The sequence below is a fragment of the Schistocerca piceifrons genome, chromosome 3 (genome assembly GCF_021461385.2).
Source record: "Schistocerca piceifrons isolate TAMUIC-IGC-003096 chromosome 3, iqSchPice1.1, whole genome shotgun sequence".
In the NCBI taxonomy this organism is placed as follows: Eukaryota; Metazoa; Arthropoda; class Insecta; order Orthoptera; family Acrididae; genus Schistocerca; species Schistocerca piceifrons.
This window is the reverse complement of record NC_060140.1, coordinates 187,373,118-188,526,550: the sequence shown is the minus strand read 5'-3', so window position 1 is coordinate 188,526,550 and position 1,153,433 is coordinate 187,373,118. Positions and strand designations below refer to the sequence as shown.

Sequence of the window (1,153,433 nt, the reverse complement as noted above, 5' to 3'; positions counted from 1 at the left end):
TCTCTAGACCTGCCGTGCGGCGGCGCTCGGTCTGCAATCACTGATAGTGGCGACACGCGGGTCCGACGTATACTACCGGACCGCGGCCGATTTAAAGGCTACCACCTAGCAAGTGTGGTGTCTGGCGGTGACACCACACACTCCAACATCGTTACATGAAGTTGCTATTATTTGCAGGGAAATTGCTGTAAGGTAGTATTCAGAATCGTGCAAGATATGTATTTATCCATTCCGAGTCGAATGGAAGTCTTCCTGTACCGAACTATGCAAGGTAATGTGTTGTGTCCGTGGAGTTTGCATACTTTCATCCGCCCCCCGTACTTTCATGAAGAACGAAGTTACAAGAAGACAGTCACGCTGGTTAATGTGCCTGAAACGCCTGCGCTAGCAGGACAGAGCGGATTAGGTTGTGGAAGGGAGCCAAAATATGTTGCTGTCAGTTTCACCCAAAATACAAACTTTGTTTATCAACACACAATATTACAACAAGAATGCAAAACACTTAAAACCTTAATCGACCTCCCTTGATTAACTGTAGATCGGCTGTAGGCCACTCTCAAATCCAAGACACAAGGCCTAACCAAGAACTTGAAATACAAGGTTCTTCTGGAGTTTTCACCCAAAAATATTTTGTAAATCTTGAATCTAAACAGGCTGAAGGCCTCAGCAATTTAATTTTAATCGAACTTGGCTGGAGGCCGATTATTAAGCAATAAGAAGAGTTACAATCAAAAGGCAGAAGGCCTTATCTTAAAACAAAAGAGCAAGACAAGAACATTAATTTAAGAAATATTAAAACACGGCTGAAGGCCACATATCAACCAAATATGTTTAACCAAGGGCACTGAGCCGTGCACGGCTCGTGTTCGTGCCATTTATTGTTCGTCATCTTCTATTACGGTACTGCCGCCTCGTTTTCTTATTCCATCTATTGGCGTCACTAACTTCCTGCCTTACTTGCCCGTGAGCGGCAGCAGCAGCGCGTATCGAATGCACTGTCCTGTCATCTCTGGAGCGACCGATAGTATTTCCGGATCGTCGTGTGTCTGACAGTCAGTTGGAGATGGACCAGCAGTGCAGTCGCGACGCAGCAGCAGTGGAGTCGGGGACGGAGCGCCAGTAAGGCGCGGACACATAGTGCTCGTCGACCGCTGGCGACACACATCAGCTGTCCGACGGAGGGAGGTTGGAGGGGGACGACCGTTGCTTGGTCGTTAGGTTGGTCGTCTCATCGGCCGTCGGATATTTGTTCCTTTCACCGTTTCCGGGCTTGGGAGTCGGTCGGTTGGTGTGGAGCAGCGAGGAAGTCCACGTCGCGCAGTGTCGGGCCGGACCCGCTGGCGGTGTGCATACGCATTTGGAGTGTAAGGTGCTACTTGCGAGTGCTACGAAGTTCGTCGCCCACCGATCTTGGACATGAAAGTTGAGTGCTGACTTAACCTGCTATCGAGCCTCAACTGTTTTCATTTCTTCGTTTGATCCTGCTTGTTGCTTTGGGACATTCCCGCGAGCAACAACGTGTCTGTATTTAAGTCGGTTAAGGGGATGGATAACATTCCATCAGAATTTCTAAAATCATTGGGGGAAGTGGCAACAAAACGACTATTCACGTTGGTGTGTAGAATATATGAGTCTGGCGACATACCATCTGACTTTCGGAAAAGCATCATCCACACAATTCCGAAGACGGCAAGAGCTGACAAGTGCGAGAATTATCGCACAATCAGCTTAACAGCCCATGCATCGAAGCTGCTTACAAGAATAATATACAGAAGAATGGAAAAGAAAATTGAGAATGCGCTAGGTGACGATCAGTTTGGCTTTAGGAAAAGTAAAGGGACGAGAGAGGCAATTCTGACGTTACGGCTAATAATGGAAGCAAGCCTAAAGAAAAATCAAGACACTTTCATAGGATTTGTCGACCTGCAAAAAGCGTTCGACAATATAAAATGGTGCAAGCTGTTCGAGATTCTGAAAAAAGTAGGGGTAAGCTATAGACAGACGGGTCATATACAATATGTACAACAACCAAGAAGGAATAATAAGAGTGGACGATCAAGAACGAAGTGCTCGTATTAAGAAGGGTGTAAGACAAGGCTGTAGCCTTTCGCCCCTACTCTTCAATCTGTACATCGAGGAAGCAATGATGGAAATAAACGAAAGGTTCAGGAGTGGAATTAAAATACAAGGTGAAAGGATATCAATGATACGATTCGCTGATGACATTGCTATCCTGAGTGAAAGTGAAGAAGAATTAAATGATCTGCTGAACGGAATGAACAGTCTAATGAGTACACAGTATGGTTTGAGAGTAAATCGGAGAAAGACGAAGGTAATGAGAAGTAGTAGAAATGAGAACAGCGAGAAACTTAACATCATGATTGATGGTCACGAAGTCAGTGAAGTTAAGGAATTCTGCTACCTAGGCAGTAAAATAACCAATGACGGACGGAGCAAGGAGGACATCAAAAGCAGACTCGTTATGGCAAAGAAGGCATTTCTGGCCAAGAGAAGTCTACTAATATCAAATACCGGCCTTAATTTGAGGAAGAAATTTCTGAGGATGTACGTCTGGAGTACAGCATTGTATGGTAGTGAAACACGGACTGTGGGAAAACCGGAATAGAAGAGAATCGAAGCATTTGAGATGTGGTGCTATAGACGGATGTTGAAAATTAGGTGGACTGATAAGGTAAGGAATGAGGAGGTTCTACGCAGAATCGGAGAGGAAAGGAATATGTGGAAAACACTGATAAGGAGAAGGGACAGGATGATAGGACATCTGCTAAGACATGAGGGAATGACTTCCATGGTACTAGAGGGAGCTGTAGAGGGCAAAAACTGTAGAGGAAGACAGAGATTGGAATACGTCAATCAAATAATTGAGGACGTAGGTTGCAAGTGCTACTCTGAGATGAAGAGGTTAGCACAGGAAAGGAATTCGTGGCGGGCCACATCAAACCAGTCAGTAGACTGATGACCAAAAAAAAAATTCCAGCCATCTTCCTGTGGAATTTAACGTAATTTCATTTATTCCCTGTTATTGTAGATGACCAGCAGTATCTTCTGCCTTGTGGCCGTCGACGTTCCAGTTACCAGCCCTGGTCGTTGACTTAATTTTCGGCGGTGTATTTCGCTTGTCGTGTTGTTGCTGTCCAGCGTGGTGTGTAGTTCGACAGCTGAGGTGTTGTCGGTCTTAGTGGGCGCCAATATTCTGTGTGTCGTTGTTTTGAAATCTTGTGGTCGTTTTGCTGGTTGCGTCGAGTGGAACTGATTTGGTTGATTGGTCGGCCAGCTGTCTGTCGTTTGGGTTGCCTTCAGATTAAGAAGTCATTGGACAGGCTGCCTGTCACCTAAACGGACGTTAGTGTTACGATCTCAGGCCGACCCTTGTAAATTTCTTAGCGCCGTTCGGTGTCTCTTAGATAGTAATTTACCTGTTTGGCTTTTTAGTTATTTTGTTGACGTGCGGCGCCGGCCGGGGTGGCGAAGCGGTTCTAGGCGCTTCAGTCTGGAACCGCGCGACCCCTACGGTCGCAGGTTCGAATCCTGCCTCTGGCATGGATGTGTGTGATGTCCTTAGATTAGTTAGGTTTAAGTAGTTCTGAGTTCTAAGGGACTGATGACCTCAGATGTTAAGTCCCATAGTGCCCAGAGCCATTTGAACCATTTGATGTGCGGCCTTCAGCGGAGTTTTAATATTTCTTAAATTAATGTTCTTGTCTTGCCCTTTGAAATGAATTGTTTTAAGGTAAGGCCTTCTGCCTTTTAAACTGAAATTCTTTCTCTAGGCCTCAAACCATTAAACATATTTGGTTGATATGTGGCCTTCAGCCGAGTTTTAATATTTCTTAAATTAATGTTCTTGTCTTGCCCTTTTGCTTTATGATAAGGCCTTCTGCCTTTTTGATTGTAACTCTTCTTATTGCTTAATATGCGGCCTCCAGCCAAGTTCGATTAAAATTAAATTGCTGAGGCCTTCAGCCTGTTTAGGTTCAAGATTTAGAAAATATTTTTGGGTGAAACTTCCAGAAGAACCTTGTTTTCAATTTCTTGCTTAGGCATTGTGTCTTGGATTTGAGAGTGGCCTACAGCCGATCTAAAGTTAATCAAGCAAGGTCGATTAAGGTTGTAAGTGTTTTGCATTTCCTTGACACATTTTTTTTTCCTTTTTGTGTTCCAGTTGTTCAAGATAAATGGGACACTCCGTACAGTAGACAGTTTGACTTGCTTGCAGCGCTTTAGGCTGCCCAAACTCAAGCATGATGCTTGTCAATTTATAATTAGCATGCCTTTTTTTAAATTTCCATGTCTCTGAATTTTGCGTATTTTTTTCAGAGAATATAAATGAACTAAAGAATTAAAAAGGATCCGCCGGTGTAAGAACTGACGGCAATACAATCGCTTTCCTAATTTGACAACAAGGTAGGGTGAAGGACGGCTTTCTCGTCAGCCAGACGTCGATACGCGGAACAATAGAACGTCTGCATTAAGCGGCAGACGGAGATGTTCCGAGTTAATGGGCTTCCCTCAGGGCGTGACGTGCCCTTCCAGAATGTAAAGGAGAGGTGGGGCAGTACAGCCGCGCCGCAGAATACAGACACTGCGGCTCTCAGTATAAGCCTCCCGTTACTACTCTGTTCACCCTTTGATCATCGCTGCATTTGTGACAGGATACAAATATTTACATTTTCTCTGTATATAATAGTTCCAAGTGGAAGAATGCTGCCTCTTGTGGTGCATATTTGAAAACTCTTATGTGATCTTGGTACCTCACTGTCTTTGCAATAGTCTGCTCTCACAAACTCAATAACACGATTTCGTTCTGTAAATTACCGATAATTGTGACATTTATTGTGAACGGCCGATTATCAATCAATTATTAGCAGCTGATAATGGCTCTGAGCACAATGGGACTTAACTTCTGAGGTCATCAGTCCCCTAGAAAAATGGTTCAAATGGCTCTGAGCACTATGGGACTCAACTGCTGTGGTCATAAGTACCCTAGAACTTAGAACTACTTAAACCTAACTAACCTAAGGACAGCACACAACACCCAGCCATCACGAGGCAGAGAAAATCCCTGACCCCGCCGGGAATCGAACCCGGGAACCCGGGCGTGGGAAGCGAGAACGCTACCGCACGGCCACGAGATGCGGGCAGTCCCCTAGAACTTAGAACTACTTAAACCTAACTAACCTAAGGACATCACACACATCCATGCCCGAGGCAGGATTCGAACCTGCGACCGTAGCGGTCGCGCTGTTCCAGACTGCAGCGCCTAGACCCGCTCGGCCACTCCGGCCGGCAACAGCTGATATATCTCAGGCATTGGGTTCGTTGAAAGGAAATGTTAGGCCTAAAAACTGATAACTTTTTGTAACACAATGCACAGGATTTTAATAAGATTTATGTGATATCACAAGACTATATTTCCTACACGAATGAAGCTATAAGTTTGGGATGTATTTTAACTTTTGCACAGGACTATAAGATTTTTATTATCAAATGAATCACCCACTTTTACAATTACATTAAGAATCAACGTTTTCATTTGCTTTTCACAAATGTGCCTTCCAAGGTACGAACGACGAACATCCATACTATTGAGTTCATGCATTAGCGAGCATGTCTGGAGTTACTGCATTCTCTCATGTTGCAATCCGGTGTTCAAGTCTGCCCATATCTGTTGGAAGGGGAGACACATAAACACCGTCTTTCACAAACCCCTACGAGAAAAAATTGTCAACGTTGAAAGCCGATGGTGGAGCGCGAGATCGCTGTGTCCCTTAGGGCCGATCCATCGCTCAAGCCTTACTCTCGACGAAAAACGCACTGCCACCGTGGAAACGGAGAACGAACAGCGCTTATTTCGTTGCTGAGTTGTAGTCACGTCGACGCACGTTGGATAAAGAGTGTGTGAACAATCCATGTGTCTGTGTGTGTGTGTGTGTGTGTGTGTGTGTGTGAGTGAGTGTGTCAGTGTGTGTGTGGTGTGTGTGTGTGTGTGTATGCGTGTCCCTCTGATGAGGAGCTTTGTCCAACAGCTCACTTTAATAACCTCGTATTAAATGTGCCTTTATATTGTTCAGCTGCCCTTCCGTGTGCATTGTAGCAATCGAAATTACTATCAGTCTTTTAGAATTAAGGCTATGATTTCATATGCTCTCCACTTAGGAATCATTAGGGCATACTGACTTTTACGTATTAAGAATAACCTAAGTTTACTTTTAAACATATTTCCACCACTAACTTTTAAGGACTTTGTCGCTTTGTTGTACCAGATTTCATCGCCTATATCTCTTCTAGATAACCGTTCTGATGAGAATAACGTGTCCTCATATTCATTGAAAGTTATTGTAACTATGCCAGAAAATGTTCAGCAGTTCTGGGACGCAATGACAGAAAGTACTAACTATTAAAAATTTGTAATTGTTTTTGTCTTCTGTTTTAAAATTTGAGTTCCCCTATCACTAGAATAAAACTTTTAGACATCATTTGATTTCAGGCCCCAAAAATGGATTTCATTGAGACACTCAGACCGAAAAAGTGTAGATAAGGAAATAAAGAGCAGCCAAGCTGCTGCGCCCAAAAAGTCATAGAAGTATGAAGACGTAATGGATTTTAGTGCACGACCATAAAAATTATACTATTAAAAATTTGGATACACAGTATTGATGTTCCACAATAATATTTATTTAAAAGTTAGTTATGAACTGGCTTTCGACTTTCTAGGCCTTCGTCCGATAACTTAATACGAAACAGACGGTCGACACAACATCGGTGTGAGTCCATAGTTGTATAAAAATTGTTTTGAAAAGCTATGTGACATTTCACAACTCTATATCAACACTAAAAATTTATTTATCTTATATTACTTTATCTTATATTACATACTCCCATGAAACATGGACCTTGCCGTCGGTGGGGAGGCTTGCGTGCCTCAGCGATACAGTTGGCCGTACCACAATGGAGGGGTATCTGTTGAGAGGCCAAACGTGTGGTTCCTGAAGAGGGGCAGCAGCCTTTTCAGTAGTTGCAAGGGCAACAGTCTGGGTGATTGACTGATCTGGCCTTGTAACACTAACCAAAACAGCCTTGCTGTACTGGTACTGCGAACGGCTGAAAGCAAGGGGAAACTACAGCCGTAATTTTTCCCGAGGGCATGCAGCTTTACTGTATGGTTAAACGATGATGGCGTTCTCTTGGGTAAAATATTCCGGAGGTAAAATAGTCTCCCATTCGGATCTCCGGGCGGGGACTACTCAAGAGGACGTCGTTATCAGGAGAAATAAAACTGGCGTTCTACGTATCAAAGCGTGGAATGTCAGATCCCTTAATAGGGCAGGTAGGTTAGAAAATTTAAAAAGGGAAATGGATAGGTTAAAGTTAGATATAGTGGGAATTAGTGAAGTTCGGTGGCAGGTGGAACAAGACTTTTGGTCAGGTGAATACAGGGTTATAAATACAAAATCAAATAGGGGTTGCTAGTCTCCCATCGGGCGCCTCCCCAGGTGGCGGATAGGGGAATGCCCACCAGATATGGAGGGTACCGGGGAAATAAAATACCCGGGGTGGACCAAAACTAGCAACTAGCAACTACTGCCTTGTAGTCTAGGTATTGGATTACCAAAGGCTAAAGGAAGAAAACCTTGAGCAAAAATTACCTGGTCTTCCACGTTGGGGGTTAATGCGATGGGCCATCTCCCCATTCATTGGAAAAATCTCACTGGTTAAAAAGCCTATAAGATTACAGCAGGACGGATATAATAGGAGACAAAAAAGGCTAAGAAAACGGACTGTCTTAATTGGTGTATGGAATATACAAGGATTACAAAATAAAGTAGGAGAAGTGATTAAAGAAATGGAGGCTAGAAATCAAGATATTATTATACTCCCAGAAACTAAGAAAAAAGGACGAGGTATTGAACGAATAGGATCATATACACATTTCTATAGTGGTGTCCCAAAAAATCAAAGAGCAAAATAGGGGATATCAATATTGATGAAAAACAAATTCAAAAGAATGGTCACAAACTGGGAACCTATTGATGAAAATGTGATTAAAATTAATATTGATATTCATGGATACAAAATTACTATTATAGGAGTATATGGAATAAGCGAAGATGAACCAATTTGTAAAAAGGATGATTTCTATAATAATTTAAATGGAATCATAGAGGATATCGGGAAAACCAGGGAGATTATTATTGCAGGGGATTTTAACAGTAGAACTGGAAGTAAAATTGGAAATAAAATTATAGGACCATTTGGAGAAAATGTTATAAATGATAATGGTAATAGACTAATTGATATCTGTGAACAAAATTCATTGAAAATATTAAATGGCTTTTATCAACATAAAGAAATATATAAATACACATGGCATAAAGATACATTGAATCGAAAATCAATAATAGACTATATTATAATTAAACAGCAAACGAGGATAAAAATACATGACATAAGAGTATATAGAGGGGTAACTCTTAGCGATCATTATTTGGTAAATTCCAAATTTTTATTCCCCTTCAGAGGAAAAAGCACTGAAGAAAATCGAAATTGTCCTATAGAAAATATACAAACAGAAATCTAAATTCCTAAATATAATTTGAATAGTTTTGAGAATGAAAGCACAATATTTTTATATCAAAAGAGATTAGATGAAAAACTGGTAGAAACAGAGTTTGATAATACAGAAGATCAATATCATTATATTGTAAATAAACTACATGAAGCCACCAAGGAAGCTTTAAAAGAAACAGAAGAAACATGTACAAACCATCCATTATACTACTGGAATGAAGAAATTAAAAAGGAAGTGAAATTAAAGAAAGAAAAATATTTAAAATGGTTAAATACCAGAAATCTTCAAGATAAAATAGAGCTTAATGCACAACAAGTGAAAATCCGGAAAAAGGTTGCAGAAGCAAAAAACAAAGTTTGGGAACAGTCATGTCAAAAAATTGAATCCTATATTGGTGGTAAAAGAAACACAGAAGCACGGAAAACTATAAAAAATTTAAGAAGGAATTCTAAAGAAACAATACATATTAAATATATTACTCATGACTCTTGGGAAAAATATTTTAAAAGTTTATTAGCAGAAAATAGGGAAGAATACTTGGGAAACCCTGAATATGATGAAATGATAGATCTACAAGCAGAGAATTACATCCGTTTGGAAACAGAGACAGTAAAAACTGCAATAAAATCTTTAAAGAATGGAAGGGCTACAGGCATTGGAGGTATTCCTGCAGAATTATTAAAATTAGGAACAAAGAAATTAATGGAATTGTTAAGAAACCTTTTCGAAAGATTTTTAAATGGGGAAGATGTCCCAAATGATTTGAAAGTAGGATATATTTCAGTGATACATAAAAAAGGAGCGAAAGATGAGTGTAAAATTTATAGGGGAATAACAGTGACCAATACCTTCAGTAGATTATATGGAAGAATTATTAAATATTTGTTAGAACAAGAATACAAAGAAAAGGAGGCTGAAGAACAAGCAGATTTTAGAGCTGGAAGATCAACAATTGATCATATCTTTTGCCTACAACAAATTATTGAAAGAAAATGGTTCGGGCACAACCTATACATTTAGTATTCATAGATATAGAAAAAGCCTATGATAGTGTGCCTTTATCCAGTTTATGGAAAGCTTTAATATCAATAGGAGTAAATCCAAGAATAATTAAAGCAATTCAAAATTTATATAAAAATTCTATTTCAAAAATAAAAATTGGTAAATATCTATCACATGGATTCCAAGTCACAAAAGGATTACGTCAAGGATGTAGCATCCTACCTACATTGTATAAAATATATACAGAAGTAACTTTACAGAATTGGAAGAAAAAATGTCACACTATGGGAATACCAATAAATGATAGAACAATATACTCGTTACAATTTGCAGATGACCAACTGATTATAGCCCAAGGCTGTGAGGACATAGAGTATATGACCAGAAAATTAATTCAAGAATATAAAAAATCAGGTCTAAATGTAAACATGAATAAAACAAAGTACATGGTAATTGGTGGAGTGAATGGAGACTTAATATTAGAAGAAGGGATGGGAACAATACCAGCTACTGAGGAATATAAATATTTAGGTGTGAAAATTACAAATGATGGGAAACAGGACAAAGAAATTAGATCAAGAATAAATTCTGGAAAGACGACAATCTCTTTATTGAATGGAATTCTCTGGGACAAACACATAACAACTGATAACAAAATAAGGATTTTTAAAACAATAGTTAGGAGCATTATTACATATGGTTCAGAAGTGTGGACAACAAAATGGCAACTGAAATCAAAATTATTAGCCACAGAAATGGATTTCTGGAGACGTTCAGCAAGAATATCAAGACGAGAAAGAATAAGAAATAAAGTAATCAGAGACAAGATGAAATGTAAAAATTCAATTATTGATTTCATCGAGCACAAACAACTTAAATGGTATGGACACATCAGACGAATGGAACAGGAAAGGCTACCAAAATGCATAATCGACTGGGTACCAATTGGAAGAAGAAAAAGAGGACGACCACCTGATACATGGATGCAGGGAGCTCAGTCAGCAATGAGGAAGAACAACATTCCTGAAGATTTATGGACAAATAGACAAGAGTGGAGAACAATAATTAGTGACTTACTGTAATCTAGAATAGGTGCTGGAAAAATGTACTCACATTGTAAATCCAGAATAATAATAATAATAAAAATAGGGGTAATGCAGGAGTAGGTTTAATAATGAATAATAAAAAAATAGGAGTGCGGGTAAGCTACTACAAACAGCATAGTGAACGATTTATTGTGGCCAAGATAGACACGAAGCCCATACCTACTACAGTAGTACAAGTTTATATGCCAACTAGCTCTCCAGATGATGAAGAAATTGATGAAATGTATGATGAGGTAAAGAAATTATTCAGGTAGTGAAGGGAAACGAAAATTTAATAGTCATTGGTGACAGGAATTCGAGGGTATGAAAAGGGAGAGAAGGAAACATAGTGGGTGAGTATGGATTGGGGGAGAGAAATGAAAGAGGACGCCGTCTGGTAGAATTTTACACAGAGCATAACTTAATCATAGCTAACACTTGGTTCAAGAATCATAAAAGAAGATTGTATACATGGTAGAATCCTGGAGATACTAGAAGGTATCAGACAGATTATATAATGGTAAGACAGAGATTTAGGGACCAGGTTTTAAATTGTAAGACATTTCCAGGGGCAGATGTGGACTCTGACCACAATCTATTGGTTATGAACTGTACATTAAAACTGAAGAAACTGCAAAAAGTTGGGAATTTAAGGAGATGGGACCTGGATAAACTGAAAGAACCAGAGGTTGTACAGACATTCAGGGAGAGGATAAGGGAACAATTGACAGGAATGGGGGAAATCAATACAGTAGAAGAAGAATGGGTAGCTCTGAGGGATGAAGTAGTGAAGGCGGCAGAGGATCAAGTAGGTAAAAAGACAAGGACTAGTAGAAATCCTTGGGTAACAGAAGAAATATTGAATTTAATTGATTAAAGGGGAAAATAAAAAAACGCAGTAAATGAAGCAGGCAAAAAGGAATACTAACGTCTCAAAAACGAGATTGACAGAAGTGCAAAATGGCTAAGCAGGGATGGCTAGAGGACAAATGTAAGGATGTAGAGGCTTATCTCACTAGGGATAAGATAGATACTGCCTACAGGAAAATTAAAGAGACCTTTGGAGAAAAGAGAGCCACTTGTATGAATATCAAGAGCTCAGAAGGAAACCCAGTTCTAAGCAAAGAAGGGAAAGCAGAAAGGTGGAAGGAGTATATAGAGGGTCTATACAAGGGTGATGTACTTGAGGACAATATTATGGAAAATGAAGAGGATGTAGATGAAGATGAAATGGGAGACACGATACTGCGTGAACAGTTTGACAGAGCACTGAAAGACCTGAGTCGCAAAAAAACTCCGGGATTAGACAACATTCCATTAGAACTACTGAAGGCCTTGGGAGAGCTAGTCCTGACAAAACTCTACCATCTGGTGAGCAAGATGTATGAGACAGGCGAAATACACTCAGACTTCAAGAAGAATAGTAATTCCAATCCCAAAGAAAGCAGGTGTTGACAGATGTGAAAATTACCGAACTATCATTTTAATAAGTCACAGCTGCAAAATACTAACGCGAATTCTTTACAGACGAATGGAAAAATTGGTAGAAGCCGACTTCGGGGAAGATCAGTTTGGATTCCGCAGAAATGTTGGAACACGTGAGGCAATACTGACCCTACGACTTATCTTAGAAAATAGATTAAAGAAAGGCAAACCTACGTTTCTAACATTTGTAGACTTAGAGAAAGCTTTCCACAATGTTGACTGGAATACTCTCTTTCACATTCTAAAGATGGCAGGGGTAAAATACAGGAGGCGAGAGGCTATTTACAATTTGTGCAGAATCAGATGGCAGTTATAAGAGTCGAGGGGCATGAAAGGTTGGGAAGGGAGTGAGACAGGGTTGTAGCCTGTCCCCGATGTTATTCAATCTGTATATTGAGCAAGCAGTAAAGGAAACGAAAGAAAAATTCTGAGTAGGTATTAAAATCCAAGGAGAAGAAATAAAAATGTTGAGGTTCGCCGATGACATTGTAATTCTGTCAGAGACAGCAAAGGACTTGGAAGAGCAGTTGAACGGAATGGACAGCGTCTTGAAAGGAGGATATAAGATGAACATCAACAAAAGCAAAACGAGGATAATGGAATGTAGTCGAATTAAGTCAGGTGATGCTGAGGGAATTAGATTAGGAAATGAGACACTTAAAGTAGTAAAGGAGTTTTGCTATTTGGGGAGCAAAATAACTGATGATGGTCGAAGTAGAGAGGATATAAAATGTAGACTGTCAATGGCAAGGAAAGCGTTTCTGAAGAAGAGAAGTTTGTTAACATCCAGCATTGACTTAAGTGTTAGGAAGTCATTTCTGAAAGCATTTGTATGGAGTGTAACCATGTATGGAAGTGAAACATGGACGATAAATAGTTTGGACAAGAAGAGAATAGAAGCTTTTGAAATGTGGTGCTACAGAAGAATGCTGAAGATTAGATGGGAAGATCACATAACTAATGAGGAGGTATTGAATAGAATTGGGGAGAAGAGGAGTTTGTGGCACAATTTCACAAGAAGAAGGGATCGGTTGGTAGGACATGTTCTGAGGCATTAAGGGATCACAAATTTAGCATTGGAGGGCAGCGTGGAGGGTAAAAATCGTAGAGGGAGACCAAGAGATGAATACACTAAGCAGATTCAGAAGGATGTAGGTTGCAGTAAGTACTGGGAGATGAAGAAGCTTGCACAGGATAGAGTAGCATGGTGAGCTGTGTCAAACCAGTCTTAGGACTGAAGACAACAACAACAACATATTACTTTATACTCAAGAATTAAAAGTATAGGAATGCGTAAGCCAAAAATGTTGTATAAGTGAGTAATGGCAGTACAATGCAACATGAACAAACTAGTGTATGTGATGAACCGGACGGAGAGGGGGGAGGGGCAGAAAATGGTGAAAAACGAGTCCATGGTATGTGGGTGTAGAGCAGTTATAACAAGCATATTGTCTAATGTCTAATGGTGAGAAAAATATTAACTGTTTGTATCTGCTTTATAAGGGTGAAAATGAACCTGTGTTTGGTCAGTAAGAACCAAATCAGAATTATTTGATTGGTGTTTAGTAGTAGACGGGATTTCGAGTAATACCAGTTTTCTGCCTTTAGTTCCTCTAAAGATAACTTCTCATTTAATACTATAAGAATGATATTCAGAGCATGTTCAGCAAAGACGGAATCTTTCTTTTTCGGTCTCCAACTCTTTCCATGTTCAGTCATTCCAGTGTTATGCTGCTGCTTAAGTTCGTGACGTTTTGGTTTTGTGTGTTTGTATTCCGGTCGCTGTGGGTTTATTTATCGAGAGTCATTTTTACTTGTAGTTCTCTGTTGCTATCTGAGGTTACATATCGTCATCTTGTCATCTGGAGACAACGGTTGCAGCTACGGACGCTACAAAATGAAGTGCCAAGTGGAGAAATCGGAACATTTCCGGCATATTCTTCCGTTTGAGTTGAATAAAATGGTAATGGCACAAGAGGCAGCCAGGAACATTAGTGCTGTGTGTGCCACTGGACAGAGCACGGCAAGGAAATGGTTTTCTCGTTTCAAGGAGGATCGTTTCACGTTAGTGACCCTCCGTGTTTAGGACGACCTTTGGGGTTTGATAAAGATCGTTTAAATGCCTTAATCCACAATGGTCCACGTCAGTATACTCGAGAACTGGCTAATTTGATAAACTGTGATCACTCTACCATCGTGCGACATTTCCATGCACTGGAGAAGGTGCGAAAATCCTGTATACGTGTACCGCATGCTCTAAGCCAAAAACTCAAATATCAGCGATTGGCTATACGTGAGTGTGTGTTTGTGTGTATGTGTGTGTGTGTGTGTGTGTGTGTGTGTGTGTTTGGATCTTGTGGGCGCTCAACATAGAGGTCATTAGCGCCCTTAGACTTATCAAACCAAACGAACATGGTGAAGAACTCTAAAATGTTTGCACACTCATGCACTCTAAGCGACCACACAGTGACTCCATCTAACATGCGCTAAGACAAATTAGAAAGAGGGAAAGTAGCTATACATGAAATTAAAACCCAGAGACAAGAAAAAACGGAAGAGCTAAAAGAAAGGTACAAAGAAATGTGACTGGCTGACCACTTACAAAATGCTTGGGTGAGTCAGTCACTGTTAACAAATTAAAAATATCTCCCTAAAGTCTTGTTATAAATGTTGGACAATTCACAAAACTTTAAAACTTGAACCACATTCGTTAGAACGTTACCTAAAATGGATTTCATATCCGTCGGCAAATCCGCCGTGGTCCGCTGGTCGGAAAATAAAACGCAGTCCAATAAAATGTGGCGCACCGTGATCTGCACACCACAAGAACCACACTTGAAGGGTGACTACATGTGGTCTCCGCTTGCTATAATACGTTCATCATAAGAATAATCCTGATGTAAGCCGGCCGGAGTGGGCGAGCGGTTCTAGGCGCTACAGTCTGGAACCGCGTGACCGCTGCGGTCGCAGGTTCGAATCCTGCCTCGGGCATGGATGTGTGTGATGTCCTTAGGTTAGTTAGGTTTAAGTAGTTCTAACTTCTACGGGCCTGATGACCTCAGAAGTTAAGTGCCATAGTGCTCAGAGCCAATCCTGATGTAATTCGGGCGCTGTTGCCGAGCGGCTCTAGGCGCTTCACTCCGGAACCACGCGGCTGCTAAGGTCGCACGTTCGAATCCTGCCTCGGGCATGGATGTGTATGATGTCCTTAGGTTAGTTAGGTTTACGTAGTTCTAAGTCTACGGGGCTGATGATCTCAGATGTTAAGTCCCATAGTGCTTAGAACCAATCCTGATGTAAACATTGCAGTATGTATTCTTCCGCGTTTGGTGGAAGCTCATTGGATTTCCGTTTCACGTGGGACATCAGCGAAGATGTCTCGAGTACTGTCAAGTACGATAATAAGTGTACGTTTTGTGCTGTGCGTTACGCGCACATCGACTTAGCGACGATACGGGTCAACAGCTTTACACGCGTATTGAACTTGGACATTATTGGCAGGTCAGCTGGTACAGCTAGCCTGCAGTGACGTGGCCAGCTGCAGTTCAGACGTTAAAAGAGACGAGCAGAGGAGCAATACAGCTGTGAATGTAATTTAATTTTTAAGCTGAATGAAAAACACACTGCAAATCTCTCACAATACCCTCCTTAGACGACTAGCCGAAAACAACATCTGTTTTAGCTAACGTACTATTGTAATTAAAAACAAGAGTGATGAAAATTCCTGACTTAACCACAAAGTAATTTTTTCTGCTATAGGCTTTGTGTAATGTAACAAAGTACTGAAGAATTTCACCGTATAGTTAAATATTGAAGCCACTGAAGGTATTAACTACAATCACTCGTCTGGCAATCTCTTACCTCCTTCCTTATCCGAATCCGAGAAATACATTTCAGTTCTGGAAGAGTCACCTGCTACGTTGATAAGGAGCCTATCAACAACAGAATCCACGAAGCCAACCAGGCGCAGCATTTTCTCTTCTTATTCTATGACGAGTCGTTGTATATCCCGCCGGCATTCGACAGTGACGTGTGAAAAAGCTGCGTGCTTTAGTTCCAGTACGTCCAGGGGCCATATCCCGCAGCTTGTCCCCAGATCAGTTCTGTTGGGTTCATATTGTAATGGATGCTGTGAAAATGATTATTTTTTCTACGATACTTATCTACCTCTGTGGTATATAACGATGGACATAGTCCAATTAAAGAGGATTTGGTTTTTCATTTTTGCCCTAAAAATTAAATTGTCATATTTTCTTAATTTAAACAACTTTTATGAACAGTTTTTCATAAAACATCGATAATTAAGAATTAGTATTTGAAATGGAAAAAGGAATTCCGCGTCCAGTATGTAATTTGAAACAAGAAGATGTGCATTATTCATAAAAAAATGATGAGAAGTTTTATAATTACGAAATGTGGGTATTTCAAACTGAACGAGAAAAAAAAAATCGAACTGGGGTGATTTAAACCACCGCACGATTAACACTATTCGATTTACAATCCGTTTCGCTATCGTCATGGGGTGACTGGAATTCGATAGTAGGAAAAGGAAGAGAAGGAAACGTAGTAGGTGAATATGGAATGGGGGTAAGGAGTGACGGAGGAAGCCGCCTGGTAGAATTTTGCATAGAGCATAACTTAATCATAGCTAACACTTGGTTCAAGAATCATGAAAGGAGGTCGTATACATGGAAGAGGCCTGGAGCTACTGGAAGGATTCAGATAGATTATACAGGGTGGTCCAAAAGTCCGGAAAAACCCTCATAAAATTCAAATGGAGTAGCAAACTAGGAAACAGAGTCCCTACACGCGAGGAACGGAAAGGGGGAAACATTATAGGCTATGCCACCAACATGGCGGCCACCTTGAAAGCCGCCATCTTGGATTCAACTCCAAAATTTCAAATAAGAATGTGGTCATGTGACATATCAAACAGACAGAGAATTTCATCAGAAAAACAATGCCGTTGTTATTTTAAACATAGCTTTATTCATTCTCGGGTTATAGCCAGTTACATGTGGCAGCAGTTGGACGCTCGGCAGCATGTGTGTTATGTGCCGAAGACACATTACGCCGATGTTACACAGTCCCGAGAAACCACCAACAGTCATAGGAATGGCTCGATGTGTTGTCCAGTATGTTGGATTGTTAATACTATCCACCGAACCCAGTCCTGATGAACTTTGACCAACACATCTGGCTCAATTTGACCACACGCCACATCAATTCACTGGTTTAGATGATGCACGGAATAAACCAATGCTTTGACATGATCCCAAAGATAAAAATCCAAAGGAGTCAAATCTGGTAAACGTGGTGGCCACTCCATATCACCCCTACGACCAATCCACCTTTGATGGAACTGCACATCCAGGTATGCTCGCACATTGTGCCCATAATGTGGTGGGGCTCCGTCATGCTGGAAAAATTCCGGAAATGTCCCGTCCTCCGTTAACAATGAGGGAAACACCTCTTCATCCAATAACCTCAGATAAATGTTTGTTGTTAACGTACCATCAATAAAAAAAGGTCCAAAGACTTTGGTACCCCACACACCACACTAGATCATCACTTTTTGCAAGTCGACCGTTTTGGAAGCATCAGTGCAGTGTTTCCGAACTTAATAATTGTAAGACAGAGATTTAGGAACCAGGTTTTAAACTGTAAGACATTTCCAGGGGCAGATGTGGACTCTGACCGCAATCTATTGATTATGAACTGTAGATTTAATCTGAAGAAACTGCAAAAAGGTGGGAATCTAAGGAGATGGGACCAGGAGAAACTGACTAAACCAGAGGTTGTAGAGGGTTTCAGGGAGAGCATTAGGGAACGATTGACAAGAATGGGGGGACAGAAATACAGTAGATGAAGAATGGGTAGCTTTGGGAGATGAAATAGCAAAGGCAGCAGAGGATCTAGTAGGTAAAAAGACGAGGATTAGTAGAAATCCTAGGGTAACAGAAGAAACATTCAATTTAATTGATGAAAGGAGAAAATATAAAATTGCATTAAATAAAGCAGGCAAAAAGGGATACAAACGTCTCAAAAATGAGATAGACAGGAAGAGCAAAATGGCTAAGCAGGGATAGGTAGAAGACAAATGTAAGGATGTAGAGGCATATATCACTAGGGGTAAGGTAGATACTGCCTACAGGAAAATTAAAGAGACCATTGCAGAAAAGAGAACCACTTGCATGAATATCAAGACCTCAGATGGAAACCCAGTTCTAAGCAAAGAAGGGAAAGCAGAAAGGTGGAAGGAGTATATAGAGGGTCTATACTAGGGGGATGTACTTCAGGACAATGATATGAAAATCTAAGAGCTTGTAGATGAAGATGAAATGGGAGATATGACACTGCGTGAAGATTTTGACAGAGCACTGAAATACCTAAGTCGAAACAAGCCCCCAGGAGTAGACAACATTCCATTAGAACTACTGATGGCCTTGGGGTGAGCCAGCCCTGACAAACCTCTACCATCTGGTGAGCAAGATGTATGAGACAGGCGAAATACCCTCAGACTTCAAGAAGAATATTATCATTCCTATCCCAAAGAAAACAGGTGTTGACACGTGTGAAAATGACCGAGCTATAAGTTTAATAAGTCATGGGTGCAAAATACTAACAACAATTCTTTACAGATGAACGGAAAAACTGGTAGAAGCCGACCTCGGGGAAGATCAGTTTGGATTCCGTAGAAATGTTAGAGCACGTGAGGCAATACTGACCCTACGACTTATCTTAGAAAAAAGATTAAGGAAAGGCAAACCTACGTTTCTAGCATTTGTAGACTTCGAGAAAGCTTGTGACAATGTTGACTTGAATACTCTCTTTCAAATTCTGAAGGTGGCAGGGATAAAATACAGGGAGCGAAAGGCTATTTACAATTTTTACAGAAACTAGATGGCAGTTATAAGAGTTGAGGGGTATGAAAGGGAAGCAGTGGCTGGGAAGGGAGCCTGTCCCCGATATTGTTCAATACATATATTGAGCAAGCAGTAAAGGAAACAAAAGAAAAAGCCGGAGTGGGAATTAAAATCCATGTAGAAGTAATAAAAACTTGCGGTTCGCTGATGACATTGTAATTCTGTCAGAGACAGCAAAGGACCTTTAAGAGCAGTTGAACGGAATGGACAGTGTCGTGAAAGGAGGGTATAAGATGAACATCAACAAAAGCAAAATGAGGATAACGGAATGTAGTCAAATTAAATCGGGTGATGCTGAGGGAATTAGATTATGAAATGATACATTTAAAGTAGTAAATGAGTATTGCTATTTTGGGAGCAAAATAACTGATGATGGTCGAAGTAGAGAGGATATAAAATGTAGACTGGCAATGGCAAGGAAAGCGTTTCTGAAGAAGAGAAATTTGTTAACATCGAGTATAGATTTAAATGTCAGGAAGTCGTTTCTGAAAGTATTTGTATGGAGTGTAACCATGTATGTAAGTGAAACATGGACGATAAATAGTTTAGACAAGGAGAGAATAGAAGCTTTCGAAATGTGGTGCTACAAAAGAATTCTGAAGATTAGAGGAGATATTGAATAGAATTGGGGAGAAGAGATATTTGTGGCACAACTTGACTAGAAGAAGGGATCGGTTGGTAGGACATGTTATGAGGCATCAAGGGATCACCAATTTAGTATTGGAGGGCAGCGTGGAGGGTAAAAATCGTAGAGGGAAACCAAGAGATGAATACACTAAGCAGATTCAGAACGATGTAGGTTGCAGTAGGTACTGGGAGATGAAGAAGCTTGCACAGGATAGAGTAGCATGGAGAGTTGCATCAAACCAGTCTCTGGACTGAAGACCACAACAACAATACCAAAAAATGGTTCAAATGGCTCTGAGCACTATGCGACTTAACTTCTGAGGTCATCAGTCGCCTAGAACTTAGAACTAATTAAACCTAACTACCCTAAGAACATCACACACATCCATGCCCGAGGCAGGATTCGAACCTGCGACCGTAGCGGTCGCTCTGTTCCAGACTGTAGCGCCTAGAACCGCACGGCCACTCCGGCCGGCCAACAACAATAACAACGCTGCCGTCTAAGCTACACGTTCATGGATGCTTGGGTATCAACTACAATATATACAACGCTTGTAAAACTTCAGAGCTGATTATCTCCGCAAATTTGTGAAAAACATTAAGAACAGTTTATTTCTCGGATCTTTTCAACCGTGTTCCACGCGCGTGTTTCACTACGGAACAGAAAGCAGCCTCAGCCATTTTCATACTGCACATTAACAGCGTGACATTCAGACCCCAATGCTGCGTTAGCTGTGACTGTACATGATTTTTGAAATAAAAACTACGTAGGTAAAGCGTGATTAAGAAAAACTTTGATGGCCGTTAATACATTTGAGCATCTTAAAGTTTCAGTTAACATAACTTAGTAATAAAATATCTAATACATAGGTAGGACCTACTTCCAAGAGCGTAACAACACCAGTGTATGTGTGCTACAGCTTCTGACCAATCGTCGCGTTTGTGTTTGTTTACGTTTATTCTTATGATGAACGTATTATAGTCATCAATTGGCTCGGGAAGAATGCCGAATGTTTCTATCCTGTATCGCTCCTGGTGACGAGAAATGGTGGCTAACAAAACGAAAGGAAAGGAGTAACTAAGTCCAAACAAAGCAGCAAATCCCCATACAAAGACATGCGCGCATCCCGAAAGATAATGTTAAACATCTGGTGAACAGTGGTGCACTACGAATTGCTCCGCTTATTTGTAACTATCATTGCTGATATTTGTTGTCAACAACCAAGACATCTTGCAGACTCGTTCCAAGAACAACGGCCAGGAAGACTGCATGAAATAAAGCTACTGTGCGATAACTCTTGTCCCATTTTGCTTGACTGCCAAAAACCGCTGTGCAGCGATTCCGCACTCACCTGGTTCCCCTGACCTTCTGCCCTCAGATTTTCACCTTCTCCGCTCTCTCTCAACCTCCAGGGAATTTCCTTTCCTGGTGCAAATGCGCTCCGAACGTGACTAGACGAATTCTTCGCCTCAAACCAAACGATTTCTACAGCTGTGGAATCGAAAAGTTACCCCTGCTTTGACAGACTGTTGTAAATACTGAAGGAGAATATATTATTGATAACTAAAGTCTCTGTTATGTGTATCTTTAGTTATATTCCTACCTGACTGGCCTCCATATAATACGCCACACAGATTGCAGGAAACCCTATAATCTATATTACAAAGGTGAATCTTGTCTTTACAGTTGAACAGAATGTTGGCAACAGTATTCCTAGCATAAAACGCTGGAGTATATTTCCTGGATTTTAGTTTGCTAGCATGTACAAGGCCTACCTTGTTATCAATGTGGTTTAGTGCTTTCTGAGGAGGATACAGAAATGCTGATATTCTCTGTCTCTGCTGAGTATGTTGTCAATCGGAATAGGACTTTAACCAAGCTCTTTACCTTAATTATATTCAATTCATTTTCAAGATCTGGTTTGGTTTGTGGTACATGTGGTAGGTGGTGCTCCTGCATGCGTGTATGTTGTGGGCTGCATGTTTGTGTGTTATGGGATGCTGGGAAGATGGGAGTATTGCTATGTCGGTAGAAGCTATTTTCCTGTTCATCTAAAATAATAGCTGCTTGTTACTGATACCAATGTTAAGGTCTAAAAAAATCATAGTGTATCCTCCCAACTTCATTGTAAACTTCATTTTACTGTGACGTGAATTTAAACGTTGAAATTTTTTTTTAATTATGGTACCTTTCCACAAGCACAATACATCCTTCACATACCTATTCCTGTATATTTTTGAACTTAAGGACTCTTTATCTAAAAATGTTTGTTTACTATTATTCCAGCCATTGAGGACTCATTGGGGACCCCGTCGGCAACCAATCTGAGCGACTGTACAGAATCTGTTGAAACTGGAAATAGTGTTGCTTTAAGTACATCTCAGTTGATAATCTTCTATCTTCTATCTCCACTGGATTCGTTCTGGTTTTATATAACAGTTCGATTAAAATTTCCATAGTCTCTCCAACAGAAATATTGGAAAATAGGTTGCTCACAAAAATGGGTACATTCTTGAGTTTTTTAACTAATGCAAGCTAGTTAGATATTCCAAATTTTGGTTGAAGTGTGGTTTTTGTTTTAACTGGTGAATCTTTCTCTTTGGTTAATTTACGGTGATGTGCTGAAAACGAAGACACTGCAGATCTTATTGGAATGCCTTCGTTGTGAAGCTTGGGTGGCCCATACAACCTGAGTGCTTTTGGATTCATGTTTGTGAAGTCTGTGGAATCATTTCAGCAAAATGGGCTGGAAGGTTGTAATAACGTTCTTCACTTTCACAGAATATCCAGTAAATATGATCAACTGTGCTAACGTACCGCAGTTGTCCATCATGCACAGCAGCTTAGTAGAATGTAAATCTAAATCTTCGCAAAATATCTGGTTTAATCGCTAGTACTTAAAACTAAACAAACGCCAAAATACGCGATTCTGAAGTCAAGAAATACCACAGAAGCAGCCAAGAAAGCTGTCACTGTTGCCGAGAGAATGTGGGTGAATGAACAAGTGAAGAAGTGGTATGTGTTGCGTGACAAAGTGTATCTCATTTTTAAGTTGTTGGCATGGCTATTATGTCACCCTGCACGCTTGTGAATTCGAACTATTTCAATATACAGTCCGTGAAGATCCGTTAGTCATAACGAAACTCATGCAACTTCGCCAGAAAGCTAAAATCGAACAGTTATCTAAACTGAAACAAGTATCAACATCCACTTAAAGCCGTTTGAATAATGTGTCACTAACCTATCAAATCTAAATTTGCCTCTTGAAGAATCTCATATTTTAAATAAGGGAATTAAAAACGCTCTGATATCCAGACACACTAAAAGTGGATCTTTGTGCATCTTTGTCAGATGATGTCAACAAATTAAGTGGTAGCATATGAACAAAAAACTGTAAATACAGATACGTTCAACGCTAGTTGTAGACGGCAAAAAGCATTGACCACATTAAAGAAAACACTGTCTTTTGAAGATGTGATTGCCACAAAGATTGACAAGGAGAACAGTTTAGTGTTAGTTAAAAAGTCAGAATATGTTGAAAAAATGTTAACTTTTCTTAGTCCTGTAGAATTCCCTCAATTACCTAACGAACCCACTATGTAATATGCTATGGAAGTGAAGAACGTCAGTAAAACCTGAGAATTCATATTTTCTGACAGTGATCCCATATAGCTCACAGAAGCCAGGCTGTATGGGTTACCTAAGCTTCACAAAGAAAGTATTCCAGTGTAGTGTCTTCAGTGTCATCACTTTGGCATAAATGAGCCAAAGACTGAGATTCAACAATTGAAACAGATACTAAATTTCAACCAAAATTTGGAATACCTAATTCGCTTGCATTAGTGAAGAAACTGAAAGATGTAACCATTCCACCTACTGATAAGCTAGTCTCATTTGATATGGACAATCTGTTTTCCAATATTCCTGTTGGTGTGCCTACGCAAATTTTAAAAACATTGTAACATCTCATGTAATTTATATCGTTTCAAGATATACAGAGCTCCACATTCGTCTGATGCAACTGTATATCTACAGCTAAAAGGCCTTTTTGACGATGCCATGTATACATGTCAGAGGATTTTAAAGTCTGACATTTGATGTAGCAAAATGTAAGCGATGTATTATTTTCACCATTTTTGTAATGTACAACTGTCTACATGACACGTTTGTGTAGTTGTGTATATATGAGTGCACTTTGTGCTCTATTTTTGTATTATTTTAGCTTTTTCAGTATCACATGAAAATGCCCAAAGTCCGAAATTGGAATAGTGAAATAAATAATTTCTACAGTTAACGCCGAATACGATGTAATTTGATGATTGTGAGCTCCGACCATGAAAAGTTAATCACAAAAGGAACCAATCAATTAATAATAGTATGAAGTACCTCCACCACGCCGCATACGGTGGCTTGCGAGGGTATGTATATAAACGTTGATGCAGAGGTTATACGTAGGTAGAACTTCACACGTACTTGCAAGCAAACTAAAATCCAGGAAATACACTCCAGCTTTTTATCCTAGGAATGCTACTGCCGACATTCTGTTCAACAGAAAAGACAGGATTGAGCTTTAGAACAGAACAGAATTCATAGAAAGTCCTGCAATCTGTGTGGCAAATTATATCTAGATCAGTCAAGTAGTGCTATGGCTACTAGACTGGACATGAAACCAATTGGAGACTGATAAAGAAAGATTCCATCTACGCCGAACACGCTCTGAATGAATGTCATTCTTATGATATTAAATGTGAAGTTCTCCATAGAGGAACTAAAGGCAGAAAACTGACTTTACTCGAAGTTCTGGAAAGTAATAAACACCAACCAAAGAATCCTGATCTGGTCCTTAACGGCCAAACACAGTTTCAGTATTCATCCTTGCTAAGGTAGAAGCAAACATTTAATATGTTTCTCACCATTAGGTAGTATGCTTATTGTAACTATTCCACAACCACAGTTTTCGGCCTGTTCATCACATTCACAAATTTGTCCACACTGCGTAGTAGTCTGTGCCATTAAGATCGTACACAATGTTCCTGGCTTACACATTCCTATATTTTTGATCTTTGAGTACGAAGTAGTATAAGATTTATTTGTTCAGAGCTTATTTTTTAATTACATGATGCATGTGTTTTTGTGTCGATATATAGTCATAAAAAGCCACACATTTTTGGAAAAACAGTATCTGTACAGCTATGAACTCTCGCCAAATTTATGTGCATTATCTGTTTGGTATTACGTTATATGACGATGGCACAGAAAACCGAAAGCCAGTTCATAACTAACTGTAAAATAAATATTATTTGGAACATCACTACTTTGTATTCCAGTTTTTAATATTTCTGTTTTCCTCTAAGAACCAACGGAAAATTCCATAAAAATGTTAGTGTTGAAAATATAGTTCTACAGCCTATTTCCAACAAAATATTTAAAAAAATGTTTCCTACATAAAATATTTCCTACAATAGATGTAACCCCTAAAAGCATAAGGAGAGTTCCTTCTCGAGGGATTAACGTAATTTTTTTAAATTGTAAACTTTTAGAAACGTCACAACAAATTATAATTTATTTTTCAGAAATTGTACTTCCAGGCGAGATCATTTTTGTAAATGCTGTTTCCATGTAGAAACAAGGTGAAAATGCGTGCACAAATTTAAATTTTTAAGAAATATGACTGAAGCCCACGCCATCTTAAATTAAAATTCTTGTCTTCTTTGTGTATCCTATTTGTTGAGATAAAACCTGCTGTACACTCATTTTAAATAAATTTAACGTTCCTAACAACAACACTGGAAGAATAAAATGAAATTCAGTTTGTGTTATTCGTACTTTTCCTCTGCTGGAATATTTAAACACTATAGTATCACTGAATATGTAAATGTCGTACTACGATATAACAACTTAGATAGGTAACGTATCAGCCTGAGGAACGTAATTTGACCATTTTGCACTGGACAACTAGGAGGTTTAATGACACACATTTTGCACATATCATATTGCCTCACATTAATGAAACAATACGTCAAAGGGAATTTGTTTGGCCATGGAATAATTTGATAAAATCCACACAAAGACTGAGAGGGAACAATCGATTTGCCTCGAACATGTTGCACGAACACAGTCAGAGACGCAAGGGCATTTTTTGGTGGTTGCAGAAACCAAGTATGCAGGAGATGTATGAGACATGTTCAATCAACCAGTCACAACACTTAAAATTGTAACTTAGCATGTTTGGAGTTTGTGATCATCTTATGGTGGAAATGCGGTTTTCAATAGATGCTTAAACCTCTTCCTTTATGTGCTACAAGTATTTGTTTCGGTTTCGTCATATATGAGTCAAAGCAATCGTCTCTCTTTTGTCCATCTGTCCAGGAGTCAACGATCAAGCCAGCCTTGCGCGACTGGAAAATACTGGAGTCCGCCAAAGAAAACGGAGCCAGAGAATCACAGCCCTGTATTCAAACTCCTTACGTCATATTGATCATAAAAACTAATTACTAAATTCAAGACATGTAGGCGAAGAGGATTTAACATTCTGCGTGGTGTCTGTTTGTTCTATATCGTGTCTCCCTACCACTTTCGCCCAACGACGCTCTGAGCGTGTTTTTTTAGGGAATTTACTAGTTTGAACCTGGGACCTGTTGCTGGTAAGGAGACGCCAGACCACACATGACATGTAAGGGTCAGAAGAGTTCAGTGAGACTAGCGATGATATAATCAAATACTTAATGATTTCAGCGTCAGCGCCACTGCACTCCCTGTAAAAGAATCTTAATACTAGCTAAATTTAGTGGAAGGGGTTCAAGGCTTTCCTATTTTTAGTTAGCTGGTAAAATAACGTCGAAAAAGCAGTTAAGTTTACCATTGGAAATTTTATTCTACTCACAACACATTGTTTATAAATTGCACTATTGATAAAAGGAAATGTTTTAATACAGGATGGTAAAAACCAACTGCATTCAACAAAAATGTGAACGAATATTCCCTGAGTGGGTTTCCAAGTTCTACAATGGATCGAAGGATGACCTATGCCATATCACATCTATAATCTAGGTTTAAATTAAGTTTGACAAGAGAGAAAACTATCAAAATGGTCTACAGTGACCCTCAATTATCTTTAATTACTTATTTAACTTGGCGTAAATTACAGTGGCGGATGTGGCTTCTCAATAACTATATAACAGAAAAATCATCGCGTTTCAGATTTTTACTTCAAGTGGCAAATGTGAACACCATGAGCTTTAATTGACGATCGACATTAGTATTACGCAACAAGGGGGTGTAACAGATGAGACTTCTGCAGTTCTGAGTGAAGCTTTATGCTCTGTTATGCGGCATCGCATGTGTTCATTACCTTGTCGGTGTTCGTCAGGGGGCGGCGGACAGCACAGCTCCGCTCACCTCACCGTCTCGGAAGCAGCTCTCTCCTAACTTCTCCTTACTACAATTTACCGAAGTTGGTTTAAAAAAACTATCTGGCTGTGTTTTCATCTGACCAATCAGGCTCTCAATGTTAACCTTAAGCACTGCCTACAAAAATTCTGTCTATCCAATGAGAAACGTTATACTTTTCGTGGTGGGGCAATGTTTTTAAAGTTTGCAACCTAACAGAGACGCAAAAAAGTCTCACGCTATAACTTGCAGCTGGTGTGGTCCTTTTAATGTTATCGTAAGATCTATACTGTTCTTCTGGAGGGCTCTATCTTTTAACATGGGCTAGGGGGTGATCGTGACGTAACAGAGACGCGAAAAAGTCTCACGCTAAAACTTGCGGCTGGGGTGGTCCTAGCGGTTAGCTGGCGACGTGGGTGTCCGTCCCTTATCGTAGGGCCTTCCAGCTTAACACGGTTCTGCTCCCGGCTTCTGTTCTCGTTTCTCCCCTCGGAGCTGCGTCTGTCTCACGGTGGGAAGGTATGACATGCATTTAGGCATTCTTCTGTTAGTCTGTGGTATTCCATTTGCTCACTCGTTACTCGTATTACTTTGGTTAATTTAATGTCACGATTTATTCGGAGCTATGTGACATACTACTGGATTTGCTTATCATGTCAGGGTTTTCATGGAAGGTGTTGGATTTGCCTGACACCTTACAAGGATAGGTCTCCCACTAAGTCATCTAGAAACACTAAAGACTTTTTAATAGCCGCAGTTATTCTAAAATGGCATTAATAGATAAAGTAGCATGGATGGAGAAACCGGCCTCAGGTTGTCTGGCACAAACGCTTCTTGTGCGAACCATTCTGCAGACGATACTGCTCGGACAGACACGCAACACTTCATAATTGACTCTCGACATCTTACGCATAGGTCTGAGTATAGTGGTGCACAACGTTGAAGACATATTTACAGCTTGATTCCGTCATGGTGTTACTAATTTTCAGGGGTGATGCAGAATAGTAAATATATCGATTGAAGTAATGGACCATATTCCGGAAACGAACGAGTATACGTTATAAGGGAAAATTGTAAATCGTTCAGGTACATCTGACAGTGGTCCTCTTCTACTACAAGCTCTTTGCTTTATATATTTTTTGGATAAGGTGGTGTGGAACAAAACAAGAAAAAATTGTCTAGTTAAGTAGAAGAAGTCTTGTTTAGTAGAAGAGAAGTGTTTCACAGTAGCAGAGATTAACAAGTGGTCACAACTTTTAAGGTACGCGCTTTATTTGGGTCACACTGTCTCCTCTTAAAATACTGAAAGCAAAGAGTTTGCGGCAGAAGATGGCCTGAGACATCAGAACGATTTTCACATATAACTTTCGACTCGGTTGTCTCTGGACTATGGTTGCGTATTTCAAAATGATACATTTACTCTTCTGTATCACCAATGAAAGTTTATAGTATAATCACGAAATCGCGCTGAATATCCGTTATCTTGCTCCACCGGCGATGGTTTTCCCTATTCAGGAACAATTCGAAGCCTAGTCGTTTTAGTGCAAATAATTAGCATAAAATATGAAGAGCGCTTCCGTAAAGTAAATCTTTAGTGTATTGTTGTTGAGGTGTGAACATCACAATAAAAATAGTCTCATCTTGACTTAGCTTTGCTTACAAACTGCGTATTGGCGTCTGTCTCGAGTTCTTCGACCGACGATCGTCTGATGATTTTACTGATATCTCGCCAACACGAGTGCCTGGCATTGTCAAAGCTTCATTCTCCATTGCTGGTGCTGAGCATGGAGGGTGAAGCTTTGACAATGCCAGCAGCTCGTGTTGGCGAAACGGCAGTAAAATCATCAGACAGAAGACAATAGGCAGTTTGTCAACAAATGGCCACGAAAGCCTTAACAATTCTGTACTATCTTTGCTTATTCCGGATTAGATACTGCCTCACGTGTGGTTCTCCAACTAATAAAAGGCGCCAGCGATGTCCATTTTCCACTTTCACTTCATTTATTACACTATCACAACTCTAAAAACTGCCACTTTATTCGAAGTTACTTTGTCGTATGATGCGTACCGAAGAGGGAGTGCTGGCTAGTCTGTGAGTTAGCCTATATGATGGAGCAGATGGGGCGCCTCATATGATTCGGCGGAGTGCGTAGTTGCGTGTGGAGAGGGAGAGGTGCAACATGATTGCTTTATTACGAGACCCAATTAAGCAACGTAAATTTGATGGAATCTGCTATTTGGGAAGAGGATTAGTTGTCAAAGTGTTGGGTCAATTTTCGAAATGACTGTAAAATTATCTGTACCATACTGAAAGACAAAATCCGATTATTCTGCGTTTCATACCTTAGCCCATCAAAATCCGTAATTCTGTATATAATTTATTAGGTCTGCTTCCACCTTAGTAGTGTATCAAGTGATGTTCGAAATCGTGCGAAAAATAGGTGTAAGCTATAGAGAAAGACGGGTATTATATAATACACACAAGATCCAAGAGAGAGTAATAAGAGTGGAAGACCAAGAATGAAGACCACGGATTAAGAGGGTCTAAGACAGGAATGTAGTCTTTCGCCACTGCTGTTTAATCTGTATGTCGAAGAAGCAATGATAGAAATAAAAGAGAGGTTCAAGAGTGGGATTAAAATTCAAGATGAAAGTATACGAATGTTAAGATTCGCTCGTGGCACTGCTATCCTGAGTAAAAGTGAAGAAGAATTACAGGATCTGTTGAATGGAATAAACAGTCTAATTAGTACAGAATAGGGACAGAGAGTAAATTGAAAGACGAAAGAAATGGGAAGTAGTAGAAATGAGAACGACGAGAAACTTAAAATCATAATTGGTTATCACGAAGCAGATGAAGTTAAGGAATTCTGCTACCTAAGCAGCAAAATAAACCATGACTGACTGAGCGAGAAGGACATCAAAAGCAAACTAGCACTGGTAAAAAGGGTATTCCTAGCCAAGAGAACTCTGCTAGTATCAATTATATCTTAAACTGAGGAATAAATTTCTGAGAATGTACTCTTGGAGGACGGCATTATGTGACAGAGAGACAGCAATGTGGGAAAACCTGAATAGACTTATTTGTGATGGGGTGGTATAGAAGAATTTTGAAAATTAGGTGGACTCATAAGGTAAGGGATGAGGAGGTTCTCCGCAGGATCGGCGAGAAAGGCAGTATATGGAAAACACTGTCAAGAAGGAGGAATAGAATGATAGGACATCTGTGTAGACACCAGAGAATAACATCCATGATACTAGAGGGAGCCGTAGAGTGTAAAATCTGCAGAGGAAGACAGAGTGTAAAATCTGCAGAGGGATACATCTAGCAAATAACTGAGGACGCAAGTTGCAAGCGATGCTCTGAGATAAAATGATTGGCACAGGAGAGGAATTCGTGACGGTCGCATCAAACAGACGAAGCCTGATAGCTAAAAAAAAAAAGTTTATCAGTGCACCGCTACAGTGACAGGCATACACAATTATACCGGGGTTGTTCCTCTATAGCCTAAATCTTTTATGCTAGTTTTTATGTGGTGTCCTGGTGATGATGAGATCCCATACTTCGAGGAGCATAGGGGACGATGCGGGAGACCTGCACGGCTGTGCTAGGCAAGGTCCTAGTGGAGGTGGTTTACCATTGCCTTCTTCCGACCGTAATTAGGATGAATGATGATGTTGAAGACGACACAACAACACCCAGTCATCTCGAGGCGGGAAAAATCCCTGAGCCCGCCGAGAATCGAACCCGTGATCCCTTGCGCAGGAAGCGAGAACGCTACCGCAAGGCCACGAGCTACGGACTCTTGGTGATGAAGTCCTGTAATTTGTAGTAATGGTTTGCATTATTGTTACTAAACGCTAAGACAGAGATTCAAAATCAGGTATTGGATTCTAAGGCGTATCCAGGACAGATATAGATATTGACCAAAAAATTAATAATAACAAGATACTGATGTTTTGAGGAATGATTATGTGCGTTTTAAGTTCTCTGAAGCTGTAGATACCGCGAGAACGAATACCACAGAAAGCAGTTCAGCCGAGGAAGAATGAACATCACTAAAAATACCGAGAGCAGAATCTGAGCAGTCAAATACAAGTACAAAGAAGGTAACTGCGAAGAAACCTTGAGCAACAGAAAAAATTTGTAAAGGTTTTTTAAATTACCGCTACCAGTCACAAACTTTGTCAACTATTGTATCGCTTATTTATTTAGCGACATGTTTCGAGAGAATACCTCCTCTTCAGGCCAAATGCCATTTAGCCTGAAGATGAGGTATTCCCTCGAAACATGCCCCTAAGTAAGTAAGTAATGCAATAGGTGACAAAGTTTGTGACTGGTAGCGGTAATTTAAAAAAACCCTTACATATTTTCTTGAGACAGCCACGGTCGAAAAACAGTCAAAATAGTCAAATAGAAAAAATACTTCAATTAATCAACGAAAGCAGGAAATATAAAAATCGTAAGGAAAAGTTACAATAAAACAATGAAAGTCACTTTGGAATTAAATTAATAATAATTACAATGAAGCTAAACGGAAGTGCCTGCAGGAAAAATATGAAGTAACCGAAGAAGATTTGATGGTCGGAAAGACAGATTCAGCATATAGAAAAGTCTAAATAACTTTCGGAGACACAGAACAAAGGCGTCAACATTAAGACTGCATAAGAAACTGCACTGTTAAACGTTGAAAACGGAACACATAGATCGGAAGACAAAAATATTGTACCTTTTATTATGACTGCGAGCTGTTATCTGTGTTTGAGTATGCTCTCGACTTGACGTGAAACACTTCACGACATGTAAGGGCATCATGATGTAAAATAATCCATTGTTTCGGTCACTGCTACAACTTCCTCCAGTAAGGCAACATTGTTCACAACTGATATTTCATTAAAGCTTAGCATACCCTCCAACACAGAAAAAACGACGCATCACGAAGGAGTTACGCAAACAGGTCGCAAATTGATATTCATACAGATATCGCCGGAAAATACAGAATTGTAAATTTTGGCAGCTAACGGATGAATGTGTGATGATGCAGCGCAGTTCTACGACGCAGCTGGCAAGGATAGCAAACAGGAGAAATGACGCCATCAGGGCACAAAGTCTTTGCGAATTTCATTCCGTGTACTCAGCTGGACAGTAGCTATGCCTCGCAGACAAAGGCCTGAATAATATACGCAGATGTCAGCAATTCAGAGAGGAAGTATAATTGCTCTCTAAGAAGCTGGTTGCAGTAATCGGCGAATCGCTCTACATCTGAATAGGAACGATACTCATATTCGACGAGACGGGCAGGAATTGGTGAACCATGGTCAACACAGCGTCAGGAAGGAAACGGTTGACCTAGAGAGACGATAGGACTAGAGGATCGATGAATCATCAGACAGGCACTCAAAGCTCAGATTCATCATTATCATCGATCGGACGCCCAATGGTGCTTCAATGACCCCCGTTTGCAGTGGTGTCGCCGTACAATCGGCCTGGAATCTCATTGCCTTGAGCAGAGTTGTCTTCAGTGATGAGTCCAGCTTCGGACTGAGTCCCGATGACCAATCAAGATGTGTCTGGAGACGCCGCGTATGGTGATTGGATACCATCTGACTGTCGCCCGCCATACGGTTCGATAACCAGGAGTGATGGTCTGGCGTTCCATTTCATTTCATAGCAGCACGCCCCTTGGCTGTCATCTGCTGCATCGTAACACAACTTTGGGACCGATGACTTCGCTGTTTGGTCTCCTCCCCGAATCAACCAACCAACCTTACACCACAGCAGTACGTCGACGATATTCTACGCCCTGTTTTGATGCCCTTCGTGGCAACTCATCCTAGGCTTACATTTCAGCAAGATAATGCCCGCCACACACGGTGACAGTTTCTACTGCTTGTCTCATGCTTGCAAAACCCTACTTTGGCCAGCAAGGTCGTCGAATCTCTTCCCAACTGAGAATGTTTGGAGCCTTACGGGCAGGGACCTCTCACCATCTCGTGATTTTGACGATCTAACGCGTCCGTTGGGCAAACTGTGGCACTATATCTCTTAGGAGGACATTCAACAACTCTGTTAATCAATGCCAAGCCGAAAAACTGCTTGCATAATGGCCAGAGGCGAACCATAGCGTTATTCACTTCCTCGATTTGTGAAACTCTTTCTCTTAAATACATCATCCAGTTTTTCTGAAACAATAATCATTTGTTTTTTGGTACATCTGCATTACATCTACCGAACTGCGTCGCATTCGGATAATTCCTTCGTGGTGCGTCGTTGATTTTTTCCGTTAGAGTTTACATAGGAGTCAACTGGAATTAGTCAAGTAATATAAGAGTATATCGTCGCTATGATGAACTCCAGCTTCACTGCCTGGTAAAATGTTACAGCATTTTACACCACGACTAAGTCATAAATCAATTCTAGTGAAAGGTACAATCAATCGTGACATCCGAGGACCGGGTGTCATGGGATCAAAGTGTGTAAGGCATTGGGCTATTGCTGAGATCTTTCCTCTTTATTGCCAGCTCTAATGATAAATTTCCGCAAATAACCAGCTGTTCACATTTCACATAATTCTGTAGATAACAAGAGAAAGCGCTCACAGGAACACATCAATAAATCTTCGGGTGATTTTGAGCTGTACACAGAGTTGTAAAACCACCGTAGACTATCGTACGTAAACAGTAATTTGCCAAGGAGCTTTAGTCAGTGATGGTCATACGTTATCTGTACATAAGTGTGTTGCATAACTAGCGGAAGGTCACCTCATAACGATCACTTCCCTTACGTATGTGATCTAGGTTCCCCTTGAAAGAGGAAGCGGTGAACCATCTAGAAACTAAATGAGAGTACATAAAGATCCGGGTAAGCTACAGAGCATTTTTGTTCTATATAGTTGTCTCTCTGTCAGTTACTTGAAAGTAAACAGTGCTTACAGCAAAATTGAATCTGACATGTTTAATTAAGGTTTTATTCGAAAATCGTTGATTTGACACGTGAAACAGAGGGATGTTGCACCAGAAATAAAGAAAATAATACAGAGTTATCACATAGCGCTAGAAAGCGCAATTTTCTCAACAGAAGATGAAAGAAGCCAACATAAAAGAAAAATATATCAAACATCGATGCAATATGTAGTCGAACTTATAAAAAAAAATGTTTCTGTTATTCATAAATAACTTACGCATTTATCAACAACAATAGGAAACTCCCGCCTTTGATCATGATGAAGAAAGTTTTGTTGTGTACAAAATAAATATATAAGAGAAGAGCGAGTAAACTGCCTTCACCAGTGGTGGCACGTTCTTCCTTTTAAACAGAGTTTTTCAACTAGCTGGGAAAATTTCATGCAGCATTGTAACTTTAAGGCAGATATATATATATATATATATATATATATATATATATATATATATATATCACTGGGTCCGTGATAAAAAAAATTGTTGCTGCTTTGTGCGTCTCTTTTATGCTAAAGACATCTCTGCTGTGGAACAATGAATGTCATTTTTCCTTCTGATATTGTAGATGTGTACATTATTGTCCCTTTTAAACTGCAGTGGATTATCAACAACAAACTTTATGAGGGAATAGATATACTATGAAGCAGTCGTCTGAATGTCCAACTCCTTAAACATACACTCCTGGAAATGGAAAAAAGAACACATTGACACCGGTGTGTCAGACCCACCATACTTGCTCCGGACACTGCGAGAGGGCTGTACAAGCAATGATCACACTCACGGCACAGCGGATACACCAGGAACCGCGGTGTTGGCCGTCGAATGGCGCTAGCTGCGCAGCATTTGTGCACCGCCGCCGTCAGTGTCAGCCAGTTTGCCGTGGCATACGGAGCTCCATCGCAGTCTTTAACACTGGTAGCATGCCGCGACAGCGTGGACGTGAACCGTATGTGCAGTTGACGGACTTTGAGCGAGGGCGTATAGTGGGCATGCGGGAGGCCGGGTGGACGTACCGCCGAATTGCTCAACACGTGGGGCGTGAGGGCTCCACAGTACATCGATGTTGTCGCCAGTGGTCGGCGGAAGGTGCACGTGCCCGTCGACCTGGGACCGGACCGCAGCGACGCACGGATGCACGCCAAGACCGTAGGATCCTACGCAGTGCCGTAGGGGACCGCACCGTCACTTCCCAGCAAATTAGGGACACTGTTGCTCCTGGGGTATAGGCGAGGACCATTCGCAACCGTCTCCATGAAGCTGGGCTACGGTCCCGCACACCGTTAGGCCGTTTTCCGCTCACGCCCCAACATCGTGCAGCCCGCCTCCAGTGGTGTCGCGACAGGCGTGAATGGAGGGACGAATGGAGACGTGTCGTCTTCAGCGATGAGAGTCGCTTCTGCCTTGGTGCCAATGATGGTTGTATGCGTGTTTGGCGCCGTGCAGGTGAGCGCCACAATCAGGACTGCATACGACCGAGGCACACAAGGCCAACACCCGGCATCATGGTGTGGGGAGCGATCTCCTACACTGCCCGTACACCGCTGGTGATCGTCGAGGGGACACTGAATAGTGCACGGTACATCCAAACCGTCATCGAACCCATCGTTCTACCATTCCTAGACCGGCAAGGGAACTTGCTGTTCCAACAGGACAATGCACGTCCGCATGTATCCCGTGCCACCCAACGTGCTCTACAAGGTGTAAGTCAACTACCCTGGCCAGCAAGATCTCCGGATCTGTCCCCCATTGAGCATGTTTGGGACTGGATGAAGCGTCGTCTCACGCGGTCTGCACGTCCAGCACGAACGCTGGTCCAACTGAGGCGCCAGGTGGTAATGGCATGGCAAGCCGTTCCACAGGACTACATCCAGCATCTCTACGATCGTCTCCATGGGAGAATAGCAGCCTGCATTGCTGCGAAAGGTGGATATACACTGTACTAGTGCCGACATTGTGCATGCTCTGTTGCCTGTGTCTATGTGCCTGTGGTTCTGTCAGTGTGATCATGTGATGTATCTGACCCCAGGAATGTGTCAATAAAGTTTCCCCTTCCTGGGACAATGAATTCACGGTGTTCTTATTTCAATTTCCAGGAGTGTATAAGGTGGTCATGGGTGAACTCCATATCTCATTCTCGTGTGCAATGAAGACTTACTTTCTTAAAGACAAACTACCCCATAACATTTTTGCATATCACTTTAATGAATGAAAATATGGAAAATATGTCAGCTTATTGATTTGTCTCTCCCCAAAATTTGCAAAGATTCCAGTGCAAATGTGGCTGAACGAAGTTGCTTTAGAAGTCCAAAAGTGTGATTTTTCCCGTTTGAATTTGCATCAATGTGGAAACCTAAAAACTGTGAAGTTTTCATCCTACTTATTACTTCCTCACTATGTATCATTGATATAATAACCCTTAGATGTGCAGAACTGAATATGTGACGTCTTTTTAGAACTGAGGGTGACACTATTTGGAGAAAGGGTGTCACAGTGTACATTTTGCTGAGAAGTAATTGTTAACAAAAAACTTAGGTACAATGCACCGTTTCAGAGCTGAATAGCACGAAATTAGCCAGTCAGGTTGTTGAGCGCACAGTTTCCAGCGGCGCTCCAGAGATGGTGTCGCCAAACGTTTTCTTCCTTTGGTTGACTAAAACCGAACAAGACAGCGATACAAACAGGGCGCCTGGGACAGCAGTCAGAATCGAACCCGAGCCAAAGGCTCTGTCTCGTGCACTGTCATTTACGCTATGAGAACAACCGACACTAATTATATCTGGTGTGATGACTGAATTTGCACGCGCGACGGCCTGGTTATCGAATTTCATTGCTAATTAACTCGGAAACGGTGCAACGTATCCAATATTTTTTCTTACAATTATTCCTTGGCACAACCTACCCTGCAACACCCTTAGGTTTTCAGACTGGCTCTGACCACCCTGTATATTCAGTATTCATAAAATTTTAGATTCTTACAAACTTACTTTTCACTCTTGTGATCTCTATCCTATCTTCACAAGTGTTAAGAACGTGCTCGAACGAATTACGTTACGCTTTCACCACATTTCAAGAGGAGAGCCAATAAACTGCCTCCACCAGTGGTGGCACGTTCTTCCTTTTAAACAGAGTTTTTCAACTAGCTGGGAAAATTTCATGCAGTATTGGAACTTCAAGGCACGTGGTTGCAACGAAGAAGACTTCAATATTTTGTTGTCACACTAGTTCAGATATTCTCAGTTTATTAGGTGATGTAGGATATAGAGTGCAAACGCATTCCCATCACATGAATTGCATCTGTAGGGCAGGTACAGCTAGCGAGTAGCTATATGAGATCTGTTATAAGGAGCATGGTTTCAGTTTCTCCTGAGTTTACCTTACGTTAAACCCCATTTAATTATTCCGTTTCGCTATGATGAATCTATGAGAAAGTTCCTTGTCCCTACACAATCTGATTGCGTTTATTCATTTATGGGTCGGATTTCATATAAAGGTGAATGTTTTCGAGCACTGAAAACTCGGCTCATGGTCCCATATGAACACACAAGTAGAAATATCGTGACAGTTTTTTTCACTTCAGGATAATTGGAAATTTGATGCGAGCCATATTCATGGTGTTTGCAATACCAGTGCCGATCAGTGTTCCTTCATCTTCGTCTTTTTATGTGACCAGGAGACTGTTCATACCACTCAACATGTCCCGCAATTCTTCCTCACTTTTACAGAGGGCACCGACCGTTCCAGTACTTGATTAAAAATACTCAGTGTTTGCAGCCCGTCTGGCTTGCCTCCATCCATTATTAAGCTGACGCTACCTGCTCCATTTCATGACTGGAGACATGTGGGACACGCGATTCTTATCACTTTATTTTACTCTACCGTACTAGATTCGGCCTATTGTACATACATCAAAAAAAGTTGTGCCTCATCTCGGTTCCGAGAGTTCCGGAACCTGTACAGACAATTGGAATAGAGATCAACATCAGCATCATTTCCGCCCTTTTTGTTGCTCATGAAAACTACACATTGCATGTTGCACCACCATACAGCGAGACCTTCAGAGCTGGCGGTCCAGGTTGCTGTACCCATAGGTACCTCTAATACCCAGTAGCACGTCCTCTTGCATTGGTGCATGCCTATATTCGTCGTCGCGTTCACTAAAGCACTGCTGGTCCAGATTACCCCACTTCTCAACGGCGATCCGGCGTAGACCCCAGAGTGGTTGGTGGATGACGTTGTCCGTAAACAGCACTTTTTAGTCTATCCCAGGCGTTGTCGATAGGGTTCATGTCTGGAGAACATGTTATCCACTCTAGTCAAGCGATATCGTTATCCTGAAAGATGTGCACGATGTCGGCGCGAATTGTCGTCCATGAAGACCAATGCCTCGCCAATATGCTGCCGATATGGTTGCAGTATCGGTCGGAGGATGGCATTCACATATCGTATAGCCGTTACGGCACCTTCCATGACCAACAGCGGTGTACGTCGGCCCCACATGATGCCACCCCTAAACAGCAGGAAACCTCCTTGCTGCACTCGCTGGACAGTGTGTCTAAGGCGTTCAGCCTGACCGGGTTGCCTCCAAACACGTCTTCGACGATTGTCTGGTTGAAGGCATATGCGACACTCATCGGTGAAGAGAACGTGATGGCCGGCCGGTGTGGCCGTGCGGTTAAAGGCGCTTCAGTCTGGAACCGCGTGACCGCTACGGTCGCAGGTTCGAATCCTGCCTCGGGCATGGATGTGTGTGACGTCCTTAGGTTAGTTAGGTTTAATTAGTTCTAAGGTCTAGGCGACTGATGACCTCAGAAGTTAAGTCGCATAGTGCTCAGAGACATTTGAGCCATTTTTTGAGAACGTGATGCCAATCCTGAGCGGTCAATTAGGCATGTTGTTTTGCCTATCTGTACCACGCTGCATGATGTCGTGGTTGCAAAAGTGGACCTCGACATGGACGTCGGGAAAGAAGTTGCGCACAATGCAGCCTCTCGCGCACAGTTTGAGTCGTAAGAGGACGTCCTGTGGCTGTACGAAAATCATTATTCAACATGGTGGCGTTGCTGTCACGGTTACTCCGAGCCAAAATCCGTAGGCAGCGGTCATCCACTGCAGTAGTAGCCCTTGGGCGCCCTGAACGAGGCATGTCATCGACAGTTCCTGTCCCTCAGTATCTCTTCCATGTCCGAACAACATTGCTTTGGTCACTCCAGGACGCCTGGACACTTCCCTTGTTGAGAGCCCTTCCTGGCACAAAGTAACAATGCGGACGCAATCGAACCGCGGCAGTGGCCGTCAGGGCATGGTTCAACTAACACAGACAACACGGGCCGTAAACCTCCTTCCTGGTGGAATGACTGGAACTGATCGGCTGGCGGACTGTTCATGCATGGTTGTTTACATCTCTGGGCGGTTTTAGTGACATCTCTGATTAATCAAAGGGACTGTGTCCTTGATACAATATCCACAGTCAACGTTTATCGTCAGGAGTTCTGGGAACCGGGGTGATGCAAAACTTTTTTTGATGTGTGTATATGATAAAACTGCAGAGGTTGGCTGTCTGAACTTAGGTCACTTCGGCCTAGAGAGTTCCTGGAAACTTTGCAGTTCCTGGGGAAACGAGTTGGGGAACGGCCGAGGCTCACAACACTGCGAATAACGGGACAGTCCACTCGCCATTCGGAAGATTAAGTCTGGCTTGCGAGGGCGGTAGAGTCACTCGAGTAAGGCTTGCTGGACTTTTATGTCAGTCAAAGAAGGACGGGATTTTCGGTGTAGTGGCGCATGGTATTGTCCAGTGCCAGGTTAGTGAGTTTGAGTCTTAAGGGCTGGCCCCCTACCTGGTAACAACTGGAGAGAACTCACTATTCTTAACGAGGCCAGGCATGCTGTTGTGTGAACGGGACCTGGTAGAAATTCTGAGTCACATAAACAACGCTCTGATTCGGCCATCGCATCTTGACTTTAGCCGGAAATTCCCACAAAAAACATTGAGAAGAGAGTGTGCCCTGACTGGCCCTCTACTTAATAAATCCCGTGGTTGGACATTATGTAACATTTCAGCTTCACGCCATTAGACCAAGGGCGGATACAGAAAAATCTCAACGAGGGGGCACTAAAGACATCCTGAGCTACCTTTTCTTTTACCGCAGTAAAAAATAATCAAATCACATGCAAAGTTTAAGAAAGTTTTATTTAAATGGATTGTGCACATATACAAGACAATGCCATCTTACGATATAAAAATGTTACAATTGTCGTTCTCTTCCTTAAATGATGAATTCTATGCGCTTATTCTTCCTGGCAAATTGGTTAATTACATCGTCCATACGGTCAGGGTGAACGTGCAACAGAACTAAGCGATTAAGTCGATCCTCCTTCAGTGTCGCTCTTGACTAATCTTCATACTTGCTACAAGTAGCACTTTTTACTTATTCATTTTTCAGTTTCATATTTCTGCTTCTGAATGTAAACTAGCTTCCTATTCGATGAGGGTTCTCTGTACAAGAAAACAGTAGAATATTCACGACTTTTCTCGAACAAAAGTCAGACAGAATAACGTATCGAGATCACTAGAATGGCCGTGACTTTTCTCGTAGGTATGTGTTAGCTATCTATGTGCCATTGTAAGATGGCAAGAACTATGCCCCTTACATGAAGTCATTAAAGATCGCCTAACTCACATTGAGCGAACAGTAGGGCTGAACAAAAAATGACTGACAAGTCACAATGCATCTTGTAGAGGGTATAGTATGGACGTATTGGAATAATTAATGTCGGGTGATGGTTTTAATGTAATTCACACGACATGAAAACTTTGTGGAAATGAGTCGATTTACTGGACGCTAGTTTACCTCAGGGAAACATTTAGAGTTGACCGTGGCCAGCTGGGGAACGGCGAAGGGAAGCGAAAATAGGCAGCTTAGGGCGGCTCAAGCTCTGAGAAAGCGGTAACGCGGAGTGGCCTCCAGCCACCTTAAGATGAGTGGCAGTGAGTGGGTTGTTGAACCCGACTTCATGCTGGTGTACCGGGAAACAGATGGAGAACTTGTACGCCTGTTGATAAATGCCCATTGTCCCGTTTTCTGTGAAACATGCGACAAAGCCACGCAAGCTACGGTGGAGCGGTCAACAGAGGTCAAAATATGCGTGTTCGTGACTATAGCAACTTCACGCTGAATTCACGGTCCGCAGAGCCTGAAGTAAATCAGGTGAAGAGTGGCAACATGAAATACGCCGGCCTCCGATGGGAACATAGGACCAAGGAATTTGAAGTACTCTCCTGGGAGTCAGAATTCCGGAAAACTTGGCATTTGTGCAGATGCTAACCTTGATGGGTGGCCTGGGGGAGGTAATTAGAAGAAATTGAGAGGAAGGGAAATTTTGTGGGAATTTGTTCACTTCCCAGAGCAGGCATTGGTCGGCACTGGGAAGCGACGCATAATTAACGCGACTTGCGCTGCAATTGGCGTAAGTGATTTTGCTGGAAGGGAAACCGAGGTGAAGAGCGGACTGACAGAAGTCTCAGTAGAGGTCTTCCGTTCCTAGCTTGCCTAGAGTGTGGACGTGGCGTTCTTTACTCAGCTTGCCTGAGAACTAGTGAGCATCTCTGCAGTTTAGGACTTAGCAAATGGAACGATTGAGCTTGGAGATAGAAAGTCTTGGTTCAGCTATGTACTGAGCAAGATAGCTAGGAGTGAATAGATGAGCACACCCTTGCAGCACCACGAGGTCGGCCGACGTCCACACAACGACGCCACTCCACCATGCTGTATTCTGTGATATTGTGCCCGCTCCAGCCACTGATTAATTTGCTGGATCACATCGGCAAAGTTTCCACAGGGGTTTCATGGGCCGTGTACTGTAGAATTCTTCTCGCACTTCGCATTATGCCTGGGTCAGTCGATAGGAATTACTTTTGAGTTATTGAGCTTTACTCCACGCAAACGCAATTTATTACCACTGCCTGGTAGGAGAGTCATGTAATGTGATGATTGAAGGTCGTGAGTTAAAATGAATTTGTGATAATCGACTGCATCTGTTATCAATCAAGTAGTTGAAATCCCAAGTCACTTTCTTAATTAATTTTATGTTCAATATTTGCATCTGGTGTTCAATAGCTGCATATAACATCAATGTGCACCCCTTTTTAATTAAAAGTGATCAATTCTGAATCAATTAATGTCAACACTGCCATCACAGTTCAATCAGGAGTCACAGGGCCTTATTACTTTCTTTGCGTTATCCGATATTGCGGCAGTTTTGCACTCTCTGTTGATCTGTTAGTCAATTAGCTGGGGTAAACACACGCCAAAACCAGATAAGTGACAGGTGGGGTATTAAACCATAAAATACGATGATGCGGACGCACGTGCTATGTGTGAAAGTACAACTAAAAAAGAAAAAGAAAGTTCAAATGTGTGTGAAATCTTATGCGACTTAACTGCTAAGGTCATCAGTCCCTAAGCTTACACACTACTTAACCTAAATTATCCTAAGGACAAACACACACACACACTTGCCCAAGGGAGGACTCGAACCTCCGCCGGGACCAGCCTCAGAATCCATGACTGCAGCGCCCAAAGACCGCTCGGCTAATCAAGCGCGGCGAAAGCACATCTACTCGATAAGTTGAGTCGACTGACGAAATAACGTGCGGGCTGACTGGCGGGAGCGGCGTGGGGGGCAATGCGGGTGGCCCCGCAAGGAGGGAGGGAGCGGGGTCGTCCCGCGCTCCCCACATATGTATCCGCCACTGCTTTGGACAGAAGTAAACAACATTTTGCCTGACTAGTGTTTGCTGCCATGCCGGCGCAGATGGGGATGTCAAATGTAGGGATTCATTATTGTGGACACTGGGATCGGTTCTCTAGGAGGCGACTTCACATTCCCGGTTCCTGAGGAGGTGATCATTCTGGTGGTGGTCTGAGCTGGGATGTCGTTCCAACGACTTAGCGCGATCTGCAGATGCCTGGCTGGTGCAGATCTCGTGCTGACCCATATCTTCACAACCATCGAGCTGATAACAGATTGGTCAATATGTTGTGCAGCACTGGTTCGTTAGGTGGTTGTTTACCACATTATAAGGGTACACCCACCCCACAGTGCCATTTGATTCCAGTTACGAAGGTACGTTCTTTTTATTGTAGTTCAGATAACCAACCAGCACACAGTCAAATTCAGATTCGTGAGATCTATTCACATCATTGAGGGAATGTGCAGCTTAAATCCATTGTCCTTCCGTGCACATCATACTTGTGCTGAGTAATTGTTTGTAATGTTAGATTCTAATAGTCAATCTATCGGATTTCTTGTGTACGAAGTTGAAATTCTGTAATAAATCACCAGTTTATTTTAATTTTAATTTCAGTTACGGTAGAAAGTGTTCTCTTGATCTCATTCTCATTGCCGGCAGCTGTGGCCGAGCGGTTCTAGGCGCTTCAGTTCGGAACCACGCGGCTGCTTCGGTGGATAGTTCGAATCCTGCCCTTAGGTTAGTCAGGTTTAAGTAGTTCTAAGTCTAGGGGACTGATGACCTCAGTTGTTATGTCCCATAGTGCTTAGAGCCATTTGAACCTTTTTTCATTCTCATTAACAATTATCTTTTTATAATACAGTTATTAGTTGATTCTGTAGCAATTCGTCACTTTAGTATATCATGTTAGGGCCAAATTTCAGGTAGGATACTTACATTGTGTAAGTGTATCAACGTTGGGTCTAAATGGAAGTGTCAGAGCCTACATAGTCTCTGACTCTACGAACGAGTTCTAAGTTCACACACAAGGTGTTTCACAGAGTACCCTGAGGTGATAAAAGTCATGAGATAGCGATTTCCAATATACAGATGGCTGTAGCACCGCGTACACGAGGTATAAAAGGGCAGTTGATTCGCGGAACCGTAACTTGTACTCAGGAGATTCATATGAAAAGGTTTCCGATGAGATTATGGCCGCACGACGGGAGTTAACAGACTTTGAATGCGGATTGGTAGTTGGAGCTAGACGCATGGCACATTCCATTCCGGAAATCATTAGGGAATTCAGTATTCCAAGATCCGTAGTGTCAAGAGCTTGCCGAGAAGGCAAAAGTATAGGCGTTACAGCTCACCACGAACAACGCAGTGCTGGACAGTCTTCAATTAGCGGCCGAGAGCTGCGGCGTTTGCGTAGAGTTTTCGGTGCTAGCAGACAAGCAATATTGCGTGAAATAACAGCAGAAATAAACGTGAGGCGTACAATGAACGTTTCCGTTAAGACGCTGCGGCGATATTTGTCGTTATTGGGCTGTGGCAGCGGATGATCGACGTCTGTGCCTTTGATAACATGACACCGCCTGAAGCGCATGTCATGGGTTCGTGACCATATTGGTTGGACGCTAGAAGAAACAGGCCACGAGTGGTCCATCGGGACCATCCGACCGCCGTGTCGTCCTCAGAGGAGGATGCGGATAGGAGGGGCGTGGGGTCAGCACACCGCTCTCCAGGTCGTTATGATGGTATCCTTGGCCGAAGCCGCTACTATTCGGTCGAGTAGCTCCTCAATTGGCATCACGTGGCTGAGTGCACCCCGAAAAATGGCAACAGCGCATGGCGGCCTGGATGGTCACCCATCTTAACTTCGGTGATCTCACGGGAACTGGTGTATCCACTGCGGCAATGCCGTTGTGGTTGGACGCTAGACGACTGGTCTGGTGAGGTGAGTCCCGATTTCAGTTGATAAGAGCTGATGGTAGTGTTCCAGGGTGGCGCAGGCACCACGAAACCCTGGACTGAACTTGTCAACGATGTACTGTGCAAGTTGGTGGTGCCACCATAATGGTGTGGGCTGCGTTTACATGGAATGGATTGCGTCCTCTGGTCCGACCAAATTGATCATTGATCGTGAACCGTGAATTTACTTTCAAAATCTTGTCGTAAAGAATTTACCTTATTTACTAGCGATTCATCAAGAACATTAACACATTTAGTCACACTAGGTGAGCGTGGAAGTAGTTGCCAGGAAGCAACTGATGGAAAATGAAATTACTTTTAACAAATGTGAATTTTATTCCTAAAACCTTTTCCAAATGGTTCAAATGGCCCTGAGCACTATGGGACTTAACATCTGAGGTCATCAGTCCCCTAGCCTTAGAACTACTTAAACCTAACTAACCTAAGGACATCACACACATCCATGCCTGAGGCAGGATTCGAACCTGCGACCGTAGCAGTCGTGCGGTTCCGTACTGAGCGCCTAGAACCGCTTGGCGACCGCGGCCGGCTAAAGCTTTTCCAAAAACAGATTTAAAATTATAAGCAGAAAAGCATCCTCGGAGTATCAAATTACAATTTTATTTAGAGGTAGAGAGAACAATATTAACAGTATGAGCCTTCGGGCTGAGATTCTTACCTGCTCCCTTTCAACACGGCCGTAGTCATGAGCGCTCACAACAACCTCTGAAAGAGTACACTGGTGCAAATCTGCAACACACCAGATTACTTTAAACTAAAAAATTTTAACAAATCACACAAACGCGTAAACTATGCATCCTGTAAGAGGGATGGAAATGGAACAACACTCAAATTATTTGCCACCGAAAGTGTAATTTTTTTTAAAGGACTCTTACGGTGGAAGGGTGGCAACCTTATAACCTAAAATGACTATTTAAATAAAACCCATAAAATGCAGACTTACATAAAATGTACAACATGCTCTACATTACACATATACCACCTCGCAAGATGATAGGCAAGATAAAAACATATTTGAAGAATTCGGTCTTTAAGCAATAAATTCGTTAACACCGAATCCGGCAAACATGACAGAGGCAGCTATTAACGTACGGCAGACCGACAGACAGACACTAACCGCCTAACAAATGCGGACGAGAGACAGACAAGCAAGCTGGGGACGAGAGACTGACCAACACAAGTAGAATATAAAAAGTAACTGAAACAACATATCAGTAATCACTTAACTTGTAATAACTGCGATTTCTGGCAAAGACCTGGCGCAGCACCCCCAAAACGCTCTCCCGAACCGTCCACTGCCAGCCGTTTCAACGGACGCGGGAAGGCGTACCGATCTCGCGTCTCACGGCGTCACAGCTCGCCCCGGCCAGACCGATGTCGTGGGTTGACTCCTGTTGTTCGTTGACTCGTGTTGCTCTCGTGTCGGCCGCGAAGCCACTGCGCCTCGTTATACGGCGCGGCCACTGGACTCACGTGGCGACCACACATGCGCCGACGCTCCAGGCGGACAAGTCAACCTGTGACCCAGTGCGAGACCGACCAACCGATCGATCCAACTGCCAATGCCCATTGCCTGAGCAAACTCGAGGAGACTGGCGGCCCAGCAGATACTAGTACTCCGGACGACAGACAGACACTAACCGCCTCACCAATGCGGACGAGAGACAGACCCAGACTAACTTGGCTGACCAACTGACCAGACTCGCCCAGCCTGACAGACTGCCCTGGCTGACCAACTGCCTCCGACTGACAGACTGCCCACTTTCTGGCTTTTTTTTTTCCTTTATTGAATTTCAATTCCCCCCGAAGGGGGCGGGCTGGCAGCAGCTTAGTACGCTGCTCTACAGCCTACAGACTTTTATTTTAAAAACGGAAGAAGAAAAGAAACAAGAAAAACAGGCGATAAAACGGTGACGTGAAGTGTAAAATGGCGGAAAAATGCGGAAAGTTAAAACAGAAAGCAAAAGGGTTTGGCAATGTTAATAAAAGACACAGGAATCAGACAAGTAACATAGTACACACACAATTACAAAAACACGGCGACAGTCTGGTTCCTGTTCACAAGAGATAAAAAGCACACCCAGCGACAGTATGATGGCCGTTCGCAACACTTCCCAAAAAACACAACATGGAACACTCACTGTAAAACACTCACTGTAAAACACTGCACGAAAAGGGCGTCACCAAGATGACACTCCCGAGCCAAAGGCAGATTGGGGGGGGGGGGGAGACCTGGAGGAAGGGGAAGAACAAGGAGGGAGGAAGGAAAAAAAGCGAAAAGGGGGGAGGAACCAAGGAGGGAGAGGACTAATAAAGGGGGAGAGGGGCAGGGCAGACGTGAGAGGGAATGAGAGGAGGCAGAGGAGGGAAATGCAAAAGGACTCGGGGGAGAGAAGGGGGCAGAGAGAGGGGAGGTGGGGAAAAAAGAGGATGGAAGGGGGGCAGAGGGAGCCCAGGAAAAGGACAGAGGAAAGGAGGGGGAGTGAGGATCAGAGTTGATAGGAGGGATAAATGGAGGGAGAGAGGGCATCATCCAGGAGGGGGAGTTGATGAAAGCCACCTTGGGAAAGGAGATGAAGGGTGTAGAGATGGAGGGTAGGGTGGACACAACAGTGAAGACGTGGCAGGGGGCAGGGATGGGACAGGAGAGGAGCAACCAGGGGGTGAGGGGGATCAAGGCGGCGGGAGGTGTAGAGGATGCGGATATGTTCGAGGAATAGGAGCAGATGGGGGAAAGGAATGAGATCATAGAGGATCCGCGTGGGGGACGGGAGGCGTATACGGAAGGCGAGGCAGAGTGCATGATGCTCAAGGACCCGGAGGGACTTATAGAATTTGGGGGGGGGGGGGGGCAGATATCCAGGCAGGACTGGCATAACAGAGGATGGGACGGATTAAGGATTTGTAGGTGTGGAGGATGGTACAGGGGTGCAACCCCCATGTCCGGCCAGAGAGGAGTTTGAGGAGTCGGAGGTGGTTGTGGGCTTTGGATTGGATGGAGCGGAGATGAAGGATCCAGGTGAGGTGACGGTCAATGGTGAGGCCAAGGTAGGTGAGGGTGGGGGAGAGGCGGACAGGACAGGCACAGACAGTAAGGGAGAAACCCAGGAGCTGGAAGGAGCGAGTGGTACGACCTACGATGATTGCCTGGGTCTTGGAAGGATTGATTTTCAGGAGCCACTGGTTACACCATGCAGCAAAAAGGTCAAGGTGATTCTGGAGAAGGCGTTGGGACCGTTGGAGGGTAGGAGCGAGGGCAAGGAATGCGGTGTCATCAGCATATTGCAAGGGGTGTACTGGAGGGGGGGGGGGGGGGTTGGGGCATATCTGCCGTGTACAGAAGGTAGAGGAGAGGGGAGAGGACAGAGCCCTGGGGCACTTTCCGAGCTCATAGCGCTCTTTAAATGCACGTGAACAGGCAACCTTTCCCCTTTCCCACCAGAGGGAGACACTAAAGCTGCGATTGCCACAGCGGCGCCACCGCCAGCAACGGGGGGCGACTGCTTTACGCTACGCGCTGCGGCACGCTTTTCAAAACCGGAATTTTTACTACGTTTCAGATCGGAAATGTTTATTTTCGGCTAGTGGGAGACCATTTGTAGGCAAACAAATATGGTATTTTTATGGATGACAATGCGTCATGTCATCAGGCCTCAACTATTCGCAATCGGTTTGAAGAACTTTCAGGACAGTTTCCGTTCGAGTTGGCCACCCAGATCGACCGACATGGTGCTAATCTAGAGGTCTGTTCGTACTCCAAATCCTGCACCAGCAATACTTTCATATTTATGGAAGGCTAAAGAGGCAGCATGGCTCAATATTACTGCAGAGGTCTTCCAACGACTTGTTGCATCCATGCCAAGCGGAGCTTCTGCAGGACGCCGGGCAAAGGGAGGTGCGAAACGATATCAGGACGTACCCCATGACTTTTTGACACCTCAGCGTATTGTTTTTCAACCGACTCTTAACAAGTTGTGTACTGCAAAGAAGAAACTGGGAGATATATAGATTTTTGTGTCGTGTTTCTCTTGTTGTGTACGAGCCTCCGCAATATGGAGTGCTAAAAACAAGCGGCGCCTCCCATTCCGCGGACTACGTGACGGCAACCGACGCCGAGCCTGGTGACGGCTGGAGGCGTCATTCCGCGTGGCGACGCCGCCCGGTACGAGCCTCCAGCGTGCGCCTGAATCGCCGCATAAAAGCGACGCCGTAAACGCGCCGGCCGCCATGTTTACGACGGCCGTTCCACATTCTCCGGGCCGTGATGAACGCCGCGCCGCCCCGCAGCAGCCTCGCTGCTCTGATTACACGCTTACCGCCGCCAATTGCGTTCCTCTGCCGCAGACTGCACTGAACATCTGCGAGCTGTGTCAAGCAGTTCGGATCGGAAAAGAAAGTGAAACCAGAAATGAAGTTGTGCTGAGAAGCAAAGAAAGCTGAAACGTATCGTAATCAGAGATTCGTCTGCTCCTTGAAAATACGAGGGTGAGTCAAATGAAAACCTTAAATTTTTTTTTAAATACTATTTATTGTGCAGAAGTGGTACAAAGCTGTATCAGTTTTCAGCATAATCTCCCCCACGTTCAATGCAAGTCCTCAAGCGCTTACAAAGTGCATAAATTCCTTTAGAAAAAAATCATTTTGGTAGTCCGCGCATCCACTCATGCAACGCGTGGCATACCTCTTCAACAGAACGGAACTTCTTTCCTCCCATTGCGTCTTTCAGTGGTCCAAACATATGGAAATCACTTGGGGCTAGGTCTGATGAGTATGGTGGATGAGGAAGACACTCAAAATGCAGGTCTGTGATTGTTGCAACTGTTTACGGGCAGTGTGTGACCTTGAATTATCATGTTGCAAAAGGACACCTGCTGACAGCAATCCACGTCGCTCTTATTTGATTGCAGGCCGCAGATGATTTTTTTGAGGAGATCTGTGTATGGTGCACTGGTGACAGTGGTCCCTCTAGGCATGTAATGCTCCAAAATGATGCCTTTTTCGTCTCGAAAGAGAGTCAGCATAACCTTCCCTGCTGATGGTTCTGTTCGAAACTTCTTTGGTTTTGGTGATGAGGAATGGCGTCATTCCTTGCTCCCTCTCTTCGTTTCCGGTTGGTGAAAGTGAACCCAGGTTTCGTCCCCAGTAACGATTCTTGCAAGGAAGCTATCACCCTCCCGTTCAAAGCGCCGAAGAAGTTCTTCACAAGCATCAACACGTCGTTCTCTCATTTCAGGAGTCAGCTGCCGTGACACCCATCTTGCAGACACTTTGTGAAACTGGAGCACATCATGCATAATGTGGTGTGCTGACCCATGTCTAATCTGTAAACATGCTGCAATGTCATTCAGCGTCACTCGGCGGTTTTCCTTCACTATGGCTTCAACTGCTGCAATTTTCTGTGGAGACACAACTCGTTGTGCCTGACCTGGACGAGGAGCATCTTCCTCTGAAGTCACACCATTTGCGAACTTGCTACTCCATTCGTAGACTTGATGCTGTGACAAACATGCATCGCCGTACTGAACCTTCATTCATCGATGAATTTCAATAGGTTTAACACTTTCGCTACGCAAAAACCGAATAACAGAACGTTGTGCTTCCATGGTGCAAGTCGCAAGTGGGGCGGCCATCTTTATACTGATACTGCGACAGTATGTGTGCATCTGCACTATTCTGCCACCTACAGGCTATTCTGCACGCTGTTTATAGCACGGTTACCAACTTATAGGATAACGGCGCGAAATTTCGAGTTTTTCATTTGACTCACCCTCGTACTTCCACAACAGCCGAAAAGCTATTTTCTCTTTCAAAATATAAAAAAGAAAAAAGTGATATTTCGCAAATCTAGTTGGTCTCCCAACCACGACAGATTGTTCAACCTCGAAGATTTTTAGGGGTTCGTACCTCCATCACTAGAAAAGGAAGGGTCCTAAAAGGATCACTTTATTGTCCGTTTGTCTGTCTGGTCAACTGTTCAAAACCTATTTTCTTAGGAACCAGTGAACGTGCTAAGTGAAAATTTATGTCACAAATTAAGTTTTGCGGTGCCTTGGCGACATGACAAACTGAAGCTTCTAAGTCAATGTAGTCAAAAGATACGGCCATATTCGATACTTGCAAACTCACTCATCAAAACCAACAGGATACTTTCTGTTGACCTTGAGTCATGAAATTTGGAAAGAAGTAGGGGTTCACGGTACATGTAAAGGAAAAAATCTGAAAATTGAGAATTTCTAATTACATCACACGAAAAATAATTTGTCATTTGCTATCAGACTGTCTGGCCATCCGTGTGTTAAGACCTCTTTTTCTCAGGAACGTGTTGATGTGTCAAGTTGAAATCAACGTTACGTATGAGGCCTATACATGGTGGTCGGAAATTCCCGTTATAAACGTCTAGGACTTGTAGTGGGGAGTAAGTACATAATATTTTGGATAGGAACCCATGTTCAGAAACGTACCATTTCCGTGCTACAACCATTTGAAAACGTGTTGCTAATACTTTACAAGTAGTTGACTGGGCGTGATCCACTTGTTTTACAGCTCCACTCATTAATAGACAATGAGACTACTCGTGTACTTGTTGCCGGGTTCTCATCAACGTGATGCCCTAACGCCTCTTCCAGTTTGGGCGTGTGGGGCCTCTCTGGAGCGCCACAGTCACACCTGCTGCTGGTGAAGATATCCTTTCTCGAAACCGCTGCGTGATTGTGGCGAAAATGGTACGCGATGAAGTCTGAAGTTGTGGAGAACTATCTTGATAAAGGCGACGAGGAGCCATTGCCATGAGCTTCGCCATTCAAGAAGATCATCTCGGTGTTTTCTGCAAACTTGTACTCAACCATCTTACTCCAACACTGACAGACGCGTGAATGAGGCTCCGCCAGGTCAGTGAGGTAGGATAGGATGTCAAATGACGTCAGCCGATATGACGTAAGCACCCATCACTATGACTATCCTGTTGCAAACCTACCTAGCAAAAACATGTTTTAAAACGGCTGTAGCATTAAAACGGTACGTTTCCGGACATGTGTTTCTATTCAAAATATTACGTACTCACTCCCCTCTAGAAGTCCTAGAAGTTTGTAACGGGAGTTTCCAACCACCCTGAATATCGTTGGTGCTGTTAAAGTTTAGCTTCTAAGTCAATACAGCCAAAAAATACCGCCGATTATGTCACAAATTTTGATATTCGAAAACTCACTCATTAAGGGGCTCCGGAAAGGCTCAAAGTCATGAAAAGTACGATTTTTACTTTTTTGCGTTTTCTGAATCTGCAGACTATTACCTTTTAATAGATATATAATTTATTCAATTCCGAAGACTACAACTATTTTTAAATTTTTTTTGAAATGTGTTCTACATGGGCATGACCCACTGTGGCGCTGTTAAACTGCTGTCAAATGGTGTTATTATTAACGTCCGTGATCATCAGGTACATTTTAGTGATGTGAGATAAAGTATGTGTTGTGGCTAACCTGTGATGGTTCAATATACACTCCTGGAAATGGAAAAAAGAACACATTGACACCGGTGTGTCAGACCCACCATACTTGCTCCGGACACTGCGAGAGGGCTGTACAAGCAATGATCACACGCACGGCACAGCGGACACACCAGGAACCGCGGTGTTGGCCGTCGAATGGCGCTAGCTGCGCAGCATTTGTGCACCGCCGCCGTCAGTGTCAGCCAGTTTGCCGTGGCATACGGAGCTCCATCGCAGTCTTTAACACTGGTAGCATGCCGCGACAGCGTGGACGTGAACCGTATGTGCAGTTGACGGACTTTGAGCGAGGGCGTATAGTGGGCATGCGGGAGGCCGGGTGGACGTACCGCTGAATTGCTCAACACGTGGGGCGTGAGGTCTCCACAGTACATCGATGTTGTCGCCAGTGGTCGGCGGAAGGTGCACGTGCCCGTCGACCTGGGACCGGACCGCGGCGACGCACGGATGCACGCCAAGACCGTAGGATCCTACGCAGTGCCGTAGGGGACCGCACCGCCACTTCCCAGCAAATTAGGGACACTGTTGCTCCTGGGGTATCGGCGAGGACCATTCGCAACCGTCTCCATGAAGCTGGGCTACGGTCCCGCAAACCGTTAGGCCGTCTTCCGCTCACGCCCCAACATCGTGCAGCCCGCCTCCAGTGGTGTCGCGACAGGCGTGAATGGAGGGACGAATGGAGACGTGTCGTCTTCAGCGATGAGAGTCGCTTCTGCCTTGGTGCCAATGATGGTCGTATGCGTGTTTGGCGCCGTGCAGGTGAGCGCCACAATCAGGACTGCATACGACCGAGGCACACAGGGCCAACACCCGGCATCATGGTGTGGGGAGCGATCTCCTACACTGGCCGTACACCACTGGTGATCGTCGAGGGGACACTGAATAGTGCACGGTACATCCAAACCGCCATCGAACCCATCGTTCTACCATTCCTAGACCGGCAAGGGAACTTGCTGTTCCAACAGGACAATGCACGTCCGCATGTATCCCGTGCCACCAAACGTGCTCTAGAAGGTGTAAGTCAACTACCCTGGCCAGCAAGATCTCCGGATCTGTCCCCCATTGAGCATGTTTGGGACTGGATGAAGCGTCGTCTCGCGCGGTCTGCACGTCCAGCACGAACGCTGGTCCAACTGAGGCGCCAGGTGGAAATGGCATGGCAAGCCGTTCCACAGGACTACATCCAGCATCTCTACGATCGTCTCCATGGGAGAATAGCAGCCTGCATTGCTGCGAAAGGTGGATATACACTGTACTAGTGCCGACATTGTGCATGCTCTGTTGCCTGTGTCTATGTGCCTGTGGTTCTGTCAGTGTGATCATGTGATGTATCTGACCCCAGGAATGTGTCAATAAAGTTTCCCCTTCCTGGGACAATGAATTCACGGTGTTCTTATTTCAATTTCCAGGAGTGTATATCGCTGGTGTGATTGTCGATTGTTTCATGTTTATTTACTCTGTCGTTATCTCGAAAATATTCGTAATTAATTCTGTTTTTTGAGTCTCTGTTTTGTTGAAGTATAATAATGAGTAAAAGTAATGTTATTAGAAATCCTCTGAAGGCTTTTAAGAAAAGGAGAAATGTTGGAAAGCCAAAGGTATGTGTTATTACTGTAAACAATAAAGACGATAACCAAGTGAGTGAACCTAACCTCTCAAGTACACCTGCCCATAGCAGTCAAAGTGGGAAAGAAAATACTTCACAGAAGAAGCTTGGTTCAATGAGTGAAAACTATGAATGTTTTATGGGCGAATCGGATGTGAATGAAATATTTGATATGTCGGTTCTCAAAGGAATTTTTTCAAACTGTGTAAGATGTATTCATTGTAGTGAAGTTGGTCTGGAACTCTCCATAATAAAGCACGTAGGACTTGCTAGTGAAATACAACTGAAATGTGATAAGTGTTCATACATGACCACCTTTTGGAACAGTGTTGCAGTAACTGCAACTGAAGAAAATTGTAGCAAAATCTACGAACACAACAACGAGCGATGCTTGCTTTAGACAAGGAACGCCTTCGGGCTGCAGACAGGGCTGTAAAGAGTCTAGAAATACAAGCGAGAGTAAACAGGAGGAGGAACAAGAGGAAGCTGGAGGAGGAGTTTGCAGAGGATGAAGATAATCCATCCTATGGACCTGGAATGCACTAAAAAGTTAATCCAATCTTTGTCGCTCGATTCCCAAAACTTTTATTTTCTCATACTAATTACATGTTTTCTAAGGATCTTCCAAACATATTTGTTTCAAACTTTCAGTAAATGTTACACAATAATTTAAGACAGCCTTTTTCCAAAAAACTGTATATTTTTGAATATATAAATAAAAAATTGCAAAAAAATGTTGTGAATTTTCATTACAATTGAAAAAAAATCATCTTTATTAACTGAACTAAAATTTTGTAAAATCCCTGTGTTTAGTTGTAGCCCATATTCCAATAAATAATCTGTAAAAAGTTCAACTTCCTACGTCAAATACTTTGTGAGGAAAGATGTAATTTATAAGCATTATTTTAACATTGCAAGTATAGGGCGTTCCGGAGCCCCTTAAAACCCATAGGTTACTTGCACTTGACGTAGAATCATGAAAATTACTAGTAATGGAAAACAATCAAAATGGTTCAAATGGCTCTGAGCACTATGGGACTTAACATCTATGGTCATCAGTCCCCTAGAACTTAGAACTACTTAAACCTAACTAACCTGAGGACATCACACAACATCCAGTCATCACGAGGCAGAGAAAATCCTTGACCCCGCCGGAAATCGAACCCGGGAACCCGGGCGTGGGAAGCAGGAACGCTACCGCACGACCACGAGCTGCAGACGAAAACAATCAGAAAGTGTTAATTTGTAATTATACATTATGTGATCAAAAGTATCCAGACATCTAGCTGAAAATGAATTATAAGATCATGGTGCCCTCCATCGGTAATGCTGAAATTCAGTATGGCGTTGGCCTACCCTTAGCCTTGATGACAGCTTCCACTCTCGCATGCATACGCCCAATCAGGTGCTGGAAGGTTTCTTGGGGAATGGCAACCCGTTCTTCAAGGAGTGCTGCACTGAGGAGAGCTATCGATGTCGGTCGATGAAGCCTGGCACGATATCGGCGTTCGAAAATATACCAAGGTTGTTCTGTAGAATTCAGGTCAGTATTCTGTTCAGGCCAGTCCATTACAAGGATGTTATTGTCCTGTAACCACTCCGCCACAGGCCGTGCATTATGAACGGGTGCTCGATCGTGTTGCAAGATGCAATCACCATCTCCGAATTGGTCATCAACAGTGGGAAGCAAGAAGGTGCTTAAAACATCAATGTAGGCCTGTGCTGTGATAGTGCCACGCAAAACAAAAAGGAGTGCAAACCCCATCCATGAAAAACACGACCACACCATAACACCACCGCCTCCGAATTTTACTGTTGGCACTACACATGCTGGCAGGTGACGTTCACCGCGCATTCACCATACCCACATCCTGCAGTCGGATCGCCACATTGTGTACCGTGATTCGCCACTCCACACAACGTTTTTTCACTGTTTAATCGTCCAATGTTTACGCTTCTTACACCAAGTGAGGCGCCATTTGGAATTTACCGGCGTGATGTGTGGCTTATGAGCAGCCGCTCGACCATGAAATCCACGTTTTCTCACCTCCCGCCTAACTGTCATAGTACTTTCAGTGGATCCTGGTGCAATTTGGAATTCCCGTGTGATGGTCTGGGTAGATGTCTGCCTATTACACGTTACGACCCTCTTCAACTGTCGGCGGTCTCTGTCAGTCAACAGACGAGGTCGGCCTGTACGCTCTTGTGCCATACCTGTCCCTTCACGTCTCCGCTTCACTATCACACCAGGAACAGTGGACCTAGGGGTGTTTCGGAGTGTGGAAATCTCGCGAACAGACGTATGACACAAGTGACACCGAATCACATGACCACGTCCGAAGTCCGTGAAATCCGCGGAACGCCCCATTCTGCTCTCTCACGATTTCTAATGACTACTGAGGTCGCTGATAGGGAGTACCTGGCAGTAGGTGGCAGCACAAAGCACCTAATATGAAAAATGTATGTTTTTGGGGCTGTCCGGATACTTTTGATCACATAGTGTACCACACGTAAAATTTTTCTTTTGTTATTTGTTATTCGACTTCGAACTTGAAATTAAAACATTCTCGAGAGTCTTCGTATTCGTCGGACCGGTATCTTGCCAGTATCAATACCGATGGCACATTTTTCGTAACTGTCGTCTGAAACAGTCTCTTACAGCCAGCACTATGATATTGGTAACGAGTAACAGAATGTAGTCGAAATATTTGCAAATCCTAACATGCATGTCTGAAAAACAAACACTGTTAACGATCCAAGCTGTATGAAATACTTTGAAATTATTTTACTGACTGCGAATGCCTTAACATCAGCTGTATTAGGTATACTGTAGATCTACTACCCAATAGCGACATACGAAAATTTGTGTTGGGTTCGAGTCCCTGTCTGGCACAAATTTTCATGTCAGTGCTGGGTAGTAGATATACAGTAAACCTAATACAGCTGATGTCAAGAAATCTGCAGTCAGTGAAATAATTTCAAAAAATGTTTGCAAATTGTTGCCAATTGAGTTCTACCCATCGTTTATTATAACTGTAATTTACACTAGTAACGTAAAATCTCAAATCTACAACTTTCATGGGTATACTGTTAGCTTTTACTCGTTTATTGAGTGCAGTTCCATGGTTTCATATGAGTGTATGAGTTGAGCTTTACGTTTTATAAAAGAAAAACAAACACTTCGATTAATGTTGTTTCCGGATATGTTCAGTGTGAAGTAAATGTTAAACTTCCAAGATTGTTTATATAAAATTCTTTACTAGTCAAGGTCGCAGTACTCAACAATCACTGATTACTAGTTTCGTCTGAGCAATCAATCACCTTCATCTACATCTACATCTACATGATTACTCTGCAATTCACATTTAAGTGCTTGGCAGAGGGTTCATCGAACCACAATCATACTATCTCTCTACCATTCCACTCCCGAACAGCGCGCGGGAAAAACGAACACTTAAACCTTTCTGGTCGAGCTCTGATTTCTATTATTTTATTTTGATGATCATTCCTACCTATGTAGGTTGGGCTCAACAAAATATTTTCGCATTCGGAATAGAAAGTTGGTGACTGAAATCTCGTAAATAGATCTCGCCGCAACGAAAAACGTCTTTGCTTTAATGACTTCCATCCCAACTCGCGTATCATATCTGCCACACTCTCTCCTCTATTACGTGATAATACGAGTACAAAACGAGCTGCTCTTTTTTGCACCCTTAAGATGTCCTCCGTCAATCCCACCAGGTAAGGATCCCACACCGCGCAGCAATATTCTAACAGAGGACGAACGAGTGTAGTGTAAGCTGTCTCTTTAGTGAACTTGTTGCATCTTCTAAGTGTCCTGCCAATGAAACGCAACCTTTGGCTCACCTTCCCGACAATATTATATATGTGGTCTTTCCAACTGAAGCTGTTCGTAATTTTAACGCCCAGGTACTTAGTTAAATTGACAGCCTTGAGAATTGTACTATTTATCGAGTAATCGAATTCCATCGGATTTCTTTTGGAACTCATGTGGATCACCTCACACTTTCCCTTATTTAGCGTCAACTGCCACCTGCCACACCATACAGCAGTCTTTTCTAAATCGCTTTGCAACTGATACTGGTCTTCGGATGACCTTACTAGACGGTAAATTACAGCATCATCTGCGATCAACCTTCAACTCATTTTACTAACTGATTTTACGGCTTGCTTATTGCTCTACCGAAAACACACTTTGCTTAACGTTGTTTTGCGTTGTAGTGCAACATGACTGTGGTCTCCACAAGATACGGACGTTTCTCCCGAAAGCCACTTTGTACCATCGCACCAGGAAGTCTGTGTAGTATTCAGCGCTCACCGTTCTGCCATGCGGAACGAAGAGGCACACAACACCCCTAACGCCACACGCACCCGTCACAATCAATTTCTCTGGGGGAGGATTATAACGGAGCTTCTGCCGCCTTGGTGTTACGGCAAGTCGTCGTTGACATTTGAGTTCAGATTCGTATGCAGTGACCCCATCGATGACGATTATTCGTGACCGGAAATGGTCGGTGACATGTTGCCAGCGTGCGAAATAGAGGGAGGATATTGCACATTACATCCACCACTGAATTTGCTGTCATTTGTAAAAATGGTGGGGTAAATCCGATCGCCTATTTGATTGGCTGATTTTGCACAGAAATAGTTCTAAATGAACGGTTTTTTTTGGGAAATAATTATAAGCAGTTATGTTTTTTACATAAAGGAACAAAATGTATTCAAAAAAATAACAATGTTTGGAGTACTAAATGTACTGAAAGTTAAATGAATGTAAATTTTAAGTAAAGAAAGATGATTTCATTGCACGGCGGTGCAACAGCAATGTCGATCTCTGACTGTTAAAATCACGAGCGGCAGCTCGTATAGACGTTCCCATTAGCATTGCATCAACTGCTCGGCGAATATCGTTTTGATTGCGTTTTGTCGTTTTTCGTTTGTAATTTCGTACCATTTTCCTAAAAATAAACAAAAATTCACTTTGTTTACATAAATAAATAATTACATACACATAAACGATAAAAAATATGCGGTCGAGCCGGCCGCGGTAGCTGAGCGGTTCTAAGCGTTTCAGTCCGGAACCACGCGGCTGCTACAGTCGCAGGTTTGAATCCTGCCTCGGACATGGTTGTGTGTGATGTCCTTAGGTTTAAGTAGTTCTAAGTCTAGGGGACTGATGACCTCCGATGTTAAGTCCCATAGCGTCTAGAGCCATTTGAACCATTTTTATTGCGGACGGATTTACCCCACCATTTAGCGGTCGGATTTACCCCACCATGCGATATTTCATTTAACACATATAGAAACAATTTACACGACATTTCCAACAAAAACGATACGTATACTGAGTAGATCACTCAATTCACTACAAAAATCACTTACCGCTTGTTTTGCGATCGTTTTATTTAATAAGGTAAATCTAGTGATCAATTGGCACAAAAATTAAATCGAACGAATCTAAAACACACTTGTTGTCTTTTGGGTGTCAAAATGTCAAATGCGGGAAAGCTGTCAAGGTGACATTTTCCTTATTTCGAATGGTCTATATGGTAACACTAATGCTTTGTCGTTTCTCACAAGTAGAGGCTGTCGGGTTTACCCACCCGGTCGGATTTATCCCACCTTACCTTACCGCCAACCATTCAATAATCTCCTTTTTCCATTCCTGCTTTGTCATTTAGCACTCTCTGTACCCTGCTTATAGAGGAAATATCAGTGTATCCTGAAAACTTGCAACGCTGTCTAGACAACATCTTTTGATAACGTCAGTCCAGCCATCTGGTTTGGCCGTCAGCTCACTCCCATCTCTGCTACCAAATATAAAGTCACTGCTGCCTCGTCCTTTGTCATTTAAGGCATTGTCTTTACTCCGCATCCGGATCCCACGAATTACGTCTATTCAGGTCGCCATATTTATTCAGAATGCTGTCTGACATTTAAAAATTCATAGCTTCTTTTATGGCGCTACCTCGGAAGTCGTAAAAATATTACCTGTTTTAGTGTGCCATTATATGGTAAAATTACGGCCAAGTTAGCTTATGAATAAAAGAAACACAGGATTTCTTCCATATCTACTCTATAGGCCATAAATCGCACAGAACAAACGATAAACGGATGCGTAGATATGCATGTCGCACGACGATACACGTAAATGCGCATTTCGTAAATAGGTACACAGCGAGAAAGTCAGCTGGCGCTCATCTATGTACAACAAACACAGTGAACGTCAGTCAAGACATACAAATAAACAGACTAGAAAATACAGGAGATGTTCTAATCACAATGAAGGCACCGCAGTAAAACGTTTCACGAGAATGCACCCTATGGAAATAAATTCGATTAGCAAAACATTGTGGTTCACCACGAAATTAAATGCTACCTGTTGGCGTTGCTGGCATGTGACGCTGTAAGGGAAGTACACACTGTTTTTGGTCAGAAGATGTTTGGCGAGTAAAGGACAACGAAACAAAAAGTAGCAATTAGTATCTGTTTTGGTATGTAGAATCCGAATATACCCTTCAAAATATTGTAGCACGAAGGTTTTTGAGTTTTAATGCTTTTTTACTGTCAGGCCTTCTATCATTCGAAAGAAAAGCTTTCTAAATTGATCGAAGCAAAGCTGAAAGGAGGTATATTAGTTGTACCATAAATAAGAAAATTGATGAAAGATCCGACCTTTCATACGAAACCCACAAACATCGAATTAGCTGCTTGCTCCTCTTTCAGAGCAACTGTGAAGGATTATTTGGCAGCAGAAAAGATAACTACGTTTCCATTATGAATGATCTGTTAGAAAATTGCAAGAACATGGGTTGTAGAATGTCGGTTAAAATTCACTTTTTACATTCCCTTCCTGATTTCTTACCGGAAAATTTGGAAGTTGTGAGTTATGAACAGAGTGAAGGTTTTCACCAAGACATCCGTGCGAAGGAAATCTGTTCTCAAGGTCACTGTAACTCTGATGACGCGTGACTACTGCTTCATATTGCTAGGAGGAGTGATGAAACGGTAAACAAAACAAGAAAATCATTGTCGCATTTTTCGTATACCAAAGAAGATTAATGTTGAAAATGCGTTCTGAATTATTTTAGAGCAGAGGTAATCAACCTCTTTAACGTACCGTCCTCTTTTGTATCTGCGTTAGCAGCAAAATTTTCTAACCGCCCACTGGTTCCTCGGTAATGGTGAAGAAGGGAAATCACTTCGCATTATAGAATTTTTAAAGCAGAGTTACAGCAAGTAAAAGCATATAATAATGATTAGTTATGAAACACAAAATGTCAAAATTTTATGAAAACCTAGTGAAAATCACTTTAGTCGACATAATTGCCGTGATAGATTCACCGTTTAGATAATTAAGATAATTGTTATTTATTGTACAGTCTAAGTTGCACATTTTTAATAAGATCACACTGGATCATCTTCAGACCAAAAACAAAGTAAAACTAAATATTGTAAAATATTAGATGGTACATAAGTGGAAAGAGAAGAATTCTACATAAACTTGTCCACTCAGAACCACATATCACAATACTGTGTTTTGCAACTACGATTAGTGTTTTAAATAGATAATTTTATAGGTTGGGAGGAGGAGGAAGGGGAAATAGAGTGAGGCTGATTGGGGAAAGAGAAAGGAAGCAGAAAGGGGGTGGTGTGGATGTTATGAGTTTAACAATAGGGGTTGTGTTAACACTATGGAACGTATAATTATGTAAGGGCACTGTACTCTGGTATGTGGTTTCGGGCAGGCAAGATGGGGTGCCGACGCAACTGCTTAGGTAAAATCTATGTTTATGCACAATTCATGTGTTTTCTACTTCCTGTAAAATATTAGATGGTACGTTACATTGTTTTACATCTGAAGATGATACAGAGTGATCGAAACATGCAACACAATTAACAATGTGCAGCTGATTCGGAACATCAAATGAGAATTATCTTAACCTAATGAAAATGATTTTAAAAAACCCACCGCCTACCGCCCACTATGAAAGGTGAAATGCGCAGCAGTGGGCCATAGGGACCAGGTTGACTACCATTAAATTAGAGCTTCTTTTGACGTCACGTCAGTACATACATGTTAAATAGTATTTAGTTCTAAAATTCTAAATATGTATTTCTTGTAAGAAGGGAATTGGTTAAATTGTTGGTCGGTCCTTGGGCCGTCCGTAGTTAGGGTTGCCATCCGATTATTTAACTTCAACTCTTAGCTGCCTTCTCACCTCACTTTACGTTTGAGCTACCTTCTCAGACCGACGCTTGGAACACATCTGAGCACCACTTGTTTTGTTTGTTTTAGATTGTGATTTTCATTTTAGTTTGAAGTATTGTGCAAGGCCTTCGACCGTGTATTAATTCAGTTTTTTAAATGTTACATAAAGGCTTGCAGCCATGTTAAATTAAAATTTTGAAGATTGATTTTATTTCAAAAAAGAAAAAAAATTTTTCCTTAAAATTGGTTCTGTCTGAAATTGTTTGTAATCCAGGCCCTAAGCCATTAGTTGTTCGATGTCTTTTGTGTGGCCTTCAGCCGAGGAGTTACATGAACTCCTTTTACTAAGGCTTTCGGCCATGTGTATTCTTTAAAGAAAATTTTTTTATAAGATGGAAGGGGTTTATCTTAAATTGTTTGTCTGACTTATCGTTCAGGTCTTCAGCCGTTGTTTCAAATTTGCTTTTGGTCTTCAGCCATGCAATAAGTTAATATTTCTTTGCCGGCCGGAGTGGCCGTGCGGTTCTAGGCGCTACAGTCTGGAGCCGAGCTACCGCTACGGTCGCAGGTTCGAATCCTGCCTCGGGCATGGATGTGTGTGATGTCCTTAGGTTAGTTAGGTTTAATTAGTTCTAAGTTCTAGGCGACTGATGACCTCAGAAGTTAAGTCGCATAGTGCTCAGAGCCACTTGAACCATTTAAACCGATATTTCTTTAATGAGGCTTTCGGCTGTTCTGTTGTAAGTTTAAAAGGAAATTTCTTGGTTAGTAAAATTGTTATTAATGTGTTAATTATAGTTGTCCTTCATACGTATAGTGAAGGCCTTCAGCCGCTAATTGTTCCAAATGCATGTATGTTTTTAAATTTTTTTTACCTTCTATTTTTAATTGCTTTTGATTTCTAAGCCAGGCCTTCAGCCGTTGTTGTTTCTGGTCTTGTTTTGGGCCTTCAGTCCAGAAAGCATCTCAAGCTCTTTAACTAGGCCTTCAGCTGTATTGTTTAACTGTGATCTTTTAAAGCAATGTGTAAATGAATGGTTCTTAGAAAAATGAAGTTGTGTATTTGCTTGTGCAACTCACAGTAACTGTTTACGACCCCATCCACAATCAAAACCTTATCCTGTGCGCTCTTTGAGTACCTACCAACCTGGTTTCAAAAGAAGGTAATTGCGAAGAAACCTTGGGTAACAGAAAAATACTTCAGATGATTGATAAAGGAGGAAGCACAAAAATGTTCCGGGAAACTCAGGAATACAGAAAAACAAGCCGCTGAGGAATGAAATAAATAGGAAGTGAAGGGAACTTAAGAAAAAAAGGCTGCAGGAAAAATGTGAAGACATCGAAAAAGAAATGATTGTTGGAAGGACTGATTCAGCATGTAGGAAAGTCAAAATAACCTTTGGTAAAATTAAAAAAAAGGGTGGTAACATTAAGAGTGAAACGGGAATTCCACTGTGAAATGCGGATAGGTGGAAAGAATACATTGAAAGCCTCTATGAGGATGAAGATCTGTCTGATGTGGTAGAAGAAGAAACAGGTGTTCATTTAAAAGAGATAGGAGGTACAGTATTAGAATCAGAATTTAAAAGAGCTTTGGAGGACTTAAGGTCAAATAAGGCAGAAGGGATAAATAACATTCCATCAGAATTTCTAAAATCATTGGGAGAAGTGGCAACAAAAGGACTATTCACGTTGGTGTATAGAACATATGAGTGTAGCGACGTACCATCTGACTTTCGGAAAAGCATCATCCACACAATTCCAAAGACGGCAAGAGCTGACAAGTGCGAGAATTATCGCACATATTAGCTTAACAGCTCATGCATGCAAGATGCTTGCAAGTATAATATACAGAAGAATGGAAAAGCAAATTTGTCTGTGTTTGTCTTTAGAATAATTTAGGTTAAGTAGTGTGTAATCTTAGGGACTGATGACCTTAGCAATTAAGTCCCATAAGATTTCACACACATTTGAATATTTTTGAAAAGAAAATGTTAAAAAGGGTGTATGACAAGGATGTAGCCTTTCGCCCCTACTGTTCAATCTGAACATCGAGGAAGAAATAATGGAAATAAAAGAAAGGTTCATGAGTGGAATTATAATTCAAGGTGAAAGGATATCAATAATACGATTCGCTGATGACATTGAGTTCCTGAGTGAAAGTGAAAAAGAATTATATGATCTGCTTGACAGAATGGTCTAATGAGTATGCAGTATGGATTGAGAGTAAATCGAAGAAAGACGTGGGTAATGAGAAGTAGTAGAAATGAGAACAGCGAGAAACTTCAAGTCAGGACTGATGGTCGCTAAGTAGGTGAAGTTAAGGAATTCTGTCACCTAGGTAGTAAAATAACCAATGACGGACGGACCAGAGAGGAGATCAAAAGCAGACTATGGCAAAATAGGCATTCCTGGCTAAGAGAAGTCTACTAATGTCAAATATCGGCCTTCTATTTGAGAAAGAAATTTCTGAGAATGTACGTCTGGAGTACAGCATTGTGTGGTAATGAAACATGGACTGTGGGAAAACCGGAACAGAAGAGAATCGAAGCAATTGAGATGTGGTGCTACAGACGAATGTTGAAAATTAGAATGGGGAGGTGAAAGGAGATGAAAAGAATATGTGGAAAATACTGATAAGGAGAGGGGACAGGATGATAGGACATTTGTTAAAGCATGAGGGAATGACTTCCACGGTACTAGGGCGTTGAGGGCAAAACCTGTAGAGGACAGAGATTGGAATACATGCAGCAGATAATTTAGGACGTAAGTGCTGCTCTGAGATGAAGAAGTTAGCACAGGAGAGGAATTCGTGGCGGGCCGCATCAAACCAGTCAGACGACTCGTGCAACAAGTACCTTAATGACCAGGTAATACAGCAACGGCTTCAGATCAACTCGGCAACTGGGAGACAAAAATGGCGGATAGATTCTAAACCAAACAATACACAACTCATCATCTTTACGAAGATGTGGATCCGCCATCACCGTCAATAGAATAGCGATAAATTGCGCACCATCTGTCCGGTACAATGGTGTCACTCTGGACGTTAACATGGAACCAAGACATAGAAGAAGTACGTGGCAGGGTCCTTGAGCTATTCAAGGGCCTACATCCAGTTCTCAGTCTTCAGTCTACGCTGCCAACCCACACCGTCTTGATATTTTCAGGTGCCTAATATGACCTTTCCTCAAGCGTGAGGCAGCTGCACGTTGCAATACTGCTTACAACCATCTGTGACCGCCGAACACAGCTCCTTGCCTGCCTGACCTTCTGTAGGAACTGCAACTACTGGCTGGTATACCACGACTGAAAGAACGATATCGAGAAACAGCAACAAATTTCTACCAACAGCTCTGCAAAAAGTCAGAGTCCTGGGCAACAAAGGCGAGTACCGGCTCGCTATACGAAGGCCACACCCCCATCTGGAATAAAACGGTAGAACTATAAAAACTAAAATTAAATAATCCAAAGAAAATGCTAGTTAGGCAGCAACAATATGTACCACTAAATTTGTTGCCCGGGGACTGGGTGTTTGTGTTGTCCTCATCATTTCGTCCTCATCATCATTTGTGACAGTGGCTAGATTGGATTGTGAAAAAATTGGGCTGCATAAAAATTGGGACTTCGTACAGGTGCTGATGACTGTGCAGTTGAGCGCCCCACAAACCAAATGTCATCATCATCGCCTTGGCTCCCTACACCAAACAACTCTTTCTTGGTGACAGTGTGGTTGAAATGGGATGCATTTGGCAGGCTGCTGAGCATACAAACCAACTTGATTTAATAACTGGAAAATGATTCTGGTATACACATGCAAACCAGTAGCGGTTGCAGGGTCTGTAATGATCTGCTTAGAAGTGATACACTGTGATCAAAAGTATCCGGACACACCCAAAACCATACGTTTTTCATATTAGGTGCACTGTGCCGCCACCTACCGCCAGGTACTCCATATCAGGGACCTCAGTAGTCCTTAGACATCTTGAGAGAGCAGAATGCAGCGCCCCCGGAACTCACAGACACTGTGATCAAAAGTATCCGGACACACCCAAAACCATACGTTTTTCATATTAGGTGCACTGTGCCGCCACCTACCGCCAGGTACTCCATATCAGGGACCTCAGTAGTCCTTAGACATCTTGAGAGAGCAGAATGCAGCGCCCCCGGAACTCACAGACTTCGAACGTGGTCCGGTGATTGGGTGTCACTTGTCATACAACTGTATGCGAGATTTCTACACTCCCAAACATCTCTAGGTCCACTTTTCCGATTGTGATAGTGAAGTGGAAACGTGAAGGGACACGTACAGCACAAAAGCGTACAGGCCGACCTCGTCTGTTGACTGACAGAGACCGCTGAGAGTTGAAGAGGGTCATAATGTGTAATAGGCAGATGTCTATCCAGACCCTCATACAGGAATTCCAAACTGCATCAGGATCCATTGCAAGTACTATGACAGTTAGACGGGAGGTGAGAAAACTTGGATTTCATGGTCGAGCGGTCGCACGTAGCATTTCCGGCAGTCGTTCTTCCCGCGAACCATACGCGACTGGAACAGGAAAGGGAGGTAATGACAGTGGCACATAAAGTGCCCTCCGCCACACACCGTTGGGTGGCTTGCGGAGTATAAATGTAGAAGTAGATGTAGATGTAGACAGCCATACGTAACGAATAAACGTAAACCAGTACAAGAAGATTTAAGATAAAAAACAAAGTTTTAAAACGAAGTTATAAATTAAGAGTTTCCAAGCTGAAGCTCGCAACGTGGAGAATCATTCTAGCGGCGATATGGGCCACAAACTGCGAAATCCACTGACATAAACGATTCTGCCAAGGAGCAGAGTGTTATGGTCCGATGGCTGAGAACTAGCATCTCGGAAAGAGGGAAGATGGTCGGTTGTTCACCTACTCCTGTCATGAGCATGTATGGAAAATGGTTGAAGAACGGTGAAACTACGAGCAGGCGACCACGTGTTGGACATCCCCGCTTCATCACAGAGGTCGGAGCCATGCTCGCTCCGTAAAGTAGAATAGGTGACGATGAATCATCTCGACGTCACCTTCCAGTAGAATTACTGTCTGTATCAGGAAGATACAATCTTGCTTCGGTGGTTTAATGATAGTGAACTGATGCTGGTACCTTGGCAAAAAAATTGCTTAATGTAAACCCAATAAAACATATCTGGGACGTTATGGGGGGCAAGACTGATGACCATAAACCACCGGTGGTTGACGCGTAAATGCATGACTTATAGACTCTAAGACAAAACCAAAAGACGCATCACGAAGGAATTATCCGAATAGGACGAAAATCGGTAGACGTGATGTACATGTAAAATCAAACAAATGAATTCAGCTTTAGAAATACTGGATGATTTGTTCAAGAGACAGAGCTTCACAAGGCCAGAAACGCGTAGGTCTTATGCAAACACGTTGACTGATAAAGTTGTCGGATGAACTCGTGAGAACTATTGTGCCAGATTCTGTCCAATTGGTGAGTTGGATCATCAAAATCCCAAGATGGTTGGAGGGCTTACCCATAATGCTCCAAGCGTTCTGAGTTAGGAAGGGATCCAGCGGCCTTACTTGCCAAGTTATGACGTGGCAACCACGAAGACAAGCACTAGAAACTCTCACCATGTATGAGCGGGCATTATCTTGCTGAAATGTTAGCTTAGAATGACTTGCTATGAATAGCGACAAAACGGCGCATGGAATATCGTCGACTCCTCACAGTGCTGTAAGGATTCCGTGGATGACAAAGGGGTCCAGCTATGATATGAAATGACATCCCACGGCCTGGAATCTGGCTAGAGTGCAATGAGTCCCACTTTTACTTGAACCCCGATGACCAGAGGAAACGTGTCTGTAGACGCCCAGACTTAGTGATGGGTACCAACCAGTCACCCACCACATGGGCCGACAACTTGGAGTGATCGTCTGGAGTGCCATTTCTTTTCATAGCAGGACCCCCTTTGGTTGTCATCCACATCATCCTTACAGCACAGCGGTACATCGACGATACTCAACATCCCGTTTTGTTGCCCTCATGGCAAACCACCCTGGGCTTACGTTTCAGCAAAAGAATTCCCGCCTTCACGCAAGGAGAATTTCTGCTGCTTGTCTTCACTATTGCAAAACCCAACCTTGGCCAACAAGGTCGCCGGATCTCTCCCCAGTTGAGAATGTTTGCAGCGTTATGGACCAGACCCTCAAACTACCTCGGGATTTTGATGAACTAAGTAGTCAATTGGACAGAATTTAGCACGACATCCCCCAGGAGCCTACCTAACAATGTACCAACCAACGCCAAGCTGAATAATTGTTTGCATAAGGGTCATAAATGGACCGACGCATTAATTTCCTGAATTTGTGAAGCTCTCTCTTGAATAAATAATCCAGTTTCTCCTAAAATTGTAATCATTTGTTTGTCTGTGTATACATCACATCTCCCTATTTTCGTCCCATTCAGGTAACTCCTTCAAAGACTTGTCCAATACATACCATACAGAGTTGCTGGATCAACACCAAGAAGGTGGTCATAATTTTTTGGCTTATTAGGGTATTTATACCCGGTATCGGGCATTCCGCTCGTCCCATTAGCGTATGACAGACTGAAGAACAATCTGTTACCATCGATGTTCATCTCTCTTTACGACTGCAAGACCAAAACAGCGTAAGATCAAAATAAGTGAGATTACGACTGGATCAGACGCATAAAGGCAATTATCTTTGCCTCACTCCATTTGCGATGTCATCGGGAAGGGAGTCACTAGCAAGGGTACTAAGCAAGCTCACAAAATATTAGCCAACCCCTTAAAAGAGCTAAGCGGTCACTTTGGAGCGGTGTAGAGGGCACAGAATTGGCACCAGGCTATTCATGTGGTTCTCCAAAACTGACTGAAGTCATGGCAATGAAGTGGTGTGTATGTGCCAATTCGCTTGTAAAGAATCAGAGCAATAAGACGGGTCAACATGGAGACGTGACAGGAAGACAGAAACGAGAATTGCTGTTTGGACGTGCCGATTTTTTATAGTGTATCAACGGCGACTGTCCAAAACGTCTACAACTAGAGAAAAGTGCCACATTATTGGGTACAGTTTTCAAATTTATAATTAAGAGTAAATTAGTAGCCTTTAAATAATGGAAAATGTGCTATAACATTAGTAGGGAATATTTAAACACTCCCCCTGCAAAAAAACGTCCGAGTATTTTCTCATTCTGTAATAACAGGACAAAGAATTAAAACGTGAAACTTATACCTCCGAAAAATGTGACTCCTAATTCCGAGCTTTCGGGTTTCCTAGTTACGGGTTGAAAACAAACACTAAACTGCGTAGCCCTTGTTCGTACCAAACGTTTGTTTCAGAAGTGTCGCCTATCTGTCGGTTACTCTGCAGGCATTTCAGCCATGACAAGAAAAATGTTCAGTCTTTGTGCACTTCATACAGAAATCACATTAAAATATTTCCAAGTATCATCGACGACACCTGTCCAAAGCTCATAACACAAGCGAAAGCAACCCATGCACCCAATCTAGGTCTCCATAGAAGTAACAGTTGACTACAGTTACTCAAAGTAAATGCACTCCTCGCCCTGCTCATATTCAGATTATGAGTCTTTCAACATGGTTTCATCAACGCTTGAATTGGATTCTTCCTCACCACGATCCTGCTGCTACGAGACACTCTCTAGTCCGCAGCTCGTGGTCCAGTGCTTAGCGCTGCTGTCTCTGGATCACGAAGTCCCAGGTTCGATTCCTGGCCGAGTCGGGGATATTCTCCGCTAGAGGACTGGGTGTTTGTGTTGTCCTCATCAGTTCATCACCATTCAACAAATGGTGACACTGGAAAGTGGAAAGACTGTAATTTGTAAGGGCGCTGATAATCACGCCGTTGAGCGCCCCTCAAACCAAAATCATCAAGACTCTCGGGTTCTTTCTTCCTAAGAGCTTCCCTTTGGTATTCCCAAATGTCTATCACATGCATTACATGTAGTTCTTGGAGTAGGTTTTGATGAGAGTGGTGTCTTTCCTGTAGTCTTGGTACTTGCTTGCTTTTTCCTTTTAGCCAGACACTGCTCCAGAGCCTCTTTAAAGGGGATGACGTCGGCATTGTGCTTTACCTGCTCTTGGTATTAGGTGTGATGGGTGAAGCAGAAAAGGTGGGTTGATTTCAAAAGCAGAAACCACCGTTTCCTCCATTCCAGTAACTTCAGTCGACAATGGGTCTGCTGTAGCTTCTGAGGTCTTATCAGCATATGCTGCAGATTGTTGAGGAGGAAAAGCCAGTAACGAAACAGTCAACAAGTAACAAGGATAGATACCACATCTTTTTAAATCATTTGCAGTCACTTCTACTGTTCCGTTCTTCGCAGTATGCCCAATCCATCAATGGCCCAACGTCTTTGTCACTGCGAAGGTGCCGTCTGGAATAAAATTCAGAACATCTACCTGTATCTGTATTAATTACAGTGAATTACAGGTACTCGATATAGAGCTATTACTGCCTGCTATTAGGGACTGTCTCTTACTTTCCATCTAGACACAGCCTAACCATTAAGTGAGCGGTGGACCGACTCTTTTATCAATTAAATAAGGAAAAATGTGTTTCAAACTACTCACATGAAATGCTTTGAAAGTGCGTCTTACCTGGTTTGAGGAATGGAGTTCCAATTGAACTCTGTAAATTTTTATGTTGATCACAATGCGAAAATAGCAGTGGAGAGAGAAACGTTAACAGCACCAACACCAAAATCAAAATTGCGTATCAGAACAACATTCGCTAACGAATTACGAAGTGCAGCACCAAGCAAGTGAGATAATCAATCAACCACCCGGAATTAGGCACCCACCCGAAATACGGGCCCTTTACCCTAATAGTGCACTGTTCACAGCCATGGAATACGGCGTAAGACTAGTGCTTGTAAAAAGTACCCAGCCGACAAATGTTTTCAAATCCGACAGAAATTGCTGCTGTGAGTGAATCCAGGTCCATATAAACCAGTTTCCTTTACAACACTGCGAAGGAAACTGCATGCAACAGGCACTTCAAGTTGGTGACCTCCAAAAATTTCACGCTTACAATGGCTAACATCTCCGACGGGCCAAATAACACAGAAACCGGACAATATGTGGCTGGAAGCGTGTAGTGTGTTTCGACGAGTAGCAATTTTGCCGATTTTCAAACAGACCACGACTTAGGGCCCCCGATCCATGTTACCCAAACTTAGAACCACGACGTATATTTCAGCACTGTATGTGACCAAGTGCGACTCTTCTTTCTACTTCTTCAAGACGAGTATGCTGTGGACACTCCTCTCTTTGAGCTTGCCTACGGCCCTGTTCACAGGGCTCTACACACACACGTTCCTGGTTTGGCGAACACTCAGGCACTTCGACTCTCCCGCTAAATCACCCTCTATAATAATCCGATAGAAACTAACCTAAACTCCGTCCGAACAGGCCTTGAAGGCTCACCGGCACCGACCGACCGCCGTGTCATCCTCAGACCACAGGCATCACTGGATGCTGGTATGGGGGGTTGGAGGCATGTGGCCAGCACACCGCTCTTCTGGCTGACGTCAGTTTTCGTGACCGGAGCCGCTACTTCTCCCTCAAGAAGGTCCTCAATTGGCCTCGCAAGGGCTGAGTGCACCTCGCTTGCCAACAGTGCTGGGCAGACCGGACAGTGACCCATCCAACTGCAAGCCAGTCCCGACAGCGCTTAACTTCGGTGATCTGACGGAAATAGGTGGTACCACTGTGGCAAGCCCGTTGCCAAATTCATAGAAAACTGGGATTATTTGGAACAGCAGGTGAAGCTATCCCTAGAATTTGGTACCTCTGAGGGATATATCACTAACGAATGGCTTTGAGTTGTGTATAAAATACCGGAAGAAATTTTTGTATTCGCTTCCTCGTTGGATTGGGATCACTAAAAAGGTTAAAGGTGGTGTCACCTGTGACTGATTAATCATTTGTCTGATCTGCATATTCTCCAGCATATCCTGTGAAGTAGCTTAGATTTAGATGTACATGCCGATGTAAGTAGACATACAAGATCATTCAGAAGGAACGTCACAAAAGTTATGAGGTCATTGTACTTGTGTCCAGTTTTTTAGCGTTGCGAAACTGGAATGGACTGAAGACGGTATAGTTCCATGAATATGAGGTCAAGTGTGAATATCACTTACCGAAATGGTGTGTAGGCGCTGTAGTGCACAGAATAATGGTGAGGCAGATGACTGATCCATCCTACAAGAGGTGTGAGGGTTCTCCAACAGATGGCAGCACTCTGATGTCGCACTGAGGTAACAGATGCAGTGTGCCCAGTGTGCAGTCGTGGGATGTTTTGTGGCGGTGTTCGTAGCGACAAGCAATTCGCTGTAGAAACGGCTTACGAAGTCACCGCCACACTTTTAATAGCGGGCCGACCGGTCCGCTGGAACAGTGAACAGAAAGATGAAAACCCAAACACTCTGATTAAATAAGAGTCGGTACTTATCTTTGTTAACGAAGATACAGAAACAGTAGTGAACTCCGTGTCTACAGAGATCTGTCTAGTTCGAGTCGGAGCGGCTAGGTCAGCGTCGGCTGACGACAAACAACAACTCTGCTGCGATGAACACACAACTGACTAGCAAGTACACAATTCGGTGGCGAGTATACAACTGAGCGGCGAATACAGAACTGTCCTAGCGCTCGCGACTCCAGCGCTTAAGAAGCCAGAAGCCAGCGGTGGCGCGCGCAGACTTGCGGCGATTTCCTGTCTCGCTGGCGGTGCTTATGCGGACGGCGTCCGGACTTTGATGCTGCCAACCTTTTGGCAGCGGGCTCGGGTGGCATTACTGGCTAGGATACAACAGGATGGATCAGTCATAAGGCCGTGTGCGTGTCGTGCTTAAGTGTTGGTTAACTGAGCAAGTCCATTGTGTCCACGAACATAAACATGCCGCATACGTTCACCCTTTTTCAAACATTACTTGAATCCGGAACACTACCCAACGTACACCTAACATCAGAATGTGAGGCCGTCAAGTCGGATGAGAAAAGTGGTGACATTATTTCCGTGCTACAATGGACTCCCACCACCAGTGCACGGAGCAGCTCGGTATTCCACAAACGTGAGTGTGGTGCACGTTACATTCCGAGAGCTTGTACCCGTTCCGTGTGCTGTCTGTGCAACATCTGCATCCAGGTGACTCAGAAAGCAGACAACAATTTCGTGAATAGTTCGCCGTACTCAGAGACGTCGTGCAATACGCTTTATTTACAGATGAGGCTACATTTACGAGTACATGCAATGGTATCGCGAACACACGCAATTCTCACACATGGGCGATGGAGAACCAACACGAGACTAGGGAAACAAGATCCCTAGTTAGGTTCTCAGTGAGCGTCTGGTGTGATGACTGACGACCTGGTGGCAGGGCCTGTGTCCCTGCTAAATCGTATGACAGCCGCAGCGTACGCCCATTTCCTGATAGAAAACCTACCTGCACTTTTGGAAGACGTGACATTAGAGCAACGATGGCAGACGTTCGTGCCACATAATGGATCACCGATTCACTGTATCATACAAGTATCCCAGTACCTGAATAACACATTTCGCCAGCCGGTGTGGCCGAGCGGTTCAAGGCGCTTCAGTTTGGAACCGCACGACCACTACGGTCGCAGGTTCGAATCCTGCCTTGAGCATGGATGTGTGTGATGTCCTTAGGTTAGTTAGGTTTAAGTAGTTATAAGTTCTAGGGGACTGATGTGCTCAGATGTGCTCAGAGCCATTTGAACCATTTAACACATTTCGTCAATGGAGGATTTGCCATGGCGGGCTCATCAACTGGCCTACCAGAACTCCCAACCTAACCCATTAGACTTCTGTTTACGGAGTGGTTAAAAGGGGATGTTTACGTTGCGAAAGTGGACACAAGTGAAGAACTTGTCACTCGCAGCACTTACCTTGTTGCCCACATTAAATCCCGCCGTGATGATGTTCGATTCGCAACACAACACACCGTCCAACGCATTGACGCGTGCATTAAAATGAGTGGAGGACATTTTTAGCACCTGTTGTAGGATGATCAGTCATCCGTCCCACCATGATTCTGTCCACCAGAGCGCCTACAAAGCATTTCGGCAAGTTATATTCACAATTGCCTTCATAATCCTTCATGGATATGTGTACTCTTCTACCTGCTCCAGTTTTGTAACGATCGAAAATCTGACGCATGTTCATAAGACTTTATCGGTTTATTTTTAAATGTAGAGTGTAGTAACCACAACCAACAGCGGGAACGCCTTGGGCTGCGGATCGGAGCTGCCAGGCGGGGAAGCCGCCGGCGGTGGAGCACGCACCACCGGGTAAACACAGGACGAGTCGGACGACAGACCAACGACAACTGACAACAACCGACCACGAGCGACTATGAGCGACGCAACGAGGAAGAGATAAACAACGGAGGCTTGTGGAAACCACAACACCAAACACCAAACGTAAATCCACTCGGAACCAGAGCCAGGCAAATGTCAACAACGAGCAACGACCAGAACGCAGTACCGCCGAGATAGAAACGAGATCCAGAGCGAGTACAGACTGGCTGGACTAGATTTTTTTTTTCTTTATTGTGATTTCAAACCCATTCCCCATATGGGCAGGGGAGGGCTGTCAGCAGCACAATCCGCCGATCTTCAGCCGAGTGACATGACAACTAAAACAAGAATAAAATAATACATACATAAGGAGGTAAAAAAGGGGAACATAAAACAGAGTAAGGGGAGAAAATGGAGGTAAAAATACACTGACATGTAGATGTTCATTGGGGACAGTTAAAAAAGTCACCAGAAAGTTAAAAAACACAGTTGGCTATTCTTAAAACACAGAGAAGACACTGGATGCCTGGACTAGAGCAGAGCGGGTCCCTATATACGAAACCGGAGGGAGCGGCTATTGGCCGCTGTCTGCACGTGGCTTAGCGGTGGCGCCCTCGCTGCGCGAGAGCCGCTGCGCGGAATAGCCGCCGCGGAGGCGGAGCCCTCTATGGGCTGACCACGTCCATTTGTTCTGCCGCGTGTTCGACTTCCGCGGCCGGAGGTACTAGATAGAGCACATCATAAATTATATTACATTCCTCCTGAACCACCGTGTTTAAGGGTTTAGTTTCCTTTCAACTGTCACTGATTCTGTATTTATGACGTAACAGGAAGTGGTAGCGCTGGGTTGAGACGTGAGTGATCATAACTTTAAAACTTCTATTTAACGACATGTCAAGGATTTTATATTACAACCACTCTTAAAAAACCTTGAAGATTAGTGCATTAAATCCAACAACAAGTGCCTGAATAACAACAGATATTCAGTAACAGACTAATGCCCACTCAGTTAAGACAAAATTGTAGCACCATTACAATTAATTAAAATCCTCAGTCAGGTAACAGGCCCCAAAAATATCAACCATAATAGGAAAAACAAATACTATAATGAAATTACACTGGAGCAATCCTCGAAATGACGACAATTTAGAAACACGTACCAGATACAAAGATTACTTGACTGCACGCAGCTCAGAGCTCCAAATACAATTTTGCTGTATCAGTGACAACTTCCCAAAACACTTTGACACCTTTTACTCAAAACGACTGTTATGGTCAACAACATTTACAAGAATATGCAATGCTCATAACCCACTCAATGCAAAGGTACCTGCTCGAAATGTGCCAATGGTTTGATTCACATAGACATGCCTTCATCACCCAGCAGTTCATTGAGTACTGACCAGCTGCCCAAATTGATTACAAGTAGTCAAAATTAGGGATAATCTATTACAAAAACGCTTAACAGTCCCGCAATAATAAATAGTTAACCTTACACAGACTAAGAACCTACCGCGCGACTGCTACGGTCGCAGGTTCGAATCCTGCCTTGGGCATGGATGTGTGTGATGTCCTGAGGTTAGTTAGGTTTAAGTAGTTCTAAGTTCTAGGGGACTGATGACCGCAGATGTTAAGTCCCATAGTGCTCAGAGCCATTTGAACTAAGAACCTATGTACACACCATTAACATTGTCTGATTTCTCCCATAAGCACGATACCCGTCATGTAATGCAGACAGTTAACAACAACTTGTCCCAGAAATGAGGCAAATGCTGTATGTTAACACACTCGCACGGTTCAAGACGTTGACCCAGTTAATGCTTTCCAGGAACCGCAAAGAAGAGACTGCTCTATAGTAACAGCAATGGGCGTGTCTTTCTTCCATGGGTTGGACAGCTCACTCTTCTTTTTGGCCATTGACTAGACAACGGTCTGTCCAGTTTGGCTGATCGATGGTAGTTTATTCTGCCCAATGTGTCCAGCTTGCCTCACATGACGATTCCCACCGGCACTGCTGATGCGGCGCTCTCACTAACAGCACCCTCATGCAATACGCTATTACTGCCGCAACTCTGTTCATGCGACATTTCAAACTCCCAAAGCTGAGTGGTGTCCTGTGACTCCACAGTATTCATCACGTTTTTCGATCGTTTACTGGACGTAATTTAGTTTTCGTCTTAGTCAGTACAGTGAACATATCTACAGAGTGGAAGTATGGTCATAAATTACAGCCTTGTCTGGGATTCACAAATTTTGACAAAGTTTCATACTTAATTTCAACACATATTGTATCACCCGCTCTTAAGACATATCCCACTTATTCAGTCTTTGATAATTTACAAAAAAAAGGTGTATGTTTATACTGCAGTCCCCACTACATTTTACCAGGATAGTGGGAAATTCAGAACTGAAATAGGAGAAAAATTTGTGCCCTCCACATCAAGACATCTATCCTTGGTAGTCCTATAGAAAGTATTCAGATTAATAAACTAGATAAAAGAAGTAATACGTATTAACTGGACCTGAGTCACCTTCATTCTGCTGTTGACTTTGTTCTGGTTCACTGTAGCGCAAATAAACTTTAACAATGAATGGGAAAAAGTAATAGGGCAGATTTGAAAGTAAACCTGAAATTGACATATAATAAGACTAAAACGTGTCACCATTACATCTAAAACAATTGGTACACATTGCCTATGAAGGCACAGAACCAATTGTTGGGCGTCTGTATTTACGGGAAGAAAAACAAATAGACAGCAGAGTAAAAGTAGCCTCAAACATATTTGGTAATCTAATTATGATTTTAAAAAGTATGCCTCTGAGTTGCCAATACACAACGCATATAATCCGTACACAATACCAGCTTTTGCTTATGTACTAATACAAGAGCTATTCATGACCTTAGCTGTGGCCAGTGAGCAGTGTAGAGATGAATAATGGGCATTAATAGTTAGGTGTTTACTTAACTGACACAAGGGAAACAATGTAAAATCTAAATCTTGATAGCAGGATGGATATTTGAATAACCATATTTCAGAATGCAGGTCCAATGTGTTACCATCACACCATCTCGACTGACATATTATGAATGACCCATCCAATAACATGAATACTACCCACTGACATTTCAGCAAACTTAAGCAAATTCTGTATTATCTTCATCTGTTCTAGACTGTTGTCTTCACCGAGTCCAAGATATTGTACTATTGCTCGAATTTCACTTTCCGAAAACCATCAGCCACTGCAAAAGGTTTTAGAATACAGGCACTAACTTGAAGATTTTCCAAATCAGCACAATTATTGCTATTGAAGTTTATCATACAGTTGATGAGTGATGGCTACTCCAAGACAGCAAATGATATAAATACAAGGGTAAAAATGCTCTGAGGTGCTCTCAGTAAATAAATTTTCGAAGCAAAGTTTACAATTTCTCTAAAACTAGAAGTTTACAGTCATTGTGTATCGCCAGTTTTGGATTATGGCAATGAGTGACTGTTCTGTAAAATGAAAAACATAAAAGTATTGAAGATTCTGAGCGACCAATGTTGTAAATTACTAAGAGAACCAGGAAACCGAACAAATTGGTTAGGAAACGGACCAGAATGGAATGTGTAGTTATGGGTAACACAGGCACCATTAACTATCTACAGCCCGACTACGGCGTAACGGTAATTTTGTTTAATTTTGTTTGTGGATCAGTGCATAGTCACGATTAAAATTCAGAGAACAACATTACGTAATTGAAAACCACCCAGTTTTATATAACTTTAGTGATCTAAGCAGTGCACATCAGGAAAATTCTCAGTAGCACTAAAGTTATCTGTTCCATATTTAATAGGTGTTTGGAATGACCCACCCCATCTTCGCACAGGTAGCTGACTGTAGGAAGTTGGAACGAGGAAGTTCTTTGCTAGATTCCAAGAACTAAGAGAAGACCAAGACGATAATGCAATCTAAAGAAAGCAGGTGACATCATAAAATAATCATGAACAGCATGGACGCGTATTGCTGTAGACCACAATGCATGTAAAATGCTGGAGAACGCCTTTGTCGGCACTGAATGTTAAATGGCTGGATGTGATAGTGATCTAATAAATATTAGGTCCATAGACTATCGAAACAGTATGAGTAGAGCTTTGTTGGGCGTGGTGTATCCTTCCAGATATAATCTTAAAAAACAAAAAACAAAATACGCTAGCTACTAACCCATTCTTGACCCCTTTCCCTTTTCACCCCTCGGGAAGCTTCATTTTAGAACATGTTAGTAACCATTGTTCTAGAAAATGAAATTCCAATCACGTTCGGTAATAACTCTGTCGCGCAGACAAGCAGCTTTTTGGTACAGTGTAACAAATGAACAAATGAAGCTATCAAGCCAGACCTTCAATAGAGACAGCGGCCTGCAGCTGAGTCCAGCGTGGGATCCAGCCACCACAGAATTGAATGGAGCTCGGCGGACGAGGGGAAAGAACAATGCCTTGTACGACAATGGGTGAGGCACCAGCGACGTCACACTGGTAGTACTTCTGCAAAATGACAGTGCTGCCATCAGCTGCAATGCACTGCACAGAATCTCAATTGAAAATGACCAACGAATATTCGGACAAAGACTCATGGAATTAGCTTCGCCTAACACTCTAGAGACACAGAGACATTTTATAAACGCGTTTCACTACGAGACATTCGCTCATAAAAGTAATATTAGATTTGGGTGTCCTGCCGATGTCGAGCTTAGTCTTTCATGACAGAGTAAAATTTCAGGTTGGGCAAAGGCCTACAGAAGATCAATGGTTGGTACAAGCATTGCCAGTTGACCATCAACTTAAACAACAGTAACGTAACATAAGTGCGTAGGCTTCCACGCCTAGAGTCAGTTGATATAAAAGTTTTCTATCATACCGCGTCATATGGCTCTGAGCACTATAGCACTTAACATCTATGGTCATCAGTTCCCTAGAACTTAGAACTACTTAAATCTAACTAATCTAAGGACGTCACACAACACCCAGTCATCACGAGGCAGAGAAAATCCCTGACCCCGCCGAGAATCGAACCCGGGAACCCGGGCCGCATCATAATATAAAAAAGAACTGTTACTGGAAAAACCAACGTTCCATCCATGATTACAGTGGCTTTCTGGAGTCGCTTGTGGCTGATCATTGCTGATCATTGAGATAGTCGTTTGGTCATAAATCTGAAAGAAACTGTTCGCATCCTAGAAAAGCTTGCCCCTGCAGATATATGCGACCTCGTTGAGCTATATTTGTCTTCAACATACTTCAAATGGCACGGGAAACACTACGAGCAGACAGACGGCGTAGTAATGGGGTGTTCCTTATTCCCACTAGGAGCAGATATATTCATGGAGGCCTTTCAAGCGACGGCACTTTTTTTCATTCCATTGCCACACTATGCTAGTTCAGATCTGTGGACGATACGTTCGCTATATGCCCTCTTGGTGGAATGGAACTACACAGGTTTTATGAATATTTGAACAAAATGACCGAGAAGATACAGTTCATGCTTGAGATAGAGAAGAATAGCACTGTTCCATTCCTGGACGTAGAAAAATGCAGGACAATGGACAGCACACTAGAAAGCAGAGTACATCGAAAGCCTACACATATGGATATGTATCAAATCTAGCCACCATTCAGCGCAGAAGAACTCATCCGTTCTTTGGGGTCCGCAGCTCGTGGTCGTGCGGTAGCGTTCTCGCTTCCCGCGCCCGGGTTCCCGGGTTCGATTCCCGGCGGGGTCAGGGATCTTCTCTGCCTCGTGATGACTGGGTGTTGTGTGATGTCCTTAGGTTAGTTAGGTTTAAGTAGTTCTAAGTTCTAGGGGACTGATGACCATAGCTGTTAAGTCCCATAGTGCTCAGAGCCAGAAGTTCTTTGGCCATCCATGCACAGCGCCTAAGCGACATTCAAAACATAACACATGAGCTCAAAACGCTGCGCGCAACGTTCGTAGCTAATGCTACAAATATAAGTCGACCCAAACAGCCATGGCAACAAACAAATGGAAACCAGACAAGCAAGAAATCTTCAAACAGCAGCCAGAGCGCGCTTACCTTATGTGAAAAGTGCCACTGACCAGATTGGTAAACGCCTTTGGTCATTTGGTGTAGACACCACAGCAGCCGCCAAGATCAAGGTGTGCTAGGCCCCATGAAGAACAAGACAGATGCATTACACACTGCACGTGTGTACAATGTTGGATGTCAGCGTGGAGAGTTACATGTCGGTCATGCCGGCAGGCCAATAGCAACGCAACCAGCATTGTTTTTTTACATTATGATGCAATACGATACTCAGAAAACTTTCTTATCAACAGTAGTAACTTATTTCGCAAACACTGAGCAGCCTTCATTATGACCACCAGACCTGCTATCGATACAAACCTGTCCAGGAGATAGCAGCATAAATTGGTGAGCAATGACTGCTAGTCAGACAAACGCATTGTGCACGTAGTATCAATAAGTGTGCTGTCCATGTGTAGAATAGGGAATGCGAGTGATCTATCCGAGTTTGGCCAAGAGCAGATAGTGATGGCCCGGAGGATCACCACGAGCATTTCGGAAACTGCATGACTTGTCGGGTGTTTGAGGAGGGCCGTGGTGAGTTTCTCCACTATCGGGACTCTTCAGCTAATTTCTAGCTGACAAGGGGAGGCCGCCAATTGCGAAATTCAGATTCGATTCATACTGCGCGTAATAAAAGCTCATGGCCAGAGGTGTAATGTGGCAAAGCATCAAGATGCACTTCTCAGCCGTTGTCGAGAAAATCGACAGTTAAAAGAAACCGTTGCGGTGAAATACTCTCCACGATTAATAACTTTTCGCAGTGTCGTGGTGCAGGGGTAAGCGCTCGGGTTTGTAATCCGAAGGTCGCCGGATCGAATCTCGCACCATGCAATTTTTTTTTTAATATTTGTTTTTTGTAATTCAAATGTATATATATATATATATATATATATATATATATATAATTCCCGGCAATCAGTTGCAACAATTATGCATATAATAAGTTGTTGAAAGTCGTTTGTCGTGGAAAAACTGGCGACTTCGAACATCATAATGTTAACCACGCATAGTTAACGGAAGACGTAGAAACGATATTCCGAAACGAATACGTATAACGTAAGTCAAACGTTTGAATTAGAATAGAGACCCCACGAACACAAATTCTCTGTGGCAGGTATGAAATATAAACTCTGTTACTCGCTCGTTACACTTGGACAGATGTTGAATGGGTCGAAACGAGCCGCCGCAAACAGCGTAGTTGCCTGCTAACTTCGAAAGAAGGTAGATGCCGTCCCTAGCGCAACTTATAACATGGTCGAAAATCAGTGCGGACGGGAGAGCTTTGGTACACCCTGTTAAAAAAAGGGAAAATGGAGGCGGTACAATTGGAGAGCGATCCGCCTTCACCAACATGCATAAGCAATTCATTAATAGTTGTGTATATATATATATATATATATATATATATATATATATATATATATATATATGAATTACAAAATTAATAACAAAAAACATTGCATGGCGCGAGATTCGATCCGGCGACCTTCGGATTACGAACCCGAGCGCTTACCGCTGCGCCACGACGCTGTAGAAAACTGTTAATCGTAGAGAGTATTTCACCGCAACGGTTTCTTTTAAATGTCGATTTTCTCGACAACGGCTGAGAAGTGCATCTTGGTGCTTTTCCACATTACACCTCTAGCCATGAGCTTTTATTATGCGCAGTATGAATCGAATCTGAATTTCACAATTGGCGGCCTTGTGAGTGTCAGCCAAAGTGAACACTGTGTTCACACAAAATTCCTCTTTTGTTGACGTATTGCGCGTGATGCGCCCTATTCTACACTTGATGCTGGTTCAGAGGAGAGTCCAATACGTTTTCGCTCTTGTGCCTTTCGTAGCAAACTGTCCCCCCACTTGTGTCCTATTGTACTTCACGTCATGGCGTTCTTGGACCAATGGGAGCGTTCCTTTCATCTTGTGGAAACTATCTTTGCCAATACCAAAGGGCCTACCTTTAAACTGCATCGAAATATCGTCACTTTTACTCCTTCCTAGTTTATAACAGCCAATCGGACATTTTGTGCCCACCCCTAACGCCTAAAAGTTACACGTGCACATAACGAGTGAACCATGGGCATTTCACATTATCAACTGTACTGCTGGCCTGTTTGTATCCATCTGGAAATTCTCCAATGCAGTTTTCCAAAGAATTTCTCCATCGCAAGCAGCACTGCCCCGCTAACTGCTCTCCTCAATGTATCACCCAGTGCGTTCATTGTCCCTCTTGCCGCAGGTCACCAGCCCCTTTTGGAAGCATTCCGCTGTACTCGAGCCGTGACGGTGCAACTCGCATCTGCCCCCAAAATAAAACGTTTCCTCCAGCAGCTTTCTTCACCTTTTGCTCATTGACGTGCAGGATTTGGGTTCGGTGTATTAATACCATCGGCCGGCCGATGTGGCCGAGCGGTTCTAGGCGCTTCAGTCTGGAACTGCGCGACCGCTACGGTCGCAGGTTCGAATCCTGCCTCGGGCATGGATGTGTGTGATGTCCTTAGGTTAGTTAGGTTTAAGTAGTTCTAAGTTCTAGGGGACTGATGACCTAAGATGTTGAGTCTCATAGTGCTCAGAGCCATTTGAACCATTTTGTTAATACCATCGAACCAAGTGTCATCCCTTTGCATTACATACTGTACATTTTGATAGGCAAATCTGCTCATTACTGCTGAAGTATGTCAGGTGACATTTTCATCTACTTGTTATGATGTATAATCTCTCATGTACGGTGTGAAATTGATATTCATTCAAGCTGCCACCTTACACATTAATTTTAAAAATACCACTTGAAAATTTCATTTGTCCATTTGGCTGAATTTCTTTGTCACTGGAATCTGGTACAGTGAAAACATTTCAGCAGGATTTTTATTCTGGTCGGCTGGGGTGGCCTAACGGTTCTAGGCGCTACAGTCTGGAACCGCGCGACCGCTACGGTCGCAGGTTCGAATCCTGCCTCGGGCATTTATGTGTGTAATGTCCTTAGGTTCGTTAGGTTTAAGTAGTTCTAAGTTCTAGGGGACCGATGACCTCAGAAGTTAAGTCCCATAGTGCTCAGAGCCATTTGAACCATTTGTATTCTGTGCTGAGCCTCCAGGCAAACATAGTGAGAACAGTAGTGGAAGAATATTTAATCTGACTCAATATTTTGTATATTAATACTATGACGGATTGTTAGTAAAGACTTTGTGCACTAATAGCTTACTGTGACACATTAGTAGTTAAGATCTGCATAGCAACATTGTAACAGACTGTAAGCTGAATTTCTCGTAGAATGACTCCAACTTAAGGGAATGCTAATTTAAAGTATATAACTAGAGCAAGTCATGTTGAGTAATTATTACAAAACGAAGCTGAAGAAATATATGTATGCTAATCGCTTTGTGATAAAATAGTGGCAGTTCCACACTTCTGTACTTCCAGCGTTAGTGATTATAGTTGAGAATACATAGTAGTAGAGTTATATAGGGTGACCCTCCTACGAGTCATTAGGCGCTTGTTCTTTCGTGTTTCATCAGGTTCTAGAATTTCGTTTCTGCGTTGTGTAGCTACCCTCCGTCAAAGCAATTTTTGCTCCTCACTCTTTCATGTGACACCCAATGTTAACTGTAATTGTCGGTTTGTTTCCCTTTACAAACCAAATTATTTTTAAAGCGAAATTTTACATATTCATTCTATAAAACAGTCGCAGTTCAGTCTAGCGCGACATTTATTTTATCCATATGAATTAACAGGGACAGTACGTAAGCGAATGTGGGAGGGTGGGGTTACTGTTCCGTCTGAGTTTGCTTCTTGGCTCTGAGCACTATGGGACTTAACATCTATGGTCATCAGTCCCCTTGAACTTAGAACTACTTAAACCTAACTAACCTAAGGACATCACACAACACCCAGTCATCACGAGGCAGAGAAAATCCCTGACCCCGCCGGGAATCGAACCCGTCTGGTATAATCCATTGATGTATTCTTTAACACTTGCGCTACACAGGGCTGCACTGTTACACTCTTCACAAAATAACAAATATGTTGATACACTGACACATACAGTAACACTACACCACAGTACATTATCCAACACTGCAATCCAGATGCGGCGTTCGTGGCAATGTAGGTAATCCAAGTTTCATTTACCGGCGCGGGTGAGATGCTCGCGGGCAGCTAATCATGTTCTCGCGATTGTTCTCGTGGGTTACGACTTCGCGAACCGCGGATTACGTCTCGTGAGGTACACGAATGATTACACAGCATCAGACACTTTTATAGTCACAAAATTTACTTGTTCTCTTAGCTTGATTCCTTAACATCTTCACACCACTGTGGCGTTCGCTATTTTATTCAGTGGTTTGGTATTTAAATGATTTGTAAATGAAAATGATAATCTTATTTTATTAAATTGAGTAATTACTAAATAATTTTTCTCCCGGCTAAAGATTTGGTCAAGTTGCTAAAGAACTCCAAGTTAACGTCGTGTTAAAGTGTTGTCTGTAAGTTGTGTGTCACTAAATCACAGTTCATACAACAGATTCTATACAACTATTGATTATGATGGAAATAGTCATCTTCAGCAAAATGATCATTAAAACCACCGAATATCAGCTGCGCACAACACTGACGTATGTTACCTGAAACAATATTCTTCGCAACTCGTGCGTAATTAATTTCGGCTCCATACATCAGCTAGAAAAGTTTCTTATAAGGATCGTGCTGTGAGCACTGTTTTTAAAGAACCAATCTGATTCGAATCATTTTCATTAAAATGAGTTCTGGACCACCGGTGCACATTTATTTTTACACATTTGTATTACGTTCGGAATTTATGTCTGCGGAGTTGCGTAATTTGAATTTGCCTCTTAGATAATTGTTAAGATGGCGGCAGACAATTGATAGAGACTTTCTGTTGTTAGACCAAATAAGTAAGTATTTGAAATGCTTACTAAACTCTATAAACTCTACTTTCGTATTGTGCAATATTTAGACTTCATCGAGCAAACATTTGATTTGTTTCTAAGGAAAACACAGACAAAAACGCGATACAAATCGCTTTCAACAATGGCTGCGCTCGTTGCAACGGAAAGAAATAATTAACACAGATAATGCTTACTGAGAGAGGAATTAAAGTTACGAATAATTATTCACTCATATATACAGTATAATAATAATGAACTCTATTTTCAAGTAATAATTAACAAATAATTAAATTTCTTAACAGACCTCAGTTTGATATGCGTCCGCAACATACAAAAGCCAACCAACAAAAGGTAAAAAGAAAGGAAGACAAACGCAGATCATAAAAGCAATTTACAATTATCATTGTCTCTGTTTGATACACATCGATATGTCCAATTACATCATAGAATATTATATAAATAATTAATATTTATCATCGTTTTCACTGTTTTTTCATACGTAGAATACATAATGTTCGCTACGGTCGCAGGTTCGAATTCTGCCTCGGGCATGGATGTGTGTGATGTCCTTAGGTTAGTTAGGTTTAAGTAGTTCTAAGTTCTAGGGGACTGATGACTATAGATGTTAAGTCCCATAGTGCTCAGAGCCTTTTAGAGGCATAATTTGCTCTCGTCGCACTGTAGCCAAAAATTTATCACGTGGATGTTACACCACGCACACGGTCAAACACCACCACGTGACTCTCTCCCTCGTTCTGGCGCGAAAAACAAAAACAAAACGAGCGACCATAGCGATGTTATCACAATCGATATCAGTGCTACTCGACACATGCTTACAAGTACAACTCTAAGAAAAACCAATATTCCAGCAGCGGCAGAAGTGTCCTGTCCCACACTCAGCCCTACTGAGTCACCGCTGGATTGTTATTTATTCTTAGTGTTTTACTGTTCCTGTTAATACTTACCGATAACACGAATGTCAGACTAGACTAATTTGGGAACGCTGTATCGAATGAGCACGTAAAATTCCGATTTTAAAAATAACTTTGTTTGGAATGAAAAACAAACCGATGCTTTCTGTCAACCCTTGGCGTCGCATGAAAGACGTGGCAAGCAGTAATTATCTAGGCTGATTCCAGTTACACAGAGTAAAAACTACACTACTGGCCACTAAAACTGCTACACCACGAAGATGACGTGCTACAGATGCGAAATTTAACCGACAGGAAGAAGATGCTGTGATGTAGAATTGATTAACTTTTCAGAGCATTCACAGAAGGTTGGCGCCGGTGGCGACACCTACAACGAGCTGACATGAGGAAACTTTCCTACCGATTTCTCATACACAAATAGCAGTTGACCGGCGTTGCCTGGTGAAACGTTGTTGTGATGCCTCGTGTAAGGAGGAGAGATGCGTACCATCACGTTTCCGACTTCGGTAAAGGTCGGATTGTGGGTTATCGCGATTGTGATTTATCGTATCGCGACATTGCTGCTCTCGTTGGTCGAGATCCAATTAATGTTAGCAGAATATGGAATCAGTGGGTGCAGGAGGGTAATACGGAACGCCGTGCTGGATCCCAACGGCCTCGTATCACTAGCAGTCGTGATGACAAGCATCTTATCCGCATGGCTGCAACGGATCGTGCAGCCACGTCTCGACCCCTGGGTCAACAGATGGGGACGTTTGCAAGACAACAACCATCTGCACGAACAGTTCGACGACGTTTGCAGCAGCAGGGACTATCGGCTCTGAGACCATGGCTGCGGTTACCCTTGACGCTGTATCACAGACAGGAGCGCCTGCGATGGTGTAGTCCACGACGAACCTGGGTGCGCGAATGGCAAAACGCATTTTTTCGGATGAATCCAGGTTCTGTTCACAGCATCATGATGGACTCATCCTTGTTTGGCGACATCACGATGAACGCACATTGGAAGCGTGTATTCGTCATCGCCATACTGGCGTATCACCCGGCGTGATGGTATGGGATGCCATTGGTTACACGTCTCGGTCACCTCTTGTTCGCATTGACGGCACCTTGAACAGTGGACGTTACATTTCAGATGTGTTACGACCCGTCGCTCTACCCTTCATTCGATCCCTGCGAAACCCTACATTTCAGCAGGATAATGCACGACCGCATGTTGCAGGTCCTGTACGGGCCTTTCTGTATACAGAAAATGTTCGACTGCTGCCCTGGCCAGCACATTCTCCAGATCTCTCACCAATTGAAAACGTCTGGTCAATGGTGGCCGAGCAACTGGCTCGTCACAATACGCCTGTCACTACTCTTGATGATCTGTGGTATCATGTTGATGCTGCATGGGCAGCTGTACCTGTACACGCCATCCAAGCTCTGTTTGACTCAATGCCCAGGCGTATCAAGACCGTTATTATGGCCAGAGGTGGTTGTCCTGGGTACTGATTTCTCAGGATCTAGCGTGAAAATGTAATCACATGTCAGTTCTAGTATAATATATTTGTCCAATGAGTACCCATTTATCATCTGCATTTTTTCTTGGTGTAGGAATTTTTCGGCCAGTTGTGTAAATTGCAAATATCTGCCTGAAACACCAGAGAAAATGCGCCTGAGGACTCTTCACAGAGGCACCTGGCACATGTTAATTGTATTTGTATCTCAATGATTTTGTTTGTTTATTACTATGTTATAGGCAAAATTTTTCATAAATGTCTTTGTTATTCTTTTCCTTGTCAAGAGACGCCCCATTCTGACATCAGAACCTTCGCTACAGTTGCCATAGTCACTGACACAGCCACCGCTACAGCTTACGCGACAGCAAGAAGATCCCGCCGTCCAATGTTGCAAACTCAGATATGAATTAAAAAATACATTGCAAAAATTAAGTGATTTAATGACTTACGCATCATGTAATACATATTCTTCAAATGGTTCACTTCTTGTTTAATTGTTATGAAGACACTACCGTTGCATTAGTCTCCAAGACGACTGCGAAATGTAGCCGTTTAGCGTTTCATAGTAACAACATGTACACACTGCAGTACTGAGCCCTCATAAAAAGACTGAATCAGTTCTAGTGAGTGGCTAACACAACTAGTGAGTGACGCTTCAGAGTAAAAGTTCACATCTTTTATAACTTAATAGTGTGTAACATCACAATAGGTGTCTTTACATGACTAAAAATGAGCGCAAAAACAAATCTCCATACTACCTGACATATAATATTGTAAAATTAAATCAATCTTTACGCAACTAATTAATCTCTGCTGACAACTGCATGCCTGTAAAAACAATATGGGTCGACACATATCTTTTCAGTCTTACGAGCACGTCCTGTGTCATGATTTCCATTTCTCACCCTTCCTGAAAGTGTGTAGTCAAGTGTGAATTAATTAAATGATTCGGTGGAAGGCAGAGAGCAGGAACAGGAGGGCTTGGCCAAAGATGAGTAAAGCAAAAACGTTTTTCGTAGGAGAGGTTGGTCAGGGGTCTCGCCCATCACCTCGGGTAGTTCGGACAGGGCTCCGCGAGACGGTTACAGAGAGTTGTTCGGAAGACAGGTAAGCGACCAGACGTTCCTTCTGAACATCTGCGTCGAACGAAGAACAAAACTGTATTTGAATGTGATAATTTTTTACCACAACAATTGAGTCTCCTAACTATTTCTAATTACCATTTAGGTTCTGGTTACAATTTTGGTTCAGTTAATCAGTGGCGTAATAAGATGATTTCCTTTGGTCGCGACCACGCGGTCCCTAGATTCAAATCGTAATCCAAGCATTAACAATTTCGGCTTGCCATATTATTTTATTAGTGGTGGACTTTTAAATTATTAGTAAAATTGTATAGAGCGTACATTTGGCAAAGAATGAATCGATTTGATTCGAAGTGCTTCACGCAAAGGTATGCATACACCCAAAGTCCTGCTCGATGCCAACCACGAGGTACATACAACACTTCTTACAAAACTGCTATCAACATTTTGTTCGGCATGTGGGTTTAGTGCTTGTGAGTGTTTGTGTTTCGAAACTGAGCAGTGACCACGTGCTCTCCAGATTTCCCCACCCCACGGGACTCGCCAAATCAAGGTGAACGTGAGGATATAGGTTCGTTCATATAAATGTATCATGAATGTTTTGTCTATCTATTACATACAAAAGATTACTGTTATCATGCGAAATCTTAGCCAAAATAAGTATTTCATCATTTGAAGCTATTTACGTGCTCGTTTAATTGATCCCTTTTCAATACGTCTGAAAATAGTCACGTTTTTTCATTGATGATTATGCTACTAAAATACATAGTTCTTGGCACAAGTGTAGCTAACGGGACGTAGTTTTTTCTGACTCCCCCATAATAATTCATTGCGTTATCAGTTGCGACCATTATAAGCTTAATCTACATCTACATCGACATCTACATGATTACTCTGCAATTCACATTTAAGTGCTTGGCAGAGGGTTCATCGAACCACAATCATACTATCTCCCTACCATTCCACTCCCGAACAGCACGTGGGAAAAACGAACACCTAAACCTTTCTGGTCGAGCTCTGATTTCTCTTATTTTATTTTGATGATCATTCCTACCTATGTAGGTTGGGCTCAACAAAATATTTTCGCATTCGGCAGAGAAAGTTGATGACTGAAATTTCGTAAATAGATCTCGCCGCGACGAAAAACGTCTTTGCATTAATGACTTCCATCCCAACTCGCGTATCATATCTGCCACACTCTCTCCCCTATTACGTGATAATACGAGTACAAAACGAGCTGCCCTTTTTTGCACCCTTTCGATGTCCTCCGTCAATCCCACCTGCTAAGGATCCCACACCGAGCAACAATATTCTAACAGAGGACGAACGAGTGTAGTGTAAGCTGTCTCTTTAGTGGACTTGTCGCATCTTCTAAGTGTCCTGCCAATGAAACGCAACATTTGGCTCGCCTTTTCCACAATATTATCTACGTGGTCTTTCCAACTGAAGTTGTTCGTAATTTTTACACCCAGGTACTTAGTTGAATTGACAGCCTTGAGAATTGTACTATTTATCGAGTAATCGAATTCCAACGGATTTCTTTTGGAACTCATGTGGATCACCTCACACTTTTCGTTATTTAGCGTCAACTGCCACCTGCCACACCATACAGCAATATTTTCTAAATCGCTTTGCAACTGATACTGGTCTTCGGATGACCTTGCTAGACGGTAAATTACAGCATCATCTGCGAACAACCTAAGAGAACTGCTCAGATTGTCACCCAGGTCATTTATATTGATCAGGAACACGCAGAGGTCCTAGGACGCTTCCCTGGGGAACACCTGATATCACTTCAGTTTTACTCGATGATTTGCCGTCTATTACTATGAACTGCGACCTTCCTGACAGGAAATCACGAATCCAGTCGCACAACTGAGACGATAACCTGTAGGCCCGCAGCTTGATTAGAAGTCGCTTGTGAGGAACGGTGTCAAAAGCTTCCCGGAAATCTAGAAATACGGAATCAACTTGAGATCCCCTGTCGATAGCGGCCATTACTTCGTGCGAATAAAGAGCTAGCTGCGTTGCACAAGAACGATGTTTTCTGAAACCATGCTGATTACGTATCAATAGATCGTTCCCTTCGAGGTGATTCATAATGTTTGAATACAGTATATGCTCCAAAACCCTACTGCAGACCGACGTCAATGAAATAGGTCTGTAGTTCGATGGATTACTATTACTACCCTTCTTAAACTCTGGTGCGACCTGCGCAATTTTCCAATTTGTAGGTACAGATCTATCGGTGAGCGAGCGGTTGTATATGATTGCTAAGTAGGGAGCTATTGTATCAGCGTAGTCTGAAAGGAACCTAATCGGTATACAATCTGGACCTGAAGACTCGCCACTATCAAGCGCTTTGAGTTGCTTCGCAACCCCTAAGGTATCTACTTCTAAGAAACTCATGCTAGCAGCTATTCGTGTTTCAAATTCTGGAATATTCCATTCGTCTTCCCTGGTGAAGGAATTTCGGAAAACTGCGTTCAATAACTCCGCTTTAGCGCACAGTCTGTGAAGGGATTGTTCCCTAAAATTTAGATGGGCCTAAACCTCTTTTCAAACAACAGTGAACCTTTCGTTACGTTACAAGTGTATGTACAGTACTTAACTCTCATTTGTGAGCACAATCTGACTATGTATCAAAATCGTAATGAGGTTAGTTTAACTTCCCAGAAGTTCTAAGTCCATTCACAACGCGATGAACTGGTGTGCGAGAGGCTGCCGTCGAACAAGCGTGGTGATCTGTCACCTGCTGGCGCTCCTCGTACTAGGTGGCTGGTCGTCGGCCCCGGAAGTAGGCCCACTGACTCTCCAGTTCAACTCCAGCTGACTTCTTTTTTAGGGATCCGCACATCAGCCGGTAAAAACGGAACCCTTATAGGATCACTTTACTGTCCGTCTGTCTACCTCTCCGTATTCCCGACTTTTCAAAACACATTTTCTTAAGAACAGCGAGACGTATCAAGTTGAAATCTGTATATCATGTTGAGGACTACGGTCCCATGGCGCTGAAAAACAGCAAAGCTTCTACGTCAATGCAATCAAAAGATATGGACATTTACGGCACACACTTTGATACTCCCAGACTCACTCATCAAAACCTATAGGGTATTTCCCGTTGACCTAGAGTCATCAACTTTGCCGCGAAGTAAGTTTTCACACTACAACCGAACAAAAAGCTCTGAAAGTTTTTAATTTGTAACTAAAATAAAATAAATGTCGTCTGACTAGGGCCTCCCGTCGAGTAGACCGTTCGCCGGCTGCAAGTCTTTCGATTTGACGCCACTTCGGCGACTTGCGCGTCGGTGAGGTTGAAATGATGATGATTAGGACAACACAACACCCAGTCCCTGAGCGGAGAAAATCTCCGATCCAGCTGGGAATCCAACCCGGACCGTTAGGATTGGCTTTCTGTAAAAAAAAAAAAAAAAAAAAGGTTCAAATGGCTCTGAGCACTATGGGACTTAACATCTATGGTCATCAGTCCCCTAGAACTTAGAACTACTTAAACCTAACTAACCTAAGGACATCACACAACACCCAGTCATCACGAGGCAGAGAAAATCCCTGACCCCGCCGAGAATCGAACCCGGGCGTGGGAAGCGAGAACGCTACCGCACGACCACGAGCTGCGGACGGCTTTCTGTCACGCTGACCACTTTTTTATTCTTATGTATGTATGTTAGTGGACCGGTGGGGGCTCGGAGGGCAAAGTGGGCAGGGTTCGAAACCCGAGGCATGGACATAGTGCCCCCCTCACCACCACCGAGCCTGTGGGGCATAGGGAAATGGGAGACACAGGACTCAACAGAAGTGGAAGGCGTTGTTGTTGTTTATTTATTTGCATTGTGTCTCTGTAATATTCATAATTATCATGAAATTATGTGGAACACATGGGCGCCAGAGAAAAAAAAATACACTACTGGCCATTAAAATTGCTACACCATTAAGATGACGCGCTACAGACGCGAAATTTAACCGACAGGAAGAAGATGCTGTGATAAGCAAATGATTAGCTTTTCAGAGCATTCACACAAGGTTGGCGCCGGTGGCGACACGTACAACGTGCTGACATGAGGAAACTTTCCAACCGATTTCTCATACATAAACAGCAGTTAACCGGCGTTACCTGGTGAAACGTTGTTGTGATGCCTCGTGTAAGGAGGAGAAAAGCGTACCTTCACATTTCCGACGTTGATATAGGTCGGATTGTAGCCTATCGCGATTGCGGTTTATCGTATCGCGACAGTGCTGCTGGTCAGCAGAATATGGAATCGATGGGTTCAGGAGGGTAATACGGAACGCCGTGCTGGATCCCAACGGCCTCGTATCACTAGCAGTCGATATGATAGGCATCTTATCCGCATGGCTGTGACGGATCGTGCAGCCACGTCTCGATCCCTGAGTCAACATATGGGGACGTTTGCAAACCTACAACCATCTGCACGAACAGTTCGGCGACGTTTGCAGCAGCATAGACTATCAGCTCGGAGACCGTGGCTTCAGTTAGCCTTGACACTGCATCACAGACAGGAGCGCCTGCAACGACGAACGTGGGTGCACGAGTGGCAAAACGTCATTTTTTCGGATGAATCCAGGTTCTGTTTACAGCATCATGATGGTCGCATCTGTGTTTGGCGACATGGCTGTGAACGCACATTGGAAGCGTGTATTCGTCATCGCCATACTGGCGTATCACCCGACGTGACGGTATGGGGTGCCATTGGCTACACGTCTCGGTCACCTCTTGTTCGCATAGACGGCACTTTGAACAGTGGAAGTTACATTTCAGATGGAAGTTACATTTCAGATGTGTTACGACCCGTGGCTCTATCCTTCATTCGATCCCTGCGAAACCCTACATTTCAGCAGGTTAATGCACGACCGCATGTTGCAGGTCCTGTACGGGCCTTTCTGTGCACAGAAAATGTTCGACTGCTGCCCTGGCCAGCACATTCTCCAGATCTCTCACCAATTGAAAACGTCTGGTCAACGGTGGCCGAGCAACTGTCTCGTCACAATTCGCCAGTCACTACTCTTGATGAAATGTGGTATCGTGTTGAAGCTGCATGGGCAGCTGTACCTGTACACGCCATCCAAGCTCTGTTTGACTTGACAGGCGTATCAAGGCCCTTATTACGGCCAGAGTTGGTTGTTCTGGATACTTATTTCTCAGGATCCATGAACCCAAATTGCGTGAAAATATAATCACATGTCAGTTATAGTATAATATATTTGTCCAATGAATACCCGTTTATACTCTGCATTTCTTCTTGGTGTAGTAATATTAATGGCCAGCAGTGTATAAATTTTGGGTAAAGGAAAAGAAAAAAAGAAATAATTTCCGCGCAATCTGCGATGCGGTCTCCCATCCGGGGAGGTCAGAGATAGAATCGATCATAGGTGGCCAAAACTCAGACACCATCAGGTGGGTGAGTGGAAGGGTGCAAGAGTGCCCTCTGGGACAAGCACCCCGCGACTTAGTGGAGGTCTAACAAAGAGCCCTCGAAGATAGTTAGCAAATAATTTTCGGTAATGTGGCGTGTTTTCGAGAGCTGCATGGGCTGTACGTAAACAGGTCCAGAAGTCGAGGCGGGATTTAGAGCCACTCAGCTACCGGGGACGGACAATCTGTAACTATATCACACGATCTGTTTTTCATTTGTTATCTGACTGTTTGTCCGTCCGTCTGTTAAGAACCCATTTTCTCAGGAAGGGATAGACGTATCAAGTTGAAATTTATGACACATACTAACTTGGCGGTATAATAAACGGTAGCTTCTAAATCAATGCGATCAATAGATACGGCCATTTAGATCACATATTTTGATACTCCCAAACTCAGTCATCGAAATTTCATATGCGTCCCCTTAGAAAAATTGTAAATGACTGTGCTTAAACTGACACAATATTTTTAGCGCAACGCAATCTGACTTTCAAAAATCCCTACAAAAGAATGGCCCTGACTAACAATAAGCTATACCTTTCATGAATCACTTACCTCACAAAAATCTTCGTTACTCAAACTACTGCAATATAGAGTGCGCCAATACTGCCAGCTGAATAAAAGATTCTAACTACTGAAGGCACAAACTACTGATAGGCATAGTTATCAAATGAAAGATTTTGATGGAGAACAAACAATGTATTTACCTTAATAGTGTTCAAAAGTCGTAATATATATATATATATATATATATATATATATATATATATATATATATATATCAGTTCATGACATCCAGTCTTACAAACTTGCTGTCTCTGATGGACACACGTCCAGATCATCCGGTCTCAAAACTCCGCCATCTCTCTCCCCACATCCACCACTTCTGGCGGCTCACCTCCAACTGCGCAACGCTACACGCTGTTAACAGCCAACTGCCCAACACTACAAGAGCAAATTTCAACAATGCAAACCAGCCACAGACTGCACACAGCACAGTCAGTGCTTTTCATATAGAGCGCTACGTGGCGTTACCAACATAAAAACCTAAAACAGCCTACTTACACTACCCTTTGCTCCAGGAACATCAAATTTGACAATAAGCAACGATTTAGTGTACAAACAAAGGGAAACAATTCGAAAGTTATGAAATTGTAATTATATCAAGTGAAAAAAAATTTGTCATGAGTTATCTGATTCTCTGTCTCGCTTTCCATCTGTTAAGCCCCCTTTTCTCGGGAACTTTTACAAGTATCATGTTAAAATTTATGTCACATACTGAGGTCTATAGTCACTTGGGGAATGCTCTCAAAAGATAAAGACATTTATGTCGCATATTTTGATACTCGCAAACTTACCCATTAAAAGCTATAGGGTTCTTCCCCTTGGACTAGAATCACGAAATTTAACGAGAAGAAAGGTTTTACAGCATAAGTAAATAAAAAAATCCGAAAATTGTTAATTTGTAATTAAATAACACGAAAAAAATATTTCTATTGTTATTTGTTATCCGACTTAAGACGTGAAATTAAAACATGCTCGACAGTCTTGTATTCCCTGGGACCGACATCTTGCTGATATCAGTGTCGACAACAGGCAAAAATCGTCGAGATACTAGATTTACAGAATGGATGAACTGTCTATATACACAATTAAGTTTGTGCGGAACCCTTAGTGGGCGAGTCCTATTCGCACCTGGTCAATTTTTTCAGTTATTATCTGTGAAGCCAAAACAGGCCATTCAGTTCACATTTTCATGGATAATAATACATGTATATGTTAATTATTTATTCCTGTTACTGAATAAAAAAAGCTAATACACTCCTGGAAATTGAAATAAGAACACCGTGAATTCATTGTCCCAGGAAGGGGAAACTTTATTGACACATTCCTGGGGTCAGATACATCACATGATCACTCTGACAGAACCACAGGCACATAGACACAGGCAACAGAGCATGCACAATGTCGGCACTAGTACAGTGTATATCCACCTTTCGCAGCAATGCAGGCTGCTATTCTCCCATGGAGACGATCGTAGAGATTCTGGATGCAGTCCTGTGGAACGGCTTGCCATGCCATTTCCCCCTGGCGCCTCAGTTGGACCAGCGTTCGTGCTGGACGTGCAGACCGCGTGAGACGACGCTTCATCCAGTCCCAAACATGCTCAATGGGGGAGAGATCCGGAGATCTTGCTGGCCAGGGTAGTTGACTTACACCTTCTAGAGCACGTTGGGTGGCACGGGATACATGCGGACGTGCATTGTCCTGTTGGAACAGCAAGTTCCCTTGCCGGTCTAGGAATGGTAGAACGATGGGTTCGATGACGGTTTCGATGTACCGTGCACTATTCAGTGTCCCCTCGACGATCACCAGTGGTGTACGGCCAGTGTAGGAGATCGCTCCCCACACCATGATGCCGGGTGTTGGCCCTGTGTGCCTCGGTCGTATGCAGTCCTGATTGTGGCGCTCACCTGCACGGCGCCAAACACGCATACGACCATCATTGGCACCAAGGCAGAAGCGACTCTCATCGCTGAAGACGACACGTCTCCATTCGTCCCTCCATTCACGCCTGTCGCGACACCACTGGAGGCGGGCTGCACGATGTTGGGGCGTGAGCGGAAGACGGCCTAACGGTGTGCGGGACCGTAGCCCAGCTTCATGGAGACGGTTGCGAATGGTCCTCGCCGATACCCCAGGAGCAACAGTGTCCGTAATTTGCTGGGAAGTGGCGGTGCGGTCCCCTACGGCACTGCGTAGGATCCTACGGTCTTGTCCATCCGTGCGTCGCTGCGGTCCAGTCCCAGGTCGACGGGCACGTGCACCTTCCGCCGACCACTGGCGACAACATCGATGTACTGTGGAGACCTCACGCCCCACGTGTTGAGCAATTCGGCGGTACGTCCACCCGGCCTCCCGCATGCACACTATACGCCCTCGCTCAAAGTCCGTCAACTGCACATACGGTTCACGTCCACGCTGTCGCGGCATGCTACCAGTGTTAAAGACTGCGATGGAGCTCCGTATGCCACGGCAAACTGGCTGACACTGACGGCGGCGGTGCACAAATGCTGCGCAGCTAGCGCCATTCGACGGCCAACACCGCGGTTCCTGGTGTGTCCGCTGTGCCGTGCGTGTGATCATTGCTTGTACAGCCCTCTCGCAGTGTCCGGAGCAAGTATGGTGGGTCTGACACACCGGTGTCAATGTGTTCTTTTTTCCATTTCCATGAGTGTACATAAAAATGCTAATATTACAACTACCTCTACCACTACAAACTCGCGATGTCTTTCTTGGCCTTCCTGATCACTGCGGCTGCAGTATCTTCCAAGATGCGCCAGGTTGACTCGCTTCTCAGTGATGCTTTGGGAGCCGACATCCTTAATGCCGGGCAGACATTAGCGGCCGCGTCTTCGTAGAGGGCACTGTCTCAGAGTGTGTGTTCTGGAGTTCTCATACTGCAGCAGGCTGAACAATCATTAATCTTTCTTGATTGTATATACATACGTAACATATGGGCCATTTTTAATCTGTCTAAGGTGTTAGACAGAAATTCGTATGTTCTCCTGCCTGTGGCCGAAGTGTCCCATTGATTTTGCCGCCATTGCAATATTCGATCTATATAAACTTTTTCGTACTGGCCTCAGTTCCAAGCAGCCTTCGTACTTCCATCCGTTTGTCTTTCTTTAACGAATAAATGGCACCCCTTTTCCTAATTTCCAAGTCCAGTAGACATATTCCTAAGATTACTAACAATGCATCATTCAGTGTAGTGGAGTAGTAACATTCCTCGTTGAACCCTTCTCATTAAAGAGACTGGTTTCGCAAGCTGCAAACCATGAACGTAAACGCTCGCATCATATCCTACAACTGAGCGCGCCGCGGTGGCCGATCGGTTCTACGCGCTTCAGTCCGGAACCGAGCGACTGCTACGGTCGCAGGTTCGAATCCTGCCTCGGACATGGTTGTGTGTGATGTCCTTAGGTTAGTTAGGTTTACGTAGTTCTAAGTTCTAGGGGACTGATGACCACAGATGTTAAGTCCCATAGTGCTCAGAGCCATTTGAACCTACAACTGACGCTTATAAATGGGTGGTATAAAACCCCGTCCGAACAGACCTTTGAAGGTCCAACGGTTCCGATAGGCCGCCGTGTTATCCTCAGCCCACAGGCGTCACTGGATGCGGATATGGAAGGGCATGTGGTCAGCACACCGCTCTCCCGGCCGTATGTCAGTTTACGAGACCGATATGGGTTGTATGCTCCGACTGTTTTCAAGAAAAGACGAAATTGCCTATTTGCACTGGTTATGTTTTGTTCATCACGTTTGCACATCCTTTTCTGTCTGCATTCTCTACATGATTTGCAAATATACGACGTTGGCTCAGGAATACCGCTGGATATCTCGTTACTGCCCTTGTTTTAATCGTTAAATCATTTAATTTCATTTTAGGGTTTCTTGCTAGGTTACCTTTCACCAGGAGGTACGTAGTTTTCTGAGGTGCTCGTGGCAATTTGACACATCGACGCCATCCTTCAGGTTCATGAAGCACCACGTTACATTTGTCCTGCACAATTCTTCTGAAGTCATTGCTTACGAGCAGCACGTCATCTGCTACCTGATCGCTTACGATACCCCTGGCATGTAACTCCTCTAGTATAGGCTCCAATACTACGTCCTCAAATTCTAGACCACACGCTGATCCCTGCGGACACCCTTTTATTATTCCCTTCGATATTTCCTGTCCTGGGCTTATCAAAGGGTCATCTCTCCGGGGGCAATAATCTCGTAGACAGTTGTCCAGTGCCTCTGGACACTCCAATTTCCTAAGACGACCAAAGAAAGACAGCGACCGCAGGTTATCGAAAGGGCCAGCAATATCGGTCATCATCGCTAGACCATACGTAGAATGAGGGTTTGTCGCTAGTGAAATCCCCTTATTAACTGCGTTCTCACTTGTCTCTTCTAAATTCGTACCGGTAAGGGCTCATTCTGTGCAGCAGTCTTTGGTCTTGTAATCTCTTGCATAATAGATTTTTAAATATCTTGCCAAGAACGTTCAAGAAACAAGTTTGTCTGTAGGGTTTGGGTAATACCAGATCCTTGTATTGCCTTTCAGCATTCTTCCACAGTGTAAAGACCCTTCCTTGGAAAAGGCGCTCGTTGTGCAGTTCACGCAAGTAAATATCTAATTGGCTACATAAAGCATGAATTGTTTCGGCATAGATCCCATCAGCTCCTGGAAATTTTTACTTTTTTGGCCTTAAAATTGCTTGCCTAATTTCTTCTTTACGAAGGGATACACAAGTTTATTATTTCTATAGTCTTCTCTTAACACTTATCGTAACCTACGCTGAACTTTTGTTTCACCTTCTTCTCCGTCGTCAGGAAGTTGCGTTTCCATTAGGACAGCTGATTGATCCCAACTTTCTTTTACCATCCCATCATTCCTTTCGGGCGTGTATGAGACTGTTGGTGATCGTATTTTGTATGGTGTACCATAGGGACGGATTCTAAGTTAATCTCCACGAATCGTTTACATCGTTCCATTTTTGGTTTCCATAACTCTTCCATAAAATGTTGTTTATCACATTTGTATCTAATGTAGCCTTCGGACTCTTTCTTCGTGGGGCATGCTGTTGGTTTAGCTTACGGGGTCTTCTGGTTTCACATCTAAACTTCTGCAGCGCCTCTGTCCAGATGCAAGGTGCTTCTGTAGAAGAATCTCTCCTGACAGGTATCGACGCCTCCTTGCTCTGTCAGTTCTTCCGCTTTAATACCTACATCATCACCCAGAGATGGACTTCCTGGACACTGAAACATCCTTGTCAATTCTTGCAGTTAGCTTCCTTGATGTTATATTTCGGCCTTATGCGTACGTTTTTTGCAGTGTCTTAAATTTCCCTCCCAGCGATGATATAGTGCATGGTATTGTGACCACTCGAAGTCATCCAGCATCTCACATGGCGCGCCGCTGCCGTATTTGCTAGAGTCACATTTCTACTTAACGTTCCTCCGACCCGCCTTTCGTGTTGACGGATTGCGAGGTTTATTCAGTACCTGTAGATTGACTTCAATAATAGTTGCCTTCCGCTGTCACCAGTCAAGCGGCTATGCCACAATACTGCGTTCGCATTTGCATTTAATTAGTTCCTACGTAACTAGTATACATTAGCTTTAGCCTATACTCGTCGATCTCATCGCTAAAATGAAAATACATGGAAACCAGGATTCAACATTTCCACACACTTTACGAATTCTCAACAATACTGTGATATTTTTCTCATTCTGATAGCCTTGTTTAATACTGTTATTGCTGCCATAGCTCGTTGCCCGCAGGTGAGTATCTGGGTCGTTATTGGGATACTAGGAACCTTTCCTGTCTTAGTACACGGTTCTTGCAGAGCCAATTCACCTAACTTCTGACACTCCTCTAACCTCATGCAATAAGATAGCACTTCTCCTGGCATTAATCTGTGCTATTTTTTTTCTCCATTAGGGATGATGGGTATATTGTAAATAATCTGGCCCTTCCCGTCTGTCATTCCGTGTTATATTACCAAGGGTCATCAGAAAGCGCTTGTTTAACGTAACTTTGATAAGTAATTCATTTCTTTTGGCAGAAAGCTGTTTCAAAAAGGACTCCAATTTTTCCATCGCAGTTGACTCTCCACTTCATTCTGCTCTCATCGAGTCGTGCAGTTCCCTAAATACCCGACATGCGGAAGGATATTGAGCAACGCTCTAATTCAGCCCTCGCGACAGGTGCTGCGAAACAGTACGGCAAAGGGGAAGTCCTCTGTATACCCTAGTGGAACTACGGTGTCGTGCCGCTGCTTGACGCCTACTGCTCAGGCAACCCCTCTGGCTTTCCCGTGCCGCGTGGAGCCTCTGTTCCCCGTGGATACAGCACACACGTTGACCTGTTATCCACGTCACTTTTAACCAGCATAAAGAGTTTATACTCGACGAACACGTCGTTTGATGGAGCCGTGCTAATTATATGTCACTGATGGTGGGCTATATGCCCGAATACCGACATGGCAAAAATGTTGTTGTTGATGTAGTTGTTGCTGTTGTTGTGGTCCTCAGTCCAGAGACTGGTTTGATGCAGCTCTCTATGCTACTCTGTCCTGTGCAACATTCTTCATCTCCCAGTACCTACTGTAGCCTACATCCTTCTGAATCTGTTTAGTATATTCATCTCTTGGCTTCTCTCTGCGATTTTTACCCTCCACAGGGCCCTCCAATACTAACTTGGTCATTCCTTGATGCCTCAGAATATGCCCTACCAACCGATACCTTCTTCTAGTCAAGTTGTGCAACAAATTTCTCTTCTCTCCAATTCTATTCAATAAATCCTCATTAGTTATGTGATCTACCCATCTAATCTTCAGCAATCTTCTGTAGCACCACATTTCGAAAGCTTCTATTCTCTTCTTGTCTAAACTATTTACCGTCCATGTTTCACTTCCATACATGGCTACACTCCATACAAATACTTTCAGAAACGACTTCCTGACACTTAAATTTATACTCGATGTTAACAAATTTCTCTTCTTCAGAAATGTTTTCCTTGCCATTGCCAGTCTACATTTTATATCCTCTCTACTTCGACCATCATCACTTATTTTGCTCCCCAAATAGCAAAACTCCTTTACTACTTTATGTGTCTCATTTCCTAATCTAATTCCCGCAGCATCACCCGATTTAATTCGACTACGTTCTATTATTCTCGTTTTGCTTTTGTTGGTATTCATCTTATATCCTCCTTTCAAGACCATGTCCATTACGTTCAACTGCTCTTCCAGGTCCTTTGCTGTCTCTGACAGAATTACAATGCCATCGGCGATCCTCAAAGTTTTTATTTCTTCTCCTTGGATTTTAATTCCTACTCCAAATTTTTCTTTTGTTTGCTTGTTTGCTTGCTCAATATACAGATTGAATAACATCGGGAAGAGGCTACAACCCTGTCTCAGTCCCTTCCCAACCACTGTTTCCCTTTCATGTCCCTCGACTCTTATAACTGCCATCTGGCTTCTGGAAAATATATATTTTTGAAATGCAGCTCATGGTGTACGTCGAGATATCATTTACCAAATACACTGGTGTCCAAAATAAATACAACAAAAGGAAATTTTGCAAGGCTGCGTCTGTTTTGCAGCAAAACCATGTAAACAGGTGATAATAAAGTAGGAACAATGTGGAGAATACAGAATGCAAACAACTGCAAAATGCTTAACGGTAGACAAAAATGTTCTTCGTTTCTTCCAACTTAACGGGTTTGCACACACATTCTGAGAACTGGATAATGTTCTCAGTATGGGGTGTGACTATCTGTGGCAGCAATACAGGCCTGCCAATGACGGGGCATGCTGTAAATGATGTCATATGAAGCAGTAACGCCCATTCTTCCTGCACAGCCGCTCGCAATTTTGGAGAGTGGATGCTGACGTGATGCAACCCGTCTCCCTAATGCATCCCAAATATGCTCTATAGGATTCAAATCGGGCGAGCGAGCGGGCCACGCCATGCGCACGATATCTTCAGTTTCCAAGGAAGCATCAACCACCTGTGCTCTATGAGGTAGAGTATTATCGTCCATCCATACGAAGTCTGGGCCCACAGCACCTCGCGACAACCGCAAATGAGCTCCCAAGATCTCGCCACGATACCTGACAGCAATTAAACCTCGCCGATTCACCCGTACAATTTCATGAAGACGGGTTCGAGTGGTAAACATAATCTCTGCCCACATCATTAGGGATCCTCTCCAATCTCGGTCTCGTTGCCCAATGTTTTTATGCCGAAATCGTGTTCCACGTTCTCTCCAGATGCGAATCCATCGAGAATCACTCTTCATACTAAATCGGGACTCATCTGTGAAAAGAACATTGGCCCACTGTTCGACTGTCCAAGTGGCTTGTTGACGGCTCCACTCTAGACGTTCCCTTCCGTCAAGACACGTCAGAGGTAGACATACAGCAGGTCTCCGACAGTAAAGGTCACTCTGCTGAAGCCTTCCGCACACCGTTTGCCTCGATACAACACGTCCAGTTGATGCTGCGAGCTCACATGTCAGTTGCCCTGCAGTGCTAAGGCGGTACTGTCGTGCCCTTACAGCCAAGTAACGGTACTCTGTCCTGGAGTCACTCTTGGTCGAACATGCCTTGGTCTTCGGAACAAGGTTTCGGTCGCCATATCCGAGAAACAACAAAACGATTCCCATTAAGCCCTTGGGCCTCATCGGTTTGCGCCTGTCCTGCTTCCTTTCTTGCTGTGGCCCTCTACCGCATATTGCACCGTCTGTGACAGTGTATACAGCGATTGTGGATGTGCGGCTACCCTACAACCACTATCTCGTTTCATAGGTACCCTGACGTCATCGCTGGCATGTTTGTCCATTGACCAGAATGCCTTCTTCCGTGCGGAACGCGACCGTACGGATGTCTGGTTGACAGTTTATACGATTATTTCGTGAATTTCGTGAATTAGGACGGGGAAATAGCGGTTTGTTGATTTAATTTTGGACACCAGTGTACATTCAAAACGTTCAGGTATTAACATTTTTCTTAATGCGCATCGGAACATGGACTCCTGAAATTTTGACAGCGAGTCTCCAGCCGCTGCACGACATCTTCTTGTAGCGTCCTTAAAATTCTCTTGAATTAAAGCTACGGGGCACAGTTTGCACACCGACAAACCATTCTCGATAACTAGTCGAACAAAGGTTTCATAATCGTCCTTCTTCCTTAGGATTCTCGCTATAAATCTGCCACTTGGCTTCCCTATTGCTAGATTTGTGTGAACGTTCCCCGTAAAATCGCAGTAATGTCGTAAATTAGATATATTCTTGCCTTTTAATAATTTACTGTTCCTGAATGTAATGTTCCAGTCGAAGTTAGACTTCACTGCACATTATTAATCGACGTCGCAATGATGTACAACTTCCCAGTTCCGTGCGAGCATTACAAACATCGTAACTTCGACTAATTTCACTGTACTCAAAATTATGACCACTTTTCATCTTACCTTCACCTGAATACATTTCCACACTATAATGAGTATTCGTACTCTCAGCAGCCTATGCGATCGCTCCGTAACGTCACTGGCTTTCATAGGCTGACACAATGTATGTATTGAAAATTTCCGAGTGAACTACCCATTAATAATATTCTTTATAGTTTCCGGTATATCTTGTTATTGCGTATTAAGCATTCGATATGTTGTTATTGCTGGATCAAGGTTTGTTGCCAGTTGATTAGCGCGATCAGAGGGCGGGGGGACGGGTGAGTGATTGTAAGTACACTGCACTTCAGGAGATTGGCGAAAAAAATCAGCGTTTATGTCGCCGAACGCCACAGACTTCGCCACGATTTCTGTATCCAACCATGGTCTCCTTCCCCCATCCTGTAGCACCTCATAAAATTTCCGCATGTCATCGAACACGTGGAACACCATTGCTTGTCCAACTCCTCATTGTATAATCATTCTTGTGAACCCTGGCGTGCTGTCTTTCATATGACAGCACGTTTCATCTTCTATCCACTTTCAAATTTTCCACTTGCTTTTATAGGCCAACTTTAGCCACTAATTCCTTCGAGGGTGAAAATTATCGCTGAAATTTAACCACCCTATCAATTGGAACTATCTTATTAGTCCTTCCAAAGCTGAGACGTCCAACCCACCAGACTAGAGTCCTAATTAGCTGACGCTCATACCACAATTATTTGACCTGTGCTTCATATACACCCCTAATTAATTTTGTATCACATTCATACGCCCAACCCTCACATAAAGCTCCACAAGTTTTCCAATTCTTCTTGTCTGTACTGTTTCCCACCCACACAAGGACACGCTCCAGTCACATATTAAGAGAGAAGACTTCCAACCACTTGCAGCTTTATTTCATTTCACTGAATTATAATTTAATTTCAAATTCTTTACTGCTTGCTCTATCGACAGGATGTCTAGCTAGTCCGAGCATATTACAGGATTCTTTTTATAAAACTTTACTTCGAATGTATCAATCGCATCTTTCAAACACTCTCCCAGCATAAGTTCCTATAGTGCCTACGTGCTGATACACTACTGGCCGTTAAAATTGCTACACCAAGACGAAATGCAGATGATAAACGGGTATTCATTGGACAAATGTATTATACTAGAACTGACATGTGACTACATTTGCACGCAATTTGGCTGCCTAGATCCTGAGAAATCATACCCAGAACAACCACCTCTGCCGTAATAACGGCCTTGATACGCCTGGGCATTGAGTCAAACAGAGCTTGCATTGCGTGTAAAGGCACAGCTGCTCATGTAGCTTCAACACGATACCACAGTTCATTAAGAGTAGTGATTGGCGTATTGTGACGAGCCAGTTGCTTGGCCACCATTGACCAGACGTTTTCAGTTGGTAAGATATCTGGAGAATGTTCTGGCCAGGACAGCAGCCGAACATTTTCTGTATCCAGAAAGGCCCTTACAGGACCTGCAACATGCGGTCGTGCATTATCCTGCTGATATGTAGGGTTTCGCAGGGATCGAATGAAGGGTAGAGCCACGGGTCGTAACACATCTGAAATGTAACTTCCACTGTTCAAAGTGCCGTCAATGCGAACAAGAGGTGACCGAGACGTGTAAGCAATGGCACACCATACCATCACGCCGGGTGATACGCCAGTATGGCGATGACGAATACACGCTTCCAATGTGCATTCACCGCGATGTCGCCGAACACGGATGCGACCATCATGATGCTGTAAACAGAACCTGGATTCATCCAAAAAAATGACGTTTTGCCATTCGTGCACCCAGGTTCGTCGTTCAGCACACCATCGGTGTAGGGACAGAGCATCGAGTGACATTATACTGAATGCACTATCCGAAAATTACCTCGAGCAATTAAACAGAGAACCGACTCGTGGAGATAACATCTTGGACCTACTGATAACAAACAGACCCGAACTTTTAGACTCTGTATGTACAGAACAGGGAATCAGTGATCATAAGGCCGTTGCAGCATCCCTGAATATGGAAGTTAATTGGAATATAAAAAAAGGGAGGAAGGTTTATCTGTTTATAAAGAGTAATAGAAGGCAGATTTCAGACTACCTAACAGATCAAATCGAAAATTTCTGTTCCGACACTGACAATGTTGAGTGTTTATGAAAAATGTTCAAGGCAATCGTAAAATGCGTTTTAGACAGGTACGTGCCGAGTAAAACAGTGAGGGACGGGAAAAACCCACCGTGGTTCAACAACAAAGTTAGGAAACTACTGCGAAAGCAAAGAGAGCTTCACTCCAAGTTTAAACGCAGCCAAAACCTCTCAGATAAACAGAAGCTAAACGATGTCAAAGTTAGCGTAAGGAGGGCTATGCGTGAAGCGTTCAGTGAATTCGAAAGCAAAATTCTACTTACCGACTTGACAGAAAATTCTAGGAAGTTCTGGTCTTACGTTAAATCAGTAAGTGGCTCGAAACAGCATATCCAGACACTCCGGGATGATGATGGCATTGAAACAGAGGATGACACGCGTAAAGCTGAAATACTAAACACCTTTTTCTAAAGTCTCTAGCGGAACGGAAGGTTCCAAATGATTGGAAAAGAGCACAGGTAGTCCCAGTCTTCAAGAAGGGTCGTCGAGCAGATGCGCAAAACTATAGACCTATATCTCTAACGTCGATCTGTTGTAGAATTTTAAAACATTTTTTTTTTTTTTTTTGCTCGAGTATCATGTCGTTTTTGGGAAACCAGAATCTACTCTGTAGGAATCAACATGGATTCCGGAAACAGCGATCGTGTGAGACCCAACTCGCTTTATTTGTTCATGAGACCCAGAAAATATTAGATACGGGCTCCTAGGTAGATGCCATTTTCCTTGACTTCCTGAAGGCGTTCGATACAGTTCCGCACTGTCGCCTGATAAACAAAGTAAGAGCCTACGGAATATCAGACCAGCTGTGTGGCTGGATTGAAGAGTTTTTAGCAAACACAACACAGCATGTTGTTATCAATGGAGAGACGTCTACAGACGTTAAAGTAACCTCTGGCGTGCCACAGGGGAGTGTTATGGGACGTTTGCTTTTCACAATATATATAAATGACCTAGTAGATAGTGTCGGAAGTTCCATGCGGCTTTTCGCGGATGATGCTGTAATATACAAAGAAGTTGTAGCACTAGAAAATTGTAGCGAAATGCAGGAAGATCTGCAGCGGATAGGCACTTGGTGCAGGGGTTGGCAACTGACCCTTAACATAGACAAATGTAATGTATTGCGAATACATAGAAAGAAGGATCCTTTACTGTATGATTATATGATAGCGGAACAAACACTGGTAGCAGTTACTTCTGTAAAATATCTGGGAGTATGCGTGCGGAACGATTTGAAGTAGAATGATCATATAAAATTAATTGTTGGTAAGGCGGGTACCAGGTTGAGATTCATTGGGAGAGACCTTAGAAAATATAGTCCATCAACAAAGGAGGTGGCTTACAAAACACTCGTTCGACCTATACTTGGGTATTGCTCATCAGTATGGGATCCGTACCAGATTGGGTTGACGGAGGAGATAGAGAAGATCCAAAGAAGAGCGGCTCGTTTCGTCACAGGGTTATTTGGTAACCGTGATAGTGTTACGGAGATGTTTAGCAAACTCAAGTGGCAGACTCTGCAAGAGAGGCGCTCTGCATCGCGGTGTAGCTTGCTCGCCAGGTTTCGAGAGGGTGAGTTTCTGGATGAGGTATCGAATATATTGCTTCCCCCTACTTATACCTCCCGAGGAGATCACGAATGTAAAGTTAGAGAGCTTCGAGCGCGCACGGAGGCTTTCAGACAGTCGTTCTTCCCGCGAACCATACGCGACTGGAACAGAAAAGGGAGGTAATGACAGTGGCACGTAAAGTGCCCTCCGCCACACACCTTTAAGTGGCTTGCAAAGTATAAATGTAGATGCAGATGTAGATGTAGATCGCAGGCGGTCCTGTCTGTGATGCAGCGTTGATGGTAACCGCAGCCATGGTCTCCGAGCTGATAGTCCATGTTGCTGAACACGTCGTCGAACTGTTCGTGAAGATGGTTGTTGTCTTGCAAACGCCCCCATCTGTTGACTCAGTGATCGAGACGTGGCTGCACGATCCGCTACAGCCATGCGGACAATTTGCCTGTCATCTCGACTGCTAGTGATACGAAGCCGTTGGGATCCAGCACGGCGTTCCGTATTATCCTCCTTAACCCACCGATTCCATATTCTGCTAACAGTCATTGGATCTCGACCAACGCAAGCAGCAATGTCGCGATACGATAAACCGCAATCGCGATAGGCTACAATCCGACCTTTATCAAAGTCGGAAACATGATGGTACGCATTTCTCCTCCTTACACGAGGCATCACAACAACGTTCACCAGGCAACGCCGTCAACTGCTGTTTGTGTATGAGAAATCGGTTGGAAACTTTCCTCATGTCAGCACGTCATAGGTTCGCCACCGGTGCCAACCTTGTGTGAAGGCTCTGAAAAGCTGATCATTTACATATCACAGCATCTTCTTCCTGTCGGTTAAATTTCGCGTCTGTAGCACTTCATCTTCGTGGTGTAGCAATTTTAATGACCAGTAGTGTAGAACATATGGCATCAGCATCACACTACCCTTTCCTCCTTTGCTGATAAAACCAGCTATACGCGCCACCTAGGCGGCCAATAGGAAACGTGAGAAATGAGGCGCTTGTGTAGATGCCGGCCACGTCTTGGAGGCCAAAGCACACTCTACACGCTCTCTTGTGTTAGAGCATCCTTACAAAGCAGTCGGGTTTGTGCTGTCTGCCTACGTCGCTCTTGACATTTAGTTTTCTGCAGAGCAGATGTCGCAGCTCACCCGTCTCTGACTCTTTTCATCAGGACCAATCACCAGATAAATCGAACGTGAAATGCCTCCTCTCATGTTTCATATCTCCTTCATTTCATTCGACTGCCTGTACATGGAGCTCTACCCTGCTCCCATCCCACGCAAGCCCGTCTGTACCCTGTGTAGCATAATACACCAAGATTTAGCTCATTTCACTCTTTCATTTCAAAACTCCCTTCCGACACCCACACTCTCCCGTCACGACCAGTCTCCACTTCTTACCCCTGGGCGTCTATAAACAGATTGAATAACATGGGAGACAACGCCGTTTCATTCCTTTCTCAACTATTCCCTCTTTCACGCTCTTCGAATCTAATAAATACAGTCGGGTTTGTGTACAATAATAGATAACATACCGCCATCCGTATTTTATCCTTGATAACTTCGTAACTTCAAAATATGTACTGCCGTCAACATTTGAAGGGATAAAACTCAGCAAGTGAACAGCTATCTTGAACTTGTATATAAACCAGATTGCAGGAACAAGTGCCGATGCAGGGAGCAGAAGTTGAGAAGGGATTGTGACATATCTCATCACCTACATTGTTCAAGCTTTTCTTCGAGAAACCAGCAACGGAAAAATTTTAAATGGAATTTGTGTTCAAGGACAAGAATTGAAATATTTAACAGTTTAGGGGCGACATTTTAACTCTGTGAGAGAGCAAGGAACATGGAAGATCAGTTGAACGGAATGAATAGTGTCTTGAAAAGGAGTTAAAAGGTGATTACGAACAGAATTATCAATGAGGGAATGCTTCTTAATTTCAGGATCATAGTGATAAACTCATGTTTCGTTACAAGCGACAACCTTTTGAAACAAAGTTTGGTTTGTCCTAAAGCAGAGTTCCATGTGATGTTGCATCTGAACATCTTGAAACAGCAGTGACGAAAACTTCGCCGCAATCCTTATGTTTCGTTCTTTTGACCCGTACCATAATTCATTCCTCTTATTCCCAAGGTGTTTCAGTGGTCTTTGACGGTATGCCTACGATTTTGTAGAATCCACCTCCCGTCTCCCTTTCAGATCATTTTCTGATCTGATGCCAGTCGACGACAGACCGCAACAGTCGTCAGATGTTCGCCCGTTTCCTAGCCCCTCATACCAGTCGCACTTCTGTATGTGACCTAAGTGTAGTTTCCATTAGCTTGCTTCAACATTTAGTGCGTTTCTAGAGAGGCTTTCCCAAGTTTAAAACAAAACTTCACACAGACGTTCTGTTCTTTCAGGTAAACCATCACAAAAACGCAAACACATGTCTACGTTTACCGAGCTACCAATTACGTCTTCGGCATCCTTCATTCCCCAAAATACATTCGCCCATTAGAAGGATCTTTCAGCTACTTTTAACATAATCCTTTACTATATCAACGGAGTAGATTTTTAAGTTTATAATTATATATTATCATTGTCTATCACGATGATATTCAGCAGTATATCAACTTTCATATATGCTATCAGTTAACTCACATACAAAAGACAATAATAGTTTACCCACACACTACTATAACTCGCCAACGACTGACTTTAAACAATTGATAGTAGTGACTGCCATATAGCCTTATACGCTGAATACTCAGAAACGACTACCTTTCACAATACTGATAATACGGTCTTGGTTATTCATCCGACCATAACTATGATAAACGTTGAATAAGATTTTGGAACCGGGTTGGAAGACAACAACCATCTGCACGAACAGTTCGACGACGTTTGTAGCAGCATGGACTATCAGTTCGGAGACCATGGCTGCGTTTACCCTTGACGCTGCATCACAGACAGGAGCGCCTGCGATGGTGTACTCAACGACGAACCTGGGTGCACGAATGGCAAAACGTCATTTTTTCGGATGACTCCAGGTTCTGTTTACAACGTCATGATGGTCGCATCCGTGTTTGGCGACATCGCGGTGAACGGACATTGGAAGCGTGTATTCGTCATCGCCACACTGGAGTACCACCCGGCGGGATGGTATGGGGTGCCATAGGTTACACGTCTCGGTCACCTCTTGTTCGCATTGACGGCACTTTGAACAGTGGACGTTACATTTCAGATGTGTTACGACCCGTGGCCCTACCCTTCATTCTATCCCTGCGAAACCCTACATTTCAGCAAGATAATGCACGACCGCATATTGCAGGTCCTGTACGGGCCTTTCTGGATACTGAAAATGTTCGGCTGCTGCACTGGCCAGCACATTCTCCAGATATCTTACCAATTGAAAACGTCTGGTCAATGGTGGCCGAGCAACTGGCTCGTCACAATACGCCAGTCACTACTCTTGATGAACTGTGGTATCGTGTTGAAGCTGCATGGGCAGCTGTGCTTGTACACGCCATGCAAGCTCTGTTTGACTCAATGCTCAGGCGTATCAAGACCGTTATTACGGCCAGAGGTGGTTGTTCTGGGTATTGATTTCTCAGGATCTACGCACCCAAATTGCGTGAAAATGTAATCACATGTCAGTTCTAGTATAATATATTTGTCCAATGAATACCCATTTATCATCTGCATTTCTTCTTGGTGTAGCAATTTTAATGGCCGTTAGTGTACTGCTATTAAACATAGGCCTTAATTTGAGGAATAAATTTCTGAGAATGTGCGTTTGGATCTTTGTGGTAGTGAGTCGTGGACTATGGGAAAATCAGAAAGGAAGAGACTCCAAGTGTTTGGTATGTGCTGCTATAGAAAAACGTTGAAAATTAGGTAGACTGATAAAATATTGAATGAGGAAGTTCTCAGCGGAATCGGCGAAGAAACCAATGTAGGAAATACACTGACAAGAAAATGGGATAGGATACTAGGACATGTATGAAAACATTAGGGACTAACTTCCAAGCAACTGTTTACGGTAAAAGCTGCAGGGAAAGAGATTGGAATACATCCAACAAATGATTGAGGAGAGATTGAGAGGTTGGCAAAGAGATTCCGTGGCGGGCCTCATCAACGAGTCAATAAATAAATAAATAATACTGAGTGACATTAATATCTGTGTTTGATGATTGCTAATCGCGGACTGACTGTAGCTTTGTACGCTACGCCTATTTTAAGAGACACATGGACAGTTATCATAAAATGTTTCAAAAAAAGCTATTACAGTTTAGAGGACAATACAAAACATAGGAAAAATATAGAATATATATATACACTAGGCAAAGACCCTGTCTTATTTAAAAAATGGTTGAGTGCCCTCAAAAATGTCTAAATGGTAGTTCTATTTTATGTTGTGGAAGAACTGGCGCATACAGAGATTTAAAAGAGTGCCCCAGGAATGTTCAGGAAGGTCATATTTTCTAAGTGAAGTATTTCGTAAACTAATGTGTTATTGTAGGAAAATGAAACATGTTCTGAAACAGAACATTTGGTTTACAAGACTGTGACACAGGATATTCGAAAAAAGAACAGAAAAACATGAAATATTTAGGATGGCAACTATTTTGATTAGGTATATGGATTTTAAATACGCAGTTTTCAGAAAAGGTAAGATGTTCTTCAGAAAGACCGTAATGAAGGGTTTCACTTTAGATGTGTCAGTCTGAAGAGAAGCAATTACTAGAGGTGTCGAATTTTGGCAGTGCATGTGGTTTGATTTTGAGTATTTCTTTAACTGAAATATTTCCATCTGAGCTATTTACACAGTTGTTACCGACGGACTTTAATGTATACACTGAATAACAGTTTCAAAAACATATATTGGATAAAAGTTCGTAGATTTCACATGTGTAACATTAACTGTAACTGCCCCACTGAAAGCTGGGATGGATACCGGTTAATTGAAGAACTACCGCCCACTAGCTCTCCTGTGCTGCTTGTATAAGTTTGATGAACGAATGATTTTAAACCGCATAGCAATTATCGGAGATCATCAGCTCTTTGCCTGACAGACGGGATTCAAATCCGGACAACAGTGCACCAATCAAATCCTATAACATTCAGAACGAACACAGGACGGATTTGAAAAGAGACCAAAAAAAAAAAAAACAGAAGTAGCTGTAATAGACTTAAGATCTACAAATGACATCATCAATAGCAGAATGCTCATGAAAAACGTCTACAAAACATTTAAGGATCATTAGCCCAAAATATTATTGGACCTCTATTACGAAACAGCTAGTTTTATGTCGATGGCGTCGACGGAAGAACGGTCCCGACCTAGGCTGTGTCCTGCTGCCGCTTTTGTTTAATCTATACACAGATGAACAGCCAACATCAGATCATACCGCTCATTTCTTGCATGCCGATGGACTGTCTATGGGCGCACTAGGAAAGAGCTTTGAGGAAGTAGAGGGAAATGTGTGCTCCTCAAACCAAACCCCTCGACGATACAAGTTAGCGCTTCGCACCTTCACTAAAAACAGGCAAACAGAAAGCTGTGCTTCACGTAGAATGGCAGCAACCTGGAACAAACAGGCAAACCAGTATACCTGAGTGTCGTGCTAGACACATCACTGACACGCAGGGTTTGGACAAAAACATGGAAAAACAGCGAGAAATGCAGGCTTGAACGTAAAAGCAGATGCTAGCCAAACCTGCAGTTGGGGCTGTTTTGTTTTACCACAAACGGCAGCTGTGCAATGGCCCCAATACGTTGCAAGTGTTACTCGTGATCAGGTCAGTGCACTGTGTAGTTGTGAGTGCATCATGTCGGAACTAACTGAATTCGAACGTGGGCAAATTGTTGGCTGGTGCTTCCGTAACCAAGACAGCGAGCGTGTTTGGTGTTTCAAGCATACAGGGAAAGCGAGGAACAATGTCCGCTACGTACAATGAGGACGAAAATGCGTATTCAGACATCGTGGCTGACGGCCTTTGAAAAGTATCGTGTCGAAAAATGTGGACAGCCACATCGTAGTATTCCAATGTGCTCCATGGTCGTATTCCTGCCAAAGATTATGTGATTATTTTGCTGACCAGATTTATCGCATGGTACAATGTTTCTTCCCCAACCATTATGCTGTGTTTCAAGACGACAGTGCCGCTGTTCACGTAGCTCTTATCGCCCAGGATTGGTTTTGTGAGCTCGGGAACGAATTGTCGGATCTCTCCTATCCACCACATTCACCAAATCTCAATATCATTGAATGGTGTGAGATTCTCTTGAAAATCATACAAGACCTGTATTTATCCATTTCGAGACGACAGGAATCAGTTTTGAATGCCAACAGATTTCCTAAACCTTATGGTGTATGGTAATGTATTTTTGTCCATCAGCTGAACGAATATCATTGCGAGAAGACATGCCAAAATGTTGACGACAGATCAGTAAATGAGAAGCCAGACCCAACTTTATTAAGAACGACTGCACAATCTCTTTTCTATGGCGGGAGATGCGTGCCCCATATAGTTCAGATTCGCACAAGCTTAAAAAACCCATACAAATCTAAATGTCAGAAGAAGGCTAACAACAGAATGTGTGAAAAACACAACACCTGGGAAGTTAGAGAAAGGTGCACGATCCTCAGATCTTGAATGTTCAGAACACAGACTTTCGATGAGCACCATCCGCTATACGGTGCTTCGTGTGGACCTATCAGACTTAAATTCCACAAGAGATTCCTCACTACTCAGCTAAATTAGCCGTGCCTTACAAGAAGTGACCAGTGGCTGTACTTAAAGCTGAAAGATTTGGGGAACACTGAACGACATCAGAACTGGTGCAGCACCAGTCAAAACAATTCTAATTAAATGGGGTCCCAAAAACGAAGCAGACAATAAATGCGACTGTGGTGAAACAAGCACATGGAACATCAACGAGGGCCGTTCAATAAGCAATGCCCCTCATTTTTTTACAGCCGTTAGTATACACAGACAAACGTCCTTGTTGGTGCTTCACATTTGATGTTTGTTCTGTGCGTCGGTGTAGTTTCGAACCGTTCTGGCAGACGGCAGAGCCGTAGTACAGCTTCAAAATGGTGTCTACCTACGACTCACGTTACAAGCAGCGTGCTGTTATTGAATTCTTGTGTGCACGAAAAGAAACCACGATGAACCTCCATAAACGTTTGAGTGCTGTGTATCGTGATGCTACAGTTGACAGGAGTACAGTTGAGCGATGGGTAAAGAAAGTTACAGCCTCAGGGAATGCAGAAACAGAGCTCCATGATCAGCCTTGCTCGGGACGTCGTGTCACAGCCACTGCTCCAGACATGCTGAATCGTGCGGATGCCATTATTCGTGCCGACCAGAGCATCACAACTGGACAGTTGGCTCTACAGTTGTCGGTCACCATAGGAGATGCGTCTGCAATAATCGAGACTCTCGGATATAGAAAGAATTGCTCACGATGGGTTCGACGAATGCTCACAGCGGACAACAATTGTTTGAGCGTTTTGAGACCGACGGAGAGGCACTTCTGTCACGGATCGTTACGGGGGACGAAAGCTGGGTGCATCACTTTGCGCCGGAAACAAAAGGGCAGTGCAAGGAGTGGCATCGTCCTCATTCGCCACAAAACAAGAAATTCAAGACAACCCCCTCTGCCGAAAAGCTCATGATCACAGTCTTCTGGGATTGTGATGGCGTCATTCTCGTGGATGTGATGCCAAGAGGGCCAACCATCAATTCAGAGGCATACGTGAAGGCTCTGAATAAACTCAAGAACCGTCTCCGACGTGTTCGATCGGACACGAATCCAGCAGAAATCTTGCTCCAACACGATAATGCACGCCCACACACAAGTCTGAGAACCCGGGAACAAGTCGCTAAATTTGTTTGAACATCACTGCCTCATCCACCCTACAGTCCAGACCTCTCACCCTCGGACTTCCATCTCTTTGGGCCACTTAAAGATTCGCTACGGGGAACACACTTTGAAGATGACGAGAGTGTCAGTCATGCAGTTCAAACATGGCTACGCCTACAGGGCAAGAGCTTTTACCAGCAAGGGATACATGCTCTTCCACAACGTTGAGGTACAGCTATAGGACGTGATGGAGACTACATAGAAAACTAGAACATCGACAAGACTTGGTGATGTATATTGTCATCAGATTCTGACTTAACAATAAATATGTGCTGATAAAAAAGATATGGTGCACTACTTATTGAACAACCCCCGTCCAACGTCCCAACTGCCCCACAAGACGTACGCTTCATCACATTAGGCTTGACTCGTATGAAACATTGGACATGGGCAAATATTAGGTTGAAAAACTTTAAAAGAAATTTTCCGGCTACTAAAAGGTGGAGTAAATACATACGGAGCAGAAAACAGAAAAGAAAGAAATTATAGGGTAAAATAGGGATAGACAGCTATACGGAGGAGATGGGCAACAGCAGTGGTTCTCCAATTGCACGTTTTACAGCGCTGCCAGTCCGCTGACAATGAGTCTTTGTCGCGAGTGACACGTTGATGCCTCCCTTGATTCTTTATTTAAACAACAAAAAAGCATTTTTGTTTTTAATACATCTTAATATTATATATCATGTTAACATTTTTCCATTTTTCCGTACGTTACACTGTGAGTAGCAACGGAATCTTACATTTCAGGTCTGTATAGGTCTAGCTGCATTCCGTCGTGTTGTTTCTCTTTGCGTTCTCTGCCAATTTGGAGAGAGAGCTGTACCATCTCTCGGATAGTTAGCCACTCTGTAAAACTTCCTTTATTTTTTACCTTCGACGGTAATTCATTGTTCTTACAGATGCTAACTAAATACGTTGCCAGAATTCGTTCTACTGAAGGCAGATGGAGAGAAGAAGACTTCAAACAGCACTTAATAAGATAAAAATTATAGTTATTCATCCAAAAAAGCTTCTGTAGAGTTTGATATTCGAACAAAAACCCTATACTGAAAAATAAAAACCTATTACGATTCGAAAACTGCAATGGGTCTAGGTTCCTATTTGGGTTTAGCCAATGAGAAGCGACTTGAATGATTTTCTATAATTTGCTCTATAAAATCTACTTGTAACAAGTATTTCAATTAAAACATGTTAAGGCTATTAGATACTCTTGTAATACGATTACCTGTTTGTTTTTAGGGTATTTTGCCAGCTGGCTCCCTTGCTTGTCTGGCCATCTAACCTTGATACACGAGTAAATAAAATGTAAATGTCGTGTGACTAGGACCTCCCGTCGGGTAGACCGTTTGCCGGGTGCAAGTCTTTCGATTTGACGCCACTTCGGCGACTTGTGCGTCGATGGAGGTGAAATGATGATGATTAGAACAACACAACACCCATTCCGTGAGCGGAGAAAATCTCTGACCCAGCGGGGGATCGAACGCGGGCTCTTAGGATTGACATTCTGTCGCGTTGACCACTCTTTTTTTTTTTGTTAATCTCATTTTGATCGTTTTAGTTCGTTGCATCTGCTCGGGCCGGACGTCGCAAGACAGCCGTTTCAGTTCGGAGTTGATCCATTAACTCAGTTTTTTTTTATGACAGAGGGCATCTAGCCCTCTGACCGAACACGGTGAGCTACCGTGCCGGCTCAGCTACCGGGGACGGACGATACACTGGTGAGAAGGCCAAGAGTTACGTAATTCAAAAAAATCGTTATTAATTTGAAATTTGGTCTAAATTTGTGAACGAAACCTTATTTTGTGTTTTATGAAAATACACTGGCAGAAAAAGAATCGCAACACCAAGAACGAATTGTGCTACAGAAACGAAAGTTGTTAGGCGTGTTTTGACATCTGAAAGATGAGGTCTATTCAAATTACGCGCCAATCGCAAAGGGCGCTACTGGAGCCACTATGAGGAAGCAAATCAGGTTTGATTTAAATGCACGCTGCATCCGTCGTGAGCGTTAGTCATCTTTCAGATCTACATGATTACTCTGCAATTCACATTTAAGTGCTTGGCAGAGGGTTCATCGAACCACAATCATACTATCTCCCTACCATTCCACTCCCGAACAGCGCGCGGGAAAAACGAACACCTAAAGCTTTCTGGTCGAGCTCTGATTTCTCTTATTTTATTTTGATGATCATTCCTACCTACGTAGGTTGGGCTCAACAAAATATTTTCGCATTCGGAAGAGAAAGTTGATGACTGAAATTTCGTAAATAGATCTCGCCGCGACGAAAAACGTCTTTGCTTTAATGACTTCCATCCCAACTCGCGTATCATATCTGCCACACTCTCTCCCCTATTACGTGATAATACGAGTACAAAACGAGCTGCCCTTTTTTGCACCCTTTCGATGTCCTCCGTCAATCCCACCTGGTAAGGATCCCGCACCGCGCAACAATATTCTAACAGAGGACGAACGAGTGTAGTGTAAGCTATCTCTTTAGTGGACTTGTCGCATCTTCTAAGTGTCCTGCCAATGAAACGCAACATTTGGCTCGCCTTTTCCACAATATTATCTACGTGGTCTTTCCAACTGAAGTTGTTCGTAATTTTTACACCCAGGTACTTAGTTGAATTGACAGCCTTGATAATTGTTCTATTTATCGAGTAATCGAATTCCATCGGATTTCTTTTGGAACTCATGTGGATAACCTCACACTTATCGTTATTTAGCGTCAACTGCCACCTGCCACACCATACAGGAATATTTTCTAAATGGCTTTGCAACTGATACTGGTCTTCGGATGACCTTACTAGACGGTAAATTACAGCATCGTCTGCGGACAACCTAAGAGAACTGCTCAGATTGTCACCCAGGTCATTTATATAGATCAGGAACAGCAGACGTCCCAGGACGCTTCCCTGGGGAACACCTGATATCACTTCAGTTTTACTCGATGATTTGCCGTCTATTACTACGAGCTGCGATCTTCCTGACAGGAAATCACGAATCCAGTCGCACAACTGAGACGATACCCCATAGGCCCGCAGCTTGATTAGGAGTCGCTTGTGAGGAACGGTGTCAAAAGCTTTCCGGACTGGAAGTGGTGAGTTGACGTTAGGCGAGAATGCCTTTAAGAAGCCAGTATCAACATCTCACTGAGTTTGAGCGAGGTCGTGTAAAAGAGCCAGGAGAAGCTGGACGTTCCTTCTTCAGTGTTGCAGAAAGACTTGGCAGGAATGTAACCAATGAAAATGACTGTTGGCAGCGGTGGCCATGAGTATGTACGGTCACAAGAACACCGGGTTCCAGAGGGCCACGTAGCACTACGGAGAGGGAAAAGCATCGTGTTCGGTGTATCTGTCGCATCGTACTGGATTTGCAGCAGCAATATGAGCAGCAGTCGGCATCACAGTGACATGACGACCTGTTACATATCGGTTATTTCGAGGACAGCTCCGAGTCTGACGCCTTCTAGCATGCATTCCACTGACTCAAAGACACTGCCATCTGCGACTTCAGTGGTGTTAAGCGAGAGTTCGATGGAGGGCAGGGCGGAGGTCTGTCGTGTTTTCTGCTGAAAGCTGGTTCTGTCTCGGCGCCAGTGATGGCCGTGTGGTAGTCAGAAGGAGGCCATTTGAGGGCCTGCAACCATCCTGTCTGTGCGCTGACACACTGGATTGCGTTGGGCTGTTTTAGGGGAGGAGGCCAAACAGCGAGGTCATCGGTCTCTTGGATTAGGGAAGGGCAGGGAAGGAAGTCGGCCCTGCCCTTTCAAAGGAACCATCCCGGCATTTGCCTGGAGGGATTTAGGGAAATCACGGAAAACCTAAATCAGGATGGCCGGACACGGAACTGAACCGTCGTCCTCTCGAATGCTAGTCCAGTGTGCTAACCACTACGCCAGCTCGATCGGTAACATACTAGACCTGCTCCTGCAGTTATGGTCTGGAATGCTATTTCGTATGACAGCAACAGCATTCTGGTGATTGTCCCACTCACCCTCACTATACATTTACACGTCGGTCTGGTGAGTCATGCTGTTGTGCTGCCATTCATGAATAGCATTCCATAATCTGTTTTCCAACCCGATAACGCTCGCCCACATATTGCTTTTGTAACCCAACTAGTGGTACAGAGTGCTCGATCACCAGATCTGCCTCCAGTGGAGCACATATGGGCCATCATCAGACGTCCTCCAGCAGCATCCAGAATCAGCATCATCCATCGCTGTATTTAGCGATCAAGTGCAACATGCGCATAGACTAACTCTATCCCACAAACTGACATCCGGCACCTGTACAACACAATACATGCGCGTTTGCGTGCTTGCATTGAACATTTTGAGAGTTACACCGGTTATTAATGTAGCAGCATTTTACACCTGCAATGGCTTATCTCGTGTTTCCATTAATCCGTGATCTTGCAATGTTTATCATTTAAAGATGTTACCTTCACAAAAGTATTCCCGAAACTTCATTAGCCTGCCTTATTTATTTTTTGTGCTGCAATTTTTTCTGTCAGTGTGTGAAACAGTACATGTAAAATTCACAGTATTTCTTGTGTATTAGAGTTTGATATTGGCAGCTCATAAAAACATGCTCACCTATTGCTATTTTACCCTATGATATTCACCTTAAGATTGGCGTTATTGCAGGTGCAGTCATTCTAATGGTTCAAGTGGTTCTGAGCACTGTGGGACTTAACTTCTGAGGTTATCAGTCCCCTAGAACTTAGAACTACTTAAACCTAACTAACCTAAGGACATCACACAAACCCATGCCCTGGGCGGGATTCTAACCTGCAACCGTAGTGGCCGCGCAGTTCCAAACTGTGGCGTCTAGAACCGCTCGGCCACACCGGCCGGCGCAGGTATTCTACCATGCCGTGTTTCACATGGAGATACGACGATGGAAACATGCACAGCAGCAGCTAATCAAACCATTCAAGTCGCAACCACTTGATACATTGCTTGAAGGTGGACGTATGGGGAGACAACTAGCGGTATTTCAGCATTTTCGAACCAATTTCAGCGAAGACTTCAATTTTCTCGAAGCTTTACACAAGGGTACTGGGATAACGATATCCACACAATCCACACACGCCCACAAACACACACACACACACACACACACACACACACACACATATATATATATATATATATATATGTACCCCGGGTGATCAAAAAGTCAATACAAATTTGAAAACTTAAAAGTAAAAATTGACACACAAGCTTGGAATAACATGAGGTTTTATTAGAGCAAAAAAAAAAAAGTTCACAAAATATCCGACACATGGTGCTGGACAGCAAAACGTCAGTGACTGCGCATGACAATCGTGTATAAAAGGAGCTGTAATGAGAGAGAGAATCAGATGTGCTAGCAGTCGCAGCATGTTGACGTTACCTGAAAAGGCGCTTTTAGTGAAGCTGTATTATCAGAATGGGGAATGTTCTAGTTCAGCGTTACGATCCTATCGCCATAGGAAGGGGATTCGAACGGGTAAAGGTCCGTTGACAAATGCAGCTGTGGCGAGAATGAATTCGAAGTTCGAAGCCACGGGTTGTTTAAACGATAGACCCCGTAGTGGCCGACCGAGCACAAGACGTAATGCTGCTGAGACAGTTCAGGAAGAAATTGAGACTGTAGCGGGTTCGTCTATGCACGGGGTAGTCAGCGGTCGTGCAGTCGCACATCGCACCGGCATTCCATACACTACTGTTTAGTTGGCACTGAGGCGTACCCTCTGATGCTATCCATACAAAATCCATCGGCATCATGAACTACACTCCTGGAAATGGAAAAAAGAACACATTGACACCGGTGTGTCAGACCCACCATACTTGCTCCGGACACTGCGAGAGGGCTGTACAAGCAATGATCACACGCACGGCACAGCGGACACACCAGGAACCGCGGTGTTGGCCGTCGAATGGCGCTAGCTGCGCAGCATTTGTGCACCGCCGCCGTCAGTGTCAGCCAGTTTGCCGTGGCATACGGAGCTCCATCGCAGTCTTTAACACTGGTAGCATGCCGCGACAGCGTGGACGTGAACCGTATGTGCAGTTGACGGACTTTGAGCGAGGGCGTATAGTGGGCATGCGGGAGACCGGGTGGACGTACCGCCGAATTGCTCAACACGTGGGGCGTGAGGTCTCCACAGTACATCGATGTTGTCGCCAGTGGTCGGCGGAAGGTGCACGTGCCCGTCGACCTGGGACCGGACCGCAGCGACGCACGGATGCACGCCAAGACCGTAGGATCCTACGCAGTGCCGTAGGGGACTGCACCGCCACTTCCCAGCAAATTAGGGACACTGTTGCTCCTGGGGTACCGGCGAGGACCATTCGCAACCGTCTCCATGAAGCTGGGCTACGGTCCCGCACACCGTTAGGCCGTCTTCCGCTCACGCCCCAACACCGTGCAGCCCGCCTCCAGTGGTGTCGCGACAGGCGTGAATGGAGGGACGAATGGAGACGTGTCGTCTTCAGCGATGAGAGTCGCTTCTGCCTTGGTGCCAATGATGGTCGTATGCGTGTTTGGCGCCGTGCAGGTGAGCACCACAATCAGGACTGCATACGACCGAGGCACACAGGGCCAACACCCGGCATCATGGTGTGGGGAGCGATCTCCTACACTGGCCGTACACCACTGGTGATCGTCGAGGGGACACTGAATAGTGCAAGGTACATCCAAACCGTCATCGAACCCATCGTTCTACCATTCCTAGACCGGCAAGGGAACTTGCTGTTCCAACAGGACAATGCACGTCCGCATGTATCCCGTGCCACCCAACGTGCTCTAGAAGGTGTAAGTCAACTACCCTGGCCAGCAAGATCTCCGGATCTGTCCCCCATTGAGCATGTTTGGGACTGGATGAAGCGTCGTCTCACGCGGTCTGCACGTCCAGCACGAACGCTGGTCCAACTGAGGCGCCAGGTGGAAATGGCATGGCAAGCCGTTCCACAGGACTACGTCCAGCATCTCTACGATCGTCTCCATGGGAGAATAGCAGCCTGCATTGCTGCGAAAGGTGGATATACACTGTACTAGTGCCGACATTGTGCATGCTCTGTTGCCTGTGTCTATGTGCCTGTGGTTCTGTCAGTGTGATCATGTGATGTATCTGACCCCAGGAATGTGCCAATAAAGTTTCCCCTTCCTGGGACAATGAATTCACGGTGTTCTTATTTCAATTTCCAGGAGTGTATTACCTTGCGATTTAGTGAAGCAGAGGGAATTTGCGGTGTAGGCGTTTCGAAAGATGGCGGAAGATGACGATTGGTTGAGTAACATGTTGTGGACCGACGAAGCTCATTTCACTCTCCGAGGGTCTGTCAACGCCCACAACTGCAGAATTTGGGGTACCGAAAATCCTAGAACTGTCTTGGAAACTCCATTGCACGACGAGAAAGTCACGGTATGGGTTGGATTTACCACATCTACCGTTATCGGGCCTTTTTTCTTCGACAAAATGCGTGATTCTGGTTTTGTAACTGCTATCGCGACGGGTGAGAGGTATGCCGATATGTTACTGAATCGCATCATCCTCAGCCTGGCTGATAAAGACCTGCTGGAACGTACGATGTTTATGCAGGATGGCGCTCCAACCCATATTGCTAGACGCGTGAAAGATCTCTTGCGCGCGTCGTTTGGTGATGATCATGTGCTCAGCCGCCACTTTCGTCATGCTTGGCCTCCCAGGTCCCCAGACCTCAGTCCGTGCGATTATTGGCTTTGGGGTTACCTGAAGTCGCAAGTGTATCGCGACCGACCGACATCTCTAGGGATGCTGAAAGACAACATCCGACGCCAGTGCCTCACCATAACTCCGGACATGCTTTACAGTGCTGTTCACAACATTATTCCTCGCCTACAGCTATTGTTGAGTAATGATGGTGGTCATATTCAGCATTTCTTTTGCTTTGTCTTACTTTGTTCTGCTAATTATTGCTATTCTGATCAGATGAAGCGCCATCTGTCGGACATTTTTTGAACTTTTGTATTTTTTTGGTTCTAATAAAGCCCAATGTCATTCCAAGCATGTGTGTCAATTTGTACCTCTCTATCTACATTATTCCGTGATTTATTCAGTTTTCAAATTTATACTGACTTTTTGATCACCCTTATATATATATATATATATATATATATATATATATATATATATAAATTACCAGGCTTTGAACGCGGAATGGTAGTTGGAGCTAGAAGCATCACACATTCGATTTCGAAAATCGTTAGGGAGTTCAATATTCCGAGATCTGCAGTGTCAGGAGTACACCGAGAATACCAAATTTCACATTACCTCTCAGCACGGACAATGCAGTGGCAGACGGCCTTCAAATAACGGCCGAGAACAGCGGCGTTTGCGTTGAGTTCTCAGTGTTAACTGAGAAACAACAATGTGTGAAGTAATCGCAAGCTGAGGAGCAGACAGAGGTTCAGGACACTCTCTTGTCCTTGGGGTGGAAAACTGGCCCTGAGATGTGGCCTTTAACTGGAAAAGCGTCATTATGATCACTCCATTGGCAAAAGATTCCGGAATAGTCCCCCATTCGGATCTCCGGGAGTAGATTACCAAGGGAGAGCTGACCATGAGAAAAAGATTGAATAACCAAAGTTCTACGAGTCGGGGCGTGGAATGTCAGAAGCTTGAATGTGGTAGAGAAGCCAGAAATGCAAAGGCTCACTGTAGATACAGTACGGGTCAGTGAAGTGAAATGTAAAGAAGACATGGATTGTTGGTCCTTTGATGATGATGATTTTTGGTTTGTGGGGCGCTCAACTCCACGGTTATTAGCCCCCATACAAATTCCCAACCTTTGCTCAGTCCAATCTCGCCACTTTCATGAATGATGATGAAATGATGAGGACAACACAAACACCAAGTCGTCTCGATGCAGGTGAAAATCCCTGACCCCGCCGGGAATCGGACCCGGGACCCCGTGCTCGGGAAGCGAGAACGCGACCGTGAGACCACGAGATGCGGACTTTTTATTTCGTAGTTGATCGTTGTGTTTGGTCGTTGCGGACGTCACATGACATCCGTTAAAGTTCGTTTGTTGATCCTTCCACTAAGTTTTTTTTTATTACAGAGGCCAACCAGCTCTCTGACCGAACACGCTGAGTTACCGTGCCGGCGCTGGTCATATAAGGTAATAAATACCAACAGCAGCAGAAATTGGTATAACGGGAGTAGGATTCATTATAAATAGCAAGGTGCGCAGAGAGCAAGTTACTGTGAATAGTTCAGTGATAGGGTTGTTCTGATCAGAATGACAGCAATCCAGCACCGACAACGATAGTTCAGATACACATGCCGACGTCGCAAGCTGAAGTATATGAGGATATTGAACAGGTAATACAGCACGTAAAAGCAGATGAAAATCGAATAATCATGGGGAACTGGAATGCAGTTGTAGGGAGAGCAGTAGAAGAAAAGAGAATGGAATAAGAGAGGAGAAAGATTAATTGAGTTCTGTAATAAATTTCAGCTAGCAATAGCGAATACTCTAGTCAAGAATCATAAGCGTAGGAGGTATCCTTGGAGAAGGCAGGGTCATACGGGAAGATTTCAGTTAGATTGAATCATATACAGGCAGAGATTCCGAAATCAGATAGTGGATTGTAAGGCGTACCCAGGAGCAGATAGACTCAGATCACAATGCAGTAGTGATGAAGAGTAGTCTGAAGTTTAAGAGATTAGACAGGAAGAAACAGTATGCAAAGAAGTGGGATACGGAAGTACTGAGGAATGACGAGACGCTCTTGAAGCTCTCTAAGGCTATAATTACAGCAATAAGGAATAGATCATTAGATAGTACAGTTGAAGAAGAATGGACATCTCTAAAAAGAGCAGTCACAGAAGTTGGAAAGAAAAACAGAGGTACAAAGAAGTTAACTGCGAAGAAGCCATGGGTAACAGAAGAAATACTTCAGTTGATCGATGAAAGAAGGAAGTAAAAAAATGTTCAGGGAAATTCAGGAATACAGAAATACAAATCGCTGAATAATCAAATAAACTGGAAGAGCAGGGAAGCTAAGATGAAATGGCTGCCTGAAAAATGTGAAGACACTGAAAAAGAAATGGTTGTCGGAAGGACCGATTCAGCATGTAGAAAAGTCAAAACGACCTTCGATGAAATTAAAAACAAGGGTGGAAACATTAAGAGTGTAACTGGAATTTCACTGTTAAATGCAGAAGAAAGAGCGGATAAGTGGAGGAACAAATGTCTGATGTGATAGAAGCAGAAACAGGAGTTGATTTAGAAGAGAAAGGGGATCCAGTATTAGAATCGGAATCTAAGAGAGCTATCAAATAAGGCAGAAAGAATAGATAATATTCCATCAGAATTTCTAAAATCATTGGGGGAAGTGGCAAAAAAAAAAGTCTATTAAAGTTGGTGTGTAGGATGTATGAGTCTGGCGACATATCATCTGACTTTCAGAAAAATATCATCCACACAATTGCGAATACTACAAGAGCTGACAAGGGCGAGAGTTATCGCACAATCAGCTTAACAGCTCATGCATCCAAATTGCTGACAAGAATAATATACAGAAAGATGGAAAAGATAATTGAGGATGTGTTAGGTGACGATCAGTTTGGTTTCAGGGAAGGTGACGGCACCAGAGAGGCGATTCTGACGTTGCGGCTGATAATGGAAGCAAGACTTAAGAAAAATCAGGATTTGTCGACCTGAAAAAAGTATTCGACAAAAAAAAGGTGCAAAATATTAGAAATCCTGAGAAAAATAGGCGTAAGCTATAGGGAGAGATGGGTAATACACAATAGGTACAAGAACCAAGAGTGAATAATACGAGTAGACGGCCAAGAACGAAGTGCTCGGATTAAAGAGTGTAAGACAAGGATACAATCTTTCGCCCCCACTGTTCAATCTGTATATCGAAGAAGCAATGATGGAAATAAAAGAAAGGTTCAGGAGTGGAATTAAAATTCAAGGTGAAAGGATACCTGTGACAAGATTCCCTCACGACATTGCTATCCTGAGCGTAAGTGAAAAAGAATTAAGTGATCTGCTGAATGAAATGAACGGTCTAATGAGCAATGAATATTGGGTGAGATTAAATCGAAGAAAGGCTGAAGTAATGAAAAGTATCAGAAATGAGAACAGTGAGAAACTTAATATCGGGGTTGATAGTCACGAAGTAGATGAAGTAAGGAATTCTGCCACCTAGGCAGCAAAATACCATATGACGGACGGAGCAAAGAGGACGTCAAAAGCAGACAAGCACTTGTAGTATTACTTTTTAATCAGTAGTATTTGTTTTGCTTTTAAAATTATTTCCGACATTTACGGAGTCTGAGATTCCATATTACATCCTGTCTTATAGTTTCGTCTGTGTGTACTTATCGATGTATCTGCTGACGTACAACCTCTGTTTAATTTCGTTAGTCATTTTTATGTCTAATTCTTTTGTCTAGCGTCTTCTGGTTTTTGTTCTGTTCTGTTCCCGCTCTGATTAGGTACGGACGCATTGTCATGACTCTCTGTATGAATCTGTTAAAATGTGCCCTAAGTGCTTATAATATAGCCAAAGTTAGCTTTGCTATGATTTTTCTTTATAAGTTTCAACCCTCCATGTCACTTTGTTATTAATATTTTATGATTTATGTTTTTTCAGATGATCACGGCTGGAAAAGAGGCGCCGACGACCCATTGTTAGTGGACGTATATGGCCGAACACTTCTCGTGTTCAGTAATTAATTTCAAACCGCGTATACCGCTCCACGTCCCTGAGATCGGCGTTCCGATTATTTCATTTGCATCTTGCAGCAGTTTTCACGCGAGTGACGCAAAGAATGATTCGGCCCGTTTTCCACTAACAGTGACGTCGTTGTGCGACCTACACCAGTCGGACACAGGCCCCACATCGTTCAAATTATTGATGGTGGTCCATGTTTTATTTTTTTAATTTATACAAGCCGCTTTACGCCGAACTCGGCACGGAGCGTTGCAGTTTCATCGCGCTGCGCCGTCCGTATTGCGGACGACAATACGTGTGTGACCACCATCTAATGTCACTTTCCTCCTTCTTTATTAATTTGGAATACTAATTTACGTTTGTATGGTAGCGAAACATGGACTGTAGGGAAACCGGAACTGAAGAGAATCAAAGCATTTGAGATGTGGTGCTATAGACGAATGTTGAAAATTAGGTGAATTGATGACGTAAAGAGTGAGGACTTTCCACATCCCAGAGACTCCTCTCCAAGGGATCCATGGAATACGATAAATGTAATGTAATATATGGAAAACACTGATAGGAAGGAGGAATGGATGATACGTCATCTGTTAAGACATCAGAGAATGACTTCCATGGTTCTAGAGGGAGCTGTAGAGGGCAAAAATTGTAGAGGAAGACAGAGATAGGAATACATCCAGAAATAATTGAGGACGTAGGTTGCAAGTGCTACTCTGAGATGAAGAGGTTGGCACAGGAATTCGTGGCGGGTCGCATCAAATCAGTCAGAAGAATACTGACACAACAAAAAATCGCTGAAATCAATGTGGGACTTACCATGAGCGTATCCGTTAGGATAGTGTGGCAAAATCTGGCGTTAATGGGCTGTGGCAGTAGACAATCGAAGCGAGTGCCTATGCTAACAGAAGGTGTCGACTGCAGCACCTCTCTTGGGCGCGTGACCATATCGGTTGGACTTTAGGAGACTGGAAAACCGTGGCCTGGTCAGATAAGTCCCGATTTCATTCGGTAAGAGCTGATGTTAGGGTTCGAGAGTGAGCCAGTCCCCACGAAGCTATTGTCCCAAGTTGTCAACAAGGCACTGTACAAGCTCAGTGGCCCCATAATCATATGGGCTGTGTTTACATGAAATTGACTGGAGCGTCTGGATCTTAAGCTACTAGGGGACGATTTTGCAGACATTCTAGGACTTAATTTTCCGAAACAACGATGGTATTTTTATGGATGACAATGCGCCATATCACTGGGCCACAGTTGTTCACAATTGGTCTGAAAAACGTTCTGGATAATTCGAGGGAAAGATCTGGCCACCGAGATCGCCCGATATGAATCCCATCGGACATTCATGTGACATAACTGAGAGGTCAGTTCGTGGGCAAAATACTGCACTGGCACCTTCCCAACACCGGCACCTTCCCAATTGTGGGCGGCTATAGAGGCAACACTGCTCAATATTTCTGCAGGGCACTTCCAACAACTTGTTGAGTCTATGGCATGTCGAGCTGCTGCACTACACTATAGTTCAATTCTTTTATCTTGACGGTTCGCGCATGCCCGCCCAGACGCGGAAGATTGCTGCGTTTCCAGTTGCACGCGCCAAGCAAACTTACGTTTAGGGGGGAGCGCGCAGTTTGAAGTAAAGCCACCACGGCCGCATTAACCGTTTCACTGCTACAGAGACGTGCTCCCCGCATTCCGCGCTGTGCGCGAATTTGTCACCACTGCACTGCTCGCCTGTGTAGACACATGGTGTTGCGACTGCTTTGACACACTTATCATTCGATTTCACAAAAACTATTTGGCCCAAAATTTGATTTTTACATATCTTCTTGACTGATACCTTCTCCCCATAAATGACTTAATTTTGTTTCGATGTTCAACGCAGTTATTGTGCAGCATTAAATGTAGTAAACCACAGCAGGAAATTTTGAAGAGTTTGCAGAGGTATAGCGTATACTTTCTGTATGGTTGATTTCAGTTGCTACTAGAAATTTCAAAAAATTACATTCAAACGAATAAAATTCATGAAGTAAGACACTTCGATATTGTTTTTAAATAAAGAAAATGTTACGCACCGCACAAGGTTTGAGCTCGGATCCTTCCACTTGGCAACGAAATACTTTAACCACAACGCTAACGCGGCTCTTCATGCAATAAACTACCTGAAGGACTTTAAAGTAGGACGCAAAATACCGACAAACACTTGGTATGACTGTGAATTACTCACGTTTCGTCGGAGTATAATAGGAAATAAACAATTACTGCTGTTCTTTATTGCGAAAAAGCGGTTAGTGAGAATGATACAAACACCTTTCCTTGCTATCGCCTGAATTAGGAGGGTTATTGCTTGTTTGGTTTAATTAATTAACAAGACATTGCTTTCGTTCAGTTACTTTATTTATGACTGAAGGTTTCTAAAACTGAAGATACTCGTCCGTGCTCTGTACAGCAGTCGAGCTCTGGCAACGTCGTTCTCTGTTCATTGGCTGCCTGTGTTTTGTGACGTCAGATGCGCAGAACGAACCTAAACTCGGCCGCCGTCATAAATGACGCGCACTTTAGTCAATAGGAGGTCCAACACGATATTAGGAGTTGGTCCAGGACTCTCGTCACCTCGGTGTAGATACCACCTCGGTCATTCGTAGCTCAGAGAGGCCAGCCGGCGCCGCTCGCTGGGCAGGTGTCGGCACCTGCTAGCGACCACCTGTGGGCGGCACTTGTGGCGCGGCGTCAGCGCCGGCGACCGCAGCAGCTCGCCGGCGGTTGGCAGCCGTCCAGCACCTCCGCCTCTGGCCTGGCCGCACTTGTTGAGCTTCCGCTGGCTGTATTAAGCGGGCGGACCTCGACGCCCGTCTCCATTATGACATGGCTCGCCGCGCCTGGCCCGCACTTGTTGCATCGCCTGCCAGTGCTTCCTCTCGGGTATTGGAAACACCTCTGGGTCGTCGAGCACATGCACAAAACTATAGACCTATATCTCTGACGTCGATCTGTTGTAGAATTTTAAAAAATGTTTTTTGCTCGCGTATCATGTCGTTTTTGGAAACCCAGAATCTACTCTGTAGGAATCAACATGGATTCCGGAAACAGCGATCGTGTGGGACCCAACTCGCTTTATTTGTTCCTGAGACCCAGAAAATATTAGATACGGGCTCCCAGGTAGATGCTGTTTTCCTTGACTTCCGGAAGGCGTTCGATACAGTTCCGCACTGTCACCTGATAAACAAAGTAAGAGCCTACGAAATATCAGACCAGTTTTGTGGCTGAATTGAAGAGTTTTTAGCAAACAGAACACAGCATGTTGTTATCAATGGAGAGACGTCTACACACATTAAATTAACCTCTGGCGTGCCACAGGGGAGTGTTATGGGACCATTGCTTTTCACAATATATATAAATGACCTAGTAGATAGTGTCGGAAGTTCCATGCGGCTTTTCGCGGATGATGCTGTAATACACAATGAAGTTGCAGCATTAGAAAATTGTAGCGAAATGCAGGAAGATCTGCAGCGGATAGGCACTTGGTGCAGGGGTTGGCAACTGACCCTTAACATAGACAAATGTAATGTATTGCGAATACATAGAAAGAAGGATCCTTTATTGTATGATTATATGATAGCGGAACAAACGCTGGTGGCAGTTACTTCTGTAAAATATCTGGGAGTATGCGTGCGGAACGATTTGAAGTGGAATGATCATATAAAATTAATTGTTGGTAAGGCGGGTACCAGGTTGAGATTCATTGGGAGAGTCCTTAGAAAATGTAGTCCATCAACAAAGGAGGTGGCTTACAAAACACTCGTTCGACCTATACTTGAGTATTGCTCGTCAGATCGGGTTGACGGAGGAGATAGAGAAGATCCAAAGAAGAGCGGCGCGTTTCGTCACAGGGTTATTTGGTAACCGTGATAGCGTTACGGAGATGTTTAGCAAACTCAAGTGACAGACTCTGCAAGAGAGGCGCTCTGCATCGCGGTGTAGCTTGCTCGCCAGGTTTCGAGAGGGTGCGTTTCTGGATGAGGTATCGAATATATAGCTTCCTCCTACTTACACCTCCCGAGGAGATCACGAATGTAAAATTAGAGAGATTCGAGCGCGCACGGAGGCTTTCAGACAGTCGTTCTTCCCGCGAACCATACGCGACTGGAAGAGAAAAGGGAGGTAATGACAGTGGCACGTAAAGTGCCCTCCGCCACACACCGTTGGGTGGCTTGCGGAGTACAAATGTAGATGTAGATGTAGATGTACTCCACACTGGCTCGTGTCTTACTGAAACACGTATTCTCCTCTTTGGCTTGGTCGAGAACTTGAGTAAAACCGTGAGGCATTGTGTCTCGTTGGAGCTGCAGTCAATGCAGAGTATCACCATCTAACATTCTGCGTGGTGTCTGTTTGTTCTAAGTCGTGTCTCCCTACCACTTTCGCGCAACGACGCTCTGAGCGTGTTTTTTAGGGAATTGACTAGTTTGAACCTGGGACCTGTTGCTGGTAAGGAGACGCCAGACCACACATGACATGTAGAGTTCAGAAGAGTTCAGTGAGACTAGCGATGATACAGGGTGTTACAAAAAGGTACGGCCAAACTTTCAGGAAACATTCCTCACACACAAATAAAGAAGAGATGTTATGTGGACATGTATCCGGAAACACTTAATTTCCATGTTAGAGCTCATTTTAGTTTCGTTCTTCCACCTACGCCCAATGGAGCACGTTACCATGATTTCATACGGGATACTCTACCTGTGCTGCTAGAACATGTGCCTTTACAAGTACGACACAACATGTGGTTCATGCACGATGGAGCTCCTGCACATTTCAGTCGAAGTATTCGTATGCTTCTCAACAACAGATTCGGTGACCGATGGATTGGTAGAGGCGGACCAATTCTATGGCCTCCACGCTCTCCTGACCTCAACCATCTTGACTTTCATTTATGGGGGCATTTGAAAGCTCTTGTCTACACAACCCCGGTACCAAATGTAGAGACTCCTCGTGCTCGTATTGTGGACGGCTGTGATACAATACGCCATTCTCCAGGGCTGCATCAGCGCATCAGCATATTCCATGCGACGGAGGGTGGATGCATGTATCCTCGCTAACGGAGGACATTTTGAACATTTCCTGTAACAAAGTGTTTGAAGTCACGCTGGTACGTTCTGTTGCTGTGTGTTCCCATTCCATGATTAATGTGATTTGAAGAGAAGTAATAAAATGAGCTCTAACATGGAAAGTAAGCGTTTCCGGACACATGTCCACATAACATATTTTCAATCTTTGTGTGTGAGGAATTTTTCCTGAAAGTTTGGCCGTACCTTTTTGTAACACCCTGTATAATCAAATACTTAATGATTTCAGCGTAAGCTCCACTGCACTGCCTGTAAAAGAATCTTAATACTAACTAAATTTAGTGGAAGGGGTTCAAGGCTTTCTTATTTTTAGTTAGCTGGTAAAATAACGTCGAAAAAGTAATTACGTTTACCATTGGAATTTTTATTCTACTCACAAAACATTGTTTATAAATTGCACTATTGATAAAAGGAAATATTTTAATACAGGACGATAAAAACCAACTGTGTTCAACAAAAATGTGAACGAATATTCCCTGAATGGGTTTCCAAGTTCTACAATGGATCGAAGGATGACCTATGCCATATCACATCTATAATCTAGATTTAAATTAAGTTTCATAAAAGAGAAAACTATCAAAAATGGTCTACAGTGACCCTCAGTTATCTTTAATTACTTATTTAACTTGTCGTAAATTACAGTGGCTGATGTGGCTTCTCAATAATTGTATAACAGAAAAATCATCGCGTTTTAGATTTTAACTTCTAGTAGCAAATGCGAACACCACGAAGTTTAATTGACGGTCGACACTAGTATTATATAAAAAGGGGATGTAAGAAATAAGACTTCTGCAGTTCTGAGTGAAGCCTTATGGCGGCACCGCGTACGTTCATTCCTTGTCGGTGTTTAGGCAGCGTCAGGGGGCAGTGGGGGAAGCAGCTCCACGCACCTCGCCGTCTCGGAAGCAACTCTTTCTAACCTCTCCTTACTACAATTTACCGAAGTTGGTTTGAAAAAAAAAGGTATCTGACTGTGTTTTCAACTGACCATGTTAACCTTAAGCTCCGCCTACAAAAATTCTGTCTATCCAATGAGAAACATTGTACTTTTCGTGGTGGGGCAATGTCTTTAACGTTTGCAACGTAACAGTGACGCGTATAGTCTCACGCTAAAACGTTCAGCTGGTGTGGTCCTTTTAGTGTTATCGTAAGATCTATACTGTTCTTCTGGAGCACTCTATCTTTTAAGATGGGCTGGGGGGTGGTCCTGGCGGTCGGCTGGCCACGTGGGTGTCTGTCCCTTATCGTAGGGCCTCCTAGCCTACACGACTCTGCTCTCAGCTTCTGTTCTCGTTTCTTCCCTCGGAACTGCGTCTGTTTCACGGTGGGAAGGTATGACATGCATTTAGGCGTTCTTGTGTTAGTCTGTGGTATTCCATTTGCTCACTCGTTCATCATATTACTTTGGTTAATTCAATGTCAGGATTTATTCGGAGCTATGTGACATACTACTGGCTTTGCTTATCATGTCAGGGTTTTCATGGAAGGTGTTGGATTTGCCTGACACCTTACAACCAGTCTTCGTTAAAAGCAGGGTGCCCCAAATATGCCACACAGGCGCTGTTTGAAAAGCAAAAGTATTAGCGGCTACACGGATAGCAGGGGTTGTGTGGCGTGGGCTGGGCGGTTTTTTAGGTTAGATGGCCTTGGGCAAGTACAGAAAGGGCAACAGCCTCAACGGGTGCGGGGCAAAGTCAGGACATGCGGGGACCAAGCAGCAATCGGTATTGTAATTGTCAACTGTCGAAGCTGCGTTGGTAAAGTACCGGAACTTCAAGCGCTGATAGAAAGCACCGAAGCTGAAATCGTTATAGGTACAGAAAGCTGGCTTAAGCCAGAGATAAATTCTGCCGAAATTTTTACAAAGATACAGACGGTGTTTAGAAAGGATAGATTGCATGCAACCGGTGGTGGAGTGTTCATCGCTGTTAGTAGTAGTTTATCCTGTAGTGAAGTAGAAGTGGATAGTTCCTGTGAATTATTATGGGTGGAGGTTACACTAAACAACCGAACTACGTTAATAATTGGCTCCTTTTACCGACCTCCCGACTCAGCAGCATTAGTGGCAGAACAACTGAGAGAAAATTTGGAATACATTTCACATAAATTTTCTCAGCATGTTATAGTCTTAGGTGGAGATTTCAATTTACCAGATATAGACTGGGACACTCAGATGTTTAGGACGGGTGGTAGGGACAGAGCATCGAGTGACATTATACTGAGTGCACTATCCGAAAATTACCTCGAGCAATTAAACAGAGAACCGACTCGTGGAGATAACATCTTGGACCTACTGATAACAAACAGACCCGAACTTTTCGACTCTGTATGTACAGAACAGGGAATCAGTGATCATAAGGCCGTTGCAGCATCCCTGAATATGGAAGTTAATAGGAATATAAAAAAAGGGAGGAAGGTTTATCTGTTTAGCAAGAGTAATAGAAGGCAGATTTCAGACTACCTAACAGATCAAAACGAAAATTTCTGTTCCGACACTGACAATGTTGAGTGTTTATGGAAAAAGTTCAAGGCAATCGTAAAATGCGTTTTAGACAGGTACGTGCCGAGTAAAACTGTGAGGGACGGGAAAAACCCACCGTGGTACAACAACAAAGTTAGGAAACTACTGCGAAAGCAAAGAGAGCTCCACTCCAAGTTTAAACGCAGCCAAAACCTCTCAGACAAACAGAAGCTAAACGATGTCAAAGTTAGCGTAAGGAGGGCTATGCGTGAAGCGTTCATTGAATTCGAAAGTAAAATTCTATGTACCGACTTGACAGAAAATCCTAGGAAGTTCTGGTCTTACGTTAAATCAGTAAGTGGCTCGAAACAGCATATCCAGACACTACGGGATGATGATGGCATTGAAACAGAGGATGACACGCGTAAAGCTGAAATACTAAACACCTTTTTCCAAAGCTGTTTCACAGAGGAAGACCGCACTGCAGTTCCTTCTCTAAATCCTCGCACAAACGAAAAAATGGCTGACATCGAAATAAGTGTTCAAGGAATAGAAAAGCAACTGGAATCACTCAATAGAGGAAAGTCCACTGGACCTGACGGGATACCAATTCGATTCTACACGGAGTACGCGAAAGAACTTGCCCCCCTTCTAACAGCCGTGTACCGCAAGTCTCTAGAGGAACGGAGGGTTCCAAATGATTGGAAAAGAGCACAGATAGTCCCAGTCTTCAAGAAGGGTCGTCGAGCAGATGCGCAAAACTATAGACCTATATCTCTTACGTCGATCTCTTGTAGAATTTTAGAACATGTTTTTTGCTCGCGTATCGTGTCATTTCTGGAAACCCAGAATCTACTATGTAGGAATCAACATGGATTCCGGAAACAGCGATCGTGTGAGACCCAACTCGCCTTATTTGTTCATGAGACCCAGAAAATATTAGATACAGGCTCCCAGGTAGATGCTATTTTTCTTGACTTCCGGAAGGCGTTCGATACAGTTCCGCACTGTCGCCTGATAAGCAAAGTAAGAGCCTACGGAATATCAGACCAGCTGTGTGGCTGGATTGAAGAGTTTTTAGCAAACAGAACACAGCATGTTGTTATCAATGGAGAGACGTCTACAGACGTTAAAGTAACCTCTGGCGTGCCACAGGGGAGTGTTATGGGACCATTGCTTTTCACAATATATATAAATGACTTAGTAGATAGTGTCGGAAGTTCCATGCGGCTTTTCGCGGATGATGCTGTAGTATACAGAGAAGTTGCTGCATTAGAAAATTGTAGCGAAATACAGGAAGATCTGCAGCGGATAGGCACTTGGTGCAGGGAGTGGCAACTGACCCTTAACATAGACAAATGTAATGTATTGCGAATACATAGAAAGAAGGATCCTTTATTGTATGATTATATGATAGCGGAACAAACACTGGTAGCAGTTACTTCTGTAAAATATCTGGGAGTATGCGTACGGAACGATTTGAAGTGGAATGATCATATAAAACTAATTGTTGGTAAGGCGGGTACCAGGTTGAGATTCATTGGGAGAGTGCTTAGAAAATGTAGTCCATCAACAAAGGAGGTGGCTTACAAAACACTCGTTCGACCTATACTTGAGTATTGCTCATCAGTGTGGGATCCGTACCAGGTCGGGTTGACGGAGGAGATAGAGAAGATCCAAAGAAGAGCGGCGCGTTTCGTCACTGGGTTATTTGGTAACCGTGATAGCGTTACGGAGATGTTTAATAAACTCAAGTGGCAGACTCTGCAAGAGAGGCGCTCTGCATCGCGGTGTAGCTTGCTCGCCAGGTTTCGAGAGGGTGCGTTTCTGGATGAGGTATCGAATATATTGCTTCCCCCTACTTATACTTCCCGAGGAGATCACGAATGTAAAATTAGAGAGATTAGAGCGCGCACAGAGGCTTTCAGACAGTCGTTCTTCCCGCGAACCATACGCGACTGGAACAGGAAAGGGAGGTAATGACAGTGGCACGTAAAGTGCCCTCCGCCACACACCGTTGGGTGGCTTGCGGAGTATCAATGTAGATGTAGATGTAGATGTAGTTAATGATAAATGTCGTGCAAACAGTGCTCCATAGATCTCAAGAGCACGATTTGGTTGCGAAGGAAGTCACAAAGCTGATGTATCCTCTCCTGAAGCAAGCTGGTCCATAAATGTTGTAAGTCGTCCTTGATACCATGCATACTGCCACTGCACCAGAGTTTCTAACAACCCTACCACAACAAAAGTCAAAAATTAATTGTGATTGTAGTGTTGCTCACGCTGCTAAAAATTGCATTTTCGGGTAACAACAAAGTTATATTATGTGGCCGGTGTCAATAGAGCACAGTTAATAAAGTCATTTCTTGAAATAATGGATAAACTAGGCACTCATCTTTTCGTGTTCCCCACGCTGGTCTCGGGCTCAACCGTCGAAAATCTAGGTAGTGATGATTCCAAGCTCGGATGCAAAGAGGCCTAGGTGTTATTCTGCGATATTCAAAAGTTTTATAGATGTGTGTCATAAACCATTCTTGAAGATTAAACTTTTGCAAGTTAGGACAATGGTGATGTAAAAAAGGAATCAGCACTCCGAATTTAAGTTACACTTCTTTTTTTTTCCTTTCTTGCAATATCACGTAACTCGTTCCAAAACATCATTTCACAATATAAAACATACTTGAAAATATCTTCCTCACTGTTAAAGTTCACATTTCATAAACTGACTACAATTTGCGTCTTTTTAACATGACGACCAAAGCTTGGCTCTCTAATAACTGCTTACGCGCCCAAAAATCAGAGTTACAAGTACGTCAAAGTTCATAGTGACAAAAGAAAGAATACACATAAGAATAATATCATTGCAATATAAACATATCGATGTATCACAAATGAAATCAAATCTGAATGTTGTCACAGAAATATGTTAACTATTTTACAGAAACACAGTAGAATATTGCTGGTATCGAGAGGTTGAGGTGAGGTGCCGTAATGGTTACGTAATTCAAGTACCATTACAAGTTGCAATCCAGTGATGTTCCCTTGGGGACTAATGTAAGTACCTCGCTGGTCAAGGCAGTACCTCAGTCTCACACAGAGAGTCGATAGAGATGTGAACAATGTGTGGAGGAGCATTGTCCTGTTGAAAAATGGCACCGCAATATTGTCGCATAATATACTGGCAATGGAACGGAGTTGATGTTCAGACATGTTCTTTTGGGGACAAATCTAAGGAGCTTGATGGCATCATACAGACAATTCATAGAGAAGTGTACCATGTATGGATGAGCATTGTCCAGTTGAAAAATGGCACCACGATACTGCAACTTGAGATACTGGCAAATGGAATGGAGTTGACGTCCGATCATATTCTTCTGGGGACAAACCTATGGATCCTGACGGTCATGGGAGTACCTCAGCATCACACCAACAGTTCATGACAATTCATAAAGATGTGTACCCTGTGCGGACCAGCTATATCCTGTTGAAAAAAGAAACCTCGACGTTGTTGCATGACGTCTTATCATGTTCTTTTGATGACAAATCTCAATATCTTGCTCGTCTTGAGAGTGCATCAGCATCACACAGACAGTTCATAGATACCTGTACCATGTAAGGACGAGCATTGTTCTGTTGAAAAATGGCAGCAAAATTCTGTCTCCTAAGGTCGTCACCATACTCGCCGATGACGGCCCACCAGGATACTACAGAGCTGTGATTCATCGCTGAACACAATGCAGCGCCACTCATCAGCAGTCCACACTTCCCATTCACAGCAACTCTCCAAATACAGCCGTTTGTGTTGTTGTGTTGACAGCATCCTACACATTGGACAGTAAATCCCTAGTCTGACCACTGTCAGTCCCCAACCGGTGGAGTTTTATTACATATAATATTACTTCTTCTCGGATGATGAAGGTGTGAATAGGTTACGATGTGCTTTGTGCACAATATGGTGATCCCCCATTGTGGTTGTCAGACGCGCTCGACTGGAACGTTGACTACGAGTATGCCAATCGTTACGTCCCAACATCAGGCCACAATCGGATCCAAATGCCCCACAAATTTGGATACTGCACAATTGGACCAGCCGGCAGTATGGACACCTGAAATGAGGGTCCTTCAGACTCTTTCAGGTGCTGATAACGCTGTCTCTTATGAGTAAGCAGATCTCCGTGTCCTTCACAGTGATCACTCGCCATATGAAACTGTTCGCGCCCCTACTTGGCCTGGTAACAACACTAAACAAGAACAGCACTAGTGCGCCCTGATGGCCATTCTATGTGTCACAGAGAACTGATCATTTACATACGCACTTCTGGTGTGTACTTGTATGATGTTACACTGACAACCCATCACTTCTTCTTGGCCCTTCTTTTTTTTTGTCTTGCAGTCTAGTTTCTTTCAAAACGACATGATCATGCATGTGTGCTGAATCAAGCCACTGACATCATATACCACAAAGCACTCAGAAGAGTACAAAAATTCATATACATTGATGGTGCTATGAAATGAGTAAACCGTACATTAAGCATATGCATCATTATAATATTCCCAAAAAATTCATCCAATTTCACAAGAATATATACTCTGCACAAATAAACATAAAAACTTACACATAGCACTACAAAAACATACATGCACATACGACCTGGGGGGTACTTTTTTGCAATTACTTTAAGATAAACATACATCCAGGCGATTAGCACACTCATGCCATACTTCTACTACCATATTATCATGCGAAGCATGCAGCATCGAATTTCACCAAAGTTGTTGGAAGGTGAGACACATAGAGTCTTTTACACATTCACAGACAAAAAGTCACATACAAAATGTTGTGTTGTTGTAACCAAACTTTAATCAAACGCACATCCATAGTAGCAGGAAACGAATCCAGTGCCATAGGTTAATTCAGTACACAGTGGCAGTATATTCACCCTTGCAAAAAGATACACTGATGTTCAAAACTTAAAGACCAAAGTAACTTTTGCAAGACGTGTCGCTGCCAAGTAACATACCTCGATGAAACTTCGACCATATGTACAGGGTGTTTACAAATGAATATCGGGCTTTTAACGCTTCATAAAATTTATTGTATTAAACTTACAGTTATAAATAGTATGTCCCCGCAATATCCTTTCATTCAGGAGTGCTAGTTCTGCAAGGTTCGCAGGAGAGCTTCTGTGAAGTTTGGAAGGTAGGGGATGAGGTACTGGCATAAGTAAAGCTGTGAGGACAGGGCGTGAGTCGTGGTTGGGTACCTCAGATGGTAGAGCACATGTCCGTGAAAGGCAAGGGTCCCGAGTTTCAAAATGGTTCAAATGGCTCTGAGCACTATGGAACTCAACTGCTGAGGTCATTAGTCCCCTAGAACTTACAACTAGGTAAACCTAACTAATCTAAGGACATCACAAACACCCATGCCCGAGGCAGGATTCGAACCTGCGACCGTAGCGGTCTTGCGGTTCCAGACTGCAGCGCCTTTAACCGCACGGCCACATCGGCCGGCGGTCCCGAGTTTGGGTCTCGGTCTGGTACACAGTTTTAATCTGCCAGGAAGTTTCATGTGTTGCATAGCTTTCGTGATCGCGTGGAAATTTGAGGAGATTCAATATTGACGTGTGTTTGGGCTGTGCCACGTAAATTGTCCGGTGGACTGCTTCTGCGCATTTCGCGCCTTTATTTAGTTGAGAGAACATCGATTGTGGTGTGTGCAGGTGGAACACACGTTTGACGGTTGTCTCACGATATAAGAATCACCTTAGTTGACTTTGTAAATTATAGGGATGATTTGGAATCTGTTACATCACCGACATCGGTATTCGCGAGTGGAAATATCAGTTTCATCTATTTTTTTCGAGTTTTCACATAAAGGTCTTCACAGAGGGATAAGTTTCTAGTTACTCAGTGGTATACAGCATGCCCCATCTCACAAAAGTTTAGGGTTTGTAGAGAAATAATTTGAGGTCTATATCTTTGGAATTCTGTTGTGTGAGTGATCGGTAAGATACTGCTGTGTGCTTGACATCGAGAAGTACAGCGAAAATGGTATAATATGATGGCAATCCATGCGAAAATAAATGTTTTCTTGTAATCCTAGTCTGGAGATGGGTGTAGAAAAGCAAGCATGCAAGCAGGTCCGGACCAGAAACAGTAACGCGTTTGTGCCGAGGGGGAACGAGCCTGAACTTGTAGAACAGTTCTGAGAGTGACTTCGATCGGCTAAAGGTGCTCTGGTCACCCATCGGGGGTGGATGACTGCCAACCTTGCAGGGAAATATCTAGTACTGCCAGGAGTGTATATGGTGCTGACCGTCTTCGCGGTGTATGTACAAATGATGTAAAAGGACTGATTTTGTGTGGTGCAGGACACGAATTCTATGTTTCCTACATCAACACAGTATGTGGTGATATATTGCTGCATTGAAGATCTATTTCGCGCTCTAATATTCAACTCCTGTCCTCAGTGGGAGAGCAGTGTAATTGAGTAAGAGTATTTCTGTATTTGACGATCTGTAGGCCACTTTGCAGGGTTCAATTGTCGGTGCAATTTGGTGATCTGTACAAAATACTATCATAATGCTCTAAGTCATTCACAATACATCCTTTGTGATGACATGATGTAGGAGCGTCTACAAACTGATTCGAACAACATGGAGGCAAGGTATGTACGGAAAGTTCTGAGAAAGCAAGTGTTCAGAAACAAGTTGAAGTAGACCATCCATCTCTGGTGGGGGTACCGTCACTCATCCACCACTGTGGCATTAGGACATCTCCAGACCTGTAGCTGTAGGATACCGAAAATTCTGGCCATTTTTTTTCTTCTGTAAGTGCTTCGAATTCAGTTTGCGTAATTGTTCTGATTTCCCCCCGTCTGTGCTTAGAGAGTTCCAAACAACAAGAATGCTTTTATGATTAATGGTGTTTTCGCAAGTGCGCACAGGCTTTTAGCGTTGAGAACGTTTATAACGTTTCTGTGAGGTATATTGATAGCAGGACAAACATTTAGTGTGATGCGTCAGCCACGCTGAGTACGTGTGCATGGCTAGATGCAGCTCACATGTCCCATTAGGATTGCTAGGAACAATGCACCCTGTGCTATTCTGGAATGGATTTCTGCAGCGTCTGCGAGGGTGAGTTGCTTGGCAATTAGGTCTTTGCTGGACCGCAGGTAGAGAAAGGGATCACACCAGCAATGGTAAACACATGTGCTGCCTAGAGGCGTCTCGCGTATGGGACTGGCGTGAGCGCGCCTTGGAGTTCTGTGACATCAGTATAACACTCGAGGAACTCTAACTGTATTCCCGAAAATAGACCCAACTTTCACCTGCTTGCTGTAGGCAACAGCAGCGTGACAGCAATGGCTTGCACTGGCTTGCATCTGGCAGTGGCTCGCAGCAGCGTCGATGTGCGTGAGTCTTTGGAGCATCTGCGCTCTGCAAATACTGTAGGTCTTCACTCCAATCCGGTCACATCAGCAACGGTGCCTAGTTGATCATGTATTTCGAGAGGACTTTCTCAGGTGTCAAGTATGAAAGGGATGCCGCCGCCTCATGCTTGAGGGACTCGAACGGGCACCTGTGCGTGGCTTGGCAGGTGACGGCCATGTCACTTCACGGGGGCTGAAGGTGCATCCTGACTTCTGGGAGTGTGTGCAGTAGCCTCCTGTGTGGTTCAGTGGACAAGGGACAGCAGCGGTGTCTGTGCACATTGTTTGTGAGTCTGTTGCATTATTTTGCGAGCAGGTCTGTAGGCTGTGTTATATGTTATTTGGGTACGTTTGAAATGAAACTGATGACGTTTGTCATGTACATGCGCTAAACGGAGGATTGGGGGATATCAATGGTGTGGGATACACCTCTTGTACTTGTTGAAGGCGAGTGCCCTCTTCACCGATGAGGCTGCGTTTTCACTCGAGGGTGTGATGAACATTCATAACCTGCATAGATGAGCTGATGTGAACCCTCATACTACACGTACACATGCCTCACAACACAAATTTACCCATAACGTGTGGGCTGGCATCGTCGGAGGCTGTTTAATTGATGATCGCACGTATCTCGTGTTCCTGCGAGACATTCTTCCGGACATGCTTAATGATGTTCCCGTGTGCATCTGACGCCGCTTTCGATTTCAGCTCGTGAAGCCCCTGCACATTTCAGCAGACGAGTTTGGGTATATCTTTAGGCAACCTTTCCCGGCCGCTGGAATGGTTGCAGTGTGCCCGTTGCATGGAATCCGATCTGTCCCCAACAGATTTTTTTTCTTGTGGGGATATCTGAAGGGCTTGTGTGTGAAACATATATTACATCGCCGGAGGACCTAGTGTGCAGGATTTTTGCGGCAGCAGGATGTCTTCAAGATACACCAGGTATCTTTATAAGAGGATGCACCGTTCAATGCAGCGTCAATGTCAGGCGTCTGGACAAAATTTTTAGCATCTCCTGTAGTGGGTGTCCGTTTGTAACACGTGATTACAAAACTGAAACACCACTTAGGAGCTCCGGATGCCATTCGCGATCCCCGGTTTCTATGTGATTACTAATCCTTGTTCTACGCGCGATATGTCATTGCAGTTGGTAAACGTTTCTTTGAATCATCCTGTATATGAATACCATGGTTTCAAATGGCAAACCAACATTAAGCAAAGGGGGGAAAGCTGTAAGTAGAAAGAATTTATAGAAGGGCAATACAATGCAAGCTTGCTTAAAGACAGTATTATGGAGCAGCAAGAGCAAGTAGATGAAGATGAGATGGGGCATAAGGCTCTGCTAGAAGAAGAGCACTAAATGAGCTAAATCGGAAGAGGCAACTGGTGAAGACGACATTCCTCTTAAATATGGAGATGTATGGGAGAACATGCCATGTCAAAGCTATTACACCTAGTATGAAAGATATACGAAGCAGAAGAAATAAAAAATGGTTCAAATGGCTCTGAGTACTATGGGACTTAACTTCTGTGGTCATCAGTCCCCTAGAACTTAGAACTACTTAAACCTAACTAACCTAAGGACATCACACACAGCCATGCCCGAAGCAGGATTCGAACCTGCGACCGTAGCGGTCACGCGGTTCCAGACTGGAGCGCCTTTAACCGCACGGCCACACCGGCCGGCTCAGAAGAAATACCTCAGACTTCAAGAAAAATGTAATAAATTCCGTTAAAAAGAAAGCAAATGCATTCAGGTGTCAGTATTACAGAACAATCAATTTAATAAGCCATGACTGCCGAATATTTACACGAATTGTTTACAGAACAACGGATAAGCTGGTATAAGCGAACCTCAGAGCAGGTCAGTTTGTGTTCCAGAGAAACTTTTAAACACACGAAGCAATATTTATCGTACGATTTATCTTAGAAGATATGCTGAAGAAAGGCAAACCAATGTTAATATCATTTATAGAGTCACAGATCGTTATTGATAATGTTGACTGGATTACACAGTTTGGAAACTGGAAAGAACCAGGAAGAAAATTCAGGGAGAGAAAGATTATACGCAATTTCTGTAGAAACCATATGGAATTTATAAGAGTGGAAAGACATGAATTGGGGAGAAGTAGTTGAGACGAGATGGACACGGAATTGTAGCTACTCCCACTGTCATTCATTGTGTATTGGACAAGCGGTAAGAGAAACCATGGAGAATTTAGGAAATAGAATTCTGTCAAAGAGTTAAGGGACGTGGAACATCAGTTGAACGTAGTGAATAGTGTCTTTTGAAGAGACTCAAAGTTCTTCCCCTTTGTTAATGAAACCAACTTGTAGTAATACAAGACGAGCTAGTGCAATGGTCGCCGCTTTGACAAAATAATGATCAAATCCTAGTTGTAGTTGGCCACTTTGTACGAGACACAATGAAGTGAAGGTTATATATATTTTTTTTATGCATCGCCTAACTAGTGCAAGCTGCAGGACAAGCTCAAGTATCTTGAAATTTAAATCAAAATTGAGATTAATAGTTACCTATTTTCTCTAATCACTGGTATAAATCGCAATGAAGATACCACAGATCAAAGTTCTATGCAACTCAAGTCAAATTAACAAAATGTGTGGAAGACTGTACGAAGCAAGCACAACATGATCTGCTAATCTGAGCAGCTCTCGAAATCAAAGTTCACGTTACAACACGAAGCCACAATACATTAATCAATACAAGTTGCGATAAAAAGTAAGCAAGTAGTGAGCTCCACAGTATATCGATCGCGCTGCCTCAATTGTGACACTTACATTCTTCTAAACAGTTAGTGTGTCCCGATCAGCACCACACAGCAGCTGGAGATGGCTACCCTCTCTGCAACGCCCCAGAGCAGAATCTCTTGAATTTCACTTCACACCCCAGAGCTCTTTACTTTCAAAAAAACTCTACATCGAGGGGACGTCTCCATGCTACTGCCAATGTGACAGGCGACAGTTGTTATATTCGTGAAAAAACAGGAGAAAGCCCCTGTACCTTCCCTTCTTTTGTATACAAGACGTACATTTTTAAACACTAAGTTCGTACTGCGCCAAAGCAGTGTCTTTATGATTGGTCAACCTTACTTGCCAAGATCACTGAGCAGGTTGACGCAATATTGCTGGCTGAACCAAATTTTTAGAGTGAACTCACTCTTCCAAGCTGGACAGATTTTACCGTGGCAAGGCTTTTTGAAGTACAATCAGAAAGCCAAAAATGTCACTGTCAATAATTCTCTGGGGGCTGCGGGTCAGTAACAGTATCCACTGGCTGTAGCGGCGTGCAGGCGCCTGCCTGCATTCAATAGCCATGGAGCATGTCGAACCTGACTCCCAAAAAATCGCCTAACAAAAAAAAATTGATCTAATTCACAGACTGCCCTCTGCTGACAAAAAAAGTGAGTGATATGGTGTGGCGCTAACAGATGATACTTGTAATCGATGTTATTGGAAGTGGTCAAGATGAGTAGCAGGAAACTGTCCAGGAGGGGTAGTTTCGCTCCACGACAACGGCCCGGCTCATTCCGCACAGTACGCTGTCACAGACGCTGCTTTTGGGGGATATCGAATTCAGCATCACCCATTGTAATGCCCTGGATGAAGAACCCGCTGCCTGGCGGGCATTTCCAGAACACCTGAGAGGTGATTTTTGGTGTGAAAAATTTCCTGAACAGCCAAATTGCGTACTTCTACAACCAACATGCTGAAATCAGACACCAACAGCCGTAAATTTATAGAATAATTTTATTATGCTACCAGTTTCGGTCATCATTGGCACCATCTTCAAGCCCTATATGCGAAATGAGATAAGCCATCCAGTCGTTTGTGCTTACTAAAGACGTCACGATATTATCCATTGGTTTCCGTAAATATTTTGTTGTTGTCGTTGGATGTCTGAAGTGTTTGCGTCTGCTGTGAAGATATCTACGGAGACCAGTTTCATATACTAGTTCCTTTAATAAGCACAAACTACTGAATGGATTACCTCGTTTCATGTATAGGGGCCATTGAGGCACCGAAACTGATAGCATAATAAAATTATTCCATAAATTTACGGCTGTTGAATATCTGATTTCCGTAAGTCATCGACCATCCGCAGTCCAAGCCTTCCATTACACAGGTATAACACGGAATCGCAGAAACTTCTACAACCAAGGCCTTCACTAAAACATCCATTACTGCCAAAAATGTGTTGCATCGAACAGTGGATATGCAGAATGGACCAAAAACATCACCAACTTTCGTAGTCGCAGCTTGACTTTTTTCTATCTGATAATTAAAACTTTATTACACCTTGTAACATACTCTTTTGCTGAGCCTTATTAGTACACCAACTGCCTCCCGCTGTACGCCGTGCAGTGGTGTGCAGAACACGACGAAACCGTACGTTGATGAAATATTTGTGTGTTGTTAGTAGAGTTCTCTAGCCTCTAGTTGCGTATGCATTGCTATGTTCCGTATATTCCCCTGGCGCAATTTTCCTCGACCAGCTATTCAGTTTCGCATTCATCAATAAAAAAAATTCATTACAACCTCTGTTAGAATGTTTCGTGTTGAAATTCCTTAATCAAATGTTTTAGCGTCTGAGAATATGAACTGTAAGGACGGAAACGTTTTCGTAACAACACTGGTACAAAGAACTGATGTGGAACGATAAAACCACAGATACCATATACCATCATGAAAAGATATTTCTATATGGATTTCTTTATTAAATATGCAGAGGTCCATCTGTGAGTCTGATGAACTCTTGTAATCATCTCCGCCGGCCAGTGTGGCCGAGTGTTTCTAGGCGCTTCAGTCTGGAACCGCACGACCGCTACGGTCGCAGGTTCGAATCCTGCCTCGGGCGTGGATGTGTGTGATGTCCTTAGGATAGTTAGGTTTAAGTAGTTCTAAGTTCTAGGGGACTGATGACCTCGGATGTTAAGTCCCATAGTGCTCAGAGCCATTTGAACCATTTTTTTGTAATCATCTCAAAGCTGGGTCATTTCAAACCTAAACATTCTCATGTGGCAGTTCGAGGAATTGCACACGAAATAAACGCCCTAGGTCTTTCAAATGTGAATACAGAAGAAATCTTCTTCTATTCGCTAATATTAACTACACAGTAATGACAATATTTCAACGAGGTGAGTTAATTATGATTCATGCCGAAATGCGTCTGCTGCAAGTAACGACTGAGTAACCGCTTATGTTATGCATTGTCATTGTGGAAGATTATGTCTTTGTGACGGGAAACGGCCTTGCCGCAGTGGATACACCGGTTTCCGTGACATCACCAAAGTTAAGCGCTGTCGGGCGTGGTCGCCACTTGGATGGGTGACCATACAGGCCGCCATGCGCTGTTGCCATTTTTCGGGGTTCACTCAGCCTCGTGATGTCAATTGAGGAGCTACTCGACCGGATAGTAGCGGCTTCGGTCAAGAATACCATCATAACGACCGGGAGAGCGGTGTGCTGACCCCACGCCCCTCCTAACCGAATCCTCAGCTGAGGATGACACAGCGGTCGGATGGTCCCGGTAGGCTACTCGTGGCCTGACGACGGAGTGTTTTATATCTTTGTGACATGATTATTCTCCGGTTTGCAGAGTGTCTTCCATGTTACCGATATGGTACCAGCGATTATTTTTAATGATAAGGAAGTAATGGAAACGACACAGTAAAAGTAGAAAATGAGTTCTTTCATCATCTTTTGTTAGTATATTTTGGTGTGCTACCGAGTCCAACGCTTTTCAGAAGTCAAGAAATATTGCTTCTACTTGATTTCCTTGATCAACAGTTTTGAAGATGTCAAGTGAGAAAAGCGCAACTTGAATAACGCATAACCGACGTTTTCGGAAGACTCCATGCTCATTTGCAAGCAGGAGATCATTTTCTTCATGATACCTCATCACGTTTTATCTTTGCACTGATGCAAGAGGTAAACTGAGGCTGTACACCTGTATGTTCCTTAATAAAGCAACATTTGAAAACGGAGTACAATATTTTTGCTTTTGTTTTGATGCCCTCAGTGTCAGTTTCGTTTCATCAACGAGTGTCTGGACGCTAAAATTACTATCACTGGCAGCATTACATATGACAAGAATTCCTTTGGGCTCTGTGGGAAATTCTACTATAGCTTCACGCATTGCCTTCTTGACAATAGAATGTGTTTCATTCTGTATCTCTCTACCTATGACCCTAAGCTTTGTTATACACCTATTATACGAAAGACGCTGTTTCTTTAGAAGCTGCGTTACCTATTTTAACCCACCATTAATGAGTACCGTGTATCAGAGTCCTGATAGTCATGAGCGCAGTGAACCGTAGCAAACCCCTAAATGCTTGCTGTTCAACTTCTAGAGCTATATCTGCATCAACATACGTACTCCAGAAACGATCGTACAGTGCATGGCGAAGGATGCCACGTACCACTACTAGTAATTTTCTTTCCTGTTCCACTCCCATAATAGCAAGGAAAAAACGACTGTTTATAAGCCTCCGTACCATTCCTAATTTCTTTCACCTTATCTCAGTGGTCGTTGTGCGATATGTACGTTGGTAGCAGTGGAATGGTTCTGCAGTCGGCCACAAATGCCGGTACTCTAAATTTCCGCGATAGTACATTGCGAAAAGAGCGTCGTCCTCCTCCAGCGATTCTCATTTGAGTTCAAGAACCATCTCCGTAATACTAAAACTACCTCTTTAATTACTTTTTTTGTTAAACACGGACCTACAGAATTTTCCCTGACAAAGACAACTCAGACTTGACCTATTCATTTATTATCCACAGTATACAAGCCCAACACAACTGACTGCTATACATTGACAACATGACTTCCAATAATTAACAAAAAGAATGGCCCTGAATTGCCAGAAATCCTAACAATAACACAAATACAAAAAATGTGAAATTAAAGAAATATGGAACTATCTCCAACTCTGTTAATAGCCTAAACTCATTTCAGTCACGAATCCCGATAGTGGAAACCCCATTCTTTTCCATAAGTCACATCATAGAAAATATTCATAACACGAACTATAGCAATTACAGCGAGTAGAAAAAACGACCAGCTAAATAATAACATTCTAACTACTATAACTAACTAGTAGGAAGCATATGGTTAGCAAAAAGAAACATTTTGTTGAAGAGCAAACAATGTATTTCGAATATTTTACCCTATGCATGTGACATCCAAAAATTATATAGTTAATAATTCCACTGCCCAAACACTATCAACAACAAGTTTGTTTGTATGGCCATCCTCCGCAGCAAGCATAAAGATACTTGTTTTGTAAATAAAACTGACTTTTCCTGCTGCTACTTACTTTATTTATCCCATATGCATTTCGCCTTCTCCTGTTCTAACGCACCGTCAGTGGGATCTTTAATGATACAGGTTTGTTAGTTTTAGATTATTAAACAGTTCACTTCGCAATTTTTTTGTAAAAAAAGTAATTACTTACGATTTGCTGATTTGCGTTTCCTCACATCTGGTCTGTTGGTCGCACTACCACTTTTATCACTGCCATATAATCACATCTTTGTGTTCTCGCCTTCCACACACTGTTCACCATGTTTCTCACAATGGTATATCGAGTGACAAAAGAACAATAATCCACCACAAAAAAGAGTGAGAAACAAGGTGAACAGTGTGTGGAAGGAGAGAACACAAAGATGTGATTATATTGCAGTGATAAAAGTGGTAGTGCGACCTCCAGACCAGATGTGAGGAAACGCAAATCAGCAAATCGTAAGCAATTACTTTTTTTACAAAAAAAATTGCGAAGTGAACTGTTTAATAATCTAAAACTAACAAAACTGCATCGTTATAGATCCCACTGATGATGCCTTAGAACAGGAGAAGGCGAAACGTGTATGGGATAAATAAAGTAACTAGCAGCAGGAAAAGGCAGTTTTATTTACAAAACAAGTATTATCAACAACATTCATCATCATTCATTTCCTTACATATTTTCTAATAAACACATCATTTCATCTCACTTTACATCACGTGTCCTACCACCACAGAGTCTCCTCTAAGAAAATCATGTCCATACACTTCTCTATCCACTCGCTAACTGCGAGTCTGTCCAGCAACAGAATCTCTTGCCGAGGGCGCAGAGTGCTGTCAGCAACATTAACATAGTCCATAGCGCAGCCAACATCCAAACAGGCTACGTACATAGCCCCCCTGCTCCCCTCAAAAAATTTCATAAAGTGTTATGGGCAGTGGCCCAGACTAAGTTGCTAAAATTTTTATATTAACAATATCAAATAGAGCAGATGCACACGAAGGTTAAGTAATAAGCTGTTTTTCTCCTCACAGTCCCTAAAGACAGTCCTAATAATTCATCAAAAGAGAAGTCTACGCCGGTTTTACGCACAAAGGCTGAGCAGAATATGAAAATGCACAAGTAAGTAGTGCAAAACTATGCAGTCTTGAAGAAGTAGTGTTGTTCTCCCCACGAAAACATAGTGCTGACTCGACACGAAGTTTTGAAATGATATCGTAAGATTGCTACTGGGCCACAACAGAGCAACCCCGCAGCAGTATCAGTCGAAGTCTTGAAGAATATTGGTAGAATTGGTGGGTCACCACAGAGCAGACTCACTGTAGTATCAATAGAAGTCTTAAAGAATATTGGTAGTATTGGTGGGTCGCAACAGAGCAGACCCACTGTAGTCTTAGTAGAGATTATAATAGTAGCGGGCCAACAAAGGTGCAGACCCGCTGTAGTCCTTGTAGAGATGGCCAGCATTGCGACTCTGTGGGTGCACTTTTTTTTTCAATGTCCTTACAACCAGCAATGCTGTTAACCAGTCCCTTGCAATTATGACATAAGCAAATAAATGAAAATATCAGTAGTAACATTAGCCAGACACATAAATATTAAAAGAAAACATAACAGAACAAATAATGTCTGAACATCTTCCTAAAGTAAGGAACATGGTACATAAACAGAGATTAGGTTTGCCGATTACGGTATTCCTCATAATAATGAATGCAACCTAGTATTAGAAAGAAAAAAATTCTATCAAATTTATCTTATCAGTTAAACACAAAGACACACAAGGGTACATATAAACACATTGGAATAACACAAAAGGAAAGGACAGGATCAGTTTTCAAGTGAAAATGTGTCAAAGTGTAAGTGTGACATTTGATACTGCAGTACTTGTGGTGTGCAATTTATACCTCTGTTTCATTTTTCTCTTTTCAATAATATACTTCATGCTCACACCTCCTTTACTTTCAACCAAAACTACTTCATTTCCAAACAAAACTTCATTTAATTCTCGCAGATCTTTCTTACTTCAACATTTGTTTCCACAAAAATCCTACCTAAGCATGCTATCTGCATTTACACTTTCAACCAGTGCTTATACTTCCATATTTTTCATACATGATCATTCGCTTCCGAGAAACTCCTACCTCCTACCTAAACCTGTTGTCACAATACCCTACTTATATTTTTTCATTTCCTCTTATGATTGTAAATTGTTCCTTATTATACAATACTCTTTGGCCAGACCTTTTCCTTATAGCTGCTCAATGTATTTCTTCCCAGCTCATCACAACTCTTTTTCTTATATAGCATATCCCCTCTTCAGCTAATTTAAATTTACTGAGCTTAGATTCATAAACTAGAGAACGAAGCAATGCAGCAGCACAAAAAACTAACACAAACAACAACGACACATATGCAAATTGGCAAAGCAAGCAGCAGCATATGTAAATTAGCAAAGAAAATGCAACATTATAACTAATATAAGGCAATATGCAGCAAACAAGAAAAATAAATAGATGGTAAAACTAGCTAAGCACAGTAATACAAAGTAAAATTCAGTAGGACAATGCCTGACAAATAGCAGCAGCAAATGAAATAACTTATACCTAAACATGACAAAGCACAAGCAGAAAAAAATAATACAGGAAAGGCAGCAATGTAGATAAGGGAAATGTGTGTAAGCTTACAATAGCACGTATGTATCTGTGACCATTAAAAGTATGCAAAGAGTCAGCTCAAGGAACAAGTTCTATATTATCTCCCATGTGAAATGCAATGGTTCTATGTCAAATCTTAACATTAAAGTGGTGCACCATAACAACTTATTCTACCAAAAAAAATTACCTAGTTCTCGAAAAGAAAATTACGTTTACAGTTCCTGTTACGAGGCCCTTCTCCTTCTTATTGTTCTTTTTTAAGAATGTGGATCATAAAATTCTTATTTAATGTATCTGTTGACAGAATGTGTTCACATTAGCACATGTATTAAATTTTATTTTATAAAATCAATGCTGCAGCGCACCTAGAAACCAGGTATCAAATAAAATAAGAAAATATGTACAAATCGCAGCATAAAAACATCATTCAATAGCTATGTGGCATTTCATAAATCAGTAGAAATTCTCCCAACTCTTGTAGAGAGACACTTGTCATAATCAGGTGTGTAAATGTAAGAATGTTTCCTATCAATTCATAAGCATTTCAGTAACTAGCACAAAGTTCAAACTCCAAAGTGTAATCATATATTTACAAGTAGTAGTTTAGGTCGTGTTTGTGGTGTTCTGCAAAGAAATGTCAATAGCGAGGTCAACGGCCTCTCTTTTCTACAGCTATGCCAGTACTTGCAGGAGTGCGGCGAGCTTCAGAGTGGTTGAAGCAGCACCAGTAAAGTTTAAAGGCAGGGCTATATTTCAAGGCGGCCAGTGCGCAGCCCTGCATATTTTCTTATGAACACATCATTTCATCTCACTTTGCATTGTGTGACCTACCAACACAGAGTCTCCACTAAGAAAATCATGTCCACACACTTCCCTATCCACTCGCTAACTACTAGTCTGTCCAACCACAGAATCTCTTGCCAAGTGCGCAGAGCGCTGTCAGCGATATTAACACAGCCTATAGCGCTGCCAATATACAAAGAGGCTACTTTCAATACTTGCGTGCTGATCAAACCTACCGGTGACAAAGCTACCAGCACACCTCTGAATTCCTTGAACCCGACCTGATGGGGATCCCAAACACTCGAGCAATACTCAAGACTGGGTAACACTACCGTTCTATGTACCGTCCCTTTATAGATGAACTACACTCTCTCAAAAGTCTGCCAAATAAAGCGATATCGAACGTTTGCCTTCCTTACTACCCTCCTGACGCTCATTCCATTTCATATCGTTTTGCAACGTTACGCCTACATATTTAATGGATGTGGCTGTGTCGAGTAGCACACTACAAATGCTGTATTCGATAGTTACAAGATTGTTTTTCATACTCATCTGCATTTAAATTACATTTTTCTACATTTAGAGTAAGCTGCCATTCATCACACCAACTAGAAATTTTGTCTAAACCATCCAGAATCCTCCTACAGTCACTCAACGGCAACACATTCCGTACACCACAGCCGCAGATTGTTGTTCACCCTGTACGTCAGATACTTCCTGTATGTAGAGGGTAAGAGCGGTCCTATCACACTTTTCTGGGCTACTCCTGACGATACTCCTGTCTCTGATGAACACTCGCACTCCAGGACAACGTACTGAGTTCTGTTCCTTAAAAACCCTTCGAGCCACTCACGTATCTGGGAACCTAATCCGTATACTGGGACCTTCGTCAACAGTCTGCAGTGGGGCGCCATATCAAACGCTTTCCGGAAATCTATGCATATGGAATCTGCCTGTTGTCCTTCATCCAAGGTTTGTAGGATATCATGTGAAAAAGGAGCAAGCTCAGTTCCGTACGCGCGATGTTTTCTAAACCTGTGCTCATCTGTGGGCAGTAGCTTTTCTATCTCGAAGAAATTTATTATATTCAAGCTCAGAATGTGATCAAGAAATCCACATTAAGTCGATGTTAAGGATACTGGTCCGTAAATCTGCGGGTCCGTTCTTTTACCTTTTTGATATGCAAGAGTCACCTCGTAATATTTCTGGCCTTACAGTCATCATCCTCAGCGACTAGAAAATCTTTTTAGAGCAGCTGAGAAGGTAGTAGTGGCAAGAGGACGTAATGTGGTGCGAGGCACTGATGACAGATGGTTTGTTCGCTATGGGTATCGTGAGAAAGACCGCCTGAATTGTGGTTCTTCTTCACGACAGGCTGCTGCATTAGGAAGTTGCGTGCCAAAATGATAATCTTCCGTTATTGATATTAGAAAAATTGAACAACGTATTTACTTGCATTTCAAATTAAAATATCTCTCAATAGCGTGCAATCGCTCCATTATTTCACAGTTATTAATAACCAGCAGAACAATAAACAATTGCTAAACGAAAAGGCATACGAAGCACGTTGATGATCTTCGGATAGCGCCTAATCTGGATGGCGGGCGAAGTGGTTCGGCTGTAAGATTCTCCAACCTGTGATTGTGGGGCCCACGAACAAACTGTTAAACATATTGTTAGAGACTGTCCTCAGAGGAAGTATCCTGGACCATATAGTTACTTTATTAATGCTAATTCCTCTGCTGTTAGTTGGCTTCAATCATTAGATATTGAACTATGATCAAATGTATCTGCCTTTATTAACTTGCAATTATATCAAAGTAGTCAGTAATATTAAGTTAGTCATTTTCACAATTTAAAAATGTGTATAAAATTTGTGCCAAAAAGAAAAACTAAAGTTTATATAAATACTTAACTAGATATACATGTAAAATTAAACTTTATGTACTTGTCAATGTTTGCTGTTGTTGTCAAACGATAAATAAATAAAGACTTGGGACTGTAGATTGATTATTTTGTATATCGCCCTTTGCTTGTGACACATTTGTGTAATTGCCCAAATTGAGTATTGCATCTTTTCTTATTTTAATAAAACTCAATAATACAACTTATCTGATTGTTTGTCTAGCGAACCGAGTATGCAGGCTTCCTAGACACTACATCTTGATATAGGTAATTTTTTTTCATTTTTGCGTTTTTAACGCGTTCCGGTTCTTTCGTATTCATTTACAGAAATACTTTTGTTGTGGTCTTCAGTCTGAAGTCTGGTTTGATTCAGCTCTGTCCTGCCCGAGCCTCTTCATCCCTGAACAACTATTGCAACATAAAGCTTTCTGAATCTACTTTCTGTATTAAACTCTTGGTCTCCCAATATGTTTTCACCCCCCCCCCCCCCCCCCCCACACACTTCCTCCAGTACTAAATTGATACAGACTCAGCCACAAACATAAAAACTGAAATTAAATTTATAATATTCTTATGACTCCTATCCCTAGGGGGTTTGCCACCATTTCTTGCGTTCTTACCAAAATGGATTGTTATACAGTCACTTATAGAAAGCAACATAACAATCATTATAACAATTACATTTTTACTAACCACAATTATCTTTACGTCTGAATAGTGTGTCCTATCAACCGATCCCTTCTTTTGGTCAAGTTGTGCCACAAATTTCTTGTCTCCTCAATTCTTTTCAGTACTTCATCGTTGGTTGCGTGATCGATCTATCTAATCTTCAGCGTTCTTCTGTAGCACCACATTCCGAAAGCTTCTGTTCTCTATTTATCTAAATTCTTTATCGTCCATGTTTCACTTGTTACGGTGTAAAGCCAGCGCCGGCACGCCAGTCGGGAACGATAGAGAAGAGACGGCTGTGAGAAGAGGTCAACCAATCGCACACTGACCGACCTCCCTCCAGGACGACAGCTCGACAGCAGCGGCCCCTAGGAGAAGGCGACATAAGGTCGGGACACACATGTCCGGACCGTGTTCGTGCCGAGACGCGTCCGAGTATCGGCCGTCACCCGGACAACGAAATACATCATTAAAACAAATGTAGCGGGCCCCACTTGACCGGGCCGGGGCCGGACCGGGCGGGATTCGCCGTGTTTAATTTTTCACGTGACGGGCACGGCCTGACGGTAGAATTGTCTTGTGAGCTGTGCAACTGCCCAAGACTGTTCTGTGTACAAAACATGGATGTGGAACGACTAATAGAAGAAGTTCGTAAGTTTCCTGTTCTTTACCATCAGGGAACTGAAAACTACAGGAATATCGAGTACAAAGACAGAGTTTGGAAGACAATTGCAACAGATCTACAAGCCAAACGTAAGATAAAAACTATACAAGTTTTAATATCCGAAAGATATTTATTTACTTTTTATTTTACAAACAGATGTTTGGTTTATGTCATCGTTCTATCGCCAAAACTTCTTACTTATTTGTGCCCTGTGTACTTTTCTTCAACCTACCTTATAAAAAAAAAAGAGAGAGAAAAGAACAGCCAGTCGTTCTTTGGGTGAAACTGATACTCTGCAGAAAGTGTCGTTTTTTCTCAGTCTTGGTTCTAGTTTCTTTAAAAGTTCACAGAAGGCGTACTGCGTCATCCTAAAATATTCATAAAACTGAGTCTCATCATCTATGGGATGAGAAAATGATGTTCGAAACTCTCCCTGTACTGGTCTTGTTTTCCAGGCACTCTGAATCCATAATTTTCTTCTTCTTGTTTGCCTTCGTTCTTTTTCCTCTTCGTCCAAAGCAAGTGCTATAAATCCTAATTCACTATTACGAAAATTAGTGAACATGTTTTACAGATTTCACAAACAGAAACACGGATCATGGGGTCCGAGTCACTACAAGGAACAACAAAGACACGGACGTGCCCCGGACATGTGTGTGTGGCCCCTGCAGGAACGGACCGGAGCACAGCCGTCACTCGTCCGACGCTCGGCCCTGACACAGCCCGGACGTGTGTGTCCCCATTTATAAGCGCCGTGCCCACTTCGATAGCAGCTTCAAAGTTAGCCACTTCGTTAGTCTATGCATCGTAGCCTCTATCCTCAGCAAACTCCATGTGGCACAGACTTCTGTTTGTCTGTTCTGAAAAAGACTGACTATTTTGTATGTCATCCCTTGCTTTCGACACATCTATCAAAGTTAAGTATTGTAATTCTCTTGTTGCAATCAAACTCATTAATACGAGTTGTTTAATTGTTTTTCTAGCGAATCGAGTATCAGAATTCCTAGACACAACATCACTTCCATACATGGCTAAACTCCAAACAAATACCTTCAGAAAATACTTTCTAACACCTAAATATATATTTGATTATAACAAATTTCACTTCTTCAGAATACTTTTCTTGCCATTGCCAGTCTACATTTTATATCCTCGCTACTTCTACCATCATCATTGACTTTGTTGCACAAATAGCAAAACTCATCTACTACTTTGCCACATTTCCTGATATGATCCCCTTAGCACAATCTGACTTAATTCGACTACATCCTATTATCCTCCTTTTGCTTTTGTTGATGTTGAAGGGTCTGTGCATGAGCCTCTTCGTGATGTTGCCACACCACACAGCTTAATTTGTTTGCCTTTGGCACCTCAATTGTTGGTGCAAATGGTCTATTGCCCTAGATGTAAAGAAGAAAAGGGAAAAGACTGAGCAGCTGAGTGTGTCTGTGGTGGCCACAGAATACTATCCATATCTCGTTTTAACATTTCATTAGGTTATTGGTACTTGTCGGAGCCCCACACGCATGTTTGATACATTTAAGTACCATATTTCAATGTATCTATTCTTTCCTCCTCTTGTCCGATCAGTTGGATGTACGAATGAGAGTGTGCATGGATTTCAGAGTGTAGATCCGTGGGAGTTTAGTAGTCTGCCACTGTATCAGAACAGCCAACTCTAGGAAACACGTACCAAGTAGCAAAGAGGTTTCTGTTTACGCTGGACGAACCACAATATGGGTTCCTCTAGCCACTCTCTGGTCTGTTAAAGCAGGGGCATGAGCGCGCTCCGTCTGTAAGTCAAAGTGGAGTTTCTTACTGGTCATGTTATATAATACCAGTAAACATCAAATGCTTTAAAGAATCGAGTTCCCATCTATAAAACAGATTCAGAATTCTGATTATTCTAAAAATCAGTTAAGGGGTTAAATATTTGACGTCCGGCAAACAACCGAAGTAAAGTATAGAAAGGGTTTGAAATTATGCTGGAAGTCGCGAAGTGCTCTAGTCCTCAAATACTGGATGAATAACGTCTAGGTATTTGCGCGCCAGTAATACATATGCACAGTCTGCCGGCCAGGGTGGACGAGCTGTTCTAGGCGCTACAGTCTGGAACCGCGCGACCGCTACGGTCGCAGGTCCCAATCCTGCCTCGGGCATGGATGTGTGTGATGTCCTTAGGTTAGTTAGGTTTAAGTAGTTCTAAGTTCTAGGGGACTGATGACCTCAGATGTTAAGTCCCATAGTGCTCAGAGCCGTTTGAACCATTTGAGCCATCATTAAACTACGGTCTGTACAAAATTCTATTAGGCGGCTCCTTCCTTTATTGCTTTCAACCAGTGCATAGTCACCTGCAATATATCATTCTCTTCTTTTTCCTATTATCGAATTCCAGTTCCCCATCGCAATTAAATTTTCGTCTCCTTTAACTACCCGAATAAATTCTTTTAACTCATCATACATATCTTGAATCTCTTCATCATCTGCGGGGCTAGATGGCATGTTAACTTGTACTACTGTAGTAGGAGTGGGCTTCGTGCCTATCTTCGCTATGATAATGAGTTCACTATGCTGTACATAGTAGCTTATTCACATTCCTATTTTCTTATTCATTATTAAGCCTACTCCTGCATTACCCCCATATGACCTTGTATTTATAACCCTTTATTCACCTTACATCTACATCTACATCTACATCTGCATCTACATGGTTACTCTGCCATTCACACTTAAGTGCCTAGCAGAGGGTTCATCGAACTATTTTCATACTAATTCTTTGACATTCCACTCTCGAATGGCGCGTGGGAAGAAGGAAGAACACCTAAATCTTTCCATTCGAGCTCTGATTTCTCTTACTTTATTATGATGATCATTTCTCCCCACGTAGGTGGGTGTCAACAAAATGTTTTCGCATTCGGGAGAGAAAGTTGGTGATTGAAATTTCGTAAATAGATCTCGTCGCAAAGAAGACCGCCTTTCTTTCCGTGACTGCCACCCCAATTCGCGTATCAAATCAGTGACACTCTCACCCCTATTGCGCGATAACACAAAACGAGCTGCCCTTCTTTGCACTTTTTCGATGTCCTCTGTCAATCCTACCTTGTAAGGATCCCATACCGCGCAGCAATATTCCAGTAGAGGACGGACAAGTGTAATGTAGGCTGCCTCTTTAGTGGGTTTGTCGCATCTTCTAAGTGTTCTGCCAACAAAGTGCAGCCTTCCCCACAATATTATCTATGTGGTCTTTCCAATTTAAGTTGCTCGTAATTGTAATTCTTAGGTATTTAGTCCAACTGACAGCCTTTAGATTTGTGCGATTTATCGTATACCAAAAATTATCTGATTTCTTTTAGTACCCGTGTGGATGACTTCGTGCTTTTCTTTGTTTAATGCCAATTGCCACTTTCGCACCATACAGAAATTCTCTCTGGATCATTTTGTAATTGGAATTGATCGTCTGATGATTTTACTAGACGGTAAATTACAGCGTCATTGCAAACAATCTAAGAGGTCTGCTCAGATTATCACCTAGATCATTTACGTAAATCAGGAACAGAGGGCCCATGACACTACCTTGCGGAACGCCAGATATCACTTCTGTTCTACTCAGTGATTTACCATTTACCATCTATCACCACGAACTGTGACCTCTCTGAGAGGAATAACGAATCCAGTGACACAACTGAGACGATACTCCATATGCACGCAATTTGATTAATAGTCCCTTGTGGGGAATGGTATCAAAAGCTGGCTCTGAGCACTATGGGACTTAACATCTATGGTCATCAGTCCCCTAGAACTTAGAACTACTTAAACCTAACTAACCTAAGGACAGCACACAACACCCAGCCATCACGAGGCAGAGAAAATCCCTGACCCCGCCGGGAATCGAACCCGGGAACCCGGGCGTGGTACCAAAAGCCTTCTCGAAATCTAGGAATATGGAATCGATCTGAGATCCTCCTGCCGCTGAACTTCACTAATTCCCACTATATCTAACTTCAACTTATCGATTTACCTTTTTAAATTTTGTAACCTACCTGTCCAATTAAGGGATCTAACATTCCACGCCCCGATCCACAAAATGCCAGTCTTATTTCTCCTGATGGCGACATACTCCCGAGTAGTTGACGCCCGAAGAATCGAATGGGGTACTTTTTACCTCCGGAATATTTTACCCAAGAGAACGTCGTCATCATTTAACCACACAGTAGAGCTACATGTCCTCAGGAAAATCTGCGGCTGCAGTTTCTCCTTGTTTTCAGCCGTTCGCAGTACCAGCACATAGAGGCCGTATCGATTGATGTTACAAGGCCAGATCAGTCAAACATCCGAACTGTTGCCCCGGCAACTACTGAAAAGGCTGCTGCCCCTCTTCAGGAACCACATGTTTGTCTGGCCTGTCAACAGATATCCCTCCGTTGTGGTTGCACCTACGGTACGCCTACTGTACCGCTGAGGCACGCAAGCCACCCTGCCCAAGACATGGTGAATGGTTCAAGGACCTGAAATAGAAATATAGAAATATGTTCTACATAATTCGATGTTATTTAACATATTAGAGCGTGTTCTCTCACAAGGGAACCTCCCCATCGCACCCCCTCAGATTTAGTTATAAGTTGGCACAGTAGATAGGCCTTGATAAACTGAACACAGATCAATTGAGAAAACAGGAAGAAGTTGTGTGGAACTGTGAAAAAATAAGCAAAATATACAAACTGAGTAGTCCATGGGTGACATAAGCAACATCATGGACGAAATGTGCTTAGAAGCGCCGTGGTCCCGTGGTAGCGTGAGCAGCTGCTGAACGAGTGATCCTTGGTTCAAGTCTTCCCTCGACTGAAACTTTTACTTTCTTTATTTTTCCATAGTTATTATCTGTCCGTTCGTTCATTGACATCTCTGTTCACTGTAATAAGTTTAGTGTCTGTGTTTTGCGACCGCACTGCAAAACCGTGCGATTAGTAGACGAAAGGATGTGCCTCTCCAATGGGAACGGAAAACATTTGATCGTAAGGTCATAGGTCAACCGATTCCTCCACAGGAAAACACATCTGATATATTCTATACGACACTGGTGACGGCATGTGCGTCACATGACAGGAATATGTTGTCGACCCACCTAACTTGTACACTTGGCGAATGGGTAAAAAGATTCTTCTACCTTGCCCGATTTAGGTTTTCTTGTGGATGTGATAATCACTCCCAAAAAAGTGATGAAAACATAAGAATTTGTCACATAAACTGAAAATAAAAAATTAAAATCTACACTTCATGGAAGATTTGAACCTAGGACCTTTCATTCCGTAGCTGCTCACGTTACCACGAGACCACGGCGCTCCTGCATTACAATTGTCCTTATTGTTGCTTATCTTCCCTTGAACTACTCAGTTTGTATATTTCGCTTATTTTTTCACAGTTCTACACAACTTCTTCCTGTTTTCTCAGTTGATCTGTGTTCAGTTTTTCAAGGCCTATCCACTGTGCCAACTTATAACTAAATCTGAGGGGGGTGCGATGGGGAGGTTCCCTTGTCAGAAACGAGTTTCTACTGTTTTGTGACTTCAGTCTGATTAAAAAACCAAAGATGAAACCTCTGCAAGTGAAACGACCATTAATGATATTTGTTTTCGAGCTTTTTACGAGTGCTTTGCTGTTTATTCCGAATATGTCGCAATTTCCAAGGGTGTGGCTAGGCAGGAGACAGATGAGAGTTTAAACTGTTGCGAGTGAAACAAGCAAATACCATATGTTTAGTCTTCATTGTCAGAAATACTTCGCTGTTTATTCCGAATTTGTTGTGATTTTCGACGTTGTGGTTAGGCAGGGACCTAAAAGCACTGCTCAAACTTCTACAGGTGACACGAGCAGCAGTGACATTTATATTGCTGGTCGCTAATATTTAGCTGCGATCAAATATTTAACATTTTCGTAAATTCAGCGGTCGAAACAAAGATCGCAGCACATGGCGCTTGTAAACTTTGTGCAAACTAGGTAGTGGAGGTTAAGGTGTCCACTGGTGATACATCATGTCCTGTGTCTCGCTAAATGATCATTTAAAAACAAAATATACACTTAATTGTAGCAAGCAACACTATTCGCCAAAACAACTATTGGTACACTGACTGCAGCAAATTACGAAAAGGTTTTCAGTGAATCTTTAAAATACGTAAATGTTCCAGAACCAGATGCCAGCAACACCAGCACTCAAGGATTGAAAATACAGACCAAGAGGTCATGGATGTGTGTGATGTCTTTATGTTAGTTAGGTTTAAGTAGTTCTGAGTTCTAGGGGACTGATGACCTCAGAAGTTAAGTCCCATAGTGCTCAGAGCCATTTGAACCATTTTATGGACCAAGATTTATTTCTCTCCCGCTTCTTTTACAAAAATAACTGCAGTGACAAAATACACGGTTTCATTAATCATTCACTGACAGATTGTTCCCGTAATGTTTGACATGTCAACATTCTCCTTGCCTTCTGTCTGTTGCAGCGGCCGCAGAACACCAAAGATAAAAATGCTTCCGCCGGACCACACACAGCATCATCTGTAACGAAGTAATCCTATTGGCTCCCGCTACCCAGAACTGCTATTGGTTATTCAAGTTTCGCGCGGTGCTGTTCCTAACGATAAGCGGGTCGGCCAGGAGAGCTCAGTGAGTTCGAACATGAACTAGTCGATGGAAGTCACATGAGTGACAAATCCATCAGGGACATTTCAACGCTTCCAAAACAGCACGAGTAGGTTGTTGATGATGTGAATGAAGTGGAAATGCGAAGTACGAACCGCAACTAAATCAGGAGCAGGTAGGCCTCATGTAGTAGCGGACACGGACCGCCGAGCATCGTGGAGAGTGGTTGTGAAAGATCACATGAAATCAGCTGAAGGAATCACTCGTGAGTTACAAAGTGCCACCAGCAGTCCAGCTAGCACAATGACTGTGCGTAGGGAGTTAAGGGGAGCCGGAGGTGCCTATGCTGCCCATGTTAAAATCACTAAGTTTGAGGAACATTTATGAATAAACTACCAAATAGAAAAATTTGAATTGTTTTTTACATATAGAGTGGTTTAGTATTGCAGTTATGACAGGGGGATTTTTGAGTATATTTTCTAGTTTCCTTCCAATTATTTTTTTTATTAATGACCCAAATTTTTTTACAAATAATTGCTTTATAATTAAACTGAAATGAAACTACTGAACATATTGCCAAATGGCTGCGTTACAATGTGAGTTTGACCACTAGGAGTACTGTATAAAAATTTCATCTTTCTAGCTTGAGTGTATTTTGCGAAAATGTTCCTTATATTCGAAAAATTGTAATTTACGGGAAATGGCTATCAAAGTTTCCCAATACATTCCTGCACTATAGGATGGATTATCAGGGTCATCTTCTTCATCCTCCAAAAGCTTCCTCTTCTGTCTTCTTCTCTGGCCTGTTGTTCCATCATACTTCATATGCCTTTCTCTTCTTTCTGCTCCTCTTATCCTTTCTCTGTCAATATTTCTTCGTGCTCGTACAGTGTTCACCCCAGCTGTAAATCCTAATGCCTTCAGAACTTCACACTTCACACTGTTCCCTTGGTTGTAGGTTGCTATTGCATCATAAATGCCAAAGGGCAGTGTTTTTATGCTTACAAACACCCTTTCAGGAATCACTTTCCAAATCAAATTGTTTACGCTCTCATTAGGATTCTGCGTCTTTCCGTGTAGACATTTAACAATTCTGGCTGTGCTAAGTCATGAAAAATTGATTTTATTGCATTTATCAAAGCTGCTGGCAAACCATGTTTGTGATCATAGTCCTTTTTTGCATTATATTTGCACCAGGAATCTTTTGGGCACAGGCTGTGTTGAGGGTATTCATTGGAAGAGGCAGTATGAAGGAACAATGCCCACACTGCTTTTCGCATGTTACTAACATTACTAGTATTTTGCCTTATAGCATACCCATAGTATCTCTGTAGACGTTCAATCACCTCATCAGTAAGCCTGCCTCTCCCTCCTATTGTCTTTCCATCACTGAGCTTACTTGAACCCAAAGTTTGTTTGAGCCTCTTAGCGCTTCATTTGTCACAGAAAACAATGTAGCCAACCTTTGCACACTCGCTGTATGCGTAACATAAGGCGCTGTATGCGTAACAGGCCGAGAAAATCCCAAGCAGTTCGCCAGGAAGTCACGAGAGGGTGTTAGATGCATTCAGCGGCCGCCCATTTCCTCTGCAGGCGTGGGGGAAAATGGTAATAACTCCACTTCTAGGGCAAGTAAAACAATAATTCTAAGTTTACATTAAAGGGGAATGTTCCAATTAATTTTCGGTAGCAAAAAAAAAATCGTAATTTTTTGGATTTGACCACCTCCGGCTCCCCTTTAAAAAAATGGAGCACAAAGGTCAGCTCCTCATAAGCCACACATTTGGGGGTGCAGTCAATGCGAAGTGATGCTTGGGGTAGTGCAAAGTGCGACGCCACAGTATAATGGTTGACTGGATACGAGTGATTTAGAGAGATGAATTGCGCTACAACCCCTGGCAATCTGATGGAAGGGTTTGGGTTTGTCGAATGCTCGGAGAACCTTATCTGCCATCAAGTTTAGTGCCAACACAGAAGTACGGAGGAAGTGTTGTTACGGTGTGGGGACGTTTCTTGTGGTTAGGCTGTGGTGTCGTCATCGCGCTTGAGAAAATGTTAAATGCGGAACACATCTTACAGTGAAGGAACATTTCGCAAACGATGATCGTTTGTGTTAGTATGACAATGGACTTTGTCACAAACCGACATCCATGGAGCAGTGGCCTGTGTACAGTAACATTCCTGAAATGAACTGGCCTGCCCACAGTCTCAACTTGAAAGCAATGGAACGGAAAGTATGTAGATTTTAGGCGGTCCCCTTGCTTGTTAATTAAGTTTTTCTGTGTACTAAGCTCACTAACCTTAAATTGCTATAAAACGATCACTGGGCGAATAAATTTAAATACCACTACTGCAGTCTGCTTTCTGTACAAATTGTTATCTGTATTACAAAATGGCTGACCCAGTTCACGACACCTCGGTCCTTTGCAGGTTGCCTGTCTAGCAGCTTCCAGGGACAACAAAAATTAGATTTTCGGTATTTCATACAATTATTGACCAAACCTAAAAACTGAAGGCACACCCATTATCTAGTCATTAAAAGGTATAATCTTGTGTTAACGGTTTAACACAGCTTAATCAGTATTACAGTTAGATACTGTGTATATGGTTCAAATGGCTCTGAGCACTATGGGACTTAACTTTTGAGGTCATCAGTCCCCTAGAACTTAGAACTACTTAAACCTAACTAACCTAAGGACATCACACAGATCCATGCCCGAGGCAGGATTCTAACCTGCGACCGTAGCGGTCGCGCGGTTCCAGACTGTAGCGCCTAGAACCGCTCGGCCACCCCAGCCGGCAGACTGTGTATATGTATTACTGGCGCTCAAATATGTAGACTTTATTCATCCAGTATTTGAGGACTAGAGCACTTCGCGACTTCCTACATAATTTCAAACCCTTTCTATACTTTACTTCGATTGTTTGCTGGACGTCAAATATTTAACCCCTTAACTGATTTTTAGAGTAATCACAATTCTGAATCTGTTTTATAGATGGGAGCTCGATTCTTTAAAGCATTTGATGTTTACTGGTATTACATAACATGACCAGTATGAAACTCCACTTTGACTTACAGACGGAGCGCGCTCATCTCCCTGCTTTAAGGGGCTCCGGAAAGGCTCAAAATCATGAAAAGTTCAATTTTTACTTTTTTGCGTTTTCTGAATCTGCAGACTATTACCTTTTAATAGATACATAATTTATTCAATTCCGAAGACTACAACAATTTTTAAATATATTTTTTTAAATGTGTTCTACATGGGCGTGTCCCTGTTGCCTTGTGTCATGGCTTAAGGCATATGTGTATGTGCAGTGTGTTTAAGACTTGCCCCCAGGTGATCTAGAGCAGGGCTTCCCAACATGTGGTCCGCGGACTCACTAGGGGTCCGACGGCTCTTTCTAGGGGGTGCGCGGCCACCTTTCACCAAATCGTGTAAAATAATGAATAAAATTATTGAATAAAAATGTGAAAATCAAATTCATCATTATTTTTTTCGTGTAAAAAACGTGTACTTTTACTTCAGTTCGTATCCCCAAGCAGCCTTTGCGGTTCCTAAGAGAGAACGTATACACAGTTTAGTGCCGGAAAATGCGGCTTCTCTGATCGACTGTTTGACAACAATACAGGGGTCGTTTGTGCGCTGGCTCGCGGCGCTAGATGCGCTGAAACCTTTTACGCATGCGCGGAGCGAGCTTTGTCAACCAATCACAGTGCTCGCTGGCACGTATGCGGCCCCAGGCATCATTAAATGTTAAACTTGCCTTGTCAGTGCACTACCTGTTCCATAAGTCGATTTTTGACCAGTTTATTGCTTCTAACATGGATCGGTGGCTGAAGTCAGGATCACTGAAGAAGGCTGCAGTTTCCCCATCGCCTTCACAACAATGGAAGTTTCCAGTTGAAATGAATGAGGAGGGAGGCCGACCAAAGGAAGACTTTACATACATTTGAACATTTTTCTTCGGATTTCACGAAAAACCACACACACACACACACACACACACACGACTGTTACGAAATATGCATGCTCCCTACACAACAGTAGCCAAATAGTGGAAGTGAAAAGACCATAAGCGACAGCTTGTCAACAGTGAACAGTTTGGACGTGACGTCGACTGCTCTTGGAGGAAGAAAGCTCCATCGCGTGAAATTCCAATTACCAAGTAATTTTAATCAGGCTATAGTGTGTTGAACAAAGGGAGTAAATCCACTAGTAAGTGTCTGGATACAGTGGGAATTCAAATTGGATCGTTAATTTCAAGTTGTTTTCATTCATCTCTAATCCAAAGACTATTGATACTTTGGGGGGGGGGAGGGGGGGGAGGGGGGGGTCATTGGGAACATGGAACCTGCATTAAGAAGCTTTCAGTTCCCATGGGCTTCGCTCTGAAATTTGAAGTTACTGTGCTCTTGACTGACTAGGGGTCCGCCATGGATTTTCGACTGAAAAAGGGGTCCGCCAGCTGAAAAGGTTGGGAAGCCCTGATCTAGAGGGTAGTTTCTCGCTGACGTTACACCGTACAATGGCACCAACCCTACTTTGGAAGTATTTTTAGGAAGTGGCGTAGCAGTGAAGTGCAGTGCTTCATTTGCTTTACAATATTGAGGATTTGTCTGCAACTTCTATGAAATAATAAGAGGAAGGAAATTATGGTAACAGTAATAAATTAAAAACTTATCAACAATTCATTCATAGTACACGATAAAAGTAGAAAGTAGCTGATCAGTTGCTTGTGTCTACATAACATGCCTTTATCTTTTTGCATCCCTTGAAAACGGTCAAATTAACACGAAAAAGAGTGTTCTTCAATATCAGTTTTCAGTTTTTAGCACTGGCTGTTAGTAATGACCAAATAGTGGTATGATCCCCCAACATGGTTGTTGAGGAGAGTTTCAAAAAATTTGGAATGAACAGGAAAATAATGGTGATTTTTTTCTATAATATCCAAACGACTTCATCACCTTTTGAGAAAAGCAGCAAATGGTGGTCAGACTAAATTTCCTTTTGTTTGCCTATTTAATTCAATATTTTGATTCTATGTACCTTGAAAATGAGACAATCAAAATTTTCAATCTTTGTTCAGTTTTTTACCAGAAATAATAGGAATAAAAAGCCGAAAATCGGTTGTTTCAGAAACCAGTCATTTTGAGCGCTTTTAACAGTCAGGTTAAACTGACGTGGAATAAAACGATATAACCGAAAGCCGGTTCTTTCAGCGATAACCACTATTCCTGCTGTGAGTGCCTGCGCGCTCGCCCTAGCCGCAACCTGCCCTGCAAACTCTGGCGCTGAATCATCCGCGAGTAATGGCTGCGCCCAACTTGATCACCGCCGGCGTCCCCACCGCCATTATCCGGCTGCTGCCGCCTTCCGGCCGATTTATTTTCTCAACTTGGCCTCCTAAACGCAGACTTATCGGCTCCCCGCGCGCGCTCTGCAGCAACAGCACCATCGGCCCCAGACGCGTAGCGCTCGCCTATGGCCGTAGGACAACAGCCTACTCCATTTGGCGATGGAAGATGTTTTTTTGACAGCTGGCAGGGCTGTTGCCAGCTTTCAGCCGCAAAGTGCAAAAGGCTGGTAACAAAAGAGCTTGTGCAACATCACTTGAGCCCTGCGTAGAATCACGTTCCCCTCCTGAGCGCTGGGCGAGTCCATCTCTTTGTTCCGATGGGGCGGCTGCCCCAGTTGACTGTCGACTGCCGACTTGCACACTTCGGGCGTTATGGTTGCCATCTGTTTAGTATGAGGGGGTACCTAAAAGAAACAGAACTAATTTTTGGGTGGACAGAGCGCTTTTAGTTCCGCGTTTTGCCACAAGGACTACACGAGGCGAGCATTCCAGAACCATGTATCATCACAGAAGAAGTTCATGACTGCTTTCAGCACAGTTTATAGTGACAACTGTTTTGTGCGGTTGTCGTTTTTGTAATGGCTGATTTTCGTGAACAGTGTGCGCCGATGAAGTTCTGCTTTTTGCTCGGAAAAAGTAGAACAAAAACTCTTGAAATGTTAAAAAAAATAGCATACAAGGATGACACTAAGGGTAAAAACTCAAGTGTTTGAGTGGTTATCCAGTTACAAAAACGGTGGAATGTCAGCTGATGACAAACCTCGTACAGGTCGTCCTTCCACAGCCGAAACACATGAAAATATAGAAAACATTTGTGCAATCATCAACGAAGATCGGCGACAGACCACTGAGCTGCCAGAAGTGACTTGGAGTTCAGTGCAGTGAATTGTGACAGAAGATTTGGGAATTAAAAGGGTAGCTGCCAGTTTGTGCCATGACTGAACAAAAGTAAGGTTGTACGGAAGCGTGCTATGCTTTGAAAAAGAGTCCCAAAATGATACAAACTTTTTTCAAAAATTATAGCAGATGATTAAAACTTGGTGCTGTGCTTACGATCCTGAATCAAAGCAACAATCAAGCCAGTGGAAGATTAGTTTGCCTCACTCCAATAAAGCTCGTCACTTTTTTTTTTCGATGTAAGAGGAGTGTGTTCCACAGGGTCGGACTATCAACCAGGATTTCTGTTTCGAAGTTTTGAAAGGATTGTGCAACAGTGTGTGGAGCGGAAGCAGCTTGATTTTTAGCAATTGGGCGACTGATTTTTCCATCACGACAATGCCCCTGCTCACACAGCCCCTGCTCTTCACCTCCCATACTCACCTAACCTTGCCCTGGTCAACTTGTTGCTTGTTTCCTAGGATGAAAATAGGCACGAAAGGAATGTTGATGCTGGTGAGGTGAAGAAAAGAATGAAAAGATATTGCTAAGCATCAGAAAAGATGAATTTCAACAATCCTTTAAAAAAATGAAATAAAATATTGGCTATATTAGTGCAGATGTACAGTACTTTGAAGGGGATTGAAGTTTTGTGCTTGAAATGTGAATAAATAAGTCAGCAATACCATTGGACCACAGTCTCTGAGAACCATAGGTGGAGGGAAAGTTCTTCATAATCAGGCACATGTGATTATATGCAGTGCCACTATGTCAGAACAGACAAATGTGGCAGCAAAATACTCATTAAGAAGTGTTCTTGACACCTTTACAGGGACCGTTGAGTATTCTCTAGGCTTCATTAATACATGGAAGTCACAGAAGAATGAGAAGAAAATGTTATATTCTACTAATATTGATGAGCAGGTTGTAAGGGAACTGACACATGATTTCCACGAAATATCTAATATTTTACATTGTCAGTATCTCAGTGAGCTGTGGTGTTTATCCCACATTGTGGGCCCTGATTTATTATATCATACCAAACCGAAACATTAAAAAGACCAAGAATAAAGTGCTTGAATTAAAAGGGGTGTAAAACATGGATGACAGTCTTTCACCCCTGCTGTTCAGTCCATATGCTGAAGAAGCAGATACGGAAAGAAAAGGAAGGTTCACGGGTCGTATTAAAATTCAAGATGAATGGATATCAACAATAAGATCCGCTGATGACATTTCTATCTTCGGTGAAAGTAAAGAAGAATTACAGGATCTGTTGAATGGAATGAACAGTCTAATGAGTACAAAATCTGGATTGAGAGTAAATTGGAGAAAGACGAAAGTAATAAGCAGTAGCAGAAATGAGAACAGCAAGAAACTTAGCATCATAATTGATGACCACGAACTAGATGAAGTTAAGGAGTTCTGCTACATAGGCTGCAAAGTAACACATGATGGACACAGAAAGGAGGACATAAAAAGCAGAATAGCTCCGACATAAAGGGCATTCCTGGCCAAAAGGTGTCTATTAATGTTTAACATGGGTCTTAATCTGGGCAAGAAATTACTGAGAATGTACATTTGGCAACATTATGTGGCAATGAGACATGGACTGTGGGAAAATTGGAACAGAAGAGAACAGAAGCGTTTTGATATATGGTGCTATGAAGAATGTTGAAAATTAGGTGGACTGATAAGGTAAGGAATGAGGAAGCTCTCCAGAGAAACAGCAGGGAAAGGAATAAACGGAATATACTTACAATAAGAACGGACAGGATAGGACATGAGGGAACAACTTCGTGATACTATAGGGAGCTTTAGAGAATAAAAACTGTAGAGGAAGGCAAAGATTTGGATACATGTAGCAAATAATTGAGTATATAGGTTGCAAGTCCTACTCTGAGGTGAAAACGTTGGCACACGAGAGGAATTGGTGGCAATCCACATCAAACCAGTTAGAAGACAGATGACGCAAAGGAAATAGAACTGCATATGCTGATGTAGTTATGTGAGCCATTAGGAAAGTTAGGTTACTCATTCCACAAATAACAGATGGTCATTCCATATGACATTGGATTGGGGGGAAAAGATGAGAATAAGCTGAACTGTCTTTGAATGACAACGGAGGCCAGGGAATACCATATCATATTTCGTGCCAAGATGGGTAACTTCTAATATTAATATTTAATGCTTAAATGATTAAGAAACGAATCTGACAATGCTGAAGACTTTACCCACACTGAAGTATACATAATCACAATTTCTGTTATTAAAAACCGACCTGCAAAGATCAACTATAGAATTAATTCCATATTATGATTTGTTGGCGGACTTAACTGACCAATCACAAAAGTGCACGCCGTGCGGGCAGGCGGTAAAGTTAGGTTAGCGCAACAAAGGCTAGTAGTAATGATGTCCAAATCATCAACACATATATCACGAGTGCACGTTTGTCTTAAGAAAATAATTTGAAGTTTTATTCTGAATAGTGCAGCGATTTGAACTGAAGAAACAAACAAACAGATACAGTGCATTGTTTTGTGAATGTTGCGGTAGTTGAAGAGTTATAATCAGATTTTTAGGCTCATTAATGAGTTCAGGTTGGCTCTCGCTTAGCGATGGTGGTGGAGATGCGTTTTCCTCACTTTGGTCAGAATTAATAAACGATATGGAATTCCAAGTAATAAGACTTCGTTGTACAGTTGTAGTAAACCTGAAAGCCACTGTAAAATTCACTGTATTTAATTTATATGCCAGGAGCCATGACCTATGGAGATGAAATTCAATGGGGACATCTTGTCAGCTTTAGAAAATATAGAAGGCAACCCTGCACCTGATTGTTAAGAGAAGACTCAAGCGCAGTTTGATAGAAATTACCTTTGTGGTTCATTTAACGTAGTCCTCCATATACAATCTACAAACTACAACTTTTATGGTTAGTGTGTCCAAAAAAAGTAATGCATCACATCAGGAACCTACACTCATGCTCATAAATTAAGGATAATGCTGATAAATGGTGAAACAACGCTCTGGTGGACGGTTTGCGGGTTTAAATCACCTCGGGGAATGACCACGCGGTGCATTTGATCTGCGGTCGTCGCACGGAGGCGCTGGCGGCAGTCCACATACGCAGAGGTGTGTTGGTGCATGTCAGAGTACAGTGCAGCGAGTAAGTGTGCAGACGTTTTCAGACGTGCTAATGGTGACTGTGTGTTGGAAATGGCTCAAAGAACACATATTGATGACGTTATGAGGGGTAGAATACTAGAGAGAATGGAGGCTGGTCAAACACGGCAGGTCGTAGCATGGGCCCTCCGCGTGCCACGAAGTGTGATCTCAAGATTATGGCAACGATTCCAGCAGACAGGAAACGAGCCCAGGTGCTACAGTATGGGACGTCCACAGTGTACAACACCACAAGAACACCGATATCTCACCATCAGTGCCCGCAGACGGCCACGGAGTACTGCAGGTAGCCTTGCTGGGGACCTTTTTGCAGTCACTAGAACAGTTGTCTCCAGATACGCAGTCTACAAACGACTCAGCAGACATGGTTTATTCGTCTGGAGACCTGCAAGGTGCATTCCACTGACCCCTGGTCACAGGAGAGCCTGTAAAGCCAGGTGTCAAGAACACAGTACATGGTCATTGGAACAGTGGTCCCAGGTTATGTTCACGGATGAGTCCAGGTATAATCTGAAGAGTGATTCTCGCCGGGTTTTCATCTGGCGTGAGCCAGGAACCAGATATTAACCCATTAATGTTCTTGAAAGGGACCTGTATGGAGGTCGCTGTTTGATGGTGTGGGGTGAGATTATGATTGGTGCACGTACACCCCTGCATGTCTTTTACAGGGGAACTGCAACAGGTCAGGTGTATCTGGACGTCATTTTGCATCAGTATGTCACCTTTTCATGGGTGCTGTGGGTCCAACCTTCCTCCTGCTGATGATAACGCACCGCCCCACCGAGCTGCCATTGTGGAGCAGTACCTTGAAACAGAAGATACCAGGCAAATAGAGGCCTGCCTGCTCCCCCATCGAGCACGTCTGCGATGCTCTCGGTCGACGTATCGCTGCACGTCTTCAAACCCCAAGGACACTTCAGGAGCTCCGACAGGCACTAGTGCAAGAATGGGACACTACACCCCAGCAGCTGCTTGACCACCTGATCCAGAGTATGCCAACCCATTCTGCGGCCTGTGTACGTGTGCATGGTGATCATATCCCATATTGATGTAGGGGTACATGCGCAGGAAACAGTGGCGTGTTGTAGTACATGTGTTTCGGGACGGTTTTCTCATCTTATCACCAATACCGTGGACTTACAGATCTGTGTCGTGTCTATTCCCTATGTGCCTGTGCTACTAGCGCCTGTTTTGTGTAGTGCCACGTTGTGTGGCACCACATTCTGCAATTATCCTTAATTTATGAGCATGAGTGTACTTTTATTTCTAAAGGGGAAATGCTACAAAGTGACGTCGTCCATTACACAACATTTTTATGTCTTATACATTTTTTGAAATTTCCTGCTATCAGCACATGGCTCGACTTGCTTTGCGTTGGTTAATCCTTTATTTACATGACTGTATCTCTTTCAGTAGTCTAGTGAGAAACTATGGACTTTGAACGTCAACAGATGTAGATTACACGTCATAAAGATATAATCTGTTAATATGATCGTTCGCAGGCTGGCAGTCTGCAGCTTACAAATTATGCAGGACGCTTGGGTATAGAATCCAGTTATCAAACTGCACCTTCCAAACTGCGCAGTGGCCGTTCACAGCAGACTGCCATCACTACAATGCCCTTACCCTACTGCGCCATCTGTGCAGGTACGGGCTAAGTTACTTTGTCCGCATTCTGCTTACTGACAGTCATAGTTGCCTGAATCTTTGTCAATACCAAAGCGTTGACATAGATCTGTAAACAAAATCGCATTACGTGATTAGTTGTGGTAGATGCACGAAGCCTATTTTAACTGTCATGAAACTTCTACGGGGAAAGCAGTGCAACCTGCTTAATGTGAACATCGAACTGAAGCTGTCTGAACTTGCCAGCCAACATTCCTGACATTTCGTGTCAATTACAATACGCCGTCTACAAAGTGTCACTAAAATGCGAAGAAAGTACTTTCCCATTCTGCACCCACATATGATTATTACATCAAACGTTAATTATTTGTGGAGAAAAGCACAATTAGCTGTTTCAAGAACTAGTGAAAAAAATTGTGACATAGTCGTATCATTTCAAAACTATGGTGAGTTCTAGACATTCTCATTATATTAGAAAACTGATACCACTTTAATTTTACTTATGCTGTGCTCATTCATTACAATGCCACGAAAAACAATGCCATGAGGTGCAGTAGAAATCGATAAATTACATATTACATTAGCCACATATTTAATTACATTTAATTCATAAAATTACAGAGCAAAAACTGCAGATAATGTAACGAAGTTGATATCGTTCGATCGGATATGTTATTACTAATGATATTAATTTGCAGATGAACTACGCTACGAATCCTTAAGGAGAGACTGACATTACTATGTGCAAGAAGAAAGAAAGGAAGGAAGATTATGGTTCAACGCCCCGTCGACATCGAGATCATCAAAGACAGAGCACAAGCTCGAATTATTTCAAGAATGGGGAAGGAAACAGGTCGTACCCTTTTGAAGGAACAATCCCGTCATTTGTCTGGAGTGATTTAGGGAAATCACGAAAACCTAAATCTGGATGGTCAGACGAGGGTCTGAACCGTCGTCCTCCCGAATTTGAGTCGAGTGTGCTAACCACAGCGCAGAATATATTTTGTTTCATGTTTGGTGTCTGAGATGATGCAATGCTTACTAGCGTACATGTTGCCACTCAGTGCATTGAGTACTTGCTGGAAACGTAACAACGTATTTCTCTCAACAGGCCGTAAAATATCGAATTTTAAAGAAGACATTCTACGTTCATGGGTACTATACGAGGTGTGATTAAAAAAAAACTGTAATTCTTTTAAATTTCACGATTCTCATACATCTGGTTTTCAGATTGTTTTTTATCTTGTTTGTACACATGGTCCTGGTGTGTTTTTGCATTTCCAACTGTTTTGAATGTTTATTTTATTTTTGACAGTCGAAAAAGTTACACGTGCCTTGGGGAGCTCGGAGAATTCTTACCTCCGAAAAACCTCATGCTATGGGACACGTTCACTTGAGCTTCCTATGGGTGTGTGGTAGATAGCAAAGGCACCACAACATGTGTGGACTATGTGAGCGTTACTGCAGACCACCTGCATTCCTCCGTGTTCGACGACTTCCCTCATAGTGTTACCATCTTCCAGCACCATAACTACTGTGGCTTGATAAAATGACTCCTGCTGATGTCTTGACCTCCTGTTCGCCTTATCTGAACCCTACGTAACACATCTCAGACGCTATAGGACGGCAGCTCTGTGTCCACAAACTTCCAGACCATAATCTATGGAAATCGTGTGACTCTGCTGCCACATATCAAAAACCGATCAAGGACTTAGTGAATCCATGCATTGTAGAACCGCTGTTGTATTTCGTTCCATATGTGGACCAACACACTTTAAGCAGGTGGTCAAACTGTTTTGGCCCTTAATCATATTTCCTGAAAATTAGGCAAGCAAGTGTATTGTGTTTTGGTAGTTAGTTAGCTAGTTATTTAGTTAGTTAGTCATTAGTTGCATGTTCCATGGATCATTTACACGATAAATCGCAAAGGTGGAACGAGTCATTTTACATTCATGTCGCAAATTAATTTGTAAATATGGTTACATGCTGAACATTTATAAGTATTTTAATATTATTATTATTATTAAATATGCAGATATGAGTTAGTAATCCCCACCCACCACCTTTTACACATTATAATAATAGCAATTCATCTACGGTGAAGAAGGAGTTATCAAGGAGAAACTTTTTCAGTTCGTTTTCAAATTTTACTTTGCTGTCGGTCAGATATTTTATATCACTGGGGTAAAAGATCAAAAATTTTGATTGCAGCATTCTGCGCATATTTTTGCGCTGAAGACAGCTTTAAATGTAATTTTTTGCTTCTGGTGTTGTAATTACGTGGTCATTATTCCTACTGAGCTGCCATGGATTTTTTACAACAAACTTATGAAGGAATAAATACGCTCTAAGACAAAAAAGAAACGACGCAACACTTAGGAATTATCCAAATGGGACGGAAATACATAGATGTGATGTACATGTACAGACAAACAAATTGTTACAATATCAGGAAAATTTGGTGATTTATTCAACAGAAAGAGCTTCACATACTGAGCAAGTCAATAACGCGTTGGTCCACGTTTGGACCTAAAGTGTAGCTTACACGACGACACTAGGTTGCAGGCAACTGCTCTAATGGCCACTGCGCATGCGCGCCGCGCGTTTGCGCAACTCGTCGGTGAAACTAAGCAGTTTCGGCGTGTTCCAACTTTGGCGACACTAGTTGCACGAGTTTTGAGGTTTGAGGTTATGTGTGTTCTTTGAGTGTAGACAAACTGAAATATCAAGTGGGAAACGGAGAATAATGTTCACTTTTTGGATATCTATGCTTTGCATAGATGTTTGCGGGATTTCAGTGATGCTGATTACAAAAATAAGCAACATATTGCTGTTCCTGAGGCCATCACGTATGATCAGAACATACATAGTTTGACAATATCTGTGCTGCAGGGCAAAATTTTTTAAATTAGGAGCACATATACAACTGAATTAAGAAAAATACAAGCAAATGTAATTCTAGCTGTGGAAATGCTCTTGTCTACAAGACTAAAATCCCATCATTCGAGTTGGCCAACTCTTTTTTTTTCAGGCCGTATTGTTGACAGGAGGTAAGGCTACACAAATCAAGAAGCTACAGTTTTTATTCAATATTCATGTATTTGGAACGCTGCAGCAGTGCTCCCCATTCACATATGTTTGAATTTTGAAATATTGCCACTGTTGAGAGAGTAGTTTGCAAATCATTCTCTTCTTAATACAGCTTGCTTCGAATAATTGCTTCTGTTAATGTTAATAATTATTACAGTTAATAATTATTGGTCATAATGAAAAAGGTTGGTCATCACCAACTAAATCCGCATCTTATAGCATTCCAAGTGTTCTCGATTGTAATGCATGCAATGTGGTATGTAATTTCAGTTCTGGTGACAGTATTTCACGCATTACAATACTTTTATTCCTTATCGCATAACTGACTCTATTTAGAAGAAATAGTAACACTTCTGGTGACATTCTAAGATAATTAAAAGAACTTCTTGGGTCTTCCATTACAAATTATTTCAACAAGGATGCTGAGCAACCGAGCTGATATCATTTCTTCATCCAGTCACGAAACGAAACACCTTTCCTATTGTTTTATTATGCAGCGATTCCAAGCAAGCTGCAGAAACTTTCATTTCAGACACGACTTAGGAACCCGCAAAATTACGAAACTGAAGTGTATACTGGTTCCGCCATGTCTACAGTCAAATACGAGGGTCACTCCAAAAGAAATGCACACTATTTTTTTAAAATCCATCTTTTATTCTACATGTTTGAAAGTTTTACAGTGTGTAGATACATCCTTTAGGAACAATATTTTCATTTCTCCATATAATTTCCATCCCTCTCAACTGCCTTACACCATCTTGGAACCAGCGCCTGTATACCCGCACGGCAAAATTCTGGACCAACCTGTTGGAGCCACTGTTTGGCAGCGTGCACAAGGGAGTCATTATCTTCAAACCTTGTTCCACGAAGAGAGTCTTTCAGTTTCCCAAAGAGTTGATAGTCACATGGAGCCAGGTCAGGACTGTAAGGTGGGTGTTTCAGTGTTGTCCATCCGAGTTTTGTGATCGCTTCCATGGTTTTTTGACTGACGTGTGGCCGTGCATTGTCGTGCAACAGCAAAACATCCTGCTTTTGCCGATGTGGTCGAACACAACTCAGTCGAGCTTGAAGTTTCTTCAGTGTCGTCACATATGCATCAGAATTTATGGTGGTTCCACTTGGCGTGATGTCCACAAGAAACAGTCCTTCGGGATCGAAAAACACCGTAGCCATAACTTTTCCGGCAGAAGGTGTGGTTTTGAATTTTTTTTCCTTGGATGAATTTGCATGATGCCACTCCATTGATTGCCTCTTCGTCTCTGGTGAAAAATGATGGAGCCATGTTTCATCACCTGTCACAATTCTTCCAAGAAATTCATCTCCACCATTCTTGTACTGTTCCAAAAGTTCGCTGCATACCGGTTTCCTTGTTTATTTGTGAGCCACTGTCAATATCCTAGGAACCCACCTGGCACAAATCTTTTTTAACGCCAACGCTTTCAGTATTCTTTACAATTCGTTCACTGTGATGCGTCTGTCAGCAGTCACCAATTAGTTAACTCTCTGCACATTGTCTGGAGTGTGTGCAGTACGAGGCCTGCCACTGCGAGGACAATCTTCAATATTGCCGTGCCCACTTTCATCACGTAACCTGCTTGCCCACCGACTAACTGTACTGCAATCGACAACAAAATCTCCATGCACCCTTTTCAACCTCTTGTGGATGTTTCCCACTGTCTCGTTTTCACAGCACAGGAATTCTATGACAGAACGTTTCTTCTGATGAACGTCAAGTGTAGCAGCCATCTTGAAGACATGTTGTGACGGCGCCACTCGCGGGAACAGGTTGAACTAAGATTTAAAACAAGCGGGAAGGATGTATCTACCCACTGTAAAACTTTCACACATGCAGAATGAAAACCGTATTTTTACAAAAATAGTGTGCATTTCTTTTGGAGTGATCCACGTATGAAACAATTCAGGTGCAACTCATTCCACGCAACGAGTGGCGCAACCCAATATCATCATGTAAACTAGGCTTAATGCAAGCAGTTATTCGGCTTGGCGTTAATTTATAGAGATGTTGGATGTTCTCCTGTTGAACAACGCGCCATATTCTGTCCTATTATCTTCTTAGATCGTAAAAATCCTGAGCTGGTTGGAGGGCTCTATCCATAGTGCTCCAAACGATCTCAATTGAGGAGAGATCCAGCGACCTAGCTGGCCATGGTAGGTTTTGTCAAGCATGAAGACCATCAGTAGAAACTCTCGCCATGTGCCGGCGGCCATTATTTTGCTGAAATTAAAGCCCAGGATGGCTTGCGATGAAGGGCAACATAGCTGGGAGTGGAATATCGTCGACGTACCGCTGTGTTGTAAGTGTGCCACAGATGACAACCAAAGGTTCCCTGCGATGAAAAGAAATGACGCCCAAGGCTATCACTCCTCGTTGTCAGTCAGTATGACGGGCGATGGTAAGGTCGTTATCCCACCACCGTCCGGGGCGTCTCCAGACACGTCTTCAATGATCGTCGGGGATCACCTCGATACGGGTCTCATCACTGAAGACAGTTCTACTCCAGTCAATGAGATTCCGCTCCGAATGTGCCCGACTTTACGGAAAACAGGCTTGTTGTGATGATGATGATGATGACGGTGATGTTTGGTTTGTGGGGCACTCAACTGCGTGGTTATCAGCACCCGTTCAAATTCCCAACCTTTGCTCAGTCCAATCTCGACACTTCTATGAATGATGATGAAATGATGAGGACAACACAAACACCCTGTCATCTCGAGGTAGGTGAAAATCCCTGACCCCACTGGGAATCGAACCCGAGACCCCGTGCTCGGGAAGCGAGAACGTTACCGCGTGACCACGAGCTGCGGACCACGGGCTTGTTAGTATACAGAGGTCAATGATAGCTGGCCCAAGAGGCGCCGTGAGTTCGGCCCCCTTTCTGTGAGTCGCCTATTGATGGATGTTGTGGTCACCAAAGCACCAGTCGCTCGTCGGGTCGATGAGAACGATGAATCTGGGGCTCTCCGACGATTGCTCAGTCCTCACGTTCTGTCGTATGTCAGGGTGTACCGCTTCCTTCTTGCGCTTTGTTCGGCCATGGTAACGCCTTCCTGCCAACACCGTCGAAAAATGGCATCGTTCCTATTCAAATGTCGAGTGATTCGCTGATTACTCCAACCGGATTCCTTAACCCCAACAACGTATCCTCTCTCAAATGCTGCTATCTGCGTATATTGTTCATGCACCTGTCTGCGAGACGTACATACTGTCCAATTGAGTATGCGGAACGAAATTCGCAATGACTTTATGCTCTGATATCGACGTGGCCCCTGTCTACTATCCTTGCCAGCTACGCAGTGAAACTGCTCTGCAGCGTCATACATTCGTCCTCGGCCGCCAAAGTTAAGAATTTTGCAATTTCCGTCGATACGTATATGAACCTGTAAGAACAACAATTTGTGACCGATTTGCATAACACCTTCGTGGTGCGTCCTTTTTTTTTCATCAAAATGCCCAACTCCTCAAACAGTTGTCTACAAAATGATCGTGGGTGAACACCAAATATTATTGTTACAGTACATTTTTGAGCAAATAAGACTTTCTTTCTTAAAGATGAGCATCAAGAATCAAGAATTTTATTCACCATGGATCATTTTACAATGATATTGGCTTCGTCATACAGGATGTACTAGTACATAGAGAATAATAAAATAAACAAGTGTCAGTACATCATAGAATACATTTCAAGCATGGCAGTGTACCAATTTACACCAGGATAGCTTCTACAAGTTAATACAATAAGCTATACTGTAATCTAATATAATATACTATTGTACTGTTTGTTGTATACACTATATAATTACACACGATTAACCACAGCACACAATAATATGTTTAACTACAGACAACTTTTAAATGCTAATATCCTCTTCAGGTATCTCAAAGAATTCTTTAATGCCATGCAATGGCTGATCTGACAGCCAGCTTTACCACTTAATTTTTAAAAAAATTATATCCATAGACTGAACATGAACTGGCAATTTATTGAACATTTTGAGTGGTTTTACTTTGTGGCAGTTTCCTGTTCTTGCTAATCTGTGGCACGGTATGTCTAAATTACCCTTAGCCCTGGAGTTGTGTTCATGTACTTCCCCTCTGGCAATAAATTCTGAAATATTATTTTTAATATAGATTATAGACACATAGATGTATAAATTTGTAATTGTGAGTGTTCTGAGTCAGGAGAAAAGAGGTGACAGTGCTCCCTATGACCTCTTTTACATATTATGCATAAGACTTTTTTTTGTAATTTCAAGATGTTCTTGATGTGATGGGAGTGCCCCCATATAATCAGACCATATGAAACATGTGACTGGAATAGCCCAAAGTATGTCACCCTAAGGTACTCCAAGCTCACTACCTCCCTTAGTTTCAAGATAAGGTATGCCACCCGAGATATTTATGTGACTGGAATAGCCCAAAGTATGTCACCCTAAGGTACTCCAATCTCACTACCTCCCTTAGTTTCAAGATAAGGTATGCTACCCGAGATATTTTTTCACATACGTGATTGACATGTTCCTCCCATTAGAGTTTAGAGTAACCCCAATTACCCCGAAACACCATTCCATATTCCAATACTGACTGAAGATAGACAAAGTACATCAACTTACTGATTTGTCAGTTGCCCCCCCCCCCCCTCCCCCAAGATTTACAATGATTCTGAGTGCAAATGTGGATGAATTATGTTGTTCTAGAGTTTCAAAGTGTGCTTTTTGCACACCCCATTTATTAATTCCTCACTGTGTGTTACACTTGTCATTGGTGTAGAAGCCCTAGATGTGCAGAACTGAATATGTTGTGTGTTTTTTAAAATTGAGGGTGAGACCATTTGCCGAAAATCAGTCACCGATACTTGTTTATCATTTCTTCTATTGTTGTATGTATACCTGGACTGATTACAGTTTTCGTGTCCTCTGCAAAAAGAACTAATTCTGCTTGTGGTATATTACATATATCAGGAACATCTGATTAACAGGAATGTACGCCATACTGTAATTTCCTTCGAGTTGACTTCATACAAAGTAGCTGCGGCAGAAACAATGACCAAGAGTGGAAAGAGGAGTTGTTTATGGAACAGGGAGGCGTTGACAAAGCGAAACGCAAATTCGGGGATGGCAAAGGGAACACAGACCAAAATTTCGCCTCTTTCCAATGCACCTCTAACCTGTGACCGCTAGATTAGTACCCTATTCATCCTAGTGAGCACAGCTAATTAGGCAGCTAATTCCAGTAGCTCCTGCTCAATATTTTGGGGCGTAATTAACAGCACTGCTACGGACCGTATCGGATGCATCAATATTACAAACTCCTAGGCGCTAATTAGTCGTCCCTACGTGTATTCCCACAGTAATTTCAGCGCAGAGTTCCAAGTCCTTCTTTTGTCACCGCGTCACGAAAATTTTGTTTCGAAAATTTCAGACAGAGCCCCGTCGCCGAGTTGGTAATCGTATGTTCGAAGTTATTACGGGAAAATGTTTCACGAGGCATATCTCCACTTCCGTAGTGCACAGTAACTCATGTAACGTTAGGAACACAGCTTCGTAATGTGTAGCCCCACTTCCACAGTGCGCCGTAATTCACGTAATGTTAAAGTCAAAAGACAAAACAAACATATTCCAATAAAGATGTATCCAGTGCCAGGAAGAATATAATATATGACTGATCTTCCCAGTTTCAGAAAACAGAATAACACAGATACATTCCTTCTGTCGTATATCATCAGTGATTTATTTAAACTCCAAATCTGACAATTTCCGGAATTTCTGGAATCTCACATTAAATTTGTGTAGGATAATGCGCAAGCGGGATTTGCGTTAGCGTATGGCGAGTCTTCGGTTTTAGTCTGTCACACTTAAGTTGATGACAAGTTTTCGTATGGTTTAAACATCTATAATCTGTTTTAATTACAATATGTAATGGATATTCGTCGGAAGCTGCATGTAAAAATGCTAAAAATTTCCTGCCAGCAGCAATGCCTCGCTTTCTTAATAAGATAAGTTTTTCAGTTTGGTGAAGCTACAAAGAAAACATCTACAACGGATGAATTACAGTAATCTTCAGTAACTTTCAGCACTGTATTGTTTCTACCGTATGTTGAACACTCAACTGAGTTTGTTCCTTTAACTCTTATTTGTTACACACATACCTCATTGCAGATTTTTGGAACACAAAGAGAGAGAAAGAGAAAAACAAGGAATGGAGGTTAGAGTTTCATATTCCGTCAATATTGAGCTTTTAGAGCCAGAGAGGACGCTCAGATCGGACCAAGATGGAAACGAAGATCCACTGCGTTATTCATTTCATATGATTAAAGAAAACTGCGAAAAATGTGAATGAGAATACCAAATAGGGATTTAGAATTAGATTTTTCCTACAGGAATTGACAAAAAAGATGTCACTAAAGAAAAGTAGAGTGAAAGGCTAGAAGTAGTGAGGCCTGACGTGTTATGGAAGCAGGATTGTACAAATAGAGGGGTGGGACTGTGGAAGAGACGAAACAATAGGGGATATGAGTAAAAGTTGGAGGGAGAAAAGGAAAAAGAGAAATGTGAGTGGATACAAAGAAGACTTGAGTGAAAGAGGAAAAGAGAGAGGTAGAACGATATGAAGACTTAGAAGATAGAAGAAATAAATAAAAGAGAGAAGGAAGATAGAATTGTATGAAAAGTGAAGAATTTAAGAACTGTGGCAATATTGGATGATGCAAAAGGCATTGGCGGAAGGACGGAAATAAAATACAGGGTACACAGCATAGCTTGCAAATGAATGTTTCTGGTTATAAGCTACTTGAATAGCTAATTGTCAGAAGCCTCCTGACTGCAAAAGCAGAATCCATCCTATCCCAGTGACTTCCATTGCGCCCTCTAGGCCTTTTAGAGTATATTCTTTCAAAAGACAGAGCTGTATAATAAACAGTTACAGCTGAACCGACAGCTAGCAAAACAAAACACTGCAGCATGGACAATGGATTGAAAATTTTTGACAATAGAGCAAGTAGTGGTCTTTCTTTGCAAATTTGCGTGACAATTAGTAATGTACTGTAAACAAGCCTAAGCATTAAGAATCTAGGCAACTACTTTCTCGGAAAGATACCAGTGTAATCAAGCAGATTTTAATATATCAATAGGAGAAAAACTGCTGCTATTCCGTAAAACTAAGAAGGCAGCAGGCTTATTTATAAAGTAGCATCTTTCTAATTTAGTAAATTTTTGTGGCACAAGCACGTATTGTATTAAGCTGTGTAACGTACGTTTATTGTTAATGCAACATACATAGCGATTTTCTTTCATTTGCTTGTCTTTTGATAGCATAAACCTTGTCTCATTCCACATCACTTAAAGTTTTGCTTCTTGATGGGATCTGCAGACATGATGAGTGAGTGAAAAATGGAGAAAAAAGTCTTGAGGGATGGATGGCTGAAGGGAAGCATAAAAGCATGGAAGGAGGGACAGAAGGAGGAAGAAAGAAACAGACAGGGCAGGGGAGTGATAGACAGAAGGAAAAGACGGGGAGACAGATGTAGGGGAAGAGGCAGGGCACGATGAGAATAGTTGAGAAGAAGGAAAAGTCAGAGTGAGAGGTTATAGAAGCAGACCAAGGGAAAGAAAGATGGCAGAGCGGTAGTGATAGATGGAGGGAGATGACAGAGAGACAGGATTGCAGAGAATAGACAGGGCAGAGAGGGAATAGTCAAAATAAGATGAAAGTCAGTCAATGGGACGGGGGGTAGTCAAGAGGAAGAGGGCAGTATTTTGTGAGCGGTGGGAGGGAAATGAGAAGGAGAGAGAGGGGAAGAGGGAGGGATCAGAAAATGGAGAGAGCAGTTAAAGAAGGAGAAAGATGGATTAAGAGGCTAGAGGTAGGTAAGGGAGGAGTTGAGAAAGACTTGGGGGAGAGGGGGGGGGGGTGATGGAGAAAGGTATGGCGGGGAACAGAATAGGCCACGTCATTTTCAAACATACCATTTGGCTTTAAACATAATCTTGATAACTAGATGAGGAACTGAATCTCACTCCACCTGGGTGTGAGTCCAGTGTACTAACCATTGCGCAACTGCTCTCATTGTAGAGACAGAGGCTGGACTATGGAAGAAGCAAAGCAGGAAGAGAGGTACATGAGAGACCAAATATAACAAGGGAAGAGTAGACAAGGGACTAAGGCAACAAGAGACATGTAAGTTGAAGAAAGTGTTGTCATCAATGACACGAGTTATTCTAGGCAGGTGAACTATTAAAACATATGTTACTGGGATATATGGTTCATCAACATTATTCCCATGACACAGCTCGAGGCGTAGATATTGTGTGCTCTTCACCTGCCGGCTATGGTGGCCGAGAGGTTCTAGGCGCTACAGTCTGGAACCGCGCGACTGCTACGGTCGCAGGTTCGAATCCTGCCTCGGGTATGGATGTGTGTGATGTCCTTAGGTTAGTTAGGTTTAAGTAGTTCTAAGTTCTAGGGGACTGATGACTATAGAAGTCCCATAGTGCTCGGAGCCATTTGGGTTCTTCACCTTTTACCTATTTAAAAAGACATTTTCACAGATTATTTCCTATCATTTCAGTTCTTTTCCTTCCACGTTTTACTTGATCTGGTAAATAAACCTTTTCTTCGCCCAGCACCTTGATCTTTCAGCTCTTTCTAGGTGCTTTATTTCAGAATGACCAAAGCACCTTATTCTATCTTCCCCACAGATCTATGTGAACGTTCTAATTGATTTGGAATTCCTCATGACTCCATACCCTATAACTGCTTGCTTCATAGATCAGCTTGTAGTTTATCGACATCTTCGTTGGTTTATGAACATTTCTATAAGTTATATATGGCAAATGCTACAAAAATCTCTTATAGAAAGGTTCCAGCTTCTGACAATATTATGGTCATTAGAGGAGATCACTGGACAAAGGTAGGGAATGAACATGACATGGTTGTTCAAAAGAACCGACCCAGCATTTGCCTTACGAAATTTAGGAAAACTACTGAGAACCAGACAGGGCTTTTAAATATTGTTCCTACTTAATATGAATCCAGTGTGCCACCACCACACCACACCTCTCTAAAGTGCTTGTTTGGATTTTAGAGGAATCTGTGAAGAAAATAGCCCTTCTTAATCATGGACCTTGCCGTTGGTGGGGTGGCTTGCGTGCCTCAGCCGTACAGACGGCAGTACCGCAGAAGCAACCACAACGGAGGGGTATCTGTTTAAAGACAGACAAATGTATGATTCATGAAGAGGGGCAGCAGCCTTTTCAGCAGCAGCATGTGCAACAGTCTGGGTGATTGACTGATCTGGCCTTGTAATATCAATCAAAACGCCCCTGACGTGCTGGTACAGCGAACGGCTCAATGGAAGGAAAACTACAGCCGTAATTTTTACCGAGGGCATGCAACTCCACTGTATGGTTAAATACGGGCAAAATATTCCGGAGATAAAACAGTTCCCGTTTCGGATCTCGGAACGGAGGACACTACTCATGAGGATGTCGTCATCAGGAGAAACAAAACTGACTTTCTACGGATCGGAGGGTGTAATATTAGAACCCTTAATCATGCAGGTAGGTTGGAAAATTTAAAAAGGAAAATGGACATGTCGAAGTTAGATATAGTGGGAATTAGTGAACCAAGAGGGACAGGACTTCTGTTCAAGTGAATACAGGGTTATAGATACAAGATCAAATAGGGGTAACGCAAGAGTAGGTTTAATAATGAATAAGAGAATTGGAATGTAGGTAAACTATTAAGAACAGCATAGTCAACGCATTATTGTAGCCAATTTAGACACAAAGCTACACCCTCCACGATAGTATAAGTTTATACGTCAACTAGCTCTACAGATGACGAAGGGATTGAAGAAATATAGTATGAAATAAAAAAAATTACTCACACGTTAAAGGGAGATGAAAATTTAATTGCGATGGGGGACTGGAATTCAATAGTAGGAAAATGAAGAGAAGGAAAAATAGTAGGTGAATGTAGACTAGGAGAGAAGAACGAAAGACGGAGCAGCCTGTAGAATTCTGCACAGAGCATAATTTAATCATGGCCAAGATTTGCTTTAAGAATCGTGATAGAAGGTTGTCTACGTGGAAGGTACCTGGACACACCGAGAGGCTTTAGGTTGATTATATAATGGTAAGACAGAGATTTCGGGTCAAGATTTTAAACTGTACGACATTTCCAGAGGCAGATGTTTATTCTGACCACAACCTATTGGTTACGAACTGTGAATGGAAACTAAAGAAATTGCGGAAGTAGGAAATTAAGGAGATGAGATATGGATAAGTTGAAAGGACCAGAGGTTGTTGAGAGTTTTCAAAGGGAGCATTAAGCAACGATTGACTAGAACAGGGGAAAGGAGTACAGTAGAAGTCGAATGGGTAGTTTTGGGAGATGTAATAGTAATGGCAGCAGAGGATCAAGCAGGTAAAAAGATAAGGCCCAGTAGAAATTCTTGGATATCACAAAAGAAATTAAATTTAATTGATGAAAGGAGAAGAATATAAAAATGTAGCAAATGAAGCAGGCGAGCGGGGATACAAACATTTAAAAAATGAGACTGACAGGAAGTGCAAAATAGCTAAGCACGTATGGATAGGAGATAACAATAAGGATGTTGAAGCATATTTCACTCGGGGGAACGTAGATATCGCCTGCAGGAAAATTCATGGGGCCGTTGGAGAAGAGAGAAGCACCTGTATGCATATCGAGAGCGCAGATGGAAAACCAGCCCTAAGCAAAGAAGGGAAAGCTAAAAGGAATACAGTATATAGAGGGTCTATGTAAGGGAGATGAACTTGAAAGCAATGTTACAGAAATGGAAGAGGACGTATATGAATGTGAGATGGGACATATGATGCTACGAGAAGAATTTGACAGAGCACTGAAAGACCTAAGTCGAAACAAGCCCTCGAGAGTAGACGACATTCCGTCAGAACAACTAATATCCTTGGGAGGGCCAGCCATAAGAAAACTCTTCCATCAGGTGTGCAAGATTTTGAGACAGGCGAAATACCATCAGACTTCAAGGAGAATATAATCATTGCAATTCCAAATGAAGCTGGTGCTGACAGATGTGAATATTACCGAACTATGAATTTAATAAGTCATGGTTGCAAAATACTAACACGAATTCTTTTGAGAAGAATGGAAGAACTGGTAGAAGCCGACCTAGGGGAAGATCAGTTTGGATTCTGGAAAAATGCAGGTACATGCGAGGTAATATTGAGCCTACGTCCTCTCTTAGGTGATAGGTTAAGAAAAGGCAAATCTACTTTATAGCGTTTGTAGACTTGGAGAAAGCTTTTAATAATATTGACTGGAATACTCTCTTTGAAATTCTGAAGGAAGCAGGGGTAAAATATAGGAAGCGAAAAGCCATTTGCATCTTGCACAGGAACCAAAGGATAGTCATAAGAATCTAGGGACATGAAAAGGAAGCAGTGGTTGAGAAGGGAGTGAGACAGGTTTGTAGCCTATCCCTGGTGTTATTCAATCCGTACATTGATCAAGCAGTACAGGAAACCAAAGAAAAAGTTTGGAGTCTGAGTTAATGTTTCCCAATGACATTGTCATTCTGTCAGAAAATTAAAGTACTTAGGAGCAGTTGAACGGAATGGACACTGTCATGAAAGAAAGATACACGTTGAACATCAACAAAAGCTAAATAAGGATAATAGAATGTAGTCGAATTAAATCAGGTGATGATGAGGGAATCAGACTTAGAAACGAGACATTTGAAGTAGTAGAGGAATTTTATCATTGGGCCGAAATAGAGGCAAGAAAAGCGTTTCTCAAGAAAAGAAATTTTTTAACATGGAATATAGATTTAAGTTCTAGGAAACCTTTTCTGAAAGTATTTGCATGGAAGTGAAACCTGGACGAAAAACAGTTTAGACAAGATGAGAATAGAAGCTTTCGCAATGTGGTGCTACAGAAGAATGCTGTAGATGGGTAGGTCACGTAACTAATGGGGAGGTATGGAATGGAACTGGGAAGAAAATAAATTTATGCCACAACCTGATTGAAGAAGGGATCAGTAGACAGAACACATTCTGAGACATCAAGGGATCACCAGTTTAGTATTAGATGGAAGTGGGCATTTGTGGGCATTCAGAAGAATTTAAGTTGCAGCTGTTATTTGGAGATGAAGCGGCTTGCACAGGATACAGCAACATGGAGAGCAGCATCAAACCTATCTACGAACTGAAGGTCACAACAACAACAGCATGGTTACCCATGAGAATGTTTCGTGTGAGATTCAAAACCTGTGTCACTTACTTGTATTCTGCTAGATATTTCTGTTCGTGATTGGCTACCTCTTGTTATTACACTACAAAGGCAGTGATGTTAGCATATGTACTTCTATCAATGAACTTGGATCAACAGTATTTACACTTAGCTTGTCTTGAAATCAAAACATATAAATAAATCATTCCACGCACTCAGTTTTTGTTAAACTTCAGTTTCATTATTGCCTCGATATGACAATGACATCTGGTACGATAATATTTTTAACTTTAGTGAAGCTGAAATTTAGATCCCTTCATCGTAGCGACACCACCGTTTAGGATATGAAAAGCTAGTTTTGTACAATATTCTGAGCACAAGTTACAGGCAGGTACAGACCAGATTGGAGTGAGGTATGCATACCAACAGTTGTAAAGTAGAATAGAGGCCACAGGGCTATCAAATTGCTGAAAGAGTATATGTAGCGGTTTTGCATGTGGCAAATCAGACAGAAGGGGCCCACTGGACAACCTAGCGTGTTATGAGTACCTGAGGCGAAGCTGTGTGTATTGCAAAACTGAAGCGCACAGCGCGGACTTCTAACGAGATTCATATAAGTGTGGCAGCTCTCCTGGACGGCACCATCAGCTACATGCAGCAGCAGATGGGGCGCCAGCGCTCCAGTCCACAGTGGGTCGCTGGTTCGACCCTCTGAGGCCGACGTGGGGTCCGTAGCCAGCCAGTGGTGGGCCACTCCACAGCTCACTACTGCGGGCAGTCGTTCTGGCTTCCAACACACGCCGGAGGCATCCCGAGGCGAGGGCCGCAGATTCGGACGCTGGATCACGGGCGCTTGTTGTCACTACAATCTCAGCCACGCCGGCGAGAAGCACGCAGCTGGCTGCCTGCAGCTCACACCGAGCGGCGCTGAGTTGGCAGGGAGGCAGACCACTGAGTCGACTGCCGGCATCCTGATGACGAAGCAACTCCACTGCCATACAAGGCCGACACACAGCAGTGCGTGCACAGGTCGCTGAGGCAGCCATTCTGGGCCAAGCTGTTTTACAGACAGTGAAGTGGTGTCCTCAACATTGCGGGGCCCAGTGATGCAGATCGAGAGGAACGGGGGCACTATAGTTGGAAACAATAAATCACTTGGAAACCTCGGACGAGTCTTAATATGGTGCCTTCTACCTCTTCCCGCTACTTTTGGTGTTGCTGTTACATTTGGTGGCAGAAGTTGCCACTACATCATTATTTAATTTATCACAGTGACTACTGCAAAGTATTTTGTTGTGTGTTTTGTTGTGTTGTTATCATTCTTGTTTTTATTTGGGTTTTAGATGCTCACGTTTACTTTATTAGCACCCACAAATATTTTTTGTGGGTGAGTAAGCTTGAGTGCTAATAAAACTAAAGTAGTTGATGCTACCTCTTTCACTGCATCAAATGCACAAAACAGACACAGTCAGGTAAGACACAGAACGAGAAGTTACTACTGAGTGTCCAACGATTCAGGTACATAGAAGAACAAATTTATCAGGTCCAAGTCCGCGAAAGACAGGTACCATGTCAGCACACTACGAATGAGAAAGGGTGGTGGATGGTGTGTCCAGTACTCTTCAAAAGCCAAGCCACATTTCATTATGTGGACAGGGTCGTTGCTGTAGTCATAAGCAGTCCAGTCATCCAGAGAAATGGTTATCCATTGCACCCTCTGGCCACCAGGACTGCTGATGAACTAGAGCAGCGTCCAACCGCCACTCAGTCGACTACAGCACTGGATGAACGTGAGCTGCATTTAAACTTATCACACAGTCGGACACAGTATCCTCCCCCATTTGGCCAGTGACTGGAGCATGCACCAGCCTGGACAGCACATGCTGCTTGAGGCGGCTGATCCGCTGCTGCTATCTGCTTCAATGTCACCTTCAGCAAGTTGCTAGGAATAGTCTTAACTCCATGGTGACAATGGACAGCCCCATTGCAGGCATTGGCACTGATTTCATGACCCATGTACCTGTTCACAGTCTGCAGAGTTGCTCCCAACTAGGATTGCATAGGCTTCAATCTCTGGCTGGCACTCAACATCAAGGGGATGGCAATGTATCGACAAGAGCTACAGAGGCTCCACCAAATGCTAGAGGGAAATAACATCATACATATCAAATCGGGAAGGCAGTGTCACTGTCATCCTGGCCCCCGATGATGGTGATGAGGTCTGGATGGCTGTGGCACATGCAAAGCATCTCTAGGGCAAATCTTGTTCCGCTGTGACGTGATGTCTGCTGCTTCCAGAATGACAATATAAACTGAGCCGCCCTTATGGCTGCAGACAGCAGGCACCCAGCCAGGATGGCGACCTTAAGACCGAGCCCAGATGGGAGATGAGAGTGCTGCTGACAGGATGGCTAAGTTGGGCTTCAGATGTTGCACAACTGTGGGCCGGAGAGGTGGATGATGATGGGTGTTTGGGGCCATGGAGGACACCCATGGGACTCTGCTCCTCTGTGGAAGCAGATCTGTAGGTACTCAAAAGAAGAGTAAATTTGGCTTCTGTTGAGAGTCACCCATGGAGTTGGACAATTATGGGTCAGATACCATCACAAATCGCTCAACAGTGGAGTCGTTATATGTAATAACTAAGTAGCAACACCTAACATAAAGTTACAGCAGATCTGCAGTCCTCTTGGTAATTTTGTCACTGCCTCTGTGGTGGCTGACGACAGGTTAACAACATGGAAAGTGCATCCACGCATATTAACTACATTGTGCGGAGAAAAGGACCCACGAACTCCACGTGGATCACTTCCCACAGTTCGATGGACGCAGACCAAGGGACGATCTTCCAGGGCTGTTCCAAGCACGCAGTGTATTTGCGAACCATAGCTACAATATCGGTGGCCAGTAGACGTGTCGATCACGTGTCGGATCACACCCCAGCGGCCATGGTTATGCAAACCCATGACATGTTCGGTAAGGCTCTGAGAAATGACGACACAGTACTCATCATCATCAGTCACAAGCAAGATGACACTGTCGCTGGGGCAAAGGCATGACTCAGCTGGAAGTAACAATAAGCATAATCTTTTGTAGCTGTGTGATGAGGAAGAGAGTTTATGTGTAAAAGTATTATCACACTAAAAAGAGAAAAAAAAGACCGCAACATAAAGGATTGGTGAAAAAAAATGTTCATATTTTGTAGCAGATAACTTTGCGATCGTACCGTTCGGGAAATGTTTTTCGAATGTCAAGAAAAATTTGTCAAAGAAACCCCTACCCGAAGAATAAACTCTTTTGCGAGTTCCCATAGGTTCAATTCCATGTGGAAGACGAAAACATGTTTAGATCGGGGATAAATTTTGTTGTCATGTGACTGGAGGTCATGAAGAGGTCATGAACAAATGTTATATTTCCTGCCATGAGAACTGGGCGGGCTGTTATAGATGTTAATCGTGTAACAGAGGTTCTCTCGCTGCGCTATAGTCGACAATGTAAGCGAGGCTGATTGTTGACACTGAAACACAATGACCGCGTTGGAACTACCAGGCCGTATTTGTAACTGGTTCTTTCGAAATGTATTTTCTTGTACGTTAAAAGCTATGAAAACTTCTTCTAGTTTTCTTCTGTGTTTCATGACCAAAGCAAAAATGGCTCTCCGGGCCCCACGGAACAGTCTCTCGGGTCGCGTTTGCTGATCACTGTTACGCAGAATTTTCGCAAGTTTCATTGGAATAAAAGACCATGTAGTCTACAAAATTCCTTGTAAATCGATAAAGGGCGTGCTTTACAATGTCTGTGTGGTATTCCGGCATTTAGAAAATTAGTAGACTAGGATATTCCCAAGGGTAGTAGGGATGGGCAGATGCTGACTGTATATACTAAAAAATGAAAAAGATATTATGTTCGCCAGCTGAACCCGCATCTCGCAACGTCACGCAGACAAACTTATTGTTTAAAGAAAGCCAGAAGATGTAATGGACATTTTGCCAGTAGCAGCTGTACCTCAGAATCTTTCGTAGTGAGATCTGTAAGCTATTACGCTCTACGCCGCCATTCTCCTAGGAACTGAAAATGTCACGTTGTTCTGGGTTTTATAGGCTTCAATTAGCGCTACACCTTCAGTTCGCCGTTATTTTCCTACTTTTACCAGCCAGCGTCAGAAACCACTAAAAATGTGAATACAGAAAGTATTTTTCAGCATCTGAACCTTACCAACATGACAATAAAGTAATATGTAAGGCTCTCAAACGAACTACACACTCTCAGTTGCGAATGTCAGTCGCTTATAGTGCTACCTGTTAAAAATCGTAGCACTAATAGACTAATGCTGGCGATCAGTAACCAGTTTTTCTGTGGTTCCAAGTCCCATTTTGTAAATAATAATTCCACTTAGTTTCTTACATCGGTTGCAGACCAACGCTGAATTAAAAAAATATGTGCGGTATCTTTGAAAAATTCTAGACTTTCCCTTCTTGAGAGATCTTAACAACACAATGCCTGATCTCTCTAAAAAAGTAAACAAATAAATCATAAAAGAACTAAAAGTTTTAATTCCAAGAAAAGAACAATATTGTATCATTGTACGATAGTACTATCTATGTGTAAAGTTGTAAAGTAATACTCAAAAGAGAACAAGAATAGTCACTTTACGACATGCATTACACGTTTTGATGCAAATGTTAATGTCCAAGATACGTTTAGTATCAAAGTAAAGAACCTGCAGATCAAAGTAATAGTCGTTTAGGTCCTTCAAATGACACATAAAATGCATCGTACCTAAACTCTGCGTCGCTGATTAACTGCGTGAATTACACATGTGGACACAAATGGTTACTGTCAGAGATATGTCCAGTATCAAAGTGAAGAACCTGCAGATCTGCTTTATAGTCAGCTGGATTCCTGGACGTGCTAAAAACAAGAGAGGAAATGCTTCATAGCCAAACTCTGCATCGTAGTTTAAATACGTGCATTACGTTGTTTGGTTCAAGGCCGGCTCTAGAATGGAGAGAACCGTGCCACCGCCCAGGGAAGCAAATTTTTGAGTGAGATTCTGGCTCCGTCAACAAAGTCAAACATTCTACAGCGACGGTATCGTTGGGAGAAATGTGTTCGGCGCCAGGTTGATTATGTTCAGAAATAAATATGTTGACACGAAGAAAAAGATGAATAGTATATTAATCAAGTTGGTTTCGTTTAAAAAGCTTTAAGAGTGTTCACATAAAAAATAGTGGCATTACCGGTATTTTTTCAGGATACCTTCGTAATAAATAAATAAAATTAAATGTCAGCATATGATGACCTAACAGTTCCCACTCAGCAATAAACACCTATAGTAGTATCGCTGAGACAAACACTTTGTAATAAATAAATTGACAATAAGTAAAATATGCACTGTATACGTTTGACTTCTGTTTCACCGACAGTGCCCGATACCTGCGTCGTATCCTAAGACGTATTCGCGTTAGAAAGTCGTACGAGTAAATGTGATACTGAAAATAATACGTCATGGATGAATGTCTTACGTCTTTCTTCTGGAAAAGGTTGGCTTTGTCTGAGAACACTTGTTGAGAAGAACGGCGGGGGACGTTTGAAATTTTTGCACGGGGCGGAAAAATCCTTGGGACATGCTCTGGATTTGGACCAGAGGCGCCGACTTGAAAATATTTTTTTTAGGGGGGGGGGGGGTAGAAGAATCATTTTATTAGGTACTACATTTGACAGATAACTTTGCGTTTCCATCTACATGTTCGACACTCCAAACCAGTCCTATTTGCAGATGACACCAGCGTATTGATTGAAGGTGGAAATAGAAAGGCTCTTAAGCTGTATGCGGAAGTCACAAATGAAAAGATTTCACAGTGGTTTGTGAGGAATAAGCTACTGATTAACCCTTTAAAAAAAACGGAAAAAACGCCACTATACAAGTCCAGACACAGCAAAACTAAAAATCCATTAAAACCAAATATTTCTTTGGAAAACCAAAAGATTAAGTGTCACTGAAACAAAATTTTTTGAAATGGAATTCCCATATCACATTCTTAAATTCTAAGCTATCTAAAATGACCTATGCTATGAGAATTATATGGAACAACACAAGTGCTGAAGGAGAGAGGTGTATTATGCACGCATACTTTCCCTTTTGAGTTATGACATCATATTCTTGGGAAATTCCCCTCACAGCGTAACAACTTTCAAGAAACAAAAAAAGATTGTAAGGATAATGAAAAATTCTAACAGCTGAAAATCATGCAAACTACCATTGGCTGGCGACTAGCCTCTACCCCTCGACTCGCTGAAACCTCAATCACAATGTCATTTCAGTCGGAGTATAGGTCAGCAGTGGTACAAAACAAATACATAAATAAAGTTGAAGAAACATACATTAATTTTTGATGGCAAATGTACTCCTCCTCAGATCATTCCTGCATATGAACTCGTCACAGATGGCATCAAGGTCGAGTTTCATCGATTCATCTCTATGGGCGTTGAGAAGGGTGATGGCATTAAGACGATCTCGCCTCATTATAGAATGAAGATACGTTTTCACCCTCCACAGACAAGAAAACGATCGCTCAGCGGTGCAGGACGTTACCGGAATCGTCAGCACTACACGTATGAATTTCACTAGTTCAGGCACTAGGTCAAACAGGTGGTTTTCCTGTTTTAGGTATTTCACTACATCATCCAACGAACTAATATTTGCAGAATCACTACTTTGGATAATCTCATGAAACATGCTTCGGTGGAGAAACAATCGTTCTTTGCCTATATCTGATTTGTAGAAAGATAAAATATCGAATGAATGTTTGTTATCACCAAGAAGAAATTGTTTTGATTAACAAACATGAATGATTGAGTTTTGAACCGTGATTCCAAGAAGGTGATGGATATATCCATTGTTTCATAATACAATCTTCTGTATTTGTCACATACTTCAGTGAATGTTTCTACAGATGAATTGATGAAGTCATCGTATTTCTTAGGGACTTTTCTTCTACGGGTTAATTTTGGGGAATTAACATCCATATCTTGACATCCTGAAGTTACTTCACCCCAGAATGATTCTGTGGTGTCACCGCCAGACACCACACTTGCTAGGTGGTAGCCTTTAAATCGGCCACGGTCCATTAGTATACGTCGGACCCGCGTGTCACCACTATCAGTGATTGCAGACCGAGCGCCACCACACGGCAGGTCTAGAGAGACTTACTAGCACTCGCCCCAGTTGTACAGCCGACTTTGCTAGGAAAGGTTCACTGAGAGTTACGCTCTCATTTGCCGAGACGACAATTAGCATAGCCTTCAGCTAAGTCAATTGCTACGACCTAGCAAGGCGCCATTTATCCTTTGCTATGTATCTAATGAAGCATGTACAGTAACAAGACCAATGTTTACCAATTGTGGATTTAAGTTAAGTATTCCAGCAGCTACGTACTTTTCTTTATAGCACTCATTACGTATCCTGTTTCAGACCTCACGCCAGTCTGCGTGAGTTTAAGCGCGTGCCTTTCGGCTTCCTCTCATTGTCTAGGCTGTCTTGTCTAGACACAACAGATTCAAAATTGTTTCTCATAAATTTAATAGAAGTTACAAGAGTGGAAATCATCTTATGGGCCTCCTCTAAGTGTAGGGATTTCCACTGTAGTGCTATGTTTACGGTATCAATGTGACCAAACAGTTTTACCAAAACTGAAAAAGAAATCATATGCCTGCATATTAATCAAAAAGCCGTTTGCTTTGGTCCCAGTGACTGAACTGTTATTTCTTGAATCATTTAGAAAAAATTCCTGAAATTCTGTATAGTTGGACAAAACTGAAGACATTGCCAAGTATCTTACGGCCCACCTTGTAGAACAGAGTGGTTTCAAATTTGTAGAGGCATCTGCCTTCAGGTGAGCAAAAAGATCTAACCTTTTAGGTGAATCTCTCACAAAATGTATTAAGTCCTTCATAACATTCAATGCATTTCGACATTCTGCAACTGCTTTCACAGTGTCTTGTAGTGTTAGACTTAAACACTGTGCAAGGCAGTGCACAAACATAGCTCTCTTATCCAATTCCATAAACTTTGCCTGGACACCATTATACACTCCTGGAAATGGAAAAAAGAACACATTGACACCGGTGTGTCAGACCCACCGTACTTGCTCCGGACTCTGCGAGAGGGCTGTACAAGCAATGATCACACGCACGGCACAGCGGACACACCAGGAACCGCGGTGTTGGCCGTCGAATGGCGCTAGCTGCGCAGCATTTGTGCACCGCCGCCGTCAGTGTCAGCCAGTTTGCCGTGGCATACGGAGCTCCATCGCAGTCTTTAACACTGGTAGCATGCCGCGACAGCGTGGACGTGAACCGTATGAGCAGTTGACGGACTTTGAGCGAGGGCGTATAGTGGGCATGCGGGAGGCCGGGTGGACGTACCGCCGAATTGCTCAACACGTGGGGCGTGAGGTCTCCACAGTACATCGATGTTGTCGCCAGTGGTCGGCGGAAGGTGCACGTGCCCGTCGACCTGGGACCGGACCGCAGCGACGCACGGATGCACGCCAAGACCGTAGGATCCTACGCAGTGCCGTAGGGGACCGCACCGCCACTTCCCAGCAAATTAGGGACACTGTTGCTCCTGGGGTATCGGCGAGGACCATTCGCAACCGTCTCCATGAAGCTGGGCTACGGTCCCGCACACCGTTAGGCCGTCTTCCGCTCACGCCCCAACATCGTGCAGCCCGCCTTCAGTGGTGTCGCGACAGGCGTGAATGGAGGGACGAATGGAGTCGTGTCGTCTTCAGCGATGAGAGTCGCTTCTGCCTTGGTGCCAATGATGGTCGTATGCGTGTTTGGCGCCGTGCAGGTGAGCGCCACAATCAGGACTGCATACGACCGAGGCACACAGGGCCAACACCCGGCATCATGGTGTGGGGAGCGATCTCCTACACTGGCCGTACACCACTGGTGATCGTCGAGGAGACACTGAATAGTGCACGGTACATCCAAACCGTCATCGAACCCATCGTTCTACCATTCCTAGACCGGCAAGGGAACTTGCTGTTCCAACAGGACAATGCACGTCCGCATGTATCCCGTGCCACCCAACGTGCTCTAGAAGGTGTAAGTCAACTACCCTGGCCAGCAAGATCTCCGGATCTGTCCCCCATTGAGCATGTTTGGGACTGGATGAAGCGTCGTCTCACGTGGTCTGCACGTCCAGCACGAATGCTGGTCCAACTGAGGCGCCAGGTGGAAATGGCATGGCAAGCCGTTCCACAGGACTACATCCAGCATCTCTACGATCGTCTCCATGGGAGAATAGTAGCCTGCATTGCTGCGAAAGGTGGATATACACTGTACTAGTGCCGACATTGTGCATGCTCTGTTGCCTGTGTCTATGTGCCTGTGGTTCTGTCAGTGTGATCATGTGATGTATCTGACCCCAGGAATGTGTCAATAAAGTTTCCCCTTCCTGGGACAATGAATTCACGGTGTTCTTATTTCAATTTCCAGGAGTGTATAATCCGGCCATGTTAGCTGAACCGTCAAAGCACTGGCCCCTACAATTAGATGTAGGCGAGTCAAATCGTCTTAAAAATGTCGATAATGATATCAAACAAACCCTTAGCTGTGGTACTTTGTATTGTGTATAGCCCTCAAAAATATTCTTCTATCTCTAGCGAAGCATCAACGAATCTTATACAGATACTAAATTGCTCTTTGGTGGCTATGTCTGTTGTTTCGTCTGCTATTATTGCAAAATACTCTGCACTCTTGATATCCTCCAATAATTTTCTAAGAAGTGTATGACTTAAAATGGCCAAAATTTCGTTTTGCACATCATGGGATGTCCATTTGTAAGTTTCGCGCTGTAGCCATATTAAAAGTAGTTGGTTATCTTCACATCGAAAGCGTAATAAATCGTCGAAGTTACTTGTTTCATCAGTATGCTCACGTATTGCAAGCCCCTGCAATGCTAAATAACGGAGGGAAGATATGATTTTTAGTAAACAAGCTCGGTTTTTTTTCATTTGTGTCAGTTTTTCCATGGAAATCTGACTACGTACATTGACATTCGATTTTAAGGATTCGAATTTCAGTACAGCTTGTCTGTGGCGGCCTGATGCTTCATGCGCTTTCAACTTTTCTACCCCTTTCTTCCAGGTCTAAAAATCAGTTTCCATGAAAGTTTTTTTCCATTTTGTGAGAAAACTGAAAACAATTTTCTTCAAACATTTGTCTGCAAATTTTGCAAAAAGTAACATCTTTCAGCTTGCTGTAATCGATCCATGCAAATTTCTGTTTCCAACAGGGCTGATAACAGCGTAGTTTTTTTTTGTGGGAACAGTGTTTTTTGTCACCGTCACAGTTCCGTCACTATCTGTGTCTTTGTTGTCACACACAGCACCACCATCGCTAACACTTGACACATTGTCAGATGTCTTCCTAATTATAAACTTGTCCATTTTAAACTGGACAGTAAGGGACGAAAGATTAACAACTGAACCGAGTCACAGTAAGACTAACTGACCACTGGCGATGTCCAGCTCCGGAATATTTACGTTCGCTGCCAACATTAGCTGCGGCCTGCGTAACAGTACTGTGCGCCTAACAAGAAGTAGCCGTGTAACAATAGTGTTGATTATTGTCAAGGTCGGATCCGCGGGGGGGAGGAACCATGCCATTGCCCAGGGCGGCAGATTTTTGGGGGCGGCAAATAAAAATGAATGGAGAGTGTTTATTCGGTGTCACTATTGCTCATTCGTTTATTTTACAAGCTGCCAGCAGGCTGCTGTGGGAGGAAGTGGATTGAGCTCGTCCTAGCAGCCAAAGCGCTGCGAGCTCATGGTGAGCTTTCGTTTCCCGCATACCTCCGTACAGTAAAAGTGTTCGAATAGTACAGATGCAGTGGACAAACCCTGTCACGACAGTTCGTCATATGCAGAGGTTGGAGGAGTAGCAGAAACGAATACGCAGTATCTCATAAAATCGGTATTTTTTTCCTACGTAATCATTACATACTATTATGCAAAAATGCACGTGCATGTTTTAACAAATTTCCCAGTAAAGGATGAGAAAGGGGGAGAGAGCGATGAGAAATGCATGTTTCAATGGGGGGGGGGGGGGGGGTAGGAGAACGATGGCCCTACTTTTAACTATTGGGGGGGGGGGGGGGAGCGCACCTTGCCCACCCCCACCGCGTAAGTCGGGGCCACTGGTTTGGACATAAGTGTTATTGGCAAAGATAAGTTGGTTGTTAATGGAAGGAATTTGTAGATCAACGTAATAGTCGGTCTAATATTTCAGCGTGCACAGAATTACACAGAAAATGCATCGTAGCTAACCTCAGCAGCGTAGTTTAGTTGCTTGTACCACGCGTTTGGATGCAGTGTTACTGTCAACGATACTTTCAGTATCAAAAGTACCTGCAGATCAATGTAAAAGTCAGTTTGACGCTTCAACGTGCTCAGAATGACGCAGAAACCAGTTAAACTCTGCTGGAGAGTGTTTCATTCTGGTTGCTTCAGTTATCGCTTTAACATCAGCTGTAAATTATGACACTCTTGACATCTACAGTTCAATTTTCAGGGTTACTTTAAGAGTTGTCAACTTTTTGGTGTGTTTGGTGTTAACCGTGCCCTCCGCTGGAGAATAACGACGACTAACAATGAGTCCGTTGTCGAGCAGCAGACACCACGAAACAGAAGGCATGCTCCTGAGTCCTCCTCACATCTACAGCGTCCGTGTCGTGGCCTTGCAATACAGGTGAGATTTGCGGGAGCTTCGTTTCCTCAGATACTGCGTGCGAACTCCCGGTAACTCTATCGCAATTATTTAGTTTCTCGTACTAATATTAAGCATCAACACTGAACGATAATGAGCTGATACTAAAAACATGAGTCGCTTCTCAACCCTTTCCGTTTCGCCAGTCTTTGCATGTATGTAAATCCGTACATTCTACAGACACAAAATGCTCGTATGCCCAGACATTCAGTTGGAATTGACGAATTTACGCCAAGGCCCAAATAGACCGTAGTCAGAATTTATGTCAACATAAAAATATTTTTTAAACAGATGGAAGGATTTTAATGCTTGAGTCAGATCACTGATCGTCGAAATGTTGCCCTCTTGGCGAAAACTATGCCGTTACATTATGATAACGTGCAACTGAAGTTCATCTTAAAACGGCAGAAACTATTCATAATGAGATAACGCTTCCAAGATTTTCGCTGGTCTATATTAAGTACTATATGTTCGCCAAGCTACAGAATTTCAAGGACGCACTTAGGTTAGGTTAGGTAGACAGAAGTGGAGTGGAGGAAACGAAATAATTCCTGGAAACGAAATAATTCCTTAGAGAATAACATGCAGACTATTGTACAACCTTTTTATTAATCAGTAACATTTTAATGCTACCTTTTTATAATAAGTGGCCCTACCTGCTGGGTCCTTAACTGAGACAGTACTATTTGTATCGGATTTGTACAAATTATTCTTCTGTCATGTGGATACAATGTAAATAAACGCCACCCTGGTGGTTTTTGACATATAACCCAGAGCCATTTTCAATCACAATTCTGCTGTCCTGTGGATCCACTATAGATAGTAAATGTGGTTACTACCTACATACACATTTTACATACTAGTGGTTTTAAACATTGGCTGATAACATGAGGAAAGGAGAACGCCAGTTAGTCATAATTTTACTTTCGCCTGAATAACCCAAAGGCATCAGGCATTTCCAGTCACATGGAGAAAAACAGTGAATGGTAAATGAGACTTTTTATTTCATGACGAATGGTTCTAAGATACACTTACTACTGGTAAACATCCATGAAATGTGACTTTCTTCCAATTAATGTTGTATACATACGTCTCTGTGTGGTAGGATACAATTCCAGTCTAGTTGTGAAGATCTTTTTTTTCTTTTTAGCAAGGTAGTCACCCTCCACCCTGGATGGTGACACCCCTGTCTGGTGGTTAAATAATCAGAGATTTTTATGGCCCATAGACAGTATCTGAGAGCATGAAGCGTGTGTCAAACAGTATTTTCTTGAACTCTGAGACCAATGGAGCTTCTCCTTTGGAAACTTTAGTGTCCAAATGCTGAACTCATCATCCTCAGTTGAATGATTTGTACCTGCTCTATACGGTATTGGGTGATAAATAAGAAATCTACCCTGCAGTGGAATGAGATGGTGCACAGCTCATCATAGATTCTTCAATGTTCTATTTCACCTAATTTCCAGTTCTTTTGTCATGTGTCACAGTCCTCATTAAGTATTCTTGTCACCAAATGGACAATACAAACATCCTAGGGAGGTGGCGGGCGGGGGGGGGGGGGGGAGGCGAACCGTGCCATCGCCCAAGGCGGCAGATTTTTGGGGGTGGCAAATCCATCTTGCGTAAATGAAGGAATGTGAGAATAAACTGGAAATACAAATTATTCATAAAATCAAGGGTCTTATGGAAAATCATCTATGGTACAGAAACAGTGTGCACCGATTTACGAAAGAAACGTTACCTCCAACAAAAATGGCTTAAAATGTATTGCACTGTAAACGTATCACTGACTGCTGCTTTGATCTTGAAGACATATTCAAAACAAAGAGACGAATGAGTGTGATATGTGAAAATAAGGCGTCTTGTATTAAATATATTGTGGGAAAAGTTGACTATGTCGAAAAAGGGGGGGCCGCTTAACATGTTCGCGCGGGGCGGCAAAATCCCTGGAGCCGGTCCTGATTTGTGTGGTGTTGTACCTAGTGATTGTCAATAGAATTTACAAAAATGAATGAAGAGTGTTTAACGTTACCTAGTCGCAAGCTGAAGATCAACAGATAGAGAAAGTGTATGAGGATATTGAAAGGGCAATGCGGTATGTAAAGGGGGACGAAAATCTAATAGTCATGGGCGACTGGAATGCAGTTGTAGGGGAAGGAGTAGAAGAAAAGGTTACAGGAGAATATGGGCTTGGGACAAGGAATGAAAGAGGAGAAAGACTAATTGAGTTCTGTAACAAGTTTCAGCTAGTAATAGCGAATACCCTGTTCAAGAATCACAAGAGGAGGAGGTATACTTGGAAAAGACCGAGAGATACGGGAAGACTTCAATTAGATTACATCATGGTCAGACAGAGATTCAGAAATCAGATACTGGATTGTAAGGCGTACCCAGGAGCAGATATAGACTCAGATCACAATATAGTAGTCATGAAGAGTAGGCTGAAGTTCAAGACATTAGTCAGGAAGAATCAATACGCAAAGAAGTGGGATACGGAAGTACTAAGGAATGACGAGATACGTTTGAAGTTCTCTAACGCTATAAATACAGCAATAAGGAATAGCGCAGTAGGCAGTACAGTTGAAGAGTAATGGACATCTCTAAAAAGGGCCATCACAGAAGTTGGGAAGGAAAACATAGGTACAAAGAAGGTAGCTGCGAAGAAACCATGGGTAACAGAAGAAATACTTCAGTTGATTGATGAAAGGAGGAAGTACAAACATGTTCCGGGAAAATCAGGAATACAGAAATACAAGACGCTGAGGAATGAAATACATAGGAAGTGCAGGGAAGCTAAGACGAAATGGCTGCAGGAAAAATGTGAAGACATCGAAAAAGATCTGATTGTCGGAAGAACAGACTCTGCATACAGGAAAGTCAAAACAACCTTTGGTGACATTAAAAGCAACGGTGGTAACGTTAAGAGTGCAACGGGAATTCCACTGTTAAATGCAGAGGAGAGAGCAGATAGGTGGAAAGAATACATTGAAAGCCTCTATGAGGGTGAAGATTTGTCTGATGTGATAGAAGAAGAAACAGGAGTCGATTTAGAAGAGATACGGGATCCAGTATTAGAATCGGAATTTAAAAGAGCTTTGGAGGACTTACGGTCAAATAAGGCAAAAGGGATAGATAACATTCCATCAGAATTTCTAAAATCATTGGGGGAAGTGGCAACAAAACGACTATTCACGTTGGTGTGTAGAATATATGAGTCTGGCGACATACCATCTGACTTTCGGAAAAGCATCATCCACACAATTCCGAAGACGGCAAGAGCTGACAAGTGCGAGAATTATCGCAGAATCAGCTTAACAGCTCATGCATCGAAGCTGCTTACAAGAATGATATACAGAAGAATGGAAAAGAAAATTGAGAATGCGCTAGGTGACGATAAGTTTGGCTTTAGGAAAAGTAAAGGGACGAGAGAGGCAATTCTGACGTTACGGCTAATAATGGAAGCAAGGCTAAAGAAAAATCAAGACACTTTCATAGGATTTGTCGACCTGGAAAAAGCGTTCGACAATATAAAATGGTGCAAGCAGTTCGAGATTCTGAAAAAAGTAGGGGTAAGCTATAGGGAGAGACGGGTCATATACAATATGTACAACAACCAAGAGGGAATAATAAGAGTGGACGATCAAGAACGAAGTGCTCGTATTAAGAAGGGTGTAAGACAAGGCTGTAGCCTTTCGCCCCTACTCTTCAATCTGTATATCGATGAAGCAATGATGGAAATAAAAGAAAGGTTCAGGAGTGGCATTAAAATACAAGGTGAAAGGATATCAATGATACGATTCGCTGATGACATTGCTATCCTGAGTGAAAGTGAAGAAGAATTAAATGATCTGCTGAACGGAATGAACAGTGTAATGAGTACACAGTATGGTTTGAGAGTAAATCGGAGAAAGACGAAGGTAATGAGAAGTAGTAGAAATGAGAACAGCGAGAAACTTAACATCAGGATTGACGGTCACGAAGTCAATGAAGTTAAGGAATTCTGCTACTTAGGCAGTAAAATAACCAATGACGGACGGAGCAAGGAGGACATCAAAAGCAGACTCGCTATTGCAAAAAAAGGCATTTCTGGCCAAGAGAAGTCTACTAATATCAAATACCGGCCTTAATTTGAGGAAGAAATTTCTGAGGATGTACGTCTGGAGTACAGCATTGTACGGTAGTGAAACATGGACTGTGGGAAAACCGGAACAGAAGAGAATCGAAGCATTTGAGATGTGGTGCTATAGACGAATGTTGAAAATTAGGTGGAGTGATAAGGTAAGGAATGAGGAGGTTCTACGCAGAATCGGAGAGGAAAGGAATATGTGGAAAACACTGATAAGGAGAAGGGACAGGATGATAGGACATCTGCTAAGACATGAGGGAATGACTTCCATGGTACTAGAGGGAGCTGTAGAGGGCAAAAACTGTAGAGGAAGACGGAGATTGGAATACGTCAAGCAAATAATTGAGGACGTAGGTTGCAAGTGCTACTCTGAGATGAAGAGGTTAGCACAGGAAAGGAATTCGTGGCGGACCGCATCAAACCAGTCTGTAGACTGATGACAAAAAAAAAGTCCTTCTAGCGATCGCCATCAAATTCGGTGTCACTATTGCTCATTAGTTTATAAAATAAATAAAATAAATAAAAAAAAAGTTATTTTAAATATGTTAATTATTCTATCTGTATGATAGTGATTGTGATTGCAATTGTATTTGTTTATCTGGATCTTGGACGTTTAATTATTCGGTATCAGACGCTTGACAATGGCTTTTTCGTAAAGGCAATGTTACTCGTAGTTGACCGTGAAATAAAACTGAATAATCGGACTTCGTAATTAAATCGTTTCCAAAGACTGCTGCGGTAGGTGCGGACTCATAATCTAAATCTCAATATTTCAACAATTTGCCAGCCATGCCAATGCGTCGTACAGAGGTGATTGTCTACTAAACATAAAAAAGTTACACAGTTAGTTAAATCAGATATATTCAATGAATAAGCCTACAGTTCATAATCCTACTTACTTTTATAAATATAAATTCTTTACAGAATCGAGTGCCTAGTGTGGTTGCAACTCGCAGTATTCTTCAATAACATGAAATATGGCGGTGTGCCAGACAATAAAATAAAATACGTGCTTCTCCCACCACTTCAACCAGAGCTCTCCCTTCTTAAACAAAACATAAGAGTAACGTAATTGTGCTTTTGTTTTATCAGCGACACAGCGCTGCAGTTGTGTGCCATAGGCTTTATTTATTTGTCACTGATTATTTATTTAATTAATATTTCGCGTTTCCGAGGAAACTCACGCTCGGCATGCAAATGTGCCTTTATAAGTTTCTTTTACAAGCTGCCAGCAGGCTGCTGTGGGAGGAAGTGGATTGAGCTCGTCCTAGCAGCCAAAGCGCTGCGAGCTCATGGTGAGCTTTCGTTTCCCGCATACCTCCGTACAGTAAAAGTGTGCGAATAGTACAGATGCAGGGGACAAACCCTGTCACGACAGCTCGTCATATGCAGAGGTTCGAGGAGTAGCAGAAAGGAATACGAAACCGCTTGTAAAATCGGTATTTTTTTCCTACATAATCATTACATACTATTATACAAAAATGCACGTGCATGTTTTCACAAATTTCCCAGTAAAGGATGAGGAAGAGGGGGAGAGCGGTACCTTGCCCCCCACCCCCCTAAGTCGGCGCCACTGGTTTTGACATAAGTGTATTGTCAAAGATAAGTTCGTTGTCAAAGGAAAGAATTTGTAATTCAGCGTAATAATCGGTCTAATATTTCAGCGTGCTCAGAATTACACAGAAAATGCATCGTAGCTAACCTCAGCAGCGTAGTTTAGTTGCTTGTGCCACGCGTTTGGATGTAGTGTTACTGTCAACGATACTTTCAGTATCAAAAGAGAGTTCCTGCAGGTCAATGTAAACGTCAGTTGGATGCTTCAACGTGCTCAGAATGACGCAGAAACCAGCTAAACTCTGCTGGAGAGTGTTTCATTCTGGTTGCTTCAGTTATCGCTTTAACATCAGCTGTAAATGATGACACTCTTGACATCTGCAGTTCAATTTTCTGGGTAACTTTAAAAGAGTTGTCAACTTTTTGGCGTGTTTGGTGTTAACCGTGTCTCCCGCTGGGGAATAAAGACGACTAACAATGAGTCCGTTGCCGAGTAGCAGACAACGCGAGACAAGGAAGCGTGCGCCTTTGTCCTCCGCACATCTACAGCGTCCGTGTCGTGGCTCTGTGGCGACTTGCAATACAGGTGAGATATTGCGGGAGCTTCGTTTCCTCACATACTGGAAGCAAACTCCCGGTAACTCCACAGCAGTTATTTAGTTTTTCGTACTAATATTAAGCATTAACACTGAACGATAATGAGCTGATACTGAAATCGTGAGTCGCTTCTCAATCCTTTCCGTTTCGCCAGTCTTTGCATATATGTAACTCCGTACATTCTACAGATACAAAATGCTCGTATGTCCAGACATTCAGTTCAAATTGACAAAATTACGGCACAGCCCAAATAGGCCGTAGTCATAATTTATGCCAACATAAAAATATTTTTTTTTTTAAATTGAAGGATTTTAATGCTTGCCTCAGGTCACTGATCGTCGAAATGTCCTCTTGGCGAAAACTATGCCGTTACGTTATGACAATGTGCAACTGCAGCTCCTCTTAAAACGGCAGAAACCATTCATAATGAGATAACGCTTCCAAGATTTTCGCTGGTCAATATTAAGTACTATATGTTCGCCACGCTAGAGAATTTCAAAAACGTACTCACTCCGGGAGTGGAGTGGAGGAAACGAAATAATTCCGGTAATTTCCAAGAATGATTGCCTATCGAAGTCGAGGGGTCCAAACGATACATATCGAGCACGCGATCGTAAATCGATCATGCGACTCTGGAGGCGGGCGTTATGAGCAAGGAGGTATATAAACTACATAGAGTGGCTATCCGTGAGGTAACAGCACTCCCAGCGACAGCAAAAAGCAACACCGGCCGCCATTTTTTGAAACGTGTACATGTCAGTACATTTACATTTGGTGTATAGTACTGGCGTTGGAAAATCACTGTTTTCCGGTTGTAATTTGTTTTATAAGTCTTATTGACCGATCGCGAATCATGCCCAGCGTATGTGCAGCGAACAATTGCGCTAATAGAAGTGGTAAAACAACTGGAATATCATATTTTAGGTAAGTATCTAAATGCGTGTTGTCTTGTGCATCATTTTAATGTTTAAGCTGTATACAAAATGTAAATAAGCTACTGTATACACGTCTCTTTATTTTTAGATTTCCTCTGAAAAAGAAAGAGCTTTTAAGTCGGTGGGTAGCCAATATGAGGCGAGATAAGTGGCAGCCAACTCAATATAGCTACATATGCTCGTTTCACTTTGAAGATAAATACATGTATAGTACAAACGAGAAAAGCCGACTTCTGGCAAACGCAGTACCGACAATATTTACGTTTCCTGACCATCTGCAGAAAACAACTATAGTAGAGAGACAACCAAGGAAACAGCTTGTCAGTGAAGAATCAGCTTCCTTATCAAATGAACCAGGTAAAATAGTTTTCCTGTTATTCATTTGCTATATGGGTAATGTGTGAATTTTACTATTAATCAATGTATGTTTAAAGAAAAATAAAGCTTAATGATAATACTTCTCTTTTGTAGGTGAAAGAGTGAATCAGAATGATCATACAGATCATGAGGCACTACAGAAAAGGACCGAGAAGCTGAGGAAGCAAGCGAAACATGCAAGGCAAAATGTTTCAAGAAAGAAGAAACAAATTGTGACATATAAAACAGTGGTTGTAGGCCTAAATAAGAGACTTAAAGACTGTTCTTCTGGAGTGATAGGATGTGAAAAAAATAGTGATATTCTGAAGCACTTTTTGCAATGCAAAACAAATGTTAAATTCCTGAATATCCTAAAGAAATAAAACAGTTTGCCCTTACACTCAATTTTTATTTCCCAAGGCTTATAATCATTTGAGGAAGTTTGTTAAATTACCCCATCCTCGAACAATCTGCAGGTGGCTAACTACAGTAATTGGAAGTCATGGATTTACAGAAGAAAGCTTAAAAAATTAGCAGATGAGGTTCAACGTAGTTCAGGACCTATTTTAGCTGCACTTATGTTCAATGAGGTGGCTCTTAAAAAAAAAGTTAATATGGGATGGTAATAAGGTCTGGAGTTATGTTGACTTAGGGCAAGGATGTGAGGCAAGTGATGATAGCCAAATAGCGAAAGAGGCACTAGTGTTTATGGTCACTGGGATTAATAAGAGTTGGAAAATTCCTGTTGCCCATTGTTTTCTTAAGGATTTAACAGCAAATGTGAAACTTAATTTACTGCAGCAGTAACTCCGTAAATTGGAGGAAACTGATGGAAAACAGGTTTCATTGCAATAAAATGCATCAAAAATTGATTTTATACTGCTCCAAAAGGTGTATTCAAATTGTTAACAGTGGCAGAAAAGGTTTTCATGGACTGTCAAACCTTAATATGGAAGAAGAACTTCCTTCTATAGTTGTGTGTGGAATTGTTCAGAATGTTGGGTGACAGACCGAATTTATTTACTCGATTTTGACCATCTAATGGTGCCAGCTGAACTTGGAGAAGAGTCACATTACTCTTTTCTAGTCAGGATGCTGTTAAAATAGTATCTTAATTGTAGGTTACACCATTTGTGCAAAAACCAGGCCAATGGAAGAAAGAGGAAAACATATTCGGCAAATATATACAAACTTATATTGTTTAAGGGACAATGAAAGGTCCTGCCCTGTCAATTGATCGTTTTTCGACCTACTGAACTATTTAAAATTGTTTTTGACCTAATCTCTATGGCACTGCAGCGAAATGAACTGCAACATTTCGAAATAAACTTTTCAATTAATCGATGTCAGAAGTGTGTTTCATTTCTTTTAGCCTTCATCACTATATGTTTTACAGTAGAGAAATCAGATTGTCAGTGCAGATTGGCTTTTTTTTTTATACCATGCGTAGTAAACAATAACAACATTCAGTATTAGCAGACGACGTGTAGGCTGCACCTTGACGTTACCAAGACATGGCGGCTCAGATTTCAAGTTGCTTCAAAGATGGCGGTGCCATAGCCAGTCTATGTTGTTTATATAGGTCGTTGGTTATGAGCATGGAGGTAGTTACCTCCATGGTTATGAGTATACTTACGTGGGTCACTACTGTAACGACAAAAGAAAAGCGTTACAAAGATACTTGTCACTGCAAAGGAGACGACTCGTCGTAGGCGTTGTCGTCATGTGAAAGTCCATTACGGTGGTCTGGATGGATAATTTGGATGAGTCGAACCATGTATTCTTCCTGAAACTCGTTCGTTTTCCGCAATGAAAGTGTAACGGTATTTCAGCATTGAAACTGTTCTTACGAAGTTTTACACACTTCGCACCAACACAGTCTACACAGTCCCTTCTTTCCTCGTCTGGTAGTACCCCATATTTGCGACAAACGTCGAACAATTTTCTTCGCTGGATAAACATGGGATTAGACTCTTTCATGTGAAAGAATCCGCCGAAGAAACGTCAAGTACACCAGACATCCAACTCACTAACGACATAAATCGTCTGGGTTTCCCTAGCAACTCACGAATAATTCGCGCAGGCATGTAATTTAGAGCAACTAAGGGAACGATGCAAAACAGATAAAAATCACGATCACAGATAATTGATCAGAACGCCCACCAGCGGAGTCGCATGATCGATTTACGATAGTACGCTCGATATCTATCGTCTCGACTTTCGATAGGCAATCATTCTTGGAAATTACCATAATTCCTTACAGAATACCATGCAGACCACTGTACAACTTTTTTATTAATCAGTAATATTTTAATGCTACCTCTTTATAATAAGTGGCCCTGCCTGCTAAGTCCTTAACTGAGACAGTACAATTTGTATTGGAGTTGTACAAATTATTCTGCTGTCATGTGGGTACAATGTAAATAAACGCCACCCTCGTGGTTTTTGGCATTGGCTGGTAACACAAGGAAAAGAAAACACCAATTAATGTACAATTTTACTTTAAGCCTGAATAACCCTGAGCCACTTTCAATCAAAAGGAGAATTTGTGCATATTATTCTGCTGTCCTGTGGATCCAATACAGATAAATGTGATTACTACCTACATACACATCTTTCATTCCAGTGGTTTTTAAGATTGGCTGATAACATGAGGAAAGGAGAACGCCAATTAAAGTCATAATTCTACTTTCAGATTGAATAACCCAGAGTCATCAGGCGTTTCCACTCACAAGGAGAAACTCAGCGAATGGTAAATGAGATTTTTGATTGAATGACAAATGGCTCTAAGATATACTTACTACTGGTAAATATCCATGACATGTGACATTCCTTAAACTAATGTTGTATACATACGTCTCCATACCAGACAAAAGAAAGACTAACACTATCCTTTGCTCAACCTATCTTTGGCACAGAAAGGGATAAAATATGCTGCTATAAAAATTTTCGACAGATGAAATAAGGTGTCTGACAGACAGCAGGAATAGCTTCAAAAATAAATTTAAATCAAATCTCCTTGACAACTCCTTCTATACCGGTACCATAGATGAATTCTTGAATAGGAATAAATAAATCTATAAATATAGTATATGCATTTTGTTCATTTATGGGAATGGGGTAAATAATTGAAATATTAATCTTTAACTCTGTACTGTAATATATATATATATATATATATATATATATATATATATATATATATATATATATATATATATATATATATATACAAAGATGATGTAACTTACCAAATGAAAGCACTGGCATGTTGATAGACACACAAACATACACACAAAATTCAAGCTTTCGCAACCAACGGTTGCTTCATCAGGAAAGAGAGAAGGAGAGGGAAAGACGAAAGGATGTGGGTTTTAAGGGAGATGGTAATATATTGCTTTCGTTTGGTAAGTTACATCATCTTTGTTTTTAGATATATTTTTCCCACGTGGAATGTTTATTAAAAAAATTTGTTTCATATGTGCATTTCTGGTGTACTTGACACGTTCCACATCATAACGGCTACCATACTGTGGGATTGATCAATGGAACATGCAACCAACTAACTAACATGTGGTAGGGTAGAATGCAAGTCTAGTTGTGAAGTTGTTTTTTTATGTGTCAGACTGTCTTTTCTTGAACTCTGAGAACAATGGATCTTCTCCTTTTGAAACTTTAATGTCTAAATGCTTCAGTAAATAGAATCCATCATCCTCATTTGAATGATTTGTACCTGCTCTACACTGTATTGGGTGATAAGGAAGGAATTTGCCCTGCAGTGGAATGAGATGGTACACAGCTCATCATAGATTCTTCAATGTTCTATTTCACCTACTTTCCAGTTCTTTTGTCATGTGATACAACAATCCTCATTAAGCATTCTTGTTACCAAATAGGCCACGCTGACACCATCAATTTGTCTGATTTATAGCTCATTCCCAATATACTCCATCCCTCTGTATCAAGGGATTATTTCTGCACTCTGGTCTTTCTTCTAAAATGAGTTAATATGTCACAGTAGTTCAATTATATTTCCATTAAATTGCAGTTCAGTATACTGACACAGATGATAGTGTATGCAAATCTTTATAAATGAGTTTTTGCATGGACTAGTTTAATTGTTGGTGAAAACAAACAATACAGATTTCAACAAAAGTATAAAACATGGAAAAATTTGCTAACTGCCATGCCGTTTGAAGTTGGGGGTCAGGCTGTGAACCATTTCTGGAATTTGGAATTACTTGGTTTTCGATGCATCAGACAACTTCTGTTCTATTATGACCATAAATTTCCACAAAGTATGCTTACACACTTTAATTCATCACATTACCGTTGGTAGATGTTACTTATTTCAAAATGTAATAGACATGTTGGGAAGCTATTCAGCCACAAGCTATCAGGAAAGTATTGTAATCTAGCAATCATAGTTTCAACAGTCCTTAATAGAGATAATGGAGATGACAGGAAAGCAAGACCACTTGTGACATAGACCCCTGCTTGGAAAAAATACCTGTCAGTACCTGTTAGTGAGTTAAAAGCCCACATGGATAATGGATTTCACATACATCTGAATTGTTATTTTATTAAGTTTATGCGACATAAGTAAATTTTCAGTTATAACTAATATTGACAAATTTTATATGTTCAGCACTGAATTTTCAGTTTGCCACTTTTTACTTTGTTTCAACACCTGTGTAAAATAGTATGTCAGAAATTACTCCAAACCATCATAAACCATTAGTCATGGTCTCTAGTTTCACAATTAGTGGGAACATCACAAATTGTGACAGAAAAATTACCTTAAAAACAGGGAAGCTTTGCAAATTGTGTTAAAACAAATGGAAATCACTACAGACCATGAGAAACAAGATTACCAATTTAAACTATGAAAACTTTCTGTTAAAAATATATGTACATATAAATCTTCAAAATATTAAATATTCAATGAAAATCCTGAAATTTACACATAAAAGAGAAATGTTCTCAAAACTTCATTGTAGAGGTGGGCAATTATGTACATCATGTCTACCACACTGAGTAAAGCTTTATGAGACATGTTTAGAAAAACTGAATTCTGCCCAAACAGGCCATGAAGGCCCAACAGAACCAACCTCAGCCCACAGGCATCAGTACATGCAGATATGGAGCAGCATGTGGCCAGCACACCACTCTCCTGGCCATATGTCAGTTTACAAGACCAGGGCCACTACTTCTCAATCAAGTAGCTCCTCAGTTTGCCAGATTGCACCCCACTTGCCAACAGTGCTCGGCAGACCAGATGGTCACCCATCCAAGTGCTAGTCCAGTCCAACAGTGCTTAACTTCAGTGATCTGACAGGTACCATTGTTACCACTGCAGCAAGGCCATTGGCCATCAGACGTCTTTGGGAAATAAAAATTATTACCTTCCAGCTGTTTCATAATATGAATTCACAAAGATCTGTTTGACGCTCTTGTCTTCCTTGTCATTGCTTTGTGAAGTCTGGTGCCCAGGTCCCAGGTGAGTTTGAATGGAGGCAATTTTCAATGGTTTGGTTGAATTTCCACAGCTTACTTCCCTACTAACCACTGCAGAGGCAACGAGTTGTGGCGTAACATTGTCACACATTAAGTTTGATACATGCGGCCCCTCAGTTTGGTCCTTGTGTATCTCAGCATGTGATAAAATTGCAATTGCTAGAACACAATTTACCAAAGTAACTGATGTATACTGTGGCATATGTAAAAAAAATCATGTTACAAACAGGAAGTAATGAATGGAATGACTGATAGATTAAACTCAAGCAGACTTGTTAACAAAGTCATTCAGTCTGAATATTCATGTGCATCATTTTAATAAAATGTTGCATTCAGAATGATATACATGGTTCCTTTCAAATATTTTGAGGAGGGGAAGGAGGGTGGAAGAGTTAATTTTTCTCTGCTTTAATGGAATATGCAGTTATTTCCTGCCCATATATAGTAATGTGTGTGATATGACTATTTTATTCTGCCCCAACAGATACACAGCAAATCTGCCAACAAGATAATCATACAAAAATTCATTCATAAAAGTAAATATACTATCTGTTTCTGCTCAGTGCACAATGGTAATCATGTAGTTTGAATAACCACCTTGAAAAAGATCAAGCTGCAAATGTGAAGCCTTGTGATTGTGTTAGTTGTTTTCTGCATATTCAGCCTTGAATATAACACATTTTTCCCAACAATGGGTGGCTTGATAGAGCTCTTTGTTACAGAAGTCTATATTTTGGCTGTTCAAGAAACATTTCCCATGAATATCAGCTCTTCATCACTCTGGCAACGTCTTCCATGCAACAGATTCTTCATCTGAGGAAAAAGGAAGCAGGCAGTGGATACCCTATCAGGAGACAGTAGGGAGTGACGCAAATTTGATAGCCCAAAGAAGCACCTTGTGTGACTGCTTCTGGTGCAGAATCTGTTGGGACACTGCAGTGGAGCAAAAACATCCCATTGGACAGTTTTTGCTTCATAGTGGTAGCCACCCATAATCTCATCAGGAGATTTTTGGTTGTTCATTTATGACTATTAAGTGGAAGAGGCATTCAGTTTCATTGCTGGGTTTGGACACTGATATAAAAATGAACACACCAATAGTGGTCGTTCAAAATTGTGTGGTTTCATGACCACACTGTGGGTCAGCAGCATTACTATTCGCAAACAGTGACAGCTTGTTCTAGGTTATTCTCTTGGGTGTTGCTATTCAGGTTTTGTTTCCTATTGATGTTCTTTTGTCTTCATGTTTCACTTCCACTCTGTTTGTCCTCTTGGATTTGCGCATGGCCAGCCATTATCCACTCACTACTTTTTCATTTCTTAGCATATTGCTGAGAAACCATGTTGTGTCGCTCCCCCACTAGGATAGCACATTGTACAGTTAGCTGAACAACAAACACTGAAGATGCGCTTGAGACCATTGTTTTACAGTGTGGAAAATAAACTAAATATACAAACTTTTCCAGATGGTTTTCTTGGATTGAACTGTTGTGATGAAATCATCAAGTTAGTTTACCCCCTGGGGAACGTTGGTCATTAGTTCCTCTGTATGGTATAATGTTCCTTGCCTCATATCCTTTCCAGTTTATTAGCTCTTATATCTTCTTATTGGATTTATTTCATCTTCTTGAAGATGGTGCTGCACATAATGGACACTATAAAATCTACATTAAAAGATTTATTACTGAAATAAAAAATTTTGAATTTATAGTTGTATAATTTCTTTAGTTGTGCATATAGCAATGTGTAGTATTAACATCTCATCAGAACATTTTGCTAATTGTCTTAAGAGGTGTGTGAAATAAAATGAGGGTCCTTTCAATTTCTTATGTTTGATCTCATTGATGACAGCTGATGAAGATGAGAGCAGCAGCAAATTTGCCTGCTGAGAGAGAACATCCTCGACTGGAAAAATATTGTAACATGTCAATATAAATATTAACTTTGCTGTTGCTGGATCTTCAGATAATATAAATATAACAAAAATAGCCATTATATCACACTGGATGACATAAGAACAGTTGTTTATTCTTAACTGTGACTTGACATTTTTGACAGTGACATAATTTTAAGACAGTTAAAATGCATACCAGAGATCAAGCACAAATGAGATTAACAGTCTTGTCATTATACCTCATCTTATGCAAAATGGCATACATCAAACACATGTAAACAAGTGGAGTGCTATACTGTGCTGTCTTCTGTGCAGAAGAAAGTACAAACTGCAATCCACTGCCTGATATGTGGCTTTGTTTATGACAGAGAGCGACATCAATATCTAGTTGAAACTGCACTTCCATATTTTGCATTGTTAATAAAGATATTAGTTCAATAATGGACATGAACTATGGTACACATTTCAGACTGCTAGTGTGACAAGAGACATGCCTTTTTCCTGGGATCAGTGTTAAACACAATGGGGCTTTTTAACTGGGTTTGTGGCAGCAAAAAAATGCTCCATTACTACCAGTATGCAGACAGCTGTTTCATGAATATGGAAACAATCTACACATGAGTTAGCTGGCCTACAAAAAAAAATTATGAATAATTGTAATTATAAGTATATCTTTCAATGAAGATTTTTTCATTTTTAATCATCAAGCCTGAACCCCTGTATCTGAAGGCCTTGGCAGTTTGACAATAGCTGCAAGCTCTTCTGTATCCCTGTCTGCCAAATAAATAAAATACACCACAACAATCTCAGTTTCAGCAACACAAGTGAACAAGTAGACACTGACAGGAACGTTACATTAAGGATGTGTGATAGTCACTGAGACCTGCAAGGTCGTTGGCAGTAATCAGAAACCAACTGATTACTCATGGAGACACCAATCAGGAAATTAATATATCCCCCATGTGCACAAACATGCTTACTGCTTTGAACATGTTAAAATTCAGGCCAATTCCAATATCTGACATGGATTATGAATAAAAAAATAAAATAAAAAAAATAAAAAAAATATTAATAAACACCTAAAATAAAGGAAACATTTATTGGAAACTTAATTCATAGACTAATGATGTAATGTGTGCTGACATTTTGTAATAGAATGAATGCAAGAGATAGCAGCTACCCACTGTGAGGACAAGTTGATCGTTGTTTCCCTCATCCTCACATGATATGGCTCCCCCTCACTCTGTGGGCTGAGTGACAATGTGCTTTCTATCTTCCCCAATCTACCCCTGTCTTCTCCGTTGAGAATGGAACTGACCGTTCTGATAGCTAGAAATAGGTTTCAGAATTTTGTCTCCTGAAGATAGGTATTAGCCAGTCAGTTCATTCCTTTGAAGCTTGAATAGTTGCTATTTTTCAGTGCATATATTTAAAAGAATGAAGGGTTTATTTATAAATAAAATCTGGTATGAAGGTCTCTCACACTCTTTCAAAATCAAAATCAGCCAAGGCCTCACAAGAGAGGTTGTTTTGGTGTTTTTGTTGTGTTAAAACATTCTATTCTGTCACACCAAGATTAGCTACTATTTATTTTGCAATGAACTTGAATTAACTTCCTATACTTTGGTAATTTAGAAATACATGTTATACTCACAGTTGCTAAATGAGGCCAAAGTAATTTTATAACAGGAAAGAAAAGTCTGCCCACAGATTACTACTGTTCAGGCACTTTCAGACATTTACAGCCTTTAGAGCCCTTGCCTTAATATCCTAGATGTGTGGAACCCAGGAAATAGTCTCAATGAGGATGGAGTTCATGTAATTTAATGATTTCTTCAAACCACAGACTGTGCCTCCCATTCTTAATTCATACTGATTAAAAATCTGACACATACATTTAAAACTGACATGTACAAAAGTGTTTGGGAAAAGTTTGAAATCCATGGCATTTCCACCATAGTTTAGGCTTTCTTAAAGTCATATGTAGTTGAAAAGTAGTTTAGCAGATTATAAGGTGAGCAAAAAACTGAAAAATCACTCATAAGTTGGGAACACTGGACAGTTCTCCTGGCTGTAGACACTACAGTGTTAATAGAAACTGCAAAAAGTGTTAACACTTAAATACACCCTTGAGGGACGCCACTTTCCTGAATATGTTGCTGTGCAGGAGAATTGCTAAATGTAAACCTATGAGATTGTTTTGAAACCTAGGACCAAATTATAATGGAAAGCTCACCTCAGACACAATATTCACACTATAATGTAATTGGATAGATAAAAAAAAAATTACTTACCACGTGGCGGCACACACACACACACACACACACACACACACACACACACAAAGGTTACCTTATGGAAGAGCCAGTGGCTCCTTCCAGCAGAAAAGTTGCACTTGCCACTGATTGGTGAGTAGATTTTTTTTATCTATCAAAATTTCATTATATTGACAAAAATTGATTATTTTCCTTACAATATTCACACTGTTGGATGGTATTATATTATCAAGTGTTATGATAGACCTTTTCAGTGTCAAAATTTTCCAACTCCTGAAGAATTACAGTATTGAGTGTACATTACAGTATTGAGTGTAGAGTGATACCACCTGAAAGGATGCTGGTGGTTATTGAAAAGCTTTCTGGATCTATGGTACGCACTGCATGAATGTGTCTCATTCACTTTCATGTCTTTCTTGTACAGCTGTTAACTACAATAACTACTTGGGTTACTGTTTGTTGTTGAAATCTTTGTACCAATGCCTCATGCTCAACAGTTCAGTTTATTTGTGTACGAACTATTGAAACCGGTTCTGTGAACACTACAGTGAATGTGCAGTCAGCCCAAGTCCTTTTAGGTGAGAGTCCAGTACACATTTGGGCCAGCCACAATCAGATACCTCTCCACTAGGTGTCAATTCACTGTGTCCATCAAATAAAATCTGGCATGAATCACTTCCTGAAGTTGTACTAAACTTAGAGCCTAGCCTTCCTGTTCGCAGGTTATACCTAATTGACCTCTTGTCCATGGATGTGTCCATCTCTCACTATCCTACACTTGTTGGTAGCTTGCAAATACTCTTGGTGCACCTCTGTTCTGAGGCTGCATTGTAACAGACAGATTCACTTATCATAGTACACGATATGTTGATCTAGTATACAACACAGTATAGTTCAATTCCATTATGTGCATATGTGTATGGTCATACATTTATTTTCAACTTTCATTGCTTACTATTAATGATTTAATGCATTACATAGAAATCACTTTAGCAGAATCTTTGTCTAATGTTTATAAAATGGTTTGTATAATTGTTTGTAACATAAACAGCTGTCTTTAGTACAAATTACAATGGAGGAATTTGTATAAAACAATATGAATTACAATAAGGAATTATCACAATTGGAGGCAAGTGAAATTACAATTCAATTGTGTATAAAATTATAATTTTATAATATTAATTGCTGAAAATACTCATGTTGTGATTGTTAGAACAAAAAGTGTTTGCATTTGATAAAACTAACCATAAGATCTAAGTTTATGTTTTACCCTGTGCATAATATTATGCTTAAATACTTTTATACATGTCTTTTCTCTTTTTCAATTGCAAATTAATTAAAATTTTATACCTAATAATGCCTAAGACTGCTGACATTGTTATAATGATATATATGTAATGGCAGCTGTGATAGCAGTGAACCAGTGGTTACTTTATGGGAATGTGTGGTTGACAAATATTGTAGTGAATTTTTTCATGGAATTTTACAGAAGTATTATATACGAAGAAGTAATATTTTGTTAAGATGCAGTTCAGAAAGTTTTTCATGAAGAAATTGTACAAGTGGTCTACATATGGAGTTGGATTTTGACTTCTTATTGGGAGAAAAATTTGTTACCCAGAATTATAAGTTTAGATGCCAGCACATTCCAACAGCAAAAACTCAAGAATTAATCAGCAGTCAGAAATGGGGTACAATTTTCAATGAATAGCTACACCAGCTAAATACAACTACGGTAATGAATATAGCACTATCAGTCCTAACAATCAGTAATAAGAATTGCAAATATGCTTCATTCACAATCTGAAGCACACAAAATCATCAAGCTGGAAAGCCTAGCTGAAAACAGAGGAAGGGCAGTAGTAACATATCTTTAAAAGAACCTGGGATCTACCTGGTCCAGGTGACAGTGCCTTGTAAGGGTCCCTTGCTGAGGTTATTGTGAGGACTGCAATGATCATCAAGGCAGTGTGGGACCAAGAGCTCCCTACATGTCATAATGAGTGGAAGTAGCAGCCCTCTCTGTTGGGTTCAATTAACAGCTGGAGTGGAAGCTTTGAGATGGCAACCCCATCATAACCCTTATACTGTGCAGCTCTCATGGAACACCAGAATTATTCATAAGAGAATCTAGCAAAGTGGCTGTATCAAAACATTTGTGAGCAGACAAAGGAAAATGACATCAAAATGGAATAAGAGATACCACTGAAATAATAACATGGAACATAAGAGGTGCACTAAGTTTTAAGGAGGCAGAATTCATTCAAATACTGTCAAAGACACTGGCCAACATCAGCATCATAACAGATACAGAGAGGTTCTAAGAATACAGGTCCTTCCACCATGATATAAAGCAGAGTTGAGTAAGAAAATGAAGCAACTGCAGGGGTAGCTTTAATAATTCATCCAAAACTGGAGAATAAAATAGATACATTTATATTAATGAAAGGATAATAATAGCTCATTTTAAGAGTGATTGGTGTTTACACTCTGAAAGAGGGTAGAGTTGGGAAAATGGATGTCTTCAACGAACAATTACAACAATTAACCAATGAGCACAATAAAAGAGACCATCTTTTTATAGTCAAAGATCTGAATGCTAGAACTAGCAAAACACCCGTCCAACATGTACAGGGACTACATGGAGAGACACACATAAAAATGTCAAAAAGCATAGTGACTTCCCTGCTTTTAACTCCTTGTAGTTGAAAGGGGGAGGAGCAGAGAAGGTGAAAGACAGGCAGGTGCATTGACAGAGACATTATGCAATGAGGGTGAGAATAGGGAGGAGGTGGTAGGAATGAGGATGTAGAAACCACTGGGTGGAGGATGTGGGGACAGTAGGTTACCATATGTCTGGGATGGGATAATTGTGGGAGCAGAGAATGTGTCATAAGGATAACTCCCTTCTGCACAGCTCAGAAAAGCTGGTGGTGGATGGAAGAATCCAGATGACACAGGTTGTGAAGCAGCCATTGAAATCAAGCATGTTACATTCAGTTGCATGTTGTTCCACAGGGTGTCAACCATGCTCTTGGTCATAGTTTGGAGGTGGTCATTCATCCTGGTGGATAGTTGGTTAGTTCTCATACCGGTATATGAGGTACTTTTTTTTTTTTTTTTTTTTTTTTTTTTTTTTTTTTTTTTTGTTGCTTACATGTTTTTTTTATTCAGTATCTCCTTACAGTCCTTCAGTATAGTCTCCTCACTTTTCTATGATTGAATCCCCGTGTCCCAGAAGCTCTATTATTCCATCCAGGACACCACTTCTGTTCATCTATCAGGCAACAGTGGTAGAAAGCTCTTCCAGTGAAAGATAACTACATCCACACACAGATTTTATTTCCACTTTGGGAGCAAATCAAAGTCTGATGGACTCATGTCTGGACTGAGGGAGGATGCAACAACACTTCTCATCTGTATTCTTGCAGTTTTTAGGCTATAACACTGCCAATTTGCAGACAAGCATTGTCATGGAGAATGAGTGGTCTAGTTTGCACATTTTTGTGTGCTGGTTTTGCATGAAGTTATTATAACACACTGCTGTGAAACTTCTTCAACATAGAACTCTATCTCTTATGATGATTCCTTGATTCATCAGCAGAAATTGTCACTTGCTTAAGCTTTGATTGAGCGCATCTGAATATTTTTGGACATGGAGAATCTGAAGCTCCCCACTCATTGGACTGTGATTTCAACTATGGTTCAAAGTCATGTTTCATCAATAGCAACAATTCAACACAATAATCCTTGACCTTCATGATCAAGTCATTGTCTGAACAAGGTTGTAATGTCCAGGCATTTCTGCTCCTTTTCAGTAATAAAACAGTGTGGGACCCATCTTGTAGAAATTTTTCTCTTCTTGAAATCAATTGTCATAATATGGAATATCGATGTTTTGGGCATTCCCATGGCTTCAGAGAGTTTCTTACATGCCTCATTGCAATCTTCTTCAAGAGCATCTACCACAAGTTGCACACTTCATTCATCTATTGGCATTTTTGGCCTTCCTGGTCTTGAATTATCATCTATGCTCATACGACTACCACAAAAATGATTAACCCAACTTGAAACTGTGCTATGGTCCACTGTGAGCTCTCCATGAACTTCACTTAATGCACTGTAGATTTCTATCAGGTTTTTGCTATGTAAAGTTTCAATCTTGATGTACAATTTCTGGTCTTCAATAGTCACAATACTCAAGACCTCTGAAGGGTCCATTTTCACCTCTCATCAATTTTATGTTGCAGTACACAGCAAAAAAATAAAAACAAGTGCTTCTTCCCCAAACTCCAAACTACATCTGACATAATTTCCATTGTTATTGCATCAAATGATCCATAGTAATACTAATCAGTGCATTATTTATGAAATGTCCCTCTTAAAAATCTATGCAGTGATTACAGCAGAGCTGATATTTGAAATGGCTGCTGTCACAGGTTATCTGGCCTCTGCTGGGTAGGATAAGTCTTTGACTTATAGGAAGTGCTGGGTGGGTGGATTGGGCAGGTCTTGCACCTGGGTCTTCCGCAAGCATATGACCCCTGTGGCAAGGGGTTGAGATTGTAAGTGGCACAGGCATGGACTAGGATGTTGTATAGATTAGATCGATGACAGAACACCACTTTAAGAGGGGTGGGAAGGATCTTGGGTAGGATGTCCCTCATTTCAGGTCATGATGACGGGAATCAAATCCCTGACGAAGGATGTGGTTCAGTTGGTTCTGTCTTGGATGGTATTGAGTGATGAAGGTGACACTGCTTTTTAGCTTGTTCCTGGACTTAGTGGGAGGATTGGTGGCATGTGGGGAAATGGTATGAGTGATCTGTTTGCGAACTAGTTCTGGGAGGGTAGTGCCTATCTGTGAACCCTTTGGCGACAACCTCAGCATACTGCACATGGGAGATCTTGTCACCGCAGACACACCGACCCCAGGTGACCAGGCTGTGTGGGAGAGATTTTAGAATGGATGAGATAGAAACAGTCAAACTGCACGTAGTGTTGGTGGTTGATTGGTTTAATGTGGACACAGGTGTGGATGGAGCCATCAGAGAGGAGGAGGTCAACGTCCAGGAAGGCGGCGCACTGGGTTGAGGAGGGCCGGATGGAGCAGGCAGGAGAGAAGGTGTTAAGATTGTGAAGCAATGAGAATAGGGTGTCTTAGCTCTGAATCCAGATCATGAAAATGTCATCAATGAACCTGAACCCGACCAGGAGTTTGGGATTTTGTGAGGCTAGGGAGGTTTCCTCTAGATAGCCAATAAACAGATTGGCATAGCAGGCCGCCATGCAGGTCGCCAATGGCTTTCAAAGGAGTAGAAGTTGTGTGTTAGGATAAAATAAGTAAGGCATATGAGAAATGAGGTTGTAGGCTTGGAGTCTGAACGACGCTGGGAAAGCAAGAGACAAGACCTTGGGCATGAGGGATGTTGGTGTATAGGGAAGTGATGTCAACAGTGGCATGTAGGGTTTTAGGAGGTAAAGGGGAGTGGATGTTGGAGAATTGGTGAAGGAATTGGTTGTATGTTTCATGTGGGAGGCTAGATTTTGGGCAATTAATTGGAGGTGTTGGTTAATGAGGATCAAAATTCTTTCAGTTGGGGCAAAATAACCTGCTACAATGGAACATCCAGGGTTGTTGTGTTTCTGGATTTTAGGTAGCATGTAGAAATTGGATGTGTGAGGTGTCATAAAGGTGAGGAGGGAAATAAATTCAGGGGAGAGGTCCTAGGAATGGGCTAAAGCTTTAAACTGATATTGGTTCAGCGTGACTGTTTCATTCTGGTCCAAGCTGCCAGAGATGGCAGTCATGCGGCCTGAGGTGTGCTTGCTTGTGTGAATGTATATGTGTTTTCATTTCTGAAGAAGGCTTTGGCCAAATTCTGTATGTTTGATATTCTTTTCGTTGTGCCTGTCTGCAACTCAACATGTCCTCTTTATGATGAATAGCAATCTATCCTTTCCTAATATTGTTGACATTCCAACCTGGAATTCCCATTGTTTGATTTTGACAACACAGGGTGTTAGATAGGTATTATACATGTCTCCACCTCTATTCAACAGCTACATAGATAACCTATTCAGGGCTTGGAAACAAAATACCACCTATGCCTTAAAGACCAAGAGTGAGAATTCTTTTAATACTGTATTCTGCACAGATGATCAAATAATAATTCAAGAAAATGAAGATAATTTTCAAAGGGTCATTTATCACCTTAATTTACTGGCTTCTAAATATAACATTAAGTTGAGGTTGTGGTACTGATGGAAAATTGCCTATAAGACCTAAAGTTATAATAACATATAAACAAGCACCCCCTTTTAAATATCTCAATTGTGACACAGGATGAAATTTCAACAATGAAACTGATAACAAGGTTTTAAAATTTAACAGAATCTGTTGAACAGTTAGATATGTGTTACAAAATAAAGCCACAAAAGAGACACAGATCAAGTTTTACAAAGTCATGGCAGCACCTATAATGCTCTGTGGATCTGAAACCTGCAGTCTCTGCATTGATATTTATACACATAAGATTTCCTTTAAACCATATTTCAACAGACTCTGACTCATTTACTTTATGATGATTCAGAGTCCAAACTGCCATAGGCATAGTTGACAAAAAATATAAAGTACCATTGTCTCTGTTGAATACCTCATTAAGTTGAAATATGTGGTAAGCAATCACATCTCTACTATTAAAACTCTCCAGACCCAGTTTATTTTTACAATCACCACAATATACCACAGCTGCAGTAATCCAGCCATTACCAAGTTGAGCCACATCATACTTAGTAACTGTAAAATTCAGTACACATCCCACAAACAAAGATGAACTTTGCAAAACACCTTAGAAAGTTACAGTGGATGCTGTTTTCTCTGAAATATTATTAACATCTTTGTAATTTCTCCTAAAACATGGCATGCTCTGTGGGTCATTCAGCGCTGTTGCACACATAGCTGCTTGACGACTGATGCCATCCTTACAGAACATTACTTATATATCCTCCCACTTATTGCTTATCTTTAACCGCAACTTCCTGCCCCTGAAATGTATTAGGCTGGGGCTGTGCAACCAGAACTGCAGCAAATCTCTGACAGTAGACGAGTAAAACTATTGGATTACCACAGCTGTAGTATATTGCGGTGATTATAAATATAAGCTGGGTCTGGAGAGTTTTCATAGTAGAGATGTGATTGCTTATCACATGTTTAAAATTAATGAGGTGTTCATCAGAGGCAATGGCACTTTGTAAATTAATTTTTTATTTATTTATTTATTATTTTTTTCTATGTGTTGGGTCAATAGGAAAGTATGATAGTAGCAGAAAAGTTTGTGGGATAAATGTTGCATGTTGGTTTCTTGTTGCTAGGTGGGGTCACATCAAAGATGTGAAGGTCAACTTTGCTTTTTTAAATGGGATGCTATAGTTTGGGACTTATTTTCTGATAGTGGCTATTGAGACAAACCCAATGATGTTTACCAATTAGGTCTTTGAAGGTAAAAAGGTGGCATGAACGTCCATTTACAAAAGGTGTTAGAAGTGATGACCATTGGTATCAATGCAGTGCTGCAATCTTCTTATCATGGATTGAGTGGTATTCCTTATCACTTCGACACTTATTGACGCGTATGCTCTGACAGTTCTCTCTCATATATCATGCAAATAGTAAATATTCATCGAATACGGTGCATCCATCTAATGTGCCATTGACATGTAAACACCATTCAACGGTTTCGCAATACAACACTAATAGGAACAGTGGGGCTATTATTGTCAAATCAAGCAAATGTGAATGATGTATTCCTTCGAAGAACAAGTTGATATGCTACTCATTTACAGTGAATGCCAACGAAATTCAGTGAGAGCTAAAGACTTATATGCTGAAAGATATCCTCAACATACTCACACTACATGCCATACATTTAAATATGTGTATGATAAATTGAGAACAACTGTGTCTTTAAAACATTGGAAACATATCCAGCAAAGGAAAGTTACTTACAAGGAAATGGAAATTGGTACTCTTGCCACTGTGGTTTGAGATCCTTGTGTTAGTTCACATCAAATCACAAGGTAATATGGCATGAGGTAGAGTAGTGTTGTTCATGTTCTGCATCACCATAAATATCATCCTTACCGTATCAGTCTCCACCAAGAATTAACTGGTACGGATTGTATGCGTCACATTGAATTCTGACGATGGGCTCAACTTTAGATTCAGAGGGATGACACAATTATTAATTTTATTTTATTTACTGATGAGGCTACATTCACAAACCATGGAAATGATAATTTGCATAACATGCATTATTGGGCAACTGAAAATCCATGTTGGCTATGGCAAGCTGCACACCAAAAACTGTGGTTGGTGAATGTATGGTGTCAGATTCTGGAGGACAGAATTATAGGCTCCTATTTCACTGAAGCAAACATTAATGGTAACAAGTACACCATATTCATCCAAGGAACATTAGATCTGTTACTAGAAGAAATACCTTTAGGAACAAGGAACAGAATGTGATATCAACATGATGGGTGTCGCACATTTTCTGTTGATGGCTAGAAATGAGTTGCAGAGACAATTCCCAAATCGTTGGATTGGACATGGAGATGCGTCGTGGCCAGCTCGTTTGCCAGACTTGATCCCTCTGGATTTTTTCTTGTGGGAATTCGTGAAAGACATTGTGTATAAAGACTTTCCAACTGCAACTGAAGATATGCGAGAGAGAATTGTCAGAGTGTGTGCTTAGATGTGATAAGGAATACCACTCCATCCATGATAAGAAGATTGCAGCACTGCATTGATACCCAATGGTCATCACTTTGAACACCTTCTGTAAATGGACGTTCATGCCACCTTTTTGACCTTTGTTGACCTTCAAAGACCTTCCTGTTACACATCATTGAATTCATCTCAAAAGCCACTATCAGAAAATAAGTACTGGACTATAGAATCCCATTTAAAAAAACAAAGTTGTCCTACATATCTCTGTCGCCACCCGACCTTGCGACAGAAAACCAACATCATGTTATGGCCCCCACTGTTTTCCATGCAACACTTGTTCCACAAACTTTTCAGCTCCAATCATACTTTTGAAGTTATTCTTGGTGGCAATAGTTTTTATATCTACCAGGGTAAGTCAATTATTATCCACAAAGTAGTTATAAATTTTATTTAAATCAAATTGGAAACTTACAAGAACATCATTTTTTGTTATAGTCTCCTTGCATTTCAACACACTTGGTTCATCATTGTACAAGCTTCCTGATGCCCTCATAAAAGAAGGTTCTCGGTTGAGCTGCGAGTCAGGAATGCACCGCTTCTTTCACAGCTTCATCCGAGGCAAATCGACGGCCTCTAAATGCCTGTTTGGGTAGACCAAACAAGTGATAGTCAGAAGGGGCAAGATCAGGACTATACAGAGGATGATCCAGTACTTCAAATTTGAGTTTCTGTAGTGTTTCAGCAGTGCGGGCAGCAGTATGTGGACTGGCATTGTCGTGCAACAACACAACACCTTTTGACAGAAATCCTCAGCATTTATTTCAAATTGCAGGCTTCAGCCAGGCAGTAAGCATCTCACTGTAGTTTACAGTGTTTATTGTTGGGCATCTTTCCCCATAATGTTCCAGTACTGGACCTTGTGCATCCCAAAAAACTGTAAGCATCAGTTTTCCTGTGGACGGTTGGGTCTGGTATTTTTTCTTGCACAGCGAATTTGGATGCTTCCATTCCATACTCTGCCATTTACTCACCAGCTTGTAATGATGGATCCATGTTTCGTCACCAACATAAAATGAAGAAGAAATTTTTCTTGGTGTTGTAGCTCTCTGTGTGAGGCACCCCTGCGCTGCTCTGTGAGGCGAATTATGCTTGGAAAATTAGCTCTGCAGTCAGCAGCAGACCCTAGTTTTACCTGTCCACTGCCAGAGATTTGCTGTATTTCCTGTTTTGCAACCACAGCTGAGTACATCTTGCAGGCAGGAAGTTGAAGTCATAGGTAAGCTGTAAAGGGCAGGCTATATAAGTAATGTATGTCTAGAGATGGCATCAGTTGTCAAGCAGTTGCACATGCAACAACATTCAGTGACTCATAGACCATGCTGTATTTTAGGAGGAGTAGATGCTCACATCTTACAGTTTAGCTGTGGGACAGGTTCTTTATTTCAATTGTGATAATACATAGCCAAATCACTGTTGTTATCGTTGTGGTCTTCAGTCCAGAGACTGGTTTGATACAGCTCTCCATGCTACTCTATCCTGTGCAAGCTGCTTCATCTCCCAGTACCTACTGCAACCCACATCCTTCTGAATCTGCTTAGTGTATTCATCTCTTGGTCTCCCTCTATGATTTTTACCCTCCACGCTGCCCTCCAATACTAAACTGGTGATCCCTTGATGCCTCAGTACATGTCCTACAAAACTGATCCCTTCTTCTAGTCAAGTTGTGCCACAAACTTCTCTTCTCCCCAATCCTATTCAATACCTCCTCATTAGTTATATGATCTACCCATCTAATCTTCAGCATTCTTCTGTAGCACCACATTTCGAAAGCTTCTATTCTCTTCTTGTCCAAACTAGTTATCGCCCATGTTTCATTTCCATACATGGCTACACTCCATACAAATACTTTCAGAAACGACTTCCTGACACTTAAATCTATACTTGATGTTAACAAATTTCTCTTCTTCAGAAACGTTGTCCTTGCCATTGCCAGTCTACATTTGATATCCTCTCTACTTCGAGCATCATCAGTTATTTTGCTCCCTAAATAGCAAAACTCCTTTACTACTTTCAGTGTCTCATTTCCTAATCTAATTCCCTCAGCATCACCTGACTTAATTTGGCTACATTCCATTATCCTCGTTTTGCTTTTGTTGATATTCATCTTATACTCTCCTTTCATGACATTGTCCATTCTGTTCAACTGCTCTTCCAAGTTCTTTGCTGTCTCTGACAGAATTACAATGTCATCGGCGAACCTCAAAGTTTTTATTTCTTCTCCCTGGATATTAATACCTACTCCAAATTTTTCTTTTGTTTCCTTCACTGCTTGCTCAATATACAGATTGAATAACATCGGGGATAGGCTACAACCCTGTCTCACTCCCTTCCCAACCACTGTTTCCCTTTCATGCCCCTCGACTCTTATAACTGCCATCTGGTTTCTGTACAAATTGTAAATAGCCTTTCGCTCCCTGTATTTTACCCCTGCCAACTTCAGAATTTGAAAGAGAGTATTCCAGTCAACATTGTCAAAAGCTTTCTCTAAGTCTACGAATGCTAGAAACGTAGGTTTCCCTTTCCTTAATCTAGCTTCTAAGATAAGTCGTAGGGTCAGTATTGCCTCACGTGTTCCAATATTTCTACGGAATCCAAACTGATCTTCCCCGAGGTCGGCTTCTACCAGTTTTTCCATTCGTCTGTAAAGAATTTTGCGTTAGTATTTTGTAGCTGTGACTTATTAAACTGATTGTTCGGTAATTTTCACATCTGTCAACACCTGCTTTCTTTGGGATTGGAATTATTACATTCTTCTTGAAGTCTGAGGGTATTTTGCCTGTCTCATATATCTTGCTCACCAGATGGTAGAGATTTGTCAGGACTGGCTCTCCCAATGCCGTCAGTGGTTCTAATGGAATGTTGTCTACTCCCGGGGCCTTGTTTCGATTCAGATCTTTCAGTGCTCTATCAAACTCTTCACGCAGTATCATATCTCCCATTTCATCTTCATCTACATCCTCTTCCATTTCCATAATATTGTCCTCAAGTACATCGCCCTTGTATAGACCCTCTATATACTCCTTCCACCTTTCTGCTTTCCCTTCTTTGCTTAGAACTGGGTTTCCATCTGAGCTCTTGATATTCATACAAGTGGTTCTCTAATCTCCAAAGGTCTCTTTAATTTTCCTGTAGGCAGTATCTATCTTACCCCTAGTGAGATAAGCCTCTACATCCTTACATTTGTCCTCTAGCCATGCCTGCTTAGCCATTTTGCACTTCCTGCCGATCTCATTTTTGAGACGTTTGTATTCCTTTTTGCCTGCTTCATTTACTGCATTTTTATATTTTCTGCTTTCATAATGCAAGACCATATAAACAGGTTCCAGGCTGTGGAAACAGGATTTTTCTGCGGTATTAAAGGCTGCATCAGAGAAGACTACTTCAGAAATGAACACATTACAAATGACTACAAGCTGATTCAGTGAACAAGAAAATAGATCTAAACAGAAGCAGATAATGGGACTAATAGACAGAATGCATGGAAGTAGACTCCCAAAACAAATTCTTGACTACATACCTATGGAAAATCCAGGATGGAATGTAACAATACCAGAGAAGGAAAGTTGCTACTCACCATATAGCGGAGATGCTGAGTCGCGATAGGCACAATAAAAAGATTCACACAATTAAAGCTTTTGGCCATTAAGGCCTTTGTCAGCAGTAGACACACATAAACATATGCACACAAACTCACATAAGCACAACTTGCACACACATCTGCAGTCTCAGAGAACTGAGACCACACTGCAGATGTGTGTGCAAGTTGCGTTTATCTGAGTGTGTGGGTGTGTGTATGTGTGTCTACTGCTGACAAAGGCCACAATGGCTGAAAGCTTTAATTGGGTGAATCTTTTTATTGTGCCTATCGCGACTCAGCATCTCTGCTATGTGGTGAGTAGCAACTTTCCTCGTCTGGTATTGTGACTACATACCTAGATGGACGAGGCAAAGGGGAAGATCATGGAAGAGATAGCTACACCTTGTTGACTAGAACAGGTGAATCACATAATCCATAAAGGCTGAATAAGAAGAAGATTAATTTATTCTCATGCCATGCATAAGAATGTTAAAAAGGTTGATACGAGTTTTTAATGTAGGGACAAACCTGATTCTGCCAGGGGAAAGAGGTGAAGCAGTGACAAAAATAGCCTTGGACTGCAGCAATGTAAATCTGTCACATTTGCACAGCAGTAACTGTAGCCAGAATCCAACCTGGCTCTTGACCTAATATCAGTGTCCACATGTAGGTGGTTGTGGTGGTATGGTTTCAATTGCTGGCATGGTTGTGATGTCAAGAGGTAGAGGAACATGCTTAATTGGCAGCAGTGGAAACATTTTGTCAGACTGCAGCTGGCCAGTGGGCAGTGAGTATTACACACCTATAAATCAAGTTAACACAGCTACAGGGTTAGTTAATGCAGCTGTGTTCTTCAGTTGGGCGTTCAAAGCATGAATCATTCATCTGCTACACCATTTGCCTGAGGGTGAAACAACTAGTAAATACCACAATACTCACAAAATATAGCGAATTCAACTGATATAGGTTGTGCAGGTCACAGTGGCCCATGCACAGTGACCAATTTCTATTCAAAGTGCTGGGCAAGTCCATTCACTTGTTCAGAAGCAGAAGGGGAGAGCGACAAGCGTTTGCCACCTTTCAGCTGGTCGGCAATGACAGAATCAATGCACATGCCCTGCAGTCTTTCTTGAACAATTTTACAGAACTATGTGGCAAAAAAAAAAAAAAAACATTTTTGCTTTACTTGTAGCTGTATATTTCAGGTTCATTATGATGTGACCATCATTTTGTTAATGATCATAGTTAGTGTAAAATTTATGTGGAAGTAAGACACAGTGCAAAATTCAAAGAAGTTTACAATGAAAAATAGAGGTTGCTATGATTTTGCATTTGGTGTGTATTCCATAATATGCTGCTGCATATCAAATTTAGCTAACATATTCTTTTTTTTTTTTTTTTCAGGCTTGGGTGAAGGTCTGTATCTGTCACTGGTCTCAAGAAAATTAATATCCACAACATTCCTCATTTTTCATAAATGGTTTCGAATATCAAAATGGGATTTTTGCAAATGATAGCAGGCAAAGAGCAGAGTATTTTGCCATATTATTATTATGCAAAACTTTATTATCTATCATGTTATTCCACAGGCCACGGCTAAGCCATGTCTCCGCAATATCCTTTCTTTCAGGAGTGCTAGTTCTGCAAGGTTTGCAGAAGAGCTTCTGTTAAGTTTGGAAGGTAGGAGACAAGGTACTGGCAGAAGTAAAGCTTTGAGGACAGGGCGTGAGTCGTGCTTTGGTAGCTCAGTTGGTAGAGCACTTGCCTGCGAGAGGTAAAGGTCCCGAGTTCGAGTCTCGGTCCGGCACACAGTTTTAATCTGCCAGGAAGTTTCATATCAGCCCACACTCCGCTGCAGAGTGAAAATCTCATTCTGAACTATTGAGCAGCTGACTGCCAGATAAACCAAGGGGTTACCAACAGTGTCTCCTCAATGACTGTCCAGCAAACTTTGCTACATATGGGCCTCCACAGCAGGCACCTGGTTCATTCACCCATGCTGATTGCTGTTCATTGGTGATGAAGGCTGGAATTTGCAAACCAGAACTGCAACTGGACATACACTGAGTGATGACAGGTGGCCATTTCAAAAGAATCATGTTTTATGCTCCACCGGACAGATGGCCATTGGCATGTAAAGCGTGAAAAGTCTGAAAGCAAAGACCCTGCAATCAGGAGGTAGCATTATGGTCTGGGGAACATTTTTTTGGAATTCCCATTGGTGATCTTGTCATTAAGGGAGACACAATGGATCAAAACAAGTATACATCTATCCTTGGGGACCATGTCCTCCCGTACATTCAGTTTGTTTTTCCTCAGTACAATGGCATCCACCAACAGAACAATGCAATGTGTCACACAGCTATGCACTGTATGTGCGTGAGCTGTTTGCAGCATGCATCCTCAGCCTAGAAACCTAGTGCACTGGTCACAGCAGTAGAGTTGGCATGGCTCCACATCACCATTGATACCTAACAGAAGCTCATTGACTCTCTGCCTGCATGTTTCGCTGCAGTCCTCATTGTGAAAGGTGGTTATGCAGGTGGTCTCATTACTATGACTGGACAGTGTATGTGCCGGTGATCCATTTCAGTTTATTCTCATTTGGAGCAGCTTTTGACAAGGGTATAAAATGTAAATCTGGTAAGACAACAGACTCTTCAAAGGAGAAAATGTTGTTGCAGTGGGAGTTCATGAAGAAAAGATGTGTAGGATGAAGTTTAAGATTTAACTGACTGAAAATGATATTATCCAGATAAATATGGCTACTAAAACAGATCTTAAAATCTTGCATAAAAGATGTGTGCACCATAAGAGTTTGGACGGCAGGCAAACTAAATTTAAGAAAGAAGATACAAACTTATTTGAGGATTGCATTGTGGCCAAAATTCATCAGTTGCCTCTTGGCAAAAAGGACTCAAAGTCATCAAAGATAGATGACCTGATTCACAGTGATCTGTGTGGCTGAAGGTAATTCAGATGGGAATACATGGCACTTTCTTTTGTTAAAAGATGACTACTCCCATTGGCAAACAGTGTATTAAAATTTGCTGGCAGAGTGCTGGACCACGACTCAAACCTGGGATCTTTGCCTTTTGTGGGCAAGTGCTCTACCAACAAGCTACCGAAGCACAACTCACAACCTGTCCTCACAGAGTGACCTCAGCCAGTACCTCATCTCCTACATTCCAAACTTCACAGAAGCTCTCCTGCCTAATTTGCAGGAATAGCACTCCTGGAAAAAAGGATATAGCAGAGACATGGCTTAGTCACAGCCTGGAAATTATGTATTTCTTAAAACACAGTCTGAAGTGGACAAATACTTGGAATGGTTCATAAAAACCAGTGATAAATAAACTGAACATGGAATTAAAGTTATCAGAACTGACACTGGATTAGAATTCATTAATCAAGTAGTACTTGAAATAGTGCAGCATCAAGGGGTAATCCATCAGAAGCCAGCAGCCTACAGTTCCCAACAGAATGGTACAGCTGATCCTGAGAATAGAACTTTGGTGGAGGCTACAAGGACAATGCTCCATGTAACTAGAGGGTCACTGCTGGTTCTGGGTAGAAATTCTCTGACATCAGCTTTCCTGTAATTCTGAAATCATCATATGTGGACGGTTATATCAAGGCCATGACATCGTATCACTAATCACTACTCTGTAAAGGCCTCCAACAACCTATGCCACCTGCACACCTGCAGATCTGCCCACGAACCCCCTCCCCCCCCCCCCCCCCTCGCTCCGCAACCTCACACTGCCAAGCGTCATGGGATCACTCTAATTAATTTTCATGCAATGTTGTTTAAACAATTTACAGTGAATTTTGGTTCTTAAAATAAACAGTTTTCCACCATCACCTATCTTGGGTCTGCATTATGTAGACAAGCTGTGAGCTGGTGAGACCTGTGACTGTGGCATCATGAGAATAAAATGGTTCAAATGGCTCTGAGCACTATGGGACTTAACATCTGTGATCATCAGTCCCCTAGAACTTAGAACTACTTAAACCTAACTAACCTAAGGACATCACACACATCCATTCCCGAGGCAGGATTCGAACTTGCGACCGTAGCGGTCACACGGTTCCAGACTGTAGCGCCTAGAACCACACGGCCACACCGGCCAGCCATCATGAGAATAATTTACTTGTGTTTTACACACTAGTTTGACAATGAAGTATTACTGGCTACATTGACAAGAGCAGCATTGCACATTATTATAACTAACATGTATGATATCTGCTAACCACATCAAATACACTCATGCTCATAAATTAAGGATAATGCTGACACATGGTGAAACAACACTCTGGTGGGTGGTTTGCAGGTTTAAATCACCTCAGGGTATGACCATGCAGTGCATTTGACCTGCGGTTGTCACATGGTGGTGCTGGCAGCAGTCCACATACACAGAGGTGTGTTGGGGCATGGCAGAGTACGGTGCTGCGAGTAAGTGTGCAGACGTTTTTAGACACGCTAATGGTGACTGTGTGTTGAAAATGACTCAAAGAACACATATTTATGACGTTATGAGGCGTAGAATGCTAGGGCATCTGGAGGCTGGTCAAACACAGGAGGTTGTAGCACGGGCTCTCCGTGTGCCACAAAGAATGATCTCAAGGTTATGGTAACAATTCCAGCACACAGGAAACGTGTCCAGGCACTACAGTACAGGATGTCCAGAGTGTACAACACCACGAGAAGACCGATATCTCACCATCAGTGCCCGCATATGGCCATGGAGTACTGAAGGTAGCCTTGCTCGGAACCTTACCGCTGGAATAGTTGTCTCCAGACACGCAGTCTACAGACAACTGAACAGAGATGGTTTATTCACCCGAAGACCTGCAAAGTGCACTCCACTGACTCCTGGTCACAGGAGAGCCCGTAAAGCCTGGTGTCAAGAACACAGTACATGGTCATTGGAACAGTGGTCCCAGGTTATGTTTACAGACGAGTCCAGGTATAGTCTGAACAGTGATTCTCACTGGGTTTTCATCTGGCATGAACCAGGAAGCAGATACCAACCCCTTAATGTCCTTGAAAGGAACCTGTATGGAGGTGGTGGTTTGATGGTGTGGGGTGGGATTATAATTGGTGCACGTACACCCCTGCATGTCTTTGATAGAGGAACTGTAACAGGTCAGGTGTATTGGGATGTCATTTTGCACCAGTATGTCCGCCTTTTCAGGGGTGCAGTGGGTCCCACCTTTCTCCTGATGGATGGTAATGCACAGCCCCACCGAGCTGCCATCATGGAGGAGTACCTTGAAACAGAAGATATCAGACGAATGGAGTGGCCTGCCTGTTCTCCAGACCTAAACCCCACCGAGCACATCTGGAATGCTCTCTGTCAATGTATTGCTGCATGTCTTCAAACCCCTACGACACTTCAGGAGCTCCAATAGGCACTGGTGTAAGAATGGGAGGCTATACCCCAGCAGCTGCTCCAGAGTATGCCAAACCATTGTGCGGCCTACGTTCGTGTGCATGGTGATCGTATCCTATATTGATGTCAGGGTACATGCACAGGAAACAGTGGTGTTTTGTAGCACATGTGTTTTGGGACGGTTTTCTCAATTTATCACCAATACCATGGATTTACAGATCTGTGTCATGTGTGTTCACAATGTGCCTATGCTATTAGTGCCAGTTTTGTGTAGTGCCACATAGTGTGGCACCACATTCTGCAACTATCCTTACTTTATGAGTATGAGTGTATATATGATCAGCCATCAAACCTTGAGCAGGTATGCTGTGATCTAGAGTACCCATCAGTTAGTCATTTGCTGGTGGCAACACTGCTGTTTGTGAGAGATTACTGGCACACTGGGTGTTCCTCTTTTGTTATCTCAGCTACTAGCTGCTGTATTTAGTTTTATTGTGTCACTTTCTATGTGCCTGTGTTTCCAAGAAACTCTTGTCAGAACACTACTGCTGTATAAAGCACCCTGTGTGTCTGGTCCTGTAAGTAAATACATATTTGATATGTACAACAAAACTGCATAGTTATTTATACCGGATCAGCAGTTTGAAAAAACTGATAAAACGCAATGAAATGACACCAGAAGAAATAGTCACAATTCTGCAGTAGTTGTTGATATGTTGGATAGGTCAGATCATGAACTGTGCATCAATGGCACTGGTGAATCAGATGAGGAGGAGGAGGAGGAAGTCATTCAGGAAAGAGAGCATAACAGTGATTCCAAAAGAGATGTCCTTTCTGAAGGTGAGAGTAGAGATTTGAGTGAAAGTGGAAATGTGGAGTTCTTTTATTGGCAGAGATAATGTCACAAAGTGGAATCAAACTGAAAACTTCAACTGGAGTAAAGTTTTAAATAATAATACAGTTAGTGTGTTTCCTGGTCCTAGAAGCAGTGCAGATTACCTCAGTAACAAAATTTCTACTTTTCATTACAATAATAGACAACAATATGATAGATAATGTTGTCAATCAGACAAATTTATATGTACAAAAGAAAAGTGAATCACCACAGTATTCCCATGATAGAGATGTAAAGAAGACATCACAAGTTGAAATATAAACTTTAATGTGATGTTTGTATCTGATTGGAATAAAGAAAGACTCTACTGTACGTGAACTGTGGAACTAAGGAACAGGAATGCATGTTCTAAGAGCATGTATAAGTTGCAATAGATTTTTGTTTTTACTCCCAAGTATACAATTTGATGATCAGGACACAAAAGGTGAAAGAAGAAAAATAGACAAACTAGCTTCCATTCATCCTTCCTTGCAGCCATATGTTCTCAATTGCCTGAATTCTTACAAAGTGCGAACCAATGTGACTATTAATGAGAAACTGAAGGCTTTCTGAGAGTGCTACAGTTTTGTTAAGGACATTCCCAGTAGGCCTGCAAAATATGGAAACAAGATCTTTGCCGTGTGTGACTCAAAAACATTTTCTACAAGCAACTTGAAACTATGCTCTGGAATACAAGAGGATGGCCCATGTCAGACCTCAAACAAGCCAAGCAATATGCTGCCACAGCTGATTCCTGACATTGAAGATAGCAATAGGAACATCACATTTGACAATTGGTATGCCATTTACCCTTTTGTGCCATCCCTTCTAAAAAAGGCAGCTCACTTGCATTGGTGCACTGAAGACAGACAAAATAGAAATTACCTGTTGAATTTCAGGCAAGTAAAAATTGAAAAGTTGGGCCTGAATGTTTTGGATTTCAAAAAGATGTCACTCTGACATCATACATACCAAAGAAAAGCAAATCTGTGATATTTTTATCCATGATGCGTGAACTACCAAAACTTGATAACATGAACAAGCCTGAAACAATAATGGATTACAACATGACAAAAGGGGGTTCTGACACAGTGGATCTATTATGTAATGCATACAACGTCTCGCGTGTAAAAAGACAATGGCAAGTGAGAGTCTTTTACTCTTTAAATGAATGAATCAGGAATAAAAGCACATATTTTGTATTCCTACAAAAAATGCAGGAATTATTTCCCCCCGGTGGCCAATGGTGTTACATTTGTGCACTGACATTCTCACCCTCTCAATAAATTGTGCTGGGCACCACCCGTAATTAATTTAGTGCTCACAACTGTCTGAATTATTTATCAATTACATGCTCTATTAATGAGCAGACTTAAACACCCCACAGCAGCTGTTCTGCAAGTTATTCATTAATTGAAGCCACAGGGAAGCAACTGGCTTGTCAGTAGAGTGGAGCACATTCTGAATACTTCTTTTTGTTATTTAATACAATTAAACAGTCTTGCACAGGGTCAAACACATGATCCATTCTGTGGCTGTATATCATAGCCTCCAGCCTGGTAACACATTGTTCTCTAGCCCAGAGAGATGTAAAAGTTTTTCATAGTCACATGCCTGGAAACCTTATAAAATGTATAAGGTGGTTAGCAATAACATTTTTCACTCCTGAGCTTGTGATTTGATGTATAAATTTGTTACAAAAATTTACTCTCCAATTGGACCTCATTATGTTAAACACTCAATTCCAACTGTCTTGTCACTGCCCAGTCACATTGCTATTTCCCTAGCAGTCTCCTTCGTGCAGAAGCCATGGTTTGTTATTAAATAGTCACACATCTCTGTTTTACTAAAAAGTCCCAGAAAAACGTTCTGTTAATTGTGTGTGACTAGGGGATAGTCTACTTTAAAATAAAATGGTCAGCAACATTACTATAATTAGCCCTTTCACTACAGGTGGCTTCTGCAGAAGTCCACTATAATGGGGCCCTGCAGACAGTGGACTGCTGTACAAGTTAGATGGGAAACAGATGGACAGCTGTTGCAGTACAATCTACTAGGAACGTTTACTGTTTTGCTATGCTAAGCTGTTGTTGAAGCAATGTTCTTGATGCTATGTAATGGGCTTCCTGTATATTTTTGTGCCACAGTGTATTGCCACTAGAAATTATGGGCATTCACTTAGCTTTATGATACATACAAAGGATTCTGGGCATTCAGATAGCAGTGTGCTGTGAGTGGTGTACATTTGCTGTCTTTTCTTGGCCATAGATGTATTATTTTTGTGTAGATTTTTTTTATGAAAAGTGTTCTACTCTGCCAAAGAAGTTTTGAGGCTACTATCAAACAGTAATTTCGAGGTCATCAGAGAAAAGGAATCTGAGAATGATTCATTACCATGAACAAGTGCTTTGCCACAACAATTAATTGGGCAGTGTATGGCCGAGATGGTCAAGAACCACACACCAATCAGTTCAACAGTGTATGGCCGAGGTGTTCAAGAACCATCCCTTCGGGGATCCTGAATGGCCAGCCGAACCTCCCATTGTTAATTGGTTAATGACTGCATTCAAGTTCTGTATCTACCAGAAAAGTACTGGACATTTTTTTTTCTGTAAGCATATCACAAGAAATTATTCAGGTAGTGAAGGGAGACGAAAATTTAATAGTCATGGGTGACTGGAATTCGAGAGTAGGAAAAGGGAGAGAAGGAAACATAGTAGGTGAATATGGATTGGGTGTAAGAAATGAAAGAGGAATCCGTCTGGTAGAATGTTGCACAGAGCATAACTTAATCATAGCTACCACTTGGTTCAAGAATCATAAAAGAAGGTTGTATACATGGAAGAATCCTGGAGATACTAGAAGGTATCAGGTAAATTATATAATGGTAAGACAGAGATTTAGGAACCAGGTTTTAAATTGTAAGACATTTCCAGGGGCAGCTGTGGACTCTGACCACAATCTATTGGTTATGAACTGTAGATTAAATCTGAAGAAACTGCAAAAAGGTGGGAATTTAAGCAGATGGGATCTGGATAAACTGACTAAACCAGAGGTTGCACAGAGTTTCAGGGGAGAGCATAAGGGAACAATTGACAGGAATGCGTGAAAGAAAGTATAGTAGAAGAAGAATGGGTGGCTCTGAGGGATGAAGTAGTGAAGGCAGCAGAGGATCAAGTAACAGAAGAAATATTGAATTTAATTGATGAAAGGAGAAAATATAAAAATGCAGTAAATGAAGCAGGCAAAAAGGAATACAAATGTCTCACAAATGAGATTGACAGGAAGTGCAAAATGCCTAAGCAGGGATGGCTAGAGGACAAATGTAAGGATGTAGAGGCTTATCTCACTAGGGGTAAGATAGATACTGCCTACAGGAAAATTAAAGAGACCTTCGAGAGAAGAGAACCACTTGTATGAATATCAAGAGCTCAGATGAAAACCCAGTTCTAAGCAAAGCAGGGAAAGCAGAAAGGTGGAAGGAGTATATAGAGGGTCTATACAAGGGCAATTTACTTGAGGACGGTATTATGGAAATGGAAGAGGATGTAGATGAAGATGAAATGGGAGATATGATACTGCGTGAAGAGTTTGACAGAGCACTGAAAGCCCTGAGTCGAAACAAGGTCCCGGGAGTAGACAATGTTCCATTAGAACTACTGACATCCTTGGGAGAGCCAGTCCTGACAAAACTCTACCATCTGGTGAGCAAGATGTATGAGACAGGTGAAATACCCTCAGACTTCAAGAAGAATATAATAATTCCAATCCCAAAGAAAGCAGGTGTTGACAGATGTGAAAATTACCGAACTATCAGTTTAATAAGTCACAGATGCAAAATACTAACACAAATTCTTTACAGATGAATGGAAAAACTGGTAGAGCCGACCTCGGGGAAGATCAGTTTGGATTCCGTAGAAATATTGGAACACGTGAGGCAATACTGAACTTACAACTTATCTTAGAAGAAAGATTTAAGGAAAGGCAAACCTACGTTTCTAGCATTTGCAGACTCAGAGAAAGCTTTTGACAATGTTGACTGGAATACTCTCTTTCAAATTCTGAAGTTGGCAGGGGTAAAATACAGGGAGAGAAAGGCTATTTACAATTTGTACAGAAACCAGATATCGGTTATAAGAGTTGAGGGGCATGAAAGGGAAACAGTGGTTGGGAAGGGAGTGAGACAGGATTGTAGCCTCTCCCCGATGTTATTCAATCTGTATATTGAGCAAGCAGTGAAGGAAACAAAAGAAAAAATTTGGCGTAGTTATCAAAATCCATGGAGAAGAAATAAAAACTTTGAGGTTTGCCGATGACATTGTAATTCTGTCAGAGACAGCAAAGGACTTGGAAGAGCAGCTGAACGGAATGGACAGTGTCTTTAAAGGAGGATGTAAGATGAACATCAACAAAAGGAAAAGGAGGATAATGGAATGCAGTCGAACTAAGTCAGGTGATGCTGAGGGAATTAGATTAGGAAATGAGACACTTAAAGTAGTAAAGGAATTTTGCTATTTGGGGAGCAAAATAACTGATGATGGTTGAAGTAGAGAGGATACAAAATGTAGACTGGCAATGGCAAGGAAAGCATTTCTGAAGAAGAGAAATTTGTTAACATCGAATATAGATTTAAGTGCCAGGAAGTCGTTTCTGAAATTATTTGCCTGGAGTGTAGCCATGTATGGTTGGTTGGTTGGTTTGGGGAAGACCAGACAGCGTGGTCATCGGTCTCATCGGATTAGGGAAGGATGGGGAAGGAAGTCGGCCGTGCCCTTTCAGAGGAACCATCCCGGCATTTGCCTGGAGTGATTTAGGGAAATCACGGAAAACCTAAACCAGGATGGCCGGACACGGGATTGAACCGTCGTCCTTCCGAATGCGAGTCCAGTGTCTAACCACTGCCATGTATGGAAGTAAAACATGGATGATAAATAGTTTGGACAAGAAGAGAATAGAAGCTTTCAAAATGTGGTGCTACAGAAGAATGCTGAAGATTAGATGGGTAGATCACATAACTAATGAGAAGGTATTGAATAGAATTGGGGAGAAGAGGAGTTTGTGGCACAACTTGACAAGAAGAAGGGACCAGTTGGTAGGACATGTTCTGAGGCATCAAGGGATCACAAATTTAGCATTGGAGGGTAGTGTGGAGGGTAAAAATCGTAGAGGGAGACCAAGAGATGAATACCTAAGCAGATTCACATGGATGTAGGATGCAGTAAGTATTGGGAGATGAAGAAGCTTGCACAGGATAGGGTAGCATGGAGAGTAGCATCAAACCAGTCTCAGGACTGAAGACCACAACAACTACAACATATCACAAGTATCGAGAGTGTGCAGCAAACATGTAATCATTGCCTTGGGTGTAAAATTCGCAGTTTGGTAGAATGCCAGATCTGGAAATTAGATGCAAAATTGGGAGTTTAATAGGATGCCAAATCCAGAAATTGGTAAACTAGCTGTATAATTGGTAAATTGATAGGATGCCAAGTCTGGAAATTAGTTGTAAAATTGGCAGTTTGGTAGGACGCCAAGTCTGGAAATTGGTAAACTAGATGTATAATCAGTAAATTGGTATGATACCAAATCCATAAATTGGTAAATGTGACAGTTTGGTGGGATGTCAAATTGGAAATTTGTAAGATTGACTGTAAAATAGACAATGGAGTAGGATGGCAAATCAGAAACTGCTAAAATTGGTGGGATATGTACTATAGTGAGAGGCAGAACTGAAAAAATGGTGAACTGTGATACTTCCACACTGCAGTGTGTGTGATGTCATACCATGTTTTACTAAAAATTGTGGTAAGCATTAAATTATGATACTTTGACATTATGGCATCTCCATTAATTCTACAAAAATGGCTGCTGAAACTGAAAATGGTAATCAATATTACCATAATGAATGGGTTTTATATCCAGCAGCAAAGTATTTGACACACAATCCACAAATGCTGAGGCTGTATAACGCATTTACATTAAATATTTGGGTGATTTGAATATGCATTAGCTATTGCATATCTCAGAGTGTTTGTTTGGCACAAGTATCATTTAGGCAGCTCAGATCCTTGCTGTCCCTACACACATGCATTTCTACTGAACTGGTGATTGCTAAAAGTATTGATTAGCTAGTTTTGCAAGCCCCAGCTTGTCAGGATGAACATTCTGTCTACTTCTATGAGTAAAACAGCGCCTAAGCCACTAAACAAATTGTGTTATATTAGTTCAGCAGAAAAAAACATATTTTTGCGCCACAATACTACCAATCAATGTTATTTTGTGGGTCTTAATAGTAGTATGCAGAAAGTACAGTATTTTTTACCTGCTGTAATTGGATAACCTCTTTTGATGCTAGTCAATTGTCAGGATGAGCATTACTGCAAAGGGCATTTGATTCTAAAGCATTATGTCAGGGTGAAAAACACTAAATAAATTCTTCCTTGGCTCGGGTATGAGGTAGAATGAAACAGCATTTTTACATAAGATAACTTTTATTGAAAGATTTGTACAATGGTTTCCTTACTGGATTGTTCTTGCTGGGAGAGCGGCAGCTGTGTCTTTTGCGAAACCTTCTGCTGCATGAGTGGCGGCATCTGATTACGCCTGGCGGTGTGTAGCTCATGTTACTGTTTTGCCCAGTTGACTGGAGACGTGCATCGTGAGGTGGCCAGTTTAATTATTGAGAACGAAGTCGTGAATCGGATGGTGATACCTTGGATGTGGTGTCCCAGTGTTTCTCTTCTCTATGCGGCCACATGTGTCAGTGTTGTGTGTTGGCCAGCGGAGTGGCACAGCGGGGGAAGGCCAGTGTCCCGGACTCAAACAGCGGACTCCAGCTTGCCAGTCTCCAGCTGTCAGATCTTCATCACCAGCTCACAGGTGACTGCTGATGTGAGGCCGTCTCCTTCCCGTCCTCACGAGTCACCCAGGTACGTAAAAATCAGTCTTCATATACCTTCTAACTTCTGTCTTCTGGCGGCGAGGCTGCTGCTTGCTATTCCATTACACCAGTGGACTTGGTGCTCCTGTGTACGATGTAGTCTCTTCCTGCATGACAGTCTTCAGCACCGACTGAACTGTACTGGAACTGAACTCGAACCGAAACTGAACTGAAAACTACTGTTGGGCCCACTTCGTCTCGTGTATTTGCTTACTTCAGTTCACTGGAGGTGAACGACATCACGGTCATTGCCTCTTCTGTCACGTTGAAAAGCTTCTCGAAGAATCTTCTTAACGTCGATTATTGGCTCTTGGAATGTAGGTGAGGGCCTTTGCTCACATGTGACAACTGAGAAACACGTGAGCCGGTCGGGCAATGCCCTGATGGCTGAATCGACAGCTTCCGCTTACATGGGGAGGGCGATGGCTTCTCCTGAATGTGCTGACTTGCAAGTGCCAGCCGTTGCCACTGCTGCTCTGCCTGCTGTTTGACAGTGTGTAACTCTTCTAAACTAAACTAAGTTTTTCATTTATTTTCTAATTTCTACTTCACTTCACATTGATTTCACTAATTTATTTACCTATCTTAAGTACCACTCAACACTGCCTATAGTTTTAATTCCTTAACAAAGAAATTGAGACACTGTTGTATAAGAGGTACTATCACATCTTGCAGCATGTGGTTTATCTAGTTTCGTGTACTAAGCTTCAATTTGTGTCTACCATATTTACTCAACACATACAAAGAAAAAGATATTGTACTACAGCAGCACATGTGCACCAAAAGTGACATTAGCATGTCCACTCATCATGTGCTCTAGAAAGAAAGACAAACTTTTTCTATCCACCAAACAGTCAATGTATTGTCTTTAAGGACTAAAAAGCATAACTACTGCCTGTCTTTTACATCACTGCATAGTTAAGTGGTACCTATAGTAAAAACGTTCCAATTGTCTGCAGAATGATTCACTGTATCATGTGACACTCCATACAAACACATAAGACGCACATTGTCCGTGTCATGATCACTTTGCCCATCAAAACTGCCAGCTAGGCTACCCATTCTAAATGGTCTTCAGAAGGCTAAGGAAAATGTCATTTTATAATTCTTTTTTTTCCATATGTTATATGAGTGTAGAATGCACATGTGTGGCTTAGTTACTTTTAGTGTGATCTACAAAAAAAAAAAAGAAAATCAGAATGTTATGCTGGCTATGAATGCCATAAAGTGGCAGCATGGTAAATTAATATTGTCCTGTGGTTTCAGAATACTGGAGTAATGCACGTCCTGCTTCCATATATGTGTCAGCACCACATCTCAGCACATGCCTATAAATTAATGTAGAGAGTCTGTATGGCACCAGGGCATCATACAGATGGTCATATGTATAATGAAAGCATTTCTTGTGATACTGAATTCCTCCTGCCTGTCTCAACTCAATAGCTATGTAACAATCAGAGATGTCATAGCCTTGATTATGAACATCAGATACCATGTGTGGCTGGGCTGGAACATGTCCTGATGTTGTGTGCTATCATTACAATTTACCAACATGCAAGTTGTATAAACTATAAGTATCAGGATATTTATATGAAAACTAAATTTATTTTTTAAATCAGAAAGCCTTCAATTGGTGCCTTCTGAAACATAGTGCACTCCAATATCACTTGAGGTCAATGCATAGGTGCTGTTCATGGTTACACAACCTGCCGGCTTGGCTAGCACGAAGTTCCCACAGTACCCTACACATGGTTAGTATTCACTAAACAGCATATGTTTTTCAACCATATGTCTCTGTAAACAGCAAACTGACAGTGGTCGCTCACTCAAATCAAAAGCTGTGGCATCACGGCTCTGCGCACAGAGACATCGCATGCACACTGGCAGTTCAACTGTGTGATGCGAAGTACAGAATAGTAGTTTGTAGTATGATGTTGTGATGACACTGCACCCCTCTAACATCACAGTCCACATAAAACCTGAAGAATCTGTGACATGTGTGCAGAATTAGCTAATGTTTCAGTTTGATAGTTGTTTGAACATATGTACGTGTAAACACTGGAGTGGTTTACTGTCTTTGCTTATACCCCACATCTATTAGTCCTTCCAGATAAATGTCCCAGGCTGATAAATAAATCTCATATCTTATGTAAAGCTGACAATGAAAATCCAAAACATGGTATGCATTTGATAAATAATTGTAAATGTGATGTATAATCGTGGGTATTTCATGACTGCATACTCATGTTACCATAAAATGGTGAAATTGTAGCATATTTACAAGTGTAATTTATCTGCTGTTGCATTAGAGTACCAAGCTAACACATCGAAAAGTGAGATGATGGTCATGTGACCAGCTTATAAGCTCTTATTAGGCAATGCATTAAGCCTGCTTGACGCATTGACACTTTTAGGTATGTACTATATGTCTTTGCCAGTAAGACAGCCACACCTCTCCTTTGCTAGCAGAGATGTACAGCTATTTTTTCCATTCTTATAGTTACTCTCCTGGAGACAATGACCCTAGATTTTATCCTTATTCTTAACACTAGTAAAGAAAACCATGGGGAAGGTGGTGCTTTTGTCAGCCTTAGTAACCAAAAATTATAAACATGTTTCCCAGTATCATCATATTACCTGGTCTTGACTCTAAAGCAAATATCCAAACCCAGTAACATAGCTGGTGAATAGATTTCCATATAGAAGAACTTAAAGGTCTACATAGAATTTCCACAACAAATAGTGAGTCATCAATTCACTCCAGCCATTAACAAGTGTTGCTTTAGAAACTGACAGTCCTGTGCAGCATGTACATCTCGTAATGAATTTGAAATGTAATTTGTTTGTAGAAAATAGACAATCATCCAGCAGAACAACATAGAATTTCGTTAAGAGATTTTCTACAGCACAGCTGTCTTCATCAATGTTTTGGTAGTTTGTGTAATCAATTACTGCATTAAATTAATTACAACTATAGGCATGCAGAGCACAGTTTTGTAACAATTATCAGCCCTGATTACCCAGAAAGTATGTACTTCTACACAAGTCAACCCTGAACTAGTATATATTTAATTCTCTTGAATGTGTTGCTTCAGATCCCTTATCAGTCCGTCGTAGAATTTATGTATGTGTGTGACAAACACAAAAAGCAAAATAATCAGAATGGTCGCTCTTTTTTGCTGAAGACAGTTATTTGAACTGGTAGGAAAATCCTCTTGGTGTAGACTAAGATGGTAACATTTATGGTCAGATATTTTTCCAGTTTTCTCTTTTAAATTTGGTTGTTCTTGCCATCTAATTTCACTGTTTTGTTTGTGTATGTGTGCTGTGAAGTGAATAGCCCCACAGAGCAGCTTTTCATTTTATGGAACATTCCACATTAGACTGTATTTAAATTTTTTACTCCAAATACACATTACTTGCAGGTCATATGTATTGGGAGAGAATATCACAGCATTCAGAATCCAAATACAGAGTATCTTAGAAATCACACTACACTAAAACATGTCAAGGTATGAGGATACAGCACATGCCACTGAGTTATTTTCTGCCTATATGTATATTCCAATGCATGTAAGCAGCAGTTTAGCAGATGAATGGATGCCCACCAGCTTATACCAAAATAGAATCTTATGGCTGGGAAGAGAATCCTATATAATGGCCAACAAGCAGTATTTACAATGTGCTCAACTGTACTCTGTGCCAGTCACTTCCATGTCATATCAATTAAAAAATAACTTACAGAACAGCTGCTGTGTGGTGTTTAGCAGTTTTATACAGTTTGTCTACTGGGCAATAGCCTCTAAGCATGATTAATGTGTTATATATATAAGATGATAAATAAAATGAGAAATGGAGGACATCATAGTTAAGAAATGAAAAACTGGAGTATATGGTCAAGACAACTGCCATAAAGGAAGAATATAAACTACAACTGAAAAAATGAGAAGCTAAAGTTTACACATTACTTTACACACAGGATAAGGAGAAATCTAGCTACAACTGGGCAATATAAGATATTAGTATTCACTGTAAATAGCAGCCATACATTGGAGTACTGGTTGAAAATATAGGAATGGGACAGCTCAAGAGATTAAAAAAAATCTGTTCACCTCTGCATCTGCTTAGAAAGGGTGGTTACATAGTATCTAAATGTGGCAGGCTGGATAATGTATGCCTAGTGTTTAATACCAATTCTTTGTGGAGTTTAATACCAATAGAATAACAGCTTTTAATGGTAATTTTTTTTGCAAAAATTCCCAAACTTAGAGTTCTACATGACTATACAATGTTGGAAGCAAAATTGCCCATGGCAACCTGCTGTCACATTCCAATGCAGGCCTCTCTGTATACCATAAAATCCCAATCATTCAATATGTAAATTGCTGTAAACATCTCATCTGAAAAATGTACTCTTTTCATACCCTCCATGCTCTGTGCTGCCAGACTGGAGTGTATGTAATGTGTTTAGTACAGATGCCGATGGTGTACCATGCCCAGGTCCACTTCCATGCCACAATGCATATGCTGTGGGAACAAAAATGTGACCACTCAATAAATGTGAATGCTGTGGTGTGATTCAGGTTCCTAGCTACATCTGTACCACGAAATACCATCGCATATTAATACTTTTTGCATGACTCAGCCTGTCAGGAAATGTCAATCTCAATATGGAAGCAGTCAGCCAGCTGTGTAAATGTGTTACACAGTCTCAATATTTGTGGACAGCTTATAGAAAATGCCCAGTACTTTGCTACTAGAAACAAAAGCCGTTAATTATGGTAATATTGGTTACCATTTTTAGGTCCAGTCACACACAATTTGCATAGATGCCTGACATCTTTGTAAAATTCACAGACTCACTGTAATGTCAGTATATCATACATTAATATTTGCCACCATTTTTGTGAAATATGCTACATAGTCACACTCACTGCAGTGTTTAAGTAGGCATTTTTTTCAGCTTTGTTTCTCACTACAACACATATGGAGGCTAGCAGTTCAGCAATCATTAATGCACAGCACTCAGATATCTTAATGTAAATGCACATATGCAGGAATGGGTGTATTGACATATCTGCCAACTCTCTCTTGGCTGTTACGTCTGCATTTTGGTGTATCCTGTCAATTTTACCAATTTCCAATTTGGCTTCCTATCAGTTTACCAATTATAAAGCCAGTTTACCAATTTCTGGATTTGGCATCCTATCAAACTGCCAATTTTACAGCTGAGGTGATGGACAAAGAAAAAAATTCTGGGGACATGTTTGCTGTAGAATCTCAATATTTGTGATGTCCTTGCAGAAAAAAATGCCCAGTACTTTGCTCCTAGATACAAAACTTGAATGCAGTCATTAATTATATTAATATTGCTGACCATTCTTTAAAAGGAGAATAGCACGAGGTCAGAAATACAATTAACACAAGATTTTTATTAAAATGGAGATTTTTGACTGTCTAATAACAAATCATGGCTTTTGCATGGAAGGAGACTGTGAGAGAATTAGCCATGTCATTGTGGTCAATGATAAGACAGTTGCAACCAACTGTTTAACAAGGTTGAAGTCCAACTGCAGAGTAAAGACATAAAAGAAATTTATATGTCAAATCACAAGCTCAGGAGGGAATAAAGTTATTGGTAACCGCCTGTAATGAGAGAAAACTATAGGAGAACATAGAGCAAAGTCAGAGTCCAGCACTGCAACGAGGCTGCAGCAAGACAGCAGACACTGGTCATTGAACTGCACAATCAGCTCCTATGTTGTTGGACCACAAGTGCTGAAATCAGGTCACAAGCCACAGACATTGACCCCAGCTGCTGGCTGTTGTCCGTGCTTGATCAACACCCCTCAGCAGCAGCAAGACTTCCATGACACCATCCCAGGTGTCATGCCCTGAGCCAGTCTTTGAGAAGCCGCTCTGGCTCGAGTGACTCCTGCACCATCGACGATTATGCCAGACTGGTTCACCGTGGCTCGCAAATGCAGCCCTTCCACAAATTCAGTGCCAGGAACAAGCACTTAAACACTTTCCCAGTCAAGTATGTCACATTCGAGCACAGCGGGGCCACACATGACACCTACTGTGTGTCAGCCAGGAACCCTCGCTGTGAACTCTGTCACCACCAGTCCATGGAGGAGGGTCTTTGCCTGTCTGCCCTGCTCCTCACTGTCAGCCCAGACTTTGACTCTGGGTCCCGCTATCACCATGCTACTGGAGCAACATAATGTTCCACATTAGAGAAGACCTGGTGGCAGCCTGTGACTGCAGCGGAGCAGACATTGCATTGAACTGTATGAGTTGTTGCACCTTTACCAGGACCTGCCTCTACTGCTGTCCATATCCCCCATCTTCAACAGAGAACCCAGCCTGCACCCAGGCAGCATACCTCTATCACCATTGCACACTTATAGATTTCATAAAGTGTCCAGTCACACATCTATGGGGAAATTTTACATCTTTCTTAGGTAAATCCATGATATAACCAGTCTGGAGGCTACAAGTACAGTATATCTACAGAATGGATCATGTGTTTCACCCTGTGCAAGACTAAATGTTTTAAACACCAGCAAGCAGTATTTACAAAGTGCTTCACTCTACTCCATGCCAAATGCTTCCATGTTGTGCCAGTTAACAAATAACTTAGAGAACAGCTGTCATGTGGCATTAAACTCTGCTTCTCACTACAGTATCCGATGGATAATTATATATTTGTGGCTGTTGTTACTGTATTTTCCTGTAGAGATACAATAACATTCAATGAGGCTCCTAGCAATGTAGCCAGTAACACTTAGCATTTAAACTTGTACATAAAATATGTGCAAGTTACTCTCGTGACATAACTATCATAGGCTTCACAAGCTATTCTCTACAATACAGCTGGCCCATGATTGTTGTTTTTATTAAGCACCACAATTCATGGTAAATTCCTTAAACAGAACCAGATGCAAATTAATTACAGTTTTCTTGTGACACATGATGGTGTGTAGTGGGGGGAGGGGAGGAGGAGGGAGGGGAGCATGGGGTGCGAGTGACTGGGTGGGGGTGGCCTTAACACGATAGTGACATGATGGTGTCATGGTCTTGGTGTAATTTTTTGGATGCAATGATGTCAGAACTCTAGGAATGGTGATGTTAACATCTGTGAATTTCTGCTCTAATACAGCAATGACCCTCTACTGTTAATGTTATCGGAATTGCTAATGGACCATAATTCATTAATCAATAGGTACATAAAATAATGCAGCATCATGGGGTAATACATCAAACATCAGTAGCTCAGAGTCCACATTAGAATGGTGCATGTGAACCTAGGAATAGAACTTTGGTGAAGACTGCAAGAACATGCTTCTCATAAGCAGGCTGCCAGAACGATTATGAGTTGTAGCCATAAACATGGCAACTTATATTCTGTACAGAACAGGCACAAGCAGTGTTGAGAGAAAATCATCTCACAGATTATGGACTGGATTGAACTGTGATGAGACCAAACTCAGGATATTTGAAGAGATGTTTTACACAACATCCCGTAGGAGAGGCGGCAGAAATAGGATTACAGAACTGAAAAAGGTTTTCTGTTTGGATGTGATACAGAGGCGAAAGGATGCCATGTTTGGTTTCCTCATACAGATCAAGCTAGAACATATTGTGATGTTGTATACATGGTCAAATTATGCAAGGATTGACAAGCTGAGAAAATTGTCAAGAAAGAAGGTGAACCATTCCTAATGTCTGAAACTGCTGAGAGTGAACAGCCTATACAAGAAGAAAGCCTCAATCAGGCAGAAGAAGAGGAAATTAAATCACCTGAAGGGAAGTATCTAAGGACTCAAACAAGCATCTACACTGTCGAACAAAAGTTTACCAGCCTCATAGGTACAGTTCCAAATCCCTGCATTTTTGTAAATGACAAGGGTGAACTCTTCCAACAGTTCCCTAGCTGTTCCCATGGATGATGGGATGGTTGTATTGGAGTCTAGGGAAGTCATAAACTGTTTTGAACCATTTGGAGCAGGAATTTGATGTAACTATGAGCACTGCTACTGCTAGCAATTACCTTGGTTTGTAAATACAGCAGTGTCAAGATGGCTCTCTCTTCTTAAATCAAAAGGTGCATGTAAGGGCACTGCTGGAATGGTACAACATGGAGAATGCCAGTGCTGTGGAAATACCCGCTGATCATGGCTAAGAGTGCTCTGATTTCAGACACACTTTGAAAATTATCTGTGCTCAATATCATCATGCTGTGAGAGCTTGCTTTATCTACCAGTGGCAGCCAGGTAACACATCACTTTTGCAGTGCACAATGCTAGTCATCGCCCTGAAAAACCAGAACAGACACACTGGAATGCAGTGAAGAGAATCTTAAAGCACCTAAGGAGAACTGTCTCTTACAGCTTATATTATCCAGGGAGTGGGAATATTTGTTTGTCTGTTTTTGTGACTCAGACAATGCAAGAGATATTTTTACTCAAAAATCAACCACTGGTTTTGTTGTTGAATTTGATGAAGCCACCAAAGCTTAGAACTCTCAGAGGCAGAAGACTTGTCAACAACAGAAGCAGAATATCTAGCTTCCCATCAAGCTGTAAAAGAAATCATGTGGATCCAATTAATTTTGCAAAATATTATGAGACTAAAAGAAATAACTACCACCTTGTATGTTGACTGTCAAAGTGCCACCTGGCTGATCAATAGACCATAGCATCTTAAGTGAACAAAACACATAGATGTGAAGTATCATTTTGTATGGGAAAAATTCAACTCGGCAGCTTCAACCTGGAACCAGTCAACTCTGCAGATCAGCAAGCAGATAATCTCACTGACCCACTCACTAGAAGCAACTTCAATAAAGTATAAGATGATTACTTTCTGTTCTCAATACTGAAAATCTTAGAGACAAAAGACAGTGAATGTGTCAAACATTTATTAATTGAAGTGGGAGAGTTGTGATAATCATTTAAAATGTTTTGATTTGTTTACTTTCCTGATATTCATAAACAGTACCATACTTTCCATTTGTATTTAGTGCACTTTCCAGCTGCTTATACTGTGTTGCCATGTGGGACTGATGCACTAAACTCAGGAGTACAGAGACCACTTTCTCCCTGTAATGTGTGTGTGTACATGATGTATCACATTTTGGCATCTGTTTAGTGATCAAAACATTGTCATTTTCCTAAAGTGAGAATCAATGTTGTTTTAGTGTGTCTCTTTTATCGCCAGTTTACTATCTTTGATCTTCTCCTCTCTCTGATCCCTCCCTCTTCATTTTTGATCCTACTAATCCTCTAAGGGATGGGTCCCTGTCAATCTTGGGTCTGACTTACCTGCTGTCATTTCCAGTCTCCCCCAACCTAACACCTTTTCCTCCCTGAAAAAAGAACTAACAATTACAAAACCTAGGTGTAGTTTTTTCTACTTTTAAATTATCTACATACTACACTTCAAATCTACCTCCTTACGGTAAGTACTGTCTAAGCATTCTGTTTCCTCATAATTAATCCTCTCTACTAATCTAATTAAGATCCTGATTGAAAATCACATAGAGGCTGTGGGGCTGAATTTTATTTTAATACGTTGTCACATAGAGACTGTGAAGGCAGTTTTATTTTAATAGATTGTCACTCTCATGTCCAAGTCTGAGAACATAGTTGTCAATAAAGCATGTTTATTATGAATACCAACATAAAGGCAGAGCAGGACTGAAATAGTGAACAGAGAGTGCCACTATTTATACAAGCAACAAATATTCCTCAATATACAAACATAAGAAATTTCAAGAATCTTCCAGAAATGATAAATACTAAATGACAAATAATTGTTGATGGGTAGGTCTGAATTGGTGACCCATATCAAACAAGCCAGTGATGCTAAAGCTGTCATTACACGGGGCATAAAAGCTGATGTGAACATGGACCTTTATAAGCTTTGTGGAGTCAGTTCCTTTTATTTCACATTGAGGAGCCATTGATGCACATGAAACATGAAATGATGTCATGATTCGTCAGTTTCTCCCAGTGTATTTCTTGCTCCAACAGCCCATGGGTGTACTGTCGGTCCATAGTGTCCAACAGGCACAATATTTAGGCGATCAGAGATGTCGTCATTGTCAGGTGCACTGACGAACTGAGTCCCTGAAAGACTCAGATATCCTGGTGAGTTTTGACATTGTTTCATTATTCACCAGGGTGCCTCTTCAAGAGTCAGTTGAGCTTGTTGCACAGAAATTTGACAAGAAGACGGCCGACATTTTCAGGGACGTTCTGACCTCCACATATTTTCTCTTTAATGGAAAATACTATGAACAAACAGAAGGAGCCAGAATGGGGAGCCCACTCTTGTCTGTGGTCGTGAATTACTATATGGAGTACTTTGAGGAGGAAGCTTTGGTGTCATCCAAATGGAAACCTACTTGTTTTCTCTGTTACGTGGATGACACATTCGTGACCTGGCCCCATGGAAAGGACAAGCTCCTCGACTTCCTTACAAACCTGAACTCCATACATCTGAACATCAAATCCACTATGGAGACTGAAGAAGAAGGAAGATTAACATTCCTGGATGTCATGGTCAAAAGAAGAGTGGATGGCACCCTGGGCCACAAAGTATACAGGAAGAAAATGCACATCGACCTGTATTTGCATGCGGAAATTTTTCACATGATATCTTGCAAACCATGGATGAAGGGTATCAGACAGACGCCTTATTCCTTGACTTCCGGAAAGCGTTTGACTCGGTGCCCCACTGCAGACTTCTAACTAAGGTATGAGCATATGGGATTGGTTCCCAAGTATGGAGTGGCTCGAAGACTTCTTAAGTACTAGAACCCAGTACGTTGTCCTCGATGGTGAGTGTTCATCAGAGGTAAGGGTATCATCTGGAGTGCCCCAGGGAAGTGTGGTAGGTCCGCTGTTGTATTCTATCTACATAAATGATCTTTTGGATAGGGTGGATAGCAATGTGCGTCTGTTTGCTGATGATGCTGTGGTGTACGGGAAGGTGTCATCGTTGAGTGACTGTAGGAGGATACAAGATGACTTGGACAGGATTTGTGATTGGTGTAAAGAATGGCAGCTAACTCTGAATATAGATAAGTGTAAATTAATGCACATGAATAGGGAAAAGAATCCTGTAATGTTTGAACACTCCATTAGTAGTGTAGCGCTTGACACAGTCACGTCGATTAAATATTTGGGCGTAACATTACAGAGCAATATGAGGTGGGACAAGCATGTAATGGCAGTTGTGGGGAAGGCGGATAGTCGTCTTCGGTTCATTGGTAGAATTTTGGGAAGATGTGGTTCATCTGTAAAGGAGACCGCTTATAAAACACTAATACGACCTATTCTTGAGTACTGCTCGAGCATTTGGGATCCCTATCAGGTCGGATTGAGGGAGGACGTACAAGCAATTCAGAAGCAGGCTCCTAGATTTGTTACTGGTAGGTTTGATCATCACGCGAGTGTTACGGAAATGCTTCAGGAACTGGGGTGGGAGTCTCTAGAGAAAAGGAGGCATCCTTTTCGTGAATAGCTACTGAGGAAATTTAGAGAACCAGCATTTGAGGCTGACTGCAGTACAATTTTACTGCCGCCAACTTACATTTCGCGGAAAGACCACAAAGATAACATAAGAGAGATTAGGGCTCGTACAGAGGCATATATGCAGTCATTTTTCCCTCGTTCTGTTTGGGAGTGGAACAGGGAGAGAAGATGCTAGTTGTGGTACGAGGTACCCTCCGCCATGCACCGTATAGTGGATTGCGGAGTTTGTATGTAGATGTAGTATGAAACTTTCCTGTTATCAAAAATTACAAGTTGAGTTTTATGGTACATTCAGGGTGATCCAGCTTTAATTGCAATTCTGTGTGACCTACAGCTACAATCATTACTGGCCATTAAAACTTACACCAGCAATGACAGCAAACAATGAAATTTTACTTAGTATGCACATACAGTTGTTACAGAACAGAATAGTAAGGGGTAGAAAGTAGTAAAAATAAATAAATTCATTAACATTGCCTCAGACAAATTTTAGCACAGACAGAGGCGGAAGCAGAAAGTGAACCATTATGTCGCAAGTGGGTCTGCCCAATAATGAATAAGCATTCAGCAGAAAAGAGGATGGAAAATGAAAGGAAGTGAAAGAAGCATATTTGTTAGCTCTTAAGGCATGTTGTAAGAAATTATATTTATTTCATAAGAGCACATAGCAAGGGGCTGACACAGGAGCTATAGTTGGAGTCACAAACTATGGCTGTCAAGTTTAGGCTTGTACTGCACACATACATCATGCAATGAGCTTTCAGTAGTGTTCTGAGTGCTCTGCTCTGAATGCCGTAGCTAATGTCAGCATTAAGCATGATGATAGTGAATTGTTTAGGGAATTTCTGTTTCATTTGTTGCGAGCTGTCATCACTGATGGTGGTGGTAAGTGATAAATTCTGCATAAGCAAGCAAGAGGCATAATTTACAGGATGTATGTTTCCTTCAAGCGGGAAGTGTGCGCATGTGTGTATGGCAATAGTCACATGGAATTGTCAACAATGCATTCCCATCAGTACCTCGACACGCACGAACTGCCATCGTCCATGGAACAGGCTATAACAGCCAGTTGTGTGAATGTAGCAGAATAAGGAGAAAAAATTCAGCCATTACAAACTGATCTTTGCATTATAGCCTCACACTAGCTACCTTTAAATACTCCATCTCTTGTCATGAGTAAATCATTGCGATCAACGGCATTCACATTAACAGCACTTGATTCTGTGATTACAATACTGTAGTGAAACTATGTTATAGATGCTCTGGCAAAATCTATGAACTAGCTGCAGATGTACTCAAGATGATGGCCTTCATTTGATTAACTACATTGGAGAAACTGTCTTCCGATGACACCACATCACAGAGTGCTGTCAATACTGGGCTTCAATGCAGAAGCCAACAACAGGGCCACTCAGGGTCCACGTTTCTGTTCAACACTCAGATGTCTTTGGGTGCTGAAACCTACCAGACATAGGGAGATCAAATGACCACACAACTATCAACATCAGGTACAATGCCGATGGGTCATCAAGGATCATCACAGAATTCCAAGTGGGGCTGAATATACTCTGAATCTGACACGAGAACCACTTTGCACTGGCCAGCTGCCGCCCCTCTTGCCAGAGGGCTGCTGCGCCACCAGGATTGTTAATATCACGTCCTTGGTGTGCAACCATTGAGCTGGCTCAACGAGTGTCAGCTACAGTCTCCAGTACACAGCTGAATTAGCAACAGCCAAGGCTGCTGCAGAAGAAGGGCAACTTGTAAACATCGTGAATAAACATGACTCTAATAATGTTTGGAAGGAGTCTACTGGGGCACACTTGTATGTGGCACCAGAATATGATAATAATATTAGTGTAAACTAAAATGAAACTATTATAAACTATGTTCGTCTCTGATAGGCTTCATAATGCGGTTCGCTGATTGTGCACGACTGCACGACCACAGAGCCAAAGATAACACTTCTCGCCTGAGATTGTAGTGTTGGAGTAAGAGAGCGCTTGATGCACAGTAGTGGGTAGAGTTATGTGAGTGAGTAGTTTTTGTGGTGTACTTCGTGAAGCCTCCAAGTGTTAGATTAAAGTAGGAATTGCGAGAACTTGTAAGCAGAGGTCTACTCGCAAGTGTAGTAAAGATGTTAAATGTTTATGACTTTCGTTTTGCCAGGGCATTAGTAGTCTATACATGCGTTAGCTGATGATTTTTAAATGTTGAGTAACCCCAGGATGAATGTTGACTGATTTGATGAAAAGGCTATGTACCATGTGCTCCTGGGAATTTCAATTAATAAAAGGCTCATGGTTTAAATAAAGATTAATAATTACGAATAATAATAAAAATGTAAAACGACATTCTGTAGTCGCGTTGTTGATAAAATGTGGCAGAGAACCTGTATATAAAAACGTATATTCTTTGAAGCAAAGGACATTATTTAACACTTTACAGCACAATGTAATTGACCGATAATAATTGCGACTCTCTCCCTCTTGTGCTCTTGTCTGAATACAACGCTCGGTCGGCCATTGCCTACGTAAATGTAAACTATTGCAATAACTTTATGCTAAGTACACGTTATCTAGAGCAAAATTATTTTTACTTCAGTATTATAGTCTACCTCTCCTCCCAAAGCAAAACATTTTTATAAGTTTTCAGGAAGCTGAGCTGAGATCAGAAGCATTTTTGGCAGCCATTAAATGCCACAGCTAATAAAAAATTCCTTTACAGCTTTCTGCACAAGATACGGCTCCGAGTACGACATATACGTTCTCTGCAAATAAATTTCAAATATGGCATTAACAATTGCTTTAAATCATCAAGAAATTCAATCAGGACTACTGTTCAGTGCTTTCTTGAAGCAGCTTCTCGGCTGATGTTTTATTAATAGCTTTTGAAGAATTACAGAGAAAGAACACTAAGCAAAGAATTTTACTTATGGTGTCTCATTGCTAAGGCACGAACAGATTCATGTGATTGTGTAGCATTTGCTTCAAGTAAGACAGTTAAAATTAATTTAATACAGTCAGTGATTAGGCACTAGTATTTTATATTTGTGGTGTATATATGTGTATGTTTGTCTATATTTGCTGTATTGTGTATTTTTGGTGGGAATTTGTAAAGTATAGAACATGGGTAGACCACGTAAGAAAGACAAAGCTGAAGGTGAAGCATCATCCGAAGCCAAGATGATAGAGGATATGCAAGAAGGGAATCTCATCGAAGTAACTGAGGAAAATGACTTGGGGATCCAAAATTTGGAAACCTGCGTCATGTCAAGACAAAATGTTGTGGCTGGACCTAGTGCAGAAGTGCTGGAACAGCGGGACAGGCACTGATCGGCTGGCGCTTTAAACTAAGTCGAATTGGCCACGGCACCAGCTGATGTAATGTCACTGCCACGACAGACTAATGACTTCTTGACGTTATTGTTAGGCAGCATGACGTAAGGGAAAAAGCAAAGGAACGTGAGAAAGAGAGACAGAAGAAACGTGAGAGATAGACAAAAGGAACTTGAGTGGGAACGGAAAGAAAAGGATAGAAATGTCAAACTTCTCGAAAGATTCAATAAACTTTTAGATGACTGAGATCAAGCCATTATATTCATTTCAAGAGGGAAATGGATTATCTCAAAGAACAAATGGCGAACTTGATTATTCAATCAAAAGATCTGCCGAAAAAGGTCGGAGAATTGGACACGAAAGTAAACAGTCTCGACAACGCTCAGCAAAAGCTAGAGGCGAAGGTTAACACACTCACCACTATCGTGGATGAACTGACACAAAATATTGAGCAGAAAGTGGAGGGAGGGGTAAATGCCGCTATTCAAAGACTGAATACAGGTATTCAGCGCGGAAATCTTGAACTGAGCACGCAAATTCCTCCAGAGATGAACGAAATATCACAACGTATTGCAGCTCTGGAGAAAGAGATAAAAGGAAATAAGACAGTCTGTGAAACACGAGTTACGTGCACGGTAACGCACATATAGATGCTAGGCGGAACGAATCGTTGTACCGTGAGAATGCGAATATTGTCCTCGCGCTTATACAGGCCTTCTTGGTGAAGCAGAGGCAGGCGTCATGCCAACTGTTGTGCAAGTTAAGCACGAGGAGTGTCTAACAGATCGAAACATTCACAGAGGAGAGGAAATCCGCCCATCCTGTTATTTTCACAGAGAATCAAAAGATACAGTTTGTGGATTCATTTATAACCAGAGACGCTGCTCTCTGGGCTATTGAAGTTTCAGATACTTGTGAAACATATCCGGACTTTCAAAAACTTTTTTTTTCAAGGTTTTGGTCAGCCAGTATTCAAGAAAGCAAGTGTACAACCTCGAGCCTTACCAGGCACATCAGGGGAATTTGAGAAAATATTTTCAGAGATATGTCAACAAAACGAGGTAGTGGGATGAGCCGATGCCAGCACGAGATGTGCTACGCATACTAAAGAGCTGGCTTCCCATAGCTATCTGTGAAAAGCTTGTGCACGTGCAGACACAGACCTCAATCTCTTTATGGCAGCGATTGACTCGCTCGACAGGAAGACGCAAGGCAGAGTGAGTTCGGTAATGGAAGCCACAATAATGTTGTTGTTGTGGTCTTCAGTCCAGAGACTGGTTTGATGCAGCCACCCATGCTACTCATTTTGCACACACCTCTTCATGCCCAAGGAACTACTGCAACATACATCCTTCTGAATCTGCATAGTGTATTCATCTCTTGGTCTCCATCGACAATTCTTACCTGCCACACTGTCCTCCAATACTAAATTGGTGATCCCTTGATGCCTCAGAACATGCCCTAACAACCGATCCCTTCTTCTAGTCAAGCTGACCACAAATTCCTCTTATCCCCAATTATGTTCAGTACATCCTCATTAGTTATGTGATCTACCCATTTAATCTTCAGCATTCTTCTGTAGCACCATATTTCGAAAGCTTCTATTCTCTTCTTGTCTAAACTAGTTATCGTCCATGTTTCACTTCCATACTACACGCTATAGAAATACTTTCAGAAAAGACTTTCTGAGCCGTGTTGGGCTCATGTATGCTTTGGTTTAAACCTTGGTTCCTATTCTGTGTTATTGTGATTATGCTGTTGTTCACTCTCTACGTGAGAGGCAGCATCGGTGTGTATCGATATTCGCACCTTGTACTATCTTTGGTCTGGTGCTTAAAGCTTCCGGCTGTGCTGTGTGCGAGCAGTCGGTCGGTTGGCGTGAAGCAGCGAGGAAATCTACACGGGGCGTAGTTTGGCTGGGCCGGCCGGTGGTCTCTATGCAGTGTCAGAGTGTGTGGGGCTGTTCCCATTGCGCCGGTTGGGTGGCCGAGCAGTTCTAGGCGCTACAGTTTGGAACCGCGTGACCGCTATGGTCGCAGGTTCGAATCCTGCCTCGGGCATGGATGTGTGTTAGGTCCTTAGGTTAGTTAGGTCCTTAGGTTAGTTAGGTTTAAGTAGTTCTAAGTTCTAGGGGACTCATGACCTTAGAAGTTAAGTCCCATAGTGCTCAGAGCCATTTGAACCATTTTGCTCCCATTGCTACAAGGCAGGCGTCATGCCAACTGTTGTGCAAGTTAAGCACGAGGAGTGTCTAACAGATCGAAACATTCACAGAGGAGAGGAAATCCGCCCATCCTGTTATTTTCACAGAGAATCAAAAGATACAGTTTGTGGATTCATTTATAACCAGAGACGCTGCTCTCTGGGCTATTGAAGTTTCAGATACTTGTGAAACATATCCGGACTTTCAAAAACTTTTTTTTTCAAGGTTTTGGTCAGCCAGTATTCAAGAAAGCAAGTGTACAACCTCGAGCCTTACCAGGCACATCAGGGGAATTTGAGAAAATATTTTCAGAGATATGTCAACAAAACGAGGTAGTGGGATGAGCCGATGCCAGCACGAGATGTGCTACGCATACTAAAGAGCTGGCTTCCCATAGCTATCTGTGAAAAGCTTGTGCACGTGCAGACACAGACCTCAATCTCTTTATGGCAGCGATTGACTCGCTCGACAGGAAGACGCAAGGCAGAGTGAGTTCGGTAATTATTATTATTATTAAGCATTACAATCCATGAAGGCTTTTTGCTGCAGAATGGACAATGTTGAACCACTTTGCTCTGTCTTTACAAGTAATTTGCCACTGTCTGTCATGTCCTAGTTTTCTGAGATCGTCTTGAATATTGTCCAAGTATCTCATGCGTGGGCGTCCAAGAGGTCGTCTTCCGGTGGGAATCTCTTCAGTCACTTTCTTGATGGTCCTGTTTGGTGGTGCTCTGATGACATGCCCTATCCATTTCAGTCTTTTGGCTTTAATTTTGGCCACTATATCGGAGTCTTTATATAATTTGTAAATTTCATTGTTATTTAGCAATCTCCATTCATCACTGATCCTATCTCTTATGGGTCCAAATATTTTTCTCAAAATTTTTCGTTCAAATACTCTTAATCTGTTTTCCTCTTTTTTTGTGAGAGTCCAGGTTTCAGATCCATAGGTGAGTACTGGTATAATCAATGATTTGTATACTTGTAGTTTGGTGTTCCTAGAAATTAACTTGCTTTTGAAAACTGTCAAGAGACTATAGTAGCATTTGTTAGCCTTCTGAATTCGTGATTCTATTTCAATTTTTATGGAGTTGTCAGAGGTTACTATTGTACCAAGGTAATTAAATTCATTTGTCTTTGTGAAAGCTGTGTTATTAATTTGCAGTACATTATTATTTGATGGATAGCGGGATAAGATAAAGTACATTGTTTTGTCTGTATTCAGCTGGAGGCCTGTGCCATTTGTGGCTTTAATTAATTGTGCTGTAAGAAGCTTCAAATCATTCTCACTGTCAGATAATAATGCAATGTCATCAGCGTATGCTACAATGTTAATTTTGCTTTCCAGTTGTGCTCCAATTTGTAGTAGCTTTACTTTTTGGATTATTCTATTGATTACTATGTTAAAAAGAACTGGTGAGAGTGAATCCCCTTGTTTGACTCCAGTTTTAACCTCAAAGTCTTCAGAAAGTTTGCTAGCTACTTTTATTTTGTATTTTGAGTTTAAAGTGCAAGATTTTATTAAATTTATCAATTTGTTAGGGATGCCAATCTGCCTCATGCACTTCCATAAATATTCCCTGTTGATACTGTCAAAAGCTTTTTTAAAATCAATGAAAAGCATATGTACATTTTGATTGAATTCATATTTCTTTTCACCCAACATCCTTAGGACATATATATTGTCAATAGTCGATCTGTTAGGTCTAAATCCACATTGGGCATCATCTAGGGAGTCTTCAACGTAAGGGCTTATCCTTGCTAACAGTATATTTGTCAGAATTTTATATGTTGTGTTTAGTAACGCAATTCCTCTGTAGTTTGAGCAATTTGTTGGGTCCCCCTTCTTGTATATAGGGCACACAACTACTTCTTTCCAATCATGTGGGACCTGTTCCTGCTTCCAGATGTTGGTGATGATTTTGTGTAAGCAGTTTACAAAAGGAAATTTACTGAGCTTCCATATATCTGTGTCTATACCATCACTTCCAGGAGCTTTATGTCTCTTCAGCTTCTTGATGCTTTCTTTGATTTCTGCTAAGCTGGGCTCTTCGTCCGATGGGTCAGCAGTAAGATATTCATTGTCATCTTCCTGAGAGACGCTTATAGTTGGAGCATTTAGTAACTCATTAAAATATTCCTTCCATCTGTTAGCAATGTCACTTCTTTCTGTTAGCAAGGAGCCATCTGGGTCTGTTATGAACTGTCCATAATTTTTTATATTCCCACTTTTAAACATATTTATGCTCTTGAAAAATCCTCTGGAGTCTGTGGTACGGTCATTCTCAGCTCTTTTTAATTTGTAATTCATAAAATCCCTTTTCTTTTTCCTAATGAGTTTCCTGGCAAGTTTCTGTTTCTCTTCAAAAATAAGTTTGTTTTGTGTTATTGGTTTTTGTAGGAATTTTTCCCTTGCTAATTTTCTATCTTCGATAGCGTTCGAGCACTCGGCATCAAACCAGGGGTTCTTAGTTGTAGTAAAATGTCCCAAAACTGAGGTAGTTGCTCGTGTGATATTTTCTTTCAGAGCGTTCCAGGCTTGATTAGTATCATCATTGTTAATTTTACTTTCCACTTCAGGTTTGTGTGTTTCTAATTCTCTAATGTACTGGTTGAGAATGTTTGGGTTTTTCAGTTTCATTGTATTAAACCTAGGAACACCATTTAATTTAGACCATTTATGTCTTGAGAGTGAGATCTTGAACTTGGCTTTTACAAGAAAGTGATCCGAATCACAGTCTGCTCCCCTTTGACTTCTGATATCATGTATGCATTTATGATGTTGTTTTTCGATTAATACATGATCAATTTGATTTTTTGTGATGCCATCTCTTGAAGCCCATGTTTGTTTATGTATATCTTTATGTGCAAAATATGTACTTTTGATCAACATGTTTTTGGAAGTGGCAAAGCTAATAAGTTTTGTTCCGTTTTCATTACTCTGCTGATGTAGACTATGAGGTCCAATTGTAGGTTTATAATGATTTTCATGTCCTAACTTGGCATTGAAATCTCCTAGAATTATTTTAATTGAATTTTTCGAGAATGTATCATATACCTGTTCCAATTTGTTGTAAAATTCTTCTTTAATATTGTCCTCTTTATCCTCTGTTGGAGCATGGCAATTTATAACATTTAAAGTCTTATATTTGCATTGAATCGTAATGTGAGATATCCTTTCATTCACTGCCTCAAATTTCCTAATAAAAGGTAACAATTTGTTGTTTATTATAAATCCTGTCCCTAGTGCATGTATTTGTGTATCATTTCCCCCATACATTATTGTATACTTATTTTTGTTTATACTTCCATTACCCGTCCATCTGATTTCTTGTACTGCAACTAAATCCATTTTATACCTTTCAAGTTCCTGTATGACATTTATCAGTGATCCTGATCTATAGAGACTTAATACATTCCATGTTCCCATATTCATAACCTTTAAATTTTGCAAGTTCGTCATCAAGTTTGGTGGCCCAGCATTCTTGTCATTCTGATTCGTAGCAATCCATTTTCTCCTACAGGATCCTGTGATAGGGTCGCTGGCCCTAAGCACAACCCCCAACCTGGAGGACCAGGGTCTTGATTTCGGGGATGCCTACCCCTAGAGCAGTTGCTTTCACTTCAGCTAACGAACTTGCTCTGCCCGGCCTGTTGGTCCGCGGGAGGTATTTGATTTCCCTCCTACCACCCATATCTGGGAGGCGTTCCCCGATCCGCCACCTGGGGACGCGCCCTCTAGGTGTTACAGGCTCTCCCGAGGGAGTTCGGTAATGGAAGCCACAATAATGTTGTTGTTGTGGTCTTCAGTCCAGAGACTGGTTTGATGCAGCCACCCATGCTACTCATTTTGCACACACCTCTTCATGCCCAAGGAACTACTGCAACATACATCCTTCTGAATCTGCATAGTGTATTCATCTCTTGGTCTCCATCGACAATTCTTACCTGCCACACTGTCCTCCAATACTAAATTGGTGATCCCTTGATGCCTCAGAACATGCCCTAACAACCGATCCCTTCTTCTAGTCAAGCTGACCACAAATTCCTCTTATCCCCAATTATGTTCAGTACATCCTCATTAGTTATGTGATCTACCCATTTAATCTTCAGCATTCTTCTGTAGCACCATATTTCGAAAGCTTCTATTCTCTTCTTGTCTAAACTAGTTATCGTCCATGTTTCACTTCCATACTACACGCTATAGAAATACTTTCAGAAAAGACTTTCTGAGCCGTGTTGGGCTCATGTATGCTTTGGTTTAAACCTTGGTTCCTATTCTGTGTTATTGTGATTATGCTGTTGTTCACTCTCTACGTGAGAGGCAGCATCGGTGTGTATCGATATTCGCACCTTGTACTATCTTTGGTCTGGTGCTTAAAGCTTCCGGCTGTGCTGTGTGCGAGCAGTCGGTCGGTTGGCGTGAAGCAGCGAGGAAATCTACACGGGGCGTAGTTTGGCTGGGCCGGCCGGTGGTCTCTATGCAGTGTCAGAGTGTGTGGGGCTGTTCCCATTGCGCCGGTTGGGTGGCCGAGCAGTTCTAGGCGCTACAGTTTGGAACCGCGTGACCGCTATGGTCGCAGGTTCGAATCCTGCCTCGGGCATGGATGTGTGTTAGGTCCTTAGGTTAGTTAGGTCCTTAGGTTAGTTAGGTTTAAGTAGTTCTAAGTTCTAGGGGACTCATGACCTTAGAAGTTAAGTCCCATAGTGCTCAGAGCCATTTGAACCATTTTGCTCCCATTGCTACAAGGTCCGTTCCTCACCGATCCTGGACACGAAATTTGAGTTTGGATTTAATTTACCAGCAAGTCAAGACTTCACATTGTGCTGTTTGGTTCTCGTTGTTGGCTGTTGGGACATTCCCACAAGCAACAATGTGTGCGTTCAAATTGGCGAACGGTTAGGTCCGGTGGAGTCCAACTGTATTTGGTTATTTGCAATTGAAATGCACCAGCGGAATTTTCTGCCTTGTGGCCGTTAACGTTCCAGTTATCTGCTCTGGCTGTTGATGTAACTTTAGGCAGTGTCCTTTCCTCACCGTGTTATCGCTGTCCAGCATGGTGTGTAGTTTAACAGCTTAATGCATGCTTGGTTGTGGGCATCCATGCCTTTTACGTTTACATTTAACTCCCGGTTGTGTGCTGGTCGAGTGGAGCTCAAGTTTCCTTGTCGGTGGGTCCACTGACTGCCTGTTGGTGGGGTGGTCTTCGGATCGAGAATGGTTGGGGCAACTGCCTGACTCACCTAAGTGAATGTTAGTATTTCAAGTGCTGGCTGACCCCTGAAATTTCTGAGCGCCGTTAGCTGCACTGCTTTTTTTTATTTCCTGTTGTGTGTATTTGTATGGCTCATAGCTGATGGTTTTGATTTAAAGTTGAATTGTTTTTAGTGATGTTTTAAGTCATGAGCCTTCAGCCCCATTAAAATTAAAGTTCCTTGGTTTTCAAGTGTTAGATTGTTTGGGCCTTTAGCCTGATTAAAATATTGTTTAAGGATAAAGCCTTGGGTCTTCTGCCTACTAAAAATTATTTTAATTGTGTTTTAAGTCATGGGCCTTCAGCCATTTTAAAATTAAAGTTCCTTACTTGTCAGGTGTTAGATCGTTTGGAGCCTTCAGCCTAATTTAAGATAAGGCTTTGCTGTTTAAATTTATTTTACCTTGAGTTTTAAGTCATGGGGCCTTCAGCCATTATTAAATTAAGGACCTTTGTCTTTCGAGCATCAGACTGTTTGGGGGCTTCAGCCTAATTGAAGATAAGGCCTCCTGCCTTGGATTTCTTTATTTAATTTTAACTTGAGTCTTAAATCATCGGCCTTCAGCCATCTTTAAATTAACCTTGTTGGTTTTCAAGTGTTAGATTTTTGGGCCTTCAGCCATATTATAGAACTTACTTAATGTGTGACCTTCTGCCTTCTAAATATTCTTTTTGGTGTCTGAATTTTTAGTTAATGGCTGTTAGCCGTTTTTTTAAATTAAAGTGATTGTGCCCTTAAGGCATAAGATAGTGTGGCGTCAGCCGATAACTAAGTTCAAGAATTTGTACTGCAATGTTTGGTCAAATAAATAAAGTTATATGTGTTCAAGTGTAACTGACAGCCGCTCATTTTGGCCCCTTTCCACAATTCCAACTACCTGTCCTGTACTGCAGGTTTAGCAGGGCGTCTAACTTTCTGATACTTAAATCTATACTCGATGTTAACAAATTTCTCTTCTTCATAAAAGCTTTTCTTGCCATTGCAGTCTACATCCTCTCTACTTCGACCATCATTAGTTATTTTGCTCCTCAAAAAGCAAAACTCATGTACAGTACTACTTTAAGTATCTCATTTCCTATTCTCATTCCCTTTGCATCACCTTATTTACTTCGACTATATTCCATTATCGTTATTTTGCTTTTGTTGATGTTCATCTTACATCCTCCTTTCAAGACACTGTCCATTCCGTTCAACCGCTCTTCTAGGTCCTTTGCTGTCTCTGACAGAATTACAATGTCATTGGGAAACCTAGAAGTTTTTATTTCTTCTCCATGGATTTTAATTCCTGCTCCAAATTTTCTTTTGTGCTCTTTACTTCTTGCTCAATATACAGTTTGAATAACATCAGGGATAGATTGCAACCCTGTCTCACTCCCTTTCCAACCTCTGCTTCCCCTTCATGTCCCTCGACTATTATAACTGCCATCTGGTTTCAGTACAAATTGTAAATAGCCTTTTGCTCCCTGTATTTGACCCTTGCCACCTTCAGAATTTGAAAGAGGTACTCCAGTTTACCTTCTCAAGAGCCTTCTCTAAGTCTACAAATGTTAGAAACATAGGTTTGCCTTTCCTTAATCTATCTTCTAAGATATGTCAGAGGGTCAATATTGCCTCACATGTTCCATCATTTCTACGGAATCCAAACTGTTCCTCCACGAGGTTGGCTTCTACCACATTTTTCATTTGTCTGTATTGAATTCGTGTTAGTATTTTGCAGTTCTGACTTATTGAACTGATCGTTCGGTAATTTTCACATCTATCAACATCTGATTTCTTTGGAATTGGAATTATTATATTCTTCTTGAAGTCTGAGGGTAATTCGCCTGTCTCATACATCTTGCTGACAAGATGGTAGACTTTTGTCAGGGCTGGCTCTCCCAAGGCTATCAGTACTTCTAATGGAATGCTGTCTACTCCTGGGGCCTTGTTTTGATTTAGGTCTAAATTTCAAATACCGCAATAACAACTGTTTTAAAAATATTAAGAAATTCATTCAGGACTACAGTTCAGTTATTTCTTGATGTTGCGTCTCCACCTATGTTTTATTAATAGCTTTTGTAGAATTAAAGAGAAAGAACACTAAGCAAAGAATTTGTTAACAGTTGGATACAATATTCACAATGTGACTACATGATAATTAATTTCTCATGCTTTTCATCTGTGAGAAGTCTCTGAGATAAAAATTCTGTTTGTAATATTCTTATGTATGTAGTTACATAGCATACATTTATACGCTTCACTCTGAATCACAAATAATAAAATAAAACCAATTAATAAAGCTAGATAGATATTTCCCTTTTGTAACGTTTCTAACATTTGTTAACACAATTTTATGTAATTTGATGATTCGTATTTATGCTTTTTTAGTGAGGTTACATGATACTTGCTCTATAAATCTTATTTTTTGTTAATCAGTTAGTGAAAAGGTTGTAATTTTTCTGAATAGTGTTATTTCAATTGTCAGAAGTTTTGAAAAGCCAAACTTATCTTGGAATATAATTCACTAAGAAAATCAGTGTTAGTAATTCACCACAATCAGTACCACCTCCCTGTCCAGGTCATATGTTTTGCAAAGATGTTGGATTTTTCTTAAATGTTTTCATTTATCAGTCAAAAAATTGTATTACAGTCAGCATTGCACACTGTTTAGCCTGTAGGTAGCATATTTATATTTTTTCATGAGAGGCCTGAGTATATCGTATTACACTGTTGGTGCTTTAGAGGTAAGACAATTTAACTTATTTTTTATGTGCCCAGGGACCAAAGTTATCGTTTTTGAAGAGGCCCAGGCGATTCAGTGCCTAAGGGGCTGAATGTATTTTGCAATGACTGTATTTCTTTATTGGTATTGGGAGTTGCATTGACCAATCAATTTGTATAAAGTTTTGCTAACAATGACACTGAGTAAGTACACCACTTGCAGTTACAGCACGCTACACAATAATTCCAAAATAGTCAGGTTCTGTTCTCTCAACCACTCTGTAGCGATAATAGCAGTTAGATTTTTTTTTTTTTTTGAGAAACGCACTTTACTAGTTCGTACAAAAATTTTCCACAGTTCATCGGCATTCTTATGTTCCACCTTGTTTCCCATTGATTTGATTGTTCAATATTTTTTGTCTTTGGCTTTGTACCCTGTATGTGAATTACGATGCCACGCAAAGGGGTTAAGGTTCTGGCACATAATCTGACAATTAAAGATTCAATTTATTATCATCAATTTTATCATATAGATGATATAGGAATTGTCATATAGAAAGAAAGAGAGAGAGAGAGAGAGAGAGAGCATGATTTATATTTTAAGCAATTACAGGAAATAGCGTTTTGTTAGTTACACTTTACATATTTTGTCTTCTTTTTACATGAAAGATGGGGAAAAAATTATAAAGTTTATACAAAGAAAATCCATTAAGGGGAATAACATTTTCTTAATTACACTTTTATATTTTTCTTAATTGAACTTCACATATTTTGTATTCTATTTACATGCAAGTTGGAAAAAAACGAAGGATTATGCAGAAAGATCAAAAGATGAGCACTATCTGTTTAGATAGCAAAGAAATTCATCAATGTTATAGAAACTCTGACCTAATAGTAGCCTCTTTAATTCTTTTTTAAATATACATAAGTTTTGTATGCTTTTTATTTCTTTTGGTAAGGCACTGAACATAATTTTGGGTAGATGCATCACACTATTTTGATACAGGGATTTTGAATGTATGCTTCTATGGAACTCGTGCCTGTTTCTGGTCTGATAGTCGTGTACTTCACTGTTTAGAGAAGAGAATTCTTGATTTGACTTTAGGAAACATACTGATTCATAGATGAATAAACTAGGGTGGGTCAAAATTTTCAACTCCTTAAAGAGTTCTCTACATGGATCTCTGTAGGCAACACCCTGCAGAATACGAATAGCTCTCTTTTGGAGCTTAAAACAACTTTTTGCGAAACCTGTATTCCCCCAAAATATAATACCATATCTTACATTACTATGAATGTAAGAGTAGTAGGCACATAGTACTGTTTCAAAATTGCAGTTTTCTTTAAGTTTTGTTAATATATAACAGTATTTACTAAGTTTTTTATTCAATAGTTCAACATGTTTTTCCCATCTCAAGTTACTGTCCAGTACACCTAAAAATTTTGTAAAAGAAGTTTGGTCTATCAGACATTTCCTAATCTCTACTCTTTTGTTATTTTTTACTTTGTTCCTCATGTGCCCAAAGTTCATCCAATCGGTTTTTTGTCATTTATAATTAATTGTCCTTGAACCATTCAGCTGCCTCATTCATTGTTGAAGCTATTTTTTCTTGTAGGTCAGCTTCACTAACTCCTTTAAGGAAAAAAGGCTCGCATCATCTGCAAAAAGTACTGTTTCTACTCTTGTTAGAAGAGCATATGACCTAGAACAGAACCCTGGGGTTCACCACAGTTGACTTTCATATATGTTGAGTAGTATTATGTGCCATTACGTATTATTACAATACTTTGATATCTGTTGCACAGGTACGATTGAAATCAGCTGTATGCTTTTCCACGTACTCCATAGCAATACAGTTTCTCTAGCAAAATGTAATGGCTGATGAGGTCAAATGCCTTGGATAGATCTAAAAATATTCCACAGTTTAAGTCCTCATTATCCATTGCAGTAAAAACCTGGTCCAAGAAGTGATATACAGCTGTTTCTGTTGACCTATTTTTCCTGAATCCATTCTGTGCATCGGTTAGAATTTTGCATTTGTTTAGGAAACTCAACAGTCTCTCACACATAATCCTCTCAATTACTTTAGCAAAACCTGAATGTTGTGACAATGGTCTATAATGTTGTATGGTATATGGACAGTCTTTTTTATAATACAGTGGCTTTACTATTGATTTTTTAAGTGCAGAATGGAATTCACCAGTTTTAAATAATATATTAATAATATCAACTAGCTCAATTATTATTTTGTTTGCACTATATTTCATGACTTATCAGGAATACCATCACATCCACAGGACATTTTATTTTTCAGCTTATTAATAGCATTTCTTACTTCTGAATGCATAACTGGGTACAAAAACATTGTTTTTTCATTTGCTGGAACTTTCGATTTACTACCTTTTGAGTTCCCAGGTTCTTGATAAGATTTTGAGCACTGTTAATGTAGTAGTCATTGAACGTATTGGCAACACATCGAGGGTCTTCAATAACTTTTCCTCCCTTTTTTGTGATAAGATTATCGTTTGTCACTTTGGATTTACTGATGTTATGGTTTATAATCTTCCAAACTGATTTGGTAATTAAATCATTGTTCAGTTTTTTGCTGCAATAATAAACTTTTTGTAGACTTTTCTGTAGTATCTAAGATATGGTTTTAAAGCTGCATTACACTTTGAATGCCAACCCAGATTTCTAAGAGTACCTGCAGATTTCTTAATTCCTGCAGTTAACCATGAATTAGATTTGAGAGCGATTTTTATTTTTTTGAGGGGGAAAGCGACATCAAAACAGTATTTATAATCAGAGAAACATGACTCATATTTAGAGTCTACCGTTTTGTTTGGGTCTCTGTCCCATTCAACATTATGCAACATGCTATGAAAATTCCAAAGGCTATTTTCATTAATATATCTTGTTTCTATATAGTTTCCACTGCCATGTTATTTTCCTAACCATATTTCTTCAATAAGAGCTTGATTGCCATGTGGTCAGAGAAACCAGTATCTGTAACTTCAACCTCATAACTACAGGTCTCTTTGTTAATAAACACCTAATCAATTGTTGTCTCACACCCATCCCCATACCTGGTAATATCAGTTACTGTAGCTTCTAAATTATATGAGGTGAAGAGATTTAGCAATTGATCCTTGTGTGCATTACTATTATTTCTAAAATTGACGTTGAAATCACCCAGTACAACTGTTGATTTTGACCTAAGTCTCTCAATTCATTCATTAGATCCTCAAGATTTTTAAAAAATAAACGAATATTCCCAGAAGGTGACCTATATGTACAGACAATTACCAAACCACAGTCAGTCAGTTCATATACACAGTATTCAAACTCTTTTTCTATACACTTTGCTTTGTTTAATCTTACTTCTTTAAAATTAAGATTGTCTCTAACATAAATACAAACACCTCTGCATCTATACTTTTTTCTGCAAAAACTGCTTATGATCTTAAATTTGGGAATGGGTGCTGCACATATTTGAGAGTTTTGTAACCATTGTTCACTGACACATACAACAGCTACTTGATTAAAACTGTCACTTAACAAAACTTCAAGTTCACCCAACTTATTACATAAACCTTGTACATTCTGATATAGGACTGAAAACTGATTATTAGACACACAGTTGAATAAATTATTACTTATCTTAACACTGCTTTCTTGTGTCTCTTTGACACTAAAAATCCTTGAGGTGATTTGGCTGCCTCACACTTCTTCTAATTGGTAGCCCAAAAATTATTGCTGCTGTTGGTTCTGATGAAGTGGTTACAGAAGCTGGTTGTGGTGTTGGTTGGGCTTCTGGTGTTGTTGCTAAGACTGTTGTAGTAGCCCCTGGAGTACTCATTACTGATGCTGTAGATGAAGCTGATAGTGTTGTTTGTTGGGTACCTGCTGTTACTGGACTAATTGGTAGCCCATAAATTATTGCTGTTGCTGTCATTGTTACTGATTCTGCTGTTATGTTAAGACTGTTGGTGTGGTTCGTGGATTACTCATTGCTGGTTCTGTAGATGAATCTGGTTGCAGTGTTGGTTGAGCTTTTGCTGTTTGTGCTGTTATTGGGCTAGGTACTGCTGCTGATGTTGGATTGCCCACTATAGCAATGGTCTCTTTATTCTTTTTTTGTCTAGCAATTGTACAATTTTATGTCCAAGGAGTGACTTTCCTCTTGCTTGCAAATGCAAACCATGTTTAGTAAAGTCTTCTCGCTACAAGAAATCAACAGATAAGAAATGTGCGTTGAGGAATGCTTTACATTTTTTTTTTTTTTTTTGAACAGTCTGTTTGCCTTAGCAGTTTCTGCATTCACACAAGAACTTTCTATCAGGTCTATCAGGAATTCCAACGACAATTACTGATGCATTCCTGTTGCAACTCAGGGTTTCTTTCAAGTTATTTGTAGCTTTAATTAATTCATTTTTATATATGTCTTTGGCACCCCCAATTATTACAGTACATTGATTACAATCAGACGTTTTTGCATCTTTTATGTTTTTTGTTAGCTCAGCCATCGGTGCACCTGGCTTTATAGAAGAAGTAGCATTTATTCCGTATTCTGTACGTAAAGTTTCCTCTAGGCCACGTCCGCGACTGTCTGAATGTATATTAACTGTAAGTTTGGCACTTTGCGATTTTAGGCCTGTTGTTTTGTCTTTCTGCGCATGTTTGTTTATATTGTTTACACTTATTTCTGTACGTATTTCGTCGTCTAGAACACTGAATCGATTATATGTCTCTGTAGGCAGTAATGTTTTTTCACATTGTTTATGATGCACAACCTTCATTGGCTTCTCGAACTCATGACCGATTTTGTTATTAAACGTGTTTGAAATACTTTTGACACTTTTCATGGCTTTTTTAAGTACATGTAAATACGGCTCACATATCTCCACATCACGTTGAAGAGAATGCAACACATTTTCGTTCATTTCAACGGCGTACATTTCTACTGCAGATTGACGGCGGCTACACGTACGTACTCCACATTCACAAAACGAGTTACGAAAATTTGTAACACCGAAGCACTCTGTGTGATATCACTTTTGAAAAGTGGAACATATCCTTTTTCCATTTTCAACTATTTCACTACACAATACACACTTTACCGACGCTGCAAAACTAATTTCCACAGAGCGATTCTTCAACACTTCTATACTCGCCGCCATTTTTGCTACACAGATACCGATACCGAAATGAACGATTTTTCCGATTATTGACAACAGTGTTGAAAATGATAGTAACCACTCTGCGGTGGAACAGTTGCAAAGCACCACAGAAAACGTGAATTCCGTTTCCTACAGTAATGTACAGTTTACTGGCAGCATGATTTCTCCTAATTTACCATCTGTCCAGACTGTCGATTTCAGTAGCTTAAATCATACACAATTACACAGAAACGGCTGATAACCGTTTTAAACAGGTACATACGGATATTAAGTCCAATGACAAACGTCTTTGCGATATAATTCAAGCTATAGCCAGGCAATATGCAGATAGCACCAAACCTTTGAGAGAAGACATTAATCCTTTAAGACATCAATGTAGTGAAATCTATAAAAAGCTTACAGATGAAATCCAATCAGCCGTCAGTAGTTCTAATGGAATGTTGTCTACTCCCGGGGCCTTGTTTCGACTCAGGTCTTTCAGTGCTCTGTCAAACTCTTCACGCAGTATCATAACTGCCATTGCATCTTCATCTACATCCTCTTCCATTTCCATAATATTGTCCTCAAGTACATCGCCCTTGTATAGACCCTCTATATACTCCTTTCACCTTTCTGCTTTCCCTTCTTTGCTTAGAACTGGGTTTTCATCTGAGCTCTTGATATTCATTCAAGTGGCTCTCTTTTCACCAAAGGTCTCTTTAATTATCCTGTGGGCTGTATCTATCTTACTCCTAGTGAGATAAGGCTCTACATCCTTACATTTGTCCTCTAGCCATGCTTGCTTAGCCATTTTGCACTTTTGCCGATCTCATTTTTGAGACATTTGTATTCCTTTTTGCCTGCTTCATTTACCGCGTTTAGTCAATGTATTAACCCTTTTCACACTGTTCACAAGCGAGATGGCTCACTTCGTCTTGTGTTGGATGCACGTCAGATCAACGAAATCATCATTACTGAAACCGATCGTCCACAAACGCTGGAAGAACACTTGCAAAAATTTCACGGAACCTCAATCTATTCTACTTTGGACCTAAAATATGGATTTTGGCAAATTCAACTGCATCCTAATTGCAGAAAATACACTGCTTTCTATGTTTCGGTAACTGTTACCAATTTTGTAAATTGCCTTCTGGTTTAACAATTAGCTCCACTGTATTCATACGTGCAATGAATACTATTCTTCCGAATGAATTAAAAGACAGAATCACCACATACATGGCCGACATTCTACTTGCAGATCCTTCTGGGTCGGAACATAATTCTGTTCTTCGCATGCTATAGCAAACTTTGCATGGGGGCTTAATTAAATATATATAAGATTGAAAATGATTTTTAATTTTAGTAGCTGTAATGTCCGATTACGCAAGTCTCGTAAACGGTTGGCCCTGACTAGAATTATTACGCTATCTGACTGCAAGGAACAATGTAAGAAAATTTTCGTAAACACAGTTAATTAATTAAGACCCCAGCAACTATAAAAATCTACGAAACCAATGAGCACAAGAGTAACTGTTCTGTATGTGGGAGTGTGACTCAACGCCCACATCTGGCACGGTTCTTTTCCAACAAGACAAGAATTTTTAAATACCAACTATACTGACGTGACAAAGAAATTTAGAAAAACTACAATTACGCAAAAAAATCACAATTACACTCTAATCCAAGAACACAAGCCAGATGCTTTGTTGACTGAACCTGTAGTGACACATTATTTCAGATACACAACTAATAAAGGAACATTATAAATTTTACCTTCATATATATTGACGAAATGCACTCATTACAATAACATCTGCTATCTCTCCCATCAAATAACTGCATAAGACATGGAACAACACTCTTTACTACAACATATCCCTCCGATTTCACGACAAGCAGTGCCCACTAGCACATCTCGGTACGAACTCTTAACACACACTGTCCTCTCCGATGTCACAACAAGCACTGTCCTCTACGAGCTCTCTACTACCACTGACTGCTATGAACTCTCAACAACCACTGTGGAGGCGGCTTAATAGTACTCTTTGGCGCAATCTCTGGCGCAGTGGCACAGTGTAGCCACCTTTCATATGCCCCTCCTCCACAGGCCAGAATTTGATGGTATTTTTGCCAGCATTGGTGGTGAAAATACCACCAAATTCGTCCAGAAAAATACAGACAAAAATAAAAGATAATATTAATACCTAAATATCACATAATTAGTTAAAAATTTTGGCTTTGCACTGACCTTTCACTAACCTAACATATGAAATACAGTAAGCAATACAACTTCTTTTCATACATGTGACTTTACATAATAGTTTACACAATATACAAAAAATCAGTTTATACAAATGTTCACATAAAATGCTTTCAATGATTAGTTTATACAAAAAAAAGACACTAACTGGTGACATCTTTTTAGTAGAAGCAGTCCATCAGTTGCACCCAGTAAAGTTTAGCAGGTACACCCAGCAACAAGTCACATTAGTTCAGTAGAGGCAATCCATCAGAGGTGCCCAGCAATGTTGAGTAGGTGCAGACAGCAACAAGTGACTTCATTTCAGTAGAAACAGTTCATTAGATGCACCCAGCAATGTTAAGTAGGTGCAGACAGCAACAAGTGACATTATTTCAGTAGAAGCAGTTCCATCTGTGGCACCCAGTAAAGTTCCAGAGGTACACACAGCAACAAGTCACATTAGTTCAGTAGAAGCAGTCCATCAGAGGCACCCAGCAATGTTGAGTAGGTGCAGACAGCAACAAGTGACTTCATTTCAGTAAAAACAGTTCATCAGTTGTACCCAGCAATGTTGAGAGCAGGTGCAGACACCAACAAGTGACACCATTTCAGTAGAAGCAGTCCATTAGTGGCATCAGCAATGTTGATCAGGTGCACACAGCAACAGGGGACATCTTTTCAGTAGAAGCAGTCCATCAATGGCACCCAGCAATATTGAGTAGGTGCAGACAGCAAAAAGTCACATCTCTCTGCAGAAGCAGTTCGATCAAACTCACTAGCACTGATCACACTGTCCATCAGAGTTTATGAGCACAAATTAAACATGTCCTAATGTCACACATCATGTTGAAAAGTGCAGGTAACAGTTCAGAATATTTATCTTCACTAATCAGACAGTTCAGGCATGAACAATAGTCGGAATACACATACAAATGCTTTTACAGTAACATACAAATCATAACAAACACACAAATGATGTCAGATAATTGTCCTATTAACTATTACAATACACAAATACCAATAAACCTATAATATTTATGGGTGTCAGTGCAAGCCACTACAAACAAATAAAATAATATTTAGGAGACAGGTGGTTAGGATTAGGAAAGGAAAACACACAAAACACACTCACTCATCTCTCATCCACATTAAGTACTACTGTGTAATTGAATAGTGTTAATTGTGTAAATGTAATTCTGTCAAAATCTGATGTTCATCATGTGTATCAAGTAGTACTGGCAGCAATGTATAACAGTCAATAATAGTTAGTCAACGTCATAGTCATCATGTCAAGACCAATGTTTGCCAAGCCAGATCAAAATGTACTGTTGTGGAACAACTGTCAGTGAGCCAAGATATGCAATTACTTCCTCTCTCCAAAAAAATAGTATATACTGCTTAGTTATTTAACAAAGTGTGTGTATAGACTATCTTCCTTCTATTTTAGTGTTCTAGTCTGCTCTCTTCATCCTCCTTGTTCCATAAGACCAACCAAAAAAAATATGCTCCTCACTAACTTTACCTCTTATACACCAAAACTCCAATAATCATCAACTTAATCTCAATACGTCACTAATACTTCTTCAATACGTCGATACATATAACTCTTATCATCAATATCATTTACCTTACCTCTTGTCCACAAAAACTCCAATAATCATCAACTTCATATACTCTCAATACCTATAATAATACGTCGATAAATATAAACCTCAGCACCAACATCATTTCACTTCCATAACAACTCTTTCCTCTAGTCAGTCTCCTCGAACAAGTACAGATAAAATCCTAATGCAACTTCAATTCAGCATCCCATACAATTCGAAGACACATTGTCAACACACAACCTCTGTGTAATCCATCTGACCCAAATCTTCTACTCATTATAAATTATAAGATACATTTTGGTTCCTTGTCCATCATTAAATAAAAGAAATGCATACCTGACCTCTAACAGACTTAGTTCGAATAACTCTCAGTAATTAAGTACGATTACGGAGTGTGAATGATCATAATATTTCACAGTGTGTACACCACTTCAAGAATCATAGCAGAAGCAAACATGTGGAGTATTTCTTGTATCAAGTGTCACTTCCTATTTCAATTGCTCACGAAAAATGCAGTGTAATAACTATTAATGGTCTAAACCTAGTTTTGGTCTGTCATGTCGTTAGCTTCCTTCCTATTAGCATAAATTTATACAGCTTCCATAAAACCTCCAGCTCATGTGACTTCTATGAAGTTTCTTGTACTAATGTCGTTTATGTCGAATTATAGCAGTTCATTTTCTTATCTTAAAAATATAAGGCACTGAGCCTAAGCAAAACAAGCAATAGCGAGTAAATATACCAGTAGAGAACAGAATGTCAACAAGTGTATGCAGCATAATTCTTACAACGAGGCTCTGCCAAGCGAACAATCTATAATTAATACCATAGTGTGACCTAAACTCTATGTTTGTACACCTTACATCAGCATTGCTATATTCTAAATTGAAGAGTAGTTATGACAACAAAACAGAAATGTGTAAATATGTAATCCATACGCATAGCAGCAAACATATATCTTACGTAATAAACAGGTCATTAGCATCATATCAGCATAAGCAATTAAATGTTCATATGTCATCTTAGCAAGTAAACATGGAGGCGCAAGCAGATAAACCACAAAGTATAACTTACATACATAATCACAGTCAGCACCATTAATCAGATGACAATTATAATTTAAATAAATAAGCACAGCAGGCACATAATAGAAAAATATGACAGCAGTGAAAAAGCATAGCAGCCAAGCGATGCATAATATATACAAATAACAATCCTGTTCATTAATCAATAATTGTCAAAATCAGTAAATGTACACAAGCACGTCGCTTCACAAGTAAATTCATAGAACATGAAATTAGCACAAAGTATGAATCACGTAATCGCGAGCAGCAAATTACGTCTAAAGTACGTACCTAAGTGGAAATATGTTACCTGAAAAATAAACTCAATTAATAGTTACCCCCTTTTTTTTTTTTTTTTTTTAGTTAATTAGTTTCTTCTTCGAAATTACATTCTTCCTGAAAATTTCTCGATAGCAAGTCCTCTTAACGTCGGAGACACACAGAGTTTACCTGAAGTTCTTAAATACACTCCTGGAAATTGAAATAAGAACATCGTGAATTCATTGTCCCAGGAAGGGGAAACTTTATTGACACATTCCTGGGGTCAGATACGTCACATGATCACACTGACAGAACCACAGGCACATAGACACAGGCAACAGAGCATGCACAATGTCGGCACTAGTACAGTGTATATCCACCTTTCGCAGCAATGCAGGCTGCTATTCTCCCATGGAGACGATCGTAGAGATGCTGGATGTAGTCCTGTGGAACGGCTTGCCATGCCATTTCCACCTGGCGCCTCAGTTGGACCAGCGTTCGTGCTGGACGTGCAGACCGCGTGAGACGACGCTTCATCCAGTCCCAAACATGCTCAATGGGGGACAGATCCGGAGATCTTGCTGGCCAGGGTAGTTGACTTACACCTTCTAGAGCACGTTGGGTGGCACGGGATACATGCGGACGTGCATTGTCCTGTTGGAACAGCAAGTTCCCTTGCCGGTCTAGGAATGGTAGAACGATGGGTTCGATGACGGTTTGGATGTACCGTGCACTATTCAGTGTCCCCTCGACGATCACCAGTGGTGTACGGCCAGTGTAGGAGATCGCTCCCCACACCATGATGCCGGGTGTTGGCCCTGTGTGCCTCGGTCGTATGCAGTCCTGATTGTGGCGCTCACCTGCACGGCGCCAAACACGCATACGACCATCATTGGCACCAAAGCAGAAGCGACTCTCATCGCTGAAGACGACACGTCTCCATTCGTCCCTCCATTCACGCCTGTCGCGACACCACTGGAGGCGGGCTGCACGATGTTGGGGCGTGAGCGGAAGACGGCCTAACGGTGTGCGGGACCATAGCCCAGCTTCATGGAGACGGTTGCGAATGGTCCTCGCCGATACCCCAGGAGCAACAGTGTCCCTAATTTGCTGGGAAGTGGCGGTGCGGTCCCCTACGGCACTGCGTAGGATCCTACGGTCTTGGCGTGCATCCGTGCGTCGCTGCGGTCCGGTCCCAGGTCGACGGGCACGTGCACCTTCCGCCGACCACTGGCGACAACATCGATGTACTGTGGAGACCTCACGCCCCACGTGTTGAGCAATTCGGCGGTACGTCCACCCGGCCTCCCGCATGCCCACTATACGCCCTCGCTCAAAGTCCGTCAACTGCACATACGGTTCACGTCCACGCTGTCGCGGCATGCTACCAGTGTTAAAGACTGCGATGGAGCTCCGTATGCCACGGCAAACTGGCTGACACTGACGGCGGCGGTGCACAAATGCTGCGCAGCTAGCGCCATTCGACGGCCAACACCGCGGTTCCTGGTGTGTCCGCTGTGCCGTGCGTGTGATCATTGCTTGTACAGCCCTCTCGCAGTGTCCGGAGCAAGTATGGTGGGTCTGACACACCGGTGTCAATGTGTTCTTTTTTCCATTTCCAGGAGTGTATTTTATACAACCGTATCCTGAAAAATACTGAATGTTAATAACAGAATTCATCAAGTTACTATAGCTTTATACTGAATTTAGTCGGAGAAATTAGACTGTGTATTTGTTTACGGCTGTCAGTGCATTCGCACTGAGCGCTCGATCAGCTGTAGGCGCGTGACGTAGGAAGCTATTGTTCGCGGTCAACGACTGCCTTGTGCGGCGCGCAGACTTGACTGTTGCTTTGAGTATGTGCCGCCGCCAAAACACAGCGCGGCATCCTTGTACTCTCTGCGTGTTTACATGTAGCTGTTGGTTTCTCTAAAGTATGTCACTCCACAAAAATTTTAACGTTTGATATATGATGTATCCCTTTAGAGCGTCGAGATTTAAGAGTTTCTACTTCAACAGTGTTATCATGTATAATTTTGCGAATTCTGTATGGACCGTTATAAAGCAAAAAAAATTTGCGACACAAGCCTTTTCCTTTGTGAGACAAACGGTGGGACTTAATTAACACCTTCTGACCAACTGACAAGAATTTTAAACGCCCAGGACGTTTAGCTGATTTCTCTCTTCTAGCAGCCGCAGATGCAATATTTCGTAGAGCCATGTTCACAACTTCAGAATGCCGTAGTTTCCGTGAAGGCGGAAAAGGAACGATTTCAGATATGCGATTTGTCGGTGCTTTATTTTTTAATGTCAATAGAGGCGGTAAAGAAGTTGAGTCATTAGGAAGTTCATTCAGAATGTTTTGAAAAATATGAAGATACTGATCCCAAGTTCTGTGATTCTGATGACAATAAAGACGGCACAATTTATTGATTTCCTTCATCCATCTCTCTGAAGCGTTAGATTGAGGGTGAAAAAGTGAGATGAAGATTGGTTTAATTTTACGACGCTGTAGAGTACGAAGCCAAATTTTAGAACGAAACTGTGATCCATTATCTGATATTACCTTATCAACATGACCAACTTCTTTAAGAAAATGTTTGATGAAAGCATTAGATACTGAACGAGCTGTTGCTTTGCGTAAAGGTGTAAAACACACATATTTTGACGTCAGTTCCACTGCTACGAAAATGTACGCAAAACCATTAGTAGAACGAACCACTGGACCAAATAAATCGACTGCAGCCATCTCCTTTAATTTCGCTGGAATGATGGGAAACAACGGTGCTCTGTGAGAAATCGTTGGAGGCTTAGCCATTTGACATAATTTGCATTTGGCAAGAACAGATCGGATACGTTTTTCCATATTACTGAAGTAACAATTTTCTCGTAATTTGTGAAAGCATTTTCTGGGACCAAAGTGTGCATAACTGAAATGCGTATACCAAATCAATTTATTGACCCACTCATCAGGAATACAAACTAACCAAACAGAGTTGTCGACCGATTTCCGTTTAAAAAGAATGTCATTGCGAACTAAATAGCATCTAGTTTCTCTGGATCAGGAAGAATACCTTCAGTCGAAATAATGTGACCGACAAATTTCACCTGAGAACGACCAAATTCAGATTTTTCCAAGTTTACTGTAATGCCAACTCTTGCAAAGATACGTAACAATGAATCCAAAATTTTGTCATGCTCACTCCAAGAACGTTTAGCAATAAGAATGTCGTCAACACATGAAGTAATATTGTCACGAATATAAACAGGTAAAATTTCGTTTAAGCTACGAATGAATGCTGCATTAGGTACATTAAGTCCAATCGGTAATTTCCAAAGTCACATGTGGGTAAAACAGTCATATCCGGTTATTGTTTAATTACTCACTAGATAGATTGATAGTCGAAGAGTTGTTTTGACAGATGCAAAGAATAGTAAAAGAGTAGGCTGCGGTACAGAAAACTAAAAGAGAAATAGCACCACTACAGCTCGGGGCCCTATGCTCGCTACCGCACATATTCACTTAGAATAGTGAATCCCCTGAGGACATTAATAACTGCACATAATTTCAAGTTTGTGACTTAATGGCAACTTTGGCGGAAGTGCGTACGTAAATTGATCTAACCATGCACATGGATGGATGTCATTCTTAGAATTTCGGAAGATCTTAAATTTTCGGACAGTCAAAAAGTGTTTATAGTCAAAGTTTTCGCCTCGTGGCGACAAAGACCTACCGCGTCTGTCCCAGTCCGAATGTTGATTATTGTCAAGTTCGCGCGCCTGGCGCTCTCTTGTTGCTTCTCGTAAATGAAACAAATTACTTTCTTCACACCCCTCTCTTATCTGTGATTCTAAGTTCCTTCTACTGTCCTTTCCTACAATTTCGCCTTCGATCTGCTTGACTTGCTTTCGTAATGCCTCAAATTCCTTTTTCACGCGTTCATTAAATTTTCCCTGATTTTCAACATGCTTATTTATGTTCTGATACTCTTCGGTTTCTGCAAATGGTAATGGAGCTGTATCATCCGAATCTCTGTCCCCATGTAAACTAAGATTTGTCAGTTTATCTGAAATTTCCTCAACTCTTTCCGATAAGTCACCTAATTGTTCTTTCTGTTTATTTACGTCTTCCGTAAGTGTCGCGACTCGGGTTTCAGTATTGTCACATTTGGTAGCTAGCTGTTCATATTGTCGTGTTAGATTATTTATTCTGTCATTTGGTACGGATTCCTCGATTCTTTCAAATATTTCTTTCTTATCGTTTGCACGTTGTAAATTTAACTCTGAAAATTTTTGTACTATCACGCGATCTCTTTCTTCCTGTTCTCTATCCTGTTCCCTTTGTCTGATTTCTACTGCAATTAATCTATTATTGTGAGAATTCAGAATCGGTTGTACTTCTTCCCTGATTTCTTTCTTTAATTCATCTTTCATATTTTTGAAACATGTCCCTATTCTTGAATCTAACCGTGTTTCCAAAGTTCCCATCTCTGTTTTAAATTCAGATCCTAACCGAGTTTCCATTGTTCCCATATCAGTTTTTAATTCAGTCCGTAAAATTCCCATCTCTGTTTTAAATTCAGATCCAAACCGTGTTTCCATTGTTCCCATCCGTGTTTCCATTGTTCCTATCTGTGTTTTTAATTCAGATTGAAAATTTAATATTACACTCATCAACTGCTCCATATTAAATTGTTCAGAATTCTTTTCGCCCCTAACATCTCCCGCAAAACTAACTTCCTTCGTCACAGCTGTAAGGCTATCTGTGTTCGATACTATTTCAGAATCTTCTGTCGTTAATCTCCGATTCTGTGAATTTTCCGATTGAGAAAAATTTTGAAATGGTTCCGGACTGTCTTCCCGACTTATTACATTGTTTTCCACTTCATTATCCATCATACAGTTTTCCTCTGTTGGCGAGTTCGCCATGTCAACAATTTCGTCCTCACTATTCATCATTTTTGCCTTTTTCATTGATCGCGTAATCATTTACAAAATATACGAAAGATTCGTCACTGTACGAAAATTACACACCGTGACTCTTTATCTCCAACAAGACTATTCACACGAGATGTTTCCTTCAAACACAATCAATCGAACAATTGAAATAATTGCACAAAATTGTCAAACGCGTATACAAGGCAATAAAAATTAAATTTTGAAAAATACCATTAGAAGAATGCTAATTACCAAATCTACACACTCAATACAGACTACAATCACTAAACTCAAAATTACTACAACAATACTACAGTCTACAATTTTCACAATCAGAAAAATTCCAAGGGACGATCCTGGCAGGGTCGCCACGTGCATGGGGGCTTAATTAAATATATATAAGATTGAAAATGATTTTTAATTTTAGTAGCTGTAATGTCCGATTACGCAAGTCTCGTAAACGGTTGGCCCTGACTAGAATTATTACGCTATCTGACTGCAAGGAACAATGTAAGAAAATTTTCGTAAACACAGTTAATTAATTAAGACCCCAGCAACTATAAAAATCTACGAAACCAATGAGCACAAGAGTAACTGTTCTGTATGTGGGAGTGTGACTCAACGCCCACATCTGGCACGGTTCTTTTCCAACAAGACAAGAATTTTTAAATACCAACTATACTGACGTGACAAAGAAATTTAGAAAAACTACAATTACGCAAAAAAATCACAATTACACTCTAATCCAAGAACACAAGCCAGATGCTTTGTTGACTGAACCTGTAGTGACACATTATTTCAGATACACAACTAATAAAGGAACATTATAAATTTTACCTTCATATATATTGACGAAATGCACTCATTACAATAACATCTGCTATCTCTCCCATCAAATAACTGCATAAGACATGGAACAACACTCTTTACTACAACATATCCCTCCGATTTCACGACAAGCAGTGCCCACTAGCACATCTCGGTACGAACTCTTAACACACACTGTCCTCTCCGATGTCACAACAAGCACTGTCCTCTACGAGCTCTCTACTACCACTGACTGCTATGAACTCTCAACAACCACTGTGGAGGCGGCTTAATAGTACTCTTTGGCGCAATCTCTGGCGCAGTGGCACAGTGTAGCCACCTTTCATATGCCCCTCCTCCACAGGCCAGAATTTGATGGTATTTTTGCCAGCATTGGTGGTGAAAATACCACCAAATTCGTCCAGAAAAATACAGACAAAAATAAAAGATAATATTAATACCTAAATATCACATAATTAGTTAAAAATTTTGGCTTTGCACTGACCTTTCACTAACCTAACATATGAAATACAGTAAGCAATACAACTTCTTTTCATACATGTGACTTTACATAATAGTTTACACAATATACAAAAAATCAGTTTATACAAATGTTCACATAAAATGCTTTCAATGATTAGTTTATACAAAAAAAAGACACTAACTGGTGACATCTTTTTAGTAGAAGCAGTCCATCAGTTGCACCCAGTAAAGTTTAGCAGGTACACCCAGCAACAAGTCACATTAGTTCAGTAGAGGCAATCCATCAGAGGTGCCCAGCAATGTTGAGTAGGTGCAGACAGCAACAAGTGACTTCATTTCAGTAGAAACAGTTCATTAGATGCACCCAGCAATGTTAAGTAGGTGCAGACAGCAACAAGTGACATTATTTCAGTAGAAGCAGTTCCATCTGTGGCACCCAGTAAAGTTCCAGAGGTACACACAGCAACAAGTCACATTAGTTCAGTAGAAGCAGTCCATCAGAGGCACCCAGCAATGTTGAGTAGGTGCAGACAGCAACAAGTGACTTCATTTCAGTAAAAACAGTTCATCAGTTGTACCCAGCAATGTTGAGAGCAGGTGCAGACACCAACAAGTGACACCATTTCAGTAGAAGCAGTCCATTAGTGGCATCAGCAATGTTGATCAGGTGCACACAGCAACAGGGGACATCTTTTCAGTAGAAGCAGTCCATCAATGGCACCCAGCAATATTGAGTAGGTGCAGACAGCAAAAAGTCACATCTCTCTGCAGAAGCAGTTCGATCAAACTCACTAGCACTGATCACACTGTCCATCAGAGTTTATGAGCACAAATTAAACATGTCCTAATGTCACACATCATGTTGAAAAGTGCAGGTAACAGTTCAGAATATTTATCTTCACTAATCAGACAGTTCAGGCATGAACAATAGTCGGAATACACATACAAATGCTTTTACAGTAACATACAAATCATAACAAACACACAAATGATGTCAGATAATTGTCCTATTAACTATTACAATACACAAATACCAATAAACCTATAATATTTATGGGTGTCAGTGCAAGCCACTACAAACAAATAAAATAATATTTAGGAGACAGGTGGTTAGGATTAGGAAAGGAAAACACACAAAACACACTCACTCATCTCTCATCCACATTAAGTACTACTGTGTAATTGAATAGTGTTAATTGTGTAAATGTAATTCTGTCAAAATCTGATGTTCATCATGTGTATCAAGTAGTACTGGCAGCAATGTATAACAGTCAATAATAGTTAGTCAACGTCATAGTCATCATGTCAAGACCAATGTTTGCCAAGCCAGATCAAAATGTACTGTTGTGGAACAACTGTCAGTGAGCCAAGATATGCAATTACTTCCTCTCTCCAAAAAAATAGTATATACTGCTTAGTTATTTAACAAAGTGTGTGTATAGACTATCTTCCTTCTATTTTAGTGTTCTAGTCTGCTCTCTTCATCCTCCTTGTTCCATAAGACCAACCAAAAAAAATATGCTCCTCACTAACTTTACCTCTTATACACCAAAACTCCAATAATCATCAACTTAATCTCAATACGTCACTAATACTTCTTCAATACGTCGATACATATAACTCTTATCATCAATATCATTTACCTTACCTCTTGTCCACAAAAACTCCAATAATCATCAACTTCATATACTCTCAATACCTATAATAATACGTCGATAAATATAAACCTCAGCACCAACATCATTTCACTTCCATAACAACTCTTTCCTCTAGTCAGTCTCCTCGAACAAGTACAGATAAAATCCTAATGCAACTTCAATTCAGCATCCCATACAATTCGAAGACACATTGTCAACACACAACCTCTGTGTAATCCATCTGACCCAAATCTTCTACTCATTATAAATTATAAGATACATTTTGGTTCCTTGTCCATCATTAAATAAAAGAAATGCATACCTGACCTCTAACAGACTTAGTTCGAATAACTCTCAGTAATTAAGTACGATTACGGAGTGTGAATGATCATAATATTTCACAGTGTGTACACCACTTCAAGAATCATAGCAGAAGCAAACATGTGGAGTATTTCTTGTATCAAGTGTCACTTCCTATTTCAATTGCTCACGAAAAATGCAGTGTAATAACTATTAATGGTCTAAACCTAGTTTTGGTCTGTCATGTCGTTAGCTTCCTTCCTATTAGCATAAATTTATACAGCTTCCATAAAACCTCCAGCTCATGTGACTTCTATGAAGTTTCTTGTACTAATGTCGTTTATGTCGAATTATAGCAGTTCATTTTCTTATCTTAAAAATATAAGGCACTGAGCCTAAGCAAAACAAGCAATAGCGAGTAAATATACCAGTAGAGAACAGAATGTCAACAAGTGTATGCAGCATAATTCTTACAACGAGGCTCTGCCAAGCGAACAATCTATAATTAATACCATAGTGTGACCTAAACTCTATGTTTGTACACCTTACATCAGCATTGCTATATTCTAAATTGAAGAGTAGTTATGACAACAAAACAGAAATGTGTAAATATGTAATCCATACGCATAGCAGCAAACATATATCTTACGTAATAAACAGGTCATTAGCATCATATCAGCATAAGCAATTAAATGTTCATATGTCATCTTAGCAAGTAAACATGGAGGCGCAAGCAGATAAACCACAAAGTATAACTTACATACATAATCACAGTCAGCACCATTAATCAGATGACAATTATAATTTAAATAAATAAGCACAGCAGGCACATAATAGAAAAATATGACAGCAGTGAAAAAGCATAGCAGCCAAGCGATGCATAATATATACAAATAACAATCCTGTTCATTAATCAATAATTGTCAAAATCAGTAAATGTACACAAGCACGTCGCTTCACAAGTAAATTCATAGAACATGAAATTAGCACAAAGTATGAATCACGTAATCGCGAGCAGCAAATTACGTCTAAAGTACGTACCTAAGTGGAAATATGTTACCTGAAAAATAAACTCAATTAATAGTTACCCCCTTTTTTTTTTTTTTTTTTTAGTTAATTAGTTTCTTCTTCGAAATTACATTCTTCCTGAAAATTTCTCGATAGCAAGTCCTCTTAACGTCGGAGACACACAGAGTTTACCTGAAGTTCTTAAATATTTTATACAACCGTATCCTGAAAAATACTGAATGTTAATAACAGAATTCATCAAGTTACTATAGCTTTATACTGAATTTAGTCGGAGAAATTAGACTGTGTATTTGTTTACGGCTGTCAGTGCATTCGTACTGAGCGCTCGATCAGCTGTAGGCGCGTGACATAGGAAGCTATTGTTCGCGGTCAACGACTGCCTTGTGCGGCGCGCAGACTTGACTGTTGCTTTGAGTATGTGCCGCCGCCAAAACACAGCGCGGCATCCTTGTACTCTCTGCGTGTTTACATGTAGCTGTTGGTTTCTCTAAAGTATGTCACTCCACAAAAATTTTAACGTTTGATATATGATGTATCCCTTTAGAGCGTCGAGATTTAAGAGTTTCTACTTCAACTGTGTTATCATGTATAATTTTGCGAATTCTGTATGGACCGTTATAAAGCAAAAAAAATTTGCGACACAAGCCTTTTCCTTTGTGAGACAAACGGTGGGACTTAATTAACACCTTCTGACCAACTGACAAGAATTTTAAACGCCCAGGACGTTTAGCTGATTTCTCTCTTCTAGCAGCCGCAGATGCAATATTTCGTAGAGCCATGTTCACAACTTCAGAATGCCGTAGTTTCCGTGAAGGCGGAAAAGGAACGATTTCAGATATGCGATTTGTCGGTGCTTTATTTTTTAATGTCAATAGAGGCGGTAAAGAAGTTGAGTCATTAGGAAGTTCATTCAGAATGTTTTGAAAAATATGAAGATACTGATCCCAAGTTCTGTGATTCTGATGACAATAAAGACGGCACAATTTATTGATTTCCTTCATCCATCTCTCTGAAGCGTTAGATTGAGGGTGAAAAAGTGAGATGAAGATTGGTTTAATTTTACGACGCTGTAGAGTACGAAGCCAAATTTTAGAACGAAACTGTGATCCATTATCTGATATTACCTTATCAACATGACCAACTTCTTTAAGAAAATGTTTGATGAAAGCATTAGATACTGAACGAGCTGTTGCTTTGCGTAAAGGTGTAAAACACACATATTTTGACGTCAGTTCCACTGCTACGAAAATGTACGCAAAACCATTAGTAGAACGAACCACTGGACCAAATAAATCGACTGCAGCCATCTCCTTTAATTTCGCTGGAATGATGGGAAACAACGGTGCTCTGTGAGAAATCGTTGGAGGCTTAGCCATTTGACATAATTTGCATTTGGCAAGAACAGATCGGATACGTTTTTCCATATTACTGAAGTAACAATTTTCTCGTAATTTGTGAAAGCATTTTCTGGGACCAAAGTGTGCATAACTGAAATGCGTATACCAAATCAATTTATTGACCCACTCATCAGGAATACAAACTAACCAAACAGAGTTGTCGACCGATTTCCGTTTAAAAAGAATGTCATTGCGAACTAAATAGCATCTAGTTTCTCTGGATCAGGAAGAATACCTTCAGTCGAAATAATGTGACCGACAAATTTCACCTGAGAACGACCAAATTCAGATTTTTCCAAGTTTACTGTAATGCCAACTCTTGCAAAGATACGTAACAATGAATCCAAAATTTTGTCATGCTCACTCCAAGAACGTTTAGCAATAAGAATGTCGTCAACACATGAAGTAATATTGTCACGAATATAAACAGGTAAAATTTCGTTTAAGCTACGAATGAATGCTGCATTAGGTACATTAAGTCCAATCGGTAATTTCCAAAGTCACATGTGGGTAAAACAGTCATATCCGGTTATTGTTTAATTACTCACTAGATAGATTGATAGTCGAAGAGTTGTTTTGACAGATGCAAAGAATAGTAAAAGAGTAGGCTGCGGTACAGAAAACTAAAAGAGAAATAGCACCACTACAGCTCGGGGCCCTATGCTCGCTACCGCACATATTCACTTAGAATAGTGAATCCCCTGAGGACATTAATAACTGCACATAATTTCAAGTTTGTGACTTAATGGCAACTTTGGCGGAAGTGCGTACGTAAATTGATCTAACCATGCACATGGATGGATGTCATTCTTAGAATTTCGGAAGATCTTAAATTTTCGGACAGTCAAAAAGTGTTTATAGTCAAAGTTTTCGCCTCGTGGCGACAAAGACCTACCGCGTCTGTCCCAGTCCGAATGTTGATTATTGTCAAGTTCGCGCGCCTGGCGCTCTCTTGTTGCTTCTCGTAAATGAAACAAATTACTTTCTTCACACCCCTCTCTTATCTGTGATTCTAAGTTCCTTCTACTGTCCTTTCCTACAATTTCGCCTTCGATCTGCTTGACTTGCTTTCGTAATGCCTCAAATTCCTTTTTCACGCGTTCATTAAATTTTCCCTGATTTTCAACATGCTTATTTATGTTCTGATACTCTTCGGTTTCTGCAAATGGTAATGGAGCTGTATCATCCGAATCTCTGTCCCCATGTAAACTAAGATTTGTCAGTTTATCTGAAATTTCCTCAACTCTTTCCGATAAGTCACCTAATTGTTCTTTCTGTTTATTTACGTCTTCCGTAAGTGTCGCGACTCGGGTTTCAGTATTGTCACATTTGGTAGCTAGCTGTTCATATTGTCGTGTTAGATTATTTATTCTGTCATTTGGTACGGATTCCTCGATTCTTTCAAATATTTCTTTCTTATCGTTTGCACGTTGTAAATTTAACTCTGAAAATTTTTGTACTATCACGCGATCTCTTTCTTCCTGTTCTCTATCCTGTTCCCTTTGTCTGATTTCTACTGCAATTAATCTATTATTGTGAGAATTCAGAATCGGTTGTACTTCTTCCCTGATTTCTTTCTTTAATTCATCTTTCATATTTTTGAAACATGTCCCTATTCTTGAATCTAACCGTGTTTCCAAAGTTCCCATCTCTGTTTTAAATTCAGATCCTAACCGAGTTTCCATTGTTCCCATATCAGTTTTTAATTCAGTCCGTAAAATTCCCATCTCTGTTTTAAATTCAGATCCAAACCGTGTTTCCATTGTTCCCATCCGTGTTTCCATTGTTCCTATCTGTGTTTTTAATTCAGATTGAAAATTTAATATTACACTCATCAACTGCTCCATATTAAATTGTTCAGAATTCTTTTCGCCCCTAACATCTCCCGCAAAACTAACTTCCTTCGTCACAGCTGTAAGGCTATCTGTGTTCGATACTATTTCAGAATCTTCTGTCGTTAATCTCCGATTCTGTGAATTTTCCGATTGAGAAAAATTTTGAAATGGTTCCGGACTGTCTTCCCGACTTATTACATTGTTTTCCACTTCATTATCCATCATACAGTTTTCCTCTGTTGGCGAGTTCGCCATGTCAACAATTTCGTCCTCACTATTCATCATTTTTGCCTTTTTCATTGATCGCGTAATCATTTACAAAATATACGAAAGATTCGTCACTGTACGAAAATTACACACCGTGACTCTTTATCTCCAACAAGACTATTCACACGAGATGTTTCCTTCAAACACAATCAATCGAACAATTGAAATAATTGCACAAAATTGTCAAACGCGTATACATGGCAATAAAAATTAAATTTTGAAAAATACCATTAGAAGAATGCTAATTACCAAATCTACACACTCAATACAGACTACAATCACTAAACTCAAAATTACTACAACAATACTACAGTCTACAATTTTCACAATCAGAAAAATTCCAAGGGACGATCCTGGCAGGGTCGCCACGTGCATGGGGGCTTAATTAAATATATATAAGATTGAAAATGATTTTTAATTTTAGTAGCTGTATTGTCCGATTACGCAAGTCTCGTAAACGGTTGGCCCTGACTAGAATTATTACGCTATCTGACTGCAAGGAACAATGTAAGAAAATTTTCGTAAACACAGTTAATTAATTAAGACCCCAGCAACTATAAAAATCTACGAAACCAATGAGCACAAGAGTAACTGTTCTGTATGTGGGAGTGTGACTCAACGCCCACATCTGGCACGGTTCTTTTCCAACAAGACAAGAATTTTTAAATACCAACTATACTGACGTGACAAAGAAATTTAGAAAAACTACAATTACGCAAAAAAATCACAATTACACTCTAATCCAAGAACACAAGCCAGATGCTTTGTTGACTGAACCTGTAGTGACACATTATTTCAGATACACAACTAATAAAGGAACATTATAAATTTTACCTTCATATATATTGACGAAATGCACTCATTACAATAACATCTGCTATCTCTCCCATCAAATAACTGCATAAGACATGGAACAACACTCTTTACTACAACATATCCCTCCGATTTCACGACAAGCAGTGCCCACTAGCACATCTCGGTACGAACTCTTAACACACACTGTCCTCTCCGATGTCACAACAAGCACTGTCCTCTACGAGCTCTCTACTACCACTGACTGCTATGAACTCTCAACAACCACTGTGGAGGCGGCTTAATAGTACTCTTTGGCGCAATCTCTGGCGCAGTGGCACAGTGTAGCCACCTTTCAACTTTTCTTACAGAAGGTGTTACCGTGAACCTCAGTAAGTCTCATTTTGGCAAGACTTCCATTAAATTTTTAGATCACGTAGTTTCGGCAGACGGCATTACGCCCGATCCCGACAAACTACAAGCCATACGTGAAATTTTAATTCCGTTTACCAAAAAACAACTTTGTGGCTTCCTCGGTTTGATCAATTTTTTTCGCCAGTTCATACACCACTCAGCACTAGATACCCCTAGATTGTCTCATTTTAATGGTAAAACACTCTGGTCGTGGGATGACCAAGCACAGCCCGAGTTTCTCAATCGAAAAAATGCTTTAGGGCCTACATAACGCTCCACTTCTATCACATCCTCACCCGACAAAAAACTTCTCGATACCAACAGACAGCTCCAATACTGCTCTTGGTGTCCATGTACTTCAGGAAAAAGAGGAAAATGGTAACAACTGTTAAGAAAAACATCGCCTTTGCTACCCGAATCGTCACATCGGCTGAAAGAAATTATTCTATCACCAAACTCGAAACGTTATGTGTTGTTTGGGCTTTCACTAAGTTTCGTCACTTTACGTACGGCAGACACACAACAGTTTACACAGATCACAGAACTATTCAGTTTCTTTTATCAGCTAAATTCACACATGACAGACTTAGCCGTTTGAAACTTTATTTGCAGGAATTTGACTTTATGGTTGTCCACATCCCAGGAACCCAGAATACGATATCAGATGCACTTTCACTCGTACTGCGAGTAATCACTATGAAATAGCCGCTAATTTCTGTCAAACTAATTCCTGCCTGCATGTAAACAGGTAGCTTTTGAAAATTTTATTTCAGCATCATCAAAAGACATTGCCAGAGAGCAGAGCAAAGACGACTTCTGGAAACCGACCAACCTTCTGTGGCGTGACACGAGCCGGACAACAATCGGAACTTGCTACACCGTGCACAATACTATTTTGTTTCGCCGCGCTCGCACTGACAGCGATAATTGGACTCTGCATACCTGAAGAACTTGCCAATAAATTAATCTAGTACACACACTTGAGTTACGCCCATTATAGTGCTCTCAAACGCTTTTTGGTCCTACGACAAAACTGTTCTTTCACAAGTATGGAAAATTGTATTCGATGAGTTGGGGTGACTTCCAAAATTTGCCATAAAGGTAAATCTTCTACAGTATCTCACATTGCCCCTCTGTACCCCATTGTATTCATGAAACTAAGTCATAAGGTAGCTGTTGAACTATTTAGATCCATTCCAAGAACAACTAAATGTTTCTGTTACATGTTTGTTGTTGTAGAGCTAACTTCGAAATTTGCATCTTTCACTTCACTACGAAAAGCCACTGCTAGAACTGTTTCTAATCCTTTTACTAAACTTTTTTGCCACATGTTGGATATGTTTAGGAGGTAATCTCCGACAACTGACCGAAATTTCCCGAGTGCGAGTCCAGTGTGGTAACCAGACTATTACTGTAAAACTGATTTTTTTTTTTTAGATGAGTGTTTCTGCATGACAAAAGAAAATATTGACGGTATTGCTATTTATGAACAGCATATACTATACACATAAACAGTACAAATATGTCCATCAGTAGGCCACCAACATCATGTACGCGATATTTTAGATTCGCAAGTCATTTCATAAAAAAGTAAACAAAATATGGTTCCGTCTTTGGAGCGTGTGTTTTGATACACAGATCACTAAGAGAATCAAGCTCTCTTTAATTTCTCTGCTTTCTTACCACCACAGCGTATTCGGTTCAGGTTTCAAACGTTTAGTGGTATCGCTGACAGGGATTCGGAGGGCATAGCATCTGGCGCGTTGGAGGCAGAAACGGGTATCAGGGATGTTTCAGCTCTTCCTTTTGCTATACGTTCGATCGACGAAGCACCAACGGGAACTCAGTCTTTTCCTTCAGGTTCGCTTTCAGCCGTTACCTCTGCTCCTTATTTCTGTATACCTTACGCAAAAATTTCAGCAAGTCACGCTGGTGTCCACGACTGCGAATGCTGATAGTCGCTCTCAATAGCGCCGTACTGCGCAACTGTATCGATATCCGAGTTTGATTTAGCTTTTCTCTGCAGCTTACATTCTGGAAAACCTCTTAAATCCGTTTCATCTGTTATCTTCTTTGGTGTAACATTCTCACAAATGCTTTCTATACTTGACAGCTGAGAGACACCTTTTTCACCATACAACCCCGATTCACTCCCTGATTGTAGTGAGTCTCTGTCTTCTCCTGTTTTTAAAGTATAAAGCTACAGGTGAGACACAAGAAAACGTTCAGTTGTTGCATGGGTAACACATTCTCATTCCTGGGATCATCTACCAAATGATTGTGACATTCTGAAACACAGATACTTTTTCACACTAAATTACGCTGAACGTACTCGCTCTAACGTAAGTAGTGGAAGATAATCTTATTTCTGACATGCCGTCATTATCAGTCACGCCATGAACTTTAAAAACAACTGATTGTGATGCAAGAGTTTCAGAATTTGACTTCATCTCTTTGGGTTCATTTGATTCCCCCGTTTAGTTTATGTGCCATTTCCCTGATCCAAACTCTTTTATTGGGGGATCTCGCTTCCTGAGCTTTCTGAAAACTAATGGTCAATTACCGGATCCTCTGCACATGAAATCGTACTGTGCCATCTTCTGAAAAAATTTCATCTACCCTACCTCACAGTCACTAATTTTGTCATCTAAGTCTTTCCCTCTTGTACTTTTTTAATTCTGAAGTTACCCTACAGGAGATGGTTCAGAGTCTTCTTTAATCCTTCTTTCTGTCATATATTTAATGTCGATGCTGTTCACCTTTTTATTCAGTACATCGTCTGGAACTTGTCTTAGTACACTATTTTCATAAATCCAAATGGCTTCAAAATTTTCTCATTCCATTATGGTTCCTCCATTTTTTCTCCACTTTCGCCGAAGGTCTCCAGAAACTGAAACACACAAAGCCCACCAGTACTTACTTTTTAAAAAATCGACGTGGGTCTCTACTGTCTCACTGATGGCGCTCACTAGAACCGCGCGGCCGCTACGGTCGCAGGTTCGAATCCTGCCTCGGGCATAGCTGTGTGTGATGTCCTTAGGTTAGTTAGGTTGAAGTACTATAAGTTCTAGGGGACTGATAACCTCAGATGTTAAGTCCCATAGTGCTCAGAGCCATTTGAACCAAGCCATTTGACGGCGCTCATTTCCGATTTCATAAGAGCCGTAATCACAACAGTCGATAAAATGACAGTACGTGTGGCTAGGTCGGGAGCCCAAGCCCATCTGTGGCATCTGGATCAAATCTTTATAGTTGACGCCACATCGCGATTTGCGTATCGATGAGGATGAAATGCTGTTGAAGACAAGACAACACTTAGTCCTCGAGCAGAGAAAATGTCTGACCCAGTCTGGAATCGAACCCGAACCTCTCGCATAGCTTTCCTCCGCGCTTATCGCCCAGCCATGGAAGCGAACGCGACAGTAGCTGAAGATAAGAAAGAAGAGTGGAACATAGCATGTATGGGTCCTTTCTTTTATTTTGAAGTTTGGTTTGTGGAAACCGAACTGTGATCCGATCTTTGCATCAAGAGAAAGTTAAAGTTTAATTAAACGTTGGTATCACGTGTAGGTACTTGATTAAAGGCCCCCAGGATGCTGTAAAATTAAGATTTATTAAAAAAACAAAAAATGAAACACCGAGCGACCAGAGAGTTGGCAAAGACGTTAATTATGAATGCGCGGCAGGTTCCGACAAATGAAAAAAAAAATTCAATTTTTGTAATGTTTTTTTTTTCCACTCTCCCGTATGTGGAAGGATGATGAAGATGTGCGATTTTAGATATGAAGTATTACGAGCTCTATGTACCATATCTGTGCGTGAATAATATTTTATTGAGCAACTGTTTCAAGTTTTTTTTATTTATTGAAGTGAAGAGAAGAACGTATAAAGAGGATTTCCTTTATTACAACAAGCGTCGGTGTTCTCTGAGTCTGTCACCTGTAGCTCCAATTAAAATGTAACCGAAGCCCGATGGCCAAAAGATACAAATAAGTACAGAACATTTCAATAGCGCAATTGTGTTATATTCTACAAAAATGTGTCTTCATACCCATAGTCAATATTATTTAGTAATATTTAATTATTTATTCTTTTTTTTATAGAACTATAGACCTGTGTGCCAGGACTTTAGGGCACTGGTTGTGAGTAGTGTTTGTTAACTATTCTTATAGTAAGAAATTTTATGACATTGTTATGAATCATAAAAACTAATTGCCTGTATTTTCTGTTTGCATGAATCACGATTGGGAGCAAATAAAGAAAAAAGGCAAAAATTGAGGAGAAATTTTGGAAAGAAATAAGAATTAGACGTAGGTCACGTTAAATTTTCCATAGTAAGCTGTTTTGTGCGCCGCAGTAAAGGTAGGACGGCTACGCAAGTTGCTTACATGGTTACGCTTGGTAGCGCCTCTTTTGATGTAGATAGAGAAATTTTTCAGTGTGATGCATATTGTCAGTAAAACATAAAGAATTATGACACAATAGTTTGCACATCACAAAAGTCGTAAAGCAGGCTTTGACAACACGTGAATTGCATTTCTCATGAGTAATGGTTAGCATATGAAATTTTTAATATTTCTGTGAGAATTTTATTTTTTCCATATTCATACAACATGGCCGAAAAATATATTCCCATTGTTGATAACAATAGCGAAAATGAAAGCAGCCAAGATGGCGTAGAATTGCGAGATCGAACAATTTAAGTTCAGGCGCCATGCATCCCTACTGCAGAAAGTTTAAGTAGATCAGTGATGAGTGTCGCAGGAGTGACAAATGATAACGATGCTACACAGCAGAACAACCTTGACGACACAGTGTTTACAATTGATCAGACAATGTCATGCATCTCCCAGTGCGACATATCACTCATGAACAAAACATTGGAGAGTGATTAGAATATGAATTTTGATAACACGTTACAAACACTGCATGATCACAACACAAACATTAACTTGGAAAGTACAGCTGACAGCAACTACAGTGGTACAACTGAAGCACAAATATGGCAGTTACTAACATGACACACAATCTGAACACCATCACACAAGATGTGAATACAATGATACAAGAGCATTAATAAGTATTCAAGGATTTGCAAGACACGGTCTCACAAAAATTCGATGACTTAGCCAATGACTTTCGAACTGGAATCGACGAAAAATTAAATGATATCAAAACACAGGTAAAGCATGAATTGCTTTCTGAACTTAACGGCACCATTGCGGAGTTAAAATAGAAGGTAGATTCTTGTAACAACCATAATCATCTAGTAGAACAACAGATAAAGAAAATCACAGCCGCAAAAACAAACATTGAAGCCACACAAAACCAGTTGTGTTCGACAGTAAAAAAGGCAACCACTGTCGTTAACAAACTAAATAAAGACTACGAAGGTGTACCTCTAGCTGTAGAAGAGCTTACTTAAGGGTAAAACCATTAGTAGCTGACTCAGCATGTGCTAAGAAGGAGAGAGAGAATATTAATGAAAATATATCATTAGTCAAGCTGAAGCAGGTACATTACATAAGGGTAATACAATTGCAGAGAAGTTAGTAACAGTTTGTAAGTTGTACACAGATGTAGTAGAAAAGGCTATTCAGAGAAAAAAGAAAATGAAATAGTGAAAGAGGTAAACATTAAACTACAGGCCACAGAAAATAGGATCCGCAATCTTTTAGCAGAAAATATTACCAGATCTCGAAATATGCATATAAATAATACATAGGCTGTAAGTAGGCTGTTTAGGTTATTTTATTGGTAACGCCACCTCTAGGCTGTTTAGGTTATTTTATTGGTAACGCCACCTCTGTATGAAAATCACTGGCTGTGCTGTGTGCAGTCTGTGTCTGCTTTGCATTGTTGTAATACTCGCCATTGTAGTGTTAGGCAGCTGGATGTGAACAGCGCGGAGCGTTGCGCAGTTGGAGGTGAGCCGCCAGCAGTGGTGGATGTGGGGAGAGAGATGGCGGAGTTTTGAAATTTGTCATGAACTGCTATATTTATATATGATGAATCAAGGTAAATACATTGTTTGTTCTCTATTAATATCTTTCATTTGCTAACTATCCCAATCAGTAGTTAGTGCCTTCCATAGTTTGAATCTTTTATTTAGCTGGCAGTAGTGGCGCTCGCTGTATTGCAGTAGCTTGAGCAGCGAAGATTTTTGTGAGGTAAGTGATTTGTGAAAGGTATAGTTTAATGTTAGTCAGGGCCATTCTTTTGTAGGGAATTTTGAAAGTCAGATTGCGTTGCGCTAAAAATATTGTGTGTCAGTTTAAGCACAGTCATGTATAATTGTTCAAAGGGGACGTTTCATATGTCGACCCTTAGCCGAGGATACCTCACTGGAATCTTCTGATTTTTTCTTGTAGTTTGTGTAATTGGTGTAGCTATTGTTTATTGATAGCGCGTAATCATAGAGAGAATTTCCTTTGTAGTTGTAGTTTTTCATTGTTGTACAGTAAAACAGTTGTGGCATGCATGTAGATTTGCACCAAGTATTTCGCAGCTGCGCTGGCAATTAAGTAGACATTATTTCCATTGCTATGTTATTTTATTTTGCTCTTCAAATTATGCTTTTCTGTGTTATCGTGTGAAATATTGTGACAATTATGGCGTGTGAAAAACGTAATACTAGGCTCCAAAGTAAACTGAGAAATGACAGTGAAGACGAAGGCAGTGTGTTAGCGCCGCCGAGTAATGAATTTACTAATGTTCAAAGTAGTAATTTGGTAACTGTGCATAGGGAAATGGAGCGGGCGTCAAATAATGGTGTAGACAGTGAAACAGATAGTGAACAGGGAAGCACTATCGATCGATCGGTCGGCAACAGCTCGCCTCAGGAATCCGAAATGACAGGACACAATTTTACAAATACTGTAGATTCAGGTTTTGGGTCCTCACCGTTTTCTCAAATAAGTCAAGACACATTTTCTGCTTGTCAAAATGTCAATGTTGCCGGTGCAAATTCACTGCCGAAAAGCACTGAGGAACATGTTTCAGACACCAGTGCATTGTTATTACAGTTAATGCAACAAATGGGACAAAAGCTACAAAAGTTAGACACAACACTCGAACAAAATCAGAAACAAATGGGACAAAATCTTAAAAAGTTAGACACAGTGGAACAAAATCTTAAAAAGTTAGACACAATGGAACAACACCAGAGACAAACACAGCAACAGTAAGACGCAATGGAACAAAATCTTCAAAAGTTAGACACCACACTTGAACAAACACGTGAAGATTTAACTACTGAGTTACATAACATTGAATCGAAATGTCAAAAAGTCTGTAATGACGTAAAAACACAAATTTGTGAGCATTTCCAACCTATTTTTTCGCGTCATGAAAATGCACTACAGAATCACGAAGCAGCCATAAAAGAACTGCAAACTATTGTTCATGAAAATCATGAGACCTTGCAAGCAAAATTTGACTCAGTTGCATCTACCGATATGGTTATGCAACTTGCAAAAACTCAGGAAAACTTAAAGGACACAGTAGATTCGATTTCAACACAAATGGACACTCTGAAACTTGGTTCAGAAAAACACACTGAGGAAATGTGTTCACTATCGGAGAAAGTAGCCGAACTTTCGGATCAGGTCACTAACTTATCTACAAAGGTAGATGATGAACTGAATGACACAAGACCTGTAGCCATCACTGACACAGAAGAATATGAACAAATTAAGAAATTCAAACAAAATCAGAATCAAATTAATACGCAACACCAAAGAGAAATCCGGGAAGTACAAGATCAGCTGACTCAGGTAATACAAGAATTACGTATTTCAGAGGCCACTCGCGCTCCAATACGGGAAGAGGGACTTAGAAATACGGAACAACCACAAAATAATAACACAGGACACTTCGGAAATCATGAAAGAAATTGGCAATGTGCACCGAATTTTGAGATTGAACCGCCGACACGACGTAACAATGACCGATATGTGACTCGCCAACATGATGATTTTTACTATAAGCTGTTCATTACTACACGTAAATTCAAAACATTTAAGAATTCTGGCAACGACATTCATCCACAAGCATGGCTCCATCAATTCTCGCATTGTTTTCCTCCCAACTGGTCGTTAGAACACAGATTAGAATTTATGTGTGGCTACTTGGAGAATGAACCAGCTGTAAGAATGCGATTGGTAATTCACGATTGTCACAGTGAAGGAGAATTTTACCATACCTTCCTCTCAGCATATTGGTCTCAAGCCACACAAGACCGAGTAAAACATAGCATCATAATGATGAAACGTTTCGAACAATCTGAATTTTCCAGTCTTATGAAATATTTTGAAGACATGTTGCATAAGAATCAGTATCTTTCAAACCCATACAGCCCCTCAGAACTCATCCGCATTTGCTTAATCAAACTGCCTGAACATTTACGACATATTATTTTGGCAGGACGTTGCAAAGACGACATTGAAGCATTTCAGGGATTTTTACAAGAATTAGAAATTGACACTGACAATCGCGGAATGCGAAACCAGGAACATAACAATTACAGGTCACATCCGTCGCAATTCCGCGATGAAAGAAGTAATAACTTGACACGACAAGGCTATTCTCACAACACAAATCGTGACCAAAACAGACACCACCCGTATGACAACCGTTGGCAGAGTAGTAATAAGTACAGGGAAAGATCACCTCTCCGTGGTAATGACTATCACAGAGACAATAAGAGAAACAGACAATATGGGAACCAAAATAAATACTATCAAGGGAGACAGAATAACTTTAGACGCAATGGACCAGCGCGCAGTTACGATTCAGGGAGAAATTCTCCACCATGTGCCCGACAAGAAAGAAACTATGGAATCTACCGACAAAACGACAGACCTGAATTCCATCAGAACTGGCGAGCTTCAAACAGAGCAGGGCCCTCTCGTCACGGTGAATTTGTAGAAGTTAGGTCTCCTAATCCCAATAACGGCGCGCGCCAACAAAGAGACAGACAATGACTCGGACAGCAGGCAGCCGCGTGCGCCCGCTGGCTCCGAGAAAAATAACATAAGACGCTAGCCTTGAGAAAAATTTTAGCATTCTTTACCGATGTATACAACATGATAATTGCTTTGAAGCTGAAACTCTGAGTACTTTGAAGAGTAAAAGATTGTACCACATTTCACATGTAAAACTGTTTATTGAAAGATAATCTGCTTTTTAACTTTGTCTTTGCCATAAAACTTTTCACTTCACATTTCTAGTATGCTTTGTCAGACTTAAGAAACTGTTAACATGCAACAATGTTTGAAGTTAAATATCCAGTCTAGAACCTAGGGAACATTTTTAAACAGAAATTACCACTGCATTGTTATTGTGAACAGACGACACAGAGTTATTGTGTGTGTGCATTCTTGCTTGTTAGTTGCACAATTATGTAACGACTATCAGGCTTACATACTTAGAACATATACTGGCACTGCTAATGAGATTTTAATGCAACATGTTGGTTTACTTGAAAAGACATTCTGAGTTTAAAGTACTTTCTGTGGAATTAATGATGACTTAGCATTTGGTTTCTTTGACAGCTACACGATTATATCATGACGCTACTAATGAGTGACAATCTACAATGTTGTTTTTGCGGTGTATCTGTTTTATATCCGCACAGTTTTTCTGAATTATTCTGGAAAGTAAAACATGTTTTAGTAGCAACTTTTGTGGTATAGCTACAATGAGACTGCCTTTTCCGTAGCACGATAATACGTTACAGCACAGTACTTTCCTCATCACGGCAATAAGCGTAATAACTAAGACATTTATACGCAAAGCATTTCACTTTTGTGTATTATGAGGTAAGTACATTGACTTCTGCAGAACTTAGCTTTCGGAGGACGATAACTACGACACTTCCACACAGATTATGTTGCAACAAGACGCACATTTAGCGCTACAGTACACGTATTTGAGTGATTAATTTTGTACTTAAAACATTTATTTTTAAAGATTTTTGAATTACAAAGAAAGTTTTCCGTGATACATTTCATTCCATTGCTGTAATCTGTAACACCTGAGGGTATAATTACATTAATCCTCAGGGGGGTACATGCTTACTTTGTGTACCATGTGTGTGGCAACCACAAGGAACCCTAGCTAATATGGTATTTGCTTATACAACTTTACACATCGGTACCATATTTCTCTAACACACAAATTACACAGCTATCTGATTATTTGACAGAGAAACAAACATTCTTTTTTACTACGTCAGTGACAGGTGTTTACGTAATTACACAGTTGGGTAACTTCACACTTACAAAATTGTATTTTGTCTGTACTTTGTAAACTGTTCATATTTTTACGGAACCATTGTGATATTATGAGAGCTTTGAATGATGTATTTGGTATGAGATCATGATTTTTAAAGTACGTTTGAGGTAGATGACACTGTTATATTGATAAGATTTTGTTTCTACACATTTGCAACGCTAATTCTTGACCTGTGAAATATTTTTATGTGAGACTGTCACTGTAGCGGAAACTGCTGTCGTAAATATTTCCGTAAGAAAGTTAAGTGACCACCTGCACGTAATGTGTCGCGGGCACCCACCTGGGCGACAGCCGCCCAAAAAAAAGCCATTAGCCTTTCAGCGGCACAGGTAAAAAAAAAAGGGGAGGCCATTATCCTCGCTATTGATATTTCCTTGTTGAAAGCATACTGTGGAGCTCGTAATTTATGATATTTACTGAAATGCCTAATGAAATGACGAGAAATATTCTTACATCTGCAAACCTGATAATGACAAGTGTCTTTCTACGAGAGTTGAGAGCTACTGACTTACGAAATGCCACATACCTATTGAATGATGTTTTTATGCTTTGGTTTGCGTAATTGCTTATTTCATTTGACATCTGTTTTCCAGCTGTGTTGCAGCATTGGTTTCATAAAATAAAATTAAATGCATTTGCTAATGTGAACACTTTCTGTCAACAGATTTATTAAATAATTATTTTCTGATCCACATTCTTCGAAAAAGGAGCTCTTGGAATGGAGAGAACAATAAGAAGGGACTAATACCAGTAACTGCATCTATAATTTTCTTTTCAAGTACTTGGTAATTTCTTTTGTAGAATAATTTGTGGTGCACCACTTTAATTACATAGATATTAAGATGTGAATATACATTTCCCTTATCTGCATTGTTGTTTTTACTGTAATATTTTTTCTGCTTGAGCTATGTCATGTTTAGGTATAAGTTACTGCTGTTTGCCAGGCATAGTGTTACTGAATTTGACTTTGTGTTACTCTGCTAAGCCAGTTTACTACTGATTTATTTTTCTTGTTGCTGCACATTGGCTCATATTAGTTGTAATGTTGCATTGCTTGGCAATTTAGATTTACTGTAGCTTGCTTTGCAATTTTCCATTTTTTTGGTCATTGCTGTTTGTGTTACTTATTTTGTGCTGCTGCATTGCCTCGTCCCTTAGTTTAGCATCTGAGCTCAGTAGATTTAAGTTAGCTTAAGAGGGGGTAGACTACATAAGAGAATGAGTTGCGATGAAATGCATTGAGAAGTCATACGAAGAAAGTACAGAAAGCAGGTATAGATAGGACTTTTTGGAAATAATGAAGAACGAAGGGAGATCTCCAAGAAGTAAAGAAAGTTTTGTTTGCAAAATACTGCAGTAAAAGAAACCCTGTCCTTTCCTTTTGTGTTATCCCACTATGTGTTTGTATACCCTTGTGTATTTGTTTTCTTCCTGTCTCTGTGTAGTTTCATAGAATTTTTTTCTCTTTTAATACTAAGTTACATTCACTATGTTGAGGAATACTGTTATCCTCAAATACAATTGGCATTAATAATGTGTTATTTACTTTGTAAAGATGTTTAGACATTATTTATTCTGTTTTGTGTTAATGCTCATGTGTGAAGTTGATGTTTCGAAAGTTATTCTGATCTTTTATGTATGTACTCATGTCATAATTCCTGTAACACTGACGTATATGTCTATTTCTATTCTTTTGTAACGCCTGTTTTACTACAAATGTTATCTGTATTATTATGTTCTTTAATGATGTATTTTGTACCTTTGTAATTGTATTTTCATGTTGTAAATTTATAAAATTGTAATTGACACCAGTTCATCTTATTATTAACTTGTAAGTTACATTTAACTGCACACGTTTCTGTTGGTCATAGTATATGGACAATATGTGAGAAGTAGGGACTGATAGTGTTTGCACGTGTGTTAATAATTCAGCAAGGGACTGGATAACAGCATTGTTGGTTCGAAGGACATTTCAAAAAAAAAATTTGTGAGTGCACAAGTGGTGGTTCATGGACTTGCTATATTCTCCGCAAGACTCTTCGATGGTGATTGTGCACCTGCACAGTCACAACAGATGGTTGCTGGCCGTCTCTACAAAGACTACAGTGCGTCTGCATCTTTGATGACTCACCAATACCATTATTTCTACAAGGACTGCAGTGGGTCTGCACTTCTGGTGGCCCACCAATACCACAATCTCTACCAGGACTCCAGTGGGTCTGCTCTGTGATGACCTACCCACCAATATTCTTCAAAACTTCGACTGACTCCGCTGTGGGTTTGCTCTGTTGTGGCCCATTACCTGTCTGCATGTCAAGAGTCAGCACTGTCTTTCCGTTGGAAGGACAACACTACTTCTTCAAGACGGCATGGAAATCCACTACTTTCATGTGCATTGTCTTTTACTGCTCAGACTTTGAGAAAAGAAACGGCAGTTTCACTGTGATGAATGATCAGGACTGTCTTTATAGACTGTGAGAAAATTTGGGCTTTTGACCAACATAATATCAATAAGTGTGTGCATTTGATTTCTTTGTTATTGTATCTATGAAAAATTTTTTCAAATCTGTATTGGCCACTGCCCAATCCTATTTGTAAAATTTTTTGTGGGGAGCATGGGGGCTATGTAAGTAGGCTGTTTAGGTTATTTTATTGGTAACGCCACCTCTAGGCTATTTAGGTTATTTTATTGGTAACGCCACCTCTGTATGAAAATCACTGGCTGTGCTGTGTGCAGTCTGTGTCTGCTTTGCATTGTTGTAATACTCGCCATTGTAGTGTTAGGCAGCTGGATGTGAACAGCGCGGAGCGTTGCGCAGTTGGAGGTGAGCCGCCAGCGGTGGTGGATGTGGGGAGAGAGATGGCGGAGTTTTGAAATTTGTCATGAACTGCTATATTTGTATATGATGATATCAAGGTAAATACATTGTTTGTTCTCTATTAATATCTTTCATTTGCTAACTATCCCTATCAGTAGTTAGTGCCTTCCATAGTTTGAATCTTTTATTTAGCTGGCAGTAGTGGCGCTCGCTGTATTGCAGTAGCTTGAGCAGCGAAGATTTTTGTGAGGTAAGTGATTTGTGAAAGGTATAGTTTAATGTTAGTCAGGGCCATTCTTTTGTAGGGAATTTTGAAAGTCAGATTGCGTTGCGCTAAAAATATTGTGTGTCAGTTTAAGCACAGTCATGTTCAAAGGGGACGTTTCAAGGCTACAGTGAACTGAGATGTAATAGTCCATTGAACCCCATTTAAAACACTTATTTTTCGATCCAATTTGAAGTAAACAGAAATCACTGATGTAAACAAAAAGTAGTGGTATAGGTAAACCTATACTTATAAAATTGTCACAATGAAACTGGTTACTGAATTACAATTGTATTGAAGTATATAGGTCCAGTAATTGGTAGGAATATTTAGGATTAATGTAATTAGGTGAAATCTGGAACAAATGATCGAGTGCAATAGTCAAAGTCATTTATTTGAAACTGAGATGGACTTGTGTTAAAACAATATCTAAATTAAAGTCTGTGGTATTTAAAGGAAAAACCAACTGAGAGAATCAAAATTAACTAGAAAATTAAATGTAATTAGCGAGAATGTTATAAGTGGTGTGTAAACATAGGCGTTTCTTTAGGTGTTTTGTCAATAATAAATAAAAGACCTCTTTTGCCACATTCAATGGGAAACTTGGAAACATATACATTGGTAGGAACATTTTCCGAACCTGTATCTTTTGCATTTAATGAAAATAGTAAAAATAATTTTAATACTTCATATTTTGAGCATTAGTACTCTCTTAAAATGTTATACATTTGAAAATTATGTGCTCTATAAGCACTAGTGCAACTGTTGAAATGAGTCATTAATTTTGAGGTAACAGTTTTAATTATAATGTTATTACAAACCCTTTATAACAATACTGAGGATTGTTCAGAATTGTATATAAAAGGGGCAGCCATGTTGCCACAGGACGTCAGTACCTTATGATCATTCGATGGAGTAAGGTGTACGTCAGTGTCTTATGAGATTCAGTGCAATAAGCACGTAATTACTTACGTGAGTACTTTATGTAAAGTCGTGCAGTAAGCATGTCAGACTTGGTAAATTGTATGGAATATGTAAGAAGACTGATCTATCATTACACCAGTGTACATAAAAAGGTTAAAAAACTAGGTGATATAATAAAAAGAAGTTCTGAAACATAATGTTCGATTTAGTCATTCCTGGAAAAAAAACACCATGTTACAGTGGACATACAGTATCTCAGTGACTGTTGCAGCAGCAGATCGCCAAAAATTGACGGATGAGTACACCCCATAATTATTATATGAATTTTCATATTTAATTTTTCAGTATTTGGTTTGACAATTCTTTTTGAGATGTACTGAAGTTGCATTATTAGCAAATAGTAGTAGAAATGAAAGAACCCAACAGGCGGGAAATTTCACAGAACGAACGACAGCCTGTTGGTATTTATCCACAAACTGTCACGAATCCCACAGCAGATACCAGTGACAGATGTAGAGGGCAAAATGTAAATATTCCCACAACTCCAATACCTGAACAAATACCAGCCGGAATTACAGGTAACTACAATAACCACCGAAATACGACCGAAAATGCCATGTGTCTATCTACCTTGCAGACGAAGGTTTGCTGAGACATCGACAGTTTCCTACTTTCACTACTGAAGGTAAAGGAATGAACCCAGTAGTATTTATCACTGCTTTTCATCATGTATTTCAACACAACGGGACAGAAGGACAGAAAATCAGATTTGTCATGGGATATGCACAAGTTGATGTGCTCTTATGGGCAAATGAAGTGGCCGAACGGTGCAGCGCTCATATCCAATTAGAACTAGCTTTCCTTGACAAATACTGGTCTGAGGCAGTGCAAGAAAGACTCAGATGCGAGATTTTCAACCCTGCACCATTCAATGGAAAATACGGTAATGTGCATGGATACTTTGAAAAATACTTGAACAAGACACACTACTGGACGAACCCAATATCACAGGTAGACGGATTAAAAATTTTGAAAAGTCGACCACCATCGCACAGTAGAGAACAAATAGTCACAACGCCGGAGCATGACACTGAATATTTTCTGTCAGTGCTTCATTCTATCGACTTAAGCTATGAGGAAAGACCTGTACCCAAAGGAGCGACAGAAAATCAGACACAATAACAACATAGTTATGTAAATCAGTCAGTAAAACATGATCTAAACACACAGCAAGGATGGTACACACACCAGCAAAATTACATACGAGAGGTAATAAGTACAGTAGCAGGAACGGAAAAAACAAGCGATTTAAAACAAATTTCCAAAACATCAAGGGTAATTTCAACGCACTAGCAAATTACAATTCACCATCACAAGGCCATATGCCGAACATGAGCAGAAACAGTCAGCCACAGCAGTGGCCAACGTGTGGCAACAATGCCATCCATACCTTACACTGCACTGCAGCCGACCTTTGCGAACCAAAATAGCTGCACAGCAGCTAAGGACACAAACTGGCGAAGTACCCACACAGTGCAACTAACTATATTTCTCCAAGGAACGCCAGGATATTGACCTCTCAGGGAGTGGGGGCAAGGCAGAACTACAAACATGTTTTATAAGGTATGACAAACAAGGTGACATCAAGGATGATTTGTATCAGTTAGATATAACAGATAAAGTCAAGGAAGAACAAATACAAGCAATCATTAAGGTGAAAATATTTAACATTGACACACAGTTAATTTCACATACAGGTTAATTTTAGATACAGGTTCAACCTTGAAACTTCCCCTTTGAAAATTACGTTATTTGATTTTCAAACAGCTGAGCAAAACTGAACGTACTCAGACATTTCTCTCTCTACTCAGTCTGATCATCACTAAATTGACATACAATATTTTTTAGCACAACGCAATCTGACTTTCAATAATCCCTATAAAAGAATGGCCCTGACTAACAATAACCTATACCTTTCATGAATCACTTACCTCAAAAAAATCTTCGTTACTCGACTACTGCAATACAGTGACCGCCAATACTGCCAGCTAAATAAAAAATGCTAACTACTAAAGGCAGTAACTACTGATAGGCATAGTTAGCAAATGAAAGATTTTGATAGAGAACAAACAATGTATTTACTTTATTAGTGGTCAAAAGTCATAATATATATATGAGTTCATGACATCCAGTCTTACAAATTTCCTTTTTCTGACGGACACACGTTCAGATCTCTCAAAACTCTGGCATCTCTCTCCCCACATCCACCACCGCTGGCGGCTCACCTCCAACTGCCCAACGCTATGGGCTGTTCACATCTAACGGCCCAATACTACACAAGCAAATATTCCAGCAATGAGTCCAACCAGCTACAGACTGCACACAGTGCAGTCAGCAATTTTCATACAGAGCACTGCGTGGCATTACCAACATAAAAACCTAAACAGCCTACTTACAACGTAATGTTAAATGCATTTTTTGTGAATTGAAGAAGAGACGCAAGTTCCAAACATTTCCTGTCGGAAATCGCAAGGTGGAAACTGCTACAGGCAGTAAGACTAGCCTTGTTAAACATCAGGCACTTAGTCCATTACAAACTGAACATTTTACAGTGAAGTGCAACTTTCTTATAATCGACAAACTTGGAGTTATTTGTCTTATTGGCATGGACATATTTAGAACATACAAAACGCAGATTGACATAGGTAATGGAAAATGCCACTTTTTTGTAAACGACCAGATCTTTCCTATTGATTTAGTCAGAACACCTGATGAAAGTAACAAAAACAAACCAGAATCAAATATATTGGTACAATATTCCTTTCCAGCTGTATATTTCACAAACAAATTTGATACTAAACAAGAAGCAAACACTGAGGTTAGTTACGAAATGGTAGAGTAGAAACTAAGTGAATCACGGATACTAAATGAGATGCAACAACAAGAACTTTCTAACTTGTTATTTAAGTATGCCAGTGTTTTCAGTGAGGAGGCAGGAGTAATCAAAGACTATGAATATAAATTTGAAGTCTGCCCACATGAAACATTTTGTGTAATGTCATATCCTATTCCATAGGCAAAACGAGAGCCAATATGGGAAGAGATCAATCATATGATTAAATGGGGAATTACACAACCTTCATTTTCACCCTATTGTAATCCAATATTACCAGTAAGCAAACCAGATGGTTCTTTAAGATTAGTTCTCGATGCTAGAAGTATCAATAAGATTATAGTACCAGTACACATAAGACCAGACAGCTTGGCTGAACAGCTTCTAAAGTTTTACAATAGAAAATATTTCAGTATATTCGATCTCAAGTTGTCCTACTGGCAAATAAAGCTCCACGAAGAAAATCGAAAATATACAGCATTTTTTGTGGTGGCACAAGTTACGAATTCCATGTTCTACCTTTCGGAATGAACATTAGTGCAGGAGTGGTTATGTTTGTATTGGACAAGGTTTTTAGGACCAGAATTGCTTAGCAAAGTCATTGTTTATGAAGACCACATGCTAATAGCCACACCCACTCGGTTAGGAAATATCAGGCTCATTGAACAGTTGCTTCAACGATTTGCAGATTTGATTAACAGTCAATTTAAAAAAGTCTAGATTTGGTGAGGAGCATCTCAAATTTTATGACATTTTGCGTCAGAAGAAGGTATACGACCTGATCCAAAGAAACTTGATGCCATACACAATTGTCCAGCTCCATGGAATAAAAAATAATTAAAGGCCATTTTAGGACTAGTTTCGTTTTTCCGTAAGTTCGTGCCACAACAACTGATGAACAGTGATCCATTGCTCAATTTGTTACGAAAAAATAGGCTTTGGCTATGGGGTGATAAGTGTCAGGACTTTAATAACATTAAGTAGGCATTAGTCAATGCAAACATTCTTAGCCACCCTGACGTGTCCAAGGATTTTTGTCTATGCACAGATGCCTCATCTCAAGAGCTGCGGGCATGCTTATACCAGATGCAAGAGGAAGAAGGCAAGGAAATACTCAAGGTCATCAGTTTTGCTAGTCGCACATTATCAGAAGGTGAAAGAGCTTACTCTGAGTCAGAATTAGAAAGTTTAGCTGTAATATGGGCATTTAATAAGTTTGAATATTTTTTGTGGGGCAATGATACCAAATTTTATTGTGACCTTCAGTCACTGTCATTTCTACTAACATGTGAACTATTACACCGTCGATTAGATAGGTGGTGTCTATATTTACAAGAATTCAATTTCGAAATCATTTATACTGAAGGAAGTCAGACTGTCACTGAGGATGCCCTATCCAAGTTACCACAAGGTTTAGAGGAATTTGGTGAATTAACGGAGCAGGATGCAGAAATCAGAAAGTTATTAATGCAGGGTACAGCACAACAGTCTGATTACCATAAGTTTTGTAAGAAAATGAAAATTATACAACAGCAAGGTCGCAGATGGAGTAAAGTCATGCAAAACCTTAAGCCAGATGAAGGCGCAAAGGTAAATAAAGTGTATCAGGAGAGCAAGGGCGTTTGTTTCATAGGATACATGAAAAATCTGATCAATGGTGTGTGTGTATTGCCGGCCGCTGGTGGCCGAGCGGTTCTAGGCGCTTCAGTCTGGAACCGCGCGACCGCTACGATCGCAGGTTCGAATCCTGCCTCGGGCATGGATGTGTGTGATGTGCTTAGGTTAGTTAGGTTTAAGTAGTTCCAAGTTCTAGGGGACTGATGACCTCAGAAGTTAAGTCCCATAGTGCTCAGAGCCATTTGAACCATTTTGTGTGTGTATTCATGAAGATTATAGCGACGAATTTATAAGGCACACACATGAAGTATGGGGACAATATAGAGTAGGCAAATGTACTGAAAAATTGCAACACTTTGTTATTTTCCAAATTTGAGAAGGCGACTCCTACAGGTATTAAGAAAGTGTGCAATATGTCAAAAATCAAAACAGTCCAATGTGTCAAAATATACTGAGCTACACCCAATACCCACACAAAACCCTCTAGATATAGTAGCCCTGGACATAGCACATCCATATCCAAGACGTAAAGGAGGAGTAAGATACATTGTAGCACTATATGATAATTTCTCGAAACAAATCAAAATGTATGTCATTAAAAATGCAACAGCCACAAATATCAGAAAAAAAATTGAAGGAGACTATTTGAGAAGAGGTGGTAAACCACAGGTACTACTAAATGACAATGCTTCATATTTCGTTGGGCAAAAGTGGAAACAATTTATGATCTCATAGGGCTAAAACACTTATCAGTCAGCCTTTTTCACCCAGAACAAGCCCAGTAGAACGAGTCTTTAATGAATTTAAGTGCTTTGTTAGGACATACACACCTCACAAACGCACCCGATGGGTAGAATATGTAACACCTTTCATGCAATTGGTCAATAACCTTCCACATTCTTCAACAGGTTTCATACCTAATGAATTGATGTTCCAGACAAAACAACCTAATGAGTGGGAGTCACCCATATCAAAGGTACCCACTACAGAAATTACACTACAAGACAAAATCAAACAAGCCATAGTTATACTAGAAAACAAGGCCGAGTATAGAAGGAACAGTAATAACAAGAAATGAGTGCTGTTACAGAAACACCCTAAATCGACAATATTTGGCAAAGTGGATAAGAAGTGGCAATTACTTTATTCAGAACCATATGTAATTTACAAAATACCATATCCTGGGACATACAGGTTAGTTTATGAGAAAACAGGAAGAGACAAGGGTCTCCGCCCTTCACGAAGATATAAAACCCTTTATAGAATGACGAAGCGTGGTAACATTTTTTTATCGCAAGATAATTGTTCATAGTGTACATAATTCTAAGTATAATTTTCTTAGGGAGTGTATTTCAAGATAAAGTAATGTGTATAGGCATAAGTAATTCTTTTGATTTGTACACGTAGGCATAAAAATTAAGAACAATGTGAAGTAACACACCACTTCATGTGAAGCGAAAGTATAGACTAAATTAGCTTATGGCTTAGCTGTTGCACGCTCAACAATATGCACTGACGTCAGTAACAGGAGAGGAGACATTCACATGTGCACATGTATGACAGACTGGCAGAAGGTGCAACCAAAATAGGAATGCAATATGTACCTAACTTAAGTACAAAGTAAACAGAAATACTACACAAATACATCTACCATATAAGAACTAAGGAACCTATTGTTATATGTACTCAGAGATTAATTAAATACTAAGCTATATACAACATATTTAGAACAAAAAGGAAACATTATGAAAAACTATAGGAGACGTGCAAGCTAAGAGCTAACAACAAAATACCCAAGAGATGTCAAATAATTTTCTTTGCAGAATAAATGATCATAAGGGGTAAGAGAATAAACGAATGTCTATGAATTTAAACAAAGTATGGAAATATCTACAGAATATATGTAGTGACCAAATGTTTCAGTGGCCACCGAGCTATGAAATGCAATTAGTTTCAAGTTAAATTTAAGTTTTTTTTCTTTCAGCAACCACTGCATTTTCACAGCGTAGAATGAAGAGAATTATGTCGAGAGTAGCATGTACCAAATGAAGAAATGGGGCGCATCTTGAGTAAACAGTTTAGCTGTAAGGATATTTATACAAAGGTCATAGGGCAAATGAAAAATGAAATATGCATCATTGCAGTGTGTCTCCGTGAGAATTATCAGTACCTATTCGCTGCAAAGTATAAATAAACATTTAAGCATGAGATTTTACAAAAACCAGAGCCGGCCTCTGTGGCCGAATGGTTCTAGGCACTTCAGTCCGGAACTGCGCTGCTACTATGGTCGCAAGTTCGAATCCTGCCTCGGGCATGGATGTGTGTGATGTCCTTAGGTTAGTTAGGTTTAAGTAGTTCTAAGTCTAGGGGTCTGATGACCTCAGATGTTAAGTCCCATAGTGCTTAGAGATATTTTTTGAACAAAATAAAGCTGTGAGGACGGGGCTTGAGTCGTGCTTGGGTAGCTCAGTTGGTAGAGCACTTGCCCACGAAAGGCAAAGGTCCCAAGTTCGAGTCTCGGTCCGGCACACAGTTTTAATCTGCCAGGAAGTTTCATATCAGCGCACACTTCGTTGCAGAGTGAAACTCTCATTCTAAAAACCAGTTACTTTTTATCATGTCACATGAAAGTTTGAATAATGACATTTCCAGGTATCTTAGAAGGATAAGTCTATGATGGTTACAACTTCACATTTCACACTAAGCTTCATGTGAATTGAAGTACACAGCGCTAACACATGAAGAAACAACATGATACTACATGGGTGATTAGTCAGTACACTTCATTTCAATGAAACAAAAGTTCCTTTGCTGCTAGTCCATCATTGTATGAGTACCATTTCCTCATGAATCCTTAAACCAGTAGTTGAGTATTTCCCTTCTTCCCTCCCAAACAAATGAAGTGACGCCAATGGTAGTTAGGCCAGCAATGCGCAATGTTTCAGTCCTATTTTCAATGTTTTTCTCCTACCTAAGGAAGAAAAGAGCTCCCATAAGTGATACAAACCTATCTATAAATGAAACCTAAATTTATAATATGCTTGTATTCTGTCACAATAATGTGATATGTAATTAATTTGTACATGTGAAGTGAACGAATGGAAGTTGAAACTAACAAACAAACTGTAGTAACAGAACCCAGTTAATTAAAATTTTATGACGTTTTAAAACTTGAGAAATTTATGTTTCTAATATAAATGATGGGTTGAATGTCAGCCATATTTATAAGCTATCATGTTATGTACATTGTTGTAACACAATACTTGCATAAATTTTCATGGGAAACCAAGCTCTATATGAAGTAATGAACTTTAAAGGCAAGCAATTTATATAATGTTTTGGACAGCTAGGTGTGTCTTTCAACAAGTGGACAGTCAAGAGTGGTGACATGAACATGCACGTGCAACAAAATAACTCCTGAGTATCAAAGCTCACAATGCTTAACACATTGACACATGTACTATACTTACTCGAGCTGGTACTTACCTCATCGACGGATGCTGTTGGTCAGGGTTCTCTCTGTTGAAAATGCGAGTACGATGGGCAATAATGACTGCTGGGCCGTAAAAACGAAGATCTTCTGCCACAGCGTCGGATTTTAAATAATAAGCACACACCCACTTCACAGAGAATGAAGACAAACGCCACAGCAATTCTTCGATATGTAACACTCAGTTGAAAGTGTGATACTCAGTATGAAATCAATACTAAGAAAGCGAGTGCATGCACGTGTCATGGTAGCTTCTAGCATGTTGACTAGTGTCTAGCTCTTAGCCACCAAATCGTCCAGTGTGCCAGCGTGAAGCCCAGCAGCGAGAATGAAGCAAACTGAACATTATTGTTAGCGCCCTAAATTCAGATATGTAATTGACTGTCATATTATGTATATAGTTTTTTAATTTCTTGTAGAATTCTAACATATGTAGGATAAGCTGACATATCCATTCCATTAAATAAAAAAGGAAGCTGACAATAAAGGGCATCCACCCCTATTGGCAAATTTAAATACAAGCAAAAAAACTCAATTATGTCTCCATACCATGTCAATGTACAGTGTGGGGGCAACTGTGTAGGTACATGATGAAAGGCCTCCAGGATGGCGTAAAATTAAGATTTATTAAAAAACAAAAAATGAAACACTCAGTGACCAGAGAGATGACAAAGACGTTAATTATGAATGAATGGGAAGACGTGGACAAATGAAAGAAAAAAACCTTCAGTTTTTGTACAGTTTTTTTAACTCTCTCGTATGTGGCAGGACGATGAAGATGTACGCTGGCCGGAGTGGCCGAGCGGTTCTAGGCGCTACAGTCTGGAACCTCGCGACTGCTACGGTCGCAGTTTCGAATCCTGCCTCGGGCATGGATGTGTGTGATTTCCTTAGGTTAGTTAGGTTTAAGTAGTTCTAAGTTCTAGGGGACTGATGACCTCAGAAGTTAAGTCCCATAGTGCTCAGAGCCATCTGAACCATTTTTTTTATGAAGATGTGCGATTTTTGATATGAAGTATTGCAAGCTCTATGTATCATATGTGTGCATGAACAATATTATATTGAACAACAGTATCAAGCATTTTTTTTATTGAATGAAGAGAAGAACATATGGGGGGGGGGGGGGGTTTCTTGATTACGACAAGCGCCAGTGTTGTCAGAGTCTGCCACCTGCAGCTACAATTAAAATGTAAGCGTAGTCTGATGGCCAAAAGATACAAATAAGCAAAGAACATTTTAATAATGCAATTGTATTATATTCTACAAAAATGTGTTTTCATAGCATAGTCAATAATATTTAGTAATATTTATTAATTAATTTATTCTTTTTTTTATTAGAATCAGCATTCACTGTAGCGCACGACAGCCGTGGGCAGCTGAGTGCCCACTAACTTGTAGTTCACCATGGTAGGGACCCGGAGCGCAGTGTCTGAAAGTTTCTGTAGGCTTGGCACAAGGAAACGACAGGGAAGAACTAAATGTTAGATGCAGTATGGGGAGGCATATACCACTTAGTAACAAACAGGTGGACTCTTCTCAAGCCCTGAAAGCAGGGAAAGAAATGGAGCACACCCAAAAAACACTTTTTCAATGAGTTAGCATTATTTACAAAAGTCCTCCAACAGAGTCTTCACAGGAGGAAATAGAGTATGACAAAATAATATCAAAAGTGTAAATATTAGTAAAGTAGCTAGTCTGAAGTCACAGGAGGCCAAAACGTTATAAATAGGAGTGACAGACCATCGTGTAGGGTCATGATAGATGTTGGCTGAGGCAGGACATGTGTCTAATGACAGGTCCATCTCAGTTGCGCAATAAGCTTTGAAAATATTTATTTCATGTTGACAAAATCTGAACACATAAAATCGTGCAGGCAGTGATTTCATTTGATGTTTGAAGTTATATTCTGATGATGACAATTCTACAAATATAGACACTGGTAATGTAACTAAACAAAGCTTATTTATTACAACGTCATTCACAGTAATATTGCTTATTATACAGTTGTGTAGTTTCTCAGTCTTTGAAGTAGAAGGTGTTATTAATATGGACAGAATTAAGAGGGAAAAAGAGTAGTACCGAGTTTTCATTGCTGATATGTTCCCAATGCGTATACAGTATGGAGATGAAACAGTGTAGTTTCAGTACAGAGGTCAAAATTAAACCAATTGTAATCAATCTGAGTGGTTCAGTACCTCACGGTCCTAATGACACTCATGTAACTTAGAGGAGCAGTTGTCTTCAGATGTCAAGTCTGACAGACCAAAAGTTTTGATATTGCTAGGAATTGAGATGTTGAGTTCCTTGAAGTCCAAATTACAAAACGACAAGGCTATTCTCAGTTCTAGTTAGAAACGGAAATTACTAAGGTAAATTATTGTGTACAATAGAGATTAATAAGGTAATGTTCAATTTAGAAATGGAAATTAAGGAGGTACAGACTCATCTTTTACCAAATTTTCTAAACTGAAATTGGAGGTAGAGCAAGACATTGAAAAACTGTTTGCTGTATACGGAGTACAATTGGGTAATCATGTTCAGGTGCAACTGAAAACAATTGTTTTGGAGGTAGACTTGAAACTCAGTGTTGTGGGCAAAAGCTGTAAAACATGTGCAAGGGGCTCCGAGCTACAGATCATGAAAAGACTGGAAGGATATAAAGCCATCTATCACACTATTGTGGAGCAAGCTGAGCTAAAGCAAGGAATACATGACAAGTCTGTGCATAAAAAATTGACCAATATTAGTGACACTATCATGCACTATTAATGTACTAATTTTGATAATCGAGTGTCAAAGACAAATCAGGTACTTGACACTGACCGGAAAGGGTGCGAGTCATTTCAAAAGGAGCAGCTTGCTCCTAATCCTTTTGTTGGTGAGCAAGTTTAAAACTGAGTTACTTCAGTGGAAGCTGTCTCTCTTTGATGTTTCAAATTTAATTGTATTCTGCATCCAAAACTATTCATACAGAAAATTATGGGTGTGTTGCCAGTATTATGATTGGAACAGGACCAGATCTCTTTTGTAGTAGAACATTTAAATGGTGATGCAGATCGCTGGCAAATGACACTGCACATAGTTGTGAGAAATTGAAAGAGTTTTGTGACTTATTTGTCAAAAGATATTGGTCGTGAGTGGTAGTTGTTGGTAGATTTTTGGAGTGGTAATAAATATCAAACAGATCGTGGAATTTTGGAAGGTTTCTATGAACATTGGTGGTAGAGTATTACATATGTAGATACAGTGATGTCTACCAAATTATTGTTCTATATTGTTAGCGAATTGGTTGCAGCAACTAGAAAAATATGAGAATTACATTAGAATGTTGGAAAGGATGAAACAGTCACTTGGCAGCATAGTGGGAACAAGAATGTGCATCCAAGACAAGATGGCAATAGGCAGGTGCTTGGTCACAGTGCTAGGCAAAACTCATGCAATTGATGATGAAATGGGAACTGTTATGAGGGGTCAGAATATGGCAATCAACATGTTCCACACAACCCATGAAACTAAACAGTACCTAATTGTGGGATCAGCCAGGGACAGCTAGGTCTGAGGTACCAAAATTTAAAGAAAATTTTGCATGCAGAATCACCTGAGTGAGGACAGGAAGAGCAGAATGTGGTCTCCACCCAACTGACCTTGAGGGCATGCAGCAGGACCGCCTGGGCACAACCAGTCGACTGGTTGGCCAAGTAACACATCTGATAGTGAGTTCTAGCGACCTTGGTCAGGGTGGGGACACTGTTGTCCTTGGAGAGTGAAGGTAGTACAAATGAGCATTTCATAGCCATGTAATGAACAGGAACCTAAGACATTTGAAACAGAAGATAATAAATAACAAACCATTTAGTAGACAGTTATGGGAACTGTCGACTTCAAAACAAAATAAGAAGAGACCAATGTTGGGAAGTCTTCCAAAGTACAGATTAGGGTACTTGAATAAGGAAAGAAATTGTGCAAAAGTGTATCTCTAGGAAAGAAACAACATTATGTACAGGTTTGTATTTGATGAGGATTCTGAATATGACAATCCCTACAGGCTAAGTAATGAAAATGCATTGCTTTTAGACTCACAGGCCGAGTGGTGCAAAGCACAGTGCACTTATGAACTTCTGAACTTCATTCTAGGATGCTTCAAGGGTATCAGTGTTTGCTTTAAGAAAGAGTGAAACCCGAAAATTCACTGGTCAAGCCACATTTCGACCAAGAAGCTGTGATTAAAGATTTGTTATGGGAACTATAATTGATATTATTCCTGTTTCAATGATGATAGTAGGAGGCTTAGGGTGTGAGCTAGTGCATCTGAGGTTTCTGTAAATTCTTAAGAATATTGAAGTCTTTCACAGCAAAACAGACATGGTAGTTATGTCGGTATTGAGTGTTAAGATCTTTGGAGCAACCAGAAAATTTCTCAAAAGCTATAGGAGAAAATTAATCTCGCCTGTGCAGTTTAAGAATGTCATACTAGAGCATATATTTTAATTATTCCGCTGCTAAGTGTAAGTATGATTCTCCATGTTGACTTTATTAAATATTTACTGTTGTAAAATGACTTTTGATCATTGCTCTTTGAAAATCAATATAAAGGAGAAGTCTTTGGGGGTGCCTTTGGTAAAACAAAAGAGCAAAGTTATGGGAAGCTTAGAAGTTCAGTATTTATAAGAATTGGAGGGGGAGCAAGAGATTTCACTAATTAATGTACAGAGAGTTAGAATAGAGAGAAAGGAAGTTTCTGAAAGTAAGTGTAAACCACTGGTTAAGAAACAAAAACCGATTAGGGATTAAGTAATCGAGAGAGTCAAAAATAAGATGATGTTGTCAGAAACACATAAGAAAACATTAAAAGAGTTCTTGTTATGGAATAGTGTTGTGTTTTCCAATTCTCCAGGAACTATAAAAGATTTTGAGTCTAGATTGACTATGATACCTCACAAGAAGTGTGCTACAAAGACTTACTCAAAGCTATGTGCTCAAACCGAAGCTGTACAGAAAGAGCTCAACTGAATAATACATTAGGGTGTTATTGAGTGGACCACCAGTGGATATATTAATCTGTTATTTGTGATCCCAAAAAACGATTGTAACCTACAACTTGTTTTAGATTGTCGAAAGTGAGGTAAGATAGTAGTGAGAGGAAAAGATGGATCATTTTCAGTCGATGAGTTGCTATAATGATTATTGGACACTGCTCTTATTGTCACTGGACATTACCTGTGGATATTGGAAACTCAGGCTGGTCTCTGAATCGAGAAGGAAGACCACACTTTTGCATGATGGATTGTTCTATCAATTCTGTGTAGTGCCTTTCAGTTTAAACATACATGTTTGTGCATTTACTAAACAATACACAAGCTACTGGGCCCTGAACTTACGGTTTCATTACCCGTTCAATGATGTTCTGTGTGAGTAGGTGACAAAGGAAGCTGATAACCCAATGACAGTACTGATTCCATAAAATCCTTCTGTTCACATTTGACACAAGAAAAGAGGATGTGATTTAAAACAGTGCTTGTCTTGGGGTTACACTCACATGCAGGTGAACTGTAAATGTTAATTCTCTATTAACGAAATGGGAAGGAAGTATGGCTGATCCAAAGACAAGTTATGGTTATGTCATGAAAAGGTTTAATTGAGCCGTCTTGTACCATGGTATGGAGATAACCTGCGATTGTAGCATTGGTTAATAATGACCTTTCTGTTGTTTAAATTCATTCCATTTCTCTTTCCATTAGAGTAGAGCATCTTTACATCAAGCATATAATCTGTATGTGATATTTTGTAGTCAAGAATATACCTGTCCATATTGCTTGTTTAGCTAAGATGTTCACTTTCTGATTGTACTTTATACTCACATGAGAATGTACACATGGAAGATAAATAATCTGGTCTTTCTTATGACAGTGATAAATTTCCTTAATCACATCCAGAATATATAAGTTAGTTGGTTTATTCCAATTCCAATGCTCAATGTTTTTGAGGATGCTCTGGGAGTCCACTACAATTAAAAATCCTTGAGAGTTAAATTGAAAATATAAATTCAAGAGTCTATAAAATTGCCACTGCTAACAAACTTACCAGTGGTTACACTAGTTCCATCAAATCACTGAAGTTAAACACCGTCAGGACTGGCTGGCACCTAGATTGGTCACCTTCAGCGTCTGCCAAGCGTTTTTGCCAAGCTGGATGCACTCAGCCCATGTGAGAGCAACTGAGGAGCTACTTGATTGTGTAGTGGCTCCCCCGGTCATGGAAACTGACACCAGCTGGGAGAGTGGTGTGCTGAACAAATGCCTCTTGCTATCTGCATCCAAATGCGCCTATCAGTCGAGGATGGCATGGTGGTCAGTCAGTACCCTTAGACTGTCCAAGGACTGTGCAGACAGAGAAAAAATTGCCACCGCCTCCATGGTAAGTATAGAATCTGTTCTAGGTAATTATCAATTTTCCAGACTTGAAGCTGGGAACAAATATAAGCACATCCAGTATATTCCTCTTGCACAGTTTTAAATTCATCAAGATAAGGATAAGAAAAATCTGGCCACTTTTCTGGAATGTAGGAGTGAAAATGTGTACTACTAGTGGCTGATGCAGCGAAAGAGACTCTTTAGGGCAGAATCAGTAACACTGATTCAGCTGCACAGGGAGTGGGTTAAAGACGAATACAAGATTGAGGCATTTCATATGAAAGCAGAACAAACCTAACAAGAACATTCGGTAGTCAAGTGTAATTCCATACCTTATTAGCAATGGAATGAAAAACTTTTCTAAGTGTGAGCACACAAGCGTCATTGAATATAATGCCTCTGGCAGCTGGTGTGAAGCACATTAAAAGCATTTGACATGTGAAAATCACCTAAGTTGCACTGCAGTGTAGTGTCACCTCTGTCTGCTACAAGTTCATCGAATGTATTTTCCTAAGTGATAGTAATAATGTACTAGTACTTGAAAGCTGACTGCATCTTGATCATGCTAAACCACTGGTAGTAAACTGGAAAATTTAATGTCTGAAGTGATAGGATACCGTGTGTTGAAACTAGAGCAGTTGGCTAGATTTTTAATTCGCCTGTCAGAAGCTTTCATAATACAGTGACCACTACCTTTACTTTTATGGAAATGGCTGTCCTTAATGCAGTGCCTTGAATGTAAATTTTATTGAAAGCATTTGTCGCTGAATGTTAATGGGCATTTCCTCTGTCTCCACTAATAGGTGTTGATTGCATAGTTCCAAGGGAGGTATAAAAGGTTCTGAACTGTTGAGTGTCTCAGGCTGTTGTGCATTCTTTAGCAGCATGCGGTGCCCATCCAGATAGCTGAATACCATAATTATAACATTAATTATACTATTATTATTAATTATAATTGTATTAATTAATTAATCCCATAAATCTTCTAATTTTAAATAAACAACAGTAAATCAAGGGACAGGCTCATCTCAATAACTCTTACGATTGGTTATATTTGAAATTAATAGATTAAATACTGAAATCACAAATGGTAACAGTTTAAACTGAAAGAAAAAATACTGAGATCGTTAGACCTAATATCAGTTGATATTAATATGAATAAACTTCTATAGAAAATAACTAGTTTCTGGCTTTTATCTCTGACTTGACACATTACAATATCTGCAAGATCAACAGAATCGAAATTCATTTCTTCTCTCCTGAGAAGAAGTGCTAACCACCTCCTCAATGATAGGTTTCTTCTTTCTGAGTTCTTCTAATGGGGGAAACTTCGATTGAAAGATGAGACACTAGAATTTGAGAGTAGCTTTTGATAATCTTCACAGCTGAGAACGACCTTTTTACTAAAGACATACTCGCAGAAATTGTGTACAGTAATGTGTGAAATTGTTATTAACAAGGCTTATAATTTTGTAGGGTGTACTCATCCATTTACTGCTGCTGCCACAAGCTCATGTTGTCGACTGCAACTTGGTTTTTACATCATGCATGATCAATACAAATATTATGTTTCAGAACCTTTATTCTAAATAAAGTCATAATTAAACTGACATGCTAACAACACTGACATACATCTTACTTAAGCAATTACGTGCTTCTTGCAGAATATCTTCTAAGACACTGTTCTCGCGTGTCAACATGGCTGCCCATTTATATATAAATCTGAACAATCCTCGGTATTGTTATAAAGGTTTTTTAATAAAATTACAGTTAAAACTATTGCCTTAAAATTAATGACATATTTCAACAGCTGCTCTGGCTCTAATAGAGCAAATATATTTATCGATTTTTAAGTATTTAACATTTTAGGAGTGTGTCAATACTCAAATATGAAATATTAAAAATACTTTTACTATTTTTATAAAATTCAAGAGATACATGGTTCTGAAAATGTTCCTACCAATGTATATGTTTCCAAGTCTCCCACTGAATGTGCCAAAATAGGTCTTTTATTTATTATTGACAAAATACCTATGTTGACACACCACTTATCACATTTTCACTAATTACATATTAATTTTCTAGACAAATTTGATTCTCACAGTTGGTTTTTTCATTTAAATACCACAGACTTTAATTTACATACTGTTTTAACACAAATCCCTCTCAGTTTTAAAGAAATGACTTTGACCAATGTACTCTATCATTCGTTCCAGATCTAACCTAATTACATTAATCCTAAATACTCCGGCCAATTACAGGACTTATGTACTTCAATACAATTATAACTAATAAACAGTTCTATGGTATCAATTTTATAAGTAAAGGTTTATCGATACCAATGCCTTTTGTTTACATCAGTGATTCCTGTTTATTTCAAATTGGATCGAAAAATACGTGTTTTAATTGGGTTTCAATGGACTGTTACATCTCAAATGGCACTAGCATATTAAACTGTGCTCAGTAGTTTTTCAGTTCCACTCATGGTTTTATTTCTAAATTCTTCATTCTACAGTCAGCTCATATTTCAATTAAATGATGTCGAAGAAGTTTCCATACACATCTACGGGGCTTTTGAACCTACTATCAGAGAAATGGTTAGAGTTTTCTGCATAATTTTCATATGACAATAATTTTAAAAATTTCAACTGAGAATAATCTTTAAATAATGAATCGAAATGGGGATCAAACACTTTGCAGGAGATTCATTTATAGTTGATATTTTTTCTCTTCGAATGTCCTCCTAACTGAGACATGGTTTCTTGGAAAATTCGTTCACTGTCATTCTGTAGTGCGGCTGAGGAGTGGTAAGTTTCTTTTGATTTTTTGTTCATAGTAAAAAATCAAAATATCACATGCTTGGCTCTGCAGGACGTCGTACACCACATCATAGAAGGTAAATATTTCGTCGAATGTGTTCAAGAAAAAAAGAAATTCGAAAGCCCTTAACTCGTGCTAAAATAACTGAATCAGTTTCCTGTGGATGTTCTAGCATGGCACTAAACACATTACAAAGTTTAGTTCTGTTCCTGCACACAGCGTTGTTCAATCTTGAAGAGTAATTCCATTGTGTTGGACAGAAATGTGAAAGACAATGTTGAAAAATGTATCCAAAAATCATTATGTTTAGAAGACCTTGAAAAATCAGAGCTGAAAGTGTATCAAGCAGAGTAAAAAATATTTTAGAGTCTGGTATTTGGTTGGTGCTTTGAGACAAAACGAAGTTTAGAACATAGACATAACTGTAAAAAATATGGCTTAAGGATATGTGACTGGTGAATGCTTGAGCCCCATTCAGTCTCCCACCGTAGTCACCGCACTGTCAAACTTTTGTGACATAAACTTTTCATTACATCCCAGTTTTGATGAGAAGTCCCGGATGAGTTCTCCAATAGCCTGTGCGTGTGTGTCACTATTTATATTACATAACACCAAGAAGCTTTCCTCTATTTCTCATTCATATGCATAACACAGGACGATAGAAGACTGTGTTATATTTGCCACATTTAAGGTTTTGTCAACCATGAAAGCTACAAAAGGAGCATCCACAATGTCCCACTTTACAGTTGATAAAACAGTTGAATCTATAGCTTGTATTAGATCATTTTGAATTCGACTAGAAATTTCTTTAAACTCAGAGAAATGTTTCTACATGCGCCATCAAACGAGGATCATACTCTGCAGTTTACTTCAACAATTCCACATAATTTCACTGATTAACAGAACTTGACGTTTCAATGTGTCATCGATAAGGCAACTCTTGTTTTCACAGAAAACGCACTGCATTAATAAGCGATTTAAGGACGTCCATGATCTGCTTGTCTTTTGACTGTGTAGAGATATTTTCCCCCAACGCAGTTATAGCTATGGACGTTGTAGATGGTTAACAGGTAGTGTGTGCTTGGTTATCGCTAAATGTGTCAACCCAGTTTTGGTCCAACCAGCATTTCTATCCTTTCCAAGCAACAGTCAACATCAGCAAAACACCACGTTTAAGTCAGCGTTACTTGGTGCAAATACTAGATCAAAAACCTCTAGTGATTTATTGGTCTTTTGGACCAAATTCAATAGTTCTGGTGTTGGTCGTCTATTTTTAACTATCTCCTCTTCTGAGAAAGCATGTACACAAAACGGGTTAGACAAAAGCTCTTCTAAAATACATGTAGACATAGATCTGTATTATATTACTACATACTATCTGGCACCCTGGTACCTCAACATACTTTCATACGGATTCGGCAAACTCGCAAACCGAGCAGTGTGTTACTATTATTGGTACATTCCATTACTCTCTATTATGTGCCCATGTTGCTTGTGATCAAAAATCAAGCACGCGGACCGTTGGCCATGGAGCAACGGAGGTATGCACTCGACTCTCTCGCCACTGTACTCTAGACACATGGCTCGCCTCACAATACTCTGCCAGGAATGTAATGTAAAGACAGTGTTAGTTCTGTTTCTTTCGAAGACATGTAAGGGTTTTTTATTTAGATACCGTTGAATGAATGTGTGCTTATAATTAGGTAATACATTGTATTATTAAAGTTATTGTCACCGTTGCCGCCTGTGAATGCACGCTATGGGTGTCCTTCCTTGTACATTATGTGATTAAATGTTGCCAGTAAAGAGAACATATTTAACCCTTTCGAACCTAACGGGATATATATTTCCCACAAGAAGTTCCAAGTAGACTGTTGGGATAAATGCGTCCCAATTTAACAATGAATTTGCACATTACAGTCTTTTAAACTTCCCTCCTTGTGCCTGGAGTGTTGGCAGCACTTGTGAAACTGTCATGGCGGCATAGTTGTGAATAAATCACATGTTCATGGTGACATTTGCATCGTTTCTTGAAGAAAATAATTGCAATAGAGCTACGAAAACGTGAGTGTCATATATAAGTATTATCTACAGATTTTGAAAGTTTATCATGTGAAAAAAAAAAACAGAAATAGTGTGTTTGCGACTTGGGATGTATATGTCCCAGTAGTTCTTTTTCTTGGGACATCATTGTCTCACCAGTTCTCTATATAACACACTCTAATAGTTTCTATATTCTTTACTGTTTCAGAAACACTGACACAGGACTGAATCGCCGGCCGGAGTGGCCAAGTGGTTCTAGGCGCTTCAGTCTGGAACCGCGCGACTGTTACAGTCGCAGGTTCGAATCCTGCCTTGGGCATGGCTGTGTGTGATATCCTTAGGTTTCAGTAGTTCTAAGTTCTAGGGGATTGATGACCTCAGAAGTTAAGTCCCATAGTGCTCAGAGCCATTTGAACAGGATTGAATCAAGGGTGGCTTCCAATATGGATAAACGTATCTTGCAGTTGCTTGATGAAGACAATGATGACTGTGTTGATGATCCTGACTTCTCTTGCAGTTCTAAATCAGATGATAGCAGTGCTTCTAACACGAGTGATTCTGATGACAGTGACCAAGACAACAATGAGGTTTCGTACGTCGGAGATTCAACTGACAATGTAGTGTTGTGGTCAAAGGTAGATGCAATGTTCAGACCTCTAAAGACTATGCCAAACATGGTAATTCCAGCTGTATTAGCAAAATTGGATAGGAGTGCTTCAGAACTAGACGTCTTTGAGAAAATATTTTCCCCCAGTCTTTTTATATTTATCTCTCAGTGTACGAATCAGAGACTAAAATTGATAAAGAAAACCACAGTCCGGAGCACAGATCCTGGAGAAATTAGGTTGGTTCTTGGTGTTATGCTCGTAATGTGTTACAGTAGAGTGCCCTCATTTTCGGACTACTGGTCACACATTACTTCAATGGGAAATGTTGCTATAAAAAGAGCAATTTACAGAGATAGGTGCAAAGTGTTACTTTCTACACTGTACTTCAATTTCCCTGATAAACCAGACACAGCTGATAAGCTTTACTACCTAGAGCCAATAGACGCTTGTCTGAAAAACACTTTTCAGAAAGCGAGGTCGGAAAATACAGCACAAAGCATTGACGAGTCTATGATAAAGTTCAAAGGAAGGTCAGCCTTGAAACAATACCTTCCTATGAAGCCAGTGAAGCGTGGAATAAAGATATGGATGAGGAGCGATTCTGTAACAGGCTACACATATGGCTTCAACATATATTTTGGAAACGATGCAAATAATATGGATGGCACATTGGGTGAACGTGTAGTTCTGCAGCTCTCAAAAACAATTAGAGACACTAATGTAATGTTGTCATTTGATATATTTTTTACATCAATTTGTTTGATGGATACCTTGCTGTTTGCAGCTGTTGATACATGTATGGCTAACAGGAAAAATGTGCCAAAGTCAACGAAAAAACTTGCTCGGGGGGAATGTGAGTTCCTTTGCAATTCTTCTGGTACGTTGTGGTGTAAATGGCAGGACACTGAAGAAGTAATGTTGGTCAGTAACTGTCGTTCTAATGATGTGTGTACAGTGAACAAAAAAGCAAAAGATGAATCTAAATTGGTTGCAGAGTGTCCAGTGGCACTGAAAACTTATAACGACCTTATGGGTGGCGTGGACTTGGCTGATCAGATGAGTAAACTGTATGATTTGGACAGAAAATCTGATAAAGGGTGGAAGAAAGCGTTCTACAAACTGTTGCTAACTAGTGCTGTAAATGCCTGGATTTTAAAAAAGAAAATTCAACACAAAACAGTGCAACTAAAACATTTTCTAGTCAACCTAACAGAGCAGATGATTGCCAAGGGACAAAAGACTGCCAAGGTACAGTGGAAATCCTCAACTGGGCGCCCTTCTAAGAGAGCAAGAGGTATGCAGAATGTAGGGCTGCTACACCTCCCTGAAGAAGGACCTACAAGAAGAAGGTGTGTTTTGTGTTGCAGCAACAACAAGGAAACGCTAACAAAAACTATCTGCAGAATGTGCCAGCATCCATCATGCAAAAAGTGCTTTGCAACGTATCATATGTAATTATAATAAATCAGACATGTGTCATTCTTTGATAGTGAATGTGTTCTAAAAGTTGTTACTAACTAGTGTAATAAAAAACTGCTTGTATACATCTTGTTTTCTATACATATTTTAGTAACCGCTATTGCTGTTGGGTACTGGTGGGGCGACGTTTGTCCCACTCGGTAAGCCTAGTGGGACACCGGTGTCCCACTCAATACGACTACTGGGACATCAGTGTCCCAGGGCCTTATCGCAGGAAGTGAATTCAGAATTGACAAAAATGTATTCGTAATATTATCAATACTAATAAAACACTATATGGTCAAAAGAAGAAGTTTCTATATAAAATTTAAAAAATCCGTCTTGAAAGGGTTAAACTGCAACATATAAAAATATATTTTTCAAACTAGTTGTGTATGCGAAACGTTACTTACGTTTAATGTTTTATTTGTTCTAACAAAAAGTTAACAGGAATAAGTTGAAACTATCAACGGTCTTAAGACATAAAGTATATCGAACATATATCAGTGGTCGCAATACATCTGTTTTTCGGCTGAATATCGAAGTTCTTTCATATACATGGACAAAATAATGCAAATAAATACATACTTGAAGTCCAATGTTAGGTCATCATGTATCGATCATTGGTCGAATGTAAATCGATTTAGAAAAGGAAAAAGGCAACTTAGCGAGAACATTTTGAAAGCTGTTGTGGTGCCATCGTGTTTGTGACAAGTGCTTGTGTGTTGTTTTCTGCGCTGTGTTTACATTTCGGTGGTGATAGCGGAATTTGAAACTTGCTATCTCAGTCATTAGGTTTCACTGACAAGGGAAGAGGTGATATACTCAACTGTAATTTATGTCTGATACGCAGTTTGTGTGTCTCATTAAATTATTTCTTGAATAGCTTATATTACTATTGTTGCGGACGTATGAAAAGATATTTCTATAAACCCCCAAATATCATTTGTCTGTTTTCTTCAAGTATTCACGTACTTCTCAGTACGTCAATACAACACCCTTGTCGGCATCGTATGACAAATTGTGAGCGTCCACTGAAAGTGCGTTCAAACTGCAAGTTTGCAGTTGAATTCCGGTTTGATTTAGCATTGAGTTCAGACAGTTTTGAGGTGTATTGAGCCCACTAATATTTCGTGGCTTTTATTTTATGCCTAATAATGAGCACACTGGTTTTGTCAACAATTGACTTATACTGATGACAGAATATTGTACTCTGCCTTACGGAAGAAAAGAAGAGTACGCCGTAGGCAGAAAGAACGTACGAGGAGGCAATTGATTCAGATCAGTTATACGTTTACTCAGTTTGTGGCGAGGTGAACAAAAATGTAAATACGTTGGGCGCGGGATATATCAACTCCGCTGCAGCACATAGTGCATTTTGCACAAGGAAAAGAAAACTATGCAAGTTAGAGGTATCATGAAGTGTAGCTACTGAAAAATATAGACTTATACTTTTAGGGACATATATTCATATGTGAAATAGTGGTTTATGGTGAACTGTTCTTTGAAAAGGTGTGTTGCTGATAAATTACGAATGAATGATACAGTATGAAAATTTTCTCTGGTGAAAGGGAAACTACAAATGTGTGTTAGCAGGAGAGGGCTAGAAGTAGGAGTAGCTTTATTCATCCGTAGATATCTTTTTACAAGGATATCGGACGTGTCAAAGTATTTACAAGTTTAAACAAATTTAAGATGAGCTAATTCGTATACACACGTTTACGGACTTCTAGTTAGACATAATCATTAGATTTACTCCTGGTAGACAATAGTTTTTTTTACAAACTACTTATTATATAATGTAATGCCACACCATTCACTCATATCTCGCTACACACACACACACACACACACACACACACACACACAGAGGTGGTCTCTGGGCCATTTTCTGTACCGCAACTTCCCAGTTGCTATCCTGAAAAATTGACTCAGCATCCCTCCATAATGAGTGAGATGTTGCACTCAGAAAGGGGAAGAGGTGTTAGTATTGTGCTATGCATAGCTTGGGAATGAGTATTTCTAGAAAGGAAAAAAACAAAAACAAAGTGAAGGTGTTATGTTGGATGTTTTATGATCATTATTATTATTTATTTGTGCAAGAATTTTTATCAACCCCTACTCTGTTTTATCTAAGTAATCCTTCAATGTAGATTTTAAGAAAGGAGAAGACACAGAACAGGCAAACTGTTAAAATACATATAAAACTTACTTGACACTTCAAACTTGCTGGTGAAGGTCAGATGGAAGGTCAGCTGTCTACTAAACTTACAAATGAAATACAGCTGGGTGAGCAAAGGAGCTCATATGACATGAGGAAGATGCAAATTAATGACGATATTATTTATAAACTGGATGTTACAGTATAAACTTCCATTTCAGGAAGTGGAAACTATTTCTAAAAGTATTAACGTACGAAGTTTAGAAGACGGTTATATTTTAAGATTACATCAGTTTTAAGTTACTAGTGAAATTCTGGATAATAGAGATTAGCACTCCACCACCAGGGTCGCTACTGAAATTTTGAGAGTGAGTATTTAGAGAACTGTTGACCATTGTATCCGCATGTATATCATGAAATCTCATTCTGACAAAATCAGAGAAATTACAGCTTATATGGAGTCTTACCAACAGTCATCATTCTAATAGTGATACCAGAGGTACACTGTGCTACTTGTGAAGAAACGTTGTAAATATGTGACACAGGTATTGTTGGCCATGGCATGTAGAGCAGGTAATGTAAGTTCTAATCTTAAAATGTTTGCATATGACACTGTCACATTGAGTAGCCTAATTATTGTCTGAGGAAAGTCTGCGCAAATTTTAGTTGGGTGCAGAGACTGACAAATAAAGATATGTTATAAGTTACAAACTCCATGAAGCCTAACCATCTAGTGGATTTGAGAAACAAGGTTAATGAGGCACATATAGAGTAGGATAGATCATTTGTGGTCGTGTGAAGTGGAATATTGATGTAGAACGTATTGTAATGAAGATATTTCTTGCATAAGACTTGTTCATCAATTGTATACAAGGAATGTTAATATGTTTCCCTTGTGGGAGAGTGTGACTGTAAAGTGCTGGAATATCTCAGCCAACACATATTCAAAGTAAGACATCTAACATCTCATGGAAATTTAGTTAGAAAGTTCTGAGAACAGGTCTTCTGAATTGGTTGTCTGAATTATATATCGGACAGGACTGTAGATACTGCAAAGATTAAATTTAAACATATAATGCCTGGAACTAGAATAAGCTCTAATGTTGTTGTTGCTGTTGTGGTGTTCAGTCCAGAGACTGATTTGATTCGGCTCTCCATACTACCCCACCCCGTGCACACTTCTTCATCTCCAAGTAACTTCTGCAACCTACATCCTTCTGAATCTGCTTAGTGTATTCATCTCTTGGTCTCTCTCAGCAATTTTTACCCTCCACGCTTCCCTCCAATACTAGTTTGGTGATCCCTTGATGCCTCATAATGTGTCCTACTAACTGATCCCTTCTTCTAGTCAAGTTGTGCCACAAATTCCTCTTCTCCCCAGTTCTCTTCAGTATCTCCTCATTAGTTATGTGATCTACCCATCTAATCTTCAGCATTCTTCTGCAGCACCACATTTCGAAAACTTACACTCTCTTCTTGTCCAAACTATTTATCATCCATGTTTCACTTCCACACATGGCTACACTGCATACAAATATTTTAGGAAAGGACTTCCTGATACGTAAATCTACACTCGATGTTAACAAATTTCTCTTCTACAGAAATGCTTTCCTTGCTATAGCCAGTCTACATTTTATATCTTCTCTACTACGACTGTCATCAGTTATTTTGCTGCCCAAATAACAAAACTCATCTACTACTTCAAGTGTCTCAGTTCCTAATATAATTCCCTCGGCATCACATAACTTAATTAGACGTTTCATTATCCTTGTTTTGCTTTTGTTGATGTTCATCTTATATTCTCCTTTCAAGACAGTGTCCATTCCGTTCAACTGCTCTCCCAGATCCTTTGGTGTCTCTGACAGAATTCCAATGCCATCGGCAAACCTCAGAGTTTTTATTTCTTCTCCGTGGATTTTTATTCCTGCTTGAAATTTTTCCTTTTTTTTTTTTTTCCTTGCTGAATGTACAGATTGAATAACATCGGGGATAGGCTACAACCCTGTCTTACTCCCTTCTCAATCACTGCTTCTCTTTCATACCCCTTGACTCGTATAACAGCCATCTTGCTTCAGTAGAAATTGTAAATAGCCTTTTGCTCCCTGTATTTTATCCCTGCCACCTTCAGAATTTGAATGAGAGTATTCCAATCAACATTGTCAAAACCTTGTTTTAAGTTTACAAATGCTAGGAATGTAGGTTTGCCTTTCCTTAATCTTTCTTCTAAGATAAGTCTTAGGGTCAGTATTGCCTCATGTCTTCCTACATTTCTGCGGAATCCAAACTGATCTTCCCCATGTTTGGCTTCTAGCAGTTTTACATTCGTCTGTAAAGATTTCATGGTACTATTTTACAACCATGACTTATTAAACTGATAGTTCGGTAATTTTCACATCTGTCAACACCTGCTTTCTTTGGGATTGGAATTATTATATTCTTCTTGAAGTCTGAGGGTATTTCACCTGTCTCATACATCTTGCTCACCAGATGGTAGAATTTTGCCATGGCTGGCTTTCCCAGGATTACCAGTAGTTCTAATGGAATGTTGTCTACTCCCGGGAACTTTTTCTTACTTAGGTCTGTTAGTGCTCTGTCAAATTCTTCTCACAGTACCGTACCTCCCATTTCATCGTCATCTACATCCTCTTCCGTTTCCATAAAATTGCCCTCAAGTACATTGCCCATGTATAGACCCTCTATACACTCCTCCCACCTTTCTGATTTCCCTTCTTTGCTTACGACCGGTTTTCCATCTGAGCTCTTGATATTCATACAGGTGATTCTTTCTTCTCCAAAGGTCTCTTTAGTTTTCTTGTAGGCAGTATCTATTTTACCCTTAATGATACATGCCTCTACATCTTTACATTTGTCCTCTAGCCGTCCCTACTTAGCCATTTTGCACTTCCTGTTGATCTCATTTTGGAGACGTTTGTATTCCTTTTTACCTGCTTCATTTACTTCCATTTTATATTTTCTCCTTTCATCAATTAAATCCAGTATCTCCTCTGTTATCCAAGGATTTCTACTAGCCCCAATATATTGTACAAAATGTACCTACTGTCAAATGACTTCTAGTGACTTACAGAATATAGTTAGGCCTATGGATGTCTTTATGTTCTCCTTCAAAAGTAACCAACAATCCACTCCTTTAAAGGAAGAGAAAAGTAATTCTTATTTGCCATCTACTAAACCACAGTTCTTGGTCATTTTGGCTCCTCATTTTCTGTCCCTCGTTTTGTAGTTAACATTTCTATATTCAGAGAATGTATATGAGCTCAAATTTCTTCATTTAATTTGTTATTGCCATTTAAGCTCAAGTTTTGTTTGCGTGCCAGTAATAATGTTCTATTATTGACCAGGCAATAACTCCCTCTCTTGGAATGTTTTATCCTCATTGCTTGGAGTTCACAAACATGCCTTGTGAATATGTTGCTGACATTTTAGAAGAAAACATTGCTTGCTTACTTGCTCACTCTACAGTGCCCAGTGGCACATGTATTATAAATGTCAGTTGGTTATAGCTGAGTACAGATTAGTGAATCTGGATTAAGAAGCTAGATCTGGTTAGTGCAGGCTTTTCTATGGTAGCTGCAAGCTCTGTACAATACTTCAGCTATGAGTATTGTGTGCAGTGGTAAACATTTTATACTAAAGGTTGTGGAGTCCTGATATTGTTGGCAGGATTGCAAAGACCCTAGTAATATTTATTTAATTTTATGTCATTGTTGACATCTTTAGTCCAATGTTGGTTTGATGCAGCTCACCATACTAGTCTATTCTGTGCAAACCTGTTCATCTCTGCATAATTGCTCGACTCTATATCTGATTGAACCTTATTACAACTGAATGAAATGGCACAGTGGTTAGCACACTTGACTTGCATTTAGAAGAATGACAGTTCAAACCCTCATTCATCCAACCTGATTTAGGTTTTCCATGATTTCCCTAACTCGCTTTGGGCAAATGCTGGTTCCTTTGGAAGGGCACAGGTGACTTCCTTCCCCCTTCTTCCCTAATATGATGGGACCGGTGACCTTGCTTTTTGGTCCCCTCTCCCAAATCAGCCAGCCAACCGACCTGATTTCTGTATGCAAGCCTTGGTCTCCCTCTACAATTTTAACTGCCTCTCACCCTCACATTAGCTTACATTGCCAAAATGACAATTTCTTGAAGCCTCAGGGTGCGTCTTACACAATCAATCCCTTCTTTTAATTAAGTTGTGTCATAAAATTTCTTGGACTCTCATTCGGGAGGACGACGGTTCAATCCCGAGTCCGGCCATCCTGATTTAGGTTTTCCGTGATTTCCCTAAATCACTCCAGGCAAACGCCGGGATGGTTCCTCTGAAAGGGCACGGCCGACTTCCTTCCGCATCCTTCGCTAATCCGATGAGACCGATGACCACGCTGTCTGGTCTCTTTCCCCAACCAACCAACCAACCATAAATTTCTTTTCTTCTCAGCTTGCTCCAGTACCTCCTTATTTGTAATTTCAAGTGCCCATCTAATATTTCGCATTCTTGTATACTCCATCTTTCAAAATCTCATTTTGTCTGAATTGCCAGTTGACCGTATTTTGCTTCCGTACAGGGCTACCATCCTGTCAGAAAAGACTTCCTAACTCATAAATTTATATTATATGTTAACAAATTTCTCATTTTCAGAAATGATTTTCTTGCTGTTGCCAGCCTGAATTTTATATTTCCCTACTTCGGGCATAATCAGCCAATTTGCTGCCCAAATAATAAAACTCAACTACTTTTAAGGTCTAACTTCCTAGTCTAATCCCTCATCTCTGCCCTAATTAGTTAGAGTGCATTCCATTACACTTATTTCACTTTTGTTGATGTTTTTCTTATAACCTCTTTTCAAGACACTATCCATTCCATTCAACTGCTCTTCCAATTCCATTGCAATCTCTGACAGAATTACTATCCATCAGCAAACTTCAGAGTTTTTATTTCTTCTGCCTGAGCTTAAAATCATTTTCCAAATTTGTCATTGGTTTCCTTCATAGCTTGCCCAGTGCACATACAGAATAACATTGTGAATAGGCTGCAACCTTGTCTCACTCCATTCCTGACTATGGCTTCCCTTTCATGTACATCAACTGTTAAAACTGCAGTCTGGTTTCTGTATAAGTTGTAAATAACTATTTTGGTCCCGCATTTTATCCTTGTCAGCTTCAAAATTTCAGAGTGTAATCCAGTCAAAATAGTCAAAATCTTTCTCTAAGTCTGCAAATATTATAAACATAGGTGTAACGTTCTTCAATCTACCTTCTAAGTTGTTGGATCAGTTTTGCACTGCGTGTTCATACATTTCTCCATAAACCAAACTGATCTTCCTGTACCAGTTTTTATGTTCTTTAGTAAATAATTCATGCCAACATTTTGCAAAGCCATGGCGTATTAAACTGTTGGCTCAGAAGTATTGACACATCAGCACTTGTTATTAATTAAATTATTAATTAATTAATTAAATTTATTAAATTATTCCTCGTTATTAATTAAAATTATTACATTCTTTTTGAAGCCTGAGGGTACTTCACATGTCTCATTTATCTTGCACACCAAGTGGAATAATTTTGTCATTGCTGGCACTCAACAGGATCTCAGTAATTGTGAGGGAAAGCTGTCTACTGCAGGGGCATTGTTTCCTTGTAGCTCATTCAGTGCTCTCCTACCTCATCTTTACTTACTTCATCTCTTTCTGTAATATTGTTCACAAGTTGGTTCCCCTTAAATAGATCCTCTATGTATTCCTTCCCCGTTTGACCTTTCCCTTCTGTACGTGGTAATGGCTTGCAATGTGAGATATTCATATCCATACAGTTGCTTCTCTTTTTCTCCAAAGGATCTTTTTATACTCCTGTGGGCAGCATGTATTACCCCTAGTCATGGATGCTTCTACAGCCTTGCATTTGTCCTCTACCCATTGCTGCTTAGCCACTCATGTTTTAGACATTTATATTCACTTTTGCCTATTTCTTTGCTTTATTTTTATACTTTATTCTTTCATTAATTAAATCCAGTAGCCTATCTCCTGAGTTATACAGGGATTAATAATAGACCTTGTTTTTTTACCTGTGTGATCCTCTGCTGCCCTCTCTACTTTGTCTCCCAGTGATAGCCATTTGTTTTCTATTGTTTACCCCTGTTCCAATCCAAAGTTGCCTCCCAATAACCTCTGCTTACTTCAATTTACCCAAGCCCCTTCTCCTTAATTACCTATATTTTTGCAGTTTCTTCAGTTTTTAGTGTGCATTCTTAACCAATATCAGAGTCCACATCATACCCTGGAAATGCCTTACAGTTTAAAATCTGGTTTTGAAATCTCTGGCTTGCTACTACGTAACCAGTCTGAAACCTTTAGTGTCCCTAGGTTCCTTCTACATATACAGTCTTCTAACGTGATTCTTAAAACAAGTGTTAGTGATGATTAATTTATGCTATGTGTGAAACTGTACCAGACGGCTTAGTCTTTCAGTCCTTTCCCCTAGTCCATGTTTTTCTACTATTTTTCCTTTCATTCCTTTTCCAGCTAACGAGTTTCTGTCACCCATAACAATTAAATTTTTACCTTATTCCCACTCCATGGTGTATCTGGCACAGTGACCATGGGTAGTATTATGATAAACGCAAAATGATACTTTTCGTGAAATGTTCTGCCATTCTGGGGCATCATAAGAAAATTTTCAGTCATTCATATCTTTGGGAGCTGTTGTGTACACATTAAATCCTGATGTGCCTAAGGTACATACAACTTTCTTCACAGATGTGACAGATGAAAATGTTGCAGCATTTTAAAATTTTCTGATAGTGCTCCAGATGGGCGAAACACATTAATAAAAGTATTGTTTTCCCCTCCTACCATGACTTTTCTTTTGAAATAATCTCTTTGTCATCTGCAGAACTAATTGGAATTTGAATTTCTATTACTGTGATAGGTGTTGGTTTCAAGGCTATCTTGGCTATGATAATACGGTCATAGTAGTTTACCCACATTTCTATTTTCTTATTTATTATTAGGCCTACTCATGCGCTACCCTCTCTAATTTTCTGTTGATAACCCAGTATTGGATCCACTCTGTCTTCCATATAAACTCACATTTCTCTGTCATGTCATCAGACCGTTCCTCTCCCTTGTAGAGGCCTTCAGTGTACTTTTCCACATGTCCACTCTCTCCCCTTTACTTAACAGTGGAATTTATCTTGCACCCTTATCTTGACATTGTTACTTTTAATTTCACTCCCCCCAGGGGGCCCACAACTCTCTTGTGGATACGTGCGTGGCGAGCACGGAACCCTGAGCTAGTGCGGCTCTTTTTCCTTTCCCGGCTGCATACCTTCCTTTCCCACATCCTTCCCCATCCTCCCCCCCCCCCCATCCCCCCACCTCCACCTCTTCCCTACCCCTTCTCCCTCCTTGGGAGTATGTTTCGTGCCTACTTCCAGAGATGGATGCTTGTAACTGTAATACATAGTCTCTCTTCTTTGCTCTGTATGCTGGAAAGTCTCTGTCCTCCCTTTGTCCTTCTCTTTTCCCTGCCTCTTCTCTTTACCCTCTTCTCTGCTGCGGTATTTGAGACCTCTTTTCTTTTCTTTGTTCCTCCCTTTCTCCTTCTTTCCTCCCTGTGAGAGTCTGAAGGTCGACCCACGCGTAGCCGGTGATGGGGTAACGCGTAATTCCCCGCCCCATGTAGACAGGTATGACATGTACATACCCCCTGTAATGGCCAGGCTCAGGGAGGGGTGATTAACCAAGCTGGTACCTTCTGAATGTGTCGATTTGTTCTTCCATCCGTTTCTCAGAAGGTGTGATCTGATGTGTGAGGCCCCCATGAGGAAGGAGCATGCCACCGGAGATGCCGGTAATCATGGGGGATACTTTTGCTATGGTTTCCTCTACGTCTACAATTTCTGCTCACGAGCGAAAGTTAGATAAGTGTTGACCATGGGAAGTTCTTCTATCAGTGCCACAGTTCCTTGTTGTTTCTCGGTTGGACGGAGTTAAAGACTTCTCCACAGTCAACCCTTTCATTATTCAGAAAGGTGTCGACGCAATTACAAGTCCTGTAAAGCCTTGTTCCCGATTACAAAATGGAACCTTGTTGTTAGAAACAGTCAGTGCCCTCAGAGCACAAAAATTTCTGCGAACTCCACTGCTACACACCTTCTCTGTCTGGGTGGAAGCGCACCTCAATTTAAATTCATCACGTGGGCTGGTTTATAAACGCTCACTTGATGGATCGTCCAACGAGGAAATTCAAAACTACCTGTCTGACCAGGCCGTTATGGCTGTACATCGAGTCATGAAAAGGGTTGACAAGGACTTCGTACCAACGTGTAAGGGCGACCATTCTGCTTCCTCTAGAGATTGCCCCATTTTCAAAGATGAACAACTTATTCAGGAAATCAGAGTGAAGGAAAAGGTGTCTACATTTGCTGCTCATAAGTTATTCGCCAGTCGAAAGCCCACTGTGCCCCCAGCAGGTAAATATAGCACTGTCCTTGTGTCTTCTCGGTCTACTAAGGAGACAGCCATGAAGACTTGTGATCTCACCTTTAGTGCCACGGTCGTCAGATCGGCCAGTGCATAGGTCACCCATTCAGCCTCCCCACTATCATCTGCTCACTCTACAGCTCACTCTTCATCGGCTCCTGCTAAATCATGAGCCCCAAAATCAGACACCCGGACTTCCAAAAAAGAGCCTACTCGCGAAATTTTTTACGGATCCCGACTTCACAACCATTGATTCCTCCCTCATCTCAATGTCCTATTTCCAGGAAGGCTCTTAAGAAACAAAGTTCCTCTCCTCCGCCACAGCGTGTCTCATCTAACTGCCCTCGGCCATCTTCTGTGTCGCCAAGGCGCCTTGCTGGCAGCTGATCAACCGCCGATTGCTGGTAGCAGGAGCTGCCCCCGAACAACCTATGGATCAGGATCTTCTGCCCTTGGCTGAATGCCGTTCCACGCCGTCGGCCGCCAGCTCTCAGCAGTCGTTGAGTTGAGAGCAACCGTGGTAAGATTCATCCCTTTTCTGTCCACCCTATGTCAATTATCCACTGGAATATCCATGACATTAGAGCCAATAGGGATGAATTGTCAATCCTCGTATGATCCTACACCCTGGTCATCTTCTCTCTTCAAGAAACAAAGCTGCGACCCCACAATCGCTTTGTTTTCCCTCATTTCCAGTCAGTCCGGTTTGATCTCCCCTCTGTTGATGGCACTCCGGCACACGAGGGTCTTAAGATTCTTCTCCATGATACTGTCCATTATCACCCAATCCCCTTAAACAGTTCCTTCCAAGCTGTCGCTGTCCGTCTTTCCCTTTCTGGGTACACCTTCACTCTTTGTACCGTATACATTCCATCGTCCACACTAATGGCAAGAGCTGATCTCCTTCATCTCCTTGGTCAGCTCCTGCCCCCTTCTTTGCTGGTTGTGGACTTCAATGCCCACTACCTGCTTTGGGGATCTCCGCATCCTTGTCCGCAAGGCTCTCTATTGATTGACCTCTTCCACCAAGTGGATCTCGTTTGGCTCAACACTGGGGAACCTACATTTTTGTCTGCCTCCACGACAAATTTCTCTCATTTGGACCTTTTGGTTGGAACTGTTCAGTCAGCTCGGCGCTTTGAATGGTTTGCTCTTGCTGATACACACTTGAGTGACTATTTTCCATGTGTCCTTCGACTGCAGCCACAACTGCCATCTATGTGCCCGAGAAGCTGGAAGTTTGCCCAAGCCGATTGGACACTTTTCTCCTCTCTAGCGACATTCGATGACCATCACTTTCTTAGTGTCAATGATCAGGTCACTTATGTTACAGAAGTTTTTCTTACAGCCGCGGAACGTTCAATACCTCGCACCTCTGATTTGCCCCGACGCCCCCCAATTCCTTAGTGGAACGAGGCGTGCCGTGACGCAGTACGCGAGCGGAGACATGTTCTTCACTTTTTCCGCCACCATCCTACTTTGACCAACTGTATCTGCTATAAGCAGTTATGTGCACGATGCTGTCGCGTCATCTATGATAGCAAGAAGGCAAGTGGGGACTTCTTTACTAGCTCTTTTAACACCTTCACTCCCTCCTCAGAAGTTTGGAGTAAAATTCAACGGTTATCTGGTACGTCTAGTTTCTCCCCGATCTCTGGGCTCACTGTCATGCATGATACCTTAGTGGACCCAGCCGCAATTTCTAACTCATTGGGTCAACACTTTGCTGAGCTTTTGAGCTCTTCAAATTACCCGCCAGCCTTTCTTCTGAATAAACGTGCAGCGGAAGTGCGACCTCTTGCTTTCTCCTCTCAAAATAGTGAAAGCTATAATACTGTTTTCTCCATGCGGGAACTCCAACGTGCACTCTCTTCTTCTCACTCTTCTGCCCCAGGACCAGATGGTGTCCACGTCCAAATGTTGCTGTATTTATCATACAATAGTCTGCGTTACCTCCTTCGCCTTTGTAATCGAATTTGGACCGAAAGAACATTTCCCAGAAGATGAAGGGGAGCTATTGTCGTTGCTGTTCCGAAACCTGGAAATGACAAACATCTCCCCTCTAGCTATTGCCTCATATCTCTCACGAGTTGTGTATGTAAGGTTTTGGATTGTGTGGTGAATTGCCGTTTAGCCTGGTGGTTGGAGTCCCGAAGCCTTTTAACACCTGCCCAATGCGGTTTCTGAAAGCATCGTAGTGCAGTTGACCATCTTGTTGCTCTCTCCACTTATATGAACAATTTTCTCAGGAAATGCCAAGTGGTAGCAATATTTTTTGATCTGGAGAGAGCATACGATACCTGTTGGAGTACAGGCTCCCTCTGCACACTGTTCTCTTGGGGCTTTCGAGGTCGGCTACCCCTTTTTATTTGTCAATTTATGACAGAGTGTACATTTAAAGTTCGGGTGAACACTACCCTCTCCCGTAGTGTCTCCCAAGAAAATGGGGTGCTCCAGGGCTCCATGCTAAGTGTTGTACCTGTTTGCCATCGCCATAAATACAATTTTGGAGTGTCTCCTTCCCGATGTCTTGGGCTCCCTCTTTGTCGACGATTTTGCGATCTGCTACAGCTCTCAAAGGATCGGCCTTCTTGACAGACGTCTTCAAAGATGTCTCCATCGCCTCCACTCTTGGAGCATCGAAACCGACTTCTGCTTTTCTCCCAGTAAGACCATCTGTGTAAATTTTTGCCATCGTATGGAGTTTCTTCTGCCTTCCCTACATCTAGGCCCTGTTGACCTCCCGTATGCGGACGTCGGTAAATTCTTGGGACTTACGTTTGACAGAAAACTATGCTGGTCCTCCCATGTTTCCTATCTTTTGGCTCGCTGTCTGCTGTCTGTCAACACCCTCCATGTTCTGAATGGTACCTTCTGGGGAGCGGACCGAGTGGTCCTTCTCCGCCTATATCGTGCCTTAGTGTGCTCGAAATTGGACTATGGAAGCATAGTTTACTCCTCTGCTCGGCCGTCTATTCTTCAGTGTCTCAACCCTGTTCACCACCGTGGATTGCGTTTAGTGCCCGGAGCTTTTTACACCAGCCCCGTGGAAAGCCTTTATGCTGACTGCTAAACCTCCGCTGCCCAATCGGTGAGCTGTTCTGAGTCGTTATGCTAGCCAGCTGTCTTCCATGCCTGCTAATTCGGCCCATGACCTCTTTTTCGACGCCAACTTGGATTTAGGGTATTTAGGCCACCCTTACTCTCTACTACCACCGGGAGTCCGCTTCCGTCAACTGATATGTTCTCTTTCCTTCCACTTTCCTAAAATTTCCTTCACAACTGGGGTACAGCACCACCTTGGCTTCGCTCCCAGACCTGCCTGCTCTGTGATCTTTTGTCAGCTTCCCAAGGATGGTACTCCTTCTCTCGTTTATCATCGGCCATTTGCTGCTCTATGTGCACAAATGATGGATGCCACATTTATTTACACTGACGGCTCAAAAACATCATTTTGTGTTGGGAGTGCCCATATTGTTGGCGACACACCTAATAGGTGTCAGCTTCCCGACCAGTGTTCGCTTTGTACTGCGGAGCCTTACACTGTTCTCCAGGCTGTCCAATACATCCATCACTATACAGTATATGGTCGGATTCGCTCAGCTTTCTCCTCAGCCTTCAAGCTCTTTACCCTGTCCACCCTCTACTCCACCGGATTCAGGACTGCTTCCACTTGCTCCCCTTGGGGGGTGTGTCTGTGGTATTCCACTGGATCCCAGGACACGTTGGTATCTGTGGAAACCAGGCAGCTGATATAGCAGCCAAGGCTGCAGTCTCTCTTCCTCAGCCTGCTGTTCACATGGTTCCCTTCGCCGATCTACAGAGAGTTTTATGTCGTCATGTTGCTCTTTGTGTCACGTACATTGGCCTACCCTTCCCGATAATAAATTGTGGGATGTGAAAACTGTTCCCTGTGCTTGGACCTCTTCCTCTCGAACTCATCATCGGGACGAGGTAATTTTATCTAGACTCCGGATAGCGCACTGTCTTTTTAGCCATTGACATAAGAAGTGGCCATTCTCCCCTGCTTTGTCCCCACTGCTCTCAACTGTGGATGGTGAGACACGTTTTACTTCAGTGCCCCTATTTTACTCTGCTACGCTCTTGTTTACCGCTGTCGCCTGATATGTCTTCCATTTTAGCAGATGACAAGCACTCAGCCGATCGCATCCTCGAGTTTATCGGTGTCAGTGAGATGACGTCGGTCATTTGAAGTTCTTTTTGGGGAAAACAACCCCTCCTTCTATAGTGGTTTTCTAAGCTTTCCTGCTGTTTTTTATTTTCCCCACTTTTTGAGTTTCGCTCCCATTGCTGCTGGTTTCCAATTCGTCTTTTTTTTTTTTTTTAAAAAAAAAAGACCTCCCTTAAGCCACAGAAAGGGCACTAATGACCATAACAGTTTTGCGCCCTAAAAACCATAACAAAAAAAAATATTAATTTCACTGAAAAGTGTTTTGAATTTTCTGTGTGCTAAATCAGCTATGGTGCCCATTAGTTTAGGCCTAATTAAAGTTATTAGGTGCTTTATGCATAACTGTCAACAGTAGATATGGGTAGGGATTATGAATGTTCAAGGAACTTGATGACAAAGCTAGCTGCCCTCCTTACCAGCTGAAAACTGTGTAGACTATTCAGTTGACTTCATACAATGTAGAAAATTTCACTCAGTTGGCTTTATGTGATGTAGAACATTGCACTGATGATGGAGTGGCAGGGTAGTTCCGTATTGTACGAGGGTCACTCCAAAAGATGTGCACACTATTATTTTTAAAATCCATCTTTTATTCTACATGTTTGAAAGTTTTACAGTGTGTAGATACATCCTTTAGGAACAATATTTTCATTTCTCCACATAATTTCCATCCCTCTCAACTGCCATACGCCATCTTGGAAACAGTGCCTGTATACCCGCACGGTAAAATTCTGGACTAACCTGTTGTAGCCACTGTTTGGCAGAGTGCACAAGGGAATCATCATCTTCAAACCTTGTTCCACGAAGAGAGTCTTTCAGTTTCCCAAAGAGTTGATAGTCACATGGAGCCAGGTTAGGACTGTACGGTGGGTGTTTCAGTGTTGTCCATCCGAGTTTTGTGATCGCTTCCATAGTTTTTTGACTTGACATGTGGCCTTACATTGTTTTGCAACAGCAAAACATCCTGCCCACCGACTAACTGTACTGCGATCGACAACAGCATCTCCATACACCTTTTTCAGCCTCTTGTGGATGTTTCCCACCGTCTTGTTTTCACAGCACAGGAATTCTATGACAGCACATTGCTTCTGACGAACGTCAAGTGTTGCAGCCATCTTGAAGACATGCTGTGACAGCGCCACTCACGGGAACAGGTTGAGCTAAGTTTGAAAACAAGCAGGAAGGCTGTATCTACACACTGTAAAACTTTCACACATACAGAATTAAAACTGTATTGTTACTAAAATAGTGTGCATTTCTTTTGGAGTGACCCTCGTAGCAGATGTGTTGCTGAGCTTGTCATGTTCCTCTGTTGCTCTTGTTGACATTGGAGTAGTCACTCTGACTGCTTGATGGTGCTTGTGCATTCAGAAGTGAAACTCCTTGAAAAGAAAAGAGAATTATTAACAGTGCTTTCTGTTGATGTGGGGGTTGAATTCCTTTTACACATGAACAAATAATAAATGGAACAAGTCACAAAACCTTCAGAGCAAGCAAGCATATGTTGTTTGCTTTTCTGTTCACAAGAGAAATGAGTACAAACATATGTCACATGATACTCAAACATGAGGTTCTTTTTTAGTAAAACTGTGAACTCTTCTGTTCCTTCCATAGTCTTTTCAATTGACCAGTCCTCTGGAATTGAGGTGAAAATGTGAATTTTTTTTCTTGCCACTTGGACTTACTCAACTTGCCCTTCATTTCTTTGAGCAGCTGGATGGTTTGTACAAACAGTTACGACATTATTTAAGTGATGGGAAATCCAGGATGGAATAATGACAAAATTATGAAAAGGACAGATTGCTACTCACTATATAATGTAGATGTTGAGTCACTGACAAGCACAACAAAAAAAGACTGCCAAACAAGTAAGCTTTTGGCCAAAACACTGTCTTCTGGTGTAGACAACACACACACACACACACACACACACACACACACACACACACACACACACACAGAGAGAGAGAGAGAGAGAGAGAGAGAGAGAGAGAGAACTTGAACACTTATGGCCACTCTGTGGCTACCGGAGCCTGACTAGTCTTTTTGTTGTGACCGTGTATTGCTTGCATTATGTCACTTCATTTCCCTAGGATCAAGTACAAAAACTGTTGCAACTTTCTTAAAAATTGTGTCATTGACCAGACGCATTTTTTGCTTTTGTAGCCATTTTTATATCTCAAACCAATTTTTTGAAATTTCATATTCCAACAACTGATAAACTTGGTATTGAAATCTTCAGAAATATTGCTCCCGTCAGCTTCATGTGGTTGATAAGGAATTAACAACTGTGGATAAATCTTTCCTGAATGATCATCAAGTTTTTGGTCTGATTTTTATATCAGACCTCTTCATACATTTTAGCTGAGCAGCCATTTCGAAGGCATTTTATCAGGCATTTTCACATTGTTATGATTCCTTTTGTCAAATGGGTAATAACTTGGTATTTGTAAAAATTCATGCTAGTATAAGGGTAGTGCTTCAAGATGAAATAAAATCTTAGTCCAACCATAAACCATTATGCTGATCAAGCAACTGTTCTTCTAAAGAACATTCTTTTACATTTTTAGGCTTCTACAAACTTTATTACAGTTAGCATACAGAATAGTTTAACGTTTTTAAAGCTGCACAAATTTTATTACTCTTCTTTCGCCTCCAAAATACAGATTCTGTGTTGATGCCACTATGACAAGTTTAAAATTGCAGCTTTGCATGGCATTAACTTTTCTTCCATACAGAACTCATTTTTCAACGTAATTCAGTACAACAGCGAATCCATGAGGCAACAATGTTTTATACAAATTTAGTAAAAGGAACAGGGAACAGAAATTTTGTTTGTCATTAAATTAACAATCAGAGTTTTAATATATGGATAAAATCCCAAATTTAATCCAAATTTTTATTCCATAACCAAAGTGCTCTTTTCAGTAGTGTAAAGGATTGTGAAGCCCATAGTGTCAGCTTCAAGGCACTTCCTTTCAAATGCAGACCAAAAATTGCATTCTACATATTTTTGGTGACTTTAGAGGTTGATAATGTAATGATTACATACACAGGATCTATCTATAAATTTTTACACATGCAGGCAGACAATGCACTTGATCGTGTGATCAGTGCCTTTTACTCGCTCCCTCTTCCTTGTTAAAATTTGGAGAAAATTTGTCGTACATAGTTTTTCAGAAAGGTTGAAGAGGGGCATTGCTTTCCTTCACTTAATTTACTTCCATATTCTGTACAGTTTGGCAAGTTGTTTCTTGCTTCTCTGTGTGGTTTTCTTTTCCTGTTTTGTCCATAGTAGTGTTGGTTGGCCTGTTGTTCTTCTGGTTCTTTCTTTCTCCTGTTATTGTGCTGCATGTCTCCTTTCATTTCTTCTTTCCCTTGTGTAATTATTTTAGTGGGAACAAGGGACCGATGGCCTCGCAGTTTGGTCCCCCCTCCCTCTTTTTAAACCAACCAGTGCTTAATAGTACCTAAAACTGAAAAACTAGATGGCTTGGTAACATGAAATTTCATGCTCTATAACTTTGATAACTTGACATTTTTCATTTGAAGTAGTTATTTTTGAGATACAGGTGTTGGAGCCAACTTTTTAGCTAAATTGATAAAAATGAACGAATTTTGACAACTGATTGTGGACAAACGGGTGCACCAATTTTTAGATTTAAATAAGTCTTTCGACACAAAATTTAATGGTTTTTCATTTTGGTAACAGTAACATTTTCAGTAGAATGTATAATTTGAGTAATAGGTGAAACCTGAAAAAAGAGCCAAAACGTCTTGGATTTTTGGCCACAAAAAGTTGCCTCGAGGGTTTTGGTGGTGAAACACTTGGATTCAACATACTGTCAATTATACATAAATAAAAAAACAAAATCTTCTACCCCATTTTTTGCAAGCAGAGGGCTTTTTTTGTGACACCACTACTGGACTGTAGTGCCTGTCTGTGAAGGCTCTCATGAGACCTTGAGCATACTGGACAGTAGAGTTCTTCTCACTGCAGATAAGCTGTCCACATATGACTAGGCTGTATGGGAGGGGTTTCGTGTTGTGAAAGGGATGGTAGCAGTCGAAGTGCAGGTACTGTTGGTGGTTAGTGGGTTTAATGTGGACTGAAGTTTGAACACAGCCATCAGAGGTGGAGGTCTTATGTTCAAGATGGTGGTACATTGGGTTGAAGAATTCTAAATTATTTACATTTTGCCAAAACTTTCCTATTATTATTTTATCATTATCTAGCTTGGCACCCACTACTTCGCTCGCGTAGACTGTATGGTCGGCATAGGTTTTGTTTGTTTTCTTTAATCACATTTGTATGTTGTTACAACTGTTACTTGTGTGTACATCTACATGGTGTGTAGACAGTGTATAGTCAACACACAAAGCTCCAGACAGGGTCTTAAAATTTAATAAAGCAATTCTTCCCATGAGATTTGTACATTTTTAAAATATAGTTCAATTTATGTATTCTTACGCACATTGTTCATGTACAAATTGATAGTATACACTCCTGGAAATTGAAATAAGAACACCGTGAATTCATTGTCCCAGGAAGGGGAAACTTTATTGACACATTCCTGGGGTCAGATACACCACATGATCACACTGACAGAACCACAGGCACATAGACACAGGCAACAGAGCATGCACAATGTCGGCACTAGTACAGTGTAGATCCACCTTTCGCAGCAATGCAGGCTGCTATTCTCCCATGGAGACGATCGTAGAGATGCTGGATGTAGTCCTGTGGAACGGCTTGCCATGCCATTTCCACCTGGCGCCTCAGTTGGACCAGCATTCGTGCTGGACGTGCAGACCGCGTGAGACGACACTTCATCCAGTCCCAAACATGCTCAATGGGGGACAGATCTGGAGATCTTGCTGGCCAGGGTAGTTGACTTACGCCTTCTAGAGCACGTTGGGTGGCACGGGATACATGCGGACGTGCATTGTCCTGTTGGAACAGCAAGTTCCCTTGCCGGTCTAGGAATGGTAGAACGATGGGTTCGATGACGGTTTGGATGTACCGTGCACTATTCAGTGTCCCCTCGACGATCACCAGTGGTGTACGGCCAGTGTAGGAGATCGCTCCCCACACCATGATGCCGGGTGTTGGCCCTGTGTGCCTCGGTCTTATGCAGTCCTGATTGTGGCGCTCACCTGCACGGCGCCAAACACGCATACGACCATCATTGGCACCAAGGCAGAAGCGACTCTCATCGCTGAAGACGACACGTCTCCATTCGTCCCTCCATTCACGCCTGTCGCGACAGCACTGGAGGCGGGCTGCACGATGTTGGGGCGTGAGCGGAAGACGGCCTAACGGTGTGCGGGACCGTAGCCCAGCTTCATGGAGACGGTTGCGAATGGTCCTCGCCGATACCCCAGGAGCAACAGTGTCCCTAATTTGCTGGGAAGTGGCGGTGCGGTCCCCTACGGCACTGCGTAGGATCCTACGGTCTTGGCGTGCATCCGTGCGTCGCTGCGGTCCGGTCCCAGGTCGACGGGCATGTGCACCTTCCGCCGACCACTGGCGACAACATCGATGTACTGTGGAGACCTCACGCCCCACGTGTTGAGCAATTCGGCGGTACGTCCACCCGGCCTCCCGCATGCCCACTATACGCCCTCGTTCAAAGTCCGTCAACTGCACATACGGTTCACGTCCACGCTGTCGCGGCATGCTACCAGTGTTAAAGACTGCGATGGAGCTCCGTATGCCATGGCAAACTGGCTGACACTGACGGCGGCGGTGCACAAATACTGTGCAGCTAGCGCCATTTGACGGCCAACACCGCGGTTCCTGGTGTGTCCGCTGTGCCGTGCATGTGATCATTGCTTGTACAGCCCTCTCGCAGTGTCCGGAGCGAGTATGGTGGGTCTGACACACCGGTGTCAATGTGTTCTTTTTTCCATTTCCAGGAGTGTAGAAACAGTGTCTCCTTTCATTTCCAATAGGTATTCCTATACATGGATTCACATTTTAACATGGTATCTATTTTGTCATCAGTAATGATTAGTTTGTGAAGTAATTATAACTAAAATAATCAGACAATTGAAGCTCCATGTTGAAATATCAATAATGTAGACTGAAAAGGTAGATTGCTACTTACTGTAAAGAAGACATGTAAGTCACAGACAGGCACAATTAAAAGACATATAAGCAAAGCTTTTGGCCACAGCTTTCATCAGCGAAACAGAAACAGAGAAACACATACCATTCATACACACAAGCAAGCACACTTCACAGACACATGACTCCGGCATGGCATTCTGGCCAGAGTTGGTGGGCGTGTGTGCACATGTGTGTGTGTGTGTGTGTGTGTGTGTGTGTGTGTGTGTGTGTGAGAGAGAGAGAGAGAGAGAGAGAGAGAGAGAGAGAGAGAGAGTTGTGCTTGCTTGTTTGTATGAATGGTGTGTGTTTTTCTTTGACTGATGAAGGCTGTGGCTGAAAGCTTTGTGTAAGTGTCTTTTAATAGCACCCGTTTGCAACTCAATGTGTCTTCTTTACGGTAAGTAGTAATCTGTATTTTCCGACATTGTTGTTAACAAAAATAATTTTAGAAAAGTACATTAGGCCTACTGAAAAATTAACGTATTGAAGTTCTGTTTCTTTTTCTGTGGAATTCTGACAAAATTGATTTCTCAAGGTGACTGTTAAATAGCTTTCTTTGATTTAGGTCACAAATTTCTACACCTTCTAAACTTTTCACACTAATTAGGGCCGTAGAAGCATGGTATTTTCCAAATTTGCTTGTGACCAAACAGCATTTTTGGCAGCCGGCGTTAGAAGTTTTTGTTAGTCCTGCCTTTTGAGTTCTTGTGATGGTATTTTTGTCTATACTTTTAATTCTGTAACACATATTTCTCTGTTTATAACTATGAAATCAAATACCAGTCATCATATATGAGCTTTAAAAATGCTTTAGTAGTTGTTTAATATTGATTTATTTGGAAAAAAGGAAAACTTACTTCCACGTGGGAAAAATATATCTAAAAACAAAGATGATGTAACTTACCAAACGAAAGCGTTGGTACGTTGATAGAGACAATAACAAACACAAACACACACACAAAATTCAAGCTTTCGCAACCCACGGTTGCTTCATCAGGAAAGAGGGAAGGAGAGGGAAAGACGAAAGGATGTGGGTTTTAAGAGAGAGGGTAAGGAGTCATTCCAATCCTGGGAGCGGAAAGACTTAACTTAGGGGGGAAAAAAGGGACAGGTATACACTCGTGTGCACCTTCCGGGTTACAGGACTGGAGTAGGTGGTGGTAGGAGGGTGCATGGGACAGGTTTTACACCGGGGGCGGTTACAAGGGTAGGAGCCAGAGGGTAGGGAAGGTGGTTTGGGGGTTTCATAGGGATGAACCAAGAGGTTACAAAGGTTAGGTGGACGGCAGAAAGACACTCTTGGTGGAGTGGGGAGGATTTCATGAAGGATGGATCTCATTTCAGGGCAGGATTTGAGGAAATCGTATCCCTGCTGGAGAGCCACATTCAGAGTCTGATCCAGTCCCGGAAAGTATCCTGTCACAAGTGGAGCACTTTTGGAGTTCTTCTGTGGGAGGTTCTGGGTTTGAGGGGATGAAGAAGTGGCTCTGGTTATTTGCTTCTGTACCAGGTCGGGAGGGTAGTTGCGGGATGCGTAAGCTGTTTTCAGGTTGTTGGTATAATGGTTCAGGGATTCAGGACTGGAGCAGATTCGTTTGCCATGAAGACCTAAGCTGTAGGGAAGGGACCGTTTGATATGGAATGGGTGGCAGCTGTCATAATGGAGGTACTGTTGCTTGTTGGTGGGTTTGATGTGGACGGATGTGTGAAGCTGGCCATTGAACAGATAGAGGTCAACATCGAGGAAAGTGTCATGGGATTTGGAGACTTTGCCTTTACAAATGTCTGCTTGTGTCTGTACATGTGCGGATGGATATATATGTGTGTGTGTGTGTGTGTGTGTGTGTGTGTGTGTGTGTGTGTGTGTGTGTGTGTGTGTGTGTATACCTGTCCTTTTTCCCCCCCCAAGGTAAGTCTTTCCGCTCCCGGGATTGGAATGACTCCTTACCCTCTGGGTTGGGTTGGGTTGGGTTGCGAAAGCTTGAAATTTTGTGTGTATGTTTGTGTGTTTTTTTTATTGTGCCTATCTACCAGCGCTTGCCATGTGGTGGCCACAGTTTGGCGGTGCCCATTCATTCTGGTGGACAGGTGATTGATAGTCATACCAATACAAAAAGCTGAGCAGTGATTACAGCAGAGCTGATATTCGATATACTGCTTTCACAGGTGGCCCGACATTTGATGGTGTAGGATAATCCTGTGACAGGACTGGAATAGGAAGTGCTGGATGGGTGGATTGGGCAGGTCTGGCACCTGTGTCTTCCACAGGGATGTGATCCCTGTGACAAGGGATTGGGATTAGGAGCCACACAGGGATGGAGTAGGATGTTGTGCAAGTTAGATGGGCAATGGAACACTGTTTTAGGAGGTGCCAGTAGAAGCTTGGGTAGGATGTCCCTAATTTCGGGGCATGATGCTAGAGAATCAAAGCAGTTGTAAAGGAAGCGGTTCAGTTGTTCCAGTTCATGGTGGTTTTGGGTGATGAAGGGAGCACTCCTTTGTAATTGGTTTTTAGAAGTGGTGGGAAGATTGCAGGCGTGTGGGGATATGACAGGGGAAATCTGTTCGCTGACTAGGTCTGTGGGACAGTGCTTATCTGTGAAGACCTTTGTGATACCTTCAACGTACTGGAGAGGGTCTGTGGGACAGTGCCTATCTGTGAAGACCTTTGTGATACCTTCAACGTACTGGAGAGGGGAAACCATGTCACTGCAGATATGCCATTCTGAGGTGGCCAGGCTGTACGGGATGGATGGCAGCTGTCGAAATGCAGGTACGCTTTGTGGCTAGTGGGTTTAATGTGGACAGAGGTGATGCTGGAGCTATTAGAAAGGAGGAGCTCAATGTCCAAGAAGGTGGCACACCGGATTGAGGAGGTCCAAGTGAAGTGGATGGGAGAGTAGGTATTGAGATTGAGAAACGATTTTCCAATCTATACTTTCCATTGTTTAAGTTTCTATCCTTAGTGGTTGGACTGGGCAATGATGAGTCAATGAATCAGTCAGGACATTTCGGTTTATATATAGAGGCTATTATTGTGATCATCATTTGACTGTCTTGTTGATTACCAATGTCTCCCTAACTGAAGAAATTCCCCTTGCAACAGTGTTAATTTCAGAAATATTAATTTTGAATTATCAAAAGCTCTTTAGTTAGCTTCAAGTCAGTGACATTTTGCACTTCTGCCATTGTATGTGATTGTTATTTTATGTCAATGAACGTATTGTATTTCTGATTGGCTGCTGTTGGTATTGTAAGTGTTTCAAACTAATGCATATGTAAAACTGAAACCATACGTTTTATCCTCAAAGACTGTGTCTGTATTATATTTTCATAGATAGTCTCTAAATATTATTCTTAAGTATTTATTTTCTATCTTTTAACTGGGTGGAATTGAATCATGTTGCAGGTGTATATACAGATATGCCTAAGATATCTTCAGGAAGCAGTTCTGATGAAGACACAGAAAATGATTCTGACACAGAAAATTCAGGAGACGGAAATGGATCAAAGAGGGGTCAGTTCTTATTGATTTAAAGTATATACTTGAGAGCATTGATAACTTTCCTAATTTGTTACTGCTGATGGCAGAATGTGGTGTTACATGGTAAAAAATTGTATTTAGTGTTCATCTTATTGGAAATGATGCAATATCCTCCACTTGAAAGTGGAGAGGCAGTTGCTGTATCAGAATTTTATAAAGTCTTTGCAATGCTACTCAGTATAGTACCTAAGAACCTTGACAACATTCTGTTGGAAAAGCCACAAAGAGCATGCTTTCCCAATTGCTGAGATGTTTTGTCCTATTTGATACAATTAGCTAGTGCTGTGTGCCAAGCAGAAGCTTAGTGACATTTATGTCAGTGATACAAATGTTTTCACTCAGTCTCTGGGCTTGAGTAATTCCATGTATTTACTTTTTCAGCCTTTTCGGTTATTCATGAACCATGAATAGGATTACCAACATTTCTAGAGAAAAATAATGTATCTTATTTCAAGGAGAGGTGAATAAAAAGTTTATTTCTAAAAATGAAGTGTTTTCAAAATGTATGTGTTTATTTACTTAACGAGTTTTTCATACTTCTGGCATTAAATATGGATTTTTTGGCTGGTTATAAAAAGTTTAATAAATGGTGCTACTTTATAAATTTATTTTTAATTAAATGAAAATTGCATTTTTATTTAAATTTATTGAAGTTCTGTCTCCCTCTTACCATTGGATTGCACCCATTGTCAATAATTTCCATTCAGTAAATGTTGAGGTGACACAAAGAGAACGCATATAAGATAACAACTTTTTATATTGTTTGGGTACTTAATCAATAAGATAAAGTTTTGTAAATTCTTTAGCAATTTAATCAGTTGCTTTTTAAGCATATACTGCCAGATGTTGAAAGTATTCTTTCATGAGAAATATTTGTCATTTTTCATCAATTTCTTTGAATTTCTTCAATTAAATATAGTGTTACAATATGAATCATCATTACAGAGTGGATGTCACATTGACTTTATCTTGAGAACACTTTTTATTCGGTCATATGATTTCTTTCATTCCCACACCTCTGTGCTTTCAGCAGTTTGATTGTGACACAAAGTTCAATATTAAGCGAATGTCAGCTCATAAACATGAATGAAAAAGTGAGCTAATAGCACTTACAAGAATTCAAAAAAAGCAATTATTGGGATGACAATAACAGTGATGACTGGTGATAACACAATGCAGCTGACAGTAATGATTTATCACTACCAAAACAATTTAATGTTTTGCTTGGAACTGAAAGTGCCAGAGATCGGGAAGCTCCAGTTATCATTTTTAGCTGTCCAAAGAGGTGCAAACATGGTTACAGACAGTTTACATTGATAGCTAGAGATAGACTTCACTGTCAAACTTCAGCATGAATGTGTGAATGTAACTAGTACTTCTTCATGCTCATGAAATATTGTATGTGTTTCTTTCAAAAGGCTATAAAATATGAACAGATACGTGTGCATATGTATGCTTTCTATGTATGTAGGTGGCAAAATAATTTTTTGTTCAGTGTATTTACCATCCACACAAATTATTGTCTGAGTAAACGTTAATGTTAAGATTCTAATGATTTTTCAGTAAAAGGAAATGTAGATAGCCACTAAAATTTGGCAGTGTTCTTTTCTTCATGTACCCCTAAGGGAACTTTTATTCTCAACTTCATACAACCAATGATACCATTTTAAATGACGAAAAGGAGAGTTAATCTATCTGATACATAATTAAATGAACATATATAATGCTTATTTTAACAGTACATGTAAAAACAAAAATAACATTAAATATACATTTTGAATAATAAAACACCCACCCCATCAGTTCTGTGTCCAAAACCATGAATCTGATAGAAAGTACACAAATTGTCTGAAAGACCCAGAATGATCTTTCTATTCAAAATGAAGGTAAAAAATTGTGTGTGTGTGTGTGTGTGTGTGTGTGTGTGTGTGTGTGTGTGTGTGTGTTCCCAAATAAGTATATAATATAAAGTCTTATCTTTGTCATTAAACTGTGAGTGTTCAAGCAGGACATGGATAGAGAAATACTCGAGGGGGGGGGGGGGGGAGGAGGTTGCAGAAAAAGTTCATCGTACAGTGTGCATGCCCCAGGTAGGATGGGCTTGTGTCCGTGGCGCACAACTTGATTATCACTCTACGCTGGCATGAAAATTTTAACAGTGAATGGGAATTCTGTTCACTTTAGCACCAAATGGTTTTACTTTGAGGACCCTCACGACTTTTTGAGTGGAAAGCTTAAACAAATCTGGCAATAATGCATGTCTTACAACTTTTCTAATTTTACCTTTATTTTGTTTTCACTAATCTTAGAGTTGGTGTATGTTTAACACGTAGACTGTCACAAGGCCACCACTGGCCACAGCAGAGCCTTCTTTCTGATACCATGGCCTAGTGTGGCCTGGAAGTGAGATATCCATTACTATCTTTTCTATTTTTTTCATATAAGTGTGTAGATTTCAAGATTTTAATAGTTTCTTCCAGCAAATGCTGTCAAATGCCTTGTCTAGATAAATTAAGGCTGTGTAAGTATACCTAGTTAAGCCCAACCTCCTTTCCTTGTCATCAAGCTACGATGGTATGTCTTGACACTGTTTTTGGTCTAAAACCACACTGATACTCTACAATTTTAGTCCTATTTCACATTTTATTTTATTTATTACAGATGGGACCTGTTCTAGTTGTTCCATAATTTGAGCAGTCTACCCTGTCCTCTTTTCCTGATGAGTATTATCTTACTTTTTTACTGAATCATGTTGAAGAGACTCAGATCATAACTGTTTACGATTTTGAAAAGTTCATCTTTCATTTTTTGTCTTTCCAGTTTTGTCAGAAGTCAGCTGGCAACTCGCCTTGGGCTTGGAGCTCTTTGGTCTCATTTCTTACATTGGTGCTTCAGATTCTGTCGTCGTAATTGGAAGACCTGATTGATATACTTTAATTTCTCTTTCTTCTATTTATTCTGTCTCTAGAGGAGTGTCTTTTCTTGGATATTCTTCAAAATGTTCCTGTCATCTGTTGGCTATTTCATCTATATTCAGAAATAGGTTTTCCTTTTTATCTCTTGCCACAGATAATTTTTCCTTGTTGTGAATTGTAATTTATCTTTCTCTGTGTTTTACCTGTCATTCCATTTCCATTTTCATATTTGTTGCTGTGTCTTAACATGTATCATTCATCCACAGTTCCCTAGCCCTTCTGCATTTTTGTTTAATGGTGTTCATGACACTGTATCTTTCTTGACCTTCTACTGTGATTCTTTTTCTGAATTTCTCTTTGTCATTGTTGAGATTCAAATTTTACCACTATGTAATTGGTGTCTATCAATGTCGTTATGCACGTATTCTTCAAGTCAGTTGTTTGTAGTTTTGTTATCCTCCAAGCATTGAGTTATGAAAAAGTTGTTCTGTAATTACATTTGTGTATATTGTCAAAATGAATTCCAACAGGTTATGGTCCCAAGCTATGGAATCAGGAAAAGCAACATTTTCCAATTAGATGAAAACTTAAATTCATAAGCTTAAAAGTGCAGAAATTATAAAGTTCGTTAACACGATGAATATGGTGCATATGACTGCTGCGTGTGGAGTTCAAGTAGAAACACTGCCATGTGATAATTTCAATGCATGGAGAATATAAATTGAAGCTTTATCACCAAAAATGACACTTGGGGGATACATGTCTAGAGACATACTGCAACCTGCAGTGTCAGATGAAGGCAAAGTGCTCGCTGTTGCAAGGTGTACACAAAGCATAGCTAGTGGCTGACAGAAAAGCAAAAACAGACTTGATTTTATCCATTAGTCCTACTGAACTGAAGCAAATGAAGATGTGCTACGTCATGTCAGGTATGGCTTAAACTTGAATTAATCGTTGCATCCAAAGGACTTGCTCACAAAGCCATGCTGCTCAAATGCCTTGTGCTTTACAAAATGCATGATGTGATACATCACCATAACAAATTCTTTGATGCTGTAAATATGTAACAGGCAACGGATGTCAGCATAAATGGTGATCTGCTGTCAATAATGCTGCTCATCAGTCTTCCAGATGTCTGCGACAATTTTAGATGTGCTATTGAATCGCAGGGTAACCTACCAGATGTTGTAATGCTAAAGGTAAAAATGTTGGAAGAGCACAACATAAGGATTCAGAAAGACATTGAAAGTGTTAGTACTTCTGTGTTTGTTAAACCGGGTAAATGTTTCATGAACAAGCAGAAAAGTACTGTGACTCCAATGTTTTCTGGTGCATAGACAATAAAAGAACACTTTCTCCATGCCAAAACTTGGAATCAATTTCATTTCAGTGGCAGAAGTTGTGGATAACTACCACACAGTGATATTTGAGAAACCTCATAGAAGGGAACTCAAATTTCTGGAGTTAATCCACTCTGATGAGTGTGGGCCAGTGAGAGAAACTGCTCAAGGTTGTGTGAAATTTTGTGCACTTTATGGATGACTGCAGCAGATGGTGTCAGGTTTATTTCCTTTGACATAAGGGAGTTGTTGTTGACAAATTTGCTAAACTGAAAAACCTAGCTGGCGTTCTGACTGCTCATAAAATTAAATTCTTTCAGTCAGACAACAGTAAGGATTACTGCAATGAAAGAATGGACCCAATCCTCAGAATGGCAGGAATTCAGTGATGTCTAACAGCACCATACACACAACAGCAGAAAGGTGTTGCTGAATGAAAGAACATTTGTTGGTTACAGTGTCTCGTTGCATGTTACCCGAATCAGGAGTGCCATCATCATTTTAGCCAAAGCCATCAACACGGCTACTTACATCTAAAATCATTGCTTAACTAAAGCACTGTCTGATGGAATGCCATATAGAAGTGGCTGAAGAGAAAATGTGCCATATCTGATCTTCGTACGTTTGGTCAAAAGGTTGTCATCCTATATAAATTTCCAAACAAAGGAAAGTTTGATCCTAAAGGCAAAGAAAGAATTTTTCTAGTCCATCCCAACTGTTCAAAATCCCATCATGTGTGTATACCAAGAGATCGCAGGATTCTCATGTCAGGAGATGTGAAGTTCATTGAACCTGACAGTTTTGAGCCACGGATCATCACCAAGTAGGAGACATCAGCATGAATTCTGTGGTAGGAGATTTCAGTGGTGATTCAAACAATGAGCCAAAGCCATTGTAAGATGATGAAACATTGTACAGCTTTGAAGAAGACAGGCTTCCAGTCACTACAAGCCAATGATTCAATCCTGATGGTGACTTATCATGTAATGAAATCAATAATTCTTGAACATCTGATGAATCTACATCTGTGCCAGGTGTGGGTTCATCAGATGTTTCAATTCATGATACTAACTTCATTTCAAATTTAACAGAGGTCAGTGTCAATGATGCATTACATACTCCACATCGGCAAGAATGGTTTGAGGCTATATATGATGAGATCAGGTCAGTAGTGAAAAAATGATAGCTGGAAATGAAACATACCAACAATTGAAATAGTAATTGAGTGTAGGAATAAATACAGTTATGGCTCTTTTCAGAGAAGAAAAGCAAGAATAGTTACACGATGATTCAACCAGCAGCACGGAGTAGTAGACTTTGTGGAAACATTCTCTCCAGTTTTAAGATTCGAATCTCTCATGGCTGTGCCCAACAAATTTGATTTGCATGTGTCACAGCTGGACTGCTGGACTCACAGGTTGAATTTGTATAGAAAATGAAAGACATGGAGAAAGATAATCATCTACTCAAGAAGGCAAGTGACATGCCACAGACTTTGAAATCTGATGATAAAGTGTGTGAACTTAGAAAAGCCTTTTATGGATTGTGCCATGCTGGTCAACAGTGGCATGCCAAGTTGAATGCGGCCCTAAAGTTATGTCCACATGATACCTCTTTTGTCACGCCCAATCACAGACACACGGGAATAAAATGGCATGCAAGAAAATTTGTGAAAAGAATGCATGTACGCGTGGACGTTCTCATGTCCACGTGTTGCCTCATTGTGCAAACAGTCTGCTATGAATTCCCTTCTTTGCTTGGGAGTTTTTGTTGCATTTATTATGATGAAAAGGTGACAGAAAAAGAAAACACAAAAACAGCTGTGGGTAAAGAAGTAACAAAATAACAGAGCTACAAGAAATATGAAGTGATGACAAAGTTTTGTCTGCAAATTTCAAAGGAGATCACAGTGAGATTTTAGATTTTCTGCTTGGGAAACTGCAGTGATTAGGCTGGCATTAAAATTTCATTAGCTAGTAAATGGTGACTTACATACCAGTGTGAACTATGTATTCCTCATTTCAAAACAAAAGGTGTAAGTGATTATTCCTGAAACTGGGAAATATTGCATGGAGGTTCTTGGTTGTTATATGAAGGTTAATTAACTCTCAATGCATCATTTGTATTTTATTTGGTTACATAACTTTAACTGTGAGAAATGAAATGTAGATTAACATCCTTGCACTTGAGAGATTTGGGAATTTCATAGATGCCAGAATCAACTAGATTGAAGGTTGTATTTTCTATTCTGTATTTTTTGCTTCATCGGCGTACTTAATTTCAAGTTTTAGTAGTTTCTTGAGAAGCTAAACACACCCCGTCACTCCTGTGGTCAGCTGTCAGGCTCCTCAGTTATTGTGCCATAGCATGAATATTCGTCCACAGTTTTCATATAGGCCCACACTTTACACAAATTTTTGGCTTATTCTTCTCAGTTTTTCTATTTCTGAACTTACTGTGTCTTATTCTTTGCAAAAATATCTTTGGGGACCTTTTATACAATACTTGATGCTCAGGGTAACATATCGCAAATTTTTATTCAAATAATTTTCAGAAGGAGCACTGCATACAACTTTCTTCTTTGTCTGTAAACATATATAAACTTAAGCGTTCTTCAGGGCAACAGATCTCAAATTTTTGTTCAGATAATCTTCAGAAGGGACACTGCATACAACTTTCTTCTTTGTCTGTAATTATCTATAAACTTAATCGTTCTTTCTTTGGAGTCAACAGACATTATTGAACGTAATTCGCTTCACAGCATAACCTTAACTCATTACACAATCAAACGTTCATGGGCCTGAGCTACCTGTCGTCTACTAAAAAGTGCAAAGATGAGTAGCAATGCACCTTATACACATTTCTAGGAAATTTGCTTGTACAGATACACATGCTTAGTTGCACTGTTGGAAATTTACATGCGTGTGCAAAGTTGAACGCAAAAAAGGCATCGTGTGGACGCACCTTAACATTGATTGTATTGCAACACACCAATGCAGATCCATGCAGCTTTATAGACAGTGTAGGAAAAGCAACAATCTTCCTACTCATTTATGTAGATAACATTATAATCACTTCAGCAGATCCAGAAGTACAAAACAAATCAAGGACGAGTTGTCTACCAGATTTGATATCAAGGATCTTCGTGCCATAAGTAGCTATCCATGTATCAAAGTAAATCAGTCTGTTGACCAATGTAAATCAGTCTGTTGACCAATGTAAATTAGTCTGTTGACCAATGTAAATCAGTCTGTTGACCAATGTAAATCAGTCTGTTGACCAATGTAAATCAGTCTGTTGACCAATGTAAATCAGTCTGTTGACCAATGTAAATCAGTCTGTTGACCAATGTAAATCAGTCTGTTGACAAAATTACATATAAAGTGGCTATATCAGAGAAGCTTTACACCAGAATGGATGACTGAAAGCCTGTGAGGACACCATTCACAAGTGGCAGCAAGTTGAATGGTACAGCTCTGAGTACAGAAGACGGTACTTGATATCAATTCAGTGAACCGGTTGGAGCATGGATGTACATCGCCGTTAGTACTCGACCTGTCATACGCTATGCAGTCAGTAAGCTAAACCTGTATAACAACAGCCATACTTTTATTCAATGGCAGGTGGCTATAATTGAATCCTTAGATACCACTAAGATACCATAAACAAGAAACTGACCTACATCTTCAGTTTCGCAAATGCTAATTTGAGTGAGTACACGGGCCTCTCTGAAACAGATGAAGCAATTCACCTGTCAGCATTCATGAAGGAGCTGGGTACTGGAAAATTGTCAGATATTGTCCTGTTCAATGACAGTCTGTCAGCTGGAGAGTTAGCACAAACCCATTTTTTCTCTCAAAGACGTAGCACATTCATGTGAATGGTACATCATACGTCAGGCTCTACAAGAATATCCTGTGCAAATGGAATATCAGTTTACAGAAGATTATGACAGCAGATGCGATGATTAAGGCTCTTCTTGCATCAAAACATGAGAAATGTGTTGGATGTGAAATTGAGTCCTAGAACCACGAACTTAAGACCCAATCCTTAATTTATAACTGTTTGTAAAAATTCTGGGGGCATGTTGAGATTCAGATTTTACTGACATCTGATATCTTTGGTGACAATATGTGTTGCTGCACACATGTTCTTGAAGTCAATTGTTAGTTGTTCTGTGTTGTTCTCCATACAGTGAGTTACAGAGTAAGCTGTTCTGTAATTATGTGTCATACCTGTACTGTCAGACAACATCCCAACAATTATTATCCATGTTTTTTTGTGTCCATTTTTCTCAGTATTTTGTCTGCTGTTTTTGTTATAACATTTTCCATTTTATTCCACAATGTTTAAGTACCGTAATACTACTAATGATTAGGTATTCACTGTCGGTACATACATTGTGAGATCAATGAGTAATGTGAATTTTTTAATTTTGTGGGCTTTATACATCCCATTTTCAAAACTTTTTTAATCTTTTTGATACACGTGTTCCTCATGTGTGTTTTGATTTTCAGCTGCTTTGAGTATTTAGTTTATTGTTGATAGTAGGAAACTTTGCACTTGTTTTCGAGTGCTTGGCGAATTTTTACTTATGAAAAAGATGGGTCAAAGAATTTGCATTAAATTTTGCTTGAAAATGGGATAAAGTGCAGCATTGCATTCAAAATGTTGACTGTGGCTTCTGGTGAATCTACTACAAGTAAGGTAAGAGTTTACGAGTAGTATAAACATTTCAAAGAGGGTCAAGAAGATGTTGAAGATAATGACCTTCCTGGACACCCTAGTTCATAAATTACTGACGGTAGTGTGGAAGAACTAAAGAAAATGCTTCTGTAAAATCACTAAAATGCCATCAGAGAGGTTGCTGATGATGTCGCACATCCTTTTGCTTGTGCCAAGCAATTTTTTCAGGTGTTTAGCTATGAAACGTGGAGCAACAAAGTTTGTTCAAAAATTGTTGAATTTTGACCTAAAACATCATCACGTAGACATCGATCAGGAATTTCTGAATGAAATCAACAGCAGTCTGGAACTTCAAAACAAGTTTATGATATGTGACGAAACATGGGTTGACAGATATTACATAAAATTCAGGTTCCCCTCATCCCAATGAAAACTGCCTGAAGATCCAAGACAGAAAAAAAATCAACAAGTTTGATCACATGTAAGGTTTTTGTCACTGTTTTCTCCAATTACATTGGTATAGTGCTGCATTAGTTCCTGCCTTGTGGTCCTAATGTCAGTAAGAAATATTACCTGGAAGTTACATGCTGTTCGCGTGAAGCAGTCTTAAGGAAACAACCAGAATTGTGCAAAACCACTCATGGAAATTGCATCACGATAATGCTCCCGCTCACACCTCAGTGCTTGTTTATGATTTTTTTGCAAAAAACAAAACTTATGTTGCCTCAGCCACCACATTCACTGGACATGGCCCCCTGTGACATCTTTTTATTTCTGAGGCTGAAGAGAATGATGAAAAGGATGTTTTTTGCCACCATTGATGATGAGATAAAAACAGAATCACTGACAATGGCTTCTGTCTGTTCTTGGATTGCTCTTCACTCAGTTTTCCTTCTGTACCTCCTTCCTTTATGGATTATGAAGGTTGTGGTTGTTATTCCCACGTTTGTTCCTCACAAAGCTCAAGTAGATGCAGTCTTCTTTTATTAGTGTTTCCTATTCCATCCCGTCAAGATCACCCCTCACTATGACACTGCAATCTCCTGTTGTGATTATATTACACTTGTCACTTTTTGCTCTTCTCGTCTGTGTTGTTGTTCATTTTTTAAATCTCGTCTTCACGATATTGGTAGACACAACGAAGATTCATCTTTCTAGAAAGAAAGACATTTACTTACTTCCAAAAGCTTTCACTCACATTTTTTATCAATATCTGTGTTCAGTAAATGCACCTTTTGTGTACAGTATCACAATCATTCTTGTTTGACACCTGTTTTTCATTTTGATGCCATAATAGGTCAGCCTCCAGGCTCCAAAACACAGTTACTCTCTGGCTGATGGGCTTTGCATTTATCTCAACATAATTACACTTATTTATATTAGCTCTGTACACTTCAACTTGTTTACTGCATGTGTTGATTAATTAAATAGGTAATACTAAAGTTACCGTATTTACTCGAATCTAAGCCGCACCTGAAAAATGAGACTCAAAATCAAGGAAAAAAAAATTTCCCGAATCTAAGCCGCACCTGAAATTTGAGACTCGAAATTCAAGGGGAGAGAAAAGTTTTAGGCCGCATCTCCAAATCGAAACAAAGTTGGTCCATTGTAATATGAGACACAATTTAGGTTGAATGAATGACTATACAGTTACAGTAGTTTGGTTCGAGTTGTAACCTTAGCAGTTAAGCTTTACCAGGTAGCCATTGCTATGCATCAGGCGCTCCGTCCGTATTTATATGGGTAATGTTCCTTTTTCACATGCTTCGTCTAGTTTGAATTGATTGCTTATTTTTCTTTGATCTGATAAGCACCGTTTTCTTTGTTATAGGTGTTTACGCCACTCTATGCTGAAAATGCATTACTGTACTGCGTCACGCATTGTTTATCGCATTCTGATTGTGCATGTTTACCGCCTGTCGCCGCTCGCGGCGTGGCTTGCTTTTGTGCGCGCTACCGCGGCTTAAAAAAAAAAGAGAGAGGCATCGTCTCATTAGCGAAACAATGGCAAGAGACTGCTATTTGTTGTTACTTACACTGCTGCTTTCTTTGATAATGATCAACAAGAACCAAATAATACACTGCGTATGATAGAAGATGCTCTGAACGAGAGTTTAGCGAAAATTTTTCTCCGTTTGAAAATCTTTGCAGGCGCCTCTTTAGTGCATTACATTATGCACAGAAATTAGAGTCATCTTAGATTTAAAAATCTAGTCAATTGCTGTGCTTCATTTATGACTGTATCACTATTAGGCATAAGAATAATACGAATATAAACATAACATGATATGTATATTCTTCCTCGTTTGCTGTTGTCTCACTCTAGTTTCGTAGTTTATTGGGCAGACACGATTTAAATGAGATAGCAGCAAACATGAAACAATACATGGCAAAATGTTTATATTCGTATTATTCTTATGGTGAAGAGAATACTGCATGTGATTCACAATTCATAGAAGTTCCTATTTATTTATTTTATTTCAGAATGTAGAGTTGGCCATATTGACAAACATCCCAAACGGTCTTGCCAATCAGATTTTCGTAGTACATTGAAATGCTGCTACATTCGAAGATGAACAATACGGAATTTGTATTTACTTCGTTGGATAATGTATGAAAATGAAAATGCAGTGGTCGAAACTCGGGGTGGAGAACAAGAACTCGTCTTCCACCCTTTTTTTAAATTTATTTACTGACGCAGAGGATTTGGTGCCAATATTTATCTTTGTGCCTACAAAGCATGCCTGTGTAGCGCTACATATATTTGACGGCAGAAGTTAGTTGTGGCGGCACCCACCAACATTTTTCAGAACTTCCGCTTGCTTTGCACTCGGTTCTAAGCCGCAGGCGGTTTTTTGGATTACAAAAACCGGAAAAAAAGTGCGGCCTAGATTCGAGTAAATAGGGTAACTAGCTCTGTATTTGAGCATTCCACAGATAACTCATACAAACACATCATCAAAGTTTATGTGCATGCTTTTAGGCTGTGGTATCCAGTTCCCCTGAATACTTTTAATGCTAAGAATATGATGTTGACTAGATTATGATCCAATTTGAGCAGCATCATTTTCTCAGCCACACAAGTAAACATTTTATATTCTAGCTGAAATGCACATATCCATTCAACAGATCACACCCAGAAGATATAAGGAGGCATGGAGGATGTTCTACAGCAATCAGTGTCCCTTGGACTTGTCACGGTGTGAAATGACACAGTGGTTAACGTAACTTACATTTGAGAAGAGTGGAGCTGAAACCCTCATCTAGCCAACCATATTTGCTGCTGTTTTCCTAAATCCTCATGGTGAATGCCAAAGTAATTCCAATGAAAATACCATTGCTAGTTTCCTTTCTTGTCTTGGCCTTTGTATTCTTTTTCTAAAGATATCGTCATCGATGGGATATCAAAATCTAATCTTCCTCCACTGGTTACTATCCAGTGGTAAGACACTGGATGATGTTTGGGGGGGACGATGATTCAAATCCCCGTCGAATGATTCAGATTTAAGTTTTCTGCGTTTTCTCTGCAACACTTAAGGCGGATGGTGCGGTAGTTCCTTTGGATGGGCTCAGCCAATTTTTTCCCCCATCCTTGCCCTATTCGAGCTTGTGTTCTGTCTATTGATCTTGTTATCAGAGGGATATTAAACCTTTTCTTCCTTTGTCATATGGTTTCTTCCTTCTCTGAACTTTATGCTAATTGTACACTTTTGGGGTGTACCATGACAATATCCATTCCTATTTTGCTAAACACATTTGTCTGCTTTTTGAGTTTTTCAAAATCAGAAACCAGTGGCCCCCTCCTGCCCATAGTAGATCCTAAAGTTCTGCATTTGTCAATGTAGTCTGTGAAACAGACAGTTGATGTTGACAATTCAAGAAAGCAGATGGCAGTGTTACTTTACATGGCTTACAGCAACATGCAACTACACACATTCTGTAGCAGGAAAAATGAAAGCCTTGACAACATACAGCTCACATTTGTACATGTGAATGTATTTACAGTTATTTATTGTAATATACAAACTTAATAAATTGAAAATAGGTGTTTAATATCTAATATGCTAAAATATTGTGAAGTTATTTGTTATACATCATAATAGAAATGGAAACTATTTTCACAAATCATTGAACATTTGCAGTTTTTGGTTTCATTGTGACATATTTGCATTGTTAATTCATTCCACAATGAGTGGCAGAATAATTTATCACTATATTAACCCTTTTGCGGTCAGCTGATTTGGAGTGGTGTTTGCTAAAAAGTCATGCATATTTATACCGTTATGCTACATTCTATTTAAATTGCCATATATCACACAGTATTCACTTTAAAAATATGAAAAAATTACCACTTATCCATAAAAGTATGTAGAATATTATGTCTTACACAGATTATCATAATGTTTCAAAGGAATTTGATTGACAGTCCAAATTTTTTTTTAATATTATAAACTTGATTTTGATTCCATATATCCAACACTGTGCTTCAATTTAAGAAGGCTAACTACGTAGAATGCAATAACAGAATGTAAATGTGTACTGCAAAACACGAAGTCAATAAACAAACGATGAAAAAGCGGAATATTCGAACACTATTTCACCAAAACGATGCTCAGTTGTTGATAGCTATAGACCTACACATAGCTTGAGGCAAAGAGCATCCGTAATCAGCACACCAACACCATCTAGTGCCCGATTCTGTAAGCTAAACAAGACGAAGCAGAGTACCGACGAAACGGCACCCTGACAGTGATAGCGTCAGTAGGGGGTGACGATAAATCAGTACATTGACATTCATAGGGTTAACAATTATAATCTGAAGAAAGTGTTCACAATGTGGTGATAGACTGATGGCAAGCTCCTCCCTCCCAAATTTCCGAGCGTGAGAAAACACTACTGACATTACTGTCAGAATCTGTTTTAGAATAGTCTTCTTCAGCACTTCTTGAATTGTCACTGCTGCCTTCCAACTGTATCATTAAATTTTTTTCGTATTAACAATCTTCCACAATGCTGAGTGTAAATGAATTTTGTGACAAGTAATCAGTGAGATTTCTAAATTGTGTATGAAAGTCGGTGATGGTCAGTGACCAGGAGTTGCTTTACCAGTGACCACAACAGTACCCGAGGAATGGGCCCACTACCAATATTGCTGTTGTGGCAGCAGCAGCTGCTGCTGTTATCTGCTGTTATCTGCTGTCTTTCTACTGCCAGAGCCCTGTTACTCTGAGCTGTTGACTTCACAAATTTCCACTGTTTTCTTGATTACAGATTCCAGTACTTGAACAAACATCATTGTGTTGTCAGACAATATTTTTTGTCCATATGTGAGGCATATGGCAATGAATTGTGTAGGAAAAAATGCCAATAGTCACCATGGCTCGAGTACATGTTGTAGTATAAGACCCACTATAACTATCTGGGAAAGTCAGTTCAGAGGTCTGAGGAACACAAGGATACATCATCATCTTTATGGTCTTGCATAATAAAGGACTGGAAATAATGGTAGAAAAGTTTTAGCAGAATATAAATAATTAAGGAATAAAGGTAACAACTCTCCTAGTTATAATAGAGGTCTTGAAACACACACACACACACACACACACACACACACACACACACACACACACACACACACACACACACACCTCTATATGGCCACATTGTTAGGGATGAAAGGAGGGAGGGAGTGAGAGGAAGGATCGGGGACATGCTGCTGATGGCTGGGATGGAGAGGCTCCAGGTGCGCAGAACAGGGATGTGGCCCCAGTGAGCCAGTTCCAGCAGCAGGCAAGGGGGAGTTGTGCGCATAGTTTGACGATGAGGTGGTGTGGATTAGGAGCAGTGATAGAACAGATGAAGGAAGGCAGTGGGTAGAGGGTGTTGGTGAAAAATGAGTGAGGTTAGGCCCTTCTCCCCAGGGGCTCACGGTTCTTTCAGGAGTTAGTGCATGGCACACACAGGGCCGTGAACTATTGCAGCCAGTGCTTCCTTCCCTGGCTGCGTTTCCTTCACTCTGTCCTCCCTCCCTCTCCTCGCTCCTTCCCTGTTGCCCCCTCCTTGGCATTCTGATTCATGTCGACATGGCTATCCACCTGGTTTCCTGTATTGGTTGCAGTTTTGTTCCTTTTGCCTGGTCTTTCATCCTTTTTTGGCGTTCAGATCCCTGCTTGAGGTTTGACCTCCACTTCAAAATTTCCTGTTTTTAGTTTGAGCCATTTGGGGGAAAACTCCCTCGCTAGCATCTACGGAGTAGGTTCCTCCCCCCCCCCCCCCCCCCCTCCTCCTTCCTTTTCGTCTCCCTTCCCCACTGTACCCCCCTTCCACCTTGCTAGGTCTCCAGCACGTGTAGCTAGTCCGTGTGGTGGGGCTGTAATGTACCCATATGGCTGAGCCCCCTGACAACACAGGGGTCACACTACTGATACCTGTGCTGTTCCCTCACCATGTATGACAATGAGTAGTTTCTTATCTTCTTGGAGCATCGGAACTCCCAGCAACAGCTGCTGCACCAGACTGCCCTTGCTATGGTGCCAGCTGGGTGGCGCTCATGGGAAGAGCTCCTGCTGAGATTGGGTGGTATCAGGGCAGGTGCTTGGCTCATGAAGCATATCAAGCTGCAAAAATCTGCCCAATCTCAAATGGCTGTCTCTTTGAATGGTGAAGGACCAATGAATGCTGCTTCCCATGACCTGGCAACTTTCGCTTCCCTGGCTACACCATGGGAGGAGGGCCAGGCTCACCATCCTGGGATAAACACTTTCCCCATTACCTCATCTGTACTAAGACAGATGGGGACACATTCAGCACCAGAAAGCCATTGTTTTTTGTGGAGAATATCAAGGACAAGTTTTGTGAAGTGGAGTCTTAGTAAGATGCGGTCGGCCTCCCTGTTGATCAGAGCTTCTTCTGCTACCCAGTCCACAGCTCTTCATGTCTGTGATTGTCTTGGCAATGTCCCAGTGTCTATTACATCTCACCAATCTTGAATATGGTCCAGGGAGTGATTTTTCGTAGGGACCTCGTCCTGCAAGCAGATGAGGAACTCTGGGCTAACCTTGAGCAGCGTGGCGTTTGTTTTGTTTGATGTGTGCAGAAGGATCGCAGAGAGAACCACACCGATGCTGGCACCTTCATTCTATCTTTTGAGGGGGGTACCCTCCCGAAGAATATCAAGGTTGTGAGTTACAGATGCGATGTGAAGCCCTATGTCCCTCCACCTATGTGGTGCTTTTGGTGCTTGCGTTTTGGACATATGTCTCTCCGCTGTACAGCGGACCTTTTGTGTGGTGACTGTGGCCACCCACTCCATGAGGGAAGCCCCTGTGTTCTGCCACCTGTGTGTGTCAACTGTGCTGACCGCCACCCACCTAATGCTAGAGTGCCCGGCTTACAAGAGAGAAAAGAAAGTCCAAGAATACAAGTCCCTGGATCGCTTGTCTTATGCTGAGTCTCACCAAAAATACGAGAGACTCCATCCAGTGTCACTATCTTCAACTTTGGCCTTTGTTACTTCATTTCCTCCTCGTACCTTTTCCTTACTGTAGTCCCTTCCCCCTTTCCCCTTGCCCCCCCCCTCCTCCTCCCTCTTCCTTACCCTAGTCCCTTTCCCCTCCCCCTCCCCCTCCCCTGCCCCTGCAGTCCCACGACCTCCTGTCAGGGAACTGCTCTCCCTCCCCAGCCAATGAAGTGCCCCCCTTCTTCGGCACCTGTCAATGGTAGGGGTCCTTCCAGGACCTCTCTCCCTGGCATCTCTAAGGCTAGAAGACTCTTACCACTACTCAGTCACGAGATGAACCATCTGTGCACCCCAAGGTCACCCACTCTCTTTTGGTTCCAGATCTTGCAGATGCCTGTACTCCCCCTATGCCCTACCCCCCTCCACCTCTGAAAGAGAAGAAGAAAAAAACAACATAAATCCCCCAGAGGTGCCATCTCCCCCCTCACAACCTGACATATTACTTATGGATGTCACCCCATCCTTGTCAGTGATGGCTACTGACCAAGTGACCTGACCTCCTCCTCAGCTTTTTTATGTCTAACCTGGACTCTCACCACACATTCTCCAATGGAATTGCTACAGATACTATTGTCACCTACTGGAAATCCAATGTCTTGTTTCCTCCTTTTTTGCATTCTGTTTTGTTCTTCAAGAAATGCATTTCCGTGATGACCACTCTGAGATGGTGAGTGAGAAAACGCTTTTTTTCTGGTCAAACTGATGTGGAATGACCCTCCTGTGAGTCACATTTGATATGGATCTGACACTCTAGAGCAATATTATAAGATGGGATGCACAAGTGTTTTTGTAAGCAGTCTGCAAAGGAGACACTGCTGTTTGTCAGTATCCTACTATTGAACTGAAGTCAGCCTCTAACTTTATCTGTGAATGAGCTATATAATCATTCCAGTTTATACCTTTCCCATTTATTATCCCTAGGTATCTGTGAATTGGCTGATTCCAATTTTGACTTATTTTGTAGTCATAACATACCGCTTTTCTTCATTGTACAAGTGCACAATTGTACATTTCTGTCTGTTTAAAACAAGGTTCCAATTACAAGTTTTATCATGATCTGACTGGACATTTGGGCTGATTTTTACAGTTTGTACTTCATTATAGAGAACTGAAATGTATCATCTGTAAAATATATGAGGTTACTGTTAATATCTTCTGCAAGGTTATTAATATACAACATGAACAGCAAGGTCCCAATACACTTCCCTGGGATACACCTGAAGTTACTATTACTTCTGTCATTGACTCTGTACAAGATAACATGCCGCATCCTCTGTACTAAAAAATTCAGAATACACTCACAAATTTTGTTTGATACCCAAGATGATACTACTTTTGTTAACAACAATGTAATGAAAAGGGTATATTGCTACTCACCATATAGAAGAGATGTTGAATCACAGACAGGCACAACAATAGCAGTCTTTTTGTTGTCTGTCTGTGACTCAACATCTCCTCTACATGATGAGTGGCAATCTGTCCTTTTCATAATATTGTTTTATTCCTTCCTGGATTTTCCGTACTTTTGTTAATAACCTTTGATGTCGAGTCTGGTAAAATGATTTCTGAAAGCCAAGAGATACTCCCTCCACCTCATTGCTTTGATCTATGGATTTCATGATATAGTGAAACCTCCTTTTTACACTTTTCAGAGTGCTGACCCAAAAAAGTGTAAAATGCAGGAAAGTATAGGAAACACAAAAACTGTATATTTTAAAACTGTAGATTTTACACCTATTGTTCTCTGTCTATGAAGACTGCCAACATTAGTTTTTTAACTAATATTTTGTTAACAAGTTTTATTTACTGTAAAGGCTCACATTAGAACAAAAATATTTTTTTAATGTAGTTCCGTGAAAAACTTCTGTGTCCGTTTTTTATTTGCACCATTGGACATGATCAGAATGAAGAAGGAAACGTGCATTTGTGTGTGTTAGAACTCAGCTTCTGCCTTTGTTATGATCACAAAGGCAGTGTCTGAGTGATAACACATACAGATGCTTGCACAGATTGATAAAATTAGTAGAAATAGCTAACCTTAAACACGGCTCCAGGGATTGATGGAATCCCTGTCAGATTCTATACAGAATTTTCAACTGGGTAAGTTTGGATTTTAACCGTAATATACTATAGATCCCTCAAACAGTGGTTGGAAGAAAATGCAAATCATTTCCATCTACAAGAAACAGAAGTGATCCACAAAGTAACCACACACTCTCATTCATGAGTGTCGGTTGTAGAGTCTGAGTATCGCTCATCTTTGCAGTGTTGTGGGAAATAAACCGAGGCAATACATCTGTATCTTCTTTAGTGAAGGAACATTATCAAACACATTTAAGCATTTCTGCTTTTGCTTACTACTCTGTTTTGTTTCCTGTGTCATCCATGAGTGCCTGGATACTAACTTTGATGCCACTGACAGTATTTACATATAATCAGAATTGCTTCAGTTTTTGTATAAGAGCTTTCAATAAGATTCTGACATGGGATTCATTGATTGAAGGCTTCACATATTGCCCGTTTGACATTTTTCTTTCAATATCACTTCATCAATTGCCCAACGTTTTGTTTCACACAGAGGATTCAATAATAATTGTTTCTTTAGCAGCCCCCCCCCCAAAAAATCATGAACTGTTCTATCAGATACATATCTATGTATGGAGTGCTGGGTCAGTTATCTTCTTAAATTTGTGCCACAGTTTTCCTACATGCTCCTGGTGCAAAAATAAATGTTTTGTGTTCCTTTTCAAGATATGATGTGACTGCCTCTTTATCTAACTTAATGGCCGTGTAAATCTTGGTTTGGTTTGATACCCATTGTATATTAGTAATCATCATTGCTACAACTGTGACATAGCCATGGATACCAGTTTTAATGTGGACTCCTCACAGAGGTGGAGTGTCTTTGTCGTAATTATTTTAATAGATTATCAAGATGCTTGGGCTAAACTATTATTCAAGCTAGTTTTCAGAGATATTTAGTTGCAGACAAGCACACCAAAAAGACTGCTAAACAAGTAAGCTTTCAACCAAAAAGCCTTCTGAATTGCGTGCGCGCGCACACACGCGCGTGCACTCACACACACTCACACACACACTCACACACACACACACACACACACACACACACACACACGAATGCAACTCTCACACATGTCATTCTTGTCATTATTCCATCTTGGATTTGTTTGATTTACTTTTCAGGGAAATCATTTAGTGTTATTTCACAGGGTGGCTTCTCACACCGGCCATTTACAAAACTAATTATCCCAATCAGTTGTTCTATGTCTCCTCCAATAACCAGCAGTAATTGAGGAACACGTGTATTAGTCAGTTGAAGGTTCTTTAAAGTTTTTTGTTACATTTGGGAATGAGCTTGGTTGTTGATAGAAAGATTAGCTATAAGTTTCTGCCCACCGTTGCTACTGAGTCTTGCACAAACATTCTTGCTTGCAGTTTCACTTTGTCTCTTGGTGAATTTGAGTTTCTAGCTTACAATACACCATCTCTGTTTTTCTCATTAACCTGTTCTTTAGATATACAGTTTAGATTCACCCAAAAAATCTCACTGCTGTCAACTTCTGGTTTTATTCAGCTTTCTGAAACGAGTTATAAGGGCTCCACTCTGTTTTAAAGAGGGCTTCAGACTCTGGGACATTATTGCATTTGCTTCGGCAGTTGATCATTGGGATTTTAATTAATCATTGGGGAGAAGGGATCATTTATTTAGGTCTGCTAAAGCTATCCATTTCCATATTGGATGGAGAGTTGCCTAAGTTAAGAAAACCTTGCGTGCACTCTGCACATAGTCAGCCACCTGCATAACAACATCTGATGTGTACAGCAGCTCTGCAGACATATTTAGGGGCCCTGCATTTCTTTGTGAGTCATGTCGAGACAGTCACATCCTAGCTTGTCACAGAACCTTCAGAGTGTCTGGTTCAAGCCTTTTACTTGCCTCAGAAAAGAGGGTTCTGATCAGTTGTGGGAGTAATGCTTCTGATTTTGAACTTGAGCAAGGCTGATCTTTCTACCTTCTTAGCCAGTCACTAAAAGTGTGACCTTGGACATCCCGATGGAAAGTATTATTTGCTCTAATGTGCACCAGAATCTGTAGTTGGTTTCTTCCAGTTATTTCAAAAACTGCCTCAACAAGCTGAACGAGGGATACACTGGGAGTACACTAGGTGATCCTTCCAATCCCTTGCTCCCATTTGTGTAAGAGGTACTATTATTTGCCATACATTTTGTTATAACTGCGACAGGAACGGTCGCGGGGTTGCTGCTATTGAAAATGCGGTGGGACCAAATGGGAGCGGCGTGCGAACAAACAAGACGGATGAACAGAAATGGAAGGACAAGCACAACGACAGACAACCAAGAAAGACACAAAGATCAACAACAAAGTATTAAGCAACAGGGTCACACGAGATAACCTCACAAAATCAAAACAACATCTACTCGTAAATGGAAAGTAAGCGCACACAACGTAAACACAATGTATGTTAGTGAGATATCAATCGACTCAACGTGAATACCAGACTGCCTCGCTGAGTGAGAGGCAGCCACCTAAATACACGACAGGGTGTGTCGCTATTGGCTGCTGGGACTACGTGCTCCACAGTGGCGCCCTCACATTAGGCTCGGGGTCAGGAGCGCGCACAGCCACGGCTTACGGCGCGACTGCTGCAGAGACCTCTAGTGGTCATCAAGTTCCATGCTGTCTGGTGCGGATTCGAAACCCATGACGCTCAGTACCAGACATTTGAACTGAATAATGGTAACAAATCACCACCCTTTCCTCTGCAAGTGTTCAGTGAAGTAATATCAGTAACAGTCTCAGTGCTTTCTAGTAACTTGTGTTTGTAATCATAGTGCAATTCCATGTCTAAAAGGCAACAGAGTTCGTCTTTATTTACTATTTTCTTCCAAATTTTGGCATTATAATGGGTAGGGAGTGTGCTTGCTATATGCAGGTGTAGGAAGAACTGGCAGCAGTTTACAAACAGCTAGAGACTCTCTTGGACACAGTCAACTGTCTGTATGCTGTTGACTCGCAGCATAGTAGTGGTGAAGAAACTGGTGCATTGTATGGGACACCTTAAATGTCTCTTAAGTTTCTGATGAGCTCTGCTACCAAGGCACCTTTCATTCTACCTGAGTAGGGAAGCCAGACTCATCTCAGGGTGAGTGGCACTTTGTAACTTCTTTGTGTTGCTCGTGGTGGAGGTTGGATGTGAGGAATGGCCACCTGCCCTTGCCCTTTCACCCTACAAGTAGTTGCCCCTTCAGCATGGTCAGGCAGGTACATGGGAGTGGGGGTTTGGCAGTTACTGTGAGCCTAAATATTAGGTGTATTACAGGGTATGCCTGCCGGGAGCCTCATCTGAGATGTAGTGGAAGCCCTGCCTGTGACTATTGAGGGTGCACGTTGTAGCAGTCTTCTAGTTCCGACTCATGTCAGCCCCCGTGACTCCTGTTGCTTGGATTCTAAGACTGTCCTCAGTTCTTACAGGTGCTTGGGAGAATTGATGAAAACTGCTGGCCTTGCTCACTGGCTGCAAGCAGAGATTACAATTTACAGTACTGTAGATAGAGCTGATTGGCGCCCTGTGGTTTGGAGTGATATGAAAGGTGTCAACCAGAGGCTCCATTGATTCTGTGACAGTGTTGGCTGCAGGTTTGCGGACTTGTGTTGTGTGGGTGGTGAATTATAGGATTATCTGGGATGGATCAGGGGTGCAGTACGTAGTGGAAGCAGCTACTCAGGTAGCAGAGTAGATATGGAGTGTACAAGATTTTTTTTTAGGGTAGGCAATAGTCTGAGGTCCTGTGATGAATATTCACCACTCAGTACACAGAGAGCAAAATCTGATTGCTAACAAAATAGAGGCTATATATGGTTTGAGTCTTTCCTGGCATATATATGCTGCTTCCATAGTTTTCGGGTACACTGCCAGTTTGAATCGTCAGAGGTTCAATGCTTGGCTCCAGCAGTACACCTGCGAGCCTTGGAAGTAAAATAAAGGTACTTGGTTTTAATAGGAAATTATTGAAGTATTGATAACAAAGTCTCCGAATTTACTGCCTTCCAGAAAGCTGTCATGCTCAATTTATACTCTGAGAAATGACTGAAACCTGAAGTATGAAGCTCTGAAACATTCGATGAAGTGTGGAATGTATATTGAAAAGACATGTTAGACATAACGGGAAGAGGAGAATTAATTGCAGTCAACAGAAATGTGTTTGCCAAGGTCGAAATTGAATCTGAGTGCCAAGTTACCTGGACAGGAATAACTGGCCTAGGTGAATTCAGTTTATTCATTGGATGTTTTACCATCCATCTGAGTCCGCTGTAGCAGTTGTACAATCATTCAAAGAAAGTCTACACCCAGTAGCATGGAAATACCCTCGCCATACAATATTAGTTGGAGGAAACTTTAATCTACCGAATATAGATTGGAACATCTATGGATTTGTTGCAGGTTGTACAGACAGATAGTCATGCAAAAAAGTTCTGAAAGCTTTCTCTGAAAGCTGTCTTGAACAACTGTTGCCTTAACCCAGACGTTTGCTGGAAGTCAACATCTTAAACTTCGTGGTACGGTGGATGGCAGTAATACCCTTGAGTTCTCATTGATTTCTTTCTCCCCTGCACTAGGTTACAAGACTTACCACTGACACACCACTTGAATCAAGCGGATGGGCTGTACTTGAGATACCTTTGGTATATCTGATATATGATGTTTGGTAGTTCGCTCGGCACACCCATTTGAAGCAGCTTCCACTAAATTGACAGCATTCAGAGCAATTTACAACTGCTTACAAACAGCCGCTAACTTATCCCATGCCAGAGAACAACATTCATAGTGCTGCTGGAATCTGATGGGTTCAGTGTTCATGTGAACACTAAACAAATAAGTCTAAATTAGCCATGCTGATTCTGGTTTACTTTCAGGATCTTCTTCTTCTTCTTCTTCTGTTGCTTCAGGGTTAGGCCTAGAGCCTGTTCCAATCTCACCATCTGTTCCTCTGTCTTCCCACACTTTTTTTTTTTTTTTCCTCTTGGCTAGATTACAAAGCCTTTGTGGTGGCATATGAAATACACGTTCCCTCCATTTTTCTTTGTTTTAGAGTGCCTTTCGGGTTATTGGTTGCATCCCTAATACGTAGCTTGGTAGTTCATTTCTAATTTGCTCTTTCCTGTTGCACCCTTTCACAGATCTTAGAAATTTCATTTATGATGCCTCTTAGTTTCCATAAATCATTGTTTCTCAGCATCCAACATTCTGCCCTATGTAATAGAGTGGGAACTGCCATGACTTTATTAAATTTCAGTTGTGTGTCTGTTTCCTTGTTTTACCCTTAAGTGCTCTCCTTATTGTGCTACATGTCCACTGGTAAGGTTTTTTTTCCCCATATCTTGAACATACATGTCACATCATCTATGAGTATATAAAAAATGATATGTCCTGACTGACTCATCATCATGTAGCCCAAACTACAAAGGATAGAAATTTGAAATTTGAAGAGGGTGCTGATCTTGTATTGTGGGCGTTGTTTAAGAAGAGATTTTTCAAAATTCCACTTCTTAAGAGGGTGAAAAAGAGAATGACTCTCTTTGAAAAATGTTGCTATTGGAGCAATTTTGAAGCTAGAACTATGAAAATTGGTTCTCAGTTTGTCGGCCAGAAATAAAGAATTATGTCAGTGTTTTTAGAAATGTAATCCCCATAGGGTCAAACAGTTGATTTTTTAAAAAATAAATCAATATTAAATAACTACCAAAGCAGTTTTAAAGCGACATCTATCAAAATTTGTTTTTGGATTCTTGCTTAGAAATAAAAAATACGTATGTCAGTGTTTTTGGAAATTTAACCCCGAAGGGGGTGAAATAGAACCTGACTGATTCATTGACTCATTGTAACTGCTAAGGATAGGACTAAGGATAGGAACTTGAAATTTGGAAAGGGCAGTGATCTCATACTGTAGGGACAATTTAAGAAGGGATTTATTGAAATTCCACATCTAAGGGGTGAAATGAGGAATGAAAGTTTTTTTTAAAAAAATATTTCACTGTTAAAGCAGTTAAGAAGCTCAAAAATTGGTATTTGGTTTTACACTTTTTGCACAGTGTGTTGATTTACACATGAGCAATAGACATAGCAACATCAAAATTTGATTAAATAAAAACAAAATTGTGCAGACCATACAGTCAATGTGAGCCAGCAGTGGGTACCAAGCTAGTTCTGAATATTTGAATTGGCTACCTGTCCTATCAGTTTATTATCAAGAACTATTTTTGTTCAATCTGTGTGAATGTCTATAAAGGCCATGGTACATTGTGCAAGTAGTTTTCGTTGTGTTGTCAATGTTGCTTATGTATTATTGACAATGTAATGGAAACCACTTGCAGCATGTGCCTTTAGTCAGATGATGACCACCGCCTGATCAAAATGAGTTACGACATTATGAAATTGTCATGTGATTGTGCTATGAAAAATACAAGAACATAGTTAGTTGATGACTTAATCCCCAAACCAGCATATATTTTCCTCGAAAGATTAACTATGTAACATCAGTTGATTCCACGCAGAATAGTGAAAATCGTGGTGCACCAACAAAACACATCTTACCTAAATGGCAAAGTAATCTGTTTATTGTATGACAGGATGCTCTCTCTTCAACACAGCTGTTATTTCTCATTCAATTGCACAAGTATAAAGGAATCTGAATCACTTGTGTAGTTGATACTTGTCCAAGAGGAGGTGGTTGTAGGAATCAGTATTTAGGCCTACCAACCAACACTCAGAATATTTTTGATGTGATAGTATGTAATCAGTCAGTAGGTCACTAACTTGCTTGGTGATCTTTGCTTTATCTTTCTTCTATTTGTTGGCCTACTTTAAAGAATGAATCAGAGATGGCAGAAATTCATTTAGTAGATGTCGCTTCAGAAACACATTCTTATTCTTGTGCCACAGTTATGTGCAATTTTCATAAAATTTGGATGAATGTAATTTCATTGCAGCTGCCTATGCAGTTTTTCAACAAGACATTTGTAGTTGTCTATAGGCACATTTGTTTTGCTGTCTTTTTCTTTTCTGAAATTTTTGAGGCTGTAATAACTGATCTTAAATTTTATGTGCTTCACAGGGAAAAGCGCAATCAAACTTCGGCTATCTCTAACAGAAGAGGAAGTAAAATACCGCAAAAAGAATTTTGACAGTAAGTACCATTGTGGATGGTGGTGGTGGTGGTGGTGGTAGCAGTAGTAGTAGTAGTAGTAGTAGTAGTAGTAGTACGTGGTTATTGTTGTCCTATTCTAAATGCATATCATTACTTTATAAATGCTACCAGTGATATGAAATTCTGTGCAAGTGAAAAACATCACCCAATGTGATTGAAAGCAAATAATGGGCATATGTAGCCAGAATTAAAATTTTAGGTGTGCGTGATGATTAGGTATGACTCAAAGGCTAAGTGGATAAGTATCATTCTACAAATCCAAATAACTTGGTTTCAAATCTGAGCCATTCTTTGGATTTTTTTTTCCGACAGTTATCACTTTTCTCACCTCCGTCAATGATCCGTTAATATAAAAAATGCCAAGTTACTGTGCAGTGTGGAGCCCACATTACACTGCAGGTCTCGATAGAGGTGACTCGGTAAAACAGTCAGAGGTTGGAGGAAGGCAAGGGCATATCACTTGCCATAGTACAACTGGTTCAAATCAATCTTTGGCTTGAGGACAACTTTACATTTTACTTAATTGCAACTAACATGAGATGAATGTTGTCCCTAGCAAATAGTTGCATCTTGTCTTCACTACCACAGTTAGTAAGGCCTCCACAGTTGTCAAATTGAATGTTTTTAAGACACTGTTATTGGTATTGGAAAAAAAAAGGAATGAACCCTTACAGCCTTTATCTATGAATGCAATGGGACAGTTTCTTTCTAAGAAGTGGTTCAATGTAAGCAACAACAGTCAGTCACAGTTTATATGCACTTTTTCCCCAATATGATTCATGAAATTTATGCTATGCTGGGACATGGATCCTGATTTCTTGACTTAACAATAATAGCAGCCGCCTTAACCTTTAGGCTGTCTGAGCTCACCTCCAGACCTGACACAAACTTTCATTGTCACTGGTATTTCTACCTCTGATTTCCAAACAACTAGAATTTCCCCCACTGAGTACATGGAAAAAGCACTGCTGAGGGAACAGGTTTTGTGAAGAACGATTGATTACCTTGCCACAAGGGATATATAGCAACTGAACTTTATAATGTAAAAATCTAATGCCACACACCTAATTCATGTATCTACACCTGTGTATCTACACTATCTGCTGACATAAGGACCATTACAATGATCTGCAGGTGCCATCTTGTGTATCCCAACTTCCCATTTGCTTGCCTGATAAATTGAATGAGCATCTCTCTATAATGGGTGAGATGTCGAGCTCAAAAATAGAAGTGATGATAGTATTATCCAGTGCAAAGCTTTGGCGTAAGGTCTTCCACAAAAAAAGGAAATATGAAAATGTGTTGTGAATAGACAGAGGAGTCTTACTATTACAGAGTTGTGATTTGCTCAGAAAACTTGGAAAATTTGGAATTCTCAGGGAAAATTAATTTACAGAGTAAGTTGGGGAAGTCTGAATGACTTGAGGAATTTGGAGAGAAACTGGGAGGAGTTGACCTGACTGTTAGCAGAAAGAAATGTGCTGAGTCATTTTGTTGCAAATCAACGTGAGATTCTGCTTCAAAAACATTCATTTATGGAGTTGTACAAAGTGCTTTGATTTGTTGTGTTGTTTTGTTGCTCAATCATGGCTACCTCTGGTGTGCCCAGGGATTCAGTGTCATTGCCTGTTGGTTCTCGGGTTCCAAGTCCATTTCCTGTGGCATGATTGAGAGTGTGGTAGAATTCAAACATATGCGAGAATGTACCGCTCTTATGTGGGAAATGGGTCTGGAATCTGAGAGACCATGAGCCATATTTGAACATACATCTTTTCAAGCTACAGCTCTTTTTTACTAATTTTTGTGCAAAATTAAGTTGTTGACTTTTTTGCAGTGTCATGCTTTAAATAAAAAATGACTATAGTGAGGAGACAATCTTGGTTGAAACATGTCATTGCTGTCATAGTTTATTAAAATTATCTTCCAGTAACAACAGTCTGAAGCCCATGAAGTTTATTGAATTTATCTTCCAAGTAACAACAGTGTGAAGCCCATCCTTGTGATGATTTCGCATGTAACTGAGGTTATTGCACAGTGGCACTGAATGGAGATGAATAATGGTAAAGATGTGGAGTTTGCAGGGGTGGCAATAGCTGTTTATAAATTAAAAATTTTATAAAATAATTGAAAAGCCACGATCTCTTCAATATCGTTTACTAGATGACCGGTTTCAGCATGCTGAAGGTGCCATCATCAGATCTGTGAAGGTATAACATAACAGGTTTGAGGGAGGGCTTACACAAGCTAACTATATACATTACAATTATTACAGAACCACATACCTGAAATGTGGATTAACATTTATAAAACTATATGGACATCATGGCACATGAGGCAGACCATCTGATAAAAATCATTGACACAACCAATAAAAAATAATAAAAAAACTGCACTCCTGGTTGTTCTTTCCATAAAATATAAAACTGAAGTCACCAGATGAAACTACCACTGCTCGCCTAACACCGGTCGGCATCATCACCGCCCTATTCCATGCAGGCTTACCTGCTGTGATTCTAGCGGTTCACAACTGGCCACCAGATAGCGGTGTCTAAGCAGCACACACACACAGTCTCACGGTATAACCACTCATTACTATTAAAACACAACTTTACTATAACTGCTTGTCACATACCCATGAAAAGCCCACATTTGCACATTCATTTCCTGTACGTACTGTAATCACTATAAAGTATGTCAATTACAGAGTAAAACATCTGAGGCACAGACATTATCCATTAGCACCTTACAAAACTACATATTATAATTTACATTTATTCATATAAGGATATCAGGAATATGCACGCAGGAAGCTGTTCATAACATGACTTAGGTACAATGTGACGAGCGATTAAAACCTGTGTGCTGGGCTTTACCTATCTTGGCACTATGGTCTTAGGTATTGTAAGCGCTAAAAAAGAACGTATTAACTTGGTATAAAGTCTCTCACCATCTATACATTCATTATGAGCAAGGTACGAATCAACTACGAAAACCTGCATAGGCACATGGAATTAAGGAATGCCAGGTCAGAAGCAAACCAAAGGGCACAGGAACAGGGGGGAAAGTGACATGCGGACCAAGATGCACGGTGATTCTACGTACGCTCCCATCGGCATGGCACTTGTTTCGTCCATGGGCCTCACCGAATGGGGAATAATGAAAAACCATAATACTACTATACCGAAAACCCAAGCGTTCTGGCTTCATACACAAATATGTCTGTAAAATATAAAAATAAATAAAATAAGAATGTAACGAAGGAACGCTTGGCGGGCAATGGCAATTATCGAGTAAAGTTTTACTGGCTGAGCTGGCCAACTACACTTCAAACCTTATAACAAGTATTTACTTTACCAAGGTAGACCCTAGGTGGAGTCACTGTGCATCTTGGTCTGCATGTCATTTTCCCCCCTGTTCCTGAGCCCTTCGGTTTGCTCCTGACCTGGCATTCCTTAATTCCATGTGCCTATGCAAGTTTTCGTAGTTGATTCATACCTTGCTCATAACGATTGTATAGGTGGTGAGAGACTTTATAGCAAGTTAATATGTTCTTTTTTAGCGCTTACAATACCTAAGACCACAGTGCCTAGACAGGTAAAGCCCAGCATACAGGTTATAATCGCTCGTCACATTTTGCCGAAGTTGTGTTATGAACAGCTTTTTGTGTGCGTATGCCTGACGTACTTATATGAATAAAGGTAAACTATAATATGTAGTTTTGTAAGGTGCTAATGGGTAATGTCTGTGCCTCAGATGCTTTTACTTTGTAATTGATGTAGTGTATAGTGATTATAGTATGTACAGGAAATGTATGTGCAAATGTGGGCTTTGCGTGGGTATGTGACAAGCAGATATAGTAAAGTTGTGTTTTAGTAGTAATGAGTGGTTATACTGTAGGACTGTGTGTGCGCTGCTTGGACACCGCTATCTGGTGGCCAGTTGTGAACTGCTAGAATCACAGCAGGTAAGCCTGTGTGGAATAGGGCATTGGTGATGCTGACCAGTGTTAGGCGAGCAATGGTAGTTCTGGTGACTTCAGTTTTATATTTTATGGAAAGAACGACCATGGGAGCAGTTTTTTATTATTTTTTATTGGTTGTGACAGTGATTTTTATCACATGGTCTGCCTCATGTGCCATGATGTCAATATGGTTTTATAAATGTTAATCCACATTTTAGGTATGTGGTTCTGTAATAATTGTAATGTATATAGTTAACTCATGTAAGCCCTCCCTCAAACCTGCTATGTTATACCTTCAGAGTGCTGAAAACGGTCATCTAGTAAATGATATTGAAGTGATTGTGGCTTTTCAATTATTTTAAAAACAGAGTGATCGCCCCACGACACACCATGTATTCGCTGTAAAAATTTTATGAAGTTGTAAATAATCCCCCCCCCCTCCCCCCCCCCCCCCCCCCCACACACACACACACACTTTTTCTGCGATGTCATTAGTTTTGTCAGTCAGACTGAGAAAGCCCTACAGAAGAATTAGGAGCAGTCTCCAAATTATTTGGACAAATATAGCCCACGTGCCTCTATTTGCCATTGTGGCTGCATGTTTTCAATTGCTTACTCTATAATTTTGGTACTAGGATGTATTTCAGTTTGAAAATTGTGTATGGCATTTTATTTGCCACTGTTCAGAAAGATATGAGTGTGTTGTTGGCATGAATATTCTGTTTTCTTCTACTGTAGAACTACCAGACTTATTCACCAGGAAATTTGTAGTTGGCAGCTTTACCTTCACTTCATTTGATAGTGTAGCAAGAAACAAATTATGTCTTTTCAGAATTGGTTAGTTTCTAATATGAACTGCGCAGATATTTTGAAACAATTACTACTAGTCCAGAATGCCAGCAGCTGAATGATTGAATAATGTAGAGTGTTTTTATAGCATGAGTTTTCATGGTATAATTAAAACCTATAATGAAACATTTTGAATTATCTGCAGTAACAGTTTTACAACATATTCAGATTGAAAATTATTTCTTGAACAGCAAAATATGTCTTGAATAACATTAAAATTTCCAGTTGCATACCTATTCTTTTCAATCATAGCTGAACTGGGAATAATCACTAGTAAATCATGGGACCAGGCAAAAAAATTGCTTGAAAATGTTTTGGGCATGCAAGCAGATTGATTGATCATTATAGAAGTATTTTCGACAGCATAACATGCTGTCATCATGATGTTATGCCTGCTGACTGACATCCTGGATCAGTGAGTGTGATATACAGTGATGAAAACAAAAATTGCAACACCAAGAAGCAGTTGTGCAATATAAACAAAGTTGATAGGTGTGTTTCTACATCTGAAAGATGCTGTGTATTCAGATTTAGCACCAGTTGCATAATAGTGATGCTAATAAGGCCACTATGAGGATACAAATCAGGTTTGATTTAAATACGTGCTACATATAATGGGTGTGAGACTGGACTTAGTGCAGCTATTAATCAAGAATGCCTGTGAGGCGACAGACGTCATTGTCAGCACCTTACTGAGTTTGATCGAGGTCATGTAATGAGGCTACGAGAAGCTGGATGTTGCTTCTGTGATGCTGCAGAAAGATTTGCCGGGAAGTAGCCACTACATAATTGCTGGCAGTGTGGTCACGAGAATGTACGGTTGCAAGAAGACCGATCTCCAGATGGCCATATGGCGCTACCAAAAGGGAAGGCAATCTTGTTTGCCGTATGGCTCTGTTGCACTGTACTGTATCTGCAGCAGCAATTCGAGCAACAGTTGGCACCACAGTGACACAACAAACTGTTACAAATTAGATACTTCCAACAGCAGGTCCCAGCTAGATGCCATGTAGTGTGCATTCCACTGAACCAAAACCACCACCATTTGCACCTTCAGTCATGTCATGTGAGGTATCATTGGAAGGTACGATCGAGGTCTTTTGTGTTTTCTGATGAAAGCTGGTTCTGCCTCGGTGCCAGTGATGGGCGTGTGTTGACTGGAAGCAAGTCAGTTGTGGACCTGCACCCAACTTGTCCAGATGCTATACACACTGGACTGAAAACTGGAGTTATGGTCTGGGATGCGATTTTGTTATGACCTCAGTATCTTTGCTATATGGTGAGTAGCAAATTTTCTTTTCGTAATATGATTTGACCTATTGTGCTGCCATTTGTGAACAGTATTCCAGGGGTGTTTCCAAACAGGATAACGCTCACCAACATACCATTGTTGTAACCCAAAGTTAGATCAGTTATTAGCAGTAATGTATCAGCATTTCAAATCTGCAATACTTATCTCGCACTTGCATTGACATGTGATCTTGCAATGTTAATCACTTAAATATGCTACCTAGACAAATGTATTTCTGAAATTTTATTACTCTAAATTAATTAATTGTTGTTGTTGCAAATTTTTTCCCTTCAGTAAATGTACCAGGCATCTCCCCTCCTCCAATGCTTTTATGGAATGTGCACTATGCCAGCGTGGTGGGGTCTCGTGCTTGGGAATTGAGTGGCGGACCTCAATCTGCGCTTCACTCAGTGTTCAGTTTCTGCTGCATTTGGAGCATTTTCAGTGCTGTAGCCTGCACTTGACTAAGTTGAAATCCATCGTCCTTGTTGATGAATCTCTCATATAGCTGGATTTAGACAGCCTCCTTGTGTACAGTCCCAATAGCGGGATGTGTTTTGAAGAATTTTTGTATCTTCGTATTTCATTTTGTGGTTGCTTTCAAGGCAGTGTTTAGAAACTGCTGATTTTGTTGACTGTTGGAGGTCATTGTGTCGTTTATGTTCTGTGCACCTTTCTTCAATTTGTGAATGGTTTGTCCAGCATATGCATTCTCACACTCACATTGTACGTAATTCACTCCAGATTTCTGGTGTCCCAGGTCGTCTTTTACTGTCTCTAAAAAGGAATTTTGTCTTTGCTGGTGAGCGGTACATGCATTTGATATTTTTTATGGTAAAACACTATCAGTTTTTTGAGATGTCTTGTCCAAATTTGGAATGTAGGCTATCTTTTTCGGTTGGTGTAGTCTTTTGCCTGAAGGTGCACTGATTTTGTCAGTTGCTATAGCCGTTTTTCTGGAACATGTCCTTCAGGTGGTCCAGTTTAGGTTTCAAGCTTTGTTCATCAGAGATCACACAATCTCTGTGGACCTACGTGTTTAGCGCTCCTTCCCTTTATGATGGGTGGTGTCAACTAGACGCGTGAAGATTCTGGTCCATGTAGGTTTTCTTCTGATAGACGCTGTGTCCCGTTGTTCCATTTCGTTTTCTCCATACCAGAACATCCTGATATGGCAGCTGACAATTTTGCTCTTCCTCCATTGTGAACTGAATTTAGTTGTGGATAGAGATTAAGTGTTGCAAAAAAAAATGTAGTTCGTCTTTCCTGTGAGACTGAATGGCGAACATATCATCAACATAACTGTAAAAGACTATCAGTTTTAGTGGTGCTGTGTCTTGTCCTCAAAATCTTACATGTACATATTGACCGCCACAGGTGACAGAGGACTACTGTAGGCATGCCGTCAGTCTGTTTACAGTAATGTCCATGAAAAAGAAAATACATAGACATAAGCACAAAATTGAAAAGTTTGATGAATGGGGGCCAAATTTTTTTTTTTCAGTGAGTTCCAGTGACTCCTTGAGCAGGACACAGCATCTGTCAGAAGAAAACCCAGTACCTTCACAGCTCCAGCTGCCATCACTTGTCACATACGGAAGGAGTCCTGAACCATCTCAGGAAACTGTTCCAGAAAAACAGTTAGTGACTCCCAGATTGATTTGACACATCTTCACCCAATCCACGATGAAGACCATCTATTGCAGTTCTCCATGGACCTATCTCGCTGAGCGGCATCTTCAGCAATGTCTTGATCGTCTTTACTCCTGGAGCTTTCACTTTTCCACTGACAAAACCATCTGTATGAATTTCTGGTGATGCAAGTGGTTTCCTCCACCATTTTTACATCTCGGGCCTGTTGCCCTTTCATTAGTTGAAACTACAAAATTCCTGTGGCTCATGCTCGATAGGGAACTCTCTTGGTCCTTCCACGTGTCTTACCTGGCAGTTTCTGTATGCGGCTCCTCAATGTCCTACGTATCCTCAATGGTATTTCCTGGGGTGCTAATCGACCCACCCTCCTCCGTTTGTACCGATCTCTTGTCCATTCGAAACTCGACTACAGGTGCTTTGTGTATGCATCTGCACGCCCGTCCTTCTTAAGCTGTGTCAACACTATCCACCATCATGGCATCTATTTGGCCATGGGCGCCTTTTACACTAGCCCTGTTGAGAGTCTGTATGCTGAAGCTGCTGAACTGCCGCTCTCCTACTGCTGTGACTTTCTCCTCAGCAGGTATGCCTGCTGTTTGTCTGCCATGGGTGGCCACCCATCCTATGCCTCCTCCTTTGATGATTCCTTTGATCGTCGGTATAGGGTGTGTCCCTCTTCTCTGTTACCTCCTGGAGTCCGCTTTCGGCACTTACTACGGCAGCTTAACTTCACCTGCAACTTTCCCGATGGGTATGAACCCTTCACCACTTTGGCTTCATGAAGCGGCCCATGTTAACCTTGGCCTTATTTGCTTCCTAAGGACACTACTCCAGCCTCAGTCTATTGCCTTCAGTTTCATGACCTTTGCATGGAACTTCGTGATAGTACCTTTGTTTACACCGATGGCTCTCGGACTGACCATGGGATTGGGTGTGCAATCGTCATTGGCACCCGTGTCTCTTTTATATCGGCTCCCGGCACACTGATCAGCATTTACAGCTGAGCTCTTCACTTTGTATCAGGCCAAGGAGTACATCCAATGACACAGCATTTTTAATTGTGTCCTCTGTTCAGACTCACTCAGTGCCCTTCAGAGTTTGTGTGTGTTGTACACTGTCCATCCCTTAGTGCACTGGGTCCAGGAAAACTGTCACTTGCTCACTCTTGGTTGAGCCAGGGGGCCGGGGGTTCCTGGTCATGTCGGACTGCCAGGAAACGAGGCTGCAGACCTCATACCTCAACCTGCGAATTCCTACATTCCCTCCGATGATCTCTGTGTTGACATCTGTTAGCAGGTGGTGTCCCTTTTGCATCGCCAATTGTCCTTGTTTCACGGGTATAAGCTCCGGCTTATTAAGCCTCCCCAGTGTCTTAGATGACCTCCTCTTGACCATCCCACCGGGAGGAGGTCATTTTTACTAGGCTGCATATTGAGCACTGCCTTTTTAGCCATCGTCATTTGATAAGTGGTGCTACCCCACCGCTTTGTACACATTGCACCCAAGTTTTAACTGTCCACCACTTCCTGACAGACTGTCCAGTTTTTAACTGTTTACGTTCCTGCTTGGGTTTGCTGTCTGAGTTACGGCTGTTTTAGCAAATGACGCGCAGGCTGTTGACAGTGTTTTACTTTCTGTTCGCCTAAGCAGTATGGCGAAGGCCATTTAATTTTTAGGTTTGGACCTCCGTTTCTGTCTCTTTTTAACCCTTTTTCACATGCCTGTTTTTTAGCTGTTTTCTATTATGTCAATTGTCTTCGTGTTCTATAGTTTTTACTTGGGTGCATATGACCCCAGTTGGTTTTTTGCGCCCCAAAGCAAAGCAAAACAAAACAAACAAACTTGATGAAGACTGAAATAGATAGCCTACATTCCATACGGAGGCAACATATCTGGAAAAACTGATAGACTTTTATGACAACAAATTATCAAATGTGTGTACCACCTGCCAGAAAAGGCCAAATCCCTTTTAGGGGCAGTAAAAGATATTCTGGGACTTCTGAAATCTTAAGTGTATTACATACCAAGTGAGTGTGGGAATGTGTATTTCGGATAAACCAGTCACACAATTAAAGACAGACACATGGGGTACAAGTGGCACACCGGCCCCCAGTAGCCGACAAACTAGTAATTGCTGAACGTTGTCTTGAAAATGAAATATGAAGATACAAAAATTCTGCAAAACATGTCCCACTATTGGGGCTGTGTCTGCAAGGGGGGTATCGAAATCCAGCTACATGAGTACCTCATCAACAAGGACAATAGATTTCAACCTAGTGAAGCAAGGGTTCTGGCGATATAAATTCTCCAAATACAGAGGAAACGGATCACCGAGCACTACAAAGATGGAGTGCAAACTGAGAACTGCCGCTAGATTCTTGAGTGTGAGCTTCCCCCACTATCACAGCCAGCACATCCCATGATCCTCAACAGAGTCAGTGGAGGAGGGAGATGATCAGTATGTGTATCGCACCCACTTGTCCAGGATGTCAGCCGGCTGGAGTAACCTGACGATGACGGCACATTATGCCGTTGAAAATTCCTTCTCCGACAATCAATCAATATGGCTGCATGTCTGAGAGACTTTCAAACAGCATGTTTTCCAGAAAACTTATGAACACACAACTCAAAAATATTATTTGCAGCTATGAAAGCTAGTAAAATAAAACTTATCCTCATGTACAATAAAAATTGATACAGGGAAATTTGGAATTTCACACTGGAAAAACTTGGAAATTGCAGGGAAATCTGTAAATAATGCAGTCATCACTGTTTATTGTTTACTAATGTTATATATATATTACCGAACCCCTGTTCTGTGTTATCTAAATAACTCTTCACAGTATGGAATGCATTGCTTAACAGATACTTGTTAACTGCCTCTCTAGAACAGTTTACTTTAGAAATATCTTTGATCTCCTTTAGCAGTTTATATTAAAACTTCATCTCTAAGCAGAAACCATTAAACCCTGATTCTTTAAAGATTCGAACTCTCATGTGTAAAAGAGCTTCAAATATTTTATTGCTTTACGAATGAGTTAATGTGTTAAATAGTTGTCTTTACCCACGTAAGCGAGAAAAACTTAATAAAAGATTTGAAATTATGATTCTGTGTTGGAAGCCACCAAGTACTCTCATTATGAAACCTGAGTGTATACAAGCAGGGTAATTTGTTGGCGTCAACTAAAAAGGACTTGCAATATGGCTCCCAGCCACCAGTGCCATACGATTACACACTGTTCATCATTTTAAGCAAAACTAGTTTTCCACTCATCTCAATGTTTATGACATCAGGTATCCAGAACTATATGTTGCACAGTGATACAACTTTGCAGTTACATTCAGTGATATATGTAGATACTGTCTGCTAAGTGGTTGTAAATAGAGGTAGTAGTAAAGATGTAATAAATTAGAAAGTCATGCCTGGTGTTGAAGTTTGGCTGAATGGACAGTGGAATATAGTAAGCGATGAACTTTTTCCTTTCATAATTTGTGTGTGTGTGTGTGTGTGTGTGTGTGTGTGTGTGTGTGTGTGTGTAAGGGGGGGGGTTGTGTCAGTGGGTAGTAGCTCCATAAACATTTGAAATTGTCTATAGAATTTTGATTACTAAGTGCTCTCATTCTCAATGTCTTATAGTGTTGAAAATTTAATGTTAAGATTACACCTCTTAATGAGTAGATTAGGACAGCATTTTAAATTTTTAAATTTCGTTCATAATTACTCAAAATATTGAAAATTGAATTTTTGTACCCTCTATACTGCAACTGGAACTGGACTCCGAGATAGCATTTTATAATAATATAGATGCTGTATTAAATTTTATGGTTATTCTTTGTTGATAAATGTATGTTCATCTAGATCTTGTGCAATGGTCATGGATGGACCTGTTTTTACAGTAATTATCAAGGTTGGTTTTGGTGTCTGTAACTTATAGGGTGAAGGGATTCACATAGTATAGTTAAAATCTTCAATTCTTGGAACAGAACTATACAGTGATCCTGTTTACTAACTTTTGTTGTTGTTATTAGAGTCCTTTTGCACAGTTTATGAACTGTGTTCTTATGTTTTGCATTTGTTCCCCAAAAAGAATTCCATAGCTATGGCCTGAATGTACCATATTGATGCGGATCTAATAATCACATTTTGTTACCATATATAGTATTCAAAATTGGGATGCGCATAAGATTCGTTGGTGCATTACATTCAAGTGCAAACTTGAATCTGTCATTCACAGGCAACATAATAGAAATTTACATATTGTTCCTTATTTACATATTGTACACGCGATGAAGCGTAGTCCATCATCTGTTACTGGTAGTGAAACACCAGCAGTCTCTAAACGTTCACGAGCTCAATTCGATGCACAGAACTACAACCCCAAATCGTTCCCCTCCATGGCCACACCATGTGAGGAATGTCAAGCTAAGGATGACAGCGGATCTTATTTGCCCCGGTACCATGTATGTTCAAGAGCTGATGGGGAATCTTTCATGGCGATGAAGCCTCAGTTTTTTTGTTGAGCATTTAGAGGACACGTTTGGGGAGATGGAGGTATTGTCCAAAATGAGATCTGTGTCAGGCTTGATCATAATGGCATCCTCTGCCCAGTCACAGACTTACTCACTTGTGACAAGCTAGGGGATGTTTCTGTAACCATCACACCCCATAAGAGCTTAAACATGGTCCAGGGTATCATATTTCACAGTGACCTTCTTTTGCAGTCTGTTGATGAGCTGTGCACCAAATTAGAGTGGCGAGGCTTACATTTTGTCCGGCATGTCCACCTGGGTCCGAGGGTGATATATTGCCCGAGAAGGACAAGGTGGTGGTCTACTGCTGTGATGTAAAGCCCTATATCCCTCCCCCGATGCAGTGCTTTAAGTGCTGGAAGTTCGGCCATATGTCTTCCCCCTGTACTTCCAGCACCACATGTTGAGATTGCGGACGCCCATCACATCCCAATACTCCATGTGCGCTGCCTCCCTTCTGTGTCAACTGCGGAGAGCACCATTCGCCTTGCTCGCCAGACTGCAGGATTCTCAGAAAAAAAGGAATATCATAGAGTACAAGACCCTGGACCAACTGACCTACATTGAGGCTAAGAGAAAATTCGAAGGCTTGTATCCTGTACATATGACATTGTCTTAAGCCGCTGCTACAACATTTCTGGCACCATCAGCTCCGCCAAACCCAGTCACCTCTCAGAGCCGGAAGACTACACCTGCCCCTTGATGGTGGGGTTCATTTTCCTTGCTGGTGCTCCCGCACCACCGACTTCAGGAGCAGCCCCCCCCCCCCCCCCTCCCCCGCCCAACCACCAAGGATGTCTGTCCCCACTTTTAAGCTGGAGAAGCATAAGTCTTCTTCGGGTTCTCTCACTAGGAAGGGGTCCCTTGGGTCACTCCCTTCACAGTTTTCTGATTATGGGAAAGATGACACCCACCAGTGGCTGAAGAGCTCAAAAGCAGCTGGTCATAGGGCTTCACTCTCATCCTGAGTCCCGGAGACTGAGCTAGTGAAGTCCTCCCAGCCAGGGAAACCCAAGGAGCAGCGAGAGAAATTCAAAAAGAAGACCCCTAAGACCAAGGAAATTGCAGTGGCACCCACATCACCACTTCCTACAAGCTCTGTGTCTGAGGATGGGGTGGAGATTCTGGCATCCACTGAGGCCCTAGATCTCGTGAGACCCTCAGCCACAATGGATATAGGCTGCTCAGGCAAAAATTCGGTGGTAGCAGGTGACTCTAAGGTGTAAACTATCTCATTGAATGTTCCATGCCTTCGTAGTCTCATGATGATGTCATCCTCCAGTGGAATTGCGGCAGTTTTTTCCACTGCCTGGCTGAGCTACAACAACTGTTAAGCTTTACACCTGCTATCTGCACTGCCCTCCAGGAATCCTGGTTCCTGGCAATGCAGACCCCTACCCTCCGCACTTATGAGGGATATTACAGGAACCGTAGCGCCCATAATCAAGTGTCAGGTGGAGTTTGTGTTTATGTCCTAAACCCAGTCTGTAGTGACACTGTGCCCCCCTTCAAACCCTTCTTGAAGCTGTGGCTGTCGGAATAAGGATGGCACAGGAAATAACTGTCTGTAATGTATATCTTCCTCCAGATGGTGCAGTACCCCTGAATGTATTAGCTGCACTGATTGATCAACTCCCTAAACCTTTCCTACTTTTGAGAGATTTTAATGCCCATAACCTCTTGTGGGGTAGCACCATGCTTACTGGCCGAGGCAGAGATGTCAAAACTTTACTGTTTCCGTTCGACCTCTGCCTCTTAAATACTTGGACCACCACACATTTCAGTGTAGCTCATAGTAGTTACTCGGCCATTGATTTATCAATTTGCAGTCCAGGACTTCTCCCACCTATCCACTGGAGAGTGCATGACAACCTGTGTGGTAGTGACCATTTCCCCATCTTCCTGTCACTGCCCCGGCATCAGGCCCACCGACGCCTGCCCAGATTGGCTTTAAACAAGGCAGACAAGGAAACTTTGACCTCTGCTGTTACTGTTGAATCTGCCCCACATGCTAACATTGATGTCATGGTTGAGCAGGTGACTACAACAATTGTTTCTGCAGCAGAAAACACTATCCCTCGCTCTTTAGGGTGCCCTCGGTGTAAGGCACTCCCTTGGTGGTCGCCAGAAGTCGCTGAAGCAATTAAGGAGCATCGGTGACCTCTACAGCGGCATAAGCAGCACCCTTCCCTGGAGCACCTCATAGCCTTTAAACGGCTCCCTACCCGCGTTGGCCAACTTATCAAACGACAGAAGCAGGAGTGTTGGGAGAGATACGTCTCGACCATTGGGTGCCATACGTCATCTTCCCAAGTCTGGGCAAAAATCAAATGTGTTTTTGGGTACCCAACCCCAACAGGTGTGCCCAGTGTTACCAAAAATGGCATGTTATCTATCGATGCAAATGCGATTGCCGAGCACTTTGCCGAGGACTTTTGCTTGAGCCTCTGCATCGGAGAATTACCCCTGAGCCTTTCGCACTCTCAAACGGTGTCTGGAAGGAAAAGTCCCTGCTCATTCACTACACATCACAGTGAATCCTATAACGCCACATTTACAGAGTGGGAGCTCCTCAGTGCCCTTCCACATTCCCCCGACACAGCTCCTGGTACTGATTGGATCAGCCAGATGATGAAACATCTATCTGACTACGAGCGACATATCCTCATCATCTTCAACCGGATCTGGTGTGATGACGTCTTTCCATCGCAATGGTGGGAGAGCACCACCATTCCGGTGCTCAAACTCAGTAAAAATCCGCTTGATGTGGATAGCTATCGGCCCATCAGCCTCACCAACGTTCTTTGTAAGTTGCTGGAACATATGGTGTGTCGGCAGTTGGGTTGAGTCCTGGAGTCACATGGCCTACTGGCTCCATGTCAGGGCAACTTCCTCCAGGGTCGCTCTACCACTGATAATCTTGTGTCCCTCAAGTCTGCCATCCAAACAGCCTTTTCCAGATGCCGACACGTGGTTGCCGTCTTTTTTGACTTATGTAAAGCATACAACATGACCTGGAGACATCATATCTTTGCCACTTTCTATGAGTGGGGTCTCCGGGACCTACTCCCGATTTTTATCCAAAACTTTCTGTCACTCTGTACTTCCCGTGTCCAAGTTGGTGCCTCCCATGGTTCCATCCATATCCAGGAGAATGGAGTCCCACAGGGCTCTGTATTGAGTGTGTCTCTATTTTAGTGGCCATGGATGGTCTAGCAGCAACTGTCGGGCCCTACGTCTCATTTTCTCTGTATGCAGATGACTTCTGCATTTTTTACTGCTGCTCCAGTACAGGTGTTGCTGAGCGGTGCCTACAGGGAGCCATCCACAAGGCGCAGTCATGGACTCTAGCCCACAGCTTCCAGTTTTCAGCTGCAAAGTCGTGTGTCATGCACTTGTGTTGGTGCCGTACCATTCATCTGGACCCACAACTTTACCTTCATGACGATCCACTCACTGTAGTGGAGACATATTGATTCGTAGGACTGGTTTTTGATGCTTGATTGACGTAGCTTCCTCATCTTCGTCAGCTTAAGCGGAATTGCTGACAGCACCTCAATGCCCTCCGTTGCCTGAGCAACACCAATCGGGGTGCAGATCGTGCTACGCTGCTGCAGCTCTACAGAGCCCTTGTCCAATCCCGAATTGACTGTGGGAGTGTGGTTTATAGTTCGGCAGCACCTTCAGCATTGCATTTACTCGACCCTGTGCACCACTGCAGGGTTCGACTAGCGACAGGAGCTTTTATGATAATACCGGTGACCAGTGTACTGGTGGAGGCTGGGGTCATTCCATTGCAGATCAGACGTGCACTACTGCTCGGCAGTTATGCTGCACACATTCGTAGTTCTCCCGAGCATCCAAATTACTATCTCCTTTACCCACCCATGGCAGCCCATCTCCTGCATTGGCGGCCAAGGTCGGGGCTAACGATTGTGGTTCACGCGCAGTCCCTTCTCTCCGAACTGGTGTCCTTCCCTTTACCACCTCTACTTGCGGTCCATTCACGTATGCCTCCATGATGTACACGTAAGCCACAGCTTCGTCTTGACCTTTTGCATGGCCCTAAGGACTCTGTTAACCCCGCCGCTCTCCGCTGTCACTTCCTCTCGATTCTTGACATGTTCCGGGGCTCTGAAGTGGTTTACACCGACGGCTCGATGACTGATGGTCACGTAGGCTTTGCGTTTGTTCATGGAGGACATATTGAACAGCACTCCTTGCCAGATGGCTGCAGTGTTTTCACCGCAGAGCTGGCAGCCATATCTCGCGCTCTTGAGCACATCCGCTCATGACCTGATGCGTCATTTCTCCTGTGTACTAACTCGTTGTGCAGGGTTTTCAGGCTTTGGGAGATGGAATGGCATAACGGTATGCACAACAAGCTGCATGTCATTAAATAGACGACGAATGTGTGAAAGTCTTCCATACGGTCCTCTTGCATGGGATCTGTTGTCCTCTGACGGCTCCGCTTTGGCCATACATGGCTAGCGCATGGTTACCTTCTTCATTGTGATGACCCACCTCTGTGTCACTGTGGCATCCACCTCTTGCTGGACTGCCCACTTCAGCCACTCTTCAGCGGACTCTTAACTTTCCCAGCTCCCTAGCTTCGATGTTGGGTGACGATGCCTCAGCAGCAGCTTTAGTTTTACGTTTTATTCATGAGAATGGGTTTTATACTTCGATGTAGGTTTTAGCGCATGTCTTTTGTCCCCGTGTCCACCACGCTAGTGCTTTTAGGGTGAAGTTCTAATGTGTTTAGGAGTGGCTGGCTTTTTCTTTTTATTCTTGTTGTCGGCCAGCCACTGTAATCTGCTTTCATGTTTTACTCTCTTCTGTTTCTAGGGTCTCTCTGTTGTTCTCTTGTCCTCTTTGTGATAATCTCCGATCATGGAAAACTTTTTCAGCCGAGACTAGTATCAGACGTAATTTCATACTGCAGAATTACCCACAGAATGACAATGGCCAACAACCATTAGATGAACAGTCTCACAGAATGCTTTAACAAGATTTTGTCAGATTTTCTTCATCATCAGGATCAAAGAAGCACAACAGCTGACTTGCGTACAGTCCATAGACACTCAGGAGGAGGAGGGGGAGGAGGAGGAGGAGTAGTGCTGTAACACCCACCAGCAGCCAATGAGATACAGCTTGGGAAACATGGTATTGATTCTTACACCTGTGCAGAAAGTAGGATTATCAGAAAATATAAACACTACCTTGGGGAATATTGTATCCTTCATCGTGTATTGGATGTCACATATAGAGTCAAGGATTATCTCCATTCATAAAGGAGACAAAAGCTCAGAGACATTGTCCATGCACTCCATATGAAGCCCTATTACACTCCTGAGGCACAGATGATGAGGACTTCTCAATCAAGGAAATTGAGAGCCCACTTGATAATCACAAAGATTTGATTGGAGGTCTGCCTTAGATGCACATCATACTAAAGAGAATGTGACAACATGATCTGAACGTGAGAGCCCTCCGTCACTGCCACGAACAGGACCAATGACCAAATATAGATTACGATGGTGTAGTCGACTCTAGTGAGAAGTTATGAAACAACGGATCACTATTTCTCCCAGGAGAGACAGTAATGCCACAAGCTGTGCTGCATGCAATGTGGAGTATCGGTTAGTGTTGTTGCCTGGCATGCTGCGGATCACTAGACTAAAGCTGATTGACAGAAAATATTTGCTGTATTTACCATTTGTAGAAGGCTCTCGAAATTTCTCATGTTTGTGAAATTGTGATGTTCAAGAAATCCAAGAATAGTAGGCTGGAGAACACCAGGCATCTTATTGCTACGAATAATGTAAACCTTGTCAGTTTACATCCAGGTTTCTCTGTATCTGTGAAAAGTGTTATGTTTTGAGCAGAAATTGCACAACCAGTATGTCAAAACAGCTCCTCACAACTGACTCAAAAATATGATGATGGCAGTTGAAGCACAACCAGCTGTTATTTAATAATTATTCCAGATTTTTATACGAATCATTTAGTTGACAAGTATTGCTGGCTGCTGTATCACAACAAAGTACTTGAATTTATCAATTATATACCCCACTTCTCCGCTATTTGGTAAACACAATGGTTTGCTCCTCTGGAGATGCTGGTACTCCAGAGATTTCTTATTGCCTTGAAAAGTTACTGTTGTTGTCAGTCTATCAATCTTTTCAACACCTGTGAGTGCAGGGAATAACTTTCCATCCTAGTCAAACATCAATTCTTTGCAGTTTTTAAGGTTAAATTTATGCCTTTTTTGTATACCTAACTTCTCTTAAAATTTTTGTAAGGTCTTAAATATAAGTATGATGTATTTCCAATTTTCAGTTGTGCCCAAAAACTTCTGCAGCAGTTATTAATAAGTAAACTCCGTTTCCATCACTGGTCTTGCATAAACAACAATTTCAGATAGACTGGAATTAAAGTAGTGCAAGATACCTCTGCTCGCTGGAATTCTTGACACTGCTGTGGTTATTGCTGTTTCTGATTTTTGCAGAAAAACGACAGACATTGTTTCACAGTTACCAGCATAACTGATTATGCGCTGGTTGTTGTTGACTCATCTATTTTGATGCACCATGGTGATGAATGGCAAACCGTTGTTCCATTTCTTCATAAGTCCATTTTCTGTTTAAGTTTGCATTGGAGTGGACTTCAGCGATCTTTCTTCCATGTGTTTTAGCCATGAAGGCCAGTCATCCTTTTTGGTGTTGAAACATCATAAAATTCACATTATCTATTTTCTTCAGCTGTTCCAAAGCATCTTAATGACATATTACAGAAATTGTTCATTATTTCTGTAGAAAAACATTTTTCCTTGTCTGCAGATCCAGTGTAATGTTTCCCTAACCCTTTTAATTCATAAGAGAGTTTGAATTGTGTACCACCATCTTGGTAAATTCCTGAAATAGAAATATCTGCTTTTTGCCAACAAATGTAAATGTTTTGAATCACCACTGCTCCATTTTACTTTTTTGTAAGCTATATCACTTTTAGATTGTTAAAGAAAAGTGTAAAATTTGCTGGTTGAGGGATAGTTTGTCTCAGATGTTTGATTAGAAACTTGCCTGACAAAAAAGTTTCCTTAATGTGTGCAATGAGCTGGAAAAAAGGAAAAAAACTAATGCCATTTTTATCATCCTTGAGAAAGCGAGTTACAAAAGTCCCTTCGCACCATTAGCACACATTGTTGGAAAAAAAGAGTTAAAAATCATATGCGAAAGAAAACTTCGTATTTGCTTACAAATTAAGTAAACCAAGCACATAATGTCATAAAAATATTGATATTATAAAAGAAATCAGTGTGGTGATGGTGGTGGTGGTGGTGGTGGTGATTTCTAAGTTTACCTAATAATACACACACCAAAAAAGTTTTGCATCACCCCGGTTCCCAGAACTCCTGGACATAGACGTTGACTGTGGGTATTATATCACAGACACAATCCCTTTGACTGTTCAGAGATGTCACTAAACCTGCCCAAAGATGTAAAAAACTATGAATGAACAGCACCTATTAGATGGACGTGGTCCAACAGCCGATCAGTTCCAGTCATTCCACCAGGAAAGAGGTACATGGCTCTTGTTGTCTGTAGTTCAACCATGCCTAGACAGTCAATACCGCGGTTCGATCGCATCCACATTGTTACTTTGTGACAGGAAGGGCTCTCACCAAGGGAAATGTCTAGGCATCTCGAAGTGAATCAAAGCGGTGTTGTTCGGACATGGAGGAGTTACAGAGAGACATGCCTTGCTCAGGCCGCTTAAGGGCTACTACTGCAGTGGATGACTGATACCTGCAGATTATGGCTCAGAGGAACCCCGAAAGCAATGCCACCATGTTGAACAATGCTTTTCGTGCAGCCATAGGACGTCGTGTTATGACTCAAACTGTGCGCAATAGGCTGCATGATGCGCAAATTCATTCCCGACGTTAGTGGCGAGGTCTGTCTTTGGAACCACGACATCATGCAGCACGGTACAGATGGGCCCAACAACATGTTGAATGGACCACTCAGGATTGGCATCACATCTTCTTCGCCGATGAGTGTCACATATGCCTTCAACCAGACAACCTACATACGCCATTGGTGATCTTGGAAGGCACCATAATGGCTGTGCGATACGTGAATGCCATCCTCCGACCGATAGTGCAACCATATCGACAGCATATTGGTGCGGCATGCGTTGTCATGGATGACAGTTCACACCTCTATCGTGCACATCTTGTGAATGATTTCCTTCAGGATAATATGACATCGCTCGACTAGAGTGACCAGCATGTTCTCCAGACATGAACCCTATCAAATACGCCGGGGATAGATTGAAAAGGTCTGTTTATGGATGACATGACCCATGATCTACACCAAATCGCCGTTGAGGAGTGGGACAATCTGGACCAATAGTGCCTTGATGATAATATGCCACACCAAATACAGGCATGCATCAGTGCAAGAGAATGTGGTACTGGGTATTAGAAGTACCAGTGTGTACAGCAATCTGGATCACCACCTCTGAAGGTCTCGCTGTATGGTGGTACAACATGCAGTGTGTGGTTTTTGTAAGCAATAAAAAGGGCAGCAATGACATTTATGTTGATCTCTTGTTCCAATTTTCTGTACAGGTTCCGTAGTTCTTGGAACCGAGGTTATGCAAAACTTTTTTGATGTTTTTATTTACTAAACTTAATTGTAATGTAAACCATTCAGTGTTTTTTCATATTTATTTAACAGTAGCAAATCACAAGCTACATGTGACAATTAAAGTAATGAAAACTTGTTATAATTTATATTGCTAGTGTATACAAGTGATTGAAGCGAAAATTTCAGAATTTCATGGACATTGAGGGACCCTTTACAGTTGTTTTGTTGTGCTAAACAATTTCACAGACTAGACTTTTTGTTGATGAGGGAGCGGGAGCCAAACTTGTGGAAAGTTGAAAAATAAGCACCATGGAATATTGTTGATTGAAGTTGCGCAGTGACCAATAAGCAATTGTGGTAGAGGTCACAAATATTGTATCACTGCCATAATTAAGAGCTTGTAATGCACACTGATTGTAAATTTCCCCTTTCAGAAACATGGGAAACTTAATGTTTAAAAACTCCCTTTTGTTCATCAAAGCCACCCAAAGCCTCACTCCAGTTTGTTTGTTTTGTTGTCTGCCAGGTCATTGTCCTCAACTGCACTAATTACAAGAACTCAGTGGGTTCTACGTTTTCTTCATTAATTGTTTTACAATTGTTCTACCATCTGTTTTTAAAGTTTTCCTCCCTTCATGCCAGTACCTATTTATTTAAATAACATCATTAGTCTTAAAGTAAATCCGAACCACAAAACTGCAAAGGTGGAGAATGACAATGTATGTTGTTTTGTATCTTTCTATTATGTTTACTAATAGAGATAATTTACTAACAGTCAGTTTATTTGTTATTGTTTTATAGGTATAGAAGAACTTTTGAGCAAACAAGTAAGATGTACCTCTTGTGCAAAGGAACTGCGTAGCCGCATTGTGAATGGCAGTGAAGTTCTGTCACATCCAGTGTTGGACGTTCTCTTGTGCAAAGTAATGAACTGACTCCTGAAACTATAGCTTACATTATGTTTCACAGTTTTGCAAAATCAAAATATTGCCTTAGTTTTTGTGGATTAATGACGTGTGTTTTCTTAGTTATTGTCAGCTATGTTATGTTAGATGCAATGGAAAGGAGATAAGATTTGGTATCTGAACCATGGTTTTATTATAGTTGTGTGCTGCTCGACCATCCAGAATATATTTGCATTTATTTATGTTATTAGTGATATCTGTAGCACCCTTTATGTTTATGGACCAATTAGTCTTATGTACTGTAAGCAGCACATACTGATCCAGATGTAAACATGGTGTCATAACATTAAAATACGTTACATATTTTATTGAATGAAATGTGACTTGCAGTGATTTTCGTATCAAAGCTTGCTTTGCTTGGTGTGAGAGAACTGATTGAAGCAGCAACTCGGATGGTCTGCTGAACAAGATAACTGATACATTTCCAGAATGAGATTTTTCACTCTGCAGCGGAGTGTGAGCTGATATGAAACTTCCTGGCAGATTAAAACTGTGTGCCGGACTGAGACTCAAACATGGGACCATTGCCGCTTGCGGGCAAGTGCTCTACCATCTGAGCTATCCAAGTACGACTCATGACCCACCCTCACAGCTTCAATTTTGCCAGTACCTCATCTCCTACTTTCCAAACCTCAGAGAAGCTCTTCTGCGAATCTTGCAGAACTAGCACTCCTGGAAGAAAGGGTATTGCGGAGACGTGGCTTAGGCCGGTATTACACTATCAAATTTCTTTGTTCAATATCTTTGTTCACTATCTTTGTCAAAGATATTTGATGGTGCAATAGGGACTTTGTCAAATGTCGTCCAATATTTGATCAAATCTAGGGCCTCGCTGTAGATTTGATCAAAGAAATCGCTTGTCTTCTGTTCACTGCAATGTGACATGTTACCACATGGAGCGCTAGCATCGCTGCAGCGTTCTGTCGTCTGTAGTGTTTTTATAAACATTGATGGTAAATAGAATTGGTGTATGCCGACAACTATAAAATTAATAGAGATGTATGAAGCGGATGAGGCGCTTTACAACGTGAGGCACTATGAATACAAAAACAGATTAAAAAGATTGGAGACCTGACCTGACCTGACCTAACCTAACATAACCCTCTCCTGTAGCAAGGAATCGGAGTGTTACAGTGAGCCTGTCTTCTGAAGATGTAGCAGTTCTTAAGTGAATATTATGCTTTGTGATATGAGGATACACTCCACTGAGCACATACAGAAATGTATGCTCATCCATTCTTAAGTAATTGATGTATGACGTCTTCCACTGTAAGCTCACATAACAAGTTATGCTGAATGCTTTTATCGTGTCATCGTAAAACCCACGGCTTCACCCAGATTAGATTAGTTTTTCGTTCCATAGATCTGTGCTGAGGAGATCCTCGTGGATGTGGAACATGTAAATTTTTTAAAATCTGAAATAACAATACTAATAGTATGAATAAATACATCATTTGTTTCTTTTAAAAATTTCGTCAATGAAGTAGAAGGAGTTGGCCACTAGTAAGTCTTTCAGGCTCCTTTAAAAATGATCTTTATTTGTAACTAAATTTTTTATGTTTGCCAAATTATTGAAGGTGAGTGTTCCTCAGTCGTGGACCCCTTTTTGAACTGAAGTAAGTGCTTTTAAGTCCTTGTGCAGATCATTTTTGTTCCTGGTATTGTATGTATGAACTGAGTTGTTTGTTGGAAAAAGAGATATATTATTTACGACAAATTTCATTAAGGAGTAAATATACTGAGAGGCAGTAGTTAGTATACCCAGTTCTTTGAAGAGGTTTCTGCAGGACGTCCGTGAATTTACTCCACAAATAATACGTATTGCACGCTTTTGGACTCTGAAAACTTTTGTTTGACTTGATGATTTACCCCAAAATATTATCCCATATGACACTATGGAATGAAAGTAGGCAAAGTATGCAAGCTTTTTCATTTTTATGTTGCCTGTGTCTGCGAACACTCGAATTGCAAATGCAGATTTGTTAAGGCGTTTCTGCAGTTTTGTGGTGTGCTCCTCCCAACTGAATTTATTATCAAGTTGTAATCCCAGGAATTTAAGACTGTCAACCTCGTATGTATAGTTCCTTTTTTCCCCCCCACTTCTTTTCCATATTTGCACACAATGCAATTGCGGTACGGGCAACTGCTGCCGTTAATAACAAGTTGTTGTCAGCCATCTTGAACTTTGACGAAAAATTTGATGACAGTGTAATACCCCTTCTAGCGCTACATCAAAGATCTTTGTCAAATATATTTGACGGAATATTTGATCACATCTCTGATCAAATCTTTGACAAAGAAATTTGATAGTGTAATACCGGCCTTAGCCACAACCTGGAGGATGTTTCCAGAATGAGATTTTCATTCTGCAGCGGTGTGTGCACTGATATGAAACTTCCTGCCAGATTTAACTGATAACATTGCATATTTGTATTTTTCAGTCTTCTAAGTTAGCATTTATTGCTCAAGGGTGAAATGTTCATCACATACTGTGCATTTTTGCTCTGGTAGATGCTATTATGACTGTATCTACAATGTCGCCCATAGTGAGCTAATGAATTGTGTATAAATTATGGACACATCTCACTTATGGATGAATGTATCTACAGGCACTGTAGATAGGTAATACGTGTCATTTGCCAAAAAGTGTCCTCCTCTTCCAATTTGTCAGCAGAAATCAGGATAAGTTGAGGCCAAGAGACTGGTGAGAACCAGTCATATTTTCTACGACAAAGTTGTGGCTTCAGTATTTGGAAGATCTGATGATTAGAAGAAGGAACCACATCATTCACAATCAATGTTATACAGTGAGGAAAGGTACACACTGTGACTTTGAGATGAGTCGGTAGTATAAAGGTGGATGTGTCAGCATAGGAAATTTGTTTGTAACTACAGTTAATGGAATTATGTATGTGACAGGTGTGTTGCAGAGCATTCAATGAACTACCACTGATTTGAAAGCAGTGCTATGATGTCCTTCCTCATTGTCTTAACCAATTTCATACTCCCCACTTATTGTGTCATCCTTGAGAGGGAGCCATACATATTGGTGTGGCAGATGAGTGTGGGAAATGGGATGACTGAATCTTATACCATCGTCTTTATGAGTCGCTTAGATGTTGGAGATGTGTAGCCTAGAGTGTATGAGTTCATTGATTCCATAATTTTGATGATATCTTTACCATATAGACACATGGTGCTACTGATAAGCTTGATTTAGTGGAATATCATTTTTACTGCCCAGGCTCACCTGGTCCTTTTCTAATTCACATGTTATGTTGGTTAATGTTGATATTTGTGCTGATGAAAGTAGTCTTTCCATTTGTTAAAATTCGCTAGCAAAAGAACAGTACTTGCACTTTGACTTGTCTCCATGTTCAGGTGAAACACCTGTTCCTTGCAGCTCCTGTGCACCTCCTCGGCCTATTTCCTTACCATGTGATCCTTGTCAAAGTAAACTGCTAAACTGGTTCTGTGTACTCTCCTACCACAACCTACATCACTTGCATCAAGTGTAGGATCTACTTTATTTCAAAGACATACTTCTTGTGAGACAACCCATGTTAAAAATATCAGTAGCTAGGCAACAGTTAGTCTGCTTTGTAAGTTGGTGCAATAACCCCTTTGTTGTCAACATGGATGAACTGACACACAGAGGGTTTACTTGGGTAATGTGTAAGAACCTGTCAGTAGACTAATTCTGTGTTACATTATAATGATTATTTCAGTGCCTGTTTCACCATATGAGCAATTGGAGCTCTGGCTCACAGGTATAACATTCTCAGCTAAAAAACTGTAGACTCATTTTGATGGATGGTCTTCTTTACAACCTGTGCCAAGGCCACTACTTAAACTGATTTTCTTGTTCTATTGTCTTCCTTGGATCCCCTCAGTGATTTTTCCAATTGTTTTAACCCCTTATTCACTTATGAATTTAGCTTTTTTTCTACTTTTCACTTACTTTTTTCCCTAATTGTCTCATTCTTATGTTTTCTCATCTCTGTTGCAGCCCACTCCTTTCCTTTCTTTGATTTGTGTTTCTTCCAGTGCTTACCTTGTATTACCAGTCTTTCTTTTGCTTATGTGTAGCATTTTGTCTGTCAACTTGGCCCTCCTGGTTTGTCAGATTTTCGAATATCTCCTACTACTGATATCTCAAACTTATTTTTATTTTTCATTATCCTACTGTGGTGCATACTTTCTGATTTCCAACCTTTTTTTTTCAGAGCCTTTTGTCTCTCTTTTTGGATTAAGATCTATTGAGAATACAGGGTGTCCCAGGAAGAATGGTTGGTATTGAGGGTTATGACAGGAACGATCATCCGAAGCAAGAAAGTGTAGAAACATGGGCTCTAAAATGCTTACCTTAAGAGGTATGAACACTCCTTCATCTTTGATGCTGTGAAACAAGTCTCTTCTTCTGCATTTTTTTGCTTTCCATGTTTTGGGAAAAAGTGGTATGGAGCAAAATGAGAGAAAAATATCCACTGAATATGGGGTCTAAAGTGCATACCTGTAGAGCTGTGAGCACGTGTTTCGTGTTCGCTACTGTGAAACACATCTCTTCTACTGAACAAGTGCTCATAGCTCTTAAGCTACGCACTTTAGAGCCCATGTTAACTGGACATTTTTTCCTTGTTTTATATAGTTCACATTACCTCCTCCCACAATATGGAAAACGAAGAGATTGCAGTATAATAGATGTGTTTCACAGTATTGAAGATGAAGAAGTGCTCATAGCTCTTAGGTATGCATTTTAGAGATCATGTTTACTAGACTTTTTTGCTTTGAATGGTCATTCCTGACATATCCGTGAAAACGGATCATCCCTCTAGGACACTCTGTACATAGCTTCTTCCGAAAATGTTTGTTGCTATCAGTTAGTGAGCTATGTATAAGATCTTTTTTTGCCTTTCTGTGGTTATAGTTTTGCATTTTATGTATTTCTACTCATGGATATAAAAAATGTACCTTCTGTTGCCAGAACATATATAGATTTGTTTTAAAAGTTAAGAACTGAATTGTGTAATCTAGTGACACATAAGTAGCCATTTATCACTAATATGTATCACATTAGATTTTATTTGTGATTTAATTCAGAAAACAAAAAACTATGTTTAACATTTACATTAGCCAGTGTTACTTCCGTTACTGCAATGAGCTATTTATTGTAATAAACTCATACATTCTGATAATCAGCTTTATCAACATATCAGTTTTAGATGTTTTAAAGACATTGATCTCACAATATTTTACTCACAATATGTTAATATATATATATATATATATATTTTGTAGGACTGTTACAGATTTTATGGAAATGGTGATTTTTCCGTTGATGATGATGGTACTGACAAATACTGTCGTTGGTGTGGCCAAGGTGGTACTCTCTATTGTTGTGCTGAATGCACTTGTGCCTTTTGCAAGGTAAAAGGATTTAGCAATCAAACTTGTAGTAATGTGGTCTTTGACTGTAGTGGAACTACAGTAGTTGTTAAGCTTGTAAGAATATTTTAATGATTACAGAAAAACTGCTTTTTTTAGAATGAAAGATAGCTAATTAGCAAAAAGTAAAAAGCAAGCAGAAGTGTCCTTTTCTGCCATGGTATCATTGTATACATGAATGAACGTGAAAATGAAGGGTAGTATATACCAAGTTGTTAGAGCAGTGCTTTTCTTCACTGTTTTTCACCTCTCCCGCCTCTCAATTTATTTTTCTTTGTGAGTATAAGATTTTAATCGAGCCTCGTAAAATTGTGGAATTTTAAAAATGACATTCATGGAAATATGTTCTTCAAAACAGATAGGTGAATGGAAAAGACATGGTGTAAAAACAGGTAAAATTTTGAAAGTGAATGACAAATCAGTGAAATACTTGTCTCTTAGATACATGAATGCACCCAGAGCACATTTAGGCTGGATTCCTTACCTCAGAGACAGATCTTATTTAATGTGTACACTGTTGAACCCTATTGCATCACCTTTTAACTGGCTACAGAAAAGTAAATCCTCAGTCAGTTGACATTCATTTGTGCTATTCAGTGATAAACATCCAAGTTATTGATGATGCATATATATTTGGCGAGTGATGCCACATAGCTGATACAAATTAGAAAAAAATCATTTTTCAAACTCACCAAAAACAGCCGATGAAATAAATCTTTGTTAACTATATTGATAATTAATAAAAATTTATTTCATCAGCAGCTCTTTGCAATTTTGGAATATAACTTTTTTCTAATTTTTTGCTAATGTCGTCGTCCAATCTTCTATTAGGTTGGTTCTGTGACCTTTTTGTGTTTGTTGGAATGCAACCTACCTCGCCCCTTTTATCGTCCATTCACTTAGTTCCTTCTGTTTTCTGTTCAATTTCATTACCATGACAGTTAAGTCTTCGCTCCAGTTTGTTGCATAATTCATTTGCTGTGTATACGTCCACTAATAATTTCTGACTTGCACTTATTCATAGCTCACTGAGCAAACATCAGTTTTTAAATAATTTTCACATTAAAGGTCCCTGTACCACTATCGTAAGAGAAAACTTGATACATATATTGGTTGTAAACTTCTTGTTTGATGTTTGAGGTGCATTGTACTCTTTATTTTGGAAAATCTGTATAGCTCACCAGAAACACTTCATGTCATTTTTACTTTTCTGTTTATTTCTTTACCTACCTGCCTGCCTAGTCATTGTCTTTAATTGCCCTAATCACAAAAACTCTGTTAACTAATCAAAATATCCACGGGTATGCTGCCGGTCTATAGTGTCCAACGGGCACAATATTTCGGCGATCATACATGTCGCCATCATCAGGTGAACTGACGGACTGAGCTCCTGTGAACGTGCCGGCACGGAGATCCGTACGCTATGGCTGCTCAGAGGGAACTGTGTTCAGTCGTGGCGGCGGCCGATTTAAATACCCTCCGCCCGTGGCGCGCTCCCTCCGCCGTCCGCGCCCCGCGCCACGGTCGCGCAGTGGAACAGATTGGGACGGCGTCTGAGATGACGTCGGTGTGATGGCTCTGTCCGCCATGGCCATCACAACTATACATTTGCTCGATTTACTCTTGATTAACCCAATCGCTGGTTCCCAAGCCTTGCTAAGATTATAGCCACAGTCACGGTTTATGAGGTCGTCATTGGTGCGAATTTCGATGGCCTCTCTAACAACGCTGCCCCAGTATTTCGACGCCTGTACCAGAATCCTCGTGCGGTCATACTCCATGGCGTGATTTTCCGACAAACAATGTTCAGCGACCGCCGACTTGCTCGGATACATAAGTCGAGTGTGCCTCTGGTGTTCACGGCATCGATCCTCGACGGTACGCATCGTCTGACCAATATACGACTTGCCACATTGACACGGAATCTGGTACACGCCGGCCTTCCTCAAACCCACTCTCGGGGAAAATCGCCCGCATTCTGAAGAAACACCGGGTCGGATCTGTGTTTTATCCTCCAAATAAAACTCGTGCACTGGTGGGGAGTGCCAAAGATGACCTGGGTTTGGTCAGACGATGCGTACCGTCGAGGATCGATGCCGTGAACACCAGAGGCACACCCGACTGATGTATCCGAGCAAGTCGGCGGTCACTGAACATTGTTTGTTGGAAAATCACGCCATGGAGTATGACCGCACGAGGATTCTGGTACAGGCGTCGAAATACTGGGGCAGCGTTGTTAGAGAGGCCATCGAAATTCGCACCAATGACGACCTCATAAACCGTGACTGTGGCTATAATCTTAGCAAGGCTTGGGAACCAGCGATCGGGTTAATCAAGAGTAAATCGAGCAAATGTATAGTTGTGACGGCCATGGCGGACAGAGCCATCACACCGACGTCATCTCAGACGCCGTCGCAATCTGTTCCACTGCGCGACCGTGGCGCGGGGCGCGGACGGCGGAGGGAGCGCGCCGCGGGCGGAGGGTATTTAAATCGGCCGCCGCCACGACTGAACCCAGTTCCCTCTGAGCAGCCATAGCGTACGGATCTCCGTGCCGGCACGTTCACAGGAGCTCAGTCCGTCAGTTCACCTGATGATGGCGACATGTATGATCGCCGAAATATTGTGCCCGTTGGACACTATAGACCGGCAGCATACCCGTGGATATTTTGATTATCAAATACGCCGGGAGAAACTCAAGAATCACACTCTGTTAACTAGTTATACGACTTCACTGTTAATTGGTAGAAGTTTCTTCTCCATTGTATTTATTATTTATGACTTTAGTCTTATTAAAATAGATTTTCAGGCCCTCTTTCAAATGCAGACTATAAACTTCTTTCATTTGTTGTTGACATTCACCTGCCCTAGAGAAGAATTTTACAGCCTTATCAGAAAAACAGATGTGGTTCAGGTGTGTTCCATTAACATGCATTCCTTCTTCATTTTTTCTATTTCAAGGATATAAAAAGTCTCCTAGAACTGCTGAAAAAATGTTTGAGTGATTTCCATTGAAAGTACAAATTATTGTAACCAATCACAACGTATTATTACAGGGCGTGGGAGGGAACATCCTTATTTGAAATGCACACCACACAGTGATCATTACTCATTGTTGTATGGGATTGAGTGCATTTGGAAGGGGGCAACTTGCTTTTTCCAAAGGCCATTCGGTCATTGCAACCGTGCATGCATTCATGTAACAGTTCAATATTGTGCCTGCAGGTCATCTCCCTGATAAAAAATTGATTGTTATGTGGGTGGACATGTTTATGTATACTGATAGTGTGGGGGAAAAGAAACCAGAACATTCAAGAATCACCAGGTTGCTAAAAATGTCAAGAAAGTAAGGCTGGCCAGTTTAAACTCCCCCAAGCGATCATCAGGCAAATGTGCAGCTGCTCTTGCAATTTATGATTGTGCAGTGAGACAATTTCTTCATGAAGACTTGAAATTTCATCTATAAAAACTGGCAATGGTGCACACACTTAATCCATGCAATTTTGTTCCATGTAAAAAATGCATGTGAAGCCTTAATCAAAAGCCTGCTTCGTGATGCCCTTGTGTTCTTCACTGACGAGGCTTATTTTCATTTGGTAGGATGTGTGAGTAAACAAAACATCAGATTTTGCTCCCTGCAACTTTTTCTTACGGGGCTGTTATAAATCCTTGGTGTATACCAATTGTCCACAGACTGCAGGTGAGCTGTGGAACAATATTTGTACTGCTATATAGACAGAGAAATGCTGGACAAAGTGGACTGAAACTTCTGATTTGAACTCTCCAAATGTATTAAGCAGAAAGAACACCTTCAAGATATCATTATCAAAACCTAATGAAATATAGCTTTAAACCAACCTCTTTGTAAAGAAAAGAAGATTAAATTGATATCTCTAATATTGTCACTTTTATGACATTTTTCTTTAAAATAAAGAAGTTCCTGCACCGTACGCCATATTTTGACTACGTATTTTGGAGGGTTACATCTTTCATTAGGTGGGTTTATGTCAATTAACAAGTCTTAGATATATTGTATGTAAAACTTTTGGGTGACCTGTGACACTGTCTTACAGTAGTCACAGGATCCTTTACCGATCATGTTTATATTACATATATTACGTATCAGTCTTTTCAGAGTGTATGTGATATAGATTCAATACATGTGTGAATCAATGTGCTGTTCATATGTATGTAAGTATAAGGCTATAAGAACAATTAATTCAGTGCATATGCTGTACGTTACAAACATTCTATGTTCCAGGCATGTATCAAGCGCAATTTGAAGCGATCGATTCTTAAGGATATAGAATCAGAGGACTGGAAGTGTTTTGTTTGTTATGGAAAGCCTTTGTGGGATCTCAGAGCAATTTGTTGGGCATCAAAGAAATATTCAGAACAAGTACGTAGGTAAGTGCCCAGATTTTGTCCTGCAGCTTATTAGGCAAGAAATGTTTTATCATATAGTCATATCAATCGTAAGTGTGACTTCAATATTATTTTAAAAGTAGATTGAACCTCCTTTGAAAAGCAGTTTTTGTGGCGCAGTGGTAAGACACTGGACTCATTAAAAAGGACAGTGGTTCAAATACAATCTTTCTGTCCAGATTTATGTTTTCTGTGCTTACTCTAAACTTTTTAAGGTGAATTTTCAGATGTTCTTTTTTTTTCCAAGGGGTAAGACCACTTTCCATACCTATTTTTTCACCTTCCATCTTGTGTTCTATCTATGATGAGCTCACTGTCATTGATAGGCATTTGAACCTTCATCACCTTGTTTCATATTATTAGATAATGGACGACATTTTACCTTGAGAGACACTGTACATACTAAGAAACATTTCTTCATACGTATGTACCAATAGAAATGGTTATTGAGGACTTGATGCTGGTGTGTTTACAAAGCTGACATACATAGTGGACATCATAAAGATAAAGATCCTGCAATAGAATAAATATTTCTGGTAACAGTTTGCTGACTGGTTTATCATTAAACTTGTGTTAAATGTTATCTCATTGCAGAATTCAGATAGTGTGTTCTTGTGCCTTAACATGTCAACAATATGATTCTTTGAACAGGAGTGTTTTATTTAAAATAATGTTTGCAAATAAACTTTTATAATTTACCTTTGTTTATCATGATGCATGAAAAAACTACAAAATACGCTTTATCATAAAGTATTGATGTGTTGTGTTAACATGTGTGTATTCTTGTGTGTGGTCTTTTCAAAAGTAAGGTATGGCTTTATTTAATTCAGTTTTCTTCTTTATTCAACTAGGGAGCAGAGACTGAAAAATCAGAGAGCTTTAGAGAAATTGAAGGAAAGGCGGATGAATCATGTACCAAGAAGGGTGGGTATAGCAGCTAAACTTCTAACAATTTTCTTTTCTCACGACACAGTCAAATATATATGCAAGTACTGTGAACTGTTTAAAGCAAGGGGAAATGACACCTGTTACTTTTCCCGAGGGCATTGCAGCTCTACCCTGTGTTTAAATGATGATGATGGCACTTTCTTGGGAAAATAGTCCACCATTTGGATCTCCAGGCAGGAACTGCAAGAACTATTTAGGAGAATTTCTTCATCAGGAAAATCAAAACTGACTTTGCAAAGTAGACATGTGGAATGTTAAATTTCTTAATTATGTTGGTGGGCTAGAGAATTTGAAAAAAGAAATGGATAGGTTGAAGTTAGATATAGTGGGAATTATTGAAGTGTTTTGGCAGACAGAACGGGACTTTATCAGGTGAGTACATGGTTATAATTAGAAGAGCAAATAGGGGTAATGCAGGAGTAGGTCCAGTAAAGAATAAGAAAATAGCAGTGAAGGTGAGGTTGTATGAACAGCGCATTATTGTAGCTAAGATAGACATGAAGCCAACACTCGTGACGGTACTAAAAGCTTAGCTTACTGTTTTTACCAAAGTATAAGATGACCCTTAATAGAAGATGAAAAAAAAGAGGCTCCTTCAGAAAAATACATTTTTAACATATTCTGACTATAGACTGTTTTATTGCCATTAAGTATCTGCCTAAAACATTAGCATTATACCTGTTTTAAACTTAGTCATTTATTGATTGTCTACATTTTGATAATACAACAAGAAATAATATAGACAAAAAGAAATGGTTTACATTAATTTTTATCTTCACCACCTTTTCTGCATACTAACTCTGTTGTCTGTTGTATAACTATTTTTAATTGGCAACATCATCCTAATAGCACTGCTGTTCAAGTTATATCTTTGTTGTGTGTGTGTGTGTGTGTGTGTGTGTGTGTGTGTGTGTGTTTTTGTGTGTGTTGTGTGTGTTTCCCCATCTTGAATACGTATCGGATTTCACTTCTATACTGACATGAGAATATTAGAGTATTTTTTGCTTCCAAGTATATCATCTGTGTGCTGCTCTCTCATTTGCTGCATAGAACCCACAGGTGACACATTCCCTTTCGCTCCTCATGGTGAGTGTTGACAACATTGTTGCAGGATTTCTTCCATCTCATGCAGAAATGTATACCATTGTTGTGTATTTATCTAATTTTAATGTCGATTCAAAGGGATTCAGTTACACTGCAGTTTACATGTGGTAGATGGTCATAAAAATCCAAAGTACATGGTATCGATTTCCGTGGTTGGCAGCACAATGTAATGTGCTGCCCACTTACTACTCTCCTCCCCACAGTCATCCTAGTTCTCAGACAAGCTGGTAACACTGTTCCCTCTCCAACTCTTCTGTAATGCTGTGCTTGAGCAACCATGAAACACAGACTGTGGTATCTTCTAGTTCGCATGTCATATGTAACAACAACAACAACAACCACCAATACATAAGTGAAAGCTTCCAATTGCGATTTAGTGAAATTCTCAAACTTTCGCTCATCCTGCTATCTAGTGACATCTGTTGGTACTATTTCCATGATGTGTCTTGCTGCTTTAATTTACCTTCATGATAACAATTATGGTCAGTTTAATATGATTTACCTATTTTGTTTTGTAGACATTTGAGTCAGGATTAATTTTTGTTTTTTGTTTTTTTGTTTCATCTGAATGTAACCATCTTATTCCAAAGCTGATAAAAAGGTGGCAACATTTCTACCCAGTATTCTAATACGTGAACAGCAACAGAATTTCACAGTTGCAACCCACTTGGTAAATCATTACATTTCTCTTTATAAAATAAAATATTGACGTGCATTCAGAATAAACTAATGTTTTCTGAAGGACAACATGTTTGTCTTTCAGTGTTAACTTTCCTTAAACAACGCCAAAAGTGTTTGTATACAATATCCATACATATATGAGAATTTTTACTGTAAACCTGTTCAAATACAACAAGAGTTTCTAAGGTGATAGCGTTAAATTCTTTGTCTTTCTGTGTTTCACAAAATTGTCCAGTTTTAAGCAGAGCAGTAGATTGATAGGATGGCTAGTTCATAGTTTCTCACATATCCCTTGCGCTAGCACCACGCGAGACAAATGTCACGTGATTGTTTCAGCACTTTGGTTTATCGTGAAATATCATATCTGTTCAAGTGCAAGTATTGTTTGCCCTACCCACCCTTCCAAATTCTTCTAAATAAATGTGCACATGACCTCAATAACTCAAGCTTCATCTCCAAATATAAGACAACACCTACATCAATATTTTAAACAATGTAAAACCATCAACCTGAGCTGCAGTAGTTTAATACGCAAATATAAGGTGGCTACATAGTTTTCGAATGATGAATTAGGGATAAAACGTCATCTTCTAGTTGAGTAAATTCAATATATGCCAACAAGCTTCACAGGTGAATTATTCACATAATTAAGGGAGAAGAAAATGTAATTTTGATGGGGAATGGAATTCGATAGTAGGAGAAAGAAAAATAGTAGAATATTGACTGGGAAAAAGGAATGAAAGAGGAAGATAGCTGGTGGAATTTTCCACAAAGCATAATGTAATAATGCTAATACTTGATTTAAGAAGTGTGAAAGAAGCTTGTATACATGGAAGAGACCTGATTTCAGACCGATTATATAATGATATGATAAGACAGAGATTTCAAAATCAGATTGTAAACTGTAAGGCATTCAAGGGGCAGATGTGGACTTTGATCATGACATATTGTTTATGAACTGCAGACTAAAAGTGACAAAACTGCAGATATGTTGGAAATAAAGTTGGTGCGACATGTGTAAATTGAAGGAAGCAGAGGCTGTTGAGACTGTCAGAGGGAGCATTAGGCACTGTTGAACTAAAACAAGGGTAAGGAACACAATAGGAAAGAAGTGGGTAACTTTGGTAGATGAAATAGGAAAGGCAACAGAGGATCACATAGCTAAAAAGACAAGGCCAAGTACAAATCCATGAATAACTCTGGAGATGCTGAATTTAATTGACAAAAGGAGGTATAAAATTCCAGCAAATGAAGCAAACAGAAGGGAATACAGAAGTCTAAAAATTGAGATTTACAGGAGGTGCAAACTGGCATAGCAAGAATGGCAAGATGAGAAATGCAAGGCTATATAATCAGGTTTGACTGTGAGAAGGACAGATGCAGCGTATTGGAAAATTAGAAGCGTTTGAAGAAATGAGAAGCAGCAATGTAAATGATAAAGGCTTAGATGGCAAGCCAGTACCAAGGGGAAAAGGGAAGGAATATGTAGAAATTGTATATAAGCAAAACAAACTTGAAGGTAATATTGTTGAGAAAGAAGTGGAAGTAAAAGCTCACAAGATGAGAGATATGATATTGCGAGAATTCAACACAGTTCTGAAAGACATAAGCTGAAGCAAGTTCCATGACGTACATGACGAGCGCTTGTATGTAGCACACCGCGCCTTGTACACATCCACCACAACACTCGTGGGCTACAGCTCTAAGTTACGACACCTAAAGATGGGCTTATAAGAGTCTGAAACCGGCCATGTGATAATAAAAGAACTTTACAACTGTAGCGGTATTTTCAACCTCTGGCACTCATTCTTAGTTGCTGGGCTATGACTGTGGCAGCTGTGGGTAGCTGTTCGGCGACTGATGATATGCTACAGCTGTGACATCTGGCTGAGTGAAGCTGTGCGGCCACTTTTATGTGCGTACAGCAGAAGAATATTTCATCTGTGAACTATTTGGCGGATGCAGCAAGTAGTCCTTGGTGTCATCATCCTTTGTGGCGGCAGATATAACTGTCACCATATGTAGTGGACTGCAACTGTTGCCATATGTAGTGGACCATTTTTAAGTCTTGTGGCGGAAGCATAATAAGGTACCTGTTACGTGCTCTATCTGTGTGACGACTGATCAGAACTTTGTGGTGTCACAATAGAGACTGGTGTGACATGTAGCACCCTGTGAAGGCCTAGCTGTGTACTATAAATAACAGTGGACACAGCAGACAACAACAACATTACTTCATCATTACTCTTTAGTTAATCACCATTCATCCATAATTCCACTTTTAATTATTATGAAGTTGCCTGTTTAATCCACGCATTAGTACTGATTCTCATTCACAAACCCTACAAATCTACAGATACCACATTATATTTCGTCTTGTCAGTGACCAAACTTGCAGTTATCATGTAAATTACTTATATTTCTGTGTAAGTACATTCCCACGTGACTCAGTCAATACAAACCATTACGCACATGATTTTACAAGTCTCAACTGCATGGACCACCGTTCACAATCAATCTAACTTTCCATTGACACACAAATGAACAAGCTTCCGATTACCGTATTTACTCGAATCTAAGCCGCACCTGAAATTTGAGACTCGAAATTCAAGGGGAGAGAAAAAAAGTGCATCTTAGATTCGAGTAAATACGGTATGCTTCAAAGATGAACCAAACCCTGATGAACAAACTGCACTGCACACAGAAGTTAAACACAGTAAAACAAATAACTGTGCAGAATCTTCATGAGATGTTTGTAATAAAGAAACTAGACTAAAAATTACGTAAAATGACAAGGCAATAACATGCCATATGCATACAAGACCTTGCACAAGAACACACAAGAACTGAACAATAGACGATGACTGCACAAAGGACACAACAGAGCAAGAATCCACACAAAACAAAACACTTATACTCGCTTTACAATAATGAAACCGTTAAAAAAAACAGGTCTTCAAATAGGACACAGAAAAAACTTCAAACACAGGAAGTAATCACTTATTGATTCAACAAATCACGCATATACAAACTTCCATGCAACTCTTTTCAGTTAGTCTACATAGGGAAAACATGTGGAAACTTTAAAATGAGATATTCAGAGCACCCCAGACCTCTAAAAGGTAACAGCTCCCATAGTACATTTGCTGACCAATTAATAGCCCAGAACCACCATCCTACTACAGTAGAAACAGATTTATAAATACTAAAATCCAGCCACACCCTATACCACAAATTTAAACAGAAAGATGATTCCACATACAGAAACAAGCAGAGAGAAACTAAACAAAGTTCAAATTTGGTGTGAAACTGATATGAAAACATCAGCGAGCACTAGACAAACAGCAACAACATAAATGTTGAAAAAGTATAACTTACAAATGGAGTTCCTCAGAAATAGGTGTTGGAAATCTATATGTATTTCCATGACAGAGCAGCATGCAGATGAAGACTGATGCTTCGAAAATAACTGTAAGTAACTACAAGCTCTAGTTGCAAAATATATTCTTGCAACAAATTTATGTTCATAGATAGATTCATTAGGTCAGTAACCAACCTCACACCTCACAATAACATCATTTAGTTGCATGTGGTAAGCTACCGGTATACAGTAATGTAAAAAGGCTCCTATAGAACCCAGTGATGTAGAAAAATAAGGTAATAACTTGAACAGACATAAACTGTTTGTAAGCCTAATTTTGTTAGAATAATTATTACCTAAAAATGTTTGCATTTTACATAACTCAATAAAAATACCCACTGATGAGCCCACAAAGATGCTGAAATGTTTGGGCATTTATAAACAGTTGTTTGCATAATAGGCAGACCTGACTTCCCATAGTTCAACCTGAAAACATGGCTACTGCTAGTGCTTCAAAGCATGACATCATCATAATCCTCAACACTTCAACTCAATTACATAAGTGCACCATCATGAACATAATAAATATCTGTATTTCAATTTTATCACTAGTGAATTTTTATCATTACTACTTCATCGAGATTGTGGCAAGAGCGTACCTCACTGCTTCCCCCTCAATATATTCAAAACATTATGTGATCTGACTTTACACAAAACATTCTTCTTCTTCTTCCAGTGGTTAACAATTAAAGGCTGCATGAGATAATTAGTGAAAACTCTTCTACATGACATACGTTATCTCGTGTAGCTCATTATCTCCAACACAAAGATCAACAACACTTCTGTTCTTCAGTATGGCTGATCTTTAACCACTGACTGTAGAAACGAGAAATCTGACTTCACATTTTCCCAATAACTAATTTGACATACATACCATTTTTTCCAGCACAGCATTATTGTTAGCATGATTTAGTGCCAATCTACTCCAAAACAGAATGATAGTACAAATATTATGTCAACTGAACTAGAAACATAATGGTTAAGAAAACATAATGTATTTTCAGTTCCAGAAACTGAAAAAAAAGTTTAATGCGATAATCAAAAATGTATTCAGGTCTCAATAATATGAGGTCACCTCCAAATGATAAAAATTTATTTCCTTACCATAACTACCAATCAGACAAAGGATGAAAGGAATGGATAGAAATAACAAGCTGCGACATTGTCGCGAATAAAGCAGTGATCCATGTATACAACCCGTCTATGGTCACAAACTTTTTGTTAACAGATAACCGCTTTCGGTCTATAATGACCATCATCAGATCTGCAGCAAAAATGGGAAAACATAAATACACTCACAGATTGTCTACAGCTTAAAAACAATACATTGACCACAATGAAAAGTACTACTGACAAATATATGCAGTTGTGCGCTTTAAGGATGAAGAGGCATACCTGTTTTATAAAAAACAAAGTCTCAATGTACTGCAGCCTTAGTGGCATAGTCAAATGTGCTATGGCTATGGCTGCAGTACATTGAGACTTTGTTTTTTATAAAACAGGTATGCCTCTTCATCCTTAAAGCGCACAACTGCATATATTTGTCAGTAGTACTTTTCATTGTGGTCAATGTATTGTTTTTAAGCTGTAGACAATCTGTGAGTGTATTTATGTTTTCCCATTTTTGCTGCAGATCTGATGACGGTCATTATAGACCGAAACCAGTAATCTGTTAACAAAAAGTTTGTGACCATAGACATAAATTAAAGGAAACTTATTAGATAGAAATAACTTTGACAGATGAACAGGAAAGATGATGAAAAAAAGATAACAGTTCAGGCAATGAAAATGAGGAACAGTGCTACTTGGTTTGAGGCCCAGTCTCTCACTTAAATCAACTGTCAGATTAAATCTGTGCAACTTTTTGATAGTAGCAAACATATTATAGTTTCACGTACTTCATTAACTCTTTTCTTAAATTTATTTGATAGGTCAAGTTTGCGAATTTTCTCACCAGGCCCAAGCACTCCAAATGAATCACTACCATCCAATTACCACAGTACCATTAGGTTATTTTCAATTAATTTTAAACAGTTTACAGAATTTAAACAGTCTTCATCAAACTGGTTCCTTACATGCAATAGATATAGAATAACTTTCTGCTTTTATTGTTGAGATTCCATTTACTTTTGACAACTCAAAATACATCTCCATCACTTTCCTCTGACAAAAAAGTATCTTTTTGATTTCGTGTGAACTGGTAGACCATGCACCCCCAAACAAGGAGTCCAAACGATGTTCAGTCAATATGTCTGATCAAATTTCCAATATTTGACACTCTAAAAATATTTCTGTGGGTAGGTAATTTATGCATTCAACTGAAAACTTAAAAATTCCACATGCATATGGAAAATTTATATACGAACGTTGGTCAACTTCTCTTTTTGTAATGCTTTCGGCCTCTTTGTAGTCTACTACTGAATTTATACAGATTTTTAGTGAGATAGCAATTTTCTCGAAATAACAAGTTTGTTGCAGTATATGCAAATGAAATATATATTGTACTTACATTATTGGATGGTGTTTTCTATGATTGTCGATTATAGGCATTCGTTAATTACCTGGATTTTTTGCTATTCTGCATAAATCAGTTTCAACATCTGATTAAGTAATTCTTCTATTTATTCACAATTTAATCTACACACAACATTTGAAGACGGCATTAATGTGTACTATGTCTTGCAGCTCTGCTTACTCTGCCACATTTTGTACTGCTAGCCTCACTACAAATGTAGTACAACAATCTCTCCCACCAAAAACTCTTGATGCAGCAGCAGTGCCAATAATTTTCATTTTTAGTTTCTGTTGTATAATTGGTATTATAACATGCATTTATAGAAATTCATTTTGTAACATTTTATTGTACATTGCAATTAGGGAGTTAATTAAAAAGTTTCCAACAGCTGGTTTTTGTAATATGAGAGTATCACATGCTTAATCATCATTTATGCAATCTTTACTACCAAAGTAAATCTGTAATGATTTATCTGTATTTTGCCTACAAAAGTGCTAACTTGAGCTTATCAGTACTGTGCTGAAACTTAAACTGAAGAGACCAGTACCCACTAAAATGAACTCTCACATCTTAAACATATTACTACGAAAATGAGGAAAGTGCCAGATTTTGTAACATTTTGTGAAACTCACCAGTTCTGCATTATTTGTTGTGTTACCGTTTACTCAAAATTTTCCTATCCCTAGTAATACCAAGCAACAGTCCTTTAATTTTGGGAATGGCTGGACTAACATTGCTATCTGAAAAGCCGGCCGTTGTGGCCAAGCGGTTCTAGGTGCTTCAGTCCGGAATCATGCTGCTGATACGGTTGCAGGTTCGAATCCTGCCTTGGGCATGGATGTGTGTGATGTCCTTAGGTTAGTTAGGTTTAAGTAGTTCTAAGTTCTAGGGAACTGATGACCTCAGATGTTAAGTCCCATAGTGCTCAGAGCCATTTGAATTACTTTGAGCTATCTGAAAATATAAATTTCATCCATGTACAGCAAAAATTAATTTGAAACAACAAGCTATAGGTTTAGACGCAATGCAAAGTAATGTGATTGCTGTGATGCATAACCTCATGATTGTATTCACCCTAGCTGCAGCAACAGGGGATAGAAGATAGAACAGTGTTGCTGCCCATGAGGGAGTTCTGCTGTGCTGGAGTCTCTCATAGTCATCATCTTATGTGGGCTCAAAAACAGAATACTGGCAGCTCTTAAAGTTGGTCCTTATGCTATCTTACCACCTTAAATATGTGAGTCATGAAGTTTTGCAGCCTTGTCTTTCTTATATTTTGATAAAAATATGGTTTGCTGTGTGTGGGTCATAGACACACTTCTTGCCATGTTAGGACATTCCTTGATGATTTCAGCTGTAATCCCCAGCCAGTGTGTAATGCCTAGCAAGAGCCTTCAACATGGACATCGCACGATGGCTGTGGAAAAGCAGTGTTAGCACCCTGATATTAAAAATTCATTTGCCCTTTCATACCATGACATCAGCTCATTACGATGACTGTAATTTGATCTGTACTTGAGACGACATACCCTAACTTAATCCAGGTGAAAAAAGCTCAGAAAATTGATCACACAAACCATTCAAGGCCAGAGTTGTGTAAGATACCACATAGGTTTGTTCGGTGATTGAGAATTCGAAAGCATTTTATGAGTCTAAACCAAAGATATTTTTTGAAATGGGATTACTAAGAATTATAATGTACAGACTATAGTTTTATATGAAACCCTGTTTGGAAATTGTTCCTCAGCAGAAATATGTTGGCTGCTTCAATTAAGTAAACAGGTGCATTCAAAGGCAAACTTACATGAACACACAGGATGTGATTCAAAAGTTTCAAGACTTAACTGAGAACTAGAAATTTATTGGACATTTAAGTGCAGCGGACTAAAAATTCTTCAAAATAGGATCCTTCAGCATCAACACAGCACTGCCAGCGTGTATTCCACTGTTCGTAGCCCTTCTGGGAAGGCCTCAGGCGTCATGCTGTCAAGGGCTTTTGTCGAAGACTGCTGGATGGCACCAATGGAGTCAAATTGCTTCCCTTTTAGGCCTGTCTTGATTCGGGGAAAGAGGAAAAAGTCACTTGGAGCCAAGTTGGGGCTGTAGGGTGGCTGCGGCAGTGTTGTCACGTTGAATTTGACCAAAACTTCGGCGGCGGTGCAGGACGTGTAAGCGGGCGCGTTGCCATGGTGGAGAATCCAATCGTCCTTGACCGCTGAGCAGACGTGGTTAACTCGGTCTCTCAAGCAGCAGAGCACTCCAGCGTGAAAGTCACCTGTGACACTCTTGTACATGAGCAACAAACTCCTTGTGAATCACTCCATTACCATGCTGTGAGGAAGCAGTGTGCCATTCTGAGCTTTTGGCCAACAGGGCCTTCGTCGGAGATAGATAACGCGTGCGCTCGCACACACACACACACACACACACACACACACACACACACACACACACACACACACACGTATATAACTGCGCACTCTCTGGCTGCTGAGGCCACACTGCGAGCAGCTGCACGTGATGGGACACGCAACCAGGTGGTGGGGGTGGGAGGAGGCTGGGATGGGGAGGGGAAAGGATAGCAAGTTAGGAGTAAGGGATGGTAAAGTGCAGCTTGTGGGAACATACAGAGATGGGATGGAGAGAGGGTAGGGCAGCTAGGTGCAGATGGGAGGTTAGATTGGGGTGAGGGTGGGGGGAGCAGCTAGTAGAAAAGAGAGAAGTAAAAAGATTGTGGGTGTGTTGATGGAATGGAAGACTGCGGAGTGCTGGTATGGGAAGAGGGAAGGGACTAGAGGGTAAGAATAAAGACTAACAAAGATTAAGGCTGGGAGTGTTCTGGAATGTAGAATATATTGCAGGGACAGTTCCCATCTGCGCAACTCAGAAAAGCTGGTGTTGGTGGGAAGGATCCAGATAGTATAGGCTGTGAAGCAGTCATTGAAATGAAGACTGTCGCGTTGGGCAGTGTGCTCAGCAATGGGGTGGTCCAGCTGTTTTTTGGCCACAGTTTGTTGGTGGCCATTCATCCGGACAGACAGCTAGTTAGTTGTCATGCCCACATAGAATGCACCACAATGGTTTTAGCTTAGCTTGTAGATCATATGACTGATTTCACAGGTTGTTCTGCCTTTTTTGGGATAGGTTATGCTTGTGACCAGATTGGAGTAGGTGGTGCCTTTGATGGGATAGGTGACGCTTGTGACTGGACTGGAGTAGGTGGTGGTGGGAGGATGTATGGGACAGGTCTTGCATCTAGATCTATTACAGGGATATGGGCCATGAGGCAAGAGGTTGGGAGCAGGAGCTGTGTAGGGATGGCCAAGGATATTGTGTAGGTTCGAAGGGCCGCGGAATACTACTGTGGGAGGTGTGGGAGGGACGTTCCTCATTTCAGTGCACAACGAAAGGTAGTCTAAATCCTGGCAGAGAATGTGATTCACTTGCTACAGACCTGGGTGATACTAAGTCACGAGGGGAAAGCTGAAGGTGGACTTTGTGAGGTTGTGGGTAACTGGAGACAAAGGCATGGGAGATCTGTTTTCATGCAAGGTTGGTAGGGTAATTAAGGTCTGTGAAGGCCTCAGTGAGACCCTCGGTGTATCTCGAGAGGGACTGCTCATCACTGCAGATGCAACGGCCATGGGTGGCTAGGCTGTATGATGATTTCACTTCTTGGCATGGAATGGGTGACAGCTGTCGAAGTAGGCATGAAATGGGTGGCAACTGACAAAGTAGAGATATTTCTGCTGGTTGTAGATTTGATGTGGACTGAGTTACTGATGTAGTCATCTTTGAGGTGAAGGTCAACACTGAGGAAGGTGCCTTGTTGGGTTGAGTAGGACCAGGTCAAGCGAATGGGGGAGAAGGTGTTCATGTTCTGGAGGAATGTGGGTAGGTTGTGCTCACCCTCGATCCAGATCATGAAGATGTCATCAGTGAATCTGAAGCAGGTGAGGGGTTTGGAATTCTAGATGTTTAGGAAGGATTCCTCTAGAAGGCACAGGATGGTGCCATGCTAGTGCCCTTAGCCGTAATCCGGATTCGTTTGTAGGTAATTCTTCCCACCACCATCTACTCCAGTCTGGTCACAAGTATCACCTATCCCATCAAAGGCAGGACTACCTGTGAAACCAGCCATGTGAACTACAAGCTAAGCTGCAACCACTGTGCTGCATTCTACGTGGGCATGGTAAGCAACAAGCTGTCTGCGTGCATGAATGGCCACTGACAAACTATAGCCAGGAAACAACTGGACCACCCCATTACTGATCATGCTGCCCAACATGACAGTCTTCATTTCAGTGACTGCTTCACAGCCTGTGCCATCTGGATCCGTCCCACCAACACCAGCTTTTTTGAATTGTGCAGGTGGGAAATCTCCGTGCAATATATATCCTATGTTCCCATACCCCTCGTGTCCTCAACCTTCATTATTCTTTGTCCTTTCCCTCTAGCGCTTCAGTTTCCATTCTAGCACTACACAGTCCTCTACTCCAACACCACACCCACAGTCTTTTTACTTACCTCTTTTCCCAATAATTACCCCCACCTCCATCTAACCTCCTAACTGCACCTAGCTGCCCTACTCTCTCCCCACCTCATCCCTGTATGCTCCCACAAGCAGCACTTTACCATCCCCCAGCATTAGCCTGCTATCCCTCTCCCTCCCCTCCCCACCCCAGCCTCCATGTTGCCCCCACCATACGGTTGCGTCTCCCATCATGCGCAGCTGCTCGCATTGTGGCCTCAGCAGCTAGAGACTACAGTCGTGTGTGTCTGTTTCGTTAGCATGAGTGTGTGTGTGTGTGTGTTATATCTCTGACGAAGGCCTTAATGGCCGAAAGCACAATTTTTTACCAGTCTTTTTGTTGTATCTGTCTGTGATTAATCATCTCCACTATATGCTGAGTAGCAACTATCCTTTTCATAATATTGTTACATTCCATCCTGGATTGTCCATTGTTGACTCACCATGGTACACAAAACAGGTCAGAACACTGTTGCAGAAGTAATAAAACCAGTATGCCAAATTTAAGAGAACACAAAATCCCAGAGATTAACAAACAAAATTTAACTCTGTCTTGAAATCCTGAGAATGTCTCGTCATAAGTGAAGTACACCAGTGTCAAGTCACAATCAATACCTTCATGTGCGATGGCGAAGGTAATGTTACCAGTGACAGTGCCACTACAGCAGAGTGACTAAATACAGTTTCCGTAATTCCATCACCAAATAAGACAAAGTAAGTATTCCAGAATTTGAATCAGGAACTGCTGCCAACGTGAGTAACTTAGAAGTAGATATCCTTGATGTAGCAAAGCAGCTTAAATCACTTAAAGAAGGTGCATCCTCCAGTCCAGACAGCATACCACTTTGATTTCTTTCAGAGTATGCTGATGTAATAGCTCTGTACTTAACAGTCATGAACAATTGCTTGCTCAGTGAAAAATCCATACCGAAACACTGGAGAGTTGCACAGTACCCAAGAAAGGAAGTAGGTGTAATCCAATGAATTATAGATCCATGTCACTCATGTCATTTTGTGGTCCAGTTGTGGAACATTTCCTGTGTTGAGACATGATGATTTACATCAAGGAAAACAATCCGGTAACACACAGTCAGCGCAGATTCAGAAAATATCGTTATTGTGAACCACAACCAGCTCTTTATTTTTACAGATCAATGAGTGCTATTGAAGGTGGATTTCAAATTGGTTCAATATTTCTAGATTTCCAAAAGACTTTTGATACCATTCCTTACAAATGGCTTATAATAATCAAGTTGCATACCTCAAGTATCATCCCAGCTGTGTGACTGAATTCATGATTTCCTCTGAGAAGTACCACAGTTCATAGTAATTGACAGAAAGTCATGAAACAGAAGTGATATCTGGGGTATTCAAGGAAGTGTTACAGGTCATTTGTTGTTTATAATGTATATAAACAATTTAGGAGACAGTCTGAGCAGCCATCTTAAATTATTTGCAACTGTTGCTGTCATTTACCATTTAGTGCAGCCATCAGAAGATCAAAACCAATTGCTAAATGATTTATACAATATACCTGTAGGGTGCAAAAAGTGGCAATAGACCCTAAATAATGAAATATGTGAGATCGTCCACATGAGTATTAAAAGGGATCCCTTAAATTTCAGTTACATGATCAGTCACACAAATCTAAAAGTTGTCTGTTCAACTAAATACTTAGGGACTACAATTGTGGATAGTTGAATTGGAACGATTATGTAGATAATGTTATGGACAAGGCAAACCAAAGAATGTGTTTTATTGGCAGAACACTTGGAAGATTCAACAGGTCTACTAAAGAGACTGTGCTTGTCCACCCTCTGCTAGAGGAGTGGGTTGACGGAGGACATCAAAATTTTTTTAAGAAAGGCAGCTGTTTATGTATTATCGCAAAATAGGTGAGAAAATGTCACAGATATGATGTGAGAGTTGCTGTGTCAATTATTAAAGAAAAGACATTTTTCATTGCTGCAAGGTCTTTTCATGAAATTTCAATCTCTAACGTTCTGCTCAGAATGTGAAAATACACTCCTGGAAATTGAAATAAGAACACCGTGAATTCATTGTCCCAGGAATGGGAAACTTTATTGACACATTCCTGGGATCAGATACATCACATGATCACACTGACAGAACCACAGGCACATAGACACAGGCAACAGAGCATGCACAATGTCGGCACTAGTACAGTGTATGTCCACCTTTCGCAGCAATGCAGGCTGCTATTCTCCCATGGAGACGATCGTAGAGATGCTGGATGTAGTCCTGTGGAACGGCTTGCCATGCCATTTCCACCTGGCGCCTCAGTTGGACCAGCGTTCGTGCTGGACGTGCAGACCGTGTGAGACGACGCTTCATCCAGTCCCAAACATGCTCAATGGGGGACAGATCCGGAGATCTTGCTGGCCAGGGTAGTTGACTTACACCTTCTAGAGCACGTTGGGTGGCACGGGATACATGCGGACGTGCATTGTCCTGTTGGAACAGCAAGTTCCCTTGCCGGTCTAGGAATGGTAGAACGATGGGTTCGATGACGGTTTGGATGTACCGTGCACTATTCAGTGTCCCCTCGACGATCACCAGTGGTGTACGGCCAGTGTAGGAGATCGCTCCCCACACCATGATGCCGGGTGTTGGCCCTGTGTGCCTCGGTCGTATGCAGTCCTGATTGTGGCGCTCACCTGCACGGCGCCAAACACGCATACGACCATCATTGGCACCAAGGCAGAAGCGACTCTCATCGCTGAAGACGACACGTCTCCATTCGTCCCTCCATTCACGCCTGTCGCGACACCACTGGAGGCGGGCTGCACGATGTTGGGGCGTGAGCGGAAGACGGCCTAACGGTGTGCGGGACCGTAGCCCAGCTTCATGGAGACGGTTGCGAATGGTCCTCGCCGATACCCCAGGAGCAACAGTGTCCCTAATTTGCTGGGAAGTGGCGGTGCGGTCCCCTACGGCACTGCGTAGGATCCTACGGTCTTGGCGTGCATCCGTGCGTTGCTGCGGTCCGGTCCCAGGTCGACGGGCACGTGCACCTTCCGCCGACCACTGGCGACAACATCGATGTACTGTGGAGACCTCACGCCCCACGTGTTGAGCAATTCGGCGGTACGTCCACCCGGCCTCCCGCATGCCCACTATACGCCCTCGCTCAAAGTCCGTCAACTGCACATACGGTTCACGTCCACGCTGTCGCGGCATGCTACCAGTGTAAAAGACTGCGATGGAGCTCCGTATGCCACGGCAAACTGGCTGACACTGACGGCGGCGGTGCACAAATGCTGCGCAGCTAGCGCCATTCGACGGCCAACACCGCGGTTCCTGGTGTGTCCGCTGTGCCGTGTGTGTGATCATTGCTTGTACAGCCCTCTAGCAGTGTCCGGAGCAAGTATGGTGGGTCTGACACACCGGTGTCAATGTGTTCTTTTTTCCATTTCCAGGAGTGTACTTTGTTGATACCCACCTACATAGGAAGAAATGATCATTTTAATACCATTTTTCCTGCACACTACTAGAGAATGGAACGGTAGAAAAGTAGTGTCATATTGATTTGATGAACTCTCTGCCAGGTACGTAAGTGTGAATTGCAGAGTAGTCATGTAGATATACACAGACTTCGAGAAGGTGGCCTCCTTGATCTTTATTTAGGTGGAGCAAGTTGAAAATCCCAACCAGCCATCCAGATTTAGGCTGTCTGTTGTTTCCCTAAATCAATCAAAATAATGAAATGGTTCCTAATGGTAATGATGGAATGGATCTTTAGGAAACAACACAGCTGAATTCCTTCCCTATCCTTCCTCAGTTTGACCTTTTTCTCTGTTTATAAAGTCTTCATCATTAAACCTTAACTTTCTTCATGTGTGTATGTTTGCTTGCGTGCATGCACAGCATCCAGTTGAAGCAGTTTCAGTCAGAGCTGTGAAGTAATACACCACAGCTGCCACCTGCTACCATATGCTTTCCAGACAGAATCATCATCATCATCATCATCATCATTTAAGACTGATTATGCCTTTCAGCGTTCAGTCTGGAGCATAGCCCCCCTTATAAAATTCCTCCATGATCCCCTATTCAGTGCTAACATTGGTGCCTCTTCTGATGTAAACCTATTACTTCAAAATCATTCTTAACCGAATCCAGGTACCTTCTCCTTGGTCTGCCCCGACTCCTCCTACCCTCTACTGCTGAACCCATGAGTCTCTTGGGTAACCTTGCTTCTCCCATGCGTGTAACATGACCCCACCATCTAAGCCTGTTTGCCCTGACTGCTACATCTATAGAGTTCATTCCCAGTTTTTCTTTGATTTCCTCGTTGTGGACACCCTCGTGCCATTGTTCCCATCTACTAGTACCTGCAATCATCCTAGCTACTTTCATATCCGTAACCTCAACCTTATTGATAAGGTAACCTGAATCCACCCAGCTTTCGCTCCCATACAACAAAGTTGGTCGAAAGATTGAACGGTGCACAGGTAACTTAGTCTTGGTACTGACTTCCTTCTTGCAGAAGAGAGTAGATCGTAGCTGAGCGCTCACTGCATTAGCCTTGCTACACCTCGCTTCCAGTTCTTTCACTATGTTGCCATCCTGTGAGAATATGCATCCTAAGTACTTGAAACCGTCCACCTGTTCTAACTTTGTTCCTCCTATTTGGCACTCAATCCGTTTATATTTCTTTCCCACTGACATTACTTTCGTTTTGGAGATGCTAATCTTCATACCATAGTCCTTACATTTCTGATCTAGCTCTGAAATATTACTCTGCAAACTTTCAATCGAATCTGCCATCACAACTAAGTCATCCGCATATGCAAGACTGCTTATTTTGTGTTCACATATCTTAATCTCACCCAGCCAGTCTATTGTTTTCAACATATGATCCATAAATAATATGAACAACAGTGGAGACAGGTTGCAGCCTTGTCTTACCCCTGAAACTTCTCTGAACCATGAACTCAGTTTACCGTCAACTCTAACTGCTGCCTGACTATCCATGTAAAGACCTTTAATTGCTTGCAAAAGTTTGCCTCCTATTCCATAATCTCGTAGAACAGACAATAACTTCCTCCTAGGAACCCGGTCATATGCCTTTTCTAGATCTATAAAGCATAGATACAATTCCCTGTTCCACTCATAACACTTCTCCATTATTTGTCGTAAGCTAAAGATCTGGTCCTGACAACCTCTAAGAGGCCTAAACCCACACTGATTTTCATCCAATTGCTCCTCAACTAATACTCGCACTTTCCTTTCAACAATACCTGAGAAGATTTTACCCACAACGCTGATTAAAGAGATACCTCTGTAGTTGTTACAATCTTTTCTGTTTCCATGTTTAAAGATTGGTGTGATTACTGCTTTTGTCCAGTCTGATGGAACCTGCCCCGACTCCCAGGCCATTTCAATTATCCTGTGTAGCCATTTAAGACCTGACATTCCACTGTACTTGATGAGTTCCGACTTAATTTCATCCACCCCAGCTGCTTTATTGCACTGCAATCTATTGACCATTTTCTCCACTTCCTCAAACGTGATCCTATTTCCATCATCATTCCTATCCCATTCTACCTCGAAATCTGAAACATTACTGATCGTATTTTCACCTACATTGAGCAACTCTTCAAAATATTCCCTCCATCTGCCCAAGGCATCCACAGGATTCACCAGCAGTTTTCCTGACCTGTCCAAAATACTTGTCATTTCCTTCTTATCTCCCTTTCGAAGACTGCTAATTACACTCCAGAATGGTTTTCCAGCAGCTTGACCCAATGTCTCCAACCTGTTTCCAAAGTCTTCCCAAGATTTCTTCTTGGATGCTGCAATTATCTGTTTGGCTTTGTTTCTTTCTTCGACATAACTTTCTCTGTCTACCTGAGTTCTAGTATGTAGCCATTTTTTATACGCCTTCTTTTTCCTTTTACAGGCTGCCTTGACTGTGTCATTCCACCAAGCTGTTTGCTTCCTCCTACTTTTACACACTACTGTTCCAAGACATTCTTTAGCCACTTCTAGTACTGTGTCCCTGTACCTTGTCCATTCCTTTTCCAATGACTGTAATTGACTACATTCAGCTAACTGGTACCTTTCTGAGATCGCTGTTATGTACTTGTGCCTGATTTCCTTATCCTGAAGTTTCTCCACTCTTATACTCCTACGTATGGACCTGACCTCCTGCACTTTCGGCCTCGCAATCCCAATTTCACTGCAGATTAAATAATGATCAGTGTCATCAAAGAATCCCCTGAATACACGTGTGTCCCTCACAGCCTTCCTGAATTCCTGATCTGTTATTATATAGTCAATGACAGATCTGGTTCCCCTGCTTTCCCAAGTATACCGGTGAATGTTCTTATGTTTAAAAAAGGAGTTTGTGATTACTAAGCCCATACTGGCACAGAAATCCAAGAGTTGCTGCCCGTTCCTGTTGGCCTCCTTATCCTCTCCAAATTTACCCATAACCTTTTCATACCCTTCTGTTCGATTTCCAATCCTGGCGTTAAAATCACCCATGAGCAGAACACTGTCCTTGTCCTTTACTCTAACAACTACATCACTGAGTGCCTCATAAAAACTATCCATCTTATCTTGATCAGTCCCTTCACAATGCGAATATACTGATACAATCCTAATTTTCTTGCTAGACACTGTCAAATCTATCCACATCAGTTGTTCGTTTACATACCTTATTGCAACTACGCTGGGTTCCATTTCTTTCCTGATGTAAAGCCCTACACCCCATTGTGCTATTCCTGCTTTGACTCCTGAAAAGTAGACCTTGTATTCTCCCACTTCTTCTTCTTTCTCACCCCTTACCCAAATGTCACTAACAGCTAAAACATCCAGCCCCATCTTACTTGCAGCCTCTGCCAGCTCTACCTTCTTCCAAGAGTAGCCCCCATGAAAATAAAAAAATTGTGTAATCAATATTCATTTAAAACAAAAAATGACACTTGCTACACACTATTGCATTCTTAAACAGTCGAAAATCCGGGATGAGACATAACAATGTTATGAAAAGGATAATTGCTACTTACCATATAGCGGAGGTTATACAGTCGAATATAGTGTTACATCAATTATATCTTTAATGTTTAAAGGAATTTGGTTCGTTTACAGCAGGCATAACTCTGTAAAACTGTTATAGTTTTTGTTGTGCAGATGAAGAATTGGACCCACCAGGTTAGCTGAGAGCACTAATGGACTGCTTCCTGGACTCTGGTAGGCGCGCTGGTCCCAGATCGAATCTGCCTGGCAGATTAACAACGCAGGCTGATGTGCCGGCCAGCCTGGATGTGATTTTTAGGCGGTTTCCCACATCCCCCTAAGTGAATACTGGGCTGGTCCCCACATCCCGCCTCAGTTACAGACTTGCAGACATCTTACCACATTTGCACTATTCCATTTATTACACTAGACACAGACAGCTGGGGTACACTAACTCTGTCCCGTGGAGGGGGGGGGGGGGTTTACGGGGTGGTGGCAGCAAGGGCATCTGGCCACCCCTTAACATTAACATTGCCAAATCTGTACCTAACCACACCGCCCCTACGCAACCACGGTATAAAGGTGCAAGCGATAGATAGATAGCAATAGAGTTGTGCAAATGAAGACTTGGATGACACCTTCTGTATAGGGAATTTTATATTAAAATGGTTCCAGATCTGACAAATAATATTTGTAAATGATAAAATATGATTATGAAAAGAGCAACTATAACAGAATTTTCCAAAAAATTCAAACACAGGTATTGAAATTAGATATGAATTCACACACACACACACACACACACACACACACACACACACACACACATACACACGCACACACAAAGACTGTGATGAACATTGGAAAAATGAGAATTTTTTAATAAAATTCATTGAGTAAAAGTTGCAATAAAAATTATTGTTAAACATTTATTGGGTAACAATATTCCACTTTTAAGATGATCAGTTGTTGAAGTGTTCTCTCTCTCTCTCTCTCTCTCTCTCTCTCTCTTTATTCCGTGTGAATTGGTTCCACCTGAAATCATCCTCAAGAGTCTGTAGTTGCCTATGCATCTTACATGTAATTCTACACATCCTTAGCTTTCAATGTGCAATACTTGGCCCTTATGGGTTCCTTAAGTTGAGACTTTCAAAATTTTGCAATGAGACACAAAAGGATTTCTCAGTTTGATTGATTAATGTTGGGCTTCCAGTTATTCAAATAAGTCATCGTCTACATTTTATGTATAAAATGAACGTAGCCAAGAAGCACACCATTAAGGATATAAAAGCTTTTGGCTGCTTCACTAAATAGTTAAACTATGTCTTTGATAGTTTGTGCACTATTTAAGTAGTTCAAATGGCACAAGATTTTATGAATTTTGATACAATACTCATTGCACTAGGTGCTCTCATTTCTCCAAGAAATTTCATAACTACAAGAAATGTTTAGATTCAGGCATAATTATTTGGCATTGGATGATCCTTTCCCTCTAGCATACATATAATTGTGCTCTTCTGCTATCTAGAATTTTGAGGTAGTAAATGGCTACTCTATGAATATTTGGGCTCTGTAGTCCCTGCCTCCCCTCCTCAGTCAAAGATGTTTCATGTGATTTCATGTTAAGTGTTTTGAACTGACTGAAGCATGTTGATCTTTTGTTTGATTTATTGTTCTTTTTACAGAAAACTTCAATACGTCCTCATAATATGAGAACTAAAACAGATGCAACAGAAGTTATAGACATTGATTCAGGATCAGATGACAGTACCACAGCATCCAGGAAGTTACTGTGTTCTTCTGAAAATAAAAAAAGAACATTATTTCCCGAAAATGACAAAAAAACTGGTACCAAATCTGACAATGAAGGTGAGGATATATGTGAAACAGACAACCATGAATACAAAGGAAAACGTAAGACACCTGACAAATCGGATTGCGAAAATAACATAAAAGTGGGAAGAGGGAGAAGATCTTCGGATGAGGACAATGACATTTCCCAAGAATCTTATGCCTTAGATAGAGAAAACACTAGAGAAATCTGTAGATTGCTTGCTGAACAGCTGAAAGACTTTGTAAGCACTGGGGAAATAATATCGGATCAGGCAAAGAAAATACTCAAGAGAAAAGTAAATAAGAAAAATTTTAAAGAACTGTTAGATGTAGATAAAACTGTAGAAAAAATACAACTGCTTGCAGAACTTTCAGTCAAAAATCTTGAGAAAGCTAAAACTAATACAAGAACTTTGTACAGTCAGTGGAGGAAGGACTTGGCGATTAAAAACAGAAACAAGCATGCTCAGGATAAGACAAGAAAATTTCATGTAAATGCTGACTGCCAGATATTGGTCGATAAACCTTCAGCTTGCTCTAAAACTACACTTTCAGAAAAGGAAATTGGCAGTCCAAAACCTGTCCACAGTGACCACGAAGGATCTGATAGAGAACAGTGCTCTCCGTTGATGCCAAACATGTTGCTGGGTACAAGCACACCTTGCAAAGAAGGTAAAATGGAAGCAGAAGAAGACCAAAACAACACTGTAGTATGTCAGTCAGATGAAACCGCATTAAAAACTGTAAATGATTCTGTCTTGCAATCAAATGACAACAAAATATCACCACAGAAATCAGACTGTGATGAACAGAAAAGTAAATATGAGGATGAGAGTGCTATTACAGTTGAAAATGAACGTGGAAACCTTTTTGAGAAAAATTTAAGTGCCATTTCACAAATGGCTACTGAAATACTCGATTTAGAGGCCGTCACAAATCCTCATCAGAAAGACAATATGGATTGCTGTGTGAATTCTGATGAGTCAACTGAAATGCTTGATTTAGAGGCTGACACGAAACTCCATGAAGACAGTACTATAGATAATTGCCAGCCTGATTTGTTTGATGTAGAATTGCAAACTACGGAGAAGACCAGTAGTGATAAAATTGACACTATGGGTTATGACGTCCAGGAACAGTTAAGCACTGAGTTGATTGACACAATGGAAAGGATCCTTGTTAAGGTAGAGGAAAACATCAGTCGCCCTGATATGTTTGTGAACACTGATGGCAAGCTGCAGAGTAGTCCTCTGCGTGATTCTCATGTAGATGCTGTAGAATCAGACAAAGAAAATAAATTTTCAAGTATTGCATTAAAATCAAAAGAAAAGTTACTAGAGGTTAGTTCTGAAGACAACCCAGAAAGTGATAGCACAAACCATTCTGATGAAGAAGCACAAAGGAAAAAAAGAAAGAAGCGCAAAAGATTATCATTGAGGAATCATCCTAGTAATTCAAAAGTGCCTGCAGATAAAAATACATTGAAGAAAAAGAAACATGGTCTTCGAGGTCTTCCATCTTGTAGTGATAGTGACTCAGAGAGTTCTTTGGATAGTGCAAAGATAGATAAATATGGTCAACAAGAAAAGTTTGATATGAAATATTTAGCTCAGTTTAATGATGAAAAACTGAGAAGTGGCTGTTACGTAAAACTTGAAAGGCTGGCCTCTTTTTCAAATGTTGAGAACAACTGTGATATGGACAATGGGCCAGATATAGAAAAAAGTAATAAAAGCAGGAACATTATTAGGTAACTAGTTCTGTTTTTTTTTTTCTTTTTTAGAAATTTGTCAGTTGCTCTTCAACATTTCTAATATATTATTTTTCTTCTCATAATGCAATTAGCGGAAGTGATGCAGAATCTATGGATGATAATGAAGAGGAACGTGAAATACGAAGGTATGTACAAATCTGCACTAACATATACTGCATGAAGAATAACATATTAAATCAATCAGAAATGTGATACAGTGATCTTTCAATCCTGAATTCCTCAAACGTCACCATTAAAATCTTGTGACATATCATTTATGACTGTTGATGTCACTTTTTAAACTGTTTATGTTCACCACGTATAGATTGAATTCTACCAAAGCATCAGCATGTAACTATCTGATGCAGTAGTCGTTTGTCTACTGTTTTTGTTTTGAACGGCCAGTGTCGGTTGGTCACAGTCAGTGTGCTCCCTGCCGCCGTTGGATAAGCAGCTGAGCAGCAAGTCGTATACTCCTAGCTCACTCGTTTGTTACATAGTTTAATTCTTAATTTCTTTGCGTGTTTTTGGTACTTGCATTGTTTAATTCATAAATTTCGGGCGTATTATAGTATTTGAGAGTTGTAGCATCGCGTTTTAGTACCTGAATAGTGTAAATTCGCGTAGTCATTTGTCTACTGTTTTTGTTTTGAACGGCCAGTGTCGGTTGGTCACAGTCAGTGTGCTCCCTGCCGCCGTTGGATAAGCAGCTGAGCAGCAAGTCGTATACTCCTAGCTCATTCATTTGTTACATAGTTTAATTCTTAATTTCTTTGCGTGTTTTTGGTACTTGCATTGTTTAATTCATAAATTTCAGGCGTATTATAGTATTTGAGAGTGTAGCATCGCATTTTAGTGCCTGAATAGTGTAATTGCGCTTAGTCTCCTTCCGCCGCCGAGCAGTGTCAGCAGTGCGCAAGTAGCAGCATTACTGCATTTACTAGGCAATCTTGTATTTTAATAACCATTTAAATTTTGTCGATTTGTTTGCGCTCTCTGTAGATTAGTTCAGACGTTCTTTGCAAAACAGTTTTTAGCATGGATAGGGACTGCAACTGCTGTGTTCGGATGCAGGCTGAGTTGGCATCCCTTCGCTCCCAGCTTCAGGCAGTGTTGGCTTCGGTCACACAGCTTGAGGCTGCTGCCAATGGGCATCACTGTGGGGGTCCGGATGGGGGTTTGTCGGGGACGGCCAGCTCGTCCCACGCATCCCCTGATCGGACTACGACTGTGGTTGCCCGGGATACTGTCCGCATTGAGGCTGATCCCTCACCTGTGGTAGAGTGGGAGGTCGTTTGTCGTTTCAAGGTGTGGCAGGGGGCGAAAGACATTCCGGAGGGCTGAACGGAAAGCCTCTCCAGTTTGTCTGACGAACCGGTTTCAGGCTCTGTCTCAGGCTGATACTGATCTTCGGCCTGACATGGCTGCTTGTCCTGTTCCAGAGGTTGCCCCTCAGTCTGCAAGATCCGGGCAGTTGCAGAGGGTGGGCTTACTGGTAGTTGGGAGCTCCAACGTCAGGCGCGTAATGGGGCCCCTTAGGGAAATGGCAGCAAGAGAGGGGAAGAAAACCAATGTGCACTCTGTGTGCATACCGGGGGGAGTCATTCCAGATGTGGAAAGGGTCCTTCCGGATGCCATGAAGGGTACAGGGTGCACCCATCTGCGGGTGGTCGTTCATGTCGGCACCAATGATGTGTGTCGCTATGGATCGGAGGAAATCCTCTCTGGCTTCCGGCGGCTATCTGATTTGGTGAATACTGCCAGTCTCGCTAGCGGGATGAAAGCAGAGCTCACCATCTGCAGCATCGTCGACAGGACTGACTGCGGACCCTTGGTACAGAGCCGAGTGGAGGGTCTGAATCAGAGGCTGAGACGGTTCTGCGACCGTGTGGGCTGCAGATTCCTCGACTTGCGCCATAGGGTGGTGGGGTTTCGGGTTCCACTGGATAGGTCAGGAGTCCACTACACGCAACAAGCGGCTACACGGGTAGCAGGGGTTGTGTGGCGTGGGCTGGGCGGTTATTTAGGTTAGAATTGCCTTGGGCAAGTACAGAAAGGGCAACAGCCTCAACGGGTGCGGGGCAAAGTCAGGACATACGGGGACCAAGCAGCAATCGGTATTGTAATTGTCAACTGTCGAAGCTGCGTTGGTAAAGTACCGGAACTTCAAGCGCTGATAGAAAGCACCGAAGCTGAAATCGTTATAGGTACAGAAAGCTGGCTTAAGCCAGAGATAAATTCTGCCGAAATTTTTACAAAGGTACAGACGGTGTTTAGAAAGGATAGATTGCATGCAACCGGTGGTGGAGTGTTCGTCGCTGTTAGTAGTAGTTTATCCTGTAGTGAAGTAGAAGTGGATAGTTCCTGTGAATTATTATGGGTGGAGGTTACACTAAACAACCGAACTAGGTTAATAATTGGCTCCTTTTACCGACCTCCCGACTCAGCAGCATTAGTGGCAGAACAACTGAGAGAAAATTTGGAATACATTTCACATAAATTTTCTCAGCATGTTATAGTCTTAGGTGGGGATTTCAATTTACCAGATATAGACTGGGACACTCAGATGTTTAGGACGGGTGGTAGGGACAGAGCATCGAGTGACATTATACTGAGTGCACTATCCGAAAATTACTTCGAGCAATTAAACAGAGAACCGACTCGTGGAGATAACATCTTGGACCTACTGATAACAAACAGACCCGAACTTTTCGACTCTGTATGTACAGAACAGGGAATCAGTGATCATAAGGCCGTTGCAGCATCCCTGAATATGGAAGTTAATAGGAATATAAAAAAAGGGAGGAAGGTTTATCTGTTTAGCAAGAGTAATAGAAGGCAGATTTCAGACTACCTAACAGATCAAAACGAAAATTTCTGTTCCGACACTGACAATGTTGAGTGTTTATGGAAAAAGTTCAAGGCAATCGTAAAATGCGTTTTAGACAGGTACGTGCCGAGTAAAACTGTGAGGGACGGGAAAAACCCACCGTGGTACCACAACAAAGTTAGGAAACTACTGCGAAAGCAAAGAGAGCTTCACTGCAAGTTTAAACGCAGCCAAAACCTCTCAGACAAACAGAAGCTAAACGATGTCAAAGTTAGCACAAGGAGGGCTATGCGTGAAGCGTTCATTGAATTCGAAAGTAAAATTCTATGTACCGACTTGACAGAAAATCCTAGGAAGTTCTGGTCTTACGTTAAATCAGTAAGTGGCTCGAAACAGCATATCCAGACACTACGGGATGATGATGGCATTGAAACAGAGGATGACACGCGTAAAGCTGAAATACTAAACACCTTTTTCCAAAGCTGTTTCACAGAGGAAGGCCGCACTGCAGTTCCTTCTCTAAATCCTCGCACAAACGAAAAAATGGCTGACATCGAAATAAGTGTCCAAGGAATAAAAAAGCAACTGGAATCACTCAATAGAGGAAAGTCCACTGGACCTGACGGGATACCAATTCGATTCTACACAGAGTACGCGAAAGAACTTGCCCCCCTTCTAACAGCCGTGTACCGCAAGTCTCTAGAGGAACGGAGGGTTCCAAATGATTGGAAAAGAGCACAGATAGTCCCAGTCTTCAAGAAGGGTCGTCGAGCAGATGCGCAAAACTATAGACCTATATCTCTTACGTCGATCTCTTGTAGAATTTTAGAACATGTTTTTTGCTCGCGTATCATGTCATTTCTGGGAACCCAGAATCTACTATGTAGGAATCAACATGGATTCCGGAAACAGCGATCGTGTGAGACCCAACTCGCCTTATTTGTTCATGAGACCCAGAAAATATTAGATACAGGCTCCCAGGTAGATGCTATTTTTCTTGACTTCCGGAAGGCGTTCGATACAGTTCCGCACTGTCGCCTGATAAACAAAGTAAGAGCCTACGGAATATCAGACCAGCTGTGTGGCTGGATTGAAGAGTTTTTAGCAAACAGAACACAGCATGTTGTTATCAATGGAGAGACGTCTACAGACGTTAAAGTAACCTCTGGCGTGCCACAGGGGAGTGTTATGGGACCATTGCTTTTCACAATATATATAAATGACTTAGTAGATAGCGTCGGAAGTTCCATGCGGCTTTTCGCGGATGATGCTGTAGTATACAGAGAAGTTGCAGCATTAGAAAATTGTAGCGAAATGCAGGAAGATCTGCAGCGGATAGGCACTTGGTGCAGGGTGTGGCAACTGACCCTTAACATAGACAAATGTAATGTATTGCGAATACATAGAAAGAAGGATCCTTTATTGTATGATTATATGATAGCGGAACAAACACTGGTAGCAGTTACGTCTGTAAAATATCTGGGAGTATGCGTGCGGAACGATTTGAAGTGGAATGATCATATAAAATTAATTGTTGGTAAGGCGGGTACCAGGTTGAGATTCATTGGGAGAGTGCTTAGAAAATGTAGTCCATCAACAAAGGAGGTGGCTTACAAAACACTCGTTCGACCTATACTTGAGTATTGCTCATCAGTGTGGGATCCGTACCACGTCGGGTTGACGGAGGAGATAGAGAAGATCCAAAGAAGAGCGGCGCGTTTCGTCGCCGGGTTATTTGGTAACCGTGATAGCGTTACGGAGATGTTTAATAAACTCAAGTGGCAGACTCTGCAAGAGAGGCGCTCTACATCGCGGTGTAGCTTGCTCGCCAGGTTTCGAGAGGGTGCGTTTCTGGATGAGGTATCGAATGTATTGCTTCCCCCTACTTATACCTCCCGAAGAGATCACGAATGTAAAATTAGAGAGATTAGAGCGCGCATGGAGGCTTTCAGACAGTCGTTCTTCCCGCGAACCATACGCGACTGGAACAGGAAAGGGAGGTAATGACAGTGGCACGTAAAGTGCCCTCCGCCACACACCGTTGGGTGGCTTGCGGAGTATCAATGTAGATGTAGATGTAGATGTAGATGTAGATGTAGATGACACTTGATTGAAAGACACAGAATGCAACCTTAAAGGTAAAACATCAGTCTTATAATAGGCTACTTTCCTATGTTTACAATACAGTTTGGACTGTCATTATTCTGATTGATTATAGCATTTACAGTCAACATTCTCACAAAATGTCTGTTGTTTTTATGTAATTAAAACTTAAAAATCATTAAATATCAAGATCTGGTCACATGTTCGACAACACTCTGTTACTGGCTGATTCTCCGGTGACATCAAAGGCTAGGAGTAAGACGAAGCTATACGTGTGTTATAAGAGCGTTATCCAAAATTATGAAGTTTTTACATACTTTTACTACAAACAATTTATCTATTTAGTGATGGAAAATGCAACTACAACTTTTAAGTAACAATATAAAGGATTTTTGTGAATGCAGATAGTGGAAGCCTTGCGGAAGTTTATGCGCCACCCATTTAGAGTGGCAATATGTGCAGTGACAGACATTCTTTTCTCTGCTCCCTGCATCATTAAACTCATTCAAAACTAAGGAATTGTAGAACTTTTGCAAATGGGTGCATATATTACATCTAGATTGTCGACTGTCAGGCATGAGCTATGGTCCAAAGCACAACAAAATTATTCTTGGCAAAACTTAATGCTGATATCCTATGTAGAAGGCACTCACCAGAGATACTGCACACGTCCTTTCTTCTGTGGCGCAGTGGATAACGCATTCAAATGCGTTGAAAGAGATCACATGTTTGAATCCTGGAAGGGTCATAAATTTTAAAAAGTTTTACATGAAATATGAAAATAGTATTAGCAAGAACTGTTTGTAACAGTTTTTTGACTGTGGGATGTATTATATATAGCTTCACATTAGTCTTAGTCTGAGAAACAGACAACAGAGGATAAATGCGTTTACCTTGCAAACAAACAAGTCACTTTTTTGGATAGCATTGCTACTGAAGATATCATCATACCTCCACAGTACAATGATATGTGGGACAGTGGAGTTGTACAGAAAGTTATAAAGCATGTACAACACGCAGGTAACACAAACATATAGGCTGTGATATTTTTGAGTGTAAACCAACATTAGCGTCTGAAGCAGACCTACTTCATCTTTATGTACCGATAAGATGATGAAACAGTGAAAATTAAACAGTAAGGATAATACGCAGACATTGTGAAGATAAAAACATTGTTTCTAATAAAGTAAAAAGTGTGTGGTCACATTAACAAGAAAATATCTTTTTGAAAGTGACATGTGTGAACAATGTTGCAAATGTAAGCAGCAAGGAAGACATGATATTATTCTATTTCTGATCAGTGTGGTGAAGTTTTGTAAATGTGATTTGATTTTCGTATGGGAGGACTGTCGAGTCATTTTACAGATAAGTTAAAATGTTCATTCTGTTTAGATTTGAAGCAGCGTTCTATGGACATCCTCTTATAAATCTCGACAGTTTACCGCTGTAACAGTGGAGCTGCCAAATACTTGAGGTGTAGTTAGGTAAAATGACACTTCGAGTTTAATTTTGTTGAATGACACTATCCTTTGTTGTAACAGCGGGAGAGCATATCTTGGAGATAAATTAATGTTAATATCACAGTGAAACACATTTTTAATTAAGCTAGTGAACTTGTGCCTCGATGTGGAGGCAATTTGCCGATACAGTGCAACTACATTTTACGCATCTTCTCAGTCTCTGGAACAATTGAAAACAACTTTTCAGGAGTTTTTGTACAATATGGTAAGACACACCTTTTGTAACCCATTTTCCAAAACATAAATTCCAAAACAAGCAATCACTGTGAATTAGCAATATGACGGTAGGAGATAGCACTATGATGGCAGGAGCAGTGAGCTAGCCAGTGATGTCACAGGCATCACATGACTCAAATGGAGCGTTTCAGCGGACATTTAATTATTTGAATTTCATTTCCATTTTTATAAAAGAATACTGAAATTCAAGAGGGGAAAAGCATGTTAGATCATAAAATGACATAATTAATCATTTACGACAGTTTCCAGAAAACAGTCAAATACCTCATTCTGTTTGCAGTTTACTATTAACATAGCTTAATGAAATTTTTACCCTCATGACAAATTTTATAGTGGCTGATCAGTTGATGAAAAATCTAGGGTGGAATACTATTATGTATGTTAGGAGATACAATTTCTCACCAATTAGGAGAGGTCTTAACACCAGAGAAGTGTGAAAGAGAAGGATGGTAATGAAGAAAAGGGTTGGTGCATAAATATAACAGATGGAGTGTGAGAGTAGCAGGGTATCAAGGAGAGCGAAATGCAGTGAGACGAAGAGAGGAGCTACAGACAGTTAGTGGTAGAGAGACTGATAAATATTGAACCCAGAGGAATGTGAGAATGTAAGATATATTGAGTGATTTGTCACCTGCACAATTCAGAGTACCTAATGGGGTTGAGAAACATGTTTTCTAATTGGATGGTCCAATGGGGCAAACTCATTCACTGACAGTAGGCAGTTTATTCACGGTCAGCTGGAAGTAGACTGTTATGCAGTGTTTGTAGCATAGCTGGTAGATTATGTGGTTGCTTAGATTCGTGCAGATGGGGAAAATAATACTAGTGATAGGTCTGCAATAGTATAGTTGTGTGAATATAAAGACATGTCTTCACAGGGATATGGACCATATGGCAATAGGCTGGGAAGAAAGATCAGCATAAGAATGGACAAAGATGTGTGTATGTTCGGAATGCAGGGGAATAGCACTCTAGCAATGGTATTGGGGAGGATATACCTCATTTTAGAGCTTCACTCAGTGCTGATGGAGAATGTCATTCAGTTTTCCACATCATGGATTGTCATTCAGTGGTCGAAATCATGGATGGAACTGAGCGATGATGGGAGCTCTTCTTTATTGCTGCTTAGTATGTGACCAAGGAATATTTAGTCTATACAGAGATAAGCACGGGTTGTCTGTTCTTAGACAAAGTTGTGAAAATAGTGTCACTTTCTAAAGCCTGTAGAATGGCTTTCAGTTTACTGGTGAAGGAACAGCTTGTCACTGCAGATGTGCTTTGAAGGTGACCAGCTTACAAGGAGGTATATTTAGTGCAGAATGATTGGCAGGTATTGGAAGTGTTAGAATTGCTGATGACCACCAGTTTTTATTAGTCATTGTCCTCAACCTCCTTAACTACTCTTACACTGCATTGTCCACCTTCCCCCTCTACTATTCTCTCAGTGGTTCCCCTTGCAGAACCATGTTTTCCCTCCTGCCTCCACCATGTTTACCTATATCTAACCTCACCATGTTCTACATCCATCCTAACCATGTTTTACCACCTCCTCCCCACCTTATCACTCTTCCGTGTTCTCAGCATCCTCTATGTCACATGCCAGGTTACTGCTCACTCCAGTTGGCTGTCAACCCTACAAGACACCATTTGTGGACGAAAATGAATACAAAACACACATTTCAGGATGCTGACATTTCAGCATGTAAGACATACTTTTCTACTACAGGAACATAAAATCACTTGAGAATGGACTAAAAGGCTGAAACTAGTTGTGAACAAATAAAATTAATACAGCAAAAGTGGAAAATGTCATCATCTTTTAATAAATTCTCTGCGGTGGTAACAACTATGAAGGAGAAAAAAATTAATACTGATTGGATTTGAAATGATGACCTGCAGCACACCAGCAGGGATGCAAACTGGTATTCCATATTTGCGTGCAGCACAGCTCATGACATTGTTCCCTTTTCTGGAGAAACAGTAACCCACTGTTTCATCAGAAGTTCTCATTGGAGCTGACTACAGCATCTTAGTTATTGATCTTATCAGTGATTCTCTGTATGGTAACATCGGAGAATCCCACATTTGGTTCATGCTGTCTCATCCCCTTCATTATGATGAGCGTTGAGAGCAACCTCTCCCATCAAGCTGTGTGTTCATTGAGTGGGCCTTCAGTTTTCTCGAATAAAAAGCCCCAGCTTTGATCTGTGCCTCTGGACTGTTTTATAGCTTCATACAGAGGAGCTTTGTACTTTGTTGTCTTTTTCAACAGTCATAATCCTCCATTTCATATGTCACCCCTGAAAAGCGTAAAAGCGTTACCAGAAGTCTGGGGCTGTATCTTAATGGCTGGTGCAGGGTGTTAAACTGCCCTCAGTCCTTCTCCTGGACATCTAGGGACTTTATGTGAGTCAGTTCCTTTGTGTCTTCAATCCTGGTGATGAAGAGTTACACATAGTCATCCTGAGTATCATTTGGCTGAAATGGGGATAGTGTATCCATTGTTGTTTTGGTGTCACATCCAGGTAGCAGACAGAATGGCGTGCAGCCTGTAGGAAGTTGCTTCATTGTCTTGTATGTGAATGTCATGACATGCAGTATTGTATCCAAACCTCTGTTTGATACACTGTTTTGCGTCGACATACATTGAGAGTGGATCTGCCAATGCCATATTAAAGTGCTCTCTGACATCATTTGTCAACAGGTGGTAGGCAGTCGACATTTTGTGGGTGATGTCGCAATGTGAAATTACCTCCTGGTACTAGTCTCAATTGGAAAACTTTTTCACAATCAGAGATCATGAAATGGAGTACTCTGTTCCTCAAAATGAAGTCTTCTAGCAGGAACCTTACAATTTTCTTAGCTTTGGCAGTTGGCACAACTTTTGTCATGGCATGATTAGCATTTTTCATCTTCGTGACGTGAACTTACCCAAGTGGTTGATTCTGATCTGGTCGAATGGCTCTGCACAACTGATAATATAGCTGTTGTGGAAGTAATTATGGCACTTGTTCTGTCACTGGCATTCCTGAGCGGCTCACATAGTGTCTAACACATTGGCACAGACCTGGTCAGTGATGCCTGCATCAGATTCTGTCTGGTGCCTTCGCGAACCCCAGGTGACCAGATGTTGGAGCATCATGGGAATACTTTAGGTTAGTTTAACCCAGATAGTCCTGAATTATTTTTTTTTCAAAATTGATTTATATCTTATCTACATTCATTCACAAGGTTGTAAGGAAGAAAGTAAAAACAATTTTGAGTATTTATTTTTATTTGGTATTTCCAAAAATGGGCGTCCTTCCAGAAGGACGTCAGGACAATAAGGGAACGTGTTTTTAAAGTATGTGACATTGCACAATGAACTTGTTTTGGTTTTTATACTTTCAAATAAACATAAATAAATTTGGATTATGGGCTAAAACAGCTAATAAATACAAAAACAAAGAAAATACCCTATACACATATTTTATGCACTAGTATGATAAGACAAAAAGCAACAAACATGTAGTGGTTCGTCATATTTTACGCACATAGTAGTAGTTTTTTTGTGGCAATTTCGACATTTCAGCTGCTTCTTCTCTTTTTGTTATCTCGACCATTGGTAATTCAGCAACATAATGTTTTCTTCCATCAAATCTAGAATCTAGTTTTGCCCTCTTACTAGGACGTCCTCTGCTGGTAGTGACTCTTTTGTTACTTTCAAGATTTGCAGTGAAAATGCGACGACGAAATGTCAGATGATCTATGGGTTCTTCGTTGTGCTTGTAAAGATCCCAGGCATTTTGCTCTGCAATGTCTATAAAATGTGCAATGATCGGGAAATACCACTTTTTCCATTTTATGGAGCATCCATATAGGGATACATTTTGGTCAGCTCGATCTACGCCTCCCATATGAGTATTGTAGGAGTGTAATAAGTTAGGTTGAAGCATGCTAATCCTTTTCTTTTGTTCACTGGAACGTCTTGGTACAGAGCGTAGTGGTTGGACTCTATCGAAGTTGGTGGCTATAGTAACAACACTGTTGTCATTCCAACGTACAATGGAAATCCCGGATGCTGAGTCAGAACAAATTTAATATGATCCTCTATTTTCTTTTATCATTTTATCTACAGATGATAGAGTATAATTCTTAACTCTGTTTCCTCTTATTGTTCCTGTTGCTTCCACGCCCCTCTCTTTTAGGTCATGTAGCGCAGTAGCATTGAGCTGACTTGCTGGTAATTTATCTACACTTGGATTTTCTTCAGCACTCGAATCTTCATCTGTTACGTCATCAGTTGAATTTAGAGGAGGTGTAATATTACATTCACACCAGTATTAGGTATTTCCTCATCTTTTGATTCTAACATGTCCAAAAGTTCAATAAGTGTACATCGTTTTCTGTGAATACAAAATGACAACATATTATCCTGACGTCCTTCTGGAAGGACGGTTGAAAACATTATTGAATTACAACTGACAAAAACTTTCAATCATAATATGAACCCATAAATAATATAGGTTAATTCTTTAAGATATTATACGACAAGTTTCAGAATTATTGACGCAATATGAAAGAAAATATACATACCCATCGATGATAAGGTCAGTCAGTTCGTCCAAGGTAAAATCGGCCCTATTTTCAAGACACAGTTTCTCACTCACTATGAACGACAACGTCAAATTGACTGTCGCAGTGCGCAAATGACACTGCCTACTTCACATAACAATGTGCCACAGTCCGTTGGAAAATGCGTTATTCGCAAAAATAAATAATTTCAACAGTGAGTTGCGTCGTCCTTCCAGAAGGACGTCAGGGTTATCTGGGTTAATGTAGATGACCTTGGATGACAAGCTACCCATCAGGACAATATTTCCTTTTATATAATGCTCCATCTGTTAATTGCAATTCCCCATTAGCTGGTTCCTCCTCTGTCAAGATTTCTGTAGTTTTTAGCAGTGGCGGACCTTCCCTCAAGTTAGCAACAGTGTCATTTAATGCAATGACAACTCAAATTTCATCCATGCTGCTGTATTACATGAAGGGTTCCTTGAAAGGCAGTTAGCTTCCTTGTATTTGCATCAGGCTTTTGTGTACTGCTGTGGGGCGATACTCTTGAAACCTCAGGGGGCCATCTCTCTAGTCAACTTGACCGTTTCTTCATGACAGTCAGCCAGCATAGGGAATGATGGACTTTCACAATGGTGAATCATTTGCAAAATAAATATGGATGGAACTTGTTAATGGCCCAAACAACTCTAAGGATAGTAGAGTAATTCATCTTAGACTGGGAGAGTACATAGGAAGCATGTGTGATCACTTTTTAGGACATTACTGAATTTGCGCTAGATCTGCACTCATCCTATAACTGCGGGTTTGGTATTCTCATCGTACAACACTAGGACTGGAAAAGATGTTTCTTGCACTATATTCCAGGAAAGTTTGGCATCTTCTAGTACTTCTTGCAAGGGTCATGCTTTGATACAGAAATCTGTTACAAATTGCTGGGTTCTCACAGCACTAGTGTGCTGAAGAGTCAGAAAAGCTGTCATAGACGTTGAATAACTTACAGTTCATTGGTCAAGCCTGATAATAACAGTAAAGATTTATCAACTAGTACCAGAAAACTCGCATAACGTATTTCACATTTCAAACATATGGTGATTTTTCATATTAACTTAGAAGTACCAAACCACTTGTAACTGGAAATAAACATTAAATGCTAATTAAATTATGAAAACTCGTATAGATTTATGTTGGTAGGATTTTTGAATTATTGCATACAAAATTAAAAAAAAAATCTTTAAAAATAAAATTCTAGATGTCTCAGTCGTTTGACTGAGCTAAAATTTTTACAGAGGGTTTTTTTTTTTTTTTTAATAAATTCAGGGATGGGAGCTAAACTTTTAGAAAGTTGAAAATTAGGACCTTCTCAGTGCTGATATTAATTGGTCTTTTTGTCATGTATGATGATGATATCAATTGTTGTTATAACAATTGTTTAGCATCATTATTACAGTTTGATACGTTTAATATCCTTTCATGCATATCTTAGATACTGTAAGTTCAGAAAAAAGTATAGGTATGATGGAAAAAAATGTTTATATGGAATCTGCATAGCTTTATTGCAGAGGACATGCTGTTATCTTCCCCAAACATCCAGATTACTGACATGCCCAACCAGTTGTTGGGCAATGAAATCCATGCTGCCTTATAGTTCGGCAATCTTTTATATTCACAAAGCATTGTCTAAGTAGCAAAACATGTTAAATATGAGAAAAAAAACATGGAGCAAACAAAGAGTGAACCTCAAATCTTTGAATTTGCAAACCAAACCATACTGAGAGTGTCCTAAAAAAATGGCACAAATGCAATCTCAGTGGAAAGTTGCTTTTTCTATGCACTTAACTGTATTGACTTAAGAGTTGCATTGCATTCAAGTTGCTAATAAATTAAATTCTAATTATTGCAGACTTCCTACATCATTTATTTTGGTCAGCACTGATTTTTATAACTTTTTACAGACTGCTTTCCTTGAAGTCCATAAAAAAGAAATCATTAAATTTCAAAGCTGACTTAAGTGACGCTGACAGTGATGGTTCTAGAGGCAGTAGTAATAAAAAGGTAAAGAATACCAAAAGTGACAAAAAGCTCGATGAAGAGCAGACTGAATCACTGTTAAGTGTACACAAGAAAGTCATGGATGGTGGTAAGTATTTGTTGTAATATACATCTTTTAAAAATATGTTTTGTAATTTTAAAGCATATTTAGTTACATCACACTAAGAAATTTCAAACTTATTCTAGTCATTAGGCTGAATATAAGATGTAGTTTTGTATTAGACTATTTAGTCAATTTTATGTGTGCTGTCCAATGTCTACTAGGTTTTTTATATGTAAGATTAAACCCTAATTACTCATCAAGTTTATGACTTTCTAAGTTTTGAACAACAAATTCTGATATTTATATTCCATTGTTATCTTGAGTGTAAGGTATCTCTATGCTTTCCTCTGCCACTTCTGTTCGTTTTTTTCTTTATGTTATTTGCTAACTTCAAAGAAATCAGAGCTATCATACTATATGCTCCCCCTACTTCCCTGTTAACAGTCTTCCTTTCCACCTTCCCTAATACCCTTACCACTTGTCTTCTTTACCAACTGCTAATAATGTCCCTAACATTTCATCTTTTATTCATCTCGTTCAACTATACAGCAAAAAAATATTAAAATAAAGCACCTAGTGTATTTGTAACTTACTTGTAAGTCGTAATTATTCAAATCGGTTCTACTATTCATTGATTTTAATAAGTATTGATTGATTTTAATAAGTATTGGTTCCAAAAGTTGGTGTGGCAAAGTTTCTTTGGGCTCTTCATAGCATTAGGGGATGATTAACTAAGTGCCATTGCACATGGCAGATGTTGAGTTCAATGTCATATTGTCAAAACGTACACTTGAATGTTAATACCAAGGAAATTGTAATGAGATTTTAACAAAGGTTAAATGGTTGCAGTATCTGAAAAGGATGCAAAGTTTTTCCTAGAGATGTAATCAGGGACTTTATTGGTGTATCTGGGCTAAATGAAACAGTTTGTAAAGTCACAGGCCCACCATTTAATCAAGTGAGACTTAAAGGAGAAGAAGAAAAAATGGCTGATAAAATATCCACAATTTCATATATTTATGTAAAGTGGTTGCTTTACGGTTAAAGAACCTGATGGCTGCAAATGGTCTAAATCTAAATTTTAAGAAATGTACCAGAGTATCTGCAATTATTTCAGTATGTGTGGATAATATTGTAAGAAGTTATAATACAGTGCAACAGAAAAATTTATTCGAACTGTGGGAGTACTAGAGAAGGCGTTCTTTTTGCAATCTTATAAACATTAAATCCTGATTGCACCATCAAAGATGTTGGATCTTCACTCAAGAAAATGTGGAGATTTTTATTCAAAAATGAGCCTACTACATAGCCAGTCAACAAATAGACTTCAAGATGTGACAGCTAAAATAACTTCACAACTGAATTCATGAGCATGTTCCACGAATACAGCAGTACATAGTAAATCTCATAAAAGTAGATTATGAGTGACAGAAGGAATTGGAGCATTGTTCATTTAGAAGAAGAAACTGCACTTGGAGAAAAAAGTTAAGTGAAATCCAGTGTTTCTTATTTCTGTAAAAAAAAGTTTTAAAAAATTGACATACTAGTTAAACTAGGGAAGTGTACTGCAAAATATATATTCATTTCAAATGTGAAAAGGGAAAAAAAAGAGTTTGATCTGTTGTAAGATTTGATGTTGGCAATGAAATTAAGTGATAATGTTCCTCTAAACCTTTGACATATGGTAGAGCTGTTACAGATCTCAGTGCTGTAAGTGAATCCTTCAGTGACGTCACAGATATTGTGGGTGACTGCTCACCACCAAATACAAGTCTCCTTATGATAAAGGGTAATTGCCCAAGTTGTAAGTTTTACTGTGTATCTTAACTCTAGTGTGATAAATCATAATGTACCAAACAGTTTTGAACTCAGTAGGGTAAAACGAGGTTCCCTCTTGATGTAAGTAATGCAGTGAAAGTAGTTAATACACAAATCTGTCATGAAAGACGTAGTGATCATAATGAAAAATAGTCTATCATAATATTGCACATTTTCTTTCCCTCATACAGTCATCAACCAGTCTTTTGATGAGAACAGTTTCCCCTGATAGACTAAAACATGCTGAAGTACTACCAATTAATAAAAATAGTAAAAAAAAGATAATTTGTGATACTGTATTATCTATGTCTTTGTTATAGATTTACTCAAAATGTTTGTGTAAGAGCTGCATGTGGTAAGGTAGAATGGTATAATTCATCTCACAGCGTTATTCCACATAATTAGCAGATAGAAAAGGACATATTTATTTATACACAAATATGACTGTTGCCAAGATGATGGACATGACATTTTTATATTAATTAATTAAATTATATCTCTAATATACAATAATTTACTTAAACTAAATTTATCCTTTTCCTGTTGTCCATTATATTTGGTGTTTTGCTGCTGTTAGACCAAGTATTTAAATTTGCTAACACTTTCTGGAAAAAAACTGAGCATATCTCCTATTAATTTTGTACCAATGCTCTTTCCTTCCCTGATACACTCTGTCAGTGACCGGACTTTGCCTCATATTTTCCCATGCATCTTCACCCACATATGCTTGGCATATCTTGTTTGTATGGGACTTTCCAGTTATAATTTATTAATCATTTGTGGGACACTAGTTGTTAATCTATAGTCTCCCATTATGTACCTTGCTGAAACTGGGGCACCTTTTTTTTTAAAGAATAAAAAATCTGCTTCGGTTGCCTGTAAATTCTTATTTATTGCTTGACTGGATTTGAAACCTAGAGTTTGATCTTCAGGTGCCACCAAATAATTATGCAAACATTAGTACATGACTGTTTGACGAGTCAATGATGGGTTGACACCCATGCCAAACAAACATTTGGGAGCATAGAACCAGCAACGGCAGCGCCCACATCGACAGCATTACCAGCACGTGCTATTGAGGTGGGCACCTAGGCTGCCATGTGTTTGTTTGATGTGGGTGTGACGCCCATGACTTACTGGCCTGACTGCCCCACATTTGTGTGTCCATAAGTGCTTTGCATGCCTTTATGGCTTCTTATATACTCAAAACATGCTTCTCTACCTCTTTTGATAACCCACCCTCATAGAATCAGCTTTTCCAGGAAACATTTTTTGCTTCTGTCTTAACATTATTTAACTCCTCCTCTGTGGCTCCCAGACCGATCTTGCTATCTCCTTGATCTTATTCCTCTGCTTTCTCATGTTTATTTTTTAATTCTCCTGTTCTGGTATAATAAACTGGTTCAGATGATAGCATTACAACTTTTTGTGAAACATACTTTGCTTCACATACTAATACAATCTGCACTAGTTCTGACCACAGTGTGTTAACATCATTTGCTGTATTTAACCATTGATTGAAAATCTCAGCTAAAAACTTTTATATTCCTCCACATTTTCTTTGCGATATACGATAACTGTTCTCCCTATGCTTTTCGTGTGCCTTATCCTCTCTAACCACACTTCACCGATTACAACTTTATAGTCACTTATCTAAATCTACAATTGCATACATACTCTGAAAGCTTCCATATGGTACATAGTAGAGGGTACCCTGTACCACTACTAGTTGTTACCTTTCCTGTTCCACTTGCAGATAGAGTGAGGGGAATTTGACTGTGTATATGCCTCTGTATGAGCCCTAATTTCTCATATCTTATCTTAGTAGTCCTTACACAAAATGAGAGGTGGCAGCAGTGGAATCATTCTGCAGTCAGCTTTAAATGCCGGTTCTACCAACAGATAGAGGGAGTTGCCATGGGTTCCCCCTTTGGTGCCATGTATCACAAACTTGTACAAGGAACACTTTAAAGAAACATCTCTTGAAGTGGTGCGCCTGAATCGAAAGGTGTTCTACCCCTACATGGATGACACATTCGTGATTTGGGGGCATGGCAATGAAAATCTACAAGAATTTCTTAACTACCTCAACAGCATACATGACAATATTAAATTCACCACAGAGATGGAAGAAAACACATGCCAACTTTTCGCTGACAACTTGATAAAGGAGAAGACTGACTTCATGTTAGGTCATTTAGTTTACAGGAAGAAGAGAGACACCCACCTGTACCTTAACACCAATAGCTGCCACTATCCAGGTCAACACAAATCCGTGCTCACCATATTGGTGTACAGAGCACGAGACATATGTGACAATGAGAGTCTACCTTTCAAACTGCAACACTTGAGAAAAACATTTTGTGGGACTTTTATTCTGAGACACAGACGAGGTGCGCTTTCCAACCAAGCAAGAAGAAGAGAGAGAACATATGTGAAGAAGACACTAAGAACTTTGCATTTCTTCTGTAATGCTCAGCCACCAGTGGCAACAAGGATTGCCAGTATATTAGAAAAGAGCAACATTAAAACTATCTTTCACTCATTGGGCAAAATCAAGAAGATGCTGGGCTCAGTGAAGGATATGCTAGGAATACAGACACCTTGAGTCTGCAGCATCAGCTGCCAGTGTGACAAACAATACATTGGCCAGACACAGCAGCATATATTGCAGCGCTGCTCAGAACACATAAGGAGAAATCTGCTGTTGCAGAAGAGTGTCTCAGTGAAAACCGTAAGTTTGATTTGGAACAAACAAAGCTGCTGTGCAGGGTGAACAGGTTCTGGGATTTGATCTTTAAAGAGGCTGTGGAGATGAGGCCATGCTAACACTGTCAACTAAGATAGCTGCCACCACCCATGCCTCCCCCGCCAACACCGGCCGCAATACACCTCGTAGCACAGGCTGCGGCCCTTCTTCTGGAGGCACGCGATTGGCACTACTGATGCAGAGGATCCTGCATCCTGTGGCTGTAAAAATCCAGAGAGGACATGAACCTGATACTTCGCCTGAAGATGACAGGTAGGAAACTTGTTGGAATGTTGGCGCAGTATGATGCCTTGACTGGTCTGATAACCCAAGAAGACTTCATCATCTAGATTCACCAAGAAGATCTACATATGCATATAGAACCGACACTTGTGTTCAGACTAAAACAAATGAGCAACTACTGTGCTATAGAGTGAATGAATTTACACTTGCAAAATGAGAGATTAAACTGCTCCCTTTATGCCATATATCACCAGGCTTTATAAGGAAAAGATTCAGTAAATTTTTTACAATTTGATTTCAGCCATGTGAGTGCACTTTTCCTCGCAGTGCATTCCTGGCATGTTTAGATCTCCCCCAGTAATTACACTTCTGTCCTTTTCAGTGAGGTTGCCACAGTCCAACAATTTTTCAAATATAATGTCATCCCATTTCCTTCCCTGTATATTCCCCTCTTACAACTGGTGATCTGTACGCCTTGGATTTCATTGACATTATTGCAGAAAGACTGTTGACATTAATACGATTTGTGTACTGCAATAAATACCCCACCACTGCTCGTACCTTCTCTGTCTGTCCTGAATCCATGGCATCCTCTAGAAAAACTACCTATTCCAGTATTCTATTTCAGCCAGTATTCTACATGTATCACATCAGACTCAGTTCCCTCAACTAATTTACTGAATTCTGTTTGTTTCCTGGCTGTGCTCCTGCAGTTTGACATGAGGCATGTTAGTGACATGCCCTTTCGTTTGAGTTAATATTCTGACTCCTTTAATTTTAACCCTGGTTCCACATACGCATTTAAATGATCACTCCTTTTGCTAAACGTTAGTGTCCCTTATTTTTTATAATTTCACTAGTGTTATTAAAAAATTTACTACAATTTTAGAGCCCAATATATTCAAGTGTAGGCCATGCTGTGGCTGAAACTTAATGTTGATGAACATATTTATGTCCAAGAACATTACACTCAAAGTAGCATACTGATATGCATCTACATCTTGACTCTGTAAGCCAATTTCTGGTGTGTGAAGGAGTAATTTGTGTAACATTATGATTCATGGCCCCTCTTTTTCCTGTTCCACTCGAGAATGTTTCATGGGAAGAACAATTCTTGATAAGTCTTTGTGTGAGCTTGAACCTGTCTAATTTTAGATTTGTGATCTTTTTGCAAGATATACGCAGGAGGAAATAATATGTTGGTTGACTCTTTTATGAATGTATGATCTTGGAAATTGAACAGTAAATCACATTTACATCTATATTATGCAAGCCACTGTGAAGTGCAGGGTACTTCCCATTGTAACAGTTACTATGGCTACTTCCTTTTCCACTCACACATGGATTGCGGGAAGAATAATTGTTTACACACCTCTGCGTGCACTTACCGTATTTACTCGAATCTAAGCCGCACTTTTTTCCCGGTTTTGTAATCCAAAAAACCGCCTGCGGCTTAGAATCGAGTGCAAAGCAAGCGGAAGTTCTGAAAAATGTTGAAATGCGCCGCCACAACTAACTTCTGCCATCGAATATACGTAGCGCTACACAGGTATGCTTTGTAGGCACAAAGATAAATACTGGCGCCAAAACCTCTGCGTGTTTAAAAAAAAAAAAAAGGGTTGAAGACGAGCTTTTCTTCTCCGCCTCGAGTTTTGACCACTGCATTTTCATACATTATCCAACGAAGTAAATACAAATTCCGTATTGTTCATCTTCGAATGTAGCAGCATTTCAACGTACTACGAAAATCCGACTGGCAAGACTGTTTGGGATGTTTGTCAATATGGCCAACTCCACGTTCTGAATTTTTTCCTACCTGTGAGAAGAGATGGTTGCTAATAGGAACTTGATGAATTGTGAATCACATGCAGTATTCTCTTCACCATAAGAATAATACGAATATAAACATTTTGCCATGTATTCTTTCATGTTTGCTGCTATCTAATTTAAATCCTGTCTGCCTAATAAACTACGAAACTAGAGTGAGACAACAGTAAACGCGGAAGAGTATACGTATCGTGTCATGTTTATATTCGTATTATTCTTATGTCTAATAGTGATACAGTCAGAAGTGAAGCACGGCAACTGACTAGATTTTTAAATCTAAGATGACTCTAATTTCTGTGCAGAATGTAATGTACTAAAGAGACGCCAGCAAAGATTTTCAAACGGAGAAAAATTTTCGCTACACTCTCGTTCAGAACATCATTTATCATACGCAGTCTATTATTTGGTTCTTGCTTCTTGCTTATCATTATCAAAGAAAGCAGTGGTGTAAGTAACAAAAAATAGCAGTCTCTTGCCATTGTTTCGCTAATGAGACGATTCCTCTTTTTTTCTAAGCGGCGGTTGCACGCACAAAAGCAAGCTGTAAACACGCACTATCAGAATGCGACTAACAAGCATGACACAGTTCAGTAATGCATTTTCAGCTTAGAGTGACGTAAACACCTATAACAAAGAAAACGACACTTATGAGATCAAAGCAAAATAAGCAAACGATTTAAACCAGACAAAGCACGTGCAAAAGGAAGGGTACCCGTATAAATACGGACGGAGCGCCTGGCGCATAGCAATAGCTACCTGGTAAAGCTTAACTGCTAAGCTTACGACTCGAACCAAACTACTGTAGCTGTATCGTCATTCATTCGACCTAAATTGTGTCTTATATTACAATGGACCAACTTTGTTTCGATTTGGAGCTGCGGCCTAAAACTTTTCCCTCCCCTTGAATTTCGAGTCTCAAATTTCAGGTGCGGCTTAGATTCGGGAAATTTTTTTTCCTTGATTTCGAGTCTCATTTTTCAGGTGCGGCTTAGATTCGAGTGCGGCTTAGATTCGAGTAAATATGGTAGTCATATTTTGTCATTTTGATCCCTATGAGTGCAATACATAGGAGATGAGTGATTTTCCTAGACTCATCATTTAAAACTGGTTCTTGAAACTTCTCAAGTAGGCTCTCTCAGGACAGTGTGCATCTATCTTCGAGCATCTATCAGTTTAGTTTCTTCTGCATCTCCATGATAATCCCCTGTGGGGTCAAACAAACCTGTGGTCACTCGTACTGCCCTTTTCTGCATACGTTTAATATCCCCTGAGTGTCCTGTTTGATATGGGTCCCATACAGAGTAATATTCTGGTCTGCGTTACAAGTGTGTTTTGTTAGCAATCTCCTTTGTACACTGATTATATTTCTTTAATATTTTACCCGTGAACCAAAGTCTGCCACCTACTTTATCTGCAGCTGAGCATATGTGATCATCCTGTTTCGTATTCGTACAAATTGTTCCACTCAGATATTTGTACGAGTTGATCAATTCCAATTGTGACTTGTTGATATTGTAGCCATAGGATACTACGTATTTTTCATTTTGTGAAGTGCACAATTTTACATTTCTGAACACGCCAATCTTTGCAGCACTTTGAAATGATATCTTATTGAGACCCCACTGAATATTTGTGCAGATCTTTTCAGACAGTACTTAATTACAGACAATTACATTATCTACAATAAAGTATGAGATTGCTATTACTATAGCCTGTGAGGTCATTATTATACAACATGAATAGCAAGGATCTCAACACCTGATGTTACTTACACATCTGTCGTTGATTCTCCGTCTGAGATAACATGCTGTGTCCTCCCTAGCAAGAAATCCTCAGTCCACTCACAAAATTGGCTTGATACATCACATGACTAGACTTTAAATAATAAGCATAGGTGTGGTGCAGAAAACCTTTCTTGCAGCATCTGCCACTACAGTTGACTGAGCATCTCCTTGACACTTTTGCATGTACTAAACGTACTTGCTAAAGGAACCTGTCAGTAAACACTTTGCGTTTCTTTGGATATTATCTAATTTCTCAATCAATCCTACCTTGTATGGATGACAGACTAATGAGCAGTATTAATGTCTTGGTCGAACAAATGTTCTGTCAGCTGCCTGTTTTGTGAGGATTCTTCCATACCTGCAATTACTTTTATGTGGTCACTCCATTGTAAATTGCTCCATATGCCTACTTCTATAGATTCTATGGATGTGACTCCTTCCAAGGATTTGTTCTACAATTGTGTAATCGTATAATAAATGGTTTTTCTGCTTATTTATGCATGATACTTTATTTATGTTAAGGGCCAATTACCAATCACTGCAGTAAACACTGATTACACCCAGATCTTCTTCCATTAAAAAATTCTGGTGTTGCTACTTCTCTGTGTACAAAAGGATCATCCACGAAATGTCACTGTATGTATATAGTAAAGGTCATGTAACACTCTCTTAGGATATACACAAAGTTACATTCATGGTTGAAGGCTTCACTTTGATGAGAAGATATGGTGTATTCTCTTTGCTAGAAACTCTTCAATCCAATCACACAGTTGGTGTGATGTTCTGTGTGCTCGTAGTTTTTCATTAGGTGACAGAACTGCATCAAATACCTTCTGGAAGCCTAAGAACACTTTATCAACCTGGGGGTGCTTGTATTTACTGTTTTGTGAGTCTGAAACACACAAATTTATCCTGTATAGACAGTTGCCACTCACTATTCTGTGATGCACAGTTCCACTTATCACAGTCTTAGATCTATGGAAAATTCCAAAGTAGTTCCTTGTTTGAAACTTCCTGACAGAGTAAAACTGTGCGTTAGACCGAGACTCGAATTTGGGACCTTTTCCTTTTGCGGGCAAGGTCTCGAATTCAAGTCTCAGTCTGGCACACAGTTTTAATCTTCCAGGAATTTTCATATCAGCACACACTCTGCTGCAGATTGAAACTTTCATTCTAGTTCCTTGCTTCATTAAGCAGCTCATTTTCACTGTAGTGTCATTGAGAATGTGTGTCCTCATATGAATAAGGCACAATCAGGTAAAAATGAGACAGGTAGGGAAAAAAGTAAGTAAACTGTTTATTATTTCAGAAGCAGTTACCATAAATGTTAAAACATTTAACTCAACACGAGACAAAACAGTTGTGCGTTCATGGAAAAATGTTTGTGGTTGCATAGGCAACCATGATTGTACCCCAAGTGTGCCCATCTTCGGCAGAAGCAAGTCAGTGGCCACAAATGTCTTTCCCCATGGCTCCAAATTGCATGGGGAGAGCGCAGGACTGTATGGAGAATGTGTAAGGGCTTCCCAGTGAAACTTCTGCAGCATAATTGAAGCAACCTCGGCAACACGGGCAGGTATTATCTGAAACAGAAAGATGCCATCCGCTAACATTCCTTACACACAAATTTTTGCAAAGTGGCCACGTACTGCTGTGTGTTAATTGTCGCGCCATGTTGTAGAAAGTCAGTGAGCAGTGAATGTTTACAGTCATTAAAAAAAAAACCACTCTCAAAAAATACATTTTGCACTTTTAAGTTTAATATTTTGATCCAAGCATCGTCCCATGTGGGGCTGCTAAAAATTGAGAGAGAGAGAGAAGTTAACAGCAGCTATCCTTTCTAAAATGGTATAATTTCATTATTGCTGGGTATAAGCCTCTTCCTTTTGGCATCAGGTTTTGCATGTCCCACAACCACACCTCAAAATTAGCTTGCGAAATTATAATTACTTATTATATAAAAATATGAAAACCAATCTTTCTTTTAGTAGCCTAATATTGTTAAAGAATATAGAGTTACCTATTTATTTTATATTGTATTTGTACATAATTACATACGAACTTAGTTTCGTGCATAAATCTATTTTATGAGGCCTGTTCCTTGCAGTGGTTTGATGATAGCATATTAACTCAAACTTCATTAAACCCTGAACACAAGTTGCGCAGTGTGCAGTATGTGGCACACGAGACATGGCCAGGTGTGGGAACTTGAACAGGCAGTCACGTGAGGGCAAGCATCACTGATGGTTGTGCCTACATTGCGAATTGTTTGGACTATATTAATTAAGTGATAACATATTGTTGTTTTGATATTTGACTACATTGCCTATGTAGCTTACTTGTATCTGAGTTTCATACTTTATCATTTTTAGATGTATTCAGTTTTTATTTTATTTACTAAGTGGTACTCCAATGTGATGAGGCTTGGATCAAAATATTACTTCTTATATTAAACTTAAAGGGGCAATACATACTATTTTGTTAGTTTTTAGAGGTCTTCGTGTCATTTTTCAGTTTTTAATTTAAGTTTTATTTTATGCTTTTTAAATTTTATACTTTACTAGTGGACGTGGTATGATCGAAGCACTATCCCCACGTTCTCACAAGCACTTTCTGAGACAAAACACAAAATTATGATGTGGAATATTTTTCATGTATGCGATTTACGTGTTTCTTTTTTCTTTTTTTAATTCACACATATATTCATTGACAGACGTTTTAAGTATATATTTAGCTAATTTAGGTAACGTTAATAAGCAGTTGCGATAATTTTAAGTAAAGTCGGAAGAAAGTGGGCTTCCTTTGCATTGTCTTGCAATAGGTTGCCTAAACTATTGGGTAAAATCATTTTATTTAGTACTGAACTGTAGACCTCAGAAAGAAGTACAAAAAAGTTTGCAAGAACATATGTTTATCTGTTAAACAGTTTCACAGTCTCCCTTTTCTGCTGAAATGATTGACTTCAAAAGACAAAAATCATCTTTGTTGGTCAACCATAAAAGATACTGTTGTGGTGGAATAAAAGTGTCCTACCACTGCATTCAGCAACAAAACAGTAACGGAGTAACAACACTTTGATTGTCTTTTTAAATAACTCCAAAGACAATTCAGTCGCGTCATAAAAATGAAATGAATGAAATAAATAAAGAATCTCTTCTCCATCTGTTTATTTCTAAAGACTCACCCCCTCTAAAATTAACCACATGTATCATTTCGAATGTAGTATCTTCTTCCAATGATGGCTCTGTTAACAAGTCTGCTTGATTCTTATCTGTCAAAATGTATTGAATGTCAGTCATTTCACCCATTACTTTGTCCCTACCTGGACTGCAACAGATGGTGAAAAGTCTTGGAGAAAACCCTGCTGTTTTGGAGGTATGGAAACTGTTCTTTACACCAGATATTCTAGACGAAATCATTTGATGGACAAATCTGAAAATATCTAAGCTTAGAGCACAGTATACCAATGAGCACTTATCCTATCTACAAGATGTTGATGTCATTGAACTGAAGGCTCTAATTGTTCTGTTAGTGTAGTCAGCCATTTTCATGTCGGGGAATTAGTCTGTTTAGAGCTTGTTTGCAACTGATGGAACAGGCAGAGATGTTTTCAGATGCACTGTTAGCAGTGAAAGATTTCTGTTTTTATTGTCTGCAGTACAATTTGACAATCCAGATGATCGGGTGGAAAGAAAGAAAATAGACAAATCAGCAGTAATTTCACAAATCTTTTTGCGTTTCACTGAAAACAGTCAACTTTGCTACTCTGTAGGTGCAACAGTATTTGTCAGTGAAATGCTTGTTCCTTTTTGTGGAAAGTGTGGGTTTAAAGAATGTACATGCCAAACAAACTGGTAGAGTATGGCCTGAAAGTTCAGTGTTTGACTGACGCTTGTACAAATTACTTGTACAATGCATAAATTTATTCTGGAAAAGGCAGCGACGGTCACACCCTTCCGAGCCATGAGAAAGGTCACAGTGTTTCCACACAGGCTGTTCTTCAATTGGTGAAACCCAATGAAAATGGAAGGAGAAATGTTACAGGTGACAACTGGTACTCATCAGTAGAACTAGTCAATGAATTTTCAAGAAAAGGTCTTACATACGTTGGTATGCTGAAAAAGAACAAAAGGGGAGATCCCACAGAACTTCTTACCTAATAAGAAAAATTGTGTGAAGACATCTGTTTATGGTTTTACAGAAGACATGACTCTGGTTTCCTTCGTGCTCAAGAAGTTCAAAGCTGCAATACTGATTTCTTCTGTGCACCATTCAGTAAACAATGATCTTGAATCAGGAAAACCTGAGATCATCCTGTTTTATAACACAAGAAAAGGTGGTGTGGACTGTCTCGACCAAAGGTGTGCAGCTTATTTGTCAAGTCGACAGACAAGGAGAGTTGAGTGACAAGAGAGTTGAGTGACACTATCAGAAGAATACTTCACTTACAAGATGAGCTACAGACACCAAAAGAAGATTTCGAAAATTGAAAAACGTGTGTCTTTTGCCCTCCTCGTCTGAAGAGGAAAAGAAGATATCCGTGTCAACAGTGTGGTGTTTTGATTTGTTTGAAGTGTTCCAGGAACGTCTGTGTGAAGTGTTTGCAGGTGGAAATTGACTAAAGTATGATTCAGTGGCACATGAGAACACATATTTAGTTTTTACTTGTAGTTTTAGAAGTAAAATGTGACAAAGTTTCTCCATTCGTAGACTTATGGACTCAAATATTTGCTCTACATTGCAAAGATGAGTCGTAAACTGAAAGTTGACTTCGCACATGCACACAAGCTATCGTCAGCCATGTTGGATTTTTCCACCTAGTTAGAGTGCCAATTTGTAATATAATCCCTCTGATGAAAATCTGTGTGTGAGATGAGAGCTAACTGTTTGCTGTTATTTTTGTATCTCATAAAATAAGAATATACTCAAAATTTTACTTTGTTTTGTCGAAGTGTTTAAAATACTGCATTGTTTAAAAATATCAAATTTCTACAAAGAGCACCTCTAAGAAGTGCAATGAACGACAGGAGGTCAAGAAACTATAAATATTCAGCAGAATTCTGGTTTGATATATAAAATATAAAAATGCGGTCTGGGAGACCCCTCCATAGTAATTGTGTTCCTGTGAATGACCGTAGTAGTTAAGGGTTAATATGCTATGCAGATCTGAACTCTTCACATCACACTGATCAATATGCCAATTTGTCTCAGTACTGGCTGTTATCAGTAGATGAATCATTTTGAAATTTGGAACAGGAGCATACATTTTGTTATAACCTACACCTTCAATTTGACTAAATCCCATTGCAACTAGATGAGCTGCTTCTCACCAGCTATCTTCTTTTTAAATACACATTAGTTATTTACAGGAATTACACCAGATGGCAGCTCAACCAATTTCCAAGTGTCATAATTCTTCAAGGAGCTAATTTCTTCATTCATTGTGAGTATCCACTCTGCTGCCTCCTTAGAATGAACTGTTCATGATGTGATAACGGTTCATCATTGTTCGTTCCTCACATGACGTTTATTTATGCTTTTTCGGCATAAGCCTTTTCTCTGAAACCTGTTTTTTCTTTTGTTATACCCTTTCTTGGCCTGCATCTACTTCATGAAGTTTCAGGATGTTCCAGAAGTTCCTGATTACCTTCAGTTTCTTACAAATTTTCCTCCTGATCTGAGAAACCATAAAATTCCTCTTTAGTGTTAGTCTTCTCTTTCACTTCGTATTTCATCTTCAGTTCTTGGAAATGATAATACTTCATTATACAGTCCAATAGATTCTTTAGATTTATAGATGAGCATTTGTCATTCAAAAATGATTTGAATATACAGTTCCTAGTTTCCGCAACCTGTCTTGCTTCTAGCATCCAGACCCCGTATCCACTGCCATACAGAGAATATGCTATAAGAACACCGTTTTAGAATGACTTTTTGTTGGGATATGTGAACGAAAACTTCGCATGGTATCAGATGTAAATGTCTCGCGCTAGGCTTTCTACCTGTCCACAATTCAAGGCATTTTTTCATTGTAGTGGTCATTTGTAACAGGATTTCTTACATATGCAGCAGTGAATATCTGCCCAGACCTAGAATTCTTCGGTAAATTACTTCCTAGCAACTGTGACCTTACCATATCCAATATTGTGATGCTGAGGCATTCAGCTACACCTTTTTGGTGTGGTGTGTATGCCACTGTTTTTTCTTGCCAAATTCCTTCAATTCACAAAACCGCAACCATTTATGAGAACAGAATTCTAGGCTGTCTGTGCGAAATCTCTTCAAGTGTTTTCTGGTTTGTTTTTCCATTTGAATCTTCCATTTCTTGAATTCTTCACATACTTTATCCATATTTTTTGTAATAAACGGACAAATATGTATCTGCGTGCATCATCCCTGATAACCATTAAATATGTATTGCCTCCAAAACTTGGAACGTCAGTTGGTCCCATGAGATCACTATGAACAAGTTCTAAAGTGGTTGTTCGTTCCTTCAAATCTTGTGATACAATTTTCAGAAGCGGTCTTTGTGCTTATTTACTTGCCAAACAGCCATCCCAGGACGGCTTCCTTTCTTATCAAGTTGTTTATGCAAGCGTACTGAAGTGTATCATTTGACAATGCCCTAAGTCTAATGATTTTGTGTTACATTCGTTATTTCTCAGTACGTTTATTGATCTGTCAGTTGCACATGGTTTCGTATTTATGTAATATAAACGACCTTTCTGCTGAGTTTTAATGAACAGTCTTCCAGATTCATCGTAGATCTAGCAGCCTTCTTTATTGAAAATAACCTTTCTATTTTTTTCAGTGGCCTACCTCACAGACAAGATTGCATGGTCGATCTCAGGCACACATAGTGTATTTTCAGCTACGAATTCCTTAGCCCAACCTTCATTGGTAATTATCTTTACCCTTACTGTACCTTTGCTTATGATTTCTGTTTTTGTGCCTTTATGATTTGAGCTAAAATATTTTTATCAACAGCTGAAAAATAATTTTCATTTGGAGCCATAACATAAGTTGCCCTGGAATTGGTATTAGCCTTAAAGGACATTCAGAATATTTATCTTCATTACATTCACAATGTCTAGCACCTTCAGCAAGCCTTTTAATTGTAGCACACTTACAATCATTATCTGGCAATTTGCACAAACCTGTAACTACTGCATCCCATTCTTCTGGAAGTCTACACAGGATAGTCAATGCTCAATATTTGCCAGTCCTAGATAATTTTCCATAGATTCAAAATTCTTCATTTTTAGTAAATATAACTTTTGTATCAGTTGCACAGTGCAAAATTTGCTATCCCTTGGGGCGTATAAATTTGAAACTCTTCTCATACTGTTTTTGGATGTGTCAAATTTCATATATGTTTTTGCTGCTTGTCACATATAGAAAGGACAACTTTGTCTAGGGCTGTACCTTGTCATGTTATATAAACCTTTTTATTGACAGCTGATGCACCATCCCCAGGTTCCATCTCACCAGGCTTAATTGTAGTCCACAAATCAGAAGCTAACAGAATTAATTTCGTCTGATATGACCAGGAAGCACAATTCACTCCACTTAGTTTCTCAATAGTGTGTCTGTTCTCTGTATTTCCTTTTATATCACCACTCGTTTTACTGTTGTTTTCTTTCCTGTGAGATTACAAGTACAGCTTGGCATCAGTTAACATTTTCCAAATACGTCACACAAAAATAATCAGTCAGTACTGCCAAATATTTCATCTTCGCCACGCGAATGAGTTTTAGATAGGCTAACACAGTTTTCTCTTTTCTTCACTGCAAGACTGGGCCCATCACCATTGTAGAAATGAAATGAAACTGTCGTATGACACACGTTAAATATATTGAGAGAAAAACTGCATACACAGTCAAAACTAATAGAGCAACACTATAACAACACTGTGATTGTCTTTTTAAATAACATAGAAGATAATCCAGTCACGCCATAAAAATGGAATAAATAAACTCTTCTCGAACTTAACAGATAAACATATGTTCTTGCAGACTTTTATTTAGATCTTTTTGAACTCTACTACAATCAGGTGCCACATTAACTTGATGTAGGTCTTGTGTATTACAGAGCATATTTCAAGAGAGCGCTCTGGAGGAAACCATTTTTACTTAATTTAGCTGATGAAATTTAAATATCAGAACACACTTTCATGGAATGTAGCTAAGAACTACTCCCAATTAAACCAGATTTCAAATAAAAAACAAAAGAAAGAAACAACTGCATTAAAATCGGCACTTTTGTATGGGAGCTACGATGCCACGGACAGATACGCAGATACACATGTTAAACTTATAACACTTCTCTGTGTTGGGGGTTAAAAAGACCATCATGACTTTCCCAGAGCTGACATGCCTGTTGTTACTACACTGCAGAAGTTTCACTGAGAACCCCTTAGTCATCCTCAGTACTGATCTCTCCCTCTGTGTTTTCCATATTTTTAGTGTCATGAAGGAAGACATTTGTCACCTTTGATTTGCGTTGGATGAAGAGGTTGCATGCCTGGATACAATCATAGATCTGTAGGCAACTGCAAACATTTTTCCATGAAGGCATTGACTGTCCTGTGTCACAGTGGGATAAATGTATTAACAGTTACGGTGATTACTTTTGAAATAATAAACAGTTTACTTACTTTTTTTTCCATCTGTCTTGTTTTCATTTGACTGCCATTTATATTAAGACACTTTTATACTTTTTGTTGTGTTGTTGGATTATCTCCTGCTGAGTTTTGTTCGGCATTGAGAGCGTTTTTCAGGTAACTATTTATTTGATGTGTTCTGATCCCAGGATGAACATCTTTTTTACAGCTTCAGTCTGTGATGTTTGCCAAAAGACAATCGCCAAGTAACATACTAACTTGTTGATTTTGCATGTTTTGTATCATTTTTCACTTTCTTTAGAACGTTTTGTTGAGTATTTCTCGCAGTGTGCATAGTATTTTGATAACTTTTTTCTAGGGTATATTGACTTGCACACTGAACTGCTTCAGCATATTTCACTTGTATACTTACTTGTTTGTTGATGTTGAAGGTTTTGATTTGTTTTTAACTTCGTTTAGGGAATTACCATAGTTGTTGTATTAACTCATTTTGCATAATATTTTATTCCTGACTTCCTGGTTATGATCACTTTCACATGGAGCACGTTCAGAATTAAATCGCTTTCCACTCGAAAGTTTCATACAATATTTTGTTCAGCAAGAGCTATTGGTGTGAAATATTTGTAGTAATTGTCACTGACTCTATAAAATTCCTAACTGAACTATATTACTGTCCTGAGGTTGCTTTATGATGTGTAAAGGAGCATAGGAGAGACGCAGCAAACAAGACCAAGATTACGTGGTTTTCCCACCTTCATAACAGTTCTTTCACAAGTATTGATTTGCGAAATGGGTAGTACTACATAACTGTTTTGGACTCCCCTACACCCAGCTGCAGCTACAGGAGGAAGAACTACTGCAGTTTAATTCGGAAGACTGATAAAAGGCAATTTCATAAGGCACTGTACTTTGTAGTATCAAAGCATTGCTAGGATGCATGCATAATGAATTATTGTTAGGCAGATTTTCCAATTGGACACTGATCTGAAGATGGAAACAGGCATGAGAGAAACTACAATTTTGAATACTCCATTGAGACCATGGCTGGAAAGAGAATACACTTTACTGAAAGAGTTCTTTAGTGATGCAGGGTACCACAAACCATTAAGTTGGAGGAGTCTTTGAGTGTGGATGTGGAAAGGATACTTTTTTATACCTGTTGTAACACGTGGAGGTCACAGTGGTAAATTTTTTGCTGTGAAAAATTATATTAACTAGTTTAATAGAAAAGAATCATGTGACAGCAGACCAAGAGGTGCTCATTTATCTGTACTCCAATCTCGGCCAGTCTTAAATGTAGAACTGTTTCAAAAATCAATGCATTGTCTGACGATCTGAAAGTAAAACTGCAATTGTTGTTTCAGAAATTTTTTTGTCACTACTTTTCCTCAGATATTTGTGTGACATGTTTGAGCTAGCTGAGGAACTATAGTATGTATGATTAGGTAAAGGATGCTAATGGAAAATTCATCTAATAAAGTGCCATCACCAATGTACAACAAACTATAAAGTGAAGGAGATACTTGTGCTTTTACTAAGGTACATATGGTATGTCCCATCACATATGGTTGTCAGGAGAGAATAAAAACGTTGCTATGTTGACACTGTGCCTGCATGTTGTTTACAAATTTACCCAAATGTCTTCATCAGTGGTCACTCTTCCATGCCACTCTTCTAGAGGCAAAATGTTAAGTTTGTCAGTACACTCACATGAAAGTAAAAGTGATGACTTACCCCAATTTTCAGAACTGTAATCTCCTTCCTTGGGGCAGGATATAAAGAACACATTTTCTAACTGTGTCTGCAGTATGTTCAACAACTGTCATGTACCACACCATAACATTTATCATGAATATGGTGCACAGAACATCCAACTAATATATTTCGATTGTAGTTTTCCACATACCTCTGAAAAATTATAAGATATGTGTTGCATAAATGAGGTTCTGTAGGTGCTACTGAACTTTACAAAACAGCACCTTAGCAGCCACCACCCAGGGTTCTCTTGCTAGTTTTGTGAGTACATACTTGGCTACCATGGGTCACCAGCCCTTGAAGCACTACTTCCTCTTCTTTGCTGAAAGTCTGTCTTTCTCCTATTTTATTATTTATTTCCTCTGTACCGTTCCATTGGATGGACTTGTTGGTGCCGATTCTTCTAGGATTTGGTTTGTGTTTTGGACACATGTTTTATTGCCTTCCAGTCTTCTACAACTTTTCATTATTAATTGTATGGCCCTCTTGTTAGGTTTGACTTGCTCCTTCTTTTCTATATTTTACACAAAAACAGATTGCACAGGGAAGGTCGCCCACCTTGGCGTATATTCCACCTTCTGTGCCCTTCTCTCTTTGCATCCATTTTTCTTGCAACGGTACTACACCCAGATCGCACTGTTGGTACCTGAGCTGGAAACTACCCATGCAAGTATGTGCCCATCACAGCTGGGGCACAGGGCTACGGGCAACAGTTTACTGACCAAGTAACCATTGCTGTGGCTGGGTGGTGCCTTTGGGGGAGAGCCCCCAGTTGGAGAGGGTGATACTTGGGTGGAAGATTTGCACATGAAGCGAATTAAAGTTTCTTCTGCTGGTGGCTACATGGCCCCAGCAGTGTCTTCTGCAGCTAAGACACATTACAGTGCGAAAAGTTATGACCCCAAAACTGTTTCCTTCCCTGACTATGACATGGAAGGAACTTAAGGCTCAGAGACAAGATGAGAAATAGTCCCCCCAGTACTTGATTTTTTTGCTGGGTGGACAGGGGTTCCTTTTTGACTACAAAGCTGTTGTTGTTTGTTGGAAACTTGGAGGAGGACGGGTTTGGGGAAGTGGCAGCGATTTCAAAAATGAAAGGTGCTGCATTCTGCTTAAAACAGCCTGCCCTGCTCAGTCACGGGTACTGCACACCTCGACAAGCTGAATGTCATTCCTGTGGCTATATCCGCTCATAAAAGTCTGATTATGGTACAAGGTATCATTTTCCACCAAGATCTCCTTTTACAGACTGATGACAGACGTGCTGATTTGGAGCAACTAGCTGTGCATTTTGTCCATTGTGTCCGGCATGGACTAAAAGACAACAGAGTGGATGCTGGAGCCTTCATCTTGGCCTTTAAAGGTGACTCGTTGCCTGAGAAGGTCAAGGTGATAGCATATTGCTGTGATGTCAGATCATATATTTATCCTCCTATGCAGTGTTACAAATGCATGCAATTGGACACATCATCATGTTGCGATGCCAGCCTCATCTGTAAGCATTGTGGTTGTCAACTGCACATGATAGCCCCTTGTGCCTTTGCCCCCATATCTGTCAACTGCAGGGAGCACCATTCCCCCTGTTCACCATACTGCTCCATTTCCAAATGAGAAAAGAGGATCCAGGCATACAACCGTCTCACATATCAAGAGGCCAAGAAGAAAAATGACTATCTACATCCGACATGTATGATGATGAGACGTGCTACTGTTACAGCAACGTCATCCTCTTTAGCAACTATGCCTCCACCTTCTTCTACGTCTGGCCCCCAGGGTCGCGAAGGTACCCTGCGCCCTAGTGGTTGGGAGTCCTCCTATTACTTCTCCCACATCCTCTTTGGGAGTGTCGACCCCTATCCATCAGGGCTGTCAGTCCCCAACCCCCGGCCAGAAAAGCAGTACCTCCCTCTGGCAACCCTTACCCGAAAGGGGTCACACAGGATGCTCGCTTCCCAAGACTCTCTTGACCTGCAACTGGATGCCACCCAGTGGCTGAAGGAGCTGCACGTCTTAGGACTTTGCGTTCCTTCTCTGTCCCAGAATCTGAGGGAGATAAGCCATTGCAGAAGTCTAAAACATCTGAGGACAAGTAGTAGTCCTCCAAAAAGAGGGAGATTCTGGTGGCCCACCTGATGCCAGACCCCGCATGTTCCGTCTCTGTATCAGAGGCAGCCTTCCTGGTGGCACCTATGGTCCTGTACTTACTACCCCATGCACCCCGATTCGGAAAAATTGTGTATTGAAGATGTATCTTTGCAACCAGTGGCTGCAGGTGGGCTTGAGACCTTACCTGCGCCCTTGGTCCCTTCACACACCTATAGGATACTGATAGTGTGCTCCTCCAGTGGATCTGTAGTGGTTTTTTCTGCCAGTTGACTGAGGTATGACTTTTTTGTGTTTTTCCCCTGTTATTTGCATTGCCATCCATGAAACTTGTTTTCCAGCAGTATGGATCCCTATCCTCTGTAACTATAGGGGCTATTTTAAGAATTACACTGACTGTGAATGAGCATCAGGTACTGTTTGCATTTATGTCCTGGACTCTGTCAACAGCAAACCCATGCAACTCAATATTACTTTGGAGGCTATGGCAGTCCGTGTGAGTACACCTCTGGAATTTAACATCTTTAATGTGTATCTCATTCCCGATGACGAAGTGTCCCAGAACAAGTTTCCACTCCCCCAGCTCCCCCACCACACTTCGTAATAGAGGGTAACTTCACTACCTGCAAGGCGTTACGAGGTGGAACTATGACCACTGGTCACGGTAAAGCTGTTGAAAACTTGCTTGCAGAGCTTAGTGTTTTTCTCTTGAATGCTGGTGTTCCCACACACTTTAGCGTGCCATGTGGGCTTTATTTGGCCATTGATCTTTCCATTTGTACCTCAGGTCTTCTCCTGTCCTTCCTTTGGAGAGTCTGTGATGACCTGTCAAACAGAGAACATTTTCGGGTAATTTTGTGTTGTGGACTGACAAGACAGCCAGTCCACAGTGACGGGTAACCGAAAGGCACGCGCTATAAGCTCACGCAAGATGGCGTGAGGTCTGAAACAGGATACGTAATGAATGCTATAAAGAAAAGTACGTAGCTTCTGGAATACTTAACTTTAATCCATCATTTGAATACATCGTTCTGGACGGTACGTTCAAGACTATAAACTGTTAATGACGCCTTTCTAGGTCGTAGCCATTGACTTAGCTGAAGGCTATTCTAACTATATTCTCTGCAAATGAGAAAGGCTTCGTCAGTGTAGTCGCTAGCAAGTCGTCCGTACAACTGGGGCGAGTGCTAGTACGTCTCTTGAGACCTGCCGTGTGGTGGCGCTCGGTCTGCGATTACTGGCAGTGGCGACACGCGGGTCCAACATGTACTAATGGACTGCGGCCGATTTAAAGCTACCACCTAGCAAGTGTGGTGTCTGGCAGTGACACCACATTCCTCCCCCGCAAATCGGCGAACGGTCGTGTTATAAGGCTTCCGCCTGCCGTGGGGAGGACCCCATGTTGGCGTATGCGATGAGGTGGGGAGCCTAACAACAGGCGAGGCTGTGCCACCCGCACCCGGCCATTCGGTCCGAGGGGAGCTAGGAAACGCCTGAAAACCTAGTCCAGGTTGCACGCCAACATGCGGTGTATGCGCCCGTAAAGATACAGGAGGGGCATAAGGGTCGACCTCCATCGCGTCGGGGTACCCGACGCGCGAAGACGCCATGTGGTCCGGAGCGGACAAGAGTTCCGTGGCGGAGGACTGCTGGTCACGGGAAGCGATCGGCGGCGCGTGACCCAGGGAGGCGCTTGGCGGCTGCAGCGACGCGTCCACTGTGGGCGGCGTCGGCGGGAGAACAGGCGGCGGCGGCACGTCGCCATGGGGAAGGCAGCGTCGGTATCGAGCTGGAATGGTATTACGTTGCCATTAATGTCCAAGTCTACAAAAAGTTTATTGTCCTGCTGACGACAAGAGCGACTGTCTCGTGCAACGTGAACAGATACTGGTACAGTAGCACTTGCTAATTGACGTGATTTCCGGCGACGTCGACGCACACTTTTCGTGGGACGCACACAGTCACTGTTAGAGAGAGTGGCACTGGGCGGAGTGGAATTAACTACATGAATGTCCATGGGCGAAGGTTCACGAGCCTGAGTATTCTTGGTTCGATTCTGGCGTGAAGCAAAGGGCCTGGAATCGTTGTGAGTGTCCGATCTGAGCTTTTTCTGGCAAACACAAGTTTTGTTTGTCCCTTGTATGTAGCAAGAAGGCTGCACTGTCCTAACACAGGGATAGGCTGTCCTGATTAACTAGTGAGCTTAACATTTGCGGCACGCAACGGAGGAGTGCCCAGTTGGTTGTACGTGACTTTATTGATCAATGAAACTGCAGCTCCACTTCATCGCTTACGCCGTAAAGGTGTTCCGTTTGTCTGGACGACGGAATGCGAACGCGCCTTTCGCCAGTTGAAATCAGCGTTGCTTTCTCATACTTGCCTTACGCCATTCGATCCCCAGAAACCCCTTTTGTTGATGGTAGATGCATCGGATTTCAGGATCGGAGCTGTGCTTGCGCACAAAGATGGATCGCATGATCGCCCTATTGCCTTTGCGTCCAAATTGCTCTCGTCTGCGCAAAGAAATTATTCACAGATCGAGAAAGAAGCTTTGGCTCTCGTGTTTGGTGTTACAAAGTTTCACGATTTCTTGTATGGTCGTCACTTTACCATCATCACAGACCACAAACCTACTTGGTTCGGAATCGATGCTGCGATTACGAATATGTGCTCTTCTTGCATGGCGTGTGCCGAACAATACTCCGCACCACCACGGAAATTCTTTGCATGGCCAAAAGCCACTTCCCCTTGGCATCGCTTGCACATCGATTTTGCTAATCCAATGTGCTTTGCACGCGTGGGTTCGGATCCCATCCTCGTCGCCAAAAATGTTGTGGACTGACAAGACCGCCAGTCCACAGTGACGGGTAACCGAAAGGCACGCGCTATAAGCTCACGCAGGATGGCGTGAGGTCTGAAACAGGATACGTAATGAATGCTATAAAGAAAAGTACGTAGCTTCTGGAATACTTAACTTTAATCCATCATTTGAATACATTGTTCTGGACGGTACGTTCAAGACTATAAACTGTTAATGGCACCTTGCTAGGTCGTAGCCATTGACTTAGCTGAAGGCTATTCTAACTATATTCTCTGCAAATGAGAAAGGCTTCGTCAGTGTAGTCGCTAGCAAGTCGTCCGTACAACTGGGGCGAGTGCTAGTACGTCTCTTGAGACCTGCCGTGTGGTGGCGCTCGGTCTGCGATTACTGGCAGTGGGGACACGCGGGTCCGACATGTACTAATGGACCGCGGCCGATTTAAAGCTACCACCTAGCAAGTGTGGTGTCTGGCGGTGACACCACATTTTGACCCTTACTCTGTATCACTAACCTTTGTGTCCACCCAGATAGGTTCGCTCCAAAGGTGATTTGGATGCTTTCACTACTGCCATTGCCTTTAGCACCCTGCGACATCGAGGTATCGATGTGGTTGTCCAGAGCACAACTGCAGCCATTCTATTGACAGCTGACTCAGCAGTCCCCCTGCCATTGGGATCCCTTTGTTGGGAGACAATACCTTGGTGGATCACAGAGATTGCTGTGGCCATTAGAGATCACACACAGCTCTCCAATCCTTAAGTGACATCTTTCAATGGAGCACCTCATTGCCTTAAACAGTGCCGCACTCAGGTCTGCCACCTCATAAAACAACAGGAACAAGAATGCTGGGAACAGTATGTTGCTGCCATTGGACCATGTACCCTCCTTCATTGGTCTGGTGAAGATTTGCTGCTTCTATGGATACCTTTACCCTGTGGGTACCTGGTACACTATGTGATCAAAAGTATTCGGACACCCCCAAAAACATATGTTTTTCATATAAGGTGCATTGTGCTGCCACCTACTCCCAGGTACTCCTTATCAGTGACCTCAATAGTCATTAGACATTGTGAGAGAGCAGAATGGGATGCTCCACGGAACTCACGGACAATGAACGTGGTCAGGTGATTGGGTGTCACTTGTGTCGTATGTCTGTACACGAGATTTCCACACTCCTAAACATCCCTAGGTGCACTGTTTCCGATGCGATAGTGAAGTGGAAATGTGAAGGGGCATGTACAGCACACAAGCGTACTGGGTGACATAGTCTGTTGACTGACAGAGACCACTGACATTAAAGAGGGTTGTTATGTGTAATTATCAGACATCTATCCAGACCATCACACAGCAATTCCAAACTGCATCAGGATCCACTGCAAGTACTGTGACAGTTAGGTGGGAGGTGAGAAAACTTGGATTTCATGGGCAAGTGGCTGCTCATAAGCCACACATCGTGCCGGTAAATGCCAAACAATGCCTTGCTTGGTGTAAGGAGCGTAAACATTGGATGATTGAACATTGGAAAAACGTTGTGTGGTGTGGCGAATTGTGGTACCCCAATGTGGTGATCTGATGGCAGGATGTGGGTATGGCGAATGCCTGGTGAGCATCATCTGCCTGCGTGTGTGATGCCAACAGTAAAATTTCGGGGTAGGGATGTTATGTTGTGGTCATGTTTTTCATGGAGGTGACTTGCACCCCTTGTTCTGCGTGGCACTATCACAGCACAGACCTACGTTGATGTTTTAAGCACCTTCTTGCTTCCCACTGTTGAAGAGCAATTCAGGAATGGTAATTGCATCTTTCAACATGATTGAGCATCTGTTCATAATGCACGGCTTGTGGCGGAGTGGTTACACGACAATAACATTCCTGTAATGGACTGACCTGCACAGAGTCCTGACCTGAGTCCTATAGAACACTTGGGATGTTTTGGAATGCCGACTTTGTGCCGAACGTCACCAACCGACATCGATACCTCTCCTCAGTGCAGCACTCCGTGAAGAATGGGCTGCCATTCCCCTAGAAACCTTCCAGCATCTGACTGAACGTGTGCCTGCGAGAGTGGAAGCTGTCATCAAGGCTAAGGGTGGGCCAACACCATATTGAATTCCAGCATTACTGATGGAGGGCGCCATGGTCTTGTAAGTCATTTTCATGCAGGTGTCCGGATACTTTTGATCACATAGTGTATGTATATCACTGTTCTTCTCAAATTGTGAAGATGAATTACGGTGAATTTCATTAGCAAAAATAAGTATTGTGATGGCGCAGTTAAAGTGCCTAGCTCCTTGAGGAAGTGCCTACATGACGTCCATGGATGATGCGCTCTTTTGTACTATCAATACTTTTTTTTTAAGTGATGAGTTACCTCAGAAAATTTTTTCGTACAAAATTATTGAGTGGAAATATGCAAAATATGTCAAAAGGTTGATTAGCTTATTTACAAGATTAACAGTTATAGAAAGAGCAAAAGTAGTTGAACTTAATTCATTTGAGAAGCGCAGCGATGTACTTCTTCCAGTCCAGGTTTTGATCAGTATGTGCACCCAGAAATTTGGTTATTTTGTGCTACTTACTGGTTCCTGCTCATGTGCTACATAAATTGTTGGAGTGTCTCTTTGTCGTACAGAACTGAATGTAGTTTGTTTTTTGCAGAATTTAGGCAGAGTTTATTTTTAGAGGACCACTTAATGATTCTGTGGAAAATATCGTTTATAACTCTTTTGTTGCTTTCTCATTAATGGGATTTGTTGCAACACTAGCATCATTTGCAAAAAGTACCAAATGTTAAGTGGAAGATCATTCGCATACATAAGGAATAGGAGTGAACCCAAAATTGAACTCTGTGGGGCTCCCTTTGTGATCCCCCCTCCCCCGTCACTAAAATTTTCTACCTTTACGACATTGTCTGAATTATACAGCACAACCTTTCACATTCTGTTGTCAAGTATAATTAAAACCAGCTGTGTGTAAAGCCATAAGTTCCATAAAACTTGAGTTTTTTCTAAGAGTACTATGATATACACAATCAAAAGCCTTGGAGAGATCACAAAAAATACCAACTGCCTGCATTATTAATCATTTCTCTTGCACACTCATGACGGAAATTAGATCCTTTTCTTTCGAAGGATCATATAAATATGAATTCTTGTCAGTAATTCTGAAAGAACTCTTTGCAGTGGTGATATTCACTAACAACAAAATTTCTTCTAAAAAAAAATGTCACTGTGTTCCCTATTTTGTGCCGTATTTGACCAATACTATCTCAGAAAGTATTCGACCAATACTATCTCAGAAAAGAAGTGATAAATTCATTGTAAGTTTTATAAGGAGGACCAATTCTCATTCCCTAAGACAGTGTTTCACTTCCTAATCTACTAATAATGCACCCAGTTTTCTTTCTGCCATCCCATAATTTAGGCATATTCTCAGATTGTTTTCTGAGTGGAATGGGATACATGCAATCCCGTGTAGAAAATTGATGGAACTTGCACATCCGCAGAAAACTGTCGTCAACTGCAACACAATTGGTTATCTCAGTTCAATTCTTTCCATGCAAATACTGTGCCTCTAGTCTTCCCTTGATGCTGTTTTCAACTTGAGCACTACATTCACTTAATTCCTGCTTACTAACGTAGACGTTTTTAGTTACAGATGTTTTCAATTTCTTTGACTTTTGTAACTATTTCATTTGTATTGTTATGATGCTGAGTCTTGACTGTATCTATTTCACAACTATTTTCAACTAGTTTTTTGTCTATTTCTCCAGTTTCTGATTCACAGTCTGTAATTTTGTTTTGGTAAAGTCTAGCAATGTTGTTCAATTTAGTTGCTACTTCCTCAACATTAGCTGTTAATTTGATTTAGTTGCTACTTCCTCAACATTAGCTGTTATTTCACTAATCTGATCATTATGCTCTTGAATTTTATTCTCTGTTCGTGACAGCTCTCCTTCTGTTATCTCCAGTGGCTCATTTAGCTGATCAGTTTTAGTGTTTGTATTTTTATTTTCCTTTATAAACATATTATTTTAGACGCCAGTTATTTCAGACTTATTTTTAAACAATTAAACCTTAAATTCTTTTTTAACTCCTTATTAGATTTGGTCAGCTGATTGATTCGCTTGTCAATTTTCTCCATTTACTTCACCATTGTCTTCATCGACCATATTATCAATCTGAGTAACACTCTTGACTAACAACTTGTTCCCCCTTTACCTAGCAACACTTTTCTCATAGGCTATATTATGAGATTCACTCAATGGTAGTAAATTATTATTGTCTTTATTAATTAATTCATTTATATTTTCCTCAATATTAACAACATCTGCTTGAGTGGTGATCTCATCATCTGTATTGTCATTAAAAATATCCATCTTGCACCATGAATAATTCATGAAACACAAAATTTACTTATCCTAAAATTACAAGATGAAATCGCCTGAAATTAACAACAAAAGTTCCCTTCTTTAATAATTTTGTAAGTACAACTTTTAGAGCAAAGTCTGGCACGGAATCCACACTGTTGTGCAACCTGCGACGTGCATGGAGCTATCAACCCGGACAGACACACCTAAGTCGCCAGTACCGTGTTGACCTCGGCGTGGGAAGTACCGCTCATGGCCCACCACAGTCTGTTAAAGCCGCCAACGTGCAGCTCATACCGCCAATCAGTTTTAGCTGGCCGCACCCCCCCAGTTGCTTGTTCTGTGTCTGCCACAGCCAATTCGAAGGTGGATAAATGTCATGGCAATAACCATCCACTCATTGTTCATTAAATCCGGCATGTCCACAGTTTAAAAGCAATGTTTTCCCCTAACATCCATTTTTCGTCATAAATAATATCATGCCTTTTCAATAGGTACATGGGAATATTTACATTCACTTTTCACAATGTCATAATCCACAACAAAATTCAAATACACTGTTCTCTTCAAATATGCACTCTGACAAGTGCCTTTCGGAGCAGTCCTGTGAACAGCAACCTCTTCGAAGCTGGTTACCCTTCCTTAAAGATAAGGCACCAGCGACTGCTGGTCAACTATGCAATACACTTTCACCATTTCATTGTGAATCCGAACTACCATGTCTTGTTTCCTGGTTGTTGGCTGCTTGAGGGATTGGAGGGGAGTCCCGTCACTTGCTCCAACCGAATGGGCCCATGGCTGCTGTAGCTAGATGGTCCCAGTGTGGCTTCTGTGTAACGCTATCACAACAGACAGGAATGAATGTTTGAAATATCGCCTACCACAATATGTACATGGGGCACACAGTGGTGCTACGTGTGATTTACAGATGAAAGTCTAGTGTGTCCGCCCACTACTATTCGTAACTGAATTGTGGCAAACTTGCTTACCTCTCGTAGATGCTAATGCTTGTGTCATAAACAGTGCATAATAATGTGACAAGTGGGTTGGTTTAAATGCTAAGCATAATCAAAATTGTAAAATGTTAGGGTGCCAACTAATTTTATTTTATCTGACAGTAATTAAAATTTATAAGTTGCTGATAAACTGAGTAATATTGAAATTATTTTTAGCAAGTTCTTAGTGCAAATAAAGTCATCAGCATGGTCGGAGCTGTATATTAATATTTAAACAGTAAATATAAATAATGAAAGATTTGCTCCTTGGTGCTCACAAGGTAACCTCCCCATTGCACCCCCCTCATATTTAGTTATAAGTTGGCACAGTGGATAGGCCTTGAAAAACTGAAAACAGATCAATCGAGAAAACAGGAAGAAGTTGTGTGGAACTATGAAAAAAATAAGCAAAATATACAAACTGAGTAGTCCATGTGCAAGATATGCAACATCAAGGATAGTGTGAGCTCAGGAGCACTGTGGTCCCGTGGTTAGCGTGAGCAGCTGCAGAACGAGAGGTCCTTGGTTCAAGTCTTCCCTCGAGTGAAACGTTTACTTTCTTTATTTTCACAAATTTATGATCTGTCCGTTCGTTCATTTACGTCTGTGTTCCACTGTAATAAGTTTAGTGTCCGTGTTTTCTGACCGCACCGCAAAACCGTGCGATTAGTAGATGGAAGGACGTGCCTCTCCAATGGGAACAAAAAACATTTGATCTCAAGGTCATAGGTCAACCGATTCTTCCACAGGAAAACACGTCTGATATTTTCTATATGACACTGGTGACTGCATGTGCATCACATGACAGGAATATGTTGTCGACCCACCTAACTTGTACACTTGGCAAATGGGTAAAAAGATTCTTCTACCTTGCCCGATTTAGGTTTTCTTGTGGATGTGATAATCACTCCCAAAAAGTGATGAAAACATAAGAGTTTGTCACATAAATTGCAACAAATGAATGCAGCAGTTTCACAGTCGCACAGTTTTCCCTGTGCTTTGTCAAAACATATGTTTTTAACGTTTTCAAATTTTTCTGTGTGTAGACATTCAACTCCTGCATATGTCCAAGCAAATCTTAACATGTCCTGGAATTTTGGAGAGCGAAGTTGATTATGTGTGCGTGCCTGAACTTTGATAATTGACACACAATCACATAAACAATACTGCTCTGTGTACCTGTGCAGCTTTGCAAAATCATAGAATCTTTTCACAAAGTATTTCACTTGCCGAAAACCAAACACATCTAATGGTTGCACAAGAGGTGTAAAACCTGGAGGAATGGTAATCATGTCTACTCCCACACTAAAATTGTAAAATGCCTGATCCTTCTGTCCTGTATAGCTGTCAAGGAGTAAGGCAAAATCTTTGTCTGTGTAAGGAACAATCACACGTTCATTAAAGTCTTTCACTAGTCTTTTCTCCATTTTTCCTGATGCACTGCAATTCACAATGACATTCGGTGTTTGTGCAAGTACCCTACTCACCTGTTGCTGAACTTGCGGTCCAAATACAAACATAAATAAAATGTAGGTAAAAGAACTCCTGCTTTGAACTATGTGAAGTGGCATGCAGCTGGTCTGCAGTACATTCCGTGTCGCCTTCCCCAACGAACGATAATGTGCGGGTCGATTTCATTTCATAGTTAAAAGCGGACTGATCTGAGTTGATAATATATGCGTCTTCATACTGTTGGAATCTGACGTTAGTTTCTGTAACAAACGTTTTGGAACACACTAAAAGTTCTTCCAGTTTATTCATGTAGTTCTTGCTTACATATTTCGTAATCTTCCTGCTCGTAATTCTGTATTTTCTTTGAACGTGACAAGCCAATGAGATGAAGCCTTGAAGTCCAGGTCGATTTGTTTAGCGTACTGCAATCCCCAAATCTGTAGGTCTGTATCATGCACTGCACGTAATTCATTTCTGGCTTTAATAAATTGTCGGTATACATGGTTTTCTAGTTCACTGAACTTCTGTCTTCGGGTTCCACCTTGTTCCACGGCTTCTTTGCGATATTTAATTGTGCTTTTTTTCCTCCATCCCATTAAATTTCTGAAATTTATTTGTCACTTCACTCCATAATCTATATTTGCATTTTTTAATTGGTTTGGACAGTAATCTGTATTGGAGCATTTCCTTCATGTAACCCAAAGAAATACCATCAGATTGAAGTCGCAGTATTTCCTCTTCGTGTTCTTCGTATGGATCGTCAACAATCTCATCATCTGGTACATACAGCCCGCAGAAATCAGCAAGGTATCGGCATCACCACACATACTGTTCATCGACAAATGTAGGAAATAATCATACAAATGTTCGACAGTTGTTCGATCCCTTAAGGAACTTTCCATTTCCTTACAGTTCGGAAAATATTCATTGACCTTGTTATTGAAGTCGCGAGCTATATTTGCTGGATTCATATTGCCCACGGAATACATCTCACGTATTTAATGCACGCTTGTCCAAAGTAGCGAACAGTCAACTGCCAGCCAGGGAGCCTTGTTAGCAGGAATACTCTCTCTTCCGTGCGCTGTAGTCGACTGACATCGTGTCTTTCGATGTTTGTTTAGGTGTAGTGTCCCCATACTATGGCGCAGTTACCTTGCATCGGACGGACGGACAGATAATAATTGTCTGAAAATAAAAAATTAAACTTTTCACTCGAGGGAAGACTTGAACCAAGGACCTCTCATTCCGCAGCTGCTCACGCTAACCATGGGACCACGGCGCTCCTGAGCTCACACTATCCTTGATGTTGCCTATCTTGCGCATGGACTACTCAGTTTGTATATTTTGCTTATTTTTTTCATAGCTCCACACAACTTCTTACTGTTTTCTCGATTGATCTGTGTTCAGTTTTTCAAGGCCTATCCACTGTGCCAACTTATAACTAAATCTGAGGGAGGTGCGATGGGGAGGTTCCCTTGTCAGCTTAGTGCACGATTCTCACTGTCTCTCTCTGGTCTAGTCCGATGCAGTTCTTGCTCACTAGGCTGTTCTCACGCTATGTAATGATCTGGCACATCATTCGATGAGTCTGCTTTGTGAACCTACCTATTCACTAGCCTCCTGTAACAAAATATTGGTATTCTGTGCATTAAGACTTAGCAACAAAATGTAATAAACGTGGGCAAGGATGTGGCATGAACAACACACCTGCTCTTCCCATCTTTTTATTACTTCTTGTTCTTTTACATCATTCGTTGGTTGACAGACACATCGTCACTTTCCTTACCTTGTTCATGTAGCCAGTTTTTTTTTTTTTTTTTTTTTTTTAGTGGAGGGTGCAGGAGTGATGTTCGGATACAGAGGGTGTGCCTCCGATTGTTCTGGGGATCTCCAGCTCCTTTATGTGTGGACAGGGTGTATACGGCCCAGGAGATCCGGGAAAAACCCGGGAATTTTTTCATCTGGGACAAATCCGGGAAAAACCCGGGAATTTTTTAGAATTCCAGGATTTTTCATTGTTTTTGATTTTAGTTAAAGTTTTGTAGGTTTGACGTGTAAGAGCTGATATGCTGACAAATAACTTTAGTCCACTACTGCTGAATAATACTGCAGCAGTGAAACGTAAATCAGAGAATAACACCAAAATAAAAGTTTAGTTGCATAGAAAATGGGTAATTTACTCAATGCACAGACCAGAGTGCCGACACCGAAAAGTGTCAAAGGCTTTAGGTCGAAGATTATGCAGTACGTCCGTAACAACTAATGTGCATTCGATGTGCGTGACGTCACAATTGTTTACATTTCTAACAGATCACCAGAAAATATTACAAATAGTGGCTTGAGATGCGTTACTTTCAAAGTAAATTTCCACGCAAGATGATTTATGTTATGTGTGAGAATGTGCAGTGAATTTCTTAAATCACAGGGCGTTATAACTCTCATTCAAAACGTAACACTTTGAGGATCAGCCATTTGAAAAATGTCGGGCCCAGAAGATAAGTCATTTATGCCACTATTTAAAATTTTACCGGCACATTTGTATTTGATATGACTTAACGTGTAACACACGCTAAAAAAAGACCGAGCTTCAAGTTAGTTTTCATATTTAATGTTGTTCTTTCATAGATAAAAAATTATACAATCGATGGCAAAAAGTGTAATTGACCTTCAAAAAAATGTGCATAATGTGTTACTGAGCAATGTCACAAATCTCTTCATGCCAGAACACTTCTACTTTTCTACGCAACTGATAATCATTTTGGCACGATTTTAATTGCCAAATTAGAGCCTGTTAGTAGGCCTACGGACTTCCTATCATTGTAGGACTAATAACAGTGGATGCCAATAGACGATGCAATTCTCGTTTGTACATACACTTTGCTGAGTTGAGCGAGCTCGGCCTATCTTCGTAACGCACGCGTCGCGGTCTGTCTTTCTCGTAGGCCTCGTGCTCTGAATAACTGAGGTCATTCGCTAGCGAGATCATGTGACATGAGCTATGACTGGCTGACAAAAGTGCATCACTCAACGCAATCTCTATTTTAGAGTTTCGGAAGCTAGCGTGCTGTAATTTGTGGAATTTGTGTATATACTTTCGCAATACGAAAGTAAACTCTGTGCATATTGTCTCGTATCAAACAACTTTCGAAATGCATTGTTTTTCCTGGATTTCGTTTCCTAAAGTGCTGGGACGTCCTCTGCCGGTATAAGACCTTTACGATTCAAAGGCTCCGAGGGAAAGTATACTGTTACTTAACACGGATGTATTTTCACCCGCTTTATACTTAATTTCATCCGGGAGAAATTTTTTCTTGTCCACGTCGACACCCTGTGTTGCCGCATTAGTGGACAGTGATCGACGCCATATGATTCGTGAGCTCACCCACAAAACCGGATTAGCGCATACGAGTGTGCTTCACATCCTGAAGGAACGCCTGGGCATACGAAAAATTGCATCACGATGGGTTCTGCATGACTTGACAGAAATGCAGAAATGGATGCATTACGACACTGCTCAGACGCATTTGGAGCGCTATGAGTGCGAAGGAGAGGCTTTCTTACGCCGTATCGTAACACTGTATGAGACATGGGCTACATCTTACGAGCCAAAACTGAAATGCCAATCCAATGAATCGCATCATTATGGGTCTCCGTGAAAGTCGAAACTGTGTCAGAGTCCCAGTATGATGAAAGTTATGGTGATTCTCGTGTACGACTGTGATTGTGTTATCCTAATGCATTATGTTCCCCCACAGTAGACCGTCATTGCACAGTATTGCTGTTCATTTTTGGAGCCTCACCTGCATTCAGCTTTGCGAAAGAAGCGGCGACACTTTCTGCGCAACCGACCCACCATTTTTGCACGACAGTGCCCAGGCGCATACAGCACAAGCTGGGGCTGCTCTGTTCGGTCGATGGGAGTTGGAAGTACTGTACCACCCACAATACTCCCCGGACTTAAGTCCTTGTGACTTTGATTTGATTCCGAAGATGAAGGAACCACTTCGTGGCATTCGCTTCAGAACTGTTCCAGACAGTCAACATGCAGTAGACTGCTCCATTCGCACCATCAACAGAACAGACTCTGCTAATGGTATACTACTCCTTCCACATCGCTGGCAATAGGTTCTACACAACGCTGGTGACTGCTTTGAAGGACAGTAACAGGTGCAAACGTGCAACTCTTTTGTAATTCTTGTGAATAAATAGTTGCCACTATTTAAGTTCCAACCCTCTCGTAATAGAAAATTAATGCTACCTTTAGCCAACATTATATTATCCACTTCATTTCTGATCCAGTGGTGAATATTCCTCTACAAAGCATAGGAACCCCATCTGTGGTGATTCAATTTGTCATAATTATAATGATACTAGGATCCAACATTTGATACTGTACAGCAGCAAAGACAGGCCTATTATTTGTAAAATTTAATTTTTTTTAATGTCTGATGTGATGTTCCATGGGTATGTCTGAACCTGGCCAATTTTAGCTCCCAAGTCATGTGACTTGGAAAATTCAAAATTACTCTCTAGATATTTAAATTCTCTTTATTTGTTCAGTTATTTGTCCGTCTATAGCACTTCTGGCTCTTATGGGTTCCAATCCTTGAAATTTCACCACTTTTGCTTTATCTGTCATTCTCGTTCCATATTTAGTGGCAATTTGACTCAACTGTTTACTGTAATTTGAATCTTTTCTTCAGATTCACCTGTTGCAATCTGATCTTCAGCAAACAGCAGCACCATGAAATTGTAATTATCACATCTTAATGCATTGTTATGAATGATATTGTGAAAATAAACGTTGAAAATTGTGAGGAACAGTGGGCAGTCTTGTCTAACTCTCTGATTAATATTGATAGATTTTGTCCCATTCCTTACAATGTTGTTGTTGTTGTTGTTGTTGTTGTGGTTGTGGTCTTCAGTCCTGACACTGGTTAGATGCAGCTCTCCAGGCTACTCTATCCTGTGCAAGCTTCTTCATCTCCTAGTAACTACTGCAACCTACATCTTTCTGAATCTGCTTAGTGTATTCAACTCTTGGTCTCCCTCTATGATTTTTACCCTCCACGCTGCCCTCCAGTACTAAATTTGTGATCCATTGATGCCTCAGAACATGTTCTACCAACTGATCCCTTCTTCTAGTCAAGTTGTGCCACAAACTCCCCTTCTCCCCAATTCTATTCAATACCTCCTCATTAGTTATGTGATCTATCCATCAAATCTTCAGCATTCTTCTGTAGCACCACATTTCGAAAGCTTCTATTCTCTCCTTTTCCAAACTATTTATAGTCCACGTTTCACTTCCATACATGGCTACGCTCCATACAAATACTTTCGGAAACGACTTCCTGACACTTAAATCTATACTCGTTGTTAACAAATTTCTCTTCTTCAGAAACGCTTTCCTTGCCATTGCCAGTCTACATTTTATATCTTCTCTACTTCGACCATCATCGGTTATTTGGCTCCCCAAATAGCAAAACTCCTTTACTACTTTAAGTGTCTCATTTCCTAATCTAATTCCCTCAGCATCACCCGACTTAATTCGACTACATTCCATTATTCTCGTTTTGCCTTTGTTGATGTTCATCTTATATCCTCCTTTCAAGACACTATCCATTCCGTTCAACTGCTCTTCTAAGTCCTTTGCTGTCTCTGACAGAACTACAATGTCATCGGCGAACCTCAAAGTTTTTATTTCTTCTCCATGGATTTTAATACCTACTCTGAATTAACCGAGCGGGGTGGCGGGTGGCGCAGTGGTTAGACACTGGACTCGCATTCGGGAGGACGACGGTTCAATCCCGCGTCCGGCCATCCTGATTTAGGTTTTCCGTGATTTCCCTAAATCACTCCAGGCAAATGCCGGGATGGTTCCTCTGAAAGGGCACGGCCGACTTCCTTCCCAATCCTTCCCTAATCCGATGAGACCGATGACCACGCTGTCTGGTCTCCTTCCCCAAACCAACCAACCAACCTACTCTGAATTTTTCTTTTGTTTCCTTCACTGCTTGCTCAATATAGAGATTGAATAACATCAGGGAGAGGCTACAACCTTGTCTCACTCCATTCCCAACCACTGCTTCCCTTTCGTATCCCTTACAATATGGATCCTTATTTTGTTATTTTTGTATAATGACTGAATTGCCGAAATGAGATGTGTTGGAAGTGTCATTTCTTTAACGATCCCAGTAGCATTTTCGGTGTTACCTTGTCAAACGCTTTTTCATGATCAGTAAAAATGTAATGAGTTGATGGTCAGAATTCTCTTCTTTTCTCAGTTGCTTGCGCCAAAGTGAAAACACAAATACAGTTTGATCTACCTTTTCTAAAACCATGTTATAGCTTTTAACGTTGTGCTTACACTGTTGGTATTAATCTTTTATTCATAATTTTAGTATGCAGTTCGTTACAGGAGTTTAACAGACTTATTCCTCATTAGTTTGTGCAATTTGATTTCTCTCTCTCCCTTGTTCCTAATGTTACAACGGCTAATTTCTGTAACAGTATTCCAGTCTCCATTTATGTTGTTACTTGATGGTTTCATTTGCCATTTCTCGTTTAGTCTCTTTTGATATGACAGTTTGGTGTGCCATATAAGTTCTTACACCTGACTGGGAGTTGATGCATGGTTTTTCCCATTTTAAAAAAAAAAAAAAAAAAAAAAAAAACCACGTTATATTGTTTCTTATTTACAAGTGATGTGATGATACACCCAAGCTTCTGTAGAGTCTTTTTTCCACTCTCGTGTACGGCCGTTAGAGAACTCTAGGCATTTTTGGAAGTCTATTTTGCAGCCCAAAAGTGTGTTATTCTGTCTCTTGCGGCCTGTTTTCTCTCTTCTGTACAACTGCTGTTTTGCTATTGCTCATCATGGAAATCCTTAAAGTTATTGCTTAGTGATCTCTAACCGATCACAGTTGGAGAAATCTTTCTGATTCACTTCAGTGCTCTTGAGGTCCTTCCTTACTTCCTTCAGCTATTTATCAAAGACTATGTGTGCTGTTCAATACATTAAACATCTACTTCATAAGTGGGGTTGCATCCATCCTGAACAGATGTCCATTCAGTGACCATTTCATTATTGACTTCGTCAGGCACTCATTATCCCGTTATAATTCTTCTCTTCCTCGAACTCTATACTATCCTCTTGCAAAGGCTCTTGCACTAAAATTTCTTGTCTTCTCTCAGTCAACCTTTCCTGTCATTCTCAGCCAGTAAATAGTGTACAGACACTTGGTTTTGATCATTGTGTTGTAGTGCCTGAATGAAGCTTTCCTTTGAAAGCATTCACAATCTTCTCTCGCTTTCTATTGTTGGCTTCTTTTTTACTAACTGTCACATGCGCTATCTCACCAAGATATCTGAAACTGTCATTTTTCTATCTGTTGCTAGGTGACGAGGTGCTGTTTGGATGTTGGTTGTGTACTTGTTTTTTTGACAGGACCACCAAGTCATTGGTGTAAGCAAGGCAGTTGACTGCAATAACTGTTCTTTGAGCCTCCAGTGTGAACTTTGTTCACTAGCCTTTTCCTGACTCATTCTTTTTCTCATTTTCAGAAGACCACCTCTAACACACAACTGAAAACAACTGGGGACTGTCCATCACTCTGTCGCAATCCAGTTTTAATTAAAGACTCTTTGGAGAGTTCTCCCATAAATTATACCTTTGAATGTGTCTGTGTTAGAGTTTTCTTAATAATTTCCTCTGTTTTAGAGTCCACTCCAAATTCTATCAAGATGTCTTTTATTCTTACCCATATCTTTTTATTTGCAAGAATGTAGTCTGTTATTGAACCTGTACCTTGAGCTGCCCATGTAAATTTATGGATTAGATTAGATTAATACTAGTTCCATGGATCATGAATACAATATTTCATAATGATGTGGAACGAGTCAAATTTTCCAATACATGACATAATTAAGTTAATTTAACAACATACTTAAGTTAATATAACAACTTTTTTATTTTTTTGTGTTTTTTATTTTTTTTATTTTTATTTTTTTATAATTTTTTTTTCTTAATTTATATCTAAAAATTCCTCTATGGAGTAGAAGGAGTTGTCATTCAGAAATTCTTTTAATTTCTTCTTAAATACTTGTTGGTTATCTGTCAGACTTTTGATACTATTTGGTAAGTGACCAAAGACTTTAGTGGCAGTATAATTCACCCCTTTCTGTGCCAAAGTTAGATTTAATATTGAATAGTGAAGATCATCCTTTCGCCTAGTATTGTAGTTATGCACACTGCTGTTACTTTTGAATTGGGTTTGGTTGCTAATAACAAATTTCGTAAGAGAGTATATATACTGAGAAGCTACTGTGAATATCCCTAGATCCTTAAATAAATGTCTGCAGGATGATCTTGGGTGGACTCCAGCTATTATTCTGATTACACGCTTTTGTGCAGTAAATACTTTATTCCTCAGTGATGAATTACCCCAAAATATGATGCCATATGAAAGCAATCCCCCCATGAACCATGGACCTTGCCGTTGGTGGGGAGGCTTGCGTGCCTCAGCTATACAGATGGCCGTACCGTAGGTGCAACCACAACGGAGGGGTATCTGTTGAGAGGCCAGACAAACATGTGGTTCCTGGAGAGGGACAGCAGCCTTTTCAGTAGTTGCAGGGGCAACAGTCTGGATGATTGACTGATCTGGCCTTGTAACAATAACCAAAACAGCCGTGCTGTGCTGGTACTGCGAACGGCTGAAAGCAAGGGGAAACTACAGCCGTAATTTTTCCTGAGGACATGCAGCTTTACTGTATGATTAAATGATGATGGCGTCCTCTTGGTTAAAATATTCCGGAGGCAAAATAGTCCCCCATTCGGATCTCCGGGCGGGGACTACTCAGGAGGACGTCATTATCAGGAGAAAGAAAACTGGTGTTCTACGGATCGGAGCGTGGAATGTCAGATCCCTTAATCGGGCAGGTAGGTTAGAAAATTTAAAAAGGGAAATGGATAGGTTAAAGTTAGATATAGTGGGAATTAGTGAAGTTCGGTGGCAGGAGGAACAAGACTTCTGGTCAGGTGATTACAGGGTTATAAATACAAAATCAAATAGGGATAATGCAGGAGTAGGTTTAATAATGAATAAAAAAATAGGAGTGCGGGTTAGCTACTACAAACAGCATAGTGAATGCATTATTGTGGCCAAGATAGACACAAAGCCCATGCCTACTACAGTAGTGCAAGTTTATATGCCAACTAGCTCTGCAGATGATGAAGAAATAGATGAAATCTATGACGAGATAAAAGAAATTATTCAAGTAGTGAAGGGAGACAAAAATTTAATAGTCATGGGTGACTGGAATTCGTCAGTAGGAAAAGGGAGAGAAGGAATCATACTAGGTGAATATGGATTGGGGGGGAAGGAATGAAAGAGGAAGCCGCCTTGTAGAATTTTGCACAGAGCATAACTTAATCATAGCTAACACTTGGTTCAAGAATCATAAAAGAAGGTTGTATACCTGGAAGAATCCTGGAGATACTAAAAGGTATCAGATAGATTATATAATGGTAAGACAGAGATTTAGGAACCAGGTTTTAAATTGTAAGACATTTCCTGTGGCAGATGTGGATTCTGACCACAATCTATTGGTTATGAACTGCAGATTGAAACTGAAGAAACTGCAAAAAGGTGGGAATTTAAGGAGATGGGACCTGTATAAACTGAAAGAACCAGAGGTTGTAGAGAGTTTCAGGGAGAGCATAAGGGAACAATTGACAGGAATGGGGGAAAGAAATACAGTAGAAGAAGAATGGGTAGCTCTGAGGGATGAAGTAGTGAAGGCAGCAGACGATCAAGTAGGTAAAAAGACGAGGGCTAATAGAAATCCTTGGGTAACAGAAGAAATATTGAATTTAATTGATGAAAGGAGAAAATATAAAAATGCAGTAAATGAAGGAGGCAAAAAGGAATACAAACGTCTCAAAAATGATATCGACAGGAAGTGCAAAATGGCTAAGCAGGGATGGTTAGACGGCAAATGTAAGGATGTAGAGGCTTGTCTCACTAGGGGTAAGATAGATACTGCCTACAGGAAAATTAAAGAGACCTTTGGAGAGAAGAGAACCACTTGTATGAATATCAAGAGCTCAGATGGCAACCCAGTTCAAAGCAAAGAAGGGAAGGCAGAAAGGTGGAAGGAGTATATAGAGGGTCTATACAAGGGCGATGTACTTGAGGACAATATTATGGAAATGGAAGAGGATGTAGATGAAGACGGAATGGGACATAAGATACTGCGTGAAGAGTTTGACAGAGCACTGAAAGACCTGAGTCGAAACAAGGCCCCGGGAGTAGACAACATTCCGTTAGAACTACTGATGGCCTCGGGAGAGCCAGTCATGACAAAACTCTACCATCTGGTGAGTACGATGTATGAGACAGGCGAAATACCCTCAGACTTCAAGAAGAATATAACAACTCCAATCCCAAAGAAAGCAGGTGTTGACAGATGTGAAAATTACTGAACTATCAGTTTAATAAGTCACAGCTGCAAAATACTAACGCGAATTCTTTACAGACGAATGGAAAAACTGGTAGAAGTGGACCTCGGGGAAGATCAGTTTGGATTCCGTAGAAATGTTGGAACACGTGAGGCAATACTGACTCTACGACTTATTTTAGAAGCTAGATTAAGAAAAGGCAAACCTACGTTTCTAGCATTTGTAGACTTAGAGAAAGCTTTTGACAATGTTGACTGGAATACTCTCTTTCAAATTCTGAAGGTGGCAGGGGTAAAATACAGGGAGCGAAAGGCTATTTACAATTTGTACAGAAACCAGATGGCAGTTATAAGAGTCGAGGGGCATGAAAGGGAAGCAGTGGTTGGGAAAGGAGTGAGACAGGGTTGTAGCCTCTCCCCGATGTTATTCAATCTGTATATTGAGCAAGCAGTAAAGGAAACAAAAGAAAAATTCGGAGTAGGTATTAAAATTCATGGAGAAGAAGTAAAAACTTTGAGGTTCGCCGACGACATTGTAATTCTATCAGAGACAGCAAAGGACTTGGAAGAGCAGTTGAACGGAATGGACAGTGTCTTGAAAGGAAGATATAAGATGAACATCAACAAAAGCAAAACGAGGATAATGTAATGTAGTTGAATTAAGTCGGGTGATGCTGAGGGAATTAGATTAGGAAATGAGACACTTAAAGTAGTAAAGGAGTTTTGCTATTTAGGGAGTAAAATAACTGATGATGGTCGAAGTAGAGAGGATATAAAATGTAGACTGGCAATGGCAAGGAAAGCGTTTCTGAAGAAGAGAAATTTGTTAACAACGAGTATAGATTTAAGTGTCAGGAAGTCGTTTCTGAAAGTATTTGTATGGAGTGTAGCCATGTATGGAAGTGAAACATGGACAATAACTAGTTTGGACAAGAAGAGAATAGAAGCTTTCGAAATGTGGTGCTACAGAAGAATGCTGAAGATAAGGTAGGTAGATCACGTAACTAATGAGGAGGTATTGAATAGGATTGGGGAGAAGAGAAGTTTGTGGCACAACTTGACTAGAAGAAGGGATCGGTTGGTAGGACATGTTTTGAGGGATCAAGGGATCACAAATTTAGCATTGGAGGGCAGCGTGGATGGTAAAAATCGTAGAGGGAGACCAAGAGATGAATACACTAAGCAGATTCAGAAGGATGTAGGTTGCAGTAGGTACTGGGAGATGAAGAAGCTTGCACAGGATAGAGTAGCATGGAGAGCTGCATCAAACCAGTCTCAGGACTGAAGATCGCAACAACAAAAATGAAAGCAATGAGTGAAAATAGGCGTAGTAAGCTACTTTACTAAGATGTTTATCACCAAAATTTGCAATGACCCTTATTGCATAAGTAGCTGAACTCAAACGTTTCAGCAGATCATCAATGTGTTTCTTCCAATTTAATCTCTCATCAATGGACACACCTAAAAATTTGGAATATTCTACCTTAGTTATATGCTTCTGATTAAGGTCTATATTTAATAATGGCATCATACCATTCACTGTACGGAACTGTATGTACTGTGGTGTTTAAAAAAAAGTGTTTGTTATTCTTTTTGACTATGTCTGGCAAACTCTGTTAGCTTCTTTCCATAATTATATAGTTTATTTTTACCCTTTGTACATAGTAGGTCTTTAATAGGTCTTTTACCCATTCAAGCATTTAAATCTTCCACGAGTAGTATATAATGATTTTTATTTATTTTTATGATAGTGTTTCATAACAGGTCATAAAATTCATTAGTATTTTGAGCTCTCCCTTATTTCACTGCATATAGAAACAGTACAGAGACATGGCCTCCTTATGGATGATGTGAGTAAATGCCTTACTATTGTAACTCATTATCATTCCATATCTGCGGGCAATTCTAGTTCTTCAAGCCTCTCTCTTTGTATTTTCCAAAAAATTTCTGTTTGTATGGCAGTTATTTCATTCATTGCAGTTGATGGTAATATCAAGGGGAAGGTCAGAGATGAAAACAAATTGTTATTAGGAGACGAAGCCATCCTACCTGTTCACCTTAAAGATGAATTGCTGTAACTGTGTGAAAAAAATGTGTTTTCAAAAACTGGTTTGACATCTGTATTGCGTATGTTGTTTTGTGAGCCTATTTACTGCTCAGCATTTTGTCCTTAAGGTGAGTAGGTTGTCTACCTTCTTAATAATTGTTTGCTCCATTTAATGTTTAATTTTTATTGCATTTGTGCATATTACCCTTGTGATACTCTGTCCTTATGATATTATCTTTCTTCCTCCTTTCAACAATGCAACAAGGTGATGCAAAAATTTATAGAATGGAAAGGTAACCTTATGAGAGTGGCTGATACGCTTCTAATCCAGCCTGTGAGCTGACAGCAAGTTTTTGGAGTAATAGTTACAACTGTATTGTACTACTCTTCCTTTAATGTATAATGTGATGCCCATATTCCTGTTTTAGTTGTTTTGTACTTCTCTTGTTTAGATACGAGTACTGATTCTGATACTGCTGGAGAAGACTATTGCCCAGTTTCTGAGGGACAGCCAGTGAAACCTGGAAAACAAGATGATAAAGTTACTGGGAATCATGATGAAATTGCCAAGCAGTTGTTATTGCACGACTCCAGTGATTCAGGTGAAAACACTTTTCTTGTTTCAATATTGGATGTTAATTTTGATTACTTATGAAGTCATAGTAATTATGATAATATTAGATTATCTGTTGCATCACTTCTTATAATGCAGTACATGAAAACATAAAATTTGAGAAAGTGAGTAAATGACATGCAGTGAATGTAATTTTTTAATTGTAATTTACTAACTTTCTTTCTACTGTTAAATAACTTTTTCTTGACAATAAACATGGGGCGACTTGGCTGGAAAACCTGGAAAATTGAGAATACTCAGGAAAATAGAATTTAATGAAAAAATTGGGTAATTCAGGAAGACTCAGGGGAATTCCGAGGGATTTAAGTGAGAGCTGAACTACTCGTTGATGGAAGGAAATTTTCTGAGTAATTTTCTTGCAGATAATTTGATCATGCTTTGGAAACAATTGGTTTTGGAATAGAATAAGGAAAAGTGAAGTAGTGCATTGAGTTGTTGCAATCTTTGTTGTCACCTCTACTGTGTTTGCCATCTTGAGGAATCTTCATTATCAGCTGTTGGTTCTCAGGCTCCAGGTCGGTTTCCCATTGCATGATTGTGAGTGCAATGGAGCGTTAACTAGCATAGAAGAACTTGTGACATCAGTGTGAATTCGTCATTCGCACAAAAGCAAATATGGATTTTTTAAAATTAAAAACATGTGTAAATATGAATACATATTTGCGTTCTGAATCAGCATTTGATATTCAGGCTTTGGTTCTTGTTTTACTAATTTTAATTCAAAGTACCACTTTGCCAACTTTCTTGCTGATTTGTGATTCAAGTCAACAATGACCATAGTGTGAAAAGTGTACAATTTGAAACATGATGTATCATTTCTATCAAAGTCTGCTGATATTAAGTTGTAGTGAAAACAATTTGAAGTGAAGTGCATTCGTATGAAGTGGAACACTTGTAGGAAGTGGGAGTGTTAAACTGATTGATTACCATGCAGAATGACCTGTTAACACACATTATTTTAATATAAAAAATTCTGAAAGCCAACCTCTGACAATTTCACACCACAGCACAATATTCATCCATAATTTACACTTCCTGCATCAAGGTATCTTCCAACGGGATGTGAAAACATTTGTGGACAACGATCCAATGATGTTACACCATGGAATTCCATGTTCCCTTACATTGCACAGCGTGAAATGAAGAACTCACCATGTCAGATTTCTGCCTTGTGAAGAGGAATGTTGCCTGTGAGATTCAGTGTCAGTTTTATGTCACAAGGAGAACTTAGGTGATGCCATATTTTATTAGTTGTATGGAGCTGAAATCTGTATTTGGTGTTTTTTATATTGTAGCATACATAGTATCAGTACAAACTGTTTCAAAGTACCAGCACATTGAGGAGCTCCAAAAATGCATCTTTTTGCCATGTTAAAATTAAATGCTGGGAAACACAGGCTTTTTGTATTTGATGTTTGTTGTTATAACTTGTGTGCTATGGGAGTATGCTGTTTCAATGCCACTGCACAATGATGATTTATCAAAACCATGTTGTTTTTTGTACAGTTTGTCAATGCTAAATGTCAAATATAGACATATTTGTTACAGCCTTTATAGACATTTGTATATTTTTTTAAAATTTTTTTTTATTTATTTTCTAATGTAAAATATGCCTATCTCTTGGTTCTGTGCACTGTCTCATGTTTGTATCTTGCTAGCATGAATGAAATTACAAAATGAATCTCGATATTGAAGTTAATATGGTGAAATATGTTAATTTAGAGGAATGATAGTCAATACAACATTGAGAATATGGGTATTATGCTTGCGGAAACTGATATTATACGATGTACTGTTAACTAGATTCAGTTTAAAAATGGAAAGTGATGGAGAGTCAATTGAGTTAACAAATAACCTCTGCTAGCGTGTATCTTAGATTGTTGTGTACCATATAAGTGTTTCTCTACCAGCAGTCCACTGTTCAAACCATTGACAAGTTTAGAATCATCTTTGAGATTTTCTATGCCCCTTCTTCAACAAACATAATAACCACAACTATTTTATGCGTGTCCATTTTCGAAAACAGACTGTGTGATTTGTTCCCCAGATGCAGCCAGCTGCTGGTGGTTTACACTGTGGTCATGAGTCACAATGAGGAGCACTTTCTGTGAGACTTAGTAAGTCGTTTAAGAGTATGCAGCAACCACCATGGATGCTCTAATACCTTCCGCCGCGGAAGTCGAACACGCGCCAGAACAAATGAACGTGGTCAGTTCATAGAGGGCTCTGCCTCCGCGGCGGCTATTCCGCGCAGCGAGGGCGCCACCACTACGCCACACGCCACATGCAGACAGTGGCCAATAGCCGCTCTCTCCGGTTTCGTATATAGGGACCCGCTCTGCTATAGTCCAGTCAGTCTGGTACTCGCTCTGGATTTCATTTCTGTCTCGGTGGTACTGCGTTCTGGTCGTTGCTCATTGTTGACATTTGCCTGGCTCTGGTTTCGAGTGGATCTACTGTTGGTGTTTGGTGTTGTGGTTTCCACAAGCCTCCGTTGTTTATCTGTTCCTTGTTGTGTCGGTCATAGTCGGTTGTTGTCAGTTGTTGTCAGTCTGTCTTCCGACTCGTCCTGTGTTTACCCAGTGGTGCGTGCTCCACCGCCGGCGGCTTCCCCGCCTGGCGGCTCCGATCCGCCGCCCAAGGTGTTCCCGCAGTTGGTTTTGGTTACTACAGATACCATGTCTGGTGTACTTTGCTGTGAGAAACGAGTCCTTTGTGAGGACAGCTTTGCAGTTTTCATTAATACAAACAGCAAATTGTCACATTCAGTGAATGGTCTTGACACTGACCTTATACATGACATGGTACAGCACTTAGCATTCTGTGGTACTGGCTAAGTGAATATTTTCAAGAATTAAGGATCTCTGTCGTGAAATACAAACAATAAAATACTTGAAAACAATCTTTACAGCTCATTTGAGTGAATGCTTAAAAATACCCTACTCCTATTGTGATTTTACCTCGTGGGTATTCTGCTGAGTAGTAGACTCTACTACCAGCATTCCATATGATCAAACCAATTGAGACTTCACCTGATGTTGCTCATTCCTTAAGTAATTAGGCTATGCATGGCTCTGTTTAAAAATAATAGCTTGATGTCAAGCCACACATGTTTACTTTCATGCCCAGCTGCTATCCCACGGCAAATAATAACCTGAAGATGTGATCCTGCAGTCAAATGCCTTAGTTAGAATTTTGCAGTAATAAATGCCTTAGTTAGAATTTTGCAGTAATAAAATAATCAAACATATTAAATAAAAGATAAATGAATAATTAAAAAAAAGATTCTATTCTGATATCTGTAATTAATTAAGATGACAGAGAAGTATATTGAATAATGTTTATTCAAGAAAGTAAAACTCAGACAGAAAGTGGCCCTATGATAACTATGTATAATATGGACAGAAATAATCGTATTGAATGCTGTAAAGTTGCATTGAGAGCTTTACAAGAATAGTAGCTGAATCTCATAACTACATTGTCATCCAATATGCATGACAAGCTAAGTCCATTTCTTGATAACAATACACGAAATATTTGCCAGCTCAAATAATTTGGAGTTCAGTGTTGATGATTTACACAGTAACACACAAGAGCTAACAAACCAAAACTCATGCTCTGTCTTTTCTCAATTCCGTAATGCAAGCAGAAAATTAAAAGTTTTGCTCTGGGGTGCATATAGACCCCGTGATATTTAAGAGTCCCTTCAGAAGTTAGAGTAGTGAATTGGCTGTTCACCTCCCAGAATCAATCACCTACAGGATCAAATAACATAAATTCCCAGAGGAGGTCTGCCCTCTTCAAGAAGACAACATGAAATCCCAGCCTTCTTCAAGATCTAATGTAAAAGTGATCAGAATCACTCCCTTGAGTGTGCCACTTGAAAGTGTTCATCTCCACTTGACTTCAGAAGTATTCCACCACTGTCCACAGCTCATGGTCTAGTGGCTAGCGTTGCTGCATCTGGATCACTGGGTCCCAGGTTTGATTCCCAGCTGGGTCGGGATTTTCTCTGTCCAGGGATTGGGTGTTTGTGATGTACTCATTATTTCATCATCATTTGTGAAAGTGGCGAGACTGGACTGTGTAAAGATTGGGAATTTGTACAGGCACTGATAACCATGCAGTTGAGCACCCCACAAACCAAGTATCATCATCATCATATTCCAGTACTGTTTGCTTCTCCATTAGCTGAAGGCCATTCCCACCAAAAACACACCATTCTTAAGTTCTACAGACATGGTTTTGATGCAACTTGACCACTTTCCACATTAAACTAATCAATTACACCACTATTTAAATAAAGAAATGTTATAAACATTCAGTCACTCTCAGATCATTTACAATAAATAGAAATAAAGGTTTGTTGACACATAAATAAGCTAGCATTCTAGTGTATGTGCACTCATGTTAAATGACAATAAATTGTCATTAAATGCGTTTAAAACAGTTGTTTATGTCTGCTTGATACAACTCTTTTGGTACCCTTTCCGATGGTGGTGTCAGCTAATACATGTGATCGACCACTTCTTAAATTATATTGGTTTTTTAATGTCAATTGTAATCATATTTATTTAAAGTTACTGGCCAAATAGTGCATGTTCCTACACAAGTATGATAATGTATGAGATATTCATGTTGCATCCAATTGGTGTGTTATTGTGGAGGGTGCAATGTTCTTACATACATGTACATAATTAAAATGATATAAAAAACATAGTATATCAATGAATAAAATAGAGACAGGTGAATGGCTTTCAGGAATGATAGTTATAGTGCAATGTTATCATCTGGAATATTGTTTGTTGAAATGTCATGAAGCGTTTAAAAGTTGGTAACTCTAAAGTTCATTGTGAAAATATTTAGTCACTGTAGATTTTAACTTGTTGAAAATAATATTGTTTCATTCGATGCCTCTATTTTTCTGAGATTGCAGATGTATTCAGATTTGCTCTATTATGTAATTGTGATTTATTATGCAGTGGAAAATCCAGGATGGAACATAACAGTATTACGAAAAGGATAGTTGCTACTCACCCTATAGTGGAGATACTATGTCGCAGATAGGCACAACAAAAGTCTAAAAGTCTATCAGAAAGTGAGCTTCTGGCAAAACAAGGCCTTCTTCAGAAATGGACAACATACACACGCACATGTGCAAACACAACTCACACACAAATGACCACAGTTGCTGGCCTCGTCTGGCCTCAGCAGCCGGAGACTGTGGTCGAGTGTGTGTGTGTGTGTGTGTGTGTGTGTGTGTGTGTGTGTTTGTTTTTCTGACGAAGGCCTTGTGGGCCAAAAGCTAACTTTCTGATAGTCTTTTTGTTGTCCCTATTTGCGACTCTGTATCTCTGCTGTAAGGGGAGTAGCAACTATCCTTTTCATAATATTGTGATTTATTATAGAGTTTATGAGAGATACAAGAAGCGATATTCCAGACTGTCTCACACTCCACCCTTTCTGGCACTTTTCCTGCACAAAGGCCATGTGGGCAGCTGTCGTTGAAGTTCCCAGTTTTGGGATTTTTCTGTTTCCGGCTACCTGAGACTGTATTTGCTCCGGTTGGCCCAGCCATGTTCAGGGTCCTGGAGCCCCCTGCTAGCATCCATCTGAACAAACAATTTTATCATACCTCATACCAGTTCTGGGCAGCTGAATAACTCGCCTACATATACTTGGTGTTACACTTTGCAGCACAGTTTGCATAGTTCTGCCAGAGTAAGGTATGCCTGTCTAAATATTAAGTATGGCAGAGTCAGGGAAAACTAAGCCAAGGCCTGAGACCTGTCCTAGGCAGCTGACTTTGTGGTCCTGAGCTCTCACCCACTGTCACCGTCTTTCTCTCACAGCTAATGCCAACCACTACTGTTCCTAGCAGCAGTCAGTTTCTGCCAAGTTGCAATGATTGGAACTCTTGCACTGACTGGGCCGACAGCATGTTATGTATTACCAAATACAATAATTTCATACACCTGAAGATGAGATTTTAAAATCTCAAAACTGGTCGTGGTTTGAATAAATAAGAGTACAAATGAAGTGGATCTCTCCAAATTGATTAGCAGAGATCATCAGTTTCTGAAATGGTCTTGGGGCTGTTTTAAGACCCATTGGCATCCATTTATATTTGTAATGTCTGTACAATGTACTGAAGGCTGTCTTTTCTCGATATTCTTTGTCTAATAAGATCTGCTTGTACAATATTATGAAAAATTGCTGCTCACCATATAATGGAGATGCTGAGTCACAGATAGGCACAACAAAAAGACTCTCGCATTCCATTCTGGATTTTCCATTGTTTGAAGATCTGCTTATAGCCTTTTGCTATCAAGGGCTGAGAGCTATTTTGCCTTTCCTAGACTGTCAATTATTTCATCTGTCCTCTGCAATGAATAAACTGAATTTAGGGAGATTTCATTTGGTCAACTATGGTCAGCAACTATACACCATTTTCACTTTTCACTGGCATCCACCTGTTTTGGAATAATCATCAGCAGAAAATTCCATCTTCTTTCACTTGGCAGCATAATATTCTTCAACATTTTTACTATTTTCTTTTGCAGCAGGTCCTTCAGTGGTTGTGGTATTTTGTAGGGTCATGAAAAAGTCACCCCATCTTTTACAGTTTGATCTCATGCCTGATGCTTTCTGTATAAAATATCTCATTTTCTGGCAAATGAAAATGATCACTACACATGGTGCATAGCTTAGTAATTGCTGCTTCCCATCCAGATTTAAATAACACAGATATTTTCTTTCAGCGTACTTGTTCATAATTTTGCTGTTGCTTTTTCTTAGTGACATGGCACTCACTGAACGATTTGTGCTTCATTACTGCTGTGGGAATTCTAATGATACACACTCATTTTTAGTGTTCAGTACACTTACGATAGCCCCCATCATTCTGTTTTCCTCTGTTCTCAACTTGCGCTCTTGTTACTCTCAAGGCGCTCCCCCCCCCCCCCCCCCCCCCCCACCCCCCCCTCACCCCCCCCACCCCTCCTCTGTTAGCCTTTTTTTCAACTTGCTCATGTCTCTTGCTATCACTTTTTAATTTCTATTTGACAATTCCTTCTGCCTGCATCTTCTGTAGGATGACAGTTTGCTTCCTGCCCCTACTAGCCTTTGGATTTCTACATGTTTCGCTTTGCATGTTAGCTTGTTTTGAAAGAACTGACTTGTTTGCTGTTCATGCACTCTGTGGAAACTGCACTCTTGCTCCACTTTCATTTTGATTGGTTCTCCATGGATACACAGACTCTCAACACTTTTTAATTCTTGCCATAGAACAACAGCTTCCTATCCCTACCTTCATATTTCTATGCATGTTTCACCCCTTTCCTGTGTATGTACTATATGGAGCTCATTCTCTTGCTCCATCTCTATTTTAATCCATTCTCTTTGGATCCACATACTTTTTCTGGCATAATTTATTACAACTCGATTTTCATTAAAGAAATCTTTGTCCACCAGCTCATCAAATGGAAGATATACATAGTTCCTATTACACAGAAGCAATCCCTCACTATCCTTCACGATCTGAGGGTTATGTTTCCCTGTCTTTCCAGCCATACTAGCAAGTTTCCAAATTTTAATACTATCTGCCTGACTATGCCTTCTGCTATGTTTCAGGCTACTTCTTCCACTAGTCTTATTTGTGCCACACTATCAACAAGAAATTTCACGCTATTCTTTGCTCCTTCCTGGGCACTCCAATTCTACAGATTCATTTCTTTTTTCATAGTTGACTGTCAATATTTTTCCAATTAAGACATAGGATAACCTCACTATACAAAGGCTGACCTACTGCATGTGAAACACTTCAGGGACTTCTTCTCATTTCACAGTGCCGCACTATCGCTTTGACCACTTATTTTTTTCTTTTGTGAGGCTGTCGTGCTTTCCTCTGTCAAAATGACATATATTGCTGCTGCTAACGACAACTGTTCACAATGTGCACCCAATTTTGTCTTTATCCTATTGTCATAAATCCCTTGAATAGACTCAGCTCTGCTTAGCGTCTAGATGAGCACAAGACTGTCTTCTAACTCTGACTCTCACATTGTATCTGTAATGGCTTCTCTAATGTGTTGCTGCATTGTGTCCAGCCATGAACCCTGCTGCATTATACTTTCTCCATGTTCCTGCTGATTCACAAAGATTTTGCATGCATAGTTACCTAGTTCATTCGTTGGTATAATGTTCTAGGAAGATGGCATGCAGTCTCACCAGGTGACACTTAGGTCTTTCGACTAGTAACTTGCTTCACACTGAACCAGCTGTCTGGGTTTTCACAAATTTCAACAAAGTGTCATGCTGTTCTGGATTTAGGAGTTCAAAAACAGTATTACAGTTGTTGAGAAAATCATTTGGAATATTCTTAGTCCCATTGAATGATTGCAGTATTAACTTGAGTGCTTAAGACAAAACAGCTAACTGGCCTACTGGGTGACTTTTGCTTCTCAGTACCATCTCATGCAATACAACCTCCATTACGTGACATACCTGCTAAGGTGTTTCACTCACTTCATGAAGTCTTGCTGCTGTGTGTCCTCTGGAACAGAGCATTGTCCGTGTATTCACACCACCATCCGCTGCTGCTGCTGGACCACCTCTGTTCATTGTCTGCACCCTCACACAGCTATCTGCTATTACTGCTGTTCTTGTACTGCCTCTGATTGCCTTCTGAGACGTAACTGCCTTAACATCCATGTGCCAACCATCTGCAGCTGCTTCTTCTTCTCTTCCTCCTCCTCCTCTCCAATTCTGTCAGCCCTTCTGCTGGCCCGCATACCGATTGTTCAGCTAAAAAAACAGGATTTTTGGAATCATTCCATCTTTTTGCTTGATGTCACACTGAGTGGATTTGATATTACAAAAGGAAGGGTGAGCTATTTCAATAATTCATAGCACATACTTGCTGCATAGTAAAACTGCAAATGACCCTTACTAATCCATGACAAACCCCTGAACACCTAGTACCGTAAAATCAATATCAAGCGAGCGATCTAGACATAGGTTATATGTGGGAAGTTCCATCTCTTAACATTTTGTGGCATTGGCTAACTGAATATTTTGAGATATCATGGAGTTTGGTCAAGGAAATGTGAACAAATGAGGACAATACTTTACAGATTACCTAATCAAATGCTTGACAGTACACTATTCCTCTCCTGTATATTCTAAAAAGGTCCCTTGGAGTAATGTACACATGGCTAAGTGCTGAGTGCAGCACTCTTTAAGTCCAGACTTGAAACCTATTCTATATGGGGTCCATCTGGGATGACTGTTCACAGCTAATGAACGGTCTTTGCAACCTTACATCCCTTGTGTCTGCCACATTTCCTATGCCATGTCATGTAAGCGTGTCTGGTCACACCCAGAGGCAACATCTCATGTAAGGTCATGCGTTACATCTGGCAGGCATCCTTCATGCGGCATTCCATTTGTATTCAGCAAGTTGCTCTGGCTTCTGCCCGTGCTTGCATGCATTGCTTTGCCACTTGTGCAACAAAATGACAATAATTTCTTTCACTCCTTGGTAATACAGTTGCTTCTATGAATGTTCATCTACAGCTTATAGACCACAAGTTGCATATTGTGCTCCATCACTGTAACATAATTAGAATACACGAGTGAATAATTTGGCTCATGTGAAAAACAGATCAAATTTGCATCGGGCTAAGATAGTATTAATTATAATACGTATACATGACATCCTCTTATATGGGCTTTTAAATTAAATTTTTTATTGGCTCATTTAAGGTATTGAACAACTGTTAAAATCACATTAACATTTAATTTAAAAAGGCAATACTCTATTCCCAGAGGCAAAAACTTACACGGGCACACTAGTTCAAAATGGTAACTTAAAAAGAAAATTAGTGTGTCCAGCACAGTGTATATTTCAAAATCCTGAAATGGTAACATCTGATACACAATCTTACTTTTAAAAAAAATAAAAAAAAAGCATCTCCCTTAAATTGAGAGCTTTCTGTGTGGTCTATTAATATTCAGTACCCACACCTATGAATAAAGATTTTGTAAGATTAAAATCAAAGAATGGAAAATCCAGGATGGAGTATAAAAATATTATGAAAAGGAAAATTGCTACTTTTCATATAGTGGAGATGCTGAGCTGCAGATAGGCACAACAAAAAGACTGTCACAAACAAAGCTTTCGGCCATGTAGGCCTTCATCAACAATAGACGTAGAAGCACACGCACATGCACACACGCATGTGCACACACGAAAATGCAACTCACACGCACAACTGCAGTCTCAGGCAACTGAAACCACACTCAAAATATGATTCACATAGTTAGTAGCAGGCGTATCCCATTTAAGCAGTATAATTAACACATCTGCTTACAAATGACCATGTACCACACATTGCATATACTGGCTGCGGTAATAGGTAATAAATGCAGCACAAACCAACAGCTTTTTTTAAAAAAGAGTCTATGGCACAGCTGTTGGACTTGAAATAGAAACATTAACGTATGGTAACTTTGAACTGGTACGTGAATAATTAACTGGCGTGGTGCCCGCCTGAAAGCTTTGCTCTAAACCAACTCTTGCACAGTGAAATACAGTCAGGGGTGCCGACTTATAAAAAATATTAGGGGGGCTCAAACTGGCGGTCTTGCCCCAGGAAATTTTCTAAATTTTAGATGAAAAATAGTGAGTTTTTAAGTTCTTTTTAAGCATTTTAGAGTCATATGATCAACATTAGAACCCCGAAAACTGGACTCTCGATAACTCGACACTCTGGGGAACTCGACAAGCCTGACACATTTTTTGGCTTTAAAAAAAGAAACCAACACAGTATTTTCGTAAAAAGCTACTTTAATTTACAGTAATAATCATGCTTATAGACTATTACAGAGCAGTGAATATATAGCTCTGAAAAGACTGAAATTATATTTAAATGAATCCTAAACTATCATTGAAAGAATAAAACATAAAATATTGCTGTTGTACAGTAATAGCACTTTGATTAGTAAGTGAAATAGCTAATTTAAGCTTACATAAGGCTCAGGGTTCATTAAGTAAAAAAAATATCTCAATGTTAATGCTTTAATACAGTTCATAAAGTTAGTACAGTACGCCAAATACTTTCAGTCAAAAAGTATGTAAATAGCAGGTTTTAATTGGGTCTTACACCTTAAAAATATTTAAGTATTTGAAAATAAGTAGTACAGTACTACAGTAATATAGTAATACAGTACTAAACTAGTACTAATATTTTGAAACTGAAAATTTAACATTATGTATGTATATAATTCTCTATTTTATAAAGATTTTTTAATATTGCCCTAAATGCCATTATTAGGGCTAGAGTGTCTTTAGAAAGGTGCAAATGTCGACCATCTGACTGGATTACTGAATATGAAGTCGTTGATGACTGGTCGGATATCCAATTCATCCAAAACATCTCGGTGGGCATGCAGGGCAGCCAAGTTGTTCAGTTGCTTCTGTCTCATTGTTGATCAGAGATATGACTTCAGACGTCTAAGGGCACTAAATGACCGTTCTCTGTTGCTATCGTGATTGGAACTACTTGGAGAAGCTTAATGCACTTCACTACTTCACTTAACATTTCTCCAACTGCAGACTGTTGTTTTATGTACCTTCTTACATCACGCATGTTTTTTAAGATGAGTTGTTTTTTATTAGCGATGTCAGCTAACATATTCAAGTGTAGGCGCAGTTTCTCAATGTCAAAGTCATTTTTGAAAAACTTGATTTTTCCAAATTTGATTAACCTCTGTTTACTAAAAGTAGGCACTCTTGTTCAGCTGCAAGGACGTATGTGAGTCCAGTTAAAGCAAACCACTCAGTAATGCAAGATTGCACCATTTCACAAACTTCAATGTAAATAGCTTTGTAGTATTCCTTTGGGGTTTTGAAAGTGTGTAGTGAGCTGGCTTTGTTTTTTCACGCTTCTTTGGTATACTTCGATTTTGAGGAAGCGAAGGATCATCAACTTGTGAAGGTTTTTCTTTTAAACACAATTCCTAAAAGTTTTCAAAACTATCATGCCTTCCATTCAACCAAGCCCTCATATGTTTTTTCCAGATCAGCAACACTTAGATGAGGGCATTGAATATTTTCATTGACATCCTCCCAGTTCATTACCTGGCAATAAACACGTAAAAAGAAATAAGTCATGAATTGTAGCATTGATTCAAGGTAGCCTGCACATTGGTAACCTGCCTCTGTTTTGTTCTCTGCAGAAAATGTTTCAAAAAACTCTTAAGTTTTTCAATATTCTCGAGATACTAGAAGCTCACATTGTCCATCGAGTTGGGCAAAGGGGTCGTAGACCAGCTTGGTCGTTGGTACTCTCACAGCATATACTTCTGAAAAGTCCCATCCTATTAAACTGCCAAGTATAAACTGTGAGAAGTGCAGTGCACATAATGTGCTAGTGGTTGTATATCCAAAATAACTCCTTTAAACGTACTTCTCATATTCGTGGTACCATCGTAGCACTGTCCTCTTTAAGTTGTTCATTGAGCAAAAACGTCTTTTAAAATACTAAACAGAGTGTGTGTTTCAGTGTTGGGGGCCTCGTATAAGCAAATAAAGTCTTCATTGATGATTAAGGAATCATCGACAGTACGAATACAACATGACACTTGTTCATGAACTGAAGAATCACTTGTTTTGTCAACCATAATAGAAAAATGTTCAGTCTTCTTGATTGAAGCCAATACCTTTCTCAACACAGACTTTTCTAGTAGATCAATGATCTTGTTTTCAATATCGTGGGATGTCCACTTATACCCCGAACACCCTGACCAATCTTTAAACTCAGGTATATCATTCTTGCGGAGTCTCAACAATTGAAAAAAAAAATTGAGTTTACATCTTCATGCCCTCTAATTGCTAGTCCTTGTCAGCATAGAAATTGCACGGTATTAAAAATTGTCTCAAGAGCAAATGTGAGTGGTTCCTGAAGAGGGGCAGCAGCCTTTTCAGTAGTTGCAGGGGCAACAGTCTGGGAAACTACAGCCGTAATTGGAGAAGAAATAAAAACTTTGAGGTTTGCCGGTGACATTGTAATTCTGTCAGAGACAGCAAAGGACCTGGAAGAGCTGTTGAACGAAATGGACAGTGTCTTGAAAGGAGGATGTAAGATGAACATCAACAAAAGCAAAACGAGGATAATGGAATGTAGTCGAATTAAGTCGGGTGATGCTGAGGGAGTTAGATTAGGAAATGAGACACTTAAAGTAGTAAAGGAGTTTTGCTATTTGGGGAGCAAAATAACTGATGATGGCCGAAGTAGAGAGGATATAAAATGTTGACTGGCAATGGCAAGGAAAGCGTTTCTGAAGAAGAGAAATTTGTTAATATCGAGTATAGATTTAAGTGTCAGGAAGTCGTTTCCGAAAGTATTTGTATGGAGTGTAGCCATGTATGGAAGTGAAACATGGACAATAAATAGTTTGGACAAGAAGAGAATAGAAGCTTTTGAAATGTGGTGCTACAGAAGAATGTTGAAGATTTGATGGATAGATCACATAACTAATGAGGAGGTATTGAATAGAATTGAGGAGAGGAGGAGTTTGTGGGACATCTTGACAAGAAGAAGGGACCGGTTGGTAGGACATGTTCTGAGACATCAAGGAATCACCAGTTTAGTGTTGGAGGGCAGTGAGGAGGGTAAAAATCGAGACCAAAATATGAGTGCACTAAGCAGATCCACAAGGTTGTAGGTTGCAGTAGGTACTGGGAGATGAAGAAACCTTCACAGGATAGAGTAGCATGGAGAGCTGCATCAAACCAGTCTCTGGACTAAGACCACAACAGCAACAGTATAACTAATAATTTTCTTACATTATTGGGGGACTCTGCCCCCCCCCCCCCCCTCCCCAAGAAAAAGGGGGGGGGGGTGGGGGTTTGGACCTCCTCAGGAAACATGGAGTCCGCGTTTGTGAATACAGTCCATTGTAAACCAAACCATGGACCTACTTGACAGGTCAGAACAAATGATAGTATCCGAAAGTGTTGGTAGAGTGTTCCTTAAAAGCAATTCATAAAGCTCATACCAAATTATATGCCACTGTACGTTGTGGCTAGACTCCAGTGCCAAGTTACTGCAATCTTCCATAGTAGTTTTTCCACAGTCGCAAGTTCAGATACTTGACATGAGGAAACAGCCCAATACACAGTCTTACAACTAACAAGTACATAGGTAGTATGCTAAATAGAACCAATCTTTGCCAACCAGAAAGTTGTTGAGTGACATACATGTTCCTTCTCAGTAATTCATTTTCTATTGAACAGATGCACCAAGATTTTGTTGACAACAGCCCAGTCTAATACATCTACAGCCCACTGTGCTATACACGAGTTGCCAGATGCCTGATGATAAAGATCACGTACAAGTACTGAAACAACCAGTTTGACATATTAGGCATGACACTTCAATATACTACCCATTGTCCATTGTAGTACAGTGACACTCTTAGTGTTTTCATGTACTAGCTACTTGCCAAACTGTGTTCCTTCTTCATAAGAAGAATGTTCCTGTTCGGATGACAACACAAGACAACTTGGCCTTGTACTCTGCCTACATCCTCAGCTTCAGCACAGAGGGCACCACCAGCCTCAGAACCAAGGATCAGCTTTACGATGCTCAATTGAACCGTGCCAATTGAGACTTAAACGATGAAGTCTTTTAGAAATGCAGCTGGTGATAAAGAGTGTGCTCTCATAAACTTCAGGCTATTGCACAGTCACATGACATGGTGATGGATGATTGTAACCATGAAATTTTTAGGGATGGAAGGAGTCTAAAATTTTTTCTCAGTTGTTGGAGTGAATTGCTGCATTGTCTTATCATCTCTAGATGTCCTGTGATGGCCAAACCCAGCACTTTTTTTATTGAAATTGTGTGCAGTTGTGCCAAACAATAAACTGTTTTCAAAACAAGCATTTGAACAATCACTCTCTTTTTAAGTATGCGTTCTTCACAAAATGAATAGGAAGAAGTCTTTGATATGAGACTAGAAATAGCTGTCAAATGACATGACTGTGTAGAATTAGTAGCTCAACAAGCTACCTTCTGGGAAATTAGTCTCCACCCTGATGTATCGCTAGATGGGCTGGCCAATAAATACTATCAGACATCTACAAAAAGGTAACACATTAATAAGTTTATTTACGATTTGTACACTCAATAATGGAAGTACATATAACTTTGAAGCATTGTGAGCCTTTCGGTGGTGCGGAGTTACAAGCAATCAGAGTAGTGTTCTTGATAGAAAGGAATTGTCTTAAATGCTGATACACTCTGATAAGGCTCTGACACATAGCAAAGTTTAGTAACATCATACTACGCCTGTGTATTGTCCTCAGTACAATCTTCTGTGCTGATGTTGATAAGTGTGTAAGTTCACTGAAGTCTCTGGGGGAGGGGGAAGCACTGAGTGCGGCTGTGTAAAAAGGCGTACTGACCAGTCAGGAGTCGAGAGCAGTGAGGTCCTGTGAATTTAGCATCCTCTAGTGGTGCCTGTGCATGGCCTTCTGCATCGGTGAAGGCAAGCAATGGAAAAGCGAGATAACCTGGCGACATGCTGGCAGGAGGTTTAAAAGTGCCATCTCCAATGTAGCTTCGAGCGGTGCACTGGGTCTGGTCAACAAAGATGCCATTGATACCGCTCACCCCATCGAACAGCCCCCTAAGATCTTTTTCGTGGCTACATGGTTTATTCCTTTCTGTTGAGTAGACAGACCGCATTGTAAATAGTGTGCTCAGTTTTATTCCTCTTGTCATATTTATGAACAGAATTATCATTTTCAAATTATGAATAGTTCAACTGACAAATTAGACGAAGGAAATGTTGTTAACATGTCCAGATACTTAACTGTTGACAACAAAATGTATATCATTTAATGCTAATTACGTTTTTTTGTGCAGTGAATACTCTGTCAAAGTGCAAAATTATCCCAATGTTTTTTATGTAATATGAGTGAATTGAAATACATGAAGTAAACTACTCTCACACTTTGATCACTGAAATCAATAATCAGATGCAAAGTAAAAGGAACTCACTTGAATGATAGTTGCAACATGTATGTTAGTAAATATAATGTTCCCAATCTTTAACTATGTCAAACATTATCAAAAATATTATTCTAATTTGACATGGTATGAGAACCCTCCCCATTTTCATCTGAATGGCACAACAGCAAAAACACTCATTTATTTTTTGTCACTGGCTTTGAAGATAACATACCAATAATTTGAGTTTCACTGAACTTAAAAAGCACCTTGGATGTACATTTTCAGATTCATCTGTTCCTTTACACCAACAGTGTCAAAGCCCCAAATCTGTTGACAAGAAAAAGGAAGTTGTGGAAGAGAGCAGTCCTAAGGAATGTGTAAAAACTGAAGAAAATGATGGACAACAAGAAGAAACAGATATGGAAGAAAACATAAAGGAAAAAAATTGTAAGTTGTCCTGTTAGGAAGAAATTGTAGATTTTTGTATTTAACAAGTTTCTTGTAGTGGCCATTTTTGTAGCAGCTGCATATGAATTGCAGTATTCAGTGAGTGTCAGATTGACAACTAAATGTGGATGTCAGATTTTGGTATCATGCCTGTCATGTGGGTTTGCAACATGAGGGAAAGCTATTTAGCTTACAAATGATTTATTTACTGATCTGACATTCACTGAAGATGCCTTCTAAATAAGGGAAAACACATCTGGGTGCACAAGTTACATAAAAAGCTTAACTTGCATCATGCAAAAGGTGTTTTTATTTAAAACTACACCATTTTATATTTTTATTTGTTTATTTTGTTATTAGAAAGTGATTTGTTATTTTGATATGAGGATATTATTGCTTGAATTTGTGTTGATTCAGCCCCAGAACCAGTGAAAAAGGACCATCAGGATGATGAAAAAGAAATACCAGAAGGAGGAGGAGGAGGAGGAGGAGGGAAAAATAAAAAGGAAGGTTGTGAAGGGGGAGAACTATCAGTGAAAATTGATGAAGATAAATGTGAAAACCAGAACAAAGAAAACAAGCCTGAAAGTGAGGAGGAGTCTGATAATACAGCAGAAGAAGTTGAAGCAAAAATGCACTCCAAAGCAGAGGAGGAGCTTAATAAAAGTACAGACTGTAAAGAGAGCAAAGAAGAAGATAAAAAATCTACTGAAGAAACGAAGGTGGGAGCTACTTGAAAGTCCTTAGAAGCATGTTATATGTTAAATTTTAATTTTATCATTTTTACGACCTTAATTTTACTGCTGGTGTAAAATATACATGAGATCACCAGTTGGTATATACTTACAGAGATTCAGAATCATAGGGGAACAATTATAAAATCACAAGGAAAATACTAAAAGTTCGAAAGTCAAAAAGGGCATCTTCAGTAATAAGAAATAGTGTATGTAGCTGTACAGATGTACTTCTCAGTTCCGTTCATGTACTACAGTTTCTTGTTTGTGGAGGTCTTTCTTTTATCATATCCCCTTTATCTTAATAAGTTGATTCCCAACAAAAGACCAAAATATCATTTATCATCATGGGACAAATTTAAATACATGCCAGATGGGATAGGAATTTAAGACGTAGAAGTATTTGTCAAGCATAAAACATCTTTTACTAAGTGACGAAGGGATTAATAAGGTATAAATAATTTATTTTCCTCTTTTACTTGTCAGCTTAAGACCTTTATTTTACAGCTGCATATATACTTTCAGAAGTCTCCCTCCTCTCATGCTGCACCACATTTCTTCACCCTCAGTGCTCTTTATTTTTAACATATTTACCCTCCTGTGTACTTTCTCATACTCCCTCCCTTTTCAAACACTTTCTCCTGTTCTCTCCAGTTTTCTTCTCCACATTCCCTCAACTTCTCCTCATTCCCTCAACTTCTCCTCATCAGTCTCCTTGTCCTTCAACCTATCCATCTCTCTCTATTTATTGAAGTGCTGGTGCCCACTGAGCCATTGTGTTTCTCTCCTCTCTTTATCCCTTACATTTTATGCAGCATTTTTAAATTCAGGAGTGTGGTCAGATGCAATGAAATCAGGGATAAATAAGTGCTTATTGTGCACTGCACCTATTGCAAGGAAGTCTACATACTTATTTTGTTGGAAGTATTGCTGTAGTGGAATCCAGAGAAAGTTTACTAAAGCTCAGTACCACAGCAGCTCAACCACCTTCTAGATTATCCTCACAAGATAAATGATGTTGTGCTTCCACATTGTTCGGGCGTTGACAGCTGAAACTACACTAACTGAGCTAGTTGTGATAAAGGTATTGTTTTGTCCAAGTAGCTTGACAGCTGGAGAGCTTGCAAGATGACCACTGCCTCTGCATTGAACACTGACATCTTCTGAGAGAGGGAGGGAGCATGACCACTCTGCTAGGAGATTAGGACAAAGGGAGGTGCTACCCTAGAATAGTTGATCTGTTACTTTTAAACCATCTGCAAAAATTGTAATCACATCTATCAACTGTATTTGCATAGTTAACTTTCTATTTTGCTAATAATTCATTTTTCATTTATGAGAAGCAGATATATGTATCACAAAATGTGAATTTTGAAGTGTTGAGTAGCCTTTGATGTGGGCAGTAAGAAAGTGTTCTTGTTATGTAGCAGTTACTATTCAGAATAAATTCAGAAAAATTCATAGTTAGTTGGAAGATGTAGCTTAGTTAAATTTCTGAACAACAGGTTGCTCCAGGGATTAGATTATCTCCAACATAAATTTATTCAGCTTATGCAGAGCCAACTTTGATCCTAGAGCAGAAACACAGTCAGTGTTGAACGCATCACTGTGATAAAGGTCCTGACAGAGTGGTATTGTATTTTGTGTAATTTTATAGTGCTAAATTGATTCTCCTGTGGTAGAAGTTTGTGTTTTAATCCAATTGAGGTCACTCCAGTGATGGATGCAGGGTGGACATTGTGGTGGGGTGAGTGCCCCATGTAGTCCCAGGCCAAAGAGATGCGTAATGTTAATCACGTCTTCTAGCCTTGGAAGCAGATGTCTGACATAGACATACCACATCAGTCATAAGTCTTAGAAAATCCCAGAAATCATTATCTGTTAGGCCAAAGCATGCATATCAACACTTCTTTGTAGCTATCCTCTGTCATCAACTTTTTCTCGTGTACATCATGCCATATAAAGACTAGTCTGTGAAAAATGACAGGTGTTTCACTACACTGACTACTTTCTAGTCTATCTCCACAAATAAGCCAAAATACTTAAAAAAAAAAAAAACTGTAACAGTATAAGAATTGGCTGCATCAGTCTATGAACACCCTTCATAACACTCATATAATTTCCATTCCTAAAATTTGTGATGTTGTGTAGGCTCCTCAAGACCAAGGCCATTAACATCCACATACTGCAGGGAATTTGGTAGTGGACTACTAGCAGTAGAACAGGAGCATAACAACAAAAACAATGCTTAATGTTGGCTGATGGTACCACCAACAAGTTAGATATTCCTCCTCCATGACTTTTTTTTCATGACTTTTTCACGCACATGAACGCCCCCCCCCCCCCCCCCCCCCACCACCACACACACACACACACACACACACACACACACACATATTGTTGGCTGCGCACAAAATGCCATGATTGCAATTTAGCAAGTGGACTGGGGTGGGAGTTGTGTCAGATAGTGTGGGTAGAGGGAGAGGGAGATGGCACACAGGAGTGGGGGGATAGGTAGCTAGCGGCTTGGAAGGAGGCAACTGGTTTGCTTACTAGGAATGCAGGAGGGAGGGTGACAGGTGTACGGACTAGGCATGTGATATATGGTAGATGGAGCCAATATGTGAATTGGGAGGAGGTGATAGGGCAGAGGGAGGGGAAACTGTTGGATGGAGGATGTGGGGATAGTGGGTTGATGGAGACTGATGTCAGGAGGGTTATGGGAGTGAAGGTTTTGCAAGGATAATTGCTGTTTGCATAGTTCAGAAAAAGTGATGGTGGAGGGAAGAATCCAGATGGCCCAGGTTATGAAGCAGCCATTGAAATCGGGCATGCTGTGCTCAGCTGCGTGTTATGCCACTGGATGGTCAGGATTGTTTTTGGCCACATTTTGATGTTGGTCATTAAATCTGGTGGACAGCTGCTTGGTTGTCATTCCAAAGGTATGCAATGATTGCAGTAAAGTTAGTAATGATGTGGCAGCTTCTTTAGATGGCCCTACCTCTGATGGGATAGGATGATGCTGTGACCTGATTGGTTAGGAAGTGCTTGGTGGTTGCATTGAGCTGGTCTTTTGCCTGGAGCTTCCACCGGGGCATGATCTCCTGGCAAGAGTTTTGTAGTGGGAGTGGTATGGGGATGAACTAAATCATGTAGCTTGGGTGTGCGATGGAGTACCACTTTAGGAGTGGTGGGTAGGATCTTTGGTAGGATATGCTTCATTTCAGGACATGACAATCGATAATCAAAGTTCTGGCAAAGCGTGTGGTTCAGTTGTTCTAGTCCAGTGTGATATTCGTTGACAGGAAGTCACTCCATTGTAGCTGTTTCTTGGGGGTGATTGGAGGGTTAGGGTTGTGTGAACATATGGCAATTGAAATCAGAAATCAGTCTTGCAGACTACGTTTGAGGGGCAATACCTATCTGTGATGGCTCTCTTGAGTGTACAAGGCAAAGGACTTCTCATTACTTCATATACGCTGTCCACAGTAGACAAGGCTTTATGGAAGGGATTTTTTGTTGTGGAATGGATGACAGCTGTCAAAGTGCATGTATAAAGAAATTAATTAACAGGCAAAAATGAGAAAAAGGAACCATTCACCCCTCCTCGATGAGTAATGCATGGCTCATACAAATGTAACTGAGGAAAAAAAGTTTGTTTTATAAATGAATAGTGTTTTCCATAGTTTCAGTGACGAAATATGTAATGGACAGCATTGTTATGAGCTGCAGGAAATCATAGAAGTTGGATAATTTTTCTCTGAAGTAAATTGTCTTGAGTCCTTTTAGATTCCTTTGTTTTCTTTCTTTACTTGTAGGTCTGGTCGTGTTATTTGATACAGAAAAAAGATTTTATTCTGAGATAATTTATATACACTATGTTCTTAGGACCATGGTCATTTTCATGCATATTTCATTTACCATAATTTTGAATTTCCTGAGATCCTTTTCAGTTTTGTAAAATAAGATTTCTGTTTTCATAAAAATCTTAATATTTGAGTTACTTGTATCACAGTTTATTAATTCCCATTACAAACAGTTTCTGCCATCATCTTTAAAGCAGTGATTGTTCTGTCTTTTGGCTGCCAGATCTGTACCACAAATTTGATCTAAGGGGATACTGCCAGTTCATGATGTCCAAAGAGCACAATGTTTTAGCAGTCAGACATGTCGCCATCATTAGGTGTGCGGGTTTGCTGACGAACTCAGCTCCTTGGAGGAGGGTGAGTGGGGGGGAGGGGGGGGGTGGTTCGCGGGGCTGATTCACATTCCCTTTCCCCATGGGCTGTTCCCTCTGTGCCGGGCCGAGGGTGGGTGTCAGCGGCCCAGGATGCAACCACATTGGTGTCTTTTGTAGGATTTTCGTAGTTGCTCTATCCACCCTGGCTGCCAAATCATTGTGTTTGCTGAGTGTCTCCTTAATTAGATCCAGTGCTGGTTCCCCAACCTTGCTGAGATTATAGCCACTGTCCCATTGATAGTATAAATTGAATTTCGGAGGATCCTCTAGTGGCCCTATCCCAGTATTTCAAAGTCTGTGCTGAAATCCCACTATTTGGCGGGCAAAAATGTCTTTAATTCCTTTGAGTTTTGACAGTCTTATCAACTGGGACTGTGGCTGTATCTCAGCAAGGCCAGGGAACCAGTACTGGGTATAATTAAGAAGACACTCAGCAAACACAAGTATCTGGCAACCAGGGCAGGCAGACTGACTATGACAGTGCTACCACAGATACTGATGCAATCGCCCCCATGACTGCAAAGGGAACGATTCGCTGGGGAGGTGGGGGAAGATATAATGCTCCCATTTGACACTATGAACTGGGCAGTAGACTCGTGGACTTCTCAGTCAACAAATACACTGGGAGAAATTGCAGAATCACTGTACGTTAATTTTCTTTGCAGCGCATTACAAAGTTGGTTTACAAATTAGTATTGCCATGGATATCTTGATAAAGCAGTGGCTATCTCCTCATTGTCATTGGCCATCTGCTACAGCAGAACTAACTCTCTCTCTCTCTCTCTCTCTCTCTCTCTCTCTCTCACACACACACACACACACACACACACACACACACACACACACACACCATTACCATGTCAAGTCTGCCTAGTTTAAATTCAGTCAAAGTTTATCTTGTACACAAACCAGTTATTGCCACTATCACACTGAAGCTCCTTTCCACTAAACACATGGATGGCAGCTAACTGCTACTCTAGCCTTTGATGAAATTCTCCTATGTTTACTGCAGTCAAAGGTTATCTTTCATACCAAATATTGTGACAGTCACACCACCACATCAAAGCTCCTATCCTGTAAGTTGGTAGATGACAGCTGAATGCTCTTTTGACCTGTGATGAAATTCTCCTGGGTCTACTAAAAATGGATTGAGTGCTGACATTGTAATTTCAATGGTGCATACATCATTGATTGAAGTCCTTATTGTGTAGGTGCAGCTTCATTGTAAATGTTTGTCTTATGCTTTGAGATTCATTGGTACTCATTTTGTCTCCATGGAGCTTTGTCTTGAGCTCATTGAATTTCTGAAATAAATCAGCAAGATAATCAGTGTGGGAACTTCGTAGTTCAATTGCATCATGATATATGTAGGAGAAGGCACTTGAATTCATTATCTTTTTCTTGACTGCATCTCCCAAAAAGACAATCATTCCAACAGTGTACTTCTGTTTCGTTAACAGTATTAATTTCATAGTTTAGGGGGTTTGTCATGGTTTAGGCGGTTAAGAAATCTTTAATAAAAATTAACAACAATGAGGTGCATATATAGATTAGTTAATGGATTACCACAATGTCAGGATTTTATCTAAACAATGAATTCACCATATTGACCAACTACAAGTGCAGCTCCCTCAGTTTACTAAGCCTGTGTTGTTGATTTTTTTCGCACTTTTAAAAACATTCTACTTCCCTGTTTTTATAAGAACCTTTCATGTTGATGAAGGAAAAATTTTCTCCATTACGTCTACAACTACATGTACATCCATACTCTGCAAGCCACCTGACGGTGTGTGGCGGGGGTACCTTGAGACTCTATCAACATTAATGAACCAAACAGATGGTAGCGGCCATGAGTAGCTGTTGATTCATCGGTTTACTCTATAAATCCTGTTTTCTCCAAGCCATGGAAAAATCCTTCTTCAGTATCGAAAGCTGTGTTGTGTGTTATTCTGGAAAGTGCGTCACTGCTCAAAGGATTGACTTCATCCTAACACATGTGTCAGGCTCCAGCATTATATTGACACCTTTTTAAGTGCAGATTGTACAAATGTTCCTCCTATTATTAATGAGATGTTATTGGAAGCAATAAGGCATTGTCTGTGCTTAGAGTAGGTTCTTAGAATAAGTTGCCTACATTGTTGTGTTCCTCAACCTTAGATTTTAGAATTTGTGTAGTGGCATTGTCTTCCCCAGTCTCTCGAAAAGCGGTTTTTCCAAGGCGAAATCTGGAAGGCTTATAGTTTCATAAGAAAGCGTCTTTTCTCAAATAACGCTCAATAATAGCTGTCTATTTGTTGGTGAGATAATGTATCACTATTTGTTTTATAAATTGAAATACCTTTTTCTTGCTGAGCTTATATTTAATTTTCAAATGCATTTTACCTTTTACATTAAGGCATCTTCAGTTGATTTAATAGCTACTCATTTTTCCAGCCTGTTAAATTCACTGAAGATCGCTGTATGTAACAGCTGAAATATGTCTGGAACATAAATAAATTTAGTTTTCAGCAAGAAAAAGTTGTTTCAGTTTATGTAATAAATCTTTATATACTTGCTTCAGACAGTGGTCGTTCCAACAAAACTTGCAATGTATCAGTATTTCACATATTGATTCTGATATTTGTGGCAATGCTTCCAAGATGCACTGATTATGTTGCTGCTGAAACTAATATGGACATACCATACCACAACATAATTACAGCTAGAACAGTCTCACAGTACCCTACAGAGTGGGCCCCTCTGATTTTCCTCATACTTTACAGCATTTGAGGGTCAGTGCCCGGACATAAGTTTCGTATAACAATACGATACATTTCTCGAAAGATAATATAAAATGAATATGTAAATAAAAGTGTTAAGTATAAAGCTTTAGTGCATTATTAATGGATTTGGTTGTAGCTCAGCGCATAGTGTAATCAGATTATAATTATAAAGCCACTTGTTCAAATCTCACTAGTTCCATACCTATCTTTGTTTTTTAAATTTCATATTTATTAACCAATGGAAATGTGAATTAACAAATACAGTAATCATATTTTTTAAATATTTTAGTTTTTGAGTACTGCTCATTTGAAAATAACACAGTTCTATGCCTAGGTAGGAATACCAGCAATGTAGGAAAAAACAGATTGCTAGTTACCATAAAGAAGACACATGAAGTTGCAGACAGGCACGGTTTAAAGACAGTCACATATAGCTTTCGGCCATAGCCTTTATCAGTCACACACACACACACACACACACACACACACACACACACACACACACACAAAAGAAAGCACACCTCTTGCACAAATGCCCTCCAAATACAGTATCAGGGGCCTGAAATGCTGGAGTTAATAGTCATACGTGCATGAGGTGTGCTAGTGTGTGTGTGTGTGTGTGTGTGTGTGTGTGTGTTCGTTTTTACTGACGAAGGCTATGGCCGAAAGCTATATGTGAGTGTCTTTTAATTGTGCCTGTCTGCAACTTGACGTGTCTTCTTTACTTTTATTTAAGAAAGTATGATTCCATATTTGTTAATTATCATCACCATTTTTTAATAGATATGGAATTTCTTAAAAAGTATACTGCTAGCGAGATATGAACAGGCAACGTTTTGACTGTACCCTGTTTGTGCTACATGGTAATGTACTGACAAATTAATTAATAATGTACTGATGTTTTCTTTATTTTATATATTTGTTTATTTATTTACTGTATGTTAGACATAACACTTTTCTGAAACCTACCAATCTTCAAAGGTGATTTTTTTGAGTTTTTGTATCTGTTGCATCATACTGCTTTCGGAAATTGAAATTCGGGAACTGACCAAAATCATGAAAAAAATCAAAGAGGACCACTCCATGAAGTCCCCTTGTCCATGATGCCACTTTGATGAAACCAAATGGGTGGTCCACTTCGGGTCAGTTTGAGGAGCTCATTTGTCACAGCTTTACCTGAATATGAGCTCCCTCATTTTGTGTGCACATTTGGAAGTTAACGTATTTGTTGCTTCATAAAGTGTTTAAAAGAATTTTTCTTTTTATGTGTCTTTATAGTTGTTTTGATGTCATCTTTAAACGTTTTGGTAATCGAAGTATCACTTTAATCAATGGGTTTGGATTTGGCTATTATGTATTATCGTATCTATATTTAGAAAATTAAATTCACATACATCTTCGTCTATTTTATTACTGAAAGCAGAATCCACAGTTCTCACACATAATGCCCTGCTCCCCTCACCTCCAAGTTTCTTTTGGCTACAGTTGCCCTTGCCACCCATTTTCGTTCCACCTTACCTCGAGGAGTGCAGACTGTTAAAGTCTGGATTGAGTACCATTATGCTAAAAGATTAAGCTGTATAGCTGTACTGTAGCAACCTCAATGATACTGCATTGTCGTGATTTGTATTGTTTTGGTATATCATAAAAGATGGAACAACAACAGTATCAATTGGGATAGATTGCTTCTCGTCACATAGAAGAGGCATCAAGCGCCAGATAGGCACATTTATAAGTAGACTGTTGGATATTATTTGTTGTGCAGTGTTGCAGCGTGTAATAATCTGTGGTTTGCTGCTGTTAGCAGCTTGTGTTTACTTAAACATGCAATATAATGAGAAGCAGTGATTAGTAGATGGAGGTATTTATAACACTGTGAGCTATTAATGTCCAATTTGGGACATTAGCGAAGCAGCATTAATATATCTGTAATTTCTACTGCATTAGAAGAGTCTAAGGCAGCTGTAATATGTAAATTATAGATTATTGTGATGTCTTTATGTCAGAAAAATACTGTAGTGCAATTAGAAACTGAATATACGGTTATAGTATCAAATCCTGGATGTTCTAGGAAAATAAATCAAAGAGCACGTGGCGAAATGACAAATTGTTGAGAGCAAAACTTTCAGAAACTGATACCAGTGATGAAGAAAGGAAGTGGAATGCAAGAAAAAAGAAGAAAGAGGCAGATGACTCATCTGACAGGTAGCTATGCTGAAACCATGGAAGTTGCTCAGCTTCAGTCTTAGACAGCATGAATCATTTTTTATGAAAAATAATTCTTATTGTATATTTTTGTCTTACTGTTACCTATCTATGATACTTTTTGTCTACTAGCTTCACTACTTTATGACTGTTATACATTAGCGAAGCAGCATTAATATATCTGTAATTTTTACTGCATTAGAAGAATCTAAGGCAGCTGCAATATGTATTTGTTATGAATGATACATAGGAAAAAATCATATTCAATGAACTACATATATTTCAAATTTCAAGCACACATTGAACAAATTTTTGTTAATGATCAAAGTGTCATGAAGTAGTAATAAATGAAGAAGTATGTTAATGTCTACACTTAATTAAGAAAAGTGAGAACCTTATGGTTTTGGGTTCAATGTAGAAATTGCTGTTACTAAGTAGCAGTTTCCTAAACGGGTTCAGAACAAAATTTCAAAGCAGTTTACAACGTTTGTAATGTGTAGTAAGTGATTAAAATTAATTGAATGTTGATTGATTCCTTTTATGTAAGCACAACATCTAATGTTAGTGTAGGTTTTATGCACCTTTTCACCTTATGAGCGGCAGTTATACAAATACTGTAAGATTCAACTTTTTCTTTGTGTCATAAACAATAGATCATCAGAGTGTTAGATCCTCTCTCTTTCCTTCTAGGGAATCTATATACAATGAATACTCCAGTTTCTTTATCTCTAGAATTTTCTATGCCAAAATAAAGTCAAATTCTCCCAGTAAATAAATTTTCAGCTGTTTAATGTTTATTTCACAAAACATCCTTTTGAAAGATAACTCACAAGTGGAGGCCATGTCATCGGGATTACGTATTTACTTCAAACTTTTTACACCTAGGCCATTAAAACAACATAATGTGTTAGTAGCAAGGTGTACTACTCAGGAAATTCTGAGAAAATTGCAAGAGAAGTTTTAAGCATCTGTTATGTAATGTGTTCTCATGCTGCCACTTTGTGAGTAGATTTTTTTATCTTTCCAGTTACATTATATTGTCAAAAATTGATTATTTTCATTGTTATATTATGTAATTGATGTATTTGTGCAAATGTGCTGGCCATAAGAAGTCACTGTGCTCAAATGATTCGGGTATATGCTTGTGGACGAGACATCTGTTCGTGTCCCACTAACACTTATTTTTTAATCTATATTTTTTTCATCGCTGGTCACATTATTTAAATTAGATGACATTTGACAGGTAACATAATGAAAAAAAAAGCCTCATAGATTTTCTTGAAGTTGTAGTGAATTCCAGATGTTGTTTGATATTTTTAATTAAACTTTCAAGGATGAGTGACAGGCTTGGAAAGACCGAGTCAGACTTCGATAAATAATTATGTGAATGACGTTACTCACAATCAGTAGTATAGTGAGTAACAATATGCTAGACCAGAAGTGTAATGTGCAGTTACTCATCAGGTGTGCTCTCAGTATCACACATTGCAAGATGGTATTTGTCATACAGATGCGGAAAACATAGATCGAAACGGCATCTACTACAGCTTTCCCGCATTTACATGGAATGTTCAGAGTTTCTAAGGGAAAGTACTCCTCAATCAAATTTTGAAAAATATCTATTTCTTATGATAGTTTGGATGCAAACCATGAGTAACGCAATATTTTGGCAAATATAGGTGCTGACAATTAGTGATGTACCATGGATGGATTTGTGTAGCATCTTCACCCAAAGCAATTTCTCGTTCGTTGTCACTGTTGTGACTTGATAAGACAGCCAAGCCACTAGGAGGTGAAGCCGAAAGGCACGCGTTTAAGCTCACGCAGGCTGGCGTGAGGTCTGGAACAGTTAAAGGATTTGAGTCTAGCAAATAAAGTACGTAGCTGTTGGAATACTTAACTTTAATCCATAATTGGTGAACATCGGTCTGACGGTACATGCATCACAAGATTAATAGCAATTGATAATGGCGCCTTGCTAGGTCGTAGCAAATGATGTAGCTGAAGGCTATGCTAACTATCGTCTCGGCAAATGAGAGCATAATTTGTCAGTGAACCATCGCTAGCAAAGTTGGCTGTACAACTGGGGCGAGTGCTAGGACGTCTCTCTAGACCTGCCGTGTGGCGGCGCTCGGTCTGCAATCACTGAGAGTGGCGACATGCGGGTCCGACGTATACTACCAGACCGCGGCTGATTTAAAGGCTACCACCTAGCAAGTGTGGTGTCTGGCGGTGACACCACGGTCACTCACAAGGGAACCTCCCCATCGCACCCCCCTCAGATTTAGTTATAAGTTGGCACAGTGGATAGGCCTTGAAAAACTGAACACAGATCACTCGAGAAAACAGGAAGAAGTTGTGTGGAACTAAGAAAAAAATAAGCATAATATACAAACTGAGTAGTCCATTTGCAAGATAGGCAGCATCAAGGATAGTGTGAACTCAGGAGCGCCGTGGGCCCGTGGTTAGCGTGAGCAGCTGTGGAACGAGAGGTCCTTGGTTCAAGTTCCCCCCATAGTGAAAATTTTAACTTTTTATTTTCAGACAATTATCAAAGTTCAGGCACTCACATGAAATCAACTTCGCTCTCCAAAATTCCAGGACATGTTCAGATTTGCTTGGACATATGCAGGATTTGACGGTCTACACACGGAAAAATTTGAAAACATTAAAAACATATGTTTTGACAGAGCACAGGGACAACTGAGCGACTGTGAAACTGTTGCATTCATTTGTTGTAGTTTATGTGACAAACTCTTAAGTTTTCATCACTTTTTTGGGAGTGATTATCACATCCACAAGAAAACCTAAATAGGGCAAGGTAGAAGAATCTTTGTACCCATTCGCCAAGTGTACAAGTTAGGTGGGTCGACAACATATTCCTGTCATGTGATGCACATGCCGTCACCAGTGTCATATAGAATATATCAGACATGTTTTCCTGTGGAGGAATCGGTTGACCTATGACCTTGCAAACAAATGTTTTCGGTTCCCATTGGAGAGGCACATCCTTTCGTCTACTAATCGCACGGTTTTGCGGTGCTGTTGCAAAACACACACACTAAACTTATTATAGTGAACAGAGACGTCAATGAACGAACGGACAGATCATAACTTTGCAAAAATAAAGAAAGTAAAATTTTCACTCGAGGGAAGACTTGAACCAAGAACCTTTAGTTCCGCAGCTGCGCACGCTAACCACGGGACCACGGCGATCCTGTGCTCATAGTATCCTTGATGTTGCATATCTTGCGGATGGACTAGTCAGTTTGTATATTTTACTTATTTTTTTCATAGTTCCATACAACTTCTTCCTGTTTTCTCGACTGATCTGTGTTCAGTGTTCCAAGGCCTATCCACTGTGCCAACTTATAACTAAATCTGAGGGGGGTGCGATGAGGAAGTTCCCTTGTCAGAAATGAAAAGTTCAAAAGGTGCTTGATAACGTCTTTTACTTGCCAATAGATATAAATGTTGAATGATTGGCAAATCGGAGTATGACTTTAACTGTGCAAGTTGGAAAACTAAGGAACCACGACTCTGGTTAAAAACAAACTGTAGATCTGTGTGATAAGTTTCCTAGACTTCAAATGAGTTACAACAATATTTGGAAAGCCTGTCATTAATTTCTCAACAGTTTGTTCAACTTTTGGTCGAAACTTTCCTGTGGCCTCTTGCAAACATGAAAGCACTCGTGGTAATAATTCACCAGACATCAGCATCATCATATTGTGCTGTGTATGAGTGTGTTACCTTCTTCATATTGTGCCTTTTAACAAACACAATTTTAGAATTTCTTTCAGTGAGAGTTCTGTTGTATGTTGACTGGTACTGGCAACCTGTCTAGTCTGTATTGATCACAAATTTTTTGTTGAAATTGGGGATAAGTACCTTCCTCTCCAGTTGAAAGTTTCTTGAGGCTTCCATTGTTTCTTTCAAAGTAACGGATTCCCTGTTACCTTTCGTCATCTTGTTGTGCTGAATTCTGGGCTCGTTTCAATTTTTTAGTCCATCAAAGGGATGCTTTGAAGATGAAGTCCTCGGATTGAAATCGGCCTGCAGCAGCCAAAGCACACTGCTGCAAAATCCTTGTTGTTAGCTGAAACACAAAATCAAATTTGCATATCATTGTCATAACCTGTTGTTAAAATACAGTTGAAGATTAAAAAAAAAAAAATATAGACGAAAAGTTGACAGAAATGTAACTTACTTGCTAATGATTTTTGAGAGACTCCACAAATTGGTCATTGGTCCACGAATCAATTAGTGCATATTTATTGAGTGCTGGTCCTCCACTTTTTATGTTTTCTTCCAGTCCCCTGAAATGGTCCTTTCCTTTTAAACTTTGAGGCCCTTTTTTGGGGGAGGTTTGTAGATTCCATGTGGACTGTTCTTTTGCCAGCGTTACTACTTTTATTTTTATCTCCAAAGGAGTGTATTCGGCTTTGGCCTCCTTTTTGGCTAGTTCAAAATCCTCATTGTTGGAAATGTCAGACTGAATGAGTTCTTCGTCAGTAGTAAGTCTCTTTTCTCCTAACATTTTGACAATAGAATGGTAAAGTACTTTTTCAATTGCCATTGCATCTACAGAAATCATTGATGATTGCTCTGTATCAATAAGATCCAATTCTTGAAGAAGATTTTCACGGTACACGAATGCATCTTTTAATAGACAGTTTTGTAACTGTGTTATGCACTGACTCGACATTACATTCATTATCTGAAGTAGTTGAAGAACAAGGAATCACCTTCGTTTTTGTAGTACAAGTGTAAATTCTGTGATATTCAAAAAATTTGCACCTACACTACTCACACTTGCTACATTAGCAATGTCTCACCGTTACGTAGGTTAACTGCCAAATGGGACCTGCCTCCATGTCTGCAGCTGGAAGCATCGATGTGCAAAGTAGTTTAGGGTATCTTACCAGATTGCGTACATAAGTGACTTGCACATCATGACAGGCAAATATTTTCATGAAAAATCTTTGCATTTTGTTCACTTGTCGATAGTTATAAATAGTTTTGTTGTAATAATTAAATTTAATTAAAAATAGTGGCTCTCAGATAACCTGAAGTTCACTAAAACTTCATGCAAATACAGTTTTTTGTATTGTATTACTTCACAAGTGTCATTTAAGTTAAATTATAAGACCAGTGATGAAAAAATAGATTAATAATTAAGTTTGTAAGTTTGAGTGGGAGTTGAATCGTTGCCTGATACACATCTGTCTAATGAAGCTCCAGATACATAAGCCACATAATAAATGCGTAAAACTTCTCTTGTGACTTTTTTGGAATTGCCAGAGTAGTGCACCTTACTACTTGCACATTGTGTAGTTTCAATGGCCTACTAAAGGTGTGCAAAGTTTGAAGCAAATCTGTGGTCCCATCATGGCCTTCTCTTGTCAGTGTAGTGTCAAGATCAACTTCCAGCAGTCTGCACCAGACTTTAGAGAGCTTCAGCCATGTGAACAAGGTTTAAAAGTCCTGAGCCTTTCAGGGTGTGTGGGGGAGTTAACTTGTCTACCGCCAATTTTTGGTTGGTGAATTTTGACCAATGATTGTCTTGTAAGTGATTTCCCTCCATGCACTGAGATTCTGGAAAGAGTGCAAAACACTTAGCAGTGCCTGCACTAGTCGCTTCATTGAATTCTATACATTTTTAGCCTCAGATTATTGCCTTGCATGGGCACTGTGGATAATGGCATTAATCTTGTATTTGGGTGGAGTCTGATCTCCATTTAGTTATCCTCATTAGGGTATTCCATTATTTCCTTCTCAGTTATTGTTGTATCCAAGGACATATCTAAACAACACATTTTTGGCAAAATATTAAACCCTAAAAACTGGTTTTTGAACATTTCTTTTATTGTGGAGTAGGTAGAAATTGAAAAGCAAATGGGAGTCAGTGTTCCAAAAATTGTGTATTTTTTTCATATATAAAAACAAAAGATGATGTAACTTACTAAATGAAAGCGTTGGTATGTTGATAGAGACACTAACAAACACATACACACATACAAAATTCAAGCTTTTGCAACCCACGGTTGCTTCATCAGGAAAGAGGGAAGGAGAGGGAAAGACGAAAGGATGTGCGTTTTAAGGGAGAGGTAAGGAGTCATTCCAATCCCGGGAGCAGAAAGACTTGCCTTAGGGGGATAAAGGGACAGGTATACACTCGCGCGCGCGCACACACACACACACACACACACACACACACACACACACACACACACACACACACATATATACAGACACAAGCATCATCTTTGTGGGAAAAATATATCTAAAAACAAAGATTCTGTAACTTACCAAACGAAAAGGTTGGTATGTTGATAGAGACACTAACAAACACACAAAATTCAAGCTTTCGCTACCCACGGTTGGTCCATCAGGAAAAACGGATGGAGAGGGAAAGATGAAAGGATGTGGGTTTTAAGGGAGAGGGTAAGGAGTCATTCCAATCCCGGGAGTGGAAAGACTTACCTTAGGGGGGAAAAGGGACAGATATACACTCTCGCGCGCGCGCACACACACACACACACACATCCATCCGCACATATACAAACACAAGCAGACATATGTAAAGGCAAAGAGTTTGGGCATAAATGTCAGTCGAGGCGGAAGAACAGAGGCAAAGATGTTGTTGAATGACAGATGAGGTACGAGCGGCGGCAACTTGAAATTAGCAGAGGTTGAGGCCTGGTGGGTAACGGGAAGAGAGGATATATTGAAGGGCAAGTTCCCATCTCCGGAGTTCTGATAGGTTGGTGTTAGTGGGAAGTATCCAGATAACCTGGACGGTGTAACACTGTGCCAAGATGTGCTGGCCATGCACCAAGGCATGTTTAGCCACAGGGTGATCCTCATTACCAACAAACACTGTCTGCCTGTGTCCATTCATGTGAATGGACAGTTTGTTGCTGGTCATTCCCACATAGAAAGCTTCACAGTGTAGGCAGGTCAGTTGGTAAATCACGTGGGTGCTATCACACGTGGCTCTGCCTTTGATCGTGTACACCTTCCGGGTTACAGGACTGGAGTAGGTGGAGGTAGGACAGTGCATGGGACAGGTTTTACATCGGGGGCAGTTACAAGGGTAGGAGTCAGAGGCAGGGAAGGTGGTTTGGGGATTTCATAGGGATGAACCAAGAGGTTACGAGGGTTAGGTGGACGGCGGAAAGACACTCTTGGTGGAGTGGGGAGGATTTCATGAAGGATGGATCTCATTTCAGGGCAGGATTTGAAGAAGTCATATCCCTGTTGGAGAGCCACATTCAGAGTCTGATCCAGTCCCGGGAAGTATCCTGTCACAAGTGGGGCACTTTAGGGTTCTTCTGTGGGAGGTTCTGGGTTTGAGGGGATGAGGAAGTGGCTCTGGTTATTTGATTCTGTACCAGGTCTGGAGGGTAGTTGCGGGATGCGAAAGCTGTTTTCAGGTTGTTGGTGTAATGGTTCAGGGATTCAGGACTGGAGCAGATTCGTTTGCCACGAAGACCTAGGCTGTAGGGCAGGGACCGTTTGATATGGAATGGGTGGCAGCTGTCATAATGGAGGTACTGTTGCTTATTGGTGGGTTTGACGTGGACGGATGTGTGAAGCTGGCCATTGGACAGATGGAGGTCAACGTCAAGGAAAGTGGCATGGGATTTGGAGTAGGACCAGGTGAATCTGATGGAACCAAAGGAGTTGAGGTTGCAGAGGAAATTCTGGAGTTCTTCTTCACTGTGAGCCCAGATCATGAAGATGTCATCAATAAATCTGTACCAAACTTTGGGTTGGCAGGCCTGGGGAACCAAGAAGGCTTCCTCTAAGCGACCCATGAATAGGTTGGCGTACGAGGGGGCCATCCTGGTACCCATGGCTGTTCCCTTTAATTGTTGGTATGTCTGGCCTTCGAAAGTGAAGAAGTTGTGAGTCAGGATGAAGCTGGCTAAGGTAATGAGGAAAGAGGTTTTGGGTAGGGTGTCAGGTGATCGGCGTGAAAGGAAGTGCTCCATCGTAGCGAGGCCCAGGATGTGCGGAGTATTTGTGTATAAGGAAGTGGCATCAATGGTTACAAGGATGGTTTCCGGGGGTAACAGATTGGGTAAGGATTCCAGGCGTTCAAGAAAGTGGTTGGTGTCTTTGATGAAGGATGGGAGACTGCATGTAATGGGTTGAAGGTGTTGATCTATGTAGGCAGAGATACGTTCTGTGGGGGCTTGGTAACCAGCTACAATGGGGTGGCCGGGATGATTGGGTTTGTGAATTTTAGGAAGTAGGTAGAAGGTAGGGGTGCGGGGTGTCGGTGGGGTCAGGAGGTTGATGGAGTCAGGTGAAAGGTTTTGTAGGGGGCCTAAGGTTCTGAGGATTCCTTGACGCTCTGCCTGGACATCAGGAATACTGACACAAGCAGACATATGTAAATCCCTCTCAGTCTACCTCTTCGTCTCCGTCTACCTCTCCATCTCCCTCTCGCTCTAAATTTCCACCTTTTATTAAATGCCACTGACATTAAATCTTCACAAACAAAGAATTTTATAATGGCACAAGATTACAAATTATTGATGTAAATGACCACACATAACACTACTGCTTTAAAAGGTCATATGAACAAACTAAGTCAGTAGTTGAAGTTGACACTAACTGAAATGAATGTGGGATATATACCGATGTAAAAAATTAAATTTCTTTTCATATCTAAGTCCTCAGAATACCCGCCTGTCAACTTTCCTCCTTGCTTTTATGGAATCTATATCAATACACCACAAGCCACCTGGTGGTGTGTGGCAGAGAGTACTTCTGTTACCAGAAACTGATCCCTCCTTCCCTGATCCCTTGCGAATGGCGCAAGGGAAGATTGATTGTTGGTAAACCTCTGTAATAGTTGTAAATTCTCAAATTTTCTTATTGTGGTCATTTCACGAGGTGTATGTGGGAAGAAGAAATATGTTGTCCAACTGTTCCCAGAAAATACTCTCTCGAAATTTCCATAATAAACTTCTTTGTGATGCAGAGTGCCCCTCTTGTAGCATCTGCCATTTGAGTTTGTTGAACTTCTCTTAACTCTTAGCACCGACTAAATGTTCCCACGATGAAACCCATTGTTCTTATGGTAAATTTAGCATGATTATTATACAGCTCCAAGCTAGAGCTCAAGTTGGTCCATTAAAGCTAAAATATTGTCCAGTGTCACTAAGTTTCACTCAGCATTACATGAACAATAATAATCACCAGCTATCTAGCATACATGAGACCCTTAGAAGCCAGGGGTATAAATAACAAAATGTTAGTTTTAAGGAAATGGTGTTCAAAGTTGAGACAGTCCAGAAAATTCCATGTTCTATGAGCTGCATGATGTGGAAGTATCTGATAAAATTTATGATACACTGGTGACACAGAGGAAAGTAGAGTCTTTAGGTCTCTGTACTTCAGATGTTTTAGCTTAGGATTTTCATTATTTGTTTGTAGAGCAGGGAAGACACTGATACTTTCGCCACAACAGTGTGCTTCTTTGTTGTTAATATTTTGAAAATCTTCCAGTCATTCATCGACTAATTCTTTGTAAAACAATATGAAGGGTGACTTCTTTTTATTATGCAACTATTGCATTTTTCTCAAACCTTTCACTGACTGAGTCTTCGAGATAATCATCGAGTCCACTTACAAGGGAACCTCCCAATCGCACCCCCCTCAGATTTAGTTATAAGTTGGCACAGTGGATAGGCCTTGAAAAACTGAACACAGATCAATCGAGAAAACAGGAAGAAGTTCTGTGGAACTACGAAAAAATAAGAAAAATATATAAACTGAGTAGTCCATGTGAAGATAGGCAACATCAAGGATAGCGTGAGCTCAGGAGCGCCGTGGTCCCGTGGTTAGTGTGAGCAGCTGTGGAACGAGAGGTCCTTGGTTCAAGTCTTCCCTCGAGTGAAAAGTTTTTCTTAATTTTCCCAAAGTTAATGATATGTCTGTTCGTTCATTGACGTCTGTGTTCACTGTAATAAGTTTAGTGTCCGTGTTTTGTGAACGCACCGCAAAACGGTGCGATTAGTAGACGAAAGGACGTGCCTCTCCAATGGGAACAAAAAACATTTGATCGCAAGGTCATAGGTCAACCGATTCCTCCACAAGAAAACACGTCTTATAGATTCTATATGACACTGGTGACGCCATGTGTGTCACATGACAGGAATATGTTGTCAACCCACCTAACTTGTACACTTGGCAAATGGGTAAAAAGATTCTTCTACCTTGCCGGATTTAGGTTTTCATGTGGATGTGATAATCACTCCCAAAAAAGTGATGAAAACATAAGAGTTTGTCACATAAACTGCAACAAATGAAACCAACAGTTTCACAGTCGCACAGTTTTCCCTGTGCTCTGTCAAAACATGTATTTTTAACGCTTTCAAATTTTTCCATGTGTACACCGTCAAATCCTGCATATGTCCAAGCAAATCTGAACAGGTCCTGGAATTTTGGAGAGCGAAGTCGATTATGTGTGAGTGCCTGAACTTTGATAATTGTCTGAAAATAAAAAATTAAACTTTTCGCTCGAGGGAAGACTTTAACCAAGGACCTCTCGTTCCGCAGCCGCTCACGCTAACCACGGGACCACTGTGCTCCTAAGCTTACATAATCCTTGATGTTGCCTATCTTTGCATGGACTACTCAGTTTGTATATTTTTCTTATTTTTTCATAGTTCCACACAACTTCTTCCTGTTTTCTCGATTGATCTGTGTTCAGTTTTTGAAGTACTATCCACTGTGCCAACTTATAACTAAATCTGAGGGGGGTGCGATGGAGAGGTTCCCTTGTTAGTGTGATGAAATTATTGTCTGTCATATCGACTGGCTTACATTTACAGCAGGCCTTGGAAATGAGTAATGCCCACTCATCAGATACAAAAACCCAAGGATTTTTCCTGGCAACCTTCTCAATAATTCCAAAATTTTGGCCACATCTGTGTATTTTGGGTAATGTAATGCCAGGACATGGGGGCAATCTACTTACGTAGTGTAAAAGACAGGAAGCAATTTCTTGGTTTCCACAACTGGCTTGACTCTCATACCACATATGCATTGTTGCAACTCTGGTGGCTAAATTGTGTGTACAAAAATTGGAGGCCCATAGTTGTCTTGCAAAATATGCTCTGCTGCAAGAAAGAACTGGCATAGGAAGTGGCTTCTGTATGTAAACACATTTTGCTGTTTGCGAACTGTCATATTTTAAACATTCTTTTGCTAGCTGCCTGTGCCTTAAGGGGAGCCGGAACGATCCCTCTCCTCCATCTTAATTTTAGCAAATAGAAGGAACATTTTTTCTAAAACCATTAAACATATTGCTGTGAAATTTGGACTACATGATCAGTGAATATCTCTCTACAAAGTTATAATGCCATGTTAAGAAATACTTATTGGTTTTTGTTTTACAATTTATTTAAATAGATGCTTATTTTAATCTCTAAAATTTTTCACTTTTTCTTCTATAACTCTTGAATTATACAATATTTTTTTTACAGTTTGTTATAAAAATGAAGGAAAAGAAGTAACCAATATTATGTATAAATTTCATTGATATAATGTTAGCAGTTTTTGCGAAAATGTTTCTCAAAGATGAAAATTTTAAAGTTACAGGAAATGGCTTCCAAAGTTTTTTAATACATTCCTGCCCCATATGATGGATTATCAGCATCCTCTTCTTTTTCCAGTGTTAGTGTCCTTTTCACTGGTCTTTTCTTCCCTTTTGCTACATGTTGTAGGCTTTTGTCTCTTCTTCCTGTACCTCTTAGTCTTTTTTCGTCAATGAGGTGCATTGTGGAAATGGTATTGTGTCCTGGTTGGAAACCTAAACGTTTCAGCACATAACATTTGATAATGTTTCCCTCATTGTATGTTGCCCTGCATCATACACTCCAAAATGCAATGTTTTTATCTGTACAAACACTCTTTTGGGAATCCTAATCCAAATTAAATTATTTACACTTTTATTTGTATTTTGTGTTTTCCCATGTAAACACTTTTCCAATAAACTTGGCTGTTATAAATCTCTGAATATGGGCTTAATTACATCAGTTATAGCATTTGGCAAACTGTTTTTATGAGCATATTCCTTTCCTGATTGGTACTTACGCCATGAGTCATCACCTGTGGGGGCACAGTGCATGTTGTGGGTGAGTCAAGAATTCGGACTTACAGTATGTCTCCTCAAGCTACATTCTTTCAGTTCATAATACAGTACATTTATTTACAAGCAGCTGTATTTTTCAATACTCTTTCAGGTTTAAATTGAAAGACGGCATTTCTAGTTCCTTAAGTGTGCTCTGTTTCCTCTCGTGTCACTTCAGTTTATATAATCTGTGACCAAACTGTAGATATAACTGAAAATAAACAACTGTTAATTAAAAAATAAGAAGAGGAAGTACCCAGTGCAACAAAATTAAGGGTCATTTTTTTAAACCCCATCAATTTTTTTGTCATTGCAATACAGAACTTCAAAATTTGAACCGACAGTGCCTAAAACTTTCTTCTGTAATTGTGCAGAAGAATGGTACCCTGCGATGTCACCCTTGAGCTTGGCAATGCTTCAAACAGCAGATTATCAACATGTACAAATAACATGTCAGAGCTCAGAAACTCCTGTGAGATGTAAGGTGGGTCAATGAAGTCACATTGGCACCAATTTTACCACAGTCCTGCCTAATGAGACTATTAATGTGTCAGACCATGGGAAGGTTGTTACGCCTCCCCTCACCCACATCTCTCCCTTCTTTTCACTTCTATGTGTTGTAGGTCAGGATTGTGACATGAGGCATTGATATCATTTGGTTTTCTTAAGGGTGGCTGAGGAAAACATTTTGGACACACTACTGCTCAGAATCTACATGAAGGAGGTGTCATAAAGGGCATGAATAAAATCATCCCTACCTTGGTTTCACACATTTTATGGTCAGAAATGACAGTTGGCAGTGATGATGTGCAACAGGACAACCTCCAACCAACACCCCCCCTCCCCCCTTCTTGGGCAATTCAATGGGGTTGCAGCCATGTGATGTCCTTACAGAAAGGTTGAATCATCTGGGAGGGTGTCAGCAATGTTCAGAGTTGCCTAGAACATCGTCCTGCTGCATTCTGCACTGAAAACTGTCATTTTCGACTGCAAAATGTGTAAAACTGAACACCCCAAGGTAAAAGGTGGTTCCTTTCACACCCTTTATGACACCTGCCAAGGTCATTTTATGTCAGTTCGGAGTAATGGTTTGTCTGAAATGTTTTCTTCATCCATTCACAAGAAAACCACTTGCTATCGATGTTGAGTATTACGGTTCTGGCCTCAGTCACTGAGGTTTCAAGAAAAGGAGTGAGATGGGGTCTGGCGACCTTCCCGTGGTGAGATATGTCTGTGGTGGCATTGTGCAGAAATGTTGTGTAGTTTGGTGCACATGAAAACATTAACCCACCTTACACCTGACATAAACATATGACCTCTAGCATTTTTATTTTTATCTATCTTCCATCCCCACTACCCCTCCCCCCTCCCATCCCTCCCCCCTCCTCCATATGTCAACAGCTTGCTGTTTGAAGCATCACCGCATCCGAGGGTGATGTCACAGGGTGCCACACTTTTTGCACGATTACAGAGAAAGGTTCAAGCCAAATTTTGAACTGCAGTGTCACAGTGGGGGTAAATGGCAGGGCTTCAAAAAAGTGACACCTTAATTTTGCGTTCATTGTATCTTGCCACACCACGTGTAAGTAACTATCACACTCATCACAATCTTGTACTTAATCTGTAACAGACAGTCCTAAGAGGTTGCTTGCAGATCCTTTCAATATATTGCTTTGCCAGTATGTAGAATTAAAGTCAAAATAAAATACCTACCGGTGAGACTATAACATCTGCATGTATTATAGTAAAACTTGCTCAGATCAGCACTTGTATAATTCAGAAATCTGCCCAAACCTTACAAGTATTTCAGTCCCAACACATTCAGTGCTCTTTTATATGCTGATTTTTTGTATAAAGGGGAACGTGCCTAACACGGAAACAGAAAGAAAATCATAGAACATACTTAATAATTCATTGTATAAGGTGGAAAAGAGCCTATAAAGTACTACTGTATTACAGTTCATTAGTTTTTCACAACTCTACAAGGACATTACTTAACTCCTCTGTTAAGCAGCGCAAAACCAAGAAGAGGTCCAGTGCAGTGCGGCGTTGCTGGTGTAGACCTAAAACAGAGCTGCTCTGTGCAACAATGAATAAGTTACACGCAGTGTCGGTACAGTATATAAAAAGAAGCGGTTCGTTCGTCAGCACTCTGTTTGTCGGCTTTCTCATTTTCCTCATTATTGATGCACTCCAGCACGTACCGGAACATTTTTGCACATCTACCAACACACTGCTGCAATGTGCACAGTGAAAGAAGTGGGTATTGTTCTGTTAAACAGTGGTTTTACCCAGCAAGGTCATTATTTTCTGCTAGTTTCAGTTGACTAGTACATTTTCAGAGATGCAGTAACGTGATGTCAAACAAATGGTATGTGTCATTAACACGTAATGAAAAGATTAATGTAATCAAAGCGAGTGAGAAAGACACTCTTTATGTGCGAAATTATGTTGTGTTTCACATGCGGTAAAACACAAATTTATGAGACTTTAAGAAACAAGGATAAGATTCGGGATGAATGGATAATAGGGAACAGGCAGATGAAAAGTAAGGTGAAGACGACTGGAAATGAAGAAATTAACAAAATAGTATGGGAATGGTTTGTAAGTTCACTGGCAAAATGCTTAACTTTATCTGGGCCCATGTTGGAGAGTGAGGCTTTGAAAGTCACTAACAGGCATGGAATTACAGAGTTTAGGGCATCCACAGGATGGCTGCATGGTTTAAAAGCTAGGCACCACATTGTGTGGAATTAAGTGTGTGGGGAAGCTAAGGATGTGCAGGAAAGTGTAGCAACAGAATGGAAGACGATGCTGTCCAACTTAATTGTGAATTATTACCCAAAAGACATGTTCAATGCCGATGAAACAGGACTGTTTTATTGCGCGCTCTCCTCAAAGTCGCTTGCAATTCGAAGTGAAAAGTGCACCAGTGGAAAATTGTTGAAGGAAAGACTTGCTGTACTGCTGTGTGGAAACATGTTAGGTGAAATGGAGAAGCCACTGGTGATTGAAAAAGCAGAAAAACCACGTTGTTTCAAAAACACAGGCGTCAGTAAGTTTCCAGTCACATGGTGAAGCAATAAGAAGTTGTGGATGGTAAGTGAGCTTATGGAAGAATTGCTGTGCTGTTTCAATGCCAAAATGAAAAAAAGAAAATCATCAAGTTCTCCATTTCCTAGACAATGCAACCTGCTATCCAAAAGGAACATTATCAAAATGTGAAATTGGCTTTGTTCCTTCCAGGTTCAACTAGCCTCACAAACCCATGGACTAGGGGGTTATTTACACATTCAAGTGTCATTATAGGCGTTTACTGATGCAATCTCTTATTCTTAGTGTTGAAGAAGCCGAAAGTGTGTTTGCTCTTGCACGGTCAGTGTCTGTCATGGGTGCAATAAATTGGATTGGCTTGGCAGTAAAGGAAACAAAACCCACAGCTGTCACCAAGTGCTTCAACAAAGTGGGGTTTGTGAGTCAAGAACAAGATGCTTCCGTGGCCACAAAGTTCAAGAAAATGCAGCAGCAATTGCTGAATTAATGAAAATGCGAAACATCTCATTTAGTGCAGATGATTACATTCGAAGCGATGACTTTCTTTCTACTCGCTCAACTTTCTCTTCAGCAACAGATTTAATAGAAATCCACAACACAGAGGATGATGAAGAAGAAACACAGGAAGAAGAAGAGGAGCAAAATGATGTCTCTAGAAAAACTAATATGCCTGAAGAAGCCATTGCATGCGTAAACAATGTTATGCAATTTGCAGCACACACAAATTCTCCCAGCTTGTTGGAACTATCGTATAGCGCAAAAAATTGCCCAGAAAAAACAATTTTGAAAAGGAAATTAAAACAAGTTTCCTTCCTTGATATGTGGCAAAAAAGTGAAATGCAAAGCTAATAAACGTGGGAATAATATGTGTATACATACAGTAATAAACAAATTTAAAGTTCGAGTAAAAATATAGAAATGCTGTGTCATTTAACAGTTAGTGTAATAGACCAGTCTTCTATTGTCCGATATACAATAAATGAACATCTACTATTGTGGAGTGAAGGTACCTAAATACAGCATACGCATAATTAAAAATTTTTACTGTATTTTTGTGCTTGATACCTGACAAATGTCACGTAGCCCAGTGAGTTTTGTGTAATCCAGAAATTTGTGCAATTTGGAAAATTATTTTAGTCACAGATGATTCCGTTTTGAGCAAGTTTCACTGTATGTCGAGTCTGTTCCCCATTGATAGTTTCATCGCTAGAATTTATTTCCAGATCCCCCCCCCCCCCCCCCCCCCCCCCTCTTTCCCTGTTCCATGCAGCCAGCAACTTATTACTTATTACAAAAGCAGCACATCTGCTGAGTAAAACATCATAATAATCTGATTAAGCAATATATATGTATATAGCAATGTTTTTTGATAGTACGTGGGTTGCTACAGAAGCTCTCCATGGCAATATACTTAATTATATATGCAGGTTACACTGCCTTTTAAATGTTTGTAATAATTATGATGGTTGCTGTCATTCCTAATGTGTGGGGCGGTGGTGGTAGTAAATTGTTGTTCCATTTAGCTAAGTCACCTGTTCAAAGCAACTAGCTGATCACGTTTTAAATCAACCTCTGATGGTGAGTTGTGTGAATACATTGGGGAGTCTGTTGATGTCAATCCTGAGGAGGAGACTGCTGAAGTTTCTATGTGGAAAGCACATTGTTATGATGGATATTAGGTCCCATGTACCTACCACACATCCATTCCATTAACTCCAGTCTTCTGGGAAGAGCACACTGCAGAGTATTACCAGCCTCTGTGCTATCGTATTTCTTTCCACTCTCTTTCCCACATGCCGCATGCCCTCACTTTAAATGTATACAAATAGGGGATAAGGAAGTAAAACACACTTGACAGTCTTTTCAGTAATGTACACCCAGCATCATGGAAAATTTGCTTGTGGTTGTTGACCACTTTTGCCTCAAACTACTGAAACTGCCACTAGCGAGTGATTGTGGCTTCCACAGGAAGAACTTGTGGCTTCCATAGGAAGAACGTGCATACCAAATGTTAACTGCAGTCAACCTCACAAATAAAGATGTCTACCTCAAAAGGTGTGTGTGAAATTGTACACAACTTCAGTATTCAGCAGTAGAAAGTCAATTTCCAAATGTATAGAATATCCGCTAGATATCCACAGTCGAGCCCAGTTGTCCATAAAAATTTTTGCTGTAAAAGTCTCTGTTCATTCTTGCTTCCTTCAAATGTTCAAGTTGCTAACCTAAACCAGTTACATCATCTTCTTCTGTGGTGCTAGTTATTATTGAATTTAGTTTCTGCTTGCAGATGATTGTGCAGATAGCTTGAATACTGTTATCTTGTCTTGTCTTAAATTAGTGCCAGAGGCCTATTTGTGACAAGTCATGTATTTTCCAGCATGTATGGGTAAATTTGATGAAGTCTGTTGAACATGCTAAAGTGCGCGTCATTTACGATGGCGGACGAGTTTAGGTTCGTTCTGCGCATCTGAAGTCACAAAACACAGTCAGCCAATGAACAGAGAACGATGTTGCCAGAGCTCGACTGCAGTGCAGAGCATGGACGAGTGTCTTCAGTTTTAGAAACGTTCAGTCGTAAATAAAGTAATTGAACAAAAGCAATGTCTTGATAGCAGACTTTGTTTTACAGAAAGTTTGGAAAAAGCATTCTTTATACCAATTGCTTCGTATTCTATTAATTAATTAAACCAAACAAGCAATAAGCCTCCTGATTCAGGCGATATCACGGAAAGGTGTTTGTATCATTTTCACTAACCGCTTTTTCGCAATAAAGAACAGCGGTAATTGTTTATTACCTATTGTACTTCGACGAAACGTGTTTAATTCATAGTCGTACCAACAGTGTTTGTCGGTATTTTGCATGATATTTTAAAGTCTTCCGGGAGTTCTCGTGAATGACGAGATGCGTTTGCGTAATGGTTAAAGTGAGTGGCTCCTAAGCGAAAGGTTCCGAGTTCAAACCTTGTTCGGTTATTAAATTTTCTTTATTTAAAAACGATATCGAAGTGTCTTACTTCATGAATTTTATTCGTTTGAATGTATTTTTTTGAAATTTCTAGTAGCAACTAAAATTGACCATACAGAAAGTATACGCTATGGACTTTTACCTCTGCAAACTCTTCAAAATTTCATGCTATGATTTACTACATCTAATGCTGCACAATAACTGCGTTGAACATCGAAACAAAATTAACTCATTTATGGGGGAAGGTATCAGTCAAGAAGATGTGTAAAAATCAAATTTTTGGGCCAAATAGTTTTTGTGAAATCGAATGATAAAGTGTGACAAAGCAGTCGAAACACCATGTGTCTGCACAGGCGAGCAGTGCAATGATGACAAAATCACGCACAGCGCGGAATGCAAGGAGCACGTCTCTTTAGCAGCGAAAGGGTTAATGCGGCCGTGGTGGCTTTACTTCATAAACTGCGCGCTCCCCCCCTAAACATAAGTTTGCGAACTATACAATGGCGCTGCTTCTCTTGGCGCATACAACTGGCAACCCAGCAATGTCCCGCGTCTGGGCGGGCATGCGCAAACTGCCAAGATAAAAGAATTGAACTATAGTAACATGTTTCAGACCAGTATTTTCACATACTGTAGTAACAATGTGTGAATTTAGCAGTACATTTGTTCTTAATAAAGTGACAGGTGACAATGATTCTCATCTTTCCAACTTATATTTTTTGCCTATTCTCCAGGTATTGTTTCACCACAGCTAATTTCTTCAGCTCTGTTTTCTGTGGCTTGTATGTATGGCTTAATAACAATGTTTTAAACCACTCTAGATCTGGAGAATTATACAGTCCTATTAAAGACAGTGCATTTAGTATGCCAGGTATGTGCGATATTCCTTGGGAGCACAGTAGTAGCACAAACTGTTTTTATACTGTCACTGAGAACATGCACTAAAAAGTGAGCTGTGCAGCACAATTAGCTGAAGGCATGATATACTCTGGAGAATGGGCACAAACTACAAGTAAAAGAGACAGGAATATAAACCACCTGTGTTAGGATTTGATTATAGAAGAGGCTGCACAGATTTGATAGCCGTTCAGTAATTTTAAGAAGTCGTTGGAGCTATGTATTTGGTGTGACACGGGGAACAACTGTGAACATCATGTTAAAAGTTGTAATAGTACTTGACTTACTACATTGTGTTCATGGTTAAACATTTTTAATGACCAGCAGTGCTGTATTGTAACAAGAACCCACTTACTAAAACTGTAAATTTATAGAGAGACAGTTGGCTGGCCAGCACTAAAGTATTTCTAGGTTTCATAAATGCTTGTTCCTTACTCTGGAAGGAAAGAGAGAGAGAGCTTTTGGAAGATCGAGAAAGAGTTGCTGCAGGTCACTCAGACCCTGATAGAGTAGGGCCCACCTTTTTCGTCAATGGGGTAGTTAAAGCAGGGAATGAAATAAGACTTTCTGTGGATTTTGCTGTGCTAAAACCACCATTCTCATGCATCATATATGGTAGACAGATTCCTTCAAATGCTGTTAAATCATGTGATTCTTTTAGTTATTCTATGCATGTATGAAATGCAATGAAATGTGTGTGGTTTTTTTCTTTTTTACAAAGTTGTGAAAGTAGCTTGAAACGCTATTTAATGTGAAACTTGGATATGTATGATAAAAAGTTAGTGCTATGTCCTTTATGTATTCATGTGGTGGTCTTCGTAGACTGAACTATTATGACAAAGTAGGAAAAAAATCACTCCTATTGTGGTGGAAAACTTGTTAAACATTGTGTTAGCAAATTTTTATTATTTATTCTTAAATGTAACTGTGTTTTATGTGGTTTATTTGTATGAAAACCACTTTGCTTTGCGTTGTAGCCCATCTGGCGCAACTCCGTTGATCCAAAGGTAAGACATCATGTTTCTTTCAGAGTCATGCATGAATGTAGTAAATGCTGCGAGGGCTGGCTTCCTTTCTCCTGCTTAGTAAATATTCATATTTGTGTATTTTTTGATTTTATTGTAATCGCTTGGGATACATAAATGTTAAGATTGATAATAGGGGTCTGTGATCTCAAATACTTTTCCTTTCCACTTCCCATGTAGTTTGCTGGCTTTTTTTTTTTCATCTGAGAATAACAAACAGAAGATTTTTCTAAATTTGAAATATAGGGTTTACTGCTAAGTTTCAGAACAGTGGTAACAGATTTTGCACATTAAAATGACTGGTAAGTGGGAAAATTTTCTGTAGGAAAAAGCAATACTGATCAGGTGTTTGTTGTGATACGAGAAAGAATAACTGTGAGATGATGATAAATTTATTTTGGCAATCATTGCACAATTATGTAAACTGAAAATAAATAATAGAACAGATCTGAAGAGAGATCCAGAGTGATCCAGATTGTGGGAACAGTAGTCAGCGTAAATGTAGCAGTTTTAATTAAAACTTCATTAGTCTTCTTAGTGAATATAGAACTTAATTACACTAGAGACTATGGTATGGGCATGTGTAGCAGGTGGTCGGCTGATTCAAAGCCGTACTGACTGTTAATCAACCTTGACTGTTTCAAAAATATGAAAATGTTGTACAGAGATCACTTACCAGCTACAAAATTTCTTGACACATTTTGAGGTATAAACCTCACTGTCGGGCTAGAATGGCAATACACCCAGTGGTATTAAAGTTGTTTTGTAGAGTCTTGGTGTGTGCTGTGGTTTTATTTTGGAGAAAGTGGAGGATCATCAAACAGGAGCTGTTCACATTCACATTAGGTGATACCAAATAGTGTGTAATAAAAACTAGACAGCAAAACAGAAAATGGAAAATTGAGTTTGAAAAGATAAACCAAATTCAATGAAATCAGTTGATTAATTTAACATAAGGATTATGTTAAATGATAATCACTGAGAAAAGGACTGGCAAATAATATGGTATTTGTGGTCCATCATGATGCAAATATGTTCTTTACACTCAAATTAGTCGTGTCAATAATTTTGTCTTTATCAGTGGGCTTTTAGAAAGACATATTTTGTTATATACATATAGGAAATGAGTTAATGTAAAATCTCAATGTAACTAGTTGAATACTGATGTCGTTCAGTACTTTATATTTTTTTGCATTAAGGCAAATTCAGAGATCCAATATTGTCCTGTAGACAAGGACCTATCAGGAGAAGAGCTAGTAAATTCTATAACTGTTGAGTGGTGTTAATGCAATAAGAAAGAAAAGTCAGTGAAATGAAGAGAAGTAAAGAAAACCGATGAAAATAGGGAACAAGCAAATGAAAATATACACATGACTAGTAAAATGTAGATACAACCATAGATTATGTTGTGCCAGTATCCAGATTGTTTGTATGGAGCATAAAAAGAGGAAAAAGGCGATAAAAACATGAAAGGAAATTTTGTGCAGTTGGCATGCCCAAATTTCAGAAAGATGAGGAATACTACCAAGAGTGAGTATGTTAGGTAGAAAAGAAATGCAGAGCATATTACTAAGTCATATTCAGTATGCCTGCAACATTCTCTGTGTTCCGAAAGTGATGCGTGCTGGTGAGGCTACTCTTTACTGCTTCATTGCAAATTGTGTTCAGAAGAAATGCAGAGTATATTACTAAGTCATGTTCAGTATGTGTGCAACATTCTCTGTGTTCTGAAAGAGATGCATGCTGGTGAAGGCTACTCTTTACTGCTTCATTGCAAATTGTGTTCAACACCACAAACAAGCATATTTAAATATGCTCTTTAAGCTTAATTTATCCTTTGTCTTTTCAGCACTGTAGCTTACCCCAATGCTGCCAATATACCCAGGGCCGGTTTAAGGCACAAGCGACACAAGCCGTCACTTGGTGCACCAATCTGAGAAGGGTCCAGAGGTGCCACGCCTGTAAGATTTCTGTAGAGAATTTATCTGAATTAGTAGTGGTCATTTGGAGTGCCAGTCTGAGAGGAACACTCCAGTGCAAGATTTGTTTACAGATGGGGAGGGTGGTGCCAAATAAGCTGTTTGTGTGGAAAAATGTTCTCGAACCGGCCTTGCATGTACCTTCCATTATCTCCTGTTCGTTGTTTGCCTCAATTTCATTTTCCCCACAGCCTTTTAATCTCTTAATATACTTGTTTTTTACTCACATATGCATAGATCCACAGTTGACGCATTGTCACTCCTTTCTACTACCTTAGCAAACATCTTACAGTCATCTCCTGTACTTTTCCTCTTCTTATTGTGTATAAAGAATTTTGTGATTATGTTTGCCTCTACATAATACATCTTCATTTTAACTTTCATTTGTTCTTAATAATTTTAATATTGATATTTTTCCAGTCTGCAGTAATTTATTTCTCGTAGCTGCTAATAACTGTATTACATGTGCTCTAATGAGAAATTCATTCAGGGTGATGCTTATTTCCAATAATCTCTCCAGTTGATTTTCTGTAATGAATGTGTATTTTTCCTCAATGTATGTAACTTTAATGATATCTTAGAATATATTTTGTATTTGTACGGTCTTATTGACACATAAAAGCAAGGTGAAAATTTCTACCTGGCATTGAAAGATTTTCAACAATGCAATGCTCTGAAACTCTCTCCCCTGTAGCTTCATGTACTATGTCCAGTGCTTTCCCAATGATTTGATTAATTCCCTAAAATGTAGTTCTGGAAGAACAGTATAATATCCACCTACTATTAACACACTGCAGGCTGACACTCGGGTGGCTGATGGGAGTGATCGTAAAGGGTTCTGCAATTTATGCCACTCCCATTAGTCAACTCACAGTGAATTAGCTAGGACTGTATGAATAGTACGGTCGCCCTACCTTTTTCACAGGACTTCATTACAGTCGTGTTTCTTTGGATGTAAGCTTAGTTGAAAGTCAGAGAGTGCCAATAAGCTGAATAAGGTGGATGTTACAACAATCTGCACAATGGTCTTTCCATGACCAAAGCATCCCTATCAACTGATGAATTGCATTGAATGACATGGATTGCATTTGTTAGTTATTGTTTTGCTCTTTACAAGGTAATCAATGTGGAAAATCCCTTTCGTATCCCAGAAAACATTAACAATAATCCTTTTGATAGAGTGAATTGACTTAGCGATGTTAGGATTCTAAGAATTCAACTGATTTCATGATTAGCATCTTTTTTACTGTGGGTGGACATGGGCATATGTTCTGTTGTAGAAATGAAGTAGTGATTTGCCAAGATATTTGCTTTGTGGTAAGCATTCGATAAATTTAACCAAATCTTGCTCATAGTAAGTTCCCCATGTAACGAGCACCATACTCTTTCGTGATGTGTATGTGGCGTCAAGTATTTTATTCATCCTTAGTCACCACATAGTCCATTATGATATTGTGCACTTTTGTAGTATTTTCATTTGTGAGAGCAGTGTTGAGTTTTCAGACATGTTGACCTTCTTGCATCATCTTCATCCACATCATGTTCAAATTCAACTACCCATTTCCCATTTATTGATAATGAAATAAGCCTTCCCCATCTTACTCATGGTATTTATAATTTGTGCCAACTTTGGTTGAATTTTCATTTCAGAATGCCATGGTAACATGTTATTCCATTTTATCCATTTGAATGAAAACACACAAGTACTTTTTAAGAGCTGGGCATACAAAGCTCTTCTGCGGTGAAAATTGACACTTGATTTAACCTATTGTGTTTGCTAAAAAGAGAGAGAGAGAGAGAGAGAGGGGAGAAGAAGAAGAAGAAGAAGAAGTTGATTGGTGTCAGTGCCATGAGTGCAGCAGGCTAAGAAATTTTCCTCATGCGTATTGACCTGATGACAACATACTGATGTGGGCACTAAATTACTCAAAAATTTAAACTCAACCTTACTGATTAGAGAATAGAGAGATTAATTTCTGTTCATATATTGCTGATATTTAAAAAATCTTAGAAAATCTGATGTATACAAAAGGCATAAAAGTAGAAAATAACAGATTTTGAACTTTTTACTTTCTTTTCTCTCTCTTTCTCTAGTAAGAAGTCTTTTTGTTAAGACACAAATGCCTACAAAAGTTGTGACACCTAGATAGATTTGTGCAAATGAATCCAAACTCAAATTATGTGTAGAACACTGTACAATAATAAATGATTAAAAGTACAGAGAGATAGTGAATATTTAGTTCGAGCAATCCTCTTTTATATCAAAATTACACTTAGCTCAATCAGTGAAAAAGCATAAAACATATTGATAATGTGAAAGGAAGTGCCACTGTGCATCATTGATGTGAAGACTATGAATCAGCATGTGACAGATTGAACAAAGCAAAGTGGTAGGTCTCATCCCATCGGTTTGCCAAGCTTTGGCATTGCAGCTTGCACAAGGCATGCTGCTGCAAGAGTGGCAGCTTTGGGGAACCAGTGGATAGGGGAGGGCCTTAGTAGTAGCAAGTGGGTAGAAAAAAACACAATGTGATCATAGTGTGGGATGATAGCAATTTATTTTCATTGCCGTAACTGACCACATGTTTCGTCCATACTATTAGTTCAATGATAACTGTATAGGGTGGGGCCCCTCTATATCAGTGGTTCAATGCTGTCCACTACTGCTTGCACTGGGATCATGCATCCCGCTGCATCAGATTCTATAAACCATGTCCATTGGAATCATTGATGAATATGTGAATGTCATTGCTGGTGTGCTTAGTAGCAAACTGTGGTCTTTTCAGATGAGTCCTTTTTCAGTGTGTCATAGTGATAGTCCAAGGGGAACAATTTTTAGGTGTCTTTCCTTAATGGAATACTATTAACTTTTAACTTATTTTCATTTCCTCTTATCGTTGTACAACTCCTGCATTCAGCTCTGGACATATTTCAAGTCTCTGTCTTCACTTGAGCATCCATCCCTCCCACCCAATATGTTACCAGTACTTGAAATTAATATCTCTCAGTATATGTAACAAATATATATTTTTTTTGTATAAGAATCACCTACACTAATGACTTCAGCTCAATCCTCATTTACTGAGTTGAAACGAGGATATGTTCCTTACAGTGGCCACATATATGTAACATGTTGCGGAATTGACGATCTGGCAGCATGCACTGTTGAGCAGCACAGCGTGCAAATCCCAAATGTGATATTTTGGGGCTTTATGTGATATAACAGCAATTCAAAACATTCTGAGCATTAAATACTGGACCAGGAAAGTTTTAGAGCCCCTAAGCACTCCCTCTTTTTCATGCAACTCAGCATGCCTTATTTTGGCAAGTCAATGCTCATCCCCTTGTCCTCCAGGGGCATATCTAGGCCATATTTGCTACTATAACTTTCAAAGGCTCTGATTTCAGTACATGATGGAGCTTTGTGTTATACTAACTATTCAAAGTTATGAAATAGTGTAATCCTAATCTGTGCTGTAAAGTACATTTCAGTTGTATGTACCCTTGGTGTTGCAAATTTCACCAACCTTAGTAGTTAATTCTCACCTTGTTCTTATTGTTTTGAAAGACAACTCTGCCTGTTATACTTCTTCCATCAATCTCTTTCTCTGGTAAAATTATCCAAGTCAACACAAGATGCTGACAAAAAGAGGCAAAGCAGAAAAGTCAAATGAGAGGAATAGCAACACATTCTGTAGATAACTAACTGTAAATTTCATAAATCCAGTAACCCGGTTTGACAGATCTTAGTAGATACCCATTTTCCCCATGTGCCATATAAAAACTTGGCATAAGAACTTTCTTGGAATGTGTTAACTATTCTGTGTCAAAAGCAAGGCAGTAGAATGTACTAAGCTCAGGCCAGTTTCTATTGACATATGTGTGGCATATTTTTGGCAATGCCTCGAGCCCAGTTGCTTGAAGCTGATAATTTATGAAACTCGGGAACTACACTGACTGACAAAAAAAGTTAAGCACCGTGAAGGGGAAGAGGAGATTAAACTTCGTGTTGAGTGAGTGTGTGGTGGTATTTCAGCAATTAATTTTTTTCTTTTCAAATTTACAAAGTACTTGATAGTATGATCCCACTTATTAGTGTAATATTGTACTCCCTTGTGACCTGAACCATCCTGATTTGATTGGGAAAGGTGTCATAAAGCTATTGTATCCTCTTCTGAAGCAGTTCACCCACAACTGTTGTTACTGGTCATTGATATTGTGGCATTAGCACCTAGCTGACGTCGAGCTGGTCTCATACAAGTTCTAGCAGGGACAGACTTGGCTATCTTGCTAGCCACGGAAGTAACTCAACATCATGCAGACAGTTCATAGACAAACACCATGTGTTATTGAGCATTGCCCTGTTGAAAAATGGTGCTACGATACTGGTGCATTAGAGATACCACATGGGGAAATAGTATGTCAACGATATACCATTGTGCCACCAGATTTTCTTCAATAACCACCGTATATGACCTGAAGTCATACCTGATGCCTCCCCACACCATGACACCAGCAAGTAACATCACTGTGCCTCTCCATAACATCAAAAGAATGGGACATGTCACCAGATCACCAGTGTACCTGCCGACCGTGGTCATTTGGAGTAATGCAGAACTGTGATCAGCTGCTGAACGCTGTGATGCCATTCATCAACAATTTGGGCTTTCCAGTTACAGCCCCACTCCAAATACAGCAGTTTGTGTTGTGTTAACAGCAGCGTATGCAAGGGATGGTAATTCTGTACACCAGCTGTTGTTAGTCTCTGACCAATGGTCAAGACAGCACAGAATGTTTCAGGGAGTCCATTGCTTGTTCCCAGATGACAGCTGCAGATGTGAAAGGGTTATGATGTGCTTGGTGCAGAATACAGTGATCCTTCCCTGTGGTGGTCAGACATGGTCAGCTGTAACCTTGACAGTGTGTTCACCTGTCCTCAAGTTCCTATACAGTCAAACATTGGGCCGCTGTCCAATCAGAATGCCCCACAAATCTGGACGTTGCACGATTGAAACAGCCAGTCAAATGGAGACCCACAAGGAGGGCTCTTCTAAACTTGGGTGCTGATAAAGCTACCTCACATGAGTATGTAGCACCTCTGTGTCCTTCAGAGTGATCATTCATCATCTAACACTGTCCATGCCTCTTATATAATGAACTAGTCCTGAGAACAACACTAAACATTAACATCACGAATACGACTGGCAGAAAATCTGTTAAACCGTGACAGCGGCTACCAGCTGGACAGTGCATGGAATCCCATCATCTCCACGATTTGCTCAAATCGAAGACGACAGAGTGCGTCGACGGCCGTGGCAAACAGCAACGCAGAGAGCGACTGAGTTCTGCTATTCCACCAGCGAGGGCACTGCCGGCAGGCAGTGTGGTTCAACTATCAAGTTTTCGGCGCATGGGCAGAATACTTACAGTACGCTATATATTGCGGAACAGAGGACGTTTTCGCCAGTCTGCGACAGCTCACCTGAAGATGACTGGCAGGTGCCCAGTTGAAATATCGTGCGAAGTATTGAACGACGACCGGCTGCAAGCCCGAAATTTGTTTGAACAGTCAATTCGCCGGAAAAATTTTAAAATTCACATCACGAATGTATTTTGGTAGCTGCCCTATCTGTCACACACATCTGCAACTGTAGTGATTTACATACCTGCCAATGGTATATGTGTGCACAAAGTTACATTGACAGCTGACCGTGACATTAGTTGCTTCACTTTCTTTGTCAGGCAGGATGCCACACACAGGAGTAAAATGAAACAAAAACTGTGTTAATGAGAACTTTCATCCAGATTATCTGAAATATTTGTATTAAAATATTGGAAGTTGTGCAATGAGAACAGTGTTCTCTCTCTCTCTCTCTCTCTCTCTCTCTCTCTCTCTCTCTCTCTCTCTCTCTCTCTCGTGTGTGTGTGTGTGTGTGTGTGTGTGTGATTTTCTTCAAGTTTTCACCCTTTTTTTGTGGTTAGAAATATTTGATAATTGTATGATATTGATATTTTTGATATGAAACATACAACAGAATTTTCAATGAAAAACATGAAGCTGCATTTTAGTTGAATTAGAACATTTATTTGTTTTGTGTCATATTACAGGAAGAAGAAACGAAAGCGTATTGTGGACTCAGATTCTTGTTCAGATATCAAATCGGGCAGTGAGAGCAGTGATTTAGAAGCTCTGTTTGGTACTAAAAGGAAACGCAAACACAAGTCAGAATCCAGTGACATAGACAGTAGTAGCAGCTCCCCTTCAAGCATTGAACTGTGAGTTTCTTTCCCGTTTCGCTTGTTTAGTTAACAGTGTCATTGCTGATTATGTTGATGCTGATACTGTACTGTATTTATACTTCTACTAATACTATTAATACAGGGTGTTTATAAATGAATATCGGGATTTTAACACTTTATAATATTTATAATATTAAACTTACAGTTATAAATGATATGTCCAATGGAAGAACAACTCAAACGGTTTTACCAAGAACCTTATAAATGTTCAATGTGAACACCATTTGTCACACGGCAAACATCAAGTCTATAGCTGAGTTCATCCCAAACGTTGATAAGTGTGTCTTCAGTGATTGTAGGAACAGCTGCTTCAATCTGGTTTCTTAATTCAGGAGGTAGTGGAGACACATACACATTATCCTTGATGAAGCCCTAAAGGAAAAAATCGCATGGCATTAGGACGTGTGAGCACGGAGGCCATGCAAAGCAAGCCGTGTCATTGGACCCCTTGTGGCCTATCCAGCTCGTGGGTACAGTGAAGTTCAACCAATCGCGTACTTTGCTAAGCCAGTGAGGTGGCGCACCATCGTGCTGGAAAATGAAGTTCTCTGGCTCATCTTCCAACTGAGGGAAGAGCCATTGCTCTAGTGTATCAAGGTAACAAGTGCCAGTTACAGTAGGTTCACCAGAAAAGAAAGGCCCATAAACTTTCTGCCGGGATACGGCACAAAAAACAGTCACTTTAGGGGAATCTCGTTGCATTTGTACCACCTCCTGAGGATTTTCTAAGCCCCACATGCGCACATTGTGAGTGGTGAAACGTCAATTCATCACTGAAGACAACATGATCCAGAAAATCTTCATCGTCATGTAGCAACACTTTGTTCCTGAAGTTGCCACGTAATCCATGGTCTGCCGACTTTAGAGCCTGTAATAACTGTAAACGGTAAGAACATAGTTGTAAGCGTTTTCTTAAAACTTTCCAAATAGTCGACACAGAAACTTGTAATTCACGACTAGCCTTCCAGACTGATTTCTTTGGGCTATGAGTAGTCGACTCTCTCACTCGCTCAACAGTCTCTTCACTAACTCTTGGTCGTCCTGTGCTCTTCCCTTTACAAAGGCAGCCAGTATCTTCAAATTGATGATACCATCTGCGAATGTTATCATCATTTGGAGGATCACAACCGAACTTCAGCCGGAATGCATGTTGCACAGTAACTACAGATTCTATCTTCGCAAACTGCAAAACACAAAACGCTTTCTGTTCACTAGTCGCCATCTTCGCTACTACCGCTGTGTAGCGGACTGTGGCGGAAACATTGCATGCTGCGCATGCGCACTGGTGCCAAACGCAACTGTTTGATGAGTTGCTCTTTCATTTGACATATCATTTATAATTGGAAGTTTAAGGTAATAAATATTATAAAGTGTTAAAACACTAAGATTTACAAACACCCTGTGTTACTGCTGCTGCTGCTGCTAAAAGAGATTCTTTGTGTGCACAGTCTGTCACAGTAGAGTTGGGTCTATTACTAATTACTCTCTGTCAACATAAGAATATTTTCCTGATGATTTTCAGCATAACTGTGGATTGGTGACAATACTACAAAAGCGTAACTGTGTACCAGTAGTAAAGAATCAAGCAGGTTTATCAGATCACAAGCATAAAATATTACTCTGTTGTTTAGTACATGGAAGGAGAGAGTGGGAATAGTTCGTGAACTTGAATTGTCTGCTGCATCAGAAAATGCTCTGGCACGTGTAAGATAGGAGGCATGTTTCAGGCAGATATGAAAGGTGCCTTACTTGCTGTTGTAATAATGTTTTCTAGTAGCCATGTGAGGAACAAAAGAGCTTGTGCAACAATTCTGTAGCTGTGGATAAAATTCTAGGAGACAGCACAGTGAACTGTACACAGTAAGTTAACAGTATAGAGTAACCAATGTTTTGTTTAATAAATTCCCTACATTTAAAGACTTAACCATGTTTCTACGATTGGTAGGCAGCATTATTTGTAGTGTGTGCCTTATACTTACAGTGATGCGTGTACTATTTACTGTAAGAAATAATAATATGATCAGACTTAAAATAATGTAGTATATTGCTACTTTATAACTGATGACTTTCTGAAGTGTTACAAACTGAAAACATTATTACTGAAATTTTTGTGTTGTGAAATGGTATTTCAGTAGAATGAGAACTTGACAGTAAAAATAAAATAATATGATAATAATAATAATAATAGTAATAATAATAATAATAATGAAAAACATAGTTTTAATTTTTGTTATGATATGGATCTTTTGCATTGATTACATTGTGGGGAAAGCATTGTGGATGAAGCAGTCTTTACATACAAGGTATCGTATAAAGGATGTTCGTTTAACAACAAAAACAATCAGTTAATGACAAATATATTTAACTGGTTAGATAAAAAACCTACTCCCTAAGTGGCGGCAGAAAACACACAAAAGGCGGTTGTAATTGACAAACTTTCAGAGCCAGTGGCTCCTTCTTCAGGCAGAAGGGTTGAAGGGGAAGTTAGAGAAGTGAAGGAAAAGAAGTGGAGAGGTGTAGTAAAAGGGGTAGATTTCGGGAAAGTAACCCAGAACCGCGGGTCAGGGGAGACTTACCATACAGGATGAGAAGGAAAGACTGATCGTTAGGGACTGCATCGGACGAGATTTGAAAAACAGAGAGCTTAACGGTGGTAGACAGGGTAATATGGAGACAGAGATTACTGCTTAACATTTTAGTTTTTGGCCAAAAAGGCCTTTTTCACACACACACACACACACACACACACACACACACACACACACACACCGCATGACCATTTCTGGCTTGCTGCAGTTAGAGACGGTGGTCATGTCTCTTTGTGTGTGTGTGTGTGTGTGTGTGTGTGTGTGTGTGTGTGTGTGTGTGTGTGTGTTTTCCACTTCAGAAGAAGACCTTTTGGCAGAAAGGTAAAATGTGTAGCATCCTTTTTGTTGTGGCTGTCTGCAACACAACGTCTCCTCTATATAGTGTGAAACCATCTATCCTTTACATAATATTATAACAGTAGCCTGCAGAATCACACCACCACCACATCTACATCTAAATCTACATTTATACTTCGCAAGCTACCCAACGGTGTGTGGCAGAGGGCACTTTACGTGCCACTGTCATTACCTCCCTTTCCTGTTCCAGTCGCATATGGTTCGCGGGAAGAACGGCTGCTGGAAAGCCTCCGTGCATGCTCAAATCCCTCTAATTTTACATTCGTGATCTCCTCGGGAGGTATAAGTAGGGGGAAGCAATATATTCCATACCTCATCCAGAAACGCACCCTCTCGAAACCTGGATAGCAAGCTACACTGCGATGCAGAGCGTCTCCCTTGCAGAGTCTGCCACTTGAGTTTGCTAAACATCTCCGTAACGCTATCACGCTTACCAAATAACCCTATGACGAAATGTGCCCCTCTTCTTTGGATCTTCTCTATCTCCTCCGTCAACGTGATCTGGTACAGATCCCACACTGATGAGCAATACTCAAGTATAGGTTGAACAAGTGTTTTGTAAGCCACCTCCTTTGTTGATGGACTACATTTTCTAAGGGTCCTTCTTTCTATGTATTCACAATACATTACATTTGTCTATGTTAAGGGTCAGTTGCCACTCCCTGCACCAAGCGCCCATTCGCTGCAGATCTTCCTGGATTTCGCTACAATTTTCTAATGCTGCAACTTCTCTATATACTACAGCATCATCCGCGAAAAGCCGCATGGAACTTCCGACACCATCTACTAGGTCATTTATATATATTGTGAAAAGCAGTGGTCCCATAACACTCCTCTGTGGCACGCCAGAGGTTACTTTAACGTCTGTAGACGTCTCTGCATTGAGAACAACATGCTGTGTTCTGTTTGCTAAAAACTCTTCACTCCAGCCACACAGCTGGTCTGATATTCCATAGGCTCTTACTTTGTTTATCAGGCGACAGTGCGGAACTGTATCGAACGCCTTCCAGAAGTCAAGGAAAATAGCATCTACCTGGGAGTCTGTATCTAATATTTTCTGGGTCTCATGAACAAATAAAGCGAGGTGGGTCTCACACAATCGCTGTTTCCAGAATCCATGTTGATTCCTACAGAGTAGATTCTGGGTTTCCAGAAATGACATGATATGCGAGCAAAAAACATGTTCTAAAATTCTACAACAGATCGACGTCAGAGATATAGGTCTATAGTTTTGCGCATCTGCTCGACGACCCTTCTTGAAGACTGGGACTACCTGTGCTCTTTTCCAATCATTTGGAACCTTCCGTTCCTCTAGAGACTTGCGGTACACGGCCATTAGAAGGGGGGCAAGTTCTTTCGCATACTCTGTGTAGAATCGAATTGGTATCCCATCTGGTCCAGTGGACTTTCCTCTGTTGAGTGATTCCAGTTGCTTTTCTATTCCTTGGACACTTATTTCGATGTCAACCATTTTTTCGTTTGTGCGAGGATTTAGAGAAGGAACTGCAGTGTGGTCTTCCTCTGTGAAACAGCTTTGGAAAAAGGTGTTTAGTATTTCAGCTTTGTGTGTCATCCTCTGTTTCAGTGCCATCAACATCCCAGTGTGTCTGGATATGCTGTTTTGAGCCACTTACTGTTTTAACGTAAGACCAGACCTTCCTAGGATTTTCTGTCAAGCCGGTACATAGAATTTTACTTTCAAATTCACTGAACGCTTCATGCATGGCCCTCCTTACGCTAACTTTGACATCGTTTAGCTTCTGTTTGTCTGAGAGGTTTTGGCTGTGTTTAAACTTGCAGTGAGCCTCTCTTTGCTTTCGCAGTAGTTTCCTAACTTTGTTGTTGAACCACGGTGGGTTTTTCGCGTCCTTCACAGTTTTACTCGGCATGTACCTGTCTAAAACGCATTTTGCGATTGCCTTGAACTTTTTCCATAAACTCTCAGCATTGTCAGTGTTGGAACAGAAATTTTCGTTTTGATGTGTTAGATAGTCTGAAATCTGCCTTCTATTACTCTTGCTAAACAGATAAATCTTCCTCCCTTTTTTTATATTCCTATTTACTTCCATATTCAGGGATGCTGCAGTGGCCTTAAGATCACTGATTCCCTGTTCTGCGCTTACAGAGTCGAAAAGTTTGGGTCTGTTTGTTATCAGTAAGTCCAAGATGTTACCTCCATGAGTCGGGTCTCAGTTTAATTGCTCGAGGTAATTTTCGGATAGTGCACTCAGTATAATGTCACTCGGTGCTCTGTCCCTACCACCTGTCCTAAACATCTGAGTGTCCCAGTCTATATCTGGTAAATTGAAATCTCCACCTAAGACTATAACATGCTGAGAAAATTTATGTGAAATGTATTCCAGATTTTCTCTCAGTTGTTCTGCCACTAATGCTGCTGAGTCGGGAGGTCGGTAAAAGGAGCCAATTATTAACCTAGCTCGGTTGTTGAGTGTAACCTCCACCCATAACAATTCACAGGAACTATCCACTTCTACTTCAATGCAGGATAAACTACTATTAACAGCGACAAACACGCCACCACCGGTTACATACAATCTATCCTTTCTAAACACCGTCTGTACCTTTGTAAAAATTTCGGCAGAATTTATCTCTTTCCGTACCTATAACGATTTCAGCTTCGGTGCTTTCTATCAGCGCTTGAAGTTCCGGTACTTTACCAATGCAGCTTCGACAGTTTACAATTACAATACCGATTGCTGCTTGGTCCCTGCGTGTCCTGACTTTGCCCTGCACCCTTTGAGGTTGTTGCCCTTTCTGTACTTGCCCGAGGTCATCTAACCTAAAAAACCACCCAGTCCACGCCACACAACCCCGGCTACCTGTGTAGCCGCCTGCTGCGTGTAGTGGACTCCTGACCTATCCAGCGGAACCCGAAACCCCACCACCCTATGGTGCAAGTCAAGGGTGCCAAACTGTAACAGGTCAACGAAAGCTGTGGACAAACTGACATTAAACCTTAGCAGTTATGGTTTATCAGGATAGGTTTGAGTTTTCTCTTGGGCATGGTAAGCTCCGTCGATGGTTTGGGAGACAGGTTTGATATGTGGGAAAGTGGTAGACAGACCAGTGGTAAACATATACATATCCCTCTTTCATTCAGTCATTTAATTTGACTCCTCCTTAAACATGAACAAGTCTTTATTGTTCCACCCAGCTAGTACAGTTATTAAAATGCATTTTTTTCTTCATGTAATATTCCACACTGAGCAGCAGGCATAGTGATGGCCAGTGATGTAGACAGGCAAGCTGTGTACCCTGTGGAGAGTTGACACAGCGAGCTGACTCGGTGATGGTGTGGACACCACAAGTGGTTCAGCTGTGTTGCAGAGCAGGCAGTGAGTTTACATCTACATCTACATGGATACTTTGCAAATCACATTTAAGTGCCTGGCAGAGGATTCATCGAACCACCTTCACAATTCTCTATTATTCCAATCTCATACAGTGCGCAGAAAGAACGAACACCCATATCTCTCCAATGAGCTCTGTTTCCCTTATTTTATCATGGTGATCATTTCTTCCTATGTTGTTGGTGTCAACAAAATATTTTCACATTCGGAGGAGAAAGTTGGTGACTGGAATTGCTTGAGAAGATTGCGCTACAACAAAAGTCTTTGTTTTAATGATGATCACCCCAAATCGTGTATCACTTCAGTGACACCCTCTCCCCTATTTCGTGATAATACAAAACATGCTGCCCTTCTTTGAACGTTTTTGATGTACTCTATCTATCCTATCTGGTAAGGATCCCACACCAAGCAGCAGTATTCTAAAAGAGGACAGATAAGCATAGTGTAGGCAGTCTCCTTAGAAGGTCTAATACATTTTCTAAGTGTCCTGCCTTCCCCACAACATTTTATATCTGTTTCTTCCAATTTAATGTTCGTAGTTGTAATTGTTAGGTATTTAGTTGAATTTATGGTCTTTAGATTTGACTGATTTATTGTGTAACCAAAGTTTAACGGATTCCTTTTACAACTCATGTGGATGACCTCACACTTTTTGTTATTTAGGGTCAATTGCCAATTTTTGCACCATACAGATACACTATGTGATCAAAAACATCCGGACATCCCCCAAAAACACACTTTTTCATATTAGGTGCATTGTGCTGCCAGGTACTCCATATCAGAGAGCTCAGTACTTCTTAGAGATCGTGAGAGAGCGGACTGGGGTGCTCCGCAGAACGGATTTGGGACGTGGTCAGGTGATTGGGTGTTACACGTCTGTATGCGAGATTTACACACTCTTAAACATCCCTATGTCCACTGTTTCCAATGTGATAGTGAAGTGGAAACGTGAATCGATACGTACAGCACAAAAGCCTACAAGCCGAACTAGTCTGTTGACTAACAGAGACCACCGACAGTTGAAGAGGGTTGTAATGTGTAATAGGTAGACATCTATCCAGACCATTGCGCAGGAATTCCGAACTGCATCAGGGTGCGCTGAAGGTACTATGACCGCTATGCTGGAGGTGAGAAAACTTGGATTTCATGGTTGAGTGGCTGTTCATTAGCCACACATCATGCCAGTAAATGCCAAACGACACCTCGCTTGGTGTAAGGACTGTAAACATTGGACGATTGAACAGTGGAAAAACATTGTGTGGAGTGACGAATCATGGTATGCAATGTGGCGATCTGATGGCAGGATGTGGGTATAGCGAATGCCCAGTGAGTGTCATCTGTCAGCATGTGTAGTGCCAACAGTAAAATTTGAGAGCGGTGGTGTTATGGTGTGGTCATGTTTTTTGTGGAGGGGTCTTACACACCTTGTTGTTTTGTGTGGCACTGTCACAGCACAGGCCTACATTGATGTTTTAAGCACCTTCTGGCTTCTTGCTGTTGAAGAGCAATTCAGGAATGGTAATTGCATCTTTCAACACAATCAAGCAGCTATTCATAATGCACGGCCTGTGGCGGAGTGGTTACATGACAATAACATCCCTGTCATGGACTGACCTGCACAGAGTCCTGATCTGAATCCTATAGAACAGCTTTGGGATGTTTGGGAATGCCGACTTCGTGCCAGGCCTCACTGACCGACCTCGATACCTCTCCTCAGTGCAGCACTCCATGAAGAATGGGCTGTCATTCCCCAAGAAACCTTCCAGCACCTGAGTGAACATATGCCTGCGAGAATGGAAGCTGTCATCCAGGCCAAAGGGTGGGCCAACACAATATTGAATTCCAGCATTACCGATGTAGGGTGCTACGATCTTGTAAGTCATTTTCAGCCAGGTGTTCGGATACTTTTGATCACGTAATGTATCTTTTCTAAATCGTTTTGCAATTTGTTTTGATCTTCAGCTATCTTTATTAGTTGATAAACAACCTAAGACGTCTGCTCAGATTGTCTTCCAAATTGTTTATATAAATAAGAAACAGCAAAGGGCCTGTAACACTACATTGGGGAACGCTTGATAACCTTCCACCAACTACTATGAACTGTGACCTCTCTGACAGGAAATCACGAATCCATTCACATAACTGAGATGATATTCCATAAGCACGCAATTTCGCTACAAGCCGCTTGTGTGGTACAGTGTCAAAAGTCTTCCAGAAATCCAGAAATGAATCTGAAATCCCTTGTTAATAGCAGTCAGTGCTTCATGTGAGTAAAAGCTGGTTGTGTTTCACAAGAATGATGTTTCCTAAATCTGTGTTAACTGTACATCAATAGACCATTTTCTTCAAAGTTTTTCATAATGTTCTAACACAATATATGTTTAAAAATCCTGCTGCATACTGTTGTTAATTATATGTGCCTGTAATGTAGTGGATTACTCCTACTACCTTTCTTGAATATTGGTGTGACCTGTGCAACTGTCCAGTCTTTGGATACGAATCTTTCATCGAGCAAGTGGTTGTATGTGATTGTTAAATATGGAGCATACTCTGAAAGGAACCTAATTGATATACAGTCTGGACCATAAGACTTGCTTTTATTAAGTGATTTAAGTTGCTTCACTACTCCGAGGATATTACTTCTGCATTACTCGTGTTGGCAGCTGTTCTTGATTGGAATTCTGGAATATTTACATCGTCTTCTTTTGTGAAGGCATTTCGTAAGCTGTGTTTAGTAACTCTGCTTTGGCAGCTCTGTCTTCGGTAGTATCTCCGTTTCTGTCGTGCAGAGAAGGCATCAGTTGTGTCTTGCCACTAGCATGCTTCACATATGACCAGAATCTCTTTGGATTTTGTGGCAGGTTTAGAGAGAAAGTTTCATTTTGAAAACTATTATAAGAATCTCACATTGAAGTCCACACTAAATTTTGAGCTTCTGTAAAAGATAGCCAATCTTGAGGATTTTGCGTCTGTTTAAATTTGGCATGTTTGTTTCGTTGTTTCTGCAACAGAAACAGGTCAGAACTGACCTGTTTTGTGTACCAAGGAGGATCAGCTCCACCGTTTGTTAATGTACTTGGTATAAATCTCTCAATTGTTGCTGATACTATTTCTTGTATTTTTAATTTGGAAGGAGTGGAGATTGTCCCTCAGAAAGGCATCAAGTTAATTTTTATCTGCTTTTTTGAATAGGAATACTTTTCATTTATTTTTGGAGGGTTTAGGGGTTACAATATACAGTATTACTATGACAACCCTGTGTTCACTAATCCCTGTATCCGTTTTGATGCTCATTATCAACTCCGTTGCTAAGAGGTCAAGTGTGTTTTCGCGTGGGCTCATGAACTAACTGCTCAAAATAATTTTCAGAAAATGCGTTTAGCACAATTTCGGATGATGTTTTATGCATACCTCCGGAATTAAACATGTATTTTCACCAGCATATCGATGGTAAATTAAAGTCACCACCAACTATGATCGTATGAGTCTGGTACATGTTTGAAATCAACTCAAGTTTTCTTTGAACCTTTCAACAATTGCATCATCTGAATTGGGAGGTCGGTAAAAGGATCCAGTTATTATTTTATTCCGGTTGCCAAGAATGACCTCTGCCCATACTAACTCACAGGAACTATCTACTTCAATTTCACAACAAGATAAACGCCATGATCAACCGTGTTTAGCCTATCCTTTCAGAACACGGTTAGTTTCTACACAAAAATTTTGGCTGAGCTTATGTCTGGCTTTCAATGTTGTCATGTTGGTTGCCTTGCGGAAGATCATGGTGCTGCCCAGACTGTGACTCCAAACTGCTGGCTGGACTTTGGTGATGGCAGCTGGAGCAATGGCAACTGCCCGGACTGGACAGACAGACAGAGCTCCCTTGTTTGTAGTTCAGTGGTGGCAGAATTGTTGTGACTGTGCAGACAAACACAGACTGGGTGTTACTTACTGCCCAGTCTGCCAAAACAGGATGGGCTGGTATGGCCGTGGGACAGCTGTGGAAGACGTGATGTTATTGTGTCACACCGAAGCCTCTCTTTGTGACCATATTTGATAAGGTATAGGTGTCTTCCTGAAGGCAGCTGGGTGCTGCAACTGACAATAGGTCACTTGCAGTAACCATTCTGATGTGTCTGGGCACATGGGATGATGTAACACCTTATTCAGCCAGGCAATGGCCAGTGCAATGTGTTCCATGCCCAGCAACTTCTGCTCCAACCTATTTTCTGAGTCTTGGGTTCATACTATATTGTTGTTATTCCATCCTTGACTTTCCATTGTTTCTTGCTGTTGTATGATTTCATACGCAAACAAGTAAATACATAATATCTGATAAGTAGGAAATAGTGTTCTGTCATAGTGATAAGAATATAAAAGGGGCATAGAGGAAATTTAGCTATTTATTGTCTATATAGTTCATGTGTATCAACTGCTCCTAACTTGGGGTTGAGGAATGTTTCACAAACCAAGATAATTGAGATATTCTACTTTCATCTTTATGGATAATATGGAAGGAATGCGAAGAAAAGAGTTAAGTTGCACGAATGAAGGTATCCTGTCAGATGCTGTCCAATGAATCTTGGCACTCGAGTAAATGGACAAACTAAATATAACTGGTGACCAAAAAGTTTCTGTTTGAAGGCTGTACATTCCAGAATCTGTATGCCGGTCAAGCAAAATCACTGTGAGCAATCGTCTCACTAGGCTGAATATACCCATTTGCTAAAAACACAGTGTCTTGCTGTTTGAAGAAGTCCATAACTATTTGCTGCACATCCTTATCTGACAGGAATCATTGATCTTTCAAGGCATTTTATAAGGGGCTGAAGGCATGATAATCACATGGGGAGAGATCAGGACTTAAAGGACGGCTGCTCAAGTGTCTCGCACTTGAGTTGTTGTAACGGATGAGGCTGGCCACCCGGATCAACTGGCATCTTGTGACGAATCGCAACCAGCACAGAATTTGGTGCATCATTCCACAATGGTGGTTTTTAACAGACATACTGTCCCATTTACAATGTCATTCTGTAATTCTTGTCTATCAGTGTTAATCCTTTGCTAGCCAAGAAAAGAATAACAACACATTCGATGTGCTTTGATACATTTGGTAATAACGTCACCATAATTCACATTTCTGCGTTTACCACACACACATCAGAAAGACATGAATGCCTATATTTTGTGCTTGTATACCTGCAGCACAGTCATGCTGTGTTGTCTATATGCTGCAGCAATGCACTCAAATGGAAACTTTTTGATAGCTCTTATAGGTATTTTTGCAGCTGTTGCACATAATTCACGTATTAACTCTAGAAGAGTTGCGAGTCCCTCTGAAATAAATGAGTCTAGTGTTGTTCTCATATTTGGCATGAACAGACTGCATCTGTATATTTTTATGCTTTATAAGCAGGCTGCTTTGCTCAGTAGGCTGCTCTTTGCCAGTGAAACTACATTTACAAATCATGGAATGCTGATATTTAGAAGTATGTGTTATTACATTTCTGAGAATCCATGCAGGTTAAATTTGGGCAGTAGTGGAGTGTGAACATTCAGTGCGGCATTATTGAAGACATTGTAATTAGTATTCACTTGGAAGAAATGTTAATGGATAACAGATCACATAATTTCTTACCAAAGCAGTACTGGCTGCCTTAAAGAAAGTAGCACTTGAAAAGTATAGTATCACATACATCTTTACATCTCATTTATTCATTATTTCATATATGTGGTACCAGTCCAGTGAATGCTCAACTTATTACTCCCTTGTGGCTAGGAAAATCCTCATCCAACTTTGATCCGTAGGTAAGATGTAATGGCATTATCATTGGGCCTGCATGTTCACTTTGTCACCACTAGCCTTTCTTCTCTGGACTGAGCTGCAAGATGAAGCCTGTGCACAAGTTCCAGTGGCTGGAGAGGATTTAAATCATTGCATTGTTGCAACAGTAAAGAAGGAATGCTTCAATCTCTCCAGAACGTCTAGGACATCTGATTGCAGTAGTAGACATGGGGATTTCAAACACTTGATGACATAAATGGAATTTTATGGAAGTATTTATGACCATTTTTATTTAGATTTCCTTTTTGTAACTGATGCTGTTTTATGAATCCATTTCATTAAGAATTTGAGAGAAACACACACAACTATTACCGTACTTACTTGGTGATCTTTCTTAGATATTACGTAAGTTGCCTTCCAGTAATTGTGACAGTCCAACCAAATATTTCCAAGTGTGATTTAACATCAATTTTATATTAAACCTTTTGCAACTATTTCCAATTTATAATTACACTCTCTTAAATGTAGGTCAGGATAGCTATCAGTTTGACATTCGAAACAGATAAAGCTAAGGTTCAGTGACAATGTTATGAAAAGGATAGATCGCTACTCACCATACAGTGGAGATTTTGAGTCACAGAAAGGCACAATAAAAGGAGTGCTAAGCAAGTAAACTTTTCAATTAACACACACACACACACACACACACACACACACACACACACACACACACACACACACACACACACAATCACTGTTTCTGTCTGTTGAGGCTATACACCAAGCAACAGTGCATGATAGGAGAAGCATTCTGGGTGGTGGGGGCATAGAGGAGGCTGGGGGGGGAGGGAGAGGGATAATGGGGAAGGGATGGGGGACAGTAATGTGCTGTTTGTGGAAACATACAAGTGTGAGGTGGGGAAACAGTAGGGCAGCTAGGTGCAGTCGAGTGGTTAAACAGAGTGTGTGTGTGTGTGGGGGGGGGGGGGGGGGGAGGGGGGGGGTGTCAGAAAAGCAGAGAATTAAAAAGACTGTGGGTGCATAGGTGGAATAGAAGGCTGTATGTTACTGGAGTGGGAACAGGAGAGGGGATAGGTCAGTGAAGGACAGGGACCACAACAGGTTGAGGCCAGGAGGGTTACAGGAACATAGGATATGTTGTAGGGAGTGTTCTCACCTGCGCAATTAAGAAAAGTTGGTGTTGGAAGGAAGAATCCAGATGCCACGAAGAATCCATATGGCAGAGGCTGTCAAACAGTCAAGGAAATGAATGTTGTGTTGGCAGTGTGCTCAGCAACGCAATGGCCACAGTTTTGTTGGTGGTCATTCATGCGGACGGACAGCTTGTTGGTTGTCATGCCCATGCAGTACACAACACAATGGATGTAGCTTAGTGTGTAGATCACATGACTGGTTTCACAGGTGACCATCTCTGATGGCATAGGTGATGCTTGTGATTGGACTGGAGTAGGTGGTGGTGGGAGGCTGTATGGAACAGGTCTTGCATCTAGGTATTACAGGTATATGAGCCATGAGGCGAGGGGTTTGGAGCAGGAATAGAGTAGGGATGGACGAGGATGTTGTAAGGCTTCAGTGGGCAGCAGAATATTGTGGTGTGTGTGTGTGTGTGTGTGTGTGTGTGGGGGGGGGGGGGCTTAGAAAGGATAGTTGGTAGGACATTCCTCATTTTGGAGCATGATGAGAGGTAGTTGAGACTCGGATGGAGAATGTGATTCAGTTGCTTTAGTCCTGGGTGGTAATGAGTCAATAGAGGAATGCTCCTCTGTAGCCGAATGCCGAGGCTGTGGGATATGGTGGGTGACTGGAGAGATAAGGCATGGGAGATCTGTTTCTGTATGAGGGTGGGAGACTTTACATAGCCTAGCCACCTGTGACCGTCACATCTGTAGTAATGAGCAGTCCCTCATGAATTATACGAAGGATCTCACTGAGTATTCAACCAGTCGCCAAGCCTGCACAATATCCTGGTACATCCTTACTCAATACCTGCTCTCAACCCCTTGCCTCATTGCTCACATCCATGTAATATAACTATGTGCAAGACATGTTCCATACATCCTCCCACCACCACCACCACCACCACCACCACCACCACTTATTCCTGTCCAGTTACGAGCATCACCTATCTCAGGGCTACCAGTCGTGTGATCTACAAGCTAAGCTTCAATCACTGCACTGCATTCTACGTGGGCATGACAACCAACAAGGTGTCTGTCCGCATGAATGGTCGCCAACGAGCTGTGGGCAAGAAACAGCTGAACCACCCAGTTGCTGTGCAGTCTTCTATTCCACCCATGCGTTCACAGTCTTGTCACTTCTCTCTCGCCCCCCGCCACTCTCCATCTAACCTCCCAACTGAACCTAACTGCCCTTCTTCGCTGCTTTACCCTCTCCCCACCTCATGCCTGTATACTTCCACAAGCAGCACTTTACTGCCCCCCCCCCCCCCCCCCCCCCCCCCCGCACCCAGTTATCCTTACCCCTCCACGTCCCAGCTTCCTCCTTACCCCCCAACACCCAGATTGCATCTCCCATCATGCGCTGTTGCTTGCACTCTGGCCTTGGCAGCCAGAGACAGTGGTTGTGTGTGTGAATTGTGTTTGCATGAATGTGTTGTGCATATGTTGTCTAATTCAGAAGAAGGCCATGTTGCCGAAAGCTTAGTGTGTAGTAGTCTTTTTGTTGTGCCTTTCTGTGAGTCATCATCTCCATTATATGGTGAGTAGCAATGTATCCTTTTCATAATATCATCATTATTCCAGCCTAGATTTTCTGTTGTTTAAATACAAGGTTCAGAATTGTGTGTATGTATATACTTTTGAGATTTTAGAGAGTGGAAATAAAATTGAATTTGTGATTCTGAGTGAATGATACTAGAGGAGAAATTACTAGAATTAAGTTTTTAAATCTGAATTTGATATTCATATCTCTGTAACTAATTTGGCTATGATAAGCACGTTTATTGAGGAGTTTCTTAGTATTTTTCTAGGTGACAAGAGAGTCAAAATGTCTTAAATTGTTTTGAAAATTTGAGGTAAGCAGCTTAGTTGAATCATTTTGCGTATTAAAAGTAGTGGAAAAATGATTTAGTTATATGCAAAGAGTAAGACTGCTTTCATATCAAATGTTTAATATAATTCTTTCTGCATTTAGGAAGAAGAAGCCAAAGCGCAGAAGAGTAGTAGTAGCATCAACTGGCAGTTCAGGAAGTGATACTGATGATTTAAATAGTACACAGAAGGTTAGTATGTACCATTGCCTTAACAACAGGGAATCATTAAGATATTTTTGCATTTTCTTTAACTTTTAACATAAAAGTTTTCTAAGTATGGTACCGCATCATATGTAAAAAAACTAACTGGAAAACCAGCATTTTGACCAGAACTACAGTGGTCTTCTTCTGGGTCATCTGGTTGAGTAGACCCAGAAGAAGGCCATGTACCCATGTTCAAAACGTTACTTCCTCCAGTATAGGTTTTTACGTTATGATGCAGTACCATACTCAGCAAACATTCATGTCAACTGACTCTGGCTGTGAAATCCTGCACACTTCTTTTACTATGTTTCTAGCAAAGTCTTGAAACACTATGATAATAAAATGGAAATTTCAGGTAAGAACACAGGGTGATTTGTACACTAGAGGCGTGGAATATAGCGTATAAAATTTTGGTATTGGAACTAAATTATATCAATTTACCCGGTGGTAAAATTGATCTTCATACACAACCAAACCCATCTGAATGTGTTCTGTCAAATTGTAGGATACAGTCTGTAACTGCCATTAAATTTTGTAGAACTATAAATTGTGCTCAGTTTATTTTTGTGTGTGTTACTTCTTAATACAGCTGCCAAGAAAATCTGTTCTTACATCTTTGAGTACTGATATGACTGTTAAGATAGAACCAGGTACATCTACATCTTCATCATACTCTGCAAGCCACCTAATGGTCTGTGGCAGAGGGTACTTTCAGTACCACTATCTGATCCCTCCAACCCTTTTCCACTTGCAAATAGTGCGTGGGAAGAATGGTTGTTGGTAAGCCTCCATTCAGGCAAGTAATCATTCCAAAGGTGAACATTTGAGCTTCACCACAGCCTCAGCTTAACATAAAGTTTTGTCACCTACAGCAGAGTATTTATCATAAGAAAGGAAGAATAAAACTGTAGTGTGTAACACGAAGGAGAGGATTAATAAATAACTGGAAAACTTGCCTTACTGGTCCCAAGTTAAACATCATTTCATGTTGCCAACAATATAGCCACTAAACAGAAAAACTGGGATGCAAAGTACAAAAGTCTAGGTGTGTGTGTGGGTGGTGGTGGTGGTGGTGGTGGTGGTGGTGGTGGTGGGAGGGGGGGGGGGAGGAGGAGGAGGAGGAGGAGGAGGAGGAGACCCCACTCAGACTTGCTATTTGAGAGTTGTGGAATTTTGCAATGCACACATTTAGTCTAAATAGCAATTTGCAATATACAGAAATAAATAAACTGACATTGAGAAAGTATTTATTATTAAAGTGGTGATGAATATTGAGAGGTTATAAGCAATGGTAACTGAAATATGAAACAAATAAGAACTAGGCTAGTGAAATGGTAAAATTAAGATTGGAAATTTGAAAGTGCAGGAGATGAAGAAACTTTGCAAATAATTTAAAAATGTATCTGTGAATAACTTTTTAAAATAGCTACTAACAAATTTCCTCTCAAAGTACCACATACTTTTAATGGTAGACCCTGGAACAACAGTAGATCATGTGCCACAACTAATAGTATTTTTACTCACATATTTTTATTTTATGGGATGAGATGGATGGCACTGCAGTTGGTTTAGGGACTGAGAGACCAGCATAAATGTCACTATCATCTGGAAAGTGCCACAACAACCCTCTTCCCTTCTTCTCTCTGCTGTTCCCCATTTCTGCATCTCTTCCCTTCTTCTCTCTGCTGTTCCCCATTTCTGCATCTCTTCCCTCGATTGCTCTGTATTTCATTTCATTGTTCCACTCTCAGCACTTCTCTCTACCTCCCACTTCCCCATCCAGTCAGGTACTTCATCCAACTTTTTCAGTTGAGTGCATGTCTTGTTTTTCAATCCTGTGCATGTTGTTTCCACCTGTAACCATGATTGACTGGGTACTGTCTATGATGTATCATTTATTAGTTATTATTATGCAAGCTGATTTCGGAATATTGTATTGCACTTTATTGTGTTATATGTAACAGTTCCATTATTTTATTTCATTATGCTTTTTTCGCCCTGTGTCTGTGATTTTAGATAACATTGTTCTTTGTACAACTCATGTCCAGTTGCCTATTTTGGATTATATTTTTGAAGACAATCTTTTCCATTCATTGTAATTTTTTGGAATTTTTTAAAACAGATACAAGTAGACTTAATCTTTTTTGTCTCTTACATCCTACATAAGTGAGGCTGGATTCTAGTCCATGATAACAGTATATTTGATGTGCACTTGATCCAGTGGACATTAACTAGCCTGGGGATATCATCCAATTTACTGAATTTAATAACATATTTCATGTGGTGGCGATACATATAGACTAGAGCCATAACACATTGTTTCATTTAAGAGGAGTTATAACATGAAACACTTCTTTCATACACACATCGTGTACAGTCTGTATCACTTTGATTGTTTAAATAAGCTTCATTTTTATCTTATTTATAAAATTGTTGGGTTTTATGGAAATCTGTAATTTTTCTCACTGTACTGATTTTTCTTTTACTTTTCCTTGAAAACCTACAGTCGGAAGGGACACCAGGGAAAGGACGCAAAAATATCAGGCGTGTATTGAAGGATGAAAATGTAGCAGAAGCCACCAAACGGGCAGCACGGGAAGAAGAAGAGCGAAAAAAGAGAATAGCTGAGAAGCAGAAAATGGTATGTATTTTAACTAATCATTTCCAGTTTTATTGGGCTCATCATTATTACCTTCTACAGTTTCCAGCCCCTGGCTGTGTCTGTTTAGGACATAATGTTCCAGTCTTTTCCTCTCTTCATCACACATTTCTTCACTCCAGTGATCCATCTGTCTCTATTTTTGTCTAGGTTTCTTGCCGTTCATTGTCATTTTGTGGACCTGTCTCGGTATCCTGCCAACTCTCATTCTTTTAATGTGCCCATACCATCTATTCTATTTTTAAAAGTGTATTTTTCATTCATTATTTGTTAGAAATGTACAATTTTCTGTTTAGCTTGACATTTCACCTCAGACAGCATTGTTGCTTAGTTGTGAAATAGGGGACAAAAATGAATCATATTCTGGGTTATGATGTGATAGCTTGTTTTTTTTTCTACAGTGTTATTTTATTAACTGTGCTTTTGAAATACATACGTGTTATGTCCACAGTCAGTCCTTTTTCAGAACTTAAACAAGCCTTAAGCTGACACACATCATATGTAGAGTTCCTTCATTTTGACAACGAGCCAAATATAGTTGATAGACTGAGGTAATAAGCTAGACCATGTAAGCAGTGTAAAGCAGAAAGCCACATGCACTAGCACGTACACAATGTGATCAAAAGTATCCGGACACCTGGCTGAAAATAACTTAAAAGATCGTGGCACCCTACATCGGTAATGCTGGAATTCAATATGGTGTTGGCCCACCCTTAACCTTTATGACAGCTTCCACTCTCGCAGGCATATGTTCAGTCAGATGCTGGAAGGTTTTTGGTGAATGGCAGCCAGTTGTTCATGGAGTGCTACACTAGGGAGAGGTATTGATGTCGGTCGGTGAGGCCTGGCATGAAGTCAGCACTCCAAAACGTCCCAGTGGTGTTCTATAGGATTCAGGTCAGGACTCCGTGCAGGTCAGGCCATTACAGGGATGTTGCTGTCATGTAACCACGCTGCCACAGGGCATGCATTATGAACAGGTGCTCGATCGTGTTGAAAGATGCAATAGCCATCCCTGAATTGCTCTTCAACAGTGGGAAGCAAGAAGGTGCTTGAAACATCAATGTTGGCCTGTGCTGTGATAGTGCCACACTGAACAACAAGGGGTGCAAGCCCTCTCCATGAAAAACATGACCACTCCATAACACAACCGCCTCTGAATTTTACTATTGGCACTACACACGCCGGCAGATGACGTTCACTGGGCATTCTTCATTCCCACATCCTGCCATCGGATTGCCACATTGTGTACTGTGATTCGTCACTCCACACAATGTTTTTCCACTGTTCAGTCATCCAATGTTTACACTCCTTACACCAAGCGAGGCGTTGTTTGGCACTTACCGATGTGATGTGTGGCTTATGAGCAGCCGCTTGACCATGAAATCCGAGTTTTCTCACCTCCCGCCTAACTGTCGTAGTACTTGCAGTGGATCCTGATGCAGTTTGGAATTTCTGTGTGATGGTCTGATTATGACCCCCTTCAACTCCTGGTGGTCTCTGGCAGTCAGCAGATGAGGTCAGCCTGTACACTTTTGTGCTGTATGTGTCTATACATGTTTCCACTTCAGTATCACATCAGAAACAGTGGACCTAGAGATGTTTAGGAGTGTGGAAATCTCGCATACAAACTTACTACGCAAGTGACAGCCAATCACCTGATCTTGTTCGAAGTCCGTGAGTTCTGCGGAGCACCCTATTCTGCTCTCTCATGATGTCTAATAACTACTGAGACTGCTGATGGGGAGTACCTGGCAATAGGTGGCAGCACGATGCATCTAATATAAAAAACTTATGTTTTTGGGGTTGTCCGGATACTTTTGATCACATAGTGTATGAATAAACACGATAATGATTGATAAGATGTCATATTAGGAAACTTACGTATCCTTGCATGTGGTGCTATAAACAAGGAAAACAATCTATGATCGCAAGAAAATCATTTTTTTAAGTGCATTGTTCCTAGTCGGGGGACTCAAACAAGGATATAGAGGAATATGCAGATTATAACAGGTTCCATAAAGGTTTATGCTTATTCTTTTTGCTACCCCTTAGGAAGAGACACTGGTGAATACGTATTTTCACAGTAGAAGAAATTAATTTTCTGTCTTTTACTCCTACATTATTGGTGACCACACATGATGACATCATTATGTAACTGGAGCAGTGTGCAAAACAGTTATAATGTTTTTAAAATTTGTTGCGAATTTTGACGTGTGGCTGGCTGGGTTGGGACATGATGCCATTGCCCAGGTAACACCAATGGTGAGCCGGCTTTCCCTACCACACTGCCAGTGGTTGGGCTGGTAAAGTGCCCCTGTTGCCAAACCATGAGTAAACAGTACCACGTGGTGTCACATCATAGATCATCAACTTTTGTCACCTCTCGTAGTAAAGTTGTATTTTCTGGCGTTGAAGTGTTCTGTGGTCCTCAGGTATTGTGAACAAGTGTTTTGTACTGGCGTTGCCCTAATGACAACAGTGCAGTACATCTGAATACGAGATTTGCAATAAAAGTGTCGTCCAAGAATAATTCCACCGGCTGGGAAGATAATGTTCTGCTGTGAAACATTCCTCTGAATTTGACAGTAGTAATGGACAAAACACCATACCACTCTGTTGTTATGCATAAAGCTCCAACAATGCAGTGGACGGAAGTGGATATTTTGCTCAGGGCACAAAGAAATGTTCCATGAGATAAAGTTTAACCTAGTATGTATAAAGATGAAGTTAATGGAACTTTTAGTATTGTACAAGCCAAAACATCACTTGAACTGGCAAACGGTAAAGGACATAGTTTAATTAGTCTTCATCTGTATCATGCTCATTCAAATCCTACAGAGTATATGGACCTAGGTGAAAAGTAATGTGTCAATAAACAGCAAGAAGTTTATGCTCACTGAAATTGAAATGCTGATAAAAGGAGCTATTGTAAATGTTGCATGGTGGGCTGGTCTTGAGTTGTCAGTCATAATACCAAGAAGGTAGTTGAGGAGACATTGATTCATGAAGGACTGTGAAAAGTTTTGAGGAATATGTAACTTCTCATGTTAAAACACAGCAGAGTTTAGAAATATTCATCTCACTAACATTGTAACACAGTTAAAATTGTGACATGATCCTGAAATAGTGTATTATTAAACTAACAACTGAGTGCAAGTCAGTTCAGTATTTTATGAAACAGCAAATTCTCGGTATAAAAGTAAATGTGTAACTTCTTTACTATTGTTACAAAACACCCAGTAGTTCTCGTTTCACCATGGCCCTCAATAATTACATTATTTATTTGAAAATCTCTGTAGTCATTTGAATATTGCTGTAGATATGGAAATTCTACATATTAATCATGTGGCAAAACAGCCTTGTAATCGTTATCATTTGCCATAATCTTGTTTCGACATCTCAAAACGTTTATGAGATACGAGGAATTTATAAATATTTCATTCTAGTTTTTTCGCTGATGCACGAGTCTGTGCCAGAGTGCTCTAAGTACAGTGCATTTTCTCAAGATTGGAAACAGCGATACCCTGGCAAGTTTAAAGAGTAATTCAATATATTATCTACATTTAATACACACAACATGTAACCTAACACGGATCAAACACAAATTCGTGGCGAGACCTATTTTTCACCTCAAACTAAGAATGTCTTGTACTAATTTACCTACTAACAAAATATTGCAATAGCTATCACCGTTAATGAAATTATAGGTGGTTCGTCATGAAGCTGATGACTTAAACTACAGGATGTGAGAGAATGAGACTTTTTTTATTACTGAATAGTTTCTTTAAAATCGTTTGAGAAAGATTGCAGATCAGCCAGCTTGCTGTTCACGCAGTCAAGCGACCCTGCCACGATCCACGTGTGGTCGACTGCTGATGCGCGCTATACATGCTGGCAACAACGCTTACCTCCACTCGCTCTGTGCTGAACTGTCAAAAGTCGCAGCATATTTTAACCGCACTATAGTTGCATATAGACTTGAAAAACGCAAAATTGAGGAAAATGCAAAATCAAGCAAATGTTAAAACCCCCAAAATATGAGCAAAAACATGTCTACTTCCCATACATGATTAAAAATCTCAATCCTCTCCAATACTTTGTGTAAAATCTGTCTGAAGGAAATTAAGTGTACAGTACAATGTTTGTACAATAATTTGTGGTAATGATTTCATCAGTTCTTAAGAAATCACAGGTGTGTAACAGCAAGTAAAAACTCAAAAAAAAATTGAAATTGGTATCTGGACACAAGGTAATTGAGCTATTTTCTGACATGGTTTGAGCACAAATTATAAGCCAAAACATGTGTTTTTGAGAGAGCTTTCCTTTGTGCTCTCCCAATAAAAAGCAAAAATGGATTATATGTTGAATTAAACCAAAAACATCACACTAGCTAAGTGGTTAAACCATAAGCGGAAATGCAGATATCTGCTTAATGACAAAGTTTGTCACCATTGCTGTTATTGTTTAATCATTTTCTTGCAAACCGCACTTCATATGCTCACCACTGTTAAAATGTTATTTTAAGCTTGATGAGAGAAACAAAGACATGAAAAAATGAGTTTTCATCCCCAATTGACATTACAAGCTTATTAGAAGTCAGCTCAGTGCATTTCTGTAAACTGTGTAAAATTTAAATTTGAAAGAAAACTCAAGTGCTACAGATTTGCTTTGAGCCCTCTATAACTGCTGCCAGTTTTTACGATCTATAATGTGTGGTGGGTGTGGGGGCAAAGTATATACATGAGTACTGTATGTAGTTGTTGCAACTGTATCATGTCAGATTTGAACACGAAAGTCTTTACAACGTGCTATCACAAAATCCTTGTTCTATTTCCGAATGACATCTATGTTATAGCACATCATCTACATGAAAAGAATATTTTCAGCACTTCACAAAATGCTTTCTCCCCTACATGCCCTCTGGTTGTGGAAGGACCATCCCCCTCACCACACATCCAGGAAGCGAGCTCATTTTATTTGTGTTAGTGTGGTGTGCTGGCTGCACCGCCTATTGGTTGACTTAACAAGTCACCAACCAATAGGAATTCGTTAGCCAGAAATGGGCAATGTTTCCTTGATTATGACTGATCATATTCTTCAAGACTCAGTGTTTGAATTTGAAAGATGTGCTGTTGATATTGTTGATGAATACAGTACATCGGAAATACATGCAGAAAGATGAGACTGAGCTAAAAGTGGCACAAGAGAAGGTGGTGCCTAGGCCCCTTCACCATATAATGGCTTGGTCCGAAACACTTTGTGTCATCTGTCTTGTTTTTCTATTAATGCTGCAATCTAGCAGCAGTCGTATCATAATAGCGCCGTCACGCAAAATGTTGTAAGTGGTGTTGACAACAGCACTTGTGGATTACATTAGCATTTTCTCTCTCACGTCTCCCATCTCCACAACGGCCTAAAATATTAACTCAGCCGTCACCCATTTTGCGAACAAGTTAAACCTTACTAGGAAGAAGTGTAAAGTCAGGGAATTTTTAACGTTGATCTTATGGGTTTTTTACAGGGGCTATGAATTTATGGTGTAGAATCACGAAAAATTTAAAATCGGAGAACGTGAAATCGAAGTTCCACTATATTGTATTTAGTACTTGGCTGTGAGAAGACTCCTCCAATGTTGACTCAAGTGATATCCCTCTTATCCTGATTTAGGTTTTCCATGATTTCCCTAAATCGCTCCAGGCAAATGCCGGGATGGTTCCTTTCAAAGGGCACGGCCGACTTCCTTCCCCGTCCTTCCCTAATCCGATGTGACCGATGACCTCGCTGTCTGGTCTCTTTCCCCAAACCAACCAACCAACCTCTTATCCTGGGGATTGAGTGACCTGCCTCTTCTTTTTAACATTTTCCAACCTATTTCTCTCTCCTGCCCAAGGAGGGACTGAATAGTTCTGAAAGTTAAGATATTGCCTACCTGCAGTACTAAATATTTTGCCCCCTGAAGGTAAGTATTTGCCAGCAGTACTGTCTCATGATTTTACAGCTTTTTCAAATGCATTCTGCTTTACATTCAGTAAGTAATACATATAATTTTTTTTAAAATTGCAGTACAATGAACTTTTCAAGACTGACCAAGGAAACGTAGAGAAACTGGATAAGCTTGTGTTGGATTTTGATCAAGAAACAAAAGAAGAAGTGGTAACAGTACACAAGGATATTGTGACAAAATTAAAACCCCATCAGGTAATATTATTTTGTTAAGATTTTTAGTGGTACGTAATACATAATGCTGCAGTGTTATAGTTTACATTCTGCTGTCCTAGACCATTTCAGGCAGTGTTCGAGGGAAAGTCAGAAAGTAAAGCAAATTTTTAAAAAAGAAACTTGTTATTGGGAAACATTTCAGTACGTAATGTCATTCAACCTGTGTGCACTTTGTCTGTCACTTGATAAGCTGCTTAGCTCTGCCATGGAAGAAGCTTTGTGACATTGTGCACATCCACTCTAGCACTGCCTCAGCAGTCTTGTCATCCAACAAAAACTAGGATGTTTGCACGTGCTCCTTTATCTAGACGAAAAGATGAAAATCACTTTCAGCCAGGTCAAGGCTATATGGTGGGTGCTCCAGAAGCTCAGAATAAAGATTTTTTCCCCCCATCTCCATGGAAGAGAGACAGTTTTCTGCAGTAAAATCACACCTTTTTAAAGCTTGCTTCTCCATTTTGAATTTGGGTTTCGCATGTGTCAGTAGGACACCTTTAGGAGTGTAATGAATCTGCTGTGTACATTTTCTGTGCCCAAACACTGTCACATCAACTTTCCTACAGAACATATCATCTTGATTCAATTTATATATTAGTACAGATCGTGTACCTAAAGGTTTATCAATTGGTATAGATGCACTGACAGAGTTAGGATATGACTACACAGTGTTCAAGAACATTAAAGTCTTGTAGGTGGAGATATGTCTAGGTGAAATTTTTTGCATTGTGATTATACCAGCAGTGTTTTCCAGCAATGGTAAGCCAATTCTGACCTTCATGTATGCCATACAAAGTCTAACTTGAATCCATGATGAACAGCAGGTTCACAAAATATTTGCTTATACATAGCTGTTGACTTAGCAATGTTATAGCCAGTTTCAACACCATATCTTTAAGATGACAGAAATGAAGCAGAAAGGGTGAATTTATACAGATGAAACTGTCTGGGGACTATAACTTTATTCTGGCTAGGAAGAATATTACCTTAACTCTAAAGAAATGAGGCTTCTATGAAGGAATTATTTCTCATTAAATATTAGCATGGTTGTTTTTCATCATTGAGTCATTTCCTTACATTGTGATAATTTCAGCAAAATTGATCAACTTGTTGGCTGTGGAATAACACGTTCTTGCGTTCCACTGTAAGTCAAAACAGGTTGAGTTCTGGGACAGCCTCATGAAAAATGATGTATAAATATTTTGAGCTGTATAAAGAACTTGTATGGACCCAGATGGACCCTATTTTGAAGGCAATCACTAGTAAGCGAATATCCTTGCACTTTGCAGCATGAGACTTATTTTGTTTGTATCAACTCTGACACATGACTATGTCCTGTCCAGTCTCAAGAACAAATTTGCAATAAACTACTTGTCCACTGCTACAGTGTTTATTGATTTTGATGAGACATTTGGACACAGCTTTTTAAAAAAGTCCTTACACTAGTATACCACAACAGATAGTTAAATCAATGGAAGGAGTAAAGGTACACACACATCATATGGTAGAAGAATTAGCAGTTGCAAGGCCATAATAAGATAGAAATCAGTGCATAGACTTTATTGGCCAGATGCAGTGTGAATTAATCCTTTTGCTTGTTAGGCTGCTACTTTATGAAACGCTGAAATAACTATAAAGCTGATGTTTCCTCTTTAGGGTGACTATATGGCCGGGTCTCGAGATGGACTTACGTATCGATACTGTCATATTTTGGTTAACAGATAGCATTCAACATCATATTTTGGTATGCCATTGGGCAGTACGAAGACAAGGTGCCTGTGGAGAGGTGGCTATACAGTAGGCTATTGCCTGTGTTACTCTAACAGATGATTGGTCAGCAACAACATTGGCAGCTTGTGTCCAGTTGTTGCACTTCCCTGCAGCGGGACATAGATGTCATGTTGGAGTTCTCTTGTTGCTGCTTGTTTGTCCTGATGAACCTGGGTCTTGTGGAACTGCAGGCCGGCATGTACTGTTTTGTCAAGTTGATTCAAAGGTTCACTGCAAATACCCAAACAACCATTTATTTATGTCTCAGTAAGATATAAGATTCTCTTAGAGTTGTAATCCTGTTGCTGACAGATTGTGATATGTTTTTACTTACAATTAGTGTAGTATGAACATCCCAAACATTTTTCGATTATCTCTGAAAAGATCCCAGCAACACTCATGTGTTGATTGTGCCTCATAAGATTCTGGATGCCAACAATGTAGTCAGAAGTTACTCACTGTATGAGACAACTTTGTGAGCTTTGGTTTTTACATTATCTTTCACTTTGGAGAATGTTTTGGCACATCCATTCATTTGGGTCTTTAACACATCATTAGGTACACTAGATCCACTGTGCGTCTCTGTAGAAGGTGTATTAATGGTTTTGGTTGAAGGTAGGGCACAAAGGTAACCTTTATGTGGGTATTCAATGCTCAAAGGATCATATGTTGTGAGAAAGTGCAGTGGCATATCTCAGTTGTAAGTATTTAAAGCTAAAAAGAGATATTCGATGGTTATTGGGGACAAAGGACTTACAGTGGTTAATTTCACCCTGTAAGGGTAGAAACTTAAATGAAATTAATGCAAGATAAGCTGTGATGAATTAAATTGTGAGTATTATTGACTGTGGATTGGGTAAAATCGATTATGACAGACCACTGTTCACGCATCTACTGTGACTTTTACATTAGGTTATTAACCTATAGATGACAAAAAAATGGGATAAGGCAGTTGAAATGCAGTGTGTAAGAACAGCTTCCGCATAATGGACATGTGCTAAGATTAGTTCATTTACAAGGTGTCTTGAAGATTTATTTGAATAAAAACTTAAAAGATCATATCTGTAGGTAACTGTCACTAATAATTGTTATTAAAAGATCACTAGTGGCTTCATGGACTTCATTATATTTTTTATGTTTGTACTGATAATTTTTATAGATACTGGGATAATTTAATTGGCATTGTAATATTTGTGTGTTCCATATAAAAAAACCATGATGCACAATTGAAGATCATTGCAATTAACATCAGCATGGTACACATCTGAGTGAATCAGATATATCTCTGACAGTTGTGCATTGCCTCGCATAATATATGATTAAAACAAGATCATGTCTTTAGTTGTTTCATTTCTGTGATTTTATCATAAAAGGGGCAATATGTATTCACATGTTGGACAACTTCATCACTTGGGATTCTGGATTCCTAATCAATGCAGCACTATCTTGTGCTTTCTACCATCAGATCACAACAAGCAAACGCAGATTTCTGACAGCATGTCTATTGCAATATAGGGAAATACATGACAGCCAATTTTGACATCTCTGTCAACAGCACTAGTGTTCCTGCTGATAGGATGTAATTCTAGGCGGGAGTTATCAACACATTATTTTCTCTAAGGTGGTAGCAACACTATTGTGATTGTGGACTTTAAATTTGACCTCCGTAAGAATACCCCTGCAGTCTAGACAATGGCTGTTGCTACTTGCTGGCAGTCCCCAGCAGCAATTCTAGGAAGTTGTGAGGCAGCTGTCTCAATGAAATCTTGCAGGATTTACACAAGGTGTTCAGACAGCAGGCCTAATAACTGTGTATTCAACTTTATAAATGTGATTAAAGGCTGTTTTGGGCAGGCAAATAAATTTATTTTGTATCTATATTTGTTTTATGAGACCATTTATTGTGGTTATTACATGAAACTTACTGTGTCCTTATTGTACCTTTTGTTTGGCTGAAGTTATGGAAACTCTTTGTCCTGTCACATTTTCATGTCTTATCAGTTTCCTCAAAAGCTTAACAGTTAGACCGACAGAGATAAATATGGTGCAATATAAAGACATATGTTCTTGGTGTGGTGATCATCTTTATTTTACACTGTATAATGTAATAACCCTTTTCTCTCATTAATATATTATGCACACTACATCATTATTTGTGTCAGACTTTTAACTGTTCACTTTGTAATTCGATATAGGTCAAAGGTGTGAAGTTCATGTGGGATACCTGCTTCGAGTCAGTCGAGCAAATAAAAGAGAGTAAAGGAACTGGTTGCATCTTGGCTCATTGCATGGGACTTGGAAAGAGTTTACAGGTAACCGTACAGTTTTTTTCCCCCCCCCTCTCCTGCTGAAAAATATTTTGTTACTTTACTATCTGTCACGAGATGTTAAGTGTCTGATATCTTCCTGCCCACTCCCACCTATCTTCAGTTACAGTTAGAATTGTATTTAGTAATAGTTCATAGATAAAGATCCGCTTGGCCGTTATTGTACTTTGTGTGATACTACTTGACAGCGGATATGAATAAAAGTAGAGCTTGTGACAATTTGATGGAATTGTGTGGTAATTCGACAGAATTGTGAATGTCACAGTTACAAGAAAGACATGCTAAATGTAAGATAAACAGAACAGGAGAAGAAAGATAAACATGTGTCACAGCCACCAAAGTACTTTAAAATACATGTAGCACTTCGTATAAATCTTCATTAAAGGAAAAACCATTGTGACTGCAAAATTATGTAGCAGTTTCAAGTTGTGTGGCAGTTCACCTTTCGTCACTTGTTTTCTTGTATTCATTTTCTTCCTATTTTTCTGAAACACTCTGCTTAACCCGTTAAGTGGGTAGCTTGCATGCGTGCGCCTCTTCCGCAGTGGGTAATATGCACCAGCACGCCCACGCGCGGTAGTGCTGCCTACTGTTCTCGTGCATAAAAGTTTTCCTTCAGGTTTTCGCTGTTGAATTTAAATTGATGTTCGGTGGAAAGGAACAAAATATATTGGAGAAGTTAACAAAACTGTATTTTCACAATACCACAAGTTGTTTTCAGTGTGAAACATTTTAAAAGAAGGTGCTGCACACAAGGAAACTCCGCATTCCGCACACCAGTATGAAGTCTCTTTGCGAAGGCCTTTTCTCGTGCACACCACAAACCTCCTTGTTAGTCTTTTCTTTGTTGTGGGCGGCAGAAGGTCTAGAAAATGCCTGGGTGTAAGGCGTGTTGCTTTCGGTGTTCTAGGTGGACGTCCTACTGATATCCCTTTTTGGTGGTGAATATTTGGTCAACTGTTCGCCAAGACTAATCATGAAGCACATTCTACTTTGTTCGCCACTATACTTCTTGTACAGTACGTATGCATTGAAGCATGCAATGTCCAATAAGTGGCGGAAAAGCTTCTGATAGTATTTTTTCAGCCTGCTCCTGGCCGTCTGGTAGCTTTTAACTGAGAATCGCACCTATCCACACACCCCATATTCTTCAACATGTGGCTTTTGTACTATTCCCTTCTTCGCGTTTACATTTAAAAATGTATCATCATAAGGTGCTGACCATAACAACATCTCTTTTGTCTTCCCATTTCAGTACCATCTTTTTGCTTCTGTGCCCTGTTATGTACTCCCCTTTCTTCAGTTTTTACGAAGTCAGGGAACCCCTTCCAGTCTTGCCGTATTGTGCCGACATCATCAGTGTTATTGCTGGTTAGTTTGCCCACCAAATCTGGACTGGTGTACCGGTTGTCAAGATAAATGCAGTTTCCTTTCCCGAGTAGATCGTGTGCAAGCTCCAAAACAATTCGAGAGGTTATTTTTTCATCTGACAGCAAAGGACCAGGAAGAACAGTTGAACGGAATGGACAGTATCTTGAGAGGAGGATATAAGATGAACATCCACAAAAGTAAAACGGATAATGGAATGTAGTCGAATTAAGTTGGGTGATGCTGAGGGAATTAGATTAGGAAATGAGACGCTTAAAGTAGTAAATGAGTTTTGCTATTTGGGGAGCAAAATAACTGATGGTGGTGAAAGTAGAGAGGATATAAAATGCAGACTGGCAGTGGCAAGGAAAGCGTTTCTGAAGAAGAGAAATTTGTTAACATCGAGTATGGATTTCAGTGTCCGGAAGTCGTTTCTGAAAGTATTTGTATGAAGTGTATGGAAGTGAAACGTGGACGATAAATGGATTAGACAAGAAGAGAATAGAAGCTTTCGAAGTGTGGTGCTACAGAAGAATGCTGAAGATTAGATGGGTAGATCACATAACTAATGAGGAGGTACTGAATAGAATTGGAGAGAAGAGAAATTTGTGGCACAACTTGACTAGAAGAAGGGATTGGTTGGTAGGGCATATTCTGAGGCATCAAGGGATCACCAATTTGGTATTGGAGGGTAAAAATCGTAGAGGGAGACCAAGAGATGAATACACTAAACAGATTCAGAAGGATGTAGGTTGCAGTAGGTACTGGGAGATGATGAAGCTTGCACAGGATAGAGTAGCGTGGAGAGCTGCATCAAACCAGTCTCTGGACTGAAGACCACAACAACAACACTGGCTACCATAATTAGTGTCCTTGCCAGTATAAACAATAAAGTCTCATACATACCCGGAGCTGCTTTCACAGAGTTTGTCCAATTTGATGCCATATCTGCTATGCTTTGATGGAATATATTGCCTCCATCCAAGCTGTCCTTTCCAGGGCAACAATGGTTCATCAAAGGTGATGTTCCTTTCTGGCACGTATACTGATCTGAATTTACGCCGCAGATTCTCCATAATGGGGTGAATTGTGATCAGTTTTCCACTGATAGTGCCTAGTGGGTCATGCGAGGTATTGTCAGCAAAGTGGAGGAATTTCAGTTAAAGATGAAACCTCTTATCACTCATCAGTTTCCTGAAGAAATATGTTTCAACTGATTCTCTCTTTGAAAAGTACATCTTGTGGTCTGGTTTGTAAAGAATTCCTTGAAGTATAAGCATTCCAATAAGTGCTTTTACCTTGTCATGTGTAGTATCCTGCCAACTGCGAACCATGGAGCATGGTGCTAAATTGGGATGAGAAGCTAGGAACTGTTCTGCATATAAGTTCGTCTGTTCAGCTATTATTGTGCACAAAGCATCATCCACAAAACACACAAAACAACTCATCACATCATATTGTTTTAGAGCCACAACTGTACCACTACTACCACCCTACAAATATTGATTACAAACTGAACTAGCACGCACAAATGCCTTAGGTACCACCTGCTGCAGTAGTGTTTCGTCATCAGATGTTTCTGAATTGAAGTCACTTTCACTAGCCTCAACATGCATATCTTGAAAACTTTCATAACTGTCAGTGGAGTTATCATCACTTTCTAAACGCAACTGCTCAATCTCCGCATCTGATAAACAGTTTCTTTTCGCTATTGCAAAAGATCACTCACTAACATGGCGGTAAACACAGACAAAAAAAGATGCGCTGTTGGAGCTGCTTCACTGGACGTATACTGTCGACATGGTCTCTAGTGGACAATGTTATAACTGGCCTAGAACACGCTGTGTTGCCTGACAAGAGCTGCCATCTAGTGGACGAAGCTCAACTAATACCACACTGTCAACGGCAGGCTGATAACTTGTCATTCTCACTGGCTACTAGCCACAGAACCCAGTGGACAGATATATCGGAACCCACTGTGAATTATCAGAGTGTGGATGGATATATCCATCATGCCCACTTAAAGGGTTAATTAACTATCTCTTAGCGAATCAGGAGTCCAGAAATACTCTAATTTTGACAAAATATATTTTTTCATTATTGAAGAGAATAATACCATGAAATATCCTCTAGTGTCAGAATTTAGTGTTCAACTCCTTCAGTTGCACACCTACTCCAGAGATATCTATTACTGTGTTCCATATGGATGATCACATGATGATCTGCCTGCATTAATGATTTTTCAAACACGAAATTTAACTTCAGCTTTCCTTTTGCTTTGTTCTACTGCTCCAACAGACAATTCAGTGACTGAATGGATAGAAGCCTTCGACACATTCAGCGATTTTATATAGGATCAGTATTTTCTTGGGTTCTCAGAATGACCACTTGCTAAGGTATGTAGCAAGTTAATATTCTATATTTTGTAAAAGGTGATCTACACCTGCACGCATCAGATTTTGTCTACAATTTTAGGCAGGATGATGATGCTCGCACCATGTGCTATGATGCTCACATTAGCACTGGCTTAGGCTGGCTTATATGCCAGGGTCTGGCATTATTTTGTCAGAGGTCATATTTGAGAACCAGTGCCCTCTCAGCAGAAGTGCCGTGGCAGTCGATAGTAATGTTGCACCAGCTACTCAGTTTCCATGAGAATGTCAAATGGTACCAATACATCTCTTTTTGAGAATAGCATTGGTGAGAAGCAGATAATGTCTTGGAGGCATATGCAATAGGGCGCTCGGTGCCATCAGGGTACTAATGGGAGAGGAGTGCACCAATACTATGGGGGTCATTTCCATTTCTACTATTAGAGGTGAACCAGGGGTGCACATCATTAAACATAGTGCCCACTTCAGGCAATATTTTAAATCCTGGAATGGTTGGTCACATCAAGGTGACCATTCGATATGTGTACCTTGGCATCATAGCTGGTTCAGTGGGTGAGAAGGTCCCAATAGGTTTGCAGTAAATTGGCCTTAATACTTGATTATGCCAAAGATACTTGTCAGTCTTTGACCCCCTTTTTTTTGGGTGGGGGGGGGGGGGGGCATTTTATTGATTGTCATAATATAAGCCCTCATTTGTTCCATTTCATTTGCTGAATTTAAACCCTAAATATGTCAAGAAAAGTTGCATGGAAGAACACTTGCGCATCTTGATTTTAAGTCCTCTTGTTCGTCTCTGGAACAAAAGCTCAAGGTTGTGAAGGTGATTCTCTGGTGTTGCATCTGTGGCAAAATATTGTCAGGGGATGCAGAGTTGGGAATTCCCTGTAGTAGTTGATCTATAAAACACTGAAATATGGGGTAGGGTCTGAAGGGATCCCAAAAGGTAACATTTGTAACAGTAAAGGCATATGGTACGTAAGTTTGTGGTGCTCCATCCAATGGGATTTGAAAATATCCTGTTGCACAGCAAGCTACACTGCCGATATAAAACCCCATAATACATGCAATGAGTTATAGCTTCACTGCGACAGATAGTCTTGTGTGAACCAGTCTCACCTCCAGCCATGCTGAGTTGCTTCACTACAGTCCAAACAACAAAATATTACACAATTATTATAAAGTCCAGCTTCGTCATATAAGAGATGGGGTAGAACTTGGTACAACATTTTGTTATGTCAATAGCTAAAAAAGCTAGCGTAGCTAGCTGAAATTAACAAAGTTCAGCCTCCTATCTACAGTACTCTTAGATATGCACAAAATCACACAAAACACAGATTGTAGAATATCTATGAACAAGTAACTTCCTGACAAGTTCAAACATGATAAAACATCTGTGATTACTGGTTTCGACAAAACTAAAGTCGCCATCATCGGTTGGACACATACAGGTCCTAAGATCCGATGATGACAGCTTTAGTTTCGCCGAAACTGGTAATCATGGAATAAAAAGAATTCCTGTGATCTTGGCTACCAGTTTATTGTTTTCAAGCATCTAGATCACTCCCACATGAGCAGAATGTGCTCCCTACAAAAAAGTTAAAAAATATTGGATAAAAGTTTGTGAAGAAGTTTAACTATGTATCTAGCCTTTTAACAACAATGCAACAAATAGTTTTTACATTCAGTTTTACATAATAATTTTTATCTTTATTGACACTATGGTTTATGTTAAACAATGCCAATTTCATGAGAAGGAAAGTTGCTACTCACCATATAGCAGAGATGGTGAGTCACAGATAGGCTTAACAAAAAAATCTGTCACAATTAAAGCTTTCAGCCATTAAGGCCTACATCTACGTGGACACACAAACGTACGTGTGTGTGTGTGTGTGTGTGTGTGTGTGTGTGTGTGTGTGTGTGTGTATTGTTGACAAAGGTCGTAATGGCCGAAAGCTTTAATTGTGAGAGTATTTTTGTTGTGTCTTTCTACAACTGAGCATCTCTGCTATTTGGTGAGTAGCAACTTCCCTTCTCATAATATTGTTACATTCCATCTTGTATTTTCCATTGTTTGAATAATGCCAACATAGTGAACGAAGGAATAAGTGTGGCATGTGTATGATATGCAGATGTTTGCAAATGTAAGTTCCAGAATTTATAAGAGAGTGGCAGTGTGGATCTGTACTGTGTATATGAGTCATGTACATCGGGGAAATTATGACTTGTAAGAGACCAGTACTGTGGAGGCAAACGTATTTCAGCAATTCAGATGCTTAAAGAGGGAGGGGATTCACTTGCATTTATTTGTTTGTATGAAACATAGTATTTAGTAATACATGGGAGGGTGTAGATCAAAATTGAGAGCTGATTGGTTACATGGGGATTCAGCCAATCAGAAGAGCGTGATTTTGCAAGTGCTAGGTCTGTGAGTAAAATTGTGATTGTGAGCCTGGAGGACTCACTGCTCAGCTGCTATGACAGTGGGACGTGTTTCACCGAGCTCTGTAAAATTGTATTAATTTTGAGTTAAGTGATAACTCAACTTACCAGAAAGTGTTAAAGTACAAGTGGAAATGATGATTGTGCAAATTCTGGATCTTTTCTATGCAAACTGTGAAATTATTTTGAATAGCTAAATTCTGTGTGGCGTGCTGTGCAATTGTAACTGAGAACTTATTGTCCAAAGGGAACATTTGCAAAGTGTAGTGCAAGCATTCGAACTATATAAAATCCTTGTGTATTTTCAGGATAAGGACAGATTGGAAACCTTAAACTGGCTATGTAAGAGTCATTATGTTGTACGTGTCGAAGTCACATTGCAAACTGTATACAGCTAGATCTGGAACTTTAAATCTTTTTGCACCCTATGAACACATTTAGTGGAGCTAAGTTTGCTTACAGCCTTTTTAGCCAAGTACTTCGTATGTGGTTCCAGAGTAGGTGAGCATCTACAAAAGAATTCAGCAAAGGTGAGTGAACGTTCGTATGTAGGGGAACAAACCACATCATTGCAATGCTTCTGCAATGTCAGTTTTACTGAATAAAGTGCAAAGAGTTTATTTGGGTTTCAGTAGATGATAAATTTCTGCTTGAGGCGGTGCATTGGTCGTTTCCTTGAAATTGCCATGAAGTCTCAAGGTACCATTGGGTTTGCATACTGTTACTAAAGGAGTGGCCAGCTCTGTTTTGAGGAAATTATTAAGAACCAAAAGCCATGCAGGCTTTGAAAAAACACAGAGTTGCCATCACTTTATGGCTTCAAAATCAATTTTCTTCTGTAGGCCAGGGTAAAAAATTTGAGCATATTTATCACAGACAGTTTTTAAGATGGCACAAGACCCTTTGAATTGCGTGATGTGCATTGTCTTGTGAACTGTAAAAGCAAAACAGAGGAAAGAGTCTGTCCCAAAATGTCCACTTTGGGGTCAGCTACCACCAAAAAATTTACTCTATGAATGATTTTGTTACCCAAAAGTTGGTTATGATGCAAAAGCTGTGGTGTCTAAAAGTAACTTCACAGGGTGTTTGTCAATGAACACAGCCAACTGCATTTTAAGAAATTGGAAATTGACATTTCTGTAGATTGCTCACTCTCTTGCTTCGCTTTCATAGGTTTGGGTGTGTATCAAGTGAGACTTCTAAAACATACCTCTTTTAACTGTCGCATTTAGGCACACCTGTGGCAAGTTGTGTGCTGAGGTGGCCATGCACTGTATGTATTGTGAAGGAAACAAAATTTACAGCTGTGCAACGGTGCCTATGCTGATGTGGGCCCTAACAGCTTTTTAGAGGGCTTCCCTGACCACAGAGAAGGTGGGGCCCCACCAAAGATGGTGTGACATCCCCCAAGACTAGTGCCAGAGTGCCAACATCAGCTAAAAGATAACACAATATGTACACCAAATAATTGAGATACATGTGATGTTGAAACTCTTGTAGGGCATTCTGTGGTGCTGAGTTACATTCTACATTGATGTATTTTCTGTGTATGGATGGATCGAGATTATGACTCAGACAGGATGAGGGCATTGTGGAGCATCAGGATTTGTTGAAAAGACAAAGCCAGAAGTGTTTAGATCACTGACTGGAGTTTATTGCTCAATCTCCTACTACTAAGGGATACAAGAAAATAAACACTATGGCTTGCCAGGAGACTGCCACAGTCTGATGGTCATACTACCTGGAAAGAGTAGCAGTAGAACATGCCTGGTTGAGATGTGAGCTGGTGGACAAGAATGTTACTCTGTGATACAGACATGCTCTCGCCAGTCCGTTCCCTGTCCCCCCACGTGAACATTCCCAGCCACCTGATTGACTGGCAGGAGGTACTTTGGACACATCCCTCTGTTAGCAGTGCTTTGCAGTAGCATCCCCTGTCAGCAGTATCCACTGTGGGTGTAATGTTTGTGTGGGCTGAGCATGAGTAGGTGTGGTATCTAGAAACATCTGGTATTCACCGGCCCAAGTTCAGCAATAGCTCGACTGCAAGATGTTGCTGACTATATCAGAAATCCAAAGGAAGAAATAAAATTAAAAAAATTTGAAGTCCAGTAACTCAGTCTGACTGCTCACCATGCTGACACCCTCCCCCTTCCGGTTGATGGCAAGTGTTGAATGACTTCCTTGGAAAGATTATGCGACATTTGACAGTGGTTTTAATCTATGGAAGGATGCTTTTTAAAATTGAAAAACCTTTGAAATGACACAAGGGCCGAAGCTTTCGGCTGTAGAATTTAAGAAAATGTATTTACAATGAGTCATATTCAGGTTGGTCACATTACCAAACAGAGAAGAGAGAAAGAGGAGCTTTTTCGAATTGTGCTGATGCGGTGCGATCGGAGTGAAGGTGACACCAGGCGTGGCAGCAGTGGACAGAGCCTCTGAGCATAGCACAGGGCTGCTGAGGGGCATGAGTCAGACAGTGGCTAGACTGGCTCACTGGCAACGACTGTAGTCGGAATCAACCAGGAGGGTTGGCAAGTACAGTGATCAGGTCTCATCGTTTTTTTTTGTATAATTCATTGAACATTATTGACCAATCACTACCCCTTGTATGGAAGATAACCTAGTTGGAAACTGACCAAGCACAAAGTGCTCTATGTATTGTTACATTTTCATCGTTCTTTGGTTGATACGTTCCTATAGTATAAGGAATTCAAATATTTCATTTAAGGAAAACAACCATTGATGGTGAGTACTTGAGCTCTTAACATTAACCAAGGAGGAAGGGCAATGCCTGGAATATACCATACACCAAAGTGCCCTAACCATGTTATTCACCTGACGGCTGCTGCTCAGATACTGTTGGCTGTATTGACTTAAAGAGCTTACACTAACCTTGGGTATAAAGAACCCGTACAACAAGACAGACAATGAGCAGAGTTGACGAAACAGTTGTAGCACTAGAAATAATTGTCGTGTGTAGATAGTCTTTAGTATTCCACTCAAGAATTCATTTAGCAGCATGGTCAAGAGTAATCTGATCTCGTTCTTGAACCAATAAATCATTGATAGATTGCAACAGATGAGTCGTCTTGTTGTTCGGCAATGCAGGTAGGCTGTCAGGATGGCACAACACAAGGGTAGGAGAGGAGCTGCAGGCAGGTACAATAGAAAAGATGTGAAACATGTGTTAAGTGCTTATGTTAACTGGGCAGGTAGTTTGAAAGTGGGTGTGGCTATGTCATAGGAGGAACTGTTCAATAGAAGTCCACTCCCCCCCCCCCCCCCCCCCCCCCCCCAAGTCCAATTGACCTAATAGGTATGAGATAAAAACATATGCCTGTAATAAAGTAAAACCAGTGCAATAGACTGTGGTACAGAGTATAGCAAACTTTGCTTGACAGGGACGAACCAGGTTTGTGTATCACAGCAAGAGTAAGATGACAAGGGGGTCCCTTAGTTTCCTCCAAAAATGATGTGATTTCACAGTCCCTTCCCTAGTGCTAAGTGATATGGTAAAATACATGTGATAATTGGTATGGATCCAAAATTGAAAAGCATTAAGCAGCATTGCTAAGTGTGTTCGATGATCTTTACTTACAACTAAATATCTTTTGTTTCTCAGATAATTTGTTTCTGGGTAGGTTCCCAAGCAACTGGAATGGGTGAAGATGGTAATACTTGAATTTGCAATTAGCACAAGTGATAGGAAATGATATCTGCACATTCAACATATCTAGGGACCATGACAGTTGCACCTTGGCGGCTGCATAGAAATATGACTGAGTTGATTCCCATATGGGGTAAATCATTTGCATGGGTGGTAATGAATGGACTGAAATTTTTGTAACACTTACAGAAAAGTTTTGGCAGGCAATCAATTAGGACTGAGTCTTTGTTGCAGACCTGACTGAATGATCGTATGCAGAGTGTTGATGTGTAGCTGTGTTGCATGCGAATTATGCAACAAACTCTGTAATGCCTTGGTTACTTGTAAACTGGCAGTTAGGTTTGAAAATTCCCTGCACATACTTATTAATCCAAGTTGTACTGAATTCTTAAATTCTTCATACTGCTGTACTAGCTAGGTGGTTACATTATGAGTTAGTAGCAGTCAGGATGTTATCTTTAGTATGTGTGTCATGCATACAAGAATTGTATTATTTTGAGAAGCAAAGGATATAGCCTGGCAGAGGGCTTTATTCCAGTATCCACATCAGCCTCATCCAATGTGACAATTACTGTTTTTAGCACAGTGCCACATACATTACACCAGGCTGACTTGGTGCTTTGTAGTTGTTCTTGGGTAGTGACAAGCATCTGTTTTGGATCCCATAGAGTATGAAACGTTTCACTGTTTACAGATTTTAAGAGTGGTTCACAATCTATTAAGCAACTGGCAATCTGCTGCAATGCTACTTCTTCTTCCCTCAGTATGGTTAAATCCTTGTCAGCCATTATTATAACTTGTTGAGGAGAGTATAGCAAATTGTCTAATCATTCAGGTATTATACCAGGCGATAAAAGGTCTGATATGGTGGAGTACACACAGTACTAACAAACAGAGCAAACACAATATAGCACCTCCTTTTAACTGCTGATGATGATAGACAGAGAGACAACAGCTTGTGAGCATGATTATCAGCAACGTACAGTGTGTCAGTGGTGTCACTAGCTAACACAAGTCCAACTACCTAGAATGCATTAACACATTGTGTCACAATAGGGCAGACAAATCCCCTCATAGTTTCATGATCAGTAATTGATAAACTGTCATAAAGGTATGTTCCTCACAAGCTAGTTGGCAGTAGATACAAAGCTGGTAGTTAGCTGTGGGTTGGTGAATGAACTAATAAAGTAAAGGTGCTCCACAGGGTGCTGAGAGGGTACATGAATGAACTTGAGTAGTTACTGGATATGTGCAAGTCAAACAATGTCCATAATGTGATGGCAAACTAACTCAGCCCCACAAAAGGGGTAGAAGAGGCAGAAGGCAATGCTTTGTCTTGAATGCTTGCAAATCACTAAAGTCAGCACTCATGTGAAGACTGGCCTAACAAGACATGTCATGCAGAAAGATAGACGCAGGTGCAGCATTGTTCCTCGCGCAGTTTACTGAAGGAAACTTAATAACCACTCCGTGAGGAATGTCACTATTGACCCAGAAAACAGGGAATGGTCTCAACAATAGGCACATATGAATATGGAAAGAGGAGTTCAGATTTGGTCCTCAAAGTTGAGAAGTAAGAAAGTGAAAAAAATAGAATCAGAGTGTTGGATCCAAATAAGGAAAGTAGACAAAATCCCTTCTCAACCTCCTACCCCAGGACACCCTCCCTGCCAGGTTCTTCATCAGGATGCAGGAGGACACAGAGTGGTCAACATTCCCTACAGAATGGTAAAGTCCCAACTTCATCTTAACAGGCCCCAAAAGGTGAGTCCAACACCCTGCTACAGTATGAATTTAGGGAGTAAACAATAGCACTGTGTTAATTGTGTGTGTGACTTGTAATGTCTGCAATTTCCACACTACTCCTACACAAACCCACCCGCAATAGAATCATTAAATGTGGATTTTAAAAAAGATTACCTAATTCACGTCGTTCAGAGTAAGAAACAGTGCTTGACTGGGCTTCCAGTCTGAAATTATATTGTTTAAATGTCTTTATCATTTCTATGTTGTATTGTCCTTTCTCTTTTCCCGTAGTTGACTCTACTAGAAATAATGCATTTGGATGAGAAACTCCCTCAACTCTGTAGGGTCCAACATACAAAAAAATTTACTGGTCTCTCTCTTAATATTGAGCTCATGTGATCATTGATTAACACTAAGTCTCCAATATTAAACTGTGGTACTTGTGATTGCGGTTTACAAAAGAAAGGAGTTTCGTCCTTGATCTTAAAACTGCATGTGTAATTGTCCAGTACTCCAGGCTTATGTGGAAATACTGTCATATACTTCAGTAATATTTTATGCAGATCAGCTTTTTGTAAGTTGTTCAATAATTCAGACTCATAAGTGTTATCTTTGATTTGTTCTTGTAGTTCACATTGATTGTACTCTCTAAGTTTATAACAGTAATACAGTTGCTATTGAGTCGATGTTATCTCTGTATTACCACTAGTGTTTTCTTTAAATGGCAATATGTTTAATTTGTCTCTACAATTATATGTTAAACGTTGTGTGGAGAAATGAAGGATTACTCTGTATCTCATCAGCCAATCCATCCCCAATGGCTGTTGCAGATTCACATTAAGCACTACCAAACAGGTCAGAATAACTGTAAAATTATTCAATGTTATTGGTAGTCATACTTCGTGTTTAATCTGTCTCGCTTTAGCTCTGTAAATCCTACTACATATATGGCAGTTACAGGAAGTATCAGATAAACTTTTTTTCTGTCTTAAAAAAAATCAAATAATGAATCTGACATGATGAAAATTTCATTTCCCGAATCTACGTTTACATTTACTTTACAATTGTTTTCCGAACCTACAACTATGGTTTTTTTAAATTTTGGTACATCTCTGTTGCTCATCTTCCATTAGTAACCAATTTTGTAATGGTGTGATTCTACTAAAAGCTATAAATTTTTCCTATATGGGCTTACATTCCATTTCATACGTCCTGAATCATGACCTTTTGACCAGAACCTTGATTTTTCCATCCCTAAAATTGTTTGGGTTGATGTAAAGTGTTGTACAATTGTAGCCTCTTCTTCCTTGTTATTATTATTATTATTATTATTATTATTATTATTATACAAATTTGGCCGTTAAAGACCGTGAAAACAGTTATTTCTTGCGCTTCTGGGAAGTCTTCTTTCTCTCAGTCCACACTTCTTTCATTCTTGCGCTGAAGGCGGCTTTTCTCTCTTCAGACCATTTAGTTCCACAAGTCTTCTTAATTTTCACACCGAAACCCATGAATGAATTCAGTTTTCCTTATTATTATTATTATTATTATTATTAAACGTTTGTGTGTGTGCATTTCTTAAGTCATGTTTTGTTGTTGTAGTTTTTGTTTCGACTTTCTTCCTGGATATTCAGTCACTTGGCAGTAATTTACTGCTTGTTTCTTTCGTGACATTTATTTAAACTTATTACTTTCATGACCCATGTCTTACTGATTTGGACTATTCTTTTCATTGTTCATGGTATCTAGATTTTCCACAAATGATAACAATTTGTTTACAGTAGCCCGACCTCAGTACAAATTATTTTTAAGTACATAATAGAGTAGCCGTCTCACTAATACTTTAGCTAAATGAACTTCATCCAGTGGGGTGTCTGAATATTTAGATCGTGTTAAAGACCACTCATTATACTTTTTAAAACTTCGGCAAAAACTGTTGTAGTGCTTTGGGTCAAGAAATGCTTAAGTTAATTTTTCTTGTTTCTTTTGTGCCAGTATTTATATCTAAATTTCTCTTGAAAATTCTACCATGAAGTAAGTTCTTCTGAGTGAGCATTCGCCCACTCAGCAGTATCCCCTACTAGATAACTTAATGCAAAATCTATTCTCCAAGAATACTCCCATTTTTGTAGTAAAGATCTCAAAAAAGCTCGTAAGAAGTATGTTTGGAGTACATCAAGTTTAAATCTTGGGCAATGCTTGTATAGGTTCATGCTACTACCTATTTGTAGTTCTTCTAATAAAGTATTTGTGTCTAAAGATTTATCTCTACACTAACTTTTGTGATTTTTTTTTTTTTTTGTCTCGTTTTATCCAACTCATCCCACAATCATTTAAATTCATTATTTGGAGGAGTTACGTCATTCCCAGAAAACTGTACACTAGTTATATTTCATGCACTCTCCTCCAAACCCGCAAAGATATCATGTGATGAAATGGAATCTCCATTCCCGCTCCTTTGCTGTAAAACTTCAGTACGATTTTGCACATCTGAGATCTGATCCTTTTTCAAGTTTACACTCCTGTACTGCAAATTCTCATCGCAAACTATCTACATCAGTATGAATTTCCCTAATATGTTCTTGAATTTTGTTACGCATAAGGTCACATTGTTAAAGCATTTCAGTATGAATTTTGTTTTTAAAACATTTAATTTATGGTCTAGTGTTTCCACTAAACTCTCCTCCAAATGCTAAAGTTTCTCATCAACTGAAGCAAATCTGTCATTATTACTGTTAAGTACCTCCTCGACGGATGACTGTGTTTTCTTATTAATCTCTTTAAATTGGTTTTGTATCATGTTATTGTTTTTGTCATTAAGAGTTTGTATCTGCTTAGTAAATTAATTGAATTTTTCCAAAATTATTTCTAAATTAATTTCTCCTGACATTGTCACCTTTCTTGTGATGATAGGCATAAACAAATATTTTATTTCTTGTCTCAACATGCTTGTTGCCTATATTGATATTTTTAATTTTAAAATTAATTGTATTCTGCCCTTGTCTTATTATATCATTCACAACATGTACAACTTTTTAAATTGGTCACAAGAAGTGCACTTTTAACTTTATACTATGGTGCTAGCAGACTGCGCATCAACTGCTAGTTGGTTATGGCTGCATGCTGCCGATGTGATGTGTGTGGTTTGCAATCTGCAGACGACTGTGTGCTGCTGACAAACTGCATGTAGGCTGCAGTGTGCCGATGACGGCATGTGCACTGCAATCTTTTGCGACTGCTTGTAGGTTGCGTACTGTCGTTGTGTGAAAACTGGTTTGTTTCTCCCCAGTAGAGATCTTTGTTTTTCACTCAATTTTATTATTTGTTTCTGACTGAGTTTGATGTCTATACTGTATAGAACGTCTTGTTGTTTTATTCCCGTTTCCCGTGGCGACCCATTTTCTCCTTGGTGCTTTCTTCAAAATTTTCTTATCTGTCTTTCAGCTGCTAAGGTCATCACGTGAATCATTTGAGGTTGGCTTGGGCTTTGTGGTTGTTTGTCACACTACACCTTGTGCAACAAACACTTAAATAAGTTGCCACCTAACAATTACGATACATTTATTATCTTTAATATTTTGCGTTTTTAGATTTCATGGAACTCTTTCTTTCGCACCTCCCACTCCATGGAACTACTGTCTCAACCTCAGCAAGTAGGGTCGCCTGACTGCTACCCACTTCTGTACTATCACTGGATTATTAGCACTGGCATCAGATCCTATGATTCAAACACCTCCCAACAGTGGGGTGCCCACCACTTAATTGACTACTCTGTCATATACATTTTTTCGCTAGCATGTGTATTTAAGGACGTGACACCTCTCGTTCTAGGCACACAACGTATCACTGTGGTGGTCCATAGCTGTACCTAAACAAATAAAAGCAGGCGCTTTTCAATGAGTGGGTTGACCAAGAATGACTGGTGAGTCATAGTGTGGACTGAGCTAGCTGTTGTGTTGATTTCTTATATGAAGTTTAAAGTTACAAAATTTTTCTAATAAACCAGGAAAAATTCTTCCATTCAACCAGGAGAGAAATGGTGGAGGCTACTTGATGGTCCACTTATTAGTAAGGAATACAGAAATGACCGTCCAATGAGTTGCACATGCAGATTTTGTATGGTGTCATTACAGCTGTATAAGTATGAGGCTGTGGCGCTGTGCACCTCTTATCAGAGCAGAGATATGTGCAGCTATTAGTTGCAACTCAACAGTGCCTCATGTTGCATCCACACCAAGCAATCCATAACTGTGGTCCACTGACTCCAAACTGCTCAACCACAAGAAAAATTTTTATGATCACATAAATATAATCTTGGTCACCAAGAGTTACAATGGCTTGCAGTAACATGTGAAAACTTGTTACCACATTCTCAAGCACAGTTGTGCATAAATGTATGAAACCAATAGTTGATAAACTTAAGGAAGCAATAATTAGTGGTAACTGTGTCCTCACGGTAGGGTGTATGGAGATGTCCTTCTGCATTTTCAGGCTCAGTGACCTGATATCTGGATTGGAATGCAAAAATGTGTACTGCTCACCTAGCGGAATTATTCCAATCAAAGCCCTGAATGTGTAACGTGAGAATGATCAATAGACAACATTTCTTATTTTGCATGGCAAATTTCTCTTTAAATCAACAATATTAACTGAAAATTTACAAGATGACATTCAATTGCAAGTTCTGTATTGGCTCCATACAATGTGCAAATACAGGCAGGATTCAAATGCAACCATAAATTTTATCCAAGAGGTCTTGTGTGGCATCTACATGTCCACACAAAATCCAGAGGTTAGCCTACCTTCACACATAACAGACACAGTCGCAAAAGCTCATGTAAGATAGTGGCTAGCTTTGCTAGTGTAAGGAACTCTTACTAAATTCCTGCTGTGGTTGATGGATAATGCATACCAAACCTGCAGGATTGTCAGTAGCTTAGTGCTTTAGCAGGGGTTGACAAAGTTAACACTGTTGCCGTGAGAGCGTAGAGGCTATGTTCTACGTAGCCACAGGCTTAACCAAAGTGAAGTTGTCTGTCACAAAACAAATTAATGGAATAAAGCTGCATTTTGAAAAACACATTTGTGTTCCTAGTTGAGCTCCTCACAGTGGTTTGTAACAGGGTTGAAAATCTTAATAGCAATAGGGTGAATAAGATTTAGTCGTGCCACTATATAATTTTCGCCAGAGAATTAGTATGTTCCCTCAGTTGTAAAGCAAATAGTGGCTACAGCTATTTATGTAGCTCTCAGTGAACATCATAGAGCTAGGGACATAATCAGTATGAACAATCCGGGGATGGCCGTCAAAGTGATTTAATTAGCAAGTAGGTACCAGCTTCAAACATTATGTAGAGAGTGGCATATATTAGGAAGTGCGGCAGTGTTTCCTTCGAAAATTCTTATCCTTACAGTATGTCCTTTCACTTTGTTAATCTTTATTGCATTTGTAAATGTGATTGAAAGGCATTCATATTCCAAACGGGTCATTGCTAAAGAAATTGAACACAATTTAAACTGAGAGCGTTACCCAAAGGTTACCTTTCAGTTTCGTCAGGTCCTGGGCCTCAACCACAAGGCAGAGCAAGTTGACAGAGCACACTATCTGGCGTGCTCTGGTTGGCAGGGCTATTACTGGTGGTCACACCTTAAAATTAATGGTGCCAACAAACTGGTCAAAATCTATGTGGTCCAAGTTGTCATATCAGTCTGGGTAACCCACATACTGTCACACTTGCAGCGTATTGTATTTTATGACAGAACAGTATCAAATTGTTCTACAGGATGTACCACTGGTGTCGCTATTGTGTGGTGTGTCTCACCATTAAACACTCTACTCTTCATCACTAGTGAAGACAAAATTTACTTTGTTTTATTCTTAACTTACAAAAAAAGTATCATTCGTCAACAGATTTGTTGCCAAACAGTAATAAATTTGGCTTGTTAAATATGTAAAAGCGTGAACATTACTAGATGGTTGTAACATGGATTGTTCATGACTTGTAAGAGGTCAACGTAACTTTCAAATAATGTGTCATAACCTGCTTCTCAATCAGTTCAAACAATTTCATTCTTTCTGTGTGATTTTGAAACAGACAGCATTAATGGTGAAACTGTACCAAACAGTACTATATTGTTGTAAAGTATAGTCTACATTTAATTGTGTCATTAACTTTCTAAGAACGGACAGTATAACTGGATTGTAAAATGACTTCCAGTACACTGTATGGGTGAGAAACACACATGAAAGTTTAGTTTTATATTACTTTAGAGTGATTACACGTTTAACAGGTACAGGGTGGAGTAGAGGAAACGCATGTTTTTTGAACCACTAGTACGTGGCAGGCTGCCCATACAATGCAGTTTCAGTCACTATGGAGTGTTGGAGCTTAGAGCATTGTGTGTTCGTTGTCGAGCAGTACTTTAGAAACAATGATTCCGTAGTCACAGTGCAACGTCTTTTCCTTCAAAATTTTACTAGAGTTCGACGTGTCGAAGTGCAGTGCCTGATCGAAATACTGTACTCTGATGGGTTGCAGCATTTAGAAGTACTGGATCTGTGATGAAAAAGAAACCAATTGGTCTTCCCCATTCAGTTCGTACTCTGGAAAATGTAGACCTAGTGAGAATAGCAGTTCTTGCTAGTCCGAAACAATCGGCTAGACGACAGGCTGTAGCGTTGGGTATGTCGCGTTGTTTGCTTCACCGCATCTTACGTGATGGTCTTAAGTTTCACCTGTACAAAATAATGATCATCCAGCAGCTTAGTGAATGTGATTTTGTGCAGCGTGGAGAGTTTTGTTGCATAATGGATGAAATTTTTACAGAAGATGCAGATGCTACGGTCTTCATAAGTGATGAAGCACATTTTCATGTAGACGGTTACGTCAATGTTCGAAATTGTCGGTGTTGGGTGCCGGGGAACCCACATGAATTACATCAAAAACCTCTCCAAAGTTTAAAAGTAATAGTGTGGCGCTGCATTTCAAAGATGAGGATTGTTGGACCCAATTTTTTTTTTTTAAGAGGTAGGAACTGCAGTTACTGTGACATCAGCACACTACGTTAAAATGTTAAACAACTTTCTCTGTCCAGAACTTGAAAGGCGTCAAGTGAACATAAGAGAAATATGGTCCCAGCAGGACAGTGCCACAGCTCACATGGCAAGAGCATCCATGGAAGTGGTTTGACAAAGTTCCCAGGACATGTTATTTCGAGATATGGTGGTGTTTACTGGCCCCTCGCTCACCCGATTTGTCGATATGTGACTTCTTTTTGTGGGGATATTTAAAATCAAAAGTCTACATGAACAGGCCTTGCACAATTGATGACCTGAAGAACTACATTTGTCAGGAAATTGAATCCGTGTCGAATGAAATGTTGGAGAGAGACATGCATAACTTTCGGGAGAGGATCCAAATTTCTATCCAGCAAGAAGGACGTCATCTGCAAGACATTATTTTCGAACCTAATTAAAGTATGTATATTTCAAAACTGCATTAAAAAATCCATCACTTAATGCTTGTTTTTATTATTTTTATCAAACCGTGTCCCAGTCATCCAGTAGTGAAAAACGTGTTTCCTCTGCTCCACCCTGTGCTTCACTGGTCTATCACACAGAAAGAAACAGTAAATTCTCTGTTTGTTTCTTTAGTTTTTGTTCATATGTATACATTTACATGAGCTGTAACAAAACTATGTTTTCTGTTATACAAAAGCACTTGAGAGGCACATGTACCCTTAAGTTGACTTTCCTCTCTTAAGATTGTTCAAAAAACTGGCACAACAGATATTCTCCTATCCCAATGTTATGCTCTGTATCTTGCAGTAGTTAAATGCTCATTACACTCGGTCTTCAGTAGTGTAAATGGTCTTTGGAAACCTACCTTGCAGGATGTGCAGATCTTTACCTAGTGTAACTGGAACTATTCAGCACCTAGTATATTACAAGGTGTACAACTTTGCTTCCACTGTTTGCTGATAGGTGGCGACAACGGTAAGTAGCAGTCGGAAGAAACAGATTGCAGATGTCAGGCAGTTAGCTTGGACCTCGGTCAACATAACCTCATTCAAACATTAGTCAATTTGTGTCTGCATCATACAGTTGTTCTTGATTGAAAATGTCAGTTACGAGCCTAATTCTCATCATTTGTGGGAGGTGTTACTGTTGTGATTCAATATGAAGAAAACAGCGTCTGAGTCTCATCGAATGCTCTCAAGTACGTAAGGTAAGGACGCAATTAGTGAAAGAACATGTCGTGAGTGGTTTCAACGCTTCAAGAAAAGTGATTTTAACGTCACAGACTGGTATAGTGGTGGAAGAGAGAATGTTTTCGAAGATGCAGAATTGGAGACATTATAGAGTGAAGACTCGTGTCAAACTCAAGAAGAACTGGCACGATTAGTGGGAGTGACACAACAAGCCATTTCAAAACGTCTCAAGGCTATGAGCATGATTCAGAAAGAAGAAACTTGGGTCCTGTGTGAGCTGAAGCCAAGAGACGTTGAACGACGTTTGTGTGTTTGTGAACAGTTGTTTCAGAGGCATAAACGGAAGGTATTTCTACATCACATTGTGACCGGGGATGAAAAATGGGTTCATTACGACAACCCTAAATACAAAAAATCGTGGGATATCCTGGCCATGCTTCCAAATCGACGGCCAAACTACATACTCACAGCTCCAAGATCATGCTCTGCATTTGGTGGGGCCAGCATGGCATCGTGTATTATGAGGTGTTATTGAATGCAATTAATGCATTTGAGCGAAGTATTAAAAGACAAATGGCTGCAATACAGCGAGAGGCACGATAAAGTGATTTTGCAGCACGACATCGCTCAACCCCACATTGCAAAAGAGGTCAAAACTTACTTGGAAACGTTAAAATGGGAAGTCCTATTCAACCCGCTGTATTCTCCAGACATTGCTCCCTCTGACTATCACCTGTTTAGATCAATGGTGCATGGCCTGGCTGGGCAACACTTCTGATCTCATGAAGTAGTCACAAATTGGACCGATTCGTGGATCAGTTCAAAAGATGAACAATTTTTTCGGCGTGGCGTTCGTACACTGAGAAAGTAGTGGCCAGCGATGGAAAATACTTTGAATGATACATGTGTAACCAATTTGTTTCATTAAAGCCTCAAATGTTGGGAAAAAATGGCAGAAGCAAAGTTGTACACCTTGTACTTCAGTGTGTTCCCCCTTTTAACACTGCTATGCATTTACTGGTTATTTTTAAACTTATGTTAGTGTGCTGATGACGATGATGATGATGATGATGATGATGATTGGTATGTGGAGCACTCAATTGCGCGTTATCAGCGCCCGTACAAATTCCCAACCATTGCTCAGCCCAATTTCGCCACTTTCATGAATGTTGATGAAACGATGAGGACAACACAAACACCCAGTCATCTCGAGGCAGGGGAAAAATTATGTTAGTGTGGTCTGGTAGGACATTCATTTTCTTTCCTCATCTGAACAGTATCGGTGTAATACAACTGAAATAACTCTTACTACTTGGCTGCCTATTGTGTAAACAATTACTTTTGCTTCAAATATAATTTACAATATCAGTTGCCATTGCTTTAGTTACTGACTCTTAACTCTATGACTTACAATACAGCACTGCACGCTTATGTACTATATGGCAGCGCAAGTAGCTTCCTATGAAGCAAAACCACAAAAGCAATTAACTTCAACTGAAACTGATCCTACCAACCTAACACACTTTCTCTGTGAATAAAAAAAGTCAAACACAAAGTGATTAACTAAATCACAAAAATAACAACTGCAAAACATGATCACTGCTCATCATATCTACAAATAAATTATTTTTCAAAATGTCCACAAACCTGACAAGGTACATATGTTCTCTATGGACAAAACAAAATTAATCCCTTGATCTTGGGGTGTAAGAGTGCTTGTTCCTTAAAGCATACCTTGGGCATGGTGGCAATAAATTGTCTTTTTTACTCCTCACTTTTCTTTACCAGGGTTGCCACAGGTTATGGAAATCAGGGGATGTCCGGAAATTTCGAATGTCAGGGAAATCAGGGATATTTGAAAAGGACACTGGAAAAATCTTGTTTTCGTCTCAGTAGATGAAATGGTTTGTTTACTGAGATGTCGTTCATCATCACTGACTGGTTGCAACTGAGTATGTGCACTGCATCCCTACTCCCTCATTCTTACTGCTTCTCCCCTTTCTACCACTCCCCTCAGCTTGCAGTCAGCTTTGCCACCAGCTCTTACCGCTAGCCTAGCAGCTGCCGAGGAGACGCAGGCATGTGTGAGGAGTGGTGTGTTTGGATCTGATTCTCAGAGACTGTTGACACAGCGGCTGGAGACAGCAGTCACATGTTCATGAGTCGTGTCTGAGTGATTGTGTTAATGTGTGTGTACTCGTTTTCTGACAAAGGCTATGGCCAAAAATTTAGTTTTGAGAGTTTGATTGTCTTTTTATGTGCCTGTCTGATGAGTTGCTACCTATCCCCGTTAGTATTAATTCTCAGAGTATTTGTGTAAGTTACCTGTTGCAGGGGTTGATCACCTTGGTCTCATTTCATCAACATGGTGTCTGGCCACACAAGTAGACTTCCATTTTGGGCCAAAACCTCAGGCCATTTCTGTGGGTGTCCCTAACAGATTGGGCCTGCCGATCTGAAGTGGATCATTTCCCACTAATGTGCAGGCCTGCCCGTCGGATCTAGTCTCACTGATCTGCCTCCAAGCCAGTTCTGTTTGTGTGTGGCATAATGCGATGGATTTTTGTGGTTTACCCATGCACACAGAACTGCAGTGCTCCTCAGTAGGCCAGAGGCCATGGCAAGGGATTTGAGAAATTGCGGCCTTCTCAGTGCAAGTACACTGTACAGTATGGCGTTTTATATACATTTTATTTATTCTAGTATATTTTGGCACTTGAAAAGTACTTTATATATTAGAAAGTATGGTCGATAAGAAGAAGAAAAGTGTGGCAGTTGCTGACAGTTTGTATGCTATGTACTCATATATTTCTTGAAAGAAAAATTGCACAATACCTGTAAAGTAATAGACATAGCACAGTGGGTAATAACCAACAATAACAAACATAGTAGAACCAACATTTTATTGGCAGTCACCTATTGTGTTTGTTTATACAACTCAATCAGTGAAGGTATTTTAAATCTGTCTTGTGACTCCAACGAAATGCATATTTTTGCCACCAAATGTGTTTAGTGTTGCTGAAATAAAATAACATAAGTGGTCTTAATGAAACATGTATACCGTTCGTCTGGCTTTCTCCATCTAAAAACAGTTCATTACAAAAGATGTTGACATTAGTACTTAAGATTTTTGCTCACATGTTTAGAAATACAGAAGCCCTTACATTTTTTTGTCAACTTATATCTTTACTTACTCTTGAGATCTCAAAACTTGTCAGGGAAAAATGTTAAAACTTGTCTAGAGATCGGGGAAATATTAGGGAATTTCATTTGGGGAAACATGTGGCAACCTTGCCTTACTCTAGTGAAGCACATTTGGAGGAGGATTTGGCAGTATCGTAGGGGCAGCACAGCTGGGCCAGTTTACAACTTAAACTGATCGAAGTGTACTCTAAGGCATGATCAGACAATTCTACCTCTACAATCACAAAAGAAGTTCCTCCTATGACAGGAAATGGGTCCTTGTACTGAGGTGTGAAATTCTTTGTCTTTCCTTTCTTGACCACGGGATTTTGAAGCAGAACAAGGTCTTCAGGTTTGTACTGCGGAAGTGAAGCCCACTTGTCGCTAAGTCATTGTTTCTTCTAAGTAGTATTGAAATCATTTTGTTTAACCTTCACTTCAGCCATATCAACACTGGATGGTAACTTATCGTGTTTGAATGGAGACACCATGATTCTTCCGTAAACTGCCTCACAGGTCATACACCCATTTGAGTCATCTATACAACTGTTGTATGCTGATGCTACATAAGCAGTGTACCAGGCCCTATCTGAGTGTGATATGTTGACTTAGTAGGACAGCATTTGAACAATTGTCTTATGGACACATTTGATATGACATTTCAAGTGAAAAGTTGTGGTTTGTCATTTTTTGATTCATAGTAATTTGCATACATGTATGAACAGGACAGACATGAAATTAGTTCCTTCATCGGTCGAGGTAGTGTCAGGACTTCCATATGACAGAATTAAAGGAGTGGCAAAGGCACATGGAACAGTGTCTGCAGTCATGTCCACAAGAGGTAGTAGAATTTGGCTTCTGGAATAGTGTTCAGTGATGGATAAGCTGTATTTATTGTTTTGTTTGCTTTGTGGGAATGGGCCAGTGATATCCAAAGGGACAATTTGTGGTTTTGTGTGTGTGTGTGTGTGTGTGTGTGTGTGTGTGTGTGTGTGTGTGTGTGTGTGTGTGTGTGTGTGTGTGTGTGTGTGTGTGTAAGGGGGGGTTGCCCTGTAAACATAATAAAGACAATTCTGTATATATTTCTGAACATCGGTCTGTCAAATATTCCACCAGAAGCGGGAAGCTGTCCCAGCATTTGTGGCACAATGTCCATTATGGCATGCTTGGAAACTGTCTTGACACTGTGCTATTATGCACTGTTGCAACTTTTTAGGCATTGCTACTCGTTACCCAGAGGTGTCACATGATATAAGATACCGCTTTCTGTGACGAAATATGGGAAGGAAGCGTACTAGTGGCTTTCTAAATCTCGCCTTTGCTGCTTTTAATTTTTGTGTTGAAGCATTGCCAGTCTGAACAAGCCTAACATTACAGCTTAGTGCATCAGTGCTCTAGTGTAAAAGGTCTGGATTTTGGCATACATCATAGTCGTATTCTGATAATTTCAGTGCCCATTGAGTTAAGCGACTACTGCTGTCCTTTAAGCTCAACAACCACACAGTGGCAGCATGTCAATGACCACAGCGAATTTTCACTCATACTGAACTAGTTACCTCCAAAATCAAAGGCTAAAAACTCTTTTTTCTGTAGTGTTATAATTTTTCACTGCTGGTTCCATCTGCATGGAAGCATAACCTGTAAATCTTTGTTCACCTTCATATTCCTGACTGAGGACAGCTTCAATAGCATAATCCAAGGTGTCAGTGGAAAGAATAAGAGGTTTCTCAAAACCTGCATAGATCAGCAAAGGCGAACTTGTCTAAACATCCTTAATTTTTCCCACAGCTGCTTCACACTCCTCTGTTCATTCAAACAGAACAGCTTTCTTCGACAATTTTGTTAACATTTTAGCTACCATAAGATAATCCTCCACAGAAAGGTGGTAATAATTGGCAATACCAAAGAAAGATTGCAACTCTATAATGTTAGTGGGAAGTATAAAATTCTCAACTACTCTATCTGCAGTAATAATGTGTTCCTAATAATGAACCTGTGATTTTGTGAAAGAACATTTCTCTATTTTGAAGTTTAAACGTGCACTTTACGAACCTGAGGACACACTTTTTTAATCTCTCTACGTGTTCCTCAATTGTTCTTCAAAACATTATATCATCTAAGTATGCAATACACATAATGGGTTTCAGACCTCCAAACAGTAGGTCAGCGAATCGTTGGAAAGTGGTAGGTGCATTCCTTTGACCAAAGGGCATGCGTAAAAACTCATAGAGGGTGGGAGGAACCAAATAAGCAGTCTTTGGTCTATGTTGTGGTGCGATCAGAATTTGGTGGTAACCAGAGTTCCTGTCAAGGGTGGTAAAATACCTAAAATTCTCTTATCTGTCCAATGTTTCATCGATATGGGGTAAAGGGTAAGTATCAGGGGTCATGCCCTTATTTACTGCTCACTTGTCGATGCACAGATGATAGGTTTTCCCCCTATTGATTGACTTTTTAGGTACACGATTATTGGTGATGACCATGGGCTTTGTAGAAGGTTACATTATCCCTGCAGCCACCTGTTGTTCAGTGGTATCCTCAACAATGGATTGTAGGTGAAATAGTAGTCTGTATGGTTTCTTTGCAAACAGTCTAGTGTTTTCTGTGGGAAATTCATTCTGTACGAGGTCAGTTGCTGGCAAATACTGCCATTCCTCGAATAATCATGCATATTCCTCCAGAACTGGATACAAATGACTCAGGCGAGTTGGTAACTTCTGATGCAACTGATTTCTAAGTAAGGGTTCGGTGGCAGCGGCGGCAGCAGAGCCTGCCCCTCCTTTGTTTCCCCACTCCGTTGTCTCATTTTCCAGAGTATTCTGCTGTGAATACCTTTGCCTCTGATTGTACGGGCAGCTGTCGTTTGTGTGTCGTATCATATGACATTTTGCACAACACAGTGCACAGCAGTGCTCATCTGTATAGTTAAGTTATCTGCACCATTGGCATTCAAAAAGACATTGTACGCCTCTTTGTTCCCCACAGGGGTTGAAACGAATTGACCTACTTCGTGCAACAGAATCAATCTCATGGCTTCTTGTAATGATGTGGGGAAAGCCATTTTAACTTCAGTCCCAATCTGCAGGTTTATTCCGCAAATAAATATATCAATAACTTTTGTCTCGGCCTCTTCAGTTAGTACCTCAGTACACAGTGCATCTTTTCCCAGTGCATATGTACTACAGTATACGGTTTGTGTCTGATCTGTGAAAGCCTCAAAATCTCCACCATTCTTCTGGCATAAAGTGGACAAAAGGTCCCTGAAATACTAATATTTTCTTGTCAGAGTAGTACTCTGCTAATTCCTTTGCCAGTTCATCAAATGTATACTTAGCAGGATGTTGTTGTGAGGAGGAGCAAGAGCGTACTACATCTCAGAAATTTTGCAGGAATGTGGTAACATTCTGGCCAAGTTCTGAGAAGGATGAAGCAAAAGAGACTGCAGGAAGGGTGCTGACAACATTCGGTATGTAAGTTGCTGTATCCACAGCAGAAGGCCTAGAAGTGCTAGTCGTAGTTTGACTTGATGCCTGCTTAGTTTTCTTTTCGTCTTGATGTGATAGATCAGTTACCTATTCCTGCACATGTAACTTTTGCAGAATTAATGTGCTCTTGAAGTAGAGCCGCATTATCTACCTGGACATTTCCAGCAGCAGCTGCGTCCTGCCATCTGTGAGAGTGTTTATCAGGCATGGTTATAAATTCTACGGCCACAATTTGTAAAGACAGGAAGACTTTAATAAGAGAGAAAAGGTCCCCATGTGTAAATGAACATTAAAACCTAACAGTGACAGGCTCCAGTGATGGTAGCTTGCAGAAAGATGGCAGCAAAGAATAAGCACGCGTGGCAGTCAGACTTAATTTAACTTTTCCGTCGTCAGTTGAAGTAGCATGAAGACAGCAATGTTGGTGGGGTCTGCAGCATGGTGTGGTGCATCAGCGGCAATGAGATGGTGACATTGGCATTTGCATGGACTCAAAGCGATATGGCAGCGAGTCTTGGTCGGACGTGCAGCAGTGAGGCAGACGGTTAATGCCAGACTGCCACCTGTGTTGATGTTTAGACAGTGTGGCAGCAAGGTGGCCCATAGAGCACACCCATGTGGCAAAAAGTCCAGTCCAATCCAATGTAGGCATGTTACAGGTGAACAATGTAAGGCCAGCTCTCCCATAGAATTAATATGCGGCAACTATCCACAAAGGAGTGGGCCAATAACCCTGGCCGAATGGTGCGCTCTGATCCTGTGGCTGACACCATTTGTGCACAGATGGACCAACGCCAGGACTTAGGAAGGGTATGCAGATCCAGGAGTGTCAGGGAATTTATTGAAAAGACAAAACCAGAAGTGTTTTAGATCACTGAGTGGAGTTTATTGTTCCATCTCCTGCTATTAAGGGATACAGGAAAATACAAACTGCAGTGTGGCAGGTGCAGCCACATATTACCCAGAAAGAGTAGCAGGAGAACACATCTGGTACGGACAAGAACGCTACCCAGTGGTACCACCATGCTCTCGACATCGTGCTCTGCATCTCCCACATGACAGTTTCCAGCCCTCTGATTGATGCATCCCTCTGTCAGCAACACTTTGCAACAGCATCGCCTGTCAGCAGTATCCAATGTGGGAATGCTGTTCATGTGGGCTGAATGTGGGTAAATGCATTATGTAGAAATGTCCAGTATTGCTCCAACCTAGGTCCAACCATAGCTTGAGTGTAGGATGCAGTGGACTATGCCAGACTTCCAAAGGAATAAATGAAATAAAACATTTTTAAATTCCACGAAACCTTTCAATAACTTTTTTCACTCAGTCTGAATGCTCACCACACACATTTCCTCAGTGCACTTTTCTATACTGAAGTTGATAAGTTTGTAAGTTAGTTAAAATCTGGGGTGATGTTCTGAATGAAGCTGCTTAAAAAGATGCTCCAGTCAGAGTCAGAGGCAGTGAGGTCACAAGAGCTTGACCTCTGGCGGTGTGGTTGCACGGTGACCGCCGTCGGGGACAGCAAGCAAAAGAGTCGTCTCCCATGTAGCTGTCAGTGGCACACCAAGTGTGGTGGATGAAGAACCCATTGATACGATGCCCCCCCCCCCCCCCCCCCAAAAAAAAGGATGTGTAGATAAAACACCATTTTTTTGTGTGTGTAATTCTCATTATGTTCAATAAAGAATTGCTGAAGAAAAAAAAATGTGGTGCTTTACTTTCGGGGCAACCCTCGTACAACCCTGCCCACAAGAAAAAAGAAAGAGCTTCATGATTCCCCTGACATTTGTATGAAGCCAGATTTACTCAAGCTGCAATCAGTACTCTGTCCATTCCGTTTCTGTTGCATCAAAAGAGCAGCGAGGCTGGAGAAGGCAGCATCTGGCCACTGGCATTCTGTGCTTTAGTCATTGTCATTTGATGTGAATGTTGTGCTTCAGTCAGTCTTCCAATAGGTGTGAGCAAGTAGGTGAGAGCAAATAGGTGATTTGTTGGCTCTGAAACAGAAAAAGAGCAATGATTGATTGATTTTTCTTAGAAGTTGCCATTGCATACACAAATAGTTCCAGATGAAAATTATGAAAGTTTAACTGATTGTCTACCACTGCCAGGGCAGAAAAAACCAGACTCACTTCAATAGGCCAAAAAAAATTAAACATGTCACCAGTAGGTGGATAAACCAAACATGTCGCCAACAGATGTCTGCTGTATTGGTAATTGAGGTGGTCAGTAAATGCACTCAGATAGCTACAAAAAGATAATGCATTAATACATTTGTTTAAAATATGTACGCTTAATAATTGAGATATACATAACTTTGAAGACCTGTAGATATCTCTGCGGTGCGAAATTATATGCAGTGAGAGCAATGTTCTTGACAGTCTCAAATAGTCCTGTATGCTGATACTATCGGATAGGACAGTAACACATAGTAATGTTTAGTTGTGTTGCGCCACGTATTTCCCTAACTGCCATCTTTCACTACTAATGTTGATAAGTGTATACACTAAGGAGACAAAAGTCATGAAATAGTGATACGCACATGCATAAATGGTGTTAGTATTGTGTACATAGGGTATAAGAAAGAACTGCATTGGCAGAGCAGTCATTTGTTGTCAGATGATTCATGAGAAAAACTTTCCGACATGATTACGGCCACACAATGGGAATTAACAGACTTGGAACACGGAATGGTAATTCGAGCTAGACGGATCGGACATTCCATGTGAGTTATCTTCAGGGAATTCAGTATTTTGAGATACACAATGTTAAAAGTGTGCTGAGAATAGGAAATTTTAGACATTACCTTTTACCACAGACAGCACAGTGGCTGACCACCTTCACTTACTGACCGAGAGCAGCAGCTTTTGTGTAGAGTTGTTAGTGCTGACAGACAAGCAACACTGTGACATATAACTGCAGAAATAAATGTGGGATGTACGATGAATGTATCCATTAGGACAGTGTGTTGAAATTGTTGCTGATTGGGCTATGGCAGCAGATGACCGAATTGAGTGCCTTTGCTAATAGCATGCCATTGCTGCAGTGCCTCTCCTGGGCCCATGACCTTATCGGTTGGACCCTAAATTGCCTGGGAAACAGAGGCCTGGTCAGACGAGCCCCAATTTCAGTTGGTAGCTGATTGTAGGATTCAAGTGTAGCACATACCCAATGAAGCCTTGGAACCAATTTGTTAACAACACACTGTGCCAGCTGGTGATGGTTCCATAATGATGCAGGCTGCATTTACATGGTACGGACTGTGTCCTTTGGTACAGCTGAACTCATCATTAACTGGAAATGATTATGTTCGGCTACTTGAAGACTATTTGCAGCTATTCATGGACTTAATGTCCCCAAACAGTGATGTCATGTCACCAGACAACAACTGCTTGTGATTGGTTTGAAGAATATTGAGTTGCTGCACTACACAAGGCAAAAGGAGGTCCAACATGACACTGTGAGGTATCCCATGACTTTTGTCACCTCAGCGTAAATTCACTGAAGTATGGGCTCAAATTCTGAGCGAGGCTGCTTAAAAAGATGCGATGACCAGTTAGAGTTGCAGGCAGTGAGGTCGTGAGAATTCAGTATCCTCTGATGGCATGTATGTGTGGCGCCTTCCCATTGGAGACAGGGAGAAATTTAAGAGCGAGATTGCTGGGCGGCACTTAGCAGGGAGTTTTGAAGTGTCATCTCTCGCATAGCTGTGAGCATCACATGCAGTCAATGAAATCGCTATTGATACCACAAATACATCATTGGTGATGGGTCATTAAACCACAATCTTCCTTATTTAAACATAAGTGTCAGCTGTTCAAGATAGGTACTTATACATTCATCTTTTGCTGTTCCTCCCTCTATTCACATCACAACCATCATGTTCCCTCCACCTACCTCGCCAAGACCACTATTCAACTTCCTCGTTCAACTGGAAGAGGAAGTAACCATGTACGTGAGAGCTTCTCGATCTTTGCTCTCTGATGTGTGACTTTTCCACAAGCTGAGCTACTAATCAGCCTTGTCAGCATACCTTCTGTACTCAGTGAGTAGTGATCTACCTGTGTGTAGATATTTATATTCTGTCTTGGATTTTAAATTTTAAATTGCAATATATAATTAATACTGTCTCCCTCTTCCATTCACACCCGTGTGTGTGTGTGTGTGTGTGTGTGTGTGTGTGTGTGTGTGTGTGTTTTATTGAGATTTGATTTTGTTGAAGATTTAGCACTTCTTCCAGGATAGAAACATTTGAATTTCATATGAAATTGATATTTTTGGGGTACACACATTCATTCCTGGTGGGTAATGGCATGGCAACCGGAATAGCATCTGGCAACCATTTAAACTAGCCATGCGACATCCATTTCACAAACTCTCCAACCGTACACCGATGCAGGACAAAAGCACAAGCAGAAAAAGGAGATATGGAACACACAACAGAGGGGCAAATGTATTGTGAAGTTTTAACTCTCATTTTTCTCATTTCTCTCATTTTTCTACATTTATTACTATGAGCAGTGTTTCAAATAAGTCATACAACAGGTTGGTTTTATTCAGGATTCCAACACATCATATTGTTCCCCAGTCTTTTTGCTACAAAACCCTATTATTTCAACATAACCTCCATTAAATGTAATGACATTACACCACCTTACTGGGAGGGTCTGTATGCCCACTTGGTACCACTCTCCTGGTTGACCTCAAAATCAAAATCTTGCTGCATAATATAACGTCCCCATCATCCACATATTGTTTCCTGCGGAATGCTTCCTTCATTGGGCCAAACAGATTGAAGTCAGAAGGTGTGAAATCCAGGCTATAGGGTGGATGAGGAAGAACAGTCCAATGAAATTTTGTGGGTCCGTGCCTTGTCATGGAGAAGGAGAAGTTTGTTTGCATTTGTGGCAATGAACACATTGAAGCTGTTTCATCAATTTCCTGAGGGCAGCACAATACAGTTCAGAGTTGACCATTGCACCATGGAGGGTAGCACAATACATTTCAGAATTGACCATTGCACCATGGAGTGGACATTGTACAGAATAATCCCGTGGAGTGTAAAGGCTGCCATTTTGAAGGTTACGTATAGTGCTGCAGACATAACACCCCTTGTACAATCCAAGGAAATAGAAGCCTCCAATAATCTCCACTGACTTTACCAGCTGAGGGTGTGACTTTGAACTTTTCTTCCAAGGAGGTGGTGTGGCGCCACTCCATGGATTGCTGTTTTGCTTCTGGTTCAAAGTAATGAACCCATGTTTTGTCGCCTGTGATTATGTTCGACAAAAAATTGTCCCAATCACCATCACAGTGTGCAAGCAGTTCCGCATTGCTCTTTATGGTCTTCTCTTAGCTGGCAAGGAACCCTGCGGGCACATCCCTTCAAGTATCCTCTGGTGAATTAGTATGTCACCGCTACTAGCTGAGAGGTCCAGTTGTGCAGGGAGGTGTTTGACTGTGAACCATTGATCACTTTGAATGAGAGTATCCAAACAGTCTGACATTGCAGGGGTCACAGCTGTGTGCAGTCAGCTGGCACATGGGAGATCAGACATGTATGCATGAACTTGTTGAAGTAATGACAGACTAACCATATGTAAGTTCACTGCCAGGTCTCCATAGACATTCTGCAGGGGCCTACAAATGTCTGCAATGCTCTGGTTTTCCTCCATAAGAAACTCAATGACTGCTCCCTGCTTGGAGTTACGGACACCATTTTGAAGACTACATATAGTCCTGCAGGCATAACACCCTTCGTACGATCCGAGAAAATAGAACCCTCTAATAATACAAAATAAAACGCTTTAGTAGCGCAAAGTAAAGAGTCAATCAGTATCATTCTATATTACCAACTGCTTCACTCTGCTGTGTTATTAGTGATGACAGAATAGATGAGAGATTGTTGGCTGCTAACATAATAAATTCAGTTGATGTAAAACTGGTGTGCATCATGTCCAGTAAGTAACAGTGTGAGATTTTTGTAATCATTATCATAAGTAATTTTATGTCCTGTATTCTGACTTCTCTGTAGCACCAGATTAGATACAAATATGCAATTTGCGGCTGAATGAAAACTTACATAAAAATTTTGGTTGCTGAGGTTAACAAGGGGTCATCACATGAAGGTTGGTAGTTAAGGTCATGCACAGATTTGAGTGAGATGAGAAGAGATTCAGTGGCACCAACTTGGCTGTATATGGTAAGGCTGGTGGCTAGCAAATTTTGTTGTCCTGCCAACCACGAAAATCCATCCCCTGTAACTTGCTCTTCTCTTTTTATCAACTTTTTAAACTCCAATTCACCTCCACCTATAAGATGTCAGAACTGAGCTTGCTTTACAAATGGAGAAATACTCAACAATAGCATGCATTTTTATGGGTGACAAATTAATTCTAACACCAATATATTCCAACAGAACACTCAAAATGTGGCAGAGTAGGTGACATGCAAGATTCAACAATGGCATTAGAGCAGCTATTGCTTGACAACACTGTTGATTTTTGAATTTGGCAACAAATTATGAAGTGCATTGTTAACTCAGGTTGTTCAGATTTCTACTGATTCAGCACTAGGGAGCCGAGAGGATAGCATACTGTTGTCATTCAGTTTGCTTAGTGCTGTAAGGACAGTAGATAATAGCAATTGATAATGGATGTAATTCACAGTCGTAATTGTTGTTAAACATAATCCTAAGAGTTTGCAGTTCACAGTTTGCTCATGCAGAGAGTATGTCAGTAATTTTAAGATAATGGTTACTCATGGAGCAGAGACCACAAATAACTGTGCTGCAGGAAGAAAATTTGATGTTACCGAAGCGAATATACATGTGAGGTGGCATCAAAAAGTAATGAAAATTATTGTTTTTCTTAAAGTATCTTTATTTATTCCACATCAGCTTTATCCCCTTCAAAGTAATCCCCCCCCCAGATACAACACACTTGTGCCAGCACTTTTTCCAGTCTTGGATGCATTTTTGGGACTAATTTTTTGTTATGGTGTTCAGCTTCTTCAGGAATTATGTTTTTATTTTAACAGTGGTGCCAAAATGATGCCCTTTCGTGATTGTCTTCAGTCTCGGGAATAGAAAACAGTCACGGGGCCATTTCTGGCAAGTATGGTGGCTGGAGCAACATTATGTTGTTGTGTCCTTCTTCTTCTTCTTTTCTTTTCTTTTCCCTTCCAAAAACTACAAAAAGCATTGAGATGTGAGCAGGAACATTATTGCAGTGCAATTTCCATGAGTTGTTTTGCAACAATTCTGGTCATTTTCTTCAGATTGCTTCATGCAAACAGCACATAACTTCCAGGCAGTATTCTTTATTGACCATAAGGCAGAAACTAGTGATGCACTGCCCTTTATAATCTAAGAAAACAGTGTGAAGAACCTGTCCATGTGATTTAACTTGTGAAATTTTTTTCAGTCTTGGCTCTTCAGTCAGTTTCCATTGGGACAATTTTCCCTTGGGTTTGATGTTGTATCTGTATACCTATGTTTTCTCCTCTGTTGTAACCTTCTATAGAAATTCCAGATCATTGTCGATTTCTTTCAGCAATTCCTAAACAATGTCTACACGACTTCGTTTGTGGTCGAAATTCAACAATTTCGGAACAAACCTCATTGCAGAAGGTTTTCTGCTCAAAACATATGAGAAAACTGATTGACATGAGCCAGAAGAATGCCGGCATCATCAGCAACCTCTCTGATGGTGATTTGTTGATTTTCCAGATGCATTTTTCTTTTCTTCTTCTACATTCTCATCAGTTACTGATGTGCTAGGGCGTCCAGGGTGGTCATTGGCTTGAACGTCTTCTCAACCCTCCTTGAAACATTTATACAACTCATAAACTCTTGTGCTACTCACAATAGATTCGGCAAAAGCCACAATCAACATTTTGAATGCTGTACCGCACTTCATTCCATTTTTCAAGCAAAATTTAATGCAAATTCTTTGATCCGCCTTTTTTGAAAGTAAAAATTTGAAAACTTGAAGATGTGTAATGTTAGGTGCATGGGATTGCCAGAGTTGCATACCACACTTTCAGGAGACCAAATCAGGGAAGGTTTTGTGAATTTGCAGCAGGTTGATCAGTATGTGTGAGAGAAATGCATTTTAGACTTCCTGATTGCTAAAGAAACCATTCAAATGAAGGCACTGTAGATAAAAGAGCAATTTTCATAGAATTCAAATTAAGTACAAGGGGGTGCACAACAGTGATGAAAAGATAGGGATTTACATTATGAAGCAAAATGACAGTAGCGCAGCAGCTTCACTCAGCATTTGAGAAAAACATCTTGAACATCAGCATCATATAATTTGTCTAAGAAAATACCACAGTTGTTTACAGTACAGTAAATACTGTTAACTTGTAAGACAAATCTTAAGATACTGTATATCAGTGAAACAGTGTGTCAGTTTGATTTGGAATAGGTTAAAAATAAAAATTTTTGAAGGTGCCTCGTCGAAAAAGGGCTCATTTTATATATTAAGGATTGCCTTTTAGTCAGGTAAATTCGGTTGCTTGCCTTGTCATGTTAGTGTTACAGCATACCAAAGCCTGAATGAGTAGACTCAATGTATTGTCTCTGCACTAATTTTTGGTCTTGCACTTTCAGGTTGTTGCTTTGGTGCACACAGTTTTGTGTAACTCTGCTACTTCTGTGAAGACAGTTCTCATCATATGCCCATACAGCACAATCAAGAACTGGGTGAATGAGTTTCAGATTTGGCTAAAGGATCTGCCTGATAGTGATGAGATAGAAGTGTACGAACTTACCAAGTAAGTACATTATTTTCTGAAATATTATTTGTTATTTTGTTATTTGTTATTTTCTTCAAATGTCCATTGTAGCTACATTGATTAACATAGAACTGTTGTCACTTTGATTAACTGGAGCTACTATTGCATTTTTCAGTTAGTTTTGACCTCCAGGCCATTAAATGCTCAATTATTTATTACAACAGTAGTCATGTTGTGACCTTGTGAACCTAGGTGCCAAAACTAGTCATGAAAATAAGTGTTTTTATAGAAGTGAACCTGTCATTCAGTCAAATATCAGTATTTACTTTACTGGATCATGTGGGCTAGACCGATGCTATGATATAAGACCAAAAAGTAGGTATTTCAGAATTCATAAACATAGTTTCTCATGCCCTCTTTTGTTTTGTATTGTTCATTGCACTAGTCATTGTGATAACACTTATAAATTCAACATCAGTAGTAATAATCTGGAACATCAGTGTCAATGCTAAACTTTTCTGTTCTTTCAAAACACTGTTAATAACATTTGAATGTGAGAGATTGTGACAGAGAAGAAAAGATTGAAAGAGGGATATGATTTTTTTAAAGAAAGACAAGGTAAACTTCCTCCTGTGTAATTGTCCTTTGAGTTTTTGGTAGATTATTTTCAAGTCAGGTTCTTCATATGGAAAGTATTCAAAAATGTGTGTGTTTTAGCTCAGGGAGAAAATATTTGTGAACCATTTGTGTTAAAGAGATAAAAAAATCTTAGAAGTCAGGAGCAATAAGCATGTATGAGTGATGAGGTCTTCTTGCAATTTACATGAGTTGAGTTCAAATCCTGTATTAGTGCCCACTGAGATAAGACAAATAGTCCTGAGTTATATGTGAGATCATGTCCATGAGTTCATTGTTTTAGCCAAGATTAAGGTTATTGGTTTTAAAATAATACATTCATGGACCCTGAGCAATAGTCATATCATGAACTAAAAAGGAGAAAACTAATGGACATCAGATTGTTCTGAATTGTGGGACATGTGGTGTTCTATAAATGACAACTTGTTTGGAGACTGAGAAAGGTATATGTAAGAATATACATATATTCTGAAAGCATCAGTCATGTGGATCTGAGCTTTCTCTTTTGCATCCATTGAACGCAGGTGCCTGTATGTTAAGTGGCCCAAGTTGATGCCCTTTCTTGTCAAGTCTTTTATACTGTTCTGCACTGCCACTGAGAAAACAAAGTGCATACCTGAAAACTATCACCAAATTAGGTATGTTATTATACAGAAGTTATCTAAATAAAAATAACTCAATGTATTGTGCTCATTGGAAAAACATTATCAGAAACAAAGCAAGCTTGTGATCCTGCAGGCAAGGTTGATTGAACGGATATCATGAATTGTACCTATAAATGAGATTTTAAATGATGTGGGAAGCTCAGTGGTGTCGATTTTGAATGTCACAAGAGTGATGTAGTTCTGCAAGACCTGGAGTTGGTTATCACTTAGTACAAAAAGTGACAGTTGTCATTCATCATAACCAAATGTAATGTCATTAATAGTTGTGAAAAACCTAAATATTGCTTGATTCCTGAATCAACATGGAATCACTGCAATCGGTCACAGTTGTAAAATATTTTGGGGTATACATTCAGAGTGACATAAGTGGAATGACCACAAACCCTGGTTGTGATGAACATAAATGACGGACTTAGATTCCTTTTGTAATACTAATGACGTATAATCCATGATGGAATGTAACAGTATTATGAAAAGGATAGCTGCTGCTCACCACGTAGTGGAGATGCTGAGTTACTGACAGGCACGACAAAAAGTCTGTTGGAAAGTGAGCATTTGGCCAACAAGGCCTTTGTCGACAACACACACACACACGTGAGCGCATGCACGCGCGCTTACGCAACTCACAAACACATGACCACAGTCTATGGCAGCTGAGGCATTTGCATGTGCCGTGTGTGTGTGTGTGTGTGTGTGTGTGTGTGTGTGTGTGTGTGTGTGTGTGTGTTATTTTCAACAAAGTCCTTTTTGGCCAAATGCTCACTTTCCGACCTCTTTTTGCTGTGCCTATCTGTGACTCAGCATCTCTGCTATATGATGAGTAGCAGCCATTCTTTTTGTAATGAAGTGTAATTCATTCATAAAGAGGACTGTGTACAGAACTCTCATCTGACCAGTTCTCGAATATAGTTCATCTTTCTGACACACATTATAATGTGATTGTGTTGTACTAGCTGCCTCCGTAACTGGCTGTGATCGTATTAGGTGGAGAGGCAATTAAATTCCTCCAGATTCTAATAGTTAATCAAATACCAATGGAGATAAGAACTGACAGTCTGTATCCTTGCTAAATAAATTTGTTAAATACAAATTGTGTGTACAAAGGAGGAGGTACTTATTGCATATGAATTAGTCTACTTGAAGCACATTAAGTAATAAAACAATGTGCACACTTGCTGACACACACACACACACACACACACACACACACACACACACACACACACACACACACATCTCATGCACATTGCAGGCTGCTCTGGCCCGACTGCAACTATTGCGTTGTGTGATGTGTGTGTGTTATCTTTATGTTGTTTATCAATCTAACCTTTTCATAACTGTTGATGCGCTAAGTAATAATCTTGTTCCCTGTTCAACATTGATATTGTTTCAAAACCTATTTTTCTTTTGTCACCAAGTGAGGTGGTGCAGTGGTTAGCACACTGACTCACATTTGTGAGGATGACTGTTGAAATTGCTGGCCTGTGTGGCCGTGCGGTTCTAGGCGCTTCAGTCTGGAACCGCGTGACTGCTACGGTCGCGGGTTCGAATCCTGCCTCAGGCATGGATGTGTGTGATGTCCTTAGGTTGGTTAGGTTTAATTAGTTCTAAGTTCTAGGCGACTGATGACCTCAGAAGTTAAGTCGCATAGTGCTCAGAGCCATTTGACTGTTGAAATCCATGTCCGGACATCCAGATTTAAGTTTTCCATTTCCCTGAATTGGTACAGGCAAATGCTGGGGTGGTCCCTTTGACAAGGCATGGCCAATTTCCTACTTCATTCATGAAACTTTCTGAGAATGTGCTCCATCTCTAATGACGTTGCTGTCAAAAAGATGTTAAACCCTAAGCTTCCTTTTGTCATACCGATATTGGTAAATGTATTTAAAATTTAATTTACTGAATTAGAGAAGACTTTGCTTTTACAGACTTTTGTTGATGAGCAACCACTTAGTCATAGTTTTATTTACTTTAATATCAGCTCCATACTGTCTCCTTAAATCCAGATATCTTTGGTGTAGTCTTGTCACACCACAGACATTGTTTGTTTTGTTTACGTTGTAGCTATGGCATTATTTTGTGCAATTACTTTTTCTATCACTGGCCCTTGGTAAAATGTAAGGATAGGAATGTAAATAGTGAACCAAATGCTCACTGGCCATCAAGAATTAGTTGATAATTCATACACAATTGCATTTTTATTTTATTGATTAATTTATTTATTTTTTGTCTATTCAGTTAGTCTGTTATGTGTATTAAGTAATTAGCCAGAATAAGTTAATTAAAAATAAGTTTTATTTCCTAACTTACAGCTACAAGAAAAATTATGAGCGCATGTACCAGTTAAAAAAGTGGCATGAAGAAGGTGGTGTAATGGTGATGGGGTATGAAATGTATCGAAATCTGGCTGGAAATGAGAAGCTAAAAGCACGAAAACAGATGAAAGAGAACTTTCACAATATCCTTGTTGACCCAGGTAAGAGCAACACCCAACAGTGAATTGATAAACAGTTTTTTTCAACCATACATAAATTTTAATTTACGGCCTGGAAAAACTGCGAGTTTACTTTATTGGCTTGAAACACAGACAGCTATTGATAAGACCTGATAAGCCGAAACATTATGACCACTCCCCACCATGAGAAAAATGCTACGTGGTGGTGTTGCAGGACATGACGTGGTAAGGAAAGTATATATGTGGAACTGAACCAAATGAGGTATCATTGTAGCAACAATACGCAAGCAACTTCAACAAAGGGCACATTTTTGTGGCTTACTTTCCTTTGTGCAATGAATACTTTTTGACTAAGTGAGAAGCTTGCCCCAAATATTTTTGTGATTGACAACAGTGAATGGAGAAAGCAAAATATGTTATATTAATGATTTCGCAATTGTATGTGACATGTCATTTGGGGAGGGGGGGGGGGGGGGACAAACAAAACTGCCATTATAAAAGACAGTGTTTGTATTGCATGTTTACTAAGGGCACCTACTCATCTTACATTAGGTCATTGAATTGATCTTTCTTTCTTTCTTCTTCGTTTTTTAAAATCTTGGATTCTTGTAGAGAACTTCATCAGTCAACTGATCATTTGTTCACTTGGCTGCATTTGTCTACCGAAGTGGTGTATCAGCAATCTGGATCATACAGTCTGAATGTGGAAAATTAACTTTTTCTACTATACGTCAATGTTATTAGAACCTAGACTAGTAAAACTTAAATGTTGTTTCGTTTGCCTATGTTAGAATACAAGTGTTTGAATTTGACAATCATTGAGAGAGATTTGTTGTTTTAGGTTGGTGGGGTGTGGGCTTGTTTAAATTAAGTTCTGCTTTCTATTGTGGCTTTCTTATTTGAGATCTGGATTACAATTTCACCAAGGTATTTGAACTTATTTATATTTTTGAACGGATGGTGAAAATGAAGGGGGTGGAATAAAAGTAAGTAAACTGCTTATTATTTCAAAAATAAATGCCATAACTGGTAATACATTTTCCCCACTGTGAGACAAGAAGGTCAATGCCTTCATGAAAAAATGTTTGCGGTTGACTACGGAAACATGATTATACAAATGGTGCAACTGTTTGTTTGAAGCATATCAGAAGCCACTAACGTCTTTTTTTAGGGCTCGAAAAATATGGAAATTGCATAAGGAGAAATTGGGATTGTATGGAGGATGCATATGGGCTTGCCAGTAAAACACGTGCAGTGTAGTTGATGCTACTGGGAACAAGCATCTAGACTGCCTCTTATAGATGTCAGAAAATTAACATATGTTGCATTTTCCATTCATTGTTTTCATATGCAAAATGTAGTATTGTTGCTTATCGATGGTACCAGAGCCAGCGCCTCAAAGATTCCAGGGGGCATCATGAGCGACACTTTGAACAACTCCTCTGTGAGGATTCTCCAGGCCATCTGCCATTGAAGACCACCAGGATGTTGTTACAAGTGGTGGGCGCCTGGACAACAGTCTGCTAGTTCATGATTACTTCTAGTCACTAGCTGGTGCTGAATTTACACCGAAATGTTCATAGTTAGCTCTAATGGTAAACTTTTAGTTCACATAGGTGCATGCCATGTCAGGTTTCTGCTTATAGCTTGCAATGGCTGCCACAAGTTGTCACCAGTGTAGCAGTTCTTTTGCATAAGTTGAGTACAATATATTTATTTAAAGGGTACTTGTGTGAACTAATATTTTGGTCGTGTGTCCAGATTCCTATAACGACAGATCACTTTGGCCACCTTCCGCCCATTTACCAGTAGCAACAAGGACATAACATTTGGCTCCTAGTGACATATCAGCTGCTGATTCGCAACATAACACTAAAATATTTTGGGGGAACTTCTCACATAAATTAGTCAAGAAGTATTCTTTGCTCAAATAAAAGTAATTATTGCATTATTTGTTGAGGCAACTCATGTACATTTTGTAAGCATCTGTTTTTAACCAGTTAGAAGTATCAACTAATACTTCACAACAGCTATAAAAAACTTTTCGGAAGTCCACCCACAGAATAAAACATGTGGCGTCTGTACTAGTGTTTCTGAATGCAGATTAAAGTTGCTTCTTCAAGTTACCTTCCATTAGGAATGTGGGTGCACTCAACGAGTGTGGTATGACTTTCAAATTATAGAGCGCAGCAATCAGTTGTCCTTTTCTTGCAGGTTTTATTCGGCAAATCTAGATTTTGGCTTATGCCTAGCCATTATCAATGCTAAAAAAATACAAGAAGTACACAGTCAAGCGATAATATGAGAAGTTACAAATCGTGGCATAACCTATATGGCTTATACATTACATTACATACCACCATTTCATAGTATCAATGCATGTTCTATTACGTCAGCCCCCATATTCTTCTTGCTTCTGTCACAGTTCATTCAAGACACATTGGTTGGCTGTATGGTGCCCTCTATATGAACTAAGTAATGTATAGCACTCAGGGAAAGCAGCTATGGTCTCTAGTAAAAAACTTCAAATTTATGTTGGAATAACACAAAATAAAACACAAGTAAAATTATTTACATTTCTGACTGACTGTTACCACATTTAAGTACAATGTGACAGTGACTTTTGGAACCTAAAATAACTTAGGATGTATACTGTAGATACAAAGAACATATTTCATGCTCCTGAAGTGTATGAAATTGATTGCCCAGACTGTCGGGTGTGGTACGTTGGCCAAACGGAAAGGAGGCTGGAAATTAGCTTTGGGGAGGACGTCATGTTGGGTAGAAAAGATAACACAGAGAAATCAAGTATGGCTGCTTGTTTACTTACAACAAAACATAAATTACTGACTTTGACACCTGTTGCGTGGCTGCTGCATAAGTGTCAGAAGGGCAGCTTCCTCAACCTGCTAGAAGAGCTGGAGATCTTTTGTTATTGCAAAAATGTCAACTGCAACCTGAGTAATGATCAGATCATTATGAAAAATGGACTGTTCTGGGAATTGTTTTAAAACTTCTTATTGGGAAGCAGTGAATGGCCTGACCCCGGGGGGTACGAAGTAGCTCCTGTTGTCTTGCCAATATGTAGCAGCCATTAACATAATGCCGTATGAGCACAGTGGTTATAACATTGAACCTACAGAACTTTCTACTTGGTATGTTAGTTTAGATGTATGTAAATTGTTAAAAACAGCAACTAGGTATATTGGTTTTATTGTATTTATAATTAAAATCTATTTGAAATGGCACAGAATTGGCGCCGTCTATGAACTATTCAGTAAATAAGAGGTACAACATACCCATCACAATGATTAAATAAAGAGAAAAATAGTAAAAAAGATAAAAACATTTAAATCAAATGAGTTGTAAATAGCCGCAGTGTACAGCATGTGCCTCCTTGTGTTTTGTAAATATTTTTTAAAAGTTTTACCAGTATGATGTTACATATGTGTTTTAAAGAATAACAAAGCAATTGACTCACAAGGAGTGAATCCAGATCTTTATATTTTCTATGTTTACTGTTAAATGTGCTAATAGTCAGACAGCAGTGTAAATAATATTACTTGAGTGTTATATAAGATGAAGTTCATATAGAGGGCGCCATACAGCTAACTGTTGTGTTCTCTGCAAAGCCTGTATTCATTATACAGTAGTCTTGAACGAACTGTGACAGAAAACCGAAGAACAGGCGGCTGATGTACTAGAACATGCATTGATACTGTGCGTAACTTTTCATACTATCACCTGACTATGTACTTCTTGTATTTTTTTAGCATTGATAATGGCTGAGGCACTAGCTGAAATCTATATTTGCCAAATAAAACTTGCATGATAAGGATGACTGATTGCTGTGCTCTGTCATTTGAAAGTTTCTTCTGTCTCACAGTTTCTTCTGTATTGTAGAAAAATTGTTGAATACTAGGTGCAGAAGTATGAAACTGGAATTTCCCTATAGATGATGCTAGCCGCTAGTGTAGGGTCCGCGGAACCGTGTCTGCAGTGCCATCTGCTACCTGTAATGGCTTACGAAGGATGTCGGCACACAGCTACCCAAGTTTCATACATCAGTATATGTTTCAAACCCCTAAACATGTTGAGTTTCGTGCCTACGAACTACAATTTGTGGACAGCATTGGTTTTCTGTTATCATTTGAAGAAAACTGCTGCAGAATTGCATTGAATGCTTGTCAAAGTATTTGGCGAACATGGTGTTGCAAAAGCACAGTGTTTTGAGTGGTTAAAAAAATTAAAAAATGGTTATTTTTGTGTAAGAAACGACGAGCGTGAGAAACCACCGAAAAAGTTCGAAGACAACAAATTGCAAGCCTTATTGGATGAAAATGATACTCAAACTCAACAGGAGCTTGCAGAACAATTGAATGTGATGCAGAAAGCCATTTGTCTTCAGTTGAAAGCTATGGATGAAGAAAGTGGGAAAATGAGTTCCACACGAACTGAATGAGAGTAAATCGAAAGATCACTTGTGAAACACTGCTCCCCAGATACAAAAGAAATTAGTTTCACCATTTAAGTGCCAGGTGATGAAAAACAGATATGTTTTGAGAATCCTAATCATTGTCAATCCTGGGTAAACCCAGGCAAACCATCAACATCTACTGGAAGACTTTGGAAAGAAGACAATGCTCTGGGTTTTGTGGGATCAGAAGGGTGTCATCTGTTATAAGCTGCTAAAACCTGGTGAAATCATTAACACTGATCGCTACCAACAGTAATGATCGATTTAAATTGAACATTGTGTGAGAAATGACCGGAATATGGAAAAAGGCAACACAAAGTCATATTGCTCCATGATACTGTCCTGTCACACAGACCAAAACGGATCAGGGAAATGATTGATGCATTCATATGGAAAGTACTAGGGCATGCAGCTTATTCTCCAGGCTTGGCTACATATGATTATCATCTATTTGCGTCACTGGGACACACTCTCACTGAACAACACTTCAATTTGTACGAAAATGGCTCACTGACTGGATCGCTTCTAAAGAAGAACTGTTGTTTTGGTATGGAATTCATATCCTGCTGGAGAGGTGGAAGAAATGTATAAATAACAATGGAGATTATTTTGAATAAAATATTGTTTATTAATTTCAAATAACAGACACGTAATTATTGCAATCAAATTCTGGTTTCGTACTTCTGCACCTGGTAAAGATGAGTAGTCGGTGATAAATGTGTAAAAGACCAACATATAGCTATATAAAATATTTATGAGAAGTTTGTGTAACTTTCATTCATTTGAATAATGCAGGAGTAAAGGAGACCACTCAGCAAATAGCAAAAGCTTTGAGCTGTCGACAAGCACATACAAGTTCTGATGATTCTTTTGTTTACATTCTGTAGTTTATCTGTTGTCGATTTGGTTCTCCACTTACTATTGGAAAATTAAAACCAAGAACAACTATTTCAGTGAGGTCCAGGATGATTTAGAAGACTTAATTATAAGAGTGCAACTAATTGGAAACGGAGAGGAAAAGACAATTCTGAGAAATAGAGACATGAGGCTTATATTAAAAACCAATAATGGAAACTCCAGGTTGTAATATCAACAATATTAGGAAAAGGATAGATTGCTGCTCACTGTAAAGGTGACATTTTGTGCTTGTCTACAACTCAGCATTTCATCTTTATATTGAGTAGCAATGTATCCTTTTGCTAATATTTTTTATGCTAAAAATATTTAAACAAAAACAGTAGACCAGTGGCAGACGGTTATCACGTGCTAATGTGCTACAGCACATTGTAAATATCACGCTAAAATTATGCCATTTCTCTTCGAATGCAAGCTGGAAATCACATTGAAATTATGCCATTTCTCTTCAAAAGCAAGCTGGAAGTCGCACTAAAATTTCGCCATATCTCTTTGAATGCAGTGCTGGCATGCAGTTAAAACTGGATGAAATATGTTTTGTAGCATTCTCTGCACAATAACTAGAAACCAGTGTTGAGTGCTGAAATGATGGTCAGCTGCAATACAACGAACTCAGAGAGGAGATGCGACAAACTGTTTCCTACTATGCATGCTCTGATGATGTCACCCCTTCTAGCACTATTAGTGCCACATTGCTCACAGCACCAGGTCATATTATGGGAGATCTTTGAGGAGCAGTTGATGTAATGGCTCCATGCCTGATGGTCAAGTGCACTTCGCAATTCGTTGGCTTGGGTTTGATTCCTGTTGCTACTGTACAACCCCCCCCCCCCCCCCCCCCCCACCTCCTTCCCCCTACCCATGTGCAATTATAAAATTTAAATATATTTGACCAATTCAATTTGTATATGTAAAATTAAAATATTGAATTTAGTTATGATTACTACCTTTTTAAGTCAAACAGCAGTAGGTCACCACATTGTAGCATATTCATTGTAGCACACTGATAAGAGTTTTGCAGGAGCTGCCACTGCAGTACGCCACAGAAAGGGCAGTTAGGTCATCAAAAAATGAAAAAGTTTTCAGAGAAATAGAGGAAGGTGAAATCCAAATCTCTACTTGCAAGACTTAATTGTATGTCGACTGATTCTAGTGCTCCAATATGGGCATAGCGCATAGACTTTGTAAATAAATAATACTATTGTATTTTGCATGTATACAATATTTCACAGAACATTTAAAATACACTTGTGTCAAGTACCATTACTAATAAATAGCATATGTTGTTGTTGTTGTGGTCTTCAGTCCAGAGACTGGTTTGATGCAGTTCTCCATGCTAATCTATCTTGTGCAAGGTTCTTCATCTCCCAGTACCTACTGCAACCTACATCCTTCTGAATCTGTTTAGTGTATTCATCGCTTGGTCTCCCTCTGCGATTTTTACCCTCCACGCTGCCCTCCAATACTAAATTGTTGATCCCTTGTTGCCTCAGAATATGCCCTACCAGCTGATCCCTTCTTCTAGTCAAGTTGTGCTACAAATTTCTCTTCTCTCCAATTCTATTCAATACCTCCTCATTAGTTATGTGATCTACCCATCTAATCTTCAGCATTCTTCTGTAGCACCACATTTCGAAAGATTCTGTTCTCTTCTTGTCTAAACTACGAGGTGCATTCAAGTTCTAAGGCCTCCGATTTTTTTTCTCTGGACTGGAAAGAGATAGAAACATGTGCATTGTTTTAAAATGAGGCCTCGTTCATTGTCAATACGTCCCAGAGATGGCAGCACCGTACGGCAGATGGAATTTTACTTTCAGCAGCAAGAATGAGAACTGTTTTAAATACTTAAAATGGCGACGTTTTCCTTACTTGAACAGCGTGCAATCATTCGTTTGCTGAATTTGCGTGGTGTGAAACCAATTGAAATTCATCGACAGTTGAAGGAGACGTGTGGTGATGGAGTTATGGATGTGTCAAAAGTGCGTTCGTGGGTGTGACAGTTTAATGAAGGCAGAACATCATGTGACAACAAACCGAAACAACCTCGGGCTCGCACAAGCCGGTCTGACGACATAATCGAGGAAGTGGAGAGAATTGTTTTGTGGGATCGCCGAATGACTGTTGAACAGATCGCCTCCAGAGTTGGCATTTCTGTAGGTTCTGTGCACACAATCCTGCATGACGACCTGAAAATGCGAAAAGTGTCATCCAGGTGGGTGCCACGAAGGCTGACGGACGACCACATGGCTGCCCATGTGGCATGATGCCAAGCAATGTTGATGCGCAACGACAGCATGAATGGCACTTTCTTTTCGTCTGTTGTGGCAATGGATGAGACGTGGATGCCATTTTTCAATCCAGAAACAAAGCGCCAGTCAGCTCAACGGAAGCACACAGATTTACCGCCAACAAAAAATTTTCGGGTAACCTCCAGTGCTGAAAAAATGATGGTGTCCATGTTCTGGGACAGTGAGGGCGTAATCCTTACCCATTGCGTTCCAAAGGGCACTACGGTAACAGGTGCATCCTACGAAAATGTTTTGAAGAACAAATTCCTTCCTGCACTGCAGCAAAAACGTCCGGGAAGGGCTGCGTGTGTGCTGTTTCACCAAGACAATGCACCCGCACATCGAGCTAACGTTACGCAACAGTTTCTTCGTGATAACAACTTTGAAGTGATTCCTCATGCTCCCTACTCACCTGACCTGGCTCCTAGTGACTTTGGGCTTTTTCCAACAATGAAAGACACTCTCCGTGGCCGAACAATCACCAGCCGTGCTGCTATTGCCTCAGCGATTTTCCAATGGTCAAAACAGACTCCTAAAGAAGCCTTCGCCGCTGCCATGGAATCATGGCGTCAGCATTGTGAAAAATGTGTACGTCTGCAGGGCGATTACGTCGAGAAGTAACGCCAGTTTCATCGATTTCGGGTGAGTAGTTAATTAGAAAAAAAATCGGAGGCCTTAGAACTTGAATGCACCTCGTATTTATCGTCCACATTTCACCTCCATACATGGCTACACTCCATACAAATATTTTCAGAAACGACTTCCGGACACTGAAATCTATACTCGATGTTAACAAATTTCTCTTCTTCAGAAACGCTTTTCTTGCTATTGGCAGTCTACTTTTTATATCCTCTCTACTTCATCCATCATCAGTTATTTTGCTCCCCAAATAGCAATACTCATTTACTACTTTAAGTGTCTCATTTCCTAATCTAATTCCCACAGCATCAACTGATTTAATTCGACTACATTCCATTATTCTTGTTTTGCTTTTGTTAATGTTCATCTTATATCCTCCTTTCAAGACACTATCCATTCTGTTCAACCGCTCTTCCAGGTCTTTTGCTGTCTCTGACAGAATTACAATATCACCGGCGAACCTCAAAGTTTTTATTTCTTCTTCGTGGATTTTAATTCCTATTCCAAATTTTTCTTTTGTTTTCTTTACTGCTTGCTCAATATACAGATTGAATAACATTGAGGAGAGGCTACAACCCTGTCTCACTCCCTTCCCAACCACTGCTTCCCTTTCATGCCCCTCGTCTCTTATAACTGCCATCTGGTTTCTGTACAAATTGTAAATAGCCTTTCGTTCCCTGTATTTTACCCCTGCCACCTTCAGAATTTGAGAGAGAGTATTCCAGTCAACATTGTCAAAAGCTTTCTCTAAGTCTACAAATGCTAGAAATGTAGGTTTGCCTTTCTGTAATCTATCTTCTAAGATAAGTCATAGGGTCAGTATTGCCTCACGTGTTCCAACATTTCTATGGAATCCAAACTGATCTTCCCCGAGGTCGGCTTCTACTAGTTTTTCCATTTGTCTGCAAAGAATTTGCATTAGTATTTTGCAGTTGTGACTTATTAAACTGTAGTTCGGTAATTTGCACATCTGTCAACACCTGCTTTCTTTGGGATTGGAATTATTGTATTCTTCTTGAAGTCTGATGGTATTTCGCCTTGCTCGCCAGATGGTAGAGTTTTGTCAAGACTGGCTCTCCCAAGGCGGTCAGTAGTTCTAATGGAATGTTGTCTACTCCCGGGGTCTTGTTTCGACTTAGGTCTTTCAGTGCTCTGTCAAACTCTTCATGCAGTATCTTATCTCCCATTTCATCTTCATCTACATCCTCTTCCATTTCCATAATATTGTCCTCAAGTACATCGCCCTTGTATAGACCCTCTATATACTCCTTCCACCTTTCTGCTTTCCCTTCTTTGCTTAGAACTGGGTTTCCATCTGAGCTCTTGATATTCATACAAATGGTTCTCTTTTCTCCAAAGGTCTCTTTATTTTTCCTGTAGGCAGTATCTATCTTACCCCTAGTGAAGTAAGCCTCTACATCCTTAAATTTGTCCTCTAGCCTTCCCTGCTTAGCCATTTTGCACTTCCTGTCAATCTCATTTTTGAGACGTTGTATTCCTTTTTGCCTGCTTCATTTACTTCCATTTTATATTTTCTCTTTTCATCAATTAAATTCAATATCTCTTCTGTTACCCAAGGATTTCTATTAGCCCTCGTCTTTTTACCTACTTGATCCTCTGCTACCTTCACTATTTTGTCTCTCAAAGTTACCCATTCTTCTTCTACCATATTTCTTTCCCCCATTCTTGTCAATCGTTCCCTAATTCTCTCCCTGACTCCCTCTCTACAACCTCCAGTTGTTTCAGTTTATCCAGGTGCCATCTCCTCAAATTCCCACCTTTTTGCAGTTTCTTCAGTTTTAATCTACAGTTCATAACCAGTAGATTGTGGTCACAGTCCACATCTGCCCCTGGAAAAGTCTTACAATGTAAAACCTGGTTCCCGAATCTGTCTTACCATTATATAATCTATCTGAAACCTGTCAGTATCTCCATGCTTCTTCCATGTATACAACCTTATTTTATGATTCTTGAACCAAGTGTTAGCTATGATTAAGTTATGCTCTGTGCAAAATTCTAGCAGGCGGCTTACTCTTTCATTTCTTCCCCCCAATCCATATTCACCTACTACGTTTTCTTCTCTCCCTTTTCCTACTATCGTATTCCATTCACCCATGACTATTAAATTTTCGTCTCCCTTCACTATCTGAATAATTTCTTTTATCATCTTACATTTCATCAATCTCTTCGTCATCTGCGGAGCTAGTTGGCATATAAACCTGTACTACTGTGGTAGGCGTGGGCTTCGTATCTATCTTGGCCACAATAATGCGTTCCCTATGCTGTTTGTCGTAGCTTACCCACATTCCTATTTTCCTATTCATTATTAAACCTACTCCTGCATTACCCCCATTTGATTTTGTATTTATAACCTTGTATTCACCTTACCAGAAGTCTTGTTCCTCCTGCCACCAAACTTCACTACGTCACACTATATCTAACTTTAACCTATCCATTTCCCTTTTTAATTTTTCTAACCTACCTGCCCGATTAAGGGAGCTGACATTCCACGCTCTGATCCGTAGAATGCCAGTTTTCTTTCTTCTGACACCAACATCCTCCTGAGTAGTCCCCACCTGGAGGTCCGAATGGGGGACTATTTTACCTCCAGAATATTTTACCCAAGAGGACGCCATCATTATTTAACCATAGAGTAAAGCTGCATGCTCTCGGGAAAATAGCGGAGCTTCTTTAGAGTTGCACAGTAGGCATCTGAGTTGATTGTCGTTCCTCGTGGCATAAAGTCCACTAGCAAAACACCGTGCCGGTCCCAGAACACAGTTGCCATAATCTTGGGTTTTGACAGCGTCTGTTTGGCTTTGACCTTGACGGGTGCGGTTGTGTGTCGGCATTCCATCGATTGTCGCTTGCTTTCGGGAGTGATAGGGGATACCCATGTTTCATCTCCAGTGACAATTTGACTCAACATATCATCCCCTTCTTCCTCATAACGAATCATAAAGTCCAATGAAGTGGCAAATCTCTTCCCTTTGTGGTCCTCTGTGAGGAGTCTGGGTACCCACCGAGAACACAGTTTCTTAAAGTTTAGGTTTTCAGACACAATTAAAAAACCGATCTTGAAACTTGTGGAAATTCCAAAGAAAGAGTGGAAATTGTGAATCTTCTGTCCTCACGAATCTGTTTTGACTGCAGCCACCAAATCATCAGTGATCACAGAGGGCCGGCCTGAGCATTCTTCGTCATGGACGTTTTGACGGACATTTTTAAATTCTCTAACCCATTGACGCACTTTACCTTCACTCAGTGCATTCAAGCCATAGACTTCTGTTAACTGACGATGAATTTCTGCAGCTGATAGGCTTCTTGCGGTCAAAAAACGTATCACTGACCGTATCTCACACGCGGCGGGCGATTCAATAATCGTAAACATTATAAAGTAGCACAGCGATGCGTACACGTCAGCTAAAGAGCTGCAACTTGCATCAGTGTGAGCGGGAAGGATGCCGGCAAGTGGCGCGGTGGCTTGTTGCGGCGTCCACGCGAACTACGGGACTATACGCGCGAACGGCCCTTACTTAAAAAACAACCCTCGTAATAATTACATCATGTCGTCAACAATTCCTGTTATGTTTGTAAGTACTCATCAATCATGATTTCTTCTACACTATAATATTATAATGTATGGAAAAGCCTGGAGGTTACCTCATTCTAGTAGTGGATACCAGGTTTATTGTGATGATGACCACAAAGGATAGATATAGGAATTACTAAGTTATTGTACAGTCATGGGAAACTGTAATCTGTAATTATTACATTATTTGATGAGTTCATGCATGTGTATTTTGTAAACATCTGTTTAAGTAGTTAGGACTATATACCACAACCTCATAGTAAATTTATTAGCTCATATATTTGCAGTGAATGTAATTACATCATAGATAGCACTGAAATACACAGCTATAAAATGCCTTGACTGTTCAATCCCAGAATAAAAGCCGGATAGTTTGTAATAGTGTTTCTAAATGCAAATTAAAGTTTCTTCTCCTTAACAGTTTATTAATTACTGTAGCAAAATTGTTAAATAGAAATAAATAGTCAGGTATAAATGTGTAAAAGACTAATATTTAGCCATATAAAAATATTTTTGAGATTCATTTGGAACAGGGGTTTGGAATGGATAGTTAGTAGGTAGGGAGACAGCAGCTGTGCTGGCAAGAGATGCAGCAAGAGGAGATGGCAGGTGCACAGGCTAGGCATTTAATCTAAATCTGCATACATACTCTGCAAGCCACCATATGGTGCATGGCAGAGGGTACCGTGTACCAGTAATAGTCATTTCCTTTCCTGTTCTACTCACCAATAAAGTGAGGGAAAAATGACTGTCTATATCTCCCTGTCTGTATAAGCCCCAATTTCTATTATCTTATCCCTCAGAACCCCATGTGAAATGTTCATTGGCAACAGTAGAATTGTTCTGCAATCAGCTTTGAATACCGGTTCTCTAAATTATCTCAGCAGTATTCCTTAAAAAGAATGCCGTGTTACCCTAAGGGAATCCCGTTTTAGAGTTCTGAAAGCATGTCCATCAAAGCATCACTTGTACGTTGATTGATCCCCTACCAGTAACAAATCTAACTCCTCTCCTTTGAAATGCTTCAGTGTCTTCCTTTAATCCAACCTAGTGGGGATCCCAAACACTAGGGCAGTACTCAGAATAGGTCAAAATAGTGTTCTATAGGCAGTCTCCTTTACAAGTGATCCAGTTCCTGAAATTCTCCCAATAATCTGCTCAGTCGACCATTCACCTTCCTTACTACAGTCCTTACATCCTTGTTTCATTTCATATTGCTTTGCAGTGTTATACCCAGACATTTAATCAAAGTGATTGTGTCAAGCAGCACTTTATAAATACTGTACTCTAACATTACAGGATTGATTTTGGCACTCATCTACATTAACTTACATTTTTCTACATTTAGTGCTAGCTACCATTCATCACACCAACTAGAAATTTTGTCCGAGTCGGTTTGTATCTTCTTACAGTTACGCAACAATGACACCTTCCCACTGAGGGTTTTTTAATCAATATATTGCGAGATGCCAAGTTTTTACTTGTTCTATGCTATAACAGTTACCTTCTTTGCCAAATTTTCCAGTCACTGTCTTGTTTTCTCGTGATGTGGTCCTTCTATGCAATGCCATTTACGTGACCATTGATGGCCTTAAGAGAGCTTCTACATTTAAACAATTTACTATGAAATTACAAAACATGGTTTCCATAATTCTTGTATATTCAAATAAGTTCTCAACTCACAACAACTGATAATTAACAAAACTTTTCAGACATGTTCATACATGATGCTACAGTGCTTGACCAAAACCATAAGTTCATACTTAACTCAAGATAGCAGAGCATAGAGTCTGTATAACAACGCTAATTTTCTTTGGTGCCCGACCATTGTCGTCAGGCTCCCTTTCTTCTTTGGAGTCCACCGTACCCGCAAAGCACAATTGCAAAGTGCAGGTGACCCCTCAGTCGCCATTCCAAATTGCACATCCATCATCACTTTCTGTACTGTGTCCGCATTTTTCTTTCTCATGTCTGCACATAAATTCCGTCAAAGCTGAGCACAGTAGATACACTCACTCAAGTGAGATGTGTTGCTATGCTTTATACCAACATGTACCATTACACTGTACACCACAGGATCATTAGCAAATAGCTGCAGATTGCTGTACACTCTGTACGTCAGATCATTTACGTGTATAGACAATAATAGCAGTCCTATCAGAGTTACCTGGGGCACTCCTGACGATGCCCTTGTCTCTGATGAATTTTTGCCATCAAGATCAACATATTGGGTTCTATCACTTAAGAAGTCTTCAGGGTACTCACATGTCGGGGAACCTACTGTGTATGCTTGCCTGCAGGGGGCACCGTGTCAAATGCTTTTGAGAAAGCACCAGTACCAAGGTCAGTGATGTGTAATGTATGATGAAGATGACATGGAAGTGTGCACAGTGAAGATGATGTGGAGTCATGGATTTGGTGGGGTTGACAGGACAGGGGAAGGGGAAACTGTTGGGTAGAGATCGTGGGACGTTGGGTTAGTGGATATTGAGGCCAGGAGGATTAAGGGAGCGAAGGGTGTGTTGCATGGATTGTGACACTATAACTGAACTCGGGTATGTAGTGCCACTGGGTGGACAGTTTTGTCGTCTGTCAGTTTTATGGTGGCCATTCGTTCTGGTGGACACCAGGTTGGGTGTTGTGCCGACATTAAAAGTTGTGCAATGATTACAGCAGAGTTGTTGTATGACATGGCTGCTTCCACAGTTGACCCTGCCTCTGACGGGATAGGATAAGCCTTGTGAAAGGACTGGAGTAGGAAGAACTGGATGGGTGGATTAGGCAGGTCTTGCACCTAGGTCTTCCACAGGCTATGACTCCGGTGGCAAGGAGCTGGGAATAAGATTGGCATAGAGATGGAGCAGGATGTTGTGTGGGTTGGGTGGGTAATGATATATAATTTTAGGAGGGGTGGGAAGGATCTTGGGTTGGGTGTCCCTCACTTTAGGGTGTGATGACAGATAATCAAAGACCTGGCAAAGGATATGGTTCAGTTGCTCCAGTGTAGGGTGATAACAGATGACAAGGATGTCACTCCTTTGCAGCCAATTCTTGGGTGTGTACAGGGTTTATACGACCCGGGACAACTGGGAGATTCGGGAAAAACCCGGGAATTTTTTTACCCGGGAAAAACCCGGGAATTTTTTAGAATTCCGGGAAGTTTTCAATGATTTAGTTTTCAGTTAAATTTTTGTAACTTTGACTGGTAAGAACCAATACTCTAACGAAGAATATTACTGTATCTCGCTCCTGCAAAATAATATTGCAGCAATGAAACACGAATGAGAGAAAAAAACTTGAATATAAAACTTAAGTCTAGGGTTACTTTCAAAGTAAATTTCTTATTTCGCGAGATGAACTCTGTGCTCGAATGTCCGATGAATTTCTAAAATCACAGAGCGTTTGACTCTCATTCTAAAATCAGATGTTTGAGGATTACGATTTAGAATATTTTCGAGATCAAAGGATCAGACATTTATGTCGTTGTTAAAAATTTTACTGACACATTTGTGTGATCTATCTAAAAGTGTAACTCGCACAAAAAGGATAAACTTTGTGTGTGACAGCATAGCTTCTCTTGCAGCTTATTAATCTTAGAGACCTATATTATACGTGAAAGCCTTTTCTTGTAGCAACACTATGTATATTAATTACCTTTTCCTATTTGTGTGTTTGCGCTTCTTAACAGTGATGTTGCTATTGGCTGTGACTACATCACATGTCCTATGCTCTGAATATCCGCAGTCATCGGCTGGCGAGATCACTTGCATGAGCTACGACTGGCTTACAAAAGCGCATCGGAATCTTGATTTCAATCCTTTGGAAAGTAACATGTGGTGTTCGGTGGAATTCGAATTTATACTTCCATAATATGAAAATATGCAGTATACATGTTGCTGCACATCAGACATCTTTCCAAAACGTGTTTTTTCCCCTGAGTTTCATTTTTTAAACTGTTGGGAATTTCTAGGCCGGTGTATAAAACCACTACCATTGAAAGGATTGATAAGTTTAACAGCTCCGAGGAAAAGTATACTGTTACTTAACACGGAAAAAATGTATTTTCATCCGGGAGAAAGTGTATTTTTAACCGGGAAATCTGGGAATTTTTTTGTCCACATATACACCCTGGTGGAGGAAGGATTAGGGGTGTGCTATGATATGGCATGAGAAATCTGTTTGCAGACTAGGTTTGGGAGGGTAATGAATTTCTGTGAAGACCCTCATGAGATCTTCAGTGTAGTGGGCAAGGCAGTTTCCTTCAGTGTAGACACGCTGTCCACAGGTGTCCAGGCTGTATAGCCAAACTGTGACCGAGAACAAGTGGCGCAACATACTGCTGAACCTAACATCCCTAAGTTCAGTGGCTGCTGTGCAACAAGTGCAATCTGGGTCCTTTCCTCCAGCATCAGCTTTTCTGAACTACACAGATAGGAGTTATCCTTCCAGCACATCCTTCACTCCTGTAGTTCTCCTGGAATCAATACCCACCATCTCTCAGCATCCAGGTGCTCTACTCAGCAGTCTCCCCTCGATCTGTTCTGTCGCCCACTCTCAATCCGTGCCTCAATATCATCACCATGCGGTGCACCTCGCCAGTTCCGGTACCTGTGTATTACATATCTAACCTGTGCACCAGCCACAGCTTCCACCCCACCCAAACACAGCCTCCACCTCACCGAAATGCAAACACAGCCTCCACCTGCCAAACTGCAGTCATGGCATTGTGTGTCTAGTTGCTGTTTGGTGAGTGATCTTCTTTACTCCTAAATTATTTACATTCTGCCAGAATTTTTCATACTGTATTTCATTCACACTCAGGTGAGAAATTCCAAATCCATATGTTTGTCAAGAATATGACTGATAGGAAACATTTATCAAGAGTATGACTTATAGGAAACTTACCTATTTAAATGACTATATTTGCTGGGTGAGTATATAGGGGATCATAATTGACTAATTTCAAAGGCTAATATAACTGAGTTTCACTTCCATGTGAACAACATTTAAATTTTGTAAAGAATGATTGACACAAAACTTTTGTAATAGTACTACTGCTCTGAAAATATGATTAACTGTCAGCAAGATATGTATAAAAAAAGGAGTTGTCAAGTGAAAATCATTTTAAAAAGGTATTTTTGTGGGTTAATGGTTACCTTCAACCCCTTTTTATGGTTACCTTCAGTCTTTCAATTGACTACTTTTAGAAGGAGCACTGTTAAAAAAGTTTCAATTTTTTTTAAATGATTGTTAATCTTTTAGAAATGTATTTTGATTGTCGTTCAAGTTTTGACTCATTTATTATAATTCTTCACTTTTGTGGTTCTAATAAAAACTGCCACATGTTGCCTGATAATTTTCCCTTTCTTTGTAATCACATCATTATTGTGAATAGTTGATAAATGCACATCTTTTGTGTCCTTGCATTTTATTACATCTACATCTACATCCATACTCCGCAAGCCACCTGACAGTGTGTGGTGGAGGGTACCCTGAGTACCTCTATTGGTTCTCCCTTCTATTCCAGTCTCGTATTGTTCGTGGAAAGAAGGATTGTCGGTATGCTTCTGTGTGGGCTCTAATCTCTCTGATTTTATCCTCATGGTCTCTTCGCGAGATATACGTAGGAGGGAGCAATATACTGCTTGACTCTTCGGTGAGGGTATGTTCTCGAAACTTAAACAAAAGCCCGTACCGAGCTACTGAGCGTCTCTCCTGCAGAGTCTTCCACTGGAGTTTATCTATCATCTCCGTAATGCTTTCGCGATTAATAAATGATCCTGTAACAAAGCGCGCTGTTCTCCGTTGGATCTTCTCTATCTCTTCTATCAACCCTATCTGGTATGGATCCCACACTGCTGAGCAGTATTCAAGCAGTGGGCGAACAAGCGTACTGTAACCTACTTCCTTTGTTTTCGGATTGCATTTCCTTAGGATTCTTCCAATGAATCTCAGTCTGGCATCTGCTTTACCGACGATCAACTTTATATGATCATTCCATTTTAAATCACTCCTAATGCGTACTCCCAGATAATTTATGGAATTACCTGCTTCCAGTTGCTGACCTGCTATTTTGTAGCTAAATGATAAGGGATCTATCTTTCTATGTATTCGCAGCACATTACACTTGTCTAAATTGAGATTCAATTGCCATTCCCTGCACCATGCGTCAATTTGCTCATTAGAAACACTTTTCCTCATCTGCAGGCAGCCATATCTCCATTACACTGTTTGGACAACTTCAGTGTTCCACATGTATCCATTATTGTTTTGATTAGAAGATCTGCAAGCAGAAGTAGAGGAAATGTGTGTTGTCAAGTAATTCACTTTGTTGAGAAGTTGTGTTATGAGAGATATGACCAGTTGAGAATTATATACTGGAAGATTCTCAAACTCTCAATCCTGCTGATAGATTGTAGATGGCCAGTCATAGCTATGTTTTGTTTCGTAGAGCATGTACAGGTATGTACCAAATCATGCCTTTTTTGGCACAATTGGTACCAAACAAAGGCAATCCTTGTACAATAATCTCCCTGCCAAACACTTAAAAATTTTGGAAGTTATGTTCTAGATACTGCTACATCCACCAGATTATACACTTTTTTTGAATTAGAAAGATTTTCTGGTTTAAACTAGAGGTTGCCAGAAAAATGCAAATAATTCTGGATTTTCTGACACTTTTTTTAGGATATGGTTTGCCAAAAAAGACACTTGAAATAGAATCTTTGTATGACTAGTGCATTTCAATTTTTGGTTAATGTACCACTAAGAATATCGCAACACCAAAAAACATATGTAGTTCTTCTAGTAACAAAAAGAGAAAGACATTATCATCACCACTCTAATCTGCATATCTGATAGTCTCACCGAAAATATTTTCAGAAATGCTCAAACATTCCTGTCGCAGATTAGGGAGAAGTAGGGTGTGACAGTGAATGGAAATCACAGAGATGAAGGTATTCTTTCCTTACAGTAAGCATCATAGCACAAACTGACATCATCTAATGTTGATCAAAATCTCAAAATCAATCTCTGTTAACTATAGAACGACAAACACATTGACTAATCAATACCAGACTGAGTAACAGAGATGTCAGAATCGCTGTCCCAATCCTTCTGGAAAAATTCCAGTGCATTGTTTTCAACCACTTCCACAGGCTGTCACACCCCAGCGTCAACACCACTGTGTCACTCATTTCTGCAAGTTTCATCTGACCAGGACTATAGAAAGACTGCTGTCAATAGGCATGCACCTGAACTGCATGCCAGCATACCAAAGTAGGGAGGCACACTCATGCACCCGTTGGTGCCTTCCGCGACATGAACACCACATTGCAGTTGTCCATGTGGACATTGAAGGCTTGCTCTCTATGTCCCAAGGCAAGTGTTGTCTGCCGACAGTGATGGACTGCTTCACTCACAGGCCAGAGGAGACACCCATAGTGGACACTACCACCATCGTCAACATCTGGATGGCATGGTTCAGCTGCCCCAGTCACGTCACTATGGACTGTGGCTGCCAGGTTGACTGCACACTGTCCACACATGTTGCTTCAGTTTGTGGTAACCAGCTACCACCCATTGTCTATCGGCATGGTTGAGCAGCTCCATTGAACACTGAAAGCCTTCCTAACTTAGCCACAGTGCTGCCTGTATGGAAACACTCCCGCTGCTGCTGCTGCTGCTTGTCCTGTGAGTGAAACCAATAGAAGATGCTTCAGCCGCAACCCAGACAGAACATCTGCGCACCCACATAGCCCACCTCCGAACACAGTCACAGACCCAGCATGACACCAGCAAAGTATTTGTACATCCCAATCTACAGCACTGTACACATGTCATACTACGCAGTGACGTGATACAGCTGCTACTTCAGTCACCTTACTCAGGGCTACACTGTGTGATCACCTGCAGTGAGACAGTACTTGACATCAAGTGCAACAGCAAGCCAACAAAGCCACCAGTCCTCTGAATCAATGCTGTTTGCTTCTTGACCATTCTGGCTGCCGTTCACTTCTTTGGTACAGCAGAAGACGTGTCAACACATGACATTTCTCCCACCACCAGTCAGACATAGCCACACCAGTGGCCGCTAATGACGCATGCATACCACCAGCTGTCATCACCCCTAAAAGTGTGCCTCAGCCCCACCGTGCCATGCTAACTGGAACAGCCACAGCCTGCTCAGCTACCCAGGCCACACCTACCTCAGGCACCCGGGCCAGCCCCACTACAGCTGCCAGGAGACGACATGACGCATTCTGGCAGGTGTGTCCATTTCAAATGCCCATCTTGCGTATTAACAATGCCCTAGCTGCCTCCTGCTATAAAAATGTCTCCAGTGGACCGCATCTTCAACATATCTTCTCCAATCTAACTTCAGGCACCAACTCCCATGTAACAGGCTGCTTATCCGTCACAGCTCCTGGACTCGCGTTCACATGCTTGTGGATCTTCCATGTAGGGCATTGAAGGAAGATTAATTTCCATTACCATTTTTTGTGTTCTTACCCATCAAGCTCCGGACTGCCGGGCTTGTGCGTTGGAGTTCTGTGAACTGCATTTAAGTTACAACGACACTGTACTCGCATGAGGGTAGACACTTTGCATAATCTCTGTGCCTCTGCTATCTTGGGTTCGACATTGCATCAAATCCCATGACATGATTTCGTGACCGAGTGTGTCTTTGAACTCTTAATAATGCAACTCATTAACACATTTTGTGTCCTTCCAAACAATGTGCAGCCATGAACACTTTGTCATTACCTTTTATTATCAGTGTCTTTTTTTTCTGCATGACTCAAAGCCTTGAGGCCAGCTACTTGTTGCTATCGGCAGCCAGTGCTACCTACCATTGCTGTCACTGGCCAGCAGCGTGAGGACATGCCCACTGTGCACCCAGCTGATCCCGCATGCTGACCTCAAGCGCCTCTGCCCAATCATCACTGACCATCGAGCCACCATTGCACTTGTGCTGACATCATGATGATGCTTGTAAATCTCAAACATCTGTCACACAAGTCAGGCACAACCTGAACACCAGTGCTTCGTTGAAGCTCCTGAGCTCTGCTTCCCAAGGGGGGAGCTATGTGGCAGTTGTGCCACAGAAATGCGTACAAGGACCAGAGGTTCTTTCTGCTAGCAAAAGTTAGCTGCATCGGGGAACTGCCAATGTTCACACTTGCTGACAGGCAAAATTCTGTCAAAGAGTTTGGTGCACATGGACATAGGTCAGCAAAAAGCAACAAGCAGAGTCTATTGCTGCAAGCTACAGACTACTTGGGTCAAGCTCAATGCGAGCTCACTGCCAATGCTTATGGAAGTTTTTTTGATGCTCTCCATTCATTTTCACTTCCATTTTGTTGCATCTGTGAAGAAAACACTGCCAACAATTATCAAGAAAGTTTGTTTCATTCCAAACATGCATTTATTGTTCTCCCACAATCACGTGATCGTAGATGCAATGGCACTGAGGAGTGTATGCCTTCCAGGACAGTGTTAGAGTGGAACACCATTAGGGCAACCACCACCTAATAGACATTGCACTCAGAATATATTTCGTCTAGTATTGGTTTATTGTTTTGTGTTGAATAAATATATTTTCAGCAAACGTGTACTGTATGAACTCCTGCCACCAGTCCTGTGACAATAAAGCCGACTCATTGCAGGTCCGGTATGTAAGCGATGATACTCACTTGTTTCTGATCGTTTAGACAGCAATCACAGACTTGCAGTCTTTGTGCATTTCCTGACATTTCAGCAAAGAAAGTACTGGTACTGTCAGCTTGGGGTGATCATGTTGGGATGAATCAGTAGCTCGCTAAATTGTATAGAAATTGATGCAGGCGACCTAGACACACTAAATGCGATACTAACACAAAATGCATCCTAAATAATGCTTCATACATTGGTAAAAAAGAGATACTGCACGCGCACACACACACACACACACACTCCACTTCCGTTCTCCCCTTGCCCACTTCACCTTTCACAATCCCTCACCACAATCAAAATGCAGTACTAAAACAACAAAACCATACAAGTAGGTGTGTGTGTGTGTGTGTGTGTGTGTGTGTGTTTGTGTGTGTGTCTGCACTCTGTAGCTTTGTAAAAGAATTCATCCAAAAGGTCTTGTTCATATCCCTTTCAGTGATTCACTGCCGCTAATGTACATTGGTACCTTTACCCCTGAAATTACTTACATACTATCAGTACTTTCCATTACCATTTTTGTGTTTGTTTGTTGATGCTCACCACTTAACATTTTAATCTATGGAGTCAGAGGTTATCATTATTCTTTCCATTGCTTTTATACCACCTAGGAATTCCAGCATTGAACTAAACTTTTGAAATATTTTTCAATGAAGTTTAATTTTTCTTCTCTGATGATTGTTGCAGTAATACATAAAATCATATTGTTTTTCCAAAGTTTAGTTGAAATACCATCTCTTCCAAGCTGTACTTCTCACCTTTGATATATTTTCATTGTAACTGTTCTCACTTGGTCTGAGAAGCCACTCCTTGGGTGACTTTTTGCCACACATTAGTTTCTATTCTGTTGAAAGTTTGTGTAATAGCCAATAAATAATGATCTGTGTCAATGTGTCTAAGTTTTTCCTTATCTTGACATTCATGACCCCACTTCAGTTCCTACTGTTCTTGCAACATGATTAAAGCAAGATTAATGTATGGTGGATTAAGATGAATCCATTGTTTTATCCCCCCTCCCCCCCTCCTTTCCCACATCTTCCTTCTCCTCCTCCTCCTCCTCCTCCTCCTCCTCCTCCTCCTCCTTTTTCTTGGGAATGCTCTGAAATAAGTAGAAATGAGTGTTAGGCTTAATTATTTACAAAAGATGATTAATGATTTCTATACTGTTAGTTATTTTATGCACTGTATAATCCCCTACAATCATTTGGTATTTGTTTCTTTATTGAGGCTGCTTGAGTTCTCAACCAGAATTTTCACATTTCTTGAGGGACTTTCCAATGTTTCATTTTTAGAAGCAGTCTACTTCCTGCTTGTTATTTTTGTTATCCTAGTTTAAATGGGCAGTAGTGATATTGATCTGAATGGGAAGAGTGAAAATGTGTGTAATGGCGAGTTCAGTTCACTGACTGACAGGCAAAACAGGAAATTTTGTCTCCTAAAATTAGAACTGAAGCTGTACGCCTCAAGAGTACTTTCCCACAGGGCTTGAATCCCAGGTCTTAATGACAGAAAATACTAAATAACTTATGTTTTTTCCTGCTACAGCTAACATCTACTCTTTAGCAACAGTATTGTTAGGTGTACTGTTGTGAATTTTATTTTAAGTTCGGTTTTCTAATATTTATTGAAAATTTTAAAATAGGAATAGCATAAAAAGAACTTGTGTGAAGTTGCTTATTGTAATTTTTAATAGCCTTATTGGATCTACCAATCTCAGAAATTGTCAAAAGGGTAACAAAAGCTTTCAAAACATTAGTGAGAATTGCTGGTCAGTACTATCTTCAGAATGTGAAATGTTTAATATTGCCAATAGACACACATAAAATTAATAGTTTCAAAATCTAGGATACTGTCATCACTTTCATACAAATCTGTTACAGTACAGGAGATAAATACCTGCCAGCAAATTTGTTGAATAATTTATTTGTTTTCTTGGTTACATTTTCCTTTGATAAAGATGGCAAAAACTTTTTCTATACAGATTGTTTGTTCTGTATTCATGATCTTATAGTTTCATTATCGCAGTTTGTGATTATTGTGGCACATAAAGCATTATAAACTTTTTCTACAGGTCCTGATCTAATAGTGTGTGATGAAGGCCACCTGTTGAAAAATGAGAATTCAGCCATTTCCAAAGCTCTACGGAAAATTAGAACGCTACGGCGCATTGTCTTGACGGGAACCCCATTACAAAACAATCTTAATGAGTGTAAGTTCCAGTGAAATGCAGTAAATAAGTTGAAAAATGTAGATTACTCTGTTACAGATCTTGCTAAAGAAAAGGTTTGGTGTACATGTGGTTCCATTAATAATTTGTTGTGTCCGTTTATGCTTAAAATTTCTTTCCCCAACTTCATATATTGTTACTTGGATCACCATTCAATAGTGAGACCTGTTCTGTCAGTGTGGCAAAACATTCTCAGCTTGCTACAGATACAGCATTGATATAATGAAATATTTTGTATGTTTATATATACACAGTTTAATGAAGTAATTCAAGTGGCAGTTTGAACTACAAAAAGTCTTTTGTATATGACTTCAGAAAGTAGTTGTGTTAGGGGAATTTTCTCTAATATAGTAATTGCTATGAACAATTTATTTTCAGTGAACTGAAATATCTTCATAAGATTTTCTTGGTCTTTACACCATGTCATTTTGAATAAAATTTGCCGGCTGGAGTGGCCGAGTGGTTCTAGGTGCTAAAGTCTGGAACCGCGCGACTTCTACGGTCACAGGTTCGAATCCTGCCTTGGGCATGGATGTGTGTGATGTCCTTAGGTTAGTTAGGTTTAAGTAGTTCTGAGTTCTAGGGGACTGATGATCTCAGAAGTTAAATCCCATAGTGCTCAGAGCCATTTTTGAATAAAATTTTGAGCTTTCAGCAGCTGTCTCTGCCATTGTCATCTGGAATAAAAACTGCTGACTACTGGGGCTGGCATGGTGTTGCCCTTATGCAAGCATAAAAAATTTTTTTCATCACCCCTGTTCCCAGAACTCCCGAAGATAGACTTTGACTGAGAATATTGTATCACAGACACAGTCCCTTTGACTGTTCAGAGATGTCACTAACCTACCCAAAGATATGAACAACCATGCATGAGCAGCACCTATTAGACAGAGGGGTCCGACAGCTGATCAGTTCCAGTCATTCCACCAGGAAGTAGGTACACGGCCAGTGTTGTTTGCAGTTCAACCATGCCTAGACGGTCAATACTGCGGTTCGATCGCATCCACATTGTTACTTTGTGCCAGGAAGGGCTCTCAGCAAGGGAAGTGTCCAGGCATCTCAGAGTGAACCAAAGCGATGTTGTTCGGACATGAGGAGATACAGAGAGACAGGAACAGTTGATGACATGCTTCACTCAGGCTGCCCGTGGGCTACTACTGCAGTGGATGACCGCTACCTACAGATTATGGCTCAGAGGAACTCTGACAGCAATGCAACCATGTCGAATAATGCTTTTCATGCAGCACAGAATGTCGTGTTACGACTCAAAATGTGTTTAATAGACTGCATGTTGCGCAACTTCACTCCTGATGTCCATGACAAGGTCCGCACTTGCATGCAACCACGACACCCTGCAGTACAGATGGGCCTAACATCATGCTGACTCAACCGCTCAGAATCGGCATCACGTTCTTTTCACCGATATCTTGAAACAGACAATTGTCGGAGACGTGTTTGGAGGCAACCTGGTCAGGCTGAATGCCTTAGACACACTGTCCAGCGAGTGTAGCAAGGTGGAGGTTCCCTGCTGTTTTGGGGTGGGATTATTTTGGGCCGACGTACACTGCTGGAGGTCATGGAAGGCACCGTAATGGCTGTACGATACATGAATGCCATCCTTTGACTGATAGTGCAAACTTATTGACAGCATATTTGTGAGGTATTTGCCTTCATGGATGACAATTTGCACCCCCATAGCGCACATCTTGTGAATGACTTCCTTCAGGATAATGACATCGCTGGACTAGAGTGGCTAGTATGTTCTCCAGACATGAACCCTATTGAACATGCCTGCGATAGATTGAAAAGGGCTGTTTATGGACTATGTGACCCACCAACCACTCTGAGGGATCTATGCTGAATCACCATTGAGGAGAGGGACAGTCTGGACCAACAGTACCTTGGTGAAATTGTGGATAGTGTGCCACAGTTGTGCAGTAGTCTGGACCACCACCTCGGAAGGTCTCGCTGTATGGTGATATAACCTGCAATGTGTGGTTTTCATGAGCAATAAAAAGGGCGGAAAGGATGTTTATGTTGGTCTCTATTCCAATTTTCTGTACAGGTTCCGGAACTCTCTGAACCGAGGTGATGCGAAACTTTTTTTTTGATGTGTGTATAAGCATGATAGTAGCATCTGCAACCTACCAAGCAGAGCCAAAGTGATTCATGCCCTGGGAGACGAATTGTGCAACCATGGTCTGCCATAGGACTGAGCGACATCAAGTGGTGCAAGAGGCCAATGCCACATTTGAATATGTCCTTCCTACATTCCTAAAAGCATGAAGCATCTGTCTTTGTACCCCCAGTCTCAGAATTGCTGCAGGTTATTCTAATGTCATCTGCCTCTTTCATAATGGGGTCCCAACAAAGGTACAAAAGTGAAGTCCTCAACTTTCCAAATTGCATCTTGTGTCCTTTCTCAACCCAGTGTTCAGCCATGATTTACTTCTCAAGCTCCCTTTGGTTGATGTGCTGTGTGCTCAGAACAGTGCTTATCTGCAGTGCAAATCATTTGGCCTATATAGATGCTGCTGCATTCAGAGGCATTGCAGAGGGGTGCATCGTAACTCGGCTGATGGCCTTTGTAGTCTGGTCCCTTCAACCCACACAATCCAATCTGCATCATATCTTGTATCTGAGACATTGAGCAGAAGCAAAGCTGGAAGGTTGGAAAAGCAGTTTCAAATGTGGTACTGCTCCCTTTATTGACATGGTGTCACTTGGTTCTACGGCACACTGGAGTTGCCCAACTCACCATCCTGTACATGTGTCGTGTAAACCCTTTAAAGGGATGGTACAGATACTGCTGTCATGTTTATATAAGGACAGCATCATGCCATCCATGACACTTTATAGCTTTTGCTTCTTATAACAGTGCTGGAGACAGACACCGAAAGCTCGAGAACTGTATTAAGGTGTGTTGCTGTGAAAGACTCCGAGAGGTGAAATATCATTCTTTCATAAACATATTTGTTTTGGCCAGTTTATTTTCATTATATATAGAGTTGGTGCAAGTCTATAAAGAGTCTGCTCCGTCTGTTTAAACAGCTACTAAGTAAGTGGCTGCATTGTAATGTTGCTATACCTCACTCATAGAGAAACTAGAATTCTACGGCATCAAAGAAAACAGCCTCAGACTATTAAAAGCTTATCTCAACAACCGTAAACAGGTAGTTTGTGTTGGTAAAGAAATGTCAAACATAGAAAATGTTAAAGTAGGTGTGCCTCAGGGATCTGTACTGGGGCCCTTCCTGTTTCTGATAATGATCAATGACCTCCCCTCGTTTATTAGATCCACCACTGTATTGTATGCAGATGATACGACTTTTCTCCATAGCAGTAACAGACTTAATGATCTTAAAACCTGTGCTGAAAATACACTCACTCATGCAGCATATTGGTTCAGAGCAAATAGTTTCCTGCTAAATGAAAATAAAACTCAGCAGATAATCTTCACTCTAAGAGACAAGCCACTATCTGGTGACCCTAGTTCTGTTAAATTCCTGGGAGTTTATTTAGACGAAAAGTTATCCTGGGGCCAACATGTAAACTATATTAGTAGTAAACTATCTAGAGTAATTTATTTATTAAGACAACTCAGAAATTGTGTACCTGAAACATACATCAGATCATCTTATTTTGCATTTTTCCAGAGTATAATATCCTATGGCATTATCTTGTGGGGTAACTGTAGTCATATACATGACATCCTATTATTGCAGAAGAAAGCCATTAGGATAATTACAAATTCTTCACATAAGGCTCACTGCAAACCCTTATTTACTAAACAAAAAATTATGACTGTAATAAACCTCTATATATACAATGTCTTAATCTTTACGAAGAAGAACCTACAAGATGTGAAACGTAGAGAAAATGTACATTGTTACAACACAAGAAGCATCAAACACATATACACGCCTTACCACAGACTATCAAAATCATTAAATAGCTATGAAGTCACAGGGCACAAGCTATTTAATAAGCTGCCACATGCCATACAGGATCTTCCTGAACATACATTCAAAGAAAGACTGCATGAATGGTTTATTGCCCACCCATTCTATGATATCAATGAATTCTTCAACTGTAAAATGCAGTAATCCAACAGATGACCCACTGTACATTTATTGTAATATAAGCTAAAATATTTCAGCAGTCAATACCTTATCACACTGTATTATAAATTGTAACTTCATTTGACGTTGTCAATTGCTGTAAAGGCCTAAAGACAATAAAATCTTTATTATTATTATTATTATTATTATTATTATTGTGGTTGAAGGACATCACAGAATAGCAGCCATGAATGAAAGCTCAGAGATTTTAGATGATCAGTGAGTTAATGTCATTCGAGTGAACATGTTTGTTGACGACTGTATTCAGCTGGCATGTTGGTAGCTGGTGAAGCGAAGGCCACACAACAGACAAATCTAGCACTGAATGAACCCTATTGGCAACTTTCAGTAACTTATGTCAAATGAGCTGCAAGCAGAAATCTTTAACTCATGTGTGCAAGCATGACATGGATGAGATTGCTGGAACTGGTAATCTTGTTGTGTGTGATTTGATGTCACTTCCCTGCATAGCAGAGGTATCCAACATGGATGATTGCACTTGGTCCGAGGTCAGATTTACTCATGGCATTGTGTTTATTGGTTGCTGTACAGTTGATGATAGATCCAAAACTTCCATCCCTTTGTGGAGGTGCTGAATCTTGCTGCCAACGACCTGTAACAGGGTATGTGCATCCTCTGTGACAGTCATAGTACACAGAAGGTACTTGTTCAGAGTGGACCCACCCATATGTCAATGCTACTCATTATATAGGCTAAATTAATAACCACATATAATGATGATTACTTTTTATTCAGATACCCGCTAGAAATGTCAGACGAGAAGAACAAGAAATTAGGGAAAGAACAGACAACATAGAACAGCCAACACTTTCTCAGAACAAATGTAAAACTATCCTGACAGATTGTTTATTTCCGCAAATGACACTCACAACTAAAAAGTTATAAAATAAGGTGTTAGATGTAAAGGTGCAGAGTTGTATATAGTTGTTATTTTTAGTTGCATTTGTCAAGGTATGATACATCATCAACATGGGCTTGCGAGAAGAAATGTACTCTGTTCAAATTACAGTTTGGACTTAATATATTATTTGCTTGATTTTTAAAATGTGGCATAGCTTTTCCTATGTACATACAAGTTTCAGATAAAAGGAAACCTGAACAGTCTTATAAGACATCATAATAAAGGAAAGAAGGTAAGGAAGAGGTAAATTGATATTTGAACATCAAAACCACTTCTTTGTGGCACTCAAGTCCAAGGTGCAGGTCAAGTTTATTGCTGAAAGAAAGGAGTTAATACTTCAGAAGAGACTAATGTATACCACAAAAAGTAATGAAGGCAAGTAATATTAAACTAAAATTGATAAGGGAACATTATTCAAAGAAAGGAGGGAAAAAACTTGTTTTACTTTGATAATTATTGTAAAATTGTGCTTTTACTTGGATAATTCTTGTGAAATTGTGCTGTCACCCCTGGCAGCCAAATAAATAACTGATTGAAGAAAGGAAGTGTGTATGTTAAACTACATGCTAAAAAGTAGTTATTATGAAAACATTTGTCGCTGATAGTGTGCAGTCGAAAGTCACAGCATTACATCTGGCGAAGATTTTTGAAGATGATAAAATGGAAAAATGATGACTGACTCTACTGACAGACAGTGACTAATTGTGATGGGTGATCAGTGACGAAGCTGTTATTTACAGTGCAAGAGACACATGCAATTCCTTTGATACATATCAAATGAGAGAACGGATAGAACAAACCAACATTAACTTATAGACAAATGTCAATTTAGATGCAACTAATATGTATGAAGATAACTTAACAAAATCAATAAGTTGGGAAACATATTATTGAGTCACACCAGGAATAGTCTCAGAATTTTAAAAAAAAAAAAAAAAAAAAAAAAAAATAAACAACCTAGAATTAAGTTTCATATTAGCACACACTCTGCTGCAGAGTGAGAATTTCATTCTATGAATGATTTGATCGAACAAGTAATTGTTGATAAGAGTGAATCATCTATTAGTGCACCTCATTTGTCTGTTGACATCAAGAAAACACAAGCAAAATTTTTAACATTAAAGGCGCAAAGTCATTTATACTCTACTGTATGCAAGGGATCTGGGAAAGACTATTTAAATTTGGTTCACAGATACAGCATGAATGGTGGGAGAAATATGTACATGGCTTTTATAAACAACATAAAATTAATTGGGATAACTTTTGTTGTCATGTAACACTTGATACTGATATGTTTAAAACGATTGATGCTGATAGACAAATATGTTATCTTGGGTTTAACAGTAAAAAGAGGGAAAGAGTCACTAATGAAAGAAGAGCTACGTTAGTTCCTGTTGGAAACTATATGGGTTTGATCTAGATGTGAAATTGAGAGGGAGATTTTACAAAATGTAAAAGTAGGGTTGCATTTCGGATTGTAATTGTAATGGCAAAGATACAATAGGATGTATTTGTGAAGAGAATCAAAGGCCATCAGATAGGTTGATGTGCTCCATCAAGAAGCTCATGTTCCTTGTGAATTTTTTGTTGACATCTACATGGTCCCAAGTCATTTGTTGTATTTTTGTATTTTATTTCCTATACAACAATCCTACCCTTATACCATTCTTTCTACCTGTGGGTTGTTTCTTTCACTATCAGTTTCTATGTTGACTGGTAAGTACAGTCATGAAGAATTATTATATGTGCATTTGAAGACTATTTATTATTAATAGCTAAAAGTAGAGGCATATTTGCCCAAGGCATTGACTCTGAGGAAAACTGCTCGTTAAATTATGTAGTTTTATTTTCAACAATCCTGATAGTTTCATGGTAGTAGAGTATTCTTTTTCAGTTTACGTTGCTTTAGTGTGTGTGTTTACGATAGCAGTGTCACAATGACAAGGGGAAGAGTCAGCAGGATAGTTGTCCATTGAATTAAGTGATGATGTACTAACATAACCAGTAAAATAACAGTTATAATGTGCTTACACGACTATTAGAACAATATATGTACTATGCTAATGCAATTTTATAATGAGTCATTTACTGAGAAGGTGTGCTTGGTATTTTCAAGGTAGGAGTGATAGTACCTCAAATAAAAACAGTGTGATGTACCAAAATAAGTGTAGTATGGTAGGAGATGAGATAGATACACAAAGGAAGGAAGATCAACACCTGAGGTGACATGAGCTACAGGATAGTTTGGAGAATATTATGTGCAGGGACACTATCTCTGATGAGAAAAAGAGAAAAGTTGTTATGAAAGATGAAAAGATGTATCTGAGGAATGAAGTGTGCGTAGTGTAAAGTAATTTTAATTGTAATGAAATATTTAATTTTCTGAAACTTAACTCCAATGTTATACAGAACAAAAAGCAGCTTGAGTTCTACAATATTAGGGAAGTTAATTAAAGGGGAAAATATTAAGAATATGCAAGGCATTTGAAATTACACAGTAGATTAATTTGATTTGGTTTAATCAGGGAGACCTAACAACAGTGGTCTTCGCTACCTGTCGCCCACACTGAAACTAATTTATTGTGCAGTTTCTGTCCCTGTCATTCTAGTAATTCTAGTAAAGTCAACCAATATCCTTGAGGAATCAGGAAGAGGCTATTTATTTTATATTTTGTGTTATCGCTTTCAGGGTGACCAATCTAGTCAGTTACACAAAAGGTTTATACAAGTTGTAGTTATTCACATGCAATTCGTTTCAGTAACAAATCAACAAGACAGTTCAGTAGTGTAGTGGTTATACAAGGATTATAATAATTTAATATTATGTAGTGCTTTTTTGTTCTTCTATCTGCCCGATACTTCTTTATTCTTTCAGATATTTTCTTCCTTTCTTTGTGTGAGATCCTGTAGTCCTTTTATTGATCTTCATATGTAGTCTTGTTTGTGTGTCTCGCAGTTTTCTCGTTTTCTCTGTATTGTTTTTTGGATCATCAACTTTAATTTTGAGTTCTCTCACATTTTTAATAATTCCTGTGATCCATTTAATGTTGCTCTTACTATTACACAATTTTTCTAGTATTACCTTTCCAATTTTGTTTTCTGGTTTTCTCACCAGATGTCCAAAGGATGAAATACATTTCTTTCTTGTTGTGCACATTGTTGGTTTTATTTTCTTGTATACTGTTTCATTTGAAGCTATTCTCCCATGTCTGTTTACTTGATGTTGTTTATTTATGCATGCCCTAATCATTCTTCTTTCCATCTTTAGTATTTTGTTAATCTCTGCTGAATTAGTTTTTTGAAGCTGCATTTTTGTTGTATGTGTTTTTGGTAATTTGCTTTGTTCAGTTTTTTAATCCATTTTGCCATTTTGATTTCTTGCTTATTTTGTATGTTAAGATTTCACCTAAATATTTAAACTCGTCAACAGTTTTGATTTCCTGTTCTATAGTAATTTTGTTAGCAATTGGTAGATCAGTTAGCATAATCTCTGTTTTTTCAGTTGATATTCTAAGGCCAATTTTTATGCTGTTTCTTGTAGTGATTTAACTTGTTGTCAGGTTTCTTGACCATTGCTGGCTAGCAGAACGAAATAATCAGCAAATCCCAAGCAGTTTAGACATACACTCCTGGAAATTGAAATAAGAACACCGTGAATTCATTGTCCCAGGAAGGGGAAACTTTATTGACACATTCCTGGGGTCAGATACATCACATGATCACACTGACAGAACCACAGGCACATAGACACAGGCAACAGAGCATGCACAATGTCGGCACTAGTACAGTGTATATCCACCTTTCGCAGCAATGGAGGCTGCTATTCTCCCATGGAGACGATCGTAGAGATGCTGGATGTAGTCCTGTGGAACGGCTTGCCATGCCATTTCCACCTGGCGCCTCAGTTGGACCAGCGTTCGTGCTGGACGTGCAGACCGCGTGAGACGACGCTTCATCCAGTCCCAAACATGCTCAATGGGGGACAGATCTGGAGATCTTGCTGGCCAGGGTAGTTGACTTACACCTTCTAGAGCATGTTGGGTGGCACGGGATACATGCGGACGTGCATTGTCCTGTTGGAACAGCAAGTTCCCTTGCCGGTCTAGGAATGGTAGAACGATGGGTTCGATGACGGTTTGGATGTACCGTGCACTATTCAGTGTCCCCTCGACGATCACCAGTGGTGTACGGCCAGTGTAGGAGATCGCTCCCCACACCATGATGCCGGGTGTTGGCCCTGTGTGCCTCGGTCGTATGCAGTCCTGATTGTGGCGCTCACCTGCACGGCGCCAAACACGCATACGACTATCATTGGCACCAAGGCAGAAGCGACTCTCATCGCTGAAGACGACACGTCTCCATTCGTCCCTCCATTCACGCCTGTCGCGACACCACTGGAGGCGGGCTGCACGATGTTCGGGCGTGAGCAAGACGACCTAACGGTGTGCGGGACCGTAGCCCAGCTTCATGGAGACAGTTGCGAATGGTCCTCGCCGATACCCCAGGAGCAACAGTGTCCCTAATTTGCTGGGAAGTGGCGGTGCGGTCCCCTACGGCACTGCGTAGGATCCTACGGTCTTGGCGTGCATCCGTGCGTCGCTGCGGTCCGGTCCCAGGCCGACGGGCACGTGCACCTTCCGCCGACCACTGGCGACAACATCGATGTACTGTGGAGACCTCACGCCCCACGTGTTGAGCAATTCGGCGGTACGTCCACCCGGCCTCCCGCATGCCCACTATACGCCCTCGCTCAAAGTCCGTCAACTGCACATACGGTTCACGTCCACGCTGTCGCGGTATGCTACCAGTGTTAAAGACTGCGATGGAGCTCCGTATGCCACGGCAAACTGGCTGACACTGACGGCGGCGGTGCACAAATGCTGCGCAGCTAGCGCCATTCGACGGCCAACACCGCGGTTCCTGGTGTGTCCGCTGTGCCGTGCGTGTGATCATTGCTTGTACAGCCCTCTCGCAGTGTCCGGAGCAAGTATGGTGGGTCTGACACACCGGTGTCAATGTGTTCTTTTTTCCATTTCCAGGAGTGTATATCTTTTTAGCACTTCCAGTTCTTACATTTTTTGTATTATTCTTGTACCATTCCCTCATTATGTATACCAGTGCACAGGTGAACAGTAATGGTTATAGACAGTCACCTGGTCTTACGCCTGTTTTTATGAGGAATAATTCAGAAATTTCTCCTCTAAATTTAACTTTCGATTTGGTGGTGGTTAGAGCAAATCCTGTTAGTTTAATTAGTTTTGGATGGAGGCCCAGATTCCGTAAGATATTTAATACTGAAGGTCTCTAGAGACAGTCATATGCCTTCTTAAAATCTCCAAATATTACTGCCAGAGATTTGTTCCATTTCCTGCAGTATGTCATAATCAATTTTGAAGTAATGATATGCTCTGCATAACATCCCCATGCATGATGTTAAACCTACTTGGTACTCCCCTAACTCCTGTTCCAGTTGTTCCTTGGTTCTGCAATATAGGATCTTGGACAAAATCTCTGGGAGAGAGAGTCCTCTATAGATATCATTTTCCAAATTGCTTGATGACAGCTATGATCCAGTGTTTTGGGAATTGTTCTGTTCTCCAAATTTTTCTTAGAGCCTTGTGTAAGTAGGTCTTGACAGTGTCACTCAAATATTTGCACATCCAAAAAAAACCTATCTTCCCGAGTTGCCTTATATTGTTCTATGGGACTCTTCATTATGTTGTTGCACCAGTGCCACTGTGGTAGTCATGGGGTGCAGCAACTGTAATAATAACAGAAGAAACCGTGTTGGTTGCACAAGATAGATTTATTTAATCTTCATGTGTGACACATTTTGCCTTTCTTAGGCATCATCAGACAATCGATAAAAGTCTTGCTAATCATAATCAAGGTGTCAAACATAATTAAGAGTCCCACAGAACCATATAAGGCATCTCGAGAAGATCGGGTTTCTTTCAGAATGTGCAAATATTTGAGTGACACAGTCAAGACCTACTTACACAAGGCTCTAACAAAAATTTGGAGAACAGAACAATACCCAAAACACTGGACCACAGCTGTCATCTACCCTCTACACAAGGAAATGGATAAAAGCAATTTGGATAATGGTATCTATAGAGGACTCTCTCTTGCAGATTCCACATACAAGTTTTTATCAGAGATCCTGTATGTATGGAAGAATCAAAGAACAACTAGAACAGGTGTTGTTTTTTGTGGTAATTACCTTCAATAGAGATTATTATATCGTTATGAATCCTCTTCTTATTCTCATAATGCTTTGTGTGAATTTTTTTCTGTTAATTTTTGTGATATGTCTAAGTTTTATTAATTGTTTTAAAAGTAGAGTTGCAGTTCTTGGTGATATTACTTCAAAATCAGTTATTGAATCTATAGCTTTTGTATTCACTATAAAGCCTGATACAAATTGAGTAAATTGCTTCATAGCTCTGTCCTGGTTTCCCATTATGAATTCTACATCCTTGTGACTAGAATGGGTCATCTGTTGTGTTTCTCACTTCTTGGAGCCTCGCTATTAAAACTTTATGATTATCATCCAGTTTTGTTTTGTTTAATAATATGAAAATAATAAAACTGTGTTGTTCTAGATCCCACTGAAGGTGCCTTAGAATAAAAAAAAGGCGATATGCATCTGGGAAAAATAAATTAAGTTGCAGCAAGAAAAGGCAGCTTTATTTACAAACAAATATTTCTGTACTTGCTGTGGAGGATGGCCATGCAAACAAACTAGTTATTATTAACCTTATCTGGAGGAAGCTCAGATTTATGACTGTGGTTGTTAACCACAGGAGACTAATTCCTAGGTTTTTGTCAGACGCAATCTCCTTGGGTGTTAGTGATCCAATTATGTTGTATGATATACCCTCTAGTGCTTCGCATTTGAAGATTAAATGCAGTGCAGTTTCATTAATGACAGCACATAGTCTGCACTTGGGGGCATCTTTCTGTATATCCGTCATCTGCAGGTATTTCTAAAGTTCCCATTGCCAGTCACTGCACCTACATTGAGTGTAATCTGCTGCTTGTTGAAGATTGCAGTACTTCTCTTAAAACATTATTAGTTTACCACCGCCACCCTTTCTTTTCAAAAGAGTCTAATATTCTACTTGTTGTTGCCTGACCCAGCTATGTAGTTTAGATTTTGCTGTCGCCTTAGTGATGGTTAGGACAAGTTGCAGTCCAACAAAGTCATTGCCACTGCCCTTGCCAACCTATCATCTTGTTCATTACCACTAACATCTGAGTAAACAGTGGCCCATAGCAGATTCACCCTGGTGCTTTCCTGTGGCCTCACAAGATTCATGGCCTTCTGCGACATCGTTTGATCTCCTCACAGGGTCTGATTGAGATTTCAGAGCTGCCTAGTTATCTGAATGAATGTAGATTCTACAGTCCTTTTAGCACCTGCGTAGATTCTCCTCTGCACACTGTCCCAAAGCAAATACTCCATCTAGAATACCACAGCCAGTTTGTCTAGAGAGATTGTGTTTTCTCATCTAGGATGTGCTCCGTATACCCCAGTGCCAGAACCTTCATCTGGTTTCGACCTGTCAGTAAATCAGACTATGTCTTCTGAATGGTATAAAAGTTCTTTCTTACACTGCCCCCTACTTCCCATTGTTACACTGAAAGGTTTTTTGAAGCAGATGTATAGTCAGCCAGCATTTCCCCAAACATCTCTATATTTGCCACAATACTTATGTAAAGTCACCATTTACTTTCAACTATTAATTACTCATGTAACTGTTCCAATTAGATCACAATTACACAGGTAACTTACAGAAGCGCTTCTACAATTAGGTCACATTGGGGTAACCAATGTTCCATATTAACTTAACTCTATTGTATTAAAACAATCACAGTGGCATCAGGAACACTATTGTATGTTTCAGCTGAGCTATAGTATCCATTTATAGCAAATAGAACCATTGTGTTACTAGTTGTGATATACTGTAAACATGCAATTTACTCGCTTTTGATGAAACTACTGATCTGCATAGTATGAAGGAGATCATACAGTATGGACAAAATAAAACTGGCCCAGAAAATATTTACAGTAAGACTGATGTGTCTTTGGTTCTTGTTTATGAACATTATAGAGGCCGCTGAAAGTAGCCACAGTTTTGCACGGTTCTTCCCCTAAGTTTTGCGTTGAAGGCTTTGTTGGAGACTTTGCCAAAACACTTCCAGTCTCAAACACTTGCACAACAGTTCTGCATACATTTTTCGTGAGTCATGCGTCACAGAACACTTGAATTTTCCGTTATGGGCAGTATCCCTGTTCAGTAACAATGGTCAGTTCAGTGTCAGTCTTTTGTTTATTTTCTGGGCCAGTTTTACTTTGCTCACCCCATACAATGGCTCAGTCTGTTACATAACTTTTATTGAATTTTTTATAAAATGTCAGATACTTCATATGTCCTCTTGATAAATAGCTTGTGTTACTGTGTTTAATGTTTTCCTTTCTTGATGCAGAATTGAAATTGGAGAATATATTTGGATCAATTATAAACTGTTTTTGAATTCTTTTGAAGGAAAGTATCCTGAGGCATAAGATACTTAAGTATGACACACATGTGTTTCGAATAATTTCTTTTTCAGCGCACCTTCCTCCCCCCCTGCCCATCTCCCCTCCCCCTCCCCCCACTATAGGCTTATGTAACAAATGCTGTTTCTAATCTAATTAAACATGTGTATTCAGTTTTTTATTTTTTCAGTAACTTATTTATTATGAAAGTAACTGTGTGTTTGTCTTCTTGTAGATCACTGCATGGTCCAGTTTGTCAAACCTAATTTGCTTGGCAGTAAGAAAGAATTCGATAATAGATTCGTGAATCCAATTCGTAATGGACAGTATGTAGATTCCACATTACATGATGTTAAAGTTATGAAGCGGCGTGCACATGTCCTGCATAAAATGCTGGAAAGCTCCGTTCAGGTAAAAGTTTTTTTCTCTGATATCTCATTTCTTTCATAATTGAAGTTAGTACTTGTTGTCATAAGAAATCAGTGAGCAGATTTTTCTGTGCTATTTTTATTATAAACATTGAGTATGAGGAGGTGGGATATGAAAAATGTCATTATAGTAAGTTCTTTTAATCGTCACTTAATAAGGGAATGGTCAACAGAACATGGTGCAAAATAATCGTATTTTAACTTCAGACAGTCCTTCGGGAATTAAGGAGGAGAATAAAGTCAGCTCTATGGAGAATGAGGTGAAGAAATTACTTTGACCTCGTTGATTGTTCATGTGGAGCAATCAGTTTCATTGACTCATAGAAAATATAATTTTGGGGCAATGGAGAGGGGGGTGTTATGCTACTATTTGCAACTGTCTTTAGATAATGACTGTCGAAATTCTTTAATTTTGAACCAAGTAGCATAAATGAGTGACATATAAGACATATAACAAAAACTGTGACATTGGGGTACAGGAAAGGAAACATACAAAGAAAAGGGTGCATTATGTAGGCATAGAAGTAGTGTTAATAGCATGTAAGCTGTGCACAGATTCATCTTTTGTAAGGAAACAAAATGAAAAAGCTAGGAGGTTAAAAAAAAGCACACTTAAAAATTAAGTGGTGTGAGTTAATAATTTCTACGCACCACTCTTTACACATCACAAAAATAAAAAATCTTCTACGATGTAGGAGAAATTTTTCAGCTTGTTTCCAAATTTAATTTTGCTGTTCAAATGGTTCAAATGGCTCTGAGCACTATGGGACTCAACATCTGAGGTCATCAGTCTCCTAGAACTTAGAGCTACTTAAACATAACTAACCTAAGGACATCACACACATCCATGCCCGAGGCAGGATTTGAACCTGCGACCGCAGCAGTCACGCAGTTATGGACTGAAGTGCCTAGAACCGCACGGCCACCGCGGCCAGCTTTTGCTGTCAGAAAGTCATTTTGTGTATTAGGTAGGTGATCGCAAATTTTAGTGGCAGCATTGTGCACCACTTTTTGATCGGATTAGATTAGATGTACTTTTCTTTCCAATAGATCCATTGTGAGGAGATCCACCAGTACGTAGAATGTCAGAAAATATAAATACACAATACTTGGGTCAGCCCCCTGCCATGCTCCAGTGAGATGCCCCCCCCCCCCCCCCCCCAAAAAAAAAAAAAGTGTTGTTTAAGCAATCACAAACAAGTGCTCGGCCTATTCTGTAATTTGTATTTCTGTTGTGCAGTCAATGCATTGAGTACTACACATTACCTGTACTTCATTGTGCCTTAAGTATTATCTTTCACAACTTGTGTTAGTTCTTGCTATAGCAAACCTGTCAGCCAGTGAGGGTTACATTTTCTCCACGTGTTAGTGTCAGTGCTCAGTCACTTGAGAAACATCTCAATGGAAGAAATACTCCAACATCATTTTCCAGCAGCAAGCTTTCACGGAACAACAGAAAACTCACATCACTAGTCTCAATCAAGTGGCATCTGCGTGTTTGCAGCAGATTTCTCTCCCATTAGAGCATATGTTGAATGGGGAGAAGTTTGGTACTCATACGAGACATGGTTATGCCAAGACTTCCAGGTTGACATGGGCTATGCAAACTTGTGTAGGGCTTTCCTTCTTTCTTTCCAGGCTTTCACTGTGCATTTGTTTATTGTGGTGCAACTAACATCTCTGCAAACACTGGCCAGCTTATCATTTGACAAAATGTGCAAGCTTCTCTCAACCTGTTACTGTGACAGAATGCGTGCCATTGTGACGCATGTAGAATTTTATCATTGCCAGAAACGCTCAAACCATTCTTACGATCCCTCGGCTGCAGAATTACAGGGGTTGAGCCATTATAAATTTGTCACTAGTACCCATCACGAATCCTACGCTGAACACATGGTGTGTATTTTTGTTATTCGTCTGGTCTCAGATAGGGAAGTCTGCGAAACAACGCTTCAGTTTGAGAATCCAACGTTTATGTATGTTCGTGGATGTGCTCGATATAGCACAGTCCTTTGAAGTGTAATGGACCGCAGTTGATCAGTTTGCTGCGTGGGGGAAGATATCGGAGGTTGCTCAGTCAGCCCCTGTTAGGTATGCTGCCAGTGTTCAGGATGACCATGAAACCATTGCAGCAGTACAACCTTGAACTCAACGTCATGTGGGACAGCGTCGGTTATGGCCACAGCAGCAACAAGCCACCTCACAACAGTGGCCACATGCCTCCCTTCTGTCTTGTCCATACTGCTTTGTCCAGCAAGAACATGCTGCATACAAGTGTTGAAAGAAAGGCCACTTTGCGTTGGAGTGTCACTCCTCTTCAGGTGTGGCAGACACAGTAGTACATAAACTGCATCTCTACGATGACTGTCTCCTTGAACAAATTATTTATTGATTTGTGTGTGTTTAATAACCCACTAAAAATGCAAGTGGACACAGGACTTTCAGTGACTTTTGTAAATGCACAAACATATATGGACTTGGCTCCCCTCCCCTCACACAGATTTCACAGAATTTGGTCAGCTACAGTAAATAGCAGATTCTGATACGAGGTCAGTTCACTGCTCCTGTCTCTTACAAATCTTTTGTTCACTCTCTCACCTTCCTTGTTGTGGGTCATTCCCATACTACAGACCTATTCAGGTTAGATTCGTTTAAAGCTTTTGGTTTCTCCATTGTCAATGAGGTAAATTTAGTGTCAGATCCCTTGAGTTTTTATTTCTGTTTTGCCCTGGGCTCAGCTGTGCTACCAATTTTTTTCAAGCCTACATTACCTCGATAGAGTCCAACCACCCTCGTTTTTTTCGGGTACAACAGGTGCCTGTCACTTTGCTTGACTGTTACGGCCGAATTAGACTGATGTTGCTCGATATCATTTGGCCTATTTCTTCCAGTGAATGGGCTTCACCACTGTTCATCATTAAGAAGTCAACAGGTAAGCTTCGCCTCTGTGGCAGCTTCAGTGTCACTGTTAAGATATGTACCCTTTGCCCCACCCTGATGAGTTGCTCACAAAATTATCAGGTGGCTACTACTTTTCCAAAATCTATTTGACAGAAATGTACCTTCAGCTCCCCATGGGTGAGGCCACTAGGTGTCTTCTCTTTGTTTTGTACAACTTTCAGTCTATACCAATAACAATGCTTGCCTTTTGATGTCACTGCATGCCCACAATTTTTCAGTGTTTTTCAGAACAGCTGACAGTCTCTGTGCTGGCTGTAACAATTACCTTGACGATATTGTTGTTTTGGGTTCTTACACTGAAGACCACCTGGGCAATCTCTGAGCATTGTTTTCTGTTTTGCAGTCTGTGGGTCTCAAGTACAGTCTTGCCAAGTCTCAATTTTTTCAACCGTCAATTGGGTACCTAGGTTTGAAGTTTCTTGCACAGGGATCATACTGTTGTTTCTCCATGTTGACACAATTGCGGCTTTACCACGAGCGACCTCCCTCAGGAACTCCAGGTGTTTCTAGGTAAAGTTGCATACTACCATAAGTAGTGCATACTACCATAAGTTTTTACCTAATGCACTCACTGTTGCACTGCCCCTGCATGCACTTATGCATAAAAATGTGTGTCTCTTTGTCTTTATGGTCCCCAACTTGTGACTGAGCATTTGTTTTGGCTAAATCTAAGCTTCATTCTGCCCTGTGTCTGGCCACCTTTCAGCTAGGTGAGCATCTTGTGTTGGCTGTAGATGCCTCCCTGCACAGCATTGGTGCACAAATATGTGAATGGGTCTGAAAGACCCATTGCTTACGCTTCTAAGACTTAAACTCTCCCTCAGCAGCAGTATTTGCAAATTGAAAAGGAGGCGTTAGAGACTGTGTTCACCTTCAAGAAATTTCATGTCTTCTTGTATGGTTCTAAGTTCCATTTAAACACGAATCACAGGCCATTGGTTGCTCTTTTCAACCCTTTGGCTTCCATGCTGGGGAAGGTAGAACATCGTTTGCAGTAGTGGGCTCCCTTCCTCTTCCTTTATAGTTATCAGATTCATTACCATCCGACGGTGCAACACACCAACCCCGGTGCCTTATCTTGCCTTTCAAACGGTCCGGACCTGGCATTTGATCAGGATGAATTGTTTGTTTCTATTAGGTATTCAGAACCAGAACATGGTCAATAGTTTTCCCATCACTAGTGCCACGATAGCAACAGCCATCGCCATGGATCCTGTACTTAATCAGGTCTCCTCTTTCACGCGGCATAGTTGGCTGGAAGAACCCCCGGCCTGTGCCTTGGATCTGTTGCATAATTGCTTCTCCCTCCAGCACCGCCATGCTGTGTTTGATGGAGTTATTTTGTTAGCTACTGAGGATACTACACCATAGGGTTGTGATTTCTGCTTATTTATACTGTAATGTACTGAAGCTTCTGCATGTCGGTCATTGGGGGACCACTCGCACCAGAGCTTTGACCCACCAGCATGTGTATTGGCAGGGCATAGATGGGGACATTACACAGCTTATCACTGCTTCCACTCAATGTGTTCGGCAACAGGTGGCTTCATGGGCGTCTTTTTGCCCTTGGCTGATGCCACAGCACCTGTGGGGATGTCTTCATTTTGATTTTGCTGGACCCTTCCTAAATCAGTATTGGCTCATTGTAGTGGACACCTATTCCAATTTTCCCCATGTGACACGTTGTCCGTCCACATCTGCGGTGGCCACTGTTTTGGCCCTGTCTAAGATTTTTGCAACTTAGGGACTTCCGTATACAGTGGTTACCGATAACAGTCCCCAGTTTGTTTCTTGACAATTTACACCTTTTTGTCAGGCTAGTGGTGTGTGCCATCTCACAGGCGCCCTGTTTCATCCTCACTCTAACGGTGAGGCCAAATGCATGGTTCGGATGTTTAAAACTCAGATGTGAAAGTATGTATCTGGCAGGTCCACTGAAGCTGCTTTCAATCGTTTTTTGAACTTGTACCATTTCACGCTGGTGGGCAACGAACCCAGTGGAGCTGCTACATGGACACCAACCATGGACCCTCCTTCACCTGCTGCATCCTATGCCGTGTCCACCAGCATCGCCAGCTCCATGATAGTTCCTGCCGGGTGCACCTTTCTGGGTCATGTTTTCGACCACTGGCCGAACTTGGTTCCTGCTGTCACCAGGCATCACCAGAGCCTGTGCCTGTTCAGAATCCGCACTCCTGACAGGCAAATATCTGTCACTTTGACCAGCTGCGGCCACACACTGTGAGGTCTGTTCCTGAGGGTCCACCGCCTCCCCTGCCATCGCCAATGCCTGTTCCAGTGTCACAGATGGTCCAGTTCACACGACGGGGGGGTTGTTGCCTGGCAGATCACTGTCTGGGGTTCCTACCTCCATCCCCACTCCTTGACTGCTGTCACCAGTGCAGCCCACACTGCACTTGATGCCACAACTGTCACCTCCTCCGCTGCTGGTTCCTCTGCGGCCATTGTCTCTGGTGCCCCGGCTGATGCCTCCAGTGCCAAATGCTGACCTCAACAAGGACATCGCTATGGAGATGCCACCCCCGGCTTATGGCGTCTCATGAGAGAAGCACGCCAACCTGCCCATCATCAGTTCTGGCCCTGCTTCCCCGTGACTGCACACCATATGCTGCAGCAGCCACAATTGTCAGACAATGAAATGGATGTCAGTGCCATCATTGTTTTTCGTTACTTATAATTTCAGTGCCTTGTGCAATCAGTGCTTTATCTTCCTAGTGCTTTTATTCTGTACCATACATATTTTTTTTCTGCACCATGCATTTTTTTTTTTTCTGTCCCATGTATTTTTCCGTGCCTAGTGTTTTTCTGTGTGTATGTGGTTTTCCCACTCCCTAGAATGGAGGAGTCATTTCAGAGATTGCATGTCTGTACGGTTCACAGGCCCTTATAGAGGCCACCTGGGTCAGCACACTGCAGCAAGCTTCCAAAGAAACGAAATTATTTAAGTTATTGCAAATGAGTGCTAGATCTATTTCATAACCGGTATTACTGTTGTCCAGTCAATGTGTCGAGTTCTATGTGCAACCTGTACCTCATTTTATCTTACGTGTGCTGTACAAAGCGCTACGATGGTTGCCCAGGAAGTAATGCACCACTTTCTCCTGAATGAGTGCGCCAAGTTTCCGTCAGTTCTGACAGAATCTCAGCTGCAGGACAGGTTCGAAATGGCATCCATAGGTGATGTACATTACAAGCAATGTGCTGTCATTGAATTCCTCGCTGCAGAGAAACTGTGGGGAATATTCACAGATGCTTGTGGAAAGTCTATGGAACATCTGCTGTTGACAGAAGTACAGTTAGTCACTGGGCAAGGAGGGTGAGGTCATCAGAAGCTGGTTCGGCGGAGTTCCACAATTCGTAGCACTTGGGGAGACCATCCATGGTTGTCATACCTGACATGTTGCAGCAAACTGATGTTGTGATTTGCGAGGACAGATGCATTACAACTCGGCAGTTGGCGCTGCGTCTGTCAATCAGCAAAGGAAGTGCACACAGTGAAGCACTGGTTCCGCCACCAGAACAAGGATTGGTACCGACACGCCCTTGTTTCGTGCTGAAGGAAGGCCATAGAATAGGATGAAGATTACATGGAAACATAGGGTGTGTAGATAAATCACCTTTCTTTCATGTGTATAATTCTCATTATGTTCAATAAAGAAGTGTTGAAGAAAAAAAACTATTGAGCATAATTTCTGGGCAACCCTTATATGTACCATAAATCGTATTTGTTCTTGCTATAGAAATCACATTATTGCCCTGAAATACAGCTCAGTTGGTTCTGCTAAGAAATTCAACAATGAAGCAATGGGAGTTGGCCTCCAATAAATCTTTTAGTCTCCTTTTAAACTGAATTTTATTACTAGTTAAACTTTTTATGGTTTCTGGCAAGTTATTGACATGTGTTATCTTGAATAATGGACACCTCTCTGGACTAAAATAAATAACTTTAAATCCTTGTGAAGATTATTGTTATATTTAGTACTGATCTGAGCTGTTAGTTTCAGAAAGATATATAATTTTAATGCCAAATTCTATTAAGGAGTAAATATATTGGGTAGCAATAGCTAGTATAACAGCCCTCTGCAGGATGTTGTCTGACAATTTTCGGATTGCAAATATTGATTTGCATAGGCACTCCAGCAATTCTGTAGTATGCTTTTCCGAGCTGAATTTATCATCAACTTCTTCCATCTATTTGTCATCATATTTTAGGAATATACTGACGGGAAACTTCTTACAAGTTCTTAACTTCATATAGTTATATAGATGAAGAAAATCTACTCACCAAGTGGTGGCAGGAGAACACACCCATAAAAGGTATCACAGTATGCTAGCTTTCAGAGCCAGTGGCTTCTGCTTCTGGCAGAAAGGTTGAAAGGGAAGGGAGATGAGTGAAGGAAAAGCGATACAGTTCAAAAAAGTCGCAAAACCCCCAGGTCAGACGAGACTTGTTGGATGTGATGAGAAGGAAAGATTTATTGTTAGATACTGTACTGGATGAGATTTGAAAACCTGAGAGCTTAGCGTAAAATCTCCCCTGACCTCAGGGGTTTTGGGTGACTTTTTTCAACTCTACCCCTTTTGCTAAACCTCACCCATCCTCCTGCACCCCTTTTCGTTCCCCTTCAGCTGTTCTGCCAGAAAAGGAGGCACTGACTCCGAAAGCTAATACTGTAATACCTTTACTTGCATATTCTCCTCTGCTTGGTGAGTAGATTTTTTTTTATCTATCGAATTGCATTATATTGTAAAAATTGATTATTTTCATTGATATAACTTCATATAGTGTTTTTCCCCAAAAATTGTTAACAGAGAATTGGGTAGGAACCAATTATTAATCTCCATTAAAATTTCATTAACTGATCTTTCTATTACTATACTTGATTTGCTACTTGATGCACTGTTTGTATCAGCTGCAAATAAAACAAACTTAGCGTCTGGTAATGTTGGAGATGAACCGTCATTGATATACACTAGAAAAAAATAAGAGCACTAAGATGGAACCTAGTGGGACACCACATGTTAGTAGTTTGCAGTTAGATGATGCATGATAGCTTAACACATCTCTTTTCTGTTGACACCCTTTGTTTCCTGTCAGAGATATAGAATTTGAACCATTTGGGAGCTTTTCACAGTACACCATGATATTTTAACATACTTGAACGGATATCATGATTTACACACTCATATACCTTTGACAGATCACAGAATATGCCAGCAGTCTGTAATTTAATATCTTTTGAATTAACTATGTTCTCATTGTATGTGCAAATAGCTTCCTCAGTTTCAGAACCATTGAGACATCCTAACAGTGACTTTGACAATATACTGTATTATTTCTTCTCAGCTGGTTAAGAAGCCAGTTGGATATTACCTTTTCCAAAATTTTCCAGAATGTTAGAAACAGTGAAATCGGATGAAAATTTGATGGTATTTCTTTCTCTCCTTTCTTAAACAAAATACATGAATAGCTTTATATTTTACGAAAATCAAAAGCACACTCTTTAATTAACTTCATTGATATTTTGTTATAACCATAGAATTTTGATTTTAAACTTCTGGTAGTGGACATTGCTTATACTGGTGTAGTAAGGATCATATAAATCTTGCTGAAGTTCTTTGCAACAACTGGTCTAAGATATTCCATGGCAGCATCTAATGAACTTGACAACTCCATCTTTTCTGTAACAGTTATGAAACAAAATGCTGTCAGAAAGTTGTGCAACACTGCATATATCTGTTTAGATTGTTTCATTTATTCTTAATGCTATCTGCTCCTCTTCAGACGTGATTCTCCCAGTCTTCTCCTTGTGATTGTTTTCTCGTAATGCATTTGCTTTGATGTCTGTATTAATAACTTAATTACTGTGCAGTATGCCTTGTTTGAGCTATAGCATCAACACCAGAGATGTTGAGCTGTTTCTGATTACAGATACAGTATCCTTTTTGTTTTGCAAGAGATCTTTACTCCTTGAGTAATCTATGGTTTCTTTGATCTAATCTGGGTTTTACTAAAAACAACATTAATATAGGGTAATGAATGTCAATTTTTTCTTCTGGTATTGTAATTGTGTGAATCACTGTTTCTTTTGAACTACTGCAGATTATTTACAATGAACTTTATGGGGGAATAAATATGGTAGAAGCAGTAATCAAAGTGCCCATGTCCGTAAATGGATGTTTACCAGATGAACACACATTATTCTTGCATCTTTCTTAAAGATGAGTTACACCAGAACAGTGTTTCATATGCCATTATCAAATGAAAATACATCAACTTACTAGTTTGTCTCTCCCCAAGATTTGCAGTGATTCAAAGTGTAAATGTGGCTTGACTATGTTGTTTCAGGAGTTTAAAAATGTGTTTTTCTCAGTTTAAATCCTTATGAATGTGGACACCTAAATTGTTGAAGTTTGCACCCTAGTTATTAATCCCTCACTAACTGTTACAGTTCTCATTGGCTTAGTACCCCTACATGTGCAAAACTGAACATATTGTGCCTTTTTGAAATTGAGAGTGATACCATTTATAGAAAACCACTCAATAATACGTCCAAGAAAATCATTTACCATTTCATCTGTTGTTATGCCTATGTTTGAATTGATTAAAATAGTAGTGTCATCTACAAAAGGGAACCAGTTCTCCTTGTTGTATATTAGACAGAAGGTCATTTTCACATATGAGAAACAATAGTTGACCTGCAGTTGAGCTTTGCAGAACCGCATTAAAATTGGTTGGATATACCACGACTTCCATAAAACCTCACTTTATCTAGCAGAATACTGTATGATTCCCAGAGTCAGGTACCTTAGATAGGTCACAGAAAATACCGACAGTTGCTATTTTGCTATTTAATGCTTGTAAAATTGGATGTGTGAATGCTAAATGGCATATTTAGTTGGGCAACTCTTCTGCAATCCAAACTGTGATTGATAGGGGTTATCAGGAGAAACAAAAGTGGCATTCTATGGATCAGAGCGTGCAATGTCAGAGCCCTTAATCGGGCAGGTAGGTTAGAAAATTAAAAAAGGGAAATGGATAGGTTAAAGTTAGAAATAGAGGGAATTAGTGAAGTTCGGCGGCAAGAGGAATAGGACTCCTGGTCAGATGAATATAGGGTTATCAATCCAAAAATCAAATAAGAAGTAGGTTTAATAATAAATAACAAAATAGGAATGTTTGTAAGCTACTATGAACGGCATAGTGAATGAATTATTATAGCCAAGATAGACACGAATCTCACACCCACCACAGTAGTAAAAGTTTATATGCCAGCTAGTTCCACAGATGAGGAGGGGCTTGAGAAAATGTTTGATGAGATAAAATAAATTATTCAGATAGTTAATTGATCCAAAAATTTAATAATTATGGGGGATTGGAATTCAATAGTGGGAAAAGAAAGAGAAGGAAAAGTAGTAGGTGAATATGGACTGGGGGGAAGGTATGAAAGAGGAAGCTGCCTAGTAGTTTTTGCACAGAGCAGAATTTAATCATAGCTAACACTTGATTTAAGAATCATAAAAGTAGGTTGTATACATGGAAGAAGCTTGGAGATACTGACTGGTTTCAGATAGATTATATAATGGTAAGACAGAGATTTCAGAACCAAGTATTAAATCGTAAGACATTTCCACTGGCTGATGTTTACTCTGACCACTGCATATTAAAACTGAAGAAAATGCAAAAAGGCAGGAATTTAAGGAGATGGGACCTGGATAAACTGAAAGAACCAGAGGTTGTAGAGAGTTTCAGAGGGAGCATTTTGGAATGACTAACAAGAACAGGGGAAAGGAATACAGTAGAAGAAGAATGGGTAGCTTTAAGAGATGAAATAGTGAAAGTAGCAGAGGGCTAAGTAGGTAAAAAAGATGAGGGCCAGTAGAAATCTTTGGGTAACAGAAGAGATATTGAATTTAATCTGTGAGAGGAGATAATATAAAAATGTAATAGATGAGACAGGTGAAAGAGAATAAAAAATTTTTAAAAAATGAGATCGACATGAAGTGCAAAACAGCTAAGCAGGAATGGTGAGAGCACAGGATGCAGAAGCCTACATCACTAGTGGTAAGATGATGCATATAGGATAATTAAAGAGACCTTTGGAGAAACGAGAACCACTAACTAGTATGAATATCAAGAAATCAGATGGAAAACCAGTCGTAAGCAAAGAATGGAAAGCAGAGAGATGGTTAGATTAGATTAGATTAGATTAATACTAGATTATTAGAAGATTAATACTAGTTCCATGGATCATGAATACGATATTTCGTAATGATGTGGAACGAGTCGAATTTTCCAATACATGACATAATTAGGTTAATTTAACAACATACTTAAGTTAATATAACAACTTTATTTTTTTGTGTTTTTTTGTTTTTATTTATTTTTTATTTTTTTATTTTTTTAAATTTTATATATATATATATATATTTTTTTTTTCTTAATTTATATCTAAAAATTCCTCTATGGAGTAGAAGGAGTTGTCATTCAGAAATTCTTTTAATTTCTTCTTAAATACTTGTTGGTTATCTGTCAGACTTTTGATACTATTTGGTAAGTGACCAAAGACTTTAGTGCCAGTATAATTCACCCCTTTCTGTGCCAAAGTTAGATTTAATCTTGAATAGTGAAGATCGTCCTTTCTCCTAGTATTGTAGTTATGCACACTGCTATTACTTTTGAATTGGGTTTGGTTGTTAATAACAAATTTCATAAGAGAGTATATATACTGAGAAGCTACTGTGAATATCCCTAGATCCTTAAATAAATGTCTGCAGGATGATCTTGGGTGGACTCCAGCTATTATTCTGATTACACGCTTTTGTGCAATAAATACTTTATTCCTCAGTGATGAATTACCCCAAAATATGATGCCATATGAAAGCAATGAGTGAAAATAGGCGTAGTAAGCTAATTTACTAAGATGTTTATCACCAAAATTTGCAATGACCCTTATTGCATAAGTAGCTGAACTCAAACGTTTCAGCAGATCATCAATGTGTTTCTTCCAATTTAATCTCTCATCAATGGACATACCTAAAAATTTGGAATATTCTACCTTAGCTATATGCTTCTGATTAAGGTATATATTTATTAATGGCGTCATACCATTCACTGTACGGAACTGTATGTACTGTGTCTTATCAAAATTCAGTGAGAGTCCGTTTACAAGGAACCACTTAGTAATTTTCTGAAAGACAGTATTGACAATTTCCTCAGTTAATTCTTGTTTCTCAGGTGTGATTGCTATACTTGCATCATCAGCGAAGAGAACTAACTTTGCCTCTTCATGAATATAGAATGGCAAGTCATTAATATATAATAAGAACAACAAAGGACCCAAGACTGACCCTTGTGGAACCCCATTCTTGATAGTTCCCCAGTTTGAGGAATGTGCTGATCTTTGCATGTTACGAGAACTACTTATTTCAACTTTCTGCACTCTTCCAGTTAGGTACGAATTAAACCATTTGTGCACTGTCCTACTCATGCCACAATACTTGAGCTTGTCTAGCAGAATTTCATGATTTACACAATCAAAAGCCTTTGAGAGATCACAAAAAATCCCAATGGGTGGTGTTCAGTTATTCAGATCATTCAAAATTTGACTGGTGAAAGCATATATGGCATTTTCTGTTGAAAAACCTTTCTGGAAACCAAACTGACATTTTATCATGGAAGAAGTATATAGAGGGCCTGTACAAGGGAGATGTACTTGGGGCAATATTATGGAAAGAGAAGAGGACATAGATGAAGATGAGAAGGGAGATATGATACTGCATGAAGAATTTGACAAAGAACTGAGACTTAAGTTGAGGCAAGGTCCCAGCAGTAGACTAACATTCCGTTAGAGCTACTGATAGCCTTGGAAGAGTGAGCCATGACAGAACTCTTCCATTTGGTGAACAAGATGTAAGAGACAGGCGAAATACCCTTGGACTTCAAGAAGAATATATTAATCCCAAGTCCAAAGAAATCAGGTACTGACAGGTTTGAAAATTACCGAACTATCAGTTTAATAAGTCACGGCAGCAAATCCTTTACAGAAGAATGGAAAAACTGGTAGTAGCTGACCTTGGGGAAGATCAGTTTGGATTCCAGAGTAACGTAGGAATACACGAGGCAATACTCTCCCTACAACTTCTCATAGAAGATAGATTAAGGAAAGACAAACCTTCGTTAATAGCATTTGTAGACTTAGATAAAGTTTTTGACAATGTTGACTGGAATACTTTCTTTCAAATTGTAAATTTGGCAGGGGAAAGCACACAAAGAAAAGGCTATTTACAATTTCTACAGAAACCAGATGAGAATGATAAGAGTCAAGGGGCACGAATGGGAGGAAATGGTTGAGAAGGGAACGAGACAGGTTTGTAACCTATCCCAGTGTTATTCAATCTATACATTGAACAAACAGTAAAGGGAAAAAAAAGAAGAATTTGGAGTAGGGATTAAAGACCAGGGAGAAGAAATAAAAACTTTTCCGGTGACATTGTAATTCTGTCAGTGACAGCAAAGGACCCGGAAGAGCAGTTGAACACAATGGACAGAGTCTTCAAAGGACGATATGAGATTAACACCAACAAAAGCAAAGTGAGAATAATGAAATGTAGTAGAATTAAATCAGGCGATCCTGAGGGAATTAAATTAAGAAATCAGACTGGTAAAGTAGTAGATGAGTTTTGCTATTTGGGAAGCAAAATAACTGATGATTGTCGAGGTAGGGAGGATATAAAATATAGATTGCTAATGGCGAAAAGCGTTTCTGAAGAAGAGAAATTTGTTAACATTGGGTATAGATTTAAGTGACAGGAAGTCCTTCCTGAAAGTATTTGTATGGAGTGTAGCTCTGTATGGAAGTGAAACATGGACAATAAACAGTTTAGACAGGAAGAGAATAGAAGCTTTCGAAATGTGGTGATGCAGAAGAATGCTGAAGATAAGATATGTAGATCACGGACTAGTGAGGAGGTACTGAATAGAATTGGGGAAAAGAGAAATTTGTGGCACTCCTTGACTAAAAGAAGGGATCGGTTCGTAGGACTGATACTGAGGCATCAAGGGATCATCAATTTAATACTGGAGGGAAGTGTGGAGGGTAAAAATCGTAGAGGGAGACCAAAAGGTGAATACAGTTAGCAGATCAGAGAGATAGGTTGTAGTAGTTACTTTGAGATGCAGAGGGTAGAGTAGCATGGAGAGCTGCATCAAACCAGTCTGAGGACTGAAGACCACAACAACAACAACAACAACAACAACAACAACATTATTGTTGTTCAGGTAGGATACTATTCTGAGTCATGATCTTCTCAAAAATTTTGGTGAATGATGTCAGTAGTGAAACAGGTCAGGAGTTACTGACATCTCTCATATCACCTTTCTTCTAGAGGAGCTTGACAACGGCATATTTCAGTCTCTCTGGAAAAATGCTGAGAGCTAGTGATGCATTACATGTTTCAGAAGAGACAGCACTCATTAAACAGGAACAGGTTTTTAGCACTGTGTTGAATGCCATCAAATACAGATGCACTTTCATTTTTTAGAGAATATATAATTTTCTCAATTTTAGAAGAAGAGTGTGAGACATCCATATGATTGATTTTTCTCTTCAACTGTTTGTCCCAATATTTTCTACTGCATGTAAGAATGGATTATTAAACATATCTGCCACCTGTGAGTGGTCATTTATAGCCCTTCCGTGTAATTCAATAGTGATGTTATCTTGTTCTGTTGTGTTTTACCCTGTCTCTCATTTCACTACAAAATTCAGTAATTTTCGGTAGTTTTTGTGGTGTGCAAAACTGCTGCAGGATCCATAGTTGTTCTTGCCAACAGACATATTTCTCTTCGCCTTTCACAAGATATCTTAATCCCTGTATTAATCCATGGTTTTTTACATGGCTGTTTAATGTCCTTTCTGATTGGCTCACACAGAAGCTATTTTCAGATATGACATTTATTTATCACTTAATAGATTAAATTTTATGTAAGCATTTGGTTCGCTATAAATTTCATCCCATCTCATGTATTGTAAACTATTCTAAAAACAAATAATTTTAAGTCCAGAATGGAATAACAATAATATTATGAAAAGGATAGATTTCTACTCTCTGCATAGAGAAGGTGTTAAATTGCAGACAGGTAAAAAAAAGGGGGGGGGGGGGGGGGGTAAACAGTTAAGTTTTCTGACAAAAAAGTCTTTCTTTGGAAGTAGGAAACTGCAGAAGTTCACACAACAGAACTCGCATGCACATGCTCTGTCTCGGGCCACAATGGCCAGACATTATGACCCTCTTAGGGAAAATGGGCATTACTATTCAGAGTGGCATCAGGTTTTTTGGTTTCTTATTTTGCATTTTTGTTTTTCTTGTCTTGTAAATAATTACAATATTTGCATTCAAATACGCTTTTCCAAAAGAGAATACATTGGCTTTGCAGTATTCACATTAGAATATCTTTTTGGAAGAGAAGTCAATGCCTTTACTGTCTTGATATTACAATATTTTCGTTTGAACTTAAATAATGTTAGAGAGACAGGGCAGATGTGGTCAAAATATACTGGTACATATATGTATTTTGATCTGCAGTCAGATGCGCTGTGTTGAAGGCATCAGAAGATGTTCAGCAAATGGTGCTGAAAAAAATGCCAGTATTTACTAGTTGATACATGCTTCAGATGCTCAGCTTCGCTCCAGCCCATTACACCATTTGTATAGTCTCAAAAAGTAATGTTTCTTGAAAATTAAATTTCACAATATAGCGGTACCTGTTAGAAAATGAGTATTACTTAATATTTTCTGCATTGTATTTCTAATTAAGACATTTTATTATTCGTTTTAAGTCTCAGTTCATCATTAGGCAACTGTTCAGATTATATATTACATTAATGTACTGAGCATGACTAATATTTCATGATGACTATAATGTGGTATTTTATGGGATATTGCTGCTGCTTCAGTCGTTGTAATCACAACTTCAGTTCTGCCAGTACCTCATCTCCTACCTTCTAAACTTCACAGAAGCTCTTCTGCGAACCTTGCAGAACAAGCACTCCTGCAAGAAAGGATATTGTTGAGAAATGGCTTAGCCACAGCCTGAGGGATGTTTCCAGGAGATTTTCACTCTTCAGCGGAGTATGCGCTGATACGAAACTTCCTGACAGATTAAAACTGTGTGCCAGATTGATACTTGAAATCGGGGACCTTTGCCTTTAGCAGGCAAGTGCTCTACCAACTGAGCTACCAGCACAACTTCAATTCTGCCAGTTCCTCATCTGCCACCTTCCAAAATTCACAGAATCTCTTCTGCAAATCTTGCAGAACTAGCACTCCTGGAAGAAATGATATTGCAGAGACATGGCTTAGCCGCAATCTGGGGGATGTTTCCAGAATGAGATTTTCACTCAGCAGTAGAGTGTGTGCCGATATGAAACTTTCTGGCAGATTAAAACTGTGTGCTGGACCAAGACGCGAACTCAGGACCTTTGCCTTTCGTGGGCAAGTGCTTTACTGACGGAGTTATCCAAGCACGACTCTCACAGTTTTAATGTGCCAGGAAGTTTTGCTATGATTTATGTTTATCCCTCTATCAGATAATGAATTATTTCACAATACGTAAATGAATTATTTCACAATACGTATTTTGATGCTGTTACATTATCAGCAGCGGGTTTCTTCTCAATTTACTTAATACAAAAAATAATATTGTGTAAACAAATTAATGCAAGTGGTATAATACTCATCAGTCGCACTTTCATTTTGTACAAAACACATGTTAGCTGTACATTTGGTTGCTAGTATTGCTTTCTGCATTGTATAGTGCTGGCAGTATTTAAATACAGTGTTCTATCTGCAAATAATGATGTTTTTATCTTATACATACTTTCTGTGAAGCAAAAATTGGCCTCATTTTGTATTTACCAATATTTAAGCTATTATTTGCACTATGCAGATTATGGTTATTTTATTGCTGCTTATGCTGAACTGCTGTTACAACTTTATTAACTTTCTTTGAGAAATCTGGTTTTTGGAATTGTTTTTGGAAGTATGACCTTGTGAATGAAACAATGTTTCACTTTATCTGAAATTTGTAATATTTGCAAACGTAGAACAACAATTTTATTTTTTGCTCCAACTTTCATTTGTTCACATTATGGCAACTCTAAACTGTTCTGTATACAGTATTTTACTCAAGACAGAAATCCCCAAACATATTTACAATTTAAGCAAACACAAGTGTAGTAGTAATATTGTCACAAGTATAGTTAGATTTTTGAGTAGAGAAGGGGGGAAAAAAGAAAGAAAACCCCTGAAGATAAATGGTAGAATTTTATTTGTTTCACTGATGGACAAACTTCCATGTCCCATACACCAGTTTGAATAAAAGTTAACGCATGTGCGTTGTAGTCTAATAGTTGGCACACACATTTTCCGAGTCAATTTTGTTTTCAACCTTTGATGCCTAAGCTCCACCCATATGGTATCCATCATAGCACTTTACATGCTCACAAAATGACTGAAACATAGATATATGCTGAGGTTCCCAGGTCGAGGCACTTTTGCATCTGTCATATAAACCTATAGATGACCGTTTTATTATTTTTTAATTTTTTTACTTGGAAGAAATACTCTGTGATATTATTTTGAATCATTTGAATGTGGCTTACATTAGAGAGATCTTAAGATAAATGTTCTGCTATTAGAGATATGCATTTTAAATATCCGATATGTTGTGATCTTGTGCTGTAATTGTCAGAACACAGTCATTACTGTTGCTGATGTCTCATAAATATTGCACGCTTGGGGATGACAAAGATGAGGGGGTGTTGGCTTAGCTAGTTCTCGCTGATATACAGAGTGTTTCAAAATACTTCTACAAACTTCGGGGGCACAGTCCTTTCACCAAAACAAGAAAAAAATTAATATACACATATATCTGAAAACCCTTCATTTTTGAGTTATTAATGAAAGTTTACAATTTAGGTGATTGAAGCTCAACAGTTCTTAAACTCATAACAAATGCTTTAAATAACCTCCTCTTGCTTCTAAATACATTGTCACTTGTCAAATCATGAACTGTTACAACCTTTCAAATAGTCCCTGACAGTTTGGAGTGGTTGTGCATGCTTCTGTGACACATCGGTGAAGATTTTTTTCCATTTGGGTGCTCTGCTGTGTATACCAGTTGTGTAAGGTGTCCCAAGAGATGGTTAGGAGAACATGCAGGCCTTGGAACTGGTCTTGCTCTGCCTACGCATTTCTCATAGTAGATACAAAACAGTGTGTCTCGAACATTGAGATTAAATTGTGATGGAGCTCCTTTATGGATAAACCACATGTTTCTTCTTATTTTCAGGGGCACATCTTCTAGTAGACGTTGGAGGGTATTCTGATAAGAGTCCCTGTAGACAGCATCTATAAGATGGGAGAACGTATGGCCCTACCAGTCACCTACAGTTCCAACCCACATATTAATCTTAAACTGATGCTGCTGTCTAGCCTATACTACAGCATGGGGATTGCAGTTGGCCCATATGTGTTTGTTGTGGATATTTTTTATCCATCTCTTCCAAACATTGCCTCATCTGTAAAGAAAACTGAAGAGACAAACAACAGAGTGACAGTTTGTGCAGCCTGCCGTGGGTGATCGGCACGCATAAGGCCCTGCACATGTTGAAGTTGAAATGGATACAATAGTTGCTTCTGATGTATCCTCCATGCAGAACATGGTGATGTACCACATGCTAGGCCCACTTGTCCTGCACTGATAGCTGGCTCTTCTTTGACAACCCATAGAAGCTGCTCTTCCTAGTCAGTCATACAGGAAACATGTAATCTTCCTCAATCAATAGCCTGCGGTGCTGTGGATCCTGTCTTGGCAATGTAATGGAACATAGCACCAAAGGTTGCATCACTTGACTGTCTTCAGTTTAGGGATGCCATCTAATATATCCATGCAGCATTGTGTCCATTACCAGTCACGCAGCCGTACATAAAAATTATGTACTGCCTGCACATTAAATGAATATCCTGCCATATTAGAATGGAGCACTTTTGGTTAATGCACTACCTGTATTACAAGTACACTATGGACACATTGAAGACAGACGAATGACGAATGTAAATAGAGCTCTCTGGCAACGCAACGCTGTCTAGGATACAATAATTCAAACGGTGCATAGATAAGTGAAATTGTTGGGCTGTACCTAGAAAGCCATTGAACGTCAGTTTGTATTAATAACTCGCAAGTGGAGGATTTTCAGACATATGTTTAAATGGACTTTTTTCCTTGTTTTGGTATAAGAAACCTGTCCCCAAAGTGTTTAAAAAATTTTTGAAACACAATGTTTTGTTTTTAGTTAGCTGTGTTAAAAAAAAATGAATATTTTCCTCAATACAGTTGTTAGTTTGGAAACTACAATGCTTTATTAGACAAGTCCTATTATAGGCAGCACTCAGTTGCTCCTTCCTTCAACCTTTGCGCTAAATTAACCAGCCAATTGTTGGGGGACTCCAAACTACAGAATTATGTAGCATTTCTCACATTAATAAATCATTGCCAGGCGTGAAATTAGTGATTAGTGGCAGAAAAAATCATAGGGGTGGCTGTGGATCAAAATCTGGATTGTTGTCTGGCCTTTAACCATGGATCCATTGAGCTAGTTTTATGTGTTACGAATATTTGTTGCGTATTTGTTACAGAACTTAGATTCTGATAGAGAATAGTCAGTCATTGTGTCTTTTATAGAAATTTTCTTATTTGGTTACTGTGTACATATGCTAATAGAATTTCAATTTTGTTGCAGAGATTTGATTATGGTGTTCTGACACCATTTCTGCCACCAAAACATGAATATGTCATTTCTGTTCGTCTGTCTGAGACACAGGTAAAACTATACCGTTATTATTTGGACAACTTTAGTGCAGCAAGTGAACTAAATGAACCTACACGTGGCAAGGGTGCCAAACTCTTTGCAGATTTTCAAGCACTTCAGCGAATATGGACTCATCCACGTGTAATACGTATGGATGCCGACAAAAAGGAGAAAGATGAAGAAAAGAAGGTACTGTTTTATGGGACCATTATGTTTTTATCTAATAATAACTGATTAGAATGAGTTTCTAATATAATGCTAGATTGGTGATATATGCACACACAATGCTTGACAAAAAAAGTGAATGACACAGAGGAAGTGGGGAGGGGGGGTGAGACAAAATCAGACAGGTTGAGAGGGCATGTGACGTTATTGTGGTGATTACAGTATAATGTCAGATTTCCATAGAACATCAGTAAGAGCCCACTTATCAGTATGACCCAGTGTGTGGTCCTTGGCAATGAGTGTTGATCAGAGATAAGGGTATCATCAGGAGTGCCCCAGGGAAGTGTGATAGGACCCTCTTCCACCCCTCCCCCCTTTTCCTCTTCCCTCCCTCCCTCTATATACCTAACTCACTTGATGGACAGGGTGATCAGCATTTTATGGCTGTTTGCTGTGGTGTACCAGAAGGTGTCTTCATTGAGTGATTATAGGACTGTACAAGATGATTTAGACAAAATTTCTTGTTGGTGTGATGAATGGCAGATTGCTGTAGATGCACAAACATGTAAGTTGATATGGATGAGTAGGAAAAGTGGTCCTGTAACATTCAAATACAGTGTTGGTAGGGTTCAACTTGACACAGTCACTTCGATTAATTATTTAGGCATAATGTTGCAAAGCAATATGAAAAGGAAAGGGTACATTACACTGGTAGTAAGGAAAGCATATCTACATCTACATGGATACTCCGCAAATCACATTTAAGTGCCTGGCAGAGGGTTCATCGAACCACCTTCGCAATTCTCTATTATTCCAATCTCGTATAGCGCGTGGGAAGAATGAACACCTATATTTTTCTGTACGAGCTCTGATTTCCCTTATTTTATCTTTGTGATCGTTCCTCCCTATGTAAGTCGGTGTCAACAAAATATTTTGCCATTCGGAGGACAAAGTTGGTGATTGGAATTTCGTGAGAAGATTCCGTCGCAACGAAAAACGCCTTTCTTTTAATGATGTCCATCCCAAATCCTGTATCATTTCTGTGACACTCTCTCCTATATTTCGCGATAATGCAAAACATGCTGCCTTTCTTTGAACTTTTTTGATGTGCTCAGTCAGTCCTATCTGGTAAGGATCGCACACCACGCAACAGTATTCTAAAAGAGGATGGACAAGCGTAGTGTAGGCAGTCTCCTTAGTAGGTCTGTTACATTTTCTAAGTGTCCTGCCAATGAAACGCAGTCTTTGGTTAGCCTTCCCCAGCCCAACTTCAGATCGAAAATGCAGGAGCTTGTGAAACCACACCACATAGTCACATGAGCTGAGTGCAGGGGATGTTCCTGCACAACATATGGCTGAGCAGAACCCCATAAGCAACAGTTCTGTGCATTCACAGTACTGTGCAGAGTAATATGTGCCTCATCCGCCCAAAGAATATTCCCCAGTCACTAGCCATCCATTTCCATGCGTGCCAAAAAACAAAGGGTGAAGTCATGGCACTGTATCCTATCTTGGGGCATCATTTGGTGCATGTTCTGAATCTTGTAGGGATACCATTGTGAAACTCATTGCAAAATCATTTGAACTGTTGACCAGAGGAGAGACAGTTCCCATGACACAGAATGAGCAGTAACTGCAGAATTTGAGGCATGTGCTGGATGGTCGGCTATAGCAACAGCCCTGTGAAGGGGCTGCCTACCTCTTCCTGGTGTACCACACAATTCACCTGTTTGTTCAAATTTCTTTATTATATTTTTTAGCCCATTTATTGGCATGGGACCTCTTCACAGCTGTTACTGTCAGTGATATTCCTGAATTGCTGCCGTTCTGATAAAACAACTTTAGCAGCAGTGCATGATCTTTCCTCTTGAGAACCATTGTGTTTCATAAAAAACTTCAAGCATTTTAACCTTTCAGACCAACAATCACTTCACGAAAGAAATCAATATGTGTCACCAAACAACAAACAGTGTACCGACATCAAAGCAGGAAACATTTCAAATTCTGACTGCTTACAGTGCCATATTTTCACCTGGTGGCAGAAAGAGGAACCATTATTATTTTCAGCATACTCCTTGAGCACACTGATTAATGAACATACTTATGATGGTTCAGCATACTGCAACATATACAGCCTGCTATGTGGCACTTAGAACACTATCAGTTTAATTATAATTACCCGGTATCAATTAGAATAACGCTTATAAGTAATAAATATCTTAGTGTCTTTATTCACCATGTACCCTGTTGGCTGTAGCCCCCTGACAACACAGGGATCGCTCTACTGATGCCTGCGCCGTTAGCTCCCCACGTATGCCAAGGAATAGATGCCCATCTCCCTGGGGCATCGGGACTCCCAGCAATGGTCATCCTGCCACGTGGCCTTTGCTGTGGCTGGGTGGCGCCCGTGGGGAGGGCCCTTGGTCGGAATAGGTGGCATCAGGGTGGATGACACGCAGTGAAGCGTGGCACATCTTCTCTTGCTAGTGGCCAGCCACCAGCAGTCTCTAAGCGTTCGAGAGCTCATTTTAAAGGTAACGTTTATGACCCCAAATCGTTCCCCTCCCTGGCCACACCATGGGAGGAACGAAAGGCAATGAATGAAAGTGAGACGTATTCATCCAGGTATCTTGTCTGTACCAGAGCTGATGGGGAATCCTTTATATCTGTGAAGCCTCAGTTCTTTGTAGAGCATTTAGAGGACAAGTTTGGGGAGGTGGAGGGCTTGTCCAAAATGCGGTCCGGTTTGGTATTGATAAAAACGGCATCCTCTGCCCAGTCATGGGTCTTGCTCGCTTGTAATAAGCTGGGGGATGTCTCCGTTACTATCACGCCCCATAAAAGTTTGAATATGGTCCAGGGCATTATTTTCCACAGGGATCTCCTTTTACAGTCCGATGACGAGCTGCGCGCCAACTTAGAGTGACGAGGTGTCCATTTCGTCAGGCGCGTCCACCAGGGTCCGAGGGATCGTCAAGTTGCCATCGGTGCCTTCATCTTGGCCTTCGAGGATGACACATTACCTGAGAAGGTCAAGGTGATGGTGTAGTGTTGTGATGTCAAGCCATATATCCCTCCCCCAATGCGGTGTTTCAAGTGTTGGAACTTCGGCCATATGTCTTCACGCTGTGCTTCCAGCCTCGTATCTCGCAATTGTGATCAACCATCCCATCCTGATACTCCCTGTGCCCCGTCTCCCATCTGTGTCAACTGCGGAGAGCCCATCCGCCTTGCTCGCCGGACTGTCCGATTCTGCAGAAGGAAAGGAAAATAATGGAAATGAAGACCCTGGACCGACTGACGTACACTGAGGCTAAGCGGAAATATGATCGGCTTCATCCAGTGCGTATGGCATATTCTTATGCCGCAACTGTCACTCCTGCTACAGTTCCATCAGCTCCAGTCAGCTCTCAAGAGTCGAAGGACCACACCTGCCCCCTTGATGGTAGGGGGCACTAAACTCCCTGTTGCTCCTGCTCCATCTACTTCAGGAGCAACGCCCCCCCCCCAACCATCGGGGACATCAGCTCCCCTTCCCAGCCGGAGAGCTCTTGCCAGGAAGGGGTCCCTTGGGGACCTCCCTTCGCAAGTTCCGACCGGTACACAAGTGGACACCCGCAAGTGGCTCAAACAACCACCAGTCCCTGGTCGTAGGGCCTCACGGTCGTCGTCTATCCCTGAGACTGACCCAGTGAAGCTCTCCCAGCCTGAACCACTGAAGGCACAGCGAGATAAGCCGAAAAAGAAAAAGGTACCCAAGAAGCCCGACATTGCAGTGGCACCCGTCCCAACGCTTCCTACAAGCTCAGTGTCTGAGGACGAGCTCAAGATTCTGGCGTGTGCTGAAGACCTGGATCTCGCTGGTCCCTCAGACGCCATGGATGTCACTTGCGCGGGTACTGAATCGGTGGCAGCAAGTGAACAAGCGGTGTAAATTGCCTTCCCAGTCCCTTCACACCTTTCTCAGCCATGGACAATATCATCCTCCAGTGGAACTGCAGCGGTTTCTTCCACCATCTAGCTGAGCTCCGACATCTTATCAGCCTTCGCCCTTTCTTCTGCATTGCTCTTCAGGAAACTTGGTTTCCAGCAATGCGAAACCCCGCCCTCCGTGGCTATCGGGGTTATTATAAGAACCGGTCAGCTTATGAAAGGGTGTCTGGTGGCGTCTGCATGTATGTTTAACTCTCTTCACAGCGAGTCTGTCCCTCTACAAACAGCTTTAGAGGCTGTCGCTGTTCGGGTCTGCAGTCTTTACCTTCCACCGGATGGTGATGTCCCACAGCATGTCCTCGCTGCACTGATAGCCCAATTGCCGCCACCTTTCTTGTTATTGGGTGACTTCAATGCCCATAATTCTCTGTGGGGTGGGTCAGTGGCAACAGGTTGAGGCACCACAATTGAGCATTTATTGGCACAGCTCGATCTTTCGATTTTAAATGATGGTGCCGTCACTCACTTCAGCGTGGCGCATGGCACGTACTCTGCCATCGACCTTTCGATCTGCAGCCCTAGCCTCTTACCTTCTGTCCAATGGAGAGTGCATGACGACCTGTGTGGTAGTGACCACTTTCCGATCTTACTGTCACTGCCACAGCATCACTCTTCTGGGCGCCCTAGCAGATGGGCTATGAATAAGGCTGACTGGGACTTGTTCTCCTCCATTGCCGCTATTGAGCCTCTCTCTAATGACGCCATGGATGCGGTGGTTCGGCCGCGGTGGTCTCGCGGTTCTAGGCGCTCAGTCCGGAACCGCGTGACTGCTACGGTCGCAGGTTCGGGCATGGATGTGTGTGATGTCCTTAGGATAGTTAGGTTTAAGTAGTTCTAAGTTCTGGGGGACTGATGACCGCAGCTGTTAAGTCCCATAGTGCTCAGAGCCATTTGAACCATTTTGATGCGGTGGTTCACTCGGTCACCACCAGCATCGTTACTGCCGCAGAATCTTCCATTCCCCGTTCTTCTGGGTCCCCTCGGAGGAGGACTGTGCCTTGGTGGTCGCCTGAGATCGCTGAGGCGATTAAAGATCGCTGGCGGGCGCTACAGCGTCACAAGCGACATCCCTCCATTGAACACTTCATCACCTTCATATGGCTGCGTGCGCGGGCCCGCCGCCTTATCCGCCAACGCAAGCAGGAGTGCTGGGAGCGGTATGTGTCCACCATCGGCCACCATGTCTCTCGATCGCAGGTATGGGCCAAGATCCGACGCCTCTATGGCTATCGGATCCCTGTCAGCATCCCTGCGCTCTCACTGAATGGAGCAGTTTGTACAGACTCCGACGAAATTGCCAACAGCTTGGCAGAGCATTTTGCTCTGAGTTCCACTTCTTCCAATTACCCACTGGCCTTCCACTCCATTAAAGAGCGGATGGAACATCGGCGCCTTTCTTTTCGCACCCACCATCCTGAATCCTACAATGTTCCATTCAGTGAGTGGGAATTTCACAGTGCCCTCGCCGCTTGTCCTGATACCACTCCTGGGCCAGATGGCATCCACTGTCAGATGCTGAAACACCTTTCAGTGGACTGCCAGCGACGGCTCCTCGACCTTTACAACCGTATTTGGGTCGAGGGTGAGTTTCCGTCGCAATGGCGGGAAAGTATTGTTATCCTCATTCTGAAACCAGGCAAGAACCCTTTGGAGGTGGACAGCTACCGTCCCATTAGCCTCACCAACGTTCTTTGCAAGTTGCTTGAACGGATGGTGAGCCGGCAGTTGAATTGGGTACTGGAGTCTCGGGGCCTTCTGGCTCCGTCTCAGGGTGGGTTCCGTTAAGGCCGCTCCGCCGCCGACAATCTTGTGAGCCTGGAGTCGGCCATCCGTACTGCCTTTGCCCACCATCAGCACCTGGTTGCTGTCTTTTTCGACATGCGGAAGGTGTAGGATACGACATGGCATCATTACATCCTTTCTATGCTTCATGGATGGGGTCTTCGGGGCCCTCTGCCGATCTTTATCCGAAATTTTCTGTCGTATCGTACCTTCCGCGTGCAAGTCGCAGCCTCCCATAGTTCCTACCGAGTCCAGGAGAACGGGGTACCACAGGGATCTGTCCTCAGTGTCTGCCTGTTTTTAATTGCATTAAACGGGCTCGCTGCAGCGGTGGGAAATTCTGTCTCCGCTTCCCTGTATGCTGACGACTTCTGCCTTTACTATAACTCTACTGGCATTGCAGCTGCTGAATGTCAGCTACAGGGCGCTATCTGTAATGCGCAGTCTTGGGCTGTCGCTCATGGGTTCCAGTTTTCGGCAGCCAAGACCTGCGTTATGCACTTCTGCCGGCGACGCACTGTTCACCCGGAGCCGCGGCTTTATCTTGACGGCGAACTTCTTGCTGTGGTGGAGTCACATAGGTTTTTGGGGGTGGTTTTTGATGCCTGATTGACTTGGCTGCCTCATATTTGGCAGCTTAAACAGATGTGTTGGCGGCATCTAAATGCTCTGCGATGCTTGAGCCACACCCGCTGGGGCACCAACCGATCTACCCTGTTACGGCTCTACCAGGCGTTAATCCAGTCCCGTCTGGATTATGGTAGCCTGGCTTATGGCTCAGCATCCCCATCTGCGTTGCGGGTGCTGGATCCAATCCTCCACAGCGGGATACGCCTTGCCGCTGGTGCTTTCCGTACCAGCCCTGTGGACAGCATACTAGTGGAGGCAGGTGTCCCTCCACTGCAGTTACGGCACCAACGTTTGCTGGCCGCTTATGCTGCCCATGTTTTCAGCTTGTCCGGGCATCCTAACTATCGGCTACTATTCCCACAGTCGCACGTCTGTCTTCCAGAACGTCTGCCCAGGGCTGGATGTACGATTGTGGTCCGCATCCAAGAGCTTCTCTCCGGGCTTGGGGCTTTACCTCTTCTGCCTCCTTTCCGGGCACCTCTGCGTACACCACCGTGCTGTGTGCCTCGCCCTCGCCTTCAGCTGGAATTGGCACAGGGCCCAAAGGACTCAGTCCCTCCGGAGGCCTTCCACAGCCGCTTTCTTTTCATCCTCGCAATGTATCAGGGCTCTGGCGTTGTTTACACCGACGGCTCGATGGTTGCTGGTCGTGTCAGTTATGCGCTAACTCTAGGGGACCATTCCGAACAACGTTCATTGCCGGCTGGCTGCAGCGTTTACACTGCTGAGATGGTCACCATCTTTCGTACCCTAGAGTATATCCACTCCTGCTCAGGTGAGTCCTTCGTGATCTGTAGCGATTCCCTGAGCAGTTTACGAGCTCTCGACCAGTGTTTCCCTCGTTCTCATCTGGTTATGACTATCCAGGAGTCCCTGCATACTCTTGCCCATTGCGGCCGCTCTGTGGTCTTTGTGTGGACCTCAGGCCATGTTGGGATACCCAGCAATGAAAATGTTGACCGCCTGGCGAAAGAGGCCACCAGTTCACCATCTCTGGACATTGGCCTCCCAGAGACTGATTTGAGGGCAGTCTTACGCCGCAAAGTTATCTTGCTTTGGGACGCTGAATGGCACGGTGTGACCACCCCTAACAAACTCCGTGCCGTCAAGGAGACGACGACTGTGTGGCGCTCCTCCTTGTGAGCCTCTGGCAAGGAGTCTGTTGCCCTCTGCTGACTACGCATTGGGCACACTCGGCTGACGCACGGCCACTTATTGCGGCCTGAGGACGCACCTCTATGTCGCTGCGGCTCGGCATTGATGGTGGTCCACATTTTGTTGGACTGTCCACTTTTAGCTGTGCTCAGGCAGACATTTGCGCTGCCTGTCACGCTCCCTGCCCTTTTAATAGATGACTCTGCCATGGTGGAATTAGTTTTGCGTTTTATTTGGGCAGGTTTTTTTATCATTTAATCTGAGTGTTTATGTTTTTTAGTGCTGATTCTGGCTTTTGGCCTCCGATTTTAAACTGAGTTTTTAATGTGTCTCTTGGTGGTTGGCTTCTCCCCTTTTTTCCTATGGTCGGTCAACCACCGTCACACTCTGTGTGATTTTAATTCGTTTTGTCTGGTCTTTGTCTAAGTTTTTCTTGTCCTGTTTCGTCTGTCATCTTTTCTTCGTTAGTTTTTATTGTCTGTGGGTGTTTTTCGTATTTGGAAAAAGGGACCAATGACCGTAGCAGTCTGGTCCCTTTAATCCCTCAAACCAACCAACGTCCAGGATTTCCCATTGTTTGATTAGTGTCTACACTAGTAGTCAGATTTCCCTGACGCACACAGGAATTGATGCTCAATTTCTTCTCTGCATATTGATTATCATTTATGTATTTTTCGTAGTCAGGCTTACGATCGTCATATATTTGAATACTCTTGCTAGGACGTACAAATTCTTTATTTAAATGCTACTTCAAATTGACTAAGTGTCTTAAACTTTGTTTTGCATTTGGAACTCTAATCTACTGTTTGCTGTTGTAAATGTTTAAGAGTAAAATTAATTGCCATGGTGTCTGCCCAACCCATAGGTAACTTTTCCTTATGTTGCTTGAAAAAAATGCCATGGGTGTACAGCACCCTCTGGTTTGAACTTCAGAACTTCGTTATGGTGTACTACAATATCATCTAAAGTACTGGTGATAGTGCCAATATGCTCCACATTCTTTTGTACTTTTAGTTCCACAAATTACTGTAGTCAGTCTTCCAAGGAGTGAAAGCATTTGTGTCCCTTCTTACGTTAATCAATTATCTACCATATTCTAACGCATCTACTCAATTTCATGTGTCTATGATTTGATTGTTTATGCTTTCAAAAAATATCTCACGCATGCCTCCTGCGAGACCCACATTCTCACCTTGTATGTCCACACACTACATTCGTAGTGTCCCACCCCAACACACACATTACTCGAACTGCCAATTAGCAAATGTGCATGCAAACACACAAATGCTTTAGCTCCAGAAAGGAATAGTCCAAATGCTAATCCAGTTATTATTCATCTGTATGTGCCTTTTGACAACTCAGCCCCTCTATTAATTGATCAGTTTTTTATTTACGGCTTAAATTGTGTAAACTTTTGTAGACGCAATTTCAGAAGCGGGTAAACACATTTCTAAAGTTTTACATTATATTGAAATGGCTGTTTAGAAAAGTGTCATTAAAAAATAGCACATGACATGGTCTCTTAGACCTACAAAAATATGTGCAACTATTAGTCCAGGTCACCTAAGACTAATTGCTGAAATAAATGAACTGACAAAGGAAGTACTCATCCAGTGAACTACCAATTTTACTCATCTTTTGTGTGGTTGCAGTATATATTTAAATGCAAAAAATGCCCTCCAGTACAATTTTCTTCTCAATCGTTTTTGAAAAATCAAGGTTCAAGATTGTATGAGTCTGTTTGAATACCTTGGGAGAGTGCCAGTCTCCCAGCAACAACTTTATTGTAAGTATCAGCAGGCTAGAAATCCGCCCGTACTCTGTCGGAGTCCCCACCCCCCTCTTTTAATCTCATGAAATATTTCGTCACTGCACTTCTTCAGAAATAAACTATGATAATAATAATGAGAATAATATTAGTATATTCATAATAGAGTATAATCAAGGTATAACAAGGAATCTTCATGAAATTGAGCCATGTGCGGCTCGCGTTGATGCCGCTCATAGCTTGGCATCTTGTAATATCTGTAGGGGCGTCTCATTTTCTTAGTGTGTTCACTGGCGCCACTACGCTTGCTCGCCTTTTCTGTCCGTGAATGGCCACAACAGATCTTATCGATAGTGCATACTGTGGTACCATCTTTGGAGCAGCCTGTAGTATTTCTGGGTTGTTGTGTGTCCACGGAGTTGAATTGGGATGGAGCAGCAGTGAGGTCCGGACAGCCAGTACTCGCCGACCGCTGGTGAAACTCATGCGCTGTTCGACGGAAGCCCGTAGTCATGAGAGTGCATGACCACGTCGAGGACCGGATTCAGCGAGTTTTAGTTGAATGGACCATGGTATTTGTGTAGTGCAATTTTCACCCCTGTGTGTGTGTGTGTGCGTGTGTGTGTGTGTGTGTGTGTGTGTGTGTGTGTGTGTGTGTGTGTGTCCGTGTCCGCCTGTTGGGAAATGCCCTTATGGCAATAAGTTGTCAGTCGACGATTTATACTGGGATCTTTCTCGTGCCTGACTTGAGTGGGGACGACCGTTGGTTGGTCGTTCAGTTGGTCATCGCAGCAGACAATGTCCATTTGGTCTTCCGACCGCTTCTGGCTTCTCTGTGTTTGTGTCGACTTGTAATTCATCCGTGTTGTTTCACAGTGACTGGTTTTATTATTGTGAGTTGCTAGTGGAATTGTTTTCCCAGATCCGTGTGTATCTTGTGGTTTTGAATGAGCCGTTATTTTAATGCTGTGTGCGTACTGGATTTGGAGAGAGTTGCAAACGGACATCAGTTCGGATTCAGACGGAGCAGCGAGGAGGTCCGCAGTGCGAGGGGCAGGCCAGGACCGCTGGCGGCATGCGGGCACTGTCGGATCGAGGGGCTGTAGCCATCGACCGAACCCAGGGCGTTTCAAGTTGAGTGAACCTTGTCCAGTAGTGAAACCTCCACTGTTTGAGATCTTGCTGCTGTTTGTGTATTGCTGCTCCCAGGGTTGGTGAGACTAACTGCAACAAGTGGAGTCTTTTAGGTTGGCGGAAGCTATTAGCCTCCTTCTACTGTTTGATGTTAGTTTGGATTTAGTGGTGTTATTGCTGAAGTGCATCCAGTGGTATCTTACTGCCTAGTGGCCGCTAACACCCCAGTTACCTGCCCTGGAGGTTAGCGTATATTGTGGCAGCGTACTTTCCTCGTCTTGCCAATGCTGCCCGGCATGGGTTTAATTTGTCAGCTTCCTTGATTGGGTTATGGATAATTCTTTTCCTTGCCTATCTGGGTTATAGTGGTTCCTTTTGCCTTTGGGTGTCTTAAACACCGGATTCTGGAGATGCAGTGCTGTCTGTCATTCCGCTCTTGCCTGAATTATTTCATCGTTGTACTTGTTATCTGAGGTTAGGTGATTTTGCTAAGAAGGTCGATCACCGTTTAAACCGTCTCTAGTTTGAGGTGCCCTCCTTAGGTGAACATTACTCTTGGCTGGCTGTCTCACCACTTACACAGCTGTAGTCACCTTCCTCAGGTTGATCCAGGGAGCACTGTCTGTGAAACACTCTGTCTTACTTGGTTAAGTTGTCACGATTGTTTAAAATGTACCATAATGTTTTAACGTGTAACTGCATTCCTCACTTGTAATTCAGGCCTTCAGCTGTTGTGTATTCTAACATTGTTTGTGGTTTTCAGCCGACAAATAGTTTTCAGTTCTGTCTTGATAAAGTCTTCAGCCGTCACTATAACTTGTTACAGTTTATTAAGATTGCTTAAAAAGGGTTTAGTATTTTTAAAATGTAATTGTCCACTTTATTGGTAATTCAGGCCTCCAGCCGTTGTGTATTCTGAAATTGCTTGTGACCTTCAGCCAACAAATAATTTTAACTTCCCTTAATCAGGCCTTCAGCCGTTGATTGTGTGTAACATTGCTTGTGGCCTTCAGCTGACAAATAATTTGCATTCCTTCTTAATAAGGCCTTCAGCCGTTATTATTACAGTTCCTTGATTGTTTAAGAAGAAAATATCTTAGTATTTGTTAATGTGTAACTGCCATCCTCACTTGTGATTCAGGCCTTCAGCTGTTGAGTATTCTGAAGTTGCGTGTGGCCACCAGCCGACAAAAATTTGGAGTTCCTTCTTAGTAAGGCCTTCAGCTGTCAGTGTAGTAATTTTTTTAAAATGATTTTTGAGGGTGTGTATATATATATATATATATATATATATATATATATATATATATATATATATATATATATATATAAAAAAATATCAAAGATGAGGTGACTTACCGAACGAAAGCGCTGGCAGGTCGATAGACACACAAACATACACACAAAATTCAAGCTTTCGCAACAAACTGTTGCCTCATCAGGAAAGAGGGAAGGAGAGGGGAAGACGAAAGGAAGTGGGTTTTAAGGGAGAGGGTAAGGAGTCATTCCAATCCCGGGAGCGGAAAGACTTACCTTAGGGGGAAAAAAGGACAGGTATACACTCGCACACACGCATATATCCATCCACACATACAGACACAAGCAGACATATTTAAAGGTCTTTAAATATGTCTGCTTGTGTCTGTATGTGTGGATGGATATATGCGTGTGTGCGAGTGTATACCTGTCCTTTTTTCCCCCTAAGGTAAGTCTTTCCGCTCCCGGGATTGGAATGACTCCTTACCCTCTCCCTTAAAACCCACTTCCTTTCGTCTTCCCCTCTCCTTCCCTCTTTCCTGATGAGGCAACAGTTTGTTGCGAAAGCTTGAATTTTGTGTGTATGTTTGTGTTTGTTTGTGTGTCTATCGACCTGCCAGCGCTTTCGTTCGGTAAGTCACCTCATCTTTGATTTTATATATAATTTTTCCCACGTGGAATGTTTCCTTCTATTATTTATATATATATATATATATATATATATATATATATATATATATATATATATATATATATATATATATATATATATATATATATATCTAAAAAGAAAGATGATGAAACTTACCAAACAAAAGCGCTGGCAGGTCGATAGACACACAAACAAACACAAACATACACACAAAATTCTAGCTTTCGCAACCAATGGTTGCCTCGTCAGGAAAGAGGGAAGGAGAAGGAAAGACAAAAGGATACGGGCTTTAAGGGAGAGGGTAAGGAGTCATTCCAATCCCGGGAGCGGAAAGACTTACCTTAGGGGGAAAAAAGGACAGGTATACACTCGCACACACACACATATCCATCCACACATACACAGACACAAGCAGATGTCTGCTTGTGTCTGTGTATGTGTGGATGGATATGTGTGTGTGTGCGAGTGTATACCTGTCCTTTTTTCCCCCTAAGGTAAGTCTTTCCGCTCCCGGGATTGGAATGACTCCTTACCCTCTCCCTTAAAGCCCGTATCCTTTTGTCTTTCCTTCTCCTTCCCTCTTTCCTGACGAGGCAACCATTGGTTGCGAAAGCTAGAATTTTGTGTGTATGTTTGTGTTTGTTTGTGTGTCTATCGACCTGCCAGCGCTTTTGTTCGCTTTTGTTTGGTAAGTTTCATCATCTTTCTTTTTAGATATATTTTTCCCACGTGGAATGTTTCCCTCTATTTTTTTATATATATATATATATATATATATATATATATATATATATATATATATATATATATATATATATATATATATATAAAAAATGGTATGTGTTTTCTGTGCAACCAACAGTAACTGATTAGGCCCTGTTCACACCTTTCCCTGCTTTCCCTAAGTCCCACGTCTCAGAAATGATTGTTAATTTATTGCTACATTCCAGTCAATATCGCAAATGATGATGGTGTTTTTGGTTCTTCTCCCAGGACTGTAATTCCTGTTCCAAATGTTTCTTTGGTTTTCTTTTCTGCTTGCTTAATGTACAGATTGAATAACATCAGGATATGCTACAACCCTACCTCACTCCCTTCTCAGCCACTGCTTCCATTTCATGCTCCTTGACTCCTGTCTGTAACTGCTGTCTGATTTTGGTACAATAGCCTTTTGGTCAAAAGCATTTCTCTAAATCTACAAATGCTATATACATAGGTTTGCCTTTCCTGAACGTACCTTGTAAGATTAGTCATAGGATCGTATTGCTAAGATAAGCTATAGAGTCATATTGCCTCATTTGTTCCTACATTTTTCCAGAACAATGTTTTCCATTCTTCTGTAAACAATCTGTATTAATATTTTGCAACCACGGCTTATTAAACTGATAGTTCAGTAACATTCACACTTGTCAGCACCTGCTTTCTTTGGAATTACACTTTTCCTGAAGTCTGAGGGTATTTGATCTCTCTCGTACATCTTGCAGGCCAAATGAAAGAGTTTTGCTATGGTTGGCTCTTCCCAGGCTGCCAGTTGTTCTGACGGAATGTTGACCCCCCCCCCCCTCCCTGGGGCCTTGTTTCGAGTTAGGCCTTTAAGTGCTTTGTCAAATTCTTCTCGCAGCATCATATCTCCTATATCATCTTCATCTATGTTTCCTTCCATTTCTGTAGTACTGCATCCTAGTTCATATCCCTTGTATAGATTCTCTACATACTCCTTCCATCTTTCATCTTCCCCTTCTCTGCCTAAAACTGGTCTTCCATCTGAACTCTTGATAGTTCTATAGCTGCTTCTCTTTTCTCAAAAGGTCTCTTCAGTTTTCCTATAGGCAGTACCTATCTTTCCCCTAGTGAAATTCTATCTTTCCCCTAATGAGATTTACTTCTAAATGCTTACATTTGTCTTCTAGAATTCCTGCTGAGTCATTTTGCCCTTCCTGTGAGCCTTATTTTTTTGACATTTGTATTCTCTTTTGCGTGCTTCATTTGCTATATGTTTATATTTTTTTCTTTCATCAGTTAAATTTAGTATCTCGTGTGTTACACAAGGATTTGTACTGGGTGTTGTCTTTTTACCTATTTGATCTTCTGCTGTCTTCAACATTTCATCTCACAGAAATACCCATTTGCCGTCTACTGTTTTCCTTTCCCCTGTTTTAGTCAATTGTTGCCCAATGCTCCCTCTGCAACTCTCAAGAACCTCTGAAAATACACTGTAATTGAACAGATAAAGAAGTCTACTCATAAAGCAGCGGCAGGGGTACACACATATAAAGGTATTTAAGTTTGCAAGCTTTTAGAGCCAGTTGCTCTTTCTTCTCGGTTGAAAGAGAGGTGAAGGAAAAGGATTGGTGAGGTATAGGAAGAGGGATAATGTTTGGAAATGTCACCCAGAACTGTGGATCAGGGGACACTTAATGGGCAGGATGAGAAGAAAAGACTGATTGTTGGGGACTACATCTGAATAACCTCTTGATTCTTTCAGCTTATCCAGGTCTCATCATCTGAATTTCCTACCTTTCTGCAATTTCTTTAGTTTTAATGTACAGTTCATAACCGACAAATTGTGGTCAGAGTCCACACCGGCCTATGGAAATGTCTTACAATTTAAAATCTGGTTCCTAAATCTATGTCTTACCATTACATAATCAATCTGAAACCTTCCAGTGTCTCCAGGTCCCTTTCACATACACAACCTTCTTTTATGATTCTTAAACCATGTGTTACCGATGATTAACTTATGTTATGTACCACAGTGGTTATTGTTGCTTTTATTATTATTATTTCCGTCACTTTCTCAGACGTTCAGTCCGGTTAAAAATGGAGTGACACGGACCTTGATCAAGCGTCACTTCCTTTTAACTCTGCGGTATGTGTTATATTGCATTTAGGAACTTTCGGGTAATTGAACATGTATCAATAATTTCGGATTTCTGTAGTTGTATATATATGTTTGGATGTAGCTGTATTGCATTGACGTACTGGTGGATATTGTGTGGTATGACTCCTGTAGTTGATAGTCTAATTGGTATGATGTCAACTTCATCCTGATGCCACATGTCTTTGACTTCCTCAGCCAGTTGGATGTATTTTTCAATTTTTTCTCCTGTTTTCTTTTGTATATTTGTTGTATTGGGTATGGATATTTCGATTAGTTGTGTTAATTTCTTCTTTTTATTGGTGAGTATGATGTCAGGTTTGTTATGTGGCGTTGTTTTATCTGTTTTAATGGTTCTGTTCCAGTATAATTTGTATTCATCATTCTCCAGTGCATTTTGTGGTGTATACTTGTATGTAGGAACGTGTTGTTTTAAAAGTTTATGTTGTAAGGCAAGCTGCTGATGTATTATTTTTGTGACATTGTCATGTCTTCTGGGGTATTCTGTATTTGCTAGTATTGTACATCCGCTTGTGATGTGATCTACTGTTTCTATTTGTTGTTTACAAAGTCTGCATTTATCCGTTGTGGTATTGGGATCTTTAATAATATGCTTGCTGTAATACCTGGTGTTTATTGTTTGATCCTGTATTGCAATCATGAATCCTTCTGTCTCACTGTATATATTGCCTTTTCTTAGCCATGTGTTGGATGCGTCTTGATCGATGTGTGGCTGTGTTAGATGATACGGGTGCTTGCCATGAAGTGTTTTCTTTTTCCAATTTACTTTCTTCGTATCTGTTGATGTTATGTGATCTAAAGGGTTGTAGAAGTGGTTATGAAATTGCAGTGGTGTAGCCGATGTATTTATATGAGTGATTGCCTTGTGTATTTTGCTAGTTTCTGCTCGTTCTAGAAAGAATTTTCTTAAATTGTCTACCTGTCCATAATGTAGGTTTTTTATGTCGATAAATCCCCTTCCTCCTTTCTTTCTGCTTAATGTGAATCTTTCTGTTGCTGAATGTATGTGATGTATTCTATATTTGTGGCATTGTGATCGTGTAAGTGTATCGAGTGCTTCTAGGTCTGTGTTACTCCATTTCACTACTCCAAATGAGTAGGTCAATATTGGTATGGCGTAAGTATTTATAGCTTTTGTCTTGTTTCTTGCTGTCAATTCTGTTTTCAGTATTTTTGTTAGTCTTTGTCTATATTTTTCTTTTAGTTCTTCTTTAATATTTGTATTATCTATTCCTATTTTTTGTCTGTATCCTAGATATTTATAGGCATCCGTTTTTTCCATCGCTTCTATGCAGTCGCTGTGGTTATCCAATACGTAATCTTCTTGTTTAGTGTGTTTTCCCTTGACTATGCTATTTTTCTTACATTTGTCTGTTCCAAAAGCCATACTTATATCATTGCTGAACCCTTCTGTTATCTTTAGTAATTGGTTGAGTTGTTGATTTGTTGCTGCCAGTAGTTTTAGATCATCCATGTATAGCAAATGTGTGATTTTGTGTGGGTGTGTTCCAGTAATATTGTATCCATAATTTGTATTTTTTAGCATGTTGGATAGTGGGTTCAGAGCAAGGCAGAACCAGGAAGGACTTTATGAGTCTCCTTGGTATATTCCACGCTTAATCTGTATTGGCTGTGATGTGATATTATTTGAATTTGTTTGAATATTAAGTGTGGTTTTCCAATTTTTCATTACTATGTTTAGGAACTGTATCAATTTAGGATCTACTTTGTATATTTCCAATATTTGTAGTAACCATGAGTGGGGTACACTATCAAAAGCTTTTTGGTAATCAATGTATGCGTAGTGTAGCGACCTTTGTTTAATTTTAGCTTGATATGTCACCTCTGCATCTATTATCAGTTGCTCTTTACATCCTCGTGCTCCTTTGCAACAGCCTTTTTGTTCTTCATTTATAATTTTGTTCTGTGTTGTATGTGTCATTAATTTCTGTTTAATGACTGAAGTTAATATTTTGTATATTGTTGGTAGGCATGTTATGGGGCGATATTTTGCTGGGTTTGCTGTGTCTGCTTGATCTTTAGGTTTCAGATAAGTAATTCCTTGTGTAAGTGTATCAGGGTCTGTGTATGGGTCTGCAATGTAACTGTTAAATAATTTATTCAATATAAAGGAAGGAAACTTCCACGTGGGAAAAATTATATATAAAAACAAAGATGAGGTGACTTACCGAACAAAAGCGCTGGCAGGTCGATAGACACACAAACAAACACAAACATACACACAAAATTCAAGCTTTCGCAACAAACTGTTGCCTCATCAGGAAAGAGGGAAGGAGAGGGGAAGACGAAAGGAAGTGGGTTTTAAGGGAGAGGGTAAGGAGTCATTCCAATCCCGGGAGCGGAAAGACTTACCTTAGGGGGAAAAAAGGACAGGTATACACTCGCACACACGCATATATCCATCCACACATACAGACACAAGCAGACATATTTAAAGGTCTTTAAATATGTCTGCTTGTGTCTGTGTGTGTGGATGGATATGTGCGTGTGTGCGAGTGTATACCTGTCCTTTTTTCCCCCTAAGGTAAGTCTTTCCGCTCCCGGGATTGGAATGACTCCTTACCCTCTCCCTTAAAACCCACTTCCTTTCGTCTTCCCCTCTCCTTCCCTCTTTCCTGATGAGGCAACAGTTTGTTGCGAAAACTTGAATTTTGTGTGTATGTTTGTGTTTGTTTGTGTGTCTATCGACCTGCCAGCGCTTTTGTTCGGTAAGTCACCTCATCTTTGTTTTTATGTTAAATAATTTAGTTAGATGTGAATGTGTTGAGGTGAACTTCTTTAACCAGAAATTTGCTATTTTATCATTTCCAGGGGCTTTCCAATTGTGAGTAGAATTAATTGCTTGGGTGACTTCATGTTGCAAAATTATCACTTCAGGCATTTGTGGTATTATCTTGTATGTGTCTGTTTCTGCTTGTATCCACCGTGCATGCCTGTTATGTTGTACGGGGTTTGACCATATGTTGCTGCTCCAGAAGTGTTCCATGTCTGTTATGTTTGGTGGATTGTTTATTTTAATGTGTGTGTTATCTATTGTCTGGTAAAATTTCTTTTGGTTTGTGTTGAATGTTTGGTTTTATTTCCTTCTATTTTCACTTTTTTTTGTATCTTCTGAGTCGTTTGGCTAATGCTTGTAATTTCTGCTTCTTTTCGTCTAATTGCTCTGTTGCTTCTTGTTGTGAGATTTTACCTAACCTTTTTCGTTTTTTTTTTCCGAGATTTCATTTCTTATAAATTGTGTTAGCTGTCCGATGTCTTTTCTCAGTTTTTCTATTTTGATCTGTAACCTGTGTTACCATGCTGGTTTTGTGGGTTTCTTCTGTGTTTTGGTTGGTTCTGATCTCTGCCTAGTGTGTATATTTAGTGTAGTGAGTGCTCCTATATAAACCAGTAGTTGTAACTCTTCTATAGTTGTGTTTTCATTTATTTTGTTGTGTATGATTGTGTTGATAGTTTTTATTGTTGTTTCGACTTGTGGGTTATTTGGTGGTCTATGCAAGAATGGTCTAATGTCTGTATTTGTGTCTTTGTATTCTATATATGTTAGCTGAAATTTTTCTTCTATATCTAACATCTGTGTCACTTCGTGTTCTATTTGTGCTTGTTCTGGTGGCTGTCTTAAGATTTCGTTTTCCTCTGATTGTTTAATTGGTGCGTGTTGTTCTTTGTTTGTTTGCTCTGGGATGTTTGAGTCCATTACTGTATTTTCTTCTTCTTCTTCTTCTTCTTCTTCTTATTATTATTATTATTATTATTTGTTTGTTTGTTTGTTTGTTTCTGAAGAGACATGATCTGTTGTAGCAGAAGAAGTGTTTTGGAGAAGATTAGGAAAAATAAGAAAGAAAATGACAAGGTTCGAACACACTATAAACAGACATAAAATATACAGCAGGTTCCTTAATAAAGGAACTTCTAGCAAGAAAATTTTTTTGTTTCGTTAACAACCCACCTTAGTTCTCAACACAGTCTACGTTGCGGGATATACACCGAGTCCATTGATGCTCCAGTGTTTTCTTCCCATCGGCAAAATAGGTTCTGTCAGACTCCGCAAAATACTCATTGACTGCAATTATCACCTCCTCATTTGATGAAAATTTCTTCCCAGGAAGCAAAAGTTTCAAGTCAGGGAACAGAAAAAAGTCAGTTGGGACTAAGTCTGGTGAATACCATATTTACTCGAATCTAAGCTGCACTTTTATCCCAGTTTTTGTAATCCAAAAATCCGCCTGTGGCTAAGAATCGAGTACAAAGTAAGCGAAGTTCTGAAAAATGTTGGTAGGTGCCACCAAAACTAACTTCTGCCGTCGAACATATGTAGTGCTACACAGGCATGCTTTGCAGGCACAAAGATAAATACTGGTGCCAAAACCTCTGCATCAGTAAATAAATTACAAGAAATGGTAGAAGAATGTAAACATTATGCCATGTATTCTTTCGTGTTTGCTATATCTCATTTAAATCCTGTCTGCCTAATAAACTACGAAACTAGAGTGAGACAACAGCAAACGCGGAAGAATCATGTTTATATTCGTATTATTCTTATGCTGACTAGTGATACAATCAGAAATGAAGCACGGCAACTGACTAGATTTTTAAATCTAAGATGATACTAATTCCTGTGCAGAATGTAATGTACTAAAGAGGCGTCTGCAAATATTTTCAAACAGAGAAAATTTTTCGCTAAACTCTCATTCAGAACATCTTCTATCATATGCAGTCTATGATTTGGTTCTTCTTGATCATTATGAGAGAAAGCAGCAGTGTAAGTAACAACAAATAGTAGTCTCTTGTCATTGTTTCATTTATGAGAGAATTCCTCTTTTTTTTTTTTTTTTTCTCGTAAACACTCATTATCAGAAAGTGACAAACAATGCACGACACAGTACAATAATGCATTTTAAGTTTAGAGTGATGTAAACACTTATAACAAAGAGAACGGCACTTATCACATCAAAGCAAAATAAGCATTCGGCTCAAACCAGACGAAGCACGTGAAAAAGGAAGGGTACCCGTACAAATATGGATGGAGCGCCTGACACATAGCAATGGCTACTTGGTGAACCTCAACTGTTAAGCTTACGACTCGAACCAAACTGCTGTAGCTGTATCTTCATCCATTCAACCTGAATTGTGTCTCGTGTTGCAATGGACCAACTTTGTTTCGATTTGGAGGTGCGGTCTTAAACTTTTCTCTCCCCTTGAATTTCAAGTCTCAAATTTCAGGTGCCACTTAGATTAGGGAAAAATTTTTTTCCTTGATTTCGAGTCTCATTTTTCAAGTGTGTCTTAGATTCGAGTAAATACGGTAGAGTGGGTGAAGAATCAATTCAAATCCCAGTTCATGCACCTTTGCCATTGTTATAGCCAATGTGTGGAATGGTGGATTATCCTGATGGAAAAGCACTTTTTGTATGTGAACATTGGTCTTTTTTTTTTTTTTTTTAGTCAACACAAGTTTCAAAAAATCCAGCAACAAAAAGTAATAAGGGACAAAAAGTACTAGGGTTCGGTTGCTGGCCTGTCTTTTCCCAAATAATCTATGGCTATTATTCCGTGGAAATTCTAATGGTCTTTGCCTTCTTTGTTGCACTTTCACCAGCCTTTGTCCATTGTTTTGACTGCCGTTTTGACTCTGTAGTAGGGGTGCCTTATCTAGCTGGGAGGTGGGACCTCCTCGGGACACTCTGAGGTGAGGTGTAGAAATGAAGAAAAAATTTATTTAATTTAATTGCTTTTTATGTAGAACACAATTACCTGGAACTTGTGGCAAAAAAGTAAGTGGTACACCATATTTTTTGGAATATTTCACCTGTTTCAGAAAGTCTTATCTTACGTATTAATAAAACTCCATGCAAGTAATTTTGTAGTTAAACAACTGGGCCAGCAGTGAAAATACTCTTTCCACAGTCGCATTGTGTCCAAGAATAGAAAACAAATACTTGTGTCATTTTAGCAGTTGGCATTTGTGTTCAGGATGCTCATTTTCCTTAAGAAAGTAAATTGACCTTTCTTCCATTCTTCTGAGTCACACTTAGTTTCTAAAAAGCTTTTCAGGAACGTATATTGCTGAAAGCAATTGTCCCTTGAAATATTCACACCTTTTGTTGTCAGGTATGTAATAGTGTTTTCAATCATCACCAAATCTGGAGTTTCAGGTAGCATAATCCAATCAAATACTTGATATTTATTAAAAGAAATAGCCCTTTTCTATAAGGAATCAAATGCTTTGCTATGGCATAGAAAGCCATTCTTTCTTCCTCAAGTTTCGATATCAGATTAATTATTTCTTGGTTAGGGCTCTCAATTTTAAATTTGTTAAAATTCATCTTGGCTTGCATGCCAATAAAATTGAGTCTTCCTTTCTCAGTGATGCTTGTATAAGTAAATATAAACTAAAGACACCACCAATGACACAGTTATCCATGCTAATCTTTGACCATTGGAAATAAGATAGGATTTCTTGTTGTAGTCTTCAAGGAAGCAATTCACTGTTACTTCCCTCCAGTCTTTGTGGATGAAATGTGCAGCTGTATAATGTGAATGACCTCAGTGATTACTTGTGTTGTTATGTGTTATCATGATTAAAACCATTGCCCTTCGTATCTATCAAATAACATGTATGATTGGTTGTTATAGTCTATACCAAGTTTTAAAAAAAGCAGAAAGTAGAACTAAGTGGATAGTGCACTTTGGTTCTCAAAAACCATTGACAGTGCAGAAATACATGAATGCACTATTACTAAGCTCACATATGGGCCTGAACACAGTAGTAAGTCGTTCAGTTGTTTTTAGTCAGAGTGATTGAGTTCTTTTCCAATTTTCCTGTGTTCCCCTAAATTGTTCAAGGTAAATGCCTCCTTGGTTCCTTCCTAAAAGGAGTGTCTGATTTCTCTTCCCAACTTTCTCCATTTTTCACTCATCTCTAGTAACCTCATTAGTATCTTAAAATTTAAATTCCCCCCCCCCCCTCCCCCTCCGCCTTTTATCCTCCACTTAAATGCACAGTGACTGATCGAGGTGGCACAGTGGTTAGCACGATGGCTCAAATCCGTGCCCAGTCAACCTGATTTAGGTTGTCTGTGATTTCCTTGAATCACCCCAGACAAATGCCAGGACAGTTTCTTTGAAAGGGCACAGTCGATTTCCTTCCCCATCCTTCGCTCATCTGATGGGACCGATGACCTCTCTGTGTGGTCCCATCCCTCACATCTGCCAACAAATCAATTCACAGTGTTAAAAGTAGGAAAGAAATATGAAAACATAAGCACCAGTCACAGTCAACAATCACCTCTTGTCCAATGCATGTTTTTTGTAATGTTCATTAAATTATAAACATCTGACAAAACTGCTGTTATAAATTAATAGGCACATAAAGCATTTAACCATTGTAAACTGTTTCCTCATCCCTGTTGTTGTGGAAATACTGAAAAGTGTTTTCTGTAAATCTGTATTCTCAAATTGTTATTACATGTTTAAAATTAGGTAGCACATCACTCTGATACTGAATCCACTAGGACCTACAATTTTAGTTCTAGTACTGACTTGGGTTTACTTTGTTTCTTGAAACTAAAACTCCAGAGGAATACATATTTATTTATTTAAAAAATTCCAGCAAATGATGGCATCTGATTCTGAAGGATCTCTGAAAGACTTCGTGGTAGATGACTCGACAACTGACAGTGATGAAACATCAAATGATAGCGGCAATGAAAAAGATGACGATAAAAAAGATTCAAGTGGTAAGTGTAATCCACAATATTTGTTGTAGCAAAGTGAGCACTGTTGCAGCCCAAAAATAGAAATAAGTTATGTGATCCTGGAAAGTCCTGTGTTGTATACAAATAATGGAATGTGTAATGTTAACCTTTCACCATATAACTGAGGATGATCATCAGTGATTCAGAACATTAAACATTTGATCAGTGAAAGCATATTGAGCACTTTTGTTGAAAAGCCTTTCTGAAAACCAAATTGACATTTTGTCAGTACTTCATTTTAACAAGTATGTGAAGCTATGCTTGAGTACATTAATTTTTCAAGAATTTTGGATAAAGCTGTCAGAAGTGTGATTGGGCAGTAGTTGTTAGCATCAGACCTATCCCCTTTTTTATGCAATGTTTTAACAATAGCATATTTCAGTCTACCCGGAAAAGTGCCCTGTTTGAGTGAGCTACTACATATGTGGCTGAGAATCCTACTTGTGAGAAGAAGCTTTTAGTACTCTGCTGGAAATGCCATCAATTTTGTGTGAGCTTTTACTTGTGAATGAATTTATTATTTCCCTAATTTCAGTAGGAGAGATGGGTTGAATTTCAGTTTTATCAAATTGCATGGTTGTTGCTTCTTCCATATACGGACATGCATTTTCTAATGAACAGCTGGATCCTATTTTCTCTACAACACTTAAAAAATTATCATTAAAAATTTTTTCCACTTCTGATTTTTTGTTAACTAACTTTTCATTGAGTTTCATGTAAATGCAGTCTTCCAGTGGTCTTGGTTGCCCTGTTCCCTTTTTAAGAATATTCCAAATTGCTTTAATTTTGTTATCAGAGGTGCTAATCTCAGACATAATGCACATACTTCTGGACTTTTTATTAACTTTTCTTATTAAAGTGCAGCTGTTTTTGTAATGTTTGACTGTTTCTGGACCATTACTCCTTCTAGCTATAAAATACTGTTCCCTTTTCTGTTTGTAAGATATTTTTATCCCTTTAGTAAGCCATGGCTTTTTAGATGGTTTCTTACAATTATGTTTCAGTGTTTTCTGAAGGAAACTGTTTTCAAATATACTCACAAAGGTATCACGAAATAGATTAAATTTTTAATTAGCATCAGCTCAGTCTGTCTAATTATTGCAAGCTCTGCCTAAAATTTGCGATTGTTAAATTGTTATTTGACTGCACCATTTTGGAGGACTGTTTTGCATTACTGTATGTAGCTGTGTCATATATTGTAACTAGCTGCACATCATGATCAGGCAGACCATTCTTAGCAGGGAAAGTTTTTATTTGTGTGCTGCTTTCCTATACTACCAGAGTACAAAAATCAATACCTGACATCCAATTGAAAGAACCAAATAATACTTCAAGGTCAAGCTCTCTATCAGACTCGTTCAGAAAATCTATATTGAAATCCTCACGAACAATAATTTGCTTCCCTCTGTTTCACATATAGCACAACAAAGAATCCTAGTTTTTCAAAAATAGCTGAAAATGTCCCAGTAGAGACATATACACAGCTATATAAAAGTACCATTATATTGTTAAAAACCATTCAAAAGTGAAGATCACACAAATATTTTTTATTGAAGACAGTACGTTTCAATACCCTTAGCTGTCAACTTCAGGTCTCAAACATTTTACGCGAAAGAACTTGCCCCCCTTCTAACAGCAGTGTACCGCAAGTCTCTAGAGGAACAGAAGGTTTCAAATGATTGGAGAAGAGCACAGGTAGTCCCAGTTTTCAAGAAGGGTCGTCGAGCAGATGCGCAAAACTATAGGCCTATATCTCTGACATCGATCTGTTGTAGAATTTTAGAACATGTTTTCTGCTCGTGTATCATGTCATTTCTGGAAACCCAGAATCTACTCTGTAGGAATCAACATGGACTCTGGAAACAGCGATCGTGAGAGACCCAACTCGCTTTATTTGTCATGAGACCCAGAAAATATTAGATAAAGGCTCCCAGGTAGATGCCGTTTTCCTTGACTTTTGGAAGGCGTTCGATACAGTTCCGCACTGTCGCCTGATAAACAAAGTAAGAACCTACGGAATATCAGACCAGCTGTTTGGTTGGATTGAAGAGTTTTTAGCAAACAGAACACAGAATACTCAATGGAGAGATGTCTACAGATGTTAAAGTAACCTCTGGCGTGCCACAGGGGAGTGTTATGGGACCATTGCTTTTCACAATATATATAAATGACATAGTAGATAGTGTCAGAGGTTCTATGCGGCTTTTCGCGGATGATGCCATAGTATACAGAGAAGTTGCAGCATCAGAAAATTGTAGCGAAATGCAGGAAGATCTGCAGCGGATAGGCACTTGGTGCTGGGAGTGGCAACATAGACAAATGTAATGTATTTCGAATACATAGAAAGAAGGATCCTTCATTGTATGATTATATGACAGCGGAACAAACACTGGTAGCAGTTACTTCTGTAAAATACCTGGGAGTATGCGTACGGAATGATTTGAAGTGGAATGATTATATAAAATTAATTTTTGGTAAGGCAGGTGCCCGGTTGCGATTCTTTGGGAGAGTCCTTAGAAAATGTAGTCCATCAACAAAGGAGGTGGCTTACAAAACACTGGTTTGACCTATACTTGAGCATTACTCATCAGTGTGGGATCCATACCAGGTCGGGTTGACAGAGGAGATAGAGAAGATCCAAAGAAGAGCGGCACGTTTCTTCACAGGGTTATTTGGTAAGCAAGATAGCATTACAGAGATGTTTAGCAAACTCAAGTGGCAGACTCTGCAAGAGAGGCGCTCTGCATCGCGGTGTAGCTTGCTGTCCAGGTTTCAAGTGGGTGCGTTTCTGGATGAGGTATCGAATGTATTGCTTCCCCCTACTTGTACCTCCTGAGGAGATCACAAATGTAAAATTAGAGAGATTCGCGTGCACAGACGCTTTCTGGCAGTCGTTCTTCCCGCGAACCATATGCGACTGGAACAGAAAAGGGAGGTAATGACAGTGGCACGTAAAGTGCCCTCCGCCACACATTGTTGGGTGGCTTGCGGAATATAAATGTAGATGTAGATGTAGATGTTTAAAAAAATGTCGTAAACCATGTTCATTTTACCCTGACCTCACGCTCAAGATGTCAAATGGATTAAACTCAGCACATTATAAACATTTGTCATCACTAAAATATTAAAAATCACACACCATCTTGTCCAAAAGGTCATGTCCATATACATACTCTCACAGATGCTTGTTATGTGATACACATACATACACAGTTGTGTGTACACACATGTGTATCATGTAACAACCATCAGTGAGCGGTATGTATATGGACATTGCCTTTTGGACAAGATGCTGTCTAATTTTAAATATTTTACCGATTTTTATAATGTGCTGAGTTTTATCCACTTGTTATCTTGTGCATGAGGTCAGTGTAAAATGAATATGGTTTACTACAAAAAAATGTTTAAGACCTGAAGATGATCGCTAAGACTGTTGAAACCAGTTGTCTTGAATAGTTTAAATTCGTGAGTTCAGGAGCTCTAAGCATCTTCATGAACAGAATGCAGATATTTAGCCATTTTCTGCTCCCAGTAATGGCATTATGCTGCAAAGCACTATTTCCTGCCAGGACTTTCATGTGTTTATTTTCATCACATGCCAGAAGACAACAGTCACTATAGGAAAATCATTGGCCTTTAGGGCAGCATCGTTAGTCTTGATCAGGTCCATCATCCTTAGTTTGAACAAAAGCACCTGGATACCGAAAACTGGCTCTGGCAGCCACATTAGCGATGATGGTTTTGCAAGGATAGGAAATTATGTTCTACAGAGCCATTGAGTCGTGAGGGAAATCCATCAATCAAAAATATTGAAATGGCTCACGGATCAGTCGAATCGCAGAAGTGATCTGCAGTGGGTTTCAACACATTGTTTCTAATAAAGCAACACTGTTGTTCAAAAGATTTGACTTTAGTGAAGAGTTTCTTAATAGAGATACTTCACAGTGGCATGAAAATGAAGATTTACTCAGTTCTCAACACCTACTTAATAAACTGAAAGTTGGAAATGAACTGAGTGAGAGAGGTGTTAGGCTTGTAGAGGACTACTGTAACTCTTTTCATTTGGTGTATCTCCATTTCATTGAATTCTTCTGTAGTATCCAGTTTTTTGTATGCCACTTTAGGCTGTTTGGACTTATAACTGACTGTCTTTACAACTGGCCAAAAATAACAGTCAAAAAAGATTTTGATAGAGGCTATTTCAGTGCTGAAATTCTTAGACAAAAACATTTGCACTCTTTTTAGGCAGTCGTTTTTGTACCCAGTAGATTATTTATGACTACTTACTGCCATTTGTTAATAGAGTTGTAACTTATTTTGCTAGCAGACAGGTATCTTCCTTTTCCAGCACTTAACGTCACATGGACTTTACATGACTGTTTGTGTTTACTCTCACTTTCTAAAATCATGTTGTGGTGAAAATTTATCACACAATATGTTTAACTTGGGACTCCAGTTCCAGATGCGTAACACTCTGTAGAAACTAACATAGACAAAGATTATTTTTATACATAAGCCTTAACAAATTTCTGATAATGAAATTATTAAGATAATTGAAAAAGAAAATAAAAACAAGGATCAGAAGTCATTGGAGTAGTGGGAACAGTTTGTGAATGACAAGTCATTATTTGTGTTCATAAGCCTTAACATTTTTCAGATAATGACATTATTGAGATTACTGAAAAAGAAAATGAAGAGGAGGAACAGAAGTCATCGGAATGGTGGGAACAGTTTGTGACTGAGGAAGAAATGGATGATATAAAATCCAGTGGAAAATTAATGCTCTTGTTCTATATCTTGCAAGAATGTGAGAAAATAGGTGACAAAGTGTAAGTTTGTATATTTATTATTATAAAGGTTAAAAATGTGTTAAGATGTACATGTTTATGCCCATTGTACATAGACAAATGGGCAATTTATGACCACTGGAATGAGTTATGGTAACAATTCACCACATAGAGATGTAATTGAGCTGTCAAGTTCTACACACACAATGTAAACATCTGATAAAGTGGTATACCACCAACCACCCTACCTATGCAGTACACTACTGCATCCCTAACACACACTTTCTCATGAACCTATTTCCTGCTGACCATTCCCCTGTAGATCTATCCTCTACACTCACCACCACCACCTCCAGTCACTAGCATTTCCTGTCTGGCTAAGGGTAGGACTGTGTCTGTTAAGAGCTTTTTGATCTACCATTGTGCTGCAACTACTGTGCAGAATTCTAGTTTGATAGCTATTTGTATACACCAAACAGTGAATACTGCAAACTTGCCTGCTCATTTGCTGAATATACTACACACAGTCACATCAACAGCAGTTTCAGTATGTGTGCCATTATGAACCCCCCACCCCTTTTCCTTTCATTTCGTGCTCTAATTACTCTGAAGTGAGCTGGTGGAAACTGTCCCTCCAGCACATCCTCTATTCCTTCAGTCTCTGTTGCCCATAAAACTCATCCTCAGCCACAATCTTTCTATTCCCTTACCTGTTTCCCATTCCCTCTTTGTAACTTTTTCCTTTACTATCATTTCCCATATGTTTCTATCCTATAATACCTTGTTAATATAGTAGCTCCTTCCATCTGTCTTTTTTTTCTCCCCTCCCATGTTCCTGTCCCCCTCTATGTTTTATCATTCTCTACCCAATCAGTTTTGTAATTTTTGCCAGGAATGATACACATTTTATTCCCCCATTACTTTCCTACCTTACTTTCCTTTAGGCAGGTACCACAGTCATACAAAATTTCTGAAATCACAGCATTTCTGCCATTGACTGTAATTATTGTTTATTTGCACCATCAACTAATTTCTGCTATTATGCTTTTTTCAAGGGTAGTTGACATGCATGAGGAAAGACTACCAAACTGCCTGGTCGACAGTATATAGTGGGCAGATATAGAATGTATGACAAGTATTCAAGTGTACAATTGTTATAAAAACAGTTTAAAAGTTGCAGAGAGATGAGATCATTGCCCACTGCAAGTCAAAAGCAAAATTATAATTGTCTTGGCACTGGAAATTGTCAAACCTGTGACAACACATGTAAGTGAGTACATGTCGAGGCATTATTCTCATTCATTTCAACACAGAAACTCTTTGTGTTGACTGGCACTGGGCAGTGTTATCGCTTCTGCCACTACTTTTAATCTGTTTGTATACCAATTGTACTCATTACTACTTGTCACAAGATTTTTGTTTGCCCACCACATGTTGGTGGTTGGACAGCTTGCTGAGTTTTTGTTGTGCACAGCTACTACAACTTGAAAGAAGAGTAATAGATGAAATCAGCCAAGAGGGGAAATAAAGATTATAGCTGGTAGTGGAAATGTCATTTTAGGACTGTACTATATTCGCCATGTGCTACATTTCCTCCCCCCTTCCAGCTGTCCCAATCTTTCTGTCACCTAATGTAAATAGTAAATAAATCTTAGATGATTACGTGGCAGAACAAATGTTGAAACATTAGATGTACTTTGTATAGAGAGAATATGTCTTTATGATGTGAGTGAGATTCAGAGAAAAGGAGCTATTCTCAGTTATGATGATGAAAAATTAAAATTTAAATGAATTTTTTTATTTAAAAAGTTAATCGATATAACTAAAATTGAATGATGTAACTGTTGTGACTCACCGATCTTTCAAAGTGCCGCCGCGCAGTTACGCGTGTCATCTACATGCGGCGCTGTCTGCCAGCCATGCAGCAGCAGTGCCCCCTAAGCAGCCAGCCAGCCAGCGGCCACTAGACTTGGACTCAGTTATGATTTGACTGTTAAAGTGTACACACGTCTTATTCTGTTTGCTTGATTTGTGACTTTCATGTATTGCGTCTTCCTTGGAATATATTCGTTCAACTTGAAGTTATTACAATTGGCGACGAGGTAGTGATTTTTCTTTTCCATCGTTGACCCACATGTTTCCATGGCTACTTTAGAGCAACTATTGCAAGGTCTCATAGAACAGCAAACGCTTTTCACAAATGCGTTTGTATTCCCAGTTACAGTATTGCCGCAAAGCCTTATTTTAAAGTTTTGCTTGTTAACAAAGCCTGACCTTGAAGTTGGCCTCATTGCTTGTGATTTGATCATCACAAAGGCCTGGGTTGTTTTATTTGCCGTGTACTGCAATCCAATGTGTCAAATTGTAGCACATGCTTACGTGTACCCACGTTGCATGTGCCAGCGGGAGTGGGGCATGGTGTGTGAGATTGTAATGAAGTGAAATACATGCTGTGTGCCCACATAGCTATCATTGTTTTTCTATAACACTTTCACGGCAACAGCGGGTTGTTAACCAATCCAAAACACCATCCCAACTGAGTATTGATATCAGAGTCAATGACAAAGGATTGTTATCCCCTTCGGACCACTCCCATTTTCTAATCCACAATGTAACATTCTATTTCCAGGGTATCCCAATCACCCACTTCAAGGCCACACATTATAACATTAAAGGACTGATAAAAAGATGATACTCAGATGAATCACAATAGATTAATATATTGTACACAGAATGTTCAACAGAATCTCTCGTTTCTTGCCACCCTTGCTGGACAACTCCTGCCAGTGATGTAAGGAATCTTCACTGAAGCTTCCACATGCATACCAGTACATCTGTTCATTTCTTGTCCCAACAACACTGTAATGATTTGCTTCAGAACTCCCGCCCCCTCTCCCTCCTGCCACCCTCTCCCACATATCCCCACCCCCACTCCACTCTACCCCACTCCATCCTCCTCTACCTCTAACCTCTGATGAGCACATATCCACAAATTGATTCCTGTCAGTAATTGCCACATGTAAGAGAATAGCTTTGAAATGCATCTATTTTTGTAAAACTTCTTTACTGCATAAGAAAAGCTTGTAATCTTGTCCTTACCTGATCTTTTTACTCCAGAGCATACTGAAACAGCATGCTTGTTTCTATAATGTTTTTGCTCCTATTTTACTTTTGCGTATTTGCTACAGGGTACTGAAAAGGTGCTGCAAGTACTCACCATGAGGATTAGTTTGGTGTAATTTGTGACTCAAGTGTTTGGAGACATCTCCTATACTTCAGATTGAAACAAAACTCCTACTGTTAAATAGGAGAGAATTCCTGTCTTACATAGCACACAGTTTTTCTGCCCATACTAGTTTCAGCACTTTTTTTACTGACTTCAGTGAGTTTTTCTGTATTATTTTGCCTCAGAATTATTGTGTTGGAGTTCACATAAAACTTGGGTGAATGCTATTTCCTACAAAGGAATGATAATACAGGGTTACGCAAAACATATTTTTGTCTGCCGAGTGAAATATTTTAACTGAGTTTATATAATTTGAGGTTACTGATTACAAATATGCAGTCAGAAGTTGTCCATTTTGTTAGTACATTTCATGACATATACTTACAAATAATTATGATTTTTATAAGATTCAGCAGCTCACTATTAAATAGAACTAACATTTCTTCAGGCAAGAATATTAAATTGTGATTATTAATAGTGTTAGTAATGATGTTTTAATAGACACTTAAAATTAATTTAAAAAAAAATAGAAAAAAGGTCAAATGTTTTGTGAAGCAATGTCTCTAAAAGTAAGAAATGAAATACATTAGAGGAACATTTGATATGCCTTTGAGTGGTGCATGAAATCATGTATGGCAGCTGAGGTGCTCACACATTAGTGACGTAAAAAAAAAAAAAACAACTCTGGTATTCCGTAAAATTCTGAGTTAAACATTGAACTTTAAATTATCAGTTGGTTCCTCATTTACTGTAAATCAATGGCTCTCAAATTTTTTTCCTCTGCCCGTCCCCCATTAGCAAAAATAGTATCAACCCCCAGTCCATTTTATTAATAAAAATAGCCCTTTTATTTTCTTTACCTTATTCTTTGTTTTGCCAAATTCTATTTATAAGTATTTCACACAACAGAAATCAAAACTACACAAGTTATTTTAAATTATGAAATTATTTGTATTTTTAATTCAGCATGCAAGAATTCCAAGAGCAGTCAAAATTTAAATTACGAAGTTCAGTGTGAGGCAGAAATTTGTTTGCTTACATTTAGCTTTGAGTGGTAGTTCAACTTCATATCTGCCAAAGCTGAAAAGCTAGTCTCGCACAATATGTTGTCACAAAATGAATATGGATCTTCAGTGCATTTTGGTTCAACGTTGGTAATTCCTAGCTGAGGTCCATGAGCATTTTTAATGTATTTTTAATTTGATTAAATTTATTAATGTCAGTGCAGAAATACTTTTCGGGGAGAACTTTAGTGTCGCAAGGTGATTAAGTAAGCAGGTTTTTATCTCCATTGGGGGTATTGTATTATCTATGTCCTCTAACAGAGACACTAGAGTAGGGAACATACCTAATATGCCAATTTCCATATGTTTTTGCCACAGCTCTAATTTCCTTAGAACTGCCTTTTCTTTTTCATTCCAAGATGCAGTAGTACAGTTACCTGATTACCTTGAAGTGGAGTGTTAAGAATATTTACGTTCTCAAAAATATCAGTGAGACATGCCATTTTCAATAGAAAATATCCATTGCTGAAACAGTCTTCTTTAGAGTGACTTTTCTTCATTAAGAAACAGAATACTACATTCCTCAGTTCAAACATTCTTTTCAATACATCAGCTGTGAAAGATTAGATTAGATTCAGTTTTCAATCTAGTGACCCAAAAAATGATGTGATTCTCATGGGTGTGGAACATACCACATCAAACTTTTGCATATAATACTCACTACCCTGATCATTTGTCAGGAGATTGTCAAATTAGGTGAATACAATTCAGCTAATATTTACAGAATTAATATGCTGTCAGAATGAAACATTGTTATGCACTATTAATAAATTTACCATACACAAAATACCTGATCTTGACTGTTGTGACCAAGAGCTGTTGAAATTAACATATTCACATAAGCTGGCCTAACAGTGTCTGTTAAGATATTCATCTGTGGAGTAGAAGGAGTTGCCCATTAAAAAAGTCTTTCAAACTCTGTTTAAACCGTGCTTTATCTGAAACCTAGTTTTTAATGGTTGCTGACAATTTATTGAAAATGTGTGTTCCTGAATATTGGACCCCTTTTTGGACCAAGGTAAGCAATTTTAGATCTTGTAAATTATTCTTATTCTTGGTATCGATACAATGTATTGAGCTATTGGTTGGAAATAGAGATGTACATGTATTACTTGCAACAAATTTCATTAAGGAATAAGTATACTGAGGAGTAGTGGTTAGAATACAAAGTTCCTTGAAAAGGTTTCCACATGATGTTCTTGAATTTACACCACAAATGATTCTTAATACACACTTTTGCACTCTAGAAACTTTTGCTCAGTTTGATGAGTTACCCCAAAATATGATCACATATTGTGACATAATACAGTATAACCTTGTTAGCGCAAACTCACATAAGACGAACTCACGGTAAACGCGAAAAAAATATTGGTCCCGCCAAGAATACATTATTTCTTATGGTATGTTTTATCGGTTAACACGAATTTCGGTTAAGGTGAATTACGAACTCTGTTTCAGTTCCTAATGTAATTAAATTTCACTGTAACATAAACTTCCGACCTTGCAGTATTCTAAAGCATAAATGTTTCTGAAATGAATGTAGGAAATGTAGCTACAAAGCTAATTATACTTACTTGTTGACTCATTTTTAACATATTGTAGGACAGTAGCCGCGATTATCACCTCAACAATCATGTATGCTGTACATTGTAAGACATTCAATAATTTGTGCAGAAGCATTTAGGAATGTACTCAGTGCCAGATTTGACAGGTGTTCTGTTAGTCGTAACCTTATCGAGTTGGAATACTGAATAAAAACTACAGTTACAACCAGTACCGTAGCACGCGAAAATGGCAAAGAGGAAACAGACAGCTCTAAATGTACAGTTAAAGCTTAAGATTCTAGATGAAGTGGACCATGGTACCAAGAAAACAGCAATTGCAGAGCAGTTTGGAATACCTAAATCTACTTTATCCACGATTATTAAGAATCAAGAACAAATTATTAATGGTGCGGGATCAGGTTCTGGAAACAAAGCTAAACAACTTCATACCACCATGTATCAAGACATCGAGATGTTACTGCTAGAATGGTTCAGTCATATGCGTGCATCTAACATATCTTTAACTGGCCCTGTGATTCAATCAAAAACAAATGATATTGCTAAAGATATGGGCATCAAAGACTTCCGTTGTTCTGCTGGTTTGTTGTATCGGTTCCAAAAGAGACATTCAATTTCACCTGTACAAATTTGTAGTGAAGCAAATAAAGTTGATGAAGAAAGTGCAAACAACTGGTTGCATGAATTCAACCTAGTGAGGGAAAAGTATGCCTCGTGTGATGTGTTTAACATGGATGAAACTGGATTTTTCTACAATCTTTTTCCAAATCGCACCCAGGAGATAAAAGGTGATAAGTGTCACGATGGAGCATGAAGCTAACAACGTGTGACTGTTGTACTGTGCTGTAATGCTGACGGCAGTGAGAAGTTTCGTCCCTGGGTTATCAGTAAATCCGAGAAACCATGTTGTTTTAAAAACATAAATATGGACACTTTACCTTGCATCTACTCTCACCACAAGAAAGCTTGGATCGATGGCACATCATTTTGCAAGTGGCTTCTTCGTTTCAACAGTTGAATGGTTGCTCTAAATAGACATGCTCTTCTTACATTGGACAGATGTACTGCCCATAACGTTCATGACCTGAACCTGTCCAACATAAAGGTTCAGTTTTTTCCACCCAATGCCACAAGCCACCTTCAGCCTTTGGACCAAGGCATAATCTCTCTCATAAAGAGAGCTTATCATAAGCGACTTGTAAGAGCTGCAATTCGTGCTGCTGAAAACAATAGTGCAACCCCAAATTGGAATCTGCTTGACACAATAATTGCCATCACAACAGCCTGGAATTCAGTATCGCCACATCATATAGAGAAGTGCTTTAACAGAGGTTGGAGACATAACAACACTGAAGATGTCCACGAGTTAGAAGATGCCACTTCACCTGATGAATGGACAGTTCTGCAGGACGTTGCTAACCTTGGGATTAGCTTAGAAGAATTCATTAGTGTAGACGCCGGCGTTGCCGTATGTGCTTCTGTGGAATCGGATGTGCCAAAAGCTGTGAAAGACGTGCAAGAAGGACCATCAGAAGAAAGTGAAGAGGAAGAGAATACAGATACCATTCCACCTACCAGTCAGGAGATGTTGACAGCTTTGGACTGTTTAGAGCGGTTCACTTCAACATCTGACGTCACTGCTGGGTTTACGGACGCTATCATTACAATTGGTTGTGAAATTACAAAATATTATCGTTCCCATGAACGTCAGTGAACCATGACCGAATTTTTTCCAAGAAAGTAACCTATATAATTCGTGAGTACTTGGATTTTACAATCACTGTATAGTGTTATAAGTCTACAATAACGTGATTGATAGTGTAGTGTATTATACATTAGTGTACTGCTGTACCTGTATACTTATTAAAATCTGTGTTTTTCACTTAACACGAACTCCTGATTTTTTTGGTTCCTTCGGATTCGTGTTAATGAAGTTTTACTGTAGAATGAAAGTAAGCAAAGTATGCAAGTTCTTTTAATATTTATATCTCCTACATCTGTCATCATTCACACTGCACATACAGACTTGCTTAGGTGCTTAAGCAATTCTGTGGTATGGCCTTCCCAACTGAATTTATTATCGGGACATAATCCCAGAAATTTAACACTGTCAGCCTCTTTGATCTGCATGATGTCATATGTTACATACATGGTGGAAGGAAATGTCTTACAGGTTCTGAACTGCGCATAGTAGGTCTTTTCAAAGTTTAATGACACTGAATTAGCTTCAAACCTTTTATGTCGGTGAAAATTTGATTGGCAGCTATTACTAAATCTATACTTGACTTGCTATTTATTGTAATGTTTGTATCATCTGCAAGCAAAACACACTTAGTATCTGGTGATGTAGCAAAAGAGGAGTCATTAATGTACACAAGGAAAAGCAATGGATCCAAGATGGAACCTTGAGGAACACCACATTTTGTTAATTCTCAATCGGATGAAGATTGACTGCTTACTGCACAGGTATTTTGCAATCACACCCTTTGTTTCCTGTTAGTTAGATAAGACTCAAACCATTCCGCAGCTCTGCCGGTGTCGCCGTAATATTCTAATTTACTTAAGAGGATGGTTTGGTTCAAACAGTCAAAGGCTTTTGACAGGTCACACAAAATGCCCCCCCCCACCCCGGGGGTTTGGCGCTCACAGGGCCCCAGCCCTCGCAGCACCGCTTCTCTTTCTGTGCTGTACGTCTCCTCTTCTCCTGTCCTTTTCCCTTCTCTTGGGGAGATGTCTCGTGCCTCCATGGGCTCTTGAAGCTCATTTGCGTTGGTGTGCTTGTTGGAGTATTCTCTCTTGTCCTGCTCTTTCCCTGCACCGCCCTTTCCCTGCACCGCCCTTTCCCTGCACCGCCCTTTCCCTGCCACGCCCTTTCCCTGCACCGCCCTTTCCCTGCACCGCCCTTTCCTTCCTTGTTCTGCTCTCTTTTTCCTCTGCTGTGGCATTTGAGGCCATTCTTTCTTTCTTCCTTTCCCTCTTATCATTTCTTCTTCTTCCTGTGTGTGCCTGACAGCCACCCACACGTTTGACGCATAGCAGGAGACTGGGTAACGGGTTTTTCCCAGTCACCGGTTGGCATGTAGGGCCCGCATGTACCCCCTGGTACTGGCCAGGCCCAGGGAGGGGTGATTGCCTGAGCTGTTACGTTCCTCCTCTGCCGATTGGTCCCTCCATCTGTCGTTCGGGAGGTGTGACCTAAGGTGAGGACAACCACCTAAGGCGGAGGGCTCCCCTTTGGAGGGCCCCTGGCTGGAAGGAGCATGCCATTGGAGACACTGGCAGTCATGGGGAACTTCTTCCCAATGACTGATTTTCCTTCTCTTTCTCCGAGTGTTTCACATAAAAGAAAGTGGAGTGAGGCTCCTGCCTCAATGTCTCTTCCTGTTGCACCTCAATATCTAGTAGTCTCACGTTTAGACGAAAACCAGAATTTGGCTACTGTTAACCCCTTTGTCATACAGAAAGACGTGGATGGCATCGCCGGCCCTGTGAAGTCATGCTCTCGTCTTTGCAATAGAACTCTGCTTTTGGAAATTGATAGTGCTCTCCAGGCCCAGAAACTACTCAAGGCCCAAATCCTCCATGAATATCCTATAAAAGTGGAGGCTCACAGGACACTTAACTCGCCCCGCTGTGTTATCTACACCCGGCTGCTGGGTGGTCTGACAGAGGAAAAAATAACTAGTTATCTATCGGATCAGGGTGTTACTGCTGTTCATCAAGTTACGAAGAAGGAAGCTGCCGATTTGGTGCCCACTCGCACATTGTTCCTGACTTTCGATTGGTTAACAGTTCTTACTAAGATAAAGACAAGCTATGAAGTCATCTCTGTTGCGCCCTTACATTCCCAATCTGTTGAGGTGTTATAAATGCCACCAGTTCAATCATACCAGCACATCATGTAAAAACACAGCCAAATGTGTCACTTGTAGCATGGATGCACACGAGGGCACCTGTCCACCTCCTTCCCCCTACTGTGTCAATTGTAGTGGGTAATATGCTGCTTCTTCTCGTTCTTGTCCCGTCTATCAAGATGAGCGGGCTCTTTAGGAGATAAGGGTGAAGGAAAAGGTATTTTTTCCTGTTGCCTGGAAACTGTTGGCAAGCCGTAAACCGAATATCCCTTTGTCTGTGTAGCCTCTCCCTGTCCCACAATAAACATGGCTATGCAAACTTGTGACTTACAGTTCAGTTTGATGATCTCAAAGTCGCCTCGCCTTAAAGCTGACACTCCGTCTCCCGTTTCCCGGGCTGTAGATTCTGCTACATGCTCTTCGCCCTCACCGGCGAAGACGATTACAACGCAGCCAGCAGACTGTCAATTTAAAAAGGATTTCTTGCATACATCGAGTTCACACCCATCTGGCTCTTCTGCAAATCGCCAAAAGTCAAAACAATCAAAGGCAGACAGTCTTCCCCCTCTCCGACTCATCGGCCCTTTTCAACTGACCGACACCGGGGAAGCTCCATTCCTCCTGCTGAGTTGATGGACAAAGATCCTCCACCTGTGGATTCCAGTAGCTGTCCTCCCTCAACGGCTCGCCCTAAGCGGCCATCGAGGTGAGTGTTTCTTATTCATTCTCCGGTGTTCCTAAATTTTATGGCCCTTTCACAATGGAATATCAATGGCCTTTGGTCTAACAGGGTGGACCTCCAGCTGCTCCTGCGATCGCGATGTCCACTTGTAGTCTGTCGCCAAGAGACCAAGCTACGTCCTCAAGACCATTTTGCTCTTTCCCGTTTTACTTCGCTACGGATGGACCTTCCCCTTACGGTGGCGATTCCTGCTCATGGTGGGTCATGCTGCTTCTACAAGATGATGTTTGTCATTGTCGTATCCTCTTGCACACCCTCCTGCTAGCAGTTGCAGCCCGTGTGTTCCTTTCCCAATTTACCTTTTCCCTCTGCACCATTTATATCCCTTCATCTTCTGCTGTCACTAGGGCGGACCTGATGCAGCTTGTTGCTCAGCTTCCTCCACCCTTTCTGCTCCTTGGTGACATCAATCCCCATCATCTTCTTTGGGGCTCGCCTGTTGCCTGCCCGAGAGGTTCTCTTTTGGCGGATCTTCTTAATCATCTTAATCTTTTGTGCCTTAACACCGGCAAAGCCACATTTCTCTCTGATTCCACACACACTTATTCCCACTTAGACTTCTCGATCTGCTCTGCCCAGCTCGCTCGACATCTAGAGTGGTGTGCTCTTTCCGATACTTACTCGAGTGACCACTTCCCTTGTATGACTCATCTGTACAGTCATACTCCGCCACAGCGGCCCGCTCATTGGAAATTCTCTCTTGCCGACTGTAGGCTCTATTTCTCCATTGCAGTCTTTGATGAACAGCCGTTTCCCAGCTGTGATGATCAGGTTGAGCACCCCATGGACGTTATTCTCTCGGCTGCCGAATCCTGTATCCTTCATACTACTATTTCTCCCCGTGGGGTCCTGGTCCCTTGGTGGATTGTGGAGTGTAGTGATGCGATTTGTGCCCCGATGACATGCACTTCGTGTCTTTCACCATCATTTTATGTTAACGAACTGCGTCTGCTACAAGCAACTCCGTGTGCAGTGCCGTTGCACTATCAAGGAAAGCAAGAAAGCGTGCTGAGTTTCCTTCACCAGCTCGTTCAATTTTACTCTGTCCTCCCTCATTTAGGGCAGCCTGCGCTGGCTTTCCAGGACTACCGCCCACACCCCGATCCCAGGACTGACTGTGGCAGGAAATGTCATAGTCGACCTTGTAGATGTTTCCAACACTTTGAGCCAGTACTTTGCGGAGGTTTCAAGCACCACCCACTACCATGCTGCCTTCCTTCCTCGGAAACAGGTGGAGGCGGCTCGTGCAATCTCTTTTCTCTCTTTGAATCGAGAATGCTACAGTACTCGTTTTACTATGAAGGAGCTCGAGCGTGCACTCTCCTCATCCAGGTATTCTGCTCCTTGGCCCAATACAATCCATGTCCTCATGCTGCAGAACCTTCCTCCTGTGGGAAAACGCTTTCTCCTCGATACCTACAACTGTATTTGGACTGACGGTGTATTTCCCATGCTTTGGCATGAAGCTGCTATTGTTCCTGTCCCTAAGCCCGGTGAAGATAAATCTCTTCCAGCTATCGTCCAATTTCCCTTACCAGCAGCGTTTGTAAGGTGATGGAACGCATGATCAGTGGTCGACTAGTGTGATGGCTGGAGTCACACCATCTTCACACTAATGCTCAGTGTGGGTTCAGAAAGCTCCACTCAGCGGTTGATCATCTCGTCACCCTTTCGATGTTCATCATGAATAATTTTCTGCAGAAGTGTCAAACAGTGGCCGTGTTCTTTGATCTGGAGAAAGCCTATGATACCTGTTGGTGGACGAGCATTCTACATACTATGCACACATAGGCCTTCGCGGTCGTTTTCCCACTTTCATCTGGTATTTTTTACCAGACCGAATTTTCTGGGTACGTGTGGGTTCCTCCTTATCCCACACCTTTTCACAGGAGAACGGAATGCCTCAGGGCTCCGTCCTGAGTGCCATCCTCTTCACCATAACCATCAACCCAATTGTGGACTGCCTTCCAGCTTGTATTTCCGACTCTCTTTTCATTGACAACTTTGCTATTTATTGCAGTTCCCAGTGGACGTGTCTCCTGCAACACTGTCTTCAACGTTGTCTGAAGCACCTCTATCCTTGAAGTGTCACAAATGGTTTCCACTTTTCTGCTACCAATTCAGTTTGCATCAACTTCTGGTGGTACAAAGTGTTTCTTCCTTCGTCCTTACGACTGGGCCAAAATGCTCTCCCGTTCATGGATGCAATGAAGTTCTTAGGGCTTACGTTCGATAGGAAACTCAGTTGATCTCCCCACGTGTCCTACCCTCCTGCGGGTTCAGGGGTAAGAATAGGCCCGCGGTATTCCTGCCTGTCGTAAGAGGCGACTAAAAGGAGTCTCAAACGTTTCGGCCTTCTGTGATGGTCCCCTCTTGGGTTTGACCTCCTTTTTTCCAAATTTCCGTTGTTAGTGCGTGCCATTTGGGGAAGGACGCCTTACGTGGTGTTTTTCTATTGGCCCATCATGCACCACCATCTTGCATGTTACCTATTGTCGTGTGGCAGGATTTACACCCAACGTCTTCTGGGTTGCCTCCTTCTCGTCTTGTGCGCAATCCCCCTCTTAGCGCCCCGACAACTGTGGACCCTTTCAACACCTAAAATCCAGCACGGTTGCCAGTCCGTTGTGGTGGGGTCGTCATGTACCCTCTTGGTGGTAGCCCCCTGACCACGCAGGGATCGCACTACAGATGCCAGAACTGTTTCCTCCCTATGCATGCCAAGGAGTATGTGCCCATCTTGTCCGGGGTACGGGGACTCCGGGCAACGGGTTATCGGCCAGGTACCCGTTGCTTTGGCTGCGTGGCACCCTTGGGGAGAGCCCTCGTTCGAAGTAGGTGGCATCTGGGCGGATGTGGTGCAATGAAGCGCAATAAATCACACCAAGCTGGTGGTCGCACAGCCACCAGCGTCTCTAAGCGAGGCAGAGTTGGCTTCGATGCTGCGCAATATGACCCTCAGTCATTCCCCTCGTTGGCTGCGCCATGGGAAGGACGCAGATCTAGTGCCAAGCGGGAGCCTTACGTACCGCAATACCTTGTCTGCAGCAGGACTGATGGTGACTCCTTTATTACGACGAAGCCTCTGTTTTTTGTGGAACACCTGGAGGATAAGTTTGGGGAAGTGGCGGGGTTGTCTAAAATGAGGAATGGGTCCATCCTCCTCAAGACGTCCTCCCCAGCCCAGTCACGAGCGTTGCTCTTGTGTGATAAGCTGGATGACATCCCTGTTACCGTCACTCCCCACAGTAGCTTAAATATGGTCCAGGGGATTATTTACCATCGTGACCTCTTGTTACAATCCGATGACGAGCTGAGAGCCGACTTGGAACGAGGTGGTGTACGTTTTGTCCGTCGTGTACATAGAGGACCCAAGACTAACAGGGTGGCCACCGGTACCTTTATCTTGGCCTTCGAGGGTGATGTCTTGCCCGAGAAGGTCAAGGTAATGGTTTACCGTTGTGACGTCAAGCCATACATCCCTCCCCCGATGCGGTGCTTCCAGTGCTGGAAGTTTGGGCATATGTCCTCCCGTTGCCCATCCAGCGCTACATGTCGCGATTGCGGACGCCCCTCTCATCCCGATTCTACATGTGCGCCTCCGCCTGTATGTGTCAACTGTGGGGAGCACCACTCTCCATGCTTGCCGGATTGCCCCGTTCTTCATAAGGAGCGGAAGATAATGCAATTTAAGACCCTGGACTGGCTTACTTATCGAGAGGCAAAACTGAAATATGAAAGGTTGTATCCTGCTTCCATTCGAACAACTTATGCTGCAGCCACGTTATCGTCGCCCACGCGAGCGACGGTTGTCGCCTCATCTGTGTCGCCTTCGGTGGGCCCTCGGGGCCGTGCATCTCTGTTTGCCCCCCTCGTGTCTGAGGGCAAGCCTTCCTCTGTTGCCCCCTTAGCGGTTGGGGGCAAACCCTCTTCTGTCGCTCCCCCCACGCTTACTTCGGGGGTGACATCTCCTCCAAAACCGGGGGGCTCGATCCCTCCCCCTCCTCCTCCACCGGCATTGCCTCCGCTGGTTCCTCTCTCGCGGAAGGGGTCCCTCGGGGCTCTCCCTTCCTCCGTTTCTTCTCCTACCCAGCCGGATGTCAGCCAGTGGCTGAAGGTTCCGCCACCTGCTGGTCGTAGGGCTTCTGCGTCATCGTCAGCGTCCGACGCTCCTTCAGAGAAGCTCTCCCAGCCCTCTCACCCTAAGGGCCGATGTGAGAAGAAGGAACGGAATGTGTCCAAGAAGGACGACGTTCCTGAGGTTTCAGTACTGCCTGCTGTACATAGTCCTGGCTCTGGGGATGAGGTGGAGATGCTCGCCTCTGCCGCGGATCTCACCCTCACGGAACCCTTGGGGGCCTTTCCTATGGACACAGCTGACTCTCCCCCGGTGGCGGCAGTTGGCTATGAGGCGCCGTCTGCCTCTTAGTCGCATTCACGCCCTCCTAGTCCCTTCCTGCTTCCATTCTCCTGTGGAACTGCGGCAGTTATTTCCACCACCTGCCTGAGCTCCGGATACTTCTGCGTGTTTCCCCTGTTCTCTGCATTGCTCTGCAGGAAACTTGGTTTCCAGCAATGCGGACCCCCGCCCTTCGCGGTTATCGGGGATACTATAAGAACCGTGCTGCCTGTCAATGAGCGTCAGGTGGGGTTTGCCTCTTTGTTCACCACTCTGTCTGTAGCTCGCCAGTACCCCTTCTGACGCCTTTAGAGGCAGTCGCTGCCAGGGTTAAGCTCTCACCGGCTATTACAGTTTGCTCTGTTTACATTCCTACGGATGGGGAGCTCCCCCGACATGTCTTGGCTGCGCTGCTGGCTCAACTCCCGCCACCATTGCTGCTTCTGGGCGATTTCAATGCCCACAACCCTCTATGGGGTGGGACTGTCTCTGATGACCGCGATCGTACCGTGGAGCATTTGTTGGCTCAGCTCGACCTTAGCCTCTTGAACACCGGTGCTCCTACGCATTTCAGTGTGGCCCACGGCTCATTCTCGGCCATCGATCTCTCTCTTTGCAGCCCCGGACTTGTCCCATCCCTCCACTGGAGAGTGCATCCTGACCTGTGTGGTAGTGACCATTTTCCCATCTATTTGTCACTGCCCCAGTGTCATTCTTCTGGGCGCCTGCCCCGCTGGGCTCTCCACAAGGCTGACTGGCCGGCTTTTACTTCCGCTGCAACCATTGAGTCTCCCCCACAGGGTGACATTGACGAGGTGGTCCGTGTCTTAACCACGTCAATCATTTCGGCGGCCGAGGCTGCCATTCCCCGCTCTCCTGGACTCCCTCGGAGGAAGGCTCTCCCCTGGTGGTCGCTGGAGATTGCCGAGGCTATTCACGACCGTAGGCGTGCTCTCCAGCGTCATAGGCGGCACCCGTCTGTAGAGATCCTCATCGCCTTTAAGAGGCTCCGTGCCTTGGCCCGTCGCCTTATCGCACGGCGTAAGCAGGAGTGCTGGGAGAGGTATGTCTCATCCTTGGGCTCCCGTGTCTCCCCCTCGCTTGTGTGGTCCCGGATCCGGTGGATTTATGGATACCAGACCCCTATGGGTGTCCCTGGGATCTCCTTGGACGGCGCTGTCTGCACGGACGCTGCCGCCATTGCTGAACACCTTGCTGCGGACTTTGCTAAGAGCTCTGCGACTGCAACTTATCCCCCCGCCTTTCGCTCTCTCAAGGTGCGAGCCGAGCAGACGCCGTTATCATTCCACATGCGTCGTTCTGAAAAATACAATGCTCCTTTCAGCGAGAGGGAATTCCTCGCTGCCCTCGCAGATTGCCCTGATACAGCACCAGGACTAGACTGCATCCACGCGCAGATGCTGAAGCATCTCTCCAGCGACTGCCAGACACACATCCTCACCATCTTTAACCGCATTTGGAGTGAGGGCATGTTCCCATCGCAATGGCGAGAGGGTCTTATTGTCCCCATCTTGAAGCCCGGTGCGGACCCACTGGTGGTGGACAGCTATCGTCCCATTACCCTCACCAACGTTTTGTGCAAATTGCTCGAACGTATGGTGGGGCGGCGTTTGTGTTGGGTCCTTGAGTCGCGCGGTCTCCTCGCTCCATCCCAGGGTGGCTTCCGTCGGGGCCGGTCTGCAGTGGACAATTTGGTGCGGCTGGAATCTGCTATCCGTACAGCCTTTGCCTGATGTCAGCATCTCGCTGCTGTATTTTTTGATCTGCGGAAGGCGTATGACATCACATGGAGGCATCACATCCTTGCTACGTTGCATGAGTGGGGTCTTCATGGTCAGCTCCCGGCTTTTCTTCAAACCTTTTTATTGTGCCGCTCTTTCCGGGTGCAAGTGGGTGCCGCCTCTAGTTCATCTTATATACAGGAAAATGGGGTCCCGCAGGGCTCGGTGTTGAGCGTCTCCTTATTTCTAGTGGCCATCAATGGTCTGGCTGCAGCCGTGGGGTCGTCGGTGTCTCCTTCTTTGTATGCCGACGCCTTCTGCATCTCATTTAGCTCCACGACTACGGGAGTCGCTGAACGCAGGCTGCAAGTAGCCGTTCGCAACGCAGCATCATGGGCTCTGACTCATGGTTTTCAGTTCTCTGCCACCAAGACTCGAGTTATGCACTTCTGCAGGCGTCGGACGGTCCACCCACATCCTGAACTTTACCTCGACGGCCACCTGCTTGACGTGGTGGACACTTGCCACTTCTTAGGACTCGTCTTTGATGCCCGGCTCACATGGGTTCCTCATATTACTCAGCTGAAGCAAAAGTGCTGGTGGCACTTCAACGCACCCCGCTGCCTGAGCCACACCTCTTGGGGTGCGGATCGCTGCACGCTGTTGCGATTATACAGAGCCTTTGTGCAGTCCAGGGTTGATTATGGGAGCCTGGCCTATGGGTCTGCATCACCCTCAGTGTTGAAGTTGTTAGACCCCATACACCACTGTGGGGTTCGGCTTGCAACTGGCGCTTTTCGTACGAACCCCGTGGATAGTCTACTGGTGGAGGCCGGGGTTCCCTCGCTGCAGATTCGCTGCCATCGACTGCTCGCTGACTATGCAGTCCACGTACATTGCTCGACGGGCCATCCCAATCGTCGCCTGCTTTTCCCTGCCATGGTCCTCCATCTGCCCGAACGGCGGCCTCGGTCTGGGCTTTCCATAGCTGTCCGCGTCCAGTCCCTGCTGTCAGAACTGGGGCCATTCCCTCTTCTGCCTCCCTTCCGGGTCCGTGCACCTACGCCTCCCTGGTGTTTGCCCCGGCCGTCCGTCCGTCTGGACTTGGCACAGGGACCCAAGGACTCGGTTCCGCCTGTGGCCCTCCATCGCCGTTTTCTTGCGCTCCTCGCCTCCTTTTCGGGCTGTGAGACTGTCTACACTAATGGTTCCCTGGTTGATGGTCGCACTCCCTGCGCTTTTGCTCACGCTGCCCATGTTGAACAGCGCTCCTTGCCAGCTGGCTGCAGTATTTTTACTGCAGAGCTGGTGGCCATATTGCGCGCTCTTGAGCATATGCGTTCCTGCTCAGGTACGTCCATCGTCATCTGCAGTGACTCCCTGAGCGGCCTCCAGGCCATCGACCGCTGCTATACCTCTTCTCCTCTGGTGTCCTCTATTCAGGAGTCTGTTTTCGCCATTACCCGCTCTGGTCGTTCGGTGGTCTTTATTTGGACGCCAGGTCACGTTGGCATCCCGGGGAATGAACGTGTTGACAGGCTGGCCAAAGGGGCGATCGACGCCCCAGCTTTGGAGATCTGCCTCACGGCTCGCGATCAGCAGCTGGTGTTGCGCCATAAGGTACTTGGGATGTGGACTGCTGAGTGGCGTGGCATGACATCCCCGAATAAACTGCGGGCTGTCAAGGAGACGACCGATGTGTGGCGCTCCTCCCTGCGGGCTTCTCGCAGGGACTCTGTCATCCTGTGTCGGCTGCGCAGCGGCCATACCTACCTGACGCACGGTCATCTTTTACGTCAGGAGGGTCCCCCCCTGTGTCGGTGTGGGTCCCGGCTGACGGTCGCCCACATTTTGTTGGAGTGTCCCCGACTGCGCACCCTCCGGCAGTCTTTTAATCTCCCAGGCACTTTGCCTTTGATTTTATGTGATGATGCCTCCATGGCTGATGACGTTTCAAATTTTATCCGTGGTAGTCCTTTTTATGGTTCCATTTAGGGAGGTCCTGCACCTTTCCCTGTCTGTGTCTTTTGTCCTCGCGTCTCTCAATATTTGTTGCTGTTTTGGTGTGTCGTCGGATGGTTGACTCTTTCCCTTTTTTTGTTCTCATGGTCATTCAGTCAGTCTCCTGCCATCTTCTTTTCTTCTGTTTCTTTCTGCCTGGTGTTCATCTGTACCTTTCGTGTCTGTAGTGTTCGTTGCCGCATTTGTGTTATTTTAGGGCCTGGGGGGAGTCTCCTTCCCCTTGGGGTTTTACCTGCTTCGTGAATTTATGTCTCGCCTGTTTTTGGAATGGGGGACTGATGACCTTAGCTGTTTAGTCCCCCTTAAACATCCCAACAACCACCACCACCACCACCACGTGTCCTACCTGGCTCCACCCAGTCCCTCAATGTCCTTTGTGTATTGAGTGGTACCTCTTGGGGAGCTGACCGGACTGCCCTCCTCCGTCTTTACCGATCTCTTGTCCGCTCCAAGTTGGATTGTGGATGCATTGTCTACTCCTCTGCACAGCCATCTATCTTTCACGGTCTAAATACAATCCACCATTTGGGGATCCATCTCGCCGCTGGTGCCTTCCATACTAGACCCTTTGAGAGTCTATACCCAGAAGCTGGTGAACTATCACTGTCATACCAGTGTGACATCCTACTCAATAAGTGTGCCTGTCGGCTTTCTTCCATGCCAGGCTACCCGACCTTCGACCCTTTTTTTGATGACATTCTTGACCACCAATACGAGATGTACGTCTTCTCTCATCACCTGCTTCAGCAGCTGCAGTTCACGCATCCTGCCACTTTTCGAATGGGTGAGATCCCTTCACCACCTTGGCTTCAGGCACAGGTTTGTGTTTATTTTGACCTCAGCTTGTTCCCGAAGGATTCAGCTCCCGAGATGACCTATCACTGCAAATTTCTCGAACTTCGCTCACAACTTGCTGATAGCATATTTTTGTACACTGATGGTTCCAAGTCCGCCCACGGTGTTGGCTGTGCTTTTGTCATCAGGGATGATAAGTTTCAATACCGATTTCTTGACCAGTGCACAATTTTTACAGCAGAGCTTTTTGCCCTCTATCAGGCTGTTCACTACGTCTGGAGGCACCAGCTCACTCGCTGTGTGATCTGCTCTGACTGCCTCAGTGCCCTTCAGAGTCTGGATGATCCCAATCGAGTCCACCCCATCGTTCGATGGATCCAGGATTGCCTCCATTTGTTCGCGGATGGGGGAGCCCAAGTGATGTTCATGTGGGTTCCTGGCCTTGTTGGTGTGCCTGGGAATGGTTAGGTTAGGTTAGTGTTGTTTAACGTCCCGTCGACAACGAGGTCATTAGAGACGGAGCGTGAGCTCGGGTTAGGGAAGGATGGGGAAGGAAATCGGCCGTGCCCTTTGAAAGGAACCATCCCGGCATTTGCCTGAAACGATGTAGGGAAATCACGGAAAACCTAAATCAGGATGGCTGGAGACGGGATTGAACCGTCGTCCTCCCGAATGCGAGTCCAGTGTGCTAACCACTGCGCCACCTCGCTCGGTGTGCCTGGGAATGATGCTGCTGATGCTGCAGTCAAGGCCGCAGTCCATCTTGGTCGACCCACCTCTTACTCTGTTCCCTCACAAGATATTCGTAATTTTCTCTATCGGCATATCGTGTCACTTTGGCATGACCATTGGTGCTCCCAACATGGGAGCAAACTCAGAAGTGAAACCTCTCCAAACAGCCTGGTCGACTTCCTCCCAACCATCTTGCCGTGAGGAAGTAATGTTTGCTCGGTTGCGAATAGGGCATTGCCACTTTAGTCACCCCCACTTGTTGCGTGGCGACCCTGCACCCAGCTGTCCTTTCTGTAGCCAGCCATTAACAGTCAGACATTTTCTGATCCTCTGCCCCTATTTAGCCACTTACGTCTCAGGGTCGGGCTGCCACTTGCTTTGCCGGACATTTTAGCGGATGACATGCAAGCTGTGGCTCGCATTTTAAGTTTTTTAAAAAGCAGTAATATGACAAAAGAGATTTAATTTCTACCTGGTGACTCCGGTGTCTTGTTGACGTCTTTTAGATACTCTTCCGTAACGTCTTAATGTTTTAGATTTGTTTCTTCTTCCTTTCTGTATTGGACCGCGAAACAATTTTTTTCCCCTCGTGGTCCCTGCATTCTATGGTTGTATACTGGATGCTTATGACCTTAGATGTTTTGCGCCCTAAAACACCACCAAAAAAAAAAAAAAAAAAAAAAAAAAAAAAAAAAAAAAAAAAAAAATGTCAGTGGCCTCTAATTTATTATCTAATGAATTAAGTACATTCTCACTGTAAGTGTGAATAGCTTTCTCTATATCGGAACCGTTAAGAAATCCAAACTGTGACTTGGACAATGTACTATTTGCAGTCAGATGCTTAAGGAGATGCTTGAACAAAACCTTTTCATATATTTTTGAGAAAGCTGGCAAAAGTGAAATTGGTCAATAGTTTGATGGTATCTCTTTATCCCTCTTCTTGTAAAGAGGCTTAACTTCAGCATATTTTCCGCTGATACGAGACTGATTACACAAATAACTTAAGATAGAATTCAGCTAGCATGCACACCCTTTGATTAACTTCGTTGATATGTTATCATATCCACTAGAATACTTAGATTTTACGTATTTTATGATGAATGCTACTTCTTTGGGAGACGTGAGTGTAATTTCCATTTTACTGAAGTTATTTTTAAAGACTGGTCTCAGATACTCCATTGCACTGTTCACCATTCCTGATAACCCCAGGCTGTCAGTAACAGAAATGGAGTACTTGTTTAAGAGGTTTGCAACACTACATGCACTTGTTACCAAAGTCTCATTTATTTTTAGAGCTATCTGTTCCTCATCGTTTTTGGCCCCACCTGTCTCTGTCTTCACTACATCCCATACAGCTTTTATTTTGTGGCCTGGTGTACTTACCTTTTTCTCATAATAAAGCTACTTCGATTTCTTGATTACTTGCTTCAATATTTTGCGGTATTCTTTGTAATGCATTACAATGCTAATATCAGAGCTGTTCCTAGATAGTAGATTCAGTCTCCTTTTTTTCCCCACATGATATCTTTATTCCTTGTGTAATCCATGGTTTATTTTTTGACTTCTATGTGATTTGAGCTACCTTTAGGGGAAAACAATTTGCAAAAGTGGAGGTAACTTTATTAATGAATGCGTTATATTTTCCATTTGACTAAGAAGTATTGCAAACATCTATCCAGTTCATTTCTTTGAGCAATTTTGTGAATTTCTCAATTTTTTACTTATTTATTGCCCTCCTATACTCAGGTTTAATAGATTTTTTTTTAATCCTGATACGTTTCAGCATTTAACACAAGGTGCTGCATGATGTGATCAGATAGCCCATTTACTATTGGTTTTGTGATATGACTTTTTTTCGTTAGATTTGTTTACAAAGATATTATCAGTAGTAGTCTCAGAGCATTTACATATCCTAGTTGCAAAGTTCACAGTAGGGACTAAATTGAATGATTGTGTCGCTGATTGCAATAATCGTTCACTGACAGAGCTTTTCAATAAACCCACATTAAAATCACCAGCAGCCACTATTTCCTTCTTTTTTACTGTGAGATGGGACAAGAGAACTTCCAGATTTTTTATAAAGAGGTTGAAATTATTTGAAGGTGACCTGTATATACCTACTGTTATAAAGGACATACCATGAAATACTAGTTCTGTTGCACAAGCTTCTAAGTGCAAAATTTATTAATAGCAATATTCTTGAAATCAAAACAGTTTCTGACAAATGTGGCAACTCCTCCTTTCTCCATGTTTTCTTTAAAAAAAGTAAGAAGCTAACTTGAATACTGCAACATTTAACATTTCTATACCAGTAGTCACATGGTGTTCAAAGAGGCAGATTATGTCAACTGGTTTGCGCAACTAATTCTACAACACAAATATGTAACTCATTAAGCTTATCCCTTAGCCCTCAGATATTCCAATGCAATAAGAATAGCCAGTTTTGTGCACTGGCTGATTGACAACTGGATGAACCTAATTTTCCTGTCAATATTTGTGTGTCTCTAGTTTCAGTCAGAGGCCATCTGCATGAATTGTCTACATTCAAATTTCCATCCTGACTGCCTGTTTTATCAATGTGAATGTCGTTTTTGGCCTGTCTCTGAACATCTTTTGTTTCTGCCCTCCCTATCCTAAAATACTGCTGTTCTGTCACTTGTAACCACTGGTACTTTACCACTTGTGACAGTGCCCCCCCCCCCCCCCCCCCCCAAGTTATTTGCTATTAGCCCAGACAGTTTTATCTTCCCTTTCCTGTTGAGGTGAAGGCCATGCCTAGTATAGTTCCATGTGTTGATAGAGTCAACAGGAACCACACTGATATGAGACCCCATACCTGATCCAAGCAGCAATTCCATCTCTAAATTAACTCTCCTAACAGAATTATTTAAATGAGGCCAGTCATGGCGCCTCAGAACAGACACAAGCCCAACACCAGTCTGTCTTGTTGCTGAAGCTATCTTTTCCAGGTCAGTCTCAGTTGAATAATTAGGGTTCCTATCTATGCTGTTGCCCGCCCCACTCACTATAGCCATCGAGCATTACTAAAAAAGAGCAATTGAATTTTTTCTGCACCCCTCTCTTCACATAGCACTTCAAAAAGCCTTGGATTTATAGATCTTGCGTTACTAATATTAAGTTTCTATAACCGTTTGTAGCACTTCATGAAGGTGTGGAATAAGTTCTTTAGTGACCATAGCCTCCCGACGTATGATGCAGTGAATCTATACTGCATCAGGACCAACAGCTTTAACTTCCACTTCCAATCCACCATTAATTCTAGACACTGAGCAAACCCCATCTGTTCTTACTCCACTGCACCTATTTTGATTATGAAAGTATTGATCAAGTCAAAGAGGCTTTGAGCTGTAGCTGATTTCAGTATTGTCTCACAGAAAAGCAATTGCTCTTGAATGTTAAACTTACAAACTAAATGGACATTAGCAATCAGTGAGCTTAGTCCACTTGAAATGCAAAACAGTTGTTATGCATTTATCAATTAACTGCTCGAGCAAATCACTTCTTCTGTACACTGTGTCATTTGAGATAGGAATAATTTTCAACTGTTGAGCAAATGAGTCACCAGACATTGTTGATAATATGTCAATTACTGCTGGTAAATCCGAAATTTCTGCAACTGCAAGCTGTTTTTTGATTTAGCAATTCCTTGAAAAATCTGGTAAGAGGCTAAAAGGGCCTTAGAAGTAATATTCATCATTTTAGCAAACTTCTTGTGGACAGACAATAAAAAACTGAGTTTTATGACGAAAAGTCCTGTTGGTTTTCCTGTTAATGTGGGATGTTTGTTTTCAAGATGTGTCTTTATCTTGTTAGGCTTCATGCTATCAGTAGCTAAAATGATTAAACAAATTACAGACTGCAGGTGTCTTCACCATTGATTTTAGTTTTTGTGAAGCAATACTGTAGGGAAGTGTCGAAATACATGACCCAAAGCTTGCACTGTGTGCAATAGTTACAGGTACAGTCACAGTGCAGCCAACAACTGGTGATTTCACAGTGCAACCAATAACTGGCTATTCTGCCAGTCCGATGTCTGACATTGCCCAGCTTGCCCCATCTTTTCAAACAACACTAAAAATTTGACTGCAGTGCCGTTATTGGCGACTGAGTGAAATTCAAACTAGAATAATGGCATCCTCATCTTTTTTTACTAAGAATATTTTTAAGTACATCACCCACCCCCCAAGCATGCCATTTGCCCACCATCCATACACACCGCAGCATGTCATTCGCCCACCACCCAACCCCACCCCCTGGAGGTCATGTGTCACAGTTTTAGAGAGACTGCTGTATGTAGTTTCAAGTGTCATCCAAAAGTATATCAAATGTTTCTCCAATCTGTTTTATTTCTTACCGTTAGATATTTCACAGAACATTTGACTTTCCCCCACCCACAGATTGCTTTCAAGTAAATATCCCCCCCTCCCGCAACTAGACCTCATGCTGGTCAAATTGATACACCTCTGTCCATTTCCCGCACTTCTTTCGACTATGAATCCTTTGCTAGGGAATCTCATTTTTATTCTGTTCAAACATTTGACCAAATATACAGAAAATTAAAAATCGCTAATTATGCTAGTTATAAAGCAACTTAATTTCTTTAATTTTGTGAAGCAGCTGGACTCTAGGATATTAGACTGCAAGCGCCAACGGTAGTCTGGTAGAATGTCGTGCTCCACAGGCCTGATGTGTTTGTTCTGTAGTCTCTATATCTGGGTAGAAGGGCTACTCGTCACGCACAGTGCCAGTATTTGAAGGCCAGGCATTTAAAATACTAGCTTTCAATTAAAAACTGAAGGAAATATCAATTAGACATCATCAAAGCAAGAACCATCTGTATCTCGAATCTCAAGAAACTGCTTCATTATGCATAACTTGATATTCAGTGGGGCTATTTTATTGCAATCAAGAAGAGGCTTAATATGCTTTCCGCCAACTTGTAATGTCTGCCTGGCAGTGCATTCCCTTCTTATCCAGTGTTAACTATCTTGTCCCATAGGCACATGCAACATGGATACTTTATGTACCCTCCTTGTTGACCTAGCAAAATTGAGATTACCTTTTTGTTTCTACAAACAGCTCAGTCGTGATCAGTGTATTTTATGTTACGGAGGATTATTTTCATTGTTTTGAGGTTTCCTTATTATCGCTTAGTACCCAATAGGAATAGGTGCTTTTGTGTTGCCATTATTTAACAGTTCACACTTAAATATTCTCTTGAATGTGTCAATGAACAGTCTTTATTCCTCTTTGAAGTATGTGCAGTCTGTAACTTCAATCCATGATGGAATGCACCAGTCATTCATCCTCTCAAAATATATTTTCCAGGCTCTTCCCCCCCCCCCCCCCCCCCACCCTTTCTTTTCTAGCACTTGCAATTGCAACCCACATCACCAATTATTTGCTGTATGTATTCCAATCTGTGTCTTCCCCAACAATTTTTACCCTCTACAGCTCCCTCTACTACTATGGAAGTTATTCCATAATGTCTTAACAGATATCTTACCATCCTGTCCCTTCTTCTTTTCAGTGTTTCCCATATACTCCTTTCTTTGCCAATACTGTGAATCACCTCTTCGTTCTTTATGTTATCAGTCCACATAATTTTCAACATTCTTCTGTTGCACCACATCCCAACTGCTTCAGTTCAGATCTGTTTCAGTTTTCCCACAGTCAGTGTTCCACTATCATACAATGCTGTGTTCCAAATGTACATTCTTAGAAATTTCTTCCTCAAATTACAGCAATGTTTGGCACTATTGGATTTCTCTTGACCAGGAATGCCCTTTTTACTGGTGCTAGTATGCATTTTATGTCTTCATCTGCTTCGTGGTTACCAAACGTGATGTTAAGTTTCTCGCTGCTCTCATTTCTGCTACTTCTTGTCACTTTCATCTTTGTTTGATTTACTGTGAATCCATATTCTGTACTCATTAGACTGTTCATTCCATCCAGCAGATCGTGAAGTATTTCTTCACTTTCGCTGAGGATAGCAGTGTTATCAGTGAATCTTATCACTGATATCCTTTCACCTTGAATTTTAATTCGACTCTAGAACCTTTCTCTTATTTCCATCATTGCTTCTTCAGTGTATAGACTGAACATTATGAGTGAAAAATTACATCCCTGTCTTATACCCTTTTTAATTTGAGCACTTCTTCCTTGGTCATCCACTCTTATTACTCGCTCTTGGCTCTTATACATATTGTATATCACCTGTCTTTTGCTATAGCTTACCCCTATTTTTTCTCAGGATTTCAAACATTTTGCACCATTTTACATTGTTGAACACTTTTTCCAGGTCAATGACTCGTATGAATGGGCCTTGTTTTTTCTTTAGCCTTGCTTCCATTATCAACCACAATGTCAGAACTGCCTTTACCTTTCCTAAAGCCAAACTGATTCTCATCTAATACATCCTCAGTGTTGACTGGAATACTCTCTTTCAAATTCTGAAGGTGGCAGGGGTAAATACAGGGAGCGAAAGGCTATTTACAATTCGTACAGAAACCAGGTGCCAGTTATAAGAGTCGAGGGGCATGAAAGGGAAGCAGTGTTTGGGAAGGGGGTGAGACAGGGTTGTAGCCTATGCCCGATGTTATTCAATCTGTATATTGAGCAAGCAGTAAATGACACAAAAGAAAAGTTCGGAGTAGGTATTAAAATCCATGGAGAAGAAATAAAAACTTTGAGGTTCGCCGATGACATTGTAATTCTGTCAGAGACAGCAAAGGACTTGGAAGAGCAGTTGAACGGAATGGATAGTGTCTTGAAAGGAGGATATAAGATGAACATCAACAAAAACAAAACAAGGATAATGGAATGTAGTCGAATTAAGTCGGGTGATGCTGAGGGAGTTAGATTAGGAAATGAGACACTTAAAATAGTAAAGGAGTTTTGCTATTTGGGGAGCAAAATAACTGATGATGGTCGATGTAGAGAGGATACAAAATGTAGACTGGCAATGGCAAGGAAAGCGTTTCTGAAGAAGAGAAATTTGTTAACATTGAGTATAGATTTAAGTGTCAGGAAGTCGCTTCTGAAAGTGTTTGTATGGAGTGTGGCCATGTATGGAAGTGAAACGTGGACGATAAATAGTTTAGACAAGAAGAGAATAGAAGCTTTCGAAATGTGGTGCTACAGAAGAATGCTGAGGATTAGATGGGTAGATCACATAATTAATGAGGAGAGATTGAATAGAATTTGGGAGAAGAGGAGTTTGTGGCACAACTTGACAAGAAGAAGGGATCGGTTGGTAGGACATGTTCTGAGGCATCAATGGATCACCAATTTAGTGCTGGAGGGCAGCATGGAGGGTAAAAATCGTAGAGGGAGACCAAGAGATGAATACACTAAGCAGATTCAGAAGGATGTAGGCTGCAGTAGATACTGGGAGATGAAGAAGCTTGCACAGGATAGAGTAGCATGGAGATCTGCATCAAACCAGTCTCAGGACTGAGGACCACAACAACAACATCCTCAATTTTCTTTTCCATTCTTCTGTACATTATTCTTGTCAGCAATTGGGATGAATGATCCATTATGCTGATTGTGTGGTTAATGTCGCATTTGTCAGCATTTGCAATCTTCCGAATTGTGTGGATGATGTTTTCCGAAATTCAAATGGTATATCACCAGTCTCGTATGTTCTACAGACCAGTGTGAATTGTCATTTTGTTGCCACTTCCCCCAGTGATTTTTAGAAATTTTGATGGAACGGTATCTATCACTTCTGCCTTATTCAATCTTAAGTCTTCAAGAGCTCTTTTAAATTCTGACTCTAATACTTGATCCCCTATCTCCTCTATCGACTCCTGTTTCTTCCTCTATTATGTCATCAGACACATCTTCCCCTCATAGAGGCCTTGAGTGTACTCTTTCCACCTATCAGCTGCCTACTCTATATTTAACAGTGAAATTCCCCTTTCACTCTTAGTGTTACAATCCTTGCTTTTAATTTCATTGAATATTGTTAATGACTTTCCTATATGCTGAGTCAGTCCTTCTGACAATCATATCTTTTTGGATTCTGACAATCATTTCTTTTTCAATTTTGTTGTGTTCTGCCTATTCGTCAAATATGGGGTTCCTAGAAAACCTGATTTTTCGCTAGACAACAATGCAAGCAAATTGTATTAATGCGTTTTTATTACAGGAAGTAAATGACAATACTTAACTTTGAGAATTTACAGTGATGTGTTGCAAGCAAAGGGCAAGAGACAAAATATGAATTTGCTTCAGTATAGACAATTTGTAATACTAGAGAAGTGATACTGCTCCTAAGTCCTTTCTGTCTAAGTGCCTATTCTTGATGCCACTGTCAAAGTAGTCTTTAACTGGGCCATGGCCAGGCGGCACGGTGCTTATGTCCTCTTCGTGTCGAGGTCACAGTCATCGGGTTGTCTGACTTTTACGTCGGAACAGATTTCTTCAAGTTTTTCATGCGACCATTTTACCTTAGCTTCCATGAAGTTCCTATTTATTTAATTCCTAAATTATTTGTATTTCTGTATTCCTGAATTTACATGAACATTTTTGTATTTCCTTCTTTCATTGATCAACTGAAGTATTTCTTCTGTTACCCATGGTTTCTTTGCAGCTACCTTCTTTGTACCTATATTTATCTTTCTAAGTTCCATGATTTCTCTTTTCAGAGATCTGTACTGCCTACTGAGCTACTCCTTATCATACTGGTGATGAGACGTGGGTGTATAGATATGATGTTGAGACCAAGGTTTAGCCTTCACATTGGGTCTGGGAAGGTTCTCCAAGATAAAAAAAAAAAACTCATCAGCTCACGTCAAATGTCAAAATGATGCTGATAGTTTTCTTTGACTTTGAAGGATTAGTTCATCTTGAATTTGTGCCACAGGGACAAACTGTTAATCGATAGTACTATAGGGACGTGTTGCGATGCCTGTGAGAAAATGTGAGAAGGAAGTGACCTAAAACGTAGTGAGACAATTCATGGCCCTTGCATCACAATAACTCATCTGCATATTCATCCCTGTTGCTGCATGACTATTGCACAAGAAACAAAATCACTGTGCTGCCTCATCCTCCATACTCTCCAGATCTGGCGACTCCATTTTTTTTTTTTTTTTTTTTTTTTTTTTTTTTTTTTTTTTTTTTTTTTTTTTTTTATTTCAAAAGTTGAAAATCCTATTGGAAGAATGAAGATTTGCAATGATAGATGAGATAAAAGAAAATTTGCAAATGGCACTTCACCCAATCCAGCAAGAGGCACACCAAGTCTGCTTCCGGAAGTGGAAATGGCTTTGGGAGCAGTGTATAAATTGTGGAGGAGAATACTTTTAAGAAGACCACGCACAATAAGTAAAAGATAAGCATAGAAAAATTTTGTGGACAAGGTTAGAGGATTTTTTGAGTAGACCTCATATATCAGCTCCTGGGTATGCCTTGCAATCCAGTATCTGATTTCAGAATCTCTCCCTGACTATGATGTAATCTAACTGAAATCTTCCCTTATCTCCTGCCTTCTCCTAGTATGCCTCCTCATGCAATTCTTCAAAAGAGTATTCACTATTACTACCTGAAATTTATTTTAACTCAATTAGACTTTCTCCTCTCTCTTTCCTGCTACCAAGACTGTATGATCCCATAACCCTTTCTTCAACTCCTTCCCTTACAGCCACATTCTAGTCCCCTATGAGTAATAGATTTTCATCTCCCTTTACATACTGAATTACCCGTTTAATATCCTAATATATTTTCCCTGTCTCTTCATCCTCTGCTTGCGGCGTCAGCATGTATATCTGAATGATCATTGTCAGTTTTGGTTTGCTGTTGATTCTGATGATACCCCTATCACTGCACTATTCACAGTAACTCACTCTCTGCCCTACATTCCTATTCATATTGAATCCTACTCCCATTATACCATTTTCTGCTGCTGTTGTTGTTACCCTATATTCATCTGAACAGAAATCCTTGTCTTCTTTCCATTTCACTTCCCAGACCCCAACAATATCTAGTTTGAGCCTTAGCATTTCTTTTTACAGATTTTCTAGCTACCCTACCACGTTCAAACTTCTGGCATTCCTTGCACTTCTCCCACTTGGCTGTCCCTGCCGAAGATCCAAATGGGGGACTAGTCCGGAATCTTTTGCTAATGGAGAGAGCATCATGACACATTTTCAATTAAAGGCCATGTGTCCTGTGGATACACGTTATGGTTTCCATTGTCCTCTGCATCCTCATGCCATTGATCATTGCTGATTCTTCCGCCTTTTAGGGGCAATTTCCCACCCCAAGGGCAAGAGGGTGACCTGAACCTCTGTCCGGTCCTCTGCCCTCTTTGATAAGGCCATTGGCAGAACAAGGGTGACTTCTCATGGCAGAAATCTTGGGCTGCCATTAGTGATGATTTTTATTCAAAATTTAAGCTATATCGTGGTTTGAACCGGGGACCAAGGACATTTTGATTAGTAATCAAAGACACTATCCCTGATGTATGATAGTTATACTGGGGTTCCTTTAATCAGGATATTAATAATTTTGAAGATGTGTTTTGAGAATTGACAAGTTCCATTAATTCTCCTCGAGTAGATGACTCATGCAGAATATGCTCGTCAGTTAACAGAAAGTGACAGTAATCACTACCTAATTTTGTTGGGATGCTAGATTTGTTGCTGGAACAAGAAGTTGAAAATTCTATGTAAATAGAAATAGGAATATCATCACTGTGTTACAGATATTAAAACCAAATTAAGATATTTAATGTAATGTTGTGAATTTTTTCAAAGCCTGTCATATCAAGCAAATAAAAGTAGCAGTCTTACACACGATTTTGCTATTCCCACTACACCATTGGAACTCTTAACACAGAGGCGTTTTCTCTGCCCTTTAGTCCGCTGTCAGAGGGTTTTCAACACAAGCTCATCACACTTTATGCAGTACCCAAGCAATTGTCCTGGACACTGAGTTTAACCCCAGAATATTCGTAATAGGCTCCGGCTATGAAGTCCAATACATTTGTCCACTGTGTTATTTTTAAACCACCACAAATGCAAATGTAGCAAAATATGAGTGGGACATTTAAACACTTTTTATGAGTAGTAGCCATTTTTCAGAAGAATCTGTAACAAATAAAACTAGCATTAAGTCAACCCTTCTTCCTGAAGTAGGAGGCACTGGCTCCAAATGCTTGCCACCAGCCACAGCAGTCTTTTATGTGTGTGCTCTGCCACTGCTTGGTGAGTAGGTTTTTTACTTTGAGTATTGTTATGCAATATATAGTAATTATGCAAAACACATTCTGTTTGTGTGTGTGTGTGTGTGTGTGTGTGTGTGTGTGTGTGTGTTTTGGTGTTTTGTTTATTTTCGACAAAGGCCTTGTTGGCCGAAAGCTCACTTTCCGACAGTCTTTTTATTGTGCCTATGTGCTACTCAGCATCTCTGCTATATGGTGAGTAGCAACTATCCTTTTCAAAATATTGTTACATCTCATCCTGGATTTCCCATTGTTTGGTATGGTAATTATAGGCAAACAATACTGCACATATTGTACAGCATTTCATGTCTTCGAGAGTCGTAAGTCTTCCCTTGAGGACCATATGTGTCAGTTTTTCCCACAGATTAAAGTCCAGAGACGTTAAGTGGGCTGGCCAACTAATGTTTCCCAAGTGGTCTATCCAACAATCTCCACACATTCATTGAAGATGGACTATAATCCTATGTGCAGCATAGCTGGAACATCTGCTGTATTTGTACCGCACAGACTGCCCTATATCCAGTGGGACATTTTCTGATAACTGTGGCAGTATACCTGTTTAGAACTGTAGAAACTTGTGGAATTGTTGCTATGTAAAGATCAGTCAATGAAACAGGGACCAGTGATGCTGTTGGTGAAAAGCCTTTAGCATAAGTTGACAGACCATTGTCATTGTTTAATTGCTTGTCTCAGAGGGTGGGATTTTCAGGTGCGTAGTATTGCATATTGCAAAGACTGGTTTGCAACTGGTATGTAAACAATACTTCATCCATAAACAGAATCTTGAATAATAATGCTGTCTCAATTTCAGTTTTTGTAGACGTTGTACAAATAAGTATAATTGATACTGAAATTAAATGAAGCTGTTGATGGAGAGAAATTTGGGAAGGGTGAAATATATTGGAATGTACAATTAGGAGAACAATCTTTTGACTGATTCCACTCGCACATTCAAGTTACCTTGTAGTGATGTGTGGGTTGTATGCTACCAATGCTAAAATTTTAGTTGCATTCCTCTCATTAGTTGCTGCTACTTTTCATTGGTATATTTTGTTGTTCACACATCAGTTTCCTGAAATATTTTTCTAATATTTGTGAGGATTTAACATGATCAGGATACCTTTCAGCATACAATTGCACTGCTGTTCTAACTGTTTGATAGTCTTCACTGTAAACAAAAACTATATCTGCTTTTTGAGTCTCATCTGCATTGTGAAAGTCTGAACAGCCTCATGAGCAAGTCATCTGGTCACAAGAATGGAACTCAGACTGGTGGGTTTCAAACAAACGGATAAACACATGAACCATACCCGATTCAGGTGTTTGCTATATTTGGCACAGCAGGGTGAATGTTTGTGAAAGTTCGTTTCCTGGTAGTGGAACAGTGGTTTGTGGTACTGTTGTCTTGTTACTGTTTGATCATGTCCCACACATGTTAAATCACTAAAGTCTTCTTCAAAATCTCATTTCTTTGCCACAGAAAAAAGTATATAGCTACAACTTTAAACAGTTATCAGTTATAAACATTAAAAATTACTTGTGTATGTCAGAAAATTTGCCAAATTGTTTGCTTCAACTTAGTAAAACTCACACCTCAATATATTTACTCATTCTGGGTGTATTTGGGAGATGACCATCTTGGCTGGCTCACCTTGTGACACATTCTATTCACGTGAGCCATGGAATGTTGTACACCCAAGCCATGTTAAAAATTAGGCCAATAATACGAATTTGAAAAATAAAGACTGTTATACAGTTAGAAAAATAAGACAGTTATATTTATGTCTTAATTATACAGTATTTAGGAGTGGAGGAGGCTGAATTTGGGAATGCCTATGTCTTTCATTTTTGTGTTGTCAGTTTAGTTTGCTACTTCTTTTATTGTGGCAAAATTTTGGAATTAAATATTTATGAAAACTTGAAGTGGAAGAAGCATAGTGCTAAGATGCTACTTTTGCTCTTCATGTAATTGCCAGTCTTGGAAACAAATGAATCGACCTCCTAGCATATTTTGCTACTTCCACTCCATCACATCTTGCAGAATAATTTTGTGGTGCAACTCATCGCTTACAAAAAAATTATAGAATGCATAAAAGCTCCCAATAAAAGTAATAGGTAGTGTTTACCAGCAGTTATTGTGTACCAATCTCTTCCAAGAGTTGGGCATTTCAATTGCACCTTCACAGTTTATATTTGCTAATGAAATTAATTCATCAAAATAATCCATCACAAACTGAAAAGAATAGTGATTTCCGTACCTACAACACTTGAAAAAAAATTTCTTTATTACCCATTATTGAAGCTGTAGGTAACTCAGAAGAGAGTTGAATTGTAAGAAATGAAACAAAGTATCTGTCTGTATATGTAGTAACTGAATGGTACTATTAATTTAGCCTGAACATTCGCTGCAGCAGAAAAATGTAGTTCCTTAAAAGTGGCTGATGTTTGATAGGGTGGCACTATAACAGAAATGTTGCAGCATAGTAGTAAATAACCAATAATGTTTATTAAGAGTATGTTAAAATGATATTTAAATGTGGTAAAGTTTCATGTCAGGCACATGATGTCCTAAATCTAATACAATGAAATCCAAATAACTTGGCTACTTGTTGGCAGTCTATAATAATACTACTCTGGCAGGTTGTAATCAGGCAAGCACTCTGTTAATGGATGTTTCTTTTGTATGCTGTTCTGCAGCAAAACTGGTAGCAACATGTAGCAGCTCTGGTGGACTAGCATTACAGTGTATTCCATGCTCTGTTAATGGACCTTGTTCTCCGTAAATTGTGATTGCTAAGTCAGAGGGTAGTCTTCAGAGTATTGTACTGGGCTTACTGCAGGCACTTTACTAAACTGTGCAACTGCTGGTTTGTGAGTGTTTGGATATCCACTGCACACCATCTTTTTGTGTCTGTCAATGGAAGGATTTCCTTGTCCACTAGTGCAAGACCGAAACAATGTAGTGTAGTCCGCAGTTGACAGCACTCCCTGTGGCAGCTGTTCATACTATTGGCAGACATATACTAAGTGTTGAAGGAAGTGGTGCAGAAACAGGAAGGGGTCTGGGTTTATGAGTGCCATCTGGAGGCTGCTGTCTGGAAATCAGAGATGCCAGGCAAGTGGTTTTGTCATGTGTGGTGACTGCCTCTTGTGGTTTATGTTGTGTACCTCTAGCTTGGCAAAAAACAAGTGGGGACTAATGACTGACACAGATTATTTGGTGTCTCCTATAGAACGGATGGCTTTTTGTCACTCTTGAGTGATGCAGAAAAACGGTCTTTCTAAGAAACTGTGCTGGTTCCGATATTATGTAACATGTAGACCAATGATCAGCCACGCAATGCTGCTAACCATTCCTTCATCTACATGGAAGAAAGAGATGTTGCTGCTCAAGGAGTGACAGTTGAAGAAGTAGAATCAAACGTAACAGGTTCTCTGAAGAGATTAATATCTACTATGATGACACCCCTTGAAACCCAGTCTGGGTAAAACTCAAGTATATGCATTCCATCTATAAAATAATGAGGTAAGAAGAAAGCTGAACATCACCAGGAAAGGACACATTTTAAGTTGCTGTCTTTACCTTTAGTATGTTGGGCTAAAATTTGATAATATCTTAACTTACAAATAAGTCTATTCAGATACCAGACAGAAGGTATGCACCAGAAACAGTCTCATCCACAAACTGACAAACACACTATGGGGAGTGCGGTACAGTGTCCTCTGCACATCCACACTTGCTGTCTGTTTCTCTGCTGCAGAGTATCCCATTCCAGTCTGGAGCACATGCTAATGAGATTGTTGTGACTCTTCATGAAACTGGCCGCATAGTCACAGGGTGCTTAACACCAACTCCAGTCAGTAAGATCTTTCCACTCATGGGAGTAGCACCTCCAGATGTAAGAAGACATAGCAGCAGAGTTTGAAAAGAAGAAGCAAGAAAAAGCTCCAAGACATCCATTGTTCCGAACTCATGCTTATCCATTACAGCTGAAATCTGTTACTAGTCCTCCTTACAACAACGCTAATTGCAACTTCATCAGAAGCCCACTGAACTGAACTGTGGGGAGCAAAGTCCCCTGGAGCAATATGGACAGCAAAAGAGAAGCTACTATCAGGCTGCAATCTCCAACACTGGACTGAGAAGATCCTCAACAGATTGAGAACAAGGGTGACATGGAAGACTTGTTTGCAGCAAATGATTATGGTGGTCTGGTTGCTGAACGATGGTCTCACAGAGTGTGAAATTCTCTCAATCATCAATTTTAGTTTTTAGGATTATATTGTGTTTTAGTGGGTTTCTCTCTCCCCCCCCCCCCCCCCCTCCCTCCCTCAAATAATTAAATAAATGATTAGGACTGAAAAACAATACTTTCGGTAATGTTAAAACTAATCATGTCCGCATCATTTTGATGAATATTTAACTATTGGAGAGTGATGTGAATTCATTTACTTCATTTTTTTTTTTTTTTATTTTATTTTTTTTTTTTTTTATTTTATTCTCTGGGCTACTGATTTTTGTACATTATTGTACTCTTCTACTGCTAGTTTTAAGAATTCTTAAATTGGTTTCTTTTTTATTGAATAATGATCCTGTGCTGTTATTAGTTATTAACGCTCTGAGATGTTCTATGTAATTGATTCCAAAAATCCTACGTATTTGGCTCACATGCACAGATTAGCATCAACTGCAAATTAATTAGCAGATGCTAGATTGCCTGCATGTATCAATGTTAATGGCTTGGCTGGTAAGTTAGTTCTGTATTGTGTTGTTAGTTCTGTATGCTGTGTCAAGTCCCTGTCATTTTTGTATGTCATTTATTCATCATTGTATGGCATTGTATGCCTTTTTTTAAATCTTATATACTGTTTTTCTGTCATAGTCATTCTTGAGTGCTATTTGCTTATAATGTTTAGTTCCTCTATGTAGTTATGTTGGTTCATTTCTATTCTGTCTTACTGTACAAGTTTTCACTATCTTGATTTTTACAGTCTGTATAATTTTGAATACTGAATGTAGGCAGCTCAGAAATATTATATTGTGTTCTTACTGTGGAAAAGGCTTACTGTTTCCTTTCTTCATCTTATTTTATAATGTGTCAAATTTGTGGATGATAGCAGATACTAACATTGTAAGCACTTCAGTTGTGGCTTTTTGACTTCCGAGTTGCTTATTTTCTGCTTCACATGTCTTCTAAATGAGGAGTATTTGCTTATTTTCTGTTTTTCATTGCGTAGACTACCACTACCCTCCATAATAAAATGTGTGATTTTTTTTATCTGCCTGCTGATAAATATTATCTCACATACCATCTGCAGCTGCACAAGCCCAAATGTGTCGTCACACAAAGAGTGTTGCAAGTGTTTCCCCATTTCAGGATTATGAAGTATTTGATATTGCAGTCAAAAATTATATGTTGTTAGATGCTTTGATCTGTGGATGCGTAGCAAATACTTTCCCGATAAATGCTTATTTTGTTGTTCTCTTCTTACAGGCTTGTATTTAGTCAGTCGCTGCTAACATTAGACCTGATTGAATATTTTCTGGCAAAAGTAGATGAAGCTACTCAGAAAAACAGTGATAGCAACGGAAGTCAAGAAAGTTTTACGGGCTCGTGGTCACCTGGTCTTGATTACTTTAGGTTGGATGGATCAACATCAGCTGAAAACCGAAGTATATGGTGCAAGAGCTTCAATAAGGAGAGTAATTACAGGTGATATTACATAGCATGCTAGATAGAGCTCTGTATTTGTGTGCGAGAGAGAGAGAGAGAGAGAGAGAGAGAGAGAGAGAGAGAGAGAGAGAGAGAGAGGGGGGGGGGGGGTTGTAGATTTACAGATTTACTTTTGGATTACTTAGTTCACATTTGGCCACAGAAATTCTGAAGAATACATACACTCCAGCTGCCTAGGTGAGATCACAAAAACAAAAATTGTTGAAGAAAAATCTATATCATAATTTAAGGCACTAAGGGAAAAATTTGTAAGGCAGTTGTATGAGTATTCAGTATCCCATATGACAAACAGGAAATAATCAACTTTTGTGCATGATGGTTTCTACAGTTGCTCATTAAAACCCATCTATCAGAATGTTTCAATACAGTGTTTGACAATTTGTAATCATTGCTTACAAGACTATTTTACCTGTTTATTATATCTCAGTAATGCACCAGAGTGGAAATAGCAGTCAAAACAAAGGACGAAGGATGGCAACAGTTTGCCAGAGTAGGTGAAGAGCATTTTGTCAGCTACTAAGGTAGCAGCCACTGTATGTCGGGTTTTGTATAGATATTAATATTTTATTATAAGAAAGATCACAGACTTCCTTGGGATACACATTATTGATGCTGATTATTCATACAACATACATGATTTAGTTTGGAATATACATACCATCACTTAGAAAACTAATCACCTATGTATCAGTTCAGTGAAAAGGACCGATTACTACTCTTTGCGAACAGGAACAGTGAAAAAGAATGCTAAAAATATTTCAGCTTTAAGACTAAGTTCTTCTTGCGAAATAGAAAACACACACATAGATGACGACAACAACAGCAACTCACACATGTGGCCACTCTCCCGGGGCACAAAAATCCATCCTGGCATTTCCATTGTTCAGTTTAGTGGAAAGCGTCCATACATGGATAGCTGATAACCACTGTGATATTGACATGGCACTTTACCACATAGGTAAAATATTTCTCAGTAATGCAGTTTGTAATGGTAGACATGAAACCGAAACTGAGCACGGAGCTTACCAACCAAAACTGTCCTGAAGCAGTTTATAATATAATGACATAATAAAACATATTGCTGCTGTGTGCCTCCAAGATGCCATGATCAGCAACATTGGACAAATGAAAAATATTGAGAATAAGAATAAAAATAAGAAATATCAAAAGTTTTGATTTTACAAATAGAGAGCAAATGAATAGCTGTTTGGCCACGTATAGGAGATTTGACCGAACATTGTCCCACAGCATGTCGCAACGAGTTCCCAGTATCATGTGTCATAACAAATAGGTCTGAAGGAATCCTCAGAGGTCAGACCAGGTGATTACACTGATAGGGTAGGTGTTTGTCTGTAGATATGATGATTCATACATTAAGTAGGGAACTACTGATCAAATATTCAGTTTAATTAAACTTGTTTGGGATGTGTGAATGTTTTGTGTAACATAGTTTTAAAAAACTGTTTAAGTTAATGGGAAATACCTAGCCTACATTAAACCCAGTGAAATATAATTGTGTGTCTAACAGGTACTAGAGGCATAGTTCATATCAGTTCAGGCAGGCTAGGAAAATAATCTTACCTTCATAGTCTCGGATGTTATTGAATTTAGCATATGTTAAAATGAAGGACTAAGTAAGGAACACGTATTTTTTGTTTTCTCCAAAAAAAAATTTCTGCTCAGAGACACAGCCTCCAAAGGTGACACTGCGCATATCATTTTGGAGGTGCAGATTTGTGTTGCACCCCAAATTTCTTTGGTATAGTTGAGTTTTAATGAGTGAAGTTAAGATCGCTCATTTTTAGCATATAAAATTCCTTACAATGTTTGTTGATCGTTGTTATGGCTAATGTTTTTATGAAGTTTATGGGATAAAAAATCTGTATGCATGTTCCAGTTGAGATCGTCCTGTGTTGTCAGTCTCAAGGGTTTCATACAGTTTTCATTTTTAACAATATCATTTTTGATGAATAATTTCATATCAAACATACCATGATTAATCTAGTTCCAGTACTTTTATCACAACCATTGACTTACAAGCTAACTTATCAACACGAGATATTAAGATATATTAAAAAGTTGGATGCAAATTCAATTAAAGTAATGTGTTTATTTGCATCCCATTGTTAGCCTTTTTACATACTGATGAGGTTTTCAATATTGTCATGATGTGTGATTCTTTTTGTCATATATTTTTTCTTTTTGTTGTTGACAAAATTATTTTTAACTTCCATCTGTACCAGAACTGCAGGATTGTCAGTAATGGTGATCTCAAGAACTGATGTGTTCTGAGTCATGTTAGTTACAGTGTTGTAGATTCTTGATCTGCTGTTACTAACCTCTAGTGGATTAATTTGTCAGGACATTTAAATTAAACTGTTATTAACATTAATTTTTTCAGCTTGGAGCCAGTAGACAACATGTCAATGTTTATATCTCCAGTATATATTTTGTTAACCCAAGCATTTTATTGCAATGTTTATAGTGTATTTCAACAACCAGGTCATTAAGAATTTCAAAGGAACTGTCTATGCTTCCACAAGGAGGTCTATATAGACATGTAACAAATTCTGTTTTCCTCACTTGTAGTTAATTGCTGAAAGTTCTATAATAATCTCTACACTAAATTACATTATAGGTGCTACCTCTTGCAGCAGTAGTTTCTCTGTCGTGATGAAGGCAGAGCGGACAATCACAAAGAGTGGCTGACATATGCCAGTTAGCTTATTTGTTAGATAATATTATCCTGTGAGTAAAACGTGAGCATTGTCAGTCACTGAAATGATATCAAGGTTGTAATGTTCAATGCCTCAATAGTTTTTTTTTAAAATTATTTTCAATGTAAGTTTGGAATTCTAGACAGTGGTTGAGGGTGTCAGTCTGACACATCCTCCATTATACCTTTCAAATTTCCCTGTTCATTGTGATGATCACTACAAGCATTTATGTTCTGGGCATTCTACATCTACATCTACATATATACAACACAAGCCACCCAACAGTGTGTGGCGGAGGGCACTTTATGTGCCACTGTCATTACCTCCCTTTCCTGTTCCAGTCGCGTATGATTCACGGGAAGAACGACTGCCGGAAAGCCTCCATGCGTGCTCGAATCTCTTTAATTTTACATTCATGATCTCTTCGGGAGGTATAAGTAAGGGGAAGCAATATATTCGATACCTCATCTAGAAACACGCCCTCTCGAAACCTGGACAGCAAGCTACACTGCGATGCAGAGCACCTCTCTTGCAGTGTGTGCCACTTGAGTTTGCTAAACATCTCTGTAATGCTGTCACGCTTACCAAATAACCCTGTGAAGAAACGTGCCGCTCTTCTTTGGATCTTCTCTTATCTCCTCTGTCAACCTGATTTGGTATGGATCCCACACTGATGAGCAATACTCAGGTATAGGTCGAACGAGTGTTTTGTTAGCCACCTCCGTTGTTGATGGACTACATTTTCTAAGGACTCTCCCAATGAATCTCAACCTGGTACCCGCCTTACCAACAATTAATTTTATATGATCATTCCACTTCAAATCGTTCCGCACGCATACTCCCAGATATTTTACAGAAGTAACTGCTACCAGTGTTTGTTCCGCTATCATATAATCATACAATAAAGGATCCTTCTTTCTATGTATTCGCAATACATTACATTTGTCTATGTTGAGGGTCAGTTGCCACTCCCTGCACCAAGTGCCTATCCTCTGCAGATCTTCCCGCATTTCGCTGCAATTTTCTAATGCTGCAAATTCTCTGTATACTACAGCATCATCCGCGAAAAGCCGCATGGAACTTCCGACACTATCTACTAGGTCATTTATATATATTGTGAAAAGTAATGGTCCTATAACACTCCATTGTGGCACGCCAGAGGTTACTTTAACGTCTGTAGACGTCTCTCTATTGAGAACAACATGCTGTGTTCTGTTTGCTAAAAACTCTTCAATCCAGCCACACAGCTGGTCTGATATTCCGTAGGCTCTTACTTTGTTTATCAGGCGACAGTGTGGAACTGTATCGAACATCTTCTGGAAGTCAAGGAAAATGGCATCTACCTGGGAGCCTGTATCTAATATTTTCTGAGTCTCATGAACAAATAAAGTGAGTTGGGTCTCACACGATTGCTGTTTCCGGAATCCATGTTCATTCCTACAGAGTAGATTCTGGGTTTCCAGAAATGACATGATATGCGAGCAAAAAACCTGTTCTAAAATTCTACAACAGATTGACGTCAGAGATACAGGTCTATAGTTTTGCGCATCTGCTCGACGACCCTTCTTGAAGACTGGGACTACCTGTGCTCTTTTCCGATCATTTGGAACCTTCCGTTCCTCTAGAGATTTGCGGTACACGGCTGTTAGAAGGGGGGGCAAGTTCTTTGCGAACTCTGTGTAGAATCGAATTGGTATCCCGTCTGGTCCAGTGAACTTTCCTCTGTTGAGTGATTTCAGTTGCTTTTCTGTTCCCTGGACACTTATTTCGATGTCAGCCATTTTTTCATTTGTGCGAGGATTTAGAGAAGGAACTGCAGTGCGGTCTTCCTCTGTGAAACAGCTTTGGAAAAAGGTGTTTAGTATTTCAGCTTTACGCGTGTCATCCTCTGTTTCAATGCCATCATCATCCCGGAATGTCTGGATATGCTGTTTTGAGCCACTTACTGATTTAACGTAAGACCGGAACTTCCTAGGATTTTCTGTCAAGTCGGTACATACAATTTTACTTTCGAATTCACTGAACGCTTCACGCATTGCCCTCCTTATGCTAACTTCGATATCGTTTAGCTTCTGTTTATCTGAAAGGTTTTGGCTGCGTTTAAACTTCTAGTGAAGCTCTCTTTGCTTTCATAGTAGTTTCCTAAATTGGTTGTTGAACCACGGTGGGTTTTTTGCGTCCCTCACAGTTTTACTCGGCACCTACCTGTCTAAAACGCATTTTACGATTGTCTTGAACTTTTTCCATAAACACTCAACATTGTCAGTGTCGGAACAGAAATGGCTATGATAATCTCTTGTCTATGGCTACGAGAATCTCTTCAGAAATTTTGAAAATTAGGTGTGTTAATGTCTTATGCTGTTTTGGTTTGTTGCAGAATTGTTTCTTTTGTCTTTGTTACAAATTTTATCTATATTAAGTGTGATGTGCTCATGTGCATTGTGCATGAAGACAGCTATGGCAGTGTGTGTTTGGGTGTCTGTGGGGTTGATGTGTGTCAAATGGTTTTCCATTACGTGTGTCTGTGCACCACACATCATTCTGCTATCACCTGATTGTTTTGTACAGACATTAATGTGAAGTACAGTTTGCTATTCACATGTGTATGATGTTAATTTTGATATAGGAGGTGATACCACTTTTCATGTCATTGATATAAAACTACACCATGTGTTGTAATTTATTTATTATTGTTGTATATTTGTTATTAATAAAATAAATAACTGCTCTGTGTGTCTGGCATCACTCAACTTTCTGACTGAGCATTGATGTATCAGCTTTTTTATGTTGCTATACTTCCCAGTAGCAGTAGTTGCCCATGCTCTTTTTCCAAGGTAATAATTATATTGAGGAGCAAAACCTAAAACTTTGACAACACTACATGTCTTGCTGTTTGAGAATTAAAGTGGATGTATTATCTTATACTTCTGTTTTTTTCTTATACATAAAAACATCTTGAAATTATAAATAAATTAGCCTCTGACTACAAAGAGAATTTTGAATTACCTTATTTCATTATTGATTTTGGGACTACGAGCTCCATGTGCAAGTGCACTTTGTATCTATGCATCTAAACGATGTTGATTGTCACTTTCTTGCTTGCTATCATCACAGCTTTCTGTTGTCACTGATAAACAGTATGTGCAACAAACCCGAGTCTACAGCACCTTACAAAATCGATACCTCATCAGATTTAAGCAGTACAGATGCATAAAGGTGCAAATGAACATGGGGCTGGTAGCTCCAAAATCAATAGTACAGTAAAGGAATTAAAAACTGTTTGAACCAGAGGCTAATTTATTTATAATTTCAATTCATTACATGACTGTGTTTCCTCGTTCCTTCACTATTGGACGTCGAAATATATAAACAGACATCTAATTCTTCTGATTACTTACTTATGTCAGTCCTTGACATATTCCTTTCCATTACTCAATGCCAGAAATAGGAAATTTTTTATCAGAAAGTTTGATCTCTGTAAGTCTTACAAGCAAATCACAATAAAGTTTTCTCAATTACATAAATTCACTTTATCTCATAGAATAATTGTATTTATGATTTCTTCAGCAAACTGATGTGGAAAACTTTTTATTTTCTGCATAGAGCTCGTTTGTTCCTGATTTCAACAAGGGCTGGAGGCCTGGGCATCAATTTAGTGGCTGCAAATCGTGTTGTTCTCTTTGATGCCTCTTGGAACCCGTCTCATGATGTGCAGAGTATTTTCAGGATTTACAGATTTGGTCAGAAGAAACCATGTTATGTTTACCGGTTTCTGGCTCAGGTAGTAATTTCTTATTAATTATTATTTTAAATTCTTTTGTTGACTTGTGTGTGCATGTTTGTGTGTGCATGTTTATTTAATAGGATGGCTTTTACCTAAAGCTCATTTTATGAAACATAAAATTTTGCTGCTACAATGCTCTAATCCTCTTATAATCAACATAAACATTGTGTATAATTTCTGTTCAATCAAACAACTGCTTGGCAAGCCCCAAAATCCTTGAAGTTGGAAAACAGCACACATATTAATTAATTCCAGTATTTCTATTTGAAAATAAATTTACGGGACCCCATGAAGACTACCTCAGCACTTTTTGACAACATTTTGAGTCAAATAATCCAAAAAAGAAAAAAAAGAAAGGTTTCATTGTTCCCTGAAAAATATAAAAATTTTAAGAAAAATTTTGTTCACGTTAACAATGCATAAAATGTTTAAGAAATACATGTTTTTATGCACAATTACTATTGAACCTAATACATAATGTGAATTGAGAAATTATCATGTAACTTCCATGACAAATAATTAAAAACTCTTTCCATTTATTAACGGGTGTATCCTCACCAGCAAAGATAATCAGTGTCCATATCACTTGGCACTATTGTTCCGCAATCTGTTTTTCACAGCTGTGTGTCATTCAGTGAGCCAACGCTGTGTCTGATTGTTCAGACTCTGTAAAGGCCACACCAGTACTAAGGTTTTCGATAGTCCACCCGTACATGGCATATATCGCTGCTGAGTAATATTTCTCTTTCTGAAACTAAAGCAGAAATATATGATAATGGAAAAGAAAGTTAGATTTCAGTGTCCATACTGCTATAATGATGTTATCTGTCTGTGTTTGGACAGAAATTCATATTAAATGAAACATTGATTTCTTATTAAAATTGAGTCTGACAAAATATTTTTGCTAATAAATAATTAAAACTACATTACTTTTTCTTTCCTGGCAACTCTGGTTTTTGAAATACTTTTCAAGTCTGTCGACGAAGTTAATACAAAATATTCGTAATAGACTCGTGAAAGTTCATTTCACATTCTCTTATAACACGCCATTGTCAGCTCTAGAAGTTCTGAGAAAAAATTCTTCATTCTTTCGAAGAGACCGTCATTAACTTTTAATGTCTCTGGATCTAGTGCTGTATGAAGCATCTGTTGTCCAAGCAGTAGAGCTGCACTCTGTTGGCAAATATGGTAACTGTCGCTTTATTTCATATAAGACATCACAGATCTCATTTCACCTCATGTTGCCCAATTGGAAACAAAAAAATAAAGAAAAAAGCTTTAGTATCTTATTTAGTCTTTGCACATATATTTGTCACTCATTTCCAGGGAAAAATGAAGGACAACAAAACTTTGACTTAATGTATGTGAGGGCGGCGTGTGACCTGACATTGCCTCACTCCAGGAGTGAATTACTGAGTATATGTTTTCATTACTCTATTAAATATATGAATTTGACCTCTTTTATATGTTTATCATTTATTCAGTTTACTTTCAGACTGATTAGTTCTCTTATTAGCATTGTTAGTTTTCCTTGTAACATGGATTTGTAATACGGGTTTGATGGCTTTAAATTACTTCAAGATGAAACAAAAGATTTTACATCAGACCCTGTGAAATTGTCCGCTAAACATTACATTGAAATATATTTATATACATTCTTTCACTTTACAAAATCTAATTGTGTCTGTACTCATACGGTCTAATGAATTATTTCAAGTCACTGTATCAAAGGCAAGAAGAGTCCCTCCCACTTGCAGCACACTTTAATAATCACAAAATAGACTGTGCAGCTTTGTTTGAAATCTGTAGCTATTATGTCAAGAAATGCTTTTAGTATCGCATGTGCCCAAGGGAAACTCAGCAATTTTGCAGCGCTATTCTTGCATTAGTTGTATTTGTACACATAATACTTTGTAGTAGCACTGTATGATGTTAATTCCCATATTATTCACCATTCCTTGGACTATAGATCATAATATTAACCTTTCTTTTAAAACATCTGTTGTTACCTCTTATGTTTCGTGAATCATGATCACTGCATGACCAAACACATCGTTCCTCGGCATACCTCCTCTTTGTTCATCTAAGATTTTGTCACTTATCTGTTTACTCCATTCATCCAGCAACTTTGTCTCAACTAATCCTACTACCTTCATTTGTGTCCTTGTTTCATCTATCAAGTTCATTGAACTATTGTGCCACGTCTCTTATATCTACTCCTTGCACCACCTTGACTACCTTATCCCTCTACTCCATTTGCTTTCTCAAATCATGGATTTTATGTAAGCCTATGGTTTGTCCTGATGCTGGTTCACCTGTAAATGTAACCTTCTTAAGTTTTCCTTCTTATATTAGACCTGTTTGCTGACTGCTCTATAATATATTAATTTTGTATTCTTTCAACTAGTCCACTCCTAACAAAATCTGCACACTTGTCTGGTACTATGTACACTGGATGCAGGAACTTTATACCCTCTGTGGAAAATCTCACTGTAGCCACTTCCATCTTTTTGCTTTGATTTCCCATTACAGTGGAACTTTGATTTTACGTTATCTGATTTTTACATTTTTCACAATTCTACACCATAAATTCATAGCCCCTGTGAAAAACTCATAAGATCAACGCTAAAAATCCCCCAATTTTACGTTTCTTCCTAGTTACATTTACCTCAATTCTACATTCTTACTTAATGTCTCACTTGACTTCATCCCTCTGTTGACATTTGATGTGCCCTAACGACTTATAAGTGGTGGAAAAGACAGACGGTTCGCACTGAGGGTGGCAGTGGTGGTGGTGAAGATAAGGGAATAGTTTAGGTCATTGATGAGAGGGGAGATGTGAGACAGAAGTGGTGATGTAATCCATGAGCAGCGGTGCCTGCACAATTTGCAACGTTTACCTTCACTGAGCAATAATGGTGCAACTACCACTAGGTTGTGGCAGCAGTGGAAAAGCAGCACAGTCGATGCAAAGTGTTCCAGACGGAACCAATATTTGATGAACGGGCCCAGCCACCACCTTTTCTTGTGCCACTTATAACTCATTCTCATCTTTTGTCATGTATTTCCAATGTACTGTGTTCAGCAACAATATCAGTCTTCTACCTTTTGATATTCAAATACTAAGTCTCGATGAATATGCTCAGTCAGGATCAAGGCCACTTCCAGCTAGTGAGCTCTTATTGGCTGGCAACTTTTATGTTACCCGACAGCCAGCACATCCACCACTCCACACTAACACATGTAAAATGAGCTCGTATAACTGATGTGTGGAGAGGGGGAGTGGCCCCTCAATGACGGGAATGCAGGTAGGGGTGGAAGCATTTTGTTAAGTGCGGAAAATACACTTTTTGTGCAGATCATGTGCTATGACAGAGACGACAGATGGAAATAGAACAGGGTTTTGTGATAGCACATTTAAAGACTTTAGTGTTCAAATCTGACATGACAGTTGTAACAACTACAGACACTGCTCATGTACTATATACTTTGCAGCACACACTGTAGATCATAAAGATAGACAGTGCTGATAGAAGGCATGAAGCGAAACTGTAATGCCTGAGCTTTGCTTTTAAATGTACATTTTATGCCGTGTACAGAAATTAACTGAGCCAACTTCTAATAAGCTTGTAATGTCAGTTGGAGAAATAAACTCATTTCTTCATGTGTCTGTTTCTCTCAAGAGAAGGAAAACGCACACCCCACATGTTAGATTCTGACACCCACCGTACTTCACAGTTTTCAGTTTAATTCTCCATGTTTATCAATTTTTACTTTGTTCTGGGTGAGTCCCAAGGAAAGATCACTTGTCGTTGCAGATGCAATGACCGTGCAATGCAGTGATGAGCAGTCCCTAGTGAAATATACCGAGGGTCTCACAGAGGCCTTCACAGACCATAATTATGCTCCAAACCTTATACAAAAATAAGACTCCCGTGCCTTATTTTTCCAGTCTCCAACCATCTTCTGAAGTCCCACTATCCGGTCACAGAGGAGCATTCCCCTCGAAACTTGGTACCACCCAGTAATGGAGCACCAAATTAGATTCTCCACCATGGTTTCGACTACCTCTCATTGCGCCCTGAAATGAGAAATGTCTGGCTCACTATCCTTCCCACCCCTCCCACAGTGGTATTCTGCCGTCCACTGAACCTACACAATATACTCGTCCATCCCTACACAACCCCTGCTCCTAACCTCTTACCTCATGGCTCACATCTCTGTAATAGTCCTAGATGCAAGACATGTCCCGTACATTATCTCACTACAACGTACTCCAGTCCATTCACAAACATCACCTATCCCATCAAAGGCAGGGCTACCTGTGAAACCAGTCATGTGATCTACAAACTAAGCTGCAACCACTATGCTGCATCATACGTGGGCATGACAACCAACAAGCTGTCTGTCCACATGAATGGCCACCAACAAACTGTGAACATGACATCTTTCATTTCAATGACTGCTTAAAACACTTTGCCATAAGGATCCTTCCCATCAACAACAGCTTTTCCGAATTGTGCAGGATGGAACTCTCCCTCCAATATATTCTATGTTTCCCATAAACCTCCTGGCCTCAATCTTCGTTATTCATTGTTCTTACCTACCCAGCCTATTCCCTGTTCCCATTGCAGCACTACACAGCCCTCATTCCACCACTCCCCCACCTCATCCCTGTGCGCTCCACACCAGCACTTCACTGTCCCCCACCTCTACCGTGCTATCCCTCCCCTTCCCTGTCCCATCATGCACTGCTGCTGCTTGCAGTGTGGCTCCAGCTGCCAGAGGCTGCAGTCGTGTGTGTGTGCGCGTGTGTGTGTGTGTGTGTGTGTGTGTGTGTGTGGTGTCTATTTTTGTCAAAGGCCTTGTTGGCCGAAAGCTTATTTGTGATAGTCTTTTTATTGTGCCTATCTGCGATTCAGCGTCTCCGCTATATAGTGAGTAGCAACTTTTCTTTTCACACTATTGTTACATTTCATTCTGGATTTTCCATTGTATGATAACTGCTGGTTAATATTTCCTTTTTCAAGTTAGTGCACTAAGCAAGAATATGTGGTACTAGAAAAGAAAGTTAGATTTCAGTTTCCATACTTCTATAATAACATTATCTACCAGTGTCTGGACAGAAATTAATATTAAAAAAAACATTTGTTGCATATTAAAATTGATTCTGGGCATAAAATATTTTTGCTAGTAAAATAATGAAAACTACATTACTTTTCTCTTTCCTGGCAATTCTGTTTCTAAAATACTTTTCAAGAGCCTCTAGAATTCTTGGAAAAAATTCTTTGTGTGTGCAATTCTTTCGAAGAGTATGCCATTAAAGTTTAATGTTTTTGGATCCAGTGTTGCATGAAGATTTATTGTGTAAGCAGGTCTGTTAACAAGTATGGTAACTGCTTAATTTTGTATCAGAGTTGAGTGTATTAGAATCAAAAAGAAAGGAAATGAACTTTAGAATCTTATTTACTTGTCACATGTACAATTGCTTCCCATTTCCAGGAAAAAATGAAAGAGAATGAAAATTTTTACATAATATTTATGTATGTTGTGGCAAAATACGACCTGACAACATTGAACATTCTTCCTAAGAAAGAATTAGGCAATTGTCAGGATTTTTTTGAGATCTCCATGATTTGTTAAACAAAATGTTTCTCAATATCAAATTTTGTGCAATGTTTATTGTAAACTTGATGAATTTGGTACCGCTTTCTACACACAATTAGTACAAGGGTAACTCAATTATTATCTGCAATTTAGTTATATTTTTGTTTATTTTGGTAGTACTGTCGTTTTACGTTGATGACGCATGCTTTGTTTATTTGTTGTTATACCTTTGCAATTTTCAAGCCGCTTGATTAGTTTCGTTATCACTGCCATGCTGTTAATCATGGCTGCTCCACTGTCTATTTGCACCAATGAAGATACAACGTTCAGTGATCCATTTTTTGTGGTCGGAAGGCGTATCGGGCTGAAATTCATCGAAGACTTTCGGTACAGTGTTTTGCCACAATAGAGTGTTTAAGAAAGGATTGAAAAATTCTGAAATGGTCGCACAAGTGTTACGCATGATGAAGGAGCCGGATGAGTATTTACCACCACAATGAAGAAACTATTGAGCGTTCACATGAAATGATTCTCTTAGACAATTAACTATTGACAAAGTGGCACATCGTCTGCAAATCAGTCATGGTTCTGCCTAAGAAATCATCCGTAACATACTTGCGTTTCATGAAATTTGTGCAAGATGGGTCCCAAAACAACTCATATAGTTGCATAGACAAATGTGCTTGGACATCTGCAAAAAACATTTGGATCGCTGTGGTAATGAAGGGGACAACTACTTAGACAGGATTATATTACTGGTGACGAAACATGGATCCATCATTATGAGCCGGAGAATGAACGGCAGAGTATGGAATGGAAACATCAAAATTCACTGTGCAAGTTCAAGACCAAACCATGTGCAGGAAAACTGATGCTTACGATTTTTTGGGATGCACAAGGTTCAGTACTGGAACGTTATGGGGAAAGGGGCACAACAATAAACAGTGTACATTACAGTGAGATGCTTACTTCCAGGCTAAAGCCTGCAATTCGAAGCAAACGCTGAGAATTGCTGTCAAAAGGTGTTGTCTTGTTGCACGACAATGCCCATCTGCATACTGCTGCCCACACTGCTGAAACGCTCCAGAAACTCAAATTTGAAGTACTTTATCATCCGCCTTATAGTCCCGATCTTGCCCCTTTTGACTATCACTTGTTTGGTCCACTCAAACAGGCATTAAGGGGCCATCGATTCGCCTCGGACGAAGTAGTGAAAGAAGCTGTGCATTCCTGTCTTGCAGCTCAACTGAGAACCTTCTTTTATGAGGGCATCAGTAAGCTTGTGCAACGATGGACCAATTGCATTGAAACACAAGGAGACTATGTCGAAAAATGATATCCTTGTAAGTTTCCTATTTCATTTCAATAAAATTTTATAACTGCTTTGCGGATAATAATTGATTTTCTTGTGTATTCTAAAATATTCCAATTCCACTTTTGTAACTAGGGCTAGCCTTCTAGGTTGAAGGACCTTTGTCGAGGAAACTGGTAGCACAATAGAATATTTCAGATTTCCATTCTACTGTAGAGGAACATTTCTTCACGAGAATTTTATGGCACTTTTAGTATAATATTACTGTCAGAGCTACATGCTGTACTTCATTGTACAGGGTTGCTGCTAACAACAATCATTTGTGTACTGATCAACTTAATGTGCTTTCATTAATTTCCTTTGCTTTTATTCTTTAGGGGACCATGGAAGAAAAAATTTATGACAGGCAAGTGACAAAATTGTCTCTGTCTTGTCGTGTTGTTGACGAACAGCAAATTGAACGGCATTACAATATGGCAGATCTTCAGGAGATGTATATGTTTGACCCTGAGCAAGTGAGCAAACGTCCCACACCTTTGTTACCAAAGGTAAGTGTTCCTTATGTGCTTATGATTTTCATAGAAGTGAAATCTCAGAACTGTACTGTAGGGCACAGAAAGAACATACCCAGGTCAAATGCAATTGCTGTTAATGAACTGTGAACAATAACTCAGAACATTTCTAATTATATTTATATGAGAGACAGTCAAATGAAAATGTTTCATTACATGTTATGAAACAATAGCAACCAAAAGTCTTTCCTCACGATACAAACTTGAACTGACCTGCCTCCCCTTTTTCCAACATTTTCATCAGTGACAGACATCAAAGAATTCAGTGCCCTCCAGGCTGTCATGCTACAGTTTACAGAGCTTTTTTAGCTGTACAACAACAAACAATATTATTTTGGCATCACTTTCTGACAGATAGTACATAAGCCAAGTATGGAACATGCATGTTGTTCGTAAGTGTTCTTGTTGGAACACACACGATAAATAAGAAATACATTCATAACAGAATTACAGAGAAATAAAATTGAATTGACCTTAAGCATTACTTCTGGCCCACATCAAGAATTGCTAAGTGGGAAGGAATCATATGAGATGTGTCACCCACATTTTAGGAGGTGAGGATTACTACAATTGATTTTTTATACTGTTCATTATCGTGATGGAAGGTTAGAAGCAAAATAAGTTTTGAAGTATCATGAAGTGTAGAAAGTCAACAACCACAGTAAATGGTTTTATTTTTCTAACTCAATTATCCTTTCCCCTTTTGAGCTCACCAGGAAGAGAAATAGTGAGATGTCGCAAATTTCAATAATTCTCTCAGTATAAAGGTCTGAGGGAGGGAGGTTCAGAGTAGAACTGGAATAGAATGCAGTAATGACTCATGCATGAAATACCAACAATTCAGCTTTGCTGTATGATGTCAAACCTTTAGTTATCTGTCCAAAAAAATGATTCACAATGAAAATTAAATATATAAATACTTTAACAACTTTAAAAATTTCAATTACAGTAAATATCCATGTGGCTCTAATTAACTTCATACAAGGTATTTGTTACATGACATTGCATATTAGATGCAAAAATACCCATCACTTGTTTTCATGTTTGTTTAAACTGATGGCTTTACACTGTTTGAGTGAGGACATTGTGGGGCATTTATGTACACCATCTCTCTGCAATTGAATCATTTATTGCTGCCTCTTTAGATCATGGAAGCTATTTTTACTGGATGGTGCAATGAATGAAGACTACCCACAAAACTGAAGTTTACTTCTCAACAGTGCTATTCACATGTGAACATACACCATAAAAATCTTCATTAGTGATTCACCAATTTCACTGAGTTCAACACATCCCTTTTTGCATATTTGACTGCATTCCTCACATTGCAGGATTGATTAACAGGTTTTTCTGCTTGAATTAGTTGCTACTGAGGATAAAACTATTGTTGTTTATCAGTTGTTTTGTTTTACATAGAATGAAACAAAACGTGTCATTGTGTTGTTACAATTATGTCTTAAAATGTTCGTTGTAAGAGTATGTTATGCAGGCATTAGTAATAACTGTTGCAATCATTAATTCAATTTAACAAACTGTTTCTGTCATATCTGTCTATTACTTAAAACAGGACCGACTGCTGGCTGAGTTACTGAAAGAACATGAATACTGGGTTATAACATATCACGAACATGATTCATTACTACAAAACAAAGAAGAGGAGGAGTTAAATGAGGAAGAAAGGAAAGCAGCTTGGGAAGAATATGAAAATGAGAAGCAGGGGAAAGTTCCTCCACGTAAGTATATTATGGTTTTATATAGATGGCTACTGAAAGCATATACTTCTGTATCACACTTGCCTTGACTGTCTGCATTAAAACTGAATACAGAGCTAGGGAAAAGTGAGTGGCTCCCCCCTGCCCCTTTCCAGGAAGTAAAAGAGGTCACAAGCAACCAGGTCGTGGAGTACTGTGTATATTGCTGCTGTTATTGTTGTCTTTAGTTCAACCCCACAAGAGACTCGTGACTCTTTACGAGTATACGCATAGTGAGTGTCGGCACTCCCAAGCCAAGGCAGTACTTCCTCTTTTCCTGTGCTGCAAATTTACTCTCTGATTATATCTTTTGTCAGACTTATTTTCAAGGGCAGTTTCCATCCTATCTCACTGCTAGGTCGTCATTTATGTCTTTTCCCCCTTTGTCCCCTTTTATGTTGTACTATATAATTTGGTTAACTTGTGTTCTGTCTCCACGTCTGGGTTAGATCTCCATATTTTCAGTATTCTTTTTCAGAATGTGTGGGCCATTCAGGGAAGGTGACACAAAACCCAACACGGTAGCCAGTGCAAGTCAGGAGTTACCAGATACCTGTACAGTGGCAGCACCCCTGACCACTCAGGAAACACACTATCGATGTGCGAGCTGTCACATTCCTGTGCATCCTGAGGAGTAGGTACCTTCCCATTTGCGGGCACAAGGAAACCGGGCACTGGCCGTCACATCAGGTGGTCTGTCCTCTGGCTGGGTGGCACCCATGGGGAGAGCTCTCATTTGGAGTAGGTAGAATCATAGCAGATATTTGGCATCAAAAATCAACCAGTTATCAGCCAGTGGCTGTGAGGCTCCAACTGGCTCTTAAGACAGACTGCAGTTCAGTGCACTGGGACCTTAAATGCAGACAGATGAAGAACTATGTGAACACGTGCCTTTTAGGACTGTTGATATTTTTAAATGTATTGGGAATCTGATATATATATATATATATATATATATATATATATATATATATATATATATATATATATATATATATATATATATATATATATATAAAATGGAAGGAAACATTCCACGTGGGAAAAATTATATATAAATACAAAGATGAGGTGACTTACCGAACAAAAACGCTGGCAGGTCGATAGACACACAAACAAACACAAACATACACACAAAATTCAAGCTTTCGCAACAAATTGTTGCCTCATCAGGAAAGAGGGAAGGAGAGGGGAAGACGAAAGGAAGTGGGTTTTTGAAGGAGAGGGTAAGGAGTCATTCCAATCCCGGGAGCGGAAAGACTTACCTTAGGGGGAAAAAAGGACAGGTATACACTCGCACACACGCACATATCCATCCACACATACAGACACAAGCAGACATATTTAAAGACAAAGAGTTTCGGCAGAGATGTCAGTCGAGGCAGAAGTGTAGAAGCAAAGAAGTTGTTGAAAGACAGGTGAGGTATGAGTGGCGGCAACTTGAAATTAGCGGAGATTGAGGCCTGGCGGATGACGAGAAGAGAGGATATACTGAAGGGCAAGTTCCCATCTCCGGAGTTCGGATAGGTTGGTGTTGGTGGGAAGTATCCAGATAACCCGGACGGTGTAACACTGTGCCAAGATGTGCTGGCCGTGCACCAAGGCATGTTTAGCCACAGGGTGATCCTCATTACCAACAAACACTGTCTGCCTGTGTCCATTCATGCGAATGGACAGTTTGTTGCTGGTCATTCCCACATAGAATGCGTCACAGTGTAGACAGGTCAGTTGGTAAATCACGTGGGTGCTTTCACACGTGGCTCTGCCTTTGATCGTGTACACCTTCCGGGTTACAGGACTGGAGTAGGTAGTGGTGGGAGGGTGCATGGGACAGGTTTTGCATCGGGGGCGGTTACAAGGATAGGAGCCAGAGGGTAGGGAAGGTGGTTTGGGGATTTCATAGGGATGAACTAACAGGTTACGAAGGTTAGGTGGACGGCGGAAAGACACTCTTGGCGGAGTGGGGAGGATTTCATGAAGGATGGATCTCATTTCAGGGCAGGATTTGAGGAAGTCGTATCCCTGCTGGAGAGCCACATTCAGAGTCTGGTCCAGTCCCGGAAAGTATCCTGTCACAAGTGGGGCACTTTTGTGGTTCTTCTGTGGGGGATTCTGGGTTTGAGGGGACGAGGAAGTGGCTCTGGTTATTTGCTTCTGTATCAGGTCGGGAGGGTAGTTGCGGGATGCGAAAGCTGTTTTCAGGTTGTTGGTGTAATGATTCAGGGATTCCGGACTGGAGCAGATTCGTTTGCCACGAAGACCTAGGCTGTAGGGAAGGGACCGTTTGATGTGGAATGGGTGGCAGCTGTCATAATGGAGGTACTGTTGCTTGTTGGTGGGTTTGATGTGGACAGACGTGTGAAGTTGGCCATTGGACAGGTGGAGGTCAACGTCAAGGAAAGTGGCATGGGATTTGGAGTAGGACCAGGTGAAACTGATGGAACCAAAGGAGTTGAGGTTGGAGAGGAAATTCTGGAGTTCTTCTTCACTGTGAGTCCAGATCATGAAGATGTCATCAATAAATCTGTACCAAACTTTGGGTTGGCAGACTTGGGTAACCAAGAAGGCTTCCTCTAAGCGACCCATGAATAGGTTGGCGTACGAGGGGGCCATCCTGGTACCCATGGCTGTTCCCTTTAATTGTTGGTATGTCTGGCCTTCAAAAGTGAAGAAGTTGTGGGTCAGGATGAAGCTGGCTAAGGTGATGAGGAAAGAGGTTTTAGGTAGGGTGGCAGGTGATCGGCGTGAAAGGAAATGCTCCATCGCAGCGAGGCCCTGGACGTGCGGAATATTTGTGTACAAGGACGTGGCATCAATGGTTACAAGGATGGTTTCCGGGGGTAACAGATTGGGTAAGGATTCCAGGCGTTCAAGGAAGTGGTTGGTGTCCTTGATGAAGGATGGGAGACTGCATGTAACCAGCTACAATGGGGCGGCCGGGATGATTGGGTTTGTGGATTTTAGGAAGAAGGTAGAAGGTAGGGGTGCGGGGTGTCGGTGGGGTCAGGAGGTTGATGGAGTCAGGTGAAAGGTTTTGCAGGGGGCCTAAGGTTCTGAGGATTCCTTGAAGCTCCGCCTGGACATCGGGAATGGGGTTACCTTGGCAAACTTTGTATGTGGTGTTGTCTGAAAGCTGACGCAGTCCCTCAGCCACATACTCCCGACGATCAAGTACCACGGTCGTGGAACCCTTGTCTGCCGGAAGAATGATGATGGATCGGTCAGCCTTCAGATCACGGATAGCCTGGGCTTCAGCAGTGGTGATGTTGGGTGTAGGATTAAGGTTTTTTAAGAAGGATTGAGATGCAAGGCTGGAAGTCAGATATTCCTGGAAGGTTTGGAGAGGGTGATTTTGAGGAAGAGGAGGTGGGTCCCGCTGTGACGGAGGACGGAACTGTTCCAGGCAGGGTTCAATTTGGATGGTGTCTTGAGGAGTCGGATCATTAGGAGTAGGATTAGGATCATTTTTCTTCGTGGCAAAGTGATACTTCCAGCAGAGAGTACGAGTGTAGGACAGTAAATCTTTGACGAGGGCTGTTTGGTTGAATCTGGGAGTGGGGCTGAAGGTGAGGCCTTTGGATAGGACAGAGGTTTCGGATTGGGAGAGAGGTTTGGAGGAAAGGTTAACTACTGAATTAGGGTGTTGTGGTTCCAGATTGTGTTGATCGGAATTTTGAGGTTTTGGAGGGAGTGGAGCTGGAAGTGGGAGATTGAGTAGATGGGAGAGACTGGGTTTGTGTGCAATGAGAGGAGGTTGAGGTTTGCTGGAAAGGTTGTGAAGGGTGAGTGAGTTGCCTTTCCGGAGGTGGGAAACCAGGAGATTGGATAGTTTTTTGAGGTGGAGGGTGGCATGCTGTTCTAATTTACGGTTGGCCTGTAGGAGGATGCTCTGGACAGCCGGTGTGGATGTGGGAGAGGAAAGATTAAGGACTTTTATTAAGGATAGGAGTTGACGGGTGTGTTCATTGGCTGAGTTGATGTGTAGGTGAAGGATTAGGTGGGTGAGGGCAATGGATTGTTCAGTTTGGAACTGGTATAGGGACTGATGGAAGGAAGGGTTGCAGCCAGAGATGGGAACTTTAAGTGTAAGGCCTTTGGGGGTGATGCCAAATGTCAGACTTTCGTCTTCCCCTCTCCTTCCCTCTTTCCTGATGAAGCAACAATTTGTTGCGAAAGCTTGAATTTTGTGTGTATGTTTGTGTTTGTTTGTGTGTCTATCGACCTGCCAGCGTTTTTGTTCGGTAAGTCACCTCATCTTTGTATTTATATATATATATATATATATATATAATGGAAGGAAACATTCCACGTGGGAAAAATTATATATAAAAACAAAGATGAGGTGACTTACCGAACAAAAGCGCTGTCAGGTCGATAGACACACAAACAAACACAAACATACACACAAAATTCAAGCTTTCGCAACAAACTGTTGCCTCATCAGGACCTGCCAGCACTTTCATTTGGTAAGTCACATCATCTTTGTTTTTTTTCTTATATATCAGCCACTGGCTGATAACTGGTTGATTTTTGATGCCAAATATCTGCTATGATTCTACCTATTCCAAATGAGAGCTCTCCCCATGGGTGCCACCCAGCCAGAGCACAGGCCTCTGGCTCCTACCCTTGTAACCACCCCCGGTGTAAAACCTGTCCCATGCACCCTCCCACCACCACCCACTCCAGTCCTGTAACCCGGAAGGTGTACACGGTCAAAGGCAGAGCCACGTGTGAAAGCACCCACGTGATATATATATATATATATATATATATATATATATATATATATATATATATATATAAAAATCAAAGATGAGGTGACTTACCGAACGAAAGCGCTGGCAGGTCGATAGACACACAAACAAACACAAACATACACACAAAATTCAAGCTTTCGCAACAAACTGTTGCCTCATCAGGAAAGAGGGAAGGAGAGGGGAAGACGAAAGGAAGTGGGTTTTAAGGGAGAGGGTAAGGAGTCATTCCAATCCCGGGAGCGGAAAGACTTACCTTAGGGGGAAAAAAGGACAGGTAGACACTCGCACACACGCACATATCCATCCACACATACAGACACAAGCAGACATATTTAAAGACAAAGAGTTTGGGCAGAGATGTCAGTCGAGGGAGAAGTGTAGAGGCAAAGAAGTTGTTGAAAGACAGGTGAGGTATGAGTGGCGGAAACTTGAAATTAGCGGAGATTGAGGCCTGGCGAATGACGAGAAGAGAGGATATACTGAAGGGCAAGTTCCCATCTCCGGAGTTTGGATAGGTTGGTGTTGGTGGGAAGTATCCAGATAACCCGGACGGTGTAACACTGTGCCAAGATGTGCTGGCTGTGCACCAAGGCATGTTTAGCCACAGGGTGATCCTCATTACCAACAAACACTGTCTGCCTGTGTCCATTCATGCGAATGGACAGTTTGTTGCTGGTCATTCCCACATAGAATGCATCACAGTGTAGGCAGGTCAGTTGGTAAATCACGTGGGTGCTTTCACACGTGGCTCTGCCTTTGATCGTGTACACCTTCCGGGTTACAGGACTGGAGTAGGTGGTGGTGGGAGGGTGCATGGGACAGGTTTTGCATCGGGGGCGGTTACAAGGATAGGAGCCAGAGGGTAGGGAAGGTGGTTTGGGGATTTCATAGGGATGAACTAACAGGTTACGAAGGTTAGGTGGACGGCGGAAAGACACTCTTGGCGGAGTGGGGAGGATTTCATGAAGGATGGATCTCATTTCAGGGCAGGATTTGAGGAAGTCGTATCCCTGCTGGAGAGCCACATTCAGAGTCTGGTCCAGTCCCGGAAAGTATCCTGTCACAAGTGGGGCACTTTTGTGTTTTTTCTGTGGGGGATTCTGGGTTTGAGGGGACGAGGAAGTGGCTCTGGTTATTTGCTTCTGTACCAGGTCGGGAGGGTAGTTGCGGGATGCGAAAGCTGTTTTCAGGTTGTTGGTGTACTGATTCAGGGATTCCGGACTGGAGCAGATTCGTTTGCCACGAAGACCTAGGCTGTAGGGAAGGGACCGTTTGATGTGGAATGGGTGGCAGCTGTCATAATGGAGGTACTGTTGCTTGTTGGTGGGTTTGATGTGGACGGACGTGTGAAGTTGGCCCTGCCCGGAACAGTTCCGTCCTCCGTCACAGCGGGACCCACCTCCTCTTCCTCAAAATCACCCTCTCCAAACCTTCCAGGAATTTCTGACTTCCAGCCTTGCATCTCAATCCTTCTTAAAAAACCTTAATCCTACACCCAACATCACCACTGCTGAAGCCCAGGCTATCCGTGATCTGAAGGCTGACCGATCCATCGTCATTCTTCCGGCGGACAAGGGTTCCACAACCGTGGTACTTGATCGTCGGGAGTATATGGCTGAGGGACTGCGTCAGCTTTCAGACAACACCACATACAAAGTTTGCCAAGGTAACCCCATTCCCGATGTCCAGGCGGAGCTTCAAGGAATCCTCAGAACCTTAGGCCCCCTGCAAAACCTTTCACCTGACTCCATCAACCTCCTGACCCCACCGACACCCCGCACCCCTACCTTCTACCTTCTTCCTAAAATCCACAAACCCAATCATCCCGGCCGCCCCATTGTAGCTGGTTACCAAGCCCCCACAGAACGTATCTCTGCCTACGTAGATCAACACCTTCAACCCATTACATGCAGTCTCCCATCCTTCATCAAGGACACCAACCACTTTCTTGAACGCCTGGAATCCTTACCCAATCTGTTACCCCCGGAAACCATCCTTGTAACCATTGATGCCACGTCCTTATACACAAATATTCCGCACGTCCAGGGCCTCGCTGCGATGGAGCATTTCCTTTCACGCCGATCACCTACCACCCTACCTAAAACCTCTTTCCTCATTACCTTAGCCAGCTTCATCCTGACCCATAACTTCTTCACTTTTGAAGGCCAGACATATCAACAATTAAAGGGAACAGCCATGGGTACCAGGATGGCCCCCTCGTTTGCCAACCTATTCATGGGTCGCTTAGAGGAAGCCTTCTTGGTTACCCAAGTCTGCCAACCCAAAGTTTGGTACAGATTTATTGATGACATCTTTATGATCTGGACTCACAGTGAAGAAGAACTCCAGAATTTCCTCTCCAACCTCAACTCCTTTGGTTCCATCAGATTCACCTGGTCCTATTCCAAATCCCATGCCACTTTCCTTGACGTTGACCTCCACCTGTCCAATGGCCAACTTCACACGTCCGTCCACATCAAACCCACCAACAAGCAACAGTACCTCCATTATGACAGCTGCCACCCATTCCACATCAAACGGTCCCTTCCCTACAGCCTAGGTCTTCGTGGCAAACGAATCTGCTCCCGTCCGGAATCCCTGAATCAGTACACCAACAACCTGAAAACAGCTTTCGCATCCCGCAACTACCCTCCCGACCTGGTACAGAAGCAAATAACCAGAGCCACTTCCTCGTCCCCTCAAACCCAGAATCCCCCACAGAAAAAACACAAAAGTGCCCCACTTGTGACAGGATACTATCCGGGACTGGACCAGACTCTGAATGTGGCTCTCCAGCAGGGATACGACTTCCTCAAATCCTGCCCTGACATGAGATCCATCCTTCATGAAATCCTCCCCACTCCGCCAAGAGTGTCTTTCCGCCGTCCACCTAACCTTCGTAACCTGTTAGTTCATCCCTATGAAATCCCCAAACCACCTTCCCTACCCTCTGGCTCCTATCCTTGTAACCGCCCCCGATGCAAAACCTGTCCCATGCACCCTCCCACCACCACCTACTCCAGTCCTGTAACCCGGAAGGTGTACACGATCAAAGGCAGAGCCACGTGTGAAAGCACCCACGTGATTTACCAACTGACCTGCCTACACTGTGATGCATTCTATGTGGGAATGACCAGCAACAAACTGTCCATTCGCATGAATGGACACAGGCAGACAGTGTTTGTTGGTAATGAGGATCACCCTGTGGCTAAACATGCCTTGGTGCACAGCCAGCACATCTTGGCACAGTGTTACACCGTCCGGGTTATCTGGATACTTCCCACCAACACCAACCTATCCGAACTCCGGAGATGGGAACTTGCCCTTCAGTATATCCTCTCTTCTCGTCATCCGCCAGGCCTCAATCTCCGCTAATTTCAAGTTTCCGCCACTCATACCTCACCTGTCTTTCAACAACTTCTTTGCCTCTACACTTCTCCCTCGACTGACATCTCTGCCCAAACTCTTTGTCTTTAAATATGTCTGCTTGTGTCTGTATGTGTGGATGGATATGTGCGTGTGTGCGAGTGTCTACCTGTCCTTTTTTCCCCCTAAGGTAAGTCTTTCCGCTCCCGGGATTGGAATGACTCCTTACCCTCTCCCTTAAAACCCACTTCCTTTCGTCTTCCCCTCTCCTTCCCTCTTTCCTGATGAGGCAACAGTTTGTTGCAAAAGCTTGAATTTTGTGTGTAAGTTTGTGTTTGTTTGTGTGTCTGTCGACCTGCCAGCACTTTCATTTGGTAAGTCACCAGTGAGCTAGAAGTTGTAGTGTCAAAATTGCATGTGAAGTTATATGTTGTGGCTCTGTTGGTAACGCCAAGTGCTGATTACGTCAGCATTTCCCCTCACACGTCTCTGCCCACCACAGAGACCAATTTTGTCATTTAGATTTTTGTTCATTATTATCTGCAGCTGCTTTTGAAGAACACCAATATGAAGACGTAGCACATGATTTGCTATTTCTTCTCATTGGGAATCTTGTTATTCCATTTTCACAACCACCAATCAGTGCAATCGGACCTATTCTCTGTGCCACCTATACTTGCTTCACACAGTCAAAAGAAGAGTTAACATAATGAAAGCTCAAAAAGTAGTGAGAGTCCTTCACACAGTAAAAGTAAAAAAAGCCTACTAGACGACAAAGTTGACACCACTTCATTCATTCTTGCTGTTGAGAGGGATTAGCTTCCAGAGGAAGTCACAATCATTGCTTTAACGCTGCATTGTATGGCTATATCCCCCCTCCATAATGTGCTGATTTATTTGCCTGTGCTTCAGACATATGTCTTCTCAGCATACATCTGATGCGATATGTGGAGACTTGCTGACACTTCAAGAAAATTCACCATGTGTGCTATCATCAATCAGTGTCAATTGTGGGAACACCACCTTTCACAATCACTGAAGTGTGTTACCCTAGTGAAGGAGCACAAAATCCAGGAACTGAAGGTCATAGATTGCCCCTCAAATATTGAAGCTTGGAAAAATATGCTCATGTATATACAGATTCAGTGATATCAACTTATGCCACTTATGTGGCCAGATACTTGGCAGCACTTGTGTATACATTGACTTTCAGTAGTCTGAAAGGTGAAATCAATTCTGCATATATAATTGTTAGTTTTCTTGAAATAATTTTTAACAGTTGTGGATAACAATTAACTGTTATAATTGAGCACAGATATATGATATGATCAAATCCTGAGGTTCTACCCAACTAATTGCTTTTAAATATTTTGTATTTCACAAATTAGTTAACAATGCTACCTTCATTACATGTGACATGGAGTATTTTGGCACTTCGTACAGTGTTGGTAGCCCCATGCGACACCCGAGTGATATAGGGATGTCTGCTGATGAACTCCATCTGCCACAGGCCACCCAAGTAGTAGTAGTAGTAGTAGTAGTAGTAGTAGTAGTAGTAGTTGTTGTTGTTGTTGTGGTCTTCAGTCCTGAGACTGGTTTGATGCAGCTCTCCATGCTACCCTATCCTGTGCAAGTTTCTTCATCTCCCAGTGCCTACTGCAACCTACATCCTTCTGAATCTGCTTAGTGTATTCATCTCTTTGTCTCCCTCTACGATTTTTACCCTCCACACTGCCCTCCAATTCTAAATTGGTGATCCCTCGATGCCTCAGAACATGTCCTACCAACCGGTCCCTTCTTCTCGTCAAGTTGTGCCACAAACTCCTCTTCTCCCCAATTCGATTCAATACTTCCTGATTAGTTATGTAATCTACCCATCTAATCTCCAGCATTCTTCTGTAGCACCACATTTCTAAAGCTTCTATTCTCTTCTTGTCCAAACTATTTATCGTCCACGTTTCACTTCCATACATGGCTACACGGCTTACAAATACTTTCAGAAACGACTTCCTGACACTTAAATCTATACTTAATGTTAACAAATTTCTCTTCTTCAGAAACGCTTTCCTTACCATTGCCAGTCTACATTTTATATCTTCTCTACTTCGACCATCATCAGTTATTTTGCTCCCCAAGAATTATTATATTCTTCTTGAAGTCTGAGGGTACTTCGCCTGTCTCATACATCTTGCTCACCAGATGGTAGAGTTTTCTCAGGACTGGCTCTCCCAAGGCCGTCAGTAGTTCTAATGGAATGTTGTCTACTCCCGGGGCCTTGTTTCGACTCAGGTCTTTCAGTGCTGTGTCAAACTCTTCACGCAGTATCGTATCTCCCATTTCATCTTCATCTACATTCTCTTCCATTTCTGCAATATTGTCCTCAAGTACATCACCCTTGTATAGACCCTCTATGTACTCCTTCCACCTTTCTGCTTTCCCTTCTTTGGTTAGGACTGGGTTTCCATCTAAGCTCTTGGTATTCATACAGGTGGTTCTCTTTTCTCCAAAGGTCTCTTTAATTTTCCTGTAGGCAGTATCTATCTTACCCGTAGTGAGATAAGCATCTACATCTTTACATTTGTTCTCTAGCCATCCCTGCTTAGCCATTTTGCACTTCCTGTCATTCTCGTTTTTGAGACGCTTGTATTCCTTTTTAACTGCTTCATTTACTGTGTTTTTATGTTTCCTCCTTTCATCAATTAAATTCAATATTTCTTCTGTTACCCAAGATTTTCTACTAGCCCTCATCTTTTTACCTACTTTATCCTCTGCTGCCTTCACTGCCCTCAGAGCTACCCATTCTTCTTCTACTGTACTTCTTTCCCCCACTGCTGTCAGTTGTTCATTTATGCTCTCCCTGAAACTCTGTACAACCTCTGGTTTAGTCAGTTTATCCAGGTCCCATCTCCTTAAATTCCCACCTTTTTGCAGTTTCTTGAATTTTAATCTGCAGTTCATAACCAATAGATTGTGGTCAGAGTCCACATCTGCCCCTGGAAATGTCTTACAATTTAAAACCTGGTTCCTAAATCTCTGTCTTACCATTATATAATCTATCTGACACCTTTTAGTGTCTCCGGGATTCTTTCATGTATACAACCTTCTTTTATGATTCTTGAACCAAGTGTTAGCTATGATTAAGTTATGCTCTGTGCAAAATTCTAACAGACAGCTTCCTCTTTCATTTCTTACCCCCAATCCATATTCACCTACTATGTTTCCTTCTCTCCCTTTTCCTACACTCGAATTCCAGTCACCCATGACTATTAAATTTTCGTCTCCCTTCACTATCTGAATAATTTCTTTTATGTCATCATACATTTCATCATATTGAATAGGATTGGGGAGAAAAGAAGTTTGTGGCACAACTTGACCAGAAGAAGGGATCGGTTGGTAGGACATGTTCTGAGGCATCAAGGGATCACCAATTTAGTATTGGAGGGCAGCGTGGAGGGTAAAAATCGTAGGGGGAGACCAAGAGATGAATACACTAAGCAGATTCAGAAGGATGTAGGTTGCAGTAGGTACTGGAAGATGAAGAAGCTTGCACAGGATAGAGTAGCATGGAGAGCTGCATCAAACCAGTCTCAGGATTGAAGACCACAACAACAACAACAACAACAACAACATTTCATCAATTTCTTCGTTATCTGCAGAGCTAGTTGGCATATAAGCTTGTACTACTGTAGTAGGCGTGGGCTTCGTGTCTATCTTGTCCACAATAATGCGTTCACTATGCTGTTTGTAGTAGCTTACCCGCACTCCTATTTTTTTATTCATTATTAAACCTACTCCTGCATTACCCCTATTTGATTTTGTATTTATAACCCTGTATTCACCTGACCAAAAGTCTTGTTCCTCCTGCCACCGAACTTCACGATTTCCCACTATATCTAACTTTAACCTATCCATTTCCCTTTTTAAATTTTTTAACCTACCTGCTCGATTAAGGGATCTGACATTCCATGCTCCGATCCGTAGAACGCCAGTTTTCTTTCTCCTGATAACAACGTCCTCTTGAGTAGTCCCCGCCCGGAGATCCGAATGGGGTACTATTTTACCTCCGGAATGTTTTTCCCAGGAGGACGCCATCATCATTTAACCATACAGTAAAGCTGCATGCCCTCGGGAAAAATTACGGCTGTAGTTTCCCCTTGCTTTCAGCCGTTCACAGTGCCAGCATAGCAAGGCCGTTTTGGTTATTGTTACAAGGCCAGATCAGTCAATCATCCAGACTGTTGCCCCTGCAACTACTGAAAAGGCTGCTGCCCCTCTTCAGGAACCACACGTTTGTCTGGCGTCTCAACAGATACCCCTCCATTGTGGTTGCACCTACGGTACGACCATCTGTATCACTGAGGCACACAAGCCTACCCACCAGCGGCAAGGTCCATGGTTCATGGGGAGAAGTAGTACCTTAAACAAATAATAAAATTTGAAACAAACATTTGAACATATACAGGATATCATGTACATCAAATAATGTCTTCCTTTACTATTTGATTATCATAAAAATTATAGTAAAGTTAGTTTCAGACATGCTTGCTCACTTGCAGATGATGAGGGTACAGAAAATTTTGTGCCTCTAATGTAAATGGAAAAAAAACTCTTCAATGTAATTCAACCAAATTCTGTACCCTCACACATGCATCCCATGTAAGTGAATAAACATGTGTCTATTTGCTGAATAATCTAATTCAAATATGAAACATTGTAAGAAGAATCTTTCTTTTTAATTATACAACAAATACTTGAACATAAATTGTGTTACCTTTCCTTCTCATTAATTAATTATTAACCTACTCAAAACATTCATACCATTCCTAGTTTGCTTTTGAAATCTACTTGTCTATGAATTATAACAGGTAAGTATAGCAATTTTTTGTATCATTATTCTCTTTATTATTGTCCTCATTTTTCTTTCAAAGTTATAAGACCATATGGACTCGATTATCTTTTTGTTACGATTGAAGCTCAAAGATACCAAATGTATTTAGATTCTACTTTAAGGGACCTGTCACATCTTTGATTGTAGTGGACCACAATCTTCTATTTACTATAACATAATGTTCTATTGATCTTCTAATGACAGTACCATAAGGTATTTAGGTAAGCCACTTGTTTTACAGTATTATGTAAAATAGTTAATTAATATATGATGCCTAAAAATGTAAGTTCCTTTTGGTATAAAACCATAAAATGTCTTTACTGGAATCGAATTGAATATTGCTTCAAATTAAGTGCACATGGAGCCCACTCATGTTCATTAGGTATGACAAAATAAGAATAAGCTTGACTATCTGTATGATAATTTAATCAGGATGGAATAATGGCAGTATTATGAAAAGGGCAGTTACTATTACCATGTAGTGGAGATCCTAAGTTGAAGATCGGCATAATAAAAGGACATCAAACAAAGGTTTCTGCCAAAACACACACACACACACACACACACACACACACACACACACACACACACATGACAACAGTCTCTCTCTCTCTCTCTCTCTCTCTCTCTCTTCCCCCCCCCCCCCCACCCCCCACCCCCCTCTGTGTGTGCGCGTGTGTGTGTGTGTGTGTGTGTGTGTGTGTGTGTGTGTGTGGGGGGGGGGGGGGGGGTGCGCGCGCACACACACGTACATATTGGCTAATACTGATGAAGGCCTGTTCAGCCTAAAGCTTCGTTTGAAAGTCTTTTTGTTGTGCCTATCTGCGATTCAGCATCGCCACTATACAGGGTGATTCAAAAAGAATACCACAACTTTAGGAATTTAAAACTCTGCAACGACAAAAGGCAGAGCTAAGCACTATCTGTCGGCGAATTAAGGGAGCTATAAAGTTTCATTTAGTTGTGCATTTGTTCGCTTGAGGCGCTGTTGACTAGGCATCAGCGTCAGTTGATGCTAAGATGGCGACCGCTCAACAGAAAGCTTTTTGTGTTATTGAGTACGGCAGAAGAGAATCGACGACAGTTGTTCAGCGTGCATTTCGAACAAAGTATGGTGTTAAACCTCCTGATAGGTGGTGTATTAAACGTTGGTATAAACAGTTTACAGAGAATGGGTGTTTGTGCAAAGGGAAAAGTTCTGGACGGCCGAGAACGAGTGATGAAAATGTAGCACGCATCCAGCAAGCATTTGTTCGCAGCCCAGGAAAATCGACTCGCAGAGCTAGCAGAGAGCTGCAAATTCCACAATCAACTGTATGGAGAGTCCTACGAAAAAGGTTATGAAACCTTATCGTCTGGAATTGGTTCAAGCACTGTCTGCAGCTGATAAGATTAAAAGAATCGATTTCTGTGATTTTATCCTTGCTCAAATGGAAACAGATGAATCTTTTGTTTCAAAGATTGTGTTTAGTGATGAAGCAACTTTCCACACTAACGGGAAAGTCAACCGTCACAATGTCTGTATATGGGGCACTGAGAATCTGCGGGAAACAACTCAATATGAACGTGACTCGCCTAAGGTGAACGTTTTCTGTGCCATTTCAGCCAATAAAGTTTTTGGTCCCTTTTTCTTCGAAGGTGCTACTGTAACTGGACTACAGTATCTGGAGATGTTAGAGAATTGGCTGTTCCCTCAGCTCGAACAAGAAGCACAACAATTCATATTTCAGCAGGATGGAGCGCCACCACATTGGCACTTACCTGTCCGTAACTACCTGAACGTCAACTACCCGAGGCGATGGATCGGCCGCCAGGCAGCCCGTGACAGAGCACTTCATCACTGGCCTCCAAGAAGCCCTGATCTTACCCCCCTGCGATTTTTTCTGCCACCATTGATGATTTGAAACGAGAAATAACAGCAGCTATCCAGACTGTTACACCTGATATGCTACAGAGAGTGTGGAACGAGTTGGAGTATCGGGTTGATATTGCTCGTGTGTCTGGAGGGGGCCATATTGAACATCTCTGAACTTGTTTTTGAGTGAAAAAAAACCTTTTTAAATACTCTTTGTAATGATGTATAACAGAAGGTTATATTATGTTTCTTTCATTAAATACACATTTTTAAAGTTGTGGTATTCTTTTTGAATCACCCTGTATGGTGAGTAACAACTATCCTTTTCATGATATTGTAAGATAGTTAAGTTAATCACCCTTAGAAAATTACTCCCAATATTACAAATTCCCTTTACACAAAACTCGTACAATTTTGATGTAGAGAACAGTACAGTCTCTTACCGGATCTCCTTGTTTAATAAATCAGTCCAGCAAAATCTCATCATAAAAGTGAACAAAATCATGTAGCCATAACCTTAATCTAGAAACTCATAAGGCAACTGACACAGTTGTTAAACTAGAGCAGTAACCTTAATCTAGAAACCTACCTGTGGATCGACATGTTCATTAAATTAGAGCATATCTCTCATTGGGACTGATTTTCAGAATAGCACTTGCAACGTACGTCCTCAATTATTCACTGGAGGTATTCCAATCTCTGTCTACCTCTACAGTTTATGCCCTCTACGTCTCCTTCTAGTACCATGGAAGTCATTCCATGATGTCATAACAGGTGTCCTATTATTCTGGCCCTTCTCCATGTCTGTGTTTTCCACATATTCTTTTCGTCCCCAGTTCTGCACAGAACTACCTCATTCCTTATCTTATCAGTCCACCTAATTTTCACCATTCGTCTGTAGCACCACATGTCAAATGCTTTGATTTTTTTCCCGCAGTCCATGTTTCTCTACCATATAATGCTGTGCCCCAAATGCACAGTCTCAAAAATTTCTTCCTCAGATTAAGGCCCTAGTAGATTTCTCTTGGCCCGGAGTGCCCTTTTTGCAGCGCTAGTCTGCTTTTGACGTCTCCTTGCTCCATCCATCATTGGTAATTTTACTGCTTGGGTTGTAGAATTCTTCAACTTCATCTACTTTGTGACCATTAATCCTGTTTCCAGAATGAGATTTTCACTCTGCAGCGGAGTGAAAATCTCATTTTGGAAACATTTCCCAGGCTGTGGCTAAGCCATGTTTCCGCAATATTCTTTCTTTCAGGAGTGCTAGTTCTGCAAGGTTCGTGGGAGAGCTTCTGTAAAGTTTGGAAGGTAGGAGGCGAGGTACTGGCGGAAGTAAAGCTGTGAGGACGGGGCGTGAGTCGTGCTTGGGTAACTCAGTTGGTAGAGCACTTGCCCGCAAAAGGCAAAGGTCCTGAGTTCAAGTCTCGGTCCGGCACACAGTCTTAATCTGCCAGGAAGTTTCATCAATCCTGTTGTTAAGTTTCTCTCCGATCTCATTTCTGCTACTTCTCATTACTGTGTCTTTCTTTGATTTACTCTCAATCTATATTCTGCACTGATTACACAGTTCATTTCATTCAACATATCATGTAATTCTTCTTTCTTCTTCACTTTCACTGTGGATAGCAGTGTTATCAGCAAATCTTATTATTGATATTCTTTCACCCTGAATTTTAATTCCACTCGTGAACCTTTTTTTTATTTCCGTTATTGCTTCTTCAACGTACAGATCGAACAGGAGGGGTGAAAGACTACATCCCTGTCTTACACCCTTTTTAATCCGAGCTCTTTGTTCTTGGTTGTCCACTCTCATTATTTCCTCTTGGCTCTTGTACATATTTATATTACCCACCCCTCCCTATAGCATAGTCCTATTTCCCTCAGAATTTTGAACATTTTGGACCATTTTACATTGTCAAACACTTTTTCCAGGTCGACATATCCTACAAACGTATCTTGATTTTTCTTTAGTCTTGCTTCCGTTATCAACCCCAATGTCAGAATTGCCTCCCTGGGGCCTTTACCTTTTGTAAACCCAAACTGATCATCACCTAACACATCCTCAATTTTCTTTTCCATTCTTCTGTATATTATTCTCATCACCATCTTGGATGATTGAGCTGTTAAGCAGATTGTGTGATAAATCTCGTACTTGTCAGCTCTTACAGTCTTCGGAATTGTGTGGATGATATTTTTCCGGAAGTCAGATGGTATGTCGCCAGACTCATATGTTCTGCACACTAACTTGAATAGTCATTTTGTTGGCACTTCCCCCAGTGATTTTAGCAGTTCTGGTGGAATGTTGTCCATCCCTTCTACCTTACTTGATCTTAAGTCCTCCAAACCTCTCTTAAATTCAGATTCTAATACTGGTTCTCCTATCTCTTCTAAATCGGCTCATGTTTCTTCTCCTGTCACATCAGACACATTTTCCCCCTCTTAGAGGCCTTCACTGTACTCTCTCCACCTATCCGCTCTCTCCTCTGCATCTAACAGTGTAATTTCCATTGCACTCTTAATGTTGCCACTCTTACTTTTCATTTCACCAAAGGTTATTTTGACTACTTTCCTGTACACTGAGTAAGTCCTTCCAACAATTGTACCTTTTTCAATTTCTTCATGTTTTTCATGCAGCCGTTTTGTCATAGCTTGCCTGCACTTCTTATTTATTTCAACCCTCAGCAACCTGTATTTCTTTATTCCTGAATTTCCCTGAACATTTTTGTACTTCCGTCTTTTATTGATCAACTGAAGTATTTCTTTTGTTATCTATTGTTTCTTTGCAGTTTCCTTCTTTGTGCTTTGTTTTTCTTTCCAATTTTTGTGATTGCCCATTTTAGAGATGTCCAGTTTTTTCAACTGTGCTCCCTACTGAGCTATTCCTTATTGTTGTATCTACAGCCTTAGAGAACTTCAAGCGTATCTCATCATTCCTTAGTACCTCTGTATCCCATTTCTTTGCATATTGATTCTTGTTGACTAATCCCTTAAACTTCAGCCTACTCGCCATCACTACTACATTGTGATCTGAGTCCACATCTGCTCCTGGGTACGCCTTACAATCCAGTATCTGGTTTCATAATCTTTGTGTGACCCTGATGTACTCTAACTGAAATCTTCCCATATCACCCAGACTTTTCCAAGTACACCACCTTCTCTTGTGATTCATGAATAGAGTGTTAAGTATTACTTGCTGAAATTTATCACAGAACTCAATTAGTCTTTCTCCTCTTTCTTTCCTTGTCCCAAGCCCATGTTCTCCTGTAATCTTTTCTTCTACTCCTTCCCTTACAACCGCATTACAGTTCTGCACGACTATTAGATGTTCATCTCCCTTTACACACTGTATTACCCTTTCAATATCCCTATATACTTTCTCTGTCTCATCATCATCAGCTTGCAATGTTGGTTCGTGTACCTGAACTGTTGTTGTCAGTGTTGGTTTGCTGTCGATTCTGATAAGAACAACACTGTCACTAAACTGTTTACAGTAACACACTCTCTGCCCTACCTTCATATTCATAATTAATTGTGCTCCCATTTTATCATTTTCTGCTGCTGTTGATATTACCCTATATTCATCTGACCAGAAATCCTTGTCTTCTTTCCATTTCACTTCACTGACCCTTCTATATCTAGATTGAGGTTTTGCATTTCCCTTTGCAGATTTTGTAGCTTCCCTACCATGTTCAAGCTTCTGAAATTCCACACGCCGACTTGTATAACGTTATCCTTTTATTGGTTATTCAGTCTTTTTCTGATGGTCACCTTCCATTTGGCAGTCTCCTCTCAGTAATCCGAATGAGGGATTATTCCAGAATATTTTGCCAATGGAGAGATCATCATGACCATTTTTCAATTACAGGCCACATGTCCTGTGGATACATGTTGTGTGTCTTTAATGCAGTAGTTTCCATTGCCTTCTGCATCCTCATATGATTGATCTTTGCTTATTCTTCTGCCTTCAGGGGAAATGTCCTACCCCAAGGACAAGTGTGAGCTGAACCTCTGTCTGCTCCTCCACCCTCTTTGCCGGGGCATTGGCTGAATGAGGTTTACTTCTTATGCCGGAAGTCTTCGGCCACAAATGCTGATTATTAATCAAAGTTTTAGCGGTGGCGTGTTTCAAACCCGGGACCAGGGATGTTTTGATTATTAATCAAAGACACTCCCCCTAGACCACATGTCTCCTATATGTGCTAAATTTCAACAACAAAATTGATGCTTCCCTCCCATCTCTCCCCCTTTTTTCTGATAAACTCACCCCCCTCCCCCACCTCACCCCCCTTTTTCTCTGTTTGTCGGAACTGTACTGACCCTAAGAAAGCATCTGGAGGAGTCTGTACATTGGTTTGCACAGGTGTTGCTAGTGAGTGGATTCTGATCCATTCCACGTTGGAAGCAGTAACAATGCGAGTACAGATGACTCCAGTGATCACCATTTGTAATGATAATTAAATCAAGACCCTATGCTGTCGACAGGCATTGATATACATCCACGGGGACAGTTGAAAATGTGTGCCCCGACTGGGACTCAAACCCAGGATCTCCTACTTACATAGCAGATGCTCTATCCATCTGAACCACTGAGGGCCCAGAGGATAGTGTGACTGTAGGGATTTATCCCATGCACACTCCCCGTGAGACCCACATTCCCAACTTAATGTCCACACACTACATTTGTAGTGCCCCTGCCCATACGGTGTGATTTTAATTCCTTTTTCCTGGTCTGTCTGTGTCTTTCTTGTCCTGTGTCATCTCTTGTCATCTCCATTGTTTGTTTTTATTCTTTGAAGGTGTTTAAAGTTGGTGGAAAAAGGGACCGATGGCCCTAGTAGTCTGGTCCCTTCGATCCCACAAACCAACCAATCCCTGGTGCGGGACAAGCTCTGTATGTAGTCTACTGGAACACACAAGTTCAACAACTGCCCTCCTTCTTTGTGGCGGTATATCTCTCAGTGCATTAATTCTTACTAAACACCCTGACTGGGGACTGCTTCAGACTCGACGCAAAATACTGCTTCAGGCTCTTGATTTGATTTATAATCAGATGATCTACTATCTGTGTGTTGCTCAAAGACACCCATCTCCTCAGGGTCTTCAATCGTATTTCGCTAGGACATGTTTCCTCTTCTTAATGGCGAAATAGTATCACTGTCCCATCCTTAAAACAGATAGAAAAGTGAATGCCCATCACCAGCTGCCAAACTTTTAGCCATACCAATACTCTCTGCTAGCTTTTTCAGAGTGTGGTAGCCCAGTGATTATGAAGGGTTTCAAATCCAGGATCCTCTTGTTCTCCTATCAGTGCGGTTCCTGGGAGGTATGATCCACAATTGCCCATGTGGTTAGGTCAGAAAGACCAGTGTAAAGGGCTTTTTCTAAACACCAACATTCATTGCAGTCTTCCTTGACCTATATAAGACATATGACATTGCTTAGTGCCATCACATTTTACTTACCCTCCATGACTCAGGCTTTCGGTGCTGCTTACCGATTTTCATTCATCGGTTTTTATCCCACTGGTTGCATCGGGTTGGAATTGGTACAGCACTCAGCTGCTCATAGGTCCAAGAGAAGGGTGTCCTACATGGCTCCGTACTGAGTGTTACACTATTCCTCATAGCCATCAATGGGCTAGTGACCTCTGTTGCACCACAAGTCACCCACATACTGGTGTGTTGACACTTATGCATTTGGTGTAGCTCGCAGTCTGTAGCCTTGATGGAACATCAGCTCTGAGGTTCCAATCAAAGGGCCTCAACTAGGATGCTTTCCCATGGCTTTCAATTCTCTCCAATAAATATGTGAGTCATGCATTTGTACTTTTGTGTCACAGTCCATCCCTGAACCAGAACTCTTCATGGGTACCCATCACTTGGACGTTGTTGCACAGTCCTAATTTTTGCCACTCATCTTCAATAAAAAGCTGGTACGGCTGCCCCAAATGTGTCACCTAGACAACAGTTGCATGCAAAATTTAACACTCTGCTTCCTTGCTTGTACCTCTAGGGATGTGATATCACTACTCTCCTACATATTTACCAGGCACTAGTCTTGTCCCGATTGGACCACAGCTGGCAGGTTTATATCTCAGGGCACCTTCAAGTTTGGGACTGATGACCTCAGATGTTAAGTCCCATAGTTCTCAGAGCCATTCGAGCACCTTCAGGTTTGAAATTATTGGACTCCATCCATAATCTTGGAATAAGCCTGGCCATTGGTAACTTCCAGACTAGTCCCATAGATAGAGTCCTTGCAGAAATGGGGAACGTCCCTATTCAGTTGTTGTGATACCCACTCTTGCTCACTTATGTAATCACCACCTGACAGTTTCCTAATCATCCAGCGTATCATGTGCAAGGCCCATTGACACACTGACACCTGCCCTCTAGTGGGATTATCAGTTACAGTGCAGCTGTAGGCCCTCTGCTGGGATCTCTGCGTAACTTCTTGCCCATGTTTTCCCATGCAGACCTCTTTGCTTAGTACACAGACCACGAATTAGGACTGATCTATTTCAAGAATCTAAAGTTTCAGTCATCCCCATGACATGTTGGCTTCTGTATGTCTCAGTTCTTCAAGAGCATGAGGGTGCTACTATAATTTTCACCAACAGCTCTAAAACCATGGATAAGTGGGATATGCTTTTCAAACTCCCTCGTGTTTGGAACAACATTTATTGCTGGCAGCATGTAGTGTTTTATGGCAGAGCTGATAGTTGTTAACAGAGCCCTACATTTTATTCAACAGGCCTCCCTTGACTGCATTTTAATTTGTATTGGCTCATTGAGCAGCCTCTAGGTTATTGATCAGTGTTACTCTTTTACTCTTGTTACCCTGTGATATCTACCATTTATGAGTTTCCTATGACTTGAGTCATGCTGTCTGATAAGCTGCCTCTCTCTGGATCCCAAGTCATATGGGTATCTCAGAGAATGAAATGGCTGACCCAGAGAAGCGATTATTCATCCAACACTCACTATGGTGATAACCTCTTCTCACTCAGAGATGAAGCAACTTATAGTGAGTACTGCCTCCTTTAATAAAGTCTGTGCTGTCAAGTAGACTATTGCTGCATGGTGGTAGAGAAGACAGGGTAGTTTGGATTGGGGCGTCTCATGCCCCATGCTGGTTCTTGGTCAACCCTACCTCCTTTGCCAGCTGTCTTGGTCATTCCTCTTATATTCTGTTATAATTTTTGTTAGATGTGGTTAGCATCTTTTTCCTGCAATGTCCTTTTTCTGTTGTACCGTTAGCACTTGAATGAATAGTGAGTGCTTTTTTCACTTTAACACTTTGCCTGTATGGATGGGAATGACGGGGTGCTGTGGAAGCAATGGCCACTGCCATGTGCAGAGTCCCATGGTACACTCACCTGGCCCCACCCATCTGTTGACCTGATTATTTCTCTCACCTTCTTGTATTATTGTCGTGCAAACCTCTTGGCTAACAGGGATTCTTTACACTGTAACTGTCTTCAGCCTTAATTGGGTTGACAGTGATCAGATGCCAGTGGAGTTTCCTCACAAGTGAGACCTGGGAGAGCACTCATCTGCTCTGAGCTACGTACTGGACCAATCCATATACTTTAACTCTTCCTTAAATTATTTCTTGGCTCTGACATCAATATTGCTCTTAGTGTCCTTATTTTACCGCGCCTACATAAAAAAAAAGACGAATCACTAAGGAGTTACACAAATTGGTCACAAATTGATTTTCATACAAGTGTTGACAGAAAATGCAAAATTGTAAACTTTGGCACCCAGTGAATGAAAGCAGGACACTGCAGTGTAATTTCACCATGTGGCGGGCCAAGGATAGTGTATTGAGGACATGTCGATACCAGGGCATACAGTCATTGCTAATTTCATTTGGAGTACTTAGTTCGGCAGTAACTGTACCTTGTAGACAGGTGAATGAACAACATCCATATGTGCCAGCATTTGAGAGAGGATGTGCAGTCAGGCTCAAAGAAGCTGGTTGGAGTAATCACTCGACATTTAGATAGAAGTGATGGTGATATTCAATGAGTTGGAAGGATTGGGTGAATCTTGGCCAAACGCAGCATCAAGAAGGCAGCGGATGACCTAGAGAGACAATAGAACTTGAGGACTGAGCAGTCATCAGAGAGGCATTCAAGGCACCAGATTCATCAACATCATCAATCCAATTTGCAACTGGTGCTTCAGTGACCACAAGGACGATTAATAGGCGGCTCATACAAAGGGGGCTGAGCTCACGGTACCCCTTGTACCAACTACCATTGACATCTGTACATCAACAAGCCAATTTCAGTGATGTTGGGCACATGCGGCCTGGAGTTTCAGTCACTGGAATAGAATTGTCTTCCATGATGAGTCCCACTTCGAACTGTGTCCTGATGACCAGCAAAAACATGCCTGGTGACACCCTGTACAGCTGTGGTATACCAACCTAACTGTCACCCATCATATGGCTCGACGACCAGCAACAATTTTCTGGGGGTACCATTTCATTTCATAGCAGACCTCGTTTGGTTGTCATGTGAAGCATCCTTTCAGCACAGCAGTATGTTAATGTTATTCTACGCCCCATTTTGTTGCTATTCATGACAAGCTGTCCTGGCCTACATTTCAGCAAGATAATGCCCACCCGTACACAGTGAGAGTTTCTGCTGCTTGTCTTCGTGCTTGCCAAATTCTACCTTGGCCTGAATCTCTCTCCAATTGAGAACGTTTGGAGCATTATGGGCAGGGCCCTCCAACCATCCCCCCTGCGGGTCCGGGGTAAGAATAGGCCCGAGGTATTCCTGCCTGTCGTAAGAGGCGACTAAAAGGAGTTTCAACCGTTTCGGCCTTCCATGTAATGGTCCCCCTTGGGGTTTGACCTCCATTTTTCAAAATTCTACAGAAGTACGAGCCTTTTGGGGAAGGACACCTTACATGGTGTACCACTGGTCCTAAGTGCACTAAGACCTTGGCACTCAGCATTGTAACGGCGTTGTAACCATACCCACTATTCCTCAAACTGGGCCTAAACGCCTGATGGGTTGTCCAAGTTACGCCCATAGTGCATCTCCATCTGCACAAGCGATCATGATGGACTTTCCATGGCACCAGAAATCCAGCACGGTAGCCAGCCCGTTGTGGTGGGGTCGTCATGTACCCTCTAGGTTGTAGCCCCCTGACAACACAGGGATCGTACTGCCGATACCTGAGCTGCACCCTCCCCACGTCGGCCAAGGAGTAGATGCCCATCTCCTTGGGGCATCAGGACTCCCGGCAATGGTCATCCTGCCAGGTGGCCCTTGCTGCGGCTGGGTGGCGCCCGTGGGGAGAGCCCCTGGTCGGAGTGGGTGGTATCGGGGCGGACGTTTCGCAGATGAAACGTCAACATGTATCAGGTCGCTCTGCGGCCGAGTCTTTCAAAAGAAAAGGTACCGTTTCTAGTTCTGGTGCTCCTGCCCTTTCCCCCTTGGCCACTCCATGGGAGGAGGGACAGGCCCGCCGGCTTGGGGCGAAGTACTTCCCCCGCTATTTGGTCTGTTCTCGAACCGATGGGGGGACGTTCGCCACCTCCAAGCCCATGTTCTTTGTTCAGCACATTGAGGACGTCTTCGGGGAAATCGAGGCTCTCAGCAAGATGCGTTCAGGGTCTGTTCTTATCAAGACCACCTCCGCCACACAGTCGGCGGCGCTGCAGGCGTGCGACCGCCTAGGGGACATCCCAGTGTCCATTGTCCCACATCTGGCACTAAATAGGACGCAGGGGGTTATTTTTCATCGTGACCTCCTGCTACAATCTGATGAGGAGCTCAGGGCCAACCTGGAGCGCCGAGGCATGCATTTCGTCCGGCGAGTCCAGCGCTGCCCCAAAGACCGTCGCATCGACACCGGGGCCTTTATCCTCGCCTTCGAGGGGGACGTTCTCCTGGAGAAGGTAAAGGTGATGTGCTACCGGTGTGACGTGCGACCTTACGTCCCGCCTCCTATGCGCTGTTTTAGGTGTTTGCGCTTTGGGCACATGTCGTCACGGTGTGAGGCTGAGCCCCTTTGTGGCGATTGTGGACGTCCTCTTCGTGAGGAACATACATGTACCCCACCACCTCGGTGCGTTAATTGTCCTGGCGTCCATTCGCCTAGATCCTCAGACTGCCCCGCATATCAGAAGGAGAAGAAAATACAAGAAATCAAAACTTTGGATCGGCTCTCTTATTCTGAGGCCAGGAAGAAGTACGACCGCCTCCATCCCGTGCCGTTAACCACTTCGTTTGCCTCAGTTGTGTCCACTCCTTCCGCAGTATCCTCACCCCTATCCTGTCCCCCCTCCGCCTCCTCCGCCCATCAGGGGGCTCTGCCTCCGCCTCCCAAATCCCTCCCTTCCAAATCCTCCTCCCCTGTGGCCCCCACCCCCTCTGCCCCAGGGGCCACTCTTCCTCCTCCTCCTCCCCCCACGCCACCTGAGAAGCGATCCTCTTCTCAGGCGTCCATCGGGGAAACGTTCCGGACCCCAGCTTCCGAGGTCCGGCGTTCCAAAACGGACCCCGCGCGTGAGGACCTTCTTCGGGTCCAGCCCACCATCCCTGTGCCTCCTCGGCCTTCCAAGAAGGCCTCCAAGAAGAAGTCTCTATCCCCCTCTCCACCCCGGTGCGTTTCGTCTGACGCTCCACCCGTGAGTCGCTGCTCCCGGCCGTCCTCAGTTTCGCCGGGACGCTCTGCTGCCAGGCGCTCCGCCGGCCTTTCGTCGGCAAATGATGCGGCCCGTCCTACACAACCAGGGACAGCGGCCGCAGCTGGCGACGAGTCGATGGAACCGGATCCGCCTCCCGTCGGTTGTAGCGTAGTTCCCTCGCAACCTGGCCCTCCGCGGCCATCGAGGTGACCAGCTCTTCCCCCGTCTCATTCCCCCAACCTTTTGACTAGCGATGGCGTTGTTTCATTGGAACATAAGAGGTATTCAATCTAATCGGGAGGAATTACAACTGCTCCTCCGCCTGCACTGTCCGCTCGTCCTTGGTCTCCAGGAAACCAAGTTGCGCCTGACTGATCGTATTGCCTTTACCCACTATACCTCGGAGCGGTATGACCTCACCCCTGTGGACGGTATCCCAGCTCATGGTGGGGTCATGTTGCTCGTTCGGGACGATGTTTATTACCATCCCATCCCATTGACCACCCCACTCCAAGCAATAGCTGTCCGCATTACTCTTTCTGCTTTCACTTTTTCAGTTTGTACCATATACACTCCACCGTCATCTGCTGTTAGTCGGGCTGACATGATGCACCTGATCGTTCAGCTTCCCCCGCCGTTTTTATTGTTTGGCGACTTCAATGCCCATCATCCCCTTTGGGGCTCTCCTGCGTCCTGTCCAAGAGGCTCACTCTCGGCGGATGTCTTCAACCACCTCAATCTTGTCTGCCTCAATACCGGCGCCCCGACTTTCCTCTCGGACTCTACTCATACCTACTCCCACTTGGACCTCTCGATCTGTTCTACCACTCTTGCCCGTCGGTTCGAGTGGTATGTCCTTTCTGACACCTATTCGAGCGACCACTTCCCCTGTGTCGTTCGTCTCCTGCACCACACCCCATCCCCACGTCCTTCGAGCTGGAACATACTGAAAGCTGACTGGGGACTTTACTCCTCCCTGGCGACCTTTCCGGACCACGATTTTCCCAGTTGTGACAGTCAGGTCGAATACCTCACGGCTGTTATCATCAATGCTGCCGAACGTTCCATTCCTCGTACTACTTCTTCTTCACGTCGCGTTTCCGTCCCCTGGTGGAACGAGGCTTGTAGGGACGCTATCCGTGCTCGACGACGTGCTTTACACACCTTTCGCCGCCATCCTAAGTTGGCGAATTGTATTGAATACAAACGACTCCGAGCACAATGCCGTAGAGTCATCAAAGACAGCAAAAAAGCTTGTTGGGCCTCTTTCACCAGCTCCTTTAACAGTTTTACTCCCTCTTCTGTCGTTTGGGGTGGCCTGTGCCGGCTGTCGGGCATTAAGGCCCACTCCTCGGTACCTGGCCTGACCTCAGGTAATGAGGTCCTTGTTGATCCTGTGGCTGTCTCCAACGCCTTCGGCCACTTTTTCGCGGAGGTTTCAAGCTCCGCCCATTACCATCCTGCATTCCTTCCCAGGAAAGAGGCAGAAGAGGCTCGGCGACCTTCCTTCCACTCGCTGAATCTGGAAACTTATAATGCCCCCTTTACTATGCGGGAACTCGAACGTGTGTTTGCACTGTCCCGGTCCTCTGCTCCGGGGCCAGATGCCATTCACGTTCAGATGCTGGCACACCTTTCTCCGGCGGGCAAAAGCTTCCTTCTTCATACCTACAATCGCGTCTGGACCGAAGGTCAAGTCCCCTTGCGTTGGCGTGACTCCGTTGTTGTTCCTATACCCAAACCCGGGAAGGATAGACACCTTCCTTCTAGTTACCGCCCCATTTCTCTTACAAGCTGTGTCTGTAAGGTGATGGAGCGCATGGTTAATGCTCGGTTAGTCTGGATTCTTGAATCTCGACGACTACTTACTAATGTCCAATGCGGCTTTCGTCGCCGCCGCTCCGCTGTTGACCACCTTGTGACCTTGTCGACATTCATCATGAACAACTTTTTGCGAAGGCGCCAAACGGTAGCCGTGTTCTTCGACTTGGAGAAGGCTTATGATACCTGTTGGAGAGGAGGTATCCTCCGCACTATGCACAGGTGGGGCCTACGCGGTCGCCTGCCCCTTTTTATTGATTCCTTTTTAACGGATCGAAAGTTTAGGGTACGTGTGGGTTCCGTATTGTCTGACGTCTTCCTCCAGGAGAACGGAGTACCTCAGGGCTCCGTCTTGAGCGTAGCCCTTTTTGCCATCGCGATCAATCCAATTATGGATTGCATTCCACCTAATGTCTCAGGCTCTCTCTTTGTCGATGACTTCGCGATCTACTGCAGTGCCCAGAGAACGTGCCTCCTGGAGCGCTGCCTTCAGCGTTGTCTAGACAGCCTCTACTCATGGAGCGTGGCAAATGGCTTCCGGTTCTCTGAAGAGAAGACAGTTTGTATCAACTTTTGGCGATATAAAGCGTTCCTTCCGCCATCCTTACATCTCGGTCCCGTTGTTCTCCCATTCGTGGACACAACTAAGTTTCTAGGGCTCACGTTGGACAGGAAACTGTGTTGGTCTCCACATGTCTCTTATTTGGCGGCCCGTTGTACACATTCCCTTAATGTCCTCAGAGTTCTTAGCGGTTCATCTTGGGGAGCAGATCGCACTGTCCTGCTTCGCTTGTATCGGTCCATAGTCCGATCGAAGCTGGATTATGGGAGCTTCGTCTACTCGTCCGCTCGGCCGTCCCTCTTACGCCGGCTCAACTCCATCCACCATCGGGGGATACGTCTTGCGACCGGAGCCTTCTACACTAGTCCTGTGGAGAGTCTTTATGCTGAAGCTGCCGAGTTACCATTGACCTACCGGCGCGACGTACTGCTGTGTCGGTATGCCTGCCGGCTGTTGGCTATGCCCGACCACCCGTCTTACGAGTCCTTCTTCGCCGATTCTCTCGACCGTCAGTACGGGTTGTATGTGTCTGCCCTGCTGCCCCCCCGGAGTCCGCTTCCGTCGCCTGCTTCGACAATTGGATTTTGCCCTCCCTACCACCTTCAGAGAGGGTGAGAGCCCGACACCACCTTGGCTCCAGGCTCCGGTTCCTATTTATCTCGATCTCAGCTCACTCCCGAATGAGGGTACTCCGGCTGCAGTGTATTGCTCACGGTTTGTCGAACTTCGTGCTCGACTTGCAGGTCACACCTTTATTTACACCGATGGCTCCAAAACTGACGATGGTGTCGGCTGTGCCTTTGTCGTCGGGGCCGCCACCTTTAAATACCAGCTCCTCGACCAATGTTCCAGCTTTACGGCCGAGCTTTTTGCTCTCCATCAGGCCGTTCAGTATGCCCGCCGTCACCGCCATTCATCGTATGTACTCTGCTCTGACTCACTCAGTGCTCTTCAGAGCATTGGAGCTCCCTATCCGGTCCATCCCTTGATTCAACGGATACAGCAGTCCCTCCATTCTTTCGCTGATAATTGTGGTTCTGTCAGCTTTCTCTGGGTTCCCGGACATGTAGGAGTGCCTGGGAATGAGGCTGCGGATGCTGCAGCCAAGGCTGCAGTCCTCCTGCCTCGGCCAGCCTCCCATTGTGTCCCGTCATCTGACATTCGTGGGGATGTATGTAAGAGGCTTGTGTCGTCGTGGTGGGATGCTTGGTCATCCCTCCAAGGAAACAAGCTCCGGGCAGTAAAACCGCTCCCAACTGCTTGGACAACATCCTCCCGACCATCTCGGCGCGAGGAGGTCCTTCTGACCAGGTTGCGGATTGGGCATTGCCGGTTTAGCCACTGCTACCTGCTCTCCGGTGACCCAGCCCCGCAGTGCCCTTGTGGTCAGGCATTAACAGTGTGCCATGTTTTATTGTCGTGTCCCCGTTTTAGTCAATTTCATGTTATCCTGTCCCTGCCATCTACTTTACCGGATGTTTTAGCTGATGACGCTCGAGCAGCTGCTCGTATTCTGCGTTTTATAACTTTGACTGGTTTGTCCAAAGACATCTAACCTCTTTACTTCTTTTATCTTCATCTTTGTCAGGTCCTTCTGGTGTCCCCCCATCCCCTTGAGTTTTAGCAGATTCCATGTGCTCTAACACCAGTGACTGGGCGCTAATGACCTCAGCAGTTGAGCGCCCTTAAACCCTACCGAAATTTTGATGATCTAATGTGCCAGTTGAATAGAATTTGACACGGTAGCCCTCAGGAGAACATCTGAGAACTCTAATCAGTGCCAAGTCAAATAACTGCTTGCATAACAGTCAGAGGTGTACCAACACATTAATTTGTGAAGATCTTTCTCTTGAATAAATCATCCCTTTTTTCTGAAACTTTGTTCACCTATTTGTCGTACATGTACATCACATGTACCGACTTATGCCCCATTCGGACAATTTCTTTGTGGTTCATCAATGTGGTTTTTTTTTTACCCCCCCCCCCCCCCTCCCAAATTAACACCAGATTAACTAACCTATTGACTGACGGGCTGTTGACTGCAATGTTTATTCCCTTAATCCCAACCAATCAACCTTTCCAGTTGTGTGTGTAGAACAGTCAGGGCATTTTGCATATCATACACTTTTGTCTTCTGGTTCATGTAGGTCACTTGCAACAGCAGACTTGTTGCAGTTCTTCAATAGAAGACTTGTCACATGTTAATTACCTGTTGTGTAGGCATTATGTCTCCTGCAAAGTACTGTTCCTATCTGTGCAGAGTAGAAGCTTCAGTAAGTAGACTATATTTTGTAAGCCCCAGTTTTCTTACTTGTACTGTCTTTGCCCACTATATGCAGTGGTCTTTGCCCTTTCTTCAATTTTTCATTCAAAAATGGTTTTGATGTAACATTTCTTGAAAGCTCTTCAGCTTAACATGAATGATATTCTCTGGTGTGGGATGTCCTTTCAATTTTTAGTTTCTTTTGCATCAGCTTGAAAGTTTCAGTGTTTATTATTTACTCATTGTAGCAGGTATTTTTTTTCTGCAGTGTAGCAGTGATTTTAGATTTTTGCTCAATAACAACAGAATTTTTAGAAAATGAAACAAAATGATATGAATGTTTGTGTTGCATTATTGGCCTGGAGATCCCATTGATTTGTTCAGCCACATAGTGCATAGGCAGTCAGCCATGTTGAACTATGGAGGGTGACTTTTAGAAAATAATTTCCTTCTACTTGAAATACTCATTTCCCAGTGATGCTGCTGTCAGCTCTTATTCTATTTTGGTATTTATAATTCAATACACAGTGGCAAAACTACAAACACAACCCTCTGTTTCCTCTATGACGTAATATTGTCACGTAGAGGAAGGTGAAAGTAGACGAATGACGAACACTAACTCTATTTAACGAAGGTTTATTCAGCACTTGCACATACCAGAGTGCTGAGCGAACTGCCTCCGGCCAGTACACATACAGTATATATACAGCTACAGAACATTCTAGTACAATGATTCTTGCCATTTGTGGATACTTCTAGAAGGTACTCGAACTGAATATAGAAATTAAAATTTTACAGTTCAGGGGAGTTTTCAACTCACGACCGTCCAAGCAACAGTCTAGTATCATAATCACTACACTATGGCGACTGTGCTATTCTGCTTCTTCTGCGACAATATATGTAAATAACCTCCCTCCTACACAGGAAATTTCCTCATTATTTGATTTGAAAGCTGTACAAATTGCAGTATTTCCCACTGACAGTATCAATTTAACTTTGCACACTTACCAAGGTATAAAATTAGTTATATTACTTAAAATTTTATCATTGTGACTGATTTGTACATTGTAATGTATGAAATGTCTCCTATCTGGAAATAAATGTTGTGTTTTCCATGTTCAGCGGCATTTGCCTTCATGAACCAAAACATGGGAATGCACCAGGGATCGGTGGGACAGCTTCAAATACCAACTCAACTGTTACGTGATATGCTACGGAGAGAGGTTAGTAAGCATCATATTTAGAATTGAATAAGTGTGTTGTGTCTGTGGATCTGCAGTAAAATTACCATATTACTTAACTTTTTCTCAACTGAACACATGGAATTCAAATCAGATAGTTGCACCATATTTTCTAACTATTCAGACCACACCAAAGTGCTCAGTCATTTAGGAAGAAGCAAGTGATGGGTACCAATATTGGAAACAAGTTATCCAGAATTTCTGTCAGTACGTAATATGCCCTACTTAAATTGAAAGTAGCACTCAGATGTAGTATACAGAACGTAAGTTCTGCAAGGTCAGTAAACTTTATTAAGTGGTAAAAATGTGGGCTTTTAATAAGGGCAGGTATATAAAAGAGAAGTACTGTTGCGCCGTAGAAAAATATACTGAGTGAATGTAAAAATTTTCAAAGTTTCCTCAGTCAGCACCTAGCCAAGCCAAGACAGGATCGAGCACAGCGCCACATGACATATAGACAGGAAAGCCAGTTCTGAAAATAATATGGCACAAAACCCCAGACCATTGACGTACATTGTTTGAGTGAGATGTCTGAATCACTAATTTAGTCATATTACCTCACTGTGAAGGTAACACAATGTCATTCTGGCAGCACAGGAGGGTGCTGTAACAACACATACATCTTACACAAGAACGCCTTTCGGCCCCCTGGCATTGCAGGAAGCGCCAGTGAGGTGTGGTGAAGATAACTGACAGACCCGGATAACAAGGTCACATTTGATCATCCTCGCCAAGATATAATGTTATTACCTCTGACAGATGGCTGTAAATACTCAGGCTCCCGAGCCATTCTGAATTCCAGTTGCAGTGAGCCAGCTTCCCTACCACAGCTCTCACATGCTCGTTCCATTCCATATCGCTTTGTGGCGTTCTGCCCATATGTTTAAACGACTTGACTGTCAAGCAGGACACCACTGACACTGCATATGAACAGTACAGAATTTTCTCAGGTTCTCTGTCAGATCTTTTACTAAGGTATAATGGTGGTGGTTGTATCCTTCGTGCATGGATCTTTTCACAGATGCATGATTCTCTACTAAGCTTTGCTTATTGTCATTTGCGTGTTCTCTTCTGAACTAAGAATGCTGCAGCCTCTGTTTCATCAGTATCCTCTGAATTTCGTTATTAAACCACGGTGAGTTTTTTCCAGCATTTATCCACTTTCTAGGCACATAACTCTCCAGACCACGATTTACATCTCCTTAAACTTTGCCTATAACTCCTCTGTTTCGATCTCAACTGGAACAAAATGATGTCCGTTCACTGTCTAAGTTAGATGCTAACAACTGCTTATCTGCTCTGTTTTGTAGAAACACTCTCCTAGCCTTCTTGACGGATTTATTAATTTTGTAACCGTAGTTGCTATAATGACACTGTGATCGCTAATCCTCATTTCTATAGCGACACTGTTGATAAGGTCCGGCCTAGTCAAAGGAGATGATGACATCATAAACATTGAGATGTGTGAAAAACTTGTTTTGCTTACAATGAGTGTCTATTACTCAGACTTTATTCATCCAGTATTTCATAATGGGAGTACTTACCGACTTCCAACAAACTTACAGCATAATTTCAAACCTTTGCTAAACTTTTTCTCACTTATATGCTAAACACCAAGTATTTAACACATTAACTCATTTGTAAAGCAATGAGAGTTTTGAAGCTGATTTGTATATGAGAGTTCGATTCTTTAGAGGATCGGGGGTGTACTGGTCACTTGTAGAATACAAAATGTGTACGACATGACAGGATTGCAAAACAAGGTGATGGATAGGTTTATGAGATGGGTCTTTCATGTGGCTAATTATCCCTGATAACCTCTCATCAATAGTTAGTGATGCTGATTCTAATCTGCAATTTGGGTACAAGGACAAAGTTTTATACATGAGTCATTCATTACCTAATGTTTATTGAACTCAAAAAATTATTCCTACTATGAAATACAGAAAAGTCCTCTTCTTGTAATAATGTCATATGCTGTCACTTTTTGTGTCTGTTTCTCTACTATTTTTTATTTAATTGTTGTTATGATTATTCTTTTCACTAACAGATCATTTTTCTTATTATTGCTATATTCATCTGAACAATGTTGCTATTGTTGACAAATTATGCACAGCAATTTATAAACTATTAATTTTCAGTTTGTAATCATATTACATGATTTCAGTACATTTTACCGATAAAAGATTTTCTTTTCTCCTTTAGAATCCACAGTCAACAGAGATACAGATAAGTGAGAGGCTCAATACGGTGATTTCCAACATATCATCACTAATCGCAAATAACCAGATGGTTGGAGGGACTGAGTATGAGGTAACTGTGCTTTTCTAATGTTACTTGAAGAAACTGGTAATCTGTGATACATTGACGATTATATTCTATTTATATTTGACATCAAATGGTTAGAATTCTGCAATTGCCAGTTGCTAAATACGTGCTATTAACTTTATTTCCAGTCCAGTTGGTTTACTGATTAAAACTGTCTGTACCAGTTTTGAAAATCTCGGTCATCATAATATTAATAAAGGAAATAAGTACCTGGAATGAGTCTGGAGTTGTTATGGACCTCGTAAAAATAATTCTGTCTAGATCACATAATGAATTATTTATTATATTGTCTTGTAATATGATTTGGCTACTGCCATTATCAGAACCAGACTAGAACTTCCAAAACAAAGTTCAGTGTCAGTCTGCTGAAAAACCTGTGCCAAATAGTGTGTGCCCCCCTTCGGCATAGATTGTACTGCAAAATGAATCTGAACTTTGTTTCAAAAGTCCTAAGTTTGGATAATAGTGTTAGATAATAGTGTTCATTGTAAGATGACTCAAGGAAAAGTACTTTGTTTTTATCAAAGTGGCCATGAAAATCTTTGTTATGAAGATATATAACTGTAGTGTTTTGATAGTGACTGAGATGTTCTTACACTGCTTGCGCAAAATTTGTGACATATTTTGCACCATTTACACCTGTTGTGGTGTTTCATATTTAACAACTCATTATCAGTGATATTTTAGACTAGTTGCAAGAATGTGACTCAACTGGTTTGCTGGTTTGTGTGTTCTTTTTCTGTTGTTATGAAATTATTTTTCTTAAATTTCAGGGCTATTTGAAACTGTTGCAACAACAATACATTCAAGATCAGATGAGAAAAGAATCTCAGTTTGTTTCTAATGAATTATACTTGAATGCTGGGCATCCAGTTCAGCCTCTGTATTCAAACTATTTTGTGAAGAAAGCTGTAAACCCCATTCAGAGGACATATATGAGAAATGAAGTAGCAGGAGCACCTTCAACTAGTAAAACACTGCCAATGATAAAGGTATATTTATGTACATTTACGTTTATTATACATGTTGTGCTTATGGTGGACAGAGTAACATGGGATATGTGTATTAGGGTGGTTCTTATCTTATGAATTTCGTATTTCTTGGTGCACATTCTCTAGTTTTTTCCTAAATACATACTTTTTTGCAACTGTAGTTGAGGAACCAATGCTGCAATGTGTAAGAAGTTGCATCATGTTGCTACATGTTTGTTTACTACTGCTAATGCGTATGTTCGATTGCCGTCATCCTATCCACCATTTACATCGTGGCGAGTAGTTTAAGATGTAATTGCACAGTTGTTTATTTAATTGATGAAGTTGAGCACTAGATCCGTGGATGTAAATTGCTATCGAATTGACAGGTTTTGTCGGTCTCATTTTATGACGCACAAATTGAAGTTGGTTATCTGTGAAGGTGCTAGTTTAGTTGTGCTTGAATGTGTATATTTTGGGAGAAGCCAGGATTCCTACAAGAGCTAGACCTCGTTGTACAAAAAGCTTATTGACTTTTATTCAGAGTAACGCAGTCTGCACAAAAAAAAGTTGTTACAGAAAGACAAACACTCACAAAGGACGAGAGTGTAAGTTGTGTGCAAATCTAGGTAGGCTCCTTGATGTAGCCCATGCTAATGCTTTGAGCAAGACAAAAATAGAAGAGGATTTTTTTTTTATCACACCAAAGAGAGCCCAGCCATCGATGTCATCTTGAACATGTTGACTGGAAGTTGACGGCAAAACAGAAAAGGGTGAGGATTAGAGTCACAAAAGACGAATCAAGAAAGGTGAAGGGTGATAAAAGCTCACAATTTTTGGAAACTACTACTGATTTGTCTGAAGAAACTGTTGAAGTTAGTGATTATAATGGTAGTTCCACTTTTTCAAAACTCTCCACGATTTCAGTTTCTTGTAGTTGTACAACTACAGATGAAAATAAGGTAAATCAAAAAAGGAAAACAAATGTGGAAGATGGTGTTTAATGTCATCAAAACTAGCCACCATTTTAGTCAGGTGTTAGTTAAGTCAGAAGGATGGTGTGTTTGTCCTCGAGGCTACATCTGCAGTCGTGGGACATAATGTTGATGAATTAGCACTTGGTCATAATTCAGTTCAAAGATATTGAGAGCAGTTCAGAAAGAAACATGCAGAACATATGAAATATTTGTTTAAAGAAAGAGTCTAAGTTCTGTGACAGTTGATTGGGACAGTAAGGCAGTACCAGCATTCAATATCAGGGAACTGAAAGACTCCCAATCACTATAGCGTATGGAAATTGGTAACAGTTAATTGGTGTACCTGCATTACCAAATTTTAGTGGGAAAGATAATCACAGGCAGTTTGGAATGCTGTAAAAGTTTGGCAACTGGATGAGAAAGTTCATCTAAGACAGGTCATTTCGTTGGAGCTGTTTTTTTGCTGGAACAATTAAAAAGAAGATGCTGCTATTTGTTGCTGTTGTCATCACGTTTGAGCTAGTGTTACAGTGTGTGTTCAAAAATGAATTGCCCCAGGTGGCAGTTTGTTGTGATGTAGCATTTCTCAAAAAATTTAGACGAAAGTGGAATGGCAAATCATGAAGAGGCTTTCAAAGATGTCAAAGTTGATGAAGCACTTAACTTCTTCCAGAAACAACTAAAATAACAGCAACTGAAAAATTATTTCCATGACATTGAATTGTGCAATGTATTTCTAGGGACAGTTGTGGACTACAAATAGGACCGTCTGGAGCTTTGCATCATGCAAGGTGCAATGCCAAAGGAAGTTATTCATTGAAGATGGTCCTCTTTCATTGCCATCTATCTTCACTGTTAGTGAATTGGTTGGCCTGAAGAACATTTGTTTGTTTGTGTTAAAAGTATATATAAAATGGTGCTGTTCTACCTGTTGCAGTTACGAAATTTAGCACGTTTTGCATAGGCTATTCAAAATGTTTACCAACAGATTGTACTTTGAGTCTCTTTGTTACTTCATATAAGGAAACGGATGAGTTCATTCCAGTCAATAGTTTGGATATGTTGAAGAAATACAGCGTTGTTTATTTCAAACACTTTCTACCTTAGTGACAAAGAAGGAGGAGATGGGGGGGTGGGGGGGGGGGGGTGTATAGCAGAGATGTTGAGTTGGAGACATGCATGATGAAAAGGCTGCTAAACAGGGGTAAGCTTTTGAGCAGAAGGCCTTCTTCCAAAATCTAGGAAACACACACACACACACACACACACACACACACACACACACACACACACACACATATTCATGAAAACACAGCTCTCTCACACGACCACTGTCCCTGGCTGTCAAGGCCAGACTGCAAGCTGCTGCACATTGTGGAAGAAGCAATGTGGCATTATCAGCCAGAGACAGTGGTCATATGTGTGTGTGTGTGTGTGTGTGTGTGTGTGTGTGTGTGTGTGTGTGTGGTGTCTATTTCGGAAGAAGGCATTCTGGCTGAAAGCTTAGGTGTTTAGCAGTCTTCTTCTTCTTCTTCTTCTTCTTCTTTTGTCCTGTCTGGCCCTCAACATCTCCGTTACATGGTGAGAAGCAATCTATCCTTTTCATAATATTGCCAAAAGACTTAAATAATAATACTTAAGTTTCTGCCATTTAATTATATTTAAACATATTTCCAAAATATAATTGATTTATTTTAGTTGTTTATGCCAACAGAAAATTGCTCACAATTTGTTTAGTATTTTAAGTCTTATGTAGATATTTGTGTCTGTTGCAGCAGAGGTTAATATTAATTAATTGTAATGAAAAAAAAAAAGAGGGCATGCACTCAGATCAATTGATATTTTTATGTAATCACCATACAAGGACCACCCTAATGTATATGTGTGATACTATTAATTCACTAATTTAAATGGTGACAGTGGAAAAATAGAAGAGAGTATTTTTCAACAGAGAGCTGGTCACATAAGCCAGTGATCATGCCTGTTATTATTCCTGGTATCTTCTGTTGTACGTTTTGGCCCATTTCAACATTTATTCTGTATTTTAAATTTGGTTGCTTATTTATACTTAAATTATCTTACTTGAGTGAAAATAATTAACTTGTACAAGGGCTGTCTGTAAAGTAACCTCCATTTTTATGTACAGTGGGAAGTAGTAGGGGAACACAAATTTTCATACTGACTCGCACAGAGTACTTAGAGCTAAAATAACTAAATGGGACATTGCCTCTTGTCACTTACTATAGTCAGTCACCATGAGTGTTCCAGTTGAACATCTCACCGAATGTGAAATTGTTACGTGGTTTTTGGGAAGTGCTTTCATCTTTTATTAAGAAACAAAACATTTTAGGAAAATATTGACACCATAAACGGAGCATTACAATTACAGGGGTTTAAAAGTGCTTTGTAATAGTTGGTATCAGTATTAATACAATTGCTTTGCCTTAGACAAGATTAGTAACTACTTGTCCTGAAATCTGTAGAGCAAATAAAAAAGAATAGTTTTCTTAAAATCAGTAATCACAACACAATTAAATATCCTTTTATCCCTCTTGTGTTCTGCTACAAATGGGGAACATTTAGGAGAATGAGTTGTGGTCAGCTGTTGCACAGCTGAAAATATGACACAGTTAACGATAGTTCTATTTGAAAAGAAATTATTTGTTGATGTCACTGTTGTAAATCCTCATTGAATATTTTAAATTTATTAAAATGATCTAACAATTACTAGTTGACTGTTGATTCATTCTTACATTTGGGAGGGAAGAGGTAAAAAAGAGAAGAATCTTGGACATAGTCTTCCTCAAAGAAACGGGCAGAAGTATTTTAAGTAAAAATCAAGAAAATAAGTAATTTATGTATGAAATTGTTATCAGCAAGTCTTTTCCTACATTATTAGCAAGTTACCTCTTTAAACAACCTCCATTACCTGTAAGTAGTACCCAACTATACCTTCACCTTTAAGAAACTCTCTAAGAATATGTAGCAGAAAATCAATTTGTGTTCCTTCTGTTCTATGCTTTTGCTATTCATCGGGAGGATTTCACAGAATGTGAGTATCGCAATTTGTACAGTCCAGTTGTAGAAAATCTGCATTCAATATCAATAGACAGAATATCCTTGAAAGTACAGGTCACCCCAAAATTGCATGCAGTTTCCAGCCAATTGGATAATTAGTCACACTCACTTCACAATAACTGATGACATGTATCTAATATGTTGAACAGAGTATTATGAATTAAGCCAACCATTATTTCAAGGAAGTGTTGAGCAGTAGATGACTACCTTAATTAGAAACTGAATATTGTATCTCAGTTTGCAAATGTGCATTTCCTCTCTCCTTCGTGCATGAAGACACACACACACACAGCATGCAAGTAATTTTGCTGACATTCTGACATTGCGATCTATCTTAGGAGAATTGTAATGTGTGTGTGTGTGTGTGTGTGTGTGTGTGTGTGTGTGTGTGTGGTTTTTTTGAACGTATGAGATCAATAGCATATTGTGCCGATCAGCGTGAACATTTCACTGTTTTTGAAATCTCCACCGATGATTTTCCTTGCTCATGCAAAAGCTTTATCTGCACTCATTTTTCTAAACTAAGTTTATTTCTTTTAGACATAATGCAGAAGTATCACCATTGTCACAAATTTAAACAGGAAAAAACCATTAGGTTAGTGATATGTGTACACAATGAGCAAATGTAGCGAACTGGTTAGTACACAGAAAAACACTCAAATAACAAATTTTATTACACCAGATGTTTTATGGTAGCTTTGAGTTGGATCACCATTTTTGGCCTTTTTCGATGCTGACAAATTACTTTTTAAACCAAAGGGCATATTTACTGTTATGTAAATCTCACACATGCAAAATTTCTAGGGTGCTCAATACTTTTGACCAAGGGTGTGTGAGCCATGCTTTTGTGGATGTGCTGTATAGAGGAATGTCATACACAGACAACACAGCTTCACCAATAGTTTGTTAGAGCAATGCCCTGATATGCTCTTGTCAACATCACCAGGTAAACATCAGCCACTGCAGGCTCAATTTAACAGCATGCAACCCAGTATGCTGTAATAAACAGTCCAAAACCCACAAATGCAGTGGGCATGTGAACTGCACCACTGGTAGGATGAATGCAGTGGTGTTGGAAGAGTACCATTTCCAGCCAGTGGTGGTTTCATACATGCTAAACCCCAGGGGGCTCACAATTCTGTTAGGACTACATGCTTGGCTACCATGGGCCCCCTGCTTTCATGGCACTATGTCCCTTTCCAAGGTGCAGGCCTATACTTTCACTACTCTTTCTCCCTCTGCCTTTCCGTCAGATGGTTTTCCTGGTGGAGACCCCACTTGGAGCCAGTACATGATTTCGGACACTAGTTTTCCATTTCACTTCCAGCACTCTGCACACCTTTTCACTAATATATACACACTCCCCATTGTTGGGTTTAACCTGCCGCCACTTTTCCAAATTATTCAGAAGTACGGATAATGCGGGGAAGGTCACCCAGTGTGGTGTATGTTTCAGCTTGGTGCCTTTTCCACCTTACAAGGGAGACTCCCCATCACACTTCCCTCAGATTTAGTGGTACAATGGCCCAATGGATAGCCCATCAAAAACTGAACACAGATCAAGCATGAAAACAAGAAGAATGTGTACTGAACTGTGAAAAAAGACACAAAATAGAAACAGTGAATGGTTCACGTTTAAGATGCGCAACATTGAGCAAGAACTACGGCATCGTGCTTGTGTAGTCACAGTGTTGAACATCAATGTGGGAGATCCATGTTCAAACCTTCTTCGTGCCCCATTTCTTTCTTCCACAAAATTGTATTCCATCTGTAGTCTTGGCAGTTGTCCTACTATACATTGTTACAGAATATGAGTCATGTGGTAAGAATATATTACCACCGCAAGTAAATGTGATGAATAGTGAGAGCAGGCAATATGCCTCATAGTCCCATCACAGAAATGAAAACAACAAATAAATGGGTGTGAACTGTGTTGCAACAAAGGGAATTCAACAGTCAGAACTTCCAAAATGGAAAGCAAGAGGTGTAATACAGTAGTGTCTCGATTATCCGACCTAAACCGGCCACGGCAAGGTTGGATATGCGGGAAGGTCGGATAACACGGAAAATAATACAAACAAAAAAAAAAATCACAAAAATTAAACTAAAATAGGCCAGATGAGTTAAACATTTAATACAATACAAATCAAATTAGACTGAATATATATTTACTGTGTGAAGAAGTTAGTAATTGTCTTTTGTTTGCCTGCTGTTTGCCGTTTTTTTGTCGCTAAATCACGTAGTCTCTTAAGAAGTGAAACCTCGATAGACGATGTTTCCTCCAATTGCTCTACATATTTTAAAGCAGTTTCTAAGGCCTTGTGTCCTTCGTTGTGAGAAATCTTGGGTGCACTTTCCTCCACTACATCTGCTTCTTCATCTTCTTCTTTTTCGTTTATCATGTTGACTGTTTCTTCATCTGTCACTTCAAATTCTTCATCTTGGACAATCCATTCATTTATGTCATCTTCTATGGCATCAGCACAGCTTCAAAATTTGCTGAAAGCTTTTCACCACAGACATTAAGTTGCCGAATTACGTATCTTTTCTACCATCTATCGAGCCAGCCTACACTAGTAGTGAAATCAGGTTCACCTTCGTCATGAAACTTTAAGGCTTTGTCCTGCAAAATAGGTCCAGACATGGGTACACATTTATCTCTATGTTGAGTAAACCATAGGAACAAAGCTTCACTTACTTTTTCATAATCACATTTTTTCATGCTTTTTTGATCTTCCAAAACAGCCGAGGTTGCTCGCTGTGAACACCACTTCACAATCTCATTGCAGTTCCTTTTCCAGTCTCCAACTGATGTTTTCCGACTTTATAATCTTGCGCCACTTTTAATAAAGTTTAACCATTGTCTATTCTTTTTAAAGCTTTAAGTTTTTCTTCCATTGAAACGACCACCTTAAGTTTTTCTTCCATTGAAACGGCTACCTTTTTCCATTTTGAAGCCATCACCACAAATTTTTAAAATAAACAAAGTGCAACACGTTCACTCCACTACAGATCTAAGTTAGCAGTAAGGAGTAGCAGACAGCGGCAGTGAATTGAGTATCAACAAACAACACATTAGTCACTGGCCTGTCGTCGGCTGGTGCATGGCCGGTGCCGTGAAAGTGTCAGATAACACAGAAGGTCGGATAACCGAAGATTGGATAATCGAGACTCTACTGTATGTGGTACTTCTGTAGAAACAAATAGGAGGTACCTACATCCAGAAGTCCCTACATTATATGTTCTTCTTGTGAACGGATGTTACACCACAATGTAGACACAAATTTGAATACAGAAAACCGACACATTAATGACCGGATGGACAGTTCATAATTTTGCAGGGGAGGAGGCAGGGCATGAGGGAGATTTAAACCCACATCTCCCCTTCACTGTCCAACACCGTGACCATGACATCATGGTCATTCTAAGTTGCTTGATGGAGGTGTTGATCTTGGATTGTTCACTGTTTCTATTTTGTTTCTTTTTTCTGCAGGGTATCTGAGCTGAGCGGCAATTTCGACGGGAGGGGGCAAATTCATATTCTTGAGGGGAAAAAACCTTGTTTCACAAAGCACCTCGCATTCAGCGCATGTCAGCCTATCGATTAGTCATATGATTTTGAAACACACCCCTGCTGGTTTTTGGACATTTTTGAACACATTCTAAGTTGATCTCTGAATGAATTATAAGTTGATTTCTGAATGCGTGCATAGTGTACATTGATATCTCTACCAGGGGAATCCTCGTCGCATCTAGAAATGAGCTTTTCTGCAGACAAAATTGGACGGGGCTTTATGAGCTCAGCCAAATAAAGGCGAACTGGTGAATGCCAACTGATGTTTTAGTTTATGTGGTTGATTTGGTTTACAAATGTTCAGCATTGTCATAATTACTAGCGAAATCCATAGTTTCGGACTACCAGAGTGGAAATAGACAACTAACAGGAATAACAGGTAAAAAAGATTATGTATTATCTTCTCGACGTATCCAAGAAAGTGACGTTCTGACAGAAAATTTTTGGCCAGATCGCTACACTAGACAGGGCCAGTTGTCGTCCCCGGCTAGCAGCTGCTTCATTTCCATTCTGGGAGTAGCGCGGAAAACACATTGTACGAATACGTAATAATGCCTAACTGGAGGAGAATAATCGCTGGATAACTAAACCGGTGATTGTGGCAGGGCTAGTAAAGGTAACTGGAGAATGAGTTTTGACAGTGGTACGAATAGTTACAGAATTAGTGATGACAAGATTGTTAGAATGAGGAAGGAGAAGAAATGAGGACATCACACAAATTATACAAGAATATGACAGTTCCAAATTTATACAAAGTTTCGTTCTACCACTTTTCGGTTTCATGCGTGAGATACTGGAGCGTATGAATGAAATGTGAAACTATTTCCTAACACAAAGATTTTTGATTGTAGTAGGCCAAATAGGTATTTCGTATTGCTACTTCATGAATTATATTGTTGTACTATAAAAATGATTAGTATTGCCAAAACAGTCTTGCTTATTTGGTGTGTGTTACAATTGCTGCAATATTATAAAGGCCTATTCCGTTTTGTTCAGCACACAGTGACAAAATAGACGTAATCAGATCGAGAAACCACACCAGTCTTGGGTATTATTTGCATTGACAGCTTTTTCACTATTAGACAACGACATTTCGATTTTTCATGTAGCAAAATGTTTGAAGAACTTTGATGAAGTAATAGTTCTTTTGCTGAAAGGAAAGCATGCCATGCAGACCTGTAGCAAGATTAGAGATAAAAATCGCTAGGACCTAAGGACTGAATAAATGTGTACTGCCGTGCCTGTCTCTTATCTTTATTGGTTTTAGGTATCCTATATTTAATTTTATGTCACACTGAAAGCAGGTTATTAGCTAATAGGCAATAAGGAGTCCAGATTTTCTGAAGAGTTCTTGTTCTCCTGTTACAAATAATCCAATCCAGAATTAATACGTCAAAGATCCGCCTCAGTTGCGAAGAGTTACTGGTCTTTACTCAGGTTTCAGCTAGAGTAATCTAGCCTTCTTCAGAAGCATAAAATAAACTAATAGATGCCAGAATAAGGCACGGTCAAACGTAAAAAGCTGAAGTCCCGTGGTACCACGTCAAGCTATGTTACTTAGCTGAGGAACAACCTCGGCCCCACTTCATGGAAAGCGGTCAGTTAGCCGTGGATGCAGCATTGGAACTAACTGTGGCACCACGGATATGTACTGTGCAAGACGGCAGATCACGCGCATGCGTGCACATAAAGTCAAAAATGTCTACTATTGGCTGTCTTTATGTTATGTACTGGGAAATTACCCATCATGTTAAACCATAAATTTGTGAGAGAACAAGGCGCTAAGTACATAGAATCCCTATGAGCATTAACTACACACCGAGACCTTATTAACTGACAAGAAAATTTATTTAGACGTTAAGTTCATCTTGTTAGATTAAAAACCCCTAATGATCACCGCTAAGTTGTATGGTTCTGCATGATCTCATGTGGGGGACGAACAAGGTTATATGCCCCTAACACGAGAACTTCTCAGGGTTAGGAGAAGGTGGAAATAAAATAATTTCCATTATACATGGAGTAATATGTTGATTTGTTAACGCGAAATTTGACTAACATTGTGTTATGGCACTACATTACTACACATTTATGATTGACTGGGTGTGTAAAGTATAGGTCATCATTTATGACTTTATGCACAGGTGGTCAACATTGTGTTTAGGAAACCTATAGTAACTTAACCAAAATACACAAACTATGAATATAATGTGTACAACTGTCCACTACATGTAGTCACAAGGGTGACGTGGAATAAAACTCTTAAGGGAAGAGGTTAATTATTAGTTAGTAGTGGGTTCAAGAACCCAATGCATTTAAATAGGTTATGCCGCCCTAATTGCCGATACGCACACTCTAGTGTAATCAGATATTACCTATTTAGAAAATTGCCTATAAGGCTATTAACTATTTAGGATGAGGATTATTGTGAGTGTGGTGGAATTCTCACATAGATTACCAAGAAATATGGACCTAATATTTAAAGTAGGATGTCTCAGGGTGTACCAAGTCACTGCCACCACATTCATATACTGTTGACTGACAAAGGTCAAGCTAATAATATGAACATGAGCTGTATTCTTCTCTTTTGAATGGGAACATAAATTAGGGATATGGTCTAATAGTGAGCGAAGTAAAAATGTCTCACGTAGGTTAATAGCATAATTCAGAACCTAATATTTACATTAGGGTGTGACTGGGTGTACAATGCCCTTGTCATCACACTTACGCGCTATTGACAGACATAGGTCAAGCATTTACAAAAGTAGGGTGTGACTACGCATACAATGGCCCTGTCATCACACTTAGGTACTATTGAACAACATAGGTCAAGCATTTACAAAATATAGTCTTCTACCTAACCTTTGATAGGAATAATATCTCAGAGGTTGCACTGTATACTGCGTGACTACGTGGGTAACGCATTAGTTTTTATAATAAAAAAAAAAACCAGGACAGTATGCCACTTGTATGGATGGCAATTTTTGGTGGGTTGGTAACGTGAAGTTTCACATGAACATTAAGATGTACTCATCAGCTTTATGCACCCACGCGGTCATGCTTGTTCCTTCCACTGGTCGACTGCTAAAGATACCTGCTAGATTCGTGAGCAACATATCTTCATGACTTTAGAAACCCCATCAACATCATCACCAGGAAGGCAACACAGTTATCCACAATCTGTTATTGACAAAATTGTAGAAGTGCTTAACAAAAAATGGAACTGACTCTTTAGTAATGTTGTTCTGCAAATTTGCTGTGTTTTGTACTACAGTTGCTTTTATGTCATGTTAAAGTAATGTTTGAAACTGACTTATACACTCAGATAAAAATAATTAATTATGAGACTTAATGAGCAAAATATTTGACTTTTCACTCTTCTCGAAGTGCTAAAATATAACTTTTGAAACTTATTCTTACTCGTCGAACTGAAAGATCCAGAAATTAAACAAGCTTTCTTTAAAAGCTTAATGCGTGCTTTTTTCAGCTGTGGCAAGAAAAAGAGGATTGAAGAAGATACAGTTGTGATATTGCCCCCCCCAAAAATCCTAAAATTTGCAAGTAGAAAATTTTGGGCATATCTTTTCATCCTGGCATCCAGTGCTAATTAAATTTGATTGATATATAGACATCATAGGTAGGAATAGCCATCTGAAGTTTTGGCGTGATTGGCTCACACAAAAAGTAGCAGTGGTTGGTGAAACTATGGCTCTCAGAACAGCGCAACGAATTTTTTAGCCACTTTAGGAATGGCCAAATCCCTCATTTTTGCCATGGTGTGATTCAGCATAAAAAGTTGTCTATGTATATTAAAGCAAATGACCAAATGTTTGGTAGAACTTTTAAAAAAGCCTAGCAAAGTTGGCACATTTGTACCTTCGTACATGATGAGGAGGTGAGTAGCCTCTCTTTAAAATCCCCTAAGAATTCAACCACTGAAGATACTTAACTGAAATTTGGTATATAACCTTCAAAGACCGTGTAAATCCTTCACATAAATTTCATTAGATTTGGAGATGGTTGAGTGGGGAACCCTGGTCCTCTTGATGTGGAATGACCCATGTACAAAAACAGTGTAGCCAATTATGGAACCCATGGCACAATTGGAGTATCAGAGGTCACCAGCAATGTGGTGGAAATGTCAGTAGAGGTGGTTTTTGTCAACGGTAAGGTAATAGGGATAATGGTAGAGGTAGTCTAGGGAGTGGGAATGGTCTGTTAAAAGTAGAAAGAAGCCGCAAGGCAACTGACCAGAGTTCCCAGTAGTAATATGTTCTGTCAGAACGAATGTAGAGGCTGAATGTGCCACACTGAGTGTTGTGGATGGAAGAGAGTATAAAGTATTGTTGGACACAGGAGCATACGTGTCAGTAGCCTCGAGAGAATTAGTGGGTAGGAGGCAGTGGAATCCACCACCTTATGATGTATGTGGAGTAGGGGATAAAGATATATGACCATTGGGGTCAGCAGTGGTGAGATTTTCAGTTGGGACACCCAAGTTTAGGCAGTGTGTGGAAATGGTGTCTCATGTAAGCAAGGGGTACAGCTCAAGCCTAGGTTTAGATTTTCTGCATCAACGTCATGCCATAATTGATCTTCAGTGATGTTTAATGGAACTGAGAGGGAAGACATTCCAGCTAGGAGAAACTGTTGTCGGTGCTAATCTGCCATGAGGAGTGTTGAGTATAAAAGACAGTCCAGTTAAACCGCAAGCAATAGCCTTAAGGCTTGATTTGCGTGCTTGTATGTAGAAAGGCACTGGAAAATAGCTATGGGTGAATGTGGAACTGAACTTAGCAGTAGGTGTGATATGTGTAATAGAACTGTTGCAGGGTAGTGAAGTATTAGACACAGCATGTTGTTTTGTTATATTGTACACATTCAGGAAAGGGATAGAGGAAAAGTGGTATCTGTCAGTGTGGATAATTTTGGTGCTGAAGATGTAATGTTGAAGAGAACGTTATTAGCTGCGCTAGAGATTACAGATGAGGGAGATTGCCACACAGGAGGTGTGACCTATAAGGGGGCACAGGATGCTGCTACGACTGCATTTCGTGAGAAGTTGAAGCATTTGGAAGGAACAGAAAGAGCACAGTTGGAGGACCTGTTGCTGGACTCCAGGATCTTTTTTTTCCGAGAGGCCTATTGCCTGCCATGCCAGGAACACGACACAGGATTTGAACGGGAATTGAAGCACCGGTATACGAAAGACCATATAGAACACCATAGTCATTGCAAGCAGTTGTAGAAGAGTTCTTAGCACAACAGTTAGCTGATGATAGAATAATAGAAGAAAATAATAGTGTCTGAGGGGGAGGATTGTAATTGTACCTGCCCAATTATCGCTATTTGAATAGCAAGATTACAAAATATGCATTCCCTATTCCAAACATCATGGAGATCATAGATAACTTCGGCAAAAGCAAATTCCCCCTGCGGGTCCAGGAGTTAGAATAGGCTTGAGGTATCCCCACCTGTTGTAAGAGGTGACTAAAAGGAGTCTCACACTTTTTGGCGCTATAAGTTTAGGTCCCATTTTATGGTTTGACCTGCCACTTCCCTAATTCTACAGAAGTGCGGGCCATATGGGGAAGGATGCCTTAACGTTGTGCATGAGCTATCCATAGTGCATTTAGATTCGATCTCTTGAACCTCTTGTCATGGCTTTGCATCTCCACCTGCAATTCAACTATTTAGGCGAGGACACTTTCCAGGGTGTGTCACCTTCTTCCATTGTCTCCTGTCCTCTTTCACCCCCATAACAATATTGGATTTCTCTCTCACCCAATATCCAGCATGCCAGGTGGCCTAGGCTGTGACTGGGTGGCACACATGAGGAGAGCCTCTGATCGGAGTGGGTGGCATCAGGGCAGATGACCCACAATGAAGCAGACTAAGTCAACTCTTGCTGGTGACCGTACTGCACCAGCAGTCTCTAAGAAGGGCAAGATCAAGTACAATGCTGACAGATATGAGAGGAATGTAGGGCTACAGAAAGAAGAGAGCCATATTTGCCTCAGTATTTAATCTGTAGCAGAATGGACGGGGACTCCTTTCTACCTACGAAGACTCAGTTTTTTGTTGAACATCTTGAGGATAAGTTTGGGAAAGTGACAGCGCTGTCCAATATGAGAAGCGGTGCAGTCTTCATTCAGACAGCATCCTCAGCCCAATCCTGGGCATTAGTCGCTTGTGACCGGCTGGATGGCACCAGCTTATAAAAAGATGGAAACAGGAATGTTGGGAGAGGTACATCTCGACCATTGGGTGCCATATGTCACCTTCCCAAGTCTGGACGAAGTTCAGACGTGTTTTTGGGTACCAGACCCTGACAGGTGTCACTGGCATTAACATCAGTGGTGTTTTGTCTACCAATGCAAACACAGTTGCAAAGCACTTTGATGAGCACTGTGCTTGAGCCTCCACATCAAAGAATTATCCCCCAGCATTTTGCACCCTCAAATGGCAGATGGAGAGGAAAGCCATCTCATTCACTGAACGTCACAGTGAACCCTTTAATGTTCCATTTACAGAGTGGGAGCTCCTCAGCGTCGTTGCACATTGCCCTGACACAGCTTTTGGGCCAGATCAGATCCACAGTCAGATGATTAAACATCTCTTGTCCAACTACAAGCAACGTCTCCTCGTCATCTTCAACCGGATCTTTCCATCACAATGGCGAGAGAGCACCATCATGCCAGTGCTCAAACCCGGCAAATACCCACTTGATGCAGATGGCTATCGGCCCATCAGCCTCACCAACATTTTTTGTAACCTGTTAGAATGTATGGTAAGTCGGCTTTTGTGTTGCGTCCTGGAGTCACGTGGCCTACTGGCTCCAGGCCAGGACGGTTTCCGCCAGGGTCGCTCTACCACTGATAATCTAGTTTCCCACGAGTTTGCCATCAGAACAGCCTTTTCCAGATGCCAGCACCTGCTTGTCATCTTTTTTGATTTGCAAAAATCTTGTGACACGACCTGGCGACATCATACCCTTGCCACATTTTATGGATGGGGTCTCCAGGTCCCGTTCCCAATTTTTATCCATAATTTCCTATCGCTCCTTACTTTCTGTGTCCAAAGTGATACCTCCCATAGTTCCCCCCCATATCCAGAAGAATGGGTCCTGCAGGGCTCTGTACTGAGTGTATCTCTATTTTTAGTGGCCATTAATGGTGTAAGAGCAGCTGTCGGGCCGTACGTCTCACCTTCTCTGTATGCAGACGACTTTTGCATTTCGTACTGCTCCTCCAGTACTGGTGTTGCTGAGCGGTGCCTACAGGGAGCCATTCACAAGGTGCAGTTATGAGCTCTAGCCCACGGCTTCCATTTTTCAGCCGCAAAATCGTGTGTCGTGCACTTCTGTCAGCATCGTACTGCTTATCCGGATACAGAACTTTACCTTAATGAAGATCCACTCACTGTAGCGAAGAAATAACAATTCTTAGGACTGGTTTTCGATGTCCGATTGTCTTGGCTTCCTCACCTTCATCAGCTTAAGGTGCCTGAGCAACACCAACTTGGGTGCAGATCGCTCTACGCTGCTGCAGCTCTACAGAGCCCTTGTTCAATCCTGCCATAACTATGGCAGCCTGGTTTATGGTTCGGTGGCACCCTCAGTGTTGTGTTTACTTGAGCTAGTGCACCAGTGTGGTGTTCGAATGTCAGCGAGAGCTTTTAGGACGAGTCCGGTGACGAGCATCCTGGTGGAGGCTGGAGTCCCACCATTGAAGGTCAGGTGTGCATAACTTCTTGCTAGTTACATTGCACACATTCGTAGTTCTCCTGAGCATCCAAATTATCCTTTTCCCACCCACGGCAGTTCATCTCCCCCATCGGAGGCCCAGGTCAGAGCTTATGATTGCAGTTCGCATCTGATCTCTTCTGTCTGAAGTGGAGTCCTTGCCTTTACTAACTATACTTGAGGTCCATTCACATGCACCTCCATGGTGTACACCTAGGCCGAAGCTTCTCCTCGACCTTTCACATGGTTCTAAAGACTCATTTAACCCTACGGCTTTCTGCTGTCACTGCCTCTGGATTCTTGACATGTACTAGGACCATGAAGTGGTTTAACCTGCGGCTTGATGGCTGATGGTCATTTGGCTTCGCATTTGTTCATGGAGGACATATTGAACAACACTCCTTGCCAAATGGCTGCAGTGTTTTCACTGCAGAGCTGGCAGCCATTTCTGATGCTCTTGAGCGAATCCACTCATGCCCTGGCGAGTTGTTTCTTCTCTGTAATGACTCCTTGAGCAACCTACAAGCTATCGGCCTTCCCATCCTTTGGTAGCGACCATCCAGGAGTCCATCTATTCCCTGGAAAGGTCTAACCATTCCGTGGTGTTTGTGTGGACCCCAGGCCACGTTGGAATCCCAGGAAATGAACTTGCTGACAGGCTGGCCAAACAGGCTACACAGAAACCGCTTGTGGAGATTGGAATCCCCGTAACTGACATGTGATCATTATTATGTTGCAAGTTTTTTCAGCTTTGGGAGACTGAATGGCATACTCTCAGTACACATAACAAACTGCGTGCCATTAAGGAGACTACGAATGTGTGGAAGTCCTCCATGCAGGCCTATCGCAGGGACTCTATGGTTCTCTGCCGGCTCTGCATTGGCCATTCGTGGCTAACACATGGCCACCTCCTCTGTCGTGAGAACCCACCTCGGTGTCACTGTGGCTCGCATATGACTGTCGTCCACATCTTGCTAGACTGCCCACTTTTAGCCCCCCTGCGGCAGACTTTTAACCTTACCAGCACCCTACCTTCGGTGTTGGGCGACAATGCCTCAACAGCAGATTTAGTTTTATGTTGTATTCGTGAGGTGGATTTTTACCATACCATCTAAGGGTGGGCATTTTGCCTTCTCTCCGAGGTCACCACCCTCCCTCCATTTTAACTCTGTCGCACTTTCTTTGAATTATTTGTCTTGGTGGTTGTCTTTTCCCTACATGTGTTCATCTCGCCTTGTCTTTTTGGGGTGGACATTTTGATGTGTCTTTTTTATTATTGTGATCAGCCAACCCAGACCATCTTCTCTATGGTTTTAATACCCTCTTCTACTTTTCCTTGTGGTGTATGTTTTCCCCGTTTCTTGTTCATTCCATTCATTTTGTTTTTAGGTGTGTTTCCCCATTCCTTTACTCTCTCAAACGTAATTTGGGTGTTTTTGTACCTTGAGCGTTGTTTGTGTCCAGAAAAAAGGACTAATGACCCTGTAGTTCGGTCCCTTTATACACCAAGCCCACCAGCAAAAAGCAAATATTTCTCAATGTTGGACTGAAAGAGCAGATACCATTAGTTAGAAGTGGCTCCTGACGGTAGACAAAACAACTTTTTAGCAAATGGGGGACACTACCAGTGTAAGAGGATGCCATTTGAGTTGAAAAATGTGTCAGTGACATTCCAATGGTTGCTGGACGAAGTACTGAGAGTACTGAAACTACGCCAGTGCTTAGTATATCTTGATTACATGATCATCCATTCAAAGGATGTGCAGGTACATAGACAATGTCTCAAAGAAGTATTCAGCAGATTAAGAGAAATATGTCTCCCACTCAGTGCCAAAAACTATCACTTTGTGCTGAAGAAAGTTAACTATTTAGGCCATGTAAAGGGATTTGCAGATTTGCAGTACCTCCTACACAATTGTTGAAGAAAAGGATTAAGTTTGTGTGGTTGCAGGAATGTCAGAGAGCATTTGACGAGTTAAAGAAAGTGTTACCATCCAGTCCAGTTCTGGTGTTTCCAGACTTTCAGAAAGAATTTGTATTATCAAAGTGGTGCATCAAACTATATCCTTAGCTGTGTTTTGAGCCTGTAGATTGGTGGTCAAGAACATCCTGTTGCCTTTGCAAGACAATTGAATGCTGCAGAAAGAAATTACTCTACAATGGAAAGAGAGAGAGATGTATAGTCTAGTATACAGGATAACATACTTTCAATGTTATTTGTATGGGAGGAAGTCCAAGGTGATAACAGACCATACAGCTTTAAAGTGGTTACTAGGATTGAAGGACCCTTCTAGTAAATTAACTAGATGGGCAGTGAAGCTCAGTGAATTTGAGTACATAGTAGAACACAAGACAGGAAGGAAACATGGAAACGTGATGGGCTAAACAGAAAGATAGCTGTAATACAAACACTGGGTCACTATCGTGCAGAACAGCAGGGCCACAGAACGCCAACAAAGAATTTAGTACACATGGAGATTACTGTGCAGAGATACCAAATCAGGGCCACGAGCGGTGGTCCATATATGTCGAAGGAGAAGATGAAGGTTTTAAAATGGCACCAGTGCCTGCCCCAAGTAATTGAAACTATCCAGAATGAGATTTTCACTCTGCAGTGGAGTGTGCACTGATGTGAAATGCGCTGATGTGAAACTTCCTGGCAGATTAAAAGTGTGTGCCAGACTGAGACTCGAACTCAGGACCTTTGCCTTTCGCAGGTAAGTGCTCTACCATCTGAGCTACCCAAGCACGACTCACGCCCCGTCCTCACAGCTTTGCTTCTGCCAGTACCTCGTCTCCTACCTTCCAAACTTCACAGAAGCTTTCCTGCGAACCTTGCACAACTAGCACTCCTGAAAGAAAGGATATTGCGGAGACATGGCTTAGCCACAGCCTGGAGGATGTTTCCAGAATGAGATTTTCACTCTGCAGCGGAGTGTGCGCTGATTTGAAACTTCCTGGCAGATTAAAACTGTGTGCCGGATCGAGACTCGAACTCGGGACCTTTGCCTTTCGCGGGCAAGTGCTCTACCGTCTGAGCTACCCAAGCACGACTCACGCCCTGTCCTCACAGCAATATACTATCACAGTGCAACAGAGGGAGTAGTAACATTTTACTACTTTAGTGCTGCGAGGCTGTAGTAACAGGTAGTGTGCAATTATACATATCGGTAAAAATAACAGTAGCTGTGAAACACAATGTATTTTGGTGTTACACAGTGCACACTTACCTGGTGAAGCTAGCAGCAGTTGGGAATTTTATGCAAGTGAGGGAAAAAAGTAGTGTTCCTTCTAGCAGAACACAGGGATCAGCGCGTGGAGATGAGTGCGGGTGAGCTCCAGAAATGTCAGAATGGGATGGTCACCATACGCTGAACTCACGAGGTTATAGTGAGTAGGGACACATGCATCCTGCAATTATTTAAGGGAAAAATGGGAGAACATCATTGCCCAAAGGAGGTGATTGAACCAAAACCTTATTTTTGGGGAGGAGGTCCCCACTGGGTCTATTCAGTGTACGTGACACTATGGTGGTAGCTGGTTGTCATGATCAAGGGAAACTCACCAGGATAAAATATTTAGTTTTGAGACAGTGTACTGCTAACTAACGGGACTAGGTGTGATGTAGTAGCATTTCATTTACAAGTGACCATCACTGGAGTTACTCTACTTAGTGTGACACAGCCAGAGCTGTACTGGCCAGATGAACCACTGCAGATCTTATTCAAACAGAATCTTACCTTTCTTAACGATGCTTGGGAGCTAGGTCTGGACCACTCCTTAAACCAAATGATAGCAGCCGAAGAAGGGCAGATAATTGTGGAATAAATGCTACAGCATGTAGAGCAGTATCAGAATAGGAGAAGTCAAGTAACAATGACTTAAAGTGTCACAATTCCTAGCACATGGTGATTCTTCAAATGTGACTTATTTGATGTAGTACTAATGTATTAGTTTGGAATAGATAAGTTGTGGTAACTATACAGATAAAGAGTATAGTTGTAATCAAAGTAGAGTACTTGGGTGAAGTAAGACCCGTGGGACCAGATCTTCTCCGAGTAGGAAGGCAGTGTAATGGCAGTACCCAGTATTTTTAGGCAAAAGAATTCAATCGTAGGTGACTGAAAGTAGCATGGAGGCCAGTGCGGAGTATTGCAGTAGTAGTGCTGGCTGTCAGCCATGCTATGTCGACATGTTGGGCACAATAACAGATTGGAATTTTTCTTGAACTGTTCCGATTGTAATAATATCTCATCCAACCTCAGTCTTTTATGCTGTTATAAACTAACGAATATCATGAAGAAAATTTCCTCAGAAAAGCCACATCTATCTGTGCAGTTTGGCAAAGAAAAAAGTAGCAATGCACATCTATGGTTAGAAATAAAATATTTAAAAAAATAGTTTCAGGATATCAGCTTCTCCTGTAACGCATAACTGTAACACTGTGCCATTTACTTTTGCACATACATAATTTATGGTATTGTTTTTCATGTTTGACTCATTCTTTCTCTGTCTAGGTTAAAGATTTTGGGCAGATGCGTGCCATCAGTCCAACCATAATGCAAGTTGCACAACCAAAAACATATGGAGGTAAGATTATACTTGTTCCAAACCATATTAATATTTGAATAATGAAATACAACTATAAATAATGGTAGACAATTTATTTTACTTTCATCCCTTGACCATTGTCTTATAGTAATACTGAAAACAAAAAAAATGTCACAAATAGACTGTTATTACGACACTTATGAGACATGCGAATCACAATTTACCTACTTACAGAAATTTAGAGGGATAAATAGTATTCACTACACATTGTTTTACAATCACTTATATGATGCTGTAGTCACAAATTTTTGTGCTGTATTAGAAGGGAGTGCCATGAACAACATACTAAAGATCCCAACTGGTGGGATGTGAGTGTGTGGGGTGGGAATTAAAGGTCACATTTTTATATTTTTTTCGAATGACATGAAAAATGTGGCTTCTAGCAAAAATGATTCCCAGTACAAAATTAAGCTACAATAAATTCCTATAAAAAAGGCCCTATTCATTTTTTTCTATGGGACTAATAATTTGTGCATTGCAGGGGATGGAAAATCACAGATTATTAAAATGAAATCAAACAACCGAAACTCCAGTATTCAGTGGAACAATATTAGAGAAGAAAAGTTGCTATTCACCATATAGTGGAGATGCTGAGTCATGATAGGCACAACAAAAAGATTCACACAGTTATAGCTTTCAACCATTAAGGCCTTTGTCAGCAAGTGACACACACACACACACACACACACACACACACACACAAATGCAACTTGCACACACGTCTGCAGTCTCAGATAACTGAAACCACACTGTGAGCAGCAGCACCAGTGCATGATGGGAGTGGTGACTGGGTGGGGGTAAGGAGGAGGCTGGGGCGGGGAGGAGGAGGAATAGTATGGTGCGGGTGGTGGGCAGAGAAAGTGCTGCAGTTTAGACGGACATTGAGGATGGAGGGATGGCTAAGTAGCGGAAAGGAGAGAAATAAAAACAAAGTAAAAGACTGTGTGTGGTGGTGAAATGACGGTTGCTGGAATGGGAACAGGGAGAGGGTTAGATGGGTGAGGACAGTGACTAACGACAGTTGAGGGCGGGAGGGTTATGGGAACATAGGATTATTGTAGAGAAAGTTCCCACCTGCGCAATTCAGAAAATCTGGTGTTGGTGAGAAGGATCCATATGGCACAGGCTGTAAAGCAGTCATTGTGATGAGGGCTATCATGTTTGGCAGCTTGTTCACTAACAGGGTGGCCCACTTGTTTTTTGGCCACTGTTTGTCGGTAGCCATTCATGCTGATAGACAGCTTGTTGATAGGATGCAGCACAGTGGTTGCAGCTTAGTTTGTAAATCATACGACTGGTTTCACAGGTAGCCCTGCCTTTGATGGGATAGGTGATGTCAGTGACCGGACTGGGGAGGTGGTGATAGAGGGATGTATGGGACAGGTCTTGCATCTAGATGGCCCATGAATAGGTTGGCATAGGATGGTGCCATGCGGACCAACACCTTCAACCTATTACCTTGAACCTATACTCATATATAAAAGATACCAACCATTTCCTCCACCGACTCTCCACAGTTCCTGTCCCTTTACCACACGGTGCCCTGCTCGTCACTATTGATGCCACCTCCCTGTACACTACATTCCTAATGCCCATGGGCTTACTGCTGTTGAACACTACCTTTCCAGATGCCCTATGGATTCCAAACCAACAACCTCCTTCCTACTCACCAGGACCAACTATATCCTCACCCACAATTACTTCTCCTTTGAAGGCATTACCTACAAACAAATCTGGGGTACAGCTATGGGTACCCACATGGCGCCATCCTATGCCAACCTATTCATGGGCCGTCTAGAGGAGTCTTTCCTAAAAACCCAGAATCCTAAATCCCTCACCTGGTTCAGATTCATTGATGACATCTTTGCTATGTGGATTGAAGGTGAGGACATCCTATCCCCATTCCTCCAGAACCTCAACAACTTCTCCCCCATTTGCTTCACCTGGTCCTACTCAACCCAACAAGCCATCTTCCTAGATGTTGACCTCCACCTCAGAGATGGCTAAATCAGTACCTCCATCCATATCAAACCTACTAACCACCAGCAATACCTCCACTTCGACAGCTGCCACCCATTCCATACCAAGAAGTCTCTTCCATACAGCCTAGCCACCTGTGGTCGTTGCATCTGCAGTGACGAGCAGTCCCTCTCAAAATATACCGAGGGTCTCACTGAAGCCTTCACTAACTGTAATTATCCTCTCAACCTTGAACAAATTTCCTATGCCTTATCTTTCCAGTCTCATGCCACCTCCCTAAGTCCCAGAGTGCCAGAGGAACATTCTCCTCTTAACTCAGTACCATCTAGGACTGGAGCAGCTGAATTAGATTCTCCGCCAGGGTGTTGATTACCTCTCATTGTTCCCTGAAATGAGAAATGTCCTGCCCACTATCCTTCCCACCCCTCCTACAATGGTATTCCGCCGTCCACCAAACCTACACAATATACTTGTCCATCCTTACACAACCCCTGCTCCCAATCCCTTACCTCATGGCTCATACCCCTGTAATATATCTAGAGGTCAAGACCTGTCCCATACATCCTCCTACCACCACCTACTCCAGTCTGGTCCCTAACGTCACCTATCCCATCAAAGACAGGGCTACCTGTGACACCAGTCATGTGATTTACAAGCTAAGCTGCAACCATTGTGCTGCATTCTATGTAGGCATGACGACCATCAAGCTGTCTGTTAGCATGAATGGCCACCGACAAGCTGTGCCAGAAAACAAGTGGGCCACCCTGTTGCTGAACACGCTGCCAAACATGATGTCCCTCATCTCAATGACTGCTTCACAGCCTGTTCCATATGGATGCTTCCCACCAACACCAGCTTTTCTGAATTGCGTAGGTGGGAACTTTCCCTGCAATACATGCTATGTTCCCGTAACCCTCCTGGCCTCAACTTTCGTTAGTCACTGTCCTCACCCATCTAACCCTCTCCCTGTTCCCATAACAGCACTACACAACCATCATTTCACCGCCACACCCAGTCTTTTACTTTGTTTTTATTTCTCTCCTTTCCACTACTTAGCCCCCCCCACCTTCTCTCCTGCCCTCCGTCTAAACTGCAGCACTTTTTCTGTCCACCACCCCCACCATACTATCATACTATCCCTCCTCCTCCCTGTCGCAGCCACCACCTTATCCTCACCCAGTCGCCACTTCCATCATGCACTGGTGCTGCTGCTCGCAGTGCGGTTTCAGTTATCTGAGACTGCAGACATGTGTGCAACTTGTGTGTGTGTGTGTGTGTGTGTGTGTGTGTGTGTGTGTGTGTGTGTGTGTGTGTGTGTTGCTGACAAAGGCCTCAATGGCCGAAAGCTCTAATTGTGTGAATCTTTTCGTTGTGCTTATCATGACTCGGCATCTCTGCTAGATGGTGAGTAGCAACTTTCCTTCTCTAATATTATTAAAATGGTGTTTTAATAGTATTAATTATTGTTTATTGTCAAATGAAGTGGGTTAAGAACAAATACTAAATATGTGTGCCACATCTAAGTGCAGTAGAATAATGTTAAGGGATAAATTGTGTTAAGGGGATGTGACAGGCAGGGAAGAGAGAGGATAGAGGAGGCCAGATGTGTGATTAAATACATGGTGAATGGTGCCAGATTGTGGTCATACATTTCCCTCCTTCGTAGGTCTGTAAGCTGAAGTGTGAGCAGACAATTTTCTGCTCGCTCCCTCCACTGTCTCTCAAGTAGTAACTGTGGGATGTTTCACAAAGTTATATTTGACCCTTCCACAGTTCACCATATGAGTCACTGCCTACACAGTTCGCAGATATGCTGGGGGGTCTTCATTTTATACTGTGTTAATACTACATAGAATACAAATATTATTTACTAATAATAGTAAGGTAAGAACACATTTGGCTATATTCTACGTAAATCTCTGCACACTGTTCTACACTGCTGGAAGGAAAACTAATCTTAAGTCTTCATTTATGGCAGTTGTAGCATTCTTCTGGGAAAGATATTAGGAAGAACTCTGCACTAACACCTGGGAAAAACGACTTCACCCAACACATGTGGTGCTTGCTTTTCAGTTTATGGACAGACTTCACCTTCCCATATCTTGTATAGTTGTCTTATGTGAGTAGAGAAAGTAACTTCACTGAGCTTATGATTATATAGTTATTTACAGTTTATTAAGAGAATATGTATTTGTAGTTGTTAAGTGAACCATGTAAACCATGTAAAAATGTTCAACAGCTCGAGGTGTCAGCTCTCTACCACACTGAAGTGCCTGGCTGAAGTGTAATGTGCTGTCAGTACGTATTGGACAACATTGATTTCATTGTCTCCAGTACCAAAGGCTCGACTACGTTTCACAGCTTGAGGGTTATCAAATGCTTCATCTCAGCCTCAGCTCTCCCAACTTCTTAACTAAGAGGCTCAGCAGCTCAAATTATCAACTGCAGCAGAGGTACTTCACCTAGGTGTTATGGAACTTCAGATATTTGAACATAAGTCAAGCAAAGCACGTAGCAGATTATTATTCTAGACCTGAATATGATCATTCCCTTTCCATCAAACATATTCACACCCAGTGTGGGTGTGTGGTAAGTAGCTCTACGCAGTACAGCCCACTGTACAAGTACCAGCAATTCCTGAATGGCTGAGATTTATGCATCCTACCAGTAACACAATCAATGGTAAGAGAGGTGCAGTAACTTTCTGGACATTATTATTTCACCACTAAGTGACTTCAACAGTTACATGGCTTTGCATTATGCTGTCATCAATAGACGGCAACAAGGTGCCGCATTTACCATTCCAGTGCCTTGCTCACCAACAGTACTTTAGGTCATTGACACATCATACTTACAAATTAAATACTTCTCAATCATTTTTATAAGAACATATTTTACATAAAGGCTCACTTAGCAACTGTGAATAAATACTCACTTAATAAACTGAAAATAACTCCACTCTTCAAACACAAGCTCAGTGAAGTTATTTTGTTTACTCACATAAGAGACCTATGCATGAAATGCTGGGGAGGTGTAGTCTGTAAACTGAAAAGTGAGCAGCACTCATAGTGGGTGAAGTTGCCTCTTCCAGAGGAATGCTTCAACTGATTTTCAGGATGACTAAGAGTCAGTTTCCCCTCTAGCAATATAGAACATTGTGCAGAGATTTATGTAGAATCTGTCCATATGCATTTCTTGCATTAGTAATAGTATCTCATATCTTGATTTCATGTAGTACTGACACACTTTGTGGAGAACAAAGAAATCCCAGTAAACAATTTGTCCTTTATCATAGTTACTGCACTTAAGTGTGATACACACATTTAATATTTATTGTTAACCTACTTCCCTGCAAAGTGGAAGCTATTAGTCCTAGAGAGAAAATGAATGGGACATTTTTTTGTAGGAAATTTAATGTACTTTAATTCTGTAAAAGGAAACATTTCTGATAGAACCCATGATTTTTAAGTTATTCAACAAAAGCTTAAAAAAGGGACCCTTAAACAGCCCTCTCACCCCATGGTCACATCCCACCAGTTGGGAATTTCAGTATGTTGTTTGTGGCCCACTCCTACCACTGAAAAAAAATATATTTCCCCTATTCAACCATTTTTTATCATTGTTGACCAGGCTAATGTATATTTTTTCAAGGATAACAGTATTATGAAAAAGATAGTTGCTCCTCACCATACAGTGGAGATGGTAAGTCGCAGGTAGGCACAACAAAAAGGCAAGGAAACTGAGCTTTCGGCCATCAAGGCCTTTGTCGAAAACACACACACACACACACACACACACACACACACACACACACACATGACCACAGTCTGTGGGAGCTGAAGCCAGGCAGGATAGGTGAAACAAAGGTATTGTCAACGTAGATAAACAAAACGTTCAACTGATATTTTTTGAAATTATATTCTTGATTTTCATGTATACTTACATTTAATTTTATTCATGCACATGTCAAATAACATAAATACTTAATAAGTAGTGATAATACATGGAGTTATTTTAGAAAACAGGAAAAATATTTCTTAAACTCTACTCTTTTTGTTCAAGATCCGTAATATTTTTGTACTTTCTTTGCTCGGAGGTTCATGGCCTGGTGTAAGCGTGCAACATAATTGCTTTGTGTACATGCAATGACAGACACCATCAATGGTTGTAATTCATTAAATTTATTCCCATGAGTCTGCTTTGTTGGCGAATATCTAAGAGATCTTATTGTTTCATAATTTTAACAATATGTATGTGGTTTGGAACTTAAATAGGGCAACAACCAATACAGAAGAGTTACATGTTTGCACTTGTTACGGAGCAGTTTAAAGTTATGGTGATTCTCATGTACAACTGTGTTGATGTTATCATAATGCATTACATTCCTCCACGGCAGACTGCCAATGCACAGTATTACTGTTCGTTTTTGGAGCATCACCTGTGACCAGCTTCATGAAAGAAGCGGTGACACTTTCTGCACATCCCACCCATCATTTTGCACAACAATGCGCGTTTGCATACAGCGCAAGCTGTGGCTGCTCTGTTCAGGGGACGGGGAAACTGTACCATCTACAATACTCCTTGGGCTTAAGTCCTTGTGACTTTGATTTGATTTTGAAGATGAAGGAATCACTTCGTAACATTCACTTCAGAACTGTTCCAGAGATTCGACAGGCAGTAGACCGCTCCATTCGCAGCATCAACAGAACAGGCTCTGCTAACAGTATACTATGCCTTCCACATCGCTGGCAACGGGCTCTACACAACGCTGGTGACTAATTTGAAGGACAGTAACAAGCACAAATATGTAACTCTTTTGTATCGGTCGTGAATAAATAGTTGACACTATTTAAGTTCCAACCTTTGTGTATCTGTATGTAATACCAACAAAGTTTTCTGTAAAATTTATGATGAATGTTGACCCCATAACCTTCTATTTTGTCATTGTCATCGTCTTTAGGAGTATGTCCATGTTTTACATGAATGTTTCATCCACACTTTTGACATGTATGAGCACTGCTGGCTTCTGTCAAGCAGATGCAGCAGGTATCAGGAAAAGAAAGATTTTCGGTAACCAAAGAAATGGAGACTCTTCGATAGCCATGGCTTCATCACTGTTTTGGTTTCCTCCATCATGGATTGCATTCTCATATATGTCTTCTGCTCAGAGCTGTGCCTCGTGCATTGGTTCATCTCTTCTTTCTTTTTGCTGTTGTGTTGTTTTTTCAAGACCTTTCTCAGTCTCTACATCGTGTAAAACATCAGCAGGCAGGGATGACACCGAGCGACCTACTCTACCTTTGCAGCCAAACAGAGCTTCGAATGGTGACCTGGTAAACCCAGAATAAAAAGCTTTGTTTTTCATGAGCTGGATGAACTGCAAACTGTTACTCCTGCAGCTAGTTGTTTTCTTCTTATATCCAAGCACACAGCATATTCTCAATGCCCTGGTTTACTCTGTCAATGCTCTCCTGACTTTGTAAGTGGCACAACTTACCATGACTGATATTCAAGGAGGGCCAATAATCCTTTAAGCCTAGTTTACACGACGACACTAGGTTGCAGGCAACTATGCTACCAGCCACTGCGCATGCGCGCCGTGCGTTTGAGCAACTCGGTGAAACTAAACACTTTCGGTGTTTTCCAACTTCGGCAACACTAGTTGCATGAGTTTTGAGGTTATGAGTGTTGATAGAGTGCAGACAAACTGAAATATGAAATGGGGAATGGAGGATAATGTTCGCTTTTTGGATATCTATGCTTTCCATAGGTGTTTGTGTGATTTCAGTTATTGCTGCTCCTGATACCTTCATGTGCGATCAGAACATAGATGGTTTGACAGTATCTGAGCTCCAAGGCAAAATTTATTGGGTTAGGAGTACATACACAACTGAAATAAGAAAAATACAAGTCAGTAATTCTACATGTGGCAATGCTCTCGTCTACAAGACTAAAATCCCATCTTTTGAGTTGGTCAGCTCTTTGTTAAAGAATATTGTTGACAGGAGAGGATGCTACACAAATCAAGAAGCTGCATTCTTTATTCAATATTCATCTATTTAAAATGTCGCAGCAGTGATCCCCATTCACACATGTTAGAATTTTGAAATAATGTCACTGTACAGATCTGTTTTTAAGAGAGTAGTTTGCACACCATTCTCTTCTTAATGTGGCCTGCTTTGAATAATTATTGCTGTTAATGTTAACAATTATTACTGTTAATATTAATAATTATTGATGTTAGTGAAAAAGCATCGTCACCAACTAAAACCACATCTTATAACATGCTGAGTGTTCTCGATGATAATGCACATAATATGGTATGTAATTTCAGTTCTGGCAACAGTGCTTCATGTATTACAGTATCTTTACTCCTTATCACATAATTAACTCTACTTAGAAGAAATGTGAACACTTCTGGTGACATTCTAAGATAATTGAAAGAACTTCTTGGGTCTTCCGTTATAAATTATTTCCGCAAGGATGCTGAGTAACTTCAGTCATGAATCTAAACACATTTCTTATTTTTTTTTTCTTATGTACCGATTCCACCCAACTAGATTTAACTCCACCACAACTCGTGCGACTTGCAGCTGCCAAAACTTTCATTTCAGACGCGACACAGAGACCTTCAAAACGACGAAACTGAAGTGTATACTGGTGGTGTCATGTCTACAGTCAAACATGGAACCATTTGCTTGCAACTCATTCCTCCCAATGAGTGGCGCAACCCTCTGTCGTCATGTAAATTTGGCTTTAGGCTCCTTACCACATTTTATGCAAATTCCCTGCATTTATTCTACTGTAGAGTCATTGGAGCAGCAAGCAACATAAATATGTTGATGAGGTTGCAGTCTACTTCTTCCACTCTGTTTGATTTCAGATCCCTGAGAACTACAAACTTAGTGAGATGAGATGATCTTGGTAGACCATTATAAATGTGTACTTTCTATCAGGATGGGACTAAAAATCAATGCGTTTGAAAAAAAAAAAACATTGGCTTGACCACAACACCTCTTTCAAAACAACTTTTTTCTTCTACTGGCTAGGCTCACGGAGTAGAATGCACAGCTCAGTATCATGAAGGGTAGTGTTCTTACAGGTGGGTGAACGTTCTTTCAACATCCTGTTCCACCCACAGTGACCAATAGCCAGATGGGCCTTATGTGACATAAAATTGAATAGTACTCATAGCTTCTGTAACGTGATAGACCAACATAGTCTAGTTCTCAATCGTCACTATGTCACAGTGTTTCTTAGCAGCCAGTAGTCCTGTGGCTCCTTCTTCATGGTTGTCTTAGCCTTTTTCACGTTATAAACTAACTTTTGGTAACTGGTTTTGGTCCAGAAAACACAATTTTTAGCAGCATTGGCTCTTACTTAGGATATTTCATTATAGAACTATTGTTGTGTGTTCAGCATGGTGTGATTACTGTCTTGGCACTACACTCCCTTGTGACATGACAATACAAGAACAGGGGGAAAAGATGACAGGAGAGCATCTGTGGAACTTCAGCTGAATGCTATACACTGGAGACCTATTATGGTGATATCCACAGCATGATGATTGAATGTCGTACTACAATACAATGTTTTCACAGCCATTAAAACAAAGACCCAAATGCCACTGCAAACAGTGGTGGTGGGAAAAAATGGCTGGATTAGACATATGTACTTTCCCAGCTGACTATCCAGTAAAGTATCCAATGCCAAGGCAACGTAAAGTATCTATTTTTCATCCTTTTATGTTCAATTTTAGGCATTCTATAGAACACTGGGTTTCACATAAAGCTGGTTTATATCAATGACCTATAATCTCAAAATTACCAGATTCCAAGTTTGTTTTGTTTGCTTATGATACAAACATTGCAATAACTGGCAAATCAAGTATAATCTAACAAAGCTCAGTTAGTAAAATTTTCATGGATGTTAATAAATGATTCCTAGCCAGTTTGTGTTACTAAACTTTGAAAAAATGCACGGTATACAGTTTAGAAGTTGTACGATATTTGACCTTCATGTACGTCTAAAAAATTACGACAGTCACATATCCCTAGAATATGATGACAGCCATATAGAAGAAGTTGAGAGTGTTCAATTCTTGGGATTACAATATGAGAATAAATTCAACTATGGTGATCATACTACAGAACTTTGAAGCTCTTAATCAAATCTCTATTTGCAGTATGGATGTTGTCAGAGATAGGTGATGTAAAATAAAAAAAGGCCACCACACTTTGCTTACTTTGATTCCATAATGTCATATGGGATCATTTTTGAGGTAACTCATCAAGCCAGGCCAAAGTTTTCCAAGTCGAAAATGTGTAATACAAGTTGCTTGTGGTGTGAACTCAACAACATCCAGCAGGGACCTGCTTAAGCAACTAGGGTTACTAACTACCACTTCCCAGTATGTAAGAGGTGTTCAAAAAATTTCTGTTTGAAGGCTGTACAGTCCACAATTGGTCTGCCAATGAGGTAAAATCCCCATGAGCATTTAGGTAATCATCTCACCGATGCACCAAGTTGAAGATACCCATTCGGTAAAACATTGTGTCCTCCTGTATGGTAAAGCCCGTAACCACCTGCTACAAAATCTTCATCCAACAGGAACCATTGACTCTTCAAGGCTTTGTTTAAGGGACCAAAAGTGTGGTAATTGACTTGGAAGGGATCAGGACTGTAGGGCGGGTGCTTGAGTGTGTCCCTCTTGAGTTGGTGTAACTTTGCATCATGACGTTTGCGATATGGTGAGTGCTTTGTTATAAACAGCATGGAACTTAGCGCACCACTCCACAACTATGGTTTTCAGCAGACATGCTACCCATACACATTCTACATTCTATGACGGATGTCTACTGGTGTTTGCCATTTGGCAGACAAGAAAAGAATAACAGCATGTTGGTCCTGTTTGGATGCATTCGGTAATAATATGCCACAGTTCACGTTTCCGCATTTACCGTGTGCACATCAGAAGGATGCAAATGCCCCACTAACCCTTGCCTACATTTCGGTGCTTGCATAACTGCATCAGAATCAGGCTACATTGCATATACTCTGTAGCAACACCCTCAAATGGGAACTTTTTTTATCACCCCTTACATTTATTCCTTAATTTAATTTGTCATTAAAAATTTCTCTCTTCTACAAACCTACATCACAGTACATGGAATCAATACTGTAAATAAGACTAATCTTCACAAAGATTTAAAGTTGCGTATTATGGTCCAGAAAGGTGTCCATTATGCTGGATCACACATTTTCAATAACTTTCCAGCAGCCATAAAAAATTTAACTAGTAATAAAGTTCAGTTTATGAGCAGCCTGAAGGCTTTGCTGGTGCCCAACTCTTACTCCATTGATGAATTTCTTGGCAGAACTGATTGATGTTTCTGTGTTATCAACAATATCTAATAATGCGAGTATTACATGAATCTGACGTCTGTAAAAATTCAGTGTGGTAATGTGATCAGTGTATATAAACGTTGTAAAATCAGTTTTCTGTGTGATGATGCACGGCTACAATAGCCTTAGAATTATTATAAGCACTCAGTGTATTGAAGATTTACATGTTTTGTGACATCCATGAGCAACATTTCACTGGAGACCTGTGGAAGGTAAACATTCCTTGCATATTCATGTTTTCTGACATGTTCTGCCTCCTGGTGGATTTTCTCACTACAGATATATTGGAACAAAAAGTACATTTAATGTAATATAATCATCTAACAGAGTTACAAGCAACTCCTGAGTAAAGCCTGTCTTTTGAATTAGGTATAGTTCTTTCTTTCTACAGATCTTTCAAATTCTCTACAGTTCTTTCTTCCTAGCAAAAGTTACTATAAAAGCAAAATTTATCCATACCCCGTACTTGCTTTTGATTAATTCTACCTTTGTTAGTTTTAGGGTAAATAAGACTCAGAGTAATACAGAAATGTGTTTAAAAAGGAGATAAATTTTGTATCTGCACTACCTGCTTTTAAAATCTCCTTCCAACATTCTTTCCATAATTTACTTCTAAAAATTGTGATTAAGCTATTTTTTATGATTCTGTGATATAAAACTTTACTCCTATGTTCTAGACCCAGCTAGTCAGCATATTTTATTGTCAATATTTGACCACCATTGCCAGATACTGCTTTTACATCTAAATTATTGAAGGTAGTAGGATGTGAGTTTAATTTAACTCATCAGGCTCTTTGGACTTTGATAGCCTAAGCTACTTGGTCACATAATGAATAACTACCTACTTAATTGAAAACTGACAAAAAATAATAATAAAAATTTAAACAGTAGAAATGTTCGCTGGCTGCAGTGGCCAAGCGGTGCTAGGCGCTTCTGTCCAGAACCGCACGACTGCTATGGTCGCAGGTTCGAATCCTGCCTCGGGCATGGATGTGTGTGATGTCCTTAGGTTAGTAAGGTTTAAGTAGTTCTAAGTTCCTCCGATATTAAGCCCCATAGTGCTCAGAGACATTTGAACCTATAAATGTTCGTTTGTCCTGTATGCATTTGTACACCACTCAAGCAACTGTAATGAAACTGTGATGAGCTTCTGTCCCTTCACTCACAAAGATCCCTGAATTATATTTATATGCAGACCTACACGGGATGAATGAAAGAATTTTTGTTATCTGGACAATCATCTTTGGAGCATCATGTCCTTTTAAAGACATGCTGCTGGATGTAATCTTTTGAATGGCAAAAGAGAGAATTACCATGTACAGACACTTTAATTCGGTTGGTTCAAGTCACACCACATCAGATTGCTCAAGACATCTCAGCAGAAATACCAGATGCCTACACTGGTCCAGACTTACTTTAATTTATCACCATAAACATGATTCATGGTTCAGGTGGCTTATTTAACAACAGTTCACCATGCTGATTGGAAATGCAAAAGACAATTTCCAAGATACTTTCCAAGACTTACCACTGAAATGACAGATATCCACTGTATTGTCAACAGTGAACTGACGATGGCAGTGAATCTATCACTTTAAAAGTACAAAACAATGATATTGGAGTGAATAATCATTGGGCTGTACTGTATTCACCATTACTCTTGAAAACATACAAAGCACATATTAGTGTTGAGAATCACAATTCGGTGAAATTGATTGAGTAGATTTGAAAATATGTGAGTGAAGGAAGCTATCTGGCAGTTTTGAAGTAGGAATTGCAACAGCATCCGTCAGTAAGATCAACCAATAACAACTGGGATGCTACGTTATTAGCATCAGTGGAGCGGTATAACATAGTTTATCATTTCCAATCCATGAAGAACTTCCAACAGTTGTTCTCTTGGCAGTGGACCTTGAAAATGGACAGCACATGTACTTCACAACAGAAAATGCTAATGCAAGAGCATGGACGTCACTGCCAACAATGTTAACTGCATTTTTCTCATTGTGCAGGAATTATATGTTTGCTAATACACTACGTAACTCTGAAGTGTCAACGTACTATGCATGGACTGCATCATTGAACAACTCAAAGTCACAAACAAGGTAAAGGATTTGTGGGATGTCCCAATTTATATTTGACCAACATATTAGGCCATTTGCACAGTATTCACCTGAAATGGTACAGAATCCTTTCACATTTACTTGCAATTACTGTTAATCAGTGTATGTTAGCCAACGTCCTTCTAATAATTGAGAGCAGTAAATTGTTAGGTATGTGCCACTTATTGTGAAGCTTTCCAAGAGTTAAATCTTCTTGAAAATGTGCACATTGGGAGACTTCACTTGCTGATACATTGAATACTGCTCAATCAGAGCAAATACAGCCATCATTTGCAGTTGCATTGACAGTGTGCTTCCCATCCGATCCAAAAAATATGTGGGAAAAATAGAAAGACTACATGAGTGAAAATATCCTACATGGTTTCTGTGGTACAAATCAGAATCTGAACTTTTGAGCACACACAGATCATTATATAATGAGGCTTTGTTTGTGATTGAGGACATGTGCATGGAATATCTAACAAAACACTGGTACACTTGTGAATGACTGTGCTGAATAACTCTCCAAATGACCTTTTTGATTGTGATTTACAATGAGAAACACACTTTGATGTCAATGAATTGGGTACACTTATTCAAACATATCTTCCAAAGAATGCATATCATATGACAGAATTATGCATGCAATTATAGGCCAAAGTGGCCGACTGTTTTTTCTAAATGTGCCCAGAGACACACTCCAAACTTTTATCTTTTCATTTATTTTTTTAACCATATGATCACAAAAAAAAATATTGCACTGACACCCACATCATCTGGAATTGCAGCATCTCTTTTGAATGGTGGCGAAATAGAGGATGTAGCACTGAAATTGCTGTCGAAGATGCAAATCATTGAGAAACCAACTTGTAACAGGTTGCAGTATTCCTAATCATGTCAACTCATTGATGGGTGATATACTATGTTGCACAAAAATACGTTGGAAGAGCTTCGTCGTACATTCAAAGATTTAAGAGTAAATGAACAACTCTTTGGTGTTGAGGGAACTCTGATGACCCAACAGTATGTCATGGACATCCCATGTCTTCAGGTGCTCTGTCTCATGGACATTATCAGGATGCCAATTTTCATCAGGACGGTGCTCTTCCACATATGGCATGTGTGTCTATGAATTGTGTGAATAATGCTGAGTTATTCACATGGGGCCAGCAAGATCCTCATATCTGTCCCAGATAAAATGTTTAGGACCAACTCTGTCCCAGTGCTAGTATCCAGGATATCAAGGACTACTTACAGCATTTGTGGACCAGCCTGTCTCAGAAGAGGATACAATTTTTTTATGAAAGGACTTCCAACTGAATTAGTGCTTACATTCAGGCCTGAGGGTGGTGCAATGTCATACTGATACATAGGCTCATACTGCCATGATCTTTGTAAAGTTCACTCCATATTGTTGTTTTTGAAATAACACCACATACCCTCTCAACCTGTGAAGTTTCATTTTGTATCTTTCTCTGCTTCTGCATGCTTCCCTTTTTCGTCAGGCAGTGTAATTATTTATTTTATTTTATTTTTTTATTGATACTTGTCATATAGAAAAATGTTTTGTAACTATTTCCTAAAGAGTATTTTATTTGTGATTCTGATGATGGTACTTGTTACCAAAAGTTGTAATCATTTTGCAAAGTAAAAGTACAACTGTAGATTTAAGTAAATAAAAAAATATTCTTATTGGGTTTGTCGTTCTTCCAAGCAACAGAGTGCATAGAATACGCTTTGAAATCTTGTGCGGTAAGCTTTCTTTGATCCCTGTTTCTACTGCACATGTTTCAGATTGAAAAAATTCCTTTATTTACTTATTTTAATACTAATTGCCTACCTTAAAAAAGGTGCAGGCAGTAAATATTCTACTTTCAATGGAGACAATTTTTCTTTCTTATTGAGATGAAGACAATGAATCATAAAATCCCACAAGCCAAACCATTTTACCCCTTAAATGACAGGAGGAGTCAGTCCTACTCTGTGTTAACCTGACTCTTAGAGCTATTAAATTGGGACTGCTTACAATACCTCAAAACCAAAACAAACTCAACAGCTTTACTGTTCATTGCTGCAGGTATTGTTAATCAAGACATTATTGATTCTGTCGCCCTAATCCATGTATTATTTCCTGCCTGGCACCTTATCACAATATGATTCTTTTCTTGAAAATTCTTTCATAAAGAACCTTTATCCTCTACCACTTGGCTAAGACAATTACTTTTCTTGAAGAAGTATGGAATTCAGCACTATTTTCTTAATTATTTCTGCTCACACCTCTTCCCTGACTAGTACATAACTACAGATCTTTTGTCCTCTTTCCTACTGCCTCTAACATCAGTGGTTTTCACATGCTAAAATTTAATTTAATCTAATAATTTCTTCTCACAAGTAAAATATTTGACACTGTTGCTGCCACTACATGACAAGTTTCAAGCATTCGTCTTTGCTTCCATTTAATCTTGAAAGCAATTTGCAAAGACATTGATTGAGACCAGACTAAGATATGAAATATATTACACACTGTTAAAAACAGTGTAAGTCTCCAAGTATCCAGTGTTTATAGTAAGCCCTGGTAATGTGGCAGCATGTAAATAATCTAAATGATTCGCTCTGTCACTGAGTGTTGTTTTTGAGCAGATGCAACAGGAGCTTGAGAAGTCAGTCATGGCTGAACATTGCTTGGAGAGTAGGCAAAAGATAAAATTTGAAAAGATGAATGTCTTGGCTCATGCATCATCTTTTGAGGACTCCATTATTAAGAAGGTGGCCAAGATTAGAATAAACTGCAACAATTTCAACCAAGATCAGGAGTACACATTTAATGAGCTACAGGGCAGATTTTAAACACCAAGCAGAAATTAGTATGAGTGCTTGATACTTATAGGGAGTGGGAGCTGCAGTTTCAGACCTGAGTCCAGCCCCTTGCAGCATCTGATATCACTGAATCCCATGACATTTCACAGCTGTCAAGAGTTTACCGACTCGCCTTCTCATGTAATGTCATTTCGTCCCATCTCTGTAAGGTTCCAGACACTGCTACAGCACCTATGTTAGCAGAACTCTGCCCATGTTTCCTTCTGATGACTATGACAGAGACAGGTGTCAGATTGAGAATTTATTTGAAGTGCTGTGACTTGGAAATGGAAAAGGTTTTTCAGCATTCTACATAGACTTTACTCTGAGCATATCATCTATTTGGAAGGATGGTCACTGATAAAGTGTGGCCAAGGCCAACTAGACACCATGTTTCAAGGCCTGCTGCACTCTGTAAGGTAGTTTACTTCACCAGGTTTTCTCAGTTACATAGGTGCAAACTCAACCCAGTTTCACTGGTCCCATTCTGTGATAGTCTCTGTATCTTCTCACTTACCTTCTCCCTTTTGTACCTGTCACATTCCACCTGCTTTCAGGCTGCTACCTGTATCTTTAATTTCCCCTCACACCCTTCCTGTCTGTCTTCTACTCCAGACCAGTTCACTCCCTGAAACATTATCTCTCTCTCTCCCCCCCCCCCCCTCCCTCCCCCCCCCCCATACTCTAAAACCTATTACAGTTTTATTTTTTGAGGGTCAATAACAATTTGTTTATTAAACTACTAACAGAGGTGCATTTGTATTTGAAATTTATCTTACTTTTTTTTCAGAATATTTTGCTTGTGCACACATTTCATGAGGATGTTCTTCCTCAACTTCTTTTGTTGCCCTCACTTTGAAACTAGATAATTTTCAGATACTGTACACATTTAAATATTGTACAGTTCTAATAGACACATAGCCATAACTAGAATTAATGAAGTATTTGTATGGTAACTGCAGATAGCATGACTTCACAAATAAAACACGATGTGGTGTCTGATGATAAAATCTCTATGTATAGAATACAGATTTAAGAGAGAGAGAAAATGAAATACTTATGACTTCTTCAAAATTATTGGTAGTTAGCACTGAAATACTTGTGCAGAGAATAAAGTGAAGCCAAACATATGACATAAAGTGATCTTACCTCTCTACTGCATCTGCACTGTGGATACTGTTTGGTGTTGAGAATTTCCTGTTGGCTGTCAATTGTAGTAACAGAAGTCTTATAGAATTTCCCATTCCTAAAAGTTTGCTTAGACAAATTAATCTGCTTCTTACCCAGCTGCTGAATTGAAAATCGAAACCTTTTAAACCAAAACAAAGTGAGTTATGTTATTACATTCAGTTTCAGTAGATACTCAACTAATGGTGTTGAACTTTCATTGCAGGTAGAAATCTGGGTCTTCAGATGGAAAACACTGTATCTTCACTGCCACAGCAACACACACCTAGTGATGACAGTATTGAAATTATTGATTAGTTGTTTTAAACTAAGATGAATGTGTGTACTTCTATTTGTGTACAAAACTTTTTGTTATACAGTAACTATTATTTATCTGAATTTAGTTTGTACATAAAGGTATAATTTTTTTACATGTGTTTTAAAAAAAAATATTTATGGATTAAATGTGGCTTCTTATGTATTGTTCAGTTATTGATACACTAGGTCATGAAATTTGACTCTGTAATAACAGTGTGTGAAGTATTCGTTGTTTCTCTTGAGAATCACATTTGTTATAGTGTTGCGCAAGAATTGCTGTATGGTCGTTTTCTTTGGGTGATGAGAAAATTTGACACACTAAAACAGTCATTGCATTCCTATTCCCCATTGAATGTACAATATTGGGTGTACATATGTATTGGTTATCTGAAGTACATGAGAAAATGTGTAATTTTGTTTGTGTGTGTATAAATTTATTGGCTATATGAAATAAATTAGAAAATGTGTAATTTTGTTTTTGTAAGTGAGAAACTATCTGTAATATTGGTAAGTTCAGTTTTAATAAATTATTCACAATGTTGTGAATGTGTATGTACCGTGGAGTGAACATTTTATTATGTATACACACCTAGAGGCTGGTAGAGAGTCAGTAAGTGAGAAGAAGGAAGTTAAAGAACAGTACAGATACTGTGTTTTCAAACAGTAATCCAAATAGGTTACTCTCAGAGTATGCTGGTATAATAGCCCTATACTTGACAGTCATGTACAACTGCTCACTCAATGATGGGTCAGCACCTAAACAATGGAAAGTTGCACAGGTCACACCAATACTTCAGAAAGCAAATAGGAGTAATAATCAGAATTACAGTCTCATATCACTGATGTCCCCCCCAAGAACCATGGACCTTGCCATTGGTGGGGAGGCTTGCGTGCCTCAGCGATACAGATATGATACTGTGTGAAGAGTTTGACAGAGCACTGAAAGACCGTAGTCGAAACAAGGCCCCGGAAGTAGACAACATTCCATTAGGACTACTGACGGCCTTGGGAGAGCCAGTCCTGACAAAACTCTACCATCTGGTGAGCAAGATGTATGAAACAGGCGAAATACCCTCAAACTTCAAGAAGAATATAATAATTCCAATCCCAAAGAAAGCAGGTGCTGACAGATGTGAAAATTACCGAACTTCTTTACAGATGAATGGAAAAACTGGTAGAAGCCGACCTCGGGGAAGATCAGTTTGGTTTCCGTAGAAATATTGGAACACGTGAGGCAATACTGACCCTACGACTTATCTTAGAAGCTAGATTAAGGAAAGGCAAACCTACGTTTCTAGCATTTGTAGACTTAGAAAAAGCTTTTGACAATGTTGGCTGGAATACTCTCTTTCAAATTCTGAAGGTGGCAGGGGTAAAATACAGGGAGCGAAAAACTATTTACAATTTGTACAGAAACCAGATGGCAGTTATAAGAGTCGAGGGAAATGAAAGGGAAGCAGTGGTTGGGAAGGGAGTGAGACAGGGTTGTAGCCTCTCCCCGATGTTATTCAATCTGTATATTGAGCAAGCAGTAAAGGAAACAAAAGAAAAATTCGGAGTAGGTATTAAAATCCATGGAGAAGAAATAAAAACTTTGAGGTTCGCCGATGACATTGTAATTCTGTCAGAGACAGCAAAGGATTTAGAAGAGCAGTTGAACGGAATGGATAGTGTCTTGAAAGGAGGATATAAGTTGAACATCAACAAAAGCAAAACGAGGATAATGGAATGTAGTCGAATTAAGTCGGGTGATGTTGAGGGAATCAGATTAGGAAATGAGACACTTAAAGTAGTAAAGGAGTTTTGCTATTTGGGGAGCAAAATAACTGATGTCCCTGTTATTAAATTGACAGCTTCAACAATTCAATTTCTCAGCTCTCTGAAGACCAGCTGTCATAGGTGGCAAAGACTCTTGTCTTTTATATACAGTACAACTACAGAAAAAACCACAAGGTGTGAGGTCTGGTGCCGTGGGAGGCCAAAGCAGTGAAAAAGATCTTGACAACCTCTTCCAATACAATTGGTGTTGGTAAGAAAGTATTGCTTCTCAAGAATACATGAAAATGAAATCATTGGAATCTTTGTGAAGCTGGAGAAACAACCAATTTTGCAGCATGTCCAGATATGACATTTCTGTCACAGTTTCCTCCACAAAAAAAGAAGGGTCCATAAACTTTTGAAGAGAAAAGGCAGAAAACACATTCAGTGTCGGTGCATTTCTTTCACGTATAATGACAATACCAGGATTTTGTGACCTCCAAATCCGTACATTATGGTGCTTTGCTTTACCCCTTTAGATCAAACACTGATTTGTCAAAAAAGGTGAGTCATTCAGAAAAAAGTATCCTGACATATTGTGGAAAATTGAAATGCAAAATTTGTACCTTCTGTTATGGTTGCCAGGGCGCAATTGCTGCAGTATTTGCAATTTGTAAGACTTTATATGCAGGCGCTGTTTCAGAACATGCCACACTGTTTGAGGAAATCAAAGTTCTTGACCTGCCTATCTTTTGGACTTCTGAGGGGTCTGTGTGAACGCATCTCGGATACACGCGACATTTTCATCAGACTTATGTGGTCAACCAGTTCTTTTCCCTTTCCGTAGTGAACTAGTTTACAAGAATTTTGTATGCCAGTCATAAATATGATTTGTAGAAGCGGCTTCGTACTGAATGGATGGCAGAATGCACATTGCACAGTGCAGTTGAAGAATGGATTGCCTTTGCGCAAATTCCAACACACAAAATTCTCTTGTAGTGTAGTTGACATGTTTCGACAAACAAACAGCAGCACAGCTGTGTCAAAATTGTAAACCATACACTTTCCAATGACGTGCAATGTTTTTCTATCTTTTATAGTTTGTCTGTGATAAACAGTGGAAATCTATTCTTTCTTTTTGATTCGTCCTGTACTGTGTTTGAATATCATGAATTACCTCGAAGAAAATGATTTATTAACACACAGTCAGCATAAATTCAGAAAATATTGTTCTTGTCAACCACAACTAGCTTCTAATTTACAGAAAGTAATCGGTAGGGCCTGGATTTTAATGATCCAGAAAACGCCAAGACGCGTGCATTTATGACCTAAAATGATATTAAAAAATACAGTATGACTATATACAAGTCATTCGTGTTGATTTTTTTATACACCCTGTCATACAAAATTCACTTCTGAACAAACTGTGGGTATAGTGCTTATTTTTTTGCTGTTTGAAAGTAACTGTCACATATTTTTGAAATGTGTGCATGTGCCTGAAAAAATCACAAAGTACACTTAAAACAGTAACACATATCCATACAGTTAAACCGTGCTCTTAACTACTACACACGACTTTAAAATAATCCAAAGTATTTAACATGTGGTGCATTTTCAGGATTTCAGTTGTCAAAGAACTATGGGTGTTGCTGAGGATAATTTTGTAACTGGAAAAGCTCTTCTCCACATCACAGGATGTTGCAGGAGCCTGTTTGAAGGCAGTGATGTCACTGAACACCAGCTTTGGGTCATTGTCTTCAAATGTTGTATTTGTAGAAAGACTAACACTAATTTTGCACATTGTAGAATGTCCAGAATTCCACTGGAGAACACTTTGCAATTTTTTGATCACTTTGTCAGCCACATGATCCTGAACTCAATGCAATTCATTCTGCACATGTCACACAATAGCTAGGACAACACATAGTTGAGGACCAGCAGCTTCCAGTCATGTGAAGGCTTTTGATATCACTTGAAAATTGGCATTGATATATACGAAGTTTCCAGACAAGCTGTCTGTTGAGACCTCTTTCATAGTTTTGATAGCACTTGATACATCACTATCAAGCTCACAAAAGATTGTCTTTATTTTGTTGTAATAAAACATTACCCACAGTTAAAATCCTCATATCGTCCATGCAGTCTGGCAGCGAGCATGGTGTTTGTTGTCAGCTTGCATGGATGATATGAGGATTTTAACTTTGCGCTTTTTATCATTTGTTTGCATTTTACCACATGTGTGCATTTTATCGACTGGATCTTTATCAAAACATGTATACAAACGCTAATAAATCAATCAAGAAGGCTAGGAATGTGTTTCTGCTAGATAGAGCAGGTGAGCAGTTATTAACATCTCACTTAGACAGTGAACTGGCTTTACTTAGTTCCAGTAAGACAGATGTAGCGGATTTATAGGCAAAGTTTAAGCAGATTGTAAATTGTGGTCTGGAGAGTTATGTGCGTAGTAAGTGGATAACAAATGGAAAAGACTCACCACAGTTTACTAACAAAATTTGGCAGGTGCTGAGGAAGCAGAGGCTGTTGCACTCTCAGCTCAAAAGAGAATGCATAAGTCGTGACAGGTGGAGGTTAGTAGAGATTCATACATCTGTGAAAAGGTCTATGCATGAAGCATACAGCAACTACAAATGTCAAACCTTAGCAAAAGATCTGGCTGCGAACCTGAGAAAATTCTTATTGTACGTAAAATTGCTAAGTGGGAATAAGGCTTCCTTCCAGTCCCTTGTTGATCAGTAGGGTGTGACAGTTGAAGATAGCAAAACAAAAGCTGAACTTTTAATTTCATGTTCTATAAATCGTTCACACAGGAGAATCAACAAACATACAGTCATTTGACCATTGGACAGACTCCTGTGTGAATGACATAGTAATAAGCATAATTGGCATTGAGAAACAACTGAAGGATTTGAAAACAAATGGAATCCCAGTTCGATTTTACAGAGAGTACTCTATGGTATTGGCCCCTTACCTAGCTTCCATTTATCATGAATCTCTCGGCGAGCACAAAGTCCCAAGTGACTGGAAAAAAGTGCAGGTGACTCCAGTGAGAAACTTATGCCCATAAATGAACAAGTTTTCAGAAAGCATCGCTCATGTGAAACTCAGAAACTCAGCTTGCCTTTTCTCACATAATATACTGAGAACTATAGATGAAGGGCAGCAGGCAGATTGCATTTTTGTACATTTTCAGAAAGCGCTTGACACAGTGCCCCATTGCAGGCTGTTAATGAAGGTACGGGCATATGGAATAAGTTCACAGATATATGAGCGGCTTGAAGACTTCTTAAATAATAGAACCCAGTACATTGTCCTCGACTGTGTGTTCATCAGAGACAAGGGTATCAACAAGAGTGGCCCAGGGAGATGTGATAGGACTACTGTTGTTCTCTATATACAGAATCGTTTGGCAGACAGCGTGGGCAGCAATCTGTTGTTGTTTGCTGATGATGCTGTGGTTTACAATAAGGTGTCAAAGTTGAGTGACTGTGGGAAGATAAAAGATGACTTAGACAAAATTTCCAGTTGGTGCGATGAATGGCAGATAGCCCCAACTGTGGAAAAAAAGTACAGTAATGCGGATGATTAGGAAGAACAAACCTGTAATGTTCCGATACAGTATTACTAGTGTCCTGCTTGACACAGTCAAGTCATTTAAATATCTGGGCGTAACGTTGCAAAGTGATATGAGCATGTGAGAACTGTGGCAGGGAGGGCAAATGGTCAACTTTGGTTTATCGGGACAATCTGAGGAAAGAGTGGTTCACCTGTATTGAGTAATGTTCAAGTGTTTGGGATCTATACCAGGTCAGATTGGAGGAAGACATTGAAGCAATTTAGAGGCAGGATGCTAGATTTGTTATCAGTAGGTTCTAACAACATTACAGTGATGTTTTGGGAACTCAAATGAGAATCCCTGGCATGAAAGTGACATTCTTTTGGAGAAATATTGCTGAGAAAATGTAGAGGACTGGCATTTGAAGTTGACTGCCGAACAATTCTACTGCTGCAAATATACATTGTGCATAAAGGCGACGAAGATAAGACATGCTCATACGGAGGCATACAGACAACTGTTTTTCCCTCATTCTGTTTGTGAGTGGAATGGGAAAGAAAATGACTAGTAGTGGTAATGGGTACCATCCACCACACTCCGTATGGTGGCTTGCTGAGTATCTATGTAGATGTAGATGTACAAGGGGTAGTGGTTTTTAATGCTGTGACTTCATGTACTGTAAGTGGCAATTTTATACCAAGGTCCAGAAGATGATGGCAGCATATGACTATTGAAACTGGTCATCTGAGAGCAATAAATGTGTCTGCACTGTGATTTTGGTGTATTAAGTGTGTTCATTGTCAACAGAAAATTAATTTCTCTACATTGGGGTAATTTGAACACATGTCTTCTGCAACTTTGTATAACATGAGTGCAAGGCATGTGACGTACACAAAATTGGGATAGAGAATCTGAAGCTCCTTAGTAGCTGCTTAAGCCATGTATGAAGCAGTGTCTTTTGCTAGCAGCAATAGTTGTCTCTGTTTACACCACACAGCCATAGCAGCTTCGTAGAGTTGTCAAACAAAATGGTAGTTGTCACATTCTGTGTTCTTCGAGAGAATTCCACACGTTAAGAGGGACAATTCTCCAGGCCCATCAACTTTTAGAGTAACATTGGCAACATATGCCTAGCCGCATGAGAGGTTTCACCTTTGGACACCCAGACCTTTTAGTCAGCAACACTAATCTGTATTTTGTTGAGCACCTCATTCTAGCACACATATGACTAGTTCTTTTTCAGTGTAGATTCATCTGGACCTGGAAGTGTTGTATACTTGCCAAGAACTATATGAACTGTGGATTCTTCAGCTTCTCCAATGGGTGTTGTACGAGACCAACATCTCAAACAAGTCTTTGTAGAATGATTGCACAGTTGAAGATGGACATGTCCGCTCAAATAACAGCATTTGTCTGCTGTCATTTTATGCACTTTGCTTTATGCAGCTGCTGTATTTAGTGGTATTATAGTGTTGTTGGACATGAAAATACTTTTCTGCACTAACGTCAACTTCATATAAATAATATTTCTCTTTCAGTGCTGAAGAATTTCTCTCCAAAATCTCACAACTTCATGCTATTGGGTGCACTTTACTTTCAGCATGTTGAACAAGATTGAGTTTGTATTCAGACTGATTAGTGGTGCAGGTTGTGTGGTGTTTATTATTTCGGAAGCCACATTTATCGGCTTCGAGAGCATTTTGTTGACTCATGCAATAATGTTGTCTACTATAATCCTGATTAATAAAGTGTTGTAGTATTTGAAACATTGTCATGTGAGCAACTTTTTCGTGTTTTTATTCTTGTGTCCTTTAATGATATGACAAATGTATGCATTTTTGGCAAAAATTGGTCAAAATATGACCTACTATTAAAAAAATTGTAAGTATGACATCATACGCACAACGAAAATACGTTTTCCTGCACTGCAATACCTAGATTCCTGCATAAATTGTTATAAAATTCACCCTAAGTTTGTCATTAAAATCCGGCCCTAGCAATGAGTGCTATCAACAGGGAATTTCAAATTGATTCCATATTCCTAGGTTTCCAGAATGTTTTTGACACAATTCCTCAAAAATAAAGTCTAATCAAATTGCGTACGTATGGAGTATTGTGCTGTGCGACCAGATTCGTGATTTCCTGTTAGAAAGGTCACTGTTCGTAGTAGATAATCAGTGAAAAGTCATCAAGTAAAGCAGGTGAGTGTTATAGCACCTATATAAATGATTTAGGAACAGTTCTGACCATGATCCCAACTTGATCCTCATCCACTACCTCAAAATCATGTGTTACAAGTCTTCCAACAATTCCTAACATCTAGCATAGCTTCACAACCCTTCCTCAGGTCCTTTCAATATGACCCCAACCTGTCCTTTGCAGAACTCCAGACTCTTTGTTCCCTAAAAGCTGATGACTATTGTGGTACTTGACCGATGCGAGTATACAAGTGTTAATCTATGCCAGCTGTCTGAAATCTCTATGTACAGCATACCAAGGTCCCATACATGTGATTCAAACTGACCTGCAGTCCCTCCTTAAAATCTCAGGCCAACCATGCACCCCCACCTTTTACTTTCTACTTAAGGTCCACAAACTTGATCACCCAGGTCGTCCCTACCAAATATATGTCTGTTTTACTTGGTCAACACCTGCAACCCATTGTACAAAGACTTCCCTCCTACGTTAAAGAGACCAGCCACTTCCTGGATCATCTGAAATCTGTACCCGCCCCACTCCCACCGCACACCTTGCTTGTCACCACTGACGTCATCTCCCTGTGTACCAGTGACCACAATGTACATAGTCTGTCTGTTGCTGAACATTTCTTCAGTCTGTGCCCACCTGATTCCAAACCTGTGGCATTCTTCCTGCTTTCCTGCTCACCTTAATCAACTTTATACTTATGAACAACTACTTTACCTGTGAGGGGCAGACATGCAAACAGATCAGGGGCGTAGCCATGGGAACAAGGATGTATGCTTCCTATGCCAACCATCTTTTCATGGGTTGCTTGGAGGGGGCTTTCCTGGGATCCATAAGCCTTCAACCCTGGTATGGTTTAGGTACATTGATGAAATCTTTGCTGTGTGGACTCAAAGTCAGAGTAACGTGTTAAAATTCTTGGAATCTCTAAATACATTCTCCTGATTAGATTTCACATTGTCCTATTCCAAATGCCATGCCAATTTCCTTGATGTTGATCTCACTCTCACCGAAGGTCAGCTACACACTTCTGTTCACATTAAACCTACTAACAAACAACAGTACATTTTACAGTTACTTCCTTTCCATGTCAAATGTTCCCTCCCATACAGCGTTGGCATTGTAGGCAAACGTATTTGTTCAAATGCAGGCTCTTTACAGCAGTACACCACCATTCTCACCTCAGCCTTCACTGGATATAATTATGCACAGCCTAGTTGAAAGCGAATTTCCTGGGCCATCACATCCAACTATGATACTGCCAAAGAAACGGCTTTGGAGTACACCACTTGTCACTCTGTTTACCTTACTCTTGACTGTATTATTCAGCTACTTCAACAAGGCTGTGACTTCCTAAAATCATCCCCTGAAATGAGGTCCATTCTGTCTGATATCCTGCTCACCGCACCTAGAATAGCTTTTCGTTACCCTTCCAATCTCCGAAATATCGTTGCTAGACACTATGCGCCTTCTACACCCATCTCCCTACCCTATGGTTCTTACCCCTGTGACCGTCCCCGCCATAAGACTTGCCGTATGCACCCCCCCCTACCACCACTTATATCAGCCCTGTAACTGGGAAAACATTTACAGTACTATCAAAGGAAGAGCCACCTGTGAAACGACATATTTCATATACTAGTTGTTATGTAAACACTGTTTAGCCTCTTACATTGGCATTACTATCACCAAGTTATCAGTTAGAATGAATGAGCATAGGCAGAGGCTGTATACTGGCAAAACACAATACACTGTTGCAGAGCATGCTCTACAGTGTGACAGTCATGACCTCGATGCTGTTTTTCAACATGTGCCATCCGGATTATTCCGTCAGACACTAGTTTCTCAGAACTCTGCAGGTGGGAACTGATGCTACAGCATGTCGTTGGTTCTTGCTGCCCACCAGGCCTTAATTTACATTAATTTCTTCGGTTTCAGCATTTCTTCACAGTAACTATTGCTTTCTTCACTCCCTTTTAGTTTTCTACAACCTTCATTATCTGACCTATCTGTTTTTTGCTGCCTCCCTCCCACTTCTATAATATACAATGCACTTACCTTTTCACTTTTATTAACTCATGCACAATGTTTTGGCAATAATCTCTGTCTTTCATATTATACTACCTTCCAGCTTTAAGCTCTTAAAGTTTTCATAACCCTATCCAGTGCAGTCCCCAACAGTCTGTCTTTCCTTCTCCTCCCGTCCAGTAAGTCTCCCCAGACCCATGGTTTCATGCGACTTTTCCATACTCAGCCCCTTTTTCTAAATCCATGAATCCTTCCCCTTCACCCCCCCCCCCCCCCATCCTTTCCCTTTAACCCTTCTGCTAGAAGAAGAAGCCACCGACTCTGAAAACTTGCAAACTTTAAAACCTTTTATATATGTGTTTTCCTGACACCATTAGGTGAGCAGATTTTTAATCTATTGTTACATTTACAAAAACTGATTGTTTTTGGTAGTGAAATTTGGCATAAGTAATCCATCGCAGTTTAAGAACAGTAATGTCCATACCTGCAACACTTTGGGGATACACGACCTTTATTACCCATTGTTAAAGCTGTCAGAGGTTCAGAAAGTACTTCAATATGCAGCAACAAAAATTTTTCAGCGTTTGCTCAATAACATACAATGTCTGACAGGTAGCTTAGCAAGTTTTAATTCTAATTTAAAATCATTTATCCTACACAACTTCTATTCCAGTGGCAAATTCCTACTTAAAAACTGGTAGCCATTTGCATGGCTGGGACTAAAAATAATGTGTTCATTAATGTTAACACTAATCAAATGTACATATCCTGTAAAGTGAATCATTCCACTTCATTTCAACAAAATAATCGTTCAAATGATGTATGTATGTTACTAACTAATCACCTTTTCAGCATCTTCCTGAATTTGTTCTAGAACACCACCTATCGCATAACTTCTAATGCCAATGCGAAATTCTGTCTCAGCACTTTTGTCATTCAGTGCTAGGACAGGGGAAGATGATGGCACCTCCTTAAGGCAAGGAAAAATCTTTATCACACTTTGTTCCCATAAGAACTGGTGTCTCCTTGCAGCAGTTCTTGCAAGGGATGTGTCTTTGTACAGAAGCACTTTATGAACTTCCCAAAGTACAAGCACATTCCAAGAAAAAATTTTATATAAAAGTTGGCAAGTAATCACAAAATCTGTGAGTGCTCTTATTTTCTCTGTATTGGGAGGGACTCCATTGACATTCAATAGATGCTCCAAAATTTTCCTTTGTTGTGCAGCAATGGAGCACTTTTCCAGATTCAGGCCTGTGGTCTGAACACACTTCAACACAGTTGTTAGGTCTCTGTTGATCCATTGTGGATATGGGATAGCTTCTGGTCAAATATTTATCAAAAACTGCCAAGCAGCAGTATGTTTTCAGAACTTATTTTATTTAGACGACCAGTTTTGGTATCTCATTAATACCATCATCAGGCCCCTATGCACTCCACATATTGTCAATCAGATACATTGATACTTGCATAACTGCAGCCATCAATATCTGGATTCTCTGAATTCAGTTTTGGAGTGTGTATCAAAAACATCATCAACACAAATCAAATGAAAATTAAATCATTGTTATCATAAGTCCAAATATTATGTTAGTCCTTTTTTCATAATAACAGTATTATTTCCCATTCAATAAGGGATTCAAATTAGCTTGTGCAGACTTAAGAAGGGAAAGAAAAATATCATTTAATCCTTTCACTGCCCACAGTATTGAGGCACGGGCACAAGAATGGTTATATTTCATTGCTGGGGAAGGGAAAAAATTCACTAAATTAAAATTTTTGTTTATCACAAAGATTTAGTGAGATAGGCGGATGTTCTCCTTTATGACAAACATTATATTTTTCCATCTAAAGGTCAACATAATACACTCAGGGGATTAATTAATTTCTGTCTCCCCCATTCAGCAAGCCAGCAAGAAAACGCTGAGAACAAAAACCACAGACATTCAGACTTTATCTTTGATTTATACAACAGATTAGTTTTGAGTTGAGAACAAGTCCTTTGTTGTGTTTTTTCTTAATCATATTCAGGGTGTCCCATTTATCTTGACCACCCAAATAACTGTTTGTCCAGATGCAAATTACAAAATGTTTCAAGCAAATGTTCTTTAGCCATCAGGGGTACATCAATCAGCATGATTGCCTTTGTTGTAGCTTTTTTTTTTACAATGGTATGAATAGAATTATGTCTTTTTTAAATGGCAGCCTGTATTTTTTATTCGGTAATTCATTTTCTCTCCTAAAGACCTATTCAAAAATGTATCACAGTGTACCATTCACTGAAACACAACATTATTAATTACATAACACAACATTGATATTGATGCTCTTAGCGCTTGGTGCAGGTACTCTGGGTAATGGAACACATCCACATTCTGACGTTGACAGAGGACAAATGTAAACATAAGTAGAATGCACATCTGTCATTCTGTCAACCATTGTCACTTGAAGAGTTGTGTGAGCAGAATGTACACCAACGAAGAAAAGATAGAAATGCTACTCATCTGTGGGGAATGTAAGTTAGCAGAACAGTAATTGCAATACTGTTTTCTTATATACAGGTACATTTATTACAGTAGTTTAGTACATTTAAATATGTTGTGTATAGTAGGCGTACAGTAAAGGCTGTCCTTCCTACAAACTACATCGACAAAACTGTTCCTTTATTGTTGTTGTTGAAGGTAGGTGAAATGCTAAGCAGGGAGCGGAATTGAACAGAGAGAGATATCCTGACAAGAACCCACCTTCCAAATGGATGTTTTCTCGTCTTGTTGCGATGCTTCAGGAAATGGGAAGTCTCAACACATGACAACACAATCGTTGTAGCACTTGCACAGACGAAGCTGCCGAAGTTACTGTTCTTGCTTCCGTTGCTATGAATCCACATGTGAGCACATGGCAGCTTGAACATGAGACTGCCATTTCTAAAACCAGTGTACGTCGTATTTGTACATGCATTGGTTCCATCCTTAGCATCTACACCTACATCAAAAATTGCATGGGAATGATTTCCAGAATCGTGTACAGTTCTGTCAGCGGAAACAGCAGCAAATCCTCGCCAACCCGAACTTCTCCAAAGTTCTATTTACCGATAAATGTTCCTTCTCAAACAAAGGACTGAAAAATACAAGAAACATGCATTATTGGTCCAGCGATAGACCCCGATGGCTTAGACAGGTGGAACATCAGCATCAATGGAGAGTTAACGTCTGGTATGGGATGCTTGGTACTGCAATTATTGGCCCTTATTTCATCAATGGTAGTGTAAACGGCACAGTGTATGCCAACTTCCTCAGAAGAATTCTTCCTCCTCTTCTGGATGAAGTGCCACTAAGAACCAGAATGCTTATGTGGTATCAACATGATGGATGTCCAAACACATAATGCCTTGTGTGCATGCTGTGTTCTGAATTGAAGGTATTCTGCCAGATGGATTGGTCCAGGAGGAACAGTTACTTGGCCTGCTAGGTATCCTGATTTAAATCCTCTGTACTTTTTTCTTTGGGGATGCATTAAAGACCTTGTCTATAGTGACATTCCAACAACTCCAGAGGACATGCAAGAACATATCATGCTTGCTTGTAATTCTCTTCAGTAGGCAACACTGGAAGCAGTAAATAATTCTTTCATTCAAAGAGTGCACCAATGTATCAGTGTCCAGGGTCATCAATTTGAGCATCTTCGAATGTTCTTATCCTGGGCAGTGGTACTAGAGAGTCAAATTCAATTTTCTGTTATGTTTTTACTTGGTTTTCATTTGTTTTCTGATAACTCCAGTAAGTGGACGAGTTTGTGACCCTGGGCTCAAAGTCAATGTTGTGTTATGTAATTAATAACATTGTATTTCAGTGCATGGTACACTGTGATACATCTTTGAATAGGTCTTTAGGAGAGGAAATGAATTACTGAACAAGAAATACAGGGTGCCACTTGCATGAATATCAAGAGCTCAGATGGAAACCCAGTTCTACGCAAAGAAGGGAAAGCAGAAAGGTGGAAGGAGTATATAGAGGGTCTAAACAAGGGCGATGTACTTGAGGACAATATTATGGAAATGGAAGAGGATGTAGATGAAGATGAAATGGGAGATAAGATACTGCATGAAGAGTTTGACAGAGCACTGAAAGACCTAAGTCGAAACAAGACCCCGGGAGTAGACAACATTCCATTAGAACTACTGACGGCCTTGGGAGAGCCAGTCTTGACAAAACTCTACCATCTGGCGAGCAAGATGTATGAGACAGGCGAAATACCATCAGACTTCAAGAAGAATATAATTATTCCAATCCCAAAGAAAGTAGGTGTTGACAGATGTGAAAATTAGTGAACTATCAGTTTAATAAGTCACAGCTGCAAAATACTAATGTGAATTCTTTACAGACGAATGGAAAAACTGGTAGAAGTCGACCTCGGGGAAGATCAGTTTGGATTCCATAGAAATGTTGGAACACGTGAGGCAATACTGACCTTACAACTTATCTTAGAAGAAAGATTAAGGAAAGGCAAACCTACATTTCTAGCATTTGTAGACTTAGAGAAAGCTTTTGACAATGTTGACTGGAATACTCTCTTTCAAATTCTGAAGGTGGCAGGGGTAAAATACATGGAGCGAAAGGCTATTTACAATTTGTACAGAAACCAGATGGCAGTTATAAGAGTTGAGGGGCATGAAAGGGAAGTAGTGGTTGGGAAGGGGATGAGACAGGGTTGTAGCCTCTCCCCGATGTTATTCAATCTTTATATTGAGCAAGCAGTAAAGGAAACAAAAGAAAAGTTCGGAGTAGGTATTAAAATCCATGGAGAAGAAATAAAAACTTTGAGGTTCGCCGATGACATTGTAATTCTGTCAGAGACAGCAAAGGACTTGGAAGAGCAGTTGAACGGAATGGACAGTGTCTTAAAAGGAGGATATAAGATGAACATCAACAAAAGCAAAACGAGGATAATGGAATGTAGTCGAATTAAGTCGGGTGATGCTGAGGGAATTATATTAGGAAATGAGACACTTAAAGTAGTAAAGGAGTTTTGCTATTTGGGGAGCAAAATAACTGATGATGGTCGAAGTAGAGAGGATATAAAATGTGGACTGGCAATGGCAAGGAAAGTGTTTCTGAAGAAGAGAAATTTGTTAACATTGAGTATAGATTTAAGTGTCAGGAAGTTGTTTCTGAAAGTATTTGTATGGGGTGTAGCCATGTATGGAAGTGAAACATGGATGATAAATAGTTTAGACAAGAAGAGAATAGAAGCTTTCGAAATGTGGTGCTATGGAAGAATGCTGAAGATTAGATGGGTAGATCACATAACTAATGAGGAGGTATTGAATAGGATTGGGGAGAAGAGGAGTTTGTGGCACAACTAGACTAGAAGAAAGGATCGGTTGGTAGGACATGTTTTGAGGCATCAAGGGATCACCAATTTAGTACTGGAGGGCAGCGTGCAGGGTAAAAATCGTAGAGGGAGACCAAGAGATGAATACACTAAGCAGATTTAGAAGGATGTAGGCTGCAGTAGGTACTGGGAGATGAAGAAGCTTGCACAGCATAGAGTAGCATGGAGAGCTGCATCAAACCAGTCTCAGGACTGAAGATCACAACAACAACAACAACAACATTTAAAAAAGTCATACTACCATTCATATCTTTGTAAAAAAACAAAGCTACAATTAAGGCAATCATGCTGATTGATGTCCCCCTGATGGCTAAAGAACATTTGCTGGAAACATTTTGTAATTTGCATCTGGACAAACAGTTATTCAGGGTGGTCAAGATAAATGGGACACTCTGTATATTGCTTCTGTATGCGTATACAGAAGCAAGGGTTTCATCATGCAAAGTTTTCAGCTGACACTACATATTCTTATTTGTACAAGATTTATGTTGGTTGTATCACCATTGTAAATATGGTTTCCTCTAATTGTAAAGTTTTTGTGTTCACTTAACATGAGAGCATGAATTATTTAATTTCCATGGCAGGTTTTTTTCATCAGAAATGAAGACCATCCAGGAAAGGTTACTGGAACTGGAACTGTGGGCAAGATACCTTGAGGCCTCTCAGGGTAGGATACCAGGAGATTGTGAGGGTCTCCTCACTTCATGGATTACATGAAAAGATACACATACTTGAGTTAGACTGGTTGCACACAAAAAACACAAATGTGTGCAGGAAGCAAAGTTCACACTAATATCCACCTGATTTTCTTCTCCAGTTGATGCTAATCAGTATTGTTTTACATTGATCTTCTTTAGAAGTTCTTGTGAATTTAATGCACACACCAAAAAACGTTTTGTATCACCCCAGTTCCCAGAACTCCTGAAGATAGATGTTGACTGTTAATATAGTATCACAGACACAGTCTGTTTGAATGTCCAGATATGTCACTAAACTCACCCAAATATGTAAACAACCACGCATGAGCAGCGCCTATTAGACAGAGGCGACCAACTGCCGATCAGTTCCAGTCATTCCACCAGGAAGGAGGTACGCGGCTAGTGTTGCCTGTAGTACAACCATGATGGTCAATACCGCGGTTTGATCATGTCCGCATTGTTACTTTGTGCCAGGAAGAGTTCTCCAGTCGTCTCGGAGTGAACCAAAGCAATGTTGTTTGGACATGGAGGAGATACTGAGAGACAGAAACTGTCAATGACATGCTGTCCAAGGGCTACTACTGCAGTGGATGACCGCTATCTATGGATTATGGCTTGGAGGAATCCTGACAGCAATGCTACCATGTTGAATAATGCTTTTTGTGCAGCCACAGGACGTCATGTTATGACTCAAACTGTGCGCAATAGGCAGCATGACGTGCAACTTCACTCCCAGTGTCCATGATGAGGTCCATCTTTGCAACAATGACATTGTGCAGTGCACTACAGATGGGTCCAACAACATGCCAAATGGATCACTCAGGATTGGCATCATGTTCTCTTCACCAGTGAGTGTCGCATATGTCTTCAACCAGACAATCATCGGAGACGCGTTTGGAGGCAACCCGTACAGGCTGAATGCCTTAGGCACACTGTCCATTGAGTGCAATAAGGTGGAGGTTCCCTACTGTTTTGGGGTGGCATTATGTGGGGCCGACATATGCCACTGGTGGTCATGGAAGGCGCCATAACGGCTGCACAATACGTGAATGCTATCCTTCAACCGATAGTGCAACCATATTGGCAGCATGTTGGCGAGGCATTCATCTTCATGGATGACAATTCGCGTCCCTGTCATGCACGTCTTGTGAATGTCTTTCTTTAGGATAACAACATCGCTCAACTAGAGTGGCCAGCACGTTCTCCAGACATGCTGGGATAGACTGAAAAGAGCAGTTTATGGACGATGTGACCCACCAACCACTCTGAGGGATCTACGCCGAAACGTCATCGAGGAATGGGACAATCTGGACCAACATTGCCTTGATGAACTTGTGGATAGTATGCCATGACGAATAGTGGCATGCATCAATGCAAGAGGACATGCTACAGGGTATTAGAGGTACCAGTGTGTACAGAAATCTGAACCACCACCTCTGAAGGTCTCGCTGTATGGCTGTACAACATGCAATGTGTAGTTTTGATGAGCAATAAAAAGAGTGGAAATGATGTTTATGTTGATCTCTATTCCTATTTTCTGTACAGGTTCCAGAACTCTTGGATCCAAGGTGATGCAAAACTTTTTTGATGTGTGTATGAGGCCATAATTTTATTCCCACAACTATGATAACTTTAATCTTAATATAAATTGTTTCTTGGAAACTCATGAGCTATTTTTTTAAAATTGACTTTACTTACTTATGATCAATCTGAAAACAGTCAGTCACAGGCTCAGCATAGTGTCTCTGTGTGTCATTTGGCAGATGGTAAACACCTTTTATATGAGTGTGAAACATCAAGAATGCTGGCATTTGCACCACAATGCTGACAATAGTCAAGTCCAAAGCCCAACATCGTGCCATTGCAGCCTTGGTTGTATCATGCTTTCATTCCAACCAGTACATAAGTATCCAGTGGTGATGTGTATAACATTCTGGATGTGTCTGTGTGTTCAGCGATCAGACTACCTTGGGTGCAATCAACAGGAGGAAGTGAAGCTCCTGTGTGGTGAACTCACTCAGTGTCCTTCTCCGCAACATTCCAGTATTGATAAGTGGAACATACCTTCATTGTCAGTTTTCAAAAGGCAACACATTTATTTCATATCACTTTCTAACACTGTTTCACACTATTTTCATTTTCACTAACAGTTTTCAGTGCACACTACACAGCTATTTAATGAACTGCATCAATTAAGTTTATTTTCTCCTTGCCTTTATAGTATTTTATACAGAGTCTGGCCTCAGTGATGAGTGTTTTAATTACAGGCTAATCAGATCATGGTATTGCTGTATTTGTATAGTATTTTATACAATGTTTAAATTACAAGCTAGTCAGAAATTCACCTAGTGATTTTAGATTATGGCACAATTATTTACATATTTCTTTTTCTTGTTTGCTGAGAACGTACAATTATTTGGGAAGGAATACTTCATGTCAATGATTTGATATGGGAACACATGGTAACATACTTGGAATACTGATTAATCATATAGGGCAGGGTAATGTCACTCATTCATTTGCTGACATTTAATTCAATAGCTTTCAATTACAAAAAAAATAATATGACAGAGGCAGCAATTCATGCAGATATTAGTCTCACCCAATGGAGAAAGATTAAAGACTTTATCATGAAATTATCAGGGAAAATCTGTGTATTTGAAACCCACATTTGTAATTCTGCAGTATCCCTTGTTTAAATATTCATCTATTGAACACAACTGTAAAACATTAATTGACATCATTTTAACTGGCTGCAACCAGCACACATTTCAATGTCATAATACTTCCTCCTTTCCTTTTGTTTTTTTATACACTAGGATAAGAAATGATAAACTTGAACCATTACAATTCAGATGCTTTGTTATTCACCTAACTACTTAGAAATGTACAGGGTGATTCAGCAGACCCTACTGGTGTGTTTTATCCAGGCCACAGTGTTATATCTGGCCTTCACAAACCATACATGAGATTTCTGTATTCTTTTGCTTGCCACGTGCAAACAATTAGTCCCACAGAAAAAAAATGAACAGGACTTTTTTGTAGGAAATTTAATGTTCCATAAACTGTGGTGGATGGGGAGACGAGGGTGAATAGGGACAAAAACTGAGAAAATTTAATTAAATGAAACTTCTTGTTTGTGTTTTCATTTAAAATATTGGGACCAGTGCAGTTAAGATGGCCATTCTGTTGTCTACAGGACGATTTGGCACCAAAATCATGTTTTTGTTTTCATCATGTTAGTAGACATTTTAATCTGATGGTAATTGGCAGTTGCTCATGGAATGTTCATAAGGAAAGCAAAAAAAATATTTGAAATTTCTATGTTAGCCCTACAACATCATGTGAAGCAATCAAGAGACACCCCTGCTGGAAATATTGAGTTCAAGAAGAAAGGTGTTCAGACTTCTCTTCCTAATCATCTTGAACAAGAACTTATTGAATGCCTTATAACTTGTGCAGATTGGGGCTATCCTTTAAGTGCCTTTGACTTGTGTTGCTTCACAAAATATCACTTGGACAGAGAGGCAAGAATGTGGCTAATTCAAAGACAACATGTATGGGTTTGAATGGGCACTTGGCTTCCTGACTAGACACAAAACTAAACTCAATGCATTTGTCAAAATATTAAAAGGAGTCGAGCACAAGTGATCCCTGCAATTATCATCACTTTCTCCAATGAGCTGACAGCATCACTAGAGGACACTGGAGGCAGTGTACCACCACGTCTGATGATAAACTATGATGAGTGTGCACTCTATGATGACCCAGACCAACATGAACTTATTCTTAAAAGAGGGTGTAAGAACCCTGAGAGGTTATTCCAGTGTATCTGTCATGTTTACAGCATCTGCTTCTGGGATGTTGCTGCCCCCTTATGTAATCTACAAATCAGCATATATGTATGACTTGTGGACTGAAGGTGGCTCTCCAAGGTGCCTTCTATAACTGCAGTAAGTCTGGCTGGATGGATGGAAATTGCTTTCTTGACTTTTTATAGAGAGTTATATATAGTACCTTAATGTCATCGATTTGAGGGGAAGAAGATCGTGATAGGTGACAGTTTAAGTTCTCCAACAGTTGTCTGGCTATGTGAGGAACATAATGCCTCATTTGTATTCGTTCCTGCATATTCAATGTATTTGACACAACCTTTTAGGTGTTGCCCTATTCCAGTCACTGATGATGAACTGGAAAAAAGTTCTTGAAAATCCAAAGCAAATGTCAAAAGCAGAACATTCTATAAAAAGTATATCCTTCTCTTATGAAGAAAACATAAAATTTAATGGAAGAAGCATTGAAAGACAACATCCATTCTGGTTTTCAAAAAGCAGGTATATATTCTCTTAACTGAGAAGAAAGTACTTGGCAACTTGCAATTGAACATGAAGAAAATGAGGGAAATGCTGCCCTAGCCACTGCAATAGACAGTCAGATTGAATTCTTAAAAGTAATGCATTATGAGGTTGATGAAGCAAAGCAGACAATATGTTAGAGAAAGTAGAGAAAGAGACTGAATGTCCCAGCTGGTAACAGTGTTACTCTAGTGGACTTTCACAAAACCAATGTAGATGATCCAGAACAGTTATCTTATGCTGAAGAAGAAACTATTCCAGATGTCCTAAACTCTTCTGCATAAGATGCACAAAATGGTGACGCAGCCACTCCAGATGATGATATAAACAATTTAAAGGAAGGAGACTGAGTTAAGATCAAGTTTTCTTATGATAAGTGTATGAAGGTATTCACTAGAACGGTTCTTCAAGTTGATAAGCAAAAGGGACAATACAATGGAATGTTTCTTTGTCACTTGAGCAACTGGTTGTATGTGTTTATTTTTCCTAATGTGCCCAATGATTGTGTTTTCTCGAAAGCTGATGTTCTGTGCAAAGAGGATATTACACCTTCAAGCCAAACCCATTTCTGTAATGACTGATTTTGTTAATCAATTTGCTAATTTTATGTTACCCCTGATTTGTATAATTGAAATCATATTGTAGAAATTATAGTTGTGTGTTTAAAATAATTAAAAGTTCATTTGTACCAACATATTTGTATAGTAAATATCATCAAATCTTTTTTAAAATATAAATTATGTCCCTATAGACACAAAACAGTCTGTATTCAATCCAGTTTATGGTACTATAGTTAAATTTTGTATTGCTGTATGTTTTCACTGAAGGTCACAGTTTTCGAGATAGTCAAGGAAAAGTATGGAAGTGACCTTGAAACACACCTCCATGTCCTCACTCAGCCCCCACCAGTCAGGATTTTATAGTATGTTGTTTGTGTCACTCCTTCCTAACACTGTACGAAAATTTCCAACTGCATAAAATATTTCTGGTATTTGACCTTTCTTGGTCTCTATTGATTGGGCTATTACACCACAAGCATAGTAAGCTATTTTGTTTACATTATTAATTCCAACATGCCCATGAGGATAATGAAAGTAAAACAACTTTTGTAAATGTTATACTAAAACTATGTTCACAATTCAATCCAAATTTAACCGTTACAAGCATAGTAGTTTCATAGACAGAAAGTCTGATGAAAAAAAATTACAACAATGTAATTGTAGAATGAGATTTTCACTCTGCAGCGGAGTGTGCGCTGATATGAAACTTCCTGGCAGATTAAAACTGTGTGCCCGACCGAGACTCGAACTCGGGACCTTTGCCTTTCGCGGGCAAGTGCTCTACCAACTGAGCTACCGAAGCACGACTCACGTCCGGTACTCACAGCTTTACTTCTGCCAGTACCTCGTCTCCTACCTTCCAAATCTGCCAGGAAGTTTCATATCAGCGCACACTCCGCTGCAGAGTGAAAATCTCATTCTGGAAACATCCCCCAGGCTGTGGCTAAGCCATGTCTCCGCAATATCCTTTCTTTCAGGAGTGCTAGTTCTGCAAGGTTCGCAGGAGAGCTTCTGTAAAGTTTGGAAGGTAGGAGACGAGGTACTGGCAGAAGTAAAGCTGTGAGTACCGGACGTGAGTCGTGCTTCGGTAGCTCAGTTGGTAGAGCACTTGCCCGCGAAAGGCAAAGGTCCCGAGTTCGAGTCTCGGTCGGGCACACAGTTTTAATCTGCCAGGAAGTTTCATATCAGCGCACACTCCGCTGCAGAGTGAAAATCTCATTCTGGAAACATCCCCCAGGCTGTGGCTAAGCCATGTCTCCGCAATATCCTTTCTTTCAGGAGTGCTAGTTCTGCAAGGTTCGCAGGAGAGCTTCTGTAAAGTTTGGAAGGTAGGAGACGAGGTACTGGCAGAAGTAAAGCTGTGAGTACCGGACGTGAGTCGTGCTTCGGTAGCTCAGTTGGTAGAGCACTTGCCCGCGAAAGGCAAAGGTCCCGAGTTCGAGTCTCGGTCGGGCACACAGTTTTAATCTGCCAGGAAGTTTCATATCAGCGCACACTCCGCTGCAGAGTGAAAATCTCATTCTGGAAACATCCCCCAGGCTGTGGCTAAGCCATGTCTCCGCAATATCCTTTCTTTCAGGAGTGCTAGTTCTGCAAGGTTCGCAGGAGAGCTTCTGTAAAGTTTGGAAGGTAGGAGACGAGGTACTGGCAGAAGTAAAGCTGTGAGTACCGGACGTGAGTCGTGCTTCGGTAGCTCAGTTGGTAGAGCACTTGCCCGCGAAAGGCAAAGGTCCCGAGTTCGAGTCTCGGTCGGGCACACAGTTTTAATCTGCCAGGAAGTTTCATATCAGCGCACACTCCGCTGCAGAGTGAAAATCTCATTCTGGAAACATCCCCCAGGCTGTGGCTAAGCCATGTCTCCGCAATATCCTTTCTTTCAGGAGTGCTAGTTCTGCAAGGTTCGCAGGAGAGCTTCTGTAAAGTTTGGAAGGTAGGAGACGAGGTACTGGCAGAAGTAAAGCTGTGAGTACCGGACGTGAGTCGTGCTTCGGTAGCTCAGTTGGTAGAGCACTTGCCCGCGAAAGGCAAAGGTCCCGAGTTCGAGTCTCGGTCGGGCACACAGTTTTAATCTGCCAGGAAGTTTCATATCAGCGCACACTCCGCTGCAGAGTGAAAATCTCATTCTGGAAACATCCCCCAGGCTGTGGCTAAGCCATGTCTCCGCAATATCCTTTCTTTCAGGAGTGCTAGTTCTGCAAGGTTCGCAGGAGAGCTTCTGTAAAGTTTGGAAGGTAGGAGACGAGGTACTGGCAGAAGTAAAGCTGTGAGTACCGGACGTGAGTCGTGCTTCGGTAGCTCAGTTGGTAGAGCACTTGCCCGCGAAAGGCAAAGGTCCCGAGTTCGAGTCTCGGTCGGGCACACAGTTTTAATCTGCCAGGAAGTTTCATATCAGCGCACACTCCGCTGCAGAGTGAAAATCTCATTCTGGAAACATCCCCCAGGCTGTGGCTAAGCCATGTCTCCGCAATATCCTTTCTTTCAGGAGTGCTAGTTCTGCAAGGTTCGCAGGAGAGCTTCTGTAAAGTTTGGAAGGTAGGAGACGAGGTACTGGCAGAAGTAAAGCTGTGAGTACCGGACGTGAGTCGTGCTTCGGTAGCTCAGTTGGTAGAGCACTTGCCCGCGAAAGGCAAAGGTCCCGAGTTCGAGTCTCGGTCGGGCACACAGTTTTAATCTGCCAGGAAGTTTCATATCAGCGCACACTCCGCTGCAGAGTGAAAATCTCATTCTGGAAACATCCCCCAGGCTGTGGCTAAGCCATGTCTCCGCAATATCCTTTCTTTCAGGAGTGCTAGTTCTGCAAGGTTCGCAGGAGAGCTTCTGTAAAGTTTGGAAGGTAGGAGACGAGGTACTGGCAAAAGTAAAGCTGTGAGTACCGGACGTGAGTCGTGCTTCGGTAGCTCAGTTGGTAGAGCACTTGCCCGCGAAAGGCAAAGGTCCCGAGTTCGAGTCTCGGTCGGGCACACAGTTTTAATCTGCCAGGAAGTTTCATATCAGCGCACACTCCGCTGCAGAGTGAAAATCTCATTCTGGAAACATCCCCCAGGCTGTGGCTAAGCCATGTCTCCGCAATATCCTTTCTTTCAGGAGTGCTAGTTCTGCAAGGTTCGCAGGAGAGCTTCTGTAAAGTTTGGAAGGTAGGAGACGAGGTACTGGCAGAAGTAAAGCTGTGAGTACCGGACGTGAGTCGTGCTTCGGTAGCTCAGTTGGTAGAGCACTTGCCCGCGAAAGGCAAAGGTCCCGAGTTCGAGTCTCGGTCGGGCACACAGTTTTAATCTGCCAGGAAGTTTCATATCAGCGCACACTCCGCTGCAGAGTGAAAATCTCATTCTGGAAACATCCCCCAGGCTGTGGCTAAGCCATGTCTCCGCAATATCCTTTCTTTCAGGAGTGCTAGTTCTGCAAGGTTCGCAGGAGAGCTTCTGTAAAGTTTGGAAGGTAGGAGACGAGGTACTGGCAGAAGTAAAGCTGTGAGTACCGGACGTGAGTCGTGCTTCGGTAGCTCAGTTGGTAGAGCACTTGCCCGCGAAAGGCAAAGGTCCCGAGTTCGAGTCTCGGTCGGGCACACAGTTTTAATCTGCCAGGAAGTTTCAATGTAATTGTATATTTTGTTCTGTTGAAATTGACAAAACTGTTAGCTAAAATTTATATAAATGTCAGTTTTCCAATTTGTAAGTGCTCAACTAAGCCAGTGGTGTAATTACTTTAGTCAACAAAGACCAAAAAAGGTTGAATGTGAGAAATAATTTGTTCAGTCATAAATTTTTGTACAGCTGTAGGAGGAAGTGACATAAACAACATTCTAGGAAAACTGACCAAAGGGGGTTGAGTGTGGGAGTGGGGTTGCATTTGAAGATCACTTTTGTACATTTTTCTTGAACATAAATGAGAAATAAGACCTATAGTGAAAATGTATCCCAGTACAAAATTTAACTGCATTCAATTTCCTGCAAAAAGGTCCTGTTCATTTTTTCTGTAGGACTAACAATTTGCACGTAGTGAGCCACAGAATGTGAAAATCTCGCACATAATCTCTGAAGGCCAGAATAACATTACAGATCACATAAAGCAACATCGGTAGGGACATACTTATTAACTATTATTTGCAACTTTATATGTTAAGTCAGTCATCCAGTAAACTAGTTATTTTACCAGATTGGTACAAAATTATGATTTTCATTAATATATTTTCTTTTGTAGTTTCTATTTCTACCTCACAGTTCCACTCTACAAAATAGAGCATAATTTATTTTCATTGACAACAAAAATCAGATTCTACCACATTTTTATTATACTACTTCCTCTGTTAACACTTATATAACGCCATCGTAGTTAGTTATGGCCTTACCAATTTAAGTTATAAGACAAATTACTAAATACTGCTCATTATACACCAATGAGCCAAAACTTTATGACCACTGCCCTCTATGAGGTCGAATGCCATCAGGTAGCATTGTGGGCTTGTGACACAGCATGTAAGAGGAAGAGAGATGAGTGGGCAGTTATTATAGTGAAGATCCAGGCCACAAATGTGGAAATCCACGTATATAATTGGTTTAGACATGGAGCGCATTGTTGTGGCACTGTGGCTGGAAACGAGCATCCCTGAAATGGCAAAGCTGGTTGCCTATGGGCATACTATTGTCGTGAGCATCTATGGATATTGGAGTGGAGTTGTGAGTGGGCCATATGGTATTGGATACACACCTCATCACAAAACATGGAGGTCCTTCACTGTGTAATCCGAGATAGGCAGTGAGCTGTCACATATCTGATGACAGAGTAAAATGCTGGTGCAGGCACAAGTATTTAAGAGCACAGCACTTAAAGGCCGTTGTCGAACATGGAGCTTCAAATCACATGACCCCTACATGTTCTAGTGTTGACCCAATGACACTGTCAGTTATGAATGCAGTGGGCATTGTGTCACTGAGTTTTCACCATGGATCAATAGAAATGTGTCACCTGCTCAATGAATTGCATTTCGTGGTACACCAGGTCCATTGTTGGGTCCTTACATGCTGTCATTCAGGCGAATGGCTGCATGAAAGACGCACCGTGCCACAGATGTAAGCTGGTGATAGCAGAATTATGGTATGGGGTACATTTAGTTGGGCTTCCATGGGATCTGTGATGGTAATTCAAGGCATCATGACAGCAGTGAACTACATGAAAATTATTGTGAACCACCTGCACTGCTTCATGCTTGAAGTTTCCCCCTGCTATGATGACATTTTCCAGCAGGATAAATGTCCATGTTGCAAGATCAGAATTGTGCTACAGTGGTTTGAGGGGCATTATAGGGTACTCACATTGATGTCTTGGCCAGAAAATGTGCCTGATCTGTACCAATTGAAACACATGTCAGACATCAAGTGCATGGCCAAAACGACCATCTCGTAATTTGTGGTAATTCCGTGACCTATGCATAGACATCTGGCGCCACATACTTGTGGATCCTGTCAAAGATTGTACAATCCATGCCAAGCAGAATCTCTATCGTATTGTGTTTGAAAAGTGGAACAACATGCTATTATACAGGTGGTCATAATGTTTTGGCTCATCTGTGTAAGTACCTTCACGTCTTACATCTTCTTGTGTGAAGAGATCACCTCTACATTAAAAAGAAATTACCATATGATTCATCAGGTTCTAGTTCACCAGTCAGATTACTTCCACTAGACATCGATTATTACTTTGTTGTGATCACAAGGTTAAAAGGTACATTGCTTCACATCATACTTGAGGAACACTTATTTTACTATGGTTGTAAATAGTCAATACTTAAAGGTTTTTCATCCAAAGCTTATTAGCAACAGCAGCTATTTTGTTTCAATAGTTAGTAGTTATGCTTCCACTTCCTTGAGAGATCATTGTAACACTGTTTACTTAACCAGAATTCTGAGAATGCTATTATTTAGTTTTCAGATAAGGTAGATAAATACATATTTAATTTTATGTGATCCAGCATCTGTCTTATTAATTATGTACCTCATAAAAATCTTATAAACTTCTTTACTTGTCGTCACCAGAATATCATGCCTTACAGAAGCTCGATTTATTCATTCCTTCATATTCCCATAATCCTATCCAAACTGTACTTAATTATTTATTATGGATGTTTCAGCTGACTCAAATCCTCATAAATAAGCTTGATGTAACAATAGTCATTGTATTACATTTCTTCACTTACCATAACAAGTGCATCTATATAGATGAACAGCAGCTGGTCACTAATGTAGCCTAGTTAGATATAGAATAACAACATTAATACAGAAAGACAGGACTATAGCCCCTCAGGTGTAAGGTAGGATTTCACTTGTTCCATGAAAGCAGAGTAATTTTTGCTTCAGCTACTGTCTTAAAGTATCTAGAGGCACCCAGCTATGTGACTATCAGTATACTACATAAAGAATAATGTTTATTAAGCCTTGTGTTGTCCTTCCACACCCATTAATTATTTGTATATGCTAGTGAAAGTATTTGTGGGAATACGGTCCTGTGATCTTGTTTGTTGGGGGTATTAAAAGTTAACTTCCCTCATGGGGAATTCATATTATTCAGAAAGGACCAGCGTAAATTTGTTGCCATTTCTTGTTTTTCTTTAATAGTAATGAGAGTTTATAATGAGTCTTAGGTAATACTAATTCCCCAATGGAATAATTATGTGTTCTCTGTAACTTTTTGTCTTAGTATGCTTTTCTTAAATTTACAGGCTCAGTAACTGAGGTTAACATTTGTTTTTCTTTCTGAGTAGTAGCCATCTGTGTGTGTTATGTAGAAAAGAGGGGAAGATTATTTACTATTTGCTCAAATACTCCCAAGAATTCTACCAATTTGGTTTGTTTACTAGCTGCATACATGCTCATAAATATGTTGCATTCACTATGGAATTTGCTTGAGGATTGAATTTTGAGATTAATATTTGTTGAATTTGTTGACTTTGCAGAAATTTGATCTCTGTTTTTGAAAGTAAAATATGATGTGTTGCCTGTCAGTACTGTGGTGGGCTTACCCACTGTGGAAATACAGACATTCACTATCTGTTTAATTACTGGTCTAGCAGCAATCGATTTCACTGCGTATAATTTAACATATATAGGAAACATATCATATGTGCCAACTATATGTGTGGCTCCCCTTTGAGCAGAGGGAAAAGCTCGTGATAGGTCAACACAGACAATTTTTAAAGGTTTTGTGGGTATGATTGGGTGTAGTTTCTGTTTACAACTTTGATTTGATGATTTAGCCTTTTGGCAAACTAAATAATAATAATAATAATAATAATAATAATAGCTTTATTCAACATTGAATGGTACACTGCACATGTACAAAGAAACAGTAATGATTACAGTTATTTGTACAATACACAAGACACATTCTTCTGAATACTAGACTATTTTTAGTATTTGGTAAACAAACCATAACTTATTTGGAAAGTAATTGTACAGGTCAAGTTTCTTACAATATTTCTTCACTATATAGTATTCCCACGCATAGTTCGTATGCCACATGAGAGCATTCTGAAAAACAACAGGTGTACGAACACACTACACATCAGTGAGAACATTTCTCTTATAAAATAACAACTCACCAAGAAGTTTATAGTGTACTTCAGTATTATTTCCTTGAGTGAGGAATAATATTACCCTTTACCACCAGAGGTTACTACCTTGCAAATTCTTTCACATTTTTGTGCATATCAAAACAGTATTGCCTGTTGTTAGTGTCCTTCATTAACATATTTTTAAATTCAGAGGTTTGTTTCACAAGGTCCTCAAATTCAGGCAGACCTTGCGGAAGTTGTGACAGAGCATTGGCTATAACATTGTATTTCCCTTTTACATGCATTATTTCAAAATCATATGAACTGCAAGAACATGGCCCAGCATACCAGACAATTGTACAACAATTTGCAGTACAACTAGAAACTTAACGCTTGGTGATCACAATAGCCCTTCGCATATTGCCGAATAGATAATAGTTAAACTTTTTAAATTTCCATATTACAGCCAAGGTTTCTAATTTCATAGCCAAATATCCACATTCAAATTCTGATAAAGTATAACTAGCTAAACTGATTAGCCTAATCTCACTTTTACCTTCCTCATCAGAAATTTGGAAAAGGCACGCCCCCAGTACTGAAAATAAAGCATCGAAGGCAAAGCAAAAATGTTTTGTTATGTGTGGATGATGTAATATCCCAGAATGTGTTAAAGCATATTTTATAGCTTCAAAATCTTCTTGATAATTATTTGCCCAATACCACTTCTCATTTACCTTTTGCAAGCTCAACAAGGGAATACTGTTTAACAGTTGATGAGAAACAAAATACCTAAAGAATGAGCATAATCTCCTGAAAGCTTTTAACTGTCTCTTGGTTTCTATAGCACGCATTTACCAGGCTCTTGGGTTATCCAAAAAATTTAATTTCACCCCTAACAAATTTAGATTTTGATAGGTTGGCAGTGACACCTGCAGACAAAAACTTCTGCAGTGTCTGTTCTAACAGTTCTAGGTGTTCCTGGAAGCTGGACACGGCTGTGAGAATGTCATCAACATAAAGTGTAATTTTATTTAATAAATCAGGTCCAAGTACAGTATCAAGTGCCGTAATGAAAACTCTGGAACTGATATTTAGACCGAAAGGTGACATGCAATATTGATAAGATCTCTCAGCAAACATAAAGGCTGCATTTTTTTCTGGATCCCTTGGAAAGTGGTATCTGCCAGAATGACAGCCTGAGATCAATACTGGATGGAAAGTTGACTCCAGTTGCTGTTCCAGGTTTATGGGACACAGTCATATAGGTATAACAACTTAATTGACTACTCCAACATCCAACACTAGGCATACCTTCTTGTCTGGTTTAGCTACTGCTAGTAATGGGCTAAAATTTACACCTGCATCTACACTCTGCAAACCACTATAAAGTGCATGGCAAAGGGTACATCAATTGTACCAATTACAAGGGTTTCTTTCCACTCCATTCATGTACAGAGCACAGGAAGACTGTTTGAATGCCTCTGAGTGTGCAGTAATTATTCTAATCTTATCCTCATGTTCTTATGTGAGCAATATGCAGGGGGTTGTAGTACATTCCCAGAGTGATCATTTATAGCTGGTTCTTGAAACTTTGGTAGTAGACTTTCCTGGTATAGTTTACATCTATCTTCAAGAGTCTACCAGTTCAGTTCCTTCAGTATCTCCATGACACTTTCCCATGGGTCAAGCAAACCTGTGGCCATTCATGCTGCCCTTTTCTGTGTAAGTTCCATATCCCCTACTAGTCCTGTTTGGGTTGGGTTGTTTTGGGGAAGGAGACCAGACAGCGAGGTCATTGGTCTCATCAGATTAGGGAAGGACGGGGAAGGAAGTCGGCCGTGCCCTTTGAAAGGAACCATCCCGGCATTTGCCTGGGGCGATTTAGGGAAATCACGGAAAACCTAAATCAGGATGGCCGGACGCGGGATTGAACCGTCTACCTCCCGAATGCGAGTCCAGTGTTTAACCACTGCGCAGTCCTGTTTGGCACAGGACCCACACTCGTGACCAGTATTCTAGAACTGGTCACATGAGTGATTCATAAGCAATCTCATTTGTGGACTGATTGTATTTCCCAGTATTCTACCAAATTTGACCATCTACTTTATACATGACTGAGCCTACATTATCATTCCATTTCATACCCCTCCAAAGTGTTACACCTAGACATTTGTATAAGTTGGCCATTTCCAACAGTGACTCATTCATATTAAAGTCATAGGATACTATGTTTTTACATTTTGTGAAATGCACAATTTTACATTTTTGAACATTTAAAGCAAGCTACCAATCTTTCAACCACTTTGAAATCTTATCAAGATCCAACTGAATATTTATGCAGCTTGTTTCAGATAGCACTTCACCATAGATAGCTGTATCACCTGCTAAAAGTCTGAGGTTACTCTTAGTATTGTCTGTAATGTCATTAATATACAATATGAACAGAACAGTCCCAACACACTTCCATGGGGCACACCCGAAGCTACTCCTACATCCAAGATATCATGCTGCAGTCTTCCTACCAAAAAGTCCTCAATCCTGTCACAAATTTCACTTTATACCGCATATGATCATACTTCTGATAACAAGTGTAGGTGTGGTACTGAGTCAAATGCTTTTCGGAAATGAAGAAATACTGCATCTAGCTGATTACCTTGATACAAAGCTTTCAGTATGTCATCTGATAAAAGTTTCGCATGATCTATGTTTTTGAAATCCATGCTAGTTGGCATGGAGGACGTCATTCAGTTCGAGATACCTCATTACATTTGAGCTCAGAATGTGTTCTAAGAGTCTACAACAAATCAGTGTCAAGGACATTAGACAATAGTTTTGTGGATCACCTCTGCTACCCTTTTTGTAGATGGGTGTGACCTGTGCCTTTTTCCAGTAACTGGGCACTATTTGTGTTTGAGGGATCTATGGTAGATTTTAGTGAGAAGAGGAGCAAACTCAGCCACAAATTCAGTTTAGAATCTGACAGAGATTCCATTAAGCCCTATAGGTTTGTCCAATTTTATTCATTTCAACTGTTTCTCAACACAAATGACACTAATACTTATTTTGCTCATCTTTCCAGTGGTACAAAGATTGAATTGGGGCAATCGTCCTGGGTTTTCCTTTGTAAAGGGAAATTTGAAAACCAAGTTAAGCATTTTAGCTTTTACTTTGCTGCCTTCAATTTCAATTCCTGTCTCATTCAACAATTTTCTGCTCTGGTAGGCATTGAAGGCATTACACATTGCTTTCCTGACAGTCAAATGTGTTACATTCAGCATGGCTCTGTGTATAGCCCTATGCTTTTCCTTGCACCTATTATACAGTTATCTCTGTTACTTTACAAATTTCTTTACAGTGACTATATACCATGGGGATCCCTCCCATTATGAGCTGTTCTACCTATACAGTGCATGGTCAATTATTCTTTTAAATTTGAGCCATAGATCCTCTTCACACTCCTGCCTGTGCTGAAAGTTTCAAGTTCCTCATTGAGATATGACACTACTGATTTTTCATCTAGTTTACTGAACATATATATCTTTCTACTAGGGTTAATTGTCTTATTTACTTTGGTAATCATTGTTGAAACAACTGTGTCATGGTCACTGATAACAGTTTCAAAGTGGACATCCTCAGAAAGGTCATGTCTGTTTCTTGCCATTAGATCCAATATATTTCCATCATGAGTGAGGTTCCAAACTATCTTTTGTATGTAGTTTTCAAAGAAGGCATGTAGTAATGTTTCATATCATGACCATCACTAACAAAACTGTAATTTTCCCTGTTGATTTTGGATGATTGAAGTCTCTACCAGTGACTGATGTGTGATTGGGGAACTGGTGTACAAGTGAACTGAGGTTTTCTCTATAGTTTTTGGTTACATCAGAAGGTGAGTCTGGTGCATGATAGGATCTAGTAATCATTTTATGCCCCCCACCACTGATACTAGTCCTGCCCAAACAATCTCACATGCAGCTTCAATTTCTATCTTGTAGGATTTGAGGTTCTTGTCTATTGTGACAAGTACACCACCTCCATTTCCTATTTGCCTATCCTTTCAATATACAACTAAACTTTCCCCAATAATTTCACTGCTATTTATTTCAGGTTTCAACAATCTTTCTGTACCTAGTATTAAGTGAGCTTCACTGCTTTTCATGAATGCTTCAAACTCTGGCACTTTGTTGCAAATTCTTCGGTGTTTAACCATTAGAGTTTTTAATACTCTACCTGTGGGAAATATTTCTTTTGATCTTACACTGATATTTCTGTGTTTCCTACAGCTATTGTCATCTGGATTGGATGGAGAATCACCTACTCTAAAAGACCCTTGTGTGAACTCCACACACAGTCAGCTACCTGAGTAGCAGCCTCTGATATGTAATGCATGTGATAGATCTTATTTTGGTTTAACCGTAATGAATATGTAACTTAATATGTATCAGAACACTGTGCAGGCAAAGATGTGACACAAAATTTCCACACCAAAAAGAGAAATGTATGAAAAGAAAGATTTCTTTCAGTTTTAAATTGCTCATCCCGAAAATGATACCTGGATACAGCATAACCTGCAATCTTCAGACATAATGGTGACAGTGTATTAACTATTTTTTTTCCTTTGTTACATGAAACAAATAATATTGACAAGAGAAAGAGAGGAAGGATCATGAAAGTAGGACATGTATGGATGGAGAATAAAGTTTGTATGGAAACTGCTAGAAGAAATTGTGAACCCCATCAAGGAGGTAGAAAAATTCTAATTTACAGTTTGCATGACTGCACTTGGTAGCAACTCACTTGTCTCTAATAGTAGTAGTACCTCGCCTCTCCCATGCTAAAAAAAATTGGAGCATTTTAAGTTGTAGTAAACTAACGTATCAAAAATAATTTTTTGGCTGATAATTTTAGTAAGTGTAAATGCAACAACAATGAGTTGCTGTGTATTTTCTCAACATATCACAGGATAATTTAGAAAATTTTCTCAGAGTTCTTAAGAAAGAGATATTAATTTTAAAATTTCGAAATTAGTAAATCACAAGGACAGAAATGGTCACAGCAGATAAAACCATTGTTGACAATTCAGTAATTAATGTACAAGCACAAAATCTAGTCACAGCTAATGTGACAACAAAAGATAGTGAGTGTGAACATGTCAGTGAGTCAGACGAGAACTCTGAGTATTATTTAAGCTCAACTATAATTGAGGATAGCAATATTGTGATTAATAATATGACTTTACTTACAATAGATGAAATAAATTCACAAATATCACCAGGAATCATTTTTTCACTGCACCTTTCACAAGTGAAAGGTGCAGTATTGCAGATTTTAGTAGATCTAAAATTTCTGCATCAATTAAAATGAATCAGATATGGCTCAGTAGGTGTTCAAAATGATACCCTTACATTCATACAACTTATGTGAGGGATGATGAAAACTCTTAATGATTTTACGAATAAATAAACACAAAAATTAAATGAATAAACACAAAACTTTAATGATGAAACACCGAAATTTAATAATTTAACACAAGGTCGAAGGTTTTAGGAGTCATGTGACACAAAAATCTGAGGAACTTTCAAAAGAACAAATGCAAAAATTTGATGACTTTGTAAAACGTTGTGCACTGATCTGCAAATGATTTAACATGTAAATTGTCCAAAATGGAAAAAGAATTAAAAGTGTAGTTATTCACAGATCTGTCATAGAAAGAAGGTAAGCTAGGTAAAAAGGCATTGACTGTTGATAAGGCACAGGAGGAAATGGCAGGTAAGCTGAAAAATGTGTGCAACACACAGATTAAAATGCAGGGGACTCAATCACAAATCAATAAAAGTTAGAGGAGATGCAAGATACTATTACTGAGTTGCAAATTATAAGTAAATATTTGCCTGAGAAAGTACAGGAACTGCTGTAGAACTGAATAATTTAGATCTCGGCAGTAAGTTTGTAAAGAAAACTCTGAAAAGAATTAATAAGGATGTAAAGAACTTAATGGAGAAAGCTGAATCAGGATTACTAGATAAGGGTACAACACCAGACAGTAAGAAGTACACAGCCGTTATATGTGGGGGCAGAAGCTATAAATTTTGTATCTTGCTTTTCAGCTTAAATATGAGTGCAGATGTCCTCATTTCCATGTTAGACAAAGTTTTATGTTCAGAACTACTTAATACAGTCACTGTCTATGTGGATGAATTGCTACTAGCAATGACTATATGGGAAAACCTTTTGCAACTTTTGGGACAAGTACTAGACCAATTCTCAGAACATGCTGTTACAGCAAATTTAAAGAAGTCTGGATTTGGGAAGGAAAAGATCAAATTCCTTGGACACATCATGTCACCACAAGATATTTTGCCAGATCCAGGGAAACTAGATGCAATCAGACATTTTCCCCTGCCTCAAAACAAAAAAACAACTCAAAACTTATCTAAACTCAGTGTCTTTCTTTAGAATATTTATTCCTGGCCAGTTGTTGAACAGTGATGCCCTGATAAAATTGTTATGGAGGAAAAACCCATGGATATTGACCAATTAATGTCAGACCAACTTTGAAAACATAAAAGAAGCTTTACTCAATGCAGATATATTGCATCAACCAGACATGTCACAAGAGTTTTGTTTAGGCACTGATTCATCTTCATGGGGTCTGTAGCATGCCTATTCCAAATCACCAAGATAAAAAATGGTTCAAATGGCTCTGAGCACTATTGTACTTAACATCTGAGGTCATCAGTCCCCTAGAACTTAGAACTACTAAACCTAACTAACCTAAGGACATCACACACATCCATCCCCGAGGCAGGATTTGAACCTGCGACCGTATCGGTCGCCCGGTTCCAGACTGATGCGCCTAGAACCGCTTGGCCACTGTGGCTGGCTCACTAAGACAGATGGATAACAAACACCCAAGATAAATAGTTTTACAAGCATAACTCTTACTGGATGGGAGTGATCATATTCAGTAAAAGAGCTCAAAGCTCTCTCTATAGTGTGGGCTTTTAAGAAATTTAAATTTAGTGGAGAAAACACACAAAGTTGACTGTGACCGTGAAGTGCTTTCTTTGCTCTTGACATGCAAGTTGCTGCACCAAAGAATAACCAGGTGGTGTCTTTACTTGCAGGAATTCAGTTTTGAGGCAGTGTACATCAAAGGTAAACAAAACATAATTGTTGATACCTTGTTGAAGCTACCCCAGAGGTTAAGTGAAATTTTAGGGCTCATCGAACAAAATTCTGAAATCTGCATCCTACTTATGCAAGACAAAACACACCAACCATATTATGTAAAAATGCACAATAGCCTGAAGCAATTGCAAGAAGAAGATCCACACCAGAAACAGGTAAGACTCAAACTATGTGAAGGAAATTATGATAATAACTTAGAAAATTTCTATACTGTTTATAAATGAGTACTGTCTCTAGGATGTCCATCTAACCATGAACGGTAGTGTGCATGTTTACCTGAAAAGTTTGTAAATGACTTAATTATTAACATTCACAACATATGGGGTCATTATGGTGTTTCTAAATACACTGATAAGATAAACATGTACTACTACTTCCCAACATGCAGCTCTGATTGCTCCCGATCAGCTGCCTACAATTGGTACAAGTTAAGATGAATTTGTTATGTGGCTGAACACCAGTGGGCCCAAGGGATCAGAGCACGTCACATCAGTTCTGACTTCCGGCTAGGTGACAGGTACAAGCAAGTGCAGTTGCAGGGACAATGAGCACATTGCTGGAAATGAGTAAACTTCAGAGCTGGGAATTTGGATAGCTGGTGCTCACATTGTCTTTGTGCAGAATATGTTCCAGGAAATGCCACTCACTCTTAAAGATGGCCAAGTTACAACTCTCTGAATTTTGACAGTAAAAAGTACCAAAGCAAATCCAATTACATCAGTAATTTCAGATAAATGGGGCACATTCAATGACGCTCCCACCCCTGGTAGCCGAGTGGTCAGCGCGACAGAATGTTAATCTGAAGGGCCTGGGTTCGATTCCCAGCTGGGTCGGAGATTTCTCCGCTCAGGGACTGGGTGTTGGGTTGTCCTAATCATCATCATTTCATCCCCATCGATGTGCAAGAAAGTGGTGTCAAATTGAAAGACTTGCACCCAGCAAACGGTCTACCCGACAGGAGGCCCTAGTCACACGACATTTACATCCAATGACACAACAATATTTCAGTATCTTCAAACTAATGAAGTTAATACTGCACAGTGTATAAACAGTTACACAATGAACCTCTGAATTAACAACTTTTAAATGCTTTGTGTGATTTCAACAGATGTTATCTCAGATGATAGCATTGCACTGTAGTTATTATCCCTGAAAGCTACATATCTATATGTATTTTATTTATTGATTTACAAGGTCTTTTACATCTTTTTAATTATGCAAATGTATTTCAGAAGCTACATATCGGTGTGTATTTTATTTATTGATTTATGATGTCTTTTACATCTTTTTCATTATGCAAATGTTTGTCAGAACATTGTATTCTCCGCATTTACACAGCACATGAATGCAGTATGAATACCTCATGTTTTGTTTTATTTGTGTTTTTATTTAATGAATAGTTTACTCCTGTGCCAATAACCTTATCTCAATGCTGACTACAAGTGCTATTAAAAATTTGTGCTTATTTAAAAGTGGTCGATTGCACGTGTTAGTGGACACTACAACTGAAAGAGTGCCAGAAGACTCTTCTGTCAAGCAGGCATAAATTATAGTTTAAGCAGTTTTTAGTAACAATATGTTGTTACTTAACATAAGCATGTTTTTACAAGAATGTTGGCTTACTTATTAATGAATGAAACTTTATTAATAAATACTGAGAATAATCTGGATCTAAATGAATGTTTATGATATTTCTTTATTTAAATATTGTTGTAATATATTACATTAGTCCAAGAAGTGGTCACACTTAGTCAAATCATGTCTTTAGAGCTCAAGAATGATATATTTTTGGTTGGGTTGTCCTTTGGACAATGAGAGCTGCACAGTGATGGAACACTGCCAGTTGGAGATGGGGACTTTCCGAATGACAAGCTCAAGGGAGCAATTCTGGACATTTTTCGATGAGTTCTGCAAGAAGGAAGACCTATCCAGAGTATCATATGTGATTCAATTGTACAGGTGATAGTTTCTGGCCAGTGAATGGCTGCTATCATACTTTATCTACTGAAGGGACTTAATATTTTGAGAGGTTTGAATGTGCTCCAGAGTAGGACTCTAACTTTTGCCACTTTAGGAACTGAGTATAGATAGAATAAGAGTTACTGTTCCTTGTGTCGTGCATGTCAAATTTTTGAATAATCATATTGAACTCTGAACTGTTTTGAGCTGGTGAATAGTTTGTGTATTGTGATTAAGAAATAGATGTAGTTTTGCATATTTTTTATGCCTGTTTGGATTGGGGAGTTAGCTATCATTCTAGTAATGCAATAACTGTAACTTTGCTATTGTCTGTATTGTAATTACTTAAATACTATAGGACCACTTCCAATTTATTTGAGATGACCTTTGTTGAATAAACATTATTCAACATAATTCTCTGTCACCTAAATCAATTACAGATGTTAGAATATAATACTTGTTATTAAATCATTCATGTAACTTTCTTTCATTTTCTATTTCTGTGTATTTTATTAGGCCGAAATTCTAGCCAATGCATAGACTATTTGACTGCAGGATCACAGATACAGCAAATTAGCTGTGGGGCATGAAAACAGACATGCAAGGCTCAGCCCTATGGCTACATTGAGCTATCTTTATAAACAGAGTGGTGGATAGCCCAAATACCTGTTGTTGTTCTGGTCTTCATTCCAGAGACTAGTTAGATGCAGCTCTCCATGCTACTCTATCCTGTGCAAGCTTCTTCATCTCCAAGTACCTACTGCAACCTACATCCTTCTGAATCTGCATAGTGTATTCATCTCTTGGTCTCTCTCTTCAATTTTTACCCTCCACACTGCCCTCCAATACTAAATTGGTGATCCCTTGATGCCTTAGAACATGTCCTATCAACCGATCCCTTCTTCTAGTTAAGTTGTGCCACAAATTCCTCTTCCCTCAATTCTGTTCAGTACCTCCTTATTACTTACGCGATCTTCAGCATTCTTCTATAGCACCACATTTTGAAAGCTTCTATTCTCTTCTTGTCTAAACTATTGACCTCCCATGTTTTGCTTCCATACAGGGCTACACTCCTTACAAATACTTTCAGAAAAGACTTCCTGACATTTAAATCTACACTTGATGTTAACAAATTTCTCTTCCTCAGAAATGTCTTCCTTGCCATTGCCAGTCTACATTTTATATCTTCTCTACCTTGACCATCATCAGTTATTTTTCTCCCCAAATAGCACTTTAAGTGTCTCATTTCTTAATCTAATTCCCACAGGGTCACCTGATTTAATTTGACTACTTTCCATCATACATTCTGTTGGTGTTTGTTGTAACCTTGAGTGGAACAGTCGTGAGGTTGCCAACAACGGAAGTACAGCGGAACCAAAAGGGAGTGGCTCGTGAACAAACAATATGAATGGGGAAGGATAGACCCAAACAATGACAGACGACCGAGCAAGACCTAATGAACAACAACTCGCAAATAGCAATGGGATCACAAGCGAAACCTGACAAATCGACAATGTCCACTCATACATAGAAACCAAGTAAACACATTGTCTGTAAGCGAGATGTTGATAGGCTAACGCAAATATCAGACTGCCTGCTGAGTGAGAGGCAGGTGCTTAAATACCTGATAGAGTATGTTGCTATTGGTTGCTGGGACCACGTGCTCCACCGTGGTGCACTCACACTATACACGGGCCAAGAGCACATGCACAGCCACATCTTACGGCGCAATGGCTGGAGAGACCTTTAGTGATAATCGAAGTCCATGTCTTCTGGTGTGGATTCGAAACCCGCAGTGCTCAGTACCAGAGTGTTCATCTTATATCCTCCTTTCAAGACACTGTTCATTCCGCTCAACTGCTCTTCCAGGTCCTTTGCTGTCTCTGACAGAATTACAATGTCATCGGCAAACCTCAAAGTTTTTATTTCTTCTCCATGGATTGTAATACCTACTCCTAATTTTTCTTTTGTTTCCTTCACTGCTCGCTCAATATACACATTGAATAACATCAGGGAGAGGCTACAACCCTGTCTCTCTCCCTTCCCAACCACTGCTTCCCTTTCATTCCCCTTGACTCATAACTGCCATCTGGTTTCTGTACAAATTGTAAATAGCCTTTTGCTCCTCATATTTCACCCCTGCCATCTTCAGAATTCGAAAAAGAGTATTCCAGTCGACATTGTCAAAAACTTTCTCTAAGTGTACAAATACTAGAAACATAGGTTTGCATTTCCTTAATCTATCTTCAAAGATAAGTCGTAGGGTCAGTATTGCCTCACATGTTCCTAGATTTCTCCAGAATCCAAATCGATATTCCCCGAGGTCGGCTTCTACCAGATTTTCCATTTGTCTGCAAAGAATTTGAGTTAGTATTTTGTAGCAGTGACTTTTTGAACTGATAGTTTGGTAATTTTCACACCTGTCAACACCTTCTTTCTTTGGGATTGGAAGTATTATATTCTTCTTGAAGTCTGAAGGTTTTTCATATGTCTCATACATCTTGCTTACCAGATGGAAAAGTTTTGTCATGACTGGCTCTCCCAAGGCTATCAGTAGTTCTACTGGAATGTTGTATATTCCTGGGGCCTTGTTTTGTCTCGAGTCTTTCAGTGTTCTGTCAAACTCTTCACACAATATCATATCTCCCATTTCATCTTCATCTATGCCATCATCCATTTCCATAACATTGCCCTCAATTACATCACCCTTTTGTAAACCCTCTACATACTCCTTCCAGGTTTCTGCTTTCCCTTCTTTGCTTAGAACTGGTTTTACATCTGAGCTCTTGTCTCTAAAGGTCTCTTTAATTTTCCTGTAGGCAGTATCTGTGTTACCTCTAGTGAGATAAGCCTCTATATCCTTACACATGTCCTCTAGCCATCCCTGCTTAGCCATTTTGCACTTCCTGTCAATCTCATTTTTGAGATGTTTGTATTCCTTTTTGCCTGCTTCATTTACTACATTTTTATATTTTCTCCTTTCATCAATTAAATTCAATATTTCTTCTGTTACCCAAGGATTTCCACCAGCCCTCTTCTTTTTACCTACTTGATCCTCTGCTGCCTTCACTACTTCATCCCTCAGAGCTACCCATTTTGCTTCTACTGTATTTCTTTCCCCCATTCCTGTCAATTGTTCCCTTATGCTCTCCCTGAAACTCTGTACAACCTCTGGTTCTTTCAGTTTATCCAGGTCCCATCTCCTTAAATTCCCACCTTTTTGCAGTTTCTTCAGTTTTAATCTACAGTTCATAACCAATAGATTGTGGTCAGACTCAGAAATGTCTTACAACTTAAAACCTGGTTCCTAAATCTCTGTCTTACCATTATATAATCTGTCTCATACCTTCTAGTATCTCCAGGCTTCTTCCATACAACCTACTTTTATGATTCTTGAATCAAGTGTTAGCTAGGATTAAGTTATACTCTGTGCAAAATTCTACCAGGTAGCTTCCTTTTTCTTTTCTTACCCCCAATCCATATTCACCTAAGTTAACATTGAGTTTTTTTTATGGGGAATGGTGCAAGGACACATCCCAGTAGTGAAATGGAAGAAACTTTAAGTGGGTGGTACCAAAAGAAATGGACCACACCACAGTTTGAATAATTACTTATGTATAAATATGTGTATGGCTCTGACTGTGTGAATTTTATGCGTGAATGTTAAGAAGTTATTGTACAAAAAAATGTGAAATGAAGTTGAGGTCCTATACTACCAAAGGATAGAAAAAGGGGGTCAGACCATACATTGAAGAGTGGAAGTAACAGTATGAATGCTGAATACAAGTGTTCAAAAGATAATTACACATGATCACAACTTATCTGAATGTTCTCCCATGAACATTTCTTTTGACACAACTTTTGTAGCAAAGTATTTACATATATACACATTATAGTAAACAGGAGCTGTATCCCACAGTGAAAAGTACAAACTGAGTACACTTCAGTCATTACAGGTACTTTTAAGCAAATGTCATTAATAAAGTTGTATCACACAATCATGTTAGAATTTTATGTACAGTGCTGCAAACACTGAGTAAATAGTTTGTCACAAGACACAAAGAAGCATTCACAGAGAATTTGGTCAATAATTATGTAATGTGTAAATGATGGATTTCAGTAGGAAATGATAAATGCTTCTTTCAGTTCCTTAGCGTAACTCCCTGTAGATTCATAGACCACCAGGTACAATTGAGAGAGTATGGCTAAGTTTAGTTATGCTTGCTTGTGTTGGAAACACAAGAACGGAGTTCTCTGTTTCTTTCGTTAGCAATCTGGAATTACGATCACTTGAGTTAAAGGAGATGATGGTAGTAGTTCATGCATATCACCAGATTGCTTATATGTATATTGTTTTTTCAGTCCTTACGTGTAACATGTTTTACAAATATCATGCAAACAAATATTATATGATGAGTTAAAAAGTTCAAGGGAGTACTACGTTATCATAAATATCATAAACATAAAAGAGTTATCAATTATGAGAATTAATATGAAATAACTTGTCATGGAAATGCTGCATTATGAATTTTGAAGGCGAAAATGACTTTTAAAATGTTATTCCTTTATGTTTAAATATTGTTATGCAAACATCGAAAATGATGTGACAAATTCATGTGTAAACTTTTATATAGGTACAATGTATTAGACCTCGTGTGTCAGCTTATATTAAAATGACATTTATGTGTAGTATTAGTGACATTGGACACCAAACTTTTTTAAAAAGGAGGAATTAAAGCAAGTAATTTATGGACTTGCCTGGAATATGGTGAGCTCTCAATGTGTTGCTGATAATACAGGATGGCCTTTTGGAGACTGAAATACATAATAGATGGTGTGGTCTACATAACTATGATCAGAATTTTATGGCTTCTCCATTACAGCATCAAATGTTTTAACCAAACACACATCAATGTACACTTATCCTATGGACATGGAGGAATGCATGGTAAACACTGTGCTGTGTTACAATATATTTATTCACAATCAGTTTTGATCATTGATCATCTTCACAATGGAAAAATATTGTGAAAACTTCACATGTTAGACATGCTACTTAACCAGAAAAGATGCCATAGCTGTCTTGCAAACATCAGAAAAAGATACTTCACACCATAACACCAGAAAACATTGAAAAATAAAATCATATAACAGCAGTAAGTGCATAGCACTGTTGCTCAGACACAGACACAAACACAGTCCCTTTGACTATTCAGAGATGTCACTAAACCTGGCCAAAGATGTAAGCAACCATGCATGAGCAGCACCTATTAGACAAGGGGATCCGACAGCCAATCACTTCCAGTCATTCCAGCAGGTAGGAGGTACACGGCTCATGTTGCCTGTAGTCCAACCATGCCTAGATGGTCAATACCGTGGTTCAATCATGTCCGCATTGTTAATTTCTGCCAGGAAGGGCTCTCAACATGGGACGTGTCCAGGCATCTCGGAGTGACCCAAAGTGATGTTGCTTGGACATGGAGGAGATACGGAGAGACAGGAACTGTCAATGAGATGCCTCACTCAGGCCACCCAAGAGCTGCTACTGCAGTGGATGACCGCTACCTACAGATTATGGCTTGCAGGAACCCTGACAGCAACACTATCATGTTGAGTAATGCTTTTCGTGAGGGCCACAGGACGTTGTGTTATGACTCACACTGTGCGCAATAGGCAGCATGATGTGTAACTTCACTTCTGACGTCCATGGCAAGGTCCATCTTTGCAAACATGACACCATGCAGAGTGGTACAGATGGGTCCAACAACATGCCAAATGGACCGCTCAGGATTGGCATCACGTTCTCTTCACCGACGAGTGTCGCATATGCCTTGAACCAGACTATTGTCAGAGACGTATTTAGAGGCAAACCAGTCAGGCTGAATGTCTTATACACACTGTCCAGAGAGTGCAGTAAGGTGGAGGTTTCCTGCTGATTTGGGGTGGCATTATGTGGGGCTGACGTACGCCGCTGATGATAATGGAAGATGCAGTAACAGCTGTACGATATGTGAATGACATCTTCCGACCGATAGTGCACCATATCAGCAGTATATTGGCAAGGCATTCATCTTCATCAATGACAATTTGTACCCCCATCATGCACATCTTGTGAATGACTTCCTTCAGGATAATGACATTGCTCAACTAGAATGGCCAGTATCTTCTCCAGACATGAACACTGTTGAACATGCCTGATACAGATTGAAAAGGGCTGTTTATGGACAGCCACTCTGAGGGACCCACCAACTATTCTGAGGGATCTGCACCAAATTGCCTTTAGGAGTGGGACAATCTGGACCAACAGTGCCTTCATGAACTTGTGGATAGTATGCCACGACGAATACAGGCATGCATCAATGCAAGAGGACGTGCTACTGGTTGTTAGAGATACCAGTGTGTAAAGCAATCTGGACTACCAGACTACTACTTAATACAGTAGGTGAATTTGCTATTTGTGCAACAAAATAATTGATGTGATTCTTCAGTTTCTCCCAACGTATTTGTTGCTCGAACAGTCCATGGGTATACTGCTGGTTCATAGTGTCCAACGGGCACAGTATTTCGGTGATCAGACATGTCACCATCATCAGGTGCACTGACGAACTGAGCTCCTGAGGGTGGGTGGCTGATTTAAATCCCCTCCCCCCGCGGGCCGCTTTCTTCGCCGCCGGCGGTCGCGAAGACATGGGCATCGGAATCTGTTGTAGCGTTGATGTGCTTGCTACGTCCGCCCTGGTCACCAGTTCATACTTTTTGCTGGGAGTCTTCTTAATTACATTCAATGCCAGGTCCCAAGCCTTGGTGAGATTGTAGTTGCAATCTCGGTTGACAAGATCTTCCCTGGTGCGAATTTCGATAGCCTCCCTTATAACGCTGTCCCAATATTTAGAGGTCTGAGCTAGGATCTTGGTATGCTCATAATCCATCTCGTGTTTCTCGGACAAACAGTGCTCTGCTACCGCTGACTTATTTGGATATTTCAGTCGAGTGTGCCTTTGATGTTCTCGGTAATGATCTTCAATGGTGCATACTGTTTGTCCGATATAAGTCTTCCCACAATCACAGGAAATTTGGTATATGCCGGCCTTCCTCGAACTGAGGTCATCTTTCACACTTCCCAGTAATGCCCGTGTTTTATTGGGCGGGCAAAAGACGGTTTTAACTCAGTTTTTCTTTAATATATGGCCAATTTTCCCTTATAGTGTGCCATTGTACAGAATAAAGGCAGTGGCTACCTCTTCTTCTGTGACTTCATCCGTCTCCACAGGTTGTGCTGTGGTGGTGGGAGGGAGAGCACGTCTAATCTGCCCATTCCAAGTACCCGTTTTTTCGGAACATGGTTTGAGGTGTTCCAATTCTTGGGGCAGATTCTCTGCGTCTGAGATGCTGCGTGCCCTGTGTACTAGTGTTTTTAGTACTCCATTCCTCTGAGAAGGGTGGTGGCAGCTGTCTGTATGCAGGTACAGGCCAGTGTGCAATTTCGCTGACACTGACCTGTACCTGCATGCAGACACATTTTCCTTACTATTCCAAGAATAGGACTTCAGCAGCATGTAATAATGCCTGTCTGGGTTCACCACTGTGGTTATCACATATCGTTGGGTGGTAATAACATGGTTTAAATGTCATTTATAGATTTATTTAGCACTGAAATAAGCAAGAACAACATGGCAGTACAGTAGTGGCACACCGAGAGAGCATAGAACAAAGGTAGAACAAAGATGCTAGATTCCAAAGATATGGCACTTCACGCCAGAGGTGCCACAGTGGGATAACTGAACCAGTGATTCTGGCAGCGTTAATGACGTTAACCAAAGAATAAGTTTTGGCAATGGCCGCAATAGTTACAGAGTTAGTGATGACAAGATTGTTTGTTAGAAAGAGGAAGGAGAAGAAATTGGGCCATCACTCAAATTACATGGAAGAATATGACAATTCCAAATTTATATAAAAATTTCATACTACTACTACTTTTCAATCTCATGCTTGTGAAACTGGGACATATGAACAAAATGAGAAACTATTTCTTAACATAAAACGTTTTGCTCATATGAGACCTAACAGGCATTTCATATTGGTCCTTCATTAATTATATTCTGTCAAGTCATTTATGTAAATGAGGTAGATAAAAATGACCATTTGTGCAAAAACAGTCTCTCTTATTTGGCATGTGTTACAACTGCTGTGATATTAGAAAGGTCTATTTCATTTTATTCAGCATACAGTGACAGAATAGACATGGGAAAATTGAGAAACCAAACCAGTCTTGGGTACTATTTGTATCAACAGCATTTTCAATATTAGGCAGTGAAATTTTGGTTTTTTATGTAGCAAAACATTTGACAAACTTTGATGACATAATAGATTTTTTCATGGAAAGGAAAGCATACCATGTTAACCTGTAGGAAGATTAGAGAGAAAAACATACTAGGACATAAAGATTGAAGAAATGAGTATTGTCTTGCTCATCTCTTGTCCTTATTGGTATTATATTTAATTTTATGTCACACAAAAGAGAAAGTTATTAACTAATAGGTAATAAAGAGTGCAAATTTTCTGAAGAGCTCTTAGTCTCTCAGTGACAAATAACCCCACCCAGTTCTAATTGAGAGTTTCTTTTAACAGGGGTAGGATGTCAAACTGAATTCCACAGAGTAAAATACAGAGACATGCAATAGAAGAATGCTGTGTGAAGAGGCATGGCACTGCTCTTTGGCACGCTTAAGATCAAATAACATGTCTTACATTTTCTCGAACATATATGTTTTATAAATCAAACTCTTCAGAAAGATGTGCACTACAAAATGAACATATTTTACAAGAATCTTTTTTTTTTTTTTAATTTTTGACATCTTAACTCAAACACTCGATGAGGAAGGGGGAGAGGGGCAGCAGCACTACCAAGTTTTTGCCTCAGGTAGGAAGTATCGTAGATCTGGGCCTGGGTTGCAGTAGTTACTCAGAGATGAAAAGGCTTGCACAGGACAGAGTAGCATGGAGAGCTGCATCAAACCAGTTTTCGGACTGAGGACCACAACAACAAGAACAACAAACAGTTCCCAAAAATTAATATTAATTATATTGTGCATATTCGGCTATGCTTAGTTTTGCTGTTGATGTGTTATTAGCTTTTCACTTAATTAATATGAGTGGGAATCTGCTGGTAACAAACTTTAAAGAACCAGAAAGGTCCTAGCTGTTATGATTCAAATGTTTGATGTGACCAAAATCAAGTCCAAATCCAAAAACAGGATTGGCAATGAAGCACTGAAAGCATGTTTATTACAAACACCAACAACTCATAAAGGAACTGAACTCCTGGACAGAGAGTGCTGTTATTTATACAAATATAAAAAATTCCTGAATATACTAATGTTATAGGCATAAGAAATTTTGAGAACATTTCAGATATGATAAATACTAAATAAGAAATTGTTGCTCTGTGGTTGGGTCTGAAACGAAGACCTGCAGCATGCCAACTAGCTATGCCAATCGCTAAGCCACACTGCATGCAGCTCAGCTCCCAGGAACAGTCAATACTGTGCATGGAATCCACGCTTCCCCCTGCATCAATAATATGCCTTTCCAATTCAACATCATTCTGAGCTGTGCTTTCTTTCTACAAATTTTGAAACTGGAACTTTAACTGTGGATATTCTGTATATTCATATACTTCAAATATTTAAAAAATAATACTCTACAATCATCGAATTTATATTAGAGTATCATGTGAAAATAGGATTTTTGCTAACAATGTTTCCCTTTCACACCCACACACAAACAGATGCACGTAGTCTTCGTATATCCAAATCTTTTAGAGTAGTGCATAAAAATTAGAAGTAGCTTAAATTAAAAATATGTGGCCTATATCTGTCTTTGACATTTATTTTATATAGTATGTCTGTCCTAATGTTTATTAAAGTATTGCATACAAATCTGAAGTAAACTGGTTAATAACTTTTTGACATTTTTGGTATCAACATTAAACTATGACTTACTTGTCTTCATATATGTGAAGTATTGCCAGGTTTAGTAGACAGTAATAATGCAGAAAAAGTAAATGCTTGACAACCCATCACATGTTGCGGAGGGCACTGATAACCTCACTGTTGAGCACCCATAAGCTCCAAAAGTGCACGTGCGCCCACACACACACACACACACACACACACACACACACACACACACACACACACACACACACAAATGGTATTAATTCTATTTTTGATGGGGAAAATATTGATATGATATGCAGTTATTTATAAGTTAAAACATAACAGTCAGTGGAAACTTAACCAATACTGATTCAAAGCTTGGATCCAAAAGGAAGGTGGGAAATATGACCTTTATTCAACACATCTAATCTCATATCATGCATCTGTTGGCTGGCATACTGTTTCTGTGTCAGGTAGATATCTCTCTCACTGATGATTTCACACCATATGACACCTCACCATGTGGCAATTGCCCAAGTTAATGAGTTAAATGCAATGAACATTAGAAATTGGCCTCATGAATTTGGAAGGGGTCTTGCATCTCATGAATATGAGCCCTCAATAACTAACTCAGTCATTCACTTAAACAACATTTTTATGTTGTTAATTGTAGTAATTACAAATAGAATACTTTTAATATGTCGTAGAAAAGGATATTATGTATATTACTAGAAAACAGCTACTTTGAGAAAAGCCACTGCTCTTCCCCTTAAAAGGAGAAGTCCCCAGTAGTTTAATAGTTTAATGGTTAAGGCACTAACCTCATATGGTAAAGGTTGTTAGTTCAGATCTTGTCAGGTGCAATGAAATATTTTTATTTTTAAATCTTTATCAAAACTGCTTTGTTCAATTTTTTCAATTAATTGTTTACCCTGTAGTTTCTTTTGTTTACATTTCTTTGTCATATCATTTTAATAAAGGTTTTAACTTTAGCTGCTCTTATTTTTTCCTTCCTCTCATTTCTTTTGCACTTGGACTCTTTGTGTATGTGAATTTAATCATTTTTGTTTATCTGTCATAATGTTTAAACATTTGCAAATGCCGATCTGTCAGTTAAAAAATGAAAGATGAAATAATACATATTGACTGCACAATCATGTCAAGAATGTATTTTTGTTGCAAGATGTACATCTTTTTGGATGGCAATCATCATACAAACATTTGAAACATAAATTCTTATTGCACTACAAACAAAACATTGTGGATTAAACAAATGCAGCAATTATAAGTACAACAAAATTCAAGCAATATGATAAATAGAAGTAATGAATGCAATAACATGGACAAAAATGTAAAATGACAAAATGGAATCAATTCAATCAAAATTGATACATAACAATAATCAAAAACACATGAACAAGGATTCCAAGTGGAAAAAAACTGATAGCAAGAAAAATCAGAGCAAATGATCTATTAAATATGATGACTAATATGATGTGACAAAGGAACAGAATATTACAAAAACTGTGTGGAAGTAGCGTATTATGCATGACATGAATAATCCCTGCTTTTGTAATATATTCAGTTATAATATTTTGAATATGGTTGCATACAGCAGTGTTACAGAACAGCAGGTGTAATAGACAGCCAACCAGTTTTCATATAACCTTTATTATTGTTTCAATGGATCTAAACCCATCTTCCTCAGAGGGACAAACAAACTTCACATTATCAATCAGCCAGTAAAGCTATCTCCACATGACGTGTTGGCAATGGTCTGTATGTCCATATGTAAAAGTTAAGGTCCCTAGAACAATGGGCTTGTCAAATCAGTAAAACCAATCTCTTAAAATATCAAACCATACTCTCCACTCTCCCTCAGTCAGCATGTAACCATTAACATGGTCTGGTATTTTAAGAGATTGGTTTTACTGATATTATAAGCCCTTTATTCTAGGGGCCTTAACTTTAACATTTGGTCATACAGATCATTGCCGACACATGTCATATGGAGATAGCTTTACTGACTAATTGCTGATGTGAAGTTTTTTTTGTCCTTCTGAGGAAGATAAGTTTAAATGCATTGAAACCATGGTTGGCTGTCTATTACACCTGATATTCAGTTACTGAATTTACATACCGGTACTATTCTTACTACACCCTTCTATAGAATAAATTCTGGTTGGCCTTAATCGATTGTCCCAGAAGATTATCCCATAAAACAGCCTTTACTGTAAATATGTTAATTATGCTAGCAATCTTGTCTGTGCCATTACTGGTCAGCTTGGGGCACTGTCCCTCAACTGATGGTGGAGGAGGAAGGGTAGGAGTAACAACCTTGTAAAGAACTTAGGTCCATCATGCTCTGAATGGTAGCAACCAGTAAGGGCCACTACCTAGGGTTACAGGTGGGAAGACCAGCCAATAGTAGAAGAGGAATTTGATTTCTCAAGGACAGAGACAGCAGAAGAGCCACCAAAATGTATCAGGTAGTGGCTGAACACATATTAGGGGTGGCTACGGAAGGTGTATTTTTCCCCATGTCCCCAGCCTGAACTCATCATCTGGGGCTAACAACATCAATCATATAATTTTACAGAAATGAGCTGTCACAACAATCATTAATTTTACCTCATGGAATGAATCACACAATTTAATTGAGATTGCCCCAGACAGACAATCCCCTGTTGACCAAGGTCCACACAAGCAGGCATCTGGATTCTGTGGGACCTGCCAAAAACTGCATAAGGGAAAAGTCTGAGCTCTCAAGAATCTTGAAAAAGATCAAAATAAAAATGATTTTCAGAATGCAGGCCTTAAATGTAAAGACAAAATCAGCTACCAGAGTGGGAAAGGAAAGACACCTACATTGTTTGGTACAAGATTCATACTAGACGGGAGGTATAAAGATGGTAGAACTGAAGTGATGAGTAGATCAGAAAAGATATCATTGCTAACAATCTGAGCAGGGAATAAAATATATACAGTAGTAAATGGACATGCACCTACTGATGAAAGGAACAGGAAAAGCAAAAAAGTAGTAAACACTTTCTGGGAGAGCTAGGTGCCAAACTGAAAAGCATTCCACAAATACAAATAAAGATACCTGTAGGCAGTTCTAACGCAAAGACTGGAAGGGAGAACCAATGTAGGGAATAGTAAGAGAGTACTCAACACACCAGAAGACATACAATAATAGGAGAAGGTTAACTGAACAGTGTCAAGAACACATAATGAGACTGATGAATACACATCAGGGCCAAATTGAGTAAGGAAAAGACATGCGCAAGCCCATGCAACTGCCTTGGAAAATTTCAAGTTGATCACATAGCAATCAGTTTGACAAACACTAAAGAGATAAAGGACATCATGGTCAGAATCACTGTCTTACAGAAGTCAAATGCCATTGGATTCCAAAGTGGGGTAGACAACCACAGATGAATAAAGCAGCTGGAAGGATGAAGGTAGACAGAAACAAATTAAGCCACCATTGCTCCAAACACAGGGAAGGAACTGAAACATACTGTGAATGAGAAGACATGATGCTGAACATGGGGAAGCGGGCTGAGCTATGGGAAAAGGAAGGAACAAGAAAAAAACACTACTGGCGGAACAAGGGCTGTTAGGAAACAGTATAGAATTACAAGAAAGCCTGGAAAGACTGTAGCAAGAAGGACTCTGATAAATGAGAGGAATAAGAAAAGAAGCAAGCGGAGCAATAGATGGACCATAAGACAAATCATGAAGCAGGACAGGATGAGATTAAGAACGACTTTAGGAAAAACAAAAATAGAAATTTTTTGGGGAAATTCAAGGGGCAGACAACTGTTTATAAAAAGTAAGAAAGGGTAACTGGTCATTAGTGTGAAAGAAAACTGTAGCACACTTGCATGACCTGGTAAAGTATAACCTACATAAACATGAGCTGGAATTGGAGAGAGACACAGAAGTGAGAGAGTCATGCCTTCCACCAGGGATGAGGTTGCACAGACCATAACCAATCTGCAGAATAATAAGGCAACTGGAGAAAATGGGATAGCAGCCAAGAAGATAAAGTGGGGTGGCAAAAAGGTGACAAACAATTTGATTAAGGCAGCGGGAGACAATGGCCATGAATGTGTGAGTTGTGCTTGTGTGAATGTGTGTTTTCTACTTTAGTAAGAGACTCTTTGGCTGAAATCTCAAATATATAGTATTCTTTTTGGTGTGCCTGTCTGCAATCAATGTCTCCTCTGTATATTGAGAAGCAATCCATTCTTTTCATAATATTGTCATTTGGCCAAAGTTGTTGTCATTGTTGCCTTCAGTCCTGAGACTGGTTTGATGCAGCTCTATCCTGTGCAAGCTTCTTCATCTCCCAGTACTTACTGCAACCTACATCCTTCTGAATCTGCTTAGTGTATACATCTCTTGGTCTCCCTTTATGATTTTTACCCTCCACGGTGCACTCCAATGCTAAATTTGTGATCCCATGATGCCTCAGAACATGTCCTACCAACCGGTCCCTTCTTCTTGTCAAGTTGTGCCACAAACTTCTCTTCTCCCCAATTCGATTCAATACCTCCTCATTAGTTATGTGATCTACCCATCTAATCTTCAGCATTCTTCTGCAGCACCACATTTCGAAAGCTTATATTCTCTTCTTGTCCAAACTATTTATCATCCATGTTTCACTTCCATACATGGCTACACTCCATACAAATACTTTCAGAAACGACTTCCTTACACTTAAATCTATACTCGATGTTAACAAATTTCTCTTCTTCAGAAACGCTTTCCTTGCCATTGCCGGTCTACATTTTTTATCTTCTCTACTTCGACCATCATCAGATATTTTGCTCCCCAAATAGCAAAACTCATTTACCATTTTAAGTGTCTCATTTCCTAATCTAATTCCCTCAGCATCACCCGACTTAATTCGACTACATTCCATTATCCTCATTTTGCTTTTGCGGATGTTCATCTTAAATCCTCCTTTGAAGACACTGTCCATTCCGTTCAACTGCTCTTCCAAGTCCTTTGCTGTCTCTGACAGAATTACAATGTCATCAGAGTTTTTATTTCTTCTCCAGGGATTTTAATACCTACTCCAAATTTTTCTTTTGTTTCCTTTACTGCTTGCTCAATATACAGATTGAATAACATTGGGGCGAGGCTACAACCCTGTCTCACACCCTTCCCAACCACTGCTTCCCTTTCATGCCCCTCAACTCTTATAACTGCCATCTTGTTTCTGTACAAATTGTAAATAGCCTTTTGCTTCCTGTATTTTACCCCTGCCACCTTTAGAATTTGAAAGAGTGTATTCCAGTCAACATTGTCAAAAGCTTTCTCTAAGTCTACAAATGCTAGAAATGTAGGTTTGCCTTTCTTTAATCTTTCTTCTAAGGTATGTCATAAGGTCAGTATTGCCACATGTGTTCCAACATTTCTATGGAATCCAAACTGATCTTCCCCGATGTCAGCTGCTACTAGTTTTTCCATTCTTCTGTAATGAATTTGCATTAGTATTTTGCAGCTGTGACTTATTAAACTGACAGTTTGGTAATGACCAAAGTTATCTGCCAATTTGGAGGACAAAGTTCCCAGAAGGATGGAAGAATGTAATCATAGTGCCAGTACAAAATAAGGTGGCCAAGAGGTGCACAAACAACTACAGAGGGACATTGCTACTAAAGATTTGCTGAGAGGTGCTGTTGAAACTCCTCCTCAAGAGATTAGAAGAACAGACAGAAAGTACAGTTGGAGACTATCAGGAAAGGAAGGAAAGAGGGTGCACAGAACATGACTTTATATTGAAACCTCTGATAAAGTGTAGGTCCTTAAAGAATGAAAAGACAATAGTAACCTTTGGGGGCTTCACAAAGCCGTTGACTCCATTGACACATAGACTCTTAGAAGAATCCTGAAGAACAAAGGACTAGACAGCACTGCACAAGAGCTAATAATAAAAATTCTGAGACATTTAAAGGCAAGGGTTGTATTCAGAGGGGCAGTGTGAGAAAAGTTTTAGATCAAGATCAGTATCAAATAGGGAGACGGATTGTCACCCATTTTGTTCAACATAGAGCTGGACAAAGTGGTCAGACAGCTGAGAGAATAAATGAGAAAATGGGAATGCCAAAGACACACATGATGAACAAAAAGGACAATAGGGCTCAAAGTGGACTACCTAGCCTTCACGGAAGATATAATGATAGTAAGTAATATGGAACAAGATGCAAAGACACAGTCTAAGGAAAATATTCTGATGTGGGGATTGAGGATTGCCTACAACAAGACAAAGGTATTGAACATCAATGGGGATTGGAAAATGCTAGAAGGCACTGTACAAAGGGCAGACAAATTTAAATACCTGGTGAAAGCAACAGGAGCTGTGAGGGAATAATAGAGCAGATGGAGAAGGTGAGGTCAACCTTCTCTGTAACTAGAGATATATACAACAAATGGAATATACTGTATCTACAGATGCAAAGATCGGACACTACAAGTCAACAGTGAGGAATGTGATACTATATGTGGCTGACAGCACAACACTAGGAAAGAATTGTGCAGAACAACTAGAGAAAGAAGAGAGAAAATGACAGAGGAAAGTACTAGACCCTAAAAGAGGATGTGAGGGATGGATATGAAGACCTATGGAAGGACCATGTAGTGACATGCAGCAGACAACAGCAACATCAGGTGGATAGCTAATTTGTTCAATGAGCTATCAACAGGGTTCATGCACTGGTTGCCATGATCAGTTTCTCCTTGCTGCAGTGTAAAGTTCTGTGACTACTGATTTCTGTGTATTGATTCTTACTTGGTTACCAAACAGACTTGACAGTACTCAGTTTAAGTTAACTAATTAGACAACTGTTTCTGTGGCAATTGATCTAATTGTTTTACATTTGAAGTGCTTGATCGTTCTAAATAAAACACTGTCTCAAGATACTACATTAGGTTTCATATTTGCCCTTGCTGTATTAGTACTCAGCACACATAGTAAGTTTGCGATTCTAGCAACTGTGACAGTGGTGACCCTGACATGATACAGCAAGAGGAAATAAAGTCAATAATACAGAACAATAATGCCAAATTTTCAAGAAAGAGGAAATTGCAAAATGGAAGGCATGCCCATGGTATCCAGATTTGCAATTTGCTCACAAAATCCAATGTTATGGTTTGTGCAGGTCGAGGCAAGTTTTCTCTGCACTGGAGTGGCTATGGACTCCTTCAAATTCACGCTGGTGGTCAGCCAATTAGATTATCATTACATAGCACACACAATAACCTCACCTCCAGATATGGAGACAAACACAAGGCTCAAGGCTGAGTTAATTCATAGAGCGACAGCTTCACCAGAGAAACAGGTGAGACACGTACTGACACAAGAGGACGTTGTAGATAAAAAACCATCCCAGTACATTCACCATGTACAAAGCAAAGGCAACGTGTACACGGTACCAGATACATTGGTATGCACATTATGGAGCAGTTACATGGCAGCACAGATAAAAGCCATTATAGCTTTCCACATGGAAATGTCATTAGACATTGTACTGGACCTGGCAGGAAGGATGTAGGATGCAATTGTGCTGACTTCCTGCACTGCAGCCCTAACAGCAGGTCAAAGCACACCAGTAATGATGCAGGTAGATTATGACAGCCTCATAAACAACAAGGCTGATGTGCTGAGTGAACAGGTCAGTGAAGTACTCTCTGTCGAGCATGCTAGGGGTGCTTCCATAAATGGTTGAGTAGCCATTCCTACACAAACTTCGCAGCAGCAAACAACACCATCCTGTCAGTCACTTGCTGATACCACTGGAAGCTAGAAGATCAGTCACACCACTGCATTTTGCTGTGCTCTTTCCTCAGTCAAAAACAACAGTCTGAAGTAGACACAACCGATTGTCAGTCGCTGTCTCTGTGTTTCTTCATAACAGACTGTAAGACAAGATAAAAATTTTTAGTGGGCACTGGTTCTGATCTATATATTTTGGCACAAAGCCTATTACACAATTATAGTTCACTGGCCTTGTTACGTCTTTCTGTGTCTAACAACTCAACCATCATGACTTTTGGAATGCAACAAATGGAATTACATCTGGGACTACTACTGTAGTGGATGTGACAAAGCTGATAATTGAGGTTGACTTTTTAGTATATTTTTCCCTACTGCCAGATGTGGCCAATGCACACCTCATTGACAGCATCGTCAGCCTTTCTGCTGACAGTTTGCAATGCAGCACAACATTTCATGATGCCAAGCTGATTGGCTCAGCTAATGGAGCAGTCCCAGTTGTCACGTGTCCTCCAGGCACCCCAAAAGAGGTATGTCACAGCACCATACATTACCACAAGACCACCAATTTCATGCAGTCCAAAATGCCTAGCTCCAGACTGTTATGCTGTTGCAAAGGCTTAATTTAATTCCCTGTCAAATGAAGCCATCATCTGCCATTTAGCAGCTCATGCTCATTGCCTCTACAGTTGATCCTAAAGAAGAGTGACATATGTGGCGATTAACATGCCCTTAATGCTAGGACAATACCAGATCGTTACCTCATATTGCTGTTCAGAAACTATAACTAAAATTACGTACTCAACAGCATTTAGCATGTTAGATTGAGCAAAAGCCTGTACTCAGTTGCCTATAGCTGAGAAAGAATTGCCAAAGATGTTTATCATTACAACATTTGGCCTCTTCTAAAGCCAATTCATGATGTTTGGATCAAGAAATGGCGCCTAGACATAGCAAAGATGAGTAGATTCAGTGCTACGGAGGTTGTTGTATTGTTTTTCACATCTTGGCGAAATTCTCATTTTTTCAGCAATAGCAGAGGAACATGAATACCACTTACTCAAGGTTCTTAGATGCCTAGACAAATACGGTGTTGTGTTGAACACTGTGAAATGTATTTTTGAGCAGACAGAGGTCACCTTCTTGGGCCATCCTATATCACCAGTGAGATGGTTGCCATTACCAGAAGAAGTCAAAGTCATATTAAATATCCCATGGCCAGAGACCACTAAAGAACTGTGAAGATTCTTAGAATTCTCAATTTTTATTGGTGCCACCTACCTCATTCAGAAGAACTTCAGGAGCCTCTTGCTCGAGCAATGCCTAGTCCTAAAGTTAACGGCAGAATACCATTACACTGGACAGACACAATAAATGCTGATTTTGAATCAGTTAAACAAAAAGTAGCAAATGCAGCACATTTGGCATTAGAGGCACCTCTGGCACTTGTAGTGGATGCCAGTCAAACTGAAATTGTCATTGCATTACAACAATATGTAGATGATCCCTCACAGCCCCCCCCACATGCGACTCACATAAAATCACAACAAAAATGGAGCACATATGACTGTTAGTTACTTGTTGCTTATGAGTCCATAAAATATTTTTGTACACAATTGGAGGCATGTCAACAAAATAATGAAAAATGGATGCCAAGACAGTATAATCAATTGTAGTTAATCACACAATTTAGCACTGATGTGCAACATATATCAGTAATCAGTAACATAGTGATGGACTGCCTTTCTTGTGTGAGCATTATCACAAAGGCAATAGACCTCATGCAGCTAGCCAAGGCACAAGAACCTGACTGGAAGCTACAGGGGTTTTTAACACATCTGGTTTTCAACTGAGACTTACTGACAATCCAGTCATGAATGAAAAACTAATTGTGAGTTTCCAAATGCATTTTGTAAATGTGCTTTCGAAAACTTCCACAACCTATGCCACCCCTGGGCTTGCCCATGTCCGCAATGCCAGCACAGCAAGATTTCTTGCCTTACCTACAGCCTAGTGGGATATTTTCAAGACTCAACAATATGTTTTGCACATGTTCACATTGATGTGTTAGACCCATTACCTCTTCAGACAGACAACAGTATCTTTTGACAGCAATTGACCATTTTACTCCATGGCCAGAGGCCATCCCACTGCACAAATTTCACTCGAGACACTGGCCACTGCCTTTGTGTCACACTGGGTATCCTGCTTTGGTTGGTCACTTCACTTTACAACAGACTGCGGGTGTCAGTTTGAGTATGAACTAGATGACCAGCTGAGCACATTTTGCAGCTTGATGTACTATAAAATAACAAGCTAGTACCCTGCAAGTAATGGTATAGTTGACTGAAACTCTTTGCTGGGTGAGCTATCATTTGGAGAAGCTCTTTGGCTACCCGGTGAATTCATCAACCCCTACCCAATCACAACAGATATCTCAAATGAATTAAATTTCATTACTCACTTAAGAGAACAAATGTCACAAATCTGGCCATGTCAAGCATCATGTTGTGAAATTCCACAAACCTTTGTGCATCGAAAGTTGTAATCCTGTACACATGTGATGTTGTGCATGGATGGGGTGAAATCTGCGTTGATGTCTGCATATACTGGTCCACATTGTATCCTTTGCTCAGCTGGGAGAACATTAGACATTCTCATGAGTGGAAAGCCTAACACTGTCTCAATAGATAGAATGAATCGCTTTAAATCTGCAAGAAATGTCACAACCGAATGCTCAATTCAACCAGTCGTAGCCTATGCCTGAAGTTCAACAACCTCCATCAAAACCATTGCTAGCTCAATCACAATGCCATAAACGTTCTGAGCAGTGATACAGTTCCTGGATGAAGCTTCTGACAGAAGTCAAGAAGACACTTCATTTTCCATGTGTGTAGCAACACACAACAGCCCACAGCGATGTCAGGTCGACAACTGATTCACTCAATGAGCAGTCAACAGGGTGCATGCACTGGCTGCCCGATGCACTGTGATCAGTTTCTCTTTATCGCAGTGTGGAGTTCTGTGACTATTAATTTCTGTGCATTAATACCCATTTGGTTAATGAACAAACTTGACAGTACTTGCTTCATATTAACTAATTGTGCAACAGTTTCTCTGTGATTTAATGTAACTGTTCTGTGTAAGAAGTGCACAATTGTTCTGAATGAAATGCTGTCTCAAGATACTGCATTAGGCTTCATATTTTCTCTCACTGTATCAGAACTTAGCATATGTATTAAGGTCACAAGTCTAACAGCAGACTAAGGATAATAGGATAAATCAGACGAAATACAGCAAGGTTTGCAGACATGTATTCTGTGTGAATTTGGATAAAATGATGAAAACAGTATGGGAAATAACACAGAGGACAAGAGGAAAGACAAGAACTAAGTGATTGTTGAACTAGAGAAGGATTGGTCAGAATTGTGACTCAAGGTAGAAGGAAAGGGAAATCGAAAAAGTGGTACACACCAACCAGTAAGCAACAGATTAATGACATAGGATACAGGCAAAAGACAGAGTGTGACCAGTGAAGCAAACAAGAGAAGAGGGTATTGAATATCTTGGAAGAAGAGCGGGAAAGAAAAAGAGGCAGGATGGAGAGGTTGTGGAAGAGAAGAAAATGCAATCAGTGAATGTGTTTTCCTTAACATACAGAGGCCATAACACAAGAAGAAGAAGAAGAAGAAGAAGAAGAAGAAGAAGAAGAAGAAAAATCTTGCCTACAAGTCAATAAAGTGAGACACACTGATATATGCCCAAATAAATAAATAAATAAATGAAGCAACTTTTCCACATGCTGATGCCACCTCACTTTGTTATTCATTTTCATTTGTTTGGAATTACTCAGTGATAAGCTGTTCATGGCAAAATGGCTAAACAGGGATGTCTACAGGACAAATGTAAGGATGTAGAGGCACATATCACTAAGGGTAAGATAGATACTGCCTAAAGGAAAATTAAAGAGACCTTTGGAGAAAAGAGGACAACTTGCATGAATATCAAGAGCACAGATGGAAACCCAGTACTAAGCAAAGAAGGGAAAGCAGAAAGGTGGAAGGAGTATATAGAGGGTCTATACAAGAGCAATGTACTTGAGGGCAATATTATGGAAATGGAAGAGGATGTAGATGAAGATGAAATGGGAGATATGATACTATGTGAAGAGTTTGACAGAGCACTGGAAGACCTAAGTCGAAACAAAGCCCCGGGAGTAGACAACATTCCATTAGAACTACTGACAGCCTTGGGAGAGCCAGTCCTGACAAAACTCTACCATCTGGTGAGCAAAATGTATGAGAGAGGTGAAATACCCTCAGACTTCAAGAAGAATATAATAATTCCAATCCCAAAGAAGGCAGGTGTTGACAGATGTGAAAAGTACCAAACTATCAGTTTAATAAGCCACGGATGTAAAATACTAACACAAATTCTTTACAGATGAATGGAAAAACTGGTAGAAGTTGACTTCGAGGAAGATCAGTTTGGATTCTGCAGAAATGTTGGAACACATGAGGCAATACTGACCCTATGACTTATTTTAGAAAATAGATTAAGGAAAGGCAAACCTACGTTTCTAGCATTTGTAGATTTAGAGAAAGCTTTTGATAATGTTGACTGCAATACTCTCTTTCAAATTCTGAAGATGGCAGAGGTAAAATACAGGGAGCGAAAGGCTATTTACAATTTGTACAGAAACCAGATGGCAGTTATAAGAGTTGAGGGGCACGAAATGGAAGCAGTGGCTGGGAAGGGATGAGACAGGGCTGTAGCCTATCCCCGATGTTATTCAATCTGTATATTGAGCAAGCAGTAAAGGAAACCAAAGAAAAAATTTGGAGTAGGTATTAAAATCCATGGAGAAGAAACAAAAACTTTGAGGTTTGCCAATGACATTGTAATACTGTAAGAGACAGCAAAGGACTTGGAAGAGCAGTTGAAAGGAATGGACAGTGTCTTGAAAGGAAGACATAAGATGAACATCAACAAAAGCAAAATGAGGATAATGTAATGTAGTCAAATTAAATCGGATGATGCTGCTGGAATTAGATTAGGAAATGAGACACTTAAAGTAGTAAATGAGTTTTGCTATTTGGGGAGCAAAATAACTGATGGTGGTGAAAGTAGAGAGGGTATAAAATGTAGACTGGCAATGGCATGGAAAGCGTTTCTGAAGAAGAGAAATTTGTTAACATCGAGTTTAGATTTAAATGTCAGTAAGTTGTTTCTGAAAGTATTTGTATGGAGTGTAGCCATGTATGGAAGTGAAACATTGACGATAAATAGTTTAGACAAGAAGAGAATATAAGCTTTCGAAATGTAGTGCTACAGAAGAATGCTGAAGATTAGATGGTTAGATCACATAACTAATGAGGAGGTATTGAATAGAATTGGAGATAAGAGAAATTTGTGGCACAACTTGGCTAGAAGAAGGAATCAGTTGGTAGGGCATATTCTGAGGCATCAAGAGATCACCAATTTAGTATTGGAGGGCAGCGTGGAGGGTAAAAATCATAGAGGGAGACCAAGAGATGAATACACTAAGCAGATTCAGAAGGATGTAGTTTGCAGTAGGTACTGGGAGATGAAGAAGCTTGCACAGAATAGAATAGCATGGAAAGCTGCATCAAACCAGTCTCTGAACTGGAGACCACCACAACAACAACAAGCTGTTCATTGTCAACTAGTTCTAAGCCTGTTCCATTATCCTAGAATTGAAGTAGGGTGAGTACTGAATGCTTCAGGACACTATATTTAATGTTTCTCCACTCTCAATTTAGTTTTATTTGTGTGGTATCATTTATTAATGATGTCCTCAGTCTCTTGTTGTCAAGATCTGATTGTATTCATGGAAGGGAAATGCCTTTCACATCAAAATTTTTTAGCTACCCCAGAAGAGTTTCATGGATGCCTCACATCAGCCAGAGAAAATGCCTGCAACAGGGTAATTTACTTCTATCAGAAGTGAGTTTGTCAGGGAGGTCTTTTTACACTGCCTGATAAAAAGAATAAAACACCTGTATGGAAAGTCCTGAGACTGGTTTGATGCAGCTCTCCATGCTACTCTATCCTGTGCAAGCTCCTTCATCTCCCAGTACCTACTGCAACCTACATCCTTCTGAATCTGGTTAGTGTATCCATCTCTTGGTCTCCCTCTACAATTTTTACCATCCATGCTCCCCTCCAATGCTAAATTTGTGATCCCTTGATGCCTCAGAACATGTCCTACCAAACAATCCCTTCTTCTAGTCAAGTTGTGCCACAAACTTCTCTTCTCCCCTATCCTACTCAATACCTCCTCATTAGTTATGTGATCTACCCACCTAATCTTCAACATTCTTCTGTAGCACCATGTTTCAAAACCTTCTATTCACTTCTTGTCCAAACTATTTATCATCCATGTTTCACTTCCATACATGGCTATACTCCATACAAATACTTTCAGAAACGACTACCTGACACTTAAATCTAGACTCAATGATAACAAAATTCTCTTCTTCAGAAATGCTTTCCTTGCCATGCCAGTCTACTTTTTATATCCTCTCTACTTCGACCATCATCAGTTATTTTGCTCCCCAAATAGCGAATCTCCTTTACTACTTTAAGTGTCTCATTTCCTAATCTAATTCCCTCAGCATCACCTGACTTAATTCAACTACATTCCATTATCCTCGTTTTGATTTTGTTGATGTTCATCTTATATCCTCCTTTCAAGACACTGTCCATGCCGTTCAACTGCTCTTCCAAGTCCTTTGCCGTCTCTGACAGAATCACAATGTCATCGGCAAACCTCAAAGTTTCTTCTCCCTGGATTTTAATACCTACTCCATATTTTTCTTTTGTTTCCTTTACTGTTTCCTCAATATACAGATTGAATAACATCATGGACAGGCTACAACCCTGTCTCACTCCCTTCCCAACCACTGCTTCCCTTTCATGACCCTCGCCTCTTATAACGGCCATCTTGTTTCTGTACAAATTGTAAATAGCCTTTCGCTCCCTGTATTTTACCCCTGCCACCTTTAAAATTTGAAAGAGAGTATTATAGTCAACATTGTCAAAAGCTTTCTCTAAGTCTACAAATGCTAGAAATGTAGGTTTGCCTTTCCTTAATCTTTCTTCTAAGATAAGTCGTAGGGTCAGTATTGCCTCACGTGTTCCAACATTTCTATGGAATCCAAACTGATCTTCCCTGAGGTCAGCTTCTACAAGTTTTTCCATTCGTCTGTAAAGAATTCGCGTTCATATTTTGCAGCCGTGACTTATTAAACTGATAGTTCGGTAATTTTCACATCTGTCAACACCTGCTTTCTTTGGGATTGGAATTATTATATTCTTCTTGAAATCGGAGGGTATATCGCCTGTCTCATAACTCTTGCTCATCAGATGGTAGATTTTTGTCAGGACTGGCTCCCCCAAGGCTGTCAGTAGTTCTAATGGAATGTTGTCTACTCCCAGGGTCTTGATCCCCTTAGGTCTTTCAGTGCTCTGTCAAACTCTTCACGCAGTATCATATCTCCCATTCAATCTTCATCTACATCCTCATCCATTTCCATACTATTGTCCTCAAGTACATCGCCCTTGTTTAGACCCTCTATATACTCCTTCCACCTTTCTGCTTTCCGTTCTTTGTTTAGAACTGGGTTTCCATCTGAGCTCTTGATATTCATACAAGTGGCTCTCTTTTCTCCAAAGGTCTATTTAATTTTCCTGTAGGCAGTATCTATCTTACCCCTAGCAAGATAAGCCTCTACATCCTTACATTTGTCCTCTAGCCATGCCTGCTTAGCCATTTCGCACTTCCTGTCAATCTCATTTTTGAGACGTTTGTATTCCTTTTTGCATGCTTCGTTTATTTCCATTTTATATTTTCTCCTTTCATCAATTAAATTCAATATTTCTTCTGTTACCCAAGGATTTCTACTAGCCCTCGTCTTTTTACCTACTTGATCCGTTGCTGCCTTCACTACTTCATCCCTCAGAGCTACCCATTCTTCTTCTACTGTATTTCTTTCCCCCATTCCTGTCAATTCTTCCCTTATGCTCTCCCTGAAACTCTGTACAACCTCTGGTTCTTTCAGTTTATCCATGTCTCATCTCCTTAAATTCCCACCTTTTTGCAGTTTCTTCAGTTTTAATCTACAGTTCATAACAAATATATTGTGGTCAGAGTCCACATCTGCTCCTGGAAATGTCTTACAATTTAAAACTTCCAGAATGAGATTTTCACTCTGCAGCGGAGTGTGCGCTGATATGAAACTTCCTGGCAGATTAAAACTGTGTGCCCGACCGAGACTCGAACTCGGGACCTTTGCCTTTCGCGGGCAAGTGCTCTACCAACTGAGCTACCGAAGCACGACTCACGCCCGGTACTCACAGCTTTACTTCTGCCAGTACCTCGTCTCCTACCTTCCAAACTTTACAGAAGCTCTCCTGCGAACCTTGCAGAACTAGCAGTCCTGAAAGAAAGGATATTGCGGAGACATGGCTTAGCCACAGCCTGGGGGATGTTTCCAGAATGAGATTTTCACTCTGCAGCGGAGTGTGCGCTGATATGAAACTTCCTGGCAGATTAAAACTGTGTGCCCGACCGAGACTCGAACTCGGGACCTTTGCCTTTCGCGGGCAAGTGCTCTACCAACTGAGCTACCGAAGCACGACTCACGCCCGGTACTCACAGCTTTACTTCTGCCAGTACCTCATCTCCTACCTTCCAAACTTTACAGAAGCTCTCCTGCGAACCTTGCAGAACTAGCACTCCTGAAAGAAAGGATATTGCGGAGACATGGCTTAGCCACAGCCTGGGGGATGTTTCCAGAATGAGATTTTCACTCTGCAGCGGAGTGTGCGCTGATATGAAACTTCCTGGCAGATTAAAACTGTGTGCCCGACCGAGACTCGAACTCGGGACCTTTGCCTTTCGCGGGCAAGTGGTAGAGCACGACTCTGTGCAAAATTCTACCAGACAGCTTCCTCTTTCATTTCTTCCCCCCAATCCATATTCACCTACAATGTTTCCTTCTCTCCCTTTTCCTATGCTCGAATTCTAGTCACCCATGACTATTAAATTTTCGTCTCCCTTCACTACCTGAATAATTTCTTTCATCTCATCATACATTTCTTCAATTTCTTCGTCATCTGCAGAGCTAGTTGGCATATAAACTTGTACTACTGTAGTAGGCATGGGCTTCGTGTCTATCTTGGCCACAATAAGCCACAATAATACATTCACTATGCTGTTTGTAGTAGCTTACCTGCACTCCTATTTTTTAATTCATTATTAAACCTACTCCTGCATTACCCCTATTTGATTTTGTATTTATAGCCCTGTATTCACCTGACCAGATGTCTTGTTCCTCCTGCCACCGAACTTCACTAATTCCCACTATATCTAACTTTAACATATACATTTCCCTTTTTAAATTTCCTAACCTACCTGCCCGATTAAGGGATCTGACATTCCACGCTCCGATCCGTAGAACGCCAGTTTTCTTTCTCCTGATAATGACATCCTCTTGAGTAGTCCCCGCCCGGAGATTCAAATGGGGGACTATTTTACCTCCAGAATATTTTACCCAAGAGGACGCCATCATCATTTAACCATACAGTAAAGCTGCATGCCCTCAGGAAAAATTACAGCTGTAGTTTCCCCTTGCTTTCAGCCGTTCGCAGTACCAGCACAGCAAGGCCGTTTTGGTTAGTGTTACAAGGCCAGATCAGTCAATCATCCAGACTGTTGCCCCTGCAACTACTGAAAAGGCTGCTGCCTCTATTCAGGAACCATACATTTGTCTGGCCTCTCAACAGATACCCCTCCGTTGTGGTTGCACCTACGGTACGGCTATCTGTATCGTTGAGGCACGTAAGCCTCCCCACCAACGGCAAGGTCCATGGTTCATGGGGCGGATATCCCAGCCAACTGCTTATTTAATTCTAATTATCTCATATAAAAGTGACTCATTGTGGAATGGTGTTGCTATCTCAGAATCTCGGTCATTTGCTTGAATGGATCGTAAAATATTTCTCACCTAGCATCTTTATTTTATATTACTACTGCTCATTTCGATGTATGACAGCCATACTTGTCACTATGTTAGCTCAAGCAACAATTAAGAAATGGCTGTTGGCCCACATTTGTAAAACAACAATGGAACAGTGTAAGACAATGTTATTTGTGTGATACAATATTGCAGTGCCTCTGCATCAAACCAGTCTCAGAACTGAAGACCACAACAACAACATGTTACTCTGAATTAAAATGATTAATGGAAAATCTCATATAAAGATGTGAAACAAATACTAACAAAGAGATAGAGGGGCTGGCCAGTACTTACCTCAGCTCAGTACAGCCGATAGATACACAAAAAACAGATCCAAAAATTTACGTTCCTAGCTTTCGGAACAAATGTTCCTTCATCAGGGAGGAGAGAGGGGAAAGAAAGGGAAGAAGGGAAAGTAGATTCAGTTACTCACAACCCAGGTTATGAAGCAACAGGGAAAGGAAAACAGGGAGGGTAGCAAAGATGGAGGCATGGTTGTCAGAGGGAAGCCAAAGATATTCTACTGTAAGTACTGTGCCAGCTTCAAACCAAAGAGGATGCATACAGAAGTAAAGAGGTATGTAGTATAAAGATAAACACAACTATGTAGGATGAAAAGATGTGTGAATGGCTAAAGAGGAAAGGGAAAGAGGAGAAGACTGAAGAGTAAATGGGAGTGAAGTGGTTTAACGTAGGTTCAGTCCAGGGGGATGGCGGAATGAAAGGATGTGTTGGAGTGCAAGTTCCCATCTCCGCAGTTCAGAGGGACTGGTGTTGGGTGGGAGAAGCCAAATGGCACATACAGTGTAGCAGGTTCCTAGGACCCTAGAATTACGCTGGAGGGCATGCTCCGCTACTGGGTATTGGACATCTCCTAGGCGGACAGTTCGTCTGTGTCCGTTCACGCGCTCAGCCAGTTTAGTTGTTGTCATACCGATGTAAAAGGCTGTGCAGTGCAGGCATGTCAGTTGATAAATGACATGTGTAGTTTCACATGTGGCCCTGCCTTGAATTCTGTATGTTTTACCAGTAGCAGGGCTGGAGTAGGTGGTTGTGGGGGGATGCATGGGGCAGGTTTTGCAGCGGGATCGGTTACAGGGGTAGGAACTGCTGGGTAGAGAAGGTAGTCTGGGAATATTGTAGGGTTTAACAAGGATGTTACGGAGGTTAGGGGGGCGACGAAAGGCAACTCTGGGTGGTGTGGGGAGAATTTTGTCAAGGGATGATCTCATTTCAGGGGTTGACTTGAGAAAGTCATATCCCTGGCGGAGTAATTTGTTGATGTTTTCGAGGCCAGGATAATATTGGGTGATAAGGGGGATGCTTCTGTGTGGTCTGGGGATAGGAACATTGTTGTTGGAGGGGGAGGAATGTGTTACTCGGGAGATCTGTTTGTGGACAAGGTCTGCAGGATAGTTGCGGGAGAGGAAAGCACTGGTTAGGTTATTGGTGTAATTGTTGAGGGATTCGTCACTGGAGCAGATACGTTTGTCACGAATACCTAGGCTATAGGGAAGGGAGCGTTTGATGTGGAATGGATGGCAGCTATCAAAGTGAAGGTACTGTTGTTTGTTTGTGGGTTTGATATGGACAGAGGTGTGGATGTGAGCTTCAACAAGACGAAGGTCAACATCCAGGAAGGTGGCTTGGGTTTTGGAGAAGGACCAGGTGAAATTCAGATTCGAAAAGGAGTTGACGTTATGGAGGAAATTAAGGAGTGTTTCTTCACCATGAGTACAGACCACAAAGATGTCATCTATAAACCTATACCAGGCCAGGGGAAGCAGCTGTTGGGTCTTCAGGAAAGCCTCCTCCATGCGGCCCATGAAGAGGTTGGCATAGGACGGAGCCATCCTGGTTCCCATGGCCGTTCCCTGAGCCACGTACCCCTACCTTCTACCTCTTACCCTTGACAAAATTCTCCCCACACCACCCAGAGTTGCCTTTCATCACCCCCCCTAACCTCCGTAACATCCTTGTTAAACCCTACAATATTCCCAGACTACCTTCTCAACCCTGCGGTTCCTACCCCTGTAACCGACCCCGCTGGAAAACCTGCCCCATGCATCCCCCCACAACCACCTACTCCAGCCCCACTACTGGTAAAACATACACAATTCAAGGCAGGGCCACATGTGAAACTACACATGTCATTTATACTATATACCTCTTTACTTCTGTATGCATCCTCTTTGGTTTGAAGCTGGCACAGTACTTACAGTAGAATATCTTTGGCTTCCCTCTGACAACCATGCCTCCATCCTTGCTACCCTCCCTGTTTTCCTTTCCCTGTTGCTTCATAACCTGGGTTGTGAGTAACTGAATCTACTTTCCCTTCTTCCCTTTCTTTCCCCTCTCTCCTCCCTGATGAAGGAACATTTGTTCCGAAAGCTAGGAACGTAAATTTTTGGTTCTGTTTTTTGTGTATCTATCGGCTGCACTGAGCTGAGGTAAGTACTGGCCAGCCCCTCTATCTCTTTGTTAGTATTTGTCATTCTGAATTATAATGTAATGTTCCTTCGGGCAAAAGCCATCATGAAATACATGAAACGTATTCACAGTTGGGAATTCGGACTACCATCAGCTCTATAATGGAATGACAACAATGAAAATTTGTTCCAGACAAGGACAAGTGGAATTTTGTGTCTGTCCATGAGTTGTGCCTGGATAGCCAAATGATAAGGCAGTCAAATCCTGGTCTGAGTCTCGGTCCACCACAAATTTTCATTGTTGTCATTCCATCATACAGCTGAAGATAGTCCATATTCGCAACAGCGAAAACATTTCATGAATGATATTTGTGGTTGGTGCACTTTATACAAAGCCATGCCTGTTCTATAGTTAAGTAAGAATGTTGACAGCCCAGCAGCAAAAGGCAATAGAAACACAGCTGCCGCATCCACCCTCCCAATAGTTTGATGAGCAACATGAGACTTTGGAGGAATACATACCACAGCTACATCAACATTTCAAAACCCAATAACATGTGAATCATGATGTGAATTTTTCTTTTCATGTGTAGGAGTGTTAATTTTCCAGGTGCTACTGCAATTATTTCCCCTCAGTAAGCCCCAAACACAGTACTATGAGGTAATAACAGCAAAACTAGTTGAATTTTTTGTTAGATACATGTTGCTTCTGTGTGGTACAATTTGTTTTTGCATACATCATCATAATGATCTGTCTTATAAAGAACAAATAGCTGAATTGCAGGGAAATGACTAGGAATTGTAAATTTCTAGCTGTGCTGTGTGGTATAAATTTTTTTTGCATCCAACATCATAATGATCTGTCTTATAAAGAATGGATAGCAGAATTACAGGGGAATGACTAGGAACTATAAATTCAGTTGCATCTGTGACAAATCTTACCAGCATGAAATGCATTGTGAGTGCTTTCAGAACAGAGACTGAGGGCTAAAATTTTGAAGCATCATAACCCCAGCCTCAGTGACATGCTTAAAGTTATTGATTCACATGAAGCATATAACTTACCAGAGCAGGATTTCAATTTTCAGGCTATTGCTTCACTTGAGACAAACAGCTCATACCCTGGGCCTACTCCCCACAACTCTGCATGGTGTAGTCATTTCTGTAAACACAGACAGCATTTGCCATGCCGACACAATACTAATTCATCTGCTTCAGCTGATTACAAAGTGAAGTCATGTATGAAATGCTATGTCACCTATGATCAGAAGCATTGCTTCTTCAGACATGTTGAATGCAACTTTTGTCATTGCAAGGGACATACAAAGCCAGTCTGCCTACAAAAGAGAGGAAAGCCCCCCCCCCCCCCCCCTTTCCGGTTTCATGCAGGAATCATTCAAATCTGGAACATATGGAAATCAATACAATTTCATGTATGGATTCTTCTCCTCCTCCAACTCATAGTTTAGAAAAATGGAGACAGAAAATGCACACAAGTGAATATGAAGTGAATTTCGCAAAATTCAAATATGCCCTCCCAACCTCAAAGAGCATACAATTGCTCTTCTGCGCACACAACAGCAGAAAATAGTTTTCCATAACATGACATGAATAACTGTAGGTTACATTGCAACTTTGCAACCAGTCAATGCTTTTCCAATCGAATACCAGAGCTTCTGTCATATTGCGCAGCCTGGGTACGTATGAACAAATAGATACCATAATCACCTTTGCAAAAATCAAGTCTGCATCTCACTGCCTACAATTGCAACAGCATTTCAGTTCTTGGAACATGGCACTTAACTGATACATACAAACACATGAGTACAGAACTGCCTTTTACAATAATTCGCTCAGGCCTAAGTCCAAATTTTTTAAGCGTGGATGCTTTTGATTCCTTCATATTAGACATTCATGATGATGTGCATGCCACTGATGCAAAATTTTTCTGTTCCAATATTCAAAAATTGCGTGCCAAATATAAACATTTGATTGATGGTACTTTAGAATCTGCCAAAGATTTTCAGGCTCAGATTACACTGAAATCTAACGTACAACCCAAATTCTGTCATATGCATCTGATGCCGCACATTACACAAAGACATTGCAGCAGATATACACAGACTAGAAATTATTGGAGTTTTGAAATCTGTTTTAGTGAGTCAGAGGGCATCAACCTTAATCACTGTTCAAGATTCATCTTTGTGCTGACTTCAGAGGCATGGTTAATTTGCAGACAATGTTTGATTCCTTCCAGATGATGTTAGTTGAGGAAATTTTGAATTGCCTCACAGGACTCACAGGACAATTCTTTTCACAAATTGGTCTTGCAGAGGCCTATCTTTAGTTACCATTGGATGAAGAAACAAAGGTAATACGTATTATGAATATTCATGCTGGATTGTTTCAGTATTTACACCTGTGTTTCAGAAGTGCTTCCACGCCTGTGTTGTTTCAAAGATTTCTCATACAAGTGACATCAAAGGTGTTTTCTTACTTTAATTATCTTAATGACATTATCATCTATGGACAGACACTATAACAACACCTTCAAAATTAGGGCTGTCTTTTTCAAGTTTTAACTGAGGAAGGCATAAAATTTAATTTGCAGAAATGTTCTTTTTTCAACACCATAATGGAGTGCTTAGGACATACTGTATCATCGTTACCAATGGCATTTGTCCTTTGACTAAACATTTCCAAGCAATCCAGAGAGTGCCATCTTGTAAGAATGTACATGAACTGCAAGCTGTTCTCAGAAAATTGACTTATGATATAAAGTTATTCCTAATGTGGCCCAAATCACCATGCCTCTGCACTGCCTCAGGCATAAAATTGTTTCATTTCAGTGAAAAGGGGAATGTGGTCAACTCTTTCAAAGTCGGAAAAACACATAGCTTCATCAACCTTGCCTCACGCAGTACAATATGCTTAAATCACATGTGCTGGTGGTAGATTCCTCATGACATGCCATCAGGACAGTTTTATCCCACAAAATTGGTAAAGCAGGACATCCCATCACATTTGCTTCCAAAACTTTGAACGGTGCACATAGTAATTATAGTCAGCTGATGGAAGAAGCCCGAGAAATGTCACAAAATTCAGTCATTACCTATATAGCAGAAAGTTTTTTCTGACCATGGGCCATAAGCTATTGACTGTACTGTTTCATCTGACAAAACCAGTTTCAGACCACACAGTGCAAAAGTTCCAATGTTGGTCACTATTCTTGTCAAATTATTGGTATGAAATTCTGTATCACCTGACAGTGCAACACACAAACACCGACAAGTTGTCTTATTTACTCATAAGCACAGATTTGGCCTTTGATGCATCACAAGCTTTCTGCTTACATGTTAATTCTTCTGATTTGCAGGCACTGGATTCTTTTCCATTTGATTCATGATGGGTTGCATGAGCAATGGAGCATGATCAATTGCTGACCAGTCACTACAATTGCTAAAATGTTACATGTGCAATGGTTGACTGTACTCTCAGAACTATATTTCCAGCACCTTAGTGTGAAGACATTTTGCCCAACACAACAATTTCTCTCTTCCAAATGATGTGATCTGGCTTCACTCACCCAATGAGTTTTAAACCCCATCTCATTGCAACTGCAAGTGTTAAGTCTTTTACATAGAGGTCATTAGGGGCAGTTCACACTAAGTAATTAGTGCACCAAAATTGTACGTGGCTTGATATAAATAGTCAGATTGAACATGTGATGACACATTGCCATGAATGAGCAGACAATAAGTCTGCTACATGCTGAAAATTCTTCCCTGGCTGCAATCTGACAGTCCATGGGAATGCCTCCACACAGACTTTGCTGGTCCCGTTGGCAAACACATTGGCTGATCATCATCAATGCCTACTGTTAATACCCTTTCATTATTCCAATGTATTCAGCAGCTGCTGCCAGCACTATCAAGGTGCTCACTTCTGTATTTTCTCTTGGAGGTTTGCCAAAAACTTCTCTTCAAAGGAGTTCTCCCGATTTTGCCAACAAAGTGGAATACACCATGTCAGGACTGCAATGTTCTTACTGCAGTCAAAAGGCGAGGCTTAACATTTTGTTTGGACTTTGAAGATGCAAATGTCATATTTTCATGCATCACAATCTTGTGGAAATGTTTTACTGATGTTCTTGAATTCCTATTGCAACTTGCCTGCTCTTGACATTTCAATGGCAGAATATTTGCATGGGTAATGCTGCCAGACCTTGTTGTATTTGCTTCACCCTCATATCTCTGATACAGCCTTGAAATTTGCCATGAAGTTTCACCCTAATGATAGAGTCTATTATCATGTGTACAACAAGCTGCAGTTATGGGAATCTGGCGTTGTTGTTCTCCAATCAGCTGGCAGAGTGCAATATTATATTTGTGGCAGCACAGTCACGCATCAGTGCAATCAAAACTAGCTATGGCTCAGTGATTTCAATGATCCTGCTGTAGATGTAACTGTTTCAGATTTCCTCACGGCAAACCCAACCTCTGCCCACTGTGACGCATCCTCTTACACAGCCTGCTGTGCAGGTTCTCCCACTCGTGGCCGCTATACTAATGGAAATCAATGTCTGCCCACCTTTTCCGCCGTATACATCAACATTGCAGGTCCCCTCCACATGGACATCAACACTGTCACCATCAGCCAGTCACAGGCACCCAGAACTGCAGAACTCCCAGTCCTCATGTCTGTGCTGTTGGTTTTTCTGGGGCACTTTCCCAGGCACTTGCAACGTGTAATGTCAGGACGTGGTCGGTTTGCTTTTCCCCCAGTCGTGCAACCAACCTCTTCTCTATCCATGGCATAGGCCTCACCAAGTAATCTTCATTGCCCACCAGACCTTCATAGTTAGGGGGAAGGAGGGGGTGTGGTATCAACCATGCCAACTGACCGCACTTTGAAACACATGCACTGCTACTTACTGCCGCACTTCGCTCAACCTCCAACATGGCCAAGGGGTCCTGCTTCAACATTGTTAAACCACCACAGTAATAACATGTGAGGAAACCCCCAGTCCAAGGTACAGTGGCAGATGCATTTAAATTATGAAAATTGCTTCTCTCTGGCTCCCTTATTGCTTGTTCTTGTTTTGGCTGTTCAGTGTTCTCATGTATTTGTTGGGTAGGGCTTATGGACTTCATAATTATCATTCATAACAGAAGAGAAGTATTTGTGTTAACAAGGAACTTGTACAGTCAACTGCTACCAGAGAGATATGTATTCATACTTTTCTTAATCTTATCAGTATTCGAATAAAAGATAATTGTCTGCAGTTGTGTTAATAGTGCATTGTACTCCATGCTCCCATTAACCAATTCAGATCCCCCAGGTGCATAAGATGGGATATAATAGTTGCTATTGCCTATTTCAGTCTTTCAGGAGCTACACCTTGATTTAGTGGGGGGTACTACCAAGTAAGCAAAAAATTTCACTGCTTTTTTATTTGTAAAATAGAAGCACAGAAATGTTGATGTTTTACAGTATCACAGTACTGCAGAACATCCAAATTATTGTGGTTTTATTTTACAAATACAAAGTTTTTCTACCAATCAGAGACAAAGGAATGAATTAACATTCACTAGTTTCATTGAAATACCATCACAGCCAGAATAGTTACAATAATGCACTCAGTGATCTGTCTTCACAGTTGAGTGGATGCAATGGATGCCTGCTGGTGAAGTAGCCAAAGCTTATCTAACTATACCTGATGGATCTGCTTTCAATGTTCCTTTTTTTAGCTACTGTTAGGAAGAGTTAACTGAACTGAGAATCCAGTGATTTGAATCTATTATCATATATCTCATAGCTACTGCTTTTTGAGAGAGGGATATCATTTGCGTGACTAAGTTCATTCTGTCATTCCTAATAATGCTCCAAACTGTCTTTACTCTGTTGTTGGAATTTTTAATTTTTTTGTTGGTTGCACTTACCTTTTGGTTTTTGAAAGTCTGGTGAAGAATTTTGAGAGGGAAATGATACAACACTGCCTTATTAATCCTATTTTCACTACTGTCTTATCAATCGATGTCATGTGACTAGGGCCTCCCATCGGGTAGACCATTTGCCAGGTGCAAGTCTTTCGATTTGACACCACTTTGGTGACTTGAACATAGATGGGGATGAAATGATGATGATTAGGACAACACAACGCCCAGTCCCTGAGTGGAGGAAATCTCTGACCCAGCCAGGAATCGAACCCAGGCCCTTACAATTGACATACTGTCATGCTGACTGCTCAGTTACTGGGGACGGACCACTAATGTCTTATAGCATCATATGATGGGACAGTTCATAATGCCAATGACCTGCTTTTGTGCCTCGTAAGTCTCCCTGGTGTTCACATTCAACAACCTTCTTCAGCTAATTTACAGGTTCATCCACATTATATATTGACTTAATATCACTACACAGTCAAGGTCATCTGTTTCATTCATTGCTTTAAATGTATGATTATCAGCATCCATTTAGTAACTTTAACAGTTAATACATCATAGATCAGCACTTCACATAATCCATGAGTGGCATAGCTGAGTTTCTCAAGCAGTAAAACCAACCAGCTGAAAAACGCCCCTGCCAGGGCACAAAAAAGCTGAGTATGCTTTAAAAGACTGTGACAGACAAATGGGGAATCAGCTGCCTCAATTCTCAGTCCACCTTCCTCACCAAAGTTTTGGCACGTGAACATGTTCACGCTCTTTTAACACAGAACATTCTAAATCCTTTCACCCATTCTCTTTCTGTAGTGAAGCTTTCATACTCAGCATCACCTTCTCACTGTCATTGCCTGTATATGTCTTGCTCCCACTGTCTCCTTTTTTCCTTGGCACTAGCTCCTGTCTACCTTTGCTTCTATCATTGCCTGCACCCCTTCCTCTCACTTTTCCTTACAATTGTCTCCTTTTCTGGCACTTTAACTGGCCTTCTGTTCCACTGTCATTGGCTTTCATTGGTACATATGGGTACAGGGGATGGGGGAAAGTGGGAAAATTTTTTCATGTTAAAGTTCACCACTCTGGAGGGTTTCAGACCCCAGGCCTATGCATGGTATCCACTCATCTTTCTTTTTCATTTCCACTATCTCCTCTCTTTTGTTCCCACTGCTACTACCTCCATTCATCTCTCTTTCTCTTTTACTGCTACTGTCTTTCACTGACCATCACTATCTCTTCTCTCTTTGGCCCCCACTGCTATTGTCTTCACCCATCTCGCTTTCTATTTCACTGCCACAATCACTGTCTCCTCTCCTCTCTACTACCATTGTCTCTCTGCTTCTCTCTATCAGCACAAAAAGTACAAATATTTTTGCATGTCAAAATTTATGGTGAGGAAGGTGGAATGAGGTTTGAGGCAGCTGGTTCCCCACTTTTCCATCACAGACTTTTAAAGACGTGCATATTCTTCTTTCTTGTGCTCTAAAACTAGCATTTTTCAGCTGGTTTGCTCCTTTTGCCTGTTACAGCAGGGTGTGCTGCTTATACCAAAGAATTATGTAGGCTAGTAAAGTTTTGTGGTTTATTTATATATTTCAACACATTTACATACTTTAACATATACCCGCTAGTTATAATTAAAATGCAGCTATTCACAGAGGTCTAGTGTAGGCTGTAATTACTGTATGGTAGGAAAATTTGGTGGATATACTAATGCAGTAATGTAGAAACAATTTACATTTGAAAACAGTTACATATCTGGCATTGTGAATGCAAGAAAAATGTATAGGAATGTTTCCATATGTGATGGGTTAGGAATAGGCCACATGCAGAAAAGGTCAAACAAGTGAGTAAACCATAATGCTGATTTTATTATTAACCACCCCTTATGCAATTTGTTCAGTATGAGCACTGTAGACATCAACAAGTTGCTGCGTCTGTAAAACAATATGATCAACTATTGCTCATGGCACTTCTGGTGGAATTTGAGCAACATGTTCCTGCATACTGGCCTTCAGATCAGGTGTAGAGACCAAACATATCCCAGGTAAATGCATTCTTTTAGATATCACCAGAGCCAAACGTCACATGGATTCAGATTACATGATGGAACACTGAATTTAGCAGATCTTTCACTGGGTGAGTAACAAGAGGTGGTACTCCATCTTGCAAGAAAACTTTAGTTTTCACACAGCTGTGCTCTTCAAAAACAAGGATCACATGCTTTATGTGGAGGTCTCAATATTGTGCAGATGTCTTAGTACACCTGACAGGCTCTCTGGGTGTATTCTCTCCAAAGAAGAATGGACCAAGAATAAAGCTGCTTGTGAATCCACACCACACAGTTACATACAGTGAGTGTTATGTTTCTTCAGGCACAATACACAGTTTAACAGTACTCAAACTTTAGCAGTGCTGTGTATTCACTGTAGCTTGTAGTGTAAAATGTGCGGCCACATGTCATCAAATTCGATCCGTGCCAGAAAAACGAAGGACAAATTCAGAATGTTGCTGCAGAACATGAGGTTTCAGTTGCTGCACTGTCTGGTTCTGTACTGTCTGTATGGGTACAAGTCTAAAACAGATTGCAATACTTTCTGTACTGTTAACCATGGGATAGACAATTCTCATGACAGCAAACTCATCAATAACTTCCACCAGCATAGAACACCTCCCTATTCAGGTGCCACACCAAGCTCATCTCAGTTTTCAAATTTCATTTTCAACTTTAAACCATTTAATGACACCAGGCCTCTCACCTTTCTGCTGGTGCTACTCTCTTAATGCAGCACTATAATTGCTGCCATTCACATAAAACAGTTTCACTAATGTGCACAGTCTCTCTTCTCAATATCCATACTGTTGAGTCACATTACACCTTGTTGAATGACAGCATGCATACTGTATCATGCCTTCATACAAATTGTGTACAGTGCCAGATTTACACCTGGTGGCCAAAATTGGAATAAGATTTTTCCAGAGTAAATCAGTAAATCAGTTCCACATTAATTCATTAGCTCATCAACCAAGTTTCACTGCCATACAATAATGACAGCCCATACTGGACCTTTGCGAGTAGCTGAACTTTAATTATAACTATCCACTATAAACAACAAATAAGTACATATAATATAAGGTTAACATAAAACTGTCTCCCATCCAATACAAGTTCACTTTACTCTAATTTACATAGAAATGTACAATATTTTTAGGCTACACCTACAGTATACCAAAAAATGTTGCACTGTTTGATTTGCAGGTACAAAGAATTTTGTACAAGAAAATAATTTTTTGGTAAGTTGCTTATGCTGCAGGTGGCACCATCAAATAATTTCCATGTCAAGACAGCCTGCATATATGTGAAGTGCCTATTTTTCAAAGACAATATGTTATGAAGTTTTATTGGTGAAAAAATGGCAACTAAAAATAATACTGTAGTTCAGTGACAGAGCCAGTTTGGTACTGTCTTGAGTGCAATTAATCAATTGCGGTCATCTCTGTGCATTATTACATGCCAACATGGATTGCAGTGCCTGCCTACATGGCATGGTGGTGGTGCTATAAAGACATTATTCTGTGTGACCAATGGCTAAGGGCTCACTCTCTCTGTCTCAATTGGGCAGTGAGTCATATACCGAAGCCCCAGTGGCTCAAGAATAATATCCTGTTTGTCAGCATATACTTTTAAATCAAATTTCTACAAGATACACAGTGATGATTTTGATTTGAGTCACCACAAGCCTATCAGATGTAGTGGTAAAGTTAAGCAGACTGCTACCTTCAGAGGGTTAATCTGTTCTAACTACAGTACATATACATGTATCCAGCATCATTTGGTGATTTATATGATATGACTGAGGTCTAGTGGAGCAAAACAAGTTCTGGTCAGCATGCAGTGGACTCAGCTCTGTATGAAGCTCTTTGACGCCATTTACAATCTGCAGCATTTTCACCTTGATGATTGGGACAGGTTTTGGAACTAATTTAAGCATGTTGGAGAAGTCAGTCAGATGCACTCATAAAGATGAGCAATGCATGTGTGTAATGCATTGGCATATTACCAGTACAACTAAAGGTGAATTCTTTAGCTGAGCCAGATTCTGCAAGGTACAATTGTTTTAAGTTTTTTAATTTTTTTAAAATCATCAGTCACATACCATGATTTCTCTTGCAAGTGGTTATAAGGAATTACAGTTTTATGTAAACAGTACAATGCACAGTTTCTAGTCTTCATGCTACCTGTTTCACTCTGTATTGTGGTAAAGAAAGACGAAAATATTTATAAAACACTTCTGTAGACTAAACTATATGCATTAGCTGACCAGTTAAAGTTTTACTACCCATATTATAAATGCATTTAACATTTCTGCAACAGAACTAGAATGGTTTTAATACTTTAATGTTTTAAGCTATTGACTTAAGCTGTAAGGATAGTCATTCACTGATTAGAGGAGATACATTAAAGCAAAATCACTTTTATGCTTCAGGGATCACAGTGATTAATTTAGTATCAGTATTACTTTTGCTCCATGTTCACTTGCATTAACAAGTTGTATCTTGTGTCTATTTTACAGTGTACACTTTTCTCTGTTCTCGTTGCATTATCAAACTGTATTCAACCATTTGAACAGTTGTGTCCACGAGCAGAGGCAAGAACTGAACTGGGTTATGAACTGCTACAATTAAAGTCTTTCATAATTGTTACATTTAATATTGTGCAAGAATTCAAATTAACATCTTCCCTGTTATGCTTATTAATTTCAAGTTTTCAAGACAGCTTGGTCAAGTTGGTTCAACTTTCATAAATAATCTTTGCTATTACTTGTAGTATTTGCTAAATTAAAATTTAAGATAAAGGTTTATGATTTTTTTAATTAAATTTTTCTGTGGCCTGGCACCCTCCACCCACCTAAACCCTCACTAGCAGTTTCAGATGATAGATGCAGAGTGTGATTGTGTGAATTAAGCAGCACCAGAAAAGATGGTAACAATAAGTTGTGTTGTACACTGAACTGACAATCTTTCATTGCACTTGTGTACTGCTTAAGTTTAGGGTTTCAGACTCAGTTTTAGCAGAACTACAGCAATTCATAGATGTGTCAGAACACCATAAAACAGCTTTTATTAACAAAAGATTCTAATCTCAATTCTTTCAAGTGCTTCCAAATTTTTATCAAATTCAAATGAGAAACGCTCCATGGTCTTGATGGAGCTTCAGTGGTCTGCACTTCACTTGATATTCAACCTAATGAGCAAGAACAGATGCCATCACATGAAATGTATACATCTTGGAGTCAGCTCTGAAGCATGCTCATGAGATGAGTGTGGTAGCTGATCACTTGTAGTCAAGGATGACTCTCCAGTAGTTTTGGGGTCTCAGAGAATCCATGCCTTGAACCATTTCCTACTTGCTATTTGGTATGTGTCTCCAATTTGGCTACTCATGAGTGAAAAAAGAATATTTGCAGCTGTCTCAAAGAATCTCTTCATCCTTTGAAGACACACACTAACAAATATTCTCTCCTATTAATGCATGTAGCTGTGGAACTTAATACTGGTGTCTGTTTTAATAAGCCACTGACTTTCACCCACAGACGTATGTTAAAAGAGGCATAACTTGTTTACTTCAACAAAACAAGATTCATTCTCTTCTAGCCTTGCTGCAAGTGAATTATGAGTTTATCAGAAGAGTTACAGAAAGCTAAATTATTAAACATTTATCTTGCAACTGTGCTCAAAGCCTGCAATTAGCTATATTTGGAAACTGAAGGTTTATATTAAAATTTTAACAAACTAGACGATCATAGCTATATCAAACAAGTTTGTTAATAAATTAGTCATTTTTATCATTCTGGTATTTATTCATCATCAAAAATGAATGACAAACTGTCAAAATATTAGATAACAGTTGCTTTGGCATAAGTAAGAAATATATGAGCTTCACATTTCAATCTCAACTACATCTGTTATGACATAAGATGTGCTCTTTATTAACGAAAGAACAAACTCATAAAATGAAATAAGAGTTGTGTGTGCTCGACCTACAATTTGATAAAATAAGGAAAAAAGTGTGTGGTATGATACTTTGGTTAGATGTAGCTTTCTTTTCCTTCTCGTTTTTCATTCAGTGGCAAGATTATGTCTCCAGCCAGCATGGAGCTGTGCACTCAAAATGTGCACTAGATCATGGAGCTGCGGTCTGTCGGCCAAGTTTAGGTCTTCCAGTGGGTCTATTGTGTGATCATACAGTTCTCTTGCAACAACTTTTGTCCAGTCAGGTTGGAAAATTTGCTTCTGAAAATACACCCATTCAGTGTAGCGATGTGTGTGTGTCCTGAGCGAATAACCCATATATTCTATTTGAGAAAGATGGGGTTTGTCACTGTTTGGTTTTAGTGTTGGATACATTCCTGGACGAGGATACTGACTAAATGCTGCTTTCTTCCTTGTTGTGAACTGCCCCTGGAACACAGTTCAAATTAAACTTAGACATTGCACAACATCAAAATCCAATCAGAAAATGTAAATATGAAATCACTTTCATTTTTATGACATGTAGCAAAGTAGTTCCAATGATCATTATTGAAGTGTAACAACAAATCATATTAAAACAGAATTTTACCACTCAGTTTTTTCAGATTCTTGATTATGATATTTTTTGTTTTAAATAATATGTCTGCAGTTTGAAAACACTTCTGTTTGTAATCAACGATTTTCTGTGTAATTAGTTATGTTTTTTTCCCTCCCTAGAGAATGCATTCATCACTCCAGTTGACTATATATACAACTGGATTGGAGCTCTGGTGTCTGTTCATTAACAATTCATTCAACATTTTTCATTTTAACACTTCATAGTTATCAGGCAAGCTGTTAGATATGGCTACTGGTGCAACATGACCACATCTAGGCAAACATTTCTATCATTAACATGGTATTAGTGTTGTGCTGTCTTGTGCACTACAGGTAGGAAAATCAACAACACAACCTAGATTAAAAGTGTTTAATCCATATTGTTTCTATTTGAGAGTCTAGTATTCTTATTGAACACCTTATTACCAAGATCAGATTTTGTTACATAGATAACCAGTTTCAGCCAGTTCAGTCCACTTCAGATCCATAATACCAGAACTTGAAAAATATTAGACAAAACAGAGTTTTACCTGTTTTCATTAGTGGGACAGCCATGTAACTGGTCACCATGTCATTCGGAGTGGCATGTTATATTCCTTATGGTCATTATCTCAAAGAAAGGGTAAGATTATAATACACATGGGATTTTGCAACTTTTTTGTTGCAAGTTCTGTGATTATGGATCTTAAGATGCCCATAAAGTGTTTTTAATGTCTGCTTGTGTCTGTGAATGTGCAGATGGATATGTGTGTGTGTGCGAGTGTATACCTGTCCTTTTTTCCCCCTAAGGTAAGTCTTTCCACTCCCGGGATTGGAATGACTCCTTACCCTCTCCCTTAAAACCCACATAATTTTGTCTTTCCCTCTCCTTCCCTCTTTCCTGATGAAGCAACCATTTGTTGCAAAAGCTTGAATTTTGTGTGTATGTTTGTGTTTGTTTGTGTGTCTATCAACTTGCCAGCACTTTCATTTGGTAAGTCACATCATCTTTGTTTTTAGATATATTTTTCCCACGTGGAATGTCTCAAAAAACAAAGATGATGTGAGTTACCAAACAAAAGAGCTGGCAGGTCGAAAGACACACAAACAAACACAAACATACACACAAAATTCAAGCTTTCACAACAAACTGTTGCCTCATCAGGAAAGAGGGAAGGAGAGGGAAAGACGAAAGGATGTGGGTTTTAAGGAAGAGGGTAAGGAGTCATTCCAATCCTGGGAGCAGAAAGACTTACCTTAGGGGGAAAAAAGGACGGGTATACACTCGCACACACACACATATCCATCCACACATATACAGACACAAGCAGACATATTGGTCTTTAAATATGTCTGCTTGTGGACTCTTTGCCTCTACAAATGTCTGCTTGTGTCTGTGTATGTGTGGATGGATATGTGTGTGTGTGTGTGTGTGCGCGCGAGTGTATACCTGTCCTTTTTTCCCCCTAAGGTAAGTCTTTCCACTCCCGGGATTGGAATGACTCCTTACCCTCTCCCTTAAAACCCACATCCTTTTGTCTTTCCCTCTCCTTCCCTCTTTCCTGACGAAGCAACCGTTTGTTGCGAAAGCTTGAATTTTGTGTGTATGTTTGTGGTTGTTTGTGTGTCTATCGACCTGTCAGCGCTTTTGTTTGGTAAGTCTCATCATCTTTGTTTTTAGATATATTTTTCCCATGTGGAATGTTTCCCTCTATTATATTCATATGTGTGTGTGTGTGTGTGTGTGTGTGTGTGTGTGTGTGTGTGTGTGTTTTTGAAAATTTCCCGTTGGGGATCTAAAATGATCAAAACTAACTTTTTACTACCCTCATGACTGACATAGATTGTATTTTCTTGATTGGATACTTCTTTCATAACACTGATTTAAGCACCAGAGATTGCTGTGGAACTCCTCATGTAATTGGGTAAATGTAAATCTGCACTTTCAGTGTAGTTTGGTAAAGCACACTGTGTATTAAACCATGAATGGAGCAGTGCAATTTGCGTATACTGTCCACCATCATTTAAGGCTTGGACTGAGAATGCATTGTCATTTGTTGCAATGTTCATGTCAGCTAGCAAAGTTGCCCATGTAGGGTGTACACCACAGTGACATTGTTCAACTTTTTATTGCTGTCATAAGATAGAAAACAATAAAGATCTCCTTTATAAATCCTCACCTGTAGGAACACCAGCTGATGACTGGCACCTACAACATATTATGACTTGGATGTGTCCAAGGAGAATGCAACACAACTGTGCACCACCATTTTGAAGGCAACTGACAGTTCTGTCGACTCAGACAGTACATAACCACCCCCACACAATCAATTTGACCATCAGGCATGTATTATGAAATACAATATAAAACTCTCACCACTGGATCATGGGATAGAGATGTGCAAGGGAACAGCTGGAATAGATATTTGATCAATGGCATCAGGTTCTCTTCATTGGTGAGTGCATTGTTTGATACCTGGTGATCAATGTAGAAGATGGGAAGATGGCCTGTTACCAATTCATATCTCAAGCATGGAGGAGGCAGGTTGACCAGTCATGTTTTTGGCCAGTATTGTATAAGAATGTCAGATATCTGTTATCACTATTTTAGGTAATTTGAAGGCTGTTCAGTTTTGGTTCAGTTTCTTACAGTCAATTGTCTAGCTCTCAAATCAACATGAAATCTTTGAAGATTATAATGAATTAGCAAACTGTGTCCATCTCATGACAACCTTATTCCATGTGGCAGGAACCAACCAAAGTGAATGGCCTATTGTATCTGCTGATATGAACACAACTGAGCATGCTTGAGACCATTTTAAACGTGAACTGTATCATCGCAGGAAGCTTCCTGACACATTGGACGACCTCAGGAGGGCTGCCTTCGAAAAATAGTATACCTTGATCATCTTGTGGGCAGCACATCACAGAAGAGCCAAGCATGTTACAATACACGGGGTGTAGCAACAGGGTATCAAATGTTAGCCAACAGCAGATTTTAATTACACAGATGTACAAAGCTATGCACTTTTGAACAGACTGCTATTGTTTTGGTTAATGTTTTATTTTTACTTCCCAGTAATTTTACTTTTTAGTTTCAGAAAGCTTGATCCCCTTTAATCTAAGCCCACATGCATTGGTAAATGATTTTTTTTTTTTTTTTTTTTTTTTTTAGTACAGTAGCAGTTAATATGCATTTTCTTCAGGATTTTGAGTTAAGCAGAAATTACTGCTTTTAGTAGAAGTGAACCAAAATTATTTTAGTATGCATCAAAATCCCCTACAAAAATATGTTGCTAATATTGTCTTTGGTTAACATTTTATTAAACATTGAATCTAAACCCACATGCATCTGAAGACATCAAAGAGGTAAAAAACATTTTTATAAGTCACTAATATATTGTAAGAATTATAATTTATTTTTTGCATCAGTTAATATGTATTATCTTCCAGTTCTTGAGTTAAGCAGAAATTACTGCATTTAGTATATGTTAACTAAACTTTTTTTACTATTATGACAATCCCCTACAAAAATATATTGCTAATATTGTCTGTGGTTAACATTTTGTTAAACATTAGGGCAGACACAGTACAACACTTTTGTTTTGACTTCCTAGTTGTGTAAGCAAATGAAACATTATGTTTGTTTTTAAGTCTTCTAACATTTTGATGCACCATGGTAGGCTTATTAAAAGGAGGTTTTTCTTGTATAACACCATATTTATCTTAACTTGTTTTAAAATAGTCTATCTAAATGAGGAAGAATTAGGCTACAAAAATTGTACTATTGATTTGTATCTTGTCAAAATATCAGCCTATTATAAAGACTGACAGCTATTCTTTACACTACTCTCATTGTAAAGAAATATAAAGTTGTGCACATCACAAAATGTAGTAATGTTTTACTGCACAATTGATTAATCAGAACCAGAATCATTAACACCATACAAATTCTTGGGAAGATCAATGTGCATGAAGATATTAAATGGAATAATTACAGAAACTAAGTTGTAAGTTAAGCAAATGGCAAACTTCAGTACATTGATAGGATAATGCGAATCTGCAGTTTGTCCACATAACAGATGGATTATAAAACACTTACACAGCTAATACTGGAATATCACTTATTTTCACTCCACTATGTGCTATTGCATCATATTTAGGGCTAATATGCAGATTCGTAAACAGGAAAGGTCAGTTCACAAACTTTATGGTATTCTAACTCTGCCATCTATGTACATTTGCCCTTGCAGGAATTGTTCAAAAGGAACTGCAGCGTCCACTAATTAAACACTAGGTTGAAAACTATTAGCACTGTCTAAACCATTTTACAGAAAGATGTGCATTACTCTCTAGCCACCATCGAAAGGCTTCTGGCAGGACTGAAACATGCAAGTGATTAACTTCAGATATTCAAATTTAAGCTGCAAAGAAGCCTTCTGTCCCACTCCTTTTAGTTTTCACATCCGTCTCTTATGACCTAATTTCAACAGGTTGTTATCTCTGCTGGCCGCTGTGGCCAAGCGGTTCTAGGCGCTTCCGTCCGGAACTGCACGACTGCTACGGTCGCAGGTTCGAATCCTGCCTCGGGCATGGATGTGTGTGATGTCCTTAGGTTAGTTAGGTTTAAGTAGTTCTAAGTTCTACGGGACTGATGACCTCAGATGTTAAGTCCCATTGAGGTCAGAGCCATTTTGTTATCTCTGATCTTCCTTTTATTTTATATAGGTGCTCCAGACAGAAGTTTAGGTAACAACAGGCACCACGTGAATTAATGGTTTATAGCACATGAGAAATCTCAATTAGAAAGTGCATTAAGATCTTACAGAGACTACAAAGATAAGAATGGAGAAATAACAGCTTGTACTAAGACACACGACCAACCATTCCTTCACACTCCATCTTCAGCTGGAAAAAGGAAGAATCCTCAATATATGGTACTACAGAAATTTCCTTCTGTCACACTCTTTCTAGTGATTCATGAAGTATAAACATAAACATATATGAAGCTGTAACCAAAAATAATTGTGATTCCAGTAGTCGACTTGACTTTATCAAGAGTATTCATTGACTGTTTCATTTTTGGTGCCTCTCAAATAGAGTTTCTCAGCACTGTTTCCACTTACACTGATAGCATTTATTGTACTGCTCATAATGGAAAGATTAAAGGTAACGAAGTTGAGGCTCAGTGTGAGTGATCAAAGCCAAGTGCTGCAGCACAGAAGTCAACTGTGAGGAACTGTGTCAATTGGAGTTGGTGAGATCAACAAGAACAGAGAGGTAAGCTAGGGATGGAGGAAAGGTAGACTGATGGCTGGGAGGGAGAGGCCACAGGAGAATGGGATAGGAAAGAGAGAGAGAGAGAGAGAGAGAGAGAGAGAGAGAGAGAGAGAGAGAGAGAGAGAGAGAGAGGGGTGGAGGATGGGGGGTGGAGGGGTGGGGGTGGGGGGGTGGGGGGAGGGGCAGATAGAACAGAGTAAGAGGAGGGGGGAGATCATAGAGAGAAAAATACCATAGTACATGTTAAATGAGTAAAGTGGGAGACTTGGGACAGGGGTGGAGATGGTTGTGAGACAGGGGTTAACCAGTACTGAGGGCAGTAGGGTAAAGACAGTGTCCATTTACATAATTTGGAGAAGCTGGTGTTTGGGGAGGATTCACGTGGCACAGGGTGTTTGAAATTGAGTTTGCTGTGCTCGTACATTCCTCCACTGGGTGGTCAACTTTGTTATAAGCCAGGGTTTGGCAGTGGCTGTGAAGAAATTACAGGGCATTAGGAGTAGGTGTTGCAAAAGGAGGAATCATGATATTTCACAGACTGTGCGGATATTAAAATATAACTTTGTGGGAGGTAGGAAGGATGCTCTAAATTTTAAGGCAGGGCAAAAGGAAGGCAGACCTTGTTGAGGACATGTTCAATTTGTTCAAGTCTGTGATAATATTGGATGATGAAGGGAAAGAGTCAAGTGCAATACATGTCCTTGCACCTACCCAACACAAACTATTCCAATTTCTTTATACAACTACTGTGGTGTAACTTTTGTTCAGCCTTCTGTGTGAGGAAGGCCAGCAGAAACATTTAGCTCATGGCTGAAACTGCTGCAAGGATAGCTCTGCTGACGTTAGCACTGGTCACATTTCTTGAAAAACTCTTCAAGTTCTAGCAGAATAGTATACTATGGGTAGATTTGTTAGAGACCCTACTGCCATACGCAAGTTGCTAGGCATCAGCATTCTGGACTGTATGAAAGAATATTGGGATTAGTTGATTGCCAAAGCTCAGGTAATGGAATCAGGTGATGGGACTTTCCCAGTTACTTCTGAGCCCATGTCACTCTAAAAGTTCAACTAAATAGCAAATACAATCATTTCTATGTAGGCACAATAAATTATACAACTTTAGTACACAAAGAAGGTTAATTAAAGCCAAATGTGATACACTAAAACTATCACATGTGTGCTGAAGAAAGAAAGAAAGAAACACAAAATGGAAATAAAATTGAATCGTATTTTCTTACAAAGGAACAGAGCAGGATGAAAAATGAGGAGTAGGTTTTACTGTAAAAAAGGCTATTGAAAACAATTTTACAGACATCAAAGAGAACTAAGACAGAATGGCAAGAACTTGAAGAATAAACAAAAAATATTCCTGGGAAATCTTTCAATTATATATAGACATATAATTGCATGATAATGTGCAGGTAGAAGGCCCATATGAAGTGTTATGGAAATTGATAAATGCAAAGCACAAGAGGGAAGACCTTGCAATCTACTACTGTCCTGTCATTAGAATATGAAATGCACTCCACTAAAAATAATGTACCAAAATGTGTACATCTCAGATGCTACAAACAGACAGATTCTCCCTCTGGAATGAAAAGCCATATGTAAGAGGCCTACATCCTATACAGATATGGTGAGTGGGAATTCATTTTGCCTGTGTGACCAGAATGAGGAACACCGCAGATGAATAGCTGTTTTCGCAGCTCGCAGTTGTTGTCCTTTGCCTCAAGCCACTCTGCCTCCCATTGATGCATAACCTTCTAGCATAACAGTGAATTCACTGCCTGTAAGGGGATGGCATGTTGTCTAAATCTGTCTCCCCTGTCTGGGTCCTCTGTCAGCTTATCCATTTCCCTTTATTCTTGTGTGCCCAGGCACTGTGTAGAATGATACCAACTCTCTGTGCTGTCAAAGCAAGAGAAGAATAATATCAGATATGTTCTGTATAATTTTCTTCTGCTGGATGCACTTGTTGCAGAACATGTAGAGCATTAAGGGAATCAGAGCTAATGAGAAACATCTTCCCTTGGCTGCATGTCATGTGTTTCAGTGCCTTCAGAACCAAATGCAACTCAGCATGACACACTACTGTAAATACACTTGGAAGACAGATCCTAATGGCACTAGCAAGGAAAATACTGAGCAACCAAAAGACTCCTCCTGTTTTGGTCCATCTGAATGCCCAGTCTTAAAATTGTGGTGCTCATCTAAAATATTATTACATAAATTTATAAAAACTAGATTAGAAGTGCAGTCTTTTCTTAAATTAGTCAATTTTAAAATAGTTTTGGACCTTTGCATAAGCAAGGGGGTGATTTACTACATCCTTAGTGTAAAATGGTGATATTTGCCACACTCACACCTAAAAGATGGCTCTTTGCTCAGTTCCCAAATGATCTCATTGCTCTTGGATGACTATTGAAAATGTGCACCAAGAGTGGGCAAGCAGTAGCATGGTATGCAGATGCTTTTAGTATTGAATATATTTTGTATACTTTTCACACAACTAGGAGTTGAAATTTTATATGAAGTGGTTTTGAGTAGATTTGGTAAAGAGATTTGGCTTGTGTCTTGTTCTAAACAATCCTGTGAGCAATCTAATTACCTCATGATGGACTGCATCCATTACCTTCAGGTATCATTGTCTCATTGACACATGCACTGAGCATACATAACCAGACTAGGCCAAAACAAAAGTTCTATAAAACCTGAGCAAGCAAACTTCCTTGGCTTCCCATATCCTGTGTGCAGTTCATTTCATCATACCAAGAGCTTTGAGTGATCAATTTCCGAAGCCCCCAAATGTGGTAGCCATTAAGTTTCTAACCAAAAGTTTCTAATTAAAATTTAAAATGGTGTTCCTCAAGTTTAGTTCAGGTACGTAAAGGCACAAAATCCTAAAACTGTATTCTAGTGACCCTTCCTCCAACCTGTTAATAGTTGTTGGCAGTTGGTGATTACTTACTGCAAGACTAAAGGAGTTGCTAAAACCTGAAAAGGTCTCCACAAATAAAGAACACTGAATTAGGCTTTTTATTGCATATTCTAATGCAACAGACAAAGATTCACCAACTATACTACATGATATTTCTGATAATGAAATGTCATGATACACAAAACTAACAAAGAACATGATACACTTGCATATTTCATTTTTGATAGTTAATCTTTCGGTTCTTTTACTGCCTCATAGTATTGCATTGGTACTATTCAATTACGTTCATTTTCCTGTAATTTTTCTTTTATTTATACTCATTATTCTATAAACAAAATAGTTGACTAATATGGAGTATGTAATATGGGAATAGGTAAAACATTGTATTGTTAATGTTACATAATTCATGTAAATTTCATATAAAGATGTCAAATTCCGAACAGTTGTATTTACAGATAAGGTGATTATATTAATTAGTATTCCAGTTCTTGTGGGAAAGTGTTGAAGCCCAAAGTAAATAAGATAAAATGTTGAATTAAGGGGAGTGAAAGGTAAATGTAGAAGGTTTTGTAATTTTGTCAAAAAAGGCAAATGATGATAAAAGGTCATCATTTTAATTACATTCCCCTTAATTTTCAAGTAAATTTTAACATGAAACAACTTACAGTAAAATTTTAACTGTGATGTAAGTTCTAACAAGAAGTAAATACAATTCTGACTGTCAAGATGCTGTGTAAGTGACCACAACTTAAGTGTCACTCAGTCTTGTTCACTATTTAGTTCATTCTTGGCTCAAAGTTGTCAGTATTAGGGCAATATTTTGTTTGTCACAGTTTTTATGAATAAATGAGGAAAATTAAAAACTACTGTGTGCTGAACTTTTGTTTCAAAAAGTAAAAATACGAGCAAAAATATAGTGGAATCCAAAAATAAACAACCCTAGCATTTCTGCAACAAATAAAAATGGTGTGTTAATCTGATCAACAACCACAAACACCTCCACTTGACAAGTTAAATGTTAATGTACTCCAAAAACTACTACTTATTACCTGAAATAACTTGTTTCCAATATTAACTATAATGCAAGAAATAAATCAAATTTTAAGATTAATTACATCATATATGTGAGCAGAAACATTTCAGGGTGTAATGCTGTCAACAGCTATTAAAAACAGTGTCACATTCAAAATGCTACCTTGATGGACACCTGCCTCTTGTATAAAATAATCTGATATGGTATCTCTGACTCAATATCTAAAATAGTGTAAGGAGAGGAATGACCATACAACATTTTGGAGATGTTACTGGAAGCTCCATTTATGGAGCTGGGCAACGATGTTGTGACTCTAAATGCTCCATCGCCAAGAAAGATACATTCAAGAGTTGCTTATTTATTTATTTATTTATCTACAAATTCCATAGATCCTGTTATGTGTATGATTCTAGGATGTAGAACGAATTGACTAATATATGTTCACAGACCATGGTATCAATTAGTTTACAAGAGCAGAACTAGACATAAATTACATAAGACTTGCAAAAATAATAATGAACTAAAATAAAGTCATAGGAATAATACATTATGCAAAGTTTATCACATTGCAAAAGCCTATTTGTCACAGTAAGTATATGGTTACAAATAGGAACAAAAAGAACATAAACAAACAACAGTAAATATAAATACATACAAAGACTACTTTTCTCTGTTGAAGTATTCATCAAGTGAGTAAAACGTTTTCTCGATTAAATATGTCTTTAGATTGTTTTTGAATGATGTACTGTTACTACATAGACTTTTTATATAGCTCGGTAATAAGTTAAATATTTTGACACTGGAGTAATGCACTCCTTTCTGTACCCGAGTTAAACTTTTTAGTTCAAAGTGGAGGTCAGCCTTCTTTCTTGTATTGTGATAATGGAAGCTTTCATTGGTTTCATAGTGGGCAGGATTGTCAACCAAGAAACTCATTAGGGAAAATATATACTGGCAGGTTGTGGAAAGTATTCCAAGTTTTTCAAAGAGCGTATGGCAGGAGGTTCTCAGGCGTACTCTGCACATTATACGGACTACTTTTTTCTGCATGAAGAACATTTTTTTAGATGAGGGTGAATTGCCCCAGAAGATGATTCCATAACACATAATGGAGTGGAAGTATGCAAAGTATGTGGACTTCGTGACATTTATGTCTCCAAATTGTGAGATTGTCCTAATGGCAAAAATTGCTGAGGACAGCCTTTTTACAGTCTCGAGGACATGGTGGTCCCAGTTGAGCCTACTGTCTATGTGGAGGCCTAAGAATTTGGTGCAGTGTACCCTTTCTATCTGATTATTGTTATTTAAAACAGTAATCTCCTGGGGGAGTTTGTGGTCAAGGCTGAAATGGATATCATTTGTTTTGCTCAGGTTTACTGTGAGCGAGTTCACTTGGAACCAGGTTAATAGTACTGTAAGTAATTTGTTGGCATCAACCTCTATATCAGTGAGCTGTTTGTTACTAATCAAAATGCTGGTGTCATCAGCAAACATGGTGAACTTGCATGTATTGCATGAAAAAGGTAGGTCATTTATGTATATCAGAAACAGCAACGGACCAAGGATGGATCCCTGGGGTACTCCACGGAGTACAGTGCTCCAGTCTGACTCTACTACCTCTCCCTCTTTATTGCTCCCATTGAGAATTACCTTCTGCTTCCTGTTTTGGAGGTAGGATTTTAGCCAGCTTCCCAGTGCCCCAGTGATCCCATAGTGGCGTGCTTTGTTGAGGAGTATTTTGTGGTCCACACAGTCGAAGGCTGCCTTCATTTTATTATTTAGGGATTCCAGTATATCATTTGTGAAAGAAAATATGACCTCAGTTGTGGGCATACTTTTCCGGAAACTGAACTGTCTATCACTTATTATGCCAAAGTTTTCTAGGTGCCTTACAATTATGGAGTGCAGTAGTTTCTCAAGGAATTTAGCAAAAGTGGACAGGAGGGAGATTGGACGATAGTTTGAGACTTGCATTGTGTCTCCCTTTTTGTGGAGAGGCTTCACTATAGCAAGTTTCATGCCCTCTGGGAAAACACCCTGGTACATAGAGGCATTACATATATGAGCTAATACTTTGCTTAATTGGTCAGAGCAGGTTTTTAGCAGCTTACTGGAGATATTATCTACACCAGATGATCCCTTACATTTTAATGAGGCAATGGTTTTTTTAATCTCATATCTGGTTATGGGGGATATCCTTATCTCACTCACTGGAACGGGAAAACTGTGCTTCAGTAGATCCATGGCACTTTCTAAGGATCCACTGCAACCTATTTGCTCTGCAGCACTTATGAAGTAGTCATTGAATGTATTCGCAATAGTCTCTTGATTGCTTACAGTATTGTCATCAATGTTTAGTACAATGTCTACTGGTTTACTGGCACTGTTTGTACCAGTCTCGCCCCTTATTATGTCCCAGATTGCTTTAATTTTATTACTGGATTGGTTGATTATGGATCTAAAATATGCACTTTTTGAAAGTTTGATTACCTTACTCAAAGTTTTACAATACTTTTTATAATTATTTATTTGACTGGGGTTTCCTGATTCTTTTGCTCTTATGTACAAGATTCTTTTTTGTTTGCAAGATGTCCTAATCCCATTTGTTATCCATGGTTTTTTTGTGTTTTCTTTTGGTACATTCCTATAAACTTTTTTTAAGAAGGAGGTTTCAAATATTGATGCAATTTCTTTACTAAACAGGTTATACTTGGAATTTACATCTGTTTCGGAATATATGTGACTCCAATTTACATTATGGAGGCATGATATGAATGTTTTGATTGTTAGTATATTTATGGGCCTGAATACCTTCCACTTTGGCTCAGTTTTATTCTGACAAACATTTATATTTTTGATGGTAAGTCATTGACCATCATGGTCAGGAAGACCATTTATTATTTTACTAACACTGATACTGCCCAATTTCTCTTGGTCTACAAAAATGTTGTCAATTAGTGTGCTTGAATATGAAGTTACTCTGGTGGGAAAATTGACCACTGGCAGAAGGTTGTAAGTGTACATTGGATTTTCTAGGTCTGTCTTCCCACTACTATGTGTTAGAAAGTTGATGTTGAAATCTCCAAGTAGTACAACATCTCTTTTATAGTTGAATAAGTGCAGTAAAAGCAAATCAAGCTGCTTCAAAAAGAGGTCAAGATTTCCTGAAGCTGCTCTATAAATTGCCACAATTAATAGGGTGGAATTACTTACAGAAATTTCGATGCCACATGATTCAAAATGTTGCTCTAAACAAAAATTTTGAACATACATTTCTTTGCAATTGATACTGTTCTTAACAAAAATTGCAACACCACCACCTTTTCTTTGGTTTCTGCAGTATGAAGACATCAGGTTGTAGTCAGGTATTACCAGCCTTTCCATCCCTGAGCAGGCATGATGCTCAGTGAAGCATAGTACATGGGCATGATCTATGCTTCCATTGTCTTGCACATTGACTGAGAGTTTGTTTAGTTTATTAAACAGGCATCTAATATTTTGGTGGAAGATTGCAAGTTGATCCGTTTCAGAGGCTGTTACAGGGTTTTGCCTAAAAAATTATTCTTAACTGTCGAGTTCACGAATGCACTCTTGTCCTGTTTTTTTGAAAACCATTTATCTATTGTAGTTTGTTTATACGAAGTGCATCTTGTAGAGTTGAGTTGTTCTGTCATTGCTGCTTTTAAGAGAATACCTAATGCTCTCTTTCCTGCCCGGTTTAGGTGCATACCATGTTTTGTAAACAACTCTCTTCTAAAACTGCTTACATCTACAACACAACTGTTATTAAAGTGATTGCAAGTCTTTGTCAATTTATAGTTTGTTTGTGAGATAGCTTCGTTGACACATGACTGTGGTTCCAAGTCATGTCTTTTCGGGATGTTTACAACAAATAACTTGGAGCGATTTAGCGCTGAGAAATTCTTTTCCAGCGTTTGTATCACATCGTGGCCTTCATTACAGGCTACACTGTTTGCACCACCAATTATTATCACATAGTCGTTTTTAATGTTCTCAGGATCGCAACCTGATAATACTTCCTCGATTTTTGCACCAGGTTTCACTATTCCACACACTTCAGCGTTGCTAAGATTGTTTTTTATGATATCTGCTAAGCCTCTACCATGACTGTCCGCAAAAATGTGTACACGTTTGATAGATTTATTTGGAGGAGAAAGTTTGTAGTTGTCAGAACTCGAACGTTCATTTGGTCAAGATATAGGCTTTGGGTTATCAAATGAAACTTCCTTGTGATAACTTTCACTTTTAGAGACTTTAACACACGTTTTTTGTTTTGATTCTGCGCCAGTCACTGATACACTGTCACTAGGAGCAAATTTATTTACATCCACCAAGTTTTTGTCACTTCCTGTTTGTGAAGTATTAGTGCCCGGTGATCTGCTTTTGTTACTGATTTTCTTCCATTCCGTCAATTTATCCATTTTATCTTGTTGGAGTAAAAGCACGTTTACCTTCGTTCGTAGTTGTACGTTTTCGAGCTTCAGGCTGTGATTTTCTCTTCTTAGACCATCAATAACGAAATGTAAACTTGAAATGCGTTCACTAAATTTCGAGAATTCACTTTTATACTTTACACATGCTACAAGGCTTATGTAGAGAAGCTTACTGCGAAATAATCTCCAGCAGATTAAGGTTATCAATGGAAGAGTGGTACCCCCTGAACCCACTCTGAAAGCAACTAATGAGCTGTTTGTATTCTACAGTCCTTTAAGGTCTTTCACACACAGCTGGTGAGAGCAGCACTATAATAGCTACTAGGACACATCCAGTCTTTTCCTGTATTAAGGAATGGGACTGAAATACCAAGTGGTTATAATTAAAGGGCAGCAACTCACAGAGATCTAGTGTGGGCTGTAATTGTCTTATGGCAATGAAATGTGTTTGGCATTCTAGTGCATTAATGTGGAACCAATTTATGCTGGAAAAAAATTAGTTCCTATTTTGGCCACCAGGTGCAAATCTGGAACTGTGAACGCAAGGAAGACGTATAGAAATGTTTTCATATGTAATGTATTAGGAACAGTACATGGGCAGAAAAGGTCAAATAAGTGAGAAAGGCATAATGTTGATTTTATTACTAACCCCCACTTACACAGTTTGTTCATTATGAGCACTATAGACATCAGTGAGATACTGTACAGCATTGTATTTTCACCTGTTGGCCAAATTTGTACCTAATTTTTCTCCAATGTAAATCAGTTCTGCATTAATACATTAGCATAGCTACCAAGTTTCATTGCCATATGGTAATACAGCCCACACTGGACCTCTACAAGTAACCGCACTTCAATTATAACCATCCATTAGCTTGCTTCGATGAGCTGGAGAACTGGCCTCTTCCCATACTTTTATTTTTATTTTTATTTTTATTTTAAGACAAAGAAAGAAAAGAGAGGAGTATTTCCCTAGAATTACTGGTAATGTGACAGAATGGGCTGTAATAGATTTTGGTAAGATCTAGAACTTGGTCATTTGCTACAGACAATGCTGAACCCAGCTCCCACATAGAGACAAGATAGTTATAAACTTCATCATTAATAGAACCTGAGTCCTAATTGTCACTCTCAACTGTTACTTAGTAGCACTGGAAAGTGGGATGGGAACCTGCCTGGTGTTGCCAGTGATATGAGTGAAATCCTTTGATGTGATCCCCACAATGTCCCTCCTGCTGATCATGAGGCTCCCATTCTTCATTATGGTATTAATAAGGCACCTAGCTAAAAAAATCCTCATAATGACTTCTGCTGGATAAGGAGAATGGTTAATGGAGTTCCAGAAATGATGCCAGAATTTAGTTTTCTTCTTTTACCCTCCTCAGTCAAAAGGCTACAAGGCTCTCACTAGAGGGCCTGGACTTGGACTTCTAAAGAGCTACTTGCGTGTCCCTGATTGCAGATAGTCTTTTCAGCCATCCTGAAAACTGGTGTAGATGCATCAGCAGCAAGATACACTCAATGCTGAATGCTGTCTCAACATTCTAACCCAGCCAGTTGGCTGCAGAGAATCCAGTTTGATTTGCTGAGCACTCATGTTGGCAGCTTTCTATCAGGCACTGCTCAGTTCAGCAGATGTATCCAGATGACTAAGTGGTCATTCATGTGCTGATCTAGACCATTTTCCACTGAGCAATGTGTGCATGAGTCGGAGAACATAATTATGAACTGATGACAGAGAATTACCCTGAAGCAGTGCTGATATAGGTGCTTTGCCCAATATGCAGAAGACCAAGATCTATCAACAAAAGGCATTTCATATCTCAGCTTTGGGCAGGTAATAGAGGAGCCATGTAGCATATGCCATCCCACAAAGAAGAAATGGGTGGGGAAGCTATATCATAAGGCTGTGGAGAGGTGCATTACCTATAGCATCATTAATAACAGGAAAAGACTATGTCTCCTCCTTTGATTCTGCATATGAATGATGGCAATAATTGCTTGCAAGTTGGTGTTAAAGTGGTGAAATGAGTTGTGGTAATTGCTACTTATAATGATGGCAACACCAACTCTCTCCACTGAGGTCATCCTTTCTGTGAATCTTATAACTTCTTAAAGTATGGAGTGACAGTTTCTTGTAAATGGGTGTCTTAAAGATAAGGACACAAGGGGTCCTCCCTGTTGTAGGTGTGTTAATTCCTCTATATTGTCAAATTTTAACCAGAATTAAGTCCAAATCTGAAAGCAGAGCAATCAATGCAGTACAACAGTTAGTACTTAAATTATGTTTAGTAGTTTTAGTTTTGGTTATGTTATGTTCCATAGATCATTTTCCCAATTATTTTATCGATATGATGTGGAACAAGTCACATTACAAAATATATATACACACATGAATACTGCTAATATTAATATTACTGAAATTTTTAGTTCCACACATGCAACTACATTTAGAGGTACCTTCTTTTTGTTTACCATTTCTGAAACAGAAACTCATCCATGGAGTAGAAGGAATTGTCCAAAAGAAATGATTTTAAGCTAGATTTAAAACTTGATCTGCTATCTGCCAGGCACTTTATGTTGTTGGGCAAATGATCAAAGATTTTTGTTGCTGAATAATGTACACCTTTTTGAGCAACTGACAGCTTCAATAATGTATAGGAAAGGTCATTTTTCCCCTATAGTGTTGTAAGTATGAACATCACTGTTCTTTGTGAATTGAGATGGATTATTTGTAATGAATTTCACTAGCGAATATATGTACTCTGATGGTGCAGTTAAAATACCTAACTCCTTGAAAAGGTGCCTGCGTGACGTCCTTGGGTGAACACCACTAATTATTCTCACTGCTCTCTTCTGTGCAATCAATACTTTATGTCTAAGTGGTGAGTTACCCCACAAAACTATTCCATAAGATATTACTGAGTGGAAATATGCAAAGTATGTTAGGAGGCTGATCTGTTTATTACCAAGACTAGTGATTATACAAAGAGCGAAAGAAGCTGAACTTAGTTGTTTGAGAAGCTCAGTAATATGCTTCTTCCAGTTCAAGTTGTCATCAATGTGAAAACCCAAAAATTTGGAGAAATCTACCCTCTTAACTGAGCCCTGTTCATATGCTACATCAATTGTTGGTATGACTCTATTTGGTGTACAGAACTGGATATAGTGAGTTTTTTTCAAAATTAAGGGAGAGTCCATTTTCTGAGAACCACTTAATAATTCTTTTAAAGACATTCTTAACAATATCTTCAGCTGCTTTTTCTGGAATGGGATTTATTATAACACTTGTGTCATCTGCAAAAAGTACTAGTTCAGCTTGCTGAACACTAAGTGGGAGGTCATTCACATGAATAAGGAACAGCAGAGGACCTAAAATTGAATCCTGTGGGACTCCCTTTGTGACAACTCCCCATTAACTAGAATTTATTACCCTCCCAACATTATTTGTGCAATTCAGCACAACTTTTTGCTTTCTGTTCATTAAGTATGATTCAAACCAGTGGTGTGTATAGCCTTCAATTACATAAAACCTGAGCTTTTCTACGAGTGTGACATGATCCACACAGTCAAATTCCATGGAGAGATCACAAAAAATACCAACTGGCAGTGATTTGTTATTTATGGCTTGTACTATTTGATGGGTAAATGTGTAGATAGCATTCTCAGTCAAGTAACCCTTCCAGAATCCGAACTGTGACATTCTGAGTAAATTATTTTCACTTAAATGTGAGACTACTCTTGAATACATAACTTTTTCAAATATTTTAGAAAATTAAGTCAGCAATGAGATTAGTCTGTAATTATTTAAGTCACTCTTGTCCCCTTTATTATCAAGAGGTTGACAATTGCATATTTCAATCTGTCTGGAAAAATTCCCTGTGCCAGAGAAGCATTACATTTATCGCCAGGGACTCCACTTATTAAATTAGATCAACACTTCAAAATTCTGTTAGAGACTCCATCAACACCACATAAGCTCTTGTTTTTCAGTATATTTATAATTCCCTTAATTTCAGTGGGGGATGTTGGTGCCATTTCTAAAGGCCTAAAGTCCTGGGAAATGACATTTTTAACATATTTTTCAGCTGAACCCTTTAACCCTACTTTTGCTGCTACATTCAGAAAGTGAGTGTTAAAAATACTAGCAACTTGTGAATTATCACTCAGAACATCATCATTTAGCTTTATTGCTATGGTATGCTGTCCACTGTCAGGCTGCCCCGTCTCCCGTTTGACAATATTCCACATAGTTTTAATCTTATTATCCGCATTATTAATTTCTGTCAGAACGCATAAGCTTCTCGACTTCTTAATGACTTTCCTTAAAATATTACAGTATCTTTTGTAGTAAGCAAGTAACATTGGATCCTGACTTATTCTGGCCTGTCCATATATTTCCCTCTTCCTCTTACAAGATATCTTATTTCCCTTAGTAATTCATTGCTTACTTGACTTTGTAATGGCTTTTTTGGATAACATTTCAGGAAAGCAACTCTCAAATATTGAGACAAATTTATGGTGGAATAAATTGAATTTGACATCAGCATCATTTCTTGTGTATACTTCATCCCATTGTACCTCTTCTAGGCTGCACTTAAATCTCTGTATCCTGTTCACATTAATAAGCCTCCCTGCCTTGTATGAACCTGCCTGACTCCTGTAAGGTGCTATATGTGTTATTTCCATTAACTGTGCAGCATGATCAGATAGCCCATTAACAACTGGGTACGCATTAATTGTTTCTGCCTGGGCACTATCTATGAAAATGTTATCGACAAGTGGCCTACTATCCTGCTGCGCACGAGTTGAAAAATTTACAACAGATACTAGATTGAAACAACCAAACAAAGATTCTAGCTCCATTTTCCCTACCTGTATCTTTTAAGAAATCTACATTAAAATCACCACAAACCACTAACTGCTTCTTTTTGTCTGACAGGTAGCTCAATAATGACTCAAGATTTTTCATGAATAGCTGAAAGTTACCTTGAGGTGATCTGTAGATTGTTACAATTACTATAGAAGTACGAGGGCTATCCACAAAGTACATTACGTTTTGGAATTAAAAATAAATAAAGTATTGGAAATTTTTTTTATTATATGCAGATGAAAGCCACACTTAAATACTACTTTTCTACATAGTTGCCATTTAAATTAAGGCACTTATCGTAGCGATGGACGAGCTTGGAAATTCCTTCGTCGTAAAATTCGGCCACCTGTGCCTTCAACCACGTAGTTACCTCTTCTTGAAGCTGTGCATCGTCATCAAAACGCTGCATAGCCAACTGCTTCTTCATTGCTGGGAATAAGTGGAAGTCGCTCGGTGCCAGGTCGGGACTGTACGGCGGATAAGGAAACAACTCCCACTTAAAAGATTCGAGAACTTCACGAGTGGCATTTGCCGTGTGGGCCCGGGCATTGTCGTGAATCAGCAAGATCTTTGAGCCCAACTTTCCCCTGCGCTTGTTTTGTATTGCTCTTCTGAGGTTGTGCAGAGTTTGGCAATACCTTTGAGAGTTTATTGTAGTGCCTCTTTCCAGGAAATCCACAAAAATCACACCTTTTCTGTCCCAAAAAACAGTCGCCATCACCTTCCTTGCCGACATTGTCTGCATGCATTTCTTGGGTTTTTGGGGGGAATTTGTGTGCCCCCACTGCATTGTCTCACAGTTCACATGCTTAACCCATGTTTCATCACCAGTAACGATGCGATCGAGTAATGAGTCGCCATCTTTCTTGTAAGCGTCCAAAAACGTTAACGCTGCAGCCATTTGCTGATTTTTGTGAATCTCTGTCAAGATTTTTGGTATCCATCTTGCACAAAACTTGTGGTAACCAAGCTTTTCGGTAATGATTTTGGGCAATAAACTTCGTGAAATTTGTGGAAAATTCATAGAGAGTTCCGTTATTGTGAAATTAAGGTTTTCACGGACCACGGCATCGACTTTTTCGACAAGTTCGGCAGTCACTATGCTGGGTCTTCCACTTTGCTCTTTGTTGTGAACACTAGTATGGCCATTTTTAAATTTTATGACCCATTGATGCACTCCACCTTCAGCGATTATGTTGTCCCCATACACTTCACAAAGCTGCCGATAGATTTCTATCGGTGTACAGTTTTTTGCAGTCAGAAACCTTATTACAGCATGCACTTCACACTTTGCAGCATTTTCAATTAACGCTGACATTTCAAACTGTCACAGTAACTCAACGGAGTACAGCACGAACCTCTCACTAGCACGGCAGGATGTCGACTGAGCGGCGGAATGCCATGACACCAAGATGGCCGTGCTAGCCTCGCCCCTAACGGACACAAACGAAAACGTAATGTACTTTGTGGATAGCCCTCGTATATTGCAGTAGCATCTCACAAGCATATGCTTCAAGGATCTGATCTACACAAAAACTATTTGTTTCAATATTTCTGACTTTGCATCCAGCTTTTATATAAGTAGCAACTCCTCCTTTTTCCAAGTTGACTCTATATGAATAAGATGCTAATCTGCAATGCCTTAAATTTAACTTCTCCATCCCTGCAGTTACAAGGTGTTCAGAGAGACACAAAACAATCTATACTTTCAGAATTTACCCCATTTTCTAAGCACACAAGAAGCTCATCTATTTGATTTCTCAGTCCTCTAATGTTCTGATGAAACACACAAATTTTATTTCTTTGGTTACTGCTACAGAGATTATGGCATTGTTCTGTTTTAATCTCTTTCAATACTCTCTGTCTGTAACCTGACTCTAATCTAAAAAATGTGTCCCTCTGACTCCAGTAATCACAGGTATTTTGTCTTGTGTGCATGTGGCCCCCCTTACATTTTCTGCAAGAAGATCAACTAATCTATCCTTCCCCCTCCTATTCAGGTGCAGGCCATGACTAGTGTAACCCCACCTCCCAATTGCATCAACAGGCACAGCACAGATAAGAGATTTAGTTTCTGTTAACAGTAACCCCCTCCCCCCCCCCCCCCCCCCCAGCTCTCTGTTAAGATGGTTGGCAGCCGTATTAACCCACAGCTGATCATGGCGCTGCAAAACATCCACAAACCCCACACGAGTGTTGTGAGCTGTTGCTGCACCTATTACATCCAGGTCACACTCCTGCTCCTCCTACTATAAGAGCAGGGTACTTGCCATAAAAATCTTTGCACAAGGCCCCTAGGTTTTCTGTAACCTGGCTAAGCTTAGCACTAGATTTCACAATAACACCGTTATACCTCCAGAGTAGAACTGAACTACTGGATAGAGAGTGCTGCTATTTATACAATCATCAAATATTCTAGGACATACAGACATTGCCAACATAAGAAATTACAAGAACCTTCCAGAAATAATAGATACTAAATAAAAATAGTTGCTGGTAATTGGGTTTGACCTGCCAACCCACAGTATGCCAGCCAATGATGCGAACTGCAATGCTACACTGCATGCAACACAATTCATTTCTCCCAGTTCTGGAGAAAATGTTACCCGCTGTTTTAGAAGTTATCATTGGAACTGATTACTGCATCCTGGATCTAGAACTTGTCAATTGCCCACTGTATGGCAGCACTGGAGGACTTTTGCATTCTGGTTGTGTTGACACATCATTTCACTATGGCATTATCATTGAGTGGGTCTTCAGTTTCTTTGAACAGGAAGCTTTTCGCATCAATCTGTGCCTCAGTACTGAAGTAGGACTTTATACAGAGGACATGGACAGCCTCTCTGTGCTTTTCTCTTCTAGATGAAGAGTTATGAACCTCGACTTAGTATGTGACGTCCAATAAGTGACAAATGATGTGCCACCACCCAGAGTAGAGCTTTATTAACTGTTCCAATAGGCCCATTTTCTGAACAGGCATAAAAATCCATACCTAGTCCCCCAGGTTATATACCACTGGCCTGTGCATGGTGTTGCAACACTCTCACTCTTTCTCCTGGGTGGCCAGGGTCTGTCTGTGAAACAACAGCTTTGCTTCTTTGGTTCTGGCGACAAGGTGTTTCAATGTAGACATCTTGAGTATTGCCTGGTTGAAACAGAAACTGCGTACCTATTGTCATTTCAGCCTCATGAATGTGAGCAAAAAGAAAGGTGTGAAAGCTGTAATGTCTTGCTTTGCCGCATTGATGTGAATGTCATGTCAGATAGTAAAGTATTCCAGTCTTTCTGTTTGACATCAACATATGTCAAAAGCATCTTATAAAAGTGTTCTGTGAGGCCATTCATCTGTGGCTGGTAGGCAATTGTCATCCTATTGGTGGTATCCCAATATGAAATTACCTCTGATACTAGTCCCGACTGGAAAAATTTTCGACAATCTGAGATAATCACAAAGGGTGCTCTGTGCTTCAAATCGATGTCTTCTACAAGGCATCTTGCAAATTACAGGAGCTTCTGCAGTCAGCACAGCTAAGTGGCAGTGTTGTGGGTGAAGTAATAAGTGCAGACTATCCATCAATTGCTGCTTGTTAACTTCATGAAATACCCCAAGAACTCGATTCCAATTCAGTGGAATGGCACTGTTGGTGGTGGAATTGGTACCACATACCCTGGAGGTAAATGTGGCATATGCTCCCGTTACTGACATTCCTTACAGTGACTCATGTACTCTCTAATGGAAAGATAGAGACTTGGCAGTGATACCTGCATCCGATTCTCACTAGAGTCTTCACGAATCCCAGGTGACCAGATGTTGGAGTGTCATGGAAAAACTTCATGTTAACTGGCCACAGGTGATCTTGGATAACAATCAAAATTTCTACCCCCACTAGATAATGGTTACTCGTACACAATATTCTGTTTATTAATTGGAATTCATGTTTGGTTGGTTCCTCATTCTTCAAGGATTTATGGTTTTCAGTGATGCTGGATCTTCCCTCCAATTAGCATTACTGTCATATAATGCAACAATGACTCATATTTTTATCCATGCAATTGTGTACCATCACAGGATTCCTTGAAAGGCAATAGGCATCATTATTATTTGCATCCATTTTTGTATACCACTATTACATATTACTCCTGAAGGCTCAGTGTCCATCTCACCATTCAACCAGACAGATCCTTCAGGCTAGTCAGCCAGCATAAAGAATGATGATCTGTCAGAATGGTGGTTTGCCAAATAAATACAGCAAGAACTTGTTGATGGTCCAAGCAACTGCAAGGCACTCTTTCTCAGTTACAGTATAATTCCTCTCAGATTAGGAGAGTACTTTGGAAACATAAGCATCACATTTTCAGCATGTTCCTGATTTTGTACTAGAATTGGATCTATCCATTTACCACTAACATCAGTGTCAAGTTCTGTCTCAGCAATCTTGTCATACAAGAAGATGTTATAGTTTCTTTAAGGATAAAGAAAGATCTTCCTTGCACCTTGTTTCAGGAAAGTATGGAGTCTCCCTGCAGTAGTTCTTCCAAGGGAAGTGATTTGATATAAAAGTCATTTATGAAACACCAGTAGTCAAACACATTCAGAGGAAACTTCTCACATCACAAATGTGCCAAGGAGTCAAAAATTGCTCTTATTTTCTCTGTATCTGGACGGATTGCATCTCCATTTATTAGATGTCCCACGAGTCTTATTACTTGGACAGTGAAGAGGCACTTTTTGAGATTCTGATGGAGGCTTATGGTTTGAACACACTCAACACATTGTCAGGTAGCTTAAATGTACCTCAAGTGTCTTTGAAAAATAACATCATTATCCAGACAATGAAGTCCATTTGTATGTCAAAGCAAGTTGCACATCATATGTTCAAAGGTGCTTGGAGCTGTTAATAGTCTAAACACCAGAACTATGAACTCATAGAGGCCTTCAGAAACTGTGAAGCTCTTTTGCGAGTCATTCTTGCCAGTAGCCTATATTTTGGAAATATTTTACTCCTTTCATCAGTTTATGTTGCATAGACATTCCTTTTTGTGAAGTTCAATCATTGTTATCAATGCTGTAGTGCCATGTGCCATCCTTATCATTCACAAGCACCACAGGAGGTGGCCAAGGACTCTCTGTAAGTTCAATGATGTCATCTTGCAGCATCTCATCCACTTCTTCCTGGATTATCAGTCACCGAACTGGTGGAACCCTACATAAGTGCTGGGTAATTGGTGGATGATCACCATGTTTGTATGTTGTTTTACCTAGGACTGCTTGGTCAGTCTTTTCTCCACTCTGGATTTGAAAGCATCTAAAAACTGACACAGAGCAGATAACATTCAGCAACTTTGTTCCTCAGCCAGGTCAGAGCCTGTTGGCAGTTCATTAGTAGCATCCTCCTGTGTGTCTGTAGTGATAATGGAGCATGATTTTTCATCAACAGCACATATTTGAATTAATTTCTTGAGCTTCTATCATTCTCATAGACAAAAATGAGACTCAAATGTATCAAGGAAAATTTAATTATATCAGATATATAGACCACCTGTTACGTCCAATGCTGGGGTGCTATTCCAATACCGGAGAGCCTTGGCAATAGCAACAATCTGAGGAATGGAAAGTAATACATGAATTTAAGTGGGTTGACGGGAAGGTATTGGACTAGGGTGCCCATGCAGTTGTGTTAGCTATCTGCTGTGGTGGCTAATACACCTGCCTAGTAAGCAAGGAGACCTGGGTTCATCCCCCTGCTGTGGCACAAATTTTAATTCATTTCTTGAGCTTCTATTATTACCATAGAAAAAGAATACACTGAATCAGCCAGTGCCTGGACAGGTTGGCTGTCAATATGACATCAATGAGATTTCCTTGCATCTTGGTAATTGTCATCCATGGAGGATTTTCATCTGTGGTAGCCTCACCCCCATAAATGGTTGCCTCACTTTGTTTTCCTGCCTTCAGTGGTTAGGTGAGTGGCTGATATCTTTGTACGGTGATGGGGAATATTTATGGCATGGTGGAGAGAGACTTCATCCATGGTACAGCAGTGGGCTTCATCCCAAAGGTCAACTATAATCATTTGCAGTTGACTGGCATGAGTAGAACTGGTGTGATGGCTGACATCTTGTGACATAGTAGTTGTTGAAAACTTGTCTCCTTTCTATGGAGTTGGGTACATTGTGTGAAAGGCATCCATAGTGAAATCATATTGACTTGTTGTGCTCTGTCCTCCAAATTTCTGGTCTTCTGTGCAGCACTATGCTTGACAAAGGAGTAAAGGAGTTGTTGTACCTGCTTTGGTTGGATGCTGCAATGTCATTTTACTGCTGCACTGTATCATCTGAGCTGTTTGACTGGATTTGTGATTTTCTGTCAGAAAGGTAGTAATTGAGGCAAAGTCATCAAATAAAAAAGAAATGATATTTGGAGTTCCCCAAGGAAGTTTTATACGCTGTCTGCTATTTCTAATCTATATAAATTATTTAGGTGACAATATGAACAACCCTCTTAGATTGTTTGCTGATGATGCTGTCATTTATCATCTAATAAAGCCATCAGAAGATCCAAACCAACTGCAAAATGATTTAGACAAGCTATCTACAAGGTTCAAAAAGTAGCAATTGACTCTAAATAATACAAAGTGTGAGCTTATTCTCATGAGTACTAATAGGAAACCATTAAATGTCAGTTACACAATAAATCACATAAATCTAAAGGCTCTCAGTTCAGCTAAATGCCTAGGAATAGCAATTATGAACAACTTTGATTGGAATGATCACACAGGCAATGTTGCAGGGAAGGCAGACCAAAGACTGTGTTTTATTGGCATGACACTTCAAGGATGCAACATGTCCACTAAAGAGGCTGCTTACACTATGCTTGCTTGTCCTCTGCTAGCGGGTTCCTGTGCAATATGAGATCCTTACCAGATGGGAGTTATAGAGGACACTGAAGAAGGGCAACTCATTTTGTACTCTTGTGATATAAGAGAGGCAGCACCATGGATATGATACATGAATTGGGGTGGCAATGATTAAAACAGAGGTGGTTTTTGATACAGTAAGATGTTATCATGAAATTTTAGCCTACAACTTTGTTGACACCCACTTATATAGAGAGAAAAAAACCATCATAATAAAATAAGAGAAAGCAGGGCTTGCATGGAAAGATTTAAGTGTTTGATTTTCCCATGCACTGTTTGAGAATGCAGTGGTAGAGAAATAATGTGAAAGGTGTTTAATGAACCCTCTGCCAGGCTCTTAAGTGTGAACTGCAGACTAATCATGACCCATAGATGAAATCCGAGCTAGCCGAGTCCATTCCTTCTGGTGCAGTCAACTGGCAGAGGAGGTCGGTGCTAAGAACCAATACTACTTCTTGATTCCTGTCATATTAGAATTCACAGTGTGACATAGGGCCAAAACATTTTGCATTTAGGACTGTGTTGTTTCTGCATGATGTTGTGTCTTCTGCTTGCTGCTGATTGTCAACAAATGTTTTCTTTAGTTTGGCTTGGAGTTCCTCAAAACTACTGAGCTTCTCTTCTTTTACCTCAAACCAGTGCTGGACAACTATATCATGTCATCTCAACTGTTGTACTTGGTAACTTGGCTGAACTGTTTCAGAATCTTGTCGGATCCTGACCAGCATCTCCAGGCAACAATGGTGGATGCCTGATGTCCAAATGACTTGTTGCTATTTTGGAATCCATTGGTTTCCTGAATGTACAGAACTAGGGAATGATGTAAATCTTGTATTCCAGTTTATGTACATGTAGGCAACAGTTTTTACAGTGTCTCAATGTCTAATTGGAGCCGTGGTGATGTAGTTGTTTTCCTGTGGCCAGTGTTTCCACTGCCACAACATAACAAGAATTGAGTCCAAATCTGAAAAGTGGGTCTTCATTGATGTATAACACTTAGCACTTGAAAACACATATATTACTAATATCAACATACTGCCATAACAGAACTAAACTCCTGGATGGAGAGTGCTGCCATTTAGACAAACACAGAATATTTTAGAATATACAAATATCACAAACATAAGAAATTCTGAGACCCTTCTAGAAATGACAGAGCCTAAATAAAAAATAATTGCTGCTGTTCAAGCTTGAACTGGCAACTCACAGCACACCAGCCAGAAAATCTAATCACTACATCACACTTCATATGGAAGAGTTTTTGATAATATTAATCCAACTGTAGTGTGGGAGCCATTTTGGTGGTTAGGTTTTTCTTTGTCTTTTGACTACATTGCACTACAGTGATTGGACGTTAGGATGAAAGGATTGTTGGTTCCTTTATAAATGTAAATGCCACTCACATATTAGGCCTGTTCTGACTGGCTGACTGCTGTCTACAGTGCAGTACAATGACCAATCTATGATTTTGGGACACATGATCAGCATGTCATCAGTCCTTACAGACATTATTGCCATTAGATGAATCCTGATAAGGGTGCTACCTCTTTATTCAAACAGCTTGTCATTTGTCATCAGGAGACTGTGTGGGCCCCATTCCAAACCTCCCTACCTCAGAACAATCCAAGGAGGTTTTGGGAATCAAAACTGGGTCCTTCTGCACAGCAGGCAGTGATTCTAACCATCTGGCTACAGATGAGGTCTTGATTCCATTGACACTGCTGAAAGAACAACATCTGATATGTAAGCATTGTGTGATGGTTTCAGGTGAGTTCTTCTGGTTCTGTGACACTTTTCAGGTTTTTGTTTCAGCTTTGAAATAGGCAGTTCACCTGTTTGAGATGCTGTGGCTTGGTTTTCCATATTTCTCTGTGTGGAAGATGTAGTGGTCTTTAATTTATTGCTGTCTTGTGCTTTTGCAGATAATTTGATATACATGGCCATTTTTACCATAGATGTTTCTTGGCAGGAGCATTAATGTTGTTCCAGTAGAGAGCTTCCTTGTCTCTAAATTATTAGTCACAGCAACAAATGGCACTACAAATACTGGCCTGACAGGTTGTTTCACTTCAGCATATGGGATTAAATTTGTGACACCCTGACACCAGACAGCAAGATACCCATTGTAGTTCATGCAGATCAGTGATGATGAACGTGGGGTAACAGGTTTGTAAGGTGTGTGACCTTAACAGTTTACAGTGGTGTGCTCCTAGTGTTGGCTTATGCAATAACTCATAGGATTTGGCATACAAGGTCTCACCTTAAGAAGAGTAAATGTAGCTTTGAAATAGTCTGGTAAGACTGGTATTTTGAATGTGAATATAAACCTAGCTGTTTCCTCATGCTTACAATTCACCTACTTCAATATGTTTCATATTTTAACAACACCTTTTTCTTCTCATTCATCTTCAACTCTTTGATCTCCAATCCCATTAAGTCTCTGCATGACATAATTCCCTTGCTGAAGTTCAATTTGTTGAGAAGCTCTGTAGATACTGTGTTTGTAATAGAGTGTCTTGTAGGGCAGTAGATAGTTCTAAGAGAAGTGCTACATATCTAAACTGCTTCACAGATTTAAAAGCTCCTGCAGTACACTTAAATACATGTGATTCTCACACAAAAATTAAAAAAAAATACTCACTAAAATAACAAATGACTGTGTATATTAATACTATGAAAGAGTATTTATTAGTAACATCAGTGTGTAATATCATTTCAAATTGATATAAAATAATGAAACAGTATCAGATTTTCTTACCTTCCAACCTGCTTTGTAGATAAGGGGAGCAAGGCTCACACCTTCGGTACAGAGTGTAGGTTGTCTTTCTGTGTCAGGACATTGCTGCAGAAGGTCACCAGCTTCCGACAATTCCACAAGTGTTGGAAATATGTCCACTAGTTCCACAATGGCATTACTGATGCTTGGGTGTACACTGCTGCTTGGTACTTCATTTGTTTTCACATAATCAGGAACATCAGTGATACCAGGAACATGAATAATTAATGGAACTCGTACTGATACTTCAAAGTTACTGTATTTTGACCATTCCCCATGTTCTCCAAGAGACCATCCTAAATACCAATTAGAAGCACACTATAAATATATAAAATAATTTAAAGAAATTTAAAGAAATCACTTGCTAATTTAACAGTGAAAACATTATATGGAATGTAAGTAAGAGCTAATGAAAGTACACTGATGTTTGTGAAAATTGCCACACCAATGAGACTACATTGGCCTTCTGTGAACTTTACATCAGTTCATGACAATACAAAAACAATTAGACACTTGTTTATAAATAATTAACGTTAAAGAAATAAATGTAAACTCTGTCTTTGAGATTCTGGTATGGTATGAGGTTTCCATATGCTACAACCACAGCCTCTAAACATTGTGGCATTGGTTCAAAAGATTCTGTTACTTGGGAATCTCCCTCCACAAATGTTTTGCTCAAGAACACAAAACATCAGGTGTGGTTGCTGAAGAACTATGAAGAAAAAATAATGCACCAGTCATGATCTTTGGCTGAATGTGCAGGTTAAGGGAGCAATGGTATGCGCTGACCTTCAAAAAGACTTTGTACATTCTTTTTCATATTAAGCCAGGCGTTCCTTTGCAGATAGACAGCATGTGGAGTTGCCTGAATGAAAGTCTGTACCTTGGGCTCTGCAGTGTTCATATCATAGTATTTATTGTTCAGATTTCTCTCAGTAGGTAACACTCAAGATCAATGGTGTCACTCATCAACACTTCAGGTCTGTTGACTTTGTTGGACAACAACACAAGCAACCAGATTGCAATAACCATAGAAGTATCTAACTCATTTGCAGCCATTGTTATAGGGCAGTTTGAAGTGGGACTCATTTGAAAAACCTACATCATGCCACGTGGCAAACCACTTATGATGTTTTCATACCCACAGCAGGCTGCTGCATTTGTAACTTCTTGTCAATGGAAGCTGAAACAACAATGTGTGTACCTCCAGTCCGAAGTCATTTAGAAAGCACTGAACCATCAACGCATACTGGTTTACACTAGTGGAAGTGTTCCAACACCGAACCAACACTGTTCACAAAGCTTTACGGCCTGTTACAGCCATACAGAAGAGATAGTGGCCACTCCAAACGGTGGTCTCATTGTGTACTCCACTACCCACTTGGTGCTGCACATAACCTTCTTCTAACCATTGTTTCCACACCTCTCTCTCTCTCTCTCTCTCTCTCTCTCTCTCTCTCTCTCTCTCTCTCTCTCTTTACTGCCATAGCAACATTCTCAGTATGAGCCATCAGAATGTACATCAACAGAATGCAAAAGAGGGATTCTATCATTCCCATATATTACAGACATTCTAAAAGAAGAAATGAAAGATGAGAGGGCTCAAGAATACATGACTGATGTACAAAATATGATGAAAAATGTTACACAGGAACTACTAAAAATTGACACCTTCAATCTCACATTTAATAGCACAACACTCCCAGAGCACATTAGAGCAGCAGAGTATGTAAAATGAAAACTATTGAAGGGATTGTAATGTCATAGCCTATGGAAGAAGATGCAGTCCTTATAAGAGTGCTAGGGACACAGACTCACTCAGTGTCTGGGGAACAAGGAAGCACATCCATCTGATGGCAGAGCAAGCACATTTGCAGATCAACCATCCACTGCACTCAGTCATACTGAAAACAGAGAAATGCAGGATTCAAAAGGATAGCAAAGGTGTGTAGTGAATGTCCTATCAATGGAAGGAATACAGGGAATGGACAGTAATTGAAGAATAGCACAAGAACACAGAAGGTACCAAAGACCCACTGAAATTTCAATGCACAATGTGTCATTGTAACCTGTTGCTCTTCCACAAAGTGAGCATCCACTTGCTAAGCAATGGTGGAATTACAAATAATGCGTCACTGCTAACAATGTCTGTCCTTCCTTGAATCGCTGGTGCAACACCTTGATCCTTGCAATGGACGTGTCATGCTCTTCATACACTTGTCCCATTCTTTGATGAATTTCTGTTGTCTGCACACCTTTGCTCTTCTTTTAAAGCCTCCACTGTTCTGTTTTCAGCATTACTGAGTATAGTGGATGGTTGATTTTGCACATGCTTACTCTGTTCTCATGTGGTTGTGTGCCTATGTCCATCAAGTGGCGAGTTTGGGGCCTCAGTGCTCCTATAGGGGCTAAAACTTCTTTCATAGACAAATGCATTATGATCCCTTCAACAGTTTTCATTTTACATCCTCTGGCACATTTCTTTTTGAATGGCCCTAGTATTAATGTGAATATGAATGAGTAACTTCAACCTAAGACTACATGCTCATAGATGTGATCATAATTCATCTGTGCCTGCCTTCCTTCTTCATTGACTTCAGTTCTATTAGACCAATTATGAAGATCAGGTGCGTCTGCTTTCTTATCCACAATTCATCATAAACTGCTTTACAGAAGCTTTAATTCACAATTATATGAAAATCAAACAATAGAAAATCTGGAAAGAAATGACAACAATGTAAAAAGGATAGTTTGTTAACAGAACCGGAACCAGATATTAAATTGTAAGACATTCCCAGGGGCAGATGTGGACTATGACCACAATTTATTGGCTATGAGCTGTAGATTAAAAATGAAGAAGTTACATAAAGGTAAGATTTAAGGAGATGGGACCTGGATAAGTGAAAGAACCAGAGGTTGTTGATAGTTTCAGAGGGAGCATTAGGCAATGATTGACAACAACAGGGGAAAGGAATACAGCAGAAGATGAATGGGTAGCTCTGAGAGATTAAACAGTGAAGGCAGCAGATCCTCAAATAGGTAAACAGACAAGGTCTGGTAGAAGTCCTTCGATAACACAGGAAATATTGAATTTAATTGATGAAAGGAGAAAATATAAAAATCATAAATAAAGCAGGCAAAAAGGAATACAAACATCTAAAGAGAGAGAGAGAGAGAGAGAGAGAGAGAGAGAGAGAGAGAGATTGACAGGAAGTGCAAAATGGCTAAGTAGGAATGGCTAGAGGACAACTATAAAGATTTAGAAACATATATCACTGGGAGAAAGATGGATAACACCTACAGTAAAATTAAAGAGGCCTTTGTAGAACAGAGAAGCAGCTGTATGAATAAGCTCAGATGGATGACCAGTCCTAATCAAAGAAAGGGACATTGAAAGGTGTAAGGAGTATATAGAGGGTCTGTACAAGGGAAATTTACTTGAAGGTGGGAGATGTGATACTGCAAGATGGATTTGACAGAGCATTGCATACTCCATCACAACTAATGATAGCAATGGGAGAGGCAGCCATGACAGAACTCTTCCATCTGGTGTGCAAATGTAAGAGGAAGGTGATATACATTCAGACTTGAAGAAGAATACTATAATTTCCATTCCAAAGAAAGCAGGTGCTAAAAAGTGTGAATTGTAGTAACCAAGTAACACGCAAAACCAATCCAAGTAACAAAAATGTGGCTTTATTCATAAACCTTTGATTAATAATGGAAATAGCCTCTCATGACTTCACACATAACAAGACAAAACAATCATACAGGAGGTGCAGCATAAGCGATACCCAGAACAACTGATGTGAGCAGTACAAACTAAAAGAACATAGTGAGAGTGAGTCAGTGCTGCTCCACAAGTATAGAGGTGTGAGTCGCCGGTAGACGGCACAGCAGAGACCATGCCATATGCACATTTCCTACAGGTGGCCTCTAGTGGCTGGCCCAAACTGATACAGTTGGCAGTTGATGTAAGTACACATGCACGGTGACACTCCACTTGATGCACTTACACTTACACACACTAGTAGCAGGATACAGCATGAATATTACCAAACTATCAGTATAATAAGCCATAGTTGCAAAATACTAACATGAATTCTTTACAGAAGAAAGCAAAAACTGGTAGAAGCCAACCTCGGGAAAGATCAGTTTGGATTCCATAAGAATGTAAGAACACATAAGGCAATACTGACCCTATGATCTTTCTTAGAAGATAGCTTATGGAAAAGCAAACTTACATTTATAGCATCTGTGGACTTAGAGAAAGCTTTTGACATTGTTAACTAGAATACTCTCTTTAGAATTCTGAAGGAAGTAGGGGTAAAATACAGGGAACAAAAGGCTGTTTACAACTTGTACAGAAACCAGATGGTAGCTATGAGTCAAGTGGGCATGAAAGGGAAGCAGTGGTTGAGAAGAGAGATAGGCAGAGTTGTAGACTATTCCTGATGTTATTCAAACTCTACATTGGTCTAGCAGTAAAGGACACCAAAGAAAAATTTGGAGTAGGTATTAAAGTCCAGAGAGAAGAAATAAAAACTTTGAGGTTTGCTGATGACATTGTAATTCTGACAGAAACAACAAAGGACTTAGAAGAACAGTTGAAAGTAATAGACCGGTATTGAAAGGAGGGTGTCAGAAGAGCATCTACAAAAGCAAAACAAGGATAATTGAATGTAGTCGAATTAAAACAGGCAATGCTGAAGGAACTGGATTAGGAATTGAGGCACTTAAAGTAGTAGATGAGTTTTGTTATAAGGGGAGCAAAATAACTGATGATGGTCAAAGTAGAGGCAATGCTGAAGGAACTGGATTAGGAATTGAGACACTTAAAGTAGTAGATGAGTTTTGTTATAAGGGGAGCAAAATAACTGATGATGGTCAAAGTAGAGGGGATATAAAATGTAGACTGGCAGTATCAAGAAAAACATTTCTGAAGAAGAGAAATTTGTTAATGTTGATTATAGTTTTAAATGTTCATAAGTCTTTTCTGAAAGTATTTGTATTGAGTGTAGCAATGTATGGAAGTGAAGCGTGGACAATAAACAGTTTATACAAAAAGAGAATGGAAGCTTTTGAAGTGTGGAGCTACAGAAGAATGCTGAAGATTAGATGGGCAGATCACATAACTAGTGAAGAAATACTACACAGGATTGGGGAGAAAAGAAAATTGTGGCACAACCTGACTAGAAGATGGGATCGGTTGACAGGACACAATCTGAGACATCAAGGGACCACCAATTTAGTGTTGGAGGAAAGTGTGGGGAGCTCAAAATTATAGGAAGAGGTCAAGAAATGAACACAGTAAGCAGATTCAGAAGGATGTAGGCTGCAGCAGTTATTCAGAGATGAAGAGTTTTGCACAGGATAGAGCAGTTTGGTAGCTTGGAGAGCTGCATCAAACCAGTCTTTGGACTGATGACAACAACAACAACAAGAGTTTGCTACTCACCACACTGAGGAGGTGTTCATTGGCAGACAGACACATTGAAAACATGCCTCTGTTGTGGGGCAGAATGAGGAGTGAGAGGAGAAGAGGGAGGGCTTGCAGGGCAGGGTGAAGGAAGATGCTAGTTCTGCCTGTGGGAGTGTGTAGGAACATGATGGGGACAATATAGTAGGCTACTAGGTGCAACAAACGGATGCTGTGCTTGGTGGGGCAACAGAGAGTACCACACAGGTGAGTTAATGATGGAGAAGGGATGTGTAGGACTGGAGAGGAAGCAGGTAAGGCAATAGGCAGGTAGAGGAAGGGCAGCCAAGGAGGTTTTGGTTTTTTCAATGTGCCTGCCCACCACTCGGTACCTTCTCTCTGTGATGAGTGGTTATCCATCTTTTTCATATAACTGTTAGTACCTGAAACTCTATAGATACTTTGTCATATGCAGTATTAATATAAATGTGATTGAGAAATTACTATTCAAGGTTAGGTACTACCGTATTTGTGAAAAAAAAGGTATAAAATACAGAGAAGATAAACACCAAACTGTCTTTAGTGTCCTCTGAATTTTATTAATTAAAATATGAGATTTTTGTTCCCATACCTCTATTCTGGATGAAATTAAATGTTTATAGCATTTAAATCCCAAAACAGAGAGAAGGGTTACTGGTACTGAATTTAATGACATTTACTATGAAACATATGTAAGAATGTTATATGGGGTGATTCTGTGGTGCTGCTACAAACTTTCAGGGATGATGTGTGAAGGATAAATGTATCAATTTGAGGTAAGGGACCCTAGTTAGGAAATGACCAAGATGAAAATTATATGCAAAAATTGTTCTGATACTTTTAACAGTGGAACACACATCTTGGTACTCTTGCTACTAAGATTGTAAGTTGGGCAACTTCCAGATGTGGTAGCAACGACAAAAACAAGACAAAAAGTCTAGTAAATGTGAGCTCTAAAATGCATACCTCAAGTGCTAGTTCAACTTCAATGCTGTGAAACACATCTCGCAATCTCTTTGGTTTCCAAATTTTTGGAGGAGGTAGTATGGACCAAAACAAAAAAAAAAAAAAAAAAAAATCTGGTAAATATGGGCTCCACAACGCATATCTTAGGAACTATGGGCATGTGTTCAGTGGAAGATATGTGCTTCACCATAGTGAACATGAACAAGCACTCATAGGTCTCAAGGTTTGCATTCCAGAGCCAATATTGACTGGACATTTTTTTCTTGTTTTGGTTCATACTACCTCCTCCAAAACTATTGTAACCAAAGAACTTGCAGTAGAAGAGATGTGTCTCATAGTATTAAAGATGAAAAAATGCTCATCGCTCTTGAGGTATGCATTTTAGTTGACTTGTTTCTTTGCTTTGGTCCATACTACTGCCCCTGAAAGTTGCCTACCCTACAATCTTAGCAGCAACAGTGGTACATATATTCCTGTGTCATAGATATTAGAATGACTTTGGTTATGACTTTTGACTCAGTCTTTTCCAGACCAGGGTCCCTCATATCACACTGTTACATTTACCCTTCTCCATCATCCACGAAAGTCTGTAACATCATCACAGAATCACCCTGTATATGGCATATTCCCCTAGGCACTCAGCTGCCTGGAGTTATACTGCTTATTGGGAACTGGATGTCTCAACCAACAGTGTCCCATTTCTCAACAACTCAACACACTTTAAGCTGCCAGTAATGCTCTTTGGTCTTCACAATGTACAAGTGTAGCTATAGTAGAGGAAGTACTGTATGATGTCCATTGCTTCTGTCATTGAAGACAATACCTGAAATGAAAGAGGGAGATGGTGACATTAGATGTTGGAATCCATGTACTTGGACTCTGACAATAACCATCAATAAAGCAGCTGAACTCATGAGTGTGTCAGGGAGATGCACAAACACTGTGAATGTAGTATCATACAGTAAGTGAGGTAATACTCAGGATGCTTGTGCAATTTTTATTTACTTTTTTACTTTTCATTTCATTCGACTCTGTTAAGTTATCCATATCCTTCAGCTCCCGCAATAATATGCAGCTGCTCTACAAAACTAAAAGCAATCTACCTGATTGAAAGAAGGTTGTAAACACTAACATAAGAGCTAACAGGAAAACAAACATTAAGACATTTTTAATTAATTTACAGACAATGTTTAATAAATCTCTTAATGAAGAACCTTTATCTACTGCTTGATACAAAATATTTGCATAACTTTGGAAATATGAGAGATTACTATCAGTTGTCTACATAACAGTATTGGAAAATTTAAAACCTATTTAATTATTATGTTTTTTAGTGGTAATCAGAATTTACATCCCAAGTCTAGGGTCTCTGATGAAAAAGAATGAAATAAAGTTTATGTTGCAGTTAACTAACAAGTGTAATTATATTTACCATGATCTCCTGTGAGTACGATAATTGTATTGTTTTTCCAATCATGGGAGTTAAGTTCTTTCAGCAACTGTCCAATAAGGTCATCAATATATGACGTTGCTGCATAGTAACTCTGCCGTATTAATTTTGATGTCTCATCTGTAAAATGTGAAGTCGTGTTCAGCTGTTACTTTTGACATATACAAAAACCAGAACACTGAAGTAACTAACTATACATTTCATTAGCTTTTGTTTAGAACTTATTGTGTTTTTTTAATTATTCATGCTTTTCTAATGTTAATTATTAACATGCATGTATGAAATCAAAAGAACAATGTTTAAAGGCTGTAAAAGAGGATGAGAACTTAAAGTTTATTACATTGGCAACAGTTGGTTCATTATTATTATTATTATTATTATTATTATCAAGACATTAAACTGAAGTGAAGCTTTCTTGCAACTGTTTTCATAGATATGATCACAGGATTTCATTTCATCCCTCGATATATCTAGTTCAGTCTTTTTGTGAAAAACTGTAGTGTCTCAGGCCAGCAATTTAAGACTTTTCAGTAAACTGTTCCACTACATAGTGAAAATGTAGAGCCGCAGACAGGCTCAACAAAAAGACTGCTAAACAAATAAGCATTTGGCCAAAAAGCCTTCTTCTGAACTAGACAAAACACACACACACACACACACACACACACACACACACACACACACACACACAGATATGCAAATGCAGCTCTCACACACATCCACTGTCTGTGGTTGTCGAGGCCAGACCTGGTCTGGCCTTGGCAGCCTGGCAGCCAGAGACAATGGTCAAATGTGTGTGTGTGTGTGTGTGTGTGTGTGTGTGTGTGTGTGTGTGTGTGCGCGCGCGCGCGTGCACGCGTGTGTCAAGTTGTCTCTGCTGTACATATACCGTGATGCTGGATATCTGAAAGTGATCCAAAAACTTATTTCAAATCCAAACATTACATTTCTGGGAAATGTATTAAATTCTCTAGAAAACTTAGATACCTGGTTTGATTTAAATGGGTTAAAATTAAACATGGAAAAGACTCAGTTAATGCAATTTAAAACAAAACAAGCAAAATTAAATGATATTCAGGTCAGTCACAGAAACCAGGATTTGCAGGAAGGTGGGTGTGTGAAATTCCTAGGAATGCAACTAGATAAAAATCTATCATGGGGGTCACAAATACAGTACCTTTCAAATAAATTAAATAGCCTAGCATATGCAATGAAAATATTGTACAATGCTACCAGTATGGGCATAAGAAAAGTAGTATATCACAGTTACTTTGAGTCAGTAACAAGGTATGGTATTGTATTTTGAGGTACCTCAAACAATATGTGTCAAATACTAAAACTTCAGAAAGCCACCATTAGAAATATGTACAATGTAGGGCGAAGAAAATCATGACGTCCACTCTTAAAAAATCTGAGTATACTAAGTGTTCCTTCACTATACATATATGAGCTGATTATCTTTGTACATAGTAACCCTGATTTATTAGTAGCAAATCATTTTCAACATGATTACAACACCAGAAATCAAAATAACTTTACACTGCCTATGCACCGTTTAAAACTTTATGCTCAAACTCCACATTATATGGGTATGAAAATTTATAACAAATTGAAAGGAAGAGAATTTCTCAGCATAAATTTAGAAACACTGAAGAAATCCTTATATGAGAAACTAGTTCAGAAATGTTACTATTCAGTAGAAGAAATCATAAATGATAATGTTAAAAGTTTGCTACTTTCGAAGAAAAATTATTAACTGCTTAATTAAGTAATTATTCAGTACTGTATATTACTGATATTATAAGGAAAATTGTAAAACAGTTTTTGTGTTTTGATGAGTCTCCTGTACTTTTAAGTCAATGGCTTGAAATCGTATATAATGAGACAATAAACTTCTACATCTACTTCTATATTGGAATTCACTTATTCATTCACACATTGTGTTTCAGAAATCACATAATAAAGGAGACACTTCAGGAATGTGGAACATATTATATTTTAACAGGTGGAAGGAACACTTTCTGGCTAATTTTGTGAAGCATAACAAAAATTTAAGACTAGTGCTCAATTACTCACATTGATAATAATGGCAATTTCATCTTGATAACTTTACATATGTTATATTAGGAGAAAAAGAGCTAATATGAAAAAAAAATCCTCTACTCCTTCTCCTACACTATTCAGCTGTTATTTAATCTAATGCTCCAAACAAAACATTTAGTTAGAACATACTGCTATCAGATGTCTATATAACTTATGTTGATGAGTCTAAGTATAATGATGAATTGTTCTGCCTCCACCCTTTTTTGGGGGGGTTTTCTATTTTCTGCCTGATGTTCACCAACAACCTGTTATAGATGTTTTCAGCACAGTATAAAACTGTGTTCAAAACCCTACAAAGGAGTGCAAGAGATAAAAATTCTATATGAAAATGTACAGGGTGTCCCAGAAATGTTGCAACAAACTTTGAGGGATTGTAGAGGGTGCACAACTCAAGAATAGGAACCCAGGTATGGAAACATCATCTAACAACACTACAGAGCACCGAAGTTATAGACACTGGTGCTTGCCATTAGGCCATCTCTTTGGCAGCACACACGACTTTGTATGCTGATGAACATAGGCAGAATGCCTCACAGTGTTATTTGTTATTATGTTACCATGACTGATTGGCATGGTCGCCAGTGGAGAAGATGGAGCTAGCTGCTGCATAGAAAGGCCTTGTCTTCTATGAATGTGATTCTCTGTTGACTCGTTGGATGATAGTTCCAGACCCAGATTCCCATCTGCAGGTTATGTTTTCCTTGAACCCTATAAAATCTCCAATGTGTTTTGGTCTTCTACAGGAGAAGAATAAACTGCAGACGGAAACCCGTGTCTGAAACATCAAAAAATAACAAGTTACAATGACAACAAAGAAAAGTCAGACAGCGTAGAAAAGAGACAAAAGAGTAGTTCTTATTATTTCTAATATGTACCATGCTGCAAACATCATCCAACAAACAAACAGAGCTTTGCATTCACAGGAGACATTTCCTGTATATACAGCAGCTAGTTCCATATTCTCCAACGGCAATTCCGGCAATCAGTCATGATCACTGAATAACAAACTATATTGCGAAATGTTCTGCATATGATCCCTCAGCACGCAGTCACATTTGCAGATATATGGATGGCCTAATGGCAGGCACCAGTATCATTGGGTGATGTTTCCTATCCTCAATTTGTTCCTCAAGACATCCTCTACAATCCCTTGAAGTTTGTCACAACATTACTGGAACACTCTTCTCATAAAAATGGTGTATTGCCAGTATTTGTTTAAGGTGGTTCACTGACATATATCATTTTAATTTTTCTCATGGAATGACTATTAACAAACGTCACTAAGCGATTTAGAACTTAAAAACCTAAATAATATGAATGAATCACAATGAAATGTTTTTATAAACAAACTCTCATATGATCTAACAAGGGAATGGTCCATCCTGACATGTTGAAACCTGCCCTGAAATTTTTCTGCAGGAAGAATAAAATGAAGAAAACGCTCTGTCAAAATTTTAGCTGCTAATTCACATTACAAGTATTTTTAAAACAAAATCTTGAAGTTACTCATTTTTATGGCATGAAGAACCACTGATAACAGTGGTTTGTACAGCCCTTCCCATCTAGCATGTGATCACTTGTGTAGTACTAACATCCAGAAATTAAAGAACCTAAACTACACAAAAACAAGGTTTTGAATAATGGGCAGTTCGTATGAACAAACTAATTATCACATATGTAATTCTTTCAAAGGCGACAAGCACAGGAATATAAATCAAGGCAGTGCTTGATGTTACATTACAGATGACTTCCACCAGTCATAACTTTAATTTATTGAAATGCAATATTGCTTACACATACACCATTTTATAACAGTTTCTGCAGCACAGTTGTTATGACTATTTTTAATAGTGCATATTATTTTAGTAACAATAAAACATTTACAAAATTGTTAAGGCTTTCGTGGCCACTTGTTGACAAACTGCCTATTGGCTTCTGTCTCGGGTTCTTTGGCTGAGAGAAAAATCATTAGATGAACGTCGGTCGAAGAACCCGAGACAGAAGCCAATAGGCAGTTTGTCAATAAAACATTTCCTTGTTTATTGTTTGTAGTTGTTATGATAAGGTGAAGTGTCTTTATAATGACAGAATCAACCATTTTTCTTACACCAGCAATACCTGACAAAAGAAAAATTAATGCTATCATGCATGCTATCCAGCATGTCATAGTTATTACTGGTTTTATTCAGACTGCATTGTTGTGGAGTAAGAAATGGTTGTTGGCCTGATTATTGTGCTGCATAGTGAATATACTTAAAACAATTCATAAAATGTGCCAGTGCAAATTGACAATGCACAAATACTGAAATTTAAAAATACCATTCTCCTGATAAACTTCAAGTGACACAGAGCGACTGTGAATTATATAGTTAGGTTCGGTTAGGTTAGGTTAGGTGGGCTGCCAGAGTGATGCACGTCATCAACAGTTCCTGTCTCTCTGGATCTCCTCCATGTCTGAACAACACAACTTTTGTTCACTCTGAGACGCCAGGACACTTCCCTTGTTGACAGCCCTTCCTGGCACAAAGTAATGTTGTGGATGTGATCAAACTGTGCTATTGACCATCTAGGCATGGATGAACTACAGACAACACGAGCTATGTACCTCCTTCCTGGTGGAATGGCTGGAACCGATCGGCTGTCGGACCCCTCCATCTAATAGGTGCTGCTCATGCATGCTTGTTTACATCTTTGGGTGGGTTTAGTGACATCTCTGAACAGTCAAAGGGACAGTGTCTGTGAATCAATATCCACAATCAACAGCTGTCTTCAGGAGTTCTGGGAATTGGGGCGATGCAAAACTTTTTTTGATGTTTATGTTTAGATGCATTATACCCAAAAACTGGTTTGATGTATTTATAACATGCTTAAGATTCATTTATGAACACAACCCATTCTGAGCACAAGCAAAATGATCCTTCAGCTCCAGCACAAAATTTACTGACAACTGTAAAATGTTGTACAGTATTAGAGAATGTGCATGTATTGATGCATTTGCTGGTATCATTTTGTGGTAAATTCAGATTCAAAATGTACTTATACATTCCGAAAAATCTATGCCAGTATGGCTTAAAAATCATGTGCCTCACTGTTGCTCACACTAGTTATCTGTTTAATGTTTATATTTGCACAAAAAGGGATTCAGATGGATAAAATCTAAGTTCAATAGAAAAAAAAATTTAAAAAAACTCAGGCTGTGATTAGACCAGTTAAACCAATTGAACATATTAACCACAGTATTAATGCAGACAGCTGGATTAGCTCAACTGCATTAGCACCATATCTCAAATGGACCAATGTGTAAGAGAATGTTGAAAAAAGAAGTAAAAGAGAAATTATGAAAGAATTCTATTGATAGGAAGTCCAAAATGGCAAAGCAGAGCTGGCTAGAGGACAAATGTAAGGCTGTAGAGGCATACATCACTAGGGGTAAGATAGATACTGCCTACAGGAAAATTAAATAGACCTTTAGAGAAAAGAGAACCACTTGTATGAATATCAATAGCTCGGATGGAAAACGAGTTCTAAGCAAAAAAGGGAAAGCAGAATGGTGGAAGGAGTATACAGATGATCTATACAAGGGCAATGCACTTGAGGGCAATAGTATGGAAGTGGAAGAGGATGTAGGTGAAGATGAAATGGGAGATATGATGCCGTGTGAAGAATTTGACAAAGCACTGAAAGACCTAAGTCGAAACAAGGCCCTGGGAGTAGACAATATTCCATTAGAACTACTGACAGCTTTGGGAGAACCAGCCCTGACAAAACTCTATCATCTAGTGAGCAAGACGTGCAAGACAGGCAAAATACTCTCAGACTTCAAGAAGAATATAATAATTCCAATTCCAAACAAAGCAGATGTTGACAGGTGTGAAAATTATTGAACTATTAGTTTAATAAGTCATGGCTGCAAAATACTAACACGAATTCTTTACAGATGAATGGAAAAACTGGTAGAAGCCAACCTCTGGAACAATCAGTTTGGATTCCATAGAAATGTTGGAGGCAATACTGGTCCTATGACTTATCTTAAATGATAGATTAAGGAAAGGTAAACCTACGTTTTTAGCACTTGTAGACTTAGAGAAGGCTTTTGACAATGTTGATTGGAGTACTCTCTTTCAAATTCTGAAGGTGGCAGGGGTAAAATACAGGTAGCAAAAGGCTATATACAGTTTGTACAGAAACCAGATTGCAGTTATAAGAGTTGATGTGAAAGGGAAGCAATGGTTGGGAAGAGAGTGAGACAGGGTTGTAGCCTATCCCTGATGTTATTCAATCTGTAAATTGAGCAAGCTGTAAAGGAAACAAAAGAAAAATCTGGAGTAGGAATATAATCCATGGAGAACAAATAAAAACTTTGAGGTTTGTCAATGACAATGTAATTCTGTCAGACACAGCAAAGGACCTGGAAGCACAGCTGAATGGAATGGACAGTGGCTTGAAAGGAGGGTATAAAATCAACAAAAGAAAAATGTGGACAATGGAATGTAGTCAAATTAAATCAAGTGATACCAAGAGAATTAGATTAGGAAATGAGATATTTGAAGTAGTAGATGAGTTTTGCTATTTGGGGAGCAAAATAACTGATGATGGTAAAAGTAGGGAGGATATAAAATGTAGACTGGCTATGGCAAGGAAAACGTTTCTGAAGAAGAGAAATTTGTTAACATCGAGTATAGACTTATGTGTCAGGAAATGTTTTCTGAAAGTATTTGTGTGGAGTGTAGTCATGTACGGAAGTGAAACATGGACGATAAATAGTTTAGACAAGAAATGAATAGAAGCTTTCAGAATGTGATGCTACAGAAGAATGCTGAAGATTAGATGGGTAGAGCAAGTAACAAATGAGGAAGTACTGAATAGAATTGAGGAGAAGAGGAATTTGTGGCACAACTTGACTAGAAGAAGGAATTGGTTCGTAGGACATGTTCTGAGGCATCAAGGGATCACCAATTTAGTACTGGAGGGCAGCGTGGAGGCTAAAAATTGTATAGGCAGGTGAAGAAATGAATTTACTAAGCAGATTTAGAAGGATGTAGGTTGCAGTTGTTACATCGAGATGAAGAAACTTGCACAGGATAGAGTAGCACGGAGAGCTGCATCAAACCAGTCTGAATTGAAGACCACAACAAAAACAACATAAAAAACACTCAGGCATCATGCATCATGTGAAAGTTTATGATATTTGTGAATCCTGCTACAGCAAGTAAGGGGAAAAGATAGAGATTACTCATATATCTGGAGTTGTTTCACATCTTATGGAAATCTACTTGAACAAAGGATATTTGCTTGGAGCCGTGTCTTGTAGAGCTACAAGACTGCCACTTGCTTGCATATGTTATTTGGGGCCTAAGGTTAATGAGCTCGTAATCTACAACTATCTTGTCATTATTGCTGCTGTACTCTCTCCAAATTACCATAGAAATAAACATAAATGAAAAGAGAGTAACACTTACTGAGCCTTGACTCTAATGAACATCTCAGACAAACAACACGAGAAGAATAATTTTTAAGAATAACATACAGCAGGTTCAAACAATGCTCTGCTCTTGCAGCAAGGAATAAGCACGTGAGACAGTACTCCAAGCAGGTGCGCAAACCTCCTTGATGGTACTGGTGATCAGCTGATCACACCTTTTGATTGCCCGATCTCCCCTGGACGCCCCATCAGCCCACTGCACAGAAGTGGAGCACCATCAGTGTCCACAAGACTTGATACTGCTGAGGAATCTTGCAGGAAAGTGGACATGCTGAGCAGAGCACATTTGGCAGGTGGCTGTGGCAATGGTGAGGCAGGAGATGGGTGGTTGCCCGTAGAAGGCAATGGAGGCGGTTGACTGGGCAGGGATGCATCGATGGGGTCTTCAAACACAAGGGCGGGTTTAACCTGGTCAGTTGTGACAGTGTTGTGTTTACCATTGACTAGAATGTCTAGAGTTCTGTCATTGCAGGCAAGGACACAGTGGAGTATTTGGTGGTGTAAGGACTGATTTAATTCCACTGCAAGTAGCATGACATGAACACTGTTTGATAATCCTTCGTGCATGAATGATGGAGGGACATTGTCCATGCCATTACGCTGGCTGATTGGATGTATGTGGTGTACTCTCTGAGTTGTGCTATAAATTCTGGTTGGTACAGAGTTTTCTTTGATGAAGCACTTGAATCAATAAATTCTCCTGGTAGGCACAATGTCTCACCATATACTAGCTCTACTGGCGCTGTGTCCAGGTACTGCTTGTGGGCTGAGTAAAACAAGGGGTAAGGCTGTAGTCCACTTAGTGTCATAGCAAATGAGCACTGCCTTGAGGGAGCAGTGCCGGTGCTCTGACATTAAAATGCTGGTTGGGCAATAGCGTGTAGTGAGGTGGTGGGTAGTGCCAGAAAATTTGCTCATCTGTGTAAAGAGCTTTGATTTCAACTGGTATCTCCTGTCAGTAGTGATATGTAACGGGCAGCCAAATCGAGTGACACACTGCGACATGAACGCCACTGCCAGTTTCTCAACAGAGGTGCTGTCAACCAGAATTTTTTCAGGCCATCATCTGAATCTATCCATGATCGTCAGTAAATAGTGTTGTCCATCTGACAGTGGCAGAGGTCCCACGACATCTACATGAATATTGGCGAATCTTTCAGTTGTTTGTGGGAAGTTTCTTTTGGGCTCATGTATGTGGCAAGCAATCTTACTTTGTTGATAAGCCATGCATTTGTGGGCCCACTGCTGACTATCTTTTTGTTCTCCATACCAAACATAGTGGGGGCAACAAGTTTTGCTGATGCTCTGGTGTTTGGGTGTCAGAGGTCATACAGACCATGGAAGACATGCTTGCGTAGACCTGCTAGCACGCTGGCATGTATGGGCCTGTGTTCCCATTGGAAATGTCACAGTACAGACAAGCAGCTGCTCCAGGTACATTCATGAGTTCAAGTTGTAGTCCAGTCTCTGTGCCTTCAAGAAGGTTATGTAGCTCTTGATCAGATTGCTGCAAGTTACACAGACATAAGAGATCAATGGTGTTCATGACAGCACTAGCCCAAGATGAACAGTCAGACACCACATTATTTAGCCCTGAGAATGAAGTATGTACTCAAGGTGGTTAAGTTGTAATGACAAGCATTTATCTTTGTTTTGACTGAAGGTGCTCATGAGAGGCTTGTTGTTTGTGAATATCGTGAAGATTCGTGCTTCTGACTGTGTATGGAAGTATTTCAGCATTATATAAATGGCCAACAATTCCCAATCATATGAGTTCCACCTTTGTTGTGCTGGCATTAGTGTGCCTGAAGAGAAGGCTTGCATCTGCCATGTCTTGTTGACATACTGTTGAAGTGCTGCACTGAGTGCACACTGACTAGCACCCACCACCAGTGCCCGGGGCGCATCTTTCACAGGGTTTGCAAGAAGTGTAGTCTTCTTGGCTGCCTCAATCATTGGCCACAACCATTGAAACAATGCCTTGCCTTTCACCTTGGGGCCAGCCAATGTGGCTGTTAGTGGTTCTTGCAATTCAGCAGCTCGCAGTAAGTGGCAACAGTGAAAACTGAGCATGCTGCAGAACCTGCATAGTTCCTTCGTTGTAACTGGATGTGGAATGTTGAATACCACCTCAACCTTCTCAGGTAAGGTTCATAATCCCTCTGATGAAGTTACATGTCCAAGGAAGGTATCCTTGTTTTGGCAAACACACCCTATGACAAGTTCAGTATGATACCACGGACAGTAAGGCATTTGAAAACTTGAACAAAATGCTGTTTATGGGCTTCTTCAGTCTCCCAAAAAGTGAGATTGTCATCCAGATGAGCGAAGCAGTATGGTAAACTTTGTAGCATTGAAACAATGAATCGCTGCCATGTCTGTGTGGCATTTCTGAAGCCAAAGGTGATGAATAAACTCTCAAATAATCCAAAAGACATGATTACTGCTGTAATCAGAATGTCTTTTTCAGCAACAGGGTTTTGCGTATGTGCCTTAGGGCAGTCAAGTACACTGACGACCTGTTTCCCACTTAAGGCATTATTGTAATCCTTCAAGTGCAGTACTGATTAATGGCCCAGAATGGTTCTGGCATTCAAAGTGTGGTAGTTTCCACATGGCTGCCATGCATTGTTCTTTTTGGGGAGCAGGTGCAGAGCTGATGGTCTTCTGCTGCCTGGATAAGCTTGACGATGCAGCTGATGGTGTAACGTTGATAACCAACCCTCATCAGCCCAGTGACAGCATCTCGGAAGCAGGCACTGGTGACATCCACTAGCAGGTGGTAGTGGGCCAGGACATCTGCTCCAATTATCAGTTCCACCACGTCGGTGACATCAAAATTCCACATTATTGCACAAAGTGGTCCTAGATCCAGCTCCAAATGTTGTATGCCATACATTTGAATGATTGACTTGATGGCTGCTGACAGCTTGAAGGTAGTGGATGGGTGGTACTCATGCATCTTGTCGTATGGCAGAATACTTAAGTCACAGCCCATACCAATCAAAAAATTTCTGTCTGACTTGCAGTCTGTCAGAATTGGCGGGTGGAGGCACAAGTAGGGGCATCGACTTCTGCTTGATGCTTGAGGTTCATGTACTCGCATGGCAGGTTCCACTTGTGAGCTTGGTCGCCAAACTGCTGATGGTACCAGCGTATGTTGTCATTGCGATGAGAAGTGTGGGATGTGGAACTGCTCTGTGAGCGCACCGGTATCTACTTTTAGTGTTATGATCAGTGAGAAGTTCATTCAGTTGTTTACCCAGGGTGTCAGTCTTTTTTAACAAGTCATCATTCAGCTGGTGTTCAAGTACCATCTCCTTTCTTGACAATCTATCACAGTCAGGTTTTGTCTCTGCTGAAGCACTGCCGCAAATAACTGCTGAGTTGGAACTGAACATCTCAAACCATTCCAGTTTGAGAAGTGATTGCTGCTTGTGCCGGTATTCTGCTGATCTATAATGAGCATAAAAAACGTGTCCAGCACTATGTGACTGTCGACCTTGCACCACGAGTGGCATAGGTACTGTAAAGGTTTCTTGTCTCCTAAGTCTTCCTGTGTTAATATGTGTCATGCTCTCTCATTTGAGAGGTAGACACTCAGCACATGAGTTCTGACTTCAACTGCAAGTATGCATTTGTTGCTAGCAGGGTCATTATAATGTCCTGCATCCACACCATGAATCAATGATCAAGTTGGCTGACCGCAAGCATGAATTTTGATGAGTCCATTGTTATTTCTGAACACAAGAAACTTGCCTCAACTTGCACAAACCTGAGTGCAGGATTGGTTGGCCAATACGGCGGAAGCTGCTCAACTATTCTGGACATGATGTGCAAGTCATTATCTGTCATTTTATAGATGCAAGATGATATCTTGTGTCAAAAACTGTATTCCTTGACCTATGTATCACATTAGGGTCATCGCTGAAGCTGTGTCTTGTAGGGCTATAACACTGACACTTGCATATATTACATGGGAACTAAAGTTAATGAACTTATAATCTACAACTACCTTTTGTTATCACTGCTGTACTATCACCAAATTACCATAGAAATAAACATAAATGAAAAGAGAGTACATTTATTGAGTCACGATTGTAATGAACATCTTGACTCTAACACAAACAACAGGAGAAGAATAATTTTTAAATATAACATACAGCAAGTTCAGAAAACGCTCTGCTCTTGCAGCAAAGAATAAGTGCACAAGGCAACGCACTAAGCAGTCAGCGCGCTAACCACCTTGACGTTATTGGTGATCAGCTGACTACACCCGCTGAGTGCATGATCTCCATTTGTTGCCACATGCTCTATAAGGACCTTTTTTTTGTAATTCCTGCAGCCCCCATAAACCAGTTGTTTACTTATAATCCTATATGTGTGTGGAATATTACTTAACAAAAAATAGTTAGTTACAATGACAACAAAGAAAAGTCAGACAGCATAGAAAAAGAGACAAAAGAGTAGTTCTTATTATTCCTAATATGTACCATGCTACAATAGCCAATGTTTGTAACCAGAACAGCAGAGTTACCTTGAAACCTAATATAGTTAGAAAGTACATTAATGAGTTTTCTGGTGGTGATCAGTTTCATCAACGTCTTCCCTGCAATTCAGATTTGCAAAAGTTTGTTAGAGGGCCAAAAAATTTGCAAATTATCATGAAAATACATCCATAACAATGCACGTCTTTTTTTCATTCAAGTAACTGAAATGTGTCATTATACGTTTCAAGCACTGACAGACAATAAGATGCCAGAAAAGAAAGCAGAAACTAGAAGTTATGGCAGACTTTATTATTTAGAGGTGTGATGTAACAAGCAGGTCACCAATTGTTCTATAAGATATATCTGATTACAAAATATCACAGTACACACAACTTATGTAGATGGTGAAACACCCGTCTACCTGATTTCTCATAAGTTATCTTTCTTTCAGTCACTACAGTAGTATTGCAAAGGTACTATCAATTGTGACAATTCCTTATAATTTTTTTTTAATTGGTTTGTCCTAGTGAAGATCGCATGAAATAACTTATGGCTTCTTTCTTCTTTCCTTTGTTTCTTTCCAATAGTATTTCATTTTGTCTTTATGTTGTTATCTTTTTTCTTCTGTCCATATTGTGCCTGTCTTTTTATTTGTTTTCTCCTGGAAGTCTATGATGTAGTGCTCACCATGATCAGTGGAATGGAGATCTGCATCATGTACTCATCTCCCAACAGTTTGATGCATTACAGAACATGCCTGTTGTCTGGGCTCCAAGGTCATTCTCAGGTCGTTATAGTGACTGGCAGAGAAATTTGAGAAGACCTGCCTCACACGAGGAGTTTCAATGAAGCTCACAATTTGCAGCATTGTCCCCAAAATTGGCCATGGCCCTTTGGTTCTGAGTTGAAAGTTCTATGACAAACTAGGCTGCAACTTCCTAGACTTTTGCCATAGGGTTGAGAACTGTAGGGTCCCACTAAATGGGTCACATGTGCACTACAAACCAGAGGCTGCTATCCAGGTACTGATGGTGTGTGGGGTGCGCACAAAAGATTTTTAAATTAGGAAATTCTCCATCTAATGTAGATAACTACAGCTGTAGGAAACCCAGAAGTACCAGTGTAAGATCAAAAGAAATGCCTCCCACAGGTGAGAGTATCAAAATCCTAATGATTAACTGCTGAAGCAATTGCAACAAAATGCCAGAGTTCAAAGTGCCCATGAAAAGCAATGATGCTCACATAACACTAGCTATAAGAAAATGGTTGAGAACTGAAATTAATGACAGTGAAATTTTTGGGAAAAATTTAAGTGTATGTCAAAAGGACAGGGAAACGGGAAATGGAGGTGCTATATTTGTCAAGTAGACAAGAAACTCAAATCCACTGAGATAGAAATTGAAGCTGTGTGTGAGATTGTTTGGGCAAGACTCAGTGTCATGGGTGGGCATAAAATGATGATTGGATCCTTCTATTGCCCACCAGACTCATCCTCTGATGTAACTCAAAATGTCAGTTCACTCATACATAAGTTCTCCAATTGTACTGCAACCATCGATTGAAACGTCAATCATCCAATAATAAATTGGAATAATTACAGTTTTGTTAGTGGTGGGTGTGAAAAATATCCTGTAAAACATTATTAAATGCCTTCTTGGAAAACTATCTAGAACAGATAGTTCGAAACACCACTCATGATGGAAGTATATTGGACCTAATGGCAACAAATAGACCTGACCTCTTTGAGCATGTCCACATCAAAACTGGTACCAGTAACCATTAAGCAGTTGTGGCAACAATGGTTACTAAAGTAGGCTACAAAGGACAAATGAAACAAGCAGAAAGATATATACACTGAAAGCCAAAGAAAGTGGTACACTTGCTAGTATTGTGTAGGGCCCCTGCGAGTATGCAGAAGTACTATAACATGATGTGGCATGGGCTCAACTAATATCTGAAGTAGTGCTAGAGGGAATTGACACCATGAATCCTGCAGGCCTACCCATAAATCCATAAAAGTACAATCGGGTGGAGATCTCTTCTGAACAGCACATTGCAAGGCACCCCAGATATGTTCAATAATGTTCATGTCTGGGGAGCCTGGTGGCCAGCAGAAGTGTTTAAACTCATAAGAGTATTCCTGGAGCCACTCTGTAGCAATTCAGGAAGTGTGGGGTGTCACATTGTCTTGCTGTAATTGCCCAAGTCTGTCGGAATGCACAATGGACATGAATGGATGCAGGTGATCAGACAGGATGCTTACGTATGCGTCACCTGTCAGAGTCATGTCTAGACATAGCAGGAGTTTCATATTAGTCAACTGCACATGCTCCATACCATTACAGAGCCTCCACCAGCTTGAACAGTTCCCTGTGGACATGAAGGATCCATGGATTCATGAGATTGTCTCCATACCTGTACACATCCAGCCACCTGATACAATTTGAAATGAGACTTATCTGAGAAGGCAACATGTTTCCAGACACCAACAGTCCAATGTCAGTGTTGATGAGCCCAGGCAAGGTGTTAAGCTTTGTGTCGTGCATTCGTCAGGGATATACGACTGGGCCTTCGGCTCCAAAAGCCCATATCGATAATGTTTCATTGAATGGTTTGCATGCTGACTCTTGTTGATGGCCCAGCATTGAAATCTGCAGCAATTTGCAGAAGGGTTGCACTTCTGTTATGCTGAATGATTCTCTTCAGTCATCATTGGTCTTGTCAGAGATTTGATGTTTTACTGGATTCCTGATACTCACGGTACAGTTGTGAAATGGCCATACGGGAAAATCCCTATTTCCTCACTACCTTGGAGATGCTGTGTCCCATCACTCATTCACTGACTATAACACCACATTCTAACTCATTTAAATCTTGATAACCTGGCATTATAGCAGCAGTAACTGATCTAAGAACTGCACCAGACACTTGTTGTCTTATAAAGGTGTTGTAACTGCAGTGTCGAATTCTGCTTGTTTACACATCTCTGTGTTTGAATATGCATGCCTATACCAGTTTTTTTGGTGCTTCAGTGTATATTCAGTAAACTAGATAAAAAATTGATAGTGTCATATCTCAATGAGGAACTTCAACCTTTCAGCACAGGGCAGGAGCATGTAGAGGGACTATGGCTCAAGTTTAAAAGAATAATTGACCAAAACACACTGGATATGTATATACACAGTAGAAACTTCATAATGGAAGGGAACCTCCATGGGATACAGTCACTGTAAAGAAACTTCTAAAGAAACAGAGATTACTGCATATTAGGTGTAAAACAAAGCAGAGGGCTGTAGCTAGAGAGATGCTGAATGAAAGTCATTTGGCTGTCAACAGAGCAATGCATAAAGCCTCGAATGACTACTGTAGCAGAATATTGTCAAATGATCTTTCACAAAACCTGAAGAAATTCTAGTTCTATGTAAAGGCTGTTAATGGCACCAAAGTTGGAGTCCAGTCTCTAACAAATGAGACAGGAACTGAAATTGAAGGTTGCAAAGCAAAACCTGAAATGATTAACCCAATTTTCAAATGTTCCTTTACAAAGGATAATGCAGGAGAATTGGCCCAATGTCATCCTTGTACCACTGAAACAAAGAGCAAAATAAGTATTAGTGTCAGTACCGTTGAGAAACAGCTGAAATCATTAAAACTAAATAAAGCTCCAGGGCCCAATGGAATCCCCAGCAGATTCTACACTGAAAGTGCAGCTGAGTTAGCTGCACTTCTAACTACAATCTATTGTAGATACCTTGAACAAAAAACCATGCCCAGTTCTTGGAAAAAAGCACAGGTCACGCCTATCTACAATAAGGGTAGTATAAGTGCTCTACAAAACTACCGTCCAGTATTGCAGACATTGATTTGTTGTAGAATCTCAGAACGTATTCTGAGCTCAAACATACTGAGATATTTTGAACAGAATGACCTCCATGAAAACCAGCATGGATTCAAAAAACATCGATCATGTGGAACCCAACTCAAATGTTTCTCACATGACACAGTGAAAGTTTTGGATCACAGTAGTAAGGTAGATACAGTATTTCTTGATTTCCAAACAGCATTTGACTCAATATAATATATATGTTTAGTGTAAAAAGTACAATCATAGGGGTATTAAGTGAAATTTTATGACTGGATTGAGGACTTTTTGGTAGGGAGGACACAGCTTGTTATCTCAGATGGAGAGTCACCATCAGATGTAGAAATAGCTTTGGGTGTGCCCCAGGGAAGTACATTGGGATCCTTGCTGTTCATAATGTATATTAATGATCTTGCAGACAATATTAATAACAACCTAAGAATTTTTCTAGATTATGCAGTATCTATAATGAAGTAATGCCAAAGAAGCTGCATAAATATTCAGTGAGATCTTGATAAAATTTCATAGACTGACACTTTATTTGGAATGTTCAGAAATGTAAAATTTTGCACTTCACAAAACGAAAAAATGTAGTATCCTATGATGATAATATCAATGAGTCACTGTTGAAATCAGCCATCTCATACAAATACCGGGGTGTAACACTTTGTAGGGATATGAAATGGAATTGATTGATTGATTGTTACATGGATTAATAAAGATATCAATCAATTTACATTGTGTGGATTTTGTCAGCAAAATCATATACAATACAATATACCTACAATTTATACACATTTTTGAGGTATCTTACATTAGTTTTATATCCTTATGTAATTTGTAATTTTTTTATAGTACAGTACAATTCTGGATTTCATATTATAATTATTTCCTCATGTATTAGAATGCAGGCTACTTTAATCACACTACATGTTTTAACTCAGATAGTCCGTTACTGTGTAATAACTTTTATTTAATAAAAAATTTTTTAGTTTTGTTTTTAACTGTCCAAATGTGTCAATATCTTTTATTTTTTGGGATAATTTATTATATAATTTAACGGCATTGTACAACAAGCTCTGCTGAGTTTTAACGTTATTTTTCCTCTCTAGATGCAGATTGTATTGGTTTCTAGTTTCATAGCTGTGTACTAAAGAATTTTCATATAGCAGTCAACATTTTTTTTACATACATAATACTTTGAAAAATGTATTCACAGGGGACAGTTAGGATTTCCAATTTTTGGAAATGTTCAAGGCAGTGAGCCCTACTGCCACTCTTGGTTATTATACGAATTGCTCTTTTCTGTAATTTGAAAACTATTTGAATATTTTTACTGTTGACTCCCCAACGTTTAACTTAGAGCAGTCATAGTGTGGTTTTTTGCAGACATAGAAGTTAACAGCATTTGTTTTTTTTTTTTTTTAATTTAGTGTTAGTTTATTATTGGATGTCCACTCACGTACACTGTTTAGTGTTTGTTCGGCTTTTTCTTTCAGTGCATCTGGTGATTTGTCACTGATTAGAACATTTGAGTCATCTGCAAACAATATTGTTTGTCCGTGCTTGATGCTCTGTGGGAAGTCATTTATGTAAATGAGGAATAGTATCGGGCCAAGGACACTACCCTGTGGGACACCTATATTTACATAATTTGGGTCTGAAGTATACTTTACAATATAGTTTGAGAAACTTGAAATATGTGAGATTTCAGTTATCTGTCTTCTATTTTTTAGATATGACTGGAACCACTTTTTCACAAATCCCCTTATTCCCAGTTCATCTAACTTATTTAGCAATATGTTGTGGTCTACTGTATCAAATGCTTTAGTTAGATCAAGAAATATACCTGTTGTGTAGTTCGCTTTATCTAATGCTTCTAGAATGTGTTTTGTGAGGTGTGCTGTTGCTGATTCTGTGCTTTTCCCTCATCGAAATCCAAACTGGTCAACAGACAGTAAGTTGTATTTATTTAAATAATTCATTAGCCTATCTTTCATAATAGTGTCTAATATTTTTGCAAAGCATGATAGTAGAGAAATTGGCCTATAATTTTCAATTTTTCCTGCATCACCTTTTTTGAAGAGAGGTAGTAGTTTAGCATATTTTAAATAGTCTGGAAAGTAGCCCTGCTCGAAAGATTGATTTATATCATCACCTAAAGGAGGATATATATTGCCAAATCAGTTTATCTCCACTGCAGCAGTTCCAGCACTGTGTACTGTCTTATTGTGGCAGGGCCATCCCTCTCCTTGGAGACTGTTACTGGCAGCTAAGTACAAAAACAATAAATGTGTACTAACATCCTTTTTTGTGCACTCTGCTCTAGTGCTAAAATTTTTGTGCAGACACTTTTACCAGTTTCGGGTTCAAAGTATGGGCCAAGTCAATTGGGTGCCAGACATCTGGATCCCCTGTGCACTTCATGCAAGGAGAATTCTGAACAGATGATCAAGTCGCACATAACTTTATGGCTAACATTTCTTCAAAGCCTTCTGCAGTGCCTAAATTTTGTTGGCTCACTCACTTCTATTTGTGGTTCATGAGGCTATTCGGGTGTAACTGTGCAGCTACAGGATCAAGGCGTTATTTCCCTGGGTGGGACCAAAGTATTATGTCGCTGGTCTCCACCAGTCACTAGTAGCTGCCTACTAAATGAGTTGTTACTTACCTTTGGTCATTTTAAGATCACCATTAATTTGCTGTCTAATGTTAATCTCTATCCATTGCCTCACCTGGAGAAGTTGTTGACTAAACTATTATTTGAAGATAGATTTACAGGATGTTGTGCTCACTGTAAAGATCTGTTCAAAACACTGGGGATTTTAACTGCTCCATGTGAATACATTTATCAGTCAGTTGTACACATCAAAAATACTTTGGTAATTACAGCACAACCAGCTCTGTCCATGACCATGCAACAAGAGATAGACTCAATTTACATTTACCAAGAAAAAATAAACATAAAACTCAAAATCGCATTTTATACTAAGGAATAAAACTGTACAATAAATTACCAAAAGAGTTTAAAGAAATTGCAAAAATATACATATTTAAAAAGGCAGCTAAAAAGTATTGTTATGCAGTACCTTTTATGCACTGAAGGATTACTTAGCTAAAACAGAGTATGGGTTTGATAAAAAAATGTTATACAAATAAATAATAATAATGATTATAAAATATCCAACATCCCACATAACTCCTTCACTTTATGTTTTTTCCTTCTTTTTTTCCTTTCCAGAAATACTTACCCCCAAGCTATGGATAGCACAATACTAACACCTCTTCCTCTTTCTGATCTCAACATCTCACTCATTATGGAGAGATGCTGACTCAGTTTTTCAGGATAGCAAATTGGTAGTTGTGGTACAGAAAATGGCCCAGAGATCACCAGTGTGTGTGTGTGTGTGTGTGTGTGTGTGTGTGTGTGTGTGTGTATAGTGTGTGAAGTGTTATGAAACAATGTGTGTATAGTGTGTGCAGTGACTGACAATAAGATGTGAGTGAACAGTGTAGCATTACATTATTTAATAAGTTATTTGTAAAAGAAGTATTATATACCAGGAGTAAATCTAATCATCGTCTCCAACTAGAAGTCTGTAAATATATGTGTGTATGAACTAGCTTATTTTAAATTGATCTAAATTTATAAGTACTTTTGATGTGTCCTATATCCTTGTAAAAAGATATCTACGGATGAATAAAGCTACTACTACTACTACTACTACTACTACTACTACTTGTCAGCTGGAAAAGTGTGGTTTCTTTCCTCCCAGCATCAGATACCTTGTACTTGGTTCCATATCCCCACTACTGTACAGTGCTGATAGCATTTCATAGATGTTGCAGCTCAGAAGTGAAGAGTGCTACCAGTGGTGCAAAAGGTGGATTACTTGGGCTTTGCCACTGACAGCAAGGGGCTAAGCAGGCTGTCATGGAAAACTACACTGCATGTGTATTAACAAATCATTCCTAGCCTCCATATGGATATTGAACCTGTTATGGACGTGGAATTTCTGGTTACCATTATTGGCATTTCTTCTTGGGTCACCTCACAATGAGCTTTGTTTTGTTTATGGATTATGTATTCATAGCAGGGGTGGACACAAAACTTTGCAGTCAATGTGCTAAGTGCAACGTACACTATGTGATCAAAAGTATCCAGACACCCCCAAAAACATACATTTTTCATGTTAGGTGCATTGCGCTGCCACCTACTGTCAGGTACTCCACATCAGCAACCTCAGTAGTCATTAAACGTTGTGAGAAAGCAGAACGGGAAGCTCCACGGAACTCACAGACTTCGAATATGGTCAGGTGATTGGTTGCCACTTGTGTCATACATTTACACATGAGATTTCCATGCTCCTAAACATCCCTAGGTCCACTGTTTCTGATGTGATAGTGAAGTGGACACATGAAGAGACATGTACAGCACAAATGCATACAGACGGACCTCGTCTGTTGACTGACAGACAGCAGACAGTTGAAGAGGGTCATAATGTGTAACAGTCAGACATCTATCCAGACCATCACACCGGAATTCCAAACTGCATCAGGATTCACTGCAAGTACTATGACAGTTAGGCAGGAGGTGAGAATACTTGAATTTCATGGTTGAGCGGCTGCTCATATGCCAAATATCGCGCTGGCAAATGCCAAACAATGCCTCACTTGGTGTAAGGAGCATAAACATTGGACAACTGGACAGTGGAAAAACTTGTGGAGTGACAAATCATGGTACACAATGTGGCAATCTGATGGCAAGGTGTAGGTATGGTGAATGCCCAGTGCACATCATCTGCCAGCGTATGTAGTGCCAACAGTAAAATTCAAAGGTGGTGGTGTTATGGCGTGATCATGTTTTCCATGGACGGGGCTTGCACCCCTTGTTGTTTTGCATGGCACTATCACAGCACAGGCCTACATTGATGTTTTAAACTCCTTCTTGCTTCCCACTGTTGAAGAGCAATTCAAGGATGGAAACTGCATCTTTCAACACAAGCAAGCACTTATTCATAATGCATGGCTTGTGGCAGAGTGGTTACACAACAATAACATCCCTGTAATGGACTGGCCTGCACAGAGTCCTAACCTGAATCCTATAGAACACCTTTCGGATGTTTTGGAATGCCGACTTCATGCCAGGCCTCACTGACCAACATCGATACCTCCACTCAGTGCAGCACTCTGGGCTAAGGGTGGGCCAAAACCAAATTGAATTCCGGAATTACCAATGAAGGGCACCATGAACTTGTACATCATTTTCAGCCAGGTGTCCACATACTTTTGATTACATAGTGTATCTTGAAATGTCACTTGAGACAACCAAGGTTCACTTACTGTACTGTAATATACATCTGATTACTATACATCATGGTACACTGTAATTTTGCTACGTAAAAACAAGTGCATGTCCAAGTTTCAACCTACAATAATTATTTTATAATAACATTAAATATAACAATTAATCCACAAAAGGAAATGTTTTAATAGAATTCTATGAAATGATTTAATTAATTGTCCATTGTGTAAACAATGTTCATGTTACTAGACCTCAGTATGATTTGGAAAGCCATGTTTGTATAAAATGATAAAGATTTAGCATTAGATTTGCCATTGTCATGGGGAGCTGAAATACGGGGTATCCACAAAGTTCTGTCATCATATAAAAATTCATAACTTTGGAACTATTACCGACAGAGAATTGTGCTTTGTTATAAAACATTTAGCAGATCTCAAAGTTTTCTCTTTTGTCTTTTATTGCAGATTTGACTTGAAATACATCAATTTCAGAAACTTTAAAGGGAAAGGCTGTGGCAAAGACATTTGAAGTGGAGGTCCACTTGTGTCTCAGGTGTATGTTGACAGAGCACAAGCTGTGCAGCCTCCGGAAGTCAGTCTGTTGTGCATCGCATTAATTACAGGAGGCAAGATCAACTGTCAATAAAGTGTTACAAAAGTATTTACATCTATGTGTATGAAGTCTAAATGATACACTGCAGCCGAACAATTATCCCCTGTGGTACGCATTCGTGTGTTGCATACTGACGTCTATAGATGCAGACATGACTGCCTGAAAAATGGCCTGTTTCCAGTGACACTTATTGACATGTGAACTGCCACAACATTTGGATTTGGGGCTTCAAAAATGAAAATACCTATGATAGCTTGGAGCTTAATGTTTGGTGTGCACAGAATGATAGGCCCAGTTGTATTTGCATCAAACAACACAATGGAAAATATTTACCTGGAGATGTTCGAACAGATTCTGCTACCACAGATTGAAAAGCTGCTGCCATCCATCATCTTCCAGCATGTTGGTTCATGCTTACATTGGAGTATGAACATGCAGGATGTACTGAATGACACATTTCCTGAGAAGTGGTCCATGATGGGCCCAACGTGTGCCATGCCATTAGACTTCTTTTTCTTTTTATGTGTTTACTTCAAGCATTACACATGCTCATCACCAGTCAATGAGATTGCTACCCTGTGTGCACTAACCAATGAAGCAATCAAAACTGTTTATGCTGCAATACTGACCCTCACATGGGCAGATCTCAAATATCATCTTGATGTTCTACAAGTGACAAGTGGGGGCCCACTCTGAAATTCTGACATTACAGAAAAAATCATTTTACAACAAATCACAATGCTCTGTCTCTAATAATTAACAAGTTATGATATTTTGAAAAGATGGCTGACTTTATGGACACCCTGTACTAATTTATTTTTAGTGAAAATTTTGATATTTCAATATTAATTGTAAAATAGACTCTTTTATGAACCTATATGTTATACAATAATAGCTTTCCAAATCATACTGAACTCTAGTAATGTGAACACCTATTCTGCCCTTTTATGCAATGTTCCCTTTTCCTTTGCAGCATTCCTGCCACAATGAAACCTTGCTCCATCTTTCTGCAGCAGTTTAGAAAAGTATCCCTTTCCCTGACTAAAACCCAGTCCCAAAGCCTGTTCCACAAATGCTGCCTAAACCATGGAATTCCCCCAAACAGCCCACTTGTGAAGATTTCTTTCTCTGGATCCCGCTCCTCCTTTTGCAATGACCTTCACCTTTTCATGTTCTGCCAATCCCCAGCCCTGAAAAACCTGGTACTGCAAAAACACATCTTCATGGCACAGGCATCCTAGAACCACCACTGTTTCCTCCTCAAGATTCTACTACTCTGCAATCTCTACTCCATACATCACATCTCTGAAACTGAATCCCTTGCCTTCTAGTACCTGGAGGAACATTCCAAACACAACCTCCGTAAATTATCCTACTGCTGCCTCGGGGCACCACTATCCAACCTCTATCGTACCGAAAGTGTTCCTCTTTGTCCACCCCTCACAGCAGCTAAACCCCTCCTAGCTGACCTTTTAAACTTGCCACATCCTCCAAAACTCCCTACCAACCCTCCACCAAACCGAGAACCAAAACATTCCCGTAACACTGTTGTTAACCTTCCCACGAAAACCTTCAGCTCCAGAGAAGTTTCAGTCCTATCCAAAGGCTCCACCTTTAGCCCTACACTCAAATTTAACAATGCTGGACTTGTCAAAGACCTACTCTCCTTCTCCTGATCACTGCAATGGAAGCACTTCTTGGCCACCAATCCCTCCAACCAAAACCACCCTAATTCCACTGAACCCTGCCTCTTCCAGTTCACACCACCATCCAACCATGCTCCTCCACCACTCCCACCCAACCACTTGCTGATCACCTCCCAGAAATTTCTTACCTCCAACTTAACCTCACCATCCTTCCCCATGTCCCTTACTCAGAAAACCAGCCTTTCAATAGAAGAAAGTACAGCCATACGCAACCTCAAAACAAATCCTGGCCTAATCAGCATACCTGCAGAAAAAGGTTCCACTATTGTGATGAATCACATTGACTACCTGGAAGAAGGTCTCTGGCAATTTTCTGACTCCCCCACCTATAAACTTTGCCAGAGTGAACCCACCCCAGAAGTCCAACAAAACTTCAATCCCTGCTGAAGGCCTTAGGCCCTTCCCAGAACTTCTCCCCTGAATCCATTTCCCTCCTCACCCCTATGACACCCTTTACAATCTCAACACAATATCTCCCATCCACTCCTCATAGTCCTCCTCAACCCAGTGTGCCATTTTCCTAGATGCTGACCACTTCCTCTCTGATGGCTCCATCCACACCTCTGTTCACATTAAATCCATGAACCACCAACAGTACTTACATTTTGACATCTATCATCCTTTTCACACCACAAAATCCCTTCCATATAGATTGGCTACCTTGGGACAGTGTATCTGCAGTGACAAAAACGCCTTTGCTCAGTATGCTGAGGTTATCACCAAGGCCGTCACAGACAGGTGCTATCTCGCAGATCTAGTCCACAAACAGATCTCCCGTGCCATTTCCCCTCACAAGCCCAATCCTCTGCAAAAACCAGCCAAAAAGGAGTGCCCCTTCATCACCTGTACCGCCCCAGACTGGAACAACTGAACTACATCCTTCACCAGGATTTTCATTACCTATTGTCATGCCCTGAAATGTGGGACATCCTACCTGAATACTTCCCATCCCTCCTAAAGTGATGTTCTGCCACCCACCCAACCTCCACAACATCCTAGTCCATCTGTATGACACTCCCAATCACAACCCCTTGCCACAATGATCATATCCCTGTGGAAGACCCAGGTGCAAAACCTGCTCAACCCCCCCAGAACTTCCTATTCTAGTTGTATCATAGGTTTATCCTACCCCATCAGGGTCAGGCCGCCTGTGAAAGCAACCATGCTATTTACCAGCTCTGCTGCAATCATTGCACAGATTTTCATATTGGTATGACTACCAACCAGCTGCCCACCAGGATGAATGGCCACTGCCAAACTCTGGCAAGTGCAAAGTAGACCAGCCTATGGCACAACATGCAGCTGAACATAAAGCACTTGATTTTAATGGCTGCTTCACTACCCGAGCCATCAGGATCCTTCCCACCACAACCAGAATTTCTGAACTGCACAGATGGGAGTTATCCTTACAACACATTCTCCACTCCCATAATTATCCTGGCCTCAACCTACAGTAACCCTACACCCTCCACTCAACAGTTTCCATGCCCTATGTCCTATCATCTCCTCTCCATTCTCATCTCCCACTCTGTTTATTTATAGCCATCTGTCAATGCATCCACCTGTCTTTCCCCACTCTTCTCATTTTTTGTTCCTTTTTTCCCCATCTTCCTGCCCCACAACCTCCTGACACTGCACCTGTTGGAGTCTAGTCCCTGCACACTTCACCAGACAGCATTCACCTTTCTCCTCGCTTGTACACTACTATCCCTTCCCCTTTCCGTTCCTCATCCCCTCCAGATTGCTGCTTGCATCTCACATGATGTTGCTGGCCTGAGATGCTGGAGATGGTGGTCATGTGTGCGTTAGGTGTGCTTGCTTGCTTGCCTGTGTGTGTGTGTGTGTGTGTGTGTGTGTGTGTGTGTGTGTGTGTGTGAGTGTGTGTGTGTGTGTGTGTTTTTTTACTGTTGAAGGCTGTAGCTGAAAGCTACATGTGAGTGTCTTTTAATTGTGCCTGTCTGCAACTTGATGTGTCTTCTTCATGGTAAGTAGCAATCTATTTTTTCCTACAGTGTTTATTTTATTAAATGGTGCATATAAAGGTTTTGCAACTGATAAAACAGCTAATTGAAAACATATTTTCATTTTCTGTTGATCTTAATGCTATATGTGGAATTATTTGCATCAATATTTTCTGATTGTAGTTAACATGAAATAATAATTGTAATAATACAAAAAATATGATGCACTGTAAAAATTTTACGTAAGGGCTGGTGTTAGGCCAAAGTAGCTAGTGAGTGAATTAGCTAGTCGTTAGTGGTTACAAGAGAGTGATTGTTGGAAATAGTAGTTATGTAATGAAGATGTTGTAAGTGGAAAAACTGCTGTGTAAGCAGTCATGCATAGCACACAGCAGTAACTACAGAGGTCATCATCAGCCAGGCAGTCTCAAAGGTCCAATCATAGATGGTGGTCATAAACAGGAACTTAATTATGCTTCAGAATGTCCGCTCCACCTGCTTATAGTAATGACAGCCACCACAGAAGGCACTGACACAAGACAGTACTTTCTGCAGCTACCAATTAGATTACAAATGGACATACTTCCGCCATTTGTGGATAAACGCACATGCATAGGTATAATTTGCCAGCTCATCACCAGCAAAAGTCGTCGTAACAATACCACAGTCACCTCCAGCTGATTGTGATCATCACTTGCCATTGTTCTAGACATAATTAAAGCCAGCTGCTATTAAATAATGATAGAAAGTAACTGTCAAGCATCACAGTGTTGTTCAGATACTTGATCCTGAACTAGCAGCCCAGATTGTACTTTTACATACTAGCTAGTTCTCTTTCACTGTGTTAGGTTAGGTTAGGTTAGACTTCAACTACAGAGGCATGCAGCATACATAATCCAAAGTTGAATATTTCACTGTAAATTATTTTAATAAATTTTTACCATTGAATTGTCCAACTTATCTATGTTCTAGTTATATCACCCTATGATCAGTCCAGTTGCCAGTGTGCAGGCAAGCTTCCATTATACAGTTTCTGCAGTAGGGGGTTCACTTCCTCCTACCTTGCTTGTGTGGTACCATACTTGTTTTGGTGAATACAACAGAAACCATAAATAAATTAATATTGTTGCAAGATTTGGTTGTGAGAAGATTACTTAAAACTAAGTGAAACCCATACTAATGCCTAATGAATTGTTTTCTGTCCCAAAACATGTTTTATCATTTGCAACTGAACTGATATATAGTAGCAGAATGTGTTAATGATGTGCAATGTGTGAGATGAGATATACAGTTAACTTACTCTACATTTATAAATACACTCCTGGAAATTGAAATAAGAACACCGTGAATTCATTGTCCCAGGAAGGGGAAACTTTATTGACACATTCCTGGGGTCAGATACATCACATGATCACACTGACAGAACCATAGGCACATAGACACAGGCAACAGAGCATGCACAATGTTGGCACTAGTACAGTGTATATCCACCTTTCGCAGCAATGCAGGCTGATATTCTCCCATGGAGACGATCATAGAGATGCTGGATGTAGTCCTGTGGAACGGCTTGCCATGCCATTTCCACCTGGCGCCTCAGTTGGACCAGCGTTCGTGCTGGACGTGCAGACCGCGTGAGACGACGCTTCATCCAGTCCCAAACATGCTCAATGGGGGACAGATCTGGAGATCTTGCTGGCCAGGGTAGTTGACTTACACCTTCTAGAGCACGTTGGGTGGCACGGGATACATGCGGACGTGCATTGTCCTGTTGGAACAGCAAGTTCCCTTGCCGGTCTAGGAATGGTAGAACGATGGGTTCGATGACGGTTTGGATGTACCATGCACTATTCAGTGTCCCCTCGACGATCACCAGTGGTGTACGGCCAGTGTAGGAGATTGCTCCCCACACCATGATGCCGGGTGTTGGCCTTGTGTGCCTCGGTTGTATGCAGTCCTGATTGTGGCGCTCACCTGCACGGCACCAAACACGCATACGACCATCATTGGCACCAAGGCAGAAGCGACTCTCATCGCTGAAGACGACACGTCTCCATTCGTCCCTCCATTCACGCCTGTCGCGACACCACTGGAGGAGAGCTGCACGATGTTGGGGCGTGAGCGGAAGACGGCCTAACGGTGTGCAGGACCGTAGCCCAGCTTCATGGAGATGGTTGCAAATGGTCCTCGCCGATACCCCAGGAGCAACAGTGTCCCTAATTTGCTGGGAAGTGGCGGTGCGGTCCCCTACGGCACTGCGTAGGATCCTACGGTCTTGGCGTGCATCCGTGCGTCGCTGCGGTCCGGTCCCAGGTCGACGGGCACGTGCACCTTCCGCCAACTACTGGCGACAACATCGATGTACTGTGGAGACCTCACGCCCCACGTGTTGAGCAATTCGGCGGTACGTCCACCCAGCCTCCCGCATGCCCACTATACGCCCTCGCTCAAAGTCCGTCAACTGCACATACGGTTCACGTCCATGCTGTCGCGGCATGCTACCAGTGTTAAAGACTGCGATGGAGCTCCGTATGCCATGGCAAACTGGCTGACACTGACGGCGGCGGTGCACAAATGCTGCGCAGCTAGCGCCATTCGACGGCCAACACCACGGTTCCTGGTGTGTCCGCTGTGCCGTGCGTGTGATCATTGCTTGTACAGCCCTCTCGCAGTGTCCGGAGCAAGTATGGTGGGTCTGACACACCGGTGTCAATGTGTTCTTTTTTCCATTTCCAGGAGTGTAGAATCATTGTGCCCTATAACTTGAAATTACAAATAGAAATGTAAGTAATACATTTGCATAATCACACATGTTCTAATAAATCCCAAATAAACATGCAGTGGTATCACTGAACATAATGCCCTTCAACCGGCTGTAAATGTAAATACAAGATATTAGTTGAAAAGAAAGCATAGAGAAATTTTCCATATACTGAATAATGTATGAAAACTAGCTTGATGTTATTACCTGACAAGAAGAAACATCAAGGTACCTTTGCATGTGCTCTATATATATAATTGATTTGATTTCTAGTAATTCTGGATTAAAGGAGTTCTGTGGCTGTGTTATCACTTTGGTATCAGAAGTATGTCAATCTTCTTTGGCAAAATATTCTGAAGGTAGAATAGTCTCCCATTTGGATCCTTGGGCAGGTACTACTCAGGAAGATATATTGTCATCAGGAAAAACAAAATGGGCACTCTACATGTCAGAGTGTGGAGTGTTAGATCATTTAATCTGGTAAGGAGACAAGAGAATTTAAAAAGGTAAATCGTTAGGTTGAAGTTAGATATAGTAGAGACTGTTGAACTGTGATGGCACTTAGAACACAACTTGTGATCTGGTGATTAAATCTACATCTACATCGATATTCCACAAGCCACAATACAGTGCATGGCAGAGGGTACCCTGTACCACTACTAGTCACTTCCTTTCCTGTTCAACTCACAAATAGAGTGAGGGGAAAATGACTCTCTATATGCCTCTTTATGAGCCCTGATTCCTCTTATCTTATGTTTGTGGTCCTCAAACACAATGTACTTTGGCAGCTGTAGAACTGTTCTGCAATCAGCTTCAAATGCCAGTTTTCTAAATTTTCTCAAAAGCATTCCTCAAAAAGAATCTCACTTTCCCTCCGGGGACTCCCATTTGAGCCCGGAAGCACCTATGTAACAAATGTTCTTCAGATCTACTGGTAACAAATCTAGCAGCCTGCTTCTAAATTACTTTGCTGCCTTCTTTCAATCTGACCTGGTAAAGATCACAAATACTGGAGCAGTACCCAAGAATACGTCACACCAATGTCCTATATGTAGTCCCCTTTACAGATGAAACACACTTTCCTTAAATTCTCCCAATAAACCAAAGTCAACCATTAGCCTTCCCTTCCACAGTCCTCACATGCTCATTCCATTTTACATTGCTTGCTTTGCAGCATTACACCCAGATATCTAAATGACACTACTAATGCTGCATCCAAACATTGCGGGTTTGTTTTTCCTAAACATCCTCATTAACTTATATTCTTCTACAATTAGAGCTGGATGCCATTCATCACACCAACTAGAAATTTTGTCTATATCATCCTATATCCTGCTACACTCATTCAACTTTGACTCCTCACAGTACAGCACAACATCATTATCAAACAACCACAGATTGATGCTCAAACTGTCCACCAAATCATTTACATATATAGAGAACAACAGTGGTCCTACCAAACTTCCCTGGGGCACTCTTGATGATACCCTTGTCTCTGATGAATACCTGCAGTCAAGAACAACATACTGGATTCTATTACTTAGTAAGTCTCCAAGCTACTCACACCTTCATTAAAAGCCTGCAATGGGGCACCATGTCAAATGCTTTCTGGAAATCTAGAAATATGGAATCTGCCTCTTGCCTTTCATCCACACTTCACAATATACCATGTGTGAGGAAAGGGCAAGAGCTGAGATTCATACAATGGATGTTTTCTAAAACCATGCTGATTCATGGACATAAGTTTCTTGGTATCAAGAAAAATTATTATATTCGGACAGAGAATATATTCAAGGATTCCGCAGCAAACCAAAGTTAAGGATATTGGTCTGCAATTTTTTGGGTCTGTTCCTTTACCCTTCTCATGTACAGGAGTCACCTGTGCTTTTCTCCAGTTGATTGAGACTGTGTGAGAGATTTATAATAAATGCAAACTAGGTAAGGGGACAGTGCCACAGAGTACTCTTTGTACAACCAAAATGGGATTCCATCTGGAGCTGGTGACTTATCTGTTTCAGTGGTTCCTCTACACTAGGGATGCTTATTACTATGTCATCCATAAGAGAGTCTGTTAGATGTTCAAATGATGTTTGTTTGTATGATTCTCCTGTGTGACCAATTTCTTGAACACGAAATTTAAAACTTCGGCTTTCGTTTTGCTGTCTTCAACTGCCACACTGGCTTGATCAACATGGGAGCCTTAGAACCACTTAGTGATTTTACATAGAATCAGAATTTTCTAGGCTTCTCTGCCAAATTTTTTACTAAGGTATGACAGTGGCAACTGTTGTACACTTCATGCATGGATCTTTTCACAGATGCAAAGATCTCTGCTAAACTTTGCATGTCATTATTTGTGTGTTGCCTTTCGAAGTGAGAGTGCAGCAGGCTTTTTTTCCTCAGAATTTTCTGAATGTCATTGTTAAAACATGGTGGGCCTTTTCGATCCTTAATCCATTTAGTAGGCACATGACTCTCCATACCATGATCTACAATCTGCTTAAACTTCACCCATTATTCCTCTATGTCCATTTTACTAGGAATAAGTGATGTCAATTCAATGTCTAAACTGTGGTAATCCTTTTCCATCCTTAATCCACTTAGTAGGCACATAGCTATTCAGACCACAATTTAAAATCTGCTTAAACTTTGCCCATAATTTCTCTATGCCCATCTTACTGGAACTAAGCAATGTCAGTTCACTGTCTAAGTGAGATACTAGCAACTGCGTATCTGCTCTGTCTAGCAGAAACACTTTCCTAGCATTTTCAACTGATTTATTAACTTTTGTAGTCATATTGCGATAATGACATCATGTTTGCTAATCCCCACTTCTATAATGACATTGTCAATAAGGTCTGGCCTAATTGTAGCTACAAGGTGTAAGACATTTCTATTGCATGTTGGCTGCCAAACTATCTGCTAAAGATAGTTTTCAGAAAATGTGTTTAAAAGAATTTCACATGACGGTCTGTTTGCACCTCCCCGCAATAAATCCACAGACATCCCAGTCTATACTCAGTAGATTCAAGTTGCCTCCAACTAGTAAATGTAAGACCTGGGTATTTACGCATCACTGACCACAGACATTCTTCAAATTACTCTAGAACTGTCACGCCAGAATGGAGTAGCCGATAAAAACATCCAACAATTAACTTGGTTTCAGCTACATCTAATATACATTACCAGATAACATCACTGTCACACTCAACTATGATGTCAGTAGGGAGTGCAATGAACACTCCCCCTCCAATGGCCTCTAATCTGTCTTTCTGATACATGTTCCATGACTTCCTAAATATCTTAGAGCTTTCCACTTTGGGTTTAAGTCAGCTCTTGTTCCCAAGAATGATTTGACTGTGAGAACTCTCCTGGAGGGCAGGAAACTTGGGAACTTTGTTACAAATACTTTTACAATTTTCTGAAAAAATTTTGACAGTTGAAGTGTCTTCACTCTGAACATAGTCTGACTTCCCTTGCTGCATATCAACTAGTGAGTGTTCATTAGTGTAATTCAGGAGTAGGTCAAATAATAACTAAGAAAGCAGAATTTGAGTAAGCTACTATGTACAGCAAAGGAAATGCATTATGATAGCCAAGATAGACATGAAGTCATCAAGGTTATATTTCAGCTGGCTCCACAGATGGAGAAGAGACAGAAAGAATGTAAAATGAGATAAAAGAAATTATTCAGATGCTTATTGAAGACAAAAATTTAATTGTGACACAGAACTAGAATTTGATAGTAGTAAAAGGAAGAGAAGGAAAAATAGTATGAGAATATGGACTGGAGGAATGGAATAAAAGATGAAGCCACCTGGTAGAATTTTGCACAGAGCAGAATTTAATCATTGCTAACACTTGGTTTAATGAACCTGAAAGAAGGTTGTACATTTGGGAGAGAGCTGGAGATGCTGGAAGGCTTTACATTGGTAATATAAAGGTAAAGCAGAGATTTTGGAACAAGCAAGATTTTAAACTGTAAGACATTTCCAGGAGCAGGTGTAGACTCTGACCATAATTTATTGCTTATGAACTGTAGACTAAAACTGAAAAAATTGTGAAACAGTAGGTGATTAAGGAGATGGGACCTTGATAACATGAAAAAAAACAGAGATTATTGAAAGGTTCGAGATGAAATTATGAAGGTGGTAGAGGACCAAATGGGTAAAAAGAAAAGGTCCAGTAGAAACATGTGGATAACACAAGAGATGTTGAATGTAATTTTTTTTAAAAAAAAAGAAAATATAAAAATGCAACAAATGAAGCAGGAAAAATGGGATACAGTTATCTTAAAAAAATAGACTGGCAGAAAATGCAAAATGGCTAAGCAGTAATGGCTAGAGGGCAAATGCAGGTCTATAGAAGCTTGTATAACTAGGTGAAAGATGAATTTCACATATAGAAAGATTTAAGAGACCTCTGGAGAAACGAAAAGCAACTGTATGAGTATCAAGAGCTCAGATGACAAGCAAGTTCCAAGCAATGAATGGAAAGCTGCAATGTGCTAGTAATCTACAGAGGACATTTGCAATGGAAAGGAAGTTGAAGATAGTGTTATAGAAAGGGAAGGACAAGCAGATTAAGATGAGATGGGATGGGAGCAATGACTGACAGTATCAACTGAGAATTTGACAGAGCATTAAAAGTCCTAAGTCATAGCAAAACACTTGGGACTAGACATAATTCCTAGAATTATTGCGATCCTTGGAAAAGCCAGCAATGACAAAATTATTCCATCTGCTGTGCAAGATATATGAGACAGGCAAAATACCTTCTTCAAGAACGAAGTAATAATTACAGTTCCAAAGAAAGCAAGTACTGATAAGAGTGAATATTACCAAACTATCACCTTAATTAGTCATGGTTGCAAAATACAGACACAATTATTTACAAAATTTGTAAAGCCAACCTTGCAGAAGGTCAATTTAGGTTCCACAAAAATGTAGGAACATGCAAGGCATTACTGACCCTATTAGTTTCCTTAGAAGTTAAGTTTAAGAAAGGCAAACCTATGTTTCTAGCATTTGTAGGCTTAGAGAAAGCTTTTGAGAATGTTGGCTGGAATACACTCTTTGAAATTCTAAAGGCAGCACAAATAAAATACAGGGAGTGAAAGATTGCATAGAGCTCACACAGAAATGAGACAGCAGTTAAAGAGTCAAAGGATAAAAGAAAGCAGTGACTGAGAAGGGAGTGAGACAGGGATGCAGCCTACACCTGATGTTTTTCGATCTGTACATTCAGCAAGTGATAAAGGAAACAAGGATAAATTTGGAAGAGCAATTAAAATTCAGGGAGAAGAAATCAAAACTTCAAGTTGTAGAGTACCAGAATAAAGATCAGATTGGCAATATGAACAGATCACTAACACTTTCCATCTTGTAATTCATTATACATGTTTACAATGAATTTATGCAGCAATAATATTTTGCTTATCCATCTATAATTAACTGGAGCATGTTTTTTAGACACTTCCTCATACAATAAGCAAACATAATTTTTTTCTGATGTTAGTTGTCCTATTACTTCATCTGGGGTACATAAAACTGATCAAAATGATAATGTATATGAAATTAATAACCAGTTTTCTTTTTAAACTTCTGTTAAAAATGTTAGTTGCAAGATGCTATTCGACAAATTTAAAAAAATTGTATTTACACATTTATACGTGGAAGTTCATTATACAAGATTGAGCTTTCACCCTGTTGACTACAGTCATACAGTTTATTTCATCAAATATGAATTATTTAAAGTAAAAGTAATGAAGTTCAAAAAGTAAATAAAGGATGTTATGTAAGTTATACTCTAAATAAAAAGTTCTACAAGTAATTTTCACATATTGAATTAGAAAAATCATATCATCCTCTTGGTATTTCAAATGCTTTATGTTGTTAAAAAAGGCATTTTTTCAAAAGTTTTTGATCTTTCAAAGTTAAGCTTTCTGGAAGGATTATTTCTCTAATTTTCTTGTACAAGAAAATACACTGATGAACCAAAACATTATGACCACTGCCCACCATGAGTTTGAATGCTTCCTGGTGGTGTTGCAGGCATGTGACATAGTAAGGAAAGAATGTAAGTGGAAGAGAGATGAATGAGCAATTTTTATAGCAAAGACATGGGTTGCAAACTTGGAAATCCACTGATACGAGGAGTTTTGACAAAGGTCATGTTGTTGTGGCCTTGTAGCTGAAAATGAGAATCTCTGAAATGGTAAAGCTGGTCAGCTTTTTGTGTACTACTGTTGTGAATACCTATGGAGAGTGGTTGAAGGATGGTGAAATAATGAGTAGTAGATGTCCACATCTCATCACAAAATCTAGTGGTCAGAGGATCCTCTCTGTGTAATCGAGGATAAGCACCAATCTGTGGCAGATCTGACAAAAGAGTACAATGCTGGCACAGTGTTTCACAGCACACTGTTCAAGGGCCATTATTGAACATTAAGCTCCACATCAAATGACCCCTCCACATTCCTGTGTTGACCCAATGACATCATCAGTTATAATTTCAGTGGGGCACAGCATCACTGAGTTTTCACTGTGAATCAGTAGAAATGTGTTACCTGTTGAATGAATCGAATTTCTAGTTACACCAGATTGATGGTTGGGACCTTACATGACATCATCTAGGTGAATGGCTGCTTGAAATGTGTACCCGCCACAGATGCAGGCCGGTGAGAGCAGAATTATGCTATGGAGTACATTGAGTTGGGCTTCTATGGGACCTATGACAGAATTCAAAGACACCATGACAGTAATGAACTATGTGAACATTATTGCGGATCACCTGCATCCCTCTATGAATGAAGAGTTCTCTGATGGCAGTTCTCTGCAGGCAGTTCTCTGTTGCACTTCTTTAGCTCAGTTACATGTCCCAGTTCTGTTTTGCAAGTGCATGCTTTTGTTATCAAAAAAACTTTTTCATTATAAAGTTAATTCAGCAATATTGTACATTTAAAAACTGCAAAATATCAACAGTTGTGTTTTTAATTACCTTGCTATGTTTGTTTTGTAATGGAAACTATTTTTGTGGGGTTATATGAGGAGATTTTGGAAAAGCCTGAACATTAAGTTATGAGAACAGAACAACTATTGTTTCATTCATACTTGACAACAACTCACGATCTGCTAAATAATGAGCCTAATCTATTAATGTATTCAATTAAATCTGAGAATAAAATAAAGTTTATATATTTACTTACTGGAAAGACACTGTTACAATATAAGTACCATTGTGAATTTCTTCGCATATTTTAATATACTGAAAGTAACATTTCATGGAAATGTGCAAGTGTTTCAACAACTGTCAGTGTAATTCTTTCAAAGGCAGCAATGGACTTCGAAGAGCAGAGAATGGATTGGATACTGTTATGAAAAGGTGTTATAAGATATCAACCAAAGTAAAACAAGGATAATGGAATGTAGTCACATTAAATCAGGCACTGCTGCAGGGATTAAATTATGAAATGAGGCACTGCTGTTTGGACAATAAACTAACTGATGATGGCTGAAGTAGAGAGGATATAAAATGCAGACTGTCTATGGCAAGAAAAGCATTTCTGAAAAACAGGAATTTGTTGACATTGGATATAAATTTAACCGTTAGGAAGTCTTTTCTAGAGAAATATTCAGACAAGAAGAGAAAAGAGGCTTTTGAACTGTAGTGCTAAAGAAGAATGTTGAATATTAGATGGGTAGCTCAAGTAATTAATGAGGAGGTACTGAATAGTATTGGGGAGAGAAGAAAGTTATAAGAAAACTTGACTAAAAGAAGGAACTGGCTGACAGGATACATTCTGAGGCATCAAGGAACTGTTTATATGGTATTGGAGGAAAGTGTTCTAGAAATATTCTAGGTGTTTGTTGAGGCAGACCAAGAAATGAATACAGTAAACAGATCCAAACAGATGTAGGTTGCAGTAGTTACTTGCAGATGATGACACCTGTACAGAACAGACTAGTGTGGAGAGCTGTGGAGAGTGGAGAGCTGTGGAGAGTGGAGAGCTGTGGAGAGTGGAGAGCTGTGGAGAGTGGAGGGCTGTGGAGAGTGGAGGGCTGTGGAGAGCTACATCAAACCAATCTTCAGACTGATGACCTCAAAACAACAATAACAACAGTGTTAAAAATGTTGTTTTTATGTGGGTAATACAACACTCAGATACGTTATGTAGCTTCATTTCTTGTAATATAAGTGTCTGAATATAACTATGTGCATATAACATCATTTTATGTATGGTTCAAAAAGACATTCACTGTGGTGGCTGAAGAGCGAAGCAGATTAGATAGAAGTTACAACATGGTATACAACATTGAACCATTATTCACTTGTTTTCGGTCATTACAATCTCAGCCCAAGCATACAGTGTTGCATACACTAGTGTACATGGTATACAACATTGAACCATTATTCACTTGTTTTCGGTCATTACAATCTCAGCCCAAGCATACAGTGTTGCATACACTAGTGTTATGATCATCATTCTGTGTGGTCCTCACTGTGGTGAGTTTTGCTTAATGTTTCATGAGCAATTACTGCTCTTGGAGTTATTCAAGCTCTGCCATAGCTGGTCCCAAGCCCGGTTGAGAAAGGAGGAGGGGGAGGAGTAACACATCATTAAAAAACCTTGGTTCACCTGCCCCGGGTGATAGAACCTCATGAAGGTCTCTTGCCAGGGATACGGTGAAGACCTCAATTGCAGTGAAGGTAGAGAAGATGGACTTTGGTACGGTGGAGCTGGTGGAAGAGGCACCTTTTCTCTTTGGGTACAAAAAGAGTATAAGTAGTGACTGAACCCCAGAGGGGTGGCTACAGACAGCATCTGACTCATGGTGAGCAGCTGACTTTAGGCTGGGTATCCTACTGCCTATGTGGAGAGTAATGGAAAACTACCACCTTACATTCCCAAGCAGTACACGGTATGTCTCTCCATGTGAAAGATTCCGGGGCTAAAACTTCCCCTCATTCAAATCTCCAGGATTGAGAGTAGACGTATTTGAAAGGAAGAAAGGGGCAGTGAAGGAAGGAAAGATAAGGATTGGAACATGGAATGTGAGGACACTACTGCAAGCAGCTAAGCTAGAGAATGCAAAACAGGAGATAAAAATGAACAGATTAGATGCCCTTGGTTTGTGTGAAGTGAGATGGGGAGAGAATGGGGAGAGAATGGGGAGATAGGAAGTGGAGTGGTGAAAACGGAGTAGGAATACTGATAGGGCAAAAGTTGAAAAATAAGGTAATGAAGGTACAATATATTGATGGAAGATTGACAATGATACTTCTGAAGGGTAGTTCAAAAGATTTGGTATTAATACAGGTATATATGCCAACCAGCCAGCATAGAGATGAGGAAGTGGATGAATATCTTCACTTATATATATAGACCTATATATCTGACGTCAATCTGTTGTAGAATTTTAGAACATGTTTTCTGCTCGCGTATCATGTCGTTTCTGGAAACCCAGAATCTACTCTGTAGGAATCAACATGGATTCCGGAAACAGCGATCGTGTGAGATCCAGCTCGCTTTATTTGTTCATGAGACCCAGAAAATATTAGATACAGGCTCCCAGGTAGACGCAATTTTCCTTGACTTCTGGAAGGTGTTCGATACAGTTCCGTACTGTCGCCTGATAAACAAAGTAAGAGCCTACAGAATATCAGAGCAGCTGTGTGGCTGGATTGAAGAGTTTTTAGCAAACAGAACACAGCATGTTGTTCTCAATGAAGAGACGTCTACAGACTTTAAAGTAACCTCTGGCGTGCCACAGGGGAATGTTATGGAACCATTGCTTGCACAATATATATAAATGACCTAGTAGATATCAATATAATGGAAGGAAACATTCCACGTGGGAAAAATTATATATAAATACAAAGATGAGGTGACTTACCGAACAAAAACGCTGGCAGGTCGATAGACACACAAACAAACACAAACATACACACAAAATTCAAGCTTTCGCAACAAATTGTTGCCTCATCAGGAAAGAGGGAAGGAGAGGGGAAGACGAAAGGAAGTGGGTTTTAAAGGAGAGGGTAAGGAGTCATTCCAATCCCGGGAGCGGAAAGACTTACCTTAGGGGGAAAAAAGGACAGGTATACACTCGCACACACGCACATATCCATCCACACATACAGACACAAGCAGACATGAAAATATGTCTGCTTGTGTCTGTATGTGTGGATGGATATGTGCGTGTGTGCGAGTGTATACCTGTCCTTTTTTCCCCCTAAGGTAAGTCTTTCCGCTCCCGGGATTGGAATGACTCCTTACCCTCTCCTTTAAAACCCACTTCCTTTCGTCTTCCCCTCTCCTTCCCTCTTTCCTGATGAGGCAACAATTTGTTGCGAAAGCTTGAATTTTGTGTGTATGTTTGTGTTTGTTTGTGTGTCTATCGACCTGCCAGCGTTTTTGTTCGGTAAGTCACCTCATCTTTGTATTTATATATGACCTAGTAGATAGTGACAGAAGTTCCATGTGGCTTTTCGCGGATGATCCTGTAGTATACAGAGAAGTTGCAGCATTAGAAAATTGTAGTGAAATGCAGGAAGATCTGCAGCAGATAGGCACTTGGTGCAGGGAGTGGCAACTGACCCTCAACATAGACAAATGTAATGTATTGTGAATAAATAGAAAGAAGGATCCTTTATTGTATGATTATATGATAACGGAACAAACACTCATAACAGTTACTTCTGTAAAATATCTGGGACTATGCGTGCAGAACGATCTGAAGTGGAAAGATCATATAAAATTAATTCTTGGTAAGGCAGGTGCCAGGTTGAGATTCATTGGGAGAGTCCTTAGAAAATGTAGTCCATCAACAAAGGAGGTGGCTTACAAAACACTCATTCGACCTATACTTGAGTATTGCTCATGAGTGTGGGATCCGTACCAGATCGAGTTGACGGAGGAGATAGAAAATATCCAAAGAAGAGCGGCGCATTTCGTTACAGGGTTATTTGGTAAGTGTGATAGCGTTACGGAGATGTTTAGCAAACTCAAGTGGCAAACTCTGCAAAAGAGGCGCTCTGCATCGTGGTGTAGCTCGCTGTCCAGGTTTCGAGAGGGTGCATTTCTGGATGAGGTATCGAATATATTGCTTCCCCCTACTTATACCTCCCGAGGAGATCACGAATGTAAAATTAGAGAGATTCGAGCGCACACGGAGGCTTTCCAGCAGTCGTTCTTCCCACGAACCATACGCAACTGGAACAGCAGCATGTAAAGTGCCCTCTGCCACACACCGTTGGGTGGCTTGCAGAGTATAAATGTAGATGTAGATGTAGATGTAGAATATTATGATAAATACAAGAACTCATTGAGAAAGAAAATAGAAATGCCTGCGTTGTCATGATGGGGGACTGGAATGCAGTTGTGGGTGAAGGAAGAGATGAAGATGCAGTAGGAAAATTTGGATTAGGAATAAGAAATCAGAGAGGTGAATGACTAATTAGTTTCTGTAAATAAAATTCATTAGCAGTGGGTAACACATTATTTGAACACCACAAAAGGAGACAATACACATGGATATCAAATTTGAATAGGGAAAGATATCAGTTGGACTACATCCTGATACAAAAAGGTTTAGGAACTGTTTGAAGAATGCTAAAGCTTATCCAGGAGTGTTTATAAATCCAGACCACAACCTAGTAATGGGAGAAATACAAGTGAAGTTGAAAAAAGTCTGTAGAGGTAAAACAAAGGAAAGACTAAACATAGAAAGACTCAAAGAGGTAGGAAAGGCATCAGATTTGGAGAACCTATTTATGGAAAAATGGCAAAGACATAGTGTTGATGAAAGTGTTAATGACAAATGGATAAAAATGAGGGAAGGACTCATGGACTCTGTCAGAGAAGTACTAGGAATTAGAGTATCCCAAAGCACCAGGAAAGAATAGACAACAGAAGACTTGTTGAAAAAGATGGAAGAGCGGAGAAAGTGGAAAAGTGTAGAAACTGAAGAAGGCAAAAAGAGGTACAGGAAACTGAATAATGAATTAAGAAGAGAAACTGAAGAAGCAAGAGAAAAATGGATGAAACAGAAATGCGACAAAATAGAGAAAATGGAGAAAGAGGGAAAGTATGAAATGATTTATAGACTGGCTAGTGAGATAGTTTTTGAATGTAAAAGAAAGAGGAATAACATGGAAATAGAAAGAGTGGATGGTACTCTAGCAGAAGAACCACAGGAGGTTTTGAACAGATGACAATAATATATTGAATGTCTGTATAAGGGGGATGAAATGCAAAGCGAAATTAAGGTTGAAGAGGAGTAATATGTGCCGGAAGATGGAAAGGGATTTACCATCTTGGAAGTAGAAGTAGAAAAGGCACTGAAGGAGATGAAGAATAGGAAGGCATGTGGAATTGATGATCTGCCAGCAGAACTGTTGAAGAGTCTGGGAAACAAGGCATAAAAAGAAATAGTCTACCTCTGTAACGAGATATATGACAAAGGGGAATGGCCTGAGGACTTCCTTGCAACAGTTATGATACCAATAGAGGAAAAGAGAAACACTAAAAAATGTGAAGAGCACCGGACCATCAGTCTAATTTCTCATGCAGCTAAAGTCTTGCTGAGAGTGTTGAATAGAAGGCTATATGGCAAGCTGGATAGAGGGATTTTAGAGGAGCAGTTCAGATTTAGAAGAGGAACGGCAAAAGAGATGCTATTGGCCTGTTAAGAACTACAGGGTAAAGATATGTGGAAAAAGATAGAGAAATCTTTGCTGTTTTTATAGATTTAGAAAAGGCTATTGACAGAGTTCAGTGGAACGAGCTGATGGATATTTTGGAGGGAAAAGGAGTAGACTGGAAAGAGAGAAGATTGATACAGAATCTATATTTATACCAGAAAGTAAGGATAAGGATTGGAAATGAAATGTCAGAAGGAGGTAGCATTGGTCAAGGTGGTAGACAAGGTTGTTGCCTTTCCCCACTGTCATTTAACATTTACCTTGAAGAGATTATTGCAAAAGGCTTAGATGGGAAAAGAGGAATATGTATTGGTGGAAAGAGAATAGAATGTATAAGATTTGCTGATGACATGGTATTAGTGGCAGAAAGTAAGTGGACAGTGAATAACATGCTGAAAGATCTGGATGAAGCTTGTGTGGAAAATGGGATGCAAATAAACACAGCAAAAAAAAGTATGGTCATCAGTATAAGATGAAGACTGTCCAGTATTAAAATAGGACAATCTATGATTAGCCAAGTAAGTGGACTTAAAAATCTTGGAAGCACAATAACTGAAGACTTGAGATGTCACCAGGAGGTGAAAACTCAAATTGCCATAGCGTAGGAGGCATTTGACAGAAAGAGGAGACTCTTATGTGGCAAATTAGATAAAGGACTAAAGAAAAGACTTGGCAAATGTTTTGTCTGGAGTGTGGCACTATATGAAGTAGAAACATGGATGCTGAGATGCGAGGATGAAAAAAGGTTAGAAGCATTTGATATGTGGATGTGGAGGAGAATGGACAGAATATGCTGGATGGAAAGAGTGAGTAATGAAAGAGTATTGGAAAGGGTTGGTGAGAGATGATGCCTGCTGAAGGTTGTAAGAGAAAGGGAAAAGAACTGGTTGGCACATTCATTGAGAAGGGAATGCTTGCTAGCAGATACTTTGGAAGGATTGGTTTGTGTGAGAAGACTAAGAGGATACAAGATGATAGATGACATAAAGGGAAGAGGAAATTATGCAGTCCTGAAGAGGATGGCAGAAGACCAGACAGCCTGGAGAACTGCCATGTGAAAACCTGCCTTTTGGCAGAACACTGATGATGATGATGATGATTATGATGATGATGATGATGATGATGATGAGTTAGATTAACCAGCCATTAACTTCTATATACAAAAGCAGGCAATAGAATAAACTCATTGCTGTCAGCTAAGAAAGATACTCTAAGTTAGTAGTGATCAGAAAGCTGTCAGTGCCAGTCACGGTCCTGCAGTTTGTATCAGTTCAGCTAGCCTAAGCTACTGCGACAAGTGCCTTCGTGGAGTGGACATGTAGGATGCACAGTGGCTTTCCTAGACAGAAAGCTCAGTTATATAATATGATTATATGGCAGTGATCCAAGAGCAAATAAATAACTCCAACAGGAGGACAGAAAGAAAGCAAATTTTAAGAGAGGTTAGAACTGAGACAAACCTTCAGTTTGAAAAAGAAATCAAAAAACATAATTCCAGCTTATTACATCAGCATAAACAGCCATTGGTTAAGAATTTTCAACTGTCAGCAGATATTTTAACTCCACCCAATTTTAACTCAGACAATGTGAAATGTCAGCTATCTTTATTGCACCAAAATATTCGAGGACTGAGAAATAAAATTAATGAATTAACTATATGCATAGATGAATTAGAGTCTTCAAACCCAGCTGACATAATCTGCCTCTCTGAACATCATGTGACCACTGGTATAGAACTTTTAAGTGTTACAGGGTTTAGGTTAGCATCTCACTTTTGTAGATCAGAAATGGAGAAAGGAGGAGTTGCCACATTCATCAGGAACTGTCATAAATTTAAGAACATAGACATTCATAAATTTTGCCTAGAACAGCATATGGAAGCATGTGCAACAGAATTAGATTTTCACAAAAAATCTTTCATAATATTAAGTGTATATCGAGCACCTGCAGGTAACTTTAATCTGTTTGTAAATAACCTTGAAGCTGTACTGGCCCATTTAATAACCAAAAACAAAGAAATAGTGGTTGCTGGTGATTTCAATGTAGATTTCCTTAAAGACTCTCCGAATAAGAACTTATTTGAGTTAGTAACACTATCATTCAACTTAATTCCCACAGTAAAGTTCCCCACTAGGATAGCCACTTGCTCACAAACAGCCATTGTTAATATCTTTATAGAAAAGTCCAATGAACAAAATTATATTACAAAACCAATAGCCAATGGCCTCTCAGACCATGACATGCAGTTCCTTCTGTTAAATGTTAATACTGAACAGGATATAAAATCTGTTAAATCTGAGCTCAAGAGGGTAATCAGTAAGCCAAAAATTGATTATTTTAGGACACTCCTCAGAGACATTCACTGGACTGATGTTTACAGTGCTCATGGCATGAATGAAAAATATAACATTTTTGCTAATAAAGTGCTTACCTTATTTGAACACTGCTTTCCCCCAAAACTTACCAAGGTTAGAGGAAAATCTACAAAGAAGCCATGGATTACTCGAGGAATAAGGGTATCTTGTAAAACAAAAAGAAAACTGTATCTGTCAATCCGAAACATTTCCAATGTTGATGCTATAGCACATTATAAGAAATACTGCAAAATATTAAAGACTGTAATATGGATGTCAAAGCAAATATATTACAAGGAAAAGATAGTCATATCAGATAACAAAATAAAGACAATATGGGATATAGTGAAGGAGGAGACCGGTAGGACCAGACATGAAGAGGAACAAATAGCATTAAGAGTAAATGATACATTGGTGACAGATGTGTATAGTGTTGCAGAACTTTTTAACAAACATTTTATAACTGTTACTGAAAAGATGGGGTTGTCAGGTTCGGTAGATGCTGCTATGGATTACCTTAGACCAGACATTTCAAGTAATTTCCATAATATGAATTTGACCCTCACTACCCCAACAGAAATAATGTCCATCATAAAATCTTTAAAATCAAAAACATCTAGTGGGTATGATGAAATATCAACAAAGTTAATTAAAGAATGTGATTCTGAGCTAAGTAACATATTAAGCTATCTGTGTAACCAGTCGTTTATCAGTGGAATATTTCCTGAATGGCTGAAATATGCTGAAGTTAAGCCACTGTTTAAGAAGGGAGATAAAGAAATAGCATCAAATTTCCGTCCAATTTCACTGTTACCAGCATTCTCAAAAATTTTCGAAAAAGTAATGTACTGTCGTCTTTATAACCATCTTATCTCAAATAACATACTGTCAAAGTCACAGTTTGGATTTCTAAAAGGTTCTGATATTGAGAAGGCTATCTTCACTTACAGTGAAAATGTGCTTAATTCATTAGACAAAAAATTGCAGGCAACTGGTATATTTTGTGATCTATCAAAGGCATTTGACTGTGTAAATCACAATATCCTTTTAAGTAAACTAGAATATTATAGTGTAACAGGAAATGCTGCAAAATGGTTCAAATCTTATATCTCTGGCAGGAAACAAAGGGTGTTATTAGGAAAGAGCTTGATACATGTCTATCAGGCATCATCCAACTGGGAACTAATTACATGTGGGGTCCCACAAGGTTCCATTTTGGGGCCCTTACCTTTTCTTGTGTATATCAATGACCTTTCATCAGTAACATTACCAGATGCCAAGTTTGTTTTGTTTGCCAATGATACAAACATTGCAATAAATAGCAAATCAAGTGTAGTCTTAGAAAGATCAGCCAATAAAATATTTGTGGACATTAATCACTGGTTCCTAGCCAATTCTTTGTCACTAAACTTTGAAAAAACACACTACATGCAGTTCAGAACTTGTAAGGGGTGTCCCAAGAGTATATGTCTAACATATGATGACAAGAAGATAGAAGAAGTGGACAGTGTTAAATTCTTGGGATTACAGCTTGATAATAAATTCAATTGGGAGGAGCACACCACAGAACTGCTGAAGCGTCTTAACAAATCTCTGTTTGCAATGCGAATTTTGTCAGACGTAGGGGATATAAGAATGAAAAAGCTGGCATACTATGCTTACTTTCATTCCATAATGTCATATGGGATTATTTTTTGGGGTAATTCATCAAGCCAAGCTAAAGTTTTCCGGGCACAAAAACGTGCAGTAAGAATTATATGTGGTGTGAACTCAAGAACATCCTGCAGAAGCCTGTTTAGGGAACTAGGGATACTAACTACAGCTTCCCAGTATATTTATTCCTTAATGAAATTTGTCATTAAAAATATATCACTTTTTCAAACCAACAGCTCAATTCATGGAATCAATACTAGAAATAAGAATAATCTTCACAAGAATTTAAAGTCACTCAGTCTTGTACATTATTCAGGAACACACATTTTCAATAACTTGCCAGCAGCCATAAAAAGCTTAACAACCAATGAAATTCAGTTTAAGAGAAGCCTAAAGGATTTATTGGTGGCCAACTCCTTCTACTCCATTGATGAATTTCTTAGTAAAACCAACTGATTTGTATATAAGTACAACATAACTTCTGCACAATTTCAGTGCAGTAATGTGTTCACTGAAAATTTGTGTGTGTGTGTGTGTGTGTGTGTGTGTGTGTGTGTGTAAGTATAATCTAACTTCTGCACCATTTCAGTGCAGTAATGTGTTCATTGTAAATAAGTATTACAGTAGTTGTATTACATGTTTATTACCTTATAAATAAATAAAAAACGTTTTTTATTTTAAATTCAGTGCATTAGTATTTGTAAAATGACTCTTAGTGTTCATTAAAAATGACGATCATTCCACTTGGGACCTGTGGAATGGTACATTAGTTTATTTGTTTTAGTTGTAAATATTTGTCATGTATTGTTGTTTTTCTGACATGTTCCACATCCAGGAGGACCTCCTCACTACGGATCAATTGGAATGAAAGTAAATCTAATCTAATCTAATCTAATTAAAAATTTGCACTGATGTTATGCAATTACAGACAATTTTGTGACTTCTGTGTTACTTCACTGTAGGCTGTAACAACAATCAAAGACAATTACTCATTGGTATTCATGAATACAAAGTCCCTGTATGAAACTAAGTAAGTTTACACATAAATACCAGTGCACAAATACCAGACAATCATGTGAAATAAGTATTAGGATAGGCGAACAGACAAATTAAATTTGTTGGACGGGTTCTGGAAAAAGTTGAATGCATCTGTATAGGAAGTCATACACAGGACATTAGTGTGACTAATTCTACAGTATTGTTCAAGTATTTGGAGACCTTATCAAATAGTCATGACAACAGACATTGAATGAACATATTCAGCAGTGTGCTACTAGGATTTTAACAGATTGGTATAGCCCATACAAAACATTAATAGATGTGCCTGGGAAACTTAGATGGGAGTAACTGGAAGAAAGACAACATAGTGTTAGCGAAACACTTTTTAATAAAATTAGATAATCTGTATTCAAAGAAAACTGTGCACCATCTTGTATCTCATGAAGGGACAATTAATATAATAGAGATTACCTCACATACAGAGTCATATAGATAGCCATTTTTCCCCAAATACTTTAACAGAACAGGAGAGTAAATGGATAATACTGGTACAAAGTACCCTTTGCCATGGTTTTACAGTGGCTTCCAGACTATATATGTAGATATAAATATAGATTTGTCCTTTTACCTTTCTGTAGGTTACCATGTTGTTTAAAAATCTGGAACTGAGTATGGCAGTTCATATGCTTAGGTAAAACATACATATAAAATACCTCTCAAGTGATCCTGCTTCTTAAAAATAACTCGTTATAAGAAGTCAGATGTTTATGACTTCAAGTTGACACAAGAGCTTACTCTAATGTATAACCAGACACTGTCACTTATGGAAGTGGTAGATTTATTGATAGCATTTACTTCATTAAAATTCATTCCACATAACCCTTTTCGAGTGAAGAATTGTGGGACATTCCAGAGGGATGTATGAGTATAAATAGTTTATATTCTGTCAGAGAAATAAGTGTACCTCTTTGTTACATTTTACAGAATAAAAACATCTGGGAATAAAGTTGTACCTGGCATTGGTCCAAAGGGGAAAGAAACGTTAAGAGATGCTATGTCATCCCTCCTTCTAATGTCTGTCCATGGATTCCATGCTACTGTTGGCAGTGTAGGTGTTCTCATGTGATTTACAGGAACTTTTATAGATGCTAGTGGATGATAACCTTGAACAGAAGAATGGAAGATGTAAAATCATTGATTATAGTTCACAAAATACATAAATAAATAAGTGACTAAATGAAATAATGAATGTTTTATGGCCAATAAATGCTATATGGTAATTACATGTATATCAATCATACATCTTATACATAACCTTATGGGGAAGAGTATACAATGTAATTTCATACTCTGATGTAATGTTTGTTAAGAACTAAACTGCAGAGACAAGACAAATTTAAATTCTTCCAGATTTAAAATAAAATAACAGGTGTATTATTAACAATTCCTTTTATGAAATTTGTAATTATAAATGACAGAGAGAACAGATTCAACACGATCCTTTTCTAAGATGAAGCTAGAAATTGGGAATCCATAACAGCTCAATTCAAAATAATAAAAAAAACCTTATTAGTCACTCATTCTACAAATTATCTGAATAACTGTATAGTGTAACTGAAGAGGTAACAGCTTTTTTCAGAGTAGCAGCTTTTGCTCTTATTTACTTGACTACATTTAGCTGGCATAAGAATGAACAGAGTGGTACCTTGCAGGCATATAGGCCCTTCCACTAAGGTGGCGTAAGACCTCACACTGGATGGAGATTATGTTAAAAAGTGAGGTGTTACAGCAACTGAGTTGGGAACATTGTGGTGTATTGGAATCCTGAATAAAACCAACCTACTTTCTGAAAAAAAAAAGTGTTTTATTACTTATTGAATGCCCCTCGTTGTTTTGTGATGCCCTCGTTTGTATATATTCAACATCAACATGTTTGTCCTCTTTTGTATTCTTTGTTACAATTTTCTTCACTAGGTCATGGAAGATGGTTCCATAGGTATACAGATTTGCAGGTGCCATGTCTATCAAAAACTGCAATTTTATTGCATGCTCCATTAAAAATAATTGACGATTATGAAATTGAGAAGCTTCTGCTGTTACAACTGATCCTGAGCCATGTTTCACTTTTTCCACATCACAATGCAAGTGACATTATCAACTTCTGCAATGAAATTTTTATGCTATTGAAAAGCATTTAATTTCCTTGGTAAATTACTATTTCTGCTTGTTCTGTTGTTTGGCTGAATCATTTTGCCTGTAGCGCTGCAATTTATACAATTTCAACCACCTGGTTTTGAACTATCTTCTGGATGTGTGTTTTTGTGGACATTGCTGCAGTGCTTGTGGAGAGACAAAGTCTGACTATACAATTTGTGGTATGTGTCAGTGCATCCGAGTCCCACGTACACAGAATCAAAATTTTATATACATCTGCTGGGAAATGTGAGAACAATTTGTTGCACAGGATGTCAGTATAAATGGCTTTTGCTGCTAGTGCCCGTTTGCAATGAAGCAACTATAGCACGCTACATCCAAGTTCCACTGCTCTTAAGCGTTTCACAAATCTTTTGATGTGTGATTGTAATAACTGATTGACTAATGTATGCACTGTATTTATCTTTGAGTGGTGATGAAGTTAGTATGTATTGCAGCTCTGCAGTTATGCCTTTGTTAAGAGCAGTAACGACATATAAGATACTATATTTTGTTTCAACTGCCATGGTGCAAGCAAGAACAACTTGTTTACCTGATTTCATGAATCAGAAACAGAAATAAATGCATTGCTGATTGTAGGCGAGTGAGTGTTATTGACAGGGGATATCAAATTGATAAAATATTTTTAGATATCCACAAGGCTTCCAACACCATTCCTCAGAAATGACTTCTACTCAAATTGCATGCCTATGGAGTATCACCTCAGTTGCATGACTAGATTCACAGATTTCTGCCAGAAAGGTAGTACATAGTAATTCATGGAAAATCGTCAAGTAAAACAGAAATGATATCTGATGTTCCCCAAGGGTGTTTTATAGGCCCTCTGCTGTTCCTGATCTACATAAACAATCTAGAAGACTATCTGAGTGGCCCTTTTACATTATTTGCAGATGATGCTTTCATTTATCATCTTGCAAAAACATCAGATGACAAAACAAATTGTAAAATGATTTAGACAAGACATCTGTATTGTGCAAAAAGTGCCAGTTGACCCTAAGCAATGAAAAGTGTGAAGTCTTCCACAGGAATACAAAAGGAATCCACTAAACTCTGATTACACAATAAATCAGACAAAACTAAAGACTGTTAACTCAACTAAATTATGAATAACTTAAACTGCAATGATCACATAGATAATGTTGTGGGGAAAGTAAACCAAAGACAGTACTTTATTGGCAGAATTCTTAGATGACACAACAGGTTGTAGTGTTTCGAGAATTTCTGCATAAATTCTAGAACCACTCTGCCTTCTACCATCTCGAACACATGATATTTTAAATATAAGTGTGAGAGAGCCTATCTACTGTGCGTCGCCTGTCTGTGTGTGCAGGTCTGAAGTGTGTAGTAAGAAGACTGTAGACATGGTGGTAAAAACGGCACCGACAAGTGTTTGCTGATCACGCCACAGAAGTTTAATGAAAGAACATAGCAGACTCAAGGAACTTCTATGTTGTTCCATGCTGTTTTATAACACTGACTATTGTAGTGAAACAAAGAATAACAGTTGAAATATTGTTGATTTATTCTCAGGTTGGGCTTGGAGAGGATACAACATGTACTGAGATTCAGGATGAGAATGGACTTAGTTTTTTTAAGCCAACTTTTTCTTATGTGTAAATGAACTTTGTTTCTAACCTTTGGATATGTGAGGAGACCTACTTGAGAGTGTTTTTTTATGTGGAGAATGAGATTTGTAAAAGTTTGATGTTTAAATATACATTGTTAAGTGAAGCAAAAGAAACTGTGTATGTCTGCTTATTTTTATAAGTAGAAAGATTCTTGAGAAATTCCAGTTCCTAGCAAATACACTTCAGAGAAGAAGAGAAAAGGAGGTTGCAGCAGCAAGCTAACCAGCAAGGAAAGTCGGCTGACAATTTCAAGTAAGTCGTATCATTGAAGAAGTGGCAGTTTACACACATACTTCACCACTTTAAGTCATCCAAAGCATTAGAACTTGGCAACCTGTGTGAAAGGACAGAAGAAAACAGTAATTTTGAGGTGAAAATGAGATAAGAAGATATTATGTGTTGCCGTAGCAACTGAGAATAACAAGATGAGAGAATAATAAGGGAAAGATGTAAGGAAGTCATAATGTTAAAAGACCAGAGAGAAGATCTTGACGTATTGGACTAAGAAGAGATATACCGAGAACAATTCAACTACAAAGATCTGGTGTGGGGAGAATACAGCTCTCACACGCATCGTGCAGATGCAGACAGGGAAACCACCCTACATCCAACGCCACCGGCACCAACTTCTGTTCACCTGTGCTGACCTGCCGCCACATCTGCCCACCTATGCAGCGAGAATTCTATGCTGGGTGAGCGTGAAATAAAAACTTTATTACTCTAGTAAGAAGAGTTACAAAATACTGTGGGGTAAACTTTTACTGTTGTAATTGGTATAATTGAAATTAGTATTAAATGCTCACAAGAGCCAAAGACTATAGAAGTATGGACAGTATACAAGTTAGAGAGACATCAGAACCAGCCATGGCTATGAGAATTACTAAAGAAGGGCCTGACTGGTCTGAGTTAGTAAATCTAATCAAAGCTCAGAATCTTAAGTTAGACTCAATTAAATGAAGCTTTAAATGCTCAGAGTCTGCAGTGAAATGCTAAATTACATGCTCAGAGTACAACTTTAAATGATAAATTAGTGCTCAGAGTACAACTTTAAATACTAAATTGGACGTTCAGAATGAAACTTCAGGTTTGTTAAGTGTCAAGGTAGATTCACAAAGTAAAGAATTTAGTAATCTATGCGAAGGTGGGAGATTTGAAGACTGAATTTGACACTTTAAATAATAAAGTAGAGAAATTTAAGATAGATTTAAAGAATGAATTAACTAGTTCCCTGCACATTCATGTAAATACACTACTGGCCATTAAAATTGCTACACCACGAAGATGACGTGCTACAGACATAAAATTTAACCGACAGGAAGAAGATGCTGTGATATGTAAATGATTAGCTTTTCAGAGCATTCATGCAAGGTTGGCACCAGTGGCGACACCTACAACGTGCTGACGTGAGGAAAGTTTCCAACTGATTTCTCATACACAAACAGCAGTTGACCGGCGTTGCCTGGTGAAACATTGTTGTGATGCCTCGTGTAAGGAGGAGAAATGCGTACTATCATGTTTCTGACTTTGATAAAGGTCAGATTGTAGCTATCGCGATTGCAGTTTATAGTATTGCGACATTGCTGCTCGCGTTGGTCAAGATCCAATGACTGTTAGCAGAGTATGGAATCGGTGGGTTCAGGAGGGTAATATGGAATGCCATGCTGGATCCCAACGGCCTTGTATTACTAGCAGTGGAGATGACAGGCATCTTATCTGCATGGCTGTAATGGATCGTGCAGCCATGTCTCGATCCCTGAGTCAACAGATGGGGACGTTTGCAAGACAACAACCATCTGCACGAACAGTTCAACGACGTTTGCAGCAGCATGGACTATCAGTTCGGAGACCATGGCTGCGGTTACCCTTGATGCTGCATCACAGACAGGAGCACCTGCGATGGTGTACTCAATGAAGAAACATCATTTTTTTTTGTGAATCCATGTTCTGTTTATGGCATCATGATGGTGGCATCCATGTTTGGTGACATCATGGTGAACGCACATTGGAAGCGTGTATTCGTCACTGTCATACTGGCGTATCACCCAGCGTAATGGTATGGGGTGCCATTGGTTACACGTCTCAGTCACCTCTTGTTCCCATTGACAGCACTTTGAACAGTGGACATTACATTTCAGATGTGTTATGACCCGTGGCTCTCCCTTCATTCGATCCCTGGGAAACCCTACATTTCAGCAGGATAATGCACGGCCACATGTTGCAGGTCCTGTACGGGCCTTTCTGGATACGGAAAATGTTCGACTGCTGCCCTGGCAAGCACATTCTCCAGATCTTTCACCAATTGAAAACGTCTGGTCAAGGGTGGCCGGGCAACTGGCTCATCACAATACACCAGTTACTACTCTTGATGAACTGTTGTACCGTGTTGAAGCTGCGTGGGCAGCTGTACCTGTACACACCATCCAAGCTCTGTTTGACTCAATGCCCATGCGTATCAAGGCCGTTATTACGGCCAGAGGTGGTTGTTCTGGGTACTGATTTCTCAGGATCTATGCACCCAAATTGCGTGAAAATGTAATCACATGTCAGTTCTAGTATAATATATTTGTCCAATGAATACCCGTTTATCATCTGCATTTCTTCTTGGTGTAGAAATTTTAATGGCCAGTAGTGTAAAATGTTCAATGACCTTAGTGGTAAACAGAATGATAATTTCCAAGAGTTATCAAAAAAGTTAGAATTTGAGATTGAGGACAGATGCAATAACGTAGAATCAGAAATCAATGAAAAATCAGGATCTTTCAAAAAGGTGTGTAATGTTAAATTTAATGCTGTAAAGCAGGGGCCGAAAGTGTAGATAAGCAGAGCGAGTTAATGCCTGTCATTCAATCGCAAATTACAGGTGTAAGTACACAAGTGGATAATGTAGAAAGAAGCTTTAAAGAGAAAATAGCAAACTCTGATATCGTAACTGTAAGTAGTTTGGAGTCAGTGTCGTCGTAACTGCCATCTGCTTCACGTATGCTGTGCAGCAAGCTACGTTAATTTAAGTATTAACTGTATTTTTATTACTTGTCACTTCATCTTCTGTGTATTTTTGCTTTTAGGAAGCTTTAATTGTTGAGTGCTAATAATAGTGTTCCATAGATTTTGTGTTAGTTTGGATACAGTCAGAGAGAGTCCCTTTAGTCAGCCATAGTGCCAGTAGTGTCAGTGTTGTCGTAACTGCCGTCTGCTTCACGTCTGCTGTGCAGCGAGCTACGTTAATTTAAGTATTAACTGTATTTTTATTACTTGTCGCTTCTTCTTCCGTGTGTTTTTGCTTTTAGGAAGCTTTAATGGTCGAGTGCTAATAATAGTGTTCCATAGATTTTGTGTTAGTTTGGATACAGTCAGAGAGAGTCCCTTTAGTCAACCATAGTGCCAGTAGTGCTAGTGTTTGTTTTCAATACAGTTCAGAGACAGGTAGTGCTATTTTCATTGTTTTCTACAAGAAGTGTCTAGCAACCACAGTTTAGTCAACAATCAGCCACCTTTAGTGAATTAGCAGTCTAGTTAAAAGTTGATCAACTCTCTACAGCAAATTGATTTCTTAGGACGGATAGGATGTGTGACTGCTGTGTACAGACGCAGGAGGAGCTGGTCACTGTTTGTGAACAGCTGAACGTGTTGATGGCCGCAGTCAGCCATCTTCAGGCTGCTGCCTCAGAGTGTAGCGGCAGTGGGGAGTCTGGTGCGTCGCATGGTACACCCCAGGTGCTACATGCTTCACCCATTGTCCCTGCTGTCAAGACATCTTCGCGGATACCGGGCGCAGTTGGGCCACCCTCTCCCCAAGGGGAGTGGCGGGTTCAGCGGCGTTTGCGGCGCATGAGGCAGAGGGTCAATGTGGAGGCTGGCCGTGTGGCATCGCCCGCTCTGCCTGTGAGTGGACATGTGGCCGCCCCTTCAGCAAGGTCTGAGCAGGCACACGGGGGGAGGGGTTTATTAGTTATTGGGAGCTCCAACGTTAGGCGGGTGATGGAGCCCCTTAGGGAAATAGCAGAAAGGTTGGGGAAGAAGGCCAGTGTTCACTTGCTGGGGGGTCTCATCCGAGATGTGGAGGAGGCCCTGCCAGCGGTGATAGAGAGCACTGGGTGCACCCGACTGCAAATTGTTGCTCATGTCGGCACCAATGACTCCTGCCGTCTGGGTTCAGAGGTCATCCTCAGTTCGTACAGGCGGTTGGCTGAAGTTTGGAGCCGAGTAGAAGGCTTAAACCAGAGGCTCAGAGACATCTGCGTTCCTAGCAAACATGCTTCGGAGATGAAGAGAAAAGGAGGTTGCAGCAGCAAGCTAACCAGCAAGGAAAGTCGACTGACAATCTCAAGGAAGTCATATCATTGAAGAAGTGGTACTTTACACACATACATCACCACTGTAAAAAGTCGTCCAAAGCGTTAGAAGGTCATCCAAAGAGACTCCCTGCACTATGCAAGTCTGTCCTCTTCTGGAGGACTGCTGTGTGGTATGGGCTCTACATCAGATACAATTGATAGGGGGCACTGAAAAAGTTCAAAGAAAGGCAGCTCATTTTTTGTTATAGTGAAATGAGGGAGAATGTGCCATAGATAGGATACATGAATTGGGATGGTAATCATTAAACAAAGCCACTTCTCATTGTGGCATGATCTTCTCTTAAAAAATTAAATTGCCAACTTCCTCATTCAAATGTGAAAAAATTTTGTTGATATCCATCTGCAAAAAGAGTAATGATCATGTCAGTAAGATAAGAGAAGCCAGAGCTTGCACAGAAAGATTTAAGTATTCATGCTGTTCGAGAGGGGAATGGTAGAGAAGTAGCTTGAAGGTAGTTTGATGAACCCTCTGTCAGATGCTTAATTGTGAATATCAGAATAATCATACAGTACACAGAGTCACATCATGCTGTTGTGAGACACCATGGCTCCATGATGTTTTATATGAGAATTTGTCTGAGGGTTGTATTTACTTCATGTAGCCCAAAAAAGAAATTTTGAATGAGTTAGTTTTAATTCACATGGCAATCAAGCTGCTTGTGTCTGTATATGTGCGGATGGATATGTGTGTGTGTGCGAGTGTATACCCGTCCTTTTTTTCCCCCTAATGTAAGTCTTTCCGCTCCTGGGATTGGAATGACTCCTTACCCTCTCCCTTAAAACCCACATCCTTTCGTCTTTCCCTCTCCTTCCCTCTTTCCCGATGAAGCAACCATTGGTTGCGAAAGCTTGAATTTTGTGTGTGTGTTTGTGTTTGTTTGTGTGTCTATCAACACACCTACGCTTTCGTTTGGTAAGTTACATCATCTTTGTTTTTAGATATATTTTTCCCGCATGGAATGTTTCCCTCTATTATATTTATATGATTACTCATTTATACACTATGACAAAGGTACAGAAAACTTTATATCTCTTACTCTTGAGGGAAATCCTCAGATTTAACAATTCAATGTTCTGTGCCCTCGCGACTGCCCCCCCCCCCCCTTTTGCCTTTTTTTCTTGTTTTGCAGTACATCCCAACAATATATTATGTAAATAAAGTCCTCTTATTTTATACATGTTCGAATGCTCTTTGATGCTTGAGTACTACTGTTAGAGACAACAAGACCAAATATTTATATAAATGTTCCTAAGCAACTAACATGCAATTCAAGCAGAAGAGATATGAATAAAATTACGTACAAGCATACCTAAATATTCTCGTGGAAATTTTAAGGGAATGTGAGGTTTATGGAAACCAACAGCCAATAAAAATGGCTCCTCTCTCTTCTCACGCAGAAATTTTTTTGCTGCTTCAAGTGACTGTAAATCTGGCAATGATTTTCCTGGCTGTAGTTCAACAGAGACAGGGCAAATTAAATTTCTCCCCGGCTGCCCTGAAGTACCATGGCAAACGGGGCTATCTCGATACTGTTCTGTTGGTGGGTGGAAAGGTTCTTCAGACCAGCTATATGGCTGATCATCACTGTAGTTAGACGAAATACCTTTCAGAAAAACAAACAATATTTCAATTAGACAATAACTTCAAATAAATGTAGTTTACAGGTTCACATAAAGGTTTCCGTTTGTTGCTACGTTTGAAGAAGCTTTTGCAAAATAATAACATTCATCAGATAGCTGACAACAAAAATACATGGTACCATCACATAACAATATGTATCAACAAGAAATTTTTTAAATACTGCAAAGATCATACATTAAAAATACATTTGTGGCTTTCTGCTCTCAAGATTTCGTCCAGTGCAGAAGTGACAAAGACTCAGCATTCATTCAAACCGTAAAATAATCTTGACTTTTGTTTAGTTCTGAAATGATATTTGTACTCACAAAGTTCAAGTGGTGTTGATCTATTCCATTGGTATCAGCTCTTGCAAATTTTACACAGCTTGTTTCTTAATTAACTGCCATTCCTAGCATATTATTGATTTATTAATTACTTCTTAATTAAGTAATTCATTCATATATCACATTGTATACCTACCTAATTAAAGATAAATGTTGAGGTATGTGGAACAAATTGAGGTATAGATTAACAGAGAGTGTTAGTTGCCAGAAGCTACTTCTGTAGTCTTGAATAACACTCAACTATCACATATTTAACATCCTATATTTGTGCTTCAAATGGTTATAAATTACTACAATGCAGTTAACAGAAAAAATCTTACTTCGAAAATGTATGTGACTTTCTTTGTAGGATTAAACAGGTGTTGTTTACACAGCTTGTTTCTTAATTAACTGCCATTCCTAGCATATTATTGATTTATTAATTAATTAATTATGTAATTAATTGGCCTGTTGATGCAACACACTCATCCTCAACTTCTTTACGTTCAACAATTCACACATTTCCTTCATTAAATCTGACATGAAGTTGGTCCCTTGGTCAGTAATTACTGTCTCCGGTACACCAAACTTCAAAATCCAGTTGTTTACTAATACTTGCGTGACCATTGCTGCCTATTGATTTGGCATAGCCACCATCTCCACATACCTTGAAAAGTGGTCTATTATTGTCAGAATGAATCTGTTCCCTGATGGTGTTCGTCTGAAAGGTCCTAAGACATCAATCCCCAGCACAGAGAATGGAAATGGGACTTCGACAATTGTTGTAGCTGTATCTGTTTCTGGCTCAAATCTGTTCTCTGCACACATGGTATACAATTTTTGATATACTGATCCACATCTACTTTCTTACCTCTCCACCAATACCTCCCGCCACTCTTCTACTCGTTGCTCGACACCCTCCATGACCAGATAACACGTGATCATGTGCTTCCTTTAAAACCTCATCCCTCAACTTTGCTGGCTCCACTACCCTTGACCCTAACTTCATTTCCTGCACAGAAGACCATTGTACATATTAAATTGTGGCTGTGTCTGATACAATTTACAATCATTGTTCGCATCCTGTAATTCTTGCCATACTGCTAGGTCATAACCTATGACTTCTACTTTTGCCACCTTCCTACTTAGTGCACCTGCATTACCGTGCTTCTTCCCAGGCTTGTGCACCACCTCGTAGTCAAATTCACTAAGCCTCACAGCCCATCTAGCGAGTCTAGTGGATGGATCCTTCAACCCCAACAACCACTTCAATGTAGCATGATCTGTAACTACCCAAAATCTTCTCCCATATAAATAACATTTAAAATATGTGATTCCATAGATTACTCTAAGCATCTCCCTCCATTTCCCTCTCAGTTGTTGAGTGATTCCTCTCTGCTGCATTCAACTACCTAGATGCATAGGCTACAGGATGTTCTTTCCCCATCAATTTCCTGACTAAGAACACACCCAAATGATTGATTTGATGCATCGCATGCTAGTATAAAGTTCTTTTCAAAATCTTGAAACACAAGAACCAGACTTGATGTTAACACTTCTTTCAGTTTGTCAAATGCTTTACAACACTCTTCTGTCCACTCAAATTTCACACCCATCCGTAACATGTGCGTCAACAGCTGTGTTAAATCTACAAAACCCTTCACGAACTTTCGATAGAAATTGCAAATTCTGATGAATGACTGCATTTCCTTAACTGCTTTCGGCTCCCGAAAATCCCTTACAGTCTGTACCAACCTCATATCTGTTCGCACTCCATCCTTACCGATAATATGACCGAAATATTTTACTTCTTCTAATGCAAAATGACACTTCTCCAGTCTCAAAGTCAAACAAGCTGCTCTTAACCTCATAAAGACTTTACTTAACCACTGTCTATGTTGTACTACTTGAAAAATAGACCAGACACTGCCATGGTTTCAAACCCCTCAAGACACTGTCTAGCAACTCCTGAAACATTGCCGGAGCATTTTTCAAACCAAATGGCATTATAATGTACTGGTAATGGCCTCCAGGAGTAGAGAAAGCAGTTTTTGGATGATCCGCTGGAGCGAACTCTAACTGATGATAACCACTTGTCCAATCCATTGTAGAAAAGTACTGGCACTGTCCTAAGTGATCCAAGGTCTCCGATATGTTTGGAATAGGGTATGCATCCATTACTGTCTTATTATTGAGGTATCGGTAGTCACAACAGAACCTGTATTTCTTAGTTCCATCCATAGATTTCTTAGGCACAACGACAATGCCTGCTCCCCAGCAACTATTGCTATGCTCTATAATACCATCTGCAAGCTGCTGATCAATGAAATCCTCCACAATTGGCTGAAAATACCTCAGTATTCTCTATGGCTTATGGTAAACAGGCGCTTCATTCCCTGTTGGTATCCTATGTTGAACTAATGGAGTTGCTCGTAACGGCCCTTGTGGAAAAAACAAATCCTTAAATTCCCACAATAATTCTTCCATATGCTCTCTTTCTCCTCCTTTCAAATGTTCAATTTTGTCATGCAATGCAGTTCTATCGGCAGTTAGTGGTTGATAGTTTTGCCTACCACTCGAACACCAGTCTTTGTCATCTGGCACATCCATATTTGCTACTAAAACTCCCTTCCTCAAATTTGCATCTACAGCACTAAAATTATCCACATTCGTGGGAACTACTCACCTGCCATTCCCCTCCTGTATGCATACAACACTATGTTTCACAAAACAACCCAATGGACCCAAAACTTCATTACCCTCCAATGGTTCAATAACACATACTGTACCCACAGGTAGATTTGACCTGACACTTACCCAAAGCAACTTCCTGGTGCCACTAGACACACACTCATGCAAATTAAGCCTTAATGCTAATGTACGCAGTTCAATTGGTTTGTTCATTACGTTGAATGCCCCTTGTGACAGCTCTGCATTGACAACATTTTCCCCTAGCTGCAATAACATTCCACCAAGTTTGTTGTCCAAAGTCAATTTTGACATGATGTTGATGCAAGAAATCTACTCCTAGAATCATGTCGTAGCCCTTGCTTACCCACAGTACTACCTCCATGCATGCATTAAATCAGACTTTCTTTATTCGAAAGTCAACTGTCACAGACACCAAAGGCGTGACCTCCATATCCCCCACTCCACGCAATGTATAACATGGTGGGTCTAGCTTCCTTTGTCCCATTATATTCCTAGTAGCCACTGACACTTGGCCCCTGTGTCCAACAAAATCTTAAATTATTTAGTTCCTATGGATCCTACCACTGAACATTCCACCTCTGCATGTGTATTCATAGCATTGAAATTAAATGGGAGCTCCCTTAGGTGGGTCTTGGGCCCCCTCTGCCATTTAATGCTTGTCCACCTCTCCATCCTCCCTGCTGCCGATTTCCACTCCTCCTTTATTCCTCAGTGACTGGGACACTGCCTTTGCACATGTCCCGTACAACCACACTTAAAACATTTTACACCCGCTGTAAACACTGTTTGCCTCTTGCGTACCCCTGTTGCCACGTCTATTTTCTCGCATTGAATTGCCAGCTGAATGGCTGAATACAAATCTTTCGGAGTCCCTTCACACACTTTCCATGACATATGCACTGGTAGCCCTCTCAAAAATACAAGTGCCCTTTGCTCAGCCTCTTGCAACAGAATGCTATTCGCTTCATTGCTCTGACCCAACTCGTAAGTATACTAATTAATTTCCCTTATCCTGTCCGCAAATTTCTCCATCATCTTCCCCTGTCTCTTTGACATTGTACTTAACCTCTCTCTCAAGTACTGAGCGCTATTCTGTCTTTTGTAGCTTTGTAAAAGTCCTTCCTTTAACTGCTTTAACTATCCTGCCTTCCTTAAGGCCTTAGAATACCTTATATATGTTTTCACTTCACCCGTTAATCTAATCTTAGCTATATGTAACAACTGCTCATCAGACCAACCATTCATCACCGCAGAGGTCTCCAAATCCTCCACAAACAGATGCCTAACCAGAAAATGGAATAATCAAACTCGCAGCAGCTGGATCAATCTCCTGCACCCTAGGCAACAACAACTGATCAGATGCGGTTTCCCACTCACTTCTAGATGTTAATTCATTTCTCAAATGAGTATTGTCTGCTGTCAATTGTGCTACTTTTTCCAACAAAATCCGTACCACTCCTGGTTACAACACGCTTCACGTCCATGACTCTGCCGTTGTGTTGCTTTCGTTCCCAGTTAGTCCCGAAACAAAACATTTAAGTACAAGAATAACCTGACTCCTCACACCTCAGTATCATCATGCTTGGTAACATCATACTCAACCCAACACAAAAGTAATTAACTGTAACAAAAAAAATGTTATTGCCCCAAAGAGAATTATTCTGACAAAAAAAAGAAAAAAAAGTATGTCTACACAAAACATCTAAAATGGCATGCCATGAGCCATACTCAAAAACACAAAAAAAGGTAAGAAAACGTCCAATACTCAAAAGAAAACTGGTCAAAACTCACCACATCTTGTGAATGTAATACAGGTGGTGGGCTCGAACATCGTACTGTACAGATGACGTCCGCTATTCTGACACCAAATGTAGTGGCAACTTCTACCACTGAATGTGACAGCAACACCAAATGTAGTGGGAAGAGGTAGAAGGCACCATATTAAGACTTGTCCGAGCTTTCTGATTTATTGTTTCCAACTACAGTGCCCCCATTCCTCTCAATCTGTGTCACTGGGTCCTGCAATGCTGAGGACACCACTTTGCTGTCTGCGAAAGGGCTTGGCACAGAATGGCTGCCTCAGCGACCTGTGCACGTACTGTTGTGTGTCGGCCTAGTATGGCAGCAGAGTTGTGGCATCATCAGGACGCCGGGAGTTGACTCAGCAGCTTGCGTCCCTGCCAACTCAGCACCGCTTGGCATGAGCTGCAGGTGGCCAGCTGCATGCTTCTCGCCGGTGTGGCTAAGATCGCGGCGACAACAAGTGCCCATGATCCAGAGTTCGAATCTCGGCTGGGGATGCCTCTGGCGTATGTTGGAAGCTAGGATGACTGCCCACAGTAGCGAGCCATGGAGTGGCCCGCCGCTGGCTGGCTACGGACCCTGCGTCGGCATCAGAGGGTCAAACCAGCGACCCGCTGTGGACTGGAACGCTGGCGCCTCATCTGCTGCTGTGTGTAGCTGGTGGTGTGACATGCCCAGCCATCCAGGAGAGGTGCCACACTTGAATCAATCTCATTAGAAACCTGCACCTATTTACATGTGCCACTGTTTTGCCATATGCGCCGCTTCGCATCACGTACTCATAACACGCTAGGTTGGCCAGTGGGCCCCTTCTACCTGTGATTTGCAAAATGCAAAACTGCTACATATACTCTTTCAGCAATTTGATGGCCCTGTGGCCTCTAAACTACTTCACAACTGTTGGTATGTGTAACTCACTGCAATATGGCCTGCACCTGGCTGTAACTTGGGCTCAGAATATTGCACTAAACAAACTTTCCCTAGCCTAAATGGTGGTGCTACTACAGTATGTTCGTCACTATAAAGCTATATTAAAAAAAAGTGTGAAGGCAGCCAAACAAATGGCAAGCAATAAGTTCATTATACAACATAAAAGTAAAACAAAAGCAGTGTAGTCTGTTGTCAAATCAGAGTTAGGTGTTAGAGTTAGTAGTAATGAAATGTCTTGGGTTAAAGTAAATGATAGCTTTATCGTAAACCCAGCTCAAATATCAGAGTGTTTAAATGAATTCTTCATAAATCTGGCAAAGTCAGATGTAGATGTAACAGAGTATTAGAATAAAGTAACTCCCTTAGGAATCCACCAAGAAGCTGAGTATCTTATGGATTTAAAAAAAGGCATAATAAAGGATGTAGAAAATATTATATCATCATAAAAAATAAAAGCTATGCTGGGTGGGATGGGATACCCACTAAAGTGATTAAAACAGTTTGTGGCATAATAGCGCCTCCCCTAACTAAAATATTCAACCAGTCTTTTGATCAGGGATGCTTTCCCAATGTTTTTAAGTATGCCGAAGTTAGACCTCTGTTCAAGAAAGGGTCGAGGAAAGACATGGGAAACTATCAGCCCATTTCTATTCTTCTAGTCCTGTCAAAAGTGTTAGAAAAAGTAGCAGCAATGTGGATCAAGAAGTTTATTGTAAAAAATGATATTATTATAAGTAACGAATCTGGATTTCAACCAGGAAAAAGAACTATGGATGCAGTGAATAACTTTATTGAAAAGATAGGCAAACCATTGCATCAGAGGAGTAAAATTACAGGTATCTTCTGTGATTTCATGAAAGCATTTGACTTCGTGAACCATGACTTGCTTATCTACAAATTAGACAAATATGAGATTAAGGACAATGGACTAAATAGGCTAACTTCATACTTACACAAGAGAAAATGAAGAGTAACTATCACCTCAGATATAGTGAACTATTATTCTAAATGGATTACAGCATCACAAGGCGTGCCTCAAGGTTCCATTTTGGGACCAATCCTGTTCTTATCTAAGTAAATGACTTACCCATAAACACAAATTCTCCATCAGTTCTGATTGCAGACGATACTTCTGTTTTTAACTGAAGATGACAATGCAGAAAAAAATCCGAGCTCCATCGTAAGCACACTGGATACCTCAGAAAACTGGTTCCAATTCAATGGGTTGAAACTCAACATTGCAAAAAACCATACAGTTCATTTCAAAACCAAACATCTGAAATGTGTGGAACTTAAAATACAAAATAACAATCAATGCATGAAAGACTGGGACTAAATGTGGACAAGAACTTAAGCTGGAATGCACATACTGACTTCCTATCAAACATACTAACCAGTTTTGTATTTTCAACACAACTACTAGCAAATTCCACTTACTTGAGTACAAGAAAAATCACTTATCACAATTATTTTGAATCTATCATTAGATATGAGATAATTTTCTGGGGAAGTTCGAGTAGTGTATCTAAATTGTCCGATACATGTGTACTGCACAGTGAACAGAGTCTTGTCACCCGTTATTTCAGAAATTGCAAATCCTAACTGTTACTTCCATATAAATTTTTGAAATTATAATTTTTCTACACAGCAGACAAAAATTATTTGATGAGAATCATTTTAACCATACATATAACACAAAAATTAAAATAATTTTATGCTACCCACACACCAGTTGAAATTATATGCACAGACTCCACAATACATGAGGATGACAATACCCAAGTTAATGGGCAAAAACACATTTAATATGAAGCCAGAAACTTTAAAAATGAGGCTACAGCAGATTCTGTGGGAGAAATGCTGCTATTCAATAGAAGAATCCATAGAGGATGAAATGATCATTTGAGCAAGGGACAATTAAGTGTTAGATTTTATTGTGATGTACTGTCATTTAGTAGACTATTTTGAAGGCAAATTACAGAAAAGAGAATTTAAAAAAAACTAACTGTGCACTCAGCCTTGTGAGGCCAATTGAGGAGCTACTCAACTGATTAGCAGGAGTTCCAAGGTCAATAAACCTGACAATGACCAAGAGAGTAGTGTGTTGACAAGATGCCCTTCTATACTGCATCTGATGATGCCATTAGCCGAGGATGACATGGCAGTCAGTTGAGCCAAATTGGCCTGTTAGGACTGGAAGGAGAACTTTATTTACTTCTTAGTCTGTTATCTGCTACTATTTACTTATGATTCTGTTGTACACTACCATCTCGGAAAAAAAAGTTGAGAACATGGAAAGGAGGGATATCAGTCTATACTTCTATACTTAGAGGTCAGCTGCTTATCTCCACTTCAGTATATTGGTTTTGCTACTGGATACTTCAGTCTTTCAGGAAATACATCATGACATCAATTAGTTACAATGGTGGGACTACCAAGTCAGCACAAGGTTTTAGTATTTTGGATGATACAACACCATAGCCAGAAGAGTTATTACTCTTTAGTGGCATAAAGATTTTTCTGATCTCTCTAAACAGGTGAGTTCAAAACTGATGTCCGGTGGTGGAATACGCATTACCTGTCTAAGAAAGTATATTGGACATGCATGTGAGGCGTTGGTTTTTGTCCCCATGCTTTCAGCTACTGTTGGGAAGAATTCATTACATGTAGTAGCTACTGATTTGAATTTCATATCTTCTCTCTTGCTCGCTGCTATCATCTGGGATGTTCAGTATCATTTGCCTTACTGAGTTTATTTGTTTCATGTCTCATAATCCTCCAAGCTGTCCTTGCTTTGTTCAAGTAATTTTGAACTCTTTGTGCACAATACATGATTTTTGCTATTTTATCGACGTGCTGAGAAATTTTGTCATATTGCTTTAGTACACTCTTAAGTAATGGTTAGAGGTAGTCCTTTGCATTAAAAAAGAGCTCTCTCTTCCCAGTACAAGACATTTTGGTGTCAGGTATTAAAACCCTTTTTCTCACCTTCTGCTGTAAATTTATCTGACCTGCTGTAAGAGTAATTGGATTCATAATATTAAAAGAATAATTCAATTTCTCACATACTGCATGGCCTTGGTAAGCTTCTTTCCATTTTTCATGTTGTAAATTCTCTGTGAAGAGTTCAATTGAGTCAGCATTCACAATTCCGTGAAATTTTACTTTTTTTTCTTAATTAAACTTGATTGATGGGGATGCAGTATCACCACCATTTGACTATCATGGTCAGATAAATCATTCATCATGTGGCTTAAATCTATTTTATTAAAGAAGCTGGATTCAAAAATAATCAGTTACTGTTGCACTATGTCCTCCTGTTCCTGTTAGAAATATTACTCTGGGGCTCAATCCACAGCTGGCCTCGGTGTTCTTAATCAGAACTATCTGAGATGAAATCTATATTTAAATCTCCACATATAATCAGTTACTTCTGCTAAGTTTTATTAGTACTCCTCTAATTGTTTAATGATGTTTAAAACATCTCCTGCTGGGAACCTATAGGGGGCAGGGCTGTTTCTCAGCCTGTTACTAAAGTATGGCACACAAATAGCTGTTCAATGCAGTATTCATTGAGGTATAAGGCCTAAGGACTTTGGAGTGAACAGCCACTCTCTTTTTTCCGCATCTTACATCTACAAGGTGCCTCTACTCAATTTCTGTAACTTCCATGTTACTATTTTGTTATGAAAAATACTTCTGTAGAAATACCTTTAGCCTTTTTGGTATCCTGCCTCTGAAATGAGAGCCCTGTTTTTCTTATTGAAAAAGCTTTATATGTTTTTAATGGAGAAGTCCAAAATATATTATGATCATTAACTTTTGTACTGTCCAAGCTTCCAGTTTTTTTCTCCAGTTATTATTCCAACTGTGTCCATAGTTATTTGGCAGCTCCATCTTTTAGTACGATTTACCTTAAAATAGACCTACACAAAATTTTGAAAATCAAAGGGAATGGACAGTCTTATGCTTATACTAAATGCTTTTGGAAATTAGTTGTGCAAGTTACCTCTTACCAGACGTGTTGCCGTGTATGTTGAGCTCTGGGCAGCAGGAGCGAGAGGGGTGCGGCAAGGGGGTATGGGGGATGGGGGGAGGGGGGGGGCAAGAGGTGTCGGAGAGGGGCAGGGTTGTAAAGGGGATGACTCATGAAGATCTGTATTTAAATGTCCAGTGGAACACTTCATCCAGAACTTGTCACGTCACTCAGAGAGTGGCACAATCTTAATATTTGTGTGAGCTGAATTCTCAGCAATGTGCCTAACATCATCTCGAATGGCACAGTTGAGGTTATGGTCCAAACTGTTCTCAGCACCCCCAGTAACCACTACATGATTTTCTTTACCAAGGTATTTCCCCTGAGAGCTTAAGTCACAGCAGGGACTTCTGTATTGGTTCATACACACCCCTTTCATGACTACTTCCTAGCAGAAGCACCTTCTTGGTCTTTATATGGCATTTAAGAATTCTACCTCAAGAAAAAGACTAAAAATGACTTCTGTGTGTCTATGCCATATAACTTTCAACATGAGACTATATTTTGCTCGCAGTGAAATTACAAAAATGACTAACATTATAAGTTTAATGCACTGCTTTTCGTTACCTTTCAACAACAGTTCTATCTGAAGCAAGGAGAATGATTTCCTACACATACAGCCCAGTTCCAGTTTGTGGAAGAAGTCTTATTGGTTATTTATAGTGGTGAACAACACAACTTATTAACTCGTGCATGATGTTTTATTAGTAATCTCTGTCTTGAATAAAACCTGAGAGCTTAAAGGTGGGTTTTAAGCTCTTAGGTTTTCAAATCTCATCCAGTGCAGTCCCCAACAATCAGTCTTTGCTTTTCATCTCATATGGTAAGTCTCCCCTGACCTGCAATTCTGAGTGACTTTCCCAAAATCTACCCTTTTTCTTAGACCTCTCCAGTCCTTTTCCTTCATCCCTCTTCCTTCCCCCTGAAGAAGAAGCCACTGGCTCCAAAAGCTTGTCAATCATGACAATCTTTTATGTGTGTGTTCTGTCACCGCTTGGTGAGAAGATTTTTTATCTATCCAATTAAATAATGATTATTTATAGTGACTGATTACTTCTCCTCTTTCAGTTTTTTTATATTCTCTGATTATGCTAAACTTCTGGATAGTAGCTTACAAATTCATATTATTGTACTCGTGTTAATAATTTGAAGTTACAAAATTGTTTGGCAGCCAAATGAGTACTTTCAGCTTACAACTAGCACAAACCGCATACTCATTAAATAACTCTATGTAGACAAAACATGACAGCTATCTACTGTTTGGTGTTATTTTTTTCCTTGTTTTTTCACTTTTATAACTGTTATAATTTTTTAAGCAATACAATCAGTAATATCATAAGTTTCATTTAAATCTGGCACTGCATATTCTCCAGTCATTTAGTAACAGAAAGTCCTGGAAGAATGTAAATAATTTAGGAGCACACAGGAGGGACCCACACCCCACCCCAAAGCCACACACACACAGTAAATATATAATCAACACTGACATTTTTATATTTATCATTCATTCAAAATAAAATTCCTTTAACTCAGTCAACCATTTTAAGCATATTTTCCATTATGCTTCATTACATACCATTTGTATCATCAAAAAACAATCAAATATCTTTCCTCCCAATAAAAATCTGAAACAAATTAATTTCTCTTTTCTTTTTTCACTTTTTTTCTATATTTTCATTGTTGACAAATGCCAATGAATTCAGTGCTCCTCCCAACCCCTTGCTACATGGGTTGCACCCATGTGGAAGAGCCAGGTACAAGAACTGTCGAATGTATCCACCCTGCACATCCCAAACCATTCTAGCTACAAGCAAGTACTATTGCATCAGAGGCAAGGCCACCTATGAAAGCAGTCATATATATCAGCTGCAGTTTTAAATGAATGCCCACCACCAGACTGTGGCCAAGAGCCGAATTGACCACCCAGTGGAGCAACATACTACTCAGCACAAAATGCTTGATTTACATGGCTACTTCACAGTCATGCCTTCTGGATCACCACCCCCCTTGCCCCCCAACACCAGTTTCTCTGAATTTCATACATAGGAGCTGTCCCTGCGATACATCCTTCATTCCCATAATCTTCCTGGTCTCAGTCTCTACTAGCCGCTGCCCCATAACTCTTAATTTCACTCATCCTGCAGCTACATCATCTTCCCTATTCTTTACATTCCTCTGTTCTGTGACCCTTTCCAATACACAGCTCTATGTCATAATATCTGTGTGCTTGACAAACTCACTGTTATCAGTGATTGTGCTACGTTCATTTCCTGTGCACCTACTGCAGCCACCCTTCCCCTTCAGCCTCCTTCTGTATCCCACTCCCTCCCTCCCTCCCAGTTCATCCAGCACAACCCCTCACTCCGTGTGTTCAGCTGGTGAAATGTAGCTGTCTTGATGAGTGTATGTGTATGCATATCTATGTGTGTGTATGTGAACTCTAGCTCAAAAAAGGATTCATCATAAAGCTAGAAAGTTTGTGGTCTTATTGCTGTTTCTCTCATTGACTCAATGCATCTACTATGTGCAAGCAGCCACCTTGTTTAAGGAATATTTTATTGAAAACTACGGGCTGAAAAACTTTCATTCTCCCCAGTCAAGTGTTGCTATCTAGCCAAGTGACTGCTCCCATGGCTAACAATCTGTAGCCAGACCATGCTGCAGGCCAAGCATAGTTCTCACAGTTGAGGACTCCTGATGAGAGATGCCATGCAAATGCTATCAGGCAATAGGAAGTGTGAGCAAATGAAATGTGGGTTCCTGGTAGACAGGAGCAGTGTGGTGGGTCCAGAACAGATGCTTTCTCTGTGACTGTCTCCTGACCTAACAACACACAATCTCCCTGCATTCTCCTCATCCACTTAGCTTTAATGGCCATTGCACTTTCCCTATGTGCACTCTGTGTAACATGAAGGAGAACTAAATTTGAATACTGTTTAACAGAATTATCTGTTCTCAAAACAAATATCCCCTCTGGGTGCCTCTTCCTTTGCCTTCACTGTCGCTTCCTATTTATGTGGCGTCAGTTCATTGGGGTATGAGAAAGATACTGCCCCCTATGAGTGGCTTGTAAACACCCATACACAGAGCTGGAGTGCTGCCACACTGGGTTGCTGCTGTCTTCATTCTACATAGAGTTCCAGTTGGCTGCGGGCCCTACCACCATTGCTGCCTAGCAGGTCCTTTTCAGCTGGCCTCCTGCAGTTGCCACCACATAGTCCATTGCTGAGCCACCTCCTGCTACTGCCCTGAGGGTCCAAGTCTACATCTACATAAACAGTCTGCAATGGTGGAGGGCACCCTGTACCACTGCTTGTCATTTCCTTTCCTGTTCCACTCAAATAGAGCGAAGGAAAAATGACTGTTTATATGCACCCATATGAGCTCTAATTTCTAGTAACTTATCTTTGTTTTCCTTATGCACAATCTATGTAGGTGGCAGTAGAATTGTTTGGGAGACAGCTTCAAATGAAGATTTTCTAAATTTTGTCAATAGCATTCCTCAAAAAGAATGTCACCTTCCCTCCAAGGATTCCTGTTTGTGTTCCCCAAGCAACTCTGTTAACACTTACTTGTTGTTTGAACTTACCAGTGATGAACCTAGCAGCCTGCCTCTGAACTGCTTTGACATCTTCCTTCAATCTGACCTGGTACAGATCCCAAACACTTGAGCAGTATTCAAGAACAGGGTGCACCAGCATCCGATATGCAGCTTCCTTTACAGGTGAACTACTCTTCCCTAAAATTCTCCCAGTAAACTGAAGTTGACCATATGCCTTCCCTGCCACAGTTCTCACATGCTCATTTCATCTCAAATTGCTGTGCAATATTATGCCCAGATATTTAAAAGACTTGACTATGTCAAGCAGGACACTAGTAATACTGTATCCAAACATTATATGTCTCATCTTCCTACGCATCCACATCAACTTACATTTTTTCCGCATGAGGGCTAGCTGCCATTCATTACACTAACCGGAAATATTGTCTAAGTTGTCTTGTATCTCCCTACAGCCACTCAACTTCAACACCTTACTGTACACCATGGCATCATCCGCAGACAACAGCAGATTGCTGCTCACCCTGTATGCCAAGTCATTTATGTATATAGAGAAAAACAGTGGTCGTATCACACTTCTCTGGGGCACTCCTGATGATACCCTTGTCTCTGATGAACGCTTGTTGTTGAGGACAATGTACTTGGTTCTATTATTTAAGAAGTCTTCCAGCCACTGACATATCTGTGAACTTATTCCATATGCTCGTACCTTCGTTAACAGCCAGCTATGGGCACTATGTCAAATGCTTTCCGGAAATGTAGAAATATGAAATCTGCCTGTTGCCCCCCACCCATAGTTCTCAGTATATCATGTTAGAAAAGGGCAAGCTGACATTTGCACAAGCAATCCTTTCTAAAACCATGCTGATTCATAGACATAAGCTTCTCAGTTTCAAGAAAGTTTATTATATTTGAACTGAAAATATTTTCAAGAATTCTGTAGAAAACCGAAGTTAGGGAGACTGGTCTGTAATTTTGTGAGTCTGTTCTTTTACCCTTCTTATACAAGGGCAGATGAAATATTAATGGATTTTTTTTTTTTTTTTGTATTTAAATTCATTTATTGAAAAACTCAAGGCAATTGTAATTTATTTTTCCACATAGTCTCCTGCTTTGGAAATGCATTTGTCCCAGCATATGGGCAGCTTTTTGATACCCTCATCATAAAAAAAACTGGGTAGTGTCACCAGCCAGTTGTGCACGAAGTCTTCCACACTCTCGTCATCTTCAAATTGTCGCCCTCCTAGAGCTTCTTTAAGTGGTCCAAATAAATGGAAATCACAGGGGAATTAGTCTGGGCTGTAAGGAGAATGATCAAGTGTAGTCCAGTGCATTTCCTGTAGCTTGGAGGCAGTCAGAGCTGCAGTATGGGGTCGGGCATTGTCGTGGAGGAAGATGACCTGTAGAATCGATTGGTCTCATCTTTTGCAGTGATATGCAACACTAGCTTTGTTCAACAGTTTGCAGCATTGATTGTGTATCACTCATGCAAAAAATCAATCAGAAAAATGCCTCACTTATTGGAAGAAACGGTTGAAAGAACCTTGCCAGCTGACAGTCGAGTCTTAGTTTTTAATGGTGCTGACTCCCCTTTCCTCTGCCACTCCTTACTGGCTTGTTTGGATTCTGGAGTGGAGTGGTGAACCCTTGTTTCATCACAGGTGACGATAGGACTCAAAAATGCATCACCTTCTTCTGCAAACCTTGCTGTAAGCCTCTGACAGACCTCCAAACATCTCAGCTTCAGATTTTTGGTCAAGAGTTTAGGTACCTATCTGGAACACACTTTACAGAACTGTAGATCATTTGTGATGATTGCTTGACAGCTCCTATAACTCGTTCTGACTTTTTGTGCAATTTCTGATACTATTTCCTGTCAATCATCATTAATAATGTCTTTAACCACACGAATGTTTTTGTCTGTAATGCTGGACCAAGGATGGCAATCGTGTTTTCTGATTTTCCACACGTTCTTGTCCTTCCTTGAACTTTTTATGCCAGGCAAACACACATGTCCTTGATAATGTTTTATCATCAAACTGTGCCACCAACCTCTGGGAAATTTCCACCACTGTAACTCCTACACACGCAAGATATTTGATAATTATGCGTTGCACAATGGAGGGGTGCACCTGTTGCTCAGACATCATGGGCGTTACTGACGAAACGGCGGGTAATATCTAACAGCATGCTTTCCTCATTTCTAATGGTCCTGCCTAAGCTTCACGCACAGCTCTTTTCACAGACACCCAAATCTCTAATAACCTTCGCTTGTCATCATTTGTGCTTTTTCTTTTGAACCAAGAGTGCAATATCCTCTGCTTCCTCAGATCTTCCGAATTTTGTTATTGGTGTCAGCACTGGGGGAGCATCTTTGCCTTATCATCACAATTACCACACTGTCTCTCCAAGGGTCATGGGTTCTTCACCATGTTGCACCACATATAATGCGTCACCAGCCCTGCCTCTTCAGTCTCCTGTTGTTGATCTGCCAATGGAGAACTATGAGAACATTGCAGCTGGGAAGGATAGGGAACTGCTCTCTTAAAAGTGTTGTTTTCCGAGGACATGTTTTCTCTGCTTTGTTTTTTTTTTTTTATTGTTAACCATTATGTTTCGGTCCCTTTGCTTGTACCAATGTCTCAGATGCACTCCCAGCAAAAGTGTGGGGATGAAGGTGATAGTAATGACTCCATTAGGACCATGTGGGATAAACTGGATAATCTCACCCTTAAGAATATGGAGATGGAGGGGAGATTTGAGCAGGTGTGGACACAGTCAACTTGTGTCAAAGTCAGATTTGAATGTTTAGGCTACCCTTGAGGGGTCTAAGGAAGTTGAAGCCAGTACAGCTCCCCCACAGCTTACTACTGTGGACAGCTGTCATGCAGTTACATTCATTCCTTCGTTTTTGAGGAAACTCAGAGAAAATGTATCTGCTTTTTTGACAAAATGCCTGCAATGTTGGCCACATTTGTTCATGGCCAGACAGTCTCCTGTTGAAGTCAGTGCAGCTGAAGTTATCAGGATGCACATACCTAAGTAGAATCAGTAGATGCATTGAGAACACAGAGAGGTTTGAAATTCTGGCAAGGGGTCTAACAGAGAGGTATTCAGATAAGAAGGGTATAAGTTATTACATACTAAGCTGTCTACCCTCAGATGAAGGTAAGGAGGAGATTTTGAGGTCTTTGCCAATAGGATCTGTATGATCTCATACGGTACTTACATCCTGGGAAGAAATGCGACATGTGATGATCTCTTGCTCAAAGTGGCAAAAGTGCAAGTATTTGGTCTTACGTTTTCCTTACATGAAGAAACTAGGAGATTTGTTTCAGCTCCAGTACATAATAATGACCCTTATAGTGTGTTTACAAATTATGCAAGTTGCAGATACTGTAGGTAGTTGAATCATACTGTTAACAGATATCAGCTTACTTACTGTCCTCAAAAAAAAAAAAAAATAAACTCCACCCAAACAGGCCACGAAGGCCTGCCAGCACATGATCCGACATGAACCAGTGTAACCACTGTGGCAAGGCCATTGGCTACTTACTGTCTTAACTGCCCTCAGTCAAAAGGTAGAGCAAACTGTGGCTATGATGGATTTCAGAATTACACAGGTAGTGGGAGAATTAATCATGGAAATGAATGGGGGCAGGTGCAGCCAGCCCTCCCCGTAGCAACAACAAACTATTAACCTCATCAACTTTTTTGAGGTGGCAAATGTGATTGTGTATGGCACTACGTGTGGGGGGAAAAGTGAGGATTTTAATTGATTCATATGTCCAAGAAAGTTTGAAATTTGAAGCACTGGGAAAGAAAGGACTTGATTTTCATGTCATCCTGGGGAATGACTTTCTGTGCCATTATCAGAGTATCATCAACTATCTAATGCAATCTGTTCAATTCAGTGAAGCAATTTCTCATTTTGGTTGCAATAGGATTGAACAGGTATGTCACACATTGGGGAAGGGGCTCATTTCCCAAAATTCTGATGAACTGTGTAGCTGTGTGTTATAAGCCATTGCCCCTGTAATAATACATTATGATAATGGAAGAGTTCTCTGGATGACAGCCAAAGTCTGAGATCCAAGTGGAATAATTTTTCAGGTTGACCCGCTCACCAAGGATGACTGCAGACTGTCAGACTGCCATGACCAGGAACCCACATAAACACCACAGTGGCTCCATCAAGAGTGAGAAAGTGACAGTTTTCCTGGACCCACAGCACTGAGGGATGGGCAGTGTACAGTGCACAGAGGCTATGAAGGACTCAGAGAGAGTCTGAGCAGATGACACAACTGAAACGCCTGTGTAACCGGATGTACTCCATGGCCCGATAAAGGGTGAAGAGCTCTGCTGTAAATACTGAACAGTGGTCTGGAAGCCAATATTGAAAAATGTCAGTGCCAATGACAAAGCCACATCCAACACCACTGTCAATGTGAGAGCCATCAGTGTACACAAAGGTACTATTGTGAAGTTCCATGTGAAGATTGTGAAACTGAAGGTGATAGAGAAAGGCTGGAGTAGTGTCCTTAGAAAGCAAATGAAGTTCCAAAGTGGACACGGGCCACCACACAAGGCCAAGGTGGTGAAGGGTTCACACCCACTGGGAAAGTTGCAGGGAGCGAGAAGTTAAGCTGTCTGAGCAAGAGACGAAAGCAAACTCCAGCACGTAACAGAGAAGAGGGGTGCACCCATACTGGTGATAGGCATAGGATGGGTGGCCACCCATGGTACACAAATGGCTTGCATACCTGCTGAGGAGAAAGTCACAGTGGTAGTTCAGCAGCTTCTGCACACAAACACTCAACCGGGCCACCGTAAAAGGTTCCAGTGGCCAAACGGATGCCACGATGGTGGATAGTATTGAGACAGCGTAAGAGAGACGGATAATCAGATGCATAAACAAAACACCAATAGTCTAGTTTTGAACAGAAAAGGGATCGGTACAAACGGAGGAGGGTGGTTCGATCTGCACCCCAGGAAGTACCACTGAGGACACACAGGACATTGAGGAACCGTGTACAGCAGTCTGCTAGGTAAGACATGTGGGATGACCAAGAGTGTTTCCTATCAAGCATGTTCCCCAGGAATTTCGTAGTTTCAATAAATGGAAATGCAACAGGCCCAAGATGTAAAGATGGTGGGAGAAACCAATTGTGCCACCAGAAATTCATACAAACGGATTTGCCATTGGAAAAATGAAAGTCATTATTGATGCTCCATGGGTAATGATGATCAAGGCATTGTTAAAGATGCCACTGAATGAGGCAGATCCATGGAGAACTGCAATAGATGGCAAAATCATCAAGAAAAAGGCAGCCGGAGATGCCCGCCGGGAGATAGGCGATTTTTTTTAAATAGGGTTAATGGCGATAGGAAAGAGGATGATGCTCAGGACAGAACCCTGAGGCACACCATTTTCCTGGATAAAGGTGTCCAAGAAGGCAGAACCCATATGGATCTTGAAAACTTGGTCTGTAAAAAATTCCTCAAGGAAACAGGGCAGGCAGCCACATAAGCCCCACGTTTAGAGACTACCGAGGATACCAGTCCTACAGCAGGTGTCATAGTCTTTCTCCAAATCAAAAAACACATCCACAGTCTGGGATTTCCACAGAAAACCATTCATGACATGGGTGGACAAATTGACGAGATGGTCAATTGCAGAATGACACGCTTGAAATCCACACTCTGCAGCGGTTAGTAAATCGTGAGACTCAAGCCACCATAAGAGCCAAGCATGAATCATATATTCCATTACCTTGCAAACACAACTGGTGAGAGAGATGGGGTGGTAGCTAGAAGAAAGGTGTTTGTCCTTACCAGGCTTAGGTATGGGTATGACAGTGGCTTCACACCAGCATCTGGGAAACATGCCCTCTGCCCAGATGTGGTTGTACATATTAAGCTTGCCCGCAGGAGAACGGTGTTGCAACATCTGAATGTGAACAGTGTCTGGCCATGGGGCAGAGGATCAGGATGAAGTGAGAGCACGATCTAGCTCCCTCATAATAAAGGTAGCATTGTAGCATTCACGATTCTGAGAAGAGAAGGATATTGCCTCAGCCTCATCCACTCATTTCCAATGGAAGAAGGCTGGGTGATAGTGGGAAGAGCTCGAAATTTCCGCAAAATAGCAACCCAAGGTGTTGGAGACAGCAATAGGGTCCACGATGACACTGTCTGCTACTGCCAGGCTGGAAATTGAGGACTGGATCTTGGTCCCAGAGAGCTGTCGAAAATTGGCCCACAGGACAGAGGAGGGAGTGGAACTGTTAAAAGAACTAGTAAATGAAATCCAGCTAGCTTTTTTACCATCCCAAATGGCATGACAACACTGTTCACGCATCTGTTTATAATGAACATAGGTTTAATTCGTAGGATGATGGTTAAAAATGCGGAGAGCACATCTCCACACTGTAAGGATAACGTTTGTAAGATAGTCCACCTAGTCATCACAACTGGGGAAATCGTGTTTGTTGAAGGTTGCCAGGAAGGACTAAAGCCGCCACTCGGCCTTAGTGAGCTGCCATTTGGGTGTGCACACATATAGGGTAGGAGTCAGCAAATGGATAGTCTGGTACCGAGCGCCGCGGGTTTCGAATCCATGCCAGACGGCATGGAACTCGATGACCACTAGAGGTCTCTGCAGCAGTCGCACCATGTGTCATGACTGTGCGCTCCTGGCCTCGAGTCTAATGTGAGGGTGCCACTGTGGAGCATGTGGTCCCAGTGGCCAATAGCGACATACCCTGTTGTGCATTTAGGCGGCTGTCTCTCACTCAGTGAGGCAGTCTGGTATTCACATTGAGTCTGTTGATATCTCACTAACAGACATTGTATTTATGTTGCTTGTGCTTACTTCCTGTTTACAAGTGGACGTAGTTTTGATTTTGTGAGGTTATCTCTTGTGACCCCATTGCTTAATACTTTGTTGTTGATCTTGGTGGTTTGCTTGGTTGTCCATCGTCGTGCTTGTCCTTCCATTCCCGTTCGTCTGTTTTGTTTGTTTGTAGGCCACTCCCGTTCGGTCCCAGCGCGCTTTCGTTAGCAGCAACCCCACGACCATTCCTGTTGTGGTTACAACAGATAGCACCCAGGAAATGGTCACTCAAGTAGGTTTCAGAAAGAACGGGCCACTTGAGCAAGCTGGGCAGTGCAGAAGGATAGATCCAAATGGGAACAGGTGTACGAGGAGGCAGATAGGAATGTAGGTGCTCCTGTGTTAAGGTAGAAGAGGTTAAGTTAAGAAAATCAGCCAAGAGGACACCTCTCTGACAGGTTCTGGGAGAACCCCAAAGGGGATGGTGTGCATTAAAGTCACCAAGCAGCAGAAATGGGTGAGGTAGCTGCCCAACACGCTGGAGGAAACCTGCCCTGGTGACATAGGTCAAAACAGACCGGGAAGAAATGAGAAAGCTCAAAGCGGTCATGAGGATGCAATTTTGTTTTTATGAAGGCAGAGTACAAGGAGATGCTTCAATTCTAAAAACAGCCATAAATCCTCTTTGTTGGGTCGAAGGCCATGAATGTTCCATTGAAGGAGAGCCATGATGAGGAAGAAATGATGGGTGTCATCTTGGCGGCTGCTGAGTGCCAGCCTTCGAAAACACTCTGCTACAAGGCACAGAGGCAGGAGGATCCTGCTCCATGAGGTCTACAGAAGCATCGGCTTTCTTGTGCTGCTGGTCTGTGGAGTACAATGCAGAAAAATGGTTGGTGGCGCACACTGGCAGCATGGAGGCTGGCTGGGCGAAGGTATCACGTGATGACACCATTGAAGAGGCTCTTCGAGTCAGTGAAGGAGAAGACCGTTTGTCCGTGTTGGACTTCTTTGAGCCTTTCTGGTAAGCAGAGGAAGACTCAGGTATTGGTTGGCTGGAGGGACATATGAAGTCTTCACGGGAGTACCCCTTCTGCCCTTTCCGGTCTGCCAATTGTGTAGCAGGTGACTCTACCCCTTCAGGCGAGAGTTTGATGGCTCGTTGCACAGCCGGTTGAGGGGACAGTGATGCTACCTTGACACGGGGTGATTTCATAGCCTCAGAGCTGAATTTGAGAATGCATGTCTGCATAGGCACGTCCTTCATGGTGCGAGATGTAGCAAGAGCAGTACTATAAGTGCCAGGTGGTAGAAGCAGGGTTTGCGACTAGCCAATAACTTGCGAATGACTGGGTAAGGAACTTTTTCTTTTACCCGGATCTCCTGGACAGGCCATTGATTGAGATAGGGACAATCTCGAGAGGAGGCTGCATGGTCGCTATTGCAGCTGATACAGTGGGGAGAAGGAGGCAGACGATCGCCCTCGTGCACATCCTTACCACAGGTTAAACATTTGGCCAAGTGTCAACAAGACATTAGAGTGTGGTTGAAATGATGTCGCTGGTAGCAGTGCACTGGGGTTGGAATGTACGGTTGGACTGTGATAACTTCATAGCCTGATTTGAACTTGAATAGAAGACTCACTCTATCAAAGGCGAGAAAAAGAGTTCGTATGGGCACTAAGGAGGAACCTACTTTTTTTATTACCCAATGGAAGGCAATGAGATCCTGATCAGAGGGGTATGTCTGGATTTTGACCTCAGTCAGACTGTCAAGCAGCCTAGTGTAAATAACACCACGGGAAGAAGTTGGAGTTCTACAGACCTCAACATGAACAAGATAGCCATGGAGAAGCAAAGGGGCATGCAGTTGTTGTGCTTGAGAATCAGAAGTAGTCTCCAAAAATAAAGTGCAATTCTGCAAACGAGAGCGGGATTTCATAGGGCCGGCAATTGCATCAACACATTTCTGAATAATAAACGGATTTAACATTATGAAGGACTGGCTGTCTTCAGTATGTGAAACCACAAGGAACCATGGTGCAGCTGGAAGCGTCTTTGAATTGAAATCCCCCATGATTTCCAGCATCTTCAATGGCGCGCTCCTTCCAACTGGGGCCCCCCTTCTCAAGGGGGCGCATCTGCCATAGAAGATTGTTCACCCCTACCGAACACCTCCCTGGCGCCTCAGATTGCCAACCCTGAGCTCCTACAGCTGCAAAACTACATAAATATGAGTCTCAACCTGCAATCATGCACAGTACCATATGCCCACGAACCCAGCTGGTGCGATGTCCGCACCTAGGCTTCCCACTGGAGCGTGTCCCTCTGTACTTTCCCCCGAATGTCTGCAACGTGATGTTCAAGCACTTGTATGGTCTGATCCACCCTAGTATCCATGAAATTGCATATTGCCTGACTGCCATAGTCCTCCACGTGTATACCCACAAGTTTTCTGTTCTTATATTTGCTATGTGTGGAACAGCTGTGCATAATTTTTTACATTTATGATTCATCACATGCCACTCACTGAAATCTGCATTTCTGTGAGGCTACTGTGAGCTATAGGAATTTTTACTGTCCCATGTTAATTTTTATGTAACTGTGTCCAGTTCCAATAAAGGAATGAAAAATCAAGAGTACTTCTGTGTCCTGTTTGCTCCCCATTTTTTTTCTTTTTCTTTTTTTTGTGGCAACACCCGAACATACTATGTACTTTAGAGATATGTTCCCATGTGAACAAGGTTAGTGAATAAAGAATTTACAGTGTTTTAGTCCTGCAATGGTCTACCCTCTTTATTTAGGCAACCCCATTGACAGTGAAATTAGTTATTGATTTTTGTGCCCTTTTCTATTGTAGCTGCAAGATAGCGTTTGTAGGATACCCATTCTTGTCACATCTACTTAACTTTTCATTACAAGCTTCCACTGTTAAACCATAGTGTTAATGTACATCCTCATCTGTCTATTCCCTCCTTGTGAACTCCTGTGTCCACCTCAGTGATGGGCATGCAACCCTACAGTACACATGCAATAATCTGTGTTGCAAAAACTGATATGGGATGGCCATGGGATTGTGCTTTCCAATCCCATTAAAAAATTATCTTGAAATTATTTACAAAAGCCTTCCACGTGTTAGGTTGCATTATTGATTTCTTCCCCTTTAGTATGAGTTAGCACAGGTTGTCAAGTTGTAATGCAGTGCCCAGATTCAGGCTTAGAGTTCCCTTTCTTTTCAGCCAGTAGTATTCCATGATGTATGCAGTTCAGTTTTCTTGAGCCAACTCTAGATCTCCTGAGAAATATGATCCAATGCTGACGTGTTGCTTATAGGTGTCTACACCACCATACTGAAAGCTTCATAAACACTGTTACATGGATAGCCAAGAGGTGTGGTGTAGGCAAAAGGAGAGGGAAGGGGCAGCAGTGGGCAGCTGTGACAGACGGATACTTCTCGACGGCCCTGACCCCTGAAGAAAGTCGAACTGGTGGTGAACCTGTTGTGCTGCCCCTAATATGCTGCCCATCAACATCAATAATAAAACAAGATTTAAGAGTATGCTTTGAATGTGAGAGAAAATAAAGAGGATAGTGCGTTTGAAAGAAGGGAAATAAAGTAGTAGCATTAAATTTTTTCTTGTGTTTCCAATTTGTGCATTCCATTTGTTTTGTGTATTCCATTTGTTTTGTGTATTAACAGAACTAGTTTTAGATTTATCTGGTACACCACAAAGATCCTGGATATGTCAGATTAATGATAAAGAATTTGCAGAACAACTGGTTTAAAAATTTGTCTAGTACAGTGGAAGAAGATGTGTTGGATAAGCTTATAGTGTCAACAGTAACATTAATATGAGAAATACTTCTGAAATTAGTACACAGTAAGGAATTATGATATAATTCCAAATACTTAAATTTATGTAGAATGTTGTTTTAGTTTATTGATTTTCAAAACTGTATTAGCTTCAAAACCAGTTGGATGTTATGGGATTCGGCCATGACATTTCCGAACATAGTATTACACAAACCTTTAATTTGAATGAAAGTAGAAATTACTGTGTGATAGGCCATAAAACACGCAACATGAAATATGGAATCTATTGATGCAACCTGCATCTAAGTGCAATGTTTGGTTGTGCTATGTAATTTTCAATTGAGCGAAACAGCACTATTCAGGGTGGAGAAAAGCAGCTATGTTTGGAAATCATTACACAAGAAGATTAGGAATTGTCATATGAGGTGCGTGACCACTAAAGTAGGCAGAAAGTATGTCATGGACAAGGGCAAAAGTGGCATCTTGAATGTTCTAGAAAGTTGGTGTAGGGACAATTCTGACAAAACTAATGAGACATAGTTTGGGGAAAGAGAGAGACATCTTGGATGCAGCAGAATGAGCACACCCATATCTCTGTATTGGGGGATACTAAATAGCCTGTCAGTAAAAATACTGTATTGATATGAAATATATACCCAAAAATTCTCACAACAGTTGCTCACTGCTGGTTTTTTTATCTCCTATTGGTGTTGCTAGTTCATAGAGTGGAGAGTCAATTACTCAGAAGGTAGCTCCTATAAAGGTTCCTTGAATTCTGGTATGACACACATATCTCTGTGATTTATACTTATGTATGCCAAATTAACAGGAAGACAGAGGGGCTCAACAATACAGTCTGTTTCTACTTGATGAATTTGATACTCATATGCTGGCCATCAATCTCTTCCCTGGGTAATAATTTCATTCAAAGTGTATATACATGTCAGCAGCACGAGCACAACATCAGAACATTTACAGTGTAAGGGAGGAAGCTGAGTGTTGCAGACTGCAGCATTGTTGAAAGTGTGACTGGTTGAACTAAACAGGTGAGTTTGCTTAAGATGCATTCAGATTGCCCACAGCTCAGCCAGCCGCCATTGTGGAGGGTTCTTTTGTTGTGTTTTGTACTTCTTATATAACTTGTAAAAATTGGTGAAAAATTAAGAGATGAGTGAATAAGTTACAGAGTACACACCAACACTCTGAACATAAGACAACGAAACAAAGTCTGAATTTAATTTCCTTATGTTTCCAGTCATGTCAAGTGATTGTGCATCCGCAAGATTCATTGTCAAGTGGTTACTTTTGCCATGTGGTTGCTGCTCTCATCCTTATAAAACCATTGTACTAACCATGACATTACCAGTGCTCAGTCCACCACTATAAGAGGTAGCCAACGTGGCTGGAGGTCCAAAAGATCAGCTATAGTGCTATGAGACCATGCATTCATTCAGAATAAAATCTAGATGAGAACACTATTTGTGTCTGTATTGTTATTGTGTAAATCACAGTTCAGCTAAAACTGTTATTTATTATTAGCAATGAAAACCACTAGGGAGGAAATATACTGAGAAGTGTGAGTAAGAATTCAAAGATTCTTCAGGACACCACTGGATAATGCGCAGTTATATAACTTTATACAATATCCTTATTGATCTCTTCGGCTAAATAAGTGCTCTATTTGCTTTAAGTGAGCTGCCCAGAAGATAATTCCATAAGTCAACAAAGTGTGAAAATATGTCAACATACTTGTCTTTAAATCAACACAATGAGTGATACTTCTGGGGGCAAAACATGCTGAACTAAGCTTCTTGATTAATTATTTACCTGTTACCTCAAATTTATGAATATAATAGAGGGAAACATTCCACGTGGGAAAAATATTTCTAAAAACAAAGATGATGAGACTTTCCAAACAAAAGCGCTAGCAGGTCGATAGACTTGTGTGTATGTTTGTGTGTCTATCGACCTGCCAGCGCTTTTCTTTGGTAAGTCTCATCATCTTTGTTTTTAGATATATTTTACCTCAAATTTAGTATGTTGTGTAATTGAACCCTGAGCAGTTTTATAAACACTGCTTCATTTAGTGTATGTATCATTAACATCGTAAATTGCTTGAAACTCCATAGAAGGTCTATGAGTTTTTATGAGATTAAGACTTTAAACTCTTTACTGGGAGCCAATTGTAAGTCTATAGCTACCTTAAGCCACTACTGGCTATGATTTTTTCTTACTTTGTATATTTTTCTACAAACTTCTCAATGGTTTGACAGTGATGATGTTATTTTTAAATAACAAATTTTATCGCAGTATACAGTTCCCTATAAATTTCACTCTAGTTAATCTAACGTAAATGGCCTCAGCTGCCAGAGACTGCGATGTGTGTGTGTGTGTGTGTGTGTGTGTGTGTGTGTGTGTGTGTGTGTAAGTAAGCTCACTTTCCGAGTCTTCTTGCTGTGCCAAAAGCAACTTAGCATCTCCGCTATATGGTTAGAAGCAACTATCCTTTTCATAATATCGTTACTTGAACAATAGTTTGGTCTGGAGTCATTAATTACCCTGACTGATTGCCATAGAGTTGGCGCAGTGCTATAATACAATATGCTGACTGTGTGTGCATTCATTGCCAGATAAAAAGTTATTTGATCAATATGAACTTCATTGAAGAACACATTATTAGTCAGGGTGCTGATGTATTGCATAATGAAAGGTAAACTGCTGGAATAAAATGGTAGAGTTCAAATAATGTTAGATATTTTGTCAGACTCCTTTGGCAAGCATACCTTAAAACTTCCACATCAGACCTTGTTTTGATCAGATATATATCCTAAGAACAGTCAAGATGAGTTATATAGAGCTCAAAGTTTCCAAGTGATGACCTGTATGCAGTTACAATTATAAATGAAATATTTATCATTGTTGGCTCAGAACCACATGCTTGATATATGGAAAGTTTTCAGACATGTGTAAACTTGTAGGCTTATGATTTTTCTGTTGCTATGTGCTACTCTATCACATTCTTCCCAATTGTCTTCATGTAGATCAATTTTTACTTAAGTTTAGGTATATATGGTCGTTTACTGTCATTCAGTAATGGGGAATTTAAGGTAGTTGCAAAACATCGTAACCACAGCAATTTGTACATATTACTGAACCTTCCCAGTCTTTATGTGATCCACAATTCGGGGAAAAAGAATTGTGTCAACTCTTTTTTTTTTTTTTTTTTTTTTTTCCGGCAGATGACAATGTTCATGCATGTAATGCGAAGTACTGGTACTTCGCACTTTGAGAATACCTTCACAAGTCAAGCTAATTCTGAATTTGTGGCGAAAAAATTGAAAGAAAAACAAAAATACACGGTAGACAGAAGTAGTAACTAAAACATACCGAGCTGTTTCAGTTTAATCTGTGAAACGACATGTACTAAACTGCAGTGCATTTAATATTTATCATAAATATGCCCACTAATGCAACTAGGCTAGGCGAAAATTACGACTTATGATAACTGAAGAAAACTTCACAAGCAAAGATCGCTAAAAAATAATTTTATTGCATGACCAAATTTGACAGGGTTACACTGTCACCATCGATCGAATGTTATACTTCAAAATTTTTACAACATATTTAAAGCATAAGACCTTACGATGTCTCTGTTGAAATCGGTCATAAAACAAAATACTTTTTAAGCGGTCTTAGCTTGTGAAGTTTTCAATTATCATAGACTGCAGATCGCCCGCAGACTGACAATGTCAAGAATGTAATATATTCCAAGGTATTGCTGATTATTATAACTGCTAGTCTTCAATTAAAAAAGAAAAATAATTAATATGATTGCGCCATGTTTTCCATTCATATCAATATTTTAAGACTCATCAAATGTCTTCTACCTGGATGAAAGATTTTTCCGATTGACATCGTATGATAACCATTTTGTTTGAAATACTGGGGTAATGTCGTAAAATTGCCAGCCGTCTCTCGCCAGTAGCTGTAGAAATCATACAACCGAATACTGTCGGGGCGTCTGCTGGTCAGAAATGAATTTCGACTTGGAGCGCACAGCGCTTGCTAGGAACAGAAAATAATGAAACAGAATCAGGACGGTTAATTATTTGATTTTAGGCTTTTGGTAAAATTAATACCTGGGCAAAGGCATGTTTGAATACGACGCTCTTTTTTGCAAGTGCGTTAATGTGGGGTGTGTGAGCATTTACATCATTATAGCAACCAAGTGCGGGACGTAAATCGTCAACAACTATGAACAGTATATTCTTCTTGACTGCTCTGCCGGTACTATTGACGATGACGAGAAAAAGCAGACACCTAACTACGGACAACATGTCTACTACACAAAGCTACTTTCGCTTGTGCTTTGTTTACTCATATCAGCTGATTTGCAGTAGCCAAGAGAAGTTATGCAACCAAAGTTATTTATGTTGTCGGACGAACAGCACTTTTTTCGCCCTCAGATCTATTTCGTGTAATAAATTGTTTTATTTTTTAACGTTAAATGCATTAAAAAATGTTAATTGGTTTGTTGTGTGACAAAACTAAAAAAGTTTGTCAGCATTCGCAATGGCCTTGACGTCATAGTTTACTACAGCTGTCAGGACTGACGCAGTGGAGTGGAATGTAGCTTTATGGAAGTTGTCAAAATACAACAGATGTAGGTGAAAATGTTAGTATCTTGTGTACGCACTTTTAATATCGGGCAAAACTGTTGCACTACTAAAAAACTGAAAGATGCACTTTGTGTGTTTGCGTTGACAAGGGTACCATTAAGGCTTTGTTGTAGGACAGTACCTTTTGTTATGCGTCCAAATGCATTCCAAGAAGAATTCACACACACAAAAGAAATAGCAAACAAATTAATCGTACAACGTTATGAAGTATCAACATTTGTTTTTGGATGGCGGAATTGCATTTAAAATCGTTTGTGCATTTTCAGTTGTACAATGTCTGCTGAATCTCCTCGTAAATCCGTAAACCCAGCTGGAAATGTCGTCTTGCCACAGCCAGTTAGCGACAGATCCATAATTGAAAGCGTCGCAGGATTCATCAATGAAGTTGTACCACAGGTGAAAATATGTAAAGCATATTGTGGCAAGACATAGCTCTTCAGAATTTGTGGTTTAAGTATACTAACTTTTGTATTTCCCATAGAGTTATTCAAGTTTGCCCCTGACTGAGGCAAGAGAAGTCATTACATGGGCGCGATTTGAAAATGCAGATATAAATGATCCAGCTTTGTATCCAGATTCGTCTGATGACAGAAATGGTACTCCACCACTGCTTCTTATATTGGGCTATGGCAATGGCATCCAGGTTAGTTTAAACCCAATCAAATAACATATCTTGAAATATCTATTTTTGTTGTTTGAGAGTTGTCATTACTTGGACAGTTTATATATCGTGTAGAACAAGGCCTATACAAACTATTTTATTTTGCCTCTGTTTTTGTAAAACCTTTACAATTACATTGTCCTTGTTCCATATAATGTATCCATTTTCAGTATGTTTTCCAAAAGGGAGGAAAAAATCTCAAATTTCAAACTCAGGTTTTTCTGCTCACTTATGTAGACAGATAGCTACATTGACTCTATTTGTAATTTTCTTTCATAGATCCATAATGGGGTAATGTTCAAGGGTATAAAATGTCATAGAAACAAAAGTGCATTATAAATATTTACAAAACTGAACATTTCCACTGTTGTCACACCTGGAAATATCTCAAAACTTACATCATATCAGAATATTAAATGTTACGCAATAGATGTAAAATAAGTTTGTATCAATGTGATTATAATACCTTTACTATCACTCTTCTCAGCTGCCTTCCTCCAGTTAGGTTGGTCAGCTGTGTTTTCACATACTGTACGGTGAATTACAAATGATATTTATTGGTCAATGATTGACACTTTCATGACACGTGGTTGTAAATTTTTATTGTGGAATATTAGCAGACAATGAATTTGCTAAAGAAACAGAATAAATGTGCTAGTGTTCTCATAATATTGGTTTTGTTTGAAATTTTTATATGATTAAGTAGTACTTATTAGTTAATATCTTCTTTAGTGTTAAATTTTAATTGTACAAGGATTTATATACATTGCTTCCATAAAACTCCTTAGTTGCAACTACCCTATTGTGTGCTATTATTGTTCTGTGTTTTGTCTGTCTCAGAATGTTTACTGTTTTGATTTACATTATAGGCTCGGTAGTGTCTGAACTTCAGGTTGGGTATGTACTTGTTAGGGGTACTTTGTACCATATCTTTAAGAGAGGTGAATCTGTAATACAGAGTCTCAGTGTCATCTGAACAGCTTCTTGTTTAGGAAAAAAATTGTCAATCTTTGGAAAATTTTGATGTGCTGATTTTTTTTTTTTTTTTCCCCTCTAATTTGCATGCAGTGGTAACTAGAATATTGAACTACAAATCTTTCAGTTTTTAAGTTGGTTAGTACATTTAGCCATGAATCAATGCAGTATATTTATCAGAGAGAGAACAATCTTAAATTATGTGTAACTTTTTGTCAAGAATGATTAATACTTTGGAATGTTACACTCATTTTAACCAATGAATTTTTGAATGAGTGTACAAAACTGTAGAATTGGATGTCAGTAGTTAAAACTTTGTGAAATTACATTTGGTAAGCCTTTTAATGTATATTCAAAATTTCAACAAAATCTGAGATGGTAAGGAAGGGGCACTAGACCAGTTGACACTGAATGGACCAGTAGGAATGTGAATGAACTACTACAAACAGCACAGTGCAACCACTATCAAAGCCACAGTGAATATAAAGGCAAGACTTGAGTAGTATAAATATGCAGAATAACAGGAACAAACATACAAAGCAAACAAGTCCACTAAACATAAGCTCTAAAATGTATGCCTTGAGGACTATGAGCACTTCTTCATCTTTTGTGCTATGAAACAAATCTCTTGCTTTCCATATTTTGAGAGGTGGTGCTGTGGATCAAAGCAGGGGGGGGGGGGGGGGGGGAGACATCTCTTCTACTGAGCAAGTGCTCATAGCTCTTAAGGTATGTATTTTAGAGATCATGTTTACTAGACTTTTTTGCATCAAATGAGCATTCCTGTTATTACTCATATATTTAATTAACCTGATCTGATTAGGGTCATCAGACCCTCTCTTACACCGAACCAGGGTTTCACACATGCAGTTCCTTTTCATAATATCACAATTTCTAGGAAACAACAATTTTAATATGACACATAATACTGCAATGATTTGAGTGTCTGTAGAGATAATGTGAGTAAATAACACTGGCTATGAACTAATAAAGTTAATACTGCCAGTGTGTCTACTATTGTTGCTGCTACCACTAATACTGGTGGTGGTGGTGGTGGTGGTGGTGGTAACAATAATAGTGGCAGGTATAAAAAGAATTTATGGGCCAAGATAGGTGTTTCCTGATACAATGAGTTCTGGGGAAAAGAAATTTAAGGACACTGCAGCAGCTAAGAATACTGGAGAATGGGGAATTCTAGCTGCAGAGAAGAATTACAGGGGCAATGAGTGCCTACAGGGACAGTAGTAATCATTATTGTTGCTTCAGTAGACAGTCATTAACTGTCTTTTGAAGTTGGAGATATTCAATTCAAGAATGAATGAATGATTCAATCAATCTAATATAATATGGGCAGTTATTGCAGTACCTGCTACTGAGAAGGACTTCGAGAAGTGGCTGAAAGATGGAGTTGGACAAAAAGAATTTTGATCTCTTGGGAATGGGTGTTTGGGCTATGTTGTTCAGAGGACAGGCAACAGAGAAGACAGAGGCTATGGAAATCTCTGTGCTTGTCTGTATACAGCCAGGATAGCTGTGTGTATGATGGTTAAATATGATCGAAGAGTCAAACATTACAGATATATTGAACACAAGCATTCACTGTGAGCTTTCTTGAGAAAAACTTTGCTGGATAACATCACTATGATCCATAGTTGTAAGTCTAAGTTTTTGTACAAGTTTGTTTTTCAGGTCGAGAAGGAAGATCTTTTTATATTTTTGTAGATGCTGATGCCTTCTTGCGCGTTGAAGTTATGTGCTCAGTCCCGTTTAGGTTCTAATGTATTATTACTCCTAGATCCTTTGCTTATGGGATTCTCGATAACTGCCTTCAGGTTGATTTGTTTTGCTTTCAGATATGACTGGGGGTTTGTGGGGAGGGGGAGGGGTCATCAGAATACATGTATTATTTGTAATAGGACAGAAGTACTATGAAAAAGAGTATAGGACCTCATACTGAAACCTGAGGGACACTGATACTGTCCGCCTCTATTGTGACTTTATGGTGCGGGACGTGATGTATTACTGGTGAGATGTCAGGTATGAACGAAACCATTGCACAGCAGTTGCCAAGAAATTTAGGCTGCTAAGTTTGGAAAGTAAAATGTCAAAGTTGACTGCATCAAAGTCTTTGCTGAACTCTAAGAAGCACATGATAGTCTCATTTTGTGCATCCGTAGCTAGCTTCAGATCATGTGTTACCTTTATTATGGCAGATGTTGTACTGCAACATTACGGAAGACTGAATGGTATTTGTCTAGTAGGTCAGTAATCAGAGGGTGCTATGGCAGTGTCCTGTTTGAGTAGCGTCTTATTAAGTGTCTGTTTCCAAGCCTCGGGGAAAACATTTGGGGTTTAGGAATGGTTAAAGATATCTGGTATAGTGGGCAGTAGCGGATGAATAATAATCTTCTCATTTGGACTGCAATACCATTGTGTCCAGTAGATGCTGATCTGATATGCATGATAGTTTTTTTTATGCAGTTGCAGGTAGCATACTTAAGATAGAATTTTCCATGGCTACAGTCGTTTACCCCCATGAAGTAATTGTATGAGTCTCTGTTTCATTTGCGGTTCAATTGTGGTTCTGCATAATGTGAAATACAGGTTCAGTTCTTTGCCTGGGACAATGGAATCAGCTGCAGCTTTTACTTGCCTACACCAAGGCCACACAATTTTTTCCATAGGATGGCTGTCAGTTTCAGTTGTCCATTAATGTATGGGTGTGCTTGAGTTTAGCATTTCTCACGGCTCGAATGACTGTTCAGCTTCTGCTTCTAAGCAGTATGATTTTGATGCATAGGGAGGGGTTTGGATGCTCGACGTGCAGCATCTGAGATTCATGTGACCTCTTAGTTCTACAATTTGCCAAGATGCTGCTTTCCTTCTTATTTTTTCAGTCTCTAGGGGAGCATATTCATCATATAGTTGAGTAAGTTCATTAGTAAATCCATGAAGTTTTTCATTCATATCTGAGAAGGGAACAGAATATGACTCCCAAACTATTTCTTGCACCTCAGTTGCAAGTTCAGATAAATTAATGTGTTTGAAGTCTCCGTATGTATTCAGTTGTAGTTTCTTTCTGGGACATTCTAGTGTGTATGTCATGAAGTGTCTGGTGGAATTTTAGGTAGAGCATATTTTTATAATTGTTAACACTTCATTTAAGACTAATCAAAGTAAGATGTTTAAGTGAAAGAGACCTGTAGACAATGACACATATTAGACAGATTATGTAATGGTAAGACAGAGTTTTTGAAACCGGATTTTAAATTTTAAAATGTTCCAGGAACAGGTGAGGATATTGATTATAGTTTATTCGTTGTGTAGAATAAAACTGAAGAAATTGCAGAAAAAATGGAAAATTACAGAGATGGTACCTGGGATTAGACAATATGTCTATGGAGGGTTTTCCTTACAAAACACTTGTGCAACCCATTTCAGTATCATCTGTGTAGGACCCACACCAAGTAGGTCTAACAGGAAATATGAAATATGTACTAATGTAAGATGAGTAGCATGAATGGTCACGTTTGTTTAATCCTACCAGGGAAAACATCATGGAAATACTGAAAATCATTAACTGGTAGGCACTTCAATATAATTGTCAACTATTCTGTGAAAGCTTGCTTACAAAATTTTGAGATCCATATGAAGTGAGAAATCATGGTACCTTACGTATTACTCTGGTAGGGACAATGTAGATATGATTAGATTAATTGCAACACACACAGTGGTATTGAGGCCGTAATCCTTCCCGCACTCCATATGTGACTATAACAGGAAGAAACCCTAATATATGGTATAATGGATAGTACCGACTGCCATTCACTTGACAGTGGTTTGCAGTTTGTGGATGTGGAAGTAGAAGAAAACCACAGTATACATACACATGTGTCACTTTCATTCGACTAAGTGTGTAGGTTGGTGTCCAGTTGTCACCACAAATGCACACATCATTGCAGCTCGTGTAGAGTTCTGTCATTGTCATAAACAGCCATACAGTCCTACTGAGCTTGGTTGGCCGATTTCCATGTCCTCCGTTCCAAAAGTCAGTTTGTTACTGATGTTCAACATTTTTCCTATGCTGATTCTACGGTCTCTGATGACAGTTGGCTGCTGACAAGGAAGCATGTCAATATGCACTACAGTGTATGAATCTATCTTTGGCTGAAGTGTTAAATGTTGCTCAAACTTTCAAGGTAACACATGCAGCAGGTGTTCAGACTGAGGGTTGGTGTGATATCACCACAGAGGCTCCTGTCCCTGATCGTCGTGCGTTAGTTAGTTCTCTACAGGAGGACAGCGTGGTATGGGTTCAAACTCAGTCTCTGTTCCACACTGGACAGTGATGTGCTCAACAACAACAACAACAACAATATGAACCACCACCACAGCAGCAGCAGTGCTCTGCCCTCCCGTATTGCCCATGATACTTTGTCCAACATGACAGGGCCACGCACCCGAAGTGCTGGGTGACTTGCAACAACTGTAGGAAAAAACGACATATAGCATATGTGTGTCATTCCCAGCCTCCTGATGCAGACATGGACATTGATGTCAATTGTGTGTCTGCAGTGCTCACGACTCATAACAAACTGAAGTGTGATTGATGGGACAAAGTGGCCAGACTTCATGTGGACACGGGTGCAGCCGTGACTTTACTGAACTCACAAACTTATGTGGATTTGGGTTCTCTGTAATTATTTCTGGTTCTCAACAACAGCAGCATATTTAAATTTTAGGGCAATTTACTGCTTCCACTACGTATGAAGCTGTGGGTCAATTCTTAACTCTTTTGGCTGACACCACAAATTTGTTTGGTGTGGATACTTTCAGTGCATTTTGTTTTTCCATTTTGGATACAACCAGGTCCTTTACCAGCAGTTAGATTCCTAGTGTTCTGAGTTCTCATCTCTTTTCTTGTGATCAGGTGAAAGCAGAATTGTACAGGCTGACATTGTTGTGGTTCATACAACCTATTACGTCGAGTGAGTGGTCAACCACCTTGTGGTTGTAAAAAAAATCAACTAGTCAACTTCACTCCTGTGGTGCCTTTTAAGTTTCAATTAACACTCAATTTATCATTGACATCTACCCTTTGCCCTGCCCACATGAGTTATTGGCTAAACTTGTTGGCAGCCAGTTTTTCTCCAAAATTGAGTTATGTGAAACCTGCATTTAGGGTTAGGGTTTCTCGAAATGGTGTTAAGCCTTTATGTGTTCATTTTGACATGGTCACAGCTCTGCCTTACCCTACAATAACTGGAAGAATTTTGCGTAAAACTGCTTACTACAACAAATTTATTCTGGGTGCAGCCACATTAACTCATCCTCTCTATGAGTTGGTTCACAAGAAGGTCTCTTTTCAGTGGACGCCGGCCTGCAAATGTGCATTCATGCTTTTGAAATCTAAATTACATTCTGCTCCTTGTTTGGCTATTTTCAATCCTAGCCTGTCAATTGTGGCCTCAGGGCTGGTCTTGCACATTGCTATGAGGATGGTTCCATATGTCTAGTACCTTATACATCAAAAACACTCAATTCTGCTCAGCAACCCTACTTCCAAGTTGAAAAGAAGCACTTGCTATCATCTATGCCCTCAAAAAGTTTCATGTGTTCTTGAATGGGTCTAAGTTCCACCTTATTACTGACCACATGCCTTTGGTTTCATTGTTTAATCTTTCTGCTTCATTGCCTGATAAAGCAGCACATCACTTCCAGCATTGAACCGTGTTTCTGATTTGCTACAACTATGAAATATATTTTCAGCCTATTGCATAACAAACCTTGGCTGATGCACTCTCCTGGCTTCCAGTGGAGCTGGATCCCACTTTTGACCATGACAAAATTCATTGTTTCAGTTACATTTTGAGGTGCAATGCACAGTTGAAAGGTACTTATCATGGGCTCCTGGATCGCAACTGCTGTCACTGCTGATCCAGTTCTGCATCAAATTGTTTACCTGGTTCAGCACGGCTGGCTACACAGGCCTCCGGAGAGGGCTTCTGATTATTTGCGTAACTATTTTGCCCTCCTTCACCACATTTGATTGTGGCGTTCTCTCAGCTACTGGCAGGCTGTTGCCCAGGGTTGTGATTCAGGCCGCCCTATGGTAGGATGTTAGGATGTACTTCAGCTCCTAGATCAGTGATGCTTGGGGTGGAGGCTCATGTTCCAACTCATTGGCCTCTTGACATGTCTTTTGGCCCGGTAATAATGATGATATTGTGCACCTTGTCACGACCTGCTCCAGCGTGCTATCCAAGAGGCGGTGCTATGCCCGATGTTCTCTCCATGGCCCACATTGCATTTCCCATGGGAATGCATCCATGTTGTTGTCACTGGACCCTCCCTAAATTATTTCTGGTTGTCTGCTATTGATACTTTCTCTAAATTTCCATACTTTATCTACTGACCTTCAATGTCAACTGCAGCTAAGATTCAGGTCCTTTCCAAATTTTTTTCTATTGAAGGTTTGCGTTACATATTTCTTTTGGATAATGGTCTATTGTTTGTCTCTCAGACATTCCATGAGTCCTGTGCTCATCAAGGCATCCCACTCTCAATCGGTGAGGCGAAACATCTAATTTACATATTCATGGTTCAAATGAAGAAGTTGTTGCAGACTCCTCCATGGACAATGCCTTGACACACTTCTTGATTTCCTAAAGATTTATGCTGATGAGGGATTGGAATCAAGCCTGGATGCTCCATGGTCACCAGCTACGCACCCTACTGTATCTGCTCATGTGACCCCACCTACATCCATTGGTGTGGCCCTCATCAGAGTTCACTCCTGGCTCTGCAATATGGGCATGGGGATTTGACCTCTGATCATATTGGATTCTGGCCACAGTTCACAGCTGCCGCAGCAATCGCCTCTGTATGGTGCACACCAGTGAGAGGCTGGTGGTGTGCCACCATTACCAGCTCTGTCCTCAAGCCATGATGAGGGCTATGGGTCTGCTGCTGCCAAGTTCGCCTTCTTCCTCAGTGCCAGTCCAGGCCTCACAGGGTGTCACTGCTGGGAGTGGCACAGACCTGCCCTCCTTGTGGATGTTTCTGCCTCATGCCTCTCCTGGGTCTGGCCCCTCTGTCGCCTGTCACCTGTTGCTGACCCTTACAATGATTGATTCTTCACCAGCACTGACAATTCTGCCACTGACAGGGCCATCACTGTTGAGTCCTTCAACTTTGGCATTGCCTGCACCCGTGCATGAGTGGCCAGTGCCCTCAACCCTGGTGCAGTTCCAACGTGTCGAGGATTCGGATTTCGAGATGCTACAGGCACCCTTTCCATCGGTTTTCTCTTATGATACTTCACTGGGAAAGACCGCCTTGTGTTTCCATGGACACCCCTTCTTACCAGTTCCAACTTGGACTCTCCTTCTGCTGCCACTGTCTTTGCTTGCAGCACCAACTGCAGAGGCCATGGATGTATTAACAATTGCCCTGCCACTCACTTAGAAGGAGCACCCTTTTCCCAAGGGGTGCAGCACTATAATCCTGTACATAATACCCTGATATGCGCCACTCTTCAGATAGCTGACCTACAGCATATGTGCAGGCCTGCCAGCAGAAATGGCCTGCAGTGGGCCACATGACTATTGCACATGGCGCGAGGTCCACCCTGGCATCTGCTAGAGCTCCTCTCTTTATAAGCACAATGAGGCAGACACATGCTTTCAGATTGTGTTCTTACTATTTGGTTGCATCAACTTCTATGTTTGTTGTTCATTTGTGGAAGGATAAACTTTGGTTAATAGTGGCCGCACTGTTATTTGTTTCTGGTGCTAGGACATAACTCACTATCAAAAATTTTGCATTCTGTAAGAATTTCTTGGCAAAATTGCTATGAGGATTGTACTATGTTTTGTTAAAGTTAATAATTGGTGTTTATAGATTTGATCTAATCTTGTTTAAAATCATATTGTGAGCATAAGTATCCAAATTCACATGAAGTCTTATGCTCCATCAGAGAAGATTTATTATATAAACAATTATCATTTATAAAAACACTCTGTCACTCAACATATATATTTTTGCCTGGCGTCAACAGGCAAATTAGAGGGAGAATTGTAACCAAATACTTTTAAACATCACCAAATTTTCCATCTGTCAGCAATTGCAGTGACAAAATCTTTGTGCAAGGTATTCTTCTACATATCCCAATCTGTCAGATAAGTGAGTCAGACTATAGGATCACATTTTCACACAGTTAAAAGTTATTTCCTAAATATTACATTCATCTGTGAACAGAACAACACTATATGATGGCTAGTCCTCAAAGTTGATGTTTTATCGTAACCACTATACGTTTTCAGTTTTAGATATTTTATGGCAGATGTTAACATCTTCTAATGTGGTGAAGATCATATTCATGTTAATGAAGTTAATTATTAAGGCTAGTTATCAGTGATAGACATGGAATGATTTTAACTAGCTTAGTTAAACTGCAAACATCTGTTACCAATGTGTCATTTATGCTTAAAGCTATCTGCTTATTCCCATCCATTGTTTGACCAGTTTCCTCCTCTATATTAATTTTTTTGTCTAATGTTACCATCATTTTCTCACAATACATTTGCTTCGATGTGTGGATTATTTTCCTCAGTGTTATGCAGTATGACTTGTAACAAGCTATAATACCAATTCAGTTCATTACTGACTGACAAATACATTACGCATTTTGCCTTACAACTAATTTTTTTGGTGGTATTCACATTTTTTGGTGGACATAGGTCTAATCTGACTTGTTTTTTGTATAAGGGAGTGAGACAGGATTGTAGCCTATCCCCAGTGTTGTACAGTCTGGATGTTGAGCGGGCTGTGAAGAAACTGAAGAGAAATTTGGAAAGTGTATTAAGTTCAGGGATAATAAATTAAAGCTTTAAGGTGTGCAATGACAGAGACAGCAAAAAATTTGAAAGAGCAATTGAATTCAGTATGCACTGTTTTGAAAAGAGGTTATAAGATGAACACCAACAAGAGTAAAATAAAGGTAATGGAATGTAGTGAATTGAATCAGGTGATGTGTCGGGTCTGGTGATCTAGTGGTAAAGTGAATGCTTGGAAATTGAAAGATTGTGGGATCGAATCCCTTTGGGACCACAGATTTTACAATATGCCTCTTAGCGTAGCGTTCACCTCTCAGCGAAGTGGATGTTCACCATAAATGACATGTGGTTCAATTCTGCATTAAACTATTGGTCCCATTTTCCCTGTGAGATAATTAAGGTAGGCCAAAGTGGTGTTCGGTTGAAAGACTTGCTCCAGGCTGTTGAGCTACATGAAATTATTACTCTCAGGTGGTGATGTGGGGGCAATGTTAAGGATTGTCTTGTTAATAACTAAGTGTCATATGAAAATTAATCTAGGGATAGGACCCCTTTTGGTCACATCTCATGACAGGCAGAAGTTACCACAGTTTTTATACTAGCTCTCGTCTAATAAGTAGTTGTGGGTTAGGCTTGTACCACAGAAAACAAAAGAGTACTACAAAGGCTGGGGCTCCCTGTTCACCAATCATGTACTGACCAAACAAAAGTGGGTCCCATTAGGTGTTCATTGGAAAAATCTTAAGGAAATATATATTTCACCCAAACAAAAAGTGAATTATAGGACGCTCATTTGATTCTTTAGTACTGCTCTTTAGTCTGAGACCTTTACCAGATTGGTTTAATATATCACATAGAGAAGATCCAGAATGCACATTTAGTCAAGTGCAAGTGCAAGAGCATTATGGAGGAACTCAACAAAACTCAGTGGCAGATGCTACAAGAAAGGCATTATTATGCATCATAAAGAAGTTTACTGTTGAAATTCTAAGAATGTACATTTTTGATTTGATTTTTGAACACAACCAAGGTAGAATCTTCATACATGTCAGGGGCCTGAAGATGGCATTGTAAAATACTGAAACTGGTTGCCAAATACAATAAGGTTGGAAACTAGATGGCTGGAAGGTGTTTACATAATGAGATTTTCACTCTGCAGTAGTGTGTGCACTGATGTGAAACTTCCTGGCAGATTAAAACTGTGTGCCGGACCGAGACTCAAACTCGAAACCTTTGCCTTTCACGGGTAAGTGCTCTACCAACTGAGCTACCCAAGCGTGGCTCATGACCTATCCTCACAGCTTCAGTTCTGCCGGTACCAAAGATAGAAGAGGAGGTACTGGCAGAATTGAAGCTGTGAGGATGGGTAATGAGTTGTGGGTCAGTAGCTCAGTTGCTAGAGCACTTTCCTGCGAAAGGCAAAGGTCTCGAGTTCGAGTTTCAGTCCAGCACACTGTTTTAATCTATCAGGAAGTTTCTGGAAGGTGTTTAATGTGACATCCTTTACTAAACAGCCGAGTCCTGCAACCATCTCTAAAAAGATGGACATACAGAGAGATAAAGTAAATGTCAGCAGAAAACATATGAAATCATTTAATAAATTCATTGCAGCTGCAGACCCTATTGCAATGAGGATTACAGAAAAACTTTAGCTTGAATTATGAGCAACGGACCTGTGGAATCAAAGTTTGAAAATCTGGAATAAACACAGGTAGGCAATCACTACCCTTAACAGACAAAGGTTCATCAATGTGATGACCAAGGTCTGGCATATTTCTCTCCAAGCCTTTTGGAAATAAGCAGTTGTACTAAAGAGGCAGTCGTTCTGTGCCAACTACATATAGGCCACACCAGACTGACCCATAAATTCTACTTAATAGGGAGACCCAACACAGTGCAGCTGTGGTAACTCTTTAATGGTAGCACGTATTCTCACCAAGTTTACACCTCTGCCTAGTGTTAAATAAGCCATACATCCCAAATATTTCCCTACCCTGGTACTTGTAAGTGATGGGACAGCAGCTAAACAACTCATATTATTCATAAACTTGCAGATATTATCACAGAATTTAATGCCTTTCACAAATTAACGTCAGTTCTGGGGTGGACATGGAGGGATTGCCTCTCACTATGATATGTGCTCTAGGGGACTTCCAGCTGTATTCTGCCCCTGCACAGTCATATACTACAAACTTTTTTTTTTTTTTTTTTTTTTTTTTTACCAGTTTGAGTGATTAACCCATTTAGTTCCTACAAGTCTTTATTTTCTTACCCCATATAAGACAAATCTAGACAAAAACTGTACTTAGTATGTACTTCATTGACGTCAGTTATGGCAAGTGAGGAAGATGCAACTCTTGCCACAGATATTTCTCCTGGGGTTCTCCAGCTAGTGCCACTTCTGCCCCAGTATCCCCCCTTTTTTCCCTTTATTAGCTCCCCATAACCTGCTAACATTTTTAGTTACTTTGGTTTTGTTTCCCTTTTAACTACCTCATTTAAAAGTACTCTCCACAAATTTTAGCCCTGAGGACTGCGTCAACAGTGCCAGGAGCTGATCATTTTTCTTTTCTCGTTTCGCATCAACGTTTTATGTGAACTTCCTGACAATCTCCTTAGTCCCTTTAAACTGATGATCATTGTCACCATGTACGAGAAAGTTAGTGAAACAACTCAAGACTTCTTAAAAGGCTTCTGCAAGATGTATGGTTATCTGTTTTATACAGTATTCTCTGTTTTCACTTCTCTTGAATAAACACCATATTTACTTTGTGTCCACTACCCCAGAAAGTATATCCATAAGACACCAGGGAGTGAATAATATGCAAACAAGCCAATACTCTTGTGTCAGGTCATCCCAGTATTTTTGGAAGTGCCACCATGTCTGCCAGAGTTTCGGTTTCAAACAAGATGACAAGATCTCTCTCTCTCTCTCTCTCTCTCTCTCTCTCTCTCTCTCTCTCTCTCTCACAAGGGGACTGGTCAGTGAAAACCAAGGGAAACATTGAAAAAAAATTGTGAGTTTTCTAAACAGTGTAACTCAAAGAATAAGACTTGTAAGCCCAAATAATGCTTACCATCTTTTAAGACATCTTTTGGGAACATTTTTATGTATGAAACACAGCTTTAGCTCTCACAATTTTACTCAAAAGACCAAAAAAGTAGAAGTTTTATGTTTTTCCTGTAAATTCTTTACACTATTGTCTTTAAAGGAAACTATCGAAAACATAGTGCTGTCATAAATTGTGGTACAAAAATTTTTTAGTATGATTATCAAAAATTTTGTAAATGAATTCAGGGTTTTTCTTAAAAAAAAAAAATTTTATTTTCAAAGTTACGTCACAAGAGTAGTCTGCTTTTTAATTAAGCATGTTTTAAGACATCATATAAAATTTCAGCCAAATTTTTAGCCAAAGTGTACCAGCACGTGAAATAATTTAGCATTCAAGAAATTAAAGTTAAAACTTGCTTTTTCTATTAAATTTGCATGGTACTAATGTATCTCAGGTACATACTAATCTTGTTTACTATGTTGCTCTTCCTCCTTTCTCTTTTTCACACTTCTTCTTTTTATTCTTGCTTCTTTGGTGGCTTCCAATACTGATTTTTCTGTTTCAAATAGTCTCCTTCAATCAGTGGCTATTAGAGCTTATTATGCAACAGCCTCCCCCAAGATCATTATGGACTGTCCGATACCACCTTTTTTATATGCATCTGTGTATTTATTGTACGGTTCAGTGTTTCTTAGAGCCTTTTATATGTATTTTTATATTTATCGTTCAGTTCAGTTACCCCAAAAACCTATTCATCTTTGTAAATACATACAAAATATTCTGGAATGACATACATTCTCATGATAATTGATTGTTGTCATTAACAAAAATATGTACATATGCCAAATTAAATATGAGATCATGAAATTGAAGTAATAAATGTTTAGCAACAAGTGTTAAGAGGCTGTGGAAATGTTGGCATAAATAACTAATGCCCCTAATTACCATAATACCAATTTGTAAATTCGCTAACACAAAAACCTCATTGTGATTCAAATGAAAGTAACAATCATTATCCAGTGATGTAGTTTCATTCGTTATTCATTTTTATGTAATTCATTGTAATTAATGATGCTTGTAAATTATGCAGATAATTACCTCTTGTTGATTACACCACCCAAATTTATGAAATTCCGGTATTTGAGAAAACATGTGTATTTAATTTATGTAATCTGGCGAAGCACATGTGTATACTTTGAACAAATGTTAGCAGTAAAATCCATACAGTCACTAATTATGAAATTAAAGTAAAATCAAAATAATTGTTGAAAGCAGATGGTGAATTAATTTTCACACATAAAACCAAGATGATGATAAAATATTATGTTATTTGATATTATTTTTTATAACCTGTGCAAATGTAACAGCAGTTAGTTTAGATGAAATTGTTTTTAATTGTAAATTACATTTTGTAATAAATTAACAATGGTAGCAATTGTTAAAATTGTATTTAAAGGGATGCTGCGTGAGGAGTCAGTTAAGTTTTGTTTACTTCAGGAATCAGTGGAGTTCAGTTCGGTTTAGCTCAGTTTCATCAGTTGTTTTTAACTTATGTCAGTTCTGTCGATCAGCTGATGTCAATAAATAATTTGCCAAGCTTGAAATTTTCTTGATGTTCTCATTATTCGCAGCATCCACAACATTGATGAACCACAGGCCAACGCAAATTAAGGAGTAACGTTTAAAGATCATTACAAGCTCTATGGATATTTAGTTCACTAGGCATTCCCATCAGTTCCATAAAATTAAGCATTGACACTGCACCATGATTGAAATGTAGAACAGCATCTAGCACACCTATTTTCAAAGTATTTAGTTCTACTAGAACAGTTTTTGGTATCTGTTCCCATATACAATTGCTGAAACTTTCATTTGGATTTTGAGTCCTAACATGTAAACATTTCTCTGATAATCTTGTGTCACTAAGAGCCCTATATATAGGTTTTATAACTTCCGTTATAACAAATGGCAAAGAATGTTTATGGTTGTAGGTTTCACCTTGAGCAACAACCCTCTGGTAGCCACACCATGAATCACTGACAGATGGGCAGTGTGAATGACATGTGTTGTCAGCTGTGGAGGATTTATAAAAGTAGGTAGCTCATACGGCATTTTTCATTCCCTCAAAGTCATTTTTATTTTGTCTATGGCTTGTCCATACTAATACTGCAACCTGTCTGTTTCTTCGTCTGTAAGCTGGCCACATCCACTCATGCACTTACCATCAGCTAATTTCTTTCCCTTCAAATTTCTCTTCAAGTTCCTCAGTCCTGTACATAACCTTTTCTGGGTATGTCCAACTAATTCCATTTTTTCAATTTTTGTTTCAGTATAAGGTTTGTATTCACAAACTTTTTGGTACCCTTTCAACTCTCCATCTCCTAGCTAAGATGTATACATCACACCATATTTCTCCTCTGACCTGTGAAATATCTTCGCAACACCTTCAGATTCCATCCCTTCACTGTAACCACTAAAATTAATCACACATTTACGATTTCCGTTCCCCTAGTGTATCCATGACAGTACTTGGGAAAAATATATCTAAAAACAAAGATGATGTGACTTACCAAACGAAAGCGCTGGCAGGTCGATAGACCAACAAACAAACACAAACATACACACAAAATTCAAGCTTTCGCAACCAACGGTTGCTTCATCAGGAAAGAGGGAAGGAGAGGGAAAGACGAGAGGATGTGGGTTTTAAGGGAGAGGGTAAGGAGTCATTCCAATCCCGGGAGCGGCAAGACTTACCTTAGGGGGAAAAAAGGACAGGTATACACTCGTGCACACACACCCATATCCAATCGCGCACACACAGACACTAGCAGACATGTAGGGGACTATGGCCCCTTCGTTGCCAGGATGCATCCAGGGCTGCAGGCATACATATATTGCTGTCATTCATGTCTACACTTTCCTGAAAAGCACTTTTCATACTATCATTTGCTACTTCTTCTAAAGACTGTAGAATAATTTTATTGTACCTACCATACCTTGTAGGGGGAGGTAAGTCCATAAGAGCACAGGAATTTTGTGCACTTCTGTGCCCTTTGCCTATACACCTCATAGCATAAGCAAGTTTAATATTTGTGTTATACACACTCTGTTTAGTAATGCCACAAGTTTAACCACATTTGCTTAAGCCACAAAAATTACTAACAGTTCTTAATTTTGATGCACAACTTCTTCTAGCACATATCTCCTCAACTACCTTCTCACCACTATTGCCACATTCCTTATACTGCAAAGCTTTATTTATTAGTTCAGATAGAGCAGAGAGTTCAACAATAACTCAACCTGAATCAATAGTTGGCATCTCTATATTATCAGCATTAATACTGTCAAGCCCATTGCCCAAATATTTCAGTTTTAGCTTCAAACCACTTGGAGTAGTTGAAGTTGGTTCAAGTGTTATATTATGCTGTATTTCAGAGTTAATCTGTTTGGTGAACCGATTTCCATAAAATTTATTTTGTTTAACATTGGCCTTCTTACTTCTTCCCATTGCCTTTAAGTGGAATAAGAAATTCATGCACACAATAAGAAAAACATGCATACAATTACTTCGCTGTTAACAAAATATTTGCACCAAAACAACTGCAAACAGTGACTAAACTCTCTGTGGAAACAAAAGATAAGCAACTTAAAGCTTTTGCTGGTTAGCCAACTTCAGGGACTAAAAAGTCATAAAAATGAAACGAATGAGAGCAAAACTTTATTTTTGACAGCATTGATTGTGTACCATGGGGATGTCATGGTGGTGTGCAGCCACTTTTAAATTCCTCTAATCTGTCATCCATTTTCCTGGTAGTAAACTTTTTCTCGTTCAGAAAACTACAGAGAATTTTTTAAGACAAAAATTAAAAAATCAATTTTTTGACAGTTATTCACGCACAAGTCCTTTTAAAAAAATAATGTTTCAAATTGTTTTTGCCATATTCTTGGAGTGATTTACTTTTTGAGCTGAGTGCACATGTTTCGCTTTTTTGATAACGGATTGGAGAGTTCTACATTACTGATGCAATAGAATTTCAAATTTTGACAACAGCTTGTCCTCTAAATCAAGTAGCACTCCCTCTTCCTAACACAAGATACGTTGATCCAAATAGTTCTCAATCCCATGCACTTGCTTCTGTTCAATTATAAGTTCATTTGTTGTACAGAATAACACGACTGATGTGCCTTAGAAATGTGTTAGACAAAGCTAAATTTTTCATCTGCAGTTTAGTGCTTTGTGTTACAACACTTCCCTGCTGTGACCTGTAGCTAACTGGGCAGTCAACATTTGGCCATCGTGGTCAGATAAACCATTGACCTTTGGTTTGACAACTAAACCATTGCAAGTCATTAGATCTAAAAACAAATTGTCATTGACTGTTGCACTGTGACCTTGAAGCCATATTTGACAATTTAATGTAACAATCACCACTAGGCATCTTCAAAGAGTACTATCTGACATAAAATCATTAAAATAATCGTCAATGCTGATTACCCAGGTAAGTCTACATAGCCATATAAAGCTGCTAGCTGCCTTATTAATTTCAATAAATCTCACTTACTTTTCAGTACAGAACTTTATTATTATTATTAATTGATTTTGACTAAAGTGGAACAGCTAATTTATAACATCATATCCCTTTCCTCCCCCCCCTTTTTTTTCTTCCCAATACTTATACATTGTTGCTCTCTGTTCTTCTTTCCTTCCTTCTGTCCATGTCCCTCCTCTCTTCTTTTGTGTTTCCTTCTGGAAACCTTTGATGTTTCATACCATTTTCTGGAATCCATGTCTGTTTTCTATGTCTTTGTCTTTTATGAATAACTACAGTAGATCTTTTTTAACTGCTATAAACTACTAAATTTGGGTTTTTAGATTTTCATCAAAGATGTTGAATATTTTTTATCAGTTTCTTGCTGCCCCCTCTTTTTAAGTGGCCATAAAATGTAATCCTCCCCTTTCTCATTGTATCTTTTAGTTCTCAGGTTTTTCATGTACCTCCATGTTGTTGCTTTTTAATTTCCACATTCCATCCTCATACTTTGGCCCCAAAATTATTTGAACTATTCCTCATTCTTTCTTTCCAAATTGTTTAACCATTTGGCTGTTTGTATGGTGAGTCACGCTGAGTCGTAAAGTTACCACATTTTTATCACCACCTTGTAATGTCCCAGTTTTCTAATAATAGGTGAGAATTTTTTATGTTTTTATTTTATTAATGGAGAAAATGCTGATTTAAATTTTTGATTGTGGTGAATCAGTTATCAATAAAATATGATTGCATTGCAGTATAGGATGCAAGTATTATATATAAAGTAACAGTATTACTATTTTAATTCTTCAGTGTATGTCGTCAAAATGTACACATCCTTTAGTGACTTACACAATCCCATCATCAAAATGTACACATCCTTTAGCGACTTATACAATCCACCACATCTCAACAACCTTTAGTATACTGTCGATCCACATAAAGTAAATCAATAAATAATTAACAAATGTCAGTTTATTGTGTAACATGTTTAAATGACAACGTGCATATTTTGCTAGCAGATAGCATCATATGTTTGCTTACATAGAGGCTGTGAGACTTTGCTTGGCAGCCACTGCAGGATGATAGTTATACTGCATAGCTTAAGTGTCCATAAGTAACTTGTGGTTGTCCGGTGTTTGTAGGATAAATCACTGTTCATGGAAGAAATGCTCATGAAATACGTCCCATGTATGAATGCAACTGTTTATCTGCTGTGGCTAATTGTATCCAGGAGTTTAACAAGGGAAGGCAAAGTATGAGAGATGAGGAACATCCTGTTCAACCTGCGTTAATGGCAACTAAAACTGCTGAGCAGTGTATGGAAAAGATCATTCGTATGACTGCTGTGTGATGATCAGTTGAATTTTCCTCAAGTTTTTGCCCAATGGGTGCCCCATGTGTTGACTGGGGAGCACAAAACCGAAAGAAATGGTCTCTCTTTGCAGCACCTCATTTCATACTCTGAGGAAGGAGATTCATGGCACGAATTGTTACAGGGGATGAGCCTTGGGTTCACCACTTTCAACCTGAAACCATGCAATCAGCTCTGGAATGGAAACATTCCACTTCCTCAACAACAACAAAAAGCCATTACATTAGACAACAAGGTTATGTTCACTGTGTTTTGGAACATGCAAAGAGTCATACTGATGAAATTCCAGCTTCACCATGAGACTGCAAATGTCGCATTGTATTGCACCAGTCTGTGGGAACTCTAACGGGGTCTTCACTGCAAACACCATGGCCTCCAGACAAATAGAGTGATTCTTCTGGATGACACTGCTTGCCCTCACACAGCAAGACAAACACAGGAGCTGCTACAAACATTTCATTGGGAACACTTGTAACTTCCGCCCTACAGTCTTGACTTAGCCCCCATGACTTTCATCTGTTCAGGCCTCTAAAATCTCATTTGGGTGTCCGTCATTTTGAAAATGATGATGCTGTAGCTGAAGAAATTGCATGTTGGCTGTGATAGCAACAGAAAGACTTCTTTGCTGCCAGCTGTTAAGGACATGTAAAGAGATGGGATAAGTGTCTAATGTACAGGGTGAATATGTAAATTTGTGGAAGTTGGGACATGCCGAATCCTGTTTTCTGACTTTTCTATTGCCTTATCCTTGTATTACAAGATGTCTGATGGTAAATACTAGGAGAGGCAGAAAAATAAACACATGGATCAAGGAATGGACTGGAATAGGAAGACACAATTACAACTATAATGAAAATGAAATCTGGGTTGGTAGACTTGTAGCCAGGTGAATCAGTGGTTGTTGGATGAAGCAAGTTCTATGCTGTATCTGAAGAACTGAGAAAAGACCAAGATAATTACCTGATGGAAGATAGGTACAATAAGTGGCAACAACATACTTGTTTATAGCTGAAGATCGTAATGTGTTGGAAAAGATTAGAGAAGGCCTTTATGTAGCAATGGATGTCAAATTCCTGATAATGATGATAGTGCATTACAGAAGTGTCTTTTGAGGAACTGTAATGTCAATTGGTGTGAATAATTGCATTGGACAAAAGAGATTAGATGACTGTGGAGAGGGTGCAGGAAGGGAGGGGAAAGATCTATAGGGAGAAGTGGCAGCAGAAGAGGATAGGTATGTCGGGCAAAGAAAATTTGCTTGCCAAATGTGCAACTAAAGTGAGGGACAGAGAGAAATTTGAGATGGTCTAGCGCTGGGGAAGGGGTGGGGGGATGAGCTGGATAAGGGGTGGAAATGGGAAGTGGTAGGTGGACAGCAGAGACTAGCAGATATTGAAGCCAGAAGGATTACAAGACTGAAGGAGGCTTTGATTTCCCTATCTTTTATCATGAGCTTACTTCTGAGCTTCTTCTCACATCATTTCATGCTCTTCCCTCTCCCTTTACCCCATATTTTTTGCTGCTTCTCACTGGAGTTATATTTCAACACAGACGCACCCTCCTTCTCACTGTTTTGTCAGTGGTCTGAATTTATTGTACCTACTTACAGCCCTTTTTGCTCTCCATCTACAGTGTTAAAGGCCTCCTCCTCCTCCCCCTCCCCCCCCCCCCCCCCACCCCAACACCCTGCCCAAATCTCTTTTTTGTGGACAGCATATAATTACCCCTGTTTGTCCCTGTGTGACTTCTTTGTAGCCTCATTGCTTCTTTTGGTGCTTCTTGCTTATAACATAAAAGACTTCATGTAGATATAGATTGTAATTTTTTATGTTACAATTTTTAAATAGAGGTGTCTGCTGTATAGAATAAGAACAATTTTTTGTTATCCCTGCGGCTGTGAGGTTTTTCTCATTGTTATCCTCAGCCCAAAGACTGTTCTTATGCAGCTGTCCATGCTATTGTATCCTCTAAAGCCTCTTCATCTCTCTGTGGCTGCTGCAGCCTTCATCCATCTGAACCAGCTTAGTGTTATCAAGTAGGGGTCACCCTCTAGAATTTTTACTCTCATGTATCCCTCCTTTACTGATTTCATGGTTCCTTGATGCCTCAGGGCTGTCCTGTCAACTGATGCCTTCTTTTAATCAAGCTATCCCATAAATTTCTTTTTTACCCAATTTTGTTCAGTTACTCTTCATTAGTTACCTAATCTGACCATCTAATCTTAAACAGTCTCGTATAACTCCACATTTCAAAAGCTTCTATTCTCTTCTTGACTGAAGTGCGTATTGTTGAACTTCACTTCTGTAGAAGGCTACACCATTGTCAAATACCTTCAGAAAAGGCTTTCTAAGGTTTAAATTGATATTTGACATTAACAAATGTATCGTTTTCAGAAGTACTTTTCTTGCTACAGCCTGGCTGCATTTTATAGCCTCCTTATTTAGATCATCATCAGTTGATTTTGCTGCCCTGATAACCAGAATCACTTGATTTAATTTGAGTGCATTAAATTATCCTTGTTGTGCTTTTGTTGGAAGGAGACTCATCAGAGAATAAAAGCAGTTTATGGTGATTGTGTTGATGTGAGGACTGTGTGTCGTTGGGCAAGTCAGTATAAAGATGTGGAGGCGGGAACATCTGACCTGCGTGACAAACAGGGAGTTGTACACCCTGTGACAGGAACCACTGAGATCCACAATCAAAATTCTGACAGATTGTTTCAGGACAATCATTGTTTCACTCAGAGAGAAATTGCAAGCACTATCGGCATTTCACAAGAACGTGTGGGTCACATTATTGCTTTGCTTGGCTATCAGAAGATCTGTGCACGGTGGGTACCCCGGATGCTGACTCCTGAAATGAAAGTGCACAGACTTGAAATTTGCCAGGAACTCCTCTCGTGTTACGAGAATGAAGGTAACGCCCTTCCATACAGCCCAGATTTAGCACCGTCTGATTTCCATCTGTTCCCAGGGATGAAAGACGGTCTGTGGGGACATTATTTCTGATGAAGACATTGAGAGAACTCTGATACTGTGGTTGTGGAAACAGTGTGTTGACTTCTTCCATGGTGGCTTCAGAAAACTTGTTCATCATTGGCAGAAATGTATCCAATTGGCTGGTAATTATGTGAAAAAGTGAATATTGGTAATTAAAGATCACATTCTAAGGATTATTTCTGCATTTGATTTACTGAAATATTCCCATCCAAACCCAATTAGTGAAGATGGAGGCACTACTTTTCATTCAACATTTGTAGCTAGTGATCATATTTTAACTGTATTACGTAAATATGATCTAGGCATTAAAAGATTTTGTAAAATGTTTTTTGAAATTGCAACAAATTACATAATGATCAGTTTCTCCCTGATGTCAGGCATTATCAAACTTCTACAATATGTCATAGGATCATTATTGCTCTGTGGTGTTCCCAGGACCCGAATTGATCTTCCCTGAGGTCGGCTTCTACCAGTTTTTCCATTCTTCTGCAAATAATTCATGTCGATATTTTGCAACTGTGGATTTTTAAATTGGTTGTCAAAGACTAATCACATCTGTCAGCACCTCTCATCTTTGGAATTGTAATTACAATAATCTTCTTGTAGTCTTAGGGTACTTCAGCTATCTCATATACCTTGCATTGCAGGTGGAATAGTTTTGTTGTGACTTTTTGTCTGAAGGATCTCAATATCTGCGAGGAAATGTCATCTAATTCATGGCCTTGCTTCAGCTTAGGTCTATCAGTGCTCTGTTCACAGTATGGTATTTTGCATCTCATTTTCATCTATGTCCTCATCCCTTTCCATAATATCACTGTAAACTTTATTCCCTTGTTCCTACCACCTTTCAATCCTCCCTTCTTTGCTTATAACTGCCATGCCATCTGAACTGTGGAGGTTTGTACAACACTTCCTCTCTTCTTGAAAAGTTTCTTTAATTTTCTTGTAACTGAGACATTTGTTTTCCATGGTCAGGCATGAGATTACACACAAATCTGAAGAAAAGTGGCAGTATTTTCAGAGCATCAGTATGTATGTTGCAATGCTCTATTATGTATATCATTTCATAAAATTACGCAGCAAGGCACATTTTATTTTGTGGTTTTCTTGGCACATTTCTGTTATTTGTTCCGAAATTGATTTTATGTGATAATATTTGTTTTCTGTTATGGTAGCATAACAAACTTACATTTATATAAGGCTCTTTTGTGTATTCAGCTTTTTGATGCCAGTTCCTTCCCTTGCTCTTCTCTTGATGGGTAGTGCACCAGCTCTAAATTAGCAAGACATAAAATCTTAACTGCGACTTCATCCTATTCTTATAACCAGTCACGATTTCCCAAGCTCTTTGATACTGAAAGCTGTTGAATAATGCAAGCAAGAGGGCTGAAATCTCCTACAAAGAAGGATCTCAATAACTATGAAGAAATGTCATTTACTCCATGGGCTTGTTTCAGCCTTACCTATAACAGCCCATGTTGAAAGTTGATGAATTCCTCAGTATGTCCAGTCAGCAACCAGAATGTGTCCTTGGGACTTTTTCTGCATCATCTCGTTTAGGATCTGTGGAAGGATCATTAGCATACGAGTTCTTTTGTAAATATGTATTATGTATTTTTGTTTTTATGCCATGTTCTGCATTTCAAGGATCTCCTCACAATGAGTGTACAGAACAAATATTGAGTATAATCCGATTATTCATGTATTACATGTTACAGGTGATACCACTGAGCCTACGACATGTTTCTTGCATCATGTCTAGTTGGTTTAAACAATATTATGTACTTTTTACTATTAGTGTCAATTCTTATTGTTGATCCCTTTTTAGGTCTGGGCTATTCCAGCAAGTGGGGAAGCCATGGAAGTGCTGTCATGGCGTCAAGGTGTTGTTCGCACGCTTCGTATATTACCGACACCACAAGACTCTGACCAGTTTTCTCATAAAAGACCTCTAATAGCATTATGTGACAGTGCTGGACCTGGTCCTCATTTTTGTTCTTTAAGTTTTATCTCATTGCGCTTTGGAGACCAGGTAAGGCACAGCAACAATCAGTTGCTTTGTGAATATTCACATATGTTTGTACTGGAATTAAAAAATTTAACTCTGTAAGATTGCTCAGTATGAAATTATTGGACTTGTAGTCAGTGTAACAATAGCTTGAGCACTAATTTACTTTTATGTGTTTTTCTAAATTATCATGTTTAAACAATAGAGTGTTTTAGTATCAAAATTATGAGAAGGAAAGTTGCTACTCACTATATAGTGGAGATGCTGAGTCACAGATAGGCACAACAAAAAGACACTCACAGTTAAAGCTTTCAGCCATTAAGGCCTTTATCAACAGTAGACATGCACTCACACAAACACAACTCACACACATGACTGCAGTCTCAGTCTCAGGCAACTGAAACTGGTCTCAGTCGTGTGTGTATGTGTGTGTGTGTGTGTGTGTGTGTGTGTGTGTCTATTGTTGATGAAGGCCTTAATGGCCGAAAGCTTTAACTGAGAGAGTCTTTTTGTTGTGCCTATATGTGACTCAGCATCTCCACTATATGGTGAGTAGCAACTTTCCTTCTCTTAATATTGTTACATTCCATCCTGGATTTTCCACTGTTTGAATGTTTTAGTATTTAAGACCTGTATTTCTGTGCCTTTTTCTCTTGTGATTTCAGTGCTTTTTATAGAGCATTAAAAGTTTACAAGAGAGAAAGTATAATATTTTTTAGATATAAATGTACACTGGTTATTGAATTAGCATAGTAGCTCTAATATTAAAAAGTTTTCTTTTCTTTTTTAACTCAGAACGCTTGGGTGTAATATTCACTAAATAATTGATTTCATCCATGGATGAAGTTACAATTCCAAATATTGGGAATGCTACACAAAGCTATCAGTTTCAAACTACATATTTTTCCAGTCTTCAGAGTGACATTCAACAACACTGTTCACTTTGAAACCAGTTCCATGCCACACACTCCACAATTGTTTTTACTACCCTTGACATTAAAGCTTGTCCTACAAATTTCATAGAAGTCTTCTTTGGCCTGATCACTGCTAGGCTTTCATTAACTGGGACCAATAGTCAAGACAATGTGAGGGACAGCCTACCCAAGATTCTGTTATCCACTCAACCTACACAACATCCTAGTCCATCCCTATGCCACTCCCACTGCCCAGTCTCTTGCCTGAGAGATCATTACCCTATGACAGACCCAACTGCAAGATCTACCCAATCCACTCATCTAGCACTTGCTACTCCAGTCCTGCGACAGACTTATCCTACCCCATCAGAGGCAGGGCCACCTAAGAAAGCAGCCATGTCATATACCGGCTCTGCTGCAATCTCTGCACATTTTGTTGTGTTGTTACTAGATGAAAGAGACCACTTCACATGGCTGTTATTTTCATTTGTTTTTTGAGAACATTTCAGATCACTCAAGGACTTTGAGAACATGGTAAAAATGAACACTCAGAAAATCGTAAGAAATATTGTCACATTTTCAAAAATAGTAACCAGTACTCATAACTCCACAGAAGTATTCAACAACCACAATTTGAAATAAAGTACTCTGAAGATCACCTTTTTATAGAACACCGAGAACATTTCAAAACATTCAAGAACATTAAAAAAATTCAGGAACTTTCTAGTACATTCTAAAATCTAGAACATTCTAGAATATTTTAGAACATTTAAAAACATTTGTTAACATTCCAAAATATTTATAAAAGCTCGACAACATAGATAAATCTTGAAATTTTTCACTTGGAATATACATTGATGCAAAAGAGACTGAAGATATCCTGGTGACCACCACAGTGTGATAGGGACCACTTTGAACACTCACATATCTCCAGAAACATGTTGCACAACCACTATAGTCACAACAGGGGAACCAAGGGTAGTGTGTGTGTGTGTTTGCACACACGCTCATATTCTCAATAAAGATTTCATTTAGTGAAAGACAACTTTGCTTTGTCCTCACTATATTTCATAATTAATTAACTTATTCTATCACATTACTTGCTTATGAACTACATTTGTCATCTTTTTATTTGGTAATTAAATATATGATTTTTTTCGGTTTCCCATTCCTAGAGCAAGTTACATGTAACTGACCATGGGAAAAGCATGATTCTTTCGGATTAGTACCACAACATCTTAACGTGTTTTTTGCCTTATTTGTAGTGACACTAAATGCATATCTGACTGGAAATCGCTGTCTTTTGAACTGAAATGGCAGTTCTATAAATATGAGTGGAATCCTTAGAATAAATGTTGTTTTTCCTTTGTCTCTTTCCGATATTATTTTTGCTTTGGTTATATATTTCAATAACTGTTCATGACCATTTCTTGTTTTGAGTTTTTAAATTAATATTGACAACTACTTCATTTTGTACTGCTAAAATGGCATTTTCAAATAACCAACTTGAGTAATTTTGGACAGTGTTAAGAAAAACTATATCTGTTAATTCATTTGGGCTTTTGGGCTGTTGACAGTATTACATAAATCATTTATAAGCTGAATTTGGATAGTTACATAATCAGTTGGGTGAGTGCCTTCACTATTTTGTCAGAGTTTTTCAACAAAATGTGTCACTACTTGAACTCTTATATTTGTCCTTAATTGCACTTTCTTCACTCAAGACCAAAGAAATGACTTCTCAAAACAGGTAGTGATTTCACCTGCTGGAGTTGATTTTAGAATAACTGGAAGCATTCTCCAATCTCCTGGAAAATTCTATAAAATTTTATAACATTCTGCAACATTCTAGAAAGAACATTCTCTCCTGTCTCAGCCACTTTGACACTTGAATCCTAGCTTCTTCACCATCTTTTCTTAAGAAGCCCATTGGTGCAATAGCCTCATTTGTCATTTAATCCTATAACTAACACCTGCAGTCCCCCCCCCCCCTCCCCCCCCCCTCCCCCCCCCCCCAACACACACACACTCACTCAAAAAACCCTTCTTCGTGGATGGGGGATGGAGGGTTACCACATTGTGTAGCATCCATGGGGCTGCAAAATTTGCTTGTGAAATTTTGATAGCATGCACACACACTCACCATATGTCTGTCTGTATATAACAACAAACCAAATGTTCACCAGAACGAATGTCCACTGCCAAACTGTGACGAAGAACAAAGATGTACACCAAGTGGCACAACATGCAGCTAAACACAACATGCTCAATTTCAGTGACTGCTTCACAACCCAGGCCATCTGAATACTTCTATCCACCACCAGCTTTTCAGAACTACACAGGTGGGAGTTATTCTTGCAACAAATCATTTACTCCCGTAACCATCTTGGCCTCAGTCTCTCCCCTAAGGGGACTCACAATTCTTTTGTGAGTATGTGCTTGGCTACCATGGGCCCAGCCTTTGCAGCATTACACCCTTTCTGTGCTGTATGCTTATACTTCCACATCCCTTTCTCCCTCTGCCTCTTCATCAGGTGGTTTTCTTGGTGCCAACCGTGCTTGGACCTGGTTTGTGACTGAGCCTTGAGTTCCCATTTCTGGCACATTCTACAACTTTTCATCAAATAGACATGTAGTCCTGATTGTTTGCCACCAATTTTCAAAATTCTCCAGAACTGCGTATGTGCAGGAAAGGTCACCTAGTGCGGTGTGTGCTCCATGTTTGTGCCTTTCCATCTGTGCACCCTTTACAGTAACACACCCAAAACCCAGCATGGTCACCATCCCATTGTAGGGAGAGGGTGGGGGTGTGTGCGCAGGGATCATACTGTTGGTGCCTGAGCTGCAAACTCTCCATGCAAGCCAAGAAGTATGTGCTCATTGTGACTGGGGCACGGGGACTATGAGCAATGGATTACTGGTGAGGTAGCTGATGCTAAGGCTGGGTGATGCCCATGGGGAGAGGCCCTGTTTGGAGCAGTCTGTATAAAAGGACAGTCCACTTTCAATGCAAAGAGATATGATCCTAAAATGTTCCCTTCTGTGGCTGTGCCATGGGAGGAACTTAGGACTAAGTGATAAGTAGAGCAATACTCCCCACAATACTTGGTTTGTACAAGGACTGATGGTGAATCCTTCTTGGCCACAAAGCCCTTGATCTTTGTGGAGAATTTAGAAGGAAAGTTTGGGTGGGGAAGTGACAGCCATCTCTAAAATGAAAATGGGTCAGTTCTGATCAAAACAGCATCCCCTGCCCAGTGGAGGGTGCTGCCCACTTGTAACAAGCTGGATGACATATGACATACCAGTGACTGTCACCCCCTCCCCCCCCCCACCCTCCCCCACACCCTCCCCCACACCCCAACGGTCTAAATTTAGTTCAGGGTATCTCCTTCCGCAGAGACCTGCTCTTACAATCTATTGATGAGCTATGTGCCAACTTGAAGAGACAGGTTGTACACTTAGTCCATCATGTACATAAGAGACCAAAGGACAATAGGGTTGCTACCGATGCCTTCATCGTGGGCTTTGAGGCTGATTCATTGCCTGTGTAGGCCAAGGTGATGATATACTGATGCGATGTGAAACCATATGTTGTCGTCCCTCCTCCCCACTGTCGTTGTGGCTCCCATTTGACAGTGGTTCACATTTTGATGGACTGTCCCAACCTAGCCACCCTACGACGGACTCTTTAATCTCCCTGACTCACTGACCCTGTTGCTAGGAGACAATTCCCCAGTGGCAGACTTAGTTTTACATTTTGTTTGTGACATGGGCTTTTATCACTCTTTATAAGGAGGCTTGCTTAACGTTATCCACCCATTGAGGGGTTGGCAGAACATTGTCTAGCCTGCAGCTTTCTGGACTAGGTGGTCCAGCCTGGTCCTCACCCTACCTGCTGTTTCACTCTTCTCCCTCCCCCTACCCCCCTCCCGACCTCTCGCATGGTCTGTTAGACTTGTTCGTCTTTTGTCTCTCTATGCTTCTCTTGCCGAATTCATTTATTCAAAGAAAATTATACATACAGTATCATGTACTTTGCTGTACATGTTACATAACTAATTCTTTTTTACTAGGAAGGTATCTATAGTCATTTGTTTCTGTCAATGCTTCATCAGTTGGTGAAAATGTGATACAGGATTATTGTCGAATAAATTTGTAGCATGTGTAGCCACTGGTTTATTGGGGTGATGATTTTTAGCGTATGATACAACCAATTCCCATGCCTTGAGCATTTCTCTTTTGGTGCCAGAAGATTGCTTCTTTGCTGTTACCTCCTCCTCCTCCCCCTCCTCCTCTTCCCCCTCTGAAGAACTTCTCAATTTCCTCCTATGAAACACATTGCAACTCCATAAGCTCTTCATTGGTCATTTCTTGGCTGTGATCTTCTACAAGCTCATTGATATCATTGTTATCCACTTCTAGTCCCATGCTCTTGGCCAAAGACACAGTCTCGTTGACTGCAGTCTCCACAGGTACTGCCTCAAATGCCTCGGAATCGCATTCAACAATGCCTTTCAGCCAAAGCTTCTGCCAAGGAGAAGTGAGAGTTCTCTCGGTAACCCCCTCTGACCCCTTTTCAATCATCTTCATGCAGGCAATAATGTTGAATAGATATTTCCAAAACTGTCTGAGAGTGAGATTTGTAGCTTCAGTCAACTCAAAGCAATGCTCAAAGAGTGGTTTAGTCTAGACATTCTTGAAGTTAGAAATAATCTGCTGGTCCGTAGGCTGGAGCAACAGAGTGGTTTTGGGAGGCAGAAACTGGATGCTGATGCATTGAACTTCTACAAGGGGGTGGTCTTGTAGGCCTGGTGAACAGGCAGGAGCGTTGTCTGTAACAAGCAAGACATAGAGTGGCAGATTCATTTCAAGCAAATATTTTTTCGCCCCCTCAAGGCCAAAACACTTCATTGATCCGATCATAAAAAAGATCACGTGTCACTGAAGCCTTGCTGTTGGATCTCCACATCACATTTAACATGCTCATCTGGACTTTATACTTCGTGAAGGTTCGTGGAGTTTCTGAATGGTGAACAAGCAGCAGTTTAATTTTCAAATCGCCACTTGCATTAGCACAGAATAGCAGTGTGAGTTAGTCTTTCATTGGCTTATGACTGGCTAATGCATTCTCCTCTGCTGTTATAAAGGTAAACTTTGGCATCTTTTTCCAGAACAGACCCATCTCATCACAATTAAAAACGTGTTGTGGCAGATAACCCTCAGAATCTACAAGCATCTTGTAGCTCCTGACGAAATTATCTGCTGCCTTTGTGTCAGAGCTGGGTGCTTCACTGTGCCTCGCAATGCTGTGGATGCCAGTTCTTCTCTTAAAGTTCTCAAGCTACCCACAGCTTCCGTTACACACTTCTTTGGCCACTGATGATCCTGGCTTCTTCTTAACAAGGTCAGCAAAAATCATTCACTCCTCACAAATGATGTTCTCGTTAATAGTGTCACCTTGCAATTGCTTTTCATTTATCCATATAAGGAGCAACATTTCGACATTGTATAGAATACAAAACTGTTGTTTAGATACTCATTGCCACTCACTTTGGAGCATCTATCTCCTTAATCTTGTCCTTGTTCTTGAGGAGAATGCAAATAGTTGATGGAGATCGATTCTATGTGTGTGCTAAATCATAAACGCTTACACCATGTTCACGTTTTTCAAAGATTTTACGTTTCATATCCAAGGTCATTTTCTTTTTTGTATGGTCATCTTCTTGTGGCTTTATCTTCGGGGACATTTCTGCGAAGGTTATTAAAATTTGCACATAAAAAAACACTGTATGAACACAAGTTTATAAAAATGTGTTATCACAAGTTGCACGAAGATGGTAACAGAGAGAGTGCTAAACCTAAACTGCTGTACGTATTAAAGACATTGTTCATATGCAGCTGCCGACAATGAAAGATATTCATATTGTTGAACATTTCACCCACTGTGACAAACGGTTGGTGATGTCACGTTAAATCATTGTTATTTGTTATGCGAAACATTGCACATTAAGCAAGTCTTTTTTTATAATTAGTTTTGCTCCTTATGTGAATTGCATCTTATGGGAGGTGCTTGTTAAGTGAGGTTCCACTGTATTTATGACACATTTTGTGGACAGTGTTCACATATATTTGAAAATGACACATATTTCAGGATATATAGCGTTGTAAACAATGAGATGCATGATAAACTGCTGTATTATGTATAATGCTTAAATTTGTTGTTACTAACCAGATGGACCAGTTTGGATGAAGTTTGGTAAGGAGATAGCTTGAACCTAAGGAAGAACATAGGCTACCTAAGAAAGTGTTTAGTTGCTGTTGTTGTTGTGGTCTTCAGTCCAGAAACTGGTGTGATGCAACTCTCCATGCTACTCTATCCTGTGCAAACTTCATTTCCGTGTAACTACTGCAACCTACATCCTTCTGAATCTGCTTATTGTATTTGTCCCTTAGTCTCCCTCTACAATTTTTACCCTCCACACTGTCCTCCAGTACTAAATTATTGATCCCTTGATGCCTGGGAACATGTTGTACCAATCAATGTCTTCTTCTAGTCAAGTTGTGCCACAAGTTCCTCTTCTCCACAGTTCTGTTCAGTACCTCCTCATTAGTTACATGATCTGCCCATCTAATCTTGCTGGCACGGTAGCTCAGCGTGTTCGGTCAGAGAGCCGGCTGGCCTCTGTAATAAAAAAACTGAGTGGAACGATCACCCACCAAACTTGAACAGGATGTCTTGCGACGTCCGCAACGACCAAACTCAACGATAAAAAAAAAAAAAAATCTCTTCAGCATCCTTCTGTAGCACTACATTTCAAACACTTCTATTCTCTTCTTGTCTAAACTATTTAATCCACGTTTCACTTCCATACATGACTACACTCCATACAAATACATTCAGAAAAGAGTTCCTGACACTTGAATCTATACTCAATGTTAACAAGTTTCTCTTCTTCAGAAACACTTTCCTTGCCATTGCCAGTCTACATTTTGTATCCTCTCTATTTCTACCATCATCAGTTGTTTTGCCCCACAAATAGCAAAACTCATCTACTACTTCAAGTGTCTCATTTCCTAATCTAATTCCCTCAGTATCACCTGATTTGTTCGACTACATTCCATTGTCCTCATTTTGCTTTTGTTGATGTTCATCTGATATCCTCCTTTCAAAACACTGTCCGTTCCATTCAACTGCTCTTTGAAGTCCTTTGCTGTCTCTGACATGATTACAATATCATCGGTAAACCTCAAAGTTTTTATTTCTTCTCAATGGATTTGAATTCCTATTCAAAATTTTTCTTTTGTTTCCTTTACTGCTTGCTCAATATACAGACTGAATAACATCGGGGATATGCTACAACCCTGCCTCGCTCCCTTCCCAACCACTGCTTCCCTTTAATGTCCCTCAACTCTTATAACTGCCATATGGTTTCTGTACAAATTGTAAATAGCCTTTTTCTCCCTGTATTTTACCCCTGCCACCTTCAGAATTTGAAAAAGAGTATTCCAGTCCACATTGTCAAAAGCTTTCACTAAGTCTACAAATGCTAGAAATGCAAGTTTGCCTTTCCTTAATCTGTCTTCTAAAATAATTCATAGGGGCAACATTTTTACAGAATCTTAACTGATCTTCCCCAAGATCAGATTCTACAACTTTTTCCATTTGTCAGTAAAGAATTTGTATTGGTATTTTGCAGCCTTGACTTATTAAACTGATAATTCGGTAATTTTTGCACTTGTCAACACCTGCTTCCTTTGGGATTGGAGTTACTATATTCCTCTTGAATTGTGAGGGTACTTCACCTGTCTCATACATTTTGGTCACCAGATGGGCAAGTTTTGCCACGGCCGGCTCTCCCAAGGCTATCAGTAGTTCTAATGGAATGTTGTCTACTCTCAGGGCCTTGTTTTGACTTAGCTCGTTCAGTGCTCTGCCAAACTCTTCACTCAGTATCATATTTCCCATTTCATCTTCATCTACATCCTCTTCCATTTCCATAATATTGTCCTCAAGTACAATGCTCATGTATAGACCCTCTATATACTCCTTCCACCTTTCTGCTTTCCCTTATTTGCTTAGAACTGGTTTTCCATCTGAGCTCTTGATATTCATACTGGTGATTATTTTTTCTCCAAAAGTCTCTTTAATTTTCCTGTAGGCAGTATTTATCTTACCTCTAGTGATATATGCCTCTACATCCTTACATTTGTCCTCTAACCATCCCTGCTTAGCCATTTTCACTTCCTGTCAATCTCATTTTTGAGATGTTTGTATTCCTTTTCGCCTGCTTCGTTTACTGCATTTTTATATTTTCTCCTTTCATCAATTAAATTCAGTATCTCTTCTGGTACCAAGGATTTCTACTAGCTCTTATATTTTTGCGTACTTGATCCTCTGCTGCTTTCACTACTTCATCTCTCAAATCTGTCCATTCATCTTCTACTGTATTTCCTTCCTTCATTCTTGTCAGTCATTCCCTAAAGCTCTCTCTGAAACACTCTACAACCTCTGGTTCTTTCAGTTTATCCAAGTCCCATCTTCTTAAATTCCCACCTTTTTGCAGTTTCTTCAGATTTAATCTACAGTTTATAACCAATAAATTGTCAGAGTCCACTTCTGCCCCCGGAAATGTCTTACAATTTAAAGTCTGGTTCCTAAACCTCTGCCTTACCATTATATAATCTGTCTGAAACCTTCCATTGTCTTGAGGCCTCTGTCACATATACAACTTTCTTTCATGATTCTTGAACCAAGTGTTAGCTACGATTAAGTTATTCTCTGTGCAAAATTCTACCAGGCAGCTTCCTCTTTCATTCCTTACCCCATTCCATATTCACCTACTACTTTCCCTTCTTTTCCTTTTCCTACTATTGAATTCCAGTCCCCCATAACTATTAAATTTTCATCTCCCTTCACCATCTGGATAATTTCTTTTATCCCATCATACATTTCTTCAATCTCTTCATCTGCAGAGCTATTGCCATACAAACCTTTACTACTGTGGTAGGCATGGGCTTCGTGTCTACCTTGGGTACAATAATGGGTTCACTATGCTGTTCATTGTAGCTTACCCGCACTCCTATTTTTTTTATTCAGTATTAAACCTACTCCAGCATTATCCCTATTTGATTTTATATTTATAACCCTGTATTCACCTGACCAGAAGTCTCGTTCCTCCTGCCATTGAACTTCACTAATTCCCACTATATCTAGTTTTAACCTATCCATTTCCCTTTTTAAATTTTCTAACCTACCTGCCTGATAAAGCAATCTGAAATTCTACTCTCCAATCTGTAGAACACCAGTTTTGTTTCTCTTGATGACGACGTCCTCCTGTGTAGTCCCTGCCCAGAGATCCAAATGGCAGACTATTTTATCTCCGGAGTATTTTACACAAGAAAACACCATCATCATTTAACCATACAGTAAAACCGCATGCTGTTGGGAAAAATTATGGCTGTAGTTTGCCTTTGCTTTCAGCTGTTCACAGTACCAGCACAGCGAGGCTGTTTTGGTTAATGTTACAATGCCAGATCAATGAATCATCCAGACTGTCGCCCCTGCAACTATTAAAAAGGCTGTTGTCCCTGTTCAGGAAGCACATGTTTGTCTGGCCTTGCAACAGATACCCCTCCACTGTGGTTGCACCTACAGTATGGCTATCTGCATCGCTGAGGCACGCAAGCCTCCCCACCCATGGCAAGGTCTGTGATTCATGTGGGGGGATGGGGTGGTGGGGGAGGGGGGTGTGGTATAAGGTACTTATTGATTTGAAGAATAATGTACATGTTGGATAATGTATAGCTACTATGCATGCTATCCAGTATTTGAGATTGAGAGCACGTAGTGACTAGCAACAAACTAGACATAATTTCAAACATTTAAAAAACTTTTTCTCACAACTACCACAAAATGATGAAAGAGGAAAAGTCCATCATTTACTGGAGTTGTAAAACTTTCACATTAGGCATGCCATCATGACGTTTAGATTTATGGCTTTTTTGCTGCTAACTCTATTCAAAACACGTTCAGCAGACAGCATCCACATATGCTGCTGAATGTATCTACAAAATTCTATCATTGTGCAACACATAGTTCAGAAGTTATGAGGGAAGGACACAGTAAACATAGGGGGTGGGGGGGGGGGGGGAGGCGGAGGAAGAAGAGGAAGAGGAGGAAGAGGAAATGGATGGATAAATAGAAGAAAAGGTGGATGCACAGAGAAAAGAGGAGGATATGTACAGAGAGAGAGAGAGAGAGAGAGAGAGAGAGAGAGAGAGAGAGAGAGAGAGAGAGCAGCAGCGGATGGACAGAGAGAGGGGAAAGGAGAGGTGGACTAAGAGAATTGAAATAAACACATACCAGGGCAATGCCAGGTATTCAGCTAGTGTAGGAATATGTGGGGCAATATTGATCCTGTAGCTGATCTTGGCAGATGGATTGAATAAAGGCAAACCAATGTTTATAGCATTTGTTGATTTAGATAAAGTCTTTGACAGTGTTGGCCACAATACACTCTTGGAAATTCTGAAGGCAGCAAGGATAAAATATGGAGAGTGAATGGTTATGTAAAACTTGTACTGAAACTAGATTACAGTTGTAAGAATCAAAGGACTGGAAAGGCAAGAAGGGACTGAGACCAGGTTGCAGTCCGTCTCAGATGTTACTCAAGCTGTACAGTGAACAGGCAGTAATGTAAACCAAAGAGAAATTAGAAAGCAAAATGTAAGTTCAGGGATAAGAAGTAAAAACCTTGAGGTTTGCTAATGAGATTGTAATTCTATCGTAGATAGTACAGGAATTAAAAGAAAGCTAAATGGAATGGATAGTGTCGTAAATGAATGTTGTTACAGGAACATCAACAAAAGTAAAATAAGGACAGTATGATGTAGTGGATTGAAATCAGGTGGTGCCAAGAGAATTAGGTTAAGAAACGAGACTCTGCAAGTAGTTGATGAGTTTTGCTGTTTGGCAAGTAACATAACTGACAATGGCCAAATTAGAGAGGATATAAATTACATATTAGCAATAGCAAGAAAAACATTTCCGAAAATAAGAAAAACGTATTACTGAAAACAAATTTAAGTATTAGGAAGTCTTCCCTGAAGATATTTATCTGGAGTGTCAGAAGTGAAACATGTGCAATGAAAAGTGCTGCTGCTCAAGAATACTGAAGGTTAGATGGATAGATTGAATAAGTGGTGAAGAGGTATTTTGGGGAGAAAAGAATTTTATGCCACAACCTGGTTAAAACAATTGATAATGCATATCCTGATTCATAAAAGAATGTCTGTTTGAAATTGGGTTGTTTCGAAAATCAGCCTTATGCAAACACAATTTGTTTATTTTTGTATTTACCCAGACATGTTTCGACACCTATGTGTCATCTTCTGTAGGTCAAATTTTTATTTCTTGAAATTACATCACTAAATTAACTGTGTTATTATGCACTATTTTTTGTGCTCTTTTTTATCGTTATTTTGACAGCATGTCATCTGCAAAATTTTTTTGTCCTGTTGCATGTCTGGTTGGTGTCTCGATCAATGGTTATTCAGTGTACTGCTTCCACACAATTTTGCAGATGACATGCTTCAAAAAAATGTCGAAAAAGAGTACACAAAAAGACGGTGTATAATAACGCAGTTAATTTAGCGATGTAATTTTACAAAATAAAAATTTGACCCACGGAAGATGACACACAGGTGTTGAAACGTGTCTGGGTAAATACAAAAATAAACAAATTGTATTTGCATAAGGCTGATTTTCAAAACAACTCAATTTTTAATTGCAAATGCGGAAGAACAACAAGAGGAGCTTCAAACCTTAGTAAAATGATTATCTCATTTTCTGTTTGGTAATGGAGGAAAGTGTGTGGGGTAAAAAGTGTGTGAACAGTAGTATATTGTACAGAAATGGACTAATAATTATATTTCTTTGAATGAATAATAATGTTGACACACTAAAACTAGTGATCATTGACAGGCTACTTAAATTACCGTAAAACCTTCCACTGAGTAGTGACATTTCTGTATCAGGGTATCATGTAGCTCTTTTTCAATAAACCTAGCTTCATATTCAGAATATAATTGTCTTTTAATGTGCTGAGAATTTTAAATTTCATGTATTGGAGATTTTGAGCATATAACAAACAGGAAACATTAAATTATCTTTATATATTGGGATGGGTTTTTAAATAATGGGTGAAATTATTCCCTTGGATGTGCCCTATGTGCTTCATTGTGTAATGTAACAAGAAGTTAATTAATATTGCAGTATACTCGAGCGACACTTTTAGGAACGTTTCAGAATACTCTATAGTGCTCCATACAATTGACTATGAACCTCCTTCAAAGTAGAGCATGGGATGTAGAGCAGTGTACAGACAAATGGAGAGAGAAATATTGGGTAAAGTTCTTATAGGGTCACCTTACTCAAATTGGAATGACATTCTAGAGTGGATTTCCTGTAGAATAATGTTGCACGTTAGTTATATCCTGCATATGCTGGCCTTATTCTAACAGTCTAACACAGAGAGTTATAGATGTCTGTAAGGGTATCATTCTCTGTGTGGGTCCATGAATTGTTTTTATGAACTATACCTCAATGTCGGCACATTATTTGTGACTGTATCATTGCTCTTGTGAAGAAAAGGAATTTCTTGGCTTTGGAGACTGTGTTACAATGATAGCATTGCTTTGCGAGGGAGATAATGGTATTGTGAAGCTGGAGAATCTGGTAGGGCTGTGGGAAACAGACTTTGAGGCACGTTGCAACACTGGTCCTGTACAATACGAGGGCGGTTCAGAAAGTAACCTCCGATTGGTCACAGTGCGGGTTGTGGGGGGAGTAGCGACGCCATCTGTGCGTTCACGCACTCAACAGGTCAGTCGGCATCAAGCTGTGGTCGAGTGAACGTCGTACCTGCGCTAGTTTAGTTTTTGTGGCAGTTTGAAATGTGTGCTGCAATAGAAAACCCCGCCAAATGTGAAGTGCGTGCTGTCATAAGGTTTTTTACAGCCAAAGGTTATTCTGCAGCAGCTATTCATCGTGAGCTTTGTGCCGTGTACGGACCAAGAGTTATTAGTGAAGGAGCTGTCCGTGAATGGGTACGTTTATTTAAAAGTGGACGAGAAAACGTTCATGATGAAGAGAGGAGTGGTAGACCATCATTGGTGACTGACGAACTCGTTCAGACAGTTGATGCAAAAGTTCGTGAAAATCGACGTTTCTCAATGTCGGAGTTGTCTACTGGTTTTCCACAGATTTCTAAGACTCTCTTGTACGAGATAGTGACAGCAAGATTGGGTTACCGTAAGTTCTGTGCACGATGGGTGCCCAAAATTCTTACCGACCACCACAAAACTCAAAGAATGGCCTCTGCATGAGGACGAAGGAGAACCATTGTTTAACAGAATCGTGACCGGTGACGAAACCTGGATTAAGTACGTGAACCCTGAGACAAAAGAACAATCAAAGATGTGGGTACATTCAAATTCGCCTACCAAGCCAAGAAAAGCCTCGCAAGATTTTTCTGCCAGAAAACTGATGGCAACGGTGTTTTGGGATGCCAAAGGGGTGTTGTTGGTTGAATTCATGGAACGTGGTACGACCATTAATCAAGACGTGTACTGTGAAACAATAAAAAAGTTACGACGGGCTATACAGAACAAACGCCGTGGTATGCTGACTTCCGGTATCGTTTTTTTGCACGATAACACCCCACCCCCCCCCCCCTATGAACCATGGACCTTGCCGTTGGTGGGGAGGCTTGCGTGCCTCTGCGATACAGATAGCCGTACCGTAGGTACAACCACAACGGAGGGGTATCTGTTGAGAGGCCAGACAAACGTGTGGTTCCTGAAGAGGGGCAGCAGCCTTTTCAGTAGTTGCAAGGGCAACAGTCTGGATGATTGACTGATCTGGCCTTGTAACAATAACCAAAACGGCCTTGCTGTGCTGGTACTGCGAACGGCTGAAAGCAAGGGGAAACTACGGCCGTAATTTTTCCCGAGGGCATGCAGCTTTACTGTATGATTAAATGATGATGGCATCCTCTTGGGTAAAATATTCCGGAGGTAAAATAGTCCCCCATTCGGATCTCCGGGCGGGGACTACTCAAGAGGATGTCGTTATCAGGAGAAAGAAAACAGGCGTTCTACAGATCGGAGCGTGGAATGTCAGATCCCTTAATCGGGCAGGTAGGTTAGAAAATTTAAAAAGGGAAATGGATAGGTTAATGTTAGATATTGTGGGAATTAGTGAAGTTCGGTGGCAGGAGGAACAAGACTTCTGGTCAGGTGACTACAGGGTTATAAACACAAAGTCAAATAGGGGTAAAGCAGGAGTAGGTTTAATAATGAATAGGAAAATAGGAATTCGGGTAAGCTACTACAAACAGCATAGTGAACGCATTATTGTGGCCAAGATAGATACGAAGCCCACACCTACTACAGTAGTACAAGTTTATATGCCAACTAGCTCTGCAGATGACGAAGAAATTGAAGAAATGTATGATGAAATAAAAGAAATTATTCAGATAGTGAAGGGAGACGAAAATTGAATAGTCATGGGTGACTGGAATTCGAGTGTAGGAAAAGGGAGAGAAGGAAACATAGTAGGCGAATATGGATTGGGACTAAGAAATGAAAGAGGAAGCCGCCTGATAGAATTTTGCACAGAGCACAACTTAATCATAGCTAACACTTGGTTTAAGAATCATGATAGAAGGTTGTATACATGGAAAAACCCTGGAGATACTAAAAGGTATAAGATAGATTATATAATGGTAAGACAGAGATTTAGGAACCAGGTTTTAAATTGTAAGACATTTCCAGGGGCAGATGTGGACTCTGACCACAATGTATTGGTTATGACCTGTAGATTAAAACTGAAGAAACTGCAAAAAGGTGGGAATTTAAGGAGATGGGACCTGGATAAACTGAAAGAACCAGAGGTTGTACAGAGTTTCAGGGAGAGCATAAGGGAACAATTGAAAGGAATGGGGGAAAGAAATACAGTAGAAGAAGAATGGGTAGCTCTGAGGGATGAAGTAGTGAAGGCAGCAGACGATCAAGTAGGTAAAAAGAAGAGGGTTAGTAGAAATCCTTGGGTAACAGAAGAAATGCTGAATTTAATTGATGAAAGGAGAAAATATAAAAATGCAGTAAATGAAGCAGGCAAAAAGGAATACAAACGTCTCAAAAATGAGATCGACAGGAAGTGCAAAATGGCTAAGCAGGGATGGCTAGAGGACAAATGTAAAGATGTAGAGGCTTCTCTCACTAGGGGTAAGATAGATACTGCCTACAGGAAAATTAAAGAGACCTTTGGAGATAAGAGAACCACATGTATGAACATCAAGAGCTCAGATGGAAACCCAGTTCTAAGCAAAGAAGGGAAAGCAGAAAGGTGGAAGGAGTATATAGAGGGTCTATACAAGGGCGATGCACTTGAGGACAATATTATGGAAATGGAAGAGGATGCAGATGAAGATGAAATGGGAGATACGATACTGCGTGAAGAGTTTGACAGAGCACTGAAGGACCTGAGTCGAAACAAGGCCCCCGGAGTAGACAACATTCCATTGGAACTACTGACGGCCTTGGGAGAGCCAGTCCTGACAAAACTCTACCATCTGGTGAGCAAGATGTATGAAACAGGCGAAATACCCTTAGACTTCAAGAAGAATATAATAATTCCAATCCCAAAGAAAGCAGGTGTTGACAGTTGTGAAAATTACCGAACAATCAGTTTAATAAGCCACAGCTGCAAAGTACTAACACGAATTCTTTACAGACGAATGGAAAAACTAGTAGAAGCTGACCTCGGGGAAGATCAGTTTGGATTCCGTAGAAATACTGGAACACGTGAGGCAATACTGACCTTACGACTTATCTTAGAAGAAAGATTAAGGAAAGGCAAACCTACGTTTCTAGCATTTGTAGACTTAGAGAAAGCTTTTGACAATGTTGACTGGAATACTCTCTTTCAAATTCTAAAGGTGGCAGGGGTAAAATACAGGGAGCGAAAGGCTATTTACAACTTGTACAGAAACCAGATGGCAGTTATAAGAGTTGAGGGACATGAAAGGGAAGCAGTGGTTGGGAAGGGAGTAAGACAGGGTTGTAGCCTCTCCCTGATGTTATTCAATCTCTATATTGAGCAAGCAGTAAAGGAAACAAAAGAAAAATTTGGAGTAGGTATTAAAATCCATGGAGAAGAAATAAAAACTTTGAGGTTCGCCGATGACATTGTAATTCTGTCAGAGACAGCAAAGGACTTGGAAGAGCAGTTGAGCGGAATGGACAGTGTCTTGAAAGGAGAATATAAGATGAACATCAACAAAAGCAAAACGAGGATAATGGAATGTAGTCAAATTAAGTCGGATGATGCTGAGGGAATTAGATTAGGAAATGAGACACTTAAAGTAGTAAAGGAGTTTTGCTATTTGGGGAGCAAAATAACTGATGATGGACGAAGTAGAGAGGATATAAAATGTAGACTGGCAATGGAAAGGAAAGTGTTTCTGAAGAAGAGAAATTTGTTAACAACGAGTATAGGTTTAAGTGTCAGGAAATTATTTCTGAAAGTATTTGTATGGAGTGTAGCCATGTATGGAAGTGAAACATGGACGGTAAATAGTTTGGACAAGAAGAGAATAGAAGCTTTTGAAATGTGGTGCTATAGAAGAATGCTGAAGATTAGATGGGTAGATCACATAACTAATGAGGAAGTATTGAATAGGATTGGGGAGAAGAGGAGTTTGTGGCACAACTTGACCAGAAGAAGGGATCGGTTGGTAGGACATGTTCTGAGGCATCAAGGGATCACCAATTTAGTATTTGAGGGCAGCGTGGAGGCTAAAAATCATAGGGGGAGACCAAGAGATGAATACACTAAGCAGATTCAGAAGGATGTGGGTTGCAGTAGGTACTGGGAGATGAAGAAGCTTGCACAGGATAGAGTAGCATGGAGAGCTGCATCAAACCAGTCTCAGGACTGAAGACCACAACAACAACAACAACGCCCGTCCTCACTCTGCTCGCAGAACAACGGCCCTTCTTGAGTCCTTCAAGTGGGACGTTATCAACCATCCACCTTAGAGCCCAGACCTGGCGCCAAGTGATTATCACCTCTTCATGCATTTGAAGAAATGGCTCGGGTCACAGCGGTTTGATGACGACGAAGAGCTCAAAGATGCGGTCACAGGCTGGCTCCAGGCACAAGCGGGTGATTTTTATGCAGAAGGAATTTCAAAGCTTGTGAAGAGATACGATAAGTGCCTCAATCGCTATGGAGACTATGTAGAAAAATAGTGCAAAGATGTAGTTGTAAGATGTATATATTAAAATATTTTTATTTAACTTGGTGTATTTTTTTAAATCAACTGGAGGTTACTTTCTGAACGGCCCTTGTAAAATGACCAAAATGTTATTCCAAAGTTTTACTTCAAACACACTGCTGGTGAAACATGGAACAAAAATTTTATAGGTCAGTGGATTTGGTGTTCTACACTGGTTTGAGGGCCTGAGCTTCAATAGAAACTTGTAGCATGAAAGGAAAGACTCCACGATGTACGTTGATTCTGCTGTCTACTGTTTGGCACAGACAGTGTCAGTCATAGTGGCAAAAAGTTTTATTTACTGATGAACTGAGTTTTTCCTCTGCAAACAACAGTTTGCTTAGAGTTCTACAGGTTGCAAGGTTTCCTCTTTACCAAGTATATACTTGGTAATGTCATCACCTACTTTGCACACGTCTGTGTGGGGCTGGATTTCTGTGGCAGAGGAGAGTACCCTGTACCATTACTAGTCATTTCCTTTTCTGTTCCACTTGCAAGTAGAGCAAGGGAAAAATGACTGTCAATATGCCCCCATATGAGCCCTAACTTCTTGAATCTTATTTTTGTGGTCCTTATGCACTATGTATGTTGTTGGCAGTAGAATCGTTCGGCAGTCGGCGTCAAATGCCGGTGAATTGCCTCGATGTCATCCATCAGTCCAATCTGGTATGGATCCCAAACACTTGAGCAGTACTCAAGAGTGAGTCACACCAGCATTCTATATGCGATATCCTTTAAAGTGAACCACTCTAAAATCCTCCCAATAAACCCAAGTCAACCATTTGTCTTCCCCATCACAGTTCTCACATGCTCGTCCTATTTCATATCGCTTTGCAACATTACGCCCAGATATTTCAATGACTTGCTGTGTCAAGCAGGGCACTAGTAATACTGCAACCAAACATTAAAGGTTTGTTCTTCTTACTCGTCTGCATTAACTTACATTTTTCCACATTTAGAGTTCGTTGCTATTCATGACATTAGACATTTTATCTAAGTTGTTTTGTATCTTCCTACAATCACTCAGCTTGGACACCCTGCCATACACAACAGCATCAGCAGTAAGCTACCACAGATTATGAATGCTGTGCAGGATATATGGTCAACTTGATGTTGCCCAGTATACCCATATTATGAGTAATACCATGATCCCATTACAGCTATATGCTGAAGGAGTAATCTCATTCTAGTAGGACTAATATACAGAGCACACAGTGGTAGCATAGTGATGGTTGGTAAAACAGAAATCTTATTACCACTCTTGATTGGCCCCATTCTGCACACCAGACCTCAATGGCATGAAGAAATATGGATGTAAATGAAATAGATGATGTGAGATAACTGGCCTTACCTTGCATTAAGAATGTAATATGATCTTTGGAATGTCACATTAACTGTTGTGGAGGACTTCACAGAAAATGAGATGGTTATTGTCCACTTATTATTAAAGTAAAGGCATTTGGATGGGATATTACTTGGAGAAAAAAAAAAACCACATGCTGTTCTACATTTAGGGCCCAAAACTTCTTAATAATAACTGCAATCTCACTGCTTTCCTAATTTCCTATTCTCTACATGTTCAAATTATTAAAGCAGCAACAACAAATAAATTCACGCTGGGAAGATTTAAACCGTCCGTAGCTACACACAATGGCATTCCATCCTTCTAATAAACCTATTGAACTATTTATACATTATGTTGATTTTTACAGTTATTGGTTCATTGATTGTCACTGTTGAGCTTTACTGTACATACAGTTGTGTAATGGGCTCCTATGTAATTTGGCAGAAAGTTCAAATTTTAGCACCCTTTGTATAGTCAAGTCCACAAACACATGCCATTGGCATCATTTCAGTAGTGTTAATATCTCAAGAAAATATACAGACATGGAGATATTGTGTTCAACAACTAAGTTTTATAGCTAACAAATGAATTTCATAGTCTATATGTCGTGCTAATGAAAAAATTTATATCTTCCTTGCTGTGGCTAGGTGGGGGGCGAATGCTTAGAACGTAGAAATAAAATTAATGTTGGGCGCAAGCAGTTGAGGTTTCTCATCATATTTTGTTTAGATATTTTAGTGCCTAATCAAATATTTCATTCCACAATAACAGATGACAGGAGGTTTTTAGTAAAGGTCCTAAATTGTTGTTGTTGTTGTTGTTGTTGTAGTCTTCAGTCCTGAGACTGGTTTGATGCAGCTCTCCATGCTACTCTATCCTGTGCAAGCTTCTTCATCTCCCAGTACTTACTGCAACCCACATCCTTCTGAATCTGCTTAGTGTATTCATCTCTTGGTCTCCCTCTACGATTTTTACCCTCCACGCTGCCCTCCAATGCTAAATTTGTGATCCCTTGATGCCTCAGAACATGTCCTACTAACCGGTCCCTTCTTTTTGTCAAGTTGTGCCACATATTCCTCTTCTCTCCAATTCTATTCAATACTTCGTCATTAGCTATGTGATCTACCCATCTAATCTTCAGCATTCTTCTGTAGCACCACATTTCGAAAGCTTCTGTTCTCTTCTTGTCCAAACTACTTATCGTCCATGTTTCACTTCCATACACGACTACACTCCATACAAATACTTTCAGAAACAACTTCCTGACACTTAAATCAATACTCGATGTTAACAAATTTCCCTTCTTCAGAAACACTTTCCTTGCCATTGCCAGTCTACATTTTATATCCTCTCTACTTCGACCATCATGTTATTTTGCTCCCCAAATAGCAAAACTCCTTTATCACTTAAAGTGTCTCATTTCCTAATCTAATTCCCTCAGCATCACCCGACTTAATTCGACTACATTCCATTATCCTCGTTTTGCGTTTGTTGATGTTCATCTTATATTCTCCTTTCAAGACACTGTCCATCCCGCTCAACTGCTCTTCCAAGTCCTTTGCTGTCTCTGACAGAATTACAATGTCATCGGCGAACCTCAAAGTTTTTATTTCTTCTCCATGGATTTTAATACCTACTCCGAATTTTTCTTTTGTTTCCTTTACTGCTTGCTCAATATACAGATTGAATAACATCGGGAAAGGCTACAACCGTGTCTCACTCCCTTCCCAACCACTGCTTCCCATTCATGTCCCTCGACTCTTATAACTGCCATCTGGTTTCTGTACAAATTGTAAATAGCCTTTTGCTCCCTGTATTTTACCCCTGCCACCTTTAGAATTTGAAAGAGAGTATTCCAGTCAACATTGTCAAAAGCTTTCTCAAAGTCTACAAATGCTAGAAATGTAGTTTTGCCTTTTCTTAATCTAGCTTCTAAAATAAGTCGTAGGGTCAGTATTGCCTCACGTGTTCCCATATTTCTACGGAATCCAAATTGATCTTCCACGAGGTGGGCTTCAACAAGTTTTTCCAATTGTCTGTAAAGAATTCGCATTAGTATTTTGCAGCCGTGACTTATTAAACTGATAGTTCGGTAATTTTTGCATCTGTCAACGCCTGCTTTCTTTGTTATTGGAATTATTATATTCTTCTTGAAGTCTGAGGGTATTTTGACTGTCTCATACATTTTGCTCACCAGATGGTAGAGTTTTGTCAGGACTGGCTCTCCCAAGGCTGTCGGTAGTTCTAATCAAATGTTGTCTACTGCCGGGGCCTTGTTTCGACTCAGGTCTTTCAGTGCTCTATCAAACTCTTCACGCAGTATCCTATCTCCCATTTCATCTTCATCTACATCCTTTTCCATTTCTATAACATTGCCCTCAAGTACATCGCCCTTCTGTAGACCCTCTATATACTCCTTCCACCTTTCTGCTTTCCCTTCTTTGCTTAGAACTGGGTTTCCATTTGAGCTCTTGATATTCGTACAAGTGGTTCTCTTTTCTCCAAAGGTCTCTTTAATTTTCCTGTAGGCAATATCTATCTTACCCCTAGTGAGATAAGCCTCTACATCCTTACATTTGTCCTCTAGCCATCCCTGCTTAGCCATTTTGCACTTCCTGTCGATCTCATTTTTGAGATGTTTGTATTCCTTTTTGCCTGCTTCATTTACTGCATTTTTATATTTTCTCCTTTCATCAATTAAGTTCAATATTTCTTCTGTCACCCAAGGAGTTCTACTAGCCCTCGTCTTTTTACCTACTTGATCCTCTGCTGCCTTCACTCTTTCATCCCTCAGAGCTACCCATTCTTTTTCTACAGTACTTCTTTCCCCCATTCCTGTCAATTGTTCCCTTATGCTCTCCCTGAAACTCTGTACAACCTCTGGTTCAGTCAGTTTATCCAGTTCCCATTTACTTAAATTACCACCTTTTTGCAGTTTCTTCAGTTTTAATCTACAGTTCATAACCAATAGATTGTGGTCAGAGTCCACATCTATCCCTGGAAATGTCTTACAATTTAAAACCTGGTTCCTAAATCTCAGTCTTACCATTATATAATCTATCTCATACCTTTTAGTATCTCCAGGGTTTTTCCATGTATACAACCATCTTTCATGATTCTTGAACCAAGTGTTAGCTATGATTAAGTTATGCTCTGCGAAAAATTCTACCAGGCGGCTTCCTCTTTAATTTCTTAGCCCCAATCCATATTCACCTACTATGTTTCCTTCTCTCCCTTTTCCTACTGTCGAATTCCAGTCACCCATGACTATTAAATTTTCGTCTCCCTTCACTATCTGAATAATTTCTTTTATCTCATCATACATTTCTTCAATTTCTTCAGCATCTGCAGAGCTAGTTGGCATATAAACTTGTACTACTGTAGTAGGCGTGGGCTTCGTGTCTATTTTGGCCACAATAATGCGTTCACTATGCTGTTTGTAGTAGCTTACCCGCATTCCTATTTTCCTATTCATTATTAAACCTACTCCTACATTACACCTATTCGATTTTGTATTTTTAACCCTGTATTCTAAACTGACTAAACCAGAGGTTGTACAGAGTTTCAGGGACAGCATAAGGGAACAATTGACAGGAATGGGGGAAAGAAATACAGTAGAAGACGAATGGGTAGCTCTGAGGGATGAAGTAGTGAAGGCAGCAGAGGATCAAGTAGGTAAAAAGACGAGGGCTAGTAGAACTCCTTGGGTGACAGAAGAAATATTGAACTTAATTGATGAAAGGAGAAAATATAAAAATGCAGAAAATGAAGCAGGCAAAAAGGAATACAGACGTCTCAAAAATGAGATTGACAAGAAGTGCAAAATGGCTAAGCAGGAATAGCTAGAGGACAAATGTAAGGATGTAGAGAATTATCTCACTAGGGGTAAGATAGATACTGCCTACAGGAAAATTAAAGACACCTTTGGAGAAAAGAGAACCACTTGTATGAATATCAAGCGCTCAGATGGAAACCCAGTTCTAAGCAAAGAAGGGAAAGCAGGAAGGTGGAAGGAGTATATAGAGGGTCTATACAAGGCCGATGTACTTGAGGACAATATTATGGAAATGGAAGAGGATGCAGATGAAGATGAAATGGGAGATAAGATACTGCGTGAAGAGTTTGACAGAGCACTGAAAGACCTGAGTCAAAACAAGGCCCCGAGAGTAGACAACATTCCATTAGAACTACTGACGGCCTTGGGAGAGCCAGTCCTGACAAAACTCTATCATTTGGTGAGCAAGATGTAAGAGACAGGCGAAATACCCTCAGACTTCAAGAAGAATATAACAATTCCAATCCCAAAGAAAGCAGGTGTTCACAGATGTGAAAATTACCGAACTATCAGTTTAATAAGCCGCAGCTGCAAAATACTAATGCAAATTATTTACAGCCGAATGGAAAAACTGGTAGAAGCCGACCTGGGGGACGATCAGTTTGGATTTCGTAGAAATGTTGGAACACGTGAGGCAATACTGATCTTATGACTTATCTTAGAAGAAAGATTAAGGTAAGGCAAACCTACGTTTCTAGCATTTTTAGACTTAGAGAAAGCTTTTGACAATGTTGACTGGAATACTCTCTTTCAAATTCTAAAGGTGGCAGGGGTAAAATACAGGGAGCAAAAGGCTATTTACAATTTGTACAGAAACCAGATGGCAGTTATAAGAGTTGAGGGGCATGAAAGGGAAGTAGTGGTTTGGAAGGGAGTGAGACAGGGTTGTAGCCTCTCCCCGATGTTATTCAATCTGTATATTGAGCAAGCAGTAAAGGAAACCAAAGAAAAATTCAGAGTAGGTATTAAAATCCATGGAGAAGAAATAAAAACTTTGAGGTTCGCCGATGACATTGTAATTCTGTCAGAGACAACAAAGGACTTGGAAAACCAGTTGAACAGATTGGACAGTGTCTTGAAATGAGGATATAAGATGAACATCAACAAAAGTAAAATGAGGATAATGGAATGTAGTCGAATTAAGTCGGGTGATGCTGAGGGAATTAGATTAGGAAATGAGACATTTAAAGTAGTAAAGGAGTTTTGCTATTTGGGGAGCAAAATAACTGATGATGATCGAAGTAGAGAGGATATAAAATGTAGACTGGCAATGGCAAGGAAAGCGTTTCTGAAGAAGAGGAATCTGTTAATATCGAGTATAGATTTAAGTGTCAGGAAGTTGTTCATGAAAGTATTTGTATGGAGTGTAGCCATGTATGGAAGTCAAACATGGACAATAAATAGTTTGGACAAGAAGAGAATAGAAGCCTTCGAAATGTGGTGCTACAGAAGAATGTTGAAGATTAGGTGGGTAGATCACGTAACTAATTAGGAGGTATTGAATAGGATTGGGGAGAAGAGAAGTTTGTGGCACAACTTGGCTAGAAGAATGGATCTGTTGGTAGGACATGTCCTGAGGCATCAAGGGATCACAAATTCAGCATTGGAGGGCAGCGTGGAGGGTAAAAATCTTAGAGGGAGGCCAAGAGATGAATACACTTCGCAGATTCAGAAGGATGTAGGTTGCAGTAGGTACTGGGAGATGAAGGAGCTTGCACAGGATAGGTTAGCATGGAGAGCTGCATCAAACCAGTCTCAGGACTGAAGATCACAACAACAACAACAACCCTGTATTCACCTGACCAGAAGTCTTGTTCCTCCTGCCACTGGACTTCACTAATTCCCACTATATCTAACTTTAACCTATCCATTTCCCTTTTTTAATTTTCTAACCTACCTGGCCGATTAAGGGATCTGACATTCCACGCTCCGATCCGTAGAACGCCAGATTTCTTTCTCGTGATAACGACTTCCTCCTGAGTAGTCCCCGCCCGGAGATCCGAATGGGGGACTATTTTACCTCTGGAATATTTTACCCAAGAGGACGCCATCATCATTTATCCATACAGTAAAGCTGCATGCCCTCGGGAAAAATTACGGCCGTAGTTTCCCCTTGCTTTCAGCCGTTCGCAGTACCAGCACAGCAAGGCCGTTTTGTTTAGTGTTACAAGGCCAGATCAGTCAATCATCCAGACTGTTGCCCCTGCAACTACTAAAAAGGCTGCTGCCCCTCTTCAGGAACCATACGTTTGTCTGGCCTCTCAACAAATACCCCTCCGTTATGGTTGCACCTAAGGTACGGCTATCTGTATCGCTGAGGCACGCAAGCCTCCCCAGCAACGGCAAGGTCTATGGTTCATTTATTACGGACTGCAAAAAGAATATTTTGATGTTCTTTATCACATTTGAAAGCCATGATTTCTGTTTTCTGTATGTACCGATAGGCAAAATTATTGTCTTAGTGAAAGTAAGTTTGTTGCTTTAAATTACTTTATAATCAAAATAAGTTTTCATATGAATTTATATGATGTTTTGTTTCTTTTGTGTTTTGTAACGAATATATTATGCACTGGAGTAATTATTTTTATTTCATTGTGTTTCTGTTGCAGGTTAAAAGTATCAAATTCAAAAATCCAGTGAGTGATGTTCTAGCAAATCGACGGTCTGTGGTTGTTACATTTCCAGAACGTGTGGCTGTGTTTGATGCAGCCACACTTGAGGATCGGCTGACTGTCACTACATGCTACCCGTGTCCTGGTCCTAATCCAAATCCAGTGGCACTGGGCCCCCGTTGGCTGGCATATGCTTCTCGACGCCTGTTACCTGCACGTCGATCTTCTGGCGGCAGTGAGGGTGATGGTGTACAGTCCTACACTGCTGCTGTTCTTCATGCAGCAAAATCTTTAGGCAAAGGCTTACGTGGCTTGGGAGAAACTGTCGCCAGCAGCCTGAGTGCACAACAACGCGGTGGGGCAGGTGCTGTCGGCGTCCTAACTGCACCTTCCTCTACTACTGTTGAGAGTGGTCTCCAGCCAGGAATTGTCACAATAATTGATATACAGGTTCAAAACAGTTTGGTTTTTAATACACTTGTTAAAGTAAATGTTGATTAATTGGAGTGTACTGCAGTATTCAAGTTGATTCTTTCAGTTTCTGAAGACTGAAATATGAGGGGCTTTCAATAAGTAATGCAATACGTTTTTTCTTGGCCAGTTTCAGTTGAAAAAATGTGGCATTTGTTGTGGGGCATTGTGAAATCTTCCTGCTTCAATCCATGTAATTTCATGAACTTTTCATTGGTGGCAATGCTATATGTAGCCTTCAAAATAGCGTCTGTAGCAGAGGTGCGCATTCCAAGCTGTGATTACTGGTTGTGAGCTGTGCCTGGCTGGCCCGTTTGGTAAGAACATTGCCCACAAAAGGCAAGGTTCTGGGTTCGAGTCCCGGTCTAGTACACAGTTTTAAGCTTCATTTCTATTGCTTTTCTTGTATGAAATATCCCCTTCAGGCATGTCTAATCCCTCAAAGACATAAAAAATTATATGATCTAATCAAGCTTTTTTTATATTTTTCTAACACATATCTTTTCTGTATCTTCTTACTTACATTGTTGCATTCACCCATTAAACACTGTGGAAATCTTGTTGGCACAGGGAGCAGCGAGAGGCTGTGATCGGGAGAGAAGCAACTCTGAGGAAGGTTCTACGGAGAACATGGTTGCCCATTTTACTGCTCATAGTGAACCTGTTGTGGCTTTGGCATTTGACTCTTCTGGTATGCTGCTACTGACTGCCGACCGTCGTGGCCATGACTTCCATCTGTTTAGAATACAGCCTCATCCTTGTGGATCATCACTTGCAGCTGTACACCATCTCTACACTTTGCATCGTGGGGATACCACTGCTAAGGTAAAATAATATTGTACACTTTTCTTCTTCACCATATATCGCAGTATATTATTTTGTGGTACAGGTAACATGGTTTTAATTTTAAAATTAACTGCAAACATATTCATTTTAGGGAGCAAAACAAAATAAGAATCTTTGTTAAAAACAGAAAAAATCAGAATGAGGTCAAAAGATCAAAGAGTAAATATATACAAGTGTTTCTTATAAGGTGGATAATAAAATGAAACTAATATATAATTACTCCCCTCTTAATGTTAACAGTATGTAGGATTGAACCACATTGGTGCGTGGCTCTGTTTTGTTATCTGTTGGCATTGGTTGCAGCAATCCCTGATCATGGCATGTTGCTTTTGCCCATGTTCTGTTTAAGATTATTCTTTCTGACGTCTGCCTTGTCAGTCATGGTAAAAATGTAATGCATTTAATTTCCAATAAATCTCTAAAAGTTTTGAAAAATGTTATTTGAACTGTCTTGCTTGCTCAGTGGCTATGTGCAACAGTACTCCGAGATATACAGTCCATCTTTGTATGAAAGTCTTTGAAATGGTGATTACCATGGCATTTGGCATTAGGAAAATTTCTGATTAGTGTGGGTAGCAGCCTGTTTAAACCATAAAGAGTTCCTTCTGATAGTGGCATTGGACACACTTATGTCCACATGCATTTAGTGAAAACACTGGTTGAATGGTGCAACAGGGTGTGTACGCTCTGGGACAAATGGGAAAACTGGGAAAAACTCAGGAGTTTTTTCATCCAAGAGAAATCCAGGATAAACCTGGGACATTTTTAGATTCCCAGAAATTTTTCATTGCTTTAATTTTCAGTTAAATTTTTGTAATTTTGATTAGTAAGAACTGATACTCTAACAAAGTATTTTTCTGTAGCCCTCTACTACAGAACAATACCACAGCAGTAAAATAGAACCCAGAGAATAATATCAAAATAAAACTTAAGTTGCAACGAAAATGTGCCATTTACAACAACAAAACACAGTAAACACACAAGCATCCACCGATAGCAAAATGTGTCAAAGACTGTTCAGTACTACGTAACAACAAACCGCTTGCAATGCATCTTTCTTGTGGCTATTGTTTCGATGAATGTGATGTCACAGCTGTTTACATGTCTAATAGGTCACAGGAAAATATTTGCAAATGGTGATTTGAGAAGTGTTATTTTCAAAGTAAATTTCCTTTTACAAAAGATGAATTATGTTATGTGTGAGAATGTGTGATGAATTCCTTAAATCACAGAGCGTTAATCTGTCATTCAAAACTTAACATTGAGGACCAGCCACCTAGAAAAATTTCTGGCCCAGAAGACTAGCCATTTATACCATTATTTAAAATTTTACTGGCACACATGTATCTATCTGATGTACCTAAGAGGGTAACACTCGCTAAGAAAGACCAGGTTTCACATTCAGTTTTTCAGATGTATTTTAGTTCTTTCAGTTTCATGTGTAATTGGCTTTTCTACAGAAAAGTTGAAGTACTTGACAGAACATATATTCAGCCAGGTAACCCATGAATGTGTGTTACACAGCAGTGAAATTTATAAGCATGCTTGTCAGAAGTATTCAGCTGCTGCAATTTATGCTGTATGCTTAGGATCCTTCCTAACTACACCCTCAGAAAAAACAGCAAAAGAATTTTTGGTGACCAATATTGTATGTGAAAGATTAGATTTCTTGTAGCAACACTGTATGTATGTTAATTTAAACCATTAACTTCTTCTATTTGTGTGTTTGCACTACTTAACAATATTGGCTGATTACATCCCGCTTCCTGTGCCCAGAATATCTGCTGTCATTGGCTGGTGAGTTTTACAGCTCTGAAGGAAAGTGTATTGTCATTTAACATGGAAAAATGTGCTTTCATTAGTGGTACATTGTATTTTCATCTGGAAAGAAGTGTATTTACACCAAAGAAAAAGTGTATTTTTGAGTGGGAAATCCATGAGAAATCTGGGAATCTTTTTCTTGTCTGTGCAAAGAAACCTCAGGGCATTTTCATAAGACATGTAATTTTCCTATGCTGACAACAGGGCATTGACTAAAAGCATTGTTCCTCTCACTCTTAGGTGAGAAAGATTGGAGCAAAGCAGTGGACACACCATCTAACTTCTTCTATTACTCTGTTTCTAAATTACTACAATACAACACTACCATGGCATCGGGTGTAACGAATTGATGAAGCTAAGTTTGGGTGGAGGCACCAGAAGAGACTCAACTCCTAGTGAATTATGTGCGACAAAAATATTAATTCTGTATATGCAGCATGGATGATGCAATTTACAAAGTATTTCTCAGCAGATCAGTGGATCACTCTAGGGAAACCAGCGTTTGACTCTGTTAGCAGAGCATACATATTCGTATTATGAAGCAAAACAAAACAATCTTTTCTCAAACCAAATAGAAAACCAGAATAGTTTCATATAAAATGTGTTTGTTATGAATTAGATAATGATATAAAACTCACAGAGAATTCCCAAATCTTTGCCAGCTTTCTAACACTTCTATCTGTAAACTTTTGGGTTTAATTTTCACCGCATCTGTGCATTTTAAAAACTGCTTGTGTCTCCTGGGTCTTCCCTAATGGTGAGTGTGTTAAGGAATTTAACCGAACAAGGTCGGTTACAGATGTGTTGAACGTGGGGTTACTGAGCAGGAGACTGTAAGCTCAGTACATTTTTCTGCAACCTTCAACCATATGGAATGGTGGCGGAACATTGTGTCACACAGAGTGGAATTGTTAGCTTAATTTTGCAGGTTATGAGGATGATATGAATGTTAGGGGGGGAAAAACCTTTACTTGGTGTGTGACACATGACAGTGGGGTCTACAACTGCTGAGGAGATGAAATAATCTGTAGCTGGTGACCTCTGTTGCAACTGCCACAATCCAGTTTATGAGACTTACCTAGGGAAGAAGGGCTCTCTGGGTGGATACTCACTTCTCTAGCTGCTCATGTAATACCAATGGAGCCAACAAATTCTGTAAAAAACATTCCCAATGGATGTAGTGAGTCACTGATGAACACCTACTCCCAGACAACATAGAGATCTTGGATGGTTAGCCTATCAGATCTTATATATCCCCTTAAATCACTGTGTAGCATCTTTGCATAGGTGAGAGCAATATGGATGAAAGTTGTGCTATACTTTTGTTGATATGTAGCAAATTAATCTGAGAACATAAACATTTGCAAATGGATTAGTTTCCATATAAAAGACAAATGAGTAATTTCCTTAACCCCTTAGTTTATTACCACTTCGAGCACATAAGTTAACAAAACTTTAAGCATGCCCTCATGTTACTATGTGAAATATACTTGATGTTAGTTTCTTTCTCTGTAATAATGTTCAAATGCTTATGCCCCTTGTAATAGCAGCTAATACTATATGGCGGAGCTTATTACAAAAGCATGTAGTTCAATGAGCTGGTGTCATCTTCATCATTGCAAAGAGGAAGACATTGAACATCCAAAGAGCCAAATCACATTATTACTTCACTACAGAAGAACAAAAGACTTGGAAATGGTATCCTCCACATTTAGACATCAATGTCTTAGCTGGCAGAAAGTCTTTGTAAATAAGAAAACACTATTTGCTTAACCACAGCAAAGGTGGCATATCCTGTCTTGTTGTTGTTGTTGTTGTTGTTCATCTTCATCTTCAATATGAAGAGTGGTTTGATGCAAGTCCCCATACTAATCTATCCTGTCCAAGACTTTTCATCACTTAATAATTACTGCAACCAACATCCATTTAAACCTGCTTGCTATATTCATCCTTTGATCTAAGTCTACAATTTTTATCCCTCCCCCTCCATTACGATATTGACAATTCCTTAATGCCTCAGTATGTGTCCTATTAACCAATATCTTCTTTCAGTCAAACTGTGCCTTAAATTTCTTTTTGCCCCAATTTAGTTCAGTATCTTGTCATTAGTTTCTCTATCTGTCCGACTAATCTTCACCATTCCTCTGTATCATCACATTTCAAAAGCTTCTATTCTCTTCTTGTCTGAATTGCTTATTGACCTTGTTTTAACTTTTGGTGATGTTCATCCTATAATTTCTGTTCAAGAGACTATTCATATTGTTCGCTGCTTTGTTGACTCTGACAGAATTACAATATCATCGACAAAGCTGAAAATTTTTATTTCTTCTCCCTGAACTTTAATTTGCTTCCCAATTTTCTCTTTGGTTTCCTTTATTGCTTGCTCAGTGTACAGATTGAATAGGTTACAACCTTGTCTCATGTCTCACTCCTTTCTCAACCACTATTTCCCTTTCGTGTGCTCCAGCTCTTATAACTGCAGTCTGGCAAGTTGCAAACAACCTTTTATCTCCTGTATTTTATCCCTGTTACCTTCAGAATTTCGGAGAGTTTAATCCAGTTAACATTACTAATAGCTTCCTCAAAATCCACAGTTGCTACAAATGCAAGTTTACCTTTCTTTAACCATCACGTAAGGTAAGATTTTGGATCAGTATTGCCTCCCTTGTTGCTGCGTGTACCAGTTTTGTCATTCTTCTCTAAATAATTTGTGTCAGCATTTTACAGTGATACACTGATAGTTCAGTAATAATCACACCCTTTAAGATCTGCTTAATTGGAATTGTTACAGTCTTCTTGAAGTATGAGTGAGTGCATTTCATCTGTTTCATATGTGTTTCGACTTAGGTCTTTCAGTGCTCTCTCAATTGCTGCTTGCAGTATTGTATTTCCCATGTCACCTCCATCTACTTGCCCTTCCCTTTCTACTATTTTGTCTTCAGTTTCACTTCCCTTTTATAATCCCTGTGTATGCTGTGATGTTATTTCAGTTCATGTAAGTGAGCTTCAAAACCAGTCATGTGCAGAGGGTGTAACAGAAATGAGGAATATCATGAAAAAGAAAAATAGTGATATTGGGAAAAAAAGAAAAAAAAAAACAATATTTAGTGTAGCTTTTGATTCACCAGTTTTGTTGGAATGTATCAAGATGGATTCCTCCAGATTAAGGAGTGGTCATATGTTCCAAATACTATTGCCTTGTTTGGTGTCAACTTATGGGGCGTACTCCATGCATTTGTAATGGTTGTGCAAGTTGCTATAAATGTGGTGGAGGAGACCATGAAGCAGAATTGTTCGCTACCATCAGACATCGTGAATGCTTGTGAGATCTTGTTACTTTGTGCTATTAATGCGCTCTGTTTCTTGAAGAAGAAGAAGAAGAAGAAGAAGAAGAAAAGTTCAAGGAAATCAATATGTTGAAATGGATGTATTTAGTTCCAGTGGAAAGAAAAGTATACCAAAACCGATATTTCCTCTCAGATTCAGGCAAATAATCCCAGCATTATTTGCTGCACCTGCATCTGCACGCGCACGTTTACACGCACGCACGCACACATTCCATAAGCTTTGACAAAGATACAAGTTGAATGTCTGACTGCAGCTGGTAATTGAGTTTCCATTGAAAAGCTTTCCACCCTTATGAATCAGTCCTTAGTATTATTTTTTTTGTATTCTACCTTGGTATGTTAATGACACCAAATACTTCCTCCATTGCCTTCCCACAGTTCCTATTCTCTTACTATTAGTTTCTGTGTTTATCATTACGTGAATCACATTATGCAAATTTGCCTACATTTAATTTTGACATTTTCTTGTATGATAACTGTACTGGGTGTTCATGCTGATACAGTATTTAATTAAATATATTGGAGTGAGCATAATCTATACATGAAAAAGTATAAAAGACAAGGAAGTACTGTACTATAGATTTATTATTAATATGTGGAATAATGTTGGAGCCAATGGATGTGTTGCTTCCATTACACAGGTACAAGACATAGCTTTTGCAACTGACAGCCGATGGGTGGCAGTTAGCACACATCGTGGCACAACTCACGTTTTTCCCATCACACCCTATGGTGGACCTGTTGGAACACGCACACATGCTACTCCCCATGTCGTTAATAGACTGTCACGTTTCCACCGCAGTGCAGGATTGACAGGTGATGCGACAGCGACAGGGCGTAACAGCCCTGTGCCTGAAGCCGTTGCCTCGCCTCCACCGCCTAGTGTGCCATATAGAAATCCTCGATTGCCTCCGTATCCTCATCCTACTACAGTGCAACCTTTGGCACAGGTTAGTAGCCATTCAGCAATTCTTTTATTTTACATTTATTTGTAACTGAATTAACAATAGAGAAGTGATGTGATGTTCATTGATTTTGAAGTGATCTTGCTAAAAGAATTTCTTGTTAATGTTATTTCAATCTTTATACTGTTAAATTATGAGGTGGGGCAGTGATTCTTATAAATTAAGCATATACTTTTCTTCATTAAGCATTATGTCTTGCATACTCAGATTTCAGCTGCCACCATTTTTTTATTACAGTTAAAAATTGGACTTTCATTGTATAAAGTAATTACTAAGCTTGCCTTTATTCTAAAAGAAAAAGTTTGCTTTCCTCATCTGTATATTGTCAGGACAAGTTACTGTTAATCTTATGAAGAAACATTTATATAACATTTTATATCATTGGTTCGTGCAGAACAGTCTCTTGTACGTACAAGTTGTTAACCAGTTGCAGGTTTTCGTATTTACTTATATCCAGTATTGTTGAGTTTATTTCCCTGAAACATAATTAAATGTTTTTCATATTTGTGATGCATTCTTGTTAGTATTGCCTAGTGATGAGATACTGAAGCCACCTATTTTCTGAAACACTGTAGCCAATTGTTTGTATTTACTTCTCTCCATCACTCTGCAGTGTTTACTAGTTTATCTGATGCTCAAGTGAATACTACAAAGTAATGAGAGTGTACATGGAAATAAAACAATAATTTCTTGTTTATTCCAAATTCTTCCTGCTAGGCATACCTTCATACTTTTATTTAGTCTACTGCTGAGATGCTTGGTGATTAATTAAATATGAAACCTGTGCTTAAGGAAAATAATTTTTAAAAAGTGCTTTTGTATTAAAAATTTGCAGAAATGTGCATGTATAGAAATAAGGTAACAAAACCTGAAAACCTTTCATTTGAACACATTTTTAACTATTTTATGTATGTTATCCTAAAACAGACACTATGTTTTGAATTAGATTTTCATAACAGCTAGATCTGTACCAAAGCCCAAATCATATTTTCTGAGAATCCAGTACAGTGCATTGTGATGTCAATGAATGAATTCAGAATTCAGGGTCACTATAAGGCTATAAATTTAGGCTTATTAATGATAAAACAGATCCTGTGTTAATATATCTTTGCTATACTACTTTTTGGATGTAATTGCAAGCATTGACTTTACCAAATAAATGAAATAGAAAGAATTCACTGTGTTCATTAGGAATACCTCATTTTATTCTAAATCATTCACCGCTTAATGAAAAAGTGTTATACCCCTAACGCTGATCTACATTGGTATACTTTGCTGAACCATGTAAAGTATTATCTTTTTGTATTGTAGGAATACTGAATTGACCAAACTGATCGATTTTAAGTAGACAGAATTATTGGCCGTGTGGAAGTGAAATTTCTAAAACTGCCACTTAGGGACATTTAAATACTTTAAGGTTACCCCTTCATTCTTAACTGATCACAACTGTCAAACTATAATACATATTATATTTTTCATTTTTAGAAATTAAAAAGTACAATGAATCTATGTAAGTATAATTGAATTCACACTTTCCTGCTAAATAAATTGGTATCTTCAATTTGGCAGTATCTCATTTAGTTTTTTGGTAATAGACTAATAACTGATTTTGTGACGTAACAGTTAACATTGTTCAACAAAAATATAAATGAATATCATTGTAAAATAAAGAACAATCACCTTCAATCACAAATCATGATTTTATTTCAATGTACAATGCATTTTGAGCCCAGGGAGGTCATTTTCAGGTGTTTTGACAGTCTACATCAACTTTTTTCAAATTTTGGTTATGTCTGGTCATGGTAGGAATACATTGGTGTATTACAAAGTGGTACATTGTGAATTACAAAACTAAGATAAATAAAAAAAATTACTTACTGTTTCAAGGAGTGGATAGATGGTTTTGAAGTGCAGTAATATCAGATGCGATTATGTACATGTATATGCCGTCCATTCTATAGCAGATTTGTAAACACAAGTCAATTAATGTCAAATGCAAAAATGCTACATTTTTGTAGGTACAGAGTTGTTATTATTTCAAAGTAGATACAAAGCTTTTATATTATTAAATATACATAGATTTCATTTATAAAACAAATATTTGTGAATATTTCAAATGTGATTGTGTGTTATCAAATGGTTGCACTATTAAATATGTGTTTCTTTAGGAAATTAAACTTTTAAAATTACCAACAAAACTGTGGCTGCCAAATTCTGTTTGTTCATTCAACATGTTTTCAGAAAATTTTTCATTTAACACATTTCCTAATTGTTCTAGCAGATCAAGGTTTTTACCTTGGTTTTCTGTGGGGAGGATAGTTAGGCTGTTGTGGAGTCTGTGTCTGTTAAGGTACATGTTGTTAGCTATTGTGGATGTGTCAAAACTGGAAACCATGGTGAAAATCTTGATCTTCTAGAACAACTTGAAATAATTCTATAAAAAGAGAGAATTTCTGAAAACATGTTGAATGAACAAATGGAACTTAGAAGCTATAGTCTTTTCAGTAATTTTAAAAGTTTATTTGCCTTGAAGGAACAAATATTTAATAATGCAATTTGATAATATGCTGGGTGGTACCAGAAATATCCGAGAATTTCATTGTACCGATCAAACCAAAAGCAGTGCAACATTCTGAAGCTAGATGTCTTGAGGTACATGCCTTAGCACTGTGGCACAAAGTTGCACTGTCTTTGGCTTATGCAATTATGAGTTTAGTAGTGCATGTCAGGATGTGTTCAAGTGCTTCTGTGAGTTGTGAAATGCATAATGTGAAGGAGCAGTGGATTTGCATCAAATTCTGTTTCAACTTGAATAAAACTGCAGCTGAAAACCATTGGAAGCAAGGCCAAGAATCTATGGAAGATGAAAAACATTCTGGTCAACCATCAACATGCGCAACACTGGAAACAATCACTAAAGTGTGTTATTTGATTCATGAAGACCAAAAGCAGACAATTCAAGATGTTTGTAACAGACTTGGGCTGCCGTACATTGCATATCAACAAATTCTAGTTGATGAACTGAACAAGAGACGAATTACAGAGAAGTTTGTCCCTTACTTTTTCAGCACCGACCAACAAAACCTCACGATTCAGACGTGCACTGAGCTGCAACAAAGAGTTCCGGAGATTCATTATCCAGAGTCATAACAGGTGATGAATCTAGGATCTATTGGTATGACCCTGAAACAAAACGGTGATCATCACAGTAGAAAACACCATCTTCTGCTAAAAGAAGTTTGACAAGTTTGCAGCAACATAAAAAACAATGCTGATCATCATCTTCTTCATCATCATTATCGTTGTCATCTTCTTCTTCTTCTTCTTTTGCATTTGGGAAATAGTGCATAAGGAGTTTGTTCCACATGGTTAGACCGTCAATGGGCAGTTCTACTGCAAGGTTTTGAGGCGACTGAGGGAAAATGTTCAGTACAAATGGCCAAAGGTGTGGAAAAAGAAAGAGCATTATGTGCACCATGACAATACACAGTTCACTCATTGTGAAGGAATTCTTGACCAAAAACAACCTGGCAATGGTCCCCCACCATCCCTATTCACAAGACCTAGTCCCATCCAACTTCTACCTGTTCCCAAAGATGAAAATCACACTGAAAGGGCAACGTTTTGACTCAGTTGAAGACATCCAAGTGGAATTGCAATGGGTGTTGAACACGCTTTGCCCTGCGGACTTCCAGGAGTGCTTCCAAAAATGGGAACAATGCCTGAGGTGGACTTTGAAGGTGATGGAGGACATTAGGATGTAAGTATTGTTTTCTGATTTTTTTTTTTCAGTGAAATTCTCAGATATTTTGGGTAGCACATTGTACAGTCACATTTAACATATTCACAAATATTTGTTTTATAAATGACATCCATGTGTAATTAATAATATAACAGTTTTGTACTTTCTTTGAAATAACAACACCTGTGTATCTGTAGAAATGTAGGATCTTTACATCTGAAATTTGTTGATTTGTGCTTATAAATGTGCTGCAGAGTAGAAAGTGTACATGTATGTACATAAACATGTCTACTCATATTGTACTTAAAAACCATGTACCTGCTTTTGGAAACAGTAAGTTATTTTTCTATTTGTATTAGGTTGTGTAAACTTAAATTTGCAATGTGCCCTTTTGTAATATAACAATGTAGTGTTAGAAGGATCAGAGTTAACCTAAATTTGGAAAAAAATTGATGTGGACTGTCAAAGAACCTAAAGGTGAGTCCATGGTTCAGAATGTATCGTGCATTTAAATACAATCACAGTTTGTGACTGAAGGCAGTTGCTCTTTTATTTTATAAAAGTAATACAGTAATGGAAGAAACAATGGCAGCAATGGATAAAATTAAATAAAAGAAATATTATTTAAAAATATAAATGTTACATTGTCATTAAGAGATTTTAAGTGGGCTTTCATATAGCAGTGCCACAATTAAAGTATGAAGCACCATTTACAGATGTCAATCAGTTAGCTTATTTATCTAAAAGCATGGAAAAATATTATTACAGTACAGATATCTTACAATAGTGTCTTATCCTATACATCAGAAATACTAATCTTTCCTCATATTGATTTGCTCTTTATTGAATTTGGATTTATGATGCATGAAAATCAATGTAGTCTTTTACCTGTAGTACTGAACAGCTTCACCCCCTCCCCCATGAACCATAGACCTTTGGACCTTGCTGAGGTGGGGGTGACTTGAGTGCCTTAATGTTACAGGTATTGTACCAAAGGTGCACTCACAGTGGAGGGGTATCTGTAAGGGGGCCACACAAACACATGGTTCCTGAAGAGGGGCAGCAGCCTTTTCAGTAGTTGCAGGGGCAACAGTCTGGATGACTGAATTATCCAGCCTAGTAACATTAGCCAACATGGCTTTGATGTGTTGGTACTACAAATGGCTGCAAATAAGGGAAAACTACAGTTGTTATTTTTTCCAAGGATATGCAGCTCTTCGGTATGGTTAAATGATGATGGCATCCTCTTGGGCAAAATATTCCAGTGATAAAATAATCCCCCATTGGATCTCCAGGCAGGGACTAGTCACGAGGATATCATCATCAGAAAACCAAAACTGCCATTCTTCCAGTTGGAGTGTGGAATGAGTGTGGAATGTTAGCGTCCTTAATTGTATAGGGAAGTTAGGAAGTTGTTGTTGTTGTTGTTGTTGTTGTTGTTGTTGTTGTCTTCAGTCCTGAGACTGGTTTGATGCAGCTCTCCATGTTACCCTATCCTGTGCAAGCTTCTTCATCTCCCAGTACTTACTGCAACCCACATCCTTCTGAATCTGCGAAGTGTATTCATCTCTTGGTCTCCCTCTACGATTTTTACCCTGCACGCTGCCCTCCAATGCTAAATTTGTGATCCCTTGATGCCTCAGAACATGTCCTACTAACCGGTCCCTTCTTTTTGTCAAGTTGTGCCACATACTCCTCTTCTCTCCAATTCTATTCAATACTTCATCATTAGCTATGTGATCTACCCATCTAATCTTCAGCATTCTTCTGTAGCACCACATTTCGAAAGCTTCTGTTCTCTTCTTGTCCAAACTATTTATCGTCCATGTTTCACTTCCATACATGGCTACACTCCATACAAATACTTTCAGAAACGACTTCCTGACACTTAAATCAATACTCGATGTTAACAAATTTCTCTTCTTCAGAAACACTTTCCTTGCCATTGCCAGTCTACATTTTATATCCTCTCTACTTCAACCATCATGTTATTTTGCTCCCCAAATAGCAAAACTCCTTTATCACTTCAAGTGTCTCATTTCCTAATCTAATTCCCTCAGCATCACCCGACTTAATTCGACTACATTCCATTATCCTCGTTTTGCTTTTGTTGATGTTCATCTTATATCCTCCTTTCAAGACATTGTCCATTCCGTTCAACTGCTCTTCCAAGTCCTTTGCTGTCTCTGATAGAATTACAATGTCGTCGGCAAACCTCAAATTTTTTATTTCTTCTCCATGGATTTTAATACCTACTCCAAATTTTTCTTTTGTTTCCTTTAGTGCTTGCTCAATATACAGATTGAATAACATCAGGGAGAGGCTACAACCCTGTCTCACTCCCTTCCCAACCACTGCTTCCCTTTCATGCCCCTCAACTCTTATAACTGCCATATGGTTTCTGTACAAATTGTAAATAGCCTTTTGCTCCCTGTATTTTATCCCTGCCACCTTTAGAATTTGAAAGAGAGTATTCCAGTCAATATTGTCAAAAGCTTTCTCTAAGTCTACAAATGCTAGAAATGTAGTTTTGCCTTTTCTTAATCTAGCTTCTAAAATAAGTCGTAGGGTCAGTATTGCCTCACGTGTTCCCATATTTCTACGGAATCCAAATTGATCTTCCATGAGGTGGGCTTCAACAAGTTTTTCCAATTGTCTGTAAAGAATTCGCATTAGTATTTTGCAGCCGTGACTTATTAAACTGATAGTTCGGTAATTTTCACATCTGTCAACGCCTGCTTTCTTTGGGATTGGAATTATTATATTCTGTTCCCATATTTCTACGGAATCCAAATTGATCTTCCATGAGGTGGGCTTCAACAAGTTTTTCCAATTGTCTGTAAAGAATTCGCATTAGTATTTTGCAGCCGTGACTTATTAAACTGATAGTTCGGTAATTTTCACATCTGTCAACGCCTGCTTTCTTTGGGATTGGAATTATTATATTCTTCTTGAAGTCTGAGAGTATTTTGCCTGTCTCATACATTTTGCTCACCAGATGGTAGAGTTTTGTCAGGACTGGCTCTCCCAAGGCTGTCGGTAGTTCTAATCTAATGTTGTCTACTGCCGGGGCCTTGTTTCGACTCAGGTCTTTCAGTGCTCCATCAAACTCTTCACACAGTATCATATCTCCCATTTCATCTTCATCTACATCCTTTTCCACTTCTATAACATTGCCCTCAAGTACATCGGCCTTGTATAGACCCTCTATATACTCCTTCCACCTTTCTGCTTTCCCTTCTTTGTTTAGAACTGGGTTTCCATCTGAGCTCTTGATATTCATACAAGTGGTTCTCTTTTCTCCAAAGGTCTCTTTAATTTTCCTGTGGGCAGTATCTATCTTACCCCTAGTGAGATAATTCTCTACATCCTTACATTTGTCCTTTAGCCATCCCTGCTTAGCCATTTTGCACTTCTTGTCAATCTCATTTTTGAGACGTCTGTATTCCTTTTTGCCTGCTTAATTCTCTGCATTTTTATATTTTCTCCTTTCATCAATTAAGTTCAATATTTCTTCTGTCACCCAAGGAGTTCTACTAGCCCTCGTCTTTTTACCCACTTGATCCTCTGCTGCCTTCACTACTTAATCCCTCAGAGTTACCCATTCTTCTTCTACTGTACTTCTTTCCCCCATTCCTGTCAATTGTTCCCTTATGCTCTCCCTGAAACTCTGTACAACCTCTGGTTCTTTCAGTTTATCCAGATCCTATCTCCTTAAATTCCCACCTTTTTGCAGTTTCTTCAGTTTCAGTCTACAGTTCATAACCAATAGATTGTGGTCAGAGTCCACATCTGCTCCTGGAAATGTCTTACAATTTAAAACCTGGTTCCTAAATCTCTGTCTTACCATTATATAATCTATCTGGTACCTTCTAGTATCTCTAGGATTCTTCCATGTATACAACCTTCTTTCATGATTCTTGAACTAAGTGTTAGCTATGATTAAGTTATGCTGTGTGCAAAACTCTACAAGGCGGCTTCCTCTTCCATTTCTTAGCCCCAATCCATATTCACCTACTATGTTTCCTTCTCTCCCTTTTCCTACTCTCGAATTCCAGTCACCCATGACTATTAAATTTTCGTCTCCCTTCACTACCTGAATAATTTCTTTTGTCTCATCATACATTTCTTCAATTTCTTCATCATCTGCAGAGCTAGTTGGCATATAAACTTGTACTACTGTAGTAGGCGTGGGCTTCGTGTCTATTTTGGCCACAATAATGCGTTCACTATGCTTTTTGTAGTAGCTTACCCGCACTCATATTTTTTTATTCATTATTAAACCTACTCCTGCATTTCCCCTATTTGATTTTGTGTTTATAACCCTGCATTCACCTGACCAAAAGTCTTGTTCCTCCTGCCACTGAACTTCACTAATTCCCACTATATGTAACTTTAACCTATCCATTTCCCTTTTTTAATTTTCTAATCTACCTGCCCGGTTAAAGGATCTGACATTCCACGGTCCGATCCGTAGAACGCCAGTTTTCTTTTTCCTGATAACGACGTCCTGTTGAGTAGCCCCCCCCCCCCCCCCCCCCCCCCCGGATATCCGAATGGGTGACTATTTTACCCAAGAGGACGCCATCATCATTTATCCATACAGTAAAGCTGAATGCCCTCGGGAAAAATTACGGCCGTAGTTTCCCCTTGCTTTCAGCCGTTCGCAGTACCAGCACAGCAAGGCCGTTTTGGTTAATGTTGCAAGGCCAGGTCAGTCAATCATCCAGACTGTTGCGCCTGCAACTACTGAAAAGGCTGCTGCCCCTCTTCGTGAACCATACGTTTATCTGACCTCTCAACAAATATCCCTCCATTGTGGTTGCACCTTCGGCACGGCCATCTGTATCACTGAGGCACGCTAGCCTCTCCACCAACGGCAAGGTCCATGGTTCATGGGGATCTACCAAGGGAAATAAATAGGCCAAATTTTGATCTAGAGGGAATTAGTTAAATGTAGTGACAGGAAGAACACGACTTTTGGTTGTGTTAGCCCAGGGTCATAAATACAAAATCATAAAGGGGTAATGCAGGAGTAGGTCTAGTAATAATAAAAAAAATAAAAAAATAAATAATTAAAAAAAAAGGCAAAACTGCAGGTAAGCTACTATGAACAGCACAGTATAAGCGTAGGATGAAGAGATAGTAGGAAAAGGAAGAGAAGGAAAAGTAGGGGAATATGGATTGTGAGGAGGGAGAATTTTGCACGGAGTATAATTTAATCATCTTCAACACCTGGATTAAGACTCATGTAAGAAGGTTGTATACGTAGAAGAGACATGGGGACACTGGAAGGTTTCAGACTGATTACATAATGGCAAATCAGAGTTTTCAAAACCAGATTTTAAACTGCAAGACATTTTTTGCAGGGGCAGATATGGACTTGGACCACAATTTATTGGTCACTTACTGTAGATTAAAATGCGATAAATTACAAAAAAATAGGAAATTAAGAAGATGGAACCTGATTATATTGAAAGAGCCTGAGATTATTGAGAGTTGCAGAGGGAGCATATTGCAACATTTGACCGAATCAGCAGAAAGAAAGACTGTAGATGAAATGGTGAAGGCAGAAGATGATCAAATAGGCAAAATGATGAGGCATACTAAAAATCTTAGATAACACAGGAGATACTGAATTTAATTGATGAGAGGAGAAAATACGGAAAGCCAGCTAATGAAACAGGCAAAAGGGAATACAGATATGTAAAAAGTTAGATTGGCAGAAAGTTCAAATGTATATGAGTCAAATGCAAGATTATAGAATCATGTGTGACTAGAAGAAAGACAGGTACCTCCTAAATCAAGATTAAAGAGACCTTCGTAGAAAAGAGAAGGAAATGTATGAATATCAAAAGCTCACCTGGTAAGCTATCTGAGCTAAGCCAGTACTAAATAAAGAAGGGGAAGCATAAGTAGTGGATGTTCTGCTTCAAAAAAATCAATCTGTGCTCCAAGACAGTATTGAAGACAATACTGTAGAAAGAGAAGGGGAAGTAGATGAGGATCAAATGTGTGATATGATACAATGAGCAGATACTGAAAGACCTAAGTCAAATCAGGGCTCCTGGAGTAGATGACATTCCATCAGAGTAACTGAGATTCATGCAAGCTATTCTACATGGTGTGTAAGATATATGAGACACCAGGAAGAATGTAAAAATTCCAAAAGCAGTTGTTGACGGGAATGACTATTACTGAACTTCTAGTTAGTAAGTCATGGTTACAAACTACTCACATGAACTGTTCACAGAAGAACGGAAAAACTGGTGGAAGGTTTCTGGAGAAACATAGGAATACCCTGAGACAGTACTAACACTATGACTTACCTTAGAAATAAATTAAAGAAAGATAAATGTACATTTATAGCACATGTAGACTTAGATAAAATAATACCCTCAGACTTCAAGAAGAGAGTAATAATTCCAGTTCCAAAGAAGGCAGATGCTGACATGTTTCTAAGCCACTGAACCATTAGTTTAATAAGTCATGGTTGTGGAAGACTTATAGAAACCAAACACAGGGAATAGCAGTTTGGGTTCTGGAGAAATGCAGGAACTCTTGAAGCAATAATGACCCTACGACTTATCTTAGTGGATAGAATGAAAAATAAAAATGCAGTTGGGTGTGTGTGTGTGTGTGTGTGTGTGTGTGCGTGTGTGTGTGTGTGTGTGTGTTTGTGTTTGTGTTTGTGTGTTATCTATTTTTGGCGAAGGCCATACTGGCCCAAAGCTTGTGACAGGCTTTTTGTTGTGCCTATCTGCGACTCAGCGTCTCCGCCATATGATGAGTAGCAGCATCGCTTTTCATGATATTGTTACATTCCATTCTGGATTCTCCATTGTTTGAAAAGACAAACCTAGGTTTATAAAATTTGTAGATTTAGAGAATGCTGTTGACAATGTTACTTGGAATATACATTCTTTGAAATTCTGAAGGTAGCAGGGGTAAAATACACGAGCAAAAGTTTATATACAGCTTGTACAAAAACCATAGTACAGTTCTAAGTAAGAGATAAAGGACATGAAAAGCAAACAACAGTTAAGAACAGAGAGAGATGGGACTGTAGCTTATCCCTAATATTATTCAGTTTGTGCACTGAGCGAGCAGTAAAGAAAATGAAGTAATTTGGAAAAGCAATTAAAGTTTAGTAAGAAGAAATAAAAACTTTGAGATTTGGCAGTGACAGCATTATTCTGTCAGAGACAGCAAATGACTTGGAAGAGCACTTGAGTGGAAAGGACAGTGTCTTGAAAAGAAATTTGAAATGAGTGTAAACTAAAGTAAAATCAGGGTAATGGAATGTAGTTGAATTAAATCAGGTGACTGTGGGGATTAGTTTAGGAAATGAGACACTAAAAGTAGTTGATGAGTTTTGCTGTTTGGTTGGAAAAATAACTGATAATGTCCAAAATATAGTGGATATAAAATGCAGACAGGCTACAGCAAACAAATCATTTCTGACAAAGAGGAATTTGTTAACATTGATTATAAATACAAGTGTTAGGAACTCTTTTCTCAAGGTGTTTGTCCTCACTTGGAAATCAAATGTGGATGATAAGCAATTCAGAAAAGAAGAGAATAAAAGCTTTTGAAATGTGATGCTATAGAAAAATGTCGAAAATCAGATGGGTATTCCGTGAAGTTTCCGGATTGCAGCTGGACGACTTTGAATTTTTGCCACGATATTCTGGCTGACAACCATTCAGCTACCTTTCGATGAGTGTTCTGCACAGAGAGAAACGCTCACCTGAAGATGGGTGAATGGTTGGCAGCTGAAATTTCATGGCAAGGAGTTGACATCACTCTGCAGCAATTTCAAAACTTAATTGAATACTCTTTACAGTGGCAAAATTTCAAGAATGGTGTCCAGCCAGTTCCTGGCTACCGGCATATGGTAATAAGTCTGATTTTTTTTTTTTTTTCCTCCAGCAGGTCAAGATAGGGTCATTTGTTCCCTCTGTTTTTTTACGGGATCTGCACTTTGGGTCTTCTGGTGGTTTCACGCTTCTGGCTTTGATGATGATAGTTCTGATTTCCTATTCCTTTGCAACAAAAATCAGTCCTTCAGTATCCTTTGTTATGGTTCCATTGCTCATTCGTGACCAGGTCTTTCCTTTATCTGTTTTGCCTTCGATCTTCTCAAAAAATTGCCCACACAGTGTTTTATTCCACAAACTGACTGCCTGGCATTGGATAGTAGCTTCCTGATATTGATTCTTGGTTTGCTGCACTTTCAGAAGCTTTGTGTTGTTGGCTTCAACGAGTGCTGATTCTTGGCTCTCTTTCACATATTCTCCCAATGTATGCTCCTCTTTTTCCACTGTCTGCTCCACTTGCAAGAGTCCTCTACCACCTGTACAAGTACAAACTGTCAATCACATTTAGAAGGCGAAGTGCATGGTGAATTGTCATGGGCATTTTTGTTTTTCTCAGATTATCCAACTTAACTTGTGTTCAGTTCATGATACCTGCAGCGTATCTGATTAGAGGTATTGATTGCCTTGATGGTATTGCTGCCATTCAATTTACTTTTCAAAATTTTCCAGGCCCTCTGGGTGTACCCTTTCCTGATCACACCTTTTACAGGCCCATGCATAATGATGTCTAACTGCAAATGGACTAGGTGTCGTTAGGCTTTGTGACACTTTATAGCTTGTCTTTTTAACATTTCAATGCGTTGACTTTCTGAGACTTTGCCGTTCTTTAGTGGCGGTGCAGTATACTTGTCTGAGCCAAATTCCAAAGTGATTTCATTGTAGAATATTTGGAGTGTATCTGTCAAGAGACTTGATTTCAGTTTAAGATTTTCCATACAGTTCTAGGTTGTTTATGTGCAGCAGATGGGTTATTTTCTGAGAATTTATCATTTTGTGATGGCTCAGGTTTGTTTTATTTTAAATAGTTGACAGTAGCATCAGGATGATGATGAAAAGTAGTGGGAACGACTCCCCCTGGGAAACGCCTCTCAAGGTGTCAGCTAGTTGGTAACTTTCTTTTCTGACAAATACTTCTGTCTTCCAGGGCTCAAACACATCTCCTGTGAATTTGCTGATGTTTTTACTGTCCCCGGTGGTTTCCAGGCACTTTGAGTCAACTGTGTGGCAGTGAGTCGAAAGCTTTCTCATACTTAAATCCAGTTTGTGAGTAGATTTGTTTTCCAGCTTTTGCAATTCTTTTTAATCCTTTTATCATTCAGGAGCTGGTCATTTGTGCCCCTGCTTTCTTACATGTCACCTTCTTATTCTGCTCGTATGACATCATATTCTTCCAGAAAATCCTGAATTCTATCAGCTTATGATGCCTGTCGGCAACTTGAACACAGTGTACAAACCTATTGTTGGCCTGTAATTTCTGGGTGTCTCCCCTTAGCTTGGTCCTTCTGTATAACTGTGTTTTTCCAGTTGTGAGCCATTGACTGATGCTTCCTGTCTACAAAGTTGCATCAAACAGTTTGCCCATTTTATATGCAGAGCAGTCAGGCATTTAATCCAGAAGCTGTGCAGTTGATCTTTGCCAGGAGATGTCCAGTTCTTGACTTCCTTCATTCTTTTTGTGACAGTTTCAGGATTTACCTCCAGCTGTTGCAGTCTGTTCTTAAAAAAATTTAACTTCAAAGTTCCTTATCCACCCAACAGTTTTGTTATAGTCTTTTTCATTTTTCCAGAAATCTTTACATAACTGGACTGCTGCTTCTTGCTCTGGTTTTTGAACTTGACCTGTCATTGGGGCTCTGAGTGCCCTTAGACAGTGAGTTTGTGTGAGAGAGAGTTGCACTTTTGTGAATGTGTGTGTGTTTTCTACTGCAGAAGGAGGACTTTGTACAAAAACTTTTACATTTTAACAGTCTTTTTCATTGTGCTTGTCTGCAACTCAACACTTCCTCTATACTGTGAGCAGCAATCTGCTATTTCAGTATCATTGTTATTCCATTCTGGACTTTTCATTGCCTGTTACTACTGTATTGTAGAAAAGCTGGTTAATTTCATTGATTTCTGTTATTTCGACTGTTGCAAGGACGTCATTAATGCGGAGCCAGTTGTTTTCTGCAGACTATATTCTAAGTTTGGAGCTACCTCCTTTCTGCATTAGATGCCACTTGGCCCACAGTTTTTCTAATTTTTCTTTGACTCTAAGATGTCTGTAGTGCCAGAGTAGGTTGTTTACTCATGTTTCATCAATTTTCCAAATTTCTTCAAGTTCCACACCAATGAACACCTGATTTCTGATGATAAGTTATCTTGGATAAGCTACTCGTAGTACTGTTATCTTCAAAAAAGTCTGAATATTCAAGCTTCCAGAGCTGATACATTCACTTTTAGTAGCCATGTTTTTGAGGTTCCAGGGATATAGTAGCATTTCATGACTTTGTGGATCTCTGGCATTGTGTGTTTCTGCCACTTCTTAGTTTTTTTGTTTAGTTCCTGTAACCCATTTGTTAATTGATGCCTAGTATCCTTGGCAACAACCATTGCCCTTTTTACCCTTGTCAACAACTGAGCTTCTATAGCTTCCTTTCTAATTTGTTGCTCCATTGTGTTAATTTGGCTGGGTGCACTTAATCCTGGAAATTTGAAATTTGTGGTAAGGCATATGGAACCAAACTGCTGAGGCCATTGGACACACCCGAGGGAGGACTCGAACTACCGATGGGGGGAGCCGTGCAAAACGAGACAAGACACATCAGACCGCATGACTACCCTGAATGGCACACTTAATCCTGCTTCTTAGCTCTCCAGAATGGTTGAACCTGCTAGTAGTTTGTGGCACAGCTGGCACTGCTCTCAGCTTCACTGGAGCACTCAAGCTCCACCACAACATCAAGGCAGTACCCATTTGGAAGGGGGGGATTATTAGTATTGTTGTTGTTGTTGTTGTTGTTGTTATCATCCTGTAAGAATGCTAGAGGATCAAGCAACACAGTTATCTTTTGACTGGTACTTGATATTTGTATTAATAGTGTGTATTCAGGTTTGTAATATGTCTGTATTCCTCCAAGAACTAATGGAATATTCCATGAACTTGATATTTAAATAATTATTAATAAAATGAATCACATATGAAAACTGTAGGTACGGCAGCCATCAGGGCTCCACCCATCATCTGCACCTGCTTCTCCATTGCCAATTGGACCACAGCAGACGCAGCACCACCAACAACACCAACAGCAAGGTTATGGCCGGAATCCGTTGGTACGCCGCACCCACTCGGCGAGTTCTGACGATGGGATACCTCTCAGAGTAGCAGCTTGCTTTGCACCCCCGAGAGCATGGCTTGCTGCTTCTCCCACTGGAGCTCGTGAAAATCCTGGGAAGGCCAACAAACGAGCCGTAGATTCCCTGTTTGTCATGGCCTGTCATGGCAGCCTTGTTGAGTACAGTTTAGAACCAAGACATGCATCAGGTGTGTATTGTACATTAATGTTGACTGTTAAATTTGTGTGCTTCTACATTTCACAGAGTGATAACATTATTATTAAAATTAATGTATTACATGTCGCGTTAGCTGCTGAATTTAATAAGCAGTTATAAGTTGTGTACTGTCGATACCATGTCCCAAAATATGTGCAAATGTTCAATTTACACATAAACAAGGAAGTCTTTATTAAGGGAATTAATATTTGCAGTGAACAGTGTCATGGTGGAGCTGCCTCATATTTATTTGCTACTTGTTTCACGGATTATTTGTTTTTGTGACCTATGTTTCAAGTTATTAGACTGCTGTCTGACAAAGACATTGTTGAGCATAACGGTACAAACACAAACAGTGAAGAATTCACAATCAGGCAGTAAATTATTGTTAATACTAAATATACAAAATAATCCATTTGTATTTAGTACTTCCTGACCTCCAGTATTTCAAACAATTATAGTTCCTACCATTGTGCCAATATTACTGTATTTCTACATCTACTACATAACTGTGTCGCATTTCCAGACAATGCTGTGCATAGCTAGCATCTGTTTTCTGCAGTTTTCAGCTTCTGTGGTGTTCTTACAGTCTCATGCAAACTGTTCTACACCTACTTGTTTTTCCCATGTAGTATGAGCCACAATTTTACAGCAGATCCTATAAGTCCATTTAAGTTCATTGAGGACTGCTTGTCTTTGCATTTAAACAGATTTTTGCTTACTGTGCCTATAGTGTATTAGATCACTTACTGTTTCTTTTTCTTCAGAATATTACCAGTTTTGGTAGACAATCTACGAACAAATGGTAATACATTGTAATATTGTGCCCTGCCCCCGACGTTGTAACATACTATTTTCCTTTCCTATCGAAATATCAAGAGTTAAAGATATAATTTAACCACTGAGTCAAGTCAATGAACTGCACTGCAAGTCAGTGTATATATATGCCTAGGGTAATGAGAGCGGTGTAGCATTATCATCTGTATTTTGTTCTTATAAGAATGCGCCCTTGTCTTTTTTTTCTGTTCTTTAGTCGCGAGCCTTTCTGACAGCATCTTACTCTGTCAGACTCTTATTTCCTTCCACTTTGTTAAAATGAACTGAAATTGTATTCTTGTTAGGAATTTGTTTAATTGTGCCATCATTATCGCCAATTGCGATTACTGATGTGACTTTACTATGAATACTTTTTTCTCTTGCTCCAGAGTCAGGCTAAGATTATTGGAATTTTTACATATTTGACTGGAATACAGTAAAAATTCTTTGTTATGTCAAAAACTTTGAGATTAATGCATGAGATGTCAGATGTCTGTATACAAAGCTCCTTTCGTTAAATAATAATTGTTTAATTTACCATTTCTACTTTCATTATATAGTAATGATCATCAATCCCCAATTTATAAATGTTATAGATTTTGCTTCACTACATTTTTTCTTATGTTGCCAATGTGATACTCATGAAATTAATCTCAGTTTTGGACATAACGAAGAATTTTTGCTGTATTCCGGCAAAATACGTAAAAATTACAATAATCTTAGCCCAACCCTGGAGCGAAAGGAAAAAAGTATTCATGGTAAAGTCATATCAGTAATCGCAGTTGGCGATAATAATGACACAATTAAACAAATTCCTCCTAACAGGAATACTATTTCAGTTCAGAACATGGGGTTCTGGGTGACTTTTCTGAACTCTACCCCTTTTCCTAAATATCTCCAGTCATTTTCCTTCACCCTCCTTCCTTTCTGTTCAACTCTTCTGGCCCTGAAAGCTTGCATAAGCAAAACCTTTTTTTTTATAAGTGTGTTCTCTTGCCACCGCTTTGGTGAGTAGATTATTTATCTATTCAATTACAGTGCTCAGATTAAGTTTTTTTTGCAGTTTCCCTGACTTTTGTTGCAGCATATCTTGATTCATTCCACATCTGTGAAGGTTCTACTTCTTGAGAGGATCTAAGAAACACGATGAATGAATGAACATGAACATGATTATGATGGGTCAAGCCCACACGGGGCACTAAGGGTGATGCCATTGGTGCTGTCTTGTGAGAAAAGCCAATGCCACAAGAAACTGGACTGCCTCACACTCAGCTGTAGAGTGAAAAGTTCATTATGGAAACATGAAAACATCCCCGCCCCCTCGCCCCCCCCCCCCCCCCCTCCCTCTCAGGCTGTAGCTATACAATATCCTTTCGTCCTGGGAGTGCTGGTCCTGAAAGTTTTGCAGGAGAACTTCTGTGAAGTTTGTATGGTACAAGGTGAGTTTCTGCTGGAAACAAAACTGTTAGGATAGATTGTAAGTCGTGTTTAGGTAGCTCAGTCAGTAGAGCACTTGCCCACAGAAGGTGAAGACCTCAGGTTTGAGTCCCAGTCTGGCACACAGTTTAAATATGCCAGGAAGTTTCATGCCTCCATATGTTTCACATCTGGATCAATTTTCAGAACTATATCATCCCTCCCTAAGCAATTGGTGAATTTGGCAAGAATCTTCCATGCTTGTGGTATGTTGGAGGAAGGAGAGCCAATAGAATTGTCTGTCATCAAGCAGATCCAAACTGCTGTGAGATCATACTGTATGCTGAATGTGCATGTTCTTGGTGTCAGTCGGTGGTATCTTAGTTTTTGCACCGTTGACAAAGTTGTGGGTGGTAGGCCAGTCTGGTGGCAGCTGAGCAGGTGGGGACTGTGAGGGTGATGATCACATTGGTCATAATGTTGCCCATGTCTGAGGCTGCAGTTGTCACTGCCTAATGTCGGCTGCTGCGCTCCTGATGATTGGCATGGCAGTTGTTACTGTGGAGGTTGTCAGTTGGTGTTTTTCATTGTGTGAAGCAGAACTTAGCATGTTGTTCTGTTATGTCTGTGACTGGAAAATCATCAAGTACATGAATCAGTGTTAACAAAAACAAATTCCCCGAGCTAACTGATGCATCTCCATAAATGATGATTGGTCAGCTTATTTGAAATAGTGTGTAGTAGAGGCATCTCACTGGGGAGTCTGCATTACTGCCCCGCCATCTGCAGGAAAGGAATCCTCATTATTTCCTCCCTTCCTCCCCCCCCCCCCCACCCCCCCACCCCTTTATTTAACTATTATTTTCACCTTTTGCTTGGTATTAATTATTATGACTACTGTTTAACTTCTCCAGCATTCCTTCTTATCTTTCTTGAGTTAAGAGGTAATATCCATTGTTTTATGTTGTCTTACTCATAGCAATATAACTCTGCAATTGACATTCAGTACATTATTTTTCCATTTCTTACACTTATGTGCCATCATACAGCCTTTTGTTTTGTACTGTAATCATACACACATCAGAATGGAACATATACTCTTTTGTTACACATCCCTATTTCATGATAACAGCCAATATTGGATACATAGTTGGTAGATATCATATCTTCCAGAATTTTGCTTACTGTCCTCTCTTTTAATGTTCCACATTTGTGTTTCTAAATCAGATAGCTTCTTGTTGCATGTAATAAAAAGTGTAAAAGGATATCACACCTAAAACATGTAATATACATTCAGAGTTGCTTATTTGATGTGCCTTTTTCATTCTGCAGCAGTTCCCAAAGAGAAGGTTTGTGATGACACACCAATAGAACTGAGCGTCCACGCAAAAGCTCAGTGGGTGCTCCTACGCTCAACTTTATCTGCTGAGCTGTCTCCTCCACTACTATCTGACAATCCACTACTGGCACTTCCTGAACGCCCAGCTCCTCACCATAGTAGTGACGATGAGACAGATGCTGATGAACGCTGGTTGTCACAGGTTGAAATTGTAACTCATGCTGGACCCCATCGTCGTCTCTGGATGGGTCCACAGTTCACCTTCAAGACATATAATGGTACACCAGGGTTAGTATGCTTCCTTTTTAAATACATATGTAAAATTCATAACTGTGCATTGTGTATATATTCAAATGCATATGTTTATAATAGAGGGAAACATTCCACGTGGGAAAAATATATCTAAAAACACAGATGATGTGACTTACCGAACGAAAGTGCTGGCAGGTCGATAGACACACAAACAAACACAAACATACACATGAAATTCAAGCTGTCGCAACAAACTGTTGCCTCATCAGGAAAGAGGGAAGGAGAGGGAAAGACAAAAGGATGTGGGTTTTGAGGGAGAGGGTAAGGAGTCATTCCAATCCCGGGAGTGGAAAGACTTACCTTAGGGGGAAAAAAGGATAGGTATACACTCGCACACACACACATATCCATCCGCACATACACAGACACAAGCAGACATTTGTAAAGGCAAAGAGTTTGCGCAGAGATGTCAGTCGAGGCGGAAGTACAGAGGCAAAGATGTTGTTGAAAGACAGGTGAGGTATGAGCGGCGGAAAATTGAAATTAGCAGAGATTGAGGCCTGGCAGATAACGAGAAGCAAGGATATACTGAAGGGCAAGTTCCCATCTCCGGAGTTCTGACAGGTTGGTGTTAGTGGGAAGTATCCAGATAACCCGGACGGTGTAACACTGTGCCAAGATGCGCTGGCCGTGCACCAAGGCATGTTTAGCCACAGGGTGATCCTCATTACCAACAAACACTGTCTGCCTGTGTCCATTCATGTGAATGGACAGTTTGTTGCTGGTCATTCCCACATAGAAAGCTTCACAGTGTAGGCAGGTCAGTTGGTAAATCACGTGGGTGCTTTCACACGTGGCTCTGTCTTTGATTGTGTACACCTTCCAGGTTACAGGACTGGAGTAGGTGGTGGTGGGAGGGTGCATGGGACAGGTAATCCCATTCCTGATGTCCAGGCGGAGCTTCAAGGAATCCTCAGAACCTTAGGCCCCCTACAAAACCTTTCACCTGACTCCATCAACCTCCTGACCCCACCGACACCCCGCACCCCTACCTTCTACCTACTTCCTAAAATTCACAAACCCAATCATCCCGGCCACCCCATTGTAGCTGGTTACCAAGCCCCCACAGAACGTATCTCTGCCTACATAGATCAACACCTTCAACCCATTACATGCAGTCTCCCATCCTTCATCAAAGACACCAACCACTTTCTTGAACGCCTGGAATCCTTACCCAATCTGTTACCCCCGGAAACCATCCTTGTAACCATTGATGCCACTTCCTTATACGTAAATATTCCGCACGTCCAGGGCCTCGCTGCGATGGAGCACTTCCTTTCACGCCGATCACCTGCCACCCTACCAAAAACCTCTTTTCTCATTACCTTAGCCACCTTCATCCTGACCCACAACTTCTTCACTTTCGAAGGCCAGACATACCAACAATTAAAGGGAACAGCCATGGGCACCAGGATGGCCCCCTCGTACGCGTACGCCAACCTATTCATGGGTCGCTTAGGGGAAGCCTTCTTGGTTACCCAGGCCTGCCAACCCAAAGTTTGGTACAGATTTATTGATGAAATCTTCATGATCTGGACTCACAGTGAAGAAGAACTCCAGCATTTCCTCTCCAACCTCAACTCCTTTGGTTTCATCAGATTCACCTGGTCCTACTCCAAATCCCATGCCACTTTCCTTGACGTTGACCTCCACCTGTCCAATGGCCAGCTTCACACGTCCGTCCACATCAAACCCACCAACAAGCAACAGTACCTCCATTATGACAGCTGCCACCCATTCCACATCAAACGGTCCCTTCCCTACAGCCTATGTCTTCGTGGCAAACGAATCTGCTCCAGTCTGGAATCCCTGAACCATTACACCAACAACCTGAAAACAGCTTTCACATCCCGCAACTACCCTCCCGACCTGGTACAGAAGCAAATAACCAGAGCCATTTCCTTATCTCCTCAAACCCAGAACCTCCCACAGAAGAACCCCAAAAGTGCCCCACTTGTGACAGGATACTTTCTGGGACTGGATCAGACTCTGAATGTGGCTCTCCAGCAGGGATACGACTTCCTCAAATCCTGCCCTGAAACGAGATCCATCCTTCATGAAATCCTCCCCACTCCACCAAGAGTGTCTTTCCACCGTCCACCTAACCTTCGTAACCTCTTAGTTCATCCCTATGAAATCCCCAAACCACCTTCCCTACCCTCTGGCTCCTACCCTTGTAACCACCCCCGGTGTAAAACTTGTCCCATGCACCCTCCCACCACCACCTACTCCAGTCCTGTAACCCGGAAGGTGTACACGATCAAAGGCAGAGCCACGTGTGAAAGCACCCACGTGATTTACCAACTAACCTGCCTACACTGTGAAGCTTTCTATGTGGGAATGACCAGCAACAAACTGTCCATTCGCATGAATGGACACAGGCGGACAGTGTTTGTTGGTAATGAGGATCACCCTGTGGCTAAACATGCCTTGGTGCACGGCCAGCACATCTTGGCACAGTGTTACACCGTCCGGGTTATGTGGATACTTCCCACTAACACCAACCTATCAGAACTCCGGAGATGGGAACTTGCCCTTCAGTATATCCTCTCTTCTCGTTATCCGCTAGGCCTCAATCTCCGCTAATTTCAATTTGCCGCCGCTCATACCTCACCTGTCTTTCAACAACATCTTTGCCTCTCTACTTCCGCCTCGACTGACATCTCTGCGCAAACTCTTTGCCTTTACAAATGTCTGCTTGTGTCTGTGTATGTGCGGATGGATATGTGTGTGTGTGCGAGTGTATACCTGTCCTTTTTTCCCCCTAAGGTAAGTCTTTCTGCTCCCAGGATTGGAATGTCTCCTTACCCTCTCCCTTAAAACCCACATCCTTTTGTCTTTCCCTCTCCTTCCCTCTTTCCTGATGAGGCAACAGTTTTTTGCGAAAGCTTGAATTTCATGTGTATGTTTGTGTTTGTTTGTGTGTCTATTGACCTGCCAGCACTTTCGTTCGGTAGGTCACATCATCTGTATTTTTAGATACAAATGCATATGTTCATATTTATAAATATTACACCACTAAAATTAGTTAACAAATAAATAAAAAAAATCATCAAATGAAATAAACATAAAAAATGTGACCTGTAAGGTGTGTGTGTGTGTGTGTGTGTGTGTGTGTGTGTGTGTGTGTGTGTGTGTGTGTCTGTCTTGCGGAGTGGGGGAGGGGGGGGGGGAGGGAGAGAGAGAGAGAGAGAGAGAGAGGAGGGAGGGAGGGAGGGGAGAGAGAGAGAGAGAGAGAGAGAGAGAGAGAGAGAGAGAGAGAGAGAGAGAGAGACCAACCGTGCACATGCGAATAAATAAATATGAGAAATACTGGACATTACAACCCAGATATTGACAAAGTGGTTGTAGCGGATGGAAAAGGGATGTCTGCATACAACCAGAAGGCTGAGAGTGTTCCCTGAAATACACTGTGGTTAATCAATCAAATACAGTTATGACAGAGTGTGATGTCTTTCTTTACATACAAGGCATTATAAATATACAGTCATGAAGATGGCCTCTACGTGATGCTTTATATTCAGTCATAATGTGTACAGTAGACCAAGTTTCAAGAATTCATGAAGTCTATTCAGCTGCATGGTTTAGTATCCAGTGTTGTTATGCTGGCATTGGGCCAAACATTTTATCATAATTATCAGAATATTCTTTAAGTTGTAAGAAAAGCTAATCTTACAGTATTTCCAGGTATCTTTTGTGATACTGCAAAGAGTGAATAAATTAGTATATGAAGTATGTCCAAAGTATATTATCAATTACAACTGTTGTGGGTACAAGGTCGCTGAGATTGGACTGTTGATCAATGGAAGTGCATCACCTGGTCAGATGAATCAGGTTACTTGTTACACCAGGTTGATGGACATTTCCAGATAATCTGACATCCATGCCAACAGCAGCATGAAGTGTGCATTGCAATACAGACACAGGCAAGTGGGGGCAGGAATTCACTTCGGGGAACATTCACCTAGGCTTTGACACTAATGTTATTGTGGACCAACAGCATTAATTTGTGCTTGATGTCTTCCTCAGAGGTGATGGTTTCTTTCAGCAGGATAATTTTCTATGTCAAAAAAACTAATTTTCTATATCAAAAAAACCAGAATCATGCTTTAGTGATTTGAGGAGTATGATGGTGAGCTAAAGTTACTGTCTTGGCCACAAAATTTGACCAATCTAAATCTAACAGATCAGATTTTAGATGCTGTCGGGCAGTGCTCCGCACCCACAAACCACCATCTAGTAATTTACAGAAGTTGCATGACCAGTCCATAGACAACAGGTGCCATGTACACCCTGAAACCTACCAAGGACATGTCAAATCCATGCCACATTGAATTGCTGATGTACAGTAAAACCCCCTTTTTACACTTTTCAACAGGCTGACCCAAAAAAGTGTAAAATGGAGAAAAGTGTAAAATACAGGTAAGCTTAGGAAACACAACAAGCAAAATGAGTAAACTACTCTTTCTGTCACTTCTTCATGTTGTTCAACATATGTTAAAAACAGTAGTTAGGATTAGTGCATTTCACACGGAAGTAACAATGATTCGTGAAAGCCCATTGTAGAGACAGTCTACTTCAAAAGCAGTGTTTATTTGTATAAATTACCATGAAGTTAAATTAAAGCTGTCATAATACAACACAATGACCAGAAGGAAGGTGGCTACTATAATCACTATCATTATGGCAGTGACTCAGCATACTTTCCCACCCTTCCGAAAACTGCAAACTTATAATACAGGTGGCCATCACCCAGCATACTGACAGTGAAAATCTTGCTTACTGCACTAACGCTACATTACATGATAAATAACTTGGCATATTGTCTGCGTTTTCTCCTTTGTTCCAAGGCTGATTTTGTGTGGGAATATGGTGCACTTTTTGCATCAATCTGTATGGAAACCAATGTTAAAGGTTGTGATAATGTCACAGAAAACGTAAACTGTCAGAAATGTTATCACACAGAATGATTAATGATGGGAAAACATTGTATTGAGAGAATAGAACTTCTGCTGGGACCAACAAAGCTGAATGTAAAAAGTGGGAAAAGTAAAATGTGGGAACGTAAAAATGGGGTTTTTCTCTATTGTGTTCGAAAAGTGAACCAGCATGCTGTTAAGCAGTTGATCATAATATTTTGGCCCACCAGTATATTTCCGTGATGTAAAACAGCTTCATCAGACACACTAGTTGTTGTTGATTGCCTGTACAGCAGTACAGGTTGCTCTGGTGAATATTGTGGGATTTATATTATCCTGTGGAAGATCAAAGAACTATATGCTTAACTAGTGTCACTGACTTCTAAATGTTATATTCTACTTCCTACACAAACCAATTGCATCATTTATGACCAATATGTTCATATAACTGAGCAATGTCTTAAAATAGCTGACTAGTTGTTTGAGGAAAGGCAATTTCTCAAATAGTCTGTGTGACGAGTGATTTTTACTTTTACTTACATACTCATGGAAGGTCTCCTGTGGACACGAGATTAAGTGGATGGCTATTCCTTGTAATCCTTCACAAAATCTGCATGATGTCTGCACTTCTTGTGTGGTATCCTTAATACGATATTTGTACATGTACTACAATTCATATGACTGCAGTACTATGCTGCATACTCCTGCTTATTTTTTATGCTCACTAATAATGCTATAATTGTAATCTTATGGAGAAGAGCACTACGTGCCTGAAACTTATATAGAAATAAAATTTCTTCGTTGCTGATTTTTTAACAAAATAAGTTTTTCAATAAAATCAGCAATCCAGAAAATCCTGTGATTGTGGGAACATGAGTATTTTGAACCTGCTATTCTATTATTAGTACAAACCATTGCTTACTGTGTGAATGGCATTTAAATTGTGGGTGGAGGGGTCCTTGTAGTCCAAGTACATACAATACTTATCCCTAAATTGACACCTGTCAAACCATATAAACCTTTATAAAGATTTCCATGGCATTGCTTTGTTTAATGTAAAAAAGAATCCCTTTCCACAAACAATTTCACATTGAAATACCACTTCCCAAAAACATTCTTCACATAAACCAAATGGTGGCATTTACAGTGCTTTTTGAACTGACAGATTTCCATCAGCACACACCACTGTATACATTCATCTGTAAGCAGATAGCATGTGCCAGTTTTTAAAAGTGAATTATCTTATACAGACTTTCAGTTGAATTATTTCACAAAATTTTATATGTAACAATGTTTGGAACATGTAACAAACCAACCAAACAAATAACAGTGTGGTATACTGCATTTCATTGTTCTGCAAATAATTTTTTCAGTGTTCCATGGCCTATTAATGTTTCTTCCCATGTACTAAATGAGATGAATTAGAGCATTTTTTATCTATTGAACTAATGTTGTCTAGGAGTGTGATTTTGTTCTAAGAGAACTGATAAATAATTCTGCTTTCTTGGAATGGATGTCTTCGACACTTGATAATCATAGTAGCAGCATCCTCCTCCCGCATCTATCAGTGACTGGGCTCCCTTTAGGGAACATTTCCCAGAAATCTGGAGACCAACTTCTTTCTAGTCTTGACGTGTGTATTCTCAACCCCTACCCACTTTAGTGCTGCACATGCCACATTTCTGGCTATTGACTTTGCCATCTCTTTCCCCTCTCTCATGGCTTCATTAAAATGGTTGCTATATGATGGTACTTGTGACAGTGATCATATTTTGGTGGTCCTGTCATTCCTTGCCACTGCTGACATACCAATAGCCATGCTGGGCTCTTCTCCCATCACCTTCATCCCTTCTCTGGCAGATTGTATTAGCAAGATAGTTGGAGGTGTCTCCAGCACAATTGCCTTCGCTACTGGAAATGCTATCTACCTTTCTGTGGGCTCCCTACACTAGCAGCTGGTAGCATGGTGGACCAAAGACTTTGCTACGACTATTCAGAACTGTCAAAGGCCCTTCAGCGCCTCAAGTGACATCTTTCACAGATTCGTCCTGTGCAAATGCTCACTAGATAATTAAAAACGGTGAGAAGGAATTCTGGGAACACTACATATCCTCCTTGGAAACACATCTCCCTTCATCCAAGGTGTGAGGGCAAGCTACTAGGCTGCCAAAAATCAACAGCTGTTCCAGGTCTTCTTTTTCATGGTAGTACTTCTGCAGGTGTGTCAGTTCCAGCAGAACACCTCACAACCCACTTTGCAACAGTGTCAGCATTCTTTTCTTACCTGGCTTCTTTTCAAATGCATAAAAAACAAGGTCCAGACCCTCTCCACCCCCACCCCCCCTTCCCCTTGCCGTAACACTGAATTATATAATGAACTTTTCACTGAATCAGAACTGCTTGAGATTTTCAGTTCATCATATGATATGACTCAGGCCCTGATCTGATTCATAATTACATGATTCAATATCTGAATGTGACTCATGTACTCAAACTACTCATGGACTTGAACTGTATTTGGCTAGAAGATATTTTCCATTTGCAATGGAAGGATAATGTCGGGCAAAAACCCGATGTCCATTGGCAACTGGCAACTGATTAACCTCAACAACATGCTCTCAAAACAGCTTGAAAGTATCTCAGACTGATCACCATGCTAGGCTATAAAATCACAGGACCTGTTATCCCACTATCATTGTAGTTTCTGTCAGGGATGACCCACAGCTGCCCATCTGGTTAGTTTATAAACAATAACTCAGCAGGCTTTTACAAATTGACAGTCTCTCATTGCAATCTTTTTCAAGCTATATAAGGCATATGACACTGTGTGGCACCATCAAAATTTACTTGCTCTCTTAACAAGTGAAAATTCTGGTTAAGTTAAATTTTTCAGGAATAGGTTGAATGCAAGGCATGTCATGATAATAAAATAGTTCAGTGTGCCATCCTCCTGCGTGCTATCACCTCACTGTTGAGGTACGGAACCATGTGTAGATGGGAATAAGAGTGCCTATAAGTGACAGACAATAAGCTGTGTCTAATAAAGTCAATAGCTCAGGTATTGTGTACCTCCTTGCAGCCACATAGACGGAATGAGCTCATTCTCAATTGTCTTCACATGGAACGCAGATCTATATGCATGGCTTCTTGCTCCGGTGAGTGGACCCTCCAATGTATAGTGCTTGTGGTGTACAGATCATAGTATGCCACATTTTAGCTGGCTGTGTTTTGTATTCAGACAAATTTGCACTCTATTTTAATTGACAATGTCACAAATGTGATACAGCTTTTAAGGTTCTGTGAAATCTCTGATTCATTCCCTAACTTTTTGGGGAATAGTTTTTAATGTTGGCCTGCTCAGCCATGTTTCTTGTAAAAGCTCAGCCAGCCACATATTCCTGTGTAATTATTTTAGCATTCCTTTTTTATCATTTTTTAACTGACAGTTTTAGGAAATCTGACTGTATTTACACTATCTTAAAGCATGAGAGAGAGTTTGATTCTGCAGTTGATCATGAAGGATTTGTGAAAAGAGTGAGTGTCATTATGTAAGACTTACTCTTCCTCATTGTCTATATGAGGTCTATTCAAAAAATTCTGGAACATTCATAATTTAGCAATAGTGGTATGTTGGGGCAAAATGCAGTTGGCCTCCCAGCACATACCTGTGTTTAATGTGTAACTGCCAGAAGTTTCATTGTTGTATGTCTGTCAGTTATTGTTCAGCACTGTATTGAGCGGAATGTTGTGTCGCACAGTTTGCGAATTTTGAAATGGTAGAGATAGAAGGAGCAACATGTCTGCATTAAATTTTGCATTAAATTCAAGAAAACCTTTACAGAGACAAACGAAACGCTTCAGGAAGCCTATAGTGATGAGTTCTTAAGCCATACTCTGTGTTATGAATGGTTCATATGGTTTAAAGATGGCCGGATGGAAGTGAAAAAAGATCCTTGTTCAGGATGCCCATCGACATCTACTGACGATGCTCATGTCGGGAACATCAACGAAATTTGGCATGCCAGTTGAAGACTGAACATCCGAGAGAGTGCAGAAGAATGTAACATTTCAGTTGAATCATATCATGAAATCCTGACATAGGATCTTGGAATGCAGCTTGTTGCTTTCAGATCTGTGAAGAGCTTTTGGATCTTGCAAATGAGAACAAGATGTTTCTTAGAGAAGCACAACTGGTGATTAGATGGGGTTCTATCGCTATGATGTTGAGACCAAGGTTCAGTCTTCACAATGAGTCAGGAAAATTTCTCCAACACCAGAAGAAGCTCGTCGGGTGAAATGTCATTGCCATGCTGATAATTTTCTTTGACTTTGAAGGATTAGTTCTTCATGAATTCATGCCACAGGAACAAACTGTTAATCGCTAGTACTGTTGGGACATGCTGTGACACCTGCAAGAAAATGTGAGAAGGAAACGGCCTAAAATGTAACAAGACAATTCATGGCTCTTGCGTCACAATAAGCACCCACACACTCATCTCTGTTGTTGCATAGCTATTGCACAAAAAACAAAATCACTGTACTGCCTGCCTCATCCTCCGTACTCTCCAGACCTGGCTCGTGCAGACTTTTTTTTTTCCAAAGTCGAAAAGCATGTTGAAAGGACAAAGATTTCCAATAATAGATGAGATAGAAGAAAATTTGCTGACAGCGCTTCACACAATCCAGACTGCTTCCAGAAGTGGAAATGGCATTGGGAGCGCTGTATCAATTGTGGAGGAGAGTATTTCAAAGGAGACTGTGCACAAATGTAAAAGGCTATTGTAGTAAAGGGTTTTGGACAAAGTTCTGGAATTTTTTGAACAGACCTTGTACACCATTGAATATACGTGCAGATGTATATCACTTTATGAAACATGGAATGTGATGTCATAAACATCAAGGTGCATGGAAAACTAGCTCTTGTTTCAAACATTTTAGACATTTTAAGCACATTCATTTCTATTAATTTTTGAAAGCACATTGATTACGTCACCGACCCTCCATCACTAGGGCTTTCAAGGCTCCCTGCCAATTTTAATTTGCCAGTTTTTATCCCATTGATAATTTTGGCTTAGAGTTTATGCATATGTCAAGTCCCCAGGTGTTCAAGAGAAGTGTCCGTCAGAGCTCTGTGCTGAATACTACACTCTTCCTTACCACAGTTGGACCAGTGATTACCCTCATACTGTATGTCGATGACTTTTGCATTTGGTATGGTTCGTAACCTGTAGCCTTGGATGAATACCAGCTCCTTTCCCATGGCATCCAAATTTCTCCCTCAAAAATGTGAGTCATGCATATATGTCATTGTGCCATGGTACATTCTGACACAAATGCCTACTTGGTAACACAGTAAATCAAAATTGTGCGATCCCAATCTTTGGGACTATTCTTTGATAAGATACTGTCTTGACTGCCCATATTCATCAAATTAAGATTAGCTGCAGGCAAAAACATAACACTCTCTCCTTCCTCTCTCACACTTCTTGAAGTGTGGCTCATGCTACTCTACTTTGTATTTACCAGGACATGATCTTGTCCTGACCAGACTGGGGTTTTCAGGTTTATATCTCAGCAGCACCTTCAGCTTTGAAATTATTGGGCCCAGTACATCATCATGGAGTAAGACTGGTCACTAGTGCCTAACTGACTAGTCCTGTAACTGTCTTGTCACAGAAGGCACTAAAGACTTTCCTGTCATGCACCTGCATCACCAACTACCATTCTGAGGTGAATACATCTTTTTCCCTCAAATCACTGAAGTTTAGCACCATCGGTTGGATCGGTGACCGTCCAGGTATTCTGCGTGCTGCCGACATTTTCCTCTTCGACTTTACGGTAGAGTGATGGTGGATAGGAGTCCCTGATCACCAGTCTTTGTGCCAGATGCCCTGGATTCAATTTCAAACCTGTCCGCAGTGTCTCATGAAGTGAGGGCATGCCACGTTGTTAATGGTGATCCATCCGTCAAATGGGGACATTAAGCTCAGCAGCCCCTTTAGTGCTCCTTGAGAGGAGTAGGCTCTATGCATCACAGTCAACTACACTTAACAGGTATACTTAACATACATTGCTTTCATACCTTACAAAGGAAAGTCGCCTATGGTCTCCCAGCCATTCAGGCCTTATGAGGGTTTTACTTTTACCATGTCATCATCATCATCATCATCATCATCATCATTATTATTGTCATCATCGTCATCATCATCCTCATGAAAGCAGGGATCTTACCTCTTCTGTTCTGATGGTACCAAGTCTTGCTTACTTATGGAAACAACATATGGCAATTTCCTAATCATATGACTTACTGAATTATTTTTTTCATATGGGAGGTGTTGACCCCCTGACACAACCGTCAGGGTGTTCAACAACCTCAGCTGGACCTCTACCTACCTCTTTAGAATTTGCTCCCCATGTATTCCCAACTACACCTCCTTGGTTAGTACCTAGACCATGAATTAGGACCAATCTATTTCAAGGGCCTAAAGTTTCAGTTGTCCCCATGATTTTTTATCATCTGTGTCTCTCAATTTTTCAGGAGTATCAGGGTGCTACTGTCATTTATACTGTTGGTGGCAAAACTATGGATAGGGCAGGCTATGCTTTTACATCTCACACCAGTCAGGAACAACATATGTTATGGGGAACATGTAATGTTTTTACGGTGCAACTGATACATCTTAACAGATCTCTACATTTTATTAAAAGATCTCCCTTGACTGCATTGTAATTTTTAGTGACTCAATGAGAAGTCTCTAGATTTGATCAATGTTACTCTTGTCACCCTGTGATATCTACTATTCATGGTCTTCTGTCTGACCTCAGTCATATTAGCTGCTCAATTGGTTTTCTTTGGGTCACAAGTCAAGGGGGTATCCCAGGGCATGAACTGACTTAGGTCTTTTTTTAATTACGTTTAGTTATGGTATGCCCTTTTTTTCTGCCACAATATTTTACTTTTTGAAAGTGCTCTTTTGTGTAGCTCTCCAGTAAAGGCAAATCCTTAAGGTTTGTTTACCCTTGGTACTAGCTTATGACAAAAGAACAGTTGAACTGGTTTTTAAGCTTCTTCTGAGAGAGTGGGTTCTATTTCCATTTTAGCACATCGACTGTAACAGATTGAATATGGGATGTTTGTGGAATAGACACATGCCCCGGCCCCCCACTTCCCTCCCCTTCCTGCGACATGCATTTGACTCTGCCCATCCGCCTGTCAACGTAATTATTTCTCTCAATCTATTTTACTATTATCAGTCCTATTGGTGTTCACAACATTTTTTGCCTTTTCACTTTTATTGTTATGGATCTCCTCTCCACCTGGCTAGAAGGAATTATTTATTCCATTACTCTCTTACCTATGCATCAGATGGCTGGAGGTTGGACATAGGGAAGGCATCTCTGCCTGCAAATGAGCTCTGGTTAGCCCTCATGTGCTCTCTGACAAGCAGACTGTACCGAGCCATACACTTTCACCTTGCATTCGATTACTTCATATCTGTGGTATCAATATTCCTTTCAGTGTTTTCATTGTACCACTCTTACATCACAATTTGCTCAATTTCTGGCTGATGTCACATGTTCCAGATGGACTAATCCTTGAACAAGGGATTGATGACCTCGCTGCTTTGTCCCTTAACCTCCCAAACCATCGCCTGCTTCATTTGAAAGTTCATAGCGAATTTCATATCCTATTCTTTTCCAATGTGAGCTTGTGCTCTATCTCCAACCACCACAATTTTGGTTGGACATTAAACTGTTTATCCTCTACTTCTGCATATATGGAATTATTTAAAATATAATGACACATCTAAACAAGTAAACTTTCATCCAAAGGGCATTCTTCTGAAATAGGCAAAACACACACACACACACACACACACACACACACACACACACACACAGTTTCTCTGACCACCGAGGTTAGGCTGCGAGCAACAGTGCACGATGCCTGCACCATCTGGATCCTTCCTATCAATTCCAGGTTTTCTAAATTGTGCAGGTAGGAACTCCTCCTGAAATATGTCCTACGTTCCAGTAACACCCCTGGCCACAACCATCGTTAGTCACTGTCCTTCACCAATCTGTCCCCTTCCATGTTCCCATTCCACCAACACACCAGCTGTCTTTTTGCTTCTCTCCTTTTCTGTTCCCTTCACCTCCCCGCCCTCTGTCTAACCTCCCATCTGCACCTAGCTGCCCTACTTTTTCTCCAACATGTCCGTGTCTGCTACCAAAAGCAACACTGCATCATCATCCCCCTCCCCCCCCTACACTGCTTTCCTGTTCCCCTCCCAGTCCAGCCTCCTCCTTACCCCCATCACGCAGATTGCTTCTCCCATCATACACTGTTGCTCACAATCTGGCCTCAGCAGCCTGAGACAGTGGTCATGTGCGTCTGAGTTGTGTGTGTGTGTGTGTGTGTGTGTGTGTGTGTGTGTGGTTGGTAGTGTTGTATTGTCTATTTTAGAAGGACTTTTGTCTGCAAACTTATTTGTGTAGCAGTTTTTTCGTTTTGCTTGTTGCGACTCAGCATCTTCACTATACGGTTAGTAGCGATCTATCCATTTCGTAATATTCTTATTATTCCATCCTGGATTTTGCATTGTTTTATTTAAAATATAATTTACTTTTGAGAAAAACTTGTTTTTTTTAGCCCATATCTGCGAATGGTAAATGTCACCCATCAAATGTGGTGTGTACAATGGCCACTTAGAAATTTGGTCATTCCCTTCTCCCAATGACTGCACTCCTCTTTGAAGTACAGCATTCACATAGTATTGTTAACAGTGCTAAGAGAAAAATGATAATCAATGGAAAGCTTGGAGAGCATCCCCAACCCTTAAGTGAGCCTAATGTCAGTGTTGTCACAACTATATACAACAAGTAATGTTCCCTCACAGCTAGCTAAGGAACAAGGTGATGACTATCACTGTGGAAGACAGAGCACAGTATGATGTATTGGGGTGCCATGCGAATTGAGTCCCACACTGTGACGTACTGAGGTACTGGTTGACAGATTGTGTGATTTGAGGCAGCTCGGTCATTGGTGGCGACCTATATACACACTGCTCAGGGTGCGTTATTGGTGCATGGCAAGTGCGCTGGCAAAGGCGTGCGCCAGCAGATTTCCCCCCCCCCCCCCCCCTCCCCCGCCCCCCCCGAAAAGCCGCATCGTTGTTTTGTACTGGAGATGTGAACAACAGTGGGGAGGGGAGGGGGGGGGGGGGGCAGGAAACTGGAAGCTGGTCATCGAGATGACCTGGGAGCCATAGATGTAGAGGACGGCATACCCTGCCATCTGGCTTGCACGAGAGCAGAGGAACGTCCTCCCAAAAACACTGCCTAGGATATATGTCCAGTCCTGAGGGTGTTTCCTGGAGTGATGACGATGGCGGGTCCATGTCCATCGGGTTGGAAAGTGGCGATGGCTGAAGTGAGGGTGCAACGTCCATTGGCTTATCTTGAGGTGCCTTGGTGGCACAAGTGGATGCCTGCGAAGCCTGCCTTGTTGTGTGAGGCCATGAATCTGGGGGAAGAAAAGCAGCAGAATCACGGGGCAAATGACAAACACGAATTTGATTCTGGTGATGGTGCTACAAACCATCGGGACCTGCAGTTAGATGCGTATAATGTGCCAATGCATTTCTGGATCTCGCCTCACTCCCAGCATTAATGTTCTCCAAACATCCTGTAAAGAATAAGGATCATGCAGTGCAAAGTGATACTTGTGAAGTATTGGCAGCACTGGATGCTCCAATGGATGGAGCAAATGAAGCAGCATCCAACGGCAGCTGCCAAGCAGAAGTTCCGCCGGTGATGATCCGTCTTGTGGATGGGAGTGCTAGGAAGCAAGAAAGAGTTGCAGTGCCTGTTCCTGTGTGTGGGTGATGTGAAGCTTGGCCATCTGTTGTTTAAGTGTGGACAAAGCTCTCTGCTTCTCCTGTGGACTTTGGGGTGAAATGGAGCACTTGCTAGATGACAAATGCCATTTCGTTCCCAAAACTGTCCAAAGTCATCTTATGTGGACTGAGGACCGTTGTCTGTAACAATGACTTCGGGCAATCCTTCAATGGAAAAAATTGAGGACGACACTTGAATGGTACTATGTGAGATGGTAGAATTCATAGGCACTGAAAATTGGAACTCGGTAAAAGAATCTACCACCATGAGCCAAAAAGTGTTCCAAAATGGGCCTGCAAAGTCTATGTGCACTCATTGCCATGGGGATTGAGTCTTAAGCCAAGCTGAGAATGTCTGTGGAGGAGCTGATTGGTTGTCCATGCATGCACGGCAACGTGGCGTCATCTCTTCAGTGTAGGCTTCCATGCCTGCCAAGTACAGTGCTGGCGCGCTAACTGTTTAGTGTAAGCAGTTCCCCAATGTCCTTGGTGAAGAAGTTGTAACACATCTATTTGCAAGACTATGGGAATGAGCACATGTGATTGGCCACTGTCAGATTGTTCTAAGATCACACCTTGTTATGCTGAAAGGTTATGCCAACAAGCAAAGTATCTGTGCACTACTTGAATACTGTTCAGTGAGTGAGGTCAAAATGTGCAAATGTTATGCAACAAAGTCTTCAGATCAGGGTCCACTTCTGTGACCTGTGCATTTTTTCTGTAATTCAATGTAAAAGATTGCAGCAATTGAAAGTCCCGTGTGTTGATCTGGCAACAAGATGTGTCAAAGGAATCAAAATCATAGTCGGGCCCGATCAGAAGGCAAGAAAGGGTGTCAGCATTGCCATGATGTACCGTGGGTCTGTACACAATTTTGTACTGATACTGAGATAGGAGCAAAGCCAAATGTTGCAAGTTTTTATCAGTATGTGTGTGAACCAGCTTTGACGTATCAAACAAGGACTGCAAAGGCTTGTGATCTGTCACTAAATAGAACTTGCGACCATACAGATAGATATGGAATTTTGTCAACCACATACAACAGCAAGAGCTTCTTTTTCAATTTGTGAATAATTGCATTGAGTTTGAGTTAACAACTTTGAGGCAAAAGCGATAGATCTGTCTTTACAACAGTTCTGTGCAAAAGAACAACGCTGATTCCGTAAGAGGAAGCATCTACTTGCAAAATCACTGCTTTGGTAGGATAAAAATGTACTAAACATCTGTCACTGAGCAGGGCATTTCTGAGTTTCTGAAATGCGGCACGACATTCTTTGGTCCCCATGGAGGGCATGTGTTTCCGACGCAAGCGATGCAGTGGAGCCGCGATCAGTGAAGCGTTTGGAATGAAACAAATGTAATATGTCAACTTGCCTAGCACTGACTGCTGTTCAGATAAGTTACAGATTGCAAGCAAATGAGATCAGAGGGGGTGCGCACCCTGAATGTTTATCACGTGATATAAGTTCTGTGCTTCTCTCTGAAAAAAGTCACACTTTTCGAGACGACACTTGAGTCCTGCATCTGACAACACTCAAAAAAAGAGTCCACAAATTGGCAATGTGTTCCTCTGGTGTACCACCTGAGATGACAATATAGTCAAGGTAATTCGAACAGAAGGGCACTTGAGCAGTCAGCTGTTCCAAGTAATGTTGGAAAATGGCAGGTGTGGAGGCACTGCCAAAGGGCAAATACTTGATCAGGTCTAAGTGTGTATTAACAACAAACACTTTCTGTGATTTTTCATCTAGTGGTATTTGCAAATAAGAATCATGCATATCTACCTCAGGGAAGCAACAGACTGCACCGAGCGTGTCCATAAGTACCTCAGGGCGAAACAGTGGATAAGTGTCGATTGATGTCTGTGGATTTGATTGTAGGAAGTCAACACAAATGCGAATGTGACCAGAAGGCTTGGGTATCAAAACCAATGGACTTGCCCACCGATTAGCATGTATTGGAGCAATCACACCATTGTCTTGCAATTCTTTTAATTCACAGGCTACTTTGTCTCATAAAGCAATGGGAATGGTTTGAGCCTGGAGAAACTTAGGCTGTGCATTGTCTTTCAGGGTAATGTGTGGTACAGAATTATTAGCTTTTCCAAATCCATGAGAAAAAAGGTCAAGAAATTCCTTAAGCAAATTAGCTACACTGTCTTTTGGATTAAAGCAGTCGCTGAAAGTACATTTTCTTGGATGCTAAGGCCAAACAAATCAAATGAATCTAAGCCAAAAATATTTTCAGTCTCTCTTGATTCCAACACAGTAAATTTCGCTGGCCTAGTGTGAGATTTGTAAGTGGTAGGCAAACTACACTGTCCAAGAACTGGGATTTCGTGTCTGTCATATGTAGTGAGATGCATGTAAGATTTTGGCAGTCATGGTGAGCCTAACTGTTCATACATGGCATGATTAAGCAAAGTTATAGGAGCACCTGTGTCCGATTGAAAATCAACCCAATGGCCAGCAATTTGTAGTGTTACAAATAGTTTGTTGGAATGGCATCGCACTGCACTGAACCGAGGTGAGGGCATAACCTTACTTGAAGTACTGCTAGAACCTGTACTCGGCTTTCAAAACACCACATTGATAGAATGTGTATGAGGCCCCTTATTGTGAGAGCAGGCAGAATTGGCGTTCTTTTGCCATTGCAAGCAAACTGCCTGGATGTAGCCTTTCTTTCCACATTAGTAACATATCACATAGGCAGTCTTGCCACTTATGACAAACAAAACAATGAGGGCAAGACTTCACTAGATTTACAGGCATGGTTACTTGTTTACTAGGCTGTCTGTGCGTCTGCATGCGCACCTGTTGTGGTGGCTTATTAGGGCGGTCGCGGGCAAGAGGCAACTTGACCCAACAAATTGGGACCTGATCAAATTTATTGGCAGCTATGACACCAGAATGGAATTGTTGTAATATTTACAACATTTGATGGAGCCAAGGATCTGAGTACTTGAGAATCTGATATCTAATTTTGCTATGAGGGACGTTGTATGTGATCACATCACGGATCATCATGTCAGTATAAAAGTTGCCACAACTACACTTGAATTTACACTTCATAGTGAGACCTTATAAGTCAGTATACCACTGATGGTACATCTGTTCTGGCTTTTTCTTAAGGTGAAAGAATTGAAATATGGCTGCCGCGATCGGAGCCTGCTGTTCAGAATACTGACTTAGTGCACCTACTACTTCATCATAGGAGAGTGTGTTGGGAGATGGCATAGGGAAGAGTTTTTGAAGTGAGCAAAAGACAAGGGTTCCCACGACGGACAGGAAATAATGGATTTCACAGTATCTTGAATTCGATGGACTTGACAGTGGGCCTGGAACTGGGTGAGATATTCGAGCCATTCTTCTTCTTTTTCATCAAAGTTTCAAAACAGTGAAATGTTTGTTGGATTGGTTGGTTGGTCAGCAGGGCAGCTGAATCAGCTAGTGCGGCAAGCAATTGCTGTACAGTAGACAGCAATGTGGTGATTTGCTGGATCTTAAACTGAAAAATCTGATTTAGTTACAGAGCAGGAGAGTCTGCAGCTGAGGCACAGGGGCAGGGGATGGAGGGGGGAGGGTAGCCATGCTAACAAATTACAGCAAAATATGAAAAGACAAATATAAAAGCAATGTGCAAAGCCTCTGAAAAGAGAAAGAGATAAGTTCTGCAGCTCCCCTCAGGTAAAACATGCACCAACAAGAACAAATCAGCAAATAGAATCACTGGATTATAGGTTGATGGCCAGTTTCCTCTCTCTACAGCACAAAAGCACGTGGTGTTAAAATACACTTTATTACAGAAACCAATTGAGTACTTAACTTCTTGAATCTTGTCCGTGTCCATATCACAACTATATACAATGACTAACGTTTCTCATAACTAGCTAAGATGCAAGGCAACAACTATCACTGTGGAAGACTAGAGCACAGTGCGATTTATTGGGGTGCAATGCGAATTGAGTCCTGGTGCCATGTACTGAGATACTGGTTGAGAGATTGACCAATTGAGATGGCTCAGTCGATGGCAGGGGGTGTTATTGAAGCATTGCCTGCGGGCATGTCATGTCTTCTCTTGTCATAGGCACACTTAGTTCAGCGCCTGCTATGCAGTGTTACCTAGTGCCAACCGGTGTGCTTGAACGGCAAACTCCAGCACAGTTAGCTACTACACTCAGAAAACGTTGTTACTCCATCCTAAACCTTGCTTTTCTTAGATTAGAGCTAACAGATCTGTCAGCTCCAGTCTGGTGGACAAAGTGAAACTACTAGCTAACCTAAGGGCCTTATTGAAATTCTGCTATATGCTTGCCATCTTGGCCTGGTAACAGCTGAGAGCAAATCCCCACAGTGTGGCCATGTCTGCCCTTTTTTCTATGGGAATTTCAGTCTTCCAGCTGCTGTATAGTTTTCTAACCAGAATATTCAATCAGCCAGCTGGAAATGTTGCCTAAACCCAAACTACTTGCCTCACAATACAGCAGGAAACGATGGAAAATATGTTAAACCAAGTGAACGCTGCAGGTGAGGTAGGTCAGATTGATACTCCTTGCAATGTTAGGTATTCCAGCTGTCCTGTTGTTTGTCAAACTGCTTTTGCAGCTGATCTAGCTGCTGCTGCCATTACATTTCCAGCAACTCTAATCTATGTTCTAGCGCATAATACATATGGAGCACAATTCTCATTATCCATATCACGTCACTGACCTTGTAACATATGTATTATGTATAAGGTTGTCAGCGACAATGAGACAGTACTCAGCAACACTGAGTCTATAACAAATACCAAGCCAAAGTCAGTGTAAGCCAGTGAGTAAAAGTCAAATAGTAACCAAAGCAAGACCAGGTACAATAGGAGGGTCATTACCATTTGACTATTGATGAAAAACTAGAGGCTTCAGGCAGACAAAGTGGCTACATCTTGCTGTGGCACAATCTTTATAGGATCTAGTGGAGCAGAGGCTTCTGGTAGCCTTTGCTAGTGAGAAGTGTATGTGCTTAATGCACTGAAATGCTAATATTATCCGTGGACTCCATACTGATATTTACTGCTTGACAAGGACATAAAAGCGACTGCTGTGTTCTGATGCGGGCTGAGTTGGTATCCCTTTGCTCCCAGCTTCAGGCAGTGTTGGCTTCAGTCACACAGCTTGAGGCTGTTGGCAATGAACATCACTGCGGGAGTCCGGACGGGGGTTTGTCGGGGACGGCCAGCTTGCCCCATGCATCCCCTGATCGGACTACGTCTGTGGCTGCCCGGGATACTGCCCACATTGAGGCTGACCCCTCACCCCTGGTAGAGTGGGAGGCCGTCCCGAGGTGTGGCAAGGGGCGAAAGACATTCCGGAGTGCTGAACGGAAGGCCTCTCCAGTTTGTCTGACAAACCGGTTTCAGGCTCTGTCTCCGGCTGATACTGATCTTCGGCCAGACATGGCTGCTTGTCCTGTTCCAAAGGTTGCCTCTCAGTCTGCAAGATCCGGGCGGTCGCAGAGAGTGGGCTTACTGGTAGTTGGGAGCTCCAACGTCAGGTGCGTAATGGGGCCCCTTAGAGATATGGCAGCAATGGAGGGGAAGAAAACCGATGTGCACTCTGTATGCATACCGGGGGGAGTCATTCCAGATGTGGAAAGGGTACTTCCGGATGCCATGAAGAGTACAGACTGCACCCATCTGCAGGTGGTCGCTCATGTCGGCACCAATTATGTGTGTCGCTATGGATCTAAGGAAATCCTCTCTGGCTTCCGGCGGCTATCTTATTTGGTGAAGACTGCCAGTCTCACTAGCGGGGTGAAAGCAGAGCTCACCATCTGCAGCCTTGACTACAGGACTGACTGCAGACCTTTCGTACCGATCCGAGTGGAGGGTCTGAATCAGAGGCTGAGACGGTTCTGCGACCGTGTGGGCTGCAGATTCCTTGGCTTGCGCCATAGGTTGGTGGGGTTTCAGGTTCCGCTGGATAGGTCAGGAGTCCACTACACACAGCAGGCGGCTACATGGGTAGCAGGGGTTGTTTGGCATGGACTGGGCAGTTTTTTAGGTTAGATGGCCTCGGGCAAGTACAGAAAGGGCAACAGCCTCAGAGTGTGTGGGGCAAAGTCAGGACATGTGGGGACCAAGCAGGAATCGGTATTGTAATTGTAAACTGTCGAAGCTGTGTTGGTAAAGTACCGGAACTTCAAATGCTGATAGAAAGCACCAAAGTTGAAATCGTTATAGGTACGGAAAGCTGGCTTAAGCCAGAGATAAATTCTGCCAAAATTTTTACTAAGGCGCAGACGGTGTTTAGAAAGGATAGATTGCATGCAACTGGTGGTGGCATGTTTGTTGCTGTTAGTAGTAGTTCATCCTGTACTAAAATAGAAGTGGATAGTTCCTGTGAATTATTATGGGTGGATGTTATACCCAATGTAGTGTTGGCTCAAGAGCGCTGCAACCGCCGGGCACCTCCCTGGGTCACGCGCCGCCGATCGCTTCCCGTGACCAGCTGTCCTCCGACATGGAACTCTTGCCCGCTCCGGACCAGATGTTGTCTTCGCCCGTCGGGTGCCCCGACGCAATGGAGGTCGACCCTTCGGCCCCTCCTGTCTCTTTACGGGCGCATACACTGCATGTTGATGTGCACCCTGGACTAGGTTTTCAGGCGTTTCCTAGCTCCCCTCGGACCAAATGGCCGGGTGCGGGTGGCACAGCCTCGCCTGTTGTTAGGCTCCCCACCTCGTCGCATACGTCAACATGGGGTCCTCCCCAGGTGGGCGGAAGCCTTATAACACAACCGTACGCCGATTTGCGGGGGAGGAATGTGGTGTCACCGCCAGACACCACATTTGCTAGGTGGTAGCCTTTAAATCGGCCGCGGTCCATTAGTATACGTCGGACCCGCGTGTCGCCACTGTCAGTGATAGCAGACCGAGCGCCCCCACACGGCAGGTCTAGAGAGACGTACTGGCACTCGCACCAGTTGTACAGCCGACGTTCATAGCAATGGTTCACTGACAAATACGCTCTCATTTGCCGAGACGCTAGTTAGCATAGCCTTCAGCTACATTTGCTACGACCTAGCAAGGTGCCGTATTCAATTGATATTTATTATGTGAAGCATGTATCATCAAGAGAGATGTTCTACAATTATGGATTAAAGTTAAGTATTACAAGAATTTCGTAGTTTATTGCAATTCTCAACACATTGTCCTGTTCCAGACCTCACGCCGGTCTGCGTGTATTTAGACGTGTGCATTTCGGCCTCCTGTAGCGACACGGTGTTGGCTCTTGAGCCAACACTACACCCAACATCCAAGCTAGGTTAATAATTGGCTCCTTTTACTGACCTCCCGACTCAATAGCATTAGTGGCAGAACAACTGAGAGAAAATCTGGAATACATTTCACATAAATTTCCTCAGCATGTTATACTCTTAGCTGGAGATTTCAATTTACCAGATATAGACTGGGACACTCAGATGTTTAGGGTGGGTGGTAGGGACGGAGCATCGAGTGACATTATACTGAGTGCACTATCCGAAAATTACCTCGAGCAATTAAACAGAGAACCAACTCGTGGAGATAACATCTTGGACCTACTGATAAAAAAAACAGACCCAAACTTTTCGACTCTCTAAGTGCAGAACAGGGAATCAGTGATCATAAGGCTGTTGCAGCATCCCTGAATATGGAAGTAAATAGGAATATAAAAAAATGGGTGAAGGTTTATCTGTTTAGCAAGAGTAATAAGAGGCAGATTTCAGACTACCTTACAGATCAAAATGAAAATTTCTGTTCCGACACTGGCAATGTTGAGTGTTTATGGAAAAAGTTCAAGGCAATCATAAAATGCGTTTTAGACAGGTACGTGCTGAGTAAAACTGTGAGGGACAGGAAAAACCCACCGTGGTTCAATGACAAAGTTAGGAAACTACTACGAAAGCAAAGAGAGCTGCACTGCAAATTTAAACGCAGCCAAAACCTCTCAGACAAACAGAAGCTAAACGATGTCAAAGTTAGCGTAAGGAGGGCTATGCATGAAGCGTTCAGTGAATTTGAAAGTAAAATTCTATGTACCAACTTGACAGAAAATCCTAGGAAGTTCTGGTCTTACATTAAATCAGTAAGTGGATTGAAACAGCATATCCAGACACTCTGGGATGATAATGATAGTGAAACAGAGGATGACATGCGTAAAGCTGAAGTACTAAACACCTTTTTCCAAAGCTGTTTCACAGAGGAAGACCACACTGCAGTTCCTTCTCTAAATTCTTGCACGAATGAAAACATGGCTGACATCGAAATAAGTGTCCAAGGAATAGAAAAGCAACTGAAATCACTCAACAGAGGAAAGTCCACCGGACCTGACGGGATACCAATTCGATTCTACACAGGGTACGCGAAAGAACTTGCCCCCCGTTTTAACAGCCATGTACCGGAAGTCTCTAGAGGAATGGAAGGTTCCAAATGATTGGAAAAGAGCACAGGTAGTTCCAATTTTCAAGAAGGGTCGTCGAGTAGATGCGCAAAACTATAGGCCTATATCTCTGACATCCATCTGTTGTAGAATTTTAGAACATGTTTTTTGCTCGCGTATCATGTCATTTCTGGAAACCCAGAATCTACTCTGTAGGAATCAACATGGATTCTGGAAACAGCGATCGTGTGAGACCGAACTTGCTTTATTTGTTCATGAGGCCCAGAAAATATTAGATACAGGCTCTCAGGTAGATGCCATTTTCCTTGACTTTCGGAAGTCGTTAGATACAGTTCCGCACTGTCACCTGATAAACAAAGTAAGAGCCTACGGAATATCAGACCAGCTGTGTGGCTGAATTGAAGAATTTTTAGCAAACAGAACACGGCATTTCCAGAATGAGATTTTCACTCTGCAGCGGAGTGTGCGCTGATATGAAACTTCCTGGCAGATTAAAACTGTGTGCCCGACCGAGACTCGAACTCGGGACCTTTGCCTTTCGCGGGCAAGTGCTCTACCATCTGAGCTACCGAAGCACGACTCACGCCCGGTACTCACAGCTTTACTTCTGCCAGTACCTCGTCTCCTACCTTCCAAACTTTACAGAAGCTCTCCTGCGAAACTTGCAGAACTAGCACTCCTGAAAGAAAGGATATAGACGAGGTACTGGCAGAAGTAAAGCTGTGAGTACCGGGCGTGAGTCGTGCTTCGGTAGCTCAGATGGTAGAGCACTTGCCCGCGAAAGGCAAAGGTCCCGAGTTCGAGTCTCGGTCGGGCACACAGTTTTAATCTGCCAGGAAGTTTCAGAACACGGCATGTTGTTCTCAATGGAGAGACATCTACGTATGTTAAAGTAACCTCTGGCGTGCCACAGGGGAGTGTTATGGGACCATTGCTTTTCACAATATATATAAATGACCTAGTAGATAGTGTCGGAAGTTCCATGCGGCTTTTCGTGGATGAAGCTGTAGTATACAGAAAAGTTGCAGCATTAGAAAATTGCAGCAAAATGCAGGAAGATCTGCAGCGGATAGGTACTTGGTGCAGGGAGTGGCAACTGACCCTTAACATAGATAAATGTAATGTATTGTGAATACATAGAAAGAAGGATCCTTTATTGTATGATTATATGATAGCGGAACAAACACTGGTAGCAGTTACTTCTGTAAAATATCTCGGAGTATGCATACGGAACGATTTGAAGTGGAATGATCATATAAAATTAATTGTTGGTAAGGCGGGTGCCAGGTTGAGATTCATTGGGGGAGTCCTTAGAAAATGTAGTCCATCAACAAAGGAGGTGGCTTACAATACTTGAGTATTGCTCATCAGTGTGGGATCCGTACCAGGTCGGGTTGATGGAGGAGATAGAGAAGATCCAAAGAAGTGCGGCACGTTTCGTCACAGGGTTATTTAGTAAGCATGATAGCGTTACAGAGATGTTCAGCAAACTCAAGTGGCAGATTCTGCAAGAGAGGCGCTCTTCATCACGGTGTAGCTTGCTGTCCAGGTTTCGAGAGGGTGCGTTCCTGGATGAGGTATCGAATATATTGCTTCCTCCTACTTATACCTCCCAAGGAGATCATGAATGTAAAATTTGAGAGATTCGAGCGTGCACAGAGGCTTTCCAGCAGTCGTTCTTCCCGCAAACCATACGCGACTGGAACAGGAATGGGAGGTAATGACAGTGGCACGTAAAGTGCCCTCCGCCACACACCATTGGGTGGCTTGCAGAGTGTAAATGTAGGTGTAGAAAAGAAATGTTATATGCATACTGAATTCCTGACTCTAGAACGTTACTAAAACAGTACATATTTATAAGGTTGAGGGAGCAAATGAAGAGCAGGCACATTCTGCTTGCTTCACATATAAGAAAGCAATCTCCACATTTGAACATCTTCATCTACTGTGTCTTCGCTGACCCAAAATCTTGGGAGGCTTCCCTTCTTAATTCCTAAAGAGAGTTTTTGGTTTTGAAAGTCAGTTTCTTCTTCCCCTAGTTTATTTATACTTTTGAACAATATTTAATTTGAAACAATCTGTCTTTTTGACATGGATGGAACAAATGTAGAATGATAAACATGGTTGAAAAGATTCAGTTTCAGTATGGTATGATTGCAACATGTAACTTAAGCAACTGTCTTGGAAGAATTCATAACACACAGCTGTGTGATGATATATTTTTTTGTGGTTGGTTTCAGTCTTATAAGGAAACATCACTGACTTGACCTCATATTTTAGGAGAAAAACACGCACTAGAAAGGTATCAGCCCCAGCGTATGATCCCTCCAAACAATTTGGGCCATAATTCTGACAATATGCAGTTATGACCTGCCGAAAATTCAGTTTTTAAACATCCATGTGACAGTTTTTAAACATGCATGTGCGCAGGTTGTCACTTACTCCATCCCAATACAGGAGCTTAATGGCCGAGCACAAAGTACTATAAAGTAGAGTGAGTAAGAGATTTGTGGAATAGTATTTTGACATTGGCAACATGCTTTTGTTGTTGTGTCAAAATGAGCAGTTTCTAACCTGTATTTGATGCCAGAGGTCGTTTTGCTTTGAACATTTTGATGTTGCAGTTCACAAATGCTGTGAAAATGGGTGAAATGAATGAGTGTGTCATTAAAGAAGTTGTGTAGCATTAAGTAATTATTAATATTGCTGTTATGCGTTATTTTCTTTGGTCATTAAAGTTAGCACTGTTACCGGGAAGTACCTTTGCAGGAGGTGCTCTGTTCTTTAGTGTGATTGGCATGACTGAATTGTAAAGAAAAGATGATTAGTTTCATTCCATAATACTTCTCCAGTTGCTTAGGTTTATTCATTTTGATTTTGAGGCAAATATAAAGGTGCAGAATAACATTAATACATGAACATTTTTAGAATATAATGGATCATATACATGTGTGAGGTTGACATATTATGTACTAGTCATATTGCATAGTACTTTTCACATAGAATGTGTTCTCAAACAAGATTTCAAAACATGTTAGGTAGATGTGTTCACCTTTCCCCTCCTCTTCCCCTGGCTGCAACATTCTGGAATAACAGGGCTCTGGTTGTCATGTTGCTGTACAGTATTTCTCACTGAGGCTTTAGGCAAATGCAGTGGGGTGGAGCAATTGACAAATAACCAATGCATGTGAAAGTTTAAAAGTTGCACTTTCAGAAGGCCATAACTGTGTTCTGTCCGTACTTTTGGCCAAATTTTTGCATGGGATCAATTGCTGGGGCTGATGTCTTGCAATTGTCCTTTGTTCTCCTTTAAATATGAGGTCAAGTTGGGGATGTTCCCTTCTTAGGCTGTCATAACACCTCGTAAGCAAGAAAAAAAATTAGAAAACATTTCAAACTATTTAAATGTTTGATGGAAGTCACTGAGTGTTCTCATTATCAGACACTGGATGAGTACAGAGTGTGTAATTTGTGCTCCATATTAAACAAAAGCTAGTTTTGCATGGACTGCTTTGAATCACTCTCCTTCAGAATTGATGCACTGCTCCCAACACTGTTTCCACTTCCAGAAGCAGTCTTGGTATGTCTTTTGCTGGATCGCATGCAGCACCATCTGCGAATTTTCTTCTATCTCGTCTATCATCGCAAATCTTTATCCTTTCAATACCTCAACATCATAACCATAGACCCTCGTCTCATCACCAATTATGATTCTCTTAAGGAACACCTCGTTCTCATTTGTGTGATCGAGAAGCTCTTCACAGATTACGAGGCAATGATTGTTCTGGTCTTGAATTGCAAGCCATGGGACAAACTTGGCAGCAACATAATGCATTCCAAGATACTGTGTCAGGATTTCATGACATGATCCAACTGAAATGTTATATTCTTCTGCAATCTCTCAGTCAGGCAGTTCTTGATTGGCACATGCAATTTCATTTCGTTCCTGACTTTAGCATCATTGGTAGACACTGAATAGCATCGTGGACAAGGGTCATCTTTAACTTCTGTCCGGCCATTTTTAAATTGTGTAAACCATTTCTAGCACCTAGTATGGCTTAAACATTCATCACCATGCTTCCTGCTTCATTTGGTGTGTGTATGTAAAGGTTTTCTTGAGTGTCACACAAAATTTTATGCAGACATGTTGCTCTTTCTAACTCTGCTGTCTTGAAATTCGCAAACTGTATGATACAATGTTCTACTCAATACAGCACTGGGCAATAACTAACAGACATACAACAGTGAAACTTCCATTAGTTACACATTAAACACAGGGGTGTACTAGGATGCCAACCACATTTTGCCCCAACGCACCATTGGAATGAAATTACGAATATTTTGGAATTTTTTGAATAGACCTCATATGTGGACTCTGCAAAATGTGTTGCAAATAAAGATAGTAGTAAAGGAGTAATAAAGTGGAATATTATGCTTGATGCACCAGTTTTTCTGCTTGAACAGCAAAAATGTAGTACACAATAAACTTTTTTCCTTTCATCATTTGGTGGGGAGTGTTTTGAAAATGTTTGATATTACTCATAGAGTTTGTTGGAAGTCACTAGGTGCTCTCATTCTCCAATACTGGCTCAATAAAGATTACAGTTCTTAATGAGCAGATTATGGGAACAGTGTAAGTTTCTAAATTCGGTTAGCAACTGTATGTAATACTGAAAATCAAAGTTTTGGTGCTTCTGGAAGATGTTAGATGTGCAACCTGCAACTGGCACTGGGTGACTGGTGTCTAAGGTTAGCCATTTAATTACATAGATTCCATAACCCATTGTATATTGTATTTTATTGGTCCTGTTGTCTGTGGAAGCATCTTATGCGTAAGAAATTGGACAAGTCAGTTTATAAGTATACAGGTGAAAGTGATTTCTGTGCATACTTACTTAAAATTAAAATAATACACTTAATATGTTAAGTATTTACATAGCACACTTCATAAATTAAAATATTCTTCAGTTGAGTGAAAGCAGTGATGTTGTAAATATGACTTTAAAGGTTTCCCAAAGATTTTGACCTCAGTAATTGATTTTATGTTATCAGGAAGTTTGTTATTAAGTTTAACTCCGATGTGGAAAGTGCAGTTTTGGCACAAGGATTGTTGATTTAAGTCATAAGTAAGTTTTTGTTTTGTATGGTAAAGTAATCATGTTCTTTTCTTTTCTTTTCCTTTCTTTCCTTTCCTTTCCTTTTCAATCTGCAGTCCTTACTCAATACATTTATTTTATAAAATATAAGAGTTTCCTCAATGGAGGTACATGTTAAAGGAGGAATACCAGAGATCTTAAATAGAGGTTTACATGAGTCTCGAAGTTTGCATCCAAACCTGATTCTAATAGCCCTGTTTTGTAGTCTGAAAGTGCTGATAGCTGATTTAGATTTCCCCAGAAACTGACCCATAGTTAAGGTGAGAATGAAAGAAGGCATGATATGCATTCATTACTATTTCCTCACTACAACAGGTTTGGTTAGCAAAGGAGGTAGCATGTTTTGCTCTATTTTTGCATTAAGGTATTCAATTTGTTTATTCCACTTTATATTGCTTTGCGGCCATATTCCTAATAAATTGGTTTCCGTACTGTTACCAGTTGGTTCATCATTGATAAAGATAAAATATCATTGTTTGGAGCATTGTGGAATTTTAGTGCAATAGATTGTTTACTATTTATTACAAGGTGATTGTTCTATGCCCAGATGCTAAGTCTTTTGCAACAGTGTTTACTGATTGCTGTAATTCTTCTTTACTTTCCCCTTGTAGAAGAATTGTTGTGTCACCTGCAAATATGATAGTATTATGTGCATTCACATTTAAGTTTAGATCATTTATGTTCAGAAGTAAAAGAAAGGGTTTCATTATTGATTCTTGGGGTACACCATATTTAATTGCTTTATAGTCTGAAAAGTGTTGAAAGATAGTTTTTTAAGTTGATCTTTGTGCACTTGATGCGTGCTGCTTGCTTACGATTGTGCAGGAAGAAACTGATCTAGTTGTTGGACAGACTTCGAATACTGTATTTTTCAAACCTTGACAGCAAATCTTATGATCCAACATGTCCAATGCTTTTGATTGGTCAATAAATGCTCCTGTTGATTCCTGTATCTTTTCTCCTGAGCTCGTAAACTCCTTGATGTTGCCTATCTTCGCGTGGACTACTCAGTTTGTATATTTTACTAATTTTTTTTATAGTTCCACACAACTTCTTCCTCTTTTCTCGATTGATCTGTGTTCAGTTTTTGAAGGCCTATCCACTGTACCAACTTATAACTAAATCTGAGGGGGGTGTGATGGGGAGGTTCCCTTGTTAGTACGTAACTGATGCACTCATAAATGGCAGTTGCTGTTGGTCTCTTGATTATTAGCACTTCAGTCATGTAGAAGAAGTCAGTTTATGGAATAGAATGTACATGTTTTGTTTGTGTATTTGGATGCATAATAATTATTTACATATTACGAAATAGTAGTGTGGCTTAAATATAACAGAAAGAAACATATTCATCCTTGATATTATTCAAGTTACTAATGAAATGTCTTAAGTTTTATGGCAAGGTAAATGTCTTTGTCTTCTATAGTATACATAGTACTAATCTTTAATTTAAAAAATTGTCTGCAGGAGGATCTGATGGTAAAGATTTCAGCTTAGAAGTAAAATTGGCTTTGTTATCTGTCATACGTATTATATATGTGGCAAATGATCAGAGGTTAATTTGGCTGCATATTGAACATCTTCTGAGACACTGAAGAGTAATTAGATTAATTTGTGGCTCTAGAATTACAACTGTGTCCATCACTACTTTTTCTGTTGATTTTTTAATTTTTTTTTGATTATAAATTTACATATTGTGAAAGTTTGTTTTGAAAAGACACCTACAAGATAAATTTGTCTCAGTGTTCTTCTAGTCAAGTTGTGCCACAAACTTCTCTTCTCCCCAATCCTATTCAATACCTCCTCATTAGTTATATGATCTACCCATCTAATCTTCAGCATTCTTCTGTAGCACCACATTTCGAAAGCTTCTATTCTCTTCTTGTCCAAACTAGTTATCGCCCATGTTTTACTTCCATACATGGCTACACTCCATACAATTACTTTCAGAAACAACTTCCTGGCACTTAAATCTATACTCGATGTTAACAAATTTCTCTTCTTCAGAAACACTTTCCTTGCCATTGCCAGTCTACATTTTATATCCTCTCTACTTCGACCACCATCAGTTATTTTGCTCCCTAAATAGCAAAACTCCTTTACTACTTCAAGTGTCTCATTTCCTAATCTAATTCCCCCAGCATCACCCGACTTAATTTGATTACATTCCATTATCCTCATTTTGCTTTTGTTAATGTCCATCTTATATTCTCCTTTCAAGACACTGTCCATTCCATGCAACTGCTCTTCCAAGTCCTTCGCTGTCCCTGACAGAATTACAGTGTCATCGGCAAATCTCAAAGTCTTTATTTATTCTCCGTCTATTTTAATACCTACTCCGAATTTTTCTTTTGTTTCCTTTATTGCTACAACCCTGTCTCACTCCCTTCCCAACCACTGCTTCCCTTTCATGTCCCTCGACTCTTATAACTGCCATCTGGTTTCTGTACAAATTGTAAATAGCCTTTCACTCCCTGTATTTTACCCCTTCTACCTTCAGAATTTGAAAGAGAGTATTCCATCCAACATTGTCAAAAGCTTTCTCTAAGTCTACAAATGCTAGAAACATAGGTTTGGCTTTCGTTAATCTAGCTTCTAAGATAAGTCGTAGGGTCTGTATTGCCTCACGTGTTCCAATATTTCTACAGAATCCAAACTGATCTTCCCCGAGGTCGGCTTCTACCAGTTTTTCTATTTCTCTGTAAAGAATTCGCGTTAGTATTTTGCATCTGTGACATATTAAACTGATTGTTCGGTAATTTTCACATCTGTCAACACCTGCTTTCTTTGGCATTGGAATTATTATGTTCTTCTTGAAGTCTGAGGGTATTTCGCCTGTCTCATACATCTTGCTCACCAGTTTTGTCATGACTGGCTCTCCCAAGGCCGTCAGTAGTTCTAATGGAATGTTGTCTACTCCTGGGGACTTGTTTTGGCTTAGATCTTTCAGTGCTCTGTCAAACTCTTCACGAAGTATCATGTTTCCCATTTCATCTTCATCTGCATCCTCTTCCATTTTCATATTGTCCTCAAGTACATCACCCTTGTATAGACCCTCTGTATACTTCTTCCACCTTTCTGCTTTCCCTTCTTTGCTTCGAACTGGGTTTCCATCTCAGCTCTTGGTGGTTCTCTTTTCTCCAAAAGTCTCTTTAATTTTCCTGTAGGCAGTATCTATCTTATCCGTAGTGAGATAAGCGTCTACATCTTTACATTTGTTCTCTAGCCATCCCAGCTTAGTCGTTTTGCACTTCCTGTCGATGTCATTTTTGAGATGCTTGTATTCCTTTTTGCCTGCTTCATTTATTGCATTTTTATATTTTTCTCCTTTCATCAATTAAATTCAATATTTCTTCTGTTACCCAAGGGTTTCTACTAGCTCTCGTCTTTTTTCCTATTTGATCCTCTGCTGCCTTCACTATTTCATCCCTCAAAGCTACCCATTCTTCTTCTACTGTATTTCTTTCCCCCATTCTTGTCAATTGTTCCCTTATGCTCTCCCTGAAACTCTGTACAACCTCTGGTTCTTTCAGTTTATCTCCTTAAATTCCCACCTTTTTGCAGTTTCTTCAGTTTTAATCTACAATTCATAACCAATAGATTGTGGTCAGAGTCCACATCTGCCCCTGGAAATGTCTTTCAATTTAAAATCTGGTTCCTAAATCTCTGTCTTACCATTATATAACCTATCTGAAACCTGTCAGTGTGTTGCATGTGTACTGTTTTTTGCATTTTGCAATTTTTCCATTTGATAAAGGCCACATATCTAAAATTGCAGTATTGGTTAGCGCAAGTAAATGATTTTACAGTCAAAAGTTGATCATGATATCACATACATTAAATAAATTAGCATCTTATTTTAAACTTACTGTATTATGCCTACCGATATCATTCCCTGATTATGATTAAGCCTTAAGTATTATACTAGTTTGTTCATCACTTGTATAATTCTTACTTTTATCAAACCTGTTTAATTCGATTCTTGTTGTTGTTGTTGTTGTGGTCTTCAGTCCAGAGACCGGTTTGATGCAGTCTCCATGCTACTCTATCCTGTGCAACGTTCTTCATCTCCCAGTACCTACTGCAACCTACATGCTTCTGTATCTGCTTAGTGTATTCATCTCTTGGTCTCCCTCTACGATTTTTACCCTCTACACTGCCCTCCAATACAAAACTGGTGATCCCTTGATGCCTCAGAATATGTCCTACCAAGCGATCCCTTCTTGTAGTCAAGTTGTGCCACAAATTCCTCTTCTCCCCAGTTCTATTCAATACCTCCTCATTAGTTATGTGATCTACCCATTTAATCTTCAACATTCTTCTGTAGCACCACATTTCAAAAGCTTCTATTCTCTTCTTGTCTAAACTATTTACTCCCGGTTTCACTTTCTTACATGGCTACACTCCATACAAATACTTTCAGAAACGACTTCCTGACACTTAAATCTATACTCGATGTTAACAAATTTCTCTTCTTCAAAAATGCTTTTCTTGCCATTGCCAGTCTACATTTTATATCCTCTCTACTTCGACCATCATGTCAAGAAAAGAGTAATAGTTTCTTTGAACAATTTTAATCAACATTTTTGGAACAATGATTAAAAATTTTTAAAAAACTTTTCTTTTTATAATTCAGTCTTGATCACACCACGTATGCTACAAGAACATAGGTGACCGGTTGCGGTCATATTACCTGACCGTCATTAGACCTGTAATTAAACTTAGAAAGTAATAGAAACCTTACTTGATTGACAATAAGATATGACAAAATGTTTATAAGGATAAAATACAATAAGACTTGTTATACCCATGGCATCCTTCGCAGATGATAGGTGGAGCACTCTTCTGAACTGCTGTGGTGTCAACTGGTGCCAGCAAGAGATGGGCATGCGCTTAAATATGAAGATGCTCCACCTACCTCTTCTCCCTCTACCTCACGTCAACCAGTCAGTGTAAAACGGGTTCACATAATCGTCAAAATGTAGAAAAGCAAAGTACAATAATAACATGCAAATAGTTATGTATAAAATATCTCTTTACAACCATGGAACTACTTAAATATTGTATAAAATGTCAATTAAAAGCTTAAAATAACTGTACAGATTATGTATACTCAGTGTGCCCTCTATGGGCTAAGGCTGTACTACGACAATGGTTTCAAAGTCAGCGATGTTGTGAAGGTCTTTGGCATTGCGGCATCATATCGATATGTGAGTTGTGACTCGACTGCAAGTATACACCTATGCTAGAGTCAGTCTGTCTGTCTTATATTAACTTTATTTGGCACTGGAGATATATGTAATAATGGAATGATCAGCTGCAGAGTGGTATGATATTACATACATTTTTTAAAATGTCATAAAACTGATTTATTAAAAATGGAGTTATATTTCATAATATTATTATTGTACTTTGTTTTTCTACGTTTTGACGATTATGTGAACCCGTTTTACACTGATTGGTTGACATGAGGTAGAGGGAGAAGAGGTAGGTGGAGCTTCTTCGTATTTAAGAGTATGCCCGTCACTTGCTGGCACCAGTTGACATCACAGCAGCTGAGAAGAGTGCTCCACATACCATCTTCGAAGGAATCCATGGGTATAACAGGTCTTATTGTATTTTATCCTTATAAGCATTTTGTCATTTTTTATCGTCAGTCTAGTAAGGTTCCTATTACTTTCTAAATTAAATTACAGGTCTGATTATGGTCATGTGAAATGACCGAAACCGGTCACCTATGTTCTTGTAGCATACGTGGTGTGATCAAGACTGAATTTTAAAAAGAAAAATTTATTAATAGTTTCTTTGTTTTGTTGTTTTGAATCATACTTAGGAAAATAAGTCCCTGAGTCTGTTATGGCTCTGTTCAGTGCTTGGTGTTTTAGTGGATGAGTACTGTAATCATATGAAAGTTCCTGAGAAATTAAAACCGTGAACTGGGCTGGGACTTAAACCTGGGATCTATATGTTTTGTGGGCTATACTGTCTGTGTTATCAAAGCCAAAATCATGACCCACCAAATTCCCCACAATATCCTTTCTTCCAGGAGTGCCAGTCCTCAAAATTATGCAGAAAAACTTCTGAGTGGTTTTGTAGGTAGGAGAAAAGATACTGGTCAAAGTAAAGTTGTGAGGTCGGGTTGTAAGTTGTGCTTCGATAGCTCAGTTGATAGAGCACTTTCTAATGAAAAGTAATGGTCACAGGTTTGAGTCACGATCTCCTCACAGTTTTAAGCTGACAGGAAGCTTCAAATCAGCACACACTCCACTGCAGAGGGAAAATTGCTCCTGGAAGTGTAGTCATCCCTCGTGCAGTTTATAAACCACATTGGGGCTATCTTTTGATAGAGGAGTGATGTAAAGAAAGTGTAGAATCACTACTTATTCCATCTTCCAAGACATGCTCATTATTGCTCTGTGTATTTCTTCAGTTTGAACTGTAATTACTAAGATGCCACTATGTGTATAATATAGAATTATCTTCAAAGGAGCAAAGTCTTTGGGTTATTATTTGTAGACAAATAAAATTTTTACTTTTTTAAAAATTTTATTTTATTTGCAAGAGATCAAGTATGAATCACGTGCATTATCCATGTAGTGTAATATGTAAAGTAAATAGGTAGGTTAGCAGATAAAATCACAAACCTAAGTTTCCCTTTTTTTGCTTTAGCACTCCCCTCTCTTTACTGGAGGCAGAAGCTGTGGATATAGGCAATGGAACTGGATCACGACCAGCACGATCCAATCCAATGAACATGCCCATTTCAACTGGAGGAACTCGACCTATAGTACCAGTGTTAATTGAATCAGGATCAAGTAGTATGTCTATTATTCCTAATTTTTTATCTAACTTTGTAAAGTAGCTATTATTCCTTTAGACATGTTGTGTAACATGTACTATATTACATCACTCTGCCTGACACTGACACTTGTCAGAAAGAAAATAATAATAATAAAAATAATATAATAAATGAAATGAAAAGTGTTGGTTTTTCTATTTTACTATAATCAGTGACTAGACTATGGTATTTAACTGCCATCACTGTGCAATAAAGAATAAACATAATAATGTCCTTGGAATGAAACTTTTCATTTGGTTTTTATGGATCGCTTGAAATAACTTGAGACATAACTGATATTCTGTTCTCGGAATTGTACGTTTTTTGAAAATATAAAAGACATGAGCTACTTATTTTTTTGTTCCTCTAGGCAGGGATAAAATTTACTTTGCCATCTTACAGTTTTAAATTAAAATAAGCTGAATGTCACACATGAGACTATTGCTTACAGTTTTTTCTTATGTTTTGTGTATCTTATAGTGTTAATGTGAGGATGATGATACTGGCTCATTGTGCGTACTTTAACTTCTATAAAGACTTTGATTTTTGGGTAATACAAATAAAGTAAATCATCTATTTTTTTCCACGTTAGTGAGCAATAAGAATGATACATAATGTTTACAAACACAATATTCACAGGAAATTCTATATACTGTTCTTAAGGTCGTGAACAAGTTTTCTGCAGCAAGGAATAAGGAACTAGTGTAAATTCAAAAGAAAGTTAAACTTACCTTATAAGCCAATCACAAAGATACCTGCCCAATTAGCTGCATATGTTAGCATGGTGTTTCAGGGATTCCTGCAGGTTTACTGCTCCCTGACTGAATCCTCCCGGCAGTTTAACATTGAAGGCTAGTGTTCCCGGCAGACTGTATGTGGTTTGTCACATCTGACAAGGTGAATACTGGGCTAGTATCCAAGACCCACCTCAGTTACACAATTCTCAAGCATTTAGAAATTGTCCACACATTTCCATATGGGTAACACTACACACAAACAGCTGGTGTGCATATGTTCCCCCAAGGGCAGTAATGGGCTGGTGACATGAAGTGTTCCTGGCCAACCCTTCAGTTAACCTTGCAAATTCTGGTGTAACCATGCCGACCTGCATAGATGTGAGACAAAAGCAAACGAGAGGAGGGGGGCCTGGAAAAGCAAAGCAAATCACAAAAATAATACAGAATCAAGTTAGCAAATAGATGGGTTTCCTGCTAATTTATTTCCATTTATTATGTGTTTAAGCACAAATATAATATAATAATTTAATGATAATTAATTGTTAATATTGTGTACTGAATTAGTTCCTGACATCTACTTGTCTTGTCAGTGTACTCACTCACATTTTTCAGAATTCACCTTCATGATGGAATCTATTGAAATATGTGGATTTTTGTTCAACTTTTTAATTTTTTCTGCAATTCCAGTGTGATAAAGCTCCTCTGTAGTTTAGTGTAATACTTAGTAAAGTGCAGCCTGACCTTTTTTTAATAAACTGGTTATAAATGAAAGAATGAGTTACTAGGAGACTATGAAATTTTGCTGAATTATTGCTTGTTTCTCTTCATCATAGTTTGTTCAGTTGTTTTATTCTTTTCTTGGACAAACAAAGGTTGATGCTTCCAGTAAATTTATTTTTGTACGATGTTTGATTCGAGTTCCCGTTTTCTTATGTGTATAACATATAATTTACAAAACATTTTAGATGTAACAGAAAATAAAAAATATACTATAATTTCATATCTATTTATGGATTTCTGAAAAGTTGCATAGGCTTATGTATTCAGCCAGACAAAAACTTAAAAAATATATACATAAATATATATTAATGTACAGTCTATAAATTATTTAAAATTCAAGTAAAACATCTGTACCTGTTACATTTATACTCCACTCAACAAGCTATCATATATAGTGTCAGCATTAATGCTTCCACCCCTCCCACATCCATCCTCACCAGTATTTTTCCATTTCATTCATTGATGGTACAAAGATAAAAAGTTGGTAGAGCATCTTTAGATATACCTTTAATTTTCTGTATTATTGCTGTTTACCAAAATGTGGAAGAAGTCTTTCAGTGCGTGTGTGTGACAATTTATTCTATCATTTCATACTACTGTTCTTATATGGTGGAAAGTTGTGAGTTATAACTGCAACATCTTGAAGTATTCTATAATGTTGTGAAATAAGTTTTCTTACCTGAAGTTGTTACTACTGATATAATTAACTTGAAATTTTAACTCAGTCACTGTATTGCAGGTAGTTATGAGCAGTCACCAAGATTAATGGAAGTGTATGGTGGAGATGGTGTGGATTCAGATGGTTCTGCAGGTCCTGGTGAAATACAATTAAGAGAAGATCTAGCAGATGCCATGATGGAAAGCCCTGGAGTAGCTATTCGAGACACAGGTAATTTTCAACTTAATTTAATATAATGTATCTTAAGTAAATAGACTGGTGTAGGCTAGTTCTGTAGCACCTGTTGCTGTTCAAGAATTTTTATTTTTAATTTTTAAATTAAGTTGTTTCTTGGAATCATTCTGGATTCAGTAGACTATTGTTGTAGTGTTTATTGAAGTAACTGCCTTCTTTGGTAAATGGCATTACTGAGCAAGAACTAGCCAGAGACAGGTTTACTAAATGTCAAGTGTTCCAAATTTCTACAGTCATGTGCATCATGTAATTAAAATAGATTCAGAAATGTATTCTGTTATTGTTTTGTAATGCGTAGTACAACTAAATAGTTTAGTCATTATAAATTTTCTAGATTGAAAATTGTGTTTTCCATTATTAACAACAATTTAGAAACACCTGCCTCTGGCTTTTTCTTTGTTCAAAGGAAGAAGAATGGTCGTTGGAAACAGAAGCAGCCCCATAGGCAAGAGATGTTCAATTCCCGTCGAAAAAATTGTGAACCCTGTGGGAACAGTTATAACAGTGTCCGTGCCTTCGGATGAGGAAGGAACCACCATGGTGTCATATAAATCAGTGAGGAACGTGAATAACAGTGGCTCTGAGGAAGAAAATATCATGCATTGGCCAACAATAGTGAAGCCTAATGTTCATGAAGTAGGCGCTTGCATTAATGATGCAGTTGTTGCTGTGGGTAATATGACTACGGACAGGGTTAACTGCAAGAAAAGTAAACAAGAGAATCTTTCATGTGCATCTACTGAGAAAAATTGTTTGCAAATGAGAGTACATCTGTCTGATAAAACATGTTTGGAAAATGAATTGTTGATGAGAGATGTGGTTAAGTCAACAAATAACAAAAAATCAAAGTTGAAACAAGAATCTACAAAACAAGAAAGAAACCTTATAGCTGGTAGTCAAAAAAAGGAAAAAAATCACAAGCGAATAAACTTAGATAGTATCACAGAAAGACAAATGAACACTGATAGCATGGATTTTAATATGAAATCAAAGAAAAATTGTGTGATGGATTCTCATACTACATCAAAATATTGTAATGAAGAATGTAGTCAAACTATTGAGATGTTGGAAGTTACAGATACTGACAGTCCTGCCTTGGAGAATGTAAAAACAAACATTGTTGCTAAAAAAGAAAATGAGACCTCTGATGCAAGGAAAAAAAATTCAGAGACAACTCAAAATAGACAGGCAACTGAAGAAGTTAATGATTCATATCTTGCACCTGTAAAGCAAGAAGATATTTTGGTACATAGCAGTAAAGAGGAATATTTTTGTAACTTAAAATCACAGATACAGCTTGAAAACAAGTCCACACTTCCAAGTTTAGATTTAAGAAATTCAAGTTTTGGTGATATTCACAGTTCTGTTTCTACATTCAAAACAGAATTCAGCAGCAGTGTTGGGCCTTCTGCTGCCAAAGTAGGTTCTCGTAAAAGCCACACTGATTCCACAAAGACAGAAACTGAGTCTCAGGTGTTAAATCTGGAGGACAGAAATATTTCAACTAATAAAACTGTGGAAGTTCCTTCTCCAAAGTTATGGAGCAAAATTGTAGCTACACCTCCCAAAGATAAGCAATACTGTCAGCCAGGTAAATCAGATAGTTCAGGCTCGTCTACAAAATTAGAAAACAGTGACAGCACTACAGGGGAAGCAGTTTCTTTAAAAGCAGAAAAATGTGATTTCACAAATAGTTCACCACCACCTCAAAAGAGTTGGTCCCCAGTTTCTAATGTCAAAGAAATAAATACTGAAATTCTAACTCCAGATGGAATTACACAGAAGCAACTGGTATCCAATAACTCACACTTTGAAGATATTTCTGATCATACCTTCAAGAAGAAAGTTGTCACAACTTCTTTATCTCTTATTGACACTTCAGAATCTATAGATGATAGTATCACAATAAGAGATGATTACAATGATTGTGTAAAAGAGCCATCAGGGCTGGTCCCAGATAATTTGGAAAAAACACTCTTTCCCCATAAGATTGATTCCCAGGTTGAATCAGTGTCAGAGAGTGTAATTTTTAATGACGATGAAGTGGGAAGTGATACTGGAAATACTTCTTCACAGTCAATAAAGAAAAGTCGCCGGTCTAAGAAAAAGAGAAGATAACTGAAGGAAAAGTAATAATGAAAAATTCTATTATAGTGTCTGACTTCGATCTTGAGGTTGTGAAAGCTAAACTTGCAGTTAGCCAAATCTGAACTGAGATTACATTAGTCAGATAAGTACAGTGCCTAGGCAATAATGTCAGTTTAGTTGATAGATTTTTATTATTATTTATTTGTTGCTATGTACTTGCAAGTGCTTGTACATTAAACAATGATATATTATGTGGCTGTCCACTTGACAAAGAATGTGTGAGTTTATTCATGATGACTGTTGTATCTAATACAATACTCATTTGTAAAATAATTGTTTTTGCAGACAATGCAGAGTAGTTAGTCACTATATTTATTTTAATGTAGAAATATGTTTCACTATCACTCATTGCAGTATTATTGCCATATTTATTTACAGGCAGCTCTATGAAATATTTACTTTAAAAGTAACGTCTTGTTTGACATCTTGACAAAAAAAATTATTTTTATTCGAGCTTCACTAAGTGAACTTTAATAATGTTACTTTTACTTTGCTGAATTTGATTTCATTAGTTGAATCAGTTTGTTGGATTTTATTCCATATTTGTGATATTACATTATTGTTATGTGCTAGTATATAATGGATTTAGGAAATTTATTACTGTACAACAAGAAGATTCTGATATCTAAATCTCTCTGTCTATGTGACAAACCAACAAAATCTGTGATCATGTAAGTTCATGATATTCAGTAAGAGAAGTATGCATGTGTGTGTGCTCTTAAACTGTTATCTTGTATAAGATGTGTTCATTGTATCATCTATGATATAAGTGGTGAATCTTATTTTCTTTGTCGTCTTAAACATGCCCATAGTCAGTAAGAGATTAATTTAGTTTGGAACCTACAGGATAATGCCTAAAATTTCTACTTGCACTCTGAGCAAGTCATCCAAAAGTTTTGTGTGCCAAAATTTTTTATTCCTGAGTAATATACATGAGAGAGATTCAAGCACATTTGGTAAGCACTGAAACTTGTGATACATGACAGGAAATGGAGAAAATAATATCATGAGGAAACATAGTTGTAGCAGTTTCATAATTACATAATTGTGTACTATTGTAATACTGACATGCAGCAGTATAGAGGGTACAAAATTTTTGTACTCTTCACTGGAGTATGTGCTGTGTGACAAGTCCCGACTGCTGAATTAGCTATCAGGATTTTGATGTACATATGTTGCCTGTGGGCAGTTCTTTTCCAAACAATTCAGTCAAGTTTGCCTCATGGGTAGTGCAAGCTTCTCGTTTTTATAGTGAAAGCTCCAACTTTTAGATTGTACATGTGGCTGTTTAGATGGTCCATGAAAGACGGTGTTCAAGTTTGAGTCCCAGGCTGGACACAATTTTCTTGCAACTGTGTAACAAGATGTTATTGATGTACAGAAATTTATGAAAGCATGAACTGATGGGTCAGAAATAAATTTTATCATTGCTGTAGTCTGTCACAAGAATCTCATTAATATTACAGTACAAAAACATATTTTTATAGGTCCCCATATTTCAACAGATAAAAGAATTTTTGAAGTGTGTGGACAGTTTTCACTTCTGGACATATTTCTTGATGTATATTTAGAGTCATTCATATTCTTAGTGGCTGGAACATGCACAATTATTGTGTGAAATGCTCTCTAATGTGCAATGCAAAAGACATTGTTGAAGTTCTGGTTTTAGTATTTCTTATATATTCATTCTTCGATGAATGAGTGAAGCTACAGCACCAAAAATTAGCTAAAATTGCACTAGTTTCTAGGATATTCTGCCCATGAGCAGAACTGGATGAACTATGCTTATGATATCATTTTCATTATCTTCAACTTAGATAAACATCTTTTGCATCTCTCTCCATATCTCACTGGGATGTTGCTGGTTTAAAGCCACCTAATTAAACTTTGCCTTTTTATTTTTGGAAAAAAATAAAGAGCAGTTAGTTTTTGCCTATAGTCTTTTATAGGGAACTGGAACCTACAGTAAGTAGGAAATCAAGTAATTATAAAATCAAAAGCCTGTCTGCAACTGTGTGGCCCCAAACGTAATGAACACATTTGAGAATTCTTATTACAGGGTCAGATTTTTTTCCTAAACTAATAATAATGTTTACCAAAATAAACTAAACAAGATTAAAAAGGAGAAAATGGTAAAAATGTAAGGTAAAATATCACAGAAAGTACAAATGAATGTTAAAAGTAGAACAGCAGAAAATGGGAGCCTGTGAAGTGTAGGAAATGCAACCAAAAGGAAATAAATAGTAATAATAATAATAATAATAATAACAGTAACACTAGATAGAAGTAGTGCTGAGCTGCAAACAGGCTTGTAGAAACAGCTGACGAACAGCTACTCTTGGACAAAGTCAGTTTAGAGTGGTAGAATGCAGCTCTGGCAGTCATCAGTGGTTGTGTGTGTGTGTGTGTGTGTGTGTGTGTGTGTGTGTGTGTGTGTGTGTGTGAGAGAGAGAGAGAGAGAGAGAGAGAGAGAGAGAGAGAGAGAGAGAGAGAGAGCGAGCACTATGAAGGATGTTGTCCAGAAGCTTAGCTGTTAGTCACCCTTTTCGGCATCTCAGTCTGCCGCTCATTGCGCCTTCTATTTGGTGTGTAATGATGTATATTAACATGCGTAACTTTATTCCAGCGAAACAAACTAACATATAGTTGTACTGCTGGTTGCTGGTGTCCAAATGGCACAATGCTTCAGCGATTGATCCTGTCACTATCATCAGGTGCACCGATGAACTTACTTCCTGGTAACTTGAGGGCAGTGGGAGGGGAAAGGATCAAGCATACTCATGTCACCACCACCATCCACCCCTCCCACTCATTGTTTCATCTGTTGTCCCCTACAAGAGGTGCACTGATATATCAACTCCTGTAGTATGTAGCATTTCATAGTGCTGGTACACTGGCTTGCTTCTGGGACCAGTTGGCACACAGAGCAATGGGCAGGCACCCTGAGCCACCAAGTAGTCATTTCATCAGCATGCCTGATGATGACAACAGAGTTGCTCATAAAAGTATTGTGCCCTTTGTACACTTAACAACCAGCAGAACACCCATATATTATTTCAATATAAAGTCCACTGGGAGAAGCTGAACAATCACATATTCCAGCCTTGATTTTCCAGTGATTGAATATTAAAATTATTAGAGTGTAGGTGTATGTTCTGTGTGAGATATCAAAAGTATTGGAAGATCCAGATAACACCAGAGAACAGAGTCAATATGTTACATAAAACATTTAGGCATTAATAACATACATACAGTTGCAGAGTTAGTTGGAGAAACAGGCAACCATCCATGCATTAAAGTTCAAATGCGTCCTGTAGGCAAGTTTTTTTTGGGACGAAAGCAATTAAAATTGCCCTGTTTTAATGTTTAACATGATATGTCAAAACACAGCATATTCCTGGGAAATTCACAGTTAACAGTAGTAGCATAGAAAAAAATGTAGCCAAATAAACAATTTTGTGCATATCTCATTAGTTTTTTGTAACAGTAGATTTTTCAATATTATGCACTGTCTTAAGTTATAAAAATTCTTTATTTTTATTTGCTGTGGATTGACAAAACAATAATGTCGGTTCTTACACAGTATCTTTATTGACCAGTCACAGTTAAACTAGTTTTACACATTGCTGTTACTGTTTCTGAAATAAAATGTCTTCGTGAAATAGCCAGTACTGAAAATCAGTCAATTACATTCTTTCATACCACAGGCATTCACATAAATTCTTCAAAGTTTGTGGTAGATATGTGTAGTGAAGTAAAAGTAGGGTTTGAATCTTTCCAGTCTTAACAGCCCTGGTAGTAGATAAAAAAGATGATGATTGTGTCATAAAAAATCATCCGCTTCTTCCAACCAGTTTCCATCAGCTCAAATAAATACCTGTTTACTGTCTTTTTATTCAGTCCCTTCTCTTATTCACCAGTATTTCTAGTATCAAGGAGACCCAACCAGAAGATATCTGGAATGGGTGCAACGATCACTCTATCAGACCCTTGTAAGCAGCTGACCTCACGTTTTCATAGATATGTGTAGCATAGTTCCCAGTAAAACACTTCCTTCCTCATTCTGAGTTTTGTGCAAACAATTCAATTTATATCTGGATTATTGTTGTTGAATCATCACACATTCAGGGGATAAATGAGACAAAAATGAGGGTAAGGCTGTAAATACTGAAACTTTATTCAAGTAATGAATTAATAATTAATTATTAAAATATTATAAAAAATGATGGCATAATTTTATGATGTTTTCTAGGTAACTGACTTTCAAGCCACTTTTATGTGTCTATAATATTATGAAAAGGATAGATTGCTACTCACTGTAAAGATCACAGGTAGAGATGCAGACAGATTCAACAAAAAGACTGTTACATAGTTAGTTTTTGAACAAAGCCTTCTTCAGAAAAGAAAACACCCACATCAGACCAGTCCAAGACGCCAGAAATGGCAGTCGTGTGTGTGTGTGTGTGTGTGTGTGTGTGTGTGTGTGTGTGTGTGTGTGTGTGTCCTTTTCTGAAGAAGGCTTTGGTGGAAAGCTAAATGTCGAACAGTCTTTTTGTTGTGCCCGTGTGTTGTCTTGATGATGAGTTAGTAGCAATCGGTTCATTTCCTGATATTGTTGATAATCCAATGTGGAGTTTCCATGGTTTTACTTTTACATCTCTGTTGTCCAGTGAGAAGATGTACCTTTATTTTAATTGTTATTCAAAGGAGAAATGACTGGATGGCATAATTCAGGTTCCAAAACTAATGTGGCTAACTGTGCTTCTTATTTTTAAGCCAATAGCAAGAAATCTTTCAATAACTGACTTTAGTATTTTAGTTATTTGTAGTTTAAATTGTCTCAGTGTGGTATTCACTATTTTCTGGTGTGTTTTGCATGAGCTATTGCCAGTCCCTGAGACATCACTTATTTTTTCTTCTGTATAACACTTATTTGTCTGTAGTGGAGTCCACTAATAGTAGGTAGGCACTCACATAGCCATGTCTTACCAATTATTTTAATTAAGTCTGTAGCAGATGCCATCTCTGATTCTGCAATTGTCAGCTATCTTAAGGGAGAAAAGCCATTTGAGGAAGATCTCTTAATCATACAGACTTGGTCTGTGTCTATTTTTTGAAGTGCTTGAATATTTTGCTTCTGAGACTAATATGGGGAGCCAGCATAACATTTGTTTAGACCAATGTGAAAGATTAGCTAAAAACTCCTGTTAAGTTGGCTGTGTTACTAGACCAACAATGGCTAATCTGGCATGTTAGTTCATTCTTACCTGATTCGCCTCCATGTCTGTTATGCAAAGCATTGCAGGACTTGTAAGCATAACATCTATTGCAGAAAATTTAGTTCTGTTTCTATGTTCATAGCGAAACATAAAAAATATGTTAGCAGTGTTTTTATGAACTACTTACAATGTGGGTCCAAGGCTTCTATAAATTTTTAAATGATATCATTTTTGCTTTTAGCTATAACTGCTTTATTGTGCTACAGCAGTTTCAACTTTTTTGCCATTTTCAAGCCTCTACAAAGACATATCCAGCATTTTGTTATTTCTTTGTAGATGCTTGAAAATAGAACAAAACCTAAAATTGTAATAATGCAACAAAACAGTTAAGCTAGAACAAAAAAAATGATGTAATTTAAAGAACAATGTTTTTGTGCAAGAGAAACATTTACTTAACTGATAAGTAAATAGATGTACAGGGACAGAATAACAAGGTGTCTAGTTGTTGCAGGAAACAATTAGTAACTCCAAACCCTGGATCACAAATAACAGAAGAATCAGAAAATTACTGCAAAGTAACGATGGATTAACACCTAACACTCAAATTTCAGAGTTCTACTACTAGTAGAGTTGGGTAAATTCATATGCTAAGAACCCTGTGTGATACTCAGCCACACCATTAGGAGAAATTCATTTCCTTGCCTACACAAACTTGAAATTTAGCCTACGAATCATACAAGTTTAAATTGGAAGGGGGTATGTTGTCAAACCCTACCAACCCAAGAATTTTTTTACAGTGATAGGATTTAAGTGGACTATATTTTGTTTAATCAGTATCACATCATTTTACATATTACACTGAATTACAGAGCAGACACTAATAATAATGAGCTGTTGATTAGCAATAGCTCAAAGATAGCATCTAAACTCAGCTGAAATTAAAAGTCAAAATAGAAACATAAATATCTGCAGAAAAAAGTGAGAAAACTGTGAGATGCAAGAAAAAGTTATAATCTTGAGAGGAAGGACAAACACTGGCACAGATACAGATATAGAATGATGATGAATGAAACAAAATAGAAAATAGTTGGAAAATAGGCAATGGAAGAATTGGAGAAATGATGGAAAAAGGGCTTAGAGTAAATGAAAATCAAGAAACCGGCAAGAGCCACGTAAATTATGCAGAGCTAATTCCAATCTGTAGTGTTTTGTAGTAATGGTTTTATGAAGGTAATTCCCATTGGTCAAACAAGAATGTATGGTCTTAATAATTTGTTTGTTAACAAGCAACACTGGAAGTACTAGATTCTAGCTTGTATTACTTCTAGTGTTCTAAAATTTGAATCATGATCAGTACTTTTTTGATTTAGCACTTACTGCCTCATCTGATCTGTGAGTTTGGAGTGCAGTAGCACAGTTGCTAAGACACTGGACTATACTCAGAAGGCATGGGACTAAAAAATCACTATGCAGGTGTAGGGTGTCCACAGTTTTCTTAAATCAATTAAGGCAAATATCCAGACAATGAAATGTACAAAACTGGTTTCCCACCCCATTCTTGTCCTATCTGTGCTTGTAACTCATCTCTAATGACCTCATTGATGACAGGACATTAAATTGCAATCTGCATGAAGCACAGAAAAAATGTGAAAACTGGGAATGAAACTGTATTTAACTTTTTGTGTTTGTCAGCGGTGCAACACTTGTTCCTGTTTTGGCAGCTAATGAGCAGTTTTAAATTTCTCTCTGAATGTACACACTCCATGCTCAATCAATCAGTATCCTGTTCAAAGTGATGAATCAGAGTTTCACCTATGGAGACTATTCTTTTCAAGAAAAACATTAACATTACCCCACTTCCCATGAACTTTCACATATCCTTCTGACACAAATCATTAAACACTATTCCTCATAATAATAAATTCATATGCATACTTGCCATTTCATCATTCATTACCTATTGAGCCATCAGAATCGTAGAATAGTCGTGTTGACATGTTGAATATGCCACCTCATAGTGACACACACACACACACACACACACACACACACACACACACACACACACACACACACACACACACACATTAACGGTGGCTTTTACCTAGCTTTTTGGGTAACATTTCATCTGTGTCATCACTGTTAATTCACGAGGTAATGTAAACTGTGGTCATGAAGTAATATTAAGTTGGACATCCCTTAAAGAGATGGCATGAACAATTCTGAGGCAGAACAGTTTGATAGCCTAATCCTTGAAGAAGATAATGATGATGATGGTGAAGTGATATTTGAGAAATAAATAATGTAGCCAGCCTTCATGGACATTGAATGGTCTTCATAAATAAAATATCGTACTTTATTTTTAATGATGTGTTTCCGGGTGTTCTACCAAGTTTTTTTACGTTTTATGCAAACCACTTCAATGACCAACCCATCCGTCTTCTTCATGTGCTGTTATTGTACTTGCTGCTTGGATTTCATTCAGACTTTGAACTATTGTTGGACTCACACCACTATTTATAGTGGTGTTTGATTTCTGGCACCCACTGTGCAGTATGATACTCTTCTGTCTCTCAGGGCTCTCAGTGATATTCTGTGAAGCACAAATTCTCTCAGTGTTTTCCAGCTCTTGTGAATGTGATAACCAGTGAAATCTTAATAAAATTAGTGCCAGACTCCAAGCATTGTATAAATTGAAACCTCCATATCTGTTTATTTGTTTTCTGAAATATTTATTTCCACAGACTCCTTGATTATGCTGTCTCAGAAACTTGGCATTAGTGTCATTATGCTGCTCTTATCATATTCTATTTCATGATGATATTGAAGTCACTGTTCAGCGACAGTTGATTTACTTGGTTGTCTAGTCAGGTGTGTTGCAGATGTTCCCCATATCTCTCCTTGACTGTTCTTAAAAACTGTATTGTATTTCATACAATTCGGGATGGGCTTGTAATTTGAATGCTTGGTTGTGTGAAAGTGCCATGAAGCTAGTGTGTGTGTGTGTGTGTGTGTGTGTGTGTGTGAGGGTCAGGGTGCATGTGCATAGGCTTGCATATGCTCGTGTGGATGTAAAACAGAATTTTCTGAGTTACCACACTTTCATCAAATTGAAATCCACCAGTACTCATAAATTTTGAAAGCTAAGATAATACATAAGCTACATTAAATTGTGCATGGATATGTTTTCCTGATCTGACTTTTATGGCTTGTATACTGCTCTGACAATATATAAATACTTTTTTTATGATTTTGAGGTTCATTCTCTGGGCTGCCTGTTTGTGTGAAACTAATAACTTATCTGAGGATTTGGCACAATTTTTTCATGCATTATATTTTATGTTTAGATGAGAAATAATCTGTGCTGTAGTCTTAGAAAATGCAGTTTTTAAATTATTTTTTAACATGTTTTAATTCTCTCTCTCTCTCTCTCTCTCACTCTCTCTCACTCTCTCACTGCTTTTCTATTTCTCTCTTTTTCCTGCCCTCAATTTCTTGATAATGCTAGTCTTGTTGGTGCTAAGGAATTTTGTTCCAAACTGCATACTTATGACAAATAATTTTTTAACCTTTATTGTTTAATGTTACTTTTTTTGAGACCTCGATGTTGTAAGTGTCTTGAAACTGTTATACATTTTAAAAATAAGTGCTTGAATGACTTTTATTATTTTCTGTTAGTTCTGAAATATTTTCAGATGAATTTTATTTTACTGGAAGATTTCTGTGCAATTGATTTTTGTAGTTAGTATTCCTATTCATCTACAATAAATGTTTGACGAAGTAATGAGGTATAATTTTTCTTCCCTCAGTTGTGTTCACCTTTATAAATGTCATGTTGATATTTTTTTGTAACGTAGTGTATCACTTCAGGTAGTATTTCTAAGAAAAATGGAAGAACTGAGAGTTTATCTGGTTCAAGAAACATCCAGGAACTTCCGAAAAAATGAAACAAACGTAAGATTTTGTTCTGTATATTCCCACTAGTGTCAAGTATGTATTTCTGCCGTGTTCCTCATAATTCACCTATAGCTTCTCTTTTATCTTTTGGAGAAATTGTATGCACTTCTTATTTCCCTCATTTTCTCTCAGTTTGCAACAGTGCATTGTCTTAAAACGTTTTCCCCTTGGCCAATATTTTTTACCTCTCAACGGAAGATGATGAAATAAAATAGTGTAAATGAGAAACATAAGGTTAACTTCAACGTTTGGAAACAATGAAAAGTTTTCTGCTGTTGCTCTGTAAAAAATCAGGCAGCCTATTTGGTTGTAGTTATCACTTAGTTTGTAAATCAGAAAGATATAAATTGCTAATTATGCTTCAGTACCTGTAACAGATATAATTACGACATTCTCACTGTGGTAAAACTCTCTCTACACTGCTTTTTTATGTGTGATAATAATAGTAATCTCCCCCCCCCCCCTCCCCCCCCCCTGCCAATGAATCATGGGCCTTCTTTCAAATTCTAAAAGTGGCAGAGGTAAAATACAGGGAGTGAAAGGCTATTTACAATTTGTACAGAAACAAGACGGCAGTTATAAGAGTCGAGGGGCATGAAAGGGAAGCAGCAGTTGGAAAGGGAGTGAAACAGGGTTGTAGCCTCTCCCCGATGTTATTCAATCTGTATATTGAGTAAGCACTAAAGGAAACAAAAGAAAAATTCAGAGTAGGTATTAAAATCCATGGAGAAGAAATAAAACTTTAAGGTTCGCCGATGACATTGTACGAGGGCAGTTCAATAAGTAATGCAACACATTTTTTTTCTCGGCCAATTTTCGTTGAAAAAACCGGAAATTTCTTGTGGAATATTTTCAAACATTCCCGCTTCGTCTCGTATAGTTTCATTGACTTCTGACAGGTGGCAGCGCTGTACGGAGCTGTTAAAATGGCGTCTGTAACTGATGTGCGTTGCAAACAACGGGCAGTGATCGAGTTTCTTTTGGCGGAAAACCCTGGGCATCTCAGATATTCATAGGCGCTTGCAGAATGTCTACGGTGATCTGGCAGTGGACAAAAGCACGGTGAGTCGTTGGGCAAAGCGTGTGTCATCATCGCCGCAAGGTCAAGCAAGACTGTCTGATCTCCCGCGTGCGGGCCGGCCGTGCACAGCTGTGACCCCTGCAATGGCGGAGCGTGCGAACACATTCGTTCGAGATGATCAACGGATCACCATCAAACAACTCAGTGCTCAACTTGACATCTCTGTTGGTAGTGCTGTCACAATTGTTACCAGTTGGGATATTCAAAGGTTTGTTCCCGCTGGGTCCCTCGTTGTCTAACCGAACACCATAAAGAGCAAAGGAGAACCATCTGTGCGGAATTGCTTGCTCGTCATGTGGCTGAGGGTGACAATTTCTTGTCAAAGATTGT

The 1,153,433-nt window shown here is 40.4% G+C and overlaps 5 protein-coding genes across 8 annotated transcripts; 4 read left to right on the top strand and 1 right to left on the bottom strand.

Annotated features, from left to right (window-relative positions):
- The first annotated feature begins 208,671 nt into the window (after nt 1-208,671).
- Nucleotides 208,672-209,585, top strand: LOC124788505 (THAP domain-containing protein 5-like). Its single transcript, XM_047255774.1, has 3 exons — nt 208,672-208,834; nt 208,934-209,202; nt 209,317-209,585. The coding sequence occupies exons 1-3, from the start codon at nt 208,764-208,766 to the stop codon at nt 209,583-209,585; spliced, it is 609 nt and encodes a 202-aa protein (XP_047111730.1). The 5' UTR covers nt 208,672-208,763.
- A 118,178-nt stretch (nt 209,586-327,763) lies between these two features.
- On the top strand, nt 327,764-329,432 carry LOC124788504 (piggyBac transposable element-derived protein 4-like). The gene is made up of 2 exons (XM_047255773.1): nt 327,764-329,222; nt 329,419-329,432. Exons 1-2 carry the CDS (start codon nt 327,764-327,766, stop codon nt 329,430-329,432), a joined length of 1,473 nt encoding a protein of 490 aa, XP_047111729.1.
- Nucleotides 329,433-330,049: 617 nt separating this feature from the next.
- Nucleotides 330,050-825,918, top strand: LOC124788186 (transcriptional regulator ATRX homolog). 3 transcript variants are annotated; one of them, XM_047255346.1, is made up of 37 exons: nt 330,050-330,202; nt 353,765-353,872; nt 379,516-379,587; nt 401,348-401,469; nt 406,810-406,938; nt 411,218-411,363; nt 412,233-412,305; nt 433,251-435,148; nt 435,244-435,297; nt 448,351-448,535; nt 491,990-492,139; nt 508,479-508,640; nt 509,058-509,362; nt 518,448-518,581; nt 538,629-538,658; nt 546,764-546,931; nt 562,231-562,318; nt 564,840-564,974; nt 571,059-571,193; nt 575,177-575,293; nt 610,427-610,590; nt 614,165-614,328; nt 638,001-638,138; nt 651,980-652,155; nt 671,960-672,217; nt 695,097-695,223; nt 699,899-700,070; nt 736,916-737,134; nt 743,476-743,653; nt 750,953-751,123; nt 752,715-752,880; nt 784,186-784,286; nt 786,510-786,617; nt 787,406-787,624; nt 791,630-791,632; nt 807,491-807,563; nt 825,321-825,918. In XM_047255346.1, the coding sequence occupies exons 2-37, from the start codon at nt 353,779-353,781 to the stop codon at nt 825,410-825,412; spliced, it is 6,726 nt and encodes a 2,241-aa protein (XP_047111302.1). In that variant the 5' UTR covers nt 330,050-330,202; nt 353,765-353,778; the 3' UTR covers nt 825,413-825,918. The 3 variants fall into 3 exon arrangements, with proteins under 3 accessions (XP_047111302.1, XP_047111303.1, XP_047111304.1); XM_047255347.1 differs by lacking the exon at nt 791,630-791,632; XM_047255348.1 differs by lacking the exons at nt 330,050-330,202; nt 353,765-353,872; nt 379,516-379,587; ... (2 more) ...; nt 411,218-411,363; nt 412,233-412,305 and adding an exon at nt 421,249-421,287.
- A 78,737-nt stretch (nt 825,919-904,655) lies between these two features.
- Nucleotides 904,656-1,025,735, bottom strand: LOC124789458 (iduronate 2-sulfatase). 2 transcript variants are annotated; one of them, XM_047256826.1, is made up of 7 exons: nt 1,025,528-1,025,735; nt 1,025,276-1,025,453; nt 997,067-997,360; nt 988,573-988,722; nt 941,552-941,689; nt 933,678-933,991; nt 904,656-905,277 (listed from the first exon to the last, which is right to left on the bottom strand). In XM_047256826.1, the coding sequence occupies exons 1-7, from the start codon at nt 1,025,723-1,025,725 to the stop codon at nt 904,936-904,938; spliced, it is 1,614 nt and encodes a 537-aa protein (XP_047112782.1). In that variant the 5' UTR covers nt 1,025,726-1,025,735; the 3' UTR covers nt 904,656-904,935. The 2 variants fall into 2 exon arrangements, with proteins under 2 accessions (XP_047112782.1, XP_047112783.1); XM_047256827.1 differs by having other exon boundaries at nt 1,025,600-1,025,735.
- A 268-nt stretch (nt 1,025,736-1,026,003) lies between these two features.
- LOC124787834 (breast carcinoma-amplified sequence 3 homolog) lies at nt 1,026,004-1,143,023 on the top strand. Its single transcript, XM_047254775.1, has 12 exons — nt 1,026,004-1,026,051; nt 1,026,334-1,026,463; nt 1,026,549-1,026,710; nt 1,050,325-1,050,528; nt 1,076,553-1,077,005; nt 1,077,597-1,077,851; nt 1,083,682-1,083,990; nt 1,098,820-1,099,150; nt 1,102,723-1,103,017; nt 1,138,100-1,138,248; nt 1,140,525-1,140,674; nt 1,141,105-1,143,023. Exons 1-12 carry the CDS (start codon nt 1,026,026-1,026,028, stop codon nt 1,142,814-1,142,816), a joined length of 4,176 nt encoding a protein of 1,391 aa, XP_047110731.1. The 5' UTR covers nt 1,026,004-1,026,025; the 3' UTR covers nt 1,142,817-1,143,023.
- The last annotated feature ends 10,410 nt before the right edge of the window (nt 1,143,024-1,153,433 follow it).

Excerpts from the sequence above, each read along its gene's own strand:
- LOC124788505 (XM_047255774.1), top strand. The coding sequence starts at position 208,764 with ATGCCCAGCGTATGTGCAGCGAACAATTGCGCTAATAGAAGTGGTAAA. Across the intron at positions 208,835-208,933 it reads ACTGGAATATCATATTTTAG|ATTTCCTCTGAAAAAGAAAG; the intron begins GTAAGTATCTAA and ends CTTTATTTTTAG. Across the intron at positions 209,203-209,316 it reads TTCCTTATCAAATGAACCAG|GTGAAAGAGTGAATCAGAAT; the intron begins GTAAAATAGTTT and ends TCTCTTTTGTAG.
- LOC124788504 (XM_047255773.1), top strand. The coding sequence starts at position 327,764 with ATGGATAAACGTATCTTGCAGTTGCTTGATGAAGACAATGATGACTGT.
- LOC124788186 (XM_047255346.1), top strand. The coding sequence starts at position 353,779 with ATGCCTAAGATATCTTCAGGAAGCAGTTCTGATGAAGACACAGAAAAT. Across the intron at positions 406,939-411,217 it reads GCACTTGTGCCTTTTGCAAG|GCATGTATCAAGCGCAATTT; the intron begins GTAAAAGGATTT and ends TCTATGTTCCAG. Across the intron at positions 751,124-752,714 it reads CCACACCTTTGTTACCAAAG|GACCGACTGCTGGCTGAGTT; the intron begins GTAAGTGTTCCT and ends TACTTAAAACAG.
- LOC124789458 (XM_047256826.1), bottom strand. The coding sequence starts at position 1,025,725 with ATGTTGTCCGTAGTTAGGTGTCTGCTTTTTCTCGTCATCGTCAATAGT. Across the intron at positions 941,690-988,572 it reads CCCCTTTGGACCAATGCCAG|ATGAGACATCAAAATTAATA; the intron begins GTACAACTTTAT and ends CACATTTTACAG. Across the intron at positions 905,278-933,677 it reads TCTACAAAGCAGGTTGGAAG|GGGCAGTTCACAACAAGGAA; the intron begins GTAAGAAAATCT and ends ACTGTGTTCCAG.
- LOC124787834 (XM_047254775.1), top strand. The coding sequence starts at position 1,026,026 with ATGGAAGTTGTCAAAATACAACAGAT. Across the intron at positions 1,026,052-1,026,333 it reads GTTGTCAAAATACAACAGAT|TTGTACAATGTCTGCTGAAT; the intron begins GTAGGTGAAAAT and ends GTGCATTTTCAG. Across the intron at positions 1,099,151-1,102,722 it reads AGAACCAAGACATGCATCAG|CAGTTCCCAAAGAGAAGGTT; the intron begins GTGTGTATTGTA and ends TTCATTCTGCAG.